Below are 1,153,433 nucleotides of genomic sequence, written 5' to 3'. Positions count from 1 at the left end.
GAAATGTTTAGCTTTCTGGGATCCAGCATTGGTTTCTCACCCATTTTGGTCACTAACTGGAAGGAGGCTGAAAGCACAAAAAATTGTAAAAATGGGTATGTCCCAGTAAAGTTTCAAAATTGTCTTGAAAAATGGGGTTTTCCAATTCAAGTCTGCCTGTTCCTGAAAGCTGGGAAGATGGTGATCTTGCCACCGCAAATCCTTTGTTGATGCCATTTTCAGGGAAAAAAAACACGAGCTGCCTTCTGCAGCCCTTTTTTCCCATTATATTGAAAAAAACCAAAATTCACTGTATTTTGGCTAATTTCTTGGTCTGCTTCAGGGGAACCCACAAAGTCTGGGTACCTCTACAATCCCTAGGATGTTGGAAAAAAAGGATGCACATTTTGCGTGGGTAGCTTATGTGAACAAAAAGTTATGAGCGCCTAAGCGCGAACTGCTCCAAATAGCCAAAAAAAGGCTCGGCACAGGAGGGGTAAAAAGCCTGGCAGCGAAGGGGTTAAAGGTGACAAAAACACTTGTGGCAATGTTTTGCTGCAAGAATGGCGAGAAATTATTGTTTGCTGAGCGAGATGACCTTATTACACTTCCGGCAAAATGTCCCCATATCTTTTAAGTCAGCAATCATGGCAGGAAAAAACTTCTGTTCCAGGTACTCAGATGGTGTCTCCCACCTGCAACTCTCCAGGTTTTGTTGAGATGCTTCTTCTTTTGCCTTTTCTGCATAGAACACATGTTTTGGATGTAGCACCTGAATGTGCTTCAACGTGGACATGGTCCCATGACTATACTTCTTAGATGTTGCTGCATAACTTACATTGCACCTGCCATGCAACTCCCTTTTCTTCACCACTGGGAATAGAGAAGAACTTTCAAACAATGCTTTTTCTCCTTTTGGGGTGCTCATTTTCAGATGATGATGAATCTCTTTCAGAATCTGGTGCCTGTGATAGAGTTGAGGCCACCATGTTCAAAAAGAAAAAGCACCTAAAAGAAAAAAAACTTACCTAACGGGTCTCAAGGAGTCCTTCCAAGCAGGTACCTAAATGAAAATGGGAAACAAAACTGGGTGTGGACTTCCTTTTCACACATCAAGACTGTTTAAGCTATTCAGATCTCTTTATCCCTGTGTCACATGCTATTTGTGGTGATGCTGCAATGTAATCACAACATCACCACAAGTACTGAATTTGTAAAGTTAAATTACTTATGAGTACTTGTCTAAATATGTTACAGTAGTAAACTCCCATCTCAAAAACAAATTTAAGATTGTGTATACATAATTTACATAATTTAATAATCATGGCAATTTTCCTGAATAATTTGAAGGCCGGGATCTATATAACAACACATTTTGAGAAGAATTAGTGAATATCTGGAATTGTTTTAAAAAAAGAACCCAGTACAATGCATAAAAATAGGAAATATCAGTGTGGTGATCTCGTTATCCCTTTTTCAACATCAGAGAACCACCCCAAGAATTTAGTAACCCTCCAAACCTACCCAGGGGAAACACATACCTGCCAAGCTTTCAAATAGCTTATCTGTGGTTAACAATCAGGTCATCAGCGTCCTGGCGGAGTCTAAAAGAGTGCTAGCAGTTAAAATGAAAGTACACTCTCTGCTGCGTGTACTCACTTCCTTGGTGCTATTAGTTGTGTCCTCTGATGCACACCCACACAGGTGCACAGGGATACATTCACTAACGTACCCTTTTACACACTCATGCATACACTAACACACCCAGGCACACAGTGATGCATGCACTAACACACCCAGGCACACAGTGAGATATACACTGACACACCCAGGCACATAGTGACACAACCAGGGACATACTGATACACTAAGATACCCAGACACAAACTGACGCACACACTGTCACACCCAGACACACGCTGGTGCATACACTGAGACACCTAGGCACAAACTAATGCATACACTAACACCTAGGCACCCACTGATAGATACACTGACACACCCATGGACACACAGATGCACACAGTTACACACTCAAGCACATACTGATGCATACACTGACATACCCAGGCACACACTGACACAGCCAGGCACCCACAGATGCATACATTGACATACCCAAACACACACTGATGCATACACTGACACACCCAGGTACACACTAAGGCACACTTACACCCCCATGAACCCTCTAATGCATACGCTGCCACAACCAGGCACACCTTCATACATACACTGACACCCACTCACACATTTAAATGTACACTAACACAGCCAGCCACACACTCATGCATACATTAACACACCCAGACACACTGAAGCATACACTAAACCACTCAGGCACACAGCAATGCATACATTGACACACCCAGGCACATACTGAAACAACCAGAGACACACTGATGCATACACTGAGATACCCAGACACTCTCTGACGCACACACTGTCCCACCCAGACACACACTGATGCATATACTGGGACACCTAGGCACACACTAATGCATCCACTAACACACGCAGGCACACAGTGCTGCATACACTGACACATCCAGGCACATATAGACACAATCAGGGACACATTGATGCATACACTAAGATACCCAGGCACACACTGATGCAAACACTGACACACCACCCAGGCACACACTAACGCACACAGTGATACATCCAGGCACACTAAAGCATACACTGACACACCCAGTGAAACACATATACATACACTGTTATACCCAGATGCACACTGATCCATACACTGACACACTCAGGCATACACTGATGCATACACTTATACACTCAAACACACACTAACACAGTCACATATACACTGACACATAAAGTAACACACCCATGCACACACTCATACATACACTAGCATACCTAAACACACACTTGTGCATATACTGACACACACAGTCACATACTCATGCATATGCTGACACACCCAAGCAAACACTCATACATAGACTGAGAGGCCCAAATACACATTGATGCATACACTGACACACCCAGGCACACACTGATGCATACACTGACAGGCATAGGCATACACTGATGCACACATTGAAAAACCCAGGCACACACTAATGTATACAGTGACACACCCAGAAACACACTAATGCATACATTGACCCACCCAGGGAAACACCTATACATACTCTGTCACACCCAGATGCACACTGGTCCATATGCTGATACACCCAAGCATACACTGATGCAGACACTTATACACTCAAACACACACTATAACACATGATAACACAGTGACATACACACTGATGGATACAGTGACACACCCACACACACACTCAGACATACACTAACATGCCTAGACACACACTTGCGCATATACTAACACACCCAGTCACATACTCATGCATATGCTGACATACCAGAGCAAACACTCATACATAGACTGAGAGACCCAAACACACATTAATGCATACATTGACACACCCAGGTACACACTGAAGCATACAGTGACATACCTACGTACACACTGATGCACACACTGACACACCCAGGTATATACTGATGCATACAGTTACACCACTATGAACTTTCTGATACACATGCTGCCGCAACCAGGCACACATTCATGCATACACTGACACCCAGCTACACATTCAAATGTACACTAACACAGCTAGCCACACACTGATGCATGCACTAACACACCTAGGCACACTCATTTAACAAACATATATCAATATACATAGTAACAGGTACATACAATGACTTATAATTAAAAAACATATAGTTCATCTTTCTTTTAATCATAAGATGGTTCTAACAAAAACCTTTGTTTTGGGGGTTTTTTAGTAACTTTTTTTTGATTTTCTGTTTGTTTTGGGTGTTTTTTTAAGTAAAAATAAAACCTCTCTGAAAAAAAATACAACCTGCACAAAAATTGTGCATTGATATTAAACCTTAAAAACAAACATTTGCATTTATGACAACACTTTGCTGCTAGGATAGCAGAAAAAGATTGCTCTCCAACAGAAATAACCTTGTTACACTTCCTTCAAAAAATGCCCATGTCCTTCAAATCAAGGATGACAGCTGGAAAAACTTCAGTCCCAGGCACTACAATAGTGTCCCCCACCTGTCGCTCTCCAGTATTTGACTGAGCTGTTTCTTCATGCTCCTTCCCAGCACAAAATAGATGTCTTGAAAGCATCACCTGGAAATGCTTCAACATTGATGTGGTCCTGCAACTGTATTTATTTGAAGTCCCCTCGACAGAACTTTGTTGTACAGCTTGCACTGGACTTGCCGTGCCACGCCCTTCTTCTCTCCCAGTGGAATGGAAAGAAATTCCAGGCGATGTTTTCTCTCCGCCTTGGCTTTTCTTTTTCAGAAAAAGAGGATGAATGTTCTTCTGGATCTGGAGACTGAGATGTCGAGGCATCCATTTTATTTAAAAAAAAAAAACACCCAAAGAAAAAATTTCTGAAAGGTGTGAAACAACCTTTTCACCCTAAAAGCTAAAGATAAATGGGACAACAACTGGGTGTGGACTTCCTTTTCACACATGAACAGTGTTTTAGCCAATCAGATCTCTTTATTGTTATGTCACATGATATTTGTGAAGGCATTGCAATCAAGTACGACGTAACCGCGAATAGTGGAATTCATGTTAAAGCATACTTATAAAGTTAAATTATTTCTGAGTACTTCTCCAGAAACATTAAGCTAGCAAACATCCCACCTCAAAAATAGATTGTATATATATATATTATTTTATCACCTAGTAAAAATCATGGCAAGTTTTGCGGATACTTTATGGAACCGGGGTGTACGAGATGGAACAATTCGAGAACAATTCACGATCCAGGAAAAGTTTCTTTAAAAAAAAAAACTCAATACAATGAATGAAAATAGGAAGTATCAGTGTTGTGACATGTTTAGGCCTTTTTCAACACCACATGACCCAAAGCCTTTAGTGACCCTCCAAACCTGCCCAGGGGAAACACTAGTACCTTCTCTAACAGGCTGCATTAATTGGAACAACACAGCTAAAATAACCATCCCAAACAGGGTGTCATTCTCTGCATCTATCCCACCATTCCAAAAGAATATGACTTTGGGCACCTACTACTCTGTCCATGGGTCTCAGTTTCACTGCCCCTTCCGTTACCTTACATTCACCTAATTATGCACAGAGAATTCATGTTATCACAAAACTTTGGAGAAAGGCACATGTGTGACAATAACATTGCCAAACGCACACAAGGTTGCTGGAGACATTTCCTTATGGTCCACTACCCAGCTGTAGTGTAGAATATGTATTGGACATTTACCAAGGAGGCAGAAAAAACTCTACTTGGTTAGATATTTTCTGCAAAACTGTGGGCTCTTGTTTGTTAAAAGGGTAGGTGATGTTCCTATCTGGCAAAGTCACTCACACAGGTACTGACACACCCACACAGACACTCAAACATCCAGTCACAGATGCACTCAGACACTCACACACCCACTCATAGACCCACTTAGACACTCATGAATCCAGTCACAGAACCACTCAAATACTAAAACACCCACTCACAGACTCGCTCAGAAACTGACACACCCACTCACAGACCCACTTAGACTCACACACTCACTCACAGACCCACTCAGAGGCTCACACATCCACTTAGACACTCACGCACCCACTCACAGACCCACTCAGAGGCGTACGCAACCACTCACATACTTATTCATATACTCACACACCTAGTGATACATCCTCTCAGACACACTCACACCGACTCATAGACCTACTGAGACAGTACTGCACTCAATTGCACACTCACTGTCAAGGGTTAGTGGTTAGTTAGGAAATAAAATGTAAAAAAATCCTTAGAAATTCACTTAAAAAACCAAAGGTTACAGAGGCTTTCTAGTTATGAAACAACATTTAAAAAGCCTTAGAAAATCACTGAAAATAACGTGAGAAATTCACTGAAAAAGCCAAAGGTTACAGGGAGGTTATAGTTAGATGCTGAATTTACTTGTACAAAACCATAGAAATTCAGCAGTAATATTTACCAGCCCTAGCTATAACTTACTGCCTTGCAATGCACTGCTTAGGACTTCACTGGTGTAATCTATAATGACATCACGATGACATCATCCTTCTACAGACTATCACACCCTAATCACACACCCATACAAACCTCATGTACACCCACTCACACAACTACTCACCTACCCATTTACACATTTATACCACTACACAAAAAACAGTCACTCATAGTAAATTAAACTCACACTCATTCCTTTACTCATGTACCCAGTACCCAGTTACACACAGTATTCACTTTGCCTTGAAATTACTTTCACACCTACTTACACAGCCATAACATCCATTCAGATAAGTATGCAGTGTTGGAAAATGGGTTATTGGTAGGGCAGGTAGGTACCTACACCTAGCAACAAGCCACAAACCTCCACATAAGTACAGTTAGGTCTCAGTAAATTAATCCCAGCTCTACCCTTGGTAGCTTGGCATCGAGCGTCAAGGCTTAACTTAGGAGACAAAGTGTAAAGCATTCAAATATCACAAAACAGTAATTAAATAAAACACAGGAAACAGTTTAAAAATCCAAAACCAATTTATAAAAATAGCTTATATTTTTATCTTTAAAATGACACAAAAACGATTAAAATCGGTTCAGGGGAACCGGAGATTTGAATTTTTAAAGTATTATTATTTTCTAGCGCTTAGAAACAAAAAGCGCCAATCGGGTCATCTGGTTGCACCAGGACCGGGGCAAAGTCAAACTTTCAGGCCGACCGCGATGGAGCCCTGCTCGGCTACAAGTCGCGGGAGGCCTCGGTTAAAAAGTTACCTTCTGACTTAGTCTTTTTTTGATGTTTTTCTTCCCCGGGACGAACCTGCCAGTTGGATCCGACCTCCTGGAGCCCTTGTCCGGATACGCGAAGTCGGTTTCCTCGGTGGTGATTTTTACCTTCGGACTTAGTCGTTTTTTCGAGATGAAAATCCTTCGACCGGGGTAAACCTGGATCTTGATCCGACGTCCGTGGAGCCCTTCTCGGATACGATGGCTGGAAGGTCCCGGTCAACTTTTTACGTTCGGACTTAGTCTCTTTTTTGGATGTTTTTCTTTACCGGGACGAACCACGAAGTCAGGCCGGGTCGCGGTTGAGGCAAGCCGGCTAGAATTTCCGCGTCGGGTCGGTCACTTTATGGAGCTTTTTTTCAAAAATTCTCCAATCTTTTCCAAACTTCTGGGGCTTCACCCAGATGTTCTTTCAAGGTTCTTTTGGGGTCCACAGCTCACCCCAAGGGTCCAGAAGTTCTGTGATGGTCCTTGGGAAGTGCGGACTTCAACTCCCAGAATGCACCTGGCGCAAACTCCTTTTTGGCCACTGGACAGTGGTCAGCTGGTCACTTTTTCAGGAGTTGGTGCAGGGGACTCTGGATAGCAATTTTTCACCTGTAGCAAACAGGGAGTCCCTCCTTGAACCAGTGGAAGCCAGGCAAAGTCCTTCTTGTGGTGAACCCCAAGTGTGCAGCTGGTGCAGTCTTTCTGAGTGCAGGGTCCAGGTGCAGGCCAGGGGTCCAGCAGGGCAGTCCTTCTTCTCCTTGTAGTTCCTTCTTCTTGAAATTTGGTGGGGATCTGAGGCGTGGGTGCAGGTCTGCCAGTTTTATCCTTGCTCCTGGGTGAAAAGCAGGGGGGCCCTGGTTCTCCAATCAGGGACAGGGTCGTCCCCCTGTGATGACCACTTCCTGGGAAGTGTGGCAAAAATCCATCCCAGAAGGCAACAGTCTCTAAAAATCCAACATGGATTAATCTGATTTTTGGAGGTTACATCTGGCTGAGCCCACCCACTGGTGTGGCTAAAAATCATAAACACACCCCTCTCCTGCCCTCTCCTAATCTAATCAAGGGGGCACCTAATTGTCTGGGGTTGCAGGATGTGGGGGTGTTGCTGGGTGCTGCAAATGTCCTTCTCTGCCTTTGAAGACCAGTTTGGCAGCCCTCCCCCTTCCTGCCTCACCATCTGCTGAGGGGAGATTCTCTCCCCCAAGCACATTCCTTTGTGTGAAGTCAGGCCACTTCACACCTCATCAAGGTAGCCTGGCAGAAGCTGCTGCAGGCTGGCCAATCAGAGCACAGCAGCAAAAACAATGCAGAGCTGAAATTGGCAACTTTTAAGGTAAAGTCTAAACTTTTTACCTGAACAAGTTATATTAAATCCAACAACTGGAAGTTGTAGGATTTATTACAACAATCAATTTGATACCAAATTCTTGGTATGTAACATTTAAGGAGACTTTAAAATTTAAAATAAAGTCTGCCCATTCTAGCCTATGAAGGCCATTTACTTCAATGAAGGAAAAACGAATTTGGCTGTTTTTACCTCACCAGGGCTTATAAATCTATTTTTATAAAGTCCCTGCTTATAGTTACATGGCACCCAGCCCTAGGGGCACATAGGGCACACCTTAGGGGTGACTTATATGTAAAAATAAGGTAGTTTAAGACTTTGGAAGTACCTTTAATTCCAAAGTCGAATTTGCATATAACTTTAATTTAAAAGCAGCCAGCAGGGCAGGCTTGCTTTTAAAATGACACTGGGCACCTCAGCAGTGCACCTAGGTGTGCACCACCTATGCTGTGGTCCCTAAACCTACTACATGCCCTACCATATACTAGGGACTTATAGGTAGGTTAACTTAGCCAATTATAATTAGCCTAATTTGCATATCCATTTTACACAGAGCACTGGCCCTGGGACTGGTAAGCAGTACCCAGGGCACAGCCAAGAGTCAGTAACCACCAGTACCTATCCAGAAAGAGTGGGGGTGATCAGGCAAAAAAAAAGGACTTTCCTACATGCAGCCATCCTGCACTGGTAATATAATCTTTACTTATTCTCATATACAGTCACTGACTGACTCACTCACACACCCATACACATACTCATACACGCATTTGCTCAACTATATAGCATCACACACACCAAATCATACAGACATATAGCCACCCAGATAATAAGCCACTCACCTAAACAGTTACTTCTACACCCACTCACTCACTCACTTACAAAAGACATAACAAAACCAATCACCTGCCCACACAATTACTCATACATCCACTTACTTACTCATATACATAGTAAAATATATACTCACTCTTCTATACACTCACTAATACATGTACAAACTCCACTTTATGCATCTTTAACTGATGTAAACATTTTTAGACACTTACACTGATTAGATGATGTCATCAGTAATGTTACTGGCCATGTCATGAGTGATGTAATATGTGAGGTATTAAGCAGTGCATTGTGGGGTATTAAATTATAGTTAGGGCTGGTATCTATAGCGACTAAATTTCTATGGTTTTGTGCAAGTAAATTCAATACCTAACTATAACGTCCCTGTAATATTTGTTTTTTTCAATGATATATACATATATATATATATATATATATATGTGAGCCTGTGGGTGTTGGGGTGGTGTCTAAGGGTATGGTGGGTATGCCGTGTGGGTCTGTTTGTGTTGGGGTGGTGACTGTGGAAATGGTGTCTATGGTGGTGTGTGTGAGTGACTGTTGCATGCTTGTGAGCCAGTGTGTCTTACGGTGCTTGTGCTTATTTGTGCTGCTTGTGCGTGTTGAGGTAGGTGTGTATGGATGTGTGTGTGTACTTGGGACAGGTATGGGAAGAGGGAAATTAGATGGGAAAGAGGTAGGTGATGGGAGTAGGTTTGCGGGGATAGAAGGCTGCAGTCAGTGAGGGGGGCAGGGCCTGAAGAGATCTCTGTAGGCCAGACATGGCACTATGAATGCCTTCCAGGTACACAATCACCTGCTGAAGCTGGCTGCCCTGCACCTGGATGTAATTCAGAACGACAGTCTGACCCAGAGAGATACTCATCAGGGGGGCAGGAGGTGAGGTGCCTGTTGTGAAGGAGACACCCAACCTCTTGGGTGAGCTGACAAGGCCAACTGGGAGGGTAGGATTGGAACAGGGGGTGGCAAATAAGGATGAAACATTGAGGTCCTGATGGGTCCACCACCACTAGGGTGTGGCCAATGGAGGCAGAATCCAAAGAGGATCCTGTGACTTTCATGGCACTCCCCTCACCCTCCAGACCACTGGGTCCCTCCGTGTCTGGTTCCCTCTGTGTCTGATGTCTCTTGACTGGAGGTACCATGGTCAGCTGCTTCCCCACTGGTTTCAGCCCTGTCTCCTCTCCTTGCCTGTGCTGATATTGAAATTATAAAGACAAATAGGGTCACTACATGTGTCTGATCACACTTGAACAACAGCTTTGATCACCAAACATTACCGTATTGTAGAGTAGTCCCCAGCCACAAGCTTCAGCAAAGTGACTCCAACATTTGCTACACTATATGCATGCATGCTACATGAAGTGTGAACAGTTGCCCACAGGAGAACCAGAATCACAGACAACTCCAATTGCATGGGTGAAGCTGTGCAATCACAATACCCATAGAGCAAGTAGGAGACCTTATCACCTTGAATGGTTTGGCTTATATATCATTCCTCAGTAACCGGTTGTCACAAAATATTATGGCAAAACCAAGTTCAATCTTGCTGATCCCACACAAGGTCATGCATCCAGCTAATCTTCATATACTCAATATCACATCATGATGAAATTATTGCCAAATAATCCAGCCATGTTGCAGCAAGAAGTACAGTAGCCAGAAGAAGGTGATATGGAAACACACACGCAAAAAATCCCCATTGTTAACTTCACAATGTGTCCACTGACTACATAGACCCATGGAAGTTGTACTAATGTTGCTCTGATAGATTACACGTCTTGCACAGAAAATAGAAAAGTACACTGGAGACAATTTGAGGCTCAGGGAATCTCCAGTACCTGTAGAAGGCCCTTAACATGTTGCCCAATGGAATGGCACATCAATGTACCTTTTTGTCATGCAAATACAGAATCACATGGATGAATGAGTGTAAACAACCACATATGATTCCCACAATCCTGCGTGTCACTCCCTGATGCATGTCAACAGTTATTAACCTTCACCAGTTAACATGTGCTAAGCACTTTGCCAAATTATTCTACATTAATGGCATGGAAATTCACATTGTGAGTAAAAACCGTAGCCCTGCCTGTCATATCCTTCATTGCATCCGCAGTTGTACATGCCAAATTACATGGAGTGACCAGTGAGGGTATGTGTGAGCCACCAAGCAATGGTGACACACTCCTGTCTTCGGCACCACATGAACTGTAGCCCCATTACATATGTCCAGTTACAAACACATGTTGGCATGCACACATATATGAGGGAATCAGACATCATCCTATGAAGACAGGTAGACCATGCATGAAACAGCAGTGAAAATAAAATGACAAAGAGGAAAGGTACACATGCTAACATGCAGGCACAAGGTATGATGGCAACAGTGATGTTACAAAATCATGTCAATAGACATTCACTACTAAGAGAAATTATTGCTCTGTGACTACGCCCAAAGGGCAATGTATGCTCTGTCTCATGTATGATGGACCCCTTCACATGGGAGACAGTAGTGAGGCACCAGCAGTCATGACACACTGAAGACAAGTGGCCTGTGGGGGACAGATGCCAATACACTCACATGTGCAGAAATATGGCTGGTTACAGTGATCTTTTACATCATGTTGTTTGTCGTTGGGGATGACACACTGAAGACAAGTGGACTGTTGGGTACAAATGACATGCACAACAACAAACAACATGACCTGATTGATCACTGTACTCAGCCATATATTGGACCTGGAGAGCATATTGGTAGTAGACTGCACTCTGTTGTGTCCTAGGTCACTGAGCCAATAGGCAAGGCACGTCAGCATGCACCAACTTCCACACCTACACAAGCAATTACTCATCTTATATGTCACACATAGCCAATCTCCAAGCTTCAGGGGGAGGTGGTTACTTCAATTTGGTGATGTAACAAGCAGGAAAATGCCCCTTGTAGCTGCTGTGCTCCCCTCATACGCCCATCAAGCTTGCGGTAGGCCACCGCCAGAATGCGGGTCAGAGTGGGGGGTGGTCAGGCTCTGGCGTGCACCCCGCCCACATTGTGAGGACAGTCCCAGCTACACCTCTGTGATCTTTCGGGCCCAGTGTCTCAGGTCCTCCCACCTCTTGTGACAGTGGGCGTTCCGCCTGCTATGGACCTCCAGGATCCACACCATCTGGGCAATGACTCTCCAAATCCTTTCTTCTGATGGCTGTAGACCTGAATGGATACAAAAGACAAATGGAAAGTTTACAATTCCATTTCAATGTCTAACTTGTTATGTCACAAACATTTCAGAAAAACCAGGCACAAACATGTTGAAATTGTTAACACACCACACGTGTGAAGCACACCTACTGATAACTACAGGGACAGAAGTACATACTTTTGGAGTCATCTGTAAAGTAACTAATTTCCCTGCTCATGGCCTACACTGACTAAGCAAGCCCATTGACATCAGTTAGGCCAGGCTCAAGCAACGTGTACTGTGCTGTGAGCCACAGTGAAACACAACACACCGTTGTGACCTTTTGAAAGGTAAATTCCTTGAGCCTGACTGGACAGACACATATACATGCAGCCACATTGACTCAATGCATACAGTCCCTACATGCAGCTACCATAGTACAGACTACACCCTAAGATTTAAAGGACAATGAAAGGGCTGCCATGGGTGGCACAGAAAGTCTCTTCCCTGTGCATGAGTGGACATGTCGCCTACCCACTGTAATCTCATACCACCTCAGAGTAGGTTTATGTGGTATGTACTTGTAGCACAGAACACAACTTTTATCATATGTGGCAGTCCTACAGAGGTGGCATCAGACATACCAAGGTATGATTTGGTCTGTTTGGTTGTATGCAACCAAGCTAATGAGTCACATGTCATGCCCTCCCCTGAATCAACCAACTATCTGCACTGTAGGTTTGTCACTTGTGCAATACGCCTGCACTGTACAAATATGACTCATGTAAAGGTGACAACAGAGTTGTGGGAGTAAGGGCCATGTCATAAATCAATGACACACATTGCCAATGAGGGTCAACTTAAATATGTACTAGGTCAGGGGGTTACATCAGTTACATAATGTTCCAAGTCTTGCCACTGAGAGTCATTTTGGCCCCATCCAAGGATCTGCAGGTCTACAGGGAGTGGGACCGGTGCCACAGTTGCATAGCCACAGTAGTCCTCCCCCATCCTGGTCTATGTCACATACTGGGAGAAACATTCAATAGGCCTTAGTCTCTGCAGGCAGAGCATGCAGTACCTACATGACATCCACATTTCCTCTATGTGTGTTCAGTGTTGTGTGGTACTCTGAAGGGCACAGTGAATTTTACATGGTTCTCATACAACAGTTTTTCAAGGCCAGATGTGGGCTGAGTGATGTGTGGGTATATACACATTGCTTACAAGATCCTAAAATGACTTAAACAGTATACATACACAGCTCATGCTATAATGCACATACATGTTGTTTCACATTTACAAACTTCATATCCACAGATATGTTATTGTATGGCTGCAACGTCTACTTGCTTAGATTTATGAATGCAACAGAAGGAGAATCTAGGGTTCATCACATATCACACAACACAATGGTAATGTGAAATACACAGAGTACTTGTCTCCGCTACCAGCACCATGTGCGTCCCATGTATGGAACATAAAATGTGACAATAGGCACCAGAAAAATCTCACTTGCACTCAGAGGCACACTCTAGCCTATAAGAAAAGGGGAGGGTGGTGTCAGAGTCACATATGTCTATGAGGTTCTTACCTGCTTCTATGATGAGCCACAGAGCTGACCACACAGGGTAAGGACCTCCTCAACGAGCCTCTCCAGCTCCTCAGGAGAAAAGGCAGGGGCCCTTTCACCTGTTTGGCCTGTCATGACTGCTCCCAGAGGCAGCACACAGCAGCTGAAGTGGTGGTGGTGTTGAAGGTAGCAGCGTCAGTGGTCAAGTGAGTGATTTGGCAAAACGTGGTGCACATGTATGTGGTCATCTCTCCTGATGGCCACACCAATTGGCCTGTGACCACCACAGTCACCAACGTTAGCCTGTGTCCACTGCAGTTGAAAGTGCCAAATGCACTGTCAAGGTTGCCGGGCGGCCGCAGCGGGATCTAATGTCCAATCAAGTAGGTCAGGCATCCTTGGCGTGGTCTTCCCTAACATTTTGCCTCTGTGTCCCAGGTTGTTGATGTGTGCTGGACTCTGTTTTTGCTGTTTTTGCTGTTTTTGTTACTCTGGGCACTTTACATGCTATCCAGTGCTAAAGTGCAAGTGCTCCTATATAAAATGTGTATATAATTGGCTTTCCATGATTGGTCTATTTGATTTACTTGTACGTCCCTAGTACAGTGAAATAGAGGTGCCCAGGGCCTGCAAATCAAATGCTACTAGTGGGCCTGCAAAACTGGTTGTGCCACCCACATTAGTACTTCTGTAAACATGGCTCAGACCTGCCACTGTAGTGTCTGTGTGTGCAGTTTTAAACTGCCAATTTGATTTGGCAAGTGTACCCACTTGCCAGTCCTTAACCTTCCCTTTTCTTACATGTAAGACACCCCTAAGTTAGGCCCTAGGTAGCCCCATGGGCAGGGCGCAGTGTATGTGTAAGGTAGGGCATATCCTAAAGTGTTTTATATGTCCTGACAGTGAAATACTGCCAAATTCGGTTTTCACTGTTGCAAGGCCTATCTCTCTCATAGGTTAAAATGGGTGCTACCTTTAAAAATGATTAAAGCGTAGATTCCCTTTGGGAGCAGATAGATATGTGGAGTTTGGTGTCTCTGAACTCACAATTTAAAAATACATCTTTTAGTAAAGTTGGTTTTAAGATTGTGTGTTTGAAAATGCCACTTTTAGAAAGTGGGCATTTTCTTGCTTAAACCATTCTGTGACTGTGCCTGTTTGTGGATTCCCTGTCTAGGTCAGATGGCCTGTTTGCACCTCTCTCTACATAGTGACACAAATGTAGCTGAGGTGTAGCCTGCATATCCTGATGAGCCATCTTTGCTAGGAGGGAGGAGAGGAGTGGTCACTTGCACCTGAAAGGGATGTGCTGCCCTCACACAATGCAGTCTCCAAACTCCTGGTATGTCTCTGGGGCCTGGCCTGGGCAAGGCAGGATTTCACAAACAAGAAAGACTTTCGTTTGAAGTAAGCCTACTTCAAAGGGCAAAATGTATACAAGAAGGGCACCCAAAACCACAGACTTTAGATCACTTCTGGACATCAAGAGGAACCTCTGTCTGGAGAAGAGCTGAGGAGAAGTGCTGCCCTTCCTGAGACTGTGCTTTGTGGAGCTATCCTGCAGTTGCTGCTTCTGCCTGTGCAAGAGGACAAAGACTGCACTTTGTGTGCCTTCTTGCTTGTGAAGAAATCTCCAAGGGCTTGTCCTGAGCTTGCCTCCTGTTGTTGAAGTCTCAGGACCACCAAAGACTTCTCCTGGCAGCACCTGGACTCTCTGCTGAGACTTCTGCCCTGCCAAGTGGTGCCGTATCCAGTTCCTGGGGCCTTGGAAGGTGAAGCAGGCATACCAAGACTGAAAATCCATGCACAGACCACTGTGCAGGGAAAATATCGATGCACCTTTCGAGACTCTGCTGAAAGACGATGGTTTTGGTCACCTCCCACATGTGGTGGGAGCCAATGATGGCACACATATTGCCTTGGTGCCATCGCAGGCCAGTGATCAAGAGTATCACAGCAGGAAGCACTTCTATTATATCAACTTGCAAGTTGTCTGCTTGTCAGATCTCTACATCTCAAACATCTGTGCCCGGTCACAGGTTAAGCCCATAATTCCTTTGTAATGCGGGATAGCACCATACCCCAGCTGATGTCACAACTGCAGCCAGAGAGGGCCTGTCTGGCTGGTAAGTCACATCTTTACTAATTTTGTGTGTGCAATGTCAGGTACTATCATGAAGTGAGTGTCTCATTGTGACACGTATATCTCATTACAAAACAGGACACTTAGCATATCCAAACTCTCCTTCATTGTTGACACCGCTGAAGAATCCAACTACACCAGGGGAAGTCCACTTCAATGAGGTCCATGGAAGAACAAAGTGTAGAGTGGAGTGGGCTTTTGGGCTCCTGAAGACCGGATTTCGCTGTTGTGACAAGACTGGGGGAACCCACCTCTACTCACTTGGGAAGGTGTGTCAGATCACAGTGGCATGCAGCATGCTCCATAACATTGCCCTGCAAAGGAATATCCCTTACATCACAGAGGAGGGGGAGCCATCAGTGCAACTGGGTGAGAATTCTGGAATGCCAAATGAAGATGATAGTGGTGAAGAGGAAGGAGCTGACTTGTGACAACATTACAGTATGTAATGAGATGTCATAACTTTGACTGTACAAAAAAACGTAGTTGTGATAATGTGTGAAGTATAGTTTTGAGAATAGGGAGCTGATGCACAGGCAAAATCTGCCAAAGGGTGTTTGATGAGGAAGCTTTTGACGCATTCACATTTCAATGGTGTTTCTTTCTGTCAGATTTTTCTGATGGCCTTTGTTCTCCAGACATTTGTTGTGTGACTTGTGTCATATGTATGGTTTCATAACTATAGCACTTGTTTTGTTCTTTGTTCAGGTACCTTCACCATGAGATCTTCATTTGGGCATTTCAGAGTTGTGACATTGGCAGGTATAGCGTGCTGTTGGGACATAAACAGTGGACATAGATTGTTCCTGGGAATGTATTTCACAGACTTTGGGAGTACAAGACCTGTGTCAAGACAGCTTTCACAGTGATAGGATGGAAGTGCAGAAGACCCCATTGGACTTGTTTGTTTTTGAGTGGTTCCCATGATGCATCATGTGTGTCATAATGCGGTCAATAAAAATGTTGCTGCAGATCATATTCATGTCAGTTCCTCTTCACATTGGCTAAATAGTCTTTTTGACTGGACTGTTTGTAGATGTTAATGTGTTTCATCATTGTACCCTCAAGTGCCTGTGGCAGTGGCACATCACTGACATTTGTTTGTGTCATACCACCAGATGCAGTAGCACTGGATTGTAATGACCCTGTGATCAGCAACTGTTGTACTGCCATCTATCTGGGGATTTCATTATATGAGATGGACTTCTATTTGAGAGTAAGGTGATATAGCTCTGGCTGATGAGATCAACCATATCTATTTTTGCTTATTTAACAGGATAATGTCTGGTATGTCCACTCCTTCAGTGTTCTGGGGTCTGTACCAGTATATGTGGTGGCCTACACAGTCTGATATGGTAATGTCTGAATTCCTATGTTTCTGGCATCTTGATAGCCTAGGTGCTGAACAATGTAATAACATCTCTTCTGAAACAAGACACTTGTATGTATATGTGGTGTATAATGGTTATAATCCTGAGATGGACACTGGGTGCATGCAACATATCTCTGCATGAACAAGTAGCCTGTATCTTCATTGTATGGTTCACATGGTCTTATATTTCTACATAGCTAAATGTACATTTTAGGACAGCAGGCATTGAGTTTGTGATGGGTGAATTTATTACAATGTTTATACAGAAAATACATTTGCAACAGAAAGAAACAAAACTGAGAAGGGAAGGGTTCAGTCATAGTGAATGAAATTATTGGATTAGATGCCACCCCATTGGAAGTCCAAAGTCCAGATTACTCTTCCCATTAAAACTGGAATGTGGTTTAGGATCAGTCCACAGAGTGTATGTGTGACACACAAAGGAGGACCTTAAAGAAGAGGTTTCTTGCTGGCAGTGGTGGGAGTCTTGCCATTCCCTCCGCCTTGATTCTTGCATGGATGTCCCTGCTTATGGGGGGATCAGCAGCTGCAGAGGCAGAGGTATCTGAGGGAGGCCTGTGCCTGTGGCAGGGCCTCCCTTCCTGTGGCTGCTGCAGATGTGCTTGAGTTAGTTGGACCACAGGAAAGGGGGAGGATGGTGGAAAAGCACTGCTCAGGGATGTGTGGATGTCCCTCAGCACCTCTGTTTGGATCATGTCCCTCAGCAACTGCTTCATTTCCCGTAGTTCAGTTAACACTTGGCACATCATGCCTTGATGCTCCTGACAGATCCCCAAGACGTGGCTAATGGTATCCTGGTCAACAGCAGCCCCACTGGCCTCACCGCTCTGGCCCACAGCATCCCCCACCCACCCTACCCCCATGTGCCTATGCCCTTGTCACAGAGTGCCCTCTCTACTGCATCCTCGACCCCCAGTGTCAGAAGTGTTGGGTTACACCTCAGCATCCAGGACTGGAGGGGCACAAGATGGATGAAACTGTGCTAGGTCCACAGGTTAGGGGCATGTTGTTGCCTATGATGTTGATGCAACAGGACTGGGAGGTGTCATTGTGGACACAGTGAGACTCACTGTTGCCATCTGACCAGGTTGCCCAGATATTCCAGGACCATCCAGGAGTGTCATCAACACTGAGGGCTTCATCTGGGGGTGAAGTGTGAGTCTGGATGGTGGACAAGGTCTGCCCAGCGGCTGTGACAGCTTGACCTGTTGATAAAGAGAGTACATTGGTATTGGTTGAAGTGTAACATCTACCTTCAAAGGTTTTATGTTACAGTAAGTAGAGACATTGGTCATTCTTATGTGGTAGGTTAGCCTATTGTGCCATGTTACCATGGTATTAAAGTATTTTACATGACACGTACGAAACTTGCCTAAACTATTAGACTCAAGCAGCTCATTAGATGTGCTGATCATATGAACTATAGATTAGGAAATGAAAATTACATCTACCAACAGTGAAGCAAACACAGTGGAGAGGCACCTTGTGCATTTGACCTTTCGGAGGCCTATTTGAGTGTGAAGCGGGCAAACACACCACTTTGTTGTATCTGTATCTGCAGTCATCATGTGTGTGATACTGTGTCAATGTGTTTGCTGCTCCTACCAATCTGCTGATACAGCTTAAGGCCTTAGGAATAGTTGGTGCACATACTTGGTAAGGTGTCATTCCTGTCTTCAATGGTTTAATCTTGGGATACCATGTGAAGATGGAGCTAGGTACACTGACATGTCTCTGATTTGAGCATGATCTGTATTTTACTAATTTCCAGGTGAGTAAACTTCATTTGAGAGATAACAAACAAGTGTATTTGGGCAAGTGAATACTGGATTGATGGTTGGAGTTACAGAAACAGTGCCTCTTGGGAGTTGCAGTCAGGTCACTCACTCTACTTCACAACACTTGACAAATGGTATATTCACAGCTCAGTAAACTTAATTTGAGAGTTCACTAACGGGTGTATTTGGGATTGAGTGAACACTGGGTTGGTAGGTCTATTGGGCTATCCAGTTAGGTCACTCCCACTACTTCCCAACACTTGACAAATGGTATACTCCCAGATCAGTGAAGAACATTTGTGAGTTGACAAACAGGTGTATTTGGGCAACTGAACATTGGGCTGGTGGTTGGAGTTACAGAAACAGGGTCTCCTGGGAGTTGCAGTCAGGTCACTCCCTCTAATTTCCAACACTTGACAAATGGTATACTTCCAAATGAGTGAATATAATTTGAGAGTTCACAGACAGGTGTATTTGGGCAAGTGAACATTTGGCTGGTGGTTGGAATCACAGAAATAGGGCCTATTGGGCTTTTCAGTCACGTCACTCCCTCTGCTTTACTAGACAAATGGTATACGCCCAGGTGAGTAAACTTCATTTGAGAGTTAACAAACAGGTGTATGTAGGCAAGTAAACACTGGGCTGGTGGTTGGAGTTATAGAAAAAGGCTTTACTGGGAGTTGCAGTCAGGCCACTCCCTCTACTTCACACACTGGACAAATGGTATACTCCTAGGTGAGTAAACTTCATTTGAGAATTCACAAACAGGTATATGTGGGCAAGTGAATACTGGGCTGGTGGTTGGAGTTATAGAAAAAGGCTTTACTGGGAGTTGCAGTCAGGCCACTCCCTCTACTTCACACACTGGACAAATGGTATACTCCTAGGTGAGTAAACTTCATTTGAGAATTCACAAACAGGTGTATTTGGGCAAGTGAACACTGGGTTGGTGGTTGGAGTTACAAAAACAGGGCCTCTTGGGAGTTGCCTCTCCACTTCACACACTGGACAAAAGTTGAGCAATACATATCAGTTGCCAGACTGCATTCAGGTTGGAGAATACATTTACACATTTACAGGAATCCCACGATTCCTGGGATGAATTTTTTATATTAAAAACACTTACAGACACCGTTCCAACTTACGGCATGTGATGTTAGCTCCAACAATATAGATTGACAGTCTTACATCTCAGATATTTTGGGTATTGAATGTTGGTAAAGTTGATGAATGACAGTGACAAAAGCTGAGCTGTGAACATGCATGACATAGAAGTTTAGCAACAGTTTTAATGTTGGAACCTACCAGGCTCTGCTTCCCCAGGTATTCCTGTCAAGCCCTCAGGATGCAGGATGGCCAAGACCTTCTCCTCCCAGAGAAAGAGTTGTAATGGGGCACTCAGAGGGCCACCGCCAGTGTTGTTGACCACCATCTGTTGCCTGGAGGTCAGGGAATGCACCTTGCCCCTCAGGTCATTCCTCCTTTTCCTAATGTCATCCTTTGTGCGCAGGGTGGTGCCTACAGCATTCATTCTGACGATGATCCTTTACCACAGTTAAATTTTTCTATTGAGAGGACTTTGCTGAACTTGGGTTCCAAACAATTGTGGCTGTACTCTTACGATTTCATCCACCATAACTCTCAACTCATCCTCTGAGAAACTGGGACTTTTGAGAAGTGATATGGTGGGGAATTAAAGTGGGTGACAGGAAATTACTTACAAAAGCAAAGTGATGTGGGCAGTAAATTGAGAAAAGTGTGCGAAAGAGGTTTTAGGGAGAGTGAAAAAAGGGGTGCCTTATCTCTCTGAACAAAATCATATCTTGGTTGCAATGAAGATGCAAAGGATCATGGACTGTGAAGGGGTATGTTTTAAAGTGTGATTTGCAGGTGTGTCCACTGGGCCCATGATCGTCAGATGTGTCGCTATTCAATGCAGCCGATAGGCACTTGTCAGTTGCTTTGCTGAATGAGTACCGCAGTGGTCAAACACTGTTGGCTGTCCACCGCAAAGGTACCGCCACATTGACTGTGTGTTTGTAATCAGCTCGGTGGTTGGCTGCGGTGCTGATGGTGCCAGAATACACATCGCAAGATAACAGATCACTGCGCCGCTGGCAATCAGCGATTCTGCCTCTATATATCGTAATATGGGCGTCCGTCCTTTTGGCACCGCTGCCTTGGAGGTCTGGTGGTCCGACTGCCAAACTCGTAATCGGGCCCTTAGTTTGAAAGGAGTTGAACTAACATGGATTGTTAAAAGGGATCACTAACATAAATATCGATGCACGCAATATTGAAACACAAAAGTATTGGAAAATAAATATTGTTAGCAAAAATATTGCTTTCACTAATAAAACCACAAAATATTGAGAACACAAATATTAACCCCTTCTGTGCCGAGGACGTAATGGTTACACAGTGCTGCTGTGCCCAGGACGTAACCAATACGTCCTGGGCACCCAGCCCAGAGGGAGCGCTAGCGCTCCCTCTGTGGGGTTCCCTCGCCACCCCCCCCCAAGTCAGGGATGGAAGGGGAAGCCCTTCCCCTTCCACCCCCGACCCCCCCACCCCCCGTGACATCAGCACGCAAGCGCGCACTGACAATCACAATGCCTCCTCCTTCGCGCTGGAAGCTCAGCTTTCAGCGCGATGATCTGAAGTGAAATGCAAAGCATTTCTCTTCTGATCACAGGGAGGAGGCAGAGAGGCTTCAAAGGGAAGGAAATGTATTTCCTTCCCTTTGAAGTCTCTCTCTGCGTTTTGGCAGCCGGATTGTAAAGCAATCCGGCTGTCAAAACGGCCACTAGACACCAGGGATGTCTTTTTTATTTATGAAACTGACAAAAGGGAGTGACCCCAGATCGGCCTATTATTACGGGGGGCAGAAACCTCTAGGCACCAGGGATATATATATTTTTTTTTTGGTTTTGTTTTTGTTTTTTGAGGTGGGGAGCGACCCCTTAGGCAATTATATTTAGGCCATATCTGCCCCCCTTGTGGGCAGACTGGCCTATTTTTATGAGGCCAATCTGCCCCCAAGGGGGGCAGAAACCACTAGACACCAGGGAGTTTTTTTTGTTTGTTTGTTTTTCACGTAAGGGGAGCAACCCCTTAGGCAAGGGTCGTTCCCCTGGGGGGCAAATTTATTTTAGGCCATTTCTGCCCCCCATGGGGGCAGATAAGCCTATTTTTATTAGGCTGGCTATTTGGTGCAGTTCGCGCTTAGGCCCTCATAACTTTTTGTCCACATAAGCTACCGACGCCAAATTTGCGTCCTTTTTTTCCACCATCCTGAAGATTCTAGAGGTACCCATACTTTGTGGGTTCCCTTCAAGGAGACCAAGAAATTAGTCAAAATACAGCAAAAAATCTGTCTTTTTTTAAAAAAGGGGAAAAAACGGCTGCAGAAGAAGGCTTGTGGTTTTTCCCTGAAAATGGCAACAACAAAGGGTTTGAGGTGCTAAAATCACCATGTTCCCAGCTTTCAGGAACAGGCAAACTTTAATCAGAAAACCAAATTTTCCAACACATTTTTGACATTTTACTGGGACATACCCCATTTTTACTATTTTTGTGCTTTCTGCCTCCTTCCAGTTAGTGACAGAAATCGGTGTGAAACCAATGCTGGATCCTGGAAAGCTAAACATTTCTGAAAAGTAGATGAAATTCTGAATTCAGCAAGGGGAAATTTGTGTAGATCCCACAAGAGTTTCCTACAGAAAATAACAGCTAAAATGAAAATAATATTGAAATAGAGGTGAAAAAATAGCCATTTTCTCCACGTTTTATTCTGCAAGATTTTCCTGCAATGTCAGATTTTTTAGAGCAAGATAACGTTACGTCTGCTGGACTCTTCTGGTTGTGGGGACATATAGGACTTTTAGGTTTATCAAGATCCCTAGGTACCCAGAGCCAATAAATAAGCTGCACCTTGCAATAGGTTTTCATTCTATACCGGGTATACAGCAATTCATTTGAGGAAATATAAAGAGTGAAAAATAGGTATCAAGAAAACCTTTGTATTTCCAAAATGGGCACAAGATAAGGCGTTGAGAAGCAGTGGTTATTTGCACATCTCTGAATTCCGGAGTGCCCATACTTGCATGTGAATTACAGGGCATTTCTCAAATCGACGTCTTTTTTACACACTGTCTTACATTTGGAAATACAAAATGAAGAGAAAGACAAGGGGCAATAACACTTGTTTTGCTATTCTGTGTTCCCCCAAGCCTCCCGATAAAAATGGTACCTCACTTGCGTGGGTAGGCCTAATGCTCGCGACAGGAAACCCAACATGGACACATCGCATTTTTACATTGAAATCTGACGTGTTTTTTGCAAAGTGCCCAGCTGTAGATTATGGCCTCTAGCTCAGCCGGCACATAGGGAAACCAACCAAACCTGTGCATTGTTTAAAACTAGACTACAAGGGGAATCCAAGACGGGGTGACTTGTGGGGCTCTCACCAGGTTCTGTTACGCAGAATCCTCTCAAACCTCAAAATGTGGCTAAAAAAACACTTTTTCTTCACATTTCGGTGACAGAAAGTACTGGAATCTGAGAGGAGCCACAAATGTCCTTCCAACTAGCATTCCCCCAAGTCTCCTGATAAAAATGGAACTTCACTTGTGTGGGAATGTCTAGTGCCCACGACAGGAAATGCCGTTTTTTGTAAAGTGCCTAGCTGTGGATTTTGGCCTCTAGCTCAACTGGCACTGAGGGATACCTACCAAACCTGTGCATTTTGGAAAACTAGACACCAAGGGGAATCAATCTAGGATGGGGTGACTTGTGGGGCTCTCTTCATGTTCTGTTTCCCAGAATCCTTTGCAAACCTCAAAATTTGGCTAAAAACAAAATACTTTTTCCTCACATTTCGGTGCCACAAAGTTCTGAAATCTGAGAGGCGCCACAGCCTTCCCCCAAGTCTCCTGATAAAAATGGTACCTCACTTGTGTGGGTAGGCCTGGTGCCCGCGACAGGAAATGCCCCAAAAACCTGCATGGACACATAAAAATTATCGAATACAATATTAACTGTTTTTGCTGGGGGGGAGGGGGGCAAGTGCATTTTTGGTCCTGGGCTCAGCAGCCATATAGGGAAACCTACCAAACCCAAACATTTCTGAAAAGTAGACACCCGAGGGAGTCCTGGGAGGTGTGACTTGCATGGATCCCCCAGTGTTTTTTTACCCAGAATCCTTTGCAAACCTCAAAATTTGGCTAAACATTTCAGTGACAGAAAGTTCTGGAACCTGAGAGGTGCCACCCAGCGTTCCCCCAAGTCTTCCGATAAAAATGATATCTCACTTGTTTGGGTGGCCCAGGTGCCTGTAACAGAAAAATGCCAATGACCTGTAGAGATTGAGGGGTTAGCACAGCGAGTTGATAAGCACATATTTTTCTTTCATACATCTTTTATGCTGACTCTGCTTTGGGGACCTACACAAGTGAGGTATCATTTTACTTGGGAGACTGAGGGGAATGCTGGGTGGTAGGAAATTTGTGCCGGAGCAATGATCCTACAAAGACCAGTGAGGAAAATATGCTTTTTTAAGCAAATTTTGAGGTTTGCAGAGGGGTCTGGGTGAGAAAATGTTGGGGAATCCAGGCAAGCCACACCTCCCTGGACTCCTTGGGGTGTCTAGTTTTAAAACATGTCCGGGTTTGGTAGGTTTCCGTAGATGAAGGCCGCACCCGGGACCAAAAACATAGGTGCCCCCCCCAAACACAGGTAGTTTTGCACTAGATCATTTTGATGTGTCTACGTACTTATGTGATGTTCCAAACACTAAAATTGTGAAAAGAAATGCACGTAGGTTATGTTAAAAAGACCCCTCACCTACCAAACAAGTTGGTGGCATGCTTCATCATCAGGGTCCCACCGAGACACCTAGCGTTTCATGGGTGTGTTGCGACGCCTGATTACAACGAAGCAGGTTTTGTTATTTTTACCACAGACACTGGTTGGATTTGGCACGACGGTGAGTGATGTTTCAGTAGATCAAATTTTATTAACAAGAGATTTCACAAAAATGGAATGCTCTGTTAATAACTGAAAGGCCAAAAAACTGAACGATGACTCACAGCTCGTGAGCTGTAAAGCCACGACGAGGCACCAAGCGCTTTACAGTCCATTCACACACCTTTCATACATGACATGCACAAGACCATTCACGCCGCCAGCCAGGAGCCCAGCACATTACAGCACTCCCATCTACAGGCAGCGCCACTCAAGGGCCCATCACTTACATACACCCTCATGCCTGATACAGCAATCACACCAGCTGATGGGAGTATGTGGACTGGCGTTTGCCTGGCAGTGTGTTGCAGTACCCAACAGCAAGTCAACATTTACACCGCCAGCCAAGCGCCACCCCACGCACACTGCCAGCCAAGTGCCACTCTATTCACACCACCAGCCAAGCGCCACCCAACGCACACCGCCAGCCAAGCGTCACCCCACTCACACAGCCAGCCAAGTACCACCCCACGCACACTGCCAGCCAAGCGCCACCTCACACACATGGCAGACAAGCGCCAACCCACTCACACTGCCAGCCCAGCGCCACCATATGCACACCACCAGGAAAGCACCACCCTATGCACACCGCCGGCCAAGCACCACCCTACACACACTGCCATCCCTTTTTATTTTGTTTTTAAACAAGGAAACCACTAATTATAAATAAGTACAAAACTACAAACACAAAAGCTCTAACTGAATACATGACAGTAATGCCAACCGTGAACTGAACATATGAAAATATAAAACAGCAGTTTACGCTCACGGTTTTTCCTAATAATTCTTCTGTGTGTGGTAGCTCCTGAAACAGACACCCACACATAGCCCAGGCTTTGAAGGACAATCAGGGCAGTACATCCTAGTCTCCTTCCTGATACCTCTTTGAGCACAGACTCTACATCTCTTAGCAGGAAAGTTTTTTTGGGCCGTGGGAGGAAAGTGCTCAGCAAAGTGACGATATTTCAATCTAGCCACATCCTCCACCACTGCTTCTCTAGGAAATCTTTCCTGTTTCAGCACAACAAGGCTCGCTATGATAGACTCCTGAAATTTCAAAAATGTCATCCTTGACTCTGGAGAACTATCCTTGAACACAACAAAAGCATTAAAAGTTGCCAAGTGGAACAGGTGAACCGCTAATTTCTTATACCAAACATAAGACTTAGGAGCAGCAGTGTAAGGTTCCAACCTCTGATCTACTCTATCAACACCACCCACGTGCTTATTGTTGTCTAAAACGCACACAGATTTGCGCACTTCAGCAACTTGTCCCCAAACAGCCACAGGTGAAGTACTCTAATCATGGATGGTAGTTAGCATGTACACATCCCTTCTGTCTACAAATGTCAGAGCTAGCAGCTCATCATTTCCACATCAAAGCACATTAAAGCATTGCACTGTCCCTTTTTAAGTTTTTTACAGACAAGCTCTCTTGGATAGCCTTTCCAATTAGAGCGGATTATGCCACAAGCAACAGTGTCCACTCTGAACAACTCCTTGAACAACTGAACTCCAGTGTAGAAGTTATCTACATATAAATGGTGACCTTTGTTTAACAGTCGTCTACCAAGTTCCCACACAATTTTCTCACTAATTCCAAAAGTGGGTGAACAACCAGGGGGGTCAATACTGGAATATCTACCAGTATAGACCCGGAAATTATAAACATATCCTGTACTACTTTCAGACAGCATATACAATTTAATTCCATACCGTGCCTTCCTGCTAGGAATGTACTGCCTAAAAACCAAACGACCATTGAACAGGACCAAAGACTCATCTACAGATACTTCTTTGCCTGGAATATAGATCTCTGAAAACCGATCTACCAAATGATCAAGGACAGATCTCATCTTTAAAAGACGGTCAGAATCAGGGTGATCTCATGGCAAGACGAAAGCATTATCTACAAAATGCAACATCCAAAGAAGAAGCTCATACCGGTTACGACTCATGATTGCAGGAAATATAGCAGTTGCCATCAAGGGACTAGTAGACCAATATAAAGACAGTGATGGCTTCCTTATCAGCCCTGTTAGACTTTTCATCCTTGGTGTGGTTTCCCTTAACTTTTTGCCTCTGTTCCCCGGGTTGTTGATTTGTGCTGGACTCTGATTTTACTGTTTTTGTTACTCTGGGTACTTTACCACTGCTAACCTGTGCTAAAGTGCAAGTGCTCCTTTACAAAATGTGTATGTAATTGGCTTATCCATGATTGGCATATATGATTTATTAGTAAGTCCCTAGTACAATGCATTAGAGGTGGCCAGGGCCTGTAAATCATATGCTCCTAGTAGGCCTGAAGCACTGGTTGTGCCACCCACATAAGTAGCTCTGTAATCAGGTCTCAGACCTGCCATTGCAGTGTCTACATGTGTAGTTTTAACTGTAAAGTCGACTTGACAAGTGTACCCCCTTGACAGGCCTAAACCTTCCCTTTTCTTACATGTCCGACCCCCCTAAGGTAGGCCCTAGGTAGCCCCAAGGGCAGGGTGCAATGTATGTTTAGGTAGGACACATAGTGATGTGTTTTATATGTCCTGACAGTGAAATATTGCCAAATTCGTTTTTCACTGTTGCAAGGCCTGTCCCTCTCACAGGGTTACATGGGGGCTACCTTTAAATCTGATTAAAGTGTAGATTCCCTTTGGGAGCGGAGGAACATGCGGAGTTTGGGGTCTCTGAGCTCACAATTTAAAAATACATCTTTTAGTAAAGTTGATTTTAAGATTGTGTGTTTGAAAATGCCACTTTTAGAAAGTGAGCATTTTCTTGCTTATACCATTTCTGTGACTCTGCCTGTTTGTGGATTCCCTGTCTGGGTCAGTTTGACAGTTGGGCTGGTTGCACCTCACACTAGACAGTGGCACAAAGGGAGCTGGGGTGTAGCCTGCATATCCTGATGAGCCATCTGTGCTAGGAGGGAGGGGAGGAGTGGTCACTCACACCTGAAAGGGCTGTGGCTGGGCAAGGCAGGATTTCACATTCAAAAGAGACTTTACTTTGAAGTAGGCCTACTTTAAAGGAGAAATTGGGTATAAGAAGGGCACCCAAAACCACAGACTTTAGAAACACTTCTGAAAACAAGAGGAACCTCTGCCTGGAGAAGAACTGAAGAACTGAAGAAGAAGAGCTGCCCTGCCTGTGACTGTGCTTTGTGGAGCTATCCTGCTGTTGCTGCTTCTGCCAGAGTAAGAGGGCAAAGACTGGACTTTGTGTGCCTTCCATCTTGAGAAGAAATTTCCAAGGGCTTGATTTAGATCTTGCCTCCTGTTGTTTCAAGTCTCAGGGACAGCAAAAACTTCTCTCTGCCAGCAGCTGGAGTACTCTGCCCTGTGGTGCCCATCCAGTTCCTGGGACCCTGAAAGGAGAAGCTGGCAGCCTAAAGGAAAGGAAATCCACGCACCGAGCACTGTGCAGGGAAAAGATCAACACGACTCCGATCTGCGGCTGAAAAAACAACACGCCGCCAGCTCCGCAGCTGAAAATCGACACTCACCAGAAATGCGACCGAAGAATCGATGCACGGAGCAGGAGAAACGATGCGCAGCATCGCTGACGGAGGCTGGGAGATCGCAACCCACGCTGTGTGGTTTTCGGATCATCGTGCGGCTGGATTTCCGACGGAAGTACTGCTGAGCATGTAAAAACAACGCAAGGCCTGCTCTGGCCCGAAAGTACTGTCCGGATCGATGCATTGCTCTTCTGCGGAGAGAAGGAACAACACACCTGACCTGATGAAAAGAGAAACGACGCAAGGTCCCACTCCTGAGTGGAATTGATGCATCCCAAGCCCTTTTTGACACGCACTAGCCCGTGCGGAGTTATTTTTGATGCACCCAAGGAACAGTGTTAGTGTGTGTTTAAAACTACTTAAAGACTCTTTTTGATTTTTAATTGATAACTTGACTTGTGTATTGTGGATTTTTGTCGTTTTGGTCTTGTTTTGTTTAGAGAAATATTTCCTATTTTTCTAAACCTGTGTTGTGTCATTTTGTAGTGTTTTCATTAAATTACTGTGTGTGTTGGTACGAATACTTTACACCTAGCACTCTGAAGTTAAGCCTACTGCTCTGCCAAGCTACCAAGGGGGTAAGCAGGGGTTAGCTGAGGGTGATTCTCTTTTACCCTGACTAGAGTGAGGGTCCTTGCTTGATCAGGGGGTAACCTGACTGTCAACCAAAGATCCCATTTCTAACAAGCCCCATCAAAAAAGTTAAACCCAAGAACTTTTTCAACTCTTCCAGATTTGTGGGAATACACCGGCTAGCCCTAGATTGTGGCCTAAGTCTGGCAGCGTTGTCCCTCAAATACTGCTCTGCATACAAATTAGTCTACTCAACAATCTCTTCCAAAAATCTATCGTCCATAAACAACTCAAAGAAGTTGACAGGCAAAAAGCTTTCCATATTAACTCGACAGCCTGGGAAACCAGTAAACACAGGCAACAGTGGCTGCTCCATGTTTGGTGCAACCTATGTGTCAGGTCTTCCAATGGGAAGCCTTTCAGCCGCTGGATGCTGCACCATTGGCACATCAGTGTCCTCCTCTAAAACAGGCCCTTCATCATCAGATGATTCCTCTCTGATAGAAAATTGACTTCCAGAATCTTGCACTTCCTCCTCTGCCTCAGATGCAGAGTCAGTTGCATAATCATGGTCAGAAGACAACTCAAAAAGCACACCAACAGCCTGCTGAGTGGTCATCCTACCGTTAGCCATGATTCTTCCTACAAAAAGTAACCACCAACAACTAGCACTGTGTAAGATAAGTAACAAAGTGTAGCTTTATCACTAAGAGTTATAAACTCATAAACTATACCGCTCACTTGCCTGAAAAAGCTTGACTCACCAGCAACTACTCTGCACAGCCACAGCAATCACCAATGATATCCCACTAAAAATAAAAATAAAAGCAAATTAGACATACAACACAATAATCATTGTGTATAAATCTCAGGACAATTTCACAAACAATCCTGCATTCAGTACACCACCTACAAACATGTCATTCATGCATGGCAACAATACTCCTTTAGAGTAAACTTAGTTACGAACCTAAAACATGCCACTATGCAAACCGCAGGACAACCACTGCCAAAATTGCAACAAGCCACAGCAAAGGAAGCAAAAGCTTTGAACAAGAACAAAAAGGAGAAATAAACTATTATTATCATAAATGCAAATACTTCGCCAGTTGACAAACACCGCGCCACCAACCACTTTTTAATTTTCCCTGGTGTCTAATGTTCTCTGCATGGGGGCAGATGGGCCTAAAAAAAATAGGCTGATCTGCCCCCAAGGTGGGCAGAACTGCTCAATAGTGCCCCTGCTGAAGGGGCCGCCCCAACACAAACAAATCAGCCACAAAAACAATCCCTGGTTTCTAGTGACTTCCTGCCCTCCTTGGGGGCAGATCAGCCTAAAAATAAAAGGCCGATCTGCCCCCAAAGGGGGCAGAAACGGCGATAAATACATTGGCCCCCCCAAGGAGGGTGACCCTTGCCCAAGGGGTCGCTCTCCCACACAGTAAACACACACACATATAGAAATCCCTGGTGTCTAGTGGGCATCAGGAATGCTGAAAGAGACACAGAAGGAAAGGAAAATCCTTTCCTTTCTCTTGATACCTCTTTTTCAGCAACCCCCCACGCCGGAGGAGAAACTCACCTCCTCCTTGAAGACACGCTGGCAGCAAACGGCTTCCAGCGCGTCCTGCACCCTTTTGAGGATGTCAGTGCTCAATCGTACGCTGACGTCATTAATGGGTGGAGGGGACGGGGGTGGAAGGGGCAGAAATTCCCCTTCCAAACCTGACCTGGGGGGTGGCCCTTGGGGGGAGCGCTAGCGCGTCCCCTGCGGGCCAGTACACGGACGGAATGGTTACATATATGGCGCCTGAGAGGCGCAGCCACAGACGTAACCATTAAGTCTGTGGTGTACAAGGGGTTAAACAAATACTTACAATAAACATTCAACTATATTTACGTTTGAATAAAAAATATATTATATCACCAAACTAATTATCATTTATCTAAATAAAAAACAATATAAGCAAAAAGTGTACAGAAACTAGAAACATTTATACAACAATCTAAATAAATCAATGTATATATAAACAAATACATACGGAAAATAATATTCAACACTATCAAACTGTATTTCAATTATTATGAATAGAACCTAAGTTAGCTTTACTGCAGAAGGGCATATCTATAAACAACTTAAAACTGAAACTAAACTAACCAATAAAATCAAACTATACACACATTTAATTAATACAACTACAAAAACAAATAAATCAACAGTATAAAAAGCACATAAAGTTTATCACCTTAATACTTAAGATGCCCCAAATCCTGCACGACAAGGAAAATCTGCCAGATTCTCTGACCAGTCCCTTAAACAGAAATATATACATATCAACAACTACCTTACAAAGGAAGGAAAACATACTTAAACTACAACTTACTTGTAATTAAACCTAAAATTGTAAAAGTGCAAATAATTAGCAAAACGCTGTCCAACCTCTATGTCTTTACATGTACTTACTAGAAGAAAATACTACAACTTAAAAAAGCGCTGACCTGCCAAAATACAACATCAATCACCAACCAGAAAAAAAAACATAAAAAAGTAAGTATATTAAAATCATTATAAAATAGAAATTCACCCCAAGAGTGATTCAAATAAAAACTAATGACTTCATCCTCCACAGGCTACCAACAAATAAACATTTAAAATAAAACTCATGATTTATTTTCTACCAACAGAAAATAATGCACCTACTATCAAATACACAAAGCAGCACTTACTATGAGTTCTTAAAACACTTTAAACACAAAAAATAACTACTACACACAAAGAATAATCATAGACATTAAACAAGCCATGATTCAAGTAATTTCAAAACGTTATCCCACACAGTATAGAAGGCTGTTATTACCACTTCAATCAGAGCATACTGAGACACATCCAACAATCTGCACAAAGTTTATAATAGGCTTCAGTCAATTTGCCTTTGAAATTAAAAATAAAATGGTACCACCTGCCTATGTCCCTTTAACTGAGGTAGATAACCAGTAGAATTTACTAATACAAAGCCCTTGCTACCAACAAATTAAAAATAAACAAAGTCCCATAATGGATTATTTTTAAAGTACTTGGGATGGAGGTCTACATCATTCCAGACACAGACGCCAACCCAAATTCCAAATCCATGGTGGAATCTCTATGACAGCACCTTGGAACAGGAAGCAAAAACAAAAAGTGCACTGCCTACCAATCAACGCTAGGCAGACTCCATCATACACACTATAAATGTATAGAAGCTCTGCAAAAAGGAGCAATCTGTAACTGATATTGCACCTAAACTTTGCAAACAAACCAAAAGAATGCACAAAGTGCTACAATTTAAAGACAAACCCTTCCTAAACAACCAAAGAGTAGACTACTTAGAAATAATAGCCAAAAGCATATTACAAAATAAATACTAGCCTATGTAATTCTCCAAAAAATCTATAACATAGTTTTTACCAACAAGACAAATCCTTTTTATATAAATAATAAACATCTAACTTTTTTTACATCAGTCAAAACATTAAACAAAACTCCAATCTTAAATAAGACTGACAAAATAAAACTAATATAAATTATATGTATTGATATAGGTTATTTTTATTAAAAAAAGATAAACCTCACTATCTAAAAAGCTCAAAGAACAAATTCAATCTCCTTCACAAAATAATGACAACACATAAAAAACATTTGCAGATAACAATCACAAAATAGTTACACAATAATAAACTATGGTGGTCATTCCAACCTCGGCGGTAAAAGGCGCTTACCGCCGTTCAGAAGACCGCCATAACACCGCCGCGGCCGCGGTAGACCGCCACGGTCATTCTGACCCACAACAGTCATTCATTCATTAAGTTCATTCGGTCTAGAAATCTAGACCATTTAAAATAATGATAACAATCATACTTAAAAAGGGATGTAATAAAAACATGGTAACAATGTAAAACCAATAGACATCAAAACAGTGTAACAATAAGAATAACAAAACAAAGCATTTCATCAAATATATAAATACAATAAAATAAAACATGAATAAATATAGTAAAAAAGGGGACAGGGCTAAAAACTGAAGTATAAGACTTTTTTGTCTGGAGGACCAGTATGCACAACCAAAAGACAAAAAAGACAAAAGATAGTCTGATTGGACTAAAAGACGACATTATCAGAGTACCAATCAAAGAAAACAACAGGATAACTATATGAGAAGGCTATATGGGCTTGTGCAGTCTTGGTAGTCATAGGGAAAGCAACAAATTCATAATGGAAATTTCCAACTAAAAACAATACAAAAAGGATAAAAAAAGAAGATTAAAATCCTTCTGAAAACAAATATAGAAATGGCTCAGGAGCCTTTGGATGCTATGAACTTGCGACGGATGTACCAGGCCTCCGATAAATATTTGGTAACTGGAATGGCAACCCTGGGAGAAGAATCATGCGTACAGATTCTAATGGCTGTTACTCTGTCCTGAAATGACATGTTTTTACAGAGGGGAATAATCCACCTCTTTCTTGGTGTCTTGTACAAAGGGCAGAAGAATAATACATGCTCTGATGTTTCTTTGCAAAGTTGACAGAAGATACACCTATCATTTGTAGCGATGTTAGATGGCCAATGGGCCGTGAAACCATTGGTAGGCAATGTGCCATATCTTAACTGCAGGTATAGAGCACGGGCATACGGAGGGATAGGGAGGTTCAGGAAAATCTCAGCCCAGGGTTCATGCTTAATTTGGAGAAAATCCATAGTTAGCCTACCCGCCCTCTTTTGGTGCAGGGAATCTTCGTTAACTTTCTCCCAATATCTGTTCGTAACAAATCTCCTAGCCTTGTCAGGGATTTGATCCGGGTGATTCCAATAATGGGGAAGACCCATTTTGTCCCAGGCAGTTTTCATCTCTTTCAGCCAAGGGATTCTCTCCAGTGCCTTAGGGGCGGCTATCAACTCTCTTACAGCCAGCCTATATGGTTCTAGTTCAGCAGATTTCCATAGACGAATCCAGTAGGAAAGGGGTCTTAAGGCCGCTATAGTTTTAATGCCATTTAAACCAAGGTCAAGCCTTAAAGGGGTCATTGGAGTGCCCGTACCTAGCCTGGACACCTGCCTAAGGAAGATATTTTCCTTAGTTTGCAGAATGTCCAGGTTTTTGTGGGACCCCCAAAGTTCCGCTCCATATAGGGCTGCTGCTCTGATTTGAACATTATAAATCTCCGCAAGAATGTTCAGAGGGGGGCTCGGTGCCTTTCTAGATCTGCGGACTAAGGCCCCACCTCTTTGGCTTATGATCAGAGCCCCCTTGTCAATAGCTGCCTTCCATTTGCCCGATGTAGATAGTCTGAAACCCAAATAATCAAACTCTTCAACTTTCTCCAATGGGGTCGAATTCATCTCAATATTAGTACGCAGTCGTTTTTTAGAGGTAGTGAATATCATAAATTTAGTTTTCTTAATATTTACATCTAAACCATAATCACTACAGTAAGCACAGAACTGGTTAATTAGGTGTTGAATTCCCATTGGTGATTTTGATAGTAGGATCGTATCATCTGCATAAAGCAGGCAGGGGATTTTTTTCCCACCTAGTTTTGGAGAGTCATTTATGCAGTTCTCTAGGTAGTGGATGCAATTATTGATGTAGAGCAGAAAAAGAGTAGGTGCCAAAACACAACCTTGTCTGACTCCTTTTTTGATAGCTACAGGGTCAGTCAGCTCGCCCCCTTGTCCACACCTGATTTGGGCAAAGGTATTTTGGTGCAACTGGGCTATGAGTTTCAGGAGGCCAAATGGCACTCCCATGTTTAATAATGTTGACCACAGCAGATTCCTGGGGATCAGGTCAAATGCAGCTCTTAGGTCTATAAAGACCACGTAAAGGTTGCCCCCCCCCAGGTCAACATTCTTCCATTTTATTGACATAAATCTTAGAGCTTGGTCAACTGTGCTCACAGCGGGTCTGAAGCCCGCTTGTAAATCAGAAAGGGCTTTAGACTCAATAATCCATTCCTCAAGGTGGGACAGAAGATGTTTAGCATAAATTTTTTGGAAGTTATCGAGGAGACTAATTGGACGGTAGTTAGCCGGAATGTTTGGATTTCCTTTTTTGAAGATCGGTACAATTTCTGCCCCTTTCCAAGTAGATGGAACTGGAGCGCCTGCTGCAATAGTATTGCAGATAAAATTGAGGTAGGGAGCCCATATATCAGGTCTAGATTTATATAGATCACCTGGAATTTTATCTGGGCCAGGTGCCTTCCCCCATTTCAGGGAGTCTATTGCAGCTCTAGTTTCGGAAAGAGAAAAAGAAATTGGAATGATCTCTTGGTTTGATGAATCATTGGGGGGCCACAGAGAAACATCTGGTGGACCTCCATAAAGTTGCCCAAAATGCTCTACCCAAGTTGCTGAGAGGATTGTAGAGCCAGGCGCGGCTGGAGAGTCACTGTCATTATCAGCTATTAGTTTCCAAAACTTGGAAGTATTGTTAGATGAGGCTGAAACCAGGATAGTGGCCCATCTGGCCTCCTCCCAACTTCTGCGTGCCTTTGAGCATTCCTTCTTATAAGCGGCCCTGGCTATTCTCAACGTCGCAGCATGGCCTTCTTTAATTGCATCCAGGAGAGCTAGTTGTGCTGATCTGCAGGAATTATTGAACCAAGGGGCATTGTGTTTTTTATTGGAATTGTTAACAGACTCTTTTGTAAAAAATTGTTTTAAAGATTGGAACAGATCAGTGTGGGCTGTAAGAAGGCTATCGCCCTCCTCGGACTCATCTAACCGGATCATACACTCCATTTGATTCACAAGCAAACTGTAGATAGATGCTAAATGATTAGGGGAGGAGATAACAGATTCCCATTTTAGATTGCGTCTATTATTGGTTAGGGCCAGTTGGGACACGTTGGACCTAGAGTGAGGCACTATAAACGAAGGAAAAAGACCTCTGGTTGATAGAATCAGGGGATCGTGGTCGCTCACAGGCTGCTCATCTACCCTCATATCTACCATGTAACACCAAAGACGGATATCAAGAAGTATGTAGTCAATGCGACTGCTATGTACTCCGCGCCTAAAAGTGGGTCGCAAAATAGCATCCGAGTGTGAGCGGCCATTACAGGCTCGGAGGCCATGAGCTAGTGCGATGTCAGCCAAAAAGCGTGCAGATTTGTTCAATCTTGGTTTTTTGTTGGAGACTAACTGGGGGATGCCCCAATGGGCATCCTCTTCTTTACAGATTCCTTGGACTAAAGGATTAGGTTCGAAGGTAACATTAAAATCTCCACCAATTAAAACAAAAGAGGGGGAATTACTTTTAAGAACATAGTCCAAGTTTGACAGAACGTCAGACTCAGAATGGGGACTCACATTCCTGTTATAGATATTAATTAAAAGGAGGGGTTTTTCTTCAGAAATCATTAACAATAGGGCTTGCAAGTCCGGGCAACCAGTGTCTAATTCTTCTATCTTGCACCTGAGAGAAATATTTAGCCACACGAGCAACCCTCCCGAAGGTCTCCCAGAAGATGACTTACGGGCCGGAACCCAGAAGCTTTTAAAACCGAGTCTGTATTTGGGTTCTAATGCCCATGTTTCTTGAAAAAGACAAATCAAGTGATCATCAATAAGGTTACCCCAACCTGGGCTGTGTAATTTACTTTCCAATCCAGCTATATTCCAGCTGAGCACCTTATCGAGATCCTCTGGGCATGAGGACCCAACTCTATTCTGGGCATATGGAGTACTAGGGGAGGGACTGTCAAGGACCATGGTGCTTCCCTCGGGTGGATTAAGATCAGAAGGTTTCTCACTCTGAGTCTTTAAAACCTCGCTGGGTATATCCTCAATAGTGTTAGGATTTGATGGGTTGGCCATGCAGATGTGACCCAAGGTATAGGGAGCGTTTGACTGATTAGAAATGCATTCCTCAGATGCTTGGCATATTAAACTATTGGGTGAACCCGGGACAACAAAATCGGCCGAGATGTTAAGACCAATAGGGCAAATGGACTCAGCTTCGCAGTTAGACAAAACCGCATCCTGAAAGGCATCTCCTAGTCAGTCTGCCTCGGAGAGGGAGGATAGAGGACGTCTAGAGCCAATTACAGGGGTAGGCAGTGTGTGAGAGGCCGAGCCGGCCCCGTGTAATGGTGGTGATTGAGTACTCCGGGACGACATAGAAGGAGGATAGAACACTTGTAACCTGCAAAGAGAAGTTTTGCCAATTGTAGGGTAAAGTCTGTTGGCATTAAGAGAAAGTCGTTGGACTAGATCGGGAGAATTAAAATTAATGACAATACAATCCCCAAAACCGATCTTCGCTAGAGGGCCCACCCACCCTACCCTTCTCACCATCAGTATTGAAGATGACATGGAAAAAGCAAACCCCGCATTCACATGCAACCAGTGGATAACCTTATTTTTGAGTTCGGTGAAGGATTCGGAAAAATAAGGTTTGAGTTCAGGAACATTTGATATAATAAGAACATAAGGGCATGATTCAGGTGGTAAATGAAGCACTTTGGGTTCTTGAGAGTCCCAACTCTTATTCTTCTTCTGGTATGCTGGCTGTGAGGATTCCCTAAAGGGGGGGCCGTCTCGTGAATTAGTTGCTGGATTGTTCCATGAGGCGGTTCCTTTTAATAAGGGAGCTAAGGCCATATGGGGTTTGTTCGTCAGGATGCTGGGGGTTTTAGCAGGACTAGGCCAAACGTGATTTAGAGTAGGAGGAAAAGTTTTGGGAATTTGGCCTGTGTGACTAATGGCAACAGTAGAGTCATGATTAGGATGAATTTCTACAGGTAAAGAAATTGTTGGTAGCTGACTGCTCGTAAGACTTTCAAGTTTGTCCTCAATTCTTTGGAGACGGTTGGAGATAGGAAGAAGTAGTTTAGAGAGCTCATCTCTTATGTGATCCCTAATAAAGTCGTTTGCATGGGAGTTATTGGTATTGTGTAAGGAGATTGATGCCATTTCATTAATAGAAGATTGGGCCAGATTGGAGGGACTCAAGGTTCTAGATCGTTTATTTTTGAGGACAGGTTCCCTACGCTTCCTTTTCCCTTTGGTATTAGATTCAGTTAAAGTAAGGGAACCTTCTATAGGGGGACACTGGGCCAATGAAGTTGATGCGGCACAAATGGCAGGTGCAATTGGAGTATCATCTTGGATCTCTTGAAAAATTTTGGACGGAGAAGGGGAAAGGATAATCGGGGCAGACTGGAGCTCTAGTCGCGGGTGGGGCTGTGAGACTGGGCTATCATGGGCTGAGCTAATGGATGCAGAAGGAGGGACAGCAAGACGACGTTGTACTAGTTCTATTTCTCTTTCAAGTTCCCCAACGGCCTTTTGTAAAAAGCCGTCCAGGGTTTGGTTAGAGTGCAATTTCCCATCCAACCCCCCCCCGCGTCGTCGACCCATTTTGCTAAGAACCAGGGGTCTTGGATTTAGTGGGAGAATCAAGTAAAATCACAGCGGGGCGAGCAAAGGCAGGTTAATATTGGAAATTGACCACTAACTAGGTAGAGGCCTAGAGCTTTGGGGGAAAGCTACCCCACCACAGTGTAAATAGGCTTGAGTTTGTCCTTCGGGCAGTCAAATAGAAAGTGGTTATCTGGGACCACAGTTTAAAGTAAGTGTCAGGGGGGTGGCCCTGCCCTGCCTCTTCCTGGCAATGACAGGCGAAGGACGGGCCCGCCCTTGGCCCGGGCTTTGCCCGGGCGCCGCCCGCGCGCGTACCGCGGTTGCGGGCGCGCTGTGAGGTTAAGAAGGGCTTCCCGCCCTATCAGCAGCTGAGGCTGGCTCCGACAATGTTTAAAGGGCTCCCGCCCAGGAAAGAAGTTGTGCGCGTCCCGCGGTTGCGGGCACGCTGTGAGGTTAAGAAGGGCTTCCCGCCCTATCAGCAGCTGAGGCTGGCTCCGACAATGTTTAAAGGGCTCCCGCCCAGGAAAGAAGTTGTGCGCGACCCACAACAGTCAAACCGCCAAAATAATGACATCCACAAAAGTCCGCCACACCAAAGGGCAGCGAGAAACTGGCGATGACCAAACCTCCACCGTCACGCCAACAGAAATACGCCCACACTATCACGACACACGAATCCATGCGGCGGTCTTTCAACCGCGGTATTCCATTGGCGGTACACACCGCCGCGCTCAAAATAAACACACACTTACAAAATACAACCACATTGGACAATTGAAAATACACACACCTGATACACATACACACACCACTCCCACACACCCATTACAATATAAAATACACTCCCACATCACCCACAAACCTCCACTCCTAGAGATACGTGAACACTCACCGAGAAAAGACATCCGAGCACCCAGACGCCCAATTCACTGTCACCCAGCAATATTTGCACGCACTTCACACAACACAACAATACACATCACCACACTTAGCACCACACAATCCACCCTACACATCACCCACACCACCCCATGGCACCACAAAGACACCCCAGGTTCTCAGATGATGAACTCAGGGTCATGGTGGAGGAAATTGTACGAGTAGAGCCACAGCTGTTCGGGACACAGGTGCAGCACACCACCATTGCCAGGAAGATGGAGCTATGGAGCAGAATAGTGAACAGGGTCAATGCTGTGGGACAGCACCCAAGAAATAGGGACGACATCAGGAAGAGGTGGAACGACCTACGGGGGAAGGTGCGTTCCATGGTATCCAGGCACAACATCGCGGTGCAGCGGACTGGCGGCAGACCCCAAGTCTTGAACATCCTGCATCCTGAGGGCCTCACAGGAGTAGCTGGAGGTATGGACTCTGGTAAGTCTCATCTTCACTACTTCTTCCCCCCCGCCCCACCTGCATGCCAACTCATACCCCCACCCTCAACCCCACCCCCATCACACCTACTCCTTGCAAATGTCTCACCATCACAACCCACCCATCCCAACACCTAGCCCTGCATGTGTCCACAAAGCATGGACACCCATCACCTAAGCATGCCAACTGCACATACACATACAACCCCCCCCAACCACCGTCACAACAGCCCCCACAAAGGAATGCCAGCACTGGGGTACACGGGCACCCACCCATTGCACGCTATGGCACACACAGAAGCAATAACCATACTTTTATACCCCTGCAGGACCCGAACGCCACGTCACTGCGCAGGAGGGTCCACAAATGTCCACTCCACCCCCAGAAGAGGCCCACAGTGAGGACAGCAGCTCTGTCTCCCTGGATCTAGATGACCAGCCCGGTCCATCGGGGACCTCGGGACAGTTGGTTCCCCTCACACAGCCACAGGCCACAGCAGACCTTCCCCCCTCTGGAAACACCAGCACAGCACCCACCCAGCGGACCCATACCTCTGTCCCCAGGACACGTCAATCAGCGGTGTGTCCACCACTACAGGGAACCCAGGCTAACCCAACACCCCAACAACAACAGGGACCTGGGGGCAGTGGTAGTGGGCACACGGTCCAGGGGACAGAGGCCCAGGGAAACAGGGGAACTGGGAGGGCTGCTGTGCGACAGGGGGGGGACAGGCCCAGGGAACCCACTCTCCACGAGGCCCTCTCCTCCATCATGGGAGCATACCACCACTCCCAGGAGACGATGGCGACGGTCCTGGCCAGGTTTCAGGAGATCCAGCTTCTGCAGGAGCAACAGTATATGGGGTTCAGGGAGGAACTAAGAAACATAAGTTCCGCCATGGGTATCATCGTAGTGGCCCTGAATGAGGTAGTCACCACATTGCGGGACACTGTGGCACCTCAAAGGGCCCCTGACACTAGCATGCACCAAGAACTGCCTACCACCTCTGCCGGCGCTAGTGGACAGGAGGCCCAGACACAAGACCAACAGGCCACCAGAACCCCATCCCCTGCAGAAGGAGAACCACCCCGCAAGCGGGCCCTGAGATCCAGGAAGAAGACAGAGTAAGATGTCAAGACCCCCGCCAGCAAAGGATACCGCCCTGATTGTCATCCAACTGTCCCACATTGTCACCCTGTCCAACCTTAAACTGCCCCTGCTCCACTTCCAACAGGCATTTGGACAATGCACCTGTGAAACTGATAGTCTGGACTCTGCCATGGACAATCCTCCACCATCACCCCTCACCGATTTGCAACCACCCATCCTATTTAGAGCACTTGAATAAAAACACTTATTGCACAAAACAATCTGGAGTCTGGCTGTGATTTAGAACAAATGTATTAGACATGACCGTGCCAAAATGTTCATTCACATTGTGATGCCAACAAACCGCTGTCACACAGCTGTAGTCCATGGGGAAACAAAGCAGAAGTCACGCAGTGGGGCCCACATCTCTGAAAACGGAAGGGAAAGTCACAACACAGTTACCATGCACTGGGGGAAAAAGTCAGACAGTAGAGAGGTAGGAGTCTTTAAGTAAATGTAATATGCCGGTGTGTACTCTTACCTGTGTGTCATTGAAAATACTGCTGTATTACTGTGTTCCTGTTCTCTATGTTGTCCTCTTCGGCTTCCTCCTCTTCACTCTCCACAGGCTCCACAGCTGCTACAACACCACCATCTGGACCATCCTCCTGCAGAAAGGGCACCTGGCTGCGCAAAGCCAGGTTGTGAAGCATACAGCAGGCCACGATGATCTGGCACACCTTCTTTGGTGAGTACATTAGGGATCCACCTGTCATATGGAGGCACCTGAACCTGGCCTTCAGGAGGCCAAAGGTTCGCTCGATCACCCTCCTAGTCCACCCATAGGCCTCATTATACCGTTCCTCTGCCCTTGTCCTGGGATTCCTCACTGGGGTCAGTAGCCATGACAGGTTGGGGTAACCAGAGTCCCCTAATAGCCACACCCGGTGCCTCTGGAGTTGACCCATGACATACGGGATGCTGCTATTCCGCAGGATGTACGCGTCATGCACTGAGCCAGGGAACTTGGCATTAACATGGGAGATGTACTGGTCTGCCAAACACACCATCTGTACATTCATGGAATGATAACTCTTCCGGTTCCTGTACACCTGTTCACTCCTGCTGGGGGGGACCAAGGCAACATGTGTCCCATCAATGGCACCAATGATGTTGGGAATATGTCCAAGGGCATAGAAGTCTCCTTTCACTGTAACAAAATCCCCCACCTCAGGGAAAATGATGTAGCTCCGCATGTGTTTGAGCAGGGCAGACAACACTCTGCACAACACCTTGGAAAACATGGGCTGGGACATCCCTGATGATATGGCCTCTGTTGTTTGAAATGACCTACTTGCTAAGAAATGGAGTACTGACAGCACCTGCACTAGAGGGGGGATCCCTGTGGGTTGGCGGATGGGTGACATCAGGTCTGGCTCCAGCTGGGCACACAGTTCCTGTATAGTGGCTCGGTCAAGCCTGTATGTCAGTATGACATGTCGTTCCTCCATTGTCGACAGGTCCACCAGCGGTCTATACACAGGAAGATTCCTCCATCTCCTCGCATGTCCCAGCGGACGGTGCCTATGAAGGACAACAGCGAGCACAGAGTCAACCAACCCACAGGTACGTAACCACAGCTTGCACATAACACGATTCCCAATGCATTGAAAGGTTTGTATGAGTGTTGGTGCAAGGCCTAGGTATGTGTGACGCAGTAGAAATTAAGCCATGTGGGCCCTTGAAATTGTAGCTGCCTGACCTGTGAAGCGCGACAGTGGGATGTGAGGTCAATGCGCTGGCGTGGCACACCGCAGCGGTAGGCGGTCGAAGACCGCGGCGCAAAGCCGCATTGGTTAACATTGAACCCTATGGGTTTCAGGAGCCAATGACGATGTGCGCCGGCGGTCGCGGTACGCACCGCCGCGGGCGTGACCGCCATTTTCTATCTGCTTAATCACTCGATACCTGATCTTCCACAGGAGAGGACCTACACTGCAAGTGCTGCTGTGACCTCGGTCTGGAAGAGCCAATGGCTCATGCGACTGGGGAAAGGGCCCCTGCCTTCACTGCGGAGGAGTTGGAGAAACTTGTGGATGGGGTCCTCCCACAGTATGCGCTACTCTACGGTCCTCCAGACCAACAGGTAAGTACACAGGGACCATGCTTAGTGGGCAATGCCTGGGTTGAGTGGGGTGGATGAAAGATGGTGGGGAGGGGAGCGATTGAGGCATGCATCAAACAACAGATGAGAGCATGTGCCACATGGCAAGGGTGGGGATGGGGGGCCACTCACATCGAGCATGCAGAAGGTGATGACAAGTATTCTCTCCCTGTACATGTCACATAGGTCAGCGCCCACCAGAAAGTCGCGATTTGGCGTGCCATCACCAAGGACGTCCGGACCCTGGGGGTCCACAACAGACGGGGCACCCACTGCCGGAAGAGGTGGGAGGACATCCGACGCTGGAGCAGGAATATGGCGGAGGCTCAGCTGGGGATGGCCTCCCAACTTAGGAGGGGTGCCAGTCGTCATTTGACCCCCCTGATGTCCCGGATCCTGGCGGTGGCCTACCCCGATTTGGATGGGCGCGTGAGGACATCACAGCAGACACAAGGGGGGGAGTACAAATACATTCTGCTGACATTGCGCGCAGTGGAGGTGTCTGGGTGGGGGAGGAGGGCTGTGGGTATCCCTAGGCCAGGGCGATTTCTGTAGGCTAGGCCCCTCCGTAAGGCATGGCCCTGTGCCCGCGCCCCCCACCTCTGTAGGGTGCCAAGTACAGGTATCCATGGCCCTGTGTCATCTATGTGTGCAGTTGTCGTCCATAGGCTTGTAGGCCATGTCCCACGGATTGAGTAGTGGACCCCAAGTGCGCGGCGTAGTGCAGGGGGCTTCTGTGTCTGTCCTCTCCGCCAACGGTGTCGCCAATGCATGCACTCAACATGTCTTTATTTCTGCCCCCCCCTTTTTTGTGGTCTTCCTGTTCATGTGTGCATTAGCATCATCAGGCGGAGGAGAAGTGGCATCGGAGCACGAGGGAGCTGCATCCCACATGGCCCTGGAGGGACATGCAACAGAGTCCGAATACACCAGTGGGACGGAGGGCGAGGGGAGCTCCACAGCGGGGACTCGTGCTGATGTCAGTGACACCGACTCGTCCTCTGAAGGGAGCTCCCTTGTGGTGGCGGCAACATCCGTGCCCCCCGCACCAACAGGTACAGCCGCCACCCAGCGCAAAAGCACCGCCCTCCCAGCAGCCCCTCAGCGTTTGCCCCGTGCCCGCTCACCCAGGAAGGTGAGCATCTCCTTCGCCCCAGGCACCTCAGGCCCTGCCCCTGTCGCCCCTGCTGCCCTCAGTGAGGAGGTCATTGACCTCCTGAGGACCATCATTGTTGGGCAGTCTACCCTTTTGAATGCCATCCAGGGTGTACAAAGGGAGGTGCACCTGAGTAATGCATACCTGGAGGGCATTCATTCGGGTCAGGCTGCCCATCAGCGATAGTTCAACGCTCTGGCCTCAGCACTGACGGCAGCCATTGTCCCTGTCTCTAGCCTCCCCCCTCCAACTTCCTCCACCCAGACCCAATCCCCTGTACCTCTGCCTATTCCAGACACACCATCAGACCAGCCTGCACACACCTCAACACCCAAGGGAAGCTCATCCAGACATAAGCACCACACATCACACAAGCATTCACACAAGCAACATCCACATGCAGACATACCAACAGCCACTGCCTCACTGTGTCCCCCTCCTCCTCGTCTCCCTCCTCCCTCCCTGTGACGTCTCCACTCACACTTGCATGCACAACATCTTCAGCCACTACGTCCATCACCAGCACACCCACCAGAACACTCCGCACACGTGCAGTCACCACCCCCACTACCATTTACACGTCCCCTGTGTCCTCTCCCAGTGTGTCTGTCACCCCCTCTTCCAAACTACACAAATGCAGGCAGCCACCCACCCAACAGCCATCCACCTCACGACAGCCTCCAGCCCAAGCACCTGCACCCAAAGACACCAGACTTCACACTCCTACAACCACATCCTCTTCCTCCACTCCCATACCCACTACACCTACCCGTCCCTCTCTTTCCAAATTGCTTTTCTTTTCCAAACTTGACCTCTTTCCAACAACTCCCCCACCCCGTCCATCTCATAAGACTCCAATCAGCACCTCAGCCACCACAAAACCGGGACCTGTAAAGACTATTTGCCATGGACTGTGGAGTCCCCCACCCTCAAGGGCATCCAGTTCAGCTAGGAGCCAAGGCACGGCCAGCCCACCCCCGGAAAAGCATCCGAAGATTGCCAGTGCTCGGCGCGAGAGACCAAAGACCCCAGGGACAAAAATCCCTACATTGGCTCCGGCAGGAAGTCGGGTGCCACCTGGCACACCGCCAAAGGTGGGAAAGGGCCACAAGCGTACAGGGAAGGGTGGGAAGGGCAGCACGCCCGACAAGTCCGGCAGCAGGCCAGCTGGCCAGGAGGGCCCCACCAGCCCCATCCCAGGTGTGCAGGAGGACACCCAGAGGCCCGGTACTGCAGCCCAGGAGGGCCCCGCAAGCCACGTCCCAGGTGGGCAGGAGGACACCCACAGGCCGGGTACTGCAGCCCAGGAGGGGCCCGCAAGCCACCAGACAGATGGGCAGGAAGGCCCCGCCAGCCACATGTCAGGTGGCGAGTGACATCCATGCCTGGGCCGGATCCGCTGACCAGGACACTCATCTCAAGCACCGCTCCGCTGGGCACCGCCGTCTCAAGCACCGCTGAACAGAGCACCGTCGTCTCAAGCACCGCTGAACTGGGCATCGCCATCTCAAGCACCGCTGAACAGGGCACCGCCGTCTCAAGCACCGCTGAACAGGGCACCGCCGTCTCAAGCACCGCTGAACAGGGCACCGTCGTCTCAAGCACCGCTGAACTGGGCCCTTCATCTCAAGCACTGCTCCGCTGGGCACCGCCGTCTCAAGAACCGCTGAACAGGGCCCTTCATCTCAAGCACTGCTCCGCTGGGCCCTTCATCTCAAGCACCGCTGAACAGGGCACCGCCGTCTCAAGCACCGCTGAACAGGGCACCACCGTCTCAAGCACCGCTGAACAGGGCACTGCCGTCTCAAGCACCGCTGAACAGGGCACCGCCGTCTCAAGCACCGCTGAACTGGGCACCGCCGTCTCAAGCACCGCTGAACAGGGCACCGCCGTCTCAAGCACCGCTGAACAGGGCACCGCCGTCTCAAGCACCGCTGAACTGGGCACCGCCATCTCAAGCACCGCTGAACAGGGCACCGCGTCTCAAGAACCGCTGAACAGGGCCCTTCATCTCAAGCACTGCTCCGCTGGGCCCTTCATCTCAAGCACCGCTCCGCTGGGCACCGCCGTCTCAAGAACCGCTGAACTGGGCCCTTCATCTCAAGCACTGCTCTGCTGGGCCCTTCATCTCAAGCACCGCTCCGCTGGGCCCTTCATCTCAAGCACCGCTGAACAGGGCACCGCCGTCTCAAGCACCGCTGAACAGGGCATCGCCGTCTCAAGCACCGCTGAACTGGGCCCTTCACCTCAAGCACCTCTGAACAGGGCCCTTCATCTCAAGCACCGCTGAACTGGGCCCTTCATCTCAAGCACTGCTCCGCTGGGCACCACCGTCTCAAGCACCGCTGAACACGGCCCTTCATCTCAAGCACCGCTGAACGGGGCCCTTCATCTCAAGCACTGCTCCGCTGGGCACCGCCGTCTCAAGAATCGCTGAACAGGGCCCTTCATCTCAAGCACTGCTCCGCTGGGCCCTTCATCTCAAGCACCGCTCCGCTGGGCACCGCCGTCTCAAGAACCGCTGAACTGGGCCCTTCATCTCAATCACTGCTCCGCTGGGCCCTTCATCTCAAGCACCGCTCCGCTGGGCCCTTCATCTCAAGCACCGCTGAACAGGGCACCGCCGTCTCAAGCACCGCTGAACAGGGCACCACCGTCTCAAGCACCGCTGAACAGGGCACCACTGTCTCAAGCACCGCTGAACAGGGCACCACTGTCTCAAGCACCGCTGAACTGGGCACCGCCGTCTCAAGCACCGCTGAACTGGGCCCTTCATCTCAAGAACCGCTGGCCCATTGGCGGAAGGGGCAGGCCCGCATCTGTGTCGGGCAGGGCTGCACGAAGCACTCTAGGCACTAGTCCCCCTCCAGTACCAGTGGAGACTGTTATCCACTTGAGAGACTGTGGCTTTGCACTCCCTAGGATGGCACAGTGGGCAACCCACTCACTGTAGAGACTTGTGAGACTGTGGCTTTGCACTCCCCAGGATGGTACAGTGGGCAACCCACCCACTGTAGAGACTTGAGAGACTGTGGCTTTGCACTCCCCAGGATGGCACAGTGGGCAAGCCACCCACTGTAGAGACTTGAGAGACTGTGGCTTTGCACTCCCCAGGATGGCACAGTGGCCATGGAGGCCCCTCGTGGATCTGGCGTTGTGGACTCATCTGGCTGAGGTGCCCCCCCTTCCCTTCCCCCTGAGGTGCCTGTAGTTTTTCTATCTGATGCCCCTGCAGTGTTCTCTCCGTTGGAGGCAGGTATCCTGTGTGGGCTTTGCCCATGTGTTTTGGCCCAGTGGCCCACGAACAATGGCTGATAGACATATTGGACTGGACAATTTATGTATATAAAATTATTGATGTGTGATATATTTTATACTCAGTCTTACAATATAATTCTAAATTTATAATCATTTCCTTTTGCCTTTGCATTCTTCCGGGGGGTTTAGGGGAGGTAACTGTGATGTGTTGCTGTGCACTGATGTGTGTGTTTTTTAGTGGTTGAGGGTGGGGGTGGGTGTGTCGCGTATGTGTGTCCCCGTAATATTTTCTCCTCCCCCCTCCCCTGTGTCGTAGGTGCAGTACTCACCGTTGTCTTCTGCGCCGGCGTTCGTGCTCCTGGTAGAGGAGCAGGAAGACAATGGCTGGTAGGATGTGGAGTTCGGGTTCCATGCTGTCCAGATTCCTCGTGGGGTGTATGGAGGTGAGCGTTTTCCGTTTGAAATGTCTGTTTCCGCCGTGTTTTTATCGGCGGGGCTACCGCTCCGGAAAAGGTGGCAGATTGGTGGGTTGTGATAGGGTGGGCGGTACATTGTCTCCCGCCTGTCTGTTGGCGGTGACCGCCGCACTGTTTGTTTGTCCCGCCGTGGCGGGCGGTGTGTTAAAGTGGCGGTCTCTGTTGGCGGTTTCCACCAGGGTCGGAATTGCATTTTTTTTACCGCCAGCCTGTTGGCGGTTTTGTCGCCGCTTTAACACCGACCGCCAGGGTTGGAATGACCCCCTATGTTTCCTACCCAAAACAAATACATTAAATATGACATATTTTTCTGTAGCTGCAGCTCATCCTCTGTATCCACAAGGCAAAAAGTATAATTCACCAAGCAATCTACCAAAAATGGAAAAATATTTTCCAAAACGCCCACCAAAAAAATGCAAAAATAAATCAATCCAATAGAGATCCTTTGAAACAATCTAACATATCTAGGAACCATTAAAAAAACTAGAAAAAGTATTTTTAAAAAAGAAACGATCCAGGTAACCTGAAAAAAGGGATTTAAAGTTTAACATATTGGCTTATTACAAACCCAAAGAGATTGCCTTTAAAAATAGAAAAAGTAAATCCAAATGCCAATAGGGCACGTTTGTAGAGAAGGACCTGCAAAGTAAAACAGAAAACTTGCCCACAAAAAATAATATATTACCGAAAGAACATAAACATTACACTTAGGGCCCGATTACGAGTTTGGCGGTTGGACTGCCAGACCGCCATGTTGGTGGTCCCAAAAAGACCGCTGCGCCGGTGGTCCCCAGTCCGCCATATTAGATTGCAAACAGGCAGAACCGCCACCCACCAAGCAAAAAAGGTAGACTGCCAGTGATGTGCTGTCAGTGCCGCGACCAACCACTAAGCCTATTACAAACACAATCGTTGTGGCGGTCTCCTCGTGGTGGTTAGCCAATGGCAGTCGACAACTACGGTATGCTTCCAGCAAAGTAACGGACAAGTGTGCATTGGATGAACTCAAAAACAACACAGCTGATACACATTGGTCTAGTGGACACACCTGCAAATCCCACTATAAAACAACGCCTTCATAGACCACAATCCTTTGCATTTTCACAGGAAGCCAAAGAACTCTGAGCAACTTTTTCTGTATATTACATAGACTAAGCACACCTTTTTTCACCATGCCATAGAACACCCTGCACACACTTTTGTCCTTTCACTCCCTATTGCACATTCCCTGTTAAGTAAGTCCCTGTCACCCACTATAGTTGTCCACCATGTCATGTTCCAAAAATCCCTGTTTTTCTGAAGATGAGTTAAGAGTCATGGTGGATGAAATCATAGGAGTACAGCAACAATTGTTTACAGCCCAGTCCAGCACACTCCTCTCAGTAGGAAAATGAAACTGTGGCAAAGGATCATCAACAGAGTGAATGCTGTAGGCACCACCCTGCATACACAGGAGGACTTTAGGAAAAGGTAGAATGACCTGAGTGGCAAGGTGCAATCTCTGACCTCCAGGCAACAGATAGAGGTCAACAAGACTAGCGTGGCCCTCCCAGTGCCTGATTAAGAATCTTTCCCTGGGAGGAGAAGTTCTTGGTCATCCTGCATCCTGAGGGTTTGACTGGAATACCTGGGGGAGTGGAGTCTGGTAAGTTACAACACAAAAACTGTCACAAAAGTGCAATGTCCTGCATGCTCACAACTCAGCTTTTTTCAATTACTTTTCATATACTTAACCAACAACCAATATCCAGAGTACCTGAGTTTGAACACTGTCAATGTGTATTATTGAAACCAACATCACAGCTGCCAAGGGACATCACATACTATGGGAGTCACTACAACCCTGGCGGTCTTTGACCGCCAGGGTTGTTTTGGAGGAAGCACCGCCAACAGGCTGGTGGTGCTTCCAGGGGCATTACGACTACAGCGGAAGCGCTGCGGTCGCACCGCCGGGACCGGGGGTTTCCCGCCACCTTGGTCCCGGCGGTTTAAATCCCCCAGGGCAGTGCTGCCCAGGGGATTATGACTTCCCCTCCCGCCAGCATTTTCATGGCGGTAAGAACCGCCATGAAAAGGCTGGTGGAAAGGGGAGTCGTGGGGCCCCCTGCCACGGCCCCATGGAGCTTTTCACTGTCTGCTATGCAGACAGTAAAAAGCGCAACGGGTGCAACTGCACCCGTCGCACAGCTGCAACACCACCGGCTCCATTTGGAGTCGGCCACCGTGTTGCGGACGAGATCCCCGCTGGGCCGGCGGGCGGAAACCAGGTTTCCGCCCGCCGGCCCAGCAGGGATCTCATAATACACCCCGCGGGAGTGGGGCTGCATTGGCGGCCGCCCAGCTGTTCAACCTTGGTTGCCGCCCGCCAAGGTTGTAATGAGGGCCTATGTGTTCAAAGGATATGTATAAATCTTACAATATCAAAAAAACATTCTAGGATTCATGCTATGTCCCAAATATATAAATATATGCTCTAACCTAAATGCAGTCTAACTACTGATACGTAATACCCAACATTTGTCAAGTGTTGGGGAGTAGAGGGAGTGACCAGACTGCAACTTCCAGGAGGCTCTGATTCTTTAATTCCAACCACCAGCCCAAATGCACTTGCCCATATACACCTGTTTGTCATCTCTCTAATGCTCTTCACTCACCTGGGAGTATGCCATTTGTGAGGTGTTGGGAAGTAGAGGAAGTGACCTGACTGCAACTCTCAGGGGGTACTGTTTTTTGTAACTCCAACCACCAGCCCAGTGTTCACTTGTTCAAATACATTTGTTCCTTAACTCTCAATTGAAGTGTACACACCTGGTAGGATACCGTATTTATAGTGTGTCTAGTAGAGCCTGATTGCAACTCCCAGGAGGCCTTGTGTCTGCAACTTTAAACAGCAGCCCAGTGTTCACTTGTCCCAATACCCCTGTTTAGTATCTCTCAGTTGAAGTGTTCTCACCTGGGAATATACCATTTGTATAGTGCGGGAAGTAGAGAGAGTGATCTGACTGCAACTCCCAGGATGCCTTGGGTCTGTAACTCCAAACACCAGCCCAGTGTTCATTTGTCCAAACACCCCTGTTTGATAACTTTCAATTGAAGTGTACTCACCTGGGAGGATATCATTTGTCTAGTGTGCGAAGTAGAGTGAGTGACCTGACTGCAACTCGCAGGAGGCCTTCTGCCTGTAACTCCAAACACCAGCCCATTGTTCGCTTGTCCCAATACCCCTGTTTGGTAACTCTCACTTGAAGTATACTCACATGGGAGGATACCATGTGTATAGTGTGGGAAGTAGAGAGAGTAGTGTGACTGCAACTCCCAGGAGGCACTGTTTCTGTAACCTCAACCACCAGCCCAGTGTTCACTTGTTCAAATACACCTTTTCCTTAACTCTCAATTGAAGTTTTCTCACCTGGGAGTGAGCAATATGCAGATTATGCTCAACTCAGAGATGTATCTGTCTAGCTAGCTACATCTTGATCTGCTAACGGAAATATGAAACTATTGAAGACATGAATGACACCTTACCAAGTGTGTATAACAAGTAATCCTAAGGCCTCAAGCTGCATCACCAGATTGGTATTGGCAGCAGACACATTGATAGGGCATAGTGCACATGATAACTCAAGTCGCATATACAACAAAGTCATGTGTCTGCCTGCATCCTACTCAACCAGGCCTCCAAATAGTCACAGCCATATGTTGCCTCTCCACTATGTTGGCGTCCCTTTTGGTAAGATGTCATTTTCAGTTCATCTTCCAAAGTGCAACTGTTATGCACATCTCATGGGCTGCTTGAGTAAAATAGTTCAGGCACACTTCACGCATGACATGGCATTTTACACAACAGGATAACCTACAACTTAAGAATCTCCAATGTTTCTGCTTACACAAAACCTTTGGAGATAGATGTCACACTTCAACCAGTAACAATGTACATTCTTCATCAACAGGTCAAGCTGTGACAGGGCATACGGAGGCCACAAATCAGACTACCACTACCCCCCTGAATGAAGCCCTCAGTGATGACAACACTCCTTGTGGACATGGAGAGAGGTCCTGGCCTATCTGAGGAATCTGGTCAGGTGGCAATAGTGAGTCTCACTGTGCCCACAATGTCACCTTCTAGCCTTGCTGCTTCAACATCCCAGTTAACAGTGCGTCCTCCCAACCTCTGTACCTAGCACAGTTTCCACCATCTTGTGCCCCCAGTCCTAGATCCTGAGGTGCAACTCAACACTCTGGAAACTTAAGTTCCAGGACTCAGTTGGAGAGGGCACAGGCTTGTGGGGCTAGAGTAAGTAAGTGACCACTCCTCCCTCCACTCTAGCTCAGATGGCCCATCAGGCTATGGAGGCTACTCTCCAGCTCCCTTTGTCTCACTGTCTAGAGGGGATTCACAAACAGCCCAACTGTCAGTTTGACCCAAACAAGGAATCCACAAACAGGCAGAATCACAGAATGCTTTAAGCAGGAAAATGCCCACTTTCTAAAAGTGGCATTTTCAAACTGACAATTTAAAATCCAACTTTACCAAAAGATTTATTTTTAAACTGTGAGTTCAGAGACACCAAACTCCATATTTCTATCTCCCCTGAAAGAGAATCTACACTTAAACGTTATTTAAAGGCAGCCCCCATGTTAACCTATGTGAGAGGTAGGCCTTGCAACATTGAAAAATTAATTTCACTGTTAGGAGATGTAAAACCAGAACATGTCCCACCTTTAACATACACTGCACAGATGTTTGAGATGTAGAGATCAGATAAACAGACAACTTCCATGGAAGTTCTTCCTGCTGCAATGGTCTTGTTCAGTGGCCTGTGGTGACACCAAGGCAACATAAGTGATATCAATGGCTACCACCACATGTGGGAGGTGGGAAAACCATAGAAGTCAGCCTTCACAGAGGCTAAATCCTTATGTTGGGGGAAGCTGATATAGCTGTCAGTGTGTTTCAGCATTGCTGATAGGAAATTTCTCAACTCAAGACTGAACATAGGTTGGGACATACCACCAGATATGGCCACTGTATATTGGAAGGGCCCTGTGTCCAGGAAGTACAAACTTGCAATGAGTTGAACAATGGGTGTATACATATTGGATTTGTGTTTTAGGCGTCAGATCTGGCTCCAACTGATTGCAGAAATCCACTATTGTTTGCCTATTGGGCAACACCCAACTATCTGCTACTCAATTACCCCTCAGTCTTTTCCAACTGCCAAACATACCCTCAGCAGAGGTGGACAGTGCACCACCATCATATGCCATCTGTGCCCAGCAACACAGTACACTGGTGATTGTGAAGGAGGACCTAAACAACAAGACTGACTTAGGATGTTTGTGATGATCGGACACATATATTGTTGTGATGCATTTAACAGGACCATATACTGTATTTCCAAACACCAAATAGGCAGATGCCTGACCTAATCCACTGGACATCAGGAACCACCGGCAGCCAGAAGTCATCCACGCAGTGGGCAGTACCAATTACAGCAGACAGAGCCATAGGCTAATGTTGTGGGTATGCTGTGATTTGCAAAATCAGTAACTGCAATCCTGATACTGCTGCCATCAACACTTCCACCGCTTCAGCTGCTGTGTGCCACCTATTAGAGCAATCATGCCATGGGCAGCAGGTGAAAAGGGCCCCTGCCTTCTCTCCAGAGGAGCTGAAGAAACTCATGGATGAGGTCCTTCCTCTGTATAGTCAGCTCTATGGCTCACCAGAGGAGCAGGTAAGAATCTTATAGGCTCAATTGAATGTGTTCAACACTATCCTTTCCCTCCACATAGGCTACAATGTGCCCATGCCAGTTAGACTTAGTTTGTGCCTGTTGTTGCAGTTTGTGTGGCATCAATGGGATGGACATGGTACAGGTACTGGAGAAAAGTTCTATGGCCCTCATTACAACACTGGCAGTAACTGCCACCTACCGCCATGGCGACGGGCGCCAATATACCGTCGCCGTGGCTACCAGCCACCCACCCGCATTATGACCCTCTATGGAATTCCGCCAGAAGGCTGGCAGAATACCACCGATGGTCATGGCGGCAGACGGCGGTAATGTGGCGCTGCTGTCAACAGCAGCGCCACACCAGTCAAACACAGCCGACCGTATCATGAGCAATGATACGGCCTGGCAGTGTTTTGCTGGCAGGCGCTGCTGCTGACAGCAGTGCTGCATCCCCTTTCCAGCCAGAGGAACCCCTGCAAGCAGGTAAGTTGGGTTCTCCGACAGGAGAGGGGGTTTGGGAGTGGTGTGCGTGAGTGGGGGCGTTGTGTGTGTGGGGGATGTCTGTTTATGACTGCGTGCATGCAGGTGTGAGTCACTTTGAATGAGTGCATGAATGCCTGCATGTGAGTGTACATGTATGTTGTGTGTTGTGAATGCATGTGTGAGGCAAAGTATGTTGGTGTGTTTTGCGGTGTGTGGGTATGTATGTGTGCATGCGTGGGTGGATGTAGGTATGCATGTGTGCATGTGTGTATGTGTGTGCGTGTGTGGGTGTGGAAATGTGCGGGGGCAGGAGAGGGAGGCGGAGGGTGGTGGAAGACTCTGGGGAGGGTGAAGGGTGCGGGGGAGACCCCTATCAGTGCTAGGGAAGGAATTCACAGAAGGAATTCCCTGGCACTGATAGTGCCTACCGCCATGGTTTTCGTGGTGGTAGGATTGTCACGAAAACCATGGTGGTAGGCGGGGTCATTATTCCATGGGTGGGACAGTGACAGCCGCCTGGTTGGAGACTGAAATCTCCAGCCCGGCGCCTGTTACTACCCTGGCGGACCGAGTGGTACATTGGCAGTTTGGCCTGAGCCAAACAGCCAATATCATAATTTGGGAAAAGGTACCGCCAGCCTGTTGACAGGACCTTTCCCCAAATTACTACTGACCGCCAGGGTCGTAATGAGGGCCTATATGTTTTGGACATTCACATTGTGTTCTGTAATGTGTTTGAGGCCTATATCCTCTTTGCGTTGGATGCATATATCTGGGCAAGGAGTCTTTCCTGCCTTACAATGACATTTCTTTGGATATGATGGTTGTAATTTTCAGACAACATGTACGTGCTTGACAGCATGAGCTCTGTATGCATCTTGTAAGCAATGTGTATTGTGCCACAGATCTTTCTCCCCACATCTGGCCATGCCAAACTGTTGTTTGAGAGGCATATCATGACGCACTGTGCCCTTCAGAATGACACACAAGCCACAAGCCACATTGGTGATGGCCACATGATGTACTGTCATGCATGGAAGGGATGGAAATGTGAATATTGTGTAGGTTCTGTAAGCTCAGCCTGCAGAAACCAGGGCCTGTCAAAACTATCTCCCAGTATGGAACATACTCCAAGCTGTGGGAGAGTCATTCTGGCTATTCAACTATGACACTGTGCCCATTTCCTGTAGACCTGCAGATCCTGTCATGTGGCCAATATGAGGCTCCAGTGGCAAAAGCATGCCCTGAACGCCTCTGTCCATTGATGAGATTAGGAATGGGTATTAAGGTAAATCCCTAAACTAGTCCATTGGTGCATTTCACATCATTGTCAATGTATGTCTTTGACTCATGACAGGTCCCTTACCCCTACAGCTCTGTTATCACCTTCACATAAGTCATATTTGTCCAGTACAGGCATATTGCACACTTGACAAACCCACAGTGCAGATAGAGTGTAGATTCCAGGGAGGCCATGACATCTGACTCAGTATCTTGGTTACATAACAGGAATTAAATCAACCATACCTTTGTATGTGGGATGCCATCTCTGTAGGTTTGCCACATATGGTCAAAGGTGTGTTCTGTGGTACAGGCACATCCCACATAAACCCATCCTGAAGTGGCACAAGTCTACATTTGGTAGGCCACATGTCAACACATGCACAGGGAAGAGACTTCCCCTGCTCACTCAAGTGTAAGGCTTGAAGTCGGTACTATGGTAAATGCCTGTAGGGACTGTATGCAGTGAGACAATGTTGCAGAGTGTAAATGTGTTGGTCTAGTCAGGCCCAAGGAGTTTACCTTCAGAAGCCCCAATGGTGTGTAACGTTTCATTGTGGCTCGCATCACAGTACATGTCGCTTGAGCCTGGGCTACCTGATGTCAGTAGGCTTGCCTAGTCAGTGTAGGGCATGAGCAGGGCAGTGGGTTAGTCTGCAGATAACTCCAAAAGTGTGTAGTTAAGTCCCTGTACTTATCAGCATGTGCGCTTTACACTTATAATGTGTTGACAAGTTGCAAATTATGTGCTTGGTGTTTCTGACATGTGTTTAACACAACCATTTGGGCAAAAACTTGTGTTTTTAACCTTTTGTCTCTTGCACCCATACAGGTCAACGCCCATCAGAAGAAGGGGATTTGGAGAGCCATCACTCAGAAGGTGCAGACCCTGTGGGTCTATAGCCGATGGAGCACCCACTGTCGGAAGAGGTGGGAGGACATGAGACACTGGGTCCGGAGGACCGCTGAGGTGCTGCTGGGATTGTTCTCCTAACGTGAACAGGGTGCACGTCTGATCCTGAGTCCCCTAATGGCATGCATTCTGGCAGTGGCCTACCCAGAGCTTGATGGGCATTTGAGGGGAGCCCAGCAGGCACAACGGGGTCAGTCCAGGGCATATTCCTCCCTGTCACATTTCCAAGTAGATGTGTTTGGTTGTGCTGTCTCCCCCTGAAGGTTGGGGATGGGCCATGTGTGACACATAAGATGAGTAACTTTTTGTGTAGGTATGGAAGTTGGTGCATGCTGATGTGCCTTGCCTTTTAGCCCAGGGACCTAGTAAACAACCGAGTACTGTCCACAAACTATTTACTCTCCAGGGGCAACACATGTCTGTGTACAGTGATTAATCAGATAATTTTGTTTGTTTTTGTGGGTATACTTTGTACACAACAGTCTACCACTCTTCAGTGTGACAGCCCAAACAAAATTACATAATTGATCACTTTCCTCAGCCATGTGTCTACTCAAGGTAATATATTGGCATCTGTCCCCCAGAGGCCACTTGTCTTCAGTTCTTCATGAGTGCTGATGACTCACTAATGTCTGTCATGTGAAGGTGGCCATCATACAAGTGACAGAGCATAAATTGCTCTTTTGGTGCAGTTACAGAGCAATACTTTCCCTTGGTTAGTGGGGAATGTCCATTGACATGACACGTGTGACATCCCTGTTGCCATCTTTCCACGTGCATGTCTTCCTTTCACTTTTGACAAATCATTTTCACTGCTGTTTCATGCATGTCTTCGTTTCTTTATGGGATAATTTCTGTATTGCCTCACATATGTGTGCATGCCAACATGTTTGAAATTGAACATATGGCATGGGGCTACATTTCATGGGGTGCCATAGACAGGAATGTGTCACCATGGATTGGTGGCTCACATATACCCTCACCAGTCATTGCATGTTGTTTGTCATGTACAACTGCAGTTGCAATGAAGATCAGGACTACAAGTTTTTACCCACAATGTGCATTTCCTTGCCGTTGATGTGGCATCATGTAACAAAGTGCATGCATGCATATAGTGTGGCAAATGTAGTAGCCAATTTGGTGGAGTTTATTGCTGAGGCCTACTTTACATCTTGGTAATGTTTGCTAGGCACAGCTGTTGTGCTGTTGTTCAAGTGTGATCAGGAACATAGAGTGACCCTATTTCTCTTTGTAGTTTCAGCATCATCCCAGACAAGGGAAGGAGACGGGGTGGAACCAAGTGGGGAAGCATCTGGACACGGTACCTCCAGTCATGATACCACCAACACGGAGGGACCCAGTGGCCCAGAGGGTAAGGGAGTGCCATGGAAAACACAGGATCGACCCTGTCATCTTCTGATTCAAACTCCAGTTGCCACTCCCTAGTGGTGGTGGACTCATCAGGACCTGCTCCTGTACCATCCTTGTCTGCCACCCCCAGTTCCATCGCCACCCGCCCTGTTGCTACCCGCCTAGTTGGCAGTGTCTTCTCAGCCAAGAGGATGGGCTTCTCCTTTGCCCCAGGCACCTCACCCTCAGCCCCTGTTATCCCTGCTGCCCTGAGCGAGACTATTGATCTCCTCAGGAGTATCTCTGTGGGTAGACTGCCATTTTGAATGCCATCCAGGGTTTGGCCAGCCAACTCCAGCAGATGAATGCCTACGTGGAAGGCATTCATATTGACATGTCTGGCCTACAGAGAATTTTTCAGGCTCTGGCCTCCTAATTGACAACCACCATCCACCATCCACCCCCCACAATTGTCCCCCAACCTCCCTCTTCCCAGTCCAAATTCCCTATTCCTCTACCAGTCCCAAGCACACAGACACATCCGCACACACCCACCTCAACACACACGAGCAGCACATAAAAACACGAGCACCACAAGCACTCAACAGTCACCCACAGCCACCACAACAGCCACCATTCCCACAGATACCGCACTACTCCACCGACCCAGACACCACAAGTACCATATCCACAGACACCACCCCAAAACCCACACACACATCCACCACTCCCACATCATGCAGCACCTCCACCTCACAGCCCCCAAAAGACGCAAATGCCCACACTTACACACAACAGATACCACCCAATCCCAAGCATACCTCACACACACACACACGCGCACACACACACATACACATACACACCAAAAGCATCAACACACACAGGCAAGACCACCACTCCCTTAACCTCAAAACCCCAATCCCTTCTAAAGACCCTACCTGTTTTCCCATGGAAAGTTTCCTTTTTAACCTTGCCCTTTCCTCTGTGACCTCTACCCCCTCCCAAACCCAAGGACCCCACCCACATCCCAACCCATCCCCTCCACATCCAAATCTACCCCTGTCACACCTGCCCCCCTAAAGCACCCATACCCCTCCCCCCAAGAAGAAGTCCAACCCTCTGAAAAAACAATCCACCCCTCTCAAACCCCCCCATCCTAAATCTGACCCTACCCCACCGAAGCATCATCCCTTAGGTGCCTGAATGCCCACTTGATGCCCCTTTCTGTGGAGGTTTCCTGGCAGTGACTGGAGTCACGCTTAGGCACAATCATGCGCATGGACCACAATTTGGACTGCCTAATGGCCTTTACTCTTCAGCAGTTACTGTTAATAAACCCAAGTTGTTGTTTTTTGGGTACACATTTCTCCTGCCAATACTTTTCTACCTTTTTGTAGTTCGTGAGTAATATGTGTTGTATGCCTACAGCTGTGAATGTTTTACCCTGATTGCTGACCGTTTGCTGTGGTTGGCAAAATTTGACTTTGTGCGCAGTGTTGGTGTCACCCAGGACAAGGGTAGACATTCACTGTATGGATATGTGGTTGGTAATCCAATTGGAGTGTCACTGCATTGTGTTTTGTTTGATATGGCAACTATTTCATCTTGGGTTGGCCAATGTCAGCATGAATTGTATGAGATTTGTCCCCCTGATATGGACTGGACAGTCATCTCATATATGGAAGCTACACTTTTGTTTGTCCACATACGGAGGGTGTTCAATTGTGCTACCTTCCTTTTCATTTGACTGGCGATTTGATAGATGGTTTGCTCCTAGATATATGAAGGGCCAGTTCCTGTGCACAAGGTGTTTTGGGCCATGTGCAAAGTGAAATTTGTCCCAGGTCAGTATCCTTCCAGGAGTGCTCCTGATGCCCCCATCTCTAAAGCGCAAGTATTGTTTCGATTGTGAGCTTGGGACATTTGTCTAACAAAACATTGTGCATCCCATTGACCTTCCATTGTGTTGCAATGGGTGATATGTGTTGGTCCATTACAGGGATGTTTCATGGGACGGGTATGTGTGTTAAATGGCAACTTCATACATATATTTCTTCAATCTCACAACAGTCCATTGTATGTGATAAATGTGAGGGTGTCAGTTGACCTAGGTGTGATGTTGAGGTGGTGTGGCTAAAGTGCAAATGCCCTCTGTGTATGTGTATTTGCATTGGTGACTGGTTTATCCATGTTTGTCATATTTGATTTACTAGTAAGTCCCTAATAAAGTGCACTAAAGGTGCGTAGGACCTTTAAATCAAATGCTACTAGTGGGCCTGCAGCACTGATTGTGCCACCCACATGAGTAGCCCTGCAAACATGACTCAGACCTGCCACTACAGTATCTGTTTGTGCAGTCTTGCACTGCCAGTTCGAATTGGCAAGTTTACCCACTTGCCAGGCCCAAACCTTCCCTTTTTGTACATGTAAGGCATTCCTAAGTTAGGCCAAAGGTAGCCCCATGGGCAGGGTGCAGTGTATGTTAAAGGTAGGACATGTACAGATGCGTTTTACATGTCCTGACGGTGAAATACTGCCAAATTTGTTTTTCACTGTTGCAAGGCCCATCTCTCTCATAGGTTAACATGGGGACTGCCTTTAAGTATCTTTTTTAAGTGTAGTTTCCCATTGGGAGCAGATAGAGATTTGGAGTTTGGGATCACTGAAATCACAATTTAATATACATCTTTTGGTAAAGTTGTTTTTTAGATTGTCAGTTTAAAAATGTCACTTTTAAAACGTGGGCGCTTTCTTGCTTAACCATTCTGTGCCTCTGCCTCCTTGTGTATTCCACGCCTGAGTCAGACTGACAGTTGGGCTGTTGTGAATTCCCACTAGACAGTGACACAAAGGTAGCTTGGGTGTAGCCTGGATATCCTGGTGAGTCTCCTGGGCTGGAGTGGGGAGGGAGGAGCTGACACCTACACCTGAAAGGGCTGTGCCTGTCCTCACACAATGCAGTCTCCAAGCCCCTGGCGTGTGTCTGGGGCCAGGCCTGGGCAAGGCAGGATCTTGTGAACAACAGAGACTTTCCTTTGAAGTTTGACTACTTCAAAGGCAGAAAGGAGCATAAATAGTTGATCCAAAACCTTGCTGCTTCTGCCAGAGGAAAGACAAAGACTGGACTTTGCTGTGTTTTCCTGTTTGTGAAGTGTCTCCAAAGGCTTGGACTGAGGTTGCCCCTCTTCTGAAGTCACAGGGCCATCACAGACTTCCTCTGCCAGCACCTGGACTCTCTTGCTGAGACTCCTACCTTGGCAAATGGTGCCCATTCGAGTGCCTGGGACCTCGAAAGGAGGAGCTGTTGGAACCAAGACTAAACATCCACACACAGGAGCCATGTGGGAGAAAAACCTACACAGGACCTGCTTTGCGGCTGAAAAATTGACGCACCACTCACATCATGGCTGGGAAATAGACGCAACACCTGCTTGCGGCTGCCAAAATTGACGCATCATCCACGCAGCGCAGCTGTTCACCACCGTGTGCCGGAATTTCTCATGCATCATCGCTGGGCATCCAAATCCCAGTAATTCTGCATGGACCCGAGGTTACCATTCTGGAAATCGACGCATCGCTCTTCTGCGGGAGAGAGAAATAATGCATCGCCTAGCAAAGCGGAGAAGAAATGAATCATGGCCTCACTTGTGAGTAAGGAATTGATGCATTGCTGACTTTTCCGACGCACACTCACCGGTGCGGCATTATTTTTGAAGTAAACCAGGTACTTTGTGTAAAAGGAATGCATCCATTAATTTCTATGGAGTAAGAATCTTTTAACTTTATAAATCCATATCTTTTCTTGTGTATATTGGATTTTTTTTATTGTTTTGGTCTTGTTTGATTTAGATAAATATTGGTTATTTTTCTAAACTGGTGTTGTGTCACTTTAGTGGTGTTTTCACTGTATTACTATGTGTGTTGGTGCAAATACTGTAGACATTGCCTTTGAGATAAGCCTGACTTCTTGTGCCAAGCTACCAAGGTGGTGAGCAGGGGCTGTCTTAGGAGTGTAACTCCCTTACCCCGACTAGAGTGAGGGTCCCTGCTTGGACAGAGTGTAAATTGACTGCCAACCAGAGACCTCATTTCTAACAATACTCCAGACACACATAGGCCCTTATTACAGCCAAAATCCTGACACACCACCAGCCCCGCCAGCCCACCAAAAAGCATCAAACCTATTATGACCCACAAATCACAATAGCAATTCTTCCATGGCAGAAAACCACTGATGGTGTGGAATGTGGCGGTCCGCAGGCACCACAGTAATACACAACACCACATTGGATAGATTTGAATCACACAGCTGACACACAGCCACACACCCGACACACCTACAAACTGCACTATAAAACACATCCCTTCACACACCACAATCCTTTGCAACCAGAACACCACACACAGCAGGATAGAGGTCACAAATATACACTTAGAACCATAGAATAGGCACGCCTCCACACATAAAAAAAACTCATCCCATACCTGCGCAACATACACAACACCCAAATTGGTACCTTACACATCAGACACCAGTCGTCACCCACTCACAACAGAGCACCCACACCTCATCACCACTTTTCATTACCCTTTTGTGGCATCCACCACCACAATGTCCCCACAAAATCATCCCTGTTTCACTGACGATGAGTTGAGGGTCATGGTGGACGAAATCATAGCAGTTTAGCCACACCTATTTGGAGCCCAAGTCCAAAAAACTTATATAGCCAGGAAAATGGAAATGTGGCAAAGAATAGGGTGAATTCTGTAGGCAGCTATCCACGCACAAGGGAGGACATCAGGAAGAGGTGGAATGACCTCAGGGGGAAGGTCCATTCCATGGCACCCAGGCGCCAGCTAACCATCATCAAGACTGGCAGTGGGCCCCCACCGCCTCCCCCATTGTTCTCATCATGGGAGGAAAAGGTATTGGACATCCTGAATCCTTAGGGCTTGACAGGAATACCTGGGGAAGTGGAGTTGGGGTAAGTCACAACAACAAAACTGGCACACAAAAGCTTTGTCTTTCATGTTCACTGATCATGTTTTGATATCTTAACAGCCAACCTAACTCACCACCCCTGTGTCCAACTGTCCAAATACCCCTGTCTGGGATCCCACATGTCAACTAAACTCACCAGGGGCCACAGTGTCTGTGTATTATGTGGTTAGTAGAGACTGACAGCACTACAACTCCCAGTAGGCATAGTACTACCTTTAAGAAAACCACAACAGTGTACCACAATGACAATTGCCTTGCATGTCAACTAAACAATAGAAAAAACTCACCTGTATGCTTCACAACTGTACAGTTTATACAGCTGTGTCCTCAGCTAAACTGCGCTTACTACCTCCCATCACCTATTGAAGTATACCCACCTGGGGGAACACTCCTATATGCATTGTGCTGTAATTGTTGTAACCTCACACATATGGGCAGGTGGAATGTTTACTCCTAAATTGATGGACAGGTCAGTATTCACTGTACATTGTGCAGCTGTCTGGTGACTCAATAATGAACTGCTGGTAACTGGACTATAACATTAGAAATGGACGGCTACACAGCAGACAAGATATGATTCTATGAACAGACATCCAACTGCCAAGATACCCTAACATCCTGTAGCAAGGTGTATGAGATAGGAATCCCCTGTATCCCACACAGCTGTTCCCCAGAAATAAAAGCAGGTATCACTGTCATATCAGGGGATCAGGCAAAGCCTTTCAGTACATTGCTCAATGCATATCTACCTGTCAGTTTGTTACCATATGTTGCATTACAATCTATAACTATCTGTTCCACTTCTTCAATAAGTCTACTTGCCATTGGGACCATGACGAGGACACCTGAGACAGACACTTCCCCCCTGGATGAAGCCCTCGGTGAGGAGAGCACTCCTGGATGTGTGGAGAATGAGGACAAACGTAGCCCATCTGGAATACCTGGTCAGTTTATAACTGTCAGCCTCACCCTGTCTACATCGACTCCTCCCAACTCTGTTGCATCTACATCCCAAGCAACCATTCTCCCCCAAAACTGTGTCCCAACTTATGTTACAACCATCATGTGCCCCCAAATCCAAGTACTGGAGTCACAACTAGAAAACCCTGACAATGAAGGACCTGGCACTAGTGGCAGTGGGCAAACTGTGCCAAGGTCACAGGCACGTGGGGGTAGGGTGCATGAGAGGGATGGTGTGGGCCAGTGGTCTGAGGCTGCTAGGGACACAACCATCCAGGACACCATTTCCCAAGTCTTGGGAGCTTACCAACAGTCACAAGGCTTATTGGGCCAGGTACTTGCCATGATGGGGGAGAGCAAGTAGCTGCATTGGGACAACCACCAGGAAGCTATGCAATAGTGTGAGGCCCTAAAAGCCAACATGGCCTTCCTAACTAGGGTGCTGAGAGACATTAACACCACCCTGAGCAGGGTATGTCCACAACACCAGACCCCTTCCATTGGAGATGTAACATCAGACCCTTCTACATCTGTGGAAGCCAGTGGAATGGACATGCCTCAGACACCCCTGCCTCTGTAGCTCAAGAACTCTCCCAGCACAAACATGGACGTCCACCCAAACAACCAGGTGGAGCAGATGTCAAGACTATAACCACTGCCAGGAAGTGATCCTCTTCTGATGTGTTCCCCTTGTGTGCCACTGACACACCTTTTGACTCTATTACGACCACAGTCCATTTTTCAAGGATAGTAGGATACTAGACTTGAGACTCCAAATGTTGTAGCAGCTACCCTGGTGATTACATCCACCATGACTTCACCCTTCACTGTTGCACTTTATTACTTTGATCCCATTCACAATAGTTTCCTGTGCATTTGTGAATAACCACAACTAAACCACAACATATGTTTGAGAGTCATATTTCATCTATTTGAAAAGTTTACTGTGAAATTTCTTCATAATCTTGATTATAATACCACCGGCCTTATCTCTGAACGCTTATTTCTTAATACTAGATACTATCATAGTTTCAAAGAGAGGGAGCACATTGCCTGAACTCCAGCAACAAAGTATAACCCCAAAGCATCATGGTAAATGCAGTCAATGCGTAGTCCGTTCAAAAGTAAAAAGAGTATTTCACCTCCGTAGGTGCAGCAAGTGCTGTATATACCTGTATGCAGGTCTCTGGGTTTACCCATCATCAGCAGGGAGCAGCGGGGGCTTGCTTGGAATGCCGCCAAATGCCTTCTCAGGTTTAACTACCGGCTATGGATAAACAAACGAACTTTGACTGCATTTACCATGATGCATTGGGGCTGACTGCATGCTGGAGTGTGAGGCAGGGTGCTACCTTTCTTGTTTTCCTGTATAAGAAGGCTCCCTTGAGCCAACAATCTAACGAGCTCTGGTTGAGCACCTGCGGGCAAGTGAGTGGTACATAAACCTGAGAGGACTTTTGGCAGCATTTCCAGTATCCCCACAGATAAAGCTGCTCTCTTCTGATGAAGGGCTGAACCCAGAAACATGTGTCCAGAGACTTACAGCACTTGCTGCATCTACTAAGGTGAAAAACGACAGTTTACTTCATGGATAAAAAAATAACTTTGACTGCATTTACCATGATGCATTAGGGCTGACTGCATGCTGGAGTGTGAGGCAGGGTGCTCCCTTTCTGGTTTTCCTGTTTGAAAAGGCTTCCTTGAGCCAATGAGCTGACAAGCTCTGGTTGAGCACCTGTGTGCCAGTGAGTGGTACATAAACCTGAGAGGACTTTTGGAAGCATTTCCAGCAACCCCACAGGCAAAGCTACTCACTGCTGATGAAGGGCTGAACCCAGAAACATGTGTCCAGACATTTAGAGCACTTGCTGCACCTAATAAGGTGAAAAACTACAGTTTACTTTATGGATAAAAAACAAACTTTGACTGCATTTACCATGATGCACTGGGGCTGACTGCATGCTAGAGTGTGAGGCAGGGTGCTCCCTTTCTGTTTTTTCTAGATACTATCATAGATAGACTCGAGAATCCAACTCATTTCCTATACATACTTTTTCTCGAGCAAGCAGGCTATCACCTAGGCAAGAGGAGCTATAGCATAGATACTAGAAATGTAATACCACCCCATAGCAATTGTTTTCCTTCCCCCCCCCCCTGTTTTCTTCTACAGTGTGTGACCACAAGGAGCATCACCCCTACCCCAGCCCAGAGGCAAGCTGCCCTTAAAGTTTAGGGTAAGAGTACGAATATTCTCATGATTTAAAGAGAATAGGTGGATGTAATAAATAAGGCTTAGAGGCACTACATCTCAAATAAGTAATATTTGCATGGTTTGTGATAGCACTAGTGACATGTGATTTGGCACATCATTTGCAGTGGTTTGCTGTGGTTCTATACTAGATGTGTTCACACATATATATATATATATATATATATATATATATATATATATATATATATATATACATATATATATAGCCATCAGTGAATGCCATTTACAGAGCTTCTCTAAGGTCTGACTAGGTCTTATGCTCTCTGTTCCTCTTTTCCTCTAACATAGGTATCTCCAAATTTGAGTAATACTCAGGTAGGCCTTCAGTGTGTTAGCATATGAGAGTTTCCCACCACAGGCCCATCTTCACACCACATTTACTAGGGATCTCAGACCCTGAAGAATGCTCTAGATCAGTTATGGCTTAGCGTGTGGGCAGAAACATGTTGGCCATTAGGATTATAGCAAAATAATTAGTCATTACATTCAAAAAACGTCCTTCTCTTGTTTTTATTTTACCAGCAGACACCACTATTAAAGGTGTGATCTACACTGGTGATCTGTTAGGTAATTTTACTTAAATGACTGGATCCCTGTATTGTCCCGAAAAATATAATCTAAGAACTCCCTCTTGGTTCATTTAACCACAAGGTTGAGCCTGCCGAAGCGGCACTGTCCTACCTGGGTGGGCATAGGTGGACAAATGATGAAGCATGATACTATTATGTTTGTGAGGCCACCTATTCCCTGAGGAGGAACCCCTAACATAGGTCCCAAATTAACTGTTTTCACAACCATTCCTGAAGAGACCGGGTCACATAAATAGTGGTACAACCACAAGTCAGTCTCGTCTCTTGTTCCCCCACATACTTTTTGTGTTCATGGTTCTGATTTTGGGAGGTAGTATGGGGGTTAAAACCTTACTCATCTCTCCTTGTGTGTAAAACATTTCTTGCTTACACATGATATACATAAATGTAGCATATGTGGAAAAGGACAGGTCACATGTACTGTTGATTCTGGGTTTAATGTATACACAGTGATACAAGTAGACAATCATCAACCCTCATTCATAGCACAGTGCTGAACATAGATTGGCCCTGTGCCAATGATCACACAGTGAAGTACATCTTCACAATTTTGCCGCATAGGTGTTGTAAATTAACATCCCACAGACCCCTGAAGTAAGGGATGTCAGACTTTGTATATCATAATAGGCAACAGATGAATACAATGTCATCAGCTAAACCTTTCCACATACCCATACCAGACCTACCAAATGAACATACCCCATAGTACAGACAGAGGTCAGTACAACTGTCCCCAGTTAGGTAGCCTTCCACTTACCATGGTCAGGTATCTGTAGGCATGCTATTCACCTATTCAATCTTCACACAAATGCACAGTGGCTTGCAATGAGGAAACACAGTGACAGCTACATGCAAGTAAATTATTATCATCAAACCAATGGGAAGGTTGAGGGAATGGATAGCACAGGAAGACATGTGTCATAGACACGAGACCACACACATCACACAATTGGACCCACATACTTTGGGAAACAGGTCTATTGTGTAGGACAGAACACTGTCATCCCACTATTTTGACAGCCCGGGCATGGCACTCAGACCCCACCAATACAATGTCATACAGCACCTGGATCAATCCATTTCCACTTTACACGTCAGACCTGCTAAACCCACCAGCAACTGACACAATTCAGAAATGTCCATGTAAGGCTGACATTGCGAAGAAATCGGAATGTAAATATGTGGAATAAAAAGTTTAGGCAGGTAATGGTAAACATGACCTAGAAATACATGTCCTAAATACAATGGTAACTCTGATTATGCATTGTGGCTAACACTAACAAACAAGATCACCATGTTTGTCACAACTCTATGTACTATTTTGCATGGACACCTGAAACATACTGCTAAGCAACTAATACCCTGTCTGATGGTCATACAAAGACCCTTCTCAAACATCCCTAACCCCTCCAATATCTAAATGAGTCAATAATTTTACAGACCAACACATACCTACATTCAGTTGAAATACTGATTGATGAGATCAGCCCGGATGCTCCCACCTTCATCTTCATCGATGTCATCTCACTTTGGATTTCTGCATTCTCATCTGGTGGAACTGCTGGCCCCCCTCATCTAGGATGACTGGGATCTGACGTCTAAGGGCGATGTTGTGGAGCATGCAGCAGGCCACATTGATTTGAAACATTTTGGCGGGTGAGTAGAGGAGGGCTCCAACAGACTTATGAATGCAACAGAATCTTGCCTTCAGGAGCCCAAAACTCTGCTTCACGACACATCATGTCCATCCATGGGCCTCATTGAAGAGGACTTCCCCTGGCGTGGTTGGGTACCTCACTTATGTCAACAACAAGAGACTGGTTGGGTAGCCAGAATCCCCTGTAAGGAATTGTTACATGTGTGCACAATTAAATCTTGGACATCCTTACATTTGGCAGCAGACATAGGATACTGACACACAAGACATATATGACTTCTTAACCAGCCAGGCCCTTTCTCTGTACTGTTGTGTCATCAGCTGTGGGATAGTGCTGTTCCGCATAATGAAGACACCATGGACTGAACCTGGGTACCGTGCACATACTTGGGAAATGTAGAGGTCCGAAAAACCGACCACTTGGACATGTATGGAGTGAAAGATTTTCTTGTTCCCAAACATCTGTTAACGCCATATGGGGGAACCAAAGCAACATGGGTGCTGTCTATGGCTCCCACTACAAGTGGGATGTGTGTCAATCCATAAAAATCATCCTTCACATTGGTAAAATTCTCAAGTTTTAGAAATGTGATATAGCTGTCCAGGGGTTTCAACAAGGCAGACAGTACATCCTTCAAAAACAGATTGAACATAGGGACATTCCTGCAGTTAGGGCCACTGTATTTTGGAAGGATCCTGTGGCCAGGGAGTGCAGCACTGACATGACTTTTATTATGAGTGGTATGCTATTTGAATTACGAATGGCAGGCAGCAGATGTGGCTCCAACTGATGACAGAAATCCATGATTGTCTGCCTATCCAGGCGGTAGACCTGAATCACGTCAATACTCCATGGTCTGCAGGTCTACTTGTGGATGGTACCCTGAAGGTCATCTGTCCATTCTCATTCCAGGGTAACTATGTGAGAGTGTTAGATTTTTCATCCTTGGCGTGGTCTCCCTTAACTTTTTGCCTCTGTTCCCCAGGTTGTTGATGTGTGCTGGACTCTGATTTTGCTGTTTTTGTTACTCTGGGCACTTTACCACTGCTAACCAGTGCTAAAGTGCAAGTGCTCCTTTACAAAATGTGTATGTGATTGGTTTATCCGTGATTGGCATATTTGATTTACCAGTAAGTCCCTAGTAAAGTGCACTAGAGGTGCCAGGGCCTGTAAATCAAATGCTACTAGTGGGCCTGCAGCACTGGTTGTGCCACCCACATAAGTAGCTCTGTAGTCATGACTCAGACCTGCCATTGCAATGTCTGCGTGTGCAGTTTTCCCTGAAAATTCGACTTGGCAAGTGTACCCACTTGCCAGGCCTAAACCTTCCCTTTTCTTACATGTCAGACACCCCTAAGGTAGGCCCTAGGTGGCCCCAAGGGCAGGGTGCAGTGTGTGGTTAAGGTAGGACATATAGTAATGTGTTTTATATGTCCTGACAGTGAAATATTGCTAAATTCGTTTTTCACTGTTGCAAGGCCTGCCCCTCTCATAGGTTAACATGGGGGCTACCTTTAAATCTGATTAAAGTGTACATTCCCTTTGGGAGAAGATGGACATGTGGAGTTTGGGGACTCTAAGCTCACAACTTAAAAATACATCTTTTAGTAAAGTTGATTTTAAGATTGTGCGCTTGAAAATGCCACTTTTAGAAAGTGAGCATTTTCTTGCTTATACCATTTCTGTGACTCTGCCTGTTTGTGGATTCCCTGTCTGGGACAGTTTGACAGTTGGGCTGGTTGCATCTCACACTAGACAGTGACACAAAGGGAGCTGGGGTGTAGCCTGCATATCCTGATGAGCCATCTGTGCTAGGAGGGAGGGGAGGAGTGGCCACTCGCACCTGAAAGGGCTGTGCCTGCCCTCACACAATTCAGTCTCCAACCCCCTGGTGAGTGTTTGGGGCCTGGCCTGGGCAAGGCAGGATTTCACATTCCAAAGAGACTTTACTTTGAAGTAGGCCTACTTCAAAGGAGAAATTGGGTATAAGAAGGGCACCCAAAACCACAGACTTTAGAAACACTTCTGGAACCAAGAGGAACCTCTGCCTGGAGAAGAGCTGAATAGCTGAGGAAGAAGTGCTGCCCTGCCTGTGACTGTGCTTTGTGGAGCTTTCCTGCAGTGCTGCTTCTGCCAGAGTAAGAGGGCAAAGACTGGACTTTGTGTGACTTCCATCCTGTGAAGAAATCTCCAAGGGCTTGATTTAGAGCTTGCCTCCTGTTGTTTGAAGTCTCAGGGACAGCAAAGACTTCTCTCTGCCAGCACCTGGAGTCTCTGGGGGGACTCCTGTTCTGACAAGTGGTGCCCTATCCAGTCCCTGGGCCCTTGAAAGGAAAGCTGGTGGAAATCCAAGGAAATCAACTTCGTACGACTTCGGACTGACGCCGCTGCTGAATCCGGTGACACCACCTGCACCCGACGCTGTGACCTTCGCTGGAACACGACGCTCTTCGCAGGCCCAACGCCGCTGTAGCCTCGCTGAAGTCAGCGACTCCGTGGACGTCGCCGCACCACGTCGTGACTGACACCGCTCGAAGTGCGCGGATTAAATGTTTCGCACAGACGCCGCGATCCCCGACTTCGCGCATCGGCTTGTTTTCACTCTTCACCAAAGGTACTGTACTTGGGGGTCTATGCGACTCCGTGTCCAGCGCCGCTGGTGTCTGCTTGTTGGGAACGACTCCGTCACGACGCCGTGTTAACACCTCATCGAAGCATTTTTGTTTCTAAGCGTTATTTTTTTGTTTAATCTTTAAAAAATTCATAACTTGACTTGTGTATGTTGTATTATTGTCGTTTTGGTCTTGTTTTGTTTAGATAAATATTTCCTATTTTTCTAAACTGGTGTTGTGTCATTTTGTAGTGTTTTCATTAAGTTACAGTGTGTGTTGGTACAAATACTTTACACCTAGCACTCTGATGTTTAGCCTACTGCTCTGCCAAGCTACCAAGGGGGTAAGCAGGGGTTAGCTTAGGGTGATTCTCTTTTACCCTGACTAGAGTGAGGGCCCTTGCTTGAACAGGGGGTAACCTGACTGTCAACCAAAGAACCCATTTCTAACAGAGAGGAAATATTAAGGTATGTTCATCAGTCATTGTGTCCCTTGTAAGTCTCAAAATACATATGCCTCACATAATGATCGGATATGCCATATGATACAGTAGAATCATGGTACGAAGCAATGGCTTATTAGTGAAATCTCAGCTCCGTCCCTCAATTTTACCATGGAAATGTAAATGCACGCCTCAGAGAGTCTCTGTGATATTGACATCTGACTATGCTTGTCATTAAAAAGCCACAAAAACTATCCATCCAATTGCCAATAGGGTGTTGACTATCCCACTATATATCACTTACTTTTATTTTATCAACATGACAACATGTCTCTTCATTCTGACAATCCATACATGATTGGTCAATGCCAGCAATAAAGACTATGCGGTGGACATGTTTCCCACCTTGTGACACATCATTAAATAAACATTCCAGGGCATCTAAGGGACTTAAATTGGTGACTGCCTGACCTAATGGACTTGTCATGGTGGTAGGCGGATACTACCATGGTGGACAATGACACTGAACACATTGCTGCCTTTGGCGGTCTAGTGCCAATGGCGATGGCTGGCGGCGGAGTCAGTCTCTTATGTGGCGGACATGACCTTCATCTCATACTTCATCTATTACTTGACTCCTGACATTGCTGCTAGCAAGACCTCCACAACCTGAGCTGCTGTGTACTGCTTCTGGGAGCAATCAAGCCATGTCCTACAGGTGATAGGGCTCCTACCTTCTCACTCAAGGAGCTGGAGAAGCTGGTGGAGGAGGTCTTACCCCTGTATGAACAGTTCTATGGTACACCAGAGGAGCAGGTAATTGCACTACGTACACATATATGTCATTAGCTTGACCATTCTTTGATATGCTAAGCAAAGGCTGATGGGTAATGCTCCTGATTGTGTCCTTAAAGTCTTTTTGGTGCTAAAGTTGTACTAGAATGGGTGACTTCCCTGTCACACCTTGTGACTGTTGCACATGGTTACTGGAGGTTGTATGCCATAACCCGCTAGAAAAATCACATCTTTATATGTGTTTGGTGTCTGGCTATATGTGATAACATGACTGCTGGTTTTTTAGATGCATGTTGTATGCTGTTTCGAGCTCACATATGTCCTAACTGTATAGGTCTTATATCAGTGGAGAAGATGTACAAGACAGTCTGTGTTTGGCTTGCTGTACTAAGTTGTAGATAACTCTGCCTGTTTTTGTGTGCTCCATGTGGACATGACATTCTTTATTGTCTGTGTCATCCATGCAGGTCAATGCCCATCAGAAGAAGGGGATTTGGCGTGACTTCACCAAGAAAGTGTTGACCCTGGGGTTCCACAGCCAGTGGAGCACCCACTGTCTGAAGAGGTGGGAGGACCTGTTACGCTGGACCTGGAAGACCGCAGAGGCATAGCTAGCATGTACTCCCAAAGAGGAAGGGGTGCCCGTCGGACCCTGTCCCCCCTAATGGCCCACATTTTAGCAGTGGCCTATCCTGAGTTAGATGGGCATTTGAAAGCAGCACAGCAGCCACAAGGGGGTAAGTACAGAGATAACACGTTTGTCCCTTTATCGGGTGTTTGAGTGATGTAATAGAATGTTAGCTCTATCAACATGGTAAGTGCAAAGTGTCACAGATCTCCTGTGAACACATTGATGTATAGTAGCCAGGTGTGTACATACAAATGTATTCTTTAGACATGCTACTCTACTATGTTGACCCCTCAGTACAATGGCACATAATGATGGACATATGACTGTGTCGTATGTGTACCAATATACAGCTTCTTCTACCCTGGTGATTGTTACTTCCCACCAACAGGTCAATCCTCCCAATGTCATAATGGTAAGGCATGTAGGTCCTTGCTCTCTGTCCTCTGCAATGTCTCAAGATTCATATCTAAATGCAACATACAGTCTAACATATTGAAGTCATCTGTAGTCTTCTAAGGGCTTCTGAGAAGTGACAGCATCATGTGAGGTTGTGATGCCCATCCGTCATGTCACATGAAAGCAAGGTTACATCTTCACACCTGTTACAAGGTAATCCCCCTTCATAAGTGAGGGATGTGTAGAGACACTTGAGATGTCTCATCAGAGTAGATAATATGCATGTTGGATACCATTGGAGTGTTGCAACATTTCTCTAGACACACATATATTGGTATCAGAGGTCGGAACCTAACTACCATGCTAATGATCTGATGGTAGAAAGTGGCCACACAGCTTTGTCCATAGGCATACTGGTGTAGGTATGATACATGGGCAATGGTAGCCTATTCACAGTTATGGGCCAGGCAGTTATTTGACAAAACCATGTATCAATGGAAAGGTTCAGTCATGATTCAACATCTGCATTTGTTATATGTACCTGCTGTTGCTATGAAGAATATGTCAAATGAGGCCTGGCTATTTTGGAACCTCATGTTTGCCATGACACCTGTTTGGTGCAGTTGTGCTAGTTCATACACCTGTGTGTAGGTTGGTAAGAGTGTTCCAGCTGTTGGCTTGCATCATGGTTGGTATAGCAGTCATGCTAGCATCACATATGCTTTGTTTCTAGGATTGCTCCACAGACAGATGGCAGGCATGCCATGGCTGATGTGTGGCTAGTGATGTTACTCAGTCAGTGGGTTCTTGATGGACCAATTGCTTAGTTACCTAGGTCTGGTTCTCTCGCCTTCCTACACAGTACAGTACTCCATTTGTTACATACATTGTATTGCTAACTTTTGATTGTGTGTGGGACATTGGTCTGAGCTTACATGGTCCTTATATGACTGTCAATGTTCTTTTTCTGGAGATCAAAGTCCTAGATGCCTTGGTCAACATTATATTTTCACTTTTTAGTACATCACAATTGGTGAATGTGTGTGTGACATGTGTTTCTACTCCTTGAGCTAACTTTTACATTTGTGACAATTTAGGGTGTTACATATTGGGCATGTGTCCATAGTGTATGGTAGTAACAATGTGACATGAAGAAGGTATGGCTTGTTTGTACAAGCCTAGCTTGCCTTTACTTAACATTTGTCTATGCCTGGTACATAACATCAGGGTAAAGTATTTGTGCGTTAAATATGTGTTTAGGATTTGTGGTAAGCTATTTTACATTTCTGACCTGTTGCTTGATTGGTGCTTGACTATGTTGTTCTGGATAGAGAACCTGTATCAAGTGGAATAGTCACCTTCTCATGGTATGGTCAGTGTAATTGTTCAACCTAAATCATGGTATTGTAGGTGTGTGTTAGGTAGCTATGCTGGTGTGTCACAATGTAGATTATCGGGGACATACATTATATTTTGTTGTGACATGATGTTGGCACTATACTGGCACTTACTGAGGGTGTTAGTGAATAGGATGTTATGAGATTTATGTGTAATGTATGAAGGAAGTATTATCTTGTGAATGTGATGACCCTACTTAACTATCTATTTTCAGCATCAGCACCGGAAGGCAAAGGAGACGGGGCACAGCCGAGTGGGGAAGCTTCTGGCCACAGGACAAGGGCACAGCCAAGTGGGGAGGCGTCTGGCCACGGGACCTCCAGTCACAACACCACGGACAGTGAGGGGTACAGAGGGCGAGGGGAGTGCCACGGGTGGACAGGATCCACTAGATCTTCTTCAGAATCCCCTTCCAGTGTCCCATCTGGGACCACCCCAGTACCATCTCTGTCCTCCACCCCCCCTTTCTATCACCACCCTCCCTGTAGCTCCCCATCCAGTTAGCTGTGCCCAACCATCCAAGAGGGTGGACTCTAGAGAGCAATAAATTCCTCGAGGGCATTCATGGTGCAATCTCTGGCCTACAGAGATCATTTTAGGCTGTGGCCTCCACACTGATGGCAGCCAGTCACCTCTTGTCTACCGTCCTTCTCCACCTTCCCCTTCCCAGTCTAAGTCCCCCTTCCCTAATGCAGCCAAAGCACACAGTAAGAAAGGCATGCATCCACCTCAACATCTAAGGGTAGTGCAGACAAACATAATCACCACAAAACACACCACCGGCACGAACATAGACAACATCCCTCTCCAGACACAGCAACAGTCACAACCTGCCATGACACCCACACCACCCCCTGCATCACATTCACAACACATGACACATCTGCAGTCACCACACCAACATTCAGTGATCCAGCCACCACACCTATCCTACCTGCAGACAGCACCCCAGCAGACCCTCAGACATCCACCCAAGTCACCACTCGTGCTGACACCACAACAAATGATATACCTACATGTAGTACATCCACCATACCTGCAGTTTCCACACCAACAGACAGCCATAACACCCACCCACCCTCTACGGCATCCCACCTGCACCTCTCCTCCCCCTCAGCCCAAGACACATAAACGCCTTCACTCACGTGCCCAAATGACACCCACCACACACAAGCACACCTCCCCCAAACACACACCCAAGATATCCACACATAAACATCAAACAACCACTCCCTCATGCTCCACACCCAAACCCCCTTCTGATGACCTTCCCCATGCGACAAAAAATGCTTCCTTTTCAAGTTTGACCCTTTCCCTACTCCTCCCCTTGTGACACCCCTAAAAGAACTGTTATCCTCCCCAAGCCCATCCCTCTACCTCCTAGGCATCCCCTACTCCTCCTTCCAGCACCTATGTCCCTTCCCCACCAAAAATAGGTCCACCCCTCCTAAACATGCCCAACCCCCTCCCAAACTAAAGCCTAAAGTTCCCCCTCCTAAACCCAAGCCCAATCCCCTCTACCCCACCACCCCCCAAGAATCCCCAAGGTCCCTGCCTGCCCCCTGGATGCCCCTACCTGTGGAGGTTACATGGCAGTCAGGAGTCAAGTAGGGACATCATTATGTGCCTTTAGTGCTGATCATCTGGACAATGGATTGGCCTATGAAAGTTTAAAAAAAAGATTAAAGCCAAACAGTGGTTGGTCTTTTAGTTAAATATTTGTCCTGCATTTTCTTTCCTAGGTTTGAGTAGTTCCAGGCTGTCATTGGTAGTGTGCCTGTATTTGTGTGTGCGTGCTGCTTGTGCTTCATGTATTGTTCGAGCAGTATGTGAGGTTGTGTGTAGTACTTTTGTCCCTCAGGAATAGGGTATCTGTTGTGTGATGGATTATGTATATGTTGAATAATATGTTGTTGTGATGCTATTGTGTTGTGTTTGTCTTGATATGTATTTGTTGTTATGCAGTGTGGCTTTGTGTGTTTTGACTGTTTGAGTCTGCATGTATTGTGCATAAAATAATGGGTTTAATGTGCTATGTGTGTGTGTATGAGTGATGTGTGTTGATTGCTAGATTGTATGGTGGTGTAAATCTGTGTTCCATCACAGATAGTTCATTGTGTTGTATGTGTGAGAAGTCCCTGGCCAGTGTTGGTTGTGAGTGTGTGACGTGTTGATATTTGTGTGGTTGTAGTGTTGTTATGATGTGTTGGTTTGTTGTAAGAGAATGTGTGAGGCTGGGCCTGTGCTGTGTTGCCATACGTAACTGTGTGTTATTGATGTGTGGTGTTTGTTAGTGTTTTGCCTGCAGTGTGCGTGCTGTGTTTGTGTGGGTGTCTTTGATGCAGTATGTGAGTGTGTGTGTAACTGTACTGTTACATGTGTGTACAGCCCTCCCACCCCCTCCCTATGTTATGTTAAGTAACTGTACATAATTTGACAATTTACAAGTGTAACAAGTGAGTGTGTGTACTTATGGTTGTTTTACTGCTTGTCGACGATGATTCTGTTGTATTTCGGCGAGCAGTAGCAGTGGGATGACGTCTAGTTGTGGTTCCATGGTGGCTCCAGAGGTATGTGGCTTCCAGGAGGTGAGTGTCTCCTTTTATACTGTTGTTTCTCCTGGTGCTCCATGCTGGTTCAGCCACAGCGGTTATGTTGGCGGTGTGCAACCTCTTAATAAGTCCGGCGGAAACATGGTCTCTGCCGGACTGTTTGTGCCTCTGTTCAACGCGCTAGTCTGTCCTGCCTGGCGGTGCCAGCGGTGCTCTGGTGATCTTCTGTATACACTGCCGCCAAAGTCATTATTTGGCAAAGTCGTAATGAGGCCCATAATTTGTGTCCTACAAAATAAAATAAATTTGACTTAAAAGCACAATGCCCCAAACTAAAAAAAAATAAATATGTGTAATTAAAAACTAACATATAAAATAATGTTAATCACTATTAATAATTAACCCCTTCGTTGCTGGGCCTCTCCCCTATCCTAGTGCTGAGCATTTTTTGGCTATTTGGGGTAGTTGGCCCTTACGCTCCATTACTGTTTTTTTTTTCCCATAATGCATCCACACAAAAATTGTGTCCTTCTTTTCCATCATCCTGGGGATTCCAAAGGTACCAGGGTTTGTGGATTCCCCTGGAGGAGACCAAGAAAATAGGGAAAATATAGCAATTTTTTGTGTTTTTTTAGACAAATAGGGGGAAGGTGCTCTAGAGAAAAGTGTCTAGAATTTTCCTTCAAAATGACATCCACAAACAGTTTGCTGTAGTAAAGTCACCATCTTCCCAGCTTTCAGGAACATGCAGAGTTAAATTCCAAAACCTTATTTTGTACCACAGTTTTAGCATTTTTCTGGTAGCCTATTTTCCCTTTTTTTGTGCTTTCAACCTTCTTCCAGTTTGTGGTGGAAACCAGTGTGAAACCCATGTGTGATCCAGAAACGCTATACATTTCTGAAACATAGACACAATTCTGAATTACGCAGAGGGTCATATGTATAGCTCTCTCAAAAATTTCCCAAGGAAATTAACTGTTGAAAGAAGTATTGAAAATGAGTAGGAAAAAACAGGCATTTTTGACAACATTTTCATCTGTAAGTTTTTGTCCCAATGGCTGAATGACAAAAGCAATATACCATTCTATCTGCTGCACCATTCTGGTTGTGGGGCTATATAGGGTTTGTACGTTGAACAAGAACCCAAACTACCTAGAGCCATCAACTAAGCTGCACCGTACAATCATTTTTCATTGAGTACTGAGTCTAGACCAATTCTTACAATAAGATAGGCACATTGCAAAATGGGTATCAAGGAAGCTTATGTTTTCTCTGAAATAGGCACAAGATATGGAGTTTAGGAGCAGCAGTTATTTCTACATCTCTGAATTTGTGGGTACTTGTACTAGCGTATAACTTGGAGTGTATTTTTCAAAATGTTTCTGTCTTGTACACTGGCTTACATTTGAAAGGCATAATTGCAATAAAATCCAATTGGTAATAACAACTGTTCTACAGTTCTTTGCTCCCACAAGTCTCCTGATAAAAATGGTACCTCCCTTGTGTGGATAGGCTGGGTGCCCGTGACAGGGAACAGCCTAAATTACAACATGGAGGCATCACCTTTTTCCACCCAAAACTGACCCTTTTTTCCAATGTGATTAGCTGGAGATTTTGGACCCTAGCTCAGCCGGATCCCAGTGAAACCTACCCAACATGTATATTCTTGCAAACTAGACAGCTATGGGTATCCAGGGTGGGCTGACTTGCGTGCCCCTCACTACTTTTTTAAACCCAGAATCACTTACAATATATACATGTACGGGTATCCATGGTGGGTTGACTTGCATGGCTGTCACCAAGTTTTTTTACCCAGAAATTCTTGCAAACCTCAAACATTCACTAAAAAAACACTTTTTGCTCATAGTTCTGTGATAGAATGCTCTGGCATCTACAGGAAGCCACAAACGTCTTTCCACTTAGCATTCTCCCAGGTCTCCTGATAAAAATTGTGTTTCAATTTTATTTGCTGAGATAGTCCCCATGACAGGAAACGGATCTAAACACAATTTGGATGCATCACATTTTTCCCCCCAAAACTGACCCTTTTTTCCAATGTAATTATGAGGGGATTTTAGAGCCTAGCTTAGCCGGCACCTAGGGAAACCTAGCTAACCTCTACATTTTTGCAAACTAGGCATCTATGGGTATCCAGGGTGGGCTGACTTGCATGACTCTCACCACGTTTTTTAACCCAGAATCCCTTGCAAACCTCAAACGTAAAATAAAATAAAAAACAGTTGTGGAATCTGCATGACTCTACAAGCTTCCTTCTATCCAGCATTCCCCCAAGTTTCCCACTTACAATAGTACCCCACTTGTGTGGGTAGACCTAGTGCCTGCAACAGAAAACTGCCAAAAACGCAACATGGACGCAGCACATTTTTCCACTGAAAACAAACTGTTTTTTTCCAATGTGGGTAGCTCAAGGTTTTGGACCCTAGCTCAGCCGGCATCTAGAGAAACCTGGCCAACCTGTAATTTTTTTAAAAACTAGACACCTAAGAATATCCAGAGTGGATGACTTGTGTGGTTCTGACCATGTTTTTCAACCCAGAATCACTTCCAATGCTAAAGCTTTGACTAAAAAACAAATCACATTTTCCTCACCTTTCTGTGATGGAGAGCTCTTGAATCTACAGGGAGCCACAAACTTCCTTCAACCCGACATTCCTCTAGGTCTCCCAATTGAAATGGTGCCTCACTTATGTCGGTAGATCTAGTGCCTGTGACAGGAAATGGCTCAAAATGCAACATGAATGCAGAGCATTTTGCCACTGTAAAAGGACCCTTTTTTCCCATGTGGGTAGCCTGAGATTTTGTACCCTGGCTCAAACGGCACCTAGGGAAACCTAGTCAAGCTGTAAATTTTTTTAAACTAGACATCTAAGGGTATTCAGGGTGGGCTGACTAGCATGGCTCTCACCAAGCCTTTTGAGTCAGAATGTTTGCAAACCTCAAACATTGACTAAAAAACACTTTTCCCTCATATTTCTGTTACAGAAAGTCCATGAATCTGTGGGAAACCACAAACTTCCTTTTCCCCGGCGTTCCCCCAGGTCTCCCAATAAAAACTGTACCTCACTTGTGTGGCTATACGGAGTGACTATGACAGGAATTCACCTAAAATGCAACATGGAAACATCGCATTTTTTTCCCCAAAACTAATCCTTTGTTTCAATCTGGAAAGCTCAAGATTTTATACCGAAGGTAAGCCGGCACCTAGAGAAACCTAGTCCGCCTGTACATTTTTTAAAACTAGTCACCTAGGAGGATCCAGGGTGGGCTGACTTGTGTGGCTCTCACCATGTTTGTTTTACCTTAAATCCCTTTCAAATCTCGAAATTTGACTTAAAAACATGTTTTCCTCAAATTTCTGCGATGGAAAGTTCTGGAATCTGCAAAGAGCCACAAAATTCTTTCAACACAGCATTTCCCCAGGTCTCCCAATAAAAATGGTACCTCACTTGTGTGGTAAGGCTGTTGGAATTTGCCCATTTGTTGGGTCATCCCCAATCTTTTTGCCTCCTTCCTCCTATTTTTTCTGACCTGTTTTTGTCGGCTTTAGAACTCTGAGCACTTAACCACTGCTAACCAGTGCTAAAGTGCATATGCTCTCCGTGTAAATTGTACTGTTGATTGGTACCTCTATGATTGGCATATTTGATTTACTGGTAAGTCCCTAGTAAAGTGCACTAGAGGTGCCCAGGGCCTGTAAATCAAATGCTACTAGTGGGCCTGCAGCACTGGCTGTGGCACCCACATTGGTAGCCGTTAATCATATCTCAGACCTGCCCCTGCAGTGTCTGTGTGTGCAGTTTTCAACTGCCATTTCGACTTGGCAAGTGTACCCACTTGCCAGGCCTAAACCATCCCTTTTCTTACATGTACGACACCCCTAAGGTAGGCCCTAGGTAGCCCCAAGGGCAGGGTGCAGAATATGGTTAAGTTATGACATATAGGCGGTCATTCTGACCTTGGCGGACGGCGGAGGCCGTCCGCCAAGGTACCGCCGTCAGAACACCGCACCGCGGTCAAAAGACCGCGGCGGTGATTCTGAGATTTGCCCTGGGCTGGCGGGCGGCCGCCAAAAGACCGCCCGCCAGCCCAGGGCAAATCAACCTTCCCACTAGGATGCCGGCTCAGAATTGAGCCGGCGGAGTGGGAAGGTGCGACGGGTGCAGTTGCACCTGTCGCGTATTTCAGTGTCTGCTAGGCAGACACTGAAATACTTTGTGGGGCCCTCTTACGGGGGCCCCTGCGGCACCCCCTACCGCCATCCTGTTCCTGGCGGGAGAACCGCCATGAACAGGATGGCGGTAGGGGGTGTCAGAATCCCCATGGCGGCGGAGCGCGCTCCGCCGCCATGGAGGATTCTGACGGGCAGCGGAAAGTCGGCGGTACACCGCCGGCTTTCCGCTTCTGGCCGCGGCTGTACCGCCGCGGTCAGAATGCCCGGCGGAGCACCGCCGGCCTGTTGGCGGTGCTACCGCCAACCTCCGCCATGGCGGTAATTACCGCCGGGGTCAGAATGACCCCCATAGTAATGTGTTTTATATGTCCTAACAGTGAAATACTGCTAAATGTGGTTTTCATTGTTGCAAGGCCTATCCCTCTCATAGGTTAACATGGGGGCTGCCTTTAAATATGATTAAAGTGTAGATTCCCTTTGGGAGCGGATAGACATGTGGAGTTTGGAGTATCTGAGATCAAAATTTGAAAATACATCTTTTAGTAAAGGTGATTTTAAAATTGTGTGTTTGAAAATGCCACTTTTAGAAAGTAAGCTTTTTCTTGCTTATGCCATTTCTGTGACTCTGGCCCTCATTCTGACCTTGGCGGGCGGCGGAGGCCGCCCGCCAAAGTCCCGCCGTCAGGTTACCGTTCCGCGGTCGAAAGACCGCGGCGGTAATTCTGACTTTCCCGCTGGGCTGGCGGGCGGTCGCCTTCAGACCGCCAGCCAGCCCAGCGGGAAAGAGGCTTCCACGATGAAGCCGGCTCGGAATCGAGCCGGCGGAGTGGAAGCTGTGCGACGGGTGCAGTTGCACCCGTCGCGTATTTCACTGTCTGCGCAGCAGACAGTGAAATACATGTAGGGGCCCTCTTACGGGGGCCCCTGCAATGCCCATGCCAGTGGCATGGGCACTGCAGGGGCCCCCAGGGGCCCCGCGACCCCCCCTACCGCCATCCGGATCTCGGCGGTCCGACCGCCGGGATCTGGATGGCGGTAGGGGGGGTCGGAATCCCCGCGGCGGTGCAGCAAGCTGCGCCGCCGCGGAGGATTCAATGGGGCCGCGGTACACTGGCGGGACCCCGCCAGTGGTGCCGGTCCGACCGCGGCTTTACCGCCGCGGTCGGAATCCCCATTGGAGCACCGCCGGCCTGTCGGCGGTGCTCCCGCGGTCCTCCGCCCTGGCGGTCAAAGACCGCCAGGGTCAGAATGACCACCTCTGTCTGTTTGTGGATTCCCTGTCTGGGTCAGTTTGACAGTTGGGCTGGTTGCACCTCTCACTAGACAGTGACACAAAGGGAGCTGGGGTGTAGTCTGCATTTTCTGATGAGCCATCTGTGCTAGGAGGGAGGGGAGGAGTGGTCACTCACACCTGAAAGGGCTGTGCCTGTCCTCACACAATGCAGTCTCCAACCCCCTGGTGTGTGTCTGGGGCCTGGCCTGGGCAAGGCAGGATTTCACAAAGAAGAGAGACTTTTCTTTGAAGTAAGCCTACTTCAAAGGGCAAAATGGGTATAACATGGGAACCCAAAACCACAGAATTTAGCTCACTTCTGGCCATCAAGAAGAACCCTTGCCTGGAGAACAGCTGAGGAGAAGTGCTGCCCTCTCTGTGACTGTGCTTTGTGGAGCTATCCAGCAGTTGCTGCTACTGGCCGTGCTGGAGGACAAAGACTGGACTTTTTGTGCCTTCCTTCTGGTGAAGAACTCTCCAAGGGCTTGATTTAGAGATTGCCTCCAGTTGTTTGAAGTCTCAGGGACAGCAGAGACTTCTCTCTGCCAGCACCTGGAGCCTCTGCTGAGAGTCCTACTCTGCCGAGTGGTGCCCATCCAGTTCCTGGGACCCTGAAAGGGGGAGCTGGCATCCCAAGAGGGAGAAATCCACCATGTTAGTTTTACCCAGAATCCCTTTCAAATCCCAAATTTCAGCTAAAAAATTATTTTTCCTCACATTTCTGTGATGCAAAGTTCTGGAATTTGCATGGAGCCACAAACTTCTATCCACTCAGCATTTCCCAGTTCTTCCAATAAAAATGCTACCTCAGTTGGTAGTAGGCCTGAGCCTGTGTCAGGAAACAGCTCAAAATGCAACATGCACGCAACACATATTTTACACCAAAAATTGACCCTTTTTCCCAATGTGGGTAGCTGAGGATTTGGATCCCAGCTCAGCTAGCATCTAGGGAAACCTAGCCAACCTGTAGATGTTTTAAAACTAGACCCCTAAGGCTGTCCAGGGTGGGTTGACTAGCATGGCTCTCACCATGCTTTTTTACGCAGAATCCCTTGCAAACTTCAAACTCTCACTAAAAAACAAATTTTCCTCACATTTCTGTGCTAGAAAGTCCTGAAATATGAGGGGAGCTACAAACATCATTGCACATGGCATTCCCCCAGCTGTCCGGATAAAAATGGTACCTCACTTGTGTAGGTAGACCTGTTGCGTGGGCTCTCATTATCCTAAATGAGACTACTGGATTTCTTGGCAGCAGGATCGATCACGGTGTGGGGGACTGAGTCGGACCCACGTGTAAGGAACTCTGTCACCCTTAATCCGGTTTTTGCTCCGGCTAGCTAGCAGTGCCTCATTTCTCCCAGGGGGAAGAGATGATTGGGCAGCCAAGCGCATGACATCTTTGGAGCTTCTCAGGGAAGTCGTGGTCACTCAGATCCAAACCAACTCTCTCATTTACAGTATGATCTCATATACAAATGACAAAGGCAGTATAAGTTTTATATAATGTTTTAATAAAACAACTGCATTTTAGATAATAAGGTGTGAGCCGCAATAACCAGAACCATACAACACAGTAGGATTCAAATAGTCACTAGGAGAGTAAAACATAAGAACAAAGCTATCATGGTGTCTAATACTTTCTACTCTCCCTCTGCTTGGTCTATTTCGAGCACAGCATGTTAAGCTTCTAACTTGCCTTTCTGAATCCCTGGGGAGACATCAGCCCTCATACCTGAGCAAAGGCCTGTGATCTTGGTTCAGCATCTGCAACGAGGCAGTCAGCGTCTAGTTGTGGTTCCCTGGTCGGAATCTCCCTCTTGCGTGTATTGGGACAAGGAAGTGATTTTATAACTAACATGTCAGCGTGATCATAAAATGTCCCTACGCAGGAATGCCAAAGACTAAACTCCTACCACGTCTATCGGCAATGTACCAGACTGTATCCTTGACTGAAGCACAGAGTGAACAGGAATGGGTTATGGAGAACTCCAGTGCTGAAGTAGGCTAAACAGTGTGATATGAATAAAAAACAAGACCGTAGAACTGGCTATTTGAAAAATAACAGTACGAAGCCTAATCAAAAGCATTTAGAGCAAAGTGTACAGAGGCTCTAAGCTGCAAGCAAATGAATAAAATACATCCAGGGCAAAGTGCACAAAGGCCTAAAGCCTGAAGCTAATGCGCAAAGGATACGTAAAACTAACCACACTACACCCTCCCCTTGTCGGTAGCAAGTGGTTCCAATAATATAAAAGTATGCCCCAGATATAAACAATACCTAAAAACATATATTTCGACAAGGTCAGAGGACAACAAAGTCATAAATTTGGGAAGCATGTGACGATAAAGCCAAATACAATATAATGTCAATTTTCGAGGGGGAAGAAAAATCCAATTGTCAGACAGAAGCAATAGAAAGCAGGAGCTCCTCCACTTCGATATATGTCAATATCGGAAGATCCACGCCACAAAGTACCATGGAGCAGGTGTGTTGCAAAGCCCCAAAACCATTCAGGGCGGCACCTCGTGCAGGGCCTATGAATGAGACAATACCATCTTCCTCCAGGAAGGGAATCTCATAAACTGCCTCACGAAGCAAACGTAACCGTAGTGCACAAGTCTGGGAATGAACCCTAATCGGGAACATCCACAGATCAGTTTCGACCACTGGAGGGCGCTGCAGTGAGAGACAGAAAGCCAGTGCATGTTCAAACGAGCACCAAAGGCACCGAAACACGGGTTGCACACAATCCAAAACTGGTCGGAATGACAGAGACCAGTCACATTCCAAATGTCTCAGGAGTGTCGCTCCAAAATGCTGCATCAAGCGTTCACGACACAGCTGCGCTGACGGGAGCAGCAATATAGGATCTCGTTGTGGCGGGACAGCCATTGCAAAAAAATAGCAACAATAGCAAGACTCCAGCCAATAAAGCCAAAGTAATCGGGAAACCCCCAAAAATGCTTCCGAAAATAGAGTGTATAGCCGAAGGTATCAAACCGAATATGGAAGAGAAGGTGTGAGCAAAACCAACACCAACGGCTTTGAAAAAATGTGCAATTCCAGCAGTGCTGGACGCATTAAATATACGTCCCACAAGTTCACCAAAGTGACTCGGAAAGTTAGTATTCAAAAGGGACTGTATTTCCGCTGATGACCTTGCCACCTGTAGTGCATAGGTCTCGCTAGCAGATGTAAGGGCCACATGCTTTTGAAACAATAAAGCCTTCAGTCGACTCAACTTGTCGAAATTAACCTTGGAAGTAGCAATATGAGGCCAGATGTCCGCTACCGCCCTAATTTGAGTGGGGGGAAACAACACATTCCCGCAGCACGTAACGGCCTTGGTGACAACAACAATGTAAACTATTCCGGGACGCATGCCACAGCAGCGTTCGCTGTTAAGAACAATGTAACTGCCGTTAGAAAGCACCTGGAAAGTGTTTTTAATAACCGGGACTGGAACTCCCTTCAGATAACAAGCTAAGTTAGCAATCGAAGCGTTACACGCTCCGTGCAAGGACAGCTGTTTACAAACCATGGAATGGCTGACAGAAGTTTCGCATTCACTTCATCTAAGAAAAACCTCCCTCAAACCATTAATACATCCGTATAGAAAGGGAAGCTCCCACACCTCGTGTATGCAACTGTCTCCCAACCGTTCATTGATAACTTGAGGACATACGGTATTAGAATCAATTCAGTGGGACCATATATATCAAACATTACTTTATCCCACACAATCCCATCTGGAATCGGTATTGCAGAAATGTTTACATTGGACAAGTCTCTTCGAACCATATGAGACGAAAAATGTGTTTTTAACACTGTCTCCACGTGCTCAATGTCAGATCGTTCAGGAAGAAAATGACCATGTATTACTAGAAAAAAAGTAACCACAAATCCCAACCACAAAAAAAGAGTCATAACAGCCATAAAAAGCCACAAATAGTTCCAAGGAAAAACAAAATATGTGCGTTGAAGCCAACACAGCAGCTTACGTGGACCTCGGACTGAAGACATTGAGGACGAGGAGCCGGACACTGCATCATCAGTGTGGTTGAAGCAGCCAGTGGCAGTTCTTGCAAAAGGTGCAACTGTGAACAAAGAAGCAGATGGAGGCTCTCGCCTTGGCACACTATAAACCACATGTTCAGAAACATCAGTAGAACGTACAGCAACTTGATCAAAAGTTTCCAAATTAATAGTTGTCTGTGGAACAATCGCAAGATCATCTTCCACCCTCCCCAAGCTCGGAGAGGAAACAGCGTCGGAGTAAATCACCTGCAGCGGGACTTCTTCCCCAGTAGTGAGAGGGATTCCGGAACTACTGGGTGTCCCTCTTGGTCTGCTGTGCAGAATCAGCCACATGTTGTAACTTGACATTATCAATGGAAACAAAGCGATTTCCTTTGGCCCCTTGCAGCGGCGGTAAAATCACAGTGCTCGTGCCGCTAACCCCTAACACAGGGACAGGTGCTGGATAAGAAGGACCAAATTCTTTCTTTACTGCGACCTTTTCACGCACTAGATCCCCAATCCTGGGTATCCAACCAGTAGGAGTTACTGGCTCATCCTTAATTCCTGAGGAGGCAGCACTTGCAGAAGAGTTATCTTCACGGAATTGTTGTAAATCCTGCAAAACAGTGATACGATCATTTATGTCAAAGGGCGTATCTGCCGCCTCCACACCAGGACCATATAGATCAGGAACATACATTTGTGTTCCAAACAGGCACTCATATGAAGTACCACCCCCCAGTGACCTTCTAGGCAAGTTATTAAGTGCTCTCTGTACTCCATACAGGTGGGCTAGCCAACTACGACCGGTACCTATAACTCTGGCCGTTAAGGATTGCTTTAAATCACGATTTAAACGCTCCACGACAGAATTTCCCTCGGGATGAAATGGAGACGAGAATTGGAGTTGGACCCCCAACGAAGCCATGGTGTCCTTGAATGCCTTAGAGGCAAAAGCAGGGCCCTGGTCCAAATGAAAAGCCGCAACTGCAAATGTATCGACAAAGATGCGCAAATCTTTAATAACAGTCCGAGCGTCAGCCGAGCGCTGTGGCCAGACCCACACAAATCTGGAGCATGAATCTACAGCTACCAATATATATTTGTATATACTATCTGGTGTCAGCGGACCACAATGATCCAAGTACACACACTGTAAAGGTTTGTTTGAAATTAGAAGGGGCGTCTGCTGCGGGCGTCTAGCCGATGAACCTTTAATTTGTTGACAAACATCACAACAAAGGACATATTGCTTTGTCTCTTTATAGAGACCAGGCCACCAGTAACGAGCCTGTAAAAGCGAAACAGTGACAGCCACACCAGCATGTGCAGATGCCGCCCCCTCATGTGCTGCAGAAATTAATCGAGGTCTCTCAATTTTATTTGGTAAATCACGTACCCCAATGCCTGGAATATTAACAACAGCATTGAACGCACTACTCAAGCAGTAACGATACTTAGAAGGGCATCCTTTAGGAAATGGCGTGCCATCAGCCGTAGCTTTTATGGCAGCTGAAATCTCTGTGTCTGGTTTGGAACTCGAACGAGTCACTGCGGCCACAGTGGCAACAGCCACTGCCGACTTCGCGGCTTCATCAGCCAAAGTATTCCCAGCAACGTATATCCCAACGTGCTGGTGTCCAAGTGTATGCACAACATGGACCTTAGGAAGCGTCTCTTTCAGATCCGCAACCTTACCCCACAACAATTTGTGTTTAATGGTGTTGCCCTTAGAATCTCTGAACCCATTCAACTTTCAATAGTGTAGATATTCATTGAAAGACTGAACACAGTAGTAGGAGTCACAGACCGACAAGGTTAAAATCGCTGGATCCGCGTGCTCCAATGCTAACAATAGAGCTTTGAGCTCAGCCAGCTGTGCCGTGCAATCTCCCAAGGTTTTAGTATAAGTATGTCGGGGGCAGAACACTTCCCCCTCCATAGTGCCGCTCACCACCGTACATGCAGCAGAATACTGTTGTTTAGTCCCAACCGCTGGTTGCGCAGAGCCATCGTTATACATGACCACCTGATATTGGTCAATAGGCAATGTGCCAGCAGGAACTGGGTACTCCATTTCGTATTGAAGAAATTCTTGAGTCTGCAGTTTAGGGTCAAATATGTAATCTACATCAGTGGCTGTCAAAGACGTAGCCCATTGTATCCATCGCGGGTGTAAAGCTTTCGAATTAGGGACACTCGCTTCTGTAACAGCCTCTAAGGCCGGAATCGGGGAAACGACAATAATGTGTTGGCCCTGGGAAAGAGGTCTTTCTTTAATCACAGCCATCTGTACGGCAGTGAGTATTTTCTCAGTTTGCGCAAATCGTTGTTCTGCAGCAGAATACAAGTGGGACTTGTATGCAATCAGGACTGTCTCACCCTCATTAAAGGTGACATATGTAAACCCAACAGCCCCAAGTATCACCCTGATGACTAAATGTTTCTTATTGTCCCGTGTGTGTAAATGTTTAACTGCTAAGAGATCAGTTTGCAAATCTCGTAGTATATGTGTATGCTAAATCGTCCAAAATCTACTCGAAAAATTCGGACGAATCAACTCGTATAAGGGTTTTATACGCGTAGCATAATCAGGAATGTAAGTTCTGCCAAAATTCAGAAACCCCAACAATGACTGGAGCTTCCTAACCGTATTAGGAGGCTGCAATAAAGCACATTTCTCCAAAAAATGTGGCGCTAAGCTCTTGCCCTCACTCGACAACTCATATCCCAGGAAAATGACGCTGAGGAAGGCAATCTTCGATTTCTTAAAATTAAACTTATAGCCAATTTCAGCAAACCCCACAACAATGCGTGCTACACGCGTTAGATGTTGCAGAATCTCATCGTCTGTCAAATATATGTCATCAACATATGATAACGCATCAGGGTCCAACTCGTGCAGAATTTCTGTTACACGAGCCGAAAACAGTCCTGGGCTATTCCTATACCCCTGAGGCAAACAACAAAACTTTTTCTGAGAGCCAAACGCACTGAAACTGGTATAGTCCCGACTTTCGGGCCCTATATTTTGGCAGAAAAATCAATTCGAGATATCTAACGTTGTTTTGTATTTTTTACGCACTATATTATTCATGAGCGCTGCGCTATGTGAATTCTGTATTGCATATGTGCGTGTATGACCATTTAAATGTCTGTAATCCACCACTATCCTTTATGAATGGTCTGGTTTAGCAACCCAAAATAAGGGAATATTCATCGGCGAGACACAGGGCTCAATTACACCCTGGTACTCCAATTGTGTAAGAATATTCCTAACCGATGCCCTTGCTTCAAATTTGATAGGATACTGCGGCTGCGGCTGAGGTTTGCCCTTTATTGGAATTACATGATAAGGTGATTGTCTATCCCACCCCACATTATTTCTATATAGAGCGGGGGCCTGTGCAAGAGCCCATAATTTACTATAGGACTCCGCTAGTTCTCTCGGAACAAGTGGTGAGAAGGAAGTTGTAATAACCTCTTCCCCCACTGTACAGTCGCGAACAAAGTCTGGCGGCCAATCTTGTTCGGCCAGCAGAACATCATATGATTTTACCACATGGTCCCAAAAGACGGCGTGTACAATGCGGTCAATGTCCCCTTCTAATTGCAGAGTCACCTTATATACTCTATCAGGATCAGAGACACGCATAGCCGCCGTTTCGACTTATATGAAGTCATCAGTTGCTTTCACCTCCAGATGCTCTAGAAGACTCCGGCGAACTATTGTGACCTCTGCCGCGCTGTCTAACAGTGCCAACGCCCATGTCTTGTTCGTCAAGAGAACTCTCTTCTTGAGCGGCATGTCTAACTGAGACTGCTGCCACTTTCTTCTTTTTAAATTGCTGTTTTTGTTGCATCGGTTTCTCTTCTTGTTTAATAGAAACCTCCGTTGACCGTTGTGAATCCTGTCTTGGTTTCACGTACTCGGTTCTCCGCTCTGACCGCCCACCTCTCTCACTTCTCTTCTCTGAGGAGTCCTGAAAGGAACGAGATTGGCGTGTATCAGTATATTGATATCTTTCAGGCGTCTTCAAATTATCCCTATTCCTGAGATTATACCTATTCTGCGGGGTCTCCGGTTGCGGAGACTGTCCCCCATCTTTCTTAGGTGTTTGCTGTTGTTTTTTATCCCAGCGCTTTTTAGTACCCTCAGGTTTCTGTTGTTTAGCATTGTCTTTATTATTTTTACCCTGTAATTGGGTTTTTTGTGGTCTAGCCCCTAGGCTATCACGACCAATACTAGAATATGTTTCTGCAATTATTCTCGGGAGTTCCCGCTCTTGATTAATCTGCGGAACGTCCCGAAGACGCATTCGCACTGCTAGTGCTACTGCCTCTCCCTTGAGATTACTCAAAATAATAGAAGAAACTGCGGCAAAATTGCCCATTAACTGCATGCCCAAATCTAAGGCAGGGGCAGCCCCGTATTCATTTTGAATTTGTTTAAGCACTTCCGGTAAATTAGCTAATGTCGGTGTACCGTGTGCCGTAGTGTAGAGCGCGGCAAACACCGTGCCCCAGGTATTACAAAGGTCCACCGGAGGAACCATCCCATACGGCAAACACATTGTCAATATTCTATGTTTATCCTGAGGTCCCGTATGGGGAAATACTGCTTCCAGCGTATTAATTTTTTGCGCCAGCCAAAATGGAGTTTCCTCACGTTTAGCCGGTACCTTACCCATAACTGAGTGTACAGTGGCCGGATTGATACCCGGAACCACCTGTGGGTGCGCCGGAGCAGCACGCGCTGCATTAGTATTTAATGCCTGCATTACAAACTGAACCAGTCTTCTGTATGTAGTTGCCAAGTCTATATATAAACGACGAACGTCAGCCACTGCCAAGTTAGCAACCGCAGGATATGGTGTGTAAGTAGCCAATAAAGGCCAGGTCGGACCATCATTACTCAGTGGACCTAACCTTACTGTGCTACTGTGTGTGGGAGGGCGCCATCAAGCCAATTATGGTGTTCTTGATAAGATAAAGGTATCTCTAAGTATGCATATGCCCTGTACTGTCCAGGGACATTCGCAATAGTGTATTCGTGAAAAGTGTTTGTACCCCCATCAACTGCTGGAAATACGACCCAAGAATAAAAAAGTTCTGTTCTATAGGCTGCATAGGCGTCCACCACAAAAGTGACCGGACCCCCCTGGACCGTCAGGCCATGTGCCACCAGATGTCCCGTGAGCGGTTGTTGCATATTGATTGCTATATTCACTACATTAGGATTCACCATTTGTAAAAAACAGCACTAGGTCAGAGAAGGCACACCAATATCGGGGTTTCCTTTTAAAGTTCAAGCTTGAACAACCAACCACTAAGTAATAGGATGTACCTATCCCGTGGTGGCGGAAACCCTCAGGCCCACGGACGTCTCCCCTTACGGAACGGAGGAGTCAAAATATATATGAGACCGAGAGAGTCAGCCGGACCTAAATATTAGAGCCAGACCAATCGTTGGCAGCGCCATGTCGCGTGGGCTCTCATTATCCTAAATGAGACTACTGGATTTCTAGGCAGCAGGATCGATCACGGTGTGGGGGACTGAGTCGGACCCACGTGTAAGGAACTCTGTCACCCTAAATCCGTTTTTTGCTCCGGCTAACTAGCAGTGCCTCATTTGTCCCAAGGGGAAGAGATGATTGGGCAGCCGAGCACATGACATCTTTGGAGCTTCTCAGGGAAGTCGTGGTCACTCAGATCCAAACCAACTCTCTCATTTACAGTATGATCTCATATACAAATGACAAAGGCAGTATACGTTTTATATAATGTTTTAATAAAACAACTGCATTTTAGATAATAAGGCGTGAGCCGCAATAACCAGAACCAGAACCATACAACACAGTAGGATTGAAATAGTCACTAGGAGAGTAAAACATAAGAACAAAGCTATCATGGTGTCTAATACTTTCTACTCTCCCTCTGCTTGGTCTATTTCGAGCACAGCATGTTAAGCTTCTAACTTGCCTTTCTGAATCCCTGGGGAGACATCAGCCCTCACACCTGAGCAAAGGCCTGTGATCTTGGTTCAGCATCTGCAACGAGGCAGTCAGCGTCTAGTTGTGGTTCCCTGGTCGGAATCTCCCTCTTGCGTGTATTGGGACAAGGAAGTGATTTTATAACTAACATGTCAGCGTGATCACAAAATGTCCCTACGCAGGAATGCCAAAGACTAAACTCCTACCACGTCTATCGGCAATGTACCAGACTGTATCCTTGACTGAAGCACAGAGTGAACAGGAATGTGTTATGGAGAACTCCAGTGCTGAAGTAGGCTAAACAGTGTGATATGAATAAAAAACAAGACCGTAGAACTGGCTATTTGAAAAATAACAGTACGAAGCCTAATAATAAGCATTTAGAGCAAAGTGCACAGAGGCTCTAAGCTGCAAGCAAATGAATAAAATACATCCAGGGCAAAGTGCACAAAGGCCTAAAGCCTGAAGCTAATGCGCAAAGGATACGTAAAACTAACCACACTACAGACCTAGGGCCCGTAATTGGAAACAGCCCAAAATGCAACATTGGCACAGCACATTTTTCCATTACAATTGACCCTTTTTTCCAATGTGGGTAACTTGAGATTTTGGACCCTAGCTCAGCCGACACCTAGGCCAACCTGTACATTCTTTTAAACTAGACACCTAGGGGTATCCACGGTGAGCTGGTTTGTGTGGATCTCACCATGTTTGTTTGACCCAGAGTCTCTTTCAAATCTAAAAATGTGACTAAAAACATTTTTCTCACATTTCTGTGATGGAAAGTTCTGGAATCTGCAGGGAGCCACAGTCTGCCTTCAACACAGCATTTCCCCAGGTCTCCCAATAAAAATGGTACCTCAGTTGTATGGTAGGGAAATGGCTCAAAACGCAGAATGGGTGTAGCACATTTCTCCATGAAAACTGACCCTTTTTTCCAATGTGGGTAGCTGGGGATTTTGGGACCCAGCTCAGCTGGCACCTAGGCAAACCTAGTCAACCTGTACATTTTTTAAAACACCTAGGGGTATCTAGGGTGGGCTGATTTGCACACCTCTCAATACGTTTTTTGACACAGAATCCTTTGCAGACTTCAAACTTTTACTTAAAAAAACACATTAAACTCACATCTCTGTGATGGAAAGTTAAATATGTGTTGTTCAACAAAGGCTCTTTTAAAAGCTACTTTATATTACATATAATTTTATTTTATCATGTATACTTAGAAATCAATAATTACTGTGGTACTTTCAAAACAGTATGGAAGGACATTGTAAACTTCTAAAAAAATATATACATTAGTGAAAGTAGTTTTCCCTGACCCTACAGACATTGCCTAACTGCTTAATTTCGTCATATAGATTACAAAAGAGTATATAAACTACATTTGATGTTCTTACATAGAACAAAGACAAAGCATGGTTTATTTTGCAAGAGAATTGTTTAACAAATAATATTGTATTTCACCATCGCCATGTACCACGTTATGCTGTAAAGGCATTGAGGTACATAGCATGAACCAATATAGCTATAACGTTGTCCCTTAGCATTAAAAAACAACTGAACAAATTAAAGTCAAATAACAAAAGGACCCTTTCCACACCATGATCTTTATTCCTGCCAAATTTCATGTAAATCTGTTCATTCATTTTGTCGCTGCATCGGTTTGAAACTTCTATTGCAAATATATAGTGGAAAAATGTGTTTTGGGACCCCCCCTTATATGTCAGTGACAACATTAATGTTTTGAACTAAAAAAGCACTGAAATTCACCAGATCTAGTTAGCAGAGCTAACTATAATTTGTGCCCCATTATGCACTGCTCATGATCCCACATATTAGATCATTTATGACACGTTCTATGACATCATTTATGACATCACTGATGTCATCAATGATGTCATCAATCATGTCATTTGAGATGTCATCAGTGATGTCATAAATTATGTCACTGAACATGTCATGAGTGATGTAATACGTAAGGTCACAAGGAGTGGCAGTGCATGGTGGAGGCACAAGTTATTGCTAGCTCTATTAACTATAACAGGTGAATTTCTGCACTTTTTAAGTTCAAAATGTTAATGTTGGTACTGATATATATATATATATATATATCTATATATATATAGATATATATATATATATATCAAAACAAGGCCCTTTCAGGGTTAGAGTGACGCATAAATTATGCAAAATACACAAAGAAGAACTCTGGGAAGTTCCCAATTTTAGGTGGGGAGCAGCTCTAGTAAGGAGCACCCTGCAACATATATATAAACAAAAACAGATCTTTTTATCACACCTAACTGTAAGGTTACTTTAACCTTTGTTGTTTTTGGTGAATTTCTAGGTTTTTTTTCAATTTAAAGTAATATTTTACTACCATTAGTAAAGCCAATCCACAGCCTTCGACCAGGCCCTGCGGCAAATCCCCACATGGCCTTATATTTTTTAAAGGGGATAGGGGTCATGTTGCCACCTCACTGAGGCTCATTAAGCCTATTAGGCCCTGGGAATCCCATCCCATCCCCCAGGGCCTTTTTGTTTTTTGAATGGGAGGGGAGCCAAGTGCCCCCCTTCGCTGGGCCTTATTAGGTCCTGGGAAGCCCATCCCCAGAGGCTTTTTTTTAAAGGGTAGGCGGTATGTAGTCCTTCCCAGAGCCACATTAGCCCATGGGAACCCCATCCTCCAGGGCCTTATTTTTTTTAAAGGGAAGGGGGACCAAGCAGCCCGCGTTCTCAAGCCTTATTGAGTCCTAGAACCCAATCCCCCAGGGCTGGGCTGTTTTTGTAGGAGGAGTGGGCCCCCTCATAGAGCCTTTATAAGGTCCTAGGGGCAGCATTCCCAGAGTCATATCTCTTTTGAAGGGGAAGGGGGTCATATGGCTTCTCTACTCAAGCCTATTATCGCCCCAGGGACCCCATCCTGGGCTCGATGTGATAAATAGGGGGAAAGGGGCCAAGTGCCTCCCTTCCCGAGCCTTCAAAAGGCAGTAGGAACACATCCTCAAGGGCCTGGTGTCTTCGTAAAGGGGAGAGGTGGCCACACTGCCCCCTCACAGAGCCTTTTTCAGCCCTGGGACCCTATCCCCGGGGCCACATTAGTGAAAGGTTGGTGCCCTGGTGCCCCTCCAGGGCACCAATCAAACACTTGTTTAGGGCTGAGGGGGAGGCCTAGAGCCTCCACATCCCCAGCTGGATCCTGCATGCGCCAAGCAGCTATTTCTGCTGCTTCCTCCATGTCAGTGCAGGTAGAGAAATAGATCAAAAGACTGCTCTCAGCTGAGTGGAGGATCTTTGGAGCTAGCGCCAGCTGGGAGCAGACTTTGTTCACTCCCGCATGGTGGGAGATAAAAAAATGCTCCTGCCAGGCGGAAGCAAGCACAAGTTTCTCTGACCACAGCATTGTGAGCAGGGAAACCACTGTGTCCCTGGGGGTAGGCTCCCTTGGACATCGCTAGTGAGCCAACCCTGGGGGATGGGGTCCTCCGGGCCATAGGAGGCTTGGGGAGAGGACGGTGTGGTCCCCCGTCTCATTAAAATATGAATTGTGGCCTCCTCCCATGTTTGGAGCATTTCGACCCCAGGGTTAGAGTCCTCAGGGCCTATAATGGCTCAGCAAGGTTGGCAACACACCCCCCTCCACTTTATTTATAAAATCTGCTCTGGGGGATGGGATCCCTGGTGCCTCTGGATGGCCCTTTTTTTGCTACTTTCATCCTCAGGGGTGGGCTCAATGAGGCCTTTAATGGCTTGGGAGAGGGGCCACGCACCCTCCTTCCCTTAATGAATGTGACCCAGAGATGGGCTCCCTGGGGCCTATAAAGGTTTGGGGGGTGCATGCACCCTCCCTTCAAAACAAACAGTGTGGCCCCTGGGGTGTCATCTCAGGTGCCTTTAATTGAAGATTACGATCCAGCTGCCATTTTGTTTTCTGATCCTATGGAAGTCCAGCAGAAGTGCAGTAGAAACTGCTGATATATAATATACATATATATATATTTATTTTGGCCCCAGGAGTGGTCTCTCTGGGTCCCCCCATGTGGCCTAGGGGTGGGGGGGGGGCAGGTATCCCTACCCTACCATCTTATTCTTCTTATTTACTATTTCTGGACTGGGGCCTAAATCTCTGAGTTCTCTGATGGTCCTAAAGTAACTATAATTTGCACCTCTGCCATGCACAGTTATCCCACCAATAATTTTACTGCAAATGTTACAGTAACATTATCAATGGTGTTCTAAAAGATTCATAAGTGCTGTAATATCTGGGGTAATTAGCAGTACATGGTGAGGGTGCAAGCTATATTTACCTTAGGGCTTGAGCTATAGTTACTTGAAATAACTCAAATATAATAATTTCAATCGTTTTGTATGTTTAAAATATGAGCCTAAATATAACATCCCTGTAACCTTTATTTTTTTAAGCGAATTACTATGTTTTTTTAATTCTATTTCCTAACTATAATGTCCTTATAACTTTAGTTTTTTTCAGTGAATTTGTATGTTTTTTAATTTAAAATAATTTTAATTTCTATATGGTAATCCAAAAACCTTCCATACTCACCCTAAACCCTAAAAATACCTTACCACCCAAAAACCCATACCCACAATAAACTCTAAAAATACCTTAAAACCCCAAAACCCATACCGACCTGTGTGATTATTGGTAAGGGTAGGCCACTAACCCCCATTAGGTCCAGTTAGGTCTCAATAAATTAATCCCAGCTCAACCCTTGATAACTTGGCAATGAGCAGTTAGACTTAATTTAGGACACAGGTGGGTAAAGCATTTAAAAATCACAAAACAGTAAATAAGTAGAATACAAAACAGAATATAAATCCAAAACCAATTTATAAAAATAGATTATATTTTTATCTTTAAAATGACACTAAAACAACAAACATCCAATAAAGGGAACCACAGATATGAATTTTTATAGATTAAGGGGGTGATTCTAACCCTGACGGGCGGCGGAGGCCGCCCACCAGAGTTCCCCCCTCCAGAACACCGCTCCGCGGTCATGAGACCGTTGCGGTGATTCTGGCTTTTGCACTGGGCTGGTGGGCGGCCGCCAAAAGGCCGCCCGCCAGCCCAGTGCAAAAGAGCCTTCCCACGAGGACGCCGGCTCAGAACTGAGCCGGCGGAGTGGGAAGGTGCGACGGGTGCAGTGGCACCCGTCGCGTATTTCAGTGTCTGCAAAGCAGACACTGAAATACAAAGTGGGGCCCTCTTAAGGGGGCCCCTGCAGTGCCCATGCCATTGGCATGGGCACTGCAGGGGCCCCCAGGGGCCCCACGACAACCCATACCGCCATCCTGTTCCTGGCGGGAGAACCGCCAGGAACAGGATGGCGGTATGGGCTGTCAGAATCCCCATGGCGGCGCAGCGAGCTGCGCCGCCATGGAGGATTCTAAAGGGCAGCGGAAAACCGGCGGGAGACCGCCGGTTTTCCGCATCTGACTGCGGCCAAACCGCCGCGGTCAGAATGCCCTGCGGGGCACCGCCAGCCTGTTGGCGGTGCTCCCGCCAACCCTGGCCCCGCCGGTCCATGACCGCCGGGGTCAGAATGACCCCCTAAATGTTTCTTAGCGCATAGAAACTAAAAGTGGATATCTAGTCTCATTCGACTGGGGCAAAGTCAAAATTTGAGGCTGACTGTGATGGGGTCCTGCTCGGCTACAGTGAAAGGGAGGCCTTGATCAAAGTTTTACCTTTGGGCTTGGTCTTTTTCTTGAAGATTTTCTTTACCGGGACGAAGTCACAAGTCAGATCTGACCTCCCTGAAGCTCTTTTTGGTTCTGAGTCACAGAAGAGCTCGGTGAAGGATTCTACATTCGGACTTAGACAATTTTTTGTAATAGAAATATTCATCTGGGATGAACTTGAAATTAAAGCCAACCTCCCTGGAGCTGTCTTTGGATAACCTACGTGGGAAGCCTTGGTCAACTTTTGGACTTAGAAACTTTTTTAGAGCTTTTTCTCTCCAACATCAGATGACCCTCCACAGCAAGCCAATTTCAGGTTGACATCATCAGATTTCCTTTCCACGAGCCCCCAGTGAAATCCTGGAAGTCTGGGGCTCCGGAGCTTTTCAGCAGGATGAACCTGAAAGTCAGGCTGGGTCGCAGTCGACGTAAGCCAGCTTGACTCACGACGTCAGGTCATTCCACTTATGGAGCTTTTTTCCAAAGTTGCTCCAAACTTCTCCAAAGTTCTGGATCTTCTTCCAGAATGTCTCTGAAGGACCTTTAGGAGTCCGCAACTCACCCCAAGGTTCCAGAAGCTCTGAGTTGCTCCTTGAGGGTTAGGACTCTAAATACCATAATGCATCTGGTGCAAATCCAAAAATGACCACTGGTCAGCTGGTCAGTTTCGTCAGGGGAATCTGGTCAGCTATTTTCTTCCTGTAGCAAACAGGGAGTCCCTTCTTGAAGCAGTTGAAGACAGGCAAAGTCATTTTAGTGGTGAAGCCCAAGTGAGTAGCTGGTGCAGTCCTTCATATTGCAGTGTCCAGGTGCAGGTCAGGGGTCCAGCAGGGCAGTCCTTCTTATTTGTCTTCCTTCTTGTGGGGATCTGAAGTGGGGGCGCACCTCTGGCAATTTTATCCTTGCTCCTGGGGTGGAAAACAGAGGGTAGCTCTTGACCAATCATGTGCAGGCCACCATCCTCTTGAGTGGTCACTTCCTAGGAAGTGTGGCACAAATCAATCCCAGGGATTCTCCCAAATCCAAGATGGCAAAAATTAAATCTCAGAGGTTAGGTCTGGCTGAGCCCAGGCACTGGTGTGGCTAAGCTTCCGTTAACACACCCCTTCCTTAATTTAATCAGGGGACATCTGGCTGCTTGGGGTTGCAGTAAATGGGGGTGGAAGAATGGCTGTCTCATATGTCCTGCCCTCCTTTTGAAGATCAGTTTAGCTCCTCTCGCCCACCCTGTACTACCATCTGCTGAGGCAGATCTCATTCCACTAGATGCTTCCTTTGTGTCAGCCCAGGCCACTTCACAACTCATCAAGGCTGGCCAATCAGAGAAGGGCACCTCAGAGCTGAAACTGGTAACTTTTAGGAAGATCTCTAAAACTCTTTCTAGGTGCATGTTATATTGAATTCAACAGTGACAAGTTGTTGGATTTATTATAGCTTTTATTTTGCTACTAAACATGCCATCTATAGCTCCTTTCTATGGAAAATAAGACTTTATTATTTTAAAATAGTCTTCCCATGTTAGCCTATGGAGCCTATTCAATACAATTGGGAAAAACAAATCTAGCTTTTTTTTCTCTCACCAGGGCTTATAAAATATGTTTTATAAAGTCCCTGCTTATGGTTACACTGCACCCAACCCTGGGGGCACCTAGGGCACACAGTAGGGGTGAAATATATGTAAAACTAATGTATCTTAATACTTTGAAAGTAGTTTTAGTTCCAAAGCCAAATTCAGAATTAACTTTAACTTAAAAGCAGCCAGCAAGGCAGGCCTGCCTTTAAGTTGACCCTGGGAACCACAGCAGTGTACCTTTGGGTGCGCTATGTATCCCTAAACCTGCATGCCGTACCACATATTAGGGACTTATAAGTAGGATGATGCAGCCAATTATAATTAGACTACTTTGCGTAATCCATTTTAATCAGAGCACAGGCCCTGGGACTGTTTAGCAGTGCCCAGGGCACCATCAGAGTCATAAAAACACCAGCATGAGAGAAAAATTGGGGCAAAACGTTAGGGGGCTTCTGCAATCAGCCCAGTTCTCCCACACCACCCTTAACCCTAAAAATGTCCTTGCCACCCAAAAACCCATACCTACCATAAACCCTAAAAAAACCTTGCAACCTAAAAACCCATAACCACCCGAAACCATACTCATCCCAAACCCTAAAAATTCCCTTGCCACCCAAAAACTCATACCCACCCCAAAAGCTAAATATGTCCTTACCACCCAAAAACACACAGCTACTGGAAACCCTAAGATACCTCTTGCAACCCAAAAAACCATACCCACCCTAAACCCTACAAATTTCCTTGCCACCCAAAAACCAATACCCAACACCTAAATTTATCTTTAACACCCAAAAACCCATACCCACCCAAAACCGTAAAATACGCTTGCAACCCAAAAACCCATACCCACCCTAAACCCTAATATTACACTTACAACTTAAAAACCCATACCAACCCTGAACTCTAGAATAGAGGGTCACGGTCGCGGTCAGACCGCCGCCAGAATGGCAGTCCGACTGCGACATTATGACCGTAGCAAAGCCGCCTCAGTCGTGCCACTGACACCATCAGGTTGCCTCCGGGCAATAGCCTGACGGTCCCGGCGGTCTCAATACACCAGAGCAGCGCTGCTTGCAGCACTGCCCTGGGGATTACGAGTCCCCTTTCTACCAACCTTTACATGGCGGTAGCCCCGACATGCAAAGGCTGGAGGAAAGGGGGTCCCCATGGGCAGCCCCGTTGCACTTTCCACTGCCCGACTTACGGGCAGCGGAAAGAGCGTCAGGTGCTGATGCACCTGTGGCACCGTCACATTGGTGCCGGCTCGATTATGAGCCGCCATCAATGTTAAGGCCCTGTCCACCGCAGGGCCGGCGGGCGTAAATGCTGTTTCTGCCCGCATGCCCTGTGGTGAACTCCTATTAGGGCCGGCGGTGTTCTGGCCTGATGGCGGTATGAATTTGGCAGGCAGCCTCCGCCGCCCGCCAAAGTCATAATGAGGGCCATAGGGTCAAATTATGGATTTTAAATGATTTGTCTTCATCATGCGCAATACCCTCGAATTTCCTTAAATAGACGAGGGTATTCGAGGATATGAAAAAAAAAACATTCACAGACTCATTCATACACAAATTCATTACTCACACATGGACTCGGAGACTTATCTGCCCACTCCCAGACCCACTCAGACACTCATGCACCCAAATCAGGCCCACTCATAGACTCTCACACCCACTTTCAGACCCATTCAGACACTCACACACCCACTCACAGATCCACTGTCAGAGACAGGCCCTGTAGCCACCCTGCTTCACACGGCCAAAGGTTGTGTGTGGGACCGGGTTGGGTGGATATAAGGGCTTGGATGCAGGGCCTGGCCCCAGGCCAGGCTCTGTGGCAAACCCCTGACATGCACGGCCGAAGGCCATGCACGGCGGTGGTTGGATTAACCTATAGTAATTAAAATTACTTTACATTAAAAACCCATAGAAATTCACTGAAAAACACCAAAGGTTACAGGGACATTATAGTTATGTTCTGAATTTACTCGTACAAAACAATAAATATTTAGCAGTTATATTTAGAGTTATTTCAAGTAACTACAATTTGCGACCTGAGGTAACTATAACTTGATCCTTTGTCACACACAGCTAATTACACCACAACTATATCTTTGATGACATCTTTTAAGGCATCTTTGATATTATCAGTGCAACATTTGCAATAAAGTTATTGTTAAGAAAAAAGTGCATGGCAAGGGCATTAGTTGTAGTTACCTTTCTATGGTTTTGCATGTGTAAATTCACAACCTAACTATAACGCCCCGGCAACCTTTGGTTTTTTTCAGTGAATATACATATATATTCCTTGTAAAGGCATGCATGGTAATGTTGCATGTGTAGTTAAGCTTGCATGGTAATGGCAAGCGAGGTTCAACCTTCGTTGTAAAGGCTGTTTCCCCTACAGCATTAAAGATAATTTCTGGACAAAATGCCCCCCCCTCAATTTGTTCCTTTCTAAATTAAATATTTTAAGTTTAACTGATTTGATTCAATCAAGATGGGTTTAGGTGTTCTACACTTTTGTGATAAGTAAGACAGTTGGTACTCTACTTTTCTTTAGAACACTCTGGGAGGCTGCAGTAGAACACAGGGGAATCAGCGGACAGCCTGCTACTGTTGGAGGTACATGTTTTACTGAGAATGTCAGACTTCATTCTCATATGGCTGAGAAAGAGAGTGAGAATTTACAGAAAATCTGCTCTCATTTTAGCTTCTGGAGCACCTTCCATCACCTCCATGGGAAAAGCATGAGAAAACGGTTTTCTCTCAAACATGATTCATGGAATCCCAGCAGGGTAAAATCACCTTAGAACACGCCACAATTCCTAAAATTAGTATGGTACCATCAACAAATGATTTATACTGTAACTAACATTTGTTATCTCCCTTTACATGTTCTCCTTTTTGTGACGCTCAAAACCTTCCATCACTACAATGCATTTCAATGTGGTGCAATCATGTACATTGGTTTCAAGATGGCTGCCAGCACTTCCTAGTTAAAGTGCTGACAGTCAATCAGATCGCACTATGAGATCTGTGCTTAAGCTCCGCCCAGATATACAAATTTGGTTTTCCTTTAACATCTCAAAATCTACTGAATAGATCTACACCAAATAAGAAAAAGTGTGATCTGCGGGCCAAAAGCTACCTTTCTGCCAAAGTTGGTGTAATTCCACCCAGCAGTTCGGGCTGTAGTCGCATTCAAAACCCCTATGGGAATTAACATTGAAAACACACGTTTTTTGACCCCCCTCCTTTTTCTCAGCCCCCCGCTTGACAGATCACCCCAAAACTTCCCATGTGCACAAAGAATCACCAGCACACTTTTTTGGGAAAAGTTCGTGAAAATGTGTCAAATGGATGGAGCCAAAGATATAGGCAAGGAAAAAATGTTTTTTTTTCTAAGGAAACATGGTTCTAACTACAACTACCTAGTGGCGACTGCCACTAGGTAATGTGTGTGTGTTTGTGTATATCAGGGATGTGGAATTCCTATCGCCCGACGCCCGGGACATCTTGTTTGGGGTCAAGGGCAACAAGTTTTTATGTTTGTTTTGTCCTTGGGACAAGTAGGCCCAACCCCCTGCAGCACAAACCCTTTGGCTGCCTGTTTACAGAGCGTGGAACTCTCTGCAGTTGAGGTAATGTGTTTCCAAAAGATAATGCTGTGCAAACTTGTATTTATGGTTCATTATTTGAAAGTCTTCATTATTAGAGTGAGTGCTGTAAATAAATGTTTTGAGGTCACGCTTCACTACTGACGTTTGTTCCAGTACAAAAAAAAATACGTGTACATACATGTTCGAAAAGTTTAGGCTAAGAGGCTAAGTATAATGCTCCCAGAATGCTCTCTGATTATATGCAAATGAAGTGTCATTTAGTAAAATGTGTTGATGCATGCTAGTATTTCCCAAAAATATTTCTAATGGAAAATCAGTGTAACCATTTTCAACACGATTATGGGAAGCATGAAAATAAACAAACACTGACAAAGCCAACTGATCTGACATATTTTTATAAGTCTTTTAGTTTCATCAATGCGTGTCTTGTTTTGACATGGCTTTTGTAACACTTTATTGTTGTGGGAGCTACCAGGCCCTCAACATTGTAACAAACACTGGCAAAACCCCCCCAAAAAGTTTTTGAACTCTAAAAGCACACGTTGCCACCAGCAGCATAACAAAGGCCCGCAGCCGCCCTCCAGGGGGCCCCTTCAGCACAGCACCTGCCCTGAGTGAGTCTGGCGAGGGGGCTCCTCCATGTTCTTTGCAAAGGGGCACCCTCCAGTTTCGTTACGTCACTGATTGCCACTGTAGTTCCTGACACTGAACAAAACTACTTTGTGTGGCAATATGCTCCTTGTGGAAGAGCAGAATGCGATCACTCACAGTAAAGCCAGCCGAAAGAGAGAGAAATAGAAGTTTAATAAAAACTAAATGTCTTTGTTCACACCAGACCTAATTAGGGACCAAGACACACATGTAGGTAGCTTTTTGCATGTCGCAAACAGCGACTTTCGCTGTTTGCGACTTGCAAAAAGCACATTGCGATGCACAAACCCAGTTTTGCGATTCAGTAACCTGGTTACCGAATCACAAAACGGGTTTGCGACTCGCAATTAGTAAGGTGTGTTCCCTTCATAATTGCGACTCGCAGTGCAATGTAGGATTGTTTTGTGACCGTGAACGCGGGCGCAAACCAATCGCAGTTTGCACCCATTTCAAATGGGTGCTAACACTTTCACAAAAGGGAAGGGATCCCCATGGGACCCCTTCCCCATTGTGAATGTCACTGTAAACATTTTTTCAGAGCAGGCTGTTATGCATCTTGTTTTCCTTTAAGGAAAACGGGCTGCATTACAAAAAAAAACTGATTTATTGAAAAGCAGTCACAGGCATGGTGGTCTGCTGTCTCCAGCAGGCCACCATTCGCGAGGGGGGTCGCAAATTGCGACCCACCTCATGATTATTCATGAGGTGGGCATTTGCGAAGCCCTTGCGAATCACAGATGGTGTCAAGGACACCATCCTACATTCGGATGTGAGACTCGCAATTTGCAGGTCACAAATCTGAACCTACCTACATGTGGCCCCAAATTTTTAAAGAAAGTCACAAAAGTGCACCCATGGTATATGTCGTACCCCTGTAAAATATTTGTGAACTGTATTTTAGCATGGGTAAATACGATGTGTAGATTTGCTCATGTGAAAATCTATTAAGCATTTGCAAGTTCATTTTCCCTCCAGCCACTTTCTTCCCAACTCTGAAAGAAGTTCTAATTCTGCTATTGTCCGGAGTAAATGTCCAACCTTTCTTATTATGGGAAAATATTCGAGAGAAGCTGGTAAAAATCTTTAAAACATGCAGGTTAGTAGGCTTGCAGACTCAAAGGCATTCCAGCCCTGGAACTATTGCTTACTGCTTCCTCCAGCCCCAGTATGCAGATCTGCAGAAAGGTGGCAAAATAAGGAAATTGCTACAGTAGGAATTGAAACTGCAAGTATTCAAGCCCTACTATGGTAGTAGCCCTGGCATAATCAGAGAGGCTATTAATTGCTGCCATAATTTGTCGCCACACTACATGGCACCAAAGGGACAAGTAGATCTTTTTACAGGACAAGTAGATTTGAGAAGCAACCTGTCCCCTGGACAAGTAGATATTTTAATAAATTCCACACCCCTGGTATATACTTATATATATATATATGTATATATATATATATATATATATATATATATATATATATATATATATATATAGAGAGAGAGAGAGAGATCTATATATATACATATATAGATTTTTTTTACACAAGCACATATTTCATATTATATATATATTTGACGGTTTTCACAGTGTACTTATTCTTAGGTCGGAGTTTCCATAGGAAGAGATTTTATTCTTTTGCTAATAACTTTGACACTTTTGACACTGTTTGACTGGTCTTCATGAATGTTTCCAAACGGAAAGTTCATCTACATCATCCCTTTCCTAGGAAAGTTTCCAGGTGACCCATCAAGTGGGCAGGACAAATTCTTCTGTCAGCCTTTTCAGTACTGTGAGACTGGAAACCAGTCCCATAGGACATTACAATCTTTTTTACTTTGTGCAATTTTGAGTAAAATGTTTTGGTTGCTCAGTCTCTGTTTCCTCGATTAGTGTAATACACATAAAGGGCATGATAAGGACACCTTGATCCCCTAACACTTGTGGTTTCATGAGTGATGTAATATGAGAGGTCATAAGCAGTGCATGGTGAAGGTGCTAAAGTTATAGTTAGCTCGGCTAATTATAACTATAACCACAACTATATACGTCTTCTGGTCTACCCTAGCTTGGACACCTGACATGGCCAGCCGACTTTCAACCCAGTGAGGGACGGTGTCCCAAAGTCAAACTTTCGATCCATTTTACAAGCATTCTTTGCAATGCCCCTCTTCTCACACTTACATTGCCATTTGACCGTGTCAGGAGGCTGCACATTGCTATTTTAGCATTATTAGGATGCACACACTCTACACTCTGTACATTTTACATGTTAAACTATTGCGCAAGGAACGGCTGATGCCAGACACTGGCACGTTATCTTATTCCAGCCAATTTGCTTTTATGGTCTTGCACTTTCAATATGTTCTAACTAGTGACCTATTGTTAGCGTGTGGCGCTGTAACAACTACTTGAGGGAACTGGTGCAATTTTTGGGGAGGGCGTCATTTGAACCCGGACATGCTAGCAAATCACTTTGATCATCTTGCAAAGCCCTTCTGGACATATCCGCCTTGCTGTTTGCATGTATGTAAGTAGGCTGTACACTGGCACTTCTGCACTTTCAGTTGCCTCGCATTCTGCTCTTTGCACACTTTTCATTTTTGAGTCATTGTGCAAAACGGTTGGAACTGGTAACGTGTCCCGCCCTAGGTAATTTACTTACTCTGGGACTCGTTTTAGGCCAATGAACCTTTTGACCCTGATTGGAGGCACCTTAAGACGAGATAACTAATCAGCATATCAATCGATAGGTCAATAACCTCATAAGTATTCATAATAGCGAATTAATTAAATTAGTTAATGACATTAATAAAAATGCAAACTCACCATGACCTTTCAGCCACGAATAACCACATGAAATTTAGTAATAGTTATGATATTTATTCCCTATTAGTTACACTCTACCAGCAAATTTATTAGTCTCAAAACCAGGAAACACATCAGTAATGTCACAATATGGCAACTTGAGTAAGATTTAAGCAAAGCAAGGATTATAAACATCAGGACAAACACGGCGTTAACATGTATCTCTTTAGCAGAGTATCCTTAATACAATATTCAACAAAGCAAAGATTCTGTCATTTGTTTATTTGCACCCAATATTAGTGAATTCCTTGACTAACCTCCAATTAGCATCAGCATGTTGGGCTTCATGCAAAACAATTTAGTAACACAAATTTGGAAAACATCTAACTATGGTCTCTGTCAAAAGCAGTTGGTACCTAGAAAGGAAAGGCAAACAGACAATTACGATTTCATTATCATATAGTTACCTTCCGTAATGGGTCAGGATACAGAGTCAGTTTTCGTCTTCAGGACAGTAGTTGATCCGCCATCAGCCAGGATAGAACAGGAAAGTCTCAGCTATCGGGGCAGAAAGTTCTTCCCTCTTAAGGAGGAGAAGAAATAGATATCGGGCAAGACAAGGTGAAGAGGGTTTTGAAGAATCAAAGCAGCAAAGGTGAAGATGGAATGCCAGAGTAACAGCAGGGGTGTTCCTCTAATAGCTGAAGTCTCCTCGTGACACGGCGTTAAATTGAATTTGCCAGGCAAGTCTCTAATTTCCCATTGGTGAGTATTTGGTGCACCACTATCTCTGTCCAATGGTTGAGTGGTCACCTTACTAGAATTTTCACCTAAGACAGTTCTCATACAGTTCATTGGCTCCTGTGACTTACGTCTTCATCGGGTGAGATGGCAGGTGAGAAAAGTTACACGCACTTCTTCAGTCAGTAGCTCCATTGTCTTTACCAGTTCAGGCGACCTTGTACCTGTTGCGAATTACACTGTTGCATTCAACAAGAATGTCTCCTTGAGCAAGTCGGGTCTCATGAGAAAGAATTTACTACGGTTACACACACATATCCAGCTTCTGCAAAAGTACAGCTACTCGTCCTTAGGAAGACAGCACATTGCACTTTAGAAAAACACACTTAATATGAAACCAGGCAGCTATGCCCAGACTCTTTCTAACTAAGGCCTAATGATTTATTCAACAAACTTTTAACATATAACTCTTAATGCTAAAACAGAATCATACATTAGTACATTAATAATTCATTATTAGTCAATTTCATTAATCATCTTATACATTGGTGGCCACACCCCGTGGGCACATTTCAAACGCGTGCATTAGAAACATGTTAATGCGTTTTCTATGCAGCTTCATTACACACTATTTTGCAAGCAGTTCATGTTAATTTTTGATTATGGAAGCTACACTCCAACAATCCCTCCTATGATGACTCTTGTCATCACACAAATCCTTCCTTTAACCACTTTGTCACTTCTTGATCTCCTTCATCTCAATTTCTGCCTTTTGTTTTGCTTTTTCATATTTTGCTCTGAACATTTTCTCCCTTTTCTTTTTTTCTCTCCTCGCTTTATGTTTTGCCAATTTTGCTTTACTCCTTTTGCTAATTTTGCATGATAACCAAAGTCCAAATAAACAAGCCAGAATAATCACTATTCCCTGTGTTAATTTTCCCAATATCCCATGCCAAATACTACTAAACCAACTTCCCACATTAGCAAGTCCCTTTCCAACCTTTTCCCAAACTTCTGGTTCCTTCAAATCTGCACTATCTCTTGTTAGGTTAGTAAGCATACTTCTAATCTCATTACTATTGTCAGGTATGTAGGCACAGCAGTGACGATCATTAAGCATCTTACAGACCCCGCCACTTTTCGCTAAAAGAATATCTAAAGCAAGCCTGTTCTGAAGAGTCATAGCCCTCTCAGCAGCCAGTTCAGTATCCATCAGGAGTATATTTAGCTACACTATTCAGATCTTCTATGATAGGCACATAAGAGAATACAAGGTCATAGTTAGAGTAAAAATATTGCAGTTCTTCTTGGTTATAGAAACGTGTTAGTAGCAGACTACAACTAATCCCATAGGTTAGTGGCAAGCTGTGATAAGTAACTCCCTCTTGAACTGAAAGAGGAATTTGTGTACACACATAACAAGCCTTAGCATCCATAGTGTCAACATACTCACTCAGCAAGCGATAGAAAACGTTAGTAGACAGTTCCCCTTTTGCATTAGTTTCATCATGCAGATACTTTGTATCTTGCTCAAACTTCTCCCAAGGTGTTAGTGTAGCGGTCTCAGAAACCGTAGCATGCTTCATTCTCATCCACCAAACGCATTTCCACAAACAAAGCTATAATGAATATCACGCACACAACACCCAAAGCAACACCCAAATATTTACAATGCCTACTCCCCTCACTATTATCCCCCGTGCTAGGCATGATCTGTAAAGATTCAGAAAGTGAAGTACTACAAATGTAAATGACAATCAACAGAGGATGGCTAAAAGCTTTTTTTCTCTTTTCCTTTTTTTTCTTTTACAGCAAGGCTAAACAAAGTCTCTCTATAGCAAGTATTTACAGCTTCTTCATTCGCTCCCAGGGTCCTTTGTCAATCCGGTTAGCAGCTGATCACAGTCTGTTTTCAAAAGTCACTTCAGGTTAATAGCGACACATCCGGTAATTTATCAGTCTCTGTTTTCAAGTTTCTTTAATTCAATTTCAGCTTAACACAGTCTCTTTATCCCATGGCTGAACTCAGGTACCATAGTACTGACCTGGAACTTCTCGATCAAAGCAAAATGCTAGGAACTCTTGTTGCCACTCTGCTGAAGTTGAATATGCCCATTCAGGACCTGCATAACTTCTGTTTGCTATTCTCTTTCTTTTCAATTTACGGTCTCCTTGTAATTCTCCTTCACTCAGGTCTTCTTTCCTTGTTGTAGCTATCTCCTCCTCAATTGTTTCATCAATGACCACTTTTCCTTTTGCTACTCGCGACTCTGTCCATTTATCCTTTAAGTGTCTCTTTATCGTTCGGCCTTTCTGGTTGCTGTTCAATGCCCTCCTCTTGTGCTATGGTGTTTTCTCCTGCTGGACCTGCAAGTGGCTCAGGAGGAGTCTGGATACTCGGACCTCCTTCTGTCTCAACTCCTTCGCCTTCTGGATCTGTCAAGGGTTCGACTTCAAACCCGTATCCGTCTGCTTCTGGGAGAACCTCTCTTTGGGTCGGTTCTCCTGGTGCCTCAGTTGAGATAGGCCCACCATCACCGCTCTGGATCTCGTTTACTGTTTGAGTGACCAGGCCGTCCTCAACGGGTTCTCCTCCCGTCTCAGTTCCCCTTTGATTACTCTCCAGCCCTGAGACTTCCTTTTCTGTAGCGGTTATTTTCAATAACTCAATTTCCTCATCAGTTGGACACATCACCTTCTTTGTGTGACTGGCATGGATCCAATTTGGAATTCCCATGCACTTCACAGCAGTGGTAGTTGTTAATATCACTTGGTACGGCCCCTTCCAACGTGGCTCCAAACATGACTTCCTCACATGTTTCTTGACAACAATCCAGTCAACAGCTCTCAGGTTGTGACCTGCATCATTTATCGGTGGCAATGTGGTTGCTTCCACCTGGTGAGAGAAAGAGCGGACCACGTCAGCCAGACCCTTGCAGTAGTCCAACACCATATCATCTGTGATATTCACAAGAGCATTTGCAGGTACTGCGGGCAATCGCATAGCTCGGCCCATGAGAATTTCATGAGGAGACAGTCCTGTTTTCTTGTTGGGTGTCTTTCTCATTGACATCAACACTAAGGGCAATGCATCCGTCCATTTCAAATTTGTGGCTGCACACATTTTTGCCATTCTAGACTTCAGAGTACCATTCATTGGTTCCACTAGTCCTGATGCTTCAGGGCGGTCACTGCAATGCAACGTCTGTTCAATGTTCAGCACAGCACACAAGAGCTTGACCACCTCATTGTTGAAGTGACTTCCTCTATCCGATTCTAAACAGATCGGAAACCCGAAACATGGTATCAATTCCCTAAGCAGCAACTTCGTTACTGTGAGACTGTCATTCCTACGTGTAGGGTAAGCTTCAATCCAGTGACTAAAAATACACACAATCACCAACACGTATCTCAGACCTCCACACACAGGCATCTCGATAAAATCCAATTGCATCCTGCTAAATGGACCCACTGTGGCTCAAATTCACCACTGTCCCTTTCCCCGCATTCATCTGCTGATAGACGATGCAGCGGTGACAGATCACTTCTGCGGCTTATCTGATTTTTGGATTGAACAAATCAATTTTGAACAATCTGATCATGGCGTCTCTCCCAATATGTGCTTGCCCATGGTAAAACCTTGCAAACTGAGACAAAAGACTGTTTTGCAAAACCATTTTCCCCTCATCTGAAACCCACAAATCATCTGGTCTTTGTACACACTGCATTTTGAGCCAAGAGATTTTCTCCTCCCTGCTGGCACGACGCTGTAGCAATTTTTATTCTTCCATCGTGTCAACCACCCTCAATGCGTAACCTGTGCATGTCTCGTTTTCTGTTTCAGGTAACAATTCCCACTGATCCTTGAACGATATACAATTCAATGCGCAAAACCTCTTGACTTGATCTGCAGATCCATTTCCCATTGACACAAAATCTTGCGATTTCACATGTGCATTGCATTTCACCACGGCAATTTCAAGAGGTAACTGAATCGCGTGCAACAATTCCTTAATTCTTTCGCCATTTTTCACTGGAGAACCAGAAGAGGTCATGAAACCCCTCTGGGACCGTAGCTTGCCAAAATCATGGACAATCCCAAATCCGTATCTGCTATTGGTATAGATAGTCACTTTCAATTTGTCAGTGGCATGGCATGCCCTAGTAAGAGCAATCAATTCAGCCACTTGAGCAGAGTATACTCTTTCAAGCTAAGATGCTTCTAGAATACCAGTGATTGTACATACAGCATATCCGGCTCTCAGTACTCCTACTGAGTCTCTCAGACATGAGCCATCAACAAAGATAATGTAGTCATTTTCTTCCAATTGAGTATCCTTAATGTCAGGTCTCGGTTTAGTGCACAGTTCTGTTACCTCAAGACAATCATGTTCTACCCCTTCAGCATCATCAACATCTGTATTTTCATTGGGAAGCAGAGTTGCCAGGTTTAACACAGTACGACGTTTTAGTGACACATTTGGTGACCCCAATATAATTGTCTCATACTTGGTCAATCTGCCATTTGTCATGTGCTGGGTCTTAGTTCGGGTCAATAATATTTCAACTTAATGTGGGACCATTACTGTTAAGGGATGTCCCATCACTATGCCTTCGCACTGATTGAAGATTTGATCAACTGCTGCAACTGCACGCAGACAACCCGGTAAGGCTGCTGGGACTGGTCGGTTTGAACCTCCATGGAGCTGGGTCAGGACAGACAAAGAACAAGCATCTCGTTCATGACAAAACAGGACAAAAGGCTTTGTGTAATCAGGCATACCTAAAGCTGGAGCCCTGCACATACACTCCCTCAACTCAATGAATGCCCTTATCTCTTTCTCGGACATAGTTAGGGTATCTGGGCCATCCTTAACCTCCTTAGCTGTCAGTCTCACCAAGGGCTTGGAGATAATGGAGAAATTCGGGATCCACTGACGACAGTAGTCCACCCTTCCCAGAAACATCCTGACATCTCTCCTGGATGTCGGGGGGTTCATCTGTAATATTGTAGGCACACTTTCCTTAGATATCTTCCTCGACCCTTTCTCAATCAAATGGCCTAAATATTTCACCTCTTTCTGACAGTATTGCAGCTTCTTTGGGGACACCTTGTGTCCATTCTTTCCCAAGTGATTCAATAGGGCAATAGTATCGTACTTGCAATCATCTCTTGTTTTGGAGGCAATCAATAAATCGTCAATGTACTGTACTAGAGTCGATTGGAAAGGCAGTTCCAATGACTCCAAATCTTTCTTTAGAATTTGGTTGAAAATAGATTGTGACTCCGAAAACCCCTGAGGGATTCGACACCAACTGTAAACCTTATCCAGGAATTTGAAACTGAAGAGAAATTGGCTGTCCTCATGAAGAGGCACAGAAAAGAACGCTTGGGACAAGTCAACGACTGAGAACCATTCTGCGTAGCATGGAACTTGAAACATGATCACAGCTGGATTTGGCACTATTGGGAAACACTTCACTACTATGTCATTGATCTTTCTCAAGTCTTGAACAATTCGGACTTTCCCACAGGGCTTTCTTAGACCCATCATAGGTGAATTACATGGGCTGCTCATTACCTCCTTCAAGACCCCCAGTTTCACGAAGTCAGCGATTATCTGCGTCACCTGTATGAGGACATCCTGTGCCATGTGATACTGCGGTACCTGGGGAAACACGGCATTTGGCTTCACATCGACTTTGACTGGTTCTACTCCTCTTATCAGTCCCACTTCCTTTCCTGTCAAGTCCCACACCTTCTCTATGAATGTCCCCTGCAGGTCTGCGGTCAAATCAGTCATTGTGAACATCGGGAAGAAGCTTGTCAAGGGGTACGCTTCATCTGTAGTCTCTGTTTCTGGCTCTGAGATCTGACCATCATCCCCCTCGTCATCACTGTTTCTCTGCACCTCTATTCCCTCATTCGAACAGGTGATAGAACACCTTGTCTTACACAGTAAGTCTCTTCCCAGTAGGGACACAGGACTTGAATCACAGACTACAAACCTGTGCAATCCCTGAAAGGTACCAATTTTGACTTGAACTGGATCTGTGATCGGGTTGGTCAGGAGCTGGTTTGTCACTCCCACTACTTTTATTGTGCGTCCTGAAAGGGGCAATTTCAGAACCTCTGCACTCCTGACTGTAGAGCGTGTAGCTCCTGTGTCAATCAAAAAGAGACCTTGTGACCCATCACCTTCCCTTGCACATAGGGTCCCCTCTGATCTACTTCTAGGGACGCTGCAAGCCTGCACTCCTCACTATCTGAACTGTCATCCGACCATTCATCGTTTATTCCATTCTCACCACGCAATGGGAACTGTTGTCGTTCCGGGAGGCTGTGCATGGAAGTTTCTTTCTCACGGCAGGCGTCGCGTCGATTTCCCCTCTGGAAGTCGGGCGGCGTTGTCCATGCGAGGCCGTGCGTCGAAGTTCCGGTCGCACCGCAGGCGTCGCGTCAAGCGCGTCTTTCTGGATCGGCGCGCTGTGAATTTTTCACCGCGGAACAAGCTGTGCGTCAACATTTTCGGCGCACAAGGAGTCCAAATGAAAAAGAGAAGTCTTTTTGGTCCTGAGACTTCAGGGAACAGGAGGCAAGCTCTATCCAAGCCCTTGGAGAGCACTTTTACAGCCAGACAAGAGTTCAGCAAGGCAGCAGGCCAACAGCAAGGCAGCAGTCCTTTGTAGAAAGCAGACAGGTGAGTCCTTTGAGCAGCCAGGCAGTTCTTCTTGGCAGGATGTAGCTTCTGGTTCAGGTTCTTCTCCAGCAAGTGTCTAAGGTGGTAGGGCAGAGGCCCTGTTTTATACTAAATTGTGCCTTTGAAGTGGGGGTGACTTCAAAGAGTGGCTAAGAAGTGCACCAGGTCCCCTTTCAGTTAATCCTGTCTGCCAGGGTCCCAGTAGGGGGTGTGGCAGTCCTTTGTGTGAGGGCAGGCCCTCCACCCTCCCAGCCCAGGAAGACCCATTCAAAATGCAGATGTATGCAAGTGAGGCTGAGTACCCTGTGTTTGGGGTGTGTCTGAGTGAATGCACAAGGAGCTGTCAACTAAACCTAGCCAGACGTGGATTGTAAGGCACAGAAAGATTTAAGTGCAAAGAAATGTTCACTTTCTAAAAGTGGCATTTCTAGAATAGTAATATTAAATCCGACTTCACCAGTCAGCAGGATTTTGTATTACCATTCTGGCCATACTAAATATGACCTTCCTGCTCCTTTCAGATCAGCAGCTGCCACTTCAACAATGTATGAGGGCAGCCCCAATGTTAGCCTATGAAGGGAGCAGGCCTCACAGTAGTGTAAAAACGAATTTAGGAGTTTTGCACTACCAGGACATATAAACTACACAGGTACATGTCCTGCCTTTTACCCACACAGCACCCTGCTCTAGGGGTTACCTAGGGCACACATTAGAAGTGACTTATATGTAGAAAAAGGGGAGTTTTAGGCTTGGCAAGTACTTTTAAATGCCAAGTCGAAGTGGCAGTGAAACTGCACACACAGGCCTTGCAATGGCAGGCCAGAGACAAGGTTAAGGGGCTACTTAAGTGGATGGCACAACCAGTGCTGCAGGCCCACTAGTAGCATTTAATCTACAGGCCCTAGGCACATATAGTGTACTCTACTAGGGTCTCACAAGTAAATCAAATAGCCAGTCATGGATAAACCAATCAACAGTACAATTTACACAAAGAGCATATGCACTTTAGCACTGGTTAGCAGTGGTAAAGTGCCCAGAGTTCAAAAGCCAACAATAACAGGTCAGAAAAAATAGGAGGAAGGAGGCAAAAACTTTGGGGATGACCCTGTCAAAGGCCAGGTCCAACATGACCCCCCACCAGCCTAAAGCCAGGGGAGAACAATCACTATCCTGATGTACTTCCCTGTTTGAGGCGATAGAACAATGACCCAGGCCCACAACAGCAGGGGCATGCTCCAGTTCTTCGCCTTCCTGACTCCAATTGGATCCCTCTGTCCATACTCTCAGGGCCCACTAAGCCAACCCATGGGGAACCTTTCTCCTTACCTGCGGATACCATCTGTGCAGCACCTAACCTTACTTTGCTCACAGACGTATCCCAGGAGCAGGATAGTACCACCAGGACCAACACAGTGGTGTTTCCCACTCTACCCCCGGGGTGGGACTCTTGTCCCCTCCCCAGGGATAACTCTGTCCACCTGGACAGCAAGTCACAGTGGTTAGTGACAGCTGTCAGGGATGAGAGCCAGGCCCCAGGCCTCTCAAAGCTCTCCGACCACTGTGGCTGTGGAGAGTTGGGGCGGTAGCCCCAGGTGCTGGGCACCCTTTAACCCGGTCAGGGATGACAGCCTGAACCTGGTCCTCCCCTCTGGGGCTCTGTACCCTCCCTCCTGGAGTGGTGCCCCCAGAGTCCAACATGGTCAGGGTGCTTATAGAAGCCGCCCTGCACCACTCCTCCACCAGTGCAGGGCTGTTAACCTGCCACTGGCCCTCCAACCTGGGGTCTGTACCTTCAGGTTGGACTAGGGCCCGGGGTGAGGCTCCCCTCCCCCTGCCCTCCCTTCTGGGGTCCAGCACCCTCCAACTAGGAGTGGCCTCCTCAGAAGACAACATGGTAGGGGCACGGTTATCAGTAGCCCCTCCCTCCAGGGCTGGGGGGACACCCTGAACCTGGTCTTCCAGCCCGGGGTCTGTACCCTCAGACTGGATCACTGCCTGGCAAACCATGACTTTCTGGGGGGGCACACCTACCCCCCACCAGGTCAGAGTTTAACCTCTGAACCTGGCCATCCAACCCAGAGTCACCACCCTGAGGTTGAACAATTGCCTGGCACACCAGGACTTCTTGGGGGCACACTGATCCCCCACAAGGCCAGAGTTTAACCCCTGAACCTGGTCATCCAACCCAGAGTCACCACCCTGAGGTTGAACAATTGCCTGGCACACCAGGACTTCCTGGGGGCACGCTCACCCCCCACAAGGGACACACCGTCCCCAAGGGCTACACAAGAGTCTGGTTGGCACAGGTCTCCTGACCTCTGCCCATCTGGCAGAGTCTGGATCTCCCCCAAACCAGAAACGGTTTCACCTGGGTCATTCCTGGGGGGCTCTGCTCTCAGAGCTGACCCCTGACTCCAGGACCTCCACTGGGGTCCGCAACCTCCTCTCAACCCTCTGTCTGGACTTCTGCACCCCCTCACTAGGAGTGGTACTGCCAGACACCAGAACTGGTGGGATGCTGGCTACAGTCACCCCCCCCCCCAAGTTCTTCTGACACTGCGGTCCTCCCTCAACAGGTGGCCCTACGGTACAGGCTAAGCTTCCCTCCTGGCGTTCCCTCATGGAACCCTCTAGGACTTGGGACCTACCTGGGGCACTACAATCCTCTCCTACCTCACTTGGTTGGGAAACACCTAGACCACTCCCTTCAGGAGCACCCCCCAAATGCCTCTTCAGACTCTCTGGTATTCACCCAGAAGTCTGCCTCCATTGTAAGCTCCCTGGGGTCAGAGAACTCACACTCTACCTGGTGTTGGCATAGCTCTGGAAAAGAAGGACCAGACATATGCTCTCCAGCAATTACATCACTCTGCCCTTCACATGTATTAACCACAGTACCCTTCACCCAACCATCCAGTGACTCAACCTTGAAAAAGCACTCTACATCACCCTCCTGAGACTGGTGAGACAGTATCTGACTGTCCCTGACACTCAACCCATACTCTTCTAGGATGTCTCCACACTCTATATCCAGGACGTCCACCAGGGGGCAACCCTTTTCCCCGTCACTCTCTTCTAGAGCCAGTAAAGTGTCCCTCCCCCTAGTAGGAATATGACTCCCTGTGCCAGTTCTCCAATCCTTCTCAGGGACCCTGTGCATAACGGGAACTTCCTCATATTCTTGAACCATCTGGGGTGTGTCAACTCCCTTTTTCAAGATGGGCACCACATCTCTGGGCTTGTGCACTTCTTCAGCAGCACTGAATGCAAGATTTGTGATGTCACCATCTGAACTGGACTCCAGTTTCAGCTCTTCACAGCTCAGCTCCTGAGCTGCAATCCTTTCTTTTTCCAGGGCTAAGGCTCTTGCTGCCTCAGCCCTTTCAATAAAGTCATCTAGCTCCTCCAGCGACCGCTCTGCCTCTAGGAGCCATTCATCTCTCACTGGTTCTCTTTCCTAATCTGAGTAGTCCCCCTCCTCATCTGAGCAGTCCTCCTCCTCATCTGAGGAGTCCTCAGTCATTTGGTTTTTTGCTGCTTGTTCCTCTGCCATCTTTCTTCCCCCTAGGCTATGTAGATATCTAGCAGTTCCAACTTAGTGGATCTCCTTGACATAGGAAGTCCCCATTTTCTGCAAAGCCTCCTTAGGTCAGCCTTAGTGAGGGATTCAGTAGGCACAACGTATGACACATGGTAGATACCGATTCCCAATGTGATAAGGTATCACAGACAAAACCAAAATCCAAAGTCCAAAATATCAATCATATATATCCAGGAGGACATCAGAGAACCAAAAGCAAAAAGATGAAAAATCAAGTTGACCCTCAACTGTGGGTAGGTACTGAAATACTTAGCTACTGTATGTCACTGCACAAATACAAGTCCTATCCTCACCGCTGATCACCAATGTTAGAAGTGGGGTATTTGGTTGGCAGTCAGGTTACCCCCTGTCCAAGCAAGGACCCTCACTCTAGTCAGGGTAAGTCACACACAATCCAAATTATACTGTGCCCATCCTCTAGTAGCTTGGCACTGAGCAGTCCGGCTTAACTTAGAAGGCAATGTGTAAAGCGTTTGTGCAATAAATCATACAATAACACAATATAGCACCACAAAAATACACCACAGTGTTTAGAAAAATATATAATATTTATCCGGGTATTTGCAGGTCAAAACGATCAAAGATGCAATATGAATTTGTAAAGATATCACTAAAAAGTGATATGAAGTGTCTTAAGTCTTTAAAAAGTAAACAAAGTCTCTTTCAAGCACAAAGTACCTGGTTTGGAGTGGAAAATCTCTGCAGAGGGCCGCAGAAGAGGAGATGCGTGGAAAAAGGGTGTGTGCGTCAGTTATGCCCCTTCACACACGGACTTCCATCATTATTTTTCACGCGGGAAGACGTGCGTCGTTCTGCGGGAGGAAAAATGGTGGGTGCGTCGGTTTCGCCCCTTCACACACGGACATGTGTCGTTATTTTTCACTCGGGAAAGACGTGCGTCGTTTTCCGGCATGCGGACAGTCTCCTTCTATGGATCGCGGGATTACCAGATGTCCCAGGGTCTGCGCGTGGATTCCTCAGCTTGTTATCCGGCTGCGCGTCGTTCCGGGAGGCTGTGCGTGGAATTTTCTTTCTCACGGCATGCGTCGCGTCGATTTCCCCTCTGGAAGTCGGGCGGCGTTGTCCATGCGAGGCCGTGCATCGAAGTTCCGGTCGCATCGCAGGCGTTGCGTCGAGTGGCGTCTTTCTGGATCGGCGCGTGGTGAATTTTTCACTGCGGGACAAGCTGTGCGTCGAAATTTTCGGTGCACGAGGAGTCCAAATGAAAAAGAGAAGTATTTTTGGTCCTGAGACTTCAGGGAACAGGATGCAAGCTCTATCCAAGTCCTTGGAGAGCACTTTTACAGCCAGACAAGAGTTCAGCAAGGCAGCAGGCCAACAGCAAGGCAGCAGTCCTTTGTAGAAAGCAGACAGGTGAGTCCTTTGAGCAGCCAGGCAGTTCTTCTTGGCAGGATGTAGGTTCTGGTTCAGGTTTCTTCTCCAGCAAGTGTCTAAGGTGGTAGGGCAGAGGCCCTGTTTTATACTAAATTGTGCCTTTGAAGTGAGGGTGACTTCAAAGAGTGGCTAAGAAGTGCACCAGGTCCCCTTTCAGTTCAATCCTGTCTGCCAGGGTCCCAGTAGGAGGTGTGGCAGTCCTTTGTGTGAGGGCAGGCCCTCCACCCTCCCAGCCCAGGAAGACCCATTCAAAATGCAGATGTATGCAAGTGAGGCTGAGTACCCTGTGTTTGGGGTGTGTCTGAGTGAATGCACAAGGAGCTGTCAACTAAACCTAGCCAGACGTGGATTGTAAGGCACAGAAAGATTTAAGTGCAAAGAAATGTTCACTTTCTAAAAGTGGCATTTTTAGAATAGTAATATTAAATCCGACTTCACCAGTCAGCAGGATTTTGTATAACCATTCTGGCCATACTAAATATGACCTTCCTGCTCCTTTCAGATCAGCAGCTGCCACTTCAACAATGTATGAGGGCAGCCCCAATGTTAGCCTATGAAGGGAGCAGGCCTCACAGTAGTGTAAAAACGAATTTAGGAGTTTTGCACTACCAGGACATATAAACTACACAGGTACATGTCCTGCCTTTTACCCACACAGCACCCTGCTCTAGGGGTTACCTAGGGCACGCATTAGGGGTGACTTATATGTAGAAAAAGGGGAGTTTTAGGCTTGGCAAGTACTTTTAAATGCCAAGTCGAAGGAGCAGTGAAACTGCACACACAGGCCTTGCAATGGCAGGCCTGAGACAAGGTTAAGGGGCTACTTAAGTGGGTGGCACAACCAGTGCTGTAGGCCCACTAGTAGCATTTAATCTACAGGCCCTAGGCACATATAGTGCCTAGGGTCTTACAAGTAAATCAAATAGCCAATCATGGATAAACCAATCAACAGTACAATGTACACAGAGAGCATATGCACTTTAGCACTGGTTAGCAGTGGTAAAGTGCCCAGAGTTCAAAAGCCAACAACAGGTCAGAAAAAATAGGAGGAAGGAGGCAAAAACTTTGGGGAAGACCCTGTCAAAAAGCTAGGTCCAACACATATGCGCATCTGCACCTGTTGCATGGGTTGGAGACCCTGCATTTGAATCATGTTATTCTGAAAATTTGGATTAGGACCCCTCATTCTTGGTCCTTTAACATTTTTAAATGCGCTGACATAATTGCTTTGTTGAAGCGCACCCTCCTGCACCATCATCGGGCACTCCCGCTTCCAATGACCCACGCCCCCGCACGCATGGCAGCACCTTCTTCATCCCTTGCACGTCATTTAGTACCACAACGTTATTCAAATCTGGACCACGGTGGACAAAACCTCCTCGATCTCTGCCGCTCGTTTGAGTCTGAAACATTCCGTTTCCCTGCGGCTGTTGCACCATCTGTTGTACTCCGTTTCCCTGCATCCCTGCTTGCGCTGCCTTAATTTGCATCACCATCACTTTCTCCTTTAACTTTCTCTGCTTCAATTCGATTTCATCAATACAGTATTTTGCATACTGCAATACCTTATCAATCGGCTTCGCTTGACAGCAAATTAAATGATTCTTAATCATCTGGCTAATTTCGGCTCTATGACTTCCGTGCCACTGTAATGCTTGAATGCTTTTAACAACCTCTCATAGTAAGCTTCTATCGACTCTTTGCCCTCTTGTGCTGTTCGATCAAAGTTTTGCCAATCAATATTCTGCAGCAACACTTTCTGCTTCAAAAACTCAATTACCTTATAATAATGCGTCATTACCTCCGGAGAGGGTGCTCCGGTAACTCTATCCCTTGCCGGTTCTGCAGTCGGCCAGTCAACACTTCTCTTGCACTCGAGCCACAAATCGGCAGGAACTATTATCTCAAACAATGTATTCAAGTCTTCCCAAAGACACTTCGCAAGCTTCACAAATCTGTCTGTCTGCTGATACCACTCTATCGGCTTTTCCCTCAGCCTGGGGAAGTCGTTCGTGAAGGACAGAATGTCAGTTCTGGACCATGGTACGTGGACAAGAACCCCTCCAGCTGTTTCTCTCATGGGTAGCATCTTTATGGTACCGGTATCTGGCACTGGTTTTGCCTGCTGCTGCTGCTCCAAGCAGTCACTTTTCCTTTTGTCTCTCTTCTTTGCCCATCTGCCTTCCCACTTCTCTATGGCTCCCCAAACCTGCGCGCTCTGTAAAATTTCTTTAAGGTGTGCTTTCATCCCAGTAGACCTCATATGATCAAAATCTTTGGGTTCGAAGTCCAATCTGAAACTCCTATTTAGATGCTTAGTATTGTCTAAGTCTATGCCATATTTGTCTGCTAGATTCACCAACCTTTGGTGCACCTTGCTTACTTCTTTGGTTATTTTTCGACACGGATACCTCAATTCTGCTTCAGTGTATGACTCTAGCCTATGCACTCCAATGCACCCTTCAACTAATTCAGCTGCTTCCACGCCCAACCTCACAAAATTCAGGTATTCCTCCCTTTCCGATCACTCTGCTGTCGCAGGAGTAGTCTGCGGCTAACTCAGCTTGTCTAGCCATTCATTCAGTTGTTGCGCAGTCAGACCTTGCAACGAAATATTTCCAGCCTGCATCATTGGTGGTTGTGACATGTTCGTACTGGGTATCTGTGGAGTTAGTAGTCCCAACCCAGCCTGTCTCATTGTCTCTAGCGGAACCCCAATCGGACTGAAATCCAACAAGGACCAAGATCTCTCTGCTTTCTGTTCTCCCGGTGTCATCCCTTGGGAACTTCCTGCGAACCCTCCTCTTAGCACCTCTTGAGTCATTACCCCTTGGTCACATACACTAGGCTTTGCCTGTGCATATAAAGGTACGGGTGGACCGACCGTATTCGGCAAAGATATAGCAGCTGGCGCCTGCCTGTCTCCCAGACACTGGGGAGCATTAGCTCCCACCGTCTGATTCATTACGGGTGCTGTGACTGACTGCGGTCCTGTGACCGAAGTGTAATTCTGAACCATCTTTTGCTGCAGCTGGGGCAGCAGAAGTGGAGTTGGCTCCATTTGTACCAATTTTGACCTTGTATATGCTTGATCGGGCAGCACCATCAAATTCGTAGTGGTCTGCAATACTGGAACATCAGGGTAGGGCCTCCGAATTGGTGGTGGCTGCAACTGTGTCTGCATTGCTGGCACAGTGGATACGCTGACACTATTCTTCACTGGAGCTGGTGTCGCAACTGCATTTACCTGAGCTGTATGCGCTGTTCCCTGATTCTGTGTGGAATTTACAGGACCTGCACTAGTACTTGGTCTGTTGTCATTCATGGTATATGGCGGTGGACGATCCTGTAACAACTGATTAAGGAACTCATCATCATCTGAGTCATCTGCATCTGCCCAAGACCTGTTATTCTCTTTCCCTCTACTTGAACCCTTGTCTGTTTTACAAGTGACCTTTCTTCCTTGTGTGTCGGCTTCTTGAGTTATTGCGGGAAACATCCTGACTCCATCTATTATTTCTCTTCTCCACATCCTGGTCTCGCTATCCCACCTAGCCTCCGCTAGCGTCTTTTCTGCTTTTCTCATTCTCCTCTCAAACTTTTGCTGCCTTTGTCGTATGGCCATTAATTCCCAAATTGCTAACGGCTCAAACTGTGCTGGCCTTGGAGGCGGTTTCTGCTCATTTAACGCCTTCCGCAAATTCTCTAGAACCCCTATGTTGAATGTCCCATTCTCTGGAAACGACAAACATCCATCTTTCTCTGTTAATTTGCACCATTGCTTTAGCCAAAGACATGGCGCGACTCCCTTCTCCTCCATTACGGAATAAGCCAGAGTATCCTCTGGTGGTGTAGGCTCCCCCACATTTGCGGTAATGTACACATCTCCCCTCAAAGCACTCTTTAGGGCCTTGAAGAACTTCATTTTTGCGTCTCTTATTTCGTTTATAACTGAATCAGGAAGTGACTTTAATTCCCAGAACACCCTTTACCTGCCTTCCCAACCAATTGCCTCTCACGGACGGCTGCCAATCCGTGCGCGACCCTCCTCACTAACTGACCTATCCCAGCGCGCCTCCAATGATGTCACACTCACTCTCACTGTGGCTGACAAGGTCCTGCGGCTTGTCTTCCTCACTCTTTATTCACACACAACAAATTTGCCGGTTTACTACAGGAAGAGTAACACAATCACCTCAGAACTTTACAGAGATTTCAATTGAAGCCTCGGCCGCTACTCTCTCCTTCTCAGATCCCGCACTCGCAAGCAGAATTCGACCCGCAAATTCTACTCCCGACTTGTCAATGGTTCGTCATAGTGCACTTTAGAACTTACCAAATCTCCATCGAAGATTTCATTCACTCGCTTTGACTCGAACTCGACTCGTCAATCACGCCCGATTGACCTATTAAACCGTGCAAATTACAACATAAACCAAGTGTCTCATACACTTATCAACATACTCCGGAGTCTTAGACCATGCAGGGTCCATACATCACCAACAACCACGTGGACAATTTTGAGCACAAATCGCCACACTCACATGAAGTTCGCTGACTTCCTTACTCTCATACTGTGGAGTACGCCCACTCCTACTAGAACATCACCGGGCCTAAAAATTCTCACAGACTTCACAATTCAACTGCGATATGCATAAGCTGTGCAAGCGCAAACCCTACTTCACTCACACCATCACTAGAATGCCGAAAACATACTCAACTCACTTCAACAAGCTCTGAGGTCCCGGGAAAGTCATTTGGGGCTTAGGGGAACATCATCTCTCCAATTTGCATCATTTCAAAAACAATTCTAAAACAATGGACCCTTGTCCTTGTCCTAGGGCCCCCAAAAGGGCCGAAACCGTCCTCTGCTACCAGAACTGATAACGCGTCCTGCCCTAGGTAATTTACCTACTCTGGGACTCGTTTTAGGCCAATGAACCTTTTGGCCCTGATTGGAGGCACCTTAAGAAGAGATAACTAATCAGCATATCAATTGATAGGTCAATAACCTCATCAGTATTCACAATAGCGAATTAATTAAATTAGTTAATGACATTAATAGGAATGCAAACTCACCATGACCTTTCAGCCACGAATAACCACACGAAATTTAGTAATAGTTATGATATTTATTCCCTATTAGTTACACTCTACTAGCAAATTTATTAGTCTCAAAACCAGGAAACACATCAGTAATGTCACAATATGGCAACTTGAGTAAGATTTAAGCCAAGCAAGGATTATAAACATCAGGACAAAACACAGCGTTAACATGTATCTATTTAGCAGAGTATCCTTAGTACAATATTCAACAAAGCAAAGATTCTGTCATTTGTTTATTTGCACCCAATATTAGTGAATTCCTTGACTAACCTCCAATTAGCATCAGAATGTTGGGCTTCATGCAAAACAATTTAGTAACACAATTTTGGCAAACATCTAACTATGGTCTCTGTCAAAAGCAGTTGATACCTAGAAAGGTAAGGCAAACAGACAATTACAGTTTCATTATCATGTAGTTACCCTCCGTAATGGGTCAGCATACAGAGTCAGTCTTCGTCCTCAGGACAGTAGTCGATCCGCCATCAGTCAGGATAGAACAGCAAAGTCTCAGCTAACGGGGCAGAAAGTTCTTCCCTCTTAAGGAGGAGAAGAAATAGATACCGGGCAAGACAAGGTGAGGATGGTTTTGAAGAATCAAGGCAGCAAAGGTGAAGACGGAATGCCAGAGTAACAGCAGGGGTGTCCCTCTAATAGCTGATGTCTCCTTGTGACACAGCGTTAAATTGAATTTGACAGACAAGTCTCTAATTTCCCATTGGTGAGTATTTGGTGCACCACTATCTCTGTCCAATGGTTGAGTGGTCACCTTACTAGAATTTTCACCTAAGACAGTTCTCATACAGTTCATTGGCTCCTGTGACTTACGTCTTCATCGGGTGAGATGGCAGGTGAGAAAAGTTACACGCGCGGCTTCAGTCAGTAGCTCCATTGTCTTTACCAGTTCAGGCTACCTTGTACCTGTTGTGAATTATACTGTTGCATTCAACAAGAATGTCTCCTTGAGCAAGTCGGGTCTCATGAGAAAGAATTTACTATGGTTACACACACATATCCAGCTTCTGGAAAAGTACAGCTACTCGTCCTTAGGAAGACAGCACATTGGACGTTAGAAAAACACACTTAATATGAGACCAGGCAGCTAGGCCCAGTCTCTTGCTAACTAAGGCCTAATGGTTTATTCAACAAACTTTTAACATATAACTCTTAATGCTAAAACAGAATCATACATTAGTACATTAATAATTCATTATTAGTCAGTTTCATTAATCATAGTATACATTGGTGGCCACACCCCGTGGGCACATTTCAAACGCGTGCATTAGAAACATATTAATGCGTTTTCTATGCAGCTTCATTACACATTATTTTGCAAGCAGTTCATGTTAATTTTTGATTATAGAAGCTACACTCCAAGAACACCAGATGCTTTCAAGTCAATCCACTCCTAGCCAAATTCTTTTTACTGACTTGATGTGCACATTTTATATGCTTTTAGGTGGCGACACAGTTTTAGGTTGTTGAGCTGCGAATACTGTCTGAAAGCACAGCACACACATTTTAACTGCTGCGTGTTCTTGTTTTTATTACTCATTGTATCATATTGCAATTATTTTAAGTAACTATGCAAATAAATAAACTTGAGCTTGGTGAAGTTGAGTGTTTATTTAATTTTAGACATTGGTTTTTGTGTTATTACCACACCTAACTATAATGTCACTTTAACCTTTGTTTTTCAGTGAATTTCTATGGCTTTTAAAAAGTGAGCTAAGATCGTATTACTGTACTTAACCATTAAATCACTTTAACCTTTTTTCAGTGAATACATATATATTGCCTGACAACCTGAAAACATTGGTGGGGGCACGATTTATGGCCTGTATTTAGTCTCAATACAAAATGTGTTCTCAGGTAGGATTGCAGTCGCAACATGTAAATGGTGAGAGGAATGCATAAATATTGAGTTTCTCAATGATTATTGGAAAGACTTTATGGAGGATCATGACACTTGCCTAGGGAAAGCTAGACTCAAATTCAGCTATTTTAAGGTTATACATCTATGGCATTGATCGCTGACACGACTTTATAAGGTAAAATTAAACAATTCAAATTGCTGGAAGTGGGGGTCTCTAACTGCTACATTCCTCATCTAATATGGAACTATCCTTGTTTGTCCAGCTATTTGCATTTTATGACCATAGGAATCTCCAGTTTAAATTTGACACAGTCACCAGCAGCCAGAGTTTTACCGTGCATGACTTTGATAAACTTCTGTCACTCGGATGACACACTAGAAGATGGACGGCTGGCAACCGCTTTGGCAGTGGTTAAAATGAGCATATCGAGACATTTCAAGGTGGCATCTGTTCCACTTCCAACACACACAAATTGGCTGTAAGAGTTGAGTAAAATGGCTACATATGAAGGAGTGATTGGAAGATTGAATGATAGAGTGTCTCAGTTTGAGGCGGCATGTGGTAATTTAATTTGAGGTGAAAAAAAATGTGATTATAACACAAAATCTGTACTAGACACTGCACCCGGCTAAGATGGCTGCCTGACTGGGAGCTCCTGCACCCTTTCCCATACAAGCCATCTTAATCAATTTATATTTCACATGAGGCAGCTGAAACTAATTTTGCTGAAGGGCACAATGCTGAACACATGGGACTGTTTATCCCTTTTGGCGACCGCCGATAAGTACACAACGCCGTACAGCTGCCGTTTGGTACCTGAAATCAGCATGTCCTGCTTGAAGGAATTACCTCTCACTAGAGGTGGTTGTGGAGGGACAAGAGCAAGCCTTGACATACTCATAGACGTGATCGGCGGCCTGCTGAAACCCCCGGGGCGAGGGGACGTTGATGACACGCAGTTGTGTAGGGATGAGGACAACGCTCGTGCCCTCCTGCGGCAGATGCACACCAGTCTTCAGAAGATAGATTTTTAATTGGGCCGTTTAACAGCAAAACTTGATCACACTGAACGCAAGGCTAGACAAACAAGGTGACAGACTGAAAGAGGCAAAGCATAGCATCTCGACCTTGGAGGATGAGACCAACTATAGGGGCAGTCAAGCTCATGAAGATGGCATCACATGCTTTGAGGGTCACTACCAAGAACAAGATCCTGAATTCCACTCCATGTGCAGCAACCTCCACATCATAGGAATAGCGGGGTCCATGAACACTGGCAAAATGGAGGCCTTTGTGGAAGGATTACTAGGAGAATTGTTTAACAGAGAAAACTACTCTCAATGTTTCATTGTTGAGCACACTGATAGGTCCCTGGGGTCAAGACCTCCGCTTGGTGCTTTCCAGCTCCCCATGTTGGCCAGGCTACTGAGCTTTCGGGAAAGGGACACTTAACCTCTACCAGCCGGAGAGAAGGGGCACTTACAATATGGAGAGCCGATCTATCCCTATTTCCTGATTTCATTTTCGCGGTAGTATACCGAAGTGAAAAAACTTCTCAAAGCTAATGGCATTTCTTACAATAGGTAGTCCGTGCAAGGCTGTGTTCAAAGATTGAGAATCAGGTTGTGTTCTTTACATTTCCGACAGAGGCAATCATGGGTTATCAGGGTCTGGTTTAATTTGCAGTTTTGGTTTGGCAGGCATTTACCGCAATGGAGATGGTTGGAATTACTTGGTTTTACTTATTTAACTCTGAACAATTACCTGCATTATACTGTTTTATCGCATATTATGTTTCTCTCTTTCAGATGGCGCACACGATTAAACGTGACTTGGAATATTCGCGGATTTGTTAACCCTAGGAAGCATAGATTATTATTTGCATATTTGGAGAGGCACAGGATGTAAATTGCTTTCCTTCAAGAGACGCACCTGATACCTGGGTACAGGGCAACCTTTGCCCACCATTGTTCGGACCAGATATGATTTTGCTTCTTATAACTGATACATGGCTGGTACAGGACTGGCTGGAGTTGCAGTTTTAATCTGTAAAACAATGCTCTTCTTCGGTAATTCAATTCTTCTAGTCACCTTGAGCAGATATATCTACCTTGCTGGCTTGGTATGTGACTCTTCTACCACACATGAATTCTTATGAACCTAACTCCCAAATTTCACTGATGACATTATGCAGAACTGTCACAGACATGGGATTTGAGGGGTTCCTCCAATGTAGAAGGTGCCTTGTGACACGTTCTTGAACATGATAATTTAGCAGACATATGGAGTAAGCGGCGGGGGAGCAATGGCGTATTCATGTCACTTTGCTGCCTATGATACATATTTGAGAATTAATTTCTGGTTACAATCTCCCAAAGTTTTCCCCTGGGCTCAAACTATCTAATACCTCCCTCGTACGTTCTCTGGCCACTCACTGATTGTCCTTACCACTGTGTTACGCAACCTCTTGCAAAAAATAGACCTTGGATGTTCCCATTGGCGGCATTGCAGAATACCATGTTTTGTGGCTGGGGCCACAGACACATATTTTGAAAAGAATGTGAATTCAGTAATCTCTTATCAAATGGTCTGGACAGCATTAAAAATGTACATAGCAGAGATAGTGATCCCAAAGCACGTAGGGATCCTTAAATGTATACGGACCTGGCTTCAAGTCATTGAGAGAGAGTTAAATGTCATGATATAGTTCTCAGTACATCCACACTCACACTGCTTGATTCCTTGATAGTGAAATTTAGAGAATTAGCTGATTATGAGGTTGCTTCCCTTGGGAAACATGTACAGACGAATAGTATGTGGAGAGGGAGAGACCTAATGGACTTTATTGCAGATACTGAAAGGGCCAAAGCCTAGAACGGTGGTTCGATCCCTGTTCACGCTGGACAGGGAAATCATAATGGGAAATGCATTGCTTTTGCAAGAAATCATAACGATTGACATCCCATAACACTTCCTCAGGAGCAACTTGACTATTTTTTTTAGAAGAAATAACCCTGCCCTGGGGATAGGGAGAAAAACAAAAATTCATACTCCTATCATGCTACAAGAGATATAGATGGTAAGGCCTCCGCTCAGACGAGCTGACACTAAAATTCTTTAAGGAATTCAAAGAATTGATAGCCCAGTGCCTGCTTGAACTCTATCAGGATGCCCTTGAGATGGGTTCACTCCCATTGTGTGTGATGAAGGCCCTGAAAGAGGTTGGATTGTACAGACCATTATCCCTATTGAATGTGGATAATAAGATCCTGGCTAGAATTCTGGCCAACACATTGAACCTTTTGAGTAAGTACTACCCGACCATTTGGACTTTTCCCCCAGAAAGGCCACATTCAATATTGGTATTTTTGAATGTTGATAAGGCATTTGATTCATAGGAGTGGCAGTTTCTTTTTACAGTGTCAGACATTCTGGGCTTGGGTCATTAATTTCTGAATATGATTAAACTGCTGTATACAGGTCAGACGGCGAAGATCTGGGTGAAAGTTCATCTGATGCATTCCAGGTGCACAAGAGCACACAGCATGGCTGTTCCTTATTGCCATTATTCTTTGTGCTCGTGAGGTGGAACCCTTTGCCTCACTTTTGTGGGAAAGACGCATTGAGAGTGGAATTCCTACTCTCAGATACCTATTCTCTGTGTACGCAGACAACATTCTGTTGTTTGTAGGAGCCTTGAGTAACCATAAACCCGATCATACAAGATATCATCCGCTTCATCAGTTACTCGGGTGTGCAAATTACTTGGGCAAAATCAGGCATATTCACCCTGATGGAGGAGACCCGCAGATTTTTAGTCGACTTCCTACTTGTGTGGTGGGAACGGTCAGTAAGATAGCTGGGAATCGCTCTTCCTCTGTCCATAGAAGATAGAGTGCCATGTACTGGGTACCACAAAGCTCCTCAACTCCAGATTGAACATGATCAGGTTGAAACTGGTAGACTAAACAGAATATTTACCAATGCGCTTCCCAGACCCTGTACTTATACTGAAACAGTGTGTTACTCACACTGGGAGTTCTCAACTTTTGTGAGTCACGCAGGCTATGAGGGTATGTACTCCCATGAGATGCCTTACTAAATAACATAGCTCTGTCTCCCAGAACAGGGGACAGAATAGTGCAACTCACATTACAAAGATTGACTGTCACAGAATTGGGACAGCTGTTTACAGCAGGTGAAGTCATGTCAGTTGAAGAATTTCTCTCACTTGAGGAGGTTAACATATAGTACCTGTTCGCATACTACAGGATACGACATGCTGCCTCTGAGCCTCGGGCCACTTTTCATGATGAGTTTGTGGAGTAGCTGCTGCTAACACAGATGTGTCTTATCATTAACAACGGGATGGGTTGCAAGATCAATGAAGAGTTGCTTGTGGCAGACGCAGGCCTCAAGGAGAAATGGGAGAAAGACTTGGGTGTAGTGCTGCCGCCAAAACCGTTAAGATACTGCTGCGAGCAAATTGGTCTAGATTCTGTTTATCAGAGGCGCTGACTCATACTTTTCAATATTCTTAGTAGAACTTATTAAATGCCAAAATGACAACACCCTATGGATAACAGTTGTGTTTCAAAATGTAACCTCTGATCTGGCAGGCTGTTAGAAATGGGGTCTTTGGTTGACAGTCAGGTTACCTCACTCTAGTCAGTGTAAAAGAGAATCACCCTCAGCTAACCCCTGCTTACCCCCTTGGTAGCTTGGCAGAGCAGTAGGCTTAACTTCAGAGTGCTAGGTGTAAAGTATTTGTACCAACCCACACAGTAACTTAATGAAAACACTTCAAAATGACACGACACCAGTTTAGAAAAATAGGAAATATTTATCTAAACAAAACATGACCAAAACTTCAAAAATCCGACATACACAAGTCAAGTTATGAATTTTTAAAGATTAAACTCAAAAATAGCGCTTAGAAACACAAAATGCTTCGATGAGGTGTTATCACGGCGTCGTGACGGAGTCGTTCCCAACAAGCCGACACCAGCAGCACCGGACACGGAGTCGCGTAGACCCCAAAGTACAGTACCTTTGGTGAAGAGTGAAAACAAGTCGATAAGTGAAGTCGGGGGTCGCGGCGTCTGTGCGAAATGTTGAATCCGCGCACTTTGAGCGGTGTCGGTCACGACCTGGTGCGCCGACTTCCACGGAGTTGCGGTCTTCAGCGGGGCTGCAGCGGCATCGGGCCTTCGAAGATCGACGCGTTCCAGCGAAGGTCACGGCGTCGGGTGCAGGCAGCATCACCGGATTCAGCAGCGGCGGCAGTCCGAAGTTGTCCGAAGTCGATTTCCTTGGATTTCCACCAGCTTTCCTTTCAGGGGCCCAGGGACTGGATAGGGCACCACTTGTCAGAGCAGGAGTCTCTCCAGACACTCCAGGTGCTGGCAGAGAGAAGTCTTTGCGGTCCCTGAGACTTCAAACAACAGGAGGCAAGCTCTAAATCAAGCCCTTGGAGATTTCTTCACAAGATGGAAGGCACACAAAGTCCAGTCTTTCCCTCTTACTCTGGCAGAAGCAGCAACTGCAGGATAGCTCCACAAAGCACAGTCACAGGCAGGGCAGCACTTCTCCTCAGCTTTTCAGCTCTTTTCCAGGCAGGGGTTCTTCTTGATGTCCAGAAGTAATCTAAAGTCTGTGGTTTTGGGTGCCCTTCTTATACCCAATTTCTCCTTTGAAGTAGGCCTACTTCAAAGTAAAGTCTCCTTTGAATGTGAAATCCTGCCTTTCCCAGGCCAGGCCCCAGACACTCACCAAGGGGTTGGAGACGGCATTGTGTGAGGACAGGCACAGCCCTTTCAGGTGTAAGTGGCCACTCCTCCCCTCCCTCCTAGCACAGATGGCTCATCAGGAAATGCAGACTACACCCCAGCTCCCTTTGTGTCACTGTCTAGTGTGAGGTGCAACCACCCCAACTGCCAAACTGACCCAGACAGGGAATCCACAAACAGGCAGAGTCACAGAAATGGTATAAGCAAGAAAATGCTCACTTTCTAAAAGTGGCATTTTCAAACGCACAATCTCATAATCAACTTTACTAAAATATGTATTTTTAAATTGTGAGCTCAGAGACCCCAAACTCCATGTGTCCATCCGCTCCCAAAGGGAATCTACACTTTAATCAGATTTAAAGGTAGCCCCCATGTTAACCTATGAGAGGGACAGGCCTTGCAACAGTGAAAAACGAATTTAGCAATATTTCACTGTCAGGACATATCAAACACATTACTATATGTCCTGCCTTAACCATACACTGCACCCTGCCCTTGGGGCTACCTAGGGCCTACCTTAGGGTGCCTTACATGTAAGAAAAGGGAAGGTTTAGGCCTGGCAAGTGGGTACACTTGCCAAGTCGAATTTACAGTTAAAACTGCACACACAGTCACTGCAATAGCAGGTCTGAGACATGATTACAGAGCTACTTATGTGGGTGGCACAACCAGTGCTGCAGGCCCACTTGTAGCATTTGATTTACAGGCCCTGGCACCTCTAGTGCACTTTACTAGGCACTCACCAGTAAACCAAATATGCCAATCATGGATAAACCAATTACATACAATTTACACAGAGAGCATATGCACTTTAGCACTGGTTAGCAGTGGTAAAGTGCTCAGAGTTCAAAAGCCAACAGCAACAGGTCAGAAAAAATAGGAGGCAGGAGGCAAAAAGATTGGGGATGACCCTGCATAAGCAAAAACGTCCAACACACACTATATGTACCTTGCTTGGTGTTGCTCCCCAATTCAGGTGGTCTGTAAAGACCTGTTCCTAATGAGATTGCAGGCGCTTTTCTAGCCTGTGTTCCACGGAGCATGGGCGACGAAGTAGGTCAGGCTGACCATGGTGCTCTTCAGTTAAATGGTCTTGATAGAAGAGCGGCCAACATCCATGTGATCCCCAAGGGGGCCCATGTGCCTGACATAGGAGGGTCTCCACATTCAGATGTTTATGATTCCAAAGCAATGTTTCAGTTATTTCTTACATAGGCAATATGAGTAGAGTTTTGTTACTTTATTACTGAGGGTTAGGCACAACAGGTCCTGAGGAACCGCCACCTGATCCGCGTGACTGTACTAGACAAGAAACATGTTGACCGTGACTAGCAGTTCTGTAGTGCAGGGAATAGCCATACAGAGTTCCATAATGTCTAAGGCCCTCATTATGAACACAGCAGTCCAAACTGTGCCGCTGGCGGTTAAAACCACCAACAGAGGAGCGGTCCGGACCGCCAAATAAAGAACCAACTGAAACACAGGCATCCTGAAAACCACCCACCACCAGTAGAGGAGTGCCGATGACGACGGCAGACTCCACCCACAGGCCGACGGAAAGGCCCAACCCACCCATCAAATAATGAACCACTAGACCGCCGTCAGTTCCGGGACGGGAACCACCGCCATGCAAAGCCAGACGGAAACAAACCTAATATAAGGAAACACTCATTGGAGGCCCACACAACGCGCTGAAGCAGACATGGATAGAGAGCTGCAGATCATGCCAGCCCTGCTCCTTGCCAAATACCTCCACGACCGAGACCTCCGACGAAGACAGTAAGTACCGCAACCCACTAAACAAGGGAAGAAAGGGCACAGTTACATATCCACCCACTCCACCCACCCTGCAACACTGCCACAACCCTTCACAGCAGCACAACCCATACACCCCACAGCAAGAGGTACTTACCCAACACATGGCAAATCCAACCTGACCATAGTACATACAAATGCCCCACACCCACAAACAATGAAACGAGAGACCAGGGTACAAGAGTGTGCCGCCAAAACACAGGGCACACATAAATATTTATTTCAGCTCACAGAGCTAACTATTCACAACAAGGCCAATGGCCAGTCCATAGTGCCAGACGTGTTTGGGCTACAATGGCCCCAACCTGACTCCCAAAAGTGCACAGTACTCCACCTAATGGGGCAACAATGGGGCATCCAGGCACCTCAGGGAACAAGGGCAGGGGGTGGTGGGGGTGGGGATTTGCGATGGGGTGGGGCTTGGACTTGCGCTGAGAAGGTGGAGGGGGCTTGAGTTTGGCTTTGAAAGGTGGGGGTGTGTGCTTCGACCAGGTGGAGCCAGATGAAATTGGCTCAGCACAGGGCTTCTTCCTCTCTGTGGAAGGGGCACGGGAATGTGAAGGGCAGACAGGGGCAGGCTGTGAGGTGGAAGGAGTGGAAAGGGCAAGGAGGTGCGCACGCTTAGGGACAAGACAGAATGGGCCAGTGAGTTGGAAGAGGTCAGCACGGGAGAGGAAATGTTTTTTGGGTGCAATTGGGTTGGGCCTGGAGGAGGGCATGGGAGTGGAGGCAGAGGGTGTGGACGTAAGTGGTGTAGGGGTGCGTGTCGTGGGTGCAGGTGACTTGACAGTATGCTGAGGTGTGGTGGATGTGTGATGGGGGGGTGTCTTGGTGCGTTTGTGCGTTTTTGGAAGAGGGGGGTGGACACAGTGGGAGAAGACAGGCTGCCAGTGTGGATGTGTGTTGTGTGGGTGTCTGCAAGTCTGATGAGTGTCCTGCATGTGTCAACTACAGTAGGTGTGGTGAGTGCATGTGTGGTATATGGGGAGCATGTATGGATGTCTGCTATTGTGGTGAGTACAGGAATAGGCTCAGCAACAGTGACTGAAGGCTTGTGGGTGTGCATGTAGAGGGGACAGACAGGGAGGCGGAAGAGGTGGGCACACTAGGGGAAGTGGATGTTGCCATGTGTACATGTATATGTTGGCTGTGTGAATGATTGTGGTGGGAGGTGTGGCGCTTGTGTTTAGAAGTGTGCTTTTTGTGTGTTGAGGTGCTTGACTGGGTGTCAGATTGTGTGCTTTGGACGGGTGAAGGGAGTGGGGTGCTGGAAGGTATAGAGGAGGTTGGAGGGGGGACGGAATGACCAGAGAAACTGGCTACTGTTCAAGAGGAGGCCAGAGCCTGAAAAGATCTCTGTAGGCCAGATACGGCATGAGAATGCCATCCAGATAGGCAATTGTCTGCTGCAGCTCTGATGCTAGCCCCTGGATGGCATTGACGATGGTTGTCTGACCTACAGAGATGGTTCTCAGGAGGTAAATAGCCTCCTCTGTGAGGGCAGCAGGGCTGACTGGGGGAGGGGAGGAGGTGCCTGGGGCGAAGTAGACGCCCACCCTTCTGGGTGAGCGGGTACAGGCAACTCAGTGTGAGCAAAAGGGAGGACGTGATGGCATGGCGGCGTGGCGGAAGATGATACTGTAGGGGTGTGCCCACTATGGTCCGCCACCGCCAGGGAGCCCCCATCGGAGGAGGTATCAGAGTCACTACCTCCAGTAATAGTTGCCTCCCCTGTGGTACTCCCCTCACCCTTCAACCCACTGGTCCCCTTGGCATCGGATGACTCTGCCTCCGAGGATCCGTGGGCCGCTGCATCCCCACTTGCCGGTGCCTCAGCTTCCTCGCCAGATGATGCTGATGTACACAAACAACACAAGAGAACAGGGATGGGGAGACAAAACAGGGGAGACACTTGTAAATAGCTGAAAGAAGTGAACATAGTGGCCAGACCTACACCTACCCAGAAGACCCCCCCAACAGGCACCCCCTTCCACTATGCCCATGGCCATGCCCCTGACTAGTGACCAGTACCCTGCTCCACACCCATTCTCTGAACTACCTAAGGACCCGACGTGTAGGAGACGTGACCAAAACACTCCTTTAACCTATGGGCTTCAAGTGACAGTGGGCATGGGTGCAGGATTTTCACAGCCAATGTTCAGCATCATACTGACACGATTTCTAAATGCATTTGTAAGACACCTGCAGTCCTATGTGAGGTTTCCCCAAAGTACTGACCTCCCTGCCATCAAATCTGACTTCTGTGCGTTTGCAAACATAACCCATGTGATCGGTGCCATCAATGGCACCCACATACCTATAATACTCCCAAGAGTCAGTGAACAGGTGTACAGACACAGACAGAACTTTCACTCCATGAACATCCAATTGGTATGTACTGCAGACCAGTACATCTCACATGTGAATGCCATGTTCCCCAGTTTAGTCCTTTGTGCTGAGGAACAGTAGTGTGCCACACAAGATGGAACAACTACAAGAGGACAGAGGGTAGATCATAGGTAGGTGTTTCTGTCCGTAACTGCCACCTAGCAGACAGCCAGGCTGTCTGACTCAGAGGCTTGACACTGACTGCTCTGTTTTACACATTTTTCTAGGTGATTCTGGCTATCCCAACTTGCGTTGGCTCCTGACACCAGTGAGGAATCCTGGGACAGATGCAGAGAGGAATTACAGTGAGGCCCATGGACGTACTAGGAGGGTGATAGAGCGCACAATAGGTCTCCTGAAGGCTAGATTTCGTTGTCTACATATCTCTGGGGGTTCCTCAGCCCATGGGTCTGAAAAGGTGTGTAGAATAGTGGTGGCCTGCTGCATGCTGCACAACCTGGCAGTGAGAAATTCTATACCCCCCCTTGGATGTGGATGGTGCTATAAATCCTGACCACATTCCTCAGACAGGAGAGGAGAGTGATGGTGATGATGAGGAAGGGAAAAATGTCAATTCCAGTACCCAACTGATACAACTCTACTTGTAACTATGTGGGACGAAGAGCTGACATTGGTGTTTGTGACACATACTGTCAGTGTGCTTTGTCATCTAGGGGGGGTTTGAACCTACTATTTGCCACTGGATCCAGGTTTGCATGGTACCAAATACAACTGAGTGCTTTTTTTTTACAACATTTAGGCACACAGGTGTACTTTCATGCTACGCATTACCAATAAAGTAGTTATCAGCCACTTGCATCCATAACTCACTTTGTTCACACATTATGACAGGGGACAGTGTTACAGGTGTGATATGTGTTTTATTTGTGGCAGAGATTGAATAGTGCAATTTACAGTGATGGCAGTTGGTCATAGGTGGTTGTCTTCAATGCCAACATGGTGGCAGACTTGTTGTTAGTAATGGTGGGTCCATCAATGCTTACATGAGTTCTTATTGATTGTTAGCACTGTTTGGTGGTTGATTGTGTAGGATGGTTGGTGGGCAGATTGTTGCAGAGTTACTTCTTGGAGGGGGGCTTGTTTTTGGCAGGGGTTCTAGTCCCATATCGTGGCCTGAGGGTCCATTTGGGCGCCTGCTGTTGACCTAGAGGGGATGACATGGTTGTACCTTGTGTTTCCTCTGGGGGTAGTTCATGGAATGTTGCTGCAGATGCTGTCATTGTCCGGTCTGTCTCCTGTGCTGTAGTGGGGGCCTCCTGTCCTGTGTGGGTCTCAGACTGGGTTTGTACCAGCTGCAGCAGTGCTCCTGCTATGCTGGCCATTGTGGCGTTGTGCTGTTTCCACTGCTCCATGGCCTCTTGGTGGTGTTCCTGCTGCATCCTCTGACTATGCTCCAGGGTGGATACTGTCTGTGCCAATCTGTCATGGGTATGCTGGTAGGCCCCTAGGACCTCAGAGATCTAGTCCTGGGCTGCAGCATCCATCCTGTGGCTTCCCCCCTGGCCCACTGAGGCCCTACCACTGGGCCTAGCCCCCTGTGCCTGTGTCCCCTGCACAGGTCTGGCGGTACCACTTGTACTGGGGCCATCAACTTCCTGCCTGTTGGTAGGGGGGACTGTGGCCTCTGTACCTGTGTTCCACCAGTCTGTGGCCTGGATACACAGGTGTGGGGACGGTTGCCCTGGGCTGATGTTGTTGGCTGGGTGGTAGGGGTGTCAGTGGTATCCTGGGTGGGGCTGCTGGATGGTGACAGTCCAGGACTGTGTGAGGGGCCAGCCTGCTCATCAGTGTCCAGGGATCCATCCCCAGTGTCCTGTGAGGTGCCTCTGTCTCCCTGGGGGGCACTGCCACTCCTTGTCCTGTCCGTCAGGGTAGCATGAGTGGTAGTGCCTGTTGGGGGAAATGGACATGTCTGTTACAAATGCATGATCGGATGGGGTGCATAGGACTGGGCTGTTTTGTGCAGGTGTAACTTTTGGGGGCCATGCAGGGTGCCTTTGTGAGGTTTGCACTGCATTTTGCTTAGGATGTGGAGTTGCATTGTGGGTGGTGTAGTGCCATTGTGATGCCTTGCAGGGGTAGGTGGCTGTGCACAGGGGGAGGGATGTGGGCCTGTTAGTGGGTTTTAGGGCATGCAGGGGGAGTGGATTCAGTGGCTGTGGCCTGGGTGGGGTATTGGTCCTGGTGGGTGTTGGTGGGGTGGTGCATGCATTCCAGGTGTGATGTATATGGGGTAAATGTAGACGACTTACCCAAGTCCATTCCTCCTGTGAGTCCAGTGAGTCCCTCAGGGTGCAGGATGGGCAGTACCTTTTCCTCCCAGTCGGTGTATTCGGGTGGTGTTGGTGGTGGTCCTCCCCCAGTCTTCTGGACTGCAATGTTGTGCCTTGATGCCATGGCCCTGACCTTCCCCGCAGGTCGTTCCATCTCTTGCGGATGTCGTCCCTGGTGCGTGGATGGTGTACCACTGCATTGACCCTGTTGACAATGGTCTGCCATAGCTTCATCTTCCTGGTGATGGGTGTGTGCTGTACCTGAGCCCTGAATAGTTGTGGCTCCACCTTCAGGATCTCATCCACCATGGTCCTTAGCTCCCTTTCTGTGAAGCGTGGATGTTTGGGGGGGGTGACATGGTGAGTGTGGTGAATGGTGTCGGGGTGGAATCGCGGTGAGGGTACTCTTCTGTGGGTCGGGGTGAGTCTCGTGTATAGTGGCGTTCGGTGTCTGCTTCTGCTGCTCTCTGTCTTCGTTGGCCTGGTTTCGTTGCAAAGGATTGTGGGGTGTGTATGGGAGTGTTTTATGGTGTTGTGGATGTGTGTCAGGTGTGTGGGTTTCTAGCTTATCCAATGTGTGCACTTCTGCTGTTGGGCCCACTTGCCGCCCGTGGCGGTTGGCACCGCCAATGGTCATTTGACTTCCACTGACCACCAAGGTGATTTGCGCATCATTATTTGGAGGGCCGGATGTGGATGTGCTCGGCGGTGGCGGGGTGGAAGGTCCAGCATTTCTGCCGACAGGGTCCTGGCGGTGACTGGTGGACTGGTGATTTTTGGCAGGTTCGGGATTTTGCTTCATTATATAGCGGGTTTCTATTCACCGCCAACGGCGGGCTTCTGTTCACCTCCACCACGGCGGTCGGCGGTGTTTACCGCCGTGTTCATAATGACCGCCTAAATCTCTAATTAGAGTGGTAGACATACATTTAGTTGTTGGTAGGGAACCAGATCATTGTTTTCTGTACTTCACCCTTTTTTGTTTTTAACCATGGCAGGGGTGCAAGGTTGTATTAAAGATAGTTTTCCTGGGCACCATTAGCCAATTTTAGCAGTTTTCCTAGCCCCACTGACATCCACTCACTACCGGCATTCTTTCTTAAAACGATCTCCAGCAAAGAGCCCTCTGGTAGGGCCCGTCAGGCATTGCAGTGTCGGCCTGACGAGCAGCATGGCCCGATGATGAAGGATCCAAAATTAGCCATACTCCTGATTGGCATATTTTACTTATCCATAAGTCATTAGTTTATGGTACAAATATGTATAGAAATGTCACTAGTGGGCTGCAGCACATATGTTCCATCACTAAAGTGACAATGCAGCCTAGGTAGGCAGTTTTGAAAATGCCATTATCAGATATTCAAATCACTCTTTTGCCAGGTCTAAACATTGTATTTATTTAGTAGTTATTTCTTCCTAGAGCAGGTCTTACCATCCCAAAGACAGGGTGTATAGTATTTAAAAGTAGGACATATGTGTAGGAGGCAGGCCTGGCTTATAGTGGGTACCTGATGGTACTTACACCTTGTGCCAGGTCCAGTTATCCCTTATTAGTAGATTAGTAGTGTTCTAGCAGCTTGGGCTGATAGAGGTAGCTATAGTAGAACAGCTTAGGCTGAACTAGAAGACATACAAAGCTCCTACTATCCCACTTATATCATATAGGGACTATATCATAAGAAACACAATACTCAGGGTTACTAAAAATAAAGGTACTTTATTTTAGTGACAATGTGCCAAAAATATCTCAGAGGATATACTCCCTTAGGAGGTAAGTAAAATACCCAAAATATACACACAAACCAAAATCAGGTAAGTAAAACAGTCAGAAAGTAGTGCAAACACAGTAGAATACAATTGGATGCAATAGGCCTAGGGGCAACACAAATCATGTACTAAGAAAGTGGAATGCGAACCACAAATGGACCCCTAGGCTAGTGTAGTGTATAGAGGGTCACTGGGAGTGTAAGAAAACACCAAGGGTGTCCAAGATACCCCACCCCAAGACCCTGGAAAGTAGGAGTAAAGTACTACTATTTCCTCAGAAACACACTAAACTCGTGATAGAGGATTCTGAAAAGACCACAACATACTGCAAAGCACTGAAGATGGATTCCTGGACCTGAGGACCTCCAAAGGTTACGGGACTAAGTCCAAGAGTCGTGAAAGTGTCTGGGGAGGCAGGAGCCCACTAAACTCCGGATGAAGGTGCAAAATGGCTGCCTCAGGGTGGAAGAAGCTGAAGATTCTGCAACAACGAAAGGTGTTAGGAATTTCTCCTTCATGCAGAAGATGTCCCATGGAGTGCTGGAGGATGCAGAGTTGTTCTTTGGAGAAAGACCGCAAACAAGCCTTGCTAGCTGCAAGAGTCACAGTAGAGGAAAAAGGGTGGTGCCTGGGCCCAGGAAGGACCAGGATATTGCCACTTGGGAGAGGAGACAGAGGGGGCTCTCAGCAACATAGAGAGCCCACACACAAGAAGGTAGCACCCCCAGAAGTCCTTGAACACGCAGTCGTCTCAACACTACAAAAGAGGGTCCCACGAAGCCAGAGGTCAACTCAGGGAGTTGGGCAATGCAGGATGCAGTGCTGGGGACCTGGGCTTGGCTGTGAATAAAGGATTCCTTGGAAAAGTGCACAGCAACCCTAGCAGCTGCAGTTCACGTGGTGCACAGGATTACTGTCTGGAGAGGGGAGGCAAGGACTTACCTCCTCCAAATTTGGACAGTTGGACCACTGGACAGTCTGGGTCACTTGGGTCCACCACCTGTGTTCCAGGGGCCATGCTTGTCAGGATGAGAGGGATCCCAGAGTATCTGTGAAGTTGAAGTTTGGTGCCTGCTGGAGTAGGGGAAGATTCTATCAACCCACAGAAGATTTCTTTGTGGCTTCCAGTGCAGGATGAAGGCACACAGCCCCCAAAGCATGCACCACCAGGAAACAGTTGAGAAAGCCTGCAGGATTAGGTGCTACAATGTCGCTGGTACCTTCTTGATACTTTGTTGCAGTTTTGCAGGCGTCCTGGAGGAGTCAGCGGTCGATCCTTGCCAGAAGTCAAAGAGAGAGGTGCAGAGGAACTCTGGAAAATTCTTGCAAGTCGTTATCTGAGGAAAAGCCCACAGGATAGACCCTAAATAGCCCTCAGAGGAGGATTGGCCACCTAGTGAGGTAAGCACCTATCAGGAGGGGTTTCTGCCGTCACCTGCTGGCACTGGCCACTCAGAGGCCTCCAGAGTGCCCTCACACCTCTGGAAACAAGATGGCAGAGGTCTGGGACACACTGGAGGAGCTCTGGGCACCACCCCTGGGGTGGTGATGGACAGGGGAGTGGTCACTCCCCTTTCCTTTGTCCAGTTTCGCGCCAGAGCAGGGACTGGGGGTTCCCTAAACCGGTGTAGACTGGCTTATGCAAGGAGGGCACCATCTGTGCCCTTCAAAGCATTTCCAGAGGCTGGGAGAGGCTACCCCTCCCCAGCCTTTAACACCTATTTCCAAAGGGTGAGGCCTTTGTTCTGCCTTCCTGGGACTGGGCTGCCCAGACCCCAGGAGGGCAGAACCCTGTCTGTGGGGTGGCAGCAGCAGTATCTGCAGAGAAAACCCCAGAGAGCTGGTTTGGCAGTACCCGGGGTCCATAGTGGAGCCCCGGGATGCATGGGATTGGCACCGCAATACCAAATTTGGCATGGGGGACAATTCCATGATCTTAGACATGTTACATGGCCATATTCGGAGTTACCATTGTGAAGCCACATATAGGTATTGACCTATATGTAATGCACGTGTGTAATGGTGTCCCCGCACTCACAAAGTCCGGGGAAATTACCCTGAACTATGTGGGGTCACCTTTGCTAGTGCAAGGGTGCCCTCACACTTCGTAACTTTGCACCTAACCTTCACTAAGTGAGGGTTAGACATATAGGTGACCTATAAGTTACTTAAGTGCAGTGTAAAATGGCTGTGAAATAACGTGTGCGTTATTTCACTCAGGCTGCAGTGGCAGTCCTGTGTAAGATTTGTCTGAGCTCCCTATGGGTGGCAAAAGAAATGCTGCAGCCCAGAGGGATCTCCTGGAACCCCAATACCCTGGGTACCTAGGTACCATGTACTAGGGAATTATAAGGGTGTTCCAGTGTGCCAATTAGAATTGGTAAAAATGGTCACTAGCCTATAGTGACAATTTTAAAGGCAGAAAGAGCATAAGCACTGAGGTTCTGATTAGCAGACCCTCAGTGACACAGTTAGTCACTACACAGGTACACACATTCAGGCCACAAACTATGAGCACTGGGGTCCTGGCTAGCAGGATCCCAGTGAGACAGGCAAAAACAAACTGACATACATGTAAAAATGGGGGTAACATGCCAGGCAAGATGGCACTTTCCTACAATATGCATTTAATGTTATTATATGTCCTTATAGAGAAAGGGGACCCAAACCTTCTTTTCACCATAGCAAGGCTGGCACGGTATAGACAACACTGGGTTACATTATTACATGAAATAAAGCTAACTTTAAATTGGCAATACCTAGGAAAATACTTCAAACTCGTATAGTTTCGAGAACAACCGTTTATTGGTTTTATTTGAGGCACAGAACAACACACACATGGCTGATCTTCTCAGGGAATCACATATCTGTTCTTGGACAATGCCCACATTCAACTCACCCCGGCCCCTGGGATACACATAGACCGGTGTTTAATCCCTAATATGACCACAATTTCCCCCATATTTTTGAGGGTTTTTTGGGGCACCCTCGAGCCCAGTATATTGGCTTCTACAACTTTACGGAGCAGTCCATGCCTGTCCTCTACTCCTTCAACACTGAGGCCACTGGTGACTTCCGATATTTGACCATATCAATTTTTGTCAGCAGTGTGCCCAGCCCCACCAATGTGCAGTCCCCTCTAGGGCCCCCCAAGTCATCCACCAGACCTACTAATTTGTATAAACAAAATCTAACTTAATGCTAAAGTCAATTTTTTTCTGACTATTTCAGAAATAGTCACTTTGAAAAGACACTATTTTTCTCCCTCTAGCCTCTGGTAGCCTTCGAGGGTTAATCCCCAAGTATCTCCTGGAAGCCTGCTGCCTCCCTGCAACGAGGTGTTTATGAGTCCCAGGTAAGTGAACAAAAGGGCCTTGGGTTTTAGAAAGTGTGACCTCCTTCTCACATGATGCCTCACAACTGCACAAGCTTCAAAGGGGCATCCCCTGTTGCAGGTATATGTAACTCACCCTTAAGCCTGCCATTTCTATTGTCCAAGTAGTTAAGGTGGCACAAATCCCAGTGAGGTAAGCCTGTTTCAGAACTGGTTTGTAGAGAGAGGTTCTCATTTTGCTAAATACACCTCAGGGGTGTGCCTGGAGCTCTTCCCAGGTGAAGAAAGGTTCTGCCATGGTGGATTTTGGCAGAACAGTGTAATGTGGGATTGATTAGGGTCAAACCCTCAGGAAGCGGTACCAAAATTGGTAGGTTGTCCCTGGAAATGTTTCTCAATCAATCAGTTTTTGTAAAGCCCGGCTACTCACCCGTGAGGGTCTCAAGGCGCTGGGGGGAGGGGAGCGGCCTCATCCGAAGAGCCACGTCTTGAGGTTCTTCCTGAATATGGTGAGCGATGGGCTTTGTCTGAGGTGCAGGGAAAGGTTGTTCCAGCTCTTTGCTGCAATGTAGGTGAAGGATTGTCCTCCAGTGGTGGTTTTATGAATGCGAGGGATGGTGGCCAAGGCCAGCTGGGTGGAGCGGAGAGATCTGCCGGCGGTGTGGAAGGAGACACAGTGGTTCAGGTAGGCTGGCCTGCATTGTGTATGCCATTTTACGTGTGGGTGAGTAGCTTGAAGGTGATTCATTTCTCGACCAGGAGTCAGTGGAGGGTCTTCAGGTATTGGGAGATACGTTCTCAGCATGGGAGGTCCAGGAGGAGTCTGGCAGCACCGTTCTGGATAAGTTGTAGTTTTTTGATGTTTCTAGTTTCACCTATTAGCCAGGGAGTTTTCACCACCCAAAAGCTAGGGTCAGGCATAAATGTAGATGCCTTTTTCAGAAAACCTCTGGACCTGTGTAAGACAGGCGAGGGATTACACCTGCTATTGTGACCTGCAAGGAGACCTCTAAGGGCTGTACCTTCTGGCATATGTAGCTGGGACTGAGAAGTAGACTCCAAGGATCAGTTGGCTACCCTCCTCTACAGCTACATAGACACAACAACTAAAAGAAGCCCACTTTCCTGAACTGAGTTCAAACTGGACATGACCCGAACCGCATGGGTGTCTTCTACTAGAATGAGTCCATACTCTTGAGTGGTTTCCCTAAGGTCTTGGTGTCCTTAGATAAGTGTTAGAGTGTATATCTTTTGCATAACCCTAAAACTTGTGACTTAGAAACTTTTTCAAAGATTGTTTGCCTGGAGAACTGCCAAAAGACAGGGACAAACCTGCTAAGTCAATCTGAAAAAAGTGCATCGCTGGTGAGACAAAGATTCAGGTTGCTTCCACTTGGAGTTCTTCTGCAGCAGCAGTCCTTTCAGTAGAACATCGCAGAGAAGGTATCTGGCCTCGCGTAGTGCAGCCTTGTCCTGCTGGAGGAATCAGACTTTAAAAAGTGACTATGTTCAAAGATTTAAATCTTCACAATGTAAAGGTGCCAAATAGATCTGGCTGTTGAGGGACCTTCCTTTAGCCTACATTTTTAATTTCTCCTGCTCAGAGCTTTCTTGCCAAAAGTCAACAGCTTCACCTGGACTTTGTCCAATGGCCTCATGTAACCCGTCTCATCCACAGCCTGCTGCATTGCCCAGCTGAGGATTTTTAACTTCCATTTCAGAGATTAAGGGCCTGATTTAGAGTTCAACGAATGGGTTACACTGTTACAAACGTGATAGGGGAGGCTGAGATCTCCCCTTATAGTTTTTTGAATTGCATTATGTAGTACATGAGTCACACTAATGTGGTACTGCTTTATATACTTATATACTACAAAATGCAATTTTTTAATTGGGCCCTCATTGTGCTTTGAAGCATTTCTGACTGTAAACATGCATTAGTCATTCACAAAAAGGAAAATTTGAATTTGTAAATGAACTTGTTCTGTCTAAAAACTAAGCAGCATGGCATATCTTTAAGAATGACTAAGGGCCTGATTTATATCTTGGTGGAGGGTAATACTTTGTCACAAACGTGACCGATATCCTTTCCGCCATATTACAATCCCATTATCTCCTACAGTGATCGTAATATTGCAGAAGGGAAATCCGTCATATTTGTGGTGGAGTATTCTCACCCAGATCTAAATAAGGCCCTAAATCTCCTTATATGAGTATGTTGTGGCATGCCAGGGACTCCTGTAAATGATGTTGTACACCTACAACTTCACAGTTTAAAGAGTATCCAAAACCTTCGGCAAGCAGTATCCCATCATGACATGGTTGAAGATTTACACTTATCAAGGTCAGGAATGCATCTGTTTTCAAGGTAAGAAAGCAAAAGCAACAGCCACAAAACTTTGGGGACTCAATGTAAAGGGGGTTCTTCACGGGAAAGGAAATGTTGCAAGCGTACAAACAAAAAAATAAAGTTAGTGAAAATGCACTGATGCATTTCATTTTGGACATTCGGAAATATACACTAGCTACATTTCTGAATCTCAAAATGTTTACTCCTATGTGTACTCCTGAGAGTCTGAGACAGTTGTAACTTCCCAGTAGGACTCCTGCAATTTCTTATGAATTCCAAGAATGTTCACAAATTCAAAACGTAGGCATAAGTCAATGAGTGCAATTTTCATATTTTATTTTTTTAATTCTCCACTGTAGGTGATTTGAGAAAAATCTTATGGAGTAAACATGGACTTTTATGCAAATCATTAAGTTCCAAGTACAGTTCTTCTAATACAAACTTGCTCTTAAAGGTTGAAAACACAACTCTCTTCGGCTGCTAGGCATCCTCAAGCCACTACTAAAGTGTATCCAGCATGTTACAATGTGACCACAACTGCACAAGAAACAATGCCACTGTGTTTGCTCTATTCTACTTGATGTTTATGATAAATATCAGGTTAACTTGGGCATTTGGCTTGGTATTATTTGGGAACAGAGTGGTTGTGAAATATATCTCCTGTATGTCAAGGACCGAAAGCACCACTGGAGATGACCCACAAAATCGCCTTTCAAGCAGCAGCTATGAATGCAAAACAGAACAAGACATGCTTCTATGAGAGAGTGCGGTATTAGGATCTCATACTCAGATATTGAGTTTTCATTTTCAGTTCTGAATACATTGTAATCAGCTGCTTGAACTCTGACCCCTATATAATTATCAACAATATGAAGTCATTCCTGTGTACAAGATCTGCAAGGAATCAAGACCCTGAAATCTCAAAGTGCCACATTGAAGCCATTATGTGCCCTTTTGAGGTGCAAGAATCATGTGTCTCATTCAAGAGCAACCAATATAGAAAACTTTGACAAAGAGAAGGAAATGCAACTACTGCAGGCAGTGGAGGCAAGCCAGCACACTAAACATTCTGCATATAGCCTAGAATCTAATAGACAATTTCTCAGTCTAGTCTCAAAGATTCAACCCCAGTGCTCTCCAGAAACCGTAAATTATCACTAAGGAAGTCATAAAGGAGTCCAATGCCTGTATGGAGCTCCATTATAAAAAGAAGGTGTTGGACACAGAAGAATATTAAAATGTATCTTTTTAGTGTCAAAACACATTCTCCATATTGGTTTAAACTGGAGTGGGAATAGCAAATGTCATCCTCTTCAGTGTCCAACACCTTCCCCAAATTTGAATAGATTGGAGTGAGAATAGCATATTACTCTCTTTGTGTCCAACACCTTCCCGAAATGGTATAGATTGGGGTGGGATAAGTACATTTTACCCTTTTATTGCTCAACACCTTCTCCAAAATGGTATAGATTGGAGTGGGAATAGTAAATGTCACCTACGGAGGCAATGGAGGTTTGTCAGCACAGTAACCCTTCTGCACATTCCCTAGAGTCTAACAGACTAGGCCCAAACCTCATTCTAGTGTCAAAGAATCAATCCCAGTTCTCTCCGGAAGCAGTACATTATCACTAAGAAAGTCAGAAAGGAGTCCAGGGCCTGTATAGAGCCCCCTTCTAAAAAACAGAAGGTGTTGGACACTAAAGAATAGTAAATGTTACCCTTTTAGTGTCAAACACCCTTCTTAAATTGGTTCAGATGGGAGTGGGAATAGTAACAACCACCATGTTAGTGTCAGTACCTTTCCCAAATTGGTATAGATGTGAGTGGGAATGCTAAATGTCACCCCTTCAATGTCCACACCTTCCTCAAACTAGTATAGATTGAAGTGGGAATAGTAAATGTTGCCCTTTCAGTGTCCAACACTTTCTCCAAGTTGATATAGATTGGAGGGATCTAAATAAATGTTATCCTTTTACTGTCCATCACCTTTCCCAAATTGGTATAGATTGGAGTGTGAATAGTAAATATCAGCATTTATTGTCTAACACCTTCTACAAATTGGTATGGATTGAAATGAGAATAGGAAAGGTCACCCCTTAAGTGGCCAACACTTTCTCCAAAGTGTTCTTTTAGATATGTAACATTGACATGCCAGTTTCTTTCTCCTCCATGTTACGAGAATGAAGCAGAAACTGACAGATAAAGTCTGAAAGCAGACAAAATCAACAGCTAAGCATTTAGAAATGGCATTTCTTCTGCTCTTGAATTTAAACACAGTATAAAAGAGACTGTAGAAGAGGTCAACCTCCATAAATAAGCTGTTATTGGGGATTTTCCTCCATAGCTCTAAAGAAGGGGGCTCTTCTTCTAATTTCTAAGCAATGAGTTTAGATAAGTATGGCAAAGGGAGGACCTTGAAGCACTTGCAAGCATCCTTGGCCCCACGGTAACAGGACAGAGGCACAAATTATTCAGGGTATGACAGAATACTTTCCTCAACAGAGAAATTCCTACATTTAATCTAGAGCCTTGTTTTTGATGGCAAGAAAGGATTAATCTTGTGACTCCAGTTCCATGTACGATGGGATTTCCAGTTTTCTTTTTCCCACAGAACATACATGATGACTGCAAGTTGCAGAATAAGATGGTGAAATTGGTGAACTTAAAGCCATTGTGTGGATATAAAAGCCACTTAGTATGCCACTGACAGCCTTCTTTCTGGGGCTGTAAAATACTGTCAGGGAATGGAGTTGGAGGCACTGTTTACTACTTAGCGTGGTGTGCCTGGCAAGCTCTCGAAGCGGTACACCAAACCTGCTTGTGGTAAGTTCCTCTCAGAGAAGGTAAGGCTGGTGGTGATGATCTATTCTGATACCTTCAAAACTCACCTATCACATGTTAGATCAATTGCACAACAAATAAAAAAGCACCACCTTTTTGCTAAAGTGGATACATTTATTTTTCACTCCACTACTGTGAAGTTTTTAGGGTACATTATTACACCAGAGGGCATTTGAGGGATCAAAAGAAAGCAGCAGAAGTAGTGTAAAGTGTGAATGAGTAAATGAATGAATGAATGAGTAATGCATTTAAAGAGCAAACTGCTACCCTAAAAAGGGGAATCATGAAGCTGGGAGGTAGAAGGAAAAGCAGAGCAACATGTTGGCAAATTTGAACAGCCAAGTCTTCCGATATTTCCTAAACAAAATATACTTTGTGGAGAGTCTCAAAAAAGGAATATCCGTTTTTTCCAGATTTTGGCCTACATCAATCTCAGTTAAGGCACCTCAGAGCTTTCTGAATTTCACCAATATTTATAGGATGTTCATTCAGCAGTTTTCTGATATCATAATATCTATGGTCTCGTTAATTTGGAAGGTAGTATTTTTGTTTGATCATTAGAAGGAGATCTGGCATGTTGATTTTTGAAAGAACCTTTTTCCAGTGCCCCTGGTGTACAATGTCCTTTCATTGTTGAGACAGATGTCTACTATCATGGTACTGAAGTTGTTTCATCTCAGAAAACTCTAGATACTAACCAGGTTTACCCAGTAGCTTACTTTTCCAAGACAACATCACTGGCAGAGGTAAATTACACAATGACTGTTAAGGAATCTGGCCATTAAGAGATCTTCTCAAGGAGGATAAATTATTTGTTAGGGGCTAACTCACTATAGAAGGCTCATTTTTGTCTCATAGGCAAGAATGCTTTTTAACAGAGCAAATAAACATGCATGAGCAGGATAGACTGTTGTACAAAGGAAAGGTGTACATTTACCATCAGAATAGTTAAGACGAGTGTCTATGAATTGACTTCATAATTTAAAATTGTCTGGACAGCCTGGAATCCCCGACTCTCAGCATTAAAGAGATATTTTTGGGGGTTAAAATGTATTTATTGATGTTAAACTACATACAAGCATGTTTAATCTGTACCTGAATGAAGAGTTCACACAGCAAACCAATAGGTTTGTATAGACCTTTTCCTGTCCCACCTTCATCATGGCATGTAATGTCAATGGGTTGTAGTGTAGAATTGCCCAGGAATCAAGGCTGCACCATATTTCTAGTTTTCTACCTCTCACTGGTATACCAACGTTTAAAGATTTAGTATAGCTGGTTAAATTGTATGGTGTAAGAAAGTGTATTATTATAATATATTAGAAATATTGTCAAAAAAGCAGTATCAAAACAATGTAATGTATATATGAGTCTTTCTTTCACTTTTAGCATGCTGCACTGCAGCTTTAGAAGGACCCTACTAGAGCCTTTACACTCCGAAGCCTATGTTTATAAGCACTAGCTTCAGGCATGCTTGGAAGCATCAAAAACCTCTCCTGGGGGCACAATAGAAGTTCCAGTGAGACTAAGGGCAACCTTTCTGGTGACATCTTTTTGGGGGATTGCTGTACTTCTGGTAGCCCCCCAAACCACTGTACCCAACTATTCGGAGTCGCCTGCCCTCACTGAGTCCCCATAGAAGAAAAATATGCAGAGGGAAGGATTCTGAGGTGTTCCTTCCCAAAATTCTTTGATTTATTAATGGCCTTGCACAACACTATTCATTGTAAAGATACAGCTTGCGCTGTCTTTGCCATTGAATAGCAGAGCCAGGCGCTAGTATCAAAAGGTAACTGATGCTACACTACATAGACATAGAAATATTTAAACTATTTGAAAACCTGTCCAACATAGTTGGAGGGGACCACTATGATTAGGATTTGGCTGCTTTGAAAACATACTTTGCACCTCATCTGAACTCTTCTGGTCATTTATTAGAATAGGATGTGAGGCTGAATAGTAGAGACTAAGATTAGCAACTCCGACACTTCCTTCATATGGGGATATGGCATTTCTAATAGGATACTCAACAGGGTTTACCCTCCACAGGAATTTCATGACTATTGATTGTTGATCAGAATAAAAGTAGGTAGAAGGCTAGAAGGGCTGTTTTGTAACATGTATAGAATGCTCTACCCACCATGGAAATATGCATGGAGGACCATGGATCCAGATCCCTAGAAGAGGAGCGATTTTGGCGCTAAAGGTGCCACCCCACCATGTCTCTGTACCCAGCAGCAAGTGACACACAAATGGACCAACGTCCTTGACCGAGAGCAGGACCTGCTCGGACTATAAGTGGCGAGGCTAGTTGAGTGATGTTTTGTAAAGTTTGTTTTAATATTACATGCATTGCTTTTCAGACAGTATTACATCACATGTAAGTTCATGTGATGTATATCTTTTATATATGTTAATATCCATATCTATATATGGTTCTCTCTCTATATATATATTTATATACATATATGTATATATATATGTGTTTATACACACACATATAATTATAATTTATATATTATATGTATAATTGTTTATTTTGTAAAATGTTTAAAGTATATTTTATGTACAAATATGAATGTGGTTAGAATTTGAAACGGGTGTTTTGAGATAAGGAATGGGGCTCACTAATATCACACCTAAGTGTCTTATAACATCAAGATGTACAACGGTGCTCCTGGAAGGGAAGAAAACCACCCCACTTCCCAAAATTCCGAAAAACGTATGCAAAAAATGTCCAGGGCACTCGTATGTAGAATAAAGTCCAAATCCAAGTTTTTTAAATGACAAATTTGCTTGTATTTATTGTGTAATTCTTCTTCAATGTCATCCAAATCAGCCCAGCCAACATGTGTTTCGTCATGCGATCGATCCTCGCCTTGACTTCATCAGGGCTGTCAAGTAACAAAAATAATGACCATAAGATATAGCTGAATCGTACACCTCTACAAAATATGTGAGTGTGCTCCCTAGTGCTCACATAGTAATATTGACCACATAATGGTGGGTAGTATATTATCTAATAACATACATTCAATTGAAATAAATTATTAAACATCGAAAGTCATGAAAAATGAGTATTCACCACCCACGCACTGCATCCACAAAGGTACGGTACCCACCTCACCAACTTATCATGCCCCTTTTAAAAGTGCATTTAAAACGATATGTTTCTAAATGACTAGAACTTGCCTCCTCTATATGAAAAATGAATCAAAAGTATCCACAGAATAAGATGTCTGAATGTTCGTTATTTACAAGTCTCTTCCAAAACCTTAGTTGATATCCTAAATCCAACTATTAGTATGGCTCTTATTCAGTTGATCTGTTTAAAAGAACAAGTGTAAAGACACTCAAAACTAAATATAAAGTAACATTTAAGTATAGTCCACTCAAGATAAGCTAACCACCTAAGTCCATAGTAAAACAGTAAACGAAGCCATTATCTCATGACCCATGTAAATTCATAAGTTAGAAAAAGACATTCACTAGATATAATCACAATGGATTGTTTCAAAATTCAAGTGAGTACTCTGTCCAGTATTCAAAAAGAAACCAATCTGACAGTTTACTGATATAACAATCATCGATGCTTTTTGAGAAAAGTATCCAGTGGACCTTTAAACATTCTCCAGCCGAAATCACGTAGTAATAGTATTTACATAAAAATAGATTAAATAAAGGTCCTTATAATCCAAATACAGATTCAAAATCCACTAAAGTCGAACTAAACAATTCTCAATCCTCTATATACTCATATAAGGTATATAAGCCCCACTTACCAAAGTAACAGCATGAGTATTGTCATTTCTCCTATCTTAAAAAGCGTGTCCACGTTCGTATATGGAAATCCTGCCCTTGCGTGTTCATTTGAACGCAAGTGCGCTTAAACCTCGAAAGCGGACTGAACACCTCTCTACCGTCTGCCATTATAAGAGTAATAACCCTTTGTGAGCGTTAAGCTAAACGTGAGTCATTTATCACAAAAATCGAACAATAGTCATCCCTGCAAATGTTCATGTCAGCCTAACAGGTTACGCTTGCCTGAATAGCAGCATGAATCCACCCGTGACCACAAACAACAACGCGTGCACAATAATAACTGAGAATCCCTCTTTAAACTCGGACTGTTATAATGCGATAGCGTAATAGACGTAGAAAGTGGACTAAACAAAAATCTGGCACCCATAATTGGGGTACTCCAACTCTTTTATAACAAAAAACATCCAATAGTCCGAAAGAAACGTAAACAAAATACAACAAACAATTATTTTTTTATGTTAATGTTATTGAAGGGTATGTTGGAAGAATTATACTCGAGTTAAATCGATATCAGAACTAGACCAGAATAAACAATGGAAACTTAGGTGTATTAAAACCCAAAGAACATTAATAAACAGATAACAGTCAATCCTTCAAAAGATAGGTTGTTCCCCTTTATGGAAGCAGCACGTGTGTGGCCCCTATATAATGCGATATTAATTGTTACAAAAAAGCATAAATGTTTACAGAAAGTGATCCGAAGATCAAACAGTAGTAGAGACAGAATAGAAGTCAATGCTCCCTAAGTACAGTGCACAGTGCACCCCATTGTAGTTCCTAGCCCAAAAATATATTAAGATTTAGTCCCCCAAAAAGAATTCCATCTCATGATCAGTATTTAAACCTTCCTCAACCGTACGCAGTCTCAATATCCAAATACATTCCCTTCTCCTAAGTCGAAGTTCCCTGTTGCCCCCACGGGGGTCTTGTGGTATTTGCTCCAGACCAAAGAATTGAAAATTCTTGGTCTGTCCTTGTGCCGAACATTGTCTCATGTGCAAAGCAATGGGGTACCTGGCATCGTCCTGTCTTATAGCCCTACAATGTTCACTGATCCTTAATTTCAAAGCTCTAATTGTACTTCCCACATACATTCGTTTACAATTACAAATAATCGCATAAACCACAAATTTGCTATTGCAAGTAACATTTGAATGAATCTGAAATTCATCTCCAACACAATTGTTGAATGAACAAGTACCATTTTTAGCCCATCTGCACACACCGCAGTGCCCACATTTGAAAAAACCTTTGTTCTTCATTGTTAGCCAATTACTAGGGGAATTTATCCTAGGGTAACTAGGACAAAGTATGTTCTTCAAACTCCTACCCCTACGATATGTAAGGCATGGACAATTGGAAATAAAAGCTTTTGTCCGAGTGTAACACATGCCAGTATTTGTTCATACATTTAAGTAAATCACTTGATGCTCGTGTATAATCTACTATACATCTTATTGTTTCATTTTTAACTCTTGGAAAATATTTGAGAGCATCTTTCCTATCCATTTGCAAAACCTTACTTCGGGCCTTACTGATAATAGATGATTCATATCCCCGTTGAACAAAACGTCTGCTCTTGTCCTCTGTACATTGTAGGAAGTCTTCCTCTTTACTACAATTACGTCTTGCATGTATTAATTCCCCATAGGGTATAGAGTTAATCTGATGTTTAGAGTGTGCACTGGTAGCATGCAATATAGACTTACATGCAGTACTCTTACGGTATAAACGAATAAAAAGTTCGACATCCAGAAATGCAATACGTGTTCTACTATGTTCACAAGTGTACTTAATATTAGCCCGATTTGAATTCAAGTAATCACAAAATTGATTCAATTCCAAATCTGTTCCTGTCCAAATCATAAAGCAATCATCAATGTACCTGCCCCAGTAAAAGATATTGCTGTTCCAAAATGCACCTCCAGGGCCCGAAATTAATTCTTGCTCCAAGTAACCCATAAACAAATTAGCATAGGAGGGAGAGAACCCCGAACCCATCGCTACGCCCTGTTTTTGCTTATACCAATCAGTCTTAAATAGAAAAAAATTGTGATGTAAAATAATTTCCGTCATGGTTAATAACATCTCAGTGTGTTCCAAAAGACTGGCTGATCTTTTATTAAACAAATATTTGAGTTCCATGATACCCAAATCATGTTGGATACTACTTTATACAATGAAACCATCGTCATTCCTGGCTCCCAACTAACATCAGTCAAAATACTTAAAATGTGTTTTGTGTCCTTAATATATGAGGGCACATTGCGTACATGAGGTTGTAAAAAAATTTAAACAAATTGTGACAGTTTCTCAGTTGGGCCCCCTATACCTGACACTATTGGCCTATCCAGTGGGAAGGGTAAATTCTTGTGTATCTTAGTTAAGGTATAAAGACATGGGTACATAGGTCTGAAGACCCGTAAATATGTATATTCCTCTTCATTACGTAAACCTCTATCAAACCAACTTTTAAGGAGCTTATTAATGGTACTAGTAAGTTCGTACAGAGGATTATGAGTAATTTTTTTGTAACAAACTTGATCCGCTATTTGCCCGTAAATTTCTTTATCATAATCCAACGTGTTCATTATTACATTATTGCCACCTTTATCCGCTTCCTTAATCGTGATGTCATCCCACCCTCGCATGACTTTGAGAGCCTCTCTTTCTTTGTTACTAAGATTCTTATTAACAAACTGATGTCTCTTCCTAGCCTTTTTCTCTAACTTATCAAGATCCTTCAAAACAAGTTTGTAGAAAGTATCAATAGAATTTTCACTGGTCAAATTGGGTGTCCATTTAGATTTAGGGGGTCATTACGACCTCGGCGGTCTTTTTGCAAGACCGCCGAGGGACCACCGTGCGGAAGACCGCCTGTGCAGGCGGTTTGCCGCTCGGCGTATTATGACTGTTGGCTGCTCTCCGTCGTTAGTCAGACGGAGAGCCACCAACAGCCATACTTGCGGGCGGCGGGGAAGTGGAGGTTGCTCCACCTCCACCACCACGCCAACAGAACACCGCCCAGCGAATCACGTCCTGTGATTCGCCGTGGCGGTGTTCTGCTGGCGGTGTGGTGTCGGCGGAGCTGCCCCCTTGGCCCCGTCCCCTCCTGGAGGATCGACGGACCAGGTAAGTCGATCGTCCGTTAGGGGAGGGAGGTGGGGGGGGTGTTGTGTGCGTGCATGGGGGTGTGCGTGAGTGTATGTAGAGGGGGTGTGTGAGTGCATGTATGCTTGCGGGGGTGTTGTGTGTATGGGAATGAGTGCGTATATGGCTGTGGGTATGTCTGTATGGATGTGTGCGTGTAGGTTTGAATGTGGGTGTGCGTTTCTGACTGTGTGTGTGGCTGTAAGCATGTATGTCGGGGTGTGTGCGTGTGTGTGTTGGTGGTGCCTGCATGCGTGTCGGGTGTGTGTGAGTAATGTTATGTTGGGGGTCGGGGTGGGGAGGGGGGCCCTGCCACCTTTGGGGGGTGGCAGGGGTGGTGGGGGGTTTAGGGGAGGGAGTCGGGGTGGGGGAGACCCCTATCAGTGCCAGGGAAGAAATTCCCTGGCACTGATACTGCTTACCGCCATGGATTTCATGGCGGTTCAAACCACTGGAAATCCACGGCGGTAAGCCGGGTCCAAATACCGCCGGCGGTATACTGACGGCCGCCTGGCTGGAGACCCAGGTCTCCAGCCGGCGGTCGTCTCCGCCATGGCAGGCGGGACGGAGAACCGGCGGTTGACCATGGCGGTAACCGTAATGGTCATAATACACCAAGGTAAGACCGCCAGCCTGTTGGCGGTCTTACCGCCGGTTCTCCGCCATCCGCCAGGATTGTAATGAGCCCCTTAGTTTTTTAACCACTAGCAGTTGTACTTGAATCAATATCTAAGTTCAAAAGTAATTGTGGTATAGTAATAGAATCATCATCATAGTCCGTAATGGACATCAAAGTCATTGTATCGAACAAGTCCTGGATAGTAAGGAGGCTGTGTTCAATGTCTTTCATATGCGAAGAATCCTCACGTCGATTCACCATATTATTGTCAAAATGTTTTTTAAGTTTAAGACGTCTAACAAATTTAAATAAATCAATCTTAGATTTATAGAATTCTCCCATATCTTCAGGACAGTAGCCCAAACATTTATTAAGTAATAAAATGGTACCACAAGAAAGTTTTTTACAGGAGCAACCCTTGCCCCTGCTTTAGCAGGCAGGTCGCTCCCCGCTCCGCCGCCCAGCACACCTCCTCACCGTTGGTTCCTTTTGTTTTTTCCAGCTTCCCCAGCCGCTGCGGCCCCTGCAGCCCCTCCCGCGTCCCCCCTCCTCCTCACCGTCCGTTCCTTTTGTTTTTTCCACCTTCCCCAGCCACTGCGTCCCCTGCGGCCCCTCCCGCCTCCCCCCTCCTCCTCACCGTCCGTTCCTTTTGTTTTTTCCAGCTTCCCCAGCCGCTGAGTCCCCTGCGGCCCCTCCCACCTCCGCCTTCCACCTCACCGTCCGTTCCTTTTGTTTTTTCCAGCTTCCCCAGCCCCTGCGTCCCCTGCGGCCCCACCCCCTAGCCTTCCCATTCGTCCAGCCCTCCCTCCTCCCAGCTGCCACTCCCTCCCTCCCCCCCATATATACGGCAGCGGCGGCGCGGTAACAAGGAGCAACCCTTGACCCTGCTTTAGCAGGCAGGTCGCTCCCCGCTCCGCTGCCCAGCGCCACCTCCTCACCGTCTGTTCATTTAGTTTTTTCCAGTTTTCCCAGCCACTGTGGCCCCTGCGGCCCCTCCCTCCTCCCCCCTCCTCCTCACCGTCCGTCCCTATTGTTTTTTCCAGCTTTCCCAGCCGATGCGTCCCTGCGGCCCCTCCCACCTCCACCTCACTGTCCATTCCTTTTGTTTTTTCCAACTTCCCCAGCCCCCTGCAGCCCCTCCCACCTCCCCCCTCCTCCTCACCGTCCGTTCCTTTTGTTTGTTCCAGCTTCCCCAGCCGCTGCGTCCCCTGCGGCCCCTCCAGCCTCCCCACTCCACCTCACCGTCCGTTCCTTTTGTTTTTTCCAGCTTCCCCAGTCGCTGCATCCCCTGCTGCCCCACCCTCCTCCCCCTCCTCCTCACCGTCCGTTCCTTTAGTTTTTTCCAGCGTCCCCAGCAGCCCCTCCCACCTCCCCCCTCCAACTCACCGTCTGTTCCTTTTGTTTTTTCCAGCTTCCCCAGTCTCTGCATCCCCTGTGGCCCCTCCCGCCCCTCCCGCCTCCACCTCACCGTCCGTTCCTTTTGTTTTTTCCACTTTCCCCAGCCGATGCGTACCCTGCGCCCCCTCCCACCTCCCCCCTCCTCCTCACTGTCCATTCCTTTTGTTTTTTCCAGCTTCCTCAGCCGCTGCGTCCCCTGCGCCCCCTCCCGCCTCCCCCTCCACCTCACCGTCCGTTCCTTTTGTTTTTTCCAGCTTCCCCAACCGCTGCGTCCCCTGCGGCCCCACCCCCCTAGCCTTCCCATTCGTCCAGCCCTCCCTCCTCCCAGCTGCCACTCCCTCCCTCCCCCCCATTTATGCAGCCATGGCGCGGTAACGAGGAGCAACCCTTGACCCTGCTTTAGCAGGCAGGTCGCTCCCCGCTCCGCGCCACCTCCTCACATCCTTTCCTTTTGTTTTTTCCAGCTTCCCTAGCCCCTGCGGCCCCTCCCGCCTACCCCCTCCACCTCACTGTCCATTCCTTTTGTTTTTTCCACCTTCCCCAGCCACTGCGTCCCCTGCGGCACCTCCCACATCCCCCCTCCTCCTCACCGTCCGTTCCTTTTGTTTTTTCCAGCTTCCCCAGCCGCTGCGTCCCCTGCGGCCCCTCCCTCTTCCCCCTCCACCTCAGCGTCCGTTCCTTTCGTTTTTTCCAGCTTCTCCAGCCGCTGCGTCCCCTGCGGCCCACCCCCCTAGCCTTCCCATTCGTCAAGCCCTCCCTCCTCTCAGCTGCCACTCCCTCCCTCCCCCCATTTATGGCAGCCGCACCGCGGGCTCAACGCTGGTGCGCCAAGGGCGCGCCAAAGGCAAGCCCGCGTGCCCCCGTCCGCGCCCAGTGCCAGTCCCCCTGGCCCTCGCAGACAAACCTACTCCCCCCTCATCCTCCACTCACTCAACCCAGGCCCTCGCCCTACCTGCACCCTTTCCAGCCCCACACACACTCATGGTCCCTTCACTTGCCACACCTGTCATTTTTCCTGCTCCTCCTCCCTCACACCACACACCAACCATAGCGACCCCCCCGACAACACACACAACACCCCCAACGCAACACACACCTGCTCTGTCCCCACCCCAACCAACCAGCCCGCAGCACACCACCCCACAATCAGAACACACCCCGCAACAACACCCTCATGCACCACACCAACACCACCCACCACTACCACCTCAACTGCCTGCTCCTCAACACCCGCTCCCTTCACAAAGGTGCCATAGAACTCTGGGACCTCATCACATCACACTCACCTGACATCGCCTTCCTCACGGAAACCTGGACCAACCCCTCCTCGGAACCCGACATAGCCATCGCCACCCCCAAGGGATACAAACTCCAATGCAAAGACCCCCTCAACAGGACAGGTGGTGGCATCGCCATCCTACACAGGGACACCATCAAAGTCACCACCAGCTCCTAAGACACTATCGACAACACAGAACACATGCACTTCCTAATCCACATTAACAACAACTCCACCGTCAGAGGTACACTAATCTACAGACCACCAGGACCACGCCCCGCCTTCTGCGACACCATCACCAACACCATCAGCTCGCACGCCCTCACCTCCACAGACTACATCCTCCTCGGTGATTTCAACTTTCACTTGGAGAACCTACAAGACCACAACTCTACCTCCCTCATAGACAACCTCACCAACCTCGGACTCAAACAACTGGTCACCACACCCACCCACTCAGCAGGACATACGCTCAACGCAATTTTCACCTCAAGCCAACACATAGCCTACACCCACACCACCAAACTCCTCAGGACTGACCACCACTGCTTCCACTTCTCCTTCACCAAGCCCCCCACACACTGCCATCAACACAGCACACCCTACCACATGTGGGACAAGATCCCCACAGAACACCTGAACTCCCAACTGGCTCACACACCCCCACACCAACGACCCCAACACAGGAGCACACAACCTCTCGAAATGGATCACTACCTGCGCAGACACACTAGCCCCCCTCAGAAAACACATCGCCACCCGCAACATCAAGAACGCCCCATGGTTCACCCCCGAACTTCAAGACTCCAAGCGCAAATGCCGCCAAGCAGAGAAAATATGGTGACAAGAACCCTCTACAACAGTGGTTCCCAACCTGTGGTCCGGGGACCCCTGGGGGTCCGCGAAGCCTCCTCAGGGGGTCCGCGACTGTTTAGAAAATGATATAATACTAACAAATTAGGTCCCCGGCTTTCAGTAATGACTAATTGGGGGGTCCCCGGATACCAATAAAGATTCAATGGGGGTCCCCGGGTTCCAGTAATGATAAAGGAGGGGTCCACAGAAGTCAAAAGGTTGGGAACCACTGCTCTACAACCAACTTCTTCACCCTCAAAGCCACCATTCGCACCCATCACCAACTCATACGCACCGCCAAAAGAGATCACTACAAGACAAGCCTTGACAACAACTCTCAAAACAGCAAAGAACTCTTCACCATCATTAATGAACTAGCCAAACCCAAAGCCAGCAGCATAGACACCTCACACACACAGCCCCTATGTGACGCCCTCTCCAACCACTTCCACCACAAAATCCTGGACATCCACAACAGCTTCATACCACACACACCCACCACACACACCCCTCACTCACCCAGCTCAACCCCCTCTCATGACCCCACCACCACCCTCACCACCTGGGCCCCCACCACACACGAAGAAACCGAAAAAACCATGAACTCCATCCACTCCGGATCCCCCTCTGACCCCTGTCCACATCGCATCTACAACAAAGCCAGCCCAACCATCGCCCCCATACTCCGCGACATAATCAACTCCTCTTTCGACTCCGTCACCTACCCAGACCCCTGGATGCACGCGGAAATCACCGCTCTCCTAAAAAAAAACAAAGCCGACCCGGAGACCCTCTCCAACTGTCGCCCCATCACCCTCCTCCCTTTCCCCGCCAAGGTTGCCGAGAAACTAGTCAACGCCCGTCTATCCCACTTCCTCGAAGAAAACAACACTCTTAAGCCCTCACAATCCAGGTTCCGCAAGAACCACAGCACGGAAAACGCCCTCATCGCATGCACTGATGACATCAGGACCAAAGTCGACAAAGGCGAGACCGTCGCACTCATCCTCCTAGACCTCTCCGCAGCCTTTGACACTGTCTGCCACCACACACTCCGCACACGCCTCCACAACATAGGAATTCGACACAAAGCCTTAGACTGGCTCACCTCCTTCCTCACCGACCGGACCCAGAGAGTCCGCTTTCCACCTTTCCACTCCACTGCTACAAAGATCATCTGCGTAGTCCCCCAAGGGTCCTCCGTCAGCCCCACACTCTTTAACATTTACATGATCCCCCTAGCCAACATCCTCCGATCACACAGAATCACTATCCTCTCCAAAGCAGATGACACCCAACTCATCCTCTCCCTCACCCGCAACCCCACCACCGCCAAAACCAACCTACATGCTGCTCTCCTCGACACCACCAAATGGATGACAACTAACCACCTCAAGCTTAACTCCAACGAAACCGAGATCATCATCTTCGGCCCCAACAAAACCATATGGGACAACTCCTGGTGGCCCACCGCCCTAGGCCCCTCACCCACCCCCACAAACCACACACGCAACCTCAGCATCATCCTGGACCCCTCCCTCTCCATGACACAGCAAATCAATGCTGTAACCTCCTCCTGCTTCCAGACACTCCACACTCTAAAAAAATCCTTCAAATGGATTCCCCCAGAGACCAGGAAAACAGTCACCCATGCACTCATTAGCAGCAGACTAGACTACGGTAACGCCCTCTACGCCGGCACCACACTCAAACTCAAACGCAAACTTCAGAGAATCCAGAACACAGCCGCACTCCTCATCCTTGGCCTCTCCCGCCACAAACGAATCTCACCACACCTCAAATCCCTTCACTGGCTTCCCATAGACAAGAGAATCACATTCAAGATCCTCATCCATGCACACAAATCCCTCCACAACACTGGCCCAACCTACCTCAACAACAGAGTGAACTCCACACTCCCACCCGCAACCTCCGATCAGCCGACCTCGCCCTAGCCACAGTCCCCTGCATCGAACGCACCACCACAGGAGGCAGGTCCTTCTCCTACCTCGCCCCCAAAACCTGGAACTCCCTCCCCACCAACCTCCGCAAAACCAAAGACCTCCTGTTCTTCAGAAAGAACCTCAAGACATGGTTGTTCGAACAGTGACCCTCCTTGCCCTCCCCTTGACCCCCCCCAAGTGCCTTGAGACCCTCACGGGTGAGTAGCGCGCTCTATACATTTTTTTGATTGATTGAGAGATTGATTTTGTTAATGGCATCCTCCTCTGTAGCTATTGTTTCCCCTTGTCCCATGACCTGGTTCTTATCCCTTTCTTTTCTTCCGTGATTCCCTCCCCTCTTACCCCTCCTTGTTCTGTAGAATTGTCTCTTCTCCAATTTAATTCTCGTTGTCCTTGTTTGATCCTCTGCACCTCCCTTAAAAAAGAAGGAGCAGTATCTCTAAAAGGTAATGAAGTACCAACACTGTTATCAGAATCACTGTCACTAGTCGATGGGGCACTGATTGATGTAATTTCTGATCCAGATATTTGCGAACCCCTAATCTGTCTCTTACTATCTCTTCTAACTAAATGGTCATATTTCTTAGAAAAAGTAGAAATTCGCCCACTATTGTAATCCAGCTCATCTTTCTTCAATTTCCTCGCTTTCCTTTGCGTGATTTCATTTTGATGTTTGTTAATTATATCTTCTAATATTGCAAAATTTTTGGTAGTTGCTTCCACTAAATTTAAATCCTTAATTTCCTCTTCAAGGACTGAAATCTCTTTTTGTAAAGCAGAAACTTTCCTATCAGTACTTTCAATTAAAATCTCTATCAATCGCATAGAACTCATGGTCAATTCATTCTCCCATCGGGCCAGATGATCTGCATCTAAATCATCAAAAGTGGGAAAAATCTGAGACCTCAGTCCCCTTGGTATCCTATTAAGTTTAACATATTTTCGCAACATTGCTCCATCCCACCATTTTGATATTTCTTGTTTTTTAAGTCTCTCCAATCGTATAAGTTTATCTCTTAAGCCTTCTTTCGGTTTATATGTAATGATCTTGTTAATAGCAATTGCTCCATCACTTCTCTCAAGACTGCTAAATAATGCTTCTGCTACTTTTGAACGATCCATAGTGTATAATACAATATGGTGTCAGGAGCTGCCTTCCCATAAACACAGTAGAGAGAATTTGAAATGGGTGTTTTGAGATAAGGAATGGCGCTCACTAATATCACACCTAAGTGTCTTATAACATCAAGATGTACAACGGTGCTCCTGGAAGGGAAGAAAACCACCCCACTTCCCCAAAATTCCGAAAAACGTATGCAAAAAATGTCCAGGGCACTGGTATATAGAATAAAGTCCAAATCCAATTTTTTTAAATGATAAATTTGCTTGTATTTATTGTGTAATTCTTCTTCAATGTCATCCAAATCAGCCCAGCCAACATGTGTTTCGTCATGCGATCAATCCTCGCTTTGACTTCATCAGGGCTGTCAAGTAACAAAAATAATGACCATAAGATATAGCTGAATCGTACACCTCTATAAAATATGTGAGTGTGCTCCCCAGTGCTCACATAGTAATATTGACCACATAATGGTGGGTAGTGTATAATCTAATAACATACATTCAATTGAAATAAATTATTAAACATCGAAAGTAAAAAGAAATGAGTATTTACCACCCATGTGCTGCATCCACAAAGGTACGGTACCCACCTCACCAACTTATCGTGCCCCTTTTAAAAGGGCAATTAAAACGATATGTTTCTAAATGACTAGAACGTGCCTCCTCTTTATGAAAAATGAATCAAAAGTATCCACAGAATAAGAATTCTGAATGTTCATTATTTACAAGTCTCTTCCAAAACCTTAGTTGATATCCTAAATCCAAATATCGGTATGGCTCTTATTTAGTTGATCTGTTTAAAAGAACAAGCGTAAAGACACTCAAAACTAAATATAATGTAACATTTAAGTATCGTCCACTCAAGATAAGCTAACCACCTAAGTCCATAGTAAAACAGTAAACAAAACCATTATCTCATGACCCATGTAAATTCATAAATTAGAAAAAGACATTCACTAGATATAATCACAATGGATTGTTTCAAAATTCAAGTGAGTACTCTGTGCAATATCCAAAAAGAAACCAATCTGACAGTTTACTGATATAACAATCATCGATGCTTTTTGAGAAAAGTATCCAGTGGACCTTTAAAGATTCTCCAGCCGAAATCACATAGTAAGAGTATTTACATAAAAATAGATTAAATAAAGGTCCTTATAATCCGAATACAGATTCAAAATCCACTAAAGTCGAACTAAACAATTCTCAATCCTCTATATACTCATATAAAGTATAGAAGCCCCACTTACCAAAGTAACGGCATGAGTATTGTCATTTCTCCTATATTAAAAAGCATGTTTGCATTCGTATATGGAAATCATGCCCTTGCATGTTCCCTTGCATGTTCATTTGAATGCAAGTGAGCATAAACCTCGAAAGCGGACTGAACACCTCTCTACCGTCTGCCATTATAAGAGTAATAACCGTTTGTGAGCGATAAGCTAAACGTGAGTCATTTATCACAAAAATCGAACAATAGTCATCCCTGCAATTGTTCATGTCAGCCTAACGGGTTACGATTGCCTGAATAGCAGCATGAATCCACCCGTGACCACAAACAACAACGCGCGCACAATAATAACTGAGAATCCCTCTTTAAACTCGGACTGTTATAACGCGATAGCCTAATAGATGTAGAAAGTGGACTAAACAAAAATCTGGCACCCATAATTGGGGTACTCCAACTCTTCTATAACAAAAATCATCCAATAGTCCGAAAGAAACGTAAACAAAATACAACAAAAAATTATTTTTTTATGTTAATGTTATTGAAGGATGTGTTGGAAGAATTATACTCGAGTTAAATCGATATCGGAACTAGACCAGTATAAACAATGGAAACTTAGGTGTATTAAAACCCAAAGAACATTAATAAATAGATAACAGTCAATCCTTCAAAAGATAGGTTGTTCCCCTTTAGGGAAGCAGCACGTGTGTGGCCCATATATAACGCGATATTAATTGTTACAAAAAAGCATAAATGTTTACAGAAAGTGATCCGAAGATCAAACAGTAGTAGAGACAGAATAGAAGTCAATGCTCCCTAAGTAAAGTGCATAGTGCCCCCATTGTAGTTCCTAGCCCAAAAATATTATAACATTTATTTCCCCAAAACGAATTCCATCTCATGATTAGTATTTAAACCTTCCTCAACCGTATGCAGTCTCACTATCCAAATACATTCCCTACTACTAAGTCGAAGTTCCCTGTTGCCCCCACGGGGGTCTTGTGGTATTTGCTCCAGACCTAAGAATTGAAAATTCTTGGTCTGTCCTTGTGCCGAACATTGTCCGAACATCGTCTCATGTGCAAATCAATGGGGTACCTGGCATCATCCTGTCTTATAGCCCTATAATGTTCACTGTTCCTTAATTTCAAAGCTCTAATTGTACTTCCCACATACATTCGTTTGGACATTTTTTGCATGAATGTGGTTATTTAAAATATACATATATTTTTACATATACATTGATAATTAAATGTGTGTGTGTGTATATATATATATGTATATATATACATATATGTATATATATATATATATATACATACATATAAGCAATTGTGTTTATGTATGTTATTACATATATATATTTACATATATACACTCATAATTAATACATATATGTGCACACATTGATATATAAATAAATAATAAAATAATTTGTGGATCAGTTCTGTCGTGAATACTGTGACAGAGCCCTTTGAAACTACTTCTATTACATTGTTATCATGTGTTTGCCTGCATATTCTTTTTAGCACTTTCTATTAAAAAGATGGGAGTTTTATACATATACAGAAGTATTCGCATCATGTCAGCTTCTTATGTGGGCTGAAGTATTTCTGTCATTTATATTTTGGTTGCTGCCATAACATTATGGACACTTACAATAAAAGGTGACATGTTTCAATTTTTTAGTTATAGGGACAAATTATATACATGTGAATCGAGATGACACAATTTCTGCCATACTTATTTTGTCTAGTTGAGCATTTAGGCCCTCATTATGACATTGGCGGTAAGTACCGCTTACCACCATGCTGACTGCCGCCAACATACCACTGCGGATTACCGCTATCCCTATTATGACACACAAAAATAGCAATCCGTTACTATATAGCCACACACAGAAGTCCGCCGACCCAAAGGTCGATGATAAACTGGTGGAATCCAAAGACTGTTACGCCAACAGAACTACGCCCACAACATTATGACCCACAAATCACCATGGCGGACATTCAATGGCGGTAAACCATTGACGCTACATACCGCCGCGCTCAAAATGCACACACACATACAAAACAACACAACATTGGACAATTCAAAGTACACACCCCTGACACCCATTCACACCACACCCACACACACACACACACCACTATAAAACACACACCCACATTACCCACAACCCTTTATGATTACAAACAAGTGCCACAAGACAGACAGCAAGACTACAGCCACACACCACCATCACCTGTACACCAACCACGCACCTTAGACACACAACCCAACACATTACCCTAGATACCCTCATCCACACCACTCACACTACACCCATGGCACCACAACAACACCCCAGGTTCTCAGAGGAGGAGCTAAGGGTCATGGTTGAGGAAATCATCTGGGTAGAGCCACAGCTATTCAGATCACAGGTGCAGCAGACATCCATTGCTAGGAGGATGGAGCTATAGCTGAGAATCGTGGACAGGGTCAACACGTGGGACAGCACCCCAGAACAAGGGATGACATCAGGAAGAGATGGAAAGACCTACGGGGGAAGGTGTGCACAGCACAATGCCAATTAGCTGTACAGAGGACTGGCGGTGGACCCTCTCCTCGTCCCCCACAACTAACAACATGGGAGGAGCAAGTCTTGGCAATCATGCATCCTGAGGGCCTGGCAGGAGTAGGAGGAGGACTGGACTCTGGTAAGTCAAATCTCTACTATTATCACCCCCACACCTGCATGCCATCACATACCCCCACACTTATCCTCACTCCCATCACTCCACCACCTCCTAATCACCCCACCATCACAACCCACCCATCCCAATACCAAGCCCTGCATGCAACACCAATGCATGGACACCCATCACAGACCTGCATGGACACCTATCACTAAACCATGCACACTAGAGGGAAACAGCTAGCCCACCAAATAACAACTCACACAAAGTAAAGCTGGCAGGGCAAAAATAACCATAGAGGACAACACACACATGCACAAGATGTTACACGCAGAAACAGTAACATGGCATTTACATCTCCACAGGTCCCCAGCCAATGTCACCAGAGAGGAGGTGCCAGCAACATCCAGTGCCCCCACAGAAGAGGCCCACAGTGATGACAGCAGCTCTGGACGCCTGGATCTGGATGACCAACCTGGCCCATCAGGGATCACCGGACAGTCGGTTACCCAGGCACAGTCCCATACCACCACAGAGCCTCCCCCCTCAGGAACACCAGCACAGTACCTACCCAGTGGGCCCATACCTCTGCCCCCAGGACACGTCAATTAGCAGTGTGTCCACCACTACAGGGACCCCAGGCCACCCAACAAACACAGGACGATCAGGGACTTGGGTTCAGTGGCAGTGGGCACACGGTTCAGGGGACAGAAGCACAGGACATCAGGGAAGCTGGGAGGACTGCTTTGCAAAAGGAGGAGGACAGGCCCAGGGAACCGACTCTCCAGGAGGCACTCACCGTGGTCCTGGGAGCATACCGCCATTCCCAGGAGAAAATGGGCCAGATACTGGAGAAGATGCAGGAGAACCAGTGGCTGAAGGAGGGACAGTACCTGGGGATCAGGGAGGACTTGAAGTACATCAACACCACCCTGGTCACCATTGCAGGGGTGCTGGCAGACATGGCCAACACTATCAGGGAGGCAGGGGCACACCACCGGGCCCCTGACACTAGTCAAACTGATGAACAGCCCTCTTCCTCCACTGCCACTAGTGGACAGGAGGCCCCGCCACAGGACCAACAGGCCACCAGCACCCCTCCCCCTGCAGAAGGAGGACCACCCCGCAAACATTCCTTGTGATCCAGTCAGAAGCCAGAGACTATTGCCAAGATCCCCGCCAAGAAATAAGACTTTCCTGATTGTCCCCCCTGTGTCCCACCCTGTCACCCTGTCCACCTTGAACAGCCATTGCTCCCCTTCCTATGCCCCCTTGGACAATGCACCTGTGATCCATATAGACTGCACTCTATCCTGGACTTTCCTCCACCATCATCCCAGCCCTTTGCATACCCCCCTCTACTTATTAGCACTTAACTAAACATCCTTTGAAATAATACAAGTATGGAGTATGTCAAATGATTTAACTATGTATTCGTTTGACAATGTTTAAACACTGCAATACGACTGTACAGTGATGTATACATAGGAATGACCTGTAGTAGGCTGCAGTCAACACACCAGGAGCGATAGTGGGGCACAAATATCTGCAAATAGAGATGCGAAAGGGTACAATGAGTGGCCATAGAAGTGGGAAAAACAGCCTGCCAGTGACAATGTCAAACACAAAACTGTCAATTAAAAGTGAAGTTACACTGTCTTACCTGTGTGTCATTGGAAGTATTGACGAATTATTTCACTTCTGTTGTCCTCATCCTCATCCTCTGCCTCCTCATCTTCACTGTTCACAGGGTCCACTGCTGCCACACGGCCATCTCCATCCTCATCCTCCTGAAGAAAAGGCACCTGGCGACGTAAGGCAAGGTTGTGGAAGATACAGCATGCCACGATGATCTGGCAGACCTTCTTGGGTGAGTAGCACAGGAAACCACCTGTGAGATGGAGGCACCGAAAACTAGCCTTTGGAAGGCCAAATGTCCTCTCTATAATTCTTCTAGTTCACCCATGTGCCTCATTGTAACGTTCCTCTGCTCTTGTCCTGGGATTCCTCACAGGGGTCAATAGCCATGAGAGGTTGGGGTAACCAGAGTCACCTGCAAATATTGAGGGACACCTGTTAGATACACAATAACCCTTAGGGTCCACACCATACCCATACACCAACATCCACTGGGTGTGAACCAGGGCTCACCTATTAGCCACACTCAGTGCCTCTGGAGTTGAGCCATCACATATGGGATGCTGCTATTCCTCAGGATAAAGGCATCATGCACAGACCAAGGATACTTTGCATTGACATGGGAGATGTACTGGTCCGCCAGGCACACTATCTGCACATTCATTGAGTGAAAGCTCTTTCGATTTCTGAACACATGTTCATTTCTCCAGGGGTGGACAAATGCAATATGTGTACCATCAATTGCCCCAATATTGTTGAGGATATGTCCCATTGCACAGAAATCAGATTTCCCTGTGGCCAAATCCTCCACCTGGGGGAACACAATGTAGCTGCGCATGTGTTTAATCAGGGCAGACAACACTCTGGTCAGCACTATTAAGCATATTGGTTGAGACATTCCTGCTGCCAAGCCCACTGTCATTTGGAAGGAGCCAGTTGCCAGGAAATAGAGCACAGATAAGACTTGCACAAGAGGTGGAATCCCGGTGGGGTGACGGATAGCAGATATCAGGTCAGGCTCCAATTGGGCACACAGCTCTGTGATTGTGGCACTGTCCATTCTATAGGTGAGGATAATGTGCCTGTCCTCCATTGTTGCCAAGTCCACCAGGGGTCTGTACATGGGGGGATGTCTCCACCTCCTATTCATCTGCAGTAGTTGCAATTTATGGGGCAAAACGGTGAGCAGCTGGTCAGTATCTCATATTTCCAAACACAACACTTCATTGCATGTTATGATTGTAACAGTATATTGTTGGATAGGTCCAAATGGTGCTTATGTGTACTGTGATGCAGTTAGGTGCCATGGCCTGCCCCCCCCCCCCGAAATGGCATCCGCCTGTCCTTCATGGAGGGACATGTGGAAATGAGGTAATTTCACTGACGTTGTGCACCGTTGTAGGAGGCGGTAGAGAACCGTCGTGCAACTCCTCATTGGGCCCTATGGGTTACAGTGGGCAATGGTGACCCACGCCGGGGGTGATCGGAACGCACTGCCGCGGATGTGACCGCCATTTTCTATCTGTTCACTCACTTGCTACCTGACCTTCAACAGGAGAGGACCTACACTGCACGTGCTGCTGTGACGTGTCTGGAACCGACCATGGCTCGTGTGACTGGGGAAAGGGCCTCTGCCTTCACCTCGACAGAGTTGGGGAGACTGGTGGATGGGGTTCTAGCCCAGTACTGAATGCTGTATGGGCCTCCAGACCAACAGGTGAGTAATCTGTGAGCACGATGCATGGGGCATGAATGCATGGACTGCTGTGTGTGAAGGCCTCGTGTAAGGGGGGTTGATGGATGGGCCCTGGGCAGTGGGCTGCATGTCTGTTTGGCCATGTCTGTGTGTGAGGGGATGTAAAGGGCTATAGTGAGCCATGAGTGTGACAGGCAGGGCGGTCTGACTGATACCTTTTCCTATGTGTTTTTCTCTGCAGGTCAGCGCCCATCAGAAAAAGGGTATATGGCGTGCCATCGCCAAGGAGGTGTGGACTCTGGGGGTCTACAGCAGGCGGAGCACCCACTGTCAGAAACAGTGAGAGGACCTGAGATGCTGGGCACGGGAGACAGCGGAGGCCCAGCTTGAGATGGCATCCCAACGAGGAAGGAGGGCCCTTCGAATCCTGACCCCCCAGATGGCCCACATACTGGCAGTGGCCTATCCGAAGCTGGATGGGCATGTGAGGGCATCACAGCAGCCACAATGGGGTGAGTACAGTGCCCCAATATACTACTTGCACGTGGTGGGGTGGTATCCGGGTGGGGGATGTGGGCCTGTGGGTGCCCCTAGGCCAGGCCGGACATCGTTGCAGGGTAGGGCCCATGTTGGGTAGGGTCTGATGTAAACTTCCTCCAACTAAGCTAGTGGGCATCCACTACTGGGCAGGGGTCTGTGGGTCTCAGGAATGCTGCAATTGTGTTAGGTGTCCCTATCCATGAGCTGGTGACTAGCATTGTGACTGGTAGTGCATTGCCTAGTGCGTAGGACTATTCCCTGTGTGTGTGTATGTCGTGTACGTCAACGGTGGTGCTGTTGCCGCCATTGACCAAGTGTATCCTTTGTCTCTCCTCCTTTTTGTTTTGTCAACCTATCCTTATGTGCATTAGCATCATCTGGCGGAGGAGCAGAGGCACCGGCGATGGAGGGAGCTGCATCCCACAGGGCCCAGGAGGCCAAATCCACGACGCTGAGGGCACCAATGGGATTGGAGGGCAAGGGGAGCACCACAGCAGAGACTGTAGGGGACAGTTCAGACACGGGTACCTCCTCCGATGGAAACTCCATGGTGGTGGCAGACACCTCTGTGCACACCCCAACTACAGGTACAGCCGCCACCCCTGTACCAGCACCTCCCTCCCAGCAGCCCCTCAGCACGTTTCCCATTCCCGCTCACACAGGAGGGTGGGCTTCTCCTTCGCCCCAGGCACCTCAGGCCCTGCCCCAGTTAGCCCTGCTACCCTGAGTGAGGAGACTATTGACCTCCTGCGATCCATCTCTGTTGGGCAGTCAACCATTGTGAATGCCATCTAGGGGCTGGCAGCCCAATTGCAACAGACAAATGCATTCCTGGAGGGCATTCACACTGGCATGGTGGCCCAACAGAGATCAATCCAGGCTCTGGCCTCCTCTCTGATGGTAGCCATTGTCCCTGTTTCTAGCCTCCCCCCTCCAACTTCCATCCACTCCCCCCTCCAACTTCCTCTACCCAATCCCATTCCCCTCAACCCCAACCTATCACAAGCACACAGGCAGACCAGCATGCACACAGGACAACACACAGGAGTGGTTCAGGCAAACACAAGTGCCACACATCATCCCACAGGCACTCCAGATGCAGACATACCAACATCCACTTGCTCCACTGTGTCCCTCTCCTCCTCGTTGTCCACCTCCCTCCCAGTTGCATCTACACTCACACTTGCATGCACTACATCCTCATCCACGACCACCATCACCATCACGCCTATCACTATAAGCCCCTCACTGGCAGTCACCACCCCCACATCCATGCACACATCCCCTGTGTCCTCTGTGTCTGTGCCCCCTCCTCCCAAAATACACAAACGCAAGCACTCAGACACCCACCAGTCATCCACCTCACAACATCATCCAGCCCATGCACCTGCACCCAAACACAGTAGACAGACACCTCCTACAACCACTTCTTCCTCCACTCCCAAACCTTCACCCTCTTCCTGCCCCAATGTCCGTAAGAAGCTTTTCCTCTCCACCGTTGACCTCTTCCCTACCACTCTCCCCCCCATCCTTCATGTCGGACCAGGGTGGTCAGAATCCAGACGAGCACCTCAGCCACCCAGTCCACGGCCACAGTAGTGTCGACAGCTACTCCAGGTGGGAGAGGATCCCGGGCACCAGGCAGCCACACTGAAAGGGTGCTGCAAGGAAGGTCAAGGAGGCACCACCAGCTGCCTCAAGGAAGGGCAAGGAGGCACCCCCAGCTGCCTCAAGGAAGGGCAAGGAGGCACCCCCAGCTGTTTCAAGAAAGGGAAAGGTGGCACCCCCAGCTGCTACAGGGAAGGGCAAGGAGCAATTCCCGTCTGCTGGCAGGAAGGGCAAGGGGCCTGCACAAGCAGGCAGAAAGGACACGTGGCCTGGTGCTGGGACTCATTCAGAGCCCCCGCAACCAACCATGATGGTTCAGCCATCCGTGGCTGCAGGGAATGGGCTGGAGCCGACCCCCACCAATGCCAGCACCGCCACCAGCACCACTGCCAGCAGCAGCAGTCCCACTGGGCAGACGTCTGAGGCTGCAGGGGAAGGGCTGGAGCCTCCCCCCACCATTGCCAGCACCGCCACCAGCACCACTGCCAGCAGCAGCAGCCCCAGTAGGAAGCTGTCCGAGGCTGCAGGGGATGGGCTGGAGCCTCCCTCACCACTGCCAGCACCGCCACCAGCACCACTGCTAGCAGCAGCAGCCCCAGTAGGTAGCTGTCCGAGACTGCAGGGGATGGGCTGGAGCCTTCCCTCACCACTGCCAGCACCACCACCAGCACCACTGCCACCACAGCAGCTGTCAACGCCGGCGGATAGTGTGTAGTCCTGCATCCATGGGCTGTTGTGCAGCCTGGCCCCCGCAAATCCTGTGGGTGTGACACCCAGGTGAGAGACTGTGGCCTTGCACTCCCTAAGATCTGCATCACAGGGCTCAATGCCCCCTCCAGAACCAGTGGAAGAAGCCATCCACTCATCCCATCCTTCCCAGGATGAAGCAAACTGGGCACAATGCCCCCTCTAGAACCAGTGGAAAAAGCCATCCACTTACCCCATCCTTCCCAGGATGAAGCACACTGGGCACAATGCCCCCTCCAGAACCAGTGGAGAAGCCATCCACTCACCCCATCCTTCCCAGGATGAAGCACAATGGGCACAATGCCCCCTCCAGAACCAGTGGAAGAAGCCATCCACTCACCCCATCCTTCCCAGGATAAAGCACACTGGGCACAATGCCCCCTCCAGAACCAGTGGAGAAGCCATCCACTCACCCTATCCTTCCCAGGATGAAGCACACTGGGCACAATGCCCTCTCTAGAACCAGTGGAAGAAGCCATCCACTAGAGAGACTGTGGCCTTGCACTCCGTAGGACCAGGCAATGGGGAAATCACCCACTTGAGAGACTGTGGCATTGCACTCCCCAGGACCAAGCAGTGGGCAAATCACCCGCTTGAGAGACTGTGGCCTTGCACTCCCCAGGACAGCGCACAGGGCATGTTGCCCCTCCAGGACCAGTGATGTTGTACGATCTTCCGGCTGAGGTGCCCCCCATTCCCTGTCCCCTTGAGGTGCCTGTCTATTTTCGACCTGATGCCCCTGCAGTGTTCTTGCAGCAGTGAGGTGGGGCTTTGGCCTATGTGTTGTGGCCCTGTGGCCCACGGACATTGGGGACTGGGCAGTGTCCCTACATTTGTAAATATGTATATACGTTTGGATTTTGATGCACTTATTCATAGTATTTTATCGTATTACTCTCACTTTCTTCAAATCATTTTGTCCTTGCATTAATCCTGAGGGGTACGGGGTAATATGTTATGTTGCTGCATCTGTTTGTGTGTATGGTGTTGGGGGTGGGGGTGTCTGTTGCACGTGTGTGTCACTCTCTTTTTACTCCCTTGTGTGCTAGGCGGAAGTATTCACTGTGGTAGTCTTCGCCAGCATTGGTGTTCATAATGAAACAGAAGGTAGACGATGAGTCTCCACAGGTGAGTCCTTTGACTTCTGAGATCTGTTTCCGCCAGGCCTTTGATGTCGTTGGTACCGACCCGGAAAAGGTGGCGGATGGGCTGGTCATAATAGAGTGGGCGGTAGATTGTCTTCCGCCTGGCTGTTGGCGGTTACCGCCGTGGTGCTTGTTGATTCATTCCGCCCTGGCGGTCGGTGTGTTAAAGTGGCTGTCTACCTGAGCGGTTTCTACCATGGTCATGATTCCATTTTTGTTACCCCCGGCCTGTTGGCGGTATTACCGACACTATATCACCAACCGCCAGGTTTGTAATGAGGGCCTTAGTATTAATTAACATTAAATAAAAATTCTCTCTCAGATGCTATGAAAACTCAGGTGCCTGATCCTTAATTGGAGAGGCTTGGATCTATCAAGTCAGAGGGCACATCGGTTTGCTGCGACAAACCGCCCCCAGTCAGGGGTTGCTCCTGAAGTGGTGCAGATAAGGGTTAATCAACTACTGTTTTTGAGAGAAAGTATGCTGTATGTTCCATCTTAAGCAACTCGATTAATAGGCTAGTTATCTTCTGCTTTTTCTAAATTTTAGCATTACACTTAGAAATTGAAATAGGGTGTAATTGTCCTGGTAATACAAATACATGCTTCACTGTTGCATATTTACCTTTTCTGCATAGTCACCCTGGATTTTTATCCTTATTCCGGACCCTAGCTTTGCCGATATTAGGAATCTTTGCAATGTGGAACTGCTATTTATTGCCACAGTGCATATGTTCAGGCCATCAAACGGTATTGGTAAAATTGGCTTCACTCAATTGGTCTATTTGTCTTTTCCGGTAGATGGTGCAGCATCATGGCTTAGGAGTCAAAGGTATATTTGGATTGGAGTGTGTATTTACACCATCTGCACATATAACAAAATATACAGGTCCCGATTCACAAAAGCAAAGTTAGACCTGAGTTTTAAGTTCAGACATGAAGTTTAAGGGCCCATTAACAAAGGCAAAGTTAGAGCCCAGATCTAAACGTAGACTTCAGGTCTAAGTTTACCTTTGTGAATTGGGCCCACGGTTGCCAGGTGCACCACTGTGTAACTAGTCTTCCATTTAAAGGCACTGCAGTAACATTTGTCTATTCACAATTTCTGAATGTAAAGATACCTAAAAGTGTAGACTGCACATGTCCCCACATAATGCACACTTGCCAGGGACCACTGCAATTGGAGCAGAGATTTCCTTATGTTAAAGTGTAGGGAAAAGTTTAAAGGTTTATTAAAGTATTTTTGAGCTAAATATTAATGTTAATTTGTTTTGTATATTTATCTTAAATGTTAAACAATTTAAAATGTTACAGCATTAATAACTTCATTTAAAATTAAGATTGCAATTATTTTGAATGCTTAAAATAATATAATTATTTTTTGTATGTTTAATTAAAAAGAATCCCACCAAACATTAAATAAATACGTATTTTTGTAATATGTTTTATTTTTAGACATTTTTTTAACATTAAAAAGGATTATGGACCCGATTACGACCTTGGCGGAGAGGATTATCTGTCACAAACGTGGCTGATATCCCACCCAGTGTATTACAAGTTCCATCCTATGTAGCTTGTGATACGACGGACGGGATATCAGTCATGTTTGTGACAGAGTAATCCCCTCCACCAAGATCGGAATCAGGCCCATAATGTCTAAATAGTATAATTTAAAACTCTTAAATGTGTTTTCCAGTATTGAAAAGCCTACCTCTCACATAGGATAACACTGGAGTTCACTTACTACACTTAATAAACAGTCATTTCCAACTCGGTGTAGATGAAATTGGGATTTGTGTATTCTTCCTTGTCAACCACACACAATGGGAGCCTAGGTGTGACTTGATTGATTATCACTGGCAGGATTGGAGGGTGGAACTGGACATAGCTCTACTTATACTTGAATAGGCTGTGTACTGCCTCCACACAAAAGGCTACATTCTCCCTGTAGTTACTCTGGAGCCAGGACAGGGTAGGCAGGATGCTTTGGGACCTTAATGGGAAAGACTTACTTTCACTTCAAAGGTACAACTGGGAATTAATACTAGACCTCAGGCACCAGCTCTTCAGTACACGTCTGACCTGTGGGTACTCTGCCCTGCTATGCTGACCTGCTACCTGCTGCCCTATTGCTTCTTTGTTGAGAAGGACTGGACAAGCATCTGTTGAAACCAGCACCCAAATGTTACTCTGAAGGCTAGTTGGCTGGCCTCCTGACTTGAGCCTTAGGGACAGAAGGTTTCAACAATTTTGACCCATCACCTTGTCTCTGCCATCTGTGAGTCTACACTGCCAAGTGGTGCCACCCCAGTCCTAGATCCTTGGAAGTGGCCCTAATGTGTTTTGCTAGCCTCCATGGATCCAGCAGAACCAACACATCTCCTCTGCTGTTCACTGCAACCCCGAGCAGAACCCATGCATAGCCACTGCTCAGTGAGTCAGAACCATCGCAAATACCCACATCTCATTGCAGTCCGTCACCTCATTGGAAATGCCACTGTGTGGTGCATCTTCAACGCAGGCTCTCACATACCTAGTTGATGGCAACTCTGGTGACGAAATCAAGCTCCACATTGCAGCCTCACTGCTCCTCAGAATGTCCTCATTGTCTCAACTGAGCAGTGCATCCTCGACACTGGACTTTCCATCACATGCCCTTGCCAATGATGCAGGACCTCACATCGCACCCTCATGACATCTTGGAACTAATGCATCACTCCGGCTACACAATACATCTTTGAGGTGGACCTTTGCAATGCTCTACAAACCAGGAATTAAGGTGATTTGTTCAGGTGGGCCTAACCGGGGTCCTGTAGCTAACCTGTGCCCCCACTGCAGTTGGCCTGAACTTGTGACTTGGTCCCAGCCCGGTGTGACCTCATATCCACAGTTGGCGCTTTGTGCTTTTTGGCATTACTTCCACTAAAATCTTTAAAAACTGAATATCCCCATTCTACTGATTGGATTTTTGTCATTTTGGTCTTGTTTTTATTTATTTAAAATTACTCAATTTTTCTGAACTGGTGTGGAGTCATTTTATGGTGCATTTTCACTGTGTGCTGTTTGAAGTGTTGCACAAATACTTTACACAGTACCTCTGAGTTAAACCTGACTGCTCTGTGCCAAGCTACCCGAGGGTTGAATACAAGTTAATTTAGGGGTTGCTTGTGCCTCACTCTGCCAAGGATTGTGGTTGCTGCTTGACCAGGGCTCACATCCTAGTCAATCAACAACCACATTTCTTACATTTTCTATGTTCAATTGGCTGTTGGATGTTTATTTTTGGGGAGGGTGTATCCTTCATGTTCCAATAAACTCCACCCTTACATCTGTAATTAATGCACCTGTGCAAGAGGGTAAGGCCTCACAAATCCCACAGCATGAGAGTGTGTATAATTATAATGTGTATTTTCCAATGTTAGCTGAATATGTGGAAGGTATGGAGGTAGAAACTGCTATGCTTGTTCTTACCTTCCACTCCCCGCAGCTGAGGAGGCAGCATATTTTCAATTACTCTTATCTTATTCTTTCTCATGTTCTGCCTTCTTAAATCTCTTACATCAGCAAGCCTTCAATAAGTTCTATTCTGATTAAGATAAACCTTTAGAAGATATGTCTATCGTAAATTATGCTAATCTGTATTTGTGAAATACCAAACCTGCTTTTCATTCTTACAGAGGAATTAAGTGAAGGGATTAGCATCTGTATATGATGAAATTCTTTACCCCCATAACTAACATGAGCACTACTAACCAAAGCATGCATAACGTAACCTGTAAAATTAGTAAAGATGAAAGAATATTTTTAGATGAACTGAATGAGAGGATAAGAATAGATGAAGAGAAAGGGAAAAAGATGACGAGTGCAGAACATATTATTGGAAAGGTTAAGGGGACCTTAAGGGAACCATCCCCGATACTGAGCACTGATTTCATCCAAGAAAAGATCTTTATGTATAATACAAAAATCACAAGGAAAGAAGACTGTTGAGAAGTTAGGCTGGAGCAAATATGAGCATAATCACTTAGTCAAGGGAAAACCCTTTCTTAAATTAGAGGTAAATATTAGTGACATCTATTATTTGTGTGGTAAGTCAGCTTATTTCCAGTTGCCGCACAACTGCATATGAAGTTGCTATGCAGCTCTAGGTTTTTCTAGGATCTGTCACACTATTGAGCTAGATTTCCCCCTTGAGTGATATATAAAGCGAAGCAAGTGTAGTTTTAAACAGAGCCTTGGCAATATCTTTGGAGCACTTATACCTTCTTCTATAGGAGTGTCACTAAATGATGTAAAGAATAGGAAGATGTTTACATTAGTAGATCAACTTGCTACTAACATGGCAGGAGAACTGACTGTAATAAATAAAGAACTGCTTGCTCTGAAAGCCATAATTATGCAAACTTGCTTTGCATTGGATTTACTCTTTGCAAAGGACGGTGGGGTTTGCAAAGTCATTCATGCTCAGGAATTCTGTGCTTACATGTCATGCATAGATAAACAGCTTGACAGCTACATTACTAATATTACGAATATAAAGCTTGAACTAATGAGTTGGAAGAGTCCGGTGTCTGGGAAGGATTAGACTCAATATTTGGATATACCAGAAGCGGTTTTGCTAATATGGGGGAGTGGCTTGGTGGTGTAGACAGAAGAATTCTAAAGTTGATTTCAACACCTTTCCTGGTCATACTAATTGGCATTGCATGTGTGCTTAGTTTCCGAACATTTTGCAAGAGAATTTCATCAAGCAATATTATGGACTGTGGGTATAAAAACCTGTCAGCAACGAGAGCTTGGAGGAAGAAGAGAAGTAGACTCAACATGAAGGTTGAAAAAATGCAAAGTAATCTCTACGAAACCTTGAAGAAATTGGGAGAATCCAAGGAGAAGAATCCAAAGTTAATTAATAATAAGTTGTAATAAAGAGTTAAGGTGATAATTTAGAAATCATCAGAAGGGAGTTGTGTTTTTTTCTTCAATTTAAATGCATTAGAAACTGGGATTATGCTAACATAACCTGTGTTTACACTATCCTGCATCTTGAATCACTGTTGCAATATACCATTTGATGGCTAGTACTACTGTTTCTTTTTCTAAATAAAGAAGTCGGAGTTTGCTCTAACAATTAAATAATGTTTCCAGGCGTCTCCCATCACTGCACTTAACAACAGGTGTTCAAAATGTCCCAGGCTGTGGGTTTACAGTACATCAACTCGTATGCTTGAATAAACTGTGAGAATGACTAAAACCAATGTAATACTGCAATGATATATTCCCGATTGTATTCTGTAGTAAAATATTTCCTCTTGCTTGTTTCTCATTGGTACATATATTGAGAACCATGTACTTGTGTAAGAGATGTATGAAAGTCTTTGTCTAAAGTCCTATAAAAGGAAGTACATTACCGAGGTACCCCCTACTTCCCACCTTTAGAAGGCAAATCTATGCTAGATTTCATATAGAACTTTACAGAGTTTTTTGTATTTATGAATTGTAAACTTATAGATGGCATATTTCATGTATTTTGCCAGTTAACTCCTATACATTTGTCAACTATAACTAGTGTCTGCCATTCTTATTAGAATGCTTCAGTACTAATTAATGAGCTAGATCCCAAGTGTATTTTGGATGGATCCAATCGGGGAGCTCCAAAGTCCATGTTGGGACTACATCACTCACCACTCCTGGCCCTAGTTGTTGGTGTGCTTTAAGCAAGATCATTTAAGATAAGTTTGCATGTCGGCACTACTGTACATATAGTAGCCTCACTGTCTATTGCATGTTCTTTCATATAGACAAGATAAAAGGTTGATTTCCTCTTAATGTAAATTTTAGTCAATGATTGATGCCAAGCAACACAAAACGTATTGCACATCCATCCAACTGAGCTGTTTATGCTTTAAACATTACTAGTACTTTTCTTGCATTACCTTTTGCTCCAAATGAACTGCTATGTTATGGATGGTGGTGAAATATTATTAATTTCTGCCACATTCTCTCTTGTGCTCATGTCCCTCCAACTTTGCAGTAAGGGACTTGTGCTGGAACTTGCACATATTGGGCAGATCAATGTATGCACTTGTGTGAGATTTTTTCTCAGTGCTTTGGCGGTTCAAACATTAATTATCTTACATTCAAAGCAGTGCAGAGATAAGGATTTTTATTCTAAAACTTGGTGAAAGGCTTCTTATTGGATATGGGAAGCTTTAGCTAAAATGGGACAGTATGATAACAAGGAGATATTGGTCACCTTCTCCATGAGCAATATTCATATCTTCCAGAAATGGAAACTGTGGCTGAAGTGTGCAAAAAGAAAGATTCTAAAGTGATGGTTATGTCTAACTCTGTTTCATCTGATTTAGAAGGAATGGATGGAGGATCCCTGGGATAAACATTTAGGGAAAGACGTGATAGCTACCATTTTGTACCATGTAGTAGAGAATATGGATTTTCCTGCTTTTTAGTAACCTGGTCAATCAACAGGTGCTCTACTCAGTGTAGATGCTCTTCTCAATGGGGTCTACATAAATACCATCATGGAAAGGATGTAGTGCTCCTGGTGTGGAAGGGCCCAAATAAGAGCATACTTCCAACGTCTATGCAGAAGTTGTATCCACTAAATAAAATTGACTATATGTGCCCTGACTCGGTGCTGGTGTACTCATTGATGGGCAGTTTGGTGAGGAGAGCCTCCGTGACAGAGAAGTCAATGCTGAAGAACGCAACAGAGGAGAAAATGACTAGTGTAATGCTATCTGTATTTAACCATCGATTCCATCTTGACCACTGACTCCATTTTGTGCTTAGCGTAGCTTAAAATGCTGTCATATTGGTGGATAGGCATGTTTCTACGCACAGCTTGATTTCTACATTAAACTTGTTTTCGCTGTTCTCACCAGAGAAGGGAACATATCAGGGGGGATGCGAAGGTGATAAGAGTGTACCAGGATGAGAATGTTTATAGAAAAAAACGTACGGGTCTGTCTTGGAAATGCACATTGGGATCTGGCCAATTCTTTTGTGTGTTTTCAACACAGACTAAGTACAGCCAGTGCTTGAATTTCACAACATCCTTGAAGGGAGGGGGAAGGTTACCAGAACCTTCCTCTTTTATTTGTTTAAGGTATATAAGGTGGGGAAGCTTGGCGCTGAGGCGGAAGGAACTCATTGTGAGGGTGGACGCACTGCTCATGAGTCCCATTGGGCACTATTTCTCTTGTCTCAGGTGTCCAGGGTTCCACAGCTTGACACTCGCAAGGACAAGAATGATGTTGGATTTAATCCCCTTGGTGATTAATTTTTAATTCTTAATTATCTAGCTTTGCTGTGTGCATGCTTAAATATATATATATATATATATATTCACTGCATACATATTAATTGTTGATGTATTGCACTTTTTCTGCTTATTATTATTCAACTGCTGTGATTATTTTAGTATCTGCACATGTTTTGCTGCATTCAAGTTAAATGCTCACATTAATATTTTTGTATGCCCTCGTTTGAGACCTGGGAAGTCCCTTAATAAATTCATTACTCAGACTAAGAGTGCTGCATTCTTTAGCCTTGTTCCCTCTTAGTTTGAAGCTAAGAGGAACTATTCTCTTAACAAAGCTATTCATATTTCCATTTGGCCTTGATAACTGGTATTTAAGGGCCTACATCCCCCTAACATCTAATTTGAGACTCAAGAAATTTACTTAGGCAATGGAAGAGGGAGCAGAATGTTTATCTCCTGAAACGCATGGAAAGGCATATTGAGTACCCTTCTAATTAATCATTTGATGTTTTTGGAGTTTCTGCTCTAGCTGGAGGAGCCTGGTAGCAGCCAGACAAGATCTGCGTCTTAGAGACTGACATACAGATGTATTCAAAATGACAATCTTTTCATGATATCCCCCAGATTTTTTGCCTTCGTAATCCTATTTCTACTTAACTCGTTTTTGTTGGCCGCAGGACTTGGTGTGCTTTACTCCTGCTAATCAGAGGTAATGTGCTTGTGCTCTTCCTTTACAAATAGTCAAGTTTGTATCCATCTAACTGGCACATTTAATTTACTTATAAATCCCTGGTATCTGGTACTAACTGTATCTAGGGCCTATTATTTAAATGCTACAAGTGGACTGCAGCACTCATTGTGTAACCCACTAAAATAGCACTTACAAATATGTTTCAGGCCTGTCATTGCAGATTGTAGTGCAGTTTTAATCTTCTATTTTGACCTGGCAAAATGGACCCCTCCAGACATGGGGTAGATCATGTCTACTGATGTTTCAATGTCTACCTTCAGTGCCTCTGCGGGAATGTTGCCAGGTCCTGCTGTCTTCCTATTTCTCAGATGTTTGCTAGCTTGCAATATTCTTCCTTGGTTGGTCTGATGTAGTCGATTAGCAAGTCCTTCTAAGCTGACCGTACATCTGGGGGAGACTGTGGCACGGGCTTATTCAGCACTTCTTCAATGTGCTCCACCCATCTACATTGTTGGCTCTTGTGGTCCATGATTGTCTTCCCAGCTTTGTATTTGACAAGTCTTTCTGGCTTCTTCTATCTGCCGGAGAGTGTCCTTGTTATGTAATAGAGTTCTTTCAAGTTTCCATGGCTTGGTGTTGAATGCAGCTTTCTTTTCCTTTCTCTGTTGGATTTTGTGGAGAGTCTCGCTAGAGATCCATTCTTTATGCTGGTGTTTCTTGGGAGCTTGCACTTCCTGGCAGGTTGATGTCATTGTTTCTTTGATCTTCTCCCAGTGACTTTCTACTGGGCCACTGTCATCCTCTAGGTCTTGCAGGACTTGAAACTTGTCACTGAGGGTGATTGAGTATTCACTCCATTTCTGTGCTTCTTTGAGGAGAGTGGTGTTATATCACTGGTGTTGGCTTGTCAGTTCCATTTGTGCTTCCTTCAGCTTTAGCTTTAGCCTGGCCACAACAAGGTGATAGTCTGACACCATGTGCACTTCTCTCATCACTCTCACATCCTGTATGGACCTCTGGAATTTCTTGGCAATGCCGACATGGTCGATCTGATACTCTTTTGAATAGTCTGGTGACACCCATGTATTCTTGCGTATTCTTTTTTGTGGGAATACACTACTGCCTGTCACCAGACTGTTTAGAGCACAGAGATCTGCAAGCCTTTCACCATTCTTGTTCATGTCACCAAGACCATGGTTACCCATGACTTCTTGGTACCCAGTGCTGTCGCACTGGATAACATTCATGTTGATCTCTTTTTCTTCGTGCGGAAGGTCACAGTGATGATTCTGGGACTGTGAACTTCCCATCCAATCAGAGATCTGCTGGCTGCTGACGTTAGCACGAGTGCTACTTTCTGACTATGTGGTGCAGTCCTTCCTAGTGTCCAGAATAAAGAAGCATTCCTCCTGGAGCCAGTCTTTTCTTTCCGGACTGTGTCCATCTGATGTCACTGACTCCCAGAAGGGCAAGGTTGTACTTTTTCATCTCTGCTGCCACTTGGGCTGTCTTACCTGTCTCATACATGGTCCTCATATTCCATGTTCCAGTGCTAATAGTCTTAGTTGAAAGTAGGTGGATTGGCTTTGTGGCTTCCAGGGATCGCATTTTCCACAAGCTGTCATAGCTCTCTGTGAAGGAGATTCCTCTCCCCACAAGGATAGAATGTCCTTGGTCTTTTGGGTGACGTTTCTGCAGCTAAGATTTTTTCACATGGTGGGGTAGCTAGCCCCAGGCTAAAAAAAATTTTTCTGTATGGAGCAGAAACCTGGAGGACAACAATGACTACCACCAACAAAGTCCAGACCTTCCTCAACACCTGTCTGAGGAAATTCCTCCAAATCTTCTGGCCAAACATTATCAGCAACAAGGACCTATGGCAGCAGACTTTCCAACTTCCTGCTCATGAAGAGAAGGAAAAGTGGAAGGCCAAGAAACACCTGGGGTTGAGTTCTTAAGGCTGACTGCAAGGTGATGTGTTACTCCTGGGGTCAAATTGAAAGAAAAGCCCAGTACAGTGATGGCTGGAGAGTCCTAGTTGATGGCCTATATCCCAGGAGGGGTAGGGAGCATAAGTAAGTAAAATTAATGTTTTGTCAGGCCTAAAACTTTCTTTTTAATACTAATTAGTCACCCTACGGTAGACCCTAAATGTCCATAGGGCCAGATGCATTGGATTTAAAAAGTAGAACATGTGTACTTAGGTTTTGCATGTCATGGCAGTGTAAATCTTCCAAAGTTGTTTTTAACTGTAGCAGGGTTGGCTCACCCATGCCCTCTGTTTCACTAGCCAGGTTGGAGCGAACACCAGGGAAAATGGAAGAACTGACCAGAACCAGTTTTACAGTTAGACAAAGAGATGTCTTCCACTCACAGGCTGGCACCAGCAGAACCTGGAATCTGATCACTCCTGGACCTGTGAAGACTGAGAAGGACTGCCCTGATGTCTGATGCCTGAAGGAAGACTGGGCCTGCTTGTTTTAGACTCAGGACCCCAGACATGACTACAAGGTCAGTTGGCTGACCTACTGTGTGAACTACAGGGATACATCAAGTTCCAGAGGCATTTCATATTTCCCAATCGACCAGACAAAACTGGACCTGACTTGGTCCTTTCTGCTGTCCTATGTGGGAGTGAGTCCAGAATTCCAAGTGTTGTCCTCAAAGTTCCAGACCCTTGGCTTGAGTCATAGTCTACTTCTCTGTGCTTAAATGAGGGTTTTCTTCAAATCTGACACAGAGTGAAACAAATGCCCACAGAGCCCTGCAGCTCGTAGATGAAGGTGTCATCAGGTCTGGCGGCAAGCAACTCAGAGTCTCACAAAGCTGAAACTCCCAACTTAAAGTCTCACTTGATCAAACACAGAGTCACGCAGAGTTCCACAGACCTGTTCCGCACAGCTCCTCATTGAAGGCTCCACTGGATGCAGTGTGGAGTGATGCAGAGCCATGCAGAGCCACACAGCTACAAACTAAAAGCCTCACAAGATCCTATGCAGCTGAAGTCAGAAGGTAAAACTTCCAACAGGACAAACCTGGTCCTGTACCTGGCCCACATTCCCTCATGGTTGGCCTGAACTTGTGACATTGCTTTTTGCTTAGGTCCAGTGTGAGCAGATACCCACAATTGGCGTTTGGGCCTTTTTGCAGTATTATTAACCTTAAACTTAAAAAATTGATAACTCCAGTTGTACTGATTTGATTTTTTGTTTTACTGTAATTATATTTATTACAATTTACTTTATTTTCTAAATAGGTTCAGGATATTTCTTGTGTTGTGTTTTCACTTTATTTCTGTTTGATTGCTGCATATTTATTATAAACATTCCCTCAAAGATGAGCCTAACTGCTTTTGTGCTAAGTTACTGGAGGGTTGAGCACAGGTTTATTTAGTGACTTTTGTGGTTCTCCCTGACAAAGATTGTGATGATTATTTCAGATGGGTTTTCACTCCCTCAACTAATACTCCCAATTTCATACAAGACTCATTTCAGAAATGAGCCTCAGCCTTGCATATACTATTTGTGTGTACTCAACTCTTTAGTGACAAACTTAAGAAGGATAAAGTGAGGAGATTGTTTCAACAGAAAATTAATTAACCTCCTTCAGATTATCAAGAATGTTCCTGGTTTCCAAAGTGTCAGATGGTTTCAGATTAATGATCAATCTCAGAGACACAAATCAATGGGAGGAGGTGATTCACTTCAAGAAGGATACTTTGCAAAAAGTGACTCTTTTGATTCTAGTGGGTCATTTTATTATCACTTTGGACTTAAGGGATGCACACTTTCACGTAGTAATACTGAATTCACAAAGAAATGCATGAGAGTTTGTCTCTAAAGGCACCACATTCACTTCCAGTCACTACCCTTCGGTCTGATATCCACCCCTTAGATCTTGCCGAAGGTGATTGCTTATTTAGTCATGCAGCTGCTGCTATAGGGCTGGTCCCTGTTTCCTTACCTGGACAATTGGCTTCTTCATTCCCCAACAGTATCCTAAACATAAGAGGGTCTAAGAGCTGTCTGCAACTGTCTCAAAACTCATGATTGTTTGCCCAACAAGACAAAATAACAGATGTTCCCTTCGAAGGACAGAGTTTTTATTGGTCGAGGTTCCAAACAGACCTCAATCAAGTTCTTCTAGTGGAGGTCCTTGCAATCAGAATATAATAACTTTTAGAGAGGTTGTTGAGAATGTGTCAAGCATCAGTAAGATTCTGGCTGAAGATTGAAGGACACATGGACTCTTGTACGTTTACAGTCTCTTGTGCTCTGTTGTATGTCCGATGAAGATAGACGTGGAGACATTTTAGACAGTTTGGAAGTCTTGCACCAAGAACTATGAACCACTGAATCCTGTTTCCTAAGAAATCAGAACTCACTGAGTTGATGAACAGCCCAAGTTAATCTCCCAGGAGGGTTCCTTTGCAGTTAGATCCTCCAGTGGTGATAACTATGGATGCCAATCTGCTGTGCTGGGAAGATACATTAGGAGACAGTGTGATATAGGGTTATTGGTATCTACCAGATGGTCTTCACTCTTCTACCTTCAGGGAATTGTTAGCAGCATTCAGATCCTTCAGACATTCCAAGAGGGGCATCAAGAGCCATCATGAGTTGATAAGATCTGACAACATGGTCACAATCTTGTATAAAAATTGCCATAGGGTCCAGGTGCAAATAATCTCTATCTCTGAAGGTGGTTCACATCAGGGGAGTAGACAGCACTATAGCAGATTCCTTGTGCAGCAAGTTCCCTTTTTGTCACAGAAAATGGTAGTAACCATTCAGATAAAAATTTTCAGGAAATTTTGCGAGGATTTGGACTCCATTGTTTTATTGTTTTGCCTCCATTGGATTGACGGTGCACGGAGAGTAGATGCTCTGTCCATAGTTTAGCCTCCAACTATTACTTATGAGTTCCCTCCCCTTCTGGTCAAGCTTCAAAGGGAGGAGCTAGAGATTATTCTGTAGTACACTGTTTCTTAGAAGATTCTGGTTTCCTTTGTACAAATCTCTGGCATTTCTAGATACTTGAAGAATTCCTCCCAATCCTTCACCCTGTGAGAGCATGGGAGTGTTCTTTCTAGCCAAGATAGCCTTGTTAGTTTGGAAGTTGAGGGGAGACATTACAGATGGAAGGACTTTCTTCCCACTTAGTGGAAGTAAGTCAAAATTCTAGAAAGGTGTCCACACCAAATTCCTGTGAAAGGCATTGGAAGTCCTTTTAATCTTGGTGTGCCTCTCAAGAGAAGGTTCCATTTGATTGAGGAATTTCTGATATCTTACTGTTCCTGTGGACTTGGCATAATCTTCATTTGGCTCTTGCCACCTGAAGGTCCAGTAAACCAGGAGGGAGAGGGGTTGGGTTATAGGCTATAGACTATCTTTCCAGACCTTTGACAAATCCTATATTGTCTCCATGAGAGCTGCCTTTGGTTTTGAGAACTATACAGAATTATCCTTGTGACGCTGTTAGTTATGTGGGTATTACATTTCTGACTATGAAGACTGCATTTTGGTAGCAATAGCATCAGCAGGGGGGTGGAGAACTAGGAGCTAGCTCTACTATCTAGCTCTCCAATGATTTTTTCTTCAGATGAGGGAATAGATTAAGGGCCTGACCCTTCCTTTCTGCATAAGCTGAATTTTACCCTCCATAGATCTCAGGAGATTATTCCTCCATGATTTCCTGATCATCCTTCTTTTCCTGAGGAATTCAGGAATTAATTTCCTGGATATATAAGGGATCTTGGAAAAAACTTAAGATTTCCATAAAAGTTACAGTCTTTTTGTGACTTTTGGAAAAATCAGGTCAAAGGAACAAGCTTCTTTCTCTCTGACTTTTAGTCATAGGATCAACAATTCCATTAGTCTTTTTTGGTTTCTGACATTCCTATTCCAGAAGGTATTCAATGGAGGTTGACTAGCAGCTTGGCTGTCTCTTAGGCGGAGATTAATGTAGTACTGATGCTTGAATTTTGTAGAGCCACACCACTGATAACTCTTCATACTTGTGTCCATCATTATAGATTTCATGGGCTATTTAAGAGGAAGGAGAACTTCGGGCTGTTGAGTTAAGCTCTGTAAGATCTTCAGTATTGGATTTCAATACTCTGAATAAAACACAATATTGGGGGGATTTGCATTGAAATCTGTTTTGATTTTTTATTATTGGGTTACGTTACGGTATAACCCCATTGATGCTATGATATTAGTCTATGGTAATGACTGGGAAGAGGATGGGGAACATAGCTGTAATGTCCTGATTACTTAGCAGTAATCTTCTTTACTACTCATCCCAGTCATTAAGGATTGCCCTCTCAAACCGGGCATTATGTGCTTCATTTGAAAATCAAATGTCAGGAGGTTGCTGGGAAGGTAAGCCTATTGTGGTACCTACGCTGGGTGAGTGGATTTGTGCTTTCAGCACTTCCTGTGTTTCCTATCTCAAAAAGGTTGGATCACCTCATTACTAATGACTGGGATGAGTAGGACTAGGAGTAATGAGTAGGTAATTGCACCATTTTATGGATCATTGGTGGACATTTCTGTCGCCGGAAAACCATGGACCCTTCACAAATAAAGTAAAAGAATGACAAGCAGTTATCTCAACCTCTGCCCCCTACTTTCTGGAATTCACAAATGATCACAGGCATACACCTGGAAAGTTGCACCAGGCTGAGTAGTCAAAGCATACTTCTGAAAACATGATCTCACATTGCCACAAAGATTCTATTCACACAGAGTAAATAGAATCCCCTGTGCAAATGCACATTTTTTTCTCTGTGTGGGAAAATATTTTCCCTTGAGAAAGCCCTTACGCAGTACCTGCATCAAATCTGGGGGTGATCGATTCCCCTTCCTATCTTGGAAAGGGATTTACTCAAGCACTCGACTGGAGTAAAAATCCCACAACTTCTAGTGTAAAAAGTAGAATGTGCAGAGTTTATGGATGCACACAAACGTACATGTTTTGGGCATTTACAAAATTACAAAGCTAACTCCTTGGAATGCTTACTTTCCTTACATTAAATGGAGAACTTAACACTCATGGAGAAAATCCATGCACATGTAGATGGCTTACACTTGCAGGAATCCTGGCAGGTCCCAATCAGGTATATTGACTAAATGTACCTTCATGAGTATGGTACCATGTGGCAAAGGGAAATACCTGATTCAGTGATGAAAATCTGCCACTTTGTGACCTATGATTGTCAACACTAAAGTTTATCACTTGCCATTTGGCTCTTTTATATTAGTCGAGTGAATGGAATTTCATAGCATAAGATGTCTGTTTATTTTGCCAATTATTGTAAAGTTAAAAATGTATATATGAGTGTTAGAAATGGGGTCTTTGGTTGGCACTCAATTTAACCCTGTCCAAGCAAGGACCCTCACTCTAGTCAGGTTAAAAGAGAATCACCCTCAGCTAACCCCTGCTCACCCCCTTGGTAGCTTGGCACGAGCAGGCAGGCTTAACTCAGAGTGCTAGGTGTAAGGCATTTGTACCAACAAACAGTAATTCAATGAAAACACTACAAAATGACACAACATAGGTTTAGAAAAATAGAAAATATTTATCTAAACAAAACAAGACCAAAACGACAAAAATCCACAATACACAAGTCAAGTTATCAATTAAAATCCAAAGAGAGTCTTCATGTAATTTTAAACACAACACTAACGCTGTTAGCGTGGAAATGTACCTCGTTGTATCAAAATAATCCCGCACGGGCGAGTGTGCATCAAAAAGGGCTTGCGTTGTGTCAATATCACTCACGAGCGAGACTGTGCGTCGTTTCTCCTCCAGTCGAGTCGGCGTGCGTTGTTTCTTCTCTCTGCAGGAAAGTAATGCGTCGATTCAAACTCCACACTCGGGTCCAGGCAAGCCTTGCATCGTTTTTACACGCCCAGCGATGTTTGGGTCGGAAATCCTACCACACGATGATCCGAAAATCATGTCAGCAATGCTGTGCGTCGTTTCTCCAGCCACGTGCGTCGATCTTTCAGTCCTGCTACAGGCGAGTGTTGATTTTCCACTGAAAAGCCGGCGGCGCATCGATTTTTCAGCCACTGATCGGAGTTGCATTGATCTTTTCCCCGCACGGCGGTCGGTGCGTGGATTTCTTACTCTTGATATGCCAGCTTCTCCTTTCAGGGCCAAAGGAACTGGATGGGCACCACTTAGCAGAGCAGGAGTCTCTCCAGAGCCTCTAGGTGCTGGCAGAGAGAAGTTTTTGCTGACCCTGAGACCTCAAAATACAGGAGATAAGCTCTAATTCAAGCCCTTGGAGAGTTCTTCACAAGAAGGAAGGCACAGAAAGTCCAGTCTTTGTCCTCTAGCACAGGCGGAAGCAGCAACTCCAGGATAGCTCCACAAAGCACAGTCACAGGCAGGGCAGCTCTTCTTCTTCATCTCTTCTCCAGGCAGCGGTTCCTCTTGGTTTCCAGAAGTATTCTAAAGTCAGTGGTTTTGGGTGCCCTTCTTATACCCATTTTGCCCTTTGAAGTAGGCTTACTTCAAAGAAAAGTCTCTCTTGTTTGTGAAATCCTGCCTTGTCAAGGCCAGGCACCAGACACACACCAGGGGGTTGGAGACTGCATTGTGTGAGGGTAGGCACAGCCCTTTCAGGTGTGAGCGACCACTCCTCCCCTACCCCCTAGCACAGATGGCTCATCAGGAAATGCAGACTACACCCCAGCTCCCTTTGTGTCACTGTCTAGTGAGAGGTGCAACCAGCCCAACTGTCAAACTGACCCAGACAGGGAATCCACAAACAGGCAGAGTCACAGAAATGATTTAAGCAAGAAAATGCCCACTTTCTAAAAGTGGCGTTTTCAAACACACAATCTTAAAATCAACTTTACTAAAAGATGTATTTTTAAATTGTGAGCTCAGCGACCCCAAACTCCACATGTTTATCCACTCCCAAAGGGAATCTACACTTTAATCAAATTTAAAGGCAGCCCCCACGTTAACCTATGAGAGGGGCCGCCTTGCAACAGTGAAAAATGAATTTAGCAAATATTTCGCTGTTAGAACATATACATATAGACTACTATATGTCCTACCTTAACCATGCACTGCACCCTGCCCTTGGGGCTACCTAGGGCCTACCTTAGGGGTGCCTTACATGTAAGAAAAGGGAAGGTTTAGGCCTGGCAAGTGGGTACACTTGCCAAGTTGAATTTACAGTTTAAAACTGCACACACAGACACTGCAATGGCAGGTCTGAGGCATGATTACAGGGCTACTTTTGTGGGTGGCACAACCAGTGCTGCAGGCCCACTAGTAGCATTTGATTTACAGGCTCTAGGCACCTATAGTGCACTGTACTAGGGACTTATTAGTACATCAAATATGCCAATCATGGATGAACCAATCACATACACGTTTTGCATAGGAGCACTTGCACTTTAGCACTGGTTAGCAGTGGTAAAGTGCCCAGAGTAGCAAAAACAACAAAATCAGAGTCCAGTACACATCAACAACCTGGGAAACAGAGGCAAAAAGTTAAGGGAGCCCACGCCAAGGATGAAAAGTCTAACAATGAGAATTCTAATGGAGTTGTGATTTAAGTTGATGGCGTGGTTCATTTTGAATGATACAAGAGAAGGTTTGCAGGAGACTAAATAAAGCTTGCTGGGTTCTGCACCTAAAATGAATTGTGTAGACCTTTCTTCTAAATAACACTTCAGACCTCTAACCTTGTCTAATCCTAGGGCCTTACACAGTAAATGTTCACTAATTTATCACTTTGTAAATTTATAGTTGTTGGCATTGATCCAAAGCCGATTGGTGATTTGCACTTAAGTGATTTGACAGTTCGACTGAGTTGTAGCCTTTATCTTCCCCCCCAGAGGTATGATTTAGACATGGCCAAAAGGCATTGGCAGCAATGGTTTTGATCTATCAAAAACACACGAGAACAAGACAACACACTTAATTTAACGTGTCAGTTTAATGTTTCTGAGAGCTAGTGGGGTTTTTCTCCTCACCTTTAGTGCAGTCTTAAGTTGGCTAAGTTATTTCAAACTCTGAATCAGTTTATTGAGACAAAATCATGTTTTGCTTCACAGCTGTTAGAAAGGCACTGTGAGAAAGTTACTTATTAATGGAGGTGGACATGAGTCCGCCACAAGGAATAAGACCCCAAACCTGTCAGGATAAAGGAAACACAGTTTCAATAATTTAAACATGATCTCTCCTCCATGTAGGGTCGTAAATAAACTTGGGAGGGCTCTGCATTGTACATCGAGTCCTTTCCCAGGCCCATCACCTACAACTTTTGCTGAGGGGGCCCCCTCAAGCTCAGGGGGTGTGGGGGCTTACGTTACGCCATTGTCTCCAGGTAGTTAAGGCACACAGCATACAGGTTTAACATAGGAGTATTTAGCAGTAAAAGACAATTAAAAAGTCAAATCAAATCACAATAAAAATCCCACAAACAGTTTCGAAAAATAATGCAATAAGAAATTAAAACCAGAACAACAAAAATCCAATAGTGGGAACCGGAGATATACATTTTATACAATTGAGGCAAAAAGCATCAATATAAAAGTAAAGCACAAATCAGTATTCATTGTTCATGACTAGTCAGGCTTCGACCCAATTTCAGGCCGACCGTGATAGAGCATGGGTCAGGGACATCAAAAAACATAGTTCCAGTAAAAGATTGTCTTCTGAAGTGGAGTGGAATTTGAAAGCTACCAGGAGGGTATCCATGTGGATAGCTAGTAGCTGAGGTCCCACTGAAGCCATTTGGTTTTGTGGGTAGAGCTCAGAATGGGAGGAATCCAAATATAATGGCCACCATTGTCTTCTCATCTGGTGCAATCCTAACATTTCTAAGTCCCAACTTTTCAGAGTTTTTGGAGCAGCTTCTCTAAGTCACTTTTATGGACCTAGGACCAGCATTTAGAGGCCAGGACTCACTCCAGCAGAGGTGATTTATACGGTCCAGTCCAGGTGCAGTTGTTACTGATCAGCTGGACACTTCAAGAAAAGGGGCTCATGCAGCTTGTTGTGTTCCTGTAGCCACACAGGTTAACCATTTTACCCTTGGAGCCCACTTCTTAGTCCTAGGTACATATAGGAGTAGATCCAGCCCTTCAGGTCTCCACACCTGTCTCAAATAGCACGTCCTGTCTTTTTCTGTTCATGCACAGGTCCAGAGAGTATTCTGTTGATCGATAGATGAGGTGCCACATTCATAGGCTTCATTAGCCAGTGGATAAGGTAACTCTTGTACACTCCCTTCCCAATGAGGAAATGTTCCCAAAGGCAAACCTTCCCACATTTGCACCACATCCTGTTTGCTTTACTGCAAACTATCCCACAGTGTAGTAATCCAAGATAGATCCACTGTTTTGCCCTTTAAAGTGGCTGGTTGCCAACCAGGGTGTGTTCAGTGAACTGAGTATACCACTTCTCCTCAACTACACCAAACTGGTTCTGAGATCAGCTCCACCTCTCATTGGGCTGGTACCAGTCCAGCTGCAGAGAGCTCAGAAAACAAAAGACTTCTCTTCTCCATACCTCCCTTTACACCTAACTATGAAAAAGCAGGCGTCTCTTGGTTCCCTTGCAAGTTAAAGAAGTTCCTTAACCCTCCCCAGCTGCTCTTCCTGGGCTGATATGGGTCACATACCTCACTACTAGTCTTTCAAACCAAAAGGCCAACTCAATTGTCTCTACTCTGGGAGCAGTTTCACACCTCATTAGGGGAAAGCATTGGCAGCACCCATCTGCTGGCAGGCTAATGCTAATTATCCAGCTGGAGGTTCAAGCAGATAAAGGCTACCTTTTTAAATGTCATAGGCCCTCATTACATAATTGGCGGTAAAAGCCGCTTACCGCCGTGCAGAAGACCGCAAACACACCGCCGCAGCCGTGGAATTCACCACGGTCATTATGACCCAAAGGCCGGAATCCGCCAAAATCTAGACACCCACACAAGTCCGCCACACCAAAGGTCCGTGATAAACTGGTGATAAGAAATCCTCCACCGTCACGCCAACAGGAATACGCCCACACTATCACGACCCACAAATCCACGCGGCGGTCTTTCAACTGCGGTATTCCATTGGCGGTTCACACCGCTGCGCTCAAAATATACACACATATACAAAACACATCCACATTAGACAATTCGAAATACACACACCTGATACACATACACACACCACTCCCACACACCCAATACAATATAAAACACACACCCACATCACCCACAAACCCTTATGACCACAAATGCGATAGAAGGCCAGAGAGAGACTCCACCATCTACAAATGAGCATCCACAGGCACTCAACACCATCACCCACATAACATCCACGCACCTCACACAACACACCACTAAATATCACCCCACACATCACAACACACACCACCCTACACATCACCCACACCACCCCATGGCACGTCAAAGACACCCCAGGTTCTCTGAGGAGGAGCTCAGGGTCATGGTGGAGGAAATCATCCGGGTAGAGTCACAGCTATTTGGATCACAGGTGCAGCACACCTCCATAGCTAGGAAGATGGAGCTATGGCAAAGAATCGTGGACAGGGTCAACGCAGTGGGACAGCACCCAAGAAATAGGGATGACATCAGGAAGAGGTGGAACGACCTACGGGGGAAGGTGCGTTCCGTGGTCTCAAGACACCGCATCGCGGTACAGAGGACTGGCGGCGGACCCCCACCTCCTCCCCCACAACTAACAACATGGGAGGAGCAGGTCTTGGCTATTCTGCATCACGAGGGCCTCGCAGGAGTAGCTGGAGGAATGGACTCTGGTAAGTCAAATCTTTACTATTACATCCCCCACCCTACCTGCATGCCATCACATACCCCCCCCACGCCCTCACCCCCATCACTCCTACTCCTCACACATGTCCCAATATCACAAACCACCCATCCCAACACCAAGCCCTGCATGTAACACCAAAGCATGGATACTCATCACCAAAGCATGGCCACTGCACATACCCATACATCCCCCTAAACCATTATCACACAAGGTCCTACACAGGAATGCAAGCACTGGGGTACACGGTCACCCACCCATTGCACACCATGGCACACACAGATGCAATAATCATGCTTTTACACCCCTGCAGGACCCCTACCCAGCGTCACCGGACAGGAAGGTCCAGACATGTCCACTCCACCCACAGAAGAGGCCCACAGTGATGACAGCAGCTCTATCCAACTGAATCTAGACGACCAGCCCGGCCCATCTGGGACCTCGGGACAGTCGGTTCCCCTCACACTGGCACAAGCCACTACAGAGCTTCCCCCCTCTGGAAACACCAGCACAGCACCCACCCAGCGGGCCAATACCTCTGTCCCCAGGACACATCAAGCAGCAGTGTGTCCACCACTACAGGGAACCCAGGCTAACCCACCACCCCAACAACAACAGGGACCTGGGGGCAGTGGCAGTGGGCACACCGTTCAGGGGACAGAGGCCCAGGAACACAGGGGAACTGGGAGGGTTGCTGTGTGACAGGGGGAGGGCAGGCCCAGGGAACCCACTCTCCACGAGGCCCTCTCCAACATCATGGAAGCCTACCACCATTCCCAGGAGACGATGGCAACGGTACTGGCCAGGTTTCAGGAGACCCAGCGGCTGCAGGAGGAGCAGTGGCACCGGAGCAGGAGGGAGCTGCATCCCACATGGCCCTGGAGGGCGACACTACGGACTCCGAATTCACCAGTGGCACGGAGGGCGAGGGGAGCTCCACGGCGGGGACAGGAGCTGACACCAGCGATAAGGACTCCTCCTCTGATGGGAGCTCCCTTGCCGCCACCCCCCCCCACCAGCATCACCCTCCCAGCAGCCCCTCAGCCTTTGGCCCGTGCCCACTCACCCAGGAGGGTGGGCATTACCTTCGCCCCAGGCACCTCAGCCCCTGCCCCTGTCACCCCTGCTGCCCTCAGTGAGGAGGCTATTGACCTCCTCAGGTCCCTCACTGTTGGGCAGTCTACCATTTTGAATGCCATCCAGGGTGTAGAGAGGCAGCTGCAACAGACAAATGCATACATGGAGGGCATTCATTCTGGTCAGGCAGCCCTTCAGCGAGCTTTTCAGACTTTGGCCTCAGCAGTGATGGCAGCCATTGTCCCTGTCTCTAGCCTCCCCCCTCCGACTTCCTCCACCCAGACCCACACCCCTGTACCTCAGCCTATCCCAAGCACACCATTAGACCAGCATGCACACACCTCAACACACAAGGGAAGCTCTGGCAAACATAAGCACCACACATCCCACAGGCACTCACGCAAGCATCACACACATGCAGACACACCAACATCCACTGCCTCCACTGTGTCCCCCTCCTCCTCGTCTCCCTCCTCCCTCCCTGTCTCGTCTCCACTCACACCTGCATGCACTACATCCTCAGCCACTACGTCCATCACCAGCACACTCACCACCACACCCCGCACACGTGCAGTCACCACCCCCACTACCATTCACACGTCCCCTGTGTCCTCTACCAGTGTGTCTGTGAGGCCACCTCCCAAGGTACACAAACGCAGCCACACACCCACCCAACAGCCATCCACCTCACGACAGTCTCCAGCCCATGCACCTTCACCCAAAGTCAGCAAACGTACACCTCCTACAACCACAACCTCTTCCTCCACTCCCAAACCCCCTCCAGCTACCCGTCCCAGTGTTCCTAAGAAGCTTTTCCTGGCCAGCCTTGAACTCTTTCCCTCACCTCCCCCACCCCGTGAGTCTCCTGGGGCCCGACTCTCCAGGTCCCAACCTAGCACCTCAGCCACAACATTGGCGGGACCAGTGGTGCCAGTAGTCACCGGATTATGGAGTGCACCAGGTAGCAGGGCAGCCAGTGTGGCAAGGAGCCACAGAACGGACAGTCCCCCACCTGTCAAGTATCAGAAGTTGGCCAATGCCCGGCGGGAGAGAGGAAAGAAACCAGCCACCATAGCCGCTCCCAGGGGTACAGTTGGGAGTGTGGAGACAGCTTCAACACCATCCAAGGTGGTAAAGGGGCACAGTAAAACCGGCAAGTCTGGGAAGATGAGCACGGCGGACAAGACCGCCAGCAGCCACACTGCCCAAGAGAAGACTGCCAGCCAGGAAGCGACCGCCAGCAGCCCCGCTGCCACAGACAGGACCGCCAACAGCAGCCCCGCTGGCCAGGAAGCGACTGCCAGCAGCCACACTGCCACAGAAACGACCGCCAGCAGCAGCCCCGCTGCCCAGGGGGCGACCACCACCAGCCCCGCTGCCACAGACAGGACCGACAGCAGCAGCCCCGCTGCCCAGGAAGCGACCGCCAGCAGCCACACTGCCACAGACAAGACCACGAGCAGCAGCCCCGCTGCCCAGGGGGCGACCGCCAGCAGCCCTGCTGCCCAGGAAGCGACCGCCAGCAGCCCACTGCCACAGACAGGACCGCCAGCAGCAGCCCCGCTGCCACAGACAGGACCACCAGCAGCAGCCCCGCTGCCACAGACAAGACCGCCAGCAGCAGCCCCGCTTCCACAGACAAGACCACCAGGAGCAGCCCCGCTGCCCTGGAAGTGACCGCCAGCAGCCCCGCTGCCACAGACAGGACCGCCAGCAGCAGCCCTGCTGCCCAGGAAGCAACCACCAGCAGCCCCGCTGCCACAGACAGGACCGCCAGCAGCAGCCCCGCTGCCCAGGACACCGCCGCCAGAAGCCCCGTAGGCCAGTCAGCGCCAATGATTCCAACGTTACTGAGTCCGCCACGGGCAGGATGATGTACTCTGGGCACAAGGCCCCCTCCAGAACTAGTGGGGTATCACATCCACTACCTCAGTCCTTGGCAGGATGAAGCACTCTGGGCACAAGGCCCCCTCCAGAAACCAGTGGAGTATCACATCCACTACCTCAGTCCTTGGCAGGATGAAGCACTCTGAGCACAAGGCCCCCTCCAGAAACCAGTGGAGACTGTTATCCACTTGAGAGACTGTGGCTTGCCACTCCGCAGGATTGAACAGTGGGCAACCCACCCACTGTAGAGACTTGAGAGACTGTGGCTTTGCACTCCCCAGGATATAGCAGTGGGCAAACCACCCACTGTAGAGACTTGAGAGACTGTGGCTTTGCACTTCCCGGGATTGCAGAGTGGGCAAACCACCCACTGTAGAGACTTGAGAGACTGTGGCTTTGCACTCCCCAGGATTGCACAGTGGTCAAAGCAACCACTGTAGAGACTTGAGAGACTGTGGCTTTGCACTCCTCAGGATTGAACAGTGGGCATAGAGCCGACTCGTGGATCTGGCGTTGTGCACTCAACCGGCTGAGGTCCACACCCTTCCTTTCCCCCTGAGGTGCCTGTTTTATTTCTATCTGATGCCCCTGCAGAGTTCTCTCCGTTTTGATCGGGTATTGAGTGTGGGCCTCGCCCATGCCTTTTGGGCACAGTGATCCACGGACTATGATGGTGGAGTCCCTTGGACTTGTGTTCTTGGTGTATATAATTGTATATAGTGTAAATGTATGTATTTGTAAATATTTTTGATGTATGTAATTGAATATATCACAATAATTCGACTCATTTCCTTTTGTACTTGCATTCTTCCGGGGTGTTGGGGGGTGTAATTGTTATGAATCAATATGTATTAGCGTGTGTGTTGTAGTGGGTGAGGGTGGGGGTGGGGGTGGGGGTGTTGCGTGTGTGTGTCACTCTCTTTTCCCTCCCCCTCCCCTGTGTCATAGGTGCAGTACTCACCTTTGTCTTCACCACCGGTATTCGTGCTCCTGGTAGAGGAGCAGGAAGATAAAGGCTGGCAGGATCTGGAGCTTGGGTTCCATGGCGTCCTGGTTCCTCGTGGGTTGTGTAGAGGTGAGCGTTTTCCCCTTCGAAGTCCTGTTTCCGCCGTGTTTTTGTTTGTGGGGAATCCGCCACGGAAAAGGTGGCGGATTGGTGGGTTGTAATAGTGTTGGCGGTACATTTTCCTCCGCCTGTCTGTTGGCGGTTACCGCCGTGGTGTTTGTTTGTACCGCCATGGCGGTCGGAGTGTTAAAGTGGCTGTCTATGTTGCCGGTTTCCTCCACGGTCGTAATTCAATTTTTTTTCCCGCCGGCCTGTTGGCGGTTTTACCGCCGCTTTAACACCGACCGCCAGGGTTGTAATGACCACCTTAGTTTCTAATTGTTATTAAAAATAAGACTTCACCTTTGAATTTAATTTTTAATACACGCCACAAATTGTGTTTGAATTATTTATTAGCTTGTTTCAAACTAAAGTTAGCATACTTATGACTTTATTCTAAATGTTAGTTTTCCGTATAGACAGCCAATGTCCTCCAAAGACCAAATAGCTTTTGGAAACTAGTCTCAGTAGGTACATGCGACCATTAACTGCTTGCTTGAAGCACTTTTAAATGTGGGCTACAAGGCCTACCTAGGGGTGACATATTTAATATCTGAAAGTAGGGTTATTTTCCATATGTTATCTTGAGAGGTTAATCTGCAGGTTTAAAAAGCTGCAGGAGTCAGGCTACATGGGGAGGCCTGAAGCCATGTGTGCTATGTCAGCCTAGTGGGTGGCACAGTAGGTGCTGCAGCTGACAGGTGACATTTCACTTTTGCATGCCATTGGTGTAGTTCCTACACCATACACTGGGCCAGTACTGGTATGTTAAATATGCCAATTAGAAGTTAGCTAATTTTACCATGTTTTAGGGGTCAGGATACATACACTGCAGACTGCACAGTAATGTTACAGTGTTCAGAGGTAAGAGAAAACAGGTGACCATGCAAAAAGAGGGACTTTCTCACAGCCACTCATTGTATGATATTGTAATTGAAGGATTCATTGTAATTTCCATTTACTGTTGTTAACTGTAAATGTGGTATACTGTCTATTTCTGTTTTTGAGTGGTGATGTATCCCATGGAAAGGGCATTTTCATGCGTTGGTGTGAAATACTTCAGGCTATAGCTGAATTTCTTTTTAGGAAAGCTGACACTCTATTTTGTGTTTGATATCATTTCTACAGCACCACTAGGATATATTTTTTGTAATTACAGCAGAAGTCATCTAGAGCGATAACACTACTGTTGGGATGGGAACTCAGGGCTTTTTGTTGCTTCATTAAAAACAAAAATGGGAAAACTGCAGTAACACACTGAGGCAAACAAGTTTCGCAAATATTGCCCGATGTGTATTATTCATCATATGTCTCAACTGGTTGGAATGCCTGGGCCAAGGCTGCTTTTTTCATTCCTAAGTCTAGTTCGGCTTCTAACTACTACCCCCTGCTTCTCACGAGGAGTTACTAATTATCTTGAAGCTTTCGAGTAAGGCTTTCAATTAAGAGTCTTGAGATAACTATGTTTGTCTTTTACACCAGCATTCCTCCATTTGTTCGATTGAGAAATTTGTTTTTGTAATTTTGGTGTTTATGTTGGTTAATGTTTTGCCTTGGGGTGAGAAATATGTAAAATAACAGGAGCATAAAACAAGCTCTAAAACCTGGACCAACTTTCTCCTTTGTCCGGGGAACCATTCAGTGCAGCCTGACTGTCCTGCTCCAGCTGATACCTGCATGATACGCTTTGCCTGTTTCTGAAGTATAACTCCTACCTCAGTTTCTGGCATGAAAGTGGAAGAAGCATTGTATGGGAGCTTATGTCAGTGGTACGCAGCACCAAACGCCACATCTACACTCCTTTGGTGGTATGCCTTTATATTAGAACACTATGGTGGTCATTCTGACCTCGGCGGTAAAAGGCGCTTACCGCCGGTCAGAAGGCCGCCACAACACCGCCGCGGTCGCGGTAAACCACCACGGTCATTCTGACCCTCAAGAGGCAAACCGCCAAAAACCCGACATCCACAAAAGTCCGCCACACCAACGGCCAGCGTTAAACTAGCGAAGACCAAACCTCCACCGTCACGCCAACAGAAATACGCCCATGCCATTACGACCCACGAATCCACGCAGCGGTCTTTCAACCGCGGTATTCCATTGGCGGTACACACCGCCGCGCTCAAAATACACATACAGCTCCAAAACACAGCCACATTGGACAATTTGAAATACACACACCTGAGACACATACACACAACACTCCCACACACCCAATTAACTATAAAACACACACCCACATCACCCACAAACCCCTACGACCACAAATCAGAGACGAAGCCCAGAGAGAGACAGCACAGAATAGAGAACACCATCACACAGAGGCACACTACACCATCACCCACACAACAACCACGCACAAAACACCACACACCACTACACTCACCACACTCATCACCGCAAACACCACCCCACACCTCATCCACACCACACCCTTGGCACCCCCAAGAAACCCCAGGTTCTCAGACGCAGAACTCAGGGTCATGGTGGAGGAAATAGTTAGGGTAGAGCCCCAGCTCTTCGGGACACAGGTGCAGCACACCACCATTGCCAGGAAGATGGAGCTATGGCAAAGAATAGTGGACAGGGTCAACGCTGTGGGACAGTATCCACGACATCAGGACGACATCAGGAAGCGGTGGAACGACCTACGGGGGAAGGTGCGTTCCATGGTATCCAGGCACAACATCGCGGTGCAGAAGACTGGCGGCGGACCCCCACCTCAACCCCCAGAATTTACAACATGGGAGGAACAGGTCTTGAACATCCTGCATCCTGAGGGCCTTGCAGGAGTATCTGGAGGAATGGACTCTGGTAAGTCTAATCTCAACTACTTCATCCCCCCCACCCACCAGCATGCCAACTCATACCCCCACCCTCCCCCCCACCCCCATCACACATCCTCCTTGCTAATGTCTCACCATCACAACCCACCCATCCCAACACCAAACCCTGCATGCCACCACAAACCATCGACACCCATCACCTAAGCATGCCCACTGCACATACCCATCTCCCCCACAAACCGCAGCACACACAGCCCCCACAAAGGAATGCCAGCACTGGGGTACACGGGCACCCACCCATTGCACGCTATGGCACACACAGAAGCAATAACCATACTCTTATACCCCTGCAGGACCCGAATGCCACCACACCGCCCAGGAGGGTCCAGAAATGTCCATCCCACCCCCAGAAGAGGCCCCCAGTGATGACAGCAGCTCTGTCTCCCTGGACCCAGATGACCAGCCCGGCCCATCGGGGACCTCGGGACAGTCGGTTCCCCTCAGACAGCCACAGGCCACAGCAGACCTACCCCCCTCTGGGAACACCAGCACAGCACCCACCCAGCGGGCCCATGCCTCTGTCTCCAGGACACGTCAATCAGCGGTGTGTCCACCACTACAGGGCACCCAGGTTAACCCACCACCCCAACAACAACAGGGACCTGGGGGCAGTGGTAGTGGGCACACGGTCCAGGGGACAGAGGCCCAGGGAAACAGGGGAACTGGGAGGGCTGCTGTGCGACAGGGGGGGGACAGGCCCAGGGAACCCACTCTCCACGAGGCCCTCACCTCCATCATGGGAGCATACCACCACTCCCAGGAGACGATGGCGACGGTCCTGGCCAGGTTCCAGGAGATCCAGGTACTGCAGGAGGAACAGTTTATGGGGTTCAGGGAAGAACTGAGAAACATTAGTTCCGCAATGGGCACCATTGTTGTGGCTCTCAACCAGATTGTCACCACATTGCGGGACCATGTGGCACCACAAAGGGCCCCTGTCACTAGCATGGACCAGGAACAGGCTACCACCTCCGCCGGCGCTAGTGGACAGGAGGCCCCGACACAAGAACAACCGGCCACCAGAACCCCACCTCCTGCAGAAGAAGAACCACCCCGCAAGCGGGGCCTGAGATCGAGGAAGAAGACAGAGTAGGATGCCAAGACCCCCGCCAGGAAAGGATACCCCCTGATGTCATCCCACTGTCCCACATTGTCACCCTGTCCAACCTTAAACTGCCCCTGCTCCACCTTCCACAGGCATATGGACAATGCACCTGTGAGACTGAGAATCTGGACTCTGCCATGGACATTCCTCCACCATCACCCATCACCGATTTTCAACCATGTCCCAAAATTGAGCACTTTAATAAACACACTTATTGCACACAAATAATCTGGAGTCTGCCTGTATTTTTGAAAATATGTATTAGACATAAACGTGCCAAAATGACCAGTTACATTGTGATGACAACATACCACTGTCACACAGCTGTAGTCCATGGGCAAACAAAGCAGAGGTCACGCAGTGGGGCCCACATCTCTGAAATTGGAAGGGAAAGTCACAACTCTGTTAGCATACACTGGGTGAAAAGGACAGACAGTAGAGAGGCAGGAGACTGTAAGTAAATGTAAAATGCCGGTGTTGATTCTTACCTGTGTGTTATTGAAAATACTGCTGTATCACTGTGTCCCTGTTGTCTGTGTCGTCCTCTTCGTCTTCCTCCTCTTCACTCTCCGCAGGCTCCACAGCTGCTACAACACCACCATCTGGACCATCCTCCTGCAAAAAAGGCACCTGGCGTCGCAAAGCCAGGTTGTGAAGCATACAGCAGGCCACGATGATCTGGCACACCTTCTTTGGTGAGTACATTAGGGATGCACCTGTCATATGCAGGCACCTAAACCTGGCCTTCAGGAGGCCGAAGGTCCGCTCGATCACCCTCCTAGTACGCCCATGTGCCTCATTGTACCGTTCCTCTGCCCTTGTCCTGGGATTCCTCACTGGGGTCAGTAACCACGACAGGTTGGGGTAACCTGAGTCACCAATTAGCCACACACGGTGTCTCTGTAGTTGTTCAATCACATAAGTGATGCTGCTATTTCGCATGATGTACGCGTCATGCACTGACCCAGGGAACTTGGCATTTACATGGGAGATGTACTGGTCAGCCAAACAGACCACCTGGACATTCATGGAATGATAACTTTTTCTGTTCCTGCACACCTGTTCACTTTCTCTGGGCGGTACCAAAGCCACATGTGTCCCATCAATGGCACCAATGATGTTGGGAATATGTCCAAGGGCATAGAAATCACCCTTCACTGTAGGCAAATCCCCCACCTCAGGGAAAACGATGTATCTCCGCATGTGTTTGAGCAGGGCAGACAACACTCTGGACAACACCTTTGAAAACATAGGCTGAGACATCCCTGATGAAATGGCCACTGTTGTTTGAAATGACCCACTTGCCAAAAAATGGAGTACTGACAGCACCTGCACTAGAGGGGGGATCCCTGTGGGTTGGCGGATGGGTGACATCAGGTCTGGCTCCAGCTGGGCACACAGTTCCTGTATAGTGGCTCGGTCAAGCCTGTATGTCAGAATGATATGTCGTTCCCCCATTGTCAACAGGTCCACCAGCGGTCTGTACACGGGAACATTCCTCCATCTCCTCGCAAGTACTAGCGGACGGTGCCTAGGAAGGACAACAGCGAGCACAGAGTCTATCAACACACAGGTACGTTCCCACAGCTTGCACAGTACACGAATCGCTATGCATTGAATGGCTTGTATGAGTGGCAATGCAAGGCCTAGGCCTGTGTGACGCAGTAGAAATTAAGCCATGTGGGCCCTTGAAATGGCGGCTGTCTGACCTGTGAAGTGCGACATTGGGATGTGAGGTCAATGCGCTGGCGTGGCACACCGTGGCGGTAGGCGGTCGAAGACCGTGGCGCAAAGCCGCATTGGTTAACATTGAACCCTATGGGTTTCAGGAGCCAATGACGAAGTGCGCCGGCGGTCGCGGTACGCACCGCCGCGGTCGCACCGCCGCAGACGTGACCGCCATTTTCTATCTGCTTAATCACTCGAGACCTGATCATCCACAGGAGAGGACCTATACTGCAAGTGCTGCTGTGACCTCGGTCTGGAAGATACAATGGCTGCTGCGACTGGGGAAAGGGCCCCTGCCTTCACTTCTGAAGAATTGGAGAAACTCGTGGATGGGGTCCTCCCCCAGTATGCGCTACTCTACGGTCCTCCAGACCAACAGGTAAGTACACTGGGAGCATGCTTTGGGGGCAATGCCTGTGTTGAGTCGGGTGGATGAAAGATGGTGGGGAGGGGAGCGATTGAGGCATGCATCAAACGACGGATGAGAGCATGTGCCACATGGCAAGGGTGGGGATGGGAGGCCACTCACATCGAGCATGCAGAAAATTATGACAATGTTATTTCTCCCCCTGTACATGTGACATAGGTCAGCGCCCATCAGATATTCGACATTTGGCGTGCCATCGCCAAGGACGTCCGGACCCTGGGGGTCCACAACAGACGGGGCACCCACTGCCGCAAGAGGTGGGAGGACATCCGCCGTGGGAGCAGGAAGACCGCGGAGGCTCTGCTGGGGATGGCCTCCCAACATATGAGGGGTGGCTCCCGTCAATTGACCCCCCTGATGTCCCGGATCCTGGCGGTGGCCTACCCCGATTTGGATGGGCGCGTGAGGACATCACAGCAGACACAAGGGGGTGAGTACAAGCACATTCTGCTGATTTAGCGCACATTGGAGGTGTCTGGGTGGGGGAGAAGAGCTGTGGGTATCCCTAGGCCAGGGCGATTTCCGTAGGCTAGGCCCCTCCGTTAGGCATGGCCCTGTGCCCCCGCCCCCCCCTCTGTAGGTTGCCTAGTACAGCTAATCATGGCCCTGTGTCACCTATGTGTGGATTTGTCGTCCATAGGCTTGTAGGCCATGTCCCACGGATTGAGTAGTGTACCCCAAGTGCGCGGCGTAGTGCAGGGGGCTTCTGTGTCTGTCCTCTCCGCCAACGGTGTCGCAATGCATGCACTCAACATGTCTTTATTTCTCCCCCCCCCTTTTTTGTTGGTCTTCCTGCTCATGTGTGCATTAGCATCATCAGGCGGAGGAGAAGAGGCATCGGAGCACGAGGGAGCTGCATCTCACATGGCCCTGGAGGGTCATGCAACCGACTCGGAGTTCACCAGTGAGACGGAGGGCGAGGGGAGCTCCACAGCGGGGACACGTGGTGACACCAGCGACACAGACACGTCCTCGGAAGGGAGCTCCCTTGTGGTGGCGGCAACATCCGTGCCCACTGCAACAACAGGTATAGCCGCCACCCAGCGCACCAGCTCCGCCCTCCCAGCAGCCCCTCAGCGTTCGCCCCGTGCCCGCTCACCCAGGAAGGTGGGCATCTCCTTCGCCCCAGGCACCTCAGGCCCTGCCCCAGTTACCCCTGCTGCCCTCAGTGAGGAGGTCATTGACCTCCTCAGGACGCTCATAGTTGGGCAGTCTACCCTTTTGAATGCCATCCAGGGTGTAGAAAGGGAGGTGCACCGGAGTAATGCATACCTGGAGGGCATTCATTCGGGTCAGGCTGCCCATCAGCGATCGTTCAACGCTCTGGCCTCAGCACTGACGGCAGCCATTGTCCCCGTATCCTGCCTCCCTCCTCCAACTTCCTCAACCCAGTCCCACTCCCCTGTTCCTCTGCCTATCCCAGACACACCTACAGACCAGCCTGCACACACCTCAACACCCAAGGCAAGCTCATCCAGACACAAGCACCACACATCACACAAGCATTCACCCAAGCAACATCCACATGCAGACATGCCAACAGCCACTGCCTCCTCTGTGTCCCCCTCCTCCTCGTCTCCCTCCTCCCTCCCTGTGATGTCTCCAATCACACTTGCATGCACAACATCATCAGCCACTACGTCCATCACCAGCACACCCACCAGGACACTCCGCACATGTGCAGTCACCACCCCCACTGCCATTTACACGTCCCCTGTGTCCTCTCCCAGTCTGTCTGTCACCCCCTCTTCCAAACCACACAAACGCAGGCAGCCACCCACCCAACACCCATCCACCTCACGACAGCCTCCAGCACAAGCACCTGCACCCAAAGACACCAGACCTGACTCACCTACAACCACATCCTCTTCCTCCACTCCCATACCCACTGCACCTACCCTTCCCACTGCTCCTAAAAAAAATGTCCAGTCCAAAATTAACCTCTTTCCATCACCTGACCCACCCCCTCCATCTCTTAAGAGTCGAATCAGCACCTCAGCCACCACATCCCCTGGACCTACAAGGACAATAGTCCAGGGATTTTGGAGTCCACCACCTTCAAGGGCAGCTACTTCGGCTAGCAGTAAAGGGACAGCCAGCCCACCCCCTGGTAAAAAATCTAAGAAAGGCAAGGCCCGGCGCGAGAGGCCAGAGACAGCAGGCTCCAATGGCACTACCCTGGCACCGTCAGGAAGTGGGGTGCCACCTGTCACACCGACAAAGGGAGGAAAGGGCCACAGAGGAGCAGGGAAGGGTGGCAAGGGCAGCACGCCCGACAAGTCCGGCAACAGGCGAGCTGCCCAGGAGGGCCCCACCAGCCCCATTCCAGGTGTGAAGGAGGACACCCACGGGCCCGGGACGGCAGCACAGGAGGGCCCCGCAAGCGAGAAGACAGATGTGCACGAAGGGCCCGGCAGCCACATGTCAGGTGGCGAGTGAACTCCATCTCAAGGCCGGATCTGGTGCCCTGGAGACACATGTCAAGAACCGCTGAACAGAGCCCTTCAAGACAAGCACCGCTGAACAGGGCCCTTCAAGACAGGCACCGCTGAACAGGGCACCGCCGTGTCAAGAACCGCTGAACAGGGCCCTTCAAGACAAGCACCGCTGAACAGGGCCCTTCAGCGGTTCTTGACACGGCGGTGCCCTGTTCAGCGGTGCCTGTCTTGAAGGGCCCTGTTCAGCGGTGCTTGACACGGCGGTGCCCTGTTCAGCGGTGCCTTCATCTCAAGCACCGCTCCGCTGGGCCCTTCATCTCAAGCACCGCTGGCCCATTGGCAGAAGGGGCAGGGCCGGATCTGTGTCGGACAGGGCTGCACGAAGCACTCTGGGCACCATGCCTCCTCCAGAACCAGTGGAGTCTGTAATCCACTTGATAGACTGTGGCTTTGCACTCCCCAGGATGGTACAGTGGGCAATCCACCCACTGTAGAGACTTGTGAGACTGTGGCTTTGCACTCCCCAGGATGGTACAGTGGGCAATCCACCCACTGTAGAGACTTGTGAGACTGTGGCTTTGCACTCCCCAGGATGGAACAGTAGCCATGGAGGCCCCTCGTGGATCTGGCATTGTGGACTCATCTGGCTGAGGTGCCCCCCCTTTCCCTCCCCCTGAGGTGCCTGTAGTTTTGATATCTGATGCCCCTGCAGTATTCTCTCCAATGGATTCGGGTCTCCTGTGTGGGCTTTGCCCATGTGTTTCGGCCCATTAGCCCACGTACAATGGCTGATACCCAATTTGGACAAGACAATTTACATATGTATATATAGTTATAGTTGTTTGTTATATTTATTTACTTAGCCGTACAATATACTTCAATTTTCATGATCATTTTATTTTGTCTTTGCATTCTTCCGGGGGGTTTGGGGGTGTCACTCTGAGTTGTTGCTCTGCATTGATGTGTATGTAGTTGTGGGTGAGGGTGAGGGTGGGTGTGTCGCGTATGTGTGTGCCCGTAATCTTTTCTCCTCCCCCCTCCCCTGTGTCGTAGGTGCAGTACTCACCGTTGTCTCCTGCGGCGGCGTTCGTGCTCCTGGTAGAGAAGCAGGTAGACAATAGCTGGTAGGATGTGTAATTCGGGTTCCATGCTGTCCAGATTCATCGTGGAGTGTGTAGAGGTGAGCGTTTTCCGTTCGTACTGTCTGTTTCCGCCGTGTTTTTATCGGCGGGGCTACCGCCCCGGAAAAGGTGGCGGATTGGTGGGTTGTGATAGGGTGGGCGGTACATTGTCTCCCGCCTGTCTGTTGGCGGTGACCGCCGCGCTGTTTGTTTGTCCCGCCGTGGCGGTCGGAGTGTTAAAGTGGCGGTCTCTGTTGGCGGTTCCCGCCAGGGTCAGAATTCCATTTTTTTTACCGCCTGCCTGTTGGCGGGTTGGCCGCCGCTTTAACACCGACCGCCAGGGTTGGAATGACCCCCTATATTTCAGAAGTCATCTGCTACATAGACTTTGGACAGCAAGAACTACCAGTCCGGGATTCACATAACCTCAAATAATTGCTAACATAATGCAGATATCGACAGCATGATGCTGCCCACCAACAGCATAAGGCTGACCCTCTCATAATGCTGTTAACTCTTGACAAAATGTGGACATTCATAGTATAAAGCTGCACAACCCTAGCACAATGCAAGTCGTGGCATCATGCTGGGATGTCTTGGCATATCCCTAGCATCTAATCCCATGCACTGCCACTAACATGGAAGTATAGCTGTGGGGAGAGGGTTAAATACTATTTCATAGGTTGAGAAACAGTCTTTTTGGTTTACTCTATACCCCCAAGGCTATGTGACATTTCTAACATGTCCCATTCATATTTCCATCCACTTTTATCATAGCAACAGTTAATTCACCAATGGTCTCTTATTTAGCACTCATTACAATCACTCATCCACCCATTCCTGCGCTCCTCTGTTCATTCAGACACATGTCTGTCATACAGTTAACCCATTCACGGCTTCACTCTTTCATCTACTTCTCAATCATAAACCCATTTGCTCTGCATAAGCATCCTCTGCCTCTTCTCACACATTCTCCCCGTCACTGCACCAGCCTCCCCACCCTACAATTCCCCTCACACATCGTTGCTGCACCCATAATTCATTCTTGGACTAACCCATTTTTTCAGCATACTTTCATACATTCACCCACCCATTAACGTCAACCAAACTTTGTTCTAAACCTTCACCTGCATGGCTTCCTCAATGCCGCAGCCTCAGAAGTTCAACCTGGACTCACCCAGTGCCCTTGCTCCGAAATACTGCCCTTTTCTCCACACCTAGCTCTTTCATCCATTCATGCAGTCGCCAGTCTGTTTAGCTATCAACCAAAACACTCACTCATGCACTCATCAAATAATGCACTAACTCTTTCATCAATGCACTCAGCCACTCACCCATTCGCTGCTGTACAAAAATCGTATAGGATGCCCAAATTCTGAAAGTGCTTCAGGACTATACAAATGCATTTCACATAACACAAACTGGCCCTTCTCCCACACTGCTCCAGCCACTGGCCCAGCCTCACCACATTACCCTTGCTCACATACACTGCCCTGGGACCCACACACTGCCTTTGACCTCTTTGTCCATTTACGCATGCACCCACTCACTCTACTCATCAGTACACTTAGGGCCAGATGTAGCAAGAAAATATTTTGCGACTTGCAAATTGCGAGTCATAGCGACTCGCAATTTGCAACTCGCAAAATGTTATGCAGAAAGGTGTCTCAGACACCTTCTGCGACTCGCTATGGGGTCGCAAAGACCCACCTCATGAATATTAATGAGGTGGGTCGCAGTTAGCGACCCCATAGCGAGTCCATGCACTCACAGGGATGGTGGCCTGCTGGAGACAGCAGACCTCCATGTCCTTCCCTTTTGCGAATGAGTTACCACCCACTTCAAGTGGATGGTAACTGCAAGTTGGTTTGCGACTGCATTCGCGGTCACAAAGCAACTCAGCATGGCGATGTGGTTGCAAATAGGAAGGGAACACCCCTTCCTATTTGCGAGTCGCAGCCTCAAATTGCGAGTCGGTAGCGACTCGCAATCTGAGGTTGTGCATCGCGTTTGGCCTTTTGCACGTTGCAAACTGCGTTTTTCGCAGTTTGCGACGTGCAAAAGGCTACCTACATCTGGCCCTTAATCACATCCACTCACTCATCTGTCCATTTATCCAAAAATTACATCATTACTGCTGTCATCTACTCGCCCATCCACATCAGTGAAGAAGAACTTCCATTTCTAAGCCCCACTCATTAGGTCCCCAATACGTGTTCAATGGAAGGCTCCACGTGTTGCAACATGACACAGACATGTCTTAAATAATGGCCTTCTATGGTCATTTCCAGGCTGGACTGTCTGGGGTCTATTCACAGAGGCTTTTTGGAGTATATGAAGTGGTACCCTTGTAGTGTCCTTTTACGTACTCCTATAGGCCTTTGCGAATTGGCCTCAAACTATCTGACATAGGATTCGAATGGGAATATTCAGGGAATATACATTTACAGTTAGTACCAACAGTAAAGATTGTGCCCTCTTTGCACTGTTTGTAATAGGGAGCTGGACATTTCGGACCAATTCTGAAAAGAATGTAAATGTATGGAAAAGAATAGTACTACTGTTCCTACTCATAATTGCTTCTGTGCATTCGGCACTCTGCCCTCCATTTCTTCAGAAAACGTTAAAAGCTTCCACCTACCACTGTGCGCATTTGGGCATAACATCATGATTCAAGTACAGAATAGGCGCAGCGGGCAGCATTAATTGGAAACACACTCATGGTCAGTGCAATTAAGCTATTTTGGTGTTTGAGCGCTCTAGAAAGAAACACATAAATAATTACGTCAGGCCTCATTTGTCATTCGCGCCCAGGCACCTTTTTTCATCAAAGAGTGAAGCCTTGGAGGGTGAATTAAACCACGGCTCCAAAAACTGCCCCGGGTTCTCTTAAGTGGGAACGGGTCAGAGGAAACGTTTATTCGCGTTGGCGCTCTGTGAGCTAAGCCCACGGCTAATGTGTTCAGTTGCCTTCAAGGTGTTCTCAATGTGCAGCAAATTCGTATCCTAATGGTGCCCAGAGATATAAAAGAGAAACAGCTACCATGCGAGTAATCACAGGTCATCACAGACGTCAGCAGTAACAACGGGCTTGGGAACATTACTTGTTGTTCCCTGCAAGGTTTTCACAAAAGCTGAAACTGCGACCACTCTGAGCGTCACATGAAATAAATGATAAATCTTTCAGGAAGCCTGGCGTGATACATATTTTACAACAGGAAGCAACCATGTCATTGCGCGTTAGTCCGATCCAATGGTATCATTCTGTTTATGAAACAGTGAGCTGCTCAATTACTGTGCGTAACTGTATAGCTTGCTATTCCTCCCCAATATAATAATTTTAAGAGCAGAGTAAATAAAATCTCATTCAAGTAGATGTTGTTTTATAGACATTTAATAATTTCATGTAACACATAACTCAATGAATGTTATTCTGCTTTTGGATTTTAGTGGCCAGAATGGGGTCCCGGGGGGGACCAGCCGAAGAATGAGGTCTCCCCCCCCCCCGGGCTTTTGGGGAGGGTGGTACAGCCCGGGCGACGTGGGCTGCATTTGGGCTATGTTGGGCTACCTGGGCGGGGGAATATATAGTCCTCCATTTTATGACCGGCCACCATTTTGTCTTAGGTGACACGGTGGCCGGTCCAGTTTTTGTCAGGGCAAAAAGCAATTTTCCCCACCCTCCCACCCCATTGCATACGGGTTTTTGTTTTTCCTACCGTCATTGGCTGGGGGGGGGGGGGGGGGTCTTTTCTCTTCGGTTGTATATATATATATTTGTTTTGTGAGGGACGTGGTTGTTGGAGCAGGTGTGCATGCGGGGTTATGTATGGTGGTGTCGCTGGGAACAGGTGCGATTGGCGGTGATTAGAGTTTGCAGCCAACTAAACACGTGCGGAGGGGCAGGATGGATCGGCAATTTGGGATAGTACGGGGGGGGGACAGCAGCAGGTCGCGACGGGCGGGTAGGGAGATTTACAGGATCAGGATGACAACGAACGGACAGGATTGAGAAGTAGATACACATGACTCGAGAGGGGTGCCAAGGTGCTTGAAAGAGAGGGGGGAGGTGGAGGGTAGGGGAGGGGGGAGGATGGTGTTAGGTGAACTTGATGTCTAGTGAGGTTTTAGTTTTGTAAGGCGAAGGCCGAGGGGAATTAATGTGTAAGTGCACCTGTTCCAATAAAGCGGCCTTTTACACACACAGCCACGGAGTACGTGTTTCTGTGCCTTCCTCCCCAAAATGGAAATCATGATTACATGTTGCAAGTGCTGTATGGCGTTACACCTTTACACGTACTGCTGTAATTAAATTTTTAACAAGCCCCTGGTGTGTAATTAAAATCCTTGACCTTTAAAAAACTGTGGCTGTCCTCCGGTATAGGAGCTTGGTGCCTGAGAAGTGATCTTTGCTGCAACCATTATAAATTCACCTAATGCAACTGAAAGTGATTCTATGAACCAGCAATAGGAATAAAAGGAAAAATGAAAACATGTTTTGGTGCAACACGAACCAGATCACGCCACAAAAAACTCCAAAGATAAAAAATTATTGCATCGAAAACTCTGGATGCTTTTTGAACAACAAATAAACACCAACACGTAAAGCATTGTTATAAATTGATATTTAGAAGGTCGGTTGGTTTTGTCCACATTATAATGCTCACCGGGCATTATGCATGCAAGGTGGTGATTTATGACTGCATTACCCTGCATGTCTGAAGTGGGAGACACGTCTCTGACTCACCTCAATGAACTTGTAACTCACCAGGGGTTTGGATGTGTGCACTGCAATTCGCAATGGCAACTGGGAACTTCAATGCGCATGCTTGCGTTGCAAATCAAATCAAATCATTAGCATTTATAAAGCGCGCTACTCACCCGTGCGGGTCTCAAGGCGCTAGGGACAAAGGGGGTGGTTATCGCTGCTCGAACAGCCAGGTCTTTAGGAGTCTCCGGAAAGCGGAGTGGTCCTGGGTGGTCCTGAGGCTGGTGGGGAGGGAGTTCCAGGTCTTGGCCGCCAGGAAGGAGAAAGATCTCCCACCCGCCGTGGAGCTTCGGATGCGAGGGACGGCGGCGAGTGCGAGGCCAGAGGAGCGGAGGGGGCGGGTGGGGACGTAGAAGTTGAGCCGTCTGTTGAGGTATTCCGGTCCCTTGTCGTGGAGGGCTTTGTGTGCGTGGGTGAGAAGTCGGAAGGTGATCCTTTTGCTGACTGGGAGCCAATGCAGGTGTCTCAGGTGTGCGGAGATGTGGCTGTTGCGGGGTACAGATGTTGCAGATGTGTCATACAGAGTATCTCTGAGGGGGCTAGAAGTCTTGAATATGTTCTGTGGCCATTACGAGGGAAGGAAGACCCATAGAAACTATCAGCACTTCTCGAGGGGACTCCATGCCCCACAACTCCTTGCGCTCGGAGGTCACAGCAACAAGTGGATAATGAAGTTGTTGCACAGTAGGAAACGAACGAGATCTCTTGCCCCGCTTTTGTATATTACCCCCGCGCAGCAACGCCCTCCAGTCGGCGAAGGCCAAAGGGAGTGTCGTTCTGTGTAGATTAATATCAACCTTAAGTTAAAAGTGACAACAGCGGAGAGTAGCGATCCGACTTTTATGACCTTACGTGTCAAGAAAGTCACTTTTATCATAATTATTTTTAAACCTTATTTGCAGTCTCTTTACTCCTGTGTTAGCTTTTATCTCTGACCTAAAGCCTATGGGGTCCAGTAAACAGAATCAACCCAATTATCTACTTTGTGGGGCCTTTAATACCACATTGGGGTCCAATTGTAAGTCTCAGGGTCCCGACCCTCCGCTCTTCCAAGAGGAAAGTTCTGATCGGAGAGGAATGAGTTGGAGGGGTTTTTGCCAGCTCACGATCTTGTGAATGCAAAAGTAGTGTTTAGTGTGGATAGCAAACCACTGCCGTCGTTCGGGGGCATGGATAGCGCTCCACTATAGATTAGGTATTTAGAATCCGTAGTCTCTTCCCCTGGTTATTGTGTGGTGGGACTCTTGCCATGGAATGCAGTGATCATAACGCTTTATAGTTTGAGGGATCCAACCCAGTGAATATACATTGATTTCTCCGGAGGTGTCGATTCCTATTGAACTGCACTCTAATCGGTGCTTAATGTGATCCGGTGGTTTCCGGTGCGGGGCACCGGCACTTATTTTTGAAGGCCTGCACTTATTTTTCTGCCTCAAGCATTTACTGCAAGCAAAAGACAACATGGGAACGACGGAGGAAGAGAAAAACGAAAAAGTGTCACAAAAGGAGGAAGCAGAGAGCTGCAAGAGTGGCTGTAAATGGATTAAAGAGGCTCGGGATGGCTTCAGGATTTAGCTGGCTCGGTATTCTGTGCTCGCACATTTAATTGCGTCAACGCGTGTTTTCGAGGAGAGCTTTGGGCATCGGTATGTTTTATTTACAAATTAAGCACACTCCAATGTTGGACTAAGGCTGCTGTGGCACGGGAAAATCCCTGGTGCCACATTTGCCGTGTTGGTGAAGTCCCATATTATGTTTTTTATGGTATGTTTGTGCAACGCGCAAGGCATGGATGTGGTGAATTAACCATTTTCATTCTTTAAATCTGAGAGACAACGTTTGTTACAACTAGTTATGCGCAAGCACGTGACGCCCCTTTGGTTCAAAGACTGGGATCCTGTTGAGGTGAGGGTCGCACGTAAGGCGTATAAGCATGCCATTAGGGCGAGGAAGAAAAGTTTGAATCGAAGGGACTGAGACCTCTTGGAATGAGCAACCTACACCAAGAACAGTAGGATTTTTTGAGACTTGGTGATTAGGATTAAAGGTAAGGAATCACCACCAAACCCCCTTCTGTGTTGTAGTGTTCCCGGACCTAAAATGGTCTCCCATTTTAAAGGTATCTATTACATAGACGTTGATGAGAGCCTTAGTGAGCTGCCAGGGGCCAAACTACTGCATTGACAGTCTTTGTAAATCACTTTGCACAAATTTCTCCTGGCCATTAGACAAATCCCTAACTGTAAAGCCCCGGGCCCAAATGGGGGGCGGGAGGGGTCCCCAGGGACCTAATGGAGTGTAATATCGAGCTGTAGAGTCCATTGTTAGGAAATGCTTTTAACAATGTGTTTGTTAGGCAGATTCTCATATATTGGTCACGCTCGACCATTGTGCCAATCTTTAAGAAAGGAGACCATGATTCACTCAAGTGTTGCTGCCCCATCTCCCTTATAGATAGCTCAGTTTAAATAATTGGGCGGGTGATGTTTAATTGGTTAAGCTCCAGGAAGGTTGAAAAAAACAACCTATGCCCCAATTATTTTGGATTTTGAAAAGGACTGGGTACAGTGGAACTGTTTGAATTTAAATCTGATTATTGGAAAATACACCATTGCTAAGCGATATCCTCTGTCCCTGGCTTTTATGGATTTGTCAACCGCCTTTGATTGTGTTAACAACACCAAACCTTGATTGTTGTTACTGAACCTAGGGGTGGAGGAGGCGTTCGTTAATTTTCTACACTCACTGCATGAAAATTTGTTGGCAAGGGTCAGGTTTGGTAGGGCAGGTAAACTGTCTGATCCTTTCTCACTTGCACAGGGGATGCGTCAAGGCTGCATTTTGGCCCGTGATTTTTGTGGTTTATATTATTAACCTGTGTTCCACTTTGGCGATGGCCACCATTGATATCCCAAGGATGAAACATGCCTTAGTACCAGCACTGCTCTTCGCAGATGATGCAGATGCCACAAACCACAGGAGCCTTACGATTATTGGTGAATTCTTTTGTATCCTTTATGAGTGAGCTGAACCTGTTCACAGACTAGCAACTTGCACATTTTGACTTGTGGGCCTGGTAAGAAAATTTTAGTTAAGGTTACGGTTGGGGGAACCCCTTAGGAGGTGTAAACAATTTCAGTTACTTGGGGATCACTTTCAGCAGTGGAGGGACATAGCACACACTCATTAGAAACTTGTTTAAAGCTTATCAGAGCAGCTGGGACCATTTTTAACTTACTTCTGGGGCGAGAAGGGGCACAGTTCCCCCTTTCCTTAACATCTATTAAGCTCAGTGTGCCTCTGCAGCTCTTTAAGGAGCACGGGGTCTGGGGTTTTGTAATGCAGATACCCTTCAGATAGAGGAACACTGCATCTGTAGAAGGATCCTGCATTTACCCCCATGAGTTCCCACTTTATTTTACATATGGAGCTCAGTTTACGTATATTGAAGATCTGCCTAAATTGGCACCCCTTTTATTCTGGGTCATGGTGTGGTCAAATCAGAGGCAAACATGAAATGGGAAATCAACACGCACTACCTGAATTTAGATAAGGGACTTTCCACCCCATGGTTGACCTATATACATAAAGCCTGTGATGCACTGAACATTTCCGCTTTGCCTGGTTCACCACTCACAATTAGGAAATCTGAAAAATTGAAGGTTAAATCATTGTTTGCAGATCTTTGTCACTCTCAAAGACTTTAGAACAAGAAGACTGTAAAAGCATATTGCGGCTTATTTGAATTTGAAGATACAGCTTTGTACCTCACAATAACGTTACCATTGGAGCGGTCTCTGCTCTTTCGCTTTAGGGCTGGTACCATGGCTAGGCTTCTGATTTTCCTGAGTATCAATGCCCAGGAGGTAGGATCAGTGGCTACCTTTCCATATGATGGTCATTCAGTTCAATCTGTGGTGCACTTTATGGCCCTAAAGATACCGCAGCCCTCTCGCGCAGTCCACAATAACAACGCCATTCAAGTAGGTTTGATTGTAGTGAGATCAATTTATTGTTGGTATGGACATCATTGTAGTAAAGTGAATATGAATCCACAATTGCAACTGACACGTGTTTCATCACATTTGTGACTTTTTCAAGGCTAGTTAGGTGTAAGAGTAAGTAACACAAGAGCGACATCAGGTCCACAAGTAAGAAATCTCCATATTCTCATTAGTAATAAATCTGTCTACAGAGTAAGTAGAAAACTGATCAATGATTCCTGTGATGAGAACAAGTACCAAGTCATGATGCGACAAAGACCATGATAATTAAAACCTGACGAGTTCAGAAGAATATGTGGGGTCCCACACTCGCAGGTTTGGACTTCTCACGGTCTTCATCGCGTCATGACTTGGTACTTGTTCTCCCCGCTGGGCCCATTATGAGTTTCCCACTGGGTGAGCAGGCAGAAACACAGTTTCCACCTGCGGGGAATGGCCTACTCATAATAGAGCCGGCGGCAATGCTGTAGTGCGTAGCGTGCACCAGCACCTGTTGGAATGTTCACTGTCTGCAGTGTTGGCCAGGGGGACCGCCAAGGCATGGGCAGTGCAAACGCCCCCCCCACCCTGCACTCCATCTCCACCAGCCTTTTCAAGGTGGGGTTACCGCCTTAAAATTGGTGGTGAAGGGGACGTAATCCCCAGGGCAGTGCTGCCCTGGTGGATTAGGACCGCCAGACCGTCGCAATGACAAAATCTGGCAGTCCGACCATGGTGCTACTGCTGTGGTCATCATATGGCACTCGGACCGCCACCGCGACCCTGTCATTAGACCGTCAGGGTCGTAATGAGGCCCATAGTGTGTAATAAATACGGTTGTTAGTAGTATTGTTTTTATAGATCTTTTGGTGTTTTCCATGTGTTTTTTGTAATTTTGTTTTAAAAGCATTTAATATATTGTTTTTATATAACTTGCATGTTACTTTTTTAAAGAAAAAAATAAATTATAAAAATATACTTGTTTAGTTTATAATTTGCCGGGTATCGTGTGTGTGTATATATATATATACATAAAAACAGTGAGGATATTTTCTTTTTTAATTGAATGTGTAATTTAAAATGCTATATTAAAAAGTTAGACATTTTATAGGTGTTCCCATTTAATTTGTATTGTTAAAGTTTTACAGATTTAATAATGTTTTTAAAACAATCCATTTATTATTTTTAGATACTTTAAACATTTTAAATACAAAATCTATAATTATATGAGGTGGTTATTTCTTAATGTATACATTTAATTTTAAAATAATTGTTATTCTTTATGTTGCAGTACAAAACATTAATTAAAGTAGGTTGTATATTATTTTAAAAAATGGTAAATATGTGCGAGAGTCATGAAAGTGGACAGAGGACCTGGACCTGGCGAGAGCCCAAATTCACTCCCCACCCCAAAGGAGACCATGCATCAGGGAATGCACTCCTTCTTGTTTATGCACCTGCAGTTGCTTACATTTAAATGCCCAGTCTTGCTGCGAGGGACGCACGAAAGTGGATATAAAACCAGGGGAGAGCCTGCATTCACTGCCCCAGAAGACCAAACGGCTTAGTGCGCTCCTTTGTTGTTTACGCACCTGGAGGCGCTTGCGTTTAAACACCTGGTCTTGCTGCATGGGACACGCCCGAGCGCATGCTCAGACGAAGAACGGGCCAAGGTTGGGACCGACTGTGCCTGTCAGCACCCAGATGAGTCCGGACCCATTTTCTTGGTTCTCTTGGTTCCAGTGCAGATGTCAGGGACACTAGGGGCCCTCTGTAGCTGGTGATGTTATTCAGAAGCTCTTTAGTGGCTTGTTCCCTCTAAACTCTATTTTTTTGTTTCGTAAAATGCGCTCTGCTTTCCATATACTATCTATTGGGTTAGTCTATGTTGGTAATATGGGGAAGCGGAAAACCTGCAAGTGCTCCACAGCTTCTGCCTCAGGGATGCATTTCTTACCCACACTGTTGACTTGATTAACAAAGAAGAGATTGTTTTGGCTGAAAGTCACCTTCCCCTCTCCTCCCTGTCATCACCTCCCATCCAGCAAGATGCTCCTGCAGCTAGTTTGGCGTCTTCATGGTAAGACCTGATTCTTTCTCTGCTGAGCAGGGGCTGCCTGAGCAGGATTATGTAACACTGAAGTCTGATGCCTCACCCCAGCCCAAGCAGAACCATCTACCCCTGATGCCTGAAGTTATTGTATCTAATTATTCGGCTAAGGGGAAGGGGGATAAAAGAGGACTGAGTCAGCAATTATCTCCAAGCCTTCACAGATAGATGACAATGTTTCCTCGGACTGGGGGGTGGTAAGCCAGGGGCTCAAGCCAGTCTCGGTTGAAGATGTTTTTTACTCTGCCTTGGATAATATGTTAAAGCCTGTACTGGGCCTTTTAGAAGCAATTGAACTGCAGTTTAAGAAGCTTGTTTTCTTGGGTCCGGATAAGTCTCACCATACTGACGGCCGCTCTGTGGCAATCCCGTCCACTGTAGGTATTCAGTCACTGGGCCAAGGCCAAGGAGAGGAGGAGGGCCCCCAGGTTATTTCTCATTTGTCCTCATTAAGAATGGGTGGTCAGAATACTACACACAATGTTCCACTAGTGAACTTGGTCAGTGAAAATGTAAGGGTGCACAGGGATCCTTTGCTGGTAAACTCCTGTGATAGCTTGAAAAATCAAATAGTAGGTACAGTGAAGTTGAGGGATCCCTTTACCTCTGTTAAAGGGCCCTGTGGTGGGGAGTATGACTGTTTGTGGGCCAAGCAATGACATTCTTTGACCTTGTCCACACTTTCCGCCAGAATGTACACCCTATATTATTGTGCTGACTAATATTCCTAAAGTTGTCTAATCAGTTGGAAACAAATGCTACACTGAGAAATAAAGTTTTGCACTGTATGGTAAGCCACTCGATCAACCATTTAACCAGTCTGGGCAATTTTGCAAGAGAGATTATCTCTTCAAGGAGGGTTTCATGGATTGGTCCCTTGACAAAAAATTCACTTGGTGTCTGTGTGATAACTAACTTCAGAACCCCAAGCGTGGTTGAGGGTCTGCTTCGGTTACTCAGCCGCTCCTGTATAAATCAAGATGCCATAAAAGTTTGCACGTTGTTTTTATTTTTTATTTATTTTTTATACTCCTTGGACATACAGGGTTTTGGAAAAACTGGACCACAATTCTCATCTGCCTGCAGTGAGGCGCAACCTGGAGTTTGTAAATTTCCAGCATAATTTCTCACTTCCCCCCCTATTTAATAGGTTTGATATTCTGTTGCTCCTGGAGCAATTAGATTGACTTTCCAGTAAGAGCCCATTTCGGTCTGCCCTAAATCTGCGTCTCTGATAAGAGCCACTTGTGATTCTCAAGAGCAGTTTTCTATTTTGAGTATAATTTTGTGGAATGTGGCTGGTCTTCGGACCAAATTGAATTTTACCTGAATGGTTAAACTTAGCGGGCTATCATCACATTATTTGTTGTAAAGAGACATGGCTAGTGGACTCTCCACACCCCAATGGTTTTCCTACCTTCACTTTAAAAAAAAAAAAACTTTGTTTATTGGTATTTTCTGTAGTTGGATAACAGTTGGTGTAAGGATGAGTCCCTCATTTCAGATCAGCAATCCGAACTTATACATTGCAATTGGGTTATGTACAGTAACTTAATTATTTCAAGCCTCTTCCGTACTTAATACAGTCAGTCATTATGTACATTACATCATCGTACCTTTGCCTGGCCCTGCAGCCGTTGTTCCATTGTGGCCACCCGACTTTCCCTGTCATCTTAGGCATTACCATATAAAATATTAACTTATCTAAAAAAAAAACGCACATAAACAGTGCGCTGGAGAGATAGTTTGTGTTACGGTGAGACTGGGCTATTCACATACGTCTAGATCACCCACCCGGGAGGGTCACATTATGCATCTGCTCGTCCCCTATTCTAATGCAGTAGTGTGGTCCATTCCTGGAAAGACCTAGGTTCATCCCCAAGTTGGTCGTATAATTAAGTCAAATACGTTGGCGTCGATGCAGTAAGCCCTGGCCTTCCCTCGTATAGGAAATTAGTGGGACCTCCCCGGCATATGTACTATAGATATGTTTCCCCACTCCTCTTCATCTCCTTAAACATCACCACAGTCCCTCTCTGGTGGTGCTACGTCCTCTCCAGGTTCCTGCACCCCCCTGCTTCTCATCTCTGAGCCACCCATGCCTCCCCCCAAGACCTCAAGACTCCCCTCCAGCATCTCTGTATGTCTGGGCATTCCCAGACCATGTGATTGAAGTCTGGGTCTATAGCCTTACACCTGGGACAGCACCTAGGCTCACCACTGTATATTATTCTAAGCCTGTGTGGGGTGAGGTATGCTCTATGTACATAATTATACTGGATATACCGGAAGCGTGTATTTCTGGATACTCTATGGGGGTATGCCAGCGCTCTCTGCCACTCTACGTACGTCAAGTCCTTGCCCACTGTCTCTTCCCATTTCATCATAGAGTCTGTAAGGACACCAGGGTAGCCTCAGTAAGGGCTCTGTAGAGCTTGGTGATCAAATGAGTGTCCTCCCCCACTGTCAGTAGAATATGTAATATGGCATGTGTCTCTGGCTCTGCGTTCACTGTAGGCCATAGCGTCCGCACAGCGACAATCAGTGTCCAATACATTGGGAACTGCCCCCCTGGGATTGCTCCCTCCTCTACCAATTCCGTGAAGGGGCATAGAATTCCCTCTCGGAAGAGGTCCCCCAAATTCAGTACTCCCGCCTGGGTCAAAGCCCTCATTTGGCTTCGCATCAGGGTGCAACCCGGTGTCCCCAGCGGTATTCCAGTCAGTGGCACCCGAGGGGAGTAAGCCACTGTCAGTCCAGTGTGTCTCAGACATCATTTCCAGCAAGAGAGGGCTACCATCGGCATAATGATCTGCTTAGGCAGGACATTCCTGGCGTTGAGCATGCCAGCCAGTAGGAGGTCAGGTTTTATTTCATCGCAGGATATGGTCAGCTCTAGCTGGAGCTGGCATGATAACTAATATAATCCAAAATCTGGGACTGCTAAACCACCCTCTACTGTGGGGTGGTGAAGGGTGGAGAGAGATGTCCGTTGACGACCCCCATCCCACAGGAGCTCTCTAAGGAGCGCAGTCAGGTCCTTAAACTAGTTTGTCGGTATGGCCACCGGGAGGTTGGCGAAGTAATATAGTAGGCTAGGTAATATAATCATTTTGGACAATGCCACTCAGGCCATCATTGAGAGTTTAAGGGAGCGCCAAAACGCCACGCAGAATTGTAAGGACTGGAGTGCTGTACCAAGATTCCTGTCGCGAAGGTCACGTAGATCGTGGAAGACCTGTATGCCCAGATATTTGAAAGTAAGGGGGACCAAGGAATATCACCAGGACAGGAGGAGGGATGCTCCGTGCCCTCAGTCAATGGGATTGGTCTATGTGTTCCTCCTGTTTACTCGGAGTCCGGATGGGCTACTGAATCCCTCAAGCAGAGTAAGCGACCAGTGAACTCTCGTTATGCCATCTCGTAGGTTGTTTGCGTGCGATATGACATGCTCCGCACGACCCCAGGGCACTCCTCTGCCACGCCACTCCACTCAGAACTGGGCTGCAAGAGGCTCGATGGCAAGTGCGAACAGCAAAGGTGAAAGAGGGCAACCCTGTCTGGTACCATGGAATATGAGATAAGTGGCCGACACCACCCCGCCCATCCACACCCTCGCCACTGGGAGACAATACAGCAGCTCAACCCATCGTATCCATTTCTCTCTCAGACCCATTCAAGTCATTACTGCCTGTAGATAATCCCACCATTCTGGAAAAAAGAATCATCAATCCCCAACTCCCACTCCCCAGGGCAACACTTCAACAGGCAGTCGTCCAGCATATGCAAAGCAAACAGAACAATAACGCAGCGTCATATAGATTTCTTGTCATTCAGTAAACAGTGGTTGAGAATCTGGGTGGGGGACCGCAGCCGCTGCGGGCCCAATGTCAAACACAAGCCCCGGACGAGGGACTGGTGCCCCCTCTGAAGCTCATCACAAATCATCCGCCGTTTGGGGAGTCACTCTTGGAGCCTCATCAGAGTGATGGGAATCTGAGTCTGTGGAGTGGGTTTGATGATCAGATTCTCCTCCTCTGACCTCACCAGCTGGTACCACCTGTTTTAGTGACGCTACCACCTCCAAGGCAGCCTGCCTATCCAGTTCTTTCTGTGCTGGAGTTGGTCTTATTCTTGGGCGGGATCTGTTCCGCTGTCTCCTCACTCTCCTGTGTTCCTGCTTATATGACATTCCCATCGAGGCACCGGGGTCCCTCCCTGCTTTGTGCGCCTCCAGCCATTCCCAGGCTTCCTCAGGTGTTTGAAGGAAGGTAGTATGGCCCTCCAGATTTACTCTTATCCTGGCTGGGAATAGAAGGGAGTATTGGATGCCCGCATCCCGCATTGCCCTCTTTACCGCTGTGTAGGAGGCCCATCTGGACTGTACCTCCGCTGTGAAGTCCGGAAGAGGGTCACTGTTCCTTTGTCCACTCTGAAGGGCCCAGCTTCAGTGGCTCGCTGCAGTAGGATGTCCCTGTCTCTGCAGTGGAGCAGCATAGCCACCATTGTTCGTGGGGGCCGTCCCAGGGCAATTGGCCTTGACGGTACCCAGTGAGCTCTCTCCAAGGCAAAGAAAGGGGTAAGTAGTCCTGGGGTGACCTCCTGCCATAGCCATTTTTTTTAGAAAGGTCACCGCGTCAGTACCCTCGGCCCCTTCTGGTAATCCAGTTATTCGCATATTGTTCCGACCTTTGGCATCTTCGGCCCAGCGTTCCAGTCGGTGGACAGGGTCCATCAGCTGCACTATGGTGGCCTGAGTCTCTTGTTGTGCTGGGGCCAAATCCTTACCGAACCCTATCTGCTAGCTTCTGGTTGTCTGATCGCAATAGGCCCAGTTCCACTGATACCTGTCCAATTTCCCGCTGGAGTGTAGTTTTGGACTCCTCAATAAGTCCTAGGATCTTGTCCAACGTGACCTGTAAGGAGTGTAGCACTGGTTCAGCCACATCTATCTGGGTCCTGTTGCCGTTGTGGCTCCTCCCCTGCGACTTTCCCTTGTTCCCTAGTAGTGATGCGTCCGGTCTGGAGGCAACCTCAATGGGGGTTGGTAGTGTCTGCAGTATCTGTTCTCAGGGGCACCCAGTTTCAAGGGGTAGTCCACCGCCAGTGGGGATCCACCACTGGTCGCCGCTCTCCTCTCTCTAGCATGGCTTTTCAGGTCGTAGGAGCATATTCACTGTAGCCAGTGTCTCTATGGGGGTAATCACTACTAGGATGCAATCCCCAACAACTCAACACTTATGGCCCCCAGTTGGGTGCTTTCAAGGTGGGTTCATGTCCAAACTCTGCACGACGCAGGCCACGTCTCCGGTCCCGCCAGCTTATGCCTTCATGTTGCACTCAACTGGACCATGTGTCTTGGGGGGGCGCTCCCATCAGCGCACTGTGTGGCCTGCACCTCGTTTAGCCTGTCCCCCTCCTCCGCTGGTGCGCTCTGATTCTCCCCAGCATTTCCTCATCGCTCGCCGGCTTCCGCTTCCGTAGTTAAGGGCTGTCCCCTACTCCCGCCGTGGCTATAGGGTGAGGATAATTGTCGGGCCCGAGCGGAGTGGATCGATTACACGTCCGCCATCACTGCCGATCAGGCCACGCCCCTGTTTTACTACCTTCAATGTGCCCACCATTCCTTCTGTAGCTGGGCGAACCGAGGGGCGTATTGAAACTTTTGTTTTGATTGCTTTGGGGGGCCTTTCTGTGCAAGTGAAACCTACTTGCTCTTTTTATCAAGTGTTACTGTTTATCTTACAGAAGCCTTTTGATTTGGTGAATATTATAGCATTTTTGATCACACAAAGACTGGGGTTGTGAATAATTTGGAAAACTCTTTGCACAAAATATTGAACTGTCATGGAAAAGAGGTGGTTCACATTTGGGTGGGTGAAAGGAAATGCCTTCCTTGGCATGGCTACCCCCTGACTTTTTGCCTTTTGTTGATGCCAGTTATGATTGAAAGTGTGCTGGGACCCTGCTAACCAGGCCCCAGCACCAGTGTTATTTCCCTAAACTGTACCTTTGTTCCCACAATTGTCACAGCCCTGGCATACAGATAAGTCCCTTGTAAATGGTACCCTTGGTACCAAGGGCCCTGTTGCCAGGGAAGGTCTCTAAGGGCTGCAGCATGTCTCATGCCACCCTGGGGATCACTCACTCAGCACATACACACTGCCTCACAGCTTGTGTGTGCTGGTGGGGAGAAAGTGACTAAATCGACATGGCACTCCCATCAGAGTGCCATGCCTACCTCTAACTGCCTGTGGCATGGGCAAGTCACCCCTCTAGCAGGCCTTACAGCCCTAAGGCAGGGTGCACTATACCACAGGTGAGGGCATATGTGCATGAGCTCTATGCCCCTACAGTGTCTAATTAAAACCTTAGACATTGTAAGTGCAAGGTAGCAATGAAGAGTATAAGGTCTGGGAGTTTGTCAAACACAAACTCCACAGTTCCGTAATGGCTACACTGAAATCTGGGAAGTTTGGTTTCAAACTTCTCCACACAATAAATGCACACTGATGCCAGTGTGGGATTTATTGCACAGTACACCCAGAGGGCATCTTAGAGATGCCCCCTGAATACCAGTCCAACTTGTAGTGCTAGGCTGACCAGTTTCTGCCAGCCTGCCACAACCAGACGAGTTTCTGGCCACATGGGGTTTGTCACTCTGTGGCCAGGAACAAAGACTGTACTGGGTGGAGGTGCTTTTCACCTCCCCCTGCAGGAACTGTAACACCTGCCGGTGAGCCTCAAAGGCACATGCCTTTTGTTAGAGCACTCCAGGGCATCCCAGCTAGTGGAGACTCCCGCCCCTCCGGCCACTGCCCCCACTTTTGGCGGCAAGGCTGGAGGAGAAAATGAGGAAAACAAGGAGGAGACACCCACCAGTCAGGACAGCCCCTAAGGTGCCCTGAGCTGAGGTGCCTCCTGCCTTTAGAGATTCTCCATCTTGAGATTGGAGGATTCCCCCAATAGGAATAGGGATGTGCTCCCCTCCCCTCAGGGAGGAGGCACAAAGAGGGTGTAGCCACCCTCTCGGAGAGTAGCCATTGGCTACTGCCCCGACTTAAACACACCCCTAAATTTAGTATTTAGGGGCGACCCTGAACCCAGGAAATGAGATTCCTGCAACCTGAAGAAAGAAGAAGGACCTGAAAGCCCTGCAGAGATGACAGAGACACCAACTGACTTGGCCCCAGCCCTACCGGCCTGTCTCCAGACTAGACCCATAGAACCTGCACAGCAACACATCCGACAGGGACCAGCGACCTCTGAGGACTCAGAGGATAGCCCTGAACCCGCAGGACCAAGAAACTCCCTAGAACAGCGGCACTGTTCAAAAACAGCAACCAGTTTTCAACTTTTTAGCAACTTCCAAAGAACTCTCTCTTCCCGCCGGAAGCGTGAGACTTCTCACTCTGCACCCGATGCCTCCAGCTCGAGCTCCAGAGAACTAACACTGCAGAGAGGACTCCCAGGCGACTACGATGACGTGAGTAACCTGAGTCGACCCCCCTGCAGCCCCAGATCGATGCCTGCAGAGAGGATCCAGAGGCTACCCCTGACTGCGACTTCCTGGTAACAAGGAACCCGACGCCTGGACCAAGCACTGCACCCGCAGCCCCCACGACCGAGAGGAACAACCTTCCAGTGCAGGAGTGACCAGCAGGCGGCCCTCTTCTTAACCCAGTCGGTGGCTGGCCCGAGAAGTTCCCCCTGTGCCCTGCATGCATCGCCTAAGTGACCCCCGGGTCCCTCCATTACTTTCAATAGCAAACCCGACGCCTACTTAGCACACTGCACCCGTCTGCCCCTGTGCCGCTGAGGGTGTGTTTTGTGTGCCTGTTTGTGTCACCCTGAGTGCTGTACAAAACCCCCAGGTCTGCTCCCAGAGGACGCAGGTACTTGCCTGCTAGCAGACTGGAACCCGAGCACCTGTGTTTTGGGCCCTCCTTTGACCTTTGCACCTGACCGGCCCTGTGTTGCTGGTGCAGTGACTTCAGGGTTGCCTTGAACCGCCAACAGTGGGCTGCCTATGCCCAGGAGACTGTCTGTGTAAGTGCTTTATTTACCTGAGAAACTTAACCAAACTTACCTCCCCCAGGAACTGTTGATTTTTGCACCGTGTCCACTTTTAAAATAGCTTATTGCCACTTTAACTAAAACTGTGTGTACTACTGCTTTGAATCAACGTTCTATACTTACCTGTGTGAAATACCTCGCATTTTATGTACATACCGCAAATCTTGAATCTTGTGGTTTTAAAATAAATTAAGAAAATATATTTTTCTAAATAAAAACTATTGGCCTGGAGTTAAGTCTTTGAGTGTGTGTTCCTCATTTAGTGCCTGTGTGTGTACAACAAATGCTCAGAATTACCCTCTGATAAGCCTACTGCTCGACCACACTACCACAAAATAGAGCATTAGTATTATCTAATTTTGCCACTATCAACCTCTAAGGGGAACCCTTGGACTCTGTGCACACTATCTCTCACTTTGAGATAGTATATACAGAGCCAACTTCCTACGGTGGGAGATTTTATTATTGAAACTTGTGTTTATGGAGAATCTTCATTATGCGGTATTGATGATGAGCTTAATTATCCCACTACACATTTCAAACATACTGCTTATGAGGACACTTAGAACATGGTGCTCCTTGCTGAAACTTTGATACCACTTTTAGATTATGTCCAGTCAAGCAAGCCTAAACTCCCGACTTTTATGGGCCATAACTCACACTCATGGTTAGATCACGTGTTCATCTCTAGGATGCTTTTACCTATAGTTGTAAGATGTGAAGTTAAGGCTTTATGTCTGAGTGACCATAGTTCAGTTATTGTTGACGCTAGTCTAATCACCCTTATGGAGAACCATAGTATTTCTCAGCCTCTGATTGACTACAGTAGTAGCAAGAAATTTTATGGACTTGGGCCCTCATTATGACTGCGTTGGGGGTCTCACCGCCGCCGGCCCAGCGGTGAAGACCGCCGCATAATGAGCATGTCGGTGTGGCCAACTGGAAACAGCCACACCACTGCCAGTCTTGCCAGTGCCGGGATGACCAGCAGTGAAGACTGCTGCATAATGAGCATAGGGGTGTGGCCAACTAGAAACAGCCACACCACCACCAGTCTTGCCAGTGCGGGCGGACTGCTGCAGCCGGTGGGGGACTTCTCCAGGCTGGCAGCATGCCTCACACCGCCGGCCATATTACGAGGGTGCAAACTGCCAGGGTTTTCGTGCCATTCATCCTGCCACGAAAACCCTGGTGGTAACACACCCAGCGACACTTGCAACAGTCACCGGCACATGCACCCCCCACACATCCACACACTTATAGACACCCTCCACCCCCTCACACACATATGCATTCATACACACACCCCCACCCTCCGCATACATACACACCCCACCCTCCTCATATATTCACACACACATACCACACGCATAGTCAAACACACATGAAGCACACATTCTGACACACACACATGCTCGCACACATACACGCACAAACCACACAAATGAACCTACCACACAACCCCCCCTTCGGTCAGTCCACCTACCTGTCTGGGCGGCACAGCAGCCCATGTCGAGGTGGTTGTCCGGGAGGGGGTGGATGTCGGCGGTTCCACTGCCAATGCCGCACCACCTTGCAAGGACCAGCATGCCATATTACTTCCTGTAATATAGTGGGTGGAGTCCTTGCGCCGTGGCGGTGCTGGCAGTGGAACCACCTTTCACCCACCATAGGTCAGGCCGACGGTGTTGGATTTCTGCCTGTTTATGGGCAGAACTCCATAGTTGACTCGTAATACGGCAGTCTTCGGACCCCGCTTCAGGGCGCCGATGTTGAAATGAGCACCTTGGTCTTGTGTGATCATTGAGGCACAGACATATTTTTGCAGGAGGTCCCCAACCCCCAAGATGTTATAGCCGCTTTTGAAAGGTCATCTAACTGTATGGCAGAGAAGCTGATCAAAGTGCCCCCTAAGTGTAGAGTTAGCCCAAAGTGGTTCAATAGGGCCTGTTCTAAAGCCCATAAGCTTTTAAAACTTGCATTGAAGAAATGCCCGTGGGATAACTCAGAAGTAACCCAGGCAAGGAAATTGTATAAGGAGGCTGTATGTACCAGGAATGCCGAAATCAGGGCAAAGGCATGGGATGATTTACAAAAGTCTAGTGCTCTGAAGGACTCCTGAGGATTCTGGCAGGTTGCTAATTTTTACAACCCCTTGAGATAGGTAGCACCACAATCGAATGTGTCATCTCTAGCAGCGATTGGGTGGCTCACTTTTCTAAAGTTTTTGGTCTGAAAACGTCCTTGTTCCATCAGGGCCTAGATAGGGAAATTCTTTGTGGAGTGAATGCAAGTCAAGTACTTTCTACGGCCATTACAGTCTCTGATGTTACTACAGCTATTAAGAGCTGTCTCTCAGGAAAGGCCCTAGGGCCGAATAGACTCCCAGCAGATGTTTTTAAATCTCTTCCTGAGTTCTGGGCCCCTGTGTTGTTAAATGTTATCTGTTTAGCTATAACTGGACCTTTGGTAGAAACTTGACAGGAGGCTATCATAGTTCCTAGATTTAAAATAGGAGATGAGAGTCTACCTCACTGGTATCATCTTATATCCTTATTAGACAGTACGGTTAAGATCCTAGGTGGAGTTTTAGTTTCTAAATTGGAAACCTGGTTGTAAAAGACACAGGTTCTCTCGGATCAACAGTTTGGCTTTCGCCCAGGTTTGAGAACTGCCAAGCAGTCCCTAAATAGCTCCTTAATCATTCAGAAGTACACCTTGGCTAAGAAAGGCGCCGCCCATCTTGCATTTATGGACCTACCTAGCGCTTTCGGCTCTGTAGGATGCCCAAAGCTCTGGTCTGTTATGTTAGATATGTTGACAGTGCCTTTGTCTCCCTTCTGTGTAGACTTCCTGATCATTCTGCAGCTCAGGTGCATTATAGTGGAATTGTGGATCTTTCAGAGGAGTTTTTCTCACCCAGGGGGGCTGAGACCAGGTTGTGTCTTGCCCCCCTTTTTATTTATTATTTATATTAATTCTTTGGGTGATTAATTGTTGCAGTGAACAAGAGATATTCCTAAGTTGAACTCCTCGCTCTGCTATATGTGAATGATGCTGTTCTTATAGCACATACACCAAATATGCTGAAGTTTCTTTTAGATGCTTTTAACAAATTTAAAGCGCACTAAGTCCTTTGTGATGAAGTGTGGATCTAAATTGTCAAAAACAAGAACATTTTTTACTTGGCTGTGAGGAGATTATGAAAGTCTCCCATTTTATGTATTTGGGCATTCCTTTTATTGTTGGTATTAACTATAAGTTTTTATTAAATTTGAGAATCATCCAGTTTCAATGTCAGATGCTGTCTTCAGACTTTCTAGGTGGCTGGGCCACAAGATGTGGAGGGAAATCCTTTTCCTTTTAAAAAGTAAATGTGTACCAGTTTCTACATTTGGGGTGGGAGTATGTAAATTGTAGAACTTCAGAAACAGTTGAGAATATCTTTTTGAGAAGAATGTTGGCAGTTTCGCAGTCCACTCCCACGCAGTTCTGTCAAGATGAAGCGGGGATACCCAGCATAGCAGATTAAGTTAGGCTGCAGCCTTTGTAATTATGGTATTGGACATGGACCAACCCCGACGTGCAGCTGTGTAGAACCATAATCATGGATTGCATGAATCTTGATAGATGCTTAGACAGCCCCTGACTGAGGTTCATAAAAACAAGTTTTGAGAGTATTGGCAGACCTGCTTTTTATCATGACCCTGATAGTTTAGCTTCTAATGCATCTAAGCAAATTAAGGATCTTTTTATGCAATGTAGAAGTAAGCACCGGGTTGACATCTTGCAGAATGATATCATGAGCATCCCCAGTGGCTCTTTAGCATTTCAGGCACTTTAATTGCAGATCATTGATAATGAGAGTCATAGGTTTTTATTGACCAGGTTCTGTCTCCAAACAATCACTTTTTTTATGGCTTTTCCATATAAAAGCACATGGTTTCACTCTCTTCCTGTTTGCCGTTGTGAATTTCGGTCAGAACAGACACAATTCTCTTTACGTTATTTTGCACTTTTTACATTGCGCAAAGAAGACAGTTTCTCTGCCCTGTTTTGCGGGTGTTGGGTTTTAAATTGCATGTTGCTGCTTTTACATATTTGCACCAGTTTGGCAATGAAAAGCTTGTTCATGTAATTTTAAGATACTGATCATTGTTTGCTGCTGTGTTTTATTTTGTTTTTATTAATGGTGTGTGTTTTTCCATTGTAATTTTATGGCTCAAATAAGGCAAATAAAGTGAAGTTTGATTTGAGTCAATATGTTATTTCATATATTGATTTTTACATAAGTTATTTTTTGATTTAGTTGTTATATTTTTTTCAAATTCCTAAATGCTTTATTGTAATTATAAAGATATCTGAAATTGTCTTTCAGACATTGGAATGTATTTCATATTTATTAAGTTGTACCTTTTTATTTTACTGTGAGTTGGTTACAGATTTTATATTTGCTATAATTGTGTTTTAGTGATATGTTCTGGACATAAGATTTATTATTTAATTTTGTCACAATTGTAATCAGTTCTTTTTTCACAGTTTAAAAAAAAAATAGATTTACACTGTTTTTATTATAGATCTTATGCACAGATGTAGTAATGGACTTCTTTTAAAAAGTAATTGTAAGTCACAAAGTGAAGTGTGTTAAACATCATTGTTCAACTGAGTGCCCAAAACTGTTAATGTGCAATTTGGTATTCTTATTCATTTTTTCTTTTACAATGCCCATCAGTTTTGTGTCCTTAAGATAAACCCTTGAATTGTTGACACCAGAGAGCACTATTTTAAAGACCTTATGGGCATACAGGGAATATTGGGCATACAGGAAATATTGGACTAAAGCATAACACAGACATTATCCTTGGCATTCACCCACTTTTGAACTCTGTTTGGTGTTGCTCCCTCTGATGATTACCCATTTGCCAAGGGCCTCTAGGATAATCAGAATAATGCCCTTATTGGGAATATAATTCCAGAACTGAGATACATTTGTTTGTTCGTTACATGATTTGTAATTTTTTGGCATTTTTATGATTTATGTCAAAGTGTCCATGTATGTTTTATGTGCAGCAGGCTACCAATCATTTCTGTTAACATAATGCTTCTTTTCGTCTTCTCTGTCTAATACAGTGCAGTCAATAAATGCAGTGTGAAGTATGTTGCAAGGTGCATGGAAATCGCCCTGATTTAGTCGTGTGGTCGAATATAAAGTAATATTGTTGTAAAAGTTTTCTCAGTTTTGGCACCTATTGTGTTTCATAACTTTCTAAAAGTGGCATTTATAGATTTGCAATTTAAAATCTAACTTCACCATAAGCTAGGATTTTAAACTGTGATTCCAGAGACAACACACTTGAAGACATTATCTCTTCCCATTTTGAAATTACACTTATAAAATGTAATGAATCCACTCCAATGTTATCCTATGGGAGAGATAGTTCTTGCGGTAGTGAAAAAGAACTTAAGATGTCTTCATTACCAGGACATGTTAACCATTGTACCCTGCCTTCTGGGCCTCCCATGACCTACCCTCGGGATGGCTTAAATGTATTAAAAAGGAAGGGTTGAGCCAGGCGAAAGGTTTATTTTGCCATGTCGAATTGACGGTTTAAACATGACCACACACAAGCTGCAATGGCAGGTCTTAGACATGTTTAAAGGCCTACATAAATGGGTGGCACAATCACCGTTGCAGGCCCACCAGTGGCATTTAATTTACAGGCCCTGGGCACATGTAGTGCCACTTTACTAGGGGCTTACAAGTAAATTAAATATGCCAATTGAGGATACACCAGTGTTGCCATGTTTTAAGGCGCGAGCACATGAACGTTAGCACTGGTTAGCAGTGGTAAATTGCACAGAATCCTAAAACGAGATCAGTAAAAACAATGGAGGATAAAGGCAAAGCGTAACACCACCCTAAGGTTGACAGATCTAAAAATAAGAAATAATTTTATGTTGTAGGTTTTTAAGTGTATTACAGTTTGTTTGGAGTTTTGCTTACTGATTTATTTGAGTAATGTTTGTATTTGTATTAGATAGGTGAAGTGTTTTAGAGTTCTACTAGTTGTAGTTGTTTGTGGTGTAGGTTTTGTTTTTTAAGTAATACAATTACAAATTGTTGTTTATCATATACTTTATTAACAATTTTTTCCAAGTTGTTGAATAAACTTTTTCATATTTGTGTTATACATATATATTTGTTTTAGTAGAAAAATGTACGTTATAATATTGTTTTAGCCTGCCACACATTTATAACTTTTAAAGTAACTTTAATCATTTTGTAGTGTGTTTTTATTTATACATTTTAATGTCACATTTTTTCTTTTATATTTAACACGTTACATATTTGTTTCTTCACATATGCATTTTGTACACAAGTGCATTGTATGCAAACATTTTTTAACATTACTTACATATTTTTTTTATCTATATTAATTAGGACTACTGTTTTATAAGGTTTATTTTTATACAAATTTTAATGTATATCGCATATAGGTTGGTATTGGTTTGTTACATGTTTTTATATTTTACTAATTTTTTTAATGTGTGTGTGTGTGTATGTATATATATATGTATGTATATATATATATATATATATATATATATATATAGATTTCCACTGAAAAAAAACAAAAGTTAAAGGGACGTTACAGTTAAGTTCATATTTTACACACAGAAAAACTATATAAATTCAGCATTTATAGTAACTATAACTCATGCTGTTAGGTAACTATAACTCATGCCCTCCCTGCACAGTTTTCTCATGGTTATTTACACTCCAAATGTTGAAATGAAGGCGAATGCGTAGCGGAGATGCTCCCGGGCCAGCCCTAGACAAACTTAATAATCCTTCCCTCCATGTGTGCCGGCAGCACTGTGGACATTATGATGACCGGAGAATGTGGTGGTCCTGCGTAGCAGAGTGGTGGAGACTGTCCTGACTGAGCCGTGGTGAGGTGGATGGAAGTGACATGGCCTGCCCTGTGAGCGGTGAGAGAGGAAGTCCCAGAGGTTGAAGGCTGAGGCGGGGGCCGGCACAAGTGAGCTACTGTCAGTGGTGGCGGGAGGTGGGAGTCCTGGCGATACCCTGGAGGATGCTGGGCCCGTCAGAGAAGGAGTCTGGATGCATTACACGGAGGGGGCGAAGGGGTCTGGACATTGATTGGGGAGCCTGCATCCACTGCGCTAGCTGCCTGGTACACTTGGGCCACCCGATGAATTGCCAGTGGGGTCACTCTGAAAAAGGGAAGAAGACAGAGTGACCCACACCTGCCTATTGACGCTGGATCGAGGGGGGTGTTTTGGGGGTAGAGGCTCTCTGAGCTCTCATTGGTGACATGTGCATATACAGCGAGGTACTGCCAGGCTAATTCTCACTAGAGGCTGTAACTCGATGGCTGTATGCTGTTTTGGACTGTGGGCCATCGGGGGACTCGGCGGACTGCCTGAGTGTTCCTGTTCTGGGCGCAGACCCAGACTCATTAAATTAGGTAAGGCATAGCACGCAAGATAACACGCACAAACTGCAAACCCCACCCCAAGCTCAAAGCAGTAGAACCCAGGATTGAAGACTGCATTTGAAGCTTGAAGAATATATTTGATGGAAAGGAGGGACTGCCTGAACCTTTCTCCTATTGGTACACATTGGCATTCTTGGTTGGGTAAAAGATAGGCCTCACTATTAATAGGTATGGGGAGAATGAAAATAAAGTCCAGAGCCTGACACTATCGGGAGCCCTCCTGCTCCCCATCCTGTCCTGTGTTCCCCCCACTGGCAATGCGTCACCCCAAGACAAGTTGAACCTTATCCTGCAGGAAATATGTGAGTCCCGACATGCCATTGAACAGCGGATGGGAGCACTCACCACTGACGTATTGTTCCTCAAAGACGAACATCCTAAGTTAGTAGACAAGGTCAAGACAAATTAAACTAAGCTCTTCATTTTAGAACCCACCAACAAAGTTCATGCCACACAAATCAGTAAACTAACTCTGAAGTTGGAGATGCTTCAGGAGCGGGCGGAAGATGCTGAAGGCTGTGCTCGCAGAAATAATATTTGAATGCTTGGACTGCCTGTGGGAAAGAGGGCCAAATGCTGACACAATGTGTAGAAAACTGGTTTCGAACAGCAGTGGCCCCGGAGGGTCCGTTGGATATATTTGTAGTTGAGAGGGCCCATCGAGTTCCAACTAAAAAGCAACCCCTGTAACACCTGCTAGACCCATAGTAGCAAAAATCCTGAATTATAAATACCGAGATGTGCTACTTATAGCTTCCCGGAAGAAGTTCCCAATATTGGTAAATAATGTAAAGGTCTCACTGTTGCAGACTACACAATGTTGGTCCAGTGGAGGCAAGCTTGGTCTTACCTATGCTTTGCTGTTCCCAATGAAGCTCCCAATTCAACATAAGAGGGCGATATTCTTTGACTCTCCGGAATAATCGCACGAGTGGCTAGACCTAACCTCGCCCCTGCCCGGCTACCTCTCCAGGAGGGGCTTGTGGCCTTGTGCCCTCTTTGCAGCAAACCCTGATGGGCTGTCTGGAGATGCTCAGATCAGCTTCACAGGTACGTTCTAATACTAATCCTAACAGCTCCAGCACATCACAAGACTGTGGTTCTGACTCTGACTCTATAGGTATCATGGCACTCTTTCCGTCTATTACTCCTCAGCTGGCCCATGAGCTCTTGCTCCCGGATGAACCATGACTAAGCAATATTACTCATCCCGGACTGGCACCAGCTTGCCTACTCCACACACACATGTTTCTCTTTAACAAGACGAAGAGGGCGCGCAATAGGAGCCCGGTTGTTCATTGAAGTTCATTTCTATCCCCATGGTTACATGATTTCCATAATATTGGGTAGCATGAAGGCGTACAATGCAGCGATTGATTTGGGGCCTAGGCCTGGGTTGCTTTCCGTAGATAGTAGAAATGAATGTTGACTTACGACCCCCACAAGTGCCTAGGCACCAGTTGTTTGTTGAATAAAATGTTGTTGTTCTATATCCAGTTTGGTCGAACGGCTACATGGCGCTGGACCGAGAACTGTATTGCTAGTTGTTTAAGACAAGATACAGATTCCACTGTTGGATTGTACGAGCTATGGGATGTACGAATGTTATCCCACAGTATTAGGACACTGTATGCCAGGCAATGCTGTCACACGTTGTCACGTTGATGAAAACAGGGGGACAGCTGCATTGCTATTATATGAGTGGGAAGCTTTTAATGTAGTTATTTGTGGAGCCTCCATTAGCACGTTGGTGGGTGCCTGCAATGAAGCTTTGGTAGCTCATAAAAAAGTTGAATATACAATGTCCCATGTGGAGCAGGTGGTGGCCCGGGGGAGTCAAAACCACTGATACTGCAGGAGGCGAGAGTGGTGCATGCCGAGGGCCTGGATGGTTTGAGGTTAATAGACTACAGAACACATGTTCAATGGACACAATCTGAGGCTGATACTGATAGATCCAGTGCATTACTAGCACACTTAATATGCCCCACTCATTCCCCGACCCCAATACTTGTCATACGGTCTGAGACTCAAGGCTTGGTCTTTACACAGCTGGATATTAACAATGCTTTTCGGGATTTCTATCCTGTCCTCTACACAGCCTCTGCCACCCCTGCCCAGATTAACACCATTAGATTGTGACACTCTTGGTGCTAAACTCACTGTTGAGGAGATTAAGGGAGCAATTAGGGAGATGGCCTGCAATAAAACTCCGGGATCAGATGAACTCCCTGTTGAGTTTTACGACACCTATATACACAAGCTGGTCCCCCCGTTTGAAATATTGTACACAGAATCAATACGAGTGGGACACCTACCCTCTGCAATGTGACAGGCCATTTTTGCATCATTGTTGAAACCAGGCAAGCCACCCCCCTTGAATTGACTTCTTACAGACCACTGTCCCTCTTGAATATGGAGTATAAAATCCTGAGTAAAATTCTAGCGTGACGACTGCTTCCTCACCTGCCACAATTATTGCACACAGATCAAAGTGGCTTTGTGCCATAACGCAATACCTCACTAAATATTCGCCTTCTATTTCATGTAATGGACAGCTCCCGCGGTCAGTACCCACACGCCAGCTGTTTATCTTTAGACACGCCACACATTTGACACGTGGAGCTGGAATTTTATGCTTGCCACACTCACATATTACGGGATACCAGACTCCTACACCAAATAGTTGCAGCTGTTATATTCCTTGCCTGTGGTGAGGGCAAAAACAGGAGCATGCATATCAGAATTGTACAACATTTCTTGGAGAAAACATCAGGCTGTCCATTATCACTGCTTCTATTTGTCTTAGCAATTGAGCCCCTGGCGCAGATGCTGCATCAGAATGAACCAGAATAGGGTATTCCATTTAAGGGGGAGACTCAGGCTACCTCTCTATATGATTTTGTACTTCAGGGATTTGCGTTGGGATATGTCCATTGTAGCTGACAGCCTGACCGAGTTCGAAAGACTATCAGGCCTGCAGGTAAATGCTACCAAATCCTGCGCTTTTGCATTCCTGACTGACTTTGGGCAGGAGACAGTGTTGTTAGGTGGGTCCCGGAACCTGGTGGCGACACATACTTTCCGTTACTTGGGAATCCGCATATACAGGGACCCACAAGATATATTAGAAGGGAATCTCTTACAAGCAGTCAATTCTCTCAAGTCACAAGTAGCCTTTTGGACTACACTGCCCCTCTCTGTAGCTAGAAGACTGATAATGGCTAAGATGGTCCTCCTCCCTAGACTCCTCTATTATTTTACCAATTTACCAGTGATGGTTGCAGCCCGAGTGTTCTGCACATTGAACACTTTACTAACCAAACTAGCATGGGGGTCAGGGCGTTGCAGTGTAAGCTTGCCACAATTGCAACTACCGGTGCTGGGCAGCGGTAGGGGAGCCCCAGACCTCAAGGTGTAGTGCATAGCAGCCCTACTGCAATGGATGGTGTACTGGTTAGCAGGATATAACTTACATGAGACAGGCTTTACGCCCGCCTAGGTGCAAAATGGGAAGCTGCATAGGTTGCTGTGCCCGGGAACACCTGCACCTCGCAACGCCCCCATATTATTACAGGTGGCCATGGTGTATTGGCGAATGACACTGCGTTATACGCATATGCCCATTCCTTATGCCCTGAATATACCACTGAGGGTTATCCCCATGGCTATGGGAACCCAGTCAGTGCAGAGATTAGAGCCTTGAGAACAATCAGAAATTATGACTGTGTCGAAGTTGTTTGCATTTTGGGCTCGCTAGGGTATAGAATCAACTACATTTGAATTCCTGAGTGTGTTAAATACAAAAGGACATGGCAGACATTTAGTTTGTTGGCTATATAGAGGCCTAAGGGCCCACTTGGGGATATCTTTAGACATACTCCGCATAAAATGAGAGACAGGCACACTAACTGATAAGGAATGGAAAGGCTTGCTTAAAGCCCCTAAAGCTGTATCCAGAAATTCCAGATTCAAGTTCATCCAATTTTCTATATTTCACAGAGCATATCTTACCCCACGCACCATAAATGAAATGTTCCCAGGTTTAGAAGCAGTCTGCCCCCGTTGTCACAAGGGAGACGCTGATCTATTACATATGCTGTGGAGATGCCCTAAGTTGGAGCTATACTGATCAGAGATAGCAAGGTCACTTAAAGACTTAACAGGGCAAAATCACTGGCTGACACCAGACGGATGCCAACTGGGACTTTATTCCCAACCTAGAAAAGTAGGGGTGTCCATGCGTTTTGTAGACTTGGCCCTACTGTTAGCTAAACGCACTATCATGCATCACTGGCAGTCGACAGTACCCCAGCTGGTGGCACAGTGGCATGTGGAGATGCTGGAGTGGGGATTGGCTGAAAGTAGAGCATTGTGTCTAGAAGAATATAGAGGGCTGTGTAAGACTCCCTGGAGTGGAATATGTATTTGGAGAGATTTAGGGAGAAATCACAGGAGGATGCTTCTATACACTCCTAAACATGTCACCTAAGAATGAGAATTCAGGAGGCCGTGCCTTCACCACACAAATGGCTTCCATCCTCACTCCCTTCCCTATCTGGGATGCTGTGTATGCATGGTCCATGCGGGGTAACATAAGATAGCCTCTACATACACTTTACAGACAGTCCTAATGAACCTTGCTCGATCTCACAACTTTGATACCTTGAAGCCCTTGAACGTTGGGTTCCAAATGCGGTCCCAACGGATGCAAAATAGAAGATGGTGGACTGCTCTTGCTAGTTGGTTGTTTGGAGGGAAGGGGGAGGACTTAGGGGTTGTCTCTACCGCAGTAGCAGAAATTAGATATACAAGAGACAATGGGCCTATCCATTGCCATATATTTTGGGATTGTATATGGTAATTCTGTGAATGCTATTGCTTTACCATATATTAATGCATACCTGCTACTGTTTAAAAACAACAATGAAGTTTGTGGGGGAAAATGTGTTGCAGTGAAATTATCAATGATGTAATCACAAAAGGTGTGGGGTAGTAGGAACAGGGGGTAAGACTGGGTTAGTCTTTAACCAGTTCCTGGTTGCATTAGGTTGCTTGATAGGGGGTGCTGTGTTGCCCTACAGGAGTAGCAGGGGATTTTCCTTTACGGACTAGGTGGTCTCACACACATAATAGTGTCTTGCTTCATCATATGACCACCTAGCCCCACCTAAGTAAGATGATACTACTCAGGCGGACTCGACCTCTGGTTAAAAGAACCAGAGGGAGTGCTGAAATTGAATTGACTGGATAGTTACAGTGATCCAGAGGGGGTGAATAATAAAATTACCTAACATGTCACCGGTGGCTCTTGCTAGTTTTAATGGTGGTGCATGTTGGATAAGACTAAAACTAAGGGTGAAGGCTCGTTAGAGGATAATGTCTCTTGGAGTCTAAAAGGGGTTGAACATGACCAACATGTTTCTGCCCTCACTAAGTGCTGGTGGGTCAGGGGCATTCGTCAGGTTCGGAGCACCTGTAATAAGTACGGTGCTCAAAGTGAAAGTGTGTGTCCTACCTGAACAGGTAGTTCACGGTGGGGTAGGCCTATAGTAAATGATAAATAAATCACAATTAATTCAGAGTGACAGAGAGGTGGCAAACCACAGCACACGACACAGCAATCAGTGAGAAAATGAAAAAATGCACTCACACATGCATGCAATTGTGACTTACCCCGGAGCTGGGGGAGTATTGCCTCTGGTCTGGCTAGAACCGGGGGGGGGGGTTTCCCTTGTAGTCACACTCTGAGGAGATTAAGGGTTTAGCAAGAGGGGACAAGGAGAAGAAAGAGAGCTAAGGACGCATAGTGTGCTAGCAGAAAGGAGGAAACTGCGCAGGGTGCGCTACAGCCAGGGGGAGGCCAATAGGGCAGGTTAGTGAGGTAAGGAAAGGGCAAGGGGTGAAAAGGTAAAGAGAAAGATCTAGGTACAGAGAGACTCCTTGGGCGACCAGGCCCTTTCCCCCCGTGGGACTCACTTCCCCAGAGTCCCACGGGTCCAGTGGCGCGCCGCGCATTGCGAGACGCGTCACTGCAGGACGGTCGCCCGTGCGCGCTAGCCACGCCACGGGCGGGGCGTCCTGTTCCTCCTCACTGTCACCATACGCGACGCTCCCCGCGGGGCCCGTATCCGGGTGCCCCCGCGGGGCGGTGCGCTTTACTTAGACCAATCGGGGCCCCTGAGGCTCCGCACAGCCCCCGAGGGGGCGCGGCTTTTCCCGACGCACTGGGTTCTCCGACGCGCAGCACACCTGAGTGTAACTACCGGGCACCGCCCCTGACCTCTGCAGCTCCGCATCGATTGACTTGAGCTCCTCATAAAGACCTGGCAAGTCGGTCAGACAGTACCAGAGCGGCCTGGCTCCGGCACGTAGGTACCCCCCATGGTATTCCCTTTGGCGTGGTAAGTGTGGGCTATTTTGGCCCGGGAAATCTTCTTTTTCTTTTCCTTTCATTGCTACCGGTCATCCTTCTGGTAGCCTCTTCTATCTGTATTTCCTCTGCTTTCTTTCTTTTTCCTTTTTCCTTTTCTTCCTTCTTCTTTTTCTTTTTCTTTTTTTCACTGTGACATTCCTTCTCTCTCTCTCTGTACCTAGATCTTTCTCTTTACCTTTTCACCCCTTGCCCTTTCCTTACCTCACTAACCTGCCCTATTGGCCTCCCCCTGGCTGTAGCGCACCCTGCGCAGTTTCCTCCTTTCTGCTAGCACACTATGCGTCCTTAGCTCTCTTTCTTCTCCTTGTCCCCTCTTGCTAAACCCTTAATCTCCTCAAAGTGTGACTACAAGGGAAACCCCCCCCCCCCCCCGGTTCTAGCCAGACCAGAGGCAATACGCCCCCAGCTCCGGGGTAAGTCACAATTGCATGCATGTGTGAGTGCATTTTTTCATTTTCTCACTGATTGCTGTGTCGTGTGCTGTGGTTTGCCACCTCTCTGTCACTCTGAATTAATTGTGATTTATTTATCATTTACTATAGGCCTACCCCACCGTGAACTACCTGTTCAGGTAGGACACACACTTTCACTTTGAGCACCGTACTTATTACAGGTGCTCCGACCCTGACGAATGCCCCTGACCCACCAGCACTTAGTGAGGGCAGAAACATGTTGGTCATGTTCAACCCCTTTTAGACTCCAAGAGACATTATCCTCTAACGAGCCTTCCCCCTTAGTTTTAGTCTTACCAACATGCACCACCATTAAAACTAACAAGAGCCACCGGTGACATGTTAGGTAATTTTATTATTCACCCCCTCTGGATCACTGTAACTATCCAGTCAATTCAATTTCAGCACTCCCTCAGGTTCTTTTAACCAGAGGTCGAGTCCGCCTGAGTAGTATCATCTTACTTAGGTGGGGCTAGGTGGTCATATGATGAAGCAAGACACTATTATGTGTGTGAGACCACCTAGTCCGTAAAGGAAAATCCCCTGCTACTCCTGTAGGGCAACACAGCACCCCCTATCAAGCAACCTAATGCAACCAGGAACTGGTTAAAGACTAACCCAGTCTTACCCCCTGTTCCTACTACCCCACACCTTTTGTGATTACTTAGTTTCTTTTGGGAGGCGGTGTGGGTTAGCCTTGCTTCCCTTGCTCTCTTTCTGTGTATTTGTAGTTAGCGCAGCAGCCAGCTGTGAGAGTCTTGTTCTATAAACCCTGTGACAGACGCACAGGTCAACTAGAAACCTCTGCCATACTCCTCTGGGTATGGCTGAAGGACTTGCCTTCAGCGAGGAGGAGCTTCAGGCCATTCTCGCAGCACCCTCACTTTTAGGAGATTCTTCACTTTCCAAGACAATAGCCCAATTAGGGGACTGGGACACTTTGATCGAACTAAAAAGGACACAAGTTAAAACCATACTACATGGGGCTGTCCTCACTGAATATCTGAGGAAAAACGCAGCACCAAATGGGCTGATCATCACTACTGAACCGCGTATCTTCCTAGAAGATAAAGAATTTAGAAAAGACTGGTCATTAATAGCCTGGAAGTGCACACGTGATTGGTTAATCCTAATCATTAAGACAGCCACCAGACTATCAGATACCCTAATGATTCAAATCAAAGCGGCAGAAAGTAACCTAAAAACTGGACTTGCAGCCGCGGCATTTAAGAAGAAACTAGAAGAAACTAATAAGACAATCGGTGAGTTCAAAGACTACTTGACTCACCGTAAAATTGCCAAATTCCAGAAAGATCTGGACAGGTTCTCCCTAGAGAGAGTACATCCCTACTCCAGGGAAGATTTTGTAGCCCAATCCTCTTTGCCTTCCGACCCCTCCTCGGGGGGTTACTCCAGTTCAGACTCCGACTCTAACCGGACACAACCAAAACGGCCAAGGCGGGGTAGGAGGGGGAATACTCGGAATAACTGGCCTACGCCATTCACAGGCCCACCACCCCCGCTGCTGAACATACCTCCCTGGGGATGGCCCTCCCCTTATGGGCCACCCAACCAATTCCAAGCCCCACTATATCCCCAGTCACAAATGACGTGGTCTTATCCCAATGTTCCTTTTTTTGCGAGAGGCCCCGGACGGGGAAGGGGCAGGAAAAAGGGAGTCAGTTGGAACCTAAAGGAGGGACCAACAGACGACGAATCCCCCAGCACCAGCAGAACGTAACTAAGGGGTCCACTACTGTCGTCAACTTAAGCTCACGAGTGCTAAATACTAACGAACTCCAAGCCTTAGAGAAAGGTCTGGGTTTCGTCCCCACCCCAAAACTTGACGTCTTTAAATTAAGGATAGAACTAGCAGAGTTCTTTCGGAAGATCAGGCTTAGAACCTTCTTTCTCCAGAACCCCGAACCCAACCCGGAACGTGATCAAAACACTGGGCTACGTCCCAAATCCAAATTTACTCCCACCTCCCACCTCATGCCACCCGAAGTCTTGGCATTTGAAAAATCGGTGAGCAGGAGGATTGACGATCTACAGAAGACTCAGAGGGAGTCTTTCCACAACATCAGCACTGAAGAACTTTCAGCCCTCCACGACCTTAGTAACGACTCTTCCATCACTATCAAACCAGCCGACAAGGGCGGGGCTATAGTAATAATGCCCACAGTGATGTACAATTCTGAATGCCTACGCCTACTAAATAATGACCATCACTACAAGAGACTATCAAGGGACCCAACAGAAGAGGTCAGGGAAGAGATCACTTTCCTTGTAGACAAGGGCATGAGCAATGGTTGGATCACCAAACATGAGGCCTCCTTCCTCACTCAACCTGATCCAAAAACTCCGTATTTCTATATTCTGCCCAAAATCCACAAGGACAAGCATCCACCCCCGGGGAGACCAATTGTTTCCGGGATTGGTTCTTTGCTGGAACCTCTGTCGCAATTCTGCGACTGGTTTCTTCAACCTTTCGTGAAACAAATTCCCACCTACCTAAAAGACACAACAGACGTGCTCTCCCTTTTAAACACCTTAGAATTTGACAAAGATAGCGAACATCTCATGACATTGGATGTGGAGTCGCTATACACCAATATTCCACAAGAAGCAACTCTCGAAGTGGTCAGTAATCTATTAAATAAGGGCACCTGGAATTACATCACCCCTCCAGAATTCATCCTGGATTTAGCCTATTTAGCTCTCACCAGAAATTTCTTTGAGTTCGACAAGAACTTCTTCTTACAGATCCAGGGCACCTCAATGGGGAGCACCTTTGCACCCAGCCTGGCATGCCTATACGTGGATCACTTCGAGAAAGCAATGGTACTTACTGAAGAAAACCCATATATCAACCATATCAGGTTATGGAAAAGATATATCGATGACATCCTGATTATCTGGAGAGGTACAAGGGAAGAAGCAACCATCTTCATCACGTGGCTTAACACCCTTAATCCCTTTCTAAGATTCACAGCCACAGTAGGCAACCCGGCAGTCTCCTTTCTCGACCTACTAATAACTGAGAGAAATGGCTCCCTTATAACAGAAGTGTATTACAAGCCCACTGATAGGAACACTCTCCTCTAGTTTCAGAGCTTTCATCCATGCTCCCTCAGGGAAAACCTCCCAGTGGGGCAATACCTCCGCCTTAGACGGAACTGTACGGAACTAACGGACTACAAAAAGCATGCTCAGCTACTTAGTGGCAAACTTTGAGCAAGAGGATACCCGGATCACCTATTGAGGAGAGCAGATAAACGGGCCCGTGTGAGCCCCAGAGAGACTCTACTGCACCCAAGCAGTCGAAGCAGTAAGGGGAACCCCTTGATCTGTGTGACCACATTCAACCCAGCGTCCAACATGATCAAAAAGATAATAAATGAAGACTGGAAAATCCTCACCTCTGGTGGTCTCCCTTTTGAGATCCCCATGAATGCCTACAGAAAGGCAAAAAGCATCCGGGATATGATCGTGCACACCCGCCCTCAGATAAATCCACCACAAGCAGACAGAAGACCCTCTGGGACCTTCCCCCTCCCAAAGGACATTACCCTTGCGGCAATTGCAGTGTTTGCACCTTTACTAAGAAAACCCTCACACTTGACTTGGGATTACAAACACCCTGGGAGCTTAGGCAACTAACGAACTGCAACAGTAAAAATGTGGTGTATATGATCACATGCCCTTGTGACAAGAAATACATTGGGATGACGACACGAAGAGTGGGCACACGCATCTGCGAGCATAGAAGCACCATCCGGTGCAAAAGAGATGCCACAAGACTCACAGAGCACTATATCTCCAGCAATCACCATCCTGATGATATGCAGTGGGTGGTACTGGATCAACTTAAATCCACAGCAATCAATGCCAAACACAAGCTCCTAATGTATGAACAGAGATGGATTTGGAGGCTGCGAACAGACACCCTAGGACTGAATGACAATATTCAATGGTCAGCTCTATGCTGATGACTTAAAATACCAAAAATGAGACCTCTGTTCTATGACAACCCACCTAGGATCATAACTAGTATTAGATAACTTGACTGACATTCCTCGAGCCCTGCTTATCCCCATTGCGGAACCTATTAATTTTCATACTTGTGTATCATAACCTTACCTGACCTACCAGAGCAGTTCCCCCCACCCCTAGTAGACTAGCCATTGTCGTTCTTTCACCCTCCCTTTCCCCCCCCTTGTTTTTTTCCCCCCCTCCTTTTCTTTCTTTTCTATTTTCTAAACATCATCTGGATTCCCCCCACTCCCCGCCCCTGGGGTTTGTCTCCCTCCTTTCTTTCCATATTTTTCTTCCTCTTCTTTCCCCCTCCTTTCCCCCCCTCGTCTTATCCTTCCTGCCTTCTCTGTCCATAACCTCCTCTCCCCTTCCCTGCTTTAAAGCCCCCCTTTTTAAAAAAAATTCCCCTTTTTTCTATTCATTTCATCTCCCTCGGTCTTTCTTTCCCTTCTTCTTCCCAGGCTTTCCTTTTCCCCCCCCCCTTTTACCCTCCCCCCCACTTTCTCCATTCTTTCTTTCCTTTTTTTCTATTCATTTCATCTCCCTCTGTCTTTCTTTCCCTTTTTCTTCCCAGGCTTTCCTTGTTTCCCCCCCTTCTTTTTCCCCCCCTCCACTTTCTCCTCTCTTTCTTTCTTTCTTCCCCCCTACCCTTCTGCTCTCTTCTCCTTCATCCTCTCCTTTACCCCGTCTTTCTATTTTAGCCCCAGCGCTGTTCCCCGCCCTTAGTCCCGCATTGCCAGTCTCCCTTCTTCTCCTCTTTCTCTCCCTTCCTCTCTTTTATTGTTTTGCCCCCCCTCTTTAGTGTTCCCCCTCTTCCCCTGTTTCCCCCCCCCTTTCTTTCCCCCTTCCCTTTCTCTCTTTTCTTTCTCCTGGTCGCCCTCCTTGGACGACCAGGCCCTTTCCCCCCGTGGGACTCACTTCCCCAGAGTCCCACGGGTCCAGTGGCGCGCCGCGCATTGCGAGACGCGTCACTGCAGGACGGTCGCCGGTGCGCGCTAGCCACGCCACGGGCGGGGCGTCCTGTTCCTCCTCACTGTCACCATACGCGACGCTCCCCGCGGGGCCCCGTATCCGGGTGCCCCCGCGGGGCGGTGCGCTTTACTTAGACCAATCGGGGCCCCTGAGGCTCCGCACCCCGCACAGCCTCCGAGGGGGCGCGGCTTTTCCCGACGCACTGGGTTCTCCGACGCGCAGCTCACCTGAGTGTAACTACCGGGCACCGCCCCTGACCTCTGCAGCTCCGCATCGATTGGCTTGAGCTCCTCATAAAGACCTGGCAAGTCGGTCAGACAGTACCAGAGTGGCCTGGCTCCGGCACGTAGGTACCCCCCATGGTATTCCCTTTGGCGTGGTAAGTGTGGGCTATTTTGGCCCGGGAAATCTTCTTTTTCTTTTCCTTTCATTGCTACCGGTCATCCTTCTGGTAGCCTCTTCTATCTGTATTTCCTCTGCTTTCTTTCTTTTTCCTTTTTTCCTTTTCTTCCTTCTTCTTTTTCTTTTTCTTTTTTTCACTGTGACATTCCTTCTCTCTCTCTCTGTACCTAGATCTTTCTCTTTACCTTTTCACCCCTTGCCCTTTCCTTACCTCACTAACCTGCCCTATTGGCCTCCCCCTGGCTGTAGCGCACCCTGCGCAGTTTCCTCCTTTCTGCTAGCACACTATGCGTCCTTAGCTCTCTTTCTTCTCCTTGTCCCCTCTTGCTAAACCCTTAATCTCCTCAGAGTGTGACTACAAGGGAAACCCCCCCCCCCCGGTTCTAGCCAGACCAGAGGCAATACGCCCCCAGCTCCGGGGTAAGTCACAATTGCATGCATGTGTGAGTGCATTTTTTCATTTTCTCACTGATTGCTGTGTCGTGTGCTGTGGTTTGCCACCTCTCTGTCACTCTGAATTAATTGTGATTTATTTATCATTTACTATAGGCCTACCCCACCGTGAACTACCTGTTCAGGTAGGACACACACTTTCACTTTGAGCACCGTACTTATTACAGGTGCTCCGACCCTGACGAATGCCCCTGACCCACCAGCACTTAGTGAGGGCAGAAACATGTTGGTCATGTTCAACCCCTTTTAGACTCCAAGAGACATTATCCTCTAACGAGCCTTCCCCCTTAGTTTTAGTCTTACCAACATGCACCACCATTAAAACTAACAAGAGCCACCGGTGACATGTTAGGTAATTTTATTATTCACCCCCTCTGGATCACTGTAACTATCCAGTCAATTCAATTTCAGCACTCCCTCTGGTTCTTTTAACCAGAGGTCGAGTCCGCCTGAGTAGTATCATCTTACTTAGGTGGGGCTAGGTGGTCATATGATGAAGCAAGACACTATTATGTGTGTGAGACCACCTAGTCCGTAAAGGAAAATCCCCTGCTACTCCTGTAGGGCAACACAGCACCCCCTATCAAGCAACCTAATGCAACCAGGAACTGGTTAAAGACTAACCCAGTCTTACCCCCTGTTCCTACTACCCCACACCTTTTGTGATTACTTAGTTTCTTTTGGGAGGCGGTGTGGGTTAGCCTTGCTTCCCTTGCTCTCTTTCTGTGTATTTGAAATTATCAATGATGTCATAGAAGATGTAATGAGTAATGTAATAGGAGGGGTAATTAGCAGTGCGTGGTGAGGGCACGAGTTACAGTTTCCTTATGGCACAAGTTCCAGTTACTTGAAATCACTCTAACTATAACTGCTGAATTTCTATGGTTTTGTGTGTGCAAAATCTGAACCTAATTCTACTATCCCTGTAACCTTTGTTTTTTACAGTGAATCTATAAGGTTTATTAATTTGTATTTCCTAACTATAATGTTCCTGTAACCTCTGCTTTTTTTACATGGATTTCTATAGTTTTTGAATGCTAGTTACATAATGATAATTTCCATGTAACCGGGGTGTGTGTGTGTGTGGTGGGTGTGTGAGTGCATGTGTGGCTGGCTGTGTGGGTCTGTGAGGGTGTAGTAGTGGCTGTGCGAATGGTTGTATAAGCACATAAGTGGCTGTGCAAGTCCGTGTCTGAGTCAGTGTGTGAGTGGCTCTGTGGGTCTGAGTGATTGTGTGGGAGTCATTTTGTGGCTCTGTGAGTGTGTGAGTAGCTGTAATGGTCTGTAATTTGGTATGTGAGTGGTTGTGTGGGTGTGTAAGTGGTTGTGTGAGTGGGTATGTGAGCAGATGTGTGGCTCTGTGAGTAGGTGTTTGTGGTTTTTTTAAATTGCGTTCTGGATCTGCAGATCCACCTAAATCTGTGAGGATCTCGGGGGATCCGTAGATCATTGCATGCTAAAAACATTTTTAGACAATTTGTTGCCCATGAGGGATCCCTCACAGATCCCCCATTAGTCCAATGGTATCAGGGTAACCCTACCCTGACCCCTTCTACCTCTTTTAAATGTTATTTTCCCTGCTGGGAAAGGAGTCCCAATGAACAGAATGTTGCCCTCAACTTTCCTCTCCGGTTGTGGCCAGCCAATCACTGAATTTCTGTTAGCGTTGGAATCCACAAATCCAACTGGATCCATAGAGGATCTGATGCGGATCCTTGTCTCTAGATGTACATAACGTTTTACTTTAATAACTCCAAAACTACTGAACAGATTTACACCAAATTACAAAAAGCACTCTTTTTGGACAAAGATCTAGCTTTCTGCCAAAATTAGTGTCATTCCATTCAGCAGACTGTAGTAGTGTCTAAAATCCCTAAGGATATTGCACAGGGAAAATGCATTTTGGGACCCCCCCTTTATATCTTGCCCCCACTTCATGGAGCACCCTAAAACTTACCAAACAGCAGCTGAAGTGACTGGCAAATTCCCACTCCTTCCTTACAACTCCATCCCTGGGAAGAGAAGGCCTTGTCCAGCCAGCATCCTGAGTACTTGACAGGAATACCTAGGGGAGTGGAGTCACAGCACACAAATATGTCACAAAAATGTTATATCTTGCATGCTCACTGCTCAGCTTTTTCCACCTTCACTGTCACTCCAATTCACCAGCCCAGTGTCTACCTGTCCAAAAACCCCTGTCTGGCATTACACAATTGAAGTAGACTCACCTGGGTGAACTACATCTGTGTATAGTGTGTGTATTACAGAAACTGGCATTACTACAACTCCCAGCAGACACTGTTCCTGTAACTACAAAAAACAGACCAGTGTCCTCTACTCCAAAGATTCCTGTTTGTCAACTCCGAGTTGAAGTGTACTCACCTGGGAGGATATCATTTTTATAGTGTGTGTAGTACAGCGACTTGCATGACTGCTGAGGCCAGGAGGCACTGTTTCTGTACCTTCAAGCACCAGACCAGTGGTCACGTGCTTACAAACATCTGTTAGTAAACTCTCAATTGAAATGTTCTCACAAGGTGGGGAACATTGGTCAAGAGTGTGTATTAGAATGACATAACTGCAACTCATAGCAGGCCCTGTATCTGTAACTCAAAACATCAGCACAGTGTTCTCTTCTCCAATGACCACTGCTTGTCAATTGCAAAATGAAGTTAACTCACCTAGGGGATAACACTTGTCAAGTAATGGGGAATAGTGAGAGTAACAGGACTGTAACTCCCAGCAGGCACTGTTCCTCCAACTTCAAACACCAGACCAGTGTTCTTTCCTCAAAAGACCCCTGTGTCTTAACTCCCTATTGAAAACAATAGACACGTTGATGTCGCACAAAGTACCTGGTTTGTGTAGAAAATAAAGCAGCACGGGCGAGCGTGCATCGAAAAAGTCAGCGATGCGTTGATTTCTCACTCGCAAGCCAGACTGTGCGTCGTTTTCTTCTCCGGTTGGGTAGGGGCTGTGTCATTTTTCTCTCCTGCAAGAGAGCGATGCATCAATTTTTGAACTGGCACCTCAGATCCACGCAGGCTTGCATTGACTTTTGACACCCTGCTATGATACATGTGAAATCCGGCCGCACGGTGATGAAAAGCCCTGCTACGTGGGGTTTTCGTCATTAACAGCAACCGCAAGTGGGTGTTACGTCATTTCCCTAGCCGGGATGCATCGTTCTCCCAGCTGCAATGCAGGTGGAGTGTCGATTTTTGCCACAAAGTGTGTGGTGTGTAGTTTTTCATCCACGTTCCAGGTGGTGCATCGAAACCTTTCCCATACTGCGTTCTATGCATGGATTTCAGTCCCTGTTCTGCCAACATCACCTCTCAATGGCCCAGGGACTGTATAGGACACCACTTGGCAGGGCTGGAGTCTCAGCAGAGAGTCCAGGTGTTGGCAGAGGAAGTCTTTGATGGCCCTGAGACTTCAAAACAGGAGGCAAGCTCAGTTCAAGCCATTGGAGATTCTTCTCAAGCAGGAATGCACAACAAAGTCCAGTCTTTGTCCCCTTCCACAGGCAGAAGCAGCAACTGCAGGATAGCCCAACAAAGCACAGTCACAGGCAGTGGCAGCACTTCTCTTCAGCTCTTCTCCTTGGCAGAGGTTTCTCTTGATCCTAGAAGTAATCGAAAAGTCTGGGGTTTTGGGTCTACTACTTATACCCCTTTGTGCCTTTTGAAGAAGCAAACTTCAAAGGAAAGTCTCTGATGTTCATAAGATCCTGTCTTGCCCAGGCCAGGCCCCAGACAGACACCAGGGGGTTGGAGATTGCATTGTTAGAGGGCAGGCACAGCCCATTCAGGTGTAAGTGACCACTCCTTCCTCCACAGTAGCTCAGATGGTCCATCAGGATATGCTACGCAGTGTACTTCTCAGCTTCCATTGCCTCACTGCATATGTCTATCTGCTCTCGAAGGGAATCTGCACTTACAAGTTGTTTAAAGGCAGCCCCCATGTTAACCTATGAGAGAGATAGGCCTTGCAACAGTGAACACTGAATTTGGCAGTATTTCACTGTTAGGATATGTACAACAAATCAGTACATGTACTACCTTTAACATACACTGCACCTTGCCCATGGTGCTACCTAGGGCCTACCTTAGGGGTGTCTGACATGCATAAAGTGGGAGGGTTTGGGCCTGGCAAGTGGGTACGCTTGCCAGGTCGAATTGGCAGTTAAAAAAAATGTGTACACAGCCACTGCAGTGGCAGGTCTGAGCCATGTTTAAAGGGCTACTCAGGTGGGTGGCACAATCAGTGCTGCAGGCCCACTAGAAGCATTTGATTTACTAGCCCTGGGCACCTCTAGTGCACTTTACCAGGGACTTACTAGTAAATCAAATATGCCAATCATGGATAAACCAATCAACATACACATTTTGTGAAGGAGCACTTGCACTTCAGCACTGGTTAGCAGTGGTAAAGCGCCCAAAGTAACAAAAACAGTAAAATCAGAGTCCAGCACATATCAAAAACCTGGGGAACATAGGCAAAAAATTAAGGGAGACCACGCCAAGGATGAAAAGTCTAAGACCCTCCAAGTATGCATTGCATTGCTGCATCTGGGATGCCAGCCCCTGGATGGCATTCACTATGGTTGACTTCCCTTCAGAGAGGTGGCTGTACCTGTAGCTGGGGTGATCCCAGAGGTGTCCACCACCACCAGGGAGCTACCATCGGAGGTAGAATGAGAGTCAGCGTTGTTATCTCCTAATTCCGCCGTGGTGCTCCCCTTGCCCTCTGTCCCACTGGTCCCTTCAGCGTCAGTGGACTCTGCCTCCTGGGTCCTGTGGGATGCAGCTCCCTCAGTCGCTGGCGCCCCTGCTCCTCAGCCAGATGATGCTAATGCATACATGGACAGGATGACAGAAGAAAATGAGGGGGAGCGGAGAGAAAGGTAGCACTGGGTCAATTACAGCACCAACACCACATATGGCATATGCATTAGCATCACACACAGGAATCAGGATTGAGCACTATGCATCGTACTGGCATTCCATTGGCTAGGTACCACAGCAAGATGAGAGCCAACCACTGCCAACTGCACCACTCCTGGGACCCACTAAGCCCTGTCTGACATGGAATGCCACCTATCTATATTATAAGTTTTTGCTGTACACCCATTTACCTTGAGCTGGACCATGCAGCAATGTCTGAGCTGACATTAAGGGGTACCCACTAACTGAAACCCACCACCAGGATCCCATGGCAGCCAACAAATATGGTTGTCGCACTCACAGTACTCACCCCCTTGTGGCTGCTGTGCTGCCCTCAAGTGCTCATCCAGCTCTGAGTAGGCCACCGGCAGTATGCGGGCCATCAGGGGGTCAGGTTCCAATGGGCACCCCACCCTCGTTGGGTGGCCATGCTCAACTGGGCCTCTGCATTCTCCCGGACCCGGCGTCTCAGGTCCTCCCACCTTTTCCTATAGTGGGTGCTCCACCTGCTGTAGACCCCCAGGGTCCGCATGTCCTTGGCGTTGGCATACCACAATCCCTTCTTCTGATGGGCGCTGACCTGCAGAGGTAATACAGACAGGAGGAAACCATTAAACATACAATCCAGCATGTCACACATATGGCCCACAAATACCATTTACATCCCCATTGGCACACACATCACCCGGTGCCCACCATGTACACTACCCACTACCACCAGACATCCCCCTTCAGTTGACATGCTGCTAGCACACACATCTCCATGCAACTTTGTCACATGCATTGTGTCCGTGGTGTACTCACCTGTTGGTCTGGAGGCTCACACAGTTGTCCATACAGGGGTGTAGGACCCCATCCACCAGGTGCTCCAACTCCTCCAAAGTGAAGGCCGGGGCCTTTTCCCCGGTCACACGGGCCATGGCAGGATCCAGACAAGGGTCACAGCCTCACATGCAGTGTAGGTGTTGTCCTGTGGAAAGTCAGGAATCAAGTGAGGTTTTAGACAGTAGATGGCGGTGACGTCTGGTGATCCCCATTGGCCACTGTACTCCATAGAGCCCCATTTTCGCCAATGAGGAGTAGCATGGTGGTGCAAGACTGCCTTCTGACATGACGCCCAATGCCGGCGGAGTTACCTCACTTCCACCTGTCCCTATGTACAGGACAGGCAGTCGCCTTTTATGGTGGCGGACAACATTTTGAAAATTGAGAACTGCATCATTGCTGTAAATTGCACATACATTGCCATTCACAGTGTCCCATCACATAAATGCTCTATGTACACTAAGGTGGTGCTTCCATTGTTCAATTTTTGACTCCCTACTCACTCTTGTGTCCCTTAGATTCCTACCACTGCAAAGGGATAGGAGAAGGAGACAAGACCGCGCGTGTGGACTGCTTGTAGATTTGGCTACACTGGAGGACAGGCACATAATACTCACCTATAGACTAGACAAGACCACAATCACAGAGCTGTGTGCACAATTGGAGCCTGATCTGATAACATCTATCCGTCATCCCACTGGGATCCCCCCTCTTGTGCAAGATCTATCAGTGCTCTATTTCCTGGCAACTTGTTCTTTCCAAGTGACAGTGGGCTTGGCAGCAGGAATGTCACAGCCAATGTTCTCAATAGTGCTGGCAAGGGTTTTGTCTGCCTTGGTCAAACACATGTGCAGCTACATCGCTTTCCCCCAGGTGGAAGATTTGGCCATTGTGAAGGCAGGACTCTATGCAATGGGTCATATATTATTGGGGTGATTGAAGGAATACATATTGCGTTGGCCCCCTATCCGTCACCCCCCAAAGAACAGGTGTTCAGGAATCGGAAGAGTTTCCACTCACTCAATGTGCAAATTGTGTGCCTGGCTGACCAGTACATCTCCCACGTCACTCCAAAGTATCCTGGATCGGTGCATGATGTCTTCCTCCTGAGGAATAGCAACGTCCCACAACTGATGGCAGAACTACAGAGGCACAAAGTGTGTCTTATAGGTGAGCCTGAGTCCCCACCCACTGTATGTCAGTGTATGCCTTCAGGAGTCATCCCCCATACACTTGTGTAAGGCTAATGTTTGTACCGCAATACTTGCAGGTGACTCTGGCTACCCAAACCTATCGTGGCTCCAGACCCCTGTGAGGAATGCCTGTACAGGGGCTGAGATTTGGTATAGTGATGCATATGGGCGAACCAGGCGAATCATAGCACACACCTTCAGCCTCCTGAAGGCCAGGTTCAGATGCCTCCATCTGACAGTCCCTGTGCTACTCCCCTGAGAAGGTACACCAGATAGTAGCATGCTGCATGTTGCACAACCTGGCCCTCAGACAACATGTGCCTTATCTGCAGGAGGAGGAGATTGGAAATGCCCCAGTGGACCCTGAGGACAGTGAGGATGAGGAGGCAAAGGATGAGGATGTGGACAACAGAATATCAGTTATACGTCAATACTTCCAATGACACACTGGCGAGACAATGGAACTGCCATTCCTCTGATTAATTATGATTTCAGTGTGGCTGTAGCAGGAGGGCATTCACTTCCTTTGCATCTCAACTGACTGTAACCTATGGCTTCTCATTTTGCAGATGTTGGTGTTGTAACAACTGTGTACTGATGTGATGATTACAGACAGCTACCGGTCATTATTTGTATGCTATCGCAGTCTTCAGGTCATTTGCTCTGTTTCCACATTTGCACATTATCATCACATAAAACACTATCACTCAAGTTGCGCTCAAGGGTGTTTATTGTAGTGAAATTTATAGACGGAAAAGTGCAATGGAATGGGGTGATGGTAGAGGTAAGTCTAGAGTATTGGTCCAGTCTGTTTGTAGCCCAGGTCCAGTGTCCAAGTGGCCACAGGAAAGGTATCAAAGGCAGTTCAAAGTGGACAAGGTAAGGTGACAGGGTAGGACACAAGGGGCACATTCAGGAGGGTCTCATTTACTGGTGTGGTCTTTGTCCTGGCTAGTGTCTCTGGCTTCTGTCTGGGTCATAGGGACCGTTTGCAGTGTGGTTCACCTTCTTCAGGGGGAAGGGTGCTGGTGGCCTTTGGGTCCTGTGGCAGGGCCTCCCGTCCACTAGCTGCAGCAGATGTGGTGGGCTGTTCAGTTGACTGGCTAGTGGAAGGGGCCCACTGGTGTGCTGTCCATTCCCTCATGATGTTGGCTATATCACCCAGCACCCCTGCTATGGAGATGATGGTGGTGTTGAGGGCCAGCAAATCTTCCCTGATATCCTGATGGTGTACCTCCTGCAGCCACTTGTTCTCCTGCATTTTGTTAAGGATCTGGCCCATCTTGTCCTGGGATTGTTGGTAAGCCCCCAGGACGTTAGTGAGTGCCTCTTGGAGAGTCGGTTCCCTGGGCCTGTCGTCCTCTTGTGCACAGCTGTCCTCCCAGTGTCCATATACCCTTTGCCTGTGTCCCCTGAACGGTGTGCCCACTGCCACTGACCCAGGACCCTGATTGTCTTGGTTGTGAGGTGTAGACCATAGTCCCTGTACATGTGGGCACACTGCTGATTGACGTGTCCTGGGGACAGAGCTGTTGGCACATTGGGTGGGTGCTCTTGTGTTGGATACTGAGGGGGGGGGGCTCTGTGGTGGACTGGGGTGGCCAACTGACCAGTGGTCCCTGATGGGCCAGGTAGTTGATGCAAAAGTCCAGAGTTACTGTCATCACTGGGGGTATCTTCTGGTGGGGGACTGGATAGTCTTGGCGCCTCCTTGCTGCTGAGATTGGCTGGGGCACCTGTGGGTACATAAGTGACGTATTATGCTTCATGTCTGTGACGTCTTATGCTTCATGTCTGTGACGTCTTGTACATCCCTAGCTTCCCTATTATCATTGCTGTTGACCTGCCACCTTTGTTTGTGTATGGTGATGTATTGTGGGATTGTTAGTTATCCATGCTGTGCATGCTTTGGTGTTGGGTGTTCATGCAGGGCTTGGAGGGCTGTACATGCATTGGTATGGCCGTAGATGCATTGGTATGGCATGCAGGGCTTGGCATTGGGGCTAGTCACATGTGTAGGTGCACTGTGTGGGATGGAGTGGAGTGATGGGAGTCAGGGTGAGGGGGAGAGATGGCATGCAGGTATGGGGGATGATGAGTAGCAAATATTAACTCACCAGTGTCCAGTCCACTGACTACTCCTGTGAGTCCATCAGGATGCAGTATTGCCAAGAATTGTTCCGCCCGTGCTGTCAGCTGTGGGGGAGGTGGTGGGGGTCCACCCCCAGTTCTCTGGATGGCGAGCTGGTGCCTTGCTGCCACGGAACGTACCTTCCCCCATAGGTCGCTCCACCTCTTCCTGATGTCGCTCTTGTTCTTGGATGCTGTTCCGTGGCGTTCACCCTGTCCACGATTCTCCGCCATAGCTCCATCTTCCTGGCAATGGATATTTGCTGTACCTGTGCGCCAAACAGCTGTGGCTCTACCCTGACTATTTCCTCTACCAATGACCCGCAACTCCTCATCTGTGAAACGCGGTTACCTTAGTGGTGACGTGGATGTTGTGTGGTGTGCGTTGTGCAGAGTGTGTTGAGTAATTTGGTGGGGTGTGAGCTACGTGATGGATGAATGGGTGTTTTTGGTGTGTGTCAGTAGTTGTCTCTGTGATTTGCGTTGCTATCTCTTGGCTATTTTTCATGTTCATAAAGGGCTGTGTGTGATGTGGGTGGGTGTTTTATAGTGCTGTGGGAGTGTGTGATGTGTGTAGGAGTGTCAGGTGTGTGATTTTCGTTTTGTCCAATGTTGTGGTGTTTTGTATTTGGGTGGCCATTCTGACCGCACCGGTGTGTACCGCCAATGGTTTACCGCCGTTGAATGTCCGCCGTGGTGATTCGTGGATCATAATGTGGTGGGCCATTGTTTTGTTGGCATAACAGTGTGGGTGTTCGTACCGACACTTTACCACTTACCTTTGGTCTGGCAGATTTGTGTTTGTGGCAGTATTCTGTTCATTTAGTATGTGTGTGTCATAATATGGTGAACGGATGTTGGCCTCTGCGGCGGTATCTTGGTGGTCCTCACCGCGGTGATAAGCGGGATTTAAAGCCACTGTCATAATGAGGGTCCTAAATCCGGCCTTCAGGAGCCCAAAAGCCTGCTCCACTACCCATCTTGTTCTAACATGGGCCTTATTGAAGTAGACTTCCCCTGATGTAGTTGGATTCCTGATTGGGGTCAACCACCAAGGACGATTTGGATTTGCAGAGTCTCCTGTTAAGGAATGGGACATATGTGCAACTATGAGTCCCTCTTATAAGAATTGTCATACCAGATATTGCATACACACACAAACAGGACAGATGTTACTTACCAACCAGCCAGGCCCTCTCTGGGTACAGTTGTGATATCAGTTGGTAGATGGTGTTATTCCGCATAATGAAGGCATCATGGACTGAACCTGGATAATGGGCACAGACCTGTGAAATACATTTGTCCACCAAACATACAACTTGGACGTTGATGGAATGGAAGTTATTTCTGTTGCAGTATACTTATTCATTGGCATGCAGTGGGACCAAGCCAACATGTAATCAATAGCCCCCACCACATGTAGGATGCACGCAAAACCACAAAAGTCAGCTTTCACATGGGCTAAATCCTCACATTGGGAAAACTGGATATAGCTGTCAATGTATTTCAACATTGCTGAGAGGACAACCTTCAACACCAGACTGAACATAGGTTGGGACATACCACCAGTTTGGGCCACTGTATGTTGGAATGACCCTGTGGCTAGGAAGTGCAACACTGACATGACTTGTACAATGGTTGGTATGCTGGCATCAGATCTGGCTCCAACTGACGACCTAAATCCACTATTGTTTGCTGATTCAGATGGTACAGGAAGATTATGTGTTATTTTTCTATGGTCTGAAGGTCTGGCAGTGGAGAGTACACAGGTGGTTATAACATCCTCCCTCTCCATGGATACTGTACATGATGAGAAATGAGTTCTGACATTAGTCATTGTGTCCACATCAACATTCATGACGCATGTCAAGAATAACATGTGGCAGAGAAGTTGGGGAAGCTGGTGACTTAGGTCCTACCCCTGTATGGACAGCTCTATGGTGCACCAGAGGAGCAGGTAAGTGCCTCATGTGTACAGTTTTCTCTTTACTTCACATCCTTTCCCTCCTCTCAGGCTAGATTATTCCCATGTGTGCCAGACTGAATACTCATGTGCCTGTAGGTGCAGTCTGTGTGGCATCAGTTGGTGAGTCAGTGTGCAGGTATTGGTGGCCAGTGCTATGTGTTGAGTTCATTCACATTGAGGTTTGTGTTTTTTGTGGTCACTTATCAACTTTGTGTTTGATACACAGAACTCGGTGAGGTGACATTACCGCCATCCACGGACATCTTTCTCATGAATGTTGTATGTGTGAGACAACATGTATGTACATCACAGCATGAGTTGAGAATGCATGTTCTAGGTATGAGTTGTGAGTAATGTGAGCTATGTGTATGTTGCCACAGAAATTCCTTCACCCATCTGGCCTTGCAAGACTGTTGTTTGTAAGGCATGTCATAATTCTCTCTGCCCTTCAGGTTGACACGCACACACACCACATGCCAATTTGCTGTTGGCTACATGATGTACTGTAATGCATGGAAGTGATGGGAATGTGGGGTCATGTAGGTTATGTGTGCTCAGCTTAGAGAGACCAGGGCCTGTCACATGTACATCCCAGTATGGCTCCTAGTCTAGGCTGAGGGGGGGTCACTGTGGCAATGGCACTGTGCCCACTCCCTGTACCCCTGCAGATCCTGTCAAGTGGCCAATGTGAGGCTCTGTTGTAATTTGCTGCCAGCATGCCTCATTCCTTTGATCAGAGTGGGAATGGTTACATAAGTGGGTTACTGATCTATGCCAGGTTTGCACTTAGCATCATTATCAACGTGTGTCTCTGACTCCTGACAGGTCTAGTGCTGCCACAGCCCTGTTGCCACCTTCATACAGGTCATACAGTGTGTTGATTCATTAGAAACGATGATATTTATGTGACTCAGTAGCTTGGACACATAGCAGAAACCTAGACAATGCATGCTATGTTTTGGATGCCATCTCTGTAGGATGAACACATATGTCCAAAAGCATGTTCTGTGGTGCAGATACATAACACAGAACCCCTGAAGTGGTATGAGTCTCCTTTTGTATTTGCAAATGTCCACACATAGACAGGCTAGACACTTTCTATACCCACAATGCCAGTCAATTCATGGTCACCCATGTGCGATGTTTGAGTTTGCACTCTGGCAGTATCCTGTAGGGACTGTATGCAGGGAGTCATTCTCACAGAGTGTGGATGTGTTAGTCTATTCATGCCTAAGGATTCTACCTTTCAGAAGCCACAGAGGTGTGATGTGTCTAATAGTTGCTGACATCTCAGCCAGTTTGCTAGAGCATGTCCCACAAGATGTCAGGAAGCCTGCCTAGTCATTGTAGTGCCTGAGCAGGATGATGGTTTGGTCTACAGATTGGGGTATGAATGTCTGAAGTCAAGGCCCTGTACGTATTGCCTTGTATGTGTCACACTTGGGGAGTATTGGCACATTAAGAAAGTTAAAGCTTGATGTAACTGACATGTATGTGACTCAACCATTTGTGTTGAAACTTGTGATTAAGATGTCTTGATTTGTCTTTTTCATCCATGCAAGCCAACGCCCATCAAAAGAAAGGGATATGGAGAGCCATTGGCAAGAACGTGCGGACCCTGGGGGGGGGGTTGAGGGAGAGGTCCACAGCCAGTGGAGCCCCCACTGCAGAAAGAGGTGAAAGGACCTGAGACTCTGGGCCTGGAAGATCATGGAGGCCCAGCTGGGGCTGTCCTCGTAACGTGGGCAGGGTGTCCATCAGACCTTGACTCCCTTAATTGCCCACATTCAGATGGTGGCCTATCCAGAGCTTGATGGTCATTTGAGGGCAGCACAGCAGCCACAAGAGGGTGAGTACGGGGCATATTCACACCTGCCACATTGTCAAGATATTGAGTAAGGTTCTTACTGCTCCCCCTGACAATTGGGAATGAGCCATGTGTCACACAGTAGATGAAAGATTGTTTGTGTTGAGATGTCATGTGTTTTATACTGATGAGCATTGCCTATTGTACGAGGGACCTAGGACAAAACTGGGTGGAATCCTCAAACATCTTGCTCTGAAAGGACCACATATGGCTGTGGACAGTTATCAATTATGTACTATTTGTGGTTGTAGCATGTGTATTTCTATGCAACAGAGCACTACTCAGTGTTTCAGGCTAAAGGTAAGTAGGTGATGGATCACTTTCCTGAGCTATGTGTCTGTGGAAATGTGTATGTTGGCATCTGCCATCCAGAAGCTTGATTCTTCAGTGTATGGGGTGTGCTGGTGCCTCTCTGTAGTCTGTAATGTGACGGTGTTCATCATACATGTGACAGGGCTTACATTGTTTTTTGAATGCAGCTATAGTTCACTACTTTCCCTTGGTAAGTGGGGAATGTACATTGACATGAATTATGTGCCAACATGGTTGCCAACATTCTTTGTGCCTACATGTCAGGATGTGTCCCTTTTGCTTAAGAAAACGTGTAAGCTGCAGTTTCATGCATGGTCTGCCTATGTAGATGGGATGATGTCTGGATTCCCTCATATATATGTGTATGGCAAACTGTTTGTGTAATAGTACATTTACAATGGGGCTACATTTATGGTTGTGCCACCTACAGGAGTGTGTCACCAGTGTGTATTGTCTGACACATTCCCTCATGAGTCATAGTATGTCATTTGGCATGTTCAACTGCATGAGCAATGAGGGACATGACAGGTAGGCCTAGAGTTTAGAGCCGCAATGTGAATAGCTATGACCTTGATGTGACATTGGGTGAAGAAATCTACTGCATATGTGTAATGGTTAAGGTATGTCCCCTGACTGTTGGCATGCATCATGGAGTGACTTGCAGTTATGTTGTGGACAAGTTTGTGTACAGGCTTTTATCCACAGACAGACATCCGAGTTTGCATGACCAAGATGGGGACAGTAATTTAGCTTCCCAATGGGCAACCTGTGGAGTGGCTTCTACAAGTCCTTGCAACTTCTGTGTCCCTCTAACATGCAAAGGACTAATGGCTTCTACTGAGGCACTCAGAGAAAGTCATTGTGACGGGTGACGGACATTAGTGGTGTCCATCTATTGGACAAATATCACTTGGTGATGTGTACATTGTTGATATTTTTGAAGTGTGGCATGGGTATGTCCATGTCACCATCTCCAGGCTATTGTACTTTTCTCGTCAGCATGGCTACATTTTGGAGCATCATTTCCTATTGTTTGGTAATTATGTATTCGTCAAATAGATGTGTACATGACCTTGTGCGGGATCTGTGGAAATATTCAAGTGTGATCATGGACAATTGATGACCCTAGTTCTCCTTGTACTGGCAGCATCAGCACTGGCAAGAGGAGAAGATGGGGCATAGCCAAGTGGAGATGCATCTGGCCTCTGGACCTCGGGTCAATATACCACTGTCACAGAGGGACTCTGGCCTGGAGGGCAAGAGGAGTGCCACAGGGGAGACCAGATCTGCATCCTCAACATCATGTGATCCCTCCTTCAGTGGCCACTCCCTAGTGGTGGCAGACCCATCAGGACATTCCCATGTACCCTCCTTGTCCACCACCCCTGTTCTATCACCATACTTCCTGTTGCTCCCCACCAAGTTGGCCCTGCCTGCTCAGCCAAGAAGGTGGGCGTCTCCTTCGCTGCAGCCACCTCTGCCCCAGCCCCTGTTACCTCTACTGCCCTCAGTGAGGAGGCTATTGGCTTCCTGAGAATGATCTCTGTGGGTCAGTCCGTGATTGTGGATACCATCCAGGGATTGGCTTCCCAACTACAACAGAACAGTGCATTCCAGGAAGGTATTTGTGGTGCAATATCTGGCCTACAGAGATCTTTTCAGGCTCTAGCCTCCTCACTGATGACAGCCAGTAACCCTTACCTTCCGTCCCCCCTCCAACTCTCTTTCCCATCCAAATTGTCCCTTCCCCTACCTACCCAAAGCACACAGACAGATCCACATCAACAGCCAGGAGGATCACACCACCACCACAAGCACCACAAAACTCACCAGCACCCACACATACAACAGCCACCCACAGACACAACAACAGTCACAACTTCTCTGGACACTGCCACCACTCTCACCATGACACATTCGACATCCAGCATAACACAGGCACCACACCAACAGCTAGTGACCCACCCATCATACCCACAGACACCACTTCAGCAGACACACAGACATCCACCACATGCAGCATACCCACAGTCACCACTCCAACAGACACACACACATCCACCACTCCATCCCCTGGCACCTCCACCTCCCATACTCCGAAGAAACAGAAATGCACTTACCCACCCAAAAGACACCTACCCCACACAAGCATACCTCCCAGAAGCAAGCACTCATGACATCTACACCAACACAGCCTACAACCACTCCCTCAACCTCCAAATACCATTCCTGTGTCCCTAAGAATGTTTTTTTGTTTGACCTGGACCTTTGCCCTTTTTCCTCCACCCCATCCCAAACCCAAGAGGCGCACACCCAGCTCCCAGCCCATCCCTTCAACTTCCAAGGCCTCCCCTGCTCCCCCCTGCAAGCAACCATACTCTACCCCCCTCTCAAATCTGACCCACTGACCTCCTCCAGGTAATCCCTGAGGTACCTGCCTTGCCCCCTTGATGCCCTTCCAGTGGAGGTTCCCTGGAATTACTGGAAGTCAAGTGTGAGCATATGAATGTGCATGGTCAAATTATTATGGACTGGCCAATGGCCTTGGACATTTCCCATCTGACTTTGAAATAAACCCAATGAGTTGTTTTGGGTACAGATTTGTCCTGCAATTCATTTTCGACATTAATGTTGTTCCTTAGTTTGTGCCTACAGTTGTGTGTGTTTCAGCCTCCTTGCTGATCCATTTGCTGCTGTTTGCAGTATCTGACTTTGTGGGCAGTGCTGGTGTCTCTCAAGAAAAGGGTATATGCTACGTCTTTGGCTATTTGGGTATGAATGCAATGGTGTTATCATGGGATTGTGAACTGTTTGCTCATGTAAGTATTTCATCTTGAGTTGTCCAATGTGAGCACGTATTGTGTTAGACATATCCCCGGATATGGCTTAAGTATTCATCTGATGTGTGTCAGCTTGAGTTTTGTTTGTACATACATGGAGTGTGTTCAGTTGTGCTACCGCTGGTTGCAATGGACTGTGAGTGTTCCATTTAGGTGTGTGTGAGAGAACAGGGCTGATTGCAGAGGCCCCCTAATTTTTTGCCCCCATTTTCCACTTTTTGCTGGTGTTTTCCTGACTCTGATGGTGCCCTGGGTACTGCTAACCAGTCCCAGGACCTGTGCTCTGTATAAAATCAGTATGCAAATTAGGCTAATTTTAATTGGCAAAATTAACCTACCTATAAGTCCTTAGTATATGGAAGGGCATGGAGGTTTAGGGACCCCAGCAAAGGTAGTACCCCCACAGGTGCACTGTTGAGGTGCCCATTGTCATTTAAAAGGCAGGCCTTCCTTGCTGGCTGCTTTTAAATTAAAGTTATATGCAAATTCGACTTTGGAACTAAAAGTAGTTCCAAAGTCTTAACCTACCTTATTTTTACATATAAGTCACCCCTAAGGTGTGCCCTATGTTCCCCTAGGGCTAGGTGCCATGTAACTATAAGCAGGGACCTTATAAAATAGTTTTATAAGCCCTGGTGAGGTAAAACAGACAAATTTGTTTTTCCCTCATTGTAGTGAATTACCTCCATAGGCTAGAATGGGGAGACTATTTTAATGTTTAAAGTCCCCTTAAGTAACAGATACCAGAAGTTTGTTGTGAAATGAATTGGTATAATAAATCCCACATCTTCCAGTTGTTGGATTTAATATAACTTGTCCAGGTAAAGAGTTTTTAACTTTACCCGAAAAGTTGCCAACTTCAGCCTTGCAGTGTTTTTGCTGCTCTGCTCTGATTGGCCAGCCTCTGGCAGCCTGGCCAGGCTGCCTTGATGAGGTGTGAAGTGGACTGGCTCCACACAAAGAGATGTGCCTGGGGGAGGAGATCTCCCCTCAGCAGATGGTGAAGCAGGAAGGGGGAGAGTACCAAACTGGTCTTCAAAGGCAGGGAAAAACATTTGGAGCAACCCAGCAACACCCTCACATCCTGCAAACCCAGACAATTAGGTGCCCCCTTGATTAGATTAGGAGAGAGGTGTGGTTAGGAGTTTTAGCCATACCAGTGGGTGGGCTCAGCCAGATGTAACCTCCAAAAATCACTTTCAGCCATGATGGATGTTTGAGGAATGTTGTTCCCTGGGATTGATTTTGGTGACGCTTCCCAGGAAGTGGTCATCACAGGGGGGAGGGCCCTGTACCTGATTGGAGAACCAGGACCCCCCTGTTTTTCACCCAGGAGCAGGGATAAAACTGGCAGACCTGCACCCACACCTCAGATCCCTATCAGATTCCAACAAGTAAGAACTACAGGAGAAGAAGGACTGCCCTGCTGGACCCCTGACCTGCACCTGGACACTGCACTCTGGAGGACTGCACCAGCTGCGCAATTGTGCTTCACCACTAAAAGGACTTTACCTTTCTTCGACTGCTTCAAGAAGGGACTCCCTCTTTGCTACAGGTAATAAGGAGCTGCCCAGAGTCCCCTGCATCAAGTCCTGCAAGCAGAGCCCAGCTGACCTGTGTCCAGTGGCCATTTGAGGATTCTGACCAGGTGCATTCTGGGAATTGTAGTCCCAACTCCCAAGGAGCAACTCGGAGCTTCTGGAAACTTGGATCAAGTTGTGGACACTTCAAGGACACAAAAACGACCTCTGGAAGAAGATCCAGAAGTTTGGAGACGTTTCTGGCAACTCCATAAGTTGAAGAGGTGCAGTGTGGGAGTTGTAGTCCCAGACCCCAAGAGGCACCTCATAGCCTCTGAATCCTTGGCTGGTGCTGTGAACACTTTCCTGATTCAAACACTTCTGAAAGTAAGTGTGACAGTGTTACCGCCTGGGTGGCCTGAACGCTGGACTTTGTTCCTTTCCAGTGTGACCTTTTTTAACCCTTTGAGCGCTAGTTGTTTGTATGCGCTAGAAAGCAATAATTCTTTAAAAACTCATATCTCCGGTTCCCCTTATCCGGTTTTATTCGTTTTTGTGTCATTTTAAAGCTAAAAATATTTCCTATTTTTTATAAATTGATTTTGGATTTTTACACTGTTTCCTGTGTTTTATTTAATTACTGTTTTGTGATATTTGAATGCTTTTCGCTTTGTCTCCTAAGTTAAGCCTTGCCACTCGTCGCCAAGCTACCAAGGGTTGAGCTGGGTTTAATTTACTGAGACTTAACTGGACCTAAGTGGAGGTTAGTGGCCTATTGCTAAGTGTAGGTACTTACCTGCCCTTGCCAATAACCCATTTTCCAACAGTGTGTGTACCTTGCAGCTACTTCATATAGATGTATGTCCCATGCAGTTGGAGTTGTACATGCTTTGTTGACTTGCACTTCCAAATTGTGCAGATGGGCATGACACTTGGGTATAGTAGTGTTTGCCCCTGTGATACCAGCAGGGCCAGTGCCTCCTGTACATATGTTGTTTGAGGGGTCTGTGCAAATTGATCTGTGTCCCAGTGCAGCCTCCTTCCCTGTGTGTTCCTGATGTCCCATCCCTATTGTTCAGGTATTTTTAGCATAGTGCTCTTTGTCTATTTGTCTCTCTGTGTATTGTGCATGGCTTTGTCCTTCCATTTTGCTGTGATGTGTGTCATGTGTGTGTCTATTGTAGGGCTGTTTAATGGTAGTGTTGCTTGTGTTCCATGCCACATCAATATACGTGGAATGTGAGTGGTATTTGTATATGTGATGTTTGTGTGTTGTTGTTGATGTATGCGACAATGTTGTGTAGGCTTCACTGTCCTGGTGCCTGAGATGTGTAGCCATGTGTTTTTGTGTAGTGTTGCAGTGCAGTGTGGGTGGGGTGCCCAAATGGGGAATATAGTGACTGTAGATGTGTCCGTCTTAATGTATGTTTCAGACTGTGTACAGGCTGTAATGTGTATTTGATGCCCGTGGCGTGCCCCCCTTATGATGTGGACGAAAGTGTTACAATCTGTTTTTAAGGTTTTTGACACACATATGTGTGTGTACTTATGGTCAAATTTAAAATCATGGCATCTATGTGGTGAGGCTAAAATCTGATGCAACAAATTTAGCCTAAAATGAGTTCACAGACATCGGTCCTGGTTATTTTTCACCAATGCTGGGTAAGGCTCCATATCCCAAATTGTAGTTATCAAAACGTACATCTGGACAGAGGTTTTCACCAGCTCAGCCTCTTCTCTGAGTAAAGCCACGTGTTCCCTTAATGTTTCATTAACCCCTTCGGACTACAAAATAACCCTTTTCTATCTAACTTTGTAAAGGTGTCCCTTACGTATCTTAACCACAGGATTTTTAATGCATGGTCAAGCGACAAACAATTCCTCATGATGAAACAATTTAGCGCCAGCTCCTCCCTTAACCATACCCTAATCCAAGTCTGCAGCGGGTGCAATGCTAGTTGCTCACTTAGATACTTAACTCTTAGCTCCTCATGCACAATGTAAGTTGATGTGCTCTGTGGACTAACCTACTGGCAAAGCTAAAGACACCCTCTATTGACTTCCTGTATTTCTGCTTCATAACCTCAACCAAAGGTTTCCAGCTTAATTTGGAATCAAACAACACCCCCAGATATGGAAAACTCCCAACGTTTGCTAGAGGGTGGTGGTTTAAAGTAAAGGTCGGAGATTTAAAAGGTTTAGAGCCCAACACCATGATGTATGATTTGGAAAGGTTAACAAACAGATCTAAGTTCCTTAAAGTTTTCAAAGGTATTTAATAAACTTTGTAGACCATTAGCCATTCTTGCCATTAAAAACTGCATCATCTGTATATAATAGCACAGGCAGAGGACGTGAGCCAATTAAGGGGCAGTCAGCCTTGGCACCTACTAAGACCTTTTCAAGGCCATTTAAATATAAAGTAAACGAAAACGGGGCAAGGATACACTCTTGTCTCGCCCCACAACTCGTTTTAAAACTCTCTGTGCAGGCCAGATCTGCAGAGTATCACGCAGTGGCCATGGTATCTGCGTGGAGATCACGGAGAAAATAAACTATGCTGGTGTCAACTCCTATGATAAAAAGGATCTTCTCCAACTTGATCTGATTCACCTATCAAATGTGGCTGTAAGATCCATAAACGCTAAATATATAGGGGGTTATTCTAACTTTGGAGGAGGTGTTAATCCGTCCCAAAAGTGACGGAAAAGTGACGGATTTACCACCAGACGTTTTACGAGTCCATTATATCCTATGGAACTCGTAATACGGCTGGTGGTATATCCGTCACTTTTTCCGTCACTTTTGGGACGGATTAACACTCCTCCAAAGTTAGAATAACCCCCATAGTCTTGTAACAGGCAGTAGTATATTTACTAATCACCATTAACAGATTCATATACTGACCTATGATGCATTTACCTGTCTGGAGACCATATTGGCCCTCTGATAATAGATTGTTGTCATCAGCCCAGGAGCGCATTCTATTCAATACCACTTGCCCCAAAACCTTCACTACAGAGTCCAAGAGAAATATTGGTTCGCAACACTCTGGTTTATCTTTGTCCCCCTTTTTAAATAGTGGCTCAATAACAGATGATGTCCAGGAAGGGGATAGCCTACCCTCACTTCAGTGTTCAGACATCGAGGTGTAACACAAATAAGTCAGACAAAATGCCCTCTGGACCGGGGCCTTATGCCCAGTAAGACTCTTAGTGCCCTTTTTGACTTCTTCCAGGGTAAAAAAACAAAACAGGCATGACTTCTCCCTCACCTCACTGTCCTCGGCCCCCAACATTATCTGATCTGAACAAATATAAATCTTCTCGAAATGGGACACCCATTCCTGGGCTGGTATATGTTGGCATAAACGTGGAACATTCTCCTGAGTAAAACAAGGCTTTAATAATAATACCCACAAAGCAGAACTATTTTTAACTACACTGGATTGTACCAGCTCCCCCAAACCCTATGTGCCTGTTTTTCTGCCACTGCCCTTCCTGCCTTTCCTGAACAGTTAGCTTGTTACCAGATCCACCTCCTCCCTGCCCTCTGTTGTCCAAGCCCATACACCAACCCACCCTCCCTCCTGTCCTGTCCTGCATGGACCAATGTACTGCCACTGCCCTACATTTACCTTGACATCCCAACCCACTCCTCCTGCCCTCTATGCCCCATAATTGCCTTCCTTCTTAGCCTCTGTGCTTAGCTTGCTGCCCCAATCCTCCTTCCCCCTGCCCTCTGATGTGTATGTGCTCGTCCCTTCTCCCTCCTTTTTGCTCACTATGTTCCATGGACCTGCCACTGCCCCTTCTATCTACCCCAAGTGTTCTTTTGTGCTGCCACTGCCCCTCCACCCTTCCTAGCATGGTCAGATGACTGCTGCCTGTCCCTGCCACCTCAACCTATCGGTCTCAGTTCCATGCCCCTAGTCTCTCCCTCGTGTCCTCCATGGTACGTTTTGTTGCCTCTCCATTCTGACCTCCATGCTCTGTTGTGCTGTAACTTCTCCTCCTGCCTACCCCACGTGATCTGTTGTGAAGCCCCATCCCCTGCCCTCTCTTGCCTGTGTCCAGCCCCTACCCATTCCTTCTGTCGTCCATGGTCGTTTGTGCATGCCCGGCCCCCTCCCTCTTGTCAATCATGGCCATAGTGCTGCTACTAACCCTCCCACTTGCCATGCATGGCCTTCTGTGCTGCGACAGCCCCTCCCACCTGCCCTAGTTTGGTCAGCTTGCTACCCCTGACCCCCTCCCACCTTCTCTCCATTGTATATGTGCATGCCATTATAGTCTCACTCTTGCCCCCATTGTGTGTTGTGCTTCCAGTGCCCATCCCTCCTACACTCCTGTCCCCCCCTCTTGCTTTCCGTGGTCCGTTGTGCTGCACTGCAGTCCCGCTTACCCTGTGTGGTGTACTGTGCTGTTGCTACTCTTGACCCCCTGCCCTGTAGAATCAGTTTGGTACCCCTGCCCATCTCCATCCTACCCTCTGTTATCCATGTCAATGTCCTGTTTTGCTTCACTACGGACCAAGATGAAACACTCATGCACTGACAAAACAAATCTCTGGAATGCAACTCTTAGTCCGAAACATACATTTATTAAATCACTCTGCATGGTTTGTGGAGAAAGATTAGCATGCCCAAAGCACATGTTTAAAAATGGTCATAGCAATGAAATAGAAACATGTACAAGTGATTCTCCACTGCAATATACACAGCAAATGTGTGTGTATACATATATGTCACAATGCAAAGCAGATAACAAGAATTAAAAATGCATCACCATGAGGCATGGGTAAATCTGTGTCATCTCTCTCCTTATCAGCATCAGACTGCCAGATCCCAGAAATGATAATGGAGAGAGAGAGAGATCAGTTATCCTCATGGGAAGAATGATACACCTCAGGGTCCTGAGCATGTCCGAGATCCAGAGAGGAGAATTCTAGAAACCCCCTCCCACTCCGTAAGTTTATTATTAAAAAATGCTGGCTACTTAAGGTCAGTTTTGAAAGGAACACGTCTGAATTGGCCTAGATCCCAAGTTGCCCTCTCTTGAAACAAAAATGTTCCCTGCTGTACCATAAACATCATTCTAGTACATTCTTAGAAGCCTAAGCCCTGGGTGAAAAAGGACATGCAAACAGGCGGAATAAAAACATGAGCATGGAAAAATAAAGTCAATAGGCAAAATAAAGGTGGTGGTCACTAATGTGACAATGTGCTGCTAGGCTAAGTGCAACATGGAGTCAGTGGTCTAAACACAAACACCATTACACTGTGTCCAGGTAAAAATAGGAGATGGCACAGACAAACAAAAAAGCATACCCACAAAGACTGATTTAAAGAAGGGCTGCGTTTTGGTCCCAAGCCTGTTTAATTTATATCTGGCAGATTTAGCCGGCATGCTCTCACAGGTGAACAGCGACCCACCGGATTTAGGATCAGAGAAAGTTGGGTGCCTACATTATGCTGATGACATCTTGCTGTTGAGTAAGACACCAACGGGCCTACAGCAGAGTATGACCGCCCTAAAAGGTTTTCTGGAAATAACCCAGTCCAAAACAAAATTGATGCAACTGGTCGGTGTTAAACATAAATCCTTTGCTTGATTTCTAGGAGAAAAAAAAATTGGAAATGGTGCAGTCAAACAAATACCTAGGAGTCTATCTGGAACATCGAAATGGAAGCGTCAGCTGCTCGCAATCCAGGCAAAAGGTTACCTCACGAATGTACAGTTTTACACTGCACAAGAAGAAATTGGATTGTCCCAATTTTTCCCACCTTCTTAAAGTCATGTTGGCTCAGTTACTCCTCTCCTTTTCTTACTGCACTGAAGTCTTGCAGGCCGGAGAGATCTCTCCATCAAATAAAAGCCAAATTAAAGTACATAAGGCCGGTTTTAATATTCTGAAAAGTGCATCCCGGGCCCAGGTTAGCCTTGAGTGTGGCCTAAAAAATCTGTTTTTTCACTGTAAGGGAGCGTTTCTCAAAGTTTCTTGGAGGCTATGGGCCACAGAGAACACTTCCATAAACAACTCCTGCTGGCAAGAAGTGAAGGCTGTGCAAATTAGTAATAGAAAAGGAACCTAGGGCAACTACCTAACCAAGTAATCCAAGTCCTGGGCATGGACGACTCCTGGAAATCCAGCATGGGGAAGGCTACTTCCAACAAATCTGTAAACATTTTCATCCGTACTTTATCACTCATAACAGACAAGGACTTCTTGGCTAAAAGGTGGCATGACGGGGCTGCTCTGGGGTCCTTTTTGACATTTTCCCCCAAGGATACTTATCAGAACATTTCTCTGCTCATATAAAGCACCAGTTCATGTTATTTTGTTTGGGGCTCTGTGACACCAAAGACGCGTGCCCCTTTGGAAAAAAACTGTTTCCTGATCAAAATTGCTGATTATGTGGTTATAACCGAGAATCCCTATTCTATGTTTTCAGCACCTGTCTAGCTTATGGTGCAGCATGAAAAAAGCTGCTAAAACATAATTTTTTACTTTAAAATGTTTGCTCCTTCAGACAGACAGTAATCAGTTGGCTAAATGGCAAGTCGATTCCATAATTCTGCAAGAGAGTAAAGTATTTACAGCTGTTTTATAAGGAGCTGGCCAGAACTGAGTCAGGGTAATTGACTGAGTAGAAGCAACCAGGAAGTAGCGGTTTTCAGTTAGACACCGATTCTAGTACTTTTTCTTTGCATCCTGAGACTAATAGACCTTGACACTTGCCATGATTGATGCAGCAAAAGATTTCAAGTATTTATGTCTTCTACTTTCTTGTGCTCTTATCTTTATGTTGTGTATTCATATCCTTAAAACCTCTGCAGATTCTTCAATCACCGCAGTCATGTCTACGCCCCAAAATCTCAGACAAATTTACATTTTGATTTTGGTTTGCACTACCTCAGCCCCTCTAAAAAACCCTTGGTCAAGACTTTATCATTTTATTATTATTTCAATTTATTATTTAAAAATCATCTACTGTATCTTGAATGATTTTTTATTGTCCAATTCTAGAATGCGAATGAGTATTCTTTTGGTAACTTAGATGGGTATTACTGGTTGCACTGCACTTGGGTCTTTAACTCTTACTGATTTAATTCTCACATCTATAGTTTTACTGGGTTTAAAGTCATTTTCTTATGAATTATGTTTTTGGTTTTATCTGCCTAGTATGGGTATTTTATCATTTATTATATTGCAAAGGTTTTTATTAATCAAGCAATAAAGATTGCTACTACAGGGACAAGTTGATAATGTTTGTATCATTACCTGCTCAAAATCTATAAATAGGTTTTGAGGCTAGTAGCTGTTTTAATTATAATTGTGTTTAGTAGTTTATAACATAAACATTCACCACATTCAGTGAGGAATACTCAACTTTCATTGCAAGATAAATGGCTGAGTCTGCGCTGTCAGCAAAGTACAAATCATCTATTAGGATTAATTGGGCATCATAGTAATAACGTTTATCAGCAAATCCCCTGCTCCCATCGTAGGGACAGTGCAGGCACTTATAGTTTGTGTCCTTTTAAGATGCTGGTGTTTTTTTATGATTAATTTTGTTGAGTTCTGGGTCGGAGAGGAGTCTTGCTCTGTTTGGAAAAAATGTTAGTTTAACATTTAGTTGGTTTACAATATTGTTAATTTTGTTTACATTTTAGTTTTTGGGCTTTGGGAATCTTTTTCTGACTTTTACGTACTTGAAAAGAATGTTAGTGGAGGTTTATATTTATGAAGTTGGCATTTTTGGTCTCAAGGATGACTCTTTCGTTAGCAGTGTTTATGTTGTTCTACTGTTTGGAGAAATAGATGAAAAGTAGATTTAAGTTATTAACTTTAAATGAAGGGGCAAGCCAAGTTTATAAGTTATATTGCAGTTTTTAGGTACAGGTTTCTTGTAGTGTTTGTAATCTGTTTTATGAAGTCTTGATCCTAGGTTTTCTTCTAGCATTCTGGCAGAGTTTCATTTTCTTTCAGTTGTAGCATTTGTGCTGCAAACTGTAGCTGTTTTGTATGCCCTTTCTATAGTGGTGTGTTAATTAGGTAAAATATCCTATTGGTTATTTTGCTTTTAGGTGAGCGTTTTTGGTTAGTTAGTGTGAATTTAGAATTGTTTTGGACTGCTGCACATTACTTTAGTAGAAAATTTACTGCAGGGAAATGGTCCATCCCTGATGCAAGCACCAGCTGTGGAGCGCTGCGTGAGAAGACTGTTTTGTTTCTGTATGCGTGTGTATACATATATATGTATATGTATATATATATATATATATGTGTGTGTGTGTGTGTATATATATATATATATATATATATATATATATATATATATATGTAAAATGTATTTATAATTATATTTTGTAGATGTGTAGGTATTTGTTATTTTTTATAATGCTTTGTAATCATTTTAGCGTATTGTATTAGAGTTTATGTGGTTTGATTTGTAAGTAATATTTTGTTCTACAATATAGGTTAATCAATTATTTTTAATGGTTTTAATTGACTTTGATTACATGGGTTATTAGAATATTTTTGTAGCATTATGTTATTTTCATTTTGTGATATTGTTAACAATATATTTGTTTTTCAATACTTTCTTTATTTTGTGTGTATTTAAAGAGTTAACAGTAATATTTGTTTTTATTTTGTTTTGATATCACTTACTTTAGCTATTTTTGAGAGCTGTATTTTTGTTATCAACGTGTGCTTTTCTTGGTTACATATGAGATGATGGAATTTTGGTAAACAATATTTTCTTCAGATATTGTGACGAATAGTCTGTTGATACTATGTCATATAACCCTGGGTTTATGATGGTGAAACCGTATTTCAAAGGGAGCGGATTCCATGTGAAAGATGGGGTTTTATACCACTGTATTTGTGAAATAAAAGCAACAAAACATGTAATGTATATATAAGTATCTATCCATCTGTGTGTGTGGTTGTGTCTGTGTGTGTGTGTGTGAGAGAGAGAGGGAGAGAGAATTACCCAGATAGGATTGGTTTTCCATAGACAAGGTGTTAGGTTGCTAACAACTTTGGTGCCGTTTGACGAATCTTCACAAAAAAAACACAAGTTCACTGAAGCTCCTTCCTGGAAAGTTCAGAGTGATCTTCAAGAGGGGGCTGAGAAAAAAGGGGAGCCTGAAAAGCAAATTTCGCCATTAATCTTGCAAAGACATCTTTAAGCAGTGCTACTGCAAAAACTGCTGAATGGAATCACACCAAATTTGTCAGGAAGCTAGATTTTGGACCACAGATTGTGCTTTCTGTAATTTGGTATTAATCCATTCAGTAGTTTTTGAAAAATAAAGGTACAATTTGTATATCTGGACAGTTGGATGCGTGGAAGTCTCAGGGCTATTTTTTATTTTTCCCTTGGGCAATCACATTTCCAAGGAGTCAGATTCCTGGAGGAGCAAGTGCTCTGATTGGCTGCCAGCAACATGAGAATACATTTGCTGGCAGCCTTTGCAGGACTTGGGGACTTAATCCTGTTAGACCTGGCATCCTTGGTGTGGTTTCTCTTAACTTTTTGCCATCTGACCTCCTGTTTTTCTGACTTATTTTTGCTGACTTTTAGGAACCTGGCCACTTAACCACTGGTGATCAGTGAAGTAAGTTGTACTTTAAAACATGGTAACATCGAAATCTCCTCAATTGGCATATTTAATTTACCGGTATGTTCCTTGTAAAGTGCACTATATGTGCCCAGGGCATGTAAAGTCAATGCTACTAGTGGGCCTGCAGCACTGAATGTGCCACCCACCACAGTAGCTTTTCAAACATGTCTCAAGCCTGTGTGTGCAGTTTAAAATGACCTTTCGGCCTGGAAAGTATACACACTTGCCGGGCCCAAACCTCCTTTTTATTACATGGAAGTCACCCGCAAGGTAACCCTAGTTGCCCAAGGGCAGGGTGCAGTGTACTTAAAAAGATGGACATGCACTTTTAAGTTTAACTTATTATATAGTGAAAAACTCTTAAATTTGTTTTTCACTATTGCAGTGTATATCTCTCCCATAGAGTAACATCAGCATTTCATTAACACCTCTTAAGTATAATTTCCAATTGGGAAGATGTAGAAAGATGGAGTTTGGTTTCTCTGGACTCGCAATTTAAAATTACAACTTATGGTGAAGTCGGATTTTAAATTGTAAATCTGAAAATGCCAGTTTTAGAAAGTTGGTGTTTTCTTACCTTAAACCAATCTGTGCCTTAAGCCAATCTCTAAATGCACGCCTGGGTTGGGCTAGGTGACACCTGCACTTTGTAAATTCCCTCTAGACATCCACAAACACAGGACACTCAGCTGCATCTGCATACTGATGGGTCTTCCTGGGGGAAGGGGAGGACTTGACACTCGCACTTCAATAGGTGGTGCCGTGGCTCCACACAAAGGACTGATTATCACCCACAGGTAGCCTAGTAGACAGGGCAAGGATGAAAGCGACCCTTGTGAACCTCAGAAAGGCTCATTTGAAGATTCCCCCACATCAAAGGCCTTTTTGGGTATAGGTACTGGACCTCAAACACAAAAATCAAACCTCTACTTGGAACTGCCACTTTGCTGAATGCTTTGGTGTTTAGGCCTGCCGCTTCTGTCCTGCTGTGAGAAGGACTGGACTTGCTCGTTACATCCTTGCCTACATGAATCTCTAAGGGATTGCTGGCTTGCCCCCATTCTGTGCAGTATTGGGTACATCAAAGTCTCTTGTAACTCTCCTTGTGCTGCTGCACTCTGTCTTTGTGAGTCCTACCCTTGCCTGAGTTGCCTTTCTCCAGTCCTGGGCTCAGAAGTGGGTTCTGCAGCTGCAAATTGCAAAACGTGATGCATCGACCGAGTACATCAGAAAAATTGACATGCTGCCTGAAGAAAACAACACATTTCATCTACAGCTACAAAAAGTGATGCAGCAGAAAACCAATGCTTCACATCCCCAACGATGACGCAGCAGCTACCCAATGGCAGCAGCTTCACCACTGAGTGACCCGATGATGACGCTCTGCGTGGGCCACTGAGGATGCATCACATCCACTTCTACAGTACCTGATGACAATGCATCACCCAGAGTGTGGGAGAAATTTCAACTCACCATACCCCAGCTGCTGACCCATTGCTCCTCCAATGGTACTGTTTTCAGTGGACCAGGCGCGGGTTCTGTAGCTGGCCTACCCTCCATCATGGTGAGCCTAGCTTTTGACATTGCACCAGTCCCTTGTGACCTCAAGTAACCTTTTTACTGCTATAGACTTCTAAGTACTGTTTTCACATTTAATCTTTAAAAATCTCGTATCGCGATTTCTACTGAATGGTGTGGAGTCTTTTGTGCTTTCTTTCACTGTGTTACTGTAATTAAAGTGTTGCACAAATACTTTACACATTGCCTTCTAAGTTAAGCCTGTCTGCTTTGTGCCAAGCTACCAGAGGGTGAGCACATATTAATGTAGGTTGTGTATCTGACTTACCCTAACTATGATTGGGGTTCCTATTTGGTCAGGGTGCATACCTCTGCCAAGTAGAGAACCAATTTTTTAACAAGTCCCCTTCCCTGAAGTTTTGAAAAGAAAATGATATAAAGGGGCAGGATAGGTATACTCTACCCTCCTATGACCTTTCAGTGGACCCAGAGTGACCTCCAAGGGCCAAAATCTATAAAGAATCTGTAGATTTTGCTGCAATCTCTCGGGAGGCTCACAGGATCTTGGAAGTTCACCATATTTTAATATATATATGAGATGGGGGTGTCGGTAGGCCCCCCCTAACCCTCCCATTTAGGGCCTGAGGACCCCACCTCCGTGGGCCAGGTTTATTTAAGGATAGGGAACATGAGGCCCACTTTCCCGATAGTGGCCAATTCTCTCCCATGGGATACATGCTCCCACAGGAGTGAGAGCTCTAATTTGCTGCCTGCAGTTTTAAGAAAAATACAGATAGCCATTACTGGACTTGGGGTCTAGTTACAATTTTAGGGGTCAGACAAGCCAACCCCCAAACTTGCGGGGAGGATGCCACCACCATGGTGGTGGCGTTCCCCCACCCCTAAGCTTATTACAATGCTTCTACTTGGCTGATCCCGGGCTAACATGCTGTTCCCGCTGGGCTGACCAGAGCAGTGCTACAGTATTGGTCTTGGCTCCCTTCTGGGAGCCAAGCCAATACCATAGCGCACCAGCCCCTTCGGAATGCGTACTGTCTGCAAAGCAGGCAGTACGCATTCTGATGGTAGTGGGCAGGGAGGCCCTGCTCTGTCCATACAACGGGCATGGGCACTGGAGGGGCCCACTGTGGCCCCTGGCACTGGCTTTCCTCCAGTCTTTCCATGGCGAGGTGATCGCCATAGAAAGGCTGGTGGAAAGCTGACTTGTCATCATCACGGTGGTGCTGAGTTCAGTGCTGCCGTGGCTGAGTACAACTCAGACCACTGTCAGCCCATCAGGAACGATGTTCCTGGTGGTGATGGGAGTCCCTCGCCCGTCCGCCCCCCAAGGTGGTCATGTGGCGGTCAGACCTCCTGGAGTGCGACAGTTTGACCGTTACTGAAAGCGTGGCGGTGCTGAGACCATCACACCTGTAATGAGGCCCTTAATCCCCTGTCCTGAGATTTATTTTAATAAATATATACAGGAGGGCTCTAAGAGTGACCCCCGGGGCCAAAGAAAGTGTTTTTTTAAAAGAAAGAAAGGCCTGTCAGTGTTTACACTATAAAAAACATAGACCCCTAGGGTTGGCCTGGGGGTCTTGTCATTAAAATGTTTGTGGTGGGGCAGGAATAGGGCCCTCCTCACCTATCTAGTCTTTACCCTGGAGACCCCATCGCTTGAGGCCAATTAACTTATAGGGGGAAGGGGGCATGTAGCCTCCTTCCCCGCAACAGCATTGGACCCTAAGGATCCCATCCTTTGGGGCCAATATCTTTAAAGAAAATGAGGTGGGGCGTGGCACTCCTCCCTAAGCATCTTTTGGGCCCCAGGGATCCCATTTCCCGGGGCTAAAAAATAATTAAACGATGGGGGGAATCTGCTTTATTTATATTGATATCCTCACACCTTCAGAAAGCCAATAGGATCACTTTTTATATTTTAGTGTAGCAGAAGGCCGTGCATTGGGTAGGGTTGGCTGCTCACGGGGGTTTGGCCAGGCACTGCTGCCCTCATCCTGCCACGCATACACTTTTGTGGTGGGTGGTTGGCTGCAGGGCCTGGCCAGACGCCAGGTCCTGCAGCTAACCCCCACCATGCACAGGCTTTATTTTACTATGGTAATAAAATATTACGTTGCTTTAAAAAAAAAAAAATATATAGAAATTCACTCTAAGAAACCAAAGGTTAAAGTAATGCCACAGCGGTTACTGACAATGCTTTTTGGAGGTTGGTGCCGGCTCGTTCAACATGAAGAAGCCTTGCACCAAACTATTTTCTTTTTTCTTTTCAAAAAGAAAAGCCCTTTTCTTTTTTTAAATAAAAATGATAATGGCATTCTCACCATGGGATTAATCTCCTATGGCGAGGGGTGCATTTAGTGTGTTTTACTGTCCCTTAGCACTGGGGTTTGCCTGGAGATGATGGAAGTAAAAAACCGTTGTGTCCACCCATCATAATTGGGCAGATGGACATATAGCCAGTTCTCAGATGGCCTTTATGGCCGTTGGAGAAGTTTGGCCATATCAGTGATGGAATAGTCACTGCCCTAGCCTAACAATGGTCTATCTGCGTTTAAATCGGGCAGGCGGACTACTATGTTGGCGAGGAGTAAACACATTTCAGAATGCATATTTTTCAATTTACAATAACATTGTTGCATAAAAGACATTTTAAAAATTAGCACATTATCCCCAACAAAAACAGACATTTCTCAAAACATTGGCAGACATATCTGCAGTCTCTGGCAAACAATGAATTCTAAAAAGATGATGTTCAAATGCTCTAAATCCTTATAAATTTGACTACAATCACTTAATCAATCATGCAATATGATAAATACATAACAAGTAAAGTGTCATATCTGGGTTCAGGTGACATTTATAAACCGCTCTTGGTTTATAAATATTACCAGAAACCGTAAAACTCTCAATGCCAATATAGGATCATATTACAAATGTTACTGGTTATGTATTTATCATATTACTTGGATAATTATAATTGTATTTATATACCGATTCCTACCCCAGATGAGGCATCAAAGCACTTTTCGGCAAGTAGTATGCTACTCCAGAACCCAAAAGGATTAGTAGTGGATTAGTATAGGGGAATATGAGTACACTATTAGTATTGGGATGTATGATTTAATTTGAGCGGAGGACACATGAGTCTTTTAGTTGGATTAAATAGAATTTAGGAATAGAGGGGGAAGTGTTAATTGGGAGATCATAGTAGTAAAATGAGGTTTGGGAGGAGAAAAGGAGAGATGGAGGTGGGGAGAGTCTGTAGAAAGAGTTTGGAGCTCATAGTAGTAAAATGAGGTTTGGGATGAGTTAAAGGAAAGATGAATGAAAAAAGCATTCAGTAGGGTTGTTTGGAAGATCATAGTAGTAAACTGAGGATTGGGATGAGCCAGGAGGGATATAGAATGGAAGAGTCTAGGAAGGGTTATTTTAGCGATCATAGTAGTAGCATGGGTTTGGAATGAGTCAGAGAGTGGATATAGAGGATAGATTGATAGAGGTATAGGGTGATGGTGAGACAGAGTAAAGCTTTCGAGAGAGTATTTTTTTCTCCAGTACAACAGGACTGAAGTAATAAATATATAGATGCATAATTACATAGTAAGGGAATACATGCGTAAGGAATATAATATATTGAGATTTAAGTTGCATTGTATAAACAGACTTTTAAGAGTTGCAGTATTTTAAGTTAACTCGTGTGTACTCTTAAAACATTGTTTTATCTTTTCTCAATATTTAATTCTGGAAATCAGAGTGTTAAGGCATGAATCAGATACTCATTATTTCTACAAAGGCCTTTCCTTTGTCCACAGGGGTACAATGCGGGCACAGTCTTTTACCTACAGAAGACAGTAGGTAATAAAAGCAAGTTGCCCACACAGGATAAATCAGGCAGGTCAGTAGGTATGTTACACAAGATTAATGAGTCTGCTATAGTATGCACTAGAACCTGTAACTGCCATCAGATAGCATGAGCAAGCCACATATACTATCTTGGATAAGAATCTTAGCCAAGTCTGAATGTGTTCCACTATCTGCAATACCCAAGGAGACCTGATTTCACAGGAGACCCACATAGAGACCCCCGTACCTCCGCCAAAATAAACAGCTCCCCCACCCACTATACAACTATGCAAGTGCTAACAGACGTGACTTTCCACAGGAAGGCACTCCATTTATGGTTGCTATCCGACACAAAGACTGCTACAAAGAAATTATTACCATGAATATCCATGGCTTAGAGTTCATCATGTGTTTACCAGGTTAACAGTACTCCATTACCATATGCACTTTAGATTGTGTAGTGCTAAAGATTGACATTACCTGTGTATTCCTGTCACCTATGTTTGTTCAAAGAAGTTAGTCACAAGTTATCCTATGGCTCCCTCCCTGAACCCCTATATGCAACAGCACAAAGACTACCTCACCACACTATGCCATGCTTAGTAGGTCTCCAAATTAACCATCCAACCCCACCGGAGCCGAATCTGACAGCAAATCTTCTAGTACAAGAATGTTTGAAAAAGGGCAGATCACAGAGTTAAGCTAATCTCCCTTGACATAGTTTCATAATGTAATACATGGGGAACATGTCCATCTCCACTAGGACTGCTTTGTTTTGGTGCATGCAAAACACTCAGCTTGCCAACCATGTTGCTGCCAGCTCAAGAAGTCTGGTGTGATAATTTTCCTGTGTCATAGTACGCTGAACAGCAATGTCATCCAGATCCTCTGAGTGAGCTATCTGTGATGGTTACATGCAGCTGAGAATCCAGAAATCTCCTGCCCAATTATTAATTCACTTCTATATCTACGCATGATGTCATCTCATTACTGTTCTCACAGTCAAAGGGTGTGCTGTCTAAAAACAGAGGCAAAAGTCCTTAGAAAGATTTCTGTGCTTGGGTAGGCTTTACTGTTAAGAGTCTACCACTGCTCTCAGGAACAGCTGAACTGGTTGTAAATCCAGATGGGAGTTCTGTGCATTTACAGTAAAAGTGCAGTGGTAACACTGCTTTTGACGTGTGCGCACACCGGGCACTGCTGTCAGCCGCTGAAATTCATCAGTCAGATATAGGAATATGGCACAGCACCGAAGATGCATTGAAGCCTTTGCAAGACATTTTGGAAACACTCTTGAGGATCAAAGCTCAGGTAGCAGTGATGTGCAATGAGGCATATCATCATGTGGTGGTCTTTATTAGGTTGTCATTTTGAAGTGTTCCAACACTATGTACAATCCAGTGGCTGGGGGATAGACTACAGGACACCGTCCTTAACGGCACCCTGACCGGTGTTGTGGTTTTTTGTAAAAAAAATTTAGGGGAATGGGGGGGGGGGTCAAGGCAGAATCACTGGCATGTTACTGTTTAGCAGTGGACGTGGACTTCCCCACTTTTCCAAGCCACCTCTACCATGCCAACTGCTGTTGTCTTGAAATCTTCCGCTTTGGAAGGACGTCTGGCTCGGAGCCTCTTGTCATCTGTCTAGAGTGCACCTATGGCTTCAGATGTAATATTTTATTCTCTCCAGCACATCATCAACCCCTAAGGGCTGAATAACATTATCCTCACTAAAACGGTATTGAGGTAGCACCAGTGGCACACGCATTGGAAGAACCATGCTGTTGTGGTCCTCTGTAAGCAGTGTCTGCTTGATGTCTGTGTTAAGATGTCCCTTGTTGACTGCAGCAGCTCCGAAACGATCTATCTCCCTGCTGTCTCCTGGATGGTGCTTTGTAAGCTATTCCATCTCTTTCCAATGTTGCCATCATACCTTGGGGACACAAGAGTTGATGATGCACCACTCAGTTGCGGCAAAAGCTGCAAAATGTTTCCCAGCAGCATCACTCTTGCAGATTTGACTGGAAGCGGCATGTCACACATGCCTTGCACAAAGCTGCTTCTGAGCCATGTGCATCATCATAGATTTTGGAACAGCAGTAACTCCACTATACCTAGGGCCATCAGGGGTTGCCTTGTATTGTTCTTCATCTTAACAGTGACAGTCTTAGTAGTTATAGGCTGCTTTTCTGCTGCACACACTGTCATGCTTTAAAGCATGGTCAGGAGCTGTGGGGGGACAGGCGAGAGGGGTGTAGTTAAGGCTGTGGTGTAGGAAACATTAGACCAGTAACTGGTTGTCTGATCTTAGGGACAGGGTTTCCCTACAGTTCCTCAGCGGTTGCCTCCTTGAAGGCAAGCCTTTTCTTCAAAGGTGGTGGTGGCTGGCTCCTGTAGAGTTAAAGGACAGGCCATGATCTTACCTCTTTAGCAAGGTCTGGGGGCTCAGTGCTTCAATCCTTAGGAAGTGTTGCTCAGCCCTTCAGTGGCGTACCGTTCCACGGTCCTGTGGGCAGAAGACAGACTCCAGCACCGCATAGCAGGTGTAAATATCTTCTGTAGAACAGAAACACAACCTCCTCAATGGTGGAAGACCAAAATGACACCAGGTTAAAATTAATCTATTCAATGAAGTCTTCAATGGTAATAGGAAGAGTTTTACCTATAGAAAACATTGAATGAAAAGATGTCAGAAATGGAAACAATTTAAAATTTTAAACACCAAACTCCTACTGGTCTATTCTCTGAACAAGGACGGACTGGTTCAGGGCATTTTGTATTTTGGGTTTACAAACGACTTTGGTGGACATCCATTTACATTAGCATTTTATTCTCATGTTGAACCTAACCACTAGTTGATGGAATTAGAATAAGGATGTCAACCTAATTTTTCCTAAACAACTGGGGAGCCTTGTTCTAAAGCAAGCAGGGTGACCAAGCTTTTACGCTCTTAAGGAGGCCCTTGACGGTTTCCCGTCTACTGCCCCCTACAGATGAATGTCACATTTGTCAGTTCATTGTTGTAAAAAACATGATTTTTATATTTAAGTGCTGAGCTCTGCTGCAACCAAGTATGTAGTTAAGTGACGAAGTGTCTGTCTAGTAGTCGGCTTTCTAAAGTGACAAAAATAATTGATAAATCCATTGGCAGACAAAAAGGCCTGTACCTGATCACTATTAGGTCCAGTTACAGCAGCACTCACCCATGTTTGATGGAAACAGTCAATCGGTATAACAAAGTCACAGGGTGTCAGATCTAGTATACTCCTGTTGAGCGGTAGCATCACTAGCAAACAACTACTGATCTTCAATGGGGAAGAACTACAGATATATTGCAAGTAACCAACTGAGAAATAATTAGGAAGATAAACTGAAGAGAGTACAACCTTCTCTGGCAAGGTGGTTAAAAAGAAGAAAAGTCCTCCATCATCTGCTGCAAATCAACCAAATGCACTAAGACCCTCATTACGCGCCGGTGGTCCTAGGACCAATGCGGCGGTCCGGCCCCCACATTATGACCATGATGAATGCGCCACGGTCGGACCTCCGGCACCTACACTTTTTCACCAGCAGATGGTCTAGCGGTGCCAGCAGTCTTAATCCACCAGGGCAGCACTGAATGCAGCGCTGCCCTTGAGATTACGAGTCCCCTCTCCGACGCCATGTAGAAGCTGGTGGCAACGAGGTACCAGGGGCCCCATTTTCCACCCGCCAAACTAGAAATGAGGGCCTAAATCATCAAAGGCCCTTCAGTCACCTGTGAAGCGTATTAGCTACTTCAAGGGTCTACAGAAGTTCATTACCCAAGAATTTTGCCTGGATATGAGTTAAGAGGCAGAGACCTTAAATTGAAGAATCCCACCCAAAACCTTCTACACACTGGAAGTGAGCTCAAGGCAGGATGTTTGTTATACTGTGTACAAAATGAAAGTACAATAAAGTGTTCCAGTTAACCCAAAAACTAAACACCAAACTAGTTTTGATTCTTAGTATAGCAACATATGGACATTAAAATACTGGGGCGCCAGCACTATCCCTTGAAAATGTACATGATCCCAGACACTGAAAGTAAATCTTAAAAGTGATCAAATAAAAAACTTTGGACTACTTACTCTTTGATACCATTCTCTTCAGCACTTACCTCAACTTCCTTTTGTTTGGTTTGTTTCTTCCATAGGGCTTTTATGGAAAAATTATATATATGTGTGTATAGAGTCAGTATCCACCAATATCAGTAAAACAAAAATGGGAGTAATCAGGAAAAAAGGATGACTTTCTCACAGATATTCTCCAAATATTCATGTCACTTGATCACTTTATCCATTAATTTAAAATTAGCTCAAGGTCATAAGCAGGGTGTGGCAAGAGTGCAAGTTATAGTTAGCTCAGTAAGCTATAACTAGTGGATGTCAGTGTTTCTTTGCATTTAAAACATGATGTTAATACCACAATTTGCACCTGTTTGTTTAGACTTTGTTTTTTTTTTATGAAGAAATAAATGTATTTATATATCTATATATAATATCACTTAAAAAATCAAAGGTTACTGAGACGTTATAGTTAGGCTCACATTTTAAATGTAGCAAACCATAGAAATTCACCTGCTATAGTTAGTTATCTCAAGTACCTATAACTCATGCCCTAAGGTAACCATAACTCACCCCCCCTTGCACAGTTTTTTCCTCAAAGATTTTACTGCATATATTACATTGATATTATCAGTGATGTTATCAAAGATGTCATGAGTGCCATTATTTGTGAGGTAATTAGGAGTGCATGTCGAGGGTGTGAGTTATAGTTATCTTAGGGCGTGAGCTAGTTACTTGAGATAGCTATAACAGGTGAATGTCTATGGTTTGCTACGTTTAAAATGTGAGCCTAACTATAATGCCCCTATAACCTTTTGTTGTGTAAGTTTTTTTTAAATTCTATCTCCTAACTATCCTGTACCTGTAACCTTTGGTTTTTCCAGTGAATTTCTATTTTTTTTGTAACAAATAGTAATTTAATTACTGTACGTTAATCAAACCACTACAGCGCACAGTGGCTGTTGGCCGTAGTGGGCAGGCCTTGCAGCCAACACCTAATCCTGTGCTGTGCATTGCTTTCAGCTGTGCACTGCGGGTGTTGGCTGCAGGGCCTGGCCTGTGGCCAAGCCCTGCAGCAAACTCCTATAGCCACCTAATGCTGTGCTGTGTATGGCCCTCGGCTGTGCACACTGGGGTTGGCCGCAGGGCATACAGCAACCCCTATAACCACCCAATTGTGCATGGCCCTTGCCCATGCTCAGCAGAAATTGGCCTTTTTCGAGACCACATCCCCTGGGGCCCGGCCTAATTATTTTTTGGGGGAAAGAGGGGGACTGCATGGCCTGCCTCCTCAGGGCCAATCTCGACCCTGGGGACCCCAACCCCAGGGCCCTGCCTAATTATTATTTTGGGGGGGGGAAGAGGGCCGCATGGCCCCCCTCCTCAGGGCCAGTGTCCACCCTGGGGGCCCCATCCCCAGCCTAAATATTTTTTTGAGAGGGGGTTCAAATTGCCCCCCAACCCCAGGCCAAACAGGGTTCCCCATTTCCTGGGGCCCAGCCTAAATATTTTTTTTGTGGGGGCACGTAGCTCCCCTCCCAGGGCTGATCTCAGTCCCGGGGACCGTATTATTCAGGGCCTGGCCATGTGACCTGGGTGCCCATGAGGGCACCCAGTTACAATGTTGGGGACTGTGGTGGGGGAACCCGAAGGCCCCCGCAGTCCCAGCTGGTTTCACATCTCCTGTGGGAGTTGGCATTGCTGTCACAGAGAGAATGTTGCTATAGCAGCTCCCTCTCTTTGAGAGCAGTTTCTTCTATTTCCCTGCCTGCATTTGAGCAGGTAGGGAAACAGAGGAAACCTCTGCTTGCTGTGAGGGAGAGCTGTTTGACAGCTCTCCCTTGCTGCGTGCAAAGTGTTTGCTGTTACTTGGTGGCAGCTGTCAAAGCTGCTGCCAAGCCACAGCAAACAGCTGTCCCATTTTATACCTCTTAGTGTGGCTGTAAAACATCATGGAGATCTCCAATGTCTGTTCTTGTAGGTTCTGGCCTGTCCATGGTAAGGATGACACCTTCAGTGGCCAGGGTGCTGCTGACAGAGGAACATCAGAGCTGGCTGTACTGTCCAGAATGAGTCCCAAGAGGAAAAACCCTGAAGGGAAAACAACCTCTACACTGGTAGTAACCTTCGAGAAGGAGATGTCCACCATTAGAAGGTAAAAGAATAGCCAGAAGAAGGACCGGGGCAGAAACAGAAAATCCAAAAACTAGGACAAGCCAACATGAAGCAAAAATACACCAGGCAGGAGCAAGATGCGCCAACGAAGTGAGCACACCTTAACAGGACGTAAAGAGTGTTGCAATGCAAAGAAAATGGGGAACCCAGTTCCTTGTTGAAGTGTTGGCAGCCAATCGGATCTCGGCATGAGATCAGGAGGGGTCACAAATCCTTTGCGTACCTATATATACAAATTTGGATTTGCATCATTTTCTCTAAAACTGTTTGGGATTTACACCGAATAACAAAACGGACTCTTTCTGGACCAAGAGCTACATTTCTACCAAATTTGGTACAATTTCATCCAGTGGTTGCGACGCTATCGCTGTTCAAAATTCCTATGGAAAATGAATGGGGAAAACGCATTTTGGGACACCCCGAAACAGCAGCTGAAGTGAGCACCATTTTTTTGGGGGGAAAGTTTTGTGAAGATTCATCCAACGGCGCCAAAGTTATTAGCAAAGCAAAGTATGCTTTTTCGATAGAAACTAGGGGCCTCATTACAAGTTTGGTTGTCTGTGGACCGCAGTGGCGGCAGCGTTCGGACAGGTGTATTACGAGTTTGACAGTCACCCCATCAAAAGCTTGCCAGCACTTCACTGGTGTCCCCAGTCAGCACAGACTGCCACAGTCACAAGGAATCACAAACAGGCCGGCGGAGTCCATGTTGCCACCGGACCCTTAATGAGGTTACACACCACCAATGTGACCCTGGCGGTCCAACCACTATGTGCAAGCTGGCGGAAACGGACAGTATAAAGGGAGACACTCACCTGCAGGAAGCCCCACACATCCAATGCCTCCATGGAGCCATTCATAAACTCCATGCCACTGCTAATGCTCATTGATAGACAACTAAATCAATGCCGCAGTGGACGCCAACAACTATAAGAGCACACACCTGCCTGTATTGTTAACTTTAAAAACTGCATGCAGTTCCAGCTTCCACATCATAGTGTGGCCATGCCACGGGCAGCAGGTACACGTCTCAACCTAACACACTCACAAACATACATCAACACGCACACAATCAAAATATGCTGCCTTTAGGCAGCACACTTACACTATACTCCAACACTACACAAATACACGGCCACACAGCACAGGGAGACTGAAGGCTACACAGCATTGTCATACACATCAACAAAAACACACCTACAGCACATATACAAATACAAATCAAACACTCACATCCACCACTGGCCAGGTTCTATCCTCACATACAACACAAATATGTATAGATGAGGCATGCAACACAAACATCACCACCACTAAACAATCCTGCAATGGACTCACACATCACACACACACAACACAATGGAAGCACAATGGCATACACAATGCACAGAGACAAAAGACTAGGAACAATATGCCAAATATACATGCACAATTGGGAAGGGGCCATCTGGGACACCCAGGGAGACTGCACTTTCAACTGGCCCCTCAAACAACATGTGCACAGGAAATGGCCCTACATGATTCTCGGGGACAAACAATACTACACCCAAATGTCATGCACATCTGCACAATGGGGAAGGGCAAGCCAACAGAGCACCTACAACTCCTATTGCATGGGACATACCTCTACAGGAACTAGCTGCAAGGGACACATGCCTAAATGGACACATGCACAGGGAAATGGGAACACAGCTAGCACAACTGAACACACACTATGTCTGTGCTAAACTCAAGCTGACCCACATCGCATGAATACATAAGCCATATCAGGGGAGCAAGTCTAACACCATACATGCCCACATTGGACAACACAAAAAGAAATACCATACCAAACAATACATAACACCATTATACCACACACATACCCATAGACACAGCATATACCTTTCTCTTGGGGGACACCAGCACTGCCCACAAAATCACATACTGCAAACAACAGCACATGGAGCAGCAAGAAGCCTCAAACACACACAACTGAAGGCATACAAAACAAGTCAATAAGGAACAACATTAGGGTAAAAAAGGAATTGTAGGACAAATGTACACCCAAAATAACCAACTGTTTGGGATTTATTATATGATAAAAATATTAAAGTCCAAAGGCCATTGGCAAGTCTATATATTTGGCCCCAAAAGTAGCAGAGTATTGTGCCAAAAACTGCCTCCTAACTGCCAGAGAGCTTCCACAGTAAGGGGTATCAAGGGAGCATGCAGGCATCTAAGGAATTATCAAGGGCGGAGGGATCGGATATGCCGAGGGGGGGTGTTGGGCCTGGGAGGGGTGGTCATCTTCTTTGGAGGGGTGGGCTTCTTCTTCCGGGGAGGGGTATGGGTACTTGCTCGAAGGCAGGGGAGGCCTTGGAGGTGGAAGGGATGGCCTGGGAGCTGGGTGGGATCCTTCTGATCTGGAATGGGGAAGTAGCAGGCCAATGGTCAAGGTTAGACAAAAAAACATTTTTGGACACGCAGGGATGGTCATCAGAAGGGGGTCAGGATTTGGAGGCTAAGGGAGTGATTGCAGGCTTTGTAGGTGTGGATGTTGCGGATGCGTGCTTATGGGAGGTATGCTTGTGTGAGGTGGCTGTCTGTTGGGTGGATGAGTGTGGGCATTTGTGTGTCTGCGGGAATGGGTGGTGGAGGTGGTGGGGATGTGGGAGTGGTGGATGTGGATGTCTGCCTGTTGTGATAGTGACTGCAGGTTGGCTGGATGTGGTAAATATATTTGTGTCTGTAGTTGTGGTATCTGCAGGTATGGTGCTTTATATTGGATGTCTGTGGGTTTGCTGGGGTGGTGTTTGCGGGTTTGATGGGTGTACTTGGTGTGCCTGTGCTGTTGTTGTGCCTGTTGGTATGCTTGATTTAGTGTCTATGATGCTGGGGACGGTGGATGTGTCCAGGGAAGTAGGGAGTGCTGTCTGTAAGTAGATGCTGTTTGTGTGTGTGCCGGTATGTTTTGTGGTGTTTGTGTTTCTGTGATCTACTTTTAGGTGTTCAGGTGGATGTCTGCAGATCTGTCTGTGTGCTTTGGGTAAGTAACGGGAGAGGGGATTTGGATTGGGAAGAGGGAGGTGGAGGGGCGATGGAAGGTCGGGGTGACTGGCTGCCATCAGTGAGGAGTCCAGAGCCTGAGAAGATATCTGTAGACCAGCCATTGCACCATGAATACCTTCCAGGAATGCCTTTATCTGTTGGAGCTGAGTTGCCAATTCCTGGATGGCATTCACACAGGCTGGCTGACCCACAGTGATACTCCTCAGGAGGTCAATAGCCTCCACCCTGAGGGCAGCAGGGGTAACAGGGGCTGGGGCGGAGGCACCTGCAGCAAAGGAGATGCGCATCCTCTTGGGTGAGCAGGCACAGGCAACTTGATGGGGAGCAACAGGGAGGGCGATGATTGAACGGGGGAAGACAAAGATGGTACAGGGCGCTTCCCTGATTAGTCTGCCACCACTAGAGAGTGGCCACTGGAGGAGGAATCCGATGATGGTGAGGATGTAGATCTGGTCTCCCCCGTGGCACTCCCCTCACCCTCCAGGCCACTGGGTCCCTCTGTGTCAGTGGTGTCTTCACCTGAGGGCCCATGTCCAGATGCTTCCCCACTTGGCGCAGCCTTGTCTCCTCCACTTGCTAGTGCTTATGCTGCAAGGACAAAGAGGAATCAGGTAATTACATGTCCATGATAACATTTGACCCACAACTCTGATTGACAAACAATACTTTTATGTCAAAGAGGCCCCAGCAAAAACTTGCACCTAAATGGTACATATATGTGCCATAACATATGCATTCATGCCATGTGGATTTCCTAAAGCTGCCCACAGGAAAATCAGGATCTCAGACAACCGCAATTGCATGGCTGAAGTCTTGGAACCACAATAACCATGCAACAGCAAAGAGACCTCTTCATCTTCAAAGCTGTCCCACATTCACCAGACCTGAGTTAACTAAGGGCAAATATTAGTATCCCATTGTAAAGTCCAGGCCCACATATCCCACACAGGATCATGCACACATCTCCCTGGCACATATGTAATGAGCCAACAATTAGAAATGATGCCCTGACATCCTGCAGTGTTGCTAACAAAAGTACAATAACCTGGATTAGGTGACATGGACAAACGGACGTCACACTGAAAACATATCAACAATGTAAACTTCACCAAGTGACGTGTCCCAACAGAGTAAACGAGGTAGTATCAATGTCGTACAGATAGTGCACACATGAGCAATTGAAAGGAACACTGTTGAGGTCAGGTTCAAAATGTCAGGGAGAGATGTCACAAAACAATGAATCAGGAAGCCCCAGGAACGTCGGCACTAATATCTGACACCTATTTCAGTGACATCTTCAGAGTGTTTCTGTAGAAGCCATCTGTCCTTTGCATGTTGGGGAGACACAGAACTTGCAAAGACTAATAGAAGGCCCTCAACCTGCTGCCCCGTGAGAAACAACAACACTATTCACATCTTGGACATGGCTACCCGGGTGTCTGTTTGTGAATGAATGACTGTACCCAAACACATGTAATGTCAACATCACTGCAAGTCAATCCATGATACATACCAACAATCAGGGCACAATTCCTAACCATTACACATGTGCAATGCACTTTTCCACATGAGTTCACATCAAGGGCATTGGTATACTTAAAGTGATTGCACACTCTGGGCTTATCTATCATGTCTCTCATCGCTACTGCAGTTCTACATGGCAAATTATATACTATGACACGTGAAGTCATCCGCCAGACAAGAAACAATGGTGACACACTCCTGTCTGTGGCACATAATGAAATGGAACCCCATTGTAATTGTGCAATTACACGAACTGGTTGCCATGCACATATATATGTGGGGGAATACAGACATCAGACATCATCCCATAAACATAGGTAGAACATGCATGAAACTGCAGCTTACAAATGTTTCCTGCTGACAAGTAGGCACAAGGAATGTTTGCAGCAGTGATGGCACATAAATCATGTCGATTGTCATTTCCCACTTACCAAGGGAAGATACTTTGCTATACCTGCAAACAATTAGCCATCTAAGCCATGCAAAATGTATGATGTACACCTACACATCACAGACTGCAATGAGGAACCAGCAGCTATCACACACTGAAGATACGTAGCTTCTGGGTGTCAGATGTCTACATACACAGACACATGGCAGAGTACAGTGATCCATAACCTACTTACCTTTGGGCCTGTAACATGTAGGAGTAGTAATCTCTTGGGTACAAATTACACCCACTACTAAAGCAAACAGTACATGAATGATCACTGTACACAGTCCTTTGTGCTCCCTGCAGAGCAAGTGGTTTGTGGATTCCCCTCAGTTTTGTCCTAGGTCCCAGGTCCAAAAGACTTAATACACTTGACATGTTAACACGAACAATCTCCCATCTACCGTGTGACACATGGCTCATCTCTCGTTGTCAGTACATCACACAATCACTTGGCAATGGTACAGGCAGGAATTTGCTGTATACTCACCCCCTTGTGACTGCTGTGGTGCCCTCAAATCCCATCAAGCTTCGGGTACACCATCGCCACAATGCGGGCCCTTAAGGGGTGTTCTGGTTCGACGGGGACCCTGCCCACATTGGGAGGACAGCCCCAGCAGGGCTTCCACAATCTTGTGGGCATAGCATCTCAGGACCTCCTACCTCTTGCAACAGCGGGTGCTCTGCTGCTGTGGACCCCGAGGGTCCACACCTTCTTGGCAATGGCTCTCCATATCCCTTTCTTCTGATGGGTGTTGACCTTCATGAATGCAATAGACAAGACAAGAATTTATGCCCACAAGTCTCATCCAAAATGTCTGAGTCAAATACATGTCAATACACCAAGCTGAGAACATTTTGTTTTGCCCATACTGCCCAACCATACTAACCCCACACAGCCATACATACACATACTAACCATTGAGTATAGGGACGTGACTACAAACAATTCCCAATCTGCAGCTCAACCCACCAACCCAGCTCAGGCCATGCACTGACTAGGTAGGTCAACTGATATCTTGTGGGACATGATCTAGCAATCTAACTGAGATCTGAGAAACTATGTGGTAGATCACACCTCTCTGGCTCCTGAAAGGCATGAATGCATCAAAACACTCAGTCTGTGAGAATGGTCCTCTGCATACAGTCCCTACAAGCTACTGCCAGGGTACAAACTTAAACATCACACATGGGTAGCAATGAAGAGACTGGCATGGTGGGAACAGAAACAGTCTAGCCTGTCCATGTGTGGACATGTGTAAATACAAATTCAGACTCATTCCACTTCAGGGGGTGGGGGTTCTGTGTGTCTTATCATTGACACAGAACACACTTTTGGAGATATGTGTCCATATTACATAGATTGTTTCCACAACAAGATAGGCATGCATTGCCCATTTCCTGCAATGTGGCTAGACTACTAAGTCATATATTATGGGTTCGAGGAAATAACACACTGTTTGCACTTTTGCAATTTCTAAAATGCAATGAACCTGCACAGGGCACATGTGACCTCTATGAAGGTTACCTGCTCCTCTGGTTCACCGTAGAGTTGTTCATACAGGGGTAAGACCTCAGACACCAGCTTCTCCAACTCCTCTGATGAGAAGGCTGGAGCCCCATCACATGCTGGACGTCGCATGATTTCTCCCAGAGGTAGTACACAGCAGCTCAGGTAGTGGAGGTCTTGCTGGTGGCAGTGTCCGCAATCAAGTGATGGATTTAGCAGAACATGGCGGTCATGTCTACAACGTACACAGCCGTCACTCCCAGTGGACACAGCCATTGGCCTGTGACTGCCACTGGTAACAACATTAGCCTATGGCTGTGTCCACTGTGGTTGCAACCACTGTGATGACTTCCGCCGATGGTCATAGATGGTTCCTAATGTCCAGTGGAGTAGGTCACACAGCCGCCATTCTAGAGGCCAGAAATGCATTATATGGCTCCGAATGATGCGTGTCACCTCGGAAAATGTTAGTATTCACAGTAATGAGTGCTTGTCTTGTCCTGACATGTGGATCCTAGTTCTCAAACACCATTGTTGTACATTGCTAGGCACATATGGCAATTTGCATTGGGGCACAGTTATTCGACCAAGGTAATTTTTAAGCTTGGGACATCAAGTCACAGTCTGAGTGACAATTTTAATGCACAAAATGTTGATAACCAGACACATGATCTGTATACATGTGTTGCAAAGCAAGGAGGTAACATATGACTTCTGTGTGATTCTGTTGTGATGTGTATTGTGTATCATGTCCACACCTTAATACATGCCTTGTCACCTTTTTTCATTGATGTGCATCACATATGTTGCAAGGGACAAATTGGATAATGGCAATACTAATTTCGTGTCATACATAAGCTCCTAGGGAGGAGGGGAATTAGATAAGCTCCTGTCTTTCATCAACCGCCAGACCTTCAGACCATGGAAGAACGCCACATCATCCAGATCTACTGTCTGAATAGTCAAACCATTGTGGACCTATGTCGTCAGTTGGAGCCAGATCCGATACCTGTCATTCGTCATCCAAATAACATTCCACCCATTGCACAAGTTATGGCAAGTTTGCTCTTCCTGGCCACGGGGTCCTTCCAAAATACAGTGGCCCTATCTGCTGGGATGTCTATGGTTTGGCACACATCTCCCATGTGGCGGGAGCTATTGAAGGTACACATGTTACCTACGCATGGCAGTAAACAACTATACTGCAACAGAAAAAGCTTCCATTCCATCAATGTCCACGTTGTTTGTTTTGGGGATCTCTATATTTCACAGGTCTGTGCCCATTATCCGGGTTAATTCCATGATGCCCTAATTATGCAGAACAGCGCAATACCCCAGCTGATGTCATAACTGTGCCCAGAGATGGCCTGGCTGGTTGGTAAGTCACATCTGTCCTGTTTGTGTGTGTGTGTGCGTGTGTGTGTGTGTGTGTACAATGTCTGCTGCAACAAATGTCCCATTCAATCACAGGTGACTCTGCATACCCAAACCGTCCATGTTTGTTGATGCCAGTGAGGAATCCAACTACGCCAGGGGAAGTCTACTTGAACGATGCCCATGGAACAACACAGTGTGTTGTGGAGCGGGCTCTAGAATGCCAGATTTAGGTATCTGGACAAAACAGGTGGAACCTTCCTCTAATTACCCGAAAAAGTGTGTAAGATCATTGTGGTCTGCTGTATGCTCCACAACATTTCTCTGCAGAGGAATATTCCATACATCCCAGAGGAAGGGGAGCTAGCAGTGCTACCAGGTGGGAATCCTGAAATTCCAAGTGAGGCAGATGAGGAGGAAGGTGAGGACTTGCAGGCACATCTCATCTATCACTACTGTATCTGAGTGTAAGTATGTAATGTGATATGATTACTGTGACGGCATGAGGAACTGTAGTTGTCAGGATGTGTGAAGTATGGTGTTATTCAAAAAGATAGGGTATATCATGCTTTGCAGTTTACAGCTAAGTCAGATGTGAACATTTCACTACCTTGATTATCTGCTGGGTTTGTCAGTCTCAATGCAGTGTAAGTACATCAACTAATGTTTGATATGATATTTTGGTCATAGATATGAATTTCCAAACTAAACTCCTTGTACATCCACCATAGCATCCTCATGTGGGCATTTCAGATTTGTGACATTGACAGGTACCTGATGATGTTCTGACATAGGAAGTGGACATGGATTGATCCAGGTGATGTTGGTCACAGATTTAGGGTGTGTGAGTCCTGTGCCAGACCTGCTTGCACAGTGGGTGGGTGGAAGTCTGAAGTGCCCAATACACTGGGTTGATTTGGTGTATTGGACCAATTGTCTTGTGTGTAATCATATGGCTTTGAGATATGTTGTCATCAAGTGCAATCCAACATTCTTCCTTTATATTGTCTTGACAATGATTTTGTTTGACCTGTATGTAGCTGTAGTTGTGTTTCAACATTGTAGACCACAGTACCTGTGCTACCACAGTGACATAGGTTTGTGTGGTACCACCAGACGCTTAGTCATTATAATGGCATGGACCAATGATCAGGGACTGTTGTAGTGCCTTCTGTCTGTGCCATGGCTTATGTTATTTTGGCAGACCTGGTTTTGGTATGTGATAAGGTTCAAGCTACTGAGAAGATCCATGAACCTGTTAGCCTATTCTACATCACAAGGTCTAACAAAGCCCTTTCATCTGTGGTCCGGGGGACTGTACCTTGGTATATCTACCCTGACTCAGTATGGTTTAACTATTCTTGGTTATAACATTTTGCATAAGCCTATGTGCTGTACAGTGCAATAAAATGTTTGGTGTGACCAGACACTTGTATCAGTATGTTGCTAGTAATCCTCAGCATGGCACTACCTGTGACATATCCCTCCTTCCTTTAACATTCTGGCCCTCATTCTGACCTTGGCGGGCGGCGGAGGCCGCCCGCCAAAGTCCCGCCGTCAGATTACCGTTCCGCGGTCGAAAGACCGCGGCGGTAATTCTGACTTTCCCGCTGGGCTGGCGGGCGGTCGCCTTCAGACCGCCCGCCAGCCCAGCGGGAAAGAGGCTTCCACGATGAAGCCGGCTCGGAATCGAGCCGGCGGAGTGGAAGCTGTGCGACGGGTGCAGTTGCACCCGTCGCGTATTTCACTGTCTGCGCAGCAGACAGTGAAATACTTGTAGGGGCCCTCTTACGGGGGCCCCTGCAATGCCCATGCCAGTGGCATGGGCACTGCAGGGGCCACCAGGGGCCCCGCGACCCCCCCCTACCGCCATCCGGATCCCGGCGGTCCGACCGCCGGGATCTGGATGGCGGTAGGGGGGGTCGGAATCCCCGCGGCGGTGCAGCAAGCTGCGCCGCCGCGGAGGATTCAATGGGGCGGCGGTACACTGGCGGGACCCCGCCAGTGGTGCCGGTCCGACCGCGGCTTTACCGCCGCGGTCGGAATCCCCATTGGAGCACCGCCGGCCTGTCGGCGGTGCTCCCGCGGTCCTACGCCCTGGCGGTCAAAGACCGCCAGGGTCAGAATGACCACCTCTGTGCCTTGCTCATGGGCATCATATGGACTTACATCTCAACATTTCAAAATATGGAACAGAAGCAAGCAGGCAATGATTTTCTGATAGGTGAGTTTATTGACACAGGTGCAGGAAATAAATACGTGATGCAACACAAAAGAAATGTGAAGGGATCAGTCGTGGATGTTGTAATCATTCTAGTAGATGTCACAACATTTGAACTCCAAAGCACAGTGTCCTACTACCATGAACATGGAAGGTGGTTGTAGAACATTCAACAGAGTGAATATGTGGCACACAAAGGATTTCCTTCAGGAAAGTTCACTTGCTGACAGTGGTTGGTGTCTTGCAAGCCGATGCTCCTAGATTCTTGGCTGGACATCCTGGCTCGTGGGGGTTCTGCTGCTGTAGAGGCAGAGGTGTCTGAGATGGGTCCTTCCCCTGACAGGGCCTCCCTTCCAGTGACTGCCACTGATGTTGAAGGGACTGGTGTTACTTTGCCAAAGGAAGGGGTGTGGTGTTGCCACGTTCCCTGACAATGGTACTGCTTATCTCCCTGAACACCTCTGATAGGGAGGTCAGAATGTGTTGGTGGCCTCCCACTTTTCCCGTGACTCACGATGAAAGTCTCTCTGCAGCAGCTTCATTTCCCGAAGTTCGGTAAGTACCTGGCCAATCATACCTTGGGATTTTTGATAGGCTCCCAAGACTTGACTGATTTTGTTATGGCCAATACCATGCCCAGTGGCCTTGTGCAGCTGGCCCACAACATCCCTCCCACGCATCCTACCCCCATGTGCCTGTGCCCTTGCCACAGATTGCCCCTATGACTGGTTTCAACTGGTCTCGGTGTCCTCAGTGGCAGCTCGCCCTGTTGAGAGACACAATGTTACAGGTTGTATTTTGACATCTACCCCCAATACTTGACAGTGACATTTGGCAAATGCTGTGTGGACTTGCAGGTTTCCTTTATGTGGCAGTTACACATGGTATCAATAGTATTGACCTGACATTTGTGAAACATACCAATTCGATTCCAGCCAACCAGCTGCAGGAAGTATGAATTTATTAGCACTTGGGAGGATAGGCATAGACTTAGATCTTGCCACCAGTGTAGGCAAAACAGTGTCTAGGCAGGATATGGCTTGGATCCTTTGAAGGCCAAGTTGACTGCACTTTGTTGTATATATGTTTGTAGTTATCAGTGCATTCTGGATGCGTCTGCTGCCAATACCATTCAGGTGATGCATCTTGAGACCTTTGGTCCTTGTGCATTTTTCACACAGGTTGAGCTGTCCTTCCTGTCCACAATATTTTCATCTTGGCTTAGATTGTCAAGATGGATCTAGGTGGTTAGCCACATCAGAGTGTACAATGATATGTATCTTGGTCCCTCCCAGGTGAGTAAACTTCATTTGAGAGTTCACGGACGGATGCATTCTAGCATATGGACGCTGCCCTTGTGATTGGAGTTAGAGGGACTGGCCCTCCTGGGATTTACAGTCACGTTACTCCATTGTACTACACACAGTATACAGAAGTCATTCACCCAGGTGATTTCACTTCCATTGCGAGGTAACGAACAAAGGTATTTGAACAGATGCACACTGGGCTTGTGTTTGGGGTTGGAGAGACAGAGCTTACAGGCTTTAGCAGTCATGTCACTCTCTGTAATTCATGCACTTGCTATGTATCATCCCGCTCCAGGTGAGTGGACTTCATGTGTGAATTCCACTGGTCTGGTGGTTGGAGTGGCAATAAGGGAGCTTCCTGTGAGTTGCAGCCATGTTACTCCCTGTATTACAGACACTATACTTATGGTTTCCTCCCAGGCGATGGCACTTCAATTATGATTTGGTAAATAGGGTGTTTTGCGGGAAAACACTGTTTTGGTGTGTTGAGTTGGAGGAACAGTACCTGCTGTGAGTTGCATTCCTGTCACTCTCACTGCTCCCAAAGACCTCAGTGAGTACATATCATATGAGAATTAAAAATATTGTGGACTTCAGAGAAGAGGACACTTTTCTGGTGTTTATAGGGATAATACCAGTGGCTCCTGGCCTTAGCAGTCCTATCAGTTCCTGTACTATACACACTATACAAATGTTATCCTCCCAGGGAAATAGACTTCAAAAGAGAGTTATGACTCAAGGGTCTTTGCTGCAGGGGACACTGGGCTGGCTGAATGGAGTAACAGTGACAGAGCCTCCTGGCCTTAACAGTCATGTCCGTCCCTGTACTACACACAGTATACTGACGTTGTCCACCCAGGTGAATACACTTCAATGTGGAGTTGACAAACAAGTTAAATTTGAGTAGGACATACTGTCCTGGTGTTTGGAGTTACAGAAACAGTGCTTGCTGGGAGTTGTAGTCCTATCAGTCCCTGTCTTTGGAGCAGCAGGCACAGGGCTGGCTGAGTGGAGTAACGGTAACAGAGCCTCCAGGCCTTATCAATCATTTAAGTCCCTATACTACACAGTATACAACTGTTATCCTCACAGGTGAGAACACTTCAATTCGGAGTTGAGTGACAAGGGTCTTTGGTGCAGAGGATACTTGGCTGGGTGAGTGAAGTGACAATACCAGTGCCTGCTGGGAGTTGTAGTCATGTCAGTGCTTGTAATATACACACACTCACTGATCATCCAATCAGGTGGGTACACTTCAATGGGGAGTTGACTAACAAGTTCATTTAGAGAAGGATACATTGTTCTGTATCTATAACTCATACCCAAAGGTAAATATAACTTGCGCCCCCGCCATGCACAGTTATTTGTCAAGAATTTTACTGCAAATAGTACATTGATATTATCAATGATGTAATCAAAGATGTCATAAGTGTCATAATTTGTGGGTAATTACCAGTGCACGGTGAGGGCACGAGTTATAGTTAGTTGAAATAACTCTAGGGCTATCTGTGACCATGAGGAAACCCTCAAGAGCTAACCCCTGGTTCCTATATATTTATTTATTTTTATTTAAAAAAATAAAATGGCCTTTACGGGCTATCTGGGACTGCGAGGGAGCCCTTAATGCCCCCCCCCCCACGGTCCCTATATATATATATATATATATATATATATATATATATTTTATGAAACATACATTTTCAATAAAAATGCCCTGTATGGGCTACCTGACACTGCAGGGGAAGCCCTAATGGCAGTGCCATTTCTTCTCTATCCCCTGCACGTGTGCAGGAGATAGAGATGAAAGCTCTGCTGTTTGAACGGGGACTTTTAAAGTAGGTTCCGATGTCCCGCTGTGTTTGCAGCGCTGCAGCCAAGGCACAGAAACAGCTATATCCCAGGGGCTGGCACTACCGGGACATAGCAGGAGCTGGCCCAGGGGGGTGGCGGGCCCCAGGGCCATCAGTGGCTCCACTAGTGGCCTCCCACATTTACTTAAAAACATTTTTGTCCCGGGAGATAGTGGTCCCCCGCTCTTATCGCACTTTCACCTGGGGAGTTGGTGGTCCCTGGGGCTTATCAAAGCCCAAGGAGAGGGGCCCCGTCCTCCTTCTCATCTTTGATACCCCAGGACCTGCCCCACATGGGGGACAATTTTTAAAAAGTGCGGGAGAGTGGATTTTTTTTTTTTTTTTAAACAGGAAAAATGTTTTTTAGCCCTCACAGACTCCAGCCCCTAGACTAAATGGTCAGGGTGATTCTACCCTGGCGTCTTTTTTTTTTTGTTGTTGTTTGTTTTCTTTTTTTCCAGCTGAAGGCGAGTCCCAAGATGGCTGCCACCACTTCTTTGCTGAACTGTTGCCAACCAATCAGATATCAGCACAGGGATAGTTGGATCTGTGGAGGATCCGCGTCACTATATATCAATGTTTTTTGGTCTTCAATTTCTCTGAAACTACTGAATGGATTCACACCAAACCACAAAAAGCATGATCTGTATAACATAATCTAGCTTCGTGCAAAATTTGGGGTAATTCCGTTTAGTGGTTCGGGCTGTAGGCGTGCCTAAAGGTCCTATGGAAAGATAAATGGGGAAAACATGTTTTGGGACCCCCTTTTTTCTTGGCCCCCAACATGACAGATCACCCAAAACTTTAAGACAGAAGCTGACCTTAGCAAAGTATACGTTTTGAAAATTTCATGAAGATTCATCAGGCGGCGCCAAAGTTGTAAGCAAAATAAAAAACGCTATTTCTATAGAAACTAAGGGCCTCATCACAAGTCTGGGGGTCACTTGACTGCCAGACTTGCGGTGGGATTTCAAGAGCCATATTATGACCACAGCGGTCGTGCCATGGTCGTACCACCAGCACTGCTAGGATCAGAGATCCCGGCGGTCTAGTTGTTGCCGCAGTCCTAATCAGCCAGGGCAGTGCGGCAAGCAGTGCTGCCCTGGGGATTGCAACCTCATTCTCCTCCAGCAATTTCATGGCGGTGCTGCTGCTCGATTAGATACCGCTGACCTAGCGGGAAACTCTTAATACTTGCGAAGGGGAGGAAACAACCTCCCCGTTGGATGTTCGGTGGACGGTGTAAACCATCCGCCAAATAAGGCCCTAAATCTTAACTATAACTGCCTACTGGCAACCGCTCTCTATATATATATATTCAAACAGAAGACAATTCCCGGAGTGCGGACGAGACAACACAGCGGTCCAGGTCGGGCTCCGAGACGCCAAAAATGTCTTTCTTTCAAATACTCCCTACAATTCAAGGAGGACCAGGACATTCCCGTAGTGCAGAAATACAATTTAATTCAGAAATCAAAGAAACTCCAACGCATTTTGGCCGAAGCCTTTATCACGGATAGAATGTCAGTGTGGCATTACATTTTAAATAACAAAAATCAATGAAACAGAAAACTGACAAAACTATCCATACCTCGTATTTTGGGTTCAGAAAACGGTGGGCATCTTAAAACTTGCATCTCATCATCGCTAATATAGCATTTTCACAATATTACTCTATAATGTCAAGTCATGTAAGGTCCATGTAAATTGAATAATTTATACCACAATATTATTTCTTCTTTTTAGGCTTATTTTAAATTTCATGAAATATTTTACATAATAGCAACATTATTAATTCATAATGCACAATCCATAATTTAGAATTTCATAGTTTCCGAATTACATATTTTATATAGATTTAATGATTTCTTAATTTCTTAAAAACGCCTTCAATTGCCCTAGTGGGCATAATGCATAATGTGATATTCTAATAAATAAATTATCAAAAACCCTCACAACATCATTTTTATGATAATCCAACACCAATCAGCCGTCCTCAAATCCTAACTCAAGCATATTTTAGTCCTCACCAACTTAAACATGAACGTGCTACCCTATAAAAACACCCTAACTCACTATCAATACAACCAATATACAGTTCCCAACTAACCCAAATGGATGCTCAGCTCCTCACTGGAATTCAAACCCATAGGGTCCAATGTTTCAAAATCAATAATATATTTCGACTCCATGATTCTCAATAATCGCTCTCTGTTGCCACCTCGATTATTTAATTTGACCTGATCAATAACTACAAACCTTAACAAATTTTCATTGCCAAAATGTTGATCACAAAAAGTCTGGCTACTGGATAATTTTTATCATGATTTTTGATTGCTCGTCTGTGCTCCAAAACCCTCTTTTTTGCACTGTGAATCGTACTCCTTATGTAAAGTTTATCACAAGGGCATACTAAACAGTATATACAGTATACCGTATTACAATTAAAGTTACCCTTACTGACAAAATCTTCCTTTCTTCCTGGAATTCTCAGTTTCCTACAGTTACTACTAGTTTTGCAAGCTTTACATTTCATACAACAAAAAAATCCTCCTTCCATGTTATTCTTTATGCTGGTCTGACGTGTTACGTAATTCCGACAAAGATCATCTCTAAGAGATCTACTTCTTTTAAATGTTATTTGCGGTCTTTCATTGATGCAATTGTTCAGAACTGGGTCCGTTTGTAATATATGCCAACTCCTATTCAGAATACCACGTACTTTGTGGGATTGATCACTGAATGTTGTAATAAATCTGATGTTCTCTCCACTCTCTCCCTGGTCCTTGTTTGTCCGATATAACACATCCTCCCTACTCATTTTCTCCACTTTTTGTCTGGCTTGGTTAATGATTTCAATCCCATAGCCTCTTTCTTCAATCTTTCGCACATCACTTCACATTCTCGGTAAAAATATGACACATTGCTACAAATCCTACGAGCTCTTAACAACTCACCATAAGGAGTCCTTTGAATTAAACAAGCAGGATGTGCACTACATGCAAAGAGTAGACTGTTACCAGCCGTTTTCACCCTGTTCAATTTGGAAATTAAACCTCTGTCAGTTACTGTGACTTCAAAATCTAAGAACTCAATATTCCTAGGACTAAGATGTTCAGTAAATCTCAGATTGCATTCATTATTAGTCAAATTATGCACAAACTCCAAAGCTGACTTTTCATCACCCTTCCAGATTACAAATATATCATCGATAAAACAGCACCATAGAACCACATTGTTATCAAATTCAATCATTGTTTCCGATACTCGTCCCTCCCACCAGCCCATGAACAAGTTTGCACAGCGGGGGCGGAGCATGTACCCATAGCTGTCCCCTGTACTTGTCTATACACCTGATTATCAAAAATGAACAGGTTATTCTTCAGACAAAACTTTATCATGTCACACAACATCTCCGAATGGAATAGCAATGATATTGACCTAGCTCTCTAATAGTGTCTAATAGCTTCTATGCCCAATTCATGATCTACACTAGTATATAAGCCAGTGACATCCAAAGTCAATAATAGAAAATCATCTTCCCATTGAATGTCCTCTATGATTTTTAAAAAGTGTATAGTGTCTTTTACATACAAGGGTACTGTCTCAACAAGGGGGCGTAAAAAGTAATCAATATACTTAGATGTATTCTCAAGAAGGGAATTCATAGCCGAAACTATGGGTCTGCCTGGTGGATTTACACTGTCTTTATGAATTTTGGGTAAAAGGTATAATATTGGAATTTTTAGATGATCACATTTGAGGAATAAATATTCCTCCCATTCCATCCAACCTTAATCCCTCCAATCAATAAGCAAGCCACAGTACTCCTCATTCATCAATTTAACATCCTCCCATCCAACTTTCATATAGCATTTAGTATTACTAAGTTGTTTCTCTCCTTCAGCCACATATTTGGTAACATCCTGAACTACTACATTACCTCCTTTGTCAGATTGCCTGATGACAGTGGTTTGATCTTTCTTTAAATTCTGAAGGGCTCTCCATTGCACCTCAGATAAATTCATATTTTTCACATCCCTCAAATTGTACCTCATCTTTTTCAACTGCTTAGTCATCACATGTTCAAAAACATCAAAAGCATCACATTGAATAGCCGGTAAGAAGGTGGATTTGGGTTTGAAGTTACTCGGACACGTATTATCCAAACATATACCCAATCCTTCCAAATTCAAAATTGAATCTTCATGGGCAATTATCCCATCATGTAGATCTGTTAACGTGGGTAAGACCTCAACATCAGAGACACATAAATTACTATGATCTTGCCCCACCAGCTGTTTTACATTACACTTCACCTTAGTATGATACCATTTTTTCAATTTTAGTTTTCCAATAAATTTGAAAGTATCAATTCCAGTCTGAGCATAATTAAAACATCCCGTCGGGCAGAAAGACAGGCCCAAAGATAGAAGTCCCTCTTCTACAACAGATAATACTCTGCTGGAAAGGCTGACAACATTTATAATGTTTATTTGCGAGCGTGAGTTACCACTCCCAAAGATCTTGTGCCGTCTTCTGCATCTCCTCTTCTTTGCTTGTCTATTCCTCTTCCTTTTCCTCTGGATCCTCTCCCTCTGCCCCTCTGGAGGTAAGACTCGTTGTGTTGATCTGTCCGTCCCTGATTTCAAAGCCAAAATTGTTTTAAAAAATTGGATCTATCAACCACTTTATCAGATGTTAAACCTCTAGCCAGTACTGAATCAGATACATCAGAGAGATTGCCATCTGAGACATCTCTCTTCTTTTGCTCCCCTAGAGGCATATTGCTCACTTCAGGATCCTTTAAAACCATTCTGGATATTTCTTCATCATACATATGATCATATTTACGCTGGAAGGTTAAAATGCGACCTGCTTGATAATCCTTAAAGTCACGTATAAATTTTCTTTGTTTCTTGTTGGTAATTTCCTCCTCCAATTTGGAAAGCTTTTTCTCTAGATTCTTCATAAATTCATCCAATATTTCCTGCGTGACGATAGTTAACAAATCTGACTTGATTTTCTCAATTTCATCCAAAATCCTGCTTCTATCCTTGACTGCATATTGATTAATATTCTCATCCTGTTCAAAGAACTCTGTTTAGAGTTCTCAGCCCATTCCTCCAGCATTTCCGGGTCTGGATCCTCATATGTTGGTATAGTGTAAATTCTCGGGCTTCTAGGTACCCTTTCTACCTCAATATATCTCTGCAATGACTCAATCTCCCACCACTTGGATAATTCTTTTCTGTGTAATTTCTCCAGCTTGTCATATAATGTTTGTAGTTTCACTTCAGATCTCATATTACTAAAACCAGGTTGAATAGGCTGCATTTCATTCATTTGGGGAAAAAAAACTTTTTATTAAAGTAATAATATTGTGGTATAAATTATTCAATTTGCATGGACCTTACATGACTTGACATTATAGAGTAATATCGTGAAAATGCTATATTAGCGATGATGAGATGCAAGTTTTAAGATGGCTGCCGTTTTCTGAACCCAAAATATGAGGTATTGATAGTTTTGTCCGTGTTCTGTTTCACTGATTTTTGTTATTTAAAATGTTATGCCACACTGACACTCTATCTGTGACAAAGGCTTTGGCCGAAACACGTTGGAGTTTCTTCGATTTCTGAATTAAATTGTATTTTTACACTACGGGAGCGTCCTGGTCCTCCATGAATTGTAGGGAGTATTTGGAAGAAAGGGATATATATATATATATATATATATAGATATATATATATATATATATAGAGATATATATATAGAGATATAGAGATATATAGATATAGAGATATATATATATATATATATATATATATATATATATACACACATATATACATTTATCTAATAGGTAGGACCTATTTTCCAAAGGAAAAGCATTTTTTTTGTTTGCTAAAGTTTTGAGGGTGATTTGTCAAGCAGGGGCAGAGAACCAGGGGATGGCGGAGAACAAATCACGTTTTCCCCAAGAAACTTCCGTTAGGGATTTTAGACACGACTACAGCCCGAACTGCTGGATGGTATTAAACCAAATTTAGCAGAAAGCTAGTTCTTGGTCCAGAAAGAGCCCTTTTTGTTATTTGGTGCAAATCTGTTCAGTAGTTTTATAGTTAATAAAGTTAAAAAAAAGTGTATATCTAGGGGTGCTGATCCACCACGGATGATCAATGCGCCAAAGCATTGGCTGGCCAGAACTTGGGAGAAAATTTGCAACCACCATTTTGTTTACCGACTAAGTGCAGGGGGGAATTAAAACTGAAAAGTGACATAAGGAGTCAGAATGACCTCTGACCTGCGTTTAGGATCTAGAGCTCGCTCCCCACGCGCGCAACTCCACCAAGTTGTGCCGTGTCCCTCACCCCACCCGCGCTTCTATCGCGTGTTCGAGGCCCTCCCTTCCTAGACTTGTGCTTTATTGTGATTAGTTTTTATTGTGCCTTATTTCCACTTTTTTTATTTTGTTTGTTCTGTGCCTTTTTGCCCCTTGTGCACTCCGTGCCCCTTGCGCTCAGTTGCCGGCTCTCCTTGAGCTGTTTCTGCCTCTCTGCCTTCCCGCCGCTGCGTCCCTGCGGCCCCGCCCCCTCACGCCCTCTTTCACTCTTCCCTCCTGCCTCCCAGCTGCTCCTCCCTCCCACCTCCCCTTCTTAATGGCAGCCGCTACGCGTCACGGTAAGTGACCTCTGACCCGCTTTTAGGGTCTAGAGCTCACTCCACACACGTGCAGCTCCAACAAGTTGTGCTGTGTCCCTCACCCCACCCATGCTGCTATTGTGTGTTCGAGGCCCTCCATCACCCCCAGACACCCACCTGCGCCTCATCCCTGGTGTTGAGTGGGCTGCTCTGGTAAGCGTTCATAGACTTGCGCTTTATTGTGCTTTGTTTTATTGTGCCTTATTTCCACTGTTTTTATTTTGTTCTTTTGCCCCTTGTGCGCTCCGTGCCCCTTATGCTCAGTTGCCGGCTCTCCTTGAGCCATTTCTGCCTCTCTGCCTTCCTGCCGCTGCGTTCCTACAGCCTGCCCCCCTCACGCCCCCATTCGCTCTTACCTCCCGCCTCCCAGCTGCTCCTCCCTCCCACCTCCCCTTCTTAATGGCGGCTGCACCTGTCCAAGCCCGGCGCCAGTCCCCCTGGCCCACGGGGCCCCCGCACCACCAGATGCTGTTACACAGCCTGTGACCTCCACGCCCTCAATCCAGGACGTTCCTCCATCTGCTTCCAGTCCACTCCGAAGCACACCAAAGGACCCTTCTCCTGCAGAGCCTGCAGCTTCACCTGCACCCTAACTACCAATCACTGCTACAGACCTGCCCACAACCACGTCAGCTGCATTCTCCTCAACATCCGCTCCGTCCACAAACACGCAATCGAACTCTGGGACCTACTGACCTCATCATCTCCTGACGTCGCATTTCTCACCGAAGCCTGGTTGAACTCTGCCTCGGAACCAGACATAGCCATAGCCATACCTGAAGGCTACAAGATCACAAGAGGAGACCGCACCAACAAACCAGGAGGAGGAATCGCCATAGTCCACAAGAGCACAATCAAAGTCTCTACAAGCACCCACGACACCCTCAACTCCGTTGAGCACCTCCATTTAAAAATCCACGTCAATGCCAACACCATCCTCAGAGGAACACTGGTCTACAGACCCCCCGGCCCGACCTCACTTCTGCGACGCCATCGCTGACATCATCAGCGCCCAAGCCCTCGCCTCAACTGACTACATCCTCCTCGGCGACCTGATCTTTCACTTAGAAAACAACAACGACATCAACAACACCAACCTACTCAACAACCTCGGCTTTAAGAAACTCATCATGTCGTCCACCCACACTGCAGGACACACACTTGACCCCATCTTCTCAGCCAGCAACCACGTCTGCTTCAGCCAAGCCACCGAACTCCACTGGACAGGCCATCACTGCATTCATTTCTCCTTCCAGAAGCCGATCACTCCCCACCACACCACTCAACACCCCCCCGCCGCTACTGGAACAAAATCTCGAAAGAACAGCTGATCTCCACCCTCGCCCAGGGACCAACTCCTAGGACCCAACTCAGCCGCCACCAACCTGCATCAATGGATAGACGACTGCGCCAACACCCTCGTGCCGCTCAAACAACCCTCAGACATCCACCACAGAACCAAGGCCAGCTGGTTCACCCCGACCTAAAGGCCTAAAAACTGGAATGCCGAAGAATGAGAAGACCTGGCGCCTTGAACCTACTGAATCCAGCCACATTGCCCTCAAGACTACCATCCGCAAACATCAGTAGCTGATCCACTCCACCAAAAGAACCTACTACAAAAGCCACATAGACACCAACGCACACAACAACGTAGAGCTCTTCGGCATCATCAAAGAGCTCTCCAACCCCAGTCCTGCTCCTAAGAACCCCCGCCATCATAGGAGCTCTGCAACTCCCTCGCCACTTACTTCCGTCGAAATATCAAAGACATCCACAACAGCTTCAACCCCCAGACCCACCAGACAACCATAGACAGCCACGACCCCAACACACCAAGCAACACCAAGCAACACCAACCTCCTATGCACCTGGACCCACGTCAACAATGAATACACCATCAACACCATGGCCTCCATCCACTCCGGCTCCCCCTCGGACCCTTGCCAACACCAGATCTTCAATAAAGCCAGCGCTATCATCAATAGCTCCTTCGAGACAGCCACCTTCCCGGAAAGCCGGAAACACGCCGATGTCAAAGCCCTGTTGAAGAAACCCAAGGTGGACACAGAAGACCCCAAGAACTACTGGCCCGTCTCCCTCCTCCCCTTCCCAGCAAAGGTCATTGAGAAAATTGTGAACAGCCAACTATCCCACTTCCTGGAAGACAACAAAGCGCTCAATACCTCCTAATCAGGATTCCGCAAGAACCACAGCATTGAGACCGCACTCATCGCTGCTACAGACAACATCAGGACCATGCTCGACGAAGGTGAAACTGCAGCGCTCATCCTCCTGGACCTCTACGCAGCCTTTGACATCATTTGTCACCACACCCTTCGAACATGCCTCCACAACGCCGTGATGTGCGTCAAGGCCCTCGACTGGACCTCTTTGTTCCTCTCCGGCAGAACCCAGAGAATCTGCCTACCGTCTTACCTGTCCGAATCCTCCAAGACCATCTGTGGCATCCCCCAGGGATCCTCCCTCAGCCCAACGCTTTTCAATGTTTACATGGCCCCTCTCGCCAACACCGAACTCACCACATCAACATAGTATCCTACGCAGACGACACCCAGCTGATCATCTCCCTCACGAAAGACCCTACAACCGCAAAAAACAACCGCCACAATGGAATTCACGCCATCTCCAACTGGATGGAATCAAGCTGCCTCAAGTTAAACACTGACAAAACAGAGATCCTCATCTTCGGCAGCAACCCCTCCGCCTGGAACGACTCCTGGTGGCCTACTTCCCTAGGAGCCGCACCCACACCCACACCCACCACTCAAGCACGAAACCTGGGAATCATCCTGGACTCAGCACTCAGCATGACTCAGCAGGTCAACGCAATCTCCTCTTTCTGCTACAACACCCTTTGCATGCTCTGCAAGATTTTCAAGTGGATTCCCGTAGAAACCAGAAAAACAGTCACCCACGCCCTGATCAGCAGCCGACTGGACTACGGAAACGCACTCTATGCAGGAGCTATGGCCAAACTACAAATGAAAATGCAACGTATCCAAAATGCTTCCGCCGCCTCATCTTTGACGTCCCACGCCGTGACCACATCTCTGCCCACCACAGAGACCTACACTGGCTACCCGTATCGAAGAGGATCACCTTCAAACTCCTCACCTACGCACACAAAGCCCTCCACAACACAGGTCCGGCCTACCTCAACAACAGACTCACCTTCCATAGCCCAACCTGCCATCTCCGCACCGCCAGCCTCGCCTCTGTCCCCCGCACTCACCGCACCACCACCGGAGGAAGATCCTTCTCTCACCTCGCCGCCAAGACCTGGAACTCCCTGCCGCTCCACCTACGCCAGACATGGCTATTCGATCAGTGGCCCACCCCCCCAGCGCCTTGAGACCCTGATGGGTGAGTAGCGCACTTTATAAATTACTTGATTGATTGAATAGAGGTATCCTGGCCCCCTAGGGCAGATGGAGGGGTCCCTGGGAGACCTATTATGGGCAGAAAATTGCCTAAACTTTTTTTACCTGCATGCGGGCTGCACATAGAAGGCAATGCACAGCGTGGGCTGGTGCAATCCAGGCCCTGCTCTCAATGCCCTACTGCATTAAAAAGACATGAAAATTCACTAAAAAAACTAAAGTTACAGAGACATTTTAGTTAGGGATTATCATTTAAAAACCCTTAGAAACTCACTAAAAAAGTCAAAGGTTGAAAGGATGTTATAGATAGGTTCAGAATTGAAGTGCAAAAACCCATAGAAATTAGATGTTATAGAGTTGTTCAGTAACTAAAACTCTTGCCCTAAGGTAACTGTGACATGTTCTCTGGCATTATTGATATTATCACTACCATATTTGCAATAAAAGTATTGATGAGAAAAGTGTGCATGGTGAGGGCATGAGTTATAGTTCTGTTATGTTCATATGTAACACATCCAATACTTGTTACTTATTAGCTGCGCTGTAATTCAGTGACATTGCAATATGGCGCTCATGGTAATCTTACAAAAGCATCCGTGCTGAGTTAGTCCTTCTATTATGTTAGTTGTAAACATATACTCACTACGGGAACTGAACTGCTGTTACCTGTTAGAAAGACAATACTTCACTAACTTAAAGGGGACTAGGGGAAAACCTTTACTGTTATAGATCAGTGATAAGGGAAGACTGGAGGAGAGGAGATCTGTTTTAAAACAGACTTTAACCTCCTGGCTTTAGTTTCAGTGGTGGATGGTGCTGGCTCCAGAGCCTGTTTAGCGCACTGTAGCATGAGGAAATGGATCAGTGTATGCCACAAGCTCCCTCCAGGGGCAGAAAGATTTTGCCATGTTATATTTCACTGAAAATGGTGTACTGTTGAACAGGTTGCAGTGAGGCAAACAGGGTGTGCTGCCAAAGAGGGACGGTTTGCCCTTGGAAAACTTTTGCTCATTGGCCATGAAGTGTCCATGAGTCACCACCAGAAACTCGCTAGTCAAATTTATACTTTTGGGACCTGTGGCAGAACAGAAGAGGACTAGAACTTTTGTCTGTAACCTGTGAGAAGACCTGAAGGGCTGATCCTGCTTCCATTTATACCAAGGACCACAGGGCCACAGGGACATGAGCTGCAAGAAGCGTCTTTCTGTGAGTGACCAGTGGACAAGTTGCAACTCAAGCTGGGCTAGTTCTTGCTGGTGGCCTCTACTAATTGTGTGTCCTGGCCCCTAAGTGCTGTCCCCAAGGCCCTGAGGGCGTCTGACGAGGCTAGGAGAAACTGCCCTAGAAAATCTGAAAAGTTGGAACTTAAAAAATGTCTTCTAAAAAGAGGACTTCTAAGATCTCATGCCAGCGTAACTTCAATGCAAAGGTGCAGAGACCTCATCAGATATAGATTCAGGCTCAACCCACTTCAGGATTCTGAGCTCCATGTAAAAGACTTAGGGACTGATTTAGATTTTTGCGGATGGGTTGCTCCATCGTCACGATGGAGGGTAGCACGTCTGCTGAAATATAAATCCTATTATATCCTATGGGATTTATATTTCGGCAGACAGGCTATCCATCACTGTTGCAATGGCTTAACCCGTCCACCAAAATCTAAATCAGGCCTAAAGTCTGAAAGAAGAAACCTTAATAGGACAAATGTGTGAAAAGTGCCTGCCAGACGAGAGGTCTTTGGCAGCTGAAAAATTTGACTTACCCTGTTCTCAACATTTCCTGCCAAAACCAACAACTACAGCATGAACTTGTCCAGCGGCTGTCTGGCTTTGGAGGAATTTAGTGGATACAGCCTTCAAACATGCACCTTGTGAAGGTATTCCACTTCCATAAAAAGAATTAGGGCTCAGTGTAATTCCTGGTGGTAAGTATACTCTGTCGCAACAGAGTATCCTTACAGCCAAGAATGCGGTCCACCTGCTGAATTTCACTGTGGGCAGACCTTAGGATTAATCACAGCAGAGCTGTGATTAATTCCTTCCAACAACTCAGTGGAGTAAGGACCATCGGAGGCGGACCTGTTGTTCGGCCCACCTAATTTAGAAGGACAGATTTACATGTCAGTTTTCACTGTTTGTCACCACCAGGAAGCCCTGGCGGTAAGGGAAAGTACAAAACGTTCAAATGCTCCCCTTGCCATGGCAGAGGATCCCATGGCAAGGGGAGCACTGCATTTTTTTATTTTCAGGAAGAAAATGTTGTTTCTGGATTTTCCTTTTGAAAGTTAACTAAACATGTGACCTGTTTGGTACAGGGCTCCATCCGCTGACGGATCCCTGCACCAAACAAAAAAATGCATTGACAGGAACTGCTGTGACAGTGGTTCCTGCCAATGCATTACAAATGACCACGTGCTTAGTGGTCATTTATTAATCTGGAGGCCACTCACTCCACCAGGGCGATGGAGTAATTTACTTCATCGCCCTGGCAAAACAACGGGCCATCCACCCAAAATTAAATTAGCCCCTAAGTCAGAAGGTAAACTCTTTGATCAGAACAAGACGCTTGGTTTATCAGACCTGTGATTGATTGCTGTCAGCCTGAAATTGCGCCTAGGTCCGAGTAAACTATGAACAGTGATTTTTGGTTGGTGCTTTATTTTTTCTTGGAACTTTTGTCTTAAAAGTTTGAATATTCAGGTCTCTAGTTCCCTTATTGGATTGTTGTCCTTTTCGTGTTATTTTTAGGATTACATTTTTGTTGGTTGTGGGATTTTTATTGAGTTGTGTTTTGTCTGTTCAACTGTTTTATTGTTGCTAAATACTTTGCATATTTTCATAAATTAAGCCCGTCTGCTCTGTGCCATAGCTACCAGGGTTTGAGCCTACTGTTAAATGGTTGAAACTGTGTATTTGACAATACAGAATTCTGGTATTTATAACCTACTTAGGAATCTCATCCTCATCAATTAATAACCCATTTTCTTACAAATAGCTACACTGAATAAAAAAAAGAAATGTTTAATCTGAAATCAAGCCAATCTAACAGTGCTCATTCATCATTAACAAATCAAGGTTTTTTAAGATGTTTGAGCAAAGAGCTTGTATTGCCTACAAGCCTGCATGTTTGCAGAGAGAGAGTTGAAAGTTCAGTGGCCCGGATGGAGGATAATCTGTGGTGGAAGGAATTCCTAGCATAGTCTCAGTCTGCAAAGCACTGTCAAAATTCAGATTGCATGAGAAAAGATGCAGGTTACAAAATAGTCAAAGATATACCAAATTAAACTGTATGAAGACTGACAAAAATACAAAACGGAGCCAAGCATGTGTTTCTTTGCATTTTACTTCAATTTAACTTTTATATGACAGCCTGATTGTCCATCAAGATTTATTGTAAATTGTACATTTGCGGCTACTTATACAAATATAACAATTTTATTACAACAATACCAGACAATAAACATTTATGATGGTTGAGAATTGGAGTGTGCATTATTTTGTATTGACACAACAGATAGTTCTCATATATATCACAAACCAAATAATAAAAACAAAAAACGTTTGGCAAGATACAAGGAAGCTGATTTAATCCAAGTAGGAGGTTGACATTTTGAAGAAACTTTTAATAAAACATTACAATGATACATTGTTGTCAAAACTACGATCTCAAAAGAAAGAAAGCTGGATTACATAGATGAAATTCTAGACAATGTCAACATTACTTGAGATTTTTGCAAGGGCTGTGTTAGGTGAAAGAAAGGTGACATTTTCCAACATGCAGAAATAAAGTGTTGGAACCGAATAACCCCACTGTTGTCTTTAATGTTTGACACTGCAGCATGGCTGTTCCTCGCCCTCATATGCCCCATCATGTTCTACAATGTTTTTACAAGGGGTATGCACAGGTCTTGATGCCTGCATGGAAGACACAACTGGAGTTAATGGGATAGACTGCATGCTCTCCAAGACATCACTGACATGACTGGAGCCGTCATTTAGGTCTCTGACAAAGGTTTGTTGAGAGACAATGATTAATAATAATTTTATTAAGGACATTCATCACATCTACCAACAAGTACATCTTATTCTCTATCCCTTCTTGAAATGTGTTTATGAATATCTTGCAATGTCCCATTAATTATCTTTTAAAGAGTTACCTGGGGATCTTGATGCTCACTTGTCCTTTCAAGTGAGCATCAAGATGCCCAGCAGTGTCTGCAAAAGATTTATCAATCCCATAGAGCCATCAGTGGAGCACAGAGAAAGATGCAATGGCTCGAAGGGTAGCTCCTGAGCCACAAGTTTCCGATCATCATACAGGAATAAAATGACAGCCTGAAATTTCTGACTAAAATGAACTTAAAACTCAATATACCAAATGCGGTAGCCGCTGCATAGTTATGTTTGAGACATCGTCTTCATTGAAAATGCAGGTTTTTTTTCAATTTGCCTATAACTTCTGGCAATCTACGTACCACCTGGTCAGGTATGTTTTGGCATGGGAAGACCACACTACAAGTAAAAAAAAAACAATAATGAAGGGTAAAAAGACTGCCTTTTCCCATTTTAACTCTCATAGGAGATTTTGCCTATAGACATAGTACAACTACTGAATGGAGTTACAGAAAACTGCATGGAAGCTGAACTTTACTCAGAAAGCACACTTTTGATGTTTGGTGTAAATCCTTTAAGTAGGTTTTAAGATAATTTTGTTCAAAAACGTTTCAGAGTAGTATATAAAGGGTTTATACTTTGTATGTCTCTATAATTTTAATTCGTTAGTCTTGAGTCACAAATCCAGTCAATTACATTTTGAATGTTTTTACACGATGTAGTTGGCTGGATTAGGGCTGAAACATCTTTTGGCTATCTTGAAACACACAAGTCGGCTATGACCCGCAAGTGTAGTTCTATGAAAAAATAATTCCACATCCATGTGGTGAGAGGCAATCCCCAAAGTTAACTGACCTCAGGTTGGTGATCAATCCCTACAGTGAATGGCCAAATGCATGCGATGTGTGGCAACAGCAGGTTGGGAACAGAGCTGTGAGTGGCAGGGGTTGAAAATTAAGTAAAAACTAATTCACTGAAAGAAAATACAGTTTTAACTCAGTTATGTTTCTAGTGCTTAATTTGAAAAAAGAATATGTGCCAGGGCCCTCGTCAGGAGGCCGCTAAAGCTTGCACCACCCATACCAGCACTGCCAAATGATAGTACTAATACAACTACTAACCATCACAATGTTACAAGTGTGGCAATTGTGACTACTCCAAACCCTCAAAGCTATAAGAATGGCTTGGGCAGCGGTATTAGTCATTTGTAATGTATTTTGCGTTAATAAATAGCTGTTATTGTGCTTATCTCTAAATTAGAGAAACAATGCCACCGTGTGACAGACTGTAACAAGTGCCAGTGTTGACAATTAAGTGCTGGTGCTGAGCACCAGAAACCACTAGCTCAAATTAAGCACTGTATGTTTCTAGCATAAGTGGCAAAACCACTGACATGCACCAGCTATGTTTATGAACATGCACAGCACACAACATAACTCACAGTCAACAACCACGCAGAAAGCACCTATTTGCCAATCAATTGAGTATTGCAGTTTAAAAATATATATATTTTTGATACTTGCAAAGCATGAAACTGCTACCCAAAAAATGCTTTCTGGTGTTAGGCATCATATTCTAGTTCCATGTGTATGCCAGCTCTAGAGCTCATATTGTGAGGTCTTTTAGGCTTTCCTAAAGGTGTAGAGGTTAATAGAGTGGAGGGAGGCTTGCAGACTATTCCACAAGCAGGCCGTCCATGCAGAGAAGGTTCTGCCACCCATGCATGCCTTCTTAAATTTAGGGACCTTTAGCATTTAAGTGTTTGCAGTCAATTTGGAAAATAGCACTTACTAGCTCCTGCAATGATTATGCAGTGAAGAGCCTCTGAAGGCAGCAGGGTAAGCCCTCAGACCACTAAGGAACTAGCTAGACAAAAGTAGCGCAAGTCCAGCATAAACTCAGCAACCAAATCTTCACAGTCACTGAGAAAAGAAGAACATTGAAGACCAAAACACACAGCTGAGTAGGGAAGAAAATGAGAAATGTGGAAGATGCCAAACTAGTGACAAGCTGCCTGTGAGCTGGAGTCCTACAACAAACAGAAGTTGCAAGGCATCTTCACACTGGTTGTATCCCTCTTTGTAGGAACCAGGAAGACGTGCATGTGTCTCTCTATCTCTTTTCGCACCAAACTGGATGTTTTTGAATCTCTCGCCCTGTTGGTGTCCCAGCCTCCAAGAGCAAGTCCTGCATACTGTACATGAAGTACTCAAACCTAATGACATCCAAGGTCCTGTCATGACGTGACGTGTATGTTCTATCCTCCTTATTTCTCCACGGACCTGGTACTGACAATATTTAAACAAATTGTATTTCAATCCTTGAGCAAATGAACCATTGAAGATTTTGTGGATATTAAATCTGAGGATAGGGCCCCCAGCTTAGTGCCAGCCTTCAAACACAGAATGAATCCTCTATACACAATTATGTGTCCTTAACTGTAGTTGGAGATACAAGGGAGCTTTATTTCTCCCTACACTACTCCATTTCACAAAATCTAGAGATCCAACATTGTTATTTGTGATATGTTTTATCTCTGACAATGCATATAATAGTTTAAGAATGCTCCTTCAGTGCAAAATCTCATGCTTCCTCCTTAGTGATATTCTGACTACCTTGGTATCACTTGGTTGCAATTTCAAGAGGACACAATAGTTCATCACACTTAGGATTCAATTCACAAAGAAATTTTTTGCAGTAGAAATCAATATACCAACTGAAAATGCTTTCCTTCCTGCTGCCAGGAATTCACAAAAGAAATCATAGCAAATGTAAATGTGTTTATCTGTGTATATCTCTTTGCAAGGGAAGACCAGTGAACAGTAATCATCTCCCAAAAAGGTCTTGTTCTAAATATCATCGAAAAGCTAATTACCCAATTTAATAGAAATTCTGGATGATATTTTTATAAGCATTATTTTTGATAGACAGTACTTTTGTAACCAATAACCCAGCCAAGAAGAAGGAAGAGGGAGGTGGAGAGAAAAATGTGTGGTCAGCCTTGTAAGTTTGTGAATGCTCATAAAGCTGTACATTGGTTGGAATTCACAAACACGGACCTGACCCTTTCATATCCTGGAACTGGGCAGACACTTAGGGCCAGGCATACTATTGCACCAGTTGCAAAAAATTGGCATGATTTACAATCCGTATTATTGTGACAAGTTTTGAATTTTACGAACCAACCTATGTAATAATAGCTCTGTCCCCCAAAGTCTGAATTGGAGTGGGTTGCAATCTGACATACCTAATTAATATTTATGATGTAGGTTGCGAATTGTGATTCACTCTGACCACAATCACCGAGATGGTGATCTGCAAGGGTCAGGAGGCCCCCATTTCTATGATTGTGTTTAAATAAAGAAAATCTATTTTGTCTTCCTAGTTACGTTTTCTTTATTGGATATGACTGAGTATAAAAAATATATTTAAAAAAAAACGTTTGCTGAGAGTTGCTGGTGGTCCTGTGGACCACTTACTCCTCTGCCTGAAACATTTCATAACAAGGAAGGCATTAAAATTGGATCCCTTCCCTCCTGCAATTTGATTACCACCCTATCTTGCGGCTCAGCAACTTTTCAATAGTTTGAAACTGGATTCACAGAGACACCATCACATGTTCCTTCAAATAGCAGTTCAGTATGAGGTTTCAAATCCATTTTAGAAGTCAGTAAAAACATAATTACTTTTAATATGCCATTGAGACGTTGTTAAAAAAACATTGCTGTTGCAAACAGTGATTTGGACTGTTTTTGAAAGTAAAAACGATTAGTACAATGATCACATACCCTGTAAAGGGCTGAAGCAATTCCTTTCCAAGACTGGAAAGGGAATAGATTGCCTCCAAACTTAAAATAGATGTAGGGGGGGCGTTTCTCCAATGAGAAAAATGTTTTCCCAATGGAGAAAACAGATAATGTGCATTAGCTCATTGGGAATAATTCCCCAAATTGTAAACTTTGTAGAATTACGCATGGGGAAAATGGGATTTAGGAGATTAAAAGACATCACTCACTACAGGAAATGTTTGTGAATTCTAAAAAGTAGTAAATCTGCATCCATCCCTAGGATTGCTTTTACAGGTGCATACTTACTGATGTTTTTGGGCTTGCTCCTTAGTGTTTGTTCTGAAACTCAAAATTCTCCAGCAGGCAAGACAGGATCTGTTGGCTGAGGAGTTTTTAAGAAGGCTACGATTGTGATCCTGATGAAAGCAGGGGTTTTGAAGCCAAATGCTCTGAGCAAGGCAAGCTTGTTAAATGTAGCTGCTGATATATAATATTCACAGAGGCTACTTAGCCATCTTCATGTTATTTTCCTTTGTTCAGAATTAGAGGTAATTTAGAGCTTTGTGGGATGGTAAGCACACCATAATCATTGCTTCTTTCACCCCACCAAGTTTGTGATTGGCCAGTCTCATTACAGGTGGGGGAGAGAACCACAGAAAGACCACCAATAGATCACTTGTCGATGGTCAAAGGCAGAAACCTGTCAGCCACAGGCTCACTACCTATTCATGCATGAACTAGAGGGCACTGATCTAACTTTGTCATACAGGCAGCATTTAGACAACAAATTGACTGAATTTTCACTGACAGTCGCTTGGAGCAATCAAATCTCCAACCAGGCTTTTAAGAAACTAACAACTGTAACAGCAAAGAAATTGTGAAAATTGGAGGACATGGCAGTGTTAAGTAAACAACCTCATGCATGGTCAGTTATTAACCCCTATGCCTCGAGCAAGCAGCAGAACTGCATCACCTCCACCTACCCTGTATGGATGAAGGCTAGGCTTGCGGCCATAAGGCTGGGTGAGTGGAATTTGCATTCTCATCTCCCAGCCTGGCGGCGATCAGAGTGCCACGACATGCAATGTCGTCTCTGTGGTCAAGGAAAATAAACTTTAATCCATATCTTATGCATTTGTCCTGCTGTGTTGCAGCTGAGGAGAATTCTTCTTCGACCTGAATTCAACCTCCTTGGAGTCTACACCTGCTGGCAGGTGGTAATTGCTAGCCTGAATCCTATTAATACTCTTCTAAATGTCAAAACTGTTAAGTATCACCAGATTGTTACAATTCTTCTATTGACCCAACAGCACCCTATCAAACTGTTGCATTGCAACTGAACTGTTTCTGCTTTGCTCTGCACACTATGGGGGTAGTTACGAGTTTGGTGGTCTCATGACTGCCATGTTGGCGGTGGTGGTCATACAGCCAACAGGATGGCGGATAAGACCACCAAATTATGAGCATGGAGGTCTTCCCAGCACAATACAGCCAATTCACCGCCGGCGCCGGCACCACCATTGCAGTCAGGCCACCACAGATGACGGTAGTCACCTTCAGGCCAGCAGAGGCCATGTAAGCCACCGGACACATTACGAGACTGGACACAGCCTAGGTTTTCGTCGCAATCACACCACCACGGAAACCCTTGTGGAAACCAGCTCCATAAAAGGAGACACTCACCTTCAGGAACATATACCTGTCTTGAGCAACCATGGAACCTGAGCTACACATCTTCCCACTGCTCCTGCTCACCCAATGACTCGGGAACCATCAACGACGATGATGACAGCCTCCCTGAGTAAGCACACTTACCTGTCACTGCTGCATAAGGCCACTGTAACTATGCACACACAACTTACACATGCTGAACGGGTGGCAATAGCGACACACACACGTACCTTCACACTGACATGCACACCCCAACACACAGCCACATACACACATGCATATACATAGTTCAAACACTACTGCCAACACACACACTTCCTAAACACACACCAGCACCCAGATACACAGTACCAGCACAGTCAAACTCTACAACACACAAAACAACCAAATGACACAACAACACCACAACCACTTTGAGCTACTAAAGCACATATGCTGAAGAATGGACCAGGACATACTCAATAGGTAGGATGAAACAGCAGCTTACATCCATAATAATGGCTGGGTGGAGGCACACATGTGGCATTGTCATCTGAGCATCTCCACACAGTCATAGATATGTCTTGACACAGGTGAACTAAACGCACACATTGCAAACAATGAATGCAGTCAGGCAATATGGGTAGTATGTATTCCCACTAATCTACATACATGTAGCACCTACAACATTGTCACAACTGCTACAGTGTGACTGCAAACACCATACAACTAGAGCCAAGTGCAAGGATATAGTCAGTACTTACTCCCTTGTGGCTACTGTGCTGCCCTCAAATGCCCATCCACCTCAGGGTAGGCCACTGCCAAAATGTTGGCCAATAGGGGCGTAAGGGTCCAACAGGCACTCCTCCTCCCTTGTTGGGAGGACATCCCCAGCTGGGCCTCCATGGTCTTCCAGGCCCAGCATCTCGGGTCCTCCCACCACTTGCGACAATGGGTGCTCAACCGTTGTGGACCCCCATGGTCTGCACTTGCTTGGCGATGGCATGCCCGATCCTCTTCTTCTGATGGGCGTTCATCTGCATGGAAGACACATACAAAAGGAGAAATTCTTGTATACATGCACCATACCAATAGGAGTGGTCACTACACATCTGTCACTGCAAGTAGGCACACATACTCATCCTCTCTGCTCACACACCTTCACAATATGGCATGTGCATGCTTCTACACCCTCACCAGTTCACATGCCTGAATAAACGTCACGCACAACCCCTATCACACATGGCTGGGCCATTGAACTCTCCTCTGGTGCCCGATATAGCTGGTCATGCAGGGGTAGGATGTCCTCCACTAGCTTATCCAGCTCTTCAAGGGTAAAGGCAGGGACCCAGTACGTGGCATGATGGCTCCCGGAGGCAGTACACAGCAGCTCAGGTTGTGGAGGTCTTGCTGGCAACAGTGTCAGGAGTCAAGTGAGCTAAACTGCAGAAAATTGTGGTCACGGCCGCCACATACAGGACGTCACCACCGGCGGTTATGGCCATTGGCCACAGTCCACCAAAGGCAGCAATGTTAACCAATGACAAGTCGCACGGCGGTTGGGACCCCCTTCTGCTCTGACAACGACCGCTGGTGAACTTAGGTCACTCCCAACTGTCCACTGCAGTAGGTCAGGTGCCTGTCATTTTGGGCACATGTAATCGATGGACGTGCTAAATAATCTGCGTCAGTAACTTATTCCCCCTAAATTCAGTGTAATCGTATATTGGGCCATCATGGGTGTGCAACATATTGTGAAAATCATTACACGATCACGTGTTCAGGCTGTCTACATGTTGAGAACTATGTAAAGCAACTCTGAGGTACATGGGCCACGGCTAGGTATAGGTAGATACCAAAACATATGTGTAATGAGTCCATGACAGCAAAGTCACCCACACATGTACAATTGCATATGTTTCATATGTACATTCCAATCTACATTGAAGCCAATGTGCAGCAATGAGGTTGAATTGGGTGCATATCTATGGTCTATATCAGCAGTCCTACCCCACCTCTACAGATGTTAGGTGTCAGGTAATTGTTGGAAAATGGGTTATTGGTAGGGCAGGTAGGTACCTACACCTAGCAACAAGCCACAAACCTCCACAAAAGTACAGTTAGGTCTCAGTAAATTAATCCCAGCTCTACCCTTGGTAGCTTGGCATCGAGCGTCAAGGCTTAACTTAGGAGACAAAGTGTAAAGCATTCAAATATCACACAACAGTAATTAAATAAAACACAGGAAACAGTTTAAAAATCCAAAACCAATTTATAAAAATAGCTTATATTTTTATCTTTAAAATGACACAAAAACGATTAAAATCGGTTCAGGGGAACCGGAGATATGAATTTTTAAAGTATTATTATTTTCTAGCGCATAGAAACAAAAAGCGCCAATCGGGTCATCTGGTTGCACCAGGACCGGGACAAAGTCAAACTTTCAGGCCGACCGCGATGGAGCCCTGCTCGGCTACAGGTCGCGGGAGGCCTCGGTTAAAAAGTTACCTTCTGACTTAGTCTTTATTTTGAAGTTTTTCTTCACCGGGACGAACCTGCCAGTTGGATCCGACCTCCTGGAGCCCTTGTCCGGATACGCGAAGTCGGTTTCCTCGGTGGTGATTTCTACCTTCGGACTTAGTCGTTTTTTCGAGATGAAAATCCTTCGACCGGGGTAAACCTGGATCTTGATCCGACGTCCGTGGAGCCCTTCTCGGATACGATGGCTGGAAGGTCCCGGTCAACTTTTTACGTTCGGACTTAGTCTCTTTTTCGGATGTTTTTCTTGACCGGGACGAACCACGAAGTCAGGCCGGGTCGCGGTTGAGGCAAGCCGGCTAGAATTTCCGCGTCGAGTCGGTCACTTTATGGAGCTTTTTTCTAAAATTTCTCCAATCTTTTCCAAACTTCTGGGGCTTCACCCAGATGTTCTTTTAAGGTTCTTTTGGGGTCCACAGCTCACCCCAAGGGTCCAGAAGTTCTGTGATGGTCCTTGGGAAGTGCGGACTTCAACTCCCAGAGTGCACCTGGCGCAAACTCCTTTTTGGCCACTGGGCAGTGGTCAGCTGGTCACTTTTTCAGGAGTTGGTGCAGGGGACTCTGGTTAGCAATTTTTCACCTGTAGCAAACAGGGAGTCCCTCCTTGAACCAGTTGAAGCCAGGCAAAGTCCTTCTTGTGGTGAAGCCCAAGTGTGCAGCTGGTGCAGTCTTTCTGAGTGCAGGGTCCAGGTGCAGGCCAGGGGTCCAGCAGGGCAGTCCTTCTTCTCCTTGTAGTTCTTTCTTCTTGAAATTTGGTGGGGATCTGAGGCGTGGGTGCAGGTCTGCCAGTTTTATCCTTGCTCCTGGGTGAAAAGCAGGGGGGCCCTGGTCCTCCAATCAGGGACAGGGTCGTCCCCCTGTGATGACCACTTCCTGGGAAGTGTGGCAAAAATCCATCCCAGAAGGCAACAGTCTCTAAAAATCCAAAATGGATGAATCTGATTTTTAGAGGAGAGATCTGGCTGAGCCCACCCACTGGTGTGGCTAAAATCATAAACACACCCCTCTCCTGCCCTCTCCTAATCTAATCAAGGGGGCACCTAGCTGTCTGGGGTTGCAGGATGTGGGGGTGTTGCTGGGTGCTCCAGATGTCCTTCTCTGCCTTTGAAGACCAGTTTGGCAGCCCTCCCCCTTCCTGCTTCCCCATCTGCTGAGGGGAGATTCTCTCCCCCAAGCACATTCCTTTGTGTGAAGTCAGGCCACTTCACACCTCATTAAAGTAGCCTGGCAGAAGCTGCTGCAGGCTGGCCAATCAGAGCACAGGAGCAAAAACAATGCAGAGCTGAAATTGGCAACTTTTTAGGTAAAGTCTAAACTTTTTACCTGCACTAGTTATATTAAATCCAACAACTGGAAGTTGTGGGATTTATTATAACAATCAATTTGATACCAACTTCTTGGTATGTAACATTTAAGGAGACTTTAAAACTTAAAATAAAGTCTGCCCATTCTAGCCTATGAAGGCCATTTACTTCAATGAGGGAAAAACTAATTTGGCTGTTTTTACCTCACCAGGGCTTATAAATCTATTTTTATAAAGTCCCTGCTTATAGTTACATGGCACCCAGCCCTAGGGGCACATAGGGCACACCTTAGGGGTGACTTATATGTAAAAATAAGGTAGTTTAAGACTTTGGAAGTACCTTTAATTCCAAAGTCGAATTTGCATATAACTTTAATTTAAAAGCAGCCAGCAAGGCAGGCTTGCTTTTAAAATGACACTGGGCACCTCAGCAATGCACCTAGGTGTGCACCACCTATGCTGTGGTCCCTAAACCTACATGCCCTACCATATACTAGGGACTTATAGGTAGGTTAACTTAGCCAATTATAATTAGCCTAATTTGCATATCCATTTTACACAGAGCACAGGCCCTGGGACTGGTTAGCAGTACCCAGGGCACCATCAGAGTCAGGAAAACACCAGCATAAAGTGGAAAATGGGGGCAAAAAGTTAGGGGGCCTCTGCAATCAGCCCCAGTTTCTCACACAACCCCCCCCCAGCCCACACGCCCAGGAGACTCAGCCCAACCCTGGGAGAGTCTTCCTGGCTTGTTAGGCGAGGAAGACAGTGAAGAAAACTGGCTGTCCCTTTGCAGGGCCTACTCTGCCTTACATCCTCCTGTCAGGGTCTCTCCCTCTGGGTAGTGAACCCACCCCAACAATGAAAGGACCCATTCCAAACTGAAACTTCCCTCTAGGGGGGTCTTCCTCCTCTCTCTCTGCCAACTTGGGTAGTGAGGTGCCCACCTCCCCTACTCCTAACTTTGCTAGGGCAACACCTAGCTTACCCAAAGAGGTCACCCAACACTTGAGCAACCCCACCATGACCAATAGGGTCAGGGGGCCTACTTTGCTATTGGCCCTGGGGTCTGCCTCCCAGGCCAAGTACAGTGCTGCCAGGAAGGCTAGCACCCAGCAGAGGCTACTGACAGCTGTCAGTACCCAGAACCACACCCTAAGCTCTCCACTGACAGGTGGCTGAGCTGCTTTAGGGGCATCTTTGGGGTCCTGGTACCCCTCTTGCTGTCTAGAGTGGGGGGCTACCACCTCCTGTGGCAGACACCCTCCTTCCACTCTCCCTTCTGTCAGTGCAGGGGCAACACCATGCATCTGGACAGCTGCCTGACTACTCAGGACTTCCTTGGGGTCAGGTGAGGCCTCACCAGTGCCAACTCTGGGCTCCCCCCCTACTGGGGCAGAAGGCCTTTGGCTCCTTGGAACTCTCTTTAAGAGTGGCCTACCCTTCCTTTTCTTCTTTCCTTTTCTTGGGGACCCCTGTCTCCTAACTGTAGGGACTGACTCCCCAGGACTTTGGGTAGGGGGGGCGCCCTGGGCGACCACCCCATCTGTGACCAGACTCACCTCTGGGAGGTCATTGCCCAGGATACAATCTAGGGGAAGGTCAGCACTGACTACCACCCTAATCCAGTCAAGGATACCCTCCCTCTCTAGGGGCACTATGGCTACAGGTTTGGAGGTGACCTCCCCTGTGGCTATCCTGACTTTCTTTGTCTTTCCTGGGACATACATGTCTGGGGTCACTAACCGGTCACTCACTACAGTGTGACTGGCACAGGTGTCTCTCAGGCCAGTGGTAGGGATCCCATTCACTTGAATGTGGTGGAAGTGCCTACTCCCACCCTCAGGGATCACCAGCTTACCATCTGGTCCTGTCTCCCAGCACAATGCTAGGAGGACTTCATCATCTGAGGAATCCTCCTCTATGGCTACACTGGACAGCCCAGTGCTAACCACCTTCTTTGGACAGGCTGCGTCTCCTCTGAAGTGACCTGTCTGCTGACAGTCAAAGCAAGCCCTACTGTCCAAGAGCTTTTTTAACCCTGGGTCTCCCTGTCTCTGCATGTCAGAGTGGGAGTGGGATTTACTCTCCTCCTTCTTAGGGTTCTGGGGTACAGAGGGAGTCTCTGTGGTGGGCTTACCACCTCCCTCCTTAGGTTTTTGGGGACCTGTCCCCCCCTTCTTGGAGTCTCCCCCCTGGGACTTGACAACCACCCTGGTTCTCAACCACTCATCAGCTGCCTCCCCTAGCTCTCTAGGGTTGGTCAGCTTAGAGTCCACTAGATGCTGGCATAACCTTTCTTGGATACAATTGGTCAAGATGTGCTCTCTCATGATCAGATTGTATAACCCCTCATAAGTATTTACTTTGTTGCCAATAATCCAGCCCTCTAGTGCCTTTAGTGAGGTGTCCACAAAGTCAACCCAAGACTGGGTACTGACCTTCTGGGTGTCCCTGAACTTCACTCTATATTGCTCTGGGGTCAGACCAAACTTCTTGACTAAGCACCTCTTCATACTAGGGTATGAATCTGCCTCCTCCCCCCTTAAGGTCAGAAGCCTATCCCTCCCTGAGTTGGGGACCAACTCCCACAAAAGGGAACCCCAGTATTGAGGCTTAACCCTTCTCATTTGGAGTGCCCTCTCAAAGGCCCCTAGCCACTTATCTATGTCATCCCCCTCTATATAAGCAGGAACTACCCCCTTGGGTAATCTGGGGCAAACTCCCCCACCCATGGACACCTCAGCTTCTTTATCGCTGCTTCCATCTCTTTTTTCTTTGTATGCCCACTTTTTCTTCTCTAGGGCCAGCTTCTCTGCTTCCAAAGCTATGTAGGCTAGCTGGGCTTCCAGCTCTCTTTCCCTGATGGATGGGTTCTCTCCTCCTGAAAGGACCCTCTTCCTACCACTAGCTTTGGGTCTGCCCCTAGTGACTGTGTCCAGTGAGGACCGTTCCTCTTCTTCCTCACTTGGGGTCTGATGCCTTTCCTCCCCTGAGTGGTTAGAGTTAGCATCATCCTCTTTTGGTTCCTCCTCTGGAGCTTCCTCTGTCTCTACCTCTTGGGCCTCAGCCCATGCTGTCAGGGATTTAATCAGGATTTCCTTCCTGAGATTAGTGGTTGCAGGCAACCCCCTCTCAATACACAACCCCCTAAGCTGGACTACTGTCAGTGTGGGTAGGCTAGCCAGATCAAGCTCCATGGTTCCCTAGTTTTGTGTCAACAAAAACTTTTTGCAAAAATTGGAAACAAGAATTTAGAAAAATTACAAAAATTCAATAATTGAAATTAATCCAAATTAATTTTTTTTAAAAAAATTTAAAATTACAAATTAAAAACAATTTTTGCACTAGGACAATTTAAAGGATTTTTAATTTGTTTTATCTAAAACTGTAACGTGATATTGAACACAAGTACAGGATCCCGTCGCTGCTTCCAATTATGTTGGAAAATGGGTTATTGGTAGGGCAGGTAGGTACCTACACCTAGCAACAAGCCACAAACCTCCACAAAAGTACAGTTAGGTCTCAGTAAATTAATCCCAGCTCTACCCTTGGTAGCTTGGCATCGAGCGTCAAGGCTTAACTTAGGAGACAAAGTGTAAAGCATTCAAATATCACACAACAGTAATTAAATAAAACACAGGAAACAGTTTAAAAATCCAAAACCAATTTATAACAATAGCTTATATTTTTATCTTTAAAATGACACAAAAACGATTAAAATCGGTTCAGGGGAACCGGAGATATGAATTTTTAAAGTATTATTATTTTCTAGCGCATAGAAACAAAAAGCGCCAATCGGGTCATCTGGTTGCACCAGGACCGGGACAAAGTCAAACTTTCAGGCCGACCGCGATGGAGCCCTGCTCGGCTACAGGTCGCGGGAGGCCTCGGTTAAAAAGTTACCTTCTGACTTAGTCTTTATTTTGAAGTTTTTCTTCACCGGGACGAACCTGCCAGTTGGATCCGACCTCCTGGAGCCCTTGTCCGGATACGCGAAGTCGGTTTCCTCGGTGGTGATTTCTACCTTCGGACTTAGTCGTTTTTTCGAGATGAAAATCCTTCGACCGGGGTAAACCTGGATCTTGATCCGACGTCCGTGGAGCCCTTCTCGGATACGATGGCTGGAAGGTCCCGGTCAACTTTTTACGTTCGGACTTAGTCTCTTTTTCGGATGTTTTTCTTGACCGGGACGAACCACGAAGTCAGGCCGGGTCGCGGTTGAGGCAAGCCGGCTAGAATTTCCGCGTCGAGTCGGTCACTTTATGGAGCTTTTTTCTAAAATTTCTCCAATCTTTTCCAAACTTCTGGGGCTTCACCCAGATGTTCTTTTAAGGTTCTTTTGGGGTCCACAGCTCACCCCAAGGGTCCAGAAGTTCTGTGATGGTCCTTGGGAAGTGCGGACTTCAACTCCCAGAGTGCACCTGGCGCAAACTCCTTTTTGGCCACTGGGCAGTGGTCAGCTGGTCACTTTTTCAGGAGTTGGTGCAGGGGACTCTGGTTAGCAATTTTTCACCTGTAGCAAACAGGGAGTCCCTCCTTGAACCAGTTGAAGCCAGGCAAAGTCCTTCTTGTGGTGAAGCCCAAGTGTGCAGCTGGTGCAGTCTTTCTGAGTGCAGGGTCCAGGTGCAGGCCAGGGGTCCAGCAGGGCAGTCCTTCTTCTCCTTGTAGTTCTTTCTTCTTGAAATTTGGTGGGGATCTGAGGCGTGGGTGCAGGTCTGCCAGTTTTATCCTTGCTCCTGGGTGAAAAGCAGGGGGGCCCTGGTCCTCCAATCAGGGACAGGGTCGTCCCCCTGTGATGACCACTTCCTGGGAAGTGTGGCAAAAATCCATCCCAGAAGGCAACAGTCTCTAAAAATCCAAAATGGATGAATCTGATTTTTAGAGGAGAGATCTGGCTGAGCCCACCCACTGGTGTGGCTAAAATCATAAACACACCCCTCTCCTGCCCTCTCCTAATCTAATCAAGGGGGCACCTAGCTGTCTGGGGTTGCAGGATGTGGGGGTGTTGCTGGGTGCTCCAGATGTTCTTCTCTGCCTTTGAAGACCAGTTTGGCAGCCCTCCCCCTTCCTGCTTCCCCATCTGCTGAGGGGAGATTCTCTCCCCCAAGCACATTCCTTTGTGTGAAGTCAGGCCACTTCACACCTCATTAAAGTAGCCTGGCAGAAGCTGCTGCAGGCTGGCCAATCAGAGCACAGGAGCAAAAACAATGCAGAGCTGAAATTGGCAACTTTTTAGGTAAAGTCTAAACTTTTTACCTGCACTAGTTATATTAAATCCAACAACTGGAAGTTGTGGGATTTATTATAACAATCAATTTGATACCAACTTCTTGGTATGTAACATTTAAGGAGACTTTAAAATTTAAAATAAAGTCTGCCCATTCTAGCCTATGAAGGCCATTTACTTCAATGAGGGAAAAACGAATTTGGCTGTTTTTACCTCACCAGGGCTTATAAATCTATTTTTATAAAGTCCCTGCTTATAGTTACATGGCACCCAGCCCTAGGGGCACATAGGGCACACCTTAGGGGTGACTTATATGTAAAAATAAGGTAGTTTAAGACTTTGGAAGTACCTTTAATTCCAAAGTCGAATTTGCATATAACTTTAATTTAAAAGCAGCCAGCAAGGCAGGCTTGCTTTTAAAATGACACTGGGCACCTCAGCAATGCACCTAGGTGTGCACCACCTATGCTGTGGTCCCTAAACCTACATGCCCTACCATATACTAGGGACTTATAGGTAGGTTAACTTAGCCAATTATAATTAGCCTAATTTGCATATCCATTTTACACAGAGCACAGGCCCTGGGACTGGTTAGCAGTACCCAGGGCACCATCAGAGTCAGGAAAACACCAGCATAAAGTGGAAAATGGGGGCAAAAAGTTAGGGGGCCTCTGCAATCAGCCCCAGTTTCTCACAGTAATATACAAGGTGTTTATGATGTGTGCATACTGCATAACTTATTGTACATTCTCTCCTCTCAACATAGTTATCCTGCCATGAGGAGAGTGAGACACCCACCAGTATACTGTCCACTAGTTGACCTGGCAACCATGAAGGACAGGCATGTCTTCCAGACATATCATCTGAATCGTCCTACCATCATGGATCTATGTGCATAGTTGGAGCCAGATCCAAAGCCAGCCATTTGCAATTCCTATTGCATACCTACCATAGTTCAAGTTCTGTCAGTGCTACACTTCCTTGCCACAGGTTCCTTTCTGAATACTCTCGCCTTATCATCAAGGATGTCTCAGCCCATGTTCAGTCTGGTGTTGAAGGATGCACTGTGTGCCCTGTTAAAGCACCTGGACTGCTACATCAGTTTCCCCCAAAAAGCGGATTTGGCGTTTGTGAAGGCAGACTTTTATGAGATGGGACACATTCTTCATGTGGTAGGAACCATCAATGGCACCCATGTTGCCCTGGCCCCTCCAAGTGCCAATGAACAGGTGTATAGGAACAGGAAGAACTACCACTCCATCAATGTAGAGGTGTTGTGTCTGGCAGACTAGTACATCTCACAAATCACAGCCAAGTTTCCTGGATCAGTGCATGATTCCTACATTATGCGGAACAGCAATGTCCCACATCTGATGGCCTGGCTGCTTGGTAAGTATGCATTGTATTGTGTGTTTCACTGTTATATCACCTGTCATCACATCATAAGCAGTCGCTGAAGCTATTTATGTTTTGTTCTACCATTGTGTTCACAGGTGACTCTGGCTATCAAAACCTTCCTTGGCTGTTTACACCAGTGAGGTACCCAGCCACGCCAGGGAAACTCCGGTTCAATGAGGCCCACTGGAGGACAAGGTATGTAATCGAGTGAACAGTCGGGCTCCTGAAGGCAAGATTCAGGTGCTTGTATCTATCTGGAGGTGCCCTCCTTTACTCGCCTCACAAGGTATGCCAAATAATCAATGTTTGCTGCATGCTCCACAATCTATCCCTGAAACATCAGATACCATTTATAGATAAGGGAGAGGCAGTAGGACCAGTGGCTGGTAATGCTGATACGGCAAGTGATGAAGAGCCAGAGGAAGAAGGAGCAGCTGACTCTAGGACAGAGCTCATCAATCAGTACTTCCACTGACATCCAGGTATGTGAAGTGGACCTTTACAAGTGTTGTTTTTGCACATTGTGATATGGATGGGTTCTATAACACCTCCTGACTAGATTCATCATTGGTGGTGTAATGAGCTCCAATGCCTATCTGTGAGCTGGGGAAGCTGAGTGATAGATTGTAAGGTGTACAGTAATAGAGGGTCAGCTCAAACATGTAGTGTTACATCTGATCCTAACACTCACTTCTGGAATAGTATTGAGCTATGTTTCTTGCATTCTCCTATCCTCTTTTCCTTCCACTCACTAAAATTGCAATTTCCTGTTTGCCTCTGCTTCCTATGGTTTCAGGTATTTATTGTCTGTAGCCTATGTTAGCAGATGACAGACATGAGAGTTGTTAATGACAGATAGCAGGTAAATTGGCTATAGTTACAGTGGGATGTAAACTTGTTTGTACTCCCTTCATACATGTGTAAATGTGACAGCTTCATCATATCCTGTTACCAGTGGGGTTGGGGGGATGTGAAATGGTATTGTTCATGTCAGGTGAAGTATGTGGCACTTGTGTGAAGAATGATTCATGTCCTCTGGCTACACAGTGAGTGTAGCAGTTTGTGATGACCATGGGGCCTAGCTGTGTTTGTATTATGAAGTTGCTGAACAAGGTGCAGATTACTGTATAGTGAAAAAGCAGTAAGAACATTACTCCAGGTATAGGCCCTATGTTTGTGTATGGTTAATGTACTGGGTCCTCAGTAATGTCATATGTGTGTAACATGGGATATGTGATCATGTAGCTATGTTATGTGTATGTGAAGAGTCTGTACCTGGTGATATATAGTTCCATTCTGTGTCTCCCTGCTTTGTATGTGCGATACCATGGCCATGACTAATTTTACCTGTGTCTCTGCATTGTGTGCCACCATGCCTTCCATTCTGATAGTACTCTCTGTCATGCTCTATTTGAAGATTGGAATACTGACTATACTATAATATAGTGTTGGCCTGGATTGCAACCTCTCTGACACCTGTCCTGGGACATCTCTGTTGTAATATGTCTCATGCTGTGGGAGGCTCCGTCTAATGAACATTACACTGGCTTTTCAATGCTGGGGGCATGATCTCACCACAGTTGGCAAGCATGGCAAATGTTGAGGTATTACTAAAGACGCATATACAGTAGCTGTGCTCAGTTGTGATTTATTGTGCAGATCATGATGAATAAGGTCAAAATCAAAGTGCTAAAATGGAAAAAGGGGTGATGAGTTAGATCATGTTAGATGGATTCATCGGAGCAGCTATACCAGTTGGTTATACAGGTCAAGTGTCCTTGTACCATGGGAAAATTGAGTCATGTTTCAGAACAGTCTACAGGGTGTCTCAGTGGCATACAAGGGTGACATATCAGGTGAGGTTCACTTCCTGGCAGTGGGTTTGGTCTTGGCAACTGCTCCAGTCAGATGTCTGGGTGGACGTCCACGTTTGCACGGGGGTTCTTCAGCTTCAGAGGAAGGGGTACCTGAGGCTTGTGGTTCCCCTGGCAGGGCCTCCATTCCTCTAGCTGCCACAGATGTAGATGGGGCTGATGTTAAGTTGCTAGTGGAAGTGGCCTGATGGTGTGTTGAGAAACCAATGAGGGTGGTACTGATGTCCCTCAGCACCCCTGCAATGGTAGCCATGGTGGTATTATGTGCATGCCACTGCTGCATGGCTTCCTGGTGGTATTCCCTCTGCAGTCTTTGATTCTCCCCCAGCATGGTGATTATTTGGCCCATCCTGTCTTGGGAACTTTGGTATGCTCCCAGGACTTAGGAGATGGTTTCCTGGTCGGTGGGATCCCACAGCATCCCCCCAATCACACCACCCCAGCTTCCTATGCCCCTGGTATGGTGTGCCCATTCCCAGTGGTAGTAGGGCCTTCATTGTCAGAGATGTCGAGGTTCGACTCAGGTCCCTATACAGTCAGGCACATAATAGATTAAACTGGTCTTCAAACATAAGTTGGGGGCAAATGGTTGCTTCTGATGTGGTTGCACCAGGGGTAGGGGGTGTTGATGTGTGTAGGGTGAGGCAGGGAGTCATTGACTGATCAGGTGTTCCAGATGGCCCAGGTTGTTTGTCATTATCCAGACATTCAGGCGTTATGCCCTCACTGGGGCCTTCATCCTGAGGGGGGGACTGGCAGTGTTTGGTATCCTCTTCATGGTGGCAATGGCTGGGTTACCTGTGGAGGGAGTGAGACACAGAGTTCAGGTAGGAGTGTGTGCTAGATTACTTCTTAATGAGATGCATGATAGTGACTCTACCTGATTCCCTGCAATGACATTGACAGATGCTGCACAGCGTACCTTTGTTGAAGATATTACTCTGTGACTTGATTGCCAAACTCCATGTTGGGACACAATGGCCCTCATTACAACATTGGCGGTAAAAGTAAAGCGGTAAAATAGTAAAGCTTGGACTTAACAGAGTCCATTCCTCCAGCTACTCCTGCGAGGCCCTCAGGATGCAGAATCACCAAGACCTGCTCCTCCCATGTTATTAGTTATGGGGGAGGAGTTGGGGGTCCGCCGCCAGTCCGCTGAACTGCCAGGTGGTGTCTTGAGACCACAGAACGCACCTTCCCCCGTAGGTCGTTCCACCTTTTCCTGATGTCCTCCCGATTTCTTGGGTGTTGTCCCACTGCGTTGACCCTGACCACTATTCTTCGCCATAGCTCCATCTTCCTAGCTATAGAGGTGTGCTGCACCTGTGCTCCGAATAGCTGTGGCTCTACCCGGACGTTTTCCTCCACCATGACCCTGAACTCCTCCTCCGAGAACCTGGGGTGTCTTTGCCGTGCCATGGGCCTTTACCGCCAATGTTGTAATGAGGGCCTTCGTCCTGCTGAAGAAAATCTTCAAGAAAAAGACTAAGGCGCCGCCCGCCATGCGGTCACCGCCGAATGACTGCACCGCGGTCAAAAGACCGCAGCGGCCATTCTGGCTTTCCCGTTGGGCCGGCGGGCGACCGCCAAAAGGCCGCCCGCCGGCCCAGCGGGAAAGACCCTGCAACGAGGAAGCTGGCTCCGAATGGAGCCGGCGGAGTTGCAGGGGTGCGACGGGTGCAGTTGCACCCGTCGCGATTTTCAGTGTCTGCAAAGCAGACACTGAAAATCATTATGGGGCCCTGTTAGGGGGCCCCTGCACTGCCCATGCCAGTGGCATGGGCAGTGCAGGGGCCCCCAGGGGCCCCACGACACCCATTCCCGCCATCCTGTTCCTGGCAGTAAAAACCGCCAGGAACGGGATGGCGGGAAGGGGGTCGGAATCCCCATGGCGGCGCTGCATGGAGGATTCCCTGGGCCAGCGGTTCCCATATTCTGACCGTCAGAATGGCCCTGGAAGCACCGCCAGCCTGTTGGCGGTGCTTCCGTGGTCCCCGGCCCTGGCGGTCATGGACCGCCAGGGTCGGAATGACCCCCTAAGTCACCAATCCTATCCGACCTCGCAGGAGACCTTGCTAAAGAATTCTACGTTTGGACGTAGACAATTTTTTGGGACGAAAATCTTCATCTATGCCAAACCTGAATTCTTGATCCGACTTCCCTGGAGCCCTTTCGGATATGCTGTGCGGGAAGTCCATATCAACTTTTTACCTTCGGACTCACTTTTTTGGAGCTTTTTCTCTCCCAATGTCAGACGATCCACAACAGCAAGCCGATTTCAAGTCAAAATCATTGGATTGCCTTTCCAGGAGCTCAACATCATCGGATTGCCTTTCCAGGAGCCCCCTGTGAATTCCTGGAAGTCTGGGGCTCCAGAGCTTTTCAGCTGGACGAACCTGCAAGTCAGGTTGGGTCACAGTTGACGCAAGCCGACTTGATTCCTCGACGGCAGGTCGGTCCCTTTATGGAACTTTTGACCAAAAGTTCTCCAAACTTCTGGATCTTCTTCCAGTAGTTCTTTGAAGGTCCTTTAGGAGTCCACAGCTGATCCCAAGGTTACAGAAGCTCTAAGTTTCTCCTTGAAAGCTAGGACTCCAACTCCCAGAATGCACCTGGCTCAAAATCCAAACTGCCCACTGTACAGTGGTCAGCTGGTGTGTTTCTTCAGGATTTGATGCAGGGGACTCTGGTTAGCTATTTTTCACCTATAGCACGCAAGGAGCCCTTTCTTGAACCAGTTGAAGCCAAGTAAAGTCCTTTTTTGTGGTGAAGACCAAGTGTGCAGCTGGTGCAGTCCTTCAGAGTGCAGTGTCCAGGTGCAGTCCATGGGTCCAGCAGGGCAATTCTTCTTCTGATGTTCTTCCTTGTAGGGATCTCAGGCAGCTCTGCCATATTTATCCTTACTCCTGGGCTGAAAAGCAGGAGGGGTGACTGCCTAATCACAGACAGGCCACTTCCCCCCTTGGATGACCACTTCCTGGGAAGTGTGGCAAAAATCAATCCCAGGGAGCTACATTTAAAAATCCAAAATGGCTGAAACTGAATTGTGCAGATATGGCTGACCCCACCCATTAGTGTGGCTAAAAATCCTAAACACTCCCCTCTCCTGCCTTCTCCTAATCTAATCAAGAGGGCACCTAATTGGGTTGGCAGGGAATGGGGGAGGTCCGGAGCTGCTCCAGTTGTCCTTCCCTTCTTTTGAAGACCAGTTTGGCTGTCCTCCCCCCCCCCCATCCTGTTTCGCCATCTCCTGAGGCAGATCTCCTCCCCCAGGCACATCCTTTGTGTTCAGCCTAGGACACATCACACCTCATCAAAGCAGCCTGGCCAGGCTGCCAGAGGCTGGCCAATCAGAGAAGGGCACTACAGAACTGAAGTTGGCAACTTTCAGGTAGAATTTGTAGAACTCTTTACATTAACTAGTTATATTAAATTCAATAATGGCAAGTTGTGGGATTTATTATAACCAGTAATTTGATACCAAACTCAAAGTATCTGGCTCTTATGGGGACTTTGTTAATTAAAATATAGGGGGTCATTCTGACCCTGGCGGTCATGGACCGCCAGGGCCAACGACCGCGGAAGCACCACCAACAGGCTGCCGGTGCTTCAGGGGCCATTCTGACCGCGGCAGTAAAGCCGCGGTCAGAAAAGGGAAACCGGCGGTTTCCCACCGGTTTTCCCCTGCCCCAGGGAATCCTCCACGGCGGCGCTGCAAGCAGCGCCGCCATGGGGATTACGACCCCCTTCCCGCCATCCTGTTTCTGGCGGTTTTCACCGCCAGAAACAGGATGGCGGGAACGGGTGTCGTGGGGCCCCTGCAGTGCCCATGCCACTGGCATGGGCACTGCAGGGGCCCCCTAACAGGGCCCCATTAAGATTTTTAGTGTCTGCTAAGCAGACACTGAAAATCGCGATGGGTGCAACTGCACCCGTCGCACACCAGCAACTCCGCCGGCTCCATTCGGAGCCGGCTTCATCGTTGCTGGGGCTTTCCCGCTGGGCGGGCGGGCGGCCTTTTGGTGGTCGCCCGCCATCCCAGCGGGAAAGTCAAAATGACCGCCGTGGTCTTTTGACCGCGGTACGGTCTTCTGCCGGCTTCCGCCGCCTGCGGAGGTCAGAATGACCCCATAGTCTCTCCATTTTAGCCTATGGAGGCCATTCACTACAGTGAAGGAAAGACAAATTTGGCCATTTTACCTCACCAGGGCTTATAAAACAATTTTTATAAGGTCCCTGCTTATATGTACATGGCATCCAACCCGAGGGGCACATCTTAGGCATGACTTATATGTACAAATAAGATAGCTTAAGACTTTGGAAGTACTTTTAATTCAAAAGTCGAGTTTGCATATAATTTTTGTTTACAAGCAGCCAGCAAGGCAGGGCTGCCTTTAAAATAACACTGGGCACCTCAGCAGCGCACCTATGGGGGCACTACCTATGCTGGGGTCCCTAAAACTACATGCCCTACCATATACTAGGGACTTATAGGTGGGTTGATATGGCCAATCATAATTAGCCGAATTTGCATATCCACTTCACACAGAGCACTGGCCCTGGGACTGGTAAGCAGTACCCAGGGCACAACCAAGAGTCAGTAACCACAAGTATCTGTCTAAAATGTGTGGGGGAGACCAGGGCTAAATGGAGGACTTTCCCACAGTTATGCATGTGTATTGGCTCAGCCATTTTACTTTCCAACCCAGGTCACTCTATCTCTGGCTTGGGATATTTGATCTGCATCCATTAAGAATGGTCACTCAGCTGTAGCTGTATGTTGTTTTTTATGCTATTGTTAGTGTGCCATTGTATTTCTGTCATTATGTACTGGTCCTCACTAGATCAATCTCGATGGTGTAGCTAGTAGTCTAGTTGTGCATGCATGAAATGTGACGTGTTGTGCACATTCAAGGTGTTCAAAAAGTTGTGTTAGTGCATTCTGGGAGTCGTAGTGATTTAATTTGCCAGTCGTTAATGACAATTTCCAAAGGCTGTGGGGCTGTTGAGCTAGGTGGCTTGCAGGAGAGGGGAATTAGGTGAATAGGTTGGAGGTGCAGTGGGTAATTTAGTTAAATAGTGAGTATTTGGGTTGTGAGGCATGCAGGACAATACAGTTGTGTGACATGACTGCTCTAGGTAATTACCAGGCTCTAGTCCCCCATGTATTACAGTCAGGCCCTCCGGACGTAGTGTGTGCAAGACCTTCTCCTCCCATGATGGGAACTGAGGGGGAGAAAGTGGGGGCCCACCGCCAGTCTTCTGCACGACAATCTGGTGGCATAATGTCACGGAATGCACCTTCCCCCCGTAGGTCATTCCACCTCTTCCTGATGTTGTTCCTTGTGCGTGGATGGCTGCCTACTGAGTTGACCCTGTCGACTATCCTTTGCCACAACTCAATTTCCTGGCAATCAATGTTTGTTGGACCTGTGCTCCAAACAGTTGTGGCTCTACCCTGACAATTTCATCCAGTATGACCCTCAACTCCTCATCAGTGAAATGTGAGTGTTTTAGTGGAGTCATGGTAGTGGTTGTGTAGACGGTGTGTGGGGGTGTTGTGAGTGTAAGTGTGCAGTGTTGGGTAATTGGTGAGGTGTAGGTGCTGCGTTGTAGGGTGTGACCGTTGTCATGATTTGTGTGTCCTTGTGATGTGTGTAATGTGTTTGTTACACTGATATGGGGTGTGTGCTGATTGTGATATGTATGTGTGCCTATGGCATGAACGTGCTGTTTCATTGTTTTTTTCTACTCTCTGGGTACGTGAATGGTGTTTTTGTTGCAAAGGATTGTGGGTTGTGTAGGGTTGTGTTGTATAGTGCAGTGAGTAGGTTTGTCGGGTGTGTCAATGTGTGTCAGGTGTGGGGTGTTCAAACTATCCAATGTGGTGTGGTGTTCTGCCCGGTGTGAGTTTTGACCGCAGCGGTTCGCACTGCCAATGGTTTACCGCCATGGAAGAACCGATGTGCTGATTTGTGGCTCATAATCTGGTGGGTGGTTTGTCGAGCTGGTGGTGCTGGTAGTGGAACTGCCTCTTTCCCGACCTCCAATGTCCTGGTGGTCTCGGATTTTTTGGCTGTCTTTGGCGGTCTTCACTGTGTGATTCTTAATACGGCGGTCTTTTGGATGCCGCCACCACAGCGGTCTTCCAAAAAGATCACCAAAGTTATAATGAGGCCCTATATATTTCCACATTTTGTTTACTTGCTTTGCTACGTCACTGTATGGGCAGGTTGCTGCATATGGGCCAGATCTGCCAAAGCCTCTTGCAAACTCTGCACATTAGCCATATACTTGCTAAGTTTTTAAACAGTAGCAGATATACATTAATACATGGTAAAGCAATAACATACACAGCATTACCATATACAATACTAAAATATATGGCTACTGATAGGCCCATTGGCTCCTGCATATCTAATTCCTGATACTGTGGTATAAACCACCCCTAAGCCCTCCGCCACTCCTGCGAACAACCAACTAGCAAGAGCAGTCCACCATCAAATATTTTGTGCCGTTGGGACCGCATATGGAATCCGGCGTTCAAGGGCTACAGGACATCAATGTTGTGTGATTGAGCGAGGTCCATTAGGACTGTATGTAAAGTGTATGTAGAGCTATCCTATGCTACCCTGCATGGACCATCCCTATACAGAGTCCCAGATAGGGGAGGGAGTGGGGAAGAGAGGTATTTGTATGGTGTAACCACACCCTCCTGGATTCCCATTCTTAGGTGATATGTTTAAGAGTGTATAGCAGCATCCTCCTGTGATTTGTCCCCTACATCTCTCAAAATACATATCCCACTCCAGGGAAATAGGAGTCTTCCGCAGCCCTCTATATTCTCCTCAACACAACACTCCACTTTCAGCCAATCCCCACTCCAGCACCTCCAAAACGCGTGGACACCCCTACTTTCTGAGGTCAGGGATAACGTCCCAATATGCATGCATCTGGTGTCAGCCAGTGAGTTTGCCCTGTGAAGTCTCTAAGTGACCTTAATATCTCTGACCAGTATAGCTCCAACTTAGGGCATCTCCACAGCATATGTATCAGGTCTCCCTGGTGACAGCAGCGGCAGCCTGCTTCTGCACCCTGGAACATTTTATTTATTTTGTGCATGGTAAGATATGCTCTGTGAAATATAGAAAACTGGATAAATTAAATATGGAATTTCTTGATACAGCTTCAAGGGCTTTAAGCAAGCCCTTGAAATTCAGTCGCATTTAGTGTGCGCTCTAGGTCTGTCTCCCATTTTATGGAGAGTATGTGTAAAGATATCCCCAAGTAGGACCTTAGGCCTCTATATAGCCATTGAACTAAATGGCTGCTGTATCCTATTGTATGTAATGCACTCAGACATTCAAATGTAGTTGGTTCTATACCCCTTGGTGCCCAAAATTATAGAATGTAGCGAATCAGTCCTGCATGTATGAGTAATAGAGTGTCAGGTAGTCCATGTGCATATACAAAGTATAGGTGTGACATTAGTGTCCCATCCGCAAACAACTTCGACACAGTCATGGGGTCGGATTGTTCTCAAGGTTCTAATCTCTGCACCGACAGGGTACCCATAGCCAAGGGTATACCCCTCACTAGTATATTTGGTGCATAAGGAATGGGCATTTGCGTATAATGCAGTGTTATTCACCAATACACCAGGGCCACCTGTAATAATATGGGGGCATTACGAGGTGCGGGCGTGCCCTGGCACAGCAACCTATGCAGCTGCCCATTTTGCACCTGGAGGGTGTAGAGCTTGTCTCATATAAGTTATATCCTGCTAACCAGTACCCCATCCATTGCAGTTGGGCTGCTATGCAGTATGCCTTGAGGTCGGGGGCTCCTATACCGCCACCCAACACTGGTAGTTGCAATTTTGGCAAGCTTACTTGCGACGCCCTGACCCCCATGCTAGTTCAGTTAGTAAAGTGTTCAATGTGCAGAACATCGGGCAGGAACCACCACTGGTAAATTAGCAAAATAATAGAGGACTCTAGGGAGGAGGACCATCTTTGCCAATGCCAGTCTGCCAGCTACAGAGAGGGGCAGTGTTGTCCAAAAGGCTACTTGTGGCTTGAGGGGATTGACCGCTTGTAAGAGATTCCCTTTTAATATATCTTGTGGGTCCCTGTATATGCGGATTCCCAAGTAACGGAAAGTATGTGTCGCCACTGGGATCCGGACTCCACCTAACACCACTGTGTCCTGCCCAGTCAGGAATGTGAAAGCGCAGGATTTAGTAGTGTTTACCTGCAGGCCAGATAATCTTCCAAATTCGGTCAGGCTGTCAGCCACAATGGTCATATCCCGATGCAAATCCCTGAAGTACAAATCATATTGCCTGCATATAGAGAGGCAGCCTGGGTCTCCCCCTTAATTGGAATACCCATTCCGGCGCATTCTGATGCAGCATCTGCGCCAGTGGCTCAATTGCTATGACAAATAGTAGAGGTGATAATGGACAGCCCTACCGTGTTCCCCAAGAAATGGTGTACGATTCTGAAATGCACGTTCCTGTTTTTGCCCTCGACGTAGGAAGGGAATAAAACAGCTGCACCCATTTAGTGTAGAGGTCTAGTATCAAGTAATATGTGAGTGTGGCCAGCATAAAATCCTAGCTCAACGTGTCAAATGTGTAGCGTATGTCTAAAGATAAACAGCCTGTGTGTGGGTACTGACCGCAGGAGCTGTCCATTACATAAAATAGACGAAAAATATTTTGTGAGGTATTGCATTGTGGCACAAAGCCACTTTGATGTGTGTGTGCATAATTGTAGCAGGTGAGAAAGCATTAATCGCGATACTGAGGATTTTATAGGGACAAGAGGGACAGTGGTATGTAAGAAGTCAATTGAAGGGGGCGCTTGCCTGATTCAAACTATGATGTAATAATGGCCTGTTGCTTTGTAGGGGGTAGGTGTATCACCCGTAGTGATTCCATGTACAATTTTCCCGAACTGGGAGCCCAGCTTGTGTGTATGTATATATGTTCGTAAAACTCAACAGGGAGCTTCCAGGTGTGTATTGGTGTCAGGGTTTTAACCCAAAGCAATGCTAATTCCAGGGGGTTAGGGTCAGATATTGTCTTTGCAAGGTAGGTTGTATGCATTATATCAGGCAGTAGCCATGGTGAATACAGGAATCTAGAAATGTGTGTATGCCACCTGTGTGGATGTGAGTAAAAGGATTACTTCTGGAGTCCTCCATTGCCGGCTCACCAGACATCCACTAGTGACCTACCAGCCATCCATTGTTGTGGAGACACTGCATGACATATCGCTGCTGCACCAGGTAAAGGAGGATGGGAACGATCCAATGAGACATTCAGCATTGCATTAAAGTCTCCTCCCAAAACCCATGGGCACTGCTCCCAATCAGTAAGGACCATTGGTAAGTGTGCCCAATGGACTTCTTGGTCAGGATTAGGTGCATATATACAACCCAGTACCAATGGTTCCCTATCCAGTGAGCCCTTGACAAGAACATATCTGCCCTGCGTGTCTATGTGCACATCTTGTGCTGTGAAAGGGGCTCCCGCCTTAAGCCATATTGCAGCACCTCTGGTATAGGACAAATAAGATGTCTGTAAGAGTTGTCCCCTCCACCTCTTCTGTAGTCTGTGCGTCTCAGGTGTCAGTAGATGTGTCTCCTGCAAGAAAACTATCTAGATGTTTATCCTATGTAATTGAGCTAGTATTCTATGTCTCTTATGTAATGTGCCCAATCCACTTACATTCCAGGTGAGGATTTTATACGAGGTCATGTCTGACCGCATACAGTGTCCTAGTACTGTGGGATAACATTCCTACATCCCTGTACTCGTACAATTCAACAGTGGAATTTGCATCTTGCATCTTGCATTAAACATCTAACAACCCAATTCTCGGTCCAGCGCCATGTAGCTGTTTGAGCAAACTTGGTATGGAACAACAACATATTATTCAATGAACAACTGGTGCCTATGCACTGGTGGGAGTCGTAAGCCAACATTTATTTTTACTATCTACTCTCTACGGAAAGCAACCCAGGCATAGGCCTCAAACCAATCGCTGCATTGTATGCCTTCATGCTACCCATTAATATGGAAATCATGTAACCATGGGGATAGAAATGAACTTAAATGACCAACCGGGCTCCTCTCACCTGCCTTCTTCGTCTTGTTAAATAAGAACATCTGTGTGTAGAATAGGCGAGCTGGAGCCAGTCCAGGATGGGTAAAATTGCTTATTCATGTTTAATCCGAGAGCTAGATATCGTGGGCCAGCTGAGGAGTAATAGATGGAAAGAGGGCCATGCTACCTATAGAGTCAGAATCAGCACCACTGTATTGTGATGTGCTGGAGCGGTCAGGATTAATATTATTTCGTAACTATCAAGCTGATCTGAGCAACTCCAGATGGCCCATCAGGGCTTTCTGCGAAGAGGGTGCAAGGCCAGAAGCTCCTCCCGGAGAGCCAGCCGGGTGGGGACAAGGGTGACGTCGCCTCCTCTGGGGACCGAGGAGATCCCAGTTCACGTCTCCAGACCTGACATGATTCAGGAAGGTTTGGTCTGGCGACTCATGCACTGATACCGGAGAGTGAAAGAATATCTCCCTCTTATCATGTTGGATTTGGAGCTTTGCAGGGAACAGCAAAGCGTAGATAAGACCGGCTGTTCTCAGGCTGCGCTTGATAGCCTGGAAGGAAGCACCCCTCCGCTGGACCAACATTGTGTAGTCTAGAAACAGTGAGACCTTTACATTATTTACCAGGATTGGGGACTTCTTCTGGGCAGCTATAAGCAGCACGTCTCGGTCTTTATAATTCAGGATTTTTGCTAATGTGTGTCTAGGAGCCACTCCAGGGTTTGATTTTTTTGTAGTTGAAACCCGATGACCCCTGTCGACCACAAATACATCTGACAGACTGTGATCGGGCAACCCCGATCACTTCACTGGCAGCGGTAGTCGACTCCGTGTCGGGTTTACCCGACACGTCAGATCCGCGTTCCCATGTTACCGTGGGAACGCTCGCGCCGTCACTACCGCGTTTCCCTGTTTCCAGGGAAACGCTCGAAACCTTCCGGACCGCGGGAGGTCAAAAGACTCCGGACGCGTCGAGGGAGGAGGAGTGAACGGTGAAAGGAAGACGGACCGAGGAGACGGAGCAGGGCAGCAGGAGACGACGGAGCAAGGGGCAGACAGCAGCGGAGACGTGGAGAACGAGGCCAGAGAAGAAGGAGCGCCGGAGGCAAGGACCAAAGAGCCCAGCCACGACCCCGGAGGGTCGTGGCTCACAAAGGTACGGTCCCTCCTAGGGACAAGGGAAAGAAACGTTAAAAACCGACCGGGGAAGGGAACTGGAGGGGTGAGAGGGTAAAAGGGGTAAAGGAAGGGCAATGGCTCTTTAGAGAGAAGAGAGACTGTCTATCCTGACCTACCTGGGAGCACCATGGGCACCTAACTGCATCACAGGAAATTTTGTTTGGATACAGCGCACGGGTGAATGAACTCTCTTTCTATCTCCCTACTTACCCTTTTCCCTGCTTCCTATCTAAAGAGAAAACCCCAGAAATATCATTATACTTACCGCTGCGTTCTTCTGTTTCTCTTGCCGGTACCTCCCTGGAGCCACCACGAGTTCTCAGAATCCACTGACCTAGGAGACAAGAGAAAGAAGAACGACCGAGTTAGAAGAAGAGAAATTAATCGGGTTAATTAACAAACAAACAAACTGAACTCTTTTGAAACACCTGAGCAAAGAAAGAATATAATAAAAAAAAAAACTTACTTACCATACTACCCAATCTCCGTCTGGTTTATACCGTTCAGCCTGTCACAGTGGTGTCAGAAGTGGGATTTAACCGCGACGGCTGAGGAACGGTATAAACAATGAGTGAAAGTCCTAGCCTAGAGGACATGATTAAACAGCTGGCAGAAGGCCAGTGCCATTTACAGCTGGTCTGGGAAGCTCACCAGCGAGAGGCCAAAGAAGATAGGGAAGACTTACAGTCCGCCCTAACAAGTCAAGCCACCATCTTGGCGAACAACCAGCTTGTCCATGAAACGGCAATGAAAAAATTAACTGAGACCATAGCTGCCAGTAAAGTTCACCCTAATGTCCCCAGTTCGGTTCTACAACGATATCAGGAAGGGGAAGATCCGGACTCTTTCTTTACTAACTTTGAACGGGTCGCCACTTCAGCTCAATGGCCCGAAGAAAGATGGGGACAATACATTGCTCCTTTACTCACAGGTCTTATACAGGCAGCTTATCAAGCGGCAAATCCAGACGGTACCACGTCCTACAAGGACATAAAGAAGAGCATTTTGGAACGGGTGGGCCACGATACCGAGTACTATAGAGTAAAGTTCCGTAAAGTCAAGTGGGGACAGAATGAGGACCCCCGAACCTTCTACTTTAGGTTTAAGGACTTGGCGCTCAAATGGTTGGGACCTATAGGAACTAACCGAGAGGATGTTATCAAGACAATCCTCCTCCAACAATACTTGGATTCCTTACCAACCGGTACAAAAAATTGGATAAGACAACATCCAAATGAAGATACAGACATGGCTATAGACTTGGCCTGTGCGTACCACAGGTCCACTGACGTGAGATCACTACAACCCCGGACCAACCTCAAACCCCTCACACCTCCAGCAAAGCCTGCACCGAGATATCCTGTAGAAGACCCATTTCCACGTAAACCAGGGGAGGGTCATCCAATACCAGGACCCCAATGTTTTAACTATGGAGAATGGGGACATATAGCTCGTATGTGCCCCAGGAAAACAGAGGGGGTGGAACCAATGGAGATAGGAGTAACACGACGCAGGGTCCTATGTACTGGAAAAGGGGACGCCAAATTTAAACAGACTTTAAAAATCAATGGTCACCTCCTCTCTGCCCTCATAGACTCTGGATGTAGTCAATCGGTCATCCGACAAGATCTAATAGACCCGGTGGATGAGAAAACCAGCCAAAGAGTTACCATTTGCTGTATATATGGCGATAAGGAGCAATACCCCCTTACCACAGTAGAGTTAGAGTGGGGAGAATATAGAGACTTGCTTCCCATGGGAGTTATGGATCAACTGATTGAAGAATGTATTGTTGGCACAGACTACGTGCATTTTCAACAACTCTTAAATGGTACTCAAACTCAGAAGGAGAGCCTCGAATGGTGGGCCGAGGCTCCTTTTTCTTATAGCCCCATTGAGTGTCCCCCATATCGTAGGAAACTTTCCCGTCGGGAAAAAAGAGACGGAAAGGCAAAGTTTCGAGAGGTTAAAGAGACCAGCCAACCCATAAGAGTGATAGCAGAGAATTATAAAGCACCCCTCCTACCTCTTCCCATCATCGATATCCCGTTTAGTAGGGTGGGAATGGATCTAATTGGACCCTTACTTCCCTCATCGAAGGGACACACCTATATACTGGTTATCATAGACTATGCAACCAGGTACCCCGAAGCCATTCCCCTTGCCAGCATGACGACTAAAACGGTAGCACAGGCAATGATAACAGTGTTCACTCGGACAGGGTTTCCCCGAGAGATACTCACGGACCAGGGTATACCCTTCATGTCCAACCTCATGAAACAGATATGCAGGGTACTCGGCATTACTCAAATCAAAACTTCAGTGTATCATCCACAGACAGACGGGCTCGTTGAACGATACAACCGGACTATTAAAACACTATTAAAGAAAATATTTGACGAAATGGGGAGGGATTGGGACCAGAAACTGCCCTTAGTTCTCTATGCCATTCGAACCCACGAGCAGTCCTCAACAGGACATAGCCTGTTCGAACTGGTGTTCGGAAGGCAACCCCGTTCCCTTTTAGATATGGCCGTCGAGACCTGGAAGGAAGAAGAGGAAGAGGAAGGACGACCCTTGCTAGAATACGTCCAAAAGCTTAAATCACATTTACAAGAATTATGGGAGAATGTACGACAACATCTGGAAAAGGCCCAAGAGACTCAAAAACAATATTATGATAGGGGAAGTAAATTGCGTACATTTCTTCCTAATGATCAAGTCTTGATCATGCGACCCACATCTGAACAAAAATTGTTAGCCAGATGGCAAGGGCCATATAGGGTTATTAGAGCAATCTCCCCTGTCACCTATCTCATAGAACTAAGTGTCAACCCCAAAAAAAAACAAATTTACCATGTGAATCTCCTCAAGAAATGGGAAGCTGAGGATGAGGTTAGCGAGACGGTAGCAATGGGCCATCTTGTATCTCCCATTAAGGAGGTAGAGATAGAAATGTTTCCCTTTGGGGATCAACAAAAGGAAAATATGCCCTGTATCAACACATCTCTGACAAAGTCAAAGAAGGATCAGTTGTACTCCCTGTTAACCCAATACCCACGGGTTTTTTCAGACATACCTGGCAGAACTTCCTTGATCTATCACAGAATAAGAACACCACCAGGGCAAACTATTCGACTACGGCCTTATCGTATTCCTGAGGCTAGGAAACATATCATAGAAGAAGAAATAGAAAAGATGATACACTTAGGAGTAATTGAGCCCTCTGTCAGTCCCTGGTGCTCCCCAGTAGTTCTGGTCCCAAAACCTGACGGAACAGTTCGCTTTTGTATTGACTTCCGCCAACTCAATGCAATCTCTATGTTTGACTCTTATCCTATTCCCCGTGTGGATGATGTCCTAGAGAAGCTAGGAAGAGCTAAATATATGTCTACATTGGACCTCACTAAAGGGTATTGGCAGATTCCCCTTTTCCCCGAAGATAAAGAGAAAACAGCCTTCTCTACTCAATCCGGTCTTTATCAGTTCACAGTGCTACCCTTTGGTCTCCACGGAGCCCCGGCAACCTTTCAGAGGTTAATTGATATGTTATTAAAACCCTTCCACTCATTCTCTGCAGCCTATCTCGATGATGTCGTCATTTTTAGCAACACTTGGCTAGACCATCTACACCATCTCAATCAAATTTTGACCACACTGACAGGAGCAGGGTTGAAGGCTAATCCTAAGAAGTGCGTATTAGGGAAGACTGACATGACATATATCTCGGCTATAAGATAGGCAATGGTACACTACAACCTCAAATGATTAAGATTGAAGCAATTCAAAACGCACCACTCCCAAAAACGAAAAAAGATTTGCGTTCTTTCCTTGGGTTAGTGGGTTACTACCGTAGATTTATACCGGGTTATTCCACTATTGCGGCCCCCCTTACTGATCTGTTATCCAAACATCACCCCAACAAGTTGGTCCCTTTTTCAGAAAGTCAAAGGACTAGTTTTGAACGTTTAAGATCCTCTCTTACCTCGGAGCCGGTTTTGCAATGTCCTGATTTTTCTAGACCTTTCCATCTGTACACGGATGCTTCTAATGTGGGCCTTGGGGCGGTGCTCGCGCAACCTGACCCGGACGGTAGGGACCACCCAATTGTGTTTATCAGCAGGAAACTTCTTCCCCGGGAATGTCATTACCCCACCATTGAGAAAGAGTGTTTGGCCATTAAATGGGCAGTGGAGAACTTGCAGTATTATCTCCTGGGTAGACCTTTTCTACTGTATACAGATCATGCTCCTCTTACCTGGCTTGCCTCACATAAGGATTCCAACTCTAGGATTTTGCGCTGGTTTCTTGAACTACAGCCTTTTTCCTTCCAGGTCTGCCATGTCCCTGGGTCGCAACAGGGTCCTGCGGATTACCTGTCCAGGTTTCCTTGCTCTACTCCGGTCCTCGAGCAGGACCGTTCTTGGGATGGGGTATGTGATCGGGCAACCCCGGTCACTTCACTGGCAGCGGCAGTCGACTCCGTGTCTGGTTTACTCAACACGTCAGATCCGTGTTCCCATGTTACCATGGGAACGCTCGCGGCGTCACTACCGCGTTTCCCTGTTTCCAGGGAAACGCTCGAAACCTTCCGGACCGCGGGAGATCAAAAAGACTCAGGACACGTCGAGAGAGGAGGAGTGAACGGCGAAAGGAAGACGGACCGAGGAGACGGAGCAGGGCAGCAGGAGACGACGGAGCAAGGGGCAGACAGCAGCGGAGATGTGGAGAACGAGGCCAGAGAAGAAGGAGCGCCGGAGGCAAGGACCAAAGAGCCCAGCCACGACCCCGGAGGGTCGTGGCTCACAAAGGTACGGTCCCTCCTAGGGACAAGGGAAAGAAACATTAAAAACCGACCGGGGAAGGGAACTGGAGGGGTGAGAGGGTAAAAGGGGTAAAGGAAGGGCACAGGCTCTTTAGAGAGAAGAGAGACTGTCTATCCTGACCTACCTGGGAGCACCGTGGGCACCTAACTGCATCACAAGAAATTTTGTTTGGATACAGCGCACGGGTGAATGCACTCTCTTTCTATCTCCCTACTTACCCTTTTCCCTGCTTCCTATCTAAAGAGAAAACCCCAGAAATATCATTATACTTACCGCGGCGTTCTTCTGTTTCTCTTGCCAGTACCTCCCTGGAGCCACCACGAGTTCTCAGAATCCACTGACCTAGGAGACAAGAGAAAGAAGAACGACAGAGTTAGAAGAAGAGAAATTAATCGGGTTACGCCATAACAAACTGAACTCTTTTGAAACACCTGAGCAAAGAAAGAATATAATTTTAAAAAAAACTTACTTACCATACTACCCAATCTCCGTCTGGTTTATACCGTTCAGCCTGTCACACAGACCCTCCGGGCCACTACAGTTTGGAGCCAGTTTTCCACGTGCCAGTGGTGGGAACACAGGACACCGAGATTTGGGTTGAAGAGTCGCCTGAAGGTGGGGAGCAGGAGGGTGTCTAGGAGTGCCAGGTTCCAGACTTCATTTTCGTTCTCCCCATACCTATTAACAGTGGGGCCTATGTGGTACCTAACAATGAATGCCAATGTGTACCAATAGGAAAAAGGTTTAGCCAATCCCTCCTTTACATCACATATATTCTTCAAGTTGCAAATGCTGTTCTTAAATCCTGGTTTCTATTGCTTTAAGCTGTCCTCCTCAACATAGGGCAGCAAGCTACTCAAAATCACAGGGGGTGGGTTGCAGCTTGTACGTGTTATCTTGCGTGCTTTACCTCACTTAATGAGTCCGGGTATGCGCCCGGAAGGGGAACACTCAAGTGGCCTCACTGAGTCTATCACCGGGCCAATGGTCCAAAACAGCATACAGCTATGGAGTTACAGCATCTAGTGAGAATTAGCCTAGCAGTACTTCGCCATACATGCACACGTCACAAATGAGAACTCTGAGTCTCTACTCCTGAGACACCCCCCGATTCAGTGTCGACAGGCCGGCGTGAGTCACTCCATCTACTTCCTCTTTTCAGGGTGGCCCCATTTGCATTTCATCGGGTGGCCAAGTTGTACCTGGCCGTTGGTTCTGAAGGTTCCCCAATCAATGTCCAGGCCCTTCCGCCCCCTTTGTGTGGTGAATCGAGCCTGCTCATAAAATGGCCTCCAGCCCTCGTGGCATCTCGGGCTCCCGTGGCACACAGTCAGCACCCGCAGCTCAGTTGGGACGCTCCAGTGTGGATTAGCACTGCGGTAGAGGTGACCCACAACTTCCTGTCACTGTGGCCTTAAGGAGGCGAGGAGTGGGTGTACGGGCTGCTCAAGTGACTGCGGCCTTCCCGTTCCTACTCACCTCTGGGCCCTCCTGAGCCACAGGACACTGACTCCGGCTCCCACCGACAGCAGCTCGCTTGTGTTGACCCCCACCTCACCCTTTAACCTCCGGGAACCTCCACTCTTGCCGTGCTTAGGCCGGGCCACGTCACGCCCATCCACCTCTCCATGGCTCAGCTAGGACAGTTCCCACCACTCTGATAAACAGGATCACCACATTCCCCAGTCATCATAATGTTGACGGGGCTGCCGGCGCATATGAAGGGGAAGATTATAGAGAGTATATGGGGCTGTCCCGGGGGCCTGTCTGCTCCGCAACTGTCCTCTTGGGAGGATAGCCACTCCCCCCTGAGGCCATTCCTCTTGATGCTAGGTTTCCCTGCCCAGTTCTGCATTGTGGGGTATGGTGTTCCAAGGCAGGGAAAGCACGGACTGACCTGCATTGCAGGGAGAAAACATGGGACACCAAGTCTGCATTCATTTGTGATGAAACTGCCCCTCCCATGTTGATATGTACAATTTAGTCAGAACTACATTGTTGCAGCTTGTTAGACTTGACAGACTTAGGGTGGTCACCCGTAACTTTTTGCCTGCCTCCCTCCACTTTTTATATACTGTTTTTGCTGGTTTTAGACTCTGCAAACTTTACCATTGCTAACCAGTGCTAAAGTACATATGCTCTCTCCCTTTTAAACATGGTAACATTGGATCACACCCAATTGGATTTTTTAATTTACTTATATGTCCCTAGAAAAGTGCACTATAGGTTCCCAGGTCCTGTGGATTAAATGCTACTAGTGGGCCTGCAGCACTGATTGTGCCACCCACTTAAGTGGCTCCTTAACCTTGTCTCAGGCCTGCCATTGCAAGGCCTGTGTGTGCAGTTTCACTGCCAATTTGACTTGGCATTTAAAAGTACTTGCCAAGCCTAAAACTCCCCTTTTTCTACATATAAGTCACCCCTAAGGTATGCCCTAGGTAACCCATAGGGCAGGGTGCTGTGTAGTCAAAAGGCAGGACATGTACCTATGTAGTTTACAGGTCCGGGTAGTGTAAAACTCCTAAATTTGTTTTTACACTGCTGTGAGGCCTGCTTCCTTCATAGACTAACATTGGGGCTACCTTCATATAATGTTGAGTGGTAGCTGCTGATCTGAAAGGAGTAGGAAGGTCATATTTAGCATGGCCAGAATGGTGATACAAAATCCTGCTGACTGGTGAAGTTGGATTTAATATTTCTATTTTAGAAATGCCACTTTTAGAAAGTGAGCATTTCTCTGCACTTAAATCTTTCTGTGCCTTACAATCCACGTCTGGCTGGGTTTAGTTTACAGCTCCTTGTGATTTCACTCAGACACACACCAAACACAGGATACACAGCTTCACTTGCATACCTCTGCATTTTGAATGGGTCTTCCTGGGCTGGGAGGGTGGAGAGCCTGACACTTACATGCCAAAGGACTGTAGCCTGCCCTCAGACAAAGGACTGCCACACCCCTTACTGGGACCCTGGCAGACCGGATTGAACTGAAAGGGGACCTTGTGCACTTCTAAGCCACTCTTTGAAGTCTTCCCCACTTCAAAGGCACATTTGGGTATTTAAACAGGGCCTCTGCCCCTACCAAGACACTTCCTGGAGAAGAGAACCTGAACCAGAACTTGCATCCTGCCAAGAAGACCTGCCTGGCTGCCCAAAGGACTCACCTGTCTGCTTTCTGTGAAGGACTGCTGTCTTGCTGTTGCCCTGCTGCCTCGATGCTCTCTGGCTGAGGTGAGAAGTGCTCTCCAAGGGCTTGGATAGAGCTTGCCTCCTGTTCCCTGAAGTCTCAGGACCAAAAGACTTCACCTCTATGAGAAGGTCTCCTTGTGTGGCGAAAATCGACACAGAGCCTGCCAGAAATGACGCACAGCCTGCAACGTGGTGAAAAATTCACCGTACGCCGAACCGGAACGATGCAGCCTGACATTATAATGAGAAGATCGACGCAGCGCCAGCATAGCTACCGGAAATTCGATGCACGGCCCACTGGATCGCTGCACAGTCGAGCCGGAATGATGCAACCCGATTCCAGAGAGCAGTATTTGCCGTGCAATAGAAATTTCCAGGCAATACCCACCGGATCGATGCAGCCCCTGTGACTTCATTCTGTCAGCACCGGAACTCCACGCATCATTCCCGGGGCGTCTGAAAACCCCACAACCCAAAGAGGATCCACGACGAGCTCCGGAAATCAACGCATAGACAACCCTGCGTGAAAATTAAACGACGCATCGTCGTGTGCAGCCTGAGAAGTCGACTCACACCCCTTTGTTTTCCGGGCACCTCCTCCTCTGCTGCTCTTTGCGGAGATTTTGAACACTAACCAGGTACTTTGTGTTTGAAAGAGACATTTATTGCTTTTTAAAGACTAAAGACACTTTATAACACTATTATAGTGATATCTCAACATATACTTATTGCATTTTAATCGTTTTGACCTGCATCTTATCAGATAAATATTGCATATTTTTCTAAACACTGTGTGGTGTATGTTTGTGGTGCTATAATGTGTTAGTGCATGATTTATTGCACAAATACTTTACACGTTGCCTTCTAAGTTAAGCCTGAGTGCTCAGTGCCAAGCTACCAGAGGGTGGGTACAGGGTAACTTGTGACTTACCCTGACTAGAGGGAGGGTCCATGCTTGGGCAGGGGGGTAACCTGACTGCCAACCAAAGACCTCATTTCTAGCACAGTGGTAATCAGGTGATACAGGATATGCTATAATCTGCTGGTTGGGTGGTGGCTACCTTAATGGCATCAGCGGACACCTTCTGGCATGCAAATTACTCCCTTAGTCTCTTTTATGGAGTTCAAACTCCATGAGAAGAAGCCTCCTCTGATTTGGACATCCAACACCTCAAACCCTGCCTGCACATCATTGAGACCTGATTGTTCAGCATTTACCTGAAGCTCATTCCAACTAAGACACAACTCCTGTTATTTGCCAAGACATAAACAGTGATGGGGCTGAAACTCAACGTTCACTGAATAGCAAATCACTTAGATTACCCCTGGTCACCACCTACACCCTCAGGGAACACATTGCCAAAAAAACAGCTTGGCCAAACTATTTCTTTCAGAAAGCAATTTCAGAACTGCTGCTGAAGACCTTGCATTCTTGCATCTGGATGCCAGTACTTTCCTGCTCCGTGGCCTCCCAGACTTCACACTGGCATCCATTAAATGCATCCAAAACTCTGCAGTCTCATCCAGGGCCTGAAGAAATATGATCACATCACCAACATTCTGATGATTGATTTATTTTCCTGCCCTGCACTATCTTCAAAATCAGCTACATCTTTTACAAGGTCATCATGACAAAGGGTGGGCAGAACTCACAGAGTTAAACTCTGCAGAATTTCAAAGAGTTATATAAAAACTCTGTGAGATTCCATGGAGTTCCGCCAACCCCTAGAATAAAGCAGCTTCCCCATGCTCAACCAGAATACAACCCCCCACCCCTGGGCTGTGCTGGGGCAAGAGAGCATGCCCTACTCCTCTTCAATCCACATTTCCCCCTTCTATTTCCAGGCCACCTGAGCGGCCCCCAATTAGTTCTCGTTAACATGGGAGAGGAGGCTGTCTCCCCCTCGCCCCCACGGGGGAGATGCTGGTGATATGCCACTTTCACACCCCTGTATTTGTTTGAGGTTGTCTGTTCAATAGAATGTGTTTGGGTCTGTCTGACATCCAATTAGTTTCCTATTGCAAACTTGGACAGGGAGGTGAGTCTAATATGCACTGTGGTGGTCTTTAACATATGCATGCAATTAATGCCAGGGAATTGTATACAGACTCATTATTGGAGAATGATTACCGGCCTGGTCAAGTGGCTGTGAAGTGCTGTGGTGATGGGAAAAACCGTGCATTACCACAGAGTACACAGGAGGATGGGAGGTACAGCAGATGGTTTGGGAGCATATCCACCCAAGAACTGAAGACAGCCTCATACAAGAATAGTAAGTAGACGTGACCCATGGGTAGGTGTCTCTCACTTTACTACACTTTATTCTATGCATTGGTTCAGCAGCACAATCACAGTGACACAAGAGCAAACTGACAGTCATCACACAGTACCATTGTGCACATTTGATATTGGTGGCAGTGCCTTGAGGTGAAAGTGGAGAGGTCTAGCACAATTGCAGCCGCAGACGTGTGGTATCTGTTTGAAGAAAAACATTGTGACAACACTTTACACACTGGCACATAAGCGAGTCAGGAAACACAGAAACTTGGAGGTTTCCTGACAGGCCATTGTCAGAACCAGGTGCACTACTCCATGTATTGACCTCATACATCTGAGAAGGAATGTAACATCTCTATGGTACACTTTATTGAAAAAATCAGGATCAGTTTGAGGACGACTAAAAATAATGCTCATGTAGTACTTTTGGCATCGCATACGCTCTAGTAATAACAGTTTTGAGTATCGCTGTGAGGCAGCAGTCCCAGGAACCATGTCCCGCAATGTCGAACATTTTACCATTGACACTTGAGAGCAGCTAGGCAACAGCTGCGACAGGTCTATTGTCACTGGTTTTTATTTCACTTCAGGTCAGAGTCTGACGAAATTTACCCTGGCAACCTGTACACCGCCCCTCGCAGAAAACATTACATGTGCATGTAATAATCTTCTGCCAACACAGAAAAAATGCAAAATCTTGATTGACCTACGTGAATGGAAGGAAGGGCGAAGAATTTGGACTAAAGGCAAAGTACTGAAGAAGTAATGGTCATTTTAAAGCTATGGAGCTGCTAGTGTATCAAATATAGCAACCTGCATTTTCATCTGTGCACCAGGGTGAAGCAGCACAGCATATGTGCCAAAAATGAAATTATTAAGGTTTTTAGCCATAATTTACTAATTTGCTCTTATTATGCAAGAATGGTTCACAGCTGTGTTTTTTGGATACTGTGACTGACGGCTGCAGATAGACATGCACAATCCATGTTCCTTGTGCACGAAACCTAATCATTACAATGAGCCCCTAGACATATGAGTAACCTTCGGCGGCATCATACCCTGAATCCCTGTGAGGATACTACACCACAGTGTGCCCGTCCTACAATTCAGCCATCAGGCCCCCTAAACGCGCAGGTCCAAAACAAAATATTAAATCTAGAGACTCTCGGACCCTAAAATAATAGGCTCCCACGGTTCCACTATATTACACACAAATTAATGAATACGGGGATGTTATGAAAAATCCGTACAAGAATGAACAGCTCAGCGGACTGCTCACTTGGCAGGGAGAGGCTGGGGAGTTCACTCTAGACAAGGGAACAACAGCTCCTATCAGTTGCCTCGGCAGCATGCCAAAATGGATAAGTTGTACTTGTGTGTGCTATCTCTCTCTCCCAAGGCGTGAAGCAAGTGCAATCTGTTGTAAAAAGAAGCCTGACTCAAACCCCCCTACAAAATGGCTGTAGCAGGCAACGAACAATCATCAAAAACTTAATTTGTTAATACAATTTTTAGGGGTGAGCACCACATGTGGGTAAATTCCACCATACCTGTAAACTCCACCACACAGCATTGAGGGAGTTTTTGCTGAACTCTGTCCTCCAAGTGGAGTACAGTGTGGCTGTTAGAAATGGGGTCTTTGGTTGACAGTCAGGTTACCCCCTGTTCAAGCAAGGACCCTCACTCTAGTCAGGGCAAAAAAGAATCACCCTCAGCTAACCCCTGCTTACCCCCTTGGTAGTTTGGCAGAGCAGTAGGCTTACCTTCAGAGTGCTAGGTGTAAAGTATTTGTACCAAACACACAGTAACTTAATGAAAACACTACAAAATGACACAACATCAGTTTAGAGAAATAGGAAATACTTATCTAAACAAAACAAGACCAAAATGAAAAAGATCCGACATACACAAGTCAAGTTCTGAATTTTTATAGATTAAACTCAAAAATAGTGCTTAGAAACACAAAGGGGCATATTTATACTCCGTTTGCGCCGAATTTGCGTCGTTTTTTTCGACGCAAATTCGACGCAAAACTAACTCCATATTTATACTTTGGCGTTAGACGCGTCTAGCGCCAAAGTTCATGGAGTTTGCGTCATTTTTTGGCGTGAACACCTTCCTTGCGTTAATGAGATGCAAGGTAGGCGTTCCCGTCTTAAAAAATGACTCCCAGGCATGCGCGTGGTATTTATACTCCCGGGCAAAAATGACGCCCGGGAGTGGGCGGGGCAAAAAACCCAGCATTTGCGCCTCTTTTTAACGCCTGGGTCAGGGCAGGCGTTAAGGGACCTGTGGGCTCAGAATGAGCCCAGAGGTGCCCTCCCCTGCCCCCAGGGACACCCCCTGCCACCCTTGCTCACCCCAGGAGGACACCCAAGGATGGAGGGACCCATCCCAGGGAAGAAAAGGTAAGTTGTGGTAAGTATTTTTTTTTATTTTCTTTTGTGGCATAGGGGGGCCTGATTTGTGCCCCCCTACATGCCACTATGCCCAATGACCATGCCCAGGGGACAGAAGTCCCCTGGGCATGGCCATTGGGCAAGGGGGCATGACTCCTGTCTTTGCTAAGACAGGAGTCATGTTAATGGCGTCTGGGCGCCCAAAAAAAATGGCACAAATCGGGTTAAGACGATTTTTTTGCCTCAGCCTGACTTGCCCCATTTTTGGACGCCCAAACACCATTTTTCCCTACGCCGGCGCTGCCTGGTGTACGTGTTTTTTTTTCACGCACACCAGGCAGCGCCGGTCGAATAACGCCGGCTAACGCCATTCAATAAATACGGCGCCCGCATGGTGCTTCAGAATGGCGTTAGCCGGCGCTAATTTTTTGGGCGCAAAACTGCGTTAGCGCAGTTTTGCGTCAAAAAGTATAAATATGGCCCAAAATGCTTCGATGAGGTGTTAACATGGCATTGTGACGTAGTCGTTCCCAACAAGCCGACACCAGCGGCGCCGGACACGGAGTCGCGTAGACCTCCAAAGCACAGTCACAGGCAGGGCAGCACTTCTCTTCAGCTCTTCTCCAGGCAGAGGTTCCTCTTGATGTCCAGAAGTGATCTAAAGTCTGTGGTTTTGGGTGCCCTTCTTATACACATTTTGCCCTTTGAAGTAGGCTTACTTCAAAGCAAAGTCTCTCTTGTTTGTGAAATCCTGCCTTGCCCAGGCCAGGCCCCAGACGCTCACCAGGGGGTTGGAGACTGCATTGTGGGAGGGCAGGCACAGCCCTTTCAGGTGTGAGTGACCACTCCTCCCCTCCTTCCTAGCACAGATGGCTCATCAGGCTATGCAGGCTACACCAGAGCTCCCTTTGTGTCACTGTCTAGTGTGAGGTGCAACCAGCCCAACTGTCAAACTGACCCAGACAGGGAATCAACAAACAGGCAGAGTCATAGAAATGGTATAAGCAAGAAAATGCTCACTTTCTAAAAGAGGCATTTTCAAACACACAATCTCAAAATCAACTTTACTAAAAGATGTATTTTTAAATTGTGAGCTCAGAGACCTCAAACTCCACATGTCCATCCGCTCCCAAAGGTAATCTATACTTTAATCAGATTTAAAGGTCGCCCCCATGTTAACCTATGAGAGGGACAGGCCTTGCAACAGTGAAAAACAAATTTAGCAATATTTCACTGTCAGGACATGTAAAACACATTACTATATGTCCTGCCTTAAACATACACCACACCCTGCCCTTGGGGCTACCTAGGGCCTATCTTAGGGGTGTCTGACATGTAGGAAAAGGGAGAGTTTAGGCCTGGCAAGTGTAATTGCCAAGTCGAATTTACAGTTAAAACTGCACACACAGACATTGCAGTGGCAGGTCTGAGACATGATTACAGAGCTACTTATGTAGGTGGCACAACCAGTGCTGCAGGCCCACTAGTAGTATTTGATTTACAGGCCCTGGCACCTCTATTGCACTTTACTAGGGACTTACTAGTAAATCAAATATGCCAATCATGGATAAACCAATTACATGCAATTTACACAGAGAGCATGTGCACTTTAGCAATGGTTAGCAGTGGTAAAGTGCTCAGAGTTCAAAAGCCAACAGCAACAGGTCAGAAAAAATAGGAGGCAGGAGGCAAAAAGATTGGGGATGGCCATGCATAAGCAAAAAAGTCCAACAGTGGCCTAACTCTGCCGGTGAAGCAAAGTTTACCACCCACCTCTAATAATGATCTGCAGCCCCTGCTTATGTTGCAGACAAACTCATCATCTCTGGTGATTTTCTGCACACCCCGGGACAGGACACCATTAGATTGCAGACTAAGAAGTGTGAAAAAGAAGAAAAAGGCACATGCCTTTTCCTTCTATACACCCAGGAGCTGGAACAACATACCTATATCCATCAGGATTGCCCCAACGCTGCTCCAGGAAAAAGTTGATGACTCGCCTCTTTAAAGAGCACTGTATAACAATGAATTAACCAACCTCACTCCTCACTCATAGACTTTTATGCTTGTCTTTGACCATGCAGAGTACTCTGCTGCCTTTGGGCTAGGTTCACGCTATAAAAATACCATGTACATAAATAATGTACCAACGGTAGCTGAAGCTCTATCAGATCACGGCAGTGACACATCTAACAGCAGATCCACTACTCAGAATTATTCAGAATGTATTGGCTATGCCCATTAGATGAAACTGATCTGGGGTTCTTTTTAATACTATTTGGAACGGGCATGGCCTGGCAGATCAGGATGCACTGTCACAATTGAAGCAGGGCCAAGCCTAATTTGAATAAGGTTGGTCTCTGTCTACGGTTACACAGTAATCAAGAAAACGAAGGACTGGAATGTGTCTGTCAATAGAAATACCCAGTTGCTGAGATTAATTCAACAATTTCACTGATCACGTATTGCTCTGTCTAAGTGAGACTCCCTTATTTGTTGTGGCAGGCCACGCGTTCCGAGCTCGCTGGGAAATATGATTCAAAAAGCATCTCATTGGTGAGGCCCAACAAAACAATGACTAGTATGTGATTGTTTTGTTCTTATTTGTAATGGGTGTAGCCTGGCAGTTAAGGCTGGCTGTTGCATTTACTTCTGAGCCAGGACTGATTTGCATAAGATCGATCCTAGTCTGTAATGCCACTGTAAATGAGGACAATGGTAATAACCATTTATTGAGGTCCATTCAAACAGTCCGCCCATCGCTTCTTTGTTTTTGTATACCAGTATACCACAGTACTTAAATCTTGTGCTTTTCTTTTGCAGGCAGAGAAATTGAAGAGTGTTTATTTTATTTTTTTTATTTTTTTTACTATGGCATGAAAACTTTTTTAACCAATCATAGTATCTTTTTAAAGTGGGCAGAAATGCAAATGAACCCATGGTTGACTGCACTGCCTAGATAAAATTAAAGCACTAAAGCTTGCTTTATTTAAATACTTGTCAGGCTGATTTATGTGAGGAAACAAAAATCTGTCACATTCTTTAAAAGGAAGTGTCGGGAGAAATTAGGCATTCAAAAAATGTCTAAAGCTCTGAAGATTTTCTGTGTGACTTTAAGTCTCACTCCTGTTTTCTCTCTACACTGTCAGCTTTTCCAGCTCAGTGAACCTGGTCCAATGCATTCGAATGGAAGCTTTAGGATAGAACATAAGTTTGCTGTACAAATAATAATTATAATTCTGTACGACTTCTACATTTTATTTGTGTGGCAGCTTTTTACATGTGCACACACTGCACGAAGCCAAGAATTGAGTGATTTGTAAATGTTAGCAGAACCCCAAGAAAACAATAGAGTATTGTATTGCCGGCTACCCTTTATGCATTTTTTATCTTCAAATGTGGTAGTGAGCATAAAAATGTGTTTTTGTTTTTTGAAAGCAGGAAAATGTTTATTGAAAAAAGAAAGTTAAACTATAAAACCTAGAGGACAGTCAATTGGTGAAGCACTTTAAATCGTCTGAATCAGGGACTTTGGAGACCGTGCAACTTTTGATTATTTCTTAACAGGAAACTGTTAGACCTGACAGCCTTAGGGTGGTCACCCCTAACTTTTTGCCTGCCTCCTTCCACTTTTTAGACACTGTTTTTGCTGTTTTTTAGACTCTGCACACTTTACCACTGCTAACCAGTGCTGAAGGGCATATGCTCTCTACCTTTAAACATGGTAACATGGGATCATACCCAATTGGACTATTTAATTGACTTATAAGTCCCTAGTAAAGTTCACTATGGGTGTCCAGGGCCTGTAGATTAAATGCTACTAGTGGGCTGCAGCACTGATTGTGCCACCAACTTAAGTAACCCCTTAACCTTGTCTCTGGCCTGCCATTGCAAGGCATGTGTGTGCAGTTTCACTGCCAATTCAACTTGGCATTTAAAAGTACTTGCCAAGTCGAAAACACCCCTTTTTCTACATATAAGACACCACTAAGATATGCCCTAGGTAACCCATAGGGCAGGGTGCTGTGTAGGCAAAAGGCAGGACATGTACCTGTGTAGTTTACATGTCCTGGTAGTGTAAAACACCTAAATTTGTTTTTACACTGCTGTGAAGCCTGCTCTCTTCATAGGCTAACATTGGGGCTGCCCTCATACAGTGTTTGAGTGGTAGCTGCTGATCTGAAAGGGGTAGGAAGGTCATATTTAGTATGGCCAGAATGGTGATAGAAAATCCTGCTGACTGGTGAAGTTGGATTTTCCACGCATCGGCCCGGGGCGTCCGAAAACCCCGCAACCAGAGGAAGATCTGAGTCCGCGCGCCAGAAATCTACTTACGGCTTCCCCGCGTGGAAAATATCAACGCAAGTCTGTGTGCGAAGGGGCGAAACCCATGCAAGAGACACTTGTTGCTTCTAGAAGACTTTAAGACACTTTATATAGCTTTTGCAGTAAAATTACAATTCTAAAGACATTTTATATTACTTTACCAGTAATATTTCAACGTACACTTATTGCATTATAATCATTTTTTGACCTACAATTATTCAGATAAAGATTCTATATTTTTTTACAAACACTGTGTGGTGTGTTTTTGGTAGTACTATATGGTGTTATTGTATGAGTTATTGCACAGATACTTTACACATTGCCTTCTAAATTAAGCCTGACTGCTCAGTGCCAAGCTACCAGAGGGTGGGCACAGGATAATATGGATTGTGTGTGACTTCCCCTGACTAGAGTGAGGGTCCTTGCTTAGACAAGGGGTAGCCTAACTGCCAACCAAAGACCCCATTTCTAACAGAAACGTTCTCCATTCTATAAGTGCACTAAAAGAGGAGATAGTCGAACTTAAAGCCCTAGTACTGAATCTCTCACTGCTGAACCAGAACCCTCCACTCTGGGTCACGCCAGTGGCGGGCTACCATCACGCCACCAGAGCATCTGTGAATCATTCAACTATGGCAGAGGCTTAACCTGTTCGAACTCCTCAAACTACCTTCTCAACACTAAATGTTCCTCTGCGTGTTCCTACTCCATCTCACCATCCGAGGGAAGGATTTGCACCCTTCAATGCTGGGAAGCTAATGGGTGAACAGTTAATGAGTGGCCATTCATTTCTTTCTTCGTCTAACGTGGGCCAGATTCCAGTTGGATTCCCACTCGTGAGCCTTTATTTCACAGTTTTTCAACTGATCGCCTTCATACTCAACACATGTAATCCCCTGTTCACCAAAAGTCACAGGAGTGCTAATCTCTATATGATCAACTTTCCCAAACTCAGGCCTAGGGCGTAGGAAGATGGTGACTCCCTTCTTAATAAGGTTATTCACTGAATCAGAACTCATAAGGGTTGTGTTTCAATTATCCTTTTAGAAACTATATATGCTCAAAGGATATCATCTAGTTCTATTCCTCTTGACTGCAATTGCCTAGAGCTTGTTGACAATCACTTGGTGCAGGGTTTTGTGAATATGGATGCGAGGTCTATCGCTCCTTCAGGCTCTTCAATTCTAGTCAAGCTTAACATCTTCCAAAAGATCATGCCTGATCCCCAAATTTGTTTCTCCTCCTCTTGTAACTTAAATCCATCACTGGTAGAAGATAGGCCTCTCACCTTTTGTCCTCACTCCAGTAACCAACCAAATGGATCTCAACCTTACAATATACAAGCTGACAATCAACTCCTCAATGTATGTAACCTCTGATTGCACCTACGCCTGTCTCCACACTAGCCCCCAGTGGGTCTCTTAATGGGATAGATTGATTTTCCCAGCCTGAGCCTACTGTTAGGTCTAGTAATGTCCGTCCTAGTTTATTTTCACCAATTCCTTTGTACATTTTTCTTAACCTATCTGACACAAATGTATATGTTACTGTAGATCCTTCAGAGGACAGTACTGAGATTTGCATATTCTCATGGAATGTGTGCCTAGCAAAGCCGCGGATCCCGCGTGAAACAACTTCATGGGTTCATTTCACATAGTTCTAATTCAGGAAACCCGGGCAGTGTCCCCGCTCCACAGAGTGGGGGTATATCACTTATTGTAATAATGCAATTCCATCTACTACTGACAGGTTCTTAGGTCGTTTGATTGTCTGGCTTTAGGTATCTCGCCATTGTCACATCAAAGAACTAGACTTTCCTTCCCCAGATATCTTGGAGGTAAAAATTAGGCCCTTCAAAGGAAGCTCCATTGAATATTTATAACAGCCCAGTTCCCAAAAACAAAGAGCCTCCAACTTTAGTCATCTTTGAAAATGTCCTCTCTTGCTGTAGCAACACTCTGTTTACAATTCAGGCAGGAGATTTTAATACCATGTAGGAACTCGTAGACTTTATACATCTATCACTCAAGGAGAAGAAAAATAATTTCTTGAAGCCGATCCTATTAAAGTCTGGAGCAAGGTGGCCCTAGAGCTTGCCTCATTACCCTTTCCTGTGGACTTAGAGGTCAAAGTCAGATAGAAACAGGGCATATACATTTAACAGGTGTGAAAAGAAAAGTTGAATCGATTATTGTATTCCAGATTGTAGACACTATGGGGAGAACTATGTGGCTTCAGAGTATTACCCATATGTGATAGCAACCATGATGCTTTTGAACCAACTCTCTCTGGTGACCTTCTCCACGACTTGTCCACTTCTTCGGCAAAGGCCCAACCCAGTCTCAGTGTTACCAACAAAAGAAGTGGTATTAAATGGCCATCTATAGCCAATAAACCAGCTCTGATGCATGGACATCAATTCACCGAAATGCCAGAGGTAGCGGAAGTGACATCACGTGCCCTTTGACCTCCAATAACACACACATTCTTACACATGTATACAAATACACACATAAATACACACCCTCTCACATAAACACTCTCACCCACAAGCATGCGCACACCATCCATTTAAAAGCATTTTTACTTACTTCAGCTGCCATAGAAGGGCATATTCCAGCTAACTGTACCCCATTTTTATTACACTAATAGCGAATAATATTTTATTATTAGCTATTACTATAATAAAAATTGACAGAAAACAAAGAGAGTGATGTCCCAACGGATGTCAACGAACGGACGAGCTGCCACTGTGTTCCTGGCACTGAATTTGCCACCTCTGAAGCCAGGGATCGCAAAGGCAGTATCAGGAGTCTCACCAGGGGTCGCAAAGGCAGTGCCAGGAGTCCCAAAGGACAAGCCACGGGTCGGAACAGCGTCCCCTGGCGACCCCTTAAATGACGTCCATGCTCTGATGTCCTAAATATATACTACTTTTTCTTCCATCTTGGCATCGCTTGAACATTCTTCTTCCCCTAATAGGTTAGTAACACACAGCCATCCTCTTCTTTTCTAGTCCCTAAAAGATTTATTTTTAAAGCCATCCCTGCAAATTTCCAGTAAGTCTTCGAAAATTACCCCCTGCTATGCCAAAGACTGCCGCCAGTCTAAAGTTCATCTTATAAAGGCAATCCAAGTCCATAACCCTGTTGCTGTTATAGACGCCAGACAATCTTTTGAGCAAATCCTTGGAACCAAACAGCATAAATTATTTGGCAGGACTTGTTAGATGCTGTCCTAGGCAGGAATGATGCCGTGTTCTGGCATGTTTTATCCTAGGTAGCACTGGGGCCAGCACTTCTACTAATCATGTAGTTCCATCACTTATCTGAGAAAAGCTCTTTCTGGAGCTTTATGCTGATATTCTGTCAGTGCACACCAACTCACGTCCTGTACTCGTTAATACCCCTGTAGGTAATGACTTGTTTTTTTTTCACTGGCCGACGTTAGGTTGGCTCTTGAATCTTTACACCCGGAGAAGAACCTTGGACCAGGAACTATCTCTAGTGACCTTTATAAATTGGAGGTGGACATCTGGGCCCCTTAATATCAATTGCCTTTCTAATGAAATAGTACAGAGCACTGACTTACCTGCCACTTGGGCAGGGGCTCATATTACCCACATAAGAAAGGCAACAGGAGTGCCCCCAAAAACTACAGACCCATAAGTCTTCTCAACAACCTGCAAAAACAATTATGTTCCCAGTTTCTTACTTACCAAATTTCCAGTCCAAATTTCAGGACTGGATGGATGACTCCAAAATGTTTTCCCCCTTCCAGGCTGGTTTTTGTCATAGCATCTTTCCACTAATCTGGGATCCCTTTCTGATCTAATTTTTTCCCAGAAATCGCTCCCCAAATTTGAAGCATTTCTTGATGAGATATCTTCCCCTCTTGCAAAAAGTTTTTTCACCAAATTCTGACTTAACATTTTAACTTTAAATGTATTTACTACTAGTATGGGTATAAAACCTAGGACATTGATCACTTTTTGTTTTTTTTCGCCCTTGCTACGCTGACCCCAGGTGGAAATTGATATGGCCTTTGTGCCTTAAATTGGGCCTAAAAAGTTACCTAACTGCCCATAGGATCCATATTTCAGACACTTCATGGAGTGTTGTGTTCTCTGTTAGCATCTGGAACGTATAATCCATGTTGAGAACAAGTATTTGCTAATACACCTGCTGCTTCACCTTATGCACTTTATATGTGATTATCTGGACATTGTCTCTTCTTATTTCACTATCATGATTGCATTTTACAGTTGCCCATTAAGTGAACAAGATCATTTTGAAGGAGCCCTGGTTTGATATCAGTTTCCAGTATGATTTATTTTGTCTCAGAACTTTCTAAATCCATTATCTTGAATCAGAATGCACCTCACTTGTTTATAAACTTGTTGGTGTTGTTCCTTACACACTGTATCTGCTTCTTCATTAGGCAGTATAAGTCAAAGCAATTCGAAATCGCAAATTCACAGACAAACCTTATAAAGTCGTACCGAAGTAAATAGAGCAGGGGCAGTTTCCCATGAAGGGAAGTGCCCTGATTTGCTAAGTTAGAAAAGTTGAGTAAGTGGGAGAGAAGTCAGGTACATACAGTTCAGTCAGTCGTTCCAACTCGCAGGCGCAGGGCTTATTCTGCTCTCCATAGAACATACACAAATAATCACACAGTAAGCAAAACAAAAGATACATTTTAATTAACGTTGACTGGTGGAGCATGGCCCCTGCATGGAGAAAGAGGAAAAATACAGGGCAGGAAAAAGACAAGCCATTCAACATGAGCCGTTTTAAATTGAGACATACACCAACCATGGTCAACCTAACATGAATACCACACAGTGTGTAAGTAAGCATTGCTGCAGATTATTGTAAATATGTGTGCAAAAGTGTTCTAGAAATAACATTTCTAACAATTTCAAGCTCTGGTGACTCTGAGAATCATCACAAATTACATTCAAAAATCACCTAGAGACCGTATTTAAACTACTTGCTGTTGATGTTTGCTGCCTTCATCTAAACTCCTCAAAGTTCATCAACTCATTGTAAATGTGACTCTGCAACGCCTCAAACTCCACATCATCTTTTTTTCTTTTTCCGATTTACTTGTGCCAGCTGCTCTCCTTCCTTACGTTTTTGTCCATTCTTTGCAGTAATTAGTTCACTTGCCCTTATGACAAGGAATAAGCATACCACAGAAATTGTGATTGTTAGTAGAGGGGTTCATTAAGTTGCCAGTCCAGTGCCAATACCACTAAGCCACCTACCAATTGCAAAATATCCTTTCCTTATTGTTTCCCAGGCACCTGTCACTTTCAGCTTTTTCAAATCTTTGAAACATCTGATATGTTAGTAACAAACGTGTTGATTTCAGTACCCATGTTAGGCAAATACGTACAGCACTACTGGATGCATTACTTGAGGCAGACTTTGCCCTCTTTTGCCATTAAGGTATCTAAAACAAGTCTATTTTTCATAACCATTGCCCTAAATGCTACAAGCTCAGTATTCATAGTGGTTAGTGCCCCTGATGTATTGGTGGAAAAATGGTCAACCAGATAGACAGCTCTCTAATCTTCAGGTCATTCAAAACTACTCATACAGAAGGAACATAGCACCAAAAATGTCATCAACTACCTTTTGAAGCATCATGTCATAATCTTTTGTGGATCATTAGTCCCTCATCATCTATTTTATATAGATGGTACACTTTAAGAAACACCAAAGCTAAGTACCAGCTACTCATCCAATTTGAAGGAAGCTGAAAATATAGCATTCTTTCCACACACATAATAAACTCCAAGAACAACACAATCTTTTCCAACAATTACCTAATCCCTCAAAAGTTCAAATCTCTATCACTTTCAGTCCACCCCACCATCTGAGGATTTCTCACCTTTTCCTTTCTTCTTATAAAACAGAGCTTTCCTTCTCATTGCCAATCCACATTTTACTTTGGATGTACTGCAGCAGCTTTCAATATTTCTTTTTTCTTTTCCCAATATCCATTAGTTTCTCTCCTTGCCTTTAACTCAATTCCCTCCCTTCTGTCTTTCAATTCTTCAATAAAATGCTTCTCAGGTTTAGTCAACTTATGTGTTATTGTTTCTTTAAGGAAACATGGAGCAACAATTTCTGTGGGAGACTTAAAATAGCTTTTCACTTTCTCTAATTATCTATCCTTATAATGAGGATTAAAATTCTCAAACATAGGCACCTCATTACAAAGCACATCAAAGTTGGAGAAATAACACTCAAAATTACCTTTCTAATAAAGAAGGCTAAGAAATATACTACGAGGCAGTGAGGCCCGTATTTATCCTTTTTTTAGCACCGCATTTGCAAATACAATTATATTTTGTAAGTTTGCACCACTTTTGCGTCATAAAATTACACAAATAAAAGCACAAAAAAAGTATAAATATGGGCCTAAGTGAGAAGTAAATAGCAGTAGATAATACCTCCGGCTGTATATGAAAGTAAATAGGTACATATGTAGCAGTCATGCACATGCACATGCATGATTCATGAGTATTTGTGCAAATGGGTAAAGAAAACATTAAACATTATCTGGAAAATTTTGTTCAAAACCGTCTGCATGCGTATGTAGGGCAGGGATACCGAAAGCAATGACACCACTCTGGTCTAGTGACACTGAGAGAAAACAGATTGCAGAGGCCCCCTAACTTTTTGCCCCCATTTTCCACTTTTTGCTGGTGTTTTCCTGACTCTGATGGTGCCCTGGGTACTGCTAACCAGTCCCAGGGCCTGTGCTCTGTGTAAAATGGATATGCAAATTAGGCTAATTATAATTGGCTAAGTTAACCTACCTATAAGTCCCTAGTATATGGTAGTTTAGGGACCACAGCATAGGTGGTGCACCCATAGGTGCACTGCTGAGGTGCCCAGTGTCATTTTAAAGGCAGGCCTGCCTTGCTGCCTGCTTTTAAATTAAAGTTATATGCAAATTCGACTTTGGAATTAAAAGTAGTTCCAAAGTCTTAAACTACCTTATTTTTACATATAAGTCATCCCTAAGGTGTGCCCTATGTGCCCCTAGGGCTGGGTGCCATGTAACTATAAGCAGGGACTTTATAAAAATAGTTTTATAAGCCCTGGTGAGTTACAAACAGTCAAATTCGTTTTTCCCTCATTGTAGTAAATGGCCTTCATAGGCTAGAATGGGGACACTTTATTTTAATTTTTAAAGTCTCCTTAATTGATGCATACCAAGAGTTTGGTATCAAATTAATCGTTGTAATAAATCCCACAACTTCCAGTTGTGGGATTTAATATAACTTGTTCAGGTAAAGAGTTTTAAACTTTACCTGAAAAGTTGCCAATTTCAGCCCTGCATTGTTTTTGCTGCTGTGCTCTGATTGGCCAGCCGCGAGGAGCTTGGCCAAGCTTGGCCAAGCTGCCTTGATGAGGTGTGAAGTGGCCTGGCTTCACACAAAGGAATGTGCCTGTGGGAGGGAATCTCCCCTCAGCAGATGGTGAGGCAGGAAGGGGGAGGGCTGCCAAACTGGTCTTCAAAGGCAGAGAAGGACATTTGGAGCAACCAGCAACACCCCCACATCCTGCAACCCCAGACAACTAGGTGCCCCCTGGATTGGATTAGGAGAGGGCAGGAGAGGGGTGTGTTTATGATTTTTAGCCACATCAGTGGGTGGGCTCAGCCAGATGTAACCTCCAAAAATCAGATTCAGCCATGATGGATTTTTAGAGAATGTTGCCTCCTGGGATTGATTTTTGCCACACTTCCCAGGAAGTGGTCATCACAGGGGGAAGGACCCTGCACCTGATTAGAGAACCAGGACCCCTCTGCTTTTCACCCAGGAGCAAGGATAAAACTGGCAGACCTGCACCCACACCTCAGTTCCCTACCACATCCAACAAGGAAGAAAAACAGAAGAAGAAGGACTGCCCTGCTGGACCCCTGGCCTGCACCTGGAACCTGCACTCAGAAGGACTGCACCAGCTGCACACTTGGGCTTCACCACAAGAAGGACTTTGCCTGGCTTCAACTGGTTCAAGGAGGGACTCCCTGTTTGCTACAGGTGAAAAATTGCTATCCAGAGTCCCCTCCACCAACTCCTGAAGAAAGCGACCAGCTGACCACTGACCAGTGGCCAAAAAGGAGTTTGCGCAGGGTGCATTCTGGGAGTTGTAGTCCGCACCCCCAAGGACCGTCTCAGAACTTCTGGACCCTTGGGGTGAGCTGTGGACCTCAAAAGAACCTTAAAAGGACATCTGGGAGAAGCCCCAGAAGTTTGGAGAAGTTTGGACAACTTTTGAAAAAAAGCTCCATAGAGGGACCGACCCGCCGCGGCAACTCTAGCCGGCTTGCCTCAACCGCGACCCGGCCTGATTTGCTGGTTCGTCCCGGTAAAGAAAAATCTCAGAAAAAGAGACTAAGTCCGAAGGTAAAAAGTTGACCGGGACCTCCCAGCCATCGTATCCGAGAAGGGCTCCATGGACGTCGGATCAAGATCCAGGTTTACCCCGGTCGAAGGATTTTCACCTCGAAAAAACGACTTAGTCCGAAGGTAAAAATCTCCACCGAGGATTCCAGCATCGCGTATCCGGAGAAGGGCTCCAGGAGGTCGGATTGGACTGGCAGGTTCGTCCTGCTGAAGAAAATCTTCGAAAAAAAGACTAAGGGGGTCATTCTGACCCCGGCGGTCTAAGACCGCCGGGGCCAGGGTCGGCGGGAGCACCGCCGACAGGCCGGCGGTGCCCCGCAGGGCATTCTGACCGCGGCGCTTCGGCCGCGGTCAGAAGAGGCAAACCGGCGGTCTCCCGCCGGTTTACCGCTGCCCTTTGAATCCCCCATGGCGGCGCAGCTTGCCGCGCCGCCATGGGGGATTCTGACACCCCCTACCGCCATCCTGTTCCTGGCGGTTCGCCCGCCAGGAACAGGATGGCGGTAGGGGGTGCCGCGGGGCCCCTGGGGGCCCCTGCCGTGCCCATGCCAATGGCATGGGCACGGCAGGGGCCCCCGTAAGAGGGCCCCGCAAAGTATTTCAGTGTCTGGTAAGCAGACACTGAAATACGCGACGGGTGCAAACTGCACCCGTCGCACCCCTGCAACTCCGCCGGCTCAATTCTGAGCCGGCGTCCTCGTTGCAGGGGCATTTCCTCTGGGCCGGCGGGCGCTCTTTTGGAGAGCGCCCGCCGGCCCAGAGGAAATGTCTAAATGGCCGCCGCGGTCATTAGCCGAGCGGCGGTAGCTTGGCGGCGGTAGCTTGGCGGGCGGCTCCCGCCGCCCGCCAACATTAGAATCAGGCCCTAAGTGTGAAGGTAAACTTTTAACCGAGGCCTCCCGTGGCCTGTAGCCGAGCAGGGCTCCATTGCGGTCGGCCTTAAACTTTGACTTTGCCCCGGTCGAGGTGCAACCAGATGACCCTATTGGCGCTTTTTGTTTCTAGGCGCTAAAAAAATAATAATTCTTTAAAAATTCATATCTCCGGTTCCCCTTATCTGATTTTATTCGTTTTGGTGTCATTTTAAAGATAAAAATATAATCTATTTTTATAAATTGGTTTTATATTTTTAAACTGTTTCCTGTGTTTTATTTAATTACTGTTTTGTGATATTTGAATGCTTTACACTCTGTCTCCTAAGTTAAGCCTTGACGCTCGTTGCCAAGCTACCAAGGGTTGAGCTGGGTTTAATTTACTGAGACCTAACTGGACCTTAGTGGAGGTTAGTGGCCTATTGCTAAGCGTAGGTAACTACCTGCCCTTACCAATGACCCATTTTCCAACAGACACCATGAAAGAGGTGGGGAATCTCCAGGGTTTTTCCAAATGGAACCTGATCACTACCCTGCGAGATGTTTGGAAAGAGGACTCCATGCTCACTTTAGCTGAGATGAAAGATCCATATGATTTAGCACCTAGGGAAACATACAAATGCATCCAACTACGACATGCACTCCTGACAGATATTCCCATGCCAACCACGATCAGAGAGGCCTCTCCTCTAGAGGACTGTGTACTCACAGAACTGCTACCAAAAAAGGCCATATCCCTAATATACAAAAAATTTAGTGAACAACTCCCCTGACGCTCTCTCTATACTACGATCTAAATGGAAGACAGACATTGGGCAATTCTGTGAGGACAAATGGCAGGGAGCCACTGGAGCTTTCCACACGGTGGCCATAAAAACAGGATTCTGCCTAATCAAATTACACATACTGCAACACTCATACTGCGCTCGCAAAGCTGTCTGTGCCTTGGGTCGTCGCCCTTCAGATCACTGACTCCGAGGTTGTGGAGAGAGAGGCACCTTTCTTCACATTATCTGGACCTCCCCTTGATCCGTTCTTATTGGAAGGGGTGCAAAGATTGACAGGAGAGGTCCTAAGCATAACAGTACCAGATTCACACAAGTCATCCCTCATACATATCTGGTGGGAGGACCCACCACGATATACAATAAACTGTGGCTATTGTTGGGCCAAGTGGTGGCAAAAAGAATATAGCGGAGAGCTCATGAGACACCAGCTTTAGCTGGGTGGGAGACCGATATGGATTGGTGCATGCTTGCCGTAAAAACTGAATATTTAGGCAAAGGATGCCCCAAAAAATGGAGAAAGGTCTAGTCCCTGTGGCGATAATATCGGGGGCTAGGAGAGGAGAGTTTGAAAAGTCTCAAAGTTCGGGATGACGCATCACCCTAATCTACTTGCCATGAGGAATCGACCAGAACTGTAGTTGAGTTCCTGTAATTTACTTGTCTCTTTTTGCAATATTGACTAGAATCACTTGGGTGTATCCCGTTGGGGGTCTCCAACCCATGCTTCATCGCCTACTGTTTGTATTACTTATAAAACGAATAAAAACATGTAATTAAAAAAAAGTCTCTATACAAAGTGCTTATATTGAATCTATGCTATTCTTCTATGCAAGTTGAATCAGAAATTAGTTTCAGTCAAAGCATGTTCAACAGGAGAATTTAAGACCGCTGATAGAACAATTTATTTTTATTTATTTTATTTATAGCATTTGTGGAGAGCTTTGTCACTAAACAGGTATCCTAGTGCAAGCCATAAACAGAAGACAGTTCAAACGGGGCTATACTTACAAAAAAGACAGACCAGCTACTCAGGAAAGAGCCAGGTCTTAAGGGCTTTCCTAAAAGAGAAAAGATTGGTGATCGATCTGAGCATAGCCAGGAGTTGGTTCTAGAGCCTGATCGCCCCGACCATAGAGGTCCGGCCACCTTGTCTTACCCTCTTGAATCTAGCTCCCTGGGCCAGGTTGGCCGAAGAGGAGCGGAGGTCTCTTTCTGGGGTATACCTCCTAATACTACTACATAAGACTGTCAGTCCTAGCCCCTGCAGCGCAATGCTGACTCTCCAATCCTATGTCATGCAACCGAGTGAGGAGGGTATTTACGCAGATCGTATCTGTTGGACTTTTTTGCTTATGCAGGGTCATCCCTAATCTTTTTGCCTCCTGCTGTTGGCTTCTGAACTCTGAGCACTTCACCACTGCTAACCAGTGCTAAAGTGCATATGTTCTCTGTGTAAATTGTATGGTTGATTGGTTTATCCATGATTGGCATATTTGATTTACTAGTAAGTCCCTAGTAAGGTGCACTAGAGGTGCCAGGGCCTGTACATCAAATGCAACTAGTGGGCCTGCAGCACTAGCTGTGCCACCCACACAAGTAGCTCTGAACTCATGTCTCAGACCTGCCATTGCAGTGTCTGTGTGTGCAGTTTTAACTGTAAATTCGACTTGACAAGTGTACCCACTTGCCAGGCCTAAACCTTCCCTTTTCTTACATGTAAGGCCTCCCTTAGGTAGGCCCTAGATAGCCCCAGGACAGGGTGCAGTGTATGGTTAAGGTAGGACATATAGGGGGTCATTTTGACCTCGGGACCGCTGTGCGGAAGACCGCCAGTGGTGGCGGTTTGCCGCTCGGCCTATTATGACCGTTGTCAGCTCTCCGTCCTTTTACGGATGGAGAGCCGCCATCAGCCATACTGTCGGGCGGCGGGGAAGGGAGGTTGCTCCACCTCCACCGCCACGCCAACAGAACACCGCCCACCGAATCACGTCCTGTGATTCGGCGTGGCGGTGTTCTGTTGGCGGTGTGGTGTGGGCGGAGCTGCCCCCATGGCTCCCGTCCCCTCCCGGAGGATCGTCGAACCAGGTAAGTCGATCGTCCGTGATGGGAGGGGGGTGGGGGGATGTTGTGTGGGTGCATGGGGGTGTGCGTGTGTCTGTGTGTATGTAGAGGGGGTGTGTGAGTGCGTGTATGTTTGCGGGGGTGTTGTGTGTATGTCTGTGGGTATGTCTGTATGGATGTGTGCGTGTATGTTTGAATGTGGGTGTGCATGTCTGACTATGTGTGTGGATGTAGGCATGTATGTGAGCGTGTGTGCGTGTAAGTGTGTAGGTGGTGCCTGCCTGCGTGTCGTGTGGGTATGGGTGATGTGATGTTGGGGGTCGGGGTGGAGAGGGGGGCCCTGCCACCTTTGAGGGGTGGCAGGGGTGGTGGGGGTAGGGGAGGGAGAGGGTGGAGGTGGGGGTGGGGGTGGGGGAGACCCCTATCAGTGCCAGGGAAGGAATTCCCTGGCACTGATAGTGCTTACCGCCATGGATTTCATGGCGGTTCAAACCGCTGGAAATCCACGGCGGTAAGCCGGGTCCAAATACCGCCGGTGGTCTAGTGATGGCCGCCGGGCTGGAGACCCAGGTCTCCAGCCCAGCGGTCATCTCCGCCCTGGTGGGCGGAACGGAGAACCGGCGGATGACCATGGCAGTAACCACTATGGTCATAATTCCACAAAGTAAGACCGACAGTCTGTTGGCGGTCTTACCGCCAGTTCTCCGCCTTCCTCCAGGGTCCTAATGACCCCCATAGTAATGTGTTTTATATGTCCTGACAGTGAAATATTGCAAAATGTGTTTTTCACTGTTGCAAGGCATGTCCCTCTCATAGGTTAACATGGGGGCTACCTTTAAATCTGATTAACGTGTAGATTCCCTCTGGGAGTGGATGGACATGTGTAGTTTGGGGTCTCTGAGCTCACAATTTAAAAATACATCTTTTAGTAAAGTTGATTTTGAGATGTGGGGTTGAAAATGCCAGTTTTAGAAAGTGGGCATTTTCTTGCTTATACCATTTCTGTGACTCTGCCTGCTTGAGGATTCCCTGTCTGGGTCGGTTTGACAGTTGGGCTGGTTGCACCTCACACTAGACAGTGACACAAAGGGAGCTGGGGTGTAGTCTGCATTTCCTGATGAGGCATCTGTGCTAGAAGGGAGGGGAGGAGTGGTCACTCACACCTGAAAGGGCTGTGTCTGCCCTCACACAATGCAGTCTCCAACCCCCTGGTGAGTGTCTGGGGCCTGGCCTGGGCAAGTCAGGGTTTCACATTCAAAAGAGACTTTACTTTGAAGTAGGCCTACTTCAAAGGAATAATTGGGTATAAGAAGGGCACCCAAAACCACAGACTTTAGAAACACTTCTGGAAACAAGAGGAACCACTGCATGGAGAAGAGTTGAGGAAGAAGAGCTGCCCTGCCTGTGACTGTGCTTTGTGGAGCTATCCTGCAGTTGCTGCTTCTGCCAGAGTAAGAGAGCAAAGACTGGACTTTGGGTGCCTTCCATCTTGAGAATAAATCTCCAAGGGCTTGATTTAGAAATTGCCTCCTGTTGTTTGAAGTCTCAGGGACAGCAAAGACATCTCTCTGCCGGCACCTGGAGTCTCTGGAGACACTCCTACTCTACCCTGTGGTGCCTATCCAGTTCCTGGGACCCTGAAAGGAGAAGCTGGCAGACTAAAGACAAGGAAATCCACGCAGAGAGTGCCGTACGGGGAAAAGATCGATGCAACTCCGATCTGCGGCTGAAGAAACGACGCGCCACTGGCTCCGCAGCTGAGAATCGACATTCGCAGGAAACGTGACCAAAGAATTGATGCACAGAGCAGGAGAAATGATGCGCATCATCGCTGACAAAGGCTGGGAGATCACCACCCACGCTGTGGGATTTTTGGACCATCGTGCGGCTGGATTTCCGACTCAAGTACTGCTGGGCGTTGAAAAACAACGCAAGGCCTGCCCGGACCTGAGGGTGCTGACCCGATCGACTCATCAATCTCCTGCGGAGAGAAGAAACTACGCGCCCTGACCCGGCGGAAGGAGAAATGACACAATGTCCCACTCATGAGTGGAATCAACGCATCACAAGCCCTTTTTGAAGCACACTGGCCCGTGCAGGATTATTTTTAACGCACCCAAGGTACTTTTTCACGCTGACAGCGTTAGTGTGTGTTTGAAACTACTTAAAGACCTTTTGATTTTTAATTGATAACTTGACTTGTGTATTGTGGATTTTTGTCGTTTTGGTCTTGTTTTGTTTAGATAAATATTTCCTATATTTCTAAACTGGTGTTGTCATTTTGTAGTATTTTCATTAAGTTACTGTGTGTGTTGGTACAAATACTTTACACCTAGCACTCTGAAGTTAAGCCTACTGCTATGCCAAGCTACCAAGGGGGTAACCAGGGGTTAGCTAAGGGTGATTCCCTTTTGCCCTGACTAGAGTGAGGGTCCTTGCTTGAACAGGGGGTAACCTGGCTGTCAAGCAAAGACCCCATTTCTAACATTGGTGATCAGCGGTTGGGATTTGTACTTGTATTTGTACTTGACATACAGTGATTAAGTGTACACTACTGTTTTGATCTCAGACCACTACGTGACCACATACTACTTGTCTTATGATTTAGCTTTTTCTCTTTGGGACTCCTTTTTGTTCTACTTCGATATTTTTGGTGTCCTCTTTGTTGATGTTGGAACTTTGCACTTGTGTACCGTCATGTCTCAATCTGGAGATGCAACAGCTGTTTGAATTAGGGAAACTGAAGAGGTACTCAGTTGGTCAAATGAAACCGTTCTGTGAAGATCTTGCCTGTCCCGTTAAGAGCTCTGCCAGGAAGGAGGAGCTGCAATAGACACTGAGGTCCTGGGTGACAGTCGAGGAGGCTGGGAGGCACACAGAGGATGAGGATGAGGAAGTGCAGAGTCTATGCAGTGGTGTAGGGGAGATGCCTGTTACACCTGGGGGGAGGATCTCCAGGAGAGGTAGCAGTAGGTCCTCTGAGGCTCTGACTCCTAAAGAGTTGTAGGACAGAGAGGCAGAGAGGGCTCACCAGTTGGAATTAAACAAGTTGAGGAGGGACTTAGAGATGAAAGACCTGAGGTTAGCTTATGAGTTAATGGTGAAAGAGCTGGAAGTCATAAGGGCTGAGCCCAGCTGGAATGGTGGCAGCAACAATGTTATATCCAGTGCTGCTGAAGAAGTGCACATGCCCAGAGACGTGGTGCCCTACTTGAAGAAGAGAGTTGACACACATCAGGAGGTTCAGGGGTATGAGTTAGCTCCAGTAATGCACAGGGTCCCTGAAGTGGATTGGGGAACTGGCATAGGGAGTCATATTCCTATTGGTGGGAGGGACACTCTACTGACTCTAGTTGAGAGTGACAGGGAGAGGGGTTCCTCCCAGATAGAAGTCCTGGTTATGGAGTGTGAAGACAACCCAGAAGAGTGTGGGTTGAGTGTCAGGGACAGTCAGGTACTGTCTCACCAGTCTCAGGAGGGTGATTTGAGTCACTGGATGGTTTGGTGAAGGGTAGTTAATGTGTGATGTAATTGCAGGAGAGCATATGTCTAGTCATTATTTTCCAGAGCTACGCCAACACCAGGTGGCATGTGAGTTCTCTGACCCCAGGGAACTTACACTGGAGGCAGACCTCTGGGTGAGTACCAGAGAGTCTGACAAGGCATTTGGGGGTGCTCCTGAGAGGAGTGGTCTAGGTATTTCCCAACCAGGTGAGGTAGGGAAGGATTGTAGTGTCCCAGGTAGGTCCCAGTGTAGTGGGATGGGTGAAGGATCCCATGTCCATCTCAGAGGAGAGGGAATGGGGATGGGCTGAGGCCCAAGGTGCCCGAGATCCGGTCGCAGGTCCTGGAGGGTTCCATGAGGGTACACCAGGAGGAGGGCCATATGTTGAGGGAGACCCCACAGTGTCAGAAGTACTTGGGGGGGGGGGGCGGCCGTAGCCAGCGTCCCACCAGTTCTGGTGTCTGGCAGTACCACTCCTAGTGAGAGGGTGCAGAAATCCAGACAGAGGGTTGAGAGGGGGTTGCGGACCCCAGTGGAGAACCTGGAGGGTCAGGGTTCAGCTCTGAGAGAAGAGCCCCCCAGGAATGACCTTGGTGAGACCGTTTCTGGGTTGGGGGTATCCAGACTCTGTCAGATGGGCAGAGGTTAGGAGACCTGCGCTAGCCAGACTCTTGTGGCCCTTGGGGATGGTGTGTCCCTTGAGGGGGGTAAGTGTGCACCCCTGGAAGTCCTGGTGTGCCAGGCAATGGTTCAACCGCAGGGTGGTGACTCTGGGTTGAATGAGGGGGTTTGCCCAATCACCCCCCTGGTGTGATTTCAAGGGGTACTCTGAGGAGGAGGTGCAGATCCCTGAGAGTAGTGGCAGGAGAGAGAGAGACTCACCCCGACCCCACTGCAATCTAAGGGTACAGACCCTGGATTGGAAGGCCAGTTCAGGGTGTCCCCTCTGACCTGGAGGAAGGGGCGGCTACTGCTAACAGTGCCCCTACCATGTTGTCTTCTGGGGGGGGCACTCCTAGTTGGGGGTTGCAGGACCCCGGAAGGGAGGACAGGGGAAAGTAAGCCTCACCCCTGACCCTAGTCCAACCTAGAGGGACAAACCCCAGGTTGGTGGACCGGTTGCAGGTTAACATCCCTACACTGGTGGGAGAATTGTGCATGACTGCTTCTACAAGCACCCTGACAATTTTGGGCTCTGGGGGTACCATTCCTGGAGGGAGGGTACAGATCCCCAGAAGGGAGGACCAGGGTCAGGTTGTCATCCCTGACCTGGTGGAAGAGAGAGTGGTCAAAGGGTGCCAGGCACCTGGGGCTACTGCCCCCCACTCTCCACAGTAACAGTGGTTGGAGAGGCCTGAGGTCGGGCTCTCATCCCTGACAGTTGTCAGGGGTCACTGTGGCTTGCTGTCCTGGTGGACAGAGTTGCCCCTGGGGGAGGGACGAGAGTCACACCCCAGGGGTGGAGTGGGCAACACCACTGTGTTGGCCCTGGTGGTACTATCTGCCCATTGGGATACATCTATGAGCAAAGTAAAGTTAGGTGCTGCACAGATGGTATCTGCAGATGTGGAGAAGGGTTCCCCATGGGTTAGCTTAGTGGGCCCTGAAGGTATGGACAGAGGGATCCAACTGGAGTCAGGAAGGTGTAGAAGTGGAACATGCCCCTGCTGTTGTGGGCCTGGGTCCTTGTTCTATCGCCCCAATCAGGTAAGTATATCAAGGGATTGATTGTTCTCCCCTGGCTTTAGGCTGGTAGGGGGTCGTGTTGGACTTTTTTGCTTATGCAGGGTCATCCCCAAACTTTTTGCTCCTTCCTCCTATTTTTCCTGACCTGTTTTTGTTGGCTTTTGACCTCTGAGCACTTTACCACTGCTAACCAGTGCTAACATGCATATGCTCTCTGTGTAAATTGTAATGTTAATTGGTTTATCCATGATTATCATATTTGATTTACTAGTAAGTCCCTAGTAAAGTGCACTGGAGGTGCACAAGGCCTGTAAATCAAATTCTACTAGTGAGCCTGCTGCACTGAATGTGCCACCCACATAAGTAGCACTGTAATCATGTCTCAGACCTGTCACTGCAGTGTCTGTGTGTGCATTTCTCAACTGTAAATTCGACTTAGCAAGTGTCCCCACTTGCCAGGCCTAACCCTTCCCTTTTCCCACATATAAGACACCCCTAAGGTAGGTCCTAGGTGGCCCCATGGGCAGGGTGCAGTGTATGGTTAAGGTAGGACATATAGTATTGTGTTTTATATGTCCTGACAGTGAAATACTGCCAAATTCAGTTTTCACTGCTGCAAGGCCTATCTCTCTCATAGGTTAACCTGGGGACTGCCTTTAAATCTGATTAAAGCATAGATTCCCTTTGGTAGCAGATAGACATGTGGAGTTTAGGACCTCTGAACTCACAATTTAAGAATACATCTTTTAGTAAAGTTGGTTTTAAGATTGTGTGTTTGAAAATGCCACTTTTATAAAGTGGGCATTTTCTTGCTTAAACCATTTTGTGTCTCTGCCTGTTTGCAGATTCCCTGTCTGGGTTAGTTTGGCAGTTGGGTTGTTTGCACCTCTCTCCAGACAGTGACACAAAGGGGCCTGGGGTGCAGCCTGCATATTCTGATGAGCCATCTGTGCTAGGAGGGAGGGGAGGAGTGGTCACTCGCACAAGAAAGGGCTGTGCCTGCCTTCACATAATGCAGACTACAACCCCCTAGTGTGTGTCTGAGGCCTTGCCTAGGCAAGGCAGGATTTCACATTCAAGTGAGACGTTCCTTCGAAGTAAGCCTACTGCAAAGGCCGAAATGGGTATAAGAAGAGGACCCAAAACCACATACCTTAGAACACTTCTTGGGGTAGACACTCTACCTCACAGACACTTCAGGACAAGAAACCTGCTGGTGAAGAATCCCTGAACCAGCCCTGCCAAGAGGAACTGCCTGGCTGCCCACAGGACTCACTGGGACTGCTTTTCTGACAAGGACTGCTGCCTTGCTGTTGCCCTGCTGCCTTGCTGCTCTCTGGCTGTGCTGAGAAGTGCTTTCCAAGGGCTTGGATAGAGCTTGCCTCCTGTTCCGTGAAGTCTCAGGACCAAAAAGACTTCACTCCTGCAACTGGATTTCTGCAATTTGACGCACAGCCTCCCAAAAAATGACGCACAGCCTGTCCCGCGGTCAGAAATTCACTGCATGCTGAACCGGAACAACGCAACGTGACTCCGCAAGGAGAAGACTGATGCTGCGCCTGTGTTGCAACCGGAACTTGGATGCCTACACGCCGACCGGAGAGTGCGACTTGGCTTTCCAGACATGTTACTTTGTGTCCTTTTGCTACTTTTGAGATATGGAGGTGTATACACACACACCCCTAACACAGTAAGACATGGAGGTGTACATACACACCCTTAACGCCATAAAGAGGAATTATATTTGCAGTCCTCAATACTGGACCATTAAGAATCCATACATAAGGGAAATAAAGAAAAGGTTTTGAATTTTTTTTACTACTGTCTCAACAATTTATTGAGCCCTGAGGAAGTCATTGAGATTATCTTCTCTTAAGACGAAACACGTGTTGGCTGTTTTCTGTTATCAGACTTCAAGAATAAATTGGATTCATGTAACACCTCTCGGTCTACTTTATACTTGACTATGTGGAAGAGGACCTTACCGTACACGGATATGGACTTTTGACTCTTATCAATACACAAGTGCCTTGACATTTGTTGATTATGTTCTGTTTTTCTTTTCGGAACTTGGACGCACGACCCACCGGATCGACGCACAGCTGACCCAGGACAACGCAGCCTGACTTCCAGAGAGGAATCGACGCAGCGCCTGCCGTGCGGGAGAAATATCCATGCAAGGCCCACTGGATTGACACAGTGCTTGTGACTTTGCTCTGCAAGCCCAGGATTCCACGCACAGACCCCAGGGTGCAAGAAAACCCCTCAACCCGAAGAGTAACCAAGTCAGCATTCCGGAAATTGATGCAAAGCCTCAATTGCGTGAAAAATAATGACGCAAGTCGGTGTGCGAAGGGGCGAAACCGACGCACACCTCCCTGTTTTCCATGCATCGCCTCCTCTGCGGTCCCTTGCGGAGATTTTGAACGCGAACCAGGTACTTTGTGCTTGCAAGAGACATTTATTGTTTTTAAGAGACATTTACTTGTTTTGAAAAGACTTAAGACACTTTATACCACTTTTATAGTGATATCTCAACATCTACTTATTGCATTTTAATCGTTTTGACCTGCATCTTATCAGATAAATATTACATATTTTTCTAAACACTGTGTGGTGTATTTTTGTGGTGCTATATGGTGTTGTTGTATGATTTATTGCACAAATACTTTACACATTACCTTCTAAATTAAGCCTGACTACTCAGTGCCAAGCTACCAGAAGGTGGGCACAGGATAATTTGGATTGTGTGTGACTTACTCTGACTAGAGTGAGGGACCTTGCTTGGACAGGGGGTAACCTGACTGCCAACCAAAGACCCCATTTCTAACAATACAGTTACATTTGTAGAGTAAATACTTGCCCCATAGATTGACTGGACTCAGATGACATATCACAAATTAATGAGACCTATTTTCAATGTGGCTTTAGCTGAAACAAGATTCATAATTTGTTTATTTAAAATACCTACAACTTGGACTTGTCTGAAGAGGGGCAGGTTTCGGAGCACTATAGTTCTAACAGTAGAGGGGGTAGTACCATTGTTGATCAAAAATGACACAAGGAGACCACTCACCTCTCCATACACATATAGCCCACTCTTTTATACCTCAAAGACTGCATCAAGCACACAATCTTTTTCCCCTCTTAGGCATCCTTATTGTGATTAATCAGAATTTGGATCTCTAAAAGTGCTGAAAACTGGGAAGTGTTTGAAACAATCAGAGCATAAAAGGGCTCTGTTAAACTTTTGGGTTCAGATTCTAATTAAACCACAGGTTAGCCATATTTTCCTGCATCATTGGGGCTTGGAGCATATCTTTATCTTGGAGTCTCTGCGTTTGCATATTTTGCATTGACATCACTTCAGTGTTTGACATCTCACCATCATTTTGCATCTCACCATCAATTTGCCTTTGGTTGGGATTCAGCCCACATTCTTGCTCCCAGTGGCTCACTGTGTTACCATAATGACACATAGTGGCTATATCATCCCTCAATTCAGATTAACAGGAATTCCTCGCCCTCTAATCTGTGGAGCATTGGTCTAATTTTGCATCATCTGACTACAGCCTTTGATTCCCTTCATTCTTGAATGAACACCAGGACCATAACCTGAATATGGAGAATTATAGGCTTTTCTGAAATCCTTCTTTTGCCAACATTATTTTGACTAACATGAATGTCTTCTTGATTTTACTCTTGCACTCAAATCATCACTTCAATACTTTGTGTGCCACAGGATCTTGTCTAGGGGGGTTTGACTGCCAATAAATCACATTCTGCTGAATATGAGAACTAACCTGCAGGTGCAAACCAAGAACATACTGGGACACAAATGTATTGAGATTTCTTCTCTCCAAATTTTCCACTCCATTATGCTGCCTGAAAACCTACATAAGTCACTCGTAAGCATGCACAGACTCTTTAGACTCTTGGGTAGTTCTTGATATTTTCACCCAATCAATCTCTTTCTGCTGAACCTTATTTTTCAAAAAGTTAATCACCTGGCTATATTTAATTATAGCAACAGGCAAAGGCACATTAGTTTGAGCAACTCTCAGTGTCTCTTCAGTTGGCCACTTATCAATAATTAGCACTCTGCCCACAGTGATTTAAGTCCCTTCAAAGTGCCTTTGAACTCCTCACAAACCTTTCAACTTAGGTGTACCACAGGTCAGAATTTTTATCGATTTTGGGGATTGATTTGTAAATGTGAAAAGAGCACCACAACTCCAAGGTACATGCACATATTCACCCATGTGCACCTCTCTTAATGAGTAAGCTTTGACCTATGTCACTTTTACAGTTCTGCCTATCTGGCCCTCCTATTTTGTATTTCTTTTTCTTTCTCTTTTCCTTCTGAGGTCACCAGTTCTTGATCCTTTAAATGCCAATCCACTTCCGAATGCTACCAACAAACTCTTTTAGATCAAATTTAATACCACGGGTCTGCATATACTTGATAGTGTTGTCATTTATAATCATCCTGGAATTCTTCTTTAGATTCTGACTTTAAGACAAATAAACTCCAAACTTGGTGGCCTAGAGGTTTCCTTACTCAGGAACAAAAGTTCCTCCTTGTGGTACCTATCTATAAATTCCAACTCAAGATTTCCTTTGATAAGTTATTTGAATTCTGCTTTCAGTCTCAAAACATCCAGAGCCCTGGAAGGAGTCTCCTTTTCCGGGGTTTGTTGCTTGGGACTTCCCTCAGCCTGTATGACAGGCACCCTCGCAATGGGAGTTCCTGCTGTCTTGGGTCGTGCTCTCAGATCTAAAGTAGTGCCCTTTCCTGATGTCCCTGGATTGTAGTATCTGTGGCCCCACATGGGGCAGTAATAATAGCAGTAGTGCTTTGGGTTCCTACTAGAGTACCTGGAGCAACAAGGAGTAAGCCTCCCTCCGAGGCACTCGGATCAATGGGTGCACTTATATCCGTACATACAGCTTATGGGTTCCCTCCAGCCGGGGGAACAGTGTTACATGGAGGTGGTCATGACATCACTAGATCCTCTAAAAATACAAGACTAGAGTCACTGTCACTAGTTACATCTATATTTTCTTCTCTTTTACCCTCTCTTTCCCTTTGCCCATCTTCTGGTTATTGCAGGGTACATCCTGATCCTCCCAAATATATTGTCTCTCCATTACTGCTGTCCTGCATCTTACCTCAATTCCTTCCAGCTATGGACCTTATTATTTGCTCTAGTCGAATATTTATTCTTTTCTTCCACATGTACAACTTGCTTCCATGTTTTTAAAACCTCATATTGAGCAGATCTGGGTTTCATCTCCTACAACACTTGTCTCAAGTTCTCAATTATTCTCAAATTAAAGATACTATGTGGGGGAAACTGCAAGAACTCTTTATTCGCTGTGATCCTATTCCTTTGTTTACACAGATATATGTGTGTAACCTGACCTTGATTGTCATTTTATGCATGGGTGTGCCCTCTGAGAGGCCTCCTCGCCCTCATGGACTGGTAGTCTCAAATTATTGCTAAACAAAGGTCTCAATTTCTTGAAAACTGTCATCTTTACTCTGTATGTGGTGCAACACAAAATCAATAAACTTCAATTGAAACAATTGACAATTCTGAGCTCTATCACAATGCAGTACACAGCAACACCAGCACCCAACCTTAGAGTGACACCACTGAACTGAATACTCACAGCCCTGCACCTACTGATGTAATGACCAATCCCAGCATGGCGCACACACTAACCATCCAATACCAGCAGGGTGCTTTATGGCATAACTTACAGTACAGTACCTTACAGAAACTCACCCTCCAGTTCTCGACCTGAGGGACATCATCCTGATTTGTGCAGTCTACTCCTCTGCGCATAAGGGTTAACTGGACACCAATCTCAATTAGTAATATTTTCAAAAAAGAAGTTAAGTCCCTTTCTTGGTGTGACTGATAGCGCTCCATGGTCTGACACCCCAAACTTAACAGATAAGTCATAACCTTAATATAACTCAATATTTATCTTGGGATCTTGGATTATGATGAATCTAATAACCAAACTCTAACTCTTTTCAAAAAAGCATGATTAGCTTCACAGTCACAGACAATATACACAGATAAGCATTTTGAATTTAATCACAAAGCCCTTCTGGACCCAATATGACACCACATCAGGTCACTCTCTCATCAATACCTCAAACACCGCAACGTTTGACAACACACATCCAAAGATGCATAATTCTACTTATACTCACTCTAATAGGACACTGCTACAGCTTCAGGACCACTGCAACACAGAAAATAAACCAACTGGATCACGGAACCTCAGGAACGCTGACTGGGCTGGGTAAGATTCTAACTGTCCCTGGGGCAAATTCTAACTCCTTACACCTCTGCTGGAACCATCCTCTGCTACCAAATTTTGTTACAGCAACTTTGCACTGTTTATATTTCTGGTGCAAACTCAAGTACTCAGACATTCCCATTAGCAGGCGAAGGGCTCATTATTCTTCTCTCCAAAAAATTTACAAAAATTAAAACATGCAAACAGCAACCTAAAGAAATTATACATTTTAATCAATGTTGACTGGTGCAGCTTGTCCCCTGCTGGGGAAAAAAAAATACAGAGCAGGCAAAAGACAAGACAGTTTTAAATTGAGGCCTACACTAACTATGGTCAACTTAATGTGAAATAACACAATGTATAAGTATGTGTGTTCCAGATTAATGTAAATATGTGTGCATATTTAGAAAAATCATTCTAATAGTTACAGGTGCGCAGTAACACTTTCTCGCTGGTTTCAGTTGTTTATATAGCTTTCTACAATCTTACCCATTGTCACAGCTGTTCTCTAGGTTTGCATACATGGTTAAAGGTAAACCTGCCCCAATAGTTTCTTTCACAATATAGCAACCATAAAATCCATGTATATCGGGTATTACCGTATTTAAGCTAGTGGTGTATGCAACATGAGGCACGAAATGTTTACTATAGGAATATATCCTTAGTGTACCAATTATTGAAACGGAATGCATCCGCATTTTCTCTTGTGCTCTTTGTGCCTGGAGTACCAATTTAAATTTTAAGTGTAATATATCTGTATATTTTATTTTCATCATGGTTCAAAATGCAAAATGGAATTTCCCCTGATGAAGGACTTTCATTTCCAAATGCTTTGAGATGATTTGGAGAGAAATTGTTTGCAATATTGAATTTCAAGAACATTGAAAAGTAAGGAAATCATGTGAAAATGGTGAAACATGGAATCTCAATAAAGAATGATCTTTTAATGTGAAAAGAATGTATGATTTGAACTAGTTCTTAGCAGTATTAAGAGTAGAACAACTTAACTGATTTAAAGACTGTGCTTACAAATCAGTCGAATTACACATTAAGGCCCTCATTACAACCCTGGCGGTCAAAGACCGCCAGGGTTGTTTTGGCGATCGTACCACCAACAGGCTGGCGGTACAATTTGCCATATTTTGACCACGGCAGTAGCACCGCGGTCACACCGCTGGGACCGGCGGTTTCCCACCATCGTTATCCCGGCAGTTATAATCCGCCAGGGCAGCGCTGCTTGCAGTGCTGCTCTGGGGATTATGACTCCCCTTCCTGCCAGCCTGTCCATGGCGGTAGAGACCGCCATGGAAAGGCTGGCGGGAAGGGGAGTCACTGGGCCCCTGCGGGTCCCTGCACTTCCCGTCAGTGCAGGGCCCCCCAGGCATAGCCCCACCCTGCTTTTCACTGTCTGAACAGCAGACAGTGAAAAGCACAACGGGTGCAGCTGCAGCCGTCGCACTTCCGCTACACCGCCGGTTGCATCAGGAGCTGGCTGCAATGTTACGGCCGACGGGGATGTTATAATGCGGCTAGCGGGTTTGCGGAAACCGAAAAGAGGGCCTAAGTGGTGTGGTAGTAAAAACAGAACATACGCCAATTTTCTCTAATATCAAACAAGTCAGTGGAGAGCTGGTAGTGGGGAGAACTGTTTGGAGATCCCGCCCTTGCTGGGATACTCATGCAGAAATCCTCTAGGCCAGGAACTGTTGGAAAGGGGAGAGTCTCTTGTGTTCACCTGTGCTTCCCCACATCAGAGGACATAAGGGAAGCAGAGCTAGAGCAACCAACACAGCCACTCATTTTCACCTTTGGAGCATTACTTCCAAGTTCTTGCTTGTGCAGGTTAAAGAAAATGTCTTTCTGCCATTGTAGCAGAAGTTCTTCTGTTGTCGACAGGGGGTGACAAGTGGCAAGACACTGCTTTGAATGAACACCAGAGGTTTCCCAGAAGATTGGTGCATGACCTGACCATCCCAGTTCATAGTGCCTAACAAGTAGTCCTGTGGACATGGAGGTTACATTCAGAGCAAATATGACCTGAACATATTATGTGCACATAAAACACAATTTGAATTTACCAAATCCCACTTTAAATAACAGAATCAGAAATGTTAGAATGTTGCCAACACAATGGAATTTCCACACATTGATATACCACCTGGATGAGAATGTATTCGTAAGTAAATCTGCTTTGAGGGAGGGGTTCGTCAGAATATATTTGTGAAAACCTATCAATTCACAAGTTTATAAGGAGCCTCTAAGCTTTTGCAGGTGCCTTTGTGAACATTTGTAACTGTGCTCATTTGGATGCCAGGAGTACAAGGGAATAACACAAAATGATGCCTCCTTTGCTGAAGGTGATAAGGGGCCCGAGTCATCCATTTCGCACAGATATTCGTTGTTTTGGGCCGAATGGGGCCCTCTGGAGGTTTGTGGTCCCCTGAAGGGTTCGCCCTCTGCTGCTTCTGTACCGTAGGGGCTGCAAGGGCTTGCGTTTACGCCCCCGGGCTTACAGGGGTACACGAAGTAATTGAAAATTCTAAGTGGATTTAAGTTAAAGAACAAGTCTCTCCATGGGGAAAGCATTTGCCCACTTAAGAACTAAAAAAATGTTATTCACGTGAAAAAATAACACCTGTTTTCTTTTTGTATGTGAAATTCATACACAGTGATGTATTTATGGGCATTTCTGATCTGTGTAAATATCCAGGTGTTCACTTGGAATTCTTTCCAAATTCCAAAAAGTCATACATTTTCTCGAAAACTAGACATAACCAAGCCAAAGTAAATTTAACATTTTTCCAGGACTTTCATTTATTAGTCCCAAATTGTAACCTGCAGTCTTGCAATACACTTGGCAATGAAAAAGCAAGTGGCAATCCCTGATACTGTGGTGTGTGCGGTATTTATGGAGTGCAATATTGTGATTGATTCTGGGTTCTTCAACCCAAAATGGATGGAGGATAACTCAAAATGCTTCCTCCATTCCCGTGTGCAAAACTCAGATTATTTTGTCATGTCATCAGTTTTGTGCAGCGAAAAACAAGGGTTGAAATGCCCTCGTGTGATCGTCTCTCATATTTGAAGAGATTCCGAGTTACTTTGCAGATAGTGAACAGACTCTGCATGCCGGTCTCTCTAATCCATTACCATGTTAACCATCTGTCAAACTATAGATCGGCAACAAATGTCATCGGCTCGTGAATGTGAAGAGGTTTTATAGTTAGTCCCGCAAGCTTGGCTTGAATCATGGACTGTTGCCAAGCTTTAACATAAAGCTATAACGTGAATTAACTATGAAGTGTTGCCAATTTACAAAGCTACAATATGTCGTAAATGATCTGGTAGAGGGTCGAAATAATAGAATAGTGCTGTTTCAGAAAATAAGTCCAGTTTGACCGACTCGGTATTGTTTAATCAATGTCTGCAAATACTCCCCCCTGCAGGGAAATCACTTGTTACAACTATTCAAACTGTTGATTCTTACTTGTTCGTGGGTTACTTTTTTGCTAAGTCGATGCCTGTGTGCGTATTTCCTGGCAAGTAAACCAGGAGTTCACTTCCAAAATATGGGTGTTGATTAATGTTGAAGTTATGACATTTCCATGTCTAATCAAGAATGCCAATCCATTTGGCATGTGTTCCCCATTCCCATCAACACTTTCCACAGTTAAATAAAAACAGCCCAAAGAAGGTGTTACTTTTGTTAATATCCTCATGTAAGAACCATGGGAAAAAATATGTGTTCCATTCCAAGCATGCAAATCAGTTTTGCTCGGGGCTCTAGAGTGGTGAATAAGCCCTGCTTTTTCTCAGGAAGTTTTGATTTATTTTGGACGAGGGGTTTGGTCAGTTTGGCATATTTGCAGTTATGATTTCGACACCCTAACATATAAAACCTTCTAGCAGTCTATTAGGCGTCATTGCTGCTAGAGCAATCATCCGACAAGACCATAGAGCTTCTCCACAAAGCGACTTTCTGGCTGTAGAATTTTTTGTTTACCACACAACATGACGCAAAAGAATTTCGCCACCTGGCACCTGCTGGCTTTACTTGTCCTTCCATTTTGTTCTTGTCAGGATGGATACGTGGAGGTGAGGCGAAGACTTATTAAACCCGCGGCTTCCGTAGTTCAAAGTCGTCACCAACAGCTGGACGATAGAGTCTCCGCCGGGGAAGTGATAGGCGAGAGGCCTCCACTGGTACAAACCCATGTTGACAGTAGTTCCTCTGCAGACAAGGAAGGGCAGAGACCAGAGGTAGAGGATTGTGAAGAGACTGTTCCATTCTGATCCACCACAGAACTGTTTAAAACCGTGAGATGTTCACGTCAGATTACCAACCAGAACCTCTTCCAGAAGGGGCGAGTTTAAAACAAAACCAATCCGAATCGATGCTTGCTTCTGAATTTTGTTAGAGTTATGCTTAGCAGGCACTAAATATGGGCACACAGGGCTAAACCACCTGCCCTACCAGAGGTGTGTGAGGCATAATACTGCTCTGTGACGCACACGTTGTCTTCTAAAGTGGGCAATGACTGCGTGCATTGGTATAAGATCTCGATAAACAATCCTGTACATGTATGTGTTGTAAATGTATGTTTGAGAGCCTGCAATAGTGTATATTAGCAAACTGTATGGGATATTTAGACTGGTGAAAAATACACTCACTGCTCGTAAAAACCACTGTTCGCCTGTACTCCAGGGTCTTATTACCATGGACTTTTCGGGCACAGCGCTGAGCGTCCGTTTTGTGCACCTGTAGTGCCTGTAGTGAATTCTTTTAACCCGATATTTCTCAGAAACTAAAAGAGGTAAGCTCTGCTCCTTGTGTTTGAGATGTATTTTTTGAAAATAAAGTACTAACGAAGAGAAACGTGGGTTTAAATAAAACCTCTGCGCACCGAATAAGCATAAAACCGGCGCTCAGCACTTGCCTGCATCCGAAAAGGCCATCATGATGGGGCTTCAGGTTCAGTTTTAGGGACATGAAGCAAACATAGTCTATGGCCGAATCTATGCGTGTCCGGTGTGACTTTAGAGCTACAGGCGCTAAGAGTCATATTGCCCACATGCTTTTCGGCGTTAACTACTATTAAATGACCGTCCGCTTATGAACACGCCTTAACGCCATGCACTGAAGGCAATAACACTTAAGTATGGTAAAAGGTGCACTCCCTTTGTCCATTGTTAAAAAATAAATGAGCTTGTCTTATATTTTAAGCGAAAGGAACTGAGGCGACAGAACTGTCTGTTGTTATATTTTAAGCGAAAGGAACGTAGGATTTACTTGTAAATGGTGCATTGTCTATACTGCGGAGGACTGCTATATAGTATTTAACTTGGCTTGCTTTACTTGGCTGTAGTAGCTAAGAGTGATAATATTTCAAATGAATAGGCAATTCTTTCTAATCTGTATTTGCAACACTGCTGAATGCTGGAATAAAACGGGCGATTCCATTCCACCCTAGGTGGTGAATTGGTTTGTTTAGGAGCGCTGCAGTCATTTAGTCATTTATTTTGTTTAACGCATTTTTCTAACAGACTAAGGCATTTGGGATAATGATTTACGGGTATGTGTGTCCCATGTGCTTCGGGCCTTTGTTTTCTGTACTTTATATACCAAGTGATATTTATTGTTTGTATTATTAGATACCAAAATTGTCATAATAAGTACATTTGCTTAAGAGTATGAGAGACTGCAGGTTTATATGAGTAAGGTGTCTGGCAATAGTCCATTAAAGTTTCACCTTTTTCTGTGTCTATAAGGATATGCAATTTGAAGTGCATTTTAACTTTCCCTGGCGTACTTTATGTCAGTTTCCTAGCCTGCGAAGTTGTAAAATGCACGTTGTTCTCAGGCCATAACTGACAGCTTGGATTTGTAAGGCGAGATGAGGCAGCTGTGAGTTAAATTATAATGTACTCCCTGTGACTAACAGCATTAGGCAAGGAAGTTTAAATACAATTGTAAGCTTTAGCTCACTATGCTATAATGATCTGGGGAAATAAACCAAATTGGAATAGGCGAGCCTATGAGCCTGGAATGCCCAGACTGTAACTGCCAGTCAACTGAAATTTCACTCAGAGTTCCAAAAAGGTCACACTGTGTTAGGATGAAAAAAATGAACTAAACGTTGTTTTTCACTAGATAGGGAAAATGTTCAGCCTCTTTCCCTATTTGCAAAGTGATTGCTACTAGTGTCTTTTGAATGTGCCTCCGTTCAGCGCTCTCTAGATAAGTATCATGCATCTTTGTTCCCTTCAGATGCCGCCCCATGGGACTCCGCCCCCACAGCCAGATTGCAGTAACTGTTGTCGTGGTGATTTTGGATATCGGGGCCAGTTTGGACCCCCTGGACCAATAGGACCTCCTGGACCACCAGGCATGCCAGGTAAGAAAGAGTCACTGCATATGAGTAAAACTGCAAAATAGTGATTACTACTGAGGTTAGTTGGTAATCTCCAACTCATAGGTAGGATTGTCAACGATTTTTCTCTGTCTTTTATCTTTCTGTTATCAATACAATTCACATCAATAATAATTTGTCATAATAATCAAATCTGCTGCAGTGTTAACATTTTTGAAAATGATGACAACTGAAAGCCTGTGTAGCAACAATATGAGCAGGTAAATTAAGTGGCGGCCGGTAATTTTAGCAGGAAGGGGGCGGACAAGACACACAAACACATACACATTAACTCCCATGCCTTTACACACGCAAGTGCACACACATACATTCACAACGCATCCATTCACACCTCTCTCTCCCAGAAATTAACACATACACACACACCAATTTTTTTTTTTTTAAATCACACTTACCTGCAGCAGCTCTGCTTCAGAGGTCCCATGAGGGTTGGGACTGCTGCGTCCTCTCAAAGGCTGACCTAAGGCAATGAGAGCAGGCAGTAGTCCTCATCACAGAGTGGGATGGGATCATTAAGTGTTGCTGACTCCACCCCATGCTGATATGAGGTGTCACTGATTAACAATCAGCCCTGGATACTTCTGGGCTGAAAACGGAAGCGCCCAGGACTGAGGCAATTAGTGGTGCTCCCCCTCATCATGAGGGGGAAGGCCTCGAGGTGCTTTGCCAAGTTGAAGAGGTCACACCTGAGGAGCTGTGACATCTTCAGCCCAGCAAAGTAAAGCTCTGAGCATTTAGCACATGTCTAGCTCCTGGCTGCCTGACCTGAATAAGAAGAGTGTCTGTCAGGCTGACTTTTGCTCAGACTGACAGGCACTCTACTTGTTGGGCAAAAGGTAAGGGAACGTAGCCCTTTCACCTGTTAAGATGGGCCATGGTTGGGTATGTGTTTTTTTCTCTCTTACAAGTAATTCCTATTAGCGAACTGTTCAGTGGGCAGAGGGGTTGTTGGGATCGTAAGGAGTTGGGTTATTGGTTGAGTGGGTTGGGAGTCTCATTCCGGAAAAAACCACAATCCTTGTCAGGGTGAACCAGAAAGTTAATAAATTAACCTCTGCATAACCCTCTGGTAGCTTGGCACAAAAACACTCAGGCTTAACTTCGAGGCATTGTATAAAGTATTTATGCAGCACACAAACAATAAAACAGTTAAAACTCAACACAAGAAAAATTCCAAACCAATTGAGAAAAATATTGTACATTTTATTAAATAAAATTATACAAAAACAAACAAAGCCTAATCAGTAGAACTGGAGATATTGATTTCTAAAGGTTAAGTGAAAATAATGGCAAGGACCAGAAAGCACTACTCACGGTTATCTTGTCATGAAAGACTGGGGGAAAGTCTCAAGTTCAGGACAACTGCGATGGAGTGTGAGTAGGATACACGGCCCAGGTTAGTTCCACTGAAGAGTTACCTTCTCATGTCTGCGGTAAATAGTTCCATTTGCGTCAGAGGATGCTGCAAGCAGTAGTCTTTTGGCATGAAGAGCAGGTAGATGGTAGCTGTTGTACTGGGAAGAGCTGGTCGTCGCTGGAGCCTCATGTTGGTTGATCATCACAGACAGTCTCTGTAGGCCAGTGAGCTGGGCAGTTGCAAGGAGGCCTCTGGAAGTTTATTGTGTCCCTATAGCTTGCACTGGAAGTGAGCCAATTGACCCTTGGAGTCACTCTGGGTATCCTTGAATCAAGGCAAGAAGGTCCAAACTTCCTTCTTTAGACAGAAATGCAGCTTAGTCCTTCTGGCAGCAGAGCAATCCTTCATCTATATCTTCCACAGACCCAGGATTGTTCTGATTAGTGGTTCTAAAGGTCCTCTTTTTATATCTGGTGTCAGCATTTGTGTGGGGAAATCCCCTGACATATCTCCAAAACTGGTTCAGGTCAGTTCTTCTACTTCCCTGGTCCAGGCTCCAAACTGTCTAAGGTGACAAAAAGCAGGGCAGGTTTGGTGTGAGGTTCCTTTGTGTGTGGCAAAGCACCTTTGAAGTGTAAGTGTACAGCCACTTCCCATTCATCCTGTCAGGGATGCTCATCCCGTCCACATCTAACTTCCATTGTTCCACTGTCTGAAAGCAATACACAAACAGCATAACCATTACCAGGTATCTCCCCAAAAACACTGGCAGTATTAAATAGTTGGTTGGAACAAGAAAATGCCACTTTTCTCAAAGTGGCATTTCAGAAATTGTAACTTAAAATTTCACTTCAAAATTAAAGAGGATTTTAAATCACAATTCATTTGAACACAGACAGCGTATGTCCATCTGCCCCCAATCTGAATTTATCACTTATGAAATGTAATAAGGTTATACAATGCACCCTGACCTTGGTGCCTTTATGGTCTATCTTAGAGGTGACTTAAAAGTATTAAAAAGGAAGGCTTAGGCTTGATGAAAGGTTTATTTTACCAGGTTAAAATGACAGTTTAAAACTACACATACAGGCTGCAGTTGCAGGCCACTAGCAGTATTTAACGTAGTACAGGTAGTACTATTTACTAGAGACGTACAATTAAATTAAAATTACAAATTACGTGTCGTTCAATTTTACTGTTTGAAGGAAAGAGCTCAAGCATGTTAGCACTGGTTACCAGGGGTAAAATGCACAGAGACCTAATGCCAACAAAAACAAATTCAGGAAAAATCTTTGGGGAAATACCACGGCAAAGAAGTCAGGTCTAGGAGGAACCAATACCTGGCAGCCATATTTTAGCTTAAGTCATGCTGAAGGAGATAGACCTGAGTTATTTTAGCTTTTAACTCTGGAAATCTTTTTGTCCAAATCCTGTTAAACTCCCAAATCAGGCAATGTTCATGACACAAAATTCAAGATAATAATTTTTAATGACGCATTCATTAACACCCAATAGAACTACTGGGACTACCTTCCATTGCCAATCAGCACAAAATTTAGGAATTTTGAGGTGCCAGGAAGAAACAAAATGTGAGATCCTCTAATTTACATACAAAGTGACATCAATTGACTATTAATCCTCTAGCATTGTTAAAATTAATTTACAAGAAGCAACTTTCCTGATGTGGACATCAGTAAAACAATAAGAACATAAAAATTAATTCTAAAAAAATAGGTATTTCAATGTTCTGTTACATGGTTTGCATAGGAAGAGCGTTTTTTGTTTTGCCAGTAACTTTGAATCTTCACAAAGGTTTCAAAACTTATTATTTGGTCAGTTCAGCTGCTGCCTTGAAAGTCTCAGGGTGATCCATCAAGTGGGAGCCAAGATAAAGGAGGGTCCCAAAATGTGTTTCACCCACTCATTTCCCACGCCTACAGCCCAAACTACTGAACGGAAATACACCAGATTTGGCAGGAAGATAGAGCTTGTTGCACAGTTTCTGCCTTTTCTAATTTGGTGTAAATCTGTTCAGTACTTTTGGAGATATTAAAGGTAAAAAAAAAAAAGATATCTAGAGATGCAGATCCTCCACAGATCCAAATGTCCCTGTACTAATTTCTGACTGGAAGCCAACACTTCAACAAGGAAGGGTTGGCAGCCATCTCAGGACTTTGCTTCAGCCGAGTCCCAGGGAATAAAGTAAAAAAAAAAGAAAAGAGGCCAGGGTACGGTCACCCTAACTCCTTAGCTCTGGTGCTTGGGTTCCAGAGGAAACCCACCAGGGCTTAAAGCATTTTTTTCAAAACCTTGGAATCTCTTTCCGATATTAAAAAAATAATGGGCGGTATTCTGCCCTTTTTCTTTAACTAGCCCCCAGGTAGGCAAAGTCCCAGTGGCATTGGGGGCTTTTAGAAAGGAGGGGGTGCATGGGCCTCCCTCCTACGGCTTCTATAAGCCCCAGGGAGTTACATTTCCCAGAGGTGATCATAAAGTCAAATGCGTGCCCCAGGGACCACCACCTCCCTGGGGAAAAATAATGATTAAATGTGGAGGAAGCCCTACGGCCTCCCTCAGATCCCAGGGCAAATATTCAATTGTTTAGGGGGAGGGCATGCAGCCCCCCTCAGCCCCAGGGACCATCACCTCCCAGGGGCAAATATTTAATTGTGTGCAGGGTGGGGTGTGCTCCCCCCACAACCCCAGAGACCGCTACCTCCCCATGGCCATGTGTCAATTGTGTGTGGGGTAGCCGTGCAGCCCCCACAGCCCAGGGGACTGCCACCTCCCCAGAGCTGAATATAAAGAAGGAAGGGGGTCTGTGACCCCAAGACCCAGGGACCGCTACCAGGGCTACTTCATGTTGGAGGGGAGTCTTGTGGAGCTATGCATGGCCCTGGGACCTCCACCCTCACGGTTGGCTCCTGCTAGGGTCTAAGGATGCCCACCCCTGGGACATAGCTCTTTACTTTTGCTTGGTGGGAGCTCGTAGCTCCCACCAAGCAAAAGCAAACAAACTCTGCTTTCTGCAGACAGGAGCTGTTAAACAGCTCCTGCCTGCAGAAAGCAGAGTTTTCCTTTGTTTTCCTGCACGCAAAACAGGGGAAAATACGAAAACATTGTTCTCACAAGCAGGGGGCTGCTATTTAATAGCTCCCTGCTTATGGGAGCAATACCGGCTCCCGCAGGAGTCAGGAGCCGGCTACGTCCGCGGGAGCCTCTAGGCAGTCCTCTAGTTTTAAAAAATAAAAAAATAATAAAAAAGGAAGGGCCTCCTGGTACAGATATTGAACTGTCACTCAGTAGGTTGAAGGTTCAAGTCCTGTTATCTCATGCAGTGTGTCTGTTCATTTACTAATGTTTTGAATGTTAAACATACTTAGTAATGCAATTTTTAAGTCTTTCACCAAAAAAGTATTTAGATTAAATGTCAAAGATATGTCTGGACCCTACAAATGAATGAGTCATCTATGGACTAGTGGTTAATATTTTTGACCCTTGCACTGAAGGTTGAGGGTTCCAGTCTTAGTGTGTCTCTGGTAGTATGCCTAATTAAATTTCTTTTCAACTTCAAATTTTTAAGGTATATACTGAAAGGTGATCTCACTCTTTTTCCTTGACAATTACATTTTCCTTTTCAAATATATCTTTGTAATATATATTTAATTAAAGTTTAAAAAACTCCCTGGGTGGTCACAGGGAGTTGGCCACAAGACCTGGTCACAGGCAAGGTCTTTCAGCCAACCCGTGACATGCATGGCCAAAGGCAGCGGGCAGCATGGAATTGGGTGGTTTTAGGGGCTTTGGCCCTGCAGTCAACCTCATCTGCACACAGTCAGAGGCAGTGTGTAGCGATGGTTGGATTAATGTATACCATTTAAAATTACTTTATGATAAAAAAAAATCATATAAATTCACTGAAAAAACAAAGGTTACAGAGCCATATAGTTAAGAAATAGAATTAAAAAAAACCTTAGAAATTCACTTTAAAAACAAAGGTTACAGGGACGTTATAATTAGGTTCTGAATTTACTCACACATTCAGCAGTTATAGAGTTATTTCAAGTAACTATAACTTGCGCCCTAAGGCAATTATAACTTGCACACCGCCATGCACAGTTATGTGATCAATAATTTTACTGCAGATGTTACAATGACATTATCAATTATGTTATCAAAGATGTTGTGAGTGCTGTAATTTGTGGGGTAACTAGCAGCGAATGGAGAGGATGCAAGTTATAATAACCTAGGGCGTGAGTTGTAGTTACTTGAAATAACTCTAACTACTTAATTTCTCTGGTTCTGTGCAAGTAAATTCAGAGCCATGCAGCCAAGCCCATATTACCACCCAACCCCGTGCCACACACAGCTTTTTTAGAGAGTGAGAGAGAGAGAAAGTGTTTTAGGGTTTGAAGAATGACATACTTAGAATGAGATATTTCTAGACAAATTAAAAGGAAAACATGTATTTGTCAATTAAAAAGAGTGAGATCACCTTTCAGTACTACCTTAAATATTTTAAGTTGAAAAGAAACTAGGGCAGGGAAATGACCAAAGCCCTGAACCCTAAACCACCAATGTGAGGGATTGAAACCTTAACCATTAGGTTAGAAGTGACTGCTTATTGTGCTATATCCAGACATACCTATGATATTCAACCCACAGATTTTGATGTAGGAAAGACTTCAATATACTAATACTATAAATGTTTAACAGTCAAAACACTCAAAAATAAACAGACACACTGCCATGAGATACTAGAATTTAAGCTTTCAACTTAGTGAGTGACAGTCCAAGAGCTTGACTATTAGGCCAGAAGTGTCCCTGTTCTGTTGTTCATCAAAGCATAACTATACCATTTGAACCAAACATGTTGCCAGTGTGACACTTTGAAGTTATTGCATGTAGAGATGATTGCAATAACAATCTCTCTCTGTTTCATGCCTTTATGGAATGGAAGAAAGAGGGAGAGTGACAGGACCACAGGGGAGCCTCAAGACCCCCTGGGTCCTCGCCGGCCCCCATTTTCTGAGGGAGCCGGCATTGCTCCTGCAAGCAGGGAGATGTTTGAAATAGCAGCTCCCTGCTTGCTGGAGCAATATTTTCATGTGTTTCCCTGCATGCATATTTGCATTCAAAGGAACAGATGAAACTTTCTGCAAGCAGGAACTGTTTGACTGCTCCCACTTGTAGAAAAGTGAGTTATGATTGCGTTTCCTTGTTGAGAGCCCCAAGCAAAAGCAAAGAGCTATGCCCCGGGGGTCGGCATCCCAGGACATAGCAGTAGCCGGCCATGGGGGTTGGCATACCCCAAGGCCACGTATGGTCCATGAGGGGTGCCGCACAGCTCTCCTCCAATTTTGCATTTGCCTCTGGGAGGTGGTGGACCCTGGGACTAGGGGTCCATAACGGACCATCTTCATCATTTTACTTTAGCCCTAGGGAGGTGGTGGTCCCAGGGGCTGTGGAGGGGGGCTACAGGGACACCCACATACACTTCAACTTTTCCCCAGAGAGATGGTGGTTCCTGGAGCTGCAGGGGGCTGCACAGCCCTGGGAATACAAATCTATCTTTGACCTGAGGAGGTTTCTGGGGATGCATGGGGGCTGCGTGCCCCCGGCATACAGATTTCATTTAGCCCTGGGGAGGTGGCGGACCTTGATGCTCTGGGGGAGACCCACACTCCCCACATTAAAACATTGTATTGCCCTGATGTTGCAGGTGGGCCATGCACTCATCCCTGTGTTATTCTTTCTGATCACCCCGGGGAGGTGGCGGTGCCTGGTGCTAATAGAAGCCCAAGGATGGGGACCGCATGGCCTCCTTCTTTTTCAATGCTCTCGGGACCTGGCCCATGCATGTTTTTGTTTTTAATGTTTCACAAGATCCGCTGTGGTTCACAGGGAAATGTTTTTAAAATATATTTTTTTGCTCTCGGTTGGTCCCTCAGGGACCCCAGCACAAGAGCTAAGGGTTCAGGGCATCCCTACCCTGCCCCTTTTCTAACTTCTTACTTTCTTTCTGGGACTCAACTGCCAATACTTCCTTTTTGAAGTATTGGCAGGCAATCAGATCTCATCACAAGATTGGGAAGGTTCGCGGAACCTCAGCATCCCTATATGTAAAAATTAGTTTTTTCTTTAATTTCTCAAAAACTACTGAACAGATTTACACCAATTACAGAAAGGTCACTTTCTGAACCAAGAGCTACCTTTGTGCCAAATGTGGTGTAAATCCATCCAGTGGTTTGGCTGCTATTCCTGTGTAAAATCCCTATGGAAAAATGCATGGTGAAAAAATGTTTTGGGACCCCCTTTTTCTCTGCCCCTACTTGACGGATCACCCTGAGACTTTATAGAAGTAGCTGAAGTAAGCGTTGTATTTTTTGGAAATTTTGGGAAGATTCATTAAACAGCGCCAAAGTTATTAGCAAAAATATTAACACTTTTTCAATAGAAACTAGGTCCTAACTATATGTGTGTATATATATATATATATATATATATATATATGTATATATATATATATATATATATAAAATAAACAAACTAATGGGATGCACTCCATAGCATAAGCGGTTTACGCGTTTCAACCATATAGGTCTTGTTCAAGCCTGTTAGTCCATCTTCATTATAATATAGACCACTTCCAAACCCCAGTACATTCTGGATCTTGTATTTAATCAATGATATTACAATTAAAAGCAACAAAACAATTAAAATATATTTTTTTAAAACCTTATATGCCTCATATATTATTAACTAATCATGTACACTTCTTGTCACTAACATCCTAATATCTTAATGAAATTTCCACTTGGCATGTCAATTCATTAGCCCTCAGTGGGATCATTCACTAATTGTCACTAACTTCATTGACTTACAGCAAGATTTTCACTTAACATGTACATAAGTTCACCCTCAGTGGGATCTTTTCATCCAATAACTGCGATTCCTATTTCAATCATTCTCGTTATCCAAAAGCTGTAACTCACATCCTTAAGCATGACATACATACATAGTTTTGTTTGGATCTAAATTCTATAATCTTTATCGTCAGCCTATAGTGTCATTGCTGGATTCATATGTGCAAAAAGTTCCCCGTTGAGGTTCAAACCCCACGGATGTTTAGTTTTGAGTTTCGTAATATATCTCTAGTATTTCCTTCTTAGAGTCTGCACATTTTATCCTTATTTTCTATGGCTCTGATATGTTAAAGAATTCTCTTCTTTAATTTGCAAATGGTGCTCCCAATGTATCTTAGCCCACATTGACATTCAAGCATATATACCACATGTGTGGTTTCACAAGTGATCTTTTGATTTATTCGAATATCATTACCATTTGCGTCCTTAAATGATCTTGTATACTTACCAATAATGCAGGCCTTACAACGGAGGCACTTCCTAAAGACTTTACTCATTCCTTGAAGCCAGGATCTGTACTGTTTCTCCTCAAAATAACTATGTACCAATATATATCCTTCATGGATGGAGCCCTTCTATATGCTATAGACACTGTAGGTCCAATTCTGCTCCTTAAATCTGGATCTTCGCCTAGAACATGCCAATACTTTTGAAAGATTTTCTAGTTGCACCTGTTTCTTTACTATATGTCAAATTAACTCTTGGTTTTGATGTCCATGAATTGTCTATGGATGACCTATTTTGTTTATTCCAAATCAACATGTCACTCCTATTCACTTCTCTTGCTTTTTCTAATACTCTTCGTACATGATCTTGCTTATATCCTCTTGCTTTGAATCTATTCACCATCATTGCCCCATGTTTTTCAAATTCTGACTCAGTAGACCAATTTCTTCTCAACCTGAGAAACTTACCATATGGGATGTTCTTAACTACATGGTGGGGATGTAAACTAGATCCATGTAAGATGTGATTAGTGAAAGTTTCCTTTCTATACAAAGTTGTCTGTAGCTGATTATTCTTTACATATAGGGTTACATCTGAAAAAATAACTTTTGTTTTATCAATAATATGTATGAATTTTAAACCCACAGAATTAGAATTCAACATGTCAAAAACATCTTACACTCATTAACTGTGCCATTCCAAATAATGAAAAAATCATCTATGTATCTTGTCCTTAACACAACCTTGTTCATGAACTCCTGATGATTTCCTACCCACGCCACTTCTTTCTCCCACCATCCCATTAAGTTTACATAACTAGGAGAAAAGGCCACGCCCATGGCTGTGCTGCATTGCTGTTTGTAGACTTGTCTATCAAAGATGAACACATTATTGTTCTGACATACATTTATCATATCCGCCAACATCTTTGAATGCTGGTAATAAACAACTTTCCTCCTCTTTAGAAAATACTCAATGACATAGATACCTTCCTACATGTTTGATTGACGTATACACAGCTACCACATCTATGGTGACCAGATAATATTCCTTCTGCCATATTATACCATCTCTGATTCAAAGTAAGTCTCCAGTATCTCTGATGTATGAATTCAGATTTTGCACCATAGGAGATAAATAATACTCAATATATCTAGCAGTGTTCTGCAACACCAAACCACATGCCCATAATATTGGCTTCCTGGGGGATTACTGAGACCATATGAATCTTAGGGAAAAAGTAAATTGTTGGTAAAATATGATGATTCACCATCAATAATTTTAATTCATCATCATTAATTAATAAATCAGTATGTGCCACTTCCTTAATTTATTGTCTACGACTTGTTTAATTGATAGTGTTGGATTATATAGCTATTTTTTGTAGCTCTGAATGTCATTCAATTGCCGCGTAGATTCCATGATTTATGCTTCCTTGTCTAAAATCACCACATTTCCACCTTTATCTTCAGGATTTAGAATGATGGGCAGGTTATCTCTTAATGTTTTTCATTGTTTGTCTTTCCTCTTGAGATACATTTTCAAACCAGCTGTTATTTTCTTCTCTCTTGTCTTTTTCCAAATTGTTCATGACCAGCTCATAAACTATATCTATTTTATTTCCTGGAGGTAACATAGGACACAATTTAGACTTTGGTTTAAACTTGCTGTTATTATGTCTATCAGTTTCAATTTCACAATATTGCAACAACTCTGTGTTCATTAGTCTTCCACTTCTTCATAGACTTGTAGCTCCAAAATGTTTCTCAAGTCCGGTAGTTGATCAATCTGCATTTGATTTGTTATAGAAATTATCCTTTTTTACCATCCTTTTTTGGGTTCTTTGTATAAATCTTCATTAATTTCAACTTTCTCCTAAATTTGTATAGATCCATTTTTGGATCTACTTCACTGAAATGCATTTCAGGGCAAAACTACAAACCTTTATTCAGCACCTTATGTTTTGCAGCTCTTAACGTTTAGCTTGAGATGTTTACCACTAGGTCCTTTTCCTCTGGATTTATTTCTTCCAATTGGGTAGAGGGTATGTCTTTCGTGTGCCTTCTTGCAGTTCGTCTCTTCCTTTTCCTCTGCCTCTTCCCTGACGACTATTGTTGCCTTTCCCTCTTGTTTATTGGTCTAAAAAAACAACTGCATTTCCTCTGCCAATGTAGTTTTCCTCAATGTTGGCACATGCGTTTTTTCATTGTCTTCCATTTCTGATCTGCTTGTAAATTCAAGTGAAGATAATGAGCTTTCTGTTTGTTGAACAGTTGTTAATTTACCCTGATCTCAATGTTCTTTTAACATATCAAATCTTCTGGCAAACGTGTAGATTTTACATTATGTATAATCATTTTCGTCTCCCATAAATATGTGTTTATGTTTTTTCACCTCATCCTCATGTTTATCTAACTTACTATCCAAATCTTTTCACCATTTTTCCACTTTTTCTTGGTTGGCCAGCTGCGAAATTTTCTCTTCCAATTCTTTTAGATCCATTTTTGATGTTTCTAAGTCTTTCTTGGTGTATTTCATAAGTATTCTAATCATATTTTTTGAGCATTCCTTACTTTTTTGTCCCCATTCCTATAGGAACTCTGAGGATGTGCCAGGATGATTTGGCATCACAAAAATTCTGAGTACCTTCAGAACTCTGTCCACCTCTAAACATTTCTGTAACTTAATTATCTCCCAACTCTTATTAATTTATTTTCTCATTTGATAGAAGAGCGCTTTTTGACTCATCTCTTCCCCATGAGCATTACTTTTCTCTACTGCCTCGTCCCCATTCATTCTACTTCTAAAAACCATTCAGTCTCTTTCTGACATTTAATTATCCTTGCTGCCAAGATCTTTTGTCAAGAAGTTGTATTCAAACTCTATACTAAGTTTGTATTATAAAAATGGATCCATCCATTTTCACTGTTATTCAAACTTTCCTTAAGGAACATCCCTTAATCGCTGAGTATTCACAGGGACCTGTCTGCAGATGTTATCACCAGAGTGTACCACTTTGCCCATTGTATTTATAATATGTGTTATTTACAGTCTTCAGATTGTTCTAGTTAAATCCATACCTTTGTTAAATTTTGCATACTTTGATTATTTTTGAAATTGTGCAGTGTCTGCTTATTAATGATTTTTCTGGCTCACCATTTCCTCATATTTAAGGATGTTGGTTCAACAAACCTAATCATCTGTTACCAGGCCACTTTATACTCCTCCGTATCCTTTATGAAGACGAAATTACTTTACTGTTTTTCCTTTTTTATGATTTGTACTTTCACATTTGTTGGTTCCATTTTTTTATCCCCAAGCAAAAAAAGCTTCTTTTTGTTTAACAGTCTCTCTAATTATGAGCCGCCTTTTATTTTCCAACTGGAGTTCCAGCTCCGGCACTGTGACACTTTGAAACAATATATCAAGCACCACAGCCCTTCAACTCACTTCGTATATTCAGATAGATACAAATGCAATACCTTTTATTGAACTGTCGAGTGGAGAAGTGTGGTTCAATGGTTAGAGCGGCAGACCCTGATGCAGAAATCTGGCCCGGGACCAGGGTTCAATTCCCGCCTCGGTGGGTCTTGGGCTCAATTTCCTCAGACCTGATAATTCTCGCATCGGTGCCTAATCTAATTCATGGGTCCCACTCTGTAACTCTGGCCAATAGTTTGGTTAATCTCCACAACGGCCCCAACAGCGCTGGGATGCGTGGCTTCACCTTGGAGGTTGCCCAGGAGTGGGCGCCTCACAGGGAAAAGCCAGGAGGGGTTCCACAGCGGTATGCGTGCAGTGCCTTGAGACCCTAATGGGTGAGTAGTGCGCTATACAAGTACGAAGTTTCTCCCCCACTGTGACCACAAACAACGCGCTTTCCCCATCCAAAAGCATAAAAATGAGCCACACCTTCCGGTAATCTGATACAGGCATTTTTATTTCAGCAAATATTCCATAACAGATATTCCATTACCCTATCATGACCCATTTTGAACCATTTAGGGTTTTGATCACATGACATTTAGGAATGGTCAGTTGGCTTTTTAAAACAGGAGAGTACATAGAAAATGAAGAAAGACCACACTTGAACATGGTTATATATATAAAACAAACATGTAGATAAGTGCACTCATAAACTGCAGTGCGATGAAAATATGCACGCAACATATTCAGTTGATCTCCGTATCATTAGATATTTCACATAGTCCGGTCATATAAAAAAACCACACTGGCATAATATTTCCATTCCGATGTATACAAGTCCACAACTCCACTTGGTTTTCAAAAAGTGCAATATCCATAATCCATTGCATTGCTGTGCTCAAAATAAATATCCTTACCTCAGGAGTGTGAAATGGGGTGGTCAAATGATGGTTTAAAATTATTTTTCTTCACCATGCGTGATCTTCGAGATTGGTAGAGATTAATAGAGATTGATCACAAATTAGCAAAAAAAATGTTAAAATTCACAAACTCATTCATACACTAATTAATTCACTCATACATGCACTCAGAGACTCATGCGCCCACTCAGACACCCACTCAGACACTCATGCACCGACTCAGACCTACTCATAGGCTCTCACACCCACTTTCAGACCCACTCAGACCCTTATGCGCTCACTCACAGACCCACTCAGACTCTGATGCACCCACTCACAGACCCACTCAGACACTGAGGCACCCACTCACAGATCCATTCAGACCCTCATGCACTCACACACAGAACCGACCCTCATGCACTCACTTTCACACCCAGACAGACACTCTTACACCCAGAGACTTCCTCTCACACCTATTGTCATACAAAGAGAGATAGTCTGGCTGTGTATGGTGAGGGGTTGGGTGGTTGTGGTGGTTGGCTGCAGGACCTGGCCACAGGCCAAGCCCTGCTAGCAATCCCTGCTGTGCACTGCCGTCGGCCGTGAGCAGCATGCAGTTGGGTGGTTATAGGGGTTGGCCTGCTTGGGCCTGGCCAACTCCTGCTGCGCACACCTGAAGACCTTGCGCAGCATGGGGTTGGGTTGTTATAGGGGTTGGCCGCAGGGCCTTGCTAGGCCCTGCAGCCAACCATCACAGCGCACAGCCGAAGGCCATGCGCAGCTGTAGTTGGATTAACGTATAATAATGAAAATACCTATACGTTAAAAAAAAACATAGAAATCCCCTGAAAAAAGGTTACAGGGACATTATAGTTAGGAAATAGAATTAAATAAACCATAGAAATTCACAAAAAAGAGCAAAGAGTACAGGTATGTTATAGTTAGGCTCACGTTTTAAATGTACAAAATCATAGAAATTCACCTGTTATAGTTAGAGTTATCTCAAGTAAGTATAACTTGTGCCCTAAGGTAAGTATAACTCGTGCCCTCACCATGCATTGCGAATTACCCCCCAAATTACAGCACTCATGACATCTTTGATAACGTCACTGATAATATCGATGTAATATTTGCAGTAAAAAAAAAATATGAAAAAAACTGCATGGCTGGGACGCAAGTTATAGGGGGTTATTCTAACTTTGGAGGAGTGTTAATCCGTCCCAAAAGTGACGGTAAAGTGACGGATATACCACCAGCCGTATTACGAGTTCCATAGGATATAATGGACTCGTAATACGGCTGGTGGTAAATCCGTCACTTTTCCGTCACTTTTGGGACAGATTAACACCTCCTCCAAAGTTAGAATAACCCCCATAGTTACCTTAGGGCACAAGTAAAGTCCATGTAACCTTTGTTTCTTTCAGTGAAAAAAAAAATATAGACCCTAACTGAAAGACAGTAGAGCACTTTAGAGAGTCTAACACACAGTCAACATGTGTTAATAGGGTTATTTAGTTCATGAACTGTTTCTACAGCTTGATGAACTGTTGTTCTTTAAAGAAGTGAGTATTCAGCTGTTTCCTAAATTGGAACTATGTTGGAGGGGCCCAAATGGTTATGGAAATATAATTCCAACCAGATTCAAAGTGCATAGATGAAAAAGACCTTCTGCCTTGTTTTTTTTTCTTTTGTGCACTTCTTTGTCTCTCCTTTTGAAAGTGTACATATGCAGAGAGCCACTGGAGATGGTGAGCATTTCATCAAATTAAGCAGGGTTGTCGGTCATGATAGAATTGCAGATGACACAGCTGGTTTTCAATGTGGCTGGCAATGGTAAACCAGTGGAATTCCATTGTGTGATGTGGTCACAATCCTTTAGCTTCTAGTGAGATGTGCTGTTGCCTGCAGGACGCCCATAAGAGGGGCCAGTGTGAGCTAAGATTCCAAGATAGTTTTCAAGACAGCTAGTGCAAGATATGGTGTGTGGTACAGACGTTTAGGAGCAAGAAAGATATGAAAACAAAGAAAAATATTTGAATAGCTTAACTATGATTACACTGTAAAATTAAGCAATGAGATTTAGAGAGATAATCGTGATATGTTTACCTTTTTATTTGAAAGATTATAAAGCAAAGTTCAGACCTAGGAAAAAGACTCTAGAGTGCTTCACACATACAGCTTTATTATTTTGGGATTACTCTGACAGTGATTAGCATTCTAGAATGTTTAAGCCTAAATTTACATTTCATTGTGGAACTACCAGACCCTTGAGCCATGACTGCAAGACCCCTACTACGCCCCTCTTGAGCAATTAAACGTTCGAATATTAATTCTGAATGTATATTTAGGTAGTTCCAGAGTACATTTTATTAGTAAGTTAGCATGATGCAGATAACAGTTTTGGTACATATATATGTGCAGGATGCCAACATCAGATTTCAAACCAGCTTCACAGATGAGACTTTAAAAAACCTTAGAAGCAATGTGAATGAATCTAACATTGCTGCAATTGACATTGCTGGTCTTTGTCCTCCCTACAAGAACAAATGCTCCACTTAGAGGAGTTGTGGGGGACTCTCAGGGGCAGCTCCTCCCTAAGGGCCTTTGAGCATCACATCCCCCCCCCCACCCAGCCCCTGCCTAGCTGTGGCAGCTGCGGCAACTGCAAACCTTTTCCACAAAAATGATAATAAACTTTGTTTATTATCATTTTTGTGAAAAAGGGGCAGGGCCACGGGGGTGACGAGCAATGAGGGGGAGTGCTCAGCAATCCCCCTCACTGCGCATGTATGTTTGGCCGGCCCTCTCGAGCCGGCCAAACATACATGCGCAGTAGGCCCTCCCAAGCCCGTCAACACATTTGCCGGGCTTGGGAGAGCCTGCACAGGCTCCCAGTCTGCCTGGGAGCACCCTGGCTGGATGCTCCCAGCCAATCCTGACGCTGCTCTGAGTAGTGGTGGGATTGGCACAGGGCAGGCTGGGAGCCTGTGCCTGCAGGCAGAGGAGCAGTGCAGTTCGGAAAGCGCTGGCACATGTCGTTTTTATTTTTGTATTTTTTTATTTACTCCCCTCCTCTCTCTACCTGTTAATCCCCACACCTCCCCTCTGTGCACCGCCCGTGCACCGCCGCGCGTGCCGCGACTGGGGACACTATGTGTGCCATCACATATTTTGTTGTCAGAAGTTCACATTTGACACCGTGCGAAAGTGCACACTGTGGCAAAGAAATCTGAGAACTTGATTTGCTAATGGTCACACACAACTACTCCCCCTTTAATTTTCATGTTGCTAGAAAACCAGCCTCTGCTGGATGGTAACAGGAAAGAGCAAGGGCAAGGCAGCAGTATAAACTTAAGTTGATATCTACTACAGCATATTAAGTCTATTCTCTTTCATGTACCTAACACCCACCAATATAGTACTCTCTGGAGGCTTAATGATGCCACACTGTTGTTTTTCTTCGTTGACACAATATAGTTCCTTGTGGTAGCATAACAGTGCCCTAGATGGGTTGCCCTCAGTCACTAATAATAATATGCAGTCATTATTGAACTAAAAAACCATGAACAATCAAGTAGCAAAGTGGTTCACAATACAACATTCTCATAAGGAAAGGGTCATATTGGCCTTTAACAATATGCCTCGGTACCTACAAGTGCTCCAGAAACTGTTTTTCAGGCACGGAGTTCAATATTTTCAAAATGGGGAGCACGCTACCATGATCTTCCCTATATTCTTAGCATCATGCCAGTTGTGTTGTTGTTTGCAGACCTTGTCCTTGGGAAGGGCTGCCATAAAAAAGTTATCAATTAGCAAATCTGAATGCTGGATTGAAGATCTAATGTCTCTCGCAACAACCCTCCACCTCTAAATTTTCGTTTGGATTCATTAGCAGAATCTTGCCTTATTCTGTGATTCCTACCAAGTGGCCTTTTTTGTGCTGCAAAACATTCATTGCTAGGCAGACATGTTCATTTATCACGAGCCAGTCGCTCTGCCAAAGCAGTGATTGCTTCATGACCCAAAATGATATATCGGGCCCTACTTTACAAAAAGAGGTTTTTCCAAGGTTGGGGCACCAGGAGACAGACTGCTCTATTTCTCACTCTCCTCTCCTATTGCCACTTCAGATAGTCATACTGTGGAAAGGTGCAATGTTCAGGACTGAGCTAAACACTAAGGGTGCAGAAGAAGCCACTGATGGGAGATGAACTGAATCCTATGGGTTTTTATTCTTTAGCCATGAACATTTCCAATCTTTGCCTAACTAGCGAATGTAGTGAAAGTTGCCTGCTTGCCAGTCTGCTATCGTCCCAACAGGGATGCTAGGTTCTAAGACTTCCTCTGAGCTTACAGCAATAAAATAATCCTATTGTACTGCTTTCTTACTTCACTGTAGCGTGAGATGGGCATTCTAGGCACTCTCTGCCTCATCTGCTTACAAAAGGTTTGATGAAGGAATAAATGTCAGAAAACGCTTTGGGACATTTGTGGAATAAGAACCGACAATCAGGTAATCTATACAATGTAATTCCATTCAGGAAAATGACCTAGGGATGGTGTTGACACCAATATTGTTAACAGGGAAACTCTGGTATTACAGAAAGCTGCAGATGTTCATGCTATCTGAATTGAGGCAGTGCGTTGATACCCATTGACCAATGAAAATTGAGCATTTGGTCACTTTTGTGGGGTGTAATGACAGCACATCTTTGTCAGTGCGCTTGTGCAAAAGTACAGGTGCAGGTACATGGTAAAAGGGTCCTCCAAGGACTAACTGACTGTGCACTGCTAAGGAAGAAGTCGACAATTATTGTGCACCATCATGTTGTACTTTTAGAGGTAATAATGCAGAGAGTCGCAAGTATCTCCTTTCAGGCAGGTAGAGGGTGCAGAGGTCTTTTTCGCCCCATTCGAAGAATTGCCAGTGGTGCACTTGCAAAGACAATGACAGTGCATCAGGAGCCAATCAGTTATTGTCTCTTAATTTAGAGGTTTTATGCCGGTGATAAATCCAAGAATGAGCCACTGGGGAAGAAATGGATGCGTCTATCCATTCATGCACTCACTCATTTTTCATGCACTCTGTCAATCATTTATACACTCATGCATTAATTCATGTGTCCATTGGCTCATTCTTGTATATATTCACACACTACCATCCACAAAAATTCGCACAGACTCTCGAATTGATAAAGAACCACTTTTAGTTATAAGGGAGGCTTTTTGGCTTTGCAACAATAGTCTTCTATGCATAGCACCGCCTGCTTCAGAAGTCTTTGCTGACATAAAATTATTCTCTGAGGCACACTCAGCAGCTCTTTAGAACTAGGGACCCCGAAAATCAAGTACCTAATACACAATCTGTTTAACAAAATATGATATCAATGCAACATTTTCACAGACTTAAAGCTATGAAAATCGTGTGGCTATTTTACCAAAGAATATAATAATGGCCTCGGTGTCTCTATGAAAGGCCCTTCATCGACTCTTAGAAGAGATTAACATTTGATTAGTCCTGGCCTTTCATAAATGATTCCTCCTAACAACACCTACAAACCACTGAAAAAAAACATTTGCCGGTGTACTTCGGTCATGTCACCAACCACAAAAGAAAGCTACAATGTGTTGTGAGGACAACTGAATGCCTGTATTAAATATATTTATTCAGGAAAAAATGTAGCACCATCATGAGTGACTGAGTCAGACGAGACTACTCATTGGGAACTGTTGACAGCTGTGTGGCAGACATTGAGCTAAATGATTGTATTTCACTCATCCGGTCTGAATAAAAAAGTGCACATTTCCAACAATTAGGATGTATTGTGGAGGTATATGATTTTTTTACCTTCTGCACACATATCAGAGGAGTTTGCTCTGGTAACTTATAACATAACATTTTTGTTTTTGTTCTCTAATTCCACGTGTGCAGCATACCCTCATTATAAAACATCAGTATGTGTAGAATTGATGTGTAGAATTAGAATCTGTGAAAGTTCTCGGAGAACTTCTTTTTTCTTTTTCTGTCACATGAATAAGATTTTTCCTTGCACAGGGTTTTCTACACCCATCACCCTCTAAGAATGGGGGTGTCCCATGCACTTTCTGGTAGTTCCTGCTCAATGTACGTTTGAGTAGATTAACATTAGAAGTCGAGAGAAGCATTGATAAGACATTTTGAGGGATGTATTCTATTACTCTGGTGCAGTATAGGGTCTGTCATCTTTAAAGACATCTGTCAGGCAGACAGAGATCTCTGTGCCATCAGAAGAGCTGCCGCCATAGCACTCCAACTATGCTCTACGGGCATAATGTTCAATGCCCCCGCACAGCAACGTTTTCTTCATAAATAAACTCTCAAAGTGTGCTGTTTAAAAACAAGAAATTGGTGACCCTGATGCACTGAAATGTTTTTTCCCAGCACATGGGGATTAATGATCCTATTTCCTGTTCAAGACCATCAGCCTTTCCTTGGGAGCCCCGATGTCAGAACATTTGGTGTCAGTTCCACATATGGTCTGACATCCAGTGATCAAGGACATATGGTCTGAAATCCATTGACCAAGGAGGACATATGGTCTGAAATCCAGTGATCGAGGACATATGGTCTGACATCCAGTGATCGAGGACATATGATCTGACATCCATTGACCGAGGACATATGATCTGACATCCATTGACCAAAGACTCAATGTCATTCGTGCAACTGGTCAAAGATTTCCACTGGCAAAGCCTCTAACAGGAGCGGTTTGGCAGACATGGTGCTCTACCACATTTTTGTTTGTGGCATATCATGCTTAACAACTCTAATGAATCCCCAAAGTTATAACCCTGAACATGTTCTCTTTATTGGCATATGCCACTCCCTTGAGAATGTTTTGGTTTATATAACAATCACAGATCTAAAATACATGCATACATTTATTTAGGCCTGATTCTGTAAACCTGATCTAGGTTATACCTATCTAGCATTAGGTATGTATTGTTAGTTTATAATAAAAAATACGTTGCTGCTATGCACATCTTGCAAATTTTAAAATGATTGCTGCATTACCTTTCCACACAAGTGACTTGAGCTTGATTTAAATGCAAATTGGATATTTCAGAAACTTTTACAACCACATCTCAGAACATTTGTGACTGCCATTAAATGTTACAACTTTGATGCTGATGTTGAAGAATTTGTAAAAGGGAAAAAATGAGCTGTAGTAATATCATCACATTGCTGATTCAGGTTTTGCTGACAAGAAGTTATTTCATCACAGACTTTTAAAACAGCCAAGTCTTTAGTTTTGTGCAGCGCACTTGGATAGATGGTTGAATGTAGTGAGTGACAAGGAGGTTATCCCTTGCCAAATGTTCAGGGTAAGAGAGACTGTCCGCCCAACTGGGGATCTTGAGCAAAAAAGCAGATTCTTTTTTTTTGGTGTTGTAACTCTTTATTAAAAAAACAATAAGACATTACACATAGACATTCCACGTAGCAAAGTACACAATCCTGGTGATACAGACACCACAATATAGACATAGTTGGACACAATGGCGAGTGCAAGTGGACAAAAGTACATTACATGCCCTGTATCAAATCGAGAAACCTAATAAAACATCAAATGTTGTTGACTATATCATAGTGTTTGTGACTGACACCAAACTACCCCATGTCTAGTCTAAGTTGGATGTGGGGCCATAAGGAGCCTGGGGGAAACTTATTCAGCCACCCCTCCACATACCCACCCGGGACACCATTGATTGTTGGAAAGGTCTAGGTAGAATGGGTAGGTCTAGGGTGAGTTGATAAATAGGTATGGTACAATATGATATTCGTCCCTTCCTGGATACCCGGAATCACCAGATATGGAAAGAAGGGATGGGGGGCAATAGTATACGTCTATAAAGGGTGATGATGCAGGGCTGCAGATCCTCGGGAGAAGGGGTCTAAGACCTGGAGTGGGTAGGAAGAACCAGGGTGAGAGAAAGGAAATGTAGATGAATAAACAGGAGAGAAAGGGAAGTAGAAGAAGTAAAAGAAGAAGTAAAAGTTGACAGAATACGAGCAGGAGAGAAGGAAGAGAGAGGGGAAGGGGTGTGAGGTGTAAGGGGAGTATCCAGAATGGCGGAAAGCCAGAGTGAGTCCAGGGGAGTGGAGAGAGGATGATTACTAACCATGAGGACATAAACAGTGATGGCCACATTATGAGCCGCTCGTATGTTCCTATGGATGACACAGAATGTAATGACGACAAGGGAAGACATAGAGAGACGGGGGGAGCCAGTGTGAAGAGGATAGCAAGAATCATAAGTACAAGCCTAGGCACAATCGGGCATAAGGAAGAAGGAGTAGGAGTGACCAAGGGGGGGGATGAAGGGCGGGAAGGGTTGGGAGTGTTTGAAATGAGTGGGAGGATGGAAGCAAAAGGGAGGGAGGAAGGAAATGGAGGGTCCTCCAGTGAGGAAGTATAGTCAGTCCCGATCATGGACATGTTCATGTATGCAGCTAAAAACAGCAGGGGAGATGAGCAGTGCGGGTGTGTGTGGCCACCATGCAGGAGGGTAGCTGTAATGCACCTGAGTCAGGTAGCGCTCAGTCCTCTGGTACAGAGAGGAAGGGGGCCCACGTCCGAAGGAATGTGTCCATCTTATCCTGGAGGCTGTAAATAATTTATTCATGAGAAGCTCTTGGTACATTGCAGTGATCCAGTCTCTGCGCGCCAGTGTCTGAGGATACATAATTTGGCTGTGGCCAGTGCTGTGTGTAAAAGGCATAGCTGTGGTCGAGGAAGATCATACATATCGCTGGTATCATGTAGCAATAGAAGGGAAGGGGTAAGAGAGGGTGGTAGGGGTAGAGTTTCTGTGAGGGTGTACCCCACCAACTGCCAGAAAGGTTTGATGGCAGGGCAATCATGCAGGATGTGGAGTAGATCGCAGCAGGGTTGCGGGCAAAGCCAGCAGGAGGCATGAGATAGTAATCTGCGGACCGCAGCTTCTGGGGAGTCCAGTACCAATCATGTAGTGTCTTGAAGAGACTGAATTTCAAGCGAGCCTCCCTTGCCCCACAATCCCTTGCCTCAATCAGGTCAGCCCAGTCCTCCATCTCATATTCTGTCTGTAGTTGCGCCTGCCACTTGTCTTCGAGAGAGACCAAGAGGCGAAGGGAGAACAAGTGGCGGTTCAGCAGGGTATGGATACCAGATATGACTCCTCGAAAAAGACCCCAGGTTTCTAAGTAGTGAAGCAATGGGGCTTGGGAGAGTCGCCAGGGATATGCCTCCATGTGGCGCCCTAGGCAGTGCTAGAGCAGCAGAAAATGCCACAAGTGATGGGCGGGTAGATTGAATTCCACCCGTAGATCAGTGAATGGTTTCAATTGACCATTGGTTAGAAATTGATCAATTCGCAAAGGCCTTTTGATCGCCACTCCTCCCATACTATAGTATTTCCCCCCTACTGTGAATCCTGCTTTGACCCAAAGCGGAGCCCGGTCATGTATCAAGGGATCCACTCACAGTAAGCGGTGCCCCCGCCGCCAGGAGTTCTGCATGGCTCTGATTATGGGATTGATTGGCCGGGGTAGGGTATTTCCTGCACTATAAAGCACATTGAGTCAAGGTAGAGAGCGCAAGAGCGTTTGTTCGACCTCCACTCCCGGGAGAAGTAAAACTAGTTGTGAAAGGTGTAACGCAAGGGTGTAATGTTCCACAGAGGGGAGACCTAGCCCACCAGACTTTCGCCCGGCAAGTAATGTAGCCCAGGGTAGCTGGTGATGTATCGACCCCCAAACAAAGGCTCAGATGCAGCGGTCCGTCTCTCTAAGGAGAGTCAAGGAAACATGGCGAGAGCATATAAGAACCTCAGCAGGGTCACCATGTGCATCGCCTGTGCTCTACTCCTCATAGAGAGGCCCAGATGTGTTCATTTGTCAAAGTCCCTTTTCATGCTGGCAAGCAGTGGATCTAGGTTGTCAGCCACCATATGCTCCAATCCTCTATTGATGTAGATGCCCAGGTATTGAAGACGTGACTGCTTCCACTTAACCGGGAAACCCTGCACAGTCGCACTTACTGTCACGGGGGATAGAGGCAGCGCTTCACTTTTAGCCCAGTTTATCTTGTAAACCCGAGAGGGACTCAAAGTCAGCTAAAATGGTTCGGAGCGCCAGCAGAGACTTAGCTGGATCTGAAGGAGTTAGTAAGATATCGTCAGTGTACAGGTAGATGGTGGAGCTACCACCAGGAATGGGTACTCCGGTAATGAGGCTTGATCTTCAGATTACTGCCGCTAAGGGTGCTATGCCCAATAGAAACAGTAATGGCAACAAGGGGCAGCCCTGACAGGTCCCCCTCCTGATGGAGAAGACGTCGGATAGGAACCCACCGTAATTGACCTGTTCTGTCAGCGAGCCATATAACAGTTGTTATTATTAATAAAACTGGTCCCGAGTCCAAACCGTTTTAGAGTTTCAAAAAGGTAGCACCATTCTATTCGATCAAATGCCTTCTTGGCATCCAGGGAGAGGGTAAGGCCCTCCTCCTGTGAGTCCTGTGCCGTCCAGAGAGCGTGGAGCAGGGTACGTAAATGGTTCTTAGAAGAGCGGCCGTTAACGAAACCCACTTGTGTGTGGTGAATCGAGAGATGAGATTACCTTTTTGAGGCAAGCCGCTCAAATTCCTGCCAGTATTTTGACATCTCCATTGAGGAGGGAAATGGGGTGGTAACTGCCGCAAAGAAGGGGATCCTTTCCTGGTTTGGGTAGGACTACTATGGAAGCTTTGTTGGAGAGAGGGTGTAAGGAGCCTGATTGGTCCGACCACAGAAGGCCTCCCATAGAGAGTCCACTGTATCTGCTCTAGTTCATTTATAGAATTCTGCCGAAAACCCATGTTCCCCAGGGGCCTTATGGTAAGGGAGTTTGGCTATTGCTTGTTCGATCTCTTCTTTGCTGATATCCCCTTCCAAAAGAACCCTGCCTGCCTCAGAGAGACCAGGTATGTTCTCCTTCTCAAAGAAGGTGGCCAGCTTATCATGGTCTTCCACAGTTTCAGGCGTATAGAGGGTCTGATAAAAGTGACCAAACTCGTCTGCTATCGCCTGGGGATGTGTGACAATCGTGCCATCAGGGCCATGTAAGGCCGGAATGGCCATCGTCGCCTCCCTTTGGCGGAGTTGAGCAGCCAATAAACGTCCCGCCTTCTCTCCATGCTCGTAGGGACGGCCTTTCAACCGCTGTAATGTGTATTCTGCTTGTGAGGTGAAGAGAACATTTATGCTCCATTTTGGCCCATTCCAAGCGACATCAGGTGTAGGGGGAGGGGGCTAAGGTGTATTCACGTTTAGTCTGGGCTATGCAATCTTTCAGAGCCTGCTGCCTGTCACGCCTCTGGGTATTGGCAATGGCAGTGTCCCTCATGAGTTGTCCCCATATTGTCGCCTTCGCCGCAGCCCATAGCAGTTGTGGGGAGGAGACCGAGCCCTTGTTGTTGAGTAGGTAGGTAGTAATGTGGGATCGGGGTTGTTCCTTCCCCCTCAGCGTCCGGTATCTAGAAGTCTGTAGACGCCATGGCTTACGCCCTGGAGATGCCAACTCCAGCTCTAGGGACAATAAAACCAGTGTGTGGGCAGACAATGCGGCTGGTAAGATCTGAAACTCCCTAATCGTATGAAGTAGCCAGTGGGTGATGAGGAAATAATCCAGTCTGGATTGGATCCCATGATCCAGTGAGATAAAAGTGTATTCACGTTCTGATGGATAGGAAAGACGCCAATGATTCATCAGTCCATGATCCGAGAGGACATTTCCAAAGAGAGCCCGGTCAGCGTTGTTACCTATATCAAGGCTACCCATCCGATCTAGGATAGTGTCTCGCGCCAGGTTCCATTCCACACCAAGTAATTACTGGGAAGCTCCAATCTCCATCAGCAACCAATTTAGAGAGAGGAAGAAAAGGTGTTTGGAGCCTGTGGGGTCGTAGATAGAGCCAACACAGACTGTGGAGGCTCCCAGTTTGAGCTTGGCGAGGGTGTATCCTCTCTCTGGGTCAGACCACGTTTTGAGGAGTCTGAACTGTAAGGATCGATGGATGAGAAGCGCTACCCCGTATTTTCTCCCAGAGCCTTGCGCCTCACAGTGCACAAACGGCACTCCGCTGAAGAGCACTTTCCTCACCTAATCTCTGCACAGTTTCTCCAATTCCGACTGGGAAAGATTTGTTTCTTTTAGAAGAGCGATGTCCACCATTGTGGACCACAAGTAGTATAAGACTTTTTGTCTCTTGATATAATGGGTTATGCCATGAACGTTCCACGAAAGAACCATAAGCGGAATTGTCTTCTCATTACTCAGGCTGAGTCTGTCAGGTCTCGGTGAACGTTTGGTCCCATTTACTCTAGCGCTCCAGAAGAAGAGACAATTCCGGGGTAGGGGGCAACATGGGGAGAGGAGGGGCTGTGGTGGGAACCCTCGGTCAATGAAAAGGAGAGGGGCCAGTGGGTCAGACAACGAGAGACAGGAAAGAGTGCGTGAGGGAAATAGGATAAGGACAGGCTAACTCAGAATATAATAGAATAGGATAGAAAAGAAAAGAAAAGAGTGAAGAAGAAGGCTAGGGAGGGTAGTGTGGGAAATGGGAAGTAAGAGTAAGAGGATGTGAAAAATGAGACACGTGGCCGGGGTCTATAGGAACCTTGGTAAATACCTTGCTACTGTGAGTCCTGCTAAGCTGCGGGTCGGAACTTGCATGTCCAGCGTGCCAGACGAGCAAAAAGTGGGGAGAGGGGGAGCCAGGAGGGGCCAGCAACAAACAGCCAGTGGTAGTCAATACAAGGCGGGATGTTTGGAACATTGCAGGGGGTACAGGGGAAGCTTAGTGTGTCGGGGGCAGGAGGAAGATCAGGAAGGGAATCAGGGGTAGTTCCGGGATGGGCAAGTCTCAGCAGGTCACGGGTATGGAGGGAGGGGGTGACTGCCATGCCGGAGCCGAGAGCACCAGAGAGAAACTATGAGGTCCCTGTGTCCATATATTTAGCCTGCCTTGGGAGCACCCCTGGAGGGGGAAGGGAGGGGCATGACTTTGAGCCGGGGTCGGCATATGGGGTACAGAAAATAGGTAGTTTGGGGTACCACGGTGTAGGAGATGGAAAGAAACACAGGAGGCTGCCCAGGTGCCACCCCAGAATAATAGACAGTTGCATAGGGGAAGGACGTGGGGTGGGGTCATGCAGTCTCCTGGGTTGGACTCTGTGGTATGTTCTCTAGTGGACTATGACTGGTGAGAGTCACAGACAGGCATAACTGGTGGAGGAGCCTAAGATGAGTGGATGTAACCAATAAGCGGGTCAATACCCAACAACTTAAACCAAACAATGATTTCAAGACATCTCAGGAACTGCAGTGAACAGTGAACAGTCTGTCCGAGGCAATTTGTAACCAGAAACACATGAGGTAGAGAGCATATGCTATACCCTCAGAGCCCTGCATAAGGATAGGTCTCAGAAATGGTGGAGTACGCCCAGTGAGCCAAGTGTTGTAACAGCCCTATACGTAGAGGTAAACAATATCAACAGTAGCGGTAAGAACAACAACAACAGTGCCAGCAACTCTCATCATAATAGAAGCAGACATATATGGCGGAGACAGGTGGGGCACTTAGCTGTCCAACAGGAAAGTACTCACTCGGGACTATTGGATGAGAGATCCTGCCTTCTTCAGAAGTTCATCACTGCGGTCGATCCGAGGTATCGGTTTCAAGGGGGACCGGGATGTGCCTCTGCCTTGATCCTGGGTGAGAGCGACCACAGCCTGGCGAACATGTTCTCGGCCTTCCTGTGATTTCAGTGAGGGATCATAGGTCCTTCCCCTCTTCTACAAAGGAGCATGATGGTGAGGAGCACCAACGGAGGGGGGTTCTCCTAGGGCAGGGGAGCCTGATCTCGAGTGAGCGGAGGTATGGCCCATGGGTTTCATAGTAAGGTCTACCAAGAAGGAACTAAGGTCCGAAGGTTCGAGGAAGTCTCTGCATTAACCATCCTGAGTGATCCACACACGAGCAGGCTCAAAAAGACCGAATTTAATGTCTAGTTTCCACAGTTGCTGTCGTAGGGCCAAAAGTGCTTTCCGTTTCTCATTAGTTGCTCTTGAGATGTCTGCGGCCATCTGAATTTCGTGACCCTCTAGGGAGTATGGGCCTTGAGTTCTAGCCGCAGAGATGACTTGGCGGGCCTGCTCGTGACAGAGGAAGCATGCGATGATGGGTTCGAGGCCGCCCAGAGGTAGCTTTATGTAAAGGATCGATTCTGTGGGCCCTTTGAAATTTCAATGGCCAGGAGAAAGCTAGGCCTGTGAGTTCGGGGAGGAAGTTTTTAAGAAAAGCTTTGACATCTGAGCCTTCCTTATGTTCCTTTATGCCAAAAAAACTGACATTGTCCCTCCGACTCCTGTCCTACAGATCTGTGATCTTCGCCCGAAGGAACTGCATCTCCGTATCCTGTATTGTCAGCGTCGCAATGTGGTCCTTAACGGTCATGAGGCATTGGTCTAGGTCCGTTACCGTCACTTGGAAACAAGCTGTGTCTGCCCGTATGGAGGTGGAAGCCGTAGAGAAGTCTGAGATCTTCAAGTCCATTGCATCTAAGCCTCATCCCACATTAATGATTTCCTGAAGTATGCGGTCAATGGCATCGGCCGAGCGGGGGTCGGCCGGAGGGGTCGTGGAGCAAGAAGGTATCATCTGCGACGCCATGGATTTAGGTAGCGCAATAGCTTCTGAGAACAGCAATTGGTGGGAGTGTTTACCTGACGATATCCCGCTTGGCATCTCCACCCGAAGAGGAGGGGTCCAGAGGGCCTCGGAGTATCATCATGACTACAAGGATACGGTGAGGCAGTGCGGAGGCCGTAGGTGTCCCTTCCTGGTGGAAATTTCAGTACAAGGACCCCTCACTGTGCTCCGGAGGGTATGCTTGGTGACAAAGTGTTTCCTGCAGGAATAGGTCTATTGTAGGAGGCTGGACTGGCTTGTAGTGAGTACCAAGGGGTACTTGCACCTTGCACCAGGCCCAGTTATCCCTTATTAGTGTATAGGGTGTCTAGCAGCTTAGGCTGATAGATAATGGTAGCTTAGCAGAGCAGCTTAGGCTGAACTAGGAGACGTGTGAAGCTACTACAGTACCACTTAGTGTCATATGCACAATATCATAAGAAAACACAATACACAGTTATACTAAAAATAAAGGTACTTTATTTTTATGACAATATGCCAAAGTATCTTAGAGTGTACCCTCAGTGAGAGGATAGGAAATATACACAAGATATATATACACAATAGCAAAAATATGCAGTATAGTCTTAGAAAACAGTGCAAACAATGTATAGTTACAATAGGATGCAATGGGGAAACATAGGGATAGGGGCAACACAAACCATATACTCCAGAAGTGGAATGTGAACCACAAATGGACCCCAAACCTATGTGACCTTGTAGAGGGTCGCTGGGACTATTAGAAAATAGTGAGAGTTAGCAAAATAACCCTCCCCAAGACCCTGAAAAGTGAGTGCAAAGTGCACTAAAGTTCCCCTAAGGACAAAAGAGTCGTGTTAGAGGAATAATGCAGGAAAGACACAAACCAGCAATGCGACAACTGTGGATTTCCAATCTAGGGTACCTGTGGAACAAGGGGACCAAGTCCAAAAGTCACAAGCAAGTCGGAGATGGGCAGATGCCCAGGAAATGCCAGCTGCAGGTGCAAAGAAGCTTCGACTGGACAGAAGAAGCTGAGGTTTCTGCAGGAACGAAAAGGGCTAGAGACTTCCCCTTTGGTGGACGGATCCCTCTCGCCTTGGAGAGTCGTGCAGAAGTGTTTTCCCGCCGGAAGGACGCCAACAAGCCTTGCTACACGCAAATCGTGCGTTTGGCGTTTTTGGACGCTGCTGGGGCCCAGGAGGGACCAGGAGGTCGCAAATTGGACCTGCAAAGAGAGGGGACGTCGAGCAAGACAAAGAGCCCTCACTGAAGCAGGTAGCTCCCGGAGAAGTGCCAGAAACAGGCACTACGAGGATGCGTGAAACGGTGCTCGCCGAAGTTGTACAAAGGAGTCCCACGTCGCCGGAGACCAACTTAGAAAGTCGTGCAATGCAGGTTAGAGTGCCGTGGACCCAGGCTTGGCTGTGCACGAAGGATTTCTGCCGGAAGTGCACAGGGGCCGGAATAGCTGCAAAGTCGCGGTTCCCAGCAATGCAGCCCAGCGAGGTGAGGCAAGGACTTACCTCCACCAAACTTGGGCTGAAGAGTCACTGGACTGTGGGGGTCACTTGGACAGAGTCGCTGGATTCGAGGGACCTCGCTCGTCGTGCTGAGAGGAGACCCAAGGGACCGGTAATGCAGCTTTTTGGTGCCTGCGGTTGCAGGGGGAAGATTCCGTCGACCCACGGGAGATTTCTTCGGAGCTTCTGGCGCAGAGAGGAGGCAGGCTACCCCCACAGCATGCACAAGCAGGAAAACAGTCGAGAAGGCGGCAGGATCAGCGTTACAGAGTTGCAGTAGTCGTCTTTGCTACTATGTTGCAGGTTTGCAGGCTTCCAGCGCGGTCAGCGGTCGTTTCCTTATCAGAAGGTGAAGAGGGAGATGCAGAGGAACTCGGATGAGCTCTTGCATTCGTTATCTAAAGTTTCCCCAGAGACAGAGACCCTAAATAGCCAGAAAAGAGGGTTTGGCTACCTAGGAGAGAGGAAAGGCTACTAACACCTGAAGGAGCCTATCAGCAGGAGTCTCTGACGTCACCTGGTGGCACTGGCCACTCAGAGCAGTCCAGTGTGCCAGCAGCACCTCTGTTTCCAAGATGGCAGAGGTCTGGAGCACACTGGAGGAGCTCTGGACACCTCCCAGGGGAGGTGCAGGTCAGGGGAGTGGTCAGTCCCCTTTCCTTTGTCCAGTTTCGCGCCAGAGCTGGGGCTAAGGGGTCCCTGAACCGGTGTAGACTGGCTTATGCAGAATTGGGCACATCTGTGCCCAACAAAGCATTTCCAGAGGCTGGGGGAGGCTACTCCTCCCCTGCCTTCACACCATTTTCCAAAGGGAGAGGGTGTCACACCCTCTCTCAGAGGAAGTTCTTTGTTCTGCCATCCTGGGCCAGGCCTGGCTGGACCCCAGGAGGGCAGCTGCCTGTCTGAGGGGTTGGCAGCAGCAGCAGCTGCAGAGAAACCCCAGGAAGGGCAGTCTGGCAGTACCAGGGTCTGTGCTACAGACCACTGGGATCATGGAATTGTACCAACAATGCCAGGATGGCATAGAGGGGGCAATTCCATGATCATAGACATGTTACATGGCCATATTCGGAGTTACCATGGTGAAGCTACATATAGGTAGTGACCTATATGTAGTGCACGCGTGTAATGGTGTCCCCGCACTCACAAAGTTCAGTGAATTGGCTCTGAACAATGTGGGGGCACCTTGGCTAGTGCCAGGGTGCCCTCACACTAAGTAACTTTGCACCTAACCTTTACCAGGTAAAGGTTAGACATATAGGTGACTTATAAGTTACTTAAGTGCAGTGTAAAATGGCTGTGAAATAACGTGGACGTTATTTCACTCAGGCTGCAGTGGCAGGCCTGTGTAAGATTTGTCAGAGCTCCCTATGGGTGGCAAAAGAAATGCTGCAGCCCATAGGGATCTCCTGGAACCCCAATACCCTGGGTACCTCAGTACCATATACTAGGGAATTATAAGGGTGTTCCAGTAAGCCAATGTAAATTGGTAAAATTGGTCACTAGCCTGTTAGTGACAATTTAAAAGTAATGAGAGAGCATAACCACTGAGGTTCTGGTTAGCAGAGCCTCAGTGAGACAGTTAGGCACCACACAGGGAACATATACATGCACACCTATGAGCACTGGGGCCCTGTGTGACAGGGTCCAAGGTGACACATACATATAGGCCACAAACCTATGAGCACTGGGGTCCTGACCAGCAGGATCCCAGTGACACATAACAACCATACTGAAAACATGGTGTTTTCACTATGAGCACTGAGGCCTGGCTATCAGGATCCCAATGAGACAGTGAAAACAGTGATAAACACCCTGACATACACTCACAAACAGGCCAAAAGTGGGGGTAACAAGGCTAGAAAGAGGCTACCTTCTCACACAACCCCCCCCCAAACGAAGGACAATAAGGCTAACCTTGGCCAGTTGAGACTTTATTGTCTAAGTGGTGATAAGTAGAGAGTAGCTCTGCAATAGACTGGTTACTCCCTTTATCATCCACTATATGGTTACTTCCCTGTGGGGATGTAAACCACCCTGTTTGAAGTTTTTTAGCTAAGCAACAATGTGAAGATGTATTTTCAGAGTTTCTATCAGTAAGTTTTAGTTTAGAGCAGTGGGAATTGTCCACTGAACCTATTTGTAGTGATGGAAATGCCAGACAGGGATGCTGTCTCAGAAAAGCCATAGCTGGGCAAAAACTTTGTCCATCTGGCTGGAAGAGAGAACAGGGATGCTGTTTCTCTTGAGTTGGAGCAGGGCAGGGATGCTGTCCTATGAGCTCCACACTAGGGCAGGGATGCTGTCCTAAGTGTTGTGAGGTAGTGCAGGGTTTCTGCACTAAAGTTTCTCTGGGAGGGTTGGAGGGATGCTCCATGTTAACTAAAATGGTGCTGTTTTTCTCACCAATGTTAGTTATCCCACAGAGAGGTACTTCCACCTCAGGGAGTCCAGCTTTGCCAGCTGATGATTCCCTTGGAACAGGTGCCACCCCAGGAGAGGTTTCTCCCACCACAGGAATAGTATCCTGAATGGTAGGGTGGTTAGGGGATACTGTGATACCCTTTTTACCTGTTGATGGAGAGGGATCCTGAGTTTTCAGGCCTTCTCTCCTTTGCTTTTTCATTTCACTTGAAATGAGAGGGAACAATTCCTCAGGGATGTCCAGCATGGCTGCATGGGCATAAAACTCTACATCAGCCCAACCTGAGGCCTCTAGGTCATTACCTAAGAGACAGTCTACAGGTAAGCTAGGTGATACCACCACCTGCTTAGGGCCAGTAACTCCACCCCAACTAAACTGAATTATAGCTAAGGGAAGAAACTTAGTGGAGTTATGGACATCAATAATCTTATACTGTTGTCCAATGATGTGTTGTTCAGGAGGCACTAGGTTTTCAGTCACCAAAGTGAAACTGGCACCTGTGTCCCTGTAGGCCAAGGCCTCAACACCATTTATTGAAACTGTCTGCCTGTACTTATCCATTGTAAGGGGACAAGCAGCCAGTGTGGCAAGGCCAATGCCACTAGGTGTGACAGAAACTGTCTTGGGACTGATGACATCAGTTTCCACTATGGACCCATAAGTGAACCCAACTACACCCTTTGCTTGACTGTTGCCAGCAGTCCCACCACTAGTACCACTACTGCTAGGGGCACTAGAGCTTGATGTATTAGTGGTGGTAGGCTCAGGGGGTTTACCTGGACAGGACTTATCCCCTGGCCTATGGCCTCTATTTTTACACACAAAGCACCAAGGCTTTTTAATGTGTGCAGGTTGGGAAGAAGAGGAAGAATTTGTTTTATCCCCACCCTCTGAAGAGTGTTTAAGATTTGAAGTGGGATCTTTGGTTTTACCCTTATCCCCATGCTTATCTTGAGATTTTTCACCATCTTTCTTCTTATTGCCATCTTTGTCACCCCCTGTATGAACTTTTCTGTTCACCCTTGTTCTGACCCATTTGTCTGCCTTCTTTCCCAATTCTTGGGGAGAGGTCAGATCAGAGTCTACCAGGTACTGGTGCAACAAATCAGACACACAATTATTAAGTATATGCTCTCTCAGGATTGTGTTATACAGGCTTTCATAATCAGTAACTTTACTGCCATGTAACCACCCCTCCAAGGCCTTCACTGAATGGTCAATGAAATCAACCCAGTCTTGTGAAGACTCCTTTTTGGTCTCTCTGAACTTTATCCTGTACTGTTCAGTGGTTAAGCCATAACCATCCAGGAGTGCATTCTTAAGAACTGTAAAATTATTGGCATCACTTTCTTTCACAGTAAGGAGTCTATCCCTACCCTTTCCACTAAATGATAGCCATAGGATAGCAGCCCACTGCCTTTGAGGGACATCCTGTACAGCACAGGCCCTCTCAAGTGCAGCAAACCACTTGTTAATGTCATCCCCCTCCTTATAAGGGGGAACTATCTTGTGCAGATTCCCGGAATCATGCTCTTTTGCAGGATGACTATGGGGAATACTGCTGCTGCCACCATGGGTATCTAAACCCAACTTCTGTCTTTCCCTCTCTATTTCTAAAGACTGTCTATCCAAATCCAGCTGTTGCTTCTTGAGCTTCAGTCTGGTTTGTTCCACTCTCAATCTATTGAGCTCCCTTTCTAACAATCTGTCATCAGGGTGGGTGGGAGAGACATTTCTAGATACAGAGGTATGATGGGAATGAACAGAAGGAGACCTGTCCCTTACAGAGGGCACCCTAACAGCTTGGCTACCAGCATAATGTGAGAGTACATCATCAGTATGATGTGATTCAACCTCTGTACCAACTATGCTAGACTGTCTAGTAATGGGCAGGCTGAGAAGTTTCTTTCCTGAACCTTTTCCTGGGGGAGTCCCTGGATCAAATTGAGAACCATTAGCTACTTTTTCTACAGATTGGGCACTTATGGCCTTATCCTGTACTCTAAGCATATTAATTAACAGTTCTAAGGAAGGATTCTTCCCTACACTCAAACCTCTCTCTATGCAGAGACTCCTTGCTCCTTTCCAGCTAAGGTGATCATATGCAAGTTTGGACAGTTCAACATTTTTTCCTGTGCCAGACATTTTTTTAGAGAGAGTTAAAGTGATAGCAAAAGAGAAAAAAGTTTTCAGAACTTTTTGGAAAGACAGAAAAAAAACTTTTTAAACTTTTAAGAACTTTTTGAAAGTTTAGAAGTACTTTTCAGCACTTAGAAAAGAGTGAAAAGAGGAAATGCAAAACTTTTTGGCTATGTGTATATACACTGACCTTGTTTTGTATATTTTTCTCTTATGAAAAGTACAATGACAAGAGTGGTAAGTAGTCTCAAAGCACTTATCCCACCGCTGCACAACCAATGTAGGAGGCTGGACTGGCTTGTAGTGAGTACCAAGGGGTACTTGCACCTTGCACCAGGCCCAGTTATCCCTTATTAGTGTATAGGGTGTCTAGCAGCTTAGGCTGATAGATAATGGTAGCTTAGCAGAGCAGCTTAGGCTGAACTAGGAGACGTGTGAAGCTACTACAGTACCACTTAGTGTCATATGCACAATATCATAAGAAAACACAATACACAGTTATACTAAAAATAAAGGTACTTTATTTTTATGACAATATGCCAAAGTATCTTAGAGTGTACCCTCAGTGAGAGGATAGGAAATATACACAAGATATATATACACAATAGCAAAAATATGCAGTATAGTCTTAGAAAACAGTGCAAACAATGTATAGTTACAATAGGATGCAATGGGGAAACATAGGGATAGGGGCAACACAAACCATATACTCCAGAAGTGGAATGTGAACCACGAATGGACCCCAAACCTATGTGACCTTGTAGAGGGTCGCTGGGACTATTAGAAAATAGTGAGAGTTAGCAAAATAACCCTCCCCAAGACCCTGAAAAGTGAGTGCAAAGTGCACTAAAGTTCCCCTAAGGACAAAAGAGTCGTGTTAGAGGAATAATGCAGGAAAGACACAAACCAGCAATGCGACAACTGTGGATTTCCAATCTAGGGTACCTGTGGAACAAGGGGACCAAGTCCAAAAGTCACAAGCAAGTCGGAGATGGGCAGATGCCCAGGAAATGCCAGCTGCGGGTGCAAAGAAGCTTCGACTGGACAGAAGAAGCTGAGGTTTCTGCAGGAACGAAAAGGGCTAGAGACTTCCCCTTTGGTGGACGGATCCCTCTCGCCTTGGAGAGTCGTGCAGAAGTGTTTTCCCGCCGGAAGGACGCCAACAAGCCTTGCTACACGCAAATCGTGCGTTTGGCGTTTTTGGACGCTGCTGGGGCCCAGGAGGGACCAGGAGGTCGCAAATTGGACCTGCAAAGAGAGGGGACGTCGAGCAAGACAAAGAGCCCTCACTGAAGCAGGTAGCTCCCGGAGAAGTGCCAGAAACAGGCACTACGAGGATGCGTGAAACGGTGCTCGCCGAAGTTGTACAAAGGAGTCCCACGTCGCCGGAGACCAACTTAGAAAGTCGTGCAATGCAGGTTAGAGTGCCGTGGACCCAGGCTTGGCTGTGCACGAAGGATTTCTGCCGGAAGTGCACAGGGGCCGGAATAGCTGCAAAGTCGCGGTTCCCAGCAATGCAGCCCAGCGAGGTGAGGCAAGGACTTACCTCCACCAAACTTGGGCTGAAGAGTCACTGGACTGTGGGGGTCACTTGGACAGAGTCGCTGGATTCGAGGGACCTCGCTCGTCGTGCTGAGAGGAGACCCAAGGGACCGGTAATGCAGCTTTTTGGTGCCTGCGGTTGCAGGGGGAAGATTCCGTCGACCCACGGGAGATTTCTTCGGAGCTTCTGGCGCAGAGAGGAGGCAGGCTACCCCCACAGCATGCACAAGCAGGAAAACAGTCGAGAAGGCGGCAGGATCAGCGTTACAGAGTTGCAGTAGTCGTATTTGCTACTATGTTGCAGGTTTGCAGGCTTCCAGCGCGGTCAGCGGTCGTTTCCTTATCAGAAGGTGAAGAGGGAGATGCAGAGGAACTCGGATGAGCTCTTGCATTCGTTATCTAAAGTTTCCCCAGAGACAGAGACCCTAAATAGCCAGAAAAGAGGGTTTGGCTACCTAGGAGAGAGGAAAGGCTACTAACACCTGAAGGAGCCTATCAGCAGGAGTCTCTGACGTCACCTGGTGGCACTGGCCACTCAGAGCAGTCCAGTGTGCCAGCAGCACCTCTGTTTCCAAGATGGCAGAGGTCTGGAGCACACTGGAGGAGCTCTGGACACCTCCCAGGGGAGGTGCAGGTCAGGGGAGTGGTCAGTCCCCTTTCCTTTGTCCAGTTTCGCGCCAGAGCAGGGGCTAAGGGGTCCCTGAACCGGTGTAGACTGGCTTATGCAGAATTGGGCACATCTGTGCCCAACAAAGCATTTCCAGAGGCTGGGGGAGGCTACTCCTCCCCTGCCTTCACACCATTTTCCAAAGGGAGAGGGTGTCACACCCTCTCTCAGAGGAAGTTCTTTGTTCTGCCATCCTGGGCCAGGCCTGGCTGGACCCCAGGAGGGCAGCTGCCTGTCTGAGGGGTTGGCAGCAGCAGCAGCTGCAGAGAAACCCCAGGAAGGGCAGTCTGGCAGTACCAGGGTCTGTGCTACAGACCACTGGGATCATGGAATTGTACCAACAATGCCAGGATGGCATAGAGGGGGCAATTCCATGATCATAGACATGTTACATGGCCATATTCGGAGTTACCATGGTGAAGCTACATATAGGTAGTGACCTATATGTAGTGCACGCGTGTAATGGTGTCCCCGCACTCACAAAGTTCAGTGAATTGGCTCTGAACAATGTGGGGGCACCTTGGCTAGTGCCAGGGTGCCCTCACACTAAGTAACTTTGCACCTAACCTTTACCAGGTAAAGGTTAGACATATAGGTGACTTATAAGTTACTTAAGTGCAGTGTAAAATGGCTGTGAAATAACGTGGACGTTATTTCACTCAGGCTGCAGTGGCAGGCCTGTGTAAGATTTGTCAGAGCTCCCTATGGGTGGCAAAAGAAATGCTGCAGCCCATAGGGATCTCCTGGAACCCCAATACCCTGGGTACCTCAGTACCATATACTAGGGAATTATAAGGGTGTTCCAGTAAGCCAATGTAAATTGGTAAAATTGGTCACTAGCCTGTTAGTGACAATTTAAAAGTAATGAGAGAGCATAACCACTGAGGTTCTGGTTAGCAGAGCCTCAGTGAGACAGTTAGGCACCACACAGGGAACATATACATGCACACCTATGAGCACTGGGGCCCTGTGTGACAGGGTCCCAGTGACACATACATATAGGCCACAAACCTATGAGCACTGGGGTCCTGACCAGCAGGATCCCAGTGACACATAACAACCATACTGAAAACATGGTGTTTTCACTATGAGCACTGAGGCCTGGCTATCAGGATCCCAGTGAGACAGTGAAAACAGTGACAAACACCCTGACATACACTCACAAACAGGCCAAAAGTGGGGGTAACAAGGCTAGAAAGAGGCTACCTTCTCACATCTATGTAGCCTGATCTGCTCACAGGAGTTGTAGGCTAAATGTATCGCATCAGTGCTAGTGAGCCGTTCTGTTCCCAGGCGTTGCCAATGTCCCTGCCGTGGCTTGTCATGATCAGGGCCAACCACAGTATGGGGCTCCAGCACTGACCTTGCGTGGTGTGCCTCCTCTGCGCGAGGCGGGCCTGCTGCAGTTGTAAGCCGTCACACTGGCAAAGGTGCTTTACCCAGTACGTGAGTTAGGGTGTGCCTCTGGAAGATCGGGGGCAGGATCAGCCCTATAATACACCATGTAAGCAATGACTGTCACTTCCCGAGAGGGAATCCTCTCCTTTCGGATCTCACTGCTCCAGGGGACAACCGGCTGCAGATTACAGATAGCCTATGGGTCTAAGTATACCTGAGGGGGGGAGGCCAAGCAACTGAGGTAGTAGGCAGTAGAAGTGCACCCCCACTCTTGCGTTGGGGACTCCACGTGTCCCGCTGCTAGAAGTACCCTCCGGCGGACTTAGGGTAGCGGCCTCTTGTTATCTAGAGCTTAGAGCCTGCCCGAGGGCAGGGAAGGAAAAGGCTGGCAGCCTCTTCCGATCTCTCCCCCTACCTCCATGAGTCCGCTGGGACCCTGGGGGAGCCTCAGCTAGGCCTTTCAGGGTTCGGCGAATGGGGCGGGTCTGATCCATCGACACGCGGCCGGGCGTGACCCGCCCCAGCCGCCTCTTCCGCGTGAGGGAGTAATCTGGGCCACGGCTCCTCGCGCGTCACAGGGCCACAGTGCTGTTGAAGCCCCTCCTCAGTCCGTAGGTGATGAACAGACCCCCCCGGGCACTCGCCACCTGTACGGGTGAACAGCGCACAGCAGGGGGAAGCACCTCCGGCGGTTAGCAGCCCCTCCGTGACCCTGGGCTCAAACCTGCGCGCGGAGCTCACTATTCAGGTGCCGATTTCTTTCGCCGACCAGACCACGCCCCCCCCCCCCCCAAAAAAAAAAAAACAGATTCTGAATTCTAGTATCGCTAAGGTATTTACTTATGAAGGCATGATTGAAGAATTGAAGGTCGGAAATGGTAATAAGCCCTATGGCAAATACAAACATTTTATTAAGAATTCTTTTACACATAGATAGTGAGTGCAAGCTGGCCAAATGATTGGAAATAGGATCTATGTATTTCAGCCCAGAACACATTAGCGGATGCATTTTGCCATAGCTATGCATTCAGGAAGCCACATTTACACAATTACCTTATTATTCTACATACATTATGCAATCCGTGGATTAATCACCAGCATATTTGGCATTATGACCTATGCTTCATTTACACGTATACCTTATAAGAGGACTCTGTGATTGTGGTAATTGCTTATGTCGTCTTGCACTGAGTTTAAATCCCAGATGGGCAAGCTCAGCCTTAAATACTTCCATGGCCAATCGAGTGCCGGGAGACTTGGTAGGCCATTTCTTTACAGTGCTTAGAAACTACAATAACGCTATTTTTTGTACTACGTAAAAATAATGGTATATTCTGCTAAAACATTTTGATTACATTTTGCTCGCTTTGCTATTGTGATCTAAACCAACGTGATGCTCACTAACTGCTGGTATTGTTTCTTACAGACTTTTGTTGCAGAGGCTTCCCTAGTCAGGGAATGTGCCTTTCAACCCAACATTTTCCTCAATTGTAGATTGTTTTTCAATCGAATATTGTGCCAAAATTTACTTTATCTTTCTTCGTGTTAGATGTTATCTGGAGTAAGATAAGTTGCCCTAAGATTGTGTTCTAATCAGCATTCTAATTTAGTGACCCCTATATCTAACGAAGAAAACTATTTTCTACTTATCATATATGTGATGTTGCCGAATTACACCTGGGTTGGCACACTCATTCGATTATGCTCAATTGTATATGTCCTGTATTTATAAAAAAAAGGACGCTAATTCAATATAATTTTTTTTTTTTAAGGAAGAGAGATACAGGCCACCACGTGTCTACTTAAGTTCATTGAATATTTGAAAAGCCTTTCATTGACCATCAACGTAGTTTCTAAATAGAAAGTTTAGGCCTCCTCACATGCTGTAGGTTACCTGAATGCACCCCTTTCCACGTCGTGTAAATGGTAATAAAAACCAGCATCAACAGCTTGCCGTGAAGCACCTATGAGAACCACCCTGAGCTCCACGTCCAACATGTACGAATCTTTCACGCACACCCATGATCCCAAGGCATTCTCATTACAGATGTTTCTACATTACCTTAATGCCTCTGCCTTGCAGATGTTTCCCTATTCCTATTTATATGGTGCAAACTTAGTAATAGAATGCTCTATATTACAAGAGTGGTCGGGAGTCTTCTGCAAAATCACGTATACCATGTGAGGATTACACAAGTACATTGTACAAACAAGGAGATGAATTAATTTACTCAGAATAATAGGATGTTGAGTCAAGAGTCGAGGCCCGGATTGGAATGTGGTTCTTCAGATTCCAAAGGTGGTAAACTCCCAGCTAGGTCACATCTCCTAGAGGACACAACTCCCTCAATTAAATGTCTGAAATTCTGTCAATTGTAATTTATTTCTCAATTCTCTGAGTATCAGATTCAATTTCTCCTTGAAGTTAGACAGAATTGATTGCATTCAAATTACCATCCTCCTTGGTGTTTTATTTCCACTTCAAGCATTCTATCCGCCAACAATTCGCCCTTGGTGAAACAGTTTCAGTTCAAAATTAGTCATGCAAGCTCTAAACCAGCCAGGCTCACAATCCTAAATGTACATTTCTGATTACATAAGAGATATTTTCTGTATTGCAAAGGGAAAGAGAAAAAGAGAGAGTGTGTTTGTGTATATGCGCGCATGGGAGTGTTTATAGATGTGCTCCTAAACAACAAATATGTAGTGATCCAGACACTGCAGTGAAGAACAGCTATATTTTAATTTTAGTACGCAATACATAGGTATATTCTTACAAATGTCCATCTTTTGCATGGTATTAGTCAAACGTTTTGCCTTTACTGCTCTATGATTTTTGTGAAACCATTTTTGTTGGCTTTATGACTCAACACTTTACTCCTGTGGTACAGTGATAGTGCTCTCCCTTCCAAAAATGGTACACTTGATGTACATCTGATTGGTACATTTAATTTACTTATAAGTCCCTAGTAATTAGTACTACATGTACACAGGGCTTGTAAAATAAATGCTACAAGTGGGTTGCAGTATTCATTGTGCCACCCACTAAAGTAGAACTCTAAAACCTGTCTCAGGCCTGCAACTGCAGCCTTATATGAATTTGGGTCATTGACTGATGAGGATAAAACCCTACCCGAATAACAACCACAATCCTTGTCAGGGTAAACCACAAAAGTCACCAAATAAACCTGTACTCAGCCTTCAGGTAGTTTGGTACAAAACCAGTGCTTAATTTGTGCTTTGTAGTTTCCGGTGCTGAGCACCGGCACCTATTATTGAGGGCCTGGGGCTCATTCTTCTGCCTCAAGCGTTTGCTGCAAGCAAAAGACACATATGGGAAAGATGGAGGAAGGGAAAAACAAAAAAATGTCACAAAGGGAGAAAGTTGAAAGCTGCAATAGTGAGTTGAAGGGGCAGGGAGTGGCTTTACATAAATTGAAGAGGACCGAGATGGCTTCAGGATTACGCCGCCTCATGATTCCGTGTTCACACATTTAATTGCAGCAGCCGCATGTTTGAGAGGAGGGCTTTGGGCACCTGCACCTTTTTCTTTACAAATTAAGTACTGTACAAAACCAGTAAGGCTTAACATAGAGGCAATGTGTAAAGTATTTTTTGCAGCACACAAATTGTGATAAAGTGAAAACAAAACACAGGAAAAATACCAAACCTTTTTAGAAGAATAGAGCAAATTTTATTAAATAAAATGATGCCAGAACAACAAAAACCCAATCATTAGAACCAGTTATTCCTTTCAAAACTTTCGATAGCAATAGCTCTTAAAGTACAAAGTGTCACTTACGGTTACCTGGTTGTGCCAGACCAGGGAAATGTCCCAAGTTCAGACCAACCGCAATGGGACGCTGGCTGCATACAGGGAACAGGCTAGTTCAACTGAAAAGAATACCGTCTCAAAGCACTGCATGATTAGTTCAGGTTGGACTGTAGGAGGGAGCAAGGAGCAGGGACAGCGCCATGGATGGTCATTGCTGTACCACGAAGAGCTGGCTATGAGGCACGTGCTATCATCACTGTAGCGCAAAGAGCTGGTCGGTTGTTGCAGTGGGTCATTTCTGAAGTTTTGCATTGGCAGTCACCCCGGGCTGTTGTTGCCGTAGTGCAAATTGCAGAACTTGTGTTGCCGGTTGTCACTTACGGTCCCTGTGGCATAAAGAGTCTTGTTCACTGAAGCTTCGCTTTGACGGGCGTTGTGCACACCAATTTTCTTAAAGTGCCTTTGGCCACAACTGTGTCTTAAAATCTACCTTTTGCAATAAAGAGGATATTACATTAATTACTATGCAGGTCAAAACATGACATCACACCTGCTCCCAATCAAACGTTAGCATTTATTAAATGTAATTTGGTAACCTAATAATATCCAAAGGCCGAGCTTGGCCTTACTGTAGTGAAGAACCAATTTAGAATTTTTTTTACGACCAGGACATGTAAAACCTAAGAAGAAATGCCCTGTTTGTTAAATATAATGCACTTTGCCATATCGGCCTTTATGTCCCACCTTAGGGGTGACACATGTATTAAAAGGAAATTTTAGGCCCAGTAAAAAGGTTTATTTTGCCAGGTCAAAATGTCAGTTCACAATTACGCTGCAGGGGCAGGCCTAGGATATGTTTTAAGGTGCCACTTAAGTGGCTGGCACAGCGAGTGCTGCAGGCCCACTAGTAGTATTTAATTTACAGGCCCGGAATATACACAGTACCACTTTACTATGGATTTACAAGTAAATTATGTGTGCCAATCAGGCGTAGGCCAATTTTACCATGTTTCAGGGAGAGAGCAAAAACACTGTTTGTCTTGGTTAGCTGTGATAAAATGCAACAAGTCTTATGCCAATAAATCTAATTAAAAAATCAAGAGGGGTAAAGGCAACAAATATGGAGGAAAACCACACCAAGGATGTCGGGTCTAAGAGGCCTCTAGTGCAGTTTTAAATCTCCCATTTTGACCTGGCGAACTAAGTCTTTTGTCAGGCCTAATCCTTTCTTTTCAGTTCTTATACGTTGCCCCAAAGGTAAGCCCTCACAGGGCAGGGTGCACTCTTGGGCTGGATTGTTCCCATGAGGAACAGGGTCAAGACTGATTTGCATATGGCTGGGCCCAAGCTGAGGGGGCATGGTGAGCAAAAGAACGATGAGTTGGAGTGTTACCCCGAGTTATTGCCAGTGGTTAGACTTATTGCACACATCACCTTTTGTGTGTGTTTCATATGCCACCCTAAGGTGCATGGGTATGCCCAGATGTGGGTTCCATGCTATGTCACTGGAACCAAGCTCTACCTGGCTGATGAGCCCATAACTAGGGCAATATCGGTTATGGGTCGTCTGTGTTCCAGTTCAGGGAGCAGGCTGGGCAGTTCGGGCTGGACTGTTCCCATGAGGAATAGATTCAAGACTGCTATGCATATGACTGTGTCCAAACTTAGGTGGCCTGATGAACAAAGAAAAAAATGGGTTGGAATGCTACTCCAAGCTATTGCTTGTGGCTAGACTTATGGCAGCAGCCTTCCATCACCATTTTGTGTGTTTCATGTACTGCCCAAAGAGTAAAAACTGGCCATGGAAGAGAAAAGGTCTTTCCTTGGAGGAGAAAAAGCGTTTGTTAGCATATGAAGTGAGTCACAATGAACTGGACTTGAAAGCCAGATAGGTCACAGAGTCTAGTAAGATGGTGGCAGCCACACAGAGGTACTTGGAGGAGGTCAAAGGGCCCATGTCCTCAAAGATCTTGTGCCTTGCTGAATGCCAGAGTAGAACTAGGGGGCTAGCCTATGGAAGCACATGCCAAATGTTGGGAAGAATACACTGTTGGCCCTGGAGGTAGCTGTGCAGATGGCATATGCCTCCGTGAATGAAGCCCTCAATACAAAGTTTGGTCTGACTCCTGAGAAGTATCGCTTAAAGAACAGGGAAAGTCATAAACAGTCTAACCCATCTTGGGTGGATTTTTTAGGTTACTTCAATAAGGCACTAAATAGTTAGGTGAAGGGCAGCAAAATAAGTGACTATGATGGCCTGTACAGTAAGGCCTCTGTGATGCAGCAAGTGTAAGGGACACTTGGCTGGTTACACGTGAACATGTTTGCTCATGCGTGTGAACAAGTGTGAGGGCTGCACATGAGACTACTGCTGTATGCAGCCCTGTAGCTGTACACAGGTAGCCTGATGCAGAGGGAACTCTGCAGGGTTTGATATTGACCTGGGGTAGGCATTATATTATTAGTGGGCACTCATAGGTAATGTCAATATGGTTTACTGTTTTATCTGTAGTGACACTTTATTATACACATGGGAGAAAATCTGCCTTAGATGCAGCTTTGCTTCCCTTTGGTCTACAACGTCTAGCAAAATATGAAACAGTGATGAAAATGGTGCTCCTATTTCAAATTTGGAAATCTCAATCAGATATATATTGTATGGGTTGTATAGAATTTTTATATTTTTCTGGTTCAGCTCAGGATCAAAGCCCAGGCCTTTTTCACCCAGCAGGGCCAAGGAAAATACTCTGCTCCCCAGCAGAGGGAACAAAGCCTCCCACACAAAATTAGTAATTAGCAGTGCTTCCCTCTACTCCTTAGGAGAAAGGGAGAAAGGGTTGGGAAAGAAAATCTGCAACTGTGAGTTAGCTGTCACACTTTACCAGGTGCGGCTCCACCGTTATAGCGGAGGAGCGTCGCCCCCCCCACCCGCCAGCAGCAGAAGCTGCAAAACCTTTAACAAACGAAACAATGATAAACCCTGTTTATTATCATTTTGTTTATTAAATGGGCCGGGCCATGGGGGTGACGAGACGTGAGGGGAGTGCATTGTGCACTCCCCTCAGTGAGCATGGATGTTTGGCCGGCCGTCTCGGGCCGGCCAACCACACATGCGCAGTGGGCTCTCTCTAGCCCAGCCCCATGTTGCCGGGCTGAAGAGAGCCTGCACAGGCTCCCAGTCTTTGAGCAGCATCAAAATTGGCTACAGGGCAGGCTGGAAGCCTGTGCCTGCAGCCTGCGACAGAGAGGAGTGGCATGGTGAGGCGCAAGGTAAGTTTGTATTTAAATATTTTAAATACATTTTAGAAACCCACATACTCCCCCACTCACCTCCATGCTCACCGCACCCGCCCCACTCCTTATGAGTGAAGCGAGCCACAACTGCACTTTACCATAGCAGGGACAGCCCAGGCCCACTGAACAAAGAAGGAAGTCCAGACAACTGGTGCAAACACAGGAGGGGGTTCCTCTTTGATGTTTTGGTGGGAAAGGCCTTGGCAGTGATGTCAGCTAGGGATGGAGCTGAGGCTCGGAGAGAAGATGTAATCAGTGACTTCTGAATGGCGCCATCTTGGACTGGGACAAAGGGTGGAATGGTGATGGGGCACTCCAGGATTGACCAGGGATGCTTGTCTTCTAGAATTTTCCATCCTCATTAAAAAAACTTTTGGGAGGAAGAAAGAGTGCTTTTAACGGGAAATGGGTGGCAGCAACAGACATGGACAACTGGAAAGATTGACCCTTGATGTGATTAAAGACTAAGGACTGTGCCCACAGCTGACCCCATGACCAGTGGTTCTCTCCAAAGCCTATTGAGGCTTGCCCTTTACGCCCCCTGAGGACCAGTTGGGGGAAGATCAGGAATTCTGTGCCTCAGAAGGAGGAGAGCTCACAAGACCAAAAAAAGGAGAAAAGCTGACACAGGGTGCCAGTGGAACCACCTTCTTACAACATATGCCACCTTGTATTCCAGAAGGCCTTCTGGAAGTGCTCTGCTCATGGTTGCTAGAGGTTGTCACCAGGAGTAAAATGAGCCCAGGTTCATACATATCAGCCCAACAAAACCTGGGTTATAACCTTTGAAGATTGTCAACTTTTGTGCTTTTTGAGAAATTGAGCGCATGGTGCTCTGCTGCAGGATCTGAAATAACCCCTGGGTTGGGCCAGGATCCGGGGGGTGGGGGGAGGGTCAAGAAAGCTTGTCAATTATTTATGAGCTAAGGATGGGCATGTATGGGGCCCTTGCTCCAGAGTTTTTGAGGCCTGGGAATCCAACACCTGGCTTGTTGAATTCAAAGGGGGCCCAGGAGACCCCATCTCTAGGCCCCCATAAAAAAGAAGAGGAGGATCACCATCGCACCACTGCAAGAAATTGGGTTGTTGGTTGACTGGGCTGTTGGCCCGGATCAAGCAGCAACCACAATCCTTGTCAGGGTAAGGCACAAGCAAACCCCAATTTAACCTGTTCTCAGCCCCCTGGTAGCTTGGCACATAGCAGTAAGGCTTAACATTGAGCCAATGTTTAAATTTTTTGTGCCACACATCAAACAGTAACACAGTAAAAGCACACCACAAAAGGATCCTACAACAGATGTAGAAAAATAGAGTTGTTTCCGAAGAGCTGCAAGGCTGCGATGTGGAGTTCGCCGACGTTGTTGAGGCTTCAGCCAATGAGGGACACGTGGCGATGAAAGTCTTTGCAACTGGTGTAATCCACGCAGCAGCAGAGATGCATCTGGTCTGCTGGGCGTTGCCTAACACAACAGAAGAGATGTGTTGGTTTTGCTGGATCAACAGGCTGGCAAAGCACCTTAGGCCCACTTCCAAGGTTCCAGGATTGGGGTGGCAACACTTGGCAGGGCAGAATCACACATGGCAGAATCCAGGTACAGATGCAAGGTTGTTGGAAACCTATGTCCCTGAGGCTTCGGATCAGGAGCCAGCCGACTAGCCCTTGGAGTCACTCTGGGTTCTCGGTTCAATAGATGCAGGTCTAGTCCTTCTCACCCTGGCAAGAGGGCGGCAGGTCGACACAGAAAATCAGGAGTCTAGCAGAGAGGCAGGCCTTCAGCAGCACAGCAGCCCTCCTTCCATTCCTGGCAGATTATCCACAGGCCCAGCAGTGCAATGAAGTGGTGGTGTTTGAGGTCCACCTTCAATACCCTGGTGTCCTGGTTCTAGAAGTGGGGGAAGCTTCTAGACAGTATCTTTGAAGCACAAGGAATTCCCTGCCTTTCCTGTCTAGGCTTCAAGATGGCTAGAGTGGCAAAGCACAGTTGTTGGGCCCTTTGTGTGTGGACAGAAAATAGCATATTCAGGTGTAAGTGAGTCTGTGTCCAGCTCTTCCCTCCCATCCTGTCACTGATGGCCCATCCAGTCACATCTAAGTTTCCATTGTTGGTGGCTGACTGGGAAGAATGCTCAAAGAATACACAAACTGCCAACTACGTTCTGGCTTGTGACCAGAGACAGACTGCAGACACCAAAACGTCTAAGGCAAGAAGATGCCAACTTTCTAAAAGTGGCATTTTCAGAATTGCAATTTAAAATCCGACTTCACAGTGAGTTAGGATTTTAAATGGTGATTACAGAGACACCAAACCTGAGGCAGTCATCTCTTCCCAATTAGAAATTAAATTTATAAAATGTAATAAGGCACCCCCAATGTTATCTTATGGGTGTGATGGCCCTTGCAGTAGTGAAAAATTAATTTAAGAGTTTTTCACTACCAGGACTTGTAAAACCTAAAAGTACATTCCCTACTTTTAAAATGATACTCTGCCCTCTGGCCTGTCCACGGCATACCCTATGTGCGACATATGTATTAACAAGTATTTGCAATGCAATGGGTCTCGTATTTGTTTGACTTAGAGCTAATAGCATTGTAAAGTCCTAACCAAACTTTTCTTGCCACATAAATTGAAAATTAAAAGTAATACAGTTTTACATAAGTGAGCTGATTTAAAGCGCCAGGCCATGAGCCTGAGCGTGAAGGAGAGACACAAAAGAAAAAAGACGCTTGCTCGCAGTCTAACGTATCGGCAGTTATGCAATTATCTATGTAACAGAGTTGATGGCATGCAAAGTGCTCGACTACTGCCCAGGGAGATAGCGCTGTGTAAGAAATAAAAAGAAAAAGTAGTCCTGAAGCCATGCGGAAAACATGGAGCCTCATATGTTTGCAGTAGTTTAACGGTGCTGTCAAGGCTGGCTAAACACCTTAAAAGGCATTACATATGCATACCTTTCAGAAATTAAATCAAATGAATTTTAAAAGGCAAGCCCTGAACCAACAAAACTGATGGAAGAGACATGGGTGTGGTAAAAAGCCCCCAAAGAGATTACTACAGGGCCACAGCGCTTGCTTGATCGATGGTAAAAAGGAAGGTTGGGCCTGGCAAAAGGTTTATTTTGTCAGGTCAAAATGGCAGTTTACAACTGCACGCACAGGATCTGCAATGGCAGGCCTGACACATGTTTAAAGGGCTGCTTAAGTGGATTGCACAATCAGTGCTGCATACCCACCAGTAGCATTCAATTTAGAGGCCCTGGACACATGTAGTGCACTTTATTAAGGACTTATAAACAAATTAAATATGCCAACTGGTGGATGAGCCAATATTACCATGTTTATGGGAGAGAGCACAAGCACTTTATCACTGGCTAGCAATAGTAAAGTGTGCAGAGTCCTAATACCAGCAAAATTAGTTCAGAAAAAAAGTGGAGGAGGAAGACAAAATGTTGGGGTTAGATGACCCTGTGGCTCATAGGTCTAACACCCCCAAGACAGAAGAAAGGGCTTAGGACCCCATTTCCTTGCCTCTGATGTGAAGAAGAGGAGAGGGAGCGCTGTTGGGCTCCCCTCAACTTGGGTGAGCCTGCCTCACTCCCCATGCCCATGTCTGGTAGGAGTGGAGTGGCCACCACACAAAGACATCCTGCATACATTGAATACTCAGGGGAGAAGCAGGCTGCTGGCACCCACACTGGCAGTGATGTAGGTGGCCGAGCAGGGAACCGGCAGGTCCTGCAGGAAGTAGGCTCCCCAAGCTACCCCCTCTTTGGGGGCAAGTTGCTATGCCCAGGTGGGACCAGGCACCCCATCACATTAAAAAAACACTAAGGAACAACTACTTGGCTCTCCCAAGCACAGCAGGAGATGTGTTACTAAAATAGTCAATGCTCATTGAGGGAGCACTCCACAATGGGTTATTTCTTCTTTACATATTTCTCTTGTCCTGTGGTGTCCCAAGGACAGTGGGGCACCACCAACAAAGTAAAGAAATGTTGTGGGGGCTGCAGGAGTTGCAGCAGATCCCCCAGGGTTGATTAAAACAAACAAAAAAACATACATTTGTAGGGACAAGGAGATTATGACCCCTACATGTTTTTTATCATCTTTAAAGCAATCCCAAGGCTGGAGCTTTTGCTGTTCACCTGAGAGTGGAGCGATCTCTAGGAACCAGCCCTATGACTGCATTTAAAGCGGCCTAAAGGCTTATGAAAAGGACATAGCCTCTCATTAAGGGGTCGCAGTCTGACTGCCGCCAAAGCGGTGGTCCGACCTCTTTGACGGTGTTCAGACTGCCACATTATGACCATGGCAGTTGCACCACGGTCAGACCGCTAGCACCGCCAGTTTCCCTCCAGTGGAGGGACTGGCGGTGCTGGTAGTCCTAATCCACCAGGGCAGGACTGCATGTAGCACCACCCTGGGGATTATGACCCCACTCTCTGCCCGCTTTTACATGGTGGTAGGACCGCATGTAAAGGCTGGCGGAGACGGAGTGCAGGAGGCCCCTTGGAATGAGCAGTGCAGGGGCCTCCAGGGCCAGCCCCGTCACATTTTTTTAAAGCGCGACGGGTGCTGTTGCACCCTACGTACCGCAACATTGCCACTGGCTCAATTATGAGCCAGAGTCAATGTTATGGGCTGTTCCACCTGGCCAGCGGGTGCAAACACCATTTCTACCTGCTGACCCAGCAGGGAACTTGTAATGGGGCCCACAGGAAGGCGACCACACTGGCGGCAACCTGACCATGGGACTTCACCGGCCATTAAAAACCATCCACCGAAGTCAAAATGACCCCCAGAGACACTTGCTATGTTCATTTTTAATGTTATATTAACCATTTATGTTCACATTCATTCCTGATCAATGTTGAAATGATTTATTGACATTAGTAATTGCATTGACACAATTATTGACCATAGTGAAATACTGATGATTTTTGACATGTGATTTGCTTTATTTGAAGTGGTTCCCCCTATGTTGTGATGTCTATTTGGTATAGGTGTGAGTTAACTGTAATTTTGGGGGTTATGTCCCAGTAGGCATCAAATGTGACTGCAGAATGTCATCTTAGGTATTTTCAATCTGCTCTGTCTATATATTTGCAACTTATTGCACAGTAGTTAATTCAAAGGGGTGCTTTGGTCTCTAGTAAGGAGAAATTGTGGATATGTTACTTGCACGTGTCTCACCTCCTGCCCAACTAATACCCAATTTCCTACATTTCACTTGATAGTTTATAATTTACTTTTTAGCCAAGCTGGGGTGTGTGGTGTGTGTAGAACTCGCCCTCTGAGAAGTAGCCTCTGTGAGTTTGTTTTTTTGCTGTAGCCTGTGTGGACAAGTGTCAAAACACACATACACTGACTCGGACTAGCTCTTTCAATTAAAGTTACGTGTTAATAACTTCTAAAGTTCATATTAATTGACACACTCTCACACTTCCTGATTTGCACTTACACACAGTTCTGTAATCATTAGAGTAACTGGCTAAACACACCCTCATTAACACAATTACCTCTCTGGCAAACACTTGCACACATAAATTTGTCTGTTCAGTACTACATGCTAGCGATCACTTATACTCACTCTAACGTTCTTGCACATTTATTCAAGCATGCTGATTCACACGCTTATTCATGCCCGCTGATTTACTATGACACATATCTCATGCCGTCTCACATTTTTTCATTATAGTGCACTCACATATACTCACATACATGCAGTATCCTTACAATGAGAGTGCCGGATCATGGCCAGATTGTCCTGTTTATGGACATCAGGAAAACTGTGCCCTGAAGGCAAAACATGGCAAATTAACGCACTAAATCAAAGCCCACTCGTAGTGATTCTCACACTCACACATTAACATATACACTCGTATAAATCAATGCACACATTTACTTTAACTGGGAAAGCCAGATAAGCGCATGCCTTTTCAGTAGTAAATTAACACTCATACATATACTCATGTTTACATACAAACTAAAACACTGATCTTTCAATAGATATGCAGATTTTTTAAAGTTCACCCTCATTCTCAAGAAGGTCTGTTGGCACCTACGTATATACACACTGAATAATAGCAATTTTCTGCAGTGCCTAATATTGCTATTCTGGCATTTTTCTATTGCTCTTACAATTAAAAAGTGTTAATTTTCCAATTTTTTAAAAAATTTACCAATGGTTGAATGAAATGGTGAGTTGAATTTGCATGATTTGAATTTTGTGACGTAGAAATCACCGCTGATGACCGTAGCAATTTTCTAATGAACTCACTGAGCTAGCTAGTATGTACGTACTACTCACACAATTATTCCCAAAGCCAATGGGTCTGTATGTAAAGTGCTAACACATGAACAAAGATGATATGTGGCATGTCTCTGTGCAACCTCTCTCTTTTCGCTGTGACTCCTACGCCTGCACTATTTTTTACTCCCCATTTTTGTGGTGCTGCTCTTTTTTTTCTCCACCTTTCTATGGCTTTGTGAGGACTTCGCAGCCCCTCACACACTGGTACTGACTCCTGTGCTGGCATTGCATGCATGCACTGATTCTGCAGGTGATCATTTTCAAATGGTTTGCCATTTAATATTATTAGTTTACCATTTCAAGATTTCCGACGTGTTGAGAGCAATGAGTTGGCTATATTGGCAGGTTACATCAGTAGGCCTGGCTTTGGCAAACTATGTTGTTTGTGGTACAGTTCCACGATGACCAGCATGTTGTTTCGAAACATATCTGCATTTTGGAATGGTAAATCATTGATAAAATATGTCTAAAACCTTCAAAGATGGTTGCATATGCATTCAGAGGTGTCCATTTTTGAATGGGGTTTGCCATACTTTAAGACGGGAGATATGTTGCTTTCAACACGTCAGCCATCTTGGAATAGTAAATTGATAATCAATTATGAACAAACTATTTTAATGTGGCCACCCACGCATCCACAAGCATGGGCAAAGCCAATAGTTCAGTGGCTGGCCTATATAGGACAGACCTATTGGCTTTGTCAGTGCTTGTTTACGTCAGAGGTCACTGATTCATGTTTAACTATTTATGCATGAGGTTGCAGCGTGGGTGGCAGGCAGAAACTACATAAGAGCTCAGCTCATCTTGGGCTCCAGAGTCTAAGAGGAGCTCTAGCTCGGTCAGAGCCAGGCATCTGGCTCAAGCCTGGCTCGAGCTTTCAGTGATTCCCACACCTCTATTGACAGGTACTTTGTAATATGTCTTATAAAGTGGTTGTGCAATAATGAGAGTTTTAATGTGTTAGTCTTGGGGCCAGATGTATCAAAGGATTTTGTATTCGCAAATGGTGCAAATCGCAAAATTCGGCCGTTTGCGAATGCAAAAATGCCTTTCAAGATTTATGAAAGTCATTTGCAGTGCAATTTCAAGGAATCGCTAAAATAGCGATTCCCTGAAATTGTGACTCCATTTAGGGAATTGCAAGTTGCGATTCTCTAAATAGGAAATCGCAAATAAGGAATTTCCTATTTGCGATTTCTAAAGCACATGTATGATGCATTTCCTAAAAGCGAATTGGACATTTAGAAAATGCAATTACCACCAAATCCAATTTGGTGGTAAGCATGTGCAATTTTTAATAATGCTTTTAAAAAAATTACACATAGCGCATACATGCCCCCAGGGCATGTGTGTGCATCACATGTCCACAAATATCTTTTTTCGGGCGCATCAAAGGGAGCCTTAGGCCCCCAGCACCCTAGGGTTTCCATTACCTTATTTGCGAGTTCCTAAAAGGAATTCGCAAATTAGGTAATGCAAAACCATTCACACCTATGTGCCTACAGGCCCATAGGGATGAATGTAGTCCCATTTCCTAATTGCAATTCGGTAAATAGCGATTGAAATGCAATTTTCATACATCCCATTTTGCATTTCTTAAATAGTGATTTCTAAAAAATCGCTATTCAGGAAATGCAAACCGGGACTTTGATACATCTGGCCCTTGGTGCTTTATTTACCTAATTAGAAGCCTGGAAGTTAAAAAAAAAAATTGAAATAGATTGCAAAGCCTGCGTGGATGAAAGCTGGCTTCATTTGATTTTTTCCTTTATCTCTTATAAGGTTAGAACAATAGCAAGCTGAATTTCCTAGAGGCCTGAGCAACCGTGCAGCATTCCTTGTCATCGGGTGGATCCAGCACAGCTCAGATATCATTTGTGTGCAGTTTCCTTTAGTAACTACTCTTCTGGAATCAGAGCAGATTCCTCTACTAACATCAGACAGAGCCGCATCTGTTCTACATCAGTTCTTCAGAAGGGAATTGAGCCCACTGTCCACCTGCGAGACTGGCACTTGACTGCATGTTCTTTTATTCATGAGGAAGTATATGTTAGGGCAAAGTTGCAGCACCACTACTTCAATTCCCCAGAAAATCTAATTAGAAATGTGATTACAGCTCGGATGTAAGTGCTAGAGCCTGACCCGACCAAGATAATCTGCATTTGCCCTTGCGATGACAGTGGCATTCATTACGATTCACAGAAGTGAATCCCAAGCCCCTGAACACCGGCACAAGACTTCTCTTTCCCTTTCACACCCTGACGTGATTTTAAATGGCCATTACGTACAACACCCCAATCACCCCAGTGAGGGAACTTTTCTAAAGGTATAAGTAGAACGTTGCCCAGAAATCCTAATTCTGACAGACAGGATTTCCTGTTTTGCTGAGAACATTCTTTTTAATGTACTAATAAGTGACACCTATGGCATACCTTTCCCTGCGAATCGGTCCCTCCATGCCTGCCTGCAGGAATAAACTTCCTATTACACATGATCTGTGTCAATTCGCACATGTGATATATCAAGGCGTGTGATGACATGAGGAAGAAACAATGATACATGTAATGTTATTACCGGGTTCCAAATGGGTTCTAAAGTAATTATCTATATTTAATTTCCTACATTGTCCTTCCTGCCATTTGTCGTGATCGGTTGCCTGCTTTTCTGAGCTTCATGTCAAATGCTCTTTCTTTTGAACTACTGCTTGAAATACTTGTTGTGAGGTTCACCTTCGATGAAAGACAGTGCGGACCAGCAGTAATCTCTTTCTTGCTTAGGTTTGCGAAAAACATGGCACTGAAGGCGAATCACTAGCAGTTCGTAGCGCTCGATCCGATATATGCTCACAGCGGTCTTGCAGGAAATGCAAATAAACATATCACACACGGCTGAAGTCAGTCCTGCTTCATAAAGACTTTTTTTTTTTAATTCACGTGTTAACCAAATAGTAAATGTTGTATGACAATAGCAGTACCTCACTCACCAACACAGCTAGGTCTTCTAAAGCAGGGTCAGCAAACGCTTCTGGAATGAGACCTACTTCTGATCAATAAATATCATCCTGAACTAGTAACAAATATATTAACTGATAAAAAAAGTTTCCACCTTGTGCAAGGTCATCAGATTGTCTTTTTCATTACGCTCGCACTCTTGCACTGAGACTCCTACAGCCCTGCACTCGCCATGCAGTGCTCTCTTTACCACCCCTGTGTTCACAGTGTCACCAGCAGCACAAGTCTGCTTTACCACTGGTCAGCAGGTCGTTGGAATAGCTGTCACTTCAAGGGTCTGTAGCACAGCAGTGCTGTCCCATGCTCTATGCTGGAGGGAACATTACTAAGTTCCAGACTGTACAAATAATGCTCTAGGCTGGGCTTTGTTTCCAGGAGCTTTTTATTATCAGTCAACGGGCTACCAGCAGCTGAGCTGCCCATTGGAGACCCCTGCTCTAATCAAAGCATCCCGCAGGATCTGTATTAGTGTATTAAAGTGTCACCCCTTATTTGTCAGTCCACTTGCCCCTCTTCCTCTACTCAATGGCTACAGTCTCTCCCACCCCCAACCTCTACACCACCCCAATCCTATGCCCCTACCCTGACCACGGTAATCATTCTGCAATGCTATGCAGTTTTATAGCTACATGTGTGCTCTATAAACCTACATACATGAATACAGTTAGTACAACATGCTTTTATGATTTTGCCTAGCCATGTATTATTAGCAGATTTGAGGATTTCACATCACAGATCAGTTTGATGTGATCTTTGATAATGGTGGAATTACAATGAATGACATCACAAGATCTTTAAGTAAGATGAGAGCACAGGGCCAATAATGGTGATAGAACTCACCAGCTATATCTTACCAGATACATTTTCTTTGTGAAGACTGTGTTAGCAGAATAATGTATCAGCAATGCATAACTCAGGGGTAGATCAGGATTATCTTTTCAAAGTCTGCCAAGCACTCACTGTTGCTGTCAGCTACGTCGCCACTACATAGTTATAGTTAAGGCCATGGTACTGCCACTAGGATATATATATATATGTACATATTGCCTAGTGGCGGTCGCCGCTAGGGAGTTATAGTTTGGACCTAGTTTCCAAAGGAAGAGCTTTTTTTGTTTTGCCTATACCTTTGGCGCCGCTTGATGAATCTTCACAAAAATGTCAAAACTTATACTTTGCTTGGTTTAGCTTCTGTCCTAAAAGTTTCGAGGTGATCCGTCAAGCGGGGGCAGCGAAAAAAGGGGGATCTCAAAACGCGTTTTCCTCATTCACTTTTCCATAGGATCTTTTGACACACCTACAGCCCAAACCAATTAACAGAATTACACCAAATTTGGCCAAAGCTAGATTCTGTTCTGCAGATCATGCTTTTTGTGGTTTGGTGGGAATCCATTCAGTAGTTTCAGAGTAATAAAAGGCCAAAGAATATAAAGATATAGGGTTTCGGATCCTCCGCGGATCCAACTGTCCCCGTGCTGATATCGGATTGGCTGCCAACACGTCAACAAGGAAGTGTTGATAGCCATCTTGGGACTCAGCTTCAGCCGAGTCCCAGAAATAAAAAGAGAAAAAAAGAAAAAGGGGCCCGGGTAGAGTCACTCTGACCCCTTAGTCCTAGTTCAGGGGTCCCTGAGGTAACCCGCCAGGGCTAAAAAGTATTTAAAAAAAAAAAAAACATCAGACTAATCCACGGATGGATCCTCGGATTTTTCTTAGATTTAAAAAAATAATGGTCTGCCTAGCTTTCTATTTGTTTTGCCGCCAGGTGGGCCAAGCCCCGGGGGCTTTAGTGAAAAAATGTGGAGGGGGGTGTCCTTGTCGCGCCGCTGCGCACGGCCCGAGCCGAACATTCGGCTCGGGCCTCAGCACCCGTTTCTCTGACGCAACGCGCCCCCAGTCTGCTGTGTGCTTGCAGAGGCCCCAAATTAGATATCTTGGTATATATGTAACACCGAGTTCGGCAGATTTTTTTCAACTGAATCATATGAATGTTTTTAAAAAAATACAAGGATTGTTACTTAAATGGCAGGAGACTCCTATGTCTATTATAGGAAGGACTGCTTTGGTTCAAATGTCGATCCTCCCGCTACTGCTGTTTGTCTTTTCAAGCGTGATTCTGCGAGTTCCCAAAAAGTTTTTCGATAACTTAGATGTATTAATTAGACAATTTATCTGGAATCACAAAAAAACCAGGCTCCAATTGGCTAAGTTATCTTTATCAGTGGAAAACGGAGGGTTAGCTCTTCCCAATATGGTAGCTTATTACGAAGCAACTGTACTCGATTGGGTGTCGAGGACAGCACAAAACCGAAAAAGTAATTTCTGTCTCAATCAGATGATGTTAGAAATGAATGTCCGTCCTTTGCATTTTTTTAAATTTCCTCATCTACCAAAAAGGGTTAGGTATAAACTACCAGTTATGTTCTAAACAATTATGTTACAGTTAAAGTGTAAATATCAAATTGACGCTCCTTCGAGTAAGGGATATTGGATGTTTAGGAGTAGAACTAAGCCAAAGCACTATTCTGCAATGGGAAGAGATGGGTTTTCAGACCCTAGACGATTTTTACGTAGTGGATCGTTTGAAAACATGGGCACAGTGTGTAATGGGCGCAAGCAATGTTCCAGAAAATTTTGCATTTTCATATTGTCAAATTCAACACCTTTTGCATCCAGTGTGACAACCATTGAACGATGCAAATATACACATTGCTCAGGCCTTCTATAATAACCAGCAAGGTATTGGGAAATGGTACAAACTTCTTCAGGATGCAGGGACAGTTAAGTTAACCGCCCAATTTCTGGTGTGAATAACTAACATGACAGGATGTAAGATAGAGATACAGCATTGGAGAAAACACAACGTAGTGTCCCACAAAGCACTTACAGGGGCCAATTTTAAAAAGATCGCTCTGTTTTCCAGGTGGTTGATGTACTATACTCCTGCTGTAGTAAGAGATATGCATTTTGAGACATCTGGTTCCTGCCCACGTTGCCAAACCTTCCAGGGGGACTGGATACATATGTGTTTTAGTTGCATATCTTTAGCAAGGTACTGGGAGCAGATCTTTCAGACGGATAGGCCATGTGATTAATCTTTGCCCTTTAGTTGCATTTGGGGTATGACGCAGAACATTAATCTCTCTTACGCATCCAGACAAATGGTATTTGTAGGTACAGTGGTAGTTTTATCACTTATCCTGCAGGCATGGAAATCACCAGCCCCCCTGACTTACACACCATGGGAGGCGAAAATGGAATATACAAGGGCTAAAGAAAAGCTGTATGCTAGCCATGAAAATATATCATGCGATTTGGGCCAGAATGAGTAAGACGGTGGAAGATTAGAAGGAGGGTTGGGACAGTCGAGGAAGGAGAGTAAGCAATTAATTTCAAATTTTGAATTCTTGAACTATATGAAAGATGTAATTGTGCGTTATAAGCTATTGTGTCATAACAGTCATGTATGCAATGAGGAAAGATGGATTTTTTATACACATGTAACGATGCAAAGCTGCACCTGCTGAAAAAAAAAAGTAAAAAAAAAAAAGAGAGAAAGAGCACAGGGATTAAAATCCACAGTGCCAACATGTTGTAGAGCAAGTTCAAGAGTCCCCTCTTGAAGGAGATAAAGACTTCTTTTGGTAGCATAGTCCATTTGGCTATCCGTACCATTTTCATTAAGGAAGGAAAGGATCTAGAGAAGACATTCTTCCTTTGATAACTAGCCAACTTCTTTTGAGAGGCTTGGAATAGAGGGTCCATTCTACAGCAAAGTTATTTTTCTGTTGGTTATTATGGGCGGCCCTCTCACTACTGAAATGAGCAGAGTCCTGTCCTCCAGACCTAGTGGGTGGCAAAACGGAATGTGCCATCAAAAGGTAACATGCTGACTTTGTGTGTACTTTGTCTGAGCTATTATACTGCAAAAGCAATACTGCTTACAGACATTCGTGCTGATTTCAATCTATGTAGATGGGAAAACTACTCAAGGCTCTTTTTCTTGAATGTAAATGCCATTTTCTCTGATTCAGCCATCAATGAGTTGTGGCACAGCAGCCAAAGTACCATAAACTTTCAGAACTGGGTGCTCTGGTATATCCCATTAGCCTTTTGGAGGACTGAATATGTTTCTTCAGACCTCAATGATCTGGTAATCAGACGACTGAGAAAAAGAGACCTCTGCATCTCTTTCATCCTCCTCCTCCAGCTTGTCTAAGTTGTTTCCATCTCAGTACCAACCTTCAACTGCTGCTCAGCAGGGCTATTAAAATAGTACCACATCATCAACTCCCCAGTCTATTGAATGTCATGAATATGTCACCACTGCCAGTTGATTTTGCAGTGGATCATCTTTTACCTGTCTGGACAGAAGGGATCCAGGGTTACAGAATTCTGTCAAGCAGCCAGGACGAATCCTTCTTCATGGGCACGATTTCCATTCTTTTACAATCTGACTCCACCCCAGTGCTCACAAAAGTGCAATATATTACGATGATGTTATAGGGCACGATTACGACCCTGGCGGTGGCAGTCTGACCGCTGCCAAAGCGGTGGTCCGACCACTTTGGCAGCAGTCTGACCACCACATTATGACCAAGGCGGTCGTGCTGCTGTCGGACTGCCAGCTCCGCCAGGACACTGTGTCCTGACGGGCTAGCGATCCTGGCGGTCCTAATCTGCCAGGGCAGCACTGCAAGCAGTGCCGCCCTGGGGATTACGACCCCCCTCTCTGCCAGCAGTTACAGGGTGGTAGCACCGCAATGTAAAGGCTGGCGGAGACGGGGTGCAGGGATGGAGACGGGGGCCCCCACTTGGCATGGTCAGTGCAGGGGCCATCTGGCCAGCCCCATCACAAAGTTCACTGTCTGCTTTGCAGACAGTGAACTTTGCGACGGTTGCTGGTGCACCCTAGACACTATAACATTGCCGCCGACTCAATTACAAGTCGGTGGCAATGTTGTAGGCTGTTTCCCGCTGGAAACTCGTAATGGGGCATGCAGGGAGGTGCCCGCACTGGTGGCAACCTGCCCATCGGGACTTCGGCGGACGGTGTAAACCGTCTGCTGAAGTCATAATGACCCCCATGGTGTTTTAACATGTGACATAAATCAATATATCTGGCACCATCATGAACTTGTGCAGTGTGATTTAGATTACTGTCAGTCTGTTCACAATTTATACCCACACAACATTGTTTACAGGTGGGTTGACTGTGTGTGGAGGGCGTCTGGGCTGACGAGATATACATGGGTGTTTTGCTTAGATTATAATTGAATAATTGAACACTGTGGCATGTTTAATATCTTTCAGGGAACCATGGAAACAACGGAAACAATGGAGCCACGGGGCAAGAAGGTTCAAAAGGGGATAAAGGAGAAAAGGGAGATTTAGGGCCGAGGGGTGAGCGAGGAAACCCCGGGCACAAAGGAGAGAAAGGCCACCCTGGCATTCCGACGGAGCTCCAGGTAAAACAAAAGCAAAAATGACAAGGACTTAACATTTTATTTCTGCAAGCAGGGCCCAGATCATTTTTAAGTGGACTATTTCAGTCATGGTTCCTAGTTTCCCTTATTCGTGTAAAATTACTGAAGCAATTAAATTTGGTGTTGAAATACTTTGACGCAACATAAGCAGAAGTATGTTTTTTCTGAAACTTGGATGAGGCATTGGAAGTGGATTTAAAATGACCAATGCTCCATTGGCCGTTTAGCAAAACGGCTTTCTGTATTCACCTTTAATTTAATTCATTTTAAAATAGCGCACATTTGACCCGGTGTCAGAGCGACTCACATGCTGGATAGATAGCGTTTAGTACAAAGGTATTGCCATGCTAAAACAAGTATTGACAGAGTCAATAGTTCTGACCTTGGCAAGATCGTGCAGTGGTTACTTTTTTTTATCTTTTATTGTAAGCATATGGGCAACAAAGAGCAAGAAACTGAAAACGCAAAAATGGGGTTGGCTATATGCTTCCAATAACATTTTAAATTAAAAAATAACCATTGCAAACATTTTTTCAGAAGAACTGCATGGGTACTTCCTGGCAGATAGGCATGCTTAAAACAGGTACAGAAACGCTTTTTATTTTTAGTGCTTATCACAGGAAAATATGGGTCTTATTGGTGCAGAGAGGGGCATAACTAGCATTGGTTCAGCAGATGCAGTGGCACCAATGCCCAAAACTCTAAGGAACCCACTGAGCCCTGATAATTGTTGTATTTTGCTACCCCAACAAAGGAGTAGCATTTTCCTTCCTTGTACCAGGACCTATTGTGTCCTCTCTATGCTACTGGGTGCAAAGAAAGGCTACTTTTGTTTTTTGACATGCTATAACTTAAATCATGTTTAAACAAGCAAATATGACTGAAAAAGCAATGAAAACAGATAAAGAATGGAAAGGAAAGCATTAACAAAGTAAAGTACTGGCCCAACAGACCTTTCCTTTTTAGGTGGATGTGCACATGTGATCAAGCAAAAATTCTGTCACTGACTGTGCAAGACTGCCGGAAGTTGAACTTGGCTGGCCTATTGTCCCATGCTGTATGATGTGACAGGTGGAATCAAATGTGAATGACAGTTTAACAGAGCAATGGATACAAAGAACTGAATCAAAGCTGTGTATGCATGTGTCTATGTTCTTATTTATGAATACATGAAATTGCCAAGACTAAGACAGAATGTAAAATCTTTGACCAGGATGACCTACTTGATGTATCTAACCTGTTTCATTGCGGTCTGCCTGCAATTGCGTAAAGTTGCCAATCAAATATAAACAGTGATTTCTGATTGGCACTGTACTTTTTCTTGGCACTCCTTGGGCGTCATTAGGAGTTAGACGGATGCCCCTCGCCGAACTTCTGATAGGGAGGTTCCGCCACACTGTTTACCTTCTCACTGGACCCTTTAAGACTTTCTCGCTAGGCTGACTGGGGGAAACCGAGATTTCCGCCAATCAGCCTAGTGGGAAAGTGGTGGCAGCATTGTCTCCGGCTCTTAATCGAGCCGGCAGCAATGCTGGCACCTGCAGGGTGCACCAGCACCCGCTCAATGTTCACTGTCTGCACACCGAGGGTGTTGGACAAGAGGACTGCCCAGGTCAAGTTCATGGACAGTGCAGGAGCCCCCATGTTGCCCCCTACACCTGTTCTCCACCAGCCTTTTCACGGCAGTGATGCCATCATGAAAAGACTGGTGGAGAACCACCTGACCTGCACCCGTCGTCATCCTGTTGAGATCACTGATCCCGGCAGAGATGACGGAACCTCAATGTGGCAGTCGGACCGTCACAGCAGTGGCGGTCTCAAGACTGTCAGCCTCGTAATGAGGCCCATAGTCTTAAAACTTCAAATAAAAATCATATGTCTGCATTAGTCATTATGCTGACTCCATGCTGGGTTTTAGTAATTGTGCTGCCATGTTTTCATCCTCCCCAACTCATAACCCATTTTCCTAAAAGGAGCCATTATCTCCCCCCTAAAAGAACATGGATTAGTGCAAATCACAGACATCATGATTCCTTGATAAACCTAATGAATTAATATAATATTTTATTTGCCAGGAATACATGTGGCATTTATATTATTTAGGGCCTGATTCCGAGTTTGGCAGTCCTACGACTGTTAAACTTGCGGTGGCAGTCGGATCACAGCACTCCTGGCAGTCCAACTGCCAGATTGCGATCCTGGCGGTTGGACTGCCAGGAGACCGCCATCTCCACCGGGATCAGGGATCCTGACAGTTTTGTGCGGTTGAAGTAATGGTCGGCCTCGTTGGTGTCCATGGCGGCACCACCGTGCTGATCATGACTTCACTTTCTGCCATCCATTCCTTTGCGGTTGCACCTCCATGGAAAGGCTGGAGGAAAGCCAGTGCTGAGGGCCACAGGGTGGCCTCTGCACTGCCCACGACCTTGTCATGGGCGGTGCTAGGGCGCCCCCTGCCTGCACTCTCAGAATGCTTACTGTCTGCTATTCAGACACTGCGAAATTCTGAGGGTGCTGGTGTGCAACAGCATTGGCCTCGGCTCCCTAAGGGAGCCAAGGCCAATGCCGCTGAAGAGTTTCCACCGGGCTGACCAGTGGAAATGTCATAATAAGACATTTCCGATGGTCAGCCCAGTGGAAACATCGTAATATGATTGAAGTGAGGCTGCAGCCTTGACAGCAGCCTCACCCCTGCCATATTGATGGTCTCAGTGGCAATGGCGCAGAAATCGTAATTAGGCCTCCAGGGCCTAATTATGAGTGTGGTGGTCCTCCGAGTGTGGTGATCCTCGACCACCACACTCACTGTGGCTGTCAGACCTCCGCGGTTGTGGCTGTCCAACCATCACATTATGAGGTTGACGGTCAGCCTCACCAACCTACCACCATCTCTGCTGGGATCGGAGATCCTAACGGGCTGACGGAGGTGCAGGTTGGAATCAACCTTTTGTAATGTGCAGACAGTGCACATTACAAAGGTGCTGGTGCCCCATTCGGGTGGCAGCATTGCCGCCGGCTCAATTACGAGCTGGCAACAATGCTGCTGCCACTTTCCCTTGGTTTCCACCGGTCAGCCCAGCGGGAAAGTCTTAATGGGGCTGGTGGGGAGGTAGCCAGAATGGTGACAACTACCCCGTCTGCAGTTTTGCGGACCTGTGTTCCCATCCACCACACTAACAATTGGGTCCTTAGTCTTGATCTGACTGATTCTCTAAAGGAGTAGGGAGAGGTCCATTCTTTCCTCTGAAATTCTTTAAAAAAATAAGAGTAACCAGACGTCTGCAGTGATTGCTGAATAAATCAGCAGAAATACATGAAGAAATACTATTTTGATTTGATATGCAGGATAAATGCTGTATGAAGCATACTGTATTCTTCTCACATGTATCTTTGCACATGAGCATGCAGGTTTTCTGCCACACAACCAGACCACATATCAGGACCTCATGCACTTTCTTCAGACTCTTCGCACATAGGTCATTCTGCTAACACACGTCTCCAACCAAACATACAAATTTGCTTTGTTTGCTCCAGACAGTTGGAGTTCCGAAATGCCACACTAGTAACCTATAAGAATGTGTTCCACCTAAATATTGAAACAAAAATACTCTTGAGATATAAAATAATCTGTGGTATCCAGAACATGGTGGTGCATAGTATTGAAGGTAAGAATACGTTTTATTCTTCGTAATGGATATTGATGTTTAGAATACTGTTTGTTTTAATTTATTGTAGAATTTATATTTTTGGTTGTATTTTGCAAAGTACTAATTTAATGTGGAATGTTTACAAATTATTTTGTTAGCAACACAAACATTTAAAAATGTTATTGTAATTAATTCGATATATTTTTTAATCATTCACGTTCAGGTTTTGTTGAAGTGTTAAATATGTATTAATGAGACAAGAGATGCATTTGATTTAAATACTTTTGGAGTATTTTTGTTTCTATGTTAGTGTTTTAACTGGTTATTGCATTTATAGGGAATGTGAGTTGAAAGTGTTTTAAAAAAGGCATTTAAATGAATATGATACACAAAATTCATTATTTTTTATTGAGCAAATTAATTAGATAATTAAGGAATACATGTTAATTTGCAATAAAAGTTATTTGTTGGGTTTATTGGGATGTGGGATGTTTTTTGTTCAAAGCACTCTATGGGCCTCATTACGAAACTGGCAGTCTTCAGACGGCTAGCCCCGCGTTGGCGGTCAGGTCCGCTGCTGCTGTGGTGGTCTGACCGCCACATAAAGAACCTGGCAGTCAGTCCTCCAGGGTTCAGCCAGCACTGCTGGGATCCATGATCCCGACGGCCTGGAGGTGGCGGAAATCGTAATCCAACAGGGCAGCGCTGCATGCAGGGTTGCCCTGCGGATTATGACCTAATTCTCTGCCAGCCTTTTCATGGCTCAACAGCAGTCCAGGACTCTTGACGGTTCTCTGGAGGAAAAGCTGGAATAATGTTTCCCACCTTTTTGCAGTGTGTGCATAAGGATTGCACTCTAACACCAGTCAAGCGTCCAACCAAGGGTCCAACTAAGGTTCCATAACCTGAGGGGCACCACTTGGGGGTTAGGACTCCCTCTAGCAAAGGCCAGCAGTAGGGTCCAGTCAGATCCAGTTGGGACTGGTCAGCTGGGCAGTTGCAGGGAGAGAGGCCTCTGAAAGCTCACACAGGAGGTCAGCCAAATGACCCTGGGGTCACTTCTGGGGTCCTGGGTTCAAGGCAAGCAGTTCCAGTCTTTGTTCATTTTCAGAGAGATCTGTGGGGGGCACATTTATGCCCAGTACCAGCCTGGGCATTTGTCTACCCTCTAAACCAGTTCTGGTCAGTTCTTCTACCCCCACTGGATTTGGTGGCAGCCTGTTTATCAAGACATAGCACAAGCAGGTCCAGGTGTGGCCTGAATCCACTAGTGACAGAGTAGGCTTCCCCTGAAGTCAGGAAGGGGCTGAGCATAGCCCCCAAGCTGTACTTTGAAGCTCAAAAAGGGGTTGAGTACAGCCCCCAGGCCATCTTGCTCAGGAGAGGAAGATCATACGCAAGTCCCTTTGTCAACTGTGTGGGAACAATATACATAACACTCCAGGGGAACCCTCTGGTGTCAGGTGACTGTACAAATGCAGAAAGACACATTTGCCATAGAAAGGAAATTGACAGGTTTCTAAAAAAGTCCTTGCCAAAATAGTAATATGAAATCCAACATGACAATAAGGTTGAATTTTCAATTAGTATTACAATGAGTCCTTGAATTATTATCCTAGCTATTCCCGAATTGGAGATGACCATTATAAGGTGTTATAATTAAGGTGGAAGTAACTGGCATAATTTGCTGTAGCATAAATACACAAAATTACAGCAAAATTATGCAAGATTATGTGAAAGTAAGTGAGGAGCGTAACCCAGCATTTAGCACTATTTCCTCAGTGCAAAATACACCTTTGTGTCAAAAATTGACCCAAGGATGCATTTTGCACTAAGGAAATAGCACTAAATGCAGCAAAAATTAACAGCAGTAGTCAGCAGCCAGTTACTACATTTAGGTGGTCATTATGAGTCTTGCGATCAGAACCGACAGAATTAGTGATCCCGGCAATCTGGAGGTTGTGGCATCCTAATCCGCCAGGGTAGTGCTGCAAGCAGCGCTGACCTGGGGATTACGACCTCGTTCTCTGCCAGCGATTTCAGGCTGGTGGAGAACAGGTGCAAGGGGCTCCAGGGGGTCCACTGCACTGCCTATGCACATGGGATGGGCAGTGTAGGGGCCCCCTTGGCCAGCACCCTCACAATGTTCACTGTCTGCTTTGCAGACAGTAAACATTGCAAGGGTGCCGGGTCACCCTGCATCCTATAGCACTGCCACCGGCTCGATTACGAGCTGAAGACAATGCTGTAGGGTGTCTCCCGCTAGACCAGCAGGCGGAAACTCAGGTTTTCACCTGCTGACCTAGCAGGAAATTTGTCATGGGCCCGGCTGGGAGGTAGCCACTATGGCGGCAACCTCCCCGTCAGAAGTTCGGCAGATGGGCAAAACCGCCCACCGAACTCGTAATCAGGCCCTTATTGTTCTTGTGCACCTGTGGTAAGATTTGTGTGTCAAATCACTTTTAATCACACAGAGTTGTGTAATTATGCAATTTTCAGTGATTTTGTATGAAAAGAATAACACAAAACTATTAAAATCACTCGGATTATTCAGGCATAAACACACTTTTGCAAAGGTCTAGTTACAATGTACCCAAGTGGTTTTCTACTAGGGAGACAGCTTTGTCACAGTGGTAAACAACTATGGAGATTTTTCACTGCATTGACATGTAAATCTTTAATTATACATGTCCTATTTTTTAAATACCATGGACCCTGCCCTAAGGGCAGCAAGGGTCTACCTTAGGGGTGAAACATAGCCATTAAAAAAAGATGGTGTAGGCCTAGCCAGAGGTTTCTTTTTCCAGGTGGAAATGAAACTGTTTAAAACTGAACACATAGACTGCCAGGGCATGCCTGGAGATCGGTTTTAAAGTGCAACTTTAATGGGTGGCACAATGAGTGCTGCAGCCCACTTGTAACATTTAATTTGCAGGCCCTAGGTACACTTAGTACCATATTCCAGGGATGTATGAGTACATTAAATATGTCAATTAGGCATATGCCAAGTTTATCATATTTAAAAGGGAGGCTCAAGCACTTTACCACTGGTTAGCAGGAGTAAAGTGCACAGAGTCCTAAAACGAATAAAAAATCCAATAAAAGAAGGCAAAAGATCTTTGGGATACCATGCCAAAGATGGTCCTTTACAACAGTTACTTATATGATTTCAAAGAAATGGAAACCCCTACAACTTTATATAGGTTATAAGTACAATAAAGAAAGCACTACCAATGAGCAAATCCACTAAAACTGCAATAAATATTAATCGAATGGCTGTTATGGTGGTGCACGTACCATAAATCGCACTGTTAAAAATGTGAAAGCACACAATCATCCACTTAATATAGCCAAAGTACAAATTCATATAATAGTCCTAGACTTGAAAGAAGAAAGCACTTCCTCATCAGCGCTAATTGGAACAATTCTAAGAGACAGCGAGTCCTAATCACTAAAGACATTTTGGGATATGTAAAGTAGTACCTTAAATTTCTCAAAAACTTTCGCATTTAAGAGTAAGTATTCTACCTCTACATTTGACGAAGCCACATTTACTACTAAAACATAAACCAATCTGTGTGGAGATCTCCACACAGAAAAAATAAAAGAGGCAGAAGTGTAGATATACAGACATAGGTCTGTGAATAGCATTATATTTGTATAGTATGTGAAATCAATGGAGGCAGGCAGTAACACTAACACATGAAAATATATCAAATAAATACAATTTTAATTTTAATTACATTTTAAAATTCAACTTTATTTAAATTAATTTTAAGTTCATCATTTTATATCTGTAAAAGTTATAAAATGTCATTTCAATATATATTTCATAATAATAAAATATATTGTAAATAATGTGTTATTAATAAAATAATACTTGCATCCGTGAATGTGAAACATTCAACATCATTGAAGGGGTAGGCGAGTGGAAAAATAACATTTAATTTACTTTAAAAATAAATAAAGTGTGTGCTGTCCCTTGCTTTTGTGGAAGTTATAGGTGAATATGAGTTAGGGAAATGTGTGTTAATATTTTCAATTAAAAATGCAAAACCTTTATTTGTTTAATTTAAAATAGTTAACTTTCTTAACATTCCCTCTTATTTTGTATATGGAGCTCCCCCCAATACTGCTTCATTTATAAATATATTTACAATATTTTGTATTGTTTAATCACATTTAAAATTGTATAGGACTGAGTAACTAATTTTACATAATTTTGATAAGTTCTAAATAGGTTTTAATAGGTAATATATACTAGTTACACATTAACAAAGATCTACCTATACTTATTCAAATTTTTTGAAAGGTAACCCTTTATTAGTTTTACTTTAAGTAATGTAACTCTCTTCCTAAAGTGATGTAAACATTTGCACTTAAAAAAAGCATACTAACCATTGTAACTAAATCACACACTTACTCCAGAAAACTATTTCTAATTGGAGTAATCAAACTAAATATTTTAACTTTAAACCACACCCATTGGGAAATATGTTTGACTTTGGGGAGTCCATATTTACTGTTCTAACCCCACACACAGTGCGGAAGTTATTTGATTTTGACATTCAATCGCCAGTTGGATTCAGCTTGCTGATTTTCCCAGCTGAAGGAGATCTGATTTTGAAAGTCAGACGTAGAAGGCTTCATCATGACCAATATGGAGCAGTAACCCATTGACATTGAGTCATGCCTTCGCACATACTTCGGACTTTGCCAACTCAGTGCTTTCCTACATTCATCAATGACTGCACCATGAACCTGCTCTTTGGCAACCCACAGTTGCCAAACCCTACTTTGGATCCAGCTTGCAGCCTGCTCTGCCACCGTCGACCAACTTCTAAGTGCGAAGGTAACTTTCCACCAGGATGAACCTGGTTGCTGTATTTGACGGACAGTCCTTCTCTGCTGGCCTTAATGTTTTACTTTGACTCTGTCTAGAGTGACCAGATAACCATGGATGGTGCGTTTTACCTTTTGGTGGTTCATAATTCATACTTTAATAATTAATGACTCCAGTTTTAATTATTGGATTTTTTTCAGTTTGATATTTTATTTATTAAAATGTACTTCATTTTTGTAAATTAGTTTGGGATTTATTTTGTGTTGTGTTTTCACCTTATTACTGATTGAGTACTGCATAACTATTTTACACATTGCTTCCAACTGTTTTTGTGCCAAGCTACCAGAGGTTAAGCACACGTTGAATTAGTGACTTTAGTGAGTCACCCTGACAAGGATTGTGGTTATAATTTGAGATGGGCGCTCACCTCCCCCAACTAATACTCCTATTTCTTCCAGTAGCTCTGCTGGACATTTTGAAATCTCTGGATGAATTTGAGAAATATACATTTATTTAATTAATTTAAAAATGTTTAGAGAGTTAGAAAGTTTAGAGTTAACAATTTAAGACATTTTGTATTTATCACTTGCCTTCTTTATTTTTGTTTTCTAGGGTGATCTTGCAGTACTCCACATTTGTTTTCAAATTTCTGTATTTGGTTTTCGACCTTTTGAGTTTTGTTGAGTCTTGGAGATACTGTAAAACAAAAGAAAATGCAGGGTTTGTTATTTTTGTTTAAACTTAGTATATTTACTTTCTTTCTGGAGTTAGTTCCTTCACTTGTTTATAGTGAGGTTCTAGGGTGCTTAAGCACTTTCACTTGAGTTTGCTTTGCTGTGGGTTAGCTGTGCATCAGTTTGTGTATTTGGTGTGTTCTCTATTTATGCATTTTTAAAATTATGTTTGCTTTCCTAATCGTTTTATGTAAAGTTCCAGTTAGTTATTACATTTATCAGGGAATTACCTTACATGGAAGATGCTAATTAAATTGATACTTATGTTTGTTGGTTTGTTTCCTATATATTTTTGGGGTATTTACTTTTTAATTTATGGTTGTCTGTTTTGAGGTTTGTTTTGTTATTATCATAAATAATGCTTACAAATATAAAACAATGAACATGCCAGTAATCAAAACAACAAGCAATATAATATGGTTATCAATATTATAATAGTCAATATTAATGTTTCCTTGGTATGTTGAGGATCTATATGTTTGTTTTCCATAGTACTGATGTTCCAGTGTATTAGATGACAATAGTTTTATATGTAGTCTTTTTCTTATTCACAAAGGGTGTAAAAAAGGCAATATTATGATCAGTAGTTTTTTTGAAACAATATGTTTGCACCATAATATTTTTGTGATCAATATTGTGAATAGCAACCCCATGAAAATACTAGCAAACATAATACAAAATATGTCAGGCTTCCAAAAAAGCAGCATGGGTCTTGTTAATAGGGTTTGAAAGACACTCCATTTGAAGTCACATATCCATTAAAGGATTTTAATTGAATAAGGTGGTTGAACTACCTTAGCCAACCAAATTTACTAAGCCCAGCTTGCAGCTAATACATTACTGCTGTTTAAGCTCTTCTCTGAACATGAACTTCACTAAAGGCAGCTTATAAAATAAGTATTGTTTGGAAACCTACACTGGCACCCCTATTTGGACAGTTGACAAATGTGATAGTCAGGAGGGTAAATTCTCTAAAGGGGCTCTTGGCTTATGGAGTGATGCCACAGTGTCTTCAATTCAATGTCAATTTAGGTAACATTACTTCAGAATGTAAATCATTTAGGAGTACACACATGTATGATGTTTTGGGCCCATCTGATGAGTTAGTGGGTCAAAATGTTTCACTAATCTCTTGCAATTGAATACGAAATCTGCCTATGCAATCACACAGTGGACTGTTAAACCATAATTGATTGTGTATCAATGAGACATAGTGAAATGGTGTCTAGTATTTCTATTTTCTCTTATCTCATTCTCCTTCCCTGTTTTCTTCTGGCTCTCATATTCTCTTTGTGCCTGGTCATTGGTAGAGGCTGTGAGAGACAGAAAAGAGGATTGCTCCTGCTGGATCTCCAATGTTAGTAGTTTTTGACTCTTTTTTTGGCACACAAGAAAATAATTTTTTTATACTTACCTATATTCCAAACTATGGTGCTAATTCACAGAGGCATTTACACATATTTGAAGTAGTCCTGCAATAGTAAACCTTTTGTTGAGCTCAAAAACCTGTCTGGAACAACTGGCCATTGTTTCCGTTGGGCTAGATATGCAGGCATCACATCTATTTGTCTAGACACTGTCTGTAGATGCTTGATGAGTTGCTGCGTATGACTCAGATAGCCTACCTACATGGAAGCGTGGCAGGGGAAATTAAAATAGATGTTTTCAAGTCTATGGTAATTCGCTGTAGTGAAGAACTTATTACATTTGATCACAACAATATAACATTGTTTTCCTCATGTGTAATTCAGATTTTTTATTTAAATCGCTGTTATAGTAAAAAACTCTAAACACAATTGATTCAAAATTAATTTAAAATGAACCTAGATGTATTATGGTAATACCTATATAATGAAAATAATAACCATCGCAAACCATTGCAAAATCAATCTGAAAATGTCTCTTCTATCATCTAGCCATTGCAAGTATGACAGTTTTAATTCATCCCCACAATCAGCTCTACATTTCGCCACAGTTATTCAGGATTACTTTGTCCAAATACACCTCTCCCTTTATCAGTGTTTCATCAAAGGCAAAGGTTCACAAAGCAGTCGTAACTCTATTTAGGTTTAGGGTTGCACTATGTTTTGCACCATTTTCATGGCATGTCAGGTTCCCTTTGAAAAAAATCAGTTTTCTCTCATGCTTACCAAATAGAGTGGTGGCTCATGAAAAGAATTCCCAACATTGGTAATCACATTTTGGTTTACGTAATGATCTGAGCTAAACTGGTCACATCCGAAGTAATCATAATTCAAAAGAAATGTGATTCCAGCTCACAGGTCAAAAACTAAGGGCTTCACTACAAGTTTGGCGGTCCTGTGACTGCCATGTTGGTGGTCCAACCTCCAACAGGTTGGCGGAGAAGACCACCAAATTCTGACATTGGCGGCGGTGCATACAGAACACCGCCAAAGCACCGCGGGCACCACCAGGCAGGACAGACAAGCGCGTCGAAGGGAGGCACAAACAGTCTGTCAGAGTCCATGTTTCCGCCGGACTCATTACGAGGATGTACACTGTCAAGCATAACTGTCACAGTCGAACTACCATGGAACACCAGGTGGAAATAAACCGTATAAAAGGAGACACTCACCTCCAGGAAGCCATACACGTCCGGAGCCGCCATGAAACCACAACTAGACGTCATCCTGCTGCTCCTGCTTGCCAAAAGACATTGGAATAATTGCCAATGAGGACGACAACAACCATAAGTACACACACTCACCTGTTACATTTGTAAATTGTCAAATTCTGTACAGTTACACAACATACCATAGGGAGGGTGGTGCAAGGGCTTCACACACATGTATCAGTACAGTGACATACTCACATACTGCATCAAGGACACCCACACATACACAGCACGCACAATGCAGCCAGCGTGCACACACACACACCACAACAAAACTCAGTTACGGACGGCAACATAGCTCAGGCCCAGCCTCACACATTCCCATACAAATACCAACACGTCACAACCAACACTGGCCAGGGATTCGACACACATACAACACAATGAACAACCATCTGTGATGGAACACACACAATTACACCATCATACAACCTAGCAATCGACATACACATCACACACACACACAGCACATCGAACCCATTATGCCTTGCACAATACACACAGACTCAAAACACACAAAGCCACTACAACAAACACATATCAACACAAAAACAACAAAATACCATGACATCAACATATTTCACCACATATACATAAACTATCACACAACATACACCCTTCCCCTGGGGTACAAAAGCACTGCACACAACCTCACATACTGCTCTAACAATACATGAAGCACAAGCATCACACACACATACACACACACAAATATAGGCACACTACCAATGATATCCAGTAACAACTCAGACCTAGGAAAGGAAATGAAGGATAAAGATGTAACCATAAAAAATGGTTGGCTTTAATGAGTCCACATTTAAATAAACATGAATGTCCAAGGCCATAAGCCAGTCCTCAAGTTTTTCAGTGGCACAAAAGGCACAAAATGGTGCCCCAACCTGACTCCTGACTGCCATGTAACCGCCAGAGGTAGGGGCATCAAGGGGGCAGGCAGGCACCTCAGGGATTCCTGGTGGCGATGGGGGAGGGGAGGGTTTGGGCTTGGGCTTTGGAGGGGGGGCTTTAGGCTTTGGTTTTGGAGGGGCTTTGACCTTTTTAGGAGTGGTGGACTTCATTTTGGTGGGGGAGGGGCATGGGTGCTGGCAGGTGGTAAGGGAGAACTTGGAGGTGGGAAGGGATGGCCTTGGGGAGGGTCAAAGATTGTTTAGTGCTGTCACTGGGGATGAGTAGGGAAAAGGCCAAACTCGGAAAGGAACACTTCTTTTGACACACAGGGATGATCATCAGAAGGGAGTTTGGGTGTGGACATTGAGGGAGTGGTTGTCTGACATTTATGTGTGGATGTTTTGGGTGTGTTTTGTGGGAGGTGGGTGGTGGGTGTCTGTTGGGTGGGTGAATGAGGGTGTTTATGTGTTTTGGGCTTAGGGGAGGTGGAGGTGCTGGGGGGTGCCGTGGTGGGTGGGTGGCTGTCTGTTGGGGTGCTGACTGCAGGTATGGTGGATGTGCTGCATGTAAGCGTGTCAATGGTTGTGGTGTCCGCGGGTGTGGTGACTGGGGTGGATGTCTGATGGTCTGCTGGGGTGCTGTCTGCGGATAGGATAGGTGTGGTGGCTTGGTCACAGAATGTTGGTGTGGTGTCTGCAGGTGTGTCTGGTGCTGTGTTTGTGATGGTGGGAGTGGTGAGGGTGTCCGGGCAGGTTGTGACTGTTGCTGTGTCTCCAGGTGTATGTTGTCTGTGTGCATGCCAGTGGTGTGTCTTGTGGTGCTTAGGTTTGTCTGTGCTCCCCTTAGATGTTGAGGTAGATGCATGCCTGTCTGTTTGTGTGCTTTGGCTGGGTCGGGGAAGGGGGGATTTAGACTGGGAAGAGGAAGGTGGAGGGGGGACGGAAGACAGTGGGTGACAGGCTACCATCATTGTGGAGGCCAGAGCCTGATATAATCTCTGTACGCCAGAGATTGCACCGTGAATGCCCTCCAGGAACGCATTGCTGTGTTGGATCTGGCTTGCCAGTCCCTGGGTGGCATTCATGATGGCCGTCTGACAGACAGAGATAGACCTCAGAAAGTTAATAGCCTCCTCACTGAGGGCAGCAGGGCTAACAGTGGCTGGGGCAGAAGTGCCTGCAGGTGTTCACCCTCTTGGATGGGCAGGCACGGCCAACTGGGTGGGGAGCTACAGGGAAGGCAGTAATAGAAAAGTGGGTGGTGGGCAGAGATGGTACTGGGGAAGTCCCAGATGGGTCTGCCACACCTAGGGAGTGGCCACTGGAGGACGATTCCGAAGAAGATGTAGTGGATCTGGTCTCCCCTGTGGCACTCTCCTGACCCTCCAGGCCACTGGGTCCCACAGTGTCTGTGGTGCTGTGACTGGAGGTCCCGTGGCCAGAAGCTTCCCCACTCAGCTGTGCCCCTTCTCCTTCACATGTCGGTGCTGATGCTTAAAATGGATAGTGAAGTAGGGTCCTCACATTCACAACATAACACTTCCATCACACATTACACATAAGTCACATAACATTCTGTTCACTAACACTCTCAGGAAGTGCCGGTATAGTGTCAACATCATGTCACCACAAAATATAATGTATGTCCCTCAAAATCTACATTGGGACACACCAGAAAAGCTACCTGACAGACACCTACAATACCATGATTTAAGGTGACCAATCACACTGACCATACCATGGCAAGGTGACTATGCCACTTTATACAGGTTCTCTATCCATAACAACATAGACAAGCACCAATCAAGCAATATTTCAAAATGCGAAATAGCTTTCCACAAAACCAATAAACATATTTCACACACATATACTTTACCCTGATGTTATGTACCAGGCAATGACACATGTAAAGTAAAAACAGGCAAGCCTTGTGCAAACATGCCAGACCTTCCTTATGTCGCTACCATACACTGTGGACTCATATCAAAATGTAACACCGCAAATTGTCAAAAATGTCCCATGTTGTTCAAGGAGTTAGAACACAAGTAACACACAAATGCATCAATGATGACTTACCAAGGAGTGCCAAGACAATGTGGATGAAGGTATAAAGGAACATGGTCTCCAGAAATCGAAAAATATCACTCATGTGAGGACCAAGTAAGCTCAGACCAATGTCCCACACACAATTACAAGTTGTCAATAAAGTGAATGTATCAAATGGACTACTGTACTGTGCAGGAAAGTGAGAACCAGACATAGCTAACTATGCAATTAGCCCTTCAATAGACCACTGACTGACTAGCGACATCACCACCCACACATACAACATTACATGCCTGGCATCTGTCTGTGAAGGATTCCTAGAGCCAAAGCATATGTGTTGCTAACATAACTGGTACACCTACCATGAAGCAAGCCAACAGCCTGGACAAACTAGCCAACCTACTCACATATGTATATGAACTTCCACAACTGCACCAAATAGGTTACAAAACAGGCAGCACTCATTAGACATATCCTTCATAGCAACAGCAAGTACACATCACAAATATCAATGTTGAATCATTATTTGAGCTTTCCATTGGGACATGATGTTGTCAAATTACTGTCTGGGCCATAGCTATAAATATGCTACCATTGCCTTTGTATCATGCCTACAACAGTATGCCTATGGACCAAGCTGTGAGGTCAGTTTATACTATCAGAACATCAGCATGGTGGTTACATTCATACCTCTTATACCAAGATATGTGTGCCTATCTAAATGCCTATTTAAATGTTGGAACACCTCAATGGTATCTGGCATGCATATTGTCCACTCTGATGAGACATCATAAATGTCTGTGTAAATACCTCACTTTCCAAGGGGGATTACATTGCTACAGGTGTGAAGATTTTAACCTTGTTTGTCATGCAACATGTCAGATGGAATGGGCATCACAGCCTCACATGAGGTTGTCACTTGTCAGAAACCATTAGAAAACTAGAGATGACTTGATCATGTCTGACTCAATGTTTCACATAGACATGCATCCTGAGACATTGCAGAGTACAGAGAGCAAAGACCTACACACCTTACCATTATGACACTGGGAGGATTGACCTGTTGGTGGGAATTGACAACCTATAGGGTAGAAAAAGCAGTATATTGGTACACATATGACAGTCATATGTTCAGCATTATGTGCCATTGTACAGAGGGGACACCATAGTTGATTAACACGTTTAATATTCATTTGGATATGCACACCTGTGTGCAATAGATGGCTACTGTACATCAATGTGTACTCAAGAGATCTGTGACACTTTGCACTTATCATATTGTCAGATCTAACCATCTGTTCCATCACTCATTCACCTGATAAAGGGGCAGAAATTTGTTAGATCTGTACTTACCCCCTTGTGGCTGCTTTGCTGCCTTCAAATGCCCATCCACCTCAGGGTAGGCCACCACCAAAATGCAGGCCATTAGGGGGGTCATGGTCCAACAGGCACCCCGTCCTTGTTGGGAGGACAACCCCAGCTGGGCCTCTGTGGTCTTCTGGGTCCAGTGTCTCAGGACCTCCCACCTCTTCCGACAGTGGGTGCTCCGCTGGCTGTGGACCCCAGGGTCTGCACTTTTTTGGATTGGCACACCAAATCCCATTCTTCTGATAGGTGTGAACCTGCATAGATGACAAAGACCAGAAATAATTTAATGTTTATATGTACCACAGTAAAACAAGCAGAGTAATTTACAAGTCATTTCAGCAATCCTATCACAGACTGTCCGGAACATCCACTCCACTGATAGATGAGCACATACAGTGAGGGCATATGTGAGCAGGAAACAGACAGACAACATGCACCTCCAGTACCAGCTGTCATGTTATCACATATGACCAGACACCCAACACATATGAAGAAGAGTTTTCTCAGGTGAAGTCTGGCATGACACCTCCACTAAGCATGTGCAACAGACACCACGTGGCTTAGGGAACATACATGACACACTCTCCACACAGTCTCAGGACTCTAACTCTTTCTCTGTCACCAAACATTTGTACATGCCCAGGAAGTCACCCATTCTAGCACAACTCTAGCACTCAAAGGACTTTAAGGACACAGTCCGAAACATTGCCCATCAGCCTTTATTTAGCATATCAAATATTAGTTTAGCTAATGAGACATATGTGCACATGTTGCACTTACCTGCACATCTGGTGAACCATAGAGCTGTCCATACAGGGGTAGGACCTCCTCCACCAACTTCTCCAGCTCCTCTGTGATAAGGCAGGGGCCCTATGGCCCGTGGGACGTGGCATGATTGCTCCCAGAGGCAGTGTACAACAGCTCAGGTAGTGGAGGTCTTGCTGGCAGCAGTGTCAGGAGTCAAGTGAGAGATGAAGTATGAGATGGTGGTCACGTCCGTCACATAAGAGACCATCTCGGCTGGCGGACATCGCCATAGACTGTAATGTGTTCCAATGGCCATGTCTGCTGCAGTAGTATCCACCTACCGCCATGACGACTTCCGCCGGCGGTCGCAGGTCATTTCCTATTGTCCAGTACAGTAGGTCAGGCAGTCACCATTTTAAGGCCCTTATATGGTTGGACCAGTTAATTTCATGTCGCGTCACAGGATTGGAAACATATATACCACATTGTCTTGAGTGCAAGCATTAACTAACCATGCATGAATGTCCAGATTGAAGTGACATGTTGTCATGGTGATAAGATAAATATAAGGTATCTTTTTGGCAGAGTCAGCACCCTCTTGGCAATTGGCTAGACACTTTTTTCATGCAATGCATAGTTGGATGTCCATATAACAGAGGCTCCCTGAATCATGCGTTTACATTTCCACGTCATAATTGAAGGAAGGGGATGACATTCCACTAAGTTGATATCATTAAGATTGGTATGTGGTGTGTACCATGTTCCTACTGTATAATTTGCCGTGCCACAATATGATATGAGACATCTGTTTAGAAACTTACAAAGGACACAATGAGGGATGGACATATCTTCTTATTTTCCCTCACATAGTTACCCTGGAATGAGAGTGGTCAGACAACTTCCAGTGTACAGTCCACTAGCGGACCTGCAGAACATGGAGGATCGACCTATCATTCAGATCTACCGCCTGGATAGGCAGACAATTACGGATTTCTGCCGTCAGTTTGAGCCAGATCTAACGCCTGCCATTCATCATCCAAATAGCCTAACACCCATTGTACAAGTCATGTCAGTGCTGCATTTCCTAGCCACCGGGTCCTTTGAGAATACCGTCGCCCTAACTGCAGGAATGTTGCAGCCTATGTTCAGTCTGGTCTTGAAGGATGTACTCTCTGCATTGTTAAAACACCTGGACAACTGCATCAGACTTCCACAACATGAGGATTTGGCCCATGTAAAGGCTGATTTTTATGGATTGGCACACATGCCACATGTAGTGGGAGTGATTGATGGTATCCATCTAGCCTTGGTTTCCCCACATGGCAATAAACAGGTGTATCGGAACAGGACGAACTTCCACTCCATTAATGTCCAAGTAGTCTGTTTGCCGGACCTCTACCTTTCCCAAGTATGTGCATGGTACCTGGGTTCAGTCCATGATGCCTTCATCATGCGGGACAGTTCCATCCCAGAGCTGATGACATGACACTACCCAGATAGAGTCTGGCTGGTTGGTAAGTCATATATGTCATGTGTGTTAGTATCCTATGTCTGCTGCCAAATGTAAAGATGTCCAAGACTTATGTTTGCACACATGTAATGATTCCTTAAAGGAGACTCTGGCTACCCAGTCCGTCCCTGGATGTTGACACCAGTGAGGTACCCAACCATGCCAGGAGAAGTCTGCTTCAATGATGCCCTTGGAAGGACACGGCGTGTCCTGGAGTGGACTTTTGGGCTCCTGAAGGCAAGATTCCGTAGCATTGATAAGTCTGGTGGAGACCTCCTCTACTCACCCGACAGTGTGTCAGATCATTGTGGCCTGCTGCATTCTCCACCACCTCGCCCTGGGGCATCAGATCCCATACATCCTTGATGAGGGGGAGCAAGCAGTTCCACTGAGTGAGAATGCAGAAATGCCAAGTGAGGATGACAGTAATGGGGACATCCGGGCAAATCTTATCAATCAGTACTTCACCTGACTCAGTAGGGTAGTTGTCGAGTTATAGGTGTTTGAGAAGGGTCTTTTTATGACCATCAGACATGTTATACATTGCTTTGCAATACATAGCCCTGCATTTACTGCAAAATAATAAATGGAGTTTAAACTGTTGTGATCTTTTTTCTTAGTGTTTGTCACAATGCACATTTAAAGTTACCATTGCATTTGGCACATGTATTTCTAGGTCATGTTGACTCTTACCCGCCTAAAAGCATTGTTTAAAATTGGTATTTTCCAGATCTCTTCACAATGCCAACCTCATGTGGACATTTCAGAATTGTGTCACTGACGTGGGATTAGCTGGTCTGACATGTGAAGTGGCCCTGGATTGATCCAGGTACTGTCTGACATTGTACTGATGGTGTATGAGTTCCATGCCCAGGCTGTCAGGACAGTGGGATGGCTGTGTTCTGTTCCACACAATAGACCTGGTTGCCATGGTATGTGGGTCCAATTGTGTTATGTGTGTGATCATGGGTCTATGATGAATGTCTTCTTGTGCAATCCATTCACTCAACCTTCTTGTTGGTTTGATAATGGTACTATCTTGCTTATATTTAGCTGTCACTTTGTTTCCTGGTTGCAGGCAACTGTGCATGTATGTCAAGACTGACATAGGTGAGTAACATGCCTACAGATACCTGATCATGGTGAGAGGAAGGTTCCCTGACTAGGGACAGTTGTATTGACCTCTGTCTGTATAATGGGGGTATGTTTATTTGGTAGGTATGGTATGAGTATGTGACAAATTTCACCAATCTGTTTGCCAATTTGGATAGACAAAGTCTGATATGTCCCTTACTTCAGTGGTCTGTGGGATGTTAGTTACTAACACCTATGCAGACGCACTGAATTGTGAAGATGTACTTCACTCTGTGTTCGTTGGCATATGGTCAGCCTATGTGCTATACAGTGGTATAAATGGGGATTGATGATTGTCCACTTGTATCATCGTGTATACATTGAACCCAGAATCAATAGTACATGTGACCTGTCTATTCCCACATTTGCTACATTTGAGTGTATTATGTGTATTCAATAAAAATCACAGTTAACTGTTCAAAATAGTTGAAATATGACTCTCAAAAATGTGTTGTGGTTTAGTTGTGTTTATTTACAAGTGCACAGAAAAAATATAATGAATGGGATCAAAGAAATAAAGTGCAAACAGTAAAGGCTTCAGTCATGGTGGATGTTATCATCAGGGTAGCTGCTACAACATTTGGAGTCTCAAGTCTAGTGTCCTACTATCCATGAAAGATGGACAATGGTCGTAAAGTAGTCAAAAGGATGTATTATGGGTACCCAAGGGGAACAAGTCATTAGAGGATCACTTCCTGGCAGTGGTTGTAGTCTTGGCATCTGCACTTCCTAGTTGTTTTGGTGGACGTCCACGTTTGTGGGGGGGTTCTTCAGCTACACAGGCAGGGGTGTGTGAGGCATGTCCTGCCCCTGGCAGAGCCTCGATTCCACTTGCTGCCACAGAGGTAGAAGGGGCTGATGTTACATGGCCAGTTGAAGGGGTTTGGTGTTGTGGACAGACCCTGCTCAGGATGGTGTTGATGTCTCTCAGCACCCCAGTTAGGGAGACCATGTTGGAATTGTGGGCATCCCACTGTTGCATTACTTGCTGGTGGCTCTCCCTCTGCAGCTGCTTGATCTCCCCCATCATGTCAAGTACCTGGTCCACCAGGCCTTGGGACTTTTGGTGTGCTCCCAAGACTTGGGAGATGGTGTCCTGGCCCGACGTATCCTGAGCAGCCTCAGTCCACTGGCCACCACCATCCCTCCCAGGCACCCTACCCCCACATGCCTGTGCCTTTGGCACACTTTGCCCACTACCAGTGGTGGCAGGTTCTTCACTGTCAGGGTTTTCAATTTGTGAGCTGGTACCTGGACTGGGGACACATGATGGTAGAAACTGTCCTTGTGACACAGGTTTGGGGGCAAATGGTTGCTTGGGATGTCACTGCAAGTGGGCTGGGCGGAGTCGATGTGGGCAGGGTGAGGCCCACAATTGTGGACTGACCAGATATCCCAGATGGGCCAGAGTCATCCTCATTGTCCACACATCCAGGGGTGTTTTCATCACTGAGGGCTTCATCCAGCGGGAAGTGGCTGTCTCAGGTTTCCTCTCTATGGTCCCAATGGGAAGTAGACCTGTTGAAGAAGTGGAACAGACAGTTATAGATTGTAATGCAACATGTGGTATCAAACTTTGACAGGTAGATATGCATTAAGCCATGCACAGAAAGGCTATGCTTGATCCCCTGATATGACAGTGGCTCCTTCTTTCAAATCTGGAGTACAGCTATGTGGAATACAGACAATTCCTATAGTATACACCTTGCTACAGGATCTCAGAGTATGTTGGCATTTGGATGTCTGTTTGTGGACTCATATCTTGGCAGCTGTGCAGCTTCATATTTTTCATGTTACCTCCCAGTTAGCAGTAGTTCAGTACTGAGTCAACAAACAGCTGCACAACGTAATGTGGAAACTGACTTGTCCGTCTAATTAGGTGTTACCCTTCTACCTGGCCATGTGTGTCCGGTTACACCAAGAACAGCCCACTGCATATAAGTATGTTCCCCCCAAGTGAGTATATTTCAATAGTTGATGGGAGGTAGAAGGAATAGTTTAGCAGAGGACACAGCTGTTGCTGTGTGTAGGTGGTATTGTACTGGCAGATGCACATTGCATTACTGTCATTGCCATAGACTGTACAATTGTGGAGCAGTTAGGTGGGTTTAGCTGATTGTTTAGTTGACATGCACGGCAATTATCATAGAGGTACACTGTTCTGGTTTTCTTAATGGTGGAACAGTGCCAGCTGGGAGTTGTAGTTCTGTCAGTCCCTATACTACTCCACCATACACAGACACTGTGCCTCCAGGTGAGTTTAGTTGACATGTGGGATGTCAGACAGAAGTGTTAGGACAGTTGGACACAAGGGTGGTGAGTGAGTTGGTAGTTAAGATATCATAAGGTCATCAGTGAGCATGAAAGACAAATCTTTTGGGTGTCACCATAGGTGTTGTGATTTACCCGACTCCACCCCCCCAGGTATTCCTGTCAAGCCCTCAGGATGTAGGCTGGCCAAGACCTTCTCCTCCCATGATGTGAACTGTGGGGGAGGAGGTGGGGGACCACCGCCAGTCTTGCTGACCACCAGCTGGTGCGTAGCGGCCATGGAATGGACCTTTCCCCCAAGGTCGTTCCACCTCTTCCTGATGTCCTACCATGTGCATGGATAGCTGCCTACAGAATTCACCCTGTCGACTATTCTTTGCCACATCTCCATTTTCCTGGTGATAGTAGTTTGCTGGACTTGGGCTCCAAATAGGTGGGGCTCTACTCTGATGATTTCATCCACCATGAACCTCAACTCGTCGTCAGTGAAATGGGGATTTTTTTTGTGAGGACATAGTGGTGCCGGACGACACGGAAAAGTGATGAAAATGGATGATGAGGTGCGGGTGCTGTGTGGTTTGTGGGTGATAGGTGGTGCCTGATGTGTACGGTACTCATTTGTGTGGTGGGTATTTTATAGAGGTGTGGGATGAGTGGTATTTTAAGTGTGGAGGGGTGCCTGATCTATGGTTTGAAATTATACTTGCAATCTCTATCTTACTGTGTGAGGCGTTCTGGTTGCAAGGGATTGTTGGGTGTGAAGGGGTGTGTTTATAGTACAATTTGTAGGTGTGTCAGGTGTGTGGATGTGTGTCAGGTGTGTGGAATTTAAACTATCCAATGTGGTATTGTGTATTACTCTGGTGCCGCCGACCGCCGCAGTTTGCACCACCATTGGTTTTCTGCCATGAAAGAACAGGTACTGTGATTTGCGGCTTATAATAGATTGGGTGGATGTTTGACAGGCTGGTGGTGCTGGTGGTTGGACCTCCTCTTTCCCACCCTCCAGAGTCCTGGCAGTGTTGCCATTTTGTCTGTCTTTTGGCGGGCTTGGCTGTGTTACTCGTAATATGGCGGTCTGTATGTCTGCCATCATGGCGGTATTTTGGCAGCCACCACTGCGGCGATCTTACCGTCAGACCGCCAAACTCGTAATGAGGTCCTATATTCTTATTAATTTTATTTTCGCTCGAAAAAGATGCGTCTTTATTTAACTGCAAGCTGAAAATAAATTGTATTAACGATGGTTGAATCCTTACTCTGTGCCCTTTTAAAAATGTGTGCATTTTAGAAGACTGTGATAGCTAATGAAGACACAAAGCTGTGGTCAGTGTGGCATGCTCCCCATCATATTTATATTGAGAGATAGTTAATGACACTATGTAGGGAGACCTCCTTTGAAACCAAATACTGCTCACATTTTCATTACCATAATCATTTTCTATTGTTATATTACAATATTATCAGGAGAAGGGCTATGCCAAGTTCATTCCGTTTGCTCTTAAATGTTTTAGCGGCGTAATAGTTTGTGCTTGTCATTGTGCAAGTACAGATACATAATATGTGCTTGTCATTGTGCAGGTACAGATACATAATCTTGTGCATAGAGGCACCCATTGTATGACAGTGCACAGTGTCTGAGTTGCATGCTCCGTGAAAGTTTTCATCTACTTCTCCATATGAAATAAGCATTGGCAATGCAAATAGGGTTATCAATGGAAGGGAAGGTTAGAGGAAGGATCATGACTAATCTGCCGGGCACTTATAAGATAAGAATGGCCCAGTGAAGAAATGGAAGAGCAGGAGTTATATATATATATATATATATATATATATATATATATATATATATATATATATATATATATACACACACACACATATATATGATTAATCATGCTACAAGTGGAAAATAAAAAGTAAAGGAACCACAGAAGAAGGATACAACTCATCTAATCAGAATACTTTGAAACCGAAGTACTTCTGAATGGGACAAACACAAGAAGAGGGAGGAAAGCTGTTGAATCAGAAGCAGACAATTAAGATGATAATAAAAATATCCAATCATGAGCAAGATACTGACCCAAAGCTCTCTGTAAGTATATGTCATGTGTTGAAAACACAAGGTTAGCATGTAAACTGTTAAAGCTGTCAATAGCCAAGACCTAAAAATGGCTTTGACTGCAGGGTGTCAGCTTTGCCGGTAAGATTTATATTTCAGGGAATCAGCCAACTGTACACAGCACAGAGGTATTTCTGCTTGAGATCCCTTTCTTTAACATAACCCACAGCTTTTCCAAACCTTTTGTAGGCTGGGAGCCCATAATACCGACTCTCTTCCTCTGGGATTTCACCTAATTGTCCCGCTCACGTCCTTCAAAAAACCCTGTTCTTCCGTTTAGCTTCACCACTCAGCCTCAATGTTTTGAGATTCTTTTCACAGAAATGAAATCACCCTGGAATCTCTTTTATTTACTCTGTCTGTCCACACTTATCTGTAGAGCCCTTCATAGATCCCCAAGATTCTACTATGCAATTTATGAATGCAGAATGATTTTTGATAGGCGTCATGGATTTCACTGTAAAATCTCATGCTCATTCTTATTCCCATGGAATGTCTCTGTGCTGCGTACTATTCTGGTCACATAATGTACACTCGCAAGTCCCTACTTACATTTTTTTTCGCATTTCTGTACCATGTTACTCAAATGTGCACTGTAACGCTACACATTAGGACTGGTTTATGCTGAATAAAACAATACAAATTTAAAACAAATGAACATTGAGGGCCTGATTATTACCTTGGCGGATGGGATACTCCGTCACAAATGTGATTGATATCCCGCCCGCCATTTTACATGTTCCGTAGGATATAATGGCACTTGTAGTACGGCGGACGGGATATCCGTCATGTTTGTGACGGAGTATCCCATCCTCCAAGGTCGTAATCAGGCCCTCAGTGTCTGTGTCAGTGGCAAAGCCACCATGTTTGAAGCTGTGGCAGACTCTGACTGCTAAAGGATTTATTGGTAATTCATAGTGAGTATTCTCTTACATTCCTGCCCACCCTAACACGCTTCATCCCCAATGCATCTATTCTCCGGCCCTGAAGTAGCATTTACCCATAGATATTATTACACCATTGTGGGATAACAGTACGCATGAGCAAATTGATTTGGCAGTGTAGGTTCTTCTTTTAATTTCTTGCAATCATAAATAAAGCTATTTGCATGTGCAAGGTCACCTATACATGAAAATGATTTCGTGAACTGGGTATAAAGGCCCAATCAACATGCTGGAGCAGGTGATTATGAATGGACCAGTTTTCCGATCCCTGTGCAAACCGTTTTGTGCAGAGGCTGGAATTTTGAGTTGCCCCGAGTTTAGGAGATCACCACACTGGGTAATTACCTGATGTGATGAAGTCTGCACACTTGCTGGTCAAATCTGATGTAATTTAAACACGGAAAAGAACACGGTATTTACAGTGACATGCAGATTTTGGCGAAGTATTGACATAAACACGCTGTTGGACTTTTTTGCTAATGCAGGGTCATCCCCAATCGTTTTGCCTCCTGCCTCCTATTGTTTCTGACCTGTTGCTGTTGGCTTTTGAACTTTGAGCACTTTACCACTGCTAACCAGTGCTAAAGTGCATATGCTCTCTGTGTAAATTGTATTGTTGGTTGGTTTATCCATGATTGGCATATGTGATTTTCTAGTAAGTACCTAGTCCCTAGTAGTCCCTAGTAAAGTGCAGCACCAACACCCTTAATACCAAAAAGGGGACGGTCAAATTGATAAAATATTGTTTATAGTTAGAGGGCACAATCTTTAAATAGAAGAGCATGGAGACTTGTCGTGAGGAGATACGTTATTTTTTCCATACTAGGCCCTCACTTAGAGCATTATCACTCTAGCTACTAACAGGCTTCATCCACCACCCAATAGTAAAACTGTGTGGCCAGCCACAGCACACAGACCCCAACATTCCATGTGTTATCACATTCTCACATCTTCCATAATCTAAATACCACAACATATCCACACAGCCCCTTACTGTAAGAAAGCCTTACATTTCAGACACCTCCGCAGCCTTTGTTAGAGAAATAAACGCTCAGCTGTAACAGCTTTGTTCACAATTCCAAACCCCTTGTTTCGTGTTCATGTTTCCATTAGAGGGTAAATCGGACGGATTTACATGTTACTGAAAATTCGCGTTTTTAGGAACTCGTTTTGCTAATTTTGCCTCATTCTAGCATTCTCACTGGTTAAAGGAGGCATTAGGAATCTTTATTGAATAAATGGTAAATCAGGCACACACATGATAACAAGCTTGATGCAATAACGACAGCAATTATATACATAAATGTAGATGATACTCTTTTGGTAACTCATTTTCAAGTGAACAATTTAATTTCCTCAACCTTTAAGCTATAACGTTCTTCATCTTCCTCTCTTTCTCAATTTATTGCTGGCAGTACACCCCTAGAGGGATTTGCAAATGCAAAGAGTCGTCACATTTTTGAAGTTGGACATTACCTTAAGTATTTCGTGTTTACACGTTCTTCCATTTCTTTGTCCTGGAAGGATCAGCACAGGCTTACAACAGGCTCCAGTAAAGTGTATCTGACAATAATTCTGTCACTTCCTATTAGAAGAACAAGTGCTCTCTTTCATGGCCCTCTGATAATTGCCTTTTTCCGTGCAGCATGCGAAAAGCAATAAATTATCCTAAATAACTCCGGCTCCCCAATCTATTGGCAAAGAACATTTTGCTTTTAATTGGAAGCAAGAAATGTCAAAACTCAATCTGAATGTGTACAGTATGTGCAGAGCACTCATTAAGCTAATTATGAAGCAAGCACGTTTGGCTCCCTGACTAAAAAACTCTGGTTGTGCCCCCTATTTCATCTTGGTGAGTGACTTTCCCTCCATCCCTGCAATATTCTCTTCAGTGGTTGTTTTGCCTAATGTGAGAAGTCCATCTGCCCCAAAAGAGCACTACTTTATTTTTAAGAGGGCAGCACCCGCACACACATTGTGTAATGCACTGGTTCCCAACCTTTTGACTTCTGTGGACCCCCACTTTATCATTACTGGAGCCCAGGCACCCCAGTGAATCATTGTTTGAATCCGGGGACTCCCCCACTGAGTCATTACTGAAAGCTGGGGGCCTAATCTGTTAATATTATTTAATTTTCTGTGCAGTGGTGTACCCCTTGAGGAAGCTTTGCGGACTCCCAATTGTTCCCCGACCACAGGTTGTTAACCACTGGTGTAATGGATATCTGATACCCCACGGTGCTTAAATGTTAACTGAGATAGATGAGGGCTGCTACACTGTACATACCCTCCGTGTTTCCTGTTTATAGCGCACAGTTTTCGTTTGGGATTTCCCCTACACAACTCTGGGGATTCGAGCTGCGAGAAACCAGGCTGGCACACTACAGAAACTTTTCCTTTTTCGCGTTCATGCCTGTTCATGTACTTTCATTATTTAAAGTGAAATTGTAATTCATGCTCTTACGGCCTCAAGTAACCTCCAAATATCGGTACAAGGTCATGGGCACTATAAAGGTAAGCTAAGTTTAACATTGGTCTACATCTGCAAATCTGTCTGTACACAACAGATAAAGGGTATATCAGACACTAGCTGACTAGCTAGTGCAAATCTATCACACTATGAGAAGAACTAGGGAATTCTACTTGAACATGGGTTTTTCTCACACTAAAAACATAAAAAAGTATGGGGTTCACTTAGAATGAGGAGCTGCACCCAGGGGAAATTTCCTGGTGCTCCTTAACCTCACTAGGTGAGTGAATGGTGAATGGGTGCTGTGATAGGTCGTGAAGTGATGATGGGGGGTGTTTCCTTTACCGACTAGGTGGTCTCACACACTATATAGTGTCATGCTTCATCATTTGACCACCTAGCCCCACCCAGGTAGGACAATGCCACCTGGGCGGACTCAACCTCACCGTTAAAAGAACGGGAGGGAGTGCGTAAATTTTTACTTTCTGGAAATTATGGGATCCAGCTGAACCAGGGAAAATATAAAAACACATAGGCAGCTACCTGTGTGAAAAGTACACTTTTAATAATGGTGTCTGCTGGTGTGTTAAAAACTAGGATGGGACACCTCTGTGAGAGTAAGGACTCACTGGGTCACCTATCTAAAAATAAATGGCCAACATGTTTCTGCCCTCTACAATGAGCCAAGGAAGGTCTAGAGGCATTCTTCAGGGCGTAGGATCCCTCAAAGTCATGCATTGCAAAGAAGAACGTCCTACACTCAGTAAGAGTGTCGGTAAAATATAGTGAGAATTGACATGGCCTTCCTGAAGTGAGGAACTACCTAGCGTAGGCCTAAGGGAAACAAAAACGAAATTAACATATTGAGACACACAGCACTGCACAGCAAAACACACACAGGGGTGAAACAGCAAGCGAAAGTCATGCAATGTATACGTGTGTAACATGTATCTACAATATAAAACATCTTATCCCAAGTCTAAAGGCTACTTGTCCCAAAACTCCAGGAGGCGGAGTGTCCCCTTATAGTCACACACTAAGGATATGGGAGAAAGGTAGGTAAGAATGTCAGTAAGTATATACAAGATGAAAATTCAATAGAGAAATGAAGAGCGTTTGGCCAGAGGATGTACTCATTGTGGGATGAGCCAGAGATCTAACTCTGCTAGGTAACGTGTAAAAGTAGGCAAAGTATAAACTATTAGTAACTAGCTCAGCGAGTACATATCAGTCACAGTGCAGCATAGAGAGTGCATCCGGTAAAAGTAAGGTAGGGAAATGCCAAGTAAATACATAGTAAATATAAGGAAGCCAGTCTAATCGAAATAACACATAAAAGATTATTTGGCAATATATAGGTAACCCCTGTGGCGGAGTGTGGGCCGCCAGTTTAGAAAACACATAAACAAACAACGAAGCACTTATCTGTGTCGAGGAAGATGGCCTCCGGGGAAGAAGAAACGAAACACCGCCACTCACTACATCAAAGGAGGCGCTCGCTATGCGCCTAGTCCGTCCCCTCACTGGACCACTTGTGGTGAGTAGGCCAGGGTGGTGGCGATATTTAAAGCACCAGTAAATTAAGCCATGACAAGGTACGCGGTGCGCGTAACGGCCACAACCAGCACCGGCTGGATTGTGTGCTGCCGGGGTGTGATGAAGCACCCAGCATCCGCGTGTATAGAACATGCGACGCGCTGGCACGCACAGGAGGCTGGGAAGTGTAGTTCCCAGCCTCTAGGTTAAAATAATGTACCCCCTCTCGCGGGGCGAGACCGGAGGGCACACGGGAAAAGTTGAGTGTAGAGGGGGGTGAGGGATGTTGGGATGGCGGGAGAAGGGGGGAAGGGAGAAGAGGGAAAGAGGGGGGAAGTGGGTTGGAGGTGGAGAAGGGTTGGAGACGGTGGGGGAGGGAAAAAAGGGGAGGGGGAGGACAATGAGTAAAAAGAAAAAAGAAAAAAGAGGGCAAAAGAAAAGGAAAAAAGAGAGAGAGAGAAAAAGAGAAGAGAAAAAGAAAAAGGAGAGAAAGAAAAAGAACAGAAAAAAGAGAAGGAAAAGAGAAAAAAGAAAAAAGAGAAGAAAGAAAAGAAAAGAAGAAAAAGAGAAAAGAAAGAAAAGGACACAGAGGAGGAGAAAGAGGGGAGGGAAGAAAGGAAGGGGAATGATGAAACCAACAAAAGGGGGGGAGGAAAAGGGGAAAAAAGGTAGGGAAGGGGAAGGAGAAAAAAAGAGAAGAGGAAGGGGAAGGAGAAGAGAAAGGGGGGAAACAGTGGGTAGGGGATAAGAGGACCGAGACAGAGATATGAGGACACGGAGGGGGGGTGAAGGAAAGGAACAGAAGAGGACGAGAATGGGAAGGGGGGAAAAACAAGGGTGGGGGTAAGGAACCCAAGAGGAAAAACGAGAAGGGAGAAGAAGAAGACACGGAGGTACCCGGCCGAGAGTAGTTGGTGGTACTATGTTATGAGGATCCCCAGATCAAGATGCCTCATTACTAGTGTGTGTCACATGGATGAGTCATTTGTTAAGTGAGGACCACGGGATGTCGCCATTTAATCCATTGGTGTGCGTGCGTAGTCTCCAGACCCAACGTTGTTCATAGTAAAGTAACTTCTGTGACATGTTGTTAGTTGTGGTAGGCAATTGCTCTGAAACAGTCCCTTTCAAATAGTCTGGAGAATGATTTTTTGTGACAAAATGACTCGGGAGTTTTGTGGCGTCACGTTTACACATGATGGTTCTCCTGTGTTCACAAATACAGGTGTCGTTACCTTTGTCGTTGTCATTCCGATATATTTGAGCTGGCAGGGGCACTTGATCATATAGATTACATTCTTACTGTTACAGTTCGTAAGTGCCTTTAACACCCATGGTGTTTTTAAACAGAGCTCTACCATGGTAGATTTCTGTGTGAACCTACACACACTGCAGCTACCACACGGATGGTGGCCAACTGGGGGAGGTAGGTGTCAGAGAGTTAGCTGTTTGTTAGGAGGTTTCATGGTAGGTCTTGTGTGGACCACCATATCGCGTATATTGGTGGCTCTTTTGAAGGCGTGCAGTGGTTGCTGGAACAGGAGGCCACTAGATGTTAAAATATCCCTATCGTCTCTGATAATCTTCTGGATCTTATTAGATAGTGGGTTGAACGTAGTCACACACACACTATCTATTCCGTCTGGGCTTTGTTTGCCCTTGGTTGTAACAACTGGTCTCTATTGTTGTTCCGTGCTCTTTTGTGTGCTCTCCTAACAAGATATGCAGGGTAATCTTTTTCTTGTAGTTTGGTAGACAGATTATTGGCATGTTTTTTATAGTCCGAAAGATCTGAACAATTCCGTCGCAGACGTAAGAACTGACCCACGGGGAGGTTCTCCCTCAGGGACCTCTGGTGGCAGCTCTTGAATTGTAATCAATTGTTGCGATCCGTAGGTTTGTGGTAGACCTCTGTCGCCAGAGATCTATTTCTTTAATAAATTAGAAGATCCAGAAACGGCAGTTGGTTATCGCCACTAGTCATTGTGAATTTTAGAAAAGGGTTTGCTGTATTGAGCCAAGTTGAGAAGGCGAGGGCCTCATCTCTGGAGCCTGTCCAGATGAGTAGAATGTCATCAATATACCGCTTCCAAAGTTTAATCTGCTCCAGGTAGGAGTTATCCTCATGTAGCACCACCTGTTTTTCAAAGCTGTCTACATACAGACAGGCCAGACTAGGAGCGAAGGTGACACCCATGGATGTCCCCTGTATCTGTAGATAGAATGTGTTCTTGAATTCGAAGTAATTCTTTGTTAGTGCAAGGTGTACTAGATCTAGTACGAATTCTGGGGGTGTCCGTGAATCACTTCTGTTTGCTTCCAGGAGATCGCCTATGACCCCCAGGGTTGCTTCCTGGGGGATATTGGTGTAAAGCGATTCAACGTCCAGTGTGATCAGGAGTTCCACGTTTGTATCAAAAGGCATTGAGTCTAGGAGAACCAGGACATCGGTGGTGTCTTCCAAGTAGGTGGGGATTTGCTTCACTAGTGGATGTAGGAAGAAATCACAGAATTGGGAGAGTGGTTCAAGAATGGAGCCAATTCCGGACACTATGGGCCTTCCAGGAGGGGGAATTTTCCCTTTGTGTACTTAGATTATGTCAGGAAGGCTGCTTCATGTTTGGTCAGCCAGTCGTTCTCAACTCCTCTATTCACTAGGAAAAAAAATTCTTCCTGGATGTCTGGGGTAGGATCTCTGGACAGGCGTTTGTAGTGTTGTGCATTTTCTAGTAAGCGCTGGCACTCTTCTCTGTACATTTTTAGTGGCAAAATTACCGTAGCTCCACCCTTGTCAGCTGGTTTAATAATGATAGATGGGGTCAGATGTAAGACGCTTCAATGCTGCTAGTTCGTCTGAACTCATGTTGTGGAATGCGTTGCTCGTGCTCTCAGCGAGACCGCTGATCTTGCGGGACACAGATTTTTCAAAGGCACGTACTTCAGGGGGCATTTGTCCAGTTGTTGGACAGAAGGTTGATTTGGGACGTAGTCCTGTGTTTCGCTCTGGTTCAACAAAGTTTCTTTCTAATAAAAAGGTTTTGAGGCGAATTTTGCGAAACAACTCTGCAATTTCATTTCTAGCTTTGAAAAGGTCTATTTTGGGCGTGGGGATAAAGTTTAGACCTTTGTTCAGTGCCTTGGACTCAAGAGTGTCAATGTTTCTGTTGCTTAAGTTTATGATGTTGTCCCTCCCACCTATCACGTTGGAGGTTGCTACGTCTTGCTTGTCCCTGGAGTGTTCTCTCGCTGTGTCTCAAGAGACTCGTCTCTTAGTCTCCAGTGCACCCCTTTCCTTTTCCCTTTTAACCTCCCTTGGCCTCTGTCTAAAAAAGGTGAAGATTGGTCAGGGAAAGCCATTGTGCCGGATTTTGGAAAAAGGGGGGCTGATAGTTGGTTGGGGGTCCATAATGAGCTGGTCAGCCCCACTGTAGGTTGTTAAGAGGGGGATAAGAGGGCATCATAGGTGGATAAATCCATCTCCCTAATAATGGCCGCGGCCTCCGAGGCGCTGTCGTGTGTGCACTGACGAATGGCTGTCAGTGTCTGAACTGGTGTTCTTACTGGAGAAATTGTCAGACATGTTGTTACTTTTAGCCACACAATCTGGGTTAGTGTAAGGGTACACTTTCTCTTGTGAGAACCGTTTTAGGTCCTTTTGAAATTTAGAGATTTTTTGTTGGGTTAGGTATTCCCTATATTCATTAATACTTTTGTTAGTTTCTTCCAACTTTTTCTTAAAAGAGAGGATGCTTAAGTCTGTTTTGAGATTGTTCTCACTTGTTTTTATCTGTATCAATAGAGCCTCAGAAAGTCTGGTTGCTGTTTTAATTATGAGTATGAGCCAGTCCCGTGTTCATTTCCATGCAATAAGTGCCCAGTCTTTTCTAAATTCTAGGTCCTCTAGAAAGATACGTGGTTCGTTGGAGACGATGAGCCCATTGGGTGCCATGTTGCTGTGTAGATACTCAGTCAAAATGGCCCCGTGCAGGATGGTCTTCACCTGCGTCCGTTTAGGCTCTACCAACGTACCCCAGTCCCCTAGCTGAGACAAGCTTTTAGAGAGGGCTGTGTCACCAAGAAGTAATGGTGCTGACAGAATTGCTGTTACTTCATCATCAAAAGTGAGCCCCTCTGTCATGTTGGTAAGCATAGTCAGAGGGAAACCGTTTTGTGCAGAGGCTGGAATTCTGAGTCACGCTGAGTTTAGGAGATCACCATACTGGGTAATTACCTGATGTGATGAAGTCTGCATACTTTGTTAGATTTCAGCTGGTCAAACCTGCTGTAATTTAAACACAGAAAAGAACACGGTATTTACAGTGAAATGCAGATTTTGGTGAAGTATTGACATAAACACGCATATTATTTATTCCCAAAAAACTCGTAATATTTGCAATTTATCACTCCCAGTATCTTCCGAAACCCGGCGCAGTGGCGTAACAAATGCCCCTCAGCACAGCGCCTGGCCTGAGTGAGTCCGGAGGGGGCCCCCTCTGTGGTCTGTGCCGGGTGTGCCCCCTCCAGGTTCGTTACGCCACTACCCCAGGGATTTGAATTTTATCAGGTGCAACACATAGCGCGTATCCCTCAGACAGACTCATCATCAGGGCATAAGTATAATAATAATGACCTGCCTGTGACAAAAAAAAAACACAAAAAAACAAAAAGAGGCTGAATCCTAAGGTAAATAACTTTTTATTGCTGTTACTTGACAAGCACCAGTCTTTATCCAATCCCTCTTGTTTTTCAGTTATTTAGTAGGAGAATAATGAACTATAGCCCACTTTTGTAGCTTGCTTCCTCCCTGCTCCCTTTTTGAAGTACTTGTTTAGTTGTCTAGAGACAGACTATTATTACTCATTTTCAGAAAGTGTAAACTGCCCTTGCTGTGGTGAGATGAAAAGACCTGCATCCTGTGTGGATTTATCTCAGGCATGTTGATCCCACATCTGATTGGTGTGCAGTTTTTGTTAGGTTATTGGACTCACTGAAAAGAGGTGTACCAGATGAGCCATCTGGGAAAATGGATTCTTTGTCAAGGCTTTCTCACGCGGTTGTTAACTGTTACTTCTGATTTAACCCTGTGTGTTTGGGTGAAACGTGGTGTCAGCCACCATGTGCCTATGTCAGTTATTAATAAGTATGTGTTAGATTATCAGAGTGTCTAGAAGCCGATGTGGCGCTAGGTCACTGTTGTCCCCGTTATGGTTCGCTGTACCCGGTTTGTCCATGAGACTGAAGACCACAAGTTACTCAGAAATCAGATGAAGAAATCAGTGCTAGTTAGCAACTCATTAACTATTGTTTTTCTACTTAATAGGAGTGGCAAGAAATTACATGAGTAGTAACACATGATGCGTAAGGAGATCAGTTGAGTGGTTACTTTCAGCGATGAGGTTGATGGTATTGGGCACGAAGAGTGGGACAAGACAAAAGGTACATTAATATGAGAAATATATTAGAAAGTATGCTTTACGAATAAGGTAGACAGTATGGTAGGAGGGACAAAATGGGGAAGGAGTGGAGTTTTGAGAGCAGTAGTAAAGTCACTTATGGAGGCTCATGATAAATGGAAGAACATTCCAGTGAAGATGTGCAAGACAGTATGAACAGTAGCATCATGTTTGCACACAGGGTTAACCAGGATATTGCAGTTAGCAAATTAAATAGATAGCGTATGTGACTAATAAGAATGTGTTTCATTGAGTCAGTGTGACACCAAGGGGAGACATTTGCACTACACTCTAAGGCACACTACACTTGCAAACATCCAGCCACATAATTGTATATTAGTTGGGGGGAGTTGCAAAGTTAGAGGGAAAGGCATACTTTGGAAATTTTCCTTTCAAGATCCACTGGAAGGTTATTAGAGTAGTTTAACTTGGTAACAAGGAGTGAGCTCAAGAAAGACCTTGTGAAATGAGAAGGAGGCCAGACGTCCTGAATACTTAGTGGTTGGTACATGGTGCAGTGGCCATATTGGAGATAGAGAAATGTAGACACATATTTGTGTCGTAGATTACAACAAAATATGTTGTGGAGAGAGAGAGATTATTGGATTCAAGAAAATAAAGATGGATTACAAGAGACTGTAAAATGCACGAACCTGCTACTGGAGAGTTAAAGGGGGGGGAGGTTGTAGGCCATCTAGTGTCTAACAGCTGTAAGAGAATTAGAGATTTGTACAAGAGCTACGGTGTGAAGAGTGGGAAGAGAAGATTGGATGCCAACAATACAAAAGTAATGGAAACAAAAGTGAAAATACTGTCACCCAGAGAGTAGGGGTGTGTTCCTGAGAGTAGATAGCCACAGACCGATGCTTGGGATGAGTGCTTGAACAAGTAGTGTCAAAAAACAGCGCCTAACATCCTGAGACAAAGAAGGAAGGATTTGAGAGGGTGGAGACAGAACTAATTGGAGGCAGTGCCAGTTAATCCCAGAGAATGCTTGGAGAAGAAAGACGGAGTCAGAAAAGCCCTTGTTTTTTTCAGCATTGGTAGTACCATTATAGACTTGAAACAACGTGGGTAGATGCCTGTGGGTTAAAATGAGTTTATTAAATATGACGGGGGTGTGAAGATGTACGAGGAAAACGATTTAATTTGCTTGTATAAGAACAGAATGGGTTAGAGAACTGCAAATGGTAGACCCGGAGATTGTCAGTGGATTGACGAATTTGGTGACCTGGTTGAGAAGGAGATGAAGGCATTTGGTGCACCTGTGGCCTTATAAAAGAAAGAGGAAGAGGAGCTGTGGGCAGTAAGGAAACGGTTTTCCTAATGTTCTTATTTTTCGAATAAAAGTAATTAGAAAGTTCATCACTCTAGAGGGTTGAATGAGAAGAGTGGACGGGTTTAGAGGTTTTCAACGAGTGAGGTCATTATATTCATATATTAGCTGGAATATATTTGTATAATATATTGCAAGGGCGTGCGATTTTACTTCTTGTCTTTTCGCTGTAAGATGGTTAGTTGAGTGCAATGCTCACCAGTGAAGTATGCAGAGCTATGTAGGCACTGAGTTTGAATCCTGGCAGGGCCACTTCGGCCTACCCTTCTTAAGTCAATACATTGAATACTATTGGGGAATAGTAACATCTGTTGTAACTTACAGCACTTGGACAACAGCATAACTTTCGTATGAGGTCTAAATAAATTTATATTTTTGCAGTGCTCAGCTCTACTTTTTGTCAACAAAAATAAATGCTTATTTTTCTGTGTAGACATACCATATGTAGACAAAGTAGACATATTTCCTCTTCCTTTCTGTAAATAGTACTAACTGCTGTAAAACTAAATAGAGCTAAATAGCACGCACCTACAATATAATAAATAAGCAACACTTGAAGTATTTGTAATCCTACCCTTTTAAAGATTCCCAAAAGCAAATGTAATCTTTCTCTGAATAACTAAGTGACCCTGGCTTTCTCTTGACTCTCTAGTGTCACAGGCAGCACTGCAGAAAAAAATTCACTTCCAAAGGTAGAACTGAAAAATAAATAAAGATATTTTAAACAAATACGTTTTATGATTTGAAATGCTGTAATGGAAGAGGAAACGCACCTGCGCCTACTCACATGTAAAAAACATTAGCCTCCCAGAACAATACTTTCCTTTCTGAATGGCCAGTTCAGCCATGGAAGAGTCTGATACTCAACTATAACTTTGCGAATAGATAGGACGGCATATTCTTCATCTGGTAACAATGTTTGTTTTCACTTAACAAAGTATGCCATTTAAAGGGTAAACCACCTTTACAATGATCGCTTTACCAGGAATGGCCTTTGCCACGCAATCTTTACTGTGCAGGAGTACTACGCAAGTAAATACATAATATAGGTTTTTACCCTTACCATGTATCCTTTACGCTGTAGTACGTTACCAAGCGGGTAAGTATGTTTTTTAATAACTTGTATTTTAATGTTATTTTAAACAAGTGGGTAAACCTAGAGATAAGGGTACTTTTAGGGTTTAGGCCTAGGTAGAAGTAAAGGGAGATTAGGGTGATTTTAGGGTTTAGTGATGATTGGATGTAAAGGGAGGTAAGGGTGATTTTAGGGTTTCGCAGCAGGTAGAAGAAAAGAGAGATATGGGTAAATTTAGGGTTCAAGAGAGTGTTATATGGTTCCTCAAAGTATAGCAGGATTGTGCATTAGACCAACACTACGTAACAGTATTGAGAATTAGTCCACAATCACCATCAGTAAGTGTTGGTAGGTTTTGAGCTAGTTCACAGTACCACATCCAACCCATAAACTGACCAGAGAAAGGTGTATTTGGCAACCCTGAACATGACACTCTGATTCTCAAGTAATCAATGAAAACAGATATAACCCTTTTGTTAGTCATCCTTGCATGCCCAAAGCAAAAACAAAAATAATACGGCACAGCATTATCAAACATTTAATGAAATGATTGTATTCTTGTGTGAAAAGTGAAAGATGAGACATACACTGTAATCAACATTGTTAGAATGGTAAACAGTATGAACAATTCACCCATGGTAATTGTTGCAGATGTTTACCTACTCCTATCTTTATCTAGCACTAATCCAACAGATCATGGGGGGGGCTACCAATTTGACAGATCAGCTGGGATAGTCAAAAACATATACCTTGGTGTTAGGTGTTTGGAAGCCGGTACAGGTTATCTTCCTTAGCAGGATAGAGTTCGGGGTCAGCAGGACTGCATCTCAGTCACAGTTCATAGAGATTCCGTGATAATCCCAGGAAAGAAGTTCTCCTCTCAATAGGCTTTAGCACAGACACTGTTTTTATATCAAGTGTTGACATTATCATGCTGTGGCTGAGGAGCAGAGCAACTCATTCATTTTGTCTAGCTAAAATAATGTGTCTCCTAACTAGCAAAGTAAGAAAGTAAAACAAAGAAATCATGTTTTGAAATGTATGACCCAGACTACAGGATATCAGTGCATATCAGAAATGCACATACATCACGTTCACACGTTTGCAGGAAAATGTGGAGAAAGTCACCACAAGAAAGAGATATCAACTTAAGAAGTTAAACCTAAAATGGAGAATAAAACACAGGCCATGCAACAGGAGGTAAGAGATAAAGGGAGTTTGGGAGTTAGTAAAAAAGTAGGGATTTACAAGGCTCTCCAAAAATACCACAAAAATGCATTGTAAAAGCCCCATGTAATACAATGTATTTTTACAGGTCAACACATTTTATTACATGCATGGTAAAGGAGTGCATGGTATGGCATGCGTTGTAAAGGTATACAACCCATTAACAGACTTACACATGAATTTGAGTTGACATAATCTGCCTATTATCAAAACACAAATGGAAAAAGCTGCATTATAGCTTTTACAAAGGTGTGGTTCAAGGACCTTTTATTTGTTGTACAAAAGTCTATCAAATAAGTGACCTTCCTAAATTATTGACATAGAAATTAATGAATATTAGCATAAAATGTAATAAAGTCTTATTCAACCTCCTAACGTAAAACATGTAATAATGTTTTAAATGTTTAGGGGCAGATTTACTAACTTTTGGCTCAAGGCAGCACAGTAACCAGATGTGCTGTGCTGCATTCGGTCAAAGGGAGAGAGAAAACCAGCACCATGGGCCATATGTATCATTATTCTAAATTGCAATTACCTAATTGCGATTCTCTGTAAATCGTAATTATGTACTCACTATTTGAATGTATGTAACTCCATGAGTTTCATTAAGCATTTCCTATTGGGTCCCAAGTCAGCCTACCTCATTAATATTCATGAGGTAGGACGCAATTTGTGACCGATTAGGAAAAGCAAAAAACACAGGGATGGTGGCCTGCTGGTCTCAGCAGATCACCATGTCTGTTATTGTTTTTAAATAAAGCAATTTTTTTGTTAAATGCAGCTTGTTTCCCTGAAAGGAAAATGGGATGCGTTTAAAAAAGAAAAATGAAAAGTTTTTAAAAGCATTTTTTTAAGATGCAAAAGCAAAGGTTTAGCGACTGCATTTCGGCCACAAAACATTCCTCCATACCTCTGCAAATCGGTATTAGGAAAAGACGCCCTTAACACACGTCTTCCTAATACCAAATCTGTATGTATGCACAATTCCAAATTGTGATTTGGTAACCTGTTATCAAATCACAAATTGGAATTTATGCATACCAAAATGCATTTTTGCAGTTGCAAACGGCCCAATTGGGCCATTTGTGACCTCAAAAATGCATGATACATATGGCCCCATATTTAATAATATATACATATATATACTTTTGCAAACTAGCACAAATGATCATTTCTGTTGCTTTTTAAATACTGAGGTGGATTTTTCATCGGGTTCGTGTCAAATAAGTGAGGCAAACCTGGTGCAAAATCTAATTGAATCCACCTTTTGTGATTTTATGAATTAATAAGACCATTTGACATCATCCTAAGCATATTTATGGCAAGGCTATGTGATGAACAGGTTTTGTGGTTTTCTGTGGGTAAGCAAAATTCTCAATAGAAACAGTGCTTATTTATAGACTAATTTCCTTACCAGTCTAAAGGGCAAGTTGTTTTGAGTGCTACACACATTTTGAGGATGGAACCGCTGCAGATTTGATTTAAACAACCTGCAAAACTGTTCTCAGAGGCTAATGTGGGCCCATGGATCCATTTGGCTTGCCTGACATAGGCCTGACTATGGGTTAGATTGCACCTTTCACAAAATGACAATATTTTGCCTGGTAGCCTACCCCAAGTTTTTTGCCTTCACTACCCTGTTTTTTGCAGAACCCGTTATTGTTGTATGGCTTTAGGACTCTGAGTATTTTACTCCTGCTAACCAGTGGTAAAGTGATTGTACTTTCCTTCCCAAACATGATACAATTGGTATACACCTGATTGGTACAATGAATTTACTTATAAGTCCCTAATATATAATACTGCATGTGCCCAGGTCCCTTAAACAAATGGTGGTAGTGGGCTGCAGCTCTCATTGTGCCACCCACTAAAGTGACATTTTAAAACAGGTCTCAGGCTTACCACTGCAGCCCGTGTGTGCAGTTGTAAAACTACCATTTTGTCTTGGCAGTATAAAGCTTTTGCCAAGCTTAAACATTCCTTTTTACTTCATTTAATACTTTGTAATACTTATAAGTCACCTCAGAGGACTGTATTTAAAAAGTTGAAAATGTACTGTGTAGTACAGACAGAACTGACGCATCAGAGCCTCTGTGAGATGCATTACCTCACCAAAACTCCTCATCGTAGCAGCTGTGTAACACATCACCTCTCTGAACTGCATCTGGATCCCAGGTGCAGGACTTTGCATCACCGTCCACAGCCCTTCAAGAATCACTGCTTCATGACGCATCCTCAACATGGGACTCTGTTGCTCCACAACCAGGATTTAAAATACTTTTGTTCAGCTAGCCTAACTGTGTCCCTGTAGTTGGTTTGTGCTTCATCGTGGCCCACCTGAATCTACAACATTGTCCTGGTCTGACGTGACTGTAGAAAGCTGGGTTCTGGTTGCAGTACACTTTTTGCCTGGTTTTTGATGCAACTTTGACTGAAGTGCACTGGGTTCCTGCTAACCAGGTCCCCAGTGCCAGTGTTCCTTCTCCACAGCAAGACACCTGGTCACTTGATCCCGAAGTACCCAGGCCCCCTTAGCACCTCTGTAAGTCCCTAGTAAATGGTACTCCTGGTACATAGGGAATGGGTACTGAAGAGGGGCTCTATGAGCTGCAGCACTACTTGTGCCACCTCAAGGGACCCAGCACCAATCTCATGCAGACTGCCATTGCAGGCTGCATGACAAGGTGCTTCCTCAAAGTGAAAACACAACATGGCACACAGACTGTGTGCTATGTATCCTAAACACTGTATGTAATATTTGTAATTCACTCCTACATCAGGTCTTAAAGCCCTAAGGCAGGGTGCATTATATTACATGTGTGGGCATATCTGGAAGAGCAGATATGCGCCTGCCATGTCTTTGCCGATTCTTAGACATAGCAAGTGAACAGAGAAGCCATTTTAAATACATGTGCTGGACACTGGCCAATACGAGTTCCCCAGCTATATTATGGCTACATTGAAAATAGGGATGTTTGGTATCAAACATCTCGTATTAACAAACCCTAGCTGATTTCAGTGATGCATTAATTATTACATGCACCTTAGAGGTGCCTCCTGAAAACCTGCTGACTACTGGTGAGCTCACTGACCAGTTCTAACCAGTCTTGCACCAACAGAGGGGAAACTGACCCCAAGGTAGAGGTCCTTTGGTCTCTGGAGATAAGAAACAAAGCTTACACACCCCTCCCCGCACACCCCTCCCCGCAGGATGACCTGAATTCCAAGGCAAGAGCTTCAAAGAAGCCCACTGCCTTTGGTATGCAGAACTGGCCTTCCTCAGAAGGAATTGCCAACCCCCTTGCCCATCTTGCACCTGGACAGGTGGAAAAATTAGCTATGCAGGAAACATGTTACATTTCCAGAGTGGACACACCCCTAAGGTTCGCCCAATGTGGACTTCACAACAGTGTCTGCAGCCTGATTCTGCAGACCCCACTGGAACAGCAAGTGATCTGGAGACAAAGACCTGATGCCTCAGGACACCTCTGCACCTGTCCGCCCCTGACCTACGAGAAGAGGACCAAGGGTGTCCCCATGTCTCCCAGCCTTGAGACCTGAGCCCACTTGTTGGTTTGGTCTGAATGGACCCCCCAATACACGCCTGCGGACTGTTTCTGCAGGCCCCCTGGCAACAGCGAGTAACTCTTGCACAGAATCCAATGCCAGGAGACACCACTGCACCCAAGCTCAGCAGCCCCAGGAGAAGTGGACTAATGGTGGCCCAATGTGCCAGAGGACCCTAAGGGATAAGCCCCCTGTGGGTTCCCCTGGACTGACCTTTCAGTCCCAACTTGCAGCAACTTCCTGACCAGAATCTTTCCCATAGAAGTGAATGGGTCACCTGATACCGTAACACACCTCTGCACCCAGATGCCCCTAAGCCTCCCGAGGTGACCTGTTAGTGTGGCCTTGGATCCTGCCCCATACTCACCTCAAGTCCTGGAGAGCAGTCCTATAAGTCACTGTGAACTGTCCCAATGCAGTATATTTTTTCTCTCTTGGGATAACATTCCCTCTCCAAAAAACTGCACTGTCCACTTTTAAAAATTTGAAACATTTATATCTCAAAACGTACTCACCTGATTCTGGTGATCTTGGTATGTGTTTTTCTTATAAATGTTTTCAAATTTCTTTATTGCATGTGTGTCTCACTTACTGTATGAGTGTGTGCCTTATATGCTTAGCACTACCCTATGATATGCCTAACTGCTCAATCACATTACCACAAAAGAGAGCATTTGGGATGTCATTTGTGCCTCTGTGATACCTCTAGGGTTTGCCTGAATTCTTTGCACAGTGTACCTCATTTTGGTCCACTACAAGAGCCAGGTTCCTACAGTGACCAGATAACCACAGTTGGCGCTTTGTCGTTTTTGGCACTATTTTCACTTAAATAATTAAAATGGTATATCTCTGGTTTTACTGATTGAATTTTTGTCGATTTGGTCTCAAGGTATATATTAAATGTTACTATATTTTTCTAAATTGGAGCTGGATTTTTCTTGTATTGTTTTTCACATTATTACTGTATGAAATTCTACATAAATACTTTAGACATTGCCTTTAAGTTAAGTCTAACTGCCTTTGTGCTAAGCTACCAGAGGGTTACACACAGGATAAAATGGAGTTTGTTGTGAGTTCACCCTGACAAGGATTGTGTTTGCTGCTTGAGTAGGGTTTCTCTTTCCTCAACCAATAACTGAATTTCTTACACTGATGTTTAATGATGAGGATTAGGACTATGTTTGTGCAGTACCATACAGTGATTTTGTGGTACATTGAAAATCCCAGATAAGTAATCTGAGACCAATTCAATCTCTTTGTAAGTTCCCTACCTCTTTGTCTCAAACCAGGCAGCTCAAGATGCTCAGTCTGGACAGCTTCAGCAGGGCTGTGCTGCAAAAGATCTGCAAGGAGAGGGGGCTGCATGCAGAAAGGAAGGACGCAAAGCTGCACCTTCAGCTACCCATCATTCCTTTGATGAGATTACAAGTATGCAATCCCAGCCTTCGGAATCTGAGGATAAGGATTTTAATGAGGATGATCCTGATGAGGGGAAACCTGATTTTGGAGTGGAGGAGGACCTGACAGTGGGCTCTGAGCAGGAGGGGAGGCTAGCTTCCCACTGAACAAGAGCCCTTGTGAGGGCAGGGAGTAGAGTGTCTTGAAAGAACTTGTCCCCAGAGGAGCTAGTGAACAGAAAGGCAGAGAGGAAGACAAGCAAACTGAGTTCAGCAACAATGGTGGCAGTATATTTGCAGTATCTGAGGGTGACAAGAAAGTCTCACATCCCTAAAGATTTGGTGGCTAACTAGGTGGTGTGAGATTATGTCAATAAATGGTTTGTTTCATAAGAAGTAGCTCTGAGGGTTCACAATATCCCAGTGGAGTATTGGAGGTGGCTTTTGGATACAAATGCCTACAGTCAGGAGGGACACAATTCTCACACTAGCAGTAGATGACTAGACAAAGTTTACCCCTACGAAAGCCACACTTGTTGCTAAATTTCTGCTGCCCTTTGAGTAGCACTGTCAGATTCAGGGACAGGCACAAACTTCCAAACCAGCTTTGGGTTATTTATTGGATAATTCCAGCAGGGCACTGAATGGCTGTGAGAGGGGCAGCAAAGTTAATGATTATGATGGGTTGTATGCTCAATATTTGTTTTACAGAGCTGCACCAGCACCAAGTGGATAGCAAGCTGACTGACCCCAGGAAGCTTGCTTAGGAAGCAGACCTCTGGGTCAGTAGCAGAGTGTTCAAAAGGGCATCTAGGGGACTCCAAAAGGGTGATCAGGGTTCCCATCAGAAGAATGAAGGGAAGATAAAAGCAAGAAGGAATTCTCCCAAGGCCTCTCCAAAATAGTTTATAGGGGAAAGGGTCCCATTCCCAATCTGGCCATCAAAAGATATGTTTTGTGGACAAAAATACTGGTAATTTGTCCCTAAATACTACGAGGGCTACAAGTATGAGATGTCAAGGGAGATGCTAAATGGTCTAGGAGGGCGCACCCCCCAGTGGTAGGCAGTCCCAGGTGTTGGTCAGTTTAGCTCTTGAGGAGGAGATGGTCCCAGTCAATGTTAGAGGGGGGGAAGCTGAAGTTACCTTACTGCCCCTGGTAATGGAGAAATGGTACCTGAGGCCCAAATGCCTACCAGTACTTCCAAGTATATGCAGTGGGTCACCATCAAAGGGCAGAGGGCTGAGGCTCTGAGAAACACAGGAGCCAGTAAGACTACTGGTAGGTGTCATCTGGTGTCCTCTGAGCAGTTGACACCCGATACATTTTACCACATTCAAGTAGCAGAAACCGTGGGAACTGCTACCTAGTGGCTCTGGTTCCCTTCGAGGGTAGGGGGGATCTCAGGTTCTCTTAAGGCAGCTGTGAGTCCTCCCATGCATTCAGATTGTTTGCTAGTAGTGACTGGGAGCAATCTGTCTGGAAGAAAGTGGAGCTCGGTTTGCACCTGGAAATGTTGAGTTGCCTGAGTAGATCTGTATGACCACCCTGTCCATTCTGTCCAGGAGGAGAGTCAAGAGAGCGTGGAGGCTGGAAGAATGGCCCAGGCAGCTGCCAAGAAGGGGAAGGGCAGGAGGCATGGGAAACCAGCACCGGCAAATCCTGTTGTACTGTTTGATAGGGCACAGAGCCGGGCAGGGAGGACATTGCCGCTTTAGGAAACCTGCCTGAGCTTGACCAGTGGCAAGCTGAGGGTGGGACTCCCAGGAAGGAGTTCTGCAAGGTGTAGAGAAAGTACTCAACCCTACAGGGGTTGAGGCAGCAGGCTGAATCCCAGGCAGCTAGTTACACCTATGGGGATCACCTTATTTACTGGGAGAACAACCTCCTTTACAGTGAGCCTAAGGCATCTGTGCATAAGGCAGCATGTGTGCTGGTGGTACTTAAATGTTACAGGACCTTCCTACTGGATTGTCTCCCAAGATACCCCTAGCATAACATCTGGGGCTGGACAAGACTATTGATAGGCTTGTGTTAGACTTTTCATCCTTGGCGTAGTCTCCCTTAACCTTTTACCTCTGTCTCCTAGGTTGTTGATGTGTGCTGGACTCTGTTTTTGTTACTCTGGGAACTTTACCACTGCTAACCAGTGCTAAAGTGCATGTGCTCCTGTACAAAATGTGTATGTAATTGGTTCATCCATGATTGGCATATTTGATTTACTGGTAAGTCCTTAGTACAGTGCACTAGAGGTGCCCAGGGCTTGTAAATCAAATGCTACTAGTGGATCTGCAGCACGAGTTGTGCCTCCCACAATAGTAGCTCTGTAAACATGGCTCAGACCTGCCACTGCAGTGTCTGTGTGTGCAGTTTTAAACTGCCAATTCGACTTGGCAAGTGTACTCATTTTCCAGGCCTAAACCTTCCCTTTTCTTACATGTAAGGCACCCCCTACGGTAGGCCCTAGGTAGCCTCATGGGCAGGGTTCAGTGTATGTTGAAGGTAGGACAGATACTAATGTGTGTTATATGTCCTAACAGTGAAATACTGCTAAATTCGGTTTTTACTCTTGGAAAGCCTATCCCTCTCTTAGGTTAACATGGGGGCTGCCCTTAAATATGATTAAAGTGTAGATTCCCTTTGGGAGCGGATAGACATGTGGAGTTTGGGGTCTCTGAGCCCACAATTTAAAAGTATATCTTTTAGTGAAGTTGATTTTAAGATTGCGTGTTTGAAAATGCCACTTTTAGAAAGTGAGCATGTTCTTGCTTAAACCATTTTGTGACTCTGCCTGTTTGTGGATTCCCTGTCTGGGTCAGTTTGACAGTTGGGCTGTTTGCACCTCTCTCGAGACACTGACACAAAGGGAGCTGGGGTGTACCCTGGATATCCTGGTGAGCCATCTGTGCTAGGAGGGAGGGGAGGAGTTGTCACTCACACCTGAAAGGGCTGTACCTGCCCTCACACAATGCAGTCTCCTACCCCCTTGTGTGTGTCTGGGGCCTGGCCTTGGCAAGGCAGGATTTCATAAACAAGAGAGACTTTTCTTTGAATGAAGCCTACTTCAAAGGGCAAAATGGGTTTAAGAAGGGCACCCAAAACCACAGACTTTAGATCACTTCTGGAAACCAAGAGGAACCTCTGCCTGGAGAAGAGCTGAAGAGCTGAGGAAGAAGAGCTACCCTGCCTGTGACTGTGCTTTGTGGAGCTATCCTGCAGTTGCTGCTTCTGCTTGTGCAAGAGGACAAAGACTGGACTTTGTGTGCCTTCCTCCTTGTGAAGAACTCTCCAAGGGCTTGAAACTGAGCTTACCTCCTGTTGTTGAAGTCTCAGGGACAGCAAAGACTTCTCTCTGCCAGCACCTGGGGCCTCTTCTGAGACTCCTGCCCTGCCAAGTGGTGCCCTATCCAGTTCCTGGGGCCTTGACAGGTGAAGCTGGTGTACCAAGGTTTGAAATCCACGCACAGATCGCCGTGCAGGGAAATTTCCGAAGCAACCTCCGAGAGCGGCTAAAGAAACGACCCACAGCGCGGCTGGGAAATAGACACACGTGGCTGGAGAAACAACGCTCAGCATCGCTGACGGAGGCTGCAACAACGCAGCATCACTGGGTGCGGAAAAAACAACGCAAGCCTGCCCGGACCTGAGGTGTTTTGTCTGGATAGACGCATCTCTCTCCTACGGGGAAAGAAACGACGCATGCCGATCGGACCGGTGAAGGAGAAACGACGCACAACCTTGCTTGTGGGTGAGAAATCAATGCACCACTTACCTTTTTTGATGCACACTCACTCATGCGTGTTATTTTGATTCGACCCAGGTACATTTTCACTCTAACAGCATTAGCGTTGTGTTTAAAAGAACATGAAGACTCTTTTTGCTTCTTAATTAATAACTTGACTTGTGTATGTTGGATTTTTGTCATTTTGGTCTTGCTTTGTTTAGATAAATATTCTCTATTGTTCTAAACGTGTGTTGTGTCATTTCGTAGTGTTTTCATTAAGTTACTGTGTGTGTTGGTACAAATACTTTACACCTAGCACTCTGGAGTTAAGCCTGCCTGCTTGTGCCAAGCTACCAAGGGGGTGAGCCGGGGTTAGCTGAGGGTGATTCTTCTTTACCCTGACTAGAGTGAGGGTCCTTGCTTGGACAGGGGGTAACCTGACTGACAACCAAAGACCCCATTTCTAACACCTTGTAACCCATTTTTATGGACCCCAGATGAGGACAGCCCAGATGCTTTCTATACGACTTGTTTCACCTGACAGGCCAGTTTGAAGACAGGTAAGAAGCTCAAGACTCCCCATGCCTGCTGTTGAAATCCCCTTTGAGAGTGTAGGCATCAGTATTGTTGGGCTCCTGGATCCCAAAGCTGCCCTAGGCAAACGGTTTATCCTGGGTGTGGTGGACCATGCCATTTGGTACCCAGAGGGCATCCGTTTGAGGAGCATAACTCACCTGCAATGGCTACTACCCTGAAGGGGATTTTTTCCTGATGGTCTTTCCTCAAGGAAGTGGTGTCAGACAGGGGCACCAACTTCATGTCTGCGTATATGAAGTCCATATGGAAGGAATGTGGGGTTCTAGATGCCTTACCATTCCCAGGCCAATGATTCCCTCAAGGGCATGATTATTGGCCTACTTGAACCCATGAGGCAGAAGTATTACATTCTTGCCCTGCCTACTCTTTGCATCTAGGGAGGTACCACAGAAAGAAGAAGGGTTCAGCCCTTTTGAACTTTGCTGTGGTCAACCTTTAAAAGGAACTCTCAGTTTGGTAAAGGAGGATGGGAGCAAGCTCCCCAGAAGCACCCTCAGGGTGTGGTTAGCTACATGCTAGCCCTCTGCAACCAAATTCAGTGTATCTAGAAAAAGGCTTGTGAAAACGAAGAAGCTAGTCGGGAAGTGATGAAGCAAAGATATGACCAGAAGATCACTCTGGTCAAATTTCAGCCTGGCCAGAAGGTGTTGGCGATGGAGCCAGTTGAGCCCAGGGCCCTCCAAGATCGTTGCACAGGGCCTTATGAGGTGATTGAGAAGTGAGAGACAACTTATCTGGTGGACATCAAGACCTCCTGATACCACTTGTAGGTCATCCACCTCAGTCACCTGAAGCCCCACTATGAGAGGTTGGAGGGCACCATGTTGCTGGTGAAAGATGATGAAGTAGAGGAGAGTATACCTTTCCCTGATCTCCAAAGAGAAAGACGGGTATCAACCTCTCCCCTACACTGACCCTAGAGCAGCAGACGGACTGTCATCAGCTCTTAGGGCAGTTTGCCTCTTTGTTCTTCCTCACCCCTAGGCTCACACATTTGTGTACCAATTGACATTGACAATGGCAACAGTCCCCCTGTCAAAAACAAAATCCAAAGACTGTCAGACAAGGGGAGGTCTCTAAGATACTGGGGTTGGGAGTGAATGAGCATTCCAGTAGATCCTGGTCCAGCATAGTGGTGCTGGCTCCAAAGCTGGCCCACGGGGCACCACCTCAGAACTTGGTTCTGCATTGTTGGAAATGGCCCTTCTGCAGGGTGATCCCCAAACTTTTTGCCTTCCTCCTTCTCTTTTTCTGACCTCATTTTTGCTGGCTTTAGGACTCTGCACACTTTACCACTGTTAATCAGTGCCAAAGTGCATGTGGTCTCTCCTTAAAATATGGGGACATTGGCTCATACCCCTTTGGCTTATTTAATTTACTTGTAAGTCCCTAGTCAAGTGCACTACATGTGCCCAGGGCCTGTAAATTAAATGCTGCTAGTGGGCTGTAGCACTGGTTGTGCCACCCACATAAGTAGCCCCCTAACCATGTCTCAGGCCTGCCACTGCGGGGCCTGTGTGTGCAGTTTCACTGCCACTTCGACTTGGCATTTAAAAGTAATTGCCAAGCCTTAAACTCCCCCTTTTCTACATATAAGTCACCCCTAAGGTAGGTCGTAGGTATCCCACAGGGCAGGGTGCTATGTAGGTAAAAGGCAGGACATGAACATGTGTGTCCTATATGTCCTAGTAGTGTAAAACTCCTAAAATCATTTTACACTGCTCTGAGGCCTGCTCCTTTCATAGGATAGTATTAGGGCTAAGCTCATATGCTGTTTGAGTAGGAGATTCTGATCTGAAAGGAGTAACCAGGTCATATTTAGTATGGCCAGAATGGTAGTAGAAAATCCTGCTTATTGGTGAAGTTGGATTTAATATTGTTATTCTAGAAATGCCACTTTTAGAAAGTGAGAATTTCTCTACACCTAAAACCTTCTGTGCCTTACACTCCACGTCTGGCTAGGTTAGTTGACAGCTCCCTTGGGCATTTCACTCATACAACCCCAAACACAGGATTCTCAGTCACACCTGCACACATCTGCATACTGAATGGGTCTTACTGGGCTGGGAGGGTGGAGGGCCTGACACTTACATGTCAAAGGACAGTAGCCTGCCCTCACACAATGGATTGCCACACACCCTACTGGGACCCTGGCAGACAGAATGGAACTGAAAGGGGATCTTGTGCACTTCTGAGCCACTCTTTGAAGTCACCCCCACTTCAAAGGCACATTTGGGTAATTAAGTAGGGTCCCTGACCCTACCCACTCAGACACTTCTGGACAAGATACCACTCGTGAAGAAACTCTGAACCAGGCCCTGCAACCTGCTAAGAGGAACTGCCTGGCTGCCCAAAAACTCACCTGACTGCTTTTTCTGCAAAGGACTGCTGCCCTGCTGCCTTGCTGCCCTCTGCCTCTGCTGAGAAGTGCTCTCCAAGGGCTTGGATAGAGCTTGCCTCTTGTTCCTTGAAGTCTCAGGACCCAAAAGACTTCATCCTGCAAAGAACTCCTTATGCTGCGAAAATTCGACACACAGCTTGCAAGAAACAACGCACAGCCTGCATCGCTGTGAGGAAATCATCGCACGCCCAGAGGAGATCCACGCAGCGCTAGCTTTGTGACTGGAACTTCGACGCACGGCCCACTGGATCGACCCAAAGCTGAGCCGGAACGGCGTAGCCTGACTTCCGGCAAGAAGAATCGACGCAGCGTCTGCCATGCGGCAGAAATTTCCACGTATCGCCCACAGGATTGATGCAGATCCTGCGACTTCGTCCTGCATGCCCAGGATTTTTCCGCATCATCCCTGGGGCGTCCAAAAACCCAGCAACCCGAAAGGATCCCAGTATACGTGCCGCAAATCAATGCAAAGCCTGCCCTGTGTGAAAATTCAACGCCGCATCATTGGTGTGTGCCTCCCCGTTTTCCACACGCATCCTCCTCTGCGCCCCCTTACAGAGAATTTGAACGCAAACCAGGTACTTTGTGCTTGCAAGAGACATTTGTTGCTTTTTAAAGACTAAAGAGTTATTTTATCATTTCCTACAGTGATAACTCAAGGTGTACTTATCAATTCTTGATCTTTTGACCTGCATTTAACCAGATAAATATTATATTTTTCTAGAACACTGTGTGGTGTAGTTTTGTGGTGTTATACTGTGTTATTCCATTATTTATTACACAAATACTTTATACATTGCCTTCTAAGTTAAGCCTGACTGCTCAGTGCCAAGCTACCAGAGTGTGGGCACAGAATAATTTGGATTGTGTGTGACTTACCCTGACTAGAGTGAGGGTCTTTGCTTGGACAGGGGTAACCTGACTGCTAACCAAAGACCCCATTTCTTACATACATGTACTATAGGGGGCTCAATTCAGTCATGAAGACTGATGTTCACTCCATTATCAGAATTGCTTAGTTCATTGACAGATTAGGGACTGCTAAATTCTAGAGCACCGGCAGATTGTCCTAATTGAGAGGGCTAACGAGAGGTCAGCATTTGTCACTCAAGGGGGCCACTTCAAATTTAGGATGATGCTCTTTTTGTCCTGAAAAATGCCACTTCCACCTTCCAGAAGCTGGTGAAGTAGATTTTAGATGGAATGGATGCCTTCAGTGCTGCTTACCTGGATGACATAGCAGGTTTTAGTAGCAGCTGGTAGGACATCTCTTTCACCTGCAGGAAGTGCTTCAGGCCAGTAAGAGCCACACAGGGCATGGGTCAGTGGTGTACTTAGGACACCTGGTGGATGGGGATATGGTGCAGCCCCTCCAGGCCAAAACAGAAACCATCATGACTTAATAAACCCCAAAATGCGGAGAAGATTGAGGGTCTTCCTGGGCCTCACTCGTTACTACAGGAAGTTTGTCAAGGGGTATTGCACCGTTGTTGGCCCCTTAACTGAGCTGACTTCCAAGAAGCAGCCATGAAAGGTATAAGAAACTGGGTTACTGGTTGAGTGGGGTGGAACTCCGCTTAAACAAGAGCCACAATCCTTGTCAGGTTGAAGTCAAAAGCAAACCCTAAACTAACCTGTGCTCAGTCCTCTGGTAACTTGGCACATAGTAGTCAGTCTTAACTCAAAAGCAATGTGTAAAGTATTTGTGCAGCACTTCAAACAGTAACACAGTGAAAACACACCACAAAAGAATCCCACACCAGATTATAAAAATAGAGTAACTTTCAATAAATAAAACTGGAGCAAAATTATGAAACTCCAATTATTAGATCTGGAGCTATGCAATTTTAAAGATTTCAAAAAAATAGTACCAAAAAGGACAAAAAGCCAACAGTAGATTTCCGGTTGCGGCAGACTGGGACAGAGTCACAAGTTCATGCCAACCTTGATGAAGTGCGGGCTGGCTACTGGGACCAATACAGGCTCGCTGAACAAGAGTTCTTTAAATCCTGGTTGCAGAGAATTGTGAGGTCCATGCCGATGATGCATCATGCAATAAAGGTGATTCTTCGGTTCTGAGGTGCTGTGAAGCTGCAATGCAAGGTCCAGCATCATCTTCCAGGATCCGGTCAATGAGGGCTTGTGTTATGAAGTCCAGCTTCATGGTTCAGTTGAGACAATGCATTGATTCCGAGGAGCTATGAGGCTGCGATGAGAGAAACTATGTAATCACTGAGGCTGCCATCAAGGGAGATTTGCAATGCAAGGGCCTGCGCTAGGAAATCTTTGCAACAGTGGTGGTTCCAATGCAAGTTGAGAGGTCGATGTAGAGTTCTTGCATTGAGGGAACCCTCGCAGCAGAGGCTATGCATCAGTTTTGTTCAGGATTGTGCCGCTCAGAAGAGGAGATCCTTCAGTTCTGCTGGGTCCACAAGTGGGCTGGATTCCCTCTCTGGTGATTAGTGCTTTATAAAACTCAATATAACATAACATAACATGAGCTGGCAGAGCACCTTTAGACCCAATTCAGGGGTCCAGGACTGTGGTGGCATCACTTGGCAGAGTAGGATGCACAGATGTCAGAATCCAGCTTCTGCGTTCAAGGTTGTTGAAGCCTTCTGTCCCTGAGGCTGCAGTCAGGAGGCCAGCCAACTAGCCCTAAAGTCACTCTGGAGCCCTGGGTTCAGCAGAGCAGGTCTAGCCCTTTTCATCCATGCAAGAAGGCAGCAGGCCAGCACAGCAGTGCAGCAGTCCTTCCGAGCAGCAGTTCAGCACAGTGGCAGTCCTTTTAGCAGCACATCAGTCCTTTTTCCTGGCAGAGTACTTGTGGGTCCAGAAGTGTACTGAAAAGTTGGTGTCTGAAATCCAACATTTAGAACTGGGCCTACATTTGAAGTGGGAGAAGCTCTAGAGGTTTACCTTTGAAGGCCACAGACTTCCTCATTCCCAGTTCTAGCTCCAAACTAGTTACATAGGTGATGCAGCCCTTTGTGTGGAGACAGGCCACAGCCTATTCAAGTGTTTAGTGTGGCTATGCCCAACTCCCCCCTCCCATCCTGCCAGTGATAGCCCATCCAGATATACCTAAGCTCTCTATTGTGTATGGCTGTCTAGGAGAAATACAAAAAGCCAACTGTCAGCTATACACAGTCATGTGATTCAGAGACAGGCTGTAGGCACTAAATGGCTAAGGCAGGATAATTCCAACTTTCTAAGAGAAGCATTTACAAAACTGTAATTTAAAATCCAACTTTACCATTAGACAATTCCGAAGACACCAAACAAGAACTGGTGACCTGTTCCCATTTGGAAGTTGCAGCTTATTAAATGTAATAAGGTAACTCCAATGTTATCCTATGGGAGCTGAAGGCCTTACAGTAGGGAAAAATAATTGAAGAGTTTTTCACTACCAGGACATCTAAAACTTAAAATCACATGTTCTGTTTTCTAAATACCTGCACCCTGCCTTCTGGGCTGTCCAGAGTGTAGCCTAGGGGTGACTTATCTGTATTAAAAAGGAAGGTTTAGGCCTGACAAAAAGTTTATTTTGCCAGGTCAAAATGGCAGTTTAAAACTGCACACAGAGGCTGCAATGACAGACCTGAGACATGGTTAAAGGGCTACTTAAGTGAGTGGCACAATATGTGCTGTAAGGCCCACTTATAGCATTTAATTTACAGGCCCTGGGTACATGTAGTACCACTTTACTAGGGACTTATAAGTAAATAAATATGCCAATTAGGGATATAAGCCATTGTTAACATGTTTTAAGTGCACAAAGTCCTAAGGCCAGCAAAAACAAGATCAGCAAAATTTAAGGAGGAAGGAGGAACCCTAAGGCTCACAGGTTTAACAGAAGGGGATCTGTACAGAGGTCTGTCAGAAAGCCTTTGGCTCCCTCAAACAGGCCGTGTGTACAGTCCCTATACTCAAGGCCCATGGCCTTTGCAAAGAATGTGTAGGCAAACTGATGCCGCAGAGCATGGCAAAGGGGCAGTACTGTCACAGATGAATGGGGAGGGCCAAGACCAACCTCTAGCTTCATTAGCAGGAGGCGAAAACCTGGGAAACAGAGGTGGAGCGCTATGGAGAGGGAAGCCTTTGCTGTGGTCTAGGTGCTGAAGAAATTAGACCATACCTATTTGAGGCTCACTTGCAGGTACAGACAGACCTCTGGCCCCTCAGATGTTCAATGCAGATGAGGGTTGAAAATCCCAAATTGTTAAGGGAGTCCATCTCCTTTCAGGGAATGGATTTTACAGTGAAACACTGTAGTGCTTTCCTCTTATTTAGTTTCTAAGCACTAACATAACACAACAGAAATGCACTTCTGAGGTCAAAGAAGACTTTTATTGTTGTTAATTCTTAATATTTATGAATGACGAATTAGTAGCTTTCAAGTCCGCGTTAATCAAACAAAATATATCAGTTTGCAATATACACAGCAGGTTATATTTATAAGATATTGAATGCAAAGCAAAACAAATACTTCACCGTGTAGGAACTATTTACAGCTACATCTTTCTAAGGTCTGCAAGCTGATGACCCCTGTCAGCCGCGAGAAAGAGTTTCATCTACCCACACGGGATGCTGGCAGCTGGCGCCAAGCTCCAGCACGAGGTCCGGCAGATTCGAATCTGACTCTCTGCAGCCTGTTACATTCGTTACAAAGGTGTGCCCCCTCCTCTCAGACCTGGGAAACTGAGCAAGCCTTTTGGAGACTGGCCAGGTCTCCAAGACTACTCCTGTTCCCAAGCTCAAGCAGAGAGAAAAACAACACCCATGTACCCTCTCTTATCAGGTCTAGTCTACTGTGAGAGCAAAACATCTTGGTTCATCTGGTGCAAAAACACAGCTTGGAAAAATACAGCTTGGATTCTCAACTGCAATGTCTAACTCCACGTTAAAGGCAATGGGCAGCTAACCTAAATATCAAATGCAATGTCATGTTAAAGGCAATAGGCAGCTAACCTAAATATCAAATGCAATGTCTAGTGTCATGTCAAAGCCAATAGGCAGAATATCTAATAGCATGTCAAAGTCAATAGGCAGCTAAATTGAATACATCATGTCAAAGCCAATAGGCAGAATATCTAATAGCATGTCAATGTCAAAGCCAATAGGCGGCTAGACTGGATACAGCATGTCAAAGCCAATAGGTAGAATACAGAATGTAATGGCTAATGCAATGTCAAAGCCCATAGGCGGCTCAACTGAATACAGAAAGTAATGGCTAATGCCATGTCAAAGCCAATAGGCAGAATACAGAATGTAATGGCTAATGCAATGTCAAAGCCCATAGGCGGCTCAACTGAATACAGAAAGTAATGGCTAATGCCATGTCAAAGCCAATAGGCGGCTAATCTGAACAAAACATACCATGTGCTACTGGTGAACATTGAGCAACTAATATGCGCAGTGGTGAAACACAAAGTCATTGGTCAAAACAAACTTTATCAAATGGCAGTACATTCCGCCCTTTGACCAATGAATTTTAGTTTCACATATCTCTTGTTTCAAACAAAAACAAAAAACATCAGCACAAACAAAAAAAACATTATGATCAAAGCAATCCCTGTAAAGCAATAGAAGTGAATTAACACATTGATCTCATAACCTTTCACATCAGATACATCTACATAGAAAAGACTGGGCAATTTTTTTTTTTCTCTGAATGAGTCTCTAATTCAACAGTGTTAGCAATTTGATGTGGCATGAGTTCTGCTCATGTAAAGGTGCACGGTCCACCTGAAAGGTTTTCTGGAAGGTAAGCAAAAGTCAGAGTTCCATACGAGAGGGAAAAAAAAAAACCACAGCAAACAAGTTGAACTTGAACTGAAGGCGCAGTTTGCGCAAAATGGATCCATGGTGCTGGCACTTTACTCAGCCAGGTTCAGGTTGGGGATTCGGTCCCTTCCCCGACCCCACACGCACACACCGGAAGGGGGACCACACAGCGCACTCAGGGACAGTGGCGAAACGTGGTAGGATCTGCAAAAGAAACAAGTATGACTTTTCTTGCAAATAACATTTTTCATTTAAACTGCACCCTTCCTCTTTCTTTCCCTGTTTTATAATCAGCAGGACGTTTTTGGGGCCCTTTGTTATATTTTCTGCAGGTTCTGGAGGGTCACTTGGGTCTTCAACCCACACACCAGCACTGAGGTTTTTATCTGCTGCGCCACAGCTTCCCTTTTCTTGCACTGTCAGAAGGGCTGGGGCAGACTCATTCTTTACCAAACCTCCATTCACTGCACTTTTGCCAATTTGGGCCATTCTGTCTCCAATTTGTATGAATGAATCAGATTATTTTCTAGGTATCAGCATAATTTCGATTTTTCCTTGGTAATTTGCAGCAATCACTCTCCCTAAAACCTGATCAACTTGCCATTTCTGTCCTGGTAACTTTCCTCTCCCCAACTGCTCTGTGACTGCTTGCATGACAAATTGCTTTTGTGCGTGCTGCACAGTTTTTATCAAATCTAGGGGAATGTGCATCTCTCTCATCTCTGCCCACCTGTAAGTGGCTTTTTCTCTCAGCTGTTCACATTTCTGGGGCACCCACTTAGCCATCCCCACTAAGGCAGAATTCTGGGTGAACACTTCTCTCTCTGAATTTTTCTCATTAACATCTGCAAGGTAATTGAACCAGTTAGGTACAAGCCATGTGGCTAAAACATTATCAAAGAACCAAAAATCAGCATAAAAATGACACATCTCACGTAGCTCTTGCTTTAAAATCTGACACACATTATACAACGCTGTTCCTTCTCCTGTGCCAGAAAACAACATTTCAGTCAATGAATCATTAGTAAAACAAACATGCTTTTTATCTTCAGTGGACACGAATTCAAATGGTGCACACAACTTCATTGATAACTCTTTTACCTGTGGTACTCTAGCCCTGTCTTGCAAGTACCAGATCCATTGTATGATTCTAGCTAGGGGCACTATTTTCTTTCCTTGTTCTTGAGTTACATGTACATAAGTATTTCCTTCTTGCACTGCGCAGAAACCTAAAGTCTGCATTATTTCATTTGCCAAATCACAAGCGCGCAGCTGCATATAATTTTTCACAGTGACCATATACAAAAGTGTTAGGATTTCACTCAAATGAGGGCTATTCTTTTTCCAAAAATCAAACAAGCTAATGAAACTCGGGGTGTCTTGCTCTAAAATCCTTCGTTTTACTTGTGCATTTTGCAACGGTAACTCGTAAATCACATTCTGGTCTCTCTCGTCCGTGTTATCAGTTAAGGAATGCATTTTGTCTGCCAAAAACCCTGGCTCACATGAAAACTCAGTGCAGCTCGGAGCTGTCTTAACCCCCTCATTACTGGAATGGGACAAGAAAGATTCTTCAAAAACAGCCCTTTTATAACTTTCAGTCGGGCTAATTTGCTCACGTAAATTCCTATTTTCATGTTCCAACTGCCTACATTTCTCCTGCATTTCTCTGTAAGCAGATAAAGGTATCCAGACCTTTCTGTCATCATTACTTCCAAAACACACGTTTTCTACATATATACAACGGGAATTATTTCTCAAAACAACATCAGGCATTTTAGCTACACATGCATTTTCTTCTGTAATTCCCCAAACAGAAAACAATTCACAGTTTTTCTTAGCACCATCAGGCAGTTCATCAACACATGTATTCTCAGACATGGTCTGCCGTGCTACTGTGATTCTCCAAACAGAAAACAATTTCTGTAATTCTCCAAACAACAAAAAACAATTACACTTTTAAAGTGTGCACTTAGAAATCTACTAACTCGTCAAACCCCTTCTTAATCACCTCTTAATGACCGGCCCCACTTCTGGTACCAATTGTAGTGCTTTCCTCTTATTTAGTTTCTAAGCACTAACATAACACAACAGAAATGCACTTCTGAGGTCAAAGAAGACTTTTATTGTTGTTAATTCTTAATATTTATGAATGACGAATTAGTAGCTTTCAAGTCCGCGTTAATCAAACAAAATATATCAGTTTGCAATATACACAGCAGGTTATATTTATAAGATATTGAATGCAAAGCAAAACAAATACTTCACCGTGTAGGAACTATTTACAGCTACATCTTTCTAAGGTCTGCAAGCTGATGACCCCTGTCAGCCGCGAGAAAGAGTTTCATCTACCCACACGGGATGCTGGCAGCTGGCGCCAAGCTCCAGCACGAGGTCCGGCAGATTCGAATCTGACTCTCTGCAGCCTGTTACATTCGTTACAAAGGTGTGCCCCCTCCTCTCAGACCTGGGAAACTGAGCAAGCCTTTTGGAGACTGGCCAGGTCTCCAAGACTACTCCTGTTCCCAAGCTCAAGCAGAGAGAAAAACAACACCCATGTACCCTCTCTTATCAGGTCTAGTCTACTGTGAGAGCAAAACATCTTGGTTCATCTGGTGCAAAAACACAGCTTGGAAAAATACAGCTTGGATTCTCAACTGCAATGTCTAACTCCACGTTAAAGGCAATGGGCAGCTAACCTAAATATCAAATGCAATGTCATGTTAAAGGCAATAGGCAGCTAACCTAAATATCAAATGCAATGTCTAGTGTCATGTCAAAGCCAATAGGCAGAATATCTAATAGCATGTCAAAGTCAATAGGCAGCTAAATTGAATACATCATGTCAAAGCCAATAGGCAGAATATCTAATAGCATGTCAATGTCAAAGCCAATAGGCGGCTAGACTGGATACAGCATGTCAAAGCCAATAGGTAGAATACAGAATGTAATGGCTAATGCAATGTCAAAGCCCATAGGCGGCTCAACTGAATACAGAAAGTAATGGCTAATGCCATGTCAAAGCCAATAGGCAGAATACAGAATGTAATGGCTAATGTAATGTCAAAGCCCATAGGCGGCTCAACTGAATACAGAAAGTAATGGCTAATGCCATGTCAAAGCCAATAGGCGGCTAATCTGAACAAAACATACCATGTGCTACTGGTGAACATTGAGCAACTAATATGCGCAGTGGTGAAACACAAAGTCATTGGTCAAAACAAACTTTATCAAATGGCAGTACAAACACCTTCCTGGGTCAGACCACATCATTGCTGAGGATCTCTCCAGGTTTTTGCATCTTAGGGATGAGAACTCCCCAGAGGTCGGGTAGTTCTTCCCACTTTCAGCTGGGAGAGGGGCACATGTTAGACTTGTCAGCCTGAGGGTGGTCTTCCACTGAACACTTTGCCTTTACCCTCCTTTTTTGCTGATCTCGTTTTTCTTTGCCTTAGGACTCTGTGCTCTTTACCAATGCCAATCAGTGCTAAACTCTTTGTGGTCTCTTCTTTAAACACAGTAGAATTGGTTTACAACCAATTGGCATATTTAATTTAGTTGTAAGTCCCTCGTAGAGTGGTACTACCTATATCCAGGGCCTGTAAATTAAATGCTACTAGTGGGCCTATGACACTTATTGTGCCACCCACTTAAGTAGTCGTACAAACATGTCTCAGGCCTGCTGTTGCAACTTGTGTCTACAGTGTTACACTACCATTTTGACCTGGCAAAATAAACCTTTTACCAGGCCTAAACCTTCCTTTTTAATACATATTAGTCACCCCCAGGGTAAGCCCCGAACAGCCTAGAGGGCAAGGTGCAGTGCATTTAAAAATGTGGATATGTATGTAAGTCTTACGTGTACTGGTAGTGAAAAACTCAGAAATTAATGTTTCACCATTGCAAGGCCTGCCTCTCCCATAGGATAACATTGGGTACTTTATAACATTTAATAAGTGATAGCTTTCATTTGGTAGCAGGAGGACAGGTTGAGTTTTGTGTCTAAAGAATTGTAATTAAAAGCCCTCTTTATTAGTAAAGTCAGATTTTCCTTCTCAATTCTGAAAATGACACTTTTAGAAGATTGGCACTTTCTTGTCCCAAACATTTGGTGTCTATTGTATGTATCCTGGGTCAAATGACTAGATGTATCTGGCAGTTGGTCTTTGTGTTTTCCTTCCAGACAGTGAGACAAAGGGAAGTTAGGAGTTGGCAGGATGGCCCACTCTGAGTTAAAAAAGGAGAGGAGCTGTCACCTACCATATTTGCACATCACAAAGGCCCTGCCTGAACACTGTCATAAAGGGGGTTGGCACTAGGCTATTCTGACCCCAGACAATCTGGGTCTAGGGCAAGGAGGCATGAAATCCCAAGCACCTCTTGGAGGTAGAATCCTCTCGAAGCGTTGCCCACTGCAAAGTGAGCACCAGGTATAAATATTGGACCTTTGGCGCCTACTCTTCAGTAGACATCTGGGCCTGCAGAAGACTCAGGAAAAGGAATGCTATGCAGCTGTGCTGCAAGAAGGGCTGTCAATCTGCTTCCCTGCTGTGCTGCTTGCTTCCCTGCTGTGCTGATTGCTTCCCTGCTGCTCTCCTGCCTAAGTGAAAAGGACTGGATTTGCTTCTTGAACCCAGGACCACTAGAGTGACTCCCGGGGCTAGGTGAATGGCCTCCTGATCAGAAGCCTTAGGGACAGAAAAGGCTCCCTTCATCTTCAAACAAGCATCTGGACTTTGCCAGCTGTGAGTGCTACCCTCCGACCTGGTACCACCCCAGTCCTTGACCCTTAGAAGTAGGCCTGAAGGCGCTCTGTCAGCCCACCTTTGGTACCAGCAGAACCAACACAGCATAACCACTTATTGACACATCTCCTCACCAAAATTCCACCTTGAAGCCTCTGCATGACGCATCACCTCTCCAAAGTCCACATCTGGACTGCTCTATGACCCATCCCCAATGCAGGACTCTGCATTGCCGCCAGCAGCCCACCAGGAATCGGCGCTACTCACCGCAGGACTCTGTAACCAGGATTTAAAGTACTTTTGTTTAGTGGGCCTAACCGGGTCCCTGTAGCTAGCACGCACTTCATTATGATTGGCCTGAACGAGTGACTTTGTCTGGATTCAGCACGACCCGATAACCACAGTTTGCACTTTGGGCTTAAGTTGGTGGCATAATGAGTGCTGCTGGTGTATTAGTACATTTAGTATCACTTTATTAGGGACTTACAAGTAAGTGTGTCAATTTTGTGTATGCAAATTTTGCCATGTTTTTAGGACAGCGCACAAGCCCTTCAGCATTGAAATGTCCTAAAAGCCAACAAAAACGGGCTCAGAAACAGGAGGGTTTAGGCAAAAAATGTGGGGATGACCCTGCAGATAGTGCTAAATCCAATAGACATGTGCTGCATTTGAATACACTATGTTGGCTCCTCTAAACTGCAGCACTACACCTCAGTGAAAAAACTACTGTCAGAGCCTGTAAGGCTGGCTTTTGACTGAAAATGTAAGCCAGACTGATTGACAGTGCCAAGAACGTGCTTAGCTGCTGTAAACTGTGATAGCAGAATTGAATTAGGTACTCAACGGATGGTAATTTAACATGTTTTTCTGACTTTGATAAGATAGTGAAACAGATATGTAAATTTAAAAAATGACTTTTTCATATTTTCGGGAAATCATTATGTCCAGTGTTTGGAAAGAGTATCGAAAATGTTCATGTTTTTAATGCATTGTAGTGTATTTTGTATTCTTTCCAGTGCGCAGTTAAGTAACAGTGTTGCCAAGATTAATTATAGTGAGACTTAATAAGTAGTTTCTCTGGCCCCCAGGTGTGGTCCTGTAGATTAGTAATAAATAAATAGTGAGTATTGAAAGAACATTGGCAATCAGATGATTTTAAATACAGCCACACATATGTAATGGATTTTTGCACTAATGTAACCACAATTCTAGGTTATTTGAGGAAAAAAGAGAAATATGCCAAAAGGAAATTTGGGTGAACTAATGAAATATTGAGTTACTTCCATTAAGCAAACAAGAGCAATAAATTGGAAATGCTAATCGTATGCATTCAAAAAAACAGAGGTATTTTGAAATGCTGTACGGTTTTTGCAGTTGGTATTCTGTGATTAAACCTGCCAGAATAGATCAGACCCGCTATGTATTTGCTTTGTATCTTACTGAAATTAACTCAATCGTGAATTTGCTTTGAATTAATAGCTACTTGATGCAATTATTATCACTGTTGAGAAAGGTGGTTTTCTAACAGTGGAATGGGCAGATTAATAACAAAACCAATTGAACTTCAAAATGTGATTATTTGCATGAGAATGCTCTTACTACGTCTGGGTAATCTTCATTACTCTAAGTCTGAACTTCCAGTCACAGTCTTCCCGATTTACTCCTGCCCTGGTTGTGTCTTGTAGTCTCTGTTAATTGATACTTACAGCAAGCAATGCGGGTCAGTAGGAGGGTATCTCCAAAAAGAGGAACAGGGATCACATAAAACAATATATTGTTTCCTAGCTGGGAACTTACCTCTTGTGGTTCGACTCAGGCAAAGAAAGCTGAAACGGTGGCAAAGCCAATATGTGCCTTGAATACTGGTAGAGGTAATCTGTGCCTTGAAGACATGTAGTGCTTTTTCGTGGCTTTCCTATTTCGTGCACATTCGGTAAAGTTAAATTATTTCCACACAAAGAAATGCTTTAATATTTATAAAACGATCGTTCGGCGCATGTCGTTCACTTCTTTTACGTACATACTATGGTGTTGTTAGAAATTGGGTTGTAGGTCGAGGGGAGTGAAACCCTTATCAAACAACAGTCAAAATCCTTGTCAGGGTGAGCAACAAATAGTCACTAAATTAACCTGTGCTTGGTAGCCTGGCACAAACGCAGTCAGTGTTAACACAGAGGCAATGTGTAAAGTATCAATGCAGAACACAAACAATAATGAAGTGAAAACACCACCTTACAAAAATCCCACACCAATTTAGAAAAATAGAGTAAAATTTTATAAATTATTTGAGACCAAAACAACAAAAATCCAACTAGTTTAATAAATTATTTGAGACCAAAACAACAAAAATCTATTTAGTAGTAACAGAGACAATTTTAAATGTTTTAAGGAAAAATAGCACTTATAAGTAAGAAGTGCCAATTGCAGTTACCTAGTCGCAGTGGACTGGGTCTGAGTTACAAAGTCAGGCAAAACCCGCAAACCAGATACATGACTGACTTTGGTTCACTTTTATACGTTTCTTGTGTCTTCGTCCATCCAGATATGAAGTCCTTGCGCTGGCCTGTGTGGCGCAGGCATTGAGCAGCCTTTGACCGAAGCTGCGATGTAAGGTCCTGCTTCAAGATGAATTTGCACTGAGTCAAGGTCAATGGAGCTGTTGATGCTTTAAGAACTTGGGTTGAGACATGTGCTGCTGAATCGAGATGTGTCGAGCTGGGCCAGTTGTTGGCATTGAGACTGCAGGTGTGATGTGTGGTCCTGTGTTGAGATGCCGCAGTGGTTACCGAGATGTGTTGAGCTGGGGTGGTTGTTGGCATTGAGATGTGCTGCGCTGGGTCAGTGCTTGCAAAGATGCAGATCACATGCAGCGTTAGGCGGCACAGCCTCGGGATACGTCGAGCTGGACCGATTATCGGTGTTGAGATGTATCAGCTTGCAAGGCCTTCAAACTGGAGCTGCAATGCATGGTCCTGCATCAAGATGGGTTGGGTTGCATTGGCACAAATGTTCTATCCCTGTAGCTCAGAACAGGAGACCAGGTAACTAGCCTTTGGAGACACTCTGGTGGTCCTGGGTTCAAGTTGTAAATTCAGTTCTTCTTCCTCATGCAGTAGGGCAGCAGAGCAGTCCTTTTTACAGCAGAGCAGCAGGGCAGCAGGGCAGCAGTGCAGTAGGGCATCTGGGCAGTCGTGCTTGCAGTGGAACAGTCTTTCTTCTGAGTCTTCCACAGGTCCAGAATTGATCTGAAGAGTGAGTCTGAGGGTCTCCTTATTATGCCCCAGTACCCACCTGGAGTTTCCCCCCACAGATATGTCTGGAATTTCCTGCCTCCCTGCCCTGATCCCAGTATGTTTGGGAAAACAATAGGCTAGTGTGAAGTCCTTTGTGTGTGAGCTGAGCCAGTGACTTTGAAGTGCAGGAGTGGTAGGTGACAAGTGCTCCCCCCTTCAAGTCAGAGATGGCCTATCCTGGCAACAAACCCTGCCAGACCCTACTTTGTGATTCTGTCTGGTAGGAATACACGAAGGTCAGCTGCCAACTACACATAGTCATGTGACCCAGGAACAGGCTGCAGGCACCAAATGGTTAGGACAAGCAAATGCCAACTTCCTAAAACTGGCACTTTCAGAATTGTGACTTAAAATCCCACTTTTAACTTTAAAGAGGGTTTTAAATTACAATTCTTCAGACACCAAACATGAAATCTACTCCTCCCAATCAAATGGGACCACTTATTAAATGTAGTAAGTCAACTCAATGTTATCCTATGGGAGGAGTAAGCCTTGAAATCAAGAAAAACAAGCTTTTCACTACCAGGAAATTTAAAAGTTAAACGTACATGTCCATTTTTTTAAAATACTCTCTACCCTGCTGTATGGGCTGTTTAGGGCCTACCCTAGGGTAACTTATATGTATTGAATAGGAAGGTTTAAGCCTGGCAAAAGGTTTATTTTGCCAGGTTAAAATGGTAGCTTGAAACTGCACATACAGGCTATAATGGCAGGCCTGAGACATATTTCAAGGGCTACTTAAGTGGGTGGCACAATCAGTGCTACCGGCCCAATGGCAGCATCCTGGTAATGTAGTACCATTTTACTAGGGACTTACAAATAAATTAAATGTGCCAATTGGATGTTAGCCAAATTCACCATGTTTAAATGAGAGAGCACAAGCACTTTAGTACTGGTTTGCAGTGGTAAACTGCGCAGAGTCCTTAAAGGCAACAAAAATGTGTTCAGAAAACAGGAGGGTGTAGACAAAACTTTTGGGGATGACCTTGCAGAAAGGGCCAAATCCAACTGGCACATTTTAAGGGTGGGTGAAGAATTCTGCTCCGCCGGCGGAGTTCATAAAATTTTCCCCACTCTGCCCTCCACGTGGAGTTCTGCAAAACTCCACAAAGGGACGCGAGCAGAGTTTTTTCTCTCATGCAGCTTGCTAGCGTTAAGTTGGCGAGCGAGAGAAATCACTAAGTTGATGAGCGCAAGCTGGTCACGACTGCTCGCATTGAGAAAGCTGCCGCTTATGTTGAGGAAGCTGCTGCTTGAGCAAAAAATCTACTCAAGCGGCAGTAGGAAGTTAGCACCCTCTGGCACTCTGCGTGATGCCATTTGTGCTAATTTTAAAGCATGGATGAAACCCCTTGCACTGAAAATAAGCACGAACAGCGCAACTTACCCAAACTCCGCCACTCGCGGAACTCCGCGTAGCCTGGTTGAGTTTTTCATCACTTTACGGACTGCAGAACTCCGCAAACTCTGCCCAGGCCTACAAATTTGCAATTCAAAGCTATGCCACATACTCAAAGAAAAGACTATTCATGAAAGAAAATCTAGTTATTTGATAGCACAAATTTAGTTAAATCTAGTCTCCTGTTGGTATGTACCTTTAGGCCGTCAAATATGTACTACACCAAGAATGCTACTGCCTTGAAACCACTCGTATGATGCACAGAGGTGCATAAATATGTTACAACTACAATAGAAATTAAGTATGGTTGTCATTTGATGTCATGACTTTTCTTCAAGATTCTAATATCTCTTACAAATTATGGTAAGTTTGAATACTGAGGATAAGGCAGATAAATGTCAAGATACATTTTCTATTCCCAAAACAGAGGACTGACTCAAAGGTGGGCTGCTAGGTTTATGTATTTTTGATAAAGTATAAAAGATACCTGACCTCAGTCTAGGATTGTACAGGAATTCTAGTGCATCTCCTGACTGTAGATCTCTGCCCTATCAAAAGCGTTACCTTTACTTGAAATTCTATCAGAGTCACGAGGAGGCTGTTTATGTCAGTTCATCTTTCATTTGTCTCACTTTTATTCGAGTTGTTCACTCTATCCTGGGTGAGCACATCCCCATAACTGATACATTTTTATGGGCGAGCGCAAAGCACTCCGTCCCATTCTGTAATTTCTCTTTGGGCTTCAGACCACGCCCATGTCACGTCAGTCACTTACATTGGTTCGTGGGCTTGCCTTTTAAAATTTGATTGCTTTCATTTGTGAAAGGCATGCATACGTCATGCCATTTCCGGTGTTTAGTCCACCTACACAGCACCGGTAAACTACTAAAAACAAACGAGGCTCGATGTTTTCAGCATGGTGTCTGGACTACTTTATCTCGATTGCGCTGCATTTTACATAGTGCGATTGCGCTGCGTTTTTTTTTTACAACACTAATAGCTCTAATTCGAGCTAATGCGAGACCCGTTGCATTGAAAATGCTTGTTAAAAATGCGGATGCTATTTTTCAGATCTAGTAAAAGCCCACTTACAAACTTTGTGATATGAGGAACTTTATGGTATTAGTTTTTGTTTTACCATGATTTTCTCATAGTCATATAGAACGCTTATCTCAAAAGCATCAATAAGTAGGAAATTCTCAAAATTCTATGAGCAAATGTAAAACTCAATTTGATGGTGCTGTCCATTAGCATGCCAGGTCTTTTCCATAAATTGCCACACATAGCCTATTATTTTCACCCTGTTGTTTACTCCAATAGCAATAAAAGTCCTATATATTTAAATTAATTAATTGATAATGTATTCCTTTAACGGCCAGCACTCTCTAATTCGCTTTAAAAATTGTGACAACAAAATATTTCTGTAACTTTTGTTTTCTTCCAAATTTGAAAGGTGAATTCTTATATCAAACAAACCCAGTGACTGGACCTATGCTTTTCGGGCAGACAAGATTCTCTGGGACGCACACAATCAGCCTTCACACCACACGTGCCTTTGGCTCCTCCGATGAATAATGGGAAATAACCCACTTGCTCAGTTCCTCTCTCCTTATACTCTGGTTCTCTTCTTCAGTCGGGCTGCTTCTGACCCACTTATGCCACCTGACACCTCTGCATACCTCTGGTTGAGCTGATGGGGATAGTCTGCACTAGGATAAAAAAAATCCTTCTTGTATTCGGAGGAATATTCTGTGGGAGTCGGGGGCGGCATTTAAGACATTGCCTATCCTATTTACCACACGCTCTTTCACCATACGGTGTACATATTTGAATTTGTCAGAACCACGTATTTAAAAAGGGTACGTGCTGTGGTTGACAATGTCCTCTTGTAGCTAAATTGGAACAGTAAACCTAGGGCCATGTCACAGAAACATTAGATGATAACAAAGGTTTGATTTGAATAAAGAAATCCCAACCCATGAACAACAATTTTTTTGAACAAGAGAACATACCGAGTACGACTATTTTTGCTAATTGTGTAATATAAAATGGAATAATCTCATTTTGCCCCGAAGTCCCATGTTTCACTTCTGAAAGACAGAGAAAATGTATTTTCCCTGCTTCATGTTAAACACAGTCAAGGGATTCGAAACTGGTGTGTGCCGCATTTCCTCAGCAAACTAGTGGAAATCCAAATGCTTTTTGTTGTCTTGTTTTTTTTTTTTAACCCATTTGTGATTTAGAAAGACTAAGGGAACTCATCTTGGTAGAGACAAGAGCCCCCCCCCCCCCCCCCCCCCCCCCACCCGTCCTGGTATACACGGAGACGTTGTAGGGGCAGTGCTTAATTTGTAAATAAAAACGTGCCGGTGCCCAAATCCCTCCTCAAACCAGCGGCTGCTGCAATTAAATGTGTGAACACAGAATCCGGAGGCGGCGTAATCCTGAAGCCATCTCAGACCTCTTCAATCCTTTTAAAGCCACGCCCTGCCCCTTCAGCTCACCCCTGCAGCTTTCTACGTTCTCTTACGTTTTTCCCTTCCTCCGTCTGTGTGTCTTCTGCTCGCAGCAAATGCTGAGGGCAGAAAAATAAGCACCGGCCCTCAAAAATAAGTGCCGGTGCTCAGCACCGGAAACAACAAGCACAAATGAAGCACTGGGTATGGGAAGGGGTCGTCGCCCTCACCGCTCTCAAGCCACACACATCAACCCCCACCAGCCAGTGTTCTTCCACTAAGCAGACCTCTCGGCCCCTTTTCCATAGGTTTGTTCTGTGACAACAATTTATGATCATTGGACACCATCTATGAATTATACCAACTTTCCCATGCCACCCGTATCTTAGATCTCAGATATAGTGCTGCTCCGCTCTAAGTAATTACATCTGCAAACCGAGCGCACCCGCTCTTGCATTGTCGGTGCCGAAGAAAGTACCCGCTTTATACATATCTCGCGTCGAGCGAGTAAAGCCAATAGAAAGAGTCACCGTTTTTGATTTCTGCCTATCTTTTGGGGATGTTCTGCTTCTTCCATAATGCCAAATGGAATTGTTTTGATTTTTTTTATTGTGCCAGCGCTGTAATATATTAACCCTGAATGCACATACTGGAAGTTCAGTTGTGGCTGAAACTGTAAATATATGTAAAGTAATATATAGATAGCTCAATGATCTCAAACACTGATCCATTCCGCTGCCTATCATCGAATATACAGGGAGTGCAGAATTATTAGGCAAATGAGTATTTTGACCACATCATCCTCTTTATGCATGTTGTCTTACTCCAAGCTGTATAGGCTCGAAAGCCTACTACCAATTAAGCATATTAGGTGATGTGCATCTCTGTAATGAGAAGGGGTGTGGTCTAATGACATCAACACCCTATATCAGGTGTGCATAATTATTAGGCAACTTCCTTTCCTTTGGCAAAATGGGTCAAAAGAAGGACTTGACAGGCTCAGAAAAGTCAACAATAGTGAGATATCTTGCAGAGGGATGCAGCACTCTTAAAATTGCAAAGCTTCTGAAGCGTGATCATCGAACAATCAAGCGTTTCATTCAAAATAGTCAACAGGGTCGCAAGAAGCGTGTGGAAAAACCAAGGCGCAAAATAACTGCCCATGAACTGAGAAAAGTCAAGCGTGCAGCTGCCACGATGCCACTTGCCACCAGTTTGGCCATATTTCAGAGCTGCAACATCACTGGAGTGCCCAAAAGCACAAGGTGTGCAATACTCAGAGACATGGCCAAGGTAAGAAAGGCTGAAAGACGACCACCACTGAACAAGACACACAAGCTGAAACGTCAAGACTGGGCCAAGAAATATCTCAAGACTGATTTTTCTAAGGTTTTATGGACTGATGAAAGGAGAGTGAGTCTTGATGGGCCAGATGGATGGGCCCGTGGCTGGATTGGTAAAGGGCAGAGAGCTCCAGTCCGACTCAGACGCCAGCAAGGTGGAGGTGGAGTACTGGTTTGGGCTGGTATCATCAAAGATGAGCTTGTGGGGCCTTTTCGGGTTGAGGATGGAGTCAAGCTCAACTCCCAGTCCTACTGCCAGTTCCTGGAAGACACCTTCTTCAAGCAGTGGTACAGGAAGAAGTCTGCATCCTTCAAGAAAAACATGATTTTCATGCAGGACAATGCTCCATCACACGCGTCCAAGTACTCCACAGCGTGGCTGGCAAGAAAGGGTATAAAAGAAGGAAATCTAATGACATGGCCTCCTTGTTCACCTGATCTGAACCCCATTGAGAACCTGTGGTCCATCATCAAATGTGAGATTTACAAGGAGGGAAAACAGTACACCTCTCTGAACAGTGTCTGGGAGGCTGTGGTTGCTGCTGCACGCAATGTTGATGGTGAACAGATCAAAACACTGACAGAATCCATGGATGGCAGGCTTTTGAGTGTCCTTGCAAAGAAAGGTGGCTATATTGGTCACTGATTTGTTTTTGTTTTGTTTCTGAATGTCAGAAATGTATATTTGTGAATGTTGAGATGTTATATTGGTTTCACTGATAATAATAAATAATTGAAATGGGTATATATTTGTTTTTGGTTAAGTTGCCTAATAATTATGCACAGTAATAGTCACCTGCACACACAGATATCCCCCTAACATAGCTAAAACTAAAAACAAACTAAAAACTACTTTCAAAAATATTCAGCTTTGATATTAATGAGTTTTTTGGGTTCATTGAGAACATGGTTGTTGTTCAATAATAAAATTAATCCTCAAAAATACAACTTGCCTAATAATTCTGCACTCCCTGTATGTTGCCATGTTACTATGAACATTAGTGTTCTTGTTTACAAACAATAAACAGAACTCGTGAAACGTGACAGAAGGGCAGGTCTATCTACAAACAGTGCATAGGCAGGAATGTGACATAAACTGTAGACTACAAGTGAGTAAAACGTATGAAAAGCAAAAGAACACGAATATCAGTAACGAGTTACATGAATGGCAATATGGAAAATAAGGATATGATGTTAAGCGTGAATGATCCTGTATTTTATCATATGATGTCTATACCTGTACTTGCTAACTTTTAAAATGTTTAAATTATTCCAACATATAAATTGAAAATAGAAGGAATTAGAATGATGTACATAATAATCTGACCATTAGTCTGCTGCCTATGATTATAATGTGAAGAAAGGAGTAAAAAAAATACTCTGATGTGACGGTGGTACTTACCATGCTCCCATGCCATATGTACAACATAAAGTCAATCGTATTTCACAGAGTTGCATGCATGTTTATGCAGAATGCATTTCACCATAATTAAGCCAGTAATGTGGGTCTTTGGGCTATGCTTGCAAATTTACATTGTTCATGATGTGTCTGTCTCGAACTTTTGAATTGTAATATTGTCAGTGCTTAGAGATGGCAGACTTGCGATATGGAAATGTATATAAGACAGGTTAGCATTAATAAAGCCTACTCTCCTTGGCTCAGATGTTGGCCACTAAAAGCACATTTAGTGCCTGATTTAGAGTTTGGTGGAGGGTATTACTCCGTCAGAAACGTGACAGATATCCCGTCCGCCGTGTTATGATCCCACTATGGCCTATGGAGATTGTAATACAGTGGGGGGATATCCGTCGCTTCTGTGACAGAGTACCCTGTCCACCAAACTCTAAATCAGGCCCTTAGTGTGTCCCCAGTCCCATCATGACCAGTTGAGAAATGAGGCAAGGAGCAAATGGAAACTTTGAAATTAGTTCAGAACTGCTAATTAAAGGGCTAGCACCTTTCGAAAATTTCAATCCAGGGCCAGGCTACTTATTATCTCATAAGGCATTTCTCCGGGTTGGGGGAAGGTGTGGGGGTGGTTGGAGTTACTTGAGGTTGATTTTTGAAGGGACAGGGCTGCTGCCTCCACATCTCTCACTTTCTCCAGCTGGCTGGATCAGGCACAATGTGAAAGAGAGGAAAAGAAAGAAAGAGAGAGAGACAAGTTTATTATGAATCGGATAACAATCTAAAGGTTCTGAAAGGACAGTGAGAAATATTCCTCTCATATTGTGATGCACCATGTTAGCCCTACCGTCCTCAGAGGTGTTGTCGGTCACACTCTCTGAGATATCAAAAGAGGTTGTCAAACAGTAGCTTTTTCAGCAGAAGTAAGCTACCAACTCGGTAAATCATAAGTCCATCTAAGATTAAAATAAGGAGCCCTGGATCCCAGGTTGACCTGGAGCACTATTCAGTCTAATTGACTTAAATGCCTTATCTGTGCTTTTAGCAGTGAATGGTCTGTAGAAAGCAGTTGCTCATTCGAGACAATAAGCTCACCATGTTAAAACAGGCCTAACTGGTATTATTCTCCTAGATTGGCGTGATCTCCCTGCCTTGATAGCTGATGCAATAACAGCTACTGTTGATCAAGACAGTTTATTTTGTCTTCCCGCAATTTCTTCAGAGGTGTCACAAGTTAAAAGATACTTCCGAATTTTCTCTGTTACTTTTTAGATCGTTTTTCAACAGCCCCAATCTCCGATTTGCGTGTTTTTACGAAAGGCGTGAACCAGATCTTACTCCTTGGGCCCACAGTCATTGAAAAGAGATTTTGCTTGCTGTCACTGAATACTGTGTTCATTAATAACTTTGTGACTTGTGCCCAAAGTGACAAGGAACGCTCGAATTAAAAAAAATGTCAAATATCTCAGTAGTTTTGGTAAGATTTTGCCACGCTTCTTTTTTTAAAGTACATAACAGCTCCGTTTCAGCCTCTTCACTTTCACAAGTTGATCCATGTGACCCACCTCTCTGTAGCCTTCAGCCGGGTTAAGAGGAAAATTATACATTAAGACAAGAGGCAAAAGGTCATTTTTTTCTTCTGGAGAATGCTGAATTCTATGCAAGTGTAAAATAGCAGCTGAAAAGCGAAGACCTGATCTTAAATGGATGGGCAACCATTTGAGCAGTGTGCATATGCCGTAGTCATCTTAAATTGAAAATTGCTTAATAAATGGTAGAGATCGATAGAATGAAAAAGTTTGGAGACCTTTAGGCTTTTGTGACCAATCTGGAATGATGGTCTAATACGAGGTGTTGTGTTTTATGGCCCATTGACTTTCCACAGTAGATTAATAGTGAAATCACCAGTTATTATAACTCAATGCCTGATTGCTTGTAAATTAAGTCCTCAGTTGTTATGCATTTACCCACTTTAATCGCCTTCATGGAGGATCAAATAAACAGTAATTAAAGAATGGAAAATTGTTGCTATGAAAGTGGCAATGATCTAGGATAACTGGCTGTAACTATACACAAGGCTGATCTTTCAAAATGATGTTGGTCTCTATTGCTGTGAATACATATATAAAGAGACCACCTGATGGGCTCCCACATTTGTTTGATTTAACTACAGGAATGAGTAGTTCCCGGTATCCCATAATTGATGCGGCCATAGTGCTTCACGTTTCATGTTGGCACAGAATGTTCCATTTTGAGAGAAAGAACAAAGTGTGCTTGCTATCCAGCAGGTGTCTAACTCCTACATTTCATGAGATTAAGGCACAGAAGGTGATCAATGGTTGCTTCCCTCTGAACTGGGCTAAGGCTAGACTAAGGCCCTCATTACAACAGACCGGCAGTAGCAAAAATGGAATTATGACCACGGCGGAAACCGCTCAGAGAGACAGCCTCTTTAACACACCGACCGCCACAATGATAGCAACAAGCACCATGGCGGTAACTGCCAATAGCCAGGCGGAAGACAATGTACTGCCCACTGCGTTATGACCAGCCTATCCGCCACCTTTTCTGGGGCGGTACCAACGACATCAAAAGCACGGCGGAAACAGAACACAGAAGTCAAGAACTCACATCTCGAGACACAGGGAACAACCATGACGCCATGGAGCCCGAGTTGCACATATTTCCCTTGCTCGTCTACCTTTTCCTGCATTACGAACACCAACACTGGCGAAGACGACCACAGTGAGTACTGCCGCCTAGCACACAAGGGAGGGGGGAGAAAAAAGAGAGTGACACACACACACACACAAGCAACATGCAACACCCTCACCCCTAACACCATACACACAATCAGATGCAGTAACATTACATATCCACCCCGGGCCCCTCAGGAATAATGCAAGGACAAAATGATTGGAAGAAAGTGAGTGTAATACAATTAAAGAACATGAATAAGTGCATTAAATTACAAACGTATATACATATTTACAAATGGAGGAACACTCCCCAGTCCTCAATATCCGTGGGCCACTGGGCCACAACACATACACACCTCATTCCTGCAACAACACAGAGAGAACACTGCAGGGGCATCAGGTTGAAAATACACAGGCACCTCAGGGGGACGGGTAATGGGGGGGCACCTCAGTCGGAAGATGGTACAACACCACTGGTCCTGGAGGGGGCTACATGCCCTGTGCGATGTCCTGGGGAGTGCAAGGCCACAGTCTCTCAAGTGGGTGGTTTGCCCACTGCTTGGTCCTGGGGAGTGCAAGGCCACAGTCTCTCAAGTGGGTGGTTTGCCCACTGACTTGTCCTGGAAAGTGCAAGGCCACAGTCTCTCTAGTGGGTGGATTGCCCACTGCTTGGTCCTGGGGATTGCAAGGCCACAGTCTCTCAAGTGGGTGGTTTGCCCACTACTTGGTCCTGGGGAGTGCAGGGCGACAGTCTCTCAAGTGGGTGGTTTGTCCACTGACTTGTCCTGGGGAGTGCAAGGCCACAGTCTCTCTAGTGGGTGGTTTTCCCACTGCTTGGTCCTGGGAGTGCAAGGCCACAGTCTCTCTAGTGGGTGGTTTGCCCACTGCTTGGTCCTGGGGAGTGCATGGCCACAGTCTCTCAAGTGGGTGGTTTGCCCACTGCTTGGTTCTGGGGAGTGCAAGGCCACAGTCTCTCAAGTGGGTGGTTTGCCCACTGCTTGGTTCTGGGGAGTGCAAGGCCACAGTCTCTCAAGTGGGTGGTTTGCCCACTGCTTGGTCCTGGGGAGTGCAAGGACACAGTCTCTCAGGTGGGTGGTTTGCCCACTGCTTGGTCCTGGGGAGTGCAAGGCCACAGTCTCTCTAGTGGATGGCTTCTCCACTGGTTCTGGAGGGGGCATTGTGCCCAGTGTGCTTCATCCTGGGAAGGATGCGGTGAGTGGATGGCTTCTCCACTGGTTCTGGAGAGGGCTTTTTCCCAGTGTGCTTCATCCTGGGAAGGATGCAGTGAGTGGATGGCTTCTCCACTGGTTCTGGAGGGGACATTGTGCCCAGTGTGCTTCATCCTGGGTAGGATGCGGTGGGTGGATGGCTTCTTCCACTGGTTCTGGAGGGGGCATTGTGCCCAGTGTGCTTCATCCTGGGTAGGATGCCGGGAGTGGATGGCTTCTTCCACTGGTCCTGGTGGGGGCATTGTGCCCAGTTTGCTTCATACTGGGAAGGATGCGGTGAGTGGACAGCTTCTCCACTGGTTCTGGAGGGGGCATTGTGCCCAGAGTGCTTCATCCTGGGAAGGATGCGGTGAGTGGATGGCTTCTTCCACTGGTTTTGGAGGGGGCATTGCGCCCTGTGATGCAGATCTTGGGGAGTGCAAGATCACAGTCTCTCACCTGGGTGTCAGACTCACTGGATTTGCAGGGGTCAGGACGTACAACAGCCCATGAAGGCAGGACTACAAACTGTTCGCCGGCGGTGATGGCTGCTCAGTGGTGGCAGTGGCGGTACAGGTGTCGGTGCTGGCAGTGGTGGGGGGAGGTTCCAGCCCATCCCCTGCAGCCTCGGATGGCTGCCCACTAGGGCTGCTGCTGCTGGCAGTGCTGCTGGTAGTGGGGGGGGCTCAAGCCCATCCGATGCAGCCTCGGACGGCTGCCCACTAGGACTGCTGCTGCTGGTGGCGGTGCTGGCAGTGGTGGGGGGAGGCTCCAGCCCTTCCCCTGCAGCCTCAGATGGCTGACCCACCATGGTTGGGGGTGGGGGCTCCAAATGAGTCCCAGCACCAGGCCTTCTGTCCTTCCTGCCCTTCCTGTAAGCAGCTGGTGATTTCTCCTTGCCCTTCCCTGTCGCAGCTGGTGGTTCCTCCTTGCCCTTCCTATACGCTGCTGGTGGTGCCTCCTTGCCCTTCCCTGTCGCAGCTGGTGGTGCCTCCTTGCCCTTCCTGCACGCTGCTGGTGGTGCCCCCTTGCCTCTCCCTGTCGTAGATGGTGGTTCCTCCTTGCCCTTCCTTGATGCACCTGGTGCAGGCACCCTGTCAGCGTTGCTGCCTTGTGCTGGGGATCCTTTCCCACCTGCAGTAGCTGTCATCACTACTGTGCCTCTGGACTGGGTGGCTGAGTTGCTTGCCTGGGTTTTCTTCACCCTGGCCTGACGTAAAGGATGGGGGGGAGGAGGGGTAGGGAAGAGGTCAATGGTGGAGAGAAAAAGCTTCTTAGGGACATTGGGGCGGGAAGAGGGTGAAGGTTTGTGAGCTGAGGAAGAGGAAGTGGTTGTAGGAGGTGTCTGTCTGCTGCGTTTGGGTGCAGGTGCATGGGCTGGATGCTGTTGTGAGGTGGATGGCTGTTGGGTGTCTGAGTGCTTGCGTTTGTGTACCTTGGGAGGAGGGGGCACAGACACAGTGGGAGGGGACACAGGGGACGTGTGCATGGAAGTGAGGGTGGTGACTGCCAGTAAGGGGCGTGTAGTGATAGGCTTGATGGTGGTAGTGGATGAGGATGTAGTGCATGCAGGTGATACTACTGGGAGGGAGGTGGACGAGGAGGAGGAGGGGGACACAGTGGAGGCAGTGGATGTTGGTATGTCTGCATCTGGATGGTGTTTGTGTTAGTACCTGTGTGATGATGTGTAGTGCTTGTGTTTGCCTGAACCAAACCTGTGTGTTGTCCTGGGTGCATGCTGGTCTGCCTGTGTGCTTAGAATTGGTTGAGGTTGAGGTTGAGGGGAATTGGATTGGGCAGAGGAGGGTGGACGGGGAGGGCTAGAAACAGAGACAATGGCTGTCATCAGGGAGGAGGCCAGAGCCTGGATTGATCTCTGTTGGGCCACCATGCCGGAGTGAACGCCCTCCAGGAATGCATTTGTTTGTTGCAAATGAGCTGCCAGCCCCTGGATGGCATTCACAATGGTTGTCTGCCCAACAGAGATGGATCGCAGGAGGTCACTAGCCTCCTCACTCAGGGCAGCACGGCTAACTGTGGCAGGGCCTGAGGTGCCTGGGGCAAAGGAGATGCCCACCCTCCTGGGTGAGTGGGCATGGGAAACACGCTGAGGGGCTGCTGGGAGGGCGGTGCTTGTACGGGGGTGGCAGCTGAACCTGTATTTGGTGTGGGCACAGATGTGTCCACTACCACCAGGGAGCTTCCATCAGAGGAGGTATGACTGTCAGAACTGTCCCCTCCAGTCTCCGCCATGGTGCTCCCCTCGCCCTTCGTCCCACTGGTGCCCTCACCGTTTGTGGATTCGGCCTCCTGGGCCCTGTGGGATGCAGCTCTCCCCGTCGCCGGTGCCTCTGCTCCTCTGTCAGAGGATGCTAATGCACATAAGGACAGGGTAACAAAACAAAAAGGGGACGAGACAAAGGATACCCTTGGTCAATGGCCGAAACAACACCACAGTTGGCGTACACAACACACCCACACACAGGGAACAGCCCTATGCACTAGGAAATGCACTACCAGTCACCAGCCCATGGATAGGGATACCTAACCCCAATTGCAGTATTCCTGAGACCCACAGACCCCTGCCCAGTAGTGGAGGCCTACTAGCCTGTTTGGAGGAGGTTGACATCAGACCCTGGCCAACAGGGGCCCTACCCTGCACTGGCCGGCCTGGCCTAGGGGCACTCACAAGCCCACATCCCCCACCCGGATGCCACCCCACCACGCGCAGGTAGTATATTGGGGCACTGTACTCACCCCATTGTGGCTGCTGTGATGCCCCCAAGCGCCCATCCAGCTCCGGATAGGCCACTACCAGTATGCGGGCCATCAGGGGGGTCAGAGTTCGACGGGCACCCCTTCCTCATTGGGAGGCCATCTTCAGCTGGGCCTCTGCTGTCTTCCATGCCCAGCGTTTCAGGTCCTCCCACCGTTAGCGACAGTGGGTGCTCCACCTACCGTAGACCCCCAGGGTCTGCACGTCCTTGGCGATGGCACGCCATATACCCTTTTTTTGATGGGCGCTAACCTGCAGAGAAATGCACATAGTCAGACCGTCCTGCCTGTTACACTCATGGCCCACCATAGCCCTCACATCCCCTTACGCACAGACATTGCCCACCATGCATGCAGCATGCTGCCCAGGGCCCTTATCCCACCCCCCCCACACGAGGCTCTCACACACAGCACTCCATGCATCCATACCCCATTCATTGTGCTCACAGTGTACTCACCTGTTGTTCTGGAGGCCCATACAGCATTCGGTACTGGGGTAGGACCCCATCCACCAGTCTCTCCAACTCCACAGCAGTGAAGGCAGGGTCCCTTTCCCCAGTGACAAGAGCCATGGTTGGTTCCAGACAGTGGTCGCAGCAGCACTTGCAGTGTAGTTCCTCTCCTGTTGAAAGTAAGGTAGCGAGTAAGTGAACAGATAGAAAATGGTGGTCACGTCCGCGGCAGTGCGTACCCCCAGAGCCAGCATACATCACCATTGGCCACTGTAACCCATAGGGCCCAATGGGATCCAATGAGAGGTTGCAGAGCAGTTTTCGACCGCCTCCCGCAACAGCGCACAACGTCAGTGGAATTACCTCATTTTCACCTGTCCCTCCATACAGGACAGGTGGACGCCATGTCGGGGAGGGGCAGGCCATGGCACCTAACTGCGCCACAGTACACAAAGGCACCATTTGGGCCTATACAAGAATATTGTGTTACAGTCACAACATGCAATGCAGTGTAGTGTTTGGAAATATGGAATACTGACCAGCTACTCACCGTTTGCCCCCTAGATTGCAACTGCTGTGGATGAATAGGAGATGGAGCCATCCCCCGTGTACAGGCACCTGGTGGACTTGGCAACAATGGAGGACAAGCACATTATCCTCACAATCACAGCGCTGTGTGCCCAATTGGAAACTGACCTGATATCTGCTATCCGTCAGCCCACCGGGATCCCCCCTCTTGTGCAAGTCCTATCTGTGCTCCATTTCCTGGCAAGTGGCTCCTTCCAAGTAACAGTGGGCTTGGCAGCAGGAATGTCTCAGCTAATGTTCTCAATAGTGCTGACCAGAGTATTGTCTGCCCTGATTAAACACATGCGCAGCTACATCATTTTCCCCGGTGGAGGATTTGGCCATTGTGAAAGCTGATTTCTATGCTATGCGACATATCCCCAACATTATTGGGGTTATTGATGGTACACATATTCCATTTGTCCCCCCTCAGAGAAATGAACAGGTGTTCAAAATCGAAAGAGCTTTCACTCCATGAATGTGCAGATAGTGTGCCTGGTGGACCCATGTCAATGCAAAGTATTCTGGCTCTGTGCATTATGCCTTTATCTTGAGGAATAGCAGCATCCCATATGTGATGGCTCAACTCCAGAGTGGCTAATAGTTGAGCCCTGGTTCCCACCCAGGGGTTGTTGGTGTATGGGTATGGTGTGGGCCTTGAGGGTTAGTATGTGTCTAACAGTTGCCCCTCGATATTTTCAGGTGACTCTGGTTACCCTAACCTCTCATGGCTACTGACCCCTGTGAGGAATGCCAGGACAAGGGTAGAGGAACGTTACAATGAGGCACATAGGCAAACAAGAACAATAGAAAGGACATTCGGCCTCCTGAAGGCCAGGTTTTGTTGCTTCCATCTAACAGGTGTATCCCTGTACTACTTACTCAAGAACGTGTGCTAGATCATTGTGGCATGCTGTATGTTTGGCGTGTGGCAACAGTGGACCCTGTGGACAGTGAAGATGAGGAGGCAGAGGATGAGGACAACAGAAGTGCTATAATACGACAGCACTTCCAATGACACAAAGGTAAGACACTGTAATTACACTTTACATTGACAGTTTTGTATTTGACATTGTCACTGGTAGGCTGATTTTCCCACTTGTATGGCCACTTACTGTACCCTTTGGCATCTCTATTTGCGGATATTTGTGCCCCACTATCGCTCCTGGTGTGTTGACTGCAGCCAGCTATAGGTAATTCCTATGTATACATTACTGTACAGTTATATTGCAGTGTTTAAAGCTTGTTAAACGAATACATGGTGAAATGATTTGACATACTCCAAACTTGTATTTATTCAAATTGTGTTTATTTAAGTGCTAATGATTAGAGGGGGATGTGCCATGGGCTGGGGTGATGATGGAGGAAAGTCCAGGATAGAGTCCAGTCTATTTTTATCACAGGTGCATTGTCCAAGGGAGCATAGGAAGGGGAACAATGGCAGTTCGTGGTGTACATGGTGACAGAGGCTCTGTGGTGGTATGGGCCTGTGCCAGGGTTACCAACTGTCCGGAGATCACTGATGGGCCAGTTTGGTCATCCAGATCCAGGCGTCCAGAGCTGCTGTCATCAGTGTGGGCCTCTTCTGGGGGTGGAGTGGAAGTTGCTGGCACCTCCTCTCCAGTGATGTAGGCTGGGGAACTGTGGGGATGTAAATGCAGTGTTATTGTTTCTGTGTGTGTCATCTTGTGCATGGGTGTGTTGCCCTGTATGGTTGTTATTGCCCTGGCAGCTTTGCCTTGTGTGACTAGTCATCTTGTGGGCTAGGTGATTCTCTCTAATATGCATGCTTTAGTGATGGGTGTCCATGTAGGTCTGTGAGGGGTGTCCATGCATTGGTGTTGCATGCAGGGCTTGGTATTGGGATAAGTGGGTTGTGAGAGTTGGGTATGTGGGAGGTGGTGAAGTGATGGGAGTGAGGGTAAGGGTGGGGGGTTGTGATGGCATGCAGGTAGGGGGGGTGATAGTAATAGAGATTTGACTTACCACAGTTCAGTCCTCCTCCTACTCCTGCCAGTCCCGCAGGATGCATGATTGCCAAGACTTGCTCCTCCCATGTTGTTAGTTGTGGGGGAGGAGGTGGGGGTCCACCGGCAGTCCTCTGTACAGCTATTTGATGTCTTGCTGCTGTGGAACGTCCTTTCCCCCGTAGGTCATTCCACCTCTTCCTGATGTCTTCCCTTGTTCTGGGGTGCTGTCCCATGGCATTGACCCTGTCCACGATTCTCCGCCATAGCTCCATCTTCAAAGCAATGGATGTCTGCTGTACCTCTGATCCGAATAGCTGTGCCTCTACCCAGATGATTTCCTCCACCATGACCCTTAGCTCCTCCTCAGAGAACCTGGGGTTTCATTGCGGTGCCATGGGTGTATTGTGAGTGTTGTGGATGAGGGTGTGTGGGGTGCTGTGTTGGGGTGTGTGATGTAGGGTCGTGGATGGTGTATAGGTGATTGTGGTGTGTGTCTGTGGCATTGTCTGTGGTCTTGCTATCTCTTTTGTGGCACTTATTTGTAATGGTAAAGAGTTGTGGGTAATGTGGGTGTGTGTTTTATAGTGGTGCGGGTGTGGTGTGTGTAGTTTGAATTGTCCAATCTGGTGTAGTTTTGTTAGGTTGTGTGTATTTTGAGCGCGGCGGTATGTACCACCAATGGTTTAGCGCCATTGAATGTCCGCCGTGATGATTTGAAGGTCATAATGTTGTGGGCATAGTTTTGTTGGCGTAACGGTGTGGGTTTTGCTACCGCCAATGTATCACTGACCTTTGGTCTGGTGGACTTGTGTGTGTGGCTGTATAGTGACGGATTGCTATGTGTGGGTCATAATATGGGTAGCGGTAATCCGCTGCAGTGGCGGTATGTTGGCGGCAGTCAGCATGGCGGTAAGTGGGATTTATCGTCAATGTCATAATGAGGGCCTAAGTGTACTTGTTCTAATTGGTCCTTAGTATAGATGGCATCCGTCTCCAAGCATCTTTGTTTTTTCTGACTGTAGAGGTAATTGTGCTGCATAATCTGCTCTTTTCTCTACAAAACTACACGTGAAACGGAGGCGTCTTCAGACTCACACCAGGTGCCCTATGGATAGTTTTGGTGCTGAGCCTGAAGCTGAGTCTGACAATTCCCTGGCTAGAACTACAAGATAGTTCTTTGTCTCCTTTCTTTTTGTTTTGATGCCCCAATGGGCAAAAGACTCTTTATGGTTAAATAGTACCTCAGTTATATCCCTGGAATTTCCAGGTGACTACATTGGCTTCTATCCCAGGATAGAGTTGCAGAGTTACAAAATGAATCCTTTGATTTATGTGGGATACAGTGTATATGTGATTTAATAACAAATTATGTTGCTTTCTTTTAAGTTGTCTTCTTTTCCACAAGAAAATACATGCATTGCGAGATACTCCTGAGACTAGTGTAGTATTCTTGATCTGGAATCCTGTCAGTAAGGAAAGGGTCTGTGTGATGGACAGGAACGTTGTAAAAGTGATTGGAATCAGACATTACGTGAGTGGATGAGAGTTTGTAATTGGTTCGTAGCGTAGCATAGTCTCCAACTGTATTTTTAAATGGTACTGATATGTAAATTGACCCTTGAATTGGTGCTGGGGCAGCTTACAGTAAACAATAGCGTATAGGTCTGAATACTGAAGTGTCAGTGGTTGTGTAACTAAATTTCTTAGAACTCTCGGGAGACACAGATGGTTTTAGGGCTTCTTTGTGAGCATTTCTCGTTATTCTGAGTGACATTGTTTGAACAGCTTTTGGCTGATTTGTTGTTAAATACTGGGGATATTTTACAATTTTGCATATCTAATCTGGTGCCAGATGATGGTTTATTTTTATACAACGGATATGATTAGTTTGTTTTTCTTCTTTATTTTTTTCTGCTCAAGGGTTTGGTAAATAAAAATGTTCCTCCGTTGGCAGCTGTCTAAGAATTTCTATTGATTCATCTGACCTGTCAAATTTCCTTTCTTCTATTTTCGCGATTTCTGGGGTGTGTAAATCAGAGGGTTTTACAACTGCAAGTTATTTTTTACACTGCTAGTGCCCTTTACTTTCGAATGATTAGACCATTTTTGGTTGTCAATTAAAAGTTGTGTAGGTCTAGTCCAACGTTTGTCTAGAATGGTTGTGCGTGCATAAGTTGAGTTTAACTGTGATGTCATCAAATATTCAAGCGTTTTCTATATTTTCTATTTTTTCTCCAAATTGGCAATGCAAGTGTCCAGACATTGCAGCAATTCCACTTGCAGCTATGGTTTGTGAGATTGCTAGGTTGATGTGTTTATGGTTGCTGAGAGTGTTGAATTGATGGGGTATTATATATTCTCAGAGCTTGCAATAGAAAGACGGGGGGCAGGGGTTAGAGACATTGCATGCAGGTGTACTGCCTCCCTGAGGTGCTGTGTGTTAGAAATGGGGAGTTTGGTTGGCAGTCAGGTTACCCCCTGTCCAAGCAAGGACCCTCACTCTAGTCAGGGTAAAGGAGAATCACACTCAGTTAACCCCTGCTCACCCCCTTGGTAGCTTAGCACGAGCAGGTAGGCTTAACATCAGAGACAAGGTGTAAAGTATTTGTGCCAACACACACACACACAGTAATATAGTAAAAACACCACAAAATCACTCAAAAACACAGGTTTAGAAAAATAGCCATTATTTATCTAAACAAAACAAGATGAAAAAGACAAAAATCCAGCCTAGACAAGTCGAGTTATGAATTTTCAAAGAATAAACTCAAAAATAGTCCTTAGAAACACAAAATGCTTCGATGGGGTGTTAACACGGTGTTGTGACGGAGTCGTTCACAACAATCTGACGCTAACGGCGCTGGGTACGGAGTCACGCAGACCCCCATTTACAGTACCTTAGTAAAATGTAAAAACAAGCCGGTGCGCGAAGTAGGGGATCTCAGCATCACTGGATCCGAGGCAGCATCGGTTCCTGTGCTGCGGGGCAAAGCAGAGGAGGCGTCACAAAAAGGCAGAGTGTTGGAGGTGAGGTGGTGCAAAGTGCTGAATCCGTGCACTTCGGGCAGAGTCGATATCTGACGATCACGATGTGGTGCAGCAACTTCCACGGAGTTGTGGACTTAGGCGGGGCTGCAGCGGTTTTGGGCCTGCAAGGGTCGTTGCTCCCCAGCGAGGACCACGGAGTTGGTTGCAGGCGGCGTCACAGAATTCGACAGCAGCTTTGGTCATCTGAAGTCGGTTTTCTTGGATTTTCACCAGCTTCTCCTTTCAAGGGCCCAGTGACTGCAGGATACCCCAACAAAGCACAGTCAAAGGCAGTGGCAGCACTCCTCCTCTCTCAGCTCTTCTCCTTGGCAGAAGTTCCTCTTGATTCCAGGAGTGATCTGATTTTCAGGGGTTTTGGGTGCTCTTCTTGTACCCCTTTCTGCCTTTGAAGTAGGCATACTTCAAAGAAAAGTCACTGTTGTTTTCAAGATCCAGCTTTGCCCAGGCCAAGCCCCAGACACACACCAGGGAGTTGGAGACTGCATCATATGAGGGCAGGCACAGCCCTTTCAGGGGTAAGTGACCACTCGCCCCTCAGCCCAGATGGCCCATCAGGATATGCAAGCTACACCCCAGCTCCCTTTGTGTCACTGTCTAGAGGAGAGGTGCAAACAGCCCAACTGTCAAACTGACCCAGACAGGGAATCTACAAACAAGCAGAGTCACAGAATGGTTTAAGCAAGAAAATGCCTACTTTCTGAAAGTGCCCTTTTCAAACATACAATCTAAAAACAAACTTCACTAAACGATGTATTTTAAAATTGCGAGTTCAGATCCCCCAAACTCCACATGTCTATCTGCTCCCAAAGGGAATCTGCGCTTTAGTAATATTTAAAGGTAGTCCCCATGTTAACCCATGAGGGATAGGCCTTGCAACAGTGAAAACCGAATTTGGCAATATTTCACTGTTAAGACATGGAAAACACATAACCACATGTCCCACCTTTAACATTCACTGCACCCTGCCCATGGGGCTACCTAGGACCTCCCTTAGGGGTGCCTTACATGTATAAAAAGGGAAGGTTTAGGCCTGGCAAGTGGGTACACTTGACAAGTCGAATTGGCAGTTTAAAACAAACTGCACTCACAGACATTGCAGTGGCAGGTCTGAACCATGTTTGCAGGGCTACTAATGTGAGTGGTACAACCAGTGCTGCAGCATTTGATTTACAGGCCATGGGCACTTCTAGTGCACTTGACTTAGGACTAACTAGTAAATCAAATATGCCAGTCATGGATAAGCCAACGTACACACATAATTTATACAGGGAACACTTACACTTTAGCACTTGTCAGCAGTGGTAAAGTGTCCAGAGCAAACAAAACAGAAAAACAGAGTCCCGCAAACGGAAACAACATGGGAAGTAGAGGCAAAAAATTAGGGGAAACCATGACAATGATGCCAAGTCTAACACTGTGCCTCTGAGTTATTCAAGGCAACACTCTCTATGCTATTTAGAATACTATTTCCTTTTAAGTCTTTGAGAGGAGGGATGCTAATAGATTATGATAGCTCAATAATGGAAGAGTAAGTTGGAAGTCAGGTTTTAGTGATGCACCTGGGCAAACCTTTCCCTAACTATTTTGATGATAATTCAAGAATGGAGAGTTGGATATGTTGTAGTTACTATTATAAACCTGGATGTTTGTCTCAACTTGATATAATTTAATCTGTGCCATTATTTGCTTTAAAGGAGGCTAATTCCATAAAAGATGCTCTTTGGCTGGACTGGCAGAAATCACCAAAATATTGGATGATTAAATGTGTACTTGCTTCCAGAGAACCCAGCTTCCTATTGTTGCCAGCAGAATTGCTGTTGTGTGCCGTAGCAGCTGGCTCGTATTTACAATGGGGGGGGGCATACACTAAAAATAAAAAAAAGTAACTTACCTGTCGACGATCCTCTCTCCTCTCGTCTTCTCTCCCAGCTCCGACCCATGACGGTCACGGGACCCAGGAAACTGCACAAGCCAATACTGATGCTGGTTTGATGCTGATAACCAGCATGAAACCAGTGTCAGGATTTGTGGATGCCATCTCGCAGCACTGATAAGAGCGCTGGAGGCCTGTACTTTCTTTAACCCAGGTGTCTTAAGACAGCTGGGTTAGAGATGTTTAAAGTGTGCATGTGAGGCTGGCTGTCACAAGTGGGCCAGCCAAAGGGACATGTGCATTTTAAACAAGTGCACCGCTCCTTGCTGCCACACGGCAGCCATTGCCACACCCCGTCCTGACACTCGGTTCAAGGCGGGGTGCTGATAAAAAATGGCAATAAAACAAAGTTTATTGCCATTTTATTTTTCCATTATGGGGTGCATTTTTTTTGGCGGGGTGATGCTCCTCCGCCAACGTGGAGGACCACTCCTGGTTGTTTGGTGTTGTCAATGGTAAGCAGTGACTTTAGGACACTTGCACTGAGTGGGAGAGGATGGGTTACTGGGCCTCTTCCGTAAACCACTTTGACAGGGCATTAGCTCCTAAAAGACAAAATTAACTTCCTAATGATGACGTGTTTGATCCAGGCTATATTGATATGGAAAGTTCAGCCAAGTAACCAAGTAATTAATTTGGGCTGATCACTAGTTCCGATGGCCCGAGTGCTTCTGTTTGCTTTTGCTTCTATGAATGCCCTCAATGCTGTTTCCTGTTTGGATTGGGGATGGTTGTGGACTGTGAGAATATTCACTTTCTTGCCTTTTAAAAGTCAAAGGATTAATGCAGATTGTGAGGTCTACAGGGCACAAGGATGCAGGAGGTTCTGGGAAATGTAGATTTTTGAACTTTGCTCAAAACATTAAAGAAATTAGAACTAACACTTGAACCATGGATGGGTGGGCAATACTCAACTCACTGCCTTCCTCTTCCCACAAACTGAGCTACATTCACATTTAATGTTGTGCTTCTGCCTTCTCCAAAAAACATGAAGATTATTTACTCCAGCTGATAGGCCAATGAGCGGGCCATTCAAGGAGTGAAAGACAAATTGTAAAATCCATGTTTGGTAAGAATGACTGCACCCTACCACACATCCTACTTTCTCTGGCTCTACCCAAGGGGATGGGAGGGTGTTGATTAAAGTAAAAGTGTTGCAGAGGTATAAAATTGAATGCTTGGTCTGCCCTGCCAAGTAGTCCCATTCAGGATGACACGAAAACCGTGAAAGAACACCCCCACTTGTGGCTTTTGCATGAGAATTAGCCGTTTGGTGTCAAAGCACCATAGATGTTCCCTATGAATGCCCACACACATTTTAATCTCAAATAACAATGGTTACCTTGGAGGAAGACTTAAGCCTAATCTCCCTAGGTTTAAACAATCATCTACATGTTTTTTTAGTTTGCTCTCTTATATCCACACCTAGCACATAATCATCAGCTCTCAAGCAATACAATGTAAGTAAGATGGACATCATCCTGAATTCTATATCCATTACTGTCTCAAACCAATTGACCCAACCACTTCCCTCAAAACCTGCCTATGTTTATGGGGGAAACCTCTGGCTTCATACACCACATGTTCCTGTCATGTACACCAATCCATTCCCCAATGCCATCCCGACAGAGTGAGGGGAGCCGAGGGCATCCAACATGCAGCAATGTCCCACTTAGCAACCAGGAGGGTTTACCCAGGAACAACCACTCAGCTCTCATGCCCACAGAGCCCTCAAGCACACCAAGCAATATCAAAAGGGGGAAGAGAGAAACCTCCCACCAAGGACATTTGATAGGTCCTGGGTCACCCTGGTCCAATAGATCATCACCATAGAGCAGTCCCATACCATATGGTAAAAATCTGCCAGATCACATCCACATCGGGGACAGGAGGGGTTGGGGCGAAGGCCCACGAGGTATATTCGGGTCAGAGAGAGGTAGGCAAAATAAAGATAATGGCCCTCATTATGACTTCGGCGGTCTATTCTGTAGTCTGCTGAAGTCACCGACACTATATGACCATCAGTGTTGGCGGTCTTCAGACCACCATAAAATGGCTGCTGGCTGCTCTACGCCACTATTTGGCTGGGAATCTGCCAGCGGCCATACTGGAGATCGGCGGTCTAGTGTTGCTTGTTCCGTCGCCACCGCCATATCACCACAACATCACCCGCTGCATTACTGCATTGTAAATGGCATGGCGGTCTTGAGTTGGTGGGGCGCTGGCGGCAGAGAGAGCAACATAGACTCTGTTCCCTCACGGATGACCACCGCAACTACCAGGTAAGGTGATCGTCTGACGGGGGGCGGTGTTGAGTGTTGTGTGCGTGAAGGGGTATGTGTGTGTGTGTGTGTATGAATGCGGGGGTAGGGGGGAGTGTGTGTGCATGAATGCGAGGGGTGGGGGTGTCGTGGCCGTGTGTGCATGTGTGTGTGAATGAGTGAGCGTGCATGTGTGGGTGTATGTATGTGTGGTGCGTGGATCGGGGATGAGGGGGTCAGTACGGTGATGGGGGCCACTACGGTGATGGGGGGGCCAGTACAGGGGCCGGGGGCGTTGCTGCTTGGGGGGTGGAGAGCTTCCGATAGGGTAGGGTGGGGTGGGGGTGGCTCATACATGGAGGAGGGGTTGGGGAGTCCTGTTGTTGCGACAGGAATAAGTATTTCTGTCGCCAGTATCCTTACCACCAGGGATCGTGGTGGGGCTGCCGCCAGGGAATCCCTGGTGGTAAGGATACTCAGGTGGACCGCCTGGTTGAAGGTGGTCAACCTTTGGCTGGGCAGTCCTACTCCCTTGGTGGTACAGGCAGTACAGGCGATGCAGCCAGTTCACTGAGGAAGTCATTATTTGGTGGTCCTGCACCGCCACACTGTCGGCGGTCTAACCATGACTGCAGGTGTGGCGGTGCAGGACCGTCATGGTCATAATGACCACCAATATGTTTGAACCAGCCGCAATTGAAAGGAAATGGTAAGCTCTTGAGGGGCCACCATGATCCTATAAGAAAGATTGAGGAAATGACTCCATTAATCTGGACTCAAGCAGTGGGGTTAGAATAAAGAGCATGAACCATGCCACAAAATCGAAGTCCAAAGCCAGCCCGGGTCAGTACCAGTTATAGATAGCCCCAATGCACTGTGTCAGAGGCCTTTTCAAAATCAATGAAAAAAAATGCTAAATCGTGAAGCAGTCGATGACGGTGTGCCAGGGCCACATGGAGCCCTCAGAGTCAGTGTCTCCTACTGCCTGACGGCATAAAGCCACACTGATCCGGCGGTCTATTCTGTAGTCTGCGGAAGTCACCGACACTATATGACCATCAGTGTTGGCGGTCTTGAGACCACCATAAAATGGCTGCTGGCTGCTCTACGCCACTATTTGGCAGGGAATCTGCCAGCTGCCATACTGGAGATCGGCGGTCTAGTGTGCTTGTTCCGTCGCCATCACCACAACATCACCCGCTGCATTACTGCATTGTAAATGGCATGGCGGTCTTGAGTTGGTGGGGCGCTGGCGGCAGAGAGAGCAACATAGACTCCGTTCCTTCACGGATGACCACCGCAACTACCAGGTAAGGTGATCGTCTGACGGGGGCGGTGTTGAGTGTTGTGTGCGTGAAGGGGTATGTGTGTGTGTGTGTATGAATGCGGGGTGGGGGGGAGTGTGTGTGCATTAATGCGAGGGGTGGGGGTGTCGTGGCCGTGTGTGCATGTGTGTGTGAATGAGTGAGCGTGCATGTGTGGGTGTATGTATGTGTGGTGCGTGGATCGGGGATGAGGGGGTCAGTACGGTGATGGGGGCCACTACGGTGATGGGGGGGCCAGTACAGGGGCCGGGGGCGTTGCTGCTTGGGGGGTGGTGAGCTTCCGATAGGGTAGGGTGGGGTGGGGGTGGCTCATACATGGAGGAGGGGTTGGGGAGTCCTGTTGTTGCGACAGGAATAAGTATTTCTGTCGCCAGTATCCTTACCACCAGGGATCGTGGTGGGGCTGCCGCCAGGGAATCCCTGGTGGTAAGGATACTCAGGTGGACCGCCAGGTTGAAGGTGGTCAACCTTTGGCTGGGCAGTCCTACTCCCTTGGTGGTACAGGCAGTACAGGCAATGCAGCCAGTTCACTGACGAAGTCATTATTTGGTGGTCCTGCACCGCCACACTGTCGGCGGTCTAACCATGACTGCAGGTGTGGCGGTGCAGGACCGTCATGGTCATAATGACCACCAATATGTTTGAACCAGCCGCAATTGAAAGGAAATGGTAAGCTCTTGAGGGGCCACCATGATCCTATAAGAAAGATTGGGGAAATGACTCCATTAATCTGGACTCAAGCAGTGGGGTTAGAATAAAGAGCATGAACCATGCCACAAAATCGAAGTCCAAAGCCAGCCCGGGTCAGTACCAGTTGAAGATAGCCCCAATGCACTGTGTCAGAGGCCTTTTCAAAATCAATGAAAAAAAATGCTAAATCGTGAAGCAGTCGATGACGGTGTGCCAGGGCCACATGGAGCCCTCAGAGTCAGTGTCTCCTACTGCCTGACGGCATAAAGCCACACTGATCCAGGTGTATCAATTTAGTAAAGCCAGATTTTATGCGGTTAGCCAGTATAGTTGCAAAGCTTTTGACCTCTCCGTTAAGGAGTGAAATTGGGCAATAATTCTTACAGGTTGTAGAGGGATTGTGCCTTGGGAATTACTACCACAGTGGCCAGGTTCAGTTCCGAGGGAAAGGCACCAGTATGTACATTTCCCTATATATAGACTGAAGGTGGGGTGTTAGTATTTCATGGAGCAAGGTGTAATATTCTATGGGGAAGCCATCCGTTCCCAGGGTCTTTCCAGATGCCAATAAAGACAACACCTCTCCAACATAATCAGCAGTATAAGGCTCATCAAGCATGCAAGTTTCAGCAGGAGACAAGTTAGGGAGAGGGACTGCATCAAGGAAATGACCTGGGGAAATCATGTCTCAGCCCATAGGAGCCATATACAATCTTTTATAGTAGTGAGCGAACTTTTGGGCAATCTCAGGAAGGGTATGTCTTGGGCGGCCATTTTCATAGGTAATTTCAGGTATAATCCTATTCACCTGTTGATGTGAGGCCAGCCATTAAAACAACGTCCCATTTTTGTCCCCCAGCCATAAATTCTGTCTTTTGTGGCCTGCCTAATGTGTTTGCCGGCCTCCAGGGAGTACTGACAGATTTATTTGCGGACCAGACCCAACTGACGAGAGATGTCCACCTGGTGATCTGACATGAGCCGCTGTTCCAAATGAAGGGCACAAGCTTCTAGTTGTGTGACATGTGAGGAACGATCGCACTCTTGGGCCCAAATACACCTCTAAGCAAAGCCCTGTACAGTCGCCTTGCTAGCAGCCCACAGAGTGCCAACTTTCATGACTGACCTTTCGTTATTACGGAAGTAAGTTAGGAGTTCAGTACTAAGTGAGTGAACCAATGTCCTGTCCTGTAAATACCAGGCATTAAGGTGCAACATATTGTGTTGGCCATATTTGGGGGGCCAAGATGAAGAAATAGAGGAGAGTGGTCTGAAATCCTATGAGGTACTATGTGGATTTGGGAAAGCATTCGACACTCAAGGGCAAGTAAAAGGACTAGGTGTATCCGTAAGTGGGCGTGATGGGCCTCTGAGATGTGTGTAAACAGGTGAATCTTTGGGTGCCAAATCCTCCAGGCATCACAGAGGCCAAGAGATGTGGTCCATTCAGGAAGATGGCAAGCCCAGGTCTGTCTAGAGCTAGTAGGGGACCCAGTTTTGTCAAGGTCTCGATCCGGCACTGCCTTGAAGTCACCTCACCAATTATTGTGAGATCCTATGGGAGGTTCAAGAGAAGTTTGGAGAGGTCCCGGAGGCAAGTGATAAGGGATGTGGGTGGCACATAAATGCAGACTAAAGTAACCACCTGCCACTCCAATGTTCCTGTCCGGGTGATAAAGCAGCCTTGCGGGTCATGCGTTTCGTGAGAAATAGTATTGCGGAAGGATTGCCACAACAGGATAGCAACTCCCCGGGATTCACGGGAATGCCCTGCATGAAAGACCCTGTTGTATCGCTTGCTTGCCAGGAAAGGGCAGCATTCTCCCATGAGATGAGTGTCCTGGAGCAATAGTACCTCAGGGAGATGGCGGTGGGCAAAGATGAGAATTGCGGCATTCTTCACGTGGTCCAGGAGACCGTTAACATTCCAAGAAAATATTTGAAAGGTCATGGGAGATGGGTGTATTTACGCATGATGGAAAGTATAAAGAAGGGACCTGTCATGGTCCAGCAGTTGGGTGAACAACGTGTCAATAGTGTACTGCGAGAGGTTGCTTCTCTATAATCACTGCCATAGCTATTGTGAGAGTGTGTGTCAAAAGCGAAAAAAAAAAGAAAAGGTAAAAATACATGCAATGCATAATAAAGCACTGAAAAAGTATTAACCTGCAAATAAACCCCCACCCCAACTGCCACCCCTCGCCACACTTCTAAGCCAGAAGCACCTGTTGCCCTGAAAAAAAGGTTTGTTAAAAAACAACAATATGCACAACAGTGTAGAAACATCAAAGGGGGAACCCCATCATTCTAGAAGATAAAATAGTAAGGTGTTAGCTGCCATTCTGTTTAGTGGAAGTGTCTACATAGAGAAGATGTGCAGATGATCGAACAAGCACATCCAGAGATCGGACAGGACCACTCGTAGAGTCTGGTATTGTATGACTGCTGGGAATCCAGTTCCAGTTAATTTGTGGGACTGCGAGAAAGATCAGAATCCATATGAGGGGCTGCCGGTGTGGAAGACAATGAGTCTGGAGGTTTGTCAACATCTGGACCCTCCCCCTCAGAGGCAGGATTTGATGCAGGCTGAAATGATGGCAGAGGCTGTATCTAGTGGGGACAGCATCAGTGGCTCATATTGAACAGTCCTTCGTCTCCTCTGAGATCAAGTGCATTGCCTTTGAGGTTTAGGCATCAACAGCCGTCCTTGTGGGTCAGTCGTGTTCGGCCAGTACGACGAAGAGGCAACCAGGACATGGAGCAGACAGTCCTCAGTGAGCCATTGCCAGGCAGACTCTTGGTTATCAAAAAAGTATGATTTGTTAGCGTGAATGACAGAGTCTAGCTGGAAAAAACAAGTGATACGGAAGCCATGGCCCTGAGTTTCTGCTTGAACTCTGTGTAAGAGCATTGGCGCTACTGCACCTCTTGGGTGTAGTCAGGAAAGAGGAGGACATTGGTGGCACCACAATGGAGATCTGAGTGTACAATAGTCTCCCTAAGGACAGCATCTCTATCCCTATATTTGAGGATGCGAGCAATTATTGGCCTAGGAGGGACTCCCGGTGGAGGATTGGGATCAGTGCTCTGTGTGCCCTCTCTATCGCAAACAAGTGGGGATGAACGTTCAGGAGGCATCCAAGATTTTATCCAGCACTCTATATAGTCAGCCACAAGTTGGGGTTCGGTGCCCTCCCTACCTTCGGGAATTCCAATTATGCGCTCATTGTGAAGCATGGAGCAGCTTTCAGCATCCTCGTTGCATTTGTGGATCTCCGCTGTGCAGGTGAGCAGCATTGAGACCTTAGCCTTGAGAGTGGGGATGATGTCTTCAACTGTGGAGATCCAAGATTCAGTTTCTGATGTACATGCAGTGGCATTCTGAGGATCCTGGCGCATTAACGCCACATCCAGACGCACCTCTCTAATTTTCTTCTCTAATACAGCCTGTGACGTCTGGATAGCTTGAAGAATAGCGTTGAGTTCACTAAATGAAGAGTCAGATTGATCTCCATCAGGAGGGCCTGGTGGTCTGCTGGTGGGTCCAGTAGTGTATTGATCTATATGTGTCTGTGAAGTAGTATGATCAGTGGATCTGTTCTTACCCATCACGACAGGAACTCCGAACGGTCAGGTTCCATGACAGAAGGGAGTCAGCCCGCTTGCCACAAAGTCGCAGCAGGACAAGCAGCCAACTCTGTGGTTTTGATGAGTAGTCTCCTCAGTAGATGAAAGATGTGGCACCAGAGCTGGTCAGTGGCCGGGCATCACTATCGGGCCCTCTGCATACACACTAGGAATCACCACCCCTGACCAGTGCAGGGAGGTAGTACTCGCCTCAGAAGTGAAACTCACAGCTGGAGGAGGCAAGATCCAAATCAGAGCATGTGGGCCCTCCCCGGTCATCAGGTCAATCAAGTGGATGTAGATGTAGAACAAAGGAAGGCATCTGTATCAGCCCCTCCTCACAAGACCATAACTCATCACCTTGCGTAGAAAGGGGCCACAGGAGAAAACAGTTCACAAGGCGGGTGATCACAAGATATCTTCAAATCCTCAAGGCCAGAAACAGTCAAAACCAGCAGCAGAACATTTATGTAAGGCCCAGTCCCTTCAACACCCCTGGGTGTCACGACCATGAAGGAAAGGAGCCCCCCAAAGTAGTGACAAGGACAGAGTCAATCACTGGCCCCCGCAAAGTTCACAGTCACCAGGGATTCTGCATATGGTCCAGCCGGTTGAGAGGTGGCCCACACCAAGGTCACTCCCCCTGATTGGAGTGTTGGCAATGCCAGGGAGCAGGGGACACCAGAGTGATTAGCCGGAGCATCGCAGCTCAGCGTTGACTCGGGCGCTGACAGAAGCAGTCGCGAAGACCAGCAGCATGAATCCCACAACCACACAAGGCCCAGCGCACCGAGCGCCGTAAGGGGGGATGAGGGTCAGACAATCAATGTCTGTATAGTCCATGTCCAAATGGGTAGGAATGCACTCCTCTGCTCCAGGCACTCACCCACCACAGGCCTCCACTACACGCTGCGGGTCCAGCAGAGCACTTCTACCTAGGCCCCCTCGCAGCTCCCAGCTGCGTCATGAGAGCAGGAAACCACAGCAAATCCAGGGGCGTGCCACTAGTCCGGAGGAGGAACGGCTCCACAAATCGAAGCACGGGCCACTGCAGCATCGCTAACCAAACCCCAGAGCAGGAGAGAGGAGCAAATGGCCAGGTCCCACTGAGCTTCGGACCCTCACCCAACCCCCAGTTGTTCCAGGCAGTAGCAGCCATGCCGCAAGCTCTCCACCTCACAGGCCGGCCTCATTACAGGCACCAAGAAGAGGCCTGACAACGGAGTCCAAGCAGCCTCAGTGAGTTCTGCGGGGGCCAGTAGGCACACAGTACATAAGCAGGCCGCAGCCCCAGCTCCCATGAAGCACCACGAGCCCAGACATCCCAGCAGACACTCGGGCCACAGTCCAGGCAGGTAGCCCTTGCTAATCTCCAGGCTGGCTCCTCACCACCAACTGCCTCTGACCGCTGCGGCCCTGCTCCCGGTCCTTCACCACTCTGGATCCAGTCGCCCAACATGTGCCGGAGGGAGGCCGAGCCTCAACTCTCAGACACCCCCAAGGAAACCAAAGGGGTCAGCGGCCACAGGCCACACAGCCAGCTGCGGCCTCCTGCCCCCAGGCAGCACAGCAAGCCCCCACTGTTCTAGCCGGCATCCGGTTTGCTATTCAGGGACACACAAGGGCAGGGAGGATTCAACGCCACTTCATTGATCCTGGGATTCATTCAGGGATACTCAATGGTGGCTACAAATCCGTATTTATGTCAGATTTAAGGGGTTCAGTGTGGAGCTATTCTAAGAAGCGCCCGCAATGTTGGCCGTCCAAGCAACTCCCCAGAACCAATTTTTATGTGTAACTAAAATGTCATTTTACTCCGATATTTGTTTGTATGTTGATTGTTTAAACTAAGGGAGATTAGGCTTAAGGCTTCATCCAGAGGAACCTATGTTATTTCAGTTTAATGCTTACCCAGGTTCCCAGGACTACAGAGTTGCACCATATTGAGGTCTGCACTCACATTTTGAGGCATTTCCAGGTCATCCCAAATTCATGGAGAGTTCCCTATGTGACAGGCTACCAACAAAATGACAAGGGTGGGCACTACTATGCAATGGCTAGACAGAATATTCCCAGGAATGCTAGGATTACAGCAAGGACACGTAAGAGAATGAGTGAAGCCATGAGGCATATTAGGTATTTTAATATGTTTTGTCACTGACTCCAAAATAGACATAGTGAAATTTAACTAGGAGATCTAGATCTGGGAAGTGAATTGCTACATCACAGGATATTTGCAATGCTTGTGAAAGGTGGGATGGATAGATTAACTTGGAAGAGATCAAGGAAATCTGTTCACTCTATAACTATTAATAAAAAAAATCATCCAAGGACCTCAACAGGAGTAGCAAATGAAACTGACAAGATCTGAAGAATAGCACAGAGTGCAGGCACAGAGATGGAGAACCAACGGAGGACCCGTGGCTCAAACTGCTTACCAAAGTTGTACTGGTGCAGATTGTGTGCAAAACAACATAAAGATGCAACGGTCTCTGGGGAATTCCATGACTAGTTAATCATGTTGTCATAAATTCAGTCACTCCTGCTCTGCATCTCTTACTGATTGACCTCATGCATGCTTCCCCTTATAGATAATAGTGTGGCAATAACATTTTGATATATGCCCCTAGTGGTCAAAGGAAGCATGTTGAAGCATGTTGATGACCCTCATTTGCTTCTGTTGCTCCTTCGACATGGACTTCTCAAGGCCCCTGGATTTTTCAGCAGTAGGAGTGGAATACTTCCTTTGAGCACTGACATTGCCGCTGTGTGGATACAACTTCAAGAAAGAGGCCCTCGTTACGACCCTGGCGGTCGGTGATAAAGTGCTGGTAATATCGCTAACAGGCTGGCGATAACTACCACCAAATTATGACCATGGCAGTGATATCTCCGAAAGACAGCCAGTATACCACACCGACTGCCAGGGCGGAAACAACAAGCACAGGCAGAAGACAAAGTTCCACCCACCATACTATGACATGCCAAACAGGCATCTTTTCCGGGACAGGAAGAGGTCAATGATGTAAAGGAAAAGCTTTTTTGGGACATTGGGGCAGGAAGAGGGAGAAGAAATGGGAATGGAGGATCAGGGAGTGGTTGTTGGAGGTGTTTGTCTGCTGGATTTGGGTGCAGGTACATGGTTTGTATGCTGTTGTGAGGTGGATGGCTGTTGGGTGTCTGAGTGCTTGCATTTGTGTACTTTACAGGGGGACAGACACGGTGGGAGAGGACACAGGGGGCGTGTGCATGGATGTTCTGGAGGTGTCTGCAAGTGAGGTGTGTGTTCTGTTTGGTGTGGTGATGATGCAGGTAGTGGATTTTGATATCGGCAGTTTATCACTGACCTTTGAAATCCGATTGGGAGCACACTGCCTAACATTCAGTCGAGTTTGCCCCTTGCATCCTGATACATGCAGTTTGAACTATTAACGCTTGCTCGAAAAAATCTGTAGTACTTCTCTAAAGGTAGTGCAGACAGTACTGTTCATTTCTAGACACGTGTTTCTGGGTTAATGCCCTTCATCAGTAGAGACCAAAGAACAACAAAAATATCTGGGGTTGCTGAAAATGCCACCGTTATCGTCTCAGGTTTAGTACCACTCCCAGGCTCACAGGTGCGTCTCCAGAGCTCGTCAGCTCAATGGCTCGAGGGAGCCTTTTAAACATGAAGTCCAATTGGGAGCACACTGCCTAACATTCCAGTCAAGTTGCAGTGTGCTCCAAATCGGACTTCATATCGCTGATCTTTCGTCTGGTAGATTTGTGTCTGTGGCTGAATTCTGTCAGATTGGTGTGTGTTTGTCATAATATGGTGAACCGATATCCACTGCTGCGGTGGTAAGTTGGCAGCCGTCAGCGTGGCGGTAAGTGGGATTTACTACCAGGGTCATAATGAGGGCCTGAGTGCCCGCCTGTCACTGTAGTGGCAAGATCAGAGTCATTTCAGGCATTGAAATATATGATGGTGATGTTCTACAGTGACAGGGTGACAGTGTCATTATCATTATTCATGGCATGCATATCCACTGTGTCTTCATAATTGTTTGTGACATATACCGAGATACATGGCAACAAAGTTGGATGGGTAATGCTAGTCAACCACGCGTAACATTCATACTTGCAGGGCGCATCTCATCACATGTTCACCATGGTATATGACCCTTGAGGTACTTTCAGAGACATACAAAACCACTTCTGCCACAAAGTCCTAAGTGTCACATACTGGTAGTGAATATCACTTCTCATTTGCACTCTTTTGCTATTGCATCAAACAGGCTACACTACATTATATGTTACCCGTCAATTCAACATTTCACTCCACATTTTGGTAAAAGAATATTAGCTCAGAGCAAATAGGATGCCTGCTACTGGATCCTGTTGGTGTACCCATTGGTGCAACTCCTTGTACATTACTTTTCTGTTTACCTTTCTGATTATGATTTGGAAAACTCCGGCGCCTCCCGGTAAAAATAAAAATAAAAATATAAAATAATAACAAAAGGGGACACAGGACTGAAACTGCTTAATTTTGATGACTTCTGCATCATGGTTTAGAAGGGTGCATTGCTTCTCATCATCCTTGACATTACTGCAGCATTTTGCATGCCAATTTACTTCAACTAAGGTGCTAAATTAACTTCGCTCTTACCCTTGAAATGTCAGCAATAGGTAATAAAAAAAAAGCTCGGCCTTCTTCCCCTGCAATGCTCCTCATGTCAACCACAGCATTATAACCTTCCCCTCTGCTTTGTAACGTCTACTATTGACCCTTGGAAGCTCTTCTGGATACCCTGAATAGATATGATCCTCAATATGCTGAAGATACACACTTTACTTGTGCCACAACTCCATGAATGACTCAGTGCATCACACACATTGTGTATCCTCCATTGAATCAAGGATGGCTCCCAAGCATCACCCCAAGGTGAATGCTGTGAGGACGGATGGGTATGTAGAATGTGGCGGATGTGAGACATCTCCCAAAAACGGAAAGGTAAGTTCTGCCCTATGTAGAGTGTATATCCATGTCACGTATCTGCCAAACTCTGAATAACCTGCTGAGTCCTTCGCCATATGTATGGCCCAGGGCCTAAGCCGGCTTGCCCTCTTGCAAAACTTCACCTAGGCCTAGATAGTATGTGTCCACCTACTCTAATAATTGCCCACCTTCGCCTCCTTTCAAACTCAGCACTGAATGAATGAAATATTTTTTTCTTTTTAACGGAGATCTCTTTGTTACTCATTCTACTTAACACATAAGTATGACGCCAATGATTTCCAGTGTGTAATTTTTCACATATGTTTAAAACTCTTGAATGTTTTGGTTTGCTATCTCTGTGCTGTGTATTGCCCGATCCCTTTGGTATTTATAAAGGTCACTGACATCACTGGCACTCTTTAAAAATCATTAATACATTCATACCTGTTGGACCTGTTCCTTTTTGCAGGGTCATCCCCAATCTTTTTGCCTCCTTCCTCCTATTTTTTCTGACCTTTTTTTGTTGGCTTTAGGACTCTGGACACTTTACCACTGCTAACCAGTGCTAAAGTGCCTATGCTCTTTGTGTAAATTGTATTGGTGTTTGGGGTTTCCATGATTGGCATACCTGATTTACTAGCAAATCTCTAGTAAAGTGCACTAGAGGTGCCTAGGGCCTGTAAATCAAATGCCACTAGTAGGCCTACAGCATTTGTTGTGCCACCCACATGAGTAGCCCTGTAAACATGGCTCAGACCTGCCACTGCATTGTCTGTGTGTGCAGTCTTAAACTGCCAGTCTTTCCAGGCCACACCTTCCCTTTCTATACATGTAAGTCACCCCTAAGGTAGGCCCTAGGTAGCCCATGGGCAGGGTGCAGTGTATGCTGAAGTGGGACATGTTCTGGTGTGTTTTACATGTCCTAACAGTGAAATGCTGCCAAATTCGGTTTTCACTGTTGCAAGGCCTATCCCTCTCATAGCTTAACATGGGGACTGCCTGTAGATAACTTTTAAGTGCAGATTCCCTTTGGGTGAAGATAGAAATTTGGAGTTTGGTGCATCTGAACTCACAATTTAAAAATACATCTTTTACTGAAAGTGGTTTTTAGATTGATAGTTTGAAAATGCCACTTTTAGAAAGTGGGCATTTTCTTGCTTAAACTATTCTGTGACTCTGCCTGTTTGTGGATTCCCCGTCTGGGTCAGACTGACAGTTGGGCTGTTGTGAATTCCCTGTGGACAGTGAGACAAAGGGAGCTGGGGTGTAGCCTGCATATTCTGATGAGCCATCTGTGCTAGAGTGGAGGGAGGAGTGGTCACTTACACCTGAATTGTCTGTGCCTGCCCTCTCACAATGCAGTCTCCAACCCCATGTTGTGTGTCGGGGGCCTGGCCTGGGCAAGGCAGGATCTTGTGAACAACAGAGACTTCCCTTTGAAGTAAGCCTACTTCAAAGGCAGAAAGGGGTACAAGTATTGGGCTCAAAACCCCTACAAATGAGATTAGTTTAAGTCCAGAGGAACCTCTGCCTGGAGGAAAGCTGAGGAGAAGTGCTGCCCTGGTCTGTGACTGGTCTGTGATGGGCTCACCTGCAGTTGCTGCTTCTGCCTGTGCAAGGGGACAGAGACTGAACTTTGTTTTACATTCCCGTTTCAGAAGTAACTCCAAGGTCTTGGAGTAGAGCTTGCCTCCTGTTTTGAAGCCTCTGGGACAGCAAAGGCTTCACTACCCAGTTCTGAGTCTACCTGTGGTGGACTCTAGCTTGCTAGAGGGTGCCATTCCAGTACCTGGACCCCTGGAAGTTAATTTCTGGAGAAAAACCAGTCTAACAATGTCATGCGACTTCATGAGGGATGCTGCTGTCCGAAACCGTGACACCGCCTGCCTCACAGAAGTGGGATGACCCCAACGACCCTGTCGGGTTTGCGTCGCTGCAGGCTCTGATCGCACCTGACTTCGCTGACTTCAGAGTGTCGTAAGTCTGATGTCTGTGACATCCAACGCTATTGCAGTGCCTGCAGCCCTGTGATGTCATGGCGATTCCGTGAGGTCCCCTCGCAGCATCGTTACTTTGCCGGACTTCATGCCTGCTGGAACCAATAGACCAACTTCCCAACCGACGCCACTTCACCTCCACCGCTCTGCAGTAAGGACCCGCCACCGCTGCGTGACACCTCTGCCTTTCTGCCCCTTAGCACCGTGTATCCAGCAACGCCGCTCTCCCCGAATCCGTGCAACTACCTATTTTCAACTTGTTTGCTAAGGTACTGTACCCGAGGGTAGAACGACTCCGTAAACGGCACCAGTGGCATCGGCATTGTAGGAAATGACTCCGTCACAACGCTGCTTAATAGGAACTTGCAGTATTGGTGCCTTAAGGCACTATTGTTGTGCTTTTAAGTGCTAAATTCCTATTTTTTTACTCTATATTGTGGATTTTTATTGTATTTGGTCTTGTTTATTTAGATAAAATATTTACTATTTTTCTAAACCTGTGTGGTGTCATTTTGTAGTGATTCACTGTATTACTGTGCCAGCTACCAAGGGGTGAATGGGAGTTTACCAGGTGTGTTTCTCCTTTGCCCTCACTAGAGTAAGGGTCCTTGCTTGGACAGGGGGTAACCTGAATGCCAACCAAAGACCCCATTTCTAACAATACCTATCTGAACTACAGTGACAAACGTCAACTTAGACTTCTTTGTGGCATTGGGCAGAACAGGGACGCAGATGACTTTCACCAAGAGGTTCACACTCATGTTTACCAGGCAGCCAAACATTTGAGACGCTATCTTGAGAGACATCCTAAGTGCCATTCCTCAGATCAGGTTTTCACAACTTATAGCTCCTGTTCTAAAAAGTAGAAACTGGTACCTTTTCAAGGCTCACCCCATCTTCGACACAGTATGCTTCACTTGCAGAGCTATATACCTGAGCTCATTCTTGATTGCTGTCTTCCCTGCTCGTCCCGTCACCAATAATTTCACATTCTTCTTCTTCTTTCCTCTTATAATTGCTGCATGCTGTGTCCTCCTATTGCCAACCTGCTTTCTTTTAATGTTGATATTGATTTTTCTCTTGATTCATGCAGATATACGCACAGTTCTTCTGCCCCGCTAATGGAACAGGTTGATCCATGTTCTGCTTGTACTTTGTAGATTAATATTGTATTTGTTTACTTTTGAGGACAACATCTGCCCTCTGTGCCTAAACCAACCCTACTGTGGTGTGGTCCTATATTGCAAATGGGCCACGCATGTAACAGGGCCTCACTTTATAGGAAGAACACACACACACACTTGTATGGTGAGTGCTGCCGTGCTAAGATCTCCTGAGTACACGGCACCCACGTTTATTTATCGTTAAAGCCGCATCATCACCCACGTGTCCCAATACAGCTAGATTGTTTAGAGGAGCCTGAGTGGCACTGTACATCCCTCCAAGGCTTTACCCAGACAAACAAATACCCCAACTTGAAACAAACCCACTAGATGCTAACAGTAAATAACCAACCAACTCAGAGAATAGGTCAGACAGCAAAGGAAGAAGCAGGAGAGAAAAGAAAAAGAAAAGACATGTGGATATCACACAGTATCAAAGATACAGAGGCATCAGGTTCATCAAGCTCAGCAGCTTCGGCCATCAGCTTAGCATGCAAAATCTCGGAGTCTTTGGCTGGAGGCAGGATTGAGGCGTAGGTGATACCTCTTGCTGCGGCCTCCCCAGTCCATCTAACGGCTTGCATCTGTGTCTTGCTCAGAGATGGGGACCAGTACCACTTTCCGGCATCTCATTCTCCATCATCGCATCACCTACCGCCAGAGTTCTGCAAAGTCGGTCCTGGAGAGCCGGGTCCATGCCAGATTTTTAGCATATCCACATTTAGAAAAAAGATGTTTCAGAAATCTACAGTTTTCTAAATGTGGATGTGCTAAAAATCTAGCATGGACCCGGCTCTCCAGGACTGAGTTTGCAGAACCCTGGCCTACCCCATCGTCCTCATCCCCAGTGTTATCCAGCGTAATGTCATCACACCACTCCCCATGTTTAAACCAGGATGCATTTTGAGTGATACGCTGTGCTCCCCTCTGGGCTGTAACCATGGTCCCTCGCACGTCAACCACTCTCAACAGATCAGTTTCATAGGGAGTCCTGAATTTCCATCCCGGATATCTGTCCTTGACCACAACGGTGTCCCCCATTTGCATGTCAGGGCTCCGGGTTTGTCGTCGGGCACTGGCCTTTTGGTTGGTCCTATTCTCCTTTCCTGAGCACTTTCCAGATCAAATTCAGGGGTGTCCACCTGGAGTCCGAAGGAATGCAGTCCCTTGAAGGCTGCATGAACATCAACACTGCTGGAGCACACCCTGTAGTGCTTTTGGGGGTTTGACTGTAAGCCCCTAGAAACTGCGGCATGCACCTTTCCAGGTCTTCTCCTTGCTCTGTGCCTATCCTCAGGGCTCTGTTCAAAGTTTGCATAATAATTTCCACATTGCCATTAGCCTGCGGCCAGTGTGTGATGATGTGGTGATGGCGTATAGCTAAGCGGTCTAGATAGTCTATGAAGTCTTGTCCATGGAAAGGCGGGCCATTATCGGTCCTTACCACCTCGGGAAGGCCAAACAGCGCAAACGTCTTTTCCAGTACAGGTCGCACATTCTCGAATGCTGTTGATGGAACAAGCTCAACAGTTGGGATCTTCAATTGAAAGACCTTCAGAACCAGCATCAGCAGCCCATCCGGGAAGCTACCAAAATCCATGCTGACCAGGGACAGGTGCCTGGCGCTCCAGTGATCACCGGAGCAGTAGGCTGTTCAATAGCAGTATTAGCGCAAGGGTGACATCGCCCCACCCACTCATTAACAAGGGAGTCCATGCCAGGGAACCACACCTCACTTCGCAGGTGAGCCTTTGTATTGGCAGTACCTTGATGGCCCTGCTGGGCCAACTCAATCCCTCAATCCCACAGGCAGCGGGAAATTACTAGCTTGTGGCCACATAAGAGCAGGTGTAGGACGTTGGCTCTGTATATACTATGTCAAAGTGAGAGATAGTGTGCACAGAGTCCAAGGGTTCCCCTTAGAGGTAAGATCGTGGCAAAATTAGATAATTGTAATGCTCTATTATGTGGTAGTGTGGTTGAGCAGTAGGCTTATCAGAGGGCAGTATTAAGCATTTGTTGTACACACACAAGCAATACATGAGGAACACACACTCAAAGACTTAACTCCAGACCAATAGTTTTTATATAGAAAAATATATTTTCTTAATTTATTTTTAGAACCACAAGTTCAAGATTTGAAGTAAATACATAAAATGCAAGGTACTCCACACAGGTAAGTTAGGAACTTTGAATTAGAGCAGTAACATACACAGTTTTAGTTAAAATGGCAATAAGCTATTTTAAAAGTGGACACAGTGCAAAAATCAACAGTTCCTGGGGAGGTAAGTAATGGTTAGTTTTTCAGGTAAGTAAGGCACTTACAAGTTCAAGTTCCTGGGCATAGGCAGCCCAATGTTGGCGGTTCAAGGCAACCCCAAAGTTACCACACCACAGCAGCACAGGGCCGGTCAGGTACAGAGGTCAAAGAGGAGCCCAAAACACATAGGCACCTATGAAGAACAGGGGGGCTCTGGATCCAGTCTGCCAGCAAGTCAGTATCCGCGTCCTTGGAGGGCAGACCAGGGGTGTTTTGTAGAGCACTGCGGGGAGGACACAAGTAGGCACACAAAACACACCCTCAGCGGCACAGGGGCAGCCGGGTGCAGTGTGCAGGGCAGGCCTTGGGTTTTGTATAGGATTCAATGGAGGGACCCAGGGGTCACTCTAGCAGTGCAGGCAGGGCACAGGGTGGCTTCTCGGGCCAGCCACTGACTAGGCAAGGCAGAGGGTCGCCTTAGGGTCACTCCTGCAATGAAGTTCGGTTCCTTCTGGTCCTGGGGGCTGCAGGTGCAGTGCTTGATCCAGGCGTCGGGTTCCTTGTTACAGGCAGTCGCGGTCAGGGGGAGCCTCTGGATTCTCTCTGCATGCGTCGCTGTGGGAGTCCAGGGGGGTTGTCTCGGGTTAGTCACTAGCTCGCAGTCGCCTGGGAGTCCTCCCTGTAGTGTTGGTTCTCTGGAGCTCGAGCCGGGGGCATCAGATGCAGAGGGTGAAGTCTCACGCTTCCGGCGGGAAGAGTGAGTTCTTTAAAAGTTGCTTCTTTGTTGCAAAGATGTTGATGTGGGTGAACAGTGCTGTTGTTCTCGGGAGTTTCTTAGTCCTTTGGTTCAGGGCAGTCCTCTGAGGCTTCAGAGGTCGCTGGTCCCTGTCGGATGCATCGCTGTTGCAGTTTTCTTCGAGTCAGGAGACAGGCCAGTAGGGCTGGGGCCAAAGCAGTTGTCGTGTCCGTCGTCTCTGCAGGGCTTTCAGGTCAGCAGTCCTTCTTCTTGGTTCAGGTTGCAGGAATCTTATTTCCTGGGTTCTGGGGTGCCCTTAAATACTAAATGTAGGGGTGTGTTTAGGTCTGGGGGGCAGTAGCCAATGGCTATTGTCCTGTAGGGTGGCTACACCCTCTTTGTGCCTCCTCCCTGAGGGGAGGGGGGCACATCCCTAATCCTATTGGGGGAATCCTCCAAAACTAAGATGGAGGATTTCTAAGGGCAGGGGTCACCTCATCTCAGGACACCTTAGGGGATCTCCTGACTGGTGGGTGACTCCTCCTTGTTTTTCTAATTATCTCCTCCAGCCTTGCCGCCAAAAGTGGGGGCAGTGGCCGGAGGGGCGAGCATCTCCACTAGCTGGGGATGCCCTGTGGCCCTATAACAAAAGGGGTGAGCCTTTGAGGCTCACCACCAGGTGTTACAGTTCCTGCAGGGGGAGATGAGAAGCATCTCCACCGAGTACAGGCTTTGTTCCTGGCCACAGAGTGACAAAGGCACTCTCCCCATGTGGCCAGAAACTCATCTGGTTGTGGCAGGCTGGCAGAAGCTGGTCAGCCTAGCACAAGGAGTTGGACTGGTATTCAGGGGGCATCTCTAAGATGCCCTCTGGTCCATTTTACAATACATTCCACACTGGCATCAGTGTACATTTATTGTGCTTAGAAGTTTGATACCAAACTTCCTAGATTTCAGTGTAGCCATTATGGAACTGTGGAGTTCATGTTTGACAAACTCCCAGACCATATACTCTTTATGGCTAGTCTGAACTTACGATGTCTAAGGGTTGCTTAGACACTGTAAGGACATAGTGCTCATGCACATATGCCCTCACCTGTGGTATAGAGCACCCTGCCTTAGGGCTGTAAGGCCTGCTAGAGGGGTGACTTACCTATGCCACAGGCAGTGTGAGGTTGGCATGGCACTCTGAGGAGAGTGCCATGTCTACTTAGTCATTTTCTCCCCACCAGCACACACAAGCTGTGAGGCAGTGTGCATGTGCTGAGTGAGGGGTCCCCAGGGTGGCATAAGACATACTGCAGCCCTTAGAGACCTTCTCTGGCATCTGGGCCCTTGGTACCAGTGGTACCATTTACAAGGTACTTATCAGAGTGCCAGGGCTGTGCCAATTGTGGCAGCAAAGGTACAGTTTAGGGAAAGAACACTGGTGCTGGGGCCTGGTTAGCAGGGTCCCAGCACACTTTCAATCATAACTTGGCATCAGCAAAAGGCAAAACGTTGGGGGGGGAACCATGCCAAGGAGGCCTTTCCTTACAGTAGGCCATCACTTCCTGTGGATAGTTTGTCCCGCACCTTCCACAAGACCTGCATGGCTGCCTGTACATCCGGGTCTAGAGCCTTGATGTCTTCCAGGAACCGCTTCCACTGTCGTCTCTCCAGGGCTTCCTTGGCCTGGCTTATGACCCTATCTTTGTGGGAGACCTCAGCTATATCCGGCAGGGTGAGCGCTACCGGGCAGGCAGCTTGCACCACCATCTGGACTAAACTCTCCATTCCGTCCCCTTCATCTTCTAATACTCCTTCGGACAGGGGTGCAGCAGGGTGCAGTGGAAGGTAATCCGCAGGGTTGTTCACCCCCGGGTGGTAGACAACCTTGAACTGATAGGGCTGCAGTAGGTCGGCCCACCTTTAAGCTGTGGGGGAGCCAAGCGCATCGACCCTGTAAACATCAATACTAGGGGCTTGTGATCTGTGACAATTTGGAAATCCTGACCATATACATAGAGGTGAAAATGCTGGCATGACCAGCAAATGGCTAACACCTCTTTCTCTCAACCTGAGCATAGCGAGTCTCGACGGCCGACAGGGCCCGGCTCGCTTACACCACGGGGACCTACTCCTGATCTCGTTGCGCCTGGAGTAGCACGGCACCCAAACCTACGGGACTGGCGTCCACCAGCACTTCCTTCCTTTTTCTGGGGTTGAAAGAGGCCATTGTGGCCTTATCTAGTAATGCCTCTTTTATGGCTCTGAAAGCCTCATCCTCCTCTTGGCTCCAGTTCCATGGCACCTTGGCCTGGTAAGCTGCCTCAACGGTTCTGCCATAGTCACTAACTGAGGAATGAATCTGCCACAGTATGTGGCCATGCAAGAAAACTGCGTACTTCTGTGGCATTCCGGGGCACCGGTGCGAGGTGGATGGCGTCTGCTTTTTTAGGGTCCACCTGTAACCATTCAATAGAGTTTTGGTAAAATGCACACTTTATCTTATGAAGCATGAGACCTGCATCTGAAAGTCTTTGGTGCGTCGCACGCAGTCTTAGATGGTGGTCTTCCAGTGTCTCAGAGAATATCAGAATGTCATCACTGAAGTTAAGCACCCCACTGAGGCCGGACAGTGTCTCCCCGTATGGCATTCTGAAACACCTCAGCAGCCGAGTACACACCAAAGCTCAACCTTTTATACCTCCTCAGTCCCACATGCATTGAGAACGTGGTAATGTTCCTGCTCTCCAGATCTAGCACTAGCTGATGATACCCAGAGTTTAGGTCCAGTTTTGAAAACCATTGGGCCCTATTCAAATCCACCACAATGTCTTCCATGGTGGGCGTAATATGCCTTTCCCTCTTTATGGCTTGATTAGGCAGGCTCATGTCGACACAGAGCCGGATGGCTCCAGGCTGCTTGGGCTTGGGAGTTATTACCAGTGGCGATACCCAAGGAGTGGGGCCCGTGACTTTCTCTATCACCCCAGGGTGCGCCAGTGCCTGCAACTCCTTCTACACTGCCAGCGGAGGTGGAATAGAACTCGTCAGTGTTGCAGTGTTGTGGTGTCACTGCCGAATCAACATGTAGCCTGAACTGTTTCTCTTTGAGCTGTTCAAGTCCCCGAAACAGTCGAGGAAAGTCATTCAGTATGGTGTCCACATGGGCCTCATGGACCTGTTGTGCAAAAAAAACTTGTTCAAGCTGTGTGGCAGCCCAGGAGGGTCCCACGGTCCCTTTTTGCAACATGGAACTTCGCTTGGGTCGAGCAGCCCTAGCTGGTAACAGTTACTTCAATGGCTCCACTCAAAGGGACGGGTGTAAATCTTTGTGGTGCATGGCATAAGCACTGGCCGTGGGGATAGCTGGTCGAACAGAACACCACCCATCACATTGACTGATGCACCAGTATCAATAAGGACCGTGGCAGTGGTTCCCAGGATGTCCACCGTGCACATGGGGGGTGGACGCCACTTCTGCTGTCTTCCTCCTGCAAAGGAGATGACAAAGATGTCCTCCTCCTCTTCATCCTCGGCATACCACCTTCTACCTCCTTCCCCGGTGCCATTGTCCACACTTGCGCGCTTCTCTGGCACCAGTTGTTTCACTGCCACTGTCTTTCCTGTCGCGGCCATCTGTTTGAATCGGCCTCCCCGACACACTTTTGTGAAATGATTCGCTCTCCTGCACTTGTTGCAGCTCTTCCCTTTCATGGGGCACACACCTGGCATCCTGTGCTCCATCCCACAGCTGCTGCAGTCCCTTTTGCCTGGCTTCGAGTGTTGTGGCAGACGTTGTGGCTCTGGACATGTTTGCAATGTGTCTACCTGTTCCTGTTTTACGTTAGTCGGGCAGTGCTCCCCTGACGCAGTCACACAAAGACCTTGTGCCGCCGCCATGTTGTTCGCTCAACTGTCAGAGAGTTTGTGGGAGCGCACCAAGATTAAGATCTTGTCTAGCGTGATATCCGGCTGTCGAAGTATGATTTTTCGCAGCATGTTGGAACGGCACCCTTGGATGATCCGCGCTCTGATCTCTTCATGCTGGTTGAGGCCTACGAAGGTGCTGGCCAGCTTCTGTAACCTAGCGTAGAACATGTCCACTGATTAAGTGTCAGTTTGCTGTGCCTGGAGGAGTTTGAACCGCTCATAATCAGGATTTAGCTGGGGTTCAAAATACAAGTTCAAGGCAGCCACTGCAGCATTGAAGTCATCAGCCGCTCCTGAGTTTGGAAGTGTGCCGAAAAGCTCATACAGCTCATCACCTCCCATATGCAACATGAGCGACCATCGCACAGCAGCATCAGTTTCCCTTGTGGCACAGAAGTAGTTGTTCAGCCTGCCAAGCCAATGGCACCATTGTGGCGCTGCCGAGGCCGGGTCTGCTAATTGAATAAAGGGGGGTAGTGCTGCTACTGACGAATGGGCCCCCCCAACAGGTGGTGGAGGCTGTTGATCCTGGTGCTGCTGGGAAGAACTCAGTGTGCCTTGGACAGTCTGTTGGCCTGTGCTGCACCCCTGCAACCTCCCACTGGGTCGCCTGGTAAGTTTCACTGTTTTAGGTTCTACTTCTTTAAGGTCTTGTCTCTCCTCACTCTCCTCGTCATTTCTTTTTTTTCTCTCTGCTTCACAGCAAAGCAGCATGCCTACTTTTGCTGAGAGCCCAGCCATTCCTTCCACTCTGCCCTTCTTGTGGTTCGTGTTCAATAGGTGGCCGCTCACCTCACAAAGAACCCGCTTGGAATCTCCGAGCTGCAGCCCTCTGATGTTCTAGTGCCGGCACGTACCGAGCACTGCCCGCGCCTTTTGTGTCAGAGCACACCGTGTGCACTCCTCCTTCATAGGCCAGAGACCGGCACACCCTTGGCAGTAACCTTCCTTACAGCACTGCCGATTGCGGCACAAATGGAGCACCACAGCCTCCTTTGTGGGGGTGGGTCAGCAGAGGGCGCGGGTCAGCAGAGGGCGCAGTCCCGCTACTGCTAGGGAGGCTCCTGCTCCACCGACCCACATTGTAGGCTCAGGCGTCAACCCACAGGTAGGGCCGCGACCAGTCTCGTGGCACCATCATCGTTTGCCACAAACACCTCTACTGGGGGCATCACACACCCAGCTCCACTGGTCACTGCACAGCCATTGTCCGGTGACCCCTCGTCGTCAATGTGGCGTGGCCCTATATCGCAAACATGCCACGCATGTAACAGGGCCTCACTTTAGAGGAAGAACGCACACACACTTGTATGGTGAGTACCGCTGTGCTAAGAACTCCCGAGTTCGCAGCACGTACGTTTATTTATAGCTGAAGCTGCATCGTCACCCATGTGTCCCGATACAGCTACATCATACAGAGAAGCCTGAGTGGCTCTCTACACCTATCACCGTTCTTCGATCAAGCTCCTACGTTATAAAATTCTATAAATTAAATATGGACGTATATGTGGCTTTGCTATCACATAATGCTCTGCAGTCATTTGCAGGGGGGGGGGTCAGTGCTGGGCCCTCCTCTGTTTTAGGTGGCACATGTAGACACTGTTTTAACATCTTTTGTACACGAATCGTAGCACTGTCTCTTCACGTGCATTGAAACAACTTTATGCAATCATGCGTATTTGCCTCTTTGTAGTTCCTGGGGCACCCAATGAGGTTTTACCAAAGATAATGCCAGGATCTGCGACATAGCTTTCTTTGAAGTTTCCCATCTCGTTGTATATGTTTTCTCTTTCTCTGACTGACTTCAGCTTCTGCGTTGCCAGGCTTGTCCCGCTGTGATGCTCTGAAATCAGGGTGCAGTGCCAAACCTCTGTGCCTCTTCCCTCTGCAGCAGTTGCACCCGCCAGCGTTGTGCTGTCACCAGTGCTTGCTGGTGCAACGATTTCCAAATCGCTGAGAGCTAATCACTATTTTAGCAATTACATTTTTACTACTTTTAAAACTGCTGTCTGCTGTCGTCCTGGCAGTTTTGTAATTGCTATTTGAGAGTCCCAATTGTTTGCTGTTTCTTCAGACCAATTCTAGGTCTTGTATATTTCGTTCTATGCATATCCTTGTTCTCCGTGTCCCCCAGCACTTTTCGTTGCCTATGTTTGACCATATGTAAAATATGAGCTATTTGTTAAATTACTTTAGATGTCGAGAAAAACAAAAAAATACATAATTAAGTTAAATTGAAGTCGTAGAATGCTGTGTTAAGGTAAGGAGGCCTTAGATATTTCACTTACCTGCAAATATTTATGTATTGCTCTCGCTGCACTTAATTCCCCAAACACACTGACAAGAGGACATCTCAATGAAATAATTATTGTCAGGGCTTTGCTTTCTCTTGCCAATTGTAATTTAAACCTAAAGGAGACAAGATTATCTTTGCTTAAGGCAACAGTCGTTCTTTTCTCCAGTTGTCTCGTTTCAGCATCCAATTTTAGCAACTTTTTTTGCTTTTCTTTGTTCACTTGGGCCCCATTATATAAGTACGTTGATCCCAAAATTCTTTTACGTCCAATTATGCACCCTCTAGCAGGCTTAGTAAGATACCTGCAGACACTCTTTCATCCCTGAAGCTCTGTTATTCCGAAGGTACTGGGTTACAAAGCAGAGCTGCTCATCAAGGCCACGAACGACTGACTGTTCGTGAGAGGGATTTATCTCGCTTATGCATTTATTTATAACTTCTTAATGTACTGTATTTATGCAACACTTTTTAAGAGCATTGCAAGGACAACACATATAAACAGTGCAACCGAGAGAAAAAAACGACTGAATATTAAAATGCATTTGAGAAGTGACTATCAGAAGAAGGCAGTCATACAGTCAATTGATTTAGCTTTTGCATCGTACAGTGCATCCTGGGATACGCAGTCTGCAGGCACCAAGCGGTACACATGGAATATTCCTTTGGGCATTTATGCACACACAGAGCACCACACCGACTAACAGACATACACGTGTGTAAACACACGTAGTGTACCCATCCGAACACAACAAACATGCTTACAGGCACCTACATACTTAGAGATGACACACACAGTACTTAACACCCGTGTCACCACTTTCAGCCAAAACACACTCAAATACACCGTTGGGCAGATTAGTGCATGAGTGTGTGGGATGGGGCACTGAGCATGAGTGTGACTGTGTACAAGAATGGATGGGTGAGCGTGTGTGCATAAGTGCAAAGTTAGGTGAGTGTATGAGTGTGAATGCTAGAGTGATTGTAGGTGGCTGGATTAATTAATTAGTGGCTGCAGGTTAATGCATGAATGGCTACATGTGCATTTATATAAAGGCAGTCAGAATGATGCCACCCCACCGGCTTCAATATCCAATAGAGCATGCCACATGATATTGCCTCTTGCAGTAAATTTTACTACAGATACTATGCAGTGCTTAATTTGTAAAAGAAAGAGTGCTGCTGCTTACAGCTCTGCACAGTAGCCCGCAGCTGCCGTTATGAAGCGTTGGTGCACTGATTACCAAGGCTGCACAGTTCTGAATCCACCTTATGCTTATGTAATCCACTCACAGACACTCCCTGCCCTTTATCTCACTCTTGCAAGTTACTTCTTTCTCCCTTTATGGCCGGTTTTCCATCTTTCTGTTCCTTTGTCTTTCCGTTTTTTTGTATCGTTCCTTCTCTTGCTCTCAGTAAATGTCTGATTTGACACATTTGTGCAGGTCCACAAAAATAAGGGATAGTGCGCCCCCCCTCCCCCCCCCCCATCGTCAACCACCAGCTCATATTAAGCAGTGGTACTACGCCAGTTAAGCCCCAGTGCACGGCACCAGACATCTGCTGGACACTTCAGCAGTTATGGCAACAGGCACCATACTTACATGTTTTCGTCTGATCTTCCCTTTAAATTTTATTGCAGAAGCCTTGTGTTCCTTTACTAACATAAAGATATCAGCAATGATATATATTCCCCTTTATAAAAGCAATAGAGAAACTCTTGAGTCAAGAATGGTTATTTTTTCATATACACCTCATGTCTTTAGCTGGAGCGATGTGGTCTGGGCACTTGTAAAAACAAGCTAGACTGAACATACCCTAGTTTTGTATTCAGGCATTAAAATACCCAAAACATTAAAAAGAAAAGAGAGTTATTGAACCCAAACCAAACTATTACGATTTGTAATTTATTTTCTTGCTGTGAAGAATTATATTGCATTGTCTGTTTTGAAAAAAACACTCTCCCGTGACCATTACAATTATATGGAAGACGTGAACATAAACTAGCAGAAGGAACAGCTGGATACAAACCATTCTATCATGCTATCATGTGGTTATGTGTGTGGGTTATACTGGTGTTTGGGGTTTGTATGTGTTTTGGTAGTGTACTTGTGCGTGTGACTTGTGTGATGTTGTGTTCAGTGTATGCGTGTTGTACTGCCAACCTCAGTTGTGCTATTGGCGATGCAAAGGATTGTGGGGTGTGTATGTGTTAGACTTTTCATCCTTGGCGTGGTCTCCCTTAACTTTTTGCCTCTGTTCCCCAGGTTGTTGATGTGTGCTGGACTCTGATTTTACTGTTTTTGTTACTCTGGGCACTTTACCACTGCTAACCAGTGCTAAAGTGCAAGTGCTCCTTTACAAAATGTGTATGTAATTGGTTCTCCATGATTGGTATATTTGTTTTACTGTTAAGTCCCTAGTAAAGTGCACTAGAGGTGCCCAGTGCCTGTAGATCAAATGTTACTAGTGGGCCTGCAGCACTGGTTGTGCCACCCACACAAGTACCCCTGTAATCATGTCTCAGACCTGCCACTGCAGTGTCTGTGTGTGTATTTTTACACTGTAAATTCGACTTGGCAAGTGTACCCACTTGCCAGGCGTAAACCTTCCCTTTTCTTACATGTAAGGCACCCCTAAGGTAGGCCCTAGGTAGCCCCAAGGGCAGGGTGCAGTGTATGGATAAGGTAGGACATATAGTAATGTGGTTTATATGTCCTGACAGTGAAATACTGCCAACTTCGTTTTTCACTGTTGCAAGGCCTGTCTCTCTCATAGTATAATATGGGGGCTACCTTTAAATATGATTAAAGTGTAGATTCCCCTAGAGAGTAGATGGACATGTGGAGTTTGGGGTCCCTGAACTCACGATTTAAAAATACATCTTTTAGTAAAGTTGATTTTGAGATTGTGCATTTGAAAATGCCACTTTTAGACGGTGAGCATTTTCTTGCTTAAACCATTCTGTGACTCTGCCTTGTTTGTGGATTCCCTGTCTGGGTCAGTTTGACAGTTGGGTTGTTTTTCACCTCGCACTAGACAGTGACACAAAGGGAGCTGGGGTGTAACCTGCATTTCCTGATTAGCCATCTCTGCTAGGAGGGAGGGGTGGAGTGGTCACTCTCATCTGAAAGGACTGTGCATGCCTCTGACAATGCAGACTCCAACCCCCTGGTGTGTGTCTGAGGCCTTGCCTGGTCAAGGCAGGATTTCACAACTAGGTGTGAGTCCCCTTTGAAGAAAGGTGACTTCAAGACTAAAATGGGTATAAGAAGGGCACCCAAATCTACAGACTTTAGAAACACTTCTGGAACCAAGAGGAACCTCTGCCTGGAGAAGAGCTGATAGCTGAGGAAGAAGTGCTGCCCTGTCTGTGACTGTGCTTTGTGGAGCTTTCCTGCAGTGCTGCTTCTGCCAGAGTAAGAGGGCAAAGACTGGACTTTCTGTGCCTTCCATCTTGTGAAGAAATCTCCAAGGGCTTGATTTAGAGCTTGCCTCCTGTTGTTTGAAGTCTCAGGGACAGCAAAGACTTCTCTCTGCCAGCACCTGGAGTCTCTGGAGAGACTCCTGCTCTGACAAGTGGTGCCCTATCCAGTCCCTGGGCCCTTGAAAGGAAAGCTGGTGGAAATCCAAGGAAATCGACTTCGGACGACTCCGGACCGACGCCGCTGCTGAATCCGGTGACGCCGCCTGCACCCGACGCCGTGACCTTCGATGGAATGCGACGCTCTTTGCAGGCCTGACGCCGCTGCAGCCCCGCTGAAGTCCGCGACTCCGTGGAAGTCGCCGCACCACGTCGTGACCGACGCCGCTCGAAGTGCACGGATTCAACGTTTCGCACAGACGCCACGATCCCCGACTTCGCGCATCGGCTTGTTTTCACTCTTCACCAAAGGTACTGTACTTGGGGGTCTACATGACTCCGTGTCCGGCGCCGCTGGTGTCGGCTTGTTGAGAACGACTCCGTCACGACGCTGTGTTAACATCTCATCGAAGCATTTTTGTTTCTAAGCGCTATTTTTTAGTTTAATCTTTAAAAATTCATAACTTGACTTGTGTATGTCGGATATTTGTTGTTTTGGTCTTGTTTTGTTTAGATAAATATTTCCTATTTTTCTAAACTGGTGTTGTGTCATTTTGTAGTGTATTCATTAAGTTACTGTGTGTGTTGGTACAAATACTTTACACCTAGCACTCTGAAGTTAAGCCTACTGCTCTGCCAAGCTACCAAGGGGGTAAGCAGGGGTTAGCTGAGGGTGATTCTCTTTTACCCTGACTAGAGTGAGGGTCCTTGCTTGAACAGGGGGGAACCTGACTGTCAACCAAAGACCCCATTTCTAACATTGGTGATCAGCAGTTGGGATTTGGACTTGTATTTGTGCTTGACATACAGTAATTAAGTGTACACTACTGTTTGAGTTCAGACCACTACGTGACCACATACTACTAGTCTTGTGATATATATATATTTTTCTATTTGGACTGTTTTTGCTCTGCATTCAGTTTCTTTTTTCGCTGATCCGGTGATTGACTTTTCTGGAACTTCATTTGAGAACTTGCTTTTCTGCATTTGGAACTTTGCACTCTTTTAACCTTTTATCATGTCTCTACTTGGAGATGTATCAGTTGAAGCTGTTTTTGACCTGAAGCAATTGGATAGTTATAACAAGGCTCAGCTAAAGCAGTTTTGTAAAAATTTTGGTTGTCCCATTAAGAGCTCTTCCAAGACGGATGAGCTGAAAAAGGCGCTGAGGGCCTGGGTGACAACCAGAAGCACTGGAGGGCACACTGAGGATGAGCAGGAGCAGGAGGATGAGGATGAGGAGGGAGAGCAATCAGTACATAATGGTATAGTGGGGGGACCTGTTATTCCCAGGGAAAGAGTCTCTAGGGCAAGTAGCAGTGTATCCTCCAAGGGTCTGACACCTGAAGAGTTACAGGACAGACAGGCAGAAAGGGAGTACCAATTGGAGCTGAAAAAGCTCAGTCTAGAGATGGAACAGAGAAGGCTGGCCATTGAGGAAAGGAAGTTAGCAATGGCTCATGAGCTCAGTTTAAAAGAGATAGATCAGAGGAGTCAGACCAGTAGGGATGGTGGCAGCAATCCTACAGTGCAGCCTGAGAGAAGGGTACATATCCCAAAAGACCTTGTGAGGGATTATAGGAGGGAGGATGATGTCTACTTGTGGTTCAAGGGTTATGAGTAAGCTCTCCATATGAACCTGGTCCCTGAAGCTCATTGGGAGGCAGCCCTGTGGAAGCATTTTGAGGCAGAGGGGAGGGACATACTGACAGCCTTAGGGGATGCTCAGGATCTCACCTACCCTGTCATGAAGGAGGCCTTACTCACCAGGTATGGTCTCACCCCTGAGCAGTACAAGGAGAAGTTTAGATCCTACAAGAGAAAGGAATCCCAAACATGGTTGGAATGTGTTGATTCTTTTTGCAGGTCACTGGATGGTTGGGTGAAGGGCAGTAAGGTAAACACATATGAGGGGCTTTACAATTTAATTGCTTGGGAGCACTTGTACAGTTTATGTTTTCCAGAGCTGCGCCAGCACCTCATTGACAGCAAGCTGACTGACACCAGGAAGCTTGCGCAGGAAGCGGACCGCTGGGAGAGCACCAGGGTCCAAAAGAGGTATGGGGGAGACCACGCCAAGGATGGGCAGGGTCCCTCTCAGAAGAAAGGGGGGGTCTAGGGCAAACAGGGGGAGTTCTCTAAAGGGCCCCAAACTGATTCCCAGGGTAAGGATTCCCAACCCCCCAGTGAAAAGAAGCCATGGTTGTCCAAAGGGAAGCCAGTGGCAGGTGGTCCCCCACGTAAGTGATATGCATGTGACCAGGTGGGTCATGTGAGGGGGGACCCCAAATGCCCCAAAAGTACACTGGCACCCACTGGTGCACCGTCCCAGGGTTTGGCCGGTGTAGCGCTTGGGGAGGAGTTGGTTTCAGGTGGGTGGGAACCAGCAGAAATTACCCTTGTCTCACTAGGGGACAGTGAGATGGTCCAGAGAAACCTAGTGCCTGATAACACTAAGAAGTACAGGCAATGGGTGACCATCAATCGATAGAGGGTGGGGGCTCTGAGAGACACAGGAGCCAGTGTGACTACAGTGAGGAGTCACCTGGTGTCTGAAGAGCAGATTGATCCCCGGGTACTTCACCAAGTAGTTGCGGTAGACAACTCTGAGTGCCTCTGCAGAGTGGCGCAGGTTCCCTTTGAATGGGGGGGGGGGGTCTCAGGTTCCTGGAAAGTAGCTGTAAGTCCAACCATGCCTGTTGATTGTTTGCTAGGTAACGACCTGGAGGATTCCCCTTGGAAGGAGGTGGAACACAGGTCTCTTTGGAGATGTTGGGTCTGCCTGGGTGGGTATGCGTATCCACCCGGTCTATGGCAGCCAATCAGGGTAGTCAAGAGCCCCTGGAGCCTGAAACAGTGGCCCAGGGGACTGCCAAGAAGAGGAAGGGCAGGGGGCGCGGGAAACCGGCCCGAGGTTCCCACGGTCCGGGAGGAGGCGGAGCCTGAGGGTGACGCCCCGGAACCTACAGGGGAGCAGGTGGCTGAACTGGGGGAGGTCCCTGAGCTGTCACAGTGGCAGCAGGAAGGGGGACCCACCAGGGAAGCATTCTGCACAGCGCAGAAGGAGTGCCCTACTCTTGAGGGGCTGCGGCAGCATGCTGCAGCCCAGGCGGCTGGCGAGGCGCCAGGTACTCACCTGATATATTGGGAGGATGGCCTCCTGTATAGTGAGCCTAAGGTTCCTGAGCCTGGGTCAGCTCGTATGCTGCTGGTACCCCAGTGCTTCAATGCCTTCCTACTGGGTTTGGCTCATGATGTGCCTTTGGCAGGACATCTAGGGCAGGACAAGACCTATGAGAGGCTTGTCTCCCACGTTTACTGGCCCTTGATGCACAAGCAGTCAGCTGCTTATTGCAGGTCTTGTCAGACTTGTCAGGCAAGTGGCAAGAGTGGGGGGAAATGCAAAGCTCCCCTCCAGCCTTTACCGGTAGTCAGTACTCCCTTTGAAAGGGTAGGAATTGACATTGTGGGGCCTCTGGATCCCAAGACAGCCATGGGCAACAGGGTCATCCTGGTCTTGGTGGACCATGCCACACAGTAGCCAGAAGCCATTCCTCTAAGGACGGTAACTTCCCCCGTGGTGGGACGTGCCTTGATGGGAGTTTTTACCCGCATGGGTTCCCCAAGGAAGTAGTATCTGATAGAGGTACAAACTTCATATCCACTTATATGAAGTCTCTGTGGAAGGTGTGTGGGGTAACCTACAAGTTCACCACCCCTTACCACCCCCAAAGTAATGGTCTGGTTGAGAGATTCAACCGCACCTTGAAAGGCATGATTCAGGGCCTGTCAGAGCCCTTGAGGCGTAAGTGGGACGTCCTCTTGCCATGCCTTTTGTTCGCTTACAGGGAGGTGCCTCAAAAGGGACTTGGCTTTAGCCCCTTTGAGCTCATCTATGGCCACCCTGTTAGGGGACCACTCAGTCTGGTGAAGGAGGCTTTGGAGAAAGCTCCTAGTAAACCACCCCAGGATGTATTTAGCTACATGCTGGCACTAAGAAACCAGACTGCCCGCTTCAGGAGTCTCGCTCAGGAGAACCTGGAAGCAAGCCAGGAGGATATGAAACGGTGGTACGACCAGAATGCCACTCTGGTTGAGTTTCAGCCTGGACAAAAAGTGTGGGTCATGGCGCCAGTAGAGCCTAGGGCTCTCCAAGATAAGTGTACTGGGCCTTTTGAGGTGGTTGAAAGAAAGAGCGAGGTCACCTATCTGGTAGACTTGCAATCCCGCAGGAACCCTTTGAGGGTCCTACATGTCAACCGCCTGAAACCACACTTTGAGCGAACTGAGCTATCCATGCTCTTAGCGACAGATGACGGAGTGGAGGAAGAGAGTGAGCCTCTTCCTGACCTCCTGTCTACAGGAGAGAAAGATGGGTCTGTGGAGGGAGTGATCCTCTCCCCCTCCCTGTCTGAGGAACATCAAAGGGACTGTCGCCACGTGTTGGGTCAGTTCGCCTCGCTGTTTTCCCTGATCCCAGGAGTCACACACCTGTGCAGACATGATGTGGACACTGGGGACAGTACACCTGTTGATCATAAGGTTTACAGGGTGACTGACAGGGTGAGGGCTTGCATTAAGGAGGAAGTCTCCAAAATGTTAACCCTAGGGGTCATTGAGCACTCCAGCAGTCCTTGGGCCAGTCCAGTGGTATTGGTCCCAAAGGCTGCTGCTCCTGGTGCCACTCTGGAACTTAGGTTCTGTGTGGACTACCGGGGTCTCAATGCGGTCAGCAAGACTGACGCACACCCCATCCCCCAAGCTGATGAGCTCATTGATCGGTTAGGAGTTGCCAAGTACCTCAGTACGTTTGATTTAACATCTGGGTACTGGCAGATTGCCTTAACTGAGGGGGCAAAGGAGAGGTCAGCATTCTCTACCCCAGATGGGCACCTCCACTTCAATGTGATGCCCTTTGGGATGAAGAATGCCCCTGCCACCTTTCAGAGGTTGGTCAACCAGGTGTTGGCAGGACTGGATGAGTTCAGTGCTGCCTACCTGGTTGACATTGCTGTGTTTAGTTCCACATGGGAGGAAAACCTGCAACACCTCTGGAGAGTGTTAGAGGCCCTGCAGAAGGCAGGCCTCACTATTAAGGTGAGCAAGTGCCAAATAGGGCAGGGTTCTGTGGTGTACTTAGGACACCAGGTAGGGAGTGGCCAGGTGGCACCCCTAAAGCCTAAGATTGACACAATTCTGGCTTGGGAGCCTCCCAAGACCCAGACTGAAGTGAGAGCCTTTTTAGGTCTCACAGGCTATTACAGGAGGTTTGTTAAGGGATATGGTACCATTGTTACCCCCTTAACTGAGTTGACTTCTAAGAAGCAACCCAAGAAAGTGATCTGAACAGAGGCTTGCGAGAACGCTTTTTATGCCCTGAAGGCTGCCATGTGCACAGCACCTGTGCTGAAGGCACCTGACTACTCCAAGGAGTTTGTTGTGCAAACAGACGCTTCAGAGCATGGTATTGGAGCAGTCCTCTCACAGCTTAATGAAGAAGGCCTAGATCAACCCGTAGCCTTCATTAGTAGGAGGTTACTACCCAGGGAACGTAGGTGGAGTGCCATAGAACGCGAAGCGTTTGCTGTGGTCTGGGCACTGAAGAAGCTAAGACCCTACTTGTTTGGGACTCACTTCCGAGTTCAGACCCACCACAGGCCCCTCAGATGGTTAATGCAGATGAGGGGTGAGAATCCAAAACTGTTGAGGTGGTCAATTTCCCTACAGGGGATGGACTTTGCGGTGGAACACCGTCCTGGTACAGAGCACGCCAATGCTGATGGTCTGTCCAGGTTCTACCGCCTTAGTGATGAGAACTCCCATGAGGTTGGGTAGTTGCTCCCCACTTTTAGCTGGGGGGACACGTGTTAGACTTTTCATCCTTGGCGTTGTCTCCCTTAACTTTTTGCCTCTGTTCCCCAGGTTGTTGATGTGTGCTGGACTCTGATTGTACTGTTTTTGTTACTCTGGGCACTTTACCACTGCTAACCAGTGCTAAAGTGCAAGTGCTCCTTTACAAAATGTGTATGTAATTGGTTTTCCATGATTGGCATATTTGTTTTACTGTTAAGTCCCTAGTAAAGTGCACTAGAGGTGCCCAGGGCCTGTAGATCAAATGTTACTAGTGGGCCTGCAGCACTGGTTGTGCCACCCACACAAGTAACCCTGTAATCATGTCTCAGACCTGCCACTGCAGCGTCTGTGTGTGTATTTTTACAATGTAAATTCGACTTGGCAAGTGTACCCACTTGCCAGGCCTAAACCTTCCCTTTTCGTACATATAAGGCACCCCTAAGGTAGGCCCTAGGTAGCCCCAAGGGCAGGGTGCAGTGTATGGATAAGGTAAGACATATAGTAATGTGGTTTGTATGTCCTGACAGTGAAATACTGCCAATTTCGTTTTTCACTGTTGCAAGGCATGTCTCTCTCATAGGATAATATGGGGGCTACCTTTAAAATATGATTAAAGTGTAGATTCCCCTAGAGAGTAGATGGACATGTGGAGTTTGAGGTCCTTGAACTCACGATTTAAAAATACTTCTTTTAGTAAAGTTGATTTTGAGATTGTGCGTTTGAAAATGCCACTTTTCGAAGGTGAGCATTTTCTTGCTTAAACCATTCTGTGACTCTGCCTTGTTTGTGGATTCCCTGTCTGGGTCAGTTTGACAGTTGGGTTGTTTTTCACCTCACACTAGACAGTGACACAAAGGGAGCTGGGGTGTAACCTACATTTCCTGATTAGCCATCTCTGCTAGGAGGGAGGGGTGGAGTGGTCACTCTCATCTGAAAGGACTGTGCCTGCCTCTGACAATGCAGACTCCAACCCCCTGGTGTGTGTCTGAGGCCTTGCCTGGGCAAGGCAGGATTTCACAACTAGGTGTGAGTCCCCTTTGAAGAAAGGTGACTTCAAGACTAAAATGGGTATAAGAAGGGCACCCAAATCTACAGGCTTTAGAAACACTTCTGGAACCAACAGGAGCCTCTGCCTGGAGAAGAGCTGATAGCTGAGGAAGAAGTGCTGCCCTGCCTGTGACTGTGCTTTGTGGATCTTTCCTGCAGTGCTGCTTCTGCCAGAGTAAGAGGGCAAAGACTGAACTTTGTGTGCTTTCCATCTTGTGAAGAAATCTCCAAGGGCTTGATTTAGAGCTTGCCTCCTGTTGTTTGAAGTCTCAGGGACAGCAAAGACCTCTCTCTGCCAGCACCTGGAATCTCTGGAGAGACTCCTGCTCTGACAAGTGGTGCCCTATCCAGTCCCTGGGCCCTTGAAAGGAAAGCTGGTGGAAATCCAAGGAAATCGACTTCGGACGACTCTGGACCGACGCCGCTGCTGAATCCGTTGACGCCGCCTGCACCCGACGCCGTGACCTTCGCTGGAACGTGACGCTCTTTGCAGGCCCGACGCCGCTGCAGCCCCGCTGAAGTCCGCGACTCCGTGGAAGTCCCTGCACCACGTCGTGACCTACGCCGCTCGAAGTGCACGTATTCAACATTTCGCACAGACGCAGCGATCCCCGACTTCGCGCATCGGCTTGTTTTCACTCTTCACCAAAGGTACTGTACTTGGGGGTTTACACAACTCTGTGTCCGGCGCCGCTGGTGCCGGCTTGCTGGGAATGACTCCGTCACGACACCGTGTTAACATCTCATTGAAGCATTTTTGTTTCTAAGTGCTATTTTTGAGTTTAATCTTTAAAAATTCATAACTTGACTTGTGTATGTCGGATTTTTGTTGTTTTGGTCTTGTTTTGTTTAGATAAATATTTCCTATTTTCCTAAACTGGTGTTGTGTCATTTTGTAGTGTTTTCATTAAGTTACTGTGTGTGTTGGTACAAATACTTTACACCTAGCACTCTGAAGTTAAGCCTACTGCTCTGCCAAGCTACCAAGGGGGTAAGCAGGGGTTAGCTGAGGGTGATTCTCTTTTACCCTGACTAGAGTGAGGGTCCTTGCTTGAACAGGGGGTAACCTGACTGTCAACCAAAGACCCCATTTCTAACAGTATGTGTGTGTTTTATAGTGTTGTGGATGTGTGTCAGGTGTGTGGGTTTCAAAGTTGCCAATGTGTGTATTTGTTGTTGGTGGGTCCCATTGCTGGCCGTGGTGGTCCGTATCGCCAATGGTCGTTCGGCATCCACTACCTGCCACGCTGATTTATGCTTCATTATTTGGTGGGCGGAGGATTTGTCTGCATGGCGGTTGTGGGGTGGGTGTGCTGCCTTTCTGCCGTCGTAGGCCCTGGCGGTGGGTGGAGGTTGCAGGATTTTTGGAGGATTAACTTTTTGGCATCATATTTCGGCGGTGTCCAGTCTTCTGCCACTGCCGGTCTTCTGTTCACTGTCGCCATGGCGGTCGGCAGTGATTGCCGCCAAGTTCATAATGAGGGCCTTAGTTCTGTTCATTAAGACAGAGGTGTTCTTCATTCAGTGAAGGGTGTGGTCCATGCACATGATAATGTTAGTGCTTAGTGGGTTGTTCCCTAGTTGGGAAAGTATTTATGTGTCATTTGAAAGTCTTTTTGGTGATGCTGAAGGAGTTGTGTCAGGGGACATACATAATTGTTGGTCCTTGGGGAACACTGCAAGACACAGCATGTGTATACGTTTTGGCTGTTCTAATTATGATTTTTTATGCGATTGGAAAGACAAGATTCTACCCAGAACACAGCACTGCCTGCTGTTACCCACCATTTTTCGATATTGTCTAGCAGTATAATGTGGCCAAGATTGTCATACGCTGTGAATAATTCAAACTGTAAGAGAGTTGTTTTTGTGTCTTCATCTACTGGAAATGGGCTGTTCCAGTGCTCCGCATAGGAGTGAACCCAGGCTGTTGGTTGCGTAGTTTACGTCCACACACTCTTGCAGCTTTCTTTTCACCTTCTTTTCAAAAGGTTAAGGGGGGAAAGGGAAGCTAGAGAGGGACCTGTAGTTAGAAAGGGTCTCCATTTGGCATTTCAGAACTGAAGTGATAATGGCATTCTTTAAAAGGTCAATCACATCCTGCGATAAGAGAAAGGCATTTATGCTTGTATATTGTCCAGGGCTAGAGACTGATGGCTAGATGTATCAAAGCTTTTTCAGTTCGCAAACAGTGCAAATCGCAAAATTCGGCCGCTTGCGAATGCAAAAATGCCTTTCAAGATTTATGAAAGGCATTCGCAGTGCAATTTCAAGGAATCGCTAAAATAGCGATTCCCTGAAATTGCAACTCCATTTAGGGAATCGCAAATTGCAATTCTCTACATAGGAAATCGCAAATAGGGAATTCCTATTTGCGATTTCCAAAGCACATGCATCATGCATTTCCCGAAATGCGAAACGGGCATTTAGGAAATGCAATTACCACCAAATCCAATTTGGTGGTAACCCTGTGCAATTTAAAAAATGCATTAAAAATGCATTTTTAAAATGACATGTAATGCACACATGCCCTTATGACATGTGTGCGCTTCACATGTCCACTGATATGTTTTTTGGGGTGCATGAAAGGGGGTCTCAGGCCCCCAGCATCCTGGGATTTGCATGACCTAATTTGCTAATTCCTAACAGGAATTCGCAAATTCGGAAATACAAAAACATTCACACCTAGGGATGAATGGAGTCCCATTCCCTAATTGCGATTCGGTAATAGTGATTGCAACATTTAAGAAATCGCTATTACCGAATCGCAAATTTCATACATTCCATTTTGCATTTCTTAAATAGCGATTTCTTAAAAATCGCTATTTAGGAAATGCAAACCGGGATAATGATACATCTAGCCCTGAAAGAGGTGTGTAAGGCATGCATCTGAGCATGTGTCCATAAGTTAAATGGTCGCAGGCCCTCTGATACCTTTTTGGATTTAGCTATGTCCCTTCTACAGTATGTCGCCATCAGAAACATAACCCACCTTCATATGCACCGGTTCCAGAAAATCCCTCTTTCAGTGGATGCCACCATTTTGAGGAATTCACACACTAAGTTAAGACTGCAACTCTGTGGTTATTCAACGACCTTTCCAGAAACTGCCATTTTTGCAGCTAGAAGTTGCACGTGTGTTGCTTAGACAGCTATATTTAGTGGTTCAAGCAAAATAACTTTCTGCCTTCTGGAGAAATCCATTTACAAAGTAACAGCTAATAATAAGGCCATATGTAGTGATATATCACTTTGTCTTATGGAAGTACTAATGCTCCATTAGTAGAAACACCAATATTTTTGGTTATTTACATCACTTTGGTTGTTACTGGATAACCCCTAAAAAGATTGTGCCTGTTTCTACCTATAGAAACGTCTGACTCTTAGTCTTTCATGGTTAATGTTAGACTTTTCATCCTTGGCGTGGTCTCCCTTAACGTTTTGCCACTGTTTCTCAGGTTGTTGATGTGTGCTGGGCTCTGATTTTGCTGTTTTGTTACCCTGGGTACTTTACCACTGCTAACCAGTGCTAAAGTGCAAGTGCTCCTTTACAAAATGTGTGTTTAATTGGTTGATCCATGATTGGCATATTTGATGTATTAGTAAGTCCCTAGTACAGTGCACTAGAGGTGCCCAGGGCCTGTACACCAAATGCTACTAGTGGGCCTCCAGCACTGGTTGTGCCACCCACATAAGTAGCCCTGTAATCATGTCTCAGACCTGCCACTGCAGTGTGTGTGTGTGTGTGTGTGTGTGTGTGTGTGTGTGCAGGTTTAACTGTAAATTCGACTTGGCAAGTGTACCCACTTCCTAGGCCTAAACCTTCCCTTTTCTTACATGTAAGGCACCCCTAAGGTAGGCCCTAGGTAGCCCCAAGGGCAGGGCACAGTGCATGGTTCCGGTAGGACATATAGGCCCTCATTCCGACCCTGGCGGTCTAAGACCGCCAGGGCCGCGGGCAACGGAAGCACCGCCAACAGGCTGGCGGTGCTTCAGTGCCCATTCTGACCGCGGCGGTAAAGCCACGGTCAGAAAAGGGGATCCGGCGGTTTCCCGCCGGATTTCCCCTGGCTGGGCTGAACCTCCATGGCGGCGCTGCAAGCAGCGCCGCCATGGGGATTCCGACCCCCTTCCCGCCAACCTGTTTCTGGCGGTTTTGACCGCCAGGAACAGGATGGCGGGAACGGGTGTCGTGGGGCCCCTGGGGGCCCCTGCACTGCCCATGCCACTGGCATGGGCAGTGCAGGGGCCCCCTAACAGGGCCCCAGCATGATTTTCACTGTCTGCATAGCAGACAGTGAAAATCGCGACGGGTGCAACTGCACCCGTCGCACCCCTGCAACACCGCCGGCTCCATTCGGAGCCGGCCTCTGTGTTGCAGGGCCTTTCCCGACGGATTTTTGTTGTTTTGGTCTTGTTTTGTTTAGATAAATATTTCCTATTTTTCTAAACCTCTGTTGTGTCCTTTTGTAGTGATTTCATTAAGTTACTGTGCGTGTTGGTACAAATACTTTACACCTAGCACTCTGAAGTTAAGCCTACTGCTCGTGCCAAGCTACCAAGTGTGTAAGCAGGGGTTAGCTGAGTTTGATTCTCTTTTACCATGACTAGAGTGAGGTTCCTTGCTTGGACAGGTATTAACCTGACTGCCAACCAAAGACCCCATTTCTAACAGTTGAATACTATGCACATGTGCTGTGATGCATGTACTTGGTGTAGATGGAATGCTGTACATTGCTGCTAAGTGTTGTCCACCACATCTGATGTGGAGTAACTGCATGTCAGTGAGAGAACAGTCACGTTTATGTACATGTCAACCACACTATTACCAACAAAACTACTATGTGCAATGTATATTTCACTTAGCTGTATAGTAAGTGTTGTAACTGGTGTTGAGCATGGATGCTCAGTCATTAAAACCTCATACCTTGCATGGAGGTCCACTTTCACGACCACACACCAGTTGTGCCTGTCTCATGATGTTCCTACACTTATATCCTGCACATTGCAGCCCTGTGTTAGCCAGACCAAAACTCCACAACGAGTCTGTGCTGAGCAGGTGTCCATTTTCCATTGTATTCTCCAAGAATGTTGATGTCCATTGTATAGATGTTAACAACATCCGTACAGCTCTCCTGTAATCTGATGTCTATGTGCCTACTGTACTATTTATGGGGCATTGTTTACCAATCTGACACTTTGATATGCGACATTGTGCCTCACAGTAATGGAACAGCCATCATTGTGGCAACAAGAGTCCGAAAGAACAACATATGGTATCAAAACATAACACTTCACTTCCGTGTGAAATGTGTAGTTTCGCCACGTCATATGTTCCAATCTGTGTCCGTTTGCAGTTGCAGCCACTCATCACCCCTGATGAGATTTTTGAAATCAACCAATCTTGTGTTGGGAGAGGGTGCACTGCAAGTAGGACATAAGTGTAACTCTCATCCGTTTGTCAGCTCTGGGAGCTCACGTTTGACCATGCGTCCTTGAAACAATTTACACTGGCATGCTAGAGGGATATATTTTGCCTGACTGTGGGCACAATAATATCAATTTGTGAGACCACCTGTCCTCGAAATTCCAAGTCACATTTGTGAGTCTAATAAGTAATGTCCTGTGCAAACTAATGTGCATTCGGTGCAAATAGACATACAGCATCCCATGCATGAAAACAACAAACACAAAATAACCAAAGCAGTATTCATGGAAGTTAAAATTGTGTTAATTTATAAGACATGAATGATCAAGAAGTACGAAGCAGCGTAAAGAATAAACTATTCATACTCAAAGGTACACTATCAAATAGAATGAGTTTAAACATGTATGTGACCAAAACAAATTCACACAACGAGTACAATGAAAATCAGATTCAATAAATATACAGCTGGAATTAACATAAACTGCAGAACAAGTATAATTCCTAGACGCTGATCATGCAGAATAACAAACACAAACAAAAGACACAATACTAAAGCCTAATCTCAGACATGATCGTTTTGTTTTAAGCCATTCTTTCGGAAAAAATCTTTCAACACTGAACTGAACCTTTAAGTTGAAGGTGTTCTTCTTAAAGAATATTTCATAAAATTTCAGGAATATAAACTGAAGATATCTACAAAGTCCCGAAGAAAAAGGACGAGGGACACGTGGACAGTTAATATAGCTTCTGTTCCATAGACCCACTGTTGTTTGGTTCTAAGCTACTCGCTCAAGTTTGGGACAAATATACCAAGGGTAAGAATACCAATACAAAATTTAACATAAAGGGAAGTGTTAGAAATGGGGTCTCTATTTGGCAGAGGTATACAGCCTTGTCCAAGTAGGGACCACAATCCTAGTCAGGGTAAGTCACACACAATCCAAATTCTCCTGTGCCCACCCTCTTGTAGCTTGGCACTGAGCAGTCAGGCTTAACTTAGAAGGCAATGTGTAAAGTATTTGTGCAATAAATCATACAGTAACACAGTGAAAACACCACAAAAATACACAACACAGGATTAGAAAAATAGATAATGTTTATCTGAATAAAATAAGGTCAACACAATAAAGATTCAATAAGCACAAGTTGAAATATCACTTTTGCAAGTTTAAAAAGAGTCTTAAACCTTAGAAATCAACGGTTCTTTCTTGATTACACAAAGTACCTGGTTTACGTAAAAAATAACACAAACTGCAGAGCAGGAGTTATGTGAAAAAATACGGTGTGTGTGAGATTCTGTGATGAGGCACAGACGTTGCATCGCTTCTTTTGTTGCTGGAGGAGGCTTGCGCTGTTTTTCGGTGCCCAGTTTTGGTTCCTCACTGATACAGGGATCTTTTTGACGCACAGGGATGATGCAGGGAAATCCTTGACGTGCTGGAAGCAAGCACGGGGAGTTGCATCGATCCATCGCAAGGCAGGTGCTGTGTCAAATTTTCACTCAGGAAGTCAGGCTGCGTCGTTTTGGGTCAGCTGTGCGGAGATTTCTCAGTTGCAAGGCAGGCTGTGTGTCATTTTCGGCAGCCAGGCATCGATTTTTGTCGCACAAGGAGTTTCTTGAGGAGTTAAAGTCTTTTTAGCCCTGAAACTTCAGAAAACCAAAGGCAAGCCCTTGGAAAGCACTTCTCAGCAAAGTCAGAGGTCAGCAAGGCAGCAGGGCAACAGCAGGGCAGCAGTCCTTCTCAGCAAAGCAGTCCAGATGAGTCCTTTGGCCTACCAGACAGTTCCTCTTGATAGGTTGCAGGTTCAGGTCCAGAAGTGTCTGAGTTAGTGGGGTCAGAGACCCAGTTTATGTACTCAAAAATGCCTTTGAAGTGGGGTAGACTTCAAAGAGTGGTTTTGAAGTGCACAAATTCCCCTTTCAGTACAGTTCTGTCTGCCAGGGTCCCAGTAGGAGTAGGTGTTTGGCAGTCCATTATGTGAGGGCAGGCCACTCTCCTTTGAAATGTAGGTGTCAGGCCCTCCATCCTTCCAGCCCAAGAAGACCCATTCAATATGCAGATGAGTGCAGGTGTGACGAGTGTCCTATGTTTGTGGGTGTCTGGGTGAAATGCACAAGGGAGCTGTCAACCAGTCCCGCCCAGACATTGACTGGAGACAGGCTATAAGGCACAGATTGTTTTCAAGTGCAGAGAAATGCTCACTTTCTAAAAGTGGCATTTCTAAAATAGTAATATAAAATCCAACTTGACCAATAAGCAGAATTTTCTATTACCAATCTGCATACTAAATATGACCTGTTTACGCCTTTCTGATTGGAACCTACCACTCAAAATGTATATGAGGGCAGCCCTAAAGCTAGTCTATGAAAGGAGCAGGCCTCACAGTAGTGGGAAATAAATTTAGGAGTTTTTCACTACCAGGACATATAAAACATATAGGTACATGTCCTGCCTTTTACCTACATAGCACACTGTCCTATGGGGTACCTAGGGCCTACCTTATGGGTGAATTATTTGTATAAAAAGGGGGAGTTAAGGCTTGGCAAGAACTTTTAAAAGCCAAGTCGAAGTGGCAGTGAATCTGAACCCACAGACCTTGCAATGGCAGGGCTGAGACATGGTTAAGGGGCTACTTATGTGGGTGGCACAATCAGTGCTGCAGGCCCACTGGTCACATTTAATTTAGAGGCCCACGTAGGTCACTTTACTAGGGACTTACAAGTAAATCAAATATGCCAATTGGGGATAAACCAATGTGACCATGTTTAAGTGAGAGAGCATATGCACTTTGTCACTGGCACTGGTGAGCCGTGATAATGTGCGCAGAGTCCTAAAACCAGCAAAAACAGTGTCAGAAAAGGGGAGGGAGACAGGCAGGCAAAAAGATGGGGGATGACCACCCTAAGGCTGTCAGGTCTAACAGGAAGGTAGTTAAGTGCCAAGTCAACATATTATTGCTTGTCCTCAATTCCCTTATGGGCCAAATATTTGGTTGCTATTAAGCTCTTCACCATTTTAACAGATTGTCTGATACTGCCTACACTTGCCTGTACTTATCTAATGGTCAAAATACTATTTATTTGATTAATGTCCAGCACAGATCAGACCTCATTAATGCAATTAGCGGCCAAAGTCCTCCTGGCCTGTATAAACCATTGTAAGTAAAAACTTTATTGATCGATTACTTCAATCATTACAATATAAAATGCAATAACAAATAGGATTCATTAAAACAATACAACTTCTAAGCGTATGACAGCAAGAGTATCTCATTCCACATAGTTCAGTGTCGCAGCTGTAAAATTACATCCTTTTTGTGCAAGAAGGCAAGAAACCATTTGACTTGTAAAAAAGTAAGGGGATTTGTGCTGAAAGGTGGCCTGTGCAAATGATAGCTTAACTGAAGAGAGTAAGCCAGGAATTAGGAGCCATTACAGTAGATTATGGAAAAGGAACTTTACGCCTATCTCCGCAGGGGACCAAGTATCTCAGCTAGGGGAACTATGCAGACTGGCAAACTGTTTTATTTATAGGCTGATCAATGCACTCCAGGTATTTTACTGTTTGAGAGATTACACAAGGGTCCCTAGAATTAAGACTTGCTGTTATGGCTTGTCTATAGGATGGTACCCCCGCCAGGTCCTAAAAAGTCCTGAGGCAACAGCTTGGCAGATTTAAAATTGAGCTACAAAGGCAGAAGGTATGAATTGTTTCTTTTTTTGGTTAGCCTAAACCTACAGGAAGTTTCTCCTGCTCCCCTTAGCCAGGGTGCTGCATGTGTGTTGGTAGGAAGAACTCCTAGGTGATATTTTAAAAGTCACCTTGATTCTACTATTGAAGGATTCACCCAAGTATAGTTATGGTTTTAATTGTGTGTATCTATTTAGTAGCATCCATCTATGGGCGCGGTTCTCGAGAGAAGTCTTGTCCTCCAGTGATGAAACTAGTCTTGAAATATTGCTGGTTGTCTTTCCAAATTAATCAAGGGTGGGCGTTGTTAACCATAACTGAGCTACTCTGAGCTGGTTGATGGAGACTCTGAGGAATTTTCCGGATGCTGATTGGGGGTTTATTAATTTCCAGCCAGACATAGGGGGTCATTCCTACATTGGCGGGCGGCAGTCGCCGCCCGCCAAGCGGGAACCGCCGAATGACCGCACCGGCCATTCTGGCTTTCCCGCTGGGCCGGCGGGCGACCGCCAGAATGCCGCCCGCCGGCCCAGCGGGAAACCCCCTTCTACGAGGATGCTGGCTCCGAATGGAGCCGGCGGAGTCGAAGGGGTGTGACGGGTGCAGTGGCACCCGTCGCGATTTTCAGTGTCTGCTTTGCAGACACTGAAAATCTTAGTGGGGCACTGCAGGGGCCCCCAGGGGCCCCACGACACCCGTTACCGCCATCCTGTTCCTGGCGGTGAAAACCGCCAGGAACAGGATGGCGGTAAGGGGGTCGGAATCCCCATGGCGGCTGGAAGCAGCACCGCCATGGAGGATTCCCTGTGCCAGGGGTAAACCGGCGGGAAACCGCCGGTTGCCCTTTTCTGACCGCGGCTTTACCGCCGCGGTCAGAATGGCCAAGGAAGCACCGCCAGCCTGTTGGCGGTGCTTCCGTCATTTTAGCGACCGCCAGGGTTAGAATGACCCCCATAGTGACAGGAAATGAATAAACCCCAATCGGCAGCAGGAAAATTCCTCAGAGAATCCACAGTAAATTTAGGGGACCAAGCAAAGTCATCACAACATCTGGTAATTATCCGCTGGGAGGTGAGACTGAGTCCTGGCCCAAAGGAGCCAGTTTAACAGTAACATCATGTACTATACTTTGGATGTTATGTTCTAGACATAAAGGCAGAAGTGTGCAAGAATAAGATAGAGAGCTAAACATTGCACAGACTTCATTGCCAGTAAGACCCAGAGTGGACCTAAAGGCTCCTCCTCAAAATCTTGCTACATAAAGAACACAGGCTGGATTTTTGCTCTGTTCACTTCAGTCATGGCTGATCAGTGGTGATCCTGGAACTAAAATTAAAGCTGAGATGAATTTGGAAGAGTGGCAGTTTTGAAGGGTAAGACCTGTTATTCATGGTGTGGTTTCCCTCCCTAACTTTTTGCCTTCAGACCTCCTGTTTTCCTGACTTTGTTTTTGCTGGATGTTGGACTGTGCACTTTACCACTGCTAACTAGTGTTAAAGTGTTTGTGCTCTCTCCTTAACCCCTGTTAGATTCCCTTATAACCAACTGGCATATTAAGTTTACTTGAAAGACCCTAGTAAAATGGCAGTACCTGTGCCCAGGGTTTGTAAATTAAATGCTACTACTGGGCCTGCAGCACTGATTGTGCCATTCACTTAAGTAGCACTTTAAACATGTCTCAGGCCTGCTATTGTAGCCTGGGTGTGTGCAGTTTTGAAATGCCACGTCGACCTGGCAAAATAAACCTTTTGCTAGGCCCAAACTTTAGATTTTTAACACATATAAGTCACCCCTAGGGTAGGCCTTGGACAGCCCTGAGGGCAGGGTGCAATGTATTTCAAAAGTAGGACATACCATTTTAAGTTTTACTTGAACTGGTAGTGAAAAACCCCTTGTTAGAAATGGGGTTTATGGTTGGCTAGGGTATGCACCTCAGCCAGGCAGAACCTACCCACTCTAGTCAGGGCAAGGGAGTCACATGTCTAAGATAACCCCTGCTCACTCCCTTGGTAGCTTGGCACGAGCAGTCAGGCCTATCCCAGAGTCAATGTGTAAAGCGTTTGCACAACACACACAACACACGTGATGCAAAATGTACACCACAAAGTAAACACAACACTGAGCTATGTAAAAAAATCTGTATTGCTCAAAACATAATTAGACCAACATTACACGTAAGTAAGACCCTGCTACCTTAGCAGTTGTCAGAATGTTACACAAGTTACTAATACTCTGCAAGAATACGCAGTTGTCACATTAGAACACGTAAGTACTCAGGATTCTGCAACATAAGCAGTAGTCAGGAATTACAATAAGAGTTATATGCACTTGTCATGAATAATTCCTAAATACCCATAAAAGGAACATTAGAGAACATCTCACAAGTCAAACAAATACATATCAGCTAGATCTGCCCATAAAAGGAACATTAGCACATATATGTAGTGACAGAAAGCAGGTAGGAAATCTAAAAACATCCAAAGGTCTATACTATGCTCCTGGAGCCCATATTCCCTAAAAAGTACCTGGTCTCAGTAGTAGAGGCACTCCCGGTGCCTGGAAGGAAGAGTATGGGGCCCCCGGCGCTCCTATGCGCAAAAACGGGGGCCTCGCAGGTCTCCTGAGGGAGAGGGGCGGTCTGCACCCTCTCTACTGGGAAAAAACGGGCTCCTCCAGGGACCCATGATCTCGGTGGAGTGAGGGAGGGGCCCCTCTGTGGACCCGTGATCCTTGTGGGGCCACACTGACCTCTAATGGCCCTCTTCAAAAAGGGTGTCCCAAAACGCCACAAAGATTCATGCAGTGGGGGCGAGAGGAAGGGGCCTCCGTCGAGGTCTCCCTTCCCTGTTCGGAACACAATGCTGGCCCGGTTGGAAAAGAGGAGCGTTCTGCTCCTAGCGCAGAGACTGGGGAAGGGGGTGCTTCCTGCACCCTCCCGGCGTCCTGCAATGTAGTTGTTCCGGAACTCGGACCCCTCTGGGAGCCCGAGAAGGCACTCGCCCGCACCCGACGTGGTGCGCAAGTGTTTCAAGTTGTTCCCAGGCTGCCGCGGTGCTTTCTGTGAAGATCCGAGGCGGCTGGTGCCCCGGGGGCGCTCCTGGGAGCGGACAGTGCCCCGGGGCGCCGACAGGAGCACGCTTGCTCCGTTTGGTTTTTCCTTGTGCCCCAGGGGCACTAGAACTAGCGCAGACCTCGCGCTAAGAACAAATCCAAAGCCCGGTGCAGCGGTGAATCCCGGCAGGAAAGAGGTGCCGGGGGCACTCAGATGCTCCCGGGCTGCGGCAGTGATCTTGGGGGCCTCAAGGGGTGCTTTTTAAAAGCACCAAGGCCAAGTCTGCAGGGATCGTTGCAGGGGTCAGGGGCCACAGCACCCTGCCCCTGGGAACCAACAAAAACAAGAAGAAGCACAGGGCTGGTGGGCCCAGCTACAGGCCAGCACAAGGGGTGCAGATGGTGGCAGTTCCTTCTAGTGACCAGGCAGGTCAAAGGTCAGCAGCAGCAGTCCAAGGTGGTTTCCTGGTGAGTCCATTCATCAGCGTTCTGTGTCCAGTTTCAAGTCCTAAGAATGTTCAAATTGTGGGGAAAATTCCCCTGTACTTATATTGGGTTTACAGTGTGTTTTACAATGGCCAGGAGAGGGGGTTCCAACCAGTTACAACTGGTTCTGGGAGTGCCCTTTCTCTCCTCCAGCACAGGCTCCAAACATCAGTGGGGGGTAAGCAACCCTATTGTGTGAGGCCAGGGCACAGTCTTTGCAAATGCAGGTGTGCCCCGCCTCTCCCTTCTCTCAGCCCAGGAAGGCTTTACAATATGTAGATGCACCTCTGTGACACCTCCACCCTCCCTGTGTTCAGGCTGTCTGAGAAGTATGCACAAAGCCCCAAGTGTCAGTCTGCCCAGACGTGGATTGGAGGCAAGCTGCAAGACACCAAAGTCATAAGCACAGATAAATGCGCACTTTCTAGAAGTGGGATTTCTGTGATAGTAATAAAAAATACACCTACACCAGTAAGCAGCTTTTCTCACCACTATCACAACCATACTAAACATGCCTGCGCTACCCCTCATAAATCAGACAATACCCCTTACACATAAGGCAGGACATTTCCAATGCAATCCTATGAGGAGGTAGCACTCACAGCAGTGAGACACCAAGTTAGGCTGTTTGTCACTACCAGGACAGGCCACGCAACATGGCACATGTCCTGCCTTCTACATACATGGCATCCTGCCCACAGGGCTAGCTAGGGCGTACCTTAGGGGTGATTTACATGTAGTAAAAGGGGAGTTCTGGGCCTGGCAAGTAAATTTACTTGCAGGAAACTGCGCACACAGGCTCTGCGCTAGCAGGCCTTAGATAGGTTTGACAGGCTACTTCAGTGGGTGGCGCAAGCAGCGCTGCAGGCCCACTAGTAGCATTTAATTTACAGGCCTTGGGTATAGGGATACCACTTTACAAGGGACTTATAGGTAAATTAAATATGCCAATTAGGTATAATCCAATCATACCAATTTTGTAAGGGAGAGCACATGCACTTTAGCACTGGTTACAGGTGAAAAAGTGCTCAGAGTCAAAACGTCAGCCAACAAAGGTCAGAAAAATAAGGAGGGAAAAAGCAAAAAGTCTGGGGAATGACCCTGTAAAAGGGCCAGGTCCTACACTCCTAAAGTTGTTTTTTTTGCTACTGCAAGGCATACCTCTCCAATTGGATAACATTGAAGTCATCTTATTACATTTCATAAGTGTAATTTCCAAATGGGAATAGGTAACTGGGTTCACGTTTGATGTCTCTGGAATTGGAATTTGAAATTCTAACTTATGGTACATTTGGATTTTAATTTACAATATTGAAAATGCACCTTTTAAAAAGTTAGCTTTTTCTTGCTTTAGCCATTTGGTGCCTTCAGCCTGTCTCTGGGTCACATAAATGGGTGTGGGTGACGGTTTGGCTTTGTGTGTTCCTGTTAGACTTCTACACACAACAGGGAGCTTTGATGTGACTGGATGGGCCATCACTGGCAATAATGGAAGGGAGAAGCTGGGCCCAGCCCCACTTAAATGTGTGTAGGATGTGTCCTGTCTCTACACAAAGGGCTGTATACCCCTGTGGTTAGTCTGGAGCAAGGGCCTGGAAGGCAGGGCACCTGTGCACTCAAAGGCATGCCTCTAGAAGCTTCTCCTAACTTCAAAGGCACACCTTGGTATAAATACTGAACTTCAGACACCACCACTTCAGTACACTTCAGGACCTGTGGATTCTCTGCCAGGAAGAAGAAGCTTCTCCCAACTTCAAAGGCACAACTGGTTATAAATACTGAACTTCAGACACCACCACTTCAGTACACTACTGGACCTGTGGATACTCTGCCAGGAAGAAGGACTGCTGTTCTGCTGAAAAGGAGTGCTACTCTGCTGGAGTGCTGTTCTGAAAGACTGCTGAGATGGTGTGCTCAACTGCTGCCCTCCTTGCCATGGGTGAGAAGGACTGAACCCGCATCTCTTGAACCCAGAACCTGAGTGACTCCAAGTGCCAGTCGACTGAACTTCTGATCTAAAACCTCAGGGATACAATAGATTTCCCACAATTTTGCACTTGCATCTATACTCTGCGATCTGTGAATCTACCCTGCCAACAGATGCCACCCAGTCCTGGGCCCTTGGAAATGGCCTTAAGGTTCTCTGCCAGTCTCTGTGGATCCAGCAAAACCGATAGATCTCCTCAGGCTGAATGACACATCCCCAAGCAGAACCAACACATCTCTGCTGCTGCGTGGATTGGATCTGTCACAAAGACCCGCATCACACCACAGACAGCTTTGTCTTCGGAACTGCCACTGTACGATGCATCCTCAATGCAGGGTCTCACAACTCTCATCAACATCAGCCTCAGTGACAGTGCTGAACTCTGCATCACAGCCTTGCAGCTGTTTGGAACCGGCACGTCACCCTGACTGTGCGCCACATCCTCGATGCAGATTTCTCATCATAAGCCCCATTAACAGGACTCTCGATGATGATGCAGGCCCTCACATCACAACTACACTGTATTTCAGAAGCAACGCATCTTTGAGGCAGATCCTAGGGATGCTTTGCAAACCAGGATTAAGGTACTCTGTTCAGTGGGTCTGACTGGGTCCCGGTAGCCAGCTCGCACTCCATTGTGGCCGACCTGAAGTTGTGACTTTGTCCTGCTCCAGCGTGACCAGATAACCACATTTGGAGCTTTGTGCTTTTTGGTGCTATTATTTCTAAAATCTTTAAATTATAATCACGTTTCTGCTGATTGGATTTTTGTTATTTTAGGTCTTGTCTTATTTATTAAAGAAAGTACTATTTTTCTAACTTGGTGTGTGATTCTTTTTTTGGAGTTGTTTTCACTTTATTAGTGATTGAATTGTTGCACAAATACTTTACACATTGCTTCTAAGTTAAGCCTGACTGCTCTGTGCCAAGCTACCAGAGGGTTGAGCACAAGTTAATTGGGGGATGGCTTGTGTCTCACTCTGACAAGGGTTGTGGTTACTCTTTGACCAGGGCTAACACTCCAGTCACCCAACAACCACACCTTGTACATGCAGTACCTGAGGAAGATTTATGTGGGTTTATGTTTTTGAGCATCATTAGCAATGTGAAGAATGCATTTTCAAACTTGAATTCAAATGTACACACTGATATAGTGCTGTTGCTTTTTAAACAAATAGTGCATTTTCCTGATTGATGTTAACTACACCACAGTTTGGATACAAATGCCATCTGGTCTAAAATGGAAGCGACTCTTGTCACACATGCTTCTCCCCACCCTCCTTCTCTCCTCGCAATCTCTGCAGCACACAGTTGAGCTAAAATGTACTGGTCTATTTTTACTGTTATTATTATTATTCTATTCTCTATGAACTGTCAGTTACAACTTGAGACATTTTCCATGGTCCTTCTGTTGGTCCACTGTGGCCTTTCATGGATCTAATGTGTTATTGTTCATGTTTCTAGTTTGCTCTTGCATCTCCATATGACATTAGCATAGAAAGTGCTGAATACTTATTCATGTACTGAGACAGTGCTCAGGTAATAAGGCAATATGATGGTCATTATTCATGTGCTCTGGTTTGCTGATGAATGCTGTATGTAACAAGAGACTCCCTGATATGGAATTCCGGTTCCCGCTATAGGGAAAATACTAGAAAAAAATTACAAAAAAATCAGGCTACCACTCTCAATTTATATATACTCAACAGTCTTCATCTTATTAAATAATACATGTGTGGCTTCAAACAGCATCATATGCCATTTATTTGGCAATTCAATATTGAAAAATCACAGGTCATCTTTAATCTATCAAGCAATAAAAATTAACATCATACACATACGTATCCAAAAATACACTCTTACAGCCATCTGCCCTCATTTGTAAACCCAATGTATTCGTCATCCACTCAACCACGGTGTCACAACCAAAGCTACTTGTTATTCTACATGCATTTCATCTCATCTTATCAAAAACATACTTATTATGCAAACAGAACAATACATTCTTTATCAAAATCACTCTATTAATAAAGTTAAGTCATTTCACACAACTCTTTCTGAGAAATAAATAGAATATATATCAATATAGTCTCTCAAATAAGATGTTCAAGCTCCAAATCCATTTCATGTACGTCCCGAAATACATTTGAATTAACATTGGTGCAGCTCGATTTCAATTCTTTTTTCAATTACTTATTGGTATGGCTCACATTTAATTTAATTCAGCTGATTTTTTCCTACGTGAGTTTAGGCATGACTCCTTCCTCAGGAATGCCATAGCCCTCCAGCTTCAATAAATGCAATATATAAATCAAAACTCACTAAACTGTACATGTAAAATAAAGTTGCTTTCTGTGCTCCCTTCCCCTATGACGTGCTTGCTGAGAGTATTGAACAGTCTCTTCATGTTTTTATCCGATCATGCAATGTTATTCACAAGATCTTGTGAATATAGTGAACTGTCCACAACCATGTTGCCATACCAAAATCTCTCATACTTTACATGCACTATTCTAGGTGTTCTAATCTCTATGAAGCCTTGCGAGTTAGGAGCATGCAATTCAGAATCACTTAAAAGCCCTTGCTAACTCAAAAGAAGGAAAACGCAAACCAATGCCTCAAGGGTTTTCCAAGATAATGCAGGCTGCCAGTCTTCTTTATCCCAACAAGATTTCTAAAAAGGCTTCTCTCACAACCATAAGCCCTACAAGGCTCGAGGACCCCTTCTATAAAACTTCAAAAATTCAAAAAAGTAAAGTCAAGGCTTATTCCATCGTCCTACTTAATACTAGTCACATGTGGAATTAAATGTCCTCACTTTTCTAAAAATCCTCTGCCAGCAATTCTATTGGTAATGTAGTCTTGTTCTATGTACAATATTGTTGTACCTGGCTTTTTGACACGGACATCCCCAAACTTTTTGCCTCCTTCCTCCTATTTTTTCTGGCCTGTTGTTGTTGGCTTTTGACCTCTGGGCACTTTACCACTGCTAACCAGTGCTAAAGTGCATATGCTCTCTGTGTAAATTCTACTATTGATTGGTTTATCCATGATTGGCTATTTAATTTACTTAGTCCCTAGTAGAGTGCACTACATGTGCCTAGGGCCTGTAGATTCAATGCTGCTAGTGGGCCTGCAGCACTGGTTGTGCCACCCACTTCAGTAGCCCCTTAACCTTGTCTCGGGCCTGCCATTGCAAGGCCTGGCTGTGCAGTTTCACTGCCACTTCGACTTGGCATTTAAAAGTACTTGCCAAGCCTAGAACTCCCCTTTTTCTACATATAAGTCATCCCTAATGTGTGCCCTAGGTAACCCCTAGAGCATGGTGCTGTATGGGTAAAAGGCAGGACATGTACCTGTGTAGTTATATGTCCTGGTAGTGTAAAACTCCTAAATTCGTTTTTACACTACTGTGAGGCCTGCTCCCTTTATAGGCTAACATTGGGGCTGCCCTGATACACTGTTGAAGTGGCAGCTGCTGATCTGAAAGGAGCAGAAAGGTCATATTTAGTATGGCCAGAATGGTAATATAAAGTCCTGCTTAGTCGGATTTAATATTACTATTCTAGAAATGCCACTTTTAGAAAGTGAGCATTTCTTTGCACTTAAATCTTGTTGTGCCCTTCAATCCACGTCTGGCTAGGTTTAGTTGACAGCTCCTTGTGCATTCACTCAGACACACCCCAAACACAGGGTACTCAGCCTCACTTGCATACATCTGCATTTTGAATGGGTCTTCCTGGGCTGGGAGGGTGGAGGGCCAGCCCTCACACAAAGGACTGCCACACCCCCTACTGGGACTCTGGCAGACAGGATTGAACTGAAAGGGGGCTTGGTGCATTTCTTAGACACTCTTTGAAGTCACCCCCACTTCAAAGGCACAACTTAGTATAAAACGGGGCCTCTGCCCCACCTCATCAGACACTTGCTGGAGAAGAAACCTGAACCAGAAACTACATCCTGCCAAGAAGAACTGCCTGACTGCTCAAAGGACTCACCTGTCTGCTTTTCTACAAAGGACTGCTGCCTTGCTGTTGGCCTGCTGCCTTGCTGAACTCTTGTCTGGCTGCAAGAGTGCTCTCCAAGGGCTTGGATAGAGCTTGCCTCCTGTTCCCTGAAGTCTCAGGACCAAAAAGACTTCTCTCTTTCACTTGGACGCTTCGTGCGCCGAAATATTTGACGCACAGCTTGTTCCGCGGCGAGAAAAACGCTGCACACCGACGCTGATCGATGCGACGCCTTCGGGACGACCGGAACTTCGACGCACGGCCTCGCAAGGACAACGCCGCCCGACTTCGAAGGAGAAATCGACGCGACGCCTGGCGGGAGAGTGAAATTTCGCCGCACAGCCCCGCGGAACGATGCGCAGCCGGAAAACAAGCAGGAGAATCCATGCACAGACCCGGGACATCTGGTAATCCCCGCGAACCATAGAAGGAGACGGTCCGCGTGCCGGAAAACGACGCACGTCTTCCCCCAAGCGAAAAATAACGACGCAAGTCCGTGTGTGAAGGGCGCAACCGACGCACACACCATTTTTCCTCCCGTAGAACGACGCACGTCTCCCAGCGTGAAAAATAACGACGCAAGTCCGTGTGTGAAGGGGCGTAACCGACGCACACACCATTTTTCCACGCATCTCCTCTTCTGCGGCCCTCTGCGGAGATTTTCCACCAGAAACCAGGTACTTTGTGCTTGAAAGAGACTTTGTTTGCTTTTTAAAGACTTAAGACACTTTATATCACTTTCCAGTGATATCTTTTATCGTTTTGACCTGCAAATACCCAGATAAATATTATATATTTTTCTAAAGACTGTGTGGTGTATTTTTGTGGTGTTATATTATGGTATTGTATGATTTATTGCACAAATGCTTTACACATTGCCTTCTAAGTTAAGCCTGACTGCTCGTGCCAAGCTACCAGAGGGTGGGCACAGGATAATCTTGGATTGTGTGTGACTTACCCTGACTAGAGTGAGGGCTTTTGCTTGGTCAGAGGGTAACCTGACTGCCAACCAAAAACCCCATTTCTAACAAATATCAATGCGGCATATTTCCAATTCAAATGCCGCTATAAGGAAGTAAAAAGACTATGACCACAACCCGTTACAGTAAGCTTCCTGTCTAATTAGACTACACCCCTTGTAAGGAGTCTCACAACACAATGTACAATACACTTTTGTGACTGAAATAATACCACATAAGTTCAGAGGGGCTAAAAAATACACAGATTCTTATTGCGCTCCTTTTCAGTCATTCTCTTTCCTACGGCCAACCCAACTTGCTAATTTCTATGTGGTGGAATGCCAAACCACAAGCGGGCACAACGTCTCTTTCATAAATATTCCCAAAATACTTTTTTCTTTTTTCTACAGCTATGATTATTACTTTGGCGTAACATTTAATTTGCTCATAATGTGCTTCTCTTCTCACGGCTACACTTGCCTGGCCATGCTGCTACATTGAGGGAGTCAAGTAGTGTCCACCATGCCATTCTGCCTAAACCAGTGTGTCATACTCCGGTGACGCACTGTGTCTGAATTCGGCTCTGTCCACCATGTTGGAGCTGTAATCTCTTACTTGCAATCCCTATTAGCAACCTGATGTTAGGTTTTAAATTGAAGAACCCCCACAGTTGGGTTTATAATATGTAAGGTCGGTCCATACTCCATAGTATTTTATGTTTTATGACTTGTCCTCTGCTCATAAAAAAAGTCCATTATCTCAAATTGTGTCATATCACAGTGCTCAAATGTTCCTCAATCAAATTCTAACCGCCATATTGGAACAAAGATATTGACAGATCTTTTATCTGTTGGAATACTCAAAATTGGGTGTAGATGTAGTGCCACCTACAATAGTATACATCACTAACAGACCTCCTCTGTATATCTTCTAGCTCAGTGGTTCCCATCCTGTGGTCTGGGGACCACTGGGGGTCTGGGAAGCCTCTTCAGGTGGTCCGCAACTGCTTAGAAAATATAATAATATTAACAGATTAGGTCCTCAGCTTTCAGTAGTGACTCAGTAGAGGGGTCCCCGGATTGCAATAATGATTCAGTGGGGTCCCTAGGTTCCAGCAATGACAAACTGGGTATCTGCAGAAGTCAAAAGGTTGGTAACCACTGTTCTTGCTTATAATTTGTGATTCGTATTCACGATGGTATTAAGACACACTCTGCAGAATTCCTATGTCTATCCTACATATATAAGCCTTTAATGAGCCCTTTGGCCCGCTTGAGGCATGAGTTGTTCCTGTATTCCACTCTTTGTCTTTTCTATCTCCTTTACTATGTCATTGTATATTAATCTCCATTCAGAAATTATCCGCTTTACATGGTAAATGGTATGAATTCCATATATGACACTACCTGAACCATTACTACACGTTCGCAGTTTCCAGGGGCTAATATAGCATAAATGTATGTACAAATAAGACTTTAAACCTCATAAGAGTCGACGTATTAACCCATTAGGATTCATACTTAATGCCATTTTCCGAGGGGATTTCATTATTCAGCCCTTTTGTGTGTGTCCTAGAGTGAAGATCCTGAATACTTCCTGAAGTTTTCTAACCTCAGTATTGTCCACACCATCTTTTGGAGTTATTGTTTCAATAATTAGCCATTTTATATCTCCATGTGTATGTTGGGGTTCCATATAGTGGCTCACTAGTTGGTCATTCAATCTCTGAGCCTTAGTTGCCGATCTGTGATCTGTGAGTCAGACAGAAAAGAAGGGGGGCAAATATATGGGAGATTTATATGGTCTTGTGCATAAGAATGCACAGTTCCAAAGGAAAGGCGGATCCTCATTATCAATTTGGGGAGGGGTCAGCCGGAACATGCATGCACTTTGTACTTGGAACAAGAGCCCCCACGCACCATGCGGTGACATGCTTCATCATTGGGCCACGCTCCTCATCAGGCCGGCACTGCAGTGCCTGATGGGCCCCTAAAGGGGGCTCTTTGCCAAAGATCTTATTGAAATATTTGTCAGAGATGTATGCAAGAGTGTGGGATTGGAATCAAAAAGGATGTTAAAATTGACTAGGGAAATCCAAAGGACAAACCTTTATTACAAAATGGAGCCCCTATCAAGATTAAAAACAAAAGAAAGGGTACAGGAAGTTGGATATAATGACCCAGTCCCCCTCCACTTTGGTCTGTTATGTGTCCTGTACCCCTATTCCAGGTACTGACATAAAGCAAGGTCGTGTGTGGTTATTTCCTACACTACCTACCCCAAAAGTCTGGTCAACATGTTTTTCGCTCTGGTAGTCTAAAGAGCTGTTGGCGATTAGTCAGGCTCTACAAAAATCCTAATCCTCACTGCCAAATCAACACATACCATAAACCTTACTGTAGTTTTGGCAACACATTACGACTCCTCAGCCAGGACTTAAGGTACTTTGTTCAGAGGGCCCAACCTAACCTGGTCCCTGTATCTACCCGTGCTCCATCATGGTGGGCATGAACTTGTGACTTTTTCCTGGTCCTGAGCGAACAGATAACCACAGTTGATGCTTTGTGCTTTTAACCATTATTTCTAATTAAATCATTAAAGTTTTATATTCTGGCACCACTGATTGGATTTTTGTTGTTTTGATGTCAAATAATTTATTAACTTCTACGCTATATTTGTAAATTGGCACAACTTTCCCCTGAGGCCCACAGCTTTGCTCTCTCTTACCTCTCTCTTATCTTTCTTTTCTCCCTCATGTCTGTCTTTCACCTCTCATTCTCTTTTCACTCTCTCCTTGCTTTCACTTCTGACCTTTTCTTGCTTTTGCATGGTTTCATGCTTGTCATTTTCCTTTTTGTCTTTGCCTTTTGCTATTTTTTCATATCACATTTGCACTGTCACTTTTGCCTTTTTTGTCCAATTTCCATTCACTCTTGTATTCTGTGCCCAGATTTTGTCTCTCTGCAGATTCCACACTCACTCTTGCATTCTTTACAGCTTTTTGCCATCTCATGCCTATTTATGCCAATTTCACTCATTTGCTTCATTAGCCTCTTTCCATCAATTTTTCATCTCATCCTTAGCTCTTCTGTTGTGCTCTTTTTGTCTTTTCTCTGTTTATCTGTAGCCTTTTCTTTCCTTTCTTTCCTTTATTTTGCACTCTATCCCCAATATGAGGCTCTCCTGCCCTTTTCCTGCTGTGCCACACATGTATCTGCTTTGCCAAGCTCACTTCCCACAGTCCCCAAAGAAACATGGACCATTGAGCTTCAAAACTCACTGCCTGGGGCATCTTGATGACTGTTAGAAATGGGGTTTTTGGTTGGCAGTCAGGTTACCCTCTGTGCAAGCAAAAGCCCTCACTCTAGTCAGGGTAAGTCACACACTATCCAAGATTATCCTGTGCCCACCCTCTGGTAGCTTGGCACGAGCAGTCAGGCTTAACTTAGAAGGCAATGTGTAAAGTATTTGTGCAATAAGTCATACAATACCACCATATAACACCACAAAAATACACCACACAGTGTTTAGAAAAATATATAATATTTATCAGGATAATTGTAGGTCAAAAAGAATAAAGATGCAATGGAAAATTGTAGAACTATCACAGGAAAGTGATATAAAGTGTCTTAAGTCTTTAGAATGCAATACAGTGTCTTTCAAGCACAAAGTACCTGGTTTCTGGTGGAAAATCTCCTCAGAGGGCCACAGGAAAAGGGATGCGTGGAAAAAGGGTGTGTGCGTCGATTTCTCCTCAGCACACAAAGACTTGCGTCGTTCTTTTCCACGTGGGGAAGTCGGGCGTCGTTTTCCGGCGCGCAGACAGTCTCTTTTCGTGGATCGCGGGGATTACCAGATGTCCCGGGTCTGTGCGTGGATTCTCCTACTCGTTTTCCGGCTGCGCGTCGTTCTGCGGGACCGCGCGTCGAAGTTTCGATCTCACGGCAGGCGTCGCGTCGATTTCTCCTTGGAAGTCGGGCGGCGTTGTCCTTGCGAGGCCGTGCGTCGAAATTTTGGTCTCACGGCAGGCGTCGCGTCGATTTCTCCTCGGAAGTCGGGCGGCGTTGTCCTTGCGAGGCCGTGCGTCAAAGTTTCGCGTTCACGGTAGGCGTCGCGTCGATTTCTCCTGGAAAGTCGGGCGGCGTTGTCCTTGCGAGGTTGTGCGTCGAAGTCTCGATCGTCCCGAGAGCGTCGCGTTGATCAGCGTCGGTGTGCGGCGTTTTTCTCGCCGCGAAACAAGCTGTGCGTCGAATTTTTCGGCGCACGGAGCGTCCAAGTGAAAGGAAGAAGTCTTTTTGGTCCTGAGACTTCAAGGAACAGGAGGCAAGCTCTATCCAAGCCCTTGGAGAGCACTTTCACAGCCAGACAAGAGTTCAGCAAGGCAGCAGGGCAACAGCAAGACAGCAGTCCTTTGTAGAAAGCAGACAGGTGAGTCCTTTGAGCAGCCAGGCAGTTCTTCTTGGCAGGATGTAGTTTCTGGTTCCGGTTTCTTCTCCAGCAAGTGTCTGATGAGGTAGGGCAGAGGCCCTGTTTTATACCCAAATGTGCCTTTGAAGTGGGGGAGACTTCAAAGAGTGGCTAAGAAGTGCACCAGGTCCCCTTTCAGTTCAATCCTGTCTGCCAGGGTCCCAGTAGGGGGTGTGGCAGTCCTTTGTGTGAGGGTAGGCCCTCCACCCTCCCAGCCCAGGAAGACCCATTCAAAATGCAGATGTATGCAAGTGAGGCTGAGTACCCTGTGTTTGGGGTGTGTCTGAGTGAATGCACAAGGAGCTGTCAACTAAATCTAGCCAGACGTGGATTGTAAGGCACAGAAGGATTTAAGTGCAAAGAAATGCTCACTTTCTAAAAGTGGCATTTCTAGAATAGTAATATTAAATCCGACTTCACCAGTCAGTAGGATTTTGTATTACCATTCTGGCCATACTAAATATGACCTCCCTGCTCCTTTCAGATCAGCAGCTGCCACTTCAACAGTGTATGAGGGCAGCCCCAATGTTAGCCTATGAAGGGAGCAGGTCTCACAGCAGTGCAAAAACGAATTGAGGGTTTTTTACACTACCAGGACATATAACTACACAGGTACATGTCCTGCCTTTTACCTACACAGCACCCTGCTCTAGGGGATACCCAGGGCACACATTAAGGGTGACTTATATGTAGAAAAAGGGGAGCTCTATGCTTGGCAGGTACTTTTAAATGCCAAGTCGAGGTGGCAGTGAAACTGCCCACACAGGCCTAGCAATGGTAGGCCTGAGACAAGGAAAAAGGGGCTACTTAAGTGGGTGGCACAATCCGTGCTGCAGGTCCACTAGTAGCATTTAATCTATAGGCCCTAGGCACCTGGAGTGCACATTATTGGGGACTTATAAGTAGATTAAATAGTTCAATCAGGTATGATCCAAAGTTACCATGTTTACAGAGAGAGAGCATATGCACTTTAGCACTGGTTAGCAGTGGTAAAGTGCGCAGAGTCTAAAAACCAGCAAAAACAGTATCCACAAAGTGGAGGGAGGCAGGCAAAAAGTTAGGGGTGACTACCCTAAGGCTGTCAGGTCTAACATGTGTCCCCCCCAGCTGAAAGTGGGGAGAGCTACCCGACCTCTTGGGAGCTCTCATCGCTAAGGCGGAAGTACCTGGAGAGACCATCAGCATTGGCGTGGTAAACCCCTGGGCGATGTTCCACCGTAAAGTCCATCCCCTGTAGGGAAATGGACCACCTCAAGAGTTTTGGATTCTCACCCCTCATCTGCATGAGCCATCTGAGGGGCCTGTGGTCTGTCTGAACTAGGAAGTGAGTCCCAAACAGGTAGGGTCTCAGCTTCTTCAGTGCCCAGACCACAGCAAAAGCTTCTCTTTCAATAGCACTCCACCTCTGTTCCCGTGGTAATAGTCTTCTGCTAATAAAGACTACCGGTTGATCTCTGCCCTCCTCATTTAGCTGTGCTAGAACTGCCCCTATGCCATGCTCTGAAGCGTCTGTCTGCACGATAAATTCCTGGGAGTAGTCAGGGGCCTTGAGCACGGGGGCCGTGCACATGGCTTCCTTCAGGGCGTCAAAGGCTTTCTGACAAGCCTCTGTCCAATTCACCAACCTAGGTTGCTTCTTGGACGTGAGTTCTGTCAAGGGGGACACAATGGTACCATAGCCCTTGACAAACCTGCGGTAGTATCCGGTGAGGCCTAAAAAGGCCCTCACCTCAGTCTGGGTTCGAGGTGGTTGCCAGGCCTTGATAGTTTCGATCTTGGCCTGGAGTGGCTGCACCTTGCCACCACCTACTAGGTGTCCCAAGTACACCACGGAACCCTGCCCAATCTGGCACTTACTAGCCTTGATGGTCAGGCCTGCCTGTTGCAGGGCCTGAAGCACCTCCTTGAGGTGGAGCAGGTGTTCTTCCCAGCTGGAACTGTAGACAGCTATGTCATCCAGGTAGGCTGCACAGAAGGCATCCTTGCCAGCCAGGACCCCGTTAACCAACCGTTGGAAGGTAGCGGGGCATTTTTCAATCCAAACGGCATCACCCGGAACTGGTAATGGCCGTCAGGGGTGGAAAAGGCGGACCTTTCCTTAGCCCCCTCAGTCAGGGCGATCTGCCAGTACCCTGAAGTAAGATCAAACGTACTCAGGAACTTGGCAGCGCCTAGCCTGTCCACGAGCTCATCAGCTCGGGGAATGGGGTGAGCATCAGTCCGGGTGACTGAGTTGAGACCCCGGTAGTCCACGCAGAACCGGAGTTCTGGCTTCGCGCCTGGGGCAGTAGCCTTAGGGACCAACACCACTGGGCTGGCCCAGGGACTACTGGACTTCTCAATAACCCCTAGCGTCAACATCTTGGAGACCTCCTCCTTGATGCTGGCCTTCACCTTATCTGACAACCTGTAAATTTTGTTCTTCACAGGGAGACTGTCACCGGTGTCAATATCATGAACACAGAGGTGGGTCAGTCCAGGAGTAAGGGAGAAGAGGGGGGAGAACTGCTCCAACAGCTCATAGCAGTCTCCTTTCTGGTTTAGAGTCAGGGAGTCAGACAGAATGACCCCGCTTACGGACCCATCACCTTCTTGGGCAGAGAGGAGGTCAGGGAGAGGTTCACTCTCCTCTTCCATTCCTTCATCTGTGACCAGAAGCATGTTGATCTCCGACCTCTCAAAATGAGCTTTTAGTCGGTTCACGTGGAGCACCCTTAGGGGGTTCCTAGGGGTTTGGAGGTGCACTAGGTAAGTGGCCTCCCCTTTCCGCTCCTTTATTTCAAATGGGCCAGACCAGCGGTCCTGGAGAGCTCTGGGCTCTACTGGCTCCATTACCCACACTTTGTCTCCAGGTTGAAACTCTACCAGAGTGGCCTTCTGGTCATACCATTGTTTCATCACCTCTTGACTGGCCTCCAGGTTACTTTGGGCCTCTTTCCAGAAGCGGGTCATCTGATTGCGGAGGGCCAACATGTAGCTGACCACGTCCTGAGGGGGTGTCTTTGGAGCGTTCTCCAATCCCTCCTTGACAATGCTTAAGGGTCCCCTGACGGGGTACCCATAGAGAAGCTCAAAGGGACTGAACCCTACCCCCCTCTGGGGGACCTCTCTGTAAGCAAAGAGAAGGCATGGTAAGAGGACGTCCCATTTACGCCTCATGGCCTCAGGGAGGCCACCAATCATGCCTTTCAGGGTCTTGTTGAATCTCTCCACAAGCCCATTCGACTGGGGGTGATAGGGTGTGGTGAACTTGTAGGTTACACCACACGCATCCCACAGATGCTTCATGTACGCGGACATGAAGTTAGTGCCTCTGTCAGACACTATCTCCTTGGGGAATCCCACACGGGTAAATATCCCCATCAGGGTTCTGGCTACCACCGATGCAGTTACGGTCCTCAGAGGGATTGCCTCTGGGTACCGGGTGGCATGGTCCACCAAAACCAGGATAAACCTGTTGCCTAAGGCAGTTTTGGGGTCCAAGGGGCCAACAATGTCGACGCCCACCCTTTCAAAGGGGGTGCCAACGACAGGAAGTGGAATCAGGGGGGTTTTAACCCTCTTTCCTGCTTTACCACTAGCCTGGCAGGTAGGACAAGCCCTGCAGAATTTGTCTGAGTGTGTCCTCATTTTGGGCCAGTGAAAGTGGGTGACAAGCCTGTTGAAGGTCTTGTCTTGTCCTAAATGTCCTGCCAGGGGAATGTCGTGAGCCAGACCCAGTAGGAAGGCTCGGTAACATTGGGGGACCACCAGCACACGTGCTGCCCCAAAGACCGGAACCCTAGGCTCACTGTAGAGGAGATCATTCTCCCAATATAGGTGGTGATTGCCAGAGGCGTCACCTGCTGCCTGGTTTAAGGCTTGTTTCCTCAACCCTTCTAGAGTGGGACACTCTTTCTGCGCCTTGCAGAATTCCTCCCTGGTGGGTCCACCCTCAACTTGCCAGCCAGCAAGCTCAGGTAAGTCACCTAGGGTGGCAATGTCTTCCCCAGTTGGCTCGGGAGTCTCCTCCTCAGGAGCCCCGTCAGCCACTGTGGGAACTTCTGGGGCCGGTTTCCCGCGCCCCTCGTCCCTCCTCTTGGCAGCTCTCTGGGCCATCGTTCCAGGCTCCAGATGCCCTTGACTTCCCTCTCGGTCAGCCATGGACCGGGTGGTCATGCAGACCCACTCAGGTAACCCTAACATCTCCAGGTGAGATCTGAGCTCTACTTCTTTCCAAGCAGTATGCTCTAGATCATTGCCTAACAGACAATCTACAGGCATGGCAGGACTCACAGCTACTTTCAGAGTACCAGAGACCCCCCCCCACTCAAAGGGAACCCGAGCCACCGGTAGGTGACTCTCGCGATTGTCAGCGACTATGACCTGGTGGAATGTATTAGGGATTATCTGCTCTGTGGACACCAGCTGACTCTTGATAGTAGTCATACTGGCTCCTGTGTCACGCAGAGCCTCCACCTTCTGCCCATCAATGAGGACCCACTGCCGGTACTTGGAAGTATTTTTAGGCATGTGGACCTTGGACATCATTTCTCCTTCTCCCAGGGACACTAGGGAAATCTCTACCTGTCCCCCACAGCTATCTGGGTCCATCTCCCCCCCGAGCGCTACACTAGTCAACCCAGGGACCTGTCCAGTAGTGGACGGTGCCCTCTTGGGGCACTGGGGATCGCCTTTATAGTGACCATACTGGTAACACTCCATGCATTTGGGGCTAGATTTTCCTGACCTGTCAAATGTCCCTGGCTTTTTCCCAAATTTGGAAAAGGAAGGGTTGCCACCCCCTCCCTGGGAATTCTTTTGGGGGCCTTTAGAGAGTTCCTTATCTGTAAGTTTATCTCCCCCCTCTTTCTTCTGTTGGGAACCCTGACCACCTTTGTGGGAGTCCCCCCAGGTACCTTTTTGGACACTCTGGTGCTAGCCCAGAGGTCCGCCTCCTCAGCAAGCTTCCTGGGATCAGTCAGCTTACTATCCACTAGGTGCTGGCGCAAATCGGTATAAGTAACATTAAGCATATGCTCTCTCAGGATCAAGTCATATAAACCTTTATAATCTGCTACTTTGTTGCCCCGCACCCATCCATTCAGTGCCTTACTAGAGAAATCAAAGAAATCTACCCATGTTTGTGTGGTTTGTTTGGTGCTGTCCCTGAACCTCTGACGGTATCCCTCAGGGGTCAGCCCAAACTTGGCAAGTAAAGTGGCTTTCTGGAGTGGGTATGTGTTTTGATCCGGTGGATCCAATGTGAGAAGTGTGTCCCTCCCCAATGGCGGCACATAACCCCACATAGCTACCCCCCATTGCCCTTCAGGAACCTCATGAGCCCTTAGTGCAACTTCATAAGCAGCTAACCATTTATCTATGTCATCTCCCACCACAAAACTGGGCACCACATTTTTGGGTATACAAACCTTCTTTTCTCCAGCAGGTCCTGTCTGTATGCTGCCACCATTATTGCTGGATTCAGACTGTCTTGCCTTGATCTCCAGCTCCTTGAGACTCAGTTCATGAGCCAACAATAGTTTCTTTTCAGCCAAAGCTCTTTCAGCTTCCACTTGTTTGGCTGTTCTTTCAGCTTCTGCTTGTTTGGCTGTTCTTTCAGCTTCAATCTGTTTGGCTGCTCTTTCAGCCTCAGCTTGTTTGGCTTCTCTTTCTGCCCTCCTCTCCTCCTGTTGTGCCTCAATTTTCAGTTTTGCCATTTGCAATTGGAACTCCCTTTCCTCTCTCCTTTCCTCTGCGGTCAGGCTTTGCATGGAGACACTGCTCCCTGGTCTGGAAGGGTGCACAATTGCAGTGGTAACACCATCCATAGATAGTGAAAATCCTTCTGAGGGGCCATTTTCTGGCTCCTCTTCCTCATCATCCTCTAAATGGGCTTCTGCCCAGGCCCTCAGCGCCACTTGAAAGTCCTCCTTTCTGGAGGCCCCTTGGGTGGGTACCCTTAATGCCCTGCAGAATCCTCTTAGTTGTTTGACCGTGTATGTATCCAACTGGACTAGGTCAAAGTCCCCTGTCTGAGACCCAGTCAGAGACATGTTGAGTGAGGATTTAGTTTTTGAAAATTGTCAGGAAAAAAACGGATTTTCAAAAAGAGATGAAAACCAAGTTGACCTTCAACTGTGGGTAGGTAGTGAAATACTTAGCTACTGTATGTCACTGCACAAATACAAGTCCTATCCCACCGCTGCCACCAATGTTAGAAATGGGGTTTTTGGTTGGCAGTCAGGTTACCCTCTGTCCAAGCAAAAGCCCTCACTCTAGTCAGGGTAAGTCACACACTATCCAAGATTATCCTGTGCCCACCCTCTGGTAGCTTGGCACGAGCAGTCAGGCTTAACTTAGAAGGCAATGTGTAAAGTATTTGTGCAATATGTCATACAATACCACCATATAACACCACAAAAATACACCACACAGTGTTTAGAAAAATATATAATATTTATCAGGATAATTGTAGGTCAAAAAGAATAAAGATGCAATGGAAAATTGTAGAACTATCACAGGAAAGTGATATAAAGTGTCTTAAGTCTTTAGAATGCAATACAGTGTCTTTCAAGCACAAAGTACCTGGTTTCTGGTGGAAAATCTCCTCAGAGGGCCACAGGAAAAGGGATGCGTGGAAAAAGGGTGTGTGCGTCGATTTCTCCTCAGCACACAAAGACTTGCGTCGTTCTTTTCCACGCGGGGAAGTCGGGCGTCGTTTTCCGGCGCGCAGACAGTCTCTTTTCGTGGATCGCGGGGATTACCAGATGTCCCGGGTCTGTGCGTGGATTCTCCTACTCGTTTTCCGGCTGCGCGTCGTTCTGCGGGACCGCGCATCGAAGTTTCGATCTCACGGCAGGCGTCGCGTCGATTTCTCCTTGGAAGTCGGGCGGCATTGTCCTTGCGAGGCCGTGCGTCGAAATTTTGGTCTCACGGCAGGCGTCGCGTCGATTTCTCCTCGGAAGTCGGGCGGCGTTGTCCTTGCGAGGCCGTGCGTCAAAGTTTCGCGTTCACGGTAGGCGTCACGTCGATTTCTCCTGGAAAGTCGGGCGGCGTTGTCCTTGCGAGGTTGTGCGTCGAAGTCTCGATCGTCCCGAGAGCGTCGCGTTGATCAGCGTCGGTGTGCGGCGTTTTTCTCGCCGCGAAACAAGCTGTGCGTCGAATTTTTCGGCGCACGGAGCGGCCAAGTGAAAGGAAGAAGTCTTTTTGGTCCTGAGACTTCAAGGAACAGGAGGCAAGCTCTATCCAAGCCCTTGGAGAGCACTTTCACAGCCAGACAAGAGTTCAGCAAGGCAGCAGGGCAACAGCAAGACAGCAGTCCTTTGTAGAAAGCAGACAGGTGAGTCCTTTGAGCAGCCAGGCAGTTCTTCTTGGCAGGATGTAGTTTCTGGTTCCGGTTTCTTCTCCAGCAAGTGTCTGATGAGGTAGGGCAGAGGCCCTGTTTTATACCCAAATGTGCCTTTGAAGTGGGGGAGACTTCAAAGAGTGGCTAAGAAGTGCACCAGGTCCCCTTTCAGTTCAATCCTGTCTGCCAGGGTCCCAGTAGGGGGTGTGGCAGTCCTTTGTGTGAGGGTAGGCCCTCCACCCTCCCAGCCCAGGAAGACCCATTCAAAATGCAGATGTATGCAAGTGAGGCTGAGTACCCTGTGTTTGGGGTGTGTCTGAGTGAATGCACAAGGAGCTGTCAACTAAATCTAGCCAGACGTGGATTGTAAGGCACAGAAGGATTTAAGTGCAAAGAAATGCTCACTTTCTAAAAGTGGCATTTCTAGAATAGTAATATTAAATCCGACTTCACCAGTCAGTAGGATTTTGTATTACCATTCTGGCCATACTAAATATGACCTCCCTGCTCCTTTCAGATCAGCAGCTGCCACTTCAACAGTGTATGAGGGCAGCCCCAATGTTAGCCTATGAAGGGAGCAGGTCTCACAGCAGTGCAAAAACGAATTGAGGGTTTTTTACACTACCAGGACATATAACTACACAGGTACATGTCCTGCCTTTTACCTACACAGCACCCTGCTCTAGGGGATACCCAGGGCACACATTAAGGGTGACTTATATGTAGAAAAAGGGGAGCTCTATGCTTGGCAGGTACTTTTAAATGCCAAGTCGAGGTGGCAGTGAAAGTGCCCACACAGGCCTAGCAATGGTAGGCCTGAGACAAGGAAAAAGGGGCTACTTAAGTGGGTGGCACAATCCGTGCTGCAGGTCCACTAGTAGCATTTAATCTATAGGCCCTAGGCACCTGGAGTGCACATTACTGGGGACTTATAAGTAGATTAAATAGTTCAATCAGGTATGATCCAAAGTTACCATGTTTACAGAGAGAGAGCATATGCACTTTAGCACTGGTTAGCAGTGGTAAAGTGCGCAGAGTCTAAAAACCAGCAAAAACAGTATCCACAAAGTGGAGGGAGGCAGGCAAAAAGTTAGGGGTGACTACCCTAAGGCTGTCAGGTCTAACAATGACCTCTAACAATCCGTCAACAACTTCAACACCAGGATCATCTTTTGCGCGCACTCCGTGACCCCACACTCAAGACCATCACCACCCCAATGACCAGTCCACATTTATGCTAGCACACAGAAGAACTGAAACTGACCAAATGCCGTTTCAAGCAGCTTGAGCACTGATGGAGACAAAACCATGATGAAAATGACAAAAAACACTTACAAATCACCCCTTCAGTTCCACCATGAACAACTCAGAACAACACACAAGCAGCACTGACCAAACAAATTGTGAACAGCTCCAATGATACCAAAGACACTTTTGCCTCCCCCGCCAGGACCTCTGAACCCAACTCTCCCACAGCTTCTGCAACAAAATAAACAACACCTATAGCAACTAAAATCAGCAACATCTACAGCAACATTGCTCCCCAGTCAGACCCATTCACTCATCACTTTCCAACATGGCAAGATGAGCATCAGAGGAACCGCAATGGCTTGCTTACTCACAAGAACCTCAATGGAAACCATGTTGATCACACGCTCCAGTGCCCACTCAGATGCCTGCCCACACTTCATCTTCAGCAAATGAATGACCTCATCTGTGCTGCACTCACCCAATATTCAATGACTCCCTCATCACAAACACCTTCTAGAGCCCTGTAAACACAACACCATACTATGCCCTCTGAGGAAGCTCTCAGCAGACCCAAAAACTCTGGCAAATTACCAACTTATCTCCTTGCTTCGCTACGCAGCTGAAGTCCAGAAAACCTTGCAAATAAACTCCTGGCCAACCACCTCAACAACAATCACCTCCTCACCCCCTCACAATCACATTTCAGGCTCAATCACAGTGCCAAGTCCCCCACTCATCACCGCTACTGATGGAATACTCCTAATCACATATGGAGGAGAAACTGAGGTACTCATCTTTTTCGAGCTCTCAGTTATATTTGATATAGACTTCCATCCCATGATCACCCAATACCTCCACAAAGCTGGCATACATTGACCAGCTCTCCAGTTTATCAGCTCCTTCTTCATCCAATACATCCAGTCAGTCAGCCGCATGCCTCTGCCACCAGCAATCTGATTGGTGGAGTCCCTCAAGGATCCTCATTTAGCCCCACTCTGTACAATGCCTACATGGCACTGGTCACCAACATTATGCAAACCCAATGAATAAGCATCATCATGTACACTGGTGACACCAAGCTAATCATCTTTCACTTCAAAAACACTCCCAATGCCCAGACCAAGCTCACCACCTACACCTCTGAAGTTGTACGTTAAAAGAAGACAAACTGTCTGAAGCTCAACTCAAGACAGAGGTGGTACTCTTCAGAAAAGACATTTCACTGTAGAACTTATCCTGCTGGCCAGCCAAACTCGGAACACTACCCATTCTGGCCAATCAAGTTAGGACCCTAAGAACAGTGGTGGACAGCCAACTCTCAATGTACAGCTAAATCAGCAAGGTCACCTCATTCTGCTCCTAGACCCTCAAGATCCTCAGAAAAATCTTCAAAAGGTTACTGCTGCACAGTAGCATGACCGTCACTCAAACTGTTATCGACAAGAAACTGGACTTTGCCAATGCAGTCTACATCTGCATTACCACTCAGGTCTCCAAGAGAGTCCAGGACATCCAAAACACGGTATCAAGACTCCCACTTTAACTCCCCCATGTACTGACATCTCAAACGTGCTCCTCCATCCTCAAACGTGCACTCTTCCAACACGTACAAAACCTATACAATTCAGGCACTGTATGCCTTAGCAGAAACATTTCCACCCCTCGACCTAAAAACTTCAGCTGCTTGTCCATTGTCCATGTTCCATGTTTTCGAAGAGCCAGAGCTGGCAGACTCATTTTCTCATACTTGTCTCCTAAAGCCTGGAATGACCTCACTTGCACATCAGAGCTGCCAGCTCAGTTTTCGAATTTAGCAAGAAACTCAAAACCTGATTTTCCCTTAAGCCCCTGTCAGAGCCGGCACAGCCTTGCTTTCTAGTGCCTAGATATCCTTCTGAATAAGATTCCCACTACACAAATATAACATAACAGAGATCAACAAATTCCATAATGATGGCGTACAGAGGAAATCGCTGCTCTATGGTGCCAATTGAATTTCTGAAAACAGCTTATAAGTTGCAAATTATTTCTTTTGCCTCCAAAAAGGGTGCCAATATAACCAACATAACATCAAAAAGCTTGTCTAGCTTTTGCAAACATTGTGTGGGGAAGAAAACAAACAGAAGAGGAATTATTCCCTTTTTAAAAAGAGGTACTATCTTTGCATTGTGCTGTAAACATGGCATATCAGTCACTTCAATAATAGCATTAAATCATCATTGAAATAATGTCCATAAATCAATAGTATGAAGATATTCATCTATGGATATTGTATGGACAGAGGCATTGCCTTTAATCTGTAGCAAGAGTTTGTGTCCAGGAGTAAACGCATTGATGGTGTTTAGAAGATCCACAAATTCTGGGAGTCCTGGCCCTGCTCATGACCATTAAATTTACTAATATTGCATCAACGCACAGCCCCCTCTAAGGCCTAATGAGTATCATTTTGGTTTTTAAACCTCTGTGATAACAGCTTCTACAGTAAAATACTAACATGTAATGTACATTTATTTTTATTTTTATTAACACCTGCACCAGGCAACTCAATGATCCCAAGACCATGTGCCACATCTGGGGGAGAGATATGAAGACTTCAGGGATCACACACACAGACTACTTATGACACTGTCAGATATATATTGATACTGATGAATATCACCATAAATGAATTATTCACCATGCAGAAACTATTAGATTGACTGTTAGACATGTCAGTCTTTGGAGTAGTTTGTTTCTGTTGGCTTTAAGACTCTGCACATATTACCAGTGCTAACCAGTGATAAATTGCTTGTGCTCACTTGTTTAGACATGGTAAAATTGGCTTACACCGAAATGGCACCTTTAATTTATTTCTAAGTCCCTAATAAAATGGTGCTACATGTACTCAAGGCCAGTCCAGTAAATGCTACTAGTGGCCCTGAAGCACTTATTGTGCCACCCACTTTGTTAGCGCTTTAAAACATGTCACAGGAAGGCCATTGCAGCCTGTTTACAGTGTTCAACTGCCAATTTGGCATGGCAAAATAACACTTTTTCGATGCATAAACCCCTCTTTTCAAAACATATGTATCCCCTAAGGTAGGCCCTAAATGGCCCATAGGGTAGGGTGCATTCCATTTAAAAGGCTTAGGTTTTACATGTCTTGGTAGTGAAACGCTCCCAAATTGTTTTTCACTGTGAGCCCTACCTTTTCGATAGGATAACATTGAGTTACGTTCATTACATTTAATAAGTGCTAACGTTTGATTGGGAGGAAGTTGAAATGTCATGTTAGGTCAAAAGAATTGTAATTTTAAAACTATTTAGTGGTAAAGTAAGATTTTAAGTCACAATTGTGAAAATGTCAAATTTAGAGATTTTCTTGTCATAACCATTTGGTGCTTGCAGCCTGTATACTGGGTTACATGACTGTGAATAGAGTGGTAGTAGGCCTTTGTGTATTCCTCCCAGACAGTGAGACAAAGAGGGAGTAGATGTTAACAGAATGTGCCATCCTGCCAGGATGGGAGGGACAGAGCTATTTCCTGTCCCCATATGTTTCAAAGGGGCTGCCTCCACACACTCACAAACAACTTGTTACCAGCCATTTGTCACCCTCAACCTATTGGACCCTGGGCATGGGAGGAAGAAAAGTTCCAGGACTAGATGTGGGGAAAGTGTAAGGTTTCTCCCACTTCAAAGGCTGGCACTAGGTATAAGTATTGGACCCTCAGACCAACTCTTCCGTTCACTCCTGGACCTGCGGAGGACCTCCTAAAGGGACTGCTTGGTACCTCAAAGGACTGCTCTGCCGCTATAGGTCTCCTTTGTACCTCAGAGGACTGTCCAGCTACTTGAAGCCTGCCATGTGCCCTCAGAAGTTTGCCTGCAGCTTGAAGCCTGCCCTGCTGCTTGCTCCCAGGACTACCAGAGCTCCTGTATGAGCTATAGGGGCACCACCAGCGCTAACAAATTTGAACCCTGCACCTGCACACTGCCTGGCGTGATTCCTGACCTTCAAGTAGTGCTCAATCATTCCTGTACCCATGGAAGTGGTGCTAGGTGTGCCAAAACAGCCAAAACCAGAAACTTGGGACTTAGAAAATTGTCCACCAAAAAGCGGCATAAAACCCACAGGAGACTAGGACCTTTCCGCTTGCTGATCTACCCAAGGTGCACAGCTTGTGGGCCTGACTTTGTGGCATCTCCTGCTACGTTGTTCTCCACAGCATCAAATCCAGTTCAGTGCTTCCTCCCAGATGGGGTATCTGGCCTCTAGGAGCCCTCATCAGCTACAGTCTGTAACTTCATCTCACTGGAGATTTTCAACTTCCTAAAAAGTAACAAAGTCCGAATGCAGAAATCATCACCACAACTTTGTCCAGCAGCTTCCCAATGATGGTGCCTCCTTCTCGGACACCGCTGGTGTCAGCAGTCAATTGATCCCCCGGTTCAACGCAATGTTCACTTGGATTCTCCTCCCGGGAACAAACACTTCAGCTTTAGTACGCTGAAAAGATTAAAAAGCCTGAACTGAAAAGCCACACTTAGCTTACCATAATGGTACTAAGGGCCTGATTGGCGGACTGGTTATTCCCTCACAAACTACGCGGATATCCCATCCTCTGTATTATGATCTACATGGGCTATTATGAGATTGTAATACTGCGAACAGGATATCTGTCACATTTGTGATGGAGTAACCCCCTCTGCCAAACTCTAAATCAGGATCTAAGTGTTAGAGTGGCCAGGTGAGGGAAGGGTTTTTTGGATGGAGACAGCAAGAACAGAGACCTTGAAGAGAAGAGAAGTCCTTTTATTCCTTGTCCTTATTTTCCCAGATAGATTGAGGGATAAACTGTTAAACAGTTACAGTTGTTACCGGTAAGTGATAACCTTGCCACTTGCAAGCAAGTAAGGATCAGAGGATCTTTCTCATATCTATTCATACAGAAAGACAATCATTAGTTTAGCACATTCCATTAATTTAAGGAAATAATTACATCAACATATTATTAAACCAGTTATCACATAATCACATTCACATAGAGATTCTTGCTAATTGTCTTTAGAACTTGGAAGGCTATGATTTCTTCCTTCAGACGAAATGAGAACTACGCCTTTCATGTTATGCAGTCCTTATAAGTATTTGTTTTTTTCCAGTATTTCTTCATGTACAACTTATGTTGGACTCATTCTAGTTTTAGGAAACAACTTATCTTTTATTCACAAACATTAATACCGTACGAGTTATTATTCACTCATATCAATGTTCTTCTATCTTCCCCTGGAAAGTAGTGAAAGCAGTAACTAAGTGCTCTTTACTTTCAGTGACTTTTCCTTCTTGGCCTTTTTGCAATTATTTCAAGGATGTTTATAGCATCTCAATTGCTCTTGCTAATAAATTAGTCAAAGATGACCTTCACAGCTCCTTTAGAAGGAAGGTAGTGGTTCCCAAGATTTGCAGAACCCGATGTGGCGCGCGCTCTTTCTCTTATGCTGTGGTGAAACTGTGGAACACCTCACCTCTGCATATCACGGGATCCGAAAAGAACTCTGGTTTACGTAAACATCCGAAAACCTGGCTTTTCTCAACCTAGCCACAATAATACACACATGAAACCATGTGCACCAGGTGTAACACACAGAAAGCATCAGTGACCGCATCCCTCACGCACTTAAACAGTCCATACGGATGCTCAACAGCAGCCACACACTGTTTTGTGCCTGTTAAATTACAGTTTGTCAGTGCTGAATCATTTCTCCACGGTTTTCTAGCTGCAACCATATACATGTTCTTATCCAACTGAAGTCTGTAATTTAGTATTCGTTGCCTGGGGGATAGGTATATATTTTTCATTTCAAAGGAGAGTTTGTAGCATAATAATCTGAAGTTAACACGTTTGCTACAAGGTCACATGCTCCTTACAGGTACATTTTCTAGCTTTGAAGGTAGGTGTCGGATCTGTTTGTTCATAACATCCCCGTGAAAATGTAATGAAATATTTAATAACCTACTTTTTCAAAATCATTTCCACTGCTGTTGCAACTCAAAGCGTTTCAGGTGCTTATGTGAGTTGATTGGATTTTGCCAGCAATGGGCACTTATTTCGCAACAGTATGCTGACATATTTTATTTTTAAAGATGCAGATGAAAAAGAGGCATCTTGTCGTTAAAGTCCAAGTGCCATACTATATAAATCACAATCTAGTCCGGGCCATTTGGTAGAAAGGCGGTTGGCAAATGAAGTGTGGGTTCCCAGTTCCCGTTCTTGCCGTGGTATAGCACATCAGGGTGGTTGCTCACCCAAGCAATGACACTTTTTACACTAATGAGTCAACCTGTTTGTTATTATTATTAGTATTGCTGTTATTGTTGTTGTTATTGTAATAGTAGTAACAGGAGTAGAAGTAATAGTAGTATTGGTATTATCAGTACTACTCCTATTATTATTATCACCATTATTATTATCATTATTATTACTTTTTCAGGTGGTACTTGAGGGGGGTTGAGAAAGAGACCAGATAAACCAACCTGGTTGGTGGGGGAGGTGCGTATGTCGCTACAGGTGGCCAAATTGACAGGTATCCAGGAGTTATGTGAGGGTCATATAGTCCCGGATTTTCTTTTGTAATATTGATCCTCTAAGCAATTCTTCACACCAGTAAATGATAGAACTTCATGTATACACCAAATACTACCTTGATTAAAACAAAGATCATGTTAATTATATTGTAAAACATTGACACCAGTGCCATCCATTCCAAGTGGCTATGAATTCGATTTGTGCATGTTATCTCTAAAACAATGCAAAAAATATTTTTATTTTCATCACATTGTTTTTCTGTATTGAATAAGGCCCAGGGGGTGAGGGTTTAGTCAAGCAGGCTTCAAGATCCTCTAAGCTCCTTGTGATGGCAACTTGTTGGCCTAGGACAGCAAACAACATATTAGTCTCACCAGTAATAATGAGCCTAAGGTTAGGTGTGGGGTACAGCATGTAAAAAGGAAACATTCACCAACTTCTCAGCGGTCAGTTGTTGCCAGTTGTTCTAAAGCTTCAAGTAGTTGTAAGATGGTGATGTACAAGCACAACATCACTGAGGGCCATGTTGGCAATGAGGCTCTCCTGGGAAGATCACAGAACTGACGACCCCCTGAAGCCAACCCCTACTGCGCACAGCAAAATGCCATATGCAGCTGTGCTTGACTGTCTTCAGGAGGTCGGATGCAGAACCTGCTCATAGAGCAGGTTCTCTGTTCAACCCATGCCACCTATGATTGTAGTCTCGGTTTCCACTGAAAAAACACTTTTTTTGTTTCGCTCATAACTTTGGTTCTTTTTGACGATGGTGGCAAAATTTAGCACATTCCTCTTCCCCCCATCTTAGTATTGGCACATCAAATTTCATGCAGATCTATTCACATCCACCATTTTCTGCCAAAGCATCCACCATCATACGTTGACTTAAGCAACAGAACACATCTACACACCCATCATATGTTTTCACATTCAACCTCTTGAGCTCACACACCCACCTTACACCATGCCACCATTCATCATACATCTACACAGCCATCATCAATCTCCAAATTACCCACATTCATGTGTCTAGCAAGGTGTTTGAACAAAATATTGGATTTTATTATCAGAACACAGAAATATCGGAAAAGAATATCATGATACAGAAGTATTGTGATGCAGAAATATTGTTGTCAAAGATATTGTTTCTCAAGTAAGTAATATTGTTAACAAAACTAGTATTGTTGTTGATATTGTTTTCAATACTGTAGGTGTGAAGAATATCGTTTTAATTTGTATGTGTTTTCATTCATTCATATATTATTAATCTTATGTGTTACAATTGTTTGTATAAATATTAAGGTTTTTGAATAGTTTGTAATGTAAGTGATTTAGAATTTTTAATTTCATTACAAAGTCATAATTAATGACGAATTAACTAATAATATTTAATTAATTATGTAACAGATATTAATTACGTATATTATGTAATACTGATTTATTTAATTATAATTTAAGTGCAGGTTGCTATGTTTGAAGGGGTACAGGGTGGGAAGTTAACTAGGAGATAATTATTTAACAATTAACTTTTAATTTGTTATTAATAATGTAATTGATTATTAACTATGAAAATTATGTAATCATTTATTCTCGTTAGATTCTAGCTGCACATTGCTGGGTTTGTAGGGGTATAGGCTGGAAAGTTAATAGGGTAGTACAAAAACAATTTGTAATTTATTATTATTATTATTTATTTAGTTGCTGTTTAACTATGTAAAGTATATGATAATCATTTGTTTCAGTAAAGTTTTAGCTGTGGTTTGCTGGGCTTTGTAGGATATAGGGAAGAAAGCTAATTAAAAATTAATTTAGAATGTAATATTATTTAGTCAACTGTTAATTCAGTAAATTATGTAATATTCACTTATTTTATTTAAATTTAAGGTATTGGTTGCTAGGTTTGTAGGGGTATAGTGTGGGAAGGAAATTAAGTAATTATTAAATAACAATTATTTTTAACTTGAAAATTTATTATTACATTGATTATTATTTTGTAAATTGGATGTACATATATATATATGTGTGTGTGAAATTGGATTTACACACACACATATATATATATATATATATATATATATATATATATATAATAATGTTATGCAATAATGTTTATTTTAAGAGATTTGTATTTTTTATAAATTAATACGGCTATGCAAATATGTTATCTGTTTAAAGTGAAGTAGTTTACCTACTGTTGCTTAGACTCGAGGGTGAATAGTAACTCTTACCTTCCAAAGTCAAGTGCTTACCGTTGCTTAGACAAAAGTGGAAATAGTAAATTTTACCACTCTGAAGTCCAACACTTTCCCTTCTGTTGCACAGACTGGAGTGGGAACAGTAAATTAAACCCCTCCAAAGTCTAATGCTTTCCCTACTATTGTAAAGACTGGAGTGGGAATACTAATTTTAACCACTCCGAATTCCAGTGCTTTTTCTACTGTTCCATAGACTGGAGTGGGAATAGCAAATTATACCCCTCCAGAGTCCAAATCCTCCCTTCTGTTGCTTAGACTGGAGTGAGAATAGTAATTGTAATCCCTCCAATGTCCAGCACCTTCCTTAGTTTTGCACAGACTTGACTGGGAATAGTAAATAGTCAATGTTACCCCTACGAAGTCCAACGCTTTCCCCCCTGTTGCTTAGGCTGGAGTAGGGATAGTAATTTCACCCTTCTGAAGTCCATCGCTTCCCCTACTGTTGCACAGACTGGAGTAGGAATAGTCATTTTTAATTCCAGCAAAGTCTGTCAATTCCAGCAGAATGACATTCCTTCAGCAGCACAACAATCCTTCTCCCTGGCAGAGTGTCCACGGGACCAGAAGTGTATTGAAGTGGTGGTGTCTGAGGTCCATTTTTTATACCCTGGTTCTGGAAGGTGGGGGAAGCTTCTAGACATTGGTTTTGAAGTGTAAGGAATTCCTTGTCTCCTTTGCCCTGCCTCAAAGCTGGCTGATGTGACAATGCATGGTCCTTAGGCCTTTTGTGTGGAGACAGGACACAGCTCATTCAGGTGTAAATGAGGCTGAGTCTAGCTCGTCCCTCCCATCCTGCCAGTGATGGCCCTTCTACTCACACCCAAGCTCCCATTGTGTGTGGCTGTCTAGGAGGAATACACAAATCCTAAATGCCAACTACACACAGTCATGTGACTGGATAGAGGCTGCAGGCACCAAATAGCTAAGGCAGGAGAACGCCAACCTTACAAAAGCGTCATTTTCTGAATTGTAGATTAAAATCCAACTCACCATAAGTTAGGGTTTTAAATTGTGATTCTAGAGACAACAAAAATGAATGGGTCATCTCTTCCCATTTGGAAATTACACTTATACAATGTAAAAAGGCAACACCAATGTTATCCTATGGGGGGAGTTTTTCAGTTGCAGGACATGTAAAACCTAAATGTACATGTCCTACCTGTACAATACACTGCACCTTGCACTCTGGGCTATCCAGGGCCTACCCTAGGAGTGACCTATGTGCATAGAAAGGGGAGATTTGGGTCTGGCGAAAGGTTTATTTTCCCAGGTCGAAATTGCAGTTTGAAACTGCATACATAGGCTTTGCAATGACAGGCCTGAGACTTGGGGGTAGAACAACCAGTGCTTCAGGCCCATGAGCAGCATTTAATTTAAAGGCCTGGGGCACTTGTAATGCCACTTTGGTAGTTACTTATAGGTAAATTAAATATGCCCATTGGGGATAAGCCAAAATGACCATGTTTAGAGATGAGAGCAAAAGCACTTTAGCACCAGTTGGCAGTGATAAAGTGCGCAGAGTCCTAACACCAGCCACCTACCCACAGTTGAAGGTCAACTTGATTTTTCATCTTTTTTGGCTTTTGATTCTCTGATGTCCTCCTGGATATACTATTGATATTTTGGACTTTGGATTTTGGTTTTTGCTGGTAAGATCTTATCAGAATGGGATTGCTTACCTACTCATTCTTTGTTCGTACTGACCACCTCACTAAGGCTGACCTAAGGAAGCTTTGCAGAAAATGGGGCCTTCCTGTAGCAAGGAGATCTACTAAGGCGGAGATGCTACATAACTACATAGTCTGGGGGGAGGAAAGATGGGCAGAGAGAGAGGCAGCAAGAAACCAAATGACTAAGTACCCCTCAGATGAGGAGGAGGACTATGCACATGAAGAGGAAGACTGCTCACATGAGGAGGAAGACTACTCAGATGAGGAAAGAGACCCAGAGATCGATGAATGGCTCCGAAGTCAAAGGCGACAGGAGCAACAATTAGAGGAGTATCTTGCAGAGGTTGAGGCAAAAAGACTCTTAGCCCTGGAAGAAGAAAAGATTGCAGCTCAAGAGCTGAGCTGTAAAGAGCTGAAACTGGAGGCCGGAAGGGCTGAGTCCAGTTCAGATGGTGGCAGCAAAAATCTTGCATCTGGTACTGCTGAAGAAGGGCACAAGCCCAGAGATGTGGTGCCCAACTTGAAGAAGGGAGTTGACACACCCTAGGCGGTTCAAGGGTATGAGGTAGCTCCAGTTATGCACAGGGTCCCTGAGAAGGATTGGGGAACTGGCACAGGGAGTCATATTCCTTCTGGGGGAGGGACACTTTACTGACTCTAGCAGAGAGTGACAGAGAAAAGGGTTCCCCCCTGGTGGACGTCCTGGATATAGAGTGTAGAGACATCCCAGAAGAGTATGGGTTGAGTGTCAGGGACAGACAGATACTGTCTCACCAGTCTCAGGAGGGTGAGGTAGAGTGCTTTTCCAAGGTTGAGTTACTGGGTGGTTGGGTGAAGGGTACTGTGGTTAATACATGTGAAGGGCAGAATGATGTAATTGCTGGAGAGCATATGTCTGGTCCTTATTTTCCAGAGCTACGCCAACACCAGGTGGAGTGTGAGTTCTCTGACCCCAGGGAACTTACAATGGAGGCAGACTTCTGGGTGAGTACCAGAGAGTCTGAAGAGGCATTTGGGGGTGCTCCTGAAGGGAGTGGTCTAGGTGGTTCCCAACCGAGTGAGGTGGGAAAGGATTGTAGTGTCCCAGGTAGGTCCCAGGTCCTAGAGGGTTCCATGAGGGAACACCAGGAGGGAAGCCTAGCCTGTACCGTAGGGCCACCTTTTGAGGGAAGCCCGCAGTGTCAGAAGAACTTGGGGGGGTGACTGTAGCCAGCATCCCAACAGTTCTGGTGTCTGGCAATACCCCTCCTAGTGAGGGGGTGCATAAGTCCAGACATAGGGTTGAGAGGGGGTTGCAGACCCCAGTGGAGGACCTTGAGAGTCAGGGGACAGGTCTGAGAGCAGAGCCCCCCAGGAATGACCCAGGTGAAACCGTTTCTGGTTTGGGGGAAACCCAGACTCTGCCGGATGGGCAGAGGTCGGGAGACCTGCGCCAACCAGACTCTTGTGTGGCCCTTGGGGACGGTGTGTCCCTTGTGGGGGGTGAGAGTGCCCCCCAGGAAGTCCTGGCATGCCAGGCAAAGATTCAACCTCAGGGTGGTGACTCTGGGTTGGATACCCAGGTTCAGAGGTTAAACTCTGACCTGGTGGGAGGTAGGTGTGCCTCCCAAGAAGTCCTGCTGTGCCAGGCAATTGTCCAACCTCAGGGTGTTGACTCTGGGTTGGATGACCAGGTTCAGAGGTTAAACTCTGACCTGGTGGGGGGTAGGTGTGCCCCCCAGAAAGTCCTGGCGTGCCAGGCAATTGCCCAACCTCAGGGTGGTGACCCTGGGTTGGGGAACCAGGCTCAGAGGTTAAACTCTGACCTGGTGGGAGGTAGGTGTGCCTCTCTGGAAGTCCTGGCCTGCCAGGCAATGGTTCAACCTCAGGGTGGTGACTCTGGGTTGGCTAACCAGGTTCAGAGGATAAACTCTGACCTGTTGGGGGGTAGGTGTGCCCCCCAGAAAGTCCTGGTATGCCAGGCAATGGTTCAACCTCAGGGTGGTGACTCGGGGTTGGATACCCAGGTTCAGAGGTTAACCTCTGACCTGGTGGGAGGTAGGTGTGCCTCCCAGGAAGTCCTGCTATGCCAGGCAGTTGTCCAACCTCAGGGTGTTGACTCTGGGTTGGATAACTGGGTTCAGAGGTTAAACTCTGACCTGGTGGGGGGTACTAGTGCCCCCCAGAAAGTCCTGGTGTACCAGGCAGTTGTCCAACCTCAGGGTGCTGACTCTGGGTTAGATAACCAGGTTCAGAGGTTAAACTCTGACCTGGTGGGAGGTAGGTGTTCCCCCCAGAAAGTCCTGGCGTGCCAGGCAATTGTTCAACCTCAGGGTGGTGACCCTGGGTTGGAGAACCAGGTTCAGAGGTTAAACTCTGACCTGGTGGGAGGTAGGTGTTCCCCCCAGAAAGTCCTGGCGTGCCAGGCAATTGTTCAACCTCAGGGTGGTGACCCTGGGTTGGAGAACCAGGTTCAGAGGTTAACCTCTGACCTGGTGGGAGGTAGGTGTGCCTCCCAGAAAGTCCTGGTGTGCCAGGCAGTTGCCCAACCTCAGGGTGGTGACTCTGAGTTGGATGGCCAAGTTCAGAGGTTAAACTCTGACCTGGTGGAGGGTCAGTGTGCCCTCCAGGAAGTCCTGGCGTGCCAGGCAATTGTTCAACTTCAGGGTGGTGACTCTGAGTTGGATGGTCAGGGGCAGAGGTTAAACTCTGACCTGGTGGGGGGTAGGTGTGCCTCCCAGAAAGTCCTGGCTTGTCAGGCAGTGATCCAGTCTGAGGGTACAGACCCTGGGCTGGAAGACCAGGGTCAGGGTGTCCCCCCGGACCTGGAGGGAGGGGCTACTGATAACAGTGCCCCTACCATGTTGTCTTCTGAGGAGGCCACTCCTAGTTGGAGGGTGCTGGACCCCAGAAGGGAGGATAGGGGGAGGGAAGCCTCACCCCGGGCCCTAGTCCAACCTGAAGGTACAGACCCCAGGTTGGAGGGCCAGTTGCAGGTTAACAGCCCTGCACTGGTGGAGGAATGGTACAGGGCGACTTCTGTAAGCACCCTGACCGTGTTGGACTCTGGAGGTACCGCTCCAGGAGGGAGGGTACAGAGCCCCAGAGGGGAGGACCAGGTTCAGGCTGTCATCCCTGACCTGGTGGAAGGGAGAGTGGTTAAAGGGTGCCCAGCACCTGGGGCTACCGCCCCCCACTCTCCACAGCCACAGTGGTGGGAGAGCTTTGAGAGGCCTGGCTCTCATCCCTGGCAGCTGTCAGTAATCACTGTGGCTTGCTGTCCGGGTGGACAGAGTTATCCCTGGGGAGGGGACAAGTGTCACACCCCGGGGGTGGAGTGGGCAACACCACTGTGTTGGTCATGGTGGTACTATCCTGCTCCTGGGATACATCTGTGAGCAAAGTAAGGTTAATTGCTGCACAGATGGGATCCGCAGGTAAGGAGAAAGGTTCCCCATGGGTTGGCTTAGTGCCCCCTGAGAGTATGGACAGATGGATCCAATTGGAGTCAGGAAGGCGAAGAACTGGAGCATGCCCCTGCTGTTGTGGGCCTGGGTCCTTGTTCTGTCGCCTCAAACAGGGAAGTACATCAGGATAGTGATTGTTCTCCCCTGGCTTTAGGCTGGTAGGGGGTCATGTTGGACCTGGCTTTTTGACAGGGACATCCCCAAACTTTTTGCCTCCTTCCTCCTATTTTTTCTGACCTGTTGTTGTTGGCTTTTGACCTCTGGGCACTTTACCTCTGCTAACCAGTGCTAAAGTGCATATGCTCTCTGTGTAAATTGTACTACTGATTGGTTTATCCATGATTGACTATTTAATTTACTTGTAAGTCCCTGGTAGAGTGCACTACATGTGCCTAGGGCAGGTAGATTAAATGCTACTAGTGGGCCTGCAGCACTGGTTGTGCCACCCACTTCAGTAGCCCCTTAACCTTGTCTCAGGCCTGCCATTGCAAGGCCTGTGTGTGCAGTTTCACTGCCACTTCGACTTGGCATTTAAAGGTACTTGCCAAGCCTAGAACTCCCCTTTTTCTATACATAAGTCACCCCTAATGTGTGCCCTAGGTAACCCCTAGAGCAGGGTGCTGTGTGGGTAAAAGGCAGGACATATACTTGTGTGGTTATATGTCCTGGTAGTGTAAAACTCCTAAATTCGTTTTTACACTACTGTGAGGCCTGCTCCCTTCATAGGCTAACATTGGGGCTGCTCTCATACATTGTTGAAGTGGCAGCTGCTGATCTGAAAGGAGCAGGAAGGTCATATTTAGTATGGCCAGAACGGTAACATAAAATCCTGCTGACTGGTGAAGTCGAATTTAATATTACTATTCTAGAAATGCCACTTTTAGAAAGTGAGCATTTCTTTGCACTAAAACCTTGTTGTGCCCTTCAATCCACGTCTGGCTAGGTTTAGTTGACAGCTCCTTGTGCATTCACTCAGACACACCCCAAACACAGGGTACTCAGCCTCACTTGCATACATCTGCATTTTGAATGGGTCTTCCTGGGCTGGGAGGGTGGAGGGCCTGCCCTCACACAAAGGACTGCCACACCCCCTACTGGGACTCTGGCAGACAGGATTGAACTGAAAGGGGGCTTGGGGCATTTCTTAGACACTCTTTGAAGTCACCCCCACTTCAAAGGCACAACTCAGTATAAAACAGGGCCTCTGCCCTACCTCATCAGACACTTGCTGGAGAAGAAACCTGAACCAGAAACTACATCCTGCCAAGAAGAACTGCCTGGCTGCTCATAGGACTCACCTGTCTGCTTTTCTACAAAGGACTGCTGCCTTGCTGTTGGCCTGCTGCCTTGCTGAACTGCCTGGCTGCTTAAAGGACTCACCTGTCTGCTTTTCTCCAAAGGACTGCTGCCTTGCTGTTGGCCTGCTGCCTTGCTGAACTCTTGTCTGGCTGTAAAAGTGCTCTCCAAGGGCTTGGATAGAGCTTGCCTCCTGTTCCCTGAAGTCTCAGGACCAAAAAGTCTTCTCTCTTCCTCTTGGACCCTCCGTGCGCCGAAATTTTCGACGCACAGCTTGTTCCGCGGCAAGAAAAACGACGCACACCGACGCTGATCGACGCGACGCCTTCGGGACGACCGAAACTTTGACGCACGGCCTCGCAAGGACAACGCTGCCTGACTTCCCGGGAGAAATCGACGCGGCGCCTGCCGTGAGATCGAAACTTTGACGCACGGCCTCGCAAGGACAACGCCGCCCGACTTCCCAGGAGAAATCGACGCGACGCCTGCCGTGAGATCAAAACTTTGACGCACGGCCTCACAAGGACAACGCCGCCCGACTCCGCAGGAGAAATCGACGCAACGCCTGCCGTGAGATCGAAACTTCGACGCGCAGCCCCGCAGAACGACGCGCAGCCGGAAAACAAGCAGGAAAATCCACGCACAGACCTGGGACATCTGGTACTCCCCGCAAACCACAGTAAGAGACTGTCCGCGCGCCGGAAAAAGACGCCCGACTCCCCGCGTGGAAAATAACGAAGCAAGTCTGTGTGTGCTGAGGAGAAATCGACGCACACACCAGTTTTCCACGTACCTCTTCTCCTGTGGCCCGCTGAGGAGATTTTCCACCAGAAACCAGGTACTTTGTGTTTGAAAGAGACTTTGTTTACTTTCTAAAGACTTAAGACACGTTATATCACTTTTCAGTGATATCTTTACAAATTCGTATTGCAACTTTGATCGTTTTGACCTGAAGATACCCAGATAAATATTATATATTTTTCTAAACACTGTGTGGTGTATTTTTGTGGTGTTATGCTATGGTGTTGTATGATTTATTGCACAAATGCTTTACACATTGCCTTCTAAGTTAAGCCTGACTGGTCGTGCCAAGCTACCGGAGGGTGAGCACAGGCTGATTTTGGATTGTGTGTGACTTACCCTGACTAGAGTGAGGGTTCTTGCTTGGACAGAGGGCAACCTGACTGCCAACCAAAAACCCCATTTCTAACGTTGGTGATCAGCGGTAAGTATTTCACTACCTACCCACAGTTGAAGGTCAACATGATTTTTCATCTTTTTTGGCTTTTGATTCTCTGATGTCCTCCTGGATATACTATTGATATTTTGGACTTTGGATTTTGGTTTTTGCTGGTAAGATCTTATCAGAATGGGATTGCTTACCTACTCATTCTTTGTTCGTACTGACCACCTCACTAAGGCTGACCTAAGGAAGCTTTGCAGAAAATGGGGCCTTCCTGTAGCAAGGAGATCTACTAAGGCGGAGATGCTACATAACTACATAGTCTGGGGGGAGGAAAGATGGGCAGAGAGAGAGGCAGCAAGAAACCAAATGACTAAGTACCCCTCGAGGAGGAGGACTACGCACATGAGGACGAAGACTGCTCACATGAGGAGGAAGACTACTCAGATGAGGAAAGAGACCCAGAGATAGATGAATGGCTCCGAAGTCAAAGGCGACAGGAGCAACAATTAGAGGAGTATCTTGCAGAGGTTGAGGCAAAAAGACTCTTAGCCCTGGAAGAAGAAAAGATTGGAGCTCAAGAGCTGAGCTGTAAAGAGCTGAAACTGGAGGCCGGAAGGGCTGAGTCCAGTTCAGATGGTGGCAGCAAAAATCTTTCATCTAGTACTGCTGAAGAAGGGCACAAGCCCAGAGATGTGGTGCCCAACTTGAAGAAGGGAGTTGACACACCCCAGGCGGTTCAAGGGTATGAGGTAGCTCCAGTTATGCACAGGGTCCCTGAGAAGGATTGGGGAACTGGCACAGGGAGTCCTATTCCTTCTGAGGGGAGGGACACTTTACTGACTCTAGCAGAGAGTGACATAGAAAAGGGTTCCCCCCTGGTGGACGTCCTGGATATAGAGTGTAGAGACATCCCAGAAGAGTATGGGTTGAGTGTCAGGGACAGACAGATACTGTCTCACCAGTCTCAGGAGGGTGAGGTAGAGTGCTTTTCCAAGGTTGAGTTACTGGGTGGTTGGGTGAAGGGTACTGTGGTTAATACATGTGAAGGGCAGAATGATGTAATTGCTGGAGAGCATATGTCTGGTCCTTATTTTCCAGAGCTACGCCAACACCAGGTGGAGTGTGAGTTTTCTGACCCCAGGGAACTTACAATGGAGGCAGACTTCTGGGTGAGTACCAGAGAGTCTGAAGAGGCATTTGGGGGTGCTCCTGAAGGGAGTGGTCTAGGTGGTTCCCAACCGAGTGAGGTGGGAAAGGATTGTAGTGTCCCAGGTAGGTCCCAGGTCCTAGAGGGTTCCATGAGGGAACACCAGGAGGGAAGCCTAGCCTGTACCGTAGGGCCACCTTTTGAGGGAAGCCCGCAGTGTCAGAAGAACTTGGGGGGGTGACTGTAGCCAGCATCCCAACAGTTCTGGTGTCTGGCAATACCCCTCCTAGTGAGGGGGTGCATAAGTCCAGACATAGGGTTGAGAGGGGGTTGCAGACCCCAGTGGAGGACCTTGAGAGTCAGGGGACAGGTCTGAGAGCAGAGCCCCCCAGGAATGACCCAGGTGAAACCGTTTCTGGTTTGGGGGAAACCCAGACTCTGCCGGATGGGCAGAGGTCGGGAGACCTGCGCCAACCAGACTCTTGTGTGGCCCTTGGGGACGATGTGTTCCTTGTGGGGGGTGAGAGTGCCCCCCAGGAAGTCCTGGCATGCCAGGCAAAGATTCAACCTCAGGGTGGTGACTCTGGGTTGGATACCCAGGTTCAGAGGTTAAACTCTGACCTGGTGGGAGGTAGGTGTGCCTCCCAAGAAGTCCTGCTGTGCCAGGCAATTGTCCAACCTCATGGTGTTGACTCTGGGTTGGATGACCAGGTTCAGAGGTTAAACCCTGACCTGGTGGGGGGTAGGTGTGCCCCCCAGAAAGTCCTGGCGTGCCAGGCAATTGCCCAACCTCAGGGTGGTGACCCTGGGTTGGGGAACCAGGCTCAGAGGTTAAACTCTGACCTGGTGGGAGGTAGGTGTGCCTCCCTGGAAGTCCTGGCCTGCCAGGCAATGGTTCAACCTCAGGATGGTGACTCTGGGTTGGCTAACCAGGTTCAGAGGATAAACTCTGACCTGTTGGGGGGTAGGTGTGCCCCCCAGAAAGTCCTGGTATGCCAGGCAATGGTTCAACCTCAGGGTGGTGACTCGGGGTTGGATACCCAGGTTCAGATGTTAACCTCTGACCTGGTGGGAGGTAGGTGTGCCTCCCAGGAAGTCCTGCTATGCCAGGCAGTTGTCCAACCTCAGGGTGTTGACTCTGGGTTGGATAACTGGGTTCAGAGGTTAAACTCTGACCTGGTGGGGGGTACTAGTGCCCCCCAGAAAGTCCTAGTGTACCAGGCAGTTGTCCAACCTCAGGGTGCTGACTCTGGGTTGGATAACCAGGTTCAGAGGTTAAACTCTGACCTGGTGGGAGGTAGGTGTGCCCCCCAGAAAGTCCTGGCGTGCCAGGCAATTGTTCAACCTCAGGGTGGTGACCCTGGGTTGGAGACCCAGGTTCAGAGGTTAACCTCTGACCTGGTGGGAGGTAGGTGTGCCTCCCAGAAAGTCTTGGTGTGCCAGGCAGTTGCCCAACCTCAGGGTGGTGACCCTAGGTTGGAGAACCAGGTTCAGAGGTTAGACTCTGACCTGGTGGAGGGTCAGTGTGCCCTCCAGGAAGTCCTGGCGTGCCAGGCAATTGTTCAACTTCAGGGTGGTGACTCTGAGTTGGATGGCCAAGTTCAGAGGTTAAACTCTGACCTGGTGGAGGGTCAGTGTGCCCTCCAGGAAGTCCTGGCGTGCCAGGCAATTGTTCAACTTCAGGGTGGTGACTCTGAGTTGGATGGTCAGGGGCAGAGGTTAAACTCTGACCTGGTGGGGGGTAGGTGTGCCTCCCAGAAAGTCCTGGTTTGTCAGGCAGTGATCCAGTCTGAGGGTACAGACCCTGGGCTGGAAGACCAGGTTCAGGGTGTGTCCCCGGACCTGGAGGGAGGGGCTACTGATAACAGTGCCCCTACCATGTTGTCTTCGGAGGAGGCCACTCCTAGTTGGAGGGTGCTGGACCCCAGAAGGGAGGGCAGGGGGAGGGAAGCCTCACCCCGGGCCCTAGTCCAACCTGAAGGTACAGACCCCAGGTTGGAGGGCCAGTTGCAGGTTAACAGCCCTGCACTGGTGGAGGAATGGTACAGGGCGACTTCTGTAAGCACCCTGACCGTGTTGGACTCTGGGGGTACCGCTCCAGGAGGGAGGGTACAGAGCCCCAGAGGGGAGGACCAGGTTCAGGCTGTCATCCCTGACCTGGTGGAAGGGAGAGTGGTTAAAGGGTGCCCAGCACCTGGGGCTACCGCCCCCCACTCTCCATAGCCACAGTGGTGGGAGAGCTTTGAGAGGCCTGGGGCCTGGCTCTCATCCCTGGCAGCTGTCAGTAATCACTGTGGCTTGCTGTCCGGGTGGACAGAGTTATCCCTGGGGAGGGGACAAGTGTCACACCCCGGGGGTGGAGTGGGCAACACCACTGTGTTGGTCATGGTGGTACTATCCTGCTCCTGGGATACATCTGTGAGCAAAGTAAGGTTAGGTGCTGCACAGATGGGATCCGCAGGTAAGGAGGAAGGTTCCCCATGGGTTGGCTTAGTGCGCCCTGAGAGTATGGACAGATGGATCCAATTGGAGTCAGGAAGGCGAAGAACTGGAGCATGCCCCTGCTGTTGTGGGCCTGGGTCCTTGTTCTGTCGCCTCAAACAGGGAAGTACATCAGGATAGTGATTGTTCTCCCCTGGCTTTAGGCTGGTAGGGGGTCATGTTGGACCTGGCTTTTTGACAGGGACATCCCCAAACTTTTTGCCTCCTTCCTCCTATTTTTTCTGACCTGTTGTTGTTGGCTTTTGACCTCTGGGCACTTTACCTCTGCTAACCAGTGCTAAAGTGCATATGCTCTCTGTGTAAATTGTACTACTCATTGGTTTATCCATGATTGACTATTTAATTTACTTGTAAGTCCCTGGTAGAGTGCACTACATGTGCCTAGGGCAGGTAGATTAAATGCTACTAGTGGGCCTGCAGCACTGGTTGTGCCACCCACCTCAGTAGCCACTTAACCTTGTCTCAGGCCTGCCATTGCAAGGCCTGTGTGTGCAGTTTCACTGCCACTTCGACTTGGCATTTAAAGGTACTTGCCAAGCCTAGAACTCCCCTTTTTCTATACATAAGTCACCCCTAATGTGTGCCCTAGGTAACCCCTAGAGCAGGGTGCTGTGTGGGTAAAAGGCAGGACATATACTTGTGTGGTTATATGTCCTGGTAGTGTAAAACTCCTAAATTCGTTTTTACACTACTGTGAGGCCTGCTCCCTTCATAGGCTAACATTGGGGCTGCTCTCATACATTGTTGAAGTGGCAGCTGCTGATCTGAAAGGAGCAGGAAGGTGATATTTAGTATGGCCAGAACGGTAATATAAAATCCTGCTGACTGGTGAAGTCGAATTTAATATTACTATTCTAGAAATGCCACTTTTAGAAAGTGAGCATTTCTTTGCACTAAAACCTTGTTGTGCCCTTCAATCCACGCCTGGCTAGGTTTAGTTGACAGCTCCTTGTGCATTCACTCAGACACACCCCAAACACAGGGTACTCAGCCTCACTTGCATACATCTGAATTTTGAATGGGTCTTCCTGGGCTGGGAGGGTGGAGGGCCTGCCCTCACACAAAGGACTACCACACCCCCTACTGGGACTCTGGCAGACAGGATTGAACTGAAAGGGGGCTTGGTGCATTTCTTAGACACTCTTTGAAGTCACCCCCACTTCAAAGGCACAACTTAGTATAAAACAGGGCCTCTGCCCTACCTCATCAGACACTTGCTGGAGAAGAAACCTGAACCAGAAACTACATCCTGCCAAGAAGAACTGCCTGGCTGCTCAAAGGACTCACCTGTCTGCTTTTCTACAAAGGACTGCTGCCTTGCTGTTGGCCTGCTGCCTTGCTGAACTGCCTGGCTGCTCAAAGGACTCACCAGTCTGCTTTTCTACAAAGGACTGCTGCCTTGCTGTTGGCCTGCTGCCTTGCTGAACTCTTGTCTGGCTGTAAAAGTGCTCTCCAAGGGCTTGGATAGAGCTTGCCTCCTGTTCCCTGAAGTCTCAGGACCAAAAAGACTTCTCTCTTCCTCTTGGACGCTCTGTGCGCCGAACTTTTCGACGCACAGCTTGTTCCGCGGCAAGAAAAACGCCGCACACCGACGCTGATCGATGCGACGCCTTCGGGACGACCGAAACTTTGATGCACGGCCTCGCAAGGACAACGCCGCCCGACTCCGCAGGAGAAATCGACGCGACGCCTGCCGTGAGATCGAAACTTCGACGCGCAGCCCCGCAGAACGACGCGCAGCCGGAAAACAAGCAGGAAAATCCACGCACAGACCCGGGACATCTGGTACTCCCCGCAAACCACAGTAAGAGACTGTCCGCGCGCCGGGAAACGACGGCCGACTCCCCGCGTGGAAAATAACGACGCAAGTCCGTGTGTGCTGAGGAGAAATCGACGCACACACCAGTTTTCCATGTACCTCTTCTCCTGTGGCCCGCTGAGGAGATTTTCCACCAGAAACCAGGTACTTTGTGTTTGAAAGAGACTTTGTTTACTTTCTAAAGACTTAAGACACGTTATATCACTTTTCAGTGATATCTTTACAAATTCGTACTGCAACTTTGATCGTTTTGACCTGAAGATACCCAGATAAATATTATATATTTTTCTAAACACTGTGTGGTGTATTTTTGTGGTGTTATGCTATGGTGTTGTATGATTTATTGCACAAATGCTTTACACATTGCCTTCTAAGTTAAGCCTGACTGCTCGTGCCAAGCTACCGGAGAGCGAGCACAGGCTGATTTTGGATTGTGTGTGACTTACCCTGACTAGAGTGAGGGTTCTTGCTTGGACAGAGGGCAACCTGACTGCCAACCAAAAACCCCATTTCTAACAGTGGCATACTCAGTGGTACGTTGGAAGATCTGTGACAATGGGAATGACATGAAGGGCAAAAATGATCATGACACTACTGCTTTTATACTATGTAAGAGGTTCATGGGGGTAGGTGACATGATCGCTGTGTAAGGTGGTTGGGGTGGCATTGTCTCATTGACCTTTCCATGTTTTAGAGATAGCAATAAAGTGAAGAGGGGGAGCAAAAGTTTGAGTTTTTTTCTTCACTAAGATCTATAGACAACATAACAAGGAGTGACCTAAAGATTTATACCTTTTCTTTTGGATGTTGATTTTTGGTGTTATGATAATATTTGAGGGCATATATTACGACATTAGTGCGGAACTACAAGGAGGGCTGAAATGAGCAATATGTGTGGACAGGGTGGTCAGGTGAGTTGAGGATCATCAGAAATTGTAATTTTCACTTTCTGAAATTGGCAATAATAAATGTCCTTTGTTTCTATCTGTCATTCAGTTAATTATTTATCAGATTTGGCCTAATTGATTAGTGAAAGTCAATCATGCTTTTGGGCTTTGTGTCCATGCTTTGTAATGTTGATTTCACAAGTACCTTTTTTCTTCTAAACCTCTGCATTCTTTGTAACAATGATCAGCATTTGCTGTTGGTGCTTTGTTATAAGATGTTTTATGGTACAAGAATCCCAGAGCAAACATTTTCCTTTTACGGTCAGCATCAGTTTGCATAAAACAGAAAAAGTACGCCCTGTTTACAGCAGTGTGTATTCCAGCACGATGCACAGCATTTGAAGTATTCTTTGCAAAAATGCAAGCGCCTGTAAACCATGTTGCAACTTTCTGCGGTATGACTCAGTCTGTAACGTGTTTAGGCATTTCTGAAGCACACGATTGACTGAAAGATGTCCTGGTACTAATAACAAAACGTACAGCATCTATTCAATACTATAACTACAGAGTTAACAACTAAGTTAAGGCAACTTTCTAAAATGACCGAAGTCGGCAGCCTTAAGCAGAGTGACAAGTAGACTATTCCATAAGTGCAACGTTTGGATTGAAAAGGCTCTTCTCCTGCCCCACCCCAGCCCCCATTGAGAGAGTCTGTATTTTTGTTGTCTAAGTTTGGCTGCTGCCCAGCACATCAGTCGCCCAGCTTAGTACTTGATGAACTTGTTCCACAGATAACGAGCAAATGCGAGCCCCGTTGCATTGAAAATGCTTGAGTTGGAGCTATTTGCGTTGTAAACTCCTAACCTAACTTTTCTTGCCACACAAATGAAAAGAAAAAAAAACATAGCGCGATTCCGCTATGTAAAATGCAGCGCCATCGCGCTGAAATTGAAAACGAAAAAACGGAGCGCGTTCACGCTATGTAAACCCCAGCGTGATCGCGCTGTGGGGAAAATTAACAGATAGAGTAGTCCAGAAACCAGGCTCAAAATATCGAGCCTCGTATGTTTGTAATAGTTTACCAGTGCTGTGTAGGCGGGCTAAACACCGGAAAAGGCATGACATATGCATGCCTGGCACAAATGAAAGCAGGCAATTTTTAAAGAGCAAGTCCAGGAACCAATGAAAGAGACTGACGGGACCTAGGTGTGGTTTGAAGCCCAAAGAGAGATTCCTATGGACGGCGCGCTTTGCACTCGCCCATAAAAAGGTCCCGTCTTAAGAAAGCCCCTGTGGACAATATATAGGGATTTAAAAAGAATCCCCTGAGCTACTGGAAACCAGTGCATTTTATTATTGCAGAAGGGGCCGATTAATTTCAGGGAAGTGACAAAGTCAGACTGGCTATTGCATTCTGTATGCGTGAAAGAGGTTTGATCAGTAAATCCGAGGCACCCAACAACAAAGAGTTACCGTAGATAAGTATGGTAGACTGAACAATCAGAGGTCTATATTCCACCTAGAGTAGAGGGAGTATCTTCCAGCGAACTCTAAGTAATACAAAACAAATGGATGCCAGCTTGTTTACATGCATTGTTTAAGATAGACCACAATAAAAACCACATCAAGGTTCCTGACCTTTGCTGCCTTCATTTGTGGAAAACTGGAATGGGGTGGCAAGACATCTCCAGGCAGTGCACAAGGGATCTTAATATGTAGCCCTGTACTGCACCTCTGTTTTATTCTCACTAAAGTTAAGAGAATTCAGGGTCCGCTAGTTTGTAATAGTAAGTATACATTGATGGAAATTGTGGTAAGTTCAGGGTGTCTGAGTCCACGGATATTACCAGTTGGGTGTTATCCACATAGTTCATAAAATGTAGTGCAGGATGTCAGAGTAAAAATCAAATGTTCTCCTTTCATTCAAATTATACATGGTAGAGCTGGTCATATATCCAACTATAAATAAATAATGTAAATACAAATAATGCTTTCATACAGATGAGCCGTAGAGAGATAGGCGTTAGACCTATTCGTAAGATTATTGAAAATTGTCTTTTCCTATCACCATCTTCAGGAGGCTGGCCTGGTTTGTGGTGGGTACCTGTGGTACTTACACCTTATACCAGGTCCAGTTATCCCTTATTAGTGAAATGTAGAAAGTGTCTAGAAGCCAGGCTCTCTATGGGTAGTGTGGATGAGCAGCCAGGGCCTAACTAAGAGACATTAAAAGCTCATGCAATATCACTATAGTCACACAGTACTTACACACATGAAAGAAAATACTCAGTGTAAAAAATATAAAGGTACTCTATTTTGGTGACACAAATACCAACATTACCATAGAGACTATACTCTCTTAGGAGGTAAGTAATACACACATTATATACACTAGTTTCCAAAATCAGGGAAGAAAATAGTCAGAAAACAGTGCAATTAGTGAAAATCCCAATAGTTAGAAATGGGCCTAGGGGGAACACAAATCATATACTAAAGAAATGTAATGCAAATGTCGGTTTCCCACCTAGGCAAATGTAGTGTGTAGAGGGGCGCTGGGAGATTTAGAAAACAACAAAGGTAAGTAATAGAACCCACCCCAGAGCGCAGGGAAGTAGGAGAAAATCACAGTAACTTTCCTAGAACACACAAGAAAACGAGAAAGAAGATAATGCAAGAACCAGAAGAGACTGCAAGACAACAACAGTGGATTCTTGGACCTGAAGATCTGTGGAAGAAGGGGACCAAGTCCAAGAAGCACAGAAGAGTCCAGGTAGAACAGGAACCCCTGCTAACCCGGATGAAGGTGCAAAAGAAGAACCACCAGTGAAGAACAACAGTCAGTACTGCACCCAAGAAGACGGATGCGGGTTCCTGGTTGGTGCAGGTAATGTCTCATGCTGGGTGGAAGATTGAAGCCTGGTTTACATTGCTGAAGTCTGCCAACATGCCTTGGTAAATGCAAAGTTCGCAATTGGCATAAAATGGCACTGCCCGGGACCAAGAAGGACCAGGTCGACTCTACCCAGGAGGGGGAGTCAGAGGGGGTTCCCAAGAATGCAGACAGCCCACAGAAGACTAAGCAGCACAACCAGGAGTCCCACAGGATGAGGACAAATAAGATGCAAATGGAGGCCCATGCAGCACTACGACAAAGGCTTCAGCGCTGCCAGGGATCCACTCAGGAAGCTGTGTGTCGCAGGATGGAGTGCTGGGAGGCTGGAGCTGCAAGGTGCACAAAGAACTTCATGGAGGGATGGCAACAAGCCTTGGCAGCTGCAAAACATGCAGTGCATGGGGATACTGTCTTGCGTGGGGAAGGTAAGCTCTTACCTCTACCAAAGTTGGACAGTGGTACGTCAGGACCGTTGGGACCACTTCAGTCCACCACCTGTGTTGTTGGATCTACGCAGATATGCGGTAGAAGGGATCTAAGCCACCAGTCGTCGATGCAGTGGATGCCTGCTGAAGCAGGGGAGTGATGCCTTCACCGCTAGGGAGATTTGTTTGCTCTTCTGCAAGCTGAAGACAGGCTGTCCTCTGAGGATGCATGACCAGGAAACAGTTGTAGTTGCTGGCAGGAGCTGAAGATACAGTGTTGCAGAAGTCGTCTTGGCCTCTTTGTTGCGGTTTGTAGAGTTACTGGAGGGTCCATATGCAGTTTCTTCAACGAGAAGGTGAAGTAAAGGATGCAGAGGATTCCTGCTGGAGTCTTGAAATTCGAATCTGCAGAACCACCCAAAGGAGAGGCCCTAAATAGTCCTGAAAGGGGGATTGGTTAGCTAAACAAGTAAGCACCTATCATGGGAGGGCTCTGACGTCACCTGCTGGCACTGGCCACTCAGATGCTCCCAGAGTTCCCTACCAGACTTGGAAACAAGATGGAAGAACCCAGGGACCCTCTGGAGGAGCTCTGAGCACCATCCCTGGGGTGGTGATGCACAGGGGATTGGTCACTCCCCTTTTCTTTGTCCAGTTTTGCACCAGAGCAGGGACTGGGGGTCCTTGAACCGGTGTAGACTGGATTATGCAAGGAGGGCACCATATGTGCCCTTCAAAGCATTTGCAGTGGCTTGGGGAGGCTACCCCTCCCAAGCCTCTAACACCTATTTCCAAAGGGAGAGGGTGTAACACCCCTCTCCCAAAGGGAACCCTTTGTTTCTGCCTTCCTGAGCTCGAGCTCTTCAAGCAGCAGGAGGTCAGATACCTGTCTGAGGGGTGGCGGCAGCTGGGGCTGCCTGGAAAACCTCAGAAGGCTGAAATGGCAATCCCTGGGGTCCTCTAAGGAGCCCCCAGAGTGCATGGAATCATACAACCAATGCTTGCAAAAGCCTTGGGGTATGATTCCAACATGTTTGATACCAAACATGCCTATGGTCGGAGTTATCATTATGTAGCTAGACATAAGTTGTGACATATGTCTAGTACACATATAAAAAAGGCATCCCCGCACTCACAACATCTGGGAAAATGGTCCACACTCTGCAGGACTTCTGTTGTGTCATCACACGTTTATTGAAGGTGGTTGTAATTTCTGAAAAGAGAGGCTGGAGTAACCATATATGCTATCACCCCTTTCCCCTTTAGTTTCCTGTTTTAAAATATTGGGTAGAGTATTATTTTTTTCCAGGTCAGAGTGCAACTTTCCAGCAACCCTTTTTGTGTTACAATTTTTTATTAAGTTTGTTGTGACCAATACAGAGGTACAGTACAGAACTCCCACAAAGATCAGAGTGATAAAGAAAATGAACCTCAACATCATGGTGTAAACCATAGTTCGGAAAACACATCACGCCATTCTAAGGGAGGGCATCAATAACAAGGAATAAATTGTATAACAGCATGATACTATCAAGTAAACTGTAGGTTTGGACAGGAAATGTGGGAATACTGATGAGAGTACAGCTAGGTTTAAAAAAGATTGGGGAATTGATTAGCAGTGCCTTACCCTTGATCCACTAATTGGAAAATATTTAAAAGTAACATTCCTAATGCATTTATTAAGAAACCCTGGCAGAACCGTAGTGCTCTTGGTGTTGAGGAAGGTGTCCAGACCCTGTTCCATAGATTACATCATTCCCTGCAGTCAGCTGTTCATTATTTAGTCATTGGAGAAGGGGAATGCAGTGAGGGCGCTTGTTGGTTTTATTTCTCTCATTAATACATACCAATGATTTATAAAAGGAGCTTGTTGGGATCTACTCGTACATGTCCTCCATAACTACAAAGCAAAGTTGCCTTCTTCTATTGTATGCGCAGGGTTGATATCAACAACAGCCATTGATCTTGACCATTCAGTTATTAAATATCTAGTATAAATGGACCATCCTGGGATTAAAACTAAAGTAGCAAAATTAAAGATTTTGTCCATGAGACCAAACAAAAAGGTAAAAACCAATGAAGTAAATGGTGCACGACTTGGAAGGTTACAGTCTTTCTACAATTTTGAAAATATGTTTGATGAAAACCTTAAGTGGGAATCTTTGATAGCCTCAAAATCTAACAATTTAGGTAGAGTTAATGGTGGTATTATGTGTTTTGCTTGAACAAAGGGAAAGCATACATATTGAGCCCATGTCAGGAAAACGTGTGGCTATAGTCATGTGCAGAGCTGTGGACATTCAATATGAAATTCCTCCATACACAAGAAAATACGTTCCTATGAAGAATTCTTGTTTTGCGTAATCCAGATGCCACCTTTTTTTAGAATACAAGCTTAAATGGGGATAAAATAAAACGTGCCCCTTTGTTGTTATTGGATAGATACATTATAATTGATATACTTGCTAAGGACAGCACTAAAGCCATCCCATAGCTGGATTACATGAAAGGTGTGTAGAAGAATATTGGGTGTGCAGAGCTTTTCAAGTATCCTGACAAGATCTTTTCTTCTCATAGAGGAATAATAGCCACGTTGTTTTATTCAATTTCTTCTCAAAAAGATGAAATGGCTTCATTAGTCATCTGTAGAGACTCACACGCTCCTTAACACTTGTCATGCTTCTAGTATGGGTTCTTAACTCTCAAGAAAGAAACATGTTAATTTGTGGAAAGTTTAGCCTCTCTAAGGTTAAAGTTATCGAGAAAATATTTGTATTTTGTCCTTGTGATGAAAGTTCAGCCAAAACGTATATATATCCCTTTTCATTTATTTGCAAGTTTCATTAAGTGCTTAGCAACAAGTATTTAAAACCTATACCAGTGGCACTGGAATAAGGAAACTACAGGCCACCTATTTTGCACTTGATAAAATCCCCTTTTATTAGCTTTGCAGTTTATACATTTACAACAATAACACTTAAGATTCAATCTAATATGGGAGAGCAATGAATGAATATGATTTTTTGATTAGATTACTGATTAGTTTTATGTTTTATTTTTTCCTAGTATGAATGAATTGTATGTTTCATGAGCTGTGTTTTTAGGGTTTTACTGCAATAAACTATTCTGACTGACTGGTGAGAAATATAGGGGAAAGGGTAGATCCATGTGAAATGCAGGAGGAGCTGGTCTGAGATGATGAATGAAATGGGCAAAGTGCAAAGTACTGTGAGGGTCAAGATGGAAAGAACCACAATCAAGCAAGGGAAATGTCCCCAGTCCTGTTACAAATTATCCAATTGACAAGGATATTATAGGGACCATATGTAATGCAGCAGCTACATCTAAAATTACATACATCCCAGCATCACCCAAGGATAAGACAAACCGGAGATTGTCTTCAAAGCTACCACAGCAGATTGTGTCTCTGGCCAGTTGGAAACCAGTTTAATGAAAGTCACAAAATATGGATTGCTCCTGATGGATGAACTAGGCATATCCTGACTTTTCAATGACTTGTTCAAATGTAATTGATGACAGAGGGGATATGGTTTGATATTTAGGTTGATTGCAAGCATCAATGCAAAGTTTCTTATGCAAAGGCACTACCACTGCCTGCTTCAATGTCAGTGGCACCATTACTAGAATAATTTATAAGTTGGATATGGAGGAAATTAATGTGGTTACTGCTGCTAAGAGGTGTGATCCTGCTTTAATAAAAGAAGAAGTGTATTTACTCTTTTAAATGAGGATGCCAGCATTACTGATACAGGACCAAGGTCAGTTGGAGAACTAGGAGGCGATCCAGAGCACATGGCAGAAACAGCCCTGAAACTTACCATTTTGGGTGACAATGGAAGCAACAACAGTGTCACACAAATTTTGAGAAGGAAATTGAGTGGGAAAGTTTGAGACTACTGGAGTCTCCAACCTTTTGTAGTAAAAGCTACTTAAGTTGGTGAAAATCATCCAGAGGTACGAATATTGGAATTTTAACACTGACCACATCAGACAAGTTTACATGTTTGGTATAAATACAAATGTTTCAGGTTTTGTAGGCTTGCTACACAGGAGAGCTAATTATGGGTAGCTTGAGAGACCCTTACACTAAACGCTTACTTTTAACAGTTCTATTAAGAAGTTGCAAAATAACTGAGTTGAAAGGCCTCTTAACTTGAAAATTAAGAAGGAGGGTTTGACTTAGATAACCAAACTTTTGTAATTTAAGCTATGTAAGTGGTTGCCTGAAAGAAAATTTGTCCAAAGACTTTTACCCAGAAAGAATTTCATGTCAAAAATATCGAGGGCCAAAATATTGAGAAGGTAAGTGTGAATAGGTAAATATACATTAACTATTCTTCAGTCTACATCTAAGTACTTTGAAGATATAGATGTCGTCAAGGTACATATATGTGGAGGTAAGCATAGTACATATTTGTTTACTCATAGAAGCTTACTTTCATGATATTTTTGTCCTCAATATTATTGACACAATATTTTGTTTACACAGTATTTTTTACTACAATATTTTGCCCAAAATCCCTGTGAGCCTGAAGTGGCTTTGGTTCAAATATTTGTACATAGGCAGGTACTTAAATTTTCACCTAAAAGACACGAGACAAATCAAGCATTAATAGGTCCTTTTTAGGGCAGATTGGAGTAAAATGTTTGAAATTATTAGATGCTTCACTATTAAGAGGATCAACCAGACAGTGTGGGTCAGTAGGTTTGGCATTAACTACTACCTGCTGGGTTTGATTCAGATAGTCAATAGATGCCAGAAGGGTCCTCCTTTCTCATGCATGGGTATAGTTGATGGAACTATAGTCTGATTTAAAATGTAAAGTGATAATAGGTATGAGAGATGCATTGACCAGGGTAAGGCCTATCCACATTAAAGGTTGGATGGTGTTAACACCGATAGGGTTAGAAGTCAAGAAGATCAAACGGATAGTGTGGTTAATGTAATTATTTGAAGCTTAGATTGTCCTATTTAAAAACTGAAATTTGTAGTATGTGAAGCAGTTCTGCATTAGTAATAACCTATGAAAGGAGACCTCTACCTCCGCCTCTCCTATCTTTTTTGTCTGGAGATCTCTGCTCTGATGACTGAGATCTCCATACGCATATGCCTAAATTTTTGTAGAAAATGGAATATTGGTGGGACAGGCTTCTACAAACAGACATCCACTCACAAAACAGCAAGCTTATTGAAATCCACAAACAACATTTCTAGAGTTACTAAAGTCCTTACAATAACAAAATAGTAGTGAATTTCTCCAGCACAGTTGTGGTGCTGGTCAGCCCTCACACATGGCCATTCATAAGTACTCAACATATTCCCATAGAAATGGAGGCAGGCTCTTAATATAGCAACCCATAGAAATTGATGGTAATTTTCAATCAAATGTATTTTAGTATATAAATGTGTGCGTTTGTATACATATTTCTGTGTGTGTATTTTGTTTAATTTTACCAAAAAAATATATGTAGTTACTAAATAAGATTATTATTATTATTTTTATTTTTATTATTAACAACAATACTAATAATGCTGATGATAATAATAATAATAACAATAATGCTGATAATAATAATATTATAATAATAATATTAATTACAAAACACTTTAAAACATTTGTAACAAACATTAAAAACATTTTTAATTAGGTATTCACATAACATTTAACAAATTATAATACTCAGCGAGTTATTTTATTTTGGCTAAAAGCCATAAAAGCATCCGTATAAGAATAATATGATATATTCACACAATGGTCATTAAAATACAGGTATAGAAAAGTGCCATATAATACAATAAATATCCCTTCCCCACTCTAAGAAGTTAGACTAATATAAACATATATACATTAAATAAAAGCCCATTAAAACACTCAATAGAAGTACACAATTGTAGCCTTTCTGCTTAGGTCCCTTAAGTTAATCTGCATTTGACCAGGTGTCTTTGCGTATTTGCAAATCAGTCAGAGAGGTATTCTCTTGATCTTACCACCCATGCACATTGTAAATACCGCATGTTGGAAATGGCCCTTCTGCAGGGTTATCCCCAGACTTTTTTGCCTTCCTCCTTCTCTTTTTCTGACCTAATTTTTGCTGGTTTTTAGACTCTGCGCACTTTACCATTGCTAACCAGTGCTAAAGTGCATATGCTCTCTCCCTTTAAACATGGTAACCTTGGATCACACCAAATTGGACTATTTGATTTATTTGTAAGACCCTAGTAGAGTGCACTATATGTGCCCAGGGCCTGTAGGTTAAATGCTACTAGTGGGCCTGCAGCACTGGTTGTGCCACCCACTTTAGTAGCCCCTTTACCTTGTCTCAGGCCTGCCATTGCAAGGCCTGTATGTGCAGTTTCACTGTCACCTCGACTTGGCATTTAAAAGTACTTGCCAAGTCTAAAACTCCCCTTTCTCTACATATAAGTCACCTCTAATTTGTGCCCTAGGTAACCCCTAGAGCAGGGTGCTGTGTGGGTTAAAAGCAGGACATGTACCTGTGTAGTTTACATGTCCTGGTAGTGTAAAACTCCTAAAATCGTTTTTACACTACTGTGAGGCCTGCTCCCTTCATAGGCTAACATTGGGGCTGCCCTCATACATTGTTATAGTGGTAGCTGCTGATCTGAAAGGAGTAGGAAGGTCATATTCAGTATGGCCAGAATGGTAATACAAAATCCTGCTGACTGGTGAAGTTGGATTTAATATTACTATTTTAGAAATGCCACTTTTAGAAAAAGAGCATTTCTCTGCCCTTAAATCTTTCTGTGCCTTACAATCCACGTCTGGCTGGGTTTAGTTGACAGCTCCTTGTGCATTCACTCAGACACACCCCAAACACAGGGTACTCAGCCTCACTTGCATACATCTGCATTTTGAATGGGACTTCCTGGGCTGGCAGCCTGGCAGAAAGGATTGAACTGAAAGGAGACCTGGTGCACTTCTAAGCCTCTCTTTGCAGTCTCCCCCACTTCAAAGGCACATTTGGTTATAAAACAGGGCCTCTGCCCTACCACCTCAGACACTTGCTGGAGAAGAAACCTGAACCAGAACCTGCACCCTGACAAGAAGAACTGCCTGGCTGCCTAAAGGACTCACCTGACTGCTTTCTACAAAGGACTGCTGCCTTGCTGTTGCCCTGCTGCTCTCTTGCTTTGCTGCAGAAGTTCTCTCCAAGGGCTTGGATAGAGCTTGCCTCCTGTTCCCTGAAGTCTCAGGACCAAAAATACTTCTCTCTTGCAACTGGACTCCTTGTGCGGGGAAACATTTGACGCACAGCTTGTTCAACGGTGAAAAATTCACCACACGCCGAACCGGAAAGACGCCGCTCGACTTTGCGAGGAAAAGATCGACACGACGCCTCCGGTGCGACCGGAACTTCGACGCAAGGCCCGTCTGGACAACGCTGCTCGACTTCCAGAGGGGAAATCGACGGAGCACCTGCAGTGAGGGAGAAAATTCCACGCATCGCCCACCGGGACGACGTGCAGCCACTCAACAAGCCCAGGATTCCACGCACAGACCCCGGGGTGTCTGAAAACCCCGCAGCCCGAAGAGGAGACCCGTCCGCGCGCTGGAAATCGATGCAACGTCTTCCCCGTGTGAAAAATAACGACGCAAGTCCGTGTGTGAAGGTGCGAAACCGGCGCACACACCATTTTTCCACGCATCTCCTCTGCGGCCCTTTGCGGAGATTTTTCACTCCAACCAGGTACTTTGTGCTTGAAAGAGACTTTGTTTGCTTTTTAAAGACTTAAGACACTTTGGCCCATATTTATACTTTTTGAGCGCCACATTTGCATACAATTTGCATCCAATTGTATTTTGCAAGTTTGCGCCGTTTTTACATCAAAAAATGACGCAAATGCGGCGCTAACAAAGTATAAATATGGGCCTTTATATCACTTTCCAGTGATATCCTTACAATTTCTTATTGCATCCTTTATCGTTTTGACCTGCAAATATCCAGATAAATATTATAAATATTTTTCTAAATACTGTGTGGTGTATTTTTGTAGTGCTATATTGTGTTATTGTATGATTTATTGCACAAATACTTTACACATTGCCTTCTAAGTTAAGCCTGACTGCTCAGTGTCAAGCTACCAGAGGGTGGGCACAGGATAATTTGGATTGTGTGTGACCTACCCTGACTAGAGTGAGGATCCTTGCTTGGACAGGGGGTAACCTGACTGCCAACCAAAGACCCCATTTCTAACACCGCACGACTGCAAAGACTACCTTATCACTTGTGTCACTTGTCAATATGCAAAGAAATGCCTTATAATTTCTTATCCCAAGAGATCTACATAATCCACTTTTTCCTAGGGACCAAGTATCTAGGGCAAAAAAATACAAAATGTGCAAGGGTCTCAGGTTGCATGGGGCAAAAATGACAGAAACTCGAATTGCTGTCATCCTTGCTCCAACTTGTGGTAAATGTCTTTAATGGCAAAGTCCCTAATCTAAATTTAATAAAAAGGCTTTTAATGTAAGGAGGTTTTACATTGTCCATATCGGTTTCAAACTTTGGGGAACATTTATGATCTAGAAACTGTATTGTCCTACTGCCTTGCCCCTATATGGACCAAATCTGCATCAGAATCATCTCCCAATAGCATCGCTTTATACGTAGTTTCACTTCCTTGGTTAAGCTACAGGGATCTCTCCACACCTCCTCCATTTTAATACATTGGCACATATCTCTAACACATTTAAACCAAGGAATTGACATTGCACCCTCGAGAGTTAATAACTCTGCAGCGGCTACTTGGAAGGAAACTAAATGGTCAGATAATCAGAGGCGCACCCAATACAAAAGTGGTTTCAGACTGAATTCGTTATGGATCTCATTAAGCGCTAGATCAAATCTAAGGGGGATAAGAGGTGTGCTCATTGGCAAGCGCAGCAAATTGCGTATGAATTGGTTTTCAACCAATGTCAGACTCCTGGAGTTACAGTGGCCCCAGAGCTCGGCACCATAGGTTGAGGCTACCACTGCCACAGCCTTACATACAGTGATAGCCGGCGAGGTTTCCCCCTCTAAAGAGTTTTTAATTTTCTTCCCTATCACTGCTGACCTCTACTGAAGGATCGAGGCACTCTTTCCAATTTGTGCCGACCACTGTTGGTCGTCCGCTAATCTGATCCCCAGGTAATCGAACTGGCTGATTCGTTCTATCAGTTGGCCGCCTATGGTCATTTTCCCCCTGAATTTCTTGTGCGAGTTGAAAACCATAAAGTTGGACTTATCTGGGTTTATTTCAAGGCCCCTCTTCTTGCAGAACGTAGAGAAAGCATCCAATTCATTTTGGAGACCCATTGGGGTTCTAGAGATCAGTAGAGTGTCATCCGCAAACATTAGAATAGGGACCGGGGCTCCTACTAACTTAGGTGCATCGTGATTACATCTCATCAGCTGATCTACTGGATGTCCCGATATTGAAAAAGTTTCAAAGTACCAGGTTTTCAGGGATGGCAGGAGAGGTCCGGCTGGACAGAGCCAAAGGTTCAAGAACTTCAGGAACAGCACTTTACGGCAAGGACTCACTCCAGCAGAGGCCATGAGCAAGGTCCAGCGCAACAAGTCAGCTATGAACTTTAGGAAAAGGTCTCGTGAAGCGTGCTGTGTCCCTGTAGCCTGAACAGGAGGACAGCCAATTGACCCTTAAAAGTCCAGTTCTTTGGCCTAGGTACAAGTCCTTTAGGGCTTCTCTCAGATGAAAGACAACAGGTTCAGCCCTCTTCTGATCTTCTTCGGATCAAGTAGCATTCTGAAGAGGGTGTTCTTGGTGTCACATTTATGCCTGGATCTAGCTTGTGGGTGGGGATGGCTCCTAGCCATTCCCTAACCTGTCTTCCCTGCTACAAGCAATCCCACAGTGCACCTCACTCCCAAAATATAAAATGGTGAAACCCTTCTCCACTTGTGCAGAGCCTGACTGCCCACCAAGAGGTGTGGCCAGGGTAATGAGCAGCCTCTCCTCTGTGGTCACTTCAAACCATTTCTGGAGTCAGCTCTCCTCCCACTAGGTTTGGTGCTGCCAGACTGAAGAACAAATGGAGGGGTCTGCCTTGGTGTCATCTAACATCTGTCTGTGACAGGGAGGTCTCTTGGAAGTAAAAAATGTTCCTGAGCCACCCCATCTGCAAAACAAAACACTTTCCAATTCCAAGGCCTTTGTATTTGATTTGAGAACAGTTGTAAAACTGCATTTACAGCCACTCGCCAGCTGGGTGACAGTTGGTTGGAAGGTCAGTGTAAATTAGTCATTAAAGGTTTAGGCAAGAAAAAGGGTAATTTTTTAAACATTACTTCTCCTTAAAATTTATTTTAAAAAAACGTCAACATTGAGTTTAGTTTTTAATAAATATCAAAACAAGTTGATGATTTATTTTCCTAGCTAGTCCCTTTCAGGGGATAGCAGAATTACTAAATAATATTGTTTCCTACAGTTTCTCTATAACCTGTCAGCCTTCCTACAGTAGAAATTGATTTTGGGTGCTAGTTCCTGTAAAGATGTTAACATTGCATTTCAACATGTCTCACTTTTAAATAACATGCACCCTTCCTTATCAGATACAAGGCCTACATGGGGTGAGTTACTGATATTTAAAAGAAAGAAATTGGCCTGCCTAAAAGCTTTGGCCCTCATTATGATTGGCAGTAAATGCTGCCTACCGCCACAGCGACGGCCGCCAAAAGACCGTCGGCGTGGCAACCTACCATCCACCATAATTCTTCGCAAGCTTACTTTCCTTTTTAACATGATTCCATTAGGCTTTAAGAAAAAGGGGATACAAAAACTTCAAGCAAGAATAGATAGTTTTATTTGGGCCTCTAAGGGGGTTAGGATTGCAAGGAAAAACTTCGAAGGAAATATGATAAAGGAGGGATTGCCCGCCCGACATCCAATTATATGCATGGGCCTTTCAGTTAAAGAACGTAAAAGATTTATTAGCAGGAGAGGTCGGTACCCATCAGAGGAAAGTTATTTTGAACGAGGAGGGAAAGGGCGAACACAAATTTATGTATAAATTTTGACAACCGATGTTTTATAAAAAAGTAAGACTGACAACATTACAAGCTGCCTCTTTTTTGTGGGCGCAGATAAGGGAAATCACAAAATTATCTTACTATCGCGTTTATGCTCCTATCTGGGGCTCCCCAGGAACTCCAGAATGTCTTAAGGACGCCCTATCTCGACCTTTGAAAGAAGCTGGTATTGTGGAATGGGGGCAGGTATTTCAAGAAGGGGTTTTAAAATCCTGGGATATACTTGTAACTGTGACATAGGGTTCACTATCTAGGTTTAAATACTACCAATTACAAACTTGGGCCCGGTCCCTACAGGCAAGAGGAAACGATACTAATGAGTTAGAGGAGTTACTGAGTAAGGGTCTACCCAGTAGGAAGGAAGTCGCAACTTATTACAGGTTAATTTTAGATAGCTTAGATTGTGAGCAGAATTTTCCTGGTTCCTTATGGGATGATTTGGCTAACAGTGAGGAGATTAATAAATTATGGACATGTTCTTGGCAGCTTCTTTATCGGGTGGTAAAACCGGCGTTCCTTAGTAAAAATCACCTCTTCGTCTTACATAGGGCATATTACACGCCAAATAAATTAACAAAATGTAATTTAAATGCACAGGTAGCTTGTAGGAAATGTGGCGTATACGGAGCTGATGATATTCATATGTTTGTCTCTTGCCCTCGGATTTCGAGTTTTTGGTTCAAAATATTTGAAGTCATGGCTAATGTGTTACAGTTACAGTTTAGGGTTACCCCTGCATTAGTCTTGTTTGGTTGCTCTTCAGAGTTACAAAACCTGCCTAGCCCCAATAGCAACCTACTGTTTTACCTGATATTGTTGGGTAGGCGGGAGGTATGTAGATATTGGATATCCCCCATTTCACCTGCTGGATTAGAATGGATGTATGCAGTAACAAAAGTGTGTAAGTTAGTCCTTTGTCGATCTAGTGCAAAAAATATACAAAAATTATGGCAACCTTGGGTAAATTGGGTGGTCCTGAGTGCTTCTCCTTTGGTTTAATGTCCGATGATTATCCTAAACAGGGGATGATGACACTTTGGGTCTTTATCCCATTTTAGACTTCCCATAATGATTGCTTGGACTCTCCCAGGATACACTGGAATACAGGCCTGGTCTAGATCATAATGGAAGTATATAAAGTAATATGATGACACAAAAAAATATATATATATTACCGTAGCCGCAATTCTGCCAGAAGGCTGGCGGAATTCCAACTACGGTCATGGCGGCAGACAGCAGTGAGGTGGCGCTGCTGCCAGCAGCAGCGCCATGCCAGAAGAATGCCACCAACCGTATCATGACCCATGATACGGCATGGTGGTGTTCTGCTGGCGGACGCTGCTGCTGGCAGCAGCGCCGTGTCCCGTCTCCTGCCGGAGGACCCCCTGCAAGCAGGTAAGTCAGGTGCTCTGACAGGAGGGAGGGGTGGGGGTGTTGTGTGTGTGTGTGTGTGGGGGTATGTGTGTTTGTGTCTGTGAGCATGTATGAGGGTGTGGGGCGTGTGTGATGCGTGTGCGCATGTATGAGTGTGCATGTATGTTGTGATTTGTGAATGCGTGTGTGCTTGTATGTATGTCAGTGTGTGTGTGTGTGCATGGATGTATGCATGCATGGGTGAATATGTGTGTATGCGTGTGTTTTGCCATGTGTGTATGTGTGTTTATGTTGGGGGAAAGTGGAGGTTATCTCTGGGGAAGTGGGGGCAGTGGAGACCCCTATCAGTGCTAGGGAAGTAATTACCTGGCACTGATAGTGCCTACCGCTATGGTTTTTGTGGCAGTACAAAAGCCACGGAAACCATGGCGGTGGTTGGGGTCATATTGCCATGGGCGGCCTAGTGACGGCCACCGGGCTGGAGACTGTTGTCTCCAGCCCGGTGGTTGTTACCGCCGTGGCGGTCGGTGTGTAACATTGGCGGTTTGGCTTTTGCCAAACCGCCAGTGTCATAATATGCTGGTATGTACCACCAGCCTGTTGGCGGTACTGCCGTGACTATTGAACCGACCGCCGGGGTCACAATGACCCCCTTTATTTTCTCAGATCAAGTTGCGCTTTTAACACTGCTGCACGTGGGCTACACTAGTATGCCTAAAGCCATGTTAGCATTTCCCCTGTAGTGAATGGCAGAATAGGTGCTGGAGTCTACTAGTTGCATTTAACTTCCAGGCTCCAGGTACACTTCGTAAAATATACTAGGGACTTAGGGGCAAGTTTAATATACCAACCAGGAATTTCCCAATTTGACCATGTTTAAAGGGGGAACAAAAGTACTTTAATACTAGTTAGCAAGAGTAAAGTGCACAGCATTATATAGTTAGCCAAATAGTTAGGGCAAAAATCAGGCACTCACTCAAAAGATGTTAATTTCCTACATATTCTCATCATGGAATCGAGGTAGATTTTTTGGCAGTCATGGATTGACTCCATAGATTGATTCAAGATGGGGAGGGGTTATTTCCTTCATATTACTGGATACGTTGGCAGTTTTAACACTGTGTCTTGTTTGGTCTCATTCTCTTGACTGTACGAGACCAATGTCAGAGACAAAAGCTCTTGGCTGCATTAGCCCATTTCTGCTAGGCTATGTCTAGGTGATATCCAACCCACCTGTTAAATCTGCATTTGGTAAGCTTTCTTCTGGCGCTCCATTGGGCTCCTTCCTTAGCCCCACATCATGTAACATCTATCTTGCCCCATTAGCAAGGATTAGCGGATTTGTTTGTTTAGAAGTTATGGCTTCTGATGATGGCACCCAGAATAAACAAACATTCAGACAAGTCTCTCATCTGTGGTCGTGTGAATGAACAAGAACATTTTGAAGCTCAATTCAAATGAGAAAGATGTCCTGATTGTGGAAAGTACCTCCTCAACCCAGTCTTAAGATTGGTGGGCCACTAATTGTGCTACCCCTTTTTCTTTGATGAATAAGTTAGGTTGTATTTATAAGAATAAGCTGGATTGCTCAAAACAAATTGCTAAGCATAGTCCCACCGGTTTTTTCTCAGCACAGGCTCTTTAAGGAAAGTCTGCCTAGTCACCATGCTGACTCATTCATACAATTCTTGGTTTATACCTTGATTATTGCAGCACACGTTACCTGACGCTTTCAAACTACTAGCTTCAGAAGCTCCAATTCACTAAAAACTTGCCATCCACACTTTTCTGTTGCTTAAACTGTCTCTAACTCAGCTATGCATGGTTTGTTTTCACAGCCACGGGTGATACGCGTGAACTTGGTTTAATGCACCAATGAATGAATTTGAAAAATACATTTTTATAGCCCCCACATCTTCACTCAATACATAGTTGAAGTGGTATCAATGCTTTTTGCTTAATAACATTCCCTAAACAGGGATCCAGGGACACTGTGGTGATTAGAAACAAACTAGTTTGTTCTTCTCAATATTACACACACAGGGCCTGATTCTGACTATGGCGGGCGGCGGAGGCCGCCCGCCATAGTCCCGCCGACAAATTACCGCACCGCGGTCAAAAGACCGCGGCGCCCATTCTTACATTTCCGCTGGGCCGGCGGGCGCTCTCCAAAAGAGCGCCCGCCGGCCCAGTGGAAATGCCCCTGCAACGAGGATGCCGGCTCCGAATGGAGCCGGCGGAGTTGCAGGGGTGCGACGGGTGCAGTGGCACCCGTCGCGTATTTCAGTGTCTGCATGGCAGACACTGAAATACTTTGTGGGGCCCCCAGGGGCCCCGCGGCACCCCCTACCGCCATCCTGTTCCTGGCGGGAGACCCGCCAGGAACAGGATGGCGGTAGGGGATGTCAGAATCCCCATGGCGGCGGAGCGCGCTCCGCCGCCATGGAGGATTCTCCCGAGCAGCGGAAAGTCGGCGGGAGACCGCCGACTTTCCGTTTCTGACCGCGGCTGAACCGCCGCGGTCAGAATGCTCGACGGGGCACCGCCAGCCTGTTGGCGGTGCTCCCGTGGTCGGTGACCCTGGCGGTCACCGACCGCCAGGGTCAGAATGACCCCCACAGATTGCACTTAGAAACTGATACTTTATTTAAAAAGCATGTTGGTTTCAACAGGTGCATCCTGCTGCTTAGCACATCAAAAACAACCACACAGAATATAACTAAAACAACACAAATGTGTGTTGTGAACAATGAGAACAAAATTAACATTTCTATGATGGGTTAAAATGTAATCTAAAAACCTAACACTCTAAAACCTACTTTTATACACTACTCTAGCAGAGCATGTAGTAGCATAACTGGCATCCCACTCTCTTGTAGGGAGAATGAGCCCACTGCATGCCTGTTTACAGCTAAGTGCTGTAATTATCAGTAGTCAAGGAGGCCATGTTCCTCCCAGAAACAAAGACAAGTCACATCAGCATCAGTTCCTCCCAAACTCAATGGCTCAATATCAGTTTTAAGTAGAATGAACGGTAAGGCAGCATCTCTGGCAGTGAAGACCTTCTCTTGCAGTGTCTTGTGTGATAACCTAGGGTGTAGGACTTTTCCTGACAAGTGGTCAAATGACCTAGAATGGTAGTCTAAAATGCATTCTTTAAAAAGAAATAAGGTAAGTTACACCAATTCAGTTCTCACTGTTTTGGATAGTATTCTTGTTTGACCTTGAAATTGAGATAACAAGGCTTGTCTTGTTAATGTATTTAACTGAGTGACTTAAAAATTTCACAGGCTCTTGGAAAGAGAAGGATAAATTAAATCTGTGTCAAAGGTAGTCATGTTGATGATTTGAAAGAAATACAAAAAAGGAAGCTTTGGCCTACTTGAAATGGAGTCAGACCTTATAGTCTTTACATCATTTCTTAGAATTGCCTGACTGGGTACCTATTTTACAGCATCCAAAACAACTCCATTGGCACTGTGTACCAAACATGTCTAATTTAATGGTTTAATCATTTATGGAAGCTGCTTTGCATTCATATGCAATTTGATTATTCTTTAATAAACTGCTCAGATTATTACTATGCCCTTGCACCTCAACTCTGACTTATTTGCTTTCCTTGCAAACTCTCTTGTCATCGGCTAAGGTTTCTCAATGAATTCTCATTGTTCTGTGTTTCCCAGCTCCAGACTTCCCACAAGGCTAGTCGTATGCCTTACAAAAAACAAAACAAAATATGTTGAAAATTGAAAAATAATGCATTTCAGAACACCCCCAAAGACTTCAGCAGATCCGAGCGTTATGCCAGGCACGTCAGAATCATGTAAGAATAGTGGGGATGCCAGAAGGCGTGGAAGGCACTAACCCAATGTTATTCATTGAGAAGTGGTTCTAGCAAGCAGTGCACCCCTGGGCCTATCCCCTCTGTTCAAGGTTCTGGCTCTCAGAGTACCACCTCAGCCTATGGTGGCACAGATACTGTACTACAGAGATCGGGATCAATAAATTAATCAATTTGTAAAGCACGCTACATACCCGTGAGGGTTTCAAGGCGCGGGGGGTGCTGCTACTGCTCGAAGAGCCAAGTCTTGAGGAGTTTTCTGAAGGAAAGAAGGTCCTGGGTCTGTCGTAGATCCGGCGGGAGGGTGTTCCAGGTCTTGGCGGCGAGGTACGAGAATGATCTGCCACCGGAAGATTTGCGTCAGATGCGGGGGATAGAGGCGAGGGCGAGGTTAGCGGAGCGGAGATGCCGGGTGGGGGTGTAGAAGCTGAGTCTGTTGTTCAGGTATGATGGTCCGGTGTTGTGGAGTGCCTTGTGTGCGTGGGTGAGGAGCTTGAAGGTGATCCTCTTGTTGACGGGAGCCAGTGAAGGTCTCTTAGGTGGGGGGGTGATGTGGCAGTGGCGAGGGATGTTGAGGATGAATCGGGCAGAGGCGTGTTGGATGCGTTGGAGGCGTTGGAGGAGTTTGGATGAGATACCGGTGTATAGGGCGTTGCCATAGTCGATTCTGCTGCTGACAAGGGCCTGGGTTACTGTTTTTCTTGTTTCTGTTGGGATCCATTTGTAAACTCTGCGAAGCATGCGGAGGGTGTTGTAGCAGGAGGAGGAGATGGCGCTGATATGCTTTGACATGGAGAGTGAGGAGTCGAGGGTGAAGCCGAGGTTTTGTGCGCTGTCGGTGGGTGTCGGTGGGGGACCCAGCATGGACGGCCACCATGAGTTGTCCCAGGCGGGTGGGGGTGCACCTAAGGATGAGGACCTCTGTTTTGACAGAGTTCAGTTTTAGCCGACTGTCTCTCATCCAGTCGGCGATGGCTTTTAGTCCCTCGTGGAGGTTGGTTTTGGCGGTGTGCGGGTCCTTCTTGAGGGAGAGGATGAGTTGGGTGTCCGCGTAGGAGATGATGTTGAGGTTGTGCTGGCGGACCACTTGTACGAGGGGGGCCATGTAGATGTTGAACAGCGTCGGGCTGAGGGATGAGCCCTGGGGTACGCCGCAGATGATGTTGAAGGCTTTGGATTGGTACGGGGGAGGCGGACTCTTTGGGTTCTGCCGGCAAGGAAGGATGCGGTCCATTCGAGGGCCTGGTCCTGGATTCCTGCTGCGTGGAGGCAGGATTTTAGGGTGTGGTGACAGACGGTGTCAAAGGCGGCTGATAGGTCTAGGAGGATGAGGGCTGATGTTTCTCCATTGTCGAGGTGGCTTCTGATGTCGTCTGTGGCGGTGAGGAGGGCGGTTTCGGTGCTGTGGTTGCGTCTGAAGCCGAACTGGGAGGGATCGAGGATGTTGTTGTCTTTGAGGTACCGAGTGAGCTGAGTGTTGACGATTTTCTCGATGACCTTCGCCGATAAAGGGAGCAGGGAGATGGGCCGGAAGTTTTTCAGGTCCTTGGGGTCCACCTTTGGTTTCTTGAGAAGGGCGTTGATTTCGGCGTGTTTCCAGCTTTCCGGGAATCTTGCAGTTTCGAAGGAGATGTTGCTGGCTTTCCGTAGGTGTGGTTTGATGGCTGTGTCTGCTTTGTTGAAGATGTGGTGTGGGCAGGGGTCTGATGGTGATCCGGAGTGGATGGAGTTCATGGTCTTGCGTGTTTCATCGTCGCTGATGTTGGTCCAGGAGGTCAGTCGGCTGGAGCTGGTGGAGTTCGTGGTGGGTGGGGCAGGAGCGTCTGGAGTGTGAAGCTGTCATGGATGTCCGAGATTTTTGGGTGGAAGGCGGTTGCTAGGGCATTGCATAGTTCTTTGGAGGGGGTGATGTCGTTGACAGTGGCGTTTGGGTTGGAGAGTTCTTTTACGATGCTGAAAAGTTCTTTGCAGTCGTGGGCGTTGTTTTCTAGGCGGGTTTTGAAGGAGGATCTTTTTGCTAGCCTGATGAGTTGGTGGTGTTTGCGTGTGGCATCCTTGAGTGCTGTGTGGTTGTCTAGAGTGCATCTTCTTCAAAAGGCCAGACAGTCGGCACCTATATTCATGGAAAATGTCACTGTTAGAAATGGGGTCTTTGGTTGGCAGTCAGGTTATTCCCTGTCCAAGCAAGGACCCTCACTCTAGTCAGGGTAAAGGAAAATCACCCTCAGCCAACCCCGCTCACCCCCTTGGTAGCTTGGCACAAGCAGGAAGGCTTAACTTCAGAGTGCTAGGTGTAAAGTATTTGTACCAACACACACAGTAACTCATTGAAAACACTACAAAATGGCACGACACAGGTTTAAAAAAATAGGTAATATTTATCTAAACAAAACAAGACCAGAACAACAGAAATTCACCATAAACAAGTCAAGTTAGGAATTAAAAAGCAAAGAGAGTCTTAAATCCTTTAGAAAACAGTGCTAATGCTGTTAGCATGAAAAAGTACCTGTGATGCGTCAAAATAACACTGCATGGGCGAGTGTGCATTGGAAAAGGCCAGCGATGCGTCAGTTTCTCACTCGCAAACAATACTGTGCCTCGTTCCTCCTCCGTTCGGGTCGGCGCAGGAGAGTGATGCATCAATCCGGGCAGGCACCTCTGGTCCGTGCAGGCTTAGCATTGTTTTTCCGCATCCAGCGAGGTTTTCGTCAAAATCCTGCTGCACGATATCAGCAAAACCGCACTATGTGGGTTGCAACATTATCTGCGTCCGTCAGTGGGTGTTGCTCATTGTTTCTACAGCCACGTGCATCAATCTCCCATCTGCAATGCAGGTGGAGTGTAGATTTCAGCCGTGAGGCCGGCAGAGTGTAGTTTCTCAGCAGCGTCCTGGAAGGTGCATTGAAATTTTCCCCGCACAGCAGTCTGGGCATGGATTTTCAATCTTGGCCTGCCAGCCTTACCTTCCAAGGCCTCAGGAACTGGATCGGGCACCACGTGGCAGGGCAGGAGTCTTAGCAGAGAGTCCAGGTGCTGGCAGGAGAAGTCTTTGATGGCCCTGAGACTTCAACAACAGGAGGCAACCTCAGGACAAGCCCTTGGAGATTTCTTCACAAGCAGGAATGCGCTCTAAAGTCCAGTCTTTGTCCCTTGCACAGGCAGAAGCAGCAACTGCAGGATAGCTCCACAAAGCACAGTCACAGGCAGGGCAGCACTTCTCAGCTCTTCAGCTCTTCTCCAGGCCGAGGTTCATCTTGATGTTCAGAAGTGATCTGAAGTCTGTGGTTTTGGGTGCCCTTCTTATACCCATTTTGGCCTTTGAAGTAGGCTTACTTCAAAGGAAAGTCTCTCTTGTTTGTAAAATCCTGCCTTGCCCTGGCCAGGCCCCAGACACACACCAGGGGGTTGGAGACTGCTTTCAGGTGTTAGTGACCACTTCTCCCCTCCCTCCTAGCACAGATTGCTCATCAGGATATGCAGGCTACACCCCAGCTTCCTTTGTGTCACTGTCTAAAGAGAGGTGCAAACAGCCCAACTGTCAAAGTGACCCAGCCAGGGAATCCACAAACAGGCAGAGTCACAGAATGGTTTAAGCAAAAAAAAGGCCACTCTCTAAATGTACAATCTTAAAACCAACTTTACTGAAAGATGTATTTTTAAATTTTGAGCTCAGAGACCCCAAACTTTAAATGTCTATCTGCTCCCTAATGGAATCTTCACTTTAATCATTTTTAAAGGTAGCCCCCATGTTAACCTATGAGAGAGATAGGCCTTGCAACATTGAAAAACCAATTTGGCAGTATTTGACTGTCAGGACATATAAAACACATTAGTATATGTCCTACCTTAAACATGCACTGCACCCTGGCCATGGGGCTACCTAGGGCCTACCTTCGGGGTGTCTTATATGTAAGAAAAGTGAAGGTTTAGGCCTAGTAATTGGCAGTTAAATCTGCACACACACATACTGCATTGGCAGGTCTGAGCCATGTTTACAGGGCTACTAATGTGGGTGGCACAACCAGTGCTGCAGGCACACTAGTAGCATTTGATTTACAGGCCCTGGGCAACTCTAGTGCACTGTACTAGGGACTTACCAGTAAATCAAATATGCCAATCATGGAAAGCCAATTACACATACATTTTACACCTGAGCACTTGTGCTTCAGCACTGGATAGCAGTGGTAAAGTGCCCAGATAACAAAAACAGCAAAAAGAGTCCAGCACAGATCAACAACCTGGGAAACAAAGGCAAAATATAAGGGGAGACCACGCCAAAGATGAAAAGTCTAACAGTCACAGTCTCTCTTTTTCCGTACATACACTTCAGGTACAGCACTGCCGTGCACCATTCCAGTCGGTCAAACAACAGCACTGAATTGAGGGGCTTACCTAAGCCGTAATGTTCCTGGGTCGATTGAAGGTGATTTATGTTGACTCAGTTGCTGTTTTTTAATACCCCTGAAGCTACCTGGAACTGGCTGGAATGTCAATATCCAACTGTTCACCTCCCGCTTCCTTTTGAGCATGCACAAGGGGAATTTGTGGTTTATCTCGCTGATGTGGTCGGATATGGAGGGTGCCTTCTACTGCAGCGCCCACACCTCAACAGGCCCTGGAGGACAGGAGGGCAGAACAGCAGTACTAACGACCATGGCATCTAGGGGCTCACAGCTACAACGATCCTTCTCAAACTCCTCTGCCACTTCGAATTCAGACTCTGCAGACTGCTTGTACATTGATTTGATCTGTTCCAGGGACGGCTCTCCACGTAATTATGTGTGCACAATGGTATATTTATTCAGCAGTGTGTTTTCCCTAATGTCTTTTATTCCTGCCTGCTTTCCTTGCTGTGTCATTCCCCCCCTTCCCTCCCTACCTCTTTTTTACCATCCTCTGACTGATGTGCTTCTTCCTTTCTGCTCTTCCTTCTTCCTTTCTGCTCTTCCTCCTTCCTTCGTCTCAATCGGTTGGCACTACACATAACTCCTGATTGGAGCAGTACATACTGTGGGTCTACATGTGTCCGTAGTATATATTTTCTTTTATTCTTAAAGTGGGGTGCATTCTCATGCAGGTTAATGTGCTAGGCTCTCGGGTGGGTGGTGAAAGGCACAATGGATAATCTGATCCCGGAATCAGAGAGATCTAACCTTGGGGTTCCTTTTACATTTGATCCCCTCCTTTAGCGATAGCACAATGTGTTATAGGTTATTTATGTTTAGTTTGTTCACTATAGTTTAGTCAAAGAAAAGGCTTTTTTTCTGTTTACCCGGAAGTGGGGAAATGTAATTTTTCTCACCAGATATGTCTTTGTGCTCTACATGATCATTGTCATATGAGGTGTACCCTCAAGGTTGTGATTATAACTGAAGTAACATTATTGCATCTGTCCTGCAACACTACAAGATACTGATGTGGAATATCAGGGGGTTAAGCCCGTCACACAAGAGGCACCGGGGTATGGAAAAATTAGACCACCAGAAGGCCTCTGTAATATATTTACAGGAAAACAACATCTCCACCCCCTAAGCTATTAAATGGACTAAATGGAGGGGACATTTATTTGCCACAACTTATTCAGGGTTTGCCAGTGGGTGGCTATATGGCTCAGGGCGGGAGTCCCTTTCAAAGCACGGGCCACTAAACTTGACATGCAGGGTCATTATCTCTTTGTCCAGGGTCAATTAGATGGGGTGATGGTGGTCTTAAGCAGGGTTTAAGTTCCCAACACTGAGCAAGATGTGTCCCTGCAGAGGTTTTCTGTAGTCCTGGCAGAATGATCATATCTCCCCTGGTTCATAATTGGGGTTTTCAATGACATACTGTATGCCTCCATTGACTGTTCCCACCCCCCTTGCCTAATACTAACTCAGCTAGACAGGCTCAAGCCCTTTCGAGTTGGTCCTGATAGAGCGGTCCGAAGTAATAATTTTACCTGTGTTCGGACGCTCTTTAGGCCGATGAATCTTTTGACTAAGTGGGAACTCTCTGTACTCTTAATCGATCAATTTCATCAAATCAATAATCAATAACGAACATAAGCAATACCTTGATCAACATAACACTTAACAATTAATCCAGAATACATTTCGGCGAACCCTGACCTTTCGGTCAGGAATAACCACACCAGTTTATTCAAAGTTAGTGAATTTATTTCCCTATATTAACAAAGCTAGCACAATATAAATGTGTCTCAACACCAAATGATAAACATATATGAACATTAATATCTGTCCATAACAGCGGAACAAGTGCAATCTATGTAGCATTTGAATCACAAGGCATTCGATAATAGCAATGCAAATCACTAAAACTATAATCTGTAATGAACTAATTGCATACATTTAGTCAGCATAACAAGATCTCAAATTGCATCGTGCGACATATGGAATCCTTGTCTAACCTCAAATTAGCATCGGCATGTGGGACTTCATGCAAAAACAATTTAGCAACATTAATTTAGAAAAAAACTCCTAACTAGGGCTCTTATCAAAATCAGCAGTTGGTTACCTAAAAGAAACACAATGCAATTTTACAATTTCCTTTCATATTTACCAATTACGATCAGCAATCAAGGAAGTCTTCGTCTCACAGGTACCATTCTTCGGTCGGCATGGGTACCGTTTCGATCAGCATGGGACGGGGCAAAGGGGCAGGGGTGGACGGGGCAATTGCCTCACGGCGGCAAGGTAAAACTACTACTTCATGCAAAGGGACAAATCAAAGTTAAAGTCTCTAGGGCAAGAATCATTAAAGTCTCTTTCTCTCGATTAGAGAAAGCATCAAAGTCTCTCAAAATGGCGTCGCAGCAAAGTGGGCCATAATAGCTACGATGTCCACAAAATGGCGGGATGTCCAATAATGGAGAGAGAGAGCTTCCTCTCGTGCACCTGGGTTTTATAGACAACAGTTCAAATCCAGTAGGGTCTTCCATTGGAGGGTTCATAGGTTAGCTTCAAATTGGCCAATCAAAAACGACAGTTCTCAAGCTTTTACTTAAGCATACATTATCCTTGGAGATGGGTACGCAAGTTGCAACATAGTATACCAATTAGCTCACTTTCAGAGCCTCCATTGTCCGCACCTGCAAATCGACCTTGGAGTAAAGAGAAAATATGCCAGGCTGGCACGAAACCTTAAGATAAGCATGTGAACGATCTCAGTGGAAAAGTACAGCTTCAAGCAAAAATACACGTTTAATAGCACATTGGAAAAAATACGAGCATCTAAACCGTGAGACCAGGCAACTAGGCCGAAGCCTGCACTAAAGTAATGCTAAGCTAAAACATTTCAAACAAGCAAATCATAGCACACGTTTACGATTATGTCGGATTAGTGCAATTCTAATACACCACGTTATATAAAGCACGCTTATAAATGTTGGCAAACTACTCTGAGGGCACATTTTGTCCCCGTACAATCTTTATTAGTTCGGTTAAAGTCACACATGATTATTTCACACTACGTTTACGCGTTAATAAATGTAAAACCTTCATTTTCTGCTTCATCAATCCCTCCTCTGATGACTACTTGTCATCACACCAAACCATGCCCACAAATTTTATTCCATTAAAATTCTGTCAGTTCTCTTTTCCTTTTAATTCCCCTAGTTTGCGCCTTGTATTCTTCTGCCATTCTTTTCATAATTTTCTCTTCTTTTCTTCTCTTAATTCTTTCCATAATCATTATTATTCCCCTTTTTATTCCCCAAATTCCAAATATGCAAATTATTACTATTAATATCCCCTCTATTATTTTCAGCAATATTCCGTTCCAAATTCCCCCAATCCAATGTCCCACTGAAGCAAGTCCTTTTCCAACCTTCTCCCACACTCCTGGTTCTTTCAGTTCCTTCAAATCTGCACTTTCTTTTGTTAGATTAGCAAGCATAGTTTTAATCTTCACACTGTTGTCGGGAATATATGTACAACAGAGGCGCGCACCAAGCATTTTGCAAACGCCGCCATCCTTTGCTAAAAGAATGTCTAAAGCAAGCCTATTTTGAAGAGTCATAGCTCTTTCCGCTGCAAGTTCAGCATCAATCAGGATTATAGCACCTGAAAACTTCGTCAACATGTTATCCACTATAGTAGACAACTTTCTTATTTTGATGGAATTCAACACAACTCCCAACGAAGGAATCATGGCTCCAAATATATCTCCTACCACAGCAGCTGCGGTCTCTCTTTTCTGGATACGATGGGATCCAGAGGTCTTTTGAATCATCGATAGGTCATCCAGTTGATAAACCTTTGGGAACACTATACCCAAATAACATCTCCCCCACCATCCCTTTGGAAGACGATAATAGGCATTATACCCACAAATGTAATATACACCTGGAATGATAGGGTCAAGTCCGTTCATCATGAATGTCCATTTGGCCTTAAAAATAAACGTATGTTTACACTCACTTGCTCCAACAAAAATATTGTCATAATAGTATTCACCCCGAGATATACAAAATTTCCCTACATGCCAAGCATCTAAAGCTATTTTTCCTTGTGTCTTTATTGCAGCAAAATCATAATTATCTACTGAAGTCCTCTTATGTAACTCCTTTTCTAATTTCGCCTTCATTTGTGCTCTTCTATCATCTGTGCGATCTAAAAAGCTTATTTCTATTGCAGAGAGCGAGCAGGTAAGGTTTTCCCTATGAGCGTGAGCCGTTTCAAAAGGTTGCATTGGCTCGAAAAATTCTCTCATTATTTTAGCATCCCAATCTTTAGCAATCTGGCTTAGCTGCGCTATTATAGGAACATATGCAAAGGTAACATCATGATTCAAATAAAAATACTGTATGTTAGTTTGACCATAAAATCTAGACATTACTATACTACACGTAATCCCATATGTAAGTGGCATATGGTGATAAGTCACCCCTTCCTTTACTGATGTCGGTATCTGTGTACACACATAACAATCCTTTGCATCCATAGTCTCAACATATTCTGTTAGCAAGCGATAGAAAACGTTATACGAAAGCTCCTTCCTATCATGCAAGAGCCTCTCATCTATTTCTAATCTTTTCAATGCGGTTAGTTCAGTGACAGTAACAGGAGCAAAAGTAGAAGCCTCAATATTCTCATTCTCACCCTTTCCATGCATTCCAAGCACAATTGGCATTATTATTAGTACACATGTAATTACCAAGCCTATACACACATATTTACAATATTTATTTCTATTGTTTTGCGTCATGATCTATATAGAATCAGAGAGCTGGAAGCACCTATAAAATAAAACTATTTAGCAATTCAGTTACAAAGCTGAACGAGCGCAATGTTCACACCGTCTTCTTCAAAAGGCCAGTCACTTTTCGGTTAGCAGCATTTGTCTCAATTCGGCAATAACTCAGTCTTTATCGGTTTAGCAAATGTCTCATCCGGTTTAGCAATGTCTCAGCTAGTTGTTTGTTTCACGTTATATTGTAGCAAGCAATATCATGTATTACTCTTTCAATCGACAGAGTCCATAAAACTTTTCTTTTCTATTGGTATCTCTTCTTCTTCTTCGTTCTCGATGCTTAGAGATACAAATTCGTCAGTCCAATCGTCATTGGCTACATATGCCCATTCAGGACCGGAATACCTCCTGTTTGGTATCCTTTTCCTTTTCAATTTCGCCTCTCTTTTCGATTCTGCCTCGCTGGTACTTTCCTCTTTTGTCAAGTCTTTTTCTTCACTCGGGGATGACGCCCCAACAATTACTTCTTTTCTTTTCTCTTTTACTTTTGGCCTTCCTCCCTCGTTCAAACTTTCTTCAGTCCTTTGTTTTACTGGTGATATGCTTAGTCTTCTCTTTGCACCATGTCCATTTGATGGACCTGCGATCTTTTCTGAGGAATCTTGAACCTTTTCGTTCAGTTCTGACTTGTCCCCTCCTTCTGGGGAATCAATCACTTTCTCTTTTTCTTTTTCTGTATCGTCTGCTTCTGGAAAAGCACTCCTCTGATCAGGCTCTCCTGCTTTTTCACCTTTTTCGAGCCCTTCGTCACCGTTACTTTCGTCAGGCTCTTTATCACTTTCAGCTGCTTCAGGTTCTTTGTCACCTTCAGCTTCTTCGTCGCTGTCTGAACCTTCTCCTTGGTCTCCCCCAAGCGAGTTGGTCTCTTCGTCCTCAGAGAATATCTCTTTATCTCCCGTTTCTGCCTGTTCACTTTCAGTTCGGTTTTGCTCTGTCTCAGCACTCAGCACTGCTTTGTCAGGCACTGGTAATTTCAGCGCTTCAACTTCCTCATCTGTGGGACACAACACCTTCTTTGTGTGACTGGCGTGAATCCAGTTGGGAACCCCCGCACACTTCACAGCGGTAGTTGTCGTCAGGATCACTTGGAAAGGGCCTTTCCAACAGGGTTCCAGACACGACTTTCTCATGTGCTTCTTTACCACGACCCAGTCACCTGCTTTCAGTGCGTGTCCTGGACCTTGGATCGGTGGCAAGGTGGTCGCTTCCACCTGGTGAGAGAAAGAGCGAACCACGTCAGCCAGACCCTTGCAGTAGTCTAACACCATATCATCTGTAATATTCAAAAGCGCGTTTGCGGGAACTGCAGGAAGTCTCATAGCCCTGCCCATGAGAATTTCATGCGGAGACAATCCAGTCTTTCTATCAGGGGTGTTTCTCATTGACATTAGCACTAAGGGCAATGCGTCAGGCCATTTCAAATTTGTTGATGCACATATTTTCGCCATTCTTGATTTCAGTGTACCATTCATCTGCTCCACCAGTCCTGAGGCTTCAGGGCGATAACTACAATGCAGCTTTTGCTCAATGTTCAGCGCTTCGCAAAGTAACTTTATCACCTCGTTATTGAAGTGACTTCCCCTATCTGATTCTAAAGAGATCGGGAATCCGAAACGTGGTATTAACTCTCTCAACAATAGCTTTGCAACTGTAAGGCTGTCATTTCTACGTGTGGGGTATGCCTCAATCCAGTGACTAAAAATGCACACAATCACCAACACATACTTTAGACCTCCATGCACAGGCATCTCAATGAAGTCCATCTGCATACGACTAAAAGGCCCGCTTGCCCTACCAATGTGGCTCGCGTTCACAACTGTTCCCTTTCCTGGGTTCATCTGCTGGCAAGTGCCACATCGATGGCAAACTGCTTCTGCAGCTTGACGAAATCTGGGGTTAAACCAATCAGTTTTGAACAATCTTATCATGGCATCTCTCCCTAGGTGAGCTTGCCCATGATAGAACCGCGCAAGCTGTGATAAGAGACTGTTTGGCAAAACAAATTTTCCCTCATTTGAAACCCATAACTCGTCTGGTCTTTTTATACATTGTGATTTAATCCAGGAATCTCTTTCATCCTCCCTGACATTATTTTGTAATGCTTTTAATTCATCTATTGTATCTACGACCTTCAAGGCAAATGCTTCAGCTGGTTCGAGTTCTGGTTCACTTATCGAATTCCATTCGTCTCTGAGTAATATACTGTTCAAGGCACAAAATCTTGCGACTTGATCCGCATATGCATTTCCCAGAGAAACATAGTCCTGTCCTTTCGTATGAGCACTGCACTTTACCACTGCAACTTCGGCTGGCACTTGAATGGCGTGTAACAATTCCCTTATTCTCTCCCCGTTTTTCACTGGGGATCCTGAAGAAGTCAGGAAACCTCTTTGTGACCATAGTTGTCCAAAGTCATGCACAATCCCAAACCCGTACTGACTATCAGTGTAAATGGTGACTTTCATCAATGCAGACAGTTGACATGCTCTTGTAAGGGCTACAAGTTCTGTGAAAGGCTTTGTGTAGTCAGGCATACCTAAAGCTGGAGCCCTGCACATGCATTCTTTCAATTCAACAAAGGCATCCATCTCATCTCCTTTCAGCTCAATTTGATCCAAGGCATCCTTCTGGGTCAATTTCAGTAAAGGCTTTCCTAGAGTTGAGAAGTTGGGAATCCACTGGCGACAGTAGCCCACCATTCCCAAAAACTTCCTCACCTCCTTCCTTGTCTTTGGTGGACTCATTTGAAGTATACTCGTTATTCTTTCCTTCATTATTCTCCGTGACCCTTTCTCTATCTGGTGACCCAAGTATTTCACTTTCTTCTGACAGAACTGCAATTTGGAAGGAGACACTTTATGTCCATTCCTTCCCAAATGATTTAACAGAGCAATGGTATCGGCTGTGCAGCCACTTTCTGTCTTTGATGCAATCAATAAGTCATCAATGTACTGTACTAGGGTTGACTCGAATGGCAATTCTAATGCTTCCAGGTCTTTCTTTAGGATCTGATTGAATATTGACGGTGACTCAGAAAACCCTTGAGGAATTCGACACCAACTGTACACTCTGTCTAAGAATTTGAAACAAAAGAGGAATTGTCTGTCCTCATGAAGAGGCACCGAGAAGAACGCTTGTGACAAATCGATGACTGAGAACCACTCAGCATCACAAGGGACCTGGAACATTATCACAGCTGGATTCGGTACTACTGGGCAGCACTTGACTATAATGTCATTTATTTTCCTCAAGTCCTGCACGAGTCGGACCTTTCCACTCGGCTTTATTAGTCCCATTATTGGTGAATTACATGGACTGCTTAACACTTCTTTCAGTACCCCCTGTTTTACAAATTCGTCAATAAGTTGAGCAACTTTCATGAGGGTATCTTGTGGCATGTGGTATTGTGGGGTCTGGGGAAAAATTGCATTGGGCTTTACAGTCACTTTCACTGGTTCCACTCCTTTCATCAATCCCACCTCTTTCCCTGTCATGTCCCACACTTCCTTTCCGACTGTCTCCCGTAATTCAGCTGGGATGTCTTCTTCAGTTATCATTGGGAAAAGACAAATCAGAGGATACTCTTCATCTACCGTTTCCATCTCATCCCCCTCTACACTGTCCTCTTCTTCCCCATCACTGCTCGTCTGTATTGTTATTCCTTCATTCGAACACATGATCGAACAACCCAATTTGCACAATAGGTCTCTCCCTAACAGTGCTATCGGGCTTGAGTCACATACCACAAACTGATGTACCCCTTGATAGTTACCGATGCTAACTGGTACCGGATCTGTAATTGGGTTTGTCAGATGCCTGTTCACTACTCCCACCACTTGAACTGTCCTCCCTGAGAGTGGCAAATTTGGTACTTCACTGCTCTTAACAGTTGAACGTGTGGCTCCCGTGTCAACCAAGAACGAGACACGATGACCCATTACTCTTCCCTCTACGTACGGACCCTTTTGATCAACTTCCAAGGATGCTGCAAGCACACAATCTCCTTCTTCTTCTGAACTTTCACTCTCCCATACATTGTTTATTCCATTCTCACTGTGTAGTGGGAACTGTTGTACGGTGCCATTTGTACTCATTACCTGACCCGAGACCTGTGGAGGAACCATCACTTGCTGCTGACTCATTGGTGCCAAGGGTATTTGCATTTGCTGATTAGGTACCATAGGTAACTGCTGTTGCATTGGCTGCATTTGCGTCATCTGCATACGGGGCATCTGCATTTGCTGCGGCTGCATAGGTTGCAATCCCTGCAACTGATTTATGGTCTGAAAATTTGGGTTTGGACCTCTCATTTTCGGTCCCCTCATTGTCTGAAATGCATTGACATCATTGTTTTGCTGACCAACACTCACACCTGCACCTACACCTTCCTGCACCACCATCGGGCACTCGCGTTTCCAATGACCGACAATTCCGCACACGTGACACGGCATCACCTTCTTCATTGCCTGCACACCAGTCACAACAGTATTCAAATCCGGACCATTATTCGCAAAACCTCCTCTGCCTCTGCCTCTGGCCTGTGGCTGAAACATCATATTTCCCTGCAACTGCGGCTGCGGTTGCGGTACCTGCTGTTGGAACCCTTGCATCCCTTGCAAACCTTGCAAACCTGTCTGAGCTGCCTTAAGCTGCATCATCATCACCTTCTCTTTCAACTTTTTCTGTTTCACTTCAATTTCGTCGCTACAGTATTTCGCATAATTCAATACTTCGTCAATCGGTTTCGACTGCCAGCAAATCAAATGCGACTTTATCATCTGACTTATCTCTGGTCTCAGCCCTTCCACAAATCTAAACACGAAATGAAGCATGTCCTTCGCCTCTATTGTTTCCGTGCCACTGTAGTTCTTGAACGCCTTCAACAACCTCTCATAGTAACTATGAATCGACTCTTTAGCCTCTTGGGCAGTTCGGTCAATCTTCTGCCAATCCACATTTTTCGCGGCTACCTTCGTCTTCAAATGCTCAATCACCTTATAGTACAAGCTCATCACCATAGGTGATGGTGCACCCGTCTCCCTGTCTCTCTCTGGTTCACTCGTCGGCCAACCTACAGCTCTTTTGCAATCCTCCCACAAATCTGCCGGAACCACAATCTCAAAGAGAGTATTCAGGTCTTCCCAGAGACATTTTGCAAGCTTCACAAAGCTGTCAGTCTGCTGATACCATTCAATCGGCTTCTCTCTCAGTTTGGGAAAATCGTCCGTAAAAGACTGAATGTCACTTCTGTGCCATGGTACATGTATTAATTTTCCCCCTGCTGTCTCCCTCATTGGTAACATGGTTACTGTCTCGCTGCTTTGCGGTCTTTTCTCATTGTGCTCTGTAGCGCTGTCCCTCCTCTTTTCCTTTCTCTTTACCCACCTGCTTTCCCACTTGTCTAAACACCTCCACACTTGTGCACTCTGCAACAATTCTCTAAGGTGCGCCTTCATGCCTGCTGACCTCATGTGTTCAAAATCTGTGGCCCCAAAATCCAGCCTGTAGCTTCTGCTCAAGTGTTTTGTCTTGTCTATGTCAACCCCGTTTTTGTCAGCTATTTCCTGCAAGCTTTTATGTACCTTGTTCACTTCCTTCGTAATCTTTGGACATAGATACCTCAACTCCTCTTCCGAGTAAGACTCTAATCTATTCACACCCATAGTCCCTTCCACCAATTCTTGTGCTTCCATGTTCAACCTCATCCTATTCATATAATCTTCACCCTTCCCACTGGCTGAGCTTTGTGTGGAATTCAGACTGTTGAACCACTGCGTCAGCTGTTGCGCATTCAACCCCATAAGTGTAGCGTTCACATCGACTGCCATTGATGGTTGCGGCAACTTTTCAGTGTTCGATGTTAGAGGTATTATCAGTGGGGGGCTCGACCTCACCAGTGTTGACTGAGCACATATGGGACTAAACTCCATCAAGGACCCAGATCCAGTTGGCTGAGCCGCTATCGGAGTTATCCCTGGAGTGTTTTCTATGCACCTTCTTTCTGTCCCATTCTGCAGCATTGATCCCTGACTGCTCATACCTAAGTTAGGCTGACTATACAAAGGTACCGGTGGACCTACAGTAATGGGTAGTGATATCGCATCTGGGTTTTGTCCATTCCCCATGTTCTGAGGCATGTTCATTCCCACACCATGGGTCATCATTGCCGGCATGCCCATCTGGCTCCCCGTCATCTGAGTATGTGCGTTTCCCCCTTGTATCTGCTTTTGAGGCATCAAAAACTGGGTTGATTCGGCTTGTGACAATGTCTGGTTGTGACCATTCTGTACTCCCCTTACGGTTGGATCTAGAATCATTCCTACACTGTTATCACTGTTGTAGTACCCTGGCATCTGCGGCTGATAATTTTCTGCTGGTTTCAACACGGGCACATCTGGATATATTCTCCTAACCTGCGGTATCTGCGGGGTGAACAATAAACTCGGGTCCTTAGACCCCGATGATGCTCCTGAACTCTGAATTTCACTGTTCTGTACCGATGCCGGAGGGGCAGAACTGGTACTTGGACCTTGTCCATTCTCCGCATAAGGTGGTGGACGGTCGTTCAGCAATTGCATTATTAACTCCTCATCCTCTAACTCCTCTTCTCTTCTCAACTTTTCCTCGTCCTCTCTATCCTTGGAACACTTCCTGTCCGTCTTACAGGTAGCTTTCTTACCTGTCTCCTCTTCTTCCTTAGTAATTGCGGGAAACAATTTTATCCCCTGCAATACATCTGACCTCCACACCTTCTGTGCATTATCCCACCTAGCATCCGTAGTGTCTTTTCCACCTTTCTCATCCTGGTCTCAAACTTCTTCTGCTGTTGCTGTCTGGCCATTAGTTCCCAAATCGCTAGAGCCTCGAACTGGGCTGGCCTTGGAGGCACCTTCATGTCGTACATCGTGAATCTCAAATTCTCTAGGATCCTTATATTGAATGTCCCATGTATCGGGAACGCTACGCTCCCATGTTTCTCTGTCAACTTGTGCCATTGCTTTAGCCAAAGGCACGGAGCTACCCCCTTCTCTTCCATTACAATGTAAGCTGGTGTATCTTCGGGCGGCGTCTCCTCTCCTACGCTCGCTTTAATATAAGACTCCCCCTTCATCGCACTCCTAAATGCTTTAAAGAATTTCATTTTGTCGTCCTTTTATTTCACAAAGTTTGTAATCAATAGGTGACTTTAATTCCCGGAATACTCTTCACCTGCCTTTCCCCTTCCAATCGGACCCCACGGACTGCGTCCAATCCGTGCGCGACCCTTCTCTGCAACCAACCTATCCCAGCGCGGCTCCTAGTGACGTCACACTCACACACACTGCGGCTGACAAAGCCTCGCGGCTAGTCCTCCTTCACTCACCTCCTCCCGTAACAACTTCTTGCGTGTATCGCGAGCTACCAAAAACTAAAACAGATCTGTCGGTTTACTACAGGAAGGGTAACACAGTCGCTTCAGGACCTTAGGGACCTTTCACTAGCCTCGGCCGCTATTCCGTCTTTCTCGGTCCCCACGTTCGCAAGCAAATCTGACCCGCAGACCTACTCTCAACTTGTCAATGATCTATTCTAGTGCACTTAGAATCTTGTCAAAGCCCGAAGTCGAAGTTTCTTTCACTCCCTAACACACGTACCGACTTGTTGACCACGCCCGATCAACCTACTAAACCGCCCAGACCACAACATGGATCAACATACTCCGGAGTCTCTTGACCTCGCAGGGCCCGTCTCAACAACAACAACCACGTGGACCTTTTTATGCACAAAGCGCCACACGCACATGAAGTTCGACGACTTCCCTACTCTCACACTCGGAGTCGCACCTCCGCTATCTCTATGAAGTTCGACGACTTCTCTACTTCTACACTCGGAGTCGCACCTCCGCTATCCTCAAAAAGAAAAGAAAAATCCTCGCAACCTTTTCACACACCCTGTGGCAATAAGCTGTGCAAGCGCAAAACCCCGACTTCACTCATACCATCACTAGTACCGCCAACGCCGATTCCACACCTCCATCCTCTCCATTCGCAAGCTCCGAGATCCCGGGAAAATCGCGGTGGACCTAGCCCATCATCATTCTGTCAATCTATTTTATCCAAGAAAAAAAAAATCTAATTCAACTTCTCGAATGGGGTCTCAAAGGGCGTAACCGTTAATTCAACACCATGTACTTTAAGAGTACAAGGTCCCAAAAGACGAAACCGTCCTCTGCTACCATCTACTGATAGAGCGGTCCGAAGTAATAATTTTACCTGTGTTCGGATGCTCTTTAGGCCGATGAATCTTTTGACTAAGTGGGAACTCTCTGTACTTTTAATCGATCAATTTCATCAAATCAATAATCAATAACGAACATAAGCAATACCTTGATCAACATAACACTTAACAATTAATCCAGAATACATTTCGGCGAACCCTGACCTTTCAGTCAGGAATAACCACACCAGTTTATTCAAAGTTAGTGAATTTATTTCCCTATATTAACAAAGCTAGCACAATATAAATGTGTCTCAACACCAAATGATAAACATATATGAACATTAATAGCTGTCCATAACGGCGGAACAAGTGCAATCTATGTAGCATTTGAATCACAAGGCATTCGATAATAGCAATGCAAATCACTAAAACTATAATCTGTAATGAACTAATTGCATACATTTAGTCAGCATAACAAGATCTCAAATTGCATCGTGCGACATATGGAATCCTTGTCTAACCTCAAATTAGCATCGGCATGTGGGACTTCATGCAAAAACAATTTAGCAACATTAATTTAGAAAAAAACTCCTAACTAGGGCTCTTATCAAAATCAGCAGTTGGTTACCTAAAAGAAACACAATGCAATTTTACAATTTCCTTTCATATTTACCAATTACGATCAGCAATCAAGGAAGACTTCGTCTCACAGGTACCATTCTTCGGTCGGCATGGGTACCGTTTCGATCAGCATGGGACGGGGCAAAGGGGCAGGGGTGGACGGGGCAATTGCCTCACGGCGGCAAGGTAAAACTACTACTTCATGCAAAGGGACAAATCAAAGTTAAAGTCTCTAGGGCAAGAATCATTAAAGTCTCTTTCTCTCGATTAGAGAAAGCATCAAAGTCTCTCAAAATGGCGTCGCAGCAAAGTGGGCCATAATAGCTACGATGTCCACAAAATGGCGGGATGTCCAATAATGGAGAGAGAGAGCTTCCTCTCGTGCACCTGGGTTTTATAGACAACAGTTCAAATCCAGTAGGGTCTTCCATTGGAGGGTTCATAGGTTAGCTTCAAATTGTCCAATCAAAAACGACAGTTCTCAAGCTTTTACTTAAGCATACATTATCCTTGGAGATGGGTACGCAAGTTGCAACATAGTATACCAATTAGCTCACTTTCAGAGCCTCCATTGTCCGCACCTGCAAATCGACCTTGGAGTAAAGAGAAAATATGCCAGGCTGGCACGAAACCTTAAGATAAGCATGTGAACGATCTCAGTGGAAAAGTACAGCTTCAAGCAAAAATACACGTTTAATAACACATTGGAAAAAATACGAGCATCTAAACCGTGAGACCAGGCAACTAGGCCGAAGCCTGCACTAAAGTAATGCTAAGCTAAAACATTTCAAACAAGCAAATCATAGCACACATTTACGATTATGTCGGATTAGTGCAATTCTAATACACCACGTTATATAAAGCACGCTTATAAATGTTGGCAAACTACTCTGAGGGCACATTTTGTCCCCGTACAATCTTTATTAGTTCGGTTAAAGTCACACATGATTATTTCACACTACGTTTACGCGTTAATAAATGTAAAACCTTCATTTTCTGCTTCATCAGTCCCTAGCTGACATATGGAGGATTCATAACGTGGGCAAGTGAGAATAGTCATTTTTTCCCCACCACATTGTTTACATGCCCGATTGCATCACATACTTTGCTCTGCACATATGACAGGACTATTCACTAATATGACTTACAAGGGGAAAACTTTCTCCGACCACAACCCAGTGGAGATGATCTTGGCATAGGGTTGAGTCTCCTCACTGGATCCAACATGGTGCATGCAGGCGTCCCTCCTGGAGGATGAGGTGTTCAGAGATACTCTGTGCACTGCCATTGATATTTACTTTCTCACAAATCAGGGTACGGCCTCTACACCACTACTGGAATGGGAGGCATTTAAGGTCATGATCATAGGGAGTGTCTATAGCTGCTGCACCTAGGCACTCATTTCTCACAGAACTTCTCTAAATTGAGAATCCGATGGGTGTCCTCACATAAGAGGCAGTAAATGACCCCACACACTCAACAGAATTACAGGGAACTAGGATACAGCATGTAGAAACTCTAGAGCAGCTCAGAGTGTTAGATTATACAACCAACACACACAAGATTCACTCTGACGAAGACAGGGCCTGTACGCTCTTGGGCCCATGATGTCCAATCTTAAACATTACCTTGATTACAGGGTCTCAATCTACTAGGCAGTTGGAAGTTAACAAGGCCTTCCAAGCTTATTATGCCAGCCTTTATAAGGCTAGTCTTGCATTCCCGACAGGACAGTGTGACACTGGTGGCTCCCATTACAACAGAAGAACTGTGTACAGCCACTAAAGGGATGGCATGCAACAAGATGCTTCTCTTTAGACGGGTTCATTGCCATTTGTGATGGGCCAGGCCCTTGTCACCTTCCTACTTAAGCCAGGCTGGACCCCTGAAGATTTGTCATCTTATAGACCACTGTCCTTCCTTACCTTGGATAAAAAAAAATCTAAATGGCCCGAGGCTGCTCCCCTTACTCCTGAATTTAGTGCACATTTATCAGTGCGCAGTTGTGTCCCATAGGAGTACTTATTTGAATATTAAGTGCCTATACCAAACAATAGAAATAGCATGTGTTCCCTTTCCTAATACAGGATGTTTTTCATTAGACTTACAGCAAGTTTTTGACTTGCTTGATTGGGATTACCTATTCTTATTATTACAGAAATGTAACATTCCTGATGCCTTTATGTTGTGTTGTAGAATTCTCGACATGCACGTGCATGTCGAGAATTCCACATTCCATAAGCGGATGGTTGGAGCTGGATGGAAAGACGGAGGTGGGCGAGGGATCGTTTCTGTGCTTCAGCAGCATATCTAAATAAATATACTTAAGTATTAACAATTAATTGGAGCTGCCTACTTCATTACACTTTATCAACTGGGTCAAAATACTTTATGCCCATCCAGCAGCCCGGGCTAAAACAGACACACACATCTCCATGCAGAACCCAATATCCCAGGGCAGGTGTCAGGGTTGCCCATTGTCACCCTTACTGTTCGTACTGGCAATGGAACCACTTGTGCAAAGGCTATTCCAAGATGTGGTGGGATGGGACATTACATCATGCGCCAGTCGCATGCAGTCTCCCTATACACCGATGACATGATTATATATACCTATGACATAACCATGGATCCTACACCAATTGCTAAAACCCTTCAACTATTCGGAGATCTTTCTGGCCTGCAGGTCAATCATGCAAAATCATGGGTGTTCTCCTTCCGGGATGCCTTACCTCCCTGAGTAATCCCACTAGGTTCACGTGATATCCTGGTGGCCCAGCACATGTTCCGAGACCTGGGCATTCAAATCTATTGGTCCAACACAGATTTGTTAGATGGGAACTTTTTTAAGGCTGTTTCAGCACTGAGGGCCCAAGTGAAGTTCTGGGTCACCGTCCCTCTGTCAGTGGCCGGCCGTTTAGCATTAGCCTTAGAAGTGATGCTTCCTAAATAATTATAATATTTTTTTAACCTCCCCATCATTATCCCGCAGCGGTTATTTAGTGCATTGGACTTTCTCCTAATTGATCTTATGTGGGCCTCGGGCCACCGCTGTATTAGTCTTCTCAAGGTGCAACTGCTGGCTGAAGAGTGCACCAGATTTTCGCTCTTACTCTCTAGATGCACAACTACAATGACTTTCTTATCAGCTAGTGGGAACACATTTACAAGAAATAGGTTATACACCAGCTAAACTACGCAACGGAAGCCTACACGCATTGTTATTGCCAGGGACTAATTACCATTCCTTCACTCTACCATTCCTTCTCCACAATGCTCCTGCCTATTAGGCATATCGGAGCATAGCACTATGCCTTGCATGCTCAATGACTCCATACGCTCCTAACGTTGTGCTGCATACCCACTCCGACGGGCACCCTCTCAATAGTTAAACTAACACAGGGCTTGTCTACTGTTGGGGACCTCGTTGAAGAAGGCATGCTGATCCCACATTAGGAATTTCTACATTCACACGATCTTCCTGGGCCCTCCTCCTTGCACATGCCATTGTACTACGGTGCATACGCCAGCATTGGACACCGACTGGGATGGAACCAGGCACGCGCTGGTACGAGCAGTTTATGAAATGGGCACAGGCAGGCTCCTGGTCAAGTGGCTTCATGAAGGCCTACACTCCCACCTCCAGGTATCGCTGTACCCTCTACGAGACAAATGAGAAGCAGGCCTTGCTCGCCTACTTCTTGACAAGGAATGGCTGTTTCTTCTGGTGTATCTAACTCTTATACCTCAGAATACACGATTCAAATGTATTCAGTTTACAATACTACAGGGGGTAGAATGAGACTCACTGTTTTAATTCACCTTACCATAGGCATGCCCCATCTTCCTCTTAATGTGCTAAAGAGGGCCAGACTATCTTGGTGATTGGGATGGGATCTGTGGGAGTTTTGGGGAGTTGGGAGTTTTCGGCATCAGCGTGTATTTCATAATATGTGAAATGGGTAGCCAAAGTGGGATAGAGGATTTAATTGTCAGGTTGGTTTCAGGATCTTTCATGACTCTGTAATGTTTTGTCACCCATACTCACCTTGCTGCTATTGTGCGCAAAGTGATAGCTCAATTATTGCTTTTCAATGCTGGCAGTTTATGTTTGTGAAAACCTAATAAAATAGGTTTGGAAAAAAAGAGGTGTTGCATGAATCCAATAGTGAGTAAATGAATGATCACATAAATTCCTAAATCTATTTCAGTAAGTTAAATGAGTGGAAATTAATTACCAGATGAGTTCCTTAAACAGATGAATTAAATAAAATGTAAGGAACTGAATTACGATAGCTCTAATGACCATAATGTATTGCGGGAATAAATGTGCGCTATTGATGCTACTCGGTGCATACAATTGAGGTGTGACAGAAGAACTGAAAATGAAACAACTAGAAGTCCACAATGCAATGGACCGGAAGGAGGAGAAGCGCTATCAGCGCTAAAGTACTCTCCTGAAAGACATTAATGCTGATTTGTTGGTTTGTGCACATACATATTTGAGCAGGTACCGATTGTTGTGCTGAATAAACGGTTGAATATTTATGAACCATCACAGCTACTTTCCACAGAGGAACTTCAAATAGTTCAAATGACTGAACACTTTTCATAAATTCAAAGGTCGTGAAATCTATTACCACATGAATAGGTACAAACAGTCATTGGCCTTGCCAAAGCGCACTCTCCAACCACAATGCTTTAGAACAATGAATGAGGTTACTGTCCCTGAAAACAAGATGCATATGTGGCATAAAAGATGGTCCATATATTATACAAATTCAAGGTCCACAATTCTTTGACAGGAAGGTCTGTAAGAGCCAGGGACACATGTGAGTGGCATTACGGACCAGAGGTACTTACTGCTGATCACGAAATACTGATCACAATTTGCTGCCAGCATCTTTGCAACAAGTGCTTATTTTGTGAAATTACCGATCTACTAATAGGTTGGTTCGCAAAATATTGATTCCTAGTGGGTTAGAATTTGACGTATTCCAATAATGAGGTAGGTCGCAAATTACGACCCATTAAGAATTGGAGCCATCACAGGAATGGTGATCTGCTGAGGTTAGTAGACCACCATGTCTGTGACTGCTTTTAAATGAAGCATTTTCTTTTTTTTTTTACCCCTCTTGTTTTCCATAAAGGAAAACGATGTGTATAAAAATGATAAAAATATTATTAACATTCTGTAAGAGTTTGCAAATGACTTACAATTAATCCTCAGTAGATGGAAAAAATTTATGTTTTGTGACTGGAAGTTGCCTGCAAAACAATTTTGCATCTCAATCCGGTTCGGTGTTTTGGAGGGAGGCTCTAAACATGCCCCTTACAAATACAAAAGTGGTATTTGGTCACACAGCTAAATTGCGATTAGGTAATGGGTCACCCAATCACAATTTCGTTTTGTACATAAGAAAAAGCCTTTTTGCAGTTACAAATGGGCTGACTCTGGGAAATGGACCCTTTCCAAACATAACAAAGCTCTGCATATCTGGTACTCGATTTGTTAGTTGAAATGCTCCCCCAACACAGGTTTTTTGTGCATGACTTATCCTGGAGTACGTTTATGCCTAGAGGGTAACAATGTGAAGCCCTTGTCACCTGGCTACCTCTCTTTACAGTCTTCAACAAGCACCCGTTCCTTTCACTGTTTAGTGATTTTATTGAGGTTCCCTGCTCTCTGCCCTGCTCACCAAAGCAATTCCTCTACAGAGGCTCCAGGGCACAGCCCTGCCACCCTTAAGCCCAAGGAGCCAGAGCTATATTAAATTAATGCAATTGTAATAATTTAATTTAGCTGTGCTCATGCAAACATGATTTTTGTGTCTACATGAACTCTGCACTGTGCAGGTCATCCCTCTTGGCCTCTCCAACGAGCTCCTGATGGCAGGAGAAGGAGGAGGGAGCTGAGAAGGCTGAGCGACAACCATGCACAGATTGTTGTTTAGAAATACAGCACTCTCTAGATGGATGTCTGCATTGCGCATGTGAGGGGGTAGTTCCCCTAGTGCAGGCACAATCCTTTTTATGTATCAGTCACACTGCGCAGTGAGTAAAGCTGTGTGAGTGAGTTAGACTCAGTGAGTGAGGGAGATATTGTGAGAGGGAGTAGGAGTGAGTCAGAGGTGCCTCTATCAATGGTGCAGCAGGTGTAGTTACACCAAGGCACTGAGTCCCTATTGCAACCGCACCTGCTGCACGATTAAAGCAGAACACCTGTACCCCAGGAGTTCAGATCAGAACCCTTGTACACCTGTAGTTGTGGATGAGGCTCAGTGACTTTTAAAGTGTGTGGGCAGATGTGTTTGAATGTGAGAAATAGTGAGTGTGGGTGTGTGAATACATTTGTCTGTCTGTGAGGCCACCCGAGGCAAAATATGAAAATATTAGGGTGAACCCGTGGCACTACTTCATGGATTACCAGTTGCCACTGCTGCTCATTCTCCTTTCTAGCGAGAGAGACTGAAGGGAGGACTAGTGTCTCTTTCACCTGCAGGTCAGTAGTAGAAAAGAGATAGCCGCGTCACTTCAGGCTATATGTTCAATGAGAAGCATTTTCTACTGGTTCATTCAAGACCTCCCCTATGTGTGAGTTATGCGCACTGCATGTGTGAAAGATAAGATGTAGCTCATAAATTAGATTCAGCTTGTGTAAAATATGCAGTGTGCACCTCTGTTCAATATGTCCATGATATAGCACAGAACCTTTGAAATCTGATAAGAAATGCAGAAATTGCAGAACCTGGTGTGCATCAGTCAGCATCCATCCTTTACAATGCTGTCATTGGATCAAACCAGTTTAGGGAGAGTTGGTGACACACCATGAGGGTGCTGCTGGCAGGCTGTGGGCCTCACCCATTGCTTAATTAGTAAAATTAAGTGTCAAACGTTTCTGTAGAAAGCCTCAGCTGACTGTTAGAGCTGCAAAATACCATGGCTGTCTAATCTTGACTCCACCTCATGCTTCATCCACCACCGTACACCACCTGCCCCTTTACCTCACTGTTGCAGATTCTTTTTTGATTCTGCTTTTTCCAATTGACACTGTTTTTCTGTATTTCTCTTCCTCTTTTTTCCTTTTTTTCAGCATTTCTCTCTCTTGCTCTGGGTCAAAGTCAAATGGTTGGAAAAAAAAGCTTTGGTCTCCAAACAAGAGTGAGTTTGAGCCACATCTGCATCCACTGGCTCAAATCAAGCACCGGGCCCGATCTTTCATTTGCAAGATTATATTGACAAGATCTGAAGACCGCCTATTTCTTTCACTTTAGTGCGGGGTGGCCGCATAGAAAAGGGAATTGACCCCTTGCTGGTGGTCTAGTTCTCCAAAAGAGGAGCTCTGTACAATTGGGAAGAGGTAGAGAGATACAGGAGAAGATGTGATGGCTTAATGGAGGTGATTAAAGCTCAACAGGGCATGGTGCAAGGAGCCGGGTGGGAGGCATGCAGGAGGCATTTTGGAGAAGGCATGAGCTCTCAAAAGAATGTGAGGTACCAGTAATACTTATGAAAGCCACTCTGCAGGCCTCATGCAGCCTGTTCCCTGTATTTCAAATGATTGGTGAAATATGCCTTGTCTTGGGTGTTTACAGAAATATGCTTAGAGTAGTTTTGAGAAATAAATCCCACTCACATAGCCATTCAAAAGAGTCGAGACTGATCATCTTTTGGCCAACCAAAGTGTGAGAGAAGCACTACAGAAAGATCCAAAGAAAATGTATATTCCTCTCCTACTAAATACATTAAAAACAGTCCCCTCGAAGGACAGTACAGCTCAGTATTAGACACTGGCACACAGCATAGTGCTATTTTAGTGGTAAAAACTGTTAAAGGTATTTTAGTTTTGTTGCAAAATGGGTTCTGCCCACTAAATATGCTGGGATGTTTTGCTGTTTGGATTGCCCGGTTTTGGACATTTTACTGTGGGTGAGTCTCACTACATGTGTCTCACCCACTGTGATCTCACGGCAAATGGACTGCACATATTTATCATTAGTGTACGTCTTTTAAGATAAGGTTACACATGCACACGTGAGCACATGTGTGCTTAGCTGTGCATGTGAGACTACTGTTGTGTGTAGCCCGATATCTGCTCACAGGTAGTCTGGTGCAGAAGGGGCTCTGCAGGATTAGATATTGACTTGCGGTAGGCCTTATAATGTTAGTGTACACTCATAGGAAAAGTCAGTGTGGTTTACTTTGTTATCTGCAGTAACACTTTTTTTTATAAAACTGGAGGATAACTGCCTTAGAGTGCAGTTTTTCTTCCCTTTAGGCTACAACGTCCAGGGACATATCAAAATGAGGTTAAACGTGTGCCAAAATCTTATCTGTGAGTTCCAGGAAGGTATCTGTATACCATATGGGTCATCCAGCTGTGTCATAGTTATCTCGCTGAACCCGGGATCTGAGCCCGGGACTTTTGTCACAATGCTGGGCCACGTTAATTACATTTCTTCCCAGCAGAGGGAACAAATGCTACCCCACACACATGTAGTAACTTCCCTCAGCTCCTGAGGAGCAAAGGGTGGGGCTAAAAAAAATCTGCATCTGTTAACTACCTGTCACACTGTCTCAGGCCCACTGAACAAAGAAGGGAGCCCAGACAACTGGAAGGGGCTTCTCTTTGAAGTATTTGGTGGGAAATACCCTGGCAGCGATGTCAGCGAGGGGCAGGCCTGAGAACTCAGGAGCAGATGTGATCAGTGACACCTAGATGATGCCATCTTGAACTGTCACAGCATGCTGTGCAAGATGGTTGGGACAGAGGTGGAGAGGTGATGTGGCACCCTTAGATTGGGCAGGGGTGCCTAGCTTCTAGAACCTTCCACCCCCTTTTAAAAACTTTTGCACAAAGGAGAGAATGGGCTTTTTGTAGTTTTTTGCTGCTGGACCCTGGGACTGCGAGAGCCATTGGCAACTGGAAGAACAAACTCCTTGATGCCCAAAAGGACCAAAGACTCTGGCCCAAGTGACCCCAGGACAAGTGGGTCTCTCCAAGGGCTAGTGAGGCTGCCACCCCCTTACATACTCTGAGGACCAGCTGGAGGAAAGCCCTGGACTTCTGTGCCCAGAAACAAAGAGGAAAGCTGGTGCAGAGAGCCAGCGGAACCAGTTCCCTGCAAGGTACACCACATTGTAGGCCAGGTGGCTAGAGCTCACTGCCAGGAGTAAAATGAGTACAGGATTGTCTGAATTGGCCCAACATAGCCCGAGTTATGGCCTTTCAAAGGTTGATGACCTTTGACTTTTGCAAGCAACAGACTGAAAATTACCCCTGGGGTGGGCCTGAGCATGGAGGCCTTCACAAGGAACATTTTCCATCTTTAATACTGGGATAGGGCATGCCTGAACCCCCCCATCTCCAGTGCTCAAAGGGCCAAGGGAGCCTAACTCCTGGACCAGCTTTTATCCTTGGGGGCCTGCAACCCCAACTCCAGGCCCCTACCATGGCAGGAAGAGCAGGGAGCTACATCACGCCCCCAAGGATCAAGTAAGGGGCCAGGATCTCCAGCCCTGACTAAGAGGAGAGAGAAGGGGGAGTGTCTCCGCATTGTGCTAAGAGTGATGAGCCTGCCCCATTCCATATGCCAGTGTCTCAGGGGAGCGGGCAGCCACCACCATTGCAAGCACACTGTCTGCAGGAGCGGCCAGGGAAAGAAGTGTGCTGCTGGCTCCCGCTGTAGAAGAGAAGAGGCTGCTGTGAGGGGACTGGAGGGGCAGCCAGGGGTAGGATCCCTGGGCTGCCTCCAACTTTGGAGGGATGCGGGGTGCCTGGGTGGGGCTGGCCACCCTAATAAAGGAAAAATTAAAGGCCACATGGCACTTAGAAAACAACAGGCCTGAGCCCACATTTTCAGTCCAGGTGAAGCCAGAATCAGCCACATATACATCACCTTGTTCAACACCTCATTTGCCACGGCCACCTTCCCTGAGACTAGAAACATGCAGAAGTCAACTCCCTATTAAAGAAACAATTGGCAGACCTCAGCAAACTCAACAATTACTGACTGATTTCCCTGCTCCAGTTCCCAGCCAAATTATCAGAAAAAAACATCAATTAACAACAATACTCACATCTGGAATGAAACCTACTACACAACTCCTCTCAGTCGGATCCCACAGCAACCACAGCACCAAGACAGCCCTCATTGCAGCTACTGATGACATCCAAGCCCTACTCGACTGTGGAGAGACTGTGGCTCCTAGACCTTTTGTCAGCCTTCAATACAGTCTCTGACCACACACTCATCACAAGACTGCACAGCATAGGCATCCAAGGAGCCACTCCCAGATGTATCATGTCTTTCCTCATTGGAAGAACGCAAAAAGTCTGCCTTCACCTCTGAATCTAAGAAAATCATTAGTGGGGTACTCCAAAGAGCCTCGCTCAGCCCTACCCCCCTCAACACCTATATGACACCACTGGCCAGCATTGTCAAAACCCCCAGACTCAACATTATATCCTACACCAGTGACACACAACTCATTCTCTCCAAAGACACCACAAAAACTAAGACCAACTTCCTCAACTGCTTGACAGATGTCACCATGTGGATGAAGAACAGCTGTCTGAAGCGGGAAATTGTGGACCTATTACTTGCACAGGACTCACGTCCTTCACAACTAGCCCCAAACATCCCACAAATCTGCTTTGTAAAATGTAATACAACACTCACACCACACACCAAGTATCACTCTCATACTACAGACCGCATTCTGACACACCTCACACACTATCAATCACACATTGCCAGTAATGCTTGTCTCAGTCTGGCTCAGTGGACCACTTGGGGTTGATACAGATGGCCTTTGCAAGTACATGTTTTAACTGACAATATGGTTCTCGAGTGTCCTGTCTGATTCTAAAGTAGAGCTTCACCTCAATCTCAGATGATGCTCACATGTTTTGCAAACTTGAGGGACACTTTACTAGACACTTTTCATTCCATATATTCCCAGGTGGAGCCAAAGAATAGAAAAGACATCCACACTGCTCAAAGACTAAGCTTACCTCCATTAGAAACACTGTCCAGGATTTAACATGAGGACAACTGCCACGAATCTTCATTGTTCAGGGACTTTTCATTTGTCTGGCTAGAAGAAGCTATGAGCCATAAAAATATAGAATAAGGGATAAAGCAACCCACGCAGAGAAAAGTTCATCTTATAAACGAGACACTACATCCTCCCTTCATTCTCTAGACCTCGCTTTGCCTGGTATAATAAGTTGTGCCCTCACTCACTTCCCCATTTCTTACAGTGTGTGTCTGCCATTCAAGATTAAAATGGCAGCATAAATAAGAATATTTTATTGCTGCTATTAGGAGCTGAAGAGCAGTTGGGCAATTTAGAATGGTTGTGCAAATGCTGCGAGCAGTATTGAAAAGTATGCAGTGTCCATATTTCGAGAATGTGCCACTAAAAAATCTGCAGTTCCAAAATATACGTTTTTAGGCTTTGCTTCAGAGTGTATCGGTCACCACTTCTAATGTGATAAAAAAAATGTAAGGAGTACTACGAAAAAGGGCTGAGGTTCCACCCAAATGTTAGTTTCATAGAATACAGATTCTGATTTGACAAATGCTGTGTGCTTTTACTGAAAGAAGGCATACTCAGCAAAAAGCTGTGATTATTTGTCTATCAAGCATATGTGAGCCAGCAGTATGGCAATATGGCCACCTTTTTATCAAGTCAATCTATTGTGTTACAATTGGATGGCGCTTGCGTTTTATGTGACACACATGTCACTGTGGTGCCACTGAACAACATTTTCTCGATAAATATGTTTATTCATCTCTTTCAGCACCCAACACAGATAACAAAAGTGATGTAAGGAGCAATATGTTACTCTATTGCAGTCCCAGGCCCTTCTACCCTTCCCTTTCTAGAGTCAATTTCAGAGATACCTTAACCTGACTGCTTAAGACAATGATGATTTTAGGTTGCCTTCATAGCACAGTTGTCACTACATCTTAAGTGATCAATAGAAAAAAAGAGGTCTAAGGAACATCACTGAGAGAGCAGCTTTGGCACCATCCAAATAGTGCTTCCCTTGAGTACACCTTTTGATTGGGCAGGAGCTGTATTTCTCACTGAAAAGAGTGCTTGTACTACATTATTTGACTTTATCCTAAGCTTACACTCATAACCGAAGTACTGTTTCGGTTATGGTGCCAAACGTTTGACCAAGACTACTAACCTGATCTGTTTAATGTTAAAAATCGCAACAAAGCCAGTAAGCCGGTCTTATTTACTGTGAAAAGCACTTATTAATGCCAACAGGCCTTTAAGGGGGGATTGCCATTAAGTTATGTTAAAGCTAGTAGATAGGTATTTTGTTACAAGGAATTTCAAAGATTTCCTTAGTAGTGGAGGGTTTTGTTGTGGATTAGCCCTTTCACAAACCTTCAGGGAAGGAAATTTGCACATCTTTTGTCATTTTATAAAGGGTTGTAGATTGTGTGCCAACTGCAATTTCCTATTTGGAATGTTATGACTGTTGGAAGATTCTCTCGAGTACAGGTTTTGATTGGGCAGAAGTTGCATGCTTCCGCTGAAAAAGAGTGCTTGTATTTCACTTTTTGGTTTGTGGAAAGGCTTATGATCAGTAGAGCAGGACTGAGTTAGATATGGTGACAAGTATTTGATCAAAGCCCTAGGCCTGATCTGTGTACCATGAAAAGTTAGGACAAACACAGCAGACCTGACTTGAAGTCAATGGACCCTTAAGGGAGACTTGACATTACAATGTATTAAAGCTTGTGGACAAGTATTTTGCCACAGGGTATCAAATGGATTAACATAGTAGGCAAGGGTCTTGGTGTTAGTTATCCCCTTTGCAAGCCCTCTGTGTAGAAGATTTGCATTCTGGGAACCCTTTTTATGATATTTGATTTTTTAGGAAGAGATGTATATTGTTTTGCCAACTGTAATTTTGTTCAGATTTGTAGTTTTATGAATGTATACTGATTTGGGCTAAAGCTTATGCTTAGTACGGTAGGCCTGAGTTTCTTTATAGTGCCAAGCCACTGACAATGGGACTGAATTTTATATTGTGAAATGTTATGTCCGCTGATATTAGTCTGATCTGTTTATTATGAAAATTTGTGCCAAAGGCAGTAGGGTTGGCATATGTATTCTGAAAAGCATATCTTAAAGACACAGGACCTTCAAGGTTAAACTATAATTACATGTGCTAAAACCTGTACAAAGAGATTTTGTGTTCAAATGAATCCTATAGATTATCGTAATAGTAAAGGATCTGGTGTTGGTTATTTCACTTGGGAAAACCCTGTTAGCAGAATATTTCCACTGTGACAATCCTTGTTATGCCCTCTAAGGAGGAGATTATTTTTTTGTAACTACTTGCAATTTTATGCCTGATTGTTACTTTGTGGGAATGCTTGCGCTTAATACTGTAGGCCTTAGGTACGGTGACTAGCTACTTGTAATGAGTGGAGGGGAAAAGTATGTCTGATGCCAAAGGTTTGATCTGTTTGCTAATTTGATACGTATTTTACATTTTATCACTCTATACTAGATGCTTACATTGTAAGACAGCATGTAGTCAGTATAGTGGGCTTGAGCTGGTTGTGATGTTAAGCCAATGATAAAGGGTATAGGCCTGAGGGAACGTAATGTCAGATAACAAAGGTCTGATCTGATTAGTATGGAAAAGTACAACAAAGGCAGTACACCTGACTTACTTATTGTTAAAGACATATATTAAATTCAATAGGCCTCTAGCTTAGATTGGTATTATACTGTGTTTATGCCTGTAGACTAGTATTTTGTTACATGGATTCTCACAAATTACTGTAGTAAACACGGACTTTGAAAAGCAGATTTGTTGATAATCCTTGTCCGACCTTCTTAGGAGGGTCTTGCAGGTTTAGTTGTGTTCCAAGAAAGAAAGGGTGAGGTCCCACTTTTTAAAAAAGTAATTATATATTTCTTGATATCCAAATATCTGAAGGCATATCGCATTTATCTACAAAACTAAAGGAATTTTCATGATTGTTCCAATTCCAAGTTTATTTTAGGAAAATATTTGACTTCTCAATGGAAATGTAAGCACACGCAGAGATCCAAAAGTATATGAATTTAGGCCAGCCAACACGTGTTTCGCCCCATGGGCACGTAAGCCAGGGCTTTCTCAAGGCTGGGGGAGCAAAAAAAAAGAGATGTCATACGACTAAAGAAAAATTGAATACAAGTGAAGTTTTGTTAGCATCGGTGAGAGGAAGCCAAAGTGACGTGCCAGGTTAAACCCGAGATAATTCCTAAGGAAAAAGCCCGATTGACCCATGTGAATAGTCATGCTATCTGAAATTGTGTTTCTCCAAGTCCAGAAGTTTATCAAAGGCAAGAGAACAAAAGCCAAATAAGTGGCAAAACAGTACCAGGTAAGGAAAAGGTTTGGTGCATAGGGAAGGCCTGAGCAAATACATATATACTGTTAATAGTGACAAAAATATTTTTTATATATATCTAGGGTGACTAGAGTCTAGAAAAAGTGTGCTTTTGAGGAGTAACCTTTTTATTTTAAGAGAAAATTGTAAGTAAGGACGGAAGATGTTACTATACATGCAGGAAAAAGAAAAAAGATAGAAAAAGGGAGAGAGAGTAGAAGAAAACTAAGGAAAGGCTAAAAAGAGAGAAGAAAAAAAGAGAAGAAAAAGGAGGGAGAACAGACAAACCAATTCAATTCATAATTGGTTCAGACGGCCAAATCATTAGTCGACAATATGAGTCATAATACAGCAAAATATCCTGAAATATAAATATGTCTATATAACATCAAGTAACTGATAACAAAAAGTTATACACTGATTAGCAGTCAAGAAAAATCTTTCCAACTAAAGATATCAAAGGAGAAGGTATTATAAGTAAACAAAGTACTGCCTGTATTGAATAGAGAATGTGCACAAATGCAGTTTGAAACTAGACTCAAAGAACAAGTAAGAGAGGAAGAAAAAGCAGCAGCAGCCGGACTGAACAAAGACTTCGAGTGGCACTATTGGTTATTGTAAAACTGTGATATCTAACTATGACGTCCCTAAAGTGTTTTCTGCAATATGGTTCTTGCAATAACGTTACTGTAAAAATGTACTTTATTCCTTTGCCTAAAAATATCTGGCTATTTCTCTCTTTCTCTTTTCCTTTCTTTTTTAGTTCACTATTTATACACCTTTGTCTCTTCTCAAAATGGTTATTTGACATTTCTTCCAAACAGTGCAATTTTGCCTTTGTTCTCAATACTTTTCTTTTCCTTAGGTGTTAGGGCTAGATTAAATATGTACAGAAACAAACATTCCTATCCCTTTCAATCCACTTTGGATACTCCACCGTTCAACTAATTATTCCTCTTTTCAAGAAATTATTGACACATATGGTTGTAATAATCTGAATGCACCCTGTAGCCACCATTAAGGATATCATCATTTGTATTGCTCCATTGTAAGATGGCGCCGCTTTTGATTTTTACCAAGATGACGCCCTCGAAGCTTGAGTGCCACCAGTATACTGGTAGCACTCTTGGTCCTTCTTCTCTGTCCATGCCCGATAGTTTACATCGAGGCAGGACAAACAATTACTGTTTACCGGCCGCGTTTAAAAACGCGAGCCGACTCTCGGCGTGCCGCCTGTATTTTTAATTGTTTTCTACAGGCGACGATTGAGACTGACATTATACCTACAGAAAACGGGTGAGTTTTATTGCGGGGGAGTTTTTTTCCCCTTTCAATATTTGGCCCTCTATTCATAGTCATGACTTAATGGCACAAGTATGCGGATTATGTTACCAATATTATGTGCCTAACTATCCCTAGAACATATAAAACGGGTGTTTTCTTTATAGTTTATAGATTTCTTTAGAGTTTATAGTTTTTAGTCCTTTATAAGGCATAACCAAGGGAACTCAGCTTGTTTCTCTACTATTGTTTTTCTTGAGATCTTCTATTGACATGGCTGCTGCTGCTTTTTCTTCCTCTCTTATTTGTTCTTTGAGTCTAGTTTCAAACTACATTTGTGCACATTCTCTATTCAATACAGACAGTACTTTGTTTACTTATAATACCTTCTCCTTTGATATCTTTAGTTGGAAAGGTTTTTCTTGACTGCTAATCAGTGTATAACTTTTTATCAGTTACTTGATGTTATATAGACATATTTATATTTCAGGATATTTTGCTGTATTACGACTCATATTGTCGACTAATGATTTGGCCGTCTGAACCAATTATGAATTGAATTGGTATGTCTATTCTCCCTCCTTTTTCTTCTCTTTTTTTCTTCTCTCTTTTTAGCCTTTCCTTAGTTTTCTTCTACTCTCTCTCCCTTTTTCTATCTTTTTTCTTTTTCCTGCATGTATAGTAACATCTTGCGTCCTTACTTACAATTTTCTCTTAAAATAACAAGGTTACTCCTCGAAAGCACACTTTTTCTAGACTCTAGTCACCCTAGATATATATAAAAAATCTTTTTGTCACTATTAACAGAATATATGTATTTGTCCAGGCCTTCCCTATGCACCAAACCTTTTCCTTACCTGGTACTGTTTTGCCACTTATTTGGCTTTTGTTCTCCTGCCTTTGATAAACTTCTGGACTTGGAGAAACACAATTTCAGATAGCATGACTATTCACATGGGCCAATCGGGCTTTTTCCTTAGGAATTATCTCGGGTTTTTCCTGGCACGTCACTTTGGCTTCCTCTCACCGATGCTAACAAAACTTCACTTGTCTTCAATTTTTCTTCAGTCGTATGACATCTCTTTTTTTCTCCCCCAGCCTTGAGAAAGCCCTGGATTACGTGCCCATGGGGCGAAACACGTGTTGGCTGGCCTAAATTCAGATACTTTTGGATCTCTGCGTGTGCTTACATTTCCATTGAGAATTCAAATATTTTCCACTTGGACTTGGAACAATCATGAAAATTCCTTTAGTTTTGTAGATAAATGCAATATGCCTTCAGATATTTGGATATCGAGAAATATATAATTACTTTTTAAAAAAGTGGGACCTCACCCTTTCTTTTCTGAATCATGTTTTCCCATGGAGGATTAGGGCCCAATGTCCTCCGGTGAAGTTCCCACGTACTTCAATGTCAAGGGGCAATTTCATACAGGGAGTTTTGTGGCTTTTTGGGCCCCCTTTCTTTTCTTAGTTGTGTTCCAGGTCAATGTAATAAAAAACGTTATATATATAGAGGGGCTTGGGGTCAGCCCTGTTCAGTCTGTTTTAGTGTGAGTCACATTTTGCTTTTCCCAGTTACAGCATACTGCCTGGGGCAGTGGGTCCCATTTCTGCCTTTGGCTCTATTGCCCTGTGAGTTATAGCGTTTTGCCTGTTCACGTTTGAACATCTGTCTGAAAATGGGTGTGCTTCAGTGTCAGGGCTCATGACCAGTCCTTTATTTTTCTATTTTTCCCTTTCTAGATTCCTATTCATTTCTTTTCTTCTCTTTTTTTTTATCACGGGCTCCTTGGGACTTCTCAGTTCAACTGGAACACTTGTCTTTTTCTCATTTCATCTGCAGTGTGCTGCATCCTGTGTGGCCACTATTTGTAATCTAGGCAACCGTCTTGGAATAGCATTGATCATGGTGTATAATTGTTTTACTGTGTCAAGATGGCCATCATGTTTAGGTGCATTATGCTTTGCTATGTTAGAGCAGTCCATGAATACAATTCATCAAAATGCCAGAGGTAGCGGAAGTGACTTTGCACGCCCTTTGACCTTCAATTTCACTCAAATACACTTCTTACACATACACACATTCACACACATTCTCATGTAAACACACAATCACCCTCAAGCATGCACATAACATACACTTCAAAGCATTTTTTTGTTTACTTTACCTCAGCTGCCAGGGAGGGCCATAGTCCAGCTAATTGTACTCCATTTTTTATTATACTAATAGTGATTAATTGAACATTATTTACTATTAGTGTAATAAAAAAATGAAAGAAAACAAACAGAAAGAAGCCCTAATCCACGTCCATCAGGACGTAATGCCCTTGTGTTCCTGGCACTGATTTTGCCACCTCTGAATTCAGGGGTTGCAAAGACAGTCCCAGGGGTCGCAAGGGTCAAGCCAGAGGTCGCAGCTGCGACCCCGGGCAACCCCTAAATGACATTCATGGATCAGTCCAGCAGTGATACATGTTAGCATTTAAGGTGGTCACCCAGTGCAATATTTACTGAGTGGCTGTCATTGAATGGAATTATACATGGAGTATCATTACCTCTTCAAGATGTCCAACAAGTTGCGTCAAAACATGGCAGCACTACTGGAACTTAAGACAATGATATGTGATACGCTATATGCAATATGATTATGCTAATGCGTCCTTTTATGTTAATTTATTACACATTAGGACTCGTTTTAGGCCAATGAATCTTGTGACCCAGTGGAGAGACACCGTAGGACGAGATAACTGATCAATATGTCAAGCAATACATCAATATTTATCACCACAATGCACTTTACTTTGGTTAAAGACATTAATCAAATTGTCGACGCAACCATGACCTTTCAGCCATAAATAACCAAACCTGTTAATAGAATTTTATGTATTTTATTCCCTATTGGTTACAATCTACGAGCAAAAGAGTTAATCTTAATATCAAGAAGCATAACAGCATAGTCAAAATATGGCAACTGTGATAAGATTTCATTAATGCAGGAATCACAAACATCAGTACATAACACGGCGTAAACATAGATCAGAATACAGCAAATGTCATATACGTGTTAGTTCAGCATAGCATAATGTCAGTCATTTGTCTATTTGCGTCAGTCGAAGTGAACTCCTGTCCTAACCACTAATCAGCATGTTGGGCTTCATGCAAAATAATTTAGAACACCAATTTGGAAAACATCTAGCTATGGTCTCTATCAAAATGAGCAGTTGGTACCTAGAAAGGAAAAGCAAACAGACAAATTCCAAATTGCATTGTCATAATTACCCTCCAAAGATTAGGTCAGCACACAGGATCAGTCTTCGTCTTCAGGACATCAGTCTAAACTTGACTAAAAGACAGGGGACACTTCCCTCATAAGGATGAGAAGCGTAAAAGGCAGTCTATGGGTGAAGATAGTTTTAATAAATCTCAAAGTCACCAAACAGAGTGACAGAGTTTCTGTACAAAATCAATAGCATTCCCTACCTACATTTTTTTACCCTTCTGTGACATGGGTTTTTATCCCTTTTTCGTAATACCTTCCCCCAAGATTTCATTGGACATTTACTATACCCCACTATCTTTAACCTATCAAATTAAGCATTAGGTAATTCTAATTGTCACCCCACATTAATTCATAACATTTTGATTGGTCTTCATAATTGACGTCTTCGGAGGTGGCACGTCCGGGGGTTACTTCATGCCTTGGCACGTCTTCTCGGGTCAGCAGTTCCATTGTCTATTGGTTCAAACGTCCTTGTACATTACATTAATCTAAACTTGTTTCAATTTTGTATACAAACTTAAACTAAGTCTGCAAGTATGCGATTGGGAACGGAATTACAAAGGTACATGCATCTTCCAAGTTTGAAGGAAAAGAACATTTGCAGGGTCATGGCCCTTTGCGAGTCAGCACACTGGAAACAGGAAAAGTGCATTTAATATGTGAGCTGAGCAACTAAACTACAGCTCACGCTAACTTAAGGCTTACAAGGAATTTCAATACGGTTTCATCATTATGAACATTAATATAAGCTTAATTGAATCTAATATAAACATTTTATTCATCATTATAAGTTTGCGTATACATTGGTGGCCATTTACGGTAGTCACAAATCAGATGCGTGTTTAAGTAAGTTTGCTATTATTACAGTTTCTACGCAATATCGTCACACATTAATATAGATATTTTACTCTAATATAGGTTATATAAATCTACGCTCTCTCAATTACAAGCTGGTCACCCGCTGATATGTTTAATTTTATTTTTGTAGTGGATAATGTACCAAGTTTAGGTGAAGGCATGTTTAGTTTCTTCACTTTTCTTTTTTTCAATTTATCTTCTGTATGCATATTGATTTTGTGTGTCTGTTATATTAGAGGTGGGTAAGTGTGTGAATGTGGGTGTGAGTGGATGAACAAATAGATGAGTGCAATGATGAGTGTCAGAGTGCATGTATGATGACTTACATAGTGCCTAAACTGACCATAGACTGAAGAGGCACTTCAGTTACAAGCTAAACCTACAGGTACTGCTAATTCTTGTTACTCGTTTAATTTATGAAAAGATTTTCCACTTGAGTATATGAATAAGAGCCTACATTCCTGAATAACCTTTAGATGGATTGCACACATGCAGCCCTATTAAGGCATATAAAGACAATCTTTACATGTTTTATGTGATTAAATATGTTGATGCTGCTTGACACTGACAAAATGTGCCCTACATATTATTATACACAAAAAAGGAGACAAAATACCTGGAAAACATTTAGTAATAGTGTGTCTGCACCATATTACGAAAACAAGAGCAGAGGCAAGAAACCAGTAAGGAGGCACACCGATTGTGTGCACACTGGGCACATCCCAAGGTTTGGCAGGGGGAAGAGGTTTCCCAGGATCCCTAGACCTCTCCTGCATGCGAGTGCAGTCATGTACTGCACCCGTCTTTAGGAAGATCCATATACTTCCACTGAATGAGAGGCCAAGACTTCTGCCTGCTGTGAAAAGTAGAACACCAGTTTCAAACAGCCCATCTGCCTTTCGCTAAATTGCTTTTCCCTGTGTAGGTTCTGTTCCTATCTATGACATTAGGGGGGTCATGACAACATTGGCGGTAAAAGGCGCTTACCGCCGTGCAGAAGACCGCCAATACACCGCCGTTGAATCCCGCCACAGCTATTATGACCCACATCTCGGAATCCGCCGAAATTCAGACACCCACACAACACCGCCACACCAAAGGTCAGTGATAAACTGGCGAAAACAAAACCTCCACCTCCACGCCAACAGAAACACGCCCATGCTATTACGACCCACGAATCAACGTGGCGGTCTTTCAACCACGGTATTCCATTGGCGGTACACACCGCCGCGCTCAAAATACACACACATCTCCAAAACACCGCCACACTGGACAATTACAAATACACACACCTGACACACATACAAACACCACTCCCACCCACCCAACACAATATAAAACACACACACACATCACCCACAAACCCCTACGACCACAAATTAGAGACAAAGGCCAGAGAGACTGCACAGCCAAGACAACACCACCATACAGAGGCACACATCACCCAACCCACATCCACGCACAAAACACCACACACCACTACACATCACCACACACATCAACACTCACACCACCCCACACATCACACACACCACCCCATGTCACGCCAAAGACACCCCCGCTTCTCCGAGGAGGAGCTAAGGGTCATGGTGGAGGAAATCGTACGGGTAGAGCCACAGCTATTTGGCTCACAGGTACAGCACACATCAATAGCCAGGAAGATGGAGCTATGGCAAAGAATCGTGGACAGGGTCAACGCAGTGGGACAGCACCCAAGAAATAGGGAGGACATCAGGAAGAGGTGGGAGGTGCGTTCAACGGTCTCCAGACACAACATCGCGGTTCAGCGAACTGGCGGCGGACCCCCACCTCCTCCCCCACAACTAACAACTTGGGAGGAGCAAGTCTTGACCATCATGCATCCTGAGGGCCTCGCAGGAGTCGGTGGAGGATGGGACACTGGTAAGTAAAATCTTAACTATCATATCCCCCACCCTACCTGCATGCTATCACACACCCCCACCCTCACCCCCTCCCCTATCACCCCAAATCCTCAATAATGTACTATTAACACAAACCACACATCCCAACACCAAGCCCTGCATGACAGAACTAAGCATGGACACCCAGCACTAAAGCATGCCCACTGCACACACCTATACAACCCCCTAAACCACCATCACCCAAGCTCCCACACAGGAATGCTTGCACTGGGGTACACGCTCACCCACCCATTGCACACCATTACACACACACACATGCAATAATCATGCTGTTATGCCCCTGCAGGAACCCGAAGGACCGTCACCACACCAGAGGGTCCAGACAACACCACTCCACCCCCAGAAGAGGCCCACAGTGACGATAGCAGCTCTGCCCTACTGGATCCTGATGACCAGCCCGGACCATCGTGGGCCTCGGGACAGTCGGTTCCCCTTGCACAGGCACAGCCCAACACCGACCTTCCACCCTCTGGTAACACCAGCACAGCACCCACCCAGCGGGCCCAAACCTCCCTACCCAGAAGAGGTCAATCAGCGGAGTGTCCACCACTACAGGGAACCCAGGCTAACCCACCACCCCAACAACAACAGGGACCTGGGGGCAGTGGTAGTGGGCACACGTTCCAGGGGACGGAGGCACAGGAACACAGGGGAACTGGGAGGGCTGCTGTGCGACAGGGGGCAGACAGGCCAAGGGAACCCACTCTCCACGAGGCCCTATCCTCCATCATGGGAGCATACCACCACTCCCAGGAGACGATGGCGACGGTCCTGGACAAGTTGCAGGAGACCCTGCGCCTGCAGGAGGAACAGTATTTGGGGTTCAGGGAGGAGCTCAGGACCATCAGCTCCGCCCTGGGCACCATCGTAGGGGTGCTGAAGGACATACAGCAGACCTTGAGGGACACCGTGGCACTCCAAGGGGCCCCTGACACTAGGCTGGATGATGAACTGCCCACCACCTCCGCCGGCGCTAGTGGACAGGATGCCCCGCCACAGGACCACCACACCACCACCCAAGCGGTCCCTGAGATCCAGGAACAGGACAGAGCAAGATGGCAAGACCCCCGCCAGGAAATGAGACCACCCTGTTTGTCCTCCCACTGTCCCACCTTGTTACCCTGTCCATACTTAAACTGCTCCAGCTCCACTTCCTATGCCCAGATGGGCAGTGCACCTGTGAGACTAATAGACTGGACTCTGCCATGGACATTCCTCCACCATCACCCATCACCATTTTACCACCCCCTCCAATAATTAGCATTTCAATAAACACCCTTGAAACACAAAACAATCTGGAGTCAGTCTGTGATTTAGTAAATATGTATTATCAATGACAGTGTGATAATGCGTTTCCTATTGTAAAGCTAACATACCTATGTCACACATCACAAGTACTTGAAGGATGCAAGCAGATGACATGTTGGTAACCACACCTGTGAAACAGTAATCGAAAGGTACAATTCAGTTACCAAATAGTGGTTGAAACCGACAGACAGGATAGAGGTAGACCTGTGAAAGTTAATGTAATGTCAAACATGAAAATGTTCTCACCTGAGTGTCACTGGAAATATTGCTGTATGACTGACTCCCTGTTGTTGTTGTCTTCTTCCTCAGCTTCCTCCTCATCACTGTCCACAGGCTCCACAGGCTCCCCAGCTGCTACAACACCGTCATCTGGATCATCCTCCTGCAGAAAAGGCACCTGGCATCGCAAAGCCAGATTATGAAGCATGGAGCAGGCGATGATGATCTCGCACACCTTCTTCGGTGAGTAGAATAGGGATCCACCTGTCATATGGAGGCACCTGACCCTGGCCTTAAGGAGGCCGAAGGTGCGTTCGATCACCCTCCTAGTCCGCCCATGGGCCTCATTGTACCGTTCCTCTGCCCTGGTCCTGGGATTCCTCACTGGGGTCAATAGCCAGGACAGGTTGGGGTAACCAGAGTCTCCTAATAGCCATACACGGTGCCTCTGGAGTTGACCCATCATATCAGGGATGCTGCTATTCCGCAGGATGTAGGCGTCATGCACTGAGCCAGGGAACATAGCATTTACCTGCGAGATGTACTGGTCTGCCAAACATACCATCTGTACATTCATTGAATGATAACTCTTCCTGTTCCTGTACACCTGTTCACTCCTGTGGGGGGGGGACCAGAGCTACATGGGTCCCATCAATGGCACATATGACGTTGGGGATATGTCCAAGGGCATAGAAGTCACCTTTCACTGTAGGTAAATCTGCCACCTCAGGGAAAATGATGTATCTCCTTACGTGTTTCAGCAGGGCAGACAGCACTCTGGACAACACGTTGGAAAACATAGGCTGGGACATCCCTGATGCCATGGCCACTGTTGTCTGAAAAGACCCACTTGCAAGGAAATGGAGCACTGACAGCACCTGCACGTCGGGGGGATTCCAGTCGGATTGCAGATTGGTGACATCAGGTCTGGCTCCAACTGGGTACATAGTTCCTGGATTGTGGCACGGTCAAACCGGTAGGTGACGATGACATGTCGCTCTTCCATTGTCAACAGGTCCACCAGCGGTCGGTACACCGGAGGATTCCGCCATCTTCTCAACTGTCCCAGCTGACGGTGCCTACGAAGGACAACAGCGACGAATCATTCATTATTCCTCCAGGTATGTACCCACAGTTACACACAAGACTACACCACTCACAAAACCCTTCCTGTATGTGTGTTGAGTGTAGGCCTAGTTATGTACGACGCAGAGGTAAATTAAGCCATGTGGGCCCCTGAAATGGCGGCTGCCTGACCTCTAAACTGGGACAATGGGATTGTGGGGTAACTGCGCTGGCGTTGCACACCGTCGCGGTAGGCGGTCATAGACCGCGGCGCAATGCTGCATTGGTTAACATTGGACCCTATGGGTCCCAGGAGCCAATGAACAGGTGCGCCGGCGGTGGTGATGCGCACCGCCGCGGACATCACCGCCGCGGACATCACCGCCATTTTCTATCTGTTCAATCACTAGACACCTGACCTTCGACAGGAGAGGACCTACACTGCAAGTGCTGCTGTGACCTCGGTCTGGAAGCGACGATGGCTGCTGCGTCTGAGGAAAGGGCCCCTGCCTTCACTGCACAGGAGTTGGAGAAACTGGTAGACGGGGTCCTCCCCCAGTACACGCTACTCTACGGTCCTCCAGACCAACAGGTTAGTACACAGGGAGCACGTTGTATGGGCTAGGCCTGGGTGGAGAGGGCTGGTTGGAAGAGGGAATGGGGCAGAATTCATAGAACATTAATGCATGGGAATGAATGGGCCACATGGCCAGAGTAGGGAGGGGGCCACTCACAACGACGGTGCAGTTGGTAATGACTGTTCCTCTTTCCTTGTGCATGTCATGTAGGTCAGCGCCCACCAGAAGAGGGACATTTGGCGTGCCATCGCCAAGGAGGTCCGGACCCTGGGGGCCCACCAGAGACGGAGCACCCACTGCTGTAAGAGCTGGGAGGACATTCGCTGCTGCAGCAAGAAGACGGCGGAGGCTCAGCTGGGGATGGCCTCCCAACGTGGGAGGGGTGCCCGTCGCACCCTGACCCCCCTGATGTTCCAGATCCTGGCGGTGGCCTACCCGGAGTTGGATGGGCGCTTGAGGGCCTCACAGCAGACACATGGGGGTGAGTACACTCTCATTCTGCGGACTTTGCGTGCAGTGGAGGTGTCAGGGTGGGGGAGGTGGGCTGTGGGTGTCCCTAGGCCAGGGCAAGTTCGGTAGGCAAGGCCCCTCCGTAATGTAGGCCATGTGGCACTCTACCCCACCTCAGCAGAGTGCCAAGTCGAGGTATAGTTGCCCCTGTGGCATCCATGTGCGCAGATGTCCACCATTGCCATGTAGGCCATATCCCAGAAATTGCATGTGCAGAGGGCAGGAGCACGGCATAATGCAGGGGGCTGCTGTGTCTGTCTTGTCCGCCAACGGTAGCGGTATGCCATGCACTAAAACTCTCTTTCTTCTGTCTCCTCCCCTTTTTCTACTCTCCCTGTCCTTTTGTACATCAGCATCATCAGGCGGAGGTACAGTGGCACCGGAGCACAAGGGAGCTGCATCCCACATGGCCATGGAGGGCCACGCCACGGACTCAGAATGCACCAGTGGGACGGAGGGCGAGGGGAGCACCATCTGTGCGCCCCACTTCTACAGGTACAGCCGCCACCTCCCCTACCAGCACCGCCCTCCCAGCAGCCCCTCAGCCTTCGCCCCGTGCCCGCTCACCCAGTACGGTGGGCATCACCTTCGCCCCAGGCACCTCAGGCCCTGCCCCAGTCACCCCTGCTGCCCTCAGTGAGGAGGCCATTGACCTCCTCAGGTCACTCACTGTTGGGCAGTCTACCATTGTGAATGCCATCCAGGGTGTAGAACGAGAGTTGCAACACAGTAATGCATTCCTGGAGGGCATTCATTCTGGTCAGGCTGTCCTTCAGCGAACCCTGCAATCTCTGGCCTCAGCACTGATGGCAGCCATTGTCCCTGTGTCTAGCCTCCCCCTCCAACCTCCTCCACCCAGACCCAATCTCCTGTACCCCAGCCCATCCCAAGCACACCTACAGACCAGCATGCACACAAGTCAGCACACACAGGTAGCTCAAGCAAACATAGGCACCACACAACCCACAGGCACTCACGCAAGCCTCACCCACGTACAGACACAGCAACATCCACTGCCTCCACTGTGTCCCCCTCCTCCTCTTCTCCCTCCTCCCTCCCAGTCTCGTCTACACACACACCTGCATGCACCACATCTACAGGCACCATGAATCGCACAAGGAGACCCAGCACCACAAGCCGCTCACCTGCAACCACCACCTCCACTCCCATTTACACGTCCCCTGTGTCCTCTCCCAGTGTGTCTGTGACGCCCCCTCCCAAAGTACACAAACGCCGGCAATCACTCACCCAACATCCATCCACCTCACGACAGCCTCCAGTACCTGCACCCAAAACACCTAAAGTGACACCTCCGACAACCACCTCCTCTTCCTCCACTCCCAGGCCCCCTCCAACTACCCATCCCAGTGTTCGTCAGAAACTGTCCCTCTGTAAAGTTTACCTTTTTGCCCCCACCCCCCTCCAATTCATCAGTCCCGTCGTAGCGCCTCAGCCAAAAAGCCTCCAATACCAGTGGTGCCTGTTCAAGGTTTGTGGAGTGCACCGGCCACCAGGGCAGGCAGTGTGACCCGGAGCCAAGGCACTGGCAGCCCACCCCCTGTAAAGGCTCTAAAATTGGAGAGTGGACGACGGGACCGTGTGAAGACTCCTGGTGGGAAAACAACTCACATGGGTTCCAAGGGGATTGGAGAGTCAGCTGTGACTCCACCAAAGGTGGGGAAGGGCCAGAGGAAGTCTGCCCAGCCTGTTGTGAGTGTCACGGCGGTGAAGTGCGCCATCATTTCCGGCGGTCGAGACACAACCGCCAGCACCGTCGTCACTGGTCCAGAGACCACCGCCAGAGTCATTGCCAGGAGGGCCCAAGTATCGTCACTGGTCCAGAGACCACCGCCGGAGTCACAGTCCAGGAGGGCCCAAGTATCGTCACTGGTCCGGAGACCACCGCCAGAGTCATTGCCCAGGAGGGCCCAAGTATCGTCACTGGTCAGGAGACCACCACCGGAGTCACAGCCAAGGAGGGCCCAAGTATCGTCACTGGTCCGGAGACCACCGCCAGAGTCATTGCCCAGGAGGGCCCAAGTATCGTCACTGGTCAAGAGACCACCGCCGGAGTCAGTGCCCAGGAGGGCCAAAGTATCGTCACTGGTCCAGAGACCACCGCCGGAGTCAGTGCCCAGGAGGGCCCAAGTATCGTCACTGGTCCAGAGACCACCGCCAGAGTCATTGCCCAGGAGGGCCCAAGTATCGTCACTGGTCCAGAGACCACCGCCGAAATCAGTGCCCAGGAGGGCACAAGTTTCGTCACTGGTCTAGAGACCACCGCCAGAGTCATTGCCCAGGAGGGCCCAAGTATCGTCACTGGTCAGGAGACCACCGCCGGAGTCATTGCCCAGGAGGGCCCAAGTATCGTCACTGGTCCAGAGACCACCGCCGGTGTCAGTGCCCAGGAGGGCACAAGTATCGTCACTGGTCAGGAGACCACCACCGGAGTCACAGCCCAGGAGGGCCCAAGTATCATCACTGGTCCAGAGACCACTGCCGGAGTCAGTGCCCAGGAGGGCACAAGTATCGTCACTGGTCAGGAGACCACCGCCACCGCCGGACTCAGTGGCCAGGAGGGCCCCGGCTCCAACAGCCCAGGTGGGCTATGATGGAACGTCATGCCACACACCAATGCCCAGTGTAGGGAACGTCATGCCACACACCAATGCCCAGTGTAGGGATCGTCATGCCACACAATAATGTCCGTACCAGAACCGCCATGTCAAAGCACCGCTGAACAGTCCAGAACCGCCATGTCAAAGCACCGCTGAACAGGGCAAAGTCCGCCATGGCACAGCACCGCTGAACAGTCCAGAACCGCCATGTCAAAGCACCGCTGAACAGGGCAAAGACCGCCATGGCGAAGCACCGCTGAACAGTCCAGAACTGCCATGTCAAAGCACCGCTGAACAGGGCATAGACCACCATGGTGAAGACCGCTGAACAGGGCAAAGACCGCCATGGCAAAACACCGCTGAACAGTCCTGAACCGCCATGTCAAAGCACCGCTGAACAGTCCAGAACCGCCATGTCAAAGCACCGCTGAACAGGGCAAAGACCGCCATGGCAAAGCACCGCTGAACAGTCTAGAACAGCCATGTCAAAGCACCGCTGAACAGTGCATAGACCACCATGGTGAAGACCGATGAACAGGGCAAAGACCGCCATGGCAAAACACCGCTGAACGGTCCTGAACCGCCATGGCAAAGCACCGCTGAACAGTCCAGAACCACCATGTCAAAGCACCGCTGAACAGGGCAAAGACCGCCATGGCAAAGCACCGCTGAACAGTCCAGAACCGCCATGTCAAAGCACCGCTGAACAGGGCAAAGACCGCCATGGCAAAGCACCGCTGAACAGTCCAGAACCGCCATGTCAAAGCACTGCTGAACTGGGCTAAGACCGCCATGGCAAAGCACCGCTGAACAGTCCAGAACCGCCATGTCAAAGCACCGCTGAACAGGGCAAAGACCGCCATGGTGAAGACCGCTGAACAGGGCAAGCACCGGGTAGGAATGAATAGACCGCCACATCAGGCATCCTTATCCCATGTGCAGCTGGGACAGTGACAGGACAGGAACTTTCACGGGGAGACTCATCCAGTCTGGGCACCAGTCCCCCTCCAGAACCAGTGGAGACCTGCATCCACTCTGCCTGTCCTGCACAGGATGAAGCACTCTGGGCACCAGTCCCCCCCAGTACCAGTGGAGACCTGCATCTACTTGCGAGACTGTGGCTTTGCACTCCCCAGGATGGCACGGTGGGCACCCCTCCCACTGTAGAGACTTGAAAGACTGTGGCTTTGCACTCCCCAGGATGGAACAGTGGGCAACCCACCCCCTGTAGAGACTTGAGAGACTGTGGCTTTGCACTCCCCAGGATACATCAATGGGCAAGGTGCCCCGTTGTGGATCTTTCTTTGCAGTCATCCGGCTGAGGTGCCCCCCTTTCCCTTCCCCCTGAGGTGCCTGTAGTATTTCTATCTGATGCCTCGGCAGTGTTCTCTCCAATTGTGGTCAGGTATCCTTTGTGGGCCTCGCCCATGCATTTTTGGACTGTTGGTGCACGGACATTGTTATGTACAAATCTGCACTACTTCTCGTAATGTATATAATTATGACTGATTTTCATATATATATGTATATTTTTGTATGACATGTATATTGCCACATTACAATGTTTGACCGAATTTCGTTTTGTCTTTTCATTCTTCCGGGGGGATTGTGGGTTGTTACTGTGATTTTTGTGAATGCATTGGTGTGTATGTTGTATTATGCGAGGTTGGGGGTGGGGGTGTTTGGTGGGTGTCCCCCTAACTTTTGCCTCCCCTCTCCCCCATGTCGTAGGTGCAGTACTCACCGTTGTCTTCGGCGCCTACGTAGATGTTGGTCGTAGAGGAGCAGAAACACAAGGGCAGGGAGTATTTGGAGTTCCGGGTCCATGGAGTCCTCGTTCCTCGTGGGATGTGTTCAGGTGAGCGTTTTCCCATTGCAAAAGCTGTTTCCGCCGTGTTTTTATCCACGGTGAACCCGCCCCGGAAAAGGTGGCGGATTGGCGGGTTGTAATACTATGGGCGGTACATTGTGTTCCGCCTGTCTATTGGCGGTGACTGCCGCGCTGCTTGTCTGTGTGTGTTAAAGTGGCTGTCTTTTTTGGCCTGTTTCCGCCAGGGTCATAATTCCCTTTTTTTATCCGCTGCACTGTTTGCGGTATTACCGCAGCTTTAACACCGTCCGTCAGGGTTGTAATGACCACCTATGTCTAGTTAAAGGAGCGCTGTGAGCAATTGGGTTGGGGGTTGTGAGCCCTTCTCAAGCAACAGCCACAATTCTTGTCAGGGTGAACCAGAATCAGTCACTTAATTAACCTGTACTTAACCCTCTGGTAGCCTGGCACAGAATCACTCCGGCAGAACTTAGAGGCAATGCGTAGTGTATTTATGCAGTATTCATATAGTAATAATTTGAAAACATAACACAAGATAAAACTCGCAATAATTTAGAAAAATAAAGTGAAATTTTGTTAATTATTTGACACCAAAACCATAAACACCTGTAAGGAAATGCCTTCTTGGCATGGTTACCCCCTGACTTTTTGCCTTTGCTGATGCCAAGTTATGATTTGAAAGTGTGCTGAGGCCTGCTAACCAGGCCCCATCACCAGTGTTCTTTCCCTAAAACTGTACCTTTGTCTCCACAATTGGCACACCCTGGCATCCAGGTAAGTCCCTTGTAACTGGTACCCCTGGTACCAAGGGCCCTGATGCCAGGGAAGGTCTCTAAGGGCTGCAGCATGTCTTATGCCACCCTGGGGACCCCTCACTCAGCACAGACACACTGCTTGCCAGCTTGTATGTGCTAGTGGGGAGAAAATGACTAAGTCGACATGGCACTCCCCTCAGGGTGCCATGCCAACCTCACACTGCCTATGGCATAGATAAGTCACCCCTCTAGCAGGCCTTACAGCCCTAAGGCAGGGTGCACTATACCATAGGTGAGGGCATAGGTGCAGGAACACTATGCCCCTACAGTGTCTAAGCAAGACCTTAGACATTGTAAGTGCAGGGTAGCCATAAGAGTATATGGTCTGGGAGTCTGTCATACATGAACTCCACAGCACCCTAATGGCTACACTGAAAACTGGGAAGTTTGGTATCAAACTTCTCAGCACAATAAATGCACACTGATGCCAGTGAACATTTTATTGTGAAATACACCCCAGAGGGCATCTTAGAGGTGCCCCCTGAAAACATGCCCGACTTCCAGTGTGGGCTGACTAGTTTTGTCAGCCTGCCACACACCAGAAATGTTGCTGGCCACATTGGGAGAGTGCCTTTGTCACTCTGTGGCTAGTAACAAAGCCTGTACTGGGTGGAGGTGCTTCTCACCTCCCCCTGCAGGAGCTGTAACACCTGGCGGTGAGCCTCAAAGGCTCCCCCCCTTTGTTACAGTGCCACAGGGCATTCTAGCTAGTGGAGATGCCCGTCCCCTCTGGCCACGGCCCCACTTTTGGCAGTAAGGCCGGAGGAGATAATGAGAAAAACATGGAGGAGTCACTGGCCAAGGTGTCTTGAGCTGAGGTGACTCTGACTTTTAGAAATCCTCCATCTTTCAGATGGAGGATTCCCCCAATAGGATTAGGGATGAGCCCCCCTCCCCTCAGGGAGGAGGCACAAAGAGGGTGTAGCCACCCTCAGAGCTAGTAGCCATGAGCTACTAACCCCCCAGACCTAAACACACCCCTAAATTGAGTATTTAGGGCCCCCCAGAACCTAGGAAAACAGATTCCTGCAACCTGAAGACGAAGAAGGACTGCTGACCTGAAAGCCCTGCAGAGAAGACGGAGACACCAACTGCTTTGGCCCCAGCCCTACCAGACTGTCTCCCCACTTCAAGAAAAACTGCAACAGCGACGCGTCCCCCAGGGTCCAGCGACCTCTGAAGCCTCAGAGGACTACCCTGCATCTAAAAGGACCAAGAACTCCCGAGGACCGCGGCTCTGCTCCAAAGAAGATACAACTTTGCAACAAAGAAACAGCTTTTAAAGGACTGCACGTTTCCCGCCAGAAGCATGAGACTTTCCACTCTGCACCCGACGCCACCGGCTCGACCTGCGGAGAAACAACACTACAGGGAGGACTCCCCGGCGACTGCGACCCTGTGAGTAGCCAGAGTTGACCCACATGGGCCCCCCCAGCGACACCTGCAGAGGGAATCTAGAGGCTCCCCCTGACCGCGACTGCCTGCTCCTAAGAACCCGACACCTGTTAAAGACACTGCACCTGCAGCCCCCAGGACCTGAAGGATCCGTCCTCCAGTGCAGAATCGACCCCCAGGTGGCCCTCTCCCGTGCCCAGGTGGTGGCTACCCCGAGGAGCCCCCCCCTTGCCTGCCTGCTTCGCTAAAGAGACCCCTGGATCTCCCATTGAACTCTATTGCAAACCCGACGCCTGTTTGCACTCTGCACCTGGCCGCCCCATGCCGCTAAGGGTGTACTTTTTGTGCTGACTTGTGTCCCCCCCGGTGCCCTACAAAACCCCCCTGGTCTGCCCTCCGAAGTCGCGGGTACTTACCTGCTGGCAGACTGGAACCGTGGCAACGCCTTCTCGATTGAAGTCTATGCGTTTTTGGCACCACTTTGACCTCTGCACCTGACCGGCCCTGAACTACTGGTGTAGTAACTTTGGGGTTGCCCTGAACCCCCAACGGTGGGCTACCTTGGACCCAACTTTGAACTCTGTAAAGTTGCAAAACTAACAAATACTTACCTCCCCCAGGAACTGTTGAAATTTGCACTGTCTAGTTTTAAAATAGCTTATTGCCATTTTTGCCAAAACTGTACTTGCTATTTTGCTGATTCAAAGTTCCTATGATACCTGAGAGAAGTACCTTTCATTTAAAGCATTGATTGTAAATCTTGAACCTGTGGTTCTTAAAATAAACTAAGAAAATATATTTTTCTATATAAAAACCTATTGGCCTGGAATTGTCTTTAAGTGTGTGTTCCTCATTTATTGCCTGTGTGTGTACAACAAAGACTTAACACTACCCTCTGAAAAGCCTACTTCTCGCCCACACTACCAAAAAATAGGGCATTAGAATTATCTCTTTTTGCCACTATCTTACCTCTAAGGGAAACCCTTGGACTCTGTGCATGCTATTTCTTACTCCCAGGTACCTTCTTAGACAATCTGGTACTAGTACAGAGGTCTGCTTCCATAGCAAACTCCCTTGGTTCAGTGTTTTTACTGTCCACTATATGTTGGCAACTGGTTGACACCTCTTGGGGATTAGAAACTCACTCCATCAGAGATGAGCAGGGCTTGGCAGGTCTATTTGCAGTTCCAGGCAGGTCCAGTGCAGGAGGTCAGCTGGGCAGTTGCAGAGAGACCTCTGGAGCTTGTTGTTTATATAAAAGAATAAAAGGTCTCTTAACTGACCCATGGAGTCATTTCAGCCTGGGAAGAAAGATGCAGGTCCAGTCTTCCTCCGCAAGCACTAGGGAAGGTCTCAAGCAGCAGTGTAGTTTATTGCAGCAGGGCAGTCCTTCTTGTGCAGTAGCCTAAGGTCCAGGAGTGTACTGATGAGAGGGTCTGAGAGCTATATTTTTATACCTAGTGCCCCCTTTGAAGCGGAAAAAACACCTGCAGTTTTCCCCCTACAGAGTTGTCTCAAATTTGCTGCCTCATCACTCTGGTCCCAGTTTGTCTACAGGCAGAATAGGCTAGTGTGAAGTTATTTGTATGGGAGCTAAGGCAGTGTCGTTGAAGTGCAAATAGAGGTCTGAACAGCTCTGACCCACGCCTTGGGAGGCTCATCCTACCAACTGCCAAGCTGTCTATTGTGTGGCTGTCTGGGAGGAATACAGAAAGGCTAACCTAGTCATGTGATCCAGGAAACAGGTTGCATGCACCAAATGGTTATGACAAGAAAAGGCCAACTTTCTAAAAGTGGCATTTATAAAATTGTGGTTTAAAATCTGACTTTACCATTAAAGAGGATTTTGAATTACAGTTCCTTAGTCACCAAACTTGATGTTTCCACCTGCTCCCAAACAAAAGTTATCATTTATTAAATGTAACAAGGTAGCCCAGTGCTATCCTATGGGAGAGATAAGCCTCACAAAGGCATACCTTAGGTGTGAAACATCTAATAGAAAAGACGGTTTAAGCCTGGCAAAAGATTTATTTTGCCAGGTTCAAAAGGCAGACTGCAATGGGCTGTCTGATACATGTTTTAAAGGGCTGCTGAAGTGGATGGTTCAATAAGTGCTGCAGGTCCACTAATAGCATTTACTTTACTCACCACAAGTATGTGTAGTACCACTTTACTAGGGACTTATAAATCAATGAAATGTGCCAATTGGGTGTAAGCCAATTTTACATTAAAGGAGAGAGCACAGGCACTCTAGCACTGCTTAGCATTTGGAAAGTACACAGAGTCCTAAAACCCAGCAAAAATGGGTTCGGGAAAAAGGAGGGGTGAAGACAAAAAGTTTGGAGGTGATCCAGCAGGGAGGTCCAGGTCCAACATGCGCCATTGCACAGACTGAGACATTATGTGTAATACGGCCCCTGATGGGCATCATTTATAGTGGGATGGATCTCAGTTTCTCAGCCTTGAAATAATCATGAAACTTGGAAAGATATCTGCATTAGTGTGTAACCTCATGAAAGTTATATGATGAGATGCGGGAGAGTCCTAGGCACAAACACTGTGTAATCTGATGACTTCCAGCACTACCATTTCAATTTCCATTTGTCAGTTTATAAGGTACATACATGCAAGTGACCCAGTTTCAAAACACTTGCTGGAACTGTCAAGGGTGGTATGGGTATCAGCCCCTAGTGTAACATACCAGTTGGATAGTAAATACAATCATAATTGGGGTGTAGAATGCTCTAGTACACCTCAACCACTTCTCAGCATTATGAAACATTAAAATCGCTAAATGAACCTAAGCAGACAGACTTAACGTAGAGGCTATGTGTAAACTATTTGTGCAGTACTAAAACTGTAATAAAGGTGAAATGAAAAACAATAAAAATCCCAAATTGAATTAAAAAAATAGAGTATAAATTAATAAACAAAATGGCACCAATGTAGTGAAAATCCAATAAGGTAAACCATGGAGATGAACTTCTACATTTTTAAGTAGGAATAGCACGAGAAGCACAAAATGCCAATGATGGTCAATTGTCACAGTAGAACAGGACCTAGGTGCAGTTTGGCACTGACTTTGTTAGTGCCATTCAGCTATACTAATCAGGTGTGTCCTGAGGGAAAGATTTTACTTATGACTTTAGTCTCTTAAGGCCCAATCCACCATAGGAGTAAAGATTTAAAGCACTCCAGGGGCTTAGGAGAGGCACTTCGAGTCTCACTGTGTGTCAGGCCTGAAGCCAATAGCTGTGTTCAGTGCAGGTCCTGTTGCCAGTGGTTAGCTGGGCAGTTGCAGAAAACTCATCTGGTAGCTTGTTGTATCCACATAGCTTGAACAGGAGGTTTCCCTAATGACCATTGGAGTCCACTTTTTATGCTTGCTACAAGAGGGAAAGCTGGTCCAGTTCTTTAGGGCCCTTATTATGTCTCAGATAGGAGGTTCAATCCTCTTCTGATCTTCCATAGGTACAAGAGTGTTCTGAAGTGGGTGTTTGTCCGGGAGTGCGCTGAAGTGGGTGCCTAGACATGTCACATTTTTGCCTGGCATGAGCTAGTGGGTCGGAATCACCCCTGGGGACTTCCTAACCAGTTTAGCAATGATCCCTTAGACTTTCCCGAACCATGTCCAGCATTCCCAAGTTGGCAAAAGTCTTCCACCACACTAAACATGGGGTCTGAGGGCTAGGGGAGTGTGTGGGGAGTGTACTGTGGTAATCTAAGTGTCACATCTGATACCAACTCCAGTCTGAGATAGTCACTGTACCCCCATGAAACTCAGAGATAGAAGTCTGGTAGAATAAAACTTAGTTTTCCAGTAACCAGGCACTGGATACCCAAAACTTGCTTTAGCATTCTGTCCTTCCCCTTTGGAATGTGCTCCACATGTTATATGTAATATCCCAGCAAGACTATCAAGCAGGTTTTGACACCCCATTACGATTTGACACTAATGTCAAAAATAGACTCTCTGTAGCCTGCCTGATTGGAGGGAACAAAATAAGGGCCCTGTCCCCTTGACAAGGGAAGCCTCTTTGAAGTGTGCTCCACATATCATCTGCAAAACCCCAACAGACCTGTCAAGCAGAATTTGTCATTCTAATGTCAAAAAGGATGCTCACCGCCCCACCCTACATATCCTTCTAGGTTCAGAGGGTTCATCCCTGCCCATTCAAGACAGCCTGTTGCTTGCCCCTGAGAGGCAATCCGCACCCACTAACACCTATTTAAATGATAATGACAGAAGTGGGAGAGTAAAAATGCAGATTAGCTTCCAGCAACTTCGGCAGGGAAAATATAATTTTCCAAAAGGTACTTTTCTGTAATGTTTAGAAAACAATCTGACTTCACCAGTGAATTGGATTTTTTTAATAACTATTAAAAATATTTTTTTTGTTTTTTTCCTAGCTTATTCCATTCCTGAGATACAATGCTAGTGTTTAATATTGCATACCTGTGTATTTCTGTGGAACAGCCAGGCTTGTTACAGTGCAAATAGCTTTTGGGGCCTTTTCACTGTAAGAATATTGGTAACATCAAACGTTTATATGTCCTACTTTTAAATACCATGCTACTTGCCATATGGGGAATGCAACCTGTCTAAAGAGTTATTTCGACAGGTTGAATTTGCAGTTTACAACTTCCACAGTGGTAGGCCTGAAGCCATGCTTTCACTGACACCATAGTAGATGGCACAATGGGCGCTGAATTCCACCAGTGACATTCAACTTACAAGTCCTGGGTACACTTTGTACCATGTACTAACGACTTGTATGTAAGGTAAATATGCCAATTAGGAGTATTATCAATCAATCAATATATTTATAAAGCGCGCTACATACCCGTTAGGGTTTCAAGGTGCTGAGGGGGGGGAGGGGAACGCTGCTACTGGTCGAAGAGCCAGGTCTTGAGGAGTCTTCTGAAGGTGAGTAGGTCCTGGGTCCGTTGCAGGTTGGTTGGGAGAGTGTTCTATGTCTTGGCGGCGAGGTAGGAGAAGGATCTGCCGCCGGATGTCTTTCGGCGGATGCGGGGACGTGGCGAGTGCGAGGTCTGCGGAGCGGAGCTGTCGGGTGGGGGTGTAGAAGCTGAGTCTGTTGTTGAGGTAAGCAGGTCCGGTGTTGTGGAGTGCCTTGTGTGCGTGGGTGAGGAGCTTGAATGTGATCCTCTTGTCAATGGGGAGCCAGTGGAGGTCTCTCAGATAGGGTGTGATGTGGTTGCGGCGTGGTACGTTGAGGATTATTTGGGTGGAGGCGTTTTGGATGCGTTAGAGGCGCTGCAGGTGTTTTGTCGGGATGCCTGTGTAGAGTGCGTTGCCGTAATCTAGCCTGTTGCTAACGAGGGCCTGTGTTACTGTTCTTCTTGTGTCTGTTGGGATCCACTTGTAGATTCTGCTGAGCATGCGGATCGTGTTGTAGCAGGAGGAGGAGACTGCACTGACATGTTTTGACATGGAGGGGGAGGAGTCAGGATGAAGCCCAGATTGCGTGTGTGGTCGGTCGTGTCGGTGGGGTTCCTAGAGATGTTGGCCACCAGGAGTCGTCCCAGGCGGAGGGGTTGGGTCCGAGGATGAGGAACTCCGTCTTGTCCGAGTTAAGTTTCAGGCGGCTGTTTCTCATCCATTCGGCAACGGCCTGAATTCCCTGGTGGAGGTTGGACTTGGCGGTTTGCGGGTCCTTGGTGAGGGAGAGGATGAGCTGGGTGTCGTCGGCATAGGAGATGATATTGAGGTTGTATTGGCGGGCTACTTGAGCGAGGGGTGCCATGTAGATGTTGAATAAGGTTGGTCTGAGGGATGAGCCCTGGGGTACGCCGCAGATGAGTTTGGTGGCTTCGGAGCGGAAGGGAGGGAGGCGGACTCTCTGGGTTCTGTTGGAAAGGAAAGATGTAGTCCACTCGAGGGCCTTTTCTTGTATTCCGGCTTCGAAGAGGTGGGTTCTCAGAGTGTGATGGCATACTGTGTCGAAGGCGGCTGATAGGTCCAGGAGAATGAGGGCTGATGTTTCGCCGTTGTCCATTTGGCATCTGATGTCGTCTGTGGCGGCGAGGAGCGCGGTCTCAGTGCTGTGGTTTTGTCGGAAGCCGGACTGGGAGGGGTCTAGAATGTCGTTGGTTTCGAGGTGGCGAGTCAGTTGTGCGTTGACGATTTTCTCGATGACCTTTGCAGGGAACGGGAGCAGGGAGATGGGTCGGAAGTTCTTAAGGTCCTGGGGGTCTGCTTTGGGCTTCTTAAGGAGGGCGTTGATTTCGGCGTGTTTCCAGCTTTCTGGAAATGTTGCTGTTTCGAAGGAGATGTTGATGACCTTCCGTAATTGGGGAGCGATGGTTGCGTCTGCTTTGTTGTACACGTGGTGGGGGCATGGGTCTGACGGTGATCCAGAGTGGATGGAGTTCATGATCTTGCGTGTCTCGGTGTCGCTGACGTTGGCCCAAGAGGTTAGGCGATCGGAGCGGGTGGTGTTAGCGGGTGGTGTTAGCGGGGGTGGTGTCTGGCGTGGTGGGGGCGGCTGTGGTGTTGAAACTGTTGTGGATGTTGGTGATCTTTTGGTGGAATAACGTGGCCAGGGAGTCGCAGAGCTCTTGTGAGGGTAAAATGTCGTTGATGTTGGCGCTGGGGTTGGAGAGTTCTTTCACGATGCTGAAGAGCTCCTTGCTGTCATGTGCGTTGTTATCTAGGCGGTCTAATTACAATTGTACCATGTTGTACCATGTTGAAAGGAGGAGCTCAATCGCTTTATCACTGGTTAAAAGGGGTAAGGTGCACAAAGCTCTACATCCAGCAAATAAATAGGGTCCAGCAAAAGGTGAAAAATCAGAGGTCCCCATGCATAACAGACAGAGTCCCTACAAGATGTCAAAAATTGATTTTTTTTAAATATATATTTTTTTTTTTACAATGAGCCCAGTAATCCAATAACAGAATACACTGGATATGTTACTGTATATGTATGGAGCAGAGCATCTAGGAGCAAATACAAATCAAGGTTCTAGTACTGTGTCTCTTGTGGGCATGCAGTGGGGCTACCTTCACGAAGTACACATTTTCAATTACTTCAGTAGTTACATATATCACATTAAAGAAAAATACTGTGGACCAACATGGTATAATTGTGACGACACATTGTGCAAATATGTTCTCGAGGGCCTTTATATTGTGACTGTGGGACCTGTAATTCAGCATATGATTCTGACAGTTCAGAACAGTATGCACCTTCTTTAGGCCAATCCTTCATGGGGGGGCAAGGCTTATGCACCCATGTGAAGAATAGTCCCTGTTAACCCGCAATAACAGCCCTACAGCTGAGAAACTTAGGGCCAGATTTGAGAGCCCCTAGTGCCACCAGAGCGTCACCTTTCGTGATGCTCCGATGGGGCTAACCAGTGCTCCATATTTACAAGGAGGTGTAACACCACTTTTTGTGGCGTTACGCCGCCTTGTAAATATGTGTCTCTCTAACACAGTCTTCATCAGAGGGGCATCCCTTCCTGCACATAACCAATCATTCCGAAATTATGCTTTGGTACTTCTGTGTGTGGTACATTTTGCAGCACACATAGAAATGCCAAATTGCTATAACAAGATTGTTTATGTGCAAGAAGGGACACCTTCCTGCACATCAACAATCTATCCCCTCAACGTAGACACCCTTGCACCATGGTGCAAGGGTGCCTGCATTGATGCAGGCAGCTTAATTTAGCGCTGGCGCAGAGGGAAACGCAGGGGTGCGCCATATTCCTGTAAATATGGTGCACCTCTGCATTTCAAAAGTGGAGCAGCGTGGCGCTGCTATTTATGGTGCAGCACCACGCTGCATCACTTTTGAATAAATCAGGGCATAAGTCTCCTGAGAGGCTTAAGAAGCTGCTTGACATATCGGAGTAGCATAAGGTCAAAAACAGAATTAGATGCAATTGATTTCAAGGAGCTTGGGCCTGAAAGTGTTTTTTTCATACAAACAACACAGACACCTCCTTTAATTACAGCTCTCACCGTTTCCCAATTAGTCTCCAGGACCTATCCAAACCTTTGTAATCACCAATTTAAGAATGCTTTCCGTTGCAAAAGATAACCAGGAAAAATAACTCAGAAACTAGTCTGATGCTATAGTTAATAAACACAGTTTCGCAAATGTACTCCTGAATTGTGCATCTGTTTCTGAATAAAGGATATTAGACTTTCGAACGTTTCAAACGTGGCTTTATTCCCATGAACTGGTCAGCAGAAGCTTGTGTGCAGAGTAATCACAATTATTGTTCCCGCTTATTATTTATCTGTGTGTGTGGCACAGAAGGCTCTGTGCACTGCCACCAAGACCTGCAACACCTCACTGTTCAGGCCAGCACAACAAGTGAGCTACCAGTGCGTTTTGATTGAATTTAGCTGTATATAATAACCACTTTTGTAGCAGTCATTCTAATGTATTTACAAAAACAACGTGATGGAAGGAATACTTAAGTTAAATTCAGCTACTGGTGGTCGCTCAAACCACCTCCCAGTTCATTCCTTTTAATCCACAATGGCTCTGAAGACAGGCCCAGCCATACAAAATCAGTCTTGGTCCTAAGTACAAAATCACTCAGAATAATATGAAGCATTATTAATGCCATCACAGATACAACTCCTTTGGGTGTAGCATCCATGGGTTAGGTGCAACATTAACCCTATAACATGCACATCACTGGCAGCCTCATTCACAATAACAATCAGCTAAATATATACTGGAACCCTTATTGCACACAGTGTTCAATCTGCATATCAGTGTTCAGAGAATGCCAAGTCCCTCAAAATGTTCAGCGTCTCTTTCAAAATGAATAACCTACTATGGGCAGCCTCTACAAATGTCTCACATTCACGGAACCTACATTGAGAAATTAAGTTGCTATGAGAAGAAAAGTGGATTCTTTAAACAGTATTTACTCTATGGAGAGAGTTACAGTAGAAAGTTAAATCCCTCTTTCTGACCCTTATTAGGCCCACGGGGATCCCATCCCTTGGGGTGATACTAATAAAAACAGGGAGGGTGCCTGAGCCTCATTACAGTCATCTAGGGCCTTATCTATTTAAGGAGGAGTTGGACCACATGACCCCCATCCCGAGCCTTATTAAGCTCAGGGCACCCCATCGGTCAGGGCCGTATTTCTTTTTATATATAGTGGCCGCATGACCACCCTCCTCCAAATGCTTTAAAAATGGCCTGGGGACCACATCCCTATATCTGAAGATTTTCTGTTGTTCAAAATGTACATTTTGCATTCACATATTCACCTTACTATAATGTTAACTCAGCCTTTGTTTTTTTTGCAGCGAATATATATACATATGTCACTGAATCCGACATGCACACTTACTATAGATATGCTTGTGTTTCATCATTATATTGAAAAGACGTGTGGTGAAGGCATGCACTATAAATGGAAACAATTGGGTGGCAAAAGTTGCGTGGTAAAGGCATTGCGTTGTAAGTCCCACGTTGTAAAGGGTGTTTTCTGTATTTCACCACTGTAGACAATAGTAAATGGTTGCTAGCCCCTCAAACTTTCTAAAAGATCAATGTCCTCAAATTAATATCTCTCTCAATTAAGATTTTACCATTATATGTAAAGCACACTAACACCTTTCACTCACAGCAGCAATATAGAACAAAATTAACGAACCACTTACATAATACTTCTCAGTTCAACATCTTCAGTTTCTTTATGTGCTATGGTATTATGTTCCCTTAGCCTCAGACTAATATTTTACCACTAATCACCAATATCAAGGTTGGTCTCCAGGACACGTCATTGCGGAAGCCACCAAGCAATCCACAATGAAAAAAAACGTTGGGGCTCCATAGCAAACAGTGCCCCAAATATAACAATTGCATCAGTAAGTACTGTTTACTAAACGTGCTTGACTCTCTGAGTACACATGAATAAGCATTTCTAATGCTTTACTTAATGGACGTCATGTGAGTAAAAATGTTGGCATGGTACAATGCAATTATCATAGTTGCAATAAATTACGAATAACAAGCCAAGGTTCTGTTCTACAACACTCTTAATAATATCTCCACATATATTCAATATATATATCTACAGTAAAAACAGTGATCATGGTTTTTGAAGTACACACAACACAATACACAAAGGTAGAACATTAATCACTCAATGAAACTGTTAATCTCACAATGAGAATGGTAATCTTGTGTAGATTATGGTGCCAAAACGAAGCAAAGTCCTCTCTCTACACACCCCATGTAATGTTACAAACTCGTGAAGTTCTAATGTTCTCAGCTCTAAAAACACCTATAATGGAAGAAACACAAAATTAACACATTGGTGTATGGAATTCATGGCACTGATACCTGCGTTTACAATCATTTACTATTTGCGAACCCCAATTAGTGACACCCAGAAAGGTGTAACAAAGGGAGGTCATGGCTTCCAGCCAAATTGTCACTTTCGTAACATTTTGAAACACAACCTTGGAGGTTTGTAAGTGTCTAAGCACCATAAAAAACACACCACAGTAGCAACAATTTGAGTGATGCTATGTTGCGTACGTGCACAGAAAGGGGCCAGTATCTTGGAACTGATATGTCTCTTCACTGAACAAATGGGTAGGCATAGCATGGCTACAAAGAAGACTTCAGTCCCACAAGTCTACATGGCAATATATCATGGGAGACTCTACGTGTGGGTGGCAGTCTAGCCATCTCTTGCTGGACCACCACACTTTGTAATGCTAAGAAGCAATTGTAATACAATTTAGTGCAGTAAAAGGTATGATTGCCAGGCAGAGTCATAAGCTGTCTCACTAGCATGTTGTAGCAGTAGGAATGTTTGTAAGCCATCCCTGGTAAGGGTTTTGTGGGACTCAGCAGATGTTTGCAACCATCATTTGTAGAAAATGCAGTTCACCTCTGGTCTCTTTGTAAGGCATAGAACATGGTTTTCTGGTGTAAGGTCAGTTTTCTAGTCTTCCTGCGGTGGCGGCTGTGGGCTTCCACCCAGTCAAGGGAGCAGCAGGTCGTGCAAGCAGATCTTCAGCAGAGATGTAGGCAACATTATTGCCAGGATGGAGTGGGTAGTCTGCAGTCCCATCCTCTTGATCCAGTAACAGCAACAAGGTGCACATAAGTTCAAAACCAAAAAATGCTCAGGGAGCTGAAAGGCAGCTCCTGCTGACGTTTTCCAAGCCAGGCAGTAGATCAGGTTTTCACCATCAACTATGCCCCACTGCACTCTGAGAGATCAAATACTGTATGTGAATCATGTTATGGCAATCTTTCCCTTCTCAAATTTTGTGAAGGTCCATAATATAGTGCAGAGTTAGCTGGTGAGGGGCCACAATATTGTGATTGAAACATTGACTTGCAACAATATCAAATATGCAATATCGACTACACCTATGTTATCAAGGTAAGAAAAAAGTGAAGCTAAGAATAGCAAATCTTTAATTCCCTACATATGCTTACTTTGACAATATAGCGTAGTTGATATCATTGATGTGATATTTTTTCAGATCAATCAAGCAATCAATCAGGAATTTGTAAAGCGCACTACTCACCCATGAGGGTCTCAAGGTGCTAAGGTGTGGGGGGTGCTGCTACTTCTCGAACAGCCAGGTCTTGAAAAAGTCTCCTGAAGGTAAGGAGGTCTTTGGTCTGATGCAGGTGGGTGGGAAGAGTGTTCCACGTCTTGGCGGCGAGGTGCGAGAATTATCTGCTGCTTGTAGTTCTGCGGACGGGTGGGACGGTTGCGAGGGCGAGGTCGGCGGAGCGGAGATGCCGGATCGGGGTGTAGAAGGAGAGCCGTCTGTTGAGGTATTCTGGTATGGTGTTGTGCAGTGCTTGTGAGTGTGGATGAGGAGTTTGAAGGTGATTCTCTTGTTGACTGGGAGCCAGTGCAGTTCTCTCAGATACATATATGGCGATACATTTGACCTCATTATTGGGACATACAGCCCAATGTGGTGGCATCTATCTTCTTGACATGAATACCTTCTTCAATCGTACTTTGGCTACTCTTTGAAGGCTGCTCTGCCAGAAATCTGTGGAGATTTCCTCCAGAGAGAACCCAAAACAAAGATGAGCGTTAGAAGTTAGAGATAGGTATGACATTTGTGGGTACTGCTCATTCTCCATTTTGCAACCTCCATTTTTTCATTAAACAAAAATGTTCATGGTTAGTTATGGGCAACCGTAACAACAGGAGAACAAGTACAGTTGCCAAAGTTTTTTCTCTCTTAATTAATTTTGAGGTTCTAAGAGTTACCCAACTATAACTGCATGCATTGTTCACAATTATTATTCTCATTCAAAAAAATAATTACGTTAAATTCCTGCCCGTCTCAAGTCTTCGGGCGCCAGAATATAACTCCTCTGGCTGCAACTATGCACCCCAAAAAGAACCAGCTGTTACCAGCCTGGACTTGTGGACCCAGAAGGTACTCCCTTAAGAGTATAGGCGAAGGGGACAAATGGAATTCTTCTCAGACTCATTACATTTCAAGGTCACCCCTGACCAGCATGAGGTATGCAGTTTGAAAATTCTCTAGGAACCCAAGGCCACAAAAGCCCTGCAAAAAAGCAATAATCTATGGGTATAGCCATGGGTCAAATTTAAAATGGACAGGATAGCACAGCCGTAGGTGGCAGAATAGCTATAGGTATCAGAGATTAATGATGATGAATGGCATGTTATATAAAATTTACATTACCCATATTCACACATTAATATTACATTGCACACTTTCACACTTTGGAACACAAAGATGAAGTGAGATGCCCCAAATTATATAATTTATGGTCAAAGTCAGCATCTTAACATTAAGTCGCATTGCGTTACTGCTAACAACTTGGTCAATAGAGCCTCGTGTGCATTATGCCATTGCTGAAGTACAACATTGAAGATCAATTCCAGGTCATTACAAAGAAATAAATAATAACATTTTGGAAACATATTTTTAGGATTAGAAAACATTAAGGGAAACCATTAGTGAAAGGACGGGCACTAGGGTTCTTGTCAGGTGTATGGCTAGATTATGATTTGGTTTAGGGTTGGGCAGATGTTATGTTAGAGTACAGTTTAGGGTCAGGGTAGGGATTGAAGGATGGTTTTAGTTGAGTTTTGGCCAGAGTGAGTTAAGCAAAGCATAGTTATTTTAGTTAAGTGATTGTAGGATATTGAGCGTGGCAGACAAAGTAAGGCTGACCAACAAAAAATATTTGGATGTTTATTGTGGTGACTTCTCTGTTATGGTTAATCCATAATTTTCTTCTCTGTAATGACAGCAATCCTACTACACAATATCATGTCTAATAAATAACACTAATTTGTGGTGCGCCTAAGTGGCTATGCCATAGAAAACAATACTTGTGAGTACTAAAGCATGACCTAAATAATATAAAGGGTGGATAATGCATCCGAACAACATCTGTGCAATGAGTGAGTGTCGAGATAGTGGACAGCTGCCATTATTTTTCCAAAGTTCTGGTGTGTCTCAGTCTTGAAAAGAGCATGTCTTAATAACGAAGTGGTACTTCAGGCATTTTGAAATCACTAACCCTGAAATATGCTTCTGCTTCACATTCAGTTTGATGAATGGCCATCGTTACAAATGGTGGTGAATGACTCTCAAAGCTTGCAGCTTCCAACTCGAAATTTTGCAGACTGGCAGAGACATTATGCATTTCCCTCATTATTCCTCCCTCTTTACTCCGTACCCACTGCGTGCTACTTCTGAGCTGCTAAACCAGACATGCATTAAATTCACATATGTAGCTGCACCTTCTACACCAGTGGTTATCAACCTGTGGTCCGGGGACCCCTGGGGGTCCGCGAAGCCTTCTCAGGAGGGCCGCGGGACCTAATAAAATTAAAAAATATTAACTAATATTGACAAATTAGGTCCCCAGCTTCCAGTAATGACTCAGGCGGGGGTCCCCGGATTCTAATGATGAATCAGTGGGGGTCCCTGGGTTCCATTAATGTTAAAGTGGGGGTCCACAGAAATCAAAAGGTTGGAAACCACTGTTCTACACCATCATGATCATCCAGACAAACACCTTAGAAAATGTTTGCGCTAATAATAGCCAGCCCAAAAGAATCGTTTCGATTTACGCCCCTATCAGACATTGGACTGTGAAGTCAGTAGAGGAGTCCAAAGATGTTCTTACTATACTGCCACTGTTGCTGCTGGATGTCAGGTTTGCTGAATATCGAGGATGCCTAGGCTTAATTCTACCACATCATTCATTCTTCCACCACCCTACACCTCATTTCTTTTTATCTTACCCTTGAAAGTGTTTTTTCGTCCTCACTATTTTTTTACTTTTCTCTCTCTTGTGTGTGTCAAAATCTTAATGTGAAAAATAAACCTGGGTACTCAAAAAATGTACCAGTAGCCACCACCTGCAAGCACAAACATAGATTAATCACTACGGTTTCCCAGTGACGTGTGGACTCATGACATCCACGTATTCCTATTCCAGCCTCAAAATATTTAACACAAGAATCAATTATCCTATCTGGTGCTTTTTTTGAATGCAATATCCACAAACTAGGGTTGTGCAAAGTTTTGTCTTGCGAACTTTCTAAAGGTTGCGATATTAGGTCCGTCGGCTTCTGCATGAAATCAGGAAGTTTGAGGAAAACCTAATTTGAACTGGAGGCCATAGGTGGGACCCACAGGCACTCATTTTGGGGGCTCAGCACCTACTTTTTCCTCATCGAACGTTGACACAAAGCAAGAGAGAGAAAAACGGAAAAAGGAGAAAAGGAAAAAAGAAGACAGAAAAAATGTCTATAGAAAGAATGCAGGTATGAAAAAGAACCTGGAATAGTGAGATAAAAGGTCGGGGGTGTCTGGTGGTGGATGAAAGAGGCGTGAGGTGGGATCAAGGCTACACAGCCTTGTTATCCAGCACCCAACACTCACTGGTGCTGGCTGCAGACTTCTCAGCAAAACTTTGAAACCCGACACTTAGGGGGTCATTCCGACCCTGGGGGGCCACGGAAGCACCGCCAACAGGCTGGCGGTGCTTCAATGCCCATTCTGACCGCAGCGTTAAAGCCGCGGTCAGAAAAGAGGATCCGGCGGGAAAGGGCTGGGCTGAATCTCCATGGCGGCGCTGCTTGCAGCGCTGCCATGGAGATTCCAACCCCCTTCCCGCCATCCTGTTTCTGGCGGTTTTTACCGCCAGGAACAGGATGTCGGGAACAGGTGTTGTGGGGCCCCTGGGGGTGGGCAGTGCAGGGGCCCCCTAACAGGGCCCCACCATGATTTTCACTGTCTGCATAGCAGACATTGAAAATCGCGACGGGTGCAACTGCACCTGTCTCACCCCTGCAACTCCGCCGGCTCCATTCGGAGCCGGCTTCATTATTGCAGGGCCTTTCCCACTGGGCCGGCGGGCGCTCCTTTGGCGGGCGCCCGCCGGCCCAGCTGGAAAGGCAGAATGGCCTCCGCGGTCTTTTACAAATTAAGCACCACATTTTACGCGCCACATGAGCTCGTATGTTATTTGCTAGATGGTGACATCTCAAGGAGAGTGCTTCTTGTGTAGTTGTACCAAGTGGAGATGTAACTTGCCTGTTGTTTGCTAAAATACAGTGTTAAATTGATTCAAAGACCTGCCTAAAATATTTATGCCACCCAGAGTTGCCTGGTGGCATGGTTCTGTGAGCATCAAAGGTGCAAGGATTTTAGTCGTCCTGCAAAATTGCTTTTTCGCCAGTGGAGCACTCCTCCTCTCGTTTGAGATAAATGAATCTTTCCTACAATGAGAAAATCTGAATTGGTGCCAATACTGTAGGACTGGAGAGAAGCAGCTACAATGGAAGACGATCTTCATCGAGTCAAGGCCATATTAAAATCAACGTCACATTGTCATGCAAACTTGTTTTGGCTACAATTAGGGCGTCTTTTTTCATTGCGAATAATCTGACATTCTGATTGAAATCCCTGGCATTTAAAAAAATGTGAGAGACAGGGCACATTGACATTCAAGTAAAATGTGCCATGAAATCGTGAAGGTGTTTTAGCAATCTCCTGGGTCATAAAAATGGTACATTTTGGAGATGAATAGCAGAATGCACCTTCCTTTCCTTACAGTTGTGCTACAATTTGCAGTCAGTACCTTGCCCATGACTGCGATTGTACTGAAAAGGCAATAACCCAGGCTGAATTAGTTTTCACTTTCTTTAGTTTCCATGACCAGATTTGGTAAGAACGTGCGCTGCTTTCCATTCAGAGCAAGGGAGAGAAGATAAACTTGGGAGCCTGGTAAGGCACAGGATCTTGTACGTAAATCTTTATACGGTTCTCTTCACTTGCAATTTTTGAGCTGTAGTTGCAATATCTTAAAGGAGATGAAAAACAGAAGAACACGAGCAAATGAATGTTCACGATAAGCATGGAAATGCATATTAACCAGGGTAGAATTGGTTGATATGTAGGATGTATTAACAGTAGGGTTGATTGTGGCCTTTATCTTTGTGATGCCCTGTAGAGAGCCCATCAAAAGAAGCGTGGGCCTAATTATGCGACGGTACATTTGGGTATCAGAGCTGATAGACAAACCTGCGGTAAGGGTGCATGCAAATAGCTGCAGTGCCATACTAATGACAGATTATGAGCAACTCAAGTTCTAAATGACTATAGAAAAATATTCTAAAACAATAAACCATTTAGTAGCAGATGCATTTGGAAACAATAACCGATAATTAATTCTTGTAAGAAAACCACTTATGAAGCAGTGGGAATTGTGGACATTTACACAATAATTGTTCGGCTGAGTGAATTTATGTTTGCTTCTTTGTAATTGATAGGAATTACAGATGCTGTGTGAGGAATTCTGTAAAGTGACCTGGATTATTTTTTTTTTCTTTTCAGACTTGTGAATTTTTAAAATCTTGTGTAGGCATCGATCTGCAATCCAAAATTTAGGCCCATTTGCTCTGCTGAAAATGTTGTGACCTTTCCTTCTCACTTCATGGCGTTATGATGAAACTTGCCTGACTTTGTGTCAGGAGACAGGGGGACAGAGCAGTTTAACATTACAAATAACTGACACATTAGACGTTGACTGTATAAGTCTGCATCATTACAGACGAGTATCATAGGTCCAACCATGGCGTGTGCCAGGTCTAGTTCTCATAACATCTACAGTTGTCCCAGGCTGCCTGTCGAGGCCACACAAAAAAGAGACAGGATGTCCGGACAGGCGTATTTCCTCTACCCTGGTCTGGAGCAAAAATCTGACTATTTAATAATCTTCGTAGCCCCGGGAAGGTTATTGATAACAAACATTAAGCACTTTTGTAGCCTTGCTTGTAATGCACAACTTTGAAGATAGAGTTTCATTATTGCTTTAAATTTCAACTAAAGAGTATATGATATTTGTGCCATATTCACCCAGAGTAGAATAATGTATTTATTAACTGGCTGCTGGGCAGACCCATTAACAGATGGAAATGACACTTTGCCTCAGCTGCGACTAAAAAAGGATTAGAAACCATAACCAGGAGATAAATTGGAGGAGCTGGTGGGACTGAGAGGTGTGCTTGCCCCCCATGGGGATAACACAGGCGGATCTGGCATCCCTGGGCATGCTTCAAGAGTAAGATCAGTTCCCAGGACAGATCCACGGGGCATCCTAATCTGCTGGAGGAAGAGTAGAAGTAAAGCCATTCTCAAATAAATCTTGTGAGGATTATGGCACAGGTAAGAGCATTTAATCAACGGCCATGGGAGCGTATGGCAACAAAGTTCCAGAAAGTTCTACTGATTACATAAGTGATTACATTCTCATACATTCTTAGCATAAATATGTATTTAATACACAGCCAATGAGGCCAGAGTTCCACAGCATTTTAAGAAATCAAACATCTTTATGACAGGTGCTAATCATGCATTACTCATGCAGTACATCAATTATCATGGGTGCTATGATTATATTGTAGCAGCACACCTCTCCATGATTGGGTATCAGTTCGTACCTAGTGGATGTACCTTTCTTTTGACCAAGGGCCAGATGTAAGACCATTGAGACTCACAATTTGCGATTTGTTGCAAATCACAAATTGCGAGTCGCCAATCAAAATGTTCAACAGTGTCTGAGACACTGTTAGCAATTCCCAAATGGGCCACAAGGGACCTGCCTCATTAATATTCATGAGGAAGGTTGCAATTTGTGACCTATTTGGGAATGGCCGCACTCACAGGGATGGTGGCCTGCTTGGGTCAGCAGATCATCATGCCTGTGACTGTTTGTTAAAAAAAATGCAGCCCGCTTTTCTTAAAGGAATGGCATTTTAAAAATAAAAATTAAACATTTCAGCTTACATTTTTCAGAGCAGACAGTTGTTCATGGGACTACTGCCTGCTCTGAAAAAATGGAGGTGCCACCATTTACAAAGTAGAAGGGGTCCCTTGGGAGCCACTTATCATTTGCAAATGGGTTACCATTAGTTTGAAATTGTTGTTAACTGCAACTGTTTTGTGACCACATTCACAGTCACAAAATAATCATACATGGGCTTGTGAGTCTCTATTAGGAAGGGGCGCCCTTGAAACGCCTCTTCCTAATAGTGAGTCGCAAACCCTATTTTGCGAGTCGGTAACAGGTTGACGACTTGTAAAATAGGGATGGCACATGTTGCAAGGTCCTTTTGCAGTCACAAAAGGAAAATGTTGCTGCTTGCTACTGCAAAATAGCTTTGTACATCTGGCCCTAACTTCCAGTAAGGCCTCCATGACCTCAATGTTCTAGGTCATGCACTAGGTTTTTGGAGAAGCTTTTCTTCTTCCCTAATTTCAGAGGCCTGCTATTGTGACATTAACCTCAGTGTCTGCAAAATCTTTCCACATACCTCATATAGGCACATGAAGCCCCACTGTCCAGTCTCTGGCCTCGGCCTCATCCTTTGCCTTTTGCACATACCACTTCTATCTGTTGTTCCTTATATGAGCTATCTCTGCAAGCACTCTTTAGCTATGTATCTAAACCAGTCCTTCCTGCACCTCACCTAAGTAAAATACCCAGTTGTGTAAGCGTTTTCTCCTCAACCTTAGCTGCTTGCCTGCTTGAGAAATTGCCTTATGAGAGTCTTTACTTAAGGTTTACAGGCTCAAATCAAGAGAGCAATCAGAGCTTAAAACCTACTGAAAATAGCACTTTTTCCTGAAAGACATCTTTGTTTGCAGCATTTTGCCTTAGAAAGCTCAGTGGTGTGTGTTGACCAAGCAAAACACGTCAGCAGTGAACTGGAATAAAATACTTCTTTGCCATCACATGCAGTCGCAAGAGAATTGCCTTTTACAATATGGAGTGAATGCTTTACTGAGTGCTTGGTTTCAACATAGACATATTATTTGATTCATCAAAGGAAGTAATGACACATGATCTTTGACATCAAGAGCATTACAGAAAGGGACATCATCTAACGTTTAATGTTGATGACAGTACAATAGATGACACCAAAGACACTTGATTGTGCACTAATTAGCACACTGACCTCCACAATCATAAAGCTAAACCTCACTCGAATGCCATTTGCAGATGCCACAGTAAAAACAGACATTTAACTTTGGAATGTGCATTATAAGGCATATCAAAGATGCTATTCATCAAGCTTGTAAAAAGTAGCTCAAATTTGCAGATCTAAATGCAATTCTTCAAGTAAGACAATCCATAGTTCTCATGGTATTTAATAGGAGCTAAAATAGTGCCCAGGACAATTTTAGATGGCAGGGGTCACAACAGTAATACCTTAAGCAGTTTCTCTTCCTGAAATGGATACGGAAGACATATAAAAACGCACTGCAAAATGAAAATTAATCGGAGGGCAGCATAAAGGCATCGGTCATAAAAGTGTCCACAACTCATGGATCCTAGAGACAGACACAACAGTAGATATAATTCACTGCAGATTTGTAAGTCGTCGCCGAAGCAGTGAAGAGTGACAATCCACGTTGACGCAGCACTGTGGGAAGATGAGCCACAAGATTTTGAAGGTTTCAAGCTACTCAGCCTCCTACCACAGATAAGCTGAGGCAATCCAGTAAATGGTTTCTGATGGGCAGAGCTTCTATTTATGTGAGCCCATATAAGAGAGAAGCTACACCTCACAGCCTGAATACATCAAGAGAAGAGCTCACATCAAGAGACACTGACTTCTCTGGAAACAAAAGACATGCATACATTTTGTAAAGTATACGAACTTGTACTAATGTGTCATAAAACACATTTACACGAAATCTACAGAAAAGTACAAAGTGCAAAGATATCTTTATGATCCGTAAATTTAAATTAACACAGGTTTCACCAGGTATAGAAAATGTAGATATTAAAGTATTTGTTGTGAACCATTGAGAATTCTTTGTCTTTATAGTTAGGACTTAGGCCCTCATTATGTCATTGGTGGTAAAAAGCGCCTACCACCGTTGCGACGGCCGCCAAAAGACCGTCACTGTGGCTAACATCCGTCCGCCATAATATGACCCCAGCCGGATTTCCGCCACAAGAGGGGCGGAAATCCGGCTGTGGTCATTCTGGGGGACAGTGTTGAGGTGGCGCTGCTACCACCAGCAGCGCCACGCCAGTAAACCGTTGCCAGCCGTCTTATGAGAAATAATATGGTATGGCGCTGTTCTTCTGGCAGGCGCTGCTGGCGGTAGCAGCACCCCGTCCCGTACCTGGCGGAAGACCCCCTGGATTCAGGTAAGTTGGGTTTCCGATATGGGAGGGAGTGTGGGATGCTGTTGGGGTGTGTGCATGAGTGTGTGAGTGTGTGCGTGAATGAGAATGTATGTGTAGTGCTGTTTGCGTGCGTGTATGCATGTGTGAGAATGCATGTAGGTATGGATATGTGAATGCATGTCTGCGTGTCAGTGTGAATGTGGTGCAGATGTGTGCATGAATGAATGGGTGCATGCGTGCATCCTGGACTCCTCCCTCTCGATGACCAGACAAGTCAACGCCGTCTCATCATCATGCTTCAACATCCTACGCATGCTCCGAAAGATCTTCTGATGGATCCCCACCGAAACCAGGAAGACGGTCACCCAGGCACTCGTCACCAGCCAACTGGACTACGGTAACACCCTCTACACCGGAACCACGGCCAAACTACAGAAAAGACTCCAACGCATCCAGAACGCCTCCGCACGCCTCATCCTTGACATCCCCCGACACAGCCACATCTCCGGGCACCTGAGAGACTTGCACTGGCTCCCCGTCAGCAAGAGAATCACGTTCCGTCTCCTCACCCACGCACACAAGGCCCTCCACGACCTGGGCCCCAGGTACCTCAACAACCGCCTGACCTTCTACACTCCCACCCGCCAGCTACGATCGACCAGCCACGCCCTCGCCGCCGTGCCACGCATTAGAAAAGCCACCATGGGAGGAAGATCCTTTTCCTACCTGGCAGCCAAGACTTGGAACTCACTCCCCATCCACCTCCGTCTGACCCAAGACCACCTCTCCTTCAGGAAGCAACTCAAGACCTGGCTGTTCGAGCAGTAGCGGTCCCCCCTCCCCCAGCGCCTTGAGACCCTCCGGGTGAGTAGCGCGCTATACAAATTTCTTGATTGATTGAGTGTATGAATGCGTGCATGCCTGTGTGAGTGGGTGTGTGTATGCATGGTGTGTGTCTGCGTGTGTAGGGGGTGGGGGATCTGAAGGGGGGAGCGTGGATTGAGGTGGTGGGGGGCATCTGGGGAGTTGTTAGGGGGCCTCCTATCAGTGACAGGGAACTAATTCCCTGTCACTAATAGGGCCTACCGCCATGGTTTTCGTGGTGTTACAAATGCCACAAAAACCATGGTGGTAGGCAGGGTCAAAATGCCTGAAGTGGTAAAATAGCAGCCACCCGGCTGGAGATTCTTATCTCCAGCCCGGCGGCTGCTACCGCCATGGTGGTCGGAGTGGTACATTGGCGGGTTGGCTGAAGCCATAATGTGGGGGTATGTACCGTCAGTCTCTTGGTGGTACTACTGCCACATTACCACCGACCGCTGGGGTCATAATGACCACCTAAGTTTCCATAGGAAGAGCGTTTTTGTGTTGCCAATAACTTTGGCGCCACTTGACAAATTTTTCAAAATGTATACTTGGTAGGTCAGTTGCTGTCTTGAAAGTTTCCGGGTGATCCGTCAAGAATGGGCTGAGAAAAAAGGGGGGTCCCAAAATACGTTTTCCACATTCATTTTCCCATAGGTATTTTAAACATGACTACAGTCCAAACCGCTGGGTGGAATTACACCAAATTTTGCATAAAGCTGGCTCGTGGTCCAGAAAGCACACTTTTTGTGATTTGGTGTAAATATGTTTAGTGGTTTTAGAGATATGAAAGGGGAAAAAATATAGATATCTAGGAACGTGGATCCTCCACGGATTCAGCTGTCCCAGGGCTGATATCTCATTGGCTGCCAATATTTCAACAAGGAATTGGTTAATTGTATTTGGCCTGAAGAGATGGGATCCCCAGGTCAATTAAGGGTCGGGGGCTTCATACCCCCTTCCCCTAATAGATATGTTTTGGTCCCAGAGGATGGTGTTGCGGGGTCCCGAAGGCAAACCCTACACTGCGACTGCCAAAAGCTGTGCATGGTGTGGGGTTGGCAGTCTGCTGGGGTTTGACCACATGGCCTGGCAGTGGGCCAAGCCCTGTGGCCAACCCCCATTGCGCACGGCCGAAAGCTGTACACAGCTTGTGTTTGGCTGGCTAAAGGGAGTTGGAAGCAGGGTGTTAGACCTGACAGCCTTACAGTGGTCACCCATAACTTTTTGCCTGCCTCCCTCCATTTTTTAGATACTGTTTTTGCTGGTTTTTTAGACTCTGCACATTTTACCACTGCTAACCAGTGCTAAAGTGCATATGCACTCTCCCTTTAAACATGGTAACATTGATCTTACCCAATTGAACTATTTAATTTACTTATAAGTCCCTAGTAGAGTGCACTATATGTGCCCAGGGCCTGTAGATTAAATGATAATAGTGGGCCTGCAGCACTGATTGTGCCACCCACTTAAGTAGCCCCTTAATCTTGTCTCAGGCCTGCTATTGCAAGGCCTGTGTGTGCAGTTTCACTGCCAATTTGACTTGGCATTTAAAAATTCTTTCCAAGCCTAAAACTCCCCTTTTTCTACATATAAGACACCCCTAAGGTAGGTCCTAGGTAACCCATAGGGCCGGGTGCTGTGTAGGCAAAAGGCAGGACATGTACCTGGGTAGTTTACATGTCCTGGTAGTGTGAAACTCCTAAATTCGTTTTTACATTGCTGTGAGGCCTGCCTTCCTTCATAGGCTAACATTGGGGCTGCCCCCATATATTGTTTGAGTGGTAGCTGCTGATCTGAAAAGAGTTGGAAGGTCATATTTACTATGGCCAGAATGGTGATACAAAATCCTGCTGACTGGTGAAGTTGGATTTAATATTAGTATTTTAGAAATGGCACTTTCAGAAAGTGAGCATTTCTCTGCACTTAAATCTTACTTTGCCTTACAATCCACGTCTGGCTGGGTTTAGTTGACAGCTCCTTGTGCATTCACTCAGACACACCCCAAACACAGGATACTCAGCCTCACTTGCATACATCTACATTTTGAATGGGTCTTCCTGGGCTGGGAGAGTGGAGGGCCTGCTCTCACACAAAGGACTGCCACACCCCCTACTAGGGCCCTGGCAGACAGGATTGAACTGAAAGGGGACCTGGTGCACATCTAAGCCACTCTTTGAAGTCCCCCCCACTTCAAAGGCACATTTGGGTATATAAACAGGGCCTCTGCCCCTACCAACTCAGACACTTCCTGGAGAAGAAACTTGTAACCAGAACCTGCATCCTGCCAAGAAGAACTGCCTGGCTGCCCAAAGGATTCACCTGATTGCTTTCTGTGAAGGACTGCTGCCTTGCTGTTGCCTTGCTGCTCTCTGGCTGTGATGAAGAAGTGCTCTCCAAGGGCTTGGATACAGCTTGCCTCCTGTTCCCTGAAGTCTCAGGACCAAAAAGACATCATCTCTACAAGAAGGACTCCTTGTGCTGTGAAATTCGATGCACAGCCTGCCAGAAACGCCGCACAGCCTGCACTTCGGTGAAAATTTCACAGCATGCCGAACTGGAACGACGCAGCCCAACTTCGCAATGAGAAGATGGATGCAGCGTCAGCGTAGCAACCGGAAATTCGATGTACAGCCCACTGGATCGACGCACAGCTGACCCGGAACGACGCAGCCTGACTTCCAGAGAGGAATCGAGGCAGCACCTGCTGTGCGGTAGAAAATTTGACGCAATGCCCACTGGATCGCCGCAGCTCCTGTGACTTCGTCCTGCCAGTGCAGGAAATCCATGCATCATCCCCGGGGGTGCCTGAAAAACCCACAACCCAAAGAGGATCCACGACCGAGCGCCGGAAACCGACGCACAGCCGTCCCTACATGAAAACGGTGCGACCAGAGAAATCGACGCACACCCCTTTGTTTCCACACATTTCCTCCTCTGTGGTTCCTTGCGGAGATTTTTCACACGAACCAGGTGCTTTGTGCTTGAAAGAGACTTTGTTTGCTTTTAAAAGACTTAAGACACTTTCGGGGTCATTATGACCACAGCGGTCTGTGGAACACTGGCGGTAATACCGCCAACAGGCTGGCGGTGTTCAGCCAGCGTATTATGACCATGGCGCATTCACCACGGTCATACCGCCGGTCCCGCCAGTATACCGCCAGGCTTCAGCAGGGCAGCCATAATCCACCAGGGCAGCGCTGCAAACAGCGCTGACCTGTGGATTATGAGTCCCCAACCGCCAGCCTGTCCATGGCGGTAAACACAGCCATGGAAAGACTGGCAGTAATGGGGACTCGGGGTGCCCCTGGGGGCCCCTGCACTGCCCATGCACTTGGCATGGGCAGTATGCTGTAAGGCTGTGCGTGGCTTGTTGTTGGCTGCTTCAGGGTTGCTGTCAGGGGGGAGCTGGACACAGGGCCTGGCTGGGCTGGAAGGACATGCACAGCTTGGGATTAGCTGCGTGTGGGGGGGAGGCCGCAGGCCTTGGCCTCAGCTTGGATTTACATATGGTAATAATATATTTGTTTACATTAGAAAAACCATAGAACTTCACTGAAAAAAACTAATGTTAAGGTAACCTTATAGTTAGGTGTGATAAAAAGATATGTTTTTGTTGAAAAAAATATATTAGAAATTCACTGAAAAAGGCAAAGGTTAAAGTAACCTTATAGTTAGGTGAATATGTCAGTTACGACATTAACGATTTGAACTTAAAAAAACACAGAAATTTACCAGTTATAGTTAGCAGAGCTAACTGTAACTTACGTCCCTGTTATGCACTGCTTATGTCCTCACATATTACACCACTCATGACATGTTCTCTGTCCTAATTGATGACATCAGTGATGACATCTCAAATGACTTCATTGATGACATACTGATGATGACTCAACTTGGACACATACCCACATACACTAGCGAATAATATGAACAGGCTTTGGTTTTCACAAGAAGTTTTGGCCTTACAACCCAGCCTAATTAGAAGCATGCCTCTCCAACCTATATCCTTCATCTTAATTAACATGATTGTACCTGTAAATGTATTGGTCCGTAGAGCATGCACAATATAACATTCACCATTATCAACCAGGTCTGACTTCAGGCTGTATGCTATTTCCAGTTTTATGTTTTGTGTGACTGTAGGCCCTTTATTTTCAAATTTCTTTTTAAAATCATGTTTCTTTTTTAAAATCGTGTAAGAGTGTGTGGCGTAATGTGACCACTAGTATCATGGATGATATCATTAGTTTTGTCATCAATTATGTCATTTAACATGTCATGAGTGACATGATATGTGAGGTTGTAAGCTGTCATGGGGTGGGGTAATTGATGACATGTCTCAGGACAGTGATGTCATCAATTATGCAATTTAAAATGTCACAAGAGACATAATATGTGAGGTTTTAAGCTGTACATGATGGGGTGCAAATTATAGTTAGTTGACTAAACTATGGTTTCTGTGGTTTCAAACATTAGTTCTTGTCTTATTGTGTCATCTAACTATAATACTATTTGAACCTTTGTTTTTTACAGTGAATTTCTCTTTTCATTTTTACATACTTGCAATTCTATGACCATACTGTTAGACCTGCCATCATTGGTGTGGTTTTCTCCTAACTTTTTGCCTTGAGATCTGCTGTTTTTGCTGACTTCATTTTTGCTGGCCTTAGGACTCTGCAATGTTTACTACTGTTAACCAGAGCTAAAGTACTTGTGCTCGTTTGTTGTGGACAAGGTAATGGTTTATAGATTTGGGAGCACTCTTATAAGATGACCTGTGTTTTTTTCAGTGAATTTCTCTTTTCATTTTTACATACTTGCAATTCTATGACCATACTGTTAGACCTGGCATCCTTGGTGTGGTTTTCTCCTAACTTTTTGCCTTGAGATCTGCTGTTTTTACAGACTTCATTTTTGCTGGCCTTAGAACTCTGCAACATTTACTACTGTTAACCAGAGCTAAAGTGCTTGTGCTCATTTTTTTGTGGACAAGGTAATGGCTTATAGATTTGGGGGCACTCTTATAAGATGATAGTTAGTGCCTTTTGTTTAGTCACTATCATGGTCGACATGGATGTGTAATTAGTTCGTTGATTTTCACTGCAATATATAGTTTCCCTGTTGTGACTCTCTGTCGCCCTTGAGTACACACCTGATCTTAAGTTTCTGGGCATGCCTCATTGTTGCTTGGGATACTAAGCAGGCTATGAAATTGGATTTTGGGCTGACTAAATATGTATTTAGTAATTTCCAGCATATGGCATCACACACCAAGCGCTGTGCCCGCACAATCTAAGATCTCCGTCTTATCAGCATTCAGTTTTAGGCAATTAGCCTTCATCCAGGTGCTAATGTCATTCATACAGAGCATGAACTTATCTTCTACCAGCAGCAGATCGTCTGATACAGAGATGATGATTTGGGTGTTGACCATATAGGAGAACACCTGAAAGCCGAATGAGCACACCAGTTCTGAGAGGGGTGTGACATACAGGCTGAATAAAGTGGGGCTAAGGAGAGCATGGCTTGTGTGGCCAAGATGGCGGGTGCACTTTGAGAAGGCTCTGCTGTTCATCCCTGCCTACCCATCATCTGTGCTGCCATGAACACCAAGGCATCTCCTCAACTCCTTGCATTGCCAGCTACTAGCACAGCCATTAGTCATTCCTGTGCGAGGCACTGTGGAGCCCCGGGCAGTGAGAGGGCGCAACTGCCCTGCGTAGCTGGCTATCGGGCGCTGGGCCTTTGAGGCGCTAACTCTGTAGCTGATACTCTGAATGGGATACGGTAGACCACGATTGGGCTTGCCTCCCACCTCCCACCATCTGCAGAGTATCTGTGGATTGTCCTGTGGGAGCTGAGGAGACCGAATGCTGCCAGTGGCCCTGTGGCTCCACTCCTGCCGCATGCGACTGGTGGAGATATCGCTAAAGCCTGACGCACGCTGAGGGCACCAGCTAGGGCTATGTTGCGCACCAGCAGAGGATGTAGTATGTCACAGGGCCTCCCTTCCTCTTCCTCCCCTCTGCCACATGAATTAAAACTCCAAAGTACACGGGGCTTACTCTGCAGCAAAGTGAACTGTGCAGGGGTCAGTAGAGGCCTTGCCAACAGCAGCTGACTCAGACTCTGCCTCGTTTGATTGCCCCAGTCCCGTGCCCTGGGCTGAACCCAAGAGAGGAGTCCTCACCAGAAAAGACCTGCCATCCTGCATCCCATGCACTTTTGGCCGTTATTCTGTAGTCGCATACCTTAAGCAAGTTGGCGAGAGAGGTGCGCAACTGTGCTGGCACGCTGCTGCAGTGTTTGCGATCCACAACGCTCTTGTCAGGGGCCCATCCAACCTGATTTACATAAACGGTGAGTAACAGTGATATATTTACATGGGTAACATGCTGTAGGGCCCATAAGTGACATCTGTCATGTAAACTGAAGTGGCCTCCTACTGCCACAGCACTGATTCCTATCATTGTCACCACTTGTAACAGACACGTGAGCTCCATCACCCACCATCACAACATGGGCTACCATCTTGTAGTTCCATGTGCACTATGGATGTGATTTCAACTGCATAATGGCTCCCCTTGGGCACAAATAAAAGAGCCCAACTACTCATACATTTACTTGCAATTGGTTCAACAGCGATCCTTGCTTCCGCACTTGCTAACCTTGCATAGCGACCTCCCCAGGAGCCCATCTCCGCACATCATCTGTGTCTGCAACTCGCCCTTGCTTGCTACTCTCAAGCCTACTCCCCTTTAAACATTTTGAACCTGCCTATGTGCTCCTAGGCATGCAGGGCTGCTCGTGATGCCACACTCACAGGATCATCAAATGCTGTCAAGCTGACCCATAACAGGACCACCAATTTTCTTCACCTGCAACAAGCCTATGACAAGACTATATGGGTCGCCTATCCACTGGCACACCCAGCACATCTTCATGCCCCTTTACAGCCACAGATCAGCTAACCAGCAGCCGTGACACATCCGAACATCCAAGTCCTTCTGTTTCCATTGGCAACAAGTTGGACTCCGTTCTGGAAGCTGTTGAAAGAATCAAGACCTCCTTGGAAGACACACGTACATCTCCAGAAAATAAGATAGACGGTATGAAAGCAGATTTCATGTTGCTGCATGTAGACCATCGTAAGCTAGCCGATAAAGTTCATGATGCTAAACAAGTTAGTACTGAACTCTAACCGAAAGCCGAAGAACTGGAATAATCATTGCAAGCCTTGGTGGACCACGTTCAGACTCTGGAACACCGGGCTAAGGATGCAGAAGGCCACTCAAGGACAAACAATGTTCAGGGGGTTGGCTTTCCAGAAGGAGTTGAGGGACAGGATGCAATGGCATATATAGAACATTGGCTGTGTGACTTGCTCCCACCTGCAACACTTTTGCAGTTTTTCTCTGTGGAGCACACCCACCATGTTCTGTTGCTGAAGCCACATTCTGACTCTAATCCCAGAGTGCTATTGGTCCGGCTACTCCACTATAGCTACAGAGACTCCATCCTATGTGAAATGCGGAAACTCTGAGTCATCACTGTTGAAAACGCTCACATCATGTTCTTTCCGGAATACACTGTGGTGGCACAGAAACAGAGAAACTCCTTCCTAGTGGTAAAGCGCCACCTCCAAGAACCGGATATTCGTTGCTCCCTCCTATTACTGGTGCACTTAAGAGGGGTTTCAGAAGGTAAAATATATTTTTTTGATTCTCCTTAGGTCCTCTGGGATTGGTAGGAATCCACCTGACTAATATCCTCAAGCCAATCCACACACTGAACAAAACATCCCACAACTCTGCTATGACCTACCGTCACTGGCGGCAACCTGATTTAAACTGTCCTTCACAACTGAAAGAAGTCCCCTGACCTAGGACAAGTTATACAAGAGAGATGCTGCGCTCTGCAAATTGCTGCTAAAATACGCAAAGCCACAGAAGGCTCTGACCCCAAAGCAACAACGGCTCTTCCCCCACCTGGCCCTCCAGAAGAGAGTCAATCATCCCACCTGATGTGGCATCACAGACAGCTGATGATATAATTTGAACCATGCACTGTGTGACCCGTCATGTCCAGTCAACTGAATTGGAGACAATTGCTCTATCATGTTATTAAATTACTGTCTCCACGAACCACTCATTCTTTGCAGCTGGTTTATCATATTCAAATGTAGATATTGCTTTGTTACACATAGCCATTCTACTATAGCACCCGTATGCCTTGTCACCCTAATTTGCTTAGTGCGGTACTTACTGTAATGGCTAATGCACGTTCCTCCTTAATGTCTGGGGTTTCCCATCTCTGGCTGCTGCGCTTTCCCTCCTAATTTTTGCTTTTCTAGCTGTCACCGCTTTCACTGCCTATGATGTTTGGTTGTTTCAACAGATACATGTTGTCTCTCTCTCCCTCCACTCGTATTTATGGTTCCCGTTTTAATGTATGTTCTTTTGATTTATGTTATGTTATATGTGACCCAACCCTGTGTCTCACTCCCTAATCCTAGCGACATCACTCACTAATAAGCATGCTGATCAACTTGTAGTAGTCAACTACTGTGCTTTCTCCCACCACACACATGACCCACCTTAACATTATCACCTGGAACATGGGGGGGAATGCATACCCCCTTGCATAGATACTCAGTCTACTCATATCTTAAGCGCCGTTCCACCCTCATTACACTGCAGCAAGAGATACATTTGATGGAAGTGAATGCCGCAAAATTACAAAGATGCTGGCAGAGTCAAGAATTTGTTACTAATTTCTCCACCTATGCTAGGGGCGTATTACTATGGGTTAAACCAGGAACTCCCTATATGGTAGAAGATACTGCTGCAGACACAGAAGGCCGTTATGTTTTTTTTTAATTTAAAGGTTGCCTTGATGGCCGTCAAATCCTTCTACGCTTGATTTATGCCCCCAATTCTGAGTCAGCACAAAAAGATGATGGTCCGAGTGTTGAAACTTTCCAAACACTCACCCCCAGTTATAGATCTGGGTTTAATCCATCATTCTTTTGCTCACCATGCCACCCCAGTTTGGACCCAGCCATATGGAAATCGGTCTTGACCGTGTTCCCCATGGGAACACTCCAGCCCGAGCTGAGCTGTCAGGCCAGGTCCTCCCTGGACCAGAAACAAGCATCCTGGGACTGGTTTCATAGTATCAACCTTCATCAGCCAGGCTAGCTTGAATCCAGCAGCACAGTGACCAAGGGACCCATGTCCGGGCATACCCTTCCCACTTAGGGCTACTTTAACAACACAAAAGGATGATGGACGGAGTGTTGAAACTTTTCAAACACTCAACCCCGGTCACAGATTTGGGTTTAATCCATCGTTCTTTTGCTCACCATGCCACCCCAGTTTGGACCCAGCCATATGCAAATCAGTCTTGACCCTGTTCCCCATGGGAACAGTCCACTCCGTACTGCCATGCCAGGTCCTCCCTGGACCGGAAACAAGCATCCTGGGACCAGTTTCAAGGTATCACCCTTCATCAGCCAGGCTAGCTTGAATCCAGTGGCAAAGTGAGCAAGGGACACACGTCTGGGCATACCCTTCCGACTTACAGCAACTTTAGCAACACAAAAGAATGATGGATGGAGTTTTGAAACTTTTTGAGCACTCACCCCACCCCCAGTCACAGATCTGGGTTTAATCCATTGTTCTTTTGTTCACCATGCCACCGCAGTTTGGACCCAACCATTTGCAAATCAGTCTTGACACTGTTCCCCATGGAACAGTCCAACCAAACTGCCGGGACCAGAAACAAGCATCCTGGGACCGGTTTCAGGGTATCACCTTTCATCAGCCAGACTAGCTTGAATTCAGTGGCACAGTGAGCAAGGGACCCACGTCTGGGCATACCCTTCCCACTTAGGGCAACTTTAACCACACAAAAGGATGATGGACGGAGTGTTGAAACTTTACAAAGACTCACCCCATTCACAGATCTGGGTTGAATCCATTGTTCTTTTGCTCACTATGCCACCCCAGTTTTGACCCAGCCATAAGCAAATCAGTTTTGACCCTGTTCCCCATGAGAACAGTCAAGCTAGAACTGCCAGGCCAGGTCCTCCCTGGACCAGAAACAATCATCCTGGGACCGGTTTCAGGGTATCACCCTTCATCAGCCAGGCTAGCTTGAATCCATTGGCCTGGTGAGCAAGGGGCTATTGTCTTCTCCGTCCATCATTTTATTTTGTTTTGTGATGTTTCCCAATTCTGAGCAAGCCTTATTTCTTCACAATTTATCGGGGACACGGTCTTGCTTGAATGGGCTGTCCTGGCTCATAAGGAGAGATTTTAATTGCATCCTCAGTACTGCTCTTGATTGCGCCTTTCCCCCTCTACCATTCTCACCCAAAACCTTCAATGCTCAGGTGGAACAAGACTGGCTCCAACATTGGCAGCTGGTCAACATTTGGCGCTTCCGCAAACCGGACTCGAGAGTGTACTCGTTTTAACCCTCACCGCACCAACTACACATCAGCATAGAGCGAATACTTGGCACAACCTCCCTACTTCCATCCATTTCAAATGCAGGTTATTTAGGCCGTACTAATTCTGATCACAACCCTCAGTATTTACAACTTGCATCGGATGCACATCCCTCCTCTATTCCCACCTGGCTTGTACCAATAGCGACCCTGGAAGACCCCTTCCCTCCTCACCTCACTTGGCACTGCACTGCCATGCATTAGTAGATTACTTTGAATATAATAATGACACAACATCCACCAAATTAATAGAATGGGTTGCATTCAAAATTACGTTATGCAGACACTGCCTGGGGACACAATGGACCATGCATCAAATGTTCAATAGGGATATCTCCAGTATTGTACGCACACTTTTAATCTACGAGAACCAAGTGGTACAAAGCCCCACTAACACACACCACCTTGCAGTGCGTGTGTGAGAACACTTCATTGTTGGAAAGCATGCATTGAATTATTTAACCTGCCCACTCAGCCCCCACGCCTGCTACAGCCAATAGATCTGGCTGACTACTACCATGGCTTATTCGACAAGACCAACCCGGACTTCCCATAATGGTGATGCGATTCACTAATGACACTCTACTCTATAGCCAACATGAAATACTTGAGGAACTGACCAGCCGCTACTTGCTCTAATACAAATCAATCCCTGAAGCGAGCTCTGAAGACTTCAACTCTTTCTTCTCAATATCATTACCTTGCAACACACCGGGTCAGCAAGCAGAGCTATATGACCCTGTCACACAATTCAAAATCCAAGAAGCAATAAGAGCACTTGTCTTTGGTCACTCCCCAGGCCTTATGGTCTACCTACCAAATTCTATTAAATGTATGTGCCTTTTCCCCACCCCATGCCCTGATTGCTGGCATTGTATGAAGGAGCCCTCTCAGCCAATTGTCTTCCTCCCTCCCAACGCGAGGCGCTACTCATCTCCTTCCCCAAGCCAGAAAGAGATCCTACTTTGTTGGGGTCATACAGACCTCTGGCTTTACTCAATACAGATTACAAGTTCTTACCCAAAATCCTGGAGGATCACCTGGCACCCCTAGTCCTGGCCTTGGTCCATCCTAATCATTACGGTTTTGTTACGGCCCAGAGCACTTTCTTAAATCAGCAACAGTTTTTTTCAGTTATGACTTACTGTCAACAGCCTTGGCCTCAGGGTGTGTGCCTGGTATTAGACCTCTTGAAGGCCTTTGAGTCATTAGCAGGGGCTTTTTTATTGACATCACTGCCTCACAATGGCATTGGGAACCACTTTTTTCCAACTAGTGAAACTACTATGTACCAAACAATCACTCAGGGTTAAGACAGGTTCTCTTGTTTCCGACCCAATTCATATACACAGAAGCACCGGAAAGGGCTGTCTACTGTCCCCTCTCCTTTTTTCCTAAGCAATTGAACCACTTCAGTTTGAAATTTGGGAACAGGTTGAAGCATGGGGGATACCCTTAGGAGAGGAAACCCACACAATCTCACTTTATGCTGCTGATTTATTACATTATTTTGAAGCCACACATGCCATTCCTGAGACAATAGCCTTGACATTTGACTATTTAGCATCTTTCTCTGACTTGAGGGTCAGCTGGGCAAAATCTTGCCTGTTCCCCTTCAAGCCTGACTTGTCTAACCCACATCTTTTACTCAATGGAGCTCAGATAGCCTGGCAACTCAATCTGTTCCATTACTTAGGCATGCAAATATATCACTCTCTAACAGACCTTTATAATGGCAATATTACTCGAACACCCACTTCCTTTAGATCTGAGATGGCCATTGGACGCTGATTACTAACATCAGTTGCAGGATGTGTAGCACTCCTAAAAATGGTGGTTCTGTCTGTCTTCTATATTACTTTGCTAATCTGCCTCTTTATATCCCAGCAACATTCTTAAGTTCCTTTCAAAGGCACACACAGGAATTTGTGTGACACAATTCATGATGTAGGGTAGCATTGGCGAAGCTGTACTCACCCCTAGACCTGGGCGGAATGGCAGTTGCACATTTGGAGCAATAATACCTTGCTTCTCAAATTCAATGGATTGCCAGGTGGTCAGCTGACTTGCAATTAGAGGCCACAGCCACAACCCTGCCTACCTGGAACTTATCTACCACACTTCAGCTGTTTAACCAATGCATTCAAGCAAAAATACCCGATGCCTTGTCACTGGGAGTGGCTTATTGGTGCTACTGCAGGTGTCTCCATGTCATGAGATCCACAGTCCTTAACGCACCACCACTGGTACTACTCAGTACACCCAAGGGTGGCAGAATCACCTTGGCAGCAGAACTGGCCACACAACATGGTGCAGGTCTCCACACTCTTGGTGTCCTCTAAAGGGAAGGTACCCTTGTTTCATATGAGACATTGAAGTAAGATGGGGGATTACTCCCCAGCCTATTCCTATTGTGCAACTCTCTGCTCACATCATTGGGAAGCAAATGGCATGATAAATGTTGCATGAGCACCCGACCCGCCTCACAGTCCAGTGTGTTCATGTGAGGGTGCCAGGCCGACATCTGATAAGTTGGTTTGCCAACTCATTTTGCATCCACACAACTCCATGACTCACAGCCCTATGGCAGCTTTGGCGAACAGATTTGGACCACACCTGCACAGTTAAAGAATGGGCTGGCCCGTTGGAAAGTCCTACACACATGCCGCATAATGCTGAATTCAGGCAAATCCAATTCTACATTATACAGAGAGTGTACATTAATTAACCCTGCTAAAATAAATTATTTCCACAGAACAGACGCTGCTTGCCCTCCCTGTCATCATATTGATGCGGATCTGCTTCATATGCTGTGGGATTGCCCACACCTGCATGGTTATTGGAAGGACATCATATCTCACCTATCCACTTGCACTGACCGTCCAGGACTACACACATGGGAAATATGCCTTCTGGGCCTGTATTGCAAACACAAGAACAGGGCCACCATTTGTTTTCTAGATCTAGGTTTACTAACAGACGAACGCCTCATTACTAGAAGGTAAAAATCACCTGAACTCCCAAACTAGTAGCTTTTGACTCTCTCTTTCCTTATGTGGGCCCAGGCGGAAAGTGTTGCACTACACAGAGAGGACAACCTTCGACTATGTCAATATCCTATTGCCTCTTATAGGGACTCCATTTTGACTGAGTTTCAGACTAACGTACGCCCAGATGCTGATGACTGAGCAGAATTGCCACAGGATGGCATAAACACTACGCTTACCATCACTGCTCATCAACTATACGTCACACTAGATAATCAGATCCCCCTCATAGGCATGTTAATCTAGGTCACCAAATAAAAGTTATGCACTGGTAAAGTCTAGTGTTCTGTGGGTGTAAGACGTGTAGGGAGGGGGATGGGGTTCATTGTGGGATCTATTGCATTTGTTCCCTTCAATGTTACACTTTGTTAAAAAAAAAAAAGAAACTGTTGGACATTTTTGATATTGGACTTGCCATCTCCTCCAAAGGGTTATTGATCAGTCTCCTACCACTTTCCTTGCAATGCGCTGTCCACTGAAACAAGACTATTGTAAACTGATACATTGCTCTTCTTTTCTCCTCCCACCCCCATTATTGTTTATCTTCAGTCTCGCAAACTTCTGACATATATGCATTATATTTCACACTATTGTCTGCTGCTTATTATGTTATAATGCACCAAATGGAATCTGCAGAGGCAACCAGCTCCGACTCAGTGCTGTGACCACTTCGGAACACATTCTTTAAAGAATCCAATAAGCCCTGGGCAGTAATGAACTCAACCAATTCCTGGTTGCTATATTTTTCAAGCATTTTTCCCTTTGTCGGCAGCAGAGAGATAGGGTGAAAGATTTTGAGGCCTTCGGGGTCCCCATTAGGTTTCTTTTGTAGGGGAATGACTACTGCCTTGTTCCAATGTCGGGGAAACACTCCTGTAGTTAATATCTGATTGAAGTCTTTTATCAATAAGGTTACACTCTGATCCAGAACAAGTTATATACCTCTAGGGTGACAGGGGTCATCAGGTGAGCCTGATTTCATATTAATGAGAAAAAGTTTTACTTGCAAAGGGGAAATGGAAGGGACTGCAGACATAACTGTGGAAGAGTGGCGATCAGCAGGGTCATCCACATCTAACGAGGGGAGAAACCTTGTATCATTGATGTTGGAGCCAGTATCGATCTTCAAGATCTTATCTCTGAAGTCTACTGCCACATTATTGAGGAAACTTTGTGAGCTCTTCATGTTCTACTGTACAGGAGGAGAAGTAAGCTATTCAACCACCTTAAAAATTTCTTTAGGGACATTGCTGCTGCACACCTTAAATTGTTTCCATAGTAAGAAGGCTTAATAGAAAAATGGCACATTTATATATAAGTATTAGTTCTTTATGTTTTCCTTTTGCCTCCGGAATGGGTTTGCCCTCCATTTCAGTCCTTCCCTCCGACACTGAAAAGTCTTTCAGTTCATCTGAAAAATAAGGTGCGGAACCTTTAGCTCTAGTGCAGATCTTTGTTTTAATTGGGGCAACTTAGTCCATTGTGGCCTTCTCCCAACCATTAAAATCATCTGCAGTAGGTTCCTGTAAGCAATAATTTCCACTAGAGCCTCTCTAAGTGCTGAATCCATATCTTTAGAGGAGATTTTACTCCAACTCCTATATGATATTGGTTTACACTGAACCTGTTCTATCCCCTTCTGCAGTATAATTTTGAAAGTCTCCACTAGGTGATCAGCCAAACTTAACAGGTGATCATCTCCCACAACCCGGGCCCAGTGGTTAGTAAAAATCCCTTTCAACATATGGCTGGCGATATGGGCAGGGGATTTGACAAATGGGTGAATCAGAAACTAATCATACATTTAAGAAAGGTGATCAAATCATTACACCCCTAATCTTATCTTCCAATTGAACGTTAAAAATCACCCAGTATTGTAAAGTTAGCATTTGCAAAGTAGGGTTCCGAGACTTGATCAAAGGCCTTGATAAACTGAGTACGAGAGCCAGGGGGTGGTATAATAGGAGCCCAGAGAGAGTGTTTTTACTATTGATTTTAAGTCTGAGCCACACCACCTCGCAGGTGTCTTGTGAGCCAAAGCTAACGGACTCTAAAGTACAGTTTATTGCATTTCTGGCTATAATGACCATCCCCCCCCCCACTTCTGTGAAGAGGCCAGTCGAACCAGGCTCTAGCATAGCCTGGTGAGCAGCTGCCACCAGGTCGAGTCCCGAGTCCTCCTTGGCCCAGGTTTCTGTAATAAACAGACATCCTAGTTCCAGGGTTTGGATCAGCTCACACACTTCCACATTATGTTTAACCTCGGAGCAAGCATTAACCAAAGCACATTATATCTCCTGGGCATTAGCTCCCCCTTCCCTGACCGCTATCCCTTCCTTACTAGTAAATACGGGCAATCTCTAATCAATGGTTAGCACTGTGTGGCTGTTACAGTATGCACAATGGTGCATCCAAGTTTTAGCTAGGTTTGGGGTACCACAACCCTCCCTCTTATCTTTAGGATGCCACTCAAATAATTCAACCTGAGAGTATTAAATTCACTTACCCTCACTGAAAAAAGTCTCCATATTTGCCTTTGGTACACCAGGGGCATGCACACTGCATGCGTCTGCTCATCAACCTGGCTTTTGTGGGCAATTGGGCACAAAGCAGAGTCAGCACTAGACTGCTGACCTGCCTCTCTCCACAGCCAACCCAAAATGCCCGTAAGGGACAGGGGAAAAGAAGTAATCCACCTACCTCTAATGAGGTAAATATAACTTCAAATGGGGAAGCATGAGCTCTAAGAAGCTAAACAAAGAGCTCTAAACAAACAACTGTCTCGCTTCCTGGAGGACAACAACATACTCAACGTCTCCCAGTTTGGATTCTGCAAAAACCACAGCACCAAGACCGCCCTCATCACCTGCACAGGCGACATCAGGACCAGATTGGACAAGGGCGAAACCGTCACCCTCATCCTCCTAGACCTCTCCGCAGCATTCAACACCATATACCACCAAACCCTTCGCACACGCCTCTTCGACGCCGGAATTCACCATAAAGCTCTGGACTGGCTCACCTCCTTCCTCTCCGAAAGAATCCAAAGAGTTTGCCTCCCTCCTTTCCGGTCTACAGCCACCAAGACCATCTGTGGGGTCCCCCAAGGATCCTCCCTCAGCCCCACCCTTTTCAATATCTACATAGCTCCGCTCACCAGCATCCTCCGCCATCACGGCCTCAACATCATCTCATATGCTGACGACACCCAGCTCATCATCTCCCTCACGAGGAACCCATCTAATTCCAAGAATAACCTCCATGCCGGAGTCCTCGCCATCGCTAACTGGATGATAGCAAGCCACCTCAAATTGAACTCAGGAAAAACCGAGGTCATCATCTTCGGTCCCAACAAGACAGCATGGAACGACTCTTGGTGGCCCACCACCCTAGGACCACCCCCAACACCCACCACCAATGCACGCAATTTCGGCATCATACTTGACTCATCTCTCTCCATGACTCAGCAAATCAACGCCATATCATCCTCCTGCATCAACACCCTCCGCATGCTACGCAAGACCTTCAAATGAATTCCTTTAGAAACCAGAAGAACGGTCACCCACACCCTCATAAGCAGCAGACTGGACTACGGCAACGCCCTCTATGCAGAGACCACAGCCAAGCTTCAGAGAAAACTCCAGCGCATTCAGAACGCAGCTGCACATCTCATCCTCAACCACACTCGCCACAAACACATCTCCGCCCACCTCAGATCCCTACACTGGCTGCCCATCAACAAAAGGATCATTTTCAAAATCCTAATCCACGCTCACAAAGCCCTCCACGACACTGGACCGGCCTACCTCAACGATCGAATCAACTTCCACAACCTGACTTGACAGCTCCCTACCGCCGTCCTCACCCTCGCAACAGTTCCCTGCATCCAACGCACCTCCGGCGGCAGACCCTTCTCCCATCTTGCCGCCAAAACCCTGAACTCCCTCCCCACCACCCTACCGGGTGAGTAGCGTGCTTAAGAAATTTGATTGATTGATTGACTGATTGAAAGTGAAGCACCCGAAAGTGAGTGCAAAAATTATCTTTAAAATTAGGCAGCAGCAAATACAGTTTTATCAGCATTAGATACAATGCACGTTCATCACACTTAAGAATTAATAAAATAACTGTCTAATAAACATTTTAAAGGCAAGGAAAACAGTACTTGTAGCAGCAAGAACAGTGCAAATGAGCGTGAAAAGCTTTCATAAATAGTGGAAGCTTCTTACTGAGGCATTAGTGCAATGGCCTGATTTTTATGGGCAATTGGGCACATAGCAGAGTCAGCGCTAGACTGCTGACCTGGGAGGGAACTTGCAGGGTGGCTCAACCTCAGTTTGCTCTTTTGTTTTCCCATTCATTTTTACTGCACTACACGCAGCAGTAGAGGGTGTTTAGTCACGCCCCCTAGATATGCCCCCTTTATCCCGGTGGCCTATTTCAGGGCCATGGCAGGGCATCCAGTAGCAGGCACACCACTGGTGTGCTATAGGCACACCAAGGGCAAGTCTGTCTGCGCCCATCTGCACCCGTCTGCGCCCGGACTGCACCTTGCACCAGGCTGCCACATCATGTATTCCAGTAAACACTTGCTTACCCTGAATAATCAGGATAAGACCTATTGCAGAAAGCATTTAGATTTTAGTCAGCCGGTGACATTTTATTGGTGCAAACATTGCAATTTTGAGTATTGGCCCCAGTTCTGGTCAGATGACACCACTGGATTCTGAACTCTGCTAAGGCACATGCAGCCCCCTCTGCAATCCACCTCATTGAATTAAACTGTTTACTTTTAAATGCTCAGTATCTCATCAAACACCAATATTACATTTTTGAGTAATTAGACTCAACTGGATCAGATATTGCTTTCATAACAGAGACTTGGGCAGACATCTCTTGTTCCCCTGATTTGGTAGAGGCTCTTCCTCCCGGCTACTCTATACGTAGACTTGACAGAACTGACAGATGGGCAGGGGGGATAGCTGTTGTTCACAAAGACAGACTAGTCATCTCACCAAACCAATAGTTATCTCTGGCTGTGAAGACCTCTCGTTCTCCTGAAAGGCTAATCATCACACCTTGCTTCATGGATTATCGCTCTATAGGCCCTCTGGTCCTAAAACTAGATTCCTGGAATCCCTCTCTAACTTTTTAGAAAGCAGCATCTCTCTTGGAAACCTTACTGTGCTGGAAGACTTTAAATTCCACCTAGATGACATAAAGAATAACAACACCACTGCTCTCTATGATAATTTCCTGAATTTTAATCTTAAACAATGGGTATACACATCGCTGGTCATACACTTGATGGCATGTTCTCAAATTTCCCATGCCTTGATCTAGTTGACATCGGGGAAGTCACTTGGTCGGATCATAGAGTTTTACACATTCATTTCCCTTTGAAGACAGTGAACCCACAATACCCATCAAACCTCAAAACAAATGGGTGCGTGCTTGGGGAAAAATGAACAGCATCTACTCCCTTCCTCTCTAGTGATATCGATTCAGCAACATCTGATTATACAGATTGGGTCTTCAATGCCATTAGCAAAGGGATTCCTCTGAAGAAGCTGAAGACAGCTGGAGCTCATACTACAGCTCCATGGTTCTCGGATAAGCTCAGAGAAATGAGAAAACAGGAAAGTTACTGGAGATTGTCATACTCACCAGAGGAAAAATCCAAATATAAACTGCTGATCATTGAGTAAAAAAATCTAATCAAATCTGACAAAAACAATTATTTCTCTGAAAAAATTCAATCAGCTGCAAACTCTCCTAGAGAGCTTTTTCAAACAGTCCAGAAGCTGTGTACCTTGCCTGCAGCCCAGATGATACCCCTCTCTCAGCACCGTTGTGACAGCCAAGCTATATTTTTTTAAAAACAAAGTTGAATCAGTCTGTAGAGAGCTTAGGAACCTCATCAGCCCTGAACCACTTATAGAAACTATGGGGGAGTCGGTTTTGGGCTACGCCTCTTTCAGTGAGTTTCGGTCCATCTCTCCTGAGTGGACTGCTGAGCTCTTGCATCTTACAAAATCTGGTTCTCCATCAGATTCTTATTCAGCTAAGATTTTTCAAGAATTGGAGAGTTTCGTTATACATCCTTTGGCAGCTCCTTTTAATAATATTATGGCAGCTGACATTTTCCATCAGACTGGAAAACAGCATCAATCCTTCCACTCCTCAAAAAACCATGTTAGAGCCCCTAGAGGATAAAAACTATTGGCTAATCTCTCTGCTTCCACTGATGGCCAAGTTCGTCCTCAAAAGACATCTGAATATCTCTCTTGCAGAGTACCTAATCCAAAATAATATCCTGGATCATACACAATTCAGCTTCAAGACAGCACATAGCATTGAAACAGCTCTCCTCACAGTGACTGAAGAAGTGAGGAATATCTTAGACAAAGTTGGGAATGCAGTAATAGTCCTTGTAGACCTATCTGATGCCTTCGACATAGTTAATCACTCAATTCTAAAGAGACGCTTGGCAGATACTGGACTGCAGGGTTTAGCTCTGAACCTGCTATGCTCCTTTTTGGATGGAAGAGGGCAATTAGTTGATTTGGGAGAGTTCACTTCCAAACCCTTCACCCTTCCTTGTGGAGTCTCGCAAGGGTCCTCCCTACGCCCAACCCCATTTAACATTGATATACCCCCCCTTGTGAAACTGATATGGTACTTTGGGTTCCTCCCAGTCTCATATGCAGGTGACACCCAAATTGTGGTCCCTATCCCTGACAACATCAATGATACAGCTGTGTGTTTTAAGAACTGCATGCCAGTGATTGTCAACTAGATGAGCTCTCATTGCTTCAAGTTGAATTAAGAAAAGATTGAGCTTCTCCTATTTGGTCTTGATGCCTCTTCATGGAACTCGGACTGGAGGCCACATTTCCTTGCACCAGTTATTTAGAAATCTCTGTGTGGTTATGGACTCCAGACTCATCTTCACAGACCACACAAATCAGTTAACATCTTCATGCTTTTTCACCTTGAAAGTAGTTAAGAAGATGATTCCCTTTTTACCCCACGAGCGGCAGAAGACTATAGTCCACGCTAAATTTGATTATTGCAACACCCTATTTACTGGAGCCCAAACAAGGAGTCTAAACAAACTGCAAAGAATTCAGAATGCTGCTGTACGTTTACTAAAAGACCTAAAGAAACATGATTCAGTGTCAAAGGCTAGAGAAGAACTTCATTGACTACCCATCAGCAAAACAGTCACCTATAAAGCACTCTGTATTGCCTATAAAGCCCTTCCTCAGACTAACTCAGCACCCCTTAAAAACAGGATTGCTTGGTATATTCCTCCTCTGAAACTTAGATCCTCCACGACTAGGAAGCTGATCACCCCAAGAGTTTTTAAGGGGTCCTGGGGTGAAAGGAGCTTCTCTCATTATACCCACGACCTCTGAAACCTGTTACCCATTTACCAGAGAGCCCAACTAAACCTGTTATCTTTTAGAAAACTCCTTAAAATGTGTTAGACACCCAATGTAGTACTCAGCAGCAGTTTTCACTAGAATAACCATCCCAATCTATTATCCCAGAGGACATCTCCTCATTATTGATTTTTTCTTTTATTTTATTCTCTGTTCTTCATTCCTAGGCACATGAGGCCGCGCCGGGATGCCGTTGGGTATTTGTTCGTGCTTTACAAATGGGTAAACTCAAACTCCTATCTGCAGCCAAACCAAAATGGCCATTAGGGTGAGGGAAAAAGACACGATCCCTCTGCCTCAAACAAAGTAAATGTAACTTCAAAGGTGGACACATGAGTTACAACAGGCTCAAAGTAAAGTGCCTGAAAGTGAGTGAGAGAGTGCAAAAATGAACTTCAAATTTTAGGTAGCCTACTTCAAATAGGCGTTAAAAAGTTGGAACATTTCTAATTAAATACTTATGCAACAATAGAAAAAGATAAAGAACACAGTGCATAAATAATAAACCAGATGTTGTGTTTCATTATTGGGAGCTTTTGAATTTAATTTAATGTAAAAGGGATTATGTTAATTTGTATTTAATATGCTGTAAAATGAAAACATACAGTAATTAATTTTAGGGCAGTAGCTAAACAAAATGCATGTAAAGTTCCCTCAAGTATTCATTACAAGCTGCCGGTTATTTTGAAAGGTAAAATCTCAACAAGCAAATGCCAAAGCGGCCACGTGCAGAATTTACAAGGTGTGGTGGCCTTCTCATTACAGAAACAAACAAGCATTTGCAATGCAAACAGTCTTGCGTTTGCTTGAGCTCGAGCAATTAGCATTCTAAACTCCTAACCGGGCTTTACTTGCAACATAAACTGAAAATGAAAATAAAACAGTTTCACATAACTAACTGGACTTTTCTTGCCATATAAACTGAAAATGAAAATAAAACAGTTTCACATAACTAACTGGACTTTTCTTGCCATTAACATAAGCGAGCTGATGGCCGCCATCAAGAAGACACACAAACAGAAATAACAGTTCACTCGTAGTGAAACCTATCAGCAAAAGAGCAATTATCTACCTAACAGGCAAAAGTGCAATTAACTATGTAACAGGGTTGATGTCATGCAAAGCGCTCGACTTCTGCAAAGCGAGATCGCGCTGCGAAAAAAGAGAAAAAGTAGTCCATAAACCGGACGGAAAACAGCGAGCCTCGTATGTTTTCAGTACTTGGTCGCTGCGCTCGAGGAGGGCTAATCACCCTAAAAGGCATGATGTATGCATGCCTTCTACTAATGAAAGCAAGCAGATTTTGAAAGGCAAGCTCATGAACCAATGAAAGACACTGACATGCCATGGGCATGGTTTGAAGCCCAAAGAGAGATTACAACATGGAACGGAGCGCTTTGCGCTCGCCCGTAAAAAAGGTGATGTGATGAATGCTTGCAATAGCTCTAACCACTGGCATTCGCTTGGGTAGCATTCCAAACTATCGTTATTTTGCCCACCATGCCATCTCAGTTTGGACTCAGCCATATGCAAATCAGTCTTGACACTGCCCTAATAGGAACTGCCTGAAATGCCAGGCCAGGTCCTCCCTGAATGGGAACACAAGCAACAGTACCAGTTTTAACCTGATTGGGGCTCATTAGTCAGGTGTAGCTTGGTTCCAGTGGCAAAATGAGCATTGGTACCACCGTAGGGGGCATAGCCTCGTCCCCTAGGGTGGTACCTCAAGCACAAAAAAGCTGACCAGAGGAATTCTTCCAATAAGTATAACCAATGTCAATTGCTAGGGAAAGCATTCCGAACTATTGTCCTTTTGCCCGCCATGCCACCTCAGGTTGGACCCAGCTATATGCAAATAATTATCTACCGCACAACATACCTGGCATCAGGTAATTCACCAATGTGGTAGTGCCATGGAGGCTGATTATTCCTATATCTAGTGCTGCCTCTGTCATTCTCTTTAGCCATATCTCCTTCCGTAGCTCCTGGCTCTGCTCTTCCTTGTCCTCCCCTCACTCATTCTGAGGATCTGACTTTTGAGCTGTGCAGTGCAAAGTTGCAGTCCCTCTGAATAACAGTTTAAAATACAAATACAAGATAAACATGCCTGCTTGGTCAATGTTCTCTGTATTTCTAGAGCTCTGATGGCACCAGGCAGGCTTCCATTTGAAAGAGGCAGGCCTGCTGCAAAACATGCCTAACTCCTCTCTAATGGAGCTCTTCCCCAATGGCGGCAACAGCTTAATGGTTCTTCTGTTTAGTCGGCAAATATGTACATTGTTTTTGCAAGAATATGATGAGCATTACAGTTTATGTGTCATGGTTTGAGGTAAACATACTGGTAATTTAGTGGTAAACCCAATGGTGAACTGATTGATCCAGTGTAAGGATTAAGGATACAGAGATGGGAAGAAAATAGGGACAGGGAAAAGGAAAAAGGCAGAAGTAAGAAGCAGAGTTACCAATGAGATAGTGATTATAAGATTGTAAGAAAAACAGCATGTAACACAGAAGAGGTGAGCGAAGAAGAAAAAATGAGAAAGGAAACGTAAGGAAGAGTGAGGAGGAAAGGAAGATGAGGAGAAAAGGCAGTATATAGTGCATATGCTTTGTGAAAAATGTTGCATTTTACTATTGCTGGAAAGCATCGTGTCCCCTCAGACTTTTGCCTTGACTGTGTAGCCTGGCTGTGCTGGTATGAACTGCAAGTTTAATCTGTTAAAATAACCCCTTTGACAGGCTGAAACTGTCCTCTTAAATATTTATAAGTAACCCCTTAGTATGCCTTACTGTCCATAAGGTAGGGTGTTGGTATTTAAAAGTAGGTCATGTAAATGTTTAATGTTAAACATATCCTTACAAAGAAAAGCTCAGAATATGGCAATTCGCCTTTGCAAATTCCACCAAGTTTCACCTTGCAAAATCTGTGTTTGAAAGAATTATGGTATTCATACACATTTTTAAATCCTATGGCTGCTTGATGAGAATTGGGGGTCTGTGTCAGAACTCCTTGAATTTCTATGTATTTGTGATATTGAAACTCACAAGTGTCCCACATATGTTTGCTTCCCATTCTTTCGATGTAGGTGCACTGCTTCTCTCCAGCTGCAGGTGTAAAAAAGGCCTAGTCATTTACTGGTAATCTTCAGTAATCTGAGACTGGGTCCTCTTTGTAGCAGTCGTAACAGCACAAAGTATACTTAATTATATAGACATTAGTTACTCATCATTGTCTTTACAATTATTTAAAGTAGTTTTCCTCTTGACTTTAGTCCGTTTCACTTTTATGAACTTTCGGGAGACCATATAAAATAGGAACTCTAGTAGTCATAGGATTCAAGTATATATGTCCTTTTTCACAAATCAATCCATCATTATATGCTTTCAAACTTGGAAAAGATCAAGGACGTTCCAGGCAAAACAATGGAAGATATAAGGAAGAAGCGGGAAGTGTTTTGGATTTTTATTCTGGACACATATGATAAAGGCCTCAATGAGTGTATACCCTGGGAGAATGTTTTAATCTGAACTCTCCTAGATGCGAATCTCCCTGTGTAGAGGTGGACGTTTTCGTTCATGCCCCTCTTTTTTGATCTGTCCTTTATATAAACAGAGAGATCCCGGTCCTTTTAGAACAAGAGCAAGGATACTCTTGCTAGGACCCCCTATGGATATGATGTTATTAAGTACTGTAGGAGTTTTTTTGTTTTTTTGTTTCTCTATACTTATCTCTATTCAATATTTCTTATCTTTTATTTATTTTTTATTTTATTTCTTTGTAGTCTCTATAATGTAATATTGCGGTTGTGGTTTTCCCTTTAATCAGCCAGCTACATCCAAGACTTTGTTGAGATGGCCATATACATATTGTGACGGCCCCCCTTTTTTTGTGTAAATCGGATTATTCTTCTGGTCTGGTTCTTTCTTCAATTAATAGGCCGTATGTATGAACATTTCAAGATGGCCGACGCTAGTTTTCCGATTTTGTTCTCAGCTTGAAAATCGCGCGATTCTGCCAGATTTCTCGCGGCTTTTACCACGTTTGGTAATTAATTGCCTGACCTTAAAAAGGAGAATGCCGTGTTAAGCAATCTCTTATCGGGTGTCCTCGTGTTATATCCGTCATTGGGAAATCGGTTTATTAAAAGGTATGGTGCCTCACTTTTAATGATAATAGTTTTTCCTTTGAATAAGGGGCTTTTGAATATACAATCTTTTCTTATATATATTGAGAAATTCTACCATCTCGGCCTTGAATGCAGGGGGATGGTGAAAGCTCAAATAAGATCTCTCTTAATATACTGAAGTTGCGCTCTGTAGAGCTAGAGATAAGGGATTTCAATCAAGGTTTTCTTCTTCTTTGTAAAATAAGGGATAGGAGAAAAACATTCGAGCAAGGGGAATTCCAGTTTGTTCATTTTTCTGATCTGCTCTTTCTCTTTTCATACACAGATTGAAGTTGTATGGAAGCTGTAAAAAAATGTATTTTCTCCCCAGAAAATCGGGTTACTTTGAAGACTATTATGGTATGTGAAAAAATAAGTTATGGTGCCAAAAGGTAAATAGCTGGTCTATTTGACGCTTGGAATCTTTGTTTTCCTTGCTTTTATTGATTTAAGGCTTCTTGTTTTATAATAGAGATGGATCTTTGAATCTGGCTGTATGCCGGTAGAAGGAGCCCTGTGTGACCAGAAGTTGAAGTCATATAATCACTTCTTCTGAGCTCCCTCTGTAAGGGAACGCGTCAGCACTATCATCTGGTATTTAATATTGCTAATATATCTAGTATGGAGAGTAGTCGGGATAAATCACGGACATTGGATGGTGTTTTTTGCATGTATTAGGGTGTGTTTATTTCCATACACTGCCTGGTGGCTTTGGATTCTTTTGGTGGTTAGTCTATGGGTTTTTTTGATCACTTTTCATATATCTCAACACTGGGTTTCTATATTTGTGCACTTTAGATTTGTTTGATGAGAATTGGGTTGTGGTATGAAATAGGTGGCTAGCAGAATCTCAAGGAATCGTATTAAGTATAATATTATAGTATTCCTTATTGTTACTTTCTATACTCATTAGATTTGACTCGGATGGGAAAGACGAGAATTTAGAAGAACTGTGATATCAGTCACCGAATATTAGAAAGGAATTGCCCTGATGAAGGCGGTTCTACAAATCTGAGTTTTTCCGCCGAAACGCGCGTAGGCTTAGTTCCTACAGTTTTTTAAAAATGGAATATGAAAATCTAGGGTCCAAACAGTTTTTCTCCTATGTATTTGGTGGAGTCGTGATCCTGTTTTAAATTATCAAATGTTACAATTGTGAATGGTATTAAGGCTCTAAAGTAGTGCCATAAAGAAAGTATATATTCAATTTGCATTTTGTTGTATTTTGTACAGTTTGGATTCTCTGTTTCTCTGTTTCTCATGTTATGTTTCTATTATCTTCTGTGTTTTGTATTGTATAACTCTTTGTCTCTGTCTAACTATTATATATCAGTGTGTGTGTCTTTTCCATTGAAGATGTAAATATTTATATATCATATTTGGATTATTATTGTTTTGTTGTACATGCATATGAAATAAATATCACTTTTTGTATTATATTTATCGTGACGGTTTTGGTTGTTTTATATTGTAAACAACAGTGTATATTAGCTGTAGCTCGTTTTCTTTCTTGTGTTTTAGTCTAGGCTCTTCCTTTTCCTGCAAGCCTAAGGGCAGGGCATTTTTCAGCAAATTTACTGGAATACCACGCTCTCCGCAGGCCCTGAAGAAGCCCATGTTTAAACCAGTAATGTGACTAGGAAGAGCAGGGCACAGAATACATAGGTAACTGGGCCATTATCTCCTCACTCGTCTTCCTTATTGTTTTATAACAGCATGAGAATGTACCAAAGCAGAAGCTTGTCCACTGTGCTTATGAAATAAACCTCTTGAGGTAAACTACTGCAGCACATTGTGAAATGTATGTGCAAAACATCTGCAAATAATAGGAGCCCACCGAGGCCAAACTATGGGAATCAAAGTCAGTAGAGAAACTCCCCAACCCCACCGCAATTGGTAATAAGTCATGAAAGTGTGTGAGGATGCCCAGGAGGTAGTAATGCAGCTGTCCTTCTGGGAAGCAACCCTGTAATGGCCTGTATCTGGGCAAAGCACTGGTGCATCAACCTTGGATATGACCACGAAGGATAGCCTCTGACACCTGGCAAATGACAGTGGAGGCCTTCAAGCTCCAACCGCTAAGGATTTTTATTCTTGAATGCTGTCCTTAGTCAACCAACCCAAAAGTTACAGAAAGTCTACTTTGCAAAATGGAGCCATGATTCCTTAATAAATGGAGTAGGCCCTAAAACGTCCAAGGAATGTAACTTCTCTTCCTTGGCCAAAAAGGGAGAAGAAAAGAACACCAGTAGACCAAACCCTATGAGCAGTGGAAATTTGAGGGCTACTTGGGTTGAAAAGTGGGAACTGTTAGTAATGGGGTCTCTGGTTGGTAGTCAGTTTGCACTCTGTTCAAGCAGGGACCCCCACTCTAGCCAGGGTATTGAGATACACATCCTACCCTGCTCACCCCCTTGGTAGCTTGGCAGAAGCAGTCAGGCTTATCTCTGAGGGAATGTGTAAAGTATTTGTACACTCACACACAGTAGCACAGTGAAAACACCACAAAAGGACTCAACACCAGTGTAGAAAAATAGTCAATATTTATCTGACTGAAAAAAGATCAAAACTACAAAAATCCAACATACACAAGGAAAGGTATGCATTTTCAAAGACTAAACTTGAATATAACGCTTAGAAACACAAAATGCCTTAATTTGGTGTTATCCCAGTGTCTGTCGTTCCCAACAATCCGACACAAATGGCACCAGTCACGGAGTTGCATGAACCTCCATGTACGGTACCTTTTGAAAGTGATGAAGCAAGGTGGTACACAGAGTCGGGGAAGTGAGATCTGGTGCGGAGTCAGTTCCGGTGCTGCGGAGCAGTGGAGCAGAGGCATCGGTGCAAAGTGTCGGTGAGATGAGGCGGCTGCGGTGCGAAGCATCAGAATCACGCTCTGCCGGGGTTGATGTCCGGTGGGTCAAGATGTGTGTGATGACCTCACGGGGTCGGGGTCATGCCATGGGGCTGCAGGCACCACGGCGGAGTCAGGTGTCATGGACGTTGGTGATACAGCACTTGGGACGCACAAAGTCCTGGGATGTCAGCAGAGCTGTGGCCGCGTGAGGCCTGTGATGTCAGTCAGAGTCATTGCACTCCAGTGAGGACCACGGCTTCGGTTGCAGGTGGCATCGCGGGGTCAGGCACCCGCGTCAGTCCGGTAGTCGTCCGGTGTCAGTACACTTGGTTTTTCTTGGTTGTCAACCAGTTTTCACTCCCAAGGGCCCGGAAACTGGAATAGGCACCACCTGGTGAGTTAGGGTCCACAGCAAGTGAACCCAGAGGCTGGTAGGTGAAGGCTTTGCTGTCCTGAGACTTCATAACAGGAGGCAAGCTCAGTCCAAGCCCCTGGAGACACTTCACAAGCAGGATACACAGTAAAGTCCAGTCTTTGTCCTCTCTAAGGCAGAAGCAGCAACTGCAGGCCAACCCAGCAAAGCACACACAGCAAAGGGACAGTACTCCTCCAGCTCTTCTCCTTGGCAGAGGTTCCTCTTGATCCTGAAGTGTTCTACCTTTGAAGTAGGCAAATATCAAAGGAAAGTCTCTGTTGTTGACAAGATCCTGCCTTGCCCAAGCCTGGCCCCAGATACACACCTGGGGGTCAGAGACTGCATTGTGAGAGGACAGGCACAGCTTTTTCAGGTGCAGGTATCAGCTCCTCCCTCCCACTCTAGCCCAGGAGACTCATCAGGATATGTAGGACACTCCCGAGCTTCCTTTGTGTCACTGTCTAGAAGGAATTGGCAATCACCCCAAATGTCATTCTGACCCAGATGTGGATTCCACAGGCAGGCAGAGGCACAGAATGGTTAAGCAAGAAAATGCCCACTTTCTAAAAGTGGCATTTTCAAACTGACCATCTAAAAAACAACTTTAACAAAAGATGTATTTTTAAATTGTGAGTTCAGAGGCCCCAAACTCCACATCTCTATCTGCTCCCAATGGGAAACTGTATTTCAAAGATATTTAAACTCAGTCCCCATGTTAACCAATGGGAGGGATAGGCCTTGCAATAGTAGATACCGAATTTGACAGTATTTCACCATCAGTACATGTAAAACACATCAGTACATGCCCTACCTTTTAACTACATTGCACCCTGCCCATGGGGCTACCTAGGCCCTACCTTATGGGTGCCTTATATGTACAAAATAGGGAGGTTTGTGCCTGGAAAGTGGGAACACTTGCCAGGTTGAATTGGCAGTTTAAAACTGCACACACACACACTGCAGTGACAGGTCTGTGCCATGTTTACTGGGCTACTCATGTGAGTGGCACAATCAGTGATCCAGGCCCACTAGTAGCATTTGATTTACAGGTCCTGGACACCATTAGTGCACTCTACTAGGGACGTACTAGTAAATCAAAAATGCCAATCATGGAAAAGCCAATTACCAATACAAGCTACACAGAGAGCACTTTGTCCCCCCAGCTGAAAGTGGGGAGAACTACCCAACCTAATGGGAGTGCTGAACACTGAGCCAGAGGAATTTGGACAGACCATCAGCATTGGTGTGTTCTGTACCAAGGCTGTTCCATCATAAAGTCCATACCCTGCAGGGAGATGGATCACCTCAAGATTTTGGGATTTCATCTCTCATTTCCATTAACCGTCTGAGGAGCCTGTGGTCTGTTTGAACTCAGAGTGAGTCCCACACAAGTAGGGTCTTAGCATCTTCAGCGCCCAGACTACAGCAAAAGCTTCTCTCTCAATTGTGCTCCAGCTCTGTTCCCTGGGGAGTAAACTCCTACTAATGAAGGTTACAGGCTGGTCTAGGCCCTCTTTGTTTAGGTGTGCTAGAACTGCCACCACACCATGCTCTGAAGCATCAGTCTGCACAATGAATTCCTTGGAGAACTGGGTGCCTTCAGCACGGGTGTTGTGCACATGGCTGCCTTCAGGCCATCAAAGCGGTCTGACAAGCCTCAGTCAAAATCACTTTCTTGGACTGCTTTTTGGAGGTCAGCTGTGTCAAGGGGGCAACAATGTTGCCATACCCCTTGACACACCTCCTGTAATAACCAGTAAGAACTAGGAAGGCTCTCACCTCTGTCTGGGTCCTGGGGGGCTCCCAAGCCAGAATAGTGTCAGTTTGTGGTTGCAGGGGTGCCACCTGACCAATCCCCACCTGGTATCCTAGGTAAACCACAGATCCCTGCCCTATTTGGCACTTATTGGCCTTAATAGTGAGGCCTACCTTCTGCAGGGCCATCAACACTTTACAAAGATGTTGCAGGGGTTCCTCCCAGCTGGTGCTGAACACTGCAATGTAATTCAGCAAGGGTAAGCGCTGAAATCTTCCAGTCAGGCCAAAACCTGATTGACTAACCTCTGAAAGGTGGCAGTGGCATTTTTCATCCCAGAGGTCATAACCCGGAACTGGTAGTGACCTCCCTTCTGCCCCATTGGTTAATGCAATTTGCCAGTACCCAGACGTTAATTCCATTGTGCTGAGGAACTTTGCAGCTCCTAGCCTATCTATGAGCTGATCAGCTCTGGGGATGGGGTGCGTGTCAGTCTTTGTGATGGCATTGAGTCCACAGCAGTCCATGCAGAACCTAAGTTCTGTGGTGGCACCGGGGGCGGCAGCCCTTGGGACCAAGACCAATGGTCTAGACCAAAGGCTGCTGGAGAACTCAATTACCCCTAATGCTAGCATCTTGGAAACCTCATCCGTGATGTTGGCTCTGACCTTGTCAGTCACTGTGGAAATCTTGTATTTCACAGGTGGACTGTCCCCAGTGTCCACATCATGGGTACACAGATGAGTGACCCCGGGGGTCAAGGAAAACAAGGAGGCAAACTGTCCCAGCAAGTAGCAACAGTCCCTCTGTTGCTCAGGGGTCAGAGTTGGGGAACGGTTCATACCCTCCACAGACCCATCTTTCTCCTGGGCAGACAGGAGGTCATGAAAAGGCTCCACTTTCCTCCTCCACCCCATCATCTGTTGGCAAAAACATAGTCATTTCAGACCTCTCAAAGTGAGGTTTGAGGGCTCCACTCGATCATCTGTTGCCAAAAGCATAGTCATTTCAGACCTCTCAAAGTGTGGTTTGAGGCGGTTCACATGTAGGACCCTCAAAGGGATCCTGGGGTCTGCAAGTTCACCAGATAGGTGACATCGCTCTTGCACTTCACCTCCTCAAAAGGCCCAGTCTACTTGTCCTGGAGAGCACGAGGCTCCACTGGGGCCATGACCCACAATTTCTGGCAAAGCTGAAACTCAACCAGAGTGGAATTCTGGTTGTACCACCGTTTCATGTCCTCCTGGCTGGCTTCTAGTTTTGCCTGTGCGAATTTCCTGAAAGTGCAGTCTAGTTTCTAAAGGCCAGCACGTAGCTAAGCACATCCTGGGGGGCTTACTGGAAGCTTTCTCCAAGCCCTCGTTCACCAGACTCAGAGGTCCCCTCACAGGATGCCCACACAGCAGCTTAAAGGGGCTAAAAGCAAGTCCCTTCTGTAGTACCTCCCTGTAAGCAAAGAGAAGGCATGGCAAGAGGACATCCCATTTATGCCTCATGGGCTCTGACAGGCCGATTATCATGCCTTTCAGGGTACGGTTTACTCTCTCAACCAACCACGGCCCCTTGATCACCCTGATGGGCTGCCATAGACTGGGTGGTCACACATGCCCACCCAGGCAGACCCATCATCTCCAAGCGTGACTGGTATTCCACCTCACTCCAAGGGGAATCCTCCAGGTCAATGCCTAGCAGACAATCAACAGACATGTTTGAACTAACAGCTACCCTCAAGGAACCTGAGACCCCCCAGTCAAAGGGAACCTGCGCCACCTTACACAGGCACTCTGAGTTGTCTACAACAACTACTTGGTGCAACACATTGGGAACTACTTGCTCTTCAGACACTAGGTGACACCTCACAGTAGTCATACTGGCTCCGGCGTCTTTCAGAGCCTCCATCCTCTGTCCATTGATGGTCACCCACTGCCTGTACTTCTTAGTGTTCTCAGGTACGAGGGTCCTCTGGACCATCTCACTGACCCCTAATGTGACAAGAGTCATCTCAGCTGGCACCCACCCTTCTCCTGGTACCATCTCCTCCCCAAGTGCTACACTGGCCAGTGGGTGTTGGTGTCCACTTGGGACATTTGGGGTCCCCTTTCATGTGACCCACCTGATCACATACAAAACATTTGCAGGAACCCTTCTCTGCAGGTTTCCCTGTAGAGATCCATGGTTTCTTCTCACCTGGGGGCTGGGAATCCATCCCCTGGGAACTAGGTTGGGGCCCATTTGAAAACTCCCCCTGTTGACACTTAACCCCCCCACTTCTTCTGATGGGGACCCTGCCCACCCATGGCTAATTCTCCCCATACCTCCTTTGGATCCTGGTGCTTTCCCACCCGTCAGTCAGCTTGCTATCAATTAGGTGCTGTTGCAGCTCTGGAAAACAAAGACTATGCAAGTGCTGCCATGCAATTAAATTGTACAGCCCCTCATAATCTGTTACCCTACTGCCCTTCACCTAACCATCCAGCGCCCTGCAAAAAGAATCAACACATTCTAACCAAGTTTGAGAATCCCCCTTCCTGTAAGACCTGAACTTCTCCTTGTACTGCTGTAAAGTGAGCCATATCCAAGGAGTAGGGTGCCCTTCCTGATAGAGAAGGTGAGTCCCTGAGGAACCATTAGGGCTGTTAAGGTATCCCTCTCCGCTACGTCAAAGTGCTTCCACAGGCCCACCCCCCCCACTGTACCTCAGGGACCAGGCTCATGTGAAGAGCTGACTCATACCCCCTTAAACCACAAGTGTATGTCATCGGCCCCCTTATAATCTTTTACCAAGTCTTTGGGGATGTGCACTCTTCAGGTTGCGCTGGGGTACTGCTGCCATCATCTGTGCTGGACCTGCTTTTCAGATGCAGCTCTTTTAGACTCAATTATTGAGCAAAGAACAGTTTCTTCTCTTCCGTGGCAAGTCTGTCTTTTCCTCTTCCCTTTTGGTTCTAGCCAGCTGCAGCTCCCTCTTATGCCGGAGTCTGAGCTTCTCCATCTCCAATTAGTGCCTCATGATTACCCTCCTGTCCTCTAGTTCCTCCCGGATCAGGCCTTTGAATGAAACACTGCTACCTGCCCTTCAGGCCCGCCCTCCAAGCATGTCAGGGTTATTCAACACAACATCATGTAACCTCATCCACAACAACCTCCTCCTCTGCTGTGTGCTCCTCACCCTCTTTTGCTGCCAACCAGGCCATCAGCGCCTTTTGCAGCTCCCCATTCCTAGCGGAGCTTTTGATCAGACATCTTAATTCCCTATAAAATTGCTTGAGCTGAGCCACTGTGTACTTCTCCAGTTTCTCCAACTCAAACACCACATTTGTCCAGCTGCTGATGGCTCCCTAGACTGAGACATGCTTGTGGGTAAGGTTCAACAAAGGTGCAAAGTTCCAGAAGACAAGGAAAATCCAAGAAAAAGAAAGAAAAACAATAGAAAAAACAATATGTGGTTGCGTAATGGTCTGCAATAAAACAATAGTATTTACCAATCACTGTATGTCAAGTACAAATACAAGTCCTATCCCACCGCTGAACACAAATGTTAGAAATTAGGTATCTGGTTGGCAGTCAGTTTGCATTCTGTCCATGCAGGACTCTCACTCTAGTCAGGGTAGGGAGATACACACCTAGTATAACCCCAGATCACCCCCTTGGTAGTTTGGCACAAGCAGTCAGATTTATCTCAGAGGCAATGTGTAAAGTATTTTTACACTCACACACAGTAACATAGTGAAAACAGCACAAAAATAGCCTATATTTATCTGATTAAAACAAGACCAAAAATCCAACATACCCAAGTAAAGTTATGAATTTCCAAAGATTAAACTTGAATGTAGGGCTTTTAAACACAAAAGCTTCAATTTGGTATTATCACGGTGTTGTAACAGAGTTGTTCCCAACAATCAGATGGCAATGGTGCTGGTCACATGGTCGCACTGACCCCCAGGTAGCGTACCTTTTGAAAGTGAGGAAAAAAGCCAGTGCACGGAGTCTGGGAAGCGAGGCATAGCTGGATCGGGTACGGCATCCATTCCGGTACTGCGGAGCAGTGGAGCAGAGATGTTGGTGGGAAGCATCGGGTCCTTGCTGTGGAGCAGGGGAGATGATACAGCACTGGTGTGAAGCATAGGGTCCTTACACTACGGCAGGGTCAATGTCAGACAGGTCAAGACGTGATGGGGTGACCTCACGGGGTCATGGTCACACGACGGGGCTGCAGATGCCGCGGCAGAGTCACATGACATGTACGTCTGTGACACAGCATTCGGGACTCACGAAGTACCGGAACATCAGTGGGGCTGCGTGAGCGTCAGGCCTGTGATGTCAGTCGGGTCGTTACAATCCAGCGGGGACCACAGCTTCTCTTACAGGCGGCATCAAGGGCCAGGCAGCAATATTAGTCCGGGCATCATCCGGCATCAGTGCACTTGGTTTTTCTTGGTTTTCAACCAGCTTTTACTCCCAAGGGCCCAGAAACTGGGATAGGCATCTGGAAAGTTAGAGGCAGGCAGGGAGGGTTAGGTAACAGCCCGGTGGCCGTGAGAGGCTAGTCCTCTTGGGTGGGTGCTCTCCTGCCCACCGGTGAATGTGTGAGTGCACCGGCTTGCACTCTGCGTTCCAGTGGGGGCCGGTAGAGGGGCTGTCCATCATGCAGGGAAGTAACCGATGCTCCTTCTCTCCACCACCAGCGTCTGCACCCGCGGCGGTGACTATACCAATAGCAGGTGCCTGTACTTGATGAGAGGCAGCCAGCGAGCTCCTCTCCAACTTTGCAGGATCAGGGGCGGGGGGCACAACTATAAAGATGTGGGGTGCTCCCTGAGTCCGTCGTACTTCACAAACAGATCGCTCGTCACACGCACTAGGGGAACAGTGAGGAGCGCTCGTCACTTGTTGAGGTAAGAGAATGGAACACTCCCAAATGCCACTTAGAGTGCTTCTCTCGCGCTGGGAAACCAAATGGCAAGGCACCCTTCCAGCACTTCGAGGAAGGGGAAATGCAGGGGCACTTAAGGCATGCCACCCAGCCCCTGGAGACAACAATGGGGCAAAGGCCTTCAGGGTCCCAGCAACAGGCCAGCACAAGGGTTAATAAGGCTGTGGTGGTTCTTCTCAGTGACTTAGCAGGTCACAGGTCAGCACAACAGCGACAGTCCCAAGGTGGCTCCTGGTGAGTCCTTCCAGCAGCATCCAACGGCCAATTCATTAGTCCTTTAGGCCCATATTTATACTTTTTTAGCACCTCATTTGTGTAATTTTTTAACATAAAAGCAGTGCAAATTTACAAAATATAATTGCATTTTGTAAGTTTGTGCCTCTTTTGCGTCAAAAAATGATGCAAATGCAGCGCTAAAAAAGTATAAATAAGGCCTTAGTGTCTAAAAATGGGGGGGGAGACCCCCTGTACTTATACTCATTTTGCGCAGTCTCCACAAAACGGGGGGGGGAGGAATTCCAACCAGTCCTAACCGGTTTCAGGAGTGTCCCCTTTGTGAGAGCCATGGCACAGCCTTTACGAATGCCTCTCCCTCTCCCAGCCCAGGAAGACCATTCATTATGCAGATGCACCTCTGTGACACCTCCACCCTTCCTCTGTATAGGGTGTCTGAAAGGTATGCACAAAGCCCAGCTGTCTCTCTGCCCCAGACATGGATTGGAAGCAAGCTGCAAAACACCTGTCATAAGCACAGAGAAATTCCCAGTTTCTAAAAGTAGCATTTCTATAATGGTAAAAAAAATCCACCTACACTAGTAAGCAGCATTTCTCACATGACAACTATACCAAATATACCTACGCTACCCTTCATAGGTTAGACAATACCACTTAGACATTTCCAATGCAATCCTATGAGAAAGGCAGCACTCACAGTAGTGAGGAACCAAATAGGCTGTAGGTCTCTACCAGGACAGGCCACACAATCAGGCACATGTCCTGCCTTTTACCCACACAACACCCTGCCCATAGGACTAGCTGGGGCCTATCTTAGGTGTGACTTATATGTGGCAAAAGGGGAGTTCCAGGCCTGGCAAGTAAACTTAGATGCCAGGTCCCTGTGGCAGTAAACTGCACATGCAGGCCCGGCTCTAGCAGGCCTGAGACAGGTTTGAAAGACTACTTCTGAGGTGGTGAAGCTGCGCTGCAGGCCCACTGGTAGCATTTAATTTACAGGCCCTGGGTATAGGGGTACCACTATACAAGGGAATTACAGGTAAATTAAATGTGCCAATTAGGTGCAAGCCAATCATACTGAATTAAGAAGGGGGAACACATGCCTTTTAGCACTGTACAGCAGTGACAAAGTGCTCAGAGTCCTAGAGCCAACAAAAAGAGGTCAGACAAAATAGGAGGAGGAAGGAAAGAAATGTGGGGATTACCCTATAAAAGGGCCAGGTCCAAAGGGGACTATGCTGTGTATTTGGCAGACGAGTTAGAATGCACTGCAAAGTATGATGTGGGATAGGACCCGAGCAAGCCAATATCTTTTCATAAGGTCCCAAGAAAACACTGATCGCCCACTTCCATTTATATTTTCTGTTCAGGACTTGGTGCACAGCCTGGTTGATGAGCTGCTGTAACAGGGCTAAAGAGAGTAGCCCATCAGGAATAACACCCTAAACCCCCTTCCTCTCAGAGGGAGGAGAGTATGGAGAGTTTAATTGCTAATAGGTATGACGCCTCTGAGACCTCTTACAGGGCTCCGTCGATGCAACTCAATTAAGCAACACAAAAAATTGCGATTATTTTACTGGAAACAGACACATGTTTTCTGTATTAGTCCATTTTTTTGGGAGCAAGAAAACTTATCCATGCAAAACTACCACAATCTTTATGCTAGGAAAGGCGGCAGTCGCGATTCCGGAAGGCCCAGATAATGACAAAACATAAAGGGGCTGCCACACCCCTCTTAGAAGGGGGGTTGGTAAAACGCTAAATCTCCCGCTACTGCACAGAGCCTGCATCACACTGCTCCGCCTTCGAGCAGTTCAACCTCTCTCATCATTTCTAGAAGGTATTGCAGGAATGGGAAGTAGGAGGAGGACCGTGATCAAGGGGGCAGTAGGAAGGGACACTTTGGCAGGACGCTGTGCATATCCTTACCATGGGAAGGAGCAGGTCTGACTCAGATCGCATCATAAAATTACAGAAGAGACAACACAAATACGGAACAGAGAAGACTTGGCATTAGGCACATAGGAGTGGTAGTAGGGTTTTGGGAGAAAGAAAAAAATAAGAATGTAACAGGGTAGAGTTATCCCTGTAGGCATCTAGAAAGAGGCGGACTCTAAGCTGGGAACCAGGGGGAAACTGCTAATTGCTGAATTTCCAGGTTTTGCGCAGGTTATAGTAGGTAAATCGTAGCTCTTTAAGTAGATAAATAGTATGGTAGGAATGGGACGAGGAAGATGGATAAGGAGTTAAAAGGAAACACATAGAAAGGAAGAGAGCCAGGAAAAGTTAAGAAAAAGAAGGAAGATCTTGGAACACAGACCGTGCTTACAAAGGAAATGTGAAATACATAGGGGTCATTAGAGAGAAAGGAGAGTTGAGAAATGCACAATAAAAGAGAGAGAACGAGAGAAATGAGCATGTCCCTACAAGATGTTAATGGCAGACATTTAATTACATTATTGCAATGCTGAATAGGATATTTCCTTAACTGATTACTGTTAGAACATTTTCAGGAGTTCCTGGTCAATCACAGATTACTGGGTTTAGTGTGAGCCTTGTACCACGGGCATCCTGGGACTTTCTATACTGTTCGACTCAAAGCTACATACCAAGTGCATCCCTTTGGAATTTGACCCTCATGATGGTGAGACAAAGCGGTCCAAGACATACCTAGGGACATGGTGCAGGGTAGAATCTCAGATTTAAAAAAAACACAAAGGACACCTGGCAATAACCCATTGTTCAAAATAGTGATTTCACTTGAAAAAGAAACACACACCCAGGTAAATGCTACATATTAAAAGCAGATTGCAAAACACATATACACAGTTACCACTAGGAGACTGTGGGTTAAGAGAGATAGCTAATTGTTAGAAATGGGGTCTTTGGTTGGCAGTCAGGTTACCCCCTGTCCAAGCAAGGACCCTCACTCTAGTCAGGGTATGTGACACACAGTCCAAATTATCCTGTGCCCACCCTCTGGTAGCTAGCACTGAGCTTAACTTAGAAGGCAATCTGTAAAGTATTTGTGCAATAAATCATGCAATAACACTATAAACACCACAAAAATACACCACACAGGTTTAGAAAAATATAGAATATTTATCTAGTTAAAGTAAGGTCAAAACGATCAAGGTTTGATAAGTACAAGTGGAAATATCACTCTTGTAATGATAAATAGAGTCTGTAGTTATTAAAATGCAATAAGTGTCTCTTGCAAGCACAAAGTACTTGGTTTGTGTCTAAATTATCCGCACGGGACCGCAGACGAGGAGATGCGTGGAAAACAGGGAGGTGTGGGTTGGTTTCTCTGAGCGCACACAGACGATGCATCAATGCCTTTTCACGCAACAAGGGCTTTGCATCGGTTTACGGCATGCAGGCTTGGATTCCCTTTGGGTTGCAGGGTATTTGGACACCGGGGGCTGATGCAGAGAAATTCTGGGCGTGCATGGCGAAGTCACAGGATCCTGTGGGCGATGCGGGGAAATTTCTGTCGCATGGCAGGGGCTGCATCGATTCATCTTGCAGGAAGTCAGGCTGCATCGTTCGGGCTCAGCTATGCGTTGATCCAGTGGGCCGCGTATCGAAGTTCCAGTCGCAACGCTGGCACTGCATCGATCTCCGCTCAGGGAGCCGGGCTGTGTCATTCCGGTTCAGCTTTGCTGTGATTTTCTCATCACAGGGCAGGCTGTGTGTTGATTCCAGCAGGCTGTGCGTTGATTTTCGCCGCACAAGGAGTTCTTTGCAAAGATAAAGTCTTTTTGGCCATGAGACTTCAGAAAACAGGAGGCAAGCTCCAGCCAAGCCCTTGGAGAGCACTTGTCAGCAGAGCAAGAGGGCAGCAAGGCAGCAGGGCAACAACAAGGCAGCAGTCCTTTTCAGCAACGCAGTCCGGTGAGTCCTTTGAGAAGCCAGGCAGCTTCTCTTGGCAGGTTACAGGTTCTGGCTCAGAGTTCCTTTCCCAATACGTATCTTGTCAAGAGTGTGTAAGTTGGTAGGGTCAGAGGCCCTGTTTAAATACCCAAATGTGCCTTTGAAGTGGGGAGACTTCAAAGAGTAGCTTAGAAGTGCACAAGGTCCCCTTTCAGTTCCATCCTGTCTGCCTGGGTCCCAGTATGGGGTTTGGCAGCCCATTGTTTGAGGGCAGGCCATTGTCCTTTGGCATGTAAGAGTCAGGCCCTCCACCCTCCCAGCCCATGAAGACCCATTCAGTATGCAGATGTGTGTAGGTGTAACTGAAGATGTGACTGAGCATCCTGTGTTTGGGGTTGTCAGAGTAAAATGCACAAGGGACCTGTCAACTAACCTAGCCAGACGTGGATTGTAAGGCACAGATGGATTTAAGTGTAGAGAAAGGCTCACTTTCTAAAAGTGCCATTTCTAGAATAGCAATATTAAATCCAACTTCACCAATATGCAGGATTTTCTATTACCCTTCTGGCCATATTAAATATGACCTGGCTGCTCCTTTCAGACCAGAATCCACCACTCAAACAGTATGTGAGGGTAGCCCTAATGCTATCATGTTCATGTCCTGCCTTTTACCTACACAGCACCCTGTCCTATGGGCTACCTACGGCCTACCTTAGACGTGACTTATATATAGAAAAAGGGGAGTTTGAGGCTTGACAATTACTTTTAAATGCCAAGTCAAAGTGGCAGTCAGCCTACACACACAGGCCTTGCAGTGGCAGGCCTGAGACATGGTAAAAGGGCTAGTTATGTGGGTGACACAATCAGTGCTGCAGGTCCATTAGTAGTATTTAATTTACAGGCCCTGGGCACATGGGGGGTGCCAGTTATTCACCAGGAGCCACCAGCGCTAAACCTGGCCCTGTGTTGGTGGGGGGCCTTCATGTATTTTGCAGGGGGGCCCCATTAGGTTTCATTACACCACTGGCAAGACTCACATCTTTGTGAGTACTCGCACACAGTCTCAAGGGAAAGGTAGTGCAGACTCAGTTGTAGCTCATGGTTGTGCATAGGCAGGCACCTCCATTTCAAAAGAAGAGAGCAGAACAGGCCTGGGTATGGGGAGGACTCACAAGCTCACACTGGTAGGGAAGTCTCCCTTTCCGGATCTTGCATGGGCACAACGTTCAAGCTCACCAACTAAACAAATAAAGAGCCTATCCCAAGCTGAAGCGGTCAGGTGTTGCAAGTAAACCTCTAAACGCAGTAGTGTTCTTCAGCAGCCATCTCACATAAGTGCCTCCTTTTCTTTGAATGAACTCACAGAATGGGGTTGAATTTTTTTTTAGTGCCAAGCCATTACAGATGCTTCTTCATGTCTGTCACGTGTTGTAATTTTGAACATCTCCACCACCTTCAGATCGAAGGGGAGCTCAAAGTGACATATGCATGTGCTGCTAATGGGAGCAAATTGAGCGCTGCAGTGGGAACAATGTTACACTTCCTCAGCACACTCTTGTCAGTATAGATCTGGGCTTCAACACACCAATGTTTGTGTCTTCCTGACAGCTTCTCACTACAGTTCTTTTCTAGGCAGTTTTTTCTATGTGCACTTGCACGTCTATTAGCCATCTCGACAGTCCACTCTGTAAGGTCTGTACCATGTCAGAAGACCTCAAGAATGGCTTTATAAAAGTCCTGCCAATCACAGTGCTGTTTGGTAGGATTCCCTCCAACATCCAGACAGGACATACATAATGACTTCCTCGATTGTAAAAGTCAATTGCAGCACATACTTTCCAAGTTCCCCTAAATACGCATATATAGTATAAGCATACATATGAGATCCATGTCGCAAATGGATGCAGTCAAAGACATGGTTGCTTAAGAGTGGCAAATAATTTTAAGCAGGAAAGATCGATGGTTAATTCAACTAGTGCAGGCAAGATCTAAAAAGGATTGACCTGCAAGGATATTCAGTTGCCACCACCATTGTCAGTCCTCTACAGCATGGTGAGCTGATGTTAGTCATGCTTAGGAAGGAAGGTGTGCACATGGTGTGCCCCTCAAGACCACAGATCCCGTTGTATGTCTCAACTAATTTCCCGTTGTATGTCTCAACTAATTTTCCTAATTTCCATCCCAGAAATAATTCTGTTTCGCAATGTTAAAGTAACCATATTAGAGGCAGGAGCAAAAAGTTCTATAATGTAACAAAGTTTTTTTTTTTTTTTTGTAAATCATATCCATTGTATGAAATACTATGGACGAGTAGTGTCAGTTCATGAATTCACTACAATAAATTGACGACTACCAAAATGTATATTATTTTTAGAGTGATTGTAAAATGATACTTTCAAAATGTATACGATCGTGCTCTAACTTAATATATGTCTCTACAATCTTTTAACTTCGTGATCACAAAAATTGAGTAAATCAACGCCTGGTACATTTTATCAATTTTTTTTCTATGGGATTTTTTAATTCTCTTCCGGTGTAGTTTGATGTATATTTCATACTTAATCCAGGGGCAGTAAAAGATAACTTGTTCTCCACATAGCAGCATAATACTGATATTACCTTAGCTGCATTGTTTTACAAGCGCTTCTGACCACAATGCCTTTTGATTTCTCTCATACTAACCTCTTATGCATCATCTGGCCTCTGCTCAACACAGACTGACGGATTCATCGTCTTGATCTAAGTGATCAATCTTACACTTTGCCACACGATCCATAAACTACTAAAATGCATCCTCTGTAGCTGCAGTTGTCACTTTATTCTAACCAAATCTTCCGATCAAACTGTACGCATCAGTTTATTTGACCACGTTCTACACTTCCCCCATCTCATTTTTCCCAAAGAAAGATGTGTTTTTCCTCTTATTCTAAATTACATTTTCTATTATAATGTTTCGTAAATCCGTTCTATTCGTTGAAACACATTGTTGTCAATACACTACATGGTCTGGTTTACATACTATTTTTGTTCTCTAGCTCACTGTTTGTTTATTGACTCTTTAACTCATTTTATTTAGCCATTGACATGTCGTCAAACATGCTGTATTGGCTTGAAGCTGAAATAATCATTCCTGTGTTCTAATACAAATGATATTTTAGTTCTCCATTCTGGATATCTTTCTCCTTCTCTTGTACATATATCAGTAAGGAGTGCATATGAAAACCAACATAGAGCCCTCTGTCTCTTTCCACTGAGGATCTTCAGTTTCTTGGCATGATCCATCTCTCTACCAATGGCAGATCATATTTCTGTTGTTATGCATTTGTAGTATTAGTTTGCTATTGAACTCTAGGTACCTTTCAGTCCAAAAATGTTCTCATCCTTGTTAAAAAACACAGTTCAACTTCGGTATGCACTCTGACAGGCAGTATATTTGTTTTCAATAACTGCATCGTTCTTTTATGCTGGTTGTGATGCCTTTGAAGTGTATGCTAATACTTTATCATCTGTGCCATCTTGTTGCGAAGTTACAGTCCTCAAACCTTCACTACCGGCATCAAAATGTATTAGCGCGCGCGTGAGTAGTGCGTTTTATAAATGTTAGACATTGTGGGGGTCATTCAGACCCTGGCGGTAAAAACCGCCAGGGCCGGGGACCGCGGGAGCACTGCCAACAGGCTGGCGGTGCTCCCTTGGGCATTCTGACCGCGGCGGTACAGCCGCGGTCAGAAACGGAAAACCGGCGGTGTACCGCCGGTTTTCCGCTGCCCTGGGGAATCCTCCATGGCGGCGCAGCTTGCTGCGCCGCCATGGGGATTCCGACCCCCATACCGCCATCCTGTCCCTGGCGGTTTTGGCCGCCAGGAACAGGATGGCGGTATGGGGTGTCGTGGGGCCCCCGTAACAGGGCCCCACCAAGATTTTCAGTGTCTGCCATGCAGACACTGAAAATCGCGACGGGTGCAACTGCACCCGTCGCACCCCTTCCACTCCGCCGGCTCCATTCGGAGCCGGCATCCTCATGGAAGGGTGTTTCCCGCTGGGCTGGCGGGCGGCCTTCTGGCGGTCGCCCGCCAGCCCAGCGGGAAACCCAGAATACCCGCGGCGGTCTTTTGACCGTGCAGCGGTATTCTGGCGGTTTCAGCCAGGCCGGTGGCTTCCGCCGCCGGCCGGGGTCAGAATGACCCCCTTTATGTCAAGCGGGAAGAGCATTGGTGCTTGACAATTTTTTGGCATGTCTGTAAATGGTGTCTTCTTTTCAACGCTCTGGCTGTATATTTATGAATCTCTAAAATTCCACAGAGCATCTTGGCACGGAGGAGCCACTTATCAGTCGTCAGAGATACTGATGGAAAGTAACAGCACTAAAAGCAATAGATTGTACTCCCAAAGCAGAAATGATCCAAATGCAACCGACATGTATGGGGACCTCAGTTAGTATCAGGGGTCCAATTAGCTGGTCATGTTTGACCTTCTGCTTGGGTCAGTTTGGTCCAAAGGTGGTGAACATTAGATCCAGGTGTGTGCCTGGAAATCCTGTCCTTGTGGCAGAAATATTGAAGCCCATATCAGATCCTGTGTGTATTCTATAGAATATGAATAACCTTGAAGCGTACTTGAAATAGCCAAACACACAGCAGATAATAAATAAGTAGGCTCAAGCTCGCCTCAACTGAGGAGAACAATCCAATCTTCAGCATTCTAACTGTGACTGGGGGAGGCCAATGATATGAAGGGGGAACAACATGGAATGTACCACGCTATGTAGATACGAAGAACAAATGAAAAAGGCATTCAGATTTAAACCCTACTATGTTTGAGTTATAAACACAGATTATAACACATCTCCATCCCATGTGGCAACGAAAAAAATCAAAAGGGGAGTTTAATGCAATACTAACATTTACATCAGAAAAACATCATGCCATCTGGGTGCACTTGTGAATGGTGTGCTAATGGCAAGATCCTTATCTCTTAATGCTTCCTTGTACACTGAGCGAGATGCATTCTCTAAATTCAGAGGATCACCATCAAACTTAACTAGTCTGTCCATGCTTTTCTTTAACCTGGTATCTCTTTCGTCAACATATGTCACAATTGATCAGCTTTCTCTTTCATAATCACACATTTCAGTTAATTTTACAGTGCTAAACTTTACCTTTCATTTTTTAAATACACACGAATTTGCTTGCCATGATTTACATTGTTTTTTATGAAAATTAGGCAATCACACTTGAACTAAGAACAAATAATGAATTATGCGAAATTCAGAAGAAGCAGAAGCAATTAAAACGATACCCCGCAGCTTTCTGGCACTAATGTGAGGGCTAATCCTTTGCTTGGTTCAGTTTTCACAATTATTACATAAATGCACATCACCTTCTATGTGTCTCAATTCCTTTTATTTTGTGACAGACTCCGTTATTTCTGCTTCACTCTAATTGCATTGTGAATCAGTTATATTTTAAGACAGGTATTCTTCAAGTCTGCAGTCAAATTTGCAAATACAGTCTGGAATGTTTTTATCACTGTTGGACTTTTTTGCCTATGTATGATCATCCCCAATCTTTTTGCCTCCTGCCTCCTATTTTTTCTGACCTGTTGGTGTTGGTTTTTGAACTATGAGCACTTTACCACTGCTAACCCGTGCTAAAGTACATATGATCTCTGTGTAAATTGTATTGTTGATTGGTTTATCCATCATTGGCATATTTGATTTACTAGTAAGTCCCTAGTAAATTGCACTAGAGGTGCCAGGGCCTGTAACTCAAATGCTACTAGTAGGCCTGCAGCATTGGTTGTGCCGCCCACATGAGTAGCTCTGTAATCATGTCTTAGACCTGCCACTGCAGTGTCTGTGTGTGCAGTTTTAACTGTAAATTCGACTTGGCAAGTGTACCCACTTGCCAGGCCTAAACCTTCCCTTTTCTTACATGTCAGACACCCCTAAGGTAGGCCATAGGTAGCCCCAAGGGCAGGGTGCAGTGTATGGTTAAGGTAGGGCATATAGTAATGTGTTTTATATGTTCTGACAGTGAAATATTGCTAAATTTGTGTTTCACTGTTGCAAGGCGTGTCCCTCTCATAGGTTAACATGGGGGCTACGTTTAAATCTGATTAAAGTGTAGATTCCCTTTGGGAGCGGATGGACATATGGAGTTTGGGGTCTCTGAGCTCACAATTTTAAAACACATCTTTTAGTAAAGTTGATTTTAAGATTGTGTGTTTGAAAATGCCACTTTTAGAAAGTGAGCATTTTCTTGCTTATACCATTTCTGTGACTCTGCCTGATTGTGGATTCCCTGTCTGGGTCAGTTTGACAGTTGGGCTGGTTGCACCTCACACTAGACAGTGACACAAAGGGAGCTGGGGTGTAGCCTGCATATCCTGATGCGCAATCTGTGCTAGGAGGGAGTGGAGGAGTGGTCACTCACACCTGAAAAGGCTGTGTCTGCCCTCACACAATGCCGTCTCCAACCCCCTGGTGAGCGTCTGGGGCCTGACCTGGGCAAGGCAGGATTTCATATTCAAAAGAGACTTTACTTTGAAGTAGCCCTACTTTAAAGGAGAAATTGGGTATAAGAAGGGCGCCCAAAACCACAGGTTTTAGAAACACTTCTGCAAACAAGAATAACCTCTGCCTGGAGAAGAGCGGAAAAGCTGAGGAAGAAGAGCCGCTCTGCCTGTGACTGTGCTTTGTGGAGCTATTCTGCAGTTGCTGTTTCTGCCAGTGTAAGAGGGAAAAGACTGGACTTTGTGTGCCTTCCATCTTGAGAAGAAATCTCCAAGGGCTTGATTTAGAACTTGCCTCCTGTTGTTTGAAGTCTCAGGGACAGCAAAGATTTCTCTCTGCCAGCACCTGGAGTCTCTGGAGAGACTCCAACTCTGCCCTGTGGTGCTCATCCAGTTCCTGGGACCCTGAAAGGTGAAGCTGGCAGCCTAAGAGGAAGAAATCCACGCACAGAGAGCTGTGCGGGGAAAAGATCAACGCGACTCCGATCTGTGGCTGAAGAAACGACGTGCTGCTGGCTCCGCAGCTGAAAATCAACGCTCGCCGGAAACGCGACAGAAGAATCTACGCACAGAGCAGAAGAAATGACGTGCAGCATCCCTGACGGAGGCTGGGAGATCACAACCGCCGCTGCGTGTTTTTCGAATCATCATGCAGCTGTATTTCTGACGCGAACCATCGTTGTGCATCGTTGACGCATCGCTCTCCTGCGGAGAGAAGAACCGACGCACGCCGACTCAACAGAAGGGGGAAATGACGCAAGGTCTTGCTTGTGAGTGATATTGATGCATCGCAAGCCCTTTTTGATGCACACCCGCCCGTGCAGAGTTATTTTTGACGTGCACCATGCACATTTTCACGCTAGCAGCGCTCGCGTGTGTTTAAAACTACTTAAAGACTCTTTTTGATATTTAATTGATAACTTGACTTGTGTATTGTGGATTTTTGTCGTTTTGGTCTAGTTTTGTTTAGATAAATATTTCCTATTTTTTTAAACCTTTGTTGTGTCATTTTGTAGTGTTTTCATTAAGTTACTCTTCAGTTTTTATGATACATAGAACCTTGTCAGGAGCAATGATAGCTCTGGAGGCTTGAAATGCAGGCAACGTGGTAGAATCTTGACGGGACAAGGCGTCAGCTTTGCGATTATCTTTACCAGGCCGGAAGATTACTACAAAATCAAATTCTTCAAAAAACAACATCCAGCGTAATTGCCGAGGGGTCAAAAGTCTGGCGGAACTCATGAATTGAAGATTACGATGATCAGTATATACTGTGACAGTGTATTTGGCACCCAACAAATGATGTCTCCATTCTTTAAAGGTGTCACGAATCGCCAGAATCTCTTTTTCAGCAATGACATAGTTCTGTTCGGCTTCGTTCAACTTCCGAGACATATAAGCTACAGGATGAAGTTGACCAGTGTCTTTATTTCATTGTGATAAGACGGCTCCTATTGCTACATCTGAAGCATCAGCTTCCACTATGAAAGGTCGATTCGCACCAGGATGAGTCAAGACTGGGGCAGTGGAGAAAGCTTTCTTCAAAGTCGAGAAGGCTTGATCAGCTTCTGAGGACCATACAAACTTTTCTTTCTTTCTTAGTAGCTTAGTGATTGGAGCCACTGTCTGGGAGAAATGATTTATGAATCTCCGGTAAAAATTTGCAAACCCCAGGAAATATTGTACATCACGAACAGTCTTTGGGGTGGGCCAATCAGATACAGCTTTTACTTTCTTTTCTGCCATCACCATACCTTGAGGGGTAAGAATAACCCCTAAAAGCTCAACTGTGGTAACATGAAACTCACACTTGGTTAGTTTGCAATATATATGGTGCTTTCAAAGGGCTGCAAGAATTTTCTTGACATGTTGGACATGTTCGTTTTCATTGTTAGAGTAGATCAAAATGTCATCGATGTAGACTATGGCAAATATGTCAAGGTACTCTCTAAGAACGTCATTCAAGAAAAATTGAAATGCTGCTGGAGCATTACACAGACCAAAAGGCATGACGGTGTATTCAAAAAGGCCATATCTTGTCTTGAACGCTGTTTTCCATTCATCACCCTCTCTCATTCTGACCAAATGATAAGCACCTCGAAGGTCAAGCTTCGTGCATATTTTTGCTCTCTTTACTTGTTCCAATAATACCGGAATTAGGGGTAAAGGATATTTATTCTTGATGGTGACTTTGTTCAAACCCCTATAGTCGATGCAAGTTCGAAGTTCTCCATTAGCTTTTGAAACAAAAAACAAAGGCGAAGCTGCAGGAGACTTCGAGGGGCGAATGAAGCCATTCTCAAAAAATTGATATAGGTATTTTCGTAAATGTTGATTTTCATGTTCTGACAGGGCATATACACGACAGTTGGGAAGATTCGCACCTGGGGCTAGATCAATTTGACAGTCATAAGATATGAGGAAGTAGAGTCTCAGCTCCTTTCTCATCAAATACATCTTTGTAAGATGAATACTGTTTGGGCAGCTGAATTTCTTTCTCCGCGGCAGTAGCTATGTAAGAGTTACAAACTTTTGGTACTTGAATCTTTTGGAGACATTGTTCGTTACATAGCGCAGATGAGAACATGATTTTTCATTCTGCCCAATTGATCTCTGGATTGTGATGAATTAACCATGGCAAACCGAGGATAATCCCATATTGGGGAGCATGGATCACGTCAAGAATGATTTTCTCTTTATGTTTCTTTCTTTGATTCTTATCTTCACAAATAATCGACAAGGGGATAGTCTGAACAGTTACTGGACCTCCAGTCAAGAGTTTTCCATCGACTGCCTGGATGATTTCTGGGGTCTTCTTTTCAATACATGGGATCCCCCATGCACGAACCAATTGGACATCAACAAAGTTCCCAGTAGCCCCAGAATCGACTAGAGCTTTTTTTAAATAGATCTTTTTCTTGACCTGAACTCTTATTTCCAGTTTAAGATGTCTAGATTGTGAAGGGTCCACGGTGACACCCAAGAGCAACCCTTCTCTGCATCTCGGGTGTTTTAGTTTTCCAACTCGACTGGTGCATTGGCTGCGACCTTCTGAAACTGGACCTTGCTTGTTCTTTGGTTTGATTGGACAATCTTTGGCAAAATGACCCTTTCGCCCACAATAAAGACATTGTCAATTTTTTCTGCGTAGGTCCTTTTCATCTTTGGTCAAAGGTCTTCTGATGGTTCCAAGTTCCATTGGTTCCGGCGTTCTCTCTTTTGGAGTTCTTGAGTCTCTGTTATCATGAACACGCCATGAATATTTTTCAATCTTGTTGCGCGTTCCTTTACGTTCTGCTAAACGATGATCAAGCCTCAAGACAAGGCTTATTAATTCTTGACAGTCTGTAGGTTGTGGGTCGATTTGCGCTAAGATATCTTTTAGTTCCTCTTTGAGTCCCTTGTAAAACAAGACCGCTTGTTTTTCTTCAGGCCAGGATGTCTCGGCAACCAGCCGGTTAAAGTTGGCTAAATTCGACACTAGGTCTTGATTCCGTTGGCGTAAATCTAATAATTCGCGATCTGCTGACTGTGTTACAGTTCTACGATCAAAAACTCTCTCAAACTCACGAACAAAATTTCTCCAGTTGTACAACAAGGGACTATTTTTACGCAAAAGAGGAATTGCCCAAGTACCTGCACCTCCAGCCAAATATGATAACAAGAAAGCTACTTTCGACTGGGCATCGGGGAAAGTATGTGGTCTGCAGGTGAAGTGTAGTCCCACTTGAACCAGGAAAGATTGCGCTTTCAAAGGGTCACCTGAGAAACGTTCTGGGGGAGCTAAAGGAATTGCGGAAGGAACATTTAGGGAAATGTTTGTTGGATTACTTCCAGAAGCCTGAGAAGAAGTACCTGGCCAGGACACACCTGTGGGACTTTGTTCCTTGTTCTCTACCTTATCTTGCAACTGACTCACTCTCTCAGCTAAGCTAGTTGTCAATTCTTTGGATGATACCACCTCTGCCTGGAGCTGGGTGATAGCCTTGACCAACTCGTCCATCGTGGCCATGCTGTGAACATACACAAACCAGGAGGATAATAATTTGTGGGCTCATTATTCTGTCAGAGTCACCAGATCCTCGGGGCCTGCGCACGTTCCCAACACCTCCACCACTGAACAGCTCCAAGACTCTGATAGATAAATCACAGAGGCTAAGAGAGTTCAAGAGGGGAAGAGGGGATTAGGAAGGGAAACAGCTGGGAAGGAGACCTGTAGTAAGAAAAAGGTTAGAACACACAATATGAAAATTATATCTCCTGAAATCAATACTAGACTATGATTCTAAGCATAGTCATTCTGAAAACATGAACAATCTAAGAATTAAGTTTAAAATGACTAAGTCTCAAGATGGCCGGATACCTGTAAGGGAATCAAGATGGATTAAATGAAAACTTTCTTATTCAAGTACTTTCCTTTACATGAGAATCAGAAAAACATTCTGACTAAATTTTTAACCAGTCATATAAATCCTTTTTTGAGAATGCATACTAGAACCATACAATATTGCATCTAGAAACTCTGATCTTCTGTGTACTCTTAAAATGTTTTCAACACAAATTGCGCATATTGTAGATATATATATATATAGTAAACACCATAAAAGGAATGTGCACCATGAATAACACAATATGGATTCAGGAAAACAAATCACATAACTTATCAACTCGAATATTACATGATAAATATCTTAGAATAGTGGCATAAAATAAACAACATGAATTAAACTTGAGGAGAGAATCGCACGTCTTGCCGATTCAAGTGTGTTAGAAATGGGGTTTTTGGTTGGCAGTCAGGTTACCCTCTGTCCAAGCAAAAGCCCTCACTCTAGTCAGGGTAAGTCACACACTATCCAAGATTATCCTGTGCCCACCCTCTGGTAGCTTGGCACGAGCAGTCAGGCTTAACTTAGAAGGCAATGTGTAAAGTATTTGTGCAATAAGTCATACAATACCACCATATAACACCACAAAAATACACCACACAGTGTTTAGAAAAATATATAATATTTATCAAGATAATTGTAGGTCAAAAAGAATAAAGATGCAATGGAAAATTGTAGAACTATCACAGGAAAGTGATATAAAGTGTCTTAAGTCTTTAGAATGCAATACAGTGTCTTTCAAGCACAAAGTACCTGGTTTCTGGTGGAAAATCTCCTCAGAGGGCCACAGGAAAAGGGATGCGTGGAAAAAGGGTGTGTGCGTCGATTTCTCCTCAGCACACAAAGACTTGCGTCGTTCTTTTCCACGCGGGGAAGTCGGGCGTCGTTTTCCGGCGCGCAGACAGTCTCTTTTCGTGGATCGCGGGGATTACCAGATGTCCCGGGTCTGTGCGTGGATTCTCCTACTTGTTTTCCGGCTGCGCGTCGTTCTGTGGGACTGCGCGTCGAAGTTTCGATCTCACGGCAGGCGTCGCGTCGATTTCTCCTTGGAAGTCGGGCGGCGTTGTCCTTGCGAGGCCGTGCGTCGAAATTTTGGTCTCACGGCAGGCGTCGCGTCGATTTCTCCTCGGAAGTCGGGCGGCGTTGTCCTTGCGAGGCCGTGCGTCAAAGTTTCGCGTTCACGGTAGGCGTCGCGTCGATTTCTCCTGGAAAGTCGGGCGGCGTTGTCCTTGCGAGGTTGTGCGTCGAAGTCTCGATCGTCCCGAGAGCGTCGCGTTGATCAGCGTCGGTGTGCGGCGTTTTTCTCGCCGCGAAACAAGCTGTGCGTCGAAATTTTCGGCGCACGGAGCGTCCAAGTGAAAGGAAGAAGTCTTTTTGGTCCTGAGACTTCAAGGAACAGGAGGCAAGCTCTATCCAAGCCCTTGGAGAGCACTTTCACAGCCAGACAAGAGTTCAGCAAGGCAGCAGGGCAACAGCAAGACAGCAGTCCTTTGTAGAAAGCAGACAGGTGAGTCCTTTGAGCAGCCAGGCAGTTCTTCTTGGCAGGATGTAGTTTCTGGTTCCGGTTTCTTCTCCAGCAAGTGTCTGATGAGGTAGGGCAGAGGCCCTGTTTTATACCCAAATGTGCCTTTGAAGTGGGGGAGACTTCAAAGAGTGGCTAAGAAGTGCACCAGGTCCCCTTTCAGTTTAATCCTGTCTGCCAGGGTCCCAGTAGGGGGTGTGGCAGTCCTTTGTGTGAGGGTAGGCCCTCCACCCTCCCAGCCCAGGAAGACCCATTCAAAATGCAGATGTATGCAAGTGAGGCTGAGTACCCTGTGTTTGGGGTGTGTCTGAGTGAATGCACAAGGAGCTGTCAACTAAACCTAGCCAGACGTGGATTGTAAGGCACAGAAGGATTTAAGTGCAACAAAATGCTCACTTTCTAAAAGTGGCATTTCTAGAATAGTAATATTAAATCCGACTTCACCAGTCAGTAGGATTTTGTATTACCATTCTGGCCATACTAAATATGACCTCCCTGCTCCTTTCAGATCAGCAGCTGCCACTTCAACAGTGTATGAGGGCAGCCCCAATGTTAGCCTATGAAGGGAGCAGGTCTCACAGCAGTGCAAAAACGAATTGAGGGTTTTTTACACTACCAGGACATATAACTACACAGGTACATGTCCTGCCTTTTACCTACACAGCACCCTGCTCTAGGGGATACCCAGGGCACACATTAAGGGTGACTTATATGTAGAAAAAGGGGAGCTCTATGCTTGGCAGGTACTTTTAAATGCCAAGTCGAGGTGGCAGTGAAACTGCCCACACAGGCCTAGCAATGGTAGGCCTGAGACAAGGAAAAAGGGGCTACTTAAGTGGGTGGCACAATCCGTGCTGCAGGTCCACTAGTAGCCTTTAATCTATAGGCCCTAGGCACCTGGAGTGCACATTACTGGGGACTTATAAGTAGATTAAATAGTTCAATCAGGTATGATCCAAAGTTACCATGTTTACAGAGAGAGAGCATATGCACTTTAGCACTGGTTAGCAGTGGTAAAGTGCGCAGAGTCTAAAAACCAGCAAAAACAGTATCCACAAAGTGGAGGGAGGCAGGCAAAAAGTTAGGGGTGACTACCCTAAGGCTGTCAGGTCTAACATGTGTCCCCCCCAGCTGAAAGTGGGGAGAGATACCCGACCTCCTGGGAGCTCTCATCGCTAAGGCGGAAGTACCTGGAGAGACCATCAGCATTGGCGTGGTCAACCCCTGGGCGATGTTCCACCGTAAAGTCCATCCCCTGTAGGGAAATGGACCACCTCAAGAGTTTTGGATTCTCACCCCTCATTTGCATGAGCCATCTGAGGGGCCTGTGGTCTGTCTGAACTAGGAAGTGAGTCCCGAACAGGTAGGGTCTCAGCTTCTTTAGTGCCCAGACCACAGCAAAAGCTTCTCTTTCAATAGCACTCCACCTCTGTTCCCGTGGTAATAGTCTTCTGCTAATAAAGACTACCGGTTGATCTCTGCCCTCCTCATTTAGCTGTGCTAGAACTGCCCCTATGCCATGCTCTGAAGAGTCTGTCTGCACGATAAATTCCTGGGAGTAGTCAGGGGCCTTGAGCACGGGGGCCGTGCACATGGCTTCCTTCAGGGCGTCAAAGGCTTTCTGACAAGCCTCTGTCCAATTCACCAACCTAGGTTGCTTCTTGGACGTGAGTTCTGTCAAGGGGGACACAATGGTACCATAGCCCTTGACAAACCTGCGGTAGTATCCGGTGAGGCCTAAAAAGGCTCTCACCTCAGTCTGGGTTCGAGGTGGTTGCCAGGCCTTGATAGTTTCGATCTTGGCCTGGAGTGGCTGCACCTTGCCACCACCTACTAGGTGTCCCAAGTACACCACGGAACCCTGCCCAATCTGGCACTTACTAGCCTTGATGGTCAGGCCTGCCTGTTGCAGGGCCTGAAGCACCTCTTTGAGGTGGAGCAGGTGTTCCTCCCAGCTGGAACTGTAGACAGCTATGTCATCCAGGTAGGCTGCACAGAAGGCATCCTTGCCAGCCAGGACCCCGTTAACCAACCGTTGGAAGGTAGCGGGGGCATTTTTCAATCCAAACGGCATCACCCGGAACTGGTAATGGCCGTCAGGGGTGGAAAAGGCGGACCTTTCCTTAGCCCCCTCAGTCAGGGCGATCTGCCAGTATCCTGAAGTAAGATCAAACGTACTCAGGAACTGGGCAGCGCCTAGCCTGTCCACGAGCTCATCAGCTCGGGGGATGGGGTGAGCATCAGTCCGTGTGACTGAGTTGAGACCCCGGTAGTCCACGCAGAACCGGAGTTCTGGCTTCGCGCCTGGGGCAGTAGCCTTAGGGACCAACTCCACTGGGCTGGCCCAGGGACTACTGGACTTTTCAATAACCCCTAGCGTCAACATCTTGGAGACCTCCTCCTTGATGCTGGCCTTCACCTTATCTGACAACCTGTAAATTTTGTTCTTCACAGGGAGACTGTCACCGGTGTCAATATCATGAACACAGAGGTGGGTCAGTCCAGGAGTAAGGGAGAAGAGGGGGGAGAACTGCTCCAACAGCTCATAGCAGTCTCCTTTCTGGTTTAGAGTCAGGGAGTCAGACAGAATGACCCCGCTTACGGACCCATCACCTTCTTGGGCAGAGAGGAGGTCAGGAAGAGGTTCACTCTCCTCTTCCATTCCTTCATCTGTGACCAGAAGCATGTTGATCTCCGACCTCTCAAAATGAGCTTTTAGTCGGTTCACGTGGAGCACCCTTAGGGGGTTCCTAGGGGTTTGGAGGTCCACTAGGTAAGTGGCCTCCCCTTTCCGCTCCTTTATTTCAAATGGGCCAGACCAGCGGTCCTGGAGAGCTCTGGGCTCTACTGGCTCCATTACCCACACTTTGTCTCCAGGTTGAAACTCTACCAGAGTGGCCTTCTGGTCATACCATTGTTTCATCACCTCTTGACTGGCCTCCAGGTTTTTTGGGCCTCTTTCCAGAAGCGGGTCATCTGATTGCGGAGGGCCAACATGTAGCTGACCACGTCCTGAGGGGGTGTCTTTGGAGCGTTCTCCAATCCCTCTTTGACAATGCTTAAGGGTCCCCTGACGGGGTACCCATAGAGAAGCTCAAAGGGACTGAACCCTACCCCCCTCTGGGGGACCTCTCTGTAAGCAAAGAGAAGGCATGGTAAGAGGACGTCCCATTTACGCCTCATGGCCTCAGGGAGGCCACCAATCATGCCTTTCAGGGTCTTGTTGAATCTCTCCACAAGCCCATTAGACTGGGGGTGATAGGGTGTGGTGAACTTGTAGGTTACACCACACGCATCCCACAGATGCTTCATGTACGCGGACATGAAGTTAGTGCCTCTGTCAGACACTATCTCCTTGGGGAATCCCACACGGGTAAATATCCCCATCAGGGTTCTGGCTACCACCGATGCAGTTACGGTCCTCAGAGGGATTGCCTCTGGGTACCGGGTGGCATGGTCCACCAAAACCAGGATAAACCTGTTGCCTAAGGCAGTTTTGGGGTCCAAGGGGCCAACAATGTCGACGCCCACCCTTTCAAAGGGGGTGCCAACGACAGGAAGTGGAATCAGGGGGGTTTTAACCCTCTTTCCTGCTTTACCACTAGCCTGGCAGGTAGGACAAGCCCTGCAGAATTTGTCTGAGTGTGTCCTCATTTTGGGCCAGTGAAAGTGGGTGACAAGCCTGTTGAAGGTTTTGTCTTGTCCCAAATGTCCTGCCAGGGGAATGTCGTGAGCCAGACCCAGTAGGAAGGCTCGGTAACATTGGGGGACCACCAGCACACGTGCTGCCCCAAAGACCGGAACCCTAGGCTCACTGTAGAGGAGATCATTCTCCCAATATAGGTGGTGATTGCCAGAGGCGTCACCTGCTGCCTGGTTTAAGGCTTGTTTCCTCAACCCTTCTAGAGTGGGACACTCTTTCTGCGCCTTGCAGAATTCCTCCCTGGTGGGTCCACCCTCAACTTGCCAGCCAGCAAGCTCAGGTAAGTCACCTAGGGTGGCAATGTCTTCCCCAGTTGGCTCGGGAGTCTCCTCCTCAGGAGCCCCGTCAGCCACTGTGGGAACTTCTGGGGCCGGTTTCCCGTGCCCCTCGTCCCTCCTCTTGGCAGCTCTCTGGGCCATCGTTCCAGGCTCCAGATGCCCTTGACTTCCCTCTCGGTCAGCCATGGACCGGGTGGTCATGCAGACCCACTCAGGTAACCCTAACATCTCCAGGTGAGATCTGAGCTCTACTTCTTTCCAAGCAGTATGCTCTAGATCATTGCCTAACAGACAATCTACAGGCATGGCAGGACTCACAGCTACTTTCAGAGTACCAGAGACCCCCCCCCCCCACTCAAAGGGAACCCGAGCCACCGGTAGGTGACTCTCGCGATTGTCAGCGACTATGACCTGGTGGAATGTATTAGGGATTATCTGCTCTGTGGACACCAGCTGACTCTTGATAGTAGTCATACTGGCTCCTGTGTCACGCAGAGCCTCCACCTTCTGCCCATCAATGAGGACCCACTGCCGGTACTTGGAAGTATTTTTAGGCATGTGGACCTTGGACATCATTTCTCCTTCTCCCAGGGACACTAGGGAAATCTCTACCTGTCCCCCAAAGCTATCTGGGTCCATCTCCCCCCCGAGCGCTACACTAGTCAACCCAGGGACCTGTCCAGTAGTGGACGGTGCCCTCTTGGGGCACTGGGGATCGCCTTTATAGTGACCATACTGGTAACACTCCATGCATTTGGGGCTAGATTTTCCTGACCTGTCAAAGGTCCCTGGCTTTTTCCCAAATTTGGAAAAGGAAGGGTTGCCACCCCCTCCCTGGGAATTCTTTTGGGGGCCTTTAGAGAGTTCCTTATCTGTAAGTTTATCTCCCCCCTCTTTCTTCTGTTGGGAACCCTGACCACCTTTGTGGGAGTCCCCCCCAGGTACCTTTTTGGACACTCTGGTGCTAGCCCAGAGGTCCGCCTCCTCAGCAAGCTTCCTGGGATCAGTCAGCTTACTATCCACTAGGTGCTGGCGCAAATCGGTATAAGTAACATTAAGCATATGCTCTCTCAGGATCAAGTCATATAAACCTTTATAATCTGCTACTTTGTTGCCCCGCACCCATCCATTCAGTGCCTTACTAGAGAAATCAAAGAAATCTACCCATGTTTGTGTGGTTTGTTTGGTGCTGTCCCTGAACCTCTGACGGTATCCCTCAGGGGTCAGCCCAAACTTGGCAAGTAAAGTGGCTTTCTGGAGTGGGTATGTGTTTTGATCCGGTGGATCCAATGTGAGAAGTGTGTCCCTCCCCAATGGCGGCACATAACCCCACATAGCTACCCCCCATTGCCCTTCAGGAACCTCATGAGCCCTTAGTGCAACTTCATAAGCAGCTAACCATTTATCTATGTCATCTCCCACCACAAAACTGGGCACCACATTTTTGGGTATACGAACCTTCTTTTCTCCAGCAGGTCCTGTCTGTATGCTGCCACCATTATTGCTGGATTCAGACTGTCTTGCCTTGATCTCCAACTCCTTGAGACTCAGTTCATGAGCCAACAATAGTTTCTTTTCAGCCAAAGCTCTTTCAGCTTCCACTTGTTTGGCTGTTCTTTCAGCTTCTGCTTGTTTGGCTGTTCTTTCAGCTTCAATCTGTTTGGCTGCTCTTTCAGCCTCAGCTTGTTTGGCTTCTCTTTCTGCCCTCCTCTCCTCCTGTTGTGCCTCAATTTTCAGTTTTGCCATTTGCAATTGGAACTCCCTTTCCTCTCTCCTTTCCTCTGCGGTCAGGCTTTGCATGGAGACACTGCTCCCTGGTCTGGAAGGGTGCACAATTGCAGTGGTAACACCATCCATAGATAGTGAAAATCCTTCTGAGGGGCCATTTTCTGGCTCCTCTTCCTCATCATCCTCTAAATGGGCTTCTGCCCAGGCCCTCAGCGCCACTTGAAAGTCCTCCTTTCTGGAGGCCCCTTGGGTGGGTACCCTTAATGCCCTGCAGAATCCTCTTAGTTGTTTGACCGTGTATGTATCCAACTGGACTAGGTCAAAGTCCCCTGTCTGAGACCCAGTCAGAGACATGTTGAGTGAGGATTTAGTTTTTGAAAATTGTCAGGAAAAAACGTATTTTCAAAAAGAGATAAAAACCAAGTTGACCTTCAACTGTGGGTAGGTAGTGAAATACTTAGCTACTGTATGTCACTGCACAAATACAAGTCCTATCCTCACCGCTGATCACCAATGTTAGAAATGGGGTTTTTGGTTGGCAGTCAGGTTACCCTCTGTCCAAGCAAAAGCCCTCACTCTAGTCAGGGTAAGTCACACACTATCCAAGATTATCCTGTGCCCACCCTCTGGTAGCTTGGCACGAGCAGTCAGGCTTAACTTAGAAGGCAATGTGTAAAGTATTTGTGCAATAAGTCATACAATACCACCATATAACACCACAAAAATACACCACACAGTGTTTAGAAAAATATATAATATTTATCAGGATAATTGTAGGTCAAAAAGAATAAAGATGCAATGGAAAATTGTAGAACTATCACAGGAAAGTGATATAAAGTGTCTTAAGTCTTTAGAATGCAATACAGTGTCTTTCAAGCACAAAGTACCTGGTTTCTGGTGGAAAATCTCCTCAGAGGGCCACAGGAAAAGGGATGCGTGGAAAAAGGGTGTGTGCGTCGATTTCTCCTCAGCACACAAAGACTTGCGTCGTTCTTTTCCACGCGGGGAAGTCGGGCGTCGTTTTCCGGCGCGCAGACAGTCTCTTTTCGTGGATCGCGGGGATTACCAGATGTCCCGGGTCTGTGCGTGGATTCTCCTACTTGTTTTCCGGCTGCGCGTCGTTCTGTGGGACTGCGCGTCGAAGTTTCGATCTCACGGCAGGCGTCGCGTCGATTTCTCCTTGGAAGTCGGGCGGCGTTGTCCTTGCGAGGCCGTGCGTCGAAATTTTGGTCTCACGGCAGGCGTCGCGTCGATTTCTCCTCGGAAGTCAGGCGGCGTTGTCCTTGCGAGGCCGTGCGTCAAAGTTTCGCGTTCACGGTAGGCGTCGCGTCGATTTCTCCTGGAAAGTCGGGCGGCGTTGTCCTTGCGAGGTTGTGCGTCGAAGTCTCGATCGTCCCGAGAGCGTCGCGTTGATCAGCGTCGGTGTGCGGCGTTTTTCTCGCCGCGAAACAAGCTGTGCGTCGAAATTTTCGGCGCACGGAGCGTCCAAGTGAAAGGAAGAAGTCTTTTTGGTCCTGAGACTTCAAGGAACAGGAGGCAAGCTCTATCCAAGCCCTTGGAGAGCACTTTCACAGCCAGACAAGAGTTCAGCAAGGCAGCAGGGCAACAGCAAGACAGCAGTCCTTTGTAGAAAGCAGACAGGTGAGTCCTTTGAGCAGCCAGGCAGTTCTTCTTGGCAGGATGTAGTTTCTGGTTCCGGTTTCTTCTCCAGCAAGTGTCTGATGAGGTAGGGCAGAGGCCCTGTTTTATACCCAAATGTGCCTTTGAAGTGGGGGAGACTTCAAAGAGTGGCTAAGAAGTGCACCAGGTCCCCTTTCAGTTTAATCCTGTCTGCCAGGGTCCCAGTAGGGGGTGTGGCAGTCCTTTGTGTGAGGGTAGGCCCTCCACCCTCCCAGCCCAGGAAGACCCATTCAAAATGCAGATGTATGCAAGTGAGGCTGAGTACCCTGTGTTTGGGGTGTGTCTGAGTGAATGCACAAGGAGCTGTCAACTAAACCTAGCCAGACGTGGATTGTAAGGCACAGAAGGATTTAAGTGCAACGAAATGCTCACTTTCTAAAAGTGGCATTTCTAGAATAGTAATATTAAATCCGACTTCACCAGTCAGTAGGATTTTGTATTACCATTCTGGCCATACTAAATATGACCTCCCTGCTCCTTTCAGATCAGCAGCTGCCACTTCAACAGTGTATGAGGGCAGCCCCAATGTTAGCCTATGAAGGGAGCAGGTCTCACAGCAGTGCAAAAACGAATTGAGGGTTTTTTACACTACCAGGACATATAACTACACAGGTACATGTCCTGCCTTTTACCTACACAGCACCCTGCTCTAGGGGATACCCAGGGCACACATTAAGGGTGACTTATATGTAGAAAAAGGGGAGCTCTATGCTTGGCAGGTACTTTTAAATGCCAAGTCGAGGTGGCAGTGAAACTGCCCACACAGGCCTAGCAATGGTAGGCCTGAGACAAGGAAAAAGGGGCTACTTAAGTGGGTGGCACAATCCGTGCTGCAGGTCCACTAGTAGCCTTTAATCTATAGGCCCTAGGCACCTGGAGTGCACATTACTGGGGACTTATAAGTAGATTAAATAGTTCAATCAGGTATGATCCAAAGTTACCATGTTTACAGAGAGAGAGCATATGCACTTTAGCACTGGTTAGCAGTGGTAAAGTGCGCAGAGTCTAAAAACCAGCAAAAACAGTATCCACAAAGTGGAGGGAGGCAGGCAAAAAGTTAGGGGTGACTACCCTAAGGCTGTCAGGTCTAACAGAGTGTCACCATGTAAAATGCCAAGAAATGATAGTACGCAATGAATATCAAAGTCAAATCATCATTAAACGAATAGCGCGTCTTGACGATTCGTAAACCACGATGTAAATGCCAAGAAATAACAGCTCACAATGAACAACAAGATCAAAGTACAATGAAACGAATCGCGCGTCTTTTGCCGATTCTTAAGCCACCATGTAAATGTCAAGAAATGGTAGCGCGCAATGAACAACAAAGTTAAAACACCATGAAACGAATTGCGCGTCTTGCTGATTCCTAAACCACCATGCAAATGTCAAGAAATGGTAGCGTGCAATGAATAACAAGATTAAATTATCATAAAACAAATTGCGCGTCTTGCTGATTCGCAAGTCACCCTGCAAATGTCACAAACACTCAAGCGCATATTTCACACGCGCAAAGTACTCTGTCAAATCGTAAAAGAATTAGGCCCAAGAACATGAGAGTTCTCGATAACGGCGTCGGGAGGCCAGCCCAACCACCATCTTACCACCCAGATCAAGGATCTCCAAATGAAGAATGAAAGTCAAATGTCTGGAAGATCAAATAGGCCACCGGAACAGGAGCTCAGGAAGTAGCTGCTGATCTGCACCAGGACCTCTCAATAGTGAGCACTTGCAGCTGGGCTGGCTCCTTTTTATTGAGTCTTGGCCCAGCCCACAACCACACCCAGGCATGTTGCAGGGAAAGTCTCTAGAAGGCCCAGGAAAGGGACCACACCCTAACACACTCTGAAAGCCTGCAGCAATAAATTGCAAATGAACAGCATTTGTAAGCACATTAAAAATAAGTCTTCAGGATTGAACTCTGCAATGCAAAAAGTTAAACACCAAAATATCAGCACAATGCATAAATTACGTTGTTTTTAGAGTGCTGGGTTTTTGCATTCTAGTCGCCAATAGAGCGCGCACTGCCCTGGTGTTGACACCCGGGCCCCGACCGGTCACGGATGGGCGCAGACGGGCTTGCCTTAGGCGCGCCTTCGGCGCACCCGCTGCGCGTGGCCTCGTCTGAGTCCTGATTTAAAGGAAGCAGAAATGGGCTATAACACGATGCCAGCCGACAACTAGACTGCTGACCCTAAGTATGGCCCCAAAATGGCTGCCAAAGTCGACTACTGAAGCGAGGAGGGCTCTAACAGGCCCTAACCATGGTACTGCTTATAGAGTGATAAAGACTATAGCAGAAGGGTGCATGAGAGCGCGAGGAGACATGAGAGTTTATTCAATAGGAGAGAGAGACAGGGGAGAGAAGACAGAGGCATACTAAAGATAGACAGGTAAACTGGCCAAAGGAAGAGGGGCAGGGAAAATTAACAAAAGGAAAAAGGGAGCGGGGAAACTGGGCACTGAGAGGAAGAGGGCAGAGACTTGAGAGATTGCCGCATAGTAAAGGAGAAATTAATGTGGGAGGAGAGAGCAAAGAAGGAAAAACAATGGAGGATATAGGGGGTGAGAAATGGCAGAATAGACAAATGGTTATGATAAGAGACATGATAGTGGAGGTAAGGAGATGAGAATAAGAATCAGAAGTGAAACAGACAAAGGGCTAGTGCAGACAGAAACAGAATGTTGAACTTGTCCCTTTTTGCAGGGTTATCCCCAAACCTTTTGCCTTCGTCCTCCTATTTTTCTGACCTGTTTTGTTGGCTTTGGGACTCTGGGCACTTTACCACTGCCAACCAGTGCTAAAGAGCTTATGCTCCATGTCTTATGCACCTGTACTGGTGATTGGTTTATCAACACTTGGCATATTTGATTTACTAGTAGGTCCCTAGTACAGTGCACAGGTGTCCCTAGGGCCTGTAAATCAAATACTACTAGAGGAGCTGCAGCACTGAGTGTGCCACCCACGTGAGTAGCCCTGAAGATATGTCTCAGAGCTGCCATTGCAGTGCCTGTGTGTGCAGTTTTAAACTGCCATTTCGGCCTGGAAAGTGCACCCACTTGCCAGGCCCAAACCTTCCCTTTTATTGCCTGTAAGTCACCCATAAAGTAATCCCAAGGCAGCCTCGTGGGCAGGGTGCAGTGTATCAAAAAGGGAGAACATGTCCTGGTGTGCTTTTCATGTCCTGATTGTGAAATCCTGCTAAATATGGTTTGCACTATTGCAAGCCATATCTCTCCCGTAGGGCAACATGGGGAGCAGATAGAGATATGGAGTCTGGTGTCTCTGAACTCACAATTTAAAAATACATCTGCTGGTGAAGTTGGTTTTCAAACTGTGAGTCTGAAAATGACACTTGTAGAAAGTGGGCATTTTTTTGCTTAACCATTCTGTGCCTCTGCCTGTCTGCTGAATACACGACTGGGTCAAAATGACAGTTGGACTGTTTGCGCATTCACTGTAGACAGTCACACAAAGAGAGCTGAGGCATACCCTGCATATCCCGATAGCCCATCACCCTGCTGATAGGTCTTCCTGAGCAAGAATGCAATGGTGGGAGGAGCTGACACTTGCACCTGAATAGGGTTGTGCCTGTCCTCACACAAAGTAGTCTCCAAGTCCCTGGAGTGTTTCTGGGACCAGGGTCGGTAAAGCAGGGTCTTCTACACTACAAAGATTTCTCTTTGAAGTTTGCCTACTTCAAAGACAGAATTAAGCCTAAGTACTGTTAAGCTGGCACCACATAGTTATAATTGTTCCGGACTAAGGAAATTCTGCCAGGAAGAAGAGCTGGATGCTGTAGGGGGGACAGCCGCTCTGTCTATTGCTTTGTTGTGTTGGCCTGCCACTTGCTGCTTCTGACCTGGGAGTGAAAGGACTGGACTTGGTTTTCTACAGCCTGCTTCCAAAGGTTCACATTTGAACTGCGCTTGCCTTCTGTTAAGAAGTCTCAGGGACATCAAAGACTTCATCTGCCAGTGCCTGCGCTCTTCTGCTGAGAGTCCTAACTTGCTAAGTGGTGCCAACTCAACTCTCTTGCCCCTTGGAAGTGAAAGCTGGTGATCTTAAGGAGAAAATCCATGCATCAATGTGCTGCACCAGAAGAATTGATGCAGCGCCTGTCTCACGGCTTGAAGACTAGATTCAGTGCCTGTCTTGCGGCTGGCAAATCGATGCAGCATCTGTGTCGTGGCTACAGAATTAATGCAGCACCTGTTTCTCCGCAGTCCCATTAACACAGCCTACCTGGATTTTCCACACATCATCCCTGGGCACCAATTTTTCATCGACTCCGCACAGCAGTAAGGAACTGAGGTCGCATGTATCATCTCCCCAGATCACCTACCCTGCCAGTGAGGAACTGACGCATCGTCTCAAAGCGAGGAAGGAATCAATGTATCACTTCCCCTGCACAGTAAGGAACTGATGCATCGCTTTGCTTTTCCAGCCCCTCACCTCCTCTTTGGCCTGCATCGTCTTTGGTTTTGATGCATCTGAGGTACTTTGTGCTAAAGAGATATATACATTGATTCCCATGGATTAAGTCTTGCTTAAACTTTTTAACAGAGATATTTTGACTTGTGTAAGTTGGATTTTTGTTGTTTTGGTCTTGTTTTACTCAGATAAATATTGGCTTTTTTTTATAAACAGGTATGGAGTCCTTTGTAGTGTTTTCACTGTTAGTGTGTGTGTGTGTGTGTATACACACAAATACTTTGCACATTGCCTCTGAGATAAGCCAGACTGCTTGTACCAAGGGGACGAGCAGGGGTTATCGTAGCTGTGTGACTCTTTTATCCTGACTAGAGTGAGGGTCCCTACTTGGACAGGGTGCAAGCACTGCCAACTAGAGACCCCATTTCTAACACAGAGTCAATGAAAAATGCACACAAGAAAACAGCGATAGCTAAGGGAGTGAGGAGGCAGGGAAAGGAGGAACTTGTGTCAATCAGTCAATGATTTATAAAGAGCGTGCAATCACCTGTGAGGGTATGAAGGCAGTGGAGTTGCTAATTGCTTTATGGTGATCTGTTCGTTCAAACAGCCAGGTCTTGACTCATTTCCTGAATTGTTCAATCAATCAATCAATCAAAAGAATTTATAGAGTGTGCTGGGGGGGGAGAAAAGGAGGTGGGGGGCTGCTGATTACTGTTCGAAAAGCCATGTCTTGAGGTGTTTTCTGAAAGACAGGAGGTCCTGAGTCTTGCGGAGGTTGGTGGGGAGGGAATTCCTGGTTTTGGGGGCGAGGTAAGCGAAGGATCTGCCTCCGGTGGTGGCGCGTTGGATGTGGGGGACTGTGGCGAGTGTGAGGTCGGCGGAGCGGAGGTCGCAAGTGGGAGTGTGGAAGTTCACTCTTTCATTGAGGTAGGCTGGTCCAGTTTTGTGGAGGGATTTGTGTGCGTGGACGAGGACTTTGAAGATGATCCTTTTGTTGATCGGGCCAGGGAAGGGATCTGAGGTGGGAGGAGATGTGTTCATGGCGTGGGAGGTCATGGATGAGGCGGGCGGCTGCGTTCTGGATCCTCTGCAGTTTTCGCTTAAGCTTGACTGTGGTGCCAGCGTAGAGGGCGTTTCCATAGTCTAGCCTGCTGCTGATGAGTGTATGGGTGACGGTCTTTCTGGTCTCTATGGGAATCCATTTGAAGGTTTTTCGCAGCATGCGGAGGGTGTTGAAACAGGAGAAGGTGATGGCGTTGATTTGCTGGGTCATGGAGAGAGAAGAATCTAAGATGATTCCGAGGATGCGTGTGTGGGTGGCGGGTGTTGGGGGTAATCCTAGGGCGGTGGGCCACCAGGAGTCATCCCATATTGTTTTGTTGGGGCTGAAGATGATGATTTCGGTTTTGTTGGAGTTTAGTTTGAGGTGGCTTGCTGTCATCCATTTGCCGGTGTCATGGAGTCCGGCGTGGAGGTTGGTTTTGGCGGTGGTAGGGTTTCTGCTAAGGGAGATGACGAGCTGGGTGTCGTCTGCGTAGGATATGATGGTAATTCGGTGTGGCCGGAGGATGTTGGCGAGCAGAGCCATGTAAATGTTGAAAAGGGTGGGGCTGAGGGAGGACCCTTGGGGGACTCTGCAGATGATCTTGGTGGCTGGGGAGTGGAAAGGAGGGAGGCAGACTTTCTGGGTTCTTTTGGTGAGGAAGGAGGCGAGCCAGTCTAGGGCCTTGTGTCAAATTCCTGCGTCGTAAATGCGTGTGCGGAGTATTTGGTGGCAGACAGTGTTGAAGGCTGCGGAGAGGTCCAGGAGGATGAGTGCGACGGTCTCGCCCCTTGTCGACTCTGATTCTGATGTCGTCAGTACAGGCGATGAGGACGGACTCAGTGCTGTGGTTCTTGCAGAATCCAGACTGGGAGGTGTTGAGTGCGTTGTTTTCCTCTAGGAAGTGAGACATGCGGGTGTTCACTAACTTCTCAGCGACCTTGGCGGGGAAGGGGAGAAGAGAAATTGGGCTGTAGTTGGTGAGGTCATCAGGGTCTGCTTTGGGCTTTTTCAGGAGTGCGGTTACTTCTGCGTGCTTCCAGGAGTCTGGGAAGGTGGCGGCATTGAAAGAGCTGTTGATTATGGCGCGAAGCTTGGGAGCGATGGTTGGGCTGGCCTTTTTGAAAATCCGGTGGGGGCAGGGGTCCGAGGGGGAGCCTGAATGGATGGAATTCATCGTTTTTTGGGTTTCTTCGTCAGTGGTAGGGGCCCAGGTGTGTAGTAGGTTGGGGGGGTGAGTTGTTGTTGGTCGTGTCGGGGTGGTGAGTGCTGGTGGTGTGAAGCTGTTGTGTACGTCTAAGATTTTGAGGTGGAAGTGGTTGGAGAGGGAGTCTCAGAGGTTTTGTGTGTGAGTGGGGTCGATGTTGCTGTCTTTGGGTTTGGAGAGCTCTTTGATGATGGTAAAGAGTTCCTTGCTGTTGTGTGAGTTACTGTCTATGCGTTCCTTGTAGTATGCCCTTTTGGTGGTGCGTATGAGTTGGTGATGTTTGCTTATGGTGGTTTTGAGGGTGGAGAAGTTGGTGGTTGAGGGTTCCTGGCGCCAAGCTTTCTCTGTTTTGCGGCATTCAAGCTTGGAGGCTTGGAGTTCAGTGGTGAACCTGGGGCGTTTTTGATGCTGCGGGTGGTGATGTTTCTTCTAAGAGGGGTGAGTGAGTCAGCGCAAGTTGTAATCCATTGTGTGAGGTTATGGGCAGCAATCTTGGGGTCGTTGGTGTTGGGGGGGTTATGAGAGAGTTGAGCGTTCAGGTGTTCTGTGGGGATCTTGTCCCACATGTGGTAGGGTGTGGTGTGTTGGTGTGTGGGGGGTTCAAGAAGGAGAAATGGATGCAGTGGTGGTCGGTCCAGTGGAGTTTGGTGGTGTGAGTGCAGGTTATGTGGTTGCTCGAGGTGAAGAAGGCTGGGGCAATGAGGTGATTCTGAGGTGCATGGGAAGGTTGTTCCTCCACTGTTACCTCAGCGGATCCAGTGGGAGGGGTTATCCGCAAGGAAGATGGAGACAAATCATAGGTGTCTGGTCAGTTGGTGGAAAGTCATGTGTTTGTTGATGTAGGTTGGTCCTTCGTGGTGTGGGGCTTTGAATGCATGGGTCAACATCTTAAACTGGCATCTCTTCTGGATTGGGAGCCAGTGTAGCCTCTTGAGGTGGGGTTTGATGTGGGTCCATCTGGGGAGGGGGGTCGAGGATGAGTCCTGCTGATTAGTTTTGTGTTGTCCATTCTCTTCAGGAGGCGTGCGGTGATTCCTATGTAGAATGTGTTCCCTTAGTCCAGCCTGCAAGTGACAAGGGCCTGTGTGGTCCTTCTGGTGTTGACTGTGAGCCACATGAAGATTAAGGGTGGTTGGAGCTCATGGAGTTCTACTCCATGGAATTTCACGGAGATAGCTAAAAACTCCATGAAATTCTGCAGAGTTTCGTGTACGGCGGAATGCCACCTGCCCTATGTGACATAAGCAACCATATCATATCTCAGTTTCTCGTCTATGGGTGCAGGGGGTGGGGCACTGGGCCTAGACATTATTTATTTGCATATGTGGCAGGGGGTGGGTTCTGTGCTTGGAAAAAAATAATCTTGCAGTCAGAGCTCCACAGAAAAGAAAGAACCTGTCTCTCTTTTCCGCAGAGCTCTACCTTTCCTTTTTCTGAACACAGCCACAAACACCCCCTCTTATGAAAATCCTGTCCATGCCCAGTGCAGGCCCCCACGTGTACATAGAAGAGAAAGCAAAACTAAAGTCTGAATGCTGTCTGGGTCCAGGGTCCCCGTTGCCAGTGGCCTAGCTCTCTGTCTCCCTCTGCCCCCTGCTGCTGAGGACAGTGAAAGGAGGGAGGCCTGGATCCGGAGCTGGCACTGGTGCAACCCCTCAGTAGCAGTTTGCAGAAGCTTCACACTGCCCGGAAGAAAACAAAGCTGTAGCTAGGGGTCCCCTTGCCTGTCATAGGGCAAATGTTATCTTCAGTTTCGACCAAGTGTAGAGTGCAGACCAATTCTCAGTTTTCCTTTGGAAAGTTAGGGGTCACTTGTATTTTGGTGTTATTGCATTTTTTTAATTTATTTTTTAAGAGCTTGAAAAAAGAGTAGAAGAAATTAAAAACCGAAAAGTGAAATCAGTGAGGAAGCTTTGTAATTGAGCTCCAGACGAGTACCACCTACTATCATTGAGAGGCAAAATGCCTACAGCACCCGTATTCCCAGGCGGTCTCCCAACCAAGTACTAAACAGGCCTGACCCTGCTTAGCTTCTGAGATTGGGCACATTCAGGGTGGTATCTATTGCCATAGGCAGTAAAAGCTGCATTGCCCACCATCCTGAAGCCTGCTGCTCTCAACCACACCTTCACAATTCCCTTCACCAACTGCCCTCCTTAACAAACTTGCTATGAAGGGCCAAGCACACCCCCTGTCTTGCACCAGCCTTGCAATTGCTTCCTCTTCACTTACACACCAGCTCAGACCGCCCTTTCTTTAGGGTCCAGCACTAGCAGTGGTAAACCAGCTCACCACCAGCGGCCTGGTATTTTCACAAAGTGCCTACCCGTGCAGTCCACTGGGCTCTAAGGCATTCTCTCAGACTGCGCACATCTTCATGTGGCAGGCGCTTCTGGACTACCACTCAGCAGCTGATGATCCCCGGTCTCTAGCTCTCCCGCTGGCCTCAGCACCATATCCCATAACACCACTTCCCTGGAGAGACAGGTTCTCTTCATGTGGAGCTTTCACTGGAAGTTTCCTTTTTTCCAAGCACAGACCCTTCTCATTTGCAAATCCTGTCTGTGCCCAGTGCCAGACCCCATGTGCACACAGAAGAGAAAGCGAAACGGTCAGAATGCTGTCTAGGTCCAGGGTCCTATCTGCCAGCAGTCTGGCTCTGTGCCTCTCTCTGCCCCCTGCTCCTAGGCTGCTGAGGACAGTAAAAGGAGGGAAGCCTGGATCTAGAGCTGGCATTGGTGCAGCCCCTCAGCAACAGCTTGCAGCAGCTCCATGCCAACCGTCAGAAAGCAAAGCCTTAGCTAGGGGTCTTCTTGCCTGTTGTAGGGCAAATATTGTCTACTTTTGGGGCCGAGTGTAAAGTGCAGCCCAGTTATGGGACACACAAAAGCAGTGTAGTGCACACGCCGGTGAGCTCCCCTCTGCTGCCGTGGTAGTGGAGTTTTTTTGCCAAACTCCATGCTCCAGAAACTCAGTTAACTGCCAGCAGAACGGACCTAGCCCCCCACCCCTACTGAAGATCTTGCGGAGCATACATAGGGTGTGGAAGCAGGTGGATGACACTGTTTACCTGTTTCTTCATAGATAGCTTGCTGTCCAAGGTGATGCTCAGGTTGCGGGGATAGTCTGTCGAGGCAGAGGATGGGCCGAGTTCAGCAGGCCACTATGCGTCGTTCCATGATGAGGTGTTGTTCCCAAAAAAAAGGACTTCTGTCTTGTCTGTGTTGTGTTTGAAACAGTTGTCCTTCATCCAGTCGGAGACATTCATCATACATCTGTGGGAGTTGGCTCTGTTGGAGAAGAGGTCTTCTGACAATAAGACGATGAGCTGGGTGTCGCTTGTGTAGGAGATGATGAGTTCATGTGATCTGACGGTGTTCGCCCAGGGGGGTCATATACGTGTTGTAGAGGGTGGGGCTGAGGGAATTAACCTTGGGGGACACTGCGTAGGATGTTCTTGGGTTCTGGGTGAATGGGGGGAGATAGATTCTCAGGGTTCTTATGGTTAGGTATGAGGCAATCCATTTGATGGTGTCTCCCTGGATTCGGATGTGTTGGGAGATAGTGTTGAAGTGGTTGACTTGCCCATGAGGGCTGAAATTTTACCTCGGCCTAGGAGAGCCCTGATGTCATCAATGGCTGAGATCAGGGCTTTCTTGGTGCTGTGGTTGGCCTGGAATCCTGATTGAGAGGGGTCTATGAGGTTGTTGCATTCTCGGTGTTTGGTAAGCTGCTGGTTGATTGCGTTCTCAAATACCTTTGCTAGAAAGAGGGGCAGGGTGGTACGCCAGTAGTTATTCCGTTCAGCTGGGTTAGCGAATGGTTTCTTCAGGAGGGGTCTTACTTCTGTGTGTTTATATTCCTCAGGGAAGGAGGCCAAGTTGATGGAGGTGTTCAGGACATTCTTGAGCTTGTTGCTAATCATTTTGCTCCTGAAGTTGAAGATGTGGTGGGGACAGAGGTCTGGGGGTGCTCTCCAGTTCATGGAGTTCATGGTGGGGATTGTGGCTAACTTTGTGAGAAGGTCCCAATGGGTGAGCAGGTGTTCAGCATTTGTGTTCATGTGTGTGAGAAGGCTGAAGCTGTCAGCAGCAGGGGGTTGGGGTTTGAAGTCTTTGCAGATGACTGATATCTTGTTGTGGAAGAAGTTTGCCAGGGTGTCACACAATTCTTGGAAGGGGGTGATGTTGTTCTTGGTAGCTGTACGTTGGAGAACTCTTTCACGATGGTGAAGAGCTCCTTGCTGGGGTTTGTGTTGGGTAATGAGAGCATTGTTTCACTAGTCTTCTGATATATTTTTCCAGCTTCTGCATGTGGAGCTGGGTGGGCACAGTGCCAGTGTTGGTAGGTCCAGAGATGGTGAATTGGACACTGTAGTGGTTGGTCCAAGTGAGCTTAGAGGCAAGGTTTTAATTAACTATGTCACTGGATGTGAACATGGCATTGAATGTCTGTCCTGCAATATGGGTAGAGTTGGTGACAATTTACTTGAGGCCGATGTTGCTCATGCTCTCCAGAAGGCTGGTTATGTTGATGTCACTGGGGTCATCAAGGTGGAAGTTGAGATCTCCTAGGAAGATGTAGTGCTCAGAGTCAACGGCGATCGTGGTGATGTGGCCAAGAATGGTGTTACAGAAGCGGGGTGTGGTCCTTCTGGTGATCTGTAGGCGAGGGTGCCTCTGATGGTGCTTTTTCCATCTGTGTGGAGTTGAAAGTTGAGATGCTCCATTATCAGGTTTGAGTCCTCTGAGGAGGGTGTGAGAGCAAAAGAGAGAGAGAGGAAGGAGGCAAAGGAAAAGCAGGAATATGGACACACTGAATAAAGACATGGAATGGAAAAAGAAGGAACAGACGAAGGGAAGCAAACTGGAAGAAAGTAGACAAGGCTTGTTCCGTATTAAATGCATTATTTGCCTGGGCATTAGCTCTCTACCTTTAGTTGCATAAAATAATGAAGGGCTTACAACAACTAAGAGGGGACCCTTTGGTTTAAGGGATGTTAACCTGAGAGTATTATGAAAAGTGTTTTACACTATGGATGGAAAAACTGGGGCGTGCAAGCAATGGGCCCAATACCAATTAATTAGCAGCAGACTATTATCAAGGGATGTGTAGTGCTTGATCCTGAAACAGAAAGTTAAGTGGCACAATAAATCATTTTGAAATCGTCCTCGCCTCTTCTTCATCTAGTATGTACAAAGCTGGCAGTTTCCACGTATCCATCAGAAAAGAATAGCTTACATGACTTTCAATGATTGCACCATTGATTCCTGGAACGAGGTGGTGAACTGACCGCAGTTGAAAAGGTGCCATTCATCTGACATAGCCAGATGTCCTTCGTCGAGTCAATGCCACGTTAAAACCAAGGACGCGTTGACAAGTGATTTTGTTTTATTGCATTTGCTATGTTCATTGGGAAAGTGCTGATTGACATCACCCATATTTAAATATAACACACAGGGCAAGCCGACCTCATAAATTAATCAGACCACACATGTTCAAGGATCTGCTGTGTCACAGGAGACGCTCGGTATTAGTCCTCAAACATGCATAATCTGTACCTCAGCGGCAGGGCGCGCTGTTGGTACATTCTCCGTTCTCAATAGTTAATCGAAAAAATGAGCCAACAATGTAAACCAGCCTCATGGATATATAATTTGCATGTAATGTTTAACATTTACCATTATCATCGCTGAACTGATGTGAAAAAATAGGGGACACGGAGGAATTGATTTTCTCACACATTTTCTTCTGCTTAAAAGCGTAAAATAATATAATGGGAACTTTTAATGCACATCTAACAGTTCTTCCCAAACTTTTTAGGATCACGACCCAATTTTTAGAAAAACAAACTTTTGCGATCCAGCTAACTTAATGGACATGAGATGGGTGATTTTTCACTGTAACTAAAGCATGGTCTGGTAGCACATTGTTACTTACAGAGAGGACATTTTCCTCTGAAATGCCTTTAAGTTTACACAGACATATAGTTTTATAGATTAGAACTATACTGCACACAAATGATAATGTATGAAAATCGAGTTTCAGTGAATATTTATCATTTGTGCATCACCAGCATCACCAAGTAGTGTCTTGGTTTGTTAACCTACTAAAACTCTTTGTTCCCATTACACTGAATTACAAAAATGTGCTTAATTTTGTTCTCCTAACTGCGGAATGAGTACAGTTCATTTAGAGTTATTTACATTTGCTGGTGTGTTAGGAAAAAAATGACATCTCCAGCTTTACTTTCTCATTTCACCTACCACAGCAGGATTTTCATATAATTCACTTTAGTTTTCTTTCTCTAACCACAGAGTGAGAGGATTTCATAAACACCTTTCCCCACCTTAAAAATAAGCAGCAGATGATGTAGCCAGCATTTGACCTTTTTTCTTTGAAGTGCAAAAAATGTGACAGATAAGTACAGAATTTAAAGGCACCTTTATTTGTTGCCTGTACTTTGGTCATCCACCAGAAATCGGCTCGTTGCAACCCACAGTTTGAGAAACACTGATGTATAAAAATGTGTCTCTAATATCCATATTGTAGTTGAGTTGTGACACATGACCTGGCTACTCAAATTAACTACAGTTGAGCTGTGACCCCATAATACTTCCAGTCAGAGACACCAACCAAGGTGACCATGAAGTCATGGAACATAATTACAGCTGCAGTTTCAACAAGGAAACCACGAATCATCTTTTCTTTCCTGTGAGCTGGTTTTCTACAATTAATGATCAGCAGAAAGGCGATATCTGTTCAATGGCAGCATGTTCATGTTTTCCAAGCTATAGCTCACTACAGGGAAGTAAGAATCTGTCTGCACCATACAACTCATTCTGCGCCACAACCAGTATTTTAACATGTCATACATTAAACAGATTCTAGTATAATTTTCTACCAATTAATTATCTGTTTTTGTATGTTTAATTTCACACTTCAGATTCCTGTTTCCTTCTTCATGTCTGCCTCGTTACTATCCCTTTCACATGAAGGAGTAAAACATCAGGGATTTAGGATTTTTGTGAGAAGTATGATGGAGAGGCCAAAGGCCTCGTTCCCCTATACGGGCTCAGACCACCTTGACTTACAACATACTTATAATGTATGACAGGACGTATTTTATCCCATTTATAACTTACTAAATATACCTTCAACATAATTGCAGAGAACACGTTTTATGCACTAGATTGCAAAAAAGGAAGAACTACAGAGGAGGAAAAAGAGTGACAGGGATTTACTGCCTGTTGCCAAAGAAAAGAAAATGCAAAAGCAAGTGCAGGTATTTAACACAGTGAACACCGCATTGGAATAGTGTTTGTACCCTACACAAGGTGCTTCTGAAGGGGAGCTGCTTCATTCTCTGGAGGTCGGAGAGATGCGGTACTCCAAGGCATTCAGTGATGAAAGACTTAAAACAAAGTATTCCAGTCGCCATGGCAACACGTAAATCATGCTCATAGCACCTTTTTATTTGTTTCTTGGGATATCGGATTTTGACATATGCTTGGAATTGTTTCCTTAGAAATCAGACCTTCTTACCGTATTGTGATTTAAAAAAAAATGCAGACAGTATGAATATAGAGTGGGAGTTTACACTAGATACTCAAAAGAATAAACTGTCTTTACGATGATAGACAAGTTCCCAATCTCTGTCCTCTTCACTGCATTTTCACCTGACCATTGCAGATTCAATGACCCAGAAATGGCGCAAGATAATTCAAATAGGGTCATTTTACATTTGCTCAGAAACGATGCTTTAAAATTAAGGTCCAAATTGTAAAACTTGAATAAAACAACTTTAGCCAGACACTTCGATAGAGAGACAGACAACAGTTTCTGCCTTTAGACACTTGTAATTGTTGAGAATCACATATTCCATCTTCTGTGATCGCACTGTCAAAAAGTACGCCTCCGGTTCGCTAACCTCAACCCATGTTACGAAACCCAATAGAAACACTATTTACACGCGCGTGGTGTGAAAAGGATGGGCTTGCTATGGCCCCTTTTGGATTTTAAACATGTTTTGAGATAAGTTGAATCAGGCGTCTAATGACAGGTTGATGTCATTGTCGGGTGTTAACATGCGAATTGTACGTAAGCTCCGAAGACAGTCCAAAATGGGGAACCAAACTCGTTAAACTCCAGCTGCGTGGCATTTTCCAAATTCTGAATGAAATTTAGCGATAAAGGATTATTATGATGCAAACACTGCAGTGGAACTCTGTGTTAGTAATATGTTCCACACGTCAGTGTCTAGTTACAGCAACAGTAATTGTATCTTTTGCAGCTGGATCGTTTGCGCTTATTGAATTACTAGCGCCACAGGAAGTGACGTGAGTGTGCGTGAGAGTTGCCACAGCTGCTATTTACAACTTGCTCGACATGAACATACGCAAAATACCTTCCTGAAAAACTGCCTGAAGTGCTCGAATTCACAAGTAACCAGACAGTGAAGTTCAAACTAGATAAGCAGCTCAGTGAGTGGCAAACAAGCATTGGTAAATGCATTTAGTTTTGCCAATGTGATTAGTTTTTTTTTTCTTTTTCTGTAGATTTGAGTAGTTGCTCAATATAATTAATGAAGCTCCGTTAAATTATTAAAAGTGTGCGATAAAGAAATGTAACCATGCGTGCTGCCCCGAGAAGAATATGTTAAATGTATGTGTGAAAAAGTACACAAGCATTAGTCAAAGGCAGTTGCACCCCAATACAGTAACACATGCGTGCAGGCATGGAAAGTTGTTTAAAGGCCCATGTAATATTAAAAGGGCTGGTTGAAGAAAGAAATATACCAATGAAAATACATGTTGTGGTTACAGATGAAAGTATGCCCCTTGCCACCACCCTTGAAATGCCTGCTGAAAAAAAGCCATGCACTAAAGGGAGGCGCTAAACACATAAATGTACTCCTGTGTGGTAACAAATACAAGCTTTTTAACTTGTTTATTATAAATAATAATACAAAGTTGAGTTAAAAGGAGTGTTGAGCCCGAAATAATCAGAATTTATATAGATTAGATGCACAATACAAATGCGTGCTGAGAGGAGAACAAATTGTCAGTTAACGAAGAAGTGCTCTCCCCCCCCCCCTCACCCCCCCCTTTAACAAGAACACGAAGCATCGCTACACGTGTTACAATGTGGCCGCCTTAGGCTTGAACCAGGTGCCTTTTTATCCAGATAATATGCTGTTTTCATTTATTCAGTTATATTCTTTTTAGCACAGCAATGTGTCAGCTGTCTCAGAGAAGGAATTCGGAGGGTGCGAAAACGCCTACCGGGCAATTACGCTGCTTCCAAGGAGCTGATCCACACCAAAGAGGGAGAGGATCGCACACTTGAGGCGACACGAGCCCTACGCTGCAGCACGAGGTGTCACACTGAAATCATCTAATAGATTCCCCGCATTTTGCTCCTTGGCAGATTTTGCATTTGGATCGACAGCTTGTCTACAAAGTTCCAGCCCCATGAGAATTAAGGTGGTTAAGATATTATATTATATTCCCACAATAGGAGGGGAGCACTGGCGAGTGGCAAAATGGGTTGCAGCAGTTTGCACCAGCATTGTATTTTCCAATTGCTCCAGCAGCAGGCGACTAGTTGTATAGTATATTACATTTACATCGTTCTGCTCACGGAGTTAAACCGAATGCAGTAGGATATTTTAGTCCCCAAGGGATGGAGGCCTTTGACGTGTGGGCCATCACGGCCTTTCTCAATTAAGATGCGTGATGTAAACGTGCATACCATGCACTGCAACTAGATAAAAGAGACAGCATTTTCCTATGGTGTGTCTTTTAAAAAACACAAATAGTTAAAAGCTGAGAACTGAAATTCAATGAAAGTTGTGGTAACATGGTCAATAAATAAGGCTTAGCCAGCGATAAAACTTTGTTTTCTAGTGCTTGAAAACCAAAGCCATATACACAGCACTACTACAGAATAACTTCAATGTTATAACAAATTGGAAGAGCCCAACAAACAGTTCAGTAGAACAGAAACGTGCAGACCACCCGGCATCCCTTACTCAAGTTAAGAAGAGAAATAACCAAAAATGTAGCTATGAGAGGAGCAGAAGGGAGCCCTCAGCACTGACTGGAGCGGAGCGCAGAGCCAGGCATGGGGCCCTTGGCCGTCGCTGGAGCAGCTGCACAGCTTCCGGGCATCGGACTGACCACATCCTGCCTGTGCACGGGCGGCTCTCCGGAGCGAGGTAAGAGCTGGGATGCCAAGAGACCGATCACCTGCGCACCAGCAAGTTCGGGAGGACTGTCAGACTCACCAGCTTACGCACACAAAAAACGAGAGAAACAGCAGCGCTTTGCGATCGAAGCCTCGCAGGCAGGTGATATTTTGTACGGATTGTACACAGGGCGACCGTGTCTTGCATAGGGATTAAAGTTAGCTGAACAAGAACCATAAAGCGTTATACATTCATCCGGCGCGGGAGCAGCCATGCTGTACGGACTATAGGAAGCAGATTCAAGTCCCTCTGTGAGCTCAACAGTATGTGATTCTGGGCAACTCAGTCTCTCCTCATCAAAAAACACAAGCTGCTGGCCTGGGGGAAGATGTAGGGGGAGGAGAGGACAAGCAGGGCTGCTGACAGCTTACTCATAAGAAAGAAGTTCCACCCTTAAGAGGATGAACACAGTACTTGGGCCTTCTGATGTTGATAACAGCAAACACACGAGGGACAAGCACTGTTAAATGAAAGAAAATAGTGTAACAACCAATAGAAACTGAGGAAAAGTAAGTGGCAAGCACAGGAACCAATAAAAGAAATGAACGCAAGAGGGCGGCATGTGAGCCCTTTTTAAGATTTACATTAAACCCAATAGATTTCACAAGCACAGCACAAGCGGTGTGCAGGCGAAAGCTAAACAACTACTTACCATAGGAGTGCAGCGATCCAGACAGACCTAAAAAGTACCATAGGTCACAAGAGATAAAATACCCTGGAGGATTTAGGTCAGGTGTTAGAGTATACATTATCCTCAGGCCCTATTCGAGCCATTCATGAGAGAGAAAATTGTATTTTCACAAATACAAAAGCACAATTCATCGCACTAAAGGTAATATCTTTTGTGCCTTGTAGTCCCTGGTGTGCAGCACTAAGGACACATCTTCCAATTGTACTGAAATTTAGGATTAGACAATGTAAGGGAGCTGTAGTTATGTACTGCATTAATAAAATCCGATAATGATTCATAGGCTTGTACACTATAGGCCATACTATATACATAAGTGATGTATAAATTAACCACAAAAGATTTTTGTTGTTGTTAGGAACTACGTTGAATTTACTGTTTATTTATTTTGAGTACAGCAAATTATTTACCAGTTAAAATAAATTTGGAAGATTCAGGGGCATATTTATACTCCGTTTGCGCCGGAATTGCGTCGTTTTTTTTAACGCAATTTCGACGCAAAACTAACTCCATATTTATACTTTGGCGTTAGACGCGTCTAGCGCCAAAGTCCATGGAGTTAGCGTCATTTTTTAGCGTGGACACCTACTTTGCGTTAATTATATGCAAGGTAGGCGTTCCCGTCTAAAAAATCGACTCCGAGGCATGTGCGTCAGATTTATACTCCCGGGCAAAAATCACGCCCGGGAGTGTGCGGGTCAAAAAAAAATGACGTACGGCCGCTTTTGCGCCGTTTTTTAGCGCCTGCAAAAGGCAGGCGTTAAGGGACCTGTGGGCTCTGAAGGAGCCCAGAGGGGCCCTCCCATGCCCCCAGGGACACCCCCTGTCACCCTTGCCCACCCCAGGAGGACACCCAAGGATGGAGGGACCCATCCCAGGGACATTAAGGTAAGTTCAGGTAAGTGTTTTTTTTCATTTTTTTTTGTTGCATAGGGGGGCCTGATTTGTGCCCCCCTACATGCCACTATGCCCAATGACCATGCCCAGGGGACATAAGTCCCCTGGGCATGGCCATTGGGCAAGGGGGCATGACTCCTGTCTTTGCTAAGACAGGAGTCATTTCTATGGGGGTTGGGAGTCGAAAAAAATGGCGCAAATCGGGTTGAGGCGAAAAAATTGCCTCAACCTGACTTGCCCCATTTCTTGACGCCCAAGCTCCATTTTCCCCTACGCCGGCGCTGCCTGGTGTACGTCGTTTTTTTAACGCACACCAGACGGCGCCGGCGGCTAACGCCAGCTAACGTCATTCAATAAATACGGCGCCCGCATGGCGCTTCAGAATGGCGTTAGCCGGCGCTAATTTTTTTGACGCAAAACTGCCTTAGCGCAGTTTTGCGTCAAAAAGTATAAATATGGGCCTCAGTATGGCAGCAAAAATATTATTCTTGCATACATTTATGCTCCTAACATACTGAAATAAACTAGGAATTATGGGACAAGATGTATCATATCGAAATATTAATCAAAGAATGTCTTAAAACCGAGTGTAGTGTTACTGGGATTGAGCAAATTATAATATCTTAGAATTTCATTGATGGAAATCAGAGTAATAATACACTTGCTAACGAAGTTAATCAATTTGTTTTAATGTGTGTGACTTAATAGATTGTTTTTATTTGAATAATTTGATTACTTAGCAGATCAAGTGAAAGGTAATCTGCAGCTCCAGTTTTTCGTATCCTTTTTCAACTACAAAGTTGATCCTGGTTTTCTACACAGAAACAAGTGCAATTCCTCTGTAAAGGATCTTATAAATTCAAAAATAGCCTGAAGCTGTTATAGTATCTATGTGTACCTAATGTGTTGTGTGGCACCACCCTAATATAACGTGTCCTTCAACCAGAAAAAGTCACGCAGTTTGTTGCTTTAGCAAACAAACATGTCTGTCGGGCAGAGTAAATGTAAAGTTATGTGTGTGAATGCATATGCCAGCTTCAAGAGACTTGTGGAAGAGGGGCACTTATCCAACCACCTGTATTCTGATTTTGCCTAGACATACACAAACAAACACTGTCAGTGCCAAACATCTTCTGAGCCTACTGAACACAACTGTAACCCGGGCAGTGCATTCAGTTACAAGCGATTGACTACAATTCAAAGAAAACATTTGGGGATGGCTGACAACAAGTATTATTTCTCAGAAAACCTGATCCAGGATCAACAGAATATAACCCAGTAAACATGTGCTGCTTTACCAGGCTTCGTGGAAAAAAAAACGTTCAGCCCCAATGCTTTGCACTGACCATGGCAGAGTAGGTTTTTACTGATTGGTTGTGTGTAGGAGGCTGGCCTGGTTTGTAGTGGGTACCAGAGGTACTTACACCTTATACCAGGTCCAGTTATCCCTTATTAGTGTATGTAGTCAGTGTCTAGAAGCCAGGCTCTCTAGAAGTGTGGATGAGCAGCCAAGGCCTAACTAGGAGACATGCAGAGCTCATGCAATATCACTACAGTCATCCAGTACTCACACACATGAAAGAAACACTCAGTGGTACAAAAATAAAGGTACTTTATTTTGGTGACACAATTGCCAAATATACCTTAGAGACTATACTCCCTTAGGAGGTAAGTAATGTACACAATATATACACACTAGTATCTAAAAACAGGTAAGTAAACAATTAGAAAACAGTGCAATTAGTGAAAATCACAATAGTTAGAAATAGGCCTGGGGGAACACAAACCATACACTAAGAAAGTGGAATGCAAATGTAGGTTTCCACCTAGGCAAGTTTAGTGTGTAGAGGGGCGCTGGGAGTGTTAGAAAACCCCAAAGGTAAGTAATAGAACCACCCCAGATCCCAGGAAAGTAGGAGTAAATCACAGGAACTTTCCTAGAACACACTATGAGAAAGAAGATTATGCAAGAACCAGAAGAGACTGCAAGACACCAACAATGGATTCCTGGACCTGAAGACCTACTGAAGAAGGGGACTAAGTCCAGGAAGCACAGAAGAGTCCAGGAAAAACAGGAGCCCCTACTAGCTCGAATGAAGGTGCAAAAGGAGAACCGCCGGTGAAGAACAAAAGTCAGTACTGCACCCAAGAAGATGGATGCGGGTTCCTGATAGGCGCAGAAGATGTCCCACGCCAGATGGATGACTGCAGTCTGTTTTGCGTCGCTGGATTCCGCCAACAAGCCTTGGTAGATGCAAAGTTTGCGGTTGGTGGAAAATTGCACTGCCTGGGCCCCAGAAAGACCAGATCGACTCTACGCAGGAGGGGGAGACAAAGGGGACTCTCAGCAGTCCAGAGAGCCCACAGAAGACCAGGCAGCATGCACAGGAGTCCCACAGCACAGGGACAAAGAAGGTGAAAATGGAGGTCCACACAACACAACACAAAAGGATCCCACACCGCCGGAGAACCACTCAGGGAGCTCTGTGTTGCAGGATGGAGGTCTGGGGGCTTGAGCTGTGCTGTGCATGAAGAACTTTGTGGAAGGTCGCACACAAGCCTTAGCAGCTGCAAGTCACGTGGTGCACGGGGGTACAGTCTTACGTGGGGAAGTGACTCCTTCACTTCAAGGGAGATTCCTTTGCTCTTCTGGTGCAGGCTGAATACAGGCTATCCTCTCAGGATGCACAACCGGGAAACAGTTGCAGTTGCTGGCAGGAGCTGAAGATACAATGTTGCAGAAGTCGTCTTAGCTTATTTGTTGCAGTTTGTAGAGTTCCTGGAGAGTCCAGAAGCAGTTTCTTTGGTGAGAAGGTGGAGTAAAGGATGCAGAGGCTTCCTGCTGGAGTCTTGCAATCCGAATCTGAAGAACCACCCAAATTAAGAGAGACCCTAAATAGCCCTGAAAGGGGGATTGGTGACCTAATCTAGTAAGCACCGATCAGGGGAGGGCTCTGACGTCACCTGCTGGCACTGGCCACTCAGATGCTCCCAGAGTTCCCTGCGCGTCCTGAAAACAAGATTGTAGAACCCAGGGACCCTCTGGAGGAGCTTTGAGCACTCCCCTTTCCTTTGTCGAGTTTTGTGCCAGAGCACGGGATGGGGATCCCTGAACCGGTGTGTAGGAAGTTGGCTCTGTATATACTATCTCAAAGTGAGAGATAGTGTACCTAGAGTCCAAGGGTTCCCCTTAGAGGTTGATAGTGGCAAAATTAGATAATACTAATGCTCTATTTTGTGGTAGTGTGGTCGAGCAGTAGGCTTATCAGAGGGTAGTGTTAAGCATTTGTTGTACACACACAGACAATACATGAGGAACACACACTCAAAGACTTAACTCCAGGCCAATAGTTTTTATATAGAAAATATATTTTCTTAATTTATTTTAGAACCACAAGATTTGAAGTAAATACATACAATGCAAGGTACTCCACACAGGTAAGTAAGGAACTTTGAATTAAAGCAGTAGTACACACAGGATAGGTTAAAATGGCAAGAAGCTATTTTAAAAGTGGACACTGCAAAAATCAACAGTTCCTGGGTGAGGTAAGTATGGTTACGTTTCTGAGGTAAGTAAAGCACTTACAAGTTCAGTTTCCTGGGCATAGGCAGCGCACCATTATGGGTTCAAGGCAACCCAAAATCACTGCACCAGCAACACAGGGCCGGTCAGGTGCAGAGGTCAAAGGAGGGCCCAAAACACATAGGCGTCTATGGAGAACAGGGGTGCTCCGGTTCTGGTCTGCTGGCAGGTAAGTACCCGCGCTCCTCGGGGAGCAGACCAGGGGGGGTTTTGTAGAGCACTGGGGGGGACACAAACAGGCACACAAAACACACCCTCAGCGGCACAGGGGCGGCCGGGTACAGTGTGCAAAGTTGGTGTCGGGTTTGCTATTAAAAGCAATGGAGGGACCCAGGGGTCACTTAGGCGATGCAGGCAGGACACGGGGGCGCTTCTCGGGCCAGCCACTGACTGGGATAGGCAGAGTGCCACCTGATGGTCACTCCTGCACTGGAGTTTGGTTCCTCTCTGTCCTGGGGCTGCGGGTGCAGTGCTGGGTGCAGGCGTTGGGTTCCTTGTTACCAGGCAGTCGCGGTCAGTGGGGAGCCTCTGGATCCTCTCTGCAGGCGTTGCTGTGGGGGTGCAGAGGGGTCATCTCAGGTTACTCACGAGGTCGCAGTCACCTGGGAGTACTCTCTGCAGTATTGGTTCTCTGGAGCTCAAGTCGGGGGCATCGGGTGCAGAGTGTGAAGACTCACACTTCCGGCGGGAAGGGTGAGTTCTTTAAAGTTGCTTCTTTGTTGCAAAGATGTTGCTGTTGGTGAACAGTACCGCTGTTCTCTGGAGTTTCTTGATCCTTCGGTTTCAGGGCAGTCCTCTGATTCCTCAGAGGTCGCTGGTCCCTGTCGGATGTGTCGCTGTGCAGGTTCTTTGAGTCTGGAGACAGGCCGGTAGGGCTGGGGCCAAGTCAGTTGTCGTCTCCGTTATCTCTGCAGGGTTTTCAGGTCAGCAGTCCTTCTTGTTGTTGTAGGTTGCAGGAATCTGATTTCCTGGGTTCTGGGTCAGGAGGGCAGTAGCCAATGGCTACTGTCCTAGTGGCTACACCCTCTTTGTGCCTCCTCCCTGAGGGGAGGGGGAACATACCTAATCCTATTGGGGGAATCCTCGAAACTCAAGATGGAGGATTTCTAAAGGCAGGGGTCACCTCAGCTCAGGACACCTTAGGGGCTGTACTGATTGGTGGGTGACTCCTCCTTGTTTTTCTCATTATCCTCTCCAGCCTTGCTGCCAAAAGTGGGAGCAGTGGCCGGAGGGGCGGGCATCTCCTCTAGCTGGTGCTGGTGCTGTAAGAAAAGGCATGAGCCTTTGAGGCTCACTGCCAGGTGTTACAGTTCCTGCAGGGGGAGGTGAGAAGCGCCTCTACCCAGTACAGGCTTTGTCCTGGCCACAGAGTGACAAAGGCACTCTCCCCATACGACCAGAAACTCATCTGGTGGCGGCAGGTGGGCAGAAACTGGTCAGCCTAGCTCTAGGAGTCAGACTGGTATTCAGAGGGCATCTCTGAGATGCTCTCTGGGTGCATTTTACAATAAATACCACACTGGCATCAGTGTGCATTTCTAGCCTTGTTACCCCCACTTTTGGCCTGTTTGTGAGTATATGTCAGGGTGTTTTCACTGTCTCACTGGGATCCTGCTAGCCAGGGCCCAGTGCTCATAGTGAAAACCCTATGTTGTCCGTATGTTTGTTATGTGTCACTGGGACCCTGCTAGCCAGGACCCCAGTGCTCATAAGTTTGTGGCCTATATGTGTTCCCTGTGTGATGCCTAACTGTCTCACTGAGACTCTGCTAACCAGAACCTCAGTGGTTATGCTCTCTCTGCTTTCCAAATTTGTCACTAACAGGCTAGTGACTAAATTTACCAATTCACATTGGCATACTGGTACACCCACACAATTCCCTAGTATATGGTACTGAGGTACCCAGGGTATTGGGGTTCCAGGAGATCCCTATGGGCTGCAGCATTTCTTTTGCCACCCATAGGGAGCTCTGACAATTCTTACACAGGCCTGCCTCTGCAGCCTGCGTGAAATAATGTCCACGTTATTTCACAGCCATTTACCACTGCCCTTAAGTAACTTACAAGTCACCTATATGTCTAACCTTCACCTGGTGAAGGTTGGGTGCAAAGTTACTTAGTGTGTGGGCACCCTGGCACTAGCCAAGGTGCCCCCACATTGTTCAGGGCAAATTCCCCGGACCTTGTGAGTGCGGGGACACCATTACACGCGTGCACTGTACATAGGTCACTACCTATGTACAGCGTCACAATGGTAACTCCGAACATGGCCATGTAACATGTCTAAGATCATGGAATTGTCACCCCAATGACATTCTGGCATTGGGGGGACAATTCCATGATCCCCCGGGTCTCTAGCACAGAACCCGGGTACTGCCAAACTGCCTTTCCGGGGTCTCCACTGCAGCAGCAGCTGCTGCTGCTGCCAACCCCTCAGACAGGTTTCTGCCCTCCTGGGGTCCAGGCAGCCCTGGCCCAGGAAGGCAGAACAAAGGATTTCCTCTGAGAGAGGGTGTAACACCCTCTCCCTTTGGAAATAGGTGTGAAGGCTGGGAGGAGTAGCCTCCCCCAGCCTCTGGAAATGCTTTGATGGGCACAGATGGTGCCCATCTCTGCATAAGCCAGTCTACACCGGTTCAGGGATCCCCCAGCCCTGCTCTGGCGCAAAACTGGACAAAGGAAAGGGGAGTGACCACTCCCCTGACCTGCACCTCCCAGGGGAGGTGCCCAGACCTCCTCCAGTGTGTCCCAGACCTCTGCCATCTTGGAAACATAGGTGTCTGTGGCACACTGGACTGCTCTGAGTGTCCAGTGCCAGCAGGTGACATCAGAGGCTCCTTCTGATAGGCTCTTAACTCTCTTGGTAGCCAATTCTCCTTCCTTGGTAGCCAAACCTCCTTTTCTGGCTATTTAGGGTCTCTGCTTTGGGGATCTCACCAGATAACGAATGCAAGAGCTCACCAGAGTTCCTCTGCATCTCCCTCTTCACCTTCTGCCAAAGGATCGACCGCTGACTGCTCAGTACGCCTGCAAAACCGCAACTAAGTAGCAAGACGACTACTAGCAACCTTGTATCGCTTCATCCTGCCGGCTTTCTCAACTGTTTCCAGGTGGTGCATGCTCTGGGGGTAGCCTGCCTCCTCTCTGCACCAGGAGCTCTGAAGAAATCTCCTGTGGGTCGACGGAATCTTCCCCCTGCAACCGCAGGCAAGAAAAGACTGCATCACCGGTCCTCTGGGTCCCCCCTCAGCACGACGAGCGTGGTCCCTGGAACTCAACAACTCTGTCCAAGTGACTCCCACAGTCCAGTGACTCTTCAGTCCAAGTTTGGTGGAGGTAAGTCCTTGCCTCCCCACGCTAGACTGCATTGCTGGGTACCACGTGATTTGCAGCTGCTCCGGCTCCTGTGCACTCTTCCAGGATTTCGTTTGTGCACAGCCAAGCCTGGGTCCCCAACACTCTAACCTGCAGTGCACAACCTTCTGAGTTGTCCTCCAGCGTCGTGGGACTCCCTTTTGTGACTTCGGGTGGACTCCAGTTCACTTTTCTTCTAAGTGCCTGTTCAGATACTTCTGCGGGTGCTGCCTGCTTCTGTGAGGGCTCCCTACATTGCTGGGTGCCCCCTCTGTATCCTCATCCAAGTGGCGACATCCTGGTCCCTCCTGGGCCACTGTAGCATCCAAAAACCCTAACCACAACCCTTGCAGCTAGCAAGGCTTGTTTGTGGTCTTTCTGCATGGGAACACCTCTGCAAGCTTTTTCGTGACGTGGGACATCCATCCTCCAAAGGGGTAGTACCTAGTCCTCTTCGTTCTTGCAGAACACCAAGCTTCTTCCAACAGGTGGCAGCTTCCTTGCACCCTCAGCTGGCATTTCTTGGGCTCCTGCCCACTCTCGACACTGTCGCGACTCTTGGACTTGGTCCCCTTGTCTTACAGGTACTCAGGTCCGGAAATCCACTGTTGTTGCATTGCTGGTGTTTGTTCTTCCTGCAGAATCCCCCTATCACGACTTCTGTGCTCTCTGGGGTTAGTAGGTGCACTTTACACCTACCTTTCAGGGTCTTGGGGTGGACTATTTTTCTAACCCTCACTGTTTTCTTACAGTCCCAGCGACCCTCTACAAGCTCACATAGGTTTGGGGTCCATTCGTGGTTCGCATTCCACTTTTGGAGTATATGGTTTGTTTTGCCCCTATACCTATGTGCTCCTATTGCAATCTACTGTAATTTTACATTGCTTGCATTACTTCCTTTTGCTATTATCTGCATAATTTTGGTTTGTGTACATATATCTTATGTATATAACTTATCCTCATACTGAGGGTACTCACTGAGATACTTTTGGCATATTGTCATGAAAAATAAAGTACCTTTATTTTCAGTATATCTGTGTATTGTGTTTTCTTATGATATTGCGCATATGACACCAGTGGTATAGTAGGAGCTTTACATGCCTCCTAGTTCAGCCTAAGCTGCTTTGCCATAGCTACATTCTATCAGCCTAAGCTGCTAGAAACACCTCTTCTACACTAATAAGGGATAACTGGACCTGGCACAAGGTGTAAGTACCTCTGGTACCCACTACAAGCCAGGCCAGCCTCCTACACCGAACTTCCCAGATTTCAGTGTAGCCATTATGGAACTGTGGAGTTCATGTTTGACAAACTCCCAGACCATATACTCTTTATGGCTACCCTGCACTTACAATGTCCAAGATTTTGCTTAGACACTGTAGGGGCATAGTGCTTATGCACATATGCCCTCACCTGTGGTATAGTGCACCCTGCCTTAGGGCTGTAAGACCTGCTAGAGGGGTGACCTACCTATGCCACAGGCAGTGTGAGGTGGGCATGGCACTCTGAGGGGAGTGCCATTTCAACTTAGTCCCTTTCTCCCCACCAGCACACACAAGCTGTGAGGCAGTGTGCATGTGCTGAGTGAGGGGTCCCCAGGGTGGCATAAGACCTTCCCTGGCATCAGGGCCCTTGGTAACAGGGGTACCATTTACAAGGGATTTAGATGTGTGCCAGGGCTGTGCCAATTGTGAGAACAAAGGTACAGTTTAGGGAAAGAACACTGGGCTGGGGCCTGGTTAGCAGGGTCCCAGCACGCTTTCAATCATACCTGGCATCAACAAAAGGCAAAAAGTCAGTGGGTAACCATGACAAGGAAGGCATTTCCTTACACAGTGTAGAATGGATTATGCAAGGAGGGCACCATCTGTGCCCTTCAAAGCATTTCCAGAGGCTCTGGGAGGTTACCCTTCCCATGCCTGTAACACCTACTTCCAAAGGGAGAGGTTGTAACACCCCTCTCCCAAAGGAAATCCTTTGTTTCTGCCTTCCTGAGTTTGAGCTGTACAAGCAGCAGGAGGGCAGAAACCTGTCTGTGAGCTGGCAGCAGCTGGGGCTGCTGGAAAACCTCAGAAGGCTGGTTTGGCAGTACTGGGGTTCCACTGTGGAGCCCCCAGACTGCATGGAATTTTACAACCAATGCTAGACTCAGCATTGGAGTATAATTCCAAGATGTTGGACACCTCACATGGCCATATTTGGAGTTACCATTGTGAAGCTGGACATAGGTATTGACCTATGACCAGTGCGTGCATAAAATGGCGTACCCAAACTGACAGTCTGGGAAAATGGTCCTGGACTATGAGGAGGCACCTCTGCTAATGCAGGGGTGCCCTCACACACAGTTACTTTGCACCTATCCTTCAGGACTGGAAGGATAGACATATAGGTGAATTATAAGTGACCTGGTGCAGTGTAAATGGCAGTGAAAGGGTGCACACACCATTTCACACAGGCTGCAATGGCAGTCTTGTAGAAGCCTTTGCCTGGGCTCCCTATGGGTGGCAAAGGAAATGCTGCAGCCCATAGAGATCTCCTGGAACCCCAATGCACTCGGTACCTAGGTACCATATACTAGGGACTTATAAGGGGGGTCCAGTATGCCAATTTTGGATGAAATACTGGGTTACCAGTATGTAAAGACACATTTGGGATGAGAGAGAGCATAAGCACTGGGGTCCTGGTTATCAGGATCCCAGTGACACAGTTAAACACACTGACAAAAGCAGGCCAAAAACCATTAGCACTGGGGTCCTGGCAAGCAGAATCCCAGTGACACAGTCAAACACACTAACAGACAGGTAAGAATTGGGGGTAACATGCCAAAAAGATGGTACTTTCCTACAATGTGCACAGTTTGTATTTGTTTCACATGTGAGGTCAATCCCGTCCATTGCAACCTGTCACACTCCTCCTTTAATATGACTTGTCTTCATCTGTAGTGAATACAAACAAATATAAAAGCAACCCTGGGCCTTAGGTCAGTATTGATTGGTATACCTATTTATTCATACTTTATTTATAATTCAGCGCTAAATACAAGTCAGTAGGAGATTTCAAAGGCTACTGCCTTACCCACTCTCTTAATTTACATCATGAAGCCTGGCACTGCTGGCTGATGGAACTGGGGCGAATTTGAGGCACTTGTCAGCCAAGTGCTACAAAAAAAACTAATGAGCTGGCAAAGGGGTCAATCACATGGCAGATCAGTTACCCCAAAAAGACAGTGACACCACAGACCAGCACTACATACTTTCACTCACTCGGTGACATGCTCCATTCTGCACTCAATATTCACTATCCCTTCACTACTACAACTCGCTGCGCAGATCCATGAGTCTCCTGATCTATTCACTCTCCTAAGCCTATTATTTTCACTCACCTACACAGATTGGGTGAACTACGAGCCCCTGAATGAATACAACAAACTTATAAACAAGAGGTCATGCTGATTTGTCCTACTTATCCCGCACTCCAGCCTCACTCCCTGCACCATTGGATTCCAATCAAGGCTGTTGGGTTAGAATTATTAATTTACAAGCAAAATCCGCATAGTCAGAAACAAATCTACACCTTTATTTTCAATACCTCCCGTGTTCTAGTGATCCTCTTCCTAGAGACGTGTTCCACAACATGCCTGCTTTACTGATGCTTCCACGTCTGATAGCTGCCTGTTTCTCAAATGTACACATCACTGTCCCCTTCAGCCCCAACATGTTAACAGCTTCTGCTCATTCGTTCTGGGTCCAACACTTTCATTTGTTTAGCTACGATTTTTAATGATTTGCTCTTACATACCAACTTATTCAATTGGTTCAAGTCTACTGTAAAACCACTACTAAAAAAACAAATGTTGGCCTCCATTCCCCTTGGTCAGCTTGTCTCACAGCTCGCATTTTCGAAAATATCTAAGCACCTATTGACCAACTGGCTGCCCTCCTATCTCTCCTTTAAAATCATAGTAAACTTTCTTAAATCTTATTCTGATAGTGTTCACTCAATAGAAATAAAAGCTCCCCTTCACTTATGCTCCATTCACATCTCTGATGGCCATCATACCCAAAGTTCCATGCAGACCCCACTGCTTCTCTCCAGCTGTAGTTACTCTTTTGGTCACTCCTACCATCTCTATGCAAACAACAACATTTTTGTTTCTAACGCTGACCCCTCAGCTGCTTTCTCTAAACCACTTACTTTCTAATTTACCACTGAAAGGCTCTATGTTCATTGCACTCAATTTCTCAAGAAGCAAGGTCATCTACTTTGAAGCACCCTTGAACCCAATCCTTATATCTTCCCTGCAGCCTAACTCCTCTTCCGCTTTCAAAAACTCTGGTTCACTTCTAGCAGGTGATTGTAAACATTATTCTATAGCACATGCATGTGAGCTATAGTGAAGATGCTCAACATATGGAACATTAGCTTCAATTTCCCATTGAAAAATTGTTCAACACCAGTAAAAACACTGGTCACTACTGTAACAGTCATAAAACTGGCTTCCCTCACTACCTCTCTTCTAATCTTGACAAAAGGCTTCACTCCCCATTCCTGCCCTGTTGAAACTCCCATGGAAATATCTTACACTCTGTCACGGATGTAATGTTGGCTGACTAGATATTAAACTCTCTTGAAATACAAACTCCACACCCAGTTCTACATACTACGCCCTCCGTGTCTGTACTTAAAACCGTCCTCAAAGCTCAGTATTAGAAAGTAGCTTGCAAAAAAGATTAAAAAGTAGTATATTAGACCGAACTGCTGATCGAAGAATGTCCTCAAGACTAGCCCCTGCCCAAAACGCCATAGAATCCTTCGCACCCCCAGTTGAATGGGCCCCAAAACAATCGTTATCAACAGCAGCAAGGCTCAGACTCATACAGACCCTGCAGCCTGAGATGGGGAGGATGCTGGATAGTGGGGGTTCCTAAAATAAATCAGTAACTGAGAAAAAGAGGAGGCTATTAGGCCTTTGCTTTTCAATTCTTCTTCCCTTTCAAACATTTACTTATACATAACCTTGGTTGATCTGGAGTATAAGGATATTCCACAGTCATCAAATGTGTTTGAAAGATTTTCCTGTAGTAGAAAGGTGTCTGGTGAAGGTATTCAAAGTTCTAATATATTTCTTAACAGCCTCTAAACTTAAAAGCACAGTTTCTGTAGCAGCTTACAATTTAAGTGACAAGAGATCATTATCAGGCCAGATGACGAAGAGAGTGACCACCAAATGAACATCCCTAAAGTCATAATATACAGTGGTAGGTTTCATAAAAGTGACTCCGCAGTAGAGAAGCACACAGGATTATGTTCTGCAACAGGTAAAGGTACCTAACAAAACGTATTAACGTTTCTATCAGACTTTTTCTGAGTGTCTAAAGATGCCAAAATATTCACAATTGGAGTGACAACTGCTGAAAAGGAAACTGTACATTTTCCCATGCACTAGCTCTTCTATACTGTTCAACATGCTTTGTAGTCCGTAAAAGGGTCATGTGCTATTGGGTTTTGAATGAGGTTAGCAGCCTCTGACGAAATGCCTCAGGTTTGCCAGACTGGCTCGAAACCTCTAGCTCGGTGGTTCCCAACCTGTGGTCTGGGGACCCCTGGGGGTCCGCAAAGCCTCCTCAGGGGGTCAGTGACTGCTTAGAAAATATAATGAAATTCACATATTAGGTCCCCAGCTTTCAGTAATGACTCATTGGGGGGGTCCCCAAATTCGAATAATATTTCAGTGGGGGTCCCCGACTTCCAGTACTGATAAAGTGGGGGTCCACAGAAGTCAAAAGGTTGGGAACCCCCGCTCTAGCTAACAAGGTCATGTTGTGTTGATTGTAGTATAGAATATCAAAGAGGGGATATCAGACAGACAATATTGTGATCAGAATATTGAGGACCAAAATATCAGAAGGTAAGTGCGCAGAGGGAGGTAAATATTTACTGCTTTTAACTTCCTATATATACATACTTACCAGTCAATATTTTTGCCCTCGATTCTCTGGCCCTCATATTGTGTGACCTCAATATTCCCCCCTGAATTTTCCAAAAGCACACATGGGAATTCATTTCTGACAATGGCCCTGAGGATTTCTCAGAGTATTGGGGAAAGGAGAATTAGAAAGTGAGAATTCTGGTGCTGACTGCAATAAAGTAGGATTACAACCTTAGGTTTGACATAGTAGAGTTATTAAAAGTAACATAACTTTCTTTTATTTGACTTGTAGGGAGACATCTCTATAGGCCCTTTTGAAGTAGGAAAGTAATCTCCTAACTATCTATCTCTGAGTTCACTTGGGAGAGCTGTAAAGGTCTGGGGAACGAAATCACTTAAATTTCTATCTGATAACCTTCAATTGTATAAAGAATCAAAGATTCAAAAAGATTTCTCTCTTTTTATTCTGCCCCCCTAAAAGGTGAGTGCCAGAAACTGTGGGGCATATTTAAGAGCCCCTAGCGCCTCTTTGCGCCGCATTAGCGTCATTTGTTTTTATGGTAATGTGTCCCAAAGAGGCCAAAATCCCTGCACCATATTTACAAAGTGGTGCAATGCATGCATTGCGCTACTTTGCAATGTTTTTGGCTACATTATGCCTGCGCCAGGCATAATGTACGCAAAGGGGGTGTTCTCCCATTAGGGGGCCAAAAAAACGGTGCATAGAAATCAAAGAGATTTCTTTGTGTCATTTTTTTCATCACTTTGAACGCCTGCTCAGAGCAGACGTTAAAAAAGAGCCACACCATTTATTACAATGGGCCTCAATGAGCTTTTCATGATTATCGTCAAAATCTTTGACACTAATCCTGCAAATCCCCGGACTAGTATTAAAAATTGTAATTGTAGTCCCCTAATTAACACCATGGTGTGCCGCATTTTAAATACAGCGCACACATGGTGCCTTAGGGGGGCCCAAACGGGTGCGAGGAAAGTGGTGCTGCACTGTGTGCATGCCACTTTTCTGAAATATGCCCCCAAAAGTCTTACCTTTAGAGGTAGGTCCTCTTTGCAAAACAAATTCTCAATGGTAAAAGGGCACTCCCTCTCTGTGGAAAGTATTGATACCAGCATTGAATCAGCATACTCTGATGACACAAAATTCATATTAAGGCTGTGTGGAGATCCTCAGCAGTTCTCTGCCTGTTTGGCAGAACTCATTGCTGCATGAGCTACAACTCCCTCACCTTACATGGGGACAAAAGCAAGTAGTTGTCTTTGGAAAACTGACCCTATGGTCCCAGACATGGTGGTTTTCAAACCTAGGTCCACCACCAGTGTCAGTACAACAGGTAGAAATTTAGGGATTATACTGGATTCTGATCTGATTTTTAAACCACACATACTCACTCTTAACTCCACTTGTTTGCACTTGCTGAGTATCATTCAAAAGGTTCTCCCATTTCTCCCAACACCTTCAAGAGTAACAGTGGCCTGAGCTTTGATAATCTCTTGGCTGGACTGATGTTACTCTATATTGGTTGCTTTTCCAAAATAACTAACTCTTTAAGCTTATGTAGCTCAGAATGCCAGGGATGGTCCTTGGACTGAACAGTAAATCATCACATTTGAATCATATTCACACCTTCGTTGGTTGCCAGTCGTGAAGAGAAGCCTTTTTAAGGCACTATGTTTAAACCCCAATGTGCTCTATGCAGTGGCGGTTTCTACACGAGGGCGTCGGGGCTCCGCCCTCGTAAACATAACCAAAAAAAAAAAAAAACTCCCCTAACTCCCAGTCCCTCCCTAAAAAGAAATGTACACACCTCTTTCTTGCTTGGGGCTGGGCCACGTCATTTTAGACTGGCAGGATCAGGCCAGGCCCTCCCTCCCTGACTGAGTCTATGCTTGCCGGGCGGATAAGCTCACAGCCTGAGGCCTGTGAGGTCATCAGCTCGGCACAGACATAGCTCAGAGGACCAGTCTCCACCCCCTAATGACGTGGAAATAAACTTAGCCCCGGGCGCTTCAGGTTAAAGCCCTGTAGCGCTAGGGGCTTCACGTCAGTCAGGGCAGTGGAGGATGGTCACCCCACCCTTTCCCAATTTGTCACGGAGTATGGGTGTAGCCCTGTGACAAGTTGGGAAATGGTGGGCGGGGCTTCAGGAAGGCAGAAAATCGAGTCTGCGCACTGCGCAGCTAATGCACTGGCAAACACGAGGTGTTTGCTTCCCGGGCCTCCTGCTCCTGAGCAGCCCGCACCAGCAGCAGCACGGCTTCCAGGTGGTGCCTCGTGGCCGTGCTCCGGGCCGGCACCGCTCTCACCCTCGCCTTTCTGCTCTGTCTTGCCCCCAGAGGACGATGAGGATGGCACCTGCCTGCCCCCCGGCCTTCCGCGACCGTGACTCAGGCTAAAAGTAAGGTATTGTACATGTTCGCTGTCACACTGAAAAATATGGTAATTTGCCTTTCTTTATAGCGGTTCATGCCACACTTCTGCAGTTTTTAGGCACTATAAATAGCAACTTTTTAAAATTAATAACAAGTGTAATGGTAGGGTGTCATTTATTGACTGTAAAAAGAAACCTGCTGAGTTTGCCTTGCGAGGATTTGCGCTCTTGACATCAGAAGTCAGCTGTGACTCTTAGCTTTCAGGACCTCATTAAGAGGGAGGCGGAATTTGTTTGCGCTGATGCTGGAGGAGTGAAATTCATGATTCTGGCTATTATGACTTTTCTTCCACGAATTCAGGATGAAAACCAGGACATGGGAAGACAGAGGTTCCCTTTTCTAATCCTGGGGGCTGGGGGGAAACGGATGACATTTGTATGCTTCTTAGCTGCAGGTGCAAAGTAAAGGTGGGTGTGTGTTTGGGTCGGGTAGAGGCTGACGCGGACGCGGTCGCGGTCAGGGTATATGGGTATAACTGCAGAGGAAGTGTTGTCTGCCTCTCCCAAGCTCTGCTGTGTGCGGCCTGTGGAGGGAAAAATTGGAGGTGAACACAGCTCTGAGCCCTTTTACTGACGTGGGACTAGCCTTAAACTGGAGGGGTAACTGGAAGGGGCTGGCGCGAGGCCTGCTTTGTGTGAGCTCCGCATGCTCCATACATGCTGTTGTCGGGATCAGGCAGTGGCTGAATTGTGCTGCTGCTCTCTACCCCGCCGCGTTTTACAGTTTGAACAACTGCACCCATTGAAACTGGACCCAGAAATATCGGGACTGGAGTATGCAGACCCAGTATTCCTTGTCCCAGAGACACCAGGCTACTCAGAATAGCAACATTTATTTCACCTGCCGTTATTGCTTCGAGGAGAATTGCGCCATTTATAATGAGGGCCTCAGACTTTCCAGTTTTAAACCATAGATGAATGGTTTAGTGAAAGTGTAAATGTATGGGTGGAAGATTGGGTCTATGAGCAAAAGGGAGGATGGATGGGTGTATGTCTGACTGTCTGAAATGGTAGGTGGATGAGTGAAAGGGTGGATGAATAGTTAGTGGATGAGTGAATAGATGAATGGATGAGTGAGTAAAAAGATGGGTGAGTGAAAGTGTAAATGGAAGGGTGGATGGATGAATGAAAGGATGGATAGCTGACTAAAAGTGTGGAAGGTAGGATGGATAAATGAAAATATGATGTAAAAATAGATGAGTGAAAGAATGGATGAATGTGTGAAAGGGAAGATGGGTGAGTGAAAAGTTAGATGGATGGATGATGAGTGAAAAGCTGAATAAATGGATGAGGGAAAGGCTGAATGGATGCCTGAAAGGGTGGATGGCTGAGTAAAAGGATAGGTGGATCGAGGAATGGATAGGTGAAAGGATGGAATAGTGGATTGCTAGGTTTGGAGATGAGTGAGATATCAACCCTAAAACGTCTTGATGCTGTACACATTGCTAAAGAAGGAAGTCAGGCTTGCCTACAAAGCCAGGTGAATGAAAGCTATTTTGGTTCTTTTTATTTTAAAAAATGTATCTCAATTTTGTTAAATAGGATTTGCAGAAGAAAGGGAAATTGCTACTAACCTCCTGAAAAAATGCGCACGCCCATCCCCCTTGCGCTAATCCCAGCCCCACCACTCACAAACCTCAGCAGCCGCCACTGGCTCTATGACACAAGAAGGGACAACTAAATGTTCTCCTATTTTGTTCACCATGTGCAATGACGGATTTTGAGATTACCATACCAACGTTTAGTCTGCTTTCCAAGAGACAAACAATTTAGAACAGGAGGAAGATCTCTCTCAGGAATTACCTCTAGGTCTTGGAATACCATACCTATCTCACTGAGGTCGCAAAACAATTTTCGGAGTTTTCAGACACAGCTGAATACTTACTTATTTACCTTATTTCTGTAAGTGCTAATGAGATGTCCATGTTCCTTCTCTTCTCTGTTTCCTTTCAAGGATAGAACATGCAAACGTGCCTGGATACCTCTTGTTGAGGTTAATGGTGCACTGTAGAAATTGCAAATTCATTCATTCATTCAACTGATATTATTTTGTTGGCAGAACTGGCAATCTCTGAATTGATTGCTGTATTTCTTGAAGTGTCCGTTAGAGCTTTTGTTGCCTCTAATAGCCCTGACAAAAGCACAAGAGGGCATATTTTCAACCCCCGTGGCACAGGGCAGCGGAGCAAGTTATCTTGCTGCACTGCCCTGAGCTGCATGGAAAGAGCAGAAATGCACTGTGTTAGACTTTTCATCCTTGGCGTGGTCTCCCTTAACTTTTTGCCTCTGTTCCCCAGGTTGTTGATATGTGCTGGACTCTGATTTTACTGTTTTTGTTACTCTGGGCACTTTACCACTGCTAACCAGTGCTAAAGTGCAAGTGCTCCTTTACAAAATGTGTATGTAATTGGCTTATCCATGATTGGCATATTTGATTTACTAGTAAGTCCCTATTAAAGTGCACTAGAGGTGCCCAGGGCATGTAAATCAAATGCTACAAGAAGACCTGCAGCACTGGTTGTGCCACCCACATAAGTAGCTCTGTAATCATGTCTCAGACCTGCCACTGCTTTGCCTGTGTGTGCAGTTTTAATTGTAAATTTGACTTGGCAAGTGTACCCACTTGCCAGGCCTAAACCTTCCCTTTTCTTACATGTAAGAAACCCCTAAGGTAGGCCCTAGGTAGCCCCAAGGGCAGGGTGTAGTGTATGGTTAAGGTACAACATATATTAATGTGTTTTAAATGTCCTACCCCTGCACTGGCACACAAATTGCTGCCCAGCGCCAATGCAGGCACCCTTGCGCCACAGTGCAAATGTGTCTGCCTTGTCAGCAGGATTGTTTTTGTGCAGGAAGGGACACTTTCCCGCACAAAAACAATCCCAGGAAGCAATTTCCTCTTTCTATGTGTGCTGCAAAATGCAGCACACATAAAAAGAGGAAACGACAAGGAGAAATTAAGATAATTATCTTTGTTGTGCCTGCCCTTCGGAAGGCCTACATTTTTGACACATTCCCAGGTTTACAGATTCTTGCAAATCTGGTAATGCATCAAAACCCATGGGTGTTGTGTGGGAACACCTACTACAGCACCCATGTTATGCCTCCCTGATGCAGTGAAAGACAACACAGCAACTTGCCCTGCCTTACACAATATTTACAAGGCCATGAAAAGTCACGCAAAGTGGCTTTGCATTGCCTTGCAGATATGGGCCTGCCCTGTGCCCCACCGGTGCATCACAAAAAGTGACATACAAGCAGTGCAAGGGGCTTGTAAATATGTCCCAAGATTCGATTCCCAAGATGCCACTGTTTGGCACGAACTGCACCTTGTCTAGTGAGGAAAATCTAGAAATATATTTACTGATCACTTTTCTACAGTTATCTCCAAATAATAGACACTCAGCATCAGTTCATGCCTTCATACTGGCAATATTGCCCAATTTGTATTATGCTTTCAGGATGAATATGTTTTTCCTCTCACTCAATTTAGGTGCATTTGTATTCCCAAAAATCCTACTGACCTTTGGTCCCAATTAGAAATAGTCCCTGGATTAATGGGGAGCTATTCAATCTAGTATTTGTCACGTAGGGATTTTTTGACAGTGAATCAATGGCATCCAAGACTTTGTCCTGACAAGAGGGACAGGTGCGACCTACAGCATTCTTGATGACATTTTTATTTTGTTTTTAAGCCTGCTGAAAATGTAATTTCCCATACTTTTTAGTAGTAACATATTCCAAGACAACTGGGTGATGAATTAAAACTGGGTTGAAAATTGGGGCTCCTACATTATCTACAGCTTCTTATTTGCTAATGAAGACTAAGAGGATTCCCCACTCAGCAATCGAAGATTGCACCTTTGTTTTAGTCTCAGACCTTATACCAAAAGAGATCATCTGGATTTTACAAATCATCATGTATGTCTTTCGCCTGATGAGCAGAGGATATATTGTTAGCAATTAAAATTACTGCAGGGGTCTATGCCCTCTCTTTTGTTCATTTATCGTTTGTTTTGCTTGTCTATTTCCCTAAGGATCTTCGGAAGTATAATTTTTGCTTTTTCTCTTAGATGCTGTTCAAAGAGAGGAAAGAAAAATTACATAATAAGTGACCACGGTCTTGCCATACAAATTTAGTTCCGTTGGGCTTTCCTACTGACAGTGATTAAACCTTGACAAGGCATGAAAACCAAAAACCTAGTGGGACAATATAACTGTTTCTGAGAGAAGAAAAGCTGAGAAAGAGTAATTAAGTCACTTATCAATGAGGTGCCTCCTGGAAGTAGACAGGAACTGGTGGATAAACAAGAGGCCAATGCTGACATTAGTTTGTTGACATGAGTATTCCAAGAAGAGTTGTAGGTGACAGAAGCCTTTCTTCATGAGAGCCCTCTGAGACATTCCTCTTTTTTGACAGTAGATGAGAGACATGTTGGTAGACCAGGGAGTGGGTGTGTTTGCTGGGCTCACGCACAATTGTGGTTTGCCTTAAGTAACTTCTGACATTTCTCTTTTACACCTGCTATGTGAAATGCCAGAGGTTATGCCATAATACCATGCTGCATAAGTGAGAAGTATTTTGGCCAAATATCTATAGCAGGAGCACAGGAACAAAACAAACAAACAGTGGGAGTGGCTGTTGTTTGCATCACACATCACTGTGCAGTTTTTATTGAAAAATGCATCCAAAATGAATGGAAGTACACATTTCATACTGGAAAATTAGGGCAGAATACAGTCAGACTTTTGATATAATTTCGCATAATTATTGTGATTTTGGGGCATTTTATGTACGTTCTGCAAAGGAAATTACACAAATGTTGGCCAGACCTGGTGGTTATTCATTACCGTAGTGCTGGCATTGGGAGTTCACAGGCTAGCAAGACAGAAATTGGAACACAAACGGTGGGATAAATGCTGGTGGGAGTTCTTTAGAAATTGGACCAGATATGTCAGTAGATAAAAACACCACCCCTCACTAGCTAATCTAAAAACTCCTGAACCCTTGTCAGAAACCAGAAAATATGTTACAAAAGTCTAGTTTTGGTCTGCTGTCTACCAGTGGACTGAGGTGTGTCCTGTTCGGCAGTTATATAACACTGGATAGGTCCTATAAGGGTCAGATGTTTCCCCCCTGTACTGTCTCAGAGACACAAAAGGTGGAGGAAACGCATCATCCTGTTTAGGAGAATCAGTTGCCCAGATGGCAGTGGGCTGTGACCCTGTGGGAACCCTGGGTGGAGAGGGATCTGAACCCTTGATGTCTTCACTGAAAATCTGGGCGCCGTAGAAAAAGTCAACAGTGACCTTTTCAGCGCTTCCAAAAATTGGGACTATTAGTTGTAGCAGGGACAGAGAGGCTTGTCTCATCTCTGGAGCCAAGACAAGAGTTTCCCATAACAGTATCAGCAGGATGGAAAACATTTAAGTAGGCATGTTTGACATGCTCTTGCTTTACTGGACTGTGTAGGGCAGAACAATTTACTGACAACATTTCTTTGTGTTTGTTTTGTCCAGTGGTTGTGGTTTTTGTAATACACATAAAATACAATTGACTTTTACAATGCTATTGTTCGTATTACCATTTTTGGACATAAACACTCTGAAAATATATATCCATAGTCCGTTTGATCCTGTTATAACTTCAGTGTTATTTTGTTTTTTAATTATGCCTCAATTTTCCTAAATTGGTTTGGTACTACTTTAGCCTATCATGCAATTCTCTTGGAAAAAGGCCTACTGCTTGCACCATGCCTAAGAAGGGTTGAGCAGTGTTTTCTCAGTGGACTCTGTTGTGTCCTAGGAGGACAATGCCTTCTGAAATTGCAGTGTTTCCTCAGTGGGATATATTGTTATCTAGCAAGATAGTGCCTTATTGGAGACATGTGTCATTTACCCCGAAAATTCTAATTCTCTTTCTCACAGCGCAGGTTTTCACTAAGTGTGATGGGCCTCAGTAAGTAATACAGATCTGCACTACGAATTATGAAGCTGCACTAGCAACACAAGGATTTACCTTCGCATTTGTAGCTTCTTGGCATATGAAGAGAGTGTGTGGGGCCTAAAGAATTTACACAAGGACATATGGGGCTGGGAATGGGCATCTAAGACTGTGACTGGACACCAGAATGTCTGATTTGAAGTGTGATCCTTATTGTTTAGAGTTACATATAAACATTAGATGGTTGTGACAAGGTATATAATGCTGTGCCTAAGCACTGGCAGCTATAGCTGTGCATTTTAGATTCTGTCTGACAATATGATTCTGTGCCTTCAAATTTTATATTTGTGTGTTGGCGCAGATGAGCCTGAAATCATAATAGTTCTTACCCTCGCGGTAATTTGGGTTTTCTAAGCACTGGTGTAGGATGTGGTGTAGATTTACAACTGGAAAGTGAGGGCAGAGTGTCCATATGAGTTTTACAATTTTATCCCTCAAACGTAAACTGGTTTCTGCTGGGAATCACTGACTCTTTCTAACCCTTTGTAATTTAGCAGCACGGTCTTCCTCTGAGCTAATATCATGCTCTCTTGTGTTTTTTGAAGGTTAAGAATTTCCCAAAGTTAAATCCAAGTGATTTTTCAAGGTCTGTCAGCAGAAGAGTGAAGCTGTCAAGGCTCATTTCGAGTTTCAAGGCTTGGGCCTGCTATTTGGAACTGCTGGTGAACAGGAGGAATTACACATCTTTGTCAGATTGAGCTTTATGTAGATATTTGACTTCAAGCCTGATAGTGGTTTTGAGATGTTGATTGTCATGGTCGAGGAGAATTTGAGGTAGAGATGAGTGCCTTCATCATAGTGATGGATCTTGATGTTGTTGTTGATGAATAAGGTTCTGAGAACGCCCATGTACATATTAAAAGTGAATGGAGAGAGGATGGTGACTGGATGAGTCTGCATGAGGGTTTTTTCTGATTAAATTCCTCCTATATGCATTAATTGGTGGTGGTTAGTGCTGTAGAAACTATGCATGCTTACAGAGGTTGAATCAATGCTTGATGGTTGACTAAGTTTAAGGCTCTGGAGAGATCAAAAGACTGGAGCCCGTTCTGTCATTGGCAATGAGCATGTCGTTAATTACTTGAAGAGTAGCTTTCCCCTTGCTGCAGCATGCTCTAAAGCTGAATTGGTAGATTTGTTCTTGTTAATTTGCTGTAATTGGGTAGAAGTTGCTTTCTAAATGATGTTTCTTATGCAGGGTAGGTAGGAAAACTGTTCCTGAGGTTGTCTGGGTCTAAGTCTGGATGCCTTCCAGGAAAGTGCCTAAGCTGATGGAGGAGATTCCTATGTTGAGAAGCAATGTGAAGGCATGTTGCAAGTATGATGATAGGATTTTATCTTTGTAACAAGTTGGCTTGGATGAGTTGAGGATGTTGGTAAGTTCAGAGTAGCAGGAAAGCAAGTTTTTGCCAGCCATCCAAATTGGGGCCGAGTTATATTGAATATGGGCAGTGTAGATTTTGTGATGTTTAAGTGGAATTTGATTTTGTTAATCTTGTCCAAAATGTTTGACAACACTGTCTACCGACTGAAGATTGGGATGATCTAGGAGTGATTTAAATTATTGCTTTAATGACTTTCAGTTTGTTTTGCTTCTGTTGTGTTGTTGGTAGACATTCTGAAAGTGGCTTTGTACGAGGTGATGGATGACAACTTTAGTTGATGTGATGAGTGCATTTAGTTGGATATTTTATGTGTAAAAAGTTCCTCTGGAACATTGGCCTATCGCTCTGGAAAAACCCTGTGCATGAGTGGAACCAGTACGGACGAATGAATGGAAGAAGTACACCTTTGCATGCACGGAGGATGCACAGAGGGTGTGTCCAATTATGTCCTGATGAAGATCCTGTTCTGATTAGCCTTTGGGGTTGAAACATCAACAATATGGTTTCACTTTGGACTGCTTATGTCAATTGGATTGCAAACATGATCAATAGAATTGCCTGAAACCTTTGTCTCGCACATGGAAAGCTGATGTCAGTCAAGTTCTTTGTTATTTAAAAAGTTGTGTAGTCTATGTCAGTTTGTCACATTTTCAGTTGCACTTCATCCGTATCGCATCTCTTTTGGGGGCTCCTATTGCATCTGTTTTAATAATATATAATTTCTATGATGTACGATTTCATGGATTGTGAGGTCTGTACTTGAAAGTGTCTGAAGGAACCATTTTCGACTAACCATTGAATGTAACCAGGTTTTTAGGAGCACAGGGTTGGCCCATTAGATATTAGTGTTTCCTGGATTCTAAATCAAAAACTCTGCAAGGGACCTTTTTGTCTATTATAGTGTGCACAGTTGAAGTTCTTGTATTTTGTTAATTTCTGCTCAAATCCACATTCTTATTCATTTCATCAGCACATCTCACACTTGCCAACCCATTACACGTAGAGGGAAACAATGTAACTGCAAACGAAGACATGATTGAGACAGTTTAGTTGTGAAATTATTTGGATAAATAAATCATAACATTTGATTATATTCTGTCTTTGGTCAGTATTCATTGTTTCCATTAAAATACTAAATGTATTATTTATGATTTATAACAATAAATAATATCGTAACAAATGTTAATTCTGCAACAAAGAATGATAAACAATACGCGGAAAATGATGAAAGAGGACATCTGGCCACTTTCTGTTTCGTTATCTTTTTCCTGGGATTCCAATGATGGACACAGCTGCAGCTGTATGATTACAATTATCATAAATTTAGAGCACCTGCTGTTCCAGTGTGATCACTGTTTAACCTTTCCTCATGTGTATAACGAGCCAACATCCCACCAGCGTGGGTTTTCTCAACTCTGACAAAGCAGCTCTGCTCTCGGAATCGTCTGTAGGATTTGAAAAAATAATCTCTAAAGTATTGTTGGAAACATCAGGTTGATTCTTTTTTTCTTTTTCATGGTGACTTGTAAACGTTTGTTTTTGATTTTTTACTGATTATGTTTAACTCCTTCGCTGCCAGGCCTTTTCCCCTCCTGTATCGAGCCTTTTTTGGGCTATTTGGGGCAGTTCGCACTTAGGCCCTCATACCTTTTCGTCCACTTAACCTATCCATACCAAATTTGCGTCCTTTTCTTCCAACATGCTAGGGTTTGTGGTGGTACCCAGAGTTTTGTGGGTTCCCCTGAAGGAGACTAAGAAATTAGCCAAAATACAGCACAAATTTCGTTTTTTTTCCAGAAAATGGGAAAAAAGGGCTGCAGAAGAAGGCTTGTGTTTTTTCCCCTGAAAATGGCATCAACAAAGGGTTTGCGGTGCTAAAATCACCATCTTCCCAACTTTCAGGAACAGGCAGACTTGAATCAGAAAACCACATTTTTCAACACAATTTTGGCATTTTACTGGGACACACCCCATTTTTACTATTTTTTGTGCTTTGAGCCTCCTTTCAGTTAGTGTCAGAAATGGGTATGAAACCAATGCTGCACCCCAGGAAGATAAACACTTCTGAAAAGTAGACAAAAATCTAAAATCAGAAAGGGGTAATTTGTGTAGATTCTATAAGGGTTTCCAGCAGAAAATGACAGCTGAAATAAAAATATATTGAAATTGAGGTGAAAAAAACAGAAATCTTTCTCCACGTTTTACTCTGTAATGTTTCCCTGCAATGTGATATTTTCAAAAGCAATATACCGTTACGTCTGCTAGACTCTTCTGGTTGCGGGACATTCTTGTAGGTTCATCAAGAATTCTAGGTCCCCAGAGCCAATAAAGGAACTGCACCTTGCAACGAGTTTTCATTGAATACCGGCCATACAGCAATTAATTTGGTGAAATATAAAAATTGAGAAATATGTATCAAGAAAACATTTGTATTTCCAAAATGGTCACAAGATAAGGTGTTGAGAAGCAGTGGTTATTTGCACATCTCTGAATTCTGGGGTGCCCTTAAAAGCATGTGAATTACAGGGCATTTCTCAAATAGATGTCTTTTTTACACACTGTCTTACATTTGGAAGGAACAAATGTAGAGAAAGACAAGGGGCACTAACACTTGTTTTGCTATTCTGTGTTCCTCCAAGTTTCCCGATAAAAATGGTACCTCACTTGCGTGGGTAGGCCTAATGCTCGGAACAGGAAATGCAACATGGACACATCACATTTTTACATTGAAATCTGATATTTTTTTTTGTAAAGTGCCTAGCTGTAGATTTTGTCCTCTAGCTCAGCCGGCACTGATGGAAACCTACCAAACCTGCAAATTTTTTAAAACTAGACATCTAGGGGAATCCAAGATGGTTGACTCGTGGGGCTCTGACAAGGTTCTGTTATCCAGAATCCTTTGCAAACCTCAAACTTTGGGTAAAAAAACACTTTTTCCTCACATTTCAGTGACAGAAAGTTCTGGAATCTGAGAGGAGCCACACATTTCCTTCCACCCAGCGTTCCCCCACATCTCCAGATAAAAATGGTACCTCACTTGTGTGGTACCCCCAGCGCCCGCAACAGGAAATGCCCCAAAACACAACGTGGACACATCACATTTTCCCAAAGAAAACAGACCTGTTTTTTGCAAAGTGCCTAGTTGTGGATTTTGGCCTCTAGCTCAGCCTGCACCTAGGGAAACCTAGCAAACCTGTGCATTTTTGAAAACTAGACACCTAGGGCAGTCCAAGATGGGGTGACTTGTGGGGCTCTCAACAGGTTCTGTTACCTAGAGTCCTTAGCAAATCTCAAAAGTTGGGCAAAGAACACTTTTTCCTCTCAATTCAGTGACAGAAAGTTCTGCAATCTGAGAGGAGCCACAAATTTCCTTCCACCCAACACTCCCCCCAAGTCTCCAGATAAAATGGTACCTCACTTGTGTGGGTAGGCCTAGCGCCCGCAACAGGAAATGCCCCAAAATACAACGTGGACACATCACATTTTCCCAAAGAAAACAGACCTGTTTTTTTGCAAAGTGCCTAGCTATGGATTTTGGCCTCTAGTTTAGCCGGCACCAAGGGAAACCTACAAAACCTGCGCATTTTTTAAAACTAGACACCTAGGGGAATCCAAGATGGGATGACTTGTGGGCCTCTCACCAGGTTCTGTTACCAAGAATCCTTTGCAAACCTCAAACTTTGGCAAAAAAACACTTTTACCTCACATTTTGGTTGCAAAAAGTTCTGGAATCTGAGAGGAGCCACAAATTTCCTTCCAAGTCTCCCGATAAAAATGGTACCTCACGTTTGTGGGTAGGCTTACTGCCCGCAAAAGGAAATGCCCCAAAACACTATCTGGACACATCAAAATGATCAAATACAAAACCACCTGTTTTTGCGGGGTGTCAACTGCGTTTTTGGCCCTGGATTCAGCAGCCATCTAGGAAAACCTACCAAACCCATACATTTCTGAAAACTAGACACCTGAGGGAGTCCAGGGAGGTGTGACTTGCGTGGATCCCCCAATGTTTTTTTACCCAGAATCCTCAGCAAACCTCAAATTTAGCTAAATAATCTCATTTTTCCCACATTTCTGTGTGGGATCACCGCAACGGGACAAAGTTCCTACCACCCAACGTTTCCCTCAGTCTCCCTGTAAAAATGATACCTCACTTGTGTAGGTGGGCCAAGTGCTTGTGACAGGGAAGAACCAAAAACATGTTGAAATTGAGGGGGAACCAAAGCGGGTCCAAAAGGGCACTTTGAAAAAAAACACTTTTAGGCTAACAAGTGCAGCAGAATTTTTATTGGTATAGATGAGACAATGCTGGGTGGTAGGAATTTTTTGGATTCCTGCAGATTCCGGAATGTTCCATCACAAAAATATGGGAAAAATGTGTGAGTTCCCGCAAAGTTGGAAGTTTGCAGGGCATTGTGGGTAAGAAAATGGTTCAGGTTGCATGTGAAGCACACCACCCTGGAATCACCCAGATATTTCATTTTCAGATGTATCTAGGTCTTGTGGATTTTTCTACATGGTATCGTCCCAAAGTCGATAAGTGTAGCCCTCACCATTCCAAGTGGTACGATATTAAGAGTTAGCCAAGCTCTCATGGCCCAAATGTAAAACCAAAACCCAAAACAATCAAATGTCCTCTTGCTTGCCATGGGATAAGATGTTTTAGAGTGCGGAGAGAGCTGAAAGACTGCTACCCCCTTCAGTTGGGGTGGGGGCATAACCAGGCCTATACTGGTTGGTAGCCACTACCCTACTATTTTATTTTTCAATTCCATGGCATCTAGTAGACTTTCTGCCCCTCTGGGGAGTGGATTGGTGGGTAATTGCCCTATCTGCCACTGGTGGGCAGAACAACTCTGGCCCCATTTATTTGGGATAGGGGTAAGGCCATACCCCACCCTCTTATTTTGAAAAAAAAATCTTCTCAGGTAGGCTTTCTGCACACCCCCCCCCCTTGGGGGCAGATGAGCCTTCCAAAAATATGGCCAACAGTAATGTGCCCCCAAGGGGAGCGACCCTTGCCCAAGGGGCTGCCCCCTCAAACAAAACATACACATACACACACACTGATCCCTGGTGCCTAAGTGGTTTCTGCCCCCCCCCCAGGGGCATATCGACCTAATAGAAATAGGCCAATCAGCCCTCAAGGGGAGCAGAAATGGCCTAAAATAAATTTTCCCCCCGCATGGGAGCGACCCTTGCCTAAAGGTGTGCTCCTCTTGAGTGAAATTGGCGCAAACAAATAAAGATCCCTGGTATCTAGTGGTTTCTGCCCCTCTTGGGGGAAGATTGGCCTAACAAAAATAGGCTAATCTGCCCCCAAGAGGGGCAGAAATGGTCTAAATACAATATGCGCCCCCAGGGGAGCAACCCTTGCTTAAGGGGTCGCTCCCCATATATGAAAAACAAAAGTAAACATGAACAAAAATATATCCCTGGGGTCTAGGGGTTTAGATTAGCCTAATAAAAATAGGCCTATCTGCCCCCAAGTGGAGCAGAAATGGCCTAACCAATTTGCCCCTCACGGGAGTGACCCTTACCTAAGGGGTCGCTCCCCATCTGTAAAACAAAACAAAAATCCTTGCTGCCTAATAGTTTTTGACCCCTTTGGGGGCAGAACTGGCCTAAAATAAATTTGTCCACCGGGAGCGACCCTTTCCTAAGGTGTTGCTCCCCTTGGGTGAAATTCGCCTTAAAAAAAAAAAAACTCCCTGGTGTCTAGTGGTTTCTGCAAAATAGGCTTATCTGCACCCGGGTGGGGGGCAGAAATGGCATAAATATAATTTGCCCCCTAGGGGAGCTCCCCACCTCTAAAAAACAAAGAAAAAAAAACAAAACAAAACAAAAAAATGATCGCTTGCTCCTAGAGGTTTCTGCCTCTCTCCCCCCCGGGGCAGATCGGGCTAATAACAATAGGTCATTCTGCCCCCGAGTGGGCAGAAAAGGTCTTGAAAATAATTGCCGCCCTGGGGAGCGAACCTTGCCCAAGGGGTCACTCCTTTTATGCCAATTTCCTTTTTGGAAATAATCCCTGGTGTCTAGGTGGCATTTCAGCAGCCAGATCACTTCACGATCCGGCTGCTGAAATGCTGAGAGACTTCAAAGTGAAGAAAATTCCTTTCTTCCCCTTTGAAGCCTCTCAGGCCGCCATCACATGATCGGAAGTGAAATGCAAAGCATTTCTCTAGCGCAATGGGAGTTGGCCTCTGATGAGGTCAGCGCGTGATCGCACGCTGATGTCATCAAACGTCATTAGGGTGGTCGGGGTGGAAGGGCTTCCCCGAGCTCAGTTGCCAGAATGTAATGGTTACATCCTCGGCACAGGAGCACTGTGACCCTGGACATAACCATTACGTCCACAGCACAGGACGTTGAACAGCAGTATTCAAAACAGTGCCCCGTTGGAAGTGTTTTGCATAACAATACCTTTTTCTGCTTTGCACGTGCTAAACATTTTGATAATCTCAACTATTTTCGCAGTTACACCAGCTATAATTGTGTCATCATAGGTGACAATGTCCCTCATTACAACCCTAGCAGTCGGTGATAGAGTGGCGGTAATACCGCTTACAGGCTGGCGGTAAATACCACCAAATGATGACCCTGGCGGAAAGAGCTCAGATAGACAGCCACTTTACCACACCGACTGCCAGGGAGGAAACAACAGCCACCATGGCTGTAGCCGCCTACAGCCAGGCGGAAGACAGTGTTCCGCCCACCGTATTATGACAACCCAATCTGTCACCTTTTCCGGGGAGGTACCAACAACATCAAAAGCCTGGCGGAAACAGACCTCAGAAGGGAAAGGACTCACCATTGGAGACACAGGGAACAACCACGCCCGAGCTGCAAATATTTCAGATGATATTTTACGTGCTGCTCCACCACAAACACCACCGGCGAAGACGACCATGGTGAGTACAGCTGCCTAGCACACAAGGGGGGGGGGGGGAAGAGAGTGACACTCACACGCACAACACACACACACCCAACACCATACACACAATCAGATGCAGTAAGAAAACATATTTACCCTGTACCCCTCAGTAATAATGCAAGGACAAAATGAATAGATGAAAGTGAGTGTTATAAAATAAATACAGTAAAAATACAGACATCTAATGTAAAAATATACACATGTACAAATCAAGGAACACTGCCCAGTCCTCAATGTGCGTGGGCCAAAGGGCCACATGACAAAGTCCAAGGCCCCACTTGTCTCCTGCACTGACAAAGAGAGAACATTGCAGGAGCATCAGTTGGAAAATAGGCAGGCACCTCTGGGGGACAGGGAATGGGGGGGTGTCTTAGCTGGTAGATGGAACAGATCCACTGGTTCGGGAGGGGGCAACATGCCCTGTGCTTGGTCCTGGGCAGTGCAAGGCCACAGTCTCTCAAGAGGGTGATTTATCCACTGGTTCTGGAGGTGGCATCGTGCTTTGTGCTTTAGATCCTGGTGAGGATGGGGTGAGTGGGTGTCTTCCCCACTGGTTCTGGAGGGGGCATCATGCCATGTGATCTTCATCCTGGGGAGGATGGGTGAGTGGGTGCATTCCCCACTGGTTTTGGAGTGGGCATCATGTCCTATGATCTTCATCCTGGTGAGGATGGGGTGAGTGGGTGTCTTCCCCACTGGTTCTGGAGGGGACATTGTGCCCCGTGATGCAGATCTTGGGGAGTGCAAGGTGACAGTCTCTCAGCTGGGTGTCATACCCACAGGATTTGCAGGGGACAGGCCGCACAACAGCCCATGGAGGCAGGTCTACAGAATGTCCGCCGGTGGTGACGGCTGCTCAGTGGTGGCAGTTGTGCTGCTGCTGGTGGTGGTTGTAGAGGGAAGCTCCTGTCCATCCCCTGTAGCCTTGGACAGCTGCCCACTGCTAGTGGTGGTGGTGCTGCTGCTGCTGGTATTGGTGGGGGGAGATTCCAGCCCATCCCGTGCAGCCTCAGACAAATGCCCACTGCTGGTGCTGCTGCTGCTGGTAGTGGTGGGGGTAGGCTCCAGCCCATCCCCTGCTGCCTCGGATGGCTGCACAACCATGGTTGGTGGTGGGGGATCCTACTGAGTCCCAGCACCAGGCCCCTTGTCCTTCCTGCCTGCTGGTGCTGGCCCCTTGTCCTTTCTGTCTGCTGGTGCAGGCCCCTTGTCCTTCCTGCCTGTTGATGCAGCCCCTTGCCCTTCCTGGCAGCAGCTGGGGACGGCTCCTTGCCCTTCCTGGCAGCAGCTGGGGAGGGCTCCTTGCCCTTCCGGCCAGCACTTGGTGCAGGCACCCTTTCCATGAGGCTGCCTAGTGCCCTGGATCCTTTACCACCACGAGTTGCTGTGGACACTACTGGGCCCGTGGACTGGGTGGCTGAGGTGCTTGCCTGGGTTTTAGCCATCCTGGCCAGACATGAAGGACGGTTGGAAGGGGTAGGGAAGAGGTCAATGGTGGAGAGAAAATGCTTCTTAGGGACATTGCGGTGGAAAGAGGGAGAAGGTTTGGGAGTGGAAGAAGAGGGAGTGGTTGTGGGAGGTGTCTGCTGTGTTTGGGTGCAGGTGCATGGGCTGGATATTGTTGTGAGGGGGATGGCTGTTGAGTGTCTGAGTGCTTGCGTTTGTGTACCTTGGGGGGTGGACAGACACAGTGGGAGAGGACACAGGGGACGTGTGCATGGCTTTTGGGGTGGTGTCTGCCAGTGAGGTGTGTGTTCCGATAGGTGTGCTGGTGATAGCGGTGGAGGATGAGGATGTAGTGTATGCAGGTGTGAGTGTAGACGCAGAGAGGAGGCCAGAGCCTGAATTAATCTCTGTTGGGCCTCCAAGCCAGTGTGAATGCCCTCCAGAAATGCATTGGTCTGTTGCATTTGGGCTGCCAGCCCCTGGATGGCATTCACAATGGTTTACTGCCCAACAGAGATGGATCTCAGGAGGTCAATAGCCTCCTCACTCTGGGCAGCATGGCTCACTGGAGCAGGCCCTGAGGTGCTTGGGGTGAAGGAGAGGCCCACCCTCCTGGGTGAGCGGGCATGGGCAACTCGCTGAGGGGCTGCTGGGAGGATGGTGCTGGTATGGGGGTGGTGAATGTATCTGTAGCTGGGGTGGTCACCACCACCAGGGAGCTTCCATCAGAGGAGGTATCTGTGTCAGAACTGTCCCCTCCAGTCTTCGCCGTGGTGCTCCCCTCACTCTCCGTCCCACTAGTGCCCTCACCATTGGTGGACTCTGCATCCAGGGACCTGTAGGATGCAGCTCTCTCCGTCACCGGTGCCTCTTCTCCTCCGCCAGATGATGCTAATGCACATAAGGACCTGATGACAAAACAAAAAGGGGGGGAGAGACAGTGGATACACTGGATCAATGGCTGCACCAACACCATCGTTGGCGTACATACCATCCTCACACACAGGGAACAGGCCTACGCACTGTGCAATTCACTACCAGTAACAATGCTAGCCACCAGGGCATGAGGAGGGACACATACCACCAACTGCAGCATACCTGGGACCTACACTGCCCTGCTCAGTAGTGAATGCCTACAAGCAAGGTAGGAGGAATATCACATCAGAACCCTGCCCAACATGAGACCTACTCTGCAATGTCAGGCCTGGCCTAGGGGTACCCACAGACACACATCCCATGTAAATAGTAATGATGGGCACTGTACTCAAACCATTGTGGCTGCTGTGATGCCCTCAAGCACCCATCCAGCTCCGGATAGGCCACCACCAGTATGCGGGCCATGGGGGGGTCAGGGTTCGAGGGGCCCCCCTTCCTCATTGGAAGGCCATCCCCAGCTGGGCCTCCACCGTCTTCCGTGCCCAGCGTCTCAGGTCCTCCCACTATTTGCGACAGTGGGAGCTCTGCCTGCCGTAGACCCCCTGGGTCCGCACATTCTTGGCGTTGGCATGCCATATACCCTTCTTTTGATGGGTGCTGACCTGCAGAGGCAATACACACAGGAAAAGGTATTATTCAGACTCTCCTGCCTGTTACATTCATGGCCCACCATACCCCTTCCCATACCCATTTTCACAGACATGGCCCAGCACGCAAGCTGCCTGCTGCCCAGGTGACATCCACCAACCCCCCCTACATGAGGCCTTCACACACACCACTCCATGCATTCATGCCCCATGCATCGTGCTCACAGTGTACTCATCTGTTGGTCTAGAGGACTATACAGCAGTCCGTACTAGGTTAGGACCCCATCCACCAGTCTCTCAAACTCCACCGAGGTGAAGGCAGGGGCCCTCTCCCAAGTCACACGTACCATGGTAGGTTCCAGATACAGGTCACAGAAGCACATGCAGTGTAGGTCCTCTCCTGTTGAAGGTCAGGTAGTAAGTGAGTGAACAGATAGAAAATGGCAGTGACGTCCGCGGTGGTGCATACCGTCACCGCCGGCGTACATCACTATTGGCCATTGTACCCCATAGGGGCCAATATTATCCAATGAGGCGTTGCACAGCGGTTCCCCACCGCTTTCCGCAACAGCGCACAAGGTCAGCGGAATTACCTCACCTCCACCTGTCCCTCCACAGAGGACAGGCGGATGCCATTTCAGTGGGGGGCAGGCCCTGGTTTATAACTGCCTCACATTTCACAATTGGACATACAGGACAAATGCCACTTATACAATTCAAATTAACATCATACATTGTACTGTTGTGGCTACAATATACAGTTTTTTAACCGGCTCCTCTCTCCTTTGCCCCATAGATTGCTACCACTGTGGATAAATAGGAGATGGAGACATACTCCCGTGTACAGACCCCTGGTAGACCTGGCAACAATGGAGGACAGGCACCAAATCCTCACCTAGAGACTTGAAAGGGCCACAATCACGGTGCTGTGTGCCCAACTGGAGCCTGACCGGATATCTGCTATCCGTTACCCCACTGGGATCCCCTGTCTTGTGCAAGTCCTATCTGTGCTCCATTTCTTGGCAACTGGTCCTTTCCAAGTGACATTGGGCTTGGCAGCAAGAATGTCACAGCCAGTGTTCTCAATAGTGCTGACAAGAGTGTTGTCTGCCCTGATTAAACACATGTGCAGCTACATTGTTTTTCCCCTGGTGGAGGAATTGGCCACAGTGAAGGCTGCCTTCTATGCAGTGGGACATATCCTCAACATCATTGGGGCAATTGATGGCACACATATTGCATTTGATCCCCCCCCCCCCAGAAAAATGAACAGGTGTTCAAAAATCGAAAAGGTTTTCACTCAATGAATGTGCAGATGGTGTGCTTGGCGGACCAGTACATCTCCCACGTCAATGCCAAGTATCCAGGGTCTGTGCATGATGCATTTATCCTGAGGAATAGCAGCATCCCAAATGTGATTGCCCAACTACAGAGGCACAGGGTGTGGCTAACAGTTGAGCCCTAGTTCCCACCCAGTGGATGTTGGTTTATGGGTATGGTGTGGGCTATATGGCATAGTGTGTGGCTAAATGTTGTCCCTCAATATTTGCAGGTGACTCAGGTTACCCCAATCTATCACGGCTACTGACCCCTGTGAGGAATCCCAGGACAAGGGCAGAAGAACATTACAACGAGGCACACGGGCGAACAAGAAGGATAATTGAACGTACCTTTGGCCTTCTGAAGAGCAGGTTTCAGTGCCTCCATCTAACAGGTGGATCCCTGTGCTACTCACCCAAGAAGGTCTGCCAGATAATCGTGGCATGCTACATGTTGCATAACCTTGCCTTGAGACGCCATGTGCCTTTTCTGCAGGAGGAGGAGGCTGGAGATGGCCGTGTGGCAGCTGTGGACCCTTTGGACAGTGAAGATGAGGAGGCAGAGGATAAGGATGAGGACAACAGCACTTTAGTGATTCGTCAATACTTCCAATGACACACAGGTAAGACAGTGTAACTTCACACTTCATTGTCATTTTTTTGGTTTCACATAGTCACTGGCAGGCTGTGATTTCCCACTTCTATGCCCACTCACTGTACCCTTTGGTAACTCTTTTTGCAGATATTGGTGCACCACTATCACTCCTGGTGTGTTCACTGCAGCATACTACAGGTCTATCCTATGTGAATATTACTGTACAGTTGATTTGCCATGTTTGAACCTTGTTATACGAATACATACTTAAATCATTTCACATACTCCATACTTGTATTTTTTCAAAAGGTGTTTGTTGAAGTACTAAGAAGAAGAGGGGCAAGTGCATTGGGGTGAGGTGATGATGGAGGAAAGTCCAGGGTATTGTTCCAGTCTATTTGTAGTATAGGTGCATTGTCAAAGGGGCCATAGGAAGGAGAGCAATGGCAGTTCAAGGTAGACAGGGTGACAGAGTGGGACACAAGGGTGACAAGGAGAGTCTCATTTCCTGGCGGGGGTCTTGGCAATAGTCTCTGGCTTCTGCCTGGATCACAGGGAACGTTTGCAGGCGGTTCACCTTCTGCAGGGGAAGGGGTGCTGGTGGCCTGTTGGTCCAGTGGCAGGGCCTCCTGTCCACTAGCGGCAGCGGACGTGGAAGGCAGTTCAGATGTCTGGCTAGTGGCAGGGGCCCGCTGTTGTGAGGCCTCACTCATAATGTTAGCCATGTCTGCCAGCACCCCTGCAATGGAGACCAGGGTGGTGTTAATGGCCTGCAATTCCTCCCTGATCCCCTGGTACTGTCCCTCCTACAGCCGCCTGTTCTCCTGCACATTGGCCAGGATATGTCCCAGCGTATACTGGGAATGTTGGTCTGCTCCCAGGATCTCGGTGAGTGCCTCCTGGAGAGTCGGTTTCCTGGGTCTGTCCTCCCCCTGGCGCACAGCACTCCTCCCAGTTTCCCTGTTGTCCTGTGCCTCTGTCCCCTGAACCGTGTGCCCACTGCCACTGACCCCAGGTCCCTGATTTTCTTGGGTGCGAGGTGTGGCCGGGGGTCCCTGTAGAGGTGGACACACTGCTGATTGACATGTCCTGGGGACAGAGGCATGGGTTCGCTGGGTGGGTGCTGTGGTGGTGTTTCCTGATTGGGGAGGCTCTGTGGTGGTGTGTGACTGTGCCTGGGTAACCGACTGTCCAGAGGTCCCTGATGGGCCAGGTTGGTCATCCAGATCCAGGCGACCAGAGTTACTGTCATCACTGTGTGCCTCATCTGTGGGGGACTGGAAATTGCAGGCACCTCTTCTCCGCTGACATTAGCTGAGATACCTGTGGCGATGTAAATGCTGTGTTATTGTTTCTCTGTGTGACATACTGTGCATGGGTGGGTTGCCCTCTTTGGTTGTATTTGCCCTGGCAGCTTTCGCTTGTGTGAGTTGGTATGTGGTGGGCTAGCTGATTCTCTCTAGTCTGCATGCTTTAGTGATAGGTGTCCATGCAGGTCTGTGAGTGGTGTCGTGCATTGGTATGGCATGCTGGGCTTGGCATTGGGTTGAGTGATATGTGATGGTTGATGGTGGGGGGTTTGGGAGGTGGTGGAGTGATGGGAGTGAGGGTGAGGGTAGGGGTATGTGATGGCATGCATGTAGGGGGGTAGTAGTAGTATAGAGTTGACTTACGAGAGTCCAGTCCTCCTGCTACTCCTGCCAGGCCCTCAGGATGCATGATTGCCAAGACTTGCTCCTCCCATGTTGTTAGTTGTGGGGGAGGAGGTGGGTGTCCACCATCAGTCCTCTGTACAGCGAGTTGGTGTATTGCTGCAACGGAACGCATCTTCCCCCGTAGGTCGTTCCACCTCTTCTTGATGTCATCCCTTGATCTGGGGTGCTGTCCCATGGCGTTGACCCTGCCCACGATCCTCTGCCATAGCTCCATCTTCCTAGCAATGGATATCTGCTGCACCTTTGCTCCAAATAGCTGAGGCTCTACCCTGATGATTTCCTCCACCATGACCCTTAGCTCCTCCTCTGTGAATCGGGGGTGTCTTTGTGGTGCCATGGGTGTTGTGTGAGTAGTGTTGGTCAGGGTGTGTAGATTGATGTGTTGGGATGTGTGTTGTAAGGTGCGTGAGTGGTGTATAGATGTTTGTGGTGTGTGGCTCTGGTCTTGTCTGTGGTCGTGGTGTCTATCTCGTGGCAATTGTTTATATTCATAAAGGGTTGTGGGTAGTGTGGGTGTGTGTTTTATAGTGGTGTGGGTGTGTGGGTGTGGTATGTGTATGGGTGTCAGGTGTGTGTAGTTTGAATTGTCCAATGTGGTGTTGTTTTGTTTGAGTCTATGTATTTTGAGCGTGGCGGTATGTACCGCCAATGGTTTACCGCCATTGAATGTCCGCTGTGGTGATTCATGGGTCATAATGTGATGGGCGTAGTTCTGTTAGTGTCACGGTGTGGGTTTGGATGCCTCCAGTTTAACACTGACCTTTGGTGTGATGGACTTGAGTGTGTGGCTGAATGGTGACGGATTGGTGTGTGTGTATGTCATAATATGATAAATGGATATCCGCGTCAGTATGTTGGCGGCATTTAGCGTGGCGGTAAGTGGGATTTACCACCAATGTCATAATGAGGGCCAATATGGGATTTTCCCTTCCATCTTCTCACCTAGAATTGTTACGTGTCAGGTGTTGCTGTTTCTAATGTTCAATTTGCAGGAAGTACTGGCACATCGGCCCCAAATTTCTTGGGGTGTATCCGTTCCCAATATTACTCTAATTGTTCAATGTGAATAGCTAGTTCCCCCAGCCATTCTTTAGCTGTTGGTGCTGGGTCTCTATCCCATCACAAGTCTACTCTCCGTATGGCCAGCTCTAGAAGTATTGACATAAGTCTTCTAAGTGATGGGGGAGGTCTTCTTGAACACATCCTGGCAATGCCAGAAGCGGGATAAGTTTGAGTTGTGTATTACCTATGTCTGTTAGCATCTTATTTGTAGTCCTTAATCCTATTTCTGTCTGGCTGTAGGTGAGTTTGTCGAGACTTCGCCCTGCATGTCGTTAAATACGCGTGACACTAATTTCTTAGTAGGTGTTCTGAGGACCCTTTCTAATGTGTGAAACATCAACAGGGTGGGAAATTAGTGTTACTTTTCCGGCAGGCCTTCCTGGGTTTTTGGTATAAAAATATGTCTAACTCTGCAGTATCGTCTCAGTGTAATATTCTCTCAAGTTATATAAATGTCTCCCTTGGTGGAGGTCTCCCTAGCCGTTGGAGTTGTCTTGTCACTTGAGGTTCGCAAAACGGGCGGATACTTGGGTTAAAGGACAGGAGAACGTTTGGAGCATATATTAGAGGAAGCTGAGCTCATTGCTTTAGTGTAGTCCAGGCCTATATTGCATAGCTGGCTGTGTTTATGTCATTTATCGGACACATGCCTGTTGAACAGATTATTTAGGCGCATCAGCACCACATTGTCTTTGTCCCCTGTTACGCGGAGTTATTGCCGGTTACTAGGACTTAAACCACGGAGTGTTATGAATTGCTGTGGTTATGAATGTCAAGGGAAGAAAGGACCATAGAATGTTAGAAAAGGCAGTTGAGCTGGGAAGTGTGGTTGAGGTACATGGATGTCATTTGGGGGTCGTCCGCGGTACTGCCTTTGGTGGCAAAATCAGTGCCCGGAATACAGGGGCAGCCCCTTCCTATGGACATTGGTTGCGGCTTCACTTTCCTTGTTGTCTATCAACTTGTTATTACAGTAATAGTGAATAATGTTTTATTATTCACTATTACTGTAATAAAGAATGGATTACAATTAGCTGGAATATGACCCTCCCTAGCAGTTACAGTAAGTAGCAAATGCTTTCAAATATATTTTGTGTGCATGCTTGCAAGAAAGTGTGTGTTCGAGTAAGAGAGAGTGGGTGTATGGGTGAATGTGTCTGTATGTGTAAGCATGAATGCATGAGTGAATGGAAGAAAAGGTTAAATGGTGTGTGATCTCACTTCCGCTACCCCTAGCATTTTGGTGAATTGACGTCCATTTGATGGGTCCTGCTGTATTCTGTATCCTGAACAGTGGCGACCGGCAGCTTTAGGAGGGAGGTGGGCGGGCGAGAAGCACACACACACTTATTCTTACACGCATGCACGCACATCCATTAACAACACTAATAACATGCACACATGCACCAAACATTCATTTTAAAAGATCACACACACTCATTCGTTCACACACACGCACATCCATTAACAACACTCATAACATTCAAACATGCACGCACCTAACATTCATTTGAAAAGATAACAAACACACTCATTCTTTCACACACACGCATGCACGCACGCACATCCATTAACAACTCTCATAACATTCAAACATGCATGCAAGCACCAAACGTTCATTTTAAAAGATCACACACACACTCATTCTTTCACACACACACACGCACGCAAGCACATCCAGTAACAACACTCATAACATTCAAACATGCATGCATGCACCAAACATTCATTTTAAAAGATCACACACACACTCATTCTTTCACACACACACGCACGCATGCACATCCATTAAAAACACTCATAACATTCAGACATGCACGCATGCACCAAACATTCATTTTAAAAGATCACACACACACACTTACCTTCAGCCTCGAGGTCCAGGAGGGTTTAGACTGCTGCCTTCCCTCAGCCAATGAGGGAAGGCAGCAGTCCCAGCCTTGTCACGGAGTGGGATGGGGTCAGTGAGACTGCTGACCCCACCCCACTCTGTGACGAAGTGTCACTGATTGACACTAGCCCTGGGCGCTTCAGGGCTTAAACCTGAAGTGCCCAGGTCGAAGTCAATGGGTGACGCTTTGCTCGTCACCCAGGGGAGGGCCTCGAGGCACCTTTGCTGAGCCAAGGAGGTCACGCCCATTGGAGCTGTGACCTCCTCAGCCCAGCAAAGTTCAGCTCAGGCAGCCAGGAGTCTGCGCAAATCGTGCATGTCTGCTCCTGGCTGCCTGACCTGAACATGAAGAGTGTCTGTCAGGCTGACCTTTGTTCAGCCTGACAGACACTCTTAATGAGGAGCAAAAGCTGGGGGGGCGTGGCCCCTCTGCCCTAAAGGACAGGCCACGCCTGATCCTGGATAGTCTTACCTGATGCTGCCACGACTTAAATTGGCGACAAGTTGATCTCTCAGCAGGACGAAAGACTCCACACATGATTTCTACATTTTACCAACGTTGCCTGCATTGGTCTAAGTAATTCCTCCAGATGGTTGGTTCAGCTCTGTTTACTGTGTGAGGGAGATTGAGGCAGAGATTGACTGCTGATCCGGTGACTCTAAGGATCCATATCTGCTAAGTTTCCCAGGTCCATGCTTGATGTGCTGCTCCACTCCAGCTTTTTCTTTGAATTATGGGAATGGTAGTCCTGTTTTATAATTGAATAAACAGGGCTACAAGCCCCAGAACTCAAACAAAAATATCTGGAATGGAGCAGCACATTTTGCATGCACCTGAAAACATGGCAGAGCTGAGGACTTTGTCATAGAGTAAGGGATTTTTGCTGATTTTGCTGGTTAAGTTACTACCATTCCCTGTGCGCATCACCCCAAGCTGTTTCTTGAGAGCACAACCTTCATTGCAAACTTGAAATCTGAAATTGAATGGTAAACTGTATTTTGATGATTTACTGATGTAATCAAATCCAATAATAGTGTACGTATTGTGTTAAGTAGGTTAAATCTTTTTAGATGTTTCAGTCATCCATGGTTTTCATGTATGTTTATAACTTAGTTGTGAGCACTATATATGTGACTGTGACGGGCCCTTCCCTGCGCGTGCGGCCCTACGATGCCCCGGAGGTACTTCCGGTTCACCACTCGGTAACACGGAAGCACAATTCCCGTCACCCTATGGCAGGGAGCGGATAGCCTGAGGAGGGGTTTTTAAATCCCCTGACAGCCGCACAGAGAGGTCGCCGGATTCCTTCATCACCACAGACGCCGAAGTACTGACCACAACAAAGAAGACCCAGGAGAACGCCAGAACCAGGACCCCCAGAGAGATACTGCTGACGAGACGACAACGTGCATAGACCGACCATGCTCTAGGAAGAGCGTGGGCTGACCAGTTACAATACTGCGGCAAAAAAAGGGAAAAAACAGGAAACAGAAGAGCAGGGTTAGTGGGAGGGGGGAACTGAATTAAAAGGGTACCGTCCCATTTGGCCTCAATATTATTTTCTTTCCCTTAATAAATCTTTTGTTGGGTTTTGTTTATTAGACTGAAAGCAGGTTTTGCTTCACTTATTTCTTTTGGTTGTATGAAACACGGACTATTGCGGGTGAAATCTAATAAAACCCATGGGTCAGAGTTGGACCTAAGACAGAAAAATAAAGAGAGAGAAAGAGACAAACTGGGTCGGAAAAAGAATTCAAAGACAGAGAGGCTACAGAAAAGGATCATAACAAGAGACAGACAAAGGCAACAAGATAGACGGAAAGAAAACTTCAGAAAAGGAAAAGAGAAAAAAAAGCACAGAAAAGAAATAAAATACCAGAGAGAGGAGTGTCCGACAACAAGAGAAAGGAGAAAAAAGGAAAGAAAAGGAAACAGTAGTGGTGATACGTACCTACATACCAACCTTCTTGTAGTCTTCTTTCTTTCCATGCACCTCCTGAGTCTCCATCTGGGTAAAGAAGAATACAAAGAGAGAGAAAGAGTGAAGACCTGTAGAAAGGCAAAGATGAAGATCCTAATAAACAGGAAGAAAGGAAAGGATTATAAGACTGTAAAACCCTTATTTCACTCAATAAGCCATTATACAAAGATAATTGTGCATCTCCATTACTGACCCTCTGTTACAGTGACGTTGATCTTGGGATTTTAATAAAACTTTGAAACTTTACTCAGTTTGAGTTTGATTTAGTGTTAAATTGTTTATGGTTTTAGAATTGTTTATGGTATAGTGTCATTGATTTGAGATTGAATGATTCTGACTACTACACTCTTCACCAAGTCCAAAGATCTACTCGGCTCGATTGGTGAGAATAGCGATGGTGTCTCACCAGCAAGTTTGTGGTTTCTGAACCCAAATTATTCCCAGCACAATGCGCCACCAGTTTTGGTAGCGGAGTATTGGTTTTGTTTTGTGAGGAGGAGAGTCAGATTTTGCCCATATTGTGACTTGTTCTTGGAGTATTGTAAGAGTTGATTAAATTCCAGTTTTGAGTTACAAGTGTACGGTATGAGTTTGAGTAGGGTTTGCGCTTGTAATGCTTTGGCTAAATTGCAGTGCAGTGTGATGTATGAAGTGAGTAGGGAGTGTGCATACTCCAGGTAATTGAAAAGGGAGTTTGCATACTCTAAGTAAGAAAGTGGAAAGATGGCATACTCAAAGTGAATGTGGCGTTTTGTGCTAAATAATTACCCACATGGTTGTTATTGTTTACAGGACCTGCCATGCCTAAGTCCCCTGAGTATTGTACAAGTATACGGAGAAACTTGGTTAAGTTATTGTCTGCAGGTGAGGTGTTGGTCGATTGAGCGCTGTTGACAATACAAGTAGATTTCCCTTGAGTGTGTGTTGTTGATTGGTATTAGGTGAAATAAGTGCACTGTTCCACGACAGAGAGAAAACAAGAAAGAGATCAGAGGTGGCGAAGCTATACTGAGTGTACTCAGGAGAGCCCTCAAGCACCCTTTTGGGTGACAGGTATCATCATCGGGCTTGCTCCTCGCCAGACTGGTGCTGCAATGCCTGGCGGGCCGCCCAGCATTCTGGGTGGCACTCAACCATAATAAAATTGCTAACAACGGAGGTCTGGGAAAAGAATTGAATTAGAGATGGAGAGTGTAGAACAAAAGACAAGACTCTAAAATTAGCTCTGAACCTAAGCCACTGTTTTAATGCGATAGAAATTGGGTTCAGGCCAATATTAAAAACAAAAATATCAGAGTGTTACTGGGAATAATGTACCGTTACACTCTATAATCAGGGAAGGTAGTTCACCTAATCCTGCATGGTCAACATGTTTCGCGTCTATGTTTGGTCACAAAGTGATCCAGTGACGCTTCTTCAGGACCCACAAAAAAAGCCTATGATTATAAAACTACTTCTCCTATATATCAGTAATATTATCAAGTGCACGTACAGTCACTTACAGAGTGGAAGACAGAATATGCCTAAGTCAATCGGTCAAGTAGTTTTATAATCATAGGCTTTTTTTGTGGGTCCTGAAGAAGCGTCACTGGATCACTTTGTGACCAAACATAGACGCGAAACATGTTGACCATGCAGGATTAGGTGAACTACCTTCCCTGATTATAGAGTGTAACGGTACATTATTCCCAGTAACACTCTGATATTTTTGTTTTTAATATTGGCCTGAACCCAATTTCTATCGCATTAAAACAGTGGCTTAGGTTCAGAGCTAATTTTAGAGTCTTGTCTTTTGTTCTACACTCTCCATCTCTAATTCAATTCTTTTCCCAGACCTCCGTTGTTAGCAATTTTATTATGGTTGAGTGCCACCCAGAATGCTGGGCGGCCCGCCAGGCATTGCAGCACCAGTCTGGCGAGGAGCAAGCCCGATGATGATACCTGTCACCCAAAAGGGTGCTTGAGGGCTCTCCTGAGTACACTCAGTATAGCTTCGCCACCTCTGATCTCTTTCTTGTTTTCTCTCTGTCGTGGAACAGTGCACTTATTTTGATATTATAGGTTCAGGTCGGGAGACTGTGCACTGGACCAGTAATCTCCCAGTCCCCATTTTTGTTTATAGTGGTATTAGGTGAACCCTGAGTGCACAGGGAGAATCCATATCATTCAGAGTGAGGTTTGTGGGTCAAATTTTACTTGCATTTGTGAGAAAGCCATAGACGGAAGAATAGCTGTTTGTGAGAAAGGCCACAGTCAAAAGTTTTGTACAGCATTCAAAGCGTTTGAGTCCTACCTCTAGTGAGCAGACAGTTTTTGGTTTTGTGCTTGCAATATTTGCATTTAGGTTTTGTGTGAGAGGTGTATGAGATGGCTCTGAAGTGAGTCGCAGCTGCTGAGCGAAGTGAGTGTGACGTCATTTGGTCCGCACTGGGATAGGTCGGTTGGTGAGAAAAGCTGCACATGGATTGGTGTACAAATTCGTGCTGCTATAGGTTGAGAACAGTTCATGAAAAGGACTGTGAGATTGAAAATGTCTGATTTCATAGACTTTGTGTTTGTAAATTAGATTTGTGTAAAAATTACGTTTTCAAAGCTTTAAGGAACACATTGAGAGGAGATGTTTTTATTCCAGTTAGAGAGGGTGAGCCTACTCCACCTGAGGGCACACCAAGATTTGAGGTAATGGAGGAGACAGGAGTTACAGCATGTCTCTGAGTAAATCAGTGGTGCAAGATAACTGAGAAGGAAGGTACTTTAGCTTTTCCTTGTTATGGATCTTTTAATTTGAGAATTTTGGAGAATTTGAGGCAGGCATTGTATGAATTAAAACCCCTTCCTAGACCTGCAAAATTTGAAGCACTTGCTCTTTGGGAATTAGTTGTGAGACAAAAAGAGGCTCAGAAATCTGCAAGGAGAATGAGGAAGCAGAAAAGACACTAGCAGAAGCTAGATGGAATGCAGAGCAGAGAATGTGGAGAGCAGATATATTACATGCAGTGATGTTATTTCCAGCAATTACACAGGAAGGTGATGGAAATGTTAAACCTAAAGCCAAAAATAAATGTGAGGAAGATACAGAACAGAAATTGGTTGAAAATAAAAGGGTAGCAGGTGTTGAGAGTGATTCAGATGATGAATTTACAAGTCAGTTGTTGTAAAATCGTCCCCAACATATAATGCAGTCACATCAGTAAGCCAGACTATAGTCCTAAATGTTGCCACAGCTCCAGTTGCAAAAAGCCAGGTTCAGATAATTCCAAATGTGCCAAGTGCTAATATTGCACAGGTGTCAGCGGTTTAGCCAACAGTTCCAAATCTAAATGCAGCCCAGAATGTTCCTGTTCCAGTTATGTCACAACCAATTCCGAATGCAGGAATGACTCAATTCGGGTCCACGCCTAATTTGCAGACACCTACGCAATTTGTGAACCGGAGAAAACAATGCTAATGTATTACCCAGTGATAACACCACAGAATGTTGCCTCAAATCAGTCAAATCCAGCTTTTGGTACAGCATTAATTGGCCAAAGTAGAGAATTATTGTTCCTGCTATGTCAAACATTTGTCGGGACCAGAAGCATTAACAGTTCCTGTAATCATAGGTTCAGTAGTCCTTTTGCATGCCCAGGGTATTAGCGAGAGTGGCCCCAGATTCCAAATTCAGTATCAGCAATGAATTCACCTTTTGGAACTAATGCAGAAATGGAGAGATTGAGCACTACTGTGTCAGCCAGGACCTCTATGAATTCATTTGGTTTGAATCAGACACACAATAGAGTGGGTCCACTGATTGATGTGACATGTCCACCATGCTGTACAAGTTCATCTGTATTAGCTCAGGAGCAGGTAATGCGAACACTCTGTAATCAGCCACAGCTTCTAACCAGAATAAATACTATTAGTTTACAGGGGCTATCGGCACAACAATTGACTGAATGGTCAGACAATTTAAGCAGAGTATCAGTTCCAGGAAACACACCTGAGGGAGAAAAGACATTGAGCATGACTAGATCAAAATTCTAATTAAATTAGATGATTGAGGGAACACTTGAATTGGACGGATTAGATTCCTATGATGAAAATGAATTGTGCTTCATGTGCAAGGGTGTTAGTCTTTGAGCGGGACAGGTTTATGAGAAATTAACTAATTTGGCTGAGAAATATGAAATCAAGATGAATAAATCCAAACAGTTGAAGAAGAGTTACAGATTACCTTTTTGACGTGAGAGACATTGAGAATATGAGATCACCTGGAATGAAAATTCACATTAAGGAGTTGTTAGAAATGGGGTCTTTGGTTGACAGTCAGGTTACCCCCTGTTCAAGCAAGGACCCTCACTCTAGTCAGGGTAAAAGAGAATCACCCTCAGCTAACCCCTGCTTACCCCCTTGGTAGCTTGGTAGAGCAGTAGGCTTAACTTCAGAGCGCTAGGTGTAAAGTATTTGTACCAACACACACAGTAACTCAATGAAAACACTACAAAATGACACAACACTGGTTTAGAAAAATAGGAAATATTTATCTAAACAAAACAAGACCAAAATGACAAAAATCCGACACAAGTCAAGTTATGAATTTTTAAAGATTAAACTCAAAAATAGCCCTTAGAAACAAAAATGCTTCGATGAGATGTTAACACGGCGTCGTGACGGAGTTGTTCCCAACAAGCCGACACCAGCGGCGCCGGACAAGGAGTTGTGTAGACCCCCAAGTACAGTACCTTTGGTGAAGAGTGAAAACAAGCTGATGCGCGAAGTCTGTGCGAAACGTTGAATCCACGCACTTCGAGCGGCGTCGGTCACGACGTGGTGCGACGACTTCCACGGAGTTGCGGACTTCAGCGGGGCTGCTGCGGCATCGGGCCTGCGAAGAGCGTCGCGTTCCAGCAAAGGTCACGGCGTCAGGTGAAGGCGGCGTTACCGGATTCAGCAGCGGCGGCGGTCCGAAGTCGATTTCCTTGGATTCCACCAGCTTTCCTTTCAAGGGCCCAGGGACTGGATAGGGCACCACTTGTCGGGGCAGGAGTCTCTCCAGAGACTCCAGGTGCTGGCAGAGAGAAGTCTTTTCTGTCCCTGAGACTTCAAACAACAGGAGGCAAGCTCTAACTCAAGCCCTTGGAGATTTCTTCACAAGATGGAAGGCACACAAAGTCCAGTCTTTGCCCTCTTACTCTGGCAGAAGCAGCACTGCAGGAAAGCTCCACAAAGCACAGTCACAGGCAGGGCAGCACTTCTTCCTCAGCTATCAGCTCTTCTCCAGGCAGAGGTTCCTCTTGGTTCCAGAAGTGTTTCTAAAGTCTGTAGATTTGGGTGCCCTTCTTATACCCATTTTAGTCTTTGAAGTCACCTTTCTTCAAAGGGGACTCACACCTACTTGTGAAATCCTGCCTTGCCCAGGCAAGGCCTCAGACACACACCAGGGGGTTGGAGCTGGCATTGTCAGAGGCAGGCCCAGTCCTTTCAGATGAGTGACCACTCCACCCCTCCCTCCTAGCAGAGATGGCTAATCAGGAAATGCATGTTACACCCCAGCCTCCTTTGTGTCACTGTCTAGTGCGAGGTGAAAAACAACCCAACTGTCAAACGGACCCAGACAGGGAATCCACAAACAAGGCAGAGTCACAGAATGGTTTAAGCAAGAAAATGCTCACTTTCTAAAAGTGGCATTTTCAAACGCACAATCTTAAAATCAACTTTACTAAAAGATGTATTTTTAAATTGTGAGTTCAGGGACTCCACATGTCCATCTACTCTCTAGGGGAATCTATACTTTAATCATATTTAAAGGTAGCCCCCATGTTATCCTATGAGAGAGACAGGCCTTGCAACAGTGAAAAACGAAGTTGGCAGTATTTCACTGTCAGGACATATAACCACATTACTATATGTCCTACCTTATCCATACACTGCACCCTGCCCTTGGGGCTACCTAGGGCCTACCTTAGGGGTGCCTTACATGTAAGAAAAGAGAAGGTTTAGGCCTGGCAAGTGGGTACACTTGCCAAGTCGAATTTACAGTGTAAAAATACACACACAGACACTCCAGTGGCAGGTCTGGGACATGATTACCGAACTACTTATGTGGGTAGCACAACCAGTGCTGCAGGCCCACTAGTAGCATTTGATTTACAGGCCCTGGCACCTCTAGTGCACCTTACTAGGGACTTACTAGTAAATCAAATATGCCAATCATGGATAAACCAATTACATACAATTTACACGGAGAGCATATGCACTTTAGCACTGGTTAGCAGTGGTAAAGTGCTCAGAGTTGAAAAGCCAACAGCAACAGGTCAGAAAAAAATAGGAGGCAGGAGGCAAAAAGACTGGGGATGACCCTGCATAAACAAAAGTCCAACAGGAGTTGATTCAGAGTATTCAAACATGGGGAGCATTAGATAAATGGGAATGCAGATGGGCAAAGAAAAGAGATCAGAAGAGAAAGCCAACTGCATCTTCAAATGATGTACAGCAGGCTGAGGGAGTTGTAAAAAGTATGCCTATGAGAGAAATTCCTGGAGGGGATTTTGTTTATGTCCCATAGTGCAGAAGTGTAATCCTTTACAAATGATTACCCAAAGTTAAGGGAGAAACTAGTAGAATGGTACCAGCAATCAGAGAGGTTTCTCAAGGTTGCAAAGTGTTTGTGGGAAGATTTGAACACTGTGTTTGAGATTGTGGTTCTAGCAGATTTGTGGGTTGAGTGTAAGCAAAGTGTTGATTGGCCAAAGTGTGAGCCGCCACAGGTGAGCCAACTGAAGAACTGATGAAAACCTATTACAAAGTGAATGAGTTTCTGAAAACTAGAGTTCCCCCTTAAGATACTGATTGGCAGAGAAGTGACAGGACATCTCAGGAAACAAAGGAGTCTGTTCATGCCTGTTGCGAGAGATTAGTGCAAGCCTTCAAGAAATGCAGTGGCACAGAGATTATTGAAATGAGAGACATGATTCATTTTGTGTTTACATTTGTTCAAGGATTTAAGCCTGAAATTAGTAATATGATTAAGAATCATTTGATTAGCTGGCAAGGAAACCAATTGATGAAGTATTGCATTCCGCAAAATACTGTAGTGCTGAAATTGAGTTGAAACAGTAAAGGCTGAGGGAAAAAGCAGTGGTGATGCAAATCAGGTCTTCCCAAACAGCAGGTATGCACGGTCCACAGGCAATGGTGAATGTAGGAGGAATGCTGGGAACACAGCAGCAAGGAAATATGGTGCCTTAGGTCAGACGAAGAGGTCACGTAATTCGAGTACATCTAAATGTGAATGTAGCTGATGTTCAGAACATTCAGAAAATTCTTCCTTGTCATACAAGCGGTAAGGTCTGACATTGGAAATGGGAGTGTCCATTTAGTAATGTACATAATTTGGTGCAAGGTGGTGGTGTTGCACACATGGTTGACAACAGTCAATTTAAAAATCATAGAGTTCAAGGACCCACAAAATCAAATTGTGAATGTTCCTATTGAAGCAGTCCAAATGCAGGTTCCCAAGCAACAGGTACAATTTCCCCAACAGCAGATTCAAGCCCCTCGGCAAATGCAGATACCACAAGTTCCAGTGGCATAGCAACAGGTAATGGTTCCTCAGCAGAACGCGAACCTAAGGACAAATGCAAATATAAATCAGTTAACCACAAAATACCCATTGATTGATTTCAGTGATGATGAAATGAGTGAAGAATACATGGGTAAAAGTTCAGAAGAGGAAGAAGTTGTGTTGGCTGCCTCGCTAGAGGTAGATTAGCATTTTCCTTATGTGACTGTGAGTGTCATGGGTCTTGGTGTTTCATTTCTAGTTCACCCTGGAGCCACTCGTTCCACTGTAACATCTGTAGAAGTCCCTAATGTGCCCCTTTCTGGAAGAACAGTTCAGGTTGTAGGAGTAGCAAACCAGCATTTGGTAAACCCCATTACAAATCCAATTCCAGTTAAAATAGGAACATTTGAATGTCTGCACAGATTCCTAGTTTGCGATTCAAGTCCTGTTAGTCTGTTGGAAAGAGTCTTATTATGCAAATTAAAATGTTCCATCACTTGTATACTTGAAGGGATAGCAATTCAAACCCATAGCGATGATGAGACTTCCAGTCAAACTGATGAGATGTATCCTCTCTTTACATTGTTTCATGCCATGGCAGTTAAAGACTTGCCTGATGAATTACAAGAGACAATTATGTTGAGAGTTTAGGATCTCTTTGGGAAACATATTGTACTTATTCCAGGTGTTGAAGCAGTCAAATGCAGTTTCCCCCAGAACACCACAGTGTAATATGACTCCAGAGGTGATTGAAGGTAGTACACCAGTAATTGCAGAGTTTGTTGAGCAGGGAGTTTGAAAAGAAGTGATGGGCAGCCCATGTAATTCACCAATTATGGGTTTGCGAAAAGGCAATATCGCATAGTTCAGGATTTGAGAAAAGTGAATGAAATTATGGTATCCTGTTGTCCCATGGTGCCAAATCCAGCAGTGATTTTATTTCAGATTCCTTATGAAGGAGAATGGTTTTCAGTTATTGATTTGCCACATGCATTTTTCTCAGTGTCTTTGCATGAGGGTAGTTAATTCCTTTTTTCATTCTGATTCAGCAACCATGTGTATTCATTATGTCACACTCCACTGGGGTTTTCAGAGTTACCATCCATTTTCAATCAGATCCTGAAGAAGAATTTAGAATCTTTGAACATGCCATTTCAGTCTACTTTAGTGCAATACATTGATGACCTGATGGCTACGTCCAATATACATGAAGCTAGCAGACAAGATACCATAGTGTTATTGAATCATTTGGGTGAGAACAGACACAAGGTTTCCCAAGAAGTAAAGTATTTGGGTCACCAAATCAAGAGAGGTGCGATGAAAGTGGTCCAAGAAAGAGCTTCAGCAGTTATGCAAATGAGTCCCCCAGTTACACAGAGAGATGTCAGAATGTATTTAGCATTGTAAGCTATTGTCACCAATGGATCAAAACATTTTCAGTAATTTCAAAACCATTGCAGAAGTTGACACAAAAAGAAGTTACAGATCCAGTCCCCTTCAATGAAGAATGCCTGAAAGCTTTCACTGAGTTGAGGGAGAGTTTGTGTAGAGCTCCAACTTTGGGAATGCCTGATTACACAAAAGGCTTTGCACTGTTTTGCCATGAATGTGATGGTTGTGCCCTCTTTCGGTGTTGACACAGTCTCCTGGAGAAACAAACAGGCCAGTGGCATAATTTTCTGCCACATTGCATCCTGTCACTGCTACTTTGCTTGGATGTTTAAAGCTGTGGCCAGCACTAGTCTGAGCATAGGTCTATGCAAAGGCATTGTGATGGGACACCCTTTAACAGTTTCTGTCCCACATTTAGTTGAAGTACTTTTGACCCAGTCTAAAACCCAATATTGGACTGTTAGAAATGGGGTATTTGGTTGACAGTCAGGTTACCCCCTGTTCAAGCAAGGACCCTCACTCTAGTCAGGGTAAAAGAGAATCACCCTCAGCTAACCCCTGCTTACCCCCTTGGTAGCTTGGCAGAGCAGTAGGCTTAATTTCAGAGTGCTAGGTGTAAAGTATTTGCACCAACACACACAGTAACTTAATGAAATCACTAAAAGATTACACAACACCAGTTTAGTAAAATAGGACATATTTATCTAAACAAAACAAGACCAAAATGACAAAAATCCGACATACACAAGTCAAGTTATGAATTTTTAAAGATTAAACTAAAAAATAGCGCTTAGAAACACAAAATGCTTCGATGAGGTGTCATGACAGAGTTGTTCCCAACAAGCCGACACCAGCGGCGCCGGACACGGAGTCGCGTAGACCCCAAAGTACAGTACCTTTGGTGAAGAGTAAAAACAAGACGATGCGCAAAGTCAGGGATTGCGGCATCTGTGCAAAACATTGAATCCGCGCACTTCGAGCAGTGTCGTCACGACATGGTGTGGCAACTTCCGCAGAGTCGCGGACTTCAGCGGGGCTGCCGCGATTTCAGGCCTGTGAAGGTCGTTGCGTTCCAGTGAAGATCACAGAGTTGGTTGCAGGCGGCATCACCGGATTCAGCAGCGGCGTCGGTCCGAAGTCGTTCGAAGTCGATTTCCTTGGATTTCCACCAGCTTTCCTTTCAAGGGCCCAGGGACGGGATAGGGCACCACTTGTCAGAATAGGAGTCTCTGCAGCGACTCCAGGTGCTGGCAGAGAGAAGTCTTTGCTGTCCCTGAAACTTAAAACAACAGGAGGCAAGCTCTAAATCAAGCCCTTGGAGATTTCTTCACAAGATGGAAGGCACACAAAGTCCAGTCTTTGCCCTCTTACTCTGGCAGAAGCAGCAACTTCAGGATAGCTCCACAAAGCACAGTCACAGGCAGGGCAGCGCTTCTCTTCAGCTCTTCTCCAGGCAAAGATTCCTCTTGTCTCCAGAAGTGTTCTAAAGTCTATGGTTTTGGGTGCCCTTCTTATACCCAATTTCTCCTTTGAAGTAGGCCTACTTCAAAGTAAAGTCTCTTTTGAATGTGAAATCCTGCCTTGCCCAGGCCAGGCCCCAGACACTCACCTAGGGGTTGGAGACTGCATTGTGTGAGGGCAGGCACAGCCCTTTCAGGTGTAAGTGACCACTCCCCCCCCCCCCCTAGCACAGATGGCTCATCAGGAAATGCTGACTACACCCCAGCTCCTTTTGTGTCACTTTCTGGTGTGAGGTGCAACCAGCCCAACTGTCAAACTGACCCAGACAGGGAAACCACAAACAGGCAGAGGCACAGAAATGGTATAAGCAAGAAAATGCTCACTTTCTAAAAGTGGCATTTTAAAACACACAATCTTAAAATCAACTTTACTAAAAGATGTATTTTTAAATTGTGAGCTCAGAGACCCCAAACTCCACATGTCCATCCGCTTCCAAAGGGGATCTACACTTTAATCAGATTTAAAGGTAGCCCCCCATGTTAACCTATGAGAGGGACAGCCCTTGCAACAGTGAAAAATGGATTTAGCAATATTTCACTGTCAGGACATATAAAACTCATTACTAAATGTCCCACCTTAACCATACACTGCACCCTGCTTACATGTAAGAAAAGGGAAGGTTTAGGCCTGGCAAGTGGGTACACTTGCCAAGTCGAATTAACAGTTAGAACTGCACCCACAGACACTGCAGTGGCAGGTCTGAGACTTGATTATGGAGCTACTTATGTGGGTGGCACAACCTGTGCTGCAGGCCCACTAGTAGCATTTGATTTACAGGTCCTGGCACCTCTAGTGCACTTTACTAGGGACTTACTAGTAAATCAAATATGCCAATCATGGATAAACCAATCACATATAATTTACACAGCGAGCATATGCACTTTAGCACTGGTTAGCAGTGGTAAAGTGCTCAGAGTTCAAAAGCCAACAGCAACAGGTCATGAAAAATTAGGAGGCAGGAGGCAAAAAGATTGGGGATGACCCTGCATAAGCAAAAAAGTCCAACACACAGAATAGAGTTTTGAGGTATTTTATTTCTAGATCTTAACTTTGAGGACAGAAAATCAGTGTTGCAGATTTTTCCCAGTAATAACTTAAGGTTTGTGATTGTGGATGTGAATGTTTTAAAGTAAAGGCAGTGAGAGCCTTTGTGTCGTTTCTGGTATTCACAAACACCTTCAGTCGTGTTTCCTAACTTAATTGCTCACATATGTTTGTCATAAAACGTTTGGTGCAAATGTGATGAGACAATTCCCCGATCACTCTTATATTTCCACTTGATCTAGAAGGTGGCTTTTCCCACCTTGGTAAAAAATTAAGTGGAAAAAATCAAGTACGTAAATTCATAGTACTCAGTTGCACTACCAGCAGTCAACATCTTAGCAGCATTGAGCGAAAAAGTTCCTCTATTTTTGTCCAGTTTTTCTAATGTTCTAGAGGATGGTCAGGTCGAACTGCCTGAGAGCAGAGAATGAATGTGTTGTGTGGGGATTGAAAGAATGTGTTGAATATCCTTTGAATTATGCAAATGCTATAATAGAAGGAAGGTAACAGAGATACTGCGATTGATGAAGATAAAAATGCTACTATAAATATAGTGGCGAAGGCCTAATAGATATTCACAACGTCTCAGGGAAAATAGTGATCAGTGCTGAGTGGGTTACTTTCGTGATGAACTAGTGAGGTATATTTCAAGATAGGGTTACATTTGTGTTAATTCAGACCAAATATCCTACTGGAGTTAGTAGTGCGAATTCATAAGCGATAATAAGCCTGCACATGGCTACAAATTAATATGAAAGGAGAATGTAAATAAGGATGGCCCAAGCAAACTCATTGACCTCTGTTTTAAGTCCATTGTTTTGAAGTTAATAAACAAAAGGATGTTTTCCACCCTCTAGTGGCATGAACAGTACTTTATTTCTTATTAACTGCACTGTGAATATCTTTTCTGCTACGATTTCTTTGCCTGATGCATATAATGAAGCTTCACAAAACTGAGGTTGTTCAATGGGCAAAGGGAAAGCACTTATTTAACGAGGTAGCCCGTAAAAGTGTGAGTTTGCAACTAATTGGGCATAAGCAAGTACGTTCATGGGTTTAAGATGGTTCAAGTCGAATGAGTCTCTAGTAAATTGAGTGAGTGAGACCCCATCTCCTGCTGCTAATCATATAGCACCTAGAAACAAGCATTTATGAAGCCAAAATGTCCGGTTTTAATGTGCCACACATATGAACAAACCCAGTCGGGTATACTATTTACAGGTATTGCATGCCCAAATGCTTTCCCAGCGCTACACGAAAAAGTAGCAGAGGATTGCTTTCTATATAGAATGAAAGTATGAGATAAAGACTTGAATTGACAAACAGTGTGTGGAATGGGTGTATTTTCAGTTGTAAGATAGTTCATCATGCTTTCCAGTGGAAGCACTTTTTGAAAAGAGAACTAATACAACAAAAAACCAATAGCGTAAAGTGAAAGAGTAATACCCTTATGGGTGGATCCGAAGCCCATACTATGTATATTTAAACAAAATGGTAACAAATAGGTCTTAGTGACAGCTGCGCTGCCAAGCCAGAACTAAAAAATGGGAAAGGGTAGGACAGATGCTGAGCTGGCCACTAGTTTGTAGTGACAGAGATAGTCAGCTAAAGATAGAGTTGAAGTACTGGTATGATCCAGCGTGTGCACTTGTGTTTGCAGGCAAAACGTTTCCTGCTGAAGGTGTCACTCGCGACAGGAAGCCACCATTGGTAGAAATATCGTTATCTCTACACGTGCCCCATTTGATTACGAGAGCTGAGTAGTCCTTATGTACTAAATCCTGAATTGTCCACCCTCCATTAAACAACACTTCCTTGCTTCCTAGCTTTGTTCATAATTTAGAAGTGTCAATAAATACAAACTTGTAGACAGGCTGAAACTCTCTTTGGTAAGTGAGCACATTGGAGAGAAATGCGTTGGCCATCAAGTGAAGATGGTTTTTTGAGAATAGTTCTTTCTTTTTAATACTTATTATGTATTTATTTGAGGTTTTATGTAGTGTAGGCCCGAACCAATGAATAACTGAGCACTTTACATAAAATAAACAGAGAGTATACATTTGCATGACATTTGGAAAGGTGAAAAAGTATGCAAAATGTACCAAAGGGTAAAACATATGCTAGCATGTTTACTCTGGCGTTATTAAACGTAGAAAGGAATGCGAATCGAGTTGCAGTATATACCATTATATAGAGCTTCACTTGGAAGCATTGAATGCCAAAATTGGATCCTTCTTGGAGGGAACTGCAGTTCCACATATTCTACTTGAACAATTATTTTTATTTTTCTGTTTAAATGCTTTTACGAAGGGTTAAATGAAATGATGGCAGAATTGGTAACTTGCCTAATCACAACAAGACTACCTTTACCCAGTCTTGACTTTTTAGCTAACCTCACAACACATTGCATGAATGTATGATCATAGCTACATTCCACTAAGGGAAACTAAAATGCCACAAAATTCCAATTCCGATTGGCCAAAACGCAGAACTGGGCATAGGTGCTCATGATTACATAGGGCCTGCTGGTATCTCAGAGGCAAAGTGTATAAGGGGTAGCACACTAAGGTTTTATCTCACTGTACCTTTGCCGCAATCTTCGATGAAACATGAAATAGATAGTATTTCTATTTATGTGAAACTAAGGAAAACTATTTCAGTCTTTATCACGTGGGTAAAAAATGCAATTCCAAGATAAATTGCAGTGAAAACAACATTAAGTATTGTGGATAGGAATATTTTGGAACCTCACTCATAGGTAACTTTGTGACATTGTATCTATCTTTCTTGTTTATTTCTGAACAACTCCATTATTCTCTAGGTGGCCTTCATGGCTTCCATGGCAACGCACTTTACAAACCTCAACAGTGGCATTATCTTCAGCAGCGTGGAGACCAATATCGGAAACTTCTTCGATGTTATGACGGGAAGATTCTCTGCGCCAGTGGCAGGCAAGTGATTTTTTTCTTTGTCATTTCTAGAACGTATGAAAAACGTCCCTTTTTATGACAAGAAATGGACCATTTAGTAAACAGGAACACAGGAGGTGTTGTCTGCAAGAGATAGAGTTATCATTGTGGCAATAGAAATATTCAAAATATAATTTGGCACAATTTAATACAAAATTTCACAGTTTTACTTACCTGGGTGAAAAAGTAATCCGTTTGTACTGCACTAAGCCTCTCAGTGAGCGATTTCATTTACTGTGTAGGATATGGTTACATTACTTTCTGCATCCCCAAGCTTGTTTCCCATTCTTAGTCAATGGCTGATGTGATGACACATCCTTCAAGAATGAGTTTTCTAAGTGCCCTGCTTTGAAAACAGATATTTTGCTGTTCAGGAGGGTGGAAAACCTATTATGAGTCACATTCCCACTTAGCATCCGTTTAGTTAGTTATTTAGCATCCATAATATTTGGAACAGGAATGTATAAAAACCATGTCCTTGGCCCTCACCCATTTCTACCCGGCACTCCCATCTCTCTGACAGTCTGATGTGGGCCTTGTTGTGTCCCCTGTGGTGGGAATGAAAATGTGCTCTGGAAATGAAAGTATATGGATACTGTTTGGTTTCCCTCACATTCTGTCTGGTCTCAATGAAACCTGTTAGTTTGACCCTGGCATAAGTCACCCACATTTAGACCAATGCAAAGCTTGTGTAAGTGTGGGCTACGTATGCCCTTATTGTGTTGGCTATGTAATGGTGAGTTGGCGTACGGAGCAGGTTTTGAGAGAGGAAGAGGTTTTATTTTCAAATGCTAATCTGTCCCCGCCCACCAACAGGCTGTGACGAGTGGGTTCTCATCCGAGCTGCGGTTTCCCAATGATTTGACCTCTCAGCCTTCCAGTATGGAGACTTCCATAGTGGGGTATTAATTTTCCGTCTTTACTAAGCAGAAGCTACATAGAAGCTACGTCTCGTTAAATACATCTGCAACAGTTTGTATTAAGAAGACCAAATACACCTATTTTATATCTCACATGATGGAAGGTGCCACCACATCAATAGTCACCAATAACCTGTAGCAAGTACTCAGAAAGTGGTCATTAGACCCAGACTAAGGTCAGTCATGTTTGTGTTTCTGATGATGTAATCGGTGCAAGATATCCTACTCTACTCGCTAGGCACAAGTGTAAAGTTACCTCTTTGATCTAAGTTACTATCAGGAAGATGAGTGAAAATTACATCCTCACTAGTTAAAACAATGACCCACAGCCTGGAGAAGCTATGTTACAAGGACTTACATCACTATGCACACAAAGTGGCATTCCCTCTCATACCTACTAAAACAAAGTGGCATTCCCTCTCATACCTACTAACACAGGGACTGGGAGAAACAGCCGACCTCATCCTCCTGGACCTATCAGCAGCCTTTGACACGGTCTGCCACCGCACCCTATCAGCACGCCTCCATGACGCCGGTATCCAAGAGAAGGCCCTGGCCTGGACCACATCCTTCCTCTCGGGCAGAACCCAGAGCGTCCGCCTCCCACCCTTCCGCTCCAAAACCACCGAGATCATCTACGGCATCCCACAGGGATCCTCCCTCAGCCCGACACTGTTCAATATCTACATGGCCCCCCTCGCCCACGTCGCACGACAACACAACCTCAACATCATCTCCTACGCCGACGACACCCAGCTGATCATATCCCTCACCGAAGATCCCCACACCGCCAAAGCTAACCTCCACCGAGGAATGAAGGCCGTAGCCGACTGAATGAAGGACAGCAGACTGAAGCTGAACTCAGACAAGACGAAGGTCCTCATTCTCGGACCCACCCCATCAGCCTGGGACGACTCTTGGTGGGCCACGTCACTAGGCACAACCCCGGAACCCACGGACCACGCACGCAGCCTGGGGGTCATCCTCGACTCCACTCTCTCCATGACCAGGCAAGTCTATGCCGTCTCCGCGTCCTGCTTCAACACCCTCCGTATGCTCCGCAGGATCTTCAAATGGATCCCCCTCGACACGAGAAAAACCGTTACCCAGGCCCTCATCACCAACAGACTCGACTACGGGAACGCCCTCTACTCAGGAACTACAAACAAGCTCCTGAGACGACTCCAACGCATCCAGAACGCCTCGGCCCGACTCATCCTCGATGTCCCCCGCCGCAGCCACGTCACACTCCACCTGAGAGGCCTGCACTGGCTCCCCGTCAACAAAAGGATCACCTTCAAGCTCCTGATCCACGCACACAAAGCACTGCACAACACCGCACCCACCCACCTCAACAACTGACTCAGCTTCCACACCCCCACCCGAAGCCTCCGCTCAGCCAACCTCGCACTCACCACAGTCCCCCGCATCCGAAAAACCACCGCCGGCAGCAGATCCTTCTCCTACCTCGCCGCCAAGACCTGGAACACTCTCCCCACCATCCTACGACAGACCCAGGACCTGCTGGACTTCAGAAGACTCCTCAAGACCTGGCTCTTCGACCAGTAGCACCCCCCCCCCAGCGCCTTAAGACCCTCGCGGGTATGTAGCGCACTTTACAAATGCAGTGATTGATTGATTGATTGATTGGAGAGGGACAGACATGTTGCCTTGATTTACAGTACCGACTAGATGATGGTGATGCTACGATCGTCAAGAAGAAAACAGCATTTTAGGGCATATCTATATAAGTCATAAACTACTTGGTCCAGTTTTTTAAATTACTTCCAGATAAAGGATTTAATATAAGCACTGTGTCGAAGTAGGAAGGCTGATTTTTTAAACCCATATTGCCTTCATGGCTAGAACCTGCCACTAAACTAAAGTCCTAAATTGGCTCTAAAGAGAATAAATAACTTACAGTCTTTGACTCGTCAGCTGAGAAAGCCATCAAATTTGTCCGGGTCCATCAAGACATTACAGCATGAAACACATCTGTCCCTACTGTCTCTCTTTCCCATGTTTCAATTCCATGTTACTCTAAATCCCCTTTCTAATGCAAAGATCACTGATGGCAGTGCAGGGTCGGAACAGGCAAGAGATCTCACTCACCTGTGATATTTACAAGGCTAAGTTGAAACTAGCCCCTTGTCCACCAGACCCGATACGCTCATGAAACCTATGATAACCAGACATATACATTTTCTTTTAAAATATGGTTGCTTACTTAGAGGTACTGTAATACAGCAGTGAGTGCTTCCACTGTAAGGTATCTAAGTCCTAAACAGGAACAAAGATATCATCTGTACAATTTATAATGTAAAGTACTATATTCAAAGAACTAATGCCCACATCATTGGCCTTCGGATGTATTGAAGTCTAATTATTTGTTAAGTGACCGATCTCCACTGTCTTCTGTCTTGGAGATTTTGTTGACTAACCTTCCATATTAGAATCCCTTCAATACATATCTGATTATCCATTAGATATGACATTTATTAAGAGGGCATACCAGTCACAACTCTTTGCTGCAATGGCCGATAAACATCACAGTGGTTTTATATATCATATAACAACCTGTTTCTCTGAAGGAACCACCGAAATCTGCAGAGGTGACACACACATCCATTTACGTACTTGCCTACACTCCTGGTTTTCAGAGTGTTGGCTTTCTATTCAGCCCCACAGTCTTAGATCACCTCTGAAACCAAACTCCTTAAGGTGGTTGTGATTTGGGCTATTATGCCACTTCATAATATATAAATAAATACATAAACACCTATTCTGTATAGTATGAGTGCTATCAAAACTCTTACTCTCTCCTACTTAGTTAGAACTTGAAGAAGGTTTGGTGTAACTATCTCTGCATATTTAGCCTGAGAGAATGTCCATGTTCCTGATGTGGGATTAAATCAGTTAGAATTTTCAAAACTTAAAAATGTGTTCCTCAAATGAGAAAGAGTATGACCACCCATGGTGTGTGGAAAACATGGCCTGGCTGCAGTCCACTACCTGCTGCCAACCAAAGGGGACGCATGGTGAAAGGTGGTGTGCGGTGTGGTTTTAGCTGCCTGTGGGTGGATGGGTGCAACATTTGCACTGTTCAGGTGTTGTTTTGTGGGTTCAGGAGAACCATTGGGTACATCCCATAAAGATGAACAAATTCAACAAAGTAAATACTGTTGTAGTGAGAGTATGCTTCCCAGGCAGCCTCACCTCTTACTTCACCTTCACTTGGAGGTAGTTGATTTCTTAGCCACCTTCTCTGGTCTGTGTTGAGGAGTAGAGAGGACTTCTTCACTCACTGTGTCTGTCACTAGATTATTTTTACTAGCTGGAGTGCTTTCATATCTAAGAGTGCACATAGGATAACAGCATCTGAAGCATCAAAAGAGTGGATTAGAGAAGGTAGGATATTGTGGCACATGCACAGTGCTTTGCCAGATAAAATTGTCTGCACCAGAAGCCAAGCAAGAATGTACATATGAACTCTGTGAATCCAACCTAGCACAACTCAGGCTGCCAGCTTTTAAACCATTTGTATCTGATTGTTCACCTACTTAGCATGCCCCAGGTAAAAGGCATAGCCTTAATCAAGATGAGAATATATTATAGTATAGCATAGTGATAGGTTTGTGACCTACCATGGAATGTACAGGTGGAATTATCCAAGGAATCCTAATAGTATAGACGCTTGATGACACAAGTTTAGAGATTTTGTGTACAATGTAATCTTTTGATCAAAGATTATGCCCAAGCTGTGGTTTTGATTAAGTAGCTCTAGGGGTGAGTGTGGGAGCAAAGAATTGTGTGACCGTACCCCGTTCCCCAAAGATTACCATATCTGTATTGTCTGTATGTAGGTTCATTTGTTTGTTTAACATCAAAGGGAGGCCAGACATTCTAGGGCATGGTCTGTAACACCTACTTCCTGTGAAAAAGAGTAGAAGATAGGATGAGGCACAGTGTCAAACGCAGGCAAAATATCTAGCAGGACATACATAGCTGGCTCCACTACATCCAGAATATCATCAAAGACATCAACTAGTATGAATTATGTTACCTGGATAGGATAGAAACCTGCACAAATAATTTGGTGCTGTTCCTGGAAACTGGAATTGCTGTTTGCTGATTTTAGAAATTAAAGGCAGCAAAGATATGGGATGATAATCAGAGTAGACTAATGTATCTATGTTCACTCTTGGCTGTTTGATAAGAGGGGAGAACATTACTTGACTCTAGAAAGTAGGAACTGTAAAAGATGTAAGAGAATAATTGCAAATGTTCATCAGAAGAGTAATTAATGAGTCAGTGGCAAGACATGGGTCAATATGGCCCCAGAGGTTTAAGAACCTTCATTACAAATGGTCTGGTGTAATATCCACCTCAAATTACTGTTTCTAGATATCCTAATATTTCAGAAGTAGGAAGGGTGTAATGATGCGGCAGGTTCCATCTCATAGTTAAAATGTTGATTTATTTCTGGAGCAAATACATCCATGACCAGGAGCGTCCACCACCGGCAGGCCTCTCCTGCAACGGAATAATGTTGCTGGGAGCCTTGCAGATGGCATCCACCCATGAACATGGAACACCACTTAAATAACAACAAAATGTAGCATTGGCTTGTGCAACCTAGAGAGACTACACCACCAACCTGTATCTCTCGTGGCTACATGAGACCAAACTAACCTGTATGTCTCATGGCTACACAAGACCAATCACTACAGCTTTTCCACCCTCAAGAAAGACAAGAAAGGAAAAATTAAAATGTACAATGAGTAAACGCTAAAAAATATAAGAACATTTTATACAGAAGCTGTGGTATTGCAACTATAAAAGGGAAACTACAAATGCATAAATAATATGACAAATAACCAGGAAACAGGTTGCAGGACATGAAAGAATAGGCAACTACACAGTTCATCCAGGGAAAAAGCAAGAGCCCTGAAAAGCAATGTCCAGGTTAGTTCAATACTTAGGGGTGATTACGACCTTGGCGTATGGGATACTCCGTCACAAACGTGACAGATATCCTGTCCGCCGTATTACAAGTTCCATTCTATTCTATGGAACTTGTAAAACGGCGGGCGGGATATCCGTCACATTTGTGACAGAGTATCCCATCTGCCAAGGTCGTAACCAGGCCTATAGTCTCTAAGCTTGCTAGGCAACTTTCTTCGGCAGCCTCCCTCCCTGACCTCAGACTCACCACTGTCACTTGTGAGAGGCCAAAGTGTGTTTTTCTGCAGTGACAGTGCCTGTGTCTGTGACAGAGGGTAAGTCTCCTCCCTGCAACCAATTAAACCAATCACAGTAATCGGAATCAAATTTGGGATTTTTTTTATGATGTCTGCTTTTTGACCAACACTGGTGAGGAGAATCTTGACAAACCTTTCTGCACCTTTTTTTGGGTTCTTTATAAGTACCCAATCACCCACCTCCAGATCAGTACTATTTAACTTTTTTCTGGCATCAAACTGTGTTTTCATCGTATTCTGTTACTGGAGCACCAGTGACATGGCACTTTTTACAGTCACAAAATCCTGAGCATTTTTACTCCCCAGCAAACTGGGAAATAGATTGGTATGTACCGTTCTACCTCTGAGCAACATGAAAGGCGCTACCTCATTAGTGGTAGGTGGTGTGATGGTGTGGGACCAGATCTTATTGTGTACAAAATTCTGCGCATTTTGGCCAGACGAAATGCCAATTTGCACACTCTTGTTCACAATTCTATTACCTCTCTCAACAAGCTTATTAGAAGAAGGACAGTAGAGGGCTATCTTGCTGTGTTCTAGATCATGTTGTTTGAGAAACATACACATCCAATGTGACAACAAATTTGTACCATTGTCTGTGACAATGGTTTTGGGTGACCCTTCCAACATAAAAACATACTCAAGAAATTGATTAGCATTGTCAGTTGTAGGGCCATCACAAAACAAGTAATACATCTTATTTGTGTGGTAATCCACCAAACAGATTAAGTACTTGTTCCCACTGGGTAATAGCTCGTAAGGACCAAAACAATCAAGCCCCACCTTGTCCCAGGGTTCTTGTGGCAAGGGTACAGGATGAAGTGGTGTGTTCAAGGTCTTCCAATGTTTATCAGATAACAGGCATTCAGTGCACCCATCATTTATTGCTTTTACTTCAGACTCAAGTGACAGCCACCAATAGTATTGCTTAAGACGCTGGCAGTTTTTAGTGCCCTTGGTGCCCTTGGTGCGCAATCTGTATGATGTCCCTACGCGAGCCTTCTGGAGGAATGAATAAATCATGGTGCATTACTATATTATCCACGACTGACAATTCAGTGCATACTTGAGCAAACCTTCTCAGTTCTCCAGGAAGAGTTCTGCACGCTGGCCAGCCATTGATGATAAGCTCTTTGACTTGACCAAGAATGTGATCCTTGGTGATCCCACCAATTGTTCTCAGTAATGGGAGCACACTCCAACACCACATCCAAGGCTGCCACCACACACTCTATCTCTTCAACAGCATTTTATTCCACCTCTAGAGCCATTCTGGAAAGACAGTCCACCCTGAAGTTCTTTCCCCCAGGAAGTTGTTTGATGACAAAGTGGTATTCTTGTAATTTGGACAATAAACATACCAACCTGGCTGAAGCTTTGTATGCTCCACTACCACTCATGATGTACATAAGTGGTTTGTGATCAGTTTGTACTTCTAAGTCTTGCCCCCAAATATAAGATCAGAATTTTTGTATAGCCCATACACATGCAAGAGCTTCATGCTCAATGGTACTGTAACATATCTCAGCACCTTGCAGTGTCCTGGAAGCAAAGGCAACTGTATGTTCTTTGCCTGCAACCAATTAGCCAAGAACCACACTGAGTCCAGACAAATTAGCATCTACATTCACAAAACACTTGTGAGCATTCTGGAAAGAATGTAATGCAGAAGCCTCATCAATGAGGTCCTTTACTTTGACAAAAGTTAATTGTAATTTGCTGTCCATGTGAATTAAGTTCCCTTCCTTAATAAAGCTCTCAGAGGTTCCATGGTTTGAGTATAGTTGTGAACAAAACGAGCATAATACTCTGCCAAACTCAAGAATAAGCGCAAAGTGTCTCTATCCTTGGGTGGTGCAGCATCACAAATGTCTTTGATCAAAGAAACCTTTGGTTGGATGACCTCAGGAGACATTGTGTGTCCCAAACAATCATGTGGTTGTACCCAAACGTCTTACACTTGACAGTCATATCAACATTGTTAAGATTGAATTGAACTTTTTCCAAAGTTTCGTTGTGGTCCTTCCAACTGCTGGTGAATACCAGAATTTCATCCTGATAGGCTTGCACCCCAGGTATGTCTTCCAGTAGACTGTCCATTAACTTCTGGAAGAAGCTAGCAGTAGAGGGCTGCCCAAAAGGTAACTTGAGGTACTTGAATACTCCAAAAGGTGTCACAAAAGTAGTTAGTTTCTGTGAATCAGCCGTGAGGGGGATTTGATGGTAGGCTGAACGCAGATCGTTAATGGAAACCTTTTTTGTACCTCCTACGTTCATGAGAAATTCATGTATTTTGGTGAATGGGTGACAATCAATAAATATATTCCTCTTAAGGGAGATAGGTCAGCACAGAGTCTGACCTTCCCAGGCCGTTTTTGGGCTACCACAATGGGGGGAAACCATTGGGAAGAATCACATGGCTCAATGATCCCCTCAAAACACAGGTTCCTCAAGACACTCTTTAATTCATCTCTAGCGCTCAATTGCAAAGGACGGACCTTAGGTACTGCTGGCTTAGCCCCTGGTTTGAGACGGATGTGATGCTCAAAGCTTATGATGGTCCCGACCTTATCAGAAAACAAGATGGGAAACTGGGTTAAAATGTTATCAATATCTGTGGGAGAGTAAATTATCTCAACACTAGTCACACACATGTCGTCCTCCAGGTTACCTTCAGGAACTTCATCTACCACCAAAGGTACCTCAGCGCCTGACTTCAGATACAACCCCATTCTGGCTAAATCCAGCCAACCTATAATGTTTCTGCCTTTGACAGCCACGTACACCTTAATCATTGTCCAGCTACCAAAGCACTCAATTTTGGATAAAAAGTAACCCAGCAATTCAATTTCAGTCTATCCAAATGCCTTCGGATTTACATCGGAACATGTGAGAATCACATTGCCCTTCCACTTTTCATGAAAAGAGATGTCAAACTGGATAGTGGTTGGTGAGCCTGAGTCAGCAACGACCTCAAATGAAAGCTCACCAATCACCACATCACACCACGGACCTTTAACATTGTGTACACTTGAATCTGTGCTACATTAAATAGTCAAAACTGCATTGCTAAGTTTTTCTGTGTAGGACTCAGGCCCTCATTATTAGTTTGGCAGACAGACAACCCCTTCCGCCAAACTCCTGACAGGGTGGCCACCACCATAGTGGTGACCACTCTTCCAGATCTATTAAGAGTTTCCCGCTAGGCCGGTGGGCAGAAACCTCGTTTTCCGCCCACTGGCCTAGCGGGAAAAAAGCTACATCATTATCTCCAGCTCATAATCGAGCCTGCAGCAATGCTGTAGCTTGCAGGGTGAATCAGCACCCTCGCAATGTTCACTGCCTGCAAAGCAGACAATGAACATTGCGACAGTGCTGAGCAGGGGGACCTCTGCACTGTCCATGCCAAGTGCATGGGCCCCCCTTTAACTCCCTGCACCTGTTCTCCACCAGCCTTTTCATGGTGGTGAAACTGCCATGAAAAGCCTGGTGGATAACAAGGTTGTAATTCGCAGGACAGCTGCATACAATCTCCGCCACCGCCAGGCCATCGGGGTCACCAATCGCAGCAGTGCTGGCGGAACCCTGGCGGTATGAGCGCCAGGGTCTTTATGTGGCTGAAGACCACCAGCCTCGTAATGAGGCCCTCAGTCTCTTCTTCAGGTCCAATGCTGTTGACCTTCGTGAACTTCTTACCACCTCTGTAAACCACTCAGGAATGTCCTACTTTCTTGCAGGACTCACATCTTTTGCCAATGGTGGGACATTTGGCACTATTACCAAAATGAGTTTTTGAACCACACCTGAAACAGACCAAAGCTATACTACTATAAGGCTGCTTGGATGTCTTGTTACCTGTGTTTACTGCATTGACCATCCCTCCCTGCATTGTATCCACCATGCCGACAGATTGATTTCATGAACGGCTTGGTTTAAATCATGGAACGTTCAATTCCCTTAGCAAGATCTATAGTTTCCAATAAAGTAGGGTTCCTACAACTAAGCAATATCCCATGTATGTTTTCTGAGGAGCATGAGAACACAACGTGATCATGTATGCAAATGTCTGTGGCAGCGCCAAAGTCGCAGGTTACAGCTAAGATCCTTAGAGCCACAACATACTCCTCAACGCCTTCATCCGTGCTTTGCATCCTTTAAAAAAAATGTGGGGCTTAAGCCTAATACTGGGTTCCTCAGTGCATTGCTTACCTGTGCACGCTGGTGTCTCATGACGCCCCCTGTGGTGCAAACACTGGTAAGTTATCAAATACTTTTTGCACAGCCAAACCTGTGCATCTCTATTAAATCATCACTGTGCGTGCTTGTACAAATTTCACAGCGTCAATAGCCACAAGGTAATTTTCAAAGATTGTTATCCATTGACTCAATTTGATGTTGAGCTTACCAGGTAATTACTGAAAAGGTGGAGGCTGAGCTATGTGCTGTGAATTAGCTATGCTTGAAGAATCCTGCAATAGTAAATCTGTGAGCAGTGCTGAAAATAGCAGTAGGATAGCTAATGGAACATGGAAACACAAAGTATGCAGTTAAAATAACTGTAAATCTTTAGGAGGCCCTTAATTGTATGCAAGACAAATTGCCAAAATACCGAAGCAGTAAATGGTGTTAGAAGAGGTTGTTTCCCAGTATATTATGCATTTGTTTAAAACCTATTTGTGATAAATCAACTAAAGTGCAGTGTTTAACTGAATAAAAAATAACCAGGAAGTGAAAACGCAGGGTCATGCCACGATAGAGAGAGCACGCTGCAGCTAGGAGTGAGGAATATGCTTTTGTCGCTATGGAAATGATGAAAGATGAAAAATGAAAGAAGGGCACTTAGCGTTAATGTGCACGTGCATGCTTCACAAGCAGCGAGGAGTCAGAAACCTCAGCAGGGCTCCAATACTTGCTTTTTTGATTGGAAGATGCCCTCAAGACTGACCTACAACCACAAGGAAGGCTCTGTAAATGCAGCAACGTGATGCTCCAACGAAGCAGCCCTTCCAGTCACCATCTTCACCGGTGAATGGCAGGAAAACTAGAAAATTGTTGATGGGTGTAAGATGATACACTCATCGAAAATATGTAATGATGATGCAGGGTCCAGCACGTAGTTAAAATGATGATTTATTTCTGGAGCAAATACACCCACGACTAGGAGCGTCCACCACCTGCAAGCCTCTCCTGCAACTGAATAACATTGCCGAGAGCATCGCACACGGCATCCGCCCCAAGAACATGGAACACCACTTAAATAACAATAATATACAGCATTGGCATGCGCAGCCTCAAGAGAGCGCACCACTGACCTGTATGTCCCATGTATACATGAGACCAAACTAACCTGTATGTCTTGTGAGTACACAAAACCAATCACAACAGAGGGGGAGAAAATGGGTATTATAAGATTTGGGGAATAACATGATGAAGTTAGGCATACTGTGCTGCTTCCTACATGTTTTCTGCAGTATTTTACATGGAGACTTCACCTGCCTGGAACAGATTAAATCTCCAGATGAAACAGCCCAATGTGCACTGGTTATGCTCATCTAGCAGCTACCGATTTTGGCAAAGTATAATGAAGTCCACAAGCTGAACTAAAGTAAGATGTCATTGGCATATGGCTTGTTCACTGTATTTAACAACTGAGTTAATCACAGTATCAGCGACTCGTGGACAATCACCAAGGATCAAGGCTGAGGCAAGTTGGGCAAGCTCAGAGTTGACCAAACTAAAAATGCAGCAGCAGCACCCATAACAATAGATATTCGTGTTGTAGTATGTGATGTGGTGAGTGCTGAAAATTCCCATGGCAACCCAACTCTTTAAAGAGTAAACTGGAAGGGGCTTTTTCATCTGAAAACCACTTTATTTGTGATGAAAAGAAAGACGTTAAAATAATTGTGAAAATGCAAATTGTTCCTAACGTTAGTCTTGCAGATGGTATACATTCTAAAAGGTGGTTCACAGAGCAGTTTCTAGGAGTGCAAAATAGTTTTGTGAAACAAACTTAAAACAAGCTTCAGATTGAGAAAGGGGGGCTGATTCACAAAAGTAACTTACACTTTTGAATAAGTTAACACTTTTTGAGCGAGGTAACACTTTTGAGTAAGTTTTTTATTCAGAAACTGCACTTTTGTAGTAACTTACACTTTTGTAGCAGTTTTAAATTCGAAATAGGTTAATAAATATTTTAAAATTAAATAATAAATATATGCACTTTTTAAGAATGTGCCAACATTAATATATATTTATTTATATTATTAACTATTTTAAATAGTATAATGTATTTCAATGTAACATTATTTCCTATGGGTTTTGATGTTAAATCCCTACCACCATTATTTTCTTCCAGAGGATGTTGCAGTACTAGTGATTGGCCATGTGTACTGCTGTACTTGCTACAAAAGTATAAAATACTACAAAAGTGTTTAGTTACCACAAAAGTGCAGTTTGTGAATACCGAGAAACAGTAAACTTGCTCAAAAGTGTAAACTTACTCAAAAATGCAGATTGTGAATCAGGCCCAAAGTGTTTCTTATTAGATTTATACATTAAAAATACAGGAAAACATACACAAAATATAAACTCTAAACTACTTTTACCGGTAACAACAACATATGAGCAGTCAGTTGGCCAGATATATTGGTCAAATAGAGGTAAAATTATATATAGCAGCACACACACCTGTGTGGACAAAGATTCTATCTTGTTTTGGCAGCTTCTAGCACGTAATTGTGCCATGGTCCCAAATGAACCTGCAAATAACATCACTCCTGTCTGGGTTTACTATTTCTCTGACCTCTATTCGGAAGTAGACCTAAAAAATTCCTCTGGTCTTATGCCGCTGCTACCTTGCCTAGCCTCTTCAATGACATTATTTGACAACTCAGATGTGATTGAATCTCTTTCAGCTGTTTTACATGAAAGGGCAGCAGGGCAGGACGGTGTCCCAGCTGATGTTTTTTTAATCCTATATAAATCTGTGGACCAATATATCCTATTACTTGCTAACTCCATTGCTGCAGGGGCAGGAATTCCTAAGTTGTGGAAAGGCACAGTCACCTTCCTTAAACATAAAAAGGTGATAAGTCTCTTCTTCGCAATTACAGAACAATTAGCCTAATCAACTGTACATAAATAGTCTCTGACTAAGATACATGACTGGATGGCTGAATGAGCATATCCTCAACCCTTGCCAAGCAGGCTTTTGGACAAAGGTTTCCACCATTGACCAGATGTTCCACTTCCTCCGGTTATATTGGCATATTGTTACCATTGGCAAGGGATCTTTGTATGTTGCATTTGTGGATCTCAGATCTGCCTTTGATCTGGTGCAACGTTCCACTCTCTGGCAGGTTTTGCATAACTTGAAAATCCCATCAAACTTCTTGTCTCTGGTCAGAAGTCTCCACGAGGAAAACTTTGACCTAATTAGGTCGGGGAAGCAAGGTGAATTGACTGAGGAAATCCCAGTGCTGCGCAGCATGCAACCGGGCGGTGTTTTTTGGTTCCTACACTTTTTTCATTGTTTATTAATGACACTGTTTCTTTCTTCTCATCAGTTGAAGCTGACGGCACCTCATTGGCTGGATCCAACATTCTAATTTTTCTATTTGTGGTTGGCACCTTGTTGATCTCCAAGATCCTGAATGGGCTACAGAAGGTTCTCCATCGCTTTGAGGAGTTCTGCCTTGTCAGTGTTGAGAACAAATTTATCCATAATCTTGCTTCTCCTTCCCCAGTACTCCTTTGCACATGCTTCGCTATGACATGGGCTTGAAAAGCTTTGTGAGTAAAGCTAGGCTGCACCCTCGATTGCTTTGGAAGAGGTTGTGGACCACACCAGAACTAGCCCATCATGGAGTAGCACTACAGGACATTATGGAGGCAGACCAATTCCACAAAGTTTTATGGTTCTCGAACACCAAAATATCACTTAATTTACTCAGCCTGATAGAACTCTGGGACCACACCGCTGCTTCTTTTCCACCCAAGAATGCACTGCAGTTGGGAAACTGTAGTGGCAAATGATTCCAGGAAGGCTGTCTCCTCCAGGCTGCCTTATGTTTTCCTTGACTTTGAGCCTGTCAGAATATATGTTCCGTTCTGGGATCTAGTTACTGCCCCTCTAGACTGGAAGTTATACTTTAAGTTTCAAGTGGGAACCCTACCATTGAGATCTTTTACTGCAAGGTGGTCTACTGGGTCCACGGATGTTTGTCCAGCCTGCACAATCTTAGTGAAGAGTGTTGCTCATGTCTTTTTTGCCTGTCCGACTTATGCTTGCCCAGGCAGTTTCTGGCTGGCCCCTACCTGTAGTCACTTGAGCATGTGTAAGCATTGTGTGGCCTTACATATTTTGAGATCTGATCCCAGCCCTACACTTGCTGTCCCAGTGGCCACACTTTTGGGTGCAATGTGGAAACTTTATAGAATAGTTTGTTAATCTTATGTGATGTCATGTTGGTTATTTTACTTATATTGTTAAACTTAGCTTTCCGAAATGTGCTATATTATGCTAGATGTACAGTTTTAATTACTTATTTTGCTTTTATATTTGTCTACTTGTGTTTTTATGGCGCTAGTGGCCGAAATAAAGCTATTTTGATATTGATGAGAAGTAAAATTGTAAGTGCATTATAAACATGAGTTTCATGACTTACAAGTTCATCTTTGCCGGGATCTCCAAATTCAACTTAAAGCCTCTAGTCCAGAAACATACTATGCCTTCTGTACTGGTAATTATGTTGTATCATAATGATAAAGGCATTGTATCTGTTTCATAATTTGATATTTCAATAAGGTAATTTTCGTCTGTTTCTTAATAGGAGTATGAGAAAACAGAGCTGATTGCAGAGGCCCCCTAACTTTTTGCCCCCATTTTTCACTTTTTGCTGGTGTTTTCCTGACTCTGATGATGCCCTAGGTACTGCTAACCAGTCCCAGGGCCTCTGCTCTGTGTAAAATAAGTATTCAAATTAGGCAAATTATAATTGGCTATGTCTACCTACCTATAAGTCCCTAGTATATGGTAGGGCATGTAGGTTTAGGGACCCCAGCATAGATAGCACACCCATAGGTGCACTACTGAGGTGCCCAGGGTCAGTTCAAAGGCAGTCTTGCTGGCTGCTTTTAAATTAAAGTTATATGCAAATTCAACTTTGGAATTAAAAGTACTTCCAAAGTCTTAAACTACCTTATTTTTACATATAAGTCACCCCTAAGGTGTGCCGTATGTGCCCATAGGGTTGGGTGCCATGTAACTATAAGCAGGGACCTTATAAAATAGTTTTATAAACCCTGGTGAGGTAAAACAGCCAAATTTGTTTTTCCCTCATTGTAGTGAATGGCCTCCATAGGCAGGAATGGGGAGACTTTATTTTAATTTATAAAGTCCCCTTAAGTGACAGATACCTCAAGTTTGATATCAAATTAATTGTTATAATAAATCCCACAACTTACAATTGTTGGATTTAAAATAACTTGTTCAGGTAAAGAGTTTTAAACTCTACCTAAAAAGTTGCCAACTTCAGCCCAGTAGTGCTCTGCTCTGATTGGCCAGCCCCTGGCAGCCTGGCCAGGCTGCTTGAAGAGGTGTGAAGTAGCCTGGGCTGAACACAAAGAGATGTGCCCGGTGGAGGAGAACCTCCCCTAGCAGATGGAGAAGCAGGAAGGGTGGAGGGCTGCCAAACAGGTCTTCAAAGGCAGGGAAGGACATTTGTAGCAGCCCAGCACCCCCCTCACATCCTGCAAACCCAGACAATTAGGTGCCCCCCAACTAGATTAGGAGAGGGTGTGTTTAAGATTTTTAGCCACACCAGTGTGAGGGCTCAGCTAGATGTAACCTCCAAAAATCAGTTTCAACCATGATGGATGAATTTTGCTCCCTGGGATTGATTTTTGCCAGAGTTCCCAGGAAGTGGTCATCACAGGGGGAAGCACCCTGCACCTGATTGGAAAACCAGGACCCCCTGTTTTTCACCCAGGAGCAAGGATAAATATGGCAGAGCTACACCCACACCTCAGTTACCTACCAGATCCCAACAAGGAAGAATGTCAGAAGAAGAAAGCCTGCCCTGCTGCACCCCCGACCTGCACCTGGACACTGCACTCTGAAGGACTGCACCAGCTGCACACTTAGGCTTCACCACTAAAAGGACGTTGCCTGTCTTCTACTGCTTCAAGAAGGGACTTCCTGTTTGCTACAGGTACAAAGGAGCTGCCCAGAGTCCCCCGCATCAAGCCCTGCAAGCAGAGCCCAGCTGACCAGCGTCCAGTATCCATTTGAGGATTCTGACCAGGTGCATTTGGGAATTGTAGTCCCAACTCCCAAAGAGCAACACAGAGCTTCTGGAACCATGGATCAAGTTGTGGACACTTCAAAGACCCAACAAGGACCTCTGGAAGAAGATCCAGAAGTTTGGAGACATTTGGAGCAACCCCATTAGTTGAAGAGGTGCATTGTTGGAGTCGGAGTCCCAGACCCCAAGAGGCAAACAAGAGCCTCTGAACCCCTGGCTGGTGCTGTGGACCGCTTTCCTGAATAAAGAAACACTTCTGAAAGTAAGTGTGACAGTGTTACCTCCTGGGTGGCCTGAACTCTGGACTTTGTTCCTTTCCAGTGTGACCTTTTTTTACACCCTCTGAATACTAGTTGCTTCTATGCGCTAGAAAACATTAATTCTTTAAAAATTCATATCTCCGGTTCCCTTTTTCCGATTTAATTAATTTTTGTGTCATTTTAAAGGTAAAATATAATCTATTCTTTTAAATTGGTGTTGGATTTTTATTGTGTTTTGAGTTTTACTCATTTACTGTTTTGTGGTTTTCAAATGCTTTACACACTAGTCTCCTAAGTTAAGCCTTGTCACTCGTTGCCAAGCTACCAAGTGTTGAGCTGGGTTTAATTTATTGAGACCTAACTGGACCTAAGTGGAGGTTAGTGGCCTATTGCTGAGTGTAGGTACTTACCTGCCCTTACCAATAATCCATTTTCCAACAGAGTATTTAAATATTGACAGTGAATTTAAGGTTGGGCTCGAGTTTGCTTTAATTAATGACCTCCTACTCAAGGGCTATAGCTTCTAAGGAGAGCATATTAGTTCTCAGTCTTCAGTGGCCAACAGAATCACCTTGGGACCCAACATGTGTACTATACATCACAAGCTTAAAAGGTTTCTTGAGTACAGTACACCAGATAAAAAAGGTCATTTTAGTTGTCATGTAATGCCAGGCAGCAAAACTAAATATGTAGTTACATTTTTAGCTGCCACTTGAACACTTTAGCAGTGCTCAATATGAACACAGTTCCAAAGCTTTTCATCAAACCCACTACATTAATACCTACTTAAGTGCTTTTATCAGGAGTCATGGTTCCATGCTTGTTTGCCCTCCAGTTCTATGAAAATATGATGATTATACTGCACAGGAAATGTTTATTTACTATAGTTCAGTACTAGGACAGCTTTGATTTTGGAAGCAGATAATTCTACTCTTAACTCCAGCGTTATTGTCATTATGTCACTGTTGGCACGCCCAAAAATCAATTGCATGAAGTTTTATTGAAGCTATTTTATTTCTGGCCAGCAACAGTAGCTTAGACCTTACAAGCTTATCTGAGAGTCTCACAGCTGTGTACTGAAAGAGTGATTGCTTTCCAGTTTTCAGTACAGTCACCAAAGCTGCCCTAGAAGTGTAAAGGTTGTCTCAGCCATGGCGTGTACCTGACGTTTCTATTTTCAGACCAAAGAAATTGTATTCTTTTAACAGGCAAATTTTCCCTCTTTACATACCACTATGACATAGTGAGTTTCTTACTGAAGACAATAGCCTTCATTTTAGAAAGTTTAAGATATAACAGAAACAATAGGGACACACGTGGATGGAAATAAATGAAAAATGACAATTTCACTGTTGTGGGCCTGGGACGTTTGTAAACGAGGAAATGTTAAAAATTGCCACATTTCTCAAGCGTAAGCATTCACATTGACATTTGCAATTTTTTTGTTAGTCAGGCCCAATATATTTATGATGCAGTCTACCAATGGGTGAACAAGCCACATCATCCCATATGCTCATGTTTTATAGAAGACTGCAAGGTTGTAAATATTCATATAGCAGCGTCCAGTGTAATAAGTGACTTGTGTCCATCTTTGCTTTCCAGGAGTATATTTTTTCACCTTTAGTATGATGAAACACGAGGAAGTTGATGAAGTATATGTTTACCTCATGCACAATGGGAATACAATTATAAGCATGCATAGGTAAGTAGAAATTGTAATCATGAAATTAAAATATGCCTTCATTTGTTGTTAACTGTGCTGTGATACTGTTGTAGGCCTCTGGTCCAAAAACAAGAGTCTTCAGAATCTTGCACCTCATTATGATCTTGTACGTACTTGGGATTACCAACTGTATGCCTAGCGGCGTATTTTCAAAAGAGCCCTGGGGCCCTAAAGGGGATATGCTCCCTCTTTTTGCACTTTCTGGTGCACTTCCATATTATAGAAGGGGTCACAGAGTCCTGCATGTCTCTTTCTATAATAAGACCCAACTTGCACTGTGCGCCAGCGAGATCTTAAAGAGGAGTTACCTCATTTGCTGCTATTTTTACTTAAACCTTTAAAATTGAATATCTCTGGTTCTACTAACTGGATGTTTGTCGTTCTGGTCTTATTTTATTTACTGAAAACTATTTTTCTAACTCTTCTGTGGGCTCCTTTTGTGGTTTATTTTCACTGTGTTAATGTTTGAAGTGTTGCACAAATACTTTACACATGGCTCCTGAGTAAAGCCTGACTGCTTTGTGCCAAGTTCCCAGAGGATCAAGCACAGGTTGATTTATGGTTTGCTTGTGGCTTCAACCTGAGGAGAATTGTGGTGCTGCTTTCAAAGGGTTTCACCCCTATCAACCAGTAATCCAATTTCTGACATTGAATAAATAATTAAATAGAATAAGATAATTTAATTTATATTTATTTAAAATATTTTAGAAATCCTACCCTCACTTTAATTTTGTTAAAAGTTATTTGTTTAATTAATCTTAATTTTAGTTTTGTATTAACAGTTTAAACGTTGTATTTAATTATTTAAAAACGTGAACATTTAAATTTAATAAAATTAAAATTATATCGAATCTAATATATCCTTCAACATGAAGTACTAGAGATTTTGCATTCTCAGGGTAATATAACAAAGAACTTGGCAAAGAAGCTGAAATATGAAAAGACATCTTTATTAAACTCAAATGAGTGAGACTACGTCTCCCAGAAGCTGACCTATAGCAACTGAAAGAGGCAGTCTGCCGAAATGGTCTTAGCTCAGACCTTTTATATCATTTATTATGCCCTAGGCATGCAAGGGGGCTGTACCAGTCACATTCCTAAACAAATGAGAAAAGCTAGAGAGGCAACATGTGAGTAGCCTTTGGGGTTTTAACAGGATTACAGTTGACCATTCACATATTTCACTACAAACGACAAAAACAGAGCCATGATGATGTTCCCACACTTCAGCTAGGACAGCCTCCAATTATTTACCCACGAGGGTTCAGATATCAGCAGACCCCAATAAAACCGGGCACCTCCTCCTTGTAAAGCAAGCCATAAAGCAGGAAACAGGGACAGGTGTGTGTAAGATTAGGCATGGTTTGTGTGTGATGAAAGGTTTTATGATGTGTCAGGCCCTGATGCTAATCCCGTGTGGCCGTAGTAAAAGGAACTGGTGGGACAGGATTGACCTCGGGCAGCGGAGTCACTTTGCACAGGTCACGAAGAAGTCATAAGAAACTGTACGTGTCCTAAAGCATGAGCATGGCCTTAGTGCAGCCTATGTGAGGGCAACCACATAAATGGCTATCGTTCTAAAATGGGATCAATATGCAGTATCATATACAAGGTCATTCCATTGATGAAACGCGATAAAAACACTCGTACATATCGTATTTGCCATTTGCGGCTCTCTGATACTAAAATCGGCATGATAGGGCCATGCCTCCAGTGTGGTTCCGAAATTTAAAGTACCACAGACCCTCCTTTTGCCCTTACATAGGCAACAACTATACTCATACTAATCTGAGTCCGGGTCTATATTCATAAGGCCATGGAGATGTTGCTGGAGCAAAATTCTAGTACTTGGTAACTCTCTCTGGACAGGTCTCCTTGAACATGAAGTAGCACAAAAGGCCACATATGGCAGGACAAAATAAGGAATACCTCTATCTGCAGTAGGTGGCATAAGATCACACACCCAACAATTAGTGATGTTCACTACTAACTAGTGTTGATGCAGAAGCTGTACAAAAGAATTGCTTACGAATTCTGATCTTCTAACCTGCTCATGTTCAGGAAAAGGGTGAAAAGAGTGCAAAGAAACAATAGTAGGAAAAGACATAGGTTGGGAAGTCCGTGCAGAAGTCAATTGAGTAGAGAAAAACAATCCCACCCATAAATGACAACGTCATGTTTAAAAAACACTAGAAAACACGTTATTAAGAACATATAGACAACGGGAGAAAGTAGTGACCACTATTACAAATGAAATAATAATTTTTCACAACCCTAACCAAAAAGCAAATCCTAAAATTATCTAGTAACATTTTTAGGGCTCCTCTGCATTTCAGTAATTTTTGTATGTTCAGGTGGAACAGTGGTGACTCTCATCAATGCTCTAAGGTGAAAAGGGGGTACTCTTTCGACAGAAAATGGACTTTATTCTGCTTTTACTAAACAGAATAGTACTTTAAAACAATGCCAGCAAAACAATCAGTCTCCTAACACCTAGTCTATACAATCACACGGAAACCTCTTGTGAAACCAACTATGCCCAGAGTCCGTTCAAAAAGCCTCTCTGGCAGGCTTCTATTGTCCATCAAATTTTCTTTTGTTGTTTTCTTTCGCATGGGCCTCTCAATTCAGGCCTCTTCGTGAGAAAAGTACTGTTTAGTTGGAGTGCCCTCCTGGCAAACACCCACAGCTCACTCGAAAGTCCCAATGTCTTAAAGCAATACACCAGTGTCTCTCCTCTGTGGCAGACACTACAAACAATGTGCTCTTCATTGATCAAGGGCACAAATCATCTCGTGCAGACCCAAGCACCATTAATTGGGAAATAGCTCAGCAGCACTTTCAGACTCCAACACTCATTATTTAGTGTCAGAGGATGCTGAAGCTGCTCTTTCATGGGCACCACAATATAGTGCCTTTTTCCAAACTTGAAATCTCCGGTGCACTGCCCTTCTTCTGTTGGAGCAAAGAAAAGGGTGTGTGTGGCCAAAACTCAGGCCAAGGGGCTCAAGGGATTGCACACTGTCAGAGGTTACCAGCACATGACAGGTAGAGAAATGAAACCTCAAAACAGCTCTGCCATCAACAACAGAAATCCTTCTCTTTAGCTCTTTTACACTGAAACTTTGGTTTTGTGATGTCCAACGCCGTCTGATGGAGCAAGTACGATACCATGCGCTGGCGATCGCTGTCCAGCTTTGCTACTTTCTGGGTGCTGAGACTGTAGGGCCAAGACGTCCGTCTTTCATCTGTAGCTGTCACTGATGGGAATTAGGCTTAAATCAATGTCCTGCAGGTTATTATGACTTGATACCCGCAGAATCTAGTGACGTAGGAAATGTGCCACAGTTGTTAGTTTCCTTCAATTTAGTACAAAAACAGTTCATGGTTTTTAACAAGGGGACTGCAAGCAGGTGGTCTGCAATCTTCAAAGGAGTAGCCATACACCATGGGCATAAAATACAAAGACAAAGGCAGAAGGGCAAAACAGGGTCTCTAGCATCTTTAATTGGGTTCTTTCCATTATTCTCTGCCATCTATAGCTACATGAGAATTCTATCTGAATGGATTTCCTCACACAGTGGCATTGTCTAATGGGGTAAACACATATTTTCCTCAATGATTAAGCCTAGGTGTTCCTCCTTATCTTAGAACATCTCAATAGAGAAATCACATGATACCGATTATCAGGGACATGTAGAAACCTTCCTTTAAAAACTGTGCATCAGGTGTACTATGCAATACACAGGCTAATAGTCAAATGTGCAAACAAAAAGACAAGAACTAGAGGGTCCTGATATTTGCATGATTAGGACACATCTGATCCCACCAAAAATTAAAGTAGCAGGAACAGAAGGGAACCGAAAACCAAATTAAAATAGACATTGAAAATTTATCATGTTCAAAAAGGTAAACATAAGATATCTCCTATTGAGATGGAAAACTTGTCTTACTATAATATTGAGTCAGTTAACCAGTCTATTGCTACCCTGACAGTCAGGCTGGAAAACATTGAAGCAGGCCTAAGGCAAATTCTTGAAAACCAGTCTGGTTATACCAAAGGGAATTATACATAACATGGGGGTCCCTGGTACATCACTGCAGTCTGGAAATGTGAACCTGAACAATACATCAATAATAATAAAAGGGCTGACTGGTGAAAGGAATTCAAAAAAGAGAAATGGGACTAGGACATAGCTAAAATCTCAATAACTAAGCATGATGCGACATTGGTCAGGGGAAGTAACAAAAGAAAAAATCTATAGGAAGAACAAAAAATTATTTGGGTGATAGTCAGGCATGTGACACAACACCAAGAGTACGGGTGATACACAAAGGCCAAAGTTACACAAATGTTAACTCTACCGTTGGTGACTACACCATATACGGTACTCCTAGCTAATGTTTCAGTTCCTTCTTCAGGAAAAAATGAAAACCTGGTTTTCTTTTAAGGAACAAAAGCCATATGCTACTTAGGAAACAGAACATCATTAACTAATGTAATATAGAAATTAGGCCACCTTGAGTCACAGATCTATAATTTCATCCTTTGGTCCAATCAAGGCTACATAAATGTAGGGCTGCCTGTTCCTTTAAGGGAAGGGGCAGTAACGTGACTAACTGCAGGTGACACACATTGATCCTGTATATCTCTTTTTATTTTCCTTCAATACCATTATAGCCAAATAGACATGCACTGGTGAAGTGTTGTCTCTTATGTTCACAGCATGAAATATCATTATCTGTGGAATTTAGTAACCAGAACAAGTTCAACCAACTGTTGCTTTGTAATGGGCATCATCATGACCATCCCCTCACAACACAGGGGAGCTTGTAATAGTATCAAAAGCAGCAACAAACATGCAAAAAACAAATAAAAAATAATAAAAACGCACAAAACGTCAAGCCATCAGATATACTTGCTGTGTATCAAGCACAAAAAGCATAGACAAAACAATAGCATGTGTGAATAAGCGGTGACACACAACACCATGTCATGTACTTTATGCACTGTAAACCTGCAGCCCAAAACCCAATATTTGGGCCTGTTTAATTTGTCAGGTTTAAAATCCTTACCCTCCTTTTGACAGTAGATCACCAGGCAATGGAAATCTGCTGTCAAATATAACTTTACTGTTTCTCTTCTAACATACAGGACCAGCAAGAACAATTCATGATAGGACCAAATACACGAAAATAAATTTCCATTACTTAACTGTTACCCTCTTGTCAGTTACTTCGCAACATCAAGCCACCTTAGTTTTACCTTTCTAAAAGTAAAAATTGTTACACTGACACTCCATATTAATTTGGCACCTACAATTTCCACTGTGAAAAATAAGTCTTAATTGGCAAATCGTTCTCATTAAGGCATGTAGCCTTCGACATTTTAGAAAAGGGCTGCATCTTATTTTCTGTCTAAGACTTAATGCAACACTTGTTTTCTGTCAAATAAAAGCAACTAGCAGGCATCATTTTATTTTTTTAGAGCGGAGACACAAATGTATCAGTTCTGCAGAGCATTTAACATGATGTTGGGACCTTCCAAGAAACCCCTTTTTTTTATATTTTCCCTTTGGAATTAAGTTCTTTAATTGTATTGATGTTTTTCTGGAGAAACCAGAAATCCCACTTTTAGAGGCCTAGGGTCATTCTGCATTTCACAGAGACAAAGCCCTAATTTAAAAGGTCACAAGTGTCAACATGACAGCCTCCTCCATTGTTTATGGGAAAACTAAAGATAGCATCTCAGCAGCGTGACTTGAGCCAGCCTCTGTAGCTCTCCTAGCTTCTGCCACTCTGAATCTGTCAAAGACAGTAAGCCTTCCTATTTTCTTTCTAACCTGCAATAATTCACTCTATTTTAAAAAATAATTTTTCCTTTTTAGGCGCTTAAAAAAATTATCTCTATTTCCAGATTATTAAACTACATTTACTGTGAATAATTCACAAACCTTAATAACACACATACCAGTTGTTAGAATAAATGCTTGTTGCAATCCCATGCAATGGTACATATTTCATCAACCTCGAATGAATGAACGTCTCAGTAGGCCCAGCTGAAGTTAGAACCATCAACCTTGATATTAAAACAAGCCTTTGTACTGGCACATTGACTCATTGAATCATAAGAAGGCACAACCTGCAAATATATATCAAACCTAAATGTATGCATTTACTGAAGCCTGAGACACTTTAAAAAGTACTCTGAATGAAAGAAAATTCAGTTTAAACAGTGCTTTTGCCCAAAATCGACTTTGATATTTTAGGCATTAAAAAATCAATATCCTACAATTTTCTTGCATAATATGCATTACCAGAATGTCTATTACACAATCCATGAGTCAGCCATTGAAAATATTAACTTATACTTTATAGAAATGAGCTTGTTTGCTCCTGCGCCAAGGGAAAATTGCACATACAAATGTCATTTTAGCGGTGCAACATAACTTAAATTAAATTTTAATGCTAGGAGGTCATAGTATAGGTATTAAGCTTTATAAATATTAAAAAACGATTTTGAAAGGCACTTATTTTTTAAATAAATTTTTCCATAATTAATCATTTTCTTTTTTTTAAAAAAACAACCAATTATTCTTTTTTTTGTGATAATTCCACATATAAAAGCAAGCTGCATCCCTTGCCTATTATTTGGGATACATTAACTCACAAGCCTAAGCGCATAAGCCTAACTTGAAATGCGTCACATTTTTGCGCCACTTTCATTTAAAAGGAAGGTTATGCAAAATTCCACCCGTGTTTAACTGGGAAAGTGCTGGCTGAATTGAACATTCCTATCAAATATACTGCAGTTGATAAGTTTGCCTGTGAACATCTAATACAATGCATCTAAGAAAAATGCTGTACATTTTTTTTTTTTTTTTTGCAAAAATAGATAATTTCGTTTTTTTTTGGGGGGGGGGCCTATTTATATCTATTGAATGTGTTTTCTAATTTATTAAGCATTTAACGGCAGTTTTGTATATGTGCACAATTGCTCATTCTATAAATTAAAGAGCAACATATAGCTATGTTAGCACATCACATGGTTCATTTCTGGATTTTTTCTAAGTTTCTACTTAATATTAATTAACCAACATTTTACTTAACAAACTGAAAACATCAAGAAGACCCACAAACACACATTGAGCTCATTTCAGATATAAACAGAAAACACTCAGGACACACAATACAGCGCGCTTTAGCCATTTTTCATAAATAGCGCCGTCGCAATTTACTTACAGAACCATTTGCTGATCCTAGTTGTAAGTCATATTTACAAGAGAAAAGAAAACTTTTCTCAATAGTGTTCCAAAAAACTGCAAAAACAGCCTCACAGACATTTATTTCCAAGAATAGCGGACCCATACTTTATTAAACGTGATGGGGCCCACGCCGTGTTTAAAATAGAACTCATAAGTCGGAGTTCCAATCGGAGGTATCAGACATGAATCCTCCAATCGGAAATCCCTGTTGCCACCAAAAACCAAACCAAGTACCAAATTTGCTACGATTAGGCATCTTCGCTCACTAACCGAGCTTCAAACTTCAAGGGGCTATCTCTATCGATAAACTCGCAAATGTACGAGACCCTCGGTTTTTGAAAATTGCAATCTTCAAATAAAACTAAGGACCAATACTAAGAACCAAGAACCAAAAACTAAGAACCAAAGGACCAAAGAACTAAGGACTGGGAGCGACCCACTTTTACTTCAACTAAAGCAGATGGAGAAAAAGTCTCTTCATTACCTGCCTACACAAATTGCAATTCGCATATACAAACCTATTGAAACCTATCAAAGCTATACCAAACAAATAGTTGTCCAAATTCTAATTGCCAAGTTCTAAATGACCTAACAGTCTTTTTTTTTTTTTTTTTTACTTACGCCAAAAAGGTTCTCAGTCAGGGGTGACATCATGTGGAGGATCAAAATCAGGAAGATCAGAAATATACTGGGCTGCATAATCAAAGAATCTCCAGAATCCCTGCGCACAGAGTACCTTCTTGGTAGAATCCTGTTCTGTCCTCCTCAGTAGATTTCAGTCTCCTGACAAGATCACTCCCACAGAAAGTCACTTCTCTGATGAGCCCCGTGTTGGCTGCGCCATATGAAGTACTAGAGATTTTGCATTCTCAGGGTAATATAACAAAGAACTTGGCAAAGAAGCTGAAATATGAAAAGACATCTTTATTAAACTCAAATGAGCGAGACTACGTCTCCCAGAAGCTGACCTATAGCAACTGAAAGAGGCAGTCTGCCGAAATGGTCTTAGCCATTTTATATAATTTATTATGCCCTAGGCATGCAAGGGGGCTGTACCAGTCACATTCCTAAACAAATGAGAAAAGCTAGAGAGGCAACATGTGAGTAGCCTTTGGGGTTTTAACAGGATTACAGTTGACCATTCACATATTTCACTACAAACGACAAAAACAGAGCCATGATGATGTTCCCACACTTCAGCTAGGACAGCCTCCAATTATTTACCCACGAGGGTTCAGATATCAGCAGACCCCAATAAAACCGGGTACCTCCTCCTCGTAAAGCAAGCCATAAAGCAGGAAACAGGGACAGGTGTGTGTAAGATTAGGCATGGTTTGTGTGTGATGAAAGGTTTTATGATGTGTCAGGCCCTGATGCTAATCCTGTGTGGCCGTAGTAAAAGGAACTGGTGGGACAGGATTGACCTCGGGCAGCGGAGTCACTTTGCACAGGTCACGAAGAAGTCATAAGAAACTGTACGTGTCCTAAAGCATGAGCATGGCCTTAGTGCAGCCTATGTGAGGGCAACCACATAAATGGCTATCGTTCTAAAATGGGATCAATATGCAGTATCATATACAAGGTCATTCCATTGATGAAATGCGATAAAAACACTCGTACATATCGTATTTGCCATTTGCGGCTCTCTGATACTAAAATCGGCATGATAGGGCCATGCCTCCAGTGTGGTTCCGAAATTTAAAGTACCACAAACAGTTTAAAAAAATATATGTGTGCGTAATTAAAATTTTTAAATAATTTGATATATTTTACATTATTTTCTGTTTTGTTTTGTTAAGTACCTGCTTAATAGGTTCTATGGGAATGTGTTGCAGTACCTTTGATTGGCCATATGTGGTGCTGGACTTACCCAAGACTGATCTGGGCTATATATGCAACTGTTTTGGGTCTTTGTTCCCTATAGTAACTTTAGACGTGCAGTTTGTGAATATCAGTGGGCTTACTCTATTGTGAGTTGTGTTTGTTTTTCCATGTCCTTCTAGAAATCCCTCCTTACCAATCTCTAAACCCCTCCTCCCCCAATCTTCTACCATTTACACATCCCTCATTTTCCAGTCACTCCCCCAGGTTTCTCCCACATTTACTACTAAAATGTAGACCAGTGCATCCAGAGCTCTCTGCAACCAGGAGAACTCCACATTGGAAGATTGGAGAGGTGGAGGCCTTCAAACATATGTTTGTGAATAGAATTTTCTAGTGTGTCAGTAGCACTACTGTAGTTCTACTAAATGTGGGTTGATGTTATCTTTCATAAACTGGTAATCTGGTAAAACAGAGATAAAGCACCTTGGCAAGATTGCAGTGTTATTCTCAAGAAAAGATGAGGAAATGTGCCCCTAACAATAAGATAGCATTTGAAATAAGCCTTGAGACTTAAGAAGGCTCCAGATTAGTAAATTAGAAATCATGAAGGTTTATTAAAACATTAAAGAGCAGCACAGAAGGCAAACATATAGTTAGTGTCAGAATCAAAATGTATAGTAAATCAAATTTATTATTGACTTATCAACATGAGCACAATCTGAAAAAAACAGCCTAAATTCAGAACATGCAACAAATCAGTAAGCAATTAAGCAGCATCCCTAGAGGCTCAAGATACATGTCCTCCTGACCCCGAAAACCATGACTTTTTATATGAAAATTCACTATGAAATCCAATGGAAATTGCACAGTCAACAAATGTATCAGGTTGATAAACCAAAATTTAGAAGGAATATATCATGCAATGCCACCATTCCAACAATGTTTTCTAAAAATTGCTGTAAGGTTACCTTTTCTTCAAAAAAATGCATTCAGTAAAATTAATTAATTAATTAATTCTGGAAACAACTGTTAATAATTTATACTACATATTAAATATAAATGTTATACTTTAGGTGGCGATTTTTTCTATTGATGATGGGGAAACGTACACCCCACACCCCAGTCAACCAACAGCCCAATTTCTTACATTGGTGTTTAGAGGTGTGGCTCAGGACTTGTGTTTGTGCAGTACCATATAGTGATTGTGTTACACATAAATATGAAATGTATTTACACAACAAAAGCATAACCATTAGTTTATTTATATGAAATATTATTAGTTTATTTTTATTGTGTGTTAATAACTTTTTATACATCTAAAAATTGAGTTTACTTAAATTTTTTTTTTTTTTTTTAAAATACGTTAATTAAAATTAATTCTATACAGAACATTTAATAGTTTATACTACAAATTAAATATAAAAGATATACTTTAGGTGGGATTTTTTTCTATTGATGATGAGGAAACGTACACCTAGAACATGTTGACTATAGAGGAGGTTAAGGAAGAGCTGAGAAGAAGGTGGTCCTAAGGTGAAGGTTTTCATTAATATTAAATGCTAGGACCTTAAGGTGAATTCAGGCTCTATATTTACTTTAGAGCCAGAAAACTGAGGGTGAGAACGTGGTAAAGGTCTATTTATAAGGCTTAAGATAGTAAGCCCATAGGCTTAGAAGGGAGCAACGTTAAGGTGTTAGGATACAGGAGGGTGGATATAGTGTTTTGAAAGAGAAGGATCAGGGCCAACGTTTATGTGGTTAAGTCAGAGCTCCTTATTCTCGGTTTGGTTCATCAATATGACCTTAATATCATCATTAGTGCCAGGGGTAACCATTGAGTAATGGTGATGGAGGACACCGATATGGAGGAAATAGTGAATAATGCCAATGATATGTTTGAGGGCAAGTTAGGAGCCTTAAGTGCTTATGTACATGCAATTGTATTAAAACCGCTGGCCTGTTAGACCTGTCAGGCTTAGGGTGGTCTCCCACCAAACTTGTTGTCTGCTTACCTCCATTTTTGCTGCTGAAATTCATTTTTGTTGGCCTTCAGACTCTGCACTGTGTCACCACTAACCAGTGCTAAAGTGCTTGTTTTTAATCCCCTAAACATGGTTTGATTGGCTTAGACCTGTTTGGTATATTTAATTTACTTATACGCCCCTTTTAGAGGGGTATACCATACACCCAGGGCCTGTAAATTAAATGCTACCAGTGTGCCTGCAGCACTAATCGTGCCACCCACTTAAATAGCACCTTAAAACATAGCCCAGGCCTGCCATTGCAGCCTGAATGCAGTTTTAAACTGCCAATTCGACTTAGCAATATAGGGCCCGACGTACGACCTTTTGTTTTGTGACTCACAATTTGCGATCCACACTGTTTATGCTTCCCAAATGGGTTGCAAGGGAGCTGCCTCATTAATATTCATGAGGCATGTCACAAATTGCAACCCATTTGGGAATGGCTGCACTCACAGAGATGGTGGTCGGCTGGGCTCAACAGACCACCATGTCCGTGACTGCTTTTCAGTAAAGCAGTTTCTTTTTTTCTGTGGGACCACTGTCTGCTCTGAAAAAATATTTCCGCATGCATTCACACGGGGGCCCGTGAGGACCCTTTGCTGTTTGAAAATGGGTTTACACTAATATGAAATCGGCATTAACTTCAATTGTTCATGATCCCAAGATGATCATACATACCTGTGACTCGCAATTAGGAAGGGACGCCCTCGGGACACCCCTTCAAATTGCGAGTCACAATCCCTATTTTATTTACCCGCACAATAGGGATGGTACATCGTATCTGGCCATTTTGCTGTTGTAAACAACACATTTTGCCTTTTGCAACCACTAAAAGGCATCATACATAGGGCCCTGAAGCCCCTTTTAAAGCCTTAAACTTTATTGCTCATAAGACATCCCTAAGGTAGGCTCTAGGTAGCCCATAGGGCCGAATGCATTGTATTTAAAAGGTTGGACATGTACTTTTACGTTTTATATGACCTGGTAGTGAGAACTTCTTACACTTGTTTTTCACTACTGTGAGCCTACCTGTCCCATAGGACAATATTGGGCTGCCTTATTACAATTATTAAGTGATAACATTTGATTGGGACCAGGTACACAGTTCATGTTTGCTATCTATGAAATTGTAATGGAAAATCTTCTCAATTTTTAAATAACATTTTGAAAATGACACTTTTAGAAAGTTGGCATTTTCCTGCCCTTAGTCCATTTGTGCCTGCACCCTGTCTTTGGTCACATGACTGGGTGTAATTGAAAGTTAGACTTTGTGAATTCCTACCAGACAGTAACACAATAGAGGTGTTGCACTGCCTGAATGGGCCATTGGCTGGCAGGAAGGGGGAAGCAGAACTCAGCCCACTTGCATAAAAAAATGATACCCTCAGACCCTTGTTTCTGTTTATTGGAGGGATTGCTGTACACTCTGCAAAACTGCTGTACAATTCCTGGAAGGGCTGCTTTGCTGCCTGGAGCCTACCTTCAACCTTTCACTTTATTACTGTTAGTGTGATGCATAAATATTTTACACATTGCCTATAGGTTTAGCATAACTGATTTCTGTACCAAGCTCCCCAAGGTTAAACAATGGTTATTTTAGTGACCTTTTGTGGTTTACCCTCCCAGGGATTGAGGCTGTTGCTTGACCAGGGCTTACACCCCAGTCAACCAACAACCCAATATCTCACTAAGAACAACCTGTGAGACATCATCCAAGGAGGGTACTGATTGCTATCAGGGAGGTGGTGAAGACAATGCTCAAAGATATGGTCAAATATACTGTGATAGAGCTGTTAGAATCAGCACATTGAGTGCCCTCTGTGGTGATAGCTAAAAAGCAAATGGGAAATTAAGGCTCTGCATCCACCTTCACAATCTGAATCAAAACATTGTCCCCAACAGTTTCCCAGTGTCCAACATTTGTGAGATGGTTCTAATCATGTAGAGTGGTAGATACTTTACGAGGGGGGATCTTCAGAGCTCCAGCCATCAGATTAAGTTGCACCCAAAATCTAAGGTGCCAACATGGTTTATTAGTCACAGCTTCTTTTATTGCTCACAGCTTCTGTCAGTTAAACTGCCCTCCTTTTGGTCTGGCTTCTGTGGAGAGTATTTTTCAGTGAATAATGGCGGACAGCTTTAAAAGGCAAAAGCAAATCATTTTCTTCCAGGATGACATTCTAATTTTTAGACAGACTGTGAATGATCACAACTTGATTCTGAAACAAGTTTTGAACAAGTTGGGCAGAGCTGACATTACACTGCGTAATTCCACAACTGTGAATAAGAAGAAGTGCCAGCTACTCAAATATTTATGATACACCATTTGTCAACAGGATGTGAAGCCACACACTGGCCTTGTTAAGGCCAAAAGGATGCTCTTGTACCAATTTATAGTACAGCAAGGAAATTCCACCACCCACCAACACTGGATCTCAAGTTAAGCATGTCAGTAGCTTGACATGGTGTGGATGGAACATCTGCAGAAGGTATTGCACATTCCTCTGATGCTCTAATGCTCTGGTCTCTAACATAAGGATTTAAATCACATTTTATGCATTTTATATGCCTGAGGGAGCAGGCTGCGAGAGCAGAAGGAGCTGTGGAAATCCTTCAGTGAACACACAGTGGAATTGAAGGGATCACAGTGTGCTCCCTTTTTTTAAGCCCTCAATCAAACAGCAGTTACTAGGAGCAGCTTGGATGTCTGTGTCTGAGATTGTGTAGTGATAACGGATGTCATGCTTCCGGAGGTCCCTTTAATCAGAAGGTCTCTCTTTGATCAGATCTCATTACACAGTGCAAAACTGTCATACAAAACAGCTTGTGTCTCTGTTCCTAAGATAAGAGCTGTTAGGCAGTAGAATTCTATGGATAGAACCTGAATTAAATTAAGAGTGTTTAGGATTAGAAGGGGATAACACAGGGCTAAAAGAGTATATTTGGGAACATAAAGTATACAGATATTGCAATACATGGTATTGCAATAGTGTTCATGGTGTAAAAGATTGTATACCATTAGGTTGTCTCACTCATGCCTTGATATCTGATGAGATCACTTCATCTAAATTTTTGCTGGTAATTGAGCCTCCAAATGTAGAATTGGCACTCGGTAGACTAGATATCTTCATCCTCTGGAATATTTATCTTCTGCCTGAAACATGCTTCTACAATTTAAGATACATCAGACCTGGAAATGAGAAGAACTCTATCTGATTGCCCAACTAATTACATATATGTATGCACTGAAGGGGATTCTATAATGTACTATGTTGTAATAAGTATGGAGGATGCAATTTTGGCAATTTTTTATCAAATATTTGCACAGCAGTTGGCCCCTCTGTTTTTAGACAACATTTTGGAGTTGTAGGTGGGTCACAGAGTTTTGGATACCTGAACAGTAATAATCTGGAATTCTTGAAGAATATTGGTGGTCATTCTGACCCTGGCGGTCTTTGACCGCCAGGGCGGAGGACCGCGGGAGCACCGCCGACAGGCCGGCGGTGCTCCAATGGGGATTCCGACCGCGGCGGTAAAGCCGCGGTCGGACCGGCACCACTGGCGGGGTCCCGCCAGTGTACCGCGGCCCCATTGAATCCTCCGCGGCGGCGCAGCTTGCTGCACCGCCGCGGGGATTCCGACCCCCCCTACCGCCATCCAGATCCCGGCGGTCGGACCGCCGAGATCCGGATGGCGGTAGGGGGGGGTCGCGGGGCCCCTGGGGGCCCCTGCAGTGCCCATGCCACTGGCATGGGCATTGCAGGGGCCCCCGTAAGAGGGCCCCTACATGTATTTCACTGTCTGCTGCGCAGACAGTGAAATACGCGACGGGTGCAACTGCACCCGTCGCACAGCTTCCACTCCGCCGGCTCGATTCCGAGCCGGCTTCATCGTGGAAGCCTCTTTCCCGCTGGGCTGGCTGGCGGTCTGAAGGCGACCGCCCGCCAGCCCAGCGGGAAAGTCAGAATTACCGCCGCGGTCTTTCGACCGCGGAACGGTAACCTGACGGCGGGACTTTGGCGGGCGGCCTCCGCCGCCCGCCAATGTCAGAATGAGGGCCATTATGTCTTCCACTGATTGTGGATCGATTCAACTGATATATATTTTTTTGGGTGATGCCAATTTTTTTAGATAAATGTGTTACGAGGGGTTTAGCCATTATGGATCACTGTGTTATCACAGATTTGTGACATAGCCAATATGCAATTGGATGTTGCAGTAGTGATGGGTGCTCTTGTTGGTATGAAATTCTGAATGCCCAAGGCATTTCCTGTGGCCCACAAAACATTCATGGCCCTTTTTAGTTGATTTGTCCTTCCCTCGAAGATTGTAGGGCATACTCAGTTTCTACATAAAACACTGGTAGCACGAGTAGTGAGCATGTAACATTCAGATATTGCCATTGTTACGTTTGCAACATTTGCCTTATTAGCAGTTTATTAGCAGTTTTATGTAAAATAGTTCCCATGGAGTTTCTAACGAGCTATGAAAGAGTGATGACTATTCATCTTGATAGACCAGTATGCATTTTAGTTTTTCTCTTTTTTTTGCTAATTGTGTTCCCCACTTCATAAAAAATATGTTACTCCAGTACTCAGGGAGAGTTATTATTGGTTATGTTGCCCTTCTTTTGTATACCTTCTTTCTTTACCGTCCTCTTTAATATCTTACAATGTTTGGTATCTACTGAAGACCACAGTATAAACAAGCATTTGCAATGCAATAGGTTTCGCATTTGCGAGAGTGTGAGCTACTAGTGTTGTTGTAAATGAGAATGTCTTTTACCTATGTGTTTTAGTTTGGAGTGTAGTAGATGCATGTGGTGTGTAGAGTAGAATTATGCAGGTTCTATTGGAATTGTTAGTTGTGATATTGTGTGGGGTGGAATTGTGTGGTGTTGAGGGTATTTGTGTAGTGGAGGTATGTGGCATGGTAAATAGGGGTGAGAGCTGCACTGAATAAACATAAAGGAAGATGAAGAGGGATAGATAGTTTTTATTTTACAAACAGGGTGACAAGATAAGCATGTGTGTGAGCACAGAATCTGTGAGTTTGAAGGGTCAATTTCTGCTGGGATTTATACCCCGCAGAAGCATCTTAAAAATAAACCAGAAACTCCAGCCCCAGGCATGACTTGACTCTGGCATTGTGGACTTGAGAGTTTTGACTTCACCCTTTCCCCCATTCAGTCCCCCCGTTTGCCCCATTCCAGTCCTTACACCCCTCCCACACACACTCATCTCACTCAACAGAAGCATACTTTGAGTAGGAGAAAGCCACAGTATGCGGGTATTTCCTCCAAAAGGTGGGTATTTAATCCAAAACAATCTTTTTGGCTTAGAAGGTGTATAAGCATTGGCAATGCCAATAGGTCAGGTTTTAAATGAATGTTGCATGGTAATGTGAAGCATTAAAAGTAACTAGCATGAGGATAGATATGTATTTGTATGGAAGCAAATAACTGTAGAATAACATTGGTGTATGTTAAAAGGTCAAGTGACAGTTGCACTGTCAAACTGCACTTACATATCTATTTATCTTAATGACTGCCCTTCTCCCACTGTGCGGCTAACATAGAAAAACAACATAAAATATATAGTTATTTAGGACATTTTAATAGCATTTCAAAGTCATGTGTGTGCCCCATAAAGTTTAAGTTTAGGCAACTGGATAAATAAACAAAATGATCATAGCTGTTTTTTTTTACTATACCACCTACCATGGTAGCTTGCTGTGCATCCACAAAGTGCTTTGGCGCCTTGCTGGTGGTACAGAATGCTATATAAACTCAATTAAAATAGCCAACCGTTTTCTATCTGTTGCACACCCCCTTTACACAGACATTAACCGCTGCAATGCTTTGGTTCTCAAATTGTGAAATACTGGGTCTGCGGCAGGCTGTATCCTGTATTCTCTGTTAGTCTAGACTTGTTCACGATTTCTTGCCAGAGATGGGTGCGCATACAAATCAGACGTTGTTTCTTTTGACTTCTCATGAGAACAAAGCGTGCCATCAGCAAGCATATATTCCACCCACCCCCATACCTCCTATTCTAAGCTGTTTATCATCTGTTTCCTTCATGTCCAGAGTTTGTACAGCTCTGTTATTGTTGCCTGGCCTGAGCAGGGGCTTTAAACAAGACCCCAAGCAGCACAAGATCATACATGATGAATTAATCAATCGTCTCTTTGCCAGCCTATTGTCTTCCCCGTTCACCAGGTCTGATAGACTTTAGTCACAGGGAAAAGGTACATGAAGCCAGAAACATAATTTCCCACATCTGCCCAAGGAAAAGGTTTTTTACTGAGATTTTCATTTCCTTCCCAGATGCTTTCTAACTGAAGCAAAGCCAACCATACTATCTATTTTTAGGTTGTCAAGCTTGATTTATAAGAGTACTTTTGGGCAGTGTCAAACGATCTGATTGCTGAAACGGGTGTAGGATTTTGAGCAGTTGCATCCCGAGTTTACTTTTTGTTGCATTTGTATACTACCTGTAGTATAATAAGAGATGTGACCCAGTAAAAGCAAAAAAGCGCCCTTGGATGTGTGTGTGACACTGTAGGCAGTTTTCCATCTGTGCTGCATTGATAGTGGGTGTTTGTCTTGGGGTTAGAGAGGGGGGAGAGAGAGGGAGAAGAGTGTAGGGATGAAGAGCTCAGAGGGTGAGTTTTTGGAGTTGGAAGGATTGTGCATTGCACAACTGATAGGATTCATTTGAAGGGTAAGGAACTAGGTTTTTTTTTTCAACTTTATTTCTACTGTACTTGCTACTTCCTCAATAAAAAAGATTTGAGATATTTTAAAGTGTCATTGACATTGAGGCTGTACTTTGATTAAAAATAAATCATAGTTGTCTGACCTTATTCTTGTTCTGGTAGTGTACAGTTGAAGAGAATGGAGACCTTGCCTAATATGAATCTCAAGTTAGGATGGTTTGCAATTCATTCAAATGGCAAACGTGTGAATGGTAACTGAATATTACCTGCAAAAGGGACCTGTTAGAAATGGGGTCTTTAGTTGGCAGAAGTATACACCCTTGTCCGAGTAGGGACCACAATCCTACTCAGAGTAAGTCACACACAATCCAAATTATCCTGTGCCCACCCTCTGGTAGCGTGGCAATGAGCAGTCAGGCTTAACCAGAAGGCAATGTGTAAAGTATTTGTGCAATAAATCATACAAATCACACAGTAACACAGTGAAAACACCACAAAAATACATTACCCAGGTTTAGAAAAATATATGATATTTATCTGGTTAAATTAAGGTCAAAACTATAACGATTCAATAAGCACAAGTTGAGATATCACTTTTGCAGGATTAAAAAGAGTCTTAAATCTTAGAAATTAACAGCTGTCTCTTGTTTGCGCAAAGTACCTGGTTTGCGTCAAAAATAACACGCACGGAGACCGCAGAGGAGGAGATGCGTGGAAAAATAGGGCGTGCATTGGATTTTCAGGCGCGGCACAGATGATGTGTCATTTCTTTCCACTCTGCAAGGGGCTTTGCGTCGATTTCTGTTGCGCCCTCTTGGTTCCTCACTGCGATGCAGGCATCTTTTTGGGCACTCAGGGACAATGGGGGGAAATCCTGGGCATCTAATTTTCTGTCACACGGCAGCTGTCTTGGTTCCTCACTGCGATGCAGGGATCTTTTTGACCCCCAGGGACAGTAGGGGGAAATCCTGGGCATCTAATTTTCTGTTGCAACGGCAGCTGCTGCGTCAATTTTCCACTTGGGGAATCGGCTGTGTCATTCTGGTTTGGCTGTGCGTTAATCGGGTAGGGCTGTGAGTTTAATTTCCGGTCGCAAGGCAAGCGCTGCGTCAAATCTTCACTCAGGAAGTCGGGCTGTATTGTTCTGGCTCGGCTGTGCTGCAATTTCTCAGTTGCAAAACAGCTGTGCTTTGTTTCCGGCAGGCTGTGCATCAATGTTTGGCACACAAGGAGTTTCCTGACGTGATGAAGTCTTTTTGGCCCTGAGACTTCAGAAAACAGGAGGCAAGCTCAATCCAAGCCCTTGGAGAGCACTTGTCAGCAAAGTCATGGGGCAGCTAGGCAGCAGTGCAACAGCAGGGCAGCAGTCCTTCTCAGCAAAGCAGTCCAGATGAGTCCTTTGAGCAGCCAGGCAGTTCCTCTTGACAGGATGCTGGTTCAGGTCAAGAAGTGTCTAATTTGGTGGGGTTTAGGAACCAGTTTAAATACCCCAAAAAACCTTTGAAGTGGGGGAGACTTCAAAGAGTGGTTTTGAAGTGCACAAACTCCCCTTTCAGTACAGGTCTGTCTGCCAGGGTCCCAGTAGGGGACTTGGCAGTCCATTGTGTGAGGGTAGGCCACTAGCCTTTGAAATGTAAGTGTCAGGCCCTCCATCCTTCCAGCCCAGGAAGACCCATTCACTATGCAGATGAGTGCAGGTGTGACTGAGTATCCTGTGTTTGTGGTTGTCCGTGTGAAATGCACAAGGAAGCTGTCAACCAGTCCAGCCAAGACATTGATTGGAGACAGGCTGTAAGGCACAGATGGATTTTAATTGCGCAGAAATGCTCACTTTCTAAAAGTGGCATTTTTAAAATCGTAATATAAAATCCAACCTCACCAATAAGCAGGATTTTCCATTACTATTCTGGACATACTAAATAAGACCTGGTTACCCTTTTCTGATCCGAATCTGCCACTCAAACAGTATATGAGGGTAGCCCTATTGCTATCCTACGAAAGGAGCAGGCCTCACAGTAGTGGAAAATGAATTTAGGAGTTTCCACTACCAGGACAGATGAAACACACATGTTCCTGTTCTGCCTTTTACCCACAAAGTACCCTGCCATATGAGTTGCCTAGGGCCTACCTAAGGGGTGACGTATATGTAGAAAAAGGGGGGTTTAGGGCTTGGCAAGTACTTTTAAATGCCAAGTCGAAGTGGCAGTAAAACTGCACACACAGGCCTTTCACTGGCAGGCCTGAAACATAGTGAAGGGGCTACTTATGTGGGTGGCACAATCAGTGCTGCAGGCCCACCAGTAGCATTTAATTTACAGGCCCCGGGCACATGTAGTGCGCTTTACTGGGGACTTACAAGTAAATTAAATATGCCAATTGGGTATGAGCCAATGTTACCATGTTTTTAGGGAGAGGGCACATGCACTTTAGCACTGGTTAGCAATAGTATAGTGACTAGAGTCCTAAAGCAAGGAAAATGAGGTCAGAAAAAGGAGAGGAGGGAGGCAAAAAGTTTGGGGGTGACCCTGCAGAGAGGCCAATTCCAACAGGACCTAATTTGTTACCTGCAACAGGACCCCTTTTGTCAAACCTAAATAAAGCATTTGAAAAAAATCAAACCTCAGTAGGTATTTTACAACATACATAGACTAAAACATAGAAATCCTGAATGAGTCTGAGTGTAGAGAAGCTACATTTGAGTTACTCTGATTTCTTAACATTTCGAAGGCTCAGTTGGGTCTCAGAACTATCTGTACTTTCCAGTTCTGTTTTGAATATGGTCTGTGATCTCAGAGCAACGCTACAGGGCAGAACTGTTTTTGCACAAATATTTGTCACATTGACTTACTCTGTGGGGGCAAATGGCGTGGACTGGGGTTGATTTAGACCATTTATGCACTTTGGTGCTCCCCAATTGGACCCACCGCTACCTTTTGTAAGACTCAGTAACAAACCTAAATGGTGGCTTTCTGGATAAAAATTGCAGACAAGGGTCAATATTTCAAGGCTTTATGTAGAAAATGTTTAGGTTGATAACATGAAGTGTCATCAATCAGGTTAGTAGCAAGAAAACACACCATAAGTATAAAGTTCAATAGAAAATACAGCCTCGCTTTGACCTCTAAGAGTGGGGAAAATTCAGGCCCTTTATAGGACTTTAGGCAAAGGATTTCACACATTACTTCACAAATACACAGTTCTCAGAATTTGCACCAATGAGGAACAGGAAACAAGAAACCTTTTACAACAGAACACATTCGAAGATACTCTCATAATACTATTAACTTGGATTCAGAGGTTCAAGTGACATGAATTGTAACATTGTATACAGAGCAGTCTGGGACAGCTAGCTTGTCCTTGGTTAGGTACATCTTAATCCCAAAGACTGGGAAAGCTCATAGTTCTCAGGTGGAGCAAAGGCAACAACAACAATGATCATGTGTTACAATGTGGTGTCATTTCAAAATCAAAGACATTGCACTTTCGGTTATGTTAGCGCAAGATCAACTATATTGGAAGCTTAGAAAAGATAAAACAATGTTCACATCTTCATGGCTGGAGCACAGCTATACTTAAGGCTGTGGCTTTATGAGGGCCCTTTGGACAACTAGATCTCAGGAAATTACTGAGCTGGCACACAGATAGGAGGGTTGGTGTTCTGCTCCATAAGGCTTTCACACTCTGGGCACAGTTCCCAAGTAGATAAATGTTGCACATGACCTTTGATATGGCTGAATTACTGTCAGCATGGTTCTAAGACAGGTTGTCAGATATTCCTATTTTAAGGGACCACAACCACTAACTCTAAAGTGTAAGACATGTATATGTTCCCTTTTACAGTGTCACTGTCGCTATTTGACTGCTATCCACTAGTTATTTGTTTGTTTGATTTTTTCCTGCTTTTCCTATTCATAGTCACAAGGAATGCAAATGATATGTACTTGTGAAATCTGTAAAATTATGTTGAACCATCCCATCATGTTTACGACTGCCTCAACACTGGAGTTGGTCAACATTTAGTGATGGCAAATAATTTACAGCATGTACATCCAAGTGCTCTGAACAAACAGTGTATTTTCTGAATTACAATTGTATTGTGTATTTTATCTGTGTGGTTTTTTTACTGTTTGACCCTTAGTTTTATTGCACATGTTGTGGGAATTGATTTCATTAAACTTACATTGACGTTGACATTCACATCTTCATTTTAACTATGATAGCTATGTTGTATTTTTCCCCACCTCAACCCATCTTCTTTGAGCGAAGCTTTGATCACTGGGCTTGATAGCCTACATTTCACACTTGGGTAAAGATGTGATAGATTTGTGATAACTAATATGTCCACAAGCCCAGCTTTATACTTGTAACACTGTCACAATTCTAAATAATTATGAAGTGGAACCACAGGGTCTAAAGTATCAAAGAAGCCGTGCAAGCTCATATAAACAAACCACAAAAAAAAAACAGTGTGAGCAAAGTAGTCAGTCAATAGATAATAAGACAATGTTAAGATTTCTGACTAATAGCACTGTATGTCAGGGGGTGCGTAGATATTTTGTGGAGGTTTTGATGTTTCTCGGTTTTTTAAGTCTGTTTCTGCCCAGGGTATAGCTATTGTTGTGCTTCTTTTTCCATCTGTCCCTTTCTACCTATTCCTGTCTCTCCATGTTCATCAATTCATAAGTGCATGCATCCATTCCTTCATGCATCCATCAATGCACTAGACCCCACCCACCTACCTACCTATCTCTATAGATGTCTCTCTGTCCATCATTAAACAAAGACCAAACAGCTTTGTTTTTCAAGTGGTACAAAACAGTAAATCATAACTGTCTTTCAGCCTACAACAATACAAAGAGGCTCATTACGAACCAGGCGGTTCAGACCACCATATAATGAACACACATAATGACCACAGGGAGGGCCACCTGTGGCACCCCTCTGCCACCGCCAGGCTACCGCCGACAGGCAGCCTGACGATGGTGGATTACATCATCCGACAGGGCAGCGCTGCAAGCAGTGCTGCCCTCTGGATAATGTACCCTGTTTCCCCCAGCTTTTCCCTGGTGGATTCCCCCGCCAGGAAAAGGCTGGCGGAAGGGGTGCTCCCGGGCCCCGTGCAGTACCCCGTTGTGCAAGTCACTGCAAGTCACTGCCTGATTTATGGGCAGTGATCTGCGCAACAAGTGTTGCTGCACCCGCAGCACTGAGGCATTGCCGACAGCTCCATGTGAAGCCATTGGCAATGTCCCGGCCTTGCATTTTGCTGGGCCAGCGTGCTTCCGCATGCCAGCCCAGCGGAATGTTCTTTATGCGGCTGGCGGGGTGTCAAGGGGGCTGGTGGTCTATAGAAAGACCGCCAGCATGAACATGGCGGTGTTTACCGCCGTGTTCATAATGACCACCAAAGTAATTGGTTTTCAGTTAATTATAATAGAGTGCTCTTATGACGCAAACAGAAGAAAATCAAGCATATCCATGAGCTGAAAAACTGTGTTTTTGACAATTCTCTTTTGCTGTATCCCTGTCTGCATCAAACACACACCACCTGCCCCTCATGTGTGGAATCATTCGCCAGCAAGCAGTTACCTCTAGGGAACCCTGCCCTGGCCATTCCAAGTAACCTTCCAAGTAACCCTGTGTCTCCAAACTTGATACTTCTGTGCCCAGAGACACTGGGTTTTGTTTTACACAGTGTGAGTGTGCACCTATTAAAACTGCTGCATGGATCAGGGCAGTGGCAGGAGCACAGCAAAACCCCTACAGTGCAATAGGGGAGCATACAATGTCCTCAACCTCCTGCCCGGCCGGCTTTTGCCCTGGTGGCACCTGGTGCAACAATGTATTATGGCATTCCCTCACGACCACTCTTGAACAGTGCTGCTCATCTCTCCAAAACCCCATCTTTTAGGTGCATTTAATTGGTTTTATAGCATTACTCATACCAGTGTAGTGTGTCAGAGCACTTTACATTATTCATACATAAAACAGAGACATTGAATCATACATGTGTAACTCAGTTTATAGGAAATGTTACATAAGAGAATGACGATTACAAGGTGTAGGAATCACGTCATCAACACTAGCAGGCATTAATTTGGTTTAGTATGGAGAAGCACAAACTCAGAATTTAAAAGTACCACAGTGGTTGAGGTTGGCTTTACTAATAAGAAAGTATTTCTACCCAAACACACACTTTTTAGTAACATTAGGATAATGAAAGACAGGGAAAAAGAATCACTTTCCTGCCTATTCTATAGTTTGATGCAGCTCTGTGATGACAGTTCATAGGTAACTGCTACATTAGGATTGTAAATTTTATTACAAGACAGGAGGCTCATATTATGCTTTTCTTTTCATGCTTTATTTCAACAGCAGCCAAGAACTACAAATCCCAGAGTCCCTGGGAAAAAAACTACTAAACTGCATCACAATGGGGTCCTCCAATCACACGAGGAGCCCTATAATGACTATCTTGACTGAGAGCAAGAAGCCCTCTTTTCTTGCTGCTCGCAGTCAAGATAAGTACACTGGTCGCCTTTTTTATGTATTCTGTATATGGTTTCATAGTGTATTTGGTGTATTTATTTATATATTATCCTTATTGCTTATCCATTCCTGTTGGCATTTGTTTTGTATTGTTTTCCTTTGTGGTTTAACTTTATCGCGCTCGCGCGCTCCTGTGCGCATTTCCGCGCTGACAGGCCGTCTGTCAGAACGTTCGGTAAACGTTCTGACAGCCGCGCCTGAAAGAACGGCATTCTCGTCATTCCTGCCTCTCACGCCGCAACTGAAACTTGAAGAGAGCTTCCTTCACGCTCGGTTGAGTTTTACGAGCGTTTAATTTTAATTCCTTTCACCTCACGGAGCGGCTACAGCGTGTTTAGTTTCAACACGCTTGACTGCCTGCTCATTATTGATTTTTCGTTCGGCCCTCACACGCTGTTGCTATTTTAAAACGCGTTTTTTCTCTGAGGTTAGTGATACATTTCCTCATATTCCCGGTCAACCCCCTTTGTCCAGTTAACCCTTCCCAGGTATTTATTTAGTTTTAACACGATTTTTACCCCTTTTTTCCCCATTTTATTAAATTTAAATTCTTTTTCTTCCCAACATGTCAGAGGAGGATCAAACCCAGTCCATTAAGGACAATTTAAAATCCTTTATTAAGGATTCAGTCCAACACGCTGTCTCGGTGTCTATGTTGGACGTTTCCAAAAACTTAGAGGCCTCTATTTCAAAAATGCTTCACGCACCCAGAGGAAATCCTCTTTTGAGAGGAAAGAAACGTGTGTCCTATTCTCAGGACAGTTCTAAAGGCGTTTCTCAAAAATTTGGGCCTCCAACCCGAGAGGCGAAATCTTCGGGTCTCCCCTCTTCCCCACTTAATATCCTTCATTTACAGGACACGGACAGTGATGGGGATGATGATGTCTTACAAGACAATATAGATGACGATTATTTTGATGGGCCTCCGGAGAAAAGGCGAAAAATTTCTCCTCATGAGTACTCCCCTCACTTAGGGCCCGAGGACCTGGTGGACCCGGTTGGCGAACCTCTGTTCGACCCTAATACCATCCATCATCCCAAATCCTCTGAATGGTTCCCTTCTGATCACGTTTCCGATTACGTCTCCTTTTATCTCCGACACCCCCTGGATAAATCATCCAGAAATAAATTAAAGTCCGAATGTCCCAGACCTTCCCTTCCCTGTAAAGTCACAGACACCCCTGCCATTGATCCCAATATGCTCCTTTTTTTCACGAAATTTGGCAAGGACCCCAAAAAGGGAGTAGACCGCGCCTGGTCAAATTGCCAGGATAGGCTCCTAGATTTGGTGGGTCCCCTCACCAGAATATTTGACCTTGCCGAGGACGCCAAGTTGGAGGGCTCTCATGTGGATCCTGATACCCTCTCCAATTGGGCTCAACGGGCAATTTGTATGTTGGGCAATGCCAACTCCTACATTTCCCAGGAACGTCGGAAAAGCCTCCTCCTCAGGATTGATCCAAAACTCAGCACTCTTGCTTCTAAGGAGGAAGGCCTCAATGCTGATGGTCTTCTCTTTGGAGACCCTTTCATTAAGGAATTGGGCAAGTACGTTGCTACTTTTAATTCTCTGGACAAAGCACATTATTCTATGAAGAGAATTTTTTCCAATCGGGTTTTTGGAAGGGCCGGCAAAGGAAGGAGCCGTTTTGCCGGCCGCTTCTCTGCAAGAGGTCAATCCCTCAACAGAGGCTCCTACACCCAGTCTAACCAGCTTGAAGTGTATCAAGGATACAAACCCCAATTCTACCCCCGCAGATTCCGCGGTGGCCGCAACAGGGGTTATAGAGCCAAAGGAGAACAACTTGCAGGTAAGAACTTTCAGTTCTGGCCTTCCTCCAGTAGGAGGCAGACTAGCTTTGTGTTTAAACGCTTGGTTGTCAATAACTTCAGATCCTTGGGTAATCCAAGCCGTCCAAGGCTATTGCATAGAACTTTACCACACTCCCTCTCAAACCTGCCTTCCTCATCCTCTTCGTTTTTCTCAAGATCAATCTCACCTTATTCAAGTAGAGATACAGGAATTACTATCAAAGCAAGCGATCGAAGAAGTGCCCTTCGACGCTTCGGGGTTTCTCAGCAATATCTTTTTAGTTCAAAAGAAAAACAAAAAACACCGCCCGGTCATAAATTTGAAAGAATTCAACAACTTTGTGGTGTATCATCACTTCAAGATGGAAACTATTCTCCATCTAAGAGATATTCTTCTTCACAACGACTGGCTAGTTCGCATAGATCTCCAGGACGCCTACCTCTCGGTACCGGTGCATCCTTCATTCAGGAAATTTCTCCAATTCCGGTGGGAGCATTCTTTCTTCCGTTTCAAAACTCTTCCTTTCGGTCTGTCTTCTGCCCCTTGGTGCTTCACCAAGATACTCAAACCTGTGGTAGCCTCTCTCAGGGCTCAAGGGATACGCCTTATTGTCTACCTCGACGATTTCCTATTGATGGCCCAAGACCAGTCTTCCCTAACATCCCATCTAAAAATTTGTCTGGATCTCCTCTCGCAATTGGGATTCCTTATAAACTTCCAAAAGTCATCCCTTGTTCCTTCTCAAACTCTCGAGTTCTTGGGATTCCTCGTCAACACCGTCGAGTCAATTCTCCAACTTCCCCAGGACAAGGTTTCTTTGATAAAGAAAGAAATTCGTCATGCTCTGTCGCTACCTTGTACTTCCCTAAGGGCTCTGGCTCGTCTTGTAGGCCTCCTTTCCTCTTCCATCCAGGCCATATTTCCAGGCCCTCTTCATTACAGAGCTCTTCAAAGGCTAAAAATTCGACACCTTCAACAGGGTCTGTCATATTCGGATCAGGTGGTTCTCGATGCGGACTCCAGGGAAGAACTCACATGGTGGATGAGTCATTTAGACGCCTGGAACGGGAGAACGATTTTCTCTGCCGCCCCAGATCTTGTCTTAGAGTCAGATGCAAGTCTGACAGGATGGGGCGCAAGATGTGGTCCACACTCGACTGGTGGACCATGGTCTGTTCAGGAGTCGTCAATGCACATAAACTGTTTAGAGATTCTTGCAGGTTCCTTTGCCATCCAATCCTTTACCAAAGACAAAGTAAAATGTTCCATTCTTCTCAGAATGGACAATCTATCGGCAGTAACTTACATAAACCGTCTGGGCGGGACTCGCTCCAAACCGTTAGCTCTCTTGGCCAAGAGTCTGTGGGAGTTTTGTCTACACAAAAATATTTCAGTAAGGGCAGAATATCTCCCAGGCAATCTCAATGTGGTGGCCGATTGGTTCTCAAGGCATTCCCACGATTCAAGCGATTGGCGACTTCACCCTTCTATATTCAAGCGTCTTTCTTCTATATTCGGCACCATGTTCATAGACCTCTTTGCCTCAAGACTCAACTCCCAGCTTCCCAAATTCTTCAGTTGGAGACCAGATCCCTTAGCATTAGCTACCGACGCTTTTCTCCAACCGTGGCCTCCTTCTCTCCTGTACGCCTTTCCACCCTTCCTTTTTATTGCTCGGGTCCTAGCACATGTCCGCCGTCAGGGTTCCTCCCTAGTATTAATTACCCCATTTTGGCAAGCCCAACCATGGTTTCCGACCCTTTTGGAACTCTCGTCAGATCTTCCAGTTCTCATCCTCCCTTTCCCAGACCTTCTCCTGGATCCCCAGGGACATCCTCACAACCTCATAATACAGGGTTCCCTATCCCTCATAGCTTGGAGAGTTTCGGGGCTTCCTGGAGAACCCCAGGAATTTCGCAACAGGCTGTCCAATTCATTCAACAATCCTGGGCTCCGGGCACCTCGAAGGTTTATCGAGCAGCTTGGGCAGTATGGTGCAGCTGGTGTGTGGACAGGGATTCCAATCCCGTTTCAGCTGACGTTACCTTAATTGTAAATTTCCTAGCTTCCTTAGCCTCTCAGGGCAAGGCGTATCGTACCGTCAATACATATAGGTCAGCAATTTCTTCAGAACACGTCAGAGTGGACGGTAGACCGGTGGGAGAGCATCCCTTAGTTTGCCGCCTATTAAAAGGAATACGTTTTTCCAAACCTCCAAACCCCAAATATAACTCTATGTGGGATGTAAATTCCGTCCTTCATCTTCTTCTTTCTTGGCCCGATAATTCAGAACTTTTGTTAAAATACTTATCTGCAAAAATTACTATGCTCCTCTGTTTGGTCTCTATCAAACGAGTTTCGGATGTTAAAGCTTTGGATGTTTCCTCCTTTCATTTTTCTGCCTTCGGTGTGTGTTTCAATGTGGCTAGACGTACCAAGACTAATTTATCTTCTGTGCTTTATCCCTTTTTTCCCTCCCAACCTAAGTTGTGCGTGGCTAATTGCTTAAAAACGTACGTTTCACGAACTGCAGATCTCAGGACATCCTCTTCTTCTCAACTACTGATTTCTTATCAAAAACCCCATAAACCTGTCTCTTCTCCCACTTTAGCCCGCTGGCTCAAGTGGCTGATGAATTTGGCTGGCGTCCCTATTGACATTTATGGTGCCCATTCTGTTAGAGGAGCTACGGCTTCTAAGGCCTTTTTTGCCGGGGCCAGTTTACAGGATATCCTTAGATCTGCAGACTGGTCTAACGTCAATACATTTAGAACGTTCTATTGTAAACCAGTTGATCATCCTATGCAAAATGTTGTTTCATTGCTTTGAACAAGCATAATATGAGCCTCCTGTCTTGTAATAAAATTTAGATTTTCCTAGCCTTGGTGTCAGAAAGGCTAGATTTTATTAAAGACAAGGAGGCGAGTATTATCCCGCCTCTTCTAACCCTCCCTGTTCTTTTATTCTAGTTGCCTCAACCGCAACCAACAGCAACGCTACTGTCTGACCAGCTTTCTCCAGCTGGCCCTTCTGGATTTCCTCTTCAACCACCAGGATCTACACAAGGTCATCCTTCCCTCAGGACTTTCGCTTTGGACATACTTTCCGCATTTTTGACTCTTTATGGTCTACTGTTCTTATTTTCGCATTGTTATATTGACTGACTTTCGCAAGAAACGAGGGCTTGTTGCTCTCAGTCAAGATAGTCATTATAGGGCTCCTCGTGTGATTGGAGGACCCAATTGTGATGCAGTTTAGTAGTTTTTTTCCCAGGGACTCTGGGATTTGTAGTTCTTGGCTGCTGTTGAAATAAAGCATGAAAAGAAAAGCATAATACTCGCCTCCTTGTCGTTAATAAAATCTAGCCTTTCTGACACCAAGGCTAGGAAAATCTCAATTATGAACTGCAAGCAACAAAGGGATCTCTATGTGAAAAGCATTAGCACACTGAGATAGCCACATAAAATAAAGTTCTGTGATCTGCATGGTACACGTCCTCTACATCAGGCATATTAACCCTCTGCGTTCCTGTATGAGATGTGAAAACTGCTACTAGACAAAACTCCAATCTCTTTCTCCAGTAGGAACATTAATCTAGAGTTATCTTGACATTCTTATTGTTGCCTGAAAACTGCTGGACACTCAAGGAACTCTGCAGCAGGTACTCTTAAAACTATGTTATTTCTAAACACCGCACTCCCCTCTCTCTTGTAGCATCGGTCTCACCGCCCTACAACCGGCCCTCCCCTTCTGACCCTACCAGCCCTTTACTGTCTTTACTCTCCCCCTCCCCCCACACACACACAAAATCCCGACCCCGGCCACTACCCGCACTCCTTCAGACATTTCCCTCTTGCGGCGAAGTGGTAGAGAATGTCAGTGCATTTGTTCCCAGACTCGTAGGAAAACCACAGGAAACGCCCCAGTTTTACTATACGTTTGGATATTTATTCCCCCTTCTGGCAACAAATCGCATATTCGACGTGTTTTAGTGCAGAGATAATAGTTGGAATTTGAAATTCTGGCTCCTGAGTATAATGATATTTGAGCACTTCTATGACCTCATCTGTATATTTTATCCGATTAAAATGAGTACTAAACTGTGAACCCTTCAATTTCAGCTACGAAGCAAAGGGAAACCAAGACACCTCGGGGAACAGCGCCGTGCTGAAGCTGTCCAAGGAGGACGAAGTGTGGCTGCGCATGGGAACCGGAGCTCTGCACGGCGACCATCAACGCTACTGCACCTTTGCCGGATTCCTGCTCTTCGACACCAAATAAATCTAAAAATCCAACATGCAAGCTTCAGGTTGACACTAATCCATTGACTGCGGCTGCGAATTTCTGTACACATTTTAAGTGAGGAAAACTAATTACGCAAGTTAATGGTCCGAACAAATCGAAATTCAGACACATTTGTGACAATATTTCCTTCTGGGACACCAACAGTTTGTATCTTTGCATGTTATTATTTCTTATGGTAACAAATAAATTAGCATTGCGCCTCCTGTGTCAGAAAGGTGTGTTTGTTATGAGTTGATGTTTTCTGTTATTAATTGTAATTCTGAAAATAGAATGCACCCTATTTTTTGCTATCACTCTGGAAGTTTTTTATTCATGAAATTTAACCCTGAAAATAGGAAATAAAAATAATTTACAGTGTACATTTGGACTGCGTCCATAAACTTTATGGTTAACTTTTTGTGGGATTAAAGCGTGTATGGCGTCCTGTAACCTTAAATGACCCTCTCTGTATCCTCGTGTCATTCATGAGTGATGATAATAAAACCATACTCTGCTTGTAGCTGAGCTTTTTTTTGCTAGAGTATGGATACATCTACTCATCTCATCTCAGCTGTTCCCAGGTCTCAAAAACAGGCGAAGCCATATAAAACACTCAAACGGGATGGGGCTGAAAGACTGTTGTGGATTATTCATGGTCCTCCCAGAAATGGAATGAAGTACTCATATCTTCAGTACTCATTACTCAACTTCTGGATGTGGCAGCTATAGGTGAGCTGGTTATATATTTTGGTTTCTTTGTGTAGACCAAACTAGTAACAAAGATGCCTCAAGAATATTCCCATCTGTTTGCTGACTGCCTTGTTCTAGTTTTAGCAGCTTGGTGACCTTTCCAATGTACATAGAACATGATATGCAGCCCCTTGATCATGATTGGATGGCTGTGTTGTCTATCTCAGTTGCCTCCACTTGATTCAATGGCTTTCCTTCCAGTTCATGTTTCCTTTTGTCTATACAATCCATACACTGCATGGGAGTGCAAGTGTTTTCTTGATCTCTCCCAGTATGCAGTTTCTCCGTTCACTTTGCCCCATCACCCTCGCTACCCATGTTGGTTTACCTCCCTCTCTTCCATGGTTGCTTCACTTCGCCTCCTCAATGCGCTAATTAAAAAAAAGAAAATGCCCCCTCTGCTGTCTGTTGCTTTACCATACTGATGTGCTTGTGGCCCAGTCTCCCATCCATCTCTAATTTATATTATTACTAATTATGTGGGGCCCCTTGCCCCAATACCAGCAGTCATCCATTTTGACATTTCAAGGTGATGCCCCACAAGTGCGCATACAGGCACAATTAGCTCCAAGAAATGGGTTTGTATTATTGAACAGATCCATTTAAAGATGGCCACCACAGATAGAAATACATTCACCCTGGCCATCTTTGAATGGGTTGATACAAATATTTCATTTTTATTTCCACAAACCCAGTCAAGGATGGCTTTCACCAATATATGAAATTTCATGGTGGTTATCTTATGAAAAAAAAACATTGTCAAACCCAGTAGGTTCAGCTGCCACGTCCCTTGCTTTATCATTCTTGACTTGGAATCAGAAGCCCATTCAAGGGCTCTATCATTCCCCCTGCAAGCCAGTATCAGTAGGTCCTTTGACCATAGGAGGTATGTGCAGTAAATAAATAAAAAAAAAATTCTAACAGGTAGGTGGGTCTGAAAGCACGGTTGACTGGGTTAAAGTTAGTTTCTGGACACACTATTCCAAAAAAGTGACTGAGCCTTCCTCTGTCCAGTTCCTTCCTGAGACACTCACAGTGTTTTAGGAAATATTTCAATCACTGCACAGGTCAAACCACTTCCTCATCCAACCGAATTGCTAGTTTACCAGTAAAATATAGTTTTGTAGGAGGCTTCAAGAATCTCCAGTTGGCACAATTAGCATCTGATTTCCTGCTCCAGGAAGCAAAATCATGAGATAGAAACAGGGCTTGTTATGCTTAGGCTTATTTACATTGATTAGCAATGTGCATACTATACGTTCTGATGTGTTGTCTGAAATATTAAAAAAATAAAAGTTTTCAATGTACTCAGTTTTTAATCATTCTTTTGCTTCCTTCAATTAAATGTGTGACATCTAAGCAGTAGATGCATGTTGTTGGAAAATGGCCCTCTCGGAAGGGTCACCCCAAATGTTTTGCCTGCCTTCTCTTCTTTTTCTGACCTTGTTTTTGTTGGCTTTAGGACTCTGGGCACTTTACCACTGCTAACCAGTGCTAAAGTGCATGTACTTTCTCCCTAAAACATGGCAACATTGGCTCATACCCGATTTGCATATTTAATTTACTTGTAAGTTCCCAGTAAAGTGCACTAAATGCCCCCAGGGCCTTTAAATTAAATGCTAGCAGTGGGTCTGAAGCACTGATTGAGCCACCCTCTGAGGTAACCCCTTAAGATTGTCTCAGGCTTGCCATTGCAAATCTGTAATAATCCATGCCAAGGTAGGTTTCCAAATGTTTATTGGTCGTTATCACATGTAGAGACTCTCGGAGAACATCGATACAGTCAGCTTCCATTTCATCTTCCACCAACTGTAAACCCCATATCCTAGCAACCATAACCACATTCTAATGTGTTGCTCGTGACACTAATAATAAGAACATTACATTGAGTTTTTTTTTTTTTACAAATAACAATAACCCTTTTCCAGATAAACAGTAACCAATAAAAAACAAAAACAAACCAACAATTAAAAAAAAAAATTATAACATTATTGAACACTTCTCTATTAGATCACATTCTGAACTTCCAAGGCATTTTGCGTACCCTCATACTTCTACGTGATGGTAAGACTTGAGATTCTAGCTCAACATGCTGCAAAGCACGTTGAGATTCTACCTCAACATGCTGCAAAACACCTGTAGACTGAGTACATGGTTTAGCACTTGATTCTCAACTGTCGTGGCAATCTCTTGGCACATTTTGTAACTTTACTACTTTTGATTTGTTTCACCATTTGTCCCCATGAACTCTTATTGCATTGCCCCTTACCAAATCTACTCTTACCAGGTCAGAGAACTTTGGACTACCTTTCTTAACAAATGTGGGTAACTTTATGGATACCCAGTCTCCTGCTGATAAGGCTGCTTTACGTTTGTCAAAGTGCCTTTTCTGAACACTTTGCTTTTCCTTTACATTTTGTTTGATGATGTTCGCACATTCCTCCACTCTCATGTTTTTAAAAAACCTGGACATCCACCCTGGACACACTTGCATACAAGCTTTTCTTCCCCTCAGAGCTTCTAAAGGAGATACGCCAGTAGTGGAATGTGGTGTAGTTCTATAAAACCACAACATAGCTTGTACTGATGCATTGACATTGCACTTGTTTTTCAATGACCACCTAATGCATTCTCCCAAAACTTGATTAAAACGCTCCACTAAACCATTTGTTTGTGGTTGTTACAGTGAGCACTTTAAGTGCTTAATAGAACCTTCTTTCAGAAATACTTTGAATTCCTCAGACACAAATTGCACTCCATTGTCTGTAACTATTTCTTCAGGAAATCCTTCACTCATGAAAACCTCCCTTAAAAATGTTACTAACGATTTTGCATTTGGTTCCTGGACAAACTTCACATTAGGCCATTTTGAAAAATAATCAATTAATACATACGCATATCTAAGATTAAAATTCAGAGTATGAAAAGGTCCCACTAAATCCACACCCAACTTCTTCCTTGGGCCGGATGGACATTCAATAGGAATAATGGGAGGAGTGAATGTTTTACATGTTTTATCACTATTGTAACTTATAGTAAAATCTTTTACCAACTTATTAATTTCACTGTCCATATGTGGCCACCAAAAACATTCACATACCCTCCTTTTGGTCATCGTTGCACCTAGGTGACCTTCATGAGCCTTTTCCATGATCTTGCACTTCAACTCTTCTGGTGGGATCAATTTATCATCTCTCAAAAGTAAACTGTCTTCAATGGTCAACTCATCAACAATTTTCCAAAACGGTTGAATATCAAATGCCATCTCTTTCTCATGAGGCCATCCTTCTTTGATACACCTCATTACCTCATACAAATTTCTATCTACATAAAATTTTTCCTTCCATGCATCTTCTGAACAAACACACACTTGATCAACTTCAACAGCAGCAATTATGCAACTTCCATCCTCTACATCTTCATCACCAGTGCTATCAATGTGAGCTGGGAAACGCGATAAATAATCTGCTCTGTCGTTCTTCCCCCCTTATATATGTAAAATCTCAAAATCATATTGCATCAGCCTAGCCGTAAATCTTGCAATCCTGGGTGTGCTAGTCTTGTTATTCGAGCCATTGAAAATCTAAACCAAAGGTTTATGGTCAGTTTTCAATACAAAGTGCCTGTCCCAAATATAATTTCTGAATTTTTCAACTGCCCACACACAAGCTAATAGTTCTTTTTCAATTACAGAAAAGTAAGTCCCTTAACGCTTTTGATGCAAAACCAATAGTGTTCTCAACACCATCCTTAGTGTGTGTTAACACTGCTCCCATGCCTACATTACTTGCATCTACTGTCAAACAGCACTGGACATCCTGACCATATGGCTTTAGTACATCAGCACTAATAAGTTGTTTCTTTATATCCTCAAATGCTTCATCACATTCAGCATCCCATCTAAAACTCACACTGCTCTTCAAAAGATTAGATATCAGTATAACCTTGCTGGCGAAATTTGGAACAAAACGGGAATAAAATTCACACATACCCAAAAATGACTTAACACCAATCTTGTCTTTGGGATGTGGCGCAACCTTGATAGCATCAATCAGACCTGGTTTTGGGAAAATACCATCTGCTGAAATTACATGACCTAGGTATTCTACAGATGATTTCATGAACAAACGCTTTTTTCTTTTGAGAACAATCCCGCAAGATGAGAACTTCTCCAGTACCTGTCTCAATATACTGTTATGTGCAAGCTGATCATTTGCATGTATCAGCACATCGTCTTGAAAAACTAAGACATTCGGCACATCTTTCAATAGAGAACTCATTACCCTTTGAAAAACCGAAGCTGTAGATGCTAGCCCAAACGGCATGCAACAATACTGAAAGGTCCCAATTGGTGACACAAATGCCGTTAAGTATCTTGACTCTGGATCTAACTCGACCTGATGGTACGCACTAGCTAGATCAAGTTTAGCAAACACCTTTGCATTTTTAATGGTAGACAAAAGCTCACTTATTTTCGGCAGTGGATAAGAGTCAACCCAAATCTCTTTATTCAATGCTCTCAGATCCACACACACTCTCAATTCTCCATTCTTTTTCTTCGCGATAACTAAAGGAGAAATCCATAATGAGGATTCAATAGGCTCACTGGTCCCCTTCTCACATAAACCTGTTAGTTCCTTCTCCAAATCTTCTCGGATGCTAAATGGTACGCTCCTCAGCTTATGTTTGACGGGAACTGCATTTCCCTTAACTTTGATCTTATGTTTAAAGCATTTTATCTTTCCCAATTCCCCTGAAATGACTTTAGGAAATTCATTCAACAGATCTTCAATAACATCAGAATCTGTAATGACTGTTACTTGATCTCCAGTACCAGGTCGTAGTACCATACCAAAAAGGCCTTGATGAAACCAACCTAGAATGTTTAGGCCTTTTGCTGCAACGTACATTTTTCCATGGATCTGTCTTCCCTCAAATTCCATAGTTTCTTCAAAATAACCTTGTAGTTTGATTCTCCTTCCCTCAAAAGAAACAGGAGCCCTATCTGGTGGTAATAGCGCACAGTCTTTCCAATTCTGATAAAATAAATTCTGTATGATCATTGTAATCCTAGCCCCTGAATCCACTAACAGACATAAATGTTTATCTTCCACTCTTACAAGTACATACGGATCAACACAACTTTCAGGATCCTCACACTTCACCACGCTATCATTAACCACCAACACTGTATCTTGGACTTCTCCAATCAAATCTTCAACCAACACCCCATTGTCATCCACCACTGAGCTGACCATGTTGCTTTTATGATTCTCACTCTGACACACCTTTGCAAAGTGACTAGTTTTGCCACAATTTCTGCATTGAACATTTAAGGCCGGACAAGCCTTTTATAGTCTCTAAAAGTGTTGGGTTGTCCAAGGATAACAACTTTTGATTAATGGATCTGTCAAAACCTTGACATATAAACTGATCTCTAATGAGTTGGTCGCTCAACTCGCCGAATTGTCAATCTGCAGCCAACAACCTCAAAGCAGAAATTTAGGTATCCACGTCTTTGCCGTTTTGCTGCTCTCTCTTAAAAAACGTATGTCTACAAACTACTAAACTTGGAAGAGCATCAAATCTGTTACGCATTTTTTTTTACAGCAGCCTCATAATCATCCAACTCTTCTTCATCATTGGGTATATCTGGTAAATATTTGAAAATGGCTCTACCTTCAAACCCAATGGAGTGTAGTAATATATATTTCTTGCGTCCAGGCCTAAATCGTGCCGCCTCAATTGCTCCTAAATAAGTCTTGAACGCATCAAACCAATGTTTCCACGCAATTTGTGGTTCACCAGGGCTTTCTAAAAATGGTGGGGGTGCATTGACGGCTTCCATGGTGAAAAATCCCAGATTTTAGTCTTTCAGACATGTATAGCTTTTTAAAATAAATATATTGTATGCCTGAGTTACCTGAATGTTTTAAGATAATGCACTTCCAATTATCTGTTTGCTCAAATTATACACCTAAGATGGCCGCCATTTGATGTTCTTTCTAGGGTGAATGAGCATGTTTCACCACGATCAAACAACACGAAAACCACACCTCCTTGCGTCGAAACGGCACAAAAATTGCAGGTAATTGGGCATGTCATACGTAAACACGCCCAAAGAAATGCCTCCTCTGCCCAGCATGCTCCGTCACACCAGCCGCACCTCCGCCGCTAGTTTTAAATGCTCCTTACCGCTGTTTTGCCAGCTCCACCATGTTCCTACACCACTCATATAAAACCACTTCAGCGATGGTGTGAATCGCTCCTCATCATATCCTCCTGTTTCCACAACCGTCAATATGTCGTCTTACACCTGCCGCAACCGCTTGTTTTGCCAGACGCCTGTGTGTCGTAATACACCTGTGGGCTTCACACTCCAAGGGTCACCAACTCGTCGCCAACGTCAGCTATGTAATAATCCACGCCAAAGTAGGTTTCCAAATGTTTATTGGTCATTATCACATGTAGAAACCCTCGGAGAACATCGATACAGTCGGCTTCCATTTCATCTTCCGCCAACTGTAAACCCCGTATCCTAGCAACTAGAACCGCATTCTAATGTGTCGCTCGTGACACTAATAATAAGAACATTTTAAAATCCCATGGGTGCAGTTTCACTGCCAATTCGACTTGGCATTTAAAACTACTTGCCAAGCCTTAAACTCCCCTTTTATTACATGTCACCCATAAAGAAGGCCCTAAATAGCCTATAGGGCAGGATGCTCTGTAAGTAAATGGTAGGACATGTACCTTTATGTTTTACTTGTCCTGATAGTGACAAACAGCCAATTTCATTTTCCATGACTGTGAGGCCTGCTCCTCTCCTAGGCTACAATTGGGGATTCCTTAATATAAATTTAAGTTGTAGTTCCTCATCAGAGAGACGTAGCTTTGTAAAGTGTCATATAATTGGAATGGTACTGATAAATGCTCTTTACTGGGAAAATCAAATTTAATTTTACTATTTTGGAAATGCCACTTTTAGAAAGTGAGCATTTCTTCCTTCTCACTGCTCTGTGTGCCTTACAGCCTGTCTCCTCTACACACCTGGACTGGGCTGGGTGACAGCTGCATGTGTGCAATTTCTCCAGACAGCCTCAACACAGGACACTCAATAGTATCTGCATACTGATGGGTCTTCCCGGGTCAGGAGGATGGGAGGGGCCCACACTTACACTTCAAAGCGTATTGGCCTGACCCCACACAAAGGACTGATTACACCCCCCCCCCCCACAGATACCCTGGCAGACAGGACTGGGCTGAAAGGAAACTGGAGCACTTCAAAACCACTCTTTAAAGTCTCCCCACTACAAAATCACATTTGGGTATAAGTACTGGGTCTCTGACCTCATCATATCAGACACTTCTGGATCTGGAAGTGAACCTCTGTCTGAAGGATTCCTGTGCTGCTCACGGGACTCAACTGGACTGCTTTTCTGGAAGGACTGCTTTTCTGCTTGCTGCTCTGCTGCCTGCTGCTCCCTGACTTTCCTGGAAGGACTCTGCCTTCTCACCACAAAGGATCGCCAAGGGATTGATTACTTACCTCCTATTCCCAAGTCTAAGGGACATAAAAGGATTAAACCATCTGTGCCTGGACTCTACAAATAAATTGTGGGTCTGCCCTGCCTTGGAAGTGGGATTAAGGTGCTCTACCTTCTGTGGTGTTGATCAGAAAACTACTGCAAAGAAATGCAAGGGCCTTTAAAGCCTCGCCATGCAGCTGCCAGCTTCACCGAACTCGATGCTGGGTGACTCGAAGCCCCGCAACGCCTCACCATGCAGCTGCCAACCCATTGGAACTGACGTGCAGCGATGCAAAGCCTAGCCACACAGCTTCTCAGGGGGTTAGACTTGGTATCCTTGGCGTGGTTGCCCCCAACTTTTTGCCTCTGTTTCGCAGGTTGTTGATGTGTGCTGGACTCTGTTTTTGCTTTTTATGTTACTCGGGGCACTTTATCACTGCTATCCAGTTCTAAAGTGCAAGTGCTCCTGCATAGATTGTATATGTAATGGGCTTTCCATGTTTGGCATATTTGATTCATTGGTAAGCCCCTAGTACAATGCACTAGTGGTGCATAGGGCCTGTAAATAAAATGCTACTGGTGGGCCTTGACCACTGATTGTGCCACCCACTTAAGTAGCCTTTAACATGTCTCAGGCCTGCCATTGAAGCCAATAGGTGCAGTTTTAAACTGCTCTTTTGACCTTGTAAAGAAAACCTTTTGCCAGACCTAAACCTTCCTTTTTAACACATGTCCGTCTCTCTTAGGGCAAACAGCCCATAGGGCAGGATGCAGTGTATTTAAAAAGATGGACATGTACTTTTAACTTTTACATGTCCTGGTAGTGACAAGACTTGTCTCTCCGATCGGATAACAGTGGGTTACCTTATTCCATTTGACAAGTGCTAACTTTCATTTGGGAGCAGGTAGGATTATCGATTTTGTTTTCTAAAGAACTGTAATTTAAAACCTTATTTGATGATAAAGTTGGATTTCAAGTCACAAGTCTGAAAGTGCCATTTTTAGAAAGTTGTCATTTTCTTGTCCCAATCATTTGGTGCCTATATCCTGTAGCATGGGATGAATGAGAAGGTGAATCTGGCAGTTAGCCTTTGTGTATTTCTCCTAGACAGTGAAACAGAGGGGTAATATGTTTTGGCAGGATGAGCCATCTCTGACTTGATGAGTAGGAGGAGCTGTCACTTACCACACTCGTACATCACAAAGCAGTTGCCTCAGCATACACACAAACTGTTCCACAATAGTCTTTTTTGACTGCAGACAAGCTGGGGCCAGGGCAGGGAGGCAGACAATTCTGAACACCTCTGGGGTGTAAACCTCCAGAACCTTTTCCTACTTTAAAGTTGCCACCAGGTATAAATATTGGTACACTTACGGACCGGTGGAAGACTCAGAAAGACTATTGTGCTGCTTTGCAAGAAGGACTGCTACTCTATTGCCCTGTTGCTTTGCTAAAAGCACTGGACTGGCGTCTTGATCCGAGGACCACCAGAGTGACACTAAGGGTTCGTTGGCTGGCCTCCTGATCAGAGCCTCAGAGGCAAAAAAGTATACAACCACCTGAAATCAGCACCTGAGCTCCGTCTGTTGTAATTCCTACCCCCAAGTGGTGCCACCCCAGTCCTGGACCCATGGAAGATGCTCTGCCATCCCAGCTGTGGTCCTGTGGGACGAACCGATGCAACCCAACTCATCTTCTTGCAGCTCGTCTTTGGGACCGCTGCAACACAATGGATTCCTGACGCTGGACTTGACCTCACAGCCCTGAGTCTCCCAAGAGCTGGCACTGTGCGACACATCCTTGACGCAGGTCTAAGCATTGCAAGCCCCTGGTTGATGTAATCCCACCAATGACGCAGGACTTTGCATCACATCCCAGCAGCTTCTGTGCGACACATCTTCAATGTAGGACTTCACAATACAAACCTCTCATTAATAGCCTCTTCAGCGATGATGCAGAACACTGCATCACAGCCTTGCAGCTTTCTCTGAACTGCCACTTTGCGACACATCCTCAACGCAGGATCTTACAGTGCTCCACAAACAGGACTTGATATACTTTGTTCAGTGGGACCAACCTAGTCTTTATATGTGGCCCTCGCTCTATCATGGTTGGTCTGAACTTGTGACTTTGATCCAGTCTGGCGTGACCAGATACCCCCAGTTGGCCTTCATGGTTCTCTATTGATTGGAGGTTTTACATTGTGATCTCAAATAATTGATTACATTTTATTCTATTTTTCTAAAGTGGTCTGGGATATTGCTTTTGTTCTATTTTCACTTTATCATTGTTTGAAGTGGTGTCTAAATGCTTTACACACTGCCTCTAAGTTAAGTCTACCTGCTTTGTGCCAAGCTACCAGAGTGTTAAGCACAGATAATTTGGGGGTTGCTTGTATTTCTTCCTGACAGAGATTATGGTTGCTGCTTGAATAGGATTTCACAACCTACCCAAACTGTACCCCAATTTCTAACATTGGTGTTCAGTGGTGAGATTAGGACTTGGCTTTGAGCAGTACCAGGCAGTGGTTTGGTGTTACACCAAAAATCCTATATAAATAAATGTATTCCAATTTGAGTTTTTACATTCTCCTTGATTGGTTCTTTTGCTTTTTTCAAATTCATCGTCATTCTACCTGATTGTCTGTGCCTATGACCATATCTGCAAGAATGGAGTTTGTGCTTGGTCAAAACAGAGGATGGGAATGAGAAGAGTGGTGTGGAGAAGAAGGCGCAGGGCCTGGATGCAAGCTCTGAGATGCAGCACTCAGTGGAGGTGGAAGGGCAGGGCTCATTTCCTGATTTGGAACACCCTTCCAGAGCGGAGAGCAGTGTCTCTTCACAAGGTCTGTCCCAAGAGGAGCTGGTGGACAGGAAGGCTGAAATGGAGTTTAGGCAGCAGATGGTCAAACTCAAGATGGAGGAGGCAGCAGCATAGAGAGCCATGGAGGAAAAGAAACTGGCCACAGAAGAAAGGAGAATGGCCTTTGAGCTAAACCTCAAGGAGGGAGCTGGACATCAGAGCCAAGCAAGTGGGCTCAGCGAGAGTGGTGGCAGCATACCTGCGGTGCCTGAAGAGAACAAGTGGGTTCACATACCTAAAGACTTGGTGTGCTGCTATGTGGTAGGGGATGATATAAACAAGTGACTGCCTACCTGTGAGGTGCAGATGGTCCCAGAAGAGATTTGGGGCCTCATTATGGAAACATATGCTTACAGCAGGGAGGTATGCCTTGCTTACACTAGTAGTGGGGGACTAGATGAAGTACATCCCAATGAAAACCATTTTTGCCACCAAGTTTGGATGCACCCCAGAAAAGTACTGAATTCGGTTCAGGGACAGCCAAAAGATGCCAAACCAGTCCTGGGTTGATTTTCTTTATGATATCAGCAAGGCACTAAATGTTTGGGTGTGTTGCAGCAAAGTTGATGATTTTACTGGGTCGTTTAATCTAATACTGAGAGAGCACATGTTCAATATCTGTTTTGCAGAGGTCCATCAGCACTTGATTGGTAGTAGGCTCACTGACCACAGGGAGCTTGCTAAGGAGCTGGACCTCTGGGTAAGCAACAATATGCTCAAAAAGGTATCTGGGGAAGATCATCAGAAAGGTAATTAGGGGCCCCACCAGAAGAGTGAAGAGAAGCCTAAAAAAGGATTTGTTTAAAGGACCCAAAAATAATTCTCAAGGGAACAGTAACCAGTCCCGATCTAAACCAAAGAAAACTGGGTTAATTGACAAACAGACAAGGAGGTTTGTCCCACAGTGTCCTGAGTGCTAAAGTATGGGCACTCCAAGGGAGACACCAAATGTCCCAAGGTGGCATGCCCCCACAGGTGGCCAGACACCTGGGTTGGTGAGTGTAGCACTTGGAGAGGAGCTGGTCCCAGTCAGCATGGGGGATAGTGCAGAGGTTGCATTAGTGTCCTCTGGGATAAAGAGATGGTGCCAAAAGCCTATATGCCTTCTAGTATAGGCAGTGGGTCACCATTAATAAATACAGGGTAGAGGCTCTGAGGGACACTGGAACCAGTATAACTACTATGAGGTGTCATCTGGTGTCTTCATAGCAGGCACTCCATAATACATTCCACCCACCAGGTCATATTTGCACACACATGCAAAAGTCACCGTGGCTTTGGTTCCCTTTGAATGGGGGCGGGTCTCAGGCTCTCTAAAAGAAGCTGTGAGCCCTGCCATGCCTGTAGATTATCTGTTGGGCAACGCCCTAGAACACACTGTCTGGAAGGATGTTCAGATCAAGACACACCTTTAGATGTTAGGTTTGCCTGAATGGATTTGTATGACCACAAGGTTCATGGCTGCTCAAGTGCAGAGTCAAGGAAGCCTGGGACCTGGAAGAATGGCCTAGCCAACTGCCAAAAAGAGGAAGGACCTGGGGCATAGGAAATCAGCCCCTTGAAATTCCCATGGTCCATGTTAATAGGGGGCTGAGAAAGTCACCCCTGAGCCTGTGGGGGAGGACATTGCCACCCTAGGAGACCTGTTTGAGCTTGATGGATGGCAAGTTGAGGGGGCCTACCAGCTGTGAATTCTTCAAGGTAAAGAAAGAGTGTCAAACTCTAGCAGGCTTGAGGCAGCTCAGGCAGCAGATAATACTTCTGAAGATCGTTTTAGCTATTGAGAGAATTACCTCTTGAAATGTGACCTTTAGTTTTCGTGGCGTGGGCAAGACCATATGCTCATGGTCCCTCAGTGTTACAGGGCATTTCTTCTGGGGTTGGCTCATGAAATAACCCTGGCACGACAACTGGGGCAGGACAAGAACTTTGCCAGACTTGCCAGACAAATTAATTTTTTGTTGCTTCTAAAATACATTTATCATCCTTCTTTAGCAATGGTCTCAGAGGCTTAACTTTAGAAGAATAAATCATCTTCAGCAAACTTTGAGAAGATGTTTATGATACCCAGAAATAACACCAAGTGGTCTTTTGTAATCAGATCAGGAGCTTCCAAGATTGCCTTAACAAGACAACCTTTTGTTTTTTTCCTCAGTTTCAAATAGCACATCTTAAATATTTGAAGCTATCACAGATGCATTTACAATTGTTATGTACGAATGTGAGGGACATCTCTGAAAATGCCTGAAGATTTTTATCATGTGGTGCTTAATCTTTGTAAAAAACAAGTATATATCTTTAAAGTCAACAGCTCCATCCACCGCTGAAATATCTCTTTCTTGTCTTGTAACATCGATTCAGCACTTGCTAATTCTAAAAGCATCAACTTGTGCTGAAACATTCCATTCATTGTAACAAAGGTGGTCAGGTGTTTTGACCTCTACTCTAGTACAATATGATGGTAGACACTTGCAGTGTCAAGCATTGAAAACACTGTTGCACCTGTGCGGAAATCAGCGTGGAAATCATGTTATACATATAGGTGGGAGAGGGTGGTCCACCAATATGCCATATTTGGACTAGAAAGTCCAATACACAAATGCAAACCGCCAGAGTTTATGCAGGAAATGACAGCAGGTGGGACCCAAGGAGAAGACTCAATACTATTTCTTTGCACCTGAGGTCTTGAAGTGTCTCCTTGAGTTTCCCACTATAAAACAGCTGAACATGTGCCATGCAGTGTCTTAAGGTGATTGCCCCATCTTTCAAAATTATGCAATGTTCAAAATGTTTGCACTTTCCTAGTTTGTCGCTAAACAAGCCTTGATATCACCCATTGAATTCCTTCAAATTTGCAACATTAGCAGATCGAGTCTCTCTTGTGTTGCTAGTTAGCCTGGTGTGAACAATGTACACAGGTGAATCAGCAGCATCAAGCTTGATCCCTATCTCCACCTAGCACAGCCGAGACTGGAGACCACTTTATCCACCTCATAGCAATTTCTCATATGGTCTGCATCCTTTAAAGTTCATGTCAGCCCAAATTTAACAGAGTATGTTCATTTTATGTCCTGTTAACACCCGGATCGAATATTGGTAGGTAATACTTTACTAACTTTCCATTGCCCCCAAACATGTGCTGCGCACAGAATGGTGAACTATGAACAAGAGTCCACTTAAACTTCCTTCCCATCAATCAAGATTTTACATTTTAGTAATCCCTTACATTGTTGCCCAAAAGTTTATGGTAAACTTGTGATTTAATCCTAATATTTCCTAATTTATCTCTCTGGACATTATATTGCCTTTACCTCTGTTGCACAAAGTGAATATTCATTTTACAATTGTAGCAAAATCTGTCAATTGCAGGACTTTTTTTTTAAATTTTCTATCTGGATATTTCTTTCATACCTATACTAATACCTAGGGTCTTCATGCTGGAATTCGAGTTCCCCTCATTTCTTTTTAATGATCTTTAGACTGTCTTGAACTTTTTTGCTATTTGCTTTCATGAGAATTTAATCAGTGAAAATTGAATGTAAGCAATGTTCTTGAAGCCACAATTTGCTGTTAGCGTTCTAAGTGCTGCTAAGTAATCCTCAATCTATTCACCCATCTCCTGTTTTCTTCAGCAAAAGTTAAACTGTTCCATTATCATATTAATTGTACAGCCATATCTTGTTAGTAATAGTTTGACAGCATATTCAAATACATTTAAGCTTTCACCTTTCTCTAAGGAAAGTAATAACTTAGATTATCTGAGTTCCTCACCTCCTAAATTGTTCTCAAGGATGCGTCAAAATAGCACCGCACGGGCGAGTGTGCGTCGGAAAAGGCCAGCAATGCGTTGATTTCTTACTCACAAGTGAGATTGTGCGTCATTTTCCCCCTGTCGGCTCGCCGTGCGTTGTTTTTCCTCTCCCGCAAGGGAGCAATGTGTCAATCCGGACAGTCACCTTGGGTCTGGGCAGGCTTTGCGTTGTTTTCCTGCACCCAGCAATGTTGCTTTAAAAATCTGGTCGCACGGTATCACAAAACCGCGCTTTGCTTGGGGTTTGCTTAGTTATCAGCCTCCGTTAGAGGGTGTTGTGTGAAGTTTCACCAGCCACATTGCGTCGATCTTCACACCATGATGCAGGTGGAGCACTGATTTCAGCCGCAAAGCTGGCAGCACGTAATTTCTCAGCCGCGTCACAGAAGTTGCATTGAAAATTTCCCCGCACGGCAGTCTGTGCATGGATTTTCAGTCTTGGTCTGCCAGCTTCACCTTTCAAGGGCCCAGGAACTGGATAGGGCACACCTTGGCAGGGCAGGAGTCTCGGCAGAGAGTACAAGTGCTGGCAGGGAAAGTCTTTGATGGCCCTGAGACTTCAACAACAGGAGCAAGCTCAGTTCAAGCCCTTGGAGATTCTTCACAAGCAGGCATGCACGAGTCCAGTCTTTGTCCCCTTTCACAGGCAGAAGCAGCCACTGCAGGATAACTCCAAAAAGCACAGTCACAGGCAGGGCAGCATTTCTCCTCAGCTCTTCAGCTCTTCTCCGTGGCAGAGGTTCGACTTGATTCCACAAGTGATCTGATTTTCAGGGGTTTTGGGGGCTCTTCTTATAGCCCTTTCTGACTTTGAAGTAGGCCTACTTAAAAGAGAAGGCTCTGTTGTTTTCCAGATCCTGCCTTGCCCAGGCCAGGCCCCAGACACACACCAGGGGTTGGAGATTGCAATGTATGAGGGCAGGCACAGCCCTTTCAGGTGTAAGTGACCACTCCTCCCCTCCCTTCTAGCACAGATGGCTCATCATGATATGCAGGCTACACCCCAGCTCCCTTTGTGTCACTGTCTAGAGAGAGGTGCAAACAGCCCAACTGTCAGACTCCAGCACACACCAACAACCTGGGAAACAGAGGCAAAAAGTTAGGGGAGAGCACGTCAAGGATGCAAAGTCTAACACAAGATAAATTGGTAAATGAAGAGACTGAGGCCCTCATTTTGTACTTGGCGGGGTAGCCCGCCGCCAACCATATTGAGGGTCAACAGAAGACCACCAGTGGCAGGCATCCCGCCAGATAATGATGCCTGGAGCATCACTACCATTGATGGTGGTGAGGGTTGCCAGGTGCCATGCTGGAGGTCAGTGGCGGGGGTGGATGCTGCTCCACCCTCATCGCCACGTCAGTCCAGATACCACCACGCCTATAATGATGCAGTCATAGGCATAGCGGTGTATGGAGACGCAGCAAAGCTGGTGGAGCAGCATCCTAGGAGCCCGTTCCCTCCTGGAGCAGAGCCACGGAACAGGTAAGTGCTTGCCAAGAGAGAAGGGTGTGTGTGTTGAGTGAGTGAGTGAGTACATGCATTGGGTGTGCGTGTGTGTTTGTGAAGGGGGATGAGTGTCTGCGTGTATGATACATGTGTGTATGTCAGTATATGGGTGCATGTGAATGTGGGGTTTGGGGGACCTGAATGGAGGTGGGGTGGGTGGGGGATGGTGAGGGGGGGTTGTGGTGGGCCAACAGGGAGATTGGAGGGTGGAGTAATGGGGGTTGATTTTCAGGGTTCACGGGGTGGGGGATTGGGCGGGTCTAGGGGCTTTGGGGGATATGGCTGGGGGATGTGGCAAGGGGGTGCCTGGTGATTCATGTACAGGTGACAGGAATGAGAATTCCTGTCACCAGTATGCTTTCTGCCAGGGATTACCTGTTGGGCATCCCGCCAGGAAATCCCTGGTGGAAATGGAAACATTATCCCACCGGAGGTCTGGCCTCCGCCACCGGGTCGAAAAGTGGCTACCGTTGGCCTGGCGGTCGAATCTGACCTGGCGGTGGGTAGTAGTGAACTACTGTTTTCATTAGATGGCGGTCTGAACCGCCATGTCGTCGGCAGTACTCGCCGCCACCACCGGTGGTGCAGTCTGCACCGCCATGTTCAAAATGAGGACCTGAAAAATTAGCAAATTACACTGCAGAGTGGCAGTCCTTCAGCGGCATAGCAGTCCTTCTTCCTGGCAGAGCATCCACAGGTCCAGGAATGTACTGAAGTGATGGTATCAGTGGTTCAGTTCTTGTAACCAGTGGTGACTTTGACATGGAGGAGACTTCTAAGTCATGGCTTTGAAGTGCACAGAGGTCCTGCCCTTCCTGCCCTGGCACCAAACTCACTGCAGGGGGGTATGCTGCCCCTTGTGTGGGGAATGTACGAAGCCTATTCAGGTGTAAATGAGGCTGGGTCTAGCTCCTCCCTCCCATCCTGCCAGGATGGCCCACCAAGTCACACCTAACCTCCCATTGTGTGTGGCTATCTAGAAGGAATACACAAATCCCAGCTGTTACCCACCCCATGCATGTGATCAGAGACAGGCAGAAGACACCAAGGGGGTCATTACAACATTGGCGGTAAAAGCCGCTTACCGCCGTGCAGAAGACTGCCAATACACCGCTGCAGAAATCCACCACAGCTATTATGACCCTCATCTCGGAATCCGCCGAAATTCAGACACCCACACAAGTCCGCCACACCAAAGGTCAGTGATAAACTGGCAAAAACAAATCCTCCCCCGTCACCCCAATAGAAACACGCCCATGCTATCACGACCCACGAATCCACGCAGCGGTCTTTCAACCGCTGTATTCCATTGGCGGTACACACCGCCGCGCTCAAAATACACACACATCGCCAAAACACCGCCACATTGGACAATCCAAAATACACACACCTGATACACATACAAACACCACTCCCACACACCCAACACAATATAAAACACACACCCACATCACCCACAAACCCCTATGACCAAAAATTATTGACGAAGGCCAGAGAGACTGCACAGCATAGACAACCCCACCACACAGAGGCACACAACACCATCACCCACACAACATCCATGCACAAAACACCACACACCACTACACATCACCACACTCATCTCCACATACACCACCCCACACATCACCTACACCACCCCATGGCACAGCAAAGACACCCCAGGTTCTCCGAGGAGGAGCTCAGGGTCATGGTGGAGGAAATCGTACGGGTAGAGCCACAGCTGTTTGGATCACAGGTGCAGCACACCTCAATTGCAAGGAAGATGGAGCTATGGCGAAGAATAGTCGACAGGGTCAACGCAGTGGGACAGCACCCAAGAAATCGGGAGGACATCAGGAAGAGGCGGAACGACCTACGGGGGAAGGTGCGTTCCGTGGTATCAAGACACAACATCGCGGTACAGTGGACTGGCGGCGGACCCCCACCTCCTCTCCCACAACTAACAACATGGGTATAGCAGGTCTTGACTATTATGCACCCTGAGGGCCTCGGAGGAGTCGGTGGAGGAATGGACTCTGGTAAGTCAAATCTTAACTATCATATTCCCCACCCTACCTGCATGCTATCACAGACCCCCACCCTCGCCCCCTCCCCTATCACTCCAACTCCTCACTAATGTACTAATAGCACAAACCACACATCCCAACACCAAGCCCTGCATGACACAACAAAGCATGGACACCCCTCACTAAAGCATGCCCACTGCACATACCCATAACACCCCCCCCAACATCATCACACAAGCCCCCACACAGGAATGCTCACCCACCCATTGCACACCATGACACACACAGATGCAGTAATCATGCTTTTACACCCCTGCAGGACCAATACCAAACGTCACTAGACAGGAGGGTCCAGACATCTCTACCCCACCCACAGAAGAGGCCCACAGTGATGACAGCAGCTCTGGCCAACTGGATCCAGATGACCAGCCCGGACCATCGTGGGCCTCGGGACAGTCGGTTCCCCTCACACAGCCCAACACAGACCTTCCACCCTCTGGAAACACCAGCACAGCACCCACCCAGTGGGCCCATACCATCGTACCCAGGACACGTCACTCAGCTGTGTGTCCACCACTACAGGGAACCCAGGATAACCCACCACTCCAACAACAACAGGGACCTGGGGGCAGTGGTAGTGGGCACACGGTCCAGGGGACGGAGGCACAGGAACACAGGGGAACTGGGAGGGCTGCTGTGCGACAGGGGGCGGACAGGCCAAGGGAACCCACTCTCCACGAGGCCCTCTCCTCCATATTGGGAGCATACCACCATTCCCTGGAGACGATGGCTATGGTCCTGGCCAAGTTTCAGGAGACCCAGCGGTTGCAGGAGGAACAGTATTTGGGGTTCAGGGAGGAACTCAGAACCATCAGGTCTGCCCTGGGCACCATCGTAGGGGTGCTGAAGGACATACAGAACACCATGAAGGACACCGTGGCACTCCAAAGGGCCCCTGACAATAGCATGGACGATGAACTGCCCACCACCTCCGCCGGCGCTAGTGGACAGGACGCCCTGACACAGGACCACCACACCAGCACCCCACCCCCTGCAGACGGAGAACCACCCTGCAAGCGGTCCCTGAGATCCAGGAACAGGACAGAGCACGATGGCAAGACCCCCGCCAAGAAATGAGACCACCCTGATTGTCATCCCACTGTCCCACTTTGTTACCCTGTCCATATTGGAACTGCCCCAGCTCCACTTCCTATGCCCATATGGGCAGTGCACCTGTGAGACTAATAGACTGGACTCTGCCATGGACATTCCTCCACCATCACCCCTCACCATTTTACCAACCCCCTCCAATATTTAGCACTTCAATAAACACCCTTGAAGCACAAAACTATTTGGAGTCAGTCTGTGATTTTAAAAATGTGTATTAGCTATGACAGTGACAAAATCCGTTCTCAAATGTAATGTCAACATACCTATGTCACACTTCACAAGTCCATGAAGAATGCAAGCAGATGACACACGTTGGTAACCACACCTGTGAAACCGTAATGGAAGTGTACAACTCAGTTGCCAAATACTGCTTGAAATTGACAGACAGGATAGAGGTAGAAGTGTGAAAGTACTTGTAGTAGGCAAGAAAGTGTTCTCACCTGTATGTCTCTGGAAATATTGCTGGATGACTGAGTCCCTGTTGTCAATGTCTTCTTCCTCTGCTTCCTCCTCATCACTGTCCATAGGCTCCACAGCTGCCACAACACCGTCATCTGGACCATCCTCCTGCAGAAAAGGCACCTGGCGTCGCAAAGCAAGATTGTGAAGCATACAGCAGGCGATGATGATCTGGCACACCTTCTTCGGTGAGTAGAATAGGGAACCACCTGTCATATGGAGGCACCTGAACCTGGCCTTCAGGAGGCCGAAGGTGCGTTCGATCACCCTCCTAGTCCCCCCATGGGCCTCATTGTAGCGTTCCTCTGCTCTGGTCTTGGGATTCCTCACTGGGGTCAGTAGTCATGACAGGTTGGGGTAACCAGAATCTAATAATAGCCACACACGGTGCCTCTGGAGTTGACTCATCACATAAGGGATGCTGCTATTCCGCAGGATGTAGGCGTCATGCACTGAGCCAGGGAACATAGCATTTACCTGAGAGATGTACTGGTCTGCCAAACATACCATCTGTACATTCATGGAATGATAACTCTTCCGGTTCCTGTACACCTGTTCACTCCTGTGGGGGGGGGGGGACCAAAGCCACATGGGTCCCATCAATGGCACCTATGATGTTAGGGATATGTCCAAGGGCATAGAAGTCACCTTTAACAGTAGCCAAATCCTCCACCTGAGGGAAAACGATGTAGCTCCTCATGTGTTTCAGCAGGGCAGACAACACTCTGGACAACACGTTGGAAAACATAGGCTGGGACATCCCTGATGCCATGGCCACTGTTGTTTGAAATGACCCACTTGCTAGGAAATGGAGCACTGATAGCACCTGCACTTGAGGGGGGATCCCTGTGGGATGGCGCATAGCTGACATCAGGTCAGGCTCCAACTGGGTACACAGTTCCTGGATTGTGGCACGGTCAAACCTGTAGGTGATGATTAAATGTCGCTCCTCCATTGTCAACAGGTCCACCAGCGGTCGGTACACCGGAGGATTCCGCCATCTACTCACATGTCCCAGCTGACGGTGCCTAGGAAGGACAACAGCGACCACAGAGTCAAGCAACTCAGAGGTATGTACCCACAGCTACACAGAACACGAAACATAATCCAAAAAGTTGTCTGTATGTGTGTTGAGTCCAGGCCTAGGTATGTGTGACGCAGTTGAAAATGAAGCCATGTGGGCCCCTGAAATGGTGGCTGCCTGACCTCTAAACTGGGACAATGGGATGTGAGGTAACTGCTCTGGCGTTGTCCACCGTCACGGTAGGCGGATGAAGACCGCGGCGCAATGCTGCATTGGTTAACATTGGACCCTATGGGTCCCAGGAGCCAATGACGAACTGCGCCGGTGGTGATGATACGCACCGCCGCGGACGTCACCGCCGCGGACGTGACCGCCATTTTCTATCTGTTCAATCACTCGATACCTGATCTTCGACAGGAGAGGACCTATACTGCAAGTGCTGCTGTGACCTTGGTCTGGAAGAGACAATGGCTCGTGCGTCTGGGGAAAGGGCCCCTGCCTTCACTGCACAGGAGTTGGAGAAGCTCGTGGACGGGGTCGTCCCCCAGTACACGCTACTATACGGTCCTCCAGACCAACAGGTGAGTGCACAAGGAGCAAGTTGTATGGGATATGCCTGGGTGGAGAGGGCTGGTTGTAAGAAGGAAGGGGGCAGAGTTCTGCGAGCATGAAGGACTGTGAATGCATGTGCCACATGGCAAGGGTAGGGATGTGGGCCACTCACTTCGACGGTGCAGTTGGTAATGACTTCTCTTCTCCCCCTGTACATGTCATGTAGGTCAGCGCCCACCAGAAGAAGGATATTTGGCGTGCCATCGCCAAGGACGTCCGGACCCTCGGGGTCCAACAGAGACGGAGCACCCACTGCCGTAAAAGATGGGAGGACATTCGCCGCTGGAGCAAGAAGACGGCGGAGGCTCAGATGGGGATGGCCTCCCAACGTTGGAGGGGTGCCCGTCGCACCATGACCCCCCTGATGTTCCGGATCCTGGCGGTGGCCTACCCAGAGTTGGATGGGCGCTTGAGGGCATCACAGCAGACACAAGGGGTTGAGTACAACATCATTCTGCGGACTTTGCGCGCAGTGAATGTGTCTGGGTGGGGGAGGAGGGCTGTGGGTTCCCCTAGGCCAGGGCGAGTTCCGTAGGCTAGGCCCCTCCGTAATGCAGGCCATGTGGCACTCCACCCCACCTCTGTAGAGTGACAAGTACAGGTATACATGCCCCTGTGTCATCTATGTGTGCTGATGTCCACCATAGCCATGTAGGCCATATCCCAGGAACTGCATCAGTAGAGCCCAACAGCGCGGCGTAGTGCAGGGGGCTGCTGTGTCTGTATTGTCCGCCAATGGTAGCGGTAAGCCATGCACTCAACGGGTCTTTCTTCCATGGCCCCCCCCCCCCTTTTTGTGCTCTCCCTGTTCTTTTGTGCATCAGCATCATCAGGCGGAGGTACAGTGGCACCGCAGCACGAGGGAGCTGCATCCCACATGGCCATGGAGGGCCACACCACGGACTCTGAATACACCAGTGGGACGGAGGGCTAGGGGAGCTTCACGGCGGGGACAAGATCAGCAACCAGCGACACGGACTCGTCCTCCGATGGGAGCTCCCTTGTGGTGGCGGCAAAATCTGTTCCCCCCACTTCTACAGGTACAGCCGCCACCCCCCCTACCAGTACCGCCCTCCCAGCAGCCCCTCAGCCTTCGCCCCATGCCCGCTCACCCAGGAGGGTGGGCATCACCTTCGCCCCAGGCACCTCAGCCCCTGCCCCTGTCACCTCTGCTGCCCTCAGTGAGGAGGCCATTGACCTCCTCAGGTCACTCACTGTTGGGCAGTCTACCATTGTGAATGCCATCCAGGGTGTAGAAAGGGAGTTGAAACACAGTAATGCATTCCTGGAGGGCATTCATTCTGGTCAGGCTGCCCTTCATTGATCCCTGCAATCTCTGGCCTCAACACTGATGGCAGCCATTGTCCCGGTCTCTAGTCTCCCCCCTCCAACTTCCTCCACCCAGACCCAATCCCCTGTACCCCAGCCTATCCCAAGCACACCATCAGACCAGCCTGCACACACGTCAACACACAAGGGATGCTCAGGCAAACATAAGCACCACACATCCCACAGGCACTCATGCAAGCATCACACACATACAGACACAGCAACATCCACTGCCTCCACTGTGTCCCCCTCCTCCCTCCCAGTGTCGTCTACACTCTCACCTGCATGCACTACCACTACAGCCACTAGGTCCCGCACCGGCACACCCACCACCACACCCCGCTCACCTGCACTCACCACCCCCACTACCATTTACACGTCCCCTGTGTCCTCTCCCAGTGTGTCTGTGACGCCCCCTCCCAAAGTACACAAACGCGGGCACACACCCACCCAACATCCATCCACCTCACGACAGCCTCCAGCGCATGCACTTGCACCCAAATCAACAAAAGTGACACCTCCTACAACCACCTCCTCTTCCTCCACTCCCAGACCCCCTCCAGCTACCTGTCCCAGTGTTCGTCAGAAACTTTTCCTGAGCAACCTTAACCTCTTTCCCACCACCCCCCCTCCAATTCATAGGTCCCGTACTAGCACCTCAGCCAAAAAATCTCCAGGTACTAGTGGTGCCTGGTAGAGGTATGTGGAGTGCACCGGGCACCAGGGAAGCCAGTGTGACATGGAGCCACAGCACAGCCAGTCCCCCCCCCTGTGAAGCACCAAACGTTGGACAGTGCCCGACGGGATGGGGGAAGACTCCAGTCGGCAAAGCCGCTCACAAGGGTCCCGGGGAGGATTTCCACTCAGCTGTGACTCCTCCCAAGGTGGGGAAGTGGCAGAAGAACGCGCCAAAGTCTGGGAAGAGCAGCACGGCGGAGAAGCCCGCCATCATCCCCGCTGCCCAGGAGGCCACCGCCAGCCCCATCGTCACTGGCCAGGAGGCCACCGCCAGAGTCAGTGCCCAGGAGGGCAGTCCCATCGTCACTGGCCAGGAGGCCACAGCCAGAGTCAGTGCCCAGGAGGGCCCCGGCAGCCACAGCCCCACTGGGCAATGAGGGACCGCCATGGCAAACACCGCTGCACAGGTCAGAGACTGCAAAGTCAAGCACCGCTGAACAGGGCAAAGACCGCCATGGCAAGCACCGCTGAACAGGGCAAGCACTGCTGAACAGGGCAAAGACCGCCATGGCAAGCACCGCTGAACAGGGCAAAGACCGCCATGGCAAGCACCGCTGAACAGGGCAAGCACCGCTGAACAGGGCAAAGACCGTCATGGCAAGCACCGCTGAACAGGGCAAAGACCGCCATGGCAAGCACTGCTGAACAGGGCAAAGACCGCCATGGCAAGCACCGCTGTACAGGGCAAGCACCGCTGAACAGGGCAAAGACCGCCATGGCAAGCACCGCTGAACAGGGCAAAGACCGCCATGGCAAGCACCGCTGAACAGGGCAAGCACCGCTGAACAGGGCAAAGACCGCCATGGCAAGCACCGCTGAACAGGGCAAGTACCGCCAACTCAAGCACCGCTAGCCCATGTGCGGCAGGGGCAGTGACGGAACTGGGACCGTCACGGGGAGAGTGATGCACTCTGGGCACCAGTCCCCCTCCAGAACCAGTGGAGAACAGCATCCACTCCGTCTGTCCTTAACAGGATGAAGCACTCTGGGCACCAGTCCCCCTCCAGAACCAGTGGAGAACAGCATCCACTCCGTCTGTCCATAACAGGATGAAGCACTCTGGGCACCAGTCCCCCTCCAGAACCAGTGGAGAACAGCATCCACTCCGTCTGTCCTTAACAGGATGAAGCACTCTAGGCACCAGTCCCCCTCCAGAACCAGTGGAGACTGTTATCGACTTGAGAGACTGTGGCTTTGCACTCCCCAGGATTGAACAGTGGGCAAGCCACCCGCTGTAGAGACTTGTGAGACTGTGGCTTTGCACTCCCCAGGATGGTACAGTGGGCAACCCACCCACTGTAGAGACTTGTGAGACTGTGGCTTTGCACTCCCCAGGATACATCAATGGGCATGGAGCCCCCTTGTGGATCTGGCGTGGTGCTTTCATCCGGCTGAGGTGCCCCCCCTTCCCTTCCCCCTGAGGTGCCTGTTGTATTTCTATCTGATGCCCCAGCAGTGTTCTCTCCGTCATGTTCGGGTATCTTGTGTGGGCCTCGCCCATAAATTTTGGGCCCAGTGGTCCACGGACATTGAATGGTGCATTACTTGCACTACTAATCGTGATGTATATTTTGTTGAATGTGTATATATATCTGTATATATTTGGTTACTGTATTTTTATATATTACAATGGTTGCACTCATTTCCTTTTGTCTTTGCATTATTCCGGGGGGTTTGGGGGTTGTTACTGTAATGTTTGGATATGCATTGGTGTGTGTGTTGTAGCGGGTGAGGGTCGGGGTGGGGGTGGGGGTGTTGCGTGTGTGTGTCCCTGACTTTTGCCTCCCCTATGTCGTAGGTGCAGTACTCACCGTTGTCTTTGGCGGCGGCGTTGATGATGATCGTACAAGAGCAGGAAGACTATCGTAGGGAGTATTTGGAGTTCCGGCTCCACGGCATCCTCGTGGAGTGTGTAGAGGTGAGCGTTTTCCCATTGAAATGGCTGTTTCCGCCGTGTTTTTATCCACGGTGAATCCGCCTTGGAAAAGGTGGCGGATTGGTAGGTTGTGATACTGTGGGCGGTACTTTGTTTCCCGCCTGTCTGTTGGCGGTGACCGCCGTGCTGTTTGTCTGTACCGCCGTGGAGGTCAGAGTGTTAAAGTGGCTGTCTTTGTTGGCGGTTTCCGCCACGGTCATAATTCCCTTTTTGCGGTCTTACCGCCGCGTTAACACCATCCGCCAGGGTTGTAATGACCCCCTAAATGGCTAAAATAAAAAAACGGCCAACTTTCTAAAAGTGGCATTTTCAGAAATGCAATTTAAAATCTGACTTCACCATAAGTCTTAAAAAGTCTATCTTTCACAATTGGGAATTACACTTATAAAATATCATAAAGTAATCCCAATGTTATCCTGTGGGTGTGATAGGCCTTGCAGCAGTGAAAAACAACTTTGGGAGTCTTTCACTACCATGGCATGTAAAACCTAAAAGTACATGTCCTGCCTTTTAAGTACATTGCACCATGCTCTCTGGGTTTTCCAGGGCCTACCTTAGGGGTGACATATGTAGAAAAAGGGAATGTTTGGGCCTGATAATATTTATTTTGCCAGGTCGACAAGGCAGTGTAAAACTGCACATACAGGCTCAGCAATGAGAGGCATGAGACATGATTAAAGGGTTACTTTAATATGTAGCACAACCACTGCTGCAGGCCCACTGATGGCATTTAATTTACAGGCTCTGGGCACATGTAATGCACTTTAAAAGGGACCTATAAATAAATTAAATTTGGCAATTGAGGACAAACCAATATTGCCATGTTTTAACGAGAGAGCACAAGCACTTTAGCAATGGTAGCAGTCGTAAAGCGCACAGAGGACAACAAAACCAAATTCAGCAAAAGTAGGAGGGAGGCAAAATGTTTGGGGTGACCCTGCAGAAAGGGCCAGGTCAAACACAACCCCCCTGCAGCCTATATCCACGGGAGACTAATCAATACCTTGATAGATTTCTTTGCTTAGGTGGTAGAACATGGACATTGTCCATCTACTGCGGGGGCACTTGTCAGTTATATGCTTCTCGGAATTCAGTTGGACCCTTGGTCTATACTCCCCTGAGCCACTGAACGGACCATGCGGGACCCTTCTCCTTATCTATGGACTCCAACCAATGATGAATTGCACTGCGGTTCCCGACCGCCTCCCACCACAGCGCACGTCAGCGGCATTACCTCACTTCCACCTGTCCTTCCACACAGACACCATTTCAGGGGGGCAGGCCTATGGAATAATGTTGCGTCACAGGAGAAATAGGCACGTACTGGACAGATCACACTGACCCATTTCATGTATACAGATTACAAACTACTGTTGTGGCTCCATTGTTCAGTTTGTGCCAGGCTCCTCAATCTTTTGCTACACTGGAGGACAGGCACATAATACTCACCTATTGACTGGGCAGGGCCACAATTACAGAGCTGTGTGCCCAATTGGAGCCAGACCTGATATCTGCTATCCATCACCCCACTGGGATCCCCCTCTTGAGCAAGTTCTATCAGTACTCAATTTCTTGGCAACTGGTTCTTTCCAAGTGACAGTGGGCTTGGCAACAGGAATTTCACAGCCAATGTTCTCAATAGTGCTGACAAGAGTATTGTCTGCCCTGATAAAACACATGTGCAGCTACACTGCTTTCCCCCAGGTTGAGGCCGCTGTGGAGGCCGAGTTTTATGCAATGGGACATATCCCCAATATAATTGGGGCAATTGACGGAACACATATTGCATTTGTACCCCCCCCCAGTTGTTCAGGAATTGTAAGAGTTTCCACCCTATGAATGTGTAGATGGTGTGCTTGGCAGACTAGTACATCTCCCACATCAATGCTAAGAACCCTGGGTTGTGCATGATGCCTTTGTCCTGAGGAATAGGAGCATCTCAAATGTGATGGCCCAACTACAGAGGCACAGGGTGTGGCTAATAGGTGAGCCCTGGTTCCCACCCAGTATATGTTGGTGTATGGGTATGGTGTGGACCATATAGGATAGTGTGTGGCTAAATGTTGTCCCTCAATACTTGCAGGTGACTCTGGTCACCCAAACATATCATGGAGGCTGACCCCTGTGAGGAATGCCAGGACAAGGGCAGAAGAACGTTAAAATGAGGCACATGCGTGAACCATAAGGATAATTGAGAGAACCTTTGGCCTCCTGAAGGCCAGGTTCCGGTGCCTCCATCTAACAGGTGGATCCCTGTGCTACTCACCCAAGAAAGTCTGCCAAATAGTAGTGGCATGCTGCATGTTGCACAACCTGGCCCTCAGATGCCATGTCCCTTTTCTGCAGGAGGAGGAGACTGGAGATGCCCCTGTGGCAGCAGTTGACCCTGTGGACAGTAAGGATGAGGATGCACAGGATGAGTATGAGGAAAACCGAACAACTGTCATCCGTCAGTACTTCCAATGACACACAGGTGAGAGTGTAACTTTACATTTCAATGACTTTGGTTGTATTATGTGTGGCATTGGCATGCTGGTGTTTCCCAATTCCAAGCCCACTTACTGTTCCCTCTGGCTATTCATTTCGCAGATGTTGGTGATAAGACAAATACTCATGGTCTGATCACAACAGCCAGCTACAGGTCATTAATTCTATGTATCATTCTATGTACAGTTCATTTGCAATGGTTGTACCTGTTTCAATCAATACATATTTGAAATACATGACAAGGGTGTTTATTAAAGTGCTATCATATAGGGGGAAAGTGCAATAGGATGGGGTGATGATGGAAGAAAGTCCAGGGTATTGTTCCAGTCTGTTTGTAGCACAGGGACATAGGAAGGGGAGCAATGACAGTTCAAGGTGGACAGGGTGACTGTGTGGGACACAAGGGAGACAATCAGGAGTCTCTAATTTCCCGGCGGGGTCTTGGCAAGTGTCTCTGTCTTTTGTCTGGATCACAGGGAACATTTGCGGGGTGGTTCACCTTCTCCAGGGGGAAGGGTGCTGGTGGCCTGTGAGTCCTGTGGCGGGGCCTCCTGGCCACTAGCAGAAGCGGAAGGCTGTTCAGATTACTGGCTAGTGGCAGGGGCATGTCTGCAGCCACCTGTTCTCCTGCACATTGTCCAGGATCTGGCCCATCGTGTCCTGGAAATGTTGGTTGGCTCCCAGGATCTCAGAGAGTGCCTCCTGGAGAGTCGGTTCTCTGGGCCTGTCCTCCCCCTGGTGTACAGCTGTCCTCCCGGTGTCCCTGGTGGCCTGTGCCTCTGTCCCCTGAATGGTGTGCCCACTGCCATTGACCCCAGGTCTCTGATTGTCTTGGGGGTGAGGTGTAGCCTGGGGTCCCTGTGCAGGTGGGCACACTGCTGATTGACGTGTCCTGGGGACAGAGATTTGGGGACGCTGGGTGGGTGCTGTGGTGTTGTTTCCTGATGGGGGAGGATCTGTGGTGGTCTGTGACTGGGCTTGGGTAACCGGCTGTCCAGTGGTACCTGATGAGCCAGGTAGATCGTCCAGATCCTGAAGACCAGAGTTACTGTCATCACTGTGGGCCTCTTCTGTTGGGGGACTGGATAGTGCTGGTACCTCCTCTCCAGTGTCATTGGCTGGGGTACCTGTGGGGATGTTAATGATGTGTTATGGTTGACGTGTATGTCATATTGTACATCCCTGACTTCCCCTCTATGGTTGGTGTTGCCCTGCCAGCTTTTACTTGTGTATGTTGATGTATGGTTGGAATGTTGGTTCTCTCTGATATGCATGCTTTAATGAAGAGTGTGCATGCAGGGCAGTGAGGAGTGCCCATGCATTGGTACAGCATGCAGGGCTTGGCATTGGGATTGAAGAGATGTGATGGTGGAGTGAGTGGGATGGAGTGGAGTGATGGGAGTGAGGGTGAGTGTATGTGATGGCATGCTGGTATGGGGGGTGATAATATAGAAAGTTGAATTACCAGAGTCCTTATGTCTGTCTGGTGGCAATGATTTGTATACATAAGGGGTTGTGGGTAATGTGGGTGTGTGTTTTATAGTGGTGTGGGTGGGTGGGTGTGGTTTGTGTATGGGTGTCAGGTATGTGTTTTTTGAATTGGCCAATGTTGTATAGTTTAGTATTTAGGTGTCCATTCTGAGCGCGGTAGTGTGTACTGCCAATGGTTTACCGCCTTTGAATGTCCGCCATGGTGATTCGTGGATCATGATGTGGTGGGCGTTGTTTTGTTGGCGTAACGGTATGGGTGTTGGTACCAACAGTTTACCACTGACCTTTGGGCTGGTGGATTTGTGTATGTGGCTGTATTCTGTCGGTTTGGTGTGTGTGTGTCAAAAGATGGCGAACGGATATCCGCCACCGCGGCGGTATGTTGACGGCCGTCACAATGGCGGTAAGCAGGGTTTACCACCAATGTCATAATGAGGGCCTTAATATATTGAGATTTAAAGTTGTATCATATACATAGCTGGAGTTGGAGCGATTGGTGGATGGGGTCCTACCCCAGTATGGACTGCTATATGGGCCTGCAGACCAAGAGGTGAGTACACCTTGGGCACGATGCACGTGGAAGGGATGCATGGATATGTGTGTGCAAGCATAGTGTCATCGGGGGAAATGTCTTGTGGTGGTGTATATGGTGGGCACCGGGCGATGTGTGTGGCAAAGGTGATGGAAAACGGGATTGGTGGGCCATATGTGTGACAGGCTGGATTGCATGTGTAATGGTGTCCTCCCATCTGTATCGCCTCTGCAGGTCAACGCCCATCAAAAGAAGGTATTATGTCGTGCCATCGCCAAGGATGTGCAGACCCTGGGGGTCTATGGCAGGTGGGGCACCCACTATTGGAGACAGTGGGAGGACCTGAGACGCTGGGCACGGAAGACCACGGAGGCCCAGCTGGGGATGGCCTGCCAAAGAGGAACAGCTGCCTGTCGGAACCTGACCCCCCTGATGGCCCGCATACTCGCGGTGGCCTACCCAGAGCTGGATGGGCACATGAGGGCATCACTGTGGCCACAAGGGGCTGAGTACAGTGGCCGTTAGAACAACAATTGGTAAGTGGCATGGGATCCGGGTGGTGGTGTCAGTGTGTGCCCCTTAATACCAGGTCAGACATTGCAGTGTGATCAAGCTCAAGGGTAAAAGTTGAAAGGGAAATCCAGATAACCTAGCTAAGTTGTATTCCATGTCAGACAGGGCTTAGTGGGTCCCAGGAGGGGTGCAGTTGGCGGTGGTTGGCCCTCATCTTGCTGTGGCATCTAGCCAATTGATTGGCAGTGCAATGCATAGTGCTCAATCCTGATCCCTTTTTGTGACGCTGCTGTGTATGCCAACTGTGGTGTTGGTGCTGTAATTGACCCAGTGTTTCCTTTCTCTCTCTCCCCCCCTTTTCTCTTCTGTCATCCTGTTCATGTGTGCATTAGCATCATCTGGCAGAGGAGCAGAGGCACCAATGACAGAGGGTGCTGTATCCCACAGGACCTAGGAGGCAGAGTCCACCGATGCCGAGGGAACCATTGGGACAGAGGGCTAGGGGACCACCATGGCGGAGACAGGAGGTGACAACACAGACTCAGATACCTACTCCGCTGAAAGCTCCATGGTGGTGGCGGACACCTCTGTGACCACCCCAGCTGCAGGTACCGCCGCCACCCCCATACCTGCACTGCCCTCCCAGTAGCCCCTCAGCGAGTTGCCCGTGCCCACTCACCCAGGAGGGCTGGCGTCTCCTTAGCCCCAGGTCCCTCAGACCCTGCCCCAGTGAGCCCTGCTGCCCTGAGTGAGGAGGCTATTGACCTCCTGAGATCCAGCTCTGTAGGGCAGTCAACCATTGTGAATGCCATCCAAGGGCTGGCATCCCAGATGCAGCAATGCAATGCATTCTTGGAGGGCTTCCACTGTGGATTGGCGGCCCAACAGAGATCGATTCAGGCTTTGGCCTCCTCTCAGATGGCACCCATTGTCCCTGTTCCTACCGCCCCCCCTCCAACTATCACTAACCCATCCCATGCATACATACAGATGAGCATGCACACAAGACATCACACAAGAGTGGCACAGTCAAACACAGGCACCACACTTCAGCCCACAAGCACTCACGCAAACACCAGACAGTTGCAGACACAACCACATCCACTGTCTCCCCTCCTCCTCCACCTCCCTCACAGTCACGTCCACACTCACACCTGCATGCACTGCATCCACATCCACGACCAGCATCAACACACCAAGCAGCACACACACCTCACTAGCAGACACCTCCACAACATCAATCCAAGCGTCCCTTGTGTCCTCTCCCACCCTGTCTGCCCCCCCTCCTAAAGGACACAAACGCAAGCACTCAGACACCCAACCACCCAACAGACATCCACCTCACAAATGCACACTGCCCATGCACCTGCACCCATGTCCAGCAAACATACACCTCCAACAACCATTCCCTTAACCTCCACTCCCATCCCTCCTCCCTCTTCCCGCCCCACCGCCCCTTTGAAGCTTTTTCTTGCCCAACTTGACCTCTTCTCTTCCCCTCCACCCGTCCTGCCCATAAGAGCAGGGTCCCAATGACCCAGGCCAGCACCTCAGCCAAACAGTCCATGGGGACAGTGGAGGCACCTCCTAGTCGTGGAGGCAGGACCGTGAAGCATCCCACTCCCCCAGCCAGGAAGGGTAAGGATCCCACACCTCCTGCCATGAAGGGGAAGAAGCCCCCAACTCCTGCCATGAAGGGGAAGAGGCCCTTAACTCCTGCCATGAAGGGGAAGAAGCCCTTGACTCCTGCCATGAAGGGGAAGGAGCCCTCACCTCCAGCAGAGGCTGGCAGGGTACCAAGACCAGTGGTCACAGAGCCCTCACCTCCAGCTGAGACAATGCAGCACTCACCTCCAGGAGAGGCTACCCAGGAGGCACCTTCCCCAGCTGAGGCAGTGCAGCCCTCTCCTCCTGCAGAGGCTGCACCTTCACCTGTTGAGACAGTGCAGCCCTCACCTCCAACTGAGACAGTGCAGCCCTCACTTCCAGAAGAGGCTGGCAGGGTAACACCACCACCACCACCACCAGTGGTCACGGAGCCCTTACCTCCAGCTGAGACAGTGCAGCCCTCTCCTCTTGCAGAGGCTGCACCTTCACCTGCTGAGACAGTGCAGCCTCTCCTCCAGCAGAGACAGTGCAAACCTCACCTCCAGCAGAGGGCATGTAGGCCACCCTCCAGGGACTGCTGTACAAGGAAACCCCTCCAACACCAGTGGGCAAGTCACCCACCTAAGAGACTGTGACCTTGCACATCCCAGCAAAGATAATGAGCATGGAGCCCCCTCCAGAACCAGTGGGCAAGTCACCCACCTGAGAGACTGTGACCTTGCACTCCCCAGCATTGGGAAATGGGCATGGAGCCCCCTCCAGAACCAGTGGGCAAGTCACCCACCTGAGAGACTGTGACCTCCCACTCCTCAGCAAAGATAATGGGCATTGGGACCCCTCCAGAACCAGTGGGCAAGTCACCCACCAGAGAGACTGTGACCTTGCACTCCCCAGCAAAGATAATGGGCATGGAGCCCCCTCCAGAACCAGTGGGCAAGTTCCCGACTTCAGCTGCGGTGCCCCCACCCCCATCTCCCTGAGGTGATGCCCCTGCAGAGTTCTGTGCGGATGATGTCAGGAAACAAGTCGGCCTTGGACTGTGCCCTGTGGCCTTGGGGGCCCTTAGTACTTTTGGACTGGGCATTGGCCCTTTGTGGACATTTGTACACATCTCTTTGTTATACAATTGGTTAATTTGGTGGCTGTTCCCATTCAATACATTCTCATTACTGCCTTCTTGTTGTCCCTGCATTATTATGCAGTGAGTCATGTGCCATTGTTTTTTCGTCTGCAGCTGGTTGTGTGTATGCTGTGTGTGTGTCTGGTGTGTGTTGTGCGTGTGTGTGTCGCTCTCCTTTTCCTCCCTCCCTCCTTTGTGTGCTAGGCGGCTGTACTCACCATCGCCGTCTTCGTCGGTGTTGCATGGCATAAAAGAGCATCGGGAAGACTTACAGTTCTGGTTCCATGGCGGCGTTGACTTTCTCTGTGTCTCTGATGATGAGTCTTTTGTCTTCTGGGCAGGCTCTTGATGGCGTTGGTTCCGGGATGGAAATCGTGGCTGTGTGCTGTGTCGTGACATGGGGGGGTACTTTGTCTTCAGCCTGGCTGTTGATGGCTACCAGCATCGTGCATAGTGTTCCCTGGAGGATGGTGTGGTACATTGGCTGTCTATGGGAGGGATCACCGCCATGGTCATAGTTTGGCAGTAATTACCGCTGGCCTGTTGGCGCTATTTACGTCAGTGTATCACTCACTGCCAATGTCATAATGACCACCTACATTTCTTACACATATATTCCCGTAATATGTTATCATGTACCTATATATTTACCACTTTAGTCCTAGTGTACAACAGGAAAAAATTACTCTCTCAAAAGCTTTACTCTGTCTCACCATCATCCTATACCTCTATCAATATATCCTCTATCTCCACTCTCTGACTCATCCCAAACACATTCTACTACTATGATCTCCAAAAAAACCTCCCTAGACTCTTCCCTCCTCTACCCCTCCTGGCTTACCCCAAATCTCGGTTTGCTACTATGATCTCACAAACAACCTTATTAAACTCTCCCTCATTTACCGCTCCTTTAGCTCACCCCGAACCTCATTTTACTACTATGATCTCGATAGCCCATTTCTGCAGACTCTTCCATCTCTTTTACTCTTCCCAAACTTCATCATACTACTATGATCCCCCAAATAACACTTCTGGATTCTCACCTCCTCTATCCCTTCATTATTCTATTCAATCCAACTAACAGACTCACATGTCCTCCGCTCAAATTAACTCAAACCTCCCTAGGCTAATACCAATATTGTACTATTTCGTGCCTATAATAATCCACCTCTAATCCTTGTGAGTTCTGGAGTAGATTGCTACTTGCCGAAAAGTAATTTCACACTTGCCAGGAGTAGTAGGCCCTATGTAAATACAATGACAGTAAATACAATATGCAAATCAGTTTGACCCTCCTCTCCATGGTAACAGTCCAACCCGAACTGGCAGGCCAGGTCCTCCCAGAGCTGGAAACAATCATCCTGGGGCCGGTTTCAGGCTATAACAACTCATCAGCCAGACTAACTTGAAACCAGAGGCCAAGCGAGCACAGGACCCAACGTCTGGGCATAGCCTTCCCGAAAAAGGTCCCAGGATGCTTGTTTCTGATCCAGGGAGGGCTTGACCTGGCAGTTTGAGCTAGACTGTTCCCATGGGGAGTAAGGTCAAGACAAATTTGCACATGGCTATGTCCAAACTGGGGTGGCATTGTGGGGCAAAAAAAATGAAGATTTGGGATGCTGCCCCCAGGGATTGCCAGTGGCTGAGATTATTGCAAGCATTCTATCCATCATCTTGTTGTTTTTGCTTTCACTGCCCTAAGTGTGCCAGGAAGGCTTTGATGTGGGTCCCACGATCTCTGTGTCACTGGATTAAAGCTAGCCTGGCTGATGAGGGGTGATACCCTAAAAATGGCCCCAGGATGCTTGATTCTAGTCCAGGGAGGACTTGGCTAGGCAGTTTGGGCTGTAATGACCCCAGGGGGAGCAGGGTCAACACTGATTTGCACATGGCTGGATCCAAACTGGGGAGGCCTGGTGGGCAAAAAACTGTGGATTAGGATGCCGCCTGAGTAATTGACAGTAGATACAATTAGTTGAAGCATTACAACCATCACCTTATTTTTTTTTGCATTTGCCACCCTAAGTGTTCCGGTCATGTCCAGGCATGAGTCCGGAGCTCACTTTTTGCTAGTGGATTCAAGCTAGATTTGCTGATGAGGGGTGATATTATGAAACTGGTTCCAATATGCTTGTTTCTGGGCCTGGGAGAACTTGGCCTGGCAGACCATGCTGAACTGTTCCCGTGGGGAGCAGAGTCAAGACTGATTTTCATATGGCTAGGTCCAAACTAGGGTGGCATGGTGGGCAAAAAGATGATGGACTGGGATGTGGCCCGAGCAATTGCCAGTGGTTAAAATTAATTCAAACATTCCATCCATCACCTGGTTGTTTTTGCATTTGCTGTTCTAATTGTGCCGGGTGTACCGAAACATTTGTCTAGGCTCTCTGTGGCACTGAATTCATGTTAGCCTTGCTGATTAGGGTTGATACCTCGAAACTCGTCCCAAGATGTTTATTTCTGGTCCAGGGAGGACTTGGCCTGGCAATTCGGACTGTACTGTTCTCAAGATTTGCATGTGTCTCGGTCCAAACCGGGGTGGCATGGAGGGCAAAAAACAATGAATTAGGATGCGGCCCGATTATTTGCCAGTAGGTAAGATTAGTTGAAGCATTCTAACCATCACCTTATTGTTTTTTGCATTTGCCACCCTAAGTGTTCCGGTCATGCCAAGGCCTGGGTCCCGGGCTCACTTTGCTAGTGGATTCAAGCTAGATTCACTGATGAGGGGTGATACCATGAAACATGTCTGTTTCTGCTCCAGGGAGAACTTGTCCTGGCAGTTTGGACTGAACTCCAGTGGGAGGAAGGTCAAGACTGAATTGTAAATGGCTGGATCCAAACCTGGGTAGCATGGTGGGCCAAAAAACATTGAAGTGACATGCAGACCTGAGTGACTGCCAGTGGCAGAGATTAATTCAAACATTCCATCCATCACCTTGTTGTTTTTGCATTTGGCGCCTTAAGTGCGCCGGGTATGCCCAGACGTTAGTCCTGAGCTCACAGTCCTTGTGGATTCAAGTTAGCATGGCTGATGAGGGGTGACAGCCCAAAACCAGTCCCTGGATATTTTTTTCTCAGGGAGGACTTGGCCTGGCAGTTTGGGCTGAACTGTTCCCAAGGGGAGCAGGGCCCAGGCTGATTTGAATATGGCTGAGTCCAAACTGGGGTTGCATGGTGGGTGAAAAAATTATGGATTGGGGTTGCGGCCCGAGCGATTGCCAGTGGCTGAGATTAATTCAAGCAGTCAATCCAAATTGTTGTTTTTGCATTTGCTGCCCTACGTGTGCCGTAGTGCCAGATGTGGGTCCCGGGCTCCATGTGCCACTGGATTCAAGCAAGCTTGGCTGATGAGGGGAGGTACCTCAAAACCAGTCCCAGGATGTGTGGTTCTGGTCTATGGAGAACTTGTCCTGGCAGTTTGGACTGGACTGTTCCCAAGGGGAGCAGGGCCAAGCCTGATTTGAATATGGCTTAGTTGAAACTGGGATAGCATTTTGGGCAAAAAAATATGAAGTCGCATGCAGCCCTGAGTGATTGCCAGTGGCTGAGATTAAATTCAAGCATTGCTTCCATCACCTTGTTGTTTTTGCCTTTGCTGCCTTAAATGCGCTGGGTATGCCCGTGGGTTCACTGTGCCTCTGCTTTCAAGTTAGTCTGGCTGATGAGGGGTTATACCCCAAAACCGGACAGAGGATTCTTTTTATGGTCTACGGAGGACTTGGTCTGGCAGTTTGGGGTGGCCTGTTCCCAGGGGGTGCAGGGTAAAGACTGATTTGCATATGGATTGACCCAAACTGGGATGGCATGGTAGGGGAAAAACAATGGATTGGGATGCAGCCCTGAGTGATTGGCAGTGGTTGAGATTAATTCAAACATACCACCCACCACCTTGTTGTTTTTGCATTTGCTGCCTTAAGTGTGGCAGGCATGCCCAGACATGTGTCTGGGCTCTTTGTGCTACTGGATTAATGCTAGCCTTGCTGATGAGGGTTGATACCCCGGAACAGCACCCCAAAACTGGTTCCAGTATGCTTGTTGCTGGTCCAGAGAGATCTTGGCCAGGACGGTTCCGTGAAAAACAAGTTCAAGACTGAATTGTATGTGCTAGGGTCTAAACTGGGTTGGCATGGTGGGTGAAAAAATGACGGATTTGTATGCTGCCCCAAGCGATTGCCAGTTGCTGAGATTAGTTCAATTCTTTCAACCACCTTGTTTTTGCATTTGCCACCCGAAGTGTGTGGGTATGCCAGATAGGGGTCCCAGGCTCCATGTGCCACTGGATTCAAGTTGGCAAGTCCTATCCTTACCATTAATCACCAATGTTAGAAATTGGATTGCTGGTTGACTGGGGCATGAGCGCTGGTCATGCAGCAACCACAATCCTAATGAGGGAGAGGTACAGGCAAACTCTAAATTTACCTGTGCCCACCCTCTGGTATCTTGGCACAGATGTGTAGGCTTAACTTAGAAGCAGTGAGTAAAGTATTTGTGCAACAAATCAATCAGTAAAACATTGAAAACACCACACGAAAAGGTTTTACATCAGCTTAGAAAAATAGATCAATATTTACTATATAAAACAAGACTAAAATAACAAATCTCCAAAAAGTTGAACTGAAGATATTGAATTTCAAAGTTTTAAGTAAAAGTAGTGCCAAGAGGCAGAAAGTGCTATTGGGGATATCTGGTGGCGCCATACCAGGAAAAAGTCAAAAGTTCAGGCTGTCTGCGATGGAGCATGGGACTGCTACAGGGACCCAGTTAGGCCCGCTGAACAAAGTACCTTAAATTCTGGTTGTGGAGCATTTTGTGGAACTGTGCAGAAGATCTGGTGCTCAGCAAAGGCAAGGTGATGCGTGGCTTCCGAGTTGCAGTGAGGCTGCAGTTCGAGGCCCTGTTGCATCGAGGATCCTGCTGACAGTACTTGCGATGTTAAAGCGTGAGTCACGGATTCACAATCAAGATGATGCATTAGTTCCAATGAGCGGTGAATCTGTGATGCAGAGTTTCGACAGGGTTGTCGAGGCTGCTGACAACAGGAGATGCAAGGAGTTTGCGCTGGGGAAAGTGTTGCACAGTGGCAGTTCTAAAGGCGATGTAAATCTTTTGCAACAGATCCAGTCCACGCAGCAGCAATAATGCGTCCGTTCTGCTTGAGCATATACAGGTCAGCAGATGCGTTGCATTGGTTCTGCTTCCAAGCAACATAATCCCACTTCCAAAGGTCCAGGACTAGTGTGGCACCACTTGGCAGGGTAGACTCACAAATGTCAGAGTACTCGTACAGAGTAGGGTAGTTGTAAGTCTTTTATGTCCCTGAAACCTCAGATCAGGAAGCCAGACAACTAGTCCTTAGAGTCACTTTGGGCTCTAGGGAGAAGTGATGCAGGTCCAAACCTTCTCACTCAGATAGAGGGCAGCAGGCCAACAGGTCAGCACAGCAAAGCAGGAGTTCAGCAGAGTAGCAGTCCCTTAGCAGCACAGCAGTCGTTCTTTCTGGCAGAGTCCATAACTCAGAAGTGTTCTGAAGAGGTGGTGTTTCTCGAGAAGGAATACACAAAGCCCAGCTGTCCCCCACTCAATCAGAGACAGGCAGCAGGTAGCAAATGGCAAAATTAGGAAAATGGCAACTTTCTAAATATGGCATTTTCCGAAGTGTGATTTAAAATCCAACTTCACCATAAATTTAGAATTTAAATTGTGATTTCGGACACACCAAACTTGAAACGGCCATCTCTTCACAGTCAGGAATTACAAGTTATGAGGTAATCTCAGCAAAAATAGGAGGAGTGAGGCAAAATGTTTGGGAGTGACCCTGCAGAAAAGGCCAGATTTAACAGTCTCCTCTTTTAAGGGACTTAAAAAACTGAGATTCAACATTCTGTCTATATTTTCTCATGTTTACCAAATCATCAAGCTTGCTATCAACTCCACTCTTACAAGCCTATCACTATAAATATCACAATAAATACATACTAAAACTCTCTTGTTTATGCCTTTACATGCCCAACACAGACTTAGACCTGTCACTGTCTCATGTCCTCTGAGTAATACAGTTTGTTTGTTAGAGGTGGAGTGTATACCCACATCGTTCAACATGAAATCCATCACCAACTGAACATATCCAACAATAACTTTCGTAAACCCTTGACCATTTCAGTTATGGTGCATATAACGATGTTGTTTATGTTTGAGACCCCTCTTCTCTTTAAAATCCGTCATCTTCAGTGAAGTAAACTGAACTCTAGGGTCAATTGTAACAGAAATGGAAAACTGTCCACTGATGCACTCATCACATAAAAAATCTAATACTTCAGTAGTGGGCCAGAGAATGAAAGTAAACTTTCCCCATTTTGAGGGCTAACCAATCAAGGCTAGCATGTTTCTGCCTCAACTAACAATCCAGACAGACCTATAAAATTAAGGACAACACTCTTGCCACAGACCCACCTGATATTTCAACGGATGTAGCTAAGAGTGCCTATCACCAAGATGAGGGAACTGGAGGAGTGGGCTGCCCAAGCATTGTGTTCTCCCAAATGGTCACTATAAAATTTAAATTGACATTCCAAACGTGACAATAACCCATAAAATGTTAAAAGGTTTTCAATGTATTCTCTCAATTGTAAAATGTGTGTTTCATATAAAATTGGAGACAAAACCCTATCCACCGACTTAGGTGGCATGCTTCATCATTGGGTTTGCCTCATATCCTTCTATGATGAATATGGGGATCAATGAGCACACAAATGTCTTTAAATGAGAATCAAAGGAGAAACTAGACTTAGTTTCTTTGGAAAGAAAAATTAAAGATAAAAAAGGAGAATATACTCTCTATACCAAATCAATCACTGACACTGTTTTCCCTGTATGTGTGTGCTCTCTCAAGGGGTCTAGCTCTAATGATCAATGGAAACCATCAAGCCTCGACATGCCACAATCATAGGAGACCTCAGAAAGAAGAAAAATAAACTAAATATAGAGTTGACGAGGAGTAATAGTTGTGTTCATCTGCTTTTTATCTTTATTGTGACATATTAAAGGGAACTGAGATGAAAAATAAAAGTTAATTGTTAGAAAGTCTGAAGGTGCCTTCTGTCTACTCACACGCATGACAATCCATAAACATACTCTGTGTAAGAATCAATTTTTTTTGTACATTGCCGGGCTCTGCCTAGGTGCCATATACAGTCAAGACAAAAAATATCCACATAAACTATACGCCTAAGGGCCCTAAGTGCACTGCTATGAAGCTTTACAGAAAGTGGGTAAGGTAATGTGGAATGTACTTCCATGCAACTTCTCAGTGAGTTTTGTAATTCCTACAAGCATATTGCCATGTTACCCTAGGTACTTGTTGAAGTTCACAAACAATCTCAATTAAAACAAAATTTTAGCGAGGGCGTGGCCAAGCCAAGTATAGTGTGACCACCACTGCAGCCTGAAATGGCACCTATCCACTATCTTGTTTTCACAAGCCCCAAGCAAAGCGAGCCAAGGGAGGAGCCTATGTGGGGCTCACTACACCAGTGAAGGATTGCAGAGTGGCTGGAGCCTTGGGGTTGCTCTTTGTAAACTGGGAAATTGGAGAAGATCACGCACCTGGAACCCAGCACCCAATCTGCAACACTGCACATTGAGCCCATCTCTAGAACCGGGAGTACTGCAATACCCTGCACCCAATATCCTGGCCCAGCCGCCAAATGAAGACTCTGGTCTCCTGATGCACAGACAAGAACCCTGTATCTCCTTGCCCTGGATACACTAAAATGTTAGTGGCAGGGAGAGTAGGCTTAAACAAGGCCTGAGCCTGACAGGGTGATTATCAGGGAAATCTCACACAATATTCAACCCCACGAGACTTTGGGACATGAAAAATAGTGGCAAAGGGGAGAAGAAATCCCAAACATGACTCCACTGGGGCAGAGAACAAATACTGTCAGCCAGGATTGGCGACCTTAGACTCCTTCATCAGTGGGAGGGCTCATGTACTGATCACAGAACCTTTCAAGTAATCCATTGCCCCTCGCTCCTTTAGGAAAGAGGAAAGGCACCCAGCATCAGTAGCAACCCATAAAGATATTGTGATTCTCCAGGGAGCTGCCTACCAGGGAGATACAGCACTGCGTCTAGAGCCCTATGCTGGTACTCTTGCGGTGCTTTCCTTCTTTATCTTTGTGACCCCTGTGCCTGGAAGACCATAAGAATAGCGACTCAAGGACCCCATATCAATGTGCTGGACACTTGCATGTGCACCTGAGATTGACCTGAGAGCTAATGGGAGACACCGCCTCTCTCTTCACCGATGCGGCCACATAGTTCATAGCAAGGGACTTCCCCTGGTTTATGAGCCCATTCCCCCAGTAGACGCATTGGACTCACGCCCTATGGTACCCAGCCATCAAGTTAAAAGGCATACAACACAGAGAAAGCTCAGTGACTGATGTATGGAATCACATGGGAGAGAGGTTGTAAAAACAGGAAGAACCCCTACCCACAAGAAAATAATTTCTACCACCCTGGTCACACAGGAATATATAGACTGCTTTCTCACAGAAATACACTCTGAAATCACCTTTCTTCAGACAGATGTCAAATCTTGCTTACAGGAACTGGGGAAGGAAGTCACAGGTGTTGGACAATGTGTCAACAATTTAGAGCATACCATAGATGTCAGAACTGAGGACCAAGAAATGTATTTCTAGAAAGTACTCCAGCTAGAAAAACAACAAAAATGCAAATAAAACAGGAAGACCTTGAAAACTACAGCAGACACAACAATATATGCATACAGGGGATCCCAAAAAGTGTAGATGGCCCAGATATTTTAAACTTCACTAAAGACCTTCTTCAGCCCATTAGAGGTGACCCAGATCTACCTTCACCATGGCTGTAACATGCCCACAGGGTCCTTAGGAACTTTGTCAAACAAACATTGCCTAAGATATCTTGACTTGTGTACATTACTTAGATGAGAAAGAAGGCATCATCTAAATGGCATAAGGAAAGGCCCATTTGATATTTTTGGGGCACCCAATACACCTCTTTCAGAATCTTTATGCATCCACTCTTCAACACCACAGGGAGATTTTACCCCATAACAGAAGATCTCAACGAATGCCACATAAAATATCAATGCCTCATGTTCATATGGTCTGGAGAATGGTGGGTTCTTCACGCCCTTGAAGAACCACGGTAAATACTAGATATTCTTTATGATACAGAATCTAGGGCCATATGTATGAGATTTTCTGTTTGAAATTTCCAGATAGTGATTCAATAGAAATCACTAATTGGAAATCTCATAATGAGATGTGCGAAGGAAAGTATTCCACTATTAGTGATTCTGTCAAATTCACAATCTTAATTAGGAAAACATTGTTTCTGGAAATTGCACTAAAGTGATTTCCAAATAAGAAATCACAACTAGGAAAATGTTGCATTTTGGATGCAGAAGGGTGTGGCCACAACTCCGAAACCTAGGAAGGTACTGGAAGGATGGTGTGTTCCTTTCTGACTACTGACAGTGACATTTGCATTTCCTTAGAGCACCATGTCCAAGGATGATGCAGATGAGGGATTGGCGGCAGGAAGGCAGAAAGTTAAATTGTCAGATAAGGGTCTGGGGCTGTTCACAGAGGAATATGTAGCACACATGGACCAGCTCTTTGGTAAATCATCCTTTTCTGTACCTGAGGTCCATAAAACCACAATTTGAAACAGCATCCTGGACACAGTCAACTCTCTTGGTGTAACATAGAAGACCATACCTGAAGTAAGAAAATACTGATATGTCCTAAGATCCCCTACAAAAGAGAAGGAGGCCAGCAGGATGGCTGATGCTTGTGGTACAGTTGGTGGTCCCTTCAAACATCCTCCTTCCACGCTACTGGACTCACTTATTGAGGGGACACTTGAACCTGAATGTGTGGTGGGAGTGTCAGACATTGACACCTCCAATCCTGCAGGCTCTAGCCCAGCTAAATTATTTCTTGTATAACTCATTCTACAACATGTTGTATGTTAGTCTTCACATCTTAGCTACAAAAACTCCATTTAGATGTATGCTGCAATATGGGAGTTGTAGCACAACCAAGTCATATGGTGTACTGTGTGTTGACGTATACACTACACATATCTATAAATATTCTTAATTTCAAAAACATTTAAATCACATTATCAACAATGTTAGACCTGACAGCCTTAGGGTGGTCATCCCCCAACGTTTTGCCTGCCTCCCTCCACTTTCTTTTCTGACACTGTTTTTGCTGGTTTTAGGACTCTGTGCACTTTACCACTGCTAACCAGTGCTAAAGTGCATATGCTCTCTCCCTTTGTAACATTGGTTCATTCCCAATTGGTATATTTGATTTACTCATAAGTCTCTAGTAAAGTTTACTACATGTGCCCAGGGCCTGAAAATTGAATGCTACTAGTGGGCATGTAGCACTGGTTGTGCCACCCTCATAGGTAGCCACTTAACCATGTCTCAGGTCTGTCATTGCAAGGCCTGTGTGTGCAGTTTCACTGCCACTTCGACTTGGCATTTAAAAGTATTTGCCAAGCCTTAAACTCTCCTTTTTCTACATATAAGTCACCCTAAGGTAGGCCCTAGATAAACCATAGGGCAGGGTGCTATGTAGGGAAAAGGCAGGACATGTACATGTATGTTTTATATGACCTGATAGAGGAAAACTCCTAAATTTGTTTTCCACCACTGTGAGGTCTGCTCCTTTCATAGGATAGCATTAGGGCTACACTCATATACTGTTTGAGTGGTAGATTCTGATCTGGAAGGTGTAACCAGATCATATTTAGTATGGCCAGAATGGTAATAGAAAATCCTGCTTATCGATGAGGTTGGATTTTATATTACTATTTTAGAAATGCCACTTTTAGAAAGTGAGCATTTTTCTGCACTTAAAATCCATCTGTGTCTTACAGCTTGTCTCCAATCAATGTCTGGGCTGGGCTGGCTGGAAGGGTGGAGGGCCGGACACTTACATTTCAAAGACTAGAGGTCTGCCCTCACACAATGGACTGCCTGACCCCCTACTGGGACCCTGGCAGACAGACCTGTACTGAAAGGGGAACTTGTGTACTTTAGAACCACTCTTGGAAGTCTCCCCGTTTCAAAGGCATTTTGGGTAGATAAACTGGGTCCCTGACCCCACCAACTCAGACACTTCTGGACCTGAACCTGCAACCTGTCAAGAGGAACTGCCTGGCTTCCCAAACGACTCATCTGGACTGCTTTGCTGAGACGGACTGATGCCCTGCTGTTGCCCTGCTGGCTTGCTGCCCTCTGACTTTGCTGAGAAGTGCTCTCCAAGGGCTTGAATTGAGCTTGCCTGCAGTTTTCTGAAGTCTCAAGGCCAAAAAGACTTATGGCCTCATTACAACCTTGGCAGGCAAGCTGTAAACGCCGGGCGGCCGCACTCCAGTGGTGCCCATTTTGACATCCCCGCTGGGCCGACAGGCGGAAACCAAGTTTCCGCCCGCCGGCCCAGCGGGGATGTGGGCAGCAACATGGGAGCCGGCTCCAAATGGAGGCGGCAGTGTTGCGGCCGTGCGACGGGTGCAGTTGCACCCATCGCGCTTTTTACTGTCTGCTATGCAGACAGTGAAAAGCTGCATGGGGCCCTGTCGGGGCCCCTGCACTGCCCATGCCAGTGGCATGGGCAGTGCAGGGGCCCCCAGTGGACCCACGACTCCCCGTACCGCCAGCCTTTTCCTGGCGGTTCAAACCGCCAGAAAAAGGCTGCCGATCGGGGACTCGTAGTCCCCTGGGCAGTGCTGCTAGCAGCACTGCCCAGGCGGATTATCACCGCCAGGGCAAATGTCGGAATTCCACCAGCCCCGGCGGTGCGACCACGGCGCTTCCGCCACGGTCGTGATACCCCAGGAAGCAGCGCCAGCCTGTTGGCAGTGCTTCCATCATTTTAGCCCTGGCGGTCTCGTACCGCCAGGGTCAAAATGACCCCCTTAATCTTTTCAGGAAACTCCTTGTGCACTGAAAATCGATGCACAGCCTGCCGGAAACAATGCACAGCCGTTTTTTGACTGAAAAACCACCGCACAGTTCAGCTGGAATGATGGAGCCTGACTTCCTGAGTGAAGAATCGGCACAGCGCCTGCCTTGCAGCCGGAAATTTGGCGCACAGTCTACCGGATCGATGCACAGCTGAATCAGAATGATGCAGTCCAACTTCCTGAGTGAAGAATCGACACAGCACCTGCCGTGCGACAGAAAGTTTGACGCATCGCCCACCAGATCCACGCAACGCCTGTAACTTCTTCCCGCACGCCCAGGATTGACCTGCATCGTCCCTGGGCATCAAAAAGATCCCTGAATTGCAGTGAGGAACCAAGACTGTGGGCCAGAATCAACGCAAAGCCCCTTGCAGCATAGAAAGAAATGACATCGTCTGTGCCACGCCAGAAAATCCAACGCACACCTGATTTTTCCACGCATCTTCTCCTCTGCAGTCTCTGTGCATGTTATTTTTGACGCAAACCAGGTACTTTGTGCAAACAAGAGACAACTGTTGATTTCTAAGACTCTTTTTAATCCTGAATAAGTGACATCTCAACTTGTGCTTATTGGATCTTTATCATTTTGACCTTAGTTTAATCACATATATATCATATATTTTTCTAAATTTAAACTGTGAGCAGTGGCACCAATAAGAGCAGATTTAAAAAGTCAAGTTTTAAAATCTCCAATCAGAGCCAGTACAATTGAAGAAAGGAAATGTTCCACTTCAGCAGGTGTAAATGTGACCAAATCGTTGCCAAGGAAAACCAAAGAGCACTCATGTTCCAAAGCCTGAATTCCAGCTGAGGCTGCAGCATTCTGTCTTGTGCCCAGTGTAGAGTCAAGAGCTGCATGATCCATGAAGGTCAATTCATAGACAGCTTCCCAAAGCAAATGCCCTCAACACCCATGTCTGGTAATGAGCCCTCAGCGAGAACATCAACAGATCTGCGTCCAATTAAAGTAAGTGCCGCGCAAAGACAAACTTTCAGTGCACATTCGAAGGGGTACCAGAGGCATTGAAAAATGGGCTGCACACAATCCAAACCTGGTCTGAATGACAGAGACCAGTTGCACTCTAGTTCTTCCAGGAGTGGTACTCAAAAATACTGCATCATGTGTTCACAACACAGTTGCGCTGGTGGGAGCAGTTTTAGTCCTCCTTGTTGTGAAGGGACAGCCATTGAGAGTAAAAAATAACAAAAGCAAGATGCCACCTACTATAGCCAAAGTAATTGGAAATCCCATGAAAATACTCAAAAACATTGATTATATGGCTGAATGTATTAGGCCAAATATAGAGGACAAGGTGTGAATGAAACCAGAGCCAACATCCTTGAAGAAATGTGCAGTCCCAGTAGTACTAGATACGTTAAATATTCATCCCACGAGACTCGGAAAGGTTGTATTTAAAAGGGACTGTATTTCTGCAGATTACCTTGCCACTTGGAGTGCATAGGTCTCGCTTGCAGATGTCAGCACCATGTCTTTTTGAAACAATTAAGCCTTTTGTCTGCTCAACTTGTCAAAATTCACATTTGAAGTACCAATGTGAGGCAAAATATCTGCTGCTTTCATCTGTTGTGTAGGAGGAAAAGAACATTCCCACAACAGGTGACAATTTGGGAGACTGAAACGGCGTAAGCTATTCCGGCTTGCATTCCACAACAGCTCTCACTGTTAAGAAGCACATAGCTTCATTAAAGAGCACCTGGAATGCAGGTCTAATCAAGGGGACTGGAACTTCCTTCAGATAGCAAGCTAAGTTAGCTGCCAAGGCGTTACACGCCCTGTGCATGGAGAGCTGCTTACAAAGCATTGAATGGCTCACAGAAGTCTAGCATTCACTGTGGCTAAGAAAGACCTTGTTCGTGCCATTTAAACATTTGCAGGAAAAGGGAAGCTCCCACACCTCATGATGTAACTATCACACAGCCTTTTCATATTTGTCTACTGGAATGCGTTTCAAGCAGGATGTGAATTGCAGTGTTGCAATAAGCAGATTATTAGCCCCCTATATTAACCATTCAGCAGATGGTATTTCAGCCACAGTAAAAGGCAACTTTTCTAATTTCTCGATGTTTAGCATGACATAAGAAACTTCCTTCTTGGCCATTATTTGTTGCAGTTGTGTCAAATTAAGTGCAGAAAACATATCCCTCGCGCTGATATGTTGCCAAGGAACCTGACCTGATTTCAGTGTTTGTAGTGTCCAACACAGCTGCTTAATGGACCTTAGCTGATTATGTGCCTGTTGTAAAAATGACATGTCACTTTGCACAATGTCTATTGCAGAAGAAATGATGTTGTTGAATGTATATGCAGTCGGACAAGGTGTTAATCCTATTATCCACAACGGCTAATGCTTTCTGTAAATTTTCCTGATCTATTTGCCTTAACCGGGCAGCAGCTTCTTGTTGGAAAAGTTTCCAAATTTCATTGTAGACTGCATATAAGAAACACTTTTTACATTGTCTTCTGGGGCCTAACTGGAAATCCTGCAAATCTATGTCGTTAGAGAGAAGACTGAGGTGTTCTTTAACAGCATCTAGTGAGGAACTTTTTAACCATTGCTGACATCATTTCCCTACACTGTATGTTGCTACTATACCCAAATGTTCTGATGACACATAGCGAGGGTCTGGCCTATTTGTTCTAAAAACCTCTGTGGAGCATACAAAACATGCATGATACCCATCTGTGTCAACTGGCCACAATAACCACCAGCCAGGACGTGAGAGTGAAGTGTTAAATGTTCCATTTTAGACCCACTCATTGAGCAGATCTTCAGTTACATTGATGTATTTTTGCCATTTATAATATTTAGCAGGGGCAAGGATACTGGGTGCATTCATGTCCTTAACAACTTGTCTGTTGTACAGTTTCATTTAAAAATATAATTTGAACAGGCATCAGGCACGCTCTAAATAAAGTTTCATTTCTCCTTATGTGCCAATTTTTAGTTCCCCATACTCTTTTTAAATCGATCATCTTCGGCCAATATTCATAGCCTTCTATAGTCAACAGGGAAACAAAGGAATCAGAAGAAATAAATTTGATATCAGTTAATAAGATATGAATTTCCATCATGGCAATTTAAAATAATAGGACTCAGCATTTTTAACATTGTGTCCAGAAAAATATGCAAACTTTTCAGTATATATTTTCGAACTCCCTATTGGTGGAGTTGGACAATGTTCCCATTGAGACAGGGGTGTCCGTTATCTCCATTACTGTTTATTTCTATATTGAGCTATTGGCTAGTAGAAGTGATATCAGAATTCCCCCATTTTGTGTGGGAACTTAGCTAGGAAAGTTTCTTTATATGCAGACAATTTAATGATTTATACTTCTAATTTAAGTCAGGCTAAATCAGCTTTGGAAGAACTGATGGTAGAATTTGCAGTTAACAATCATAAGACTGAGATCATGGCGTGAAATATGGAAGTAAACAGTCTTACAAGTAAAAAGGAGGAGGTTAAATATTTAGGGATCACTATAATGCATGATATATGTAAAATAGCAGAAGCAAATCTTAGCAGGGTAATGAGAGAGGTAGATCAGTTAATGAAGAAATGGTTAAACTTCCCATTAACTATTATAGGTCGGGATAATGTAATCAAGAAGGTGATTGTACCCAAACGTACTTTTATTTTTAATTCATTACCATTAATGCATAACAAGGATTCATTAAGGAAACTCCAAGGGAAAATTAGTAGTTTTATTTGGGCATATAAAGGTGTTCGTATATCATGGAAACAATTGAGAAGGAAGGAAGAAAAATGAGGTTTGGAGGAACTGGTTTTGCAATATTATGCATGGGCTTTTCTGTTGAAAAATGTAAGGGAGATTTTTAACCAACCAGATCGTTCGGAGCTGGGGCAAATACTGACAGCTATGATGGAGGGAAATGTGCTGCAGAAAAGTTTTTTGTGTACGTTTGGAGACCCCAAGTTCTTCAAGAAAATTCAATTTAAGATGTTACAGGACCTGGTGAAACTTTGGTATGTGGTTAGAAGGGCCACAAACTTGCCGTATTACAGCGAGTATGCTGCGGTTTGGGATTCGCTCAGTTCGCCAGAATGAACTAAAGATGTTTTGGCAACTCCATTGAATGAGGCAGGATTATCGCAGTAGGGCAACTTTGTTACAATGGAGAAGTTAGGTCATTTGAAAATCTTAATGGAGGCAGGGGGAAGGCTGTCCAAATTTAAATATCTCCAGATAAAAAGTTGGGCAAGGAATTTAACTGAGGAAGTGGGGGGCGGCACTAATAATTTGGAGGATCAGCTGCATTTGGATACTCCATCGAAGAAAGAAGTGGCTAGATGGTATTGGCTGAATATGGACATTGTGGATGGCAAATTTACCCTCCCGGAAGAATTCTGGAAAGAGTGCTTGTTGGAGCTTCGTCAAAAAGACCTTTGGCAAGTATCTACTACACTTTCATATAATACTGTTAAACCTGCTGTGCTAAGGAAAAATCATTTGTTCTCAATACACAGAGTTTTCTGGATACCTCCGAAGCTCTCCAGGCTGAACCAGGGTAATACGGTTAGATGCAAGAAGTGTGGATCAGCATCAGCAGATGATCTACATATGCTTGTAGAATGCTCTCAGCTTAGTAAGGTTTGGCAAGAGGTGGGTGAAGCAATCAATGGAATACTCCCCACAAGCCCTAAGGTAAGAATCCCAGTAGTAATGTTTGGATGCTTGTATGATCCACAGAAGATGAACAGAGATGGATCTAAACTGTTATTTTATATGATGCTTGTGGCAAGAAGGGAGATGTAGAAAATGGATTAGTACCGTCCCCCTTACCTTTGCAGATTGGAAAGACTCTTTAATATACAATTTTAAGTTAGACACAGGTAGGAACTATAAGAAAAAGAGGGTTTAGAATCCATTGAAACAATGGTTGAGGATTGGTGAAGGTATGGATATGTAAGGCTCTGTATGATCCTATGATTATATATACTTCCAAGGCTGCCGCTATACTTCAGAACTCATTGTAGGCGGTATATCTTCTTAGACAGGGGTGATATATTGGAGACAGGCTGTGAGCAGTTGGTAAGATCTCTATCTTCCCCCCTCTCTTTGAAGTAAAGCAACGGAAGGTAAATGAGGATTAAAAACAAATGTTCCCATTGTGTATAATTAAAAATAGTCTTTGAGGTACTTACTCTGTGAACGTAACAATGCCCATAATAATTATAACAGAACATATCTCCATAATTTTCTTTTGATTGATAAACATCTTCACTTTCAAACACAGTAGATCAGCAGTTTTTATACCCCAATCATCAGAAACAACTCCAGGTGTTATTGCATCACTCATGGAAAGTTTAAATACATATTGAATTTGAATAACCTCAGTTGGACCATATATATCAAAGGGTAATTTCTAAAACAATCTCATCAGGAATCGGTATAGCTGAAATGTTCACTAGGGACAATTCTCAGTGGCCCTTATGGGAGGTAAAATGTGGGTTTAGGACCTCATCCATTAGTTCAACTGTAGAGCAGTCAGGAAGGTAATGACCACATATTTAAAAAAAACAAAAAAACAATGACAAACCCAGTTCAGAGATGGAAGGCAAGTACAGTTAACAAGAACCACAGATAGTTCCATGGAAGAATTAAATAGTTAATTTTGAACCAGTTGATCAGCTTACAGGCTCTTGACAGTCCTGTTGCAGAAGAGGCAGATGAGTAGGTGAAAGTGCCATTGACGTTGCCAAAATATCCAGAAGCAGTTTGTGCAAAAACTGGAGCTGTATTTAGGAAAGGAGAACTTGCAGAGGTTTCCCTTGTTGGTTCATAGTAGACTGTTCCATCCGTTTGACATTGCTTGTCGCAGAAGGAGGCAATTGTATAAATCAAAGATCATTTTCCACCCTCCTCAAGCTTGGAGAGGTGTCAGCATTGCTGCTTAAAACCTGTAGAGGAACACCCTGGTCTGTAGTGAGAGAGATTTGGGTACTACCCAGGAGTCCTCTAGGTCTGCTGTGCAGGATCGGCCATATGGTGTAGCTTGACATTGTCAATGGAGACAAAGTGATATTCTTTAGAACCAGGCAGCAGTGGTAGAATAACAGCTCTAGTACTGTGTATTCCCAGGACTGGAACCGGTGCACAATAAGAAGGACCAAACTCCTTTTTTCACAGCAATGTTTTCACGCACTAGAGCCCCAACTTTTGGAATCCAGCCAATATGTGTTATTGGTGCTTTCCCCTATTCCCAAGGAGGCAGCACTGGCCGATGCTTTGTCATCACAGAACTGTTGTAAGTCTTGCAAGACAGTGACATGTTTATTTATGAAAAGCAAGCTCCAATACTGGAGAGGGTCCAAAGTCCCTATTCTCCTGTAAAAATACCTTGTTCATGAGGTGGGGGACTTAGACCAGAGGACAAGGACCCACGTCCTCTAAAAAGGGTGTGCACTACAAACAAAAGGTAAAGTCCCACTCTAGAAGTTCTTGGAGTTATCAAATTAGAAATGTATTTCATTGTTGTACAGACGTTGTGATTTCATACGTTCAAAAGGTCACTTATTTTCGAAACAGAAGCAATATCCAAAATGATGACAAGGGAAAAGAAGATCAGCCAACACGTGTTTCGCCCCCTCTGGCTGTATAAGCCGGGGCTTTCTCAAGGCTGAAAAAGAAGAAAAAAAACAAATTTTCTAATAGAGTTAATCAGGTATGACGGAAAAAGAAAAGATACCATTAGACACCACCAAATGGTGAACCAAAGAACAAGTCCCATGCGAAATAGTTTTTAATGTGATGTTCCAAAGTTGGAAAAATTCAGGCGTGAGAGGAGTTAGTAGGTGATTGGGGTGGAATTCGAGACTTAACTGGTCCATAAAAATCAAGAAAAAGAACAATAGAAAGAACAATAGAAAATCAAAGGCCAGACATGCTACAAAAACTGTGATGTGTCAAAATCTGTGATGTTAAAGAAGAAGAAAATCTGTGATAGCAGCGAGAATTTTAGAACCAAACGGTAACTAAAGATCACTCAGCTAGAATCATAGTCACTCTAATTTAAAAGGAGGTTTACGAAAAAAGGTTAATATAAGTTAGGCATGTAGTACCCAAGTCCAGGGAGACCTAAAGCTGTCCCAAAGAAATATACAATGAAAACCAATACTTAACAGTGAGAAATAATGATAGGAAAGTATTATGGTGATAGCAAACATACCGTAAAAGATAAGGCAAACATTTACTATTTGGATACTGAATTAGTCATATTCTGTAAGAAAACAAAGTCAATTGTTGAGGCATACCAAACTTTGAAAATACTAAAAAACAAACTATGTATAATAATAGTAATAAATATGGTATGGATGAATAAAATACTAACTGAGAGGAACATGCAAATTGTGTTCTGCCGTTTAAGCAAACATTCGATATTCACGAAAAATATCATTAAGAATCAGAGAAACCACCTTTTAAAAGTGAAAATGTGTTGAGAAAATAAGGGAAAGCTAATATTAAAAACTAGATAAAGTGAGCGACATCTCCATGTGTTAATAAACCGTTTGCATGTAACAGCAAACGCTACCAGCCTCACCTTTAAGGTACTCGAGAAACGGACTGCCGCATGTAAGCGGCAAAAACCAGGAAAACGGGACGGGCGCGTTAGCGTCAAGGTCACGTATTAAGAAACCTGCGACTAGAGAAATAATCCTATCCCGTCGTTGTATTTAGAAAGGAGACAAACGACGGACTAACCGATCCCATAGGTAACGGGCGCCATCTTTGTGAGCCGAAACAGAAAAAGAAAGAAGAAAGACGGGTGCCATCATTGAGTGGCGAACAAGTTCATCAAGAAAAAAAATCCCGCCATCTTTGGGACCAAATGTTACCATTTTATAATGCTCTGGTGCTTGGTAAAGAACATAGATAGAAATTAAAAATTAATAGAGCACTCTGTGAAGAAAAAGTGAATCAAGGGGGAGAGAAGTGAAATACATGAAAGGGGACTAAAAATAGGCCAGAAAGGTCAAATTTTTTTGTGAAGTATGTATTTAAATTAAGGTGAAAGGACCCAAATGAGAGAACAATTAACTAGTAAAAAAACAATAATATCACAAAGGTACAACAAAACAATACAAATACTGTAACATGTATATCTCAAAAGAAACGCCTAAGATAAGGCTTGGCAAATATCAGCACATTTCAGATTACAGTTCCTGAAAAACGAAAAAGGTAAATCAGAAAACCTTATTGTTGTTTACATTAACCAAAAATGCCATTCATGGTCTTTGTTGAGGCCATTGTTAACTGTATCATATTTGATAATTAGACGGCTTTCTTCTTGGTGTAGTTGCAGTAGTGTGTTGCCGCCTCTTGGAGAGGGTATAATACGTCGTAAGCCACTGAAGGTAAAAGTACGTTGGTGTTGATGATAGTTAATAAAATGTTCAACCATTGGTGCTTGAATATCAGACTTTTGTATGTTCCGATAATGTTCCTGGATTCTGGTTTTTAAAGGGCGAATCGTACTGCCAATATAAGTTAGGTTACCAGAGCACCAGATAGCATAAACAACATGAGTACTAGCACAGTTGATGAAATCAGTGATCCGATGAGTACAGTTGTTGATATTGACTAATGTAGATTTGGAAAGACCCAATTTGCATACAGAGCATTTACTGCAGGTATAAAAACCTTTTGGTTTAGATGGTAAAAAGATAGTAGAGGGCCTTCGTTGAAAAAATGAAGGGCAACGTTTATTACGAAGGTTAGGTGCCCGCCTAAAACCTACTTGAGGGTGGTTGGTAATATATTGGTTAATAGAAGAATTGTTCAGGAGTAAGAACCAATATTTTCTTAGTGATTTTCGAATATGTTTGTGACCATTATGAAAAGCTGTAATAAAGCGAACAGTTGTGTTCTTATTGGTTTGTTTGGGTTTATTCAGCTGGGAGTTCCGATCCATATTTCTCACTTCATTTCTGATGGTATTTAGGGAGGCCCTATTATAGCCCCTGGATGTAAGTCTCGTGGTCATTTCAAAAGACGTTTTATCATAGTCAGAGATGTTAGTGCAGTTAAGTCTAGCTCGTCTAAATTCGCCTTTGGGTATATTCCGAATAGTGCTAGATGAATGACAACTAGTGGCATGAAGAATTGAGTTTGCAGATGTGGTTTTGCGAAAAAACTTGGTCTGGAGTTTATTATCTTCAACAAAAATCAATAAATCTAGATACTCAATTGTAGAATTGGAAATTTGGTAAGTTACCTCTATCTCCCAAGGATTTGGTTTAAGGGACTGAATAAACTGATGAAGGTGGACCTCTGAGCCTTGCCAAATAAGCAGGATATCATCAATATATCGTCCCCAAAAGATAATGTGTTTGGTGAAGTGTTCTGAGCGATCTGACCAGAGCCGATAATTTTCCACAGCTCCCATCAGGATACAGGCATAGGGTGGAGCAAATTTTGCCCCCATCGCAGTCCCTTGGAGCTGTAAGTAAAAGTTGCCATCAAAAAGAAAGTAATTGTTTTCAAGGCTGAATTTAAGAAAGTCCAAAATCATAGCATTCCGTGTCAAGTACTGCACCGACCTGGTAGACAAGCATTTGCTCACTGCCGCAAGGCCATCATTGTGTTTGATAGAAGTATAAAGACTAACAACATCAATGGTGGCAAGAAAGTAGTCTGATTGCCACTCTATATATTGTAGCTTTTGTAAGATATCTTTAGTGTCTCTAACATAGGAGGACACATTTGTCATAAATGGTTGAAGCTCTTTATCAATAAGGGATCCCAGCTTAGAGTATATAGAGTTTACTCCTGAGATTATAGGTCTGCCCTTTGGTGGATGTCCTGCTTTGTGAATTTTGGGTAGAAGATACAAAGTCGGAATGGTAGGGAATTGGAGAAAAAGAGCAGATTTTTCAGAGCTGGAAAGCGTTTGACAGGAGTGCCAGTGCTCCAAAAGTTCAAACAGTTTTTGTTGTATTTCAGCTGTAGGATTGTGTAAGAGTTTCTTATAACATGTCTTGTCTTGAAGCTGACGATAGGCTTCAGTAAGGTAGTCATCAGTATTAAGAATAACAATATTTCCACCTTTATCGGCCTCTTTTATGATAATATTGCTGTTGGTTCTCAGATGTTTTATTGCTGCTACATGGTCACCATGAATATTGGTAGGTAGATATCTTTGACGGTCACTGTACTGTTTGTATTGGCGATCAAGGTCACGTAATACTGCTGTTGAGAACAAATCAATAGAATTACCCGCCGGAAGAATAGGAGTGAATGTGGATTTAGTACGAAGATCAGAAGAAACGTATTTGTTAGTGTTAAGATCAAGTTCTTGAGCAATAGAAAATAGTGTGGCATCTGGTTCAGTAGTATTAGAGAGGTTATAAAGAAAAGAGATATCAGACAGATCTTGAACTGTAATGTCATGTGAGGAATCTATAAGAGGTGGTGAAATAGAAGATGTAGGTATAGAGGCGAAAAAAGATTTTAGTTTAAGGTGACAGATACATTTGAAAAAATAAATTTTAGTTTGAGTGATGTCCCAAAAGTTAGTTGGACAAAAGGACAGACCCCGGTTGAGAATTGATTGATCAGTTGTGGATAATTCGTAGTTAGAAAGGTTCACAGTCAGATTTTCTGAAGTCAGGGTTGGGTTGTTTTGCTCCGAGCTCTAGTTTGTATGCCTGAGGTACTTGGGGTAACTTGAGTAATATCTGGTGGTTTTACTCTTGTGTCCTTGAGGGTTCCCAGGCGATGACGTCTTGCCTCTTCTAAAAAATTCACTTGTGGCCTAGTCAGAGTGCAATTTGAGGAGTCATCTGTTGATTCAACTTCAGATGATGGAGGGGTATCATGACTAGTTTGAGTTTCTAAAGAGAGATTCGAGTCCTTGATATTGTCATATTTCCTACTAAACGTATACACTCTCCCGTGTTGATAATCATGTAGGTCTCTTCTAAACTTCCTGTTCTTTCTCTGTATTATATCTTCCTCATATCGGTCTATAACATTGTTCAGAATAGCATAATTTTTAGTGGTGATTTCTCCCCAGTTAACTTCTTCTATACGTTGAGTCAAATTATCAACTTCCTTTCGATGTTTGTCATATTCTTCCTCAGAGATTTCTACTAACTGTTTAATCATGTTAATTGATGCCATTTTCAAATTGGTTTCCCATTTCTGTAAGTGTTCTTGAGAGGTGGTATCCATAGGTGGAAAGATCAAAATGCGAAGTCCCCGTGGAATGAGGTCATTTTCCAGATATTTTTTCAATGAGGCAATTTCCCACCACTTAGATGTTTCCTTCTTCAGTGATTTTTCCAAAGCCAAGAACGTGCTTTTGGCGGATAGTAGATTCGGAGTAGAGAAGTGAGGAATACTCACCCCAGATGAATTAAAAACTTGTTGTAATTTTTGATCACGTTGTTCACGTCTATTGATATGAGAAGACATCTTGCAAAGATTCTAGGTGTATTACAGGAAGAGAATAGTTAAACCATATAAATGAAAAGCAAGCTCCAATACTGGAGAGGGTCCAAAGTCACTATTCTCCTGTAAAAATACCTTGTTCATGAGGTCGGGGACTTAGACCAGAGGATAAGGACCCACGTCCTCTAAAAAGGGTGTGCAATACAAACAAAAGGTAAAGTCCCACTCTAGAAGTTCTTGGAGTTATCAAATTAGAAATGTATTTCATTGTTGTACAGACATTGTGATTTCATACGTTCAAAAGGTCACTTATTTTCGAAACAGAAGCAATATCCAAAATGATGACAAGGGAAAAGAAGATCAGCCAACACGTGTTTCGCCCCCTCTGGCTATATAAGCCAGGGCTTTCTCAAGGCTGAAAAAGAAGAAAAAAATCAAATTCTCTAATAGAGTTAATCAGGTATGACGGAAAAAGAAAAGATACCATTAGACACCACCAAATGGTGAACCAAAGAACAAGTACTGTGCGAAATAGTTTTTAATGTGATGTTCCAAAGTTGGAAAAATTCCGGCGTGAGAGGAGTTAGTAGGTGATTGGGGTGGAATTCGAGACTTAACTGGTCCACAAAAATCAAGAAAAAGAACAATAGAAAGAACAATAGAAAATCAAAGGCCAGACGTGCTACAAAAACGGTGATGTGTCAAAATCTGTGATGTTAAGGAAGAAGAAAATCTGTGATAACAGCGAGAATTTTAGATCCAAACGGTAACCAAAGATCACTCAGCTAGAATCATAGTCACTCTAATTTAAAAGGAGGATTACAAAAAAAGGTTAATATCAGTTAGGCATGTAGTACCCAAGTCCAGGGAGACCTAAAGCTGTCCCAAAGAAATATACAATGAAAACCAATACTTAACAGTGAGAAATAATGATAGGAAAGTATTATGGTGATAGCAAACATACCGTAAAAGATAAGGCAAACATTTAATATTTGGATACTGAATTAGGCATATTCTGTAAGAAAACAAAGTCAATTGTTGAGGCATACCAAACTTTGAAAATAATATAGCAATCATCAGTGGCCATCAGAGATATTTCCCATTGAATCCAATGTGGATGTGGTGCCTTAGCGTTAGGAAGGCTGGCTTTGGTGACAGCCTAAAGGGCTGGGATCGGAGATACGACAATGATGCATTTCCCCGGGGCCAGAGGGCTCTCTTAAATGACAGCCATTTGAACAGCCGTCAGAATTTTTTCTGTGAGAGCAAAGCATTGTTCAGCCGTGGAATACAGATGTGATTTTTATGCAATCAGGGCTGTATCATTTTCATTGAACCTTACATAGGAGAAACCAATGGCATCAGCAATTACTCTCATGACCAAATGTGTTTTGTTGTCCCTTGTGTGTGAGTGTTTAGCTGCAAGCATGTCTTGTAGCAATGTACTGAGAATGCACGTGTTCGACTGTCCAATATTTGCTTCAAAAGTTAGGTCGTATTAAGTCATATAATGGTTTATTACAATGTGCATAATCTGGAGTGTAGGTTCTACCAAAGTTTAAAAAGCCTGACAATGAATGGAGCTTTTTGATAGTATTTGGTTGTTGTAGTTGTGCACATTTTTCTACAAATTGGGGCGCTAGGCTCTTGTCTTCATCAGTTTGTATCCCAAAAACAGGACACTAAGAAAGACTATATTCTTTTTTTTTAATTAAATTTGTAGACTAATTTGGCCAATCCCACAACAATGCGTTAGGTAGATGTCACCTACGTAGCACAATGCCCAAGGATCAATGTTGTGTAAAATTGAAGTGACACAAGCTGAAAACAATCCTGGACTGTTTTATATCCTTGTGGGTGTCAGCCAAATTTTTCTGTGAGCCTAAGTGTTGAAACTTGTTAAGTCGCTACTTTCAGGCACTATATTTTGGCAGGAAAAAAAACATTAGTAATATCAAGGGTGTTTTGTAGTTTTTGCACCCTATATTGTTAATAAGTGCTGTATTGTGTGTATTTTGTATGGCAAACGTGCATGTATGACTATTTAAATGTCTATAGTCTAAGACTATTTTATATGAATGGTCCGGTTTGGCTACGGAGAATAGGGTTCAATTACGCCCTGGTACTCTAGCTGTGTGAGGATTTATCTCATGGGTTCTCTAGCTTCATGCTTTATTGGGTACTGTGGTGATGTTGGGGTTGAAATCTAATTGGTATTATTTGGCAGGGAAAAACTTTATCCCACCCTACATGGTTGCAATAGAACGCTGCTGCCTGCGCCTTTGCCTAATCAATGACGTAAGCTTCCCTGAGCTCCTTGGAAACAAGGGCCACAAAAGAGGGTTCAATTATCTCTTCTGCATATGGCAGGTTACGGACAAATTTTGGTGTCCAATCTTTTTCGGTCAGTAAAATATTATAACCAGTAACAACGGGATCCCAAAAGATAGCATCTATTGTGCACTCAATGTCTCCTAATTGTATTTTTAGTTTATACACCCTATCGGTTGTGGATTGGCGCATGTCCGCAGTCTCAACTTGTAAGAAGTCATCAGTTGCTTTCACCTCCAGCTACTCTTGAAGATTCCGGCGAACTATTGTGACTTCTGCTGCAATGTCTAACAGGGTCAGTGCCAACTTCCTATTCTTCAGTAAGGCTCTCATCCTGAGTGGCATTTCGTACAGAAATTGCTGCCACTGTTTTCTTTTTGAATTGGGGTTTTTGTTGGGGAAGTTTCTCTTCTTTCTTAACAGAAACTTCTGACAAGCGTTGTGAGTCCTTTCTTGGTTTCACATACACAGTTCACTGCTCTGACCGCCTACCTCTCTCTCTCCGTTTATCCAGTGAGTCCTGAAAGGAATGAGATTTGTGTGTTTCAGTATATTGATATCTATCAAGCATTTTAATATTGTCTCTATTTCTAAGATTATAGCGATTTTGAGGGGACTCCAAATGAGGAGATTCTCCCCTTTCTTTTATAGTTCTTTGTTTTTGTTCATCCCAGAGTTTTTTAGAACCCGCAGGAGCTTGCTGGATTTACCATGTAATTGTGTTTTAATAAGCCTGGCTCCCCGACCTATCTCGACCAATACTAGAGTAGGTAATGGAGATAATCTTTGGCAACTCGCATTCTTGATCTTGTACAGGAACGTCCTGCAGCAGCATGCACACTGTTGGAGTAACTGCATCCCCTTTAAGATTACTTAATATTATTGAGGAGACAGTGGCAAAATTGCCCATTAATTGCATCCCCAAATCCAGGGCCGGGGCAGCCCCGTGTTCATCTTGAATTTGTTTTAACACTTCTGGAAGATTGGCAAATGTTGTGTACCATGTGCGGTAGCATAGAGCGTGGCAAATTCTGTACCCCAAGTATTGCAGTTATTTACTGTGGGAACCATCCCGAATGGCAAGCACATAGTGAGTATAGGGAAAAACTGCTTCCAGCGCACTTATATTTTGATCTCACCAAAACAGAATCTCCTCCCGTTTGACAGGTACTTTACCCATGATCACATGCACAGTCGCAGGGTTAATGCCTAGTGTGACTGCATGTGGTTACACTGGGGAAGCATGTACTGGGTTAGTATTTAATGTTTGTATTACGAACTGTACTAACAGTCTGTATATTGTTGTAAGCTCAGCGTACAAGTGATGAACCTTAGCTACCGCCAAGATGGCTGCATCAGGATGCGATGTTTGTGTGGCTAATAGTATTATGTGGTAGGGCGCCATCAAGCCAGTTATTATGGTCTTGTAGAGAGAGAGGTATCTCTAAATATGCATAAGCTCTGTATTGTGCAGGTATTTTTTGCAGGTGTATAGTGATGAAATGTATTAGTGTTCCTATTGACTGTTGGAAAGGTGACCCAAGAGTAAAATGTTTCTTTTCTGTAGGCTGGATGAGCCTCACCTACAAATGTTACAGTACCCCCTCTCAGCTGTGAGGCGTGTGCTAGCAAATGGGCAATGAGAGGAGGTCATATGTTTACTGCTGTTACTACCCGTTGTGGGTTTGCCATGATAAATATACCTGTTCAGAGATAAGGACTCCAAATGGGGATAAATCCTTTTAAGGTTCAAGCTTGAACAATCTACAGCATCGGATAGTTACTACCCACCTAGCTGAGGAGGAAATCGTCAATACCACAGGCATCTCCGTATACATTGTTGAGGTGTCTTTAGCATGTAGTGAGACAGACATACACAGGAGTATCTGAAAATCAGTGCCTGACCAAACGTTGGTGTTGCCATGTCGCGTGGGCTCCCATTATCCTAACGAGGCTGCTGGATTTGGGCAGCAGCATTACCTGAATTGTGGGGAACCAATCCCACATAATGTGACAACTCTCACCTAATCCATTTCCGGCCAACTAGCTGCTCCTCATCTCTGCCCAAGAGCAGGAATGATTTGTGGCAAACGGCACATGACAAGATGACTTCTCAGGGAAATCGTGGTGTATCAGATCTCATCCTTTTCTCTCAATTACATTTGTCTCACACATGCAAATACAAACAGAGGCAGAAAATGGTTCAATAAGATTTATTGAAGCAGCTGCGTCTTAGGTAAAATGACATGAAATGCAATAATTAGAAAGATGAGACATTTTAGAAGCAAAATGGTGACAAGGAAAATGAAACACAATAAAAGCCTCACCATACTGTCACTATGCGTAATATATGCGGTCCTTACCTAAGCTATGTTAGAGCACAGCATGATAAGCCCTAATCCGCCCTTCAGGATTACCCCCTGGGAAGACATCATCCTCCATATCTGAACAAGGAAGCCTGTTGTCTATAGAGACACCATCCCCATGTAGGCCAGGGATCCAGTAGTCTCAGCAAGCAGCTGTAGCATAGTTAATCAGCATGCAGTTGTGTTCATCTGGCTGGAATCGCCCTCTAATGTGCATGGACAGAGAATTGGTTTTATAATAAAACAGCTGACGTTCTGAAAAAATGTCCCTACGTAAGGATGTGTGTGTTTCTGTGAACATTGGAGATGCAGTGTACCACTTGTGTCTGCAACCCTTTCTTGCTGCAGTCTTGAGGAAAGCACAAAGTGAAAAGAATGTCTTGCTGAGAAAAGCAATGCTTTCCTAGGCAAAAAGACAACTATAGAAAGAAAAAAAAACAACACCACAAATGTGGCTTATTCTGAAATAATAAAAATTAAGGCGAATGATATGTAATTGGGCTAAAGGGCAAGAGCGGCAGGCCTTGTTGCTAAAATACTGTGTCCAGAAATAGCACTAAAATGGCTATACAACAATGCGAGACCAAACCAGGAAGGAGGCTGGGTAAAGAAGCTCAGGCTTCAAAAAGAACACAGGCAGAAAGGAATGCAGCCAGTCCTGCTCTCTCACCGTGTAATCCACAGATAGATAGTGGGCTTAGGAAACAAATTTACAGATGTCAAGAGGGTAAGTTAATAGAAATGAGCTACACCAGTGATCTGGGTTAGCTAAATCTTACTCCTTTAGAAGAAAATCATCCATCTTGGAATGTTAAAGTGCAGTGCTTTATGGGACAAGAAGATGTCACACTTTGGAGGAAGCTGTCATGCTTCTGGGTGGCAACCTGCAGCTCATTGGACAAGGATGCCCACTGACTGTCCCCCAAGATTATTGAATAAATGTTTCTGATCTGCACTTCCTGTTCAGATCCACTGCCAGAAACCACAAGAAGAAAAAGGACTGCCCTGCTGGAACCTTGGTCTGCAACCCAGAGGACTGCACATTGAAGTACTGCTCCTGTTGCACACTGGAACAACAGCCCAAAGGACTTGGCCATGCTTCAAAAGGAATCAGGAGTAGACTTCCTGAAATCAGCATGTTAACAGAGCTTCCCTGCACCAACTTTCACAAAAGTCCTCAACCTGGAGTGCATCCAGTGGTCTTTTACTTTTTTGGCCAGGTGCATTGTGGGAACTGAAGCCCCAACCTTCTAAGGACCATGCCAGGGCTCCTAGACCCTTGGGTTTGTGTTTTGGGCACGTTGAGACCCAAAGGGAGACTTCTGGAAGGAGATCCAGAAGTTTGGAGCAACTTTTGGTAAGGGGACCGATTTGCCATCGGAAGTCAAGCCGACTGCCTTCAACCTCGACCTGGCCAAGATTACAGGTTCATCCCGGTAAAAGCTCCGGAACTCCAGACTTCCAGGATTTGACCAGCGCCTCATGGAAAAGCAATTAGATGACATTGCTTTGAATTGGGCTTGCTGAGGAGGACCACACAACTTCGAGAGAAAATCTCCAGAATGGTTTCTAAGTGTGAAGATAAAATTTTGACCAAGGCCTCCCACCCAGTGTATCCGAGCAGGGCTCCATAGCGGTCGGCCTCAAACTTCATCAAGTGCGACCAGATGTCCTCGATTGATGCTATTGCTTTCTCAGTCCTTAAAGGCACATTTTTTTATTTAATCTGAAAAAAATCATACCTTCAGTTCCTTATATTTGATTATTATCAATTTGGTGTCATTTAAAAGATAAAACTATTTACTATTTTTATAAACTGGTGTGGGATTTTTATTGTGTGGTTGTCTTATTTATTTACTGTACTAGTGTATTTAAATGCTTCACATACCTGTCTCCCAAGATAAGTTTGCCTGCTCGTTGCTGCACTACCAGGGGTTGAGCCAGGGGCTAATGTTTCAAGACCTTGACGGGAACTAACATTGTCGGGGGCATTATTGCTAGTGGTAGGTGCGTCCTTCCCTCTACTATTAACCAGCCTCCAACAGATGTGTACTGTTAGGAAATGTAAAATGGCTTTGTGCACATGGCCCCTAATCTCCAACTCAAGAAGCAAACTTGACTGTGTTTGAGTCTCGGCCTGGAATGACAGGGTGCAAATAGCACCAAAAGATGGAGCAGATCCAAAGAAAGGTCCAGAGCAGGAACAAGGGTGGACATCATTGCGCACCTCCAGAAAATGAAGCAAGAAACAATGGAACCATCTACCAGTTCAACTCTCAGTTCCTCAGATGGGAACTGAAACCTGCAATCTCATCACCTATAGTTTCACATAATAACCTCCACAGGGGCTAGAGTAGGAGGCCCGAAGACTGGAAAAGCGGTTCACTACCTTCTCTGGAATCCCAGCTATCCATATCTCTGCGAGCCAAAATAGACACACCAAAGCCCGGCCACCCTTGGGTAAGAAAGTTTCACTACTCCAACCACACAACAAGGGTCACACCTCAAGTGGGGAATGATCCTCACACCCACTTCATCCATGACCTTAGAATATTGGACTGGACCCAATTGGTCTAGTTATGTTGTTTGTTCTCAATCCTTCCCTTCCTACCCCTGCTTTCCTTTTGATCACTGGTCTGTCTTGCAGTGGGGCAGAGTCCTCGCAGATCAACTATGCCACTCCTCTTGATCCATACACACAATTACTTTCCCTCAACATCACAGGCCTCACCTCGCCTAATAAGAGGCATTACATTTGGCACTATTTTATCCAGTAAGATTATTCAGTTGACATTATATTCGTACAAGAAGCTCATCTCCTCAGAGAGGACTAATGTCTGATGCACCACACTCGCAATCCAAGCCTCTCCTCTTTTAAAAACAACAGGGCACCAATTTTATGCTAGCCACACCTGAGACAGAAGCCAATACACATCACTTGAAATTCAGCATCTTCATCCAAAATTGGTGCTACCAGCAGAGGCAACTTTCCTTATCCTATTGAATATTTATGGCCCCAACACAGCACAAAATCTATTAATGCGGCACACTCTCTCCACCGAACTCCAGGATGCTAAGGGACATCTCATAGTGGGGAAGACATTAATCTAGCAACAGAATGCAACAGAAAAGCTAATGTATACCAAGGCACTGAAGCGATGTCAGCCCTCCTTAAAAAATGGAAATAGCCGAATTGGGTTGACTAGAAGCTTGGCGCCATCCACACCCAGATTACAGTGATTTCTTATACTTCTCTCATGTCCATTCTAATATTCATGCAGAGACTACATCTTCCTCACTCAATCTCTCTTACCCACTCTAGAATCAGCTACTATGTCAGACATATCAATCTCTGAACATGCGCATCTCGCTCTCACATGCAATGACGCTCACCCCTGTAGCAAGCACTCCCCTTGTTGGTACCTTAACCCTCAAATACTAAGAGACCAAGTAACTGACAGACCAGAACCACCACTCAGATGAGTTCACGCACAACACAGAGCAAGCAACATCTAAACCGATCCTATAGGATGCCTTGAAGGCAATTATAAGAGGAACTATCATGACAACTGAGATAGATAGAGCAAAGGAGGCACGACTGGAGGGACAAAATCTCACATCAGAGATAAAAACTGAAAGACACTCTAATAAGCAGGTCTCCACGAAAAGCTACACAACGTAAACTAGCAATAGTGAGAGGCCAACCATATAGGCAATAGGGCAGAAAGAGCACCCTTGGCAATAGGATAGCGTTTTTATGACAAAGGTGACAAAGTGGTCTTGCTCCTTACATGCAGAATTAGGCTTCACAGAACCAAGTCATTTATTCCGCAGCTTGGAATGGACTAAAATGAAACAAGAAAAACAGGCCACGTTTCACATTTTCTTTCAAACCCTGTACAAAAAGGGACAGGAAACCCCAGTGATAATCCTCCATCTCAAACTGGCAAAACAAACTGCACTCTGCAGAGCATATCCTCCCATAGCTCTTTTAAACACAGATATCAAACTATACACAAAAATATTGGTAAGGAGACTAGAGCCTCTCCTCCAGGGACTGATAGACCCCAACCATCATCTGTAACTGGCTGGGAGAGGATACTATCAGATGTCTTGCACACCTGGTAGATAAAATACACAAAACAGATACACCAGCACTCTTAGTCTCCCTAGAGGATGAGAAGGCATTTGATAGGGTCAGTTGGGCTTTTATTAAAGCAAAAATACAACACAGTCCAAAAATGTAAGACAAAATAATGGTGGCCCAGTCCACAGCAGTTCTGCGGATTAATGGGCAATGTACCACCCCCATCCGTCTAGCCAGGGTTATGGGTCGGGGTGCCCTATGTTTTCATTCCTGTTTGCCTTAGTCATGAAACTCTTTCTATTAAAAGTAAACAAACTCAAGAGATTGAGGGAATTTCATTTGGGGGTCGGGAAAATAGAACAGAGCTTTTTGCTGTTGGCATACTGTTTACTCTAGCAAGTCCCAGAGCCTCCCTACCGGCTCTGGCCCACGAGCTAGAACAGTTTGGACATGGATTTAAAATAATCAAGGACAAATCACACATACTCGTCCTCTCTATAAAAGCTCTTGATATACCAACTCTATTCGCTTAATCACCTTTTCACAGTGCAACAACCTCCATATATTACCTGGGCCTAGTCATACCATGTGTTTCAAAGACTGGTCCAAAATTAACTAGGCAACTTGCAGGAAAAACTATTTGAAATCATATGAAGATGGTGACCGCTCTATCTCTTGTACTTACACGGGCATTAATCTGTTCAAGATGAACAATCTCCCCATCCTTCTGTACCTCTTCCAGTGCCTTCCAATGCCAATTCTCATGTCAGGCATCACCTAACTTCAATCTATTATTTGCACTTTCATATGGAAACAATCCAGCACATATCAAACAAATAACTGATCATTACCTGACAGCCCACTTACACTACATATCAGAATCGGTGGTGTGAGAGAGTGACAAGCCCAGGTTTCATATGGATTGTGCACCCTATGGGACCTCACTTGGCTCCTGAAACAACACAGACAAAAAAGCGCCTACAAGGCTACTCCCATTAAAATGGCCCTTGATATTTAGGACCAACTGGCCACTAACAGAGTCCTCACAACGTTCCCATCCACAAACATACTCATGACCAAAACCCCAGAATTCACACCAGTTCTGGAACCCAACCTTTTCTCAGAATGGTCTCACAGGAAATGTAGGACTATAAAGTACATGCGGGACTCCACTAAAACATTTGAGCAATGCAAACACAACTTGCATCTTTCCAAGAAAACCAGGCTCCAAAACTGTCAGATCAGACACTGGGCCCTCCAGTTTCCTTACTCAACTGCAGCCAAACACATTCTCATGCCATTGCGTTTTGAAGATGAGATGCACAGATAGTCAGACTTAAAAGGACTAATCTCTCATACATACAAGGTCCTAAAGGAGCCCATACCTTGGCTCCCCATACATATCAATCCAGATGGGAAATAGATCTTTACAGCAATTTCCACCCAGAGACTGGGACAAGCTCTGGGGGTTATATCCCCAAAACATAGCATTTCACAGCAGGAATCAGCATGTATCAATGATATCTTACCCTGACCCGACTGCATAAAATGATTCCTACCACATCAAATTTATATTGGCACTGTGGCAAAGAAGAAGGAAGTGCACACACGTCTGGTGGACAAGTGTGAAAGAAATTCTAGGTCATATTAAAGGAATCCTGGGATATCCCATCCTAGAGAATCTGCGTACAGTGCTCCTGGGCATGACACCCTCAAATCTGAGTGCATGACCACTGTAAAATTATTCTCATATTGCACATAACAGGAGTGGCCAAACAGTTAATAGCTCTGAACTGGAAGCTATTGTTCCACACGATGTGTCAAGTACTCGCCATGGAACAAATCACAACTGCTTTAGCAAACATGGATCATGAACTCTCTTGCATTTGGAAACCACTAATAGACTATGGGGTCATTACAACCCTGGCGGACTGTGTTAAAGCTGCGGTAGTACCGCAAACAGGCCGGCGGTAAAAAAAAAGGGAATTATGACCGCGGCGGAAACCGCCAACATAGACAGCCAATTTAACTCACCGACCGCCACGGCGGTACAGACAAGCAGCGCGGCGGTCACCGCCAACAGACAGGCGGAAGACAAAGTACCGCCCACAGTATTACAACACACCAATCCGCCACCTTTTCCAGGGCGGATTCACCATGGATAAAAACATGGCGGAAACAGCTTTTGCAATGGGAAAACACTCACCTGAACACACTCCACGAGGAAGGAGGCTACCATGGAGCCCGAACTCCAAATACTCCCTGCGCTTGTCTTCCTGCTCCTCTACGAACACCAGCAACGGCGGCGCCGAAGACAACGGTGAGTACTGCACCTACGACATAGGGGAGGGTGGAGACAAAAGTCAGGGACACACACACGCAACACCCCCACCCTCAACCCGACCCTCGCACACTACAACACACACACCAATGCATTTCCAAACATCACTGGAACAACCCACAACCCCTCCGGAAGAATGCAAAGACAAAACCAAATTACTTGAACCATTGTAATGTATCCAAATACAGTAAGCTCATATATACAGAAATATATACACATTCCAAATATATACATCACGATTAGTAGTGCAGGTATGCACATTTCAATGTCCGTGGACCACTGGGCCCACAATGCATGGGAGAGGCCCACACTAGATACCTGTCCACAAACGGAGAGAACACTGCAGGTGCATCAGATAGAAATACAACAGGCACCTCAGGGGGAAGGGGGGCACCTCAGCCGGATGAGTGCACCACGCCAGATTCACAGCGGGGCTCCATGCCCATTGATGTATCCTGGGGAGTGCAAAGCCACAGTCTCTCAAGTCTCACAAGTGGGTGGTTTGCCCACTGCTTTATCCTGGGGAGTGCAAAGCCACAGTCTCTCAAGTCTCTCAAGTGGGTGGTTTGCCCACTGCTGCATCCTGGGGAGTGCAAAGCCACAGTCTCTCAAGTCTCTACAGTGGTTGGTTTGCCCACTGTACCATCTTGGGGAGTGCAAAGCCACAGTCTCTCAAGTCTCTACAGTGGTTGGTTTGCCCACTGTACCATCCTGGGGAGTGCAAAGCCACAGTCTCTCAAGTCTCTACAGTGGTTGGTTTGCCCACTGTACCATGTCGATGCATGTCTCCACTGGTTCTGGAGGGGGACTGGTGCCCAGAGTGCTTCATCCTGTGAAGGATTCAGGTAGTGGATTCAGTTCTCCACTGGTTCTGGAGGGGGACTGGTGCCCAGAGTGCTTCATCCTGTGAAGGATTCAGGTAGTGGATGCAGTTCTCCACTGATTCTGGAGGGGGACTGGTGCCCAGAGTGCTTCATCCAGTGAAGGATTCAGGTAGTGGATGCAGTTCTCCACTGGTTCTGGAGGGGGACTGGTGCCCAGAGTGCTTCATCCTGTGAAGGATTCAGGTAGTGGATGCAGTTCTCCACTGGTTTTGGAGGGGGACTGGTGCCCAGAGTGTATCACGCTCCCCGTGACGGTCCCAGTTCCGTCACTGTCCCAGCTGCACATCGGCTAACGATGCTTGAGTTGGCGGTCTTTGCCCTGTTCAGCGGTGCTTTGCCATGGCGGTCTTTGCCCTGTTCAGCGGTGCTTGACTTTGCAGTTTCTGACCTGTTCAGCGGTGCTTGCCATGGCGGTCTTTGCCCTGTTGAGCGGTGCTTGCCCTGTTCTGCGGTGCTTGCCATGGCGGTCTTTGCCCTGTTCAGCGGTGCTTGCCATGGCGGTCTTTGCCCTGTTCAGCGGTGCTTGACTTTGCTGTCTCTTTCCTGTTCAGCGGTGCTTGCCATGGCGGTCTTTGCCCTGTTCAGCAGTGCTTGCCCTGTTCAGCGGTGCTTGCCATGGCGGTCTTTGCCCTGTTCAGCGGTGCTTGACTTTGCTGTCTCTGACCTGTTCAGCGGTGCCTGCCATGGCGGTCTTTGCCCTGTTCAGCGGTGCTTGCCCTGTTCAGCAGTGCTTGCCATGGCGGTCTTTGCCCTGTTCAGCGGTGCTTGCCCTGTTCAGCGGTGCTTGCCATGGCGGTCTTTGCCCTGTTCAGCGGTGCTTGACTTTGCTGTCTCTGACCTGTTCAGCGGTGCTTGCCATGGCGGTCTTTGCTCTGTTCAGCGGTGCTTGCCCTGTTCAGCGGTGCTTGACTTTGCTGTCTCTGACCTGTTCAGCAGTGCCTGCCATGGCGGTCTTTGCCCTGTTCAGCGGTGCTTGCCCTGTTCAGCGGTGCTTGCCATGGCGATCTTTGCCCTGTTCAGCGGTGCTTGCCATGGCGGTCTTTGCCCTGTTCAGCGGTGCTTGACTTTGCAGTTTCTGACCTGTTCAGCGGTGCTTGCCATGGCGGTCTTTGCCCTATTCAGCGGTGCTTGACTTTGCTGTCTCTGACCTGTGCAGCAGTGTGTGGCATGACGGTCCCTCAGTGCCCAGCGGGGCTGTGGCTGCCGGGGCCCTCTTGGGCACTGACTCTGGCAGTGGTCTCCTGATCAGTGACGATTGTGCTGCCCTCCTGGGCACTGACTCTGGCGGTGGTCTCCGGACCAGTGACAATTGTGCTGCCCTCCTGGGCACTGACTCTGGCGCTGGTCTCCGGACCAGTGACGATAGTGCTGGCGGTGGCGTCCTGGCCAGCGGGGAGGATGGCGGCCTTCTCCGGCGTGCTGCTCTTCCCAGACTTTGGAGACTTCTTCTGCCCCTTCACCACCTTGTGAGGAGTCACAGCTGACTCGGCACTCCCCCCGGGACCCTTGTGAGCACCGGCAGGAGTCTTCACCCTCTCCCGTCGGGCACTGTCCAACTTCTGGTGCTTTACAGGGGGTGGACTGGCAGTGCTTTGGCTCCGTGTCACACTGGCTACCCTGGTGCCCGGTGCACTCCATATACCTCTAACACGCACCACTGGAACCAGACTTTTTTTGGCTGAGGTGCTAATACAGGAGCTATGAATTGGAGGGGGGGTGGTGGGAAAGAGGTCAACGTTGCTCAGGAAAAGTTTCTGACGAACACTGGGATGGGTAGCTGGAGGGGTCTGGGAGTGGAGGAAGAGGAGCTGGTTGTAGGAGGTGTGACTTTAGATGATTTGGGTGCAGGTGCATGTTCTGGAGGCTGTCGTGAGGTGGATGGATGTTGGGTGTGTGGGTGCCCACATTTGTGTACTTTGGGAGGGGGTGTCACAGACACACTGGGAGAGGACACAGGGGACGTGTAAATGGTAGTGGGGGTGGTGAGTGCAGGTGATCGGGGTGTGGTGCTGGGTGTTCTGGTGCGAGTCCTAGTGGCTGTAGATGTAGTGCATGCAGGTGAGAGTGTAGACGATACTGGGAGGGAGGAGGGAGACGATGAGGAGGGGGACACAGTGGAGGCAGTGGATGTTGCTGTGTCTGTATGTGGGTGATGCTTGTGTGAGTGCCTGTGGGATGTGTGGTGCTTATGTTTGCCTGAGCTTCCCTTGTGTGTTGACGTGTGTGCAGGCTGGTCTGATGGTGTGCTTGGGATAGGCTGGGGTACAGGGGATTGAGTCTGGGTGGAGGAAGTTGGAGGGGGGAGGCTAGAGACAGGGACAATGGCTGTCATCAGTGCTGAGGCCAGAGATTGCAGGGTTCGATGAAGGACAGCCTGACCAGAATGAATGCCCTCCAGGAATGCATTACTGTGTTGCAACTCCCTTTCTACACCCTGGATGGCATTCACAATGGTAGACTGCCCAACAGTGAGTGACCTGAGTAGGTCAATGGCCTCCTCACTGAGGGAAGCAGAGGTGACAGGGGCAGGGGCTGAGGTGCCAGGGGCGAAGGTGATGCCCACCCTCCTGGGTGAGCGGGCACGGAGCGAAGGCTGAGGGGCTGCTGGGAGGGCAGTGCTGCACAAGGGAGCTCCCATAGGAGGACGAGTCCGTGTCGCTGTCTGCTGATCCGGTGACCGACGTGAAGCTCCTCTCGCCCTCCGTCCCACTGTTGTATTCGGAGTCTGTGGTGTGGCCCTCCATGGCCATGTGGGATGCAGCTCCCTCGTGCTCCGGTGCCACTGTACCTCCGCCTGATGATGCTGATGCACAAAAGAACAGGGAGAGCACAAAAAGGGGTGGGGAAACAGAAGAAAGGCAGGTTGAGTGCATGGCTTACCGCTACCGTTGGAGGACAATACAGACACAGCAGCCCCCTGCACTACGCCGTGCTCTTGGCCTCTACAGATGCAGTTCCTGGGATATGGCCTACATGGCTATGAGTGTCATCTGTCCACATAGATGACACAGGGGCATGTATACCTGTACTTGGCACTCTACAGAGGTGGGGTGGAGTGGCACATGGCCTGCATTCTGGAGGGGCCTAGCCTATGGAACTTGCCCTGGCCTAGGGAAACCGACAGCCCTCCTCCCCCACCCAGACCCCTCCACTGCACGCAAAGTTATCAGAATGTGAGTGTACTCACCCCCTGGTGTCTGCTGTGATGCCCTCAAGCGCCCATCCAACTCAGGGTAGGCCACTGCCAGGATCCGGAACATCAGGGAGGTCATGGTGCGATGGGCACCCCTCCCATGTTGGGAGACCATCCCCAGCTGAGCCTCCACCGTCTTCTTGCTCCAGCGGCGAATATCCTACCATTTTTTACGGCAGTGGGTGCTCCGTCTCTGGTGGACCCCCAGGGTCCGGACGTCCTTGGCGATGGCACACCAAATATCTTTCTTCTGGTGGGCGCTGACCTACATGACATGTACAGGGGAAGAAGAGAAGTCATTAGCAACAGCACAGTCAAAGTGAGTGGCCCACATCCCTGCCCTTGCCATGTGGCGCATGCATTCACACTCCTTCATGCTCTCATAACTCTGCCCCCTTCCTACTTACATCCAGCCCTCTCCACCCAGGCATAGGCCATACAACTTGCACCCTATGTACTCACTTGTTGGTCTGGAGGACCGTAGAGTAGCGTGTACTGGGGGAGGACCCCGTCCACGAGCTTCTCCAACTCCTGTGCAGTGAAGGCAGGGGCCCTTTCCCCAGACGCACGTGCCATTGTCTCTTCCACACCGAGGTCACAGCAGCACTTGCAGTGTAGGTCCTCTCCTGTCGAAGATCAGGTATCGAGTGATTGAACAGATAGAAAATGGCGGTCACATCCGCGGCGGTGACGTCCGCGGCGGTGCGTATCATCACCGCCGGCGCACTTCATCATTGCCTCCTGGGAGCCATAGGGTCCAATGTTAAACAATGCAGCATTGCGCCGCGGTCTTCGACCGCCTACCGCGACGGTGTACAACGCCAGCGCAGTTACCTCTCATCCAATTTTCCCAGTTTAGAGGTCAGGCATCCGACATTTCAGGGGCCCACATGGCTTCATTTACAACTGCGTCACACATACCTAGGCCTGGACTCAACACACTTACAGACAAAGTTTTGGATTATGTTTCGTGTACTGTGTAGCTGTGGGTACATACCTCTGAGTTGCTTGACTCTGTGGTCGCTGTTGTCATTCCTAGGCACCATCCGCTGGGACATGTGAGGAGATGGCGGAATCCTCCGGTGTACCGACCGCTGGTGGACCTGTTGACAATGGAGGAGCGACATTTAATCATCACCTACAGGTTTGACCGTGCCACAATCCAGGAAATGTGTACCCAGTTGGAGCCAGATCTGAAATCACCAATCCGCCATCTCACAGGAATCCCCCCTCAAGTGCAGATGCTGTCAGTACTCCATTTCCTTGCAAGTGGGTCATTTCAAACAACAGTGGCCATGGCATCAGGGATGTCCCAGCCTATGTTTTCCAACGTGTTGTCCAGAATGTTGTCTGCCCTGCTGAAACACGTGAGGAGCTACATTGTTTTCCCTCAGGTGGAGGATTTGGCCACAGCTAAAGGTGACTTCTATGCCCTGGGACATATCCCTAACATCATAGGTGCCATTGATGGGACCCATGTGGCTTTGGTCCCCCCCCACAGGAGTGAACAGGTGTACAGGAACCGGAAGAGTTATCATTCGATGAATGTACAGATGGTATGTTTGGCAGACCAGTACAACTCTCAGGTAAATGCTAGGTTCCCTGGATCAGTGCATGACGCCTACATCCTGCGGAATAGCAGCATCCTGTATGTGATGGGTCAACTCCAGAGGCACCGTGTGTGGCTATTAGGGGACTCTGGTTACCCCAACCTGTCATGGCTATTGATCCCAGTGAGGAATCCCAGGACCAGGGCAGAGGAACGCTACAATGAGGCCCATGGGTGGACTAGGAGGGTGATCGAACGCACCTTCGGCCTCCTGAAGGCCAGGTTCAGGTGCCTCCATATGACAGGTGGATCCCTATTCTACTCACCAAAGAAGGTGTGCCAGATCATCATCGCCTGCTCTCTGCTTCACAATCTTGCTTTGCGACGCCAGGTGCCTTTTCTGCAGGAGGATGGTCCAGATGACGGTGTTGTGGCAGCTGTGGAGCCTGTGGACAGTGATGAGGAGGAAGCAGAGGAAGAAGACATTGATAACAGGGACTCTGTCATACAGCAATATTTCCAGTGACACACAGGTGAGAACACATTTTTTTACTATTACATTTACTTTCACACTTCTACCTCTATCCTCTCTGTCAATTTTAAGCAGTATATGCTAACTGAGTGGTACATTTCCATTACGGTTTCACAGGTGTGGTTACCAACGTGTGTCATCTACTTGCATCCTTCATGGGCTTGTGATCGGTGACATAGGTATGTTGACATTACATTTTCAAACGGATTTTGTCATTGTCATAGCTAATACACATTTTATAAATCACAGACTCCAGATTGTTTTGTGGTTCAAGGGTGTTTATTGAAGTGCTAATTATTGGAGGTGGTGGCAAAATGGTGATGGGTGATGGTGGAGGAATGTCCATGGCAGAGTCCAGTCTATTAGTCTCACAGGTGCACCGCCCATATGGGCATAGGAAGTGGAGCTGGAACAGTTCCAATCTGGACAGGGTCACAAAGTGGGACAGTGGGATGACAATCAGGGTGGTCTCATTTCCTGGCGGGGGTCTTGCCATCTTGCTCTGTCCTGTTCCTGGATCTCAGGGACCGCTTGCGGGGTGGTTTTCCGTCTGCAGGGGGTGGGGTGCTGGTGTGGTGGTCCTGTGGCGGGGCGTCCTGTTCATTGGTGCCGGCAGAGGTGGTGGGCAGTTCATCGTCTAGGCTAGTGTCAGGGGCCCCTTGGAGTGCCATGGTGTCCCTCATGGTCTTCTGTATATCCTTCAGCACCCCTACTATGGTGCCCAGGGCGGAGCTGATGGTTCTGAGCTCATCCCTGAACCCCAAATACACTTCATCCTGCATGCGCTGGGTCTCCTGAAACTTGGCCAGGACCGTCGCCATCATCTCCTGGGAGTGGTGGTATGCTCCCATGATGGAGGAGAGGGCCTTGTGGAGGGTGGGTTCCCTGGGCCTGTCCGCCCCCTGTCGCACAGCAGCCCTTCCAGTTCCCCTGTGTTCCTGTGCCTCTGTCCCCTGGACCGTGTGCCCACTGCCACTGCCCCCAGGTCCCTGTTGTTGTTGGGGTGGTGGGTTATCCTGGGTTCCATGTAGTGGTGGACACACAGCTGATTGACGTGTCATGGGAACGGAGGTATGGGCCCGCTGCGTGCGTGCTGTGCTGGTGTTACCAGAGGGTGGAAGGTCAGTGTTGGGCTGTGCCTGTGCGAGGGGAACCGACTGTCCCGAGGCCCACAATGGTCCGGGCTGGTCATCTTGATCCAGTTGGCCGGAGCTGCTGTCATCACTGTGGGCCTCTTCTGTGGGTGGGGTAGAGATGTCTGGACCCTCCTGTCTGGTGACGTTAGGTAGTGGTCCTGCAGGGGTATAAAAGCATGATTATTGCATCTGTGTGTGTCATGGTGTGCAATGGGTGGGTGAGCGTGTACCCCAGTGCTAGCTTTCCTGTGTGGGGGCTTGTTTGATGATGGTTAGGGGTTGTTATGGGTATGTGCAGTGGGCATGCTTTAGTGATGGGTGTCCATGCTTTGTTGTGTCATGCAGGGCTTGGTGTTGGGATGAGTGGTTTGTGTTATTAGTACATTAGTGAGGAGTTGGAGTGATAGGGGAGGGGGTGAGGGTGGGGGTGTGTGATAGCATGCAGGTAGGTTGGGGGATATGAAAGTTAAGATTTGACTTACCAGAGTCCATTCCTCCACTGACTCCTGCAAGGCCCTCAGGATGCAGAATCTTCTAGACCTGCTCCTCCCATGTTGTTAGTTGTGGGGAAGGAGGTGGGGGTCCGCCGCCAGTCCGCTGAATCACGATGTTGTACCTGGAGACCACTGAACACACCTTCCCCAGTAGGTTGTTCCACCTCTTCCTGATGTCCTCCCGATTTCTTGGGTGCTGTCCCACTGCGTTGACCTGTCGACGATTCTTCGCCATAGCTCCATCTTCCTAGCTATAGAGGTGTGCTGCACCTGTGATCCAAATAGCTGTGGCTCTACCCGTACGATTTCCTCCACCATAACCCTGAGCTCCTCCTCCAAAAACCTGGGGTGTCTTTGGCGTGCCATGGGGTGCTGTAGGTGATGTGTGGGGTGATGTATGTGGTGATGAGTGTGGTGATGTGTAGTGGTGTGTGGTGTTTTGTGCGTGGATGTTGTGTGGGTGATGGTGTTGTGTGCCTCTGTGTGGTGGGGTTGTCTATTGCTGTGCTCTCTCTGTCGCCTTCGTCTCTATTTTTTGGTCGTAGGGGTTTGTGGGTGATGTGGGTGTGTGTTTCATATTGTGTTGGGTGTGTGGGAGTGTTGTTTGTATGTGTATCAGGTGTGTGCATTTTGAATTGTCCAATGTGGCGGTGTTTTGGAGATGTGTGTGTATTTTGAGCGTGGCGGTGTGTACCGCCAATGGAATACCGCGGTTGAAAGACCGCCGCGTGGATTCGTGTGTCGTTATAGCATGGGCGTGTTTCTGTTGGCGTGATGGTGGAGGATTTGTTTTCGCCAGTTTATCACTGACCTTTGGTGTGGCAGAGTTGTGTGGGTGTCTGACTTTCGGCGGATTCCGAGATGTGGGTCATAATAGCTGTGGCGGAATTCCACAGCCGCGGCGGTGTGTTGGCGGTCTTCTGCACGGCGGTAAGCGGCTTTTACCGCCGATGTTGTAATGACCCCCTATGTGGCAGATTTTTTAAAAGTGGCGCTGCACCCAGTGCTGCTCCACTTTTCTTGTGCCCCTCAGTGCCCCCTACCGCCACCAGGTGTGTGCCATATTGAAAATACTGTGCTCCTTGTTGCAGGGTAGGGGGAAATCAACATTTTTGACAATATTAATGTACTGTTCAGGGTTAGCGCCAACATTCTGGTGCTAACCCTGAACAGTACAGAGGTGTGACCCCTTTTAATGCCTGCTCCAAGCTGGTGTTAAAAACGCCGAATAAATGGCGCAAAGAAATCTTTTAGATTTCTTTGTGCCATTCTTTTAGTCCTCCAAACAGGAGAGCGCCCCCCTTGCATACATTACGCCAGGTGCAGGCATAACGTGGTGCAAGGGGTTACAAAGTGGTGCAATGCATGCTTTGCGCCACTTTGTAAATCTGGCACAGTGATTTTGGCCTCGTTGGGCAGCATTAGCATTAAAAAAAAAAGACACTAATGTGGCGCAAGGAGGTGCTAGGCCCTCCTAAATCTGGGCCAATGTGTCACTGCTAGAATACCTATATTGCATCCCACAACACCTTCGTACACTACACTTAGTTGACTAACCTATGAGATATGGGACAAGTCTTCGATACTTCACCAATACCCCCACCTGATCCTGGGTATTGCCCTTCCCAGGCTGAAAGCTTAATCTCTTTGTCAAAAACATAGATATGAAGTATCTGTGCCTGCCCATAGGAATGAAACCCAAAGCTATACCGAGGTTCTGCATCCTCTGCCTTTGTTCCCTTTTGTGATAACTGATCCTTTCCACTCCCCTTCCATCCCCCACCTCCCCATTTTCCCCCCTCATCACCGGATTAATCAAGATAACCTTATAAGTGATGGTACTATATTGGTGTTACTGTGTTGGGAAAAGGTCTGTGTATGTTCTCCGATATGTTCCTTGTGATACACCTAAAACTTAATAAAGAGATTTAAAAAAAACATTAGCAACTGCCCGATTGTACTGCATTCATTCCCTATGGCTGGGCAACTTTTACAGGAACCTGTGTATGTTTTCTACCACGGCACGTTAATCATTTAACTTTTTCATTAGATCTCTCTGGCATTTTCTCTTTAAATGTTTCACCAGACACCTAGTCACTGGACATATTGTCGATAATTTCAACATTTGAATCTACCTCTATTATCTAGCTAAGCATTTTAATACACTTGATGGATCGCTGTAGCAATTTCAGTTGTCTTGGATAGTGTAGGATTATAATATCTAAGTAATTATTCTTGGATTTTGTTCTTGGTGCAGTGCACCACAATCTGGCTCCTTATATATTGGTCAAAAATGTTACCAAAATCCCAGTCATCAGCTAAGCACCACTGGGAAGCCGATCGAACCAGGTTCAAAACAAAAACAGTATTAAAGCTGACCTTTTGCAAATGATGTTGCTTAAATGTGGTGGCAGGATTCAAGCATGTAAAGCGGCATTGTTGTCTGTGCTGTATGGAACCTGTAATCTGGAATGAATGTATTCATCAGCATATGCAAAGCAATTATTATTCAGTGTAGATCCGAACAGGTTCAGTATAGATTGACATTCGGGGTGCTTTTGCCAGGTGGCTGCCATCTACCCACCCTCTTTGTAAAATAGCCGCAGTTACAGTGGAAGATGGACAGCCAAAGGTGCCCACATATACAGTGTACTCAGTCCATATGGCTACTGTTTGTCAGCGTGCTTCAGAGAGTGCCAACCTTGATGAAAGGAAGAGGTCATGCAACCAATGTCTGACACAAGTGACAGCAACCAGAATATCTCCACAGCGGTCAGACTCACAGTTAAGAGAAAGAACAGGAGCAGAACTACAAATGACTCCAATGGCAGGAACAGCAGCCTAAGTGGCACTGCAGGCTACAAAGGTATTGTTGGACTTGGCACTCTCTACAGGGTCACCTGCAAACTTTTTGCCTTCATCCCTTCTGTTTTCTGAAGCTGTTCTTGTTGGCTTTTAGAACTCTGTGCACTTTGCCACTGCTAACCAGTGCTAACGTGTGTGTGCTTTCTACCTAAAACATGGTACAATTGCCTTACTCCTGATTGATATATGTAGTTTACTTATAAGCTCCTTGTATATGGTGCCACGGGTAACCAGGGCCTGTAATTTAAATGCTCCTAGCGGGCAGCATCACCCACTGTAAAGTAGCCTTTTGAGACATGTCTCAGGCCAGCCATTCAAGCCCATAGTGCAGGTTTAAATTTCCAATTCAACCTGGCAAAATAAACCTTTTATCAGGCCTAAATCTACATTTTAATACATGTGAGCCATCCTTAAATTAGGCCCTATATAGCCCATAGGACAGGGTGTAATATATTTAAAAAGCAGGACAATTGTTTTTATGTTTTACTTGTGCTGGTAGTGAAAAACTCCTGAATTTGTTTTTCACTACTGTAACCCCTACCTCTGCCATAGGATAACATTGCGTTAGTGTAATATTCTGAGCCTGCAAAGTATTAGTGGGGCTTGGTTCCAGAATGGAATCAAGTGAGGCGACAGTTGAAGGCTGACTCCCTCCCGGTATAGATATACTTAATTAATAAAATTCCTACCTATTTACTAATGGCGGTGTCCCTTCATCATTTTGTGGGCAGTATCAGCAGCAGCTGTCTGAAGGGATATCAGAGGGCTGTAGGTCAGGGTGTGTAGTTGGAAACACCCATGTATTGGCAGGAGGTAGCTGCTGGAGGGATAAAAGCAGCAAGGATTGACTTGGATTGTTGCCGAATGAAAGCAGCTAAGATTAATTTGTAAAATTGGCCTGGAATGCATTTTCTGAGGTAGCGTGTGGGGTTACAGGTGTCTGGTGACAGAAGGCATGCGCAAAGGAAATAGCATGATCTCGGATTATCAGAGTGTACAGAAGCAAGGCCCGGTGTCCACCTGCTGTAGTAGTGTAACTAGTTACCTAGCAACCCTAAGCGTCTCACACATTGCTCCAACATGTGAAATTAAGTTGGAAACCGATGTTTCATACCAGCGCTTACTTGATCATGATCCTGTTCAATGCAAGTGCTATGTGCAGTTTAACGATTAAGTAATTAATTCAACTTACTTTTTAAATGATTTTATTTTTAATTTGCTGAGATTATAAAAAACAAATAGAAAATACACAAAATTATAAGCAGGCTGCCCGTTGATGGATTTCCAACCCCTACATTATTTCTACAAACACCTGGGAAATCTAATATACCCTGGGAGGATTGGAAAGATGGTTTGAGGCCTATGTTCAAGAGATTGGTGAAGAGATTTTTATGGCTCATAGGAAGTTAGCCATAATTCAGCACTGCCCTGGGGCTGAAGGGAGGGGCATATTGAAATATCGTATTCATTTAGCAAACACCGATGAAGGAGAAGAGGAGGGTGAAGATGAATATGAATTGGCATAGATGTAATTGACATTGAATTTTGGAAAGAAAAAATATTTACATTTCTCAACTTGAGTCAAATGTTGGGTGAGTCAGTGGAAAGTTATGTTGCAGGTGTGTGACTATTAGCGGCCACATGCTATTACAAGTGTTTCCTGGATAATCAGCTGGTATTAAGAGCGAAAAACAAAACAGTGCTGGACAAATTGTTTAATATAGAACAATTGACTTTACAAATGGCTATTGACAATACGAAGGGAGCCACAGTTACTGATGAAGGATTGAAGGAACTAGCATCACAGAAAAGAGTGGATGTGGTTGAGAAAACAATATTAGACCTGTGATGAAGGATAATTCTTCATTGTCAAAGTTTAGATATAAAACATGTTTCAAGTGTGGGTTTAAGGAATATTTGACATTTAATTAAACATGTGGCCAAGCGTGCAGAAAATGCAAACTAATTTGACACTTTGCAAGGGTATGCCATGGGAGGTGGAGGGGTTCCAGGGAAATCAAAGAAGAGAAAATGTTGTAGAAGGTGGTGTTGAGCTAGAAGGAAGTCAATACGTCCTTTTGCAGATGCAACAGGTTGGGAATGTCGGGTGTGACACCTAATTTTGTGTAATCAAGTTAGATGGTGAGGAAGTAAGCGTCACGGCTGACTCTGGTGCTAGGTACACTCTTATAGTTGAGGAATATATAAGGAACACATAAGCAAGTTTCCCAATCACATGCCCAATCCCCGGATGTCAGACTAGTTGCTTATGGCAATAAAACCATTGATCTGGTCAGGTTCAGAGAAGCCAAATTGGAATTTCAAGGGGTGATTGCACCCTTCATAGTTTACTTGGCCAAACAGGGTTCATCTCTTTTAGGCTGGCCTCAACAGAGGGACTTGATGATACAATTAGACCCTAATCATCCTGAACAAGTTCTGGGGGCACGGTCAGGAGTAGTCAAAATTGAAGGGTGTCTGTGGCTATGAAAGAGGATTTTTTTGCATGTTTGTGGAAACATCGGCCATACTGAAGGGATTCAGGCAAAGAATAATAATGAAGGAAGGTGCTGAGTCTAAGGTGCAAAATCCCCAGAGTGTTCCACTTCTCATGAGAGAGCTGTTGCGACAAGAACTCAATGAGTTGTGTGATCATGGGATCATTGAGAAGAAAGAAGCTTGAGAGTGGTTGGCTCTAGTGGTTCTGGCTAAAAAGGGAAATGGAGAATTGTGTTTGTGTGTGGACTTGCGTGATCTGAATGCTGCCATTAGGGTTGACAGGCATCCATTGCACAACATAGAAGAAATGCTGACAACTATTAGAGGGGCTAAGGTGTTTTCTACTCTGGATCTGTCTTCAGCGTATCACCATATTGTGCTGCACCTGGATTCAAGACTGTTGACTTCTTTTGTTATGCCAGAAGGTGCTTACAGATTCAAGCCTATGCCATTGGATTGGCTTATGCTTTCGCTGTGTTTCAGCATGCTATGCACCATCTCCTTGTAGGTATTTCCTATGTGATGTATTTCCAGGATGACATCCTTTTGTTTGGAAAGGACAGGGAGGAGCACTTTCAAAAGCTGAGGGTTGTTTGGGGTACTTTGCAGGAGAGTGGATTGACTATCAAGAAAGATAAATGTAAGATTTGTGTGGAAGGAGTGAATTACTTGAGGTACTGGATTGATGACAAAAATTTCTCAAAAAGTAAAGTCAGTGAATTCCATAGAGAGGGCTCCCTCACCCATGAACAAAGACCAGATATGGTCATTCCTAGTGCCGGCTGAATATTACTCTCGGTTCATTCCCATGTTTGATGGGAGAATTAAGAATATTAGAAAACTCATGTTGTAGAACAAGAAGTTTGTGCGGTGTGCTGAGTGTGAATGGGAATTCATTGAGTTGAAACAGAAATTATCATCTGCTTCTGTGTTAAAACCCTTTGAAAACATGGATTCCACTGTCATCAGTACCAATGTGAGATGTGTGGGGTTGGGGGCTGTGCGATAGCAGATACGTGATAACAGGGATATTACCATTGCTTTTACGTCCAGGTCATTGAGGGAGGCAGAACAAAATACTCAAAAAAGGAATGCTTGTGGACCGGTTATTGCAGAGGATGAAGAGGGAAGAAGATATGGTGGGAATAAAAAAGGATAGGAGCTACAAGGCACAAAGAATAATGCAAAAAGTTGAAGGCTGTAGTAAGATGACAGTTGGAATTAGTATAAATTATGGCTGCAGGGGATTTAATGTGATCATGTATAAATATGGGTGTCTGGAAATTATATGAGCGGTACCAGATAAATGGCTAAACTTCGGACTGCATCTATAAATATCTGTGGTTTAAATAATCCACAGAAGAGAGGGAAAACAGCTGTGGATTTAAAAATGTTTAAGGATGGACATATACTGTTGACAAGAAACACATGTAGAGAATTGTAATAAATCCATATTAGACACCCTTGGGATGAAGGTAGTGGTATGCAAAAACAGAATGTTAAAACTAAAGGGGTTGCTATTCTAGCTGGAGGTAGGAGGTGTGAAGTTGCCCGACGAATTGCAGATCATTATGGAAGATGGGTTGTGGTAGAGTGCCAACATAGCAAAGGATGTTATACTCTATGCTCTCTTTACAGCCCAGTGTTGGACAACCTAGCAGTGCTAAGCTTTTTATCAGTTGAATTAGCAGAGTGGCCAGCGCATTATACAGTAAAATATGCGGTGATTTGAATTTTAATGGCTCTTGGGATGGTCTAAAAGTAAAAATGGACATTAATCCAAAGAGCTATCCTCAGCGTAAACCTAAAGTTTTTAAAGCCCTTCACAACTTACAAAAGGAAAAAGGATTGGTGGATGTCTGGTCAAAATTGAGGGGACCAGATCCTAGGTACACGTATTATTCAGCTCCACACAGAAAATTGGCTCTACTGGATTATTTTTTTTGTTTCTTCCGAATTGTTAACAGGGGCATGTATGGAACTATACCCACGGTTTATGTCAGCCCAAAATACATTAATGTTAGAAAATCAAAATGGAGGGTATTAGAAGCAGTAGGAAGGGCCGGTCCTTCGAGAGGGGACTTCTGAATAACCTAGGATACCTACACCATATGAATATATGGTTGAGACAGTTTCTTGAAATAAATAGGGGGTCTGCTCCAGTGGAAGTAGTTTGGGACATCATAAAGGCAGAGATAAGGGGAAAAGCTTTAAGCTTTAACCTAAGGAGACAGAAACATACCTCACAACACACCCAATAAGCATACTTAAAGCTTAGAGCAGCAGAAAATCAACTCACCTTCACTACTGAGGGAGGTACGGACATTAATGTTGCTCTACAGAAGATTGCAATTGCCAAAATAGCAATTAACGAAAACTCAGCAAAAAGGCTAGTGGAAAAATACCTCACGAGCTGTAAGGAATGTTATGAATATGGTGAAAATGTGGGGTGCCTACTAGCGGTACAAGCTCCCCAGAAGGCAGCAACTGCACTGGGAGAGAACTTAGAGATCTGCAGGGCATGCTGGTTTCAGATCCTGAGGAAATCAGGGAAGCCTTTCGCTTGTATTTTACAAAACTCTGTAAGGCAACCCCTTTAGAGGAGGAGCAATTATTTAATAGATTTTTAGGCACTGCAGAGGTTGGCAGGATCACTCAGGATGAACAGGAGGGACTAGGAGATAAGATCACGATGGAGGAGCTAGAGGAGGTGACTCGAGGATTACCCACTGGAAAGGCGCAGGGATGGATGCAATTCCTCTGGAATGTTTTCAGCACTTTAAGATTCTATTAATGCCAGTAATGTTAGAACTCTTTACTCAGGGACAACAAGGTGGTAAATCCCCCCTGGGCATCTGCTAATATAATAGTATTTCTGAAAAAGGAAAATAAATCTGCAAAACCCTAGCTCATAAAGGACCATTACATTAAGAAATAGTGATTTCAAGATATATACTAAAATTGTTGCATTTCGCCTACATATTGTTATTTGTAGTTTAGTCACACATAATCAACACAGGTTTGTTCCAGGGAGAGATACTACTGACCATATTAGGAGAGTTATCACACTGTTTGTGGCAACCAACGTCGCCAAGGAACCCATGGCAGTGGCCCTGTTGGATGCAGAAAAGGCTTTCAATGGGGTCAATTGGGATCATCTGTGGAAAATATTGAGGGTGAGGAGACTGGGAAGTAGTTTCATTATGGTAGTCAAAGCTATATATAGGTAATCGAACGCCCGGATACAAATGATGGGAGGCCCGAGGCACTAGACAGGGGTGTCCATGCTCTTTATTGTTCATACTATATATTGACCCTTTGCTTCGGCTGTTAGAAAATAATCCAGCTATTAGACCAGTATGTCGCTATGGTTGGGATACTAAGATTCTAGCAAATGTAGATGATGTAGCTGTTGTAACAGCTAACCCGGATGAGGCTTTACGGGAAATTGAAAAGGTGGCATGTAATTTTGGAGAGCTCTCCTGGTATTTATTGAATAGAGATAAAAGCTAGTTGGTGGTGAATTAGCATATTACTACACGCGATGCCTGGAAGGTGGACCATGCAGTTTACTTAGGGAAAGACATTTAATCCAATGTGGAACAGATAGTGCATTCCAACTGGACGCCGATTTTAGGGAAAGCTAAACAAGATTTTAGTAGATGAAACAATCTGCACATGTCTATAATGGGGTGATGCAATATGATTAAAATGTTATTCATTTCCAAGGTTTTGTATTGATTCTGGGCAGTCCCGCTGGACTTTGAAAAATCCTGGTTCATAGCAATGGATCAGCTAATAAGGAGATTTATTTGGTCGTATGACAAGATCAGTAGAGCTAGTAAACATCTGACTCTACTGAGGGAGAAGGGGGGATGGTCTCTACCAAATGTAAAGCTGTATCAATTGTCAGCTGCGTTTCAATTTATGCGTCCGTTGATGATAGGTAGAGGAAGTATTTAGGGGTAGGATACTCGCTGAATATTTATGAATTATTAACTGGCCTGATGTCTAATGGTAGATTGCTGATACTGTTAGAGCCCAGCTACCATAAGAAAGTGCAGTTTAAGGTGTCAGAGGCCGCTTTCAAATGCTGGAACCCGCGGAGGAAGAAAGGGGCAGATTCAACCGGTATACATTGATACAAAATAACCCCTCTCTCACAAAGATATTTAGGGATAGATATATAGCAAAATGGAGCTCACAGGGGGTTCAAAGGCTAAGAGACCTTCACGAAAGAACAGGGATGAGAAAATTTGAGGACCTTCGGGAGAGGTATGAACTGGAGCAAAGGGAGTTTTTTAAATATCTTTAAGTTAGAGATTTTCTATATAGAAAAACCGGTAGGCCGGCTGGGTTCGCAAAGTGCCCCCTGATGGAGATGATGACAGCTGGAGCTCAGGTGTCAATAACCCCACTGTACTCAGTATTGATATCAGAACAGCCTGATGATCTAGAGAAATATGGTAAGAAGTGGGAAGCTCGTTTAAGTATTGTAGACACTGAATTTTACTAATCCCTCAAATTAGGCTGCCCTATTCTGATTTCATCAACACTTCAGACACACCATTATAAAACAATATGTGATCTATACTTAACCCCAGATAAAATAACCAAGGGTGGGAGGATGGATGAGACGCTCTGCCCGAGATGTCAGACACTCGGGCAGATCTCATACATATGTTCCCTACCTGCATAAGATTAGATTCACTAAAAAGGGAGATTATGCAGTTCTCAAAAGAGGTTGTAAAGCATGATGTGGAACTAACTCCTGATATTATGGCTTTAGGTATATCAGAGGTGGTAGGAACTGAAGGACTAAAGGCTTCTAATTTTATTTTTGTGTAAATGGCTGTCTATTGATTATGTATAGAGTCTGCATGGCTGGACCCACAACCTCCATCATTCCAGCAATGGTTGGGACGCCTCCTCTCTATATATCAGCCAGAGAGTGCACTATATCAACAGAAGGGGAGGGAGGCTAGACGTAAGGGACAGGTAATATGCGGGCTGTTAGGAGACTGGGTCAGTTCCAAGCAGTTATTATTTACTGAATAAAAGGAGGCGGGAAGCAGTATGGTAAGAAGCACTTTATTCTCAATATAGGGTAGCATGTGGTTTTGTATGTCTAATTGCACAAAGCACTTTACTTTATTTTTATATAATATTCTTATTTTTAATATAATACACTGATGTATTAGACTGTATATATCAAGGAATGTAGCACTTTATTTTGAAACATGGAGTATTGTTTTTCTATAGTATTGGAGATTTCCTTCCTCCCTCAGTGTAATGAATTGTTTCTCATTCATCCAATAAAAAAAAAAAAAAAAAAAAAAGGAAATTAGTTTGGAACTAAAGAGTGAAGTAACGTTGTATAATTGCAGGGAGGGAAGGAACACCAGGATCTGAAAGTGATACTTTATCAGAAAAGGTGCAATGATTTCACTATGTATTCCCCCTTCTTCCCTATGCATAGTTCACTTGTTTCATGCAGTAGTTATAGAACTTTAGTTACTCTCTTGGTGTTATGTTTTGTTGTTACCTTTTTTAGTTTGTTGTCAAGTTTGATTGTTTAGGGAGGGAGAAGTACAATATTCTGAGCTCCCAGAGCATTTGTGGTGTCTGGTTACAGAATGGAATCTTGTGGGACATTAGTTGCAGAAGATCTCCCTTCCAGTATGGATACACTTAATAGAACTCTAACCTCTTTACTAATGAAGGTGTCCCCTCATCATTTCAGCTACCTTATTACATTTAATAAGTGCTAACTTTTTATTAGGAGCCAGTGAATGTATAACGTTTGGACTCAAATGAATTGTAAATTAACATCCTCTTTAAGGGTACAGTTGGATTTTACAATTTTGTATTTTCCTGCCTTTGCCTGTTAATTGCCCCCCATCAGTAATATGTATTGGGTGCAGACAGTGAACAATAGAACCTTGATGTTGCTGGAAGAGGTCCATTGCACCAGGATGAGAGGGGCAGACCTGTCTTCTGCTCCAATCACATTTCAAAGACCTGCCTCAAGCACACTCACAAAGGAACTTGACACCTGTCTTTTGTCACCCTAGAGTACGTGGAGCCTGGGCAGGGGAAAAAAGGGGAAAGAAGGTTCTTTCCAGAACCAGATGTGGGGGATTTGAAGTTTCCCCCTCATAAAAGGTTGGCACCCGGTATACAAATTGGACCTCCTGAGCCTCTCAACATTTCATACATTGACCTTAGGAGGGCTCCCAGAAAAACCGCCTGCACTTCAGAGAACTGCCTGCAGGAAGTTGGATCTTTATATGGTATACCAAAATGAGGTATCCCATGTGTTAGACCTGACAGCCTTAGGGTTTTCACCCCTAACTTTTTGCTGCCTCCCTCCACTTTTGATATACAGTTTTTGCTGGTTTTTGGACTCTGCACACTTTACCACTGCTAACCAGTGCTAAAGTGCATATGATCTCTCTCTTTAAACATGGTAACACTGGATCTGTGCCCAGGGCCTGTAGATTAAAAGCTACTACTGGGCCTGCAGCACTGATTGTGCCACCCACTTCGGAAGCACCTTAATCTGGTCTCAGGCCTGCCATTGCAAGATATGTGTGTGCAGTTTCACTGCCAGTTCGACTTGGCATTTAAAAGTACTTGCCAAGCCTAAAACTCCCCTTTTTATACACACAAGTCACCCCTAAGGTGTGCCCTAGGTAACCCATAGGGCAGGGTGCTGTGTAGAAAAAAGCAGGAGATATTCCTGGGTAGTTTACATGTCCTGGTAGTGTATAACTCCTAACCTTGTTTTTACACTACTGTGAGGCCTTCTCCCTTCATAGGCTAACATTGGGGCTGCCCTCATTAATTGTTTGAGTGTTTAGCTGCCGATCTGAAAGGAGTAGGAAGGTCATATTTTTTATGGCCAGAATGATAATACAAAATCCTGCTGACTGGTGAAGTTGGATTTAATAATACTATTTTAGAAATGCCACTTTTAGAAAGTGAGCATTTCTCTGCACTTAAATCTTTCTGTGCCTCACAGTCCATGTCTGGCTGGGTTTAGTTGACAGTTCCTTCTGCATTCACTCAGACACACCCCAAACACAGGATACTCAGGCTCACTTGCATACATCTGCATTTTGAATGGGTCTTCCTGGGCTGGGAGGGTGGAGGGCCTGCTCTCACACAAAGGACTTCCACACCCCCTACTGGGACCCTTGCAGACAGGATTGAACTGAAAGGGGGCCTGATGCACTTCTAAGCCACTCTTTGAAGTCTCCCCCACTTCAAAGGCACATTTGGTTATGAAAACAGGGCCTCTGCACTACCACCTCAGACACTTCCTGGAGAAGAAACCTGAACAAGAACCTGCACCCTGACAAGAAGAACTGCCTGGCTGCCTAAAGGACTCACCTGACTGCTTTCTGAAGAGGACTGGTGCCCTGCTCTTGCCCTGCTGTCTTGCTGCTGTCTTGCTTTGCTGCAGAAGTGCTCTCCAAGGGCTTGGATAGAGGTTGCCTCCTGTTCCCTGAAGTCTCATGACCAAAAAGACTTCTCTCCTGCAGCTGAAATCCCTGTGTGGTGAAAATTTGACGCACTGCCATGCCAAGAACAACGCACAACCTGCTCGCGGTGAAAAACTCACTGCATGCCGAGCCTGGAATGACACAGCCCGACTTTGCGACAGAAGATCGACGCAACACCAGCGACACACTGCCATACTGGATTGACGCAAGCCGACTCAGAATGACACCACCCGACTTCCGGAGAGGAATCGACGCAGCGCCTGCCGTGTGGAAGAAAATTCCACGCATCGCCCACCAAATTTGACGCAGCCCCTTTGAATTCGCTCCGCAAGCCCAGGATTCCACGCACCATCCCCTGGACGTCTGAAAACCCTTCAACCCGAAGAGGGTCCAAGTTTGCGCACTGGAAATGGATGCAACGTCTTCCCCGCGTGGAAAATAACGACACAAGTCCGTGTGCGAAGGGGTGAAACCGACGCACACTTACCGTTTTCCACGCATCTCCTCCTCTGCGGTCCCCTGCGAGGATTTTTCAATGCAGACCAGGTACTTTGCACTGCAAGAGACACTTGTTGTTCATAGGAGAATTTTAAACACTTTTTATTGCTTTTACAGTAATATTTTAACTCTTAAGACACTTGATATCACTTTCAGTGATATCCCTACATTTGCTTATCTCATCTTTAATCGTTTTGACCTGCATTTATCCAGATAAATATTATATATTTTTCTAAACACTGTGTGATGTATTTTTGTGGTGTTATAATGTGGTATTGTATGATTTATTGCCAATTGGACAACAATTGTACAGTTTTAGGGGAAGATATCTGGCACTGGGACTGGTTAGCAGGAACCCAGTGCACTATCAGTCAAAAATGCATCAATTACCAGACAAAAAGTGGGGCTCACCATGTCAAAAAATGGCACTTTCCTACACTGCTCAGCTCTTTGAAGCCTGCTTTGTACCTCAGAGTACTGCCCTGCTGCTATAAGAAGACTGCCCTGCTGCTTGAAGTCTGTGTTGTTGCTTGATCCCAGGACAACCAGACTGATTCCAAGGGTAAGAGGCTGATCTCCTATTGTAATCTACAGGGACACAAGCTCCAGAGGCCTCTATGCAAAGGCCGAGCTGACCTGTTGCACTGGATCTGTCTGGACCTACAACATGACCTGCCTGAGTCCTTCTGTCCTCTGATGGAGTGAGGTCCTGATCTCCAATAGGTGCCTTTCCAGGTTGTAGTCCCTTGGCTGGCATCAGTTAAGCTCGTCTTTGAAAAAAGGGAGAAATTCTGAAGTTTTGGGGTGTTTGCAACCATAAACAGGCCCGTTCGTGCCGAGGTCTTGAAGCTAAGATGACATCAAACATGAATCTCCAGTAAAACCAATTCTTCATGCTACATCAACCATGAGTGATGCCCTGCAAGGTGAGATCTGAACTTTGGAATACAGCGACGTCAGCCCATGATGACTTCATATGCGACGCTCTGGCAACGACCATCCGCAAATCCCATCAGGATTTTCATGCTGCAGCGATGAACACCAGCCACGCTTTTCTCATGGCCTCCTAATGCAAACTGGACTCATCATGCCAAACTTTGAGAAGGTAACTTTTTCAGCTGGACTAACTTGGCCCCTGTATCTGACTCTCATACCATCATGGTCGGCCTGAACTTGTGACTTTCCCCCTGGTCTAGTATGATACGATTACTGCAAGTGGTGCTTTATGCTTTTAGTTGCAATACTTAGCTAAATCTTTGAAATTGCATATTACCGGTTCTACTGATTGGATTTTGTAATTTCGATCTCAAATTATTCATTATATTTGACTATATTTTTCTAAATGGTGTGGTATTTTTCTAGTGTTGTTTTTTCACTTTAATATTGTTTGAGTGCTGCATAAATACTTTACACATTGACTCTAAGTTAAGCCTGACTACTTTTGTGCCAAGCTACCAGCGGGTGAAGCACTGGTTAATTTAGTGGCTTTTTATGGTTCACTGTGACTGCATATTTACAAGTTTTCGATGCAGGGCTGCGCCGGAAGCCTTCTTGCTGTTCTGCCCTGCATTAACAGAAAATGGCAGAAATGCGCTGTATCTATGAGATATGACGCATTCTTGTCCTTTTTCACCTGCTCAGGTGCACAATGGGCTGCCATGCACCAACACAGGCACCCCTTACATCATGGTGCAAGGGTGTCTGCGTTGCAGGGATGATTGTTTTTGAGCAGGAAGGGACACTTCCTACACAAAAACAGTCATAAGAGGTGTTTTCCTCTTTCTATGTGTACTGCAGAATGTAACACACATAGAAAAAGGAAAAATGAGGAGAAATTAAGGTATTTCTCCTCATTCCACCACCATTTACGTCTCTCCAAGCGAGGTGTGGTCTTTTGATGCATTTGGAACACCCACCCTCACACTCATGGCACATCTCCCTGTCGCAGGATGAGGCAACGCAGCCACTTGCGCTGCTTTGCTTCAGTCCATATTTACAAGGCCAAAAAAATCCACGCTGGTTGCCTTTACGTGGCCTTGAAATATGGCCCTGCAGTGTGCACCACGGGACCATCACTAAAAGTGACGTTCCAGGGGTGCAGAAGGGCTTGTAAAGAAGCCCACCAATTTCCTACAGATATATTTGGCCGAAAATTGCCACCAGAGGGCTGAGCAAGATGTGGTGTCATGTGCTCCTGCACAAGTGCTTATCACTAGTGTATGAATGAAGACAATCCCTTGGGCAAAAAGCAATAGCGTTATTAGGAGCCCACAAGACAACCTGCACAGATGCTCTATCTCAAAGGACCAACTGTTAGCAACCCTATGGCAGCAGGAGTCTTTTGAAAAGTGCACAGAAGAATGTTCCCAGCCCTAGTTGCTTCATGGTATAGTACGATGAAACAAAAATGCAAATACAAGGAATGCGGATTAGACGACCACTACACTCGATGGGTGAGACAGCGCACACATGAACTTCCAAACATATTTTAGGGTTACAGCTTTGGCCATCATGGTCAAAAGGTTCCATCACAGTTATGTGGAAAAACGCTGTCTGAAAACAAGTGCATTCAGGTGCGAGAACAGGACGTTTCATTGTTCTACAAATGAACAAATAAATAATGCATTACAACAAAGTCAGAATCATATAAGGCACTTATGCAATGAGACTTTTCAACAAGGTAAAACTTGACTCGTGCAATTTTGGCAACGGAAGAGCTTTACCACGTCACTGGTTGCGTTAGTGCGCTTTGCATGTTCCAATTGTGCTACATTACTCATTAAAATAGCCCCATCCCCACCCTGCCAGCTCTCCAAGCCAAAGCATTCCACTCCTTTGCTATTTTGAATGTCGACCTTGCTCCATTATGAATGTTACCGTGCCCTTCAACTGGCCTCGGTAAAACAGTAAAGTGTATTCTTTACTGGATTAAACAATGTTTTCCTTCACATTCTTTGTACATTTGCACTTTATCACTAATTGAAGGATTCATTAGTGGCTGCATTGTTTTAAACAAAATAACACACAACAGCTTTAAAAAGAGAAAAATACTCGCTTTTGAAAGAACAAACATTATTTTGTTGTTTTTTGCCTCTTGGTATCATAATCGTGCAAGCTTTAAATGATACTTAGATTAAATACAGATGAGAAAATAAATTGCCATTAGCAAAAAACAGAGCATTTGAGAGCAAGACTGGTGTTTGAAATTAGGGGGCATATTTATACTCCGTTTGCGCCGGAATTGCGTCGTTTTTTTTTACGCAATTTCGACGCAAAACTAACTCCATATTTATACTTTGGCGTTAGACGCGTCTAGCGCCAAAGTCCATGGAGTTGGCGTCATTTTTTAGCGTGGACACCTACTTTGCGTTAATTATATGCAAGGTAGGCGTTCCCGTCTAAAAAATCGACTCCGAGGCATGTGCGTCGGATTTATACTCCCGGGCAAAATTCACGCCCGGGAGTGGGCGGGTCAAAAAAAATGACGTACGGCCGCTTTTGCGCCGTTTTTTAGCGCATGCAAAAGGCAGGCGTTAAGGGACCTGTGGGCTCTGAAGGAGCCCAGAGGTGCCCTCCCATGCCCCCAGGGACCCCCCCTGTCACCCTTGCCCACTCCAGGAGGACACCCAAGGCTGGAGGGACCCATCCCAGGGACATTAAGGTAAGTTCAGGTAAGTTTAAAAAAAAAAAAAAATTGTGGCATAGGGGGGCCTGATTTGTGCCCCCCTACATGCCACTATGCCCAATGACCATGCCCAGGGGACAGAAGTCCCCTGGGCATGGCCATTGGGCAAGGGGGCATGACTCCTGTCTTTGCTAAGACAGGAGACATTTCTATGGGGGTTGGGAGTGAAAAAAAATGGCGCAAATCGGGTTGAGGCGAAAAAATTGCCTCAACCTGACTTGCCCCATTTCTTGATGCCCAAGCCCCATATCCCCCTACGCTGGCGCTGCCTGGTGTACGTCGTTTTTTTTAACGCACACTAGACGGCGCCGGCGGCTAACGCCGGCTAACGTCATTCAATAAATACGGCGCCCGCATGGCGCTTCAGAATGGCGTTAGCCGGCGCTAATTTTTTTGACGCAAAACTGCGTAGTGCAGTTTTGCGTCAAAAAGTATAAATATGGCCCTATATCACCAAGTACAGAATATACAAAATGTAATTATCATAATATTATTAATTCTATTTCAGAAGATTTTTCTACTGCCTGCCTCTAGATATTTACTATAAGGGTCACAGTTTGTGTATTTTCCAGGGATAATATGGAGCTGCCTTGGCGCTAGAAGGTATTCAAGGCATATAAAATATTTTAAGATTTTTAACAATGTCTCGAAGAGAGGGTGAAAACTGGGTAAAGGATGGATCACGGATGAAAGGAATGGAGCTCTCTTTCTGTGGAAAGAGGAGGAGTGGTTGAGCAGAGAGATGCTAGGCCATGACAAGTTGGGTCTGAAGATGGCAGTGGATTCGGATGGCTAAGCGGGCTGGTCCCACATCTTAGCCCGGAGTCATATTACAGAAGTGTCCCGGGAAAACGGGCATGTGCGCCTGCTTTGCATACCCTCAGGGCACTTTGGTTTTACAGAAAGGGCTGCAGACACATGTGCAGCCCTTTCTGTAATACAAGTAGCACCTTTGCACATATAGTGCCAGGGCAATTACCAGAGGGTGTGCCCACATTTGTATGGGGGCGTGGCATGCTTTTGCTCTGCAACCATGCCGTGTTATAGATGTGGGCACAGAGGCAAAGAATCTGACAGTGTGCCACCTAAAAGGTGCACATTATCAGTGCTCTCCCTGATGGCAGCCCTCTGGAGGGGGTAAAGGGAGTCTCATGGACCCCTCACAGGCATACCCTTGCAGGCGGGGAACCTCACTGCACCAGCCTGCAAGGGGATCTCTAATACCTTTTAAAAGTGCAGGCAGGTTGCCGCCTGCACAGTGACACACGGAGCAGCTCTAAAGCAGCTGCTCCGTTTTTCACATGAACACGCTGCCCCCCCTCCCCCCCGAGCAGGGTGAGTTCGCGGCTGCCCTAGGGGCAGTGCATTCATGCTAATATAATGCAGTTTCTTTGTTTGTGCCGGGTGCAAACAAGAAAAAGGCACTGTATTTGTGATACACCCCCTGAAGTGCCAGTCAGGGGATGAGGTTGGGAACCATGTGTGTCAGAGAGGGTTTGACATCAGGCCCATCCATCATCCATGCATGGCAAGATCAAGTGTAAGATGTGTTGTGGAGAACACAGCCACCCACAAATGTGGCTCTATCTTTGGCTTTCTGGTGCATAGTGGAAGAATCAGAAAAAACAACTGAAGGCTTTCAAGTGCAGATCAGAATGTGTTAAAACCACTAAATGGGTTCCTACCATTTAGTCACACTGGATTTTTTGCTTTTGACTACCCATATTTTGGACTTTTGCTGTGAGCCAGCCTCAAGCTCTGTAAGTTGTGTGGAAATGGATTGACAGTGCTAACCGCCAGTGTCTGCCTTTGATGATAAGCCTGCAGGTGCACAACTAGGGCAAGAGGCTCTAGGCTGGTTACATACAAACAATTGAGAACACGTCTGTGCACATGTGTGGGGGCTCAGTGTGTGAGACTTCAGCCTAGCTCAACTTAGTATTCGCGAACAGGCAGTCTGTCATAAAAGAGATCCTTCAGGGATTGGTGCTATCCTGGAGTAGGTCTTTTAATTTGATTGGGTCTCAATAGTGTGAGTTTGTAGTGCTTATTTAAAGGCAGTGTGCTCACTGCATTATAAGCATTACACATTGTAGGCAAAATGTGCTCAACTACACAGTTTCGTCATACGTAGGCCTTTAGCATGATGCCCAAAAATGTAGAACAATGTTGATCTGAAAAGCAGAAATTACAAAATCATCAGAATATCCCACCAGTCAAAAGGAAATGGCAACTTGTGATGGAAGCGTGATACAGGAATATCTTGCATGCCCCATGGTGGGGGCCTAGTGCATGTGTAAATTTTATAAATCTGCACAAGTCCCACCCAATCAGAGGTAGGTTCTCATGTATTCACCTATATATGTCTATATATATGTTCAACTATTCCTATCTCTAGGCAGGCGAGACAAATGTCTACCACATGAGATGTCTTTGTGTGTAAGGCTTGCATGTTATGTTATGTTAAGATGCTTATATAGTGCATGGGTAAACCAAACCACCTGGAAACAAAAGAAAAGGCCAGACCCCTGAAGCCAAACACAGGAGTGGACTCCACTTTAAAGTTTTGGTGTGAAGGGATCAGGTAGCTGTATCAGTTGGGGACGAAGTTGAACCTCTGAGGGTGGTCTGTCCTTAGACAAGTTAAATTAGACCCTTGAAATCCCTTTTTCTGTCACCAATCTTCATTCATTTAGACAGAATGTCCAAATAGTACTGTATTGAAAAAACTGTATTTGTGTTCTAATCCATAGTACACAGCTAACATGTGCTTCAGGGGGCACCCTTTATTCGAGGCTGTAAAAAAATATGAAGAATATGTGAAAAAAATTTAAACCACACAATTTTGTTCATGTTAAAATTATACAATACATTTTTTAAAACAATGTCTCTATGTGATTTTCTGTCATTCCCACTACTGTTCATACATCAGACAACAAATGATGAAAAATTACAGGCAGATTTTCAAGAACGTGGTGCATCGATCCAGGTGCACCACTTTTCTTGAGTCTCCCTACTGCCACCTAATGACACAATGGTGGTGCCGTATTTAATACGGCACACCATAGCAGTTGTTACCACAATAGTGTCAAAAGATAATGTGGCGCTTTGCTGCACTAATCAAATATTTTGACACTGTAGCAGCAAAGCACAGGGAGGCAAATTGGTTACTGAGCAGGCCTTAAAAAATGACTAATTAAATGGCGCAGTGAAATGTTGTAAATTTCACTGCACCATTTTTTGGGCCTCTCTGCGTCAGAATGCAACCCTTGCATACATTGTGCCTGACACAGGCATATTGTGGTGCAAGGGATAAAAAAGTGGCACTACGCAAGCATTGCACCACTTTGTAAATCTAGCGCGAGGAAAAGGCCACCTTAGCGAGACAAAAAAAATTACACTAGGGCAACACAATGTGGCTCAAGGGGTACCTAAGTTCCCATCATGATCTACATACCTTCATGTGTACATAATAAAAAAAAAGAAAATTAGTTCTCTAAGGTTTGTTACAGAGCCTCTAATAAGCCTGAATGTTAAGCAAAAAGAGAAGAGAAAAGAAGAGCAAGAAACTAAAAAAAGAGACCAAACGAGTTTTAGAACACAAAATAATGATGAAAACAAAAACTAGAAAAGATGAAAGATCAAAACATAAAAAGAATACAGAAACCAATAAAATAAACTGCTGGGTGACATATCAGCAACAGCAAAAAAAAACACCCAGGTGAAAGAAGATGAGCACTGGCATGGATGATAAAAGCACAATTATTAGGCGCTTAGTGTGATAAGAGGACCCTTCTTTACAAGATAATATCAATCTATTATTTGCCATCTTTCTGTCTGAAAAATATCACAAATTCAGTCTTAAGGTGTTTGGCTCTACCTACCTATATGTATATAGTGTGTTTTTCCTGATCTTTAAACGTGTATCATGCCTGCAGTCTGTGTGTGCAATTTTAAACTGGCATTTCACCTTGCAAGTAAACCTTTTTAATACATAGAAGTCACCCTAGGGTAGACCCTGGACAGCCCAGATGACAGGGTGCAATGTTTTTAAAAATTAGGACATGTACTTTTAAAGGTTTTACGTCCTGGTAGTGGAAAACTCTTAAATTAATTTTTCCTACCTCTCCCATTGGATAACATTGGAGTTACCTTATTACATTTCATAATTGTAATTTCCAAATGGGAATAGGTGAGCAGTCATGCTTGGTGTCTCTGGAATCCGCATTTAAAATTCCTACCTTATGGTGAAGTTGAATTTTAAATTACAGTTTGGAAATACTACTTTTGGAAACTAAACATTTCCTACCGTAGTCATTTAGTACCTATAGCCTGTCTCTGGTCACATGACTAGGTATAAAAAACATTTGGGCATTGTGTAACCCTCCTAAACTGCCACACAAAATAGGAAACTTAGGTGTGCCTGAACGGGCCATCATTGGCAGGATGGGAGGGAGGAGCTGGCTACCGCCCCACTTACATCTCAATAGTCTATGTCCTGCTTTCACACAAAGAGCTGCACACCTCCTGTAGTTAGTCTGGAACCAGGACAGGAAAGGTAAGATGCCTGGGGACCTCAAAGGGAAACTTTTAGAAGCTTCTCCCCCACTTCAAAGTCACTACTGGCTATATATACTGAACCTCAGACCCTACTGTTCAGTGCACTTTTAGATATGTGGGTACTCTGCCAGGAAGAGGAACTGCTGAGCTCCTAAGGGACTGTCACTTTGCCAGACTACTGCCGTGCTGGACTACTGCCTTGTAGTTCTGCTTCCTTGCTGTGCTTTCCTGCTGCCTGCTGCCCTCTTGCCTGAGTGAGCAGGACTGGACTTGCAGCTCTTGAATCCAGAACCCAGAGTGACTCCAAGAGCTAATAGGCTGGCCTCCTTATCTGAAGATTCAGGGATCTGACAGGCTTCCAACAATGTTGCACCTGCACCTGGTCTCTGCCATCTGTGAGTCTACCCTGCCAAGAGGTGTCATCCCAGTCCCTGACGCTTGGAAGTGAGCGTTAGGTGCTCTGCCAGCCTCTGTGGATCCAGGGTCCCAATGCATCTCCTCTGCTGCACGGCGCAACTCCAAGCAGAACCGAAGTCTTGTCTCTACTGCATGGATCTGGACTGCCACAAAGACCCACATCGCTTCACAGAAGTTGCCGCATCGGCCACCACTACACAGTGCATCCCCGGAGCAGGCCCTTGCATTCCTCCTCAACAATACCAGACTCTGCATTGTAGTCTCAATCAATCAGTTTTTGTAAAGTGCGGCTTTTAACCCGTAAGGGTCTCAAGGCACTGGAGGAGTGGGAAGGATGTAGACTCATCTGAAGAGCCACGTCTTGAGGTTCTTCCTGAAGATGGAGAGCGATGGGCTTTGTCTGAGGAACAGAGGCAACACCCGACTGCACATCCTTGCCACCGGACATCGCATCGTAATGCTTCATTAATGGGATACTCAATGACAATATAAGCAGGGTCTTACAACGCAGCCTCACCGCATCATGGAACCGACTTATCACTTCGGCTGTGCAATGCATCTGCAACACAGATTTCTAATGTCTCCGCAAACCAGTATTGGAGGAACTTTGCTAAGCGAGCCTAAGTGGGTTCCTGAAACCAGTCCGCGCTTTATTGTAGTCGGCCAGAGGTTATGACTTTGTCCCGATCCGGCACAACCAGATATCCACTGTTGGCACTTTGGGGGTCATTTTGACCTCGGCGGTCTTTTTCCAAGACCGCTGAGGGACCGCCGTGCGGAAGACCGCCAGTAGTGGCGGTTTGCCGCTCGGCCTACTATGACCGTTGGCAGCTCTCCGTCCTTTTACGGATGGAGAGCCGCCAACAGCCATACTGGCGGGCGGCGGGGAAGTGGAGGTTGCTCCACCTCCACCGCCAAGCCAACAGAACACCGCCCAGCGAATCACATCCTGTGATTCGGCGTGGCGGTGTTCTGTTGACGGTGTGGTGTCGGCGGAGCAGCCCCCATGGCTCCCTGTCCCCTCCCGGAGGATCGTCGGACCAGGTGAGTCGATCGTCCGTGAGGGGGGGGGGGGGTGGTGGGGTGTTGTGTGTTGTGTGCGTGCATGGGGGTGTGCGTGTGTGTATGTAGAGGGGGTGTGTGAGTGCGTGTATGCTTGCGGGGGTGTTGTGTGTTTGGGAATGAGTGCGTGTATGTCTGTAGGTATGTCTGTATGGATGTGTGCGTGTATGTTTGAATGTGGGTGTGCGTGTCTGACGGTGTGTGTGGATGTTGGCATGTATGTCAGTGTGTGTGCGTGTATGTGTGTTGGTGGTGCCTGCGTGCGTGTCGTGTGTGCATGAGTGCTGTGTTGTTGGGGGTCGGGGTGGGGAGGGGGGTCCTGCCACCTTTGGGGGGTGGCAGGGGTGGTGGGGGGTGTAGGGGAGGGAGTCGGGGTGGGGGTGGGGGTGGGGGGTGGCCCAGACCCCTATCAGTGCCAGGGAAGGAATTCCCTGGCACTGATAGTGCTTACCGCCATGGATTTCATGCCGGTTTCAAACCGCATGAAATCCATGGCGGTCAGCCGGGTCCAAATACCGCCGGCGGTATAGTGAGGGCCGCCGGGCTGGAGACCCTGGTCTCCAGCCCGGCGGGCGGACCGGAGAACCGGCGGATGACCATGGCGGTAACCGTCATGGTCATAATTTAAAAAAAAAGCCTGTTGGCAGTCTTACCGCCGCTTCTCCGCCTTCCGCCAGGGTCATAATGACCCCCTTTATGTCTTTTGTAGCTATTTTTACTAGAATGTTTTAATGTGAATATCACCTGTTCTACTACTTGGATGTTTTTTGTTTTGGTCTTGTTTCATTTATTAACAATTACTTTATTTTTCTAAGCTGTCAGATCCTTTTGTGATGTGATGTGTTTTCACTGTGTTACTGCTTGAAGTGTTGCACAAATACTTTAGTCATTGCCTCTGAGTTAAGCCTGACTGCTCTGTGCCAAACTATACAAGGACTGAGCACAGTTTATTTTATGGTTTGCTTGTGGCTTCCCCCTGGAAAGAATTGTGGTTGCTGCATCAGAAGTGTTTCTCCCCTTCAACCAGTAACCCTATTTCTTCTGCTTTACATTGACACTTAAGCCTGATCACCATGTGAGCCAATCCTGCAGTGGAAGGTCTGGGATCCAGAGAGACCTTTAGATACAATACTAATATAATGGTATGACTGGGGATAAGGGCGGAAGGCAAGTTAATAAACCAGTGAGGGAGGAAACAGTGTCAACATTCAGATGATGAACTTTCTTTGGGAGTCAGAGTGATCCTGTATAGTGCCCAAACATTATGCTTGGCCTGTTGGGCATGTACGTTTTACCAGATGGAGAGAGATTTAAGTGCAGATGTTGAAAGACTGAGTCAGGGTTTCAGGAGTGATGTTGTCATAGTAGCAGTTAGTGGAGAATGGGGATTTTAAGGTCATAAGAATGTAATATTTCCATAGTGTACCTTTTGGTATGTTTATTGAAACTGATGCAAATAATAGTGATTAAAGAGGAAAGTTGGCTTAGAAGGTTTTGGGGGGATGGATGGGAATGGCGGTCATGGAACTAAGGGGTGATAGAAGCTGCAATGATTTGGAGAGTGGCTAATAGCACTATTGTGAGCAACGAGGTAAAGGTAGTAGAGTTGCCCTACTATGATCTGTAGTATGTTGACAATTTTACATTTCTATTATGTTCCTGAAAGGGGGATTTAAGAAGTGTTTGTCATGCTATCCCGCAATCTGTGCCCCAATGTGTCTTGCTCTTTCAGTCAGTCATCAGATTTCCCAGCAGGGCAGCCCACTTGGTGATGATTTCCCAGCTGGATGGCTCACATGTTGAGAATTGCGTGCTAGGTGATATGTGCATTGGGCCCTTCTATCTTGTGCAGAACAGGCCCTTGTTATCTCCTGGTGCTATTGAGACCTCTTGCCTGCTCTCACCTCCTGACACTACTCAAAACAGCCCAGAAACTGTGTTGGATAAAGGTCGAGTCTAAGCATAGCCTTGTAAACTCCTTTCTTTCTCATTCTTATGAGGAGATAATAATTAATTGGCTCCTCCATCCTGAGTTCGGTGCAATAGCATATTTGTAACACAAGGAGTGGTGTTTCTGAAAAAATAAGAAATCACGGGGCGTCACATTCTGTGCCTATAGTTTGTACTTTTAGTAAATAACTTTGGGTCAGAAAACTCTTTGTGATGAGGAACTTCCTTACAATTTAAGGAATGGGATGATGAGGATGACGAGGAGGTAATGGTTGAATAACTTATTGGTAGTCGTCAATACTTTTCTAGTCCTAATCACAGTTCGAGTTTTCAGGAAAGGAGATAGTTGTGTGCTTCAAATATGTTAACTGCATAGGGGGAAGTCCTCTAGGGTCCTTTGTCTCTATAATTATTAGAAGAGTTTTTTTTTTATTATTTAGAAAATAAATAAATAAAACTGGGTAGTTCTAGCTAGGATTGTTTTTCCAGAGGCAATGCCTTTCTTTTTTGTGTTGCTAATAACTTCGCTGCTGTTTGAGGACTCTTCATGAAACTTTCCAAAAATAAGATTTTGACTAGTTCCACATGGTTCCGCAGTGATTCATCTAGTGTTGACAGAGAAAAAAGGGGGCCCCAAAACATGTTTTGCCCATTCATTTTTCCATAGGAACTTTAAGCATAGGTAATGTCGAAATGGCTGAACGAATTTAAATTAAACTTGGCAGAGAACTAGATCTTGGTCCAGAAAGAGTGCTTTTTTTGTGATTTGGTGTAAATCTGGTTGGTAGGTTTTGAGTAATAAAGGCTCAAAAATGTTATACATATATATATATATATATAAATATATCACGCATAGAGGATCCATGGAGGTGACAGATCTCATCTTGAGATCTAATTGACTGCCAGGACAGCAACACTTATGTGGCAGCCACTATCTTAGGATTCGGGACTCAGTTCTGAGCCCTAAGAATTTTTTTTTTAAAAAAGACATGGGGGCAGGGTAGGGATACCCTGAAGACCTATGCCTGGTGTAGTGGCCTCTAAGGGCCCATGGAACCCCCTTGCTCAGGGCCACAGTACAATATGAACGGAAGGGGTTGCATGCCCCCCTCCTGAACCCTTATTAGGCCCTGGGAACCCCATCCCTAGTACTGAAATGCAGCACAGCTCTCCTCCCCTTCTCTTTAAAGGTCCCAAGAACTCCATCCCCCAGGGCAGAAAATAACTTAAAAAGGGTAGGAGGCAACGCAGGCCATGCGTTCCTCCTCCCTGAGCCTACAAAGGCCCTGGGGAACTCATCCCCCAGGTTCGACTTAAGTACTCTGTCCTGGTTCGTCCTCCAAATTTGCGCAGCATGGGGTTGGATGCCTCCAGGTTGGATGGCCATAGGGCCTGGCTGCAGCTGCTTGGTTGGATGCATACAAGGGAGTTGGATGCTGGGCCTGGCTGCAGGCCAGGCGCTGTGGCCAATCCCATTCCGCACAAGCCTGAAGGCTGTGCTCGCAAGGGGGTCAACTTCACGTGTGGTAAGAAAATATTACTTTACATTAAAAAAAAAAAATTCATTGATAAAAAGCAAAGGTTAAGGTTACCTTGTACCTTTAGGTAACTATACCTTACGTCCTCCGAACTGCTAATTATCCCCATATTACATCACTCATTACATCTCCTAAGACAAAATTAATAATATCATTGCAATATTTGTAATGAAATTATTGATGCAAAAACTGTGCATGGTGGGGAGGCAATTTATAATTACCTTAGGGCACTAGTTATAGTTTCACTGGTTTTGTACATTTAAAACTTTATGTTGTCACTGAAATTCTCACTAACTATAACATTACATTAGCCTTTATTTTTTTCTGTTTTTATATATATACATATGAAACTCATAAAGACGGCACTCCAGGAAGAATGCAAACTCATAGGACCTAAATGAAATACCAATCTCATTTACTTACAGTCTTCCACGCATCCTTACTGTATTAGACTATCTGTGACTCGGGAAGCATTGACCCATATGTGTGCGGAGGGTATTTGTTGTTTAATGGATTGACAGAATTTTGGATTAAATCAAACATGAAGTAGTCAGAGCCATCAAAGATATGACAACTCTACAAAATAAAGAGATTATCTTTTTTTGTGAATGGCTGGTGAAAGATAGAGTAATGAACTTTGTCTGTGTGGGTCATGTGGATATCTGTAAAACCAAGGAGAGGCTACATCAAGACAACTGGTGGCCAGAATTATGCAAAAAAGTGGCAAGGGTAGTCAAAAAGTGCATGGAGTCCAGCATCCTTACTGTATTGGACTATCTGTGACTCTGGAAGCATTGACCCATATGTGTGCGGAGGATATTTGTTGTTTAATGGATTGACAGCATTTTGGATTAAATCAAACATGAAGTAGGGTGAGCCATCAAAGATATGACAACTCTACAAAATAAAGAGATTATCTTTTTTTAGAAATGGCTGGTGGAAGATAGAGTGATGAAATTTGCCTGTGTGGGTCATGTGGACATCTGTAAAACCAAGAAGAGGCTACATCAAGACAACCGGTGGCCAGGATTATGCAAAAAAGTGGTGAGGGTAGTCAGAGAGTGCATGGAGTTCAGCATAACTGCCAAAGTATGCAAAGAGAGTGGCTTATTTACATGCCTCATGCACTGCCGGAACATCACTTTTTGTGATGCACCAGTGGCACATAATGCAGACCCATATCTACAAGGCTAAGCAATGCCATTTTGTCTGGCTTTACATGGCCTTGTAGATATGGTGTAAGGCAACGCAGTGCAAGTCACTGCATTGCCTTACACTGTATCAGGGAGGGTTCTTCTGCTAAGTACCTTCTTTCCAGTAATTCCCTAAAGATAGTGCCTCCCGTGTGCTACATTTCTGCTAGATCTACTGAACATGTCCAATAGTACGAGAGGTGCTATTGTGAGAGGTGTTGGGAGTTGTTACTGTGAGACCTATGAAAGGTGTTAGGGTATTGGGACACATTGCTGTCAGATCTATGAAAGGTAAATAATACAAGAGGTTATGTGACACTGAAAGGTATCCATGTGAAAAGTAGTGAACGTGTTACTGTGAAGATAAGGCCCTGGTAAGCTTGTAATCATGACCTGTAAGTAAGAGTAGCAGCGACCTTCCCGTAGTCTCGATAGCGAGTAATGATTCTTACAGGTCATGATTACAAGCTTACCAGGGCCTTGTATACCTGTTTTACTACACGTGCTCCTTACCATACGCACCTGCAGCTGCTTGGGCAGCCATACTACTGGCAGGTTTACTACTATTTAAGCCTTGATGAAGTCACCTGTGTGACGAAACACGTGTTGGCTGTATCTTCATGATGACACAGTGATCTCTAACACCTACAAATAAAGATACCATCGGCAAAAAAGACTCAAGACTCTCTTCGCTTTCATACTTCCTCCAACCTGCAATACGAAACCAGGAATATTTATTCTTGCTATACTGTTGGACATTACATTCTGTGTGCTGTGGCCATCTTGTCCCATTTTTGTCGTAGGGTACTCCTAGTACCCGTTTTGGTGCCTACTGGGTAGTAAGGCACTGGGCCAGTTTGCACCAGACTTTTCATTATACCTCTCTACTTGGTAAAAATTATTTGTTTACTGCCTAGAGGTGCAGCGCCTTTTCACCCTTACTACCCTTATGTCTCTCTTTCTTACATTTTACACACTAATAGGGCTGCAGGGAAGTTGGGCAGTAGTGTTGCAGCAATAGCTAAGGAAAAACAGAATTTTACCAAGCTGATGTCACTAAATCGTCCACTGGTGAAGAATCTGGTGATTAAACTTGTATCTTCTATGGCTTCCTTAAAGTGTGTCCTTTTGTACAGACATCCAAACTATATTAGAACTTTTGCTCAAAATTTAGCAGATCTAATTTCACCTTTAATTATTGATCATGCCAAAATTCTGTGAATTGGGGGATCTAAACTTACCCGGCCAATGAAGAAAAAGGTGGGCAGCAAGCAGTGGACCTCACAGACATACTAACAGAGCTAAACCTGGAACAGCAGGTTTTTCAGCCTACACTTGTCATAGGTCATACCTTGGATCAAATATTGACAACCAAATTCCCATTGAGGAATATAAAGATAGTCCCCTGCACATGGTCCAACCATGATTTGATCTCCTTTTCATTAACAGCCCTTAGTTTTCATAGATTCCCAACCGGACCTTGTATGCTTTCTAGGAATTGGTCCCAAGCCAACTTGGAGTCATTTTATACACAGCTGGAAAAATCCATGCCATCACCTAAGGATAATATAGATGATTTTGAGATAGCAATAACAGGATGGCTGGTGGGAACGCACGCAAGATCAAACAGACAAGAAGACATGATGCAAATAAATGGTTCCCAGATGATTTGTAAATAGCTAAATTGGAACTGCAGCGCTCCGAACGGCGGTGGTGCAAGATTTATTCACCTGATTTAAAAACTGCTTTCATACATCAATTGAAAGAATACAAACAGCCCATTAAGCAAGCTAAAGCTAGTTACTTTATTAGTAAGATTTTGAATGCCACCAATAAATCCAAAAAGATCTTTAAAATTGCCTTTGAACTCTCAAACCCGGAAAAGTCAACCCACCTGTCACAGCTTCTCTCAATCTCTGTGACTCTCTTAAAGCCTTCTTTAACAATAAAATCAAAGATATTAAAAAGAGTATTCCATCGGGTCCCCTGCAAAATACCCCCTCATCCAGCAATATAAATCTTAGACACCGATTATCCTCCCCGGTGATTAGCAAAGACAACCTAATGAACTTACTCTCTAAAGTTAAATCAGGGTCGCCTAATGATATCTGCCATCCAAATGTTTTAAAAAACGGTACTCACCCAATTCCCAGATTTGGCACTGTAGGAGGCTGGCCTGGCTGGTAGTGAGTACCAAGGGGTACTTACACCTTGCACCAGGTCCAGGTATCCCTTATTAGTGTAGAGGGGTGTCTAGCAGCTTAGGCTGATAGAAAATGGTAGCTTAGCAGAGCAGCTTAGGCTGAACTAGGAGACGTGCAAAGCTCCTACTATACCGCTGGTGTCATATGCACAATATCATAAGAAAACACAATACACAAATATACTAAAATTAAAGGTACTTTATTTTTATGACAATATGCCAAAAGTATATCAGTGAGTACCCTCAGTATGAGGATAGCAAATATACACAAGATATATGTACACAATACCAAAAGTATTCAGTAATAGCAATAGAAAGCAATGCAAGCAATGTACAGTCACAATAGATTGCAAGGTTAGAGTGTCGGGACAACAGGCTTGGCTGTGCACAAAGGAAATCCTGGAAGAGTGCACAGGAGCCGGAGCAGCTGCAAATCACGTGGTACCCAGCAAAGCAGTCTAGCGTGGGGAGGCAAGGACTTACCTCCACCAAACTTGGACTGAAGAGTCACTGGACTGTGGGAGTCACTTGGACAGAGTTGCTGAGTTCCAGGGACCACGCTCGTCGTGCTGAGAGGGGACCCAGAGGACCGGTGATGCAGTCTTTTGGTGCCTGCGGTTGCAGGGGGAAGATTCCGTCGACCCACGGGAGATTTCTTCGGAGCTTCTAGTGCAGAGAGGAGGCAGACTACCCCCACAGCATGCACCACCAGGAAAACAGTCGAGAAGGGAGCAGGATCAGCGATACAAGGTTGCAGTAGTCGTCTTTGCTACTTTGTTGCGGTTTTGCAGGCTTCCAGCGCGGTCAGCAGTCGATTCCTTGGCAGAAGGTGAAGAGAGAGATGCAGAGGAACTCTGATGAGCTCTTGCATTCGTTATCTAAAGAATTCCCCAAAGCAGAGACCCTAAATAGCCAGAAAAGGAGGTTTGGCTACCTAGGAAGGATAGGCTAGCAACACAGCTAAGAGCCTATCAGAAGGAGTCTCTGACGTGACCTGCTGGCACTGGCCACTCAGAGCAGTCCAGTGTGCCAGCAGTACCTCTGTTTCCAAGATGGCAGAGGTCTGGAGCACACTGGAGGAGCTCTGGGCACCTCCCAGGGGAGGTGCAGGTCAGGGGAGTGGTCACTCCCCTTTCCTTTGTCCAGTTTCGCGCCAGAGCAGGGCTGGGGGATCCCTGAACCGGTGTAGACTGGCTTATGCAGAAATGGGCACCATCTGTGCCCATCAAAGCATTTCCAGAGGCTGGGGGAGGCTACTCCTCCCCAGCCCTGACACCTTATTCCAAAGGGAGAGGGTGTAACACCCTCTCTCTGAGGAAGTCCTTTGTTCTGCCTTCCTGGGCAAAGCCTGGCTGGACCCCAGGAGGGCAGAAACTTGTCTGAGGGGTTGGCAGCAGCAGCAGCTGCAGTGAAACCCCGGGAAAGGCAGTGTGGCAGTACCCGGGTCTGTGCTAGAGACCCGTGGGATCATGGGATTGTCTCACCAATGACAGGATGGCATTGGGGGGGCAATTCCATGATCTTAGACATGTTACATGGCCATATTCGGAGTTATCATTGTGAAGCTATACATAGGTAGTGACCTATGTATAGTGCACGCGTGTAATGGTGTCCCCGCACTCACAAAGTCCGGGGAATTTGCCCTGAACAATGTGGGGGCACCTTGGCTAGTGCCAGATTGCCCACACACTAAGTAACTTAGCACCCAACCTTTACCAGGTAAAGGTTAGACATATAGGTGACTTATAAGTTACTTAAGTGCAGTGGTAAATGGTTGTGAAATACCGTGGACGTTATTTCACTCAGGCTGCAGTGGCAGGCCTGTGTAAGAATTGTCAGAGCTCCCTATGGGTGGCACAAGAAATGCTGCAGCCCATAGGGATCTCCTGGAACCCCAATACCCTGGGTACCTCAGTACCATATACTAGGGAATTATAAGGGTGTTCCAGTATGCCAATGTAAATTGGTGAAATTGGTCACTAGCCTGTTAGTGACAATTTGGAAAGAAATTAGAGAGCATAACCACTGAGGTTCTGGTTAGCAGAGCCTCAGTGAGACAGTTAGTCATAACACAGGTAACACATATAGGGCACACTTATGAGCACTGGGGCCCTGGCTGGCAGGGTCCCAGTGACTCATACAACTAAAACAACATATATACAGTGAAATAATGGGGTGACATGCCAGGCAAGATGGTACTTTCCTACACAACCCCCCCCAAACGAAGGACAATAAGACTAGCCATGACCTGATGAGTCTTCATTGTCTAAGTGGAAATATCTGGAGAGTCCATCTGCATTGGAGTGGGTACTCCCAGGTCTATGTTCCACTGTATAGTCCATTCCCTGTAGAGATATGGACCACCTCAACAATTTAGGGTTTTCACCTTTCATTTGTTTTAGCCAAAGTAGAGGTTTGTGGTCTGTCTGAACAATGAAGTGAGTGCCAAACAGGTATGGCCTCAACTTCTTCAGTGCCCAGACCACAGCAAAGGCCTCCCTCTCTATGGCAGACCAACGCTTTTCTCTAGGGGTCAACCTCCTGCTGATAAAAGCAACAGGTTGATCCTGGCCCTCAGAATTAAGTTGTGATAAGACTGCCCCTACCCCTAATTCAGATGCATCAGTTTGGACAATGAATTATTTGGAGTAACAGGGGCTTTTCAGGACAGGTGCAGAGCACATGGCCTGCTTCAGCTCCTCAAAAGCTTTCTGACAGCTAGCTGTCCACAATACCTTTTTAGGCATTTTCTTAGATGTGAGGTCATTAAGAGGGGCTGCAATGGAGCCATAGTTCTTTATGAACCTCCTGTAATACACAGTGAGGCCTAAGAAGGCTCTCACCTGGGTCTGAGTTGTAGGGGGAACCCAATCTATAATAGTTTGGATTTTCCCCTGAAGTGGTGCAATCTGTTCTCCACCTACCAGGTGTCCCAGATAAACCACTTTGCCCTGCCCTATCTGGCACTTTGAAGCCTTGATAGTGAGGCCTGCCTTTTGCAGGGCCTCCAAAACTTTCCACAGGTGGACCAGGTGATTATCCCAGGTGGAGCTAAAGACAGGTATATCATCTAGATATGCTGCACTAAAAGACACCAATCCTTGCAGGACTGTATTCACCAACCTCTGAAAAGTGGCAGGTGAATTTTTCAACCCAAAAGGCATTACTGTGAATTGGTAGTGCCCTCCAATGGTTGAAAATGCAGTTTTTGCTTTTGCATCCTCTGATAACTTGATCTGCCAATACCCTGCAGTCAAATCAAAGGTGCTTAAATACTTGGCAGATGCCAGTGTATCTATTAGCTCATCTGCCCTGGGTATGGGGTGAGCATCAGTTTTAGTTACCTGGTTGAGACCTCTGTAATCAACACAAAATCTCCTTTCCTTCTTTCCATCTTTGGAATGAGGTTTTGGTACAAGTACCACAGGAGAGGCCCATGGACTCAACCACTCCCAGTTCAAGCATTTTCTGAACCTCGTGTTTTATGCAGTCCCTGACATGGTCAGGCTGCCTATAGATCTTACTTTTGACAGGCAAGCTGTCTCCAGTATCTATAGTGTGCTCACACCAAGAAGTGGTGCCTGGCACAGTAGAAAAGAGTTCAGAAAACTGACCCAGGAGATTTATGCAGTGGTCGTTCTGCTCAGCAGTAAGACAATCTGCTAAAACTACACCTTCCACTAGAGCATCTTGCTCTGTGGAAGAATAGAGATCAGGGAGAGGGTCACTCTCTTCTTCCTGTCCTTCATCTGTTGCCATGAGCAGGGTGAGATCAGCCCTGTCATAGTAGGGTTTCAGGCGATTGACATGGAGCACCCTAAGGGGACTCCTGGCAGTGCCTAAGTCAACTAAATAGGTGACTTCTCCCTTTTTCTCAACAATAATGTGGGGACCACTCCATTTGTCTTGGAGTGCTCTTGGGACCACAGGCTCCAAGACCCACACTTTCTGCCCTGGTTGGTACTGAACCAGCACAGCCTTCTGGTCATGCCATTTCTTTTGGAGCTCTTGGCTGGCCTGAAGGTTTTTACTGGCCTTTTTCATGTACTCAGCCATCCTAGATCTTAGGCCAAGTACATAGTCCACTATGTCTTGCTTAGGAGCTTTTAAAGGTTGTTCCCAACCCTCCTTCACAAGTGTTAGAGGACCTCTCACAGGGTGTCCAAATAGGAGTTCAAAGGGGCTGAAGCCCACTCCTTTTTGGGATACTTCCCTGTAAGCAAAAAGGAGGCAAGGTAACAGGACATCCCATCTCCTGCAGAGTTTTTCAGGGAGTCCCATTATCATTCCTTTGAGAGTTTTATTAAACCTCTCAACCAGTCCATTTGTTTGTGGATGATAGGTTGTGGTGAACTTGTATATCACACCACATTCCTTCCACATGGCCTTTAAGTAAGCAGACATGAAATTGCTTCCCCTGTCTGATACCACCTCTTTTGGGAAGCCCACTCTGGAAAAGATTCCCAGGAGGGCCTTTGCCACTGCAGGAGCTGTAGTGGTCCTTAGAGGAATTGCTTCAGGATATCTGGTGGCATGGTCCACTATCACCAAGATAAACCTATTGCCTGAAGCAGTAGGAGGGTCAAGGGGGCCAACTATGTCAACCCCTACCCTTTCAAAGGGGACCCCAACCACAGGTAGTGGAATGATGGGAGCCTTTGGAGTGCCACCTGTTTTGCCACTGGCTTGACAGGTTTCACAGGACTTACAAAATTCCTTTGTGTCCTCTGACATTCTAGGCCAATGAAACAAGGGAACAAACCTGTCCCAAGTTTTCATTTGCCCTAGATGTCCAGCTAAGGGAATGTCGTGGGCTAGAGTTAGGAGGAACTCTCTGTATTGCTGAGGAATCACCAATCTCCTGGCAGCTCCAGGTTTTGGATCCCTTGCTTCAGTATACAAGAGGTTGTCCTCCCAGTAAACTCTGTGAGAGTCACTGACATCCCCATTTGCTTGTTTGACAGCTTGCTGTCTTAGTCCCTCTAGTGTGGGACAGGTATGCTGTGCCATACTCAGCTGCTTCCTGGCAGGCCCCCCTCCACCCAAAATCTCAGCAGTGTCTGCTTCCAGCTCCTCTGGTGAATGTTCTGCACAGGGTGGAAATTCTTCTTCCTCAGAAGCTGAATCCACTGTAGAGGGAGGGATAGTAGGTAGTGTTTTACCTTTACTAACCCTAGCTTTAGGGAGCACTTGGTCCATTCTTCCAGGATCCAAGTCACCCTGTCCTTTTTGCTTTTTGGCCTGGGCCCTTGTCAAAGCAAAAATATGCCCTGGAATGCCCAGCATTGCTGCATGAGCCTCCAACTCCACTTCTGACCAAGCTGATGTCTCTAAATCGTTCCCTAGTAGACAGTCTACAGGTAAATCTGAGGCAACCACAACTTTCTTTGGACCACTAACCCCCCCCCAGTTGAGATTTACAACAGCCATGGGGTGGCTAAGTGTGTTGTTATGAGCATCAGTCACTTGGTACTGGTGACCAAGTAGGTGTTGTTCAGGGTGGACCAGTTTCTCTATTACCATGGTAACACTGGCACCTGTGTCCCTGTAGGCCTGAACCTCAACACCATTTATTAGGGGAAGTTGCTTGTACTTACCAATATTAAGGGGACAAGCAACCAAGGTGGCCAAATCAATGGCACCTTTAGAGACTAGCACAGCCTCTGTAGTCTCCCGAACAAGACCAACCCCAACTAAATTACCAAAAGTGAGCCCAGCTACTTCCTTGGATTGGCTATTAGTAGGTTTGCTCCCACCACCACTGCTATTACTAGGGGCACTAGGTGTAGCAGTAGGGGTTGTGGTAGTGGTAGGCTTGGTGCTTTTCTTTGGACAACTGAGATCAGTTGTCCAATGGCCTTTAATTTTACATAAATAGCACCATTGTTTCTTTTCTTTATTTTGATTTGAAGAGGATTTGGGCCCACCACCCCCACCAGAGTGTTTTTGTGGGCCTGATGAAGACTCATTTTTAGATTTGTCCCCACCCTTGTCAGAAGACTTACCATCCTTCTTCTTGCCATCCTTGTCACCCCCTTTATGAACTTTTCTGTTCACCCTTGTTCTGACCCATTTGTCTGCCTTCTTTCCCAATTCTTGGGGAGAGGTCAGATCAGAGTCCACTAGGTACTGGTGCAACAAATCAGACACACAATTATTAAGAATATGCTCTCTCAGGATTAAGTTATACAGGCTTTCATAGTCAGAAACTTTACTGCCATGTAACCACCCCTCCAAGGCCTTCACTGAATGGTCAACAAAGTCTACCCAGTCTTGTGAAGACTCCTTTTTGGTTTCTCTGAACTTGATCCTGTACTGTTCAGTGGTTAAGCCATAACCATCTAGGAGTACATTCTTAAGAACTGAAAAATTATTGACATCACTTTCCTTCACAGTAAGGAGCCTATCCCTACCCTTTCCACTGAAAGATAGCCATAGAATAGCAGACCACTGCCTTTGAGGGACCCCCTGTACAACACAGGCCCTCTCAAGTGCAGCAAAACACTTGTTAATGTCATCCCCCTCCTTATAAGGGGGAACTATCTTGTGCAGATTCCTAGAATCATGCTCTTTCACAGGATTACTATCTGTAAAACTGCTGCTGCCACCATGGGGTCCAAACCCCAACCTCTGTCTTTCTTTTTCTAAGTCAAATGCTTCCCTGTCTAGATCCAGCTGTTGCTTTTTAAGCTTCAGCCTGGACTCTTCCACTCTCATTCTATTGAGTTCCCTTTCTAACACTCTGTCTTCAGGGAGGGTGGGTTGGGCATGCCTTGACACAGAAGAATGGTGTGAATGGACAGAGGGAGACCTGTCCCTAACAGATGGCACTCTAACATTCTGGCCTACAGAAGTAACACTCCTACTGTGATGAGAACTCACACTAGTACCAGACATGCTAGGTGGCCTGCTAAGGGGCAGGTTGGGAAGGTTCCCTTCTAACACTTTTACTGGGGCCACCCCAGAATCAGAGTGTGAACCATCAGCTAATTTCTCACCAGATGTGCCAACTAAGGTCTTCTCCTGTTCAATGAGCATATTTACTAACAGTTCTCTTGATGGATTCTTCCCTACCCCTAAACCTCTTTCAATGCAGAGACTCCTTGCTCCTTTCCAGCTAAGGTGATCATAAGCAACTCTGGTCAGATCAACAGTTTGACCTGTACCAGACATTATAGAAAAGGCTTAAGGGACAGAAAAAGAAAGAAAAAGTTTCAGAACTTTTTAAGGAACAGAAAAAAACTTTTTTAACTTTTTAGAACTTTTTGAAAGTTTTAGAGGTACTCTTCAGCACTTAGCAAAGGAGTAAGAGAAGAAAAGCAAAACTTTTTGGTTAGGTGTACATACACTGAACTTGTTTTGTATATTTTTCTCTTATGAAAAGTACAAAATGACAAAGTGGTAAGTAGTTGCAAGTACTTATCCCACCGCTGCACAACCAATGTAGGAGGCTGGCCTGGCTTGTAGTGAGTACCAAGGGGTACTTACACCTTGCACCAGGTCCAGGTATCCCTTATTAGTGTAGAGGGGTGTCTAGCAGCTTAGGCTGATAGAAAATGGTAGCTTAGCAGAGCAGCTTAGGCTGAACTAGGAGACGTGCAAAGCTCCTACTATACCGCTGGTGTCATATGCACAATATCATAAGAAAACACAATACACAGATATACTAAAAATAAAGGTACTTTATTTTTATGATAATATGCCAAAAGTATCTCAGTGAGTACCCTCAGTATGAGGATAGCAAATATACACAAGATATATGTACACAATACCAAAAGTATGCAGTAATAGCAATAGAAAGCAATGCAAGCAATGTACAGTCACAATAGGTTGCAATTAGAGCACATAGGTATAGGGGCAACACAAACCATATACTCCAAAAGTGGAATGCGAATAACGTATGGACCCCAAACCTATGTGACCTTGTAGAGGGTCGCTGGGACTGTAAGAAAACAGTGAGGGTTAGAAAAATAGCCCCCCCAAAGACCCTGAAAAGTGGGTGCAAAGTGCACCGAAGTTCCCCAGAGAGCACAGAAGTCGTGATAGGGGAATTCTGCAAGGAAGACCAACACCAGCAATGCAACAGCAATGGATTTCCAGACGAGAGTACCTGTGGAACAACGGGACCAAGTCCAAGAGTCACACTCAAGTCGTGAGTGGGCAGATGCCCAAGAAATGCCAGCTGAGAGTGCAAAGAAGCTGCCACTGGATGGTAGAAGCTGTGGATTCTGCAAGAACGAAGAGGACTAGGAACTTCCCCTTTGGAGGATGGATGTCCCACGTAGTGAAGAAGCTTGCAGAGGTGTTTCCGTGCAGAAAGACCGCAAACAAGCCTTGCTAGCTGCAAGGGTCGTGGTTAGGGTTTTTGGATGCTGCTGTGGCCCAGGAGGGACCAGGATGTCGCCAATTGCGTGAGGAGACAGAGGGGGCGCCCAGCAAGCAAGGAGCCCACTCAGAAGCAAGCAGCACCCGCAGAAGTGCCGGAATAGGCACTACGAAGAAGAGTGAACTGGAGCTCACCCGAAGTCACAAAAGAAGGTCCCACGACGCCGGAGGACAACTCAGGAGGTCGTGCACTGCAGGTTAGAGTGTTGGGGACCCAGGCTTGGCTGTGCACAAAGGAAATCCTGGAAGAGTGCACAGGAGCCGGAGCAGCTGCAAATCACGTGGTGCCCAGCAATGCAGTCTAGCGTGGGGAGGCAAGGACTTACCTCCACCAAACTTGGACTGAAGAGTCACTGGACTGTGCGAGTCACTTGGACTGAGTTCCAGGGACCACGCTCATCGTGCTGAGAGGGGACCCAGAGGACCGGTGATGCAGTCTTTTGGTGCCTGCGGTTGCAGGGGGAAGATTCCGTCAACCCACAGGAGATTTCTTCGGAGCTTCTAGTGCAGAGAGGAGGCAGACTACCCCCACAGCATGCACCACCAGGAAAACAGTGGAGAAGGCGGCAGGATCAGCGATACAAGGTTGCAGTAGTCGTCTTTGCTACTTTGTTGCGGTTTTGCAGGCTTCCAGCGCAGTCATCAGTCGATTCCTTGGCAGAAGGTGAATCGAGAGATGCAGAGGAACTCTGATGAGCTCTTGCATTCGTTATCTAAAGAATTCCCCAAAGCAGAGACCCTAGATAGCCAGAAAAGGAGGTTTGGCTACCTAGGAAGGAGGATAGGCTAGCAACACAGGTAAGAGCCTATCAGAAGGAGTCTCTGACGTCACCTGCTGGCACTGGCCACTCAGAGCAGTCCAGTGTGCCAGCAGCACCTCTGTTTCCAAGATGGCAGAGGTCTGGAGCACACTGGAGGAGCTCTGGGCACCTCCCAGGGGAGGTGCAGGTCAGGGGAGTGGTCACTCCCCTTTCCTTTGTCCAGTTTCGCGCCAGAGCAGGGCTGGGGGATCCCTGAACCAGTGTAGACTGGCTTATGCAGAAATGGGCACCATCTGTGCCCATGAAAGCATTTCCAGAGGCTGGGGGAGGCTACTCCTCCCCAGCCCTGACACCTTATTCCAAAGGGAGAGGGTGTAACACCCTCTCTCTGAGGAAGTCCTTTGTTCTGCCTTCCTGGGCCAGGCCTGGCTGGACCCAAGGAGGGCAGAAACCTGTCTGAGGGGTTGGCAGCAGCAGCAGCTGCAGTGAAACCCCGGGAAAGGCAGTTTGGCAGTACCCAGGTCTGTGCTAGAGACCCGTGGGATCATGGGATTGTCTCACCAATGCCAGGATGGCATTGGGGGGGGGCAATTCCATGATCTTAGACATGTTACGTAGCCATATTCGGAGTTACCATTGTGAAGCTATACATAGGTAGTGACCTATGTATAGTGCACGAGTGTAATGGTGTCCCCGCACTCACAAAGTCCGGGGAATTTGCCCTGAACAATGTGGGGGCACCTTGGCTAGTGCCAGGGTGCCCACACACTAAGTAACTTAGCACCCAACCTTTACCAGGTAAAGGTTAGACATATAGGTGACTTATAAGTTACTTAAGTGCAGTGGTAAATGGCTGTGAAATAACGTGGACGTTATTTCACTCAGGCTGCAGTGGCAGGCCTGTGTAAGAATTGTCAGAGCTCCCTATGGGTGGCACAAGAAATGCTGCAGCCCATAGGGATCTCCTGGAACCCCAATACCCTGGGTACCTCAGTACCATATACTAGGGAATTGTAAGGGTGTTCCAGTATGCCAATATAAATTGGTGAAATTGGTCACTAGCCTGTTAGTGACAATTTGGAAAGAAATGAGAGAGCATAACCACTGAGGTTCTGTTTAGCAGAACCTCAGTGAGACAGTTAGTCATAACACAGGTAACACATATAGGGCACACTTATGAGCACTGGGGCCCTGGCTGGCAGGGCCCCAGTGACACATACAACTAAAACAACATATATACAGTGAAATATGGGGATAACATGCCAGGCAAGATGGTACTTTCCTACAGGCACTATCTTTCATAATCAGTCTCCTGAACACTGTGTAGTCCCTATCTTCTTCAAAAAGGCAATTGTAGGACCTTTACAAAAGAAATCCAGTGAGGACCCCTTTTGCCTGAAACATTATCGACCAATCTCCCTCCTTCACTATTTAGCAAAACTCCTGGAGGTGCATGTGACTCGTCACCTCTGCTCATTCAAAGAGGCATCAGACTACCTTGTCCCCTACTAAGCTGGTTGTCGACCAGCACATTTGACTGAGGCCATGATCCTTTCAGTAGTTGATGACATGCTCAAGGAGACCAGAGATTTTGGCTGACCGCACCAGGTCTTTAGTCTCTATATTTGTCCATCAATCCATTCCCTCATAAACATGAACGTTTATATTTCTAATTACACTAACTCCTGTTTTTGATTGATAATATCCCTAAATCTGAAGCGCATTTTCAAGACACTATGCTATTTATCCGGGATTGGATGAATGTCAATCATTTGAAATTAAACTCTGAGAAAAAAGAGATTGTAATTACCAAAAATAGGTTTGACCACTGGAGTCTCTCCTTTTGGCCTAACGCGATGGGTACCCCTCCACCTCTCAAGAAGGCCATAAAAAGTCCTGGCTTTATCATTGAGGAGGATCTTTCTCTTAAACAGCAGATAGGCTCAGTGACATCTTCCTGCCTTCTCCAACTACACAGAATCATGAGGATTAAGAAATTCCTCAGTTCTGGATCCTTGAATCAAGTTGTCATCGCCTTAGTTATGTCAAGGATCGACTATGCTAACTCCCTCTATTTGAGTCTCCCTAAACTCCTTTTAAGCAGGATTCAGCTGGTGCAAAATCAGGCTGCTAGGCTGATTTATCAAGTTCCTTAATACTGCCAAATCTCCCACGTGACAAAAGAACTTCACTGGCTACCTGTTGCACAGTGACCCATGTACAAGGCTTTCTGCACTATTTGAAGGCCTTGCACACTAGCATTCCAGTTTTCATAAAACATGGGATCCACAGGTACATCCCTAGTAGGCACATCAGACCCACTCATCTACATTACCTAGTGGTTCCTCAGTTTAGGAGGAGAAGGACTGGCGAAACTATGTTTTCAGTCAGTGTCCCCCGTGTATGGAACCTCTTGCCTCTGGAAATCAGGAATACCTCAAACTATGGAAAGTTCAGACAGATGTTGAAGACTTGGCTCTTTAAGCAAGCTTATCAATTAGTTCCTTGAGCTGTGCAAAGACAGTTACCTAGCGCCAAGAAACTGTCTGGTGGAGGTGGGCTCTATGTGTCAGAGTAACATAACATCTTTTAAAATACTGCTATGAGGGCGGCCCGTGTCCTACAGAGATGAGAGGATTGAATTGATTGCCTTAGGCGGCTCAGAGATTGTGGAACAACATATCACTTCTGACAGGTCCACCAACTACGATTTTTCCTGCCGTCAGCCTCATACAGCTGAGGATCTACTTATTGCTGTGCTGCTTGCTGTTACCAGGATTGCTGCTTCATTGAGACAGTTGCAGTTTGTATCCGCTTTCTTTTCCTGGCTACAACAGTTCTAATCGTAAGAGCGCTACATGCCCAGGCGCGTGTCAGACTATTATAATGCTTCCCTCAAATACAGCGCATGTTCATTATTCACACTGCAGATGTCTGGTTAGATGCGAGCATGTGGAGACTTCTGTATTTACTCTGCATACACAGAGCGTCTCAGTCTCTGCCTAATGTTTACCAAAGCACTACACTGATATTTTTGACGTGCTGACTTAATAAGTAATAGAATTTTGTTTATAGTGCTCTTACCTTACATTGCCTCATGGTGCTGACGTTGTCTGACTGCGTTGTTCCTGCATGCTCGCTTGTTACTGGATACAGCTGTCCCACAAGGCTGTGCTGTCTCATTTTAGAAAAAGGACTCCTTCAACCTGCTTCTTAAAATTTTGGGTCCCATCTTGAATTGGGAATGGTTAATGTTTCTCCTATTGGAATTTAATTTTTATTTCAGTTTCATTTTTAGAGAAAGGACTATACCGACCCTGCTTCTTTAATCCTAGGTGCCATCTTAGATTGGGAATAATTGTTCTTTCCCATTTTTTTTTTTTTTTTTTGTTTCCACCTCAAGGATTGTCTTCCTTCTATTTTTCCTTCATACTATGGCAACTGTAAAAGGAGCTATACAGCCACCACCTTTTCTTCAGCAGGCCAGAGATAAAGATGAAAGAGTGGATACGTATTTTTGAGGCATATTTGACTGCAATAGATGCCAGTCGCTACAATCCACACAGGAAGTTGACATTACTGTTAAGTCACTTGGGCACAGCAGGACAAAGCATTTTTAATACTCTCCCTCACATTCCTGCACCTTTGCAAGAAAGTGTAGCTTGGCATGAGTACCCGGAATCAAAAGCTAGACTATGCAAGCAGTATGCAGAGAAGTTGAGTATTCTTTTCGAGAGACACAACTTTTTCAACAGCAAACAGTTGTATGATGAATCTGTTGAAGAGTATATTGCTACACTTAGAGTCTTGGCATCTAGTTGTGAATTTGAGAATAGTGTGGATATTTATATCAATTTGTGTTTAATTGTTTAAAAAAAATAAAGACCATTTATTAAGCTGCACAAATCCCTCCCTGGTGGAAACTATGGATATTGCTAAAAGCAATGAAAGATCTATAGTTTTGTTTCAGATAATTTTAAAACAGGATATTGATCGAGCTGTTAATTATATTTTGCAAGACAGTACAGTGTGTGGTGAATGCTAGGCAAGTGAAAAACTGAAAACATCAAACCATGCAGAATGGACATTTGTGTTTCAGATGTGGGTCAAGGAAGCATCTAGGGAATAGAACCTCATGTCTTGCCTTAGGACAAAGATGCAATCATTGTCAGAAGATTGGGCACTTCCTGGCAGTTTGTAGAAACTTAAGTGGGTATGACAAAATCAAAATAAGTAATATGAACTTAGAAGAAGAGGATGTCATAGAGGATTGTGTGGAAAACTTTACCAATGTTTGTCTGACCATTCATGACCATGATCCTCATAAATTAGTAGGAAAAATTAAAGGACCACCATGCCAGGCTACAGTTCGTGGGACAACTGTACATGTTATGCAGATTCTGGTGCTCCAATCACCATTTTAACTGATACTACATTCTATGAAATGTGGAGTGATTTCACTTCTTTATCTAAACCAGACATCAATCCTAGAGCATTTGGGGAGCAGGATATAAATTTGTTGGGCTACTTTCAAACTACTTTAGAATGCATAGGAAGACTTATTTGGACAAATGTTTATGTAGCGATCAAAGGTTGTAACATTGTAGGATGGATGGACTTAGCCAAGTTAGGTATTCACTTACATCCTGGACTCCTATAGTTTTGGGAGAAGTACCTGTTTTATTTGTTAATGATGATCGAAATAGCATTTTGCAGAGCATGATATCAAAATTCCCCAAAGTTTTCAAGGATCAAATAGGGATTGTTAAGGGGTTTGAGCATAAGATCAAATTGAAAAAACAAGCCATTCCTGTGAAAACGTTTGCCCTGTTCCTTTTAGTGTAAGAGATGATCTTAAGACACTATTGAATAAGTTAAGTTCTGAAGGAGTCATTCAGGCTGCAGACTGGTCAGAATGGGTCTCACCAGTTGTTTTAACCAAAAAACTTTCAGAGCAACATAGAATGTGTGTTGATTTGGGATCTGTGAATCAAAATATAATAGCTGATTGTCATAATTTGCCCCATGTCCAGTAAATGATTGCCAACATTGGGAAATCAAAATTTTTTCAACCACAGACATTCGGCGTGTCCCCAAGTTTCTTTGAGTACAGATTCTCAAGACATTACAACTTTCATTACACCTTTTGGTGCTTTTAAATACTTATGGCTGCTGTTTGGATTAGCATCAGCAGCCAGTGAATTTCAAAAGATGATGGCTGAACTTTTTAGTAGCATACTCAACGTGCAGGCATTCCATGATGATATTCTCATTTTCACAGAAACATAAGAATATCATCTGGAAGTCTTGCATAGTGCTCTAAGAATTCTAGGGGAGAGAGTCATGACAGTGAAACCCAATAATTGTCAATTGATTTTACAGCAAGTCAACTACCTAGGTCAGACCATATCAGCAGAGGGAATAAAGCCAACATTTTGTAATGTTGAAGCCATAATCAAAGCACCTCCTCGAAATGATAAAGGTTCTTTGCGTTCGTTCGTAGGTTTATGCGAATACTGTGCCCGTTTCATTCCAGGTTATGCATTAATTGTGCATCCATTAAGGTCTTTGCTTAAGAAGGGTTCCAAATGTTTATTGTCAGATCAAGTAAGGGAAGCTTTTGAAGAAGTTAGGAAACTTATACAAAATTTGCCTGCATTACGCTTATATGTACCTAGTGGTAAATTTTTCACTACTGTAGATGCCAGTTTGAAAGGCATAGGAGCTGTCTTTGGTCAATAGGTAGCAGGAAAAGAATATACTGTGGCTTTTGCATCAAACATGCTAAAAGATTCTAAAGTGCAGTGCAGCACAATTGAGCAGGAAGCTCTAGCGTGCACTTGGGCTGTACAAAAATTTAAAACATATACCTGGGGAACAGCATTTGACATATCTATTGACCATAAACTTATAGTGCATTTGTGAAGTGGTAATGGTTTGGGTAAGACATCTGCACGTCTTGTGAGGCTTTTATCTAAACTACAGAAATATAATGTAATGGTGAAATACATTCAAGGGGGTAGGAATTTAAGAGTGGATTGCCAATCACTCTTACCATTACCAACCTTGGAACCATTAGATAATGATTTTGAAACTGAGGCCCTCATTGCAACATTGGCAGTATTGACCGCCTACTGCTACGGTGACGACCGCCAACAGACCGCCGCCGTGGCTACCAGCCGGCAATGCGTATTATGTCCGCCAACTGTATTCTGCCACACCGCTGACGGTCATGGCGGTGGACGGAGGTAAGGCGCCGTTGCTGACACCAGCACTGCCACGCCAGCAAAACACCGCTGACTGTATCATGAGCAATGATACAGCCTGGCGGTATTTTGCTGGCGGACGCTGCTGCTGACAGCAGCGCCACGGACCGTCTCCAGCCAGAGGACCCCCTGCAAGCAGGTTAGTCGGGTTCTCCGACTGGAAAAGGGGTCAGGGGGTGTTGTGTGTATGTGGGGGGGTGTGTGTGTATGTTTTGGGATGCGTGCATGCGGGTGTGAGTCGCGTTGGATGCATGCGTGAATGAGTGATTGTGAGTGTTGTGTGTTGTGGATGTATGTGTGTGACAAGCTATGTTGGTGTGTGTTGTGGTGTGTGGATATGTATGTGTGCATGCGTGGGTGGAGGTGGGTATGCGTGTGTGCATGTGTGTATATGAGTGCGTGTGTGGGTGTGTATATGTATGAGGGCAGGAGCGGGTGGAGGAGGACGCTGTGGAGAGGGTGGGGGCGGGGGAGACCACTATCAGTGCCAAGGAATGGATTCTCTAGCACTGATAGTGCCTACTGCCATGGTTTTTGTGGCGGTAAGTTTTGGCACGAAAATCATGGAGGTAAGCCGGGTCGTAATCCCGAGGGTGGGAATGTGACGGCCGCCGGGCTGGAGACCCTGGGGGTCGGTGTGTTAAAGTGGCGGTGTTGGATGGCGGTAAATGCCAATATCCGAATCCCATTTTTTTACCGCCAGCATGTTGGCGGTATTACCGCCGCTTTAACACTGACCGCCGGGATTGTAATGAGGGTCAGAGTGTGTAGTTGCTACCATGGATGCTGTTCAGGGTTCTGATAATGGAAGATGAATGGGTGGCTGCCACAGCCAATGATATTATCTTGGACAAAGTATTTGAGTATATCAAAAAAGGGTGGCCCAATGAAAAACAATTTTCAGGGGAATTGAAGATATTTCACCAAATATCGCCTCAATTATTGTGTGAGAACAAAATATATTTGAGAAATGGTTTACTTTTTCCACCTCAAGTCTGAGAAACCATTTAATTAAATTTGCTCACCAGGGGCTTTTCGGAATGTCTGCTACTTGCAAAAATCTTTGTCAGAATTATTGGTAGTCAGTAATGGACAAACAAGTGATCATGTTAATATATGGCCTCAATGCATTATTTCGGACAAGCATTGAAAGTCTGAAACAAAGCTCCTGTTAATTTGTCTTCGAATGCTTGGGATAAATTAGCTTTAGACTTTCAGGGTCCTTCCCATTTACTATCATCAGAAATGAAGTTTCTTATCATATTGGTGGATTATTTTTCAAATGGTTCTATCATTCCTTTGTAGATTCTCCAAATCCTAAGAATGCTATAATTTTTTTTAAAAAGAAATTGAAAGTAGAAGGGACACCACAATAAATAGTAAACGAAGATGGGTTACATTTTGTCCTCAAAGAAGTGAAATACAACATTTGCAAGTGGCTCTCTATACTCCCTCATCAAATGGTTGAGAGAGCTAATCGATTTTTAAAAGAAGGTGTACAAACTGCCATCTCTTCTGATCTGGAAGTATCTCAGTTTTTAGAAGGGAAGATGTGGGCATATTTAACCACTCCAAAATGTATTACAGGAGTTTCCCCTTGCACCTTACTAAGAGGTAGGAATGCTAAATCTAATTTTATTCCTAAGTGGTCACATAACACAATTTCTGACAAAAATAGGATTGTTGAAACAAATGTTTAAGTTCCATGAGGAGTTCTATAAAACCAAATAAGAAATATGAAAAAAATATTTTGACAAGAGGAAGAATGGGGAAATAAGGGATTTTGTGGAAGGTGGTTGGGTATTGATTAAACAACCTTTTAGAGCAATGAAAGGTGAATCCACATTTTCTGAACCTATTAAGGTTTACAAAGTGAAAACTAATTCCGTTCTCTTAAATGTTAAAGGCTGGTAGAGCAAAAACAGTCTAATTCCCATTACTGATTCTCAATCAGAGATTTATTTTCACACCTCTGTTGATCACAGAAACTCTGACTCCACATGGTTAATGATGCACACAAACATGCTTCAGAGGGTCAGTCCACACTTTCCTCTGGTGAACAGATCATGAATTTATGTATGAATCCCAACAGTTGCACTGCACAAAAAGAATGTAAGGATAGAAATGTGATTACCAGCATATGTCCTTCTCGACCAGTAAAATTGCCAGTAAGAATGCATGATTATGATTTACTTTAGTTTTCTTTGTTGTAGGAAGGGAGGTGATGTAGTATGTGCATCCTGTTTTCTATGTACTATGGTAATATATTTGGTATCTTCCTTTTATTATGATGCTTATGGTTTATTAAGTTCTATGTGTCTACGATGTTCTCTGCATACTTTGAGTTTCTGGTGAGTTCTGGAATGCTGGGCTTGGTCAGGTGCCTGGAGTTGTGTAGCCTACCAGACGTTTCTTGGGTTGTGGACCAGTTATTTGAATAAAACAAAAAACTCTTTACCCTTTGCAGTTGGAGTATTGGATTATTTCTCCTCACTGTGTGCTATAGTAGGTATTCAGGTGCACCTGCAGGATTATGTCTTGTACAGGACACCATAGTATTGTTAGCCACCACCTGTATTATGATGTATTGAGCTGGACATTCTAGAATGTTGGGAATTGTGCAGTTAACGAGGATATTATGAGGGGAACATATTCAAGGGCAGAAGAGCTGTGACAGAGCGCCTTGTTATCATCTCTTCAGTGTTTTGGAGAATGTTGACTTTAATAAATTTAAGAAGATTCCAGTAAACGAGTATGGAAGTAATTTTTATGAAATTGACAACGACCTCCAACACACTAAACCCTTTTGGCGTGCAACCATGAATGGGTGATCAGCTCTGGAAATCATTCTACAACATTCTATGCCAGTAAGTACTTTCATTCTTAATCCTAATTGGGAGTAACCCTAATTATTCTTGCGAGTATTCACTTCATGCCAGCATAATTTATTAGAGTTGGAAATCCCTTACCTAAGGACCGATTAAACCATTCGCAACAGTTCCGTGCAATGACTTCTCTAATGTCACTGGAAAACATTTAACCTTGCTCATGGGTGCGTCCCATATGTGCTTGCCACCATCTTGGAAGAGCTAAATGCATGCAAAGTAGAGGGGTTTCCTGACAACCTATGTTACACCAGTTAAAGTATATGAAGCCTTATTGAAGTCGGGAATCATCAATCACGCACTCCTCCCATCCAACTTCAGCTGCATTGGGTGCTCTACGTTACGCTAGTTTATGTACGTGCCACCATATTGAAGTCAGGAATCATTATTTAAACACTCCTCGCATCTGATTTCTGACTGCATTGAGTGGTGTTGAAAGGAACTTCACATGTGTTTGTTCTCTATATGAGTGTGAGTTTCATACTTCTTGCCATCATAAGGTTCCTAAGTAGAGGTGAGTCCTGGCCTCAGGGACTGGCCTATAGTAAAGGAGATTCACGGAGGTACTGACTGTGCTATACTCTTGACACTGGGAAAATGTTCTAATCTTCTGTATATAATTTCCGTTTGGCACTCATTGACTGATTTATATTAGATCATTGTTCTGGTGTTTGTGACATGTACCAGAAAGTAACTTATCCATAAATCTTCCACTGGTTTTAACATAATGGTATCTGGAAATCTATATAACCTTTCTCCACCACAAGCTTTTCTACCAGCTTCTAGTGAACTAATATTAATAAGGGAGGAAGGGCGAGAGTATTAAAAAAACTATGGTGGTCATTACAACCCTGGCGATCGGTGTTAAAGCGGTGGTAAAACCGCCAACAGGCTGGCGGTAAAAAAAATGGAATCACGACTGTGGCGGAAACAGCCAACATAGACAGCCACTTTAACACTCCGACTGCCACGGCGGTACAAACAAACTGCGCAGCGGTAACCGCCAACAGACAGGCGGAGGACAATGTACCGCCCACACTATTACAACCCACCAATCCGCCACCTTTTCCGGGGCAGATTCACCGTGAACAAAAACACGGCGGAAACAGGATTTCGAAGGGAAAACGCTGACCTCTACACACCCCACGAGGAACCAGGACGCCATGGAACCGGAACTTCAGATACTACCAGCTTTTATCTTCCTGCTCCTCTACCAGGAGCACGAACACCGGCGGCGAAGACCATGGTGAGTACTGCACCTACGACACAGGGGAGGAGGGAGGGAAAAACAGTGACACACGCAACATGCAACACCCCCACCCTCACCCACTACAACACACACACTAATACATATTGATACATCAGTTGCACCCCCCAACACCCTCTGGAAGAATGCAAGGACAAAAGGAAATGAGTCGAATAATTGTGATATATTAAATAACATAAATCAAAAATATTTCCAAATATGTACATTTATACTATATACAATTATATACACCAAGAACACAAGTCCAAGGGATTCCACCATCATAGTCCGTGGATCACTGGGCCCAAAAGGCATGGGAGAGGCCCACACTCAGTACCCGAACAAGACAGAGAGAACACTGCAGGGGCATCAGATAGAAATAAAACAGGCACCGTCTGCTGGGGCATGTGAGGAGATGGCGGCATCCTCCAGTGTACAGACCACTGGTGGACCTGTCGACAATGGAGGAGCGACATGTGATCATCACCTACAGGCTTGATCGTGTCACAATCCTAGAACTGTGTGCCCAGTTGGAGCCAGACCTGATCTCAGCTATCCGCCATCCCACAGGAATTCCCCCTCAAGTGCAGGTGCTGTCACTACTCCATTTCCTAGCAAGTGGGTCTTTTCAAACAACAGTGGCCTTAGTATCAGGGATGTCCCAGCCTATGTTTTCCAACGTGTTGTCCAGAGTGTTGTCTGCCCTGCTGAAACACATGTGGAGCTCCATCGTTTTCCCTCAGGTGGAGGACTTGCCTACAGTGAAAGGTGATTTCTATGCCCTGGGACATATCCCCAGCATCATAGGTGCCATTGATGGGACACATCTGTCCTTGGTCCCCCCACGCAGGAGTGAACAGGTTTACAGAAACCGGAAGAGTTACCATTTCATGAATGTGCAGATGGTGTGTTTGGCTGACCAGTAGATCTCCCATGTTAATGCCAAATTCCCTGGCTCAGTGCATGACGCTTACATCCTGCGGAATAGCAGCATCCCTTATGTGATGGGGCAACTACAGAGGCACCAGGTGTGGCTATTAGGTGACCACATGGACCCAATACAGTGTGAATAGTTGTCTGGGTCTGTGGATGTCCCTATGAGTTAGTGTGTGTCTAACAGTTGTCCCTTGCCATTTGCAGGTGACTCTGGTTACCCCAACCTGTCATGGCTACTGACCCCAGTGAGGAATCCCAGGACAAGGGCAGAGGAACGCTACAATGAGGCCCATGGGCGAACTAGGAGGATTATAGAGCAGACCTTCGGCCTCCTGAAGGCCAGGTTCCGGTGCCTCCATATGAAAGGTGGTTCCCTATTCTACTCACCAAAGAAGGTATGCCAGATCATCGTGACCCCCTGTATGCTTCACAACTTGGCTTTGCCATGACAAGTGCCTTTTCTGCAGGAGGATGGTCCAGATGGAGGTGTTGTGGCAGCTGTGGAGCCTGTGTACAGTGAAGACGAGGAAGCAGAAGAAGAGGACATCGACAACAGGAACACAGTGATCCTGCAATACTTCCAGTGAGACACAGGTAAGAAGGCAACACTGCCAGCTACATCTAATTTAAATCTACTACCTCTCTACTGTCTGTCATTTTCACCCAGTGTATGGTCACTGAGTTGTCACTTTCCCTTACGATTTCACAGATGTGGGTCCCACTGTGTGACATCTGCTTTGTTTCCTCATGGACTAGAGCTGTGTGACATAGGTATGTTGAAATTAACTTTGAAAGAGCATTTTGCCACTGTAATTGCTAATACACTATTTCGAAATCACAGACAGACTCCAGATTGTTTTGTGCTTTAAGGGTGTTCAATATTGGAGGGGGTTGTAAAATGGTGAGGGGTGATGGTGGAGTAATGTCCATGGCAGAGTCCAGTCTATTAGTCTCACAGGTGCATTGTCCAAAGGGGCATAGGAAGTGGAGCTGGGGCAGTTTAAGGATGGACAGGGTGACAAGGTGAGACAAATGGATGACAATCAGGGCGGTCTCATTTCTTGGCAGGGGTCTTGGTATTGTTTTCTGTCTTTGTCCTGGATCTCAGGGACCGTTTGCCGGGTGGTTCTCCCTCTGCAGGGGGTGGGGTGCTGGTGTGGTGGTCCTGTGGCAGTGCCTCCTGTCCACTAGCGCCGGCGGAGGTGGTGGGCAGTTCATCATCCAGGCTAGTGTCAGGGGCCCCTTGTTGTGGCATAGTGTCCCTCCTGGTGTTCACGAGTTCCTTCAGCACCCCTACAATGGTGCCCATTGTGGAATTGATGGATTTGAGTTCCTCCCTGAAGCCCAAATACTGTTCCTCCTGCAGGCGCTGGGTCTCCTGAAACTTGGCCAGCACCGTTGCCGTCGTCTCCTGGGAATGGTGGTAGACTCCCATGATGTTGGAGAGGGCCTCGTGGAGAGTGGATTCCCTGGGCCTGTCCTCCCCCTGTCGCACAGCAGCCCTCCCAGTTCCCCTGTGTTCCTGGGCCTTTGTCCCCTGAACCGTGTGCCTACTGCCCCCAGGTCCCTGTTGTTGTTGGGGTGGTGGGTTAGCCTGGGTTAACTGCTGATTGACGTGTCCTGGGGACAGAGGTATGGGCCCACTGAGTGGGTGCTGTGCTGGTGTTTCCAGAGGGGGGAAGCTCTGTAGTGGCTTGTGCCAGTGTGAGGGGAACCGACTGTCCCGAGGTCCCAGATGGGCCAGGCTGGTCATCTAGATCCAGGTTGGACAGAGCTGCTGTCATCACTGTGGGCCTCTTCTGTGGGTGGAGTGGACATGTCTGGACCCTCCTGTCTGGTGACGTTGGGTAGGGGTCCTGCAGGGGTGTAAAAGCATGATTATTGCATCTGTGTGTGCTATGGTGTGCAATGGGTGGGTGACCGTGTACCCCAGTGCTTGCAGTCCTGTGTAGGACCTTGTGTGATGATGGTTTAGGGGGGTGTATGGGTATGTGCAGTGGCCATGCTTTGGTGATGGGTGTCCATGCTTTGGTGTTGCATGCAGGGCTTGGGTTCGGGATGTGTGGTTTGTGATATTGGGACATGTGTGAGGAGTAGGAGTGATGGGGGTGAGGGAGAGGGTGGGGGTATGTGATGGCATGCAGGTAGGGTGGGGGATGTAATAGTTAAGATTTGACTTACCAGAGTCCATTCCTCCAGCTCCTCCTGCGAGGCCCTCAGGATGCAGTTTAGCCAAGACCTGCTCCTCCCATGTTGTTAGCTGTAGGGGAGGAGGTGGGTGTCCGCCGCCAGTCCTCTGTACCGCAAGGTGGTGTCTTGAGACCACGGAACGCACCTTTCCCTGTAGGTCGCTCCACCTCTTCGTGATGTCATCCCTATTTCTTGGGTGCTGTCCCACTGCGTTGACCCTGTCCACGATTCTTCGCCATAGCTCCATCTTCCTAGCTATGGAGGTGTGCTGCACCTGTGATCCGAATAGCTGTGGCTCTACCCGGATGATTTCCTCCACCATGACCCTGAGCTCCTCCTCAGAGAACCTGGGGTGGTTGTGCCGTGCCATGGGGTGGTGTAGGTGATGTGTGGGGTGGTGTGTGTTGTGATGTGTGGGGTGATATTTAGTGGTCTGTTGTGTGAGGTGCGTGGATGTTATGTGGGTGATGGTGTTGAGTGCCTGTGGATGCTTGTTTGTAGATGGTGGTGTCTCTCTCTGGCCTTCAGTCGCAATTGTGGTCGTAGGGGTTTGTGGGTGATGTGGGTGTGTATTTTATATTGTATTGGGTGTGTGTGTATGTGTATCAGGTGTATGTATTTTGAATTGTCCAATGTGGTAGTGTTTTGTAAGTGTGTGTGTATTTTGAGCGCTGCAGTGTGTACCACGGTTGAAAGACCGCCGCGTGGATTTGTGGGTCGTGATAGTGTGGGCGTATTCCTGTTGGCGTGACGGTGGTGATTTTTTGTAGCCAGTTTATCACTAACCTTTGGTGTGGTGGACTTGTGTGGGTGTCTAGATTTTGGCAGTTTCCGGGCTTTGGGTCATAATGACCGTGGCGGAATTCCGCGGTCGCGCAGTGTGTTGGCGGTCTTCTGCACGGCAGTAAGCGGCTTTTACCATCAATGTTGTAATGAGGGCCTATGTTTCAACATTTGATGATGACGATGAAGAATTAACAGCTGAACAGAAAAGGAAAATGATATAGCATTGATTGGGTGCTGGTGGTGTAAAGCTTTGCAATCATATTAACAAAAAAAATTGACCTGAAGGTCAAGGGGATGTATACTCCAATGCATTTTTAGACAATTACTGTAAACCTACTGTATGTGTTGCAGTAGATGGTTATAGTTTCTTCCACAGGAAACAGGGAAAAGAAGAATCAATAGAGAATTATGTTTCTGCTTTAAAAGATTTGGCTCTTACATATTGTTTCAGACCACAATGCGAGCAGCCAACTCAAGAATTCAAGATTATTTATGTGTGCAAGGTGAAAAAACACTTCAGGATGTTATTGACATTGTCAAAAGAGCTGAATTGATGGGAAGGTACGATAAGGCTGTGTTATATGAAAACAAGAACAAACAAGATGACTCTGTAATAGCTAAAATAAATAGCACCAAATTGTCAGCCCAAGGATTGTTCCAGAAAAAGAATAGAGAGAAGACAGATGTGGAGTGGAGAATCAATGTGAAAAGTTAAACTGAGAGAAAGTGTTATAGATGTGAACGTACCACCAGAAAATGATGGGAAATGCCCTGCGAGCATGCAGAAATGTGCTATGGGCAAATTGGATGTTTCTGTCACCGGTCCATCGATACTGGATGGATTAAGGTAATTTAGGAATACCCTTGAATCCTAATAGTCTGGAACCTGTACTAATAGTTGAACCTGAAGAAGAATTTGGATTGTATGTTTCAAAAACATTCCCAACAGTATTCACTAGAAACATAGGAAAACTCAAAGGGTTCCCACACAATATACAATTAAAACAAGAGGCTAAACCTTGTATACACAAAGTTAGAAACATAACTTTTTTCTTAAAGAACAATGTGAAAGTTCAACTAGAAGAATTACAGGGGGTTGGAATCATTGACCAAGTGTGGTTGTCAAAGTGGGTGGCACCTTTAGTAGTGGCCAAAAAAGCTACTGGCAAGTTAAGATTATAAATTGATTTTCGTGATCTTAACAAAAGCATCCTTGTAGACTGGTTCCCCTTACAGAGGATTAATGAAATGTTGGTTCTCACTAAGGATTTAAAATGTTTTTCTTCTATCGACCTGGCTGCTGCCTATCACCAGGTCTCGTTACATCCAGACAGCAGGAATCTCACCATTTTCATTACACCATTTGGGTGCTACAGGTTTAAAAGAGTACCTTTTGGTGTAGCCTTGGCTGCGGCCATGTTCCAAAGGTTAATGAATGAACTATTTAAAGGAGTAAAAAATCTATTAATTTGCCAGGATGACATATTAATGATGAGAACATCTAAAGAAGAGCATTATTAAAAATTATTACAAGTACTCAGTATACTGGAAGAAAAGTTAGGACAGCAGAATTGAGTAAGTGCATGTTTGACAAAAAACAATTTACCTATCTTGGCCATGAAATTACAGGTGAGGGAATTTAAATGAAACAAAATAATTGTCGGGCTATTAGAGAGGCACCCAATCCCAAAAATAAAGAAGAGGTTAGAACGTTTTTGGGGGTGGTGGAATTCTACTCTAAATGTGTGAAAAAAGTTTCATCAAAGATCTATGAAATTAGGCAACTACTCAAACTAAAAAACAAGTTGGAATTGTCCAGTCGTTGTCAGGACCTGTTCATATAAACACTAGAATACGGAGAGCATCACTGAAAACCACAGAGAGTTAACGAGCTATAATCAATAGCCTTTGCCTCTCTCTTTTCACTCAATAAGATATGTGAAGTTTGTCAGGGTAGTGCAAGAGGCAGAGCCTATGCTGAGTCTTCCCCCTGTTTCCTATGATGGCTCCTCCAGTCAGTTATTCATTGATAGCCCTGGTAGGAGGAGCCTCCACAGGGTCCATCTCTCCCTCTGCCTTTTGAGTGAGCTGAGCAAACGGTGTGAACTCCAAGACTCCCACCTCTCTTCTGTAACATGATGTGATCAGCTGCCAAGTTAACCCTCTTGCCAGACCCAAACCTTCCTTTTTAATACATATAATTATCCCCTAAGTTAGGACCTGGACAGCCTCAAGAGCAGGGTGCATTGTATTGAAAAAGTTGGACATGTTCTTGTAAGTTTTACATGGTCAGGAAGTGAAGAACTCTTAAGTGAGCTTTTCACTACTGCAGTGCCTATATCTCCCATGGGTTAGCATTGGGAGTGAAAAGGACTGGACCAGCATCTCTACATCCCCAGAACCAAAGTGACTCAAAAGGCCTGCTGGATTGCCTCCTGTTTTGAAGTCTCATGGACATCAAAGACTTCACTTCTTTCTGCAACAGCACCTGGACTTTGCTAGCTGCATGTCTTGCCATGCCAAGTACTGCCAATCCTGTCCTGGACCCTTGGAAGTGGGTATAAAGTGCTGCAACTGTAAAATCCATGCATAGCCATCATTGTGCCGGTTGTAAATGACGCATCTCCCCTCAACACCAACACATCACACCTCCTGCCAAGACATTGCATCGCCAGCTGCGGGGCAACAATGCATTGCCTTAATCGATAAGGGGTTCGCCAATGTAATGCTGTTCAAGGACATCACATTGACAGCTGCACGGCTTGACGATGCATCTCCAACTACACAGACTGGAACCAACGCATCACCTGCATCCAAAGGAAGCAATGCTGACGCATCACCTCCTCACTTTGACATCGACACATCCCTCCATCCATGGTACTTTTTCAGCACAACAAGATTGGTTCATGTATCTGACCTGTGCTCCATTGCAGTCAGCCTGACTTTTCAGATTTCACCTGGCCTACTGTAACCAGCTAGCCTCGTTTGGCACATTATGCTTTTAAGCACTGTATGGTCTGGTCTTGTTTTGTACATTAAATTAAGCTCTATTTTTCTAACCTGGTATGGATTATTTTTGTGTGGTGCTCTCACTGTTTTATTGTTTTGAGTGTGCACAAATACTTTCCACATTGCCTCTTAAGTTAAGCATGACTGCTCTGTGTCAAGCTACCAGAGGGTGAGCATAGGTTATCTTAGTGTGTATCTGACTTGCCCTGACTACAATTGTGGTTCCTGTTTGGACAGGCTGCATACCTCTGCCAGCCAGAAAGACAGTTTATAACAGGGTCCCTCTCTTTTCTGGGCTCCGAGAGAACCTTAATGTCCATGTGGGAGCATCATATTGAGGGAACTATGTGAAATGGATCCCTGAGTATAATCAGCAACCCTTGTTGGTGCATACGGCTTGGCTGTGCCCATTTGAAATGGTGATTGCCTGTTGAGTTGCAGGTCTCCTTAAGTGGCCGTGGGGTTCCGACCTTATTTTGCTGTAGTTGCTTCTGAGGTGATCAGTGCAGTAGACACCCTTATGTGATTATTGTGTGTAGGAAGCTGGCACTTCATATAGTATACCAACATGAGGTATACTGTTCAAAGAATCCAGGGGTTCTCTTATAAGTGGACAGGGGCTTGCCAGTCCAGAGGAACCACAAAATGGGCTCAGTTCCTGCGATGCTCTGGGACGTAGGGACACCAGTGATCTTCTCCTCTGTCTGGGGCAGCCCGTGCACTGGTTTCTTGGACCACTGGGGTTCTGTCATGGAGGGCAGTCCCAGTTGTGGGGCCTCCAGAAAGGAGCTGCAGGTATTAACTGGGGGTCCAGTCCGGCCGAACCAACAAGTGGGTTCGGGTCTCACAAGCCTCAGGAGCATAGGGACACCAGTGGTCCTCGCCTCCTCGCTCTGGGGTGGCTGAGTTCAGAGGTGCAGTGGCCCGTCAGGTATCATCACTGGAGGCGGTCGCAGTAGAATGGGGCCTGCACACAGGGACTGCAGGCTCTGGCTTGAGGGTCGCAGTGGGAAAACCCACAATGAACTTTGCCTATGGAGTGTCTGAGGACCATGCTGGCACTATTGGCCCACTTCAACTCAGGCTAGAAGACACTGTGCAGTGTTGCTGTCTGGCATCGGGTTTTGGCTGTCCAGAGTTATCACAGTGTCTCTCCGGGTGCCTGCAAGATGAAGGGAAGCAGTTCCACTACTACACAGGAGTTCCTGGATCTTAGGTGAAGGCTAGCAGGTGTCCTGAGCTTTCTGAGGCATAAGCAGCTGTGGGACGAGGTGTCTTTGGCACGATTGTCAAAGTAAGCAGGCAGGCTGGCAGGGTTGGCCCCAAGTTAATCACTGGTCTTCAGTTCTCGCTTTTGCGTTTCTGGAGTGTCTGTTTTCTTCAGGTCAGCAGGATCTGATTTTCTGGTGCCAGGAGCTTCCCTAAATACTGAATTTGGGGAGTGTAGGGTAGTAGCAAGTGGGCTACTTACCCTGTGGGTCATTATGCCCCCTATATGACAACTTTCTGCAGGAAGTAGACATAATCCTGTCCCAGAGTTCCTAGTTCTGCCATCACTAAGATGGCAGAATTCCAAATGTAATGTCTACATCAGGCAGTTCACCTTAGGGGTGGAACAGACCTGAGGGGTGGGCACGCTTCCTCGACTACTAATTTTCAGGTCAGGTGGGTCAGCATCTCCTTCTCTGATGGAAGCCATATTTGAGGGTGGTGAGCTCTTTGAGGCCCCCTGCCTTGGAATGCAGATTTCTAGGTCATCCTGCTGGGAGGGGTGTTTTAACAACCCTGCCACAGCAGGTTTTGTTCCGAACTGTCTAAGAGCAGAGGCTCTCACTGTTGGGTGTCAGAAACATGTCTGCTCGTGACAAGCTGGCTAAAACTAGTTGGCCAGTACACCAACAGCTGGTAGGTTTTTCAGGGGGCACCTCTAAGGTACTCTGTGGGTGCATGTATTAATATAATCACCACTGGAATCAGTGAAGGTTTATTAATACAAGATGTTTGATAACAAATATCCTTAGTTTCACTGGCACCATCATATATCTGAGGAACTCATTTTGACCAGTTTCCAGCACATGTGTCTTAACTTAAAATAGCTTCTATGATAACTTACTATGTCTAAGAATTGATAAGGACAAAGCAGGGGCATATCTGCTCTCGCGGATATGTCCACACGTGTGTTATAATGCATCCTGCCTTAAGACTGGATGGCCTGCTGTAGGGATGACTTACATATATTACATGTAGTGTTAGTGGGCATGGCACAAAGGCTGCACGCCATGTCCTGTTTTCACTTTTAGTGGCAGTCTGCCTGTGCTTGGTGATGGCGTCCCTGAGGGTGGCACAATACATGCTGCAGCCCTTGGGGACCCCCTTTGCAGCCCATACCCTAGGTACCTATGGTACCATTTACTAGAGACTTAAAAGGGTGCCAAAAGTAGTGTCAATTGTGGAGCAATTATATAGTTTTAGGGAAAGAGATCTGGCACTAGGGACCTGGTTAGCAGGACCCCAGTGCACTATCAGTCAAAATTGCATCAATTACCAGGCAAAAAGTGGGGGTCATCATGTCAAAAAGGGCACTATCCTACATTGTGTCTTTTCCACACGCTCTCGCAGCACAATGGTCGGGCAGTAGAAGACCATGAGTCTGACATGAAGTGTCTGAAGCTAGCACGTGTGAGCATCAGCTATTTTCTGGGTAAAGAAACAATCGGTTCTTCTGCGATAGTCATTTATTCCAGATAGATTCAGGTGGTAAGTTGTTTTTCGTAAATTGTGGTTTTGTTAGTAGTTTCTTCTTTGTATTTTGAGCATATAATTGTGGGTAAACATTAGCAAAAGAGAAGGGATCTCTCTCCATCTTCAACCTCGCCCGGCAAATGTGGTCATCTATGTTGAAGACAGGATTAAGAAGCTAATCCTTGAATCCTTATCCTCGCTAAAGAAGATAAATAATGATGCTTCTGAGGTGTTTGGCCAAGACAGCATTTATTTGGACATTTCTCCTCAGATTTAACTGATAGTTCATCACCCCTTATTCCAGATCATAAGGGGAAATGTATATCAAAAGAAACTTTACTTCCGCAACTGAACCATCATCAGAGCAAGTCTGGAATTTTCTGTAAAAGAGATTGCTGAGTCCTCTCTAGATGCTGTGTTGAAACAATTTACAAGACATACCAGTGAAAGTATTCCTATCCATCAGTTTTCATGGACATTTGGAAGAAACCCATTTTTCCAGAGAAGGAGGACTTTACTCAATTGTGTTTCTCATTCCAAAACAGAAAGAGGGTTTCAGGCTTTTCATGGATCTATAAGATTTGAACAAATCAGTGAGAAAGATCCTTTCAAGATGGAAACACTTCAAAGTATCATCCCTCTGATTGGACCAAACGTTCTGTAGTGAACTCAATCAGGTTACACAAAAATGTTGAGTGAAGATAAGTTTTATTCAGCAGTGAAACTCTGTGACGCCCAAGGCCAGGCACCACATAGCAACTGCCACTAGAACATTACAAGGTAAGAGGAATAGGAATTTCATACCACCCCATCATTACCATTCTATCTAATGGACACATATCTTCATATCCCAATGTTCAAGCGCCATCAGAAAGTTTTGAGGTCCTCTCCAGGGCCATTACTGGCTGTTCAGTGTTCTTCTGTCTGGCCTTCCTTCATCTCTGCAGATTTTCACCAAGATGGTTGCTCCTCTGATCACCCATCTCCATCTTCAAGGAGTCTCAATCTTCCCCTATTTGCACGAATGGTTGGTTTAAGCCCCTTCTGGACAGATGTTTCAGCTTAAATTAACAAAAGAACATTGCCATGCTAAATCAGCCTGGGTTTCTTCTGAATCCTCCTCAATGTCAGTTATATCCCTCAAAGGACCTGGTGTTTATAGGAGCGATATTCAACACAGAGCAAGGCATGATGTTCCTGCCTATAGAGAGGGTTACCCATCTTCAGAACTTGCTAGAATCATTAATGAAGCAAAAGGAAGCGACAATTTTCAAATGGTTGGAAATCCAAGCCACTATAGCAAATTCGATGTTCAATGTCCATGATTCAGTGGGCAAGGCTGCTCTAGAGACTGCGGTGGCATCTTCAGAAACATGGAGCCTTACAGGCAAGAGGTTTGTAGGAGAAACGTTCCTATACCATGCAATGTCAGGCTGGCTCTGGAAAGGTGGCTGAATACACACAACTTGTCTCAGGGAGTTCCAGTGCATCCAGATCTCCTTCAAATCTTAACAACAGTTCCAGGAACCTTGGAATGGACTGCCACACTGAGGAACCTATCTGTCCAACCAAGATGATCTTGGGTGGAGACATCAAGATCCTCAAACTGGAGAGAGCTATTAGCTGTTGCCAGAGCTTTTCATTATTTCAAGATCCAGTTGATGCATGATAATGTGTGGGCAAGGTCCAACAACATGGTAACAGTAGTCTATATCAGCCAATGGGGCAGTAATCATTCTCAGTCCCTGAACAGTGTATCCTGCTATCTGGCACTGTGGACAGAGAAACATCTCTTGTCAATATTAGATGTCCATTCAAGGATTCAAAGAAATGGAAATACGTTGCAGGAAATTTGGGAACCCTTACATATATCTGTTTGCTTCCAGAGTCAATAAGCTTCTTCAAAAATTGTGTTCCAGGTTTCCAGTACAAGGATCTTGATGAGTGGATGCTATAGCTCTGAAATGTCGAAAGGTACTGTTTGCCTTTCCTCCATTCCAATTGATGCAGAGGTTATTGTGGACGATCCAACAGGAGAAGGCCCACATTGTTGTTGTTTTCCTCTTTTGGCCCTCTGTTCTAAAAGATTTGGCTCTTCAGAATCCATGGGTTCGGACAGAGTTTCCTTTCTCCTCTAAGATTTTTCCAGCTCCCCTGTTCCTTGTCATCTCACCCTAACAGTTTGGAGGTTGAAAGGCTAAGTTTGGAGAAGCAAAGGTTTATGGGTTTATTTCAGCACTTATTTCATATAATCCAGGGATCTAAGAGACCCTCAACACTTTCTTCTTATTCTAGACCAGCGGTTCCCAACGTGTGGTCCGCGGACCCCCAGGGGTCCGTGAAACATTCCCAGGGGGTCAACAGGCCTGGGACAGGAGAAAGGCACTTCTCCAGCTGGGGCTTCTAACAGTAACACGTGTGTGTTTTTATTTGTGCAGCAATGTAAAAGCCCTCAAAGTTCAGTGTGCAACCAGCAGCTTTCCAGAGAACATAAGAGCGTCAAGATAACTCTGGTGATTAATGTACCTGCTGGAGCAAGATGGGAGTTTTGTCTAGTGGCAGTTTTGACTCATCTAAGGTAGCGCAGATGGTTAATATGCCTGCTGCAAAGAACAGTATTTTATGTGCATAGCACAGTGGGTTACTGCAGAGTGAGCTATGAACTGCCATCAAAGAGCTGCATGCAAATTGCATGGCACAAATTAGAAAATTTGTTTTTCCCAGTCTCTCATTATCCTTATGCTGCTAAAAAAAGGGTTTGCTTTAGTAGAAATACATTCTTATTATTAAAGTCAACGCTAACCACTGTTATGTTCTGAAACCTGAGTTTGTGCTTTTCCAGGCCAAGCCCTCTTAGACAATGCCTACCAGTGTTGATGACATGTAAATCCTGCACCTTGTAGTCCCCTGTAAAGTGCACCAACACCCTGCAGTGGTATGAGAAGTGCTATATGACAAATGAATTACATGTGACAGAAAGGTTATGGCGATATGAGAGGCTCTTGTGCTTTTACTTCCATTCCCCACCACATTTATGTGAAAAAAGCTTTCTCAGATCTGACATACCTAAAAAATAAAAACAGAAATCGCCTGGGAGATGTAGAATCTGACCAGAGGATTCAGCCTTCCTAAACAAAACCAAATATTGAAAGGTTCGTTTCCAAGATGCAGCTCCTACCTTCCCATTAAAATGTTTAGATTTTTGCATTTTGTTCAATCTAAAATAATTATATCATTAGCAATTCGAGTTTATGTTTGGTGTGTACTTGTTTATGTATTTTGTGCGAATTACTGTTTTAATGTTTGAAATTTAAATTGTACAAATTGCTTGGGGGTCCCCAGCTTCTAGTAGTGATTCAGTGGGGGTCCAAAAGGTTGGGAACCACTGTTCTAGACAATGGAGCACTTCTGATGCATGGTGTTCTTTGTGAATATGCCATCATTTTCCTGTTCAGTTTGCTTGATTTGCCAGTTTCTTTCAGATGATTTTGAAAAAAAGCTGTCTCCTTCTGCTCTAAAAACTCAGTGGTTTCCAATTAAAGCCTTCTGTAATTCGGATCGCATAATTAAATAAGATGAGGGTTTGGTCTTCAGAATTTTAAAAACTTTTCCATTTCTCGCATTATTGCTCATACTGCAGTCCTTCCCTAGAATCTTTCCTTGGTGCTTAGATCTTTTCAGGGTCCCTTTTTGAGCTTCCAGACACAGTGGATTTTAAATTCCTATATCGTAAGGTATTTTTCCTTTAGCAATCAAATCTGCTAGAAGGCTGGGGGAGCTATCTCCTCTCCTCTGCTATCCACCTTTCTCAAAGTTCTTGGATGTTGTGTTGAAATTGGACTAAAGGTCTATTCTAAATTTCACACTTCTGAGGAGCTGATTCTTCCTGCTTTCTATCCTTCTCCTTCTTCTGAAAAAGAACAAATGTTAAATCTGTTCAATGTTAAGCATGCAATTTCCATTAATCTGAACATATCCAGTGTGTTAAGGAAAGCAGCTCTTTGTCACTTTTGCCCTTGCTAGGAAGTATGAGAAGGCTTATAAGATAGTTCTTAGCCATTAGAGAAAATGAACAATTAGGCATTGCATTTGAATATGGACTAGCCTCTATCACTCAATTTGCAGGGTCACTCCGCCAGGACTATTGCAGGTGTGTGGCCTGATATCCAACGTGTTGCTCTGGAGGAGATATGCAGAGCTGGGACATGGGCTTCCAAATAAACCTACATAAGATATGATAGACTGTTGAAAGTCCAAAACACTCAGAAATATTCTGGTGAAGGTGTATTGTTATCTCTGCTACATTGAATAACCATGTTCTGTCCTTTATTTAATTTGATAATGTTTTGTTTCCTGTCCTATAATTGGGTATATTCCTCATGGCTAATGACTGCGTCAAGGACAAGTAGGACTAATATTACTGATAAACAATTGGGGAATTCAAATATAGAGCAGATTCGATAGAAGGGAGGAGGAGGGTGTTGAGAACCAGGGGCAGGAAGAAAGGATGAATCGAATGAACCCTCCCATGCAAGTATTTTTGTTTTAATCAGGACATTCAGCTCTTATGCCACAAACCGTTCTAACAGCATTAGAATCCCCCGCGCTCCCCCAACAGCGTACTATATCAACCATTCAGTGATTATCGGCTCTCACGTTTCGGAACCATAGCCCCCTCCCAACATCCAATGAGCCAATGGCAGGCAAAGGATTTGTCTTTGGGGAAGAGGTACACATTTATTACAGATTTTAGTGAATCAAAACATGACACTTTACATTTACATTCATGAGTCAGATCAAAACAGGACAAACAAATTTACTTTATCAAAGTATCAAAATGAGAAGACAATTTTAAATAACGTACAGAAAATCAGGAGTATAAAAAACAAGACATCTATATCCAAAGTACAGTAATGCAGGCTCATTGGAATTACAAAAGAGTGTGCAACTTAGCAGATCTCACCATAATCAGCTTTCCAGCACTAAAGGTCCAATCAACTTTCACACTTGGAGAACCACACAGGTGGCTCCCACCTGCATCCTTGAGGGACGGTCCCCACTCCTGGTTACCTTGTCCCCACCCCAGGGGGCCCACCCCATCCAACACCGGGCTGTCTGCAAGGGACCTAGGGTGGGACCAGAGGCTGGAACCCCATACCCTACACCATCTGACTGTGCACCCTTACCTCCCAGCCGGTTGAACATTACTCCTTGAGATTCAGATTGCTGTCCTCCACTCAGTGCTGCTTTCAGAAACAACTGTAAGGACTTGCTGTACTGTTATAGGGTGATCCTTGGGTTCACTTCCATGCCACAAGGGCAACCAAGGCCTACCAGTCCTTTGCCCCACCACCATAGAACAGTTCTTGGGCGAAGGCCCAAATGCCATCAATAAACAAGTCGGTAACCATATCAGACAAGTGAACCCCGTACCGATGAAACCTTTGGTCATCCCTGATCAGCTTCTGTAGTATGTTCCAAAGCCGTCCTGGCCCTGGGCAACATTTGGCCATTTCAGCATTGAGGTACCTGACCAACACATTCAGAGCCCTAGCCCATGTCTGGGCCCCAGTTGCACCATGGTGATTGCCACTGTGGGAAAGTCCTACCCAGCCAGTCAAACTCCCACAGCAGAGATTCCCTGACCCCCCTGCACCCTAGCTTCACCATGTCATTACCACCATTGTGAATGATGATCAGATCTGGAACTGAAGTCCCACGGGACCTTTCATAGATTTCAAGAGGTGGCGTAGTTGACTGATCCTGAGGCCCCTACTCCACACCATCGAAAAAGGATGTCCTTCAACCCAGCAGGCTTCGACCTACAATGCAGTTGCAAATGGTGGGCAGCACGCTGTACAAAGGAGTGACCGAGGACCCACACGACCTTGGGAGGCCTACTGAAAGAGAAAAACTGAGAGTGAGAAAACAGGTAAAAATGATCAACATGATGTGAAAGAACACGATCACCGCAACTTAGGGGCAGGTGTAGCGCTGAAAACAACGTAAAGATCAGCACCCAATCTGCTTGGCATCAAAGAAAGAGAGACCATATATTACCACTACAGTTACTGCCCCAGTTCTAAAAGAATGCAAACAGTAACCCTCAGGGTCAATCCCAATGCTGGTGAGTGCAGTGTGGAAAACCATCAAGAACTGGTACTGTGAACGGTACTCTCCATTAGCATGGATGAAAAGTGCAGAGGATTGAACAGTAGGCCTAACTGTGAGGTACACCTTCATACGTGAGACTGGGCACAGAATTGACCCCTGGGCTACTAAGCTCTACTATGGCTCCTCTAACAGCTGGGTCACTTTTGGATCTCCTGAGCCTAGGTGTAAGCTTGCCTAGGTGTAATCGAATGTTCACCCATTGCAGGCCGCATGAAAAATCAGCTTTGGAGGACGCCACTAACTCAATGACCCTGAAAGCCACATAAATGGTGAAAGGGAATGCATCCCAAAACAAAGCAACCTCATGTGGAGGTGCAGGGCCTATGGAGGTTGGCCAGTATTGAGCCCAAACCTTGGGTGTTAAAGGGCCTCCTCCCACCCTTGATTATAACCTTCAGCCTACCCCATTCAGCTAAGGCCTTCCTCACCACAAAGCAACTGCCCACATCCTGGCAGCCTTTCAACTTGGCAAAGAAGCTGATGGCTGCCAAATATGCCCTTGCATAAGATATTGAACTGCCCTGCAACCTCAAAGCTGCTAAGAAAAGGCAAACATCAGAGGGCGAAAATGGCTCAAGCACCCCTTGTCCTTGCAAAAAAGGCCCTGTACGTCCTGAATCATCTCTGGTAAGCCCTCCACATGTCTTTGGTCAAGGAGAGTGCCACTAAATCTGGTAGTGCACAACTCCAGTCTTCCACAGAGATACCGGGAACTATATCATCCGCTCCGCTGCATGTGGGGGAAACTCACGGAATTCCTGTTACTTGGACCGAGATAAAGAGTCAGATGCTTGATTATAAACACAAAGTATGTGCCTAGCTTTAAAGACAACATTCAGCTTCAAGCAAAGCAAGAAAAGGTATTTCATTAAGCTGAGAACCTATCTACACGAGGCACCCTGTTTGTAAATAGCATTTACCCCGGCCATATTGTCTGACCAAAATACCAATACCTTTTCTGAAACATGATTGATCAAATGGTGACTGCTGTCACAATGGGAAACAATTCCAAAAATGCAACAGTCCTAGTTAGTCAACTATCATGCTACTGAGCAGGCCAGTCAACCCTACACCATTGGTGCCCCAAAATGGCCCAGAAACCCACACTGCCAGTCGCATTAGGCCATGCTGGAAATGGGCAGGGTTGGCCATACTACCAACCCATTAAATTGGTGCAAAAATATCCACCAGATCCTTAACTTCAGCCTGCAGTCTAATATGATGGTGCTCCTGTGTGAGACCCCCAATCGCCTTGGCTATTGGCCTAGAGAATGTGCAACCCATGGGCAAAGTGCACAATTGAGTTGGCCCACTAGCACCTCCGGTTGATGAAATGTACCTTCTTTTTACAGAGAGTAAGATCAGTAGCCTGAGTAAAGGCCTGGACTTTGTCAGCAGGCAATCTGCACTCGTCAGCAAAGGTATCAATTTAAATGGTCAGGAAAGAAAGACGTGCATGGGCCCACTGTTTTGGTTTTGGCAAGTGGAACTCCCAGATCTGGGAATAAAGAAACTAGCTCTCCCAGGGCCCAATTACAGGCCCCTGAGGCTGGCGGACACATAAGAAGAAAGTCATCAAAGTAATGAATGATGTCGGGATAACCAGTTTTTTGAGTGAACAACCACGGCAACATAGAGCTAAACTGTTCAAAGTAGTTACAAGAAATTACACAGTCCATGGTCATGCACACTATAATATTGACCACCATACTGGAAGCTGAGTAGGTGGTAGTCATCAGGGTGGATAGGCAGCAGCCTGAAGGCAGACTCAATGTCAGTTTTTGCCCAGAATGCTCCAGGGCCCAGCGTGTGTGACTTATCCAAAGCCATATCTAACAAAGCATAAGTTACTGAGTAGAGCTCCGGATCGATTACGTCACTGATGGAGAAGGCCTTAGATGCTGAAAGATTATGGATTAAGCTAAACTGACAACGTTTTTTTTAGGCACTACACCCAAGACAAAATCAAACCAAGGGGACTCAACAAAGGGACACTCAATCCTACCCAACAAACCATCTTTTTCCAACTTCTCAGGGACCACTTCAGGAAGTGTGCACACCGACAACAGATTACTTCAATGCAGGACGGGCGAAATCCACTTGAAAATCCATGATATAACAACTGAGCTGCCTTCTGTTAGGGTGCAAATTGAGCCAACAAAAAAGTTTCTCTAATTAGACCGGGGTGGGTAAGGCTTTATCAATTGGTTAACTTAGATGACTCCCTCCCCTTCTCCTTGGACTTTTTAACACACTTGAATTCTGGATGGGAGGGGTGCCCGCAGAATGAACATACATGTTTACATTTACAAGATCCTGCTGTCTGAGTACACAGCTTCCTTGCTGAATGCCCAACATGATCCCTTTTTGTCCCCTGAACCACACTGGGATTGAAAAGGCTGTTTAATGGGAGTCTTGTTATGCATACTTTTGAGCCAAACATTAAGCTCTGTCTGGCCCCACCCAAATTCCGGTTCGTCCACCTTATCCCACCTAAATTTCCTATTATAACTTAACCAGGCTGAACAGCCATATGTCTGAAGCAACTTTAGAATCTTATTTGCATAAAAGATCATGGCAGCCAACTGCTCAGGCTTTTTTTCTTCCATGACAGTCTTGAAAACATTAAAGCCGAACAACCAATTGGTAATCAAGTCTTCTCCTTTAGGTTTCTTCTCCTTACAGGAGGTCCTGTTTCACTCTTTTTCTTTCACTTCCCCTTCCTACCTCTTGGGCCTGATCAGTTGGAAAATATCAACAAATTCCTCTTTCCAAATCTTTTCTTTGGTCTTAGCAGATACATGCAACGCTAACTTTCCTGGCCTGGAGAGCAAAGTGTCCTGCCCATCCAAAGCCACGAGTGCTTCACGGGATCCTTAGTAGCTTCACCTGATGATGCAACTGTGGCAGGACCAATGCTTCCAGCTAGGCCCCCCGCAACCTCTTTCTGAGCTTCTAGCTCAAGGCAGCTCCATTGCGTGCCTTTGCCAGGGACTCAACCTCCCTCTGTAAGTCAGTGATAGTGGACAACATGGTGGGAGTTGGGGCACAAGGGGAAGTCAGTGTAAAGGATCCCGGAGTCCCTATCGCTGGACCCACATGGAAGGATCCGTCTGGACTCCAGATCCCTTCCCTGAATCAGCCTGTGTTATCTGAGGCAGTGACCCAGCCTGCTGACTCTCTCTCACTCTCAGTGATGGTGTATTGGGCACTGACTAAGATTATTTTAAAGTATCCCCATTTCTTTGATCTGTGAGTTGCTTCAGTGACTGCCTAACCTCAACCAACACAGCAAGCACATCTTTGGAACCTGAATCTACCTGCTGAGGTACCACGGGGATGGGAAGAGGCACAGGTGTCAAGGATGGGGGAGCTGTATCATGATTGGAGCCAGTCACCACCAAGCTAGTCAGGAACTCTTGTACCAATGACATCCCTGAACCAGTGGGCTCAACTACAGTACTACTATATTCTGTGTGGGGGATTGGCACAACTGCTTTTTAGCTCTTTTCTTCACAGGTGGAAGGCTGCCCGTGGGAAACAATTGACTGCCTTGGACGATCCACCTTTACCTGTTAAGATACAGGCTCTTGCTCTGCCGCACTCCCCACTATCAGGCAACTTAGCGAGAACCAACTTCAATAACTGGCTGAATTCCGAGTCCTGACCCTTCCTCTTGCCCACCTTATTACCTTTCACAGGCACCACAAGCCCAGGAGCACGAAAACCCCAACAGAACAAGTAAAGACAAATTCAATGCTATAACCACAGGAGTTCTCCTCTGAAATGTGTCCGCGTTCCTGGCCTGGCGCAGCTGTCATATATGGGTGTACACAATTTCACTGTGCAGGTGGGCCAAACAGCCTTGAAACAATTTTTTAGTCAGGTAAGGGGGAGGGTGATCAACCCGAAGACATGGCTTATTCCCAGGGGAGTGAAATTTACCCGTACCAAAGGGGGTTGACTAAGGCTCCACTCAAGGCCAACTGAGGAAAACTCTTATCCCAAAATTGCTACCTAACTGACCCAAACTATCCCCCAGGAGTCCTCCCTGTTACAATGCATTGAAACGCTATTTTTAATTAATTGTATAGGCTATGGTTAACTCCTTCTCCTTAAATTGAGTAACTAATTGAGTGTGGAAGCAGGAGCAGCACTTAACTAGGATGGCACTATAATGCGTGCTGGACTAATTTGACCCGAGGCTGAACAAACGAGAAGGGCTGCTGTGCAATATCTGCACCAATGTGGCATCCAACAAAGGAAAAGGAACACTTTATAGTGAAAGCTGAGGAAGAAAAGGCTTTAACAATTATGGGGGAGGCACAGGCAGAGACTAACGCTCTCGAAGTGGATTCAGCCCGGGGCCTCAGGTGCAGAGTGCCACGATGCCGAAATCCCAGATGTTCGCAGTGAGAGGCACAAGACGCTGGTCTGTACAGCTGCTTACAGGCTGCAGAGAAGAACACCAAAGGTAACCACCTCTGATGCGCTTTGAAGAAGCTGCCAGTCTTGTTGTTGCAAAGCCTCACGAAGAAAGGAGGCAGCAACATCAGTCAGGGGCTAAATAGTTGTGTATGTTGTAGTGGCAGGAGTGGAAATGATGTCACTAAAGTGTGCTGCCAGCGAAGGCATCGGACAGACATTCCCAGCAGTATTCCTGGCAATCCCCTCCTAAAACCCCCCCATTCCAGGCCAGCGAGTGTGGGGAGGGGACCCAACCCCGAGTCCTAATGCTACACCCCGGTAAGTCAGGTCGCTCCTAAAACTCAATCCAAAAGCACAGGAGTGGACCTTTAATGGCCAGCTTAGCCAGCTGCATCAGGCTCCAAGGCTTTAATAAAACACAAAATATTATTATTATTATTATCCATTGTAAAAGTAGACAGTGAGCACCATGTCTAAGGCTATCTGCTAATTGATTTAGTGGATGAATTACAAAGAGCGGTTCCAGTGCTGAAACCTGCATAGACCCAATGTCAGATTACTCATTGAGAGAACCAAGGGTCAGATGTATAAAAAGTAGGAACTGAGAATTCCTAATTACGATTTTTACCGAATTGCAATTAGGAAATTGCAATTCCTAGTGTAAGACAACTTACTAATATTAAATAGTGATTCCCAGTGGGTTCCTAATTCACCTACCTCCTGAATATAAATTAATTAGGTCACAGTGCGTGGCCCATTAGGAATGATGGCCATCACAATGATGGTGGCCTCCTTTAGTTAGCAGACCACCCTGTTTGTGACTGCTTTTCCGTAAAGCATTTTGTGCCAGATTTAAGAAAAGTTGTGCTACATTGCATGTGGCACTGCTTTTCTTGCAGCTCTTGAGCCCCCACTCCCGCCACTATGTGTGCACCATATTTAAAATATGGTGCACCATGTCGCAGGATAGAGGGCAATAGCGGAAGAATTTTTGACGCTATTTATGTTCGGTTCAGAAATAGTGCCAAAATGTTGGCGCTAACCCTGAACAGTACATAGGGGCCCATTGAAAACAATGGCTTGCCCCCTTTTAACGCCTGCTCTGAGCAGGAGGTAAAAAATACCAAAAAAAGACACAAATAAATCCTTTAGATTTCTTTGCATCATTTTTGCGGGCCCCTAACGGGGGAACGCTCTCCTTTCATACATTGCCAGGAGCAGGCATAATGTGGTGCAAAGGGTAAATTTGGTGGGGCAATTTTGCCCTCATTAGGCCACGTTAGTGTAAAACAAATGACGCTAATGTGGCGCAAGGACGCACTAGGGGCTCGTAAATCTGCCCCTTTATTTTTTAAATGCAGCCCGTTTTCCTTAAAGGGAAATAGAATACGATTTTTAAAATAGAAATTAAACTTTTTTTTTTTTTTTTAAGAGCAAGGACTGCTCTTAAAAAATATTTATTTTAACATTGTCAAAGGGGGAGGGGTGCCATGAGGACCCCCACTCATTTGCAAATGGGTTACCACCTTCTTCAAAGTGTCAGTAAACTATTAATGTTCTGGCAAAAAAACAATAATACATCCTGTTCAGATTCGGTATTAGGAAGGGGTGTCCCTCACAAATACTGAATCGGTCCGTATTCGCCATTCCAAAATGCAATTCTGCAAAGTGTTACCGAATCACAGTTTGGGATTCATACAAAAGGATTTTTTGCGTTCACAAATAGGATGATTCTTCACATCAGCCCATTTGTGACCCTAAAATAGTTTTGTACGACTGTCCCCAAGGGCATGTTCACTATGTACAATGTCTCCAATATAAAGAGGGCGAAACTGCAAATGGCAAGGCATGATTCCATATCTGAAAATGCACAAACTAATTCCACTTTTAATTGTACAGCATTCGCGTTTTCCCATTTTAAGTTCACCCTATTTTTGCTATTTCAATGAGTACAATATTTTGTATATGCAATGAGGAAAGAAGGAAGATACCTCATGTAATTCACAGTCCAAACACGTTCAAAGAAATGAAAAACAGACCCAGTTCGAAGAAAGTGAATATTTAACAGTCGGCGCGTCTTCAGGTATTATCCGTCCTTGTAAAGCTTCAGATGTGTCAGAGCTGGAAATGTTCAATTTGTCCAGGTTTTTTGCTTCCTCGGAAACCTTTGATCCAAACGATGTCTGTGTGGAATCCTTGGCTCAGGTGTCTCTTCCAGTGTGATCTGTATTGAGCACAGTGTTTACCTTCCGGCGTGTGTCGGAGGGTATTATTATAAAGGCATAATTCTGTTCTCTACTTCTTTGAACAGAACTAGGCGAGGATTTGATTGACATAGGCTAGAGGCTTCAAACAGAAGGCAGAAACTTCAAAGGCTGACATAAAGTGACAAGTGGTGAGCTATGCAGTAAATCAAAAGTCTCCTACATATCTACTGGCCATGGCCAAGGATGATGACGCAGAAAAAGAGGGTTCGACATATATTCATGTACACTGTGTAACCGACATATATATTGAAGTGTGATTTTAAGTAAAAGAAATAATGTACAAGGGAAATTGTGCCCTCGGGGCAGTTCGCCATCATTATAAACGAGCTTTATTAATCATGAAGTATTAAAAATGTATTAATCCGTCATAATCGCAAATGTATGCCATGATTTCTTGTTTGAAAAACTGTTTTGCTTAGCTTAAATTTAGTACAGATGTTGGCCTAGTTGCTTGGTTTCAAATTCTAACTGCGTGATTCTTTTTTTGCCTTGAATTAATGAAATATATTCTTGCTTGAAGTTGTATTTTTCCAGTAGAAACTGGCTGGTACACTTATCTCCAAGGTTTCGTGCTAGGCCGGTTACATCCCCTTTGATACAAGGTCAGTCTCTGCAGGTGCGGACAATGAAGGTACAGATAGTAAAATAATTGGCAAACCATGATACAATTTGTGTTCCAAGGCGCCAAGGACAGTGTATGCATAAATGGGCGCTAGTAAAAGACAATTTTGATTGGACAATTTGAAGCCAACCTATGAACCCTCCAATGGAAGACCCTACAGAATTTGGAATGTTTCTTACTTAAACCCACCGGACAAAGAGAAGTCAGCCATTTTCCTTGATGCCAGTTTGAAGCCTGATGCCAGACTCCATTTTGGACGACACCCTGATGCCCTTTTCTCTATCTGAGAGAAAGAGACTTTAAGAATTCTCACCCTAGAGACTTTAACTTTGATTTGCCCCGTCTTGCCCATGCAGTAACTTTGCCCTATTCTCCTTGCCGTTGCAAGGAAGCTTGCCCTTAACTTTGCCCCTTTAAAATTTGCCCCATGCTGATCAACCGGTACCTGAAGGACGAAGACTTTTCTTGAATGCTGATTGTATTTGGTAAATATGAAAAGATAAATGTATTATGCATTGTGTTTTTTTTCCTTTTAGGTACCAACTGCTATTTTGATAGGATCCTAGCTAGAACTTTTCCAAATTTGTGTTGACTAAATTAGTTTTGCATGAAGTCCCACATGCCAATGCTAATTAGAGGTTAGTCGAGGTTTTCATTCAATGTATCATGAAGAATTGAAATCTTGTTATGCTGACCGAATGTACGCAATTAGTCAAATACAGTTAGTCACATTGGTGATTTGCATTGCTATAACAGAGTGTATCATTATTCAGATTTTGCGTAGATTGCGTTTCTTCCGCCGTTATGGACAGCTAGTAATGTTCATATACATATATCAATTGGTTTTGAGACACATATATATCGTGCTAGCTTTGTTAATATAGGGAAATAAATTCACGAACTTTTAATAAACTGGTGTGGTTATTCATGACTGAAAGGTCATGGTGCGCCGAAATACCAACTGTTATTGATTTCTGATGTGTTATATTGATCTATTAATTGAGTGCTGATTACCGATTACAACAGTTATTGATTATTGATCTGAGTGACTCGACTATTGAGGATTAGGAGAGCCCGACTCGGTTAAAAGATTCACCGACCTCCAACGTGTCCAGGTACAGGTAATTTATAAGGGCTGGACGCGTTATCAGTAGATGGTAGCAGAGATTGATGGTTTAGCCCTTTGGGACCCCATCCGAACAATAGACAGAGTCAGGTTAGAATTTTCTTTGATAAAACAAGTTGGAGAGATGATGATGCCCTAAGTCCCCGATGACTTTCCCGGGATCTCGGAGCTTGCGAATGAGGAACATGCAGGTATGAGAACGGTCTCAGCGTTTCTAGTGACGGTATGAGTGAAGTTAGGGTTTCGCGCTTGCACAGCTTATCGCCGCAGATTAATTGAGAAGTTTGTGAGGATTTTAAGGGGGGTTAAAAGATATTAGAGGAGTGTTACTCCAAAGGTGTGAGAGTAGGGAAGTCGTCGAACTTCACATGTGTGTGGCGCTTTGAGCAGAAAAATTGTCCACGTGGTTGTTGATGTTGAGACGGGCCCTGCGAGGTCAAGAGACTCCGGAGTATGTTGAAAAGTGTATGTGACACTTGTTTGATGTTGTGATCTGGTCGGTTTAATAGGTTGATCGGGCGTGGTCAACAAGTCGGTATGAATGTTGCAGAGTGAAAGAAAACTTCGACTTTGAGATTTGACGAATTCTAAAGTGCACTAGAATAGTTCATTGATCAGTTGAGAGTAAAGTTTGCGGGTCAAATTTTGCTTGCGAAAGTGGGAAACCGAGAAAGATGGAATAACTGCCGAGGCTAGTGAAAAATCCCTAAGGTTTCTGAAGCGGTTGTGTTACCCTTCCTGTAGTAAACCGACAGATCTGTTTTATTCTTTTGGTTAAGTGCTCGCGTTATATTGCAGAAATTAGTTTATGAGTGAAGCCGAATGAAAAGAGGACAAGCCGCAGGACTTTGTCAGCCGCAGTGTGTGAGTGTGATGTCACTAGGAGCCGCGCTGGGATAGGTCGGTTGGTGAGAAGGGTCGCGCACGGATTGGACGCAGTCCGTGAAGCGCAATTGGAAGGGGAAAGGCAAGCGAAGAGTATTCCGGGAATTAAAGTCACTTATTGATTACATATTGTCAGAAAAACAAAAGACGGAAGGATGACATTTTTCAAAGCATTTAAGAGTGCCATGAGGGGAGATGTTTATATTAAAGCAAATGTAGGAGAAGAAACACCGCCTGAGCGTACACCAGCTTACATCGTCATTGAAGAAAAGGGTGTAGCGCCGTGTCTTTGGCTAAAGCAATGGTGCAAATTAACAGAAAAACATGGAAGTGTAGCGTTCCCTATCCACGGGTCGTTTAACCTAAGGGTTTTAGAAAATCTGAGGTTTGCGCTATACGACATGAAAGTACCCCCAAGGCCAGCACAGTTTGAGGCATTGGCAATTTGGGAGCTAATAGCTAGAAATCAACAACAAAAGAAATTTGAGACAAGAATAAGGAAAGTAGAAAAGACCCTAGCGGATGCTAGATGGGACAGCACACAAAAGGTTTGGAGATCAGACGTATTGCAGGGAATTAAATTGTTTCCAGCGATTGCCAAGGAAGAGGAGACGGAAGGAAGGAAAGCCACCTGTAAGACAAACAGGAGTCAGTCCAGGGAAGGAGAGAGCAATAGAAACTCGAAAAGGGGAGACGAGTCAGATGATGAGGAGTTCATTATACAATTACTGAATGATCGCCCACCACCATATGTGGAAAGCGAAAAAGGCTCAAGCATTAGTACTGCCCCTCCAGAACCAATACAGGGTAATGTGACGCCAAATTTGAGAAGATCTCAGAGGCCGAGCAGTTCTGACATGCCTTTCTCACCACGAATACCACGGGTTCAGAGGATGTACCCAGATGTGCCAACATTGAAACCTGCTGATAACTATCAGCCACAGGTTCAAAGGCACTGTTGTGATGAGCATAACATGGGAATGACTTCCGATTCAATGGCGCAGGGAGGACAAAACTATCAGAGACCGACATTGATTCAAGCTGAATCAACACAGTTCTCGATGCCCCAAAAGCAGACACAAGAAGTGCGAGTAATAGAAAGCCAGTTAGGTATGCCAGCAATGATGAACCATAATGTGGGGATTAACATGCCACAGAATTCGGGGAACATACAGAATCCAGATGCAATATCTCTACCTATCACTGTAGGTCCACCAGTACCACTGTACATACAGGCAAATTCAAGCACCAGCGACCAAGGGTTAGTGATACAGAATGGGACAGGGAGAAGATGCATAGAAACCACCCCAGAGACAACTCCGATAGCGGCACTGCCAAATGGATCTGGGTCCTTGTCAGAGTTTAGTCCAATTCCAATTTGTGCTCCGTCAACCGTGGTAAGGTCACATCCACCACTATTAGTACCGTTAACCTCACAGACTGAAGCATTACAGAAACCGTCGATGGCAGTTGATGTAACTGCTACATTGATGGGACTGAACGCGCAACAGTTGACACAATGGTTCAACAGCCTGAACTCCCCACAGAGTACATCAAGCGGGAAGGGAGAAGAATACCTGAATAAAATAAGGTTGGGGATGGAGGCAGATGAACTGGTAGAAGGAACAATGGGTTTGAACAGATTAGAATCATACACAGAGGAAGAACTAAGATACATGTGCCCTAGGATTACAAGAGAAGTGAGCAACATACATAAGAAGTTACAAGAAATTGCAGACAGAAACGAGATCGATATAGGTAAGACCAAACACCTGAGCAGAAGTTACAGGTTAGACTTCGAGACAAAAGATTTTGAACACATGAGATCCGCAGGGATGAAAACACACCTTAAAGAGATACTGCAGAGTGCACAGGTTTGGAGATGTTTAGACAAGTGGGAAAGCAGGTGGGTCAAGAAAAAGGATAAAAAGAAGGAAAACACTTCAGAACGAAGTGAGAAAAAACAACAGAATGACGATCTGATAACCATGTTACCAATGAGAGAGACAGCAGGGGGAAAACTTGTGCATGTACCATGGCACAGGTGCGATATTCAATCCTTTACGGATGACTTTCCCAAATTGAGAGAGAAGCCGATTGAGTGGTATCAACAAACGGATAGATTTGTGAAGCTCGCGAAGTGTCTCTGGGAAGACCTGAATACCTTATTTGAAATTGTGGTTCCGGCTGATTTGTGGGAAGATTGTAAAAGGGCTGTAGGTTGGCCGACGAGTGAACCAGAGAGAGATAGGGACACAGGTGCGCCATCACCTATGGTAATGAGTTTGTACCACAAGGTGATCGATCACTTGAAAACCAAGGTTGCGTCGAAAAATGTGGATTGGCAAAGGATTGACAGGACCGCTCAAGAGGTTAAAGAATCTATCCACGCGTATTATGAGAGGTTGTTGAAAGCGTTTAAAAATTACAGTGGCACGGAAACGATTGAACCAAAAGACATGCTCCATTTTGTGTTCAGGTTTGTGGAAGGGCTGAGACCCGAAATTAGCCAGATGATTAAATCGCATTTAATTTGTTGGCAGTCAAAGTCGATCGATGAAGTGTTGAATTATGCAAAATACTGCAGTGATGAGATTGAGACAAAGCAGAAAAGATTGAAGGAAAAGGTGATGGTGATGCAGCTCAGAGCAGCTCAGACAGGTTTACAAGGTTTGCAAGGGTTTCAACAACAGATGCCGCAGCAGCAGCAACAGGGAAATGTTATGTTTCAGCCACAGATGAGAGGCAGAGGTCGAGGAGGTTTTGTGAATAATGGTCCAGATTTGAATACCGTTATGATTCCAAATGGTATACAGGCAATGAAGAAGGTGATGCCATGTCACACGTGCGGAATTGTCGGGCATTGGAAACGGGAGTGCCCAATGATGGTGCAGGAAGGTGTAGGTCAGCAAAACAATGATGTCAATGCATTTCAGACTATGAGAGGACCGAAACTGAGAGGTCCGAATCCAAATTTTCAAAACAATATGAACCAGATGCAGGGTCTACAACCCATGCAACCGCAACAGGTGCAAATGCCTAGTGTGCAAATGACACAATTGCAGCCAATGCAACAGCAGTTTCCTATGGTACCTAATCAGCAAATGCAAATACCCTTAGCACCAATGAATCAGCAGCAAGCAATGCTTCCTCAACAGGTCACGGGTCAAGGAATGAATCAAAATGACACAGTACATCAGTTCCCGTTACACAGTGAGAATGGAATAAACGATGCATGGGAGAGTGAAAGTTCAGATGAGGAGGGAAATTGTGTGCTTGCAGCATCCTTGGAAGTTGATCAAAAGGGCCCGTATGTGGAGGGAAGAGTTATGGGCCATCGTGTTTCATTCTTGGTTGACACAGGAGCTACACGTTCCACTGTTAGGAGCATTGAAGTACCAAATCTGCCACTTTCAGGGAGAACAGTTCAAGTAGTGGGAGTAGCAAACAGGTACCTGACGAACCCAATCACAGATCCAGTACAAGTCAGAATTGGTAACTATCAAGGGTCATATAATTTTGTGGTATGTGACTCAAGCCCGATATCACTGTTAGGGAGAGACCTATTGTGCAAATTGGGATGTTCGATTATGTGTTCGAACGATGGAATTAGAATTCAGACGAGCAGTGATGGGGAAGAAGAGGACAGTGTAGAAGGGGATGAGATGGAAACTGTCGATGAAGAATATCCTCTGATTACCCTTTTTCCGATGATCACTGAAGCAGATATTCCAGCTGAATTACGGGAAACAGTCGGAAAAGAAGTGTGGGATATGACAGGAAAAGAGGTGGGATTGGTGAAAGGAGTGAAACCAGTGAAACTGACCGTAAAACCCAATGTAACCTTTCCCCAGACCCCACAATACCATATGGCACAAGACACCCTCATGAAAGTCGCCCAACTCATTGACGAGTTTGTAAAACAGGGAGTACTGAAAGAAGTGTTAAGCAGTCCATGTAATTCACCAATCATGGGACTAATAAAGCCAAGTGGAAAGGTCCGAATTGTGCAGGACTTGAGGAAAATAAATGACATCATAATTAAATGCTGCCCTGTAGTACCAAATCCAGCTGTGATAATGTTTCAAGTCCCTTGCGATGCCGAGTGGTTCTCAGTCATCGACTTGTCACAAGCATTCTTTTCGGTGCCTCTTCATGAGGACAGCCAATTTCTCTTTTGTTTCAAATTCTTAGACAGAGTATACAGTTGGTGTCGAATTCCTCAAGGGTTTTCGGAGTCACCGTCAATTTTCAATCAGATTCTAAAGAAAGACTTGGAAGCGTTAGAATTGCCATTCGAGTCAACCCTAGTACAGTACATTGATGACTTACTGATTGCATCCAAGACAGAAAGTGACTGCACAGCCGACACCATTGCCCTATTGAACCATTTGGGAAGGAATGGACACAAGGTGTCTCCTTCAAAATTGCAGTTCTGTCAGAAGAAAGTGAAATATTTGGGTCATCAAATAGAGAAAGGGTCACGGAGAATAATGAAGGAAAGAATAACAAGTGTACTTCAAATGAGTCCACCAAAGACGAGGAGGGAGGTGAGGAAGTTTTTGGGGATGGTGAGCTACTGTCGCCAATGGATTCCCAACTTCTCAACTCTAGCAAAACCTTTACTGAAACTGACCCAGAAGGATGCATTGGATGAAATTGAGCTGAAAGGAGATGAGATGGATGCTTTTATTGAATTGAAAGAATGCATGTGCAGGGCTCCAGCTTTAGGTATGCCTGATTACACAAAGCCTTTCACATTGTTTTGTCATGAACGTGATGCATGTTCCTTGTCTGTCTTGACCCAAGCCCATGGTGGCATAAACAGACCAGTAGCGTATTTTTCAGCTACTTTGGATCCGGTCGCAGCAGCACTGCCAGGGTGTTTGCGCGCCATAGCAGCAGTTGGTATCAGCCTCACTCAGAGTGAAGGAATAGTGATGGGACACCCATTAACAGTCATGGTCCCTCACTCAGTCGAGATACTTTTGACACGTTCCCGAACACAGCACATGACTGGTGCTAGACTCACAAGGTACGAAACAATAATTCTGGGAACTCCTAATGTGCAGCTGAAAAGGTGCACTACGTTGAATCCAGCAACCTTGTTTCCCAGTGAAAATGCTGAAATTGAGAACGCTGAAGACATCGAGCACGACTGTCTTCAGGTGACTGAATTTTGCACCAAACCAAGGCCTGATATCAAAGATACCAAATTAGAAGAAAATTATCAAATCATTTTTGTTGATGGTTCATGTTTAAGAGATGCACTGGGTGTATTGAAAGCAGGGTATGCTGTATGTACTGTAACAGGTGTTCTGGAAGCCTCTTGGCTTCAAGGGGTTTACTCTGCACAAGTAGCAGAATTGGTAGCTCTTACTAGAGCATGCCAACTTTCTGCACTAATGAAAGTTACCATTTACACTGACAGCCAATACGGGTTCGGAATAGTGCATGATTTTGGACAATTGTGGTCACAGAGAGGCTTCATGACCTCTTCAGGATCACCAGTGAAAAATGGTGAAAGAATAAGAGAATTGTTACATGCCATTCAGTTACCAGGGGAAGTAGCAGTGGTGAAGTGCAGTGCACACTCGAAGGGACAGGATTATGTTTCCCTAGGAAATGGATATGCGGATCAAGTCGCAAGGTTTTGCGCATTGAACTGTATATTGCTCAGGGATGAATGGAATTTGATAAGTGAACCAGAACTTGAACAAAGCGAAATATTTGCTCTAAAAGTTATAGATACAATGGACGAATTGAAATCCCTACAGAATGGTGTCAGTGAGGATGAAAAACTCTCGTGGACTAAATCACAATGTGTAAAGAGACTAGATGAATTATGGGTTTCAAGTGAAGGGAAATTCGTTCTTCCAAATAGCCTTTTGACACAGATAGCCAGATTTTACCATGGACAAGCTCATCTTGGGAGGGATGCCATGATTAGGTTATTTAAAACTGATTGGTTTAACCCCAAATTCCGTCAAGTTGCTGAAGCAGTTTGCCACCGCTGCGTCATTTGCCAACAGATGAACGCAGGGAAGGGAACAGTAGTAAATTTGAGCCACATTGGAAGAGCAGGGGGTCCATTCAGCAGGATGCAAATGGACTTCATTGAGATGCCTGTACATGGAGGCTTGAAGTATGTGTTGGTGATTGTGTGCATTTTTAGTCACTGGATTGAAGCATACCCTACACGCAGAAACGACAGTCTCACAGTTGCAAAACTACTCTTGAGAGAGTTAATACCACGTTTCGGATTCCCGATCTCTTTAGAATCAGATAGGGGAAGTCACTTCAATAATGAAGTAATAAAATTGCTTTGTGCAGCACTGAACATTGAGCAAAAGCTGCATTGTAGCTACCGCCCTGAAGCATCAGGTCTAGTGGAGCAAATGAATGGCACATTGAAATCGAGAATGGCGAAAATATGTGCATCGACAAATTTGAAATGGCCTGACGCATTGCCTTTGGTACTAATGTCAATGAGAAACACCCCTGACAGAAAGACTGGATTGTCCCCACACGAGATTCTCATGGGCAGAGCTATGAGACTTCCAGCAGTTCCTGCAAATGCGCTTTTGAATATTACAGATGATATGGTATTAGACTACTGCAAAGGTCTAGCTGATGTGGTTCGATCTTTCTCTCACCAGGTGGAGGCAACCACCTTGCCACCGATCCAAGGTCCAGGACACACCCTGAAAGCAGGTGACTGGGTCGTGATAAAGAAGCACGTGAGGAAGTCGTGTTTGGAACCCCGTTGGAAAGGACCTTTCCAAGTGATTTTGACGACTACCACCGCTGTGAAGTGTGCGGGAGTTCCCAACTGGATTCACGCCAGTCACACAAAGAGGGTGTTGTGTCCCACAGATGAGGAAGTTGAAGCGCTGAAACTGCCAGTACCTGATAACAAAGTGCCGAGCGCTGAGGCAGAGCAAAACAGAGCTAGAAGCGAGCAGGCAGAAATAGAGGAGGGAGAAATATTCTCTGAGGACGAAGCAACCGATTCACTTGGGGAAGACCAAGGAGGAGCCTCAGACAGCGACGAAGCAGCTGAAGGTAACAAAGAGCCTGAAGCAGCCGAAAGTGACAAAGAGCCTGAAGAAAGTAACGGTGACAAAGGGCTCGAAAGAGGTGAAGAAGCAGGAGAGCCTGATCAGAGGAGGGCTTTCCCAGAAGCAGACGATACAGAAAAGGAAAACCTGATTGACTCCCCAGAAGGAGGGGACAAGGCAGAACAGAACGAAACTGTTCAAACTTCTTCAGAAGAGATCGCAGGTCCATCAAGTGGACACAGTGCAAAGAGAAGACCGAGCATATCACCAGTAAAACTAAGAACTAGAGAAACGTTGAACGACAGTGAAGGGCCAAGAGTGAAAGAGAAAAGAAAGGAAGTGTCTGTCGTGGTACCAACATCAAGTGAAGAAAAGGACTTGGCCAAAGAGGAAAGTACCAGTGAGACAGAATCAAAGAGAGATGCAAAACTGAAAAGAAAAAGGATACCGAGCAGGAGGTATTCCGGTCCGGAGTGGGCATACGTAGCCAATAACGATTGGTCAGACGAATTCGTATCCCTCAGCCTTGAGAACGAAGAGGCAGAACTTCATTTTGGAAATAAAAACTTTATGGACTCTGTTGATTGAAACCATTGATCACTTGATTGATTTTCTTTTACCGGCTAAGACATTGCTAACTTGATTGACTTTGAAACCGATTTTGAGACAACGCTGCTAACCGATAAGAGACTAAGCTGCTAAAGAAACTGTGTGAACATTGAACTCGTTCAGCTTTGTAAATACCTGCAACTTAGAAAAAAAAAAAAAAAAAAAAAAACCTGCAAATACGCTTTGATAAAGTGTCTTCAGCTTTCTGATTCTATACAGATCATGACTAGCTTCACTACACAGGGGCGTAAAATGAAGTGTTGTAAATACATGTGTATAGGCTTACTGATCGCATGCGTACTAATAATTGTAGCAATAGTTCTTGGAATGCATGGTAAAGGCGAGAGTGAGACGAATGATGCTTCTACTTCTAAACCTATTATCGTTACTGAACTAACAGCTCTGAAGAGACTCGAGCAAGACGAGAGACACTTGCATGATAAGAAGGAACTTTCATCTAACGTTTTCTATCGCTTACTGAGTGAGTATGTTGAGACCATGGATGCGAAAGATTGTTATGTGTGTACACAAATACCTACCTCAGTAGTGGAGGGGGTAACGTATCACAGCATGCCTCTTACGTATGGAATTACATGTAGTATAGTAGCTTCCAGATTTTATGCTCAAAAAGACATTCATTATTTCTATACTAATTACGATGTTACATTTGCATATGTCCCCATAATAGGGCACCTAAGTAAGATAGCTAGAGATTGGTCTGCCAAATTAATGAGGGAATTTTTCGAACCAATGTCCCCTTTCCACACAGCTCACGCACATAGGGAGAACCTTACATGCTTGCTTTCACCAATAGAAATAGAATTTTTAGACCGCACTGACGACAGAAAGAACTAAATGAAGGAGAAATTAGAGAAGGAGTTGCACGAAAGGACGTCTGTAGATAATTATGCTTTTGCCGCAATAAAGACACAAGGGAAAATAGCCTTAGATACATTGCATGTGGGAAGATTTTGTATACATAGATTTCCATCATATTATGACACAGTTTTTGTGGGAACGAGTGAATGTAAACACACATACGCATTTCAACAAAAGTGGACGTTCATGCTGAATGGACAAGACCCAGTTATTCCTGGAGTATATTATATTTGTGGACTCAACGCCTATTATCGTCTTCCTAAAGGATGGTATGGGAGGTGTTATTTGGGAATATTGTTCCCAAAGGTTTACCAGTTAGATGACTTAAAGAAATTTCCAAGGCTGTCTGAATCACATCATGTTCAGAAAAGGGAGACAGCTGCTGGTGTGGTAGGAGATATATTTGGAGCTATGATTCCTTCAGTAGGAGTCATATTGAATTCAATCAAAATACGAAAGTTGTCTACTATTGTGGATAACATGTTGACAAAGTTTTCGGGAGCTATAATCCTGATGGATGCTGAACTCGCTGCAGAAAGAGCTATGACTCTTCAAAATCGGCTTGCCTTAGACATTCTTTTAGCAAAGGATGGCGGCGCTTGCAAAATGCTTGGCACGCGTCACTGTTGTACCTATATACCCGACAACAGTGGAAAAATTAGAACAATGCTTACAAATTTAACTAGAGAAAGTGTAGATTTAAAGGAATTGAAAGAACCCGGAGTTTGGGAGAAAATTGAAAAAAGGATTTGCTTCTGTGGGAAATTGGCTCAGCAACCTTTGGAACGGATTGTTACTAAAAATAGTAAAGGGAATATTAATAATATTAATTTGTCTATTAGGTTCTTGGGGAATATGGAAAGCTTTCAAAATGTTAAAAACAAGGAACAAAAGAAAAAGAGAAGAGAAAATAGAGAACAAAATGGTGGAAATTTATAGGGAGAAGTCAAAAGGGACTAAAAGAAAAAGGGAATTGACTGAAGTGCCAAATTACTATACAGAATTTTAATGGAATAAAATTTGTGGGTAGATTTGATGTGATGACATAATTAGTCATCAGAGGAGGGATTGATGACGCAGAAAAAGAGGGTTCGACATATATTCATGTACACTGTGTAACCGACATATATATTGAAGTGTGATTTTAAGTAAAAGAAATAATGTACAAGGGAAATTGTGCCCTCGGGGCAGTTCGCCATCATTATAAACGAGCTTTATTAATCATGAAGTATTAAAAATGTATTAATCCGTCATAATCGCAAATGTATGCCATGATTTCTTGTTTGAAAAACTGTTTTGCTTAGCTTAAATTTAGTACAGGCGTTGGCCTAGTTGCTTGGTTTCAAATTCTAACTGCGTGATTCTTTTTTTTCCTTGAATTAATGAAATATATTCTTGCTTGAAGTTGTATTTTTCCAGTAGAAACTGGCTGGTACACTTATCTCCAAGGTTTCGTGCTAGGCCGGTTACATCCCCTTTGATACAAGGTCAGTCTCTGCAGGTGCGGACAATGAAGGTACAGATAGTAAAATAATTGGCAAACCATGATACAATTTGTGTTCCAAGGCGCCAAGGACAGTGTATGCATAAATGGGCGCTAGTAAAAGACAATTTTGATTGGACAATTTGAAGCCAACCTATGAACCCTCCAATGGAAGACCCTACAGAATTTGGAATGTTTCTTACTTAAACCCACCGGACAAAGAGAAGTCAGCCATTTTCCTCGATGCCAGTTTGAAGCCTGATGCCAGACTCCATTTTGGACGACACCCTGATGCCCTTTTCTCTATCTGAGAGAAAGAGACTTTAAGAATTCTCACCCTAGAGACTTTAACTTTGATTTGCCCCGTCTTGCCCATGCAGTAACTTTGCCCTATTCTCCTTGCCGTTGCAAGGAAGCTTGCCCTTAACTTTGCCCCTTTGAAATTTGCCCCATGCTGATCAACCGGTACCTGAAGGACGAAGACTTTTCTTGAATGCTGATTGTATTTGGTAAATATGAAAGGATAAATGTATTATGCATTGTGTTTTTTTTCCTTTTAAGTACCAACTGCTATTTTGATAGAATCCTAGCTAGAACTTTTCCAAATTTGTGTTGACTAAATTCGTTTTGCATGAAGTCCCACATGCCAATGCTAATTAGAGGTTAGTCGAGGTTTTCATTCAATGTATCATGAAGAATTGAAATCTTGTTATGCTGACCGAATGTACGCAATTAGTCAAATACAGTTAGTCACATTGGTGATTTGCATTGCTATAACAGAGTGTATCATTATTCAGATTTTGCGTAGATTGCGTTTCTTCCGCCGTTATGGACAGCTAGTAATGTTCATATACATATATCAATTGGTTTTGAGACACATATATATCGTGCTAGCTTTGTTAATATAGGGAAATAAATTCACTAACTTTTAATAAACTGGTGTGGTTATTCATGACTGAAAGGTCATGGTGCGCCGAAATACCAACTGTTATTGATTTCTGATGTGTTATATTGATCTATTAATTGAGTGCTAATTACCGATTACAACAGTTATTGATTATTGATCTGAGTGACTCGACTATTGAGGATGAGGAGAGCCCGACTCGGTTAAAAGATTCACCGACCTCCAACGTGTCCAGGTACAGGTAATTTATAAGGTCTGGACGCGTTATCAAGGACACGGGGATTTGTGGCAAGTATACTGTGAAGGCTGAACTAAAACCACGAGATTTGTAAAAAGGTGCCATATGAAACTGTGCAAATAAGATAACATTTTGAAGTATCTTGTGATGAATAACATCCGGTTATGAGGGGGAAATTTAATTTCAGTTTCAGCCACATGGTACTGGAGGGACTACTTTACTACTGCCACATGAATTTAGAAATGTTAATACGTTTGTCCAAAGTACAGGCCTCTTGATCAATTATTATTTTGGACTGACGTGTTCTAATGTATCAGTCTCCGATAATGCGAGAATAGCGCTGGTATTTGATTTCAAATTGAAATGGATTACTGCTGACCTACTTTTTCATCTCCAATCTGGTGCCATGCCACCTCTGTAAATCATGTCCCTTAAGCACAATAAATGATCTAAAAATGAATCTCAGCCTTTATATTGATGGTTTAAATTTCTCAATCTACCTTTTGCATAAAGGAGTAACTCAGTAGGTCAAATCAAAGATGAAGGCAATCCAGTGTTACTGGTGACCAGATCTCTCCATGGGATGTGGCAACCTTGGGGCTTAGCTTGCATCTCTGCTGCAAACAGTCTGTAGTAGCAACCAGGAGATGTGTACCTAAATAAGAAACCGAAGCCCATGGACAAACATGGACTGGTCATGGTGTCAAGGATGGTGATGGCAGAGAAGATGGTGAAACCTAGCCCAGAAGCTTCTGAAACTGGTGCCACTTCATGCGAACAACAGCATAAACAGCCCAAACAGACTGAAAAAACACTGAAAGAAATGCCAGATTCAGGGCAATAGCACTCGGATACATTCTGCTGGGATAACCCAATTTATAAGGGCAAGCTAGTGCCCTTGAGAATAGTGTATGCCCACAAACCTCTAACTGAAGACCAAAAACAAGTTCACTTCCCAACACTGTAGAAGAGCCAACCTCACCTGCAATGATCAGAAAAGACACTGGTGCGACCCGTGAGGCAACATCTCAGAATGTGAAGCACTTGTTTAAGGCATTTCAGGCACTCCATTTAAATAATACCAACATCTAGACTAAGGATGGTCTCAGGAAGAGGGTGTTAACACGCTGTTTTTCTTTTTCGGTTTCTTGTCAGACACTTTAGCTGCTCTCATTGTTCTGGAAAATGTCTTATTATAGCCCATTAGCAGTGAGATGCTTGCTTAACTCTTGATTGGCGACAAGACAAAAGGCATGAACTAAGTTTTTTTATGCATTTCAGAAGTCTGACCGTGCCACTATGACATAGGGCATCTGAAATCATGTGTTTCAGTGCCTGCAGGGTTTCTCCATAATCATGAATTTTCCTCATTTGCTACAGTATGCACCGTCTGCTGCATAATTTGAAGATTTCACCAAAAAATAAAGTTTGTTTCTAGCTCCAATTCGTCACAAGGTATTAAACTAAAAGTCCTATATGTAACTCTGAGCACTGGCATTTTCGTTGAAAATGTAAGCTATCACCTGCATCGTGGGACTTAGTAGTTTTTCTTTAAAGGCTGCTATTATGGACTCAGAAACCCAGCCTGTAAAATGTTGTTGGTTACAATGATAGAATTGAGCAAATGTGTTATGAATGACATTAAGCCAATAACAATTTTTCTAGCTATTGTGTCAAGAATTTTCAATTCTATTAAGGACATGGAGGCGAGGATTACGCTTTCTCTTTCTTTACTGAGAAAAATACAGCAGCCAATCAACATAAAGTAACACAAAAAACTACATATCCCAGCAACCCTGGTAGTCCACAGTGTCCAATCCCAGTCCTGCACCCCATATAAATGTCCCTATAGTCCTTTCTCTTTCTTTGTAAATAAGCAGAACAAAACAACCTGATCTCCAACTGGATTCTCCAAGATCCCAACGAAAACTGAACAACTGAAGTCATAATCCAAACTGGCGCGATCCTCCAGTCCCCCAGGAAACTCTGAAAAAGTCAAACGCCTTTAGTATCTGATCCTTCTGGTTACAGAAACCTCCAATCCTTATGAACCTTTGTTATCAGCTCCTAATAGAGAAAAAACATGTTGGTAATATCTCATAGAGAATGCTTAAAAGGGGAGGGAAATCAGATTAAATGCCAATATTAAAATATGCATCTTCAATGTTAATAACTAAATACTAAACAATATCAAACCTATTTAAAAACAAACAAAATGAGGGTTGGATAATCCTCGCATCTGTGTCCTTAATAGAATTTGAAATTCTTGACGCAATAGCTAGAATTCTTTTTTATTCTATGTCAGGACCAGAGGCTTCGAATTATGCTAGTTCAAAGCCGATACACCACCACTGAAGCTACATCTACAATAGGCTTGTGATAAAACACCTTAAATGTACCATCAGAAGACCACTCTGCAGCATTCATAATGTCCTCTAAACGAGAACCAGCTCCAAAAGGCTTAGGAGCCATAGCACCTCTCAGGGAATGCGCTCCAAAAGATCAATACCTGCTTCCGCCATCAACCATTTAACCCATCTAGCCAACGTGGTTGAAGAGACAGGAGAAAATGATTTCTGTAAGTAAATGAGTAATTGCCCTCGAATATCTTTATGAAATTCACAAGTACAATCTTCATATGCCTTTATGCATTGAACGACACACAATTTAGGATGATGTGGAAAAGCCGGATATGATACACATCCAGAAGCAGTCTTAGTACGTTTTGAAATGAAAAAGAAAACCCCCGAAGGAGTAAATACTCTACCTGCTAGGTCCAGGGCTCTCACATCTGAAACCCTTCTTCATGAAATGAGACACAATTAAACCGTGAGTTTGGCTGACAACTGTTTACGTGATAAATGCTCATTACACGGGCAATTTCGTAGAAAACAAAGCTCAATATCAACATCCCATAAAACTGTATATTTAGGCAGAGGGGGTTTGACTATCCTGATGCCCCTTAAAAGTTTACAAACTAAAGGGTTTACCTTCAATATGAGGAAGTCCCACCCACAGAGCCAACCTAACATTATTGATAGTCCTATAAGCCAGTCCCTGCATTGTCAATTCTGATACAAAAATTAACAATCATGCTAATGTGGGCCCCCAGGGGATCAACACTCCATTCACCGCACCAACCCAGCCACTACTTCCAGGAACCTCATATCTTTTGTGAGTTGAAGATGCCCAGGATTGGGATAAAAAGAAGATAGCTTCTCTTGAAACATTTGGCATTTGCCAACGTCCCCTGAAAGTCTCCACGCCATGAGGGACAACAAGCCCTGTATTATCAGAGGATGAGAGAGGAGACCCGGATCCAGGAGTAAAGAAGGGAAAGATGGCAGAAGAACCGGAGGGGCACAGGATAGTGACATCGCCACCGGGAACCACAACTAAGCTTTCCACAGAGGAATTATTAAAATGATCTCTGCCCACTGTCGCTGGACCTGAGAGAGTACCCTCTGAATCATGAAGAATGGGGGAAAAGCATACAACAGAGATGTCGTCCAGACCTGAAGAAAAGCATCCGTCGCTAGGGCCGACGGATCTGGTCTTCAACTGTAAAAGAGGGGGAGTTGAGAATTGAGACGAGACGCAAAGAGGTCTATTGCACACTGGCCCCAATGCCTCATTAGAGTCAAGAATACAGACTGGTGAAGCTTCTAGTCGCTGCCGTCCCTCAAAAATCGAGAGTTCCAAGCCGCTTTCACATTGGAACATCCCAGAATGTATTCTGCCGTCACCGATATCTGGTGTTGAAGGCAAAATTGCCAGAACTCTTTGGCACTCTCTGCCAGAACTCGAGACCTGATTCCGCCCAATCGATTGATATACCGCACTACTGAGATGTTGTCCATCCGTAACAGAATGCAACAACTGGCATTGTGGGGAGAAAGAGAGCAAATCGCGAAAGCTCCCGCTATCAGTTCTAAACAATTGATTTATAGGGAGAGTTCCTTATCAAAACTCTTGTGCAACCTGTCCTGAACATAGTGCGCAACATCCACCGAGGGAACCCATTCGGTGGCTCTCGGGTGAACAATACTCACTGGATCATAAAGGTTCCTCTGAACCAGACTCTTCCGTTGAATGATGGGTTTTACATTTCCGTTTACTCAACACTTTGGGTTCGTCACGCGTTTTCTTTCGAGTCAGAGAAATGGGAAGCGGAAGATTGAGAATCCTCAGGAAGCATCAGTCCCTGCGAGGGCAACCCTCTAGGGGTTTCAGTGATATCTTGCTCATATTCGTGGTCTCTAAGGACCGATGAAGCCATCTGAGACAAAATTTCCGTTGAGGATCTAGGTCCTCTGGAACACTTTGGGTTCGATTCACATCAGGGTTGTCTGTTATCCTATCATCAGGGTGTCTGCCCATCCGTTCCCTTTGCCTAAAGCACACTAAGGGCTGCATAAAGGGTTTTAAAGCTTTTATAAGTGCCTGATTCACACTGTCCTATACGTGATGATCTAGGGCCAGTACCAATCTTTCCTCTATCTGATTCTCATAGGGCTCTTCGGCCTCAACTTGGTAGAATTCGTCCTCTTCTGCGTAGTAAGCCATCTCAGTAGAGATGAAGAGGTAAGAAGGAGTTCAATAGGGGGGAATCAGCCCCTGCAGGTATCAAAGAAGGAGAAACTCCAATTCAAAAGAGAGCAGAGCTCTTAAAAAAAACAGGCCCAATAAGAAGTGGAGGGAGCCCCTGCAAGAATTTCCTAAGGCAAGGCCCTATTTCCGCATTTACTGCCCCGACTGGCGTTCTCAGGGGATAATGCTGTTGTAATCACACATACGCCTTTTGCTGGCAAGAACCGAAGCTCAGAAGTCTCGGATCTCGTCTGCGCATGCGCAGGGTGTGGAAATCAAGAGAGGACTAGCCTCTCAAATCCAGCGCTTGAACGGCTTGTAGAAGCCGTAAATCACCTGCCTGAACATGGGAAAATCCTGCAGGACGTCCCCGATGCTCGAAGGAGCTTCCGGCACCTCTACACCCACCGTACCAGGGAACCCTTTACCTATGGAACAAAATCAAGCAGCGAGCGTGTGCTGCCACACACGTCAAAGACTGGAAAGCACCAGTCAATGAGCGCCATTCAACCCCTTCTCCCACTCCACGGTCACTATAAACAGGTACCTAAAATACAGCACATCAAATAATCAACGTTATACAGAAGATACAGGTGCTTAGCTCATGGCTGCGAGCAGCAAAGAAAGAGGAAGGACTATAGGAACAGAGACATTTAAATGGAGTGCAGGCCTGGGATTGGACACTGTGATCTACCAGGGTTGCTGGGATATGTCGTTTTTTTGTGTTACTTTATGTTTATTGGCTGCTGTATTTTTCTCAGTAAAGAAAGAGAAAGCATAATCCGAAGCTTCCAGTCCTGACATAGAATTGTCTATCATTAAGCCAATTGCAGCTATTTAGATGTTTACAAAATCACCTAGTACAATACAAATTGCTTGTTTCTCACATAAAACCAAAAGTAAACTCTGCTGAAATATTTTGTGAGGGTTCACTCTTTCATTCACTTCATGCATTGCATGAAAACAAACATTGGCAATGCAAATTGTTTTGTCTTTTGTGTCTTGGTAAGTTTAATATCAAGCTTCAGAACAACGATACAACATGGGCAGAAGCAGCACAACATTCCCTAACATGCAGAATAAGTAAAAGACAGGTCACAGAAGTGGGTGGAGGGTAATCACATGGATTTCTTACATCTGCAATACAGGTACAATACAGGTAGCCAGCACACTAAAGAGCGAATAAGAGCTGTTAAAGGACTGTTGTAATTTCTTCATGAACAGACGTAAACATGCAAAAAGTACAACAGTCCTGGAAGAAACAGCCAAACCTCCCATGGAACTACTGTACATTCATGTGCTTGTATAGAATGACGATGACTCATCTACCTAGTGTGTTATGCTTCATCAATGGGTTTCACATCTAGCAACGGTAAGCAATAGAAAGTACTGATGTTCACTGGTCCCTTATTTTGGATGAGATGATGAATCTTTAGTTGAGATTAATGTCCTCCCTTTGTTAAACTCTGACCTATATTAAAATTGTGTGGCTTTGAGCTAAAAGTGTTTTTACTGTTGTCTCCTCAATACAAGATTCAAAACAGGAGTTTTCAAGCAATGATCACTAATTATTTTCAGTCACCATGTTTCAGTGCCCGAATATTTCCATAATTCAACTGCACAGGAAATGACAGCACTGAATTTCCCAGTATCCTTCTGCACAGGAAGTAACATCACTGGATTTCCCATCATCCATCTGTATAGGACATGACATTCCTATGCTTCCCAACATACATCTGCACAGGAGATGACTTAATTGGTTTCACAACGAAATTGTCTGTAAAAGAAGAAACAAAGTAAGAGGACTCATTCCCATTATCCATTTGCACAGGAAGTGACATCACTGGATGTACCATCATCCATCTGCACAGGAAGTGACATCACTGGATTTCCAATCATCCGCGTGTACAAGAAGTGTCATCATTCCTTTCAAACCGCGACGGACGTAGGGTGGACGCATGCCAAATGCAAGCCCATCTGTGCCAGTGCCCGCCTAGACCAGGAATATTGGTCCTCCCGCCATTACCCCACTGCAACACACCACACCCTTAATCCAGGCTGCCACTGCCTACGCTGCTACATTGCCACGCTACACAACCCTGAAGGAGTGTCCTCCTGTGCTTCCTTCAATTTTTCATGCACTTACCTATCCACTACACTCAGCACACCCACACCAACAGCACACAACACCCACTCTTTTACACTCACACTGTCCTGAAACGACCCACACAACACTCCAGACTCACATGCATGCTCTTCAATACTTGTTCACTCACCAAAAACACCACAGTGGATCTGTTGCACAACAATGCCCCAGACCTACTTTTCCTCATGGAAACCTGACTGAATTCCCCATTGACACCTGACATGATCACAGCCATTTGCTGTGGATACTAGAGTGCCAAGCAGGACAGACTTCACAAGCCCAGAGGGGGAATCACCATCTTCTATAAGAATGCCATCAGCTGAATCATCTCCACAGACCTGTCATCCTCCAACTTCAAGCACCTGTTGTTCAAGCTCCACATCAAAGTGAACCTCACCCAAACTGGTGCTCTCACCTACAGACCACATGGACTACACACCAACTTCATCTACAACATCACAGACTTTGTCGCACTGTTTGCCCTTGATGCTACCAATTGTACCCTACTTGGAGACCTGAACTTCTACTTGGAAGACCACACTGATCCCAACCCAAAAGCACTCACCAAAGACATTGGACGTCTTGGCATCATCCAGAGATTAAAGGGACCTACCCTCATCATCGGACAACTCTTGGACCCTATGTTCACCATCTTTTGCAACATCCAGGTCAAAGAGCCCATACCAGTCTCTTGGACAGACCATGCGCTCATCAAATTCAGCATCCCTATTGTGGCCCAATGCATATGCACCACTGGCATATCAGACAGCCAAAACTGGAGCAAGTACTGGAACACTGTGCACAACACTCACTGACCTAAACAGAGCAATAGCCTCCCAAAGCCATCAAGAATTTCAACAATTGGGTCACCTCCTGAGACAATACAACAAGTTCCATACCCCAGGCCAGCTGTTACATGGAGGAACTCAGAGTGATAACACACGACTGCAAACAACTAGAGCACAAATGGAGAATGAGCCAAGGCAGTGCAGACAGTAGTACTTTCAAATTCACTTTGAGGTGCTACCATCAAATGATTTGGACCACCAAACGCGCCAGTCTGGAGGACCACGTTGATGCCAAAAACCAATAGAAGTAAAGACATCTTCACCATTTGAAGGATTTCACCTCTTCAGTGGCAGCGTCCAATCCCATCACCCCCTTGCAGGATCTCTGCAATAATCCCTCTAAGTTCTTCAGCAACAAGATTACCACCATTTACAGCAACGTCAACCCAAAATCAGACCCAACAGATCTTATCAAATATCTCCTGATCTTATCTGAAGAACCAGTGCTATGGACATGGCCCATCATAATCCCAGGAGAAACCGCCACCACTATGAAGTCCTCCACTCAGGGGCTCAATTGGACCCCTGCACCCACCAAAACTACTCCAGAGGACTGCAAACCATCAGTGCCATGCTCACACCCATTCTGAATGCCTTCACTCTTCTGAGACCTTCCAAGATGCTTGGAAACACACAACTGTCCCACCTTTGCTGAAGAAACCCTCCATGGATCCTTCAAAGCTTTTCAACGATAGACCTATCGACCTGCTCCCATTCATTGCTAAAGCCTTAGAGAAAATCATCAACAGACGACTAGATACCTCAACACCGCTCAGTATGGTTTCAGATCAAACCACAGCACGGAAACTGCCTAATTGCCACCACAGGTGACATTCGCGTGACTCTAGAGAGAGGAGTCACAGAGGCTTTCATCCTTCTGGACCTTTCTGCAGTGTTTGACATGGTCTCCCATCCCATCCTCATCAACCTGTACACAACATTGAAATCCAAGGACATGCGCTGCGATGGATTTGCTTCTTCCTGACTAGAAGCACCTTGTGAGTTAGCCTGGAACCATGTACCTCAGAAGCCCATGACATTATCTGCAAAGTTCCTCTACTATCCTCCCTGAGCCCTACCCTCTACACGAATCCTGTAGCCAGAATCATACTGCACTCAGGACATCAGTGTCTTCTCCTATGTCAATATCACAACGCTCATTCTCTCCCTCACAGGCAAGGTGCTCAGTACCTGAATCAAGGTCATCATTTCTATTACTGAATTCGACCACTAGATGAAGAAAAGTATCTGAAGGTGAACACTGTCAAGCCCAAAATCATGATCTTTGGGAAGAGTTCTTCACTGTGGGACTCCACCTGGTGGCCAACAGATCTAGGACCAACAACGACCCACACCAAGAACCTCAGGATCAACATCAACAGCAAACTCAACATGACTGCCCAAGTCAACACCATCACTGCCTCATGCTTCCATACCCTAAAGATGCTTGTGAAGATTTTCCAATGGGTCCCAATAGCACTCTGAAAAACAATTTTCCTGTAGTCACAAGCAAGCTGGACTACAGGAAAACTCTCTTTGCCAGGATCAACAAAAAATGCACAAAAAAGTTGCAGATCATTTAGATCTCAGAAGCTAGAATCACCCTCAACCTTCCACACAGCATTCACATCACTTCACACCCAAAGGAGCTCCACAGGCTCCTCAAACACAAGCGAGCACAAGTCACACTCCTCACTCACACTTTCAAGTCTCAATATAACATTGGCCTAGCATACCTCAATAATCGCATCTGCTTTCACAACTCACCTCAACCTGTCCGGACTCCTACTTGCACACATCCCACACATATGGAAAACTGATCCAGTGGTCAGCCCTTCTCCAACATCACTCCTAAAGTATGGAACAGTCAAATGGCCTGCCGCTGCACATAAGAGACTCCTCCTCACTTCTTGAATTCCTCAAAAAGCTGAAGACATGAATTTTCGAGTAGTGCCACTAGGTCATGGGCTTGTCTAGTCTCACACTTGCTCAGAACAAGGACACCCTCCCTGGTGCATGTACATAACATGACACAACATAACATAACTTTTAGAAATGGGATACCTAGTACTGTTCACAGAGTCGCACAGACCCCCAGGTACAGTACTTTTGGTAAATAAGGAAACAAGCCGGTGCACGGACTCAGGGAGGTGATGCATTTCTAGATCCGGTGCGGCGCCGGTTCCTTACTGCAGAGCAGGGGAGGTGCTGCGTCTTCGGTACGAGGCATCGGTTCCTGACAATCTGGGAGGGTTTATGAGTTTGGCAGGTCAAGATGCGATGGGCGACCTCACGGGGTTGCAGTCACATCACGGGGCTGCAGGTGCTGAGGTGGAGTTAGGTGTCACGGACATCGGTGACACAGCACTTTGGGACTTACAGAGTCATGGAACTTCAGAGAGGCCTTCTGTTTTGGTCGGCGTCGTCGCACTCCAGCAGGGACCACAGCTTCGGGTTGCAGACAGTGAAGAAGGGTCATGCAGCCGCACCAGTTCTGGAGTCGTCTGCAGTTGGTGTGCCTGGATCTTCTTGTTTTCTCACCAGAACTCACTTCCAAAGGCCCATGAACTGGATTGGCACCACTTGGCAAGTCTGAGTCCTCATCAGGAGTACAGAGTTGCTGGCAGCTGAATTATTTAATGTCCTGAGACTTCCTATTAAGAGGGAAGCTCAGTTCAAGCCCTCTGAAAAACTTCACAAGCAGGATTTCAGAAAGCAAAGTCCAGTCCTTACCCTCTAAGGCAGAAGCAGCAGCAGCAGGCCAGAAAAGCAAAACAACAGGCAGAGTGGCAGGTCCTCCTCAAGCATCAACCTCCTCTCCTTGGCAGAGGTTCCTCTTGATATAGAAATCATTTGAAAGTCTGGGGTATTGGGTCCACTACGCATACTTATTTCTGTCTTTGAAGTAGGCAAACTTCAAAGGGAAGTCTCAGTTGTTTACAAAATCCTACCTTACCCTGGCCTGGTGCCAGACACATTTCAGGGGGTTGGAGACTGCATTGTATGACGACAGGCACAGCCTTTTCAGGTTCAGATGTCAGCTCCTCCCTCCCCACTCTAGCCCAGGAAGACTCCTCATGATCTGCAGGACACACCTCTGCTCCCTTTGTGTCACTGTCTAGAGGGAATTCACAAACAGCCAAACTGTCAGTCTTACCCAGACATGCATTCCATAGGCAGTCAGAGACACAGAATGGTTAAGTAAGAAAATGCCCACTTTCTAAAAGTGGCATTTTTGAACAGACAATCTAAAAACCACCTCTACTAAAATATGTATTTTTAAATTGTGAGTTGATAGACCCCAAACTCCACATCTCCATCTGCTCCCAATGGGAAACTGCACTTAAAAGATATCTAAAGTCAAACCCCATGTTAAATTATAGGAGTGATAGGCCTTGCAATAGTGAAAACCGAATTTGGCAGTATTGCACTATTAGGTCTTGTAAAACACACCTAGCCATGTCCTACCTGGCCAAAATTAATTGGCAAGTGTCAGACTCCAGCAAGATAGTGATCATAATGCTCTGGCCCTAGATATGAGTTCACTGGACCTGGTTGCTCTGGCTTACCATGAAGAGCCCTTTGACAGAATGCTAACCATGACAACCAACAGGCGTAGGGTTAATTGGAGCACTTGAAAATGTTATCAGTTGAAAAATGACATAGATTAGTCACTGAGAGCACAGGGGGCCTGATGCCAATACTAGAAATGCCGCTATATATGGGGAAGGTCCTGACAGCATTAGTACCCTCCACAATCAGCTATCCATAAGATATAGAGATCACTTTTATGTGGAAACTAGATGGTCAGTTAGGAAACTTACTGCAGCCACCTGGTACATAGTCAGTGCAACTGAGCTAAAGTGGTTATAACTGAAGCCATTAAACAGCACTGTAGGCCTTTCATAAAAGTAGCATAGAAGGAATATAAAGACGCCCTTCAGAAAGCAAAGAGAGATTGGATGTTTAGGAAAGGGGAGGGCCTGCTGGCTGCACCAAAAAGGGGTGATCAACACTTTTTTAGGAGCATTGTCACTACAGGCAGTGGTGAAGGTTTTCACCCTGTTGAATATCACATCCTGATGTCTGACTGGGTCGCTCACTTTTCAAAATTGTTCTCTACTGTCAAAAAGAGTGAAGCCTCTAAACAGGCAGCATATAACTCACACACCGACGGGCATGGCAGGATCAAATATGGTGAGATGGATTCCACCCCTTTCCTGAGCAACCAACTGGCAAAAGCGGCTTTTAGCACTAAGGAAATAAGACAAGCCATAAGTAAAATTGTTACTCATAAGCCAACAGGGCTTGACAAGGTATCAAGGGATCTCTTTTTGGACAAGATTGATATTTGGTGCTCCTATTGTTCTTTAATGTTTAGTGCTATAATGAAGGGGGCACCCATTCCACTGACCTGGGCTGGGGCAAAGATTCTTCCTATTTTTAAAAAGGGCTTGTATGACCTTCCCTCCAACTATAGGCCTATAAGCCTCATAGATAGTTCCCAAAGCTTTTTGAAAGGGTCATTTTGGGTAGATTGCATGATTGGATGATTGACAAAGAGAGGCCAGAGCTTCATGCTTATCAGTCCGGTATTACGCATACCAGGAGCAGGTAATACACCCTGGCTTATAGGATTCATCTTGGACTCCCCTTTATTCATGACAAAGCAAGTCAATGTCATCTCCTCCTCCTGCTTCAACACCCTCCTCATGCTCCGAAAGATCTACAAATGGATCCCCACCGAAACCAGAAAAACAGTCATCCAATCCCTCCTAAGCAGCAAACTGGACTACAGCAATGCCCTCTATGCAGGAACCATGGCCAAACTCCAGATGAGGCTGCAACGCATCCAGAACGCCTCCGCACACCTCATCCTGGACACACCGCACCACTGCCACTTCACAGACCATCTGAGAGACCTGCACTGGCTCCCAGTCAACCAGAGAATAACTTTCAAACTCCTCACCCATGCTCAGAAAGCACTGCACAACCCCGGACGAGAATACCTCAACAGACGGCTCTCCTTCTACACCCCGACCAGGCATCTCCGCTGACCTCGCCCTCGCAACTGTCCCACGCAGAACTACAACTGGTGGCAGATCATTGTTGCACCTCGCCGCCAAGACATGGAACACTCTTCCCACCCACCTGCCCCAGACATAAGACCTCCTTACCTTTAGGAGACTTCTCAAGACCTGGCTGTTCGAGCAGTAGCGGCACCTCTCCCCACCCTCAACCTCAGCACCTTGAGACCCTCACAGATGAGTAGTACTCTTTACAAATTCCTGATTGATTGAACTGAGAGTGTTGCTAATGTACTGGATGTGGTTTTAAATCTTTATGTATGTTCATATGTATTGTATCCAAGCCTTGGTTTTTGTAATGTCATGTTGCTGTCTTATGTACGTTGATGGAATTTTGCTGAATAATGTTTTTTGAATCTGAATCTGATTCTCTCACAGAGGTACATTCACTAGCCAGCACTTGAAAATGAGTGAAAGTGAGGAAATGATATCAGCAGGTGATCGAACAACATATCTTACCTCTCCACAACAACAACAACAAAGAAAACTCACACATTTATACACTCATCATGAATAAATACTGTACACAATACCAATAAATTAATCAATTAGAAAAATAATCATCAAACCGTCTTGGCTTTCTCCTCGTGCGTTTCTTGGTATAAAATTGTTATTCCATTTTTTTTATTCTCTGATCTTCTGGAAATAATCTCTCACCCGCTTTCTTTTCCGGCCATTTTTTGACTTCCAACTCATTGCATAATGTCAACTTTCTGATGTTCCAGTTTTTTCCGTCCATCTACCCACACACAATTTCCTTGTACTCTTTTTATCATTTAGGGTTCTGACCACTTAGACAGCCTAGACCTCTGCTGTTCCATTTGAGACACTCTCACCCATTCATCTTCTTTAAATCGACAAGTCATTTTCTGGAGTCTGTTGTTGTGCCTTATCGCATATTTATCCTGATACTTTATAACTTTCTGCTCTATTTTACTTTTATCCATTTCTCCTTTTCCTGTCCTTCTTATCCATGCAGGAGCAACTTTAGAGCAAGCCTGTCTCCCCTCATGTAAAGCAAAAGGTGTTTCTCCTGTAGCTAAATAGGGTGTGCTTTGGTAGCTCCACAACATTTCCTTGACAGATTTCTGACAATTTAATCCAGCCTCACCAGCTAACTGCACACATTCCTTTAACATTGTATTAAATCTTTCTACCAGACCATTCTCCCTGGGATTATAAAGTGCCATCTTGTAGTGTTTTATTCAATTTTCACTTACAAACCCCTGAAATTGTAACCCAACAAATTGTGGTCAGTTATCTGTAATAATACTTTTGGGATATCCTTCTCTGAAAATTTCTTCACAAAAAGCTATAATGTTGGAAGCTTTTGTTTCTCTCACAAACGCCATTTAGAATAATAATCTACTGACACCACCACATAGAATCCTTCTATTCCTCTGTAGCAGAAAGGCCCACACACATCCATAGCTAACCTTTGCCATGGTTTATTTGGTAATAGGGTAGGCATAATGGGAGATTCTTCCATCCTATGAGTTTTATCACTGCACATACATGCCACACAATTTCGTACAAATCTATTTATATCTTTATCCATATCAGGCCACGAAAAATCCCTCTGAGCTCTCCTTTTCATTCTTGTTATACCTCCATGACCTTCGTGTAATAATTCCATTAGTCTTTTCCTCAAAGTGATCGGCATAACCAGCTTGTCATTTCTCCTCAAGACAGTTTCATCCCATGGCAACACTTCCCACACCATTTGATATTCACTTATCTTTTCCTTAATTATTCGGTCTTGACGTTTGTTTCCTGTAAGATATCACTTCATTAGTTGCAACACTTCATCTTCCTCAGTGGCTATTTTCCACTCCTCCTCTGTAATAACTCCCTTACTCGCTTCATCCACACTAGTAACACTAGTAACTAACCACTGCTCTTTATTGTCATTAATCTCATCTCAAGGTAACCGTGACAGACAATCTGCATTTACATTTTTGATACCTGTAACATATCGTAATACAAAATCATATTCTAGCAAACGGTATAACCATTTCGCAATCCTTGGTGTTGCCTTCCGTGCACCCCTAATTGAAAATATTTCTAGCAAAGGCTTGTGATCAGTTCTTATCTCACAAGTTTTTCCCCACACATACGTTTTAAAACGATTCACTCCCCACCAGTATGCCAGTGCTTCTTTCCCTATGACAGAATACATGTTTTCTGCTCCTTCCCATGTGCACAACGCAAATGCTACAATTCTCTCCTGATTCTACTTCCTTTGCATTAACACAGCTCTAATCCAGGCGCAGCTCCCCAGTATGGGTGGAGGAGCGTCGTTCTCCCCCCGCCAGCAGCAACCGCTGCAAATCCTTTTACATGGAAAGGATAATAAACTATCTTTATTATCCTTTCCATGTAAAAGGAGCGAGTCATTGGGGGTGACGAGCTGAGGGGAGTGCACTGTGAGCTCCCCTCAGAGTGCATGTGTGTTTGGCTGCTCTTAGCAGAGCAGGTAAGTGTTTTTTTTTGTTATATTTAAATTAATTTTCTCCTGAGACCTCCGTGCCCCCCCATGCACCCTGTGCCTCCCGCACCCCCTGCCCCACCTAGCCTCAGCCACGCAAGCCGTTCCTGTCCTAATCCATTAGCACTAGCATCAACCATTACAATGGTTTTATCTTGTAAGTCAAACAGTTTTAAAATTACAGCTGCCACAATCTCATTCTTTATGTTCACAAACGCCTTTTGGCATTCTTCATTCCACTCAAATAATGTGCATTTCTTCAACAACATGCGTAATACTGACACTTTGTCTGCAAAATTCCTCACAAACTTAGAATAATATTCAGCTAACCCGAGGAAGAATCAAAGTTGATCTTTGTTCACAGGATCAGGTGCATGCTTAATACCTTCCACTAACTTTACTTTAAGTTTTACGCCTTTCCCAGATAATATGTGTCCCAAATATTCTACTTGTGTCTCACCAAATGTATATTTATCCAAGCCCAATGTTATTCCAGCATTTTGTAACTTTTCTAACCCCACATTCACAACAAAACATCATGTTCTTCTTTGTTGGCGGCCCACAGCAAGATGTCATCCTGGAAAACTAGAATATTATTGACCTCCTTCAATAATTTGCTCATAAGCCTTTGGAAAATGGCTGCTGCCGACACTAATCCAAATGGCATGCGTATGAAGAAAACTGCACCTTCTGGTGTTATGAATGATGTTAAGATCCTCGATTCCGGATGCAGTCGTACTTGATGATAAGCACTGGACAAATCTATTGATGAAAAATACTTTGCATCCCTAAGATTAGATACCATTTCACTAATGTGTGGCAGAGGGTGAAGATCCACCCAAATTTGTTGGTTGAGATCTCTCAAATCCACACACATGCGTATTTTGCCATTGGCCTTCCACGCTAGAACTATTGGACTTAACCACTCTGATGATTCTATTGGTTCTATCACTCCTTCTTCACATAGCGTGTCTCATTCATCCTTAAGAGGGCCCCTCAAAGCAAGAGGAACGTTCCTCACCTTGTGGACTTTAGGAACACAGTCAGCTTTAAGTACTATTTGTTGTTCCAAATTCTCCAAACATCTTAACTTTCCACTAAATAATTTGGGGAATTTCATGTGCCACTGACTCATCTCAGCTTCTACTGTGACTAAAACTTGATCAGGATGAGAGGGATTAACAATTATATTTACCTCTTTCTGGTCCTTCCACCCTAAAAGTGCCTTTGCAGTCTCCACCACATAAATCTTGCCCTTTGTACTTCTATTCTTATATTCAGTTGTGCCTCTGAAATAAACCAATAGTGGTAGCTTCACCCCACAATATTCTTCTGGCTCTATGTTGAAGCGTGTCTAAATTACACCCACCTCACTTCAACCACGTCATTTTATCTATTATCATGTAAGGTGAGCACAAATCCGCCGACACCACCATATTCCGATCATTAACTTTTACAACACATTTAGGAGGATGAGGCTCCTCCTGTATTTCTCCTACCACATATTGTTGTATTACTATTACCTTAACTGTATTCTCATCTATATCATCATCCAGGTACTCTTCTCGGTCATTGCAGATTAAATTTATTGCACTCTTTTCCTGTCTGTTTGACCTAAACACTCGTGAAAAATGTCCCACCTTCTTACACTTAAAGCATCTTGTTTTAATAGCAGGACATGTGTTATCATCTTCAGTATGTCTGACACTCCCGCATCTATAGCATGTTTTTTTATTATTATAGAATACTTTAGCTCTAGCCCCTGGTCCCTGCTCTTTTTTTGACTTTTGTATTACATTTATTTTAGTTTCTTGCACATGGTCCGTCTCACTGTTAAGTTCTTTCACATATCTTGACGTATTTTCTATGCGTCTCGCTTCATTTATCACTTTCTGTAATGAAGGATCTTTTAACTCTAATAATCTTTCCTGTATCTTCCTATTGTTAGTTCTGTTTATAAACTGATCTCTTACAATCTCTTCGTTTAAGTCCTTGAATTTTCAGATTGCGGCTTATGTTCTTAATCGTGATATATACTGTTCTACGCTCTCTCCCAGTTGAGGTGACCTTGAGAAAAATTTGTGCCGTTCTACAACCACACTTAACTTCTTCCCATAGTTCTGCCCTAAGGCTTTCATAGCATGTAAATATGCATCACTTTCTTCCTCTTCCACATCTGAAATATCCTCCCCATCTCCCTCATGATTTGTTGTTATGAGGTGGTTTAGGTAAAAAAAATTAAGATCTTTCTTCCTTCTACACCTAAATTGTGCTTCAATAATGCTAATTTCCTTGCAGATGGAAAGGTTTCTCCTCCTATAGCTTCTAGATAGGTTGCAAAGGATTCCTTCCAATCCGCCCATATTATTACTGGAACACCAGGATTTTGTAAAAACTTTGGGGGTGCCATTATCGAAAACTATCCATTTTCCAATAAATATATATTTATTTTTCTTTGTATTCCGTTATGTGTTGCAATCTTTTCCCTATTTTTTTTAAACGTACCTACTAGTTTAAAACTAATCGTCTTTTGCTGTAAAGAAAAATGTGCTTGGTAACAAATAGCTTATATCTGATAACACAACATAACTTCAAATCAAAGAATAAATAACTAGTATCTAAATAACAAACTAAAATAAAAGAAGTAATCACCATCGTCTGCTTCCAAATGAAGCGCTCTTGCAAGTATTATCTGTCCACCAAAATGTTCGTTAACACACAAATGTTCATTAGTTCGTGATCCACAGCGTGACACGCTGTCCCTAACTTCAAGTTTTCCTTCGTTGTCCACTTCCTGGTTACCGAAGACGTTGCCCTGGAAACTAATCAAGGTCTCCTGTAAAGCAGAACGTCATGTAACAACATGACTTGATGTTGTTGCTAAGCAACAACACCACTTGATGACGCTCTGACCTCTCTGTACAATGGGATACCAGCCCCTACATACTTCCTCACAACACTCGACTTGCCTCCCACGCTCTCCTTTAACGGTATGGCTCGGGCTCCTTCACAGGCACCATTCTCTCCTTCGCTGTCACGCGGATTCTTTGCTTGCATTTGAAAGCAAACAACGAAACAAGCACAAGGTATGTGTTGTGTGCATGCTCCACACGCGCTCTATCACAAAGCTTGATGCGCGCACCGTCACAAATACTGGCCACCAGGTGCATGTGCTCAATACTTTAAGTTACGCTAGTGTAAGCGATCGCACTCACTGAAAATTACTAGCTTCTTCGCCTTATAAGGCAAGTTTTCCAGGATGATAAATCCCTCACCTTAGTCCTTCGATCTTTAGGCAGCCAGTACTAACTTCATGAAATGTTCTTCAATCTGTCCACATGAGTCAGGGGTTGTTGTTTATCCCCAAAAAATAATTCCACTCTCCATTGGTCTCACATTGTAACCGCCTTGTCAGTCCATCCCATCCTTGTCGCCATTGTTAAGAAACGAGGCGGTAGTAGTAGGTATGCATATTTATTTATGTTAGCTGGAACAACTCATGTCCAGCCTCCAGATCAACTGCCTGCTTACTGACTGCTGCATTCCAACTCTAGAACACAGCAATAGAGGCATCCAGTTTCTAGAATACAACACTCAACTTAACCCATATTTTACCTGCGATGAGCACTCGTTTTTGTCAAGCCTTACTTTAGTAATGCCAAGGTTCAACATGGATAGTGGCAGCAACAGATTATTAATTCCTGTTGAGGCTAACTGAGCACAATGTACCTACAAAAGTTTTATTTTTCCTCTGTTTGATAGCCTCGTACATGCATGCACAGTTAGTTCACTCTCTTGTTGTATGATGCTTGTCTTTTTCTTGTGACCAGAAATACCACCAGGGAATACTGACTTTAGCCTGATTAACTGCAACTTTGAATATTGCTTTCAGAACTTTATGGGCTACCATGACCCTGCGTTAAAAATGCTGTCAGTCCCTTTCTAGTACCTGCACCCCGTTAGGCAGCATCCTTCAAGCAGCACCCTTTTACAGGTAGACACCCTTTCTAGGCTAGACAGTGTCACAACGCAGGTGCATGCAGATAGCCAGAGAAGGTTTAATCTGCTGGTAACAGGAACGAAAGTGGGAAGCTGGAATAAAAGCCTGGTTCTACCCACCGCTCTCCTACTCCGTAGAAATAAACAATGGAAGTGCCATGGTGGAGGAGCGTCACTCCCCCACCCCCGCCAGCAGCAGGAGCTGCAAACCTTTAAAAATAAAACAATAATAAACTATGTTCATTATCATTTTATTTTTAAATGGGAGGGACCATGGGGGTGACCAGCAGTGAGGGGAGTGCAGGAGTGCACAGAGCACTCTCCTCAGTGCACATGTATTTTTGGCTGACCGTCTCGGGCCAGCCAAACACACATGCTCACAAGGGTTCTCTCTAACCTGGCACTGTGTTGCCAGGTTAGAGAGAGCAAGCCCAGGCTCCCAGTCTGCATTGGAGCACCCAGCCAGGGTGCTCCATCCAATCATAACGCTGCTTTGAGCACTTTCATAATTGGCTGCAGGCTGGGAGCCTGCAGTGCAGCGGAGAGTGGTGGCTACGTTCATGTACATTTGTTTTTAATTTAGTTTTTATTTTTGTTTTATTCCCCCTGCCCCCACCCCGACACTTTTCCAAGTTGCCAACCACAACTGGGAGCCAGTTATTGGTAGTCAGTGGTTAGTGTTAACTGAGAAACAGCCAAAACCAAGACCAAAAAAACAGGTTTTCAATGTTAGCAAGGGTTGTATGTGAGTGTCTGGGTCAGACTAATCACACAAAAAATTAAGATCTTTCCAAAACCTTTTAGCGTGTTTTAGAACGTAAGCTTGCCACAGAACAATGAGACATATGCACACAAAGAAATCATAATGGCCCATTTACTCACTAGTAGTCTTAGTGTTTTCATTCCAGTCCTCACAACTGGGGAATTCATCCCAGCACCAGACAGCCTTTTTCCTGATCAAGCAACCGTTTCACTCTATCAAACTTGTTTCCCTCTCCTCACCGCCCCAATTGAATCCAGGTTATCCTGAAGTTCTTCCTTTTTTTCCCAAGCACAAATCCATGTGATTCTCCTTGGTGAGGGGGATCTTTAAGACTGAGACAGGGAAGATAAGTTGAAGTCATGCAGATTAGTGGTAAGTAACCAGGCTTCTACCTCCTCAACGTCTTCCTCATTGCAGCCCTCATCAGCTCAGGTAGCATCTAACACTTCAAACCAATCATAGGGACCAGCTTACTGTAAAAAAATAAAGAAAAAAATGGCTCTCGGCTCCCATTCTTAATATTTTTTACCAACCAACATTATAAGATAAAGTTATATTGGAATAAACAAAAACTAAAACATGTTACAAGTTAACTACACTCAAAACATGATACATAATTACCAGAATACCACCCACCCAGAAGTAACTGATAATGAGTAACTAAGGTGTGCTGGGTTGCCAAAGTGGCAGAATGCATATATCCCTCACAGATGCCTCTTTGAAAGCCACCCAAGGACCAGCCACGCTTCTCTTTGTCTTCCCTTGCATCAACTTTGGTTAAGGGAACCACTCTAGCTATCAAAGCAATATAAACTGCCTCTCTTATCCATTTACTTAAGGTTGTTGAGGATGGACACTTGCCTTGTCCTGCTAGCCTGAATGTAAAAAACAAACAACTTGTCTTTCTCAATGAGCGGGCCATGCAAAAAGAGGAACTTTCTTACATGGACCCCCTCCAGATGAAAGCTGAAGAGCAACTCAGCCATTCCCTTGGCACTTCTCATCATCTAAGCAGAAGAACCATCTGCATTACCATGATCAGCCCCAGGTCCACTGTAAAGTCCATACCCTGTTTGGGGTTTTCCCCTCTCAACTGCGTGAGCCATCTAAGAGGGCTATGATCAGTTTGAACCCTGAAGTGAGTGCCAAAGCAGTAGGGTTTCAGCTTCTACAGTGACCAAACCACAGCAAAAGCTTCCTGCTCTGTAGCACTCCAATGCTGTCCTCTCAGGAGGAGTTGTCTGGTAATAAAAACAACTGGTTGATTCTGACCCTCATTATTTAGGTCTGATAACACTGCCCTTATTCCATGGTTTGAATCATCTGTTTGGACCACAAACATGCTGCTGAAATCAGGTGCCTTGAGAAAAGGTGGGGTGCACGCCTCTGACACCCTTCAACCTATGTGATGTTCTTTGGCTGTTTCATAGAAGTTAGCTCATTCAGAGGGCCTACAAAGGTGTAATACCCCTTTATAAACCTTCTGTAGTAATCCGTCAGACCCAGGAAAGCTCTGATCTGAGTCCTGGGAGGATCCCAAGCTATGATTCTCTAGATTTTGGGATGGAGAAGCCGCACATGAGCCCCATCAACTAGGTGTCCAGGTACACAACATACTTCTGTTCTATCTGGCACTTCCTGGCCTTGATAGTCAGACCCATCTGTTTCAGGTGCTTCTGCCAATGGCGGAGCTAAAGACAGTAACATCATCAAGATATGCTGCACTAGATGCATCCATCCCAGATATGACACTGCTATCCAGCCTCTGGAAGGTGGCAGGGGCACTCTTCACTTCAAAGGGCATCACCATGAATTGGAAGTGGCCATCAGGTTTGGAGAATGCTGATCTCTCCTTGGATCCCCCCAATCAGGGCAATCTGAATCCAGAAATAAAATCAAACATACTGAGATATTCAGCAGACCCTAAGTGGTTGATGAGCTCATCAGCTTGGAGAATGGGGTGCATGTCAGTCTAGGGACAGCATTTTCCTCTGTAGTCCACTCAGAATCTGAGTTCTGAAGTCAAGCCTATCTCATTTGCCTTGGGCACAAGCACCTCTGGGCTAGTCCAGGGACTACTTGAGGGCTCAATTAGCTCCAACATTATGGAAACCTCTTCCTTAATGCTAGCCCTTAATTTGTCCGACAACCTGTATATTTCGCATTTGCCAGATAGACTGTCACCAGTGTGTGAGTAAGGGCCTCCTTTGACATGATTAGCCCCTCACCTTTTGCCTGGAAAATGATGTGGTTTCGAACTGTAAGTACCCTGGGCCCCTTCTGAACAGGTTCCCAGGGCCAGATCTCCTTCTCCAAAACTGTGCTGTGTTTGGCATGTCAGCCACCTTTGTAACTCCCTAGTACAAGGTACCCCTGGTACCTAGGGCATGGGTACAAAGGGGGCCCCTCAGAGCTTTTGTATCAATTGTGCCACTCTGAGAGGCCCTGCACCAGCCTCTTGGAGACTGCTATTGCAAGTACATGACAAGGTGAATCCAACATTGCATGCTCTAAATGGCACTCAGCAAGAGTGCCATGCCCACTAACACTGCATGCGATATAGCTAAGTCACCCCTCTGTCAGGCCTTACAGCCCCAAGGCAAAGTGCAATATAATGCATGTGAGGGCACATGTGTGCATGAGAAAATATGCCCCTACTGTGTCTTTGCCAATTCTTAAGACATAGTTAAGTGTGCGAGATGCCATAGCAAATGCATGTGTTGGACACTGGTCATTACGAGTTCCCCACCTACAAGATGGTCTCTCTGAACCCTGGGTTGTTTGGTATCAAACAACTCAGAATAATAAACCCACACTGAACCCAGTGTTGGATTTATTATAAAATGTACCTAGAGGGCACCTTATAGGTGCCCACTGCAAAACCTAATGGCCCTGGCATGGTTGCTGGTGAGACCTAACCAGCCTGCCACCACCAAACATGATTGTGGACTCCTGGGGTGGGAGCCTGTTGCTCTCAGGAATCAGAACACAAAGCCTTTCCTGGGTGGAAGTGTTACACCTCCTCCCTCAGGCATACACCCTGCACCAGCGGTCAGCATCAAAGGCTTTACCGCCTTTGAAATCTGACATCCACCTCTGCTGCTGTCAGCAGATGACCGCCAATGGTGTGGCAGGTGAGGTCACCACTCCATTTTATTTTACTCCATCTTAGATGGTAGGAAAATAGCCAATCAGGGTTAAGGATGTGACCCCTTCCCACAGGAAATGGTTACTTTGTGTAGCCATCCTAAGGTAGGTGGCCATTGGTCACTACCAGGTACTCCCTCTAATACCCCTAAATACTGTATTTAGAGGGCATCCCTAGACCAAGAGAATAGATTGACCCTGACATTCTGCTGCACACAAAGAAAGGTGCCAAACACTGCCTGAAGCTCCAAGTACTATCACCATTGAGGTGTCGCTTGGAAACCTGAAGGACTCCACAAAACCCCAGAGCACCTCCAGCCTTCTATTGTAAAACTCCCTTTGAGTGAAGGTATCACTCCCTGCACCCTACAGACAAATAACAGACAAAGTCCAGTAAAGTGACCAGCTGCTGACCAATGACCTGGACTGAACAACCAAGCCAAATTCTGCAAAACAGCCCTTAAGGACAACACCTCCAAGGTTGCGGTGTACTACTACCTGGGGTACCAGACCCCCAATGTCGGATACCCAGAAGCAAAGTCCACTCCAGACTTCCAAAAGCCGAAAAGCAAGCACCATTTAAGGGACTTCAGGACACTGAAGAACCACCCTCCAGAGTGGCCCTGATGACCTGCAATCCACACTCAAAGTCACCTGTTCCTAACTCCAAGGACCCTAAGATGCACAACTCCTGGCTGACCTATTTGCCCTGCACCCGGCCTCCCTGGCCCCTGCATCGACAAACTAGCTGTGTTCTAGGGTTCCCTAACCCCTTGCAACCTCTACCCTCCAAGGGGACCCAAAGGACATATGTTTAAGTCACAACTTTGTAGTGTATTTCCAAATGGCCCCCTTCTGCTTTGGGTGCCAGCTCCAAGCCCTACAGCTGCTGCTCCGGCTTGAACCGGGAATCACCCAACGTTCTCCAGCTGGTCTATTGGAAATTTTGATGACCTCGACCTAAAAGTAGTAGGTGACATTTGTGAGAGCATCGCCTGATTTTATATGCATTTTTGAAGATTTTCCCATTGATTCCTATGGTGTGTATTTACGCACAAGAATAGAATTTTTTCTAAACTTTGAAAATTAATGGAAAAAGAAGTACTTACCATATAGAGATGATCTTGGTCTTAAACAAATTATACAAATCGGAAGTATTTTTGTAAATTAGGCATGCGTTATTCTTCCTAGTGTGTGTCTAAATTTATTGATGCTGTGAATACAACAAATACTTAGCACATCTCCTGGGTTAGCTTCACTGCTTGCCAACACTACCACAAAAACAGAGTATTAGGTGGTCTGCTTTTTTACCTTTGGATACCAAAGTGGGGTAGCTCGGACTTTCTACACAGTCCACATCATTTTTGTACACTATATAGTCAGCCTCCTACATTTGGTGGATCAGAGGTGAGATATGAGAATTTGTATTTGCTGATAGCCCTTTGTCACTAAGTGATCACACAAATAACTCTAAAAATTGTTTTTAGCCTAATTGTATTTTACAATTGGACTGTTTTTAAAAATGTCAAATTTCATTGCAAGGGCCCTGGTTAGGTCCCTGAAATAGTGATTAGAATTTAAAAATATTTACTATAGTTAGGCTTTTGAAATTTCCAAAGTTTCCAAAAGTTTTTCTAAAGTTTTAAAAAGTTCCCAACTTTAGTAAGAAAAATGTCTGATGTAGAGAACCAGGCTAAGGAGCGCAACCTGACCCCGTGGATGGAAATGAAGTATTCCAGACTGAGGGCTCTCTGAAAGGATACCAAATTCACACTGGTGCTCATGTTACCACAGAAACTCTTAGAAAGCTTGTGGCAGACTATGAGATCGGACACTCAGTGCATGAGGATGAAACCTTAGAAACAGAAAATCAAAAAAACTCAATGAAACTGAGGAAGAGTAGGTAGGATCCCCTGTCTCAAAAATACTAGCCCCATCACAGGAGGATTTGGCTCTAGCAACTAAAAGGCTGGCTGTAGAAGCTCAACTTTTGGAAATAGAGATTAAAAGAAGAGAGTTGGGCCTACGACCCATCCCTGGTGGCAGCACACAAGTAACTAGGGAGAAAGAGAAGTCTTTTAACCTAAAACTCCCCAAAGGAGTTGTCCCCCCTTTCACAGAAGGTGATGATAACATCCAATGGTTTTCAGCCTATGAGCGAGCCTGCATAGCTAGGCAAGTAGTTAGGAAATATTGGGGCTCTTTATTTAGGGAACTGTTCACAGGTAAATGCAGGGATAGACTCCTGACATTGAATGAAGCAGATGCTAAGTTCATCCCATGCCAATGGTATCTTTTGACTGGGGTCAGTAGTTGGACAGAAATAAGTGGCTGTGTCCTCATCCATCTCTATAGACTGTATGCTTGGAAATGACCCGGAGAATGCTCCCTGGGCTGAAGTAGAACTGAGGGCCCATGCAGCCATTGAGATGAGATGCCTTACTTCCATGCCTGCTTTTTGCCTACAAGGGAGTGCTACAAAAGGGAGTAGGGGTTTCATTCTTTGAACTTTTGTTTGGGCATCGTGTTAGGGATCCATTGAGTCTTGTGAGAGAAGACTGGGAGAGGCCTCTCAAAGAGCCCAAACAGGAGATTGCAGACTATGTACTTGGCCTTCATTCCAGTATGGCTGAGTCTATGGAAAAAGCAAGCAAAAACCTTCAGGCCATCTTCTGCTTCTGAAAACTGAAGACAGTTCAGTATTCTACAGGCAGGATTCTACAGACAGAGATGCAGAGACACAGGGATGCGGGAAGGCAGAGAGGCAGAGCCTATCGAAGCGCAGAGCAGTGGGAGCCGTGTTGCGACAAGCCGTGTTGCTGGCCGGGCTGTTGGCAGCTGGAGCCGTGGGCATTTGGTACATTTGGGGGGTGGAGAGTTGCCAGATTCTCTCCCTTTCTCTCCCCCCACTGCTCCCCGAGTCTGAAGCCCCGAGTTCATGGTGGAGCAGCACGTAGAAGAGCATGGGGAAGACATGCAACTCGGGCTCCTTTGCGGCATGGTTCTTCCCAGAGTCTCCACAGGTGAGTAGTTTACCTTCTGTGCAGTGTTTCTGTCAAGCGTTTGATGTCGTTGGTACCGCCCCAGAAAAGGTGACTTATTGGCATGTCTTAATACAGTGGGCGGAACATTGTCTTCCTTCTGGCTGTAGGCGGTTACCGCCGTAGTGCCTGTCGATTCCGCCCTGACGGTCAGTGTTAAAGTGGCTGTCTGTCTGAGCTGTTTCCGCAATGTTCATAATTTGGCTCTAATTACCACTGGCATGTTGGCGGTATTAGCGCCACTTTATCACTGACCGCCAGGGTTGTAATGAGGGCAATAGTCTGCAAACCTGTGATTGCGGCCCAGCCTCTCTTTTCTCTTTTGGGAGGAAATCAAGAGTTGGTAGATCCTGTAAGAGACTCTTTAGTTTTGTGTGGTAGTGTGGTGGACAATATGCGTGATTCCTTATCTAATGCATATGAATTTATGACTAGCCATTGATGTGATTGTTTCAATAGGGCCTCCATATCTTCTAGATGGCTTAGAATCTTAGCTGATTTGTTAACTGCTTTTCTGAAAGCTGGCACCGGCAATGAGCTGCCCCAACTCCAGCTGGGCTATGCTTTTTTCCCAATAGTCCTTAAAAATATTATTGCCCCTCTCAAGATTAATTTCCTGCCGGACTAAGTTTGCTAGAGTCCCTGTCCTGTAGGGGCTAAATGTAGTTTATAACAGCCCTTAACACATGCTGCTTGTCTTGCCAGTGATTGCTTTATTAGCTAAAACTCTAGTCTGACTTGGGCCGGGCAGGCCGATCTAGGTAGATGAAAGACTTGTTTATACGATTTCACTAATAACTTGGCCACCTCCGCCCCCCTCATTATCTCTGTCCCGTATGCAAGAGTCGGAAGTAATTTTGCTCTCGTGGCTATGGTCATCGGCTTTAGTGGGTGCCAAAGGATGGGCTTTGTCAAGTTTCCAAAGGCCTGATTTAAAGCCTGTGCCTTTTCCCTAATTACTTCTTTGTGGGGTGCAAATGTGCCTTTAGAGTCAATCCTGACCCCTAGGTATGTGTATGCTACTACTTCCTCAATATGCTGTCCATTCAAATACCATTTACGGTATAGGGTAGGTTTACGATTGAAGGGGATTATTTTAGATTTCCCATAATTTATTTCCAAATCATTAGCCAGCGCATATCCTCCTAGATTGTTCAAGAGTTTCTGTAAACCTACTCTAGAGTTACTAAGCAGCAACAAGACATGCCTGCAGCAAACACTTACACACAAGGGACAACAAAACACACTTGGTCATCAGAGTAATTGCCATTGCCACTGGTTTCACCTACGTAACATTCAAGGGTGAGACTGTTCCGATTGCATACAAATCACATTTGTATTCTACAGCAGAACAATGCTTTGCTCCCACAGAGAAAATTCTCACTGCTGTTCAGATGGCTGTCATTAAAGAGAGACCTCTGGCTCAGGGGAAACACATTATTGTAGTATCTCCGATTCTAGCTCTTGAGGCTGCACACGCACACGCTAAGACACCACATCCATGTTGGATTAAATGGGAAATGTCTCTGATGGCTACAGATGTTGACTATGTTTTTGACCCAAAATTACAAACTCAAGAATTTCTCCAATATGAACTTGATTACCCGGTTCCTGCAAAACACATTGCCTATTCAATTATATCAAAATATTATGTACACTGATGGCTCAGCCCAGCCCGCAGTAGGGACTAAACACCAATACTCCACCGCCTGTGTGGTAGTGAGTGTCTTCATGAACGATGGTGAATTCTATTGACAACACACTTACACGCAGACCTTAGGGGACGTCACTGCACAGTTAGCAGAGCTCAAGGCTCTGGTGATGGCACTGGAACACACCGATCCAGAACAGTTAATGTTAATCGTATGTGATTCATATTACTGTGTCCAGTCCTTTGATGAATATCTGCATTACTGGTGCCAGAATGGGTTCAGAAATTCCAAAAGCAACACCATTAAACACAGACTCCTGAGGGGGAAAGTAGCGGATTTGAAGGAAACATTACCCAATGTCCATGTTATACATACACTGGGACATTAGTGTTTTGGAATACATGTTACTGGCAATACCTTGACTTATAAAGTTGCCACGTCAACAGTAGCTATGGCTCCTTTGCTGCAATAACTCATTCACAGACGAAGTTGGATGATGAAACACTGGCTGCCGTGAAAGCTTCAGCTGATGGCAAGCCAGTGACGAAGGCATATCCTGACAAATATTCAACCGCATATTTAGCCTCAATACTGCCCTAGTAATAATACCATGGGTGTGTGAGCGTGTGAACCTCAACCAAGATCAAGGACCAGAGTTGATCAAAGCAGCGCATAAGGGAGTTGCTTCTGCCCATGCTGGTGTGGCAGCTACTATTTCACTGCTACAAGCATGTTACTGGTGGCCAGGTTTATATACAAACAGGCCAAGCAGTATGTCCTTTGCTGTGACATCTATCAGCAAATAAAAGGGTCTACTGTCAAACCTTCAACGGAAACACCCATCCTAATTTCCAACAAACCTCTATAATGTGTGTACGTTGACCACTGTAGTCCCATGACACTTGAGAGTGCATACAAATACATCCTAGTCGCTGTTGACTCATGTTCCGGATTTTTATGGGTGTGGCCAAATCACTCAGCTGATGCTCGTACTGTTATTAAAGATTTGCGAGTTTTTATCGGCACATATGCAGTTGCGGCTTTCCACTCGGACCAGGGCCCTGCTTTCACCTCAAGGCCATTCAGGGACGCCATCGCTTCGTAAGGGGTCAAACTGTATTATTCATCTCCATTTCTTCCTGAGGGAGATAGTGTTGTGGAGCGAAGAAACCAAGATTTCAACCCATCCTTAACAGCGAGAGTATTAGGCATGGGTCGTAGTTGGCTTAATCACCTGTATGGAGTCCAGAAAGCACTCAATAATCTGTCCAGGAGTACACCTACCACCAGGGTCCACAACTTGGGGATCTAGTTCGTGAAAACATTGCTGTGAAAAAGGAATTCAGTCCTTCCTAATGTGCACTGGTAACAGTCCTTGGAATACATGATCCCAGAACTGTCATTTCACCACTGCTGCCTGGTTCTAAAGAACACGGCTTTGTCTTCATCGACCATTTCAAGCTACACCATAGGACTGATCCTGCTCAACAGACCTACAGGGCTCCTGGGTAGTATCAGACCCTTCTCACTACAGACCAGAATGTTTTTCTATTGGTTTTAAGCAGGAACGCTGACACCTCACCGAGCTTGGGGAGGGTGGAAAATGGTCTTTTATTAGTCCCTTTAACTTCTTTTGCGGCAAGTAACTTCAGCAATGTTGAGCGATTCTACTCAAATTCTACATAGACCGATGGAATAGTTTACTATGAACCACTGGGGGAGACTTCTGGCAGCTCTCCTCTTCCAGACACGGTTTTTGCATAAACTGCTTCTGGATATTTTGCCAATATCAATGACACTTTCACCGACTCATCTGCCTCTTCTGCAACAGAACTGTCAAGAGCATGTAAGTTAATAAATTGGCTCAAAATTAACTATTCTATTTTCCCTCTAAACTATCTGTGTCTACTATTAACTGTACTTGCCTTCCTTGTTTGGATTGGATTTGTCATCGTCTTTTTCTTATTAGTACATGGTCATTACCTTAATGAACGCTCTACAGTTGAACTAGTGGACAAGGTCCTAAAAACACATTTTTCCTTCCAGAAGGTCCGCAGAGACTTGTCCCTAGTGAACATTTCAACTATGCCAATTCCTAATTGGATTGTCTGGGATAAATTACCCGTTGATATATATAGCTCAACAGTGGTCATCCAAATTCCATATGCATTCAAATTGTCCATGAAAAATGTAATAACACCTGGAGTTGTTTCTGATGATTGGGGTGTAAAAACAGTTGATTCTATGATGTCTGATTTAGAATATTTTACTACATTTTAAAGTGAAGATGTTTATCAATAAGAAGAAAATTGTGGAGATGTGTTCTGTTATAATTATTATGGGCATTGTTACATTCACAGAGCATGTATCCCAAAGTCTATTTTTAATTATGTGCAATGGGAACACTGTCCAACTCTGCTAGTGGGGAGTTCCAAAACATACTCTGTAAAGTTTGCATATTTTTCTGGGTACAATGTGAAACATGCTGAGTAGTATTATTTTAAATTGCCAGTGATGGAAAGTCAGTATATTTTATTGACTGATACAAAATTGATTTATTCTGATTCCTTTGTTTCCCTGTTAGCTATAGAAGGCTATCAATAGTGGCTGAAGTTGATTGACTTAAAAAGTGTGTGGGGAACTAAAAATTGGCAAATAAGGGGAAAGGAAGCTTTAATTAGAGCATCCCTGCTACCTATTCAAATTATATTTTAAAATGAAAGTGTACAACAGACATGTTGTTTAGGCTTTGCAAAAATTAAGGACTTGAATGCGCCCACTATCCCTGCTCCTGCTAAATTTTACAAATGGCAAAAATACATTAATGCAACTGAAGACCAGCACGATGAGTTGGTCCAAAATGGAGCGTTTAACACATCACTTTCACATCCTGGTGGGTGGTTATTGTGGCCGGTAGACACAAATGTTGTCATGCATGTTTTGTAAACTCCACTGGGGGTTTTAGAACAAATAGGCCAGACCCTCACTGTGTGTCATCAGAACATTCAGGTATAGTAACAACATACAGTTTAGGGAAATTCTGCCAGCAATGGTTTAAAAGTTCCTCACTAGATGCTGTTAAAGAACACCTCAGTCTCCTGTCTAATGATATAGATTTGCAGGATTTGTGTAAAAAAGCTTCTTATATGTAGCATAAAATAAAATCTGCAAATTTTCCCAAATAGAAGCTGCTGGGCAGTTAAGGCAAATTGATCAGGAAATTGTACAGAAAGGATTAACACCTTGTCCGACCACATATACACTTTAAACAACATTATTTCTTCTGCAGTAGACATAGTGCAAAGCAACATGTTATCCTTCCAACATGGACAGAGCCAACTAAGGTCCATTATGCAGTTTGGTTGGACACTACAAACATTGAAATCAGGTTCTGTTCTCTGGCAACATGTCAGTGCAAGAGACATATTTTCAAAATGTAATTTAACGTGACAACAACAAATAATGGCTAAGAAGAAAGTGATTGATGTCATGCTGAATGTTGAGAAATTAGAAAAGTTGCCTTTTACCATGTCTGAAATACCATCTGCTGAATGGTTAATACACAGGGTAATTAATCTGCCTATTTCAACACTTCAATTTACATCCTGCTTGAAACACATTCCAGTAGGCAGATATGAGAGGCTAGGAGATAGTTGTATCTATAAGGTATGGGAGCTTCCCTTTTTGTACCAATGTTTCAATGGCATAAAAGAGGTCTTTCTTAGCGGCACTGAATGCAAGACTTCTGTGAGCCATTTGATGGTTTGTAAGCAGCTGTCCTTGCACGGGCGTGTAAGGCTTTGGCAGCACATTTTGACTGCTTTTTAAAAGGAGTTCTAGTCCCCTTGATTAGACCTGCATTCCATGTGCTTTCCAATGTCAGCTATGTGCTTCTCAACAGTGAGACCTGTTGTGGAATGCGAGCCGGAATAGCGTCTTTTCAGTCTCCCAGATTGTCACCTGTTGCGGGAATGTCCTTTTTCCTCCAACACAACAGGTAGCATAGCAGATATTTGTCCTCCTATTGCTACTTCAAATGTGAATTTTGAAAAGTTGAGCAGACTAAAGGCTTTATTGTTTCAAAAGCATGTGGCGCTTACATCTGGGCATGAGACCTATGCGCTTAAAGTTGTGAGGTTATCTACAGACATTCAGTCCCTTTTAAGTACAAACTTTCTGAAACACTTTGGTGAACTCGTGGGATGAATATTTAATGCATCCAGTACTACTAGGATTGCGCATTTCTTTTAAGGCTGTTGGATCTGGTTTTGTTCATACCTTCTCTATATTTGGCTTAATACCTCCAGCCATAAACTCAATATTTTTGAGTATTTTCAGGGGATTTCCAATTACTTTGGCTATAATAGGTGGCATCTTGCAGTTGCTATTTTGTATTCACAGTGGCTGTCCCATCACAACAAGGAGGACTGAAAGCGCTTCCACCAGCGCAACTGTGTCATGAACGCATGATGCAGTACTTTGGCCCACCGCTCCTGGAGGAACTGGAGTACAACTGGTCTCTGTCATTCAGAATGGTTTTGGATTGTGTGTAGCTTGTGTTTCGATGCCTCTGGTGCCTTTTCGAACATGCACTGAAAATTTGTCTTTCTACGCGGTGCTTACTTTTATTGGACGCTGATCTGTTAATGTTTTCGCTAAGGGCTCATTACCAGACATGCGTGTTGAGGGTGCGTTTACTACAGGAAGCTGTCTACGAGTTGCCCTTCATGGATCATGCAGCTCTTGACTTATCATTGGGCCGACACAGAATGCTGCTGCCTCAGCTAGAGCTCGGCTTTGGAACATGAGTGCTCTTTGGTTTTCCTTTGCAACAATTTGGCTACCTTACCACTTGCCGAAGTGGAACATTTCCTTATTTCAATTGTCCCTGGAATAATTGGAAATTTAAAAAAAGACATAGGCCCTCATTACAAGTTTGACTCATCCCGCCATCTGACCGTCTGTGCGGCCAGAACACCGCCAGCCCAAATACAAGTTTCCTGCTGGGCTGGCGGGCAGAAACAGCATCCCCCCGACAGCCCAGTGAAAAACAGGGCTTAACATTGACTCTGGCTCAAAATCGAGCCAGCTGCAATGTGGCAGTGCAGCGGGTGCAGTAGCACCCTTCGAGCTTTCCACTGCCCGTAATTTGGGTAGTGGAAAGCGAGACAGGGCTGTCCAAGAGGGCCCGTGCGCTTCCCAGGGGGCCCCCGAAACCCCTATTCTGCCAGCCTTTCCATGGCGGTCCAGCTGCCATGAAAAGGCTGGCAGATTGGAGAGTCATAATCCCCTGGGTGTCACTGCATGCAGCATCACCCTGGAGGATTACAAACCGCCAAGACCGCCAGGCTGTTGGCTGGCAGCAACCTGGAGGTGTTGGCAGTCCAACTGAGGCAGCTCCGCCACGGTCGTAATGTGGATGCCAATGCGCTTTGGCGGCGCTCCGACCTCCACCGCGGCCCTGGTGGTCTCATGACCACCAAGGTCATAATGAGGCTCATTGACTTTTGAATTTGTTTTTTATTGGCACGACTGCTACTGTTTTAAATTGACCCTTCTGAAATTTTACATGCTCACTTGTGTTTTAACTTGTCAAAATTGACATTTATGTATGTAGGTTTTTATAGAAGAGCCTTTTAATTGCTTTTATATTTTTTATGTTAGCTTTTTTTACCACCTTTGAACTGGCAAGGGGAGGGTGTTCCATAGCCATTTTAGTCATGTTTTTTAGGCACATTATTTTAGCAACTAGACCTGCCGCTTGTGCCCTTTAGCACAGTTACATTTTATTCTGCTTTGTTTCATTATTTTAGCATAGGCCAAATTTGTGGTGCTGTTTTATTTTCGTTATCTAGTTATTCTTTCACCTAGGAGAGCATTGCATTTCTAACAAGACATTCTTTTCACTCTGTGCTTTTCTCAAGGCTGCAGCAAGATAGAGTTGCCGGCAAAGTGGTACACTTCATCTCCAATATTCACAGAAACATACACATTCCTAAGTGGGGATTTTCTCAGAACATCAGCTGTTTTATTATAAAACACTTCTCTGTCCCACAAATGTTAGAGGGAGATTCCAGCCAGATGACCACGAGTGCATGCTGAGTGACTTTGCTACAGCTGCTTGCTGAGTCTACCAGTTCACTGGCCTGCATGGGATGGTGTCTCTGTAGACAACATGCTTCTTTCCTCAGGTTTGGGGGATGATGTCTTCCCATGGGGGAAACCTGAAGGGTGGAATCGGGCTTATCACACTGTGCTCTAACATAGTATGGCAGGACTTTTCCTGTGTTTTTTCTCTCTTTGTCCCCATTTTGCTTCTATCGTGTTTTATCATTCTAATTATTGCAATTTAAGCCATTTTATCTAAGACACAGTTGTTTCAATAAATCTTACTGAACAATTCTCTGTCTCTCTTTGTCTTTGCACTTGTGAGACTAATGTAACTGAGAGAAAAGGATGAGATCTGATATAACACAATTTCCCTGAGAAGTCAATCTATTTATGCGCCGGGTTGCCACAACCATCCCTGTTCTTGGGCAGAGGTGAGGCGCTGCTAGTTAGGAGGAAAACCGGATTAGGCCGACAGTTGTCACACTGTGTGGGATTGGACCGTGTTCCCCACCATTCAAGTGATTCTGCTGCCTGAATCCAGCAGCCTTGTTAGGATAATGAGAGCCTACGCAACACCCTCTGTCATGCCTTAGAACCATAAGGCAGTGTGCACTATAATGCATGTGAGTGCATATGTGTGCATGAACAAATATGCCCCTACTGTATCTTTGCTAATTCGTAAGACATAGTAAGTGTGCAAGGATGCCATAGCAAATGTATGAGCTGGACACTGGTCATTATGAGTTCCCCAGCTACATGATGGCCTCTCTGAACCCTGGATTGTTTGGTATCAAACAACTCAGAACAATAAACCCACACTGAAGCCAGCATTGGATTTGTTATAAAATGTACCCAGAGGGCACCTTAGAGGTGCTCCCTTCAAAGCCTAACAGCCCTGACATGGTTGCTGACTGGTCCTAACTAGTCTTCCACCACCAGACATGACTCTGGACTCCTGGGGTGAGAGCCTGTTGCTCTCAGAAACCTTTGTTGCCTCCGAAATCTGACTTCCGCCTCTGCTGCTAGCAGTCGATGACCGCCCAATGGTTTGCCCCCACTTCAGGAAGGAAAACCGGTGGGAAACCTAGCAAGGATAGGAGAAGTGGCCATCCCCAGCCTGCACCACCCCTGAGGTGTGGCAGGCAAAGTGACCACTCCATTTCATTTTCCTCCATCTTGTATTGTAGGAAAATAGCCAATCAGAGTTAGAAATGTGACCGCTTCCCACAGGCCACTACCTGGTCCTCCCCCACCACCCCTAAAATGTAGACTTTAGAGGGCATCCCCATACCAAGACATTAGATTTGATGGCCATAGGAAGAACAGGAGCAAAGGTGACCCAAGGCATGAGAACTGAAGTCCTGTTGCACAAAGAAAAAGATTCCAAACACTGCCTGCTGCTCCAAAGGCTCGACAATCGCAGCTGAGGTGTCGCCTGCAAACCTGAAGAACTCTACGAAGCACCAGAGCACCTCCAACCTTCTAAAAAGTACCAAGTAACTCCTTTTGAGTGAAGGTATCACTCCCTGAACCCTGCAGGCAAGGAACCCATGAAGTCTGGTAAAGTGACCAGTTGCTGACCAACGACCTGGACTGAGCAGCCATGCCACATTCCGTACAACAGCCATTAAGGAGAAGACCTGCCACTGTTCCAAGTTTGGTGGCACTACAACACTCCAGGGCTGTGGTGTACTACTACCTAGAGTACGACACCCCTAATGTCAGACACCCAGAAGTGAAGTCCACTCCAGGCTCGCAAAAGCCGAAAAGCAAACACCAGTCAAGGGACTTCAAGACACCCAAGAACCATCTTCCAAAGTGGCCCTGATGACCTGCAATCCACCCTTAAAGTCACCTGCTCCAGACTCCAAAGAACCTAAGATGCACAAATCCTGGCTGACCTATCTGCGCTGTACCCAGCCGTCACGGCCCCTCATTGAAAAACCAGCTGTGTTCTAGAAGTCCCTAACCCCTTGTAACCTCCACCTTCCAAGTGGACCCACCGGACTTACCTTTAAGTCTAGCTTTGCATTGTCTTTCCAAGTGGCCCCCTTCTCCATTGGGGACCTTAACCTAAAATAGAAAGTGACATTTGTGAGAGCATTGCCTGATTTCATATGCATTTTTTAAGATTTTCCCTTTTATTCCTACAGTGCATAATTTTGAAATTTCTTAACAAAAGAAGTACTTACTATATATTGATGATCTTGGTCTTACAAATTTCACAAAAATCTTAAGTATTTTTGTAAATTAGTCTCAAGTTATTCTTCTGAGTGTGTGTGTCCACATTTATTGATACTGTGAGTACAACAAATGCTTAGCAAGGCTCCTGGATTAGCCTAACTGCTCGCCAAGATTACCACAAAAACAGAGCATTAGGTGGTGTGTTTTTAACCTTTGGATAACAAAGTGGGGTAGCTTGGTCTTTGTAGAGTGCAAATCATTTTTGTACACTAGAGAGCCAGCCTCCTACATAGTGTCAATGTCATGAGTACCCTACTGGGTCAGTCTAGGTGCCAGGGATAACTGGCCAGCAAACAGCCCCAGCAATTGGTGACAGTCTTGATGTTACTGCTTGTTAGAAATGGGGGCTTCTGGATGGCTAGGGTATGAACCTAAGCCAAGTAGAACCCACTACTGTAGCCAGGGTAAGCTAGTTACTCACCTAAGATAACCTATGCTATCCTTCTGGTAGCTTCGAGCAGAGCAGGCAGGCTTATCCTAAGAGGCAATGTGTAAAGTATTTGTACAACACACACATAGCATCACATTGAAGACACCACAATTAGACTCCACACAGGTTTTAGAAAAATAGAGATTATTTATGTAGATAAACTAGGACCAACACGACAAAAATCCAATCAGTTTATCACAAGTTTTGCTTCTTTAAAGATAAAGGTCAAAACCGTGCTTGATTTCAATGGGCTCCTCCTAGAACTTTTATGGTAATTCCTTAAGCATAATGGCATATAACAAGTTTGCTTCAGGACTCAGCGCGTCCCTTTGTTTCAGTACCTTTGGTGAGAAATGTAGTACCTGGGGCCATCAGTGGGCTGAGCACGTGAGGCCCGCATTGCTGCAGGTGAGTGCATGATGTCTGGGTGTAGGGCGGCCAAAGAGGGAGGGTCGGGGAGCACATGGCGATCGAGGTCTCCAGGGGTGCTGCCACTGCAGTGCTTGAAGTGTAAAGGTGCTACTCCTCCACTGATAGGACGAACAGTGCGTGGGGCTGAGATGAAGCACCCTACTTACTTCTCTGGGGTGCCAGTGGCAACAGTCAAGCTAAGGATGGTGCAGAGCTGAGATAAAGCACCACACTTACTTCTCTGATATGCCAGCGGCAAGAGGCATGCTCCAGATGGTGTGGGGCTGAGATGAAGCACCACACCCACTTCTCTGAGAATCCGGCAGCAACATGCACGCTTAGGATGGTGCGAGCCTAAGATGAAGCATGAAGTCTTTGATGTCTCTGAGGCCTTAAGGAGAACAAGGGGCAAGCCAGCAAACCCTTGGAGTTACTCTGGATTTAGCCCTTGGCAAGGCAGAGATCAGGAAGGCAACAGGGCAGCTCAACAAAGTAAAGCAGCAGTTCATGTGAACATTCAAGCCTGGCAGAGTGGCAATCCTTACAGCTCAGCAGTCTTTACTCTAGGAGTTTTTTCAGGTCCAGTAGTGTACTGATTATAGGGGGTCAGGGACCCAGTGTGTGCACCAAAAAGTGTCCTTGATGTGGGGGATGACTTCAAAGGATCTCTCTGTGATGCACAGACCCCCTTTCAGTGCAGCCCTGGTTCCAGACTATTGTGGAGAGTAGTCAACCCTTTGTATGGGGCTCAGGTCAATACTCTTTGAAGTATAAGTGTGAGCCCTTCCCATCCTTCCTACCCAGGAAGACCCATCAGTATGCAGATGAAGGCAGATGCAGTTGAGTGTCATATGTTGTGAGTGTCTGGAGGGAATGTACAAATGTAGCTGTCACCCAGCCCAGACCAGACGTGTATTGGAGACAGGTTGCCAGGCACACAGAGCAGTGACAGCAGGGAGATGCACGCTATCTAAAAGTCACATTTCTAAAATTGTAATAATAAATCCAACTTTACCAGTAAAGAAGATTCATCATTACCATTTCAATGATAAGAATCATGATGCAGCTACTCCTTTCTGATCAGGAAATAAAGCCTAAAAGTATATTAAGGAATTCTCAATGCTGGCCTATGAGAGGAGCAAGCCTCACAAGTAATGACAAATGACTTTGGGAGTTTTTCATTAACAGGACATTAAAAATACATGCCCTGCCTTTTACTTACATAGCACCCTACCCTTTGGGCTACCTAGGTCCTACTTTAAGAATGAAGTATATGTAGGAAAAGGGGAGTTTAAGGCTTGACAAGAGGTTTTTATTGTCATGCCGATGTGGCAGTGAAACTGAACACACAGGCTCTGCAATAGCAGACCTGAAACCTGTTTACAGGGCCACTTAAGTGGGGGACAGAATCAGTGCTGCAGGCCCATTAATAGCATTTAGCATTTCATTTACAGGGCCTGGGCATACGGTATATCACTATACTAGGGTCTTACAAGGAAATTAAATATGCCAGTTGTGGACACACCAATGATACCATGTTTACCAGAGACGCACATGCACTTTTGCACTTTTTAGCAGTGGTAAAGTGCTCAGAGTCCTAAGGCCAAGAAAATGTGAAAAAACAGAGGTGAAAGGCAAAAATTCTGTAGCAAGACCACCCCAAAGATGGCAAGTCTAACACTGCTCCATCAGTGTAGGGGAGAGCACTACTCCCTCCACTAAACCATCCTTGGCATTGTGGGATAGGAGATCAGGCAGAGGTTTTCCCTCCTCATGCTCTCCCCCACCAACGACCATGAGCATGGTCGTATCTGCTCTGTCAAAACGAGGCTTCAGAACGTTGACATGGATCACACAGTATGGATGTCTGAGGGTAAAAAGGGACACCACGTAGGGGACCACACTCATCTTTTCCCTTACCATGTAGGACCCAGTCAATTTGTTGTAGAAAACCTTAGTAGCCACAGGCTCCGCAACCAACACTTTTTAATATGGCTGGTATCCCACCAAAGTTGAATTTTGGTTGTATCAGTGCTTTATAAGCTCCTAGCTGGCTTTCAAGGTCTTGTGGGCCCTCTTCATGTGCTCAGCCATGAGGGTACACAGGCCCACCTCATAGTCACAATGTCCTGTTTGGGTTCCTTGAGAGGTTCCTTTCACTGTTCTCAGACAAGTCTTAAGGGACCTCTGGCAGGGTACCCTCTCCTTTTTGTGGTACCTCCCTGTGGGCAAATAAAATGTATGGGAGTAGGACATCCCACTTCCTACGGAATTTCTCAGACAACACTATAGTGATACCTTTTAATGTCTTGTAGAATCGCTCCACAAGATCAATGGTTTGGGGGTGATAACACATCACTCCACACTCATCTCAAATGGCCTTCAAGTACTCAGGCTTAAACATTTTCTCCTATCAGATATTACTCCTTTGGAGAACCCCACTCTGGTAAAGATACCAATCAGAGCTTGTGACATGCAAAGTACTGTCCTCAGAGGTATGGCTTCAGGGTACCTAGTGGCATGGTCCACCTTCACCACCATGATAAACCTATTCCTTGAAACAGTCTCAGGGCCCTATAAGGGAGACTTGGGTTGCCCTACCGTCTACCACATGCTTGATAGGTGGTACAGGAATGACAGAATTCCTTGACTTCAGACATCTGTGGCCAGTAAAAGTGGTTTACCAACCTGTCCAGCCTGTCCAACCTATCCCAGATTTTGGTCTGTCCCAAATGCCCAGCCAAGGGGATATTATGGGCTAAGTTTAAGAGGAAGGTCCATCATTGTTAGAGGACGGCCAATTGCCTGGTTGCTCCAAGATATGGGGCCTTAGCCTCACTGGACAGGGCCCCTTCCTACCAACAATTCATGTGGGTTCCACTGGTATCCCCCACTCCTTGGAATTCAGCCTGGTGTCGCAGGCCTTCAACGGTGGGCATGTTCTCTGTGCTTGACAAAATTCCTCCCTCTAGGGTCCTCCTGCCCCGTGCAACTCAGAGAGTTGAGACCATATGGGTGATTAGCAGCGCTCTACAAATCTATGATTGATTGATTGATTGATTGAGAGAGTTCTAGCAGGTCTCTTAGAGGTGGTTTCTATTAACCTTTTGGCTCCAGATCTTCCACTTGGGGTTCAAATTCCTTCTGGCCCATGTGACATTTTGAGGCAGTTTTTTTCAACTCCTTGCCCTTCCACTTGGTTGTGGGTACCTGGGTCATGTCTCAGGCTTGAGGTTCCCTTGACTTACCTGGCAGGCTGTCTGGGCCACTGTGGCCACGTGCCCCCACTTAGGCAGACCCAACATTTCAGCATGAGTCTTCTTTTCCTCCTCAGCCCAAGCAAAGGTTTCTAGGCCATTTCCCAGTACACCAATCCACCCCAATTTCTACACTTGCAGTCCTTTTGGACTCACCACCTGTAGGGAACAGACTGAGCCTTCCTTCATATGCTTCAAATATCCTGGCATTTGACATCTCTTTGTACCCTCTCCACTTGGGTTTGGAAAGTCATGGACTCACCCTCTTGAGTAGACGTTTGTGGCCTTTGTGATAACTTCTTATTTTTATCTTTGTTGTGCCCTTCTTTTCCCTGAGGGGAGGCTGAACCCTTTTCTTGGAATCACCCCATGGGACTTCTTAGACACCCTAGTGCACACCTGCGCACCAGCTACCAACCTGAAGTCCACCAGATTCTCTTGTAACTCTGAATGACACTTAATTAAATATGCTCCTTCATGATCAGATTATATAGCTCATTGTAAGTAGTGACTGTGTTGGCTTTCACTTAGCCATCTAGTGCTGATAGTGTGACATATACAATGTCAACCCAGGAATTTTCTGTTTGTATTTGTCAAAGAACTTCTTCTGCTACTCCACGGTTGTGAGTCCAAACACCTCCAAAAGGGCTTCCTTCATATGAGTGTAGGAGTCAGCTAGCCCCTCTTAGAGTTAAGAGTGTATAAATCCCCAGTGCTAGTACTAATTCCTACAGGAAGGCTCTCCAGTGCTGTTGACATACCTCAAGAGTCCTAACCTGGCATTCTTCTGCTCCATGGCCAGTTTCTTCTCTTCAAGGGGAAGTTTCTTCTCCAGCATTGCTATGGCTGCCACTTTGGCTTGCAGTTTTCTTGCTGATTGACTATCACAGAGCTTCAACAGGCGGATGGCCAGTTCAGAAGGGCTCATGCGAGCAGAGCCCACTTCACTGCCAGCTCTGGTTGGTGCACAAAAAAAACCATTTGAGGACAGGTTGCCCCTGTCTCTTCCTCAGAGGAGATCTGTTCATTGCTGTTGAAGGCACCAGGATGAAATCGAAGCTGGGCTCGACGGCAGCAAGTTTCAGGAGGACAGGGACAGATCTGATGTGGTTATCGACAAAGGGGGAAGGCTCCAAGTGTGAGCAGTTCGGAATTCATGCCAAAGTGGGCTTCAAAGTCAATCGGGTGTTGGTCGGCTTCAGTTCTGATGAAGTCACCATGGTTGGTCTTCAATACCTCTGGACTCCCTCAGCGGAGCAAAATTGCAGGCTGGAGCTGGTGAGAGGTTCAACACCATCAGGTGCAGCCTTGACATTGGTTCTCTTCTGAAGAAGAGTTGACAAACAGCTTCTAAGTCCTAAAAGTTAGGGTTAGGCAGAAGGAGTATATCCTAACACCAGAAAAGCATTCCTGAACCTCAGGAACCTGGGGATCAGGGCTCACCGTAGGGGATGTCACCAGCAGGATCCAGGGCAGGTCCAGTTAAAATTGGTCAGCTAGGCTCTTCAGGAAAGTGGGCTTCTTGTGGCTTTTGTGTCCCTGTGGTTTACAGGAGGTCAGCAAACTGTCCCTTGGTGTCCACTTCTTAGTCCTGGGTATAATTGGGAGTGGGACCAGCCCTTAGGGTTCTCCTCAGAAGTCTCAGCAGCAGTTGCAGTCCTTCTTCAGTTTTCTACAGGTCGAGTGGTGATCTGTAGAATGTATCTAGAGGCGCTGCATTTATGGCTGGCACTAGTTTGTGGGTAACACTACCCACGTTTGCTGCAGTTCCTGCTGGCCTGGCAGCAAAAAATAAAACACTGAACCTTCTCTAATCAAAACAAATAAGACAGACCATTTCTTCCCTTGTGCAGAGCTCTCTGCACCCACCCAGATGTGTGTCTTTGGAAATGGGCAATCCCACCCTCAGGTCACTGTAAAGCAGCTCTCGGGAAGGCTTGACTAGGAATACAAAAGGGGCAGGCCAAGGCATGAGGTACACCTGCCAATAACAGGATAGGCATTCTTAGAAGCTCAGGAAGGGGCTGGGTACAGCCCCAAGGCCAGTGTGCTGAATAAAGAAAGGCACCTTCCCACACCCAAAGCATTTTGTCCTCTGTCAGGGAACAATCCACATCTCACTCTGGGGAGCCATTATGTGTTGGGTAACAACTGGATGCTGGCAGGAAAGCCTTTTTGTTCAGGACAGGAAACAGATAACGTTCTAAAAGTGTCTGTTCAATAACAGTAATATAAAATCTGGCTTTACCTTTCAATTGGATTTAAAATGACTAATAATCTGAGTCATTGAACCACTTTTCTAGCTAATCCTAAACTGAATTTTGCACTTATTAAATGTAATAGTGTAAACTGCTATTGGCCTACAGGAGCTCCAGCCTTACCACAATGAAAAACAACTTTAGAGGTTTCTCACTTTCAGGGCATGTAAAACATTAAACATGCATGTCATATTTTTGAGTGCCAATCACCCTGCCCTCCAAGCACTTAAGGGCTTTTTAGGGGTGATATATGCATATTAAAAATGAAGGTTTAGACCAGTCGAAAGATTTGTGTTTAAAATCTACACAGCCAGGCTGCAGTTGCGGGTGTAGAGCCATATTTTGCATTGTACTCTAGTGGGGCCAACCAGGAATTATGGCCATTTTTACATGTTTTAGGTGTCAGAGCAGGTTCCCTGGCGTTCCCAGCATTTTTGGAGGTAGCAGGTTCTCAATGTACAGAGTCAGAAAATCAGAAGTATCAGTCCAAATATCTGTGGGTGATCATGCCAAAAGGGGCACTTTCTTGTAAAGTTTTCTCTGTAAATAAATGGATATTGCTCTGCAAATATCCACGCAATGTGAATTGGAAAGAAAACAGGGAATGCCAAATCAAAAGTGCAATGGAAAACCAATGGGCAATAAAATAGGGGAAGGTTTTAACACCACCTTGTCTAGAAAGAATCTCAGGTAAGTTTCCTCATAACAGAGTTTCCAGCTCTCCTCCACATCTTATTAAAATATGGTTATCAACAAAAGTACCTTAACAGTCCACAACATCAAACTGATTGTAGTCAGGGGCTCAAAGGGAGTGTAATGTAGTGCTTGTAAACTGCCACTAAATACCAAGAGAGAATCACCAGACGTACTACCACTGTTTTTAGGTAAATATTTTTCAATAGGCTAGTAACCAAACCACAAATGGGTAAAACTCTCTAGCCTAAACACTTTGAGTGCAGCATACTGATATTTCAAAACTGAAACTGTTAGTCCAAGAGCAAAACTTTCCCTTTAAAAAACCCTAACTTTCAGTACGCTAGAGTGAGAAATTGGGTTTCTGGTTGTCAGAGTATGCATCCCTTTACAAACAGGAACCACATCCTAATCTGGGTAGGTCAGCTGTGCTCACCTTCTTGTAGCTTGGCACAGAGCAGGCAGGCTTAACTTAAGAGGCAATGTGTAAAGTAGTTGTGCAACACACACACACACAGTAACACAATGAAAATACCACAAAAGACTTCACACATGTTTAGGAAAGTAGAGAACATTGATATGAGTAAAATGGGACTAAAATAGCAAAAACTCAAGAGAAAAAAGAAGTAGAGATATGAATCTTTAAATATTTAATCCAAAAACAGTGCTTAGAAGTCAATAGCACTAAAAGGCTACTTGAGGTTATGGCATACTGGGGAAAATCCATAGTTCAGGTCGACAGTAATGAAGCATGGGTTGAATACAGTTCTGTGTAAGTCTCCTTGAAGTTTTACCTTCTCAGTGTGGTACAAAGAGTGAATTTGCAGGTGCGAAGAGCCACTGGGCATTGCAGATGGATAGACTGGAGCCTTGCGGTTGCAAGCATCGATGCTGCTGTACGAAGATACAAAATTGCACCCACTTACGCTGATCCTTTGTTCAAGGGACACAGTTCCGGTTTGAATGAGCCAGCTCGCGAAGAGCCCAAAAGCTTAATTTAAAGAGCAAAAAAGACCACTTCCAAGGGCTCAGAACTGGAGAGGCACCTCTTAGACGTCAGGAGTTGATTGAAGATGGATCCAGAACCTGTAGTAGGTGAGTTGGAAGAAGTCTTTTGTTTCCCTGAGACTTCAGAAAACAGGAGGCAAGCCCTTGGAATCACTCTGGGTTCAAGTGAGATGGGTCCAGTCCTTGTCCTCAGCAGGGCAGAGATCAGCAGGCAGCAGGGGCAGCTCAGCAAAGCAGTGAGACAGTTCCTCAGAACACTCAGTCAAGCAGAGCGGCAATCCTTGTAGCACAGCAGTCATCACTCTGCAGAGTTCTTCCCAGGTCCAGTAGTGCACTGATTTGGTAGGGTCAGAGCCCCAGTTCCGATACCCAAATGTGCCTTTGAGGTGGGGGTAACTTTAAAGAAGGGTCTTTGAAGTGCACAGAGACCCTTTCTTCCTAGCGCTGACTCCAGACTATCAGTAGGGGGTAATCAACCCTTTGTGTATGGACAGGCACTTCTATATTCATGTGTACGTGTCAGCTCTGCTCCACCCTTCCTGCCCAGGAAGGCCCATTAGAATACAGATGGTTGCAGATGAGTGCTCAAACAAACCTAACCTTCCTGTGTTTGTGCCTATTCTAGAGGGAATGTACAAAGTGTAACTGTCACCTACCCCAGACCTGTATTTGAGACAGGCTGCAAGTCTCACAGAGCAGTAAGAGTATAGAAATGCCTACTTTTTAAACAGTAGTGGCTGCCACCAATCTAAAGTGGAGTGGGGAGGTGGGTTGGGAAAACAAAAAAAAAACAAAAAAAAACTTACCTGTCAATCCATCTGAAGTTGCCGAACGCCTTGATGCTGCTCTCATCCTGGCAGTCCATGGGACACAAAGCACAGGCTCCCTATCCAATCGAGACTCTGCTCTCAGGGTATACCTAGCATGTGAGAAGTGTCTGGATTATCCTGAGCGGGCTGATCTGACGCTCTCTCAGGCCCAGGGAGTCTGTGCCTTTTCTCCACCCAGCTGTGCAACACAGCTGGGTTGGAGAAACATAAGTGCACATGTCCGTTTGGCCACCCTAAGAAGGCTGACCAAATCAACATGCACACTTACAGGGCCCACAACTCCTCCTCCCTGCCAGGGCCCGGCCTGGGCCCGGCTCAGACTCCTTTGGCTTCAGCTTAGACACTGATAAATAAAATGATAATAACATTGTTTTGTTATCATTTTATTTATCCTCTGCTGGCTATGAGCAGTGGGGCGACAGCATTTCGAAGTAGCCACCCCTGTTTCTAAAAGAGGCATTTCTAAACTAGTAATTATAAGTCTGACTTTACTAGTAAAGAAGATGTATCATTTCTATTTCAAAGATATGAAACATTACAAAACTATTCCTTTCTGATCAGGAATTACAAGTTAAAAGCGCATTAAAGAGTTCTCAATGCTGACCTATGAGAGGAGTAGGCCTCACAGTAGTGAAACATAACTTGGGGAATTGTTCAATACCAGGACACGTAAAACTTAAAAGTGCATGTCCTGCCTTTTACTTAAAGAGCACCCTGACCTTTGGAATACCTAGGGCCTACCATAGGGGTGACATATGTAATGAAAGGAGAGTTTAAGTACTGGCAAGTAGTTTTGAATGTCAAGTCAAAGTGGCAGTGAAACTGCACACAGGCTGTGCAGTGGCAGGCCTGAGATATGTTTAAAGTGCTGCTTCATTGGGTGCCACAATCAGTGCTGTAGGCTCACTAGTAGTGTTTCATATACAGGCCCTGGGTACATGGTACACCACTTTACAAGGGACTTACAAGTAAATTAAATATGACAATTGTGCATTCACCAGTGTTACCATATTTTAGGGAAGAAGCACATGCACTTTATCACTGGTCGGCAGTGGTAAAGTGCCCAGAGCCCTAAGGCAAACTAAGGGATTCAGCAAAACGCAGAGGGTAAAAGGAAAACCTTTTTTGGGGGACGCTGCTGAGAGGGCCATTTCTAACAGCTAACAGACTGCAGCTTGAGTGTCCTTTTTCTAACACCAGACTTTAGAATAGACTTTCAAACTTACTGGTTTTCCGAATTGTTGGATCCGTTCTTTTACTTCTGTACATCTCTACCTCTCTAGAGTATCCCTTGGCCTGCAGAGCTAACCTTTCAAGTACTATACTTCCAGAGAGGGAGGGATGGAAGAGGAAGATTTGCGGCACCCAGGGATATCGAGGGAAAATCTGTGGTGTCTTCTAAGGATTAAAAGTCGGTACCAATGCCTCCAGGCGCAGCAGGAGACTACTAGATGTATCTTGGCCTTACATACCTGAACCTTTCTTGGTGTAAAAGGTGGGCACGTCCACAACATGTCCTGAGACCAAGTTGGTGTTAGAGAATCTGTGCCCCATCTGACATGACCACAAAACAAAATCTCAGAATCAGCCTATTTTCTTCCGATGAAAACAGGCCAATCCACCGCTGGCTGAACCATATCACGATCTCTTAGAAAATGCTGGGTGACAATGACATGATCGTCAGAAAAAATTCTTCTCAGCTGTTTGGCAGGCCCGTTTTCCCTCCTGGACGGCTTGGAGATGGAGAGCTTTGTTCTTTTCCCACAGAAAGACTTCCTGAGCTAGAGCTGCTAGCACCCTATTTCCAGAGCTGCCCTGTCTTTTTATGTAGAAACACACCACTTTGAATTCTGATCTAAGGCATACTGAATAGCTCTGAACTTAATATTGTCAGTTAATAGCGGCATTCAAAATCACCACCAATTCCTTCAAATTCGAGGTGTACTTTCTTTCTACTTGACTTCACATTTGTTGCAATGTGAAACTCTCCGACACTATCACCAGTCCTTTCTTCTTGCATTCAAGGAAATTATTACTCGAGGAGGCATAGTTAGAGGAACCATTTTTTTAAAGTGTGCACACCCAGCCACCACTAAACGGAATGGAGAATGGCTGACATAACAGTTATTAGCTCTTCACAATTCTAGTGAACTTGCCACCAATGATATAGGACATTATGAACTAAGTGTTGTAGATGACTGTGAGCCCAAAGTACCACTAAAAGAGAGGAAGCCATGTCCATCTGCACAGTCAACCATTCCCCGAGACAGGGACAGAAATGCCCACATATGGGTCTCATGCAGACTGTACCACTAGAACCAAACTATATCCACTTGATGAGCCCTAATAAGGGCAAAACCAGTTTTGAGTTGAATGCGTTCCAGTTCAGGGAGGACTTGGCCTGGCAGTTTGAGCTGGACTATTCCTATTGGAATAGGGACAAGACTGATTTGCAAATGGCTTGGTTTATACTGAGGAGGTATGGTGTGCAAAATAGCGATGGACTGCGAAGTGGCCCGAATAATTACCAGTGGCTGAGATTAATTCAACCATTTCATCCATCACATTTTTGTGTACTTCGGTGTGATACTCTAAGTGGCATAGATATGCCCAGATATGGGACCGATGCACACTAAACCATTGGAAACATGCAATACCCAACTAATGAACCCTAATAAGAATGAAACAGGTATTGAGTTGGGTGTATTTCAGTTCAGGGAAGACTTGGCCTAGCAATTCGGGCTATAATGTTCCTAATGGAGCAGGGTGAAGACTGATTTGCATACACAGGGTCCAAACTGAGGTGGTATGGTGTGCAAAATATCAATGGACTGGGACGCTGCCTGAGTAGTCACCATTAGCTTAGATCAATTCAAACATTCGTCCATCATTTTTTTTATATACATCAGTGCTCCATTAAAGAAAGCACCATTGTACTGTCCCCACTTTGCTGCATGCAGGCCACAAGCATTTGAAAATCCCTCCGCAGGTATTGCACTACATATGTAGCATATGATGTTGAACAAATAGCAAAGCTGAATGCCACGTAGGATCTTTTAACTACTGCACTTGTGCCTCTTCATGCCTTGCTTATCACTTCACCTATTACATCACTCATGATGACATCACTGATGACATCTTCCATATCGCCACTGTTCTTGTTATTCAGTAAACCTTTAAATCATTTTTAAAAAGTGGGTATAGTCATATTAAACATACAGTTACTGTGATATAGAATGGAAATAGCGTAATTCCTGAAGTCAAGCCTACCTCTGCATAGCAAATGTTATATGTTGAACAGTTTACCTGCCACTAAAGTTAAGGTTGCAATGAGTACTCCGTGTTAACCTTAGTGAAGGGTGAAGACGTGATGTGGGTTGCACCGACATCTTTTAAAGCAGGTTATGGATTGAACAAAAAGGCTGTTTCTAAATATTTGCAAGAAAAGTGAGCGTTCGTTCAGAAATGTTTATTCATCCATGGATATTTCGGTTCATGCACATTTTAAATACGTCATACACAGCTACAGATATATTTCAAATAGACTGCAGATTCATAAGCTGTGAACAATTATTCCCTGAACTTCCCTAATGATACTGAGACTTTGCACCTTGTTGATAAATGTAAGGTTGAGCCAATTAGAGATGTCGAAACTCATATCTATTGCTTTAATGTTGTATACACTTCTAGTCCTCTCTTTGCAATGTTTCAAGTACATTTTATCGAAGTAATAATGCATGAAGTGCTGTCCATAGAGCCTGGCTAAAGATGTCTTATCTGGGTCGAATGCATACATGTTAACTTCTTTATTCAATATAGCAATTCATGTGAGGCCTTTAAACCCATTAAAGTAGAACACTAAAACTTCTGTGTAGTGCGTTCAAGGTTTAAAAAATGGGTGACTCCATCGCAGTGTGTGGAGGTATTTTTGTTTCTTAGATGAATGAATACCAGTAAACAGAGAGTGACATTCACCAAATGTCGGTGAGTTCACAGATATGTTAAGTGTTCTGCATGTTGTTATTAAAGGTTGAAAATTGGTACAGGTATACATTGGTAAATTACTTCCACTCCCCAGTGCCTATGGTACGCCATTACTATTGCAGGCACTGTCTCATAGATAATCTGTATGAATGAGGCACTCATTCTGGGGTGGGAGCAGTGTTGTCCTCAAGAACAGATGAGTTAGTGTGTCCCAAAAGAAAAGATTCATAGCAGCATTTCAAAATACAGTCAATGTTAAAGACTTAGGGGTACATTATGGCCCCAGCAGTCGGAGATAATGTGGTGGTAGTACTTCCAACAAGCTGACGGTACTTACCGCCATATTATGACATTGGTGGGTTGGCTGAAGTCAATCTGCCAATGTACCACTCCAACCGCCATGGTGGTAGCAGCCGCTGGGCTGGAGATAACAATTTCCTGCCCGGTGGTCGCTATTGTGCCACCGCCGGTATCATGACCCTGCCTACTGCCATGATTTCCATGGTGGTAGGCCCTATCAGTGATAGGGAAATTCCTTCACTCTCACTGATAGAAGGCTTCCTCCCCTCCCCAACACTCCCCAGACACCCCCACCTCCTTTCATCCACGCTCCCCCTCCCTTCCAACCTCCCCCATACACACACACACACACACACACACACACACAGACACACAATCAGCCACACAGACATACACGCATACACGCATACATACCCGCATGCATTCATTCATTCATTCATTCACGCACACATCCGCACACACATCCAAACTTACACGCAGACATGCATTCACGTTTCCATTCATACATGCACTCACACACATTCATAAATGCACTCACACACCGTCATACTCGCACTTAAACACATTCAAACAAGCAAGCAAACAACACTAAACACACCCTCACATTCATGCATACACTCACAAATACATGCACACACACCCACACACACACACTACCCCCCTCCACCCTCCTCTGTCGGAAACCCCACTTACGTGTATCCAGGGGGTTCTTCCAGCAGGGGACCGGACCGGGTGCTGCTACTGCCAACAGAACACCGCCAGGCCATATTATTTCACATACTATGGCTGGCGGCGGTCTACTGGTGTAACGCTGCTGGTGGTAGCTGTGCCATCTTACCACCATCCGCCAGTATGGCCACAGCCAGATTTCTGCCCTTCTTGTGGCGGAAATCCAGTTGTGGTCATAATTCGGGGAACAGTTGTTTGGCTACCGTCGCTGTGGCGGTAGGCGTTATTTACCGCCATTGTCATAATGAGGGCCTTAATCAAAATGGAGTTTGAGATCAGTAAATTAGAAAACCATGAAGATTTATTAAAATAATAAAGTCAAATATAGAGGGCAAAAATATAGCCAGGTTAAAATAGCTGTTCAAGAGATAAAATTCAATTACCATGAAGCTTCTTTAGATTTTAAGATAGATCCAGTAATGACTCAATTTCCAATTAGTTACTTGTGTTGTTTACTTCACAGATTAATATATCCCCTGAAGAAGGGCTACGGCCTGAAATGCATCAGGATTTTTGGAATATTTATGCATGCTTTGGAATCAAGAAATGAAAGAGGATGTTACTCATGATGATGATTAATGCAATTTTAATCCACAATAAATCTGATGCATTGATCAACAATTGAGAAGTTTCCTTTACATGAAGAATACTAATGATGTAGTTGTACTGACGATGATCCCATTCATGGGACAGAAACAGTAGTGCATAAAGGGGAGACTGTTCCGTGCTTTGAACGGTGCTTCAGATTCAATTGCTTAGCATAGTAAGTTAAGGCCCAGCATGTCAATTTGTGTGCAGAACCGCATAAAAAAAAATGTCACTGGGGGTGTGAGATGGATGAAAAAAAGATTTGTTTTTCTATTTTAGCTTCCATATGAACATCTTCAGCAGAAGCAGCTGAATAGATTCACTTCAAACATGGCATAAAAGTATGACTGAACTACAATTTAATTATATAAAGGGGAAAGTTGGAAGCATGGGAATTAGAGCAGAATAGAAGTACAAGGGCAGATCATCAGTTTGAAGTAATGTTTCCCCATACAGGAGCCAAAAACCCAGTTCAGGAAGAAGAAAATGGCAGGTATTGTAGCTAAATATGCCACATATATTGAGAACTCTCCTTCAGAACAAGACATGGGCACTGACACCTCTAGACAGCACAGCAGCACAGCAATAGCTTGCCGGAATCTTCAAGAATTTATGGTTTTCAGAGCAACTAGTAAATTCCTTCAAGTTGAAACACCCAATCAGCGTGTGAGCCCTCCCGACAGACTTTATGAATTGGACATTCAAATTGAGAGCGATGTACTGTGCACTATCAAAGTGATTTTCTGGGAAAAAGTAACACATATTTATGACATTCTCTTGGCTGTGGTAGATTGGCTCCCTGAGTTTGTTAGGAAAGTTCCACAAGGAGAAGATGTAACATTATCTTCCTTCTTTGTTTTTGTTCCTGAAGCTGTTAAACAACGATATTCCGAAGATTGGGTTCTTGCGCATGTCCTGGCATTATACCGCAATCATGTAGATTGGGATAAGGGCTCCCCCTACCATATAGTTCATATATGCTCTAGTCCACAAGTGCAACCACAATGCCCTATCAAACATTATGCAGACACTCCAGTGGGGGAAACTCTCTTCACAACTTGAATATCAGGAAGTATTTGACCACTGTGTGTATCCTATCAATTTTCTTTTTCCATAAATAAATCTTTTTATTGATTGTCATTTTCAGTACGTTACATTTAGTACATTAGTCATTTTTGTATGAAAAATAGACATAGATCCAGCCCTGCTGGTTGTACAAGTGGCTTTGAGAGCTAACATTTCTGGCTAGGCATATAAGATCATACATTAGATACAATACAAGCTTCTCAGCTACGGTATGGTGTATATGATTCTGGCATAGTATGTAACCTCTAAGCATCATGTGCTACCATTACTCTGATTTGATTACAACCTTAACTTCTTAAACTTAACCTAAATCTGACATCATCGATCTTTTCTATGAGGGGTAAAGTATATGTGCCTTTCCTTGACAATTGCTTTTGGTTAGTTCTTGGGATAATGTATTGCATGTGTTTGTTTAAGTATGTGTATCTATCACCTGGGGGGAGCATTCTAGGATTACAATATCATATCGTTCGTTGTGTGTTTATAAAGAGGCATCACTATGTAGTAATTTCAAACCTTTCTGTTTTACATATTGTAACAAAATTCTCTAATATTTCATCCCACTCATCAGCCAAGGGGTAATATCTCATTCCTCTACTTTCTTCCCTTTTAAGAGCTGTACTTTCTGCTTTACCCTAGTCTAGCATCTCTGCAAACCACTGTGTCATCCGTGGGGGCGCTGTAGCTTTCCAGCGCTTGGTTAGTAAGCGTTTTGCTAGTATGAGTGCTAGGTTTGTTAGCTGTGAGAGTGCTTTTCCCTTCTTTGGGCGTGGGAGCAAACCCAGCAGCAGGCCTCCACCGTCAGGCTCATAGGGGCGCCTGCTACTTTTCCCAAAACATTTGTTACACTATTCCAATATTGAGCAATGGCCGGGCAACTCCAGAGCATGTGTAATAGGTCTGCCTCCTCAGTGCCACATCTGGGGCAGCCTGGTGATGAGTTGTGATATAGTAAGGGTACCTTGTGCGGTGTGAGATATGCCCTGTGTAGAATAGCATACTGTATACATTTAAATCTAGTATTACATGGTATTTGACTAGGGTATTTCAGAATTGTCTCCCAGTCATCCTCTGAAAGTTCTTTGCCAACATCTGTCTCCCATCTAGTCTTCAGCCGAGCTAGAGGTGGTGATAAATGAGTCTTCAACCCACGGTACAGCCATTTTATTAAATGTCTGCCATGTCCTACTGAGTAAACAGCGTTTACAAGTTCATGCATATGGGGTTCCTTACTGTCTCGGGCCCAGTGGTTTTTAATATAATGCCGTATGGTAGCATGTAAAAGAAAGAGCTATGAAGTAAAGTTGTGTTCGTGTGTGAAATCTGTGTGTGCTAATAGATGCTGGTCTTTGAAGAATGACCCAACCGTGTCCACGCCCTCCTGTGACCACTTCTGTAGTTGTCGTTGGGAGAGTATACCTGTGTTTACTGGTAGTCCCAGAAGTGGAGTATTGGGGGAGTATGGGATTGTTTTAGTTGTATATTTGAGCGCTGTTTTCCAGTATTGCAAAGTTATTCGTAATAAGAGTGGTACTTGCTTCAGGGCTTGGAAACCAGGACATAGCAGGGAATGTATGTGAACTTTATCTATCATTTCCTGGGTGTACTCGATTTCTTGTAAATTTCTTCCGGCTAGCCAATATGCCAGCCATTGCAGTTGACCTGCCATAGAATAGGCCTTAAAGTCAGGTGCGCCCATGCCTCCTTTCTCTGTTGGCATCTGCAGCTTGGCTAGGCCTATACGGCTTCTACCCCGCCCCCAGATCAGGTCGACTAGCATCGAGTTAAGGGTTTTAAAGTGTATTTCTGGGATTTTCACTGGTAAATTCATAAAATAATATAGCAAGCGGGTAGCATTACCATCTTGGCCAGTTCGAGCTTACCTGCGATTGATATTGGTAGCGATGTCCAAAATTGTATCTGTGATCTAATAGAAGCCCTTGCTTTTAATAAATTACCTTCCATTAGATCTATTGGGGTGCGATAAATTTGTATGCCGAGGTATCGAAATGTGTCTGAGGCTAGTTGTAGGTGTTTGTCGCCGAATGTTATTGTATTTCTCGGATCTGGGCCAGTGAGGGAGAACGCCACTGATTTGTCAAAGTTTATAGCTAGTCCTGATAGTGGCGTAAATCTTTGGAATATTTGTGCTATAGCATCCAGGTTCTGCCTCATATCTTTCACATATAAGATAATGCCGTCCGAATATAGTGATACTATGTGATTGGTCCCAGGTGTGCCTATTCCCCAGTCTATACCGTCTTGTCGTAGCTTGCAGGCTAGTGGTTCTATCGCCATAATGAACAGGAAGGGGGATAGCGGACATCCTTGCCTGGTGCCCCTTTGTACATGGTAGGTATCTGAGATGTTCTGACCAGTGCGTGCTCTTGCTGTCGGGGAGGTGTATAATAACCGAACCCAGAGTATGTAGTCGTTGGGGACGTTGAACCTCTCTAATACTTTAAACATTTATTCCCAGGTCAGGGAGTCAAATGCCTGTCTGAGATCTAGTGACAGGCATCCTGCGTGTGGGTAATGACTCTTAGCAGCATCCATTATATGGTACAGTCGACGAATGTTCAGGGAAGTGCTACGGGACAAATCCGCATTGGTCCGTGTGTATCACGCTATCTATGTAATTAAGCAGTCGTTGCGCTAGTATTTTTGCTAATATTTTATATTCTGTATTTAACAGAGATAAGGGTCTGCAAGATGACATATCAGTTGTGGCTTTTCCTGGTTTCAATAGTGAGGTGACTATTGCCTGTTTAGTTGTGTCTGGAAGAGCTCCATGTTTTAGAGAGGAATAGTATAATTTTTCTAACTGTGGGGCAAGTTGTGAGCAGAAGAGGGAGTAAAATTCAGATGGTAACCCGTCTGAACCCGGTGCTTTATTCCGCGCCATGCTTTTGATTGTTTCCTTTATTTTCGTCTTGTGTTATCTGCACGCTTAATTGCAGCTTGGCCTCCTCTGTCAGTGTTGGTAGCCTAATCTCAGCTAGGAAGACATCAATCTCGGCTCGATTTATAGTTGTAGGGGCTGAGTATAAAGTTGTGTAAAAATCATGGAAAGCATTATTTATCCCCAGTTGTGTATTTATTGTATCTTGTTGTGGCGTAATAATCTGCAGGATAGGAGTTGGGGGGTTCAGCTTTAATCAGGCGCGCCAATAGAGTTCTTGCTTTGTCTCCTTCGCTGTGGATACATTCATGGTATTTTATATAGTCTATTTTCTGTAATCTTTCCACAAGCTCTGTATGTTCGGCTCTTGCTTCTTGCTGCTGTTGAGTCAATGAGGGTCTTAGTATCACCTAATTTTAATTCCCTGGTTAGTACTTTACGTACTCCAGTTGTCGCTCCCATCACCACACCCCTTATCACCACTTTAAATGCTTCCCATTCGAGTAATGGAGAGGATGCTGAGCCCGCATTGTCGGTGAAGAAGTTTGTGATCGCTTGGGATATTTCTGTTCTTAAGATATCATCTTCTAGTATTGATGGCTGTAAACGCCATGTGGGGATCGGCGTAGATCGCCGCCCCCACAATAGCGCTATCTCGAGGGGGTTATGGTCTGACAATGTTTTTCCTAAATATTTGGTTTGTGATATCTGAGTCTGCATTGAAGTAGTGCACACTACACGATCTAGTCTCATGTGTACTTTATGCAGATGTGAATAAAAGGAGTATTTTATCTATGTTTCTAGCTCGCCAAATATCCGTCAGTAACCATCCTTGTAGCCAATTACGCAATGCTTCTGCCTGTCGTTGTGCATTAGTTCCTGACAATGGGGGCGTGGTGCGGTCTGTCATGATATCTAGTACTGCGTTAAAGTCTCCGCCTATTATCCATGGGATGTGAGCCCATTGCAATAGCACCCTCGACAAGCGCTCCAGGAAGGTATCCTGTGCAGTATTTGGGCGTATATGCTTCCTAGTATTATATGTTTCCCATCTAGATTACCTTTGACCAGTGTGTAACGGCCTTCATCATCATTTTTGGTCTCTAGTATTTCAACTGGTACCCCAGCACATATCCATACCGCTGTTCCCCTTGCGAACGCGGTATATGTTGTGTGTAGGAGCTGGCCCGCCACTTCTTACGGAGTTTCGTCGCTTCATGGGTAGTGAGTTTCTTGTACATAGGCTATATGTATATTCCGACGATTTAGTTGGGCTAAAATTCCATGTCGCTTTTGAACGGATCCCATTCCCCGTACATTCCAGGTGATAATATTGTATTCACGTAATGCAGTCATATCGAGATATTGATGTAGTGGTCTCTCTAGAAGTCTGTGTTACAGGGTGTCCCTCTTGGTATAATATATATGATATGTTTGTTGATGTCAGTGTTCTAAATCTACTTCCAACTTTACTTTTTAAACTGAATACTGGGCGAAGCTCAAACTGGCTTTGCCAAACCATCGTGTTATACAGAACCATTATCGTTGCCACCAACGGGGAAGCATCTAACAAAGAAAGGGGGCCTGCGCTCTGGGGTTCCATCTGGGGTACTGTTAATAGTTCTCGCCTGTGGCCAACTAATTATTTGGTAGATGGCGAGGAGTACGGTTCTCGACCGTCCGGGCACCCCCTGTATAAAGGAAGAAGTAAACTCCGCGAGCATTGGGTGCCCAGCGGTAGCCATGGAGTACTGTGTCTTTCTTCAGAGGTCGTGGGCTGACTGCGGGGTAACAGCAGGGAACAACGCTAAATTGCCTTCTGAATCAGATGCCACGGCACTGTCTATGGATGAAGTAGGTCCATGCGGGGAGGAGTCTGTTCCTTGTAAGGAATATGCTGATTGCCGTGCCCCATTTCGGCCCTCCAGGACCTGCAGCATAGTTGGGCCAGTCTTTTTTCGAGTCGATTGCATCCTACCACGTCCGCTCCTACGTGATTGATGGGGCTGTCTCGGGGGCAGGGCATCAGGAAAGGTCGCATCCAGCCAGTCGCATGCAGAGTCTGGTGTTTCCAAAAAATGTGTTTTCTGATTAAATGTGACACGCAACCGGGCCGGGAATAATAGTGCGTATTTCAGTCCTTCAGTTCGTAGCCTCCTTTTCACTACCTGGAAAGAGGCTCTGCACCTCTGTACCATTAGTGTGTAGTCAGGGTATAGAGAGATTCGAGTGTTGTCTACCGTGATAGGGTCTAGATCTCTTGCCGCCTGTAGTATGATGTCTCTGTCCTTGTAATTTAGGATCTCGGCTATCAAGGGACGCGCTGGCGTGCATGGAGGGGGTCTCTTTCCTGGTATACGGTGCGCCCTCTCTACTGCAAAGTGGGTTGACAGTTTGTCCGCCATTATTTTCTTGAGCCAGTGTTCTATGTATTGCGTAGGAGTCTTGCCCTCCGTCCCCTCCGGGAGACATATTATGCGTACATTATTGCGTCGGGATCGCCCCTCCGCATCCTCAACACGTTCTTGTAGCGTTTGCACCCGCTGTTGGAGGCGTTCAATGGCATTCTTGTTTTCTTTGTGGGTCGGAAGGATCTCAGCGACATTGGATTCTGCCTGTTTCAGTCTGTCGGACAATTTTTTCTGGTCATCCTTCAGGATATTTAACTCAATCGTTATTGATCCTAGTTTTTTCTCTATTGCTTGCCTTGATTCTCTAATCTCCTGGAGAATAATGTCCAGTTTGTCTGCTTGATCCCCGGGTGGCGTTGCTTGCATTGGGTCATCAGGGGATGGTCTTTCCATGTCTTCTGATTGCTTTACCTTGGTGCGGCCCATTGTTACTTGTGTCTATGCTAGTATTTGCGTAGAGGGACGCTTGTTATATGGGGTAATTGCTAGCTGTAGTCTGGAGCTCACAGGCCCTCCTTCTGTGTGTGTCTTCAGCTGCCAGGCTTAGCAGGTCCGGTCTTGCGGTCCCTCCAGAACCTTGTGTTGGGCTCCGCTGGTATTGGGGCGTGCGTTACAGCGGTATTTCCTTCTCGGCCCGACAGGTCCCTCCTGTGTGCCTTCTGGTAGCAGGCCAATGCTCCGAACGGGGGTTCGACCGTCAAACGGGGCCGGGGCTCTAGTAGTTCCTAGGCGTAGCACTCTCCGTCAGAGGGGTGTCGCCGCTCCCCTGCTTCTGTTTCCCGTGCACGGACAGGCCGTTGGTGCGCCTGGTCCCCGGGCCACTACCTCGCTCCCCACCGCCAACTCGCGCTCTCGGCAGGCCCCGCGGGTAAGACCCAAGGCGCGGAGAGGGAGGGGGGGCAGCCGAGGAGTGGACTCCCCAATTTCCTCAGGCACGCCGCGTCGACCCCCGCCTTCGGCACCAGCCTCGACACGCTCTCCTCCCCTCACTCACCGCAATGCGGCTTCTTCCGGTCGGCGTTCCATCTACGCGGTGGCCGCGACGTGGGCCCAGATCATGGCCAGGACCGGTAATCTATTTCCTCACCCAGCCGGGTGCTCCGAACGCTCTCTGGCGGGTGTCCGCCAGTTCCCACGCATTACGGATAAGTTATCACCACATAGCAGCCCAACCTCGCGGCAGAATCTGCATTTTAGGCGGGCCTGGGATGGGAGCTCTGGGATTAGACGGCCGCCATCTTAGGCGGTAGACCACGCCCCGTGTGTATCCTATCAATAATCCTCTTTTTACGGCAATAAAACCACAGCTTCCTCATAGCATAGTGTTAGACTACAGACATTTCAACAGCCCCACATGCACTTTTTCAATTCAAAATTCATACAGTACAACCTTGTGGAACAATATAGTCAGTAAAAAAAATGCAAAACAACATCGGCCATGTCCGATGTTTTTTTCTGTCAAAATATAGCTCCTGAAAGCAGAGCTTTGACAACGTTCTCCACCATAGGGTCACAGAGAAACAGTCTGTCAACTTCCTCAAGAGTATAAGAACAGTCCTGGATTGTTCGCTGCGCGAGTAATGTCAACTTTACAAGAAATAGACTCAGAAGCATCGTCCTATGTTGATGAAATCTATCTGACGGATGTTGACTTAAACCCACACTTAGCGAGAGTAGATTGCATAGTAATGGTATTTATCGAATACGGCCACAAATTCCATTTTCAAAAATCAAGAATTGCTTTTCTGAGTGTCCTATTTACCCCTATTCTAATCTTAGAGTTTCTCACCAAGGCCAGTGTTCCTAACGCAAAAGTCTTACATCTGAAATGGAGACAGTGGGCCACGTCCTTGACAGGTACTGAGATACAGTATGTCTTTACCTAACTTTGCAGACTGAAGAATTCTTTAAGTATGAATGAGAATACTCTGTGCCCAAATATATTTTGCCTCTGGATCAGTATGATTACATAATACATGCTGGTGATTGAGCTCAGCTTGCAGATGGCACTAAACACAATATTCTGTTGCTTGTGCAGCAGTAAGTGGAGTCAATTTCTTTCGCATAAAACCTTTACACAGTTGTTCGGGGACTAGCTGGCTGAATTGAAAGCACTGATTCTGGCACTGAAGAAAACAGATCCTGAATTACCCACACTCATAGTGTGTGATAGGCATTACTGTGTCAAGTCTTACAATGAAAATATACATTATTGGGCCTGAATGGAATTAGAGACTCCAAAGGGAATATTATCAGGAAGAAACTGCTTTATGGAAATCTGGCACATCTTAATGAATGCCTTCCAGGGGCTCATGTAATTCATACATTGAGTCATCTCCGTGTTGGAATATATGTTGCAGGGAATTCACTGGCTGATGAGGCTGCTGTAATTACTGCAATTACTCGTTCTCACACAAGGGTGAATAAAAGCAACATGGCTGCTCTTGCTGCTTCTGGTGTGGCGAATTTGTTGAAGCCTCCTTCAGAGCAGGAACAAAACCAGAGATCAGCTAGCCCTTAAAATATGAAGAAAGTCAATTTATTTACGTGCACGACGACTGATGGCTTGAGAGGCCAAGTCCAACCAGTCTGAATTGCACAACTCCAATACAATCATTTATGCATGAAAACCACAAAAATGTGAAAATACATCATTCATTCAGAACAACAGAGAGGTAATTTCTTCATCAAGTACATGGTGTGATGTTGATCAGGTGATGCATGGTGTTACACATAGATCAGGCATCTATCCAATCACAGTGGAACAGCATTTCATGATGGCAGCGTGATGCAAGATGACCACAAGGATGACCTTCACATTTCTCAGACCGTTCCAAGGCATCGCCGAACCACTTTCTTCATAACCTTTTCTTCAGACTTATGTGGACATCCAGATGTCTGTCTGTTGCTGGGCGAATGAAGCAATGCATGTTGCATGAGGTGTCTCTTTGAAACAAGCCTACCATAACAAGCTTTCTGTCCAGGCTAATTTAGTAAAGGTCATCCAACCTTTTTCATATGTTTTTTAGGCCTGTTCAGCATTGAGTATCACGGGATGGAGTCAGGCCTGAAGAAATAATAAATTGGATTCTTTTGCCAGTTTACACATTCCCTCCTCTGATAATCAATGATGAAATGATTGTTCCCAATCCTCTAGGAACTGTCTCACACCCATCAATGTTTAGATTTAGATATTGTGTCTGGTATGCATACTTTTGCTATCTTGGGAATCATTACTATTGCTGTCTTGCGTCATCCTTTGTACCTCTTGTTCACACTTCAGCGGATACCTGATATATCACTATATGTGGTTTTTGTGTAGGCAATGTTGCACATGGGATAATAACATTAGTTATTATCTGCTGTGTGTGTGCAATTAGGAACAAATATTTACTTTCACTACCATTAATCTGCTAAATAACTTTGGGTCACTACTTACTAATCTAGTCTGAACCTAACAACAACCCATTCCTCCTATTATTATCTCTCCATTTGTACTTGATATTATGCATTATAATCAATGACAACTCTTATTTGACAGGAAATGGAACGTTGATGCTGTTCTATGTCTTTCACAGCTATAGATGGTAAAGGTGATGTACAATACCACTCCGTATTTTGTTATACACTAAGGACTGCTGGAGCAGGTGTGCGCAAACATCAAATGACATAATACATGTAGCTTTGCATCTTACTTCACTTTCAATTTAACATTCTTCTTTGTTCCTCAAAGCATGTTTGCTCATTTCTGTGGTGCTTACTTGTATTGATAATTTGAGAAAAAAGTTCAAAGTCTCAATGTTCAAAGTCTCAGAGTCATTTAATGCTTCTATTTTGACTTAAGAGTGATCCGTGGGAAATCAGGAGACACTATGAGAAGAAAACCACTGGTACCCATAACCGTTTATTGGGGGACCTTGAAGAGGAGTCAGACATCGTTGCCTTATTGAATTTCAAAAGAAAAAGTCAAAATGATTAATTTATTATACCTTATATTTTGCCCTAGAGGTCACCAGTACTTAAAAGGTATTATAGAATGGAGGCCAGGTACTCTAGAAGTGAAGGTTTAGTGAGGTCTATCAGCCAGAACTGCGGGAGATGAATGTTGTGAAGTTGAAGTTGACAGTTGGTGAAGTTGTCCTCACAGTTATTCCCTTTGGAGGAGACAAAGAGATCCTTAAATGTTGCAGTTGTAGAGGACCCCTCTTCCCGGAGCTAACAGCCTGTGGTCACAGTACCATTGAAAGGCAATCAGTTGTGCACAGTCAGTGATACCCCTTCAGTGTGACATCAAAGGATAACCAGCACTTAATGCTCACTTAGGTACTTTGTATAAGAATCAAACAGGGCCCGCTTTTACCCTCTGTATCTTGGAGGCATGGAGCACGAGCAGCCCTTGTTGAGCAGAGACTCTACTGCGACAGTTAATTTTGGGCCGCCAGTTGTTCCACTCGTTTCTGCTGCTGCAGATTTCCATGATTTGCTACCTTCTTGATGTAAGAGCTGTGGATCCAGTAAGTCAGTCCCTCTCACTTCACAGGTGACCCAGACCCAATCTCCCTGTTTGAGATCATTTTCAGGTGGTGTTGTCTAGCCAGGAAGGGCCTGCAGCACCTGACGCTGAAGGCAATGTAACAGTGTTGTCAAAATGACTTATCAAATACTGACAGCTCAACACTAGACATGTGCATAGGCCAGTCAAACAGTATTTCAGTCGGTGCTCAGTTTGGCCACTTTGTCAAGGGTGCCTCCCATGACCAATGAAGCAAGTTACAATGCATCAATTCAGAACAGCTCTGCAGATGCACAAAACCTCCTAAAGAGACATATCTCACTGTTTTATGAGCGGTAACTGAATTAAATAAATCAATTCACCCCCTCCTCTTCGCGCACACCTAATCCCACAGTCTATTGAACCTCCTGTCACCTGTTACTCATATCAAAAGCTGGATCATCATAAATGATGGAACATACATCACTGTCAGTAGCACCATTACTTTCAACTAATGTTGGAAGGACAGTAATATCAAAGGCACGATCGTTATCATTGCAAATCATACATATGCTACATTGGAAACCTGTAGCTCATCTAGGTGAGGCTAAAGTGGAGCTAAGGGTAATGTGCATCTAAAACGTATTTTATTTCCATTTTTTGTTTTTTTTTCTCGTTTTACATTTTTAAATCAGGAAAGGAAACCCCAGGTGACGTTTGTGGGGGAAAAGGCTCTCTCCTCTGTGTACAACCACATCCTTCAGAAAGTAGAAAGGTATATTGAAACACGACATAAATCTGTACACAGAAGTACAATTTCTCTCCCTCTCGTCACTGCCCCACACTTGCAACATAAGCTTCTCTAATTATACTTAAATAATATGCAGTAAAAAAACTGGAAAACAAATGTTAACGGTAATAGCCAACCATCATTGTATAGTCAAGTGTATAATCAATGCATCAAGTCCTTCTCTTTTAGTGTAAGTGTAACACAGGACATACATTTGGAACTGACATTGTGGATCTACTGATAATATTATATTAATATTCAGTTACTGTCCCTGTATCTAAAGTCCCATCACTGAGGCTTTTAATAAGTATAAACAAATAGTTGCTATTGGATAGCTCTTCTAATTACATATACTACTACAATCTTAAACGGAAATCAGCACTCAATATAAAAATAATGTTGACACTCGGTAACGGTGGAATATTCACACAAACTATTTCACCAAAAAAATTGTAACCCAAAGGTCAGGAGTAAACAAACGTTACGCATGTGTACCGCCAGTATTTTTGGAACACAGCATCGTATCCTATTATTCTCCTTCAACACACAGAATATTTGCATCGAGGCCGCAGGGGTTGGGATCTTGCGGGCATCACCGCTGTCAGAATTCACTTCATGATGTTGTGAAATGAAGATGTTCCTTTAGGTTAAAAAATGGGCACGGCAGGGGACACACACCAGTCTTTACTCGGTGCACATCGTCTGCAGTTGTTGTGTGGCTATACTCATGCATATTGCAAAAACACAAAACAGGATGCAATTCAAATTTAGCACCCTTATCATCAGAAGTATATTACTAATATCTGTACTGCAGTACTATATTGCACATCTTAAGGTAGGAATAACTGTTCTAACATAGGTATGTTCAATACCCAAAACTAGTATCGAGAGTATATAATTGTAATCAACGAACGCCTCAAGGCAATCCATGTCACTGTACATTATTATATATTAAGATGTACCCCCAAAACTCCCATAAATTATAAAAACATAAAATGGAACACAGTCAGGCGGATACAGGAAACACATCTTCTCGTCCATGTTCTGAAACCTAGGAAAAATCATGGATAGAAAAATACTTCTACTGCAGCCAATTGTATTGATCATTGATATACATACATATACATACACACATATACATATACACACAGATACGTACATCCCTGCATTTATGGTGTATGAGAAGATCATACAAACCTCAAAATTAACAGTATCCAAATACTTATTAGGCATCAACATTCACCTGTACATTTATTTGTTATTCTGCACTTCAAAGAACCAGTCTAAATTCACCATATTATCCCATCATTGTGTACACCACACTTCTACACTGTCATGGTGGGATTTGTGGGATATTGCAACAATCTGTGACTTTGCTCTTGAAGCGGTGCCCAGAGTCTGTAGTGAGCAGAAATGGGGAAGGTAATCTTAACTGGCACAACTGATGCAGGGACCTCGCACATAAATGGAAAATTTGTGCCCAGAGCTGATCAGTGAATGCCAAAGATAAAATAACAATTGTCGTAAAATGATCGTTCTTTCTATTGAAATTCCTTCATGTGGAAAAACTGTAGAAACATTGTATCAATATCATCCAGTCAGTGTTGTTGGATAATTTTGGTATAAAAAAAAAGCACTCTTCTCTTACCTGTGGATGAGACGTCACCTGTAACATTGCATAATCGCACCCAGTTAGTGCCATTCTCCTTTTTTTATTTTCCCTTCAATCAATGCATTTCCTTTCATACCCTCTTTTTGTTTGGGAACTATGAGTGAACTAGGTAAGCACAGTATGATATCTGGGGAAATGGTACTTCCTTTTGTGAATTACCTGCAGTTTTGTACTATATCTTCTCTCATTTGTATGATATGAAAACATACAATAAACCAAGGAAACTTTTGCAGAATTCACCCTGTATATCTTATACTATATGTGTATCCAGAATGTTTAACCCAAAAACAGCACATTAATTGTTTTGTTCAAAACATAGGTGATCATTCCAACCCTAGCGGACGGTGTTAAAGGTGCGGTAATACCGCAACAGGCCGGCGGACAAAAAAAGGGAATCACGACCCTGGCGGAAACCGCCAACTAAGACAGCCACTTTAACACAGCGCCCGCCACGGCGGTACAGACAAACAGCGCGGCAGACCCCGCCAACAGACAGGCGGGAGACAATGTACCGCCCACACTATCACAACACACCAATCCGCCACCTTTTCCGGGGCGGATTCACCGTGGATAAAAACACGGCAGAAACAGCTTTTGCTATGGGAAAACGCTCACCTCAACACATCCCACGAGGAACAAGGACACCATGGAGCCGGAACTACAAATACTCCCTGTCATTGTATTCCTGCTCCTCTACGACCAACAGCGACGTAGGCGCAGAAGATACCAGTGAGTACTGCACCTATGACACGGGGAGGGGGGAGGCAAAAGTTAGGGGGACACCCACCAAACACCCCCATCCCCACCCTCGCATTAGACAACATACACACCAATGCAGTCACAAAAATCACAGTAACAACCCACAATCCCCCTGGAAGAATGCAAAGACAAAGCAAATTGCAGTCAAACTTTGTATTGTGCCAATATACTACTCATACAAAAAAATACTGATATATATCACGAAATCTGTCAAAATTAAATATACAATACAAGAAGTAGTGCAGATATGTACACAACAATGTCCGTGCACAAACAGTCCAAAAATGCATGGGTGAGGCCCACAATAGATACCTGACCAAAATCCGAGAGAACACTTCCGGGGCATCAGATAGAAACAATACAGGCACCTCAGGGGGAAGAGAAGGGGGGGCACCTCAGACAGATGAATGCGAAGCCAGATCCACGACGGGGCTACATGCCCATGTATGCCATCCTGGGGAGTGCAAAGCCACAGTCTCTCAAGTCTCTACAGTGGGTGGCTTGCCCACTGTACCATCCTGGGGAGTGCAAAGCCACAGTCTCACAAGTCTATACAGTGGGTGGGTTGCCCACTGTTCAATCCTGGGGAGTGCAAAGCCACAGTCTCTCAAGTCTCTACAGTGGGTGGTTGCCCACTGTTCAATCCTGGGGAGTGCAAAGCCACAGTCTCTCAAGTCTCTACAGTGGGTGGCTTGCCCACTGTTCAATCCTGGGGAGTGCAAAGCCACAGTCTCTCAAGTCTCACAAGTGGGTTGCTTGCCCACTGTTCAATCCTGGGGAGTGCAAAGCCACAGTCTCTCAAGTCTCACAAGTGGGTGGCTTGCCCACTGAGCCATCCTGGGGAGTGCAAAGACACATCTTCGCAAGTAGATGCAGTTTTCTACTGGTACTGGGTGGGACTGGTGCCCAGACTGGATGAGTCTCCCCGTGAAAGTACATGTCCTGTCACTGTCCCAGCTGCACATGGGAGAACGATGCCTGATGTGCCGGACTATTCATACCCACACGGTCTTTGCCCTGTTCAGCGGTCTTCACCATGGCAGTCTTTGCTCTGTTCAGCGGTCTTCACCATGGCAGTCTTTGCTCTGTTCAGCGGTCGTCACCATGGCAGTTTTTGGCCTGTTCAGCGGTCTTCACCATGGCGGTCTTTGCTCTGTTCAGCGGTCGTCACCATGGCAGTCTTTGCTCTGTTCAGCGGTCTTCACCATGGCAGTCTTTGGCCTGTTCAGCGGTCTTCACCATGGCAGTCTTTGGCCTGTTCAGCGGTGGTTTGCCATGGCGGTCTTTGCCCTGTTCAGCGGTCTTCGCCATGACGGTCTTTGCTCTGTTCAGCGGTCTTCACCATGGCGGTCTTTGCTCTGTTCAAGCGGTCTTCACCATGGCAGTCTTTGCTCTGTTCAGCGGTGCTTTGCCATGGCGGTCTTTGCTCTGTTCAGCGGTCTTCACCATGGCAGTCTTTGGCCTGTTCAGCGGTGCTTTGCCATAGCGGTTCTGGTACGGACATTGGTGTGTGGCATGACGATCCCCACACTGGACATTGGTGTGTGGCATGACGAACTCCACACTGGACATTGGTGTGTGGCATGACGATCTCCACACTGGACATTGGTGTGTGGCATGACGACCTCCACACTGGACATTGGTGTGTGGCATGACGAACTCCACACTGGACATTGGTGTGTGGCATGACGATCTCCACACTGGACATTGGTGTGTGGCATGACGAACTCCACACTGGACATTGGTGTGTGGCATGACGATCTCCACACTGGACATTGGTGTGTGGCATGACGAACTCCACACTGGACGTTGGTGTGTGGCTTGACGTTCCATCATTGCCCAGCGGGGCTGTGGGATCCTGGACCCTCCTGGGCTGTGACTCCGGCGGTGGCGGTGGTCTCTGGACCAGTAACGATACTTGAGCCCTCCTGGGCTGTGACTTTGGCGGTGGTCTCTGGACCAGTAACGATACTTGAGGCCTCCTGGGCTGTGACTCTGGCAGTGGTCTCTGGACCAGTAACGACGGTGCTGGCAGTTGTGTCAGGACCGCCGGAAATGATGGCTCACTTCTACGCCGTGACACTCACAACAGGTTGGGGAGACTTCCTTGGGACCTTCCCCACCTTCTTTGGAGTTACAGCTGACTCACCAATCGCCTTTGATCCCATTTCACTTTTTGTCCCACCAGGAGTCTTGACACGGTTCCGTCGTCCACTCTCCAATTTCAGAGCCTTTACATGGGGTGGGCTGACAGTGCCTTGGCTCCGGGTCCTACTGCCTGCCCTGGTGGACGGGGCACTCCAAAAACCTGGAACACGCATCACTGGTACTGGAGGCTTTTTGGCTAAGGCGCTACGACGGGACTGATGAATTGGAGGGGGTGGGGTGGGGGCAACAAGGTCAATTTGACATAGGGACAGTTTCTGACGTACACTGGGATGGTAGCTGGAGGGGCTCTGGGAGTGGAGGAAGAGGAGGTGGTTGTAGGAGGTGTCACTTTAGCTGTTTTGGGTGCAGGTACTGGAGGCTGTCGTGAGATGGATGGATGTTGGGTGAGTGATTGCTGGCATTTGGGTACTTTGGGAGGGGGCGTCACAGACACACTGGGAGAGGACACAGGGGACGTGTATATGGCAGTGGAGGTGGTGAGTGCAGGTGAGCGGCTTGTGGTGCTGGGTGTCCTGGTGCGAGTCCTAGTGCCTGTAGTTGTGGTGCATGCAGGTGTGTGTGTAGACGACACTGGGAGGGAGGAGGGAGAAGAGGAGGAGGGGGACACAGTGGAGACAGTGGATGTTGCTCTATGGCTATGTTTGCTTGAGCTACTTGTGTGTGTTGACTTGTGTGCATGCTGGTCTGTAGGTGTGCTTGGGATGGGCTGGGGTACAGGGGATTGGGTCTGGGTGAAGGAAGTTGGAGGGGGCAGGCTGGACACAGGGACAATGGCTGCCATCAGTGCTGAGGCCAGAGATTGCAGGGTTCGCTGAAGGACAGCCTGACCAGAATGAATGCCTTCCAGGAATGCATTTCTGTGTTTCAACTCTCGTTCTACACCCTGGATGGCATTCACAATGGTAGACTGCCCAACAGTGAGTGACCTGAGGAGGTCAATGGCCTCCTCACTGAGGGCAGCAGGGGTGACTGGGGCAGGGCCTGAGGTGCCTGGGGCGAAGGTGATGCCCACCCTCCTGGGTGAGGGGGCACGGGGCGAACGCTGAGGGGCTGCTGGGAGGGCGGTGCTGGTAGGGGAGGTGGCGGCTGTACCTGTAGAAGTGGGGCACACAGATGGTGCCGCCACCAGAGGGGAGCTCCCATCGGCAGACGAGTCCGTGTCGCTGGTTGGTGATCCTGTGGCCGACGTGAAGCTCCCCTCGCCCTCCGTCCCACTTGTGAATTCAGAGTCTGTGGTGTGGCCCTCCATGTGGGATGCAGCTCCCTCGTGCTCCGGTGCCACTGTACCGCCGCCTGTTGATGCTGATGTACAGAAGGACAGGGAGAGCAGAAAAAGGGGGGAGACAGAAGAAAGAGAGTTTTAGTGCATGGCATACCGCTACAATTGGCGGACAAGACAGACACAGCAGCCCCATGCATTACGCCGTGCTCCTGCCCTCTGCACATGCTCTTTCTGGGATATGGCCTACATGGCAATGGTAGAAATCTGCCCACATGGATGGCAAAGGGGCAACTATACATCAATTTGCCTTTTTTTTTAGCTGGGGTAGAGTGCCACATGGCCTTCATAACGGACAGGCCTTGCCTACCTAACTCACCCTGGCCTAGGGACACCCACAGCCCACCACCCCCACCCAGACAGCTCCACTGCACGCAAAGTCCATAGGATGAGGTTGTACTGACCCCCTTGTGTCTGCTGTGATGTCCTTAAGCGCCCATCCAACTCCGGGTAGGTCACCGCCAGGATCCGGAACATCAGGGGGGTCATGCTGAGACGGGCACCCCTCCCACGTTGGGAGGCCATCCCCAGCTGAGCCTCCGCCGTCTTCTTGCTGCAGCTGCGAATGTCCTCCCATCTCTTCCGGCAGTGGGTGCCCCGTCTCTGGTGGGCAACCCAGGGTCCAGACTTCCTTGGCGATGGCACGCCAAATGTCCCTCTTCTGGTGGACGCTGACCTACATGACATGCACAAGGAAAGAGGAACAGTCATTACCTACTGCACCGTCGTTGTAATTGGCCCCCTCCCAACTCTATCCCTGTGGCCCATTCATCCCCATGCATGACTGTTCTATGTACTCTGCCCCCTTCCCTCATCCACCCAGCCCTCTCCACCCAGGCCTAGCCCATACAACGTGCTCCCTGTGTACTAACCTGTTGGTCTGGAGGACCGTACAGTAGCGTATACTGGGGGAGGACCCCATCCACAAGTTTCTCCAACTCCTGTGCAGTGAAGGCAGGGGCCTTTTCCCCAGACGCATCAGCCATCGTCGCTTCCAGACCGAGGTCACAGCAGCACTAGCAGTGTAGGTCCTCTCCTGTCGAAGGTCAGGTATCTAGTGATTGAAGAGATAGAAAATGGTGGTGACGTCCGCGGCGGTGACGTCCGCGGCGGTGCGCATCATCACCGCCAGCGCACCTGTTCATTGGCTCCTGGGACCCATAGGGTCCAATGTTAACAAATGCAGCATTGCGCCGCGCTCTACGACCGCCTACCACGACGGTGTCCAACACCAGCGCAGTTGCCCCACAATTCCATTGTCCCAGTTTAGAGGTCAGGCAGCCGCCATTTCAGGGGCCCACATGGCTTCAATTACTACTGCGTCAAACATACCGAGGCCTACACTCAAAACCTTTCACGGATGGGTTAATTGTCTGGTGTAGTCTTGTGTGTGACTGTGGGTACATACCTGGAGGAATGCTGACAGTTTCTTCACTGTTGTCCTTCTTAGGCACCGTCAGTTGGGACATATTGGAAGATGGCGGAATCCGCCGGTGTACCGACCGCTGGTGGACCTGTTGACAATGGAAGAGCGACATGTCATCGTGACCTACCGGTTTGACCGTGCCACAATCCAGGAGCTATGTAACCAGTTGGAGCCAGACCTGATGTCACCAATCCGCCATCCGACTGGAATCCCCCCTGACGTGCAAGTGCTGTCAGTGCTCCATTTCCTTGCAAGTGGGTCTTTTCAGACAACAGTGGCCATGGCATCAGGGATGTCCCAGCCTATGTTTTCCAACGTGTTGTCCAGAGTGTTGTCTGCCCTGCTGAAACACGTAAGGAGATACATCATTTTACCTGAGGTGGCAGATTTGCCTACAGTGAAAGGTGACTTCTATGCCCTTGGACATATCCCCAACGTCATAGGTGCCATTGATGGGACCCATGTAGCTCTGGTCCCCCCCCGCAGGAATGAACAGGTGTACAGGAACAGGAAGAGTTATAATTCGATTAATGTACAGATGGTATGTTTGGCAGACCAGTACATCTCGCAGGTAAATGCAATGTTCGCTGGCTCAGTGCATGACGCCTACATCCTGCGGAATAGCAGCATCCCTGATATGATGGGTGAACTCCAGAGGCACCGTGTATGGCTATTGGGGGACTCTGGTTACCCCAACCTGTCATGGCTACTGACCCCAGTGAGGAATCCCAGGACCAGGGCAGAGGAACGGTACAATGAGGCCCATGGGCGGACTAGGAGGGTGATCGAGCGGACCTTCGGCCTCCTGAAGGCCAGGTTCAGGTGCCTCCATATGACAGGTGGGTCCCTATTCTACTCACCGAAGAAGGTGTGCGACATCATCATCGCCTGCTCCATAACTTGGCATTGCGACGCCAGGTGCCTTTTCTGCAGGAGGATGATCCAGATGACGGTGTTGTTGCAGCGGGTGAGCCTGTGGAGCCTGTGGACAGTGATGAGGATGAAGCTGATGAAGATGAAAACGACAACAGGGAGTCAGTCATACAGCAATATTTTCAGTGAGACACAGGTGAGTACATTTTCATGTTTCACATAATATTAAATTTCACACGTCTACCTCTATCCTGTACCTACATTTCCCTCCCTATTTGTTAACTGAGTTGTCCCCTTCCATTTCAGTTTCAGTAATGTGGTAACTTAAGTGTCAACAGCTTGCACCCTTGAAAGGCTTGTGATGTGTGACATTGGTATGTTGGCCTTCCAATGGGTAACCTTTTTTAACACTGTAATTGACAATACAAAGTTCACAATCATTGACTGACTCCAATATTATTAAGGTTTCAAGGGTGTTTATTTAAGTGCATAAAAATGTAGGGGGGTTGTGAAATGGGGATAGGTCATGGTGGAAGAATGTCCATGGCAGAGTCCAGTCTATTAGTATCACAGGTACATTGCACATCTGGCCATTGAAAGTGGAGCTGGGGCAGTTCCAATGTGGACAGGGTAACAAAGTGGGACAGTGGGGGGACAATCAGGGTAGTCTTATTTCCTGGCGGGGGTCTTGCCATCTTGCTCTGTCCTGTTCCTGGATCTCAGGGACCGCTTTCGTGGTAGTTCTCCATCTGCAGGGGGTGGGGTGCTGGTGTGTTGGTCCTGTGGCGGGGCGTCCTGTCCACTAGCGCCGGCGTAGGTGGTGGGCAGTTCGTTGTCCTGGCTAGTGTCAGGGGCCCCTTGGAGTGCCACGGTGTCCCACAAGGTCTTTTGAATGTCCGTCAGCACCCCTACGATGGTGCCCAGGTCCAAGCCTATGGTCCTGAGCTCCTCCCTGAACCCCAAATACTGCTCCTCCTGCAGACGCAGGGTCTCCTGCAACTTGTCCAGGACCGTTGCCATCGTCTCCTGGGAGTGGTGGTATGCTCCCAAGATGGAGGAGAGGGCCTCGTTGAGAGTAGGTTCCCTTGGCCTGTCCTCCCTCTGTCGCACAGCAGCCCTCCCAGTTCCCCTATGTTCCTGTGCCTCCGTCCCCTGGACCGTATGCCCACTACCACTGCCCCCAGGTCCCTGTTGTTGTTGGGGTGTTGGGTTAGCCTGGGTGCCCTGTAGTGGTGGACACACCGCTGATTGACCTGTCCTGGGTAGGGAGGTATGGGCCCGCTGGGTGGGTGCTGTGCTGGTGTTACCAGAGGGTGGCAGCTCGCTGTTGAGCTGTGGCTGGGCAAGGGGAAACGACTGTTCTGAGGCCCACGATGGTCCGGGCTGGTCATCAAGACCCAGTAGGGCAGGGCTGCTGTCGTCACTGTGGGCCTCTTCTGGGGGTGGAGTGGTGTTGTCTGGACCCTCTGGTGTGGTGACATTCCTTCGGGTTCCTGCGGGGGTATGAGTACAGGATTATTGCATGTGTGTGTTTCATGGTGTGCAATGGTTGGGTGTGCGTGTACCCCAGTGCTAGCATTCTTGTGTGGGAGCTTATGTGGTGATGGTTGGGGGGTGTTGGGGGTCTGTGCAGTGAGCATGCTTTAGTGATGGGTATCCATGCTTAGTTGTGTCATGCAGGTCTTGGGGTTGGCATGGGTGGTTGGTGTTATGGGTAGATAGGTGAGGATTTGGAGTGATAGGGGAGGGTGTGAGGGTGGGGGTGTGTGATAGCATGCAGGTAGGGTGGGGGATATGATAGTTGAGATTTGACTTACCAGTGTCCGTCCCTCCAACGACTCCTGCGAGGCCCTCAGGATGCAAGATGGACAAGACTTGCTGCTCCCATGTTGTTAGTTGTGGGGGAGGAGGTGGGGGTCCGCCACCAGTCCGCTGTACCGCGATGTGGTGCCTGGATACCGTGGAACGCACCTTCCCCCGTAGGTCGTTCCACCTCTTCCTGATGTCCTCCCTATTTCTTGGGTGCTGTCCCACAGTGTTGACCCTGTCGACTATTCTTTGCCATAGCTTCATCTTCCTGGCTATGGATCTGTACTGTACCTGTGAGCCAAATAGCTGTGGCTCTACCCGTACAATTTCCTCCACCTTGACCCTGAGCTCCTCCTCGGAGAAGCGGGGGTGTCTTTGGCGTGACATGGGGTGGTGTGTGTGATGTGTGGGGCGGTGTATGTGTTGATGAGTGTGGTGAGTGTAGTGGTATGTGGTGTTTTCTGCGTGGATGTTGTGTGGGTGATGGTGTAGTGTGCCTCTGTGTGATGGGGTTCTCTATTCTGTGCTGTCTCTCTCTGGCCTTCGTCTCTAATTTTTGGTCGTAGGGGTTTGTGGGTGATGTGGGTGTGTGTTTTATATTGTGTTGGGTGTGTGGGAGTGTTGTTTGTATGTGTATCAGGTGTGTGTATTTGTAATTGTCCAATGTGGCGGTGTTTTGGAGATGTGTGTGTATTTTGAGCGCGGCGGTGTGTACCGCCAATGGAATACCGCGGTTGAAAGACCGCCGCGTGGATTCGTGGGTCGTTATAGCATGGGCGTGTTTCTGTTGGCGTGGAGGTGGAGGATTTGTTTCCGCATGTTTATCGCTGACCTTTGGTGTGGCGGTATTGTGTGGGTGTCTGAATTTCGGCGGATTCCCTAATGTGTCTCATAATAGCTGTGGCGGTCTCCCGCCGCCGCCGCGGTGTATTGGCGGTCTTCTGCACGGCGGTAAGCGCCTTTTTCCGCCAAGGTCGTAATGACCCCCATAGTCCTATAACTAGAGACATTGTACAAAGTACAATGTACATTATTTAGGTGCATCCATTAAAAAATCCATTATTATTCACAGGAAATCGACTGTTCTGATACAATATAAGCAGTTTTGCTGTTACTGTTATAAAATAAAATAGATTTTTTACAAACATGTTGCATTTTGTTTTGCTATTTGAAATTATTCCGGATGAGGTGAAAATACCCATTGCCCCTTTTACACTTCAGTTCCACTCACATGACTTCAACATACTGCATGTACTGCAGAAGTTTAGACATCAACTTGTGTTATTTTCTTTTAGCTGCTTATTAGGTGAAACGAACAATGCTACTAAGACGTCATATATCATTATTATTATTGCACTAATATATGTTTAGTATGAATATCAATACACCTTAATAGAAGTATGTTATCACAGAACTAACTCACCCTACATCTCACAAAATCCCTCATGTTGTACTTCTATTATTTCCTGATGTGATTTACATTCCAGCACATAGTAGCTCTTCTTATAATGTCTTGATGTTTTTCATAATTTACCATGACTAAATGATTTGTATTTACTGTATAGAGCTACGAAGAAATACGCAACCAGGGGTATGGAATTACCATAGACTGATGCCTCCCACATATTGTTTGGGGTCAAGGAAAACACATTTTCGTATGTATTTTGTCCTTGTGACAAGTAGGCCTAACCCCCTTCAGCAGAAACCCTTGGTTACAGTACCACATTATGGATCAGTAAAGGGCATTGTCTGCAGTTAAGGTAATGTTTTTCCATATGTTAATGCTATTTGAACTTGTATCAATGATTCATTAATGCAAAGCCTTTATTATTACGGTGAGCGCACTAAGAAAATGTACGTTTTGACTGCACTGCTGACAGTGCGCCCAATATATATATATGTGTGTGTGTACACACATTTACAAAGTATAACAATATGAGGCTCTGTACAATGCTTCCAGAATAGTTTCTCACCAGATGCAAATATTTGCAGGAGCTCGAAATCAGAATTTACTATTCTTTGCTTCCAATATATGTTCACAAAAATGCAACTAGGAAAGAAACATTTTGCTGAACTACTATGAAAGTTTAGGTGCCATTCTTTGAAGCATCATTTAGTAAAATGTGCAGATGCATGGTAGTATTTCCAAAATTTATATTCATAATGGAAAAATCAAGGTAACCATTTTCAGCAAGGTTATGGGAAACATGAAAATAAGCAAGCATTGGCAAAAAGCAAAAAAAAACATTTTCCTCCTCTAAAAGCACACATTGCCACAGTAGTTCCTTGCACAAACAAAACTACTTTGTGCCAATATACGTCTTCTGGAAGAATGGAATGGTTCACTTTCAATAACACCAGTTGATAAATAGAGAGAGAGTTCAAATAACAAAGGTCTTGGATAACCAGTTAGGGGCAGAATTCTTAACGAAAATCACAGAGTGCACCCATGGTATCTGTCCATGCATTAGCGCAGATGCACATCTTTTATAAATGAGTAAGCATTTTCAGAAGCAGACCAGGAAATTGGACTCCTAGAAAATATTTTTAAACGTCATTTTAGGAGGAGAAAATATGCATGTGTTTTTGCAGTAGATTGAAGACACAACCTTTCCCATGGACAAGTAGACATTTTGATAAAATTCCTCACCCCTGACAACATATTGTTGACTGCTGCAAATTAATCCTCTGCTCCCTCAAGACTAAATTTGTTCACTGTAAGAAAGATGGCAACCTTTGCATGGGTCAAAATATTTTTAATTGTAATCTCTACATAAGAAAGTAAATATTTGTTGTACACTATCCACAGCTTTACAGTAAAACACCCCCTTAGAATCTTAACCTAAAGCCACTGACAAGAAATTAAGTCAGAAGCTTGTGTCTTCTCATGTGTGATGACCTAACACTTGAACTTAAATTCTCTACTGTGTGTATGCATGTTACAGCCATCTCTTGTCTACTTGCAAACCTTTCCCATACTTAGGCCCTCATTACAAACCTGGTGGTAAATGGCCGCCAACATACCGTGACTGCGGCGATATTCCGCTACGGGTATTATGACCCTCACTAAGAAATCCGCCACTATACAGACACCCACACAAGTCAGCCAGACCAAAGGTCAGTGATAAACTGGGGGGACCAAAACTCACACGTTACGCCCACAGGAATACGCCCACAGTATCACGACCCACAAATCACTGTGGCAGTCTTTCAACTGTGGTAAACCATTGGTGGTACACACCGCCACACCCATAATACACACACACTTACAAACACTTACAAAATTCCACCACATTGGACAGTTCAAACTACACACACCTGACACACATACACACACCACACTCACACACCCACACCACTATAAAACACCCACCCACATTGCCCACAACCCCTTTCAGTGAAAAAAAGACAGCAAGCAGAGAGAGACAAGCCAGGAGCACCCACTCAATCAGAGGCACAATACATCATCACCCATACACGATCCACGCACCTCACAACACAACACCCCACACATCACTCCAAACATCCTCACACATACCACTCCCACCACATCCATTGCACCCCGAGGACACCCCAGGTTTTCAGAGGAGGAGCTAAGGGTCATGGTGGAGGAGATCATCCGGGTAGAGCCACAACTATTCGGATCACAGGTGCAGCAGACGTTCATTGCAAGGAAGATGGAGCTATGGCAGAGGATCGTGAACAGGGTCAACGTCATGGGACAGCATCCCAGAACTAGGGATGACATCAGGAAGAGGTGGAAAGACCTACGGGGGGAAGGTACATTCCATTGTTGCAAGACTCCAGGTAGCCGTACAGAGGACTGGCGGTGGACCCCCACCTCCTTCCCCACAACTAACAAACTCGGAGGAGCAAGTCTTGGCAATAATGCATCCTGAGGGCCTCGCAGGATTAGCAGGAGGACTTGACTCTGGTAAGTCAAATTTGTACTACTTTATCCCCCCCACCTTACCGGAATGCCATCACAAACTCCTACCCCTACCCACACCCCATCACTTCACCACCTCACACATACCCCACTATCACAACCCACCCATCCCAATACCAAGCCCTGCATGTAACACCAATGCATGGTCCCCCATCACAGACCCGCATGGACACCCATCACCACAGCATGCCCAGTAGAGAGACTCACCCAGCCCACAAAATCATCACACACACAAGGCAAAGCTGACAGGGAAATCACAATCATACAGGGAAACACACCCATGCACAAGATGGCACACGCAGATACACTAACACTGCATTTGCATCCCCAGAGGACCCCTACTCAATGTCACCGGAGAGGAGGTGCCAGCTACATCCAGTCCAACCCCAGAAGAGGCCACAGTGAAGACAGCAGCTCTGCACGCCTGGATCAGGATAACCAACCTGGCCCATCAGGGACCCCTGGACAGTTGGTTACCCTGCCACAGTCCCAACCTACCACAGAGCCTCCCCCCCAGGAAACACCACCACAGCACGCACCCAGAGGGCCCATGCCACTGTCCACAGGACACGTCAATCAGCAGTGTGTCCACCGCTACAGGGACCCCAGGCAACCCCACAAACCCAGGATGATCAGGGACCTGGGGTCAGTGGCAGTGGGCGCACGGTTCAGGGGACAGAGGCATAGGAGAACAGGGAATCAGGGGGAGGACAGGCCCAGGGAGCCCACTCTCCAGGAGGCACTCACCAACATCCTGGGAGCATACCACCATTCCCAGGAGACCATGGGCCAGATACTGGTCAAGTTGCAGGAGACCCAGTGGCTGCAGGAGGGACAGTACCTGGGCATCAGGGAGGACCTCAAACACATCTACACCATCCTGGTCATCATTGCAGGGTTGCTGGGTGACATGGCCAACATCATGATGGAGGCAGTGGCACAACAACGGGCCCCTGACACTAGCCACACCGAAGAACAGCCCTCCACCTCTGCTGGCGCTAGTGGACAGGAGGCCCCACCATGGGAACAACAGGCCAACCGCACCCCTCCCCTGCAGAAGAAGAACCACCCCGCAAAAGGTCCCTGCAATCCAGGCAGAAGCCAAAGAACATTGCCACGACCCCCGCCAGGAAATAAGACTCTCCTGAGTGTCACCCTTCTGTCCCACTCTGTCACCCTGTCCACCTTGAACTGCCATTACTCCCCTTCCTATGCCCTATTGGACAATGCACCTGTGATACCAAGAGACTGGACTCTACCCTTGACTTTCCGCCACCATCACCCCAGCCCATTGCACATCCCCCTCTACTTATGAACACTTAAATAAACACCCTTGAAACAAATACAAATCTGGAGCCTTTCAAATGATTGAAATGTGTATTAGTACAACATTATCAAAGCATTGCAAGCCATATGCACAGTTAAATATACTTTAGAATGTCCTTTGGTGGGTAGCAGTACACATAGCAGGAGCCAGAGTGGGACACAGAGATCTGAAAATAGAGATGCCAAAGGGTACAGTAAGTGGACATAGACATATGGAAATCAGGCTGCCATGTTCAATGTCCAACAGAAAACTGAAAAGTTAAGTGAAGTTACAGTGTCTTACCTCAGTGTCACTGGAAGTACTGTTGTATTACATTACTTCTGTTGTCAACATCTTCCTTCCTCTGCCTCCTCTTCCTCACTGTCCACAGGCTGTCAGATGGAGGCCGTGGAACCTGGCCTTCAGGAAGCCGAAGGTCCTTTCAATAATCCTCCTTGTACGCCCATGTACCTCATTGTAACGTTCCTCTGCCCTTGTCCTGGCATTCCTCACTAGGGCCAGTAGCCATGAGAGGTTGGGGATAAACAGAGTCACCTGCAAATATCGAGGGGCAACTGTTAGACACACACTAACCCTTAGGGACAACCCCATACCCAGACACCTACTTATTCTATGTGGGGACCTTGGGCTCACCTATTAGCTACACCCGTTGTCTCTGGAGGTGGCCCATCACATATAGGATGCTGCTATTCCTCAAGATAAAGGCATGATGCACAGAGCCAGGATATCTGGCATTCACATGGGAGATGTACTGGTCTGCCAAACACACCATCTGCACATTCATAGAGTGATAGCTTTTTCTATGCCTGAAAACTTGTTGATTTCTCCAGGGGGGACAAATGCCACATGTGTACCATCAATGGCACCAATGATGTTGGGGATATGTCCCAGGGCATAAAAGTCAACTTTCACTGTGGCCAAATCCTCCCCCTTGGGGAATACGATGTAGCTGCGCATGTGTTTCAGCAGGGCTGACAACACTCTGGTCAACACATTGGAGAACATTGGCTGAGACTTCCCTGATGCCATAGCCACTGTTGCTTGGAAGGAACCACTTGCCAGGAAATGGAGCACTGACATGACCTGCACTAGAGGGGCTGGTTGATAGCTGACATCAGGTCTGGCTCCAATTGGGCACACAGTTCTTGGATTGTGGCCAGATCAAGTCTGTAGGTTGGGATAATGTGTCTGTCCTCCATTGTCACAAGGTCCACCAGGGGTCTGTACACCGGAGGATGTCACCATCTCATATTCAGCCTCAGCCGTTGAAGCCTATGGAAGAAAACGGTGAGCAGAGGGTCATATTCACACATATATTGCACTAATGATGATTTTTTTTCTTTACAGAACCAGTATATGAATACGACAGTCAGTTGCTGTGCCAGTGTCTGATGTGACACAGTTAGGTGCCCTGCCTTGTGCCCCCCTGAAATAGCAGCTGCCTGACCTGTGAAGAGGGACAAGTGGAAATTAGGTTATTCCACTGGCGTTGAGCACCATCTTGGGAGGCTGTCAAAGACCCAGCGCAGCTTCACATTGGTTATCATTGGGTCCTATGGGTTCCAGTAGCCTATGGCGATGTACGCCGGCAGTGACAGTAAGCACCGCCATGGACGTGACCGCCATTTTCTATCTGTTCACTCACTTGCTACCTGACCTTCAACAGGAGAGGACCAACACTGCAAGTGCTGCTGTGATCTGTGTCTGTAAGCGACAATGGCTCATGCGTCTGGGGAAAGGGCCCCTGCCTTCACTGCGGAGGAATTGGAGAAACAGGTGGATGGGGTCCTACCCCAGTACACGTTACTCTACGGTCCTCCAGACAAACAGGTGAATTCACTGTGAGCATGATGCGTGGGCCATAAATGTAGGCATCACAGCAGCCACAAAGGGGTGAGTACAAATTCTGAATCCTGTGGGGGATGTGGGCTATGGGTGCCTCTAGACCAGGGCAAAGATGGCAGGGCAGGTCCCTTGTTGGGCAGGCTCTGAAGCACTCCTACCCCAATAGTGTTAGTGGGCATCTACTACTGGGCAGGGTCCTGTGGGTTTCAGTTGTGCAGCTGATGGCGGTAGGCATTGTACCCCATGGGCTGGTGACTGTCTTAGTAGCTGGTAGTGCATGGCCTACTGCATAGGGCTGCTCCCTGTGTGTTGTGTACGCCAACAGTAGTGGTGTTGCTGGCATTGACCAAGTGAATCCTCTGTCTCTCCCTCCCTCTTTGTTATGTCACCCTGTCCTTGTGTGCCTTAGCATCATCTGGCGGAGGAGCAGAGGCACCAGTGACGGAGGGAGCTGCATCCCACATGGGCCAGAAGGCTGAATCCACCGAGGTTGAGGGCACCAGTGGGACGGAGAGCGATGGGAGCACCACGACGGGGACAGGAGGGATGACCAATGGAAGCTCCCTGGTGGTGGCAGACACCTCTGTGCCCACCCCAACAACAGGTACAGCCTCCACCCCCTACCAGCATTGCCCTCCCAGCAGTCCCTTAGCGTGTTTCCCATGCCCACTCACTGAGGAGGGTAGGCATCTCCTTCGCCCCAGGCACCTCAGGCCCTGCCCTCGTCAGCCCTGCTGCCCTCAGTGAGGAGGCTATTGACCTCCTGAGATTCCTCACTGTTGGGCAGTCAACCATACTGAATGCCATCCAGGGTGTCGAGAGGCATTTGCAACAAACAACTGCATACCTGGAGGGCATTCACTCTGGAGTGGCGGCCCAACAGAGAGCATTTCAGGCTCTGGCCTCAGCACTGATGGCAGCCCTTGTACCTGTCTCTAACCTCCCCCCTCCAACTGCCTCTACCCAGACCCAATCCCCTCAACCCCCCAATCCCAAGCACACCTTCAGACCAACATTCACCCACATCAAAACCCAGAAGTGGCTCAGGCAAACACAGACACCACACTTCATCTCACAGGCACTCACACAAGCACCATCCCCATGCAGACACACCAACATCCACTGCCTCCACTTTGTCCCCCTCCTCCTCATCGTCCACCTCCCTCCCACTAGCATCTACATTCACACCGGCATGCACTACATCCTCATCCACTACCTCCATCACCAGCACGCCTATCACAACACACCCTTCACATCCATGCACACATCCCCTGTGTCCTCTCCCAGTGTGTCTGTGACCCCTCCTCCCAAAGTACACAAACACAAGCACCCACCCACCCAACAGCCATCCACCTCACAACAGCATGCAGCCCATGCACCTGCACCCAAACTCAGCAGACACTTCCTTCAACCACTCCCACTTCCTCCACTCCCAAACCTTCTCCCTCTTCCCACCCCAGTGTCTCTAAGAAGCTTTTCCTGGCAAACATTGACCTCTTCCCTACCCCTCCCACCCCTCGTCCTTCCCCTCGGGCCAGGGTGTCCAGAACCCAGCCCAGCACCTCAGCTACCAAGTCGACATTGGCTGTGGTACCTGCAACTCACAGAGTCTCAAAGGGGGCACCCGTCAGCCCAGCCAGTGGTCCACCAACCCCTGCAAAGGACAAAACCATTCTGCCACCTGCCAAGGTGAAGGGGGGGACAGCATGCAGCAAGGGCAAGGAGCACAAACCACCCATCAAGCCTCCTCAAAAACTCCAGCTGCCAGACCCAAGGTCACACCACCATTTGCCAAAGTAAGGAAGGGGCAAAAAACACCAGGCAAGGCACTTCAGCCGTCAGAGGCTGCAGGTGAAGGCCTGGTGGCTACCAGCACAACTGCCAGCCCGTCACCTGCACCGCAGCCAGCACCGCCAGCAGCCCTGCCGCTAGCACCGCCACCTGCACCGTGCCAGCAGCACTACAGTCAGCAGCATTAGCCCCAGTGGGCAGCCGTCCGAGGCTGCAGGAGAAGGGCTGGAGCCTCCCTCCACCACTGGCAGCACTGGCACTTGCACCACGGCCAGCACCGCCACCTGCATCGTAGCGAGCACCGCCGCAGGCCCCACCGCAAGCACCACCACCTGCACCGCTGACAGTAGGACCACTACCAGAAGCAGCAGCCCCAGTGGGCAGCCATCCGAGTCTACAGGAGAAGGTCTGGAGCCTCCCACCACCACTCGTAGCACCCCCACCAGCACAGGCACTACCACCAGGTTGCAGCCTTAGCCGCCGCAGAATGGAGTCTAGCCCTGCCTCCATGGACTATCATGCAACCTGTTTCCTGCAAATCTCGTGCCTCAGACACCCAGGTGAGGGACTGTGAACTGCCACAGCCCAAGTGTTGCATCACTGGGCACAAGGCCCCCTCCAGAACCACTGGAGAAAGGCTTCCATTCACCCTATCCTTGGCAGGATGAAGCACACTGGACACAAGGCCCTCTCCAGAACCAGTGGAGACATGCATCCACTCACCCTACCCTTGGCAGGATGAAGCACACTGGGCACAAGGCCCCCTCTAGAACCAGTGGAGATATGCATTCACTCACCCTATCCTTGGCAGGATGAAGCACACTGGGCTCCAGGACCAGTGGAAGAAGCCATCCACTTGGAAAACTGTGGCCTTGCACTCCCCAGGACCAAGCAGTGGGCAAACCACCCACGTGAGAGACTTGTGAGACTGTGACTTTGCACTCCCCAGGACCAAGCAGTGGGCAAACCACCCACTAGAGAGACTGTGGTCTTGCACTCCCCAGGACCAAGCAGTGGGCATGGAGCCCCCTCGAGGAGCAGTGGCGTTATTCCATCTTCCGGCTGAGGTGCCTCCCCTTTCCCATCCCCCTGAGGTGTCTATGTGTTTCAACCTGATGCCCCTGCAGTGTTCTCTCCATATTGAGGCTGGAGTTAAGTGTGGGCTTGGCCCATGATTTTTGGCCCAGTAGCCCACGGACATTTTGAATGGACAATGTACCATCTTATGTACATATTGTATATTTTTGTATATACTGCTTTTCTATTTATTACGTATATCTGCCTATTTCTAAAATATCACTGTTTAACTCAATTACTTTGGTTCTTGCGTTCTTCCAGGGGGTTACAGGATGTAAATATAATGCTGATGCATATGTTTGTGTGTATGGTGTTGTGAGTGAGGGTGGGGGTGTTGCGTGTGTGTGTGTCACTCTCTTTTCCCTCTCCCCATCCCCTGTGTACTAGGTGCAGTACTCACTGTGGTCGTCGCTGCTGCCTTTCGTATTCCTGGTAGATGAGGAGGTAGACCAGCATGGGCAGGACCTGCAGATCGGGCTCCATGGCGTCCTGGTTCTTCGGTGAGTGTCAAGAGGTGAGTGGTTTCCCTTCCAAGTCCTGTTTCCACTGTGCTTTTGATGGCGTTAGTACCGCCCCGGAAAAGCTGGCAGATTGGCGGGTTGTGATGGGGTGGGCGGTACATTGTCTTCTGCCTGTCTGTTGGCGGTTACCGCTGTGGTGTTTGTTGCTACCTCCATGGTGGTCGGAGTGTTAAAGTGGCTGGCTGTGTTGGCAGTTTCCGCCGTGGTCGTGATCCCATTTTTTTTACCGCCGGCCTGTTGGCGGTATTACTGCCACTTTAACACCGACAGCCAGGGTTGTAATGAGGGCCTGTGTCTCGTGATCTCCAGCTGTGTGTTTGTATTGCTTAGCACCTCCTCCCACATCTTAATGTTATAGATCATGCGATGTGCATACATGGACATATCCCATATTACACTGTGTAATCCCTCACATCTTGCTTAGTCAGCTGAGTCATCATAGGAACTCCACTGCCACTTAGATCAGCCTTGGTTCCGATAAACCCTTTTATTTAATGTGATATCTGTTCATACTTCTGTTCATGTTTCTCATGGCATGAACTACTTCCCCTTTTACTTTTGGCTTTACACTGGCATGCCAGTGAAGGCAGAGCAGAAAAAGAGTCAGAAAAAAACGCTCAGTGGGAGGATGATGGCAAAAACAGAAGCTATGTAAGTAACTTCACCCTTTATCACTTCACTCCCCACTGATTTAGACACAGCCAAAGCATATAAGTAAAACAAGAGGGGACCAGGAAGTGACATATACTCACCACAGCACTGGCACCCTTTCCAGGGAGGGCCACTCCGAGCACAGCAGGGAAACCCACAAGAGCCGCCCCTTCCCCCCCGCAAGGAGCTGAGAGCCAGGCAGGAGAGTCAGTCAATCCAATCACCAAATTTTGCACCAAGATATTGAAGCCTCCTTCAGAGCAAGATCAAAACCAGAGACTAGCCAGCTCTTAGAGTATAAAGAAAGACAATTTATTTACTGCACAGAGACTGACGGCGTGAGAGGCCAAGTCCAACCAGTCCAAATTGCGGATCTACATTACAATCTTTTATGCATGAAAACCACAAAAATGTGAAAATACAAAACAACAGAGAGGTAATTTCTTCATCAAGTACATGGTGTGATGTTGATCAGGTGATGCATGGTGTTACACATATATTAGGTCTCTATCCAAACACAGTAGAACAATATTTCATGATGGCAGGGTGATACAAGATGACCATAAGAGTAACATTCACATATCTCAGATGGTTGGGACTTTTCAAGGTGTTACCAAACAGAAAGGTTTCTTCATAACCTTTCCTCGGACCTATGTGAACATCCAGATGTCCGTCTGTTGTTGGGCGAATGACGCAGTGCATGTCACATGAAGTGTCTCTTTAAAGCAAGCCTTGCATTACAAGCAGTCTGTCAGGATTAATTTAGTAAAGGTCATCCAACCTTTTCTATTTATTTTTCAGGGCTGTTCACTATTGAGTATCACAGGATGAAGTCAGGCCTGAAGAAATAATAAAATTGATTCTTTAGCCAGTTTCCACAGCTACAGTTTGCTTACTTCAGAAACACTATTGGTGGCATGGTATGTATAAGTAGGCAAACACAATTTGTCTTGGTTGTGACATTTGTCCACAAAGTAAGGTACCACTGTAGTACGCCCATCACAGATACCCTTCCTAGTTTCAAATAAACCTCTCCAATGTGTGTATTTAGATCATTGCGGACCTCTGAACTCAGATGGTGCATTTAAATTAATTCTACTAGAATTCTATGGGTGTGGTCACAATGATCGGCTGATGCTTGAACTGTTATTAAAGATTTGCAAGTCTTTGTGTGGGCATATGCAGTAGCAGCATTCCAATCGGACCAGGGACCTGTGTTTGCCTCTAAGGTTTGCGGGGATACCATGGGAACCCTGGTTGTTGCTGTGCATTATTCATCTTCCTATCATCCTGATGGCCATTAGATAGTGGAAAGGAAGAACCGTGGCTTAAAGCAGTCCTTAACAGCTAGGTTATTAGGTTCAGGCCATAGTTGGATCCATCACCTGTATGGAGTCCAGAGAGATTTTAATAATCTACCTAGAAGATCCGTCAGAGGCCACTCCCTCTATGATGTCCACTTTGGCATCCAAATGTCAGTGGAGGCAGGTACACCTTTTGACATCAATGAATGTTTTGCTGTCTTATAGAAGTTACAAGACTTCCAAGATGATCACTCAAATGAAACTACCAAACGTTCTGCCACTGATGAAGTGAAGGAGCAACCAGCATCTTCTGGCTAGATTCCTAAAGTCGGGGATATAGTTCAAGAGAAGATTACAGATATAAAGTAGTTTGGTCCATAGTACTCAGTACCGGTGCCAGTCCTTGGAATTCAAGGTACCAGAACTGTGATTTTGCCCCAGCTTGCTGGTTGTAAATACAAAAGATTTGTTTTGATTGACCTAATTAAACTACACCACGTGACTAGTCCTACAAAGTAGGCCACAAGGGCTCCTTGGTACTTCCCTGTCTCCTCTGACTACCCTGCAGGACACCCCTCTTCAAACTTTGAGTAAAAAAGTATTGCTTCTCCCCAGCTGGGAAATTTTTATGCTGATAAAGATGTGAGTTTACAATTTTAAACTTCTGTTTCAAGTAATGAAATTGTTTATTATTATAGAAATTAACCCTTTCTGAAGGGTTTTGCCTGACTTTTTGCCTCTGACTTCCTGCTTTTTGATTTTGGTTTTGCTGGTTTTCGGGCTCTGGGCACTCTACCACTCCTAACCAATGCCAAAGTGCATATGCTCTCTGTCTAAAATGTATTGGTGATTGGTTTCTCCATGATTGGCATATTTGATTAAAGTCTCTAGTAAAATGCACTGTGTGCCCAGCACCTGTAAATCAAATGCTGCTAGCGGGCACTCACTTGCCAGGCCCAAACCTTCCCTTTTACTACAAGTAAGTCACCCTTGATGTAGGCCCAAGGCAGCCCCATGTGGGTAGAGTGCAGTGTATTTAAAAGGTAGGACTTGTACTGGTGTGTTTTACATGTCCCGATAGTAAAATACTGTTAAATTCAGTTTTCACTTTCTCAAGGCCTGTCTATCCCATAGGTTAACATGGCCCTGAAATATCTTTTAAATTTAATTTTCCATTGTGAGCAGAGAGAGATATGGAGTGTGGGGTCTCTGAACTCACAAATGAAGAATACATCTTTTGGTGAAGTTGGTTTTTAAAACATAAGTTTGAAAATGCCACTTTTAGAAAGTGTTCATTGCCTTGCTTAACCATGCTGTGCCTCTGCCTGGTTGTGGAATACATATCTGCATCAGGATGAGAGCTGGGCTGTTTGTGAATTCAGTCTAAACAGTCACACAAAGGGAGCTGAGGTGTGCCCTTGCATATCCTGATGGGTCTTCCTGCGCTAGAGTTGTAGGAGGAGCTGATACTTGCACCTAAATAGGGCTGTGCCTGTCCTACACAAAGCAGTCTCCAACCCCTTAAGGTGTGTCTCGGGCCAGAGCAGGAAGGGCAGGGTCTTGTGCACTACAAATACTTTACTTTGAAGTTTGCCTTCTTCAAAGGCAGAAATGAGTTTAAGTATTGGGCCTCTGAGACAACAACTTGAAAACACTTCTGGACTGAGGACATTCTGCCAGGAAGAAGAGCTGGACCACCACTTTATCATTACTGGAACCGGGTGACCCCCACCGAATCATTATTGGAATATGGGGACCATCCACTTGGTCATTACTGAAAATCAGGGACCCAAGCCTAAACATTGTTGATTATTTGAACCTCAAAACAATGCACAAAAAATACAGACACAAGCATTCCATCAAACACTTACATAAATGATCATAATCATGATCAGGTGATTTTATACAATTTACAAACAAATGAAGTTAAAAAAATAATTTGTCAATTGTATTGAAGAAAGTTGGAGTTTTTCTAAATTCAACTGAAGCCACATATTATCCCGTTCATACTATATTGTTTGATGCACCAGCACTGCTCCCACAAATAAATCTAAGTATACAAATGTAATGTTTTGCCTCCAATGTCTAATTCCTTAACATTTGCAGTATGCTTTTACAAATTTCAGTTGTAAATTTAGCCACTTTAGTTTTATAAACTGTAGTAATCTGTTAATATTAGTTAATTTTCTAAGCAATCACTGAACCCCTGAGGAGGCTTTGCGGACCCTCTGGGATCCCCGGACCACAGGTTGGGAACCACTGCTGAAAGAGGAACTGTCACTCTGCCTGTTGCTTTGTTGTGCTGTCCTGTTGCTTCCTGCTTCTGTCATAGGAGTGAAAGGACTGGACTTTGCTTTCTACATCCTGCTTTCCAAGGTTCTCCAAGGGCTTTAAATGAGAGTGCCTCCTGTTTAAGAGTCTCAGGGACATCAAAGACTTCACCCACCAGTGCTTGGACTCTTCTGCTGAGACTCCGGACTTGCCAAGTGATGCCAAATCTAGTCCCTGGCTCTTGGAAGTGGAAACGTGTGTCCTAAGGAAAAAAAATCCATGTGTCTGATCGCTGCAGCTGAAAATCAATGCATCACTTGGCTTGCGTCAGAAAATTGACACATCATCTGCCTTCCGGTGGAAGGATCAATACAGCGCCTACAGCTCTGTCATCACAGTGTGCCTGGATTTTCCTACACATCATACCTGGGTGCCATATTTGCATCAACCCCGCAGCGCAGCAAGCAATCGTGCTGTGTGTTTGGGAAATTACGCATCACCTCCCCTGCCAGTAGGGAATTGACGCATCACCTTCCCTGCCAGTAAAGAATCAACGCATCACCTCTCCTGTGAGGAAAGAATTGACGCATCACCTCCCCATCAGTAAGAAAGGTACGCATCACCTCCCCTGCGGTTTAAGAAACCGAAGCATTGATTTGCTTTGTGGCACATTACTTCCAATGCAGCCTGCATCATCTTTGTTTTTGACGCATCCCAGGTACTGTGTGTTAAAAAGAGACACCATTAATTCCTGTGGATTAAGACTCTTTTCAACTCATTAAAAGTGATATTTCTGCACGTGTATGTTGAATGTTTGTTGTTTTGGTCTTGTTTTATTTAGATATATATTAGCTATTTATCTAAACTGGAGTAGAGTCCTTTTGTAGTGTTTTCACTGGGTTACTCTGTGTGTGTGTGTGTGTGTGTGTGTAGAAATACTTAACACATTGCCTCTGAGATAAGTCTGACTGCTCGTGCAAAGGGGTGAGCAGGAGTTATCTTAACTGTGTGACTCCCCTTCCTTAGAGGGAGGGTCCCTACTTGGTCCCTACTTGGACAGGATACAAACCACTGCCAACTGGAGACCCCATTTCTAATAATTATGAACCACCTTTGGAAGAGACTTCCAGTTCTTCTTTACCACGTAAGGTCCCTGTTTTCACACAGACTGCCTCTGGTTAATTTGTTGACATTGATTATTTCTTTTCACATTGTTCACATACTTCCCTACCCAGATTACATGCTTTTCTTCTTTGGCTGAAACAGACATCTGATTTCTCATAGGTCCTATATTTGGATTGCCATTTCACAGTTTTTCCTCTTTATTTGGACTGGATTAAATTGTATGTGTTACAGTTTTCTTCTTGACTTTGAATGGACATTATCTTCTAGAAATCACTGCTCCTGAACTGGTAGCTGAGGTGTTCAAGCCTCATTCTTCCTCGCACAGGGAGCAAAGAGACCTGTCCTTGGGTCTGCATTTCTCATCTCTGATTAAATTGTGTGGAATAAGGTAGCATTCAATATTTTTCATCCTACAGAAATATTACAAATGCCATATGTTTTCAAAATAGATATGGACGACATCATTACTCCTGGTGTTGTTTCTAATGAATGGGATGTGTAGACTGTAAGAAGTATACTCTCAGAATTGGAAAGTTAAACTGTATTTGAAACTGTTGATTTGTTTTTGATGTTTTCTTTTAATTATGGTGAAATGTTTTGTTATCATCATTATGCTCATCACTATTTACACAGAGCTAGTCCTCGACATGCAATTTTAAACTACACACAATGGGAACATTGTCCGACACCACTAGTGGGTAGTTCAAAAACATATATGAGGAAGTTTACATATTTTTCAGGACAAACTCCTTGGACCCGAGTTCTCCTTATTATAAGCTGACCCCTTCCTCACAAAAAGAAAACTATCCTGACCTAAACTAAATTGATTTATTCAGACTCATTTATATCCCAACTGACAGAGCATTGATGCTTTGTTTGGAGCCTGTGTCATACATAGGCAAATGGTTTTCCAGACTAAACAGTGCAACAAACAACTTGGGTGGGTCTAGCTAAAATAAAAGAAATGAACACACCCAGTTTTCCCTACATTGCACAATTTGACAATTGGCTACATTTTGCAAACTCAACAGAAGAGCAATTAAATGACATGATTTAGAATGGTAGATGTATTTCTTCAATTTCAGATCCAGATGGGTGGTTAGTGTGGCCAGTCAACACTAATAGTTGTCATACACGTTTTTTAACACATCTTTAGGTTTTAAAGCTAGGAGACCAGACCCCTGGTATTTGCAGTCACAACATTCAGGGGTAGTCACAACATATAGCATTGGGAAATTATGCCAACAGTGGTTACAACACTCCACATTCGCTGCAATTAAATTAAGTTAATCTCTCCTTTCTGATGACATCATTTACAAGATTTCATGTTAGGTCCTAGATCATCATGTTCGAGACTTCTCAGCAAGGGGCTGCTGAATGATTGAGACAGATTGACAGGAAAAATGTAGAAAAAAGGATTGGCTGTTGTGGACAATGGGATGACTACATGGTCAACTCACATTTTTTTTAAATAACATTGTGTCATCTGCATTCAATATCATACAGAATGATATCTTGTTATTACAGTATGGAAAAAGCCAATTGAAATTGATTATGTAACTGAGTTGGACATTACCTGTTTTTAATTCAAACCGTGTACCATGGAAGTATCTGAACGTAACAAACAGAGTTGTTCTTGCCATATAATTCAACATGCATACAGAGACTGATGGTGAAAAAAGATGCAACTTATACCATCTGGAACATTGAGCATTTAGAGAAATGAACCTGTTAAGTCACTGAGACACCTTCTGCTGTGGGGCCTATTCACAGCTTAATATCCTTACGAATCTCTGCATTTCAGATCACATCTTCTCTGAAATATTTTCAAGTAGGCAGACAAGAAGCTCTATGGGGATAGTTTTGTTCACACCTCCGGGCTTTTACCTTTTAATTAGAAATGTGTCAATAGGGAAACAGAAGTCTTACTAAGTGGAAATGATTGTGAAATTTTCTTCCGACATTCATTACTTTGTAAAGAGGTAACACAGAATGCATTGTAATGCATCCAAGGCCAACCTGGCATGTTGTTTGAAAGGCGCACCAGTCTCCTTGATTCACCCAGTGTTCCGATTACTCTTGAGTGTAACTTATTTGATAATGAAAGACCAAGGTTGTTATGTGATGAAACTAGGTGTGCCATATGTGGTGACGGTCTCCAGGGTCATGACTTGCTGTCATTTCCACCCACACAGATGGCTGGGGAAATTACTGTTGGTCTTTCATTCCTATTTTTAGTGTGAACTTTGATAAGCTCAGCCGACTGAAATCTTTATTGTTTCATAATTAACTTCTACCTGAGAGACTTTGATCTTCAAGTTGCAAGGTTTCCTCTGAAGTCCAATCTGTATTGGGCACTAACTTGCTACAACATTTTGGTGAACTTGCCCGCTGACTATTTAATGCATCAAATACTGTGGGAGTGGTACGCTTTTTAAAGAGATTGGGTCTGGCTTTGTGAACACATTCCAGACTGTATTTGGAGTGATACCGTCCTTTCTGCACTCTTTGGTGTCAAGTGTTTTTAGAGGCATGCTAATTGTATCATACCTAGTCACTGTTTTTTTGGACCTATTTTATTACTCTGCAATGGATGTTCCACTTGAGGCCAAATGGTGATGAATCTGACACACATCCTACTATGCCCTGAGTGCATGATACAATATACCGGAGTTCCTTTGCTCCAGAAATTGAACGTGAACTGTACAGTCTGTGTCCGCTGTCTGCTCTGCCGTTTCGAGTATACACTGGACTTGGCTACACAACTGGTTCAATATGTGGATCTCGACCTACATGTGAGTTTGTTGACAAGCCAACTTCAGTGCTGTACTATGCAGCTGCCATTGCTGCTGGATGCATACTGTAAGCCATCATTTCCAGTTGATATGCACGCTTCAGCTCCTGGATTCCTGGTATCTGGGTCTAACATTGTGGTTACATCATCAACAGTCTTGCCTTTAGCATTCACTGAGTTAGTTAGATTTGATCATGTTTGATCATTGGAACTTGCTTCTTAGTCCACAGTGGTTGTGGGTTCCTTTCTGGAACCCATTGATTTTGGACATGGAAAATGTTCAGAGCCTCCTAGAATTTTAATTTGGCAGCTTTCTTTTAAGAAATGTGTTTTTATTCATTGTATTGGCTTTTTTGATTAGTATATTTAATAGGACTTTTTTTTGCTTTTAATAATAAAGTGCAGTTTATATTTTATGCATATATTCATTTAACATTCATCATTCAGCCTTTCTTTCTGTTGGTGACTTTTTACATGGCTGTTCACTCATGCGATAATGTACTGAGAAATCAGTGTACATGCAACATGTTTCTTGTAAGTGTTGCTGCCTTTCAGTCTGTACAGTCCATCTGAGGCACACAGAACAGTGCTCTAGTATTATGATTGTCTCTTGGAGAAAGCTTCTCACTTGCAGACATATCATCACATTGGCTGTGCTTCTCTGACACAATGCAATGTGAATGGTGATTGTATTACAAAAACTGCCTCTGTACTAAATTTGGCAGATGATCACTTGTGCTAGGTATTGTCCTGGAACATGCTGCATTGTGGCCGAGATGCAGCCCTGCTCACTCTGACCTCTACACTGCAAGGGACAATAGCCTGCACTACACCAGACTGGCTTCCTGACTTCCCGGTACATCTTACACAGTTATGGAGGATTAGGCTATCCCATCCAATCTGGCAGAGGGTACTCCCACTATCATCTTGATAGTGTAATTTGTAACTAATAGGAATGTACCAACATAATCACATTATCCTGGTTGAATTGTTTATCTGTTTCACCATTTTTGTAATTCTGGTTAACATGCTTTGTCTCATGTGCCTCACAATCACAGCTCATTCTTTTATTCAAGAATCCAATTGTTGCAATAAATGTTTGAAAGGGCATTTTTGCATTTTTTCTTGTGTCTTATCTTGGGTACGAAG

General features: G+C 45.6%; 1 protein-coding gene across 3 annotated transcripts; it reads left to right on the top strand.

Annotated features, from left to right (window-relative positions):
* Positions 1-214,935: 214,935 nt before the first annotated feature.
* On the top strand, positions 214,936-901,683 carry C1QTNF3 (C1q and TNF related 3). Of its 3 annotated transcripts, none has more exons than XM_069220626.1 (6): positions 214,936-214,994; positions 390,653-390,779; positions 449,998-450,152; positions 850,529-850,658; positions 869,027-869,126; positions 899,464-901,683. In XM_069220626.1, exons 2-6 carry the CDS (start codon positions 390,653-390,655, stop codon positions 899,621-899,623), a joined length of 672 nt encoding a protein of 223 aa, XP_069076727.1. In that variant the 5' UTR covers positions 214,936-214,994; the 3' UTR covers positions 899,624-901,683. The 3 variants fall into 3 exon arrangements, with proteins under 3 accessions (XP_069076727.1, XP_069076719.1, XP_069076708.1); XM_069220618.1 differs by lacking the exon at positions 214,936-214,994 and adding an exon at positions 215,719-215,846; XM_069220607.1 differs by lacking the exon at positions 214,936-214,994 and adding an exon at positions 388,318-388,479.
* Positions 901,684-1,153,433: the final 251,750 nt, after the last annotated feature.

This window comes from Pleurodeles waltl, chromosome 1_1, assembly GCF_031143425.1.
Source record: "Pleurodeles waltl isolate 20211129_DDA chromosome 1_1, aPleWal1.hap1.20221129, whole genome shotgun sequence".
Taxonomy (NCBI): Eukaryota; Metazoa; Chordata; class Amphibia; order Caudata; family Salamandridae; genus Pleurodeles; species Pleurodeles waltl.
The sequence above is the reverse complement of the archived record's forward strand: the minus strand, read 5'-3'. Positions and strand labels throughout refer to the sequence as shown.

Bases quoted from the DNA above. Each gene is read 5' to 3' on its own strand.
- C1QTNF3 (XM_069220607.1), top strand. From the start codon at position 388,396: ATGACGCAAAAGAATTTCGCCACCTGGCACCTGCTGGCTTTACTTGTC. The intron at 388,480-390,652 runs GTGAGGCGAAGA...TGTTCCCTTCAG, and splicing joins GTCAGGATGGATACGTGGAG to ATGCCGCCCCATGGGACTCC. The intron at 869,127-899,463 runs GTAAGTAGAAAT...CTTCAATTTCAG, and splicing joins ACAATTATAAGCATGCATAG to CTACGAAGCAAAGGGAAACC.